The 1,151,286-nt window shown below is 46.6% G+C and overlaps 8 protein-coding genes, 1 long non-coding RNA gene and 5 pseudogenes across 16 annotated transcripts; 8 read left to right on the forward strand and 6 right to left on the reverse strand.

The window, feature by feature from the left end:
* Positions 1-5,353: 5,353 nt before the first annotated feature.
* Positions 5,354-14,634, reverse strand: FKBP4 (FKBP prolyl isomerase 4). Its single transcript, XM_030804823.1, has 10 exons — positions 14,337-14,634; positions 12,289-12,433; positions 11,703-11,845; positions 10,753-10,873; positions 10,355-10,511; positions 9,663-9,753; positions 9,481-9,564; positions 9,026-9,211; positions 8,234-8,473; positions 5,354-6,140 (listed from the first exon to the last, which is right to left on the reverse strand). Exons 1-10 carry the CDS (start codon positions 14,439-14,441, stop codon positions 6,033-6,035), a joined length of 1,380 nt encoding a protein of 459 aa, XP_030660683.1. The 5' UTR covers positions 14,442-14,634; the 3' UTR covers positions 5,354-6,032.
* An 11,802-nt stretch (positions 14,635-26,436) lies between these two features.
* LOC100599976 lies at positions 26,437-26,901 on the reverse strand (annotated as a pseudogene).
* Positions 26,902-44,367: 17,466 nt separating this feature from the next.
* Positions 44,368-54,884, reverse strand: LOC115832927 (voltage-dependent L-type calcium channel subunit alpha-1C-like). The gene is made up of 3 exons (XM_030804844.1): positions 54,774-54,884; positions 53,097-53,227; positions 44,368-45,639 (listed from the first exon to the last, which is right to left on the reverse strand). Exons 1-3 carry the CDS (start codon positions 54,821-54,823, stop codon positions 45,563-45,565), a joined length of 258 nt encoding a protein of 85 aa, XP_030660704.1. The 5' UTR covers positions 54,824-54,884; the 3' UTR covers positions 44,368-45,562.
* Positions 54,885-60,490: 5,606 nt separating this feature from the next.
* LOC100580761 lies at positions 60,491-63,835 on the forward strand (annotated as a pseudogene).
* Positions 63,836-106,666: 42,831 nt separating this feature from the next.
* CACNA1C (calcium voltage-gated channel subunit alpha1 C) lies at positions 106,667-743,313 on the reverse strand. Of its 3 annotated transcripts, XM_030804512.1 has the most exons (49): positions 742,660-743,313; positions 683,277-683,598; positions 678,445-678,550; positions 355,988-356,127; positions 347,499-347,638; positions 311,588-311,746; positions 304,604-304,800; positions 293,093-293,196; positions 286,538-286,710; positions 250,815-250,905; positions 243,772-243,798; positions 233,953-234,113; positions 232,742-232,967; positions 219,356-219,563; positions 218,214-218,334; positions 216,536-216,650; positions 215,657-215,777; positions 215,247-215,316; positions 207,809-207,941; positions 205,169-205,298; positions 203,890-203,949; positions 203,683-203,742; positions 199,228-199,334; positions 195,994-196,081; positions 195,373-195,480; positions 194,496-194,548; positions 194,029-194,175; positions 192,447-192,648; positions 190,472-190,630; positions 189,637-189,747; positions 168,060-168,143; positions 167,382-167,465; positions 151,447-151,479; positions 148,180-148,308; positions 146,031-146,096; positions 144,694-144,785; positions 134,556-134,721; positions 133,838-133,965; positions 132,766-132,862; positions 130,552-130,654; positions 124,867-124,968; positions 122,234-122,361; positions 121,588-121,722; positions 119,668-120,020; positions 116,784-116,912; positions 113,721-113,827; positions 113,293-113,396; positions 110,783-111,115; positions 106,667-108,650 (listed from the first exon to the last, which is right to left on the reverse strand). In XM_030804512.1, exons 1-49 carry the CDS (start codon positions 742,706-742,708, stop codon positions 108,351-108,353), a joined length of 6,561 nt encoding a protein of 2,186 aa, XP_030660372.1. In that variant the 5' UTR covers positions 742,709-743,313; the 3' UTR covers positions 106,667-108,350. The 3 variants fall into 3 exon arrangements, with proteins under 3 accessions (XP_030660372.1, XP_030660371.1, XP_030660370.1); XM_030804511.1 differs by lacking the exons at positions 168,060-168,143; positions 203,890-203,949; positions 293,093-293,196 and adding an exon at positions 293,499-293,602 and having other exon boundaries at positions 304,604-304,788; XM_030804510.1 differs by lacking the exons at positions 168,060-168,143; positions 203,890-203,949; positions 293,093-293,196 and adding an exon at positions 293,499-293,602 and having other exon boundaries at positions 304,604-304,791.
* Positions 108,401-130,655, forward strand: LOC115832882. 2 transcript variants are annotated; one of them, XR_004028259.1, is made up of 6 exons: positions 108,401-108,481; positions 116,850-116,976; positions 122,967-123,201; positions 123,877-124,005; positions 127,322-127,376; positions 130,571-130,655. It is a non-coding gene; the product is annotated as an uncharacterized LOC115832882 (long non-coding RNA). The 2 variants fall into 2 exon arrangements; XR_004028258.1 differs by lacking the exons at positions 108,401-108,481; positions 116,850-116,976; positions 122,967-123,201; positions 123,877-124,005 and adding an exon at positions 126,275-126,803 and having other exon boundaries at positions 126,860-127,376.
* A 49,077-nt stretch (positions 743,314-792,390) lies between the features above and the next one.
* DCP1B (decapping mRNA 1B) lies at positions 792,391-850,616 on the forward strand. Its single transcript, XM_003273689.3, has 9 exons — positions 792,391-792,616; positions 799,189-799,229; positions 803,776-803,903; positions 829,749-829,815; positions 832,003-832,138; positions 841,103-841,231; positions 843,379-844,239; positions 847,325-847,573; positions 850,384-850,616. Exons 1-9 carry the CDS (start codon positions 792,467-792,469, stop codon positions 850,462-850,464), a joined length of 1,842 nt encoding a protein of 613 aa, XP_003273737.1. The 5' UTR covers positions 792,391-792,466; the 3' UTR covers positions 850,465-850,616.
* A 15,566-nt stretch (positions 850,617-866,182) lies between these two features.
* Positions 866,183-867,494, forward strand: LOC115832880. Its single transcript, XM_030804453.1, has 3 exons — positions 866,183-866,708; positions 866,744-866,803; positions 866,836-867,494. The coding sequence occupies exons 1-3, from the start codon at positions 866,183-866,185 to the stop codon at positions 867,009-867,011; spliced, it is 762 nt and encodes a 253-aa protein (XP_030660313.1). The 3' UTR covers positions 867,012-867,494.
* Positions 867,495-876,471: 8,977 nt separating this feature from the next.
* Positions 876,472-1,007,796, forward strand: CACNA2D4 (calcium voltage-gated channel auxiliary subunit alpha2delta 4). Its single transcript, XM_030804400.1, has 38 exons — positions 876,472-876,930; positions 880,240-880,321; positions 882,028-882,144; positions 885,223-885,282; positions 886,873-887,035; positions 887,286-887,417; positions 913,823-913,883; positions 914,505-914,655; positions 914,839-914,913; positions 915,792-915,881; positions 915,987-916,100; positions 916,544-916,622; positions 917,878-918,011; positions 920,995-921,072; positions 921,843-921,923; positions 922,491-922,565; positions 925,541-925,627; positions 926,203-926,274; positions 940,494-940,555; positions 942,052-942,119; positions 944,480-944,525; positions 944,601-944,698; positions 946,651-946,744; positions 954,035-954,130; positions 956,133-956,260; positions 960,159-960,239; positions 987,471-987,532; positions 988,548-988,592; positions 988,795-988,857; positions 998,051-998,121; positions 998,580-998,655; positions 999,256-999,308; positions 999,643-999,695; positions 1,000,001-1,000,021; positions 1,002,206-1,002,323; positions 1,003,963-1,004,075; positions 1,004,364-1,004,446; positions 1,005,986-1,007,796. The coding sequence occupies exons 1-38, from the start codon at positions 876,704-876,706 to the stop codon at positions 1,006,088-1,006,090; spliced, it is 3,414 nt and encodes a 1,137-aa protein (XP_030660260.1). The 5' UTR covers positions 876,472-876,703; the 3' UTR covers positions 1,006,091-1,007,796.
* Positions 929,676-936,289, forward strand: LOC105739166 (annotated as a pseudogene).
* On the reverse strand, positions 964,123-980,460 carry LRTM2 (leucine rich repeats and transmembrane domains 2). Of its 3 annotated transcripts, none has more exons than XM_030804403.1 (5): positions 979,920-980,460; positions 973,166-973,386; positions 972,579-972,719; positions 969,268-969,858; positions 964,123-966,617 (listed from the first exon to the last, which is right to left on the reverse strand). In XM_030804403.1, the coding sequence occupies exons 3-5, from the start codon at positions 972,643-972,645 to the stop codon at positions 966,163-966,165; spliced, it is 1,113 nt and encodes a 370-aa protein (XP_030660263.1). In that variant the 5' UTR covers positions 972,646-972,719; positions 973,166-973,386; positions 979,920-980,460; the 3' UTR covers positions 964,123-966,162. The 3 variants fall into 3 exon arrangements, with proteins under 3 accessions (XP_030660263.1, XP_030660261.1, XP_030660262.1); XM_030804401.1 differs by having other exon boundaries at positions 973,202-973,386; positions 979,920-980,296; XM_030804402.1 differs by having other exon boundaries at positions 973,202-973,389; positions 979,920-980,296.
* Positions 1,007,797-1,010,845: 3,049 nt separating the features above from the next.
* Positions 1,010,846-1,107,791, reverse strand: ADIPOR2 (adiponectin receptor 2). 3 transcript variants are annotated; one of them, XM_030804404.1, is made up of 8 exons: positions 1,107,559-1,107,791; positions 1,045,123-1,045,379; positions 1,026,434-1,026,553; positions 1,021,482-1,021,653; positions 1,018,872-1,019,058; positions 1,018,429-1,018,616; positions 1,015,434-1,015,627; positions 1,010,846-1,013,585 (listed from the first exon to the last, which is right to left on the reverse strand). In XM_030804404.1, the coding sequence occupies exons 2-8, from the start codon at positions 1,045,291-1,045,293 to the stop codon at positions 1,013,457-1,013,459; spliced, it is 1,161 nt and encodes a 386-aa protein (XP_030660264.1). In that variant the 5' UTR covers positions 1,045,294-1,045,379; positions 1,107,559-1,107,791; the 3' UTR covers positions 1,010,846-1,013,456. The 3 variants fall into 3 exon arrangements, with proteins under 3 accessions (XP_030660264.1, XP_030660265.1, XP_030660266.1); XM_030804405.1 differs by lacking the exon at positions 1,107,559-1,107,791 and adding an exon at positions 1,049,692-1,049,794 and having other exon boundaries at positions 1,010,852-1,013,585; XM_030804406.1 differs by lacking the exons at positions 1,045,123-1,045,379; positions 1,107,559-1,107,791 and adding an exon at positions 1,041,873-1,041,946 and having other exon boundaries at positions 1,013,265-1,013,585.
* Positions 1,041,537-1,043,119, forward strand: LOC100598610 (annotated as a pseudogene).
* LOC105738860 lies at positions 1,058,006-1,101,018 on the forward strand (annotated as a pseudogene).
* Positions 1,107,792-1,151,286: the final 43,495 nt, after the last annotated feature.

Here is a 1,151,286-nt window from a genome sequence, read left to right on the forward strand (position 1 = left end):
GAAATATATTACTAAATAACTCAGAACAAGAGATGAGATCACCCAGCTTCTTTCATCAGGTGCCTTGGTCTGACCCAGTTACCTAAGATCAGACCCCAACCCAAGATTCCCCAATGCCTTAGTTTTATCTTCCTCATCATTTGGGTTTCTTGGTCTGGATCTTTCTGTGACATGGGTTGTCTGTTTTTAATTGTAGAATATGTTTGCCATGAAGGTCATGTAATTATGATCACAACTTTTTTACTTTTTTTTTTTGAGACGGAGTCTTGCTCTGTCGCCTAGGCTGGAGTGCAGTGGCGCGATCTGCAAGAGCTCACTGCAAGCTCCGCCTCCCGGGTTCACACCATTCTCCTGACACAGCCTCTCCGAGTAGCTGGGACTACAGGCGCCCGCCACCACGCCCGGCTAATTTTTTTTTGTATTTTTTAGTAGAGACGGGGTTTCACCGTGGTCTCGATCTCCTGACCTTGTGATCCGCCCGCCTCGGCCTCCCAAAGTGCTGGGATTACAAGCGTGAGCCACCGCGCCCGGCCAGATGACAACTTCTATATCACGCTTTTGGCTTTTGTCAAGAGAGCCAAATAAAGTTAGAAAGGCAGGAAAGATAGGTCTCCAAGAAATAGGGCACAAGTCAAGTCCTTCCATGCCTGTGCCTCTCCCCACCTTGCATCAGTTACTTTAAGTACAGTGAGTGTTTTGTATGACTAGGCATTGCAAAGCCATATGGACAGATCCCTGGCTCCACAAAGAGCACTCCTGGTCTTGGCCCCTTTCTAGTTGGATGGTTGTTAGGTCTCTTTGGGCGCCATCTAAACTCCATCTTGTCTAAGCCAAGCACTCTTTCTGCTGGTTGTCTTGCTCCCCAAAACTGTCTAATTAGGGTATCTTCCTGGTTAGGTGACATGGGTACAGTTGTATGGGTGGCATATTCTTTACAAACAATAGAAATCTCCATAGGAGAGAATATGGGGGGATTAAGTGGGAAGCATTTCTTTCTTTCTCTTTTTTTTTTTTAAGATGGAGTCTTGCTCTGTCACCCAGGCTGGAGTGCAGTGGCATGATCTTCGCTCACTGCAAGCTCTGCCTTCCGGGTTCACGCCATTCTCCTGCCTCAGCCTCCTGAGTAGCTGGGACTACAGGCACCCGCCACCATGCCCAGCTAATTTTTTGTATTTTTAGTAGACGGGGTTTCACCATGTTAGCCAGGATGGTCTCGATCTCCTGACCTCATGATCTGCCTGCCTCAGCCTCCCAAAGTGCTGGGATTACAGGCATGAGCCACCGCGCCCGGCCAGTGGGAAGCATTTCTAGGAAGATTCTTTGTCTACTTCATCCTCCAACAGTAGACAGAATGATTTCTGTTTGCCCAGGGTGCCCAGGTAAGAAACAGGGTCTCCAAAGATCTTTCAAAACATGAGGCCCACAGCCTCACCACCTTGGGGGCAGGGTCCAGGCTTCTTAATGGGCTCGGTTTGGCTTATATCACCATCTCCCCCTCCCCTCTCTCATTCATGGTACACCTTAGCATATTAAAGTGTCGGAAAAGTTAGGTTTTTTGACCTAGAAACTGGCAGAGTGTGGGGCAGCTCTGCACTGAATGAAATGCTGTTATTCAGAATTCTAGTCTCACTGCCTTCCTCAAGTTTGCCCCTGTTAAAATGCACCACCAACCCTGGGAAGCTTTAATCCTAGAAGTAACTCATCAGGGTTGTCTGCTCAAGACTACTGATGGATGAGAGTTCACTGTCACTGTGTCACTTAAACATTAGGAGATAGGGTTAAAACACAAAGAATGAGGAAGACGTTTTGGAACTAGATAACACGGTAAAGACTAAATGGCCACCAAAGTGTTGAATTTAAAATGGTTAACTTTGTTTCACCTAAAAACGTGAATTTCACCTAAAAATACAAATCAGTTTATGTCTGATGCACTTCTAAAACAGGAGACTGAAGAGCCAATGGAATATGGAATACACATGCTGATCCTCTCTTCTAGCCACAGGACCCTCGACATTCACAAAGGCATTGCTTTTTCTTGATCATCCCTGAGACCATTCACTCACTTTGCCTCTCAAATTGGTATAGCGTGGCAGGGCGCAATGGCTCATGCCTGTAATCCCAGCACTTTAGGAGGCTGAGGTGGGCAGATCTCCTGAGGTCAGGAGTTCGAGACCAGCCTGGCCAACATGGTGAAACCCCATCTCTATTAAAAGTACAAAAATTAGCTGTGCATGGTAACAGGCACTTGTAATCCCAGCTACACTGGAGGCTAAGGCAGGACTGTTGCTTGAACCTGGGAGGCGGATGTTGCAGTGAGCCAAGATCGCGCCATTGCACTCCAGCCTGGGCAACAAGAGCTACCCTCTGTCAAAAAAAAAAAAAAAAAAAAAGGGCATGGTGCCATGTGCATGTAGTCCCTCCCAGCTAGTCCAGAGGCTGAGTTGGGAGGATCTCTTGAGCCCAGGAGGTCAAGGCTGCAGTGAGCCTGGGCAAAATAGTAAGACCCTGTCTCAAACAAACAAAAAAAGAAAAAATAGGCCGCGCACAGTGGCTCACGCCTGTAATCCCAGCACTTTGGGAGACCAAGGCAGGTGGATCACCTGAGGTCAGGAGTTCACGACCAGCCTGATCAATATGGTGAAACCCCGTCTCTACTAAAAATACAAAAATTAGCCAAGTGTGGTGGCGTGCGCCTGTGGTCCCAGCGACTTGGGAGGCTGAGACAGAATTGCTTGAACCTGGGACGCGGAGATTCCAGTGAGCCGAGATTGCGCCACTGCACTCCAGCCTGGGGAACAGAGCAAGACTCCATCTCCAAAAAAAAAAAAAGAAAAGAAGAAAACAAATTTAAATTAAAAAAAAAAAAAATGGTATAATGTCATTTAGTACAGGATAAATTGTTTTTATTATTCCTAGGTTTTCTAACTGAGGATAGTTAATGCATCCACATTATCTGAGGTTGGCAAACAATTGGGGAACTGCAGCCATAAGGCAGCAATAATGAATCCCAGAAAGAGAACAAATTTTCCTTACTTACAATGTCCAGACTCTTACATTGGTTTTATTCAGCACCGCCCTTAGTGCATTGTCATTTCAACTTGTTATAAGGTTCTGAGGTGTTTTGCATTTGGAAAGGTAAAATTAGTCACTGAGACGTAACACGAATAAGGTTTCAGAAGTTCTAGTTTCTAACTTTTTTTCCAGTAATGACATTTTCTAAAAAGATACGACACTTTACTAGTCCTGCATAAAGTGCTTTTCACGTATTTTTTCTCCAATGGAAATGGAATACAGTCTTCCATTCACCCTCAGGGTGGCGAAGCTGGTATAGAGTGAGGGCAAGTGTTAAGTGCACTTTGCCAAGCCTTGCAGGGTTTTGTGGGCCGTGACAAGGATTCTTTAGCCTAAATGGGATGGGTAATCATTGAAAGTGATTTAAGTACTCAGAGGGACATGATTTGGATGCAGTACAGAGTGAACTGCAGGTGGGGCAGGAGGGAATCCAAGATAGGAGCCTTTTGCAGGACAGCAGGCTGGAGTGCATGGTGATGGGAGGGAGCAGTACTAGTATGGAGGGAGTAGAAATACTTGGGAGATAAAATTCATAGAACTCGATGTTAGAACCAGCACTAGGACAAGATAAACTGTATTTTAATTTTTTCTACAGACCACTTGCAAAGCTTGTTAAAAGCTCACAGTACTGCTTGCTACTAGCTTTTCTTTCTTCAGGCACATTTCTCTGCATATAGAAAGATTTAAGTGTTGGTAGGAAGGGACAACTGACTGGGAAATGAACTTGTAGCACTGACCCAGGGCAGATTCGAGTATGTGGTAGGATTATTTTTAGGCTTAAAGACATGTAGGCATTTTAACAGAACATCCTCACTGGACAGTTTTAATGTTACATAAACTAAGACTTATCTCTAAATGTTCTACAGTTAAATGCAGTTTTACATTCTTGGAATCCTACAGGATGTAGAGCTGGAAGAAATCTTAGGAATGCTTTCGATTTTTGCAGATGAGGAAAGAAGCTCAAGACTTGCCCACAGCCAAATGAACCTCACGGGAGAGTCTGGTTTAGTTCAGAGACCTCACCTTTCAGGCATACCTTTCCCTTTAACTTCTGAGTCTTGGTTTTCTTATCTGTAAATGGGGTTATTAAAGTTATACCTTCTTTGTAGGATGGTTGCAAGGATTAAGTTTAAGTCATGATGCTGTCAGGACAGTGCTAGGCTTACTCCATAAATGCTTGAGTTAGTGATTACTGTTGGCTGCAGGCGTAAGAATCTACTACTTTTGAAATACCAAGAGGACCCAGACACAAACCACAAACACAGGGCTGTGATGTGAGGTAAGCCCAGTAAGAAAGCAGTTACACTGGGACTTTTTAAAAAAAGAGACAGGGTCTCACTCTCTTGCCCAGGCTGGCATGCAGTGGCACAGTCACAGTTCTCTGCATCCTTGGTGTCTTGGGCTCAAGGGATACTCACACTGCGAGACTTGCACACCCCAATTTTAATCCTGGCTCTAGCATCAGCTGTGTTGTATGACTCCGTGAAAATTTTCACACAGAAATACATCTTCCACCACTATAAATTTCTTCTGGAAGGAACTATATAGGCATGTGGCTAAGCAGACAACCACATCACTTTTGGGAAAGGACTGGAGAGCTCACAGTAGGAGAGAGGGATGAGGGCAGACACGGGCTCTGGCCTGGAGCCAGGATCATCTGGAGGCAGCTCAGCATGACTGGCTTGTACTGCCTGGCTTCTCCCAGGGCCCCATCATGCCATAGGAGTTAAGGGTCAAACCATAGTTAGAAAAAAAGCACAAGCCTTTTCCTGTTAAGGCTGAGAAGGAAGCTGGGCATGAACACTCTGCTTTACTCTTAACCTTAATCATGTAAGTTATCTGACAGGAGGAGGTTAGTGACACCAGGAGTTTTACCTTGTTAAGAAACCAAAATGCAGATACCTCTGCCAGATCAGAGGTAGGCAGAAGACCAATTCCAACTTCAAAACAAACATGCACGGTGTCCCAGTCTTCTAGATCTTTATACTTTCGTCTTCCTAAGTGTCAGAGGCATAAAACTGCCAGGTTGCTGGAGGGAGGGAGTGCTGGGAACCTGGGGTGAAGCCGCAGACAAGTCCCAGCTGCAGTCTGTGCAGTGCTCAGGAAGCCATGCGTGGTGGGGCTGCTTCCTGCCCAACTACGGCATCTATATGAGATGCTGCACTTATTTAAGCTCAACTGGGACTAAGGGGGTGACCCCTTGATTTTGCCACTACCCATTATGTACCGACCCATACCCACCCCTCCAAGGCTGAACAGAAAGGGTTGTCTGACACCCGGGTTTTATTGTTTCCACTTTATTGCTCAAGCGCGGAACTTGAGGCAAGCCTGGACCTTCAGCAACGTGCAGAGGCTGAGGGGATTTCGGGACACAACGGGGCCGAGAGGGGAAACTGACAGGGGAAATACCAGAACAGGGAACAGGGGGTGGTCACCATGACACCAGAAGACATCATCAGCCACACCGTTGGGGGTGAGGAAGGGAACAGAGAGAAGAAATGGCATAGCAGTGGTTTTTCCCATGTCCCTAGCACCCACATGGAGGCCACGTTTGGAAATGGACCGGGAGAGGGAAAGGATGAGGAAAACGGCTGCCCAGGAGTCTCCCTCTCCACCCTGGGTTCATTATCAGACCCCATCCCTACCACTTGCCTCTTCTACCCTTAGAAAATGGACCTAACAGAGGGAGCAAAATAAATTAACGTTCTGATGAATATATATGGATGGACATATGTTCATGTGCAATGGAGGAAGGGAAGAGGGGTGACACCAGCTAAAATGATTCCCCACCTCATTCCCCCAGCCTACGCCTTTCCCCCTTCCCCTAAAGCCACCATCCAACCAGATAGAAAAATAAAGGTCTAATTCACTCAAAATTCTTCAGTTTTTACAAAACTAACAGGGTGGAGTGGGGAGACTGGGGGGCAGGCAGCCGCAGGAGTAGGGCTGGTGGAGAGGGGCTATGCTTCTGTCTCCACCTGAGACTGGCTCCCTGCCGTGTTGCTCTTCTGCTCCTCCTTCATCTCTGTGTCAGTAGGATGGTCTCCTGAGGAAGCCTCTGCCTTGGCCTGCAAGGAAAAGGAATAGCAAATGGGCTGACTTCCCAAGTGAAAAAACACACACTTAATTCCTAGTAGAATTACACAGATACACCCATTCTCCTATATCTGCCCTAAAGATATACCTGTATAGGCCAGGCCTGGTGGCTTACACCTGTAATCCCAGCACTTTGGGAGGCTGAGGTGGTCAGATTGCTTGCGCCCAGAAGTTTGAGATCAGCCTGGGCAACATGGTGAAACCTCATCTCAACAAAAATTACAAAAATTAGCTGGGCGTGGTGGCATGCACCTGTAGTCCCAGCTACTCGGGAGGCTGAGACAAGAGGATCGCTTGAGCCCTAGAGGCAGAGGTTACAGTGAACTGAGACTGTGCCACTGCACTCCAGCCTGGGCAGCAGGGCAAGAGACACTGTCTCAAACAAAACAAAACAAAACACTTGTATATGTACAAATTATGAACTCACAAGGTTATTCACTGCAATGCTGTTCTAAGCAGCACTGTCCCGTATGGTAGCCAATACTGTAAGAGGCTAGTTCAAACTCGTGTTTTTAGTGCAAAATATACGTTAGATTTCGAAGATGGTTTGAAAAATACACAAATGCAACTAAAATTTAATTCCATTTGTTTTTCACCTTTTTTTTTTTTTTTTTTTTGAGATGGAGTCTTGGTCTGTCGCCCAGGCTGGAGTGCAGGGGTGCGATCTCGGCTCACTGCAAGCTCCGCCTCCTGGGTTCACGCCATTCTCCTGCCTCAGCCTCTCCGAGTAGCTGGGACTACAGGCGCCCGCCACCACGCCCGGCTAATTTTTTTTTGTATTTTTAGTAGAGACGGGGTTTCACCGTGGTCTCAATCTCCTGACCTCGTGATCCGCCCGCCTCGGCCTCCCAAAGTGCTGGGATTACAAGTGTGAGCCACCGCGCCTGGCTGTTTTTCACCTTTTTAACATGGTTACCAGAAAATTTTGAATTACATGTGGTTGATACTGTATTTCTACTGGACAGTGCTGGTTTAGAACACTGTTTAAGACTGGCTGGGTGTGGTGGCTCACGCCTGTAATCCCACCACTTTGGGAGGCAGGAGTGGGCAGATCACTAAAGTCAGGAGTTCGAGACAGCCTGGTCAACATGATGAAACTTCATCTGTACTAAAAATACAAAAATTAGCCGGGTGTGGTGGCGGGCGCCTGTAATCCCAGCTACTCGGGAGGCTGAGGCAGGAGAATCGCTTGAACCCGGGAGGTGGAGTTTGCAGTGAGCCAAGATCGTGCCACTGCACTCCAGCCTGGGCAACAAGAACAAAACTCTGTCTCAGGAAAAAAAAAAAAAAAAACAACACTGGAACACTAAAAAGGGACTGATTAAGATAAACCGTATCCATACAATGGAATACTATGTAAGCCTAAGAAAGAATGTAGAAGTTCTTTAAATACTGATGTAAAATAAGCCTCCAGCTACTATTACGCGAAAAAAGCACAGTATGCGCCAAATCATGGGTAGAGCACGTTGCCTCTTGTTAGGGGAAAGGGAGAAAGCAACATGAATGTCTGCCTGTGCCTTGATGCAATACACTGGAACCACCCGAGAACCTGAAGGGGCCGCTGCTTCTGCTGGGGGAGGCAGACTTGACTGTATACTTTGGTACAGTTTGAATTTAACTAAGTGTATTATTTATTTATCACACACAAAAAGCACTTTTTTTTTTTTTTGAGACGGTCTCATTTTGTCACTCAAGCTGGGGTGCAGTGGTGCCATCATAAGTCACTGAGGTCTCTACCTACTGGGTTCAAGTGATCCTCCCACTTTGACCCTGCAAAGTGCTGGGACTGCAGGTGTGAGCCACCGTGCCTGGCCCACAAGAAAACATAAATCGGGAATTACACTCAGGGCAACCAACCCAACTTCTGGGGCTTGTGGGTAGGTTTCCAGCACTGATCACAGAACACTGGCCCCAACAGCAGGGAACACGTGCTCCTTAATGCTCCAGGGAAAAGGCAACTTCTGGTTTCCGGGATTGGCATAGACAACCAAAGGCACAAAGAGCCCACAGTAGCCAGGTTAAGTGGAGGGATGCTATTCCAACTGTTCCCCACCCCAGTCCTCACCTTGTTCTCCTCCTCAGCCAGCCTCTCAAACATATTGGCATAGAGCTTCTTCTCCCGGGCAAGCTGCCTTCGGATCCGCTGCTGGCACACAGCCAGCTGGGTCTTGGCGGCTTTGTTGTTGGGGTAGAGCTGCAGGACCTTCTGGAAATCAGCCCGTGCCAGTTCAAAGTCATTCACGGCCAGGTGGGCCTCTCCCCGGCGGAAGAGGCCCTTCTCGTTGTTGCTGTCCAGTTCTAGGGCCTAAAGGATGCAGAAAGGAAGCAACGTCGTGGGAGCTCAGGGCTTGTAGCTCACCTGGCCAAGACTGGGTTCCAAAGGTGCCCCTCAGGTGGAGGAGGAGGAATGCAAATGGCTGGCTCCACCCCAGGAAGAACAAGGCCTGGGGCATTAAATGGAACAATCCAGGGTCTAGGAAGGAACCTCATTTAATCCAACAGGCAGAGAGGGAAGACAGCAGGTCTTTGGATGAAATAAAAAGACTTCAGACATTAACATTCACTTTAGAATAAAGCAAGTAGGTAAGCGGAGAGGCTAAGAACCAAGGTGGAAGAAAACTCTTGTGATTCTTCCCATTCCGTGTCCTCCTACTTCTTGCCAACTGCTTCCCACCACTAAAGCTAAGGTTCTTGCTATGAATACTTGCATCCGTGCCTTTGGTCTGTAACCTCAGAGCTCCCACTGATCCACTCTGCTATCCCTGTCCTAGTCACCAAGAGGAAGTTTCAGACATGCTGGCAGCTCACCCAACTCTGCCTGTGAATGCTGCTTCCATGCCTTCTGAGGGGGCCTCACCTTGTTACAGCTTTCAATGGCAGCAGAGAAGGCCTGTAGTTTCAGATGACACATGGCCAGGTTGAGGTGAGAGGCCAGTCGAAGGGCCTGTGCCTTCTGTGCTTCCTCATTGGAAAAACTAGACTCATATTCCAGCCAAGACACGATCTTCTTATACTGTAGTAAAGCTTGCTTGTATTTGCCTTCCTAGAATGGGAGAGAGGCTCAGGCACCTGGCATAGGTTCAGTGGTACTAGGCTCTTATACCCTGCGGACATCAGTGACACATGGCCACAAAAGGTTCCTGCTCCCACCCCTCCCACTGGCAAGGCCAGCAAGCTCACATATATGAAGTGAAGATGGCAGGTGCCAACCTGTCCACTTCTTGGCAGAAAATGATCTCAGTCACCAAGGGAAGGGTAGGCTCAGAGCAACTCTTCCTGGGAGTGTCCTTAGGACAGTGACTGTTGGCTCACCTTGAAGTACACAGTGCCCCGCTCTTTCACTATGGTGCTCTGTTCCAGCTTCTCTTCTGAATTCATCTCCCAAGACTCCTTGGCCTGCCACACCCCAGGAGAGAAACAAAGTTGTCAGCTACCCCAGAGTCACATACAGGGTGGAACTTGACTTTAGATGGGAAGACCCTGAGCAAACTTACCTTTTCAAAACTCTTGAGGTGTAATTCATATTTCAGCTCAGCATTTGGTGGGATCTGGAACTTTTCCTTCCCAACACTGCCAAAAGCATAGCTGGAGGGGTGAAAAACACTACGTGTCATCTTGGCAACACTTAACCTGCTCCAGGCTGAAAAGGCTTCCTGTCCATTTCCTGGAAAGTACCTTCCCATCCCTTGAGACTTGGTTCAAACGTTTGGCAAATCTTCCCTGGCCTCTTCACACCGTCAGATGGTCCCTCAGCATCCTTCATACCCTTCTAATAACATAGCCGGGCAGCAGTGTGATTACTAATTTAAATAGCACCTCACTAAACAGTGAGCTAGAATTAGAAGGCAGAAACAATGTTCTATTAGTCTCTGAACCCCTAGGAATTTTCAGCAGTGCCTGGCATGTAGTAGCTGTTTCAGTCATGACTGAATGAATTAATGGGATAGGAAAATCTTGATGGCAGAGGAGAGAATCTGCAGCAACTATGACTGAAAAGACTGGGCTTAAATCCAAGGAGATGTAGACAGTTGTGGCCACACTTCTAAGTACACTGAGGATATCACAATGGTGTATGTTTGGTGTGGCCAGAGTTAAAAAGGATACAAACAGCTGGTTCTACAATTCATTTTATATCTTTGATCTTGGTTTGCCTGCCTGCCTACTCTACGAAGTGCCCACCCCTCACCTGGGCTCGAGGTACACAATGGAATGTTCTCCTTTCTCCATGCGCTGAATGGCCCTCTCCAGACCATAAGGCAGATCCAGGTTCTCCCCCTCGCCAATCTCGAAGCGGAGCTCCCGCTGGTCAAAGAGCTGGTCCTTGTAGTACCCTTCCAGTGCGACTGGCATGAAAGAGAGGCAGTTGTAAGAGGGCAGGTGACTGAGGAAAGATGCCATCAGCTTCCCTGCATCACCCCAAGATTCTCCTAGCTGTGTTCTCAAATCTGGAGTGATGAGAATATGGTCCAACCCCTCATTTTATGGACAAGAAGATAGGCTCGGAGAAGGGAAGTGACTTGCCCAAAGCCACACAAGGCCTAAATATCAGAATTAGAATTGAAAGCCCAGACTGTACTGTCTCACCCTCCACGATAGCGCCCTCATTGGGCTTAGCGTAGCCTTCACCGCGAGTCTGTATTCTGCGAATGATTCCGCCATCTTCCTCTTCCGTCAGATCTTCTCCCTTAAACTCAAACAACTCCACCTGTGGGACAAGATGTGACATAATTCCTTCCCATACTAACTCATGGGCAGCGAAACACTATCTTTCTCATCCATGAGAGTCCCTACTGACTGCCAGGCCAGATCTGACCACAAGGGCAGTCACAAGGAGTTGGGTAGAGTGGCACTTAAGTTCTTGGGAGCTGCCCTAATCTCAGCTTTGGTAGAGGTGGGCAGACTACATAGATTTCAGTTAAGCTGAGGAGAGCAATCTATTTACTACCTGCTCTACTAACAAGGACCTATCAGGATGTGTCCCAGATAATCCTAATTCACACTACCTGATGAGCCCAATCTGGTAGGTATTAGAAATGATTACCTAACATCTCTCAGCAGTTTCTCAGTATTCAAGGGCCCACGGATTGGCTCAACCATTTTCGGATTGAACAATGTCAAGTTCTATCTCCTCAGTGAAGCCTTTTCTCAGCCCTTGACCCACAGGGGAGCTACTGCTCCCTCTTCTGATCTCTAGAGCACCAATATTCTGTATTGCCATTTATAACGGGACATAGTTTCTGACCTCCCGACTCCTTTCAGTATTATTCTGGGTACTGCTCTGGAGATAAAGATGCCTTAACCCCGACCATGCTTTGAGTCTGGAGAGGAGCTTGTGCCTCCCTCTTCCCACCCGAAGCTTCTATTACTTCCATTACTAGCAGCAGCAGAGCCCTCTGCATTTCTCCTCCCATAAGGCCAGACCCTCAGCCTTGGCTACATTGTCTCCAAGAAGCAGGAAGGGCTGGAGGGCAGCCAGGCATTGGGCTGAGATAAGGCCTGGCTCTTAGCCTGGATCTCAGTGGCCAAACACTCACCTCAAATACAAGTGTGGCATTGGGGGGAATCTTTGGAGGACTGCCTGCTGAACCGTAGGCATATTCTGGTTTGCAGGTGATGTGGCACACCTCCCCCACCTTCATGGTTGCTATGGCAATGTCCCAAGCCTTGATGACCTCCCCTGCAGGTACAGAAGCAAACAGGACCGCCTTAGCAGGGTTCTGATTCTGGGCTCAAACAGTGCTCCTGAAGAGTTACTGCACCACACTCATGGGGAAGCTGGACATCCTTTAGAAATGGGACTAGAAGGTGAGATACTTGGTTGTATTAAGTGCTATCAGGTCTAAGAACTGTAAAAAGATCACGTGATCCTGAACAAAAAAGAGTTTAAGATGCAAGACAGTCCACCTTTGAAGGGGGAGTAAGGTGTTGGGAGGTGATGAGGAGAAGGGGAGACAGAGATCAATATAGTTACAGAACGGTACAAAAAAAAAAGTGACCGAAAGAGTTAACGGACTGTGATAAACTATTCCTCCCTGAGCTTGGTCCTGAGAAAATGGTTTCTGTTTGTGACAGCTTGTGTCCACCTCGAACCTATCCTACCAGCCCACTGACCACGCCTACCTTTTCCCAGGTCAAAGGAGAATTTGTCCTTGCGATCCAGACTGGAGTCAAACTTTGTGCCATCTAATAGCCAGCCAGTGTAGTGGACAAAGACTCGGTCCCCAATCATGGGCATCTCTGTACCTGTGCCCTCTCTCTTGATGACCTGGGAGGAAGGGGGAGAAAGTGAGTACCCCAGGGTTTGGGGCAGAAAGGGGCACCAGCACTGCCTGCAAGCCTCCAGAGGGAACATAAAGGCACTTCTCTGTGTTCATCCTCCTCTGCCTACTTGTCCCTCCAGATTCAGTTACTAGCAGCTTGGCTTAGGAGTCAACTAACCTTCTTGTCTTTCTTGAGGTGCAGCAAGACTTGGTTTGAAAAAGGAGACAAAAGGCTGAGAGATCTGAGTTCAAGTTTCCGCTGTATGGATAAGCTTTTAAAATTCTCTACACTTTATTTGTAAAGCAGTGATGATAATCCCTATCTCCTACAGTTGTTGCAAGATTAGACCAGTAAAAGGTTGAATAATAGATTATTATTATAATCGGCAAAGGGGGAAGTATTTATGCCACACTTCCTCCTTCTTCCTTCATGCCAGTGGTCATCAGATTAAGGTCTGGTTTGGAGACAGGAGAATGAGAGGAATGAGTGAAGAGAATAGAAACAGTTCAAAACAGGTAAGGAAGAAACCAGGTTACACCAGGTTATAGGTGAACCCGGAGGTTCTCCATGGGACCTTAAACTCTGACTTGGGAGCTGAGTATTCCTCACTGGTAGTAAGTCCAGGGCTGTAGTATTTCCCAGAAACGTAAAGGCTTCTTTAGCGCCACCTGGTAGGTGTGCGGTTACCCTCTAAGGGAAAGCTTCCACGAAGAATATACAGGGGCTTTGAGGAGTAGAAAGGTAAAAGGGAAGGAATGGCGGATCAAAGGGGAAATGACCCTTCCTGGAATAACAATCTCGTAGAAAACAGCAGGACGCTGGAGCGAGAAGGGGAAGCCACATGCCCCAGGAGAGCTGCTGGAGCAGACGCTTGAGGTCCCAAATAATCTGGTGCAAAGACAGATGCACTTCTGGACCAGGTAAAGGACCCCTGAGGCGGGTGCCGCACACGCGGAGCTCAGCGGTGGGAAGCCAGGATGAGGAGGAGCAGCGGATGGGGAGAAGGCATAAGACGCAGGCGGGGAATTCACCATCTCTGAGTCTCCCTGGAACCTGCTCCGACCCAAGGCAGGTTGTCCTGGCCCAGGTCAAGATGCCCTCCCCCCAGCTCCCCAGGCTATTTGTAGTCGAGCGGTCACTCGGCGGCAGGCTCCACAGCAGAGCGCCTCCTCCCCGCCCCACACCCCGCAGCCCTGGCTCCGGGAGGCGGCGGAGGGGGGAGGGGACTACAGCTCCCGGCATGCTCCGCGTCCGGCCTCCCCCGGGCCGAGGGAGGGGGCGCCGCGAGGCGAGTGGGGACCTCGCTGGGTCCCGACGTCGGCAGGGGACCCCGGGAGGGCGCCGGAACCCTGTCGCGCCTGCGTCGCACAAAGGCCGAAGGGCCAGGAAAGTACTGTGAGGAGTCGCTCCCCGTCCTGTCCCGTGTTCCACCGCCCGGGTGGGCGAGCCCTGGCACCGCCACCAACTAGGCGGCCCGCGGCTGGCAGCTCCGCTGGGGCCGCGGGGTCGGGGGCGGCGTGGCGTGGGAGGCCCGGCCTGGCCCCGGGCTGCGGTTCGGGTGCCCGCGGCGGTCGCCTCGCCCCGCCCCTCTCCACCGCCCCGCGCGCGCCGGGGTGGGCACTGCAATCCCGACCCCCTGCCCGGGACCGGACGCTGCCGGCTGGGGAGCCTGGGGCCTCGGCCCGCGCACCTAGGCCGCCCCGCTGCCGAGCGCATGGCCGGCCTCGGTGCCTTAAACGACGCAGCCCGGGCCGGGACGGCGATGCCACCGGCCCCCGGCGGGACGGCCGCGAGGCTGCAAAGGCGGCCGCCTCGACCCGTGCCCGGCCGCGGGCTCCGGGAGCGGCGGAAGGGCGGCCCGCGGGGTCCCGGGTTCGGCCGCCTCCGCAGGCCCCGCCGCCCCTCACCTTCAGCACGCCTTCGTCCTGTTTGGGGCTGATGTCCACTCCCTCCATGGGCAGTGGCGCCGACTGCGCCCCGCTCTCGGTCGCCTTCATCTCCTCGGCTGTCATCTCCGCGCGGCGCGCCGTTTATCCGGGAGCTGGTGCGGGCGCGAGCGCACTCTGGGCCGCGGGCGGGGGCGCTACCTGCGGGGCGTGCGGGAGGCCGGACGCGGCGGCACCGACTGCGGACAGCGAGGAGGCTTGAGCACCTCTGCACGCGGCGCGAGAGCTGGGGTAGGTGGGTCAGGAGCGGCTCGGGGAGCGATTGGTCCCGCCCCGCCGCGAAGGAGGGGCTGGGAGGAGCGGGAGCGCGGACAGAGGGGGCGGGTGCAGAACTTTCTAGAGACGGCGGGACTGAGCCGGTTTGGGCTCAGTGCTGCGGGCGCTTCGGAATTTTTTTTCTTTTTTTTTTCTGGTTCTTGCCTCCTTCTGGCTGCCTGCCCCCTCCGCCTTCTCCTGGGACCCTCGGACTCGGGATCTCCCCGGCGGCCTCCCCTGGCCCTTCCTCCCTCCCTCCCATCCCCGCCCGCTTCCCTGTCTAACCGGATTCTTCCAGATTCTTCTCGATCGATCTCCCGACATCACTCCACCAGTCCGCTGCGCCTGCGGCGGGGTGTGGAGAGCGCGGGCTGCGGGATGGCAGTGGCGGCGCCCCCTCCCCGGGACCGGCCGTCACCACGGGCGGCGTGGCGTCTCTGCTATGACCCGCGTAGACCCTTCCCTACCTGGGGGAAAGAGGGCAAGGGCGTGCGGGGGGAGGGGGGAGTCAGTGGACAGCGCTGCCCCGCTGCAGAGACCTCGATTTCCCCAGACCCGAGAAGCCCCGGCCGGGCAGCGATGCCTCGCCTAGCGCCTGCAGATGCTGCGAGCAGCGGGGGTTGGCAAGGCATGGTCCGCCCAGCTCGGAACTCAGACGGGGCACACACTCAGGGGACCCTTCCCGGCGGTAATAAAACTGCCGTTTCCGCGAATGCTTACAAAGATGGGTCCCCCTCACGAAAAAAGTCACTCGGTTTTCCTAAAGGCCCACAGAAGGAGTATTTTCCTCTCAATGTTTGTTTCCCGAGTGTTTTCGACACGCTGTGGAGCGCGCAGCTGCCGGTGTCACCTAAGCCATGGTCGTGGGACCTAGAGAGTCATCTAGAGAGGGGCCTGGTTTTGCTCAGCACTTAACCCCAGTTAAGCATAGTGCCTGGTGAGTGGTGTTCCAATAGTTACTGGCTGCATGAATTTTCCTTTTTTACATTTCTTTTTCCAAGTCCTGGCTGATTTTTTTTTTTTTTTTTTTTAGACAGAGTCTTGCTCTGTCGCCCAGGCTGCAGTGCAGTGGTGCGATCTTGGCTCTCTGCAGCTGGGACTACAGGCGTCCGCCACCACGCCGACTAATTTTTGTATTTTTAGTAGAGACGGGGTTTCACCATGTTGCCCAGGCTGGTCTCGAACATCTGGTCTCAAATGATCCACCCGCCTCGGCCTCCCAAAGTGCTCGGATTACAGGCGTGAGCCACTGCGCCCAGCTTGAATTTTTATTCCAATAATAACTGTATTTTTGGACTTCCCGTTATGTGCCCGGCACTGTGCCGTTGGACGCCATTAGTCTCATCAAACTAAACAAAGCTTTTTAGAGATGAACTTTCAGCGTCATAATGTGATGATTTATTGTAGTCCCTGCCGAGGGAACTTGAAAGGGATGCAGAAGAAAAAGCCCTTCGCTTCAGCCATTTACAGCCCAAATGAGTTGAGACGTCTCTTTAGGTGACTGGAGACAACTTCAGAGGATACGGCGCTGCCTCTGTAGGGGTTAAATCCACTACTTTTCTGCAGAAGTAACAGTGCCAGGGGTCCCCCGAACTCCGGGAGACCAGGATGGTGGGTGCTGGCTTCCGGGGTGGCAGTTTACCGCAAACTGTTCTTGGCTTGCACCTACTGATTCTCCACGTGTGGCGGTTTCTTTCCTGCGTCTTTTTCTTCATCGGAAGCGGACAGTGTGGGACCCCCCCCCGCCCCCCGCCGCCCTTTAATTCTGTTCGGCACATGCTTAGTGGAGCCCTTCAGATTGTCTGCCATTACATTAATACATAGCCTAATACCCTAGTGGAATGAGCATGTGCTTTGGAGCAAGGGACGTTGGGTGGCCCATGTGTTATGTTAGCTGTTTAAATTGGGCAGGTTAGTTAATCTCCATGTCTCGGTTTCTCGTCTGTAAAATAGAGATAGTAACATTTGTAAAAGAGGGTGATTTAATGGTTAAAAAAGCGGGAATCTGTGTATGGTATCTAGCTCAGTGCTGGCCTCCAACTCCGCAGTTGGTAAATAACGGTCGTTTTCGTGTGATCTGATAGGCGCTGCAGTGGAGACAGGGACAGAGGGCTAAGAAAACGGAGGTCTGTGAGACAGGGAAGGGCATGAGGGCAAGGTTCCCGGTGAGAAGCTCTGTCCCCACACAGTGAAGGAGGAAACTAGGGGACCACAGGCATTGGAGTCTTGAATACTGGAGCAGGAACTTACTGTTTCTCTTAGAATATTTCCTGGTCGTTTATGTGATATTTTTCTGATCATAAAAAGTACACATGACTGTAGAAAGTGTGCACGTGTTTTAGTCTCTTTCCTCCATCTCCTCACCCTTTCCCCGGGCCATTTAAGTTAGTATTCTCATTAAAGATGTTTAACTGGTACCACTCGAAATTCTTCCAAAATGTCCCCTTTTTTTGCAGGAGGAGGAAGTCAGCACGCTTTTTATCATCCACCTTATCTGTAGGTGACTCCTGCTGGGATCAGAAACTTTGTTGTCACACTGAGCCTCTTAGAGCTGACCTGGCTCAGATCCCAAACTCTGGGCCCATCATTTACACATGAAGACCCCTTGTTTCTACCGTTCATATTTTGACCTTCCTAGGCTGCCAATGCACTTAACATCCAAATAATTATATGATATTTGGATCGTTCGAAAGACTGAAATGCATGTAGATGTGTGTGTTCATGTATGCATACATGTTATGCAGCATACCAGTACAATGAAACCTGGAAATCTCACCCAGCCTGAGTTAGAATGTTCCCAGTATAATTTGTCAAAAATGTAATGCCAAAAAAAAAAAAAAGCCGTTAAGGACTTTTACATATTTTCTTGTTAACTTTGGTGTCTGTTGATTGAGAAAATAGAAACTCTACTGACCAAAAAAGCTATTACGTATTTCTTTTTTTTTTTTGAGACGGAGTCTCGCCCTGTTGCCCAGGCTGGAGTACAGTGGCGCGATCTCCGCTCACTGCAAGCTCCGCCTCCCGGGTTCACGGCATTCTCCTGCCTCAGCCTCCCAGATAGCTGGGACTACAGGTGCCCACCACCATGTTCGGCTAAATTTTTGTATTTTTAGTAGAGACGAGGTTTCACCGTGTTAGCCAAGATGGTCTCCATCTCCTGACCTCGTGATCCACCTGCCTCGGCCTCCCAAAGTACTGAGATCACAGGCATGAGCCACCGTGCCCGGCCTCTACATATTTCTTGAAACATTTATTTATGTTAGTGATTTTAGCCCCATTTTCATACAATTTAAAAATAGTAGGCCCCTATGTGAGGCCTGTGCATAGTGAAGACCTGCGTGAAGGTTAAGCTCATGGGCTCTGGAGTGGCGTGAACATGGCTCACTGCAGCCTCAATATCTTAAGCTCAAGCAATCCTCCTACCTCAGTCCCCCAAGTAGCTGGGACTACAGGTACACCCCACCACACCCAGTAATTTTATTTTTTGTAGAGACGGGGTCTCACTGTGTTGCCCAGGCTGGTTTCGAACTCCTGAGCTCAGGCGATCTGCCCGCCTCAGCCTCCCAAAGAATTGGGGTTACAGGCATGAGCCACAAGACCCGGGCCTTGGAATATGCAGTTGAAGATGTGGAAGTCTCCAGCCCGGAAGTTGAAAGCCACTGGTCTAGATATGGCTTTGCTCCATTAGTTCCAGAGGAGTGCTTCTCTTCTAATGTTAAATTACATCTGTGCTTTATGCTCCTGGACACTTGACTGTGAGCTTGACTATCTCACGTAACTCACAGTAGCTTCCCCTGCTGATATTTTGTCATTCCAACAAGACTGAAAGCCCCTTAAAAGTAGACTTGGTGTCAACACTTCCATGAATCCCACCATTAGCTGATCTCCCTGAGAGGAGGTAATGGGATATTTGGTGGTTGTCCTGCTGAAAGAAAGCTTGTTTCCTTTTATAAAATCTAATTTCTTGCTTCTGATAAATACTCATATTTCTGTTTTGCTCTTGGAGAGATAGAAAGTAGCAAATCTTCATCCTGCTGTATCTGTGGATGCACTGAAATTTGGCTTTGGCCTGGATCTTCAGAGGGTCATTATTTCTGTCTTCCTTGAACTTGTGTGTGATCAAGGATCTTGTGGCCGGGTGCGGTGGCTCATGCCTGTAATCTCAGCACCTTGGGAGGCTGAGGCAGGAGGATTGCTAGAGGCCAGGAATTCAAGACCATCTTGGGTAACATAGTGAGACCCTATCTCTACCAAAAAATGAACACAAAATTTTACACATGAAAAAGCATCATGTATGTGTCTAGGTTATTATCATATCTAATTAGCATAACTAGGACATGGATTGCCACTTGGTAAAAATAGTCTGAACTTCCATCATCCTCAGTTGAAAGTAAACGTATATTTAAGATCATAAATGTGCACTGCAGTGAGCACAGGAGCAATCCAGCAGCTGTCATTACTGAGAAATTAAGACATTGTTGTTCCTTCAGTATAACATGAAACTTCTATGATGAGTCTGCTAACTTTTAAAAAAGGTATGAATTATAATAGCAATAATAATTTATTTGAGAATTCCTATTTATTCGTGTATCCTGGAAGTTCATTCTTTGTTGGTAATAGTTTTTGTTTAGTCAAATATTGACTTTAGTATGTATCCCTTTAGCATTTGGCCAAAATGTGTATTCACAGTATCTCTGAGTTTCACGCTCCACATAGGCTCACAGATGAGATGTTACGTAGCCCTTCTCTCTACAAGTAGCCTCCTCTGGGGGAGTTATTTTGGTTTTCCGTTGGGTTTACCTCCTCAGGTTTAATTTCCTCATGGGGAGAAAGGTTGCTGGAAGCCCTGGCCAGGGGTGGGGATTCCCACATAGATTCCTGGATAGACCAATCTGTCCCTCGTTAGACTCATACACCCTTGGAGAAGAGGGATATCTTTTTTTTTAAAGGGGCTCTTGTTTGCCAGGGGCTTCATTGATTAGTTATGTGGCACCCCAACCATCCTCTCTTTCCTTTCCCTGAGGGGAAAATGATGGAGAACATCCCACAGCTCCTGTCCTCAGGGTTTGGTCCCACAAATTTATACTTCCTGTAGATGGCCAACCGGTGGGAAGATGTTTATTGAGCACCTGCTAGGTTCCTAGGTCTGTACCAGAGGCTGCGGAGTGCAGAGTCTGTGACAGAATCTACCTTCCCTTAAGGAGCTTACCTATAAAGAGAAGTAGAGCAGAACCCAGGGCTAGCCAGTGTGGCACAGTTTCAAAGTGCAGAATGGCAGCATCTGGGAAAAGTATTCTGGAAAGGCCTCACAAAGAGCTAGAACTTGAGAAAGAGCTTGAAATATGGAAAACCATATTTACTTACTTTTAAAAGAGACAAAACATAAATCTTAAATGTATAGCTTGATACATTTTTCCATATGTATGCGTCCACAAAACTGTCACCCAGATGAAGATGTAGAAAATGTCAGCACCCTTCAGGCTCCTGGATGTTCCCTCCCAGTCAATCCTCATCTCCAATAGTAACCACTATTCTGACGTTTGTCATAATAGATTAGTTTTATCTGTTTTGCACATCATTCAAGAGGAATCATACAGTATAGACTCTTTTATGACTGTCTTCCTTCCTTCCGCATTATGTTTCTGAAATTCATCCATCTCGTGGCAGACAGGGGTAGCTCATTACCTGTCACTGCTTTGTAATGTTCCATGGTTTGAACGCCCCACACTGTGTCCATTCTATTGTTGATGACACTGGGGCTTCCAGTTTTTGGCTTTGATGAACGAAGCTTCTCAGAATATTTTTGTACATGACTCTTGAACATACGTGCTTATTTCGGTTTGGTAGATACCTAAGAAGTGGAATTGCTGGGTTTGGGTTTTCCTTATATTTGGCTTTGGTAGATACTGACAATTGCCTGCAGTTGTGGTTCAGGTTTCACTGCCACCGGATGTGTACAAGAGCACCAGTTGGTCCATACTCTTGCCCACACATGATATTGTCAGTCCTTTTCATTCTAGAGCAGCTGGGGGATGTAGAGCTAGATACATAATACATAATCCGTATTTTCTCGATAGCTAATTAAGTTGAACACTTTTCATATACTTATTGGCCATCTGGATAGCCTCTTTTGTGAAAGACTTGTCTAAATCTTTGGGCCATTTTAAAGGATTTTGTTGGCTGGCCGTGGTGGCTCACGCCTGTAATCCCAGCACTTTAGGAGGCCGAGGCGGGTGGATCACCTGGGGTCAGGAGTTCAAGACCAGCCTGGCCAACATGGTGAAACCCTGTCTCTACTAAAAATACACAAAATTAGCTGGGCGTGGTGGTGGGCACCTGTAATCCCAGCTACTTGGGAGGCTGAGGCAGGATAATCGCTTGAACCTGGGAGGTGGAGGTTGCAGTGAGCCGAGATCACGCCACTGCACTCCAGCCTGGGTGATAGAGTGAGACTCTGTCTCAAAAAAAAAAAAAAAAAAAGAATTTTGTTGTTTGGTTATTGATCTGTGAGATTTCTTGATATTTTATAGATAAAATTTGCTTTGACACACACACACACACACACACACACACACACACACATATATAGTAATGATCTTCTAGTCTGTGGCATGTCTTTTCACTTGCAAAATGTTTTTTTTTTTAATTTAACTTGTCCAGAGTTAATTGAAGCTTTTCTTAATTCTCAAAAAGCTGGTAAAGAAAAAGATGATACAAAAAGAAAATCTGTATCTCACAGTGAATCTGATGTCAGCAAATCACAGAAGAAAAGAGATGCTGCTGACAAACCAAGAGGCTTTGCCACAGGTCTTGATCCTGAAAGAGTAATTGGCGCCACAGATGGCAGTGGAAAATCGATGTTTCTCATGAAGTGGAAAGATTCAGGTGAGGCCGACTTCATGCTGGCCAAAGAAGCAAGTATGCAGTTTTCTTAGTTGTAACTGCTTTTTTTTTGGAGGCGGTCTTGCTCTGTCATCCAGGCTGGAGTGCAGTGGTATGATCTTGGCTCATTGCAACCTCCACCTCCAGGGTTCAAGCAATTCTCCTGCCTCAGCCTCCCGAGTAGCTGGGATTACAGGTGCTTGCCACCACGCCCGGCTAATTTTTGTGTTTACTTTTAGTAGAGACGGGGTTTCACCATGTTGGGTTGGCTGATCTCAAACTCCTGGCCTCAAGCGATCAGCCCGCCTGGCCTCTCAGAGTGTTGGGATTACAGGTGTGAGCCACTATGCCTGGCCAGTAATTGCTTTTTAGGAAGACAGACTAACTTGGCATTTTTGTCCAGAAGATGAAACTCAATAATTGTTCACATTAAAAATATATATATATATATATATATATATATATATATATATATATATGTATAACATTTGGGTCTTGCTTTTTGATTTACTAATGTGACAAAATAACTACATTCTAGTGAAAATCAAGTTTGATATGTTTGTTTTGAAAGTAGTGTTGGAAGAGTTGTTGGGGTTTCTTTTTCATCAATAACACTGGTTACTTTGAACAAATAAATAAAAGATTTCTGTAGTTGCTTCCTTTATTAGAACAGAACCTTTGATACCATGGCATATTATTTCTTCTGCATTAGAGAACAGCTTTTCTATATGTTGGGGGAAATTTTCGGTCATTACTCCATCAGAACTTGTGTGTTTGTTTTTTTTTTTGAGACGGAGTTTCGCTTTTGTTGCCCAGGCTGAAGTGCAATGACATGATCTCGGCTCATTGCAACTTCCGCCTCCCGGGTTCAAGCAATTCTCCTGCCTCAGCCTCCCAAGTAGCTGGGATTACAGGCATGCGCCACCACACCCAGCTAATTTTTGTATTTTTAGTAGAGATGAGGTTTCTCCATGTTGGTCAGGCTGGTCTTGAACTCCTGACCTCAGGTGATCTGCCTGCCTTGGCCTCCCAAAGTGCTGGGATTACAGGCGTGAGCCACTGCACCTGGCCAAACTTGTTTTCTTATAAGCCTAAGGACCATTCTAGATATTTATTTATTTATTTATTTATGTGTGTGTATACATAAAATGCACATGTAAATGGTTTTTTAAAAAAACATTCACCGAAACAAAAGCCACAGGCAAACCCATGTTTTTGAGATGCCATTATTCTAAGCAAGCTACGAGATAATCACTAAAGTGAAAATTTTCCTGAAGCCATACATTTCAAGTGAAATAAATTATTCTACTTAATAGGACAATTTAAACTGGCTAATTTTAAAGCATCTATATCTATAAATGAAGTGGTTTGTTTGCAAAATTCCTAAAAGGAAAAATTTTATCACTGACATCACTGGAGGTTTCCCCATCCAGATGAGGAAACAAGACAAATCCCAGTGTGTTTTAATTAGCTAAACAAAACTGAGTTAAATGAACATTTGACAATTTCTCCAGAGGGCCATTCCTTCAAAAAATTTTGAAATCTCTGTTGCTATATTGACTAAAAGGTCATGATTCACGGAATATATAAGACTTGGCTCATAGAAACCTAATGAGATGGTTAGAGGTGTTGGCAATCTAGGACCTGCTGCCATAAATGTGTGAACAGCCTCTTGTAATCTAAACTATTGACCTGCATGTTTCTTCTGTACCCCAATGTACAGATTCAATCAGGCTGCTGGGAAAAATATTAGAGATTGTTACAGAGATAGAAATCTTCCTGGAAGGCCGAGAAGTTTGCATAATTTTGGTAATAGATCTGGTAAAGGCAGCCTGGTCCCTTTACCTTTAGTTAAATCCATTAAAGTAGTAACAAAAGAATGTGGGGAAGTTATCTAGCTAGCTTGTTTACTCATGTGGTCTTAAGATTAACCTTTGATGTACGGTGGGTGCTTAAGTGCTTTCTACTTGGGAAGTCCACAGTGTCAGTTACCCTCTAGTGGTGTTGACTCAAGTCTTTGTCAATTGATCTTTACCAATAAATGCGAGTCTCACTAGCTGGTCAGGGCCGAGTCGCAACTGTTTACAGGAACTCTGCTGGAGTCCGTAAGCGGCTGGGAGACACTCAGCTGGACTGGCAAAGCAGAATATCTGAGAGTCAGTGTACTTCATCTGTCACCCGGTCAGGGGTCTGCAAGGGACAGGCCCCCTGCAGCTGATGTCCCTGTGTGAGGGGTGCTACCACACCCCCACTCATTTCTTACGTGTAGACTCAGTATTTTCTTTACTGGTTCAGCAGAAGCCAGGAAAAACAACTCTGTAGCAAGCAGAATGTTATTCGACTATATATTGTTTATTTTATTGTGAACAGTGGTCAATAAATATAAATAGTTTTATATTCCTTCAGAAAGAAAGAAAGAAAGAGCTTGCAGGGTGTGCATAGGTTGTCTGCAAACGCTGTGCCATTCTATGTCAGGGGCTTGAGCACCTGTGATGTTGGTATCTTCAAGGGAGGGTTCTGGAGCCAATCCCCCACGGATACTGCGGACTGACTGTATTTGGATTTTGACAGAAAGCTGAGAAACCCAGAATGTCAGAGACAACCTCCCAGCTGTAGGAAGCCGAGTTAACATCAGGAGAAGCCAGTGGTTAAATTCACAGTCTTTTTACACACAAGAGCAAAACAAATTTTACAACAATGCTGGAAAAAACTCAGTGATCGCTCACTGAAGTGCATGAAAGGTGCAGTGATAGTTATAACATGGCAACCGCATATATTGACAGGCGAGATCGCATCCAAGAGTATAGGGTTTGGTGGGGGGAGCCAGAGCCTCTCTGAGGATGCATCCTCCTTTGAGAGCACTGACCTCGCCCCTGCGTCCACGAACGTGGGAAAAGTGTGGGAGACGGCAGAGTCTCAGCAACCCCTCAATCCAGTTTGTCTCCTTAGACAGCATCCATACCCCCTATCCTCCATCAGCTCCTTTTCCAGCTTCCCGATCCTGCAGTTGTTTTTGTACAGCTGAGAGGGAAGTGTCTGTGCTTAGAACAATGCTTCCCATTGCCAGGAGAGGGCAGCAGATCACGCTCCCATTCCCCGCGCTGCCTTGGCGCTGTCCAGGATTCCGGTCAATTTTCAAGGGTTGTTGAGTGCTCATGGGAGCCAGGCTCTGTGCCAGGCACTGGGAGTGCAAAGCCAACTGAGATACGGGGCCCTACTTTGCAGGAGGCTGTGGCCTAAGAGGGCGAGGCAGCCATGGAAACATACAGGACCAAAGAGTGGGGCGAGGCGCTGGGGCAGAAGGCTCTTCGGCGGACTGTGGGGTCCCCAGGAGTGGGGGCAGAGGAGGGGTATCAGCAAACACTCAGCAGAGGCCAGGAGCGGTGGCTCACGCCTGTAATCCCAGCACTTTGGGAGGCCGAGGCCGGCGGATCACTTGAGGTAAGGAGTTTGAGATCAGTTTGGCCAACATGGTGAAACCCCGTCGCTACTAAAAATACAAAGATTAGTTGGATGTGGTGGCTGGTGCCTACAGGCTGTTCGGGAGGCTGAGGCACGAGAATCACTTGAATCCTGGAGGCGGAGGTTGCAGTGAGCTGAGATCGCGCCACTGCACTCCAGCCTGAGTGACAGAGCTAGACTCTGTCTCAAAACAATCAAACAAACAATACCCCACACGGCCAGCAAGAAGAGGTGCTTGAGCTGAGTCTTGGAAGCGGGTAGGTTTTCCCGGTTCCTAGGCCAGGCAGGGCACCCCAGGCAGGGGAGTCCGGGCTGAGTGTGACACTACAGGGTGCGCTCAGGTTTGAACACAGGGCACTGGGGGCAGGAGGAGGATCTCAGAAAGGGAGAGGATCATGGAGGGCTGTCCTCCATGGCCATGCTAAGACCTGAGACCTCCTGGGCTCAGGCCATCCTCCTGCCTCAGCCTACGGCATAGCTGGGACTACAGGCGTGTGTCACCATGCCCAACAAATTTCTCAATTATTTGGAAAGATGGGGTCTCCCTATGTTGCCAAGGCTGGTCTCAAACTACTGGGCTCAAGTGACCCTCCTGCCTCAGCCTCCCAAAGTGCTGAGATTGCAGATGTGAACCACCACACTGGTCCAGTTCAATGATTTTTAGTATATTTGGTATATTTACAGAATTGTGCAACCATCACCAAAATCTACTTTTGGAACATTCTCTCATCCCAGAAAGAAACTTGTGTCCATCAGAGTTACTTTTCATTCTCATCCCCAGCCCTAGGCAACAAGTTATCTACGCTCTGTCTCTATATTAGGCTGTTCTGGATATTTCATATAAACTGAATCAGGCAATGTGGGTTCTTTTGCGTCTGGCTTCTTTCATGAAGCATTGCATTATTGAGGTTGATCAATGTAGCAGCACACATCAGAACTTCCTTTTGATTGCTGAACAGTATTCCGTTGTATATTCCATGTTTTAATCCCTTTGCCAGTTGATGGGCATTTGGGTTGTCTCGACCTTTTGGTTCTTGTGAATGGTGCTGCCATGAACATTCACATACAAGCCTTTGTGTGGACATACATTTTCATCTTCCCTGGGTACTTACTTAGAAGCGAAGTTGTTGGGTTTAAGGCAATTCTACTTTTAACATTTTGAGAAACTGTCATACTATCTTCCGAAAAAGTGACTGCACCATTTTATTTATTTATTTATTTATTTATTTATTTATTTATTTATTTATTTTGAGATGGAGTTTCACTCTTGTTGCCCAGGCTGCAGTGCAATGGTGCAATCTCAGCTCAGTGCAACCTCCGCCTCCCGGATTCAAGTGATTCTCCTGCCTCAGCCTCCCAAGTGGCTGGGATTACAGGCATGTGCCACCGCATCCGGCTAATTTTGTATCTTTTTATGGTGAAAAGATATACATACATTTAGGATTAACCAGCTGGACTCAGTTTAGATGATCCCAATTTTGTTGGCAACATCCAAAGCATCATAATCAGGGGCCGGTTGAACATAGGCCTTCTTCTCTCCATCAGGCCGAATCAGGGTGTCGAATTTGGCCACGTCAGTGTCATAGAGCTTCTTCACAGCTTGTTTGATCTGGTGCTTGTTGACTCCAACGTCCTTGATGAACACAAGCATGTTGTTGTCTTCTAACTTCTTTGTGGCCGACTCAGTGGTCAGCAGAAACTTAATGACAGCATAGTGGTCAAGCTCATTTCTCCTGGGGGTGATCTTCCGAGGATATTTGGGTTGCCTCTGGAGTCGCAGTGTCTTGGGCCACTGGAAGGTTGGTGACATGTAGATCTCCTGTTTTTTGTGGCTGTGGACACCTTTCAACACTGTCTTCTCGGCCTTCAAAGCCTTGGCTTTGGCTTTAGGAGGGGCAGGAGCTTCCTTCTTCGCTTTCGGTGCCATCTTGTGAAAAAGTAATTTTGTATTTTTAGTAGAGACAGGGTTTCACCATGTTGGTCAGGCTGGTCTTAAACTCCTGACCCAGGCTGGTCTCAAACTCTTGATCCATCCACCTCGGTCTCCCAAAGTGCTGGGGTTACAGGTGTGAGCCATCACGCCCAGCCTGCACCATTTTATATTTTCACTGGCAGTGTATGAGGATTTTGATTTCTCCACATCCTCTCCAGCACTTGCTGTTATCTGCTGATTGGTTATAGTCATTCTGGTGGGTGTGAAGTGACATCTCACTGTGGATCAGTTTACATTTTCCTAGTAACTAATGATGCTGAGCACTTTTTAATGTGCTTATTGGACATTACTGTATGTTCTTAGGCCAGGCACAGTGGCTCACACCAGCACTTTGGGAGGCCAAGGAGAGCAGATCATGAAGCTAGGAGTTTGAGACCAGCCTGACCAACATGGTGAAATGTTGGGAACAGGCCCCAAAATCTGGCCATAAACTGGCCCCAAAACTGGCCATAAACAAAATCTCTGCAGCATTCTGACATGTTTGTGATGGCCATGATGCCCACGCTGGAAGGTTGTGGGTTTACTGGAATGAGGGCAAGGAACAGCTGGCCCCCACAGGGTGGAAAACTGCTTAAAGGCGTTCTTAAACCACAAACAATAGCATGAGTGATCTGTGCCTTAAGGACATGATCCTGCTGCAGATAACTAGCCAGACCCATCCCTTTATTTCGGCCCATCCCTTTATTTCCCATAAGGAATACTTTTAGTTAATCTATAATATATAGAAACAATGCTTATCACTGGCTTGCTGTCAGTAAATATGTGGGTAAGTCTCTGTTCATGGCTGTCAGCTCTGAAGGCTGTGAGACCCCTGATTTCCCACTCCACACCCTATATTTCTGTGTATGTGTCTTTAATTGCTCTAGCACCGTTGGGTTAGGGTCTCCACAACAGAGCTGGTCTCAGCAAGTGGTGCCCATACCTGGGGCTCGAACCCAGGTCAAAGGGTTGCTGGAGCAACAGTTGGAGAACGTAGAGCTAAGCTGGAGGACACCTGAGTACTCTTAAGCAATCCCCGTGCTGAGTAAGAAGGGGAGCTCAGAAGCATCAGGGTAATAATGGGACAAGTGTGGGCTCTGGTTCGTTCCACCTTGGAACCTTTTCACACTAATGATAAGGAGGAAGGAGAGTATAATGAAGTAACAGAAGAGGTTACACAGCAGGTTTGTTTGCCAGCTAAAGCTAAAGCAGCAAAGGAGGAAGAGGTTCATCCCTACCCTTCTGCACCTCCTCCTTATTTTGAACAAAAAGAGTGGCCTGACCTTCTAGATCTTTCTTTTCCGGAGGACACTGGGCAAAAAGTAGCTGCCTCAGTGACTGTTCGAGCAGCACCTCAAGCGACCACTCTCAGTTCTATTCAGGCAGGAATCCAGCAAGCTAGAAGAGAGGGTGATTTAGAGGCTTGGCAGTTCCCTGTTAGAATACACCCCCCAGAACAACAGGGAAATATTATATCTACATTTGAGCCTTTTCCTTTTCATTTTGGGAAAAGCCATGAGGGGCCTGTCCCGGGTCCTGTTCCAAACTGGGGCATTTCTGGCTCAGGCCATTCCCTCACCCTTGTACAATGTCTGTCCCCCACCATAGCCAGTAGTGCCACAGTAGATTTATGCTGCACAAAAGCTGTGAGCCTTCTGCCTGGAGAACCCCTGCAAAAAGTTCCAGCAGGAGTCTGTGGACCCTTGCCAGCGGGCACGACAGGATTACTTCTAGGAAGGTCTAGTTTAAGTTTAAAAGGAGTACAAATACATACAGGAGTCATTGATTCAAATTACAAATGGGAAATTCAAATTGTTCTGTCGACTTCTGTTCCCTGGAGAGCAGAGCCAGGAGAGCACATAGCACAGCTCCTGATAATGCTGTATGTGGGAATGGGGAAAAGTGAAATTAAACCAACAGGGGGATTTGGAAGCACAAATAAACAAGGCAAAGCAGCTTATTGGGTGAATCAAATTACTGATAAACATCCTACCTGTGAAATAACTATTCAGGGAAAGAAATGTAAAGGTTTGGTAGATACAGGAGTGGACATTTCAATCATTTCTCTACAGCACTGGCCGTCCATGTGGCCAATTCAACCCGCTCAATTTGACATAGTTGGAGTTGGTAAAGCCCCAGAAGTGTATCAAAGTAGTTATATTTTACATTGTGAAGGGCCCGATGGACGACCTGGGACTATTCAACCAATTATAACTCTGTACCTATAAATTTATGGGGGAGAGATTTATTACAACAATGGGGAGCACAAGTTCTAATTCCTGAGCGATTATACAGCCCTCAAAGTCAACATATGATGCATGAAATGGGGTATGTCCCTGGTATGGGACTAGGAAAAAATTTGCAAGGTTTGAAGGAACCGCTTCAAGTGGAAAGACAAAGTTCCCACCAAGGTTTAGGATATCATTTTTGATGGCGGTCATTGTTAAGCCTCCAGAACCTATACCTGCTTTTAATATGCCTATTAATGTGACTTCTGATTCTTCATACATGGTTCATTCCACACAGTTAATTGAAAATGCTCAGTTATGATTTCATACAGATGAACAACTGATGACAAATACAAGGAAGGGGGAGAAACAGGGATTACGGGACACCCCCTGTACAATTGAATCTAGCATTATTAACTTTACATTTTTTGAGGCTGCCTAAAGGCCAGATGTTATCAGCAGCTGAACAGCACCTACAGAAACCAGCTGCAAAGACAGAAGCAGAATATCTAGTTTGGTGGAGAGATCTGATAACAAAAAGTTGGGAAATAGGTAAAATAATAACTTGGGGTAGAGGTTATGCTTGTGTGTCTCCAGGCCAGAATCAACAGCCGATTTGGATACCATCAAGACGTCTGAAACCCTATCATGAACCAGATGCCGAGGAAGAGATTCCAGGAGGATCCCGAGGATCCCTGGGTTGCAACCATGTCGAGACTAATGCTGAGGAGGACCCAAACTGTCACGAGCAACACCCATCGAACACAGCCACTCACCTGGGGACAGATCACAGATGGTGGAAGAAAACCTGAGGAAAGCAGGATAGCCAGTCACAATGAGTAATTTAATGGTAGCTATGGTAGCGGTGATCACCATTGCCATGAGTATTCCTTCAACAAGTGCTGACACAGAGAACAATTATACTTATCAGGCATATTTATCAATCTTGGCTGGCAATAATGCCTGGATGTAATCACTCTATGACACAGTTACACATGCTTTCTGATCTCAGTATTTACCATAACAAATCTGCTCCTATAATTGAGGCATACCACCCTCAAAAACCTGTTTGCAAACGGGACTGGACCTGGCCAGAAAAAATGAACGTACTTGTTTAGGAAGATTGCATTGCATAACAGGCAGAGGTGCTGCACAGTGATTCCTATGGAATCGTTATTGATTGGTCCCCTAAGGGGACATTTAGCTTGAATTGCACCTCTCAGTCTGCATGCCATGGCCACACTGTGTTCAGCTGGTCTGAACAAAATGATCAGATGACAGAAATGATAAGAAATATGGCAAGAGTTCCTATTATCTGGAAACATGGCGGTATAGTGGCACCTCAACCTCAAATGATATGGCCTGCTGTAGGAGCTAAACATAAGGATTTGTGGAAACTATTAATAGCTCTTAATAAGATCAAAATTTGAGAAAGAATAAAAACGCATCTAGAAGGACATTCTACAAATTTGTCTTTGGATATTGCAAAATTAAAAGGACAAATATTTAAAGCATCCCAGGCACACCTGACCTTAATGCCAGGAACTGGAGTGCTTGAAGGAGCTGCAGACAGATTAGCAGCTAGTAACCCATTAAAATGGATAAAATCTCTTAGAAGCCCTGTGATTTCAATGACAATTGTGCTTTTAATCTGTATTGTTTGTCTTTGTATAGTCTGCAGATAAGGATCCCGATTCCTTTGAGAAGTAGGTCACCATGACAAAGCTGCCTTTACTTTTATCGCTTTGCAAAACAAAGAAGGGGGACATGTTGGGAACAGGCCCCAAAATCTGGCCATAAACTGGCCCCAAAGCTGGCCATAAACAAAATCTCTGCAGCACTCTGACATGTTTGTGATGGCCATGATGCCCATGCTGGAAGGTTGTGGGTTTACCGGAATGCGGGCAAGGAACACCTGGCCCCCTAGGGCAGAAAACTGCTTAAAGGTGTTCTTAAACCACAAACAATAGCGTGAACAATCTGTGCCTTAAGGACATGCTCCTGCTGCAGATAACTAGCCAGACCCATCCCCTTTATTTATTTATTTTCTTAATTATTTTTTATTTTTTATTTTTATTTTTTTTGAGACGGAGTCTCTCTCTGTCGCCCAGGCTGAAGTGCAGTGGCACAGTCTTGGCTCACTGCAAGCTCTGCCTCCTGGGTTCACGCCATTCTCTTGCCTCAGCCTCCCGAGTAGCTGGGACTACAGGCGCCTGCCACCGCGCCCAGCTAATATTTTGTATTTTTAGTAGAAACGGGGTTTCACTGTGTTAGCCAGGATGGCCTCGATCTCCTGACCTCGTGATCTGCCTGCCTCGGCCTCCCAAAGTGCTGGGATTACAGGCATGAGCCACCGCACCAGGCCTGAATTCTCTCTTTTAGCTTGCTTGGGAATGTTGGTTTCTCCAGGATTCTCAGCTCTTTGCTTGAGTGCTTCTCTCCTGAAGTGGGAGAATGGCTTCAGGTGTCACCTGCAAGCCGATGACTCCACACTCCCTATCTTCTGCCCTCCTTGAGCTCTGGTGTATCCTCATGCTCCCAAGACTTTGCCACTTGGATATGTCAAGAAATCTCAAACCCATCCTGTCTTAGAATGCCCCATTGTCCCCCTCCAGTCAAGTAGGCTCCTCCATCTCTGTTTTCAGTATTGGATGCTTCTGCCATTTGCCTGTTCCAGCCTGAAACCTGGGCGGGGTCCCATGCATTTCCCTCTCCTTGGCCCCTCCTCTTACCTTTTCTAATCAGGAGCCAAGTTCTACCTATGTTCTTTCTTCACCTGCACTGCTACTGCCTTGCTCCTGCCCCTAGCCTCGTTCTCAAATTCACCTTCCAGGTTACCAGCAGAGTAATTTCTCTGAATTCCAGATCCTCTGATACTTAGGCCTTCACTGGTTCCCTGTTCCCACAGCACAGGAACCGAGGCCTTTTCTCATCAGTTCCAGTTTGTACACTAGGAACTTCCATTAAAGACTGAAGTCACTAAATGTACTTTCTGATACCAATTTTAAGAGCTGCATGCTGCTTTCATCGTTTGTAGACATTAGAAATTATGTTACTAGTTCTACCCTACTGTCTTTTGCATGTCATGTTGTCCCGTGCCTCAGTGCTTCTCATTTACTCTGTTGTCTTTTTTTTTTTTTGAGATGGAGTCTTGCTCTGTCACGCAGGCTGGAGTGCAGTGGTGCAATCTCGGCTCACTGCAATCTCTGCCTCCTGGGTTCACACCATTCTCCTGCCTCAGCCTCCCAAGTAGCTGGACTACAGGCGCCCGCCATCACGCCCAGCTAATTTTTTGTATTTTTAGTAGAGACGGGGTTTCACCGTAGTCTCGATCTCCTGACCTCGTGATCCGCCCGCCTCGGCCTCCCAGAGTGCTGGGATTACAAGCGTGAGCCACCGCACCCGGCCACTCTGTCTTTTTAACATTTTAAACTTATTTAAATAGAGACAGGGGTCTCACTATGCTGCCCAGGCTGGTCTCAAACTCCTGGGCTCAAGTGAACCTTTTGCCTTGGCCTCTCAAAGTCCTGGGATTACAGGTGTAAGCCACCATGCCCAGCCATGCTGTCTTGTTTTGGGAGTTTCTTCCTCCTTTCACATCATCCCCTCTATTCCTTTACATTCTGAAAATCCGTACTCACCAGGCCCTCTTCTTTGAACCTCCTCCTAACTCCTGCAGAGTTAATTATGCCCTCCTCTGTATTATTTCAGACTGTTGTATGCACCTATAACATTGCATGCATTGTTCTGTAAGTATTCGTCATTTTTACTCACTCTGAGTTCAGTATTTATACTAAATTTATCTTAAATGCTCTTATAAATGTCAGCATATAAAAAATATTTGTTGTACTCACTAGAATTAGGATTTATCTATAAATCCTTTTACTAGATCACTTTCTAATTTGTCAGTTTAAATGCATTTTTAAGAGAACATTCTTAAAAATAACATTTTAAAATTGACAAAGTAACATGTTTATTTCAGAATATATTAAATATTTCAGAATATACTAAAAAGCCCTTAGAAGAAAAGAAAAATTATATCTAAATCTACCATCTGGATATGTTACCATTTTGATGTATGCCCTTTCAGTTTTATCTGTGCATTCATATGTGGGTGTCTATGTACACATACATATGTGTATAGATGTGTGTATATATGTGGTATACACATACATAACTATATAATCTGGATATACCCAACTCCATTATCCATATCATTGGCTATGTCTAAAACAATGTTATCTATGCTTTTTGTAACCTGTCTTAAATTTTTTAGATTTAATTAATATGGATACATACTAGTTATACATATTTATGGGGCACCTGTGCTATTTTGATGCAAGCATAAAATATGTAATAATCAAATTAGAGTAATTGGGATATCCATCACCTGACACATTCATCAGTTCTTTGGGTTAGGAACATTCTAATTTCACTCTGTCAGTTATTTTGAAATACACAATATTGTTAACTGCAGCCACCCTATTATGCTACCAAACACTAGATCGCAGTCATTCTATCTAACTGTATTTTCGTACCCATTATCCATCTCCCTAACCTGTCTTTTGTAGCTTAGGCCAACTCCAGCCTGACACCGGATGCTGTAAGTTTTCACTGGAACTCAGCCAGGCTGCTCATTTGCATATAGTTTGCATATTATCCAGGCCTGCCTCTCTGTGGCAAGGCAGAGTTGAGCAATTGCTACAGAGACCCCATGTATGGCTCACAAAGCCTCATTTATTTCCTCTTGGATCCTATACCGAGAAAGTTTGCTGAGCCCTGAGTCAATCATCCCGCATTGACTGGGAGCTCCCTATACAGGGCTAGGGAGAGGGGGAAGTGCAAGCCACTCTGGTTGTCTTGGAGCTGCTTTCTGTCTATGGGGAGAGGGAACCCTCATAACTGTTCTTGGGCGTGGTATGTGCTGCCATGAGAGATGTGGTACACACAGAGGCCTGCATTACCAGCTACTGGAGCACAGAGGAGAAGGGATTAGTTCTGACTGAAGGGATTTCAAGAAGGCTTCTCAGAAGAGGCCAGGTTTGAATTGCACCTTGAAGAATGCGGGAGACATAACAGACCATTACATAACGAGCCAGGAGATTGAATCAGTAATAAAAGGTCTCCCATCACAGAAAAGCCCAGGACCTGATGGCTTCACTGCTGAATTCTACCAACCATTTCAGGAAGAACTAATAACAATCCTGCTCCAACTTTTCCCAAAATCTGGGAGAAAATTATGAGGCCAAAACCAGAGGAGGACACCACAAGAACATTACAGGCAAGATCCGTGATGAACGTAGACGCAAAAATCCTCAATCTAATACTAGCAAATCGAATTCAATAGCACATTAAAAAATCATTCACCATGATCAAGTGGGAGTTATCTCAGGGATACAAGGGTGATTGAGTGTACACAAATCTACATTCATAGAATGGAGGACTAAAACCATAGGATCGTCTCTGTGGATGCAAAGAAAGCATTTGACAAAATTCAACATTCTATCATAATAAAAACTCTCAACAAATTTGGTATAGAAAGACTGTACCACAACGCAGTAAGGCTATTTACGGCAAGTCCGAAGCTAACATCATACACAATGGGATAAAATTGTAAGCTTTTCCTCCAAGATAGCTGCACCCCCAGGTGCATTGCAGCACTATTCACAATAGCTGAGAAATGGAATCAACCTAAGTCTACATCAGCAGATGAATGGATAAAGGAAATGGGGCATATATATAACAATGGAATATGATTTAGCCTTTAAAAAGAAGGAAATCATGGCCGAATGTGGTGGCTCACGCCTGTAATCCCAGCACTTTGGGAGGCTGAGGCGGGTGGATCACCTGAGGTCGGGGGTTCGAGACCAGCCTGACCAACATGGAGAAACCCTGCCTCTACTAAAAATACAAAATTTGCCAGGCATGGTGGTGCATGCCTGTAATCCCAGCTACTCGGGGTTGAGGCAGGAGAATCGCTTGAACCTGGGGAGGCGGAGGTTGTGGTGAGCTGAGATCGTGCCATTGCACTCCAGCCTGGACAACAAGAGCAAAACTCCGTCTCAAAAAAAAAAAAAAAAAAAAGAAGGACGTTTGTGACATGAATGAATATGAAGGACATTCATAACATTAAGCAAATAAGCCAGAAAACACACAGAAAAAACCACACAGTGTCACTTACATGTGGAAGCTGAAAAAGTTGAACTCATAGGAACAGAGAGAAGAATGGTGGTTATCAAGGGCTGGGGGTGCTGGTTGGGGAGATGCTTGTCAGAGTTAGGCAGGAGGAAGAAGTTCCAGAGATCTGCTGTGTAACATGGTGATTAGAGTTAACCACACCATGGTGCAGGCAGGAAAATTGTGAAGAGAGTAGGTTTGAAGTGTTCTCACCACAAAAAATGGCATGTGTGTGAGGCCATGCACGTTACCTAACTCAGTGAGCTCATATTTGAAAAACACTACATTGTGCACCATAAATATATCCAATTTTTCTTTTTTCTTTTCTTTTCTTTTTTTTTTTTTGAGACAGTGTCTCACTCTGTCTCCTAGGCTGGAGGGCAATGGTGCAATCTCTGCTCACAAACAAAAACCAAGTGGAGGGAGCAGCATGAGCATGGAGAACCTTTTCACTGCAGGGCCAGCTGGTGGGGCCACCTTCTGGGTAGATGAGAAGGTGCTGACTCCATGGAGTGAAATCAAGGGACAGAGAAAAGCCCTCCGTATGCCCTGGAAATGCTCCCATGGCTGGAGCATCCTCCCATTTCATGGATGCTTGCCGTTGCGTGTTCCTGCAGAGCCTGCGATGATTGAGGCCTGGGGACTGGGATGATTGATGCCTGATTGACAGTCATTGTTTTATAAAACACACGGAAGCACTGAAGAGCCAGGTTGCGTGAACTTTGGGAAAATGGTTTATCCGGTGATTCTTGGACCCCTTTGGAGACTCAGGGCCCTTTGAGAAGCTGGTGAAAGGTACATTTGCACAGGATTTTGCCCACAATCCTAGAGTCTCAGGCCCTGTGAAACTCATTCCTAATCCCCAGGTGCAGAACTCCTCTTTGTGCTGCTGTAGTTTATGCCTTAGTAAGAAAGAATGACTAAGAACAAGGTTTAGCTAGGGTGATGGGGAGTGCAGATTTCTGTGGGAAATAGGGATGTGAGAAGGGGCTCTGAGGAAAGAAGAGGCGCAGAGAAAGAGAGCAGTGTGACCCAGGAGACCTCTGTGTGACCTTGACACACTGGCTCAAGGCCTAGGCTGGTCAGAATACATGTGTCCTGAGTGGCCCTGCCCCCTTTGTCAAAGGCCACTGTGCGTGTCCATAGAACATGCCCTGTGTGTTGGATGGACAAGCAAGCTACGTTTCTCAGCAGTAACCACAAAAGACGACGGGGAAACAAATCGTGGGGCAGTCATGCATCCTGGCACGACTTGGCTGTTTCCTAGAGGGTGACCCTGAGACCCAGGGCACTTGCTAAGAACTCTCACTGCCTTAACTCAGTGATGAGCTGTCTTTGCTGTGCACCTCACAAAGTGAGGTGCTCTTACACCTCTGTCCTCACAGCAGCCCTGAAAGGAGCATGCACAGGAGGCAGTGTGGCCAGGCTGCCTGTGTAGACCACTGGCGTTCAAGTGGTATTTACCGGGGTGAGGCCTTGAGCCGATCCCTCACCTTTCCCGAGCCTCCTCCTTCTCATCTGTAAAATGGTAACAGCGCCGGCCTCACAAGGGTGGGACGAGGCTGAGTCAGGAGGATGGCCATGAAAGCACAAGGAGGAGCTGCATCCGTTTTCTCTTGACTTGTCACAAGTTACCAAAATATGTGCTCTTCATGACTGTAGGACCGAATTCCCTGTTTTCCAGCTGGATGTCAGCCAGGGGCAACTCTCACCTCAAGGAGGCCACCCATGTTCCTTACCCTGAGGCACCCTCCAGCTTCGGAGCCAGCAATGCTTCCTCATTGGATCCCTCTTGCCCTTGAGTCTCTCTGCCTTCCCTTCCTCTGACATCTAGGCCCAGATGTAGAGCGGCTCATGTGGTTAGGTCAAGCACACAGGGGTCATCCCCCTATATAAATGTCCACCGCAAAATCCCTTCCCATCAACACTGAGATGACTGCGTGACTGAGTAACTGACAGAAGATGTGTGTACACCAGGGCCCTGGAATTTTGGGAGCCATCTCAGAATTCTGCCTCTGTTAGGCCGATGTTATAGGATTTTTATTTGCATTTTAAAATCATATTCCATTTTTTAATATATGCCCCAATTTCTTTATCTATTTGTCTGTTGATGGATGCTTAGATTGACCTGTTTCTTTCAGGTCACCCAACACTTGCAGTGTTGGATTCCCTTAAGGTTTTCTTGGAGTAGTGAGGTTCTTTGAAAATAAGTGCAGCGTCTTGGGTGAGGGGAACGGTCCAGTCCTGGTTGTGTTGAGTGACGGGAGAGCTGCACCCTGGTCCTGCCGGGAAGGCTCGAGAGGGCCATGTGAAATCATAAGGGCTTGGACCAACCTCAAAGGCATGAGGAAAGAGTACTTCCCTTGAGGCTGTGGAAAGGGCTGGGACGACCTGTCCTGACTCTGTCCTTGTGCACACGGTGCATTTGCCAGCTGGCCGAGACTCTGGCTCTCAGTGGCTGTGGAGGTGTCAACTTGGAGTCCCAGTTGGGGAATATCACAGGCGTGCTGTTCCTCGGGTGAGTGCTGTGGACTGGAGGCATCCTGTCCTTGCTATCTCTCTCTTCTTTGGTGGTGATGCCTTCCCCAGACCAGGTCACCACCTGCAGACGGTGCAGGGGTCTTTGACATGGTGACCTTTGCTGCACACACTGCAGGCTTCTCTGAAACAGGCAAATGCCTGGATTCTGGGCACAGAGTGGGACATTTTCCATGAGGTAACTTGGATACATCCTGTGTGCTTTCTGGGGTGACAAGCCTTTGTGGCTCCCCCTGAACTCTAGGGAAAAGGCAGAAGGTTCACGGCCCTCCTTCAGCCCGTGGGAGGTGCCAGGTCTTCTGTGTTGTGGAGTAGGCAGAGGACAATTGAACATTTTGCAAAAGGATGATGCCTTCCTTATATTTAATTGGCTGGCCTCTGTCTTGTTCCCTCTGGGGCTGGGAGTGGAGTCCTGGGCTCCACTTTTCTGTTCTTCTTACAGCCTGGTGCATGCACTGCATTGCTTCATGCCTCAGTTTCCTCCTCCACATGTAGGGTCCCGGTTTCCATCCTCCCGGGCCTGATGGCCTTGGTCTCCCTACAGATAAGTGGCAAATACTACTCAGATTATTACTCCATGCTGAACCACAGCTTAGCTCTGAGGGCTTTCAACATACTGAGTAAGTTCATATGTTTTCCTAGCCGTGTGTATGTGTGTGTGCATATGTGTGTGCACATGCGTGCATGTGTGTGTGCCCACGTGTGAACTCAGGACTCCTTTGGTCTCTCCCTGGGCTGGAGTTGGGGCCTAGGTTCCTATGGGAAGGTGGGGGTTCCATCTTCCGAGACAAGATTCAAAGTAATTAATGAGAACTTTGCCTGAAATTGAGTGAATCAGAAAGGGCATAGCCATGGCCCCACCCCACCCCTATGGTTCCCACTGCCTCACCTGGGGCCGACTCCCCTTTCTCCTGGCATGATCCCCATTTCAGAAAGGTGCTCATGGCAGGACAGCACTGATGGGCACTGTGCGCTGCCTGTGGGCAGGTATGTGGGGCAGGAGGGGCACCTGGCACATGCTCAGCACATGGCAAATGCTGGGTGGACCTGGTTCTCTTTCTCTTTCATCCAAGTCATGGTCAGTGGTTTGCTGTGAGCATGATTTAAGCCTGGGCATTACCTGCCATTTAAACATACCCCTGACTGCCCTGTATCCACACTCTTCTGATAGCCAAGTAATACGGTGATCAGCTGGTGATTTTGCTGCAAAACATCGTCAAACCTGAGGAGCCTGCCAAGGCAGTGACAGCCCTGTGCGTCTTCAGGGATTCGTCCTGTAGAGGTGAGTGGGAATGGGGCACGGTCCTGGGGTTCTAGGACTTGATCGTTCCTAGGAAATCTCCTTTCTCTGGAGACAATCTGGTATAGTAGAAGCACGATTTTAAATGCAATCATCTCAGTGGGTTCGGATCTTGGCTGTGCTTCTCACTAGCTATGTGGCCTAGGGCAAATGATTTGTATTCTGTGCCTCTATTTCCTCATTTGAAAAACAGATAAAAATAATTGTTACCTTTAGGGATTTTTAGTGAGGGTGGAGTGAGGAAACGTATGTGAGGTGTTGAGAACAGGGCCTACTCTGCAGCTGGTTTTACAGTGGTTTATCTGTGATTACTGCCTGGAAGAGCAGGCTTCACCTCCAATCAGGTGTGGATGTTAAGCTTTCGCTGTGTGCTAAGCACTGTGGCAGGCATGGAGAATACACATAGAGAAGATAGCCCCTGCCCTCAGCGCGCTCACTGTAGGGTAGGGAGGGTGAGGCTGTCCACACAGCGACAGTGCAGGACAACGTGCCCTGGGCTGCTTAGACGGGAGCGGCGATGCCGACAGGAAGGCAAGCAGGGGGAGGTCAGGGGAGCTGGGGTGGGCTTTACAGAGGGGACGGGCCAAAAGTGGAGAGAAGACTGTGACCATGGGTCAGGACAAGGAGGCCACAGGGGAGAGGAGCAACAGCCGAGTTTGGAAAGGTTGAGATGGACAGTGGAGAGGACAGCTTGGCTGGAGAGGCGGATTTGTGGGGCGGTCATGGAGACCGGCGAGGGGTGGGGCTCAAATGCCCTCCTGTGGAAAGTACCGGCCAGGCTGGTGGGTTTCAGTGTGGTTGGAGGCGCAGGGATGGCTGAGATGCCTGTGGAGACTCCACCTGGCCTTTGATGGCCAGGACTGTACCTGGCGTTCTCCCTCCCGGCTGTCACCTGATGTCTCCCCAGGCAGCAGAGGCGGGGACGAGGCTGACCTCCAGCTGCAGGCCTGTGTTTTCTTTAGTGCCCCAGAGGGAGACCTTGAAGAAGGAGGTGATGAGTTCAGTGGTTCTGCTGATACAGAAAGATCAGAGACCTGTGAGCGTAGAGGCCGCGTGTTTGTGCTGGGAGGGCAACTGCTTTCTTCAGACCCTGATGTCGTGTAAATGGAGAGAGGAGGGAGATGGGGAATGAGTAGGAAGGCACCCTCACCAAGCCAATTCAGGCTCAGACCCCTGCCCTTCAGTTCCATTTGGGTTCTTTAAAACCAGAGAAGAGTTTGAGAAGTGGAGAGGTGGTGCCTAAATGCCCCCTTCTGAGCCTGTTCTGTGGGCAACACTGTTGTGTTCTCAGGGGTGACACGGAGCTCCAAATGACACTGACTCAGGCCCCAAGAACCCACAGGTTGCTTGGGAGGAGAAGGCCTTGGGCTTCATGGCTGGAGTGGGACCTGAGAAGCTGTATTTTTAACAAGCTCTGCAGTCAGGGGTGCAAGCAGCAGAGACTCCCAGCTCTGGATGGTGTAGGACAGTGCATTGGGATGGCTGCAGCAGGGCATGCTGGTTTGGAGTATTAAATAGAGAACAATGCCTCAGCCTGAAAAACAAGGGCCCGATTTCCAGAAGGGTCACAGGAGGCTCTTGAGGGCTGGGCCCTCGGGACTTGCCAGGTCGGTTCCTGGCTTTCCCTACAAAGGCCAAAACACGAGACCTTTCCTTTACTTGGATTCCCCTCCACCAACACTCCTGCCAATTTCAGTATCTGTGGGCACATGAAGCGTGGGAAGTAAGTGCTTGGAGTTCTCTAGGAGGATGATGGGGCTGGAGTGGGTTGGAACTTCAGAGCAGAGGACAGAAGTGGGCAGGTCCAGTCACTGGTGGTCTGTCACAGCCACAGCACCCATTGAAGAGTCACAGTGGACTTGGAGTCAGGAGGCCCGAGGTCCTCGAAGACCTCCCTGACCCACTGTGGTCCACCGTGTGCTCACCTGGAACAAGAGGCCATCCTGCAGCCCCTTCCTGTCACGCATGTGATGGTCTGTGACCCACAGGTGCACATGGCCCTGCTGAGCTTCATCGAGACGCCGGGGCAGCACAGCCACTTGACTCTGCCCCAGGGGAACATCATCATCCACCACCTTGTTAAGCTCAGCCAGCCAGAGCCCTCAGTGAGCAGGACCTGCTGCAAGTGAGGGGACCAAGGGTGGAGTGAGCCAGGGACAGGGGTCAGAGAAGGGCAGGGGTGGGAGCAGAGACACAGAATAGGGGCCTGGCTGGCCTGACAGGGAGGTGCTTTGGCATCCACGCCCCTGATCAGTGGGCTGGGGGAGGCCTCTACCTGGGAGATTCAGTTGGCATTGGTTCCAGGTCTTGATCCTTTCTTTTCTTTCTCCACAATGAAGAAGATGCCCAGCAGACGTGTGCCAAAATTCTACAAATGGTACATACAGTTAGGGCCAAAGAGGCCTCTCCATTTCCTCCTCCCCTGGCTCCCAAGATCACTATTCTGCCCCCTTGGACTGCCTTCTTCCTCCCTCCCTCCATCTAGCCCCTTGTAGTGTCTCTTCCTCCCCTTCTGATCTCCATCTGTTTCTGCTCAAAGGCCTGAGGCTCCTCTGAGACGTGACTCAGTGGAGCAAAAGACAGGCATTGGAAGGTGACTCTGGCGACCTGAGTTTGAGTCCCTCGGTCAGTTTCTAGTTGTGGACCCTTGAGTCCCTCGGCCAGTTTCTAGCTGTGGATCATGAGTCCCTCGGTCAGTTTCTAGTTGTGGACCCTTGAGTCCCTTGGCCAGTTTCTAGCTGTGGACCATGAGTCCCTCGGCCAGTTTCTAGCTGTGGACCATGAGTCCCTGGTCAGTTTCTAGCTGTGGACCATGAGTCCCTCGGTCAGTTTCTAGCTGTGGACCATGAGTCCCTTGGTCAATTTCTAGCTGTGGACCCTTGAGTCCCTCGGCCAGTTTCTAGCTGTGGACCATGAGTCCCTCGGTCAGTTTCTAGTTGTGGACCATGAGTCCCTCGGTCAGTTTCTAGCTGTGGACCATGAGTCCCTCGGTCAGTTTCTAGCTGTGGACCATGAGTCCCTGGTCAGTTTCTAGCTGTGGACCTTGAGTCCCTCGGTCAGTTTCTAGCTGTGGACCCTTGAGTCCCTCGGTCAGTTTCTAGCTGTGGACCCTTGAGTCCCTCGGTCAGTTTCTAGCTGTGGACCCTTGAGTCCCTCGGTCAGTTTGTAGCTGTGGACCATGAGTCCCTCGGTCAGTTTCTAGCTGTGGACCATGAGTCCCTCGGTCAGTTTCTAGCTGTGGACTCTTGAGTCCCTCGGTCAGTTTCTAGCTGTGGACCATGAGTCCCTCGGTCAGTTTCTAGCTGTGGACCATGAGTCCCTCGGTCAGTTTCTAGCTGTGGACCATGAGTACACTGCTCTCTGGGCTGCAGTTGCCCCTTCTGTAGGAGGACTGTGAATTCCTCTCCTCCTGGAGGTACAGCTGCTCTCCCTCCAAGCAAGCCCTGTCTCCTGACCTTAACATTTCCTCTCCTCTGGAATGTTCCCCAGTGAAGCCGATGACAAGTCGCACAATTTCAAATTTTAAGAAGCCCCTCTGTTTAAGCACGTCCTTCCTAGTGTGATTTTCTTTTCTTTCTTTCTTTATTTTATTATACTTTAAGTTCTGGGGTACATGTGCAGAATGTGCAGGTTTGTTACATAGGTATACACATGCCATGGTGGTTTGCTGCACCCGTCAACTCGTCATCTACATTAGATATTTCTCCTAATGCTATCCCTCCCCTAGCCCCCCACTCCCTGACAGGCCCTGGTGTGTGATGTTCCCCTCCCTGTGTCCACGTGTTCTCATTGCTCAACTCCCACTTATGAGTGAGAACATGCAGTGTTTGGTTTTCTGTTCTTGTATTAGTTTGCAAAGAATGATAGTTTCCAGCTTCATCCATGTCCCTGCAAAGGACATGAACTCATCCTTTTTTATGGCGGCATAGTATTCCATGGTGTATATGTGCCATATTTTCTTTATCCAGCCTATAGTGATTTTCATAAGGACCTTGGTTACCTTTTAGCAATAAGAGGTAAGAGAGGAGAGAGGGAGAGAGGGAGAGTCAGAGATGGAGTAAGAGACACTATGAGCACATGGGAAGAGCGGGCTGTGTGTGCAGGCCTCTACTGCCCCTCCAGGAAAGGGATCCAAGGTTGTAGGATTGGAGAACTCATGACGGGGACTGATTTGGGCTTGGAGTTGAGGTCCTTGCGTGTCGCCTGCCAGGTGTCCCTGCCGGTACTCATAAACCTTCTATGCCAACCAAGCAACATCTCGGCCTTCGTGGTCCTCAGCAAGGCAGCCAGGAAGGTGGCTCTGCAGGCGCACTCCCTGGGGCTGCACCCTTACCTCAGCAGCTTCCATGGCAGGCGTGAGTACAAGGCTGGGTGGTCTATGGGGAGGGGCAGCCAGGAAGGCTCCAGCTGCTGCAGGCATGGAGGGCAGTGGGGTAGGCTGAGGCCCTGCAAGGGTGTGAGATGGGGAGAAGGAACAGCTCTGCAGTGGGGATGAGGCCACAGATTGAGCCAGGGCCGGGATGGGAAGGGGAAGGTCAAAGGTCGGGGAGCAGCCTGAGGCAATTAGCCCCTGGCAGTGGAGAAAAGGAACCTCTTCTGGAAGGGAACCACCTTAGAACCAGTTCCTTGTCACCTTTAGTCCTCTTTTCACAACACCGGCATCCAGGTGGAAAAGCATTCTTGTTAATTACAAACTCACGGCTGCGCTGATAGTCCTGCTCCTTTGTTCTCTTTTTGCCCCAGCTCTGAGCCTGGCTCTATACTTGTCCCATCCCTGACCTCTAAACCCAGTGGGGCTAGAGAAGGGGTGAGGGTGTCTGTTCAGCACTTCCTCGGTGGTGTGGTCACTGTTGCTAAAGCTGAAGATGCAGTGGTTGTCTTTTTTTTTTTTTTTTTTTTTTTTTATAGCCACTTTATTTGTAGTAGCCCAAGCTGGAATAAACCAAATGTCTATCAAGAGGTGAACAGGTGAAATGTTCTGTTATATCTGTGCAACATAGTGAACAATATAAGGAAATGAGCAACATACTGAGAAATATAAATGAATTAATTATACACAGCAACATTGATGAATCTCAAAATAATGATGCTCTGTAGAAAAATAAGACAAAAAAGAGTACATGTTTCATAATTAGATTTCTATAAAATTCTGGAAATGACAATCAATAAAGTTCTAAATTTTATTTTAATTTTACAACTAAATTCTGTAGTGCATAATGAAAGACTGAATGCTGTTTTCATAACTTTATGAACATAGCAAGAATGTACTCCCCTATCACTTCTATTCTGAAGGTCCCAGGCATTAGAATAAAGCAAGAAAAAGGAATAAAAGCATAATAATTTGGAATGGAAAAAATAAATATTTCTCTACCTGCGGGTAACTTGAGTGTTTACATAGATAATACTAATGAATATACAAAATCTATTGATTTAGCATTTGTAATATAGAAGTTAATGATTAAAAATTTATTTATATATCTATAAGCACGAGGTGATTGGAACATGCAGTGGTGGTCTTTAGGCTGAGTGGAGATGTCACAAGGCCTCGGCATGGACACTGATGCTTATTTCCTCTTTGCCTTTGCTCTTGCTCTGAAGAACTGATGGGCAGTGCCGGTGGGGGCTGGAGGTGGGCTCCCGGGAGCTCACTCTTACTGTGTCCTCTTCTGTTGCCCTCTCTTTAACTCACCCTCCAAGGTCATCTCCCCACAAAGACTCCTGATCCACCTTGTGGATAGTGGTGCTGAGATGGACATGGTGTCATCCATCCAATCAGCTCACAGTAGCCCAGGGCCATTCCATTCCAGGCCTGATGCCAGATATGGAGTGAGGAGGGAGGGCCGAGGGTCACGGGGTCCTGGGAAGATGCGCCGCAGGCCGACAGGCTTGGAGTGGGGGCCCTGGGCACATAGTGGTAGGATTGGAAAGGGGGAGGGAGAGGACACGGGGAGGGCCTACCTATCTCCTCTGTGTAGCCTTGTTGTGAGCTTCTCTCTGTTGACCTGGGACAAGTCTCCTTGCCTTTCTGGACCTCCTTTTCTCAGCAAGTATGTTTTGAGTTTCTTAATTTTCCCAGTGCTGTGACAGACATAAAGAACACGTGGAGAGACAGGATATACACCTGCCTTTGAGGGGTTCACAGTGCTAGTGAGGGAGACAAACCTGGGAGTAACCTCACCACTCATAGTTAAAGGTGACAGAGGTACTAACAAGTGCAATGGGATCTTAGCAGAGCAGTAGATAACTTGGCCTCCAGGAGTCACGGAGGGTGTCACAGAGGAGGTAGCATCTGAGGGCATTTTGGGGACCTTGTTCAGCAGGTGGAAAAGAATGGGAGGGCTCAGCTTCGGCTCTACCATTCTATGGGTTTGTTCTAATTTTCTTCTTTGCCTTCATTCTTCTCTGCCTCCCATTTGCTTCTCTGGCTGTTCAGTTGTTCTCCCTGAAGGCCTGCAGGGAAAAGGCATTTGAAAAAAACACCCAAAGCTGTTATATGCTCCGCATCCCTTCACCTCCCTGCACCCCGTCATCGACTCGAATGTGGGCCAGCTGTGCATGTGGGAGGTTCCCAAGATGTTGCAGATCCTGGATGGTGAGGGCTTGTTTGAAAGGGAGGAGAAGTGGGGCTGGGCTGTGCGGCTGACTGTGGAAGGGATGGAGTTCTGAGCTGAGGGATGGACCTTCCTCTGGGTGAGGAGGGGAGAAGCCTCCCTGTCCCTCTGGAACATCATCTGGGTGGATCTGCTCATGTGGGCCACACTCCTTGCTGGGCAGACATGCGGTCCAGAGTCCTGTGGCTCCCGTCTCTTCTTGCGGGTGGAGGACCCTGGAAGAGTGTGGGCTTTGAACCAGACGCACCTGTGGCTGGCCCCTGCCTATCCCTTGGCCTCTGGCATCCCTCTCTATAATATGAAGTCCCCTGTCCTCAGTGGCATTCCTGGGTCTCTGGTCACACCTCTGTCTCATCCCAGATCTTAGGAAGTTCCTGCCGCTCTCGGAGCTGGGTGGTAGAACAGAGCTCCTTCTCTCCTGCTCCTGGAGTGTGCTCTGCCTGCCCCCGTCAGAGGTGATGCAGAAGGAGGTGTCCAGACCCACAGAGGGAGAGGCCGGTGTGGTAATGAGCTCTTTGAAGGCTGTCAACTGTTGTTGTTTTTGAGAGGGTGAGAGGCTGTAGGCTTGGAAGTTTTATGTAAGGCCCTCTTGTCGTCTCTAAGAAAAATAAAAAGGAAGGCCTCATCAGAGGAAGGGGCTGCTAGGTGAGGCAGCCTCTCCTCCACCCAGGAGATTATCATTCTTTCGCGGGGCACTCCTTGATGAACACTGTCCCCCTGGAATTTTCTGTCCCAAAGGTGGACACTGACTCCCTCTCTTTATTTATTTCATTGTTATTATTATTTCTGAGATGGAGTCTTGCTCTGTTGCCCAGGCTAGAGTGCAGTGGCGCGATCTTGGCTCACTGCAACTTTTGCCTCCTGGGTTCAAGTGATTCTCCTGCCTCAGCCTCCTGAGTAGCTGGGATTACAGGCATGCGCCGCCATGCCCAGCTAATTTTTTGTGTTTTTAGTAGAGATGGGGTTTCACCATGTTGGCCAGGATGGTCTTGATCTCCTGACCTCGTGATCCTCCCACCTTGGCCTCCCAAAGTGCTGGGATTACAGGTGCGATTACAGGTGCTGGGATTACAAGGGAGCACCGTGCCTGGCTGACTCGCTCCCTTTATAGCTGTCATATAGCTGAATCCAGGCTGGAAGGTGCAGGCATGACTTTCCTCAAGGCCCATGGGTGAGCCACTGCAGGGAACCCAGGGGTAGGAGACTGAGTCCCTTTCCTTCAGGGCCACCAGGGTTTCCTGGAGGGAGGGCAGGGAGTTCCTGTCTTCATCTGCATTCTTCTGTTTTTCTCCTAGGAACTCCTTCCTGCGGTCTGAGTATTCCTTTATCTTGACTGGTTGTTCTCATTTGATTGATGCCATAGCTGCTTGGATTTCTTTGAGGATATTAAGAATTTTTTGAAATAGAATGTTCTACTATTTATGAAAGAGTTTGGTTTCTTCGGGGACTGTTGGCTTCGTGTGGTTCTGGTGGTGGTGGGCGGGCGTTTGACAGGGCTTCCTCGTATTTGGGGCAGGCTGGGAATCCCGGCTGCCCAGCAAGGTTGGCTTTAGTCTAGAGTTGGGTTTTCTTTTGAGGATGTCGTTCTACGGAGTGCGGCCTTTCCTTTTCTTTCACGCTTCTTGCCACTTTTCAGGCCCACAACTATCTTGTAGGAGACCTTCCAGGCATATCGCCTACTTTCTTGATAAGGTTTTGGTTTAAAGGCAAATACTCACTTTTTCTGGGGAGGTTCACATTATTCATGAAAGGGCAAGTGGGAGAAATGCCCTGTCCTGGCGTTTGTGATTGCCCTCCAGATGGCCAGGCCAGCCCTCTTTCTTCCCTGGTGCCAGCGACCTCCTAGTCATTGCTACTGACCCAAACAGCACGCACCAGGAGCAGAGCCCCAGAATGAGCACAGCCTAGGGTGTGGGGAATGCAGGGCTGGGGGAATCTGTGTCAGGGAAGTCCCAGCCCAGTAGGATGAGCTATATCCCAGGCAGACATTTGTGCTCTTGTGCAAAAAACAGAGGACTCCATTCAAGTTCAGAGCGGGAAGGCAGCACTTGGAAATGTAAGGGACAAGTTGCGGGGCAGAATTTAGCAGGGAAGCCTTCCTGGGGGAGAGAGAGAGCCCAGCAGAAGGGAGGAGGGAGGGGCAATATTGGAGCAATACTCTGAGTCCCTCTTTCCTCCTCAGTCACTGTTCAGGAAGTCCCCGCGGTCTCTCTGCAGGCTCGTGGGAGCTCCCAGAACTGAGACACACTGATCCAGGCCTGCTTGGAGGTCAGTGGGATAAGGCCCTTGAAAGTTGGTGTGTTGGGTTGCTAGGGTTCTCATAATAACACGCCATAGCTGGCTGGCTTTAAACATCAGGTGTTTATTGTCTCAGTTGTGAAGGCTAGAAGTTCAAAGTCAAGGTGTTGTCAGGGTGAGTTCTACTGGAGCCTCTGAGGCAGATCAGCTCCATGGCTGTCTCCTGACTTCTGCTGGTTCCTGGCACCCTCTGTTCTGGGCCTTGTAGACACATCACTCAAAGCTCTGCCTCCATTTTCACAGGGCACATTCTCGTGTGTGTGTGTGTGTGTGTGTGTGATGTGTGTGATGTGTGTGTGTTCTCTTCTTAATAAGGACAGCAGTTATTGGACTAGGTAGGGCCCACTCTAATCCGCTGGGAGCTCCCCTTACCTTGATCTCATCTGCAAAGACCCTCTTTCCAAACAAGGTTATCTTCTGGGTTTTAGATCGACTGAATTTTGTCAGCCCGGCAGAGCTGAGAACAGAGCAGTCAAGGGCGGGAGAAGAGATCAACCTGAGGATGAAGCTTGAACACAGAGCTTTGAGAGAAGTGTGATCAGGGTTAGGGTCTAAGCAATGCTGGTCTGCTCCCTTGGAGGAGAATTTTCCCTTCTTCCTTCTGCTCTTCAGCCAGGGCTGCGGCCACCTCCCGTCTCAGTTTCTCTTTGCTCCCTCCAAGGAATTAAAGGTTAGAAGCATGGGCTCTGCACTTCCGTACCCTGTAGGTCCAGAGTCTAGTTCTCCTGTTAGCTGTGTGGCCTTGGGGACTTATGCCACTTCTCCCTCCTCCAATTTCTCTGGGAAAATGGGAGAAGAGTAGTAGCTGGTTTATGTGGCTGTTCTGCAACTGAGACAATGTTTATAAAGTACTTGGCTCAAAGGAGTGAAGTTCAGGTTCAGGCAGTTTGCCTATGTTTAAATTGGCTTAGCTGTGTTTTTAGAGATTTGGCTCACTTTATGCTAAGGTCAATGTGATATTCTGGCCTTTTCTTGATTACCCTGTTCCCCACTTACCACATGAAGCTTCAGTTTTCTTTGCAGTTCTTTTGTTGTCAGAATTGAGATCACTCAGGGGTACAGAGAGTATTTTGTTCAGAAGTTACTGAGGTAATTATTTTCTGTGTGGATGCAGCATGAAATTGATATAATTTAGATTTTAAAATTTGTGTTAAATTTTAGAATTTCTGTTCTCCTTTCTTAATAGAAGATATTGGTGATGTAAAGATTTACATAATTAAAAAGTTACAACTACAGTTGTACTCAGAGTAGTCTTGCTCCTATCTGGATCCTCTTAACCTGTTCCTCAGTCACCCCTAGGGAGAACCACGTTCATTGGCTTCTGATTTGTCCTTGCCATTTTTATTGTGGAAAGAAGCAAATATGTGTTTCTGTTACATTCTGATTTCCCTTTTTTTCTCACACAGTAGGTAGTGCAGTCTCTCCAAGTGCTCTGAATCTTGCTTTTATCACTTATGCACACCAGGTGGCAAATATATTCCTTACTTTTTATTGTTGCATACATTGTGTGGATGGACTATAGTTTATCTGATCAGTCTCCTATGGATGGGCATTGGGCTGACGCCAATCAATCATCATGTTGCTGCTATCTGCTAGTTCTCTTCTTAACTTTTTTTGGATATAATTGTGGATTCACAGGTAGTTGCAAAAGTAGTAGAGAGAAAACCAGGGCATTGGCATGGGTTGACTATTGTTAAGACTACAGACTTTGTTAGACTATGGACCTTATGCAGCTTTCAGTGTCTATATGCACTACGCAAGGTGATCTCATGTGTCGTATCTTGTAACCATCTCCATCCCTGCCATTGCCATAGAACTGTTTGATCACTGAGTGGAACTCACCTCCCTTGTGATTCTCCTTTTGAGTCACATCCCCACACATTGCCCCTGTGTCTCTGGCAGCCACAAATCCATTCTCTGTTCTCCATCTCTAGTTTTGTCACATGGAGGATGTTATGTACATGGAACCGTGCAGTGTGTAACCTTCTGTAAGACTGGCCTTTTTCACCAAGCTTCCTGCTCTTATGATCCTCCACGCTGTTGCCTGTATCAGTAGTTTATTTCTTTTTACTCCTGGATGGTATTCTCTTGTATGGATATCCCAGAGTTTGTTGACTCCTTCACCATTGAAAGATATTTGGGTGGTTTCCACTGTGAGGCTATCCTGAATAAAGCTCTTAGGAACATGCATGTACAGGTTTTTGTGAACCTGAATTTTCATTCTTTGGGCTAAATGCCAAAGAGTACAATTACTGAGTCACATGGGAAGTACATGTTTGGTTTTTGTTTTTTTTTTTGAGATGGAGTCTTGCTCTGTCACCCAGGCTGGAGTGCAGTGGCGTGATCTCGGCTCACTGAAAGCTCCGCCTCCCGGGTTCACGCCATTCTCCTGCCTCAGCCTCTGGAGTAGCTGGGACTACAGGCGCCCACCGCCATGCCCGGCTAATTTTTTGTATTTTTAGTAGAGACGGGGTTTCACCGTGGTCTCAATCTCCTGACCTCGTGATCTGCCCGCCTCGGCCTGCCAAAGTGCTGGGATTACAGGTGTGAGCCGCCGTGCCCGGCCCATGTTTGGTTTTTTAAGAAACTGCCAAATTCTTCTCTAAAGTGGCTGTACCAGTTTTCAGTCACACCAGCGATGTATGAGGTGTTCAGTTTTCTTGCACTCCTGCTAGCCCTTGGCTGTTTTTTTATCTTATCCAATCTAACTGGCATAGTGATAGCTCATTGTGGTTTTATTTTGCATTTCTCTAATGGCCAATGGTGCCGACCATATTTACACGTGCACATTTTCTGTTCAGCTACTGTGTTTAGTGAAATGTCTGTCCATGTCTTTTGTCTGATTTCTCATGGGATTTTTTTTTTAAATGAGTTTTCAGAGTTCTTCATAGATTACAGATACAAGTCCTTTGTCAGATATGTGGTTGTGGTTATTTTCAATCGGTCTGTAGTGTGTCTTTTCATCCTCTTAATATGATCCTTCACAGAGCAAAAGGCCTACATTTTCATGAAATCCACTTTGTCAGTTTGTATTTCTATGAATTGTTATTTTGGTGTCATCTCTAAGAACTAGGTATTAACTATTTCCATGTTTTTCCTTATTCACTAGAGTCTTCTTTCTACATTAGGGGAAAAGGAGGTGCCTCTGCTACTCTTCCTACCCAAAGCACTGGACCCCGAGAAGCTGCATGCTGTACTGGCCTGGCTTCCCCCAAGCAGGGAGCCTGGTACCCCCTCCCACCACCTCCAGCTACACTTTCCTTTCTTTTCTTTTCTTTTTTTTTTTTGAGACGGAGTCTCGCTCTGTCGCCCAGGCTGGAGTGCAGTGGCGCAATCTCGGCTCACTGCAAGCTCCGCCTCCCGGGTTCACGCCATTCTCCTGCCTCAGCCTCTCCGAGTAGCTGGGACTACAGGCACCCGCCACTACGCCCGGCTAATTTTTTTGTGTTTTTAGTAGAGACGGGGTTTCACTGTGGTCTCAATCTCCTGACCTCGTGATTCGCCCGCCTCGGCCTCCCAAAGTGCTGGGATTACAAGCATGAGCCACCGCGCCCGGCCTACACTTTCCTTTCTTAAAAAAACTAAAAGGCTAGTCCTTCTTCACTCTAAAGTTCTTTCAGGAATGCTTCTGAAACAGTGTGTCTCAAACTTCTGTGAATTCCACCCAGAGTCACAAAGACGTTTCACAAGGAGACCCCCTAGATACATACATCTTTGGCAATTTAGCAAGTGTTTCACAGCACAGCACTTACCTCTGTGGCTTTGATGTACACTGATAGTTTTTATTATGCTATGCTACGCTGTACTATTCTTTTAAGAGCCAGTCATAGCTGACCAAATGGATATCACCACCTTCTACTGGATCTAGATCTGCAGCTAAAATCCTCCAAAAATTCCAGCAAGGACAAAAAAGTCTCAGGCCTAGATTTGCCACCAGTGCCCTCTTCTGGGCAGCTTTATTATAAGTAGTGTCATGAAACACTTGTCAATATATGTATGTTGCACTGAGTCTCACCAGAAAATATACTCATGTCTGTTGGTTATAGCTAAAAAGTTTAAGAAACTATGTTTAGAAGTTTTCCTTGTCAGGAAAGGCCAAACTAAAAAGGGCGTTTTGTGTGTGTGTGTATGTGTGTGTATGTGTGTGTGTGTATGTGTGTGTGTATTTGTGTGTGTATGTGTGTATGTGTTTGTGTGTGTGTATGTGTGTGTATGTGTGTATGTGTGTATGTGTGCGTATGTGTGTGTGTATGTGTGTATGTGTGTATGTGTGTATTTGTGTGTGTATGTGTGTGTATGTGTGTATGTGTGTATGTGTGTGTATGTGTGTGTATTTGTGTGTGTGTGTATGTGTGTGTGTTTGTGTGTATTTGTGTGTGTATGTGTGTGTATGTGTGTGTATGTGTGTGTGTGTGTATGTGTGTATGTGTGTGTGTATGTGTGTGTATGTGTATTTGTGTGTGTGTGTATGTGTGTGTCTTTGTATGTGTGTATGTGTGTATTTGTGTGTATGTGTATGTGTGTATGTGTGTGTATGTGTGTATGTGTGTATGTGTGTGTATGTGTGTATGTGTGTATGTGTGTGTAAGTGTGCGTGTGTGTATGTGTGTGTGCGTGTGTGTGTATGTGTGTATGTGTGTGTATGTGTGTGTGTATGTGTGTCTATATGTGTGTATGTGTGTATGTGTGTGTATGTGTGTGTATGTGTATGTGTGTATGTGTGTCTATGTGTGTGTATGTGTGTGTATGTGTGTATGTGTGTGTATGTGTGTGTGTGTATGTGTGTGTGTGTGTATTTTTGTGTGTGTGTGTGCGTGTGTGTGTGTTGCGAGCTCCCATTCCTCTAAGACGATGACAGAGGCTGTGCAGATGTTTTCTATGTGATCTCCTCTTCTCCCTCAAATTATTCCCAGAGGAGGGATCTCAGGGACCTGCCTCTGCCTCCCCAGATATGTTCCCACATTTGGGTCAGCCTGGGCAGAGGGCAGAAGAGCTCACATTTCTGTGTGGAGAGCAGGCTGAGCTCACTGCAGGCCTCCCTGTCATCAATCATCTTCATTTCACAGGTCTCGTCCTGAGACGTCTCCTCCTGACCCACCATGGCTGCCTGGCTCTCCCGGGAGTGGCACCTACAATGTTCAAGATAGAGAAACACATCAAGACCTGCCAGCCAGCCCTTCTCCCCTTCCCTCATCAAGTAAAGCATCACACACGCACATATACGTACACACAGAAACACATGCACACACAAGCACATACGCACACACACAGGTGCACACTCACGTGAACATGTATGCAATTGCTGTAGGCTCATACTCTTGTGATAGCCATTGAAGCCGTGGAGCCATTGAAGTGTTAAGATTAGGGTGAGGGTTCCATGTGAGAGGGCATTTGGTATAGATCCAAGGAGATCTGAGTCCTGACCCTAATTCACTTACCATCTGGTCCAAGTCACTTAGCCCAACACATGCCTCAGTTTCCCTTTCTATGAAATTGGAGTGACATATGCTGTGCCTGACTTAGAGGCTTGTTGTGAGTCACAAATAAAGCAACAGATGAGACGGTGCTCTGAGGGTTGAAAGAGCCAACTTTGACGGAGGGTCCTGAGTCCATAAAGGGCAGAGTGGGCCCGTGAAGAGGCTGCTCCCTGCCAACCCACACCTGTGACAGCTGGGCCTTTGGCATTTGCTTGGCCATAGCTGAGGTGTCCCTGGCATCCTACTTTGATGGTGCCCTTGATTCTGACACTGGATCCCTGGAGTAAAGACACAGACAGGAAGCCTCACCTAGAGGGGTTTGCTCTCCTGAGCAGAGGGCACTAGCCTGAGTCCCTGCTGAGCCTGAATCCCTTCTGAGCTCCAGACCCTTCCACACCAGGGCGTGGATTTCCCTGCTGGGACAGGGTCTTCTGCTCACCGGGTTGTGTCTTCTTTAGCTCTGGACCACGAACTCTTCCTTTTCCTGTCTGAGCTCAGCTCAGTGCCTCCCTCCATCTTTATCCTCAGACCCCAGAGGGCATCAGCATTGGGAAAAGATCCCAGTTCATCCTTTCAGAACTGAGCACTAGTCAGTGCCCTGGCTCGGAGCATCTCAGGCAGGGTAGGGGCAGTTCTCTCTCAGGGAGGCCTACAGATGGCCACCGGCCCCACAGTGGAAGGAAAGATGACAGGTGGGAGCTCCAGGAGGATTGGGAGGGGAGGGAGGTGGAGTGGGCTTTGGCGAGGCGTGTGGGGAGGGGCTGGAGACGCAGAGCAGCAGCAGGCAGGCGACAGCACTTCTGGGGGCCACCGGGCACAGGACATGCTGGTCCATCCTCAGCACAAGCAATATTGGCACTAGATCTGCCGTTAGCCTTTAGCTGTGACACAGAGGACAAAGCCCGGGAGCTGGGACGTGGGCTATGCTCCTCTTCTTCACCAAGCTGAAGCTTGGCACCCTGTGTGTTTGTACCATCTGCAGTGGGCAGAGGGAACCAACGCTTCATGAGCACTGACTGTGCTGGGCACTGTGCCGGGTGCTTTGCATGTATTTTGCTATGTGGAGAGACGTATCTGTGGGGACAAGGAAATCCCCTGGGGTCTCCTCCCCCAGCTCCTCTAAACATCCCTCTCCCCTTATGTCACAGAGAACAAAGCTTCACATGAAAATGCCCTTAGAGGGTGGGAATTAATTCACCCTGAGATGCTAAAGACAGACATGGAGCCTTCTTTAAGCAGAGGCTTCATGAGGCCAGAGGGGAGAAGGGGGTGCGGGGGCTCAGCACGTCCTCAAATTTGGCTAATTAAACCTGGAATTGATTGAGACATGTCTCAGTCGCTCTTCTTAACAAGGTCAACCGAGTCACAAGCACCAAAGTCCACCTTTTGTGCCCACTCTTAAATAACAAAGGAAATTACAAAATTTTTGCACTGAATGAAAATGAAAACAAAATTTGTGAGCTCCAGCAAAAGCAGCACTTGGTAGGAACTTTACAGCTCTAAGTGCTTAAATTAATGAAGAAGAAAAGTCTAAAATTAATCCTCTAAATTCCCACCTTAGGAAGCCAGTAAAAGAGAAGCAAATGGAAACAAAACTAGGTAGAAGAAAGGAAGTAGTTAAGGTAGCAGTGGAAATCAAGGAAATAGAAAATGCACAAAAAATAGAGAAAAATGACACCAAAAAGTGGTTCTTTGAAAATATCATAACGAGGGATAAATCTCTAGCCACACTGATTTTAAAAAAATATACAAATTACTGGCTTGGTGCGGTGGTTCACGCCTGTAATCCTAGCACTTTGGGAGGCCGAGGCAGGTGGATCACCTGAGGTCAGGAGTTTGAGACCAGCCTGACCAACATAGAGAAACCCCGTCTCTACTAAAAGTACAAAATTAACCTGGTATGGAGGCGCATGCCTGTAATCCCAGCTACTCGGGAGACTCAGGCAGGAGAATCCCTTGAACCTGGGAGGCGGAGGTTGCAGTGAGCGGAGATTGTGCCATTGCACTCCAGCCTGGGCAACAAAAGCAAAAACTCCGTCTCTCTCTCTCTTTCTCTCTCTCTCTCTCTCTCTCTCTCTCTCTCTCTGTCTCTCTCTCTCTCTCTCTCTCTCTATATATATATATATATATATATACAAATTACCAATATCAAGGATGAAAGAGAGGACATCACGACACAGCCTATAAACATTAAAAGGTTAATTAGAAAGTGTTAGGAACTGCTTCATGCCAACAAGTTTGATAATGCAGATGAAATGGATACATTTCTTGAAAGACACTGTGTTAGTTTCCATTTGCAGCTGTAATAAATTTCCACAAACACAGTGACCCAAAACTACGCAGATTTAATATCTTACAGTTTCAGAAGCCAAGAGTGTAAACTGGGCTTCCTCTGGCTGAAATCGAGGTATTGACAGCACTGTGCTCCTTCTGCAGGCTCCAGGGGAGAATCTGTTTCCATCCTTTCCCAGCATCCTCCGGCTGCCAGCATTCCTTGGCTTCTGGCTCGCAGCAGCAATCACATCACTCCGACCTCTGCTTCTCTGGTCACGTCCCGTCTCTGGCTTGTTTTTTTTTTTTTAAATTTTTTGCTTCCATAGGTTTTGGGGGAACAGGTGGTATTTGGTTACGTAAGTAAGGTCTTTAGTGGTGATTTGTGAGATTTTGATGCATCCATCACCCAAGCAGTATACACTGAATCCAATTTGTAGTCTTTTATCCGTCATCCACTCCCACCCTTTCCCTCTGAGCCTCTAAAGTCCATTTTATCCTTCTTATGCCTCTGAATCCTCATAACTTAGCTCCCACTTATAAGTGAGAACATACAATGTTTGGTTTTCCATTCCTGAGTTACTTCACTTAGAATAATAGTATCTAATCCCACTCAGTTGCTGTGGATGCCATTAATTCATTCCTTTTTATGGCTGAGTAGTATTCCATCATACATATACCACAGTTTTTTTATCCACTCATTGATTGATGGGCATCTGGGCTGGCTCCACATTTTTGCAATTGTGAATTGCACTGCTATAAACATGCGTGTGCAAGTATCTTTTTCATATAATGACTTATTTTCCTCTGGGTATATATCCATTAGTGGGATTGCTGGATCAAATGACAATTCTACTTTTAGTTCTTTAAGGAATTTCCGCACTGCTTTCCATCATGGTTGTACTAGTTTACATTCCCACCAGCAGTTAGAAATTTTCCGTTTTCACTGCATCCGTGCCAACATCTATTACTTTTGGATTTTTTGGTAATGGCCATTCTTATAGGAGTAAGGTGGTATCACACTGTGGTTTTGATTTGCATTTCCCTGATCGTTAGTGATGTTACTCATGTTCTCATGTTTGTTGGCCATTTGTGTATCTTCTTTTGAGAATTGTCTATTCATGTCCTCAGCTCACTTTTTGATGGGATTGTTTGCTTTTTTCTTGCTAATTTGTTTGAGTACCTTGTAGATTCTGGATATTAGTCTTTTGTTGGATGTATAGATTGTGAAGATTTCCTCCCACTCTGGGTTATCTTTTTACTCTGCTGATTGTTCCTTTTGCCATGCAAAAGTTTTTTTAGTTTAAGTAAGTCCCACCTATTTCTCTTTGTTTTTGTTGCATTAGCTTTTGGGTTCTTGGTCATGAAATCTTTGCCTAAGCCAATATCTAGAAGGGTTTGCCAGTGTTATATTCTAAAATTTTTATTTTTACAGGTCTTAGATTTAAGTCCTTGATCCATCTTGAGTGGAGTTTTGTGTAAGGTGAGAGATGAGGATCCAGTTTTATTCTCCTACATGTGGCTTGCCAGTTATTACAGCACCATTTGTTGAATAGGGCCCTGCCTCCCTCTTACAAAGACTTGTGATTACTTTGGATCCACCCATATAATCCAGGATGAACTTCCCATCTCCAGACCCTTACTTTAATAACATTTTTAAAGTCCCTTTTGTCATGTACAGTAACACATTTATAGGTTCAGGGGACAAAGATATGGGCATCCTTGGGAGGTCATTCTGCCTACCAGAGATGGAAATACCAAAATGCATAGACAAAGAAATAGAATACCTGAATAGTCCTGTACCTATTAAAAAACCTGAAAGTGTAGTTTAAAAATCTTCCCACAAAGAGACCTCTGGACAGACATGGCTTCATTCTGTCAAACACTTAAGAAAGAAATGAACCTTAACTCTTCACATTGAACACAAAAATTAACCTGGAATGGATCATAGACCTAAACTTGAAAGCAAAAACTATAAAACCTCCAGCAAAACAAACAAACAAACAAACAAAAAAGGGAGCATGCTTATAACGCTGAATAGGCAAAGAATTTTTGATAGGACACAAAAAGCATTAACCATAGCATAAAAATCGGTATATTTTCCATCAAAATAAAAATCTTTGCTCTTCAACAGATATTAAGACAATGAAAAGGAAAACTACAGGCTGAAGAAAATATTTGCCATACATACATTTGACAAAGACTGCTTTCCAGAATGTATTAAGAAGTCTTATGATATAGTTTAAATATTTGGCTCCACCCAAATTTCATGTTGCATTGTAATCCCCAGTGTTGGAGGTGGGGCCTGATAGGAGGTGTTTGGGTCTTGGGGGCGGTTTCCTCGTGGCTTGGTGCTGTCCTCAAGATGGTGATGAGTTCCTGTGAGATCTGGTTGTTGAAATGTGTGTAGCACCTTCCCCCTCACTCTCTCTTGCTCCTGCTTTTGCCATTTGATGTGCCAACTCCCGCTTTGCCTTCCGCCATGAGTAAAAGTTCTGTGAGGCCTTTTCAGAAGGTAAGCAGATGCTGGCACCATGCTTCCTGTACAGGTTGCAGAACCTTGCCAATTAAACCCCTTTTGTTTATAAATTGCCCAATCTCAAGTATTTCTTTATAGCAATGCAAGAATGTCCTAACACATCTTATAACTCAAAAATAAGAAGGCAGAGAATTCAATAGAAACAGTGGGCAAAGGAGATACACAAATAAACAATAAAGCACATGTGAAGATACTCAATAGCTTTAGTCACCAGGAAAACACTTATTAAAACCATATTGATATGCAACTACTTGCCCACTCAAATGGATTAAATAAAAAAGGGATGAAAATATCAAATGTTAGCAAGGATGTGAAATACCTGAACCTGTCATATGTTGCCGGCAAGAATTAAAAATAGTACCATTGGCTGGGTGCAGTGGCTCACTCCTGAAATTCCAGCACTTTGGTAGCCAGGTGGATAACCTGAGGTCAGGAGTTCGAGACGAGCCTGGCCAACATGACAAAATCCCATCTCTACTAAAAATACAAAAATTAGCTGGGCTTGGTGGCAGGCTCTGTAATCCCTGCTACTTGGAAGGCTGTGGCAGGAGAATCGCTTGAATCTGCGAGATGGGCGTTGCAGTGAGCCAAGATTGCACCACTGCATTCCAGCTTGGGTGACAGAGCAAGACCCTGTCTCAAAAAAAAAAAAAAAAAAAAAAGTACCATCACTTTGGAAAACAGTTTGGCAGTGTCTTATTCAGTTAAATACATATTTTTATGTAATCCAGCAATTTCAGTTCTATAATTCTAGTCTTGATAAAACATATGAAACATGTTCACACAAAGACTTGTCCATTAATAATCACAGCCAAGGCTGGGCGCAGTGGCTCACACCTGTAATCCCAGCACTTTGGGAGTCCAAGGCAGGTGGATCACTTGAGGTCAGGAGTTCGAGACCAGCCTGGCCAACTTGGCAAAACCCCATCTCTACTCAAAATAGAAAAATTACCCAGGTGTGGTGGCACATGCCTGTAATCCCAGCTATTCAGGAGGCTGAGGCAAGAGAGTCACTTGAACCTGGGATGTGGAGGTTGCAGTGAGCCAAGATCACACCACTACAGTACATCCTGGGTGACAGAGCAAGACTTTGGCTAAAAAAAAAAAATCACAGCCACTTTATTAAAAATAACCAGAACTTGGAAACAACCAAAATGTTCATCAACAGGTGAATACATAAGTGATGGTATGTCTATTGTAGATATGACTCAAAAATAAAAGGAACAAACAAGAGATACCCATAACAGAATGATTAAACCTCAAAAGCACTGTGCTGAGCAAAAAAGAACGACATGAAATAGTACATGCTGTATGATTTCCATTTATGTGAAATTCCATAAGAGGCACAAATAACATATATTGACGGAAAGCACATCAGTGGTTAACTGGAGCTGAGGAGGGGAGGATTGACTGCAATGGGGCATGAGGTTACTTTTTGCAATAATGGAAATTTTGATTGTAGTGGTAACTATGGAGATGTATATATTTGTCAAAATTCATTGAACTGTGCCATCAAGATGAGTGCATATTACTGTATATAAATTGTAAGTCAATAAAGTTGATTTTTAAAAAATAACAGCAAGAAGTTAAAAAATGAAAGTTCTTGGTCCTCATTCTTAGTGATTCCAACACAGCAGGACTGATATGGGGCCCAGAAATTTGCATTTTCATCAAGCCCCGTGGATAATTACGCTGCAGGCTCTTTCACTTATAGTATTTGTCTCTATCAGCACACAATCCCGGGCAACAAACCAAATAGGCAAGCAAAGAAAATTCAGAAAAAAAGAGTTTGAGGTTTTGTGTGTCCTTGTTCCACCCCCCAACCTCCGTTCTTTAGGAGGAATGCTGGTCACTACCAAGGCATCCTCCAGGGTGCTGTTTCCCCTAGCCTTGGGCTCAGCTGTGGATAAGCTTCCTTCATTCATTCTTTACAAAACGAATTTTGCTAAGAAGGTACATGGGATAGAAACAAAATAAAAACACATTAGAACTTCAGAGAAGCCATTGTATTTTCATAGCACAAATAACTTCCTATAAAGTCATGCAAGTCTGGCACAAGAAGGGATTGAGTGGCCCAGCTCACTGGGCACATGGTACCCACAAATATGTCTACCCCAGAAGAGCAGGAGGTCAACAGGAGCCTGATGGGCTGCCTGTGTAAAGAATGCAACAGCGTAACAACAAATGTGCTAACACCCACATCCCAGCCTTCTTCCCACCCTGCTCTTAAAAAAGGGAAGAGAGGGTAATTTCCCTGCCAAATTAGATTAAACCATACTGCTCTGTTTCTGTTTGTTAGTCTTTTCCTGCTATCTGCTGTGTCTTCCCCATCTGTGGCCCACTGTTGTCTCTCCCTGTTGAAATCCTTCTCATTCTTCATGGTCCAGCTTGAGTAACACCTCCATCAGACCTTATCAGATCATCATAGTCAAATGAAGTCTCTCCCTCCCTTAAGCTCTGGGGCACTTGGCTTGAAGAGCTCTTACAGAGATCTTGACTTGTATTTTACTTTTTCATGTGCATGACATATCTACTCTACTATACTGGAGTCAATTTGATTACAGAAACAATAATTTCTTATCTATGCCTGGTGGAGATCCTAGTACATTACTTTGCATATATGCATCTGGCAGGTACTTTACATAAAATTATTATAGAAATGAATGATTTGGTTGATGCTGATTAGTATCTCTGAGGTTTTGCTCATGCTGCCTTTCCTTTCTGGAAAACTCTTCTCACTTTAAGAGTCACTTCCTCCTGTAGTTCATAAATGTTTGTCAAATAGAATGATCTCTTCAGAAGTTTCTGGAAGAATTAGCCCTTGCTACAGAGGGCCTGGTTTATTTAGTTTGTGTTCCTAGTAGAAACAGCCAAAACTGTCCTGAGGTCTCACTCCCAGAGAAAACCCAGCATGAACAGCCTTCCCACACCAAGTTTCATCATGGCTGAAGGAAGGAGCAGGGCTGGATGCTCTTTAAGGTCCCTCGGAGCCCCACGATCCTTGTGTTCCAGGGAATTCCCTGACAGAATAGATTGCTGCGAGCAAGAGGCGAGTGTGGGCTCTCCTCAGCAGGTCTCTAGATGGATTCCAGCCCCTGGAAGGCCTGGATCTGGGAGAAGAATTTGCGCCCCTTCAGGGACCCACGCCTTCCTCTCCTTCAGCTCATTTCTCTCTTTCTTTGCCCCCACCTTCCCCTTTTCTTCTTCCTCTCTGCCAGCTTCTCCCCCTTCTCTCCCTTTTTTTTTCTGCTTCTCTTCTCCTACCGGTCCCACCGCACCTTCCCTATACCACCGCTTCCCCTTCGCCTACTTTCCCGTCTTGCCGGTCAGATTCACTGTCCTTCTCGTGTCGCCTGCATTATCCTGCTTCCCTCCCACGCCCCGACACAGGCTCCCTCTCGCTGGCCTCCTCCCTCTCCTCTCTGCCCAGGGGGAACCAGAGCCTCCTCTGGACGCCAAGAGACGGGAAGGGGTGCTCTGGGTCGCGGCCTTTCCCCGTGGTGAGTGTGTGACGATCGGGATGGCGGTGACGCGGCGCTGACGGCGGGAGGGAGGCTGGGCCCCTGGGAGAGGACAGCTGGGCTGCTGGGTTCCGGCGCCCCCGCGCTCCCAGCCACCAGCCCACGGGCAGGCAGCGGTGGGTGGCATCGAGAGCCTGCTGGTGAACCTGGTGCGCGCCGTGCTCTACTTCAAGGGCTCTGAGCCATCCATCGTGCAGAACCAGCAGAGCCTCGTCCACAAACCTGGAGCTCCAGGGCATCGACGAGCAGGAGCGGCGGCTGGATGAGCTGAGCGCTGAGAACCGCAGCCTGTGGGGGCACCAGCAGCTGCTGCAAGCCCACCCTTGTGCCCGCCATCGTCGTTGCGGGTACTGGCCTTCTGGGATTCTTCTCGCCATTGCCACTGGAGGCCAGGAACCTCTCCAGGACCAGGGACAGCGCTCAGCCGCCGCGCCGCATCCCGCGCCCAAGCAGATGCCGCTTAAGCACCACGGACAGCTCCTGGCGCAGCCTCAGCCTCCTGGCTGCCGGGCTCACAAAACCCAATCGCCCCACCAGCTCGCGGGACACTTGGGGCCGCTACATACAAGGAGAAGGAGGGTCCACTGAGTTGCTGCGCTGCATCCGGAGCCCTTCTTCAGTACAAATCCCCCGCGCCCTCGGCAAGGGCGCCCTGGGCAGGAGACCTGAGTGAGACGGGAGGAGCAGATGGGCACTGCTGTGTTGGGAGCAAGGGAAGAAAGTGGGTGTGAGAGAGAGATGGGGAAATAGAGTGAGCTGGAGTCTAAAGGACAGGGGTGATGTGGCGTGAAGGGGTGAGAAGATGCTTGGGGACAAAAGCGTGACAGGAGATTAGGGGATGACGAAGGAAGGATATCCGTGCTTGAGAAAGTTTTGGAGAATGTTGGAGCGAAAAAGGCGTAACCAGACCATCGGTAGCGGCAAAGGAGGAAATAAATGGGTTTTAAGCTACTGGGGACGTTGAGAACTGGCAGATTTAAAGGGGACTAGACTGGCAGGAAGTTTGAGTGAAGATTAAGCTGAAGAAAAGAGAACAATTGGAAGATTTATTTAAGTTAGGAAAAATTTGGAAGGGAGTTTCGGTAGTAAGAGTATTTGAATGGAGAGTGAGATATGAAAATACAGAGACTGGGAAAAAGGCATGTGAAGATATTTAACAGGGCTGGGTCCCAGGAAGAGTAGGACTCAGGTACTGGGTAATTCAGGAGGCAGAGGACATAGCTGAAAAGCAGGAATGATTTGGGAAAGCAGGGGAGCTGGAGGCAGAGGAAGAGAAAGTGTAGCTCTTTACCTGCTGCAGTGGGCATCACAGCCAGGAGTGGCTCATTAGGGGAAGCTTTCTCTGCTCTGACTGGAGGGGGCACCTTTCTTCTGAATTCCCGCAGAGCTGAAGACATGCAAGGAAACATCCCATCAGACTATTGGAGGACTCAGGTATAGCTTGAGGACTTGGTCTCGTTATAGCTTTTTCCTCCAACTCAAGAAGGATTTCCATGCAAGGTTATCGGCCATCATGGAAAGGGAATGATGATACGGGGGACAGTTGGCAGATGGAGTTGGTGTTTGGATGTCCTGACTGTTTAAATCTTCCTGTTAAGGCCAGCAACTGCAAACCTGATTTCCTCTTGGTTATTTGCTGATCACTGAAATCTCATCTTGGGTCCTGAGAAAAATGTTAACTTCCCAGGACCTAGGGCCTCAAGCTCTTTCTTCATTCATGAGGTCTGTGAACTAGGCATATGGGAAGAAGACATGAAAGGGGCTGGCATGCTCTCTCCTCTGTACTGGAAGGCTGTGGCTATGTCAGCTTTATTTCTCTGGTTAGATGGGTCATGGGAAACAAAAGGGAAGAACAGCTGGATGTTTAATGGCAATCATTAAAAAGTCAGGAAACAACAGATGCTGGAGAGGATGTGGAGAAATAGGAACACTTTTACACTGTTGGTGGGAGTGTAAATTAGTTCAACCATTGTAGAAAACAGTGTGGCAATTCCTCAAGGATCTACAACCAGCAATACCATTTGACCCAGTAATCCCATTACTGAGTATATATACCCAAAGGATTATAAATCATTCTACTTTAAAGACACATGCACACGTATGTTTATTGCAGCACTATTCACAATAGCAAAGACTTGGAACCAACCCAAATGCCCATGCATGATAGACTGGATAAAGACAATGTGGCACATGTACACTTTAGAATACTATGCAGCCATAAAAAGGATGAGTTAATGTCCTTTGCAGGGATATGGATGAAGCTGGAAGCCATCATTCTCAGCAAACTAACACAGGAACAAAAAACGAAACACTGCATGTTCTCACTCATAAGTGGGAGTTGAACAATGAGAACACATGGACACAGGGATGGGAACATCACACACCAGGCCAGTCTGGGGGTGGGGGAGCTAAAGGAGGGATACCATTATGAGAAATACCTAATGTAGATGACAGGTTAATGGGTGCAGCAAACCACCATGGCACGTGTACACCTTTGTAACAAACCTGCACGTTCTGCACATGTATTCCAGAACTTGAAGTATAATAAAAAAATAAAATAATAAAATATTAGCCAGGCATGGTGGAGCATGCCTGTAGTCCCAGCTACTTGGGAGGTTGAGATGGGAGAATAACTCAAACCCCGGAGGCAGAGGTTGTAGTGAGTGAGATCACACCACGGCACTCCAGCCTGGGGTCAGAGTGAGATCTGTTAAAAAAAAAAAAAAAAAAGAAAAAGAACATTCTTCAAAGATACTAAGTGGTCTTTTCCTTAAATAGAGAGAAAGAAATTTTCCTTCTTTGGGGTAAAGGCCAAAGAGTACAATTGCTGAGTCACGCGGCAAGTGTATGTTTGGTTTTATAAGAAACTGCCAAAATATTTTCCACAGTGGCTGTGGGAAGGGAAGGGAAGGGAAGGGAAGGGAAGGGAAGGAAGGGAAGGGAAGGGAAGGGAAGGGAAAGGAAAGGAAGGGAAAGGAAGGGAAGGAAGGGAAGGTCTAGTCACACCAATGGTGCTTGAGCTGTCCAGTTTCTTAGCATTCTTGCTAGCATTTGGTGTTTTTTTTTTTTTTTTTTTTATGTTATCCATTCTAACAGGCATAGCAATAGCTCCTGTGGCTTGAATTTCCATTCCCCTAAGGGCTAATGGTGCTGATCATATTTACATGTGTGCATGTGCTGTTCACATCCTTTCTTTGGGTGAAATGTCTATTCATGTCTTTTGCCCATTTTCTCATGGGATTTTTTTTTTTTTTTTTGAGATGGAGTCTCACTCTGTCACCCAGGCTGGAGTCCAGTGGTGTGATCTTGGCTCACTGCAACCTCTGCCTCCCAGGTTCAAGTGATTCTCCTGCCTCAGCTTCCTGAGTAGCTGGGAATACAGGCGTGTGCCACCACGTCTGGCTAATTTTTTGTATTTTTAGTAGAGACGGGGTTTCACCATGTTAGCCAGGATGGTCTCGATCTCCTGACCTCATGATCCTCCCGCCTTGGCCTCCAAAAGTGCTGGGATTACAGGCGTCAGCCACCGTGCCCAGCCGAGATTTTTTTTTTTTAAATGTGTTGAGTTTTGAGAGTTCTTCATGGATTCTAGATAAAAGTCTTTTGTCTGCTATATGGCTTGCGGATGTTTTCATTCAGTCTGTAGGATGTCTTTTCATCCTCTTACTCGTATCCTTCACAGATCAAGAGTCACACATTTTGATGAAGTCCATGTTATAAGTTTTTCCACATATGAATTGTTATTTTGGTGTCATGTCTAAGAACTAGATGTTGAATATTTCTCCTATGTTTTCTTCTAAAAGTTTTATAGTCTTGCATGTTACATTTAAATCTGTGACTCTTTGGAACTAATTTTGAAATTAGGTAGGAATTTCAGGTTGAGGTTCAAATTTTGCACATGAAAATTCCATTATTCCCATAGCATTTGCTGAAAAAATGCCCTTTCTCTATTGAGTTGCTTTTGCACCTTTGTCAGAAATCTCTTGGCCATATTTGTGTAGATTTGTTTCTGTACTCTGTGTTCTGTTCCATTGGTCTCTGTGTCCATTCCTTCAATAAACCACACGATTGTGATTACTTTTGCATTAAAGTAGGACTTAAAATACTGTAGCACAGTATTTTCATCTAAATGAAACTAAATTCATCTTTTTACCTTTAAATGTAAATTTAAAAATCAGTTTGTCTACATAGACAAAATATCCTATGCTGGGATTTTGATGGATTTGTATTTAAGTTATAGATCAATTTGGGGAGAATTGAAATTTTTACTATGCTGAATCTTCCCATCCATGAATATATCTCTTCATTTATTTAGATCTTCTTTGATGTTGTTTATAGCACTTTTTAAGTTTTCAGAGTAGAGAATCTTGTATACCTAAGAATTTCATTTTTCAGAAGTATTATAAATGTAATTTTTGCAACATTTAAAATTTCCCGTTATTTATTGCTAGCATGTAAGTATTGAATTTAGTATTGCATGTGTTGACCTTGTATTATTTCTGGGTTTTCGTTTTCCCCAAGAAAGTCAATTTTCTACACAAGGAAGTCACTCTGGTTCTCCCACCATGTTTGTCTATGCAGTGTCCACCCTTCCAGGAGTAGGAAATTCCCTGATCTAGAGCTCAACCCCAGCCTTTGGGCCTTAACAGTGTGTGTCGGTGTAGTGAGGGGGGTTGTTCAAGCATCCCCCAAACAATGTAGAGATGTGGCAGAAACCCATTCACCTGTTATATTGGTTATATATTGGTTATATTGGTTATATATTGGTTATATTGGTATCTGGCTCCACAAAGAAACGTTTCATTGCTTTGACATAAAAATAAATTGATGAATGAAGTTAAACCCAGAAGTGGCTTCACAAGGAGGTTGTGTAAGCATCTGCCCATGGGACGCCCTTCCACGCACCGTCTTTCTCACTAGATGTTGGGGAGGACAGGGAGCTGGGGCTGGGGAGGGCAGTGGGAAGAGGGAGCTTTGCTTAGGGACAGGGAAATGTGCCCCATTCCTGACAGTTGTAGGACTCTTCTTTCCCTCCTATCTTCCGCCTCAACCTCCTCAAATCGTAGCTGCTGGAGAACCTGGACTCTGGCGGCTGAGGGCCTCCCTGTGAGTGAGGTGAGGGCTTCCCTGCCTGCCTTTGCACAGGAGCCTGTGTCAGGTGGCACCTGGACAGCATGAGAGGAGGGACATCAGCAGAGCGGGGACAGGGTGGCAGACACCCCCACACCCCGCCAGGTAGGCTGATGTGGCTGGGACAACACCCCCAGATGGAACGAGTACTCTTCTCGCCTTCCCAAATAGATCCTTGAGATGCCAGCGGCTCTACCACACTGGTCACTGTGGGTGGGTGAGCTGAACACGTCCTTCCATGAACTGGGAAGAGACACAGAGGGAGTCAAAATATGCCCTTTTCTTGCCTCCATTCTCCTCCCAGTCCTCTCTGTGCTGACATTTGCCCCAGAGGCAGGTCTTCTTTAAAATATGGAATTGGCCCAGACTCCATCAGCAAGTATTTGCCTCCCCTGGGGTTTAAAGAGGCCTTCTGGGAGTCAGCAGGCCCTTTATGTGGCCTCTTTGCTGAATCGTTTCTAATCCTTGACAACGATATTTCAATTATTCTAGGCCTCTAGGGACGGAGATGCCATCATCCTCCTTTGCCACCTTTCCTATAATGGTTTGATGAAGTTAAAAACCCCGATGACCAGGGTTCCACTCTATCCTTCTCCTAAACATGTGTTCTACTTCTTTGCCTTTAGGAGTGGTGGGCGTGTATCGTAAGGCCTATTGTAAAGGATGGTGTAAAGTAACCATCCAAAGGTTTGTTACTTTACACAACCCTTTGGATGACTTCTGTACGTAGCACTCCTGCTATAAGAGTAATTCTTTTGTAGAAATAGGCTCTGTGGAGAATTGTCTCCTTGGCCCCTTCATGTAGCTCACATCTTTTATTATTGAAATAAATGAATAAAAGGCGGCACTTGTGGACAGACACAAATATGCTTGGACGTGGCTATCTCTGATCTTGTGTGGCTCAAAATAACTTCCAGAGTCCTCATTTTCAGAGTGTTCTCACGCAGAAAGCTACCAACTTGGGCGTGGAAAGACCTGCTTCTCCTGGACTCCTGGATGTGCCAGCCATCGAGACAGGGAAGACCCACTGAGGTCTTCAGGATTTGTCTGTCACCCTGGGGACTGTCTGGCCTGCTGGCAGGTGACAGTGGCCTGTCCAAAAGTGTGAGCTACCTGAGGATGAACCAGATGCAAGGGCAGGACTGTCTTCTGAGAGATGTCTCCCTCTCGGTCCTTCTGTTGCTTCAGACATTCCAGGTGGAAGGAGGCCCTTTGACTGCGAAGCCAGCCAGAGAGCCAGGATCAGGGCAGGAAAACAGGACGCTGGCCTGTGACGGTTCACACGCTGGTGGGGTGCCAGGAGCAGTAACTATGGCCCGAGACACTCCTCCTTTCCCCTCCTCTCGTCTTAGACGTATTCTGGTGTCCAGGGCTCATCCCTGCACACCCTGCCTTTGGAATGTTGTCTCCTTGCTTTGGAAATCCCCCCACTGTGTGGGGCTGGTTTGAGGCAGGCCACAACGATTTCCCAATCATCCCTGACCAATGTTCTCTTGGGAGTAACCGCTGACCACATCCAGAGAGCAAGGGGTGCATTTACCTAGTGAGGCAGAGCGGAGGAAACCCCTCTTCGGAGATTGCTGGATGTCCCTCTTGTCCTCCTCTGGGAGCGTCAGTTGCCGATTTTCGTCATCCTGGTAGGAGAGCCTGGAACAGAGAGCTCATGGGGCTTGTTCCTGGAGGCTGAGAAGTGGCCACCCACAGGGACAGCTGCACCCCCGGAAAGCACTTTGCTCTGATCCTTAGTGAAGGGACGCCCACTTTGTGCTTACATGCAGGTTTGGGGAATTGCCACCCCAAGAAGTTCTGGCCTGCCCCTGGCGTCTTCCAGGCCTGCTCAGTGGGAGCTGCCAGCTCCTCACCTGCAGCCTGTCTCATGAGCCTGCAGTTCTGACTTGGGACAGTGAAGGCACTCTGGGGTCAAAGGTGTTGAATCAGAAAGAATCCTAGGCCCATGAAGTTCTTTTGGGGAATGGCCTTGGCTCCTGTGTTTGCATGAGCTGATGCTGTTTACCCCAGTGACCCTCAACTTTAGCCCAAACTTATCCCCACCCCCCGATATCTCCCTGCCCTGCCACCCCGCTCATCAGCAAGAGCACATAAGCAGCTGCCTACAACCACTCTACAGTTACACAGTAGGTGAACAGCAGGGCTGTGGGGGACCTCAGGGGACATCTAGCCTATTGCTTCCAGGCCTTTGATGGAAACTCAATGAGAAGTAGATTTGACAGCTTCTCATCACACACAGACACACCTGATGGAATGAAACCTCATGCCCTTTGCTTACCCTTAGTGCATGCATTGCTCCCTGGTGAGTCCCAGTCCACCACTTTGGTCTGTTCTATTTTTAGTAAAATTTTGATTCACAATCCCTGCTGGGTCAGGCTGCAGTTCAAGAAGCACAGTTGCATTCCAACCTCATTCCCAGATGAGACCACTGACTCGCTGGTCCCTGGTGCCACCCCACACCTCTGAGGGTGACTCCATGCCTGCTCATGGCACAGCATAGAGGCTTGGATAATTTATAGATGTGCAGGAAGGCTGGTTGAGTGCAGACTGCGGTATTTATGCCTTGAAGACTTGCTCTTATTCTCAGCTAGGTAAGGCCTCCGTATTATATTTTCTTCTTATGCAAATCACCCCTGCTCTTGTAGATCTAGCTAGTATTTGACCCTGTGCATGGTACCTACTAAGGTCACCCTGCCCTCAACCTTCTCTGAACGCCTGTACCCCTCGGGGTTCCAGCACTCTGGGGCAATTAATGGGAAACTCTCCGTGTTCTCTTCCTCTCCTGAGACCCTCTTAGTTTCCTAGTTTGCGGAATCTCCTTAAGGCATGATTTAGCAGGGTGCCTCGCTGCACCAAGCACTCTAGAAAACCGACATAGGTTAAACTACATGCTTTTCCTTATTTCCAGGGCAGGCAGTCAGGTATTAGTTTGTATTCTCTAAAAATCAATTTAGAGCCTGTTATCTCATAAGGAGCTTCAGGTATTTCCCTTTTTTATATTGACCGTGTTTCACTGAGTCAGAAAAGTAGAAGGCCTGTCACCCCCACCGCCCCATTTTGCTGATGGGGACACGAAGGCACAGGGCAGTTGAGTGATTTGTCAGGAGCCGCTGGCTGGGACTCTTTCCATGCTTTTCCTTACTCACTCGATTCTTCTTTCCATGCTGGGGAAAAGGAGGCGCTTCTGCTACTCTTCCCATCCAGTTCCTGCGCAGAAAGCACTGGACCCCAGGAAGCCTCGTGCTGTGCTGGCCTGGCCACAGCTCTCCCCACACTCCCCACGGTGGGGAGCCTTGTGCCCCCTCCCACCACCTCCAGCCACACCTTTCTGGTCTTCGAAAGCCTGCAAGGCTAGTCCTTCCTCACTCTGACATCTTTTCAGGAAAGCTTCTAAACACTGTGTCTCAAACTGCTGTGAATGCCGCCCACAGTCATAAGACGTTTCACAAGGTGACCCCCAGATACACACATCTATTGGCAATGAAACAAGTGTTTCCCAACACAGTGCTTACCTTTGTGACATTTGATGCATTCTAATAGTTTCTATTGTGCTGTGCTGCGCTACCCTATTCTTTTAAGTGTTAGTCATAACCGACTAAATGGATGTCACAACCTTCTAAAAGGATCTAGATCTGCAGCTAAAATCCTCCAAAAATTCCAGCAAGGACAAAAATCTCAGGCCTAGCTTTACCACCAGTGCCCTCTTCTGGGCAGCTTTATTATAGGTAGTGTCTTGGAACACTTGTGTAATTGTCAATATATGTATGTGTACACTGAATCTCACCAGAAAATATTTTTATGACTGTTGGTTACAGCCTAAAATGTTTAAGAAACAATGTTTAGGAATTTTTCTGGTCAGGAAAGGCCAAACTAAAAAGAGCATAGTGTGTGCGTGTGTGTGTGTGTGTGTGTGTGTGTGTGATGGGGGCTCCCACTCCCCTAAGGAGATAACAGAGGCTGTGCAGATGTTTTCTCTGTGATCTCCTCTCCTCCCGAAAATTATGCCCAGAGGCGGGATCTCAGGGACCTGCCCCTGCCTCCTCACATCTGTTCCCACACCAGGGCTTGGCTGAGAGAGGGCAGCAGAGCTCACATCTCTGTGGAGAGCAGGCTGGGCTCACTGCAGGACTCCTATGTTGTGGGTTCATCTTCACTTCATAGGTTCTGTCCTGGGACCGCCCCTCCTGACACGCCATGGCTGTCACACCTGCACACATGGCTGTCTGGCTTTCCCGGAAGTGACACCTACCATATCCAAGACGGAGAAAAACATCAGGAACTGCCGACACTTTTCCTCTTTCCTCAGTAAGTAATGCATTAAACATGCACATATGTGACATGCACACACACACGTACATATATGCACACATGCACACACACATGCACATCGACACACACGCAAACAGGTACACATCTGCACACACACATACACACGTGCACACATGCACACACATGCTTATCTGCACACACACACATGTGCACACACACATACACACGTGCACATCTGTACACACACACATCTGCACACACACGTGCACATCTGCAACCTACATGCATATCTGCACACTTGCACACACACGTGCACATCTACACACATGCACACACAGTACCCATCTGCATACACATGCACACCTGCACACACATGCACACCTGCACACACACACGTACATGCACATCTGCACACATACATACACACATGCACACGCGTACATATCTGCACACACGCACACACATGGACATCACACATACATATGTGCACACATGCACACACACGTACACAACTGCACACATGCATACACACGTGCACATCTGCACACACATGTGAAAATGCATGCAGTTACTGTGGCCTTGTACTCGTGTGATGGCTGATGAAGCCATGGATCCATGGAAGTGTTAAGATTAGAGTGAGGGCTCCATGTGGCAGGACGTCTGGTGTGGATCCAAGGAGATCTGAGTCCTGACCTCAATTCACTTATCCCCTGGTCCAAGTCACTTAGCGCACCCCTTGCCTTAGTTTCCCTTTATATGAAATTGAAGTGACATTTGTCCTGCCTGACTCAGAGGCCTATTGTGAGTCACAAATGAGGCAACAGATGAGACAGTGCTTTGAGACTGGGAAGAGCCAGCTTTGACAGTGGGTCCTGGGCTGTGCCATAAAGGGCAGGGTGGGCCTGTGAGGAGGCTGCCCTCCCACCCCCAGCTGTAATAGCAGGGTCTTTGGGCATTTGGCACAGCTGAGATGTCCCTGGCATCCTATTTTGATGGTGCCCTTGATTCTGACACCAGCTCCCTAGAGTAAAGGCACAGGCAGGAAGCTACCTAGAGGGGTTTGCAACCCTCCCACACCAGGACGTGCCTTTCCCTGCTGGGACAGGGTCTTCTGCTCACAGGGTTGTGTCTTCTTTAGCTCTGGGCCACAAGATCTTCCTTTTCCCATCTGTGCATAGCTCAGTGCCTCCCTCTGTCTTGCTTCTGACCCACTTTATCCTCAGACCCCTGAGGGCATCAGGGAAAGATCCTGGTCCATCGTCTCAGAGCTGAGAGCTGGATCAGTGCCCCGGCTTTGAGCCTCTCAGGCAGGGTAGGGGCAGTTCTCTCTCAGGGAGGCCTACAGGTCGCCACTGGCCCCACAGTGGAAGGAAAGATGACAGGTGGGAGCTCCAGGAGGACTGGGAGGGGAGGGAGGTGGAGTGGGCTTTGGTGAGGCACGGAGAGAGGAGCTGGAGACGCAGAGCAGCAGCAGGCAGGCAACAGCACTTCCGGGGGCCACCGGGAATGGACTTGCTGGTCCATCCTCAGCACAAGCAATGCCAGCGCCTCAGCTGCTTTGGCCTTGAGCTGTGACACAGAGGACAAGGCCCGGGAGCTGGAACGCAGGCTATGCTTCTCTTCACCAAGCTGAAGCTTGGCACCCTGTGTGTTGTTTGTACCATCTGCAGTGGGCAGAGGGAACAGACCCTTCATGAGCACTGACTGTGCTGGGCACTGTGCCGGGTGCTTTGCATGTATTTTCCTATGTGGAGAGACGTATCTGTGGGGACAAGGAAATCCCCTGGGGTCTCCTCCCCCAGCTCCTCTAAACATCCCTCTCCCCTTATGTCACAGAGAACAAAGCTTCACATGAAAATGCCCTTAGAGGGCGGGAACTTAATTCACCCTGAGATGCTAAAGACAGACATGGAGGCCTCCTTAAGCAGAAGCTTTACGAGGCCAGAGGGGAGAAGGGGTGTGGGGACCGAGCCAGGACCTCTGTGGAATGAGAGTCTCCTGACCTACTTTCAGGCAAGGCAAGTCAGAGAATTCCTTTCTGACCACGCTCAGGGGAGAAAGGAGAAACGGGTCAGACAGTGTCCTTCTTGCTCCTGCCGTTTTCTCCGTTTCCTTCCGTAGAAAATACTCAGGAGGCCAAGGGGCCATATGTTGGGGCAATGTGTTCTGGGCCCTGACACTGTCCTCCTACCTCTCTGACCATTTCCTCTCTCTTCCTTTGGGGACTTCTCTCCCAGGTGTCCATCTCTGTCCATCACGGGGACTCCGCCAGGGAGGGTGGCAGGAGGAAGCCAGGGATCTGGGGTGATCTGAGGGCAGCCTGAGAGGATTGAATGAGAGGGAGGGGGCAGGATTGAGGGCCAGCTGCATTGATTACACTAATTCATATGAAATTGCTGATATTTGATCACTTTTACCTCTAAAAATCGTAATTTCATCTGGTTCAAACTAAAACTTCAAAGCTTGCTTCAGTAAGGCTCATGTCCCACTGGACTTGTAGCCAGACAGTTGGGAGCGTAGGGCGCTTATAGAAAGGTGACTGGAAGCCCCACGGCAAGGCTCCTCTGTGCACTTAGCAGCATCACAGTTACAGAAGAGAGGTGCAGGGGACTCATGGGGAATCCTATATAGCCACGAAGTCACGCTTTTCCAGCTGAAAAGTGTATAGCTGACTGAAAACCCCTGTCACTATTGCAGGAGGACAGAGAAGTACAGCAAATCTCTGCATCTCCAAGACTGGGGAGCCATCTCTGGGGTGATCTTGCAGAGCAGGCCCTGTAGTTCCATCGTTGTGTGGATCTGCACAGCAGGCTGTAATGCAGAGCCACTGCTGGAGCTTTAGAAATAGAGTTGTTAAATGGGTGGTTCTTCAAAGATATGCCCAGAAAGTTCTCTGCAAAACAAAAGGCTTGCTATAAGGAAGACTCCACTGCAGGGCAGCGGATGAGCAGCTCACCACCTGTGGATCTTAGTCAAGTCAATCTCTCTGAGCCTGTTTCCTCATCTATAAACGGGGATGATAATGCCTACTTCTTAAGACTGTGCATTAGCTTGCTTGGGCAGTCATACTGAATACCACAGACTGGGTAGCTTAAATAACAGAAATGCATTTTCTCCCAGTTCTGGAGGCTGGAAGTCTGAGAATCAGATGCTGTCAGGGTTGTTTTCTGGGGAGGGCTCTCTTCCTGGCTTGCAGATGTCTGCCTTCTTGCTGTGTCCCCTTGTGGCCTCTTCTCTGTGTACATGCAGAGAAAGACATCTGTTCCTTTTCCTATAAGGACACTAGTCCTATCAGATTAAGGTCTCATGCTTACCACCTAATTTAACCTTTATACCTCCCTATAGCCCCTATCTTCAAGTAGTCATATTAAGGGTCAGGGTTTCCATATGTTAATTTTAGGGGGACACAAATCGATTCATTTTAGACTGTTTTGAGGCTCACAGGACATAGATTATGCTCTGAAAATGGTAGCTCTTTGGATGTGCATCATCCAGGAGGCCTAACAGGTTGCAGGGAATGAGGCTGACGAAGAAAAATCTGACCAAAGACCAAGATATCCCCATGTCCTTGGAGAACTGAACATGAGCACCAGACCCCACTCGACAGTGACAATATTTCACTGCACCTCGATTTATGCTGGAATCCACTGTTTAATAACTACCTGTGGCTTTCTTTCCTTAGTGCCAACTTCTCTCTCACTTCCTGGATTCAGTCACCCCCCAACTGTGCCTTGTCTCCTTCCCTGCTAGTCAATGAGCTCAGGCCTCTGTCCGTGACGGCTTGGCTGCGAACAGTAGTTTCCTGCCTGAACTTTTGCCTTTATCCAGTCAAATCCACTCACACCACAGACAGGCTGATCATGTACAATGTAGACTAGATCCTGTCACTTCCTTATTTGAAATGTTTCAGTGACTTCTATGATTTTAAGATAAACCCAAGCTTGTTAACAGGCTCACAGGGCCGACACCACCCACTCTAACCCCCATGTCTCTTGGCCTGGGTGCCTGCCACTCACCCACAAGTTTCACCCTCAGACTCAGATGCTTCTGGGTCTCTGCCTCTTTCTCTGCCCACTCCTGTTTGCTCCCACACCCTTGCCCCAGACTCACTTTTCAGATCCCAGATTCCAAGTCACACCACCCTCTGGGGCCTTTTCTTGGAGTTGGGTCAGGCTTCATGTGTCCAGGAGGCACCTGTTCCTCCTGTCCTGACAGTCACCTCACCACACTGATTCTCTGTCCCCTTTAGGCTCTGAGCTCCAGGAGGCAGTTGGCTGTGCCTACAGTCTTGTTTATCGTGGTCCCTGGCACAGCGTCTGGTCCAGAACAGATGCTCAAGTACTGGTTGAATAAATTTTCCTTTATGAATCATTTTTAATATTTCTGCTCCTATGTTCACAGAAGGCTTATTCGCAATAGCCCAAAGGTAGAGACCACTCAAGCGCTCACTGATGAATGAATATATAAACAATGTGGTCTACTCATACAATGGAATATTATCTACCCTTGAAAAGGGATAGAATTCTGACACATGCTATGACATGGATGAACCTTGAGGACATCATGTGAAGTGAAATAAGCCAGACACAAAAGAACAAATATTGTATGAATTCACTCCTTGTCCTTCTCCTTCTCCTTCGTCTTCTCCTTTTTTGAGACAGTCTTGCCCTGTCACCCAGGCTGGAGTGCAGTGGCTTGATCTCAGCTCACTGCAACCTCTGCCTCCTGGGTTCAAACAATTCTCCTGCCTCAGCCTCCCGAGTGGTGACAGTTGCCCAACAATGTGAATGTGCTTAATGCCACTGAGTTGTGTGCCGAAAATGGGTAAGGTGGTAAATTTTGCGTTATGTATATTTTACCACAATAAAAATAACTGTACTAAAACACTGTTTATGCAATTCCAAGTGACAAAAATAAAAGCCCCAGGTAATACTGTAGAGAGACAGAAATGGATCAGGGTCCCCTGCTGGGGGCTGTGCTCAAGATTCCAGAGCCCATGGTGGGCAGGCCGCATAAAGGTCCCCACCATGGCTGCTCTTAATGCCACTGCATGGTCTCAGGTGACTCTTCCGCCTGCTCCAGACCCAGCTGCTCATTGTTGTGTTCATGTCAACTGAGATACTGGAAAAGAACACCCAGGGCTTCATGAAACTGTTCTTAGAGTCTACTCACCAGGCTGCCTGCTAAGCAGGAGTGCCTTGAAATAGGCTTGGCTGCAGCTCCAGGAAGGAAACGTCCTTAAAGGCCCAGCAGCAGACTGTTTCCAAAGATGACCATACCCGCAGCTCCCATCCAGCAGGATTTTTGCAAGATCTCTCTCCTCCTATCAAGGGGTGGCAGCGTCCCTTCCCCTTCCCCTTCTCCTGAGTCTGAGACTGCAGAAGTGAGGTTGTGTGGCTTCCGAGGTAGTGCCACAAGAGAGATCCTGTCTCTGGGGACACCAGTTGCCACACAACGAAGAAACTGAAGATAAGAGATTGAGTTAGGAAGTGTCCACTCTCACCACTCCTATTTAACATAGTACCGAAATCCCAGCCAGAGCAATCAGGCAAGGGCGGGGGGCGGTGGGGGGACGTGTATGGACCAGGCAGGCATCATGTGAGTGATCCTCGGCTTAGCCCAGCTGCTGGCCGCTGGGACTTCACGCAAGAACACCCAGGCTGACACTATGTGGGAGAGAGTAGGCCAGCCAGATGCAGCCCCACCTGCTGGCCCATGAATCATTAGGAATAATCCATCATGGCAGAAGTGCCTTGATAGGATTTGCTGCAACTTCAGGAAGGAAACGTCCTTAAAGTCCCCAGCGGCAGACTGTTTCCAAAGATGACCATACCCGCAGCTCCCGCCTGCAGGATTTTTGCAAGGAGACCTTATCTCTCCTCCCATCAAGGGGTATGGGAATAGAGAACCAAAGCCATGTTTTCTACCAAATGGAACACACAGAGGGTAGAATGGTATTGTAGAGCACTCTGGCACGCCCCCTCCAGCTTGTATTCCCTGTGATGCTATTAAACAAGAAACAAAAAACGACAACAACAAAAGGATATCAGCCTGCATCTCCTCATCCCATGCTTCACCTGTTTCCTCTCTCTGTGCACGTGTCTGCTGTGTGTCGGTAGGCACGCACAGTTGGCCATGCTGTTTGTCAAGCATGTAACATCTGTGGCTTTTCCCTTTTGACTTTATATCATTCATTTACACACTTGACAAACATTTATTGAGAGCTTCTCTATGCCCATCACTGGGGATTTAGAATTAAATGGCTACATACTGTTTTTTCACACTTTGGGCTATGATTTATATCATCATTGCCTTGAAATTGTTTTTTGAGTTAATTACAAACTGAACCAGGTGTGTCTCTCCTTGTCTTTCTAGAACTTTTAGCTCCAAAGACTTTATGGTAGCTTATACTATGATCTGTGGTATCAAACTATAAAGTAACCATTAAAACTGTGGGGAAAGGAAAAGAAATATACCATGAACCCAGTGTAATAGAATTAGTCTAACTACACATGTAGCTCTGCTATTTCAGGCAAGATAAAAACAAAGCACAACAGTGAATTAGTCATTCCCATTGCTTAATTACAGCAGCATATCATCTGCCTGAAGAAGACGGAGGTCAGACCTCAGCAGGTGGGAGCAGTTGAGGGTGAATCCGAGGTGAGGAGCTGGAGGCAGCATGGAGGCTGGTGTCGACTCTGCCAAGGGGCTTGGCTGTGAAGCGGACAGAGAGGGTATGTTGTGGTGGGGATGGGTGGTCAGATGGGAGACACTCTTTGGCTGCAGATGGGAAGACTCTGCAGAGAGGTAGAAATTGAGAATTTAGAGGGAGGGGGCTGACGAATGGTGCAGGGTCTCTGAGGAGGCCTGGGGCTGAGACCTGGAACGCTCCCGGGACGGGCCTTCAAAGAGATAAGTTGCTGTATTTCTGCCTTGTGACAAGGGGGAAGAAAAAGGAGGTTTGTGGGTTTGGAAGGGTAGAAAACAGGCGCTTCCTGGCTGGCAGTTTCTGTTTTTTCAGTTTAAAGTATGAGAGATGAGAGTGTGGGAGAGGGGGGGTTGGAGGTTTGAAAGAAATGGAAAAAGTGCTGATACCCTCGTGGGACCTAATGATGGTCTATTCTAGGTCAGACTGCTGCACATCTGAATCTAGGGGCAGACGGAAGGAAAAAAACAGGTCCCAACACGAGCATCCCCAGGGCCTTTGCCCAGTCTTCAGAGCAGGCCCCTGATCCCATAAACACCTGCCTTCTAAACTCCTGGAGATTAGGCCTTCAGGCTCTCCTGCACCTGCTTTTCTGAGAGTGGTGATTCGTGGAGACTTAGAGACAGGCAGGAGACTCAGCTCATGGGGCCGCTCAGGAGATTCTGCAGGGTGGAGCAGTAGGTGGGAGGGGAGAGGTTGTCCTTTGAGTAGGAGACCTAAGGAGGAGAGGGAACAAGAGCCAGCCCATTCTGGAGACTGCCCCCCTGATTCCGCCTGTTATCTGCTTGAATGTGATCTGATCCTTGGGAGTAAATTTAAAATATGCCAAGTCTTAGGTAACTTTTAAAGAGACTCTTCAGCACTAGCTGAGATCATTATTTAATGAAAACCAAAAGCGCTATTGAAGAAAACACAACCAGCAAATAACGTGTTGGCAAGGATGTGGAGAAATTTGAACCCTTGTGCATTGCTGGGAGGAATGTAAAATGGTGCAGCTGCTGTAGAAAATGGTGTGGTGCGGCCGGGCACAGTGGCTCATGCCTGTAATCCCAGCACTTTGGGAGGCCAAGGTGGGTGGATCACCTGAGGTCAGGAGTTCAAGACCAGCCTGGCCAACATGGTGAAACCCTGTCTCTACTAAAAATACAAAAAGTAGCTGGGGGTGGTGGCGCGCGACTGTAATCCCAGCTACGCGGGAGGCTGAGGCAGGAGAATTGCTTGAACCTGGGAGGCAGAGGTTGCAGTGAGTGAGAGCTCACCACTGCACTCCAGCCTGGCAACAGAGAGAGACTCTGCCTTAAAAAAAAATGGTGTGGTGATTCCTCAAAAGATGAAACACAGATTTACTATATTATCCAGCAATTCCCTCTCTGGTTATTTACCCAAAATAAGCAAAAGCAAGGACTTCAACAGATATTTGTACACTTATGTCCATAGAAGGTTTTATTTACAATAGCCAAAAGGTAGAAACAACCCAAATGTTCAGCGATTGATGGATGGATAAATAGAATGTGGTATGTACTTATTGTGGAATGTTATTCAGCTTTTTTTTTTTTTCAGTTTTTTTATTGTACTTTGTTTTAGGGTACATGTGCACAATGTGCAGGTTTGTCACATATGTATCCATGTGCCATATTGGTGTGCTGCACCCATTAACTCGTCATTTAGCATTAGGTGTATCTCCTAATGCTATCCCTCCCCCCTCTCCCCCACCCCACAACAGTCCCCGGTGTGTGATGTTCCCCTTCCTGTGTCCATGAGTTCTCATTGTTCAATTCCCACCTATGAGTGAGAACATGCAGTGTTTGGTTTTTTGTCCTTGCAATAGTTTACTGAGAATGATGATTTCCAGTTTCATCCATGTCCCTACAAAGGACATGAGCTCATCATTTTTTATGGATGCATAGTATTCCATGGTGTATATGTGCCACATTTTCTTAATCCAGTCTATCATTGTTGGACATTTGGGTTGGTTCCAAGTCTTTGCTATTGTGAATAGTGCCGCAATAAACATACATGTGCATGTGTCTTTATAGCAGCATGATTTATAGTCCTTTGGTTATATACCCAGTAATGGGATGGCTGGGTGAAATGGTATTTCTAGTTCTAGATCCCTGAGGAATTGCCACACTGACTTCCACAATGGTTGAACTAGTTTACAGTCCCACCAACAGCGTAAAAGTGTAAAAGTGTTCCTATTTCTCCACATCCTCTCCAGCACCTGTTGTTTCCTGCTTTATCTCTAAAAATCGTAATTTCATCTGGTTCAAACTAAAACTTCAAAGCTTGCTTCAGTAAGGCTGCTTTTTTAATGATGGCCATTCTAACTGGTGTGAGATGGTATCTCACTGTGGTTTTGATTTGCATTTCTCTGATGGCCAGTGATGATGAGCATTTCTTCATGTGTTTTTTGGCTGCATAAATGAGAGGTCTGCACTGTGATTCTCCTGTTAGTGCTTGCTGGAGACTCCAAAAACCTTATTATTTTCCACAGACACTTAGAAAATATTGGATCAGCTTGATAATAAGGTAAGTGAAAGAGCAATTTGCATTGTAGCCTGGACTTGCTACGGAACTTTCCCTTGTGCTGATCCTTACTCAAAATTGTCAGCCTTTTTGGTGACTTGGGTCAAAGCCAGGACAAGGTGTTGCTTCCAAAATACAAAGACTATCAAGCCTCGCATCTCTGTGTGTGTGTGTGTGTCTGTGTGTGTCTGTGTATGTGTGTGTGTCTGCGTATGTGTGTCTCTGTGTGTGTGTATGTGTGTGTGTGTGTGCGGTAGGTGGTGCTAGGTGCAGCAACTTGCCTTTCACCTTGGATGGGGATGTCTCAACACACTCCAGACCTTTGGATTCCCAGAAACTTCACGGAGCTGCTGGGCTTCCATTTGTGTGATACAGATCCTCCACCTTCTGGGTCATTTATGTCTTGCTAAGACATCCAAATGATTTACTACTTCCTGCTTATCAGACTCAATCAGCATAATGGTATTGTGTGTGATGTTTAGTGGATTGTCAAATGACTGGGATTTCTCTGGGCTGTATTGTGGTAGAGGAGGAGAGTTGATGCAGTCCTGAGACAAGTCTGTCAACATGTATTCTTGGCTCTGCCTAGTAAAAGCAATCTACTTCTAGTTCTTTTTTGCAAATTAATGTGGAGAAAAAAAGCACTAGCTCGGTCCATTCCTGCATACCAAGTGCCAGAGGCTGTGTTCGTGTGCTCCAGTAAATCTGCCACAACTAGGATAGCAGCTGCAATCAAAATTTCCATCTGATTAAGTTTACAGTAATCCATAGTTGTTCTTCAAAATTCGTTCAATTTTTGCATGGCCCCAACAGGCATGCTAAATACAGATGTGTTAGATATCACCACTCTTGTATCTCTCAGGTCTTTGATGGTGGCACTGATCTCTGCATTTCCTCTAGGGATGTGATGTTCCTTCCATCTTGGTAAAGAGGGGAAGTTCTAGGAGCTTCCACTTAGCTCTTTGTATCACAGTTGCCCTTACCTTATGGGTCAGAGAGCTAATGTGGGGATTCTTCCAGTTTCTAAGCACATTTATTCTAATTATACATTCAGGAACTGAGAGAAGAGCCACAGGGTGGGTTTGTGGACCAACCAGGGTCACTGTGAGTGGAACTGGGGCTGAGACTCCATTATTACAGGGGGACCATAAGCTCCTACTTTGACTGGTGGGACACAATGATGTCATGAGTCTTTAGGAATTAGCAGCAACTCAGAGCCAATGTCTAGTGATCCCTAAGGAGTCTGAGTAGTTCCCTTTCTCCAGTGCTTGGTCACTCCAGTAAGGGACTGCAAATCTCTTGAGGGAAGTCTTGGAGGAATATTAACTGCATATACAATAGCAAAGCTTCAGAGTCCCACCCCTTCAACCATGGGACTCTGGGCCTGTAAATTGGCTTAGGACTGGGAACTGGGTGAGAGGCCATGACTTTTCATTGCAGTGACTCAATCCAAATCTTATAAAAAATTTTATTATTATTATTATTTGTTTTAGATTTAGGGGGTTCATGTGCAGATTTTTTACATGAGTGTATGTCGTGATGTTGAGGTTTGGGCTCCTAATAATGCCATTGCTCAAGTAGTGAACATAGTACCTGATGGTAGTTTGTCAACCCTTGCTTCTCTTTCAGAATCCCCAGTGTTTCTTGTTTCCATCTTTGTGTCCATGCGTACCGAGCGTTTAGCTCCTGCTTATAAGTGAGAACATGTGGTATTTTGTTTTCTGTTCTTGCATTAATTCACTTAGGATAATGGCCTTCAGCTGTATCCATGTTTCTGCAAAGAATATAATTTCATTTTTTAAATGACTGCATAGTATTCCATGGTGTATATGTACCACATTTTCTTTATCCAATCCATTGTTGCTGGGCACCTGGGTCGATTCCATGTCTTTCCTATTGTGAGTAGTACAATAAATATAAAAGTGAATGTGTCTTTTTTGTAGAATGATTTATTTCCCTTTGGGTATATGCCCAGTAATGGGATGCCGGATGGAATTGTAATTCTATTTTTAGTTCTCTGAGCAATCTCCAAACTGTTTTCCACAGGGGCTGCACTAATTTATATTCCCACCAACAATGCGTTGCCTTCTCTCCACAACCTTGCCAACATGTTATTTTTTTGATTTTTTAATAATAGCCATTCTAACTGGTGTGAGATGGTATCTCATTGTGATTTTGATTTGCACCTCTCTGTAGTTCTTGTAGAAATCTTAGATGTAATCTTAGAAATCTTAGATTCCTAGGTATTTTAATTTTTTGATACGTGTAAATGGGATTATGTTCTTGATTTGGCTTTCATTTTAAGTGTTATTGGTGTATAGAAATGCTACTGATTTTTGTATATTGATTTGATGTCCTGAGGCTTTGCTGAAGTCGTTTATTTGATGTAGAAATCTCCCAGTAGAATCTTTAGGGTTTTCTAGGTATAGAATCGTATTGTCAGTGAAGACAGATAATTTGACTTTCTCATATCCTATTCAGATGCTTTTTATTTCTATCTCTTGCCTGATTGCTCTGGCTAGGACTTCTAGTGCTATGTTTAATAGAAGTGGTGAGAATGGGCATCCTTGTCTTGTCTCAGTTCTTAAAGGGGAATGTTTCCAGCTTTTGCCCATTCACTAGGATGTTGGCTGTGGGTTTGCCATAGATGTCTTGTATTATTTTGAGGCATGTTCTTTTAATGCCTAGTTTGTTGAGAGGTTTTTTGTTTGTTTGTTTTTGAGATGGAGTCTCGCTCTGTTGCTTATGCTGGAGTACAGTGGCACAATCTCAGCTCACCGCAACATCTGCCTCCTGGGTTCAAGCGATTCTCCTGCCTCAACCTCCCAAGTAAGGGCAAATTAAGAAGAAACTGAGAACTTAGAAAAGCTCTCCCTACCATCCACTTCAACACTGATTTGTACCTTTTTGGGAAGGAATGGCTGCCATTGGCATGCACAGTCTGCCAGTGGTAAAGAAATTTTCCAGAGAGCACTGGCCAGAGCGTTGGCTTCTAGGAGTGGCCTCTGGGTGGAAGAGAAACTAGTTAGAGGGCATTGTTAGGCTGGAGCTGGTCTGCAAGGACTACTGAGATGAGCACGACCAGATCTCTCACATACCACTGCATGGGCTGCCATGCTTAAAAATAGCACGCAAATTTGGGGAAAAGTCCCTTGAGCTTGCAATGGGCTTGCAGCGTCCCTTCAGGACTCTCTATTGATAAAGACTCTATTGACATTGAGTCATCTGGCACAGGAGAAATGTTTACAGGACGCACCTCTAGTATCTCAAAGCAGAGTAAAGAAGGGTGGATTTAGAGGTGCGAGGCAATAAACTGATACCTGGCCCAAGAGTGAATAAATTTGGTTAATGGTTGGAAAGAAGGCTACTGCAGCTGGAGGTGAGTGAATACAGGGACAATGTAGGAAATGAGGTCTGAGAGGCAGAGAGGTAGATGAAGTCAGATCATGGAGGGTTTTATGGATTACGGCAAAGACGTTGGATTTTAATTCAAGTGTGATGGGAAAGCATTGAACAGTTTAGAGCAGAGGTGTGGTGTGGTCTAATTTGTCTAAAAAGATCAGTCTGATTATTATGTGGATACTTGACTTTAGGGGACAAGAGTGAAGAAAAGGGAGGCTCCCTTTTACCAAATGCCAGGTAACTTATCCTGCATCTTTTGCAGGCTGCACTTTCTCTCCTGAGTTCTGACCAGGATGATCAAATGTCTTAGTTGGCCTACAATAACTTAGGGTTCATGTGCTCTTTATTCTCTAACGTTATAGTCTGAGATCATATTTTATATGGTCACCCTAGTTCTAACATATCTCAAATCCTCTCCTTTCTTGAAAATAAGCCTGAAATTTCAAGATCATTAGGTAGGATTTCTAGGAATGACTGCTGTATCATTGCTATCTTTGGAGAATGACTGAAGTATGGGTAATTCCTCAGGACCTCCCCACCAACCGCCCCACCTAGTGATAGGAGCCACTGGTACCAGACTGATTCCTGTTAAAATGCAAATGCCAGTGAGGTAGAAAATGCATAGTTTGTATCAACACCTAAGAATCCTTTCTTCTCTGCTATTTCTTCATACTGGCAAGCCCTAGCCCATTGGTGTAATTCCTGCTGTTGAGTGTTGGCATTCCTCTGACTTAAGATGGCATAAATAGGACTAGGGGACAGTCCCACTGACAACAACCTATTTTGAAGACCAGGATACCCACAAACGATTTTGCAGAAGAAGCCTGTCAAATTTCCTAATAAGATGTCCAAAATGCAGCCATGTGCAGAAGATCAAGCCATCTGTTACTTCTCCTGGACCTTGGAACAGAAGTCAGAACTCCTGCTTTAGCTGACTTCATTGCTTTTCCAGCCAAATCAAAATTTACAGGTAGGTGAAACAGGAGGTTTGCCCTAGGATGCCTCTAGCTGTTTTACCTAACCCATTACTCTCCCCACCTTTTGTCATATTTTCCTTTCCTCTCCATTAATTTACTGTAAAGCTGACAGCCTTTGGACCCATTTTCCATCAAACCCTGTTCTCTGGTCTTTTATTTATACCCTCAGACCTTTGTTACTCACTATAAGGGAATGGAATGATAAAAAACTATACATTTCCTCTCCCAGTGACTGCATTTTAGAAGGAATCAAAGTCTGATACCAGTGGTCCCTTGATGTAAGAAAAAACTATGTGGGGAGCTTATCTAACATGCATATTGATGAGCTCCAATACCTAAGAATCTGGTTTAAAAGTTCTGGGGCGGGACCTAGGAATCCATGTTTTAATGAAGCGTCTCATGGGATTTTTTTTTTTTTTTTTTTTGAGACGGAGTCTTGCTCTGTCACCCAGGCTGGTATGCAGTGGTGCAATCTTGGCTCACTGCAACCTCTGCCTCCTGGGTTCAAGCGATTCTCCTGCCTCAGCCTACTGAGTAGCTGGGACTACAGGTGCCCACTACCACACCTGGCTAATTTTTCTATTTTTAGTAGAGACGGGGGGTTTCACCATATTGGCCAGGCTAGTCTCGAACTTTTGGCCTTCTGATTTGCCTGCCTGGGTCTCCCAAAGTGCTGGGATTACAGGCGTGAGCCACTGTGCCCGGCCTCATGTGATTTTGATAGTTGTTTCAGGAGCCACAATTTGAGAGTAATGCCTCAAGTTAAAGGGCAGAGTCACTGATGCTAGAGTTGCATGCATAAGCTGTGAGAAGTGAAGGCTTTATTGAGTCCCAGGAGTCATGCCATACGGATAGTTGCACACAAATGTATAAACTGTCTTCTGATCCTAAAATTGTGTCACATGGTATGTCAACGGGGACATCACTGAAACACCTGGGCTAAGTGGTCACCATGTCTTATGGGGTTATGTGAAATTTTGTTGTTATTAAACAACAAGAGTGCCAAGTCCTGCCCTGCCTCTCCTCCCTGTAAGATTCCCTAGAAAATTATAAACATGAAATTCCAGTCAATTAAAACTATAACTCCTATTTCACTATTAGCTGGAATAATGTTGAGTAATGTGCAGCGTAGAGCTCTGTGAATGCTGGATTGCAGTCCAGCAGTTTGGTTCATGGTCAGTTCAGGGTCTTCTATTTCACTACTTCCCACAGTCTGAATTCTCAAGCTGATATTTCCAAATGTGCTTCTGAAGAGCAAGAGATTGCCAGACTGCTGAGCCATTTAGTCGGTAAGCCATATGATAATAGTGGGAGAGAGAGATAAAATAAGAGCTAGAAATAGAGAGAGAGAATGCTTGGCTCTGCTTACTATTACGATATAGAGGATAAAATGGGCAGAAGTAGATCTGGTGCAGGAGAAGGTGGCTGAAGGCCAGGATAGACCTAAACAGCTGACACCAAATTATAAAGCGGAAGTGTGGCCCTACATATACGTTGGATGACTTTTACTCTGGTGAAATGCTTCCGTGGTTTTTAAATTCCTGGCATCAGTTATACCTCCACTCTTTTTACTCTCATTCAAGAAAGCATACCAAAATGAAAAAAGAGTAATTTCTTTATAAATCTTGAATCTGTTATAGTTGATTAAGAATGTCATTTGCGGCCGGGCGCGGTGGCTCACGCTTGTAATCCCAGCACTTTGGGAGGCCGAGGCGGGCGGATCACGAGGTCAGGAGATCGAGACCACGGTGAAACCCCGTCTCTACTAAAAAAAATACAAAAAATTAGCTGGGCGTGGTGGCAGGCGCCTGTAGTCCCAGCTACTCGGGGAGGCTGAGGCAGGAGAATGGCGTGAACCCGGGAGGCGGAGCTTGCAGTGAGCTGAGATCGCGCCACCGCACTCCAGCCTGGGTGACAGAGCGAGACTCCGTCTCAAAAAAAAAAAAAAAAAGAAAAAAGAATGTCATTTGCAAACTTTGAAGCTTTAATGATTACTGGTAACAACATTTTACAACTGATTGTGATCTATCAATAGATTATGACCTAGTGTGCCAGGTCCTGGTAAATACACCTGCAACCTGTTCCTGGAGCCGAGGCAAGCAGCAATTTCAGATGAGAGCAGCAATCCTCTGCTGCTCTCTCCAGTTCTTGAACTCCTCTTTTTTTTTCCCCCATACAACTCGAGACTCCAGGGTTCAGGCTCTGGGTGATGGGGCAGGGTGGAAAGAGGTTCCAATGGGGAAGCAGAAAAGTTGGCTTATATCAACTTACAGAAGTTGGCTCTGTAATTCTCAGAATTAACTTAATCATCAATGGGGAGAGGTTAGGAAAGTTCCTACAACTGTATTCAGCTAATATACATGTATTTCGGGGACAGAATATATTTTTTTAATCTTTAAATTGTGAAATACACATAACAAAATAGCCATTAAGTGGCATCAAATACATTCATAATGTTGTGCAACCATCACCACTATCATCCCCAGAACTGTCTTCATCTTGTAAAATTGAAATGCATATTTTGACTACATGAAGTACCTCATATAAGTGGAATCATACCGTACTTGTCTTTTTGTGACTGGCTTATTTATTATTATTATTATTATTATACTTTAAGTTTTAGGGTACATGTGCACAATGTGCAGGTTTGTTACATATGTATCCATGTGCCATGTTGGTGCGCTGCTCCCATTAACTCGTCATTTAGCATTAGGTATATCTCCTAATGCTGTCCCTCCCCCCTCCCCCCACCCCACAACAGTCCCCGGAGTGTGATGTTCCCCTTCCTGTGTCCATGAATTCTCATTGTTCAGTTCCCACCTATGAGTGAGAACATGCGGTGTTTGGTTTTTTGTCCTTGCGAAAGTTTGCTGAGAATGATGGTTTCCAGTTTCATCCATGTCCCTACAAAGGACATGGACTCATCATTTTTTATGGCTGCATAGTATTCCATGGTATATATGTGCCACATTTTCTTAATCCAGTCTATCGTTGTTGGACATTTGGGTTGGTTCCAAGTCTTTGCTATTGTGAATAGTGCCGCAATAAACATACATGTGCATGTGTCTTTATAGCAGCATGATTTACAGTCCTTTGGGTATATACCCAATAATGGGATGGCTGGGTCAAATGGTATTTCTAGTTCTAGATCCCTGAGGAATCGCCACACTGACTTCCACAATGGTTGAACTAGTTTACAGTCCCACCAACAGTGTAAAAGTGTTCCTATTTCTCCACATCCTCTCCAGCACCTGTTGTTTCCTGACTTTTTAATGATGGCCATTCTAACCGGTGTGAGATGGTATCTCATTGTGGTTTTGATTTGCATTTCTCTGATGGCCGTGACTGGCTTATTTTTACTTAGCATAATGTCCTCAAGTTTCAGCCATGTTGTAGTATATGGCAGAATTTAATTCTTATGGCAGTTTTATTGTTTTGGGCCTTACATTTAGGTATTTGATCCATTTTGAATTAATTTTTATATATGGTAGTAGATAGGGGTCTGATTTCACTCTCTTTCATGTTGATATACGTTTTCCCAAGAACCATTTGTTGAAGAGACTGTTCTTTCTCCCATTGAATGGTCTTGGCACTCTTGTCAAAGATCAGCTGACTATCTACAGGGTTTATTTCTGGGCACTCAAGTCTATTCTATTGGTCTGTATGTCTGTCTGTTTGCCATTATCATGCTATTTTGACTACTATAGCTTTGTAGTAAGTCTTGAAATCAAAGTGTGAGTCATCCAGCTTTGTTCTTTTTCAAGATTGTTTTGGCTATTTGATGTCTGTTGAGATTTCTTATAAATTTTAGGATGGGTTTTTCTACTTCAGCAAAAAGTATCATTAGGATTTTTGGTAGTTATTGCATTGAGTCTTCAGATCACTTTCAGTGGCACTCATTCCTTAATAATATGAATTCTTCTAATCCACGTACATGGGGTATGTTGCCATTTATGTCTTTCTTATTTCTTTCAGCAATGTTTTGTAGTTTTCATTGTATAAGTCTTTTATCTCTTTGGTTAACTTAATTCCTAAGTACTTTAATCTTTTTGATGCTACTGTAAATGGAATTATTTTCAAAATTCTCTTTTCAGATTTTTCATTATCAGTGTACAGAAATGCAACTGATTTTTGTGCTTTGGCTTTATATGCTGTTATTTTGCTGAATTCATTTATTAGTTTTAACTTTTTTGGTGTCTGGAATCCTCAGTATGTTCTACATAGAAGATAATATCATCTGTGAACAGAGCTAATTTTACTTCATACTTTCTAATTCAGATGACCTTTTCCTTTTTCTTGTCTAATTGCTAGGGCTAGAACTTTCAGTACTATGTTGAATAAAGTGGTGAAAGTGGGCATCCTTGCTTTGTTCCTGATCTTTGAGGGAAAGCTTTTTGTCTTTCATCATTGAGTTTGGTGCTCACTGTGGGCTTTACATATATGGCTTTTATTATGTTGAGGTAGTTTCCTACTATTGCTAGTTTGTTGAATGTCTTTATCATGAAAGGATATTAAATTTTGTCAAATACTTTTTCTGCACCGATTAAGATGATCATGTGTTTTCCCCTTTATTTTATTAATGTGGTCTATTACGCTGATCAATTTTCATATGTTGAACCATCTTTGCATTCCAGGAATAAATCCCACTTGGTTATGGTGTATAATCCTTTTAATATGCTGCTGAATTTGGCTTGCTAGTATTTTGTTGAGGAATTTTGCATCAATGTTTATAAAAGACAATGGTCTGTTGTAGGGACCAGCCCCACAGGGTCAGTGGGCTTCTCCCTGTGTGTGGCGACAAGAGAGTGTAGGAATAAAGACACAAGACAAAGAGATAAAAGAAAAGACAGCTGGGCCTGGGGGACCACTACCACCGATGCGTGGAGACCGGTAGTGGCCCCGAATGTCTGGCTGCACTGTTATTTATTGGATACAAAGCAAAAGGGGCAGGGTAAAGAGTGTGAGTCATCTCCAATGATAGGTAAGGTCACGTGGGTCACGTGTCCACTGAACAGGGGGCCCTTCCCTGCCTGGCAGCTGAGGCAGAGAGAGAGAGGAGACAAAGAGAAAGACAGCTTACGCCATTATTTCTGCATATCAGAGACTATTAGTACTTTCACTAATTTAATACTGCTATCTAGAAGGCAGTGCCAGGTGTACAGGATGGAACATGAAGGCGGACTAGGAGCGTGACCACTGAAGCACAGCATCACAGGGAGATGGTTAGGCCTCCGGATAACTACGGGCAAGCCTGACTGATGTCAGGCCCTCCACAAGAGGTGGAGGAACAGAGTCTTCTCTAAACTCCCCCGGGGAAAAGGAGACTCCGTTTCCCGGTCTGCTAAGTAGCGGGTGTTGTTCCTTGACACTTTTCACTACCACTAGACCACGGGCCGCCTGGCAACAGGCGTCTTCCCAGATGGTGGTGTCACTGCTAGACCAAGGAGCCCTTCTGGTGGCCCTGTCTGGGCATAACAGAAGGCTCGCACTCTTGTCTTCTGGTTACTCCTCACTGAGTCCCCTCAGCTCCTATCTCTGTATGGCCTGGTTTTTCCTAGGTTATGATTATAGAGTGAGGATTATTATAATATTGGAATAAAGAGTAATTACTACCAACTAATAATTATTGATATTGATATATAATCATATCTAAGATCTATATCTGGTATAACTATTCTTGTTTTATATTTTATTATACTGAAACAGCTCGTGTCCTCGGTCTCTTGCCTCGGCGCCTGGGTGGCTTGCTGCCCACAGTCTGTATTTTTCTTTTCTGGTAGTATCTTTGTCTGGCTTCGGTGTTAGGGTAATGCTGGCCTCAAAGAATGAGATATGAAGTGTGCTCTCCTTTTCAATTTTTTTTGAAAGAGTTTGACAGGTATTGATGTTCTTTAAATGTTTAGTAGAGTTTGCCAGTGATGCCATCAGGTTCCTGGTCTTTCTTTATGGGGAGATTTTTGATTATTGATTTAATCTCCTTACTAGTTATAGCACAATATGGATTTTCCAGTTCTTTGTAATTTAGTCTGGGTAAGTCTTGTTTTTCTAGGAATTTGTTTATTTCATCTAGGTTATCCAATTTTTTGGTGTACAATTGTTCACAGTACTCTTACAGTCCTTTTGATTTGTGTATAATTGGTAGTAATGCCTCCACTTTCATATCTGATTTTAGTAATCTAAGTCTCCTCTCCTTTTTTCCTTGTCTGTCTAGCTAAAACTTTGTCAATTTTGTTGATATTCTCAAAGAACCAATTTTGGTTTCATTGGTCCTTCTCTATTGTTTTCCATTCTCTATTTCATTTATTAATGTTTTAATTTTTATAATTTTCCCTCCTTTTTGGTTAATTTGTTCTTATTATAATTTCTTAAGTTGTAAGGAGAGGTTGTTAATTTAAGTTTTTTTTTTAAATGTAAGAACTTATAGCCATAAAATTTCTCCTTAGCACTGCTTTCTCTGCATTCCATAGGTTTTGGTATGTTGTGTTTTTGTTTTCATTTGTCTCTAAGTATTTTCCAGTTTCCCTTGTGATATCTACTTTTTTGATTCAATAGTTAAGAGTGTGCTGTTAAATTTCCATAAGTTTGTGAATTTTCCAACTTTCCTTCTATTTTGGATTTCTAATTTCATCCTGCTGTTGTTGGAGAAGATACTTTGTATGATAACTTTTAAAATCTATTGAGATTTCATTTGTGGCTTAACATATGGTCTACCCTGGAAAATGCTCCATGTGCTCTTAAGAAGACTCTGTATGCTGGTGTAATTGAATAACGTTTTCTGTATGTCTGTTAGATATAGTTGGTTTATTGTGTTAAGTCCTCTATATCCTTATTTATCCTCTCTGGTTATTCTATCTATTATTGACACTGGAGTATTGAAATCTCCAACTGTTATTGTAGAATTGTCTATTTCTCCCTTTGATTCTGCCTGAAGTTTTTGTTCCACATATACTGATGGTCTGTTATTAGGTGTGAAACTGTTTATAATTGTTATAATTTCTTGCTGTATTGAACCTTTTATTAACATATAATGTCTCTTGTAAGCTTTTTAAAATGTAAAGTCTATTTTTTCTGATATTAGTATAGCCCTTCCTGCTCTCTTTTGGTTACTATTTGCATAGAATATCTTCCCTATCACTCTTAGTCTGTTTTTGTGTCTTTGGATCTTAAGTGAGTCTCTTGCAGACAGCATATAGTTGGCTTATATTTTTCAATACATTCTGCCAATCTCTGTCTTTTGATTTGACAGTTTAATCCATTTAAATTTAAAGTAATTACTAATGAGGGACTTACTTCTGTTATTTTGCCATTTGTTTTCTAATACCTTCTTTTGTCCCTCATTTCCTATATTACTGTCTTCTTTTGTGTTGAGTTGATTTTTTTGGGAGTAAAGCACTTAAGTTCCTTTCTAATTTTCTTTTGTGTATATTCTATAGCAACTTTCTTTGTGGTTACCATGGGGATTGTATTTAAACTCTCAAAATTATAACACTCTAATTTGAATTTATACCAGTTTAGTTTCAATAACATATAAAAACTCTGCTTCTTTACTACTTTATCCTCAGCCGTTTGAGTTGTTGCTGTCCCAAAATTACATGTTTATACACTATGTGTTCCAAAACACAAACTAATAATTTTGGAAAATGCATTAGTCTTTGAAATTATGTAGAAAATAAAATGTTGAGTTACAATAATACTGCCTTTTAGATTAGTATTTTTTAAGTACTAGTCTCTTAAATCAAGTAAAAAATAAAAAGTGGAGTAGAAAAGAAAAAGCAGAGTTATAGTTGCCCATGTATTTACCTTCATTGAGATCTTTTATTCTTCATACAGCTTCAAATTACTGTCCAGTGTCCTTTCATTTCACCCTGCAGGAGTGAATTTCTTGCAGAGTAGGTTTAGTGCTAATGAACTCCTTCAGCTTTTGCGTATCTGGGAATGCTTTAATTTCTTCTTCACTTTTGAAGGACAATTTTGCCACATATAGAATTCTTGTCTGACAGTTGTTTTTCTCTCTCTTTTAGCACTTTGAATATACTGGCCCGCTGCCTTCTTGCCTCAAAACTTTCAGGTGAGAAATTTTCTGTTAATCTTACTTAGAATACTCCTGTGTGTGATAAGTCACTTCTCTGTTGCTGCTTTTAAGAGTCTCTCTTTATATTTCAAAAACTTAACTATAAGATGTCTTAGTATGGGTCTTTTTTCATCTTACTTAGAGTTTGTTAAGCTTGGATATTTATGTTCACGTCTTCAGTCAAATCTGGAAAAATTCCAGTTACTATTTATTCATAGATTATCTCTTCTCCTTTCTTTCTCTCTTATTCTTCTTGGACTTCAACAATGTGTACATTAATCTGCTTGATGGTGTCCCACAGGTCTTTTTAGGCTCTGTTTACTTTTCTCAATATTTTATTTCTGTGTTCCTCAGACTCAATAATTTCCATTGTCCTATATTTAAGTTTACTGATTTTCTTCTTCCTGCTCAAATCTGACTTTAAATCACCCTAGCAAATTTTTTATTTCAAGTATTGTATTTTCAGCTTTAGAATTTTTTTTGTTTAAAAACAAATTTAGAAATTTTTTTAAGTGTTCTGTCTCTTTATTGATATCACCATTTGTTCATACATCTTTTTCTTGACTTTCTCTGTAACTTTCTTTAGTTTTTTTCTTTTATATTTTATTTTATTATTATTATACTTCAAGTTTTAAGGTACATGTGCACAACGTGCAGGTTTGTTACATATGTATACATGTACCATGTTGGTGTGCTGCACCCATTAACTCGTCATTTAGCATTAGGTATATCTCCTAATGCTATCCCTCCTCCCTCCCCCCACCCACAACAGTCCCCGGTGTGTGATGTTCCCCTTCCTGTGTCCATGTGTTCTCATTGTTCAATTCCCACCTATGAGTGAGAACATGTGGTGTTTGGTTTTTTGTCCTTGCAGTAGTTTACTGAGAATGATGATTTCCAGTTTCACCCATGTCCCTACAAAGGACATGAACTCATTTTTTATGGCTGCACAGTATTCCATGGTGTATACGTGCCACATTTTCTTAATCCAGTCTATCGTTATTGGACATTTGGGTTGGTTCCAAGTCTCTGCTATTGTGAATAGTGCCGCAATAGACATACGTGTGCATGTGTCTTTATAGCAGCATGATTTATAATCCTTTGGGTACATAACCAGTAATGGGACGGCTGGGTCAAATGGCATTTCTAGTTCTAGATCCCTGAGGAATCGCCACACTGACTTCCACAATGGTTGAACTAGTTTACAGTCCCACCAACAGTGTAAAAGTGTTCCTATTTCTCCACATCCTCTCCAGCACCTGTTGTTTCCTGACTTTTTAATGATGGCCATTCTAACTGGTGTGAGATGGTATCTCATTGTGGTTTTGATTTGCATTTCTCTGATGGCCAGTGATGATGAGCATTTTTGCATGTGTTTTTTGGCTGCATAAATGTCTTCTTTTGAGAAGTGTCTGTTCATATCCTTTGCCCACTTTTTGATGGGGTTGTTTTTTTCTTGTAAATTTGTTTGAGTTCATTGTAGATTCTGGATATTAGCCATTTGTCAGATGAGTAGGTTGCAAAAATTTTCTCCCATTCTGTAGGTTGCCTGTTCACTGTGATGGTAGTTTCTTTTGCTGTGCAGAAGCTCTTTAGTTTAATTAGATCCCATTTGTCAATTTTGGCTTTTGTTGCCATTGCTTTTGGTGTTTGAGACATGAAGTCCTTGCCCATGCCTATGTCCTGAATGGTAATGCCTAGGTTTTCTTCTAGGGTTTTTATGGTTTTAGGTCTAACATGTAAGTCTTTAATCCATCTTGAATTAATTTTTGTATAAGGTGTAAGGAAGGGATCCAGTTTCAGCTTTCTACATATGGCTAGCCAGTTTTCCCAGCACCATTTATTAAATAGGGAATCCTTTCCCCATTGCTTGTTTTTGTCAGGTTTGTCAAAGATCAGATAGTTGTAGATATGCGGCATTATTTCTGAGGGCTCTGTTCTGTTCCATTGATCTATATCTCTGTTTTGGTATCAGTACCATGCTGTTTTGGTTACTGTAGCCTTGTAGTATAGTTTGAAGTCAGGTAGCGTGATGCCTCCAGCTTTGTTCTTTTGGCTTAGGATTGACTTGGCGATGTGGGCTCTTTTTTTGGTTCCATATGAACTTTAAAGTCGTTTTTTCCAATTCTGTGAAGAAAGTCATTGGTAGCTTGATGGGGATGGCATTGAATCTATAAATTACCTTGGGCAGTATGGCCATTTTCACAATATTGATTCTTCCAACCCATGAGCATGGAATGTTCTTCCATTTGTTTGTATCCTCTTTTATTTTTCATTGAGCAGTGGTTTGTAGTTCTCCTTGAAGAGGTCCTTCACATCCCTTGTAAGTTGGATTCCTAGGTATTTTATTCTCTTTGTAGCAATTGTGAATGGTAGTTCACTCATGATTTGGCTCTCTGTTTGTCTGTTGTTGGTGTATAAGAATGCCTGTGATTTTTGTACATTGATTTTGTATCCTGAGACTTTGCTGAAGTTGCTTATCAGCTTAAGGAGATTTTGGACTGAGACAATGGGGTTTTCTAGATATACAATCATGTCATCTGCAAACAGGGACAATTTGACTTCCTCTTTTCCTAATTGAATACCCTTTATTTCCTTCTCCTGCCTAATTGCCCTTGCCGGAACTTCCAACACTATGTTGAATAGGAGTGGTGAGAGAGGGCATCCCTGTCTTGTGCCAGTTGTCAAAGGGAATGCTTCCAGTTTTTGCCCATTCAGTATGATATTGGCTGTGGGTTTGTCACAGATAGCTCTTATTATTTTGAGATACGTCCCATCAACACCTAATTTATTGAGAGTTTTTAGCATGAAGGTTGTTGAATTTTATCAAAGGCCTTTTCTGCATCTATTGAGATAATCATGTGGTTTTTGTCTTTGGTTCTGTTTATATGCTGGATTACATTTATTGATTTGCGTATGTTGAACCAGCCTTGCATCCCAGGGATGAAGCCCACTTGATCATGGTGGATAAGCAGCTTTTTGATGTGCTGCTGGATTCGGTTTGCCAGTATTTTATTGAGGATTTTTGCATCGATGTTCATCAAGGATATTGGTCTAAAATTCTCTTTTTTGGTTGTGTCTCTGCCAGGCTTTGGTATCAGGATGATGCTGGCCTCATAAAATGAGTTAGGGAGGATTCCCTCTTTTTCTATTGATTGGAATAGTTTCAGAAGGAATGGTACCAGTTCCTCCTCGTACCTCTTGTAGAATATGGCTGTGAATCCATATGGTCCTGGACTCTTTTTGGTTGGTAAGCTATTGATTATTGCCACAATTTCAGAGCCTGTTATTGGTCTATTCAGAGATTCAACTTCTTCCAGGGTTAGTCTTAGGAGGGTGTATGTGTCCAGGAATTTATCCATTTCTTCTAGATTTTCTAGTTTATTTGCATAGAGGTGTTTGTAATATTCTCTGATCGTAGTTTGTATTTCTGTGGGATTGGTGGTGATATCCCCTTTATTGCTTTTTATTGCATCTATTTGATTCTTCTCTCTTTTCTTCTTTATTAGTCTTGCTAGTGGTCTAGCAATTTTGTTGATCTTTTCAAAAAACCAGCTCCTGGATTCATTAATTTTTTGAAGGGTTTTTTGTGTCTCTATTTCCTTCAGTTCTGCTCTGATTTTAGTTATTTCTTGCCTTCTGCTAGCTTTCGAATGTGTTTGCTCTTGCTTTTCTAGTTCTTTCAATTGTGATGTTAGGGTGTCAATTTTGGATCTTTCCTGCTTTCTCTTGTGGGCATTTAGTGCTATAAATTTCCCTCTACACACTGTTTGAATGTGTCCCAGAGATTCTGGTATGTTGTGTCTTTGTTCTCATTGGTTTCAAAGAACATCTTTATTTCTGCCTTCATTTCGTTATGTAACCAGTAGTCATTCAGGAGCAGGTTGTTCAGTTTCCATGTAGTTGAGCAGTTTTGAGTGAGTTTCTTTTTTTTTTTTTTTTTTTTTTTGAGGCGAAGTCTCGCTCTTTCACCCAGGCTGGAGTGCAGTGGCGCAATCTCGGCTCACTGCAGGCTCCGCCCCAGGTTCACGCCATTCTCCTGCCTCAGCCTCCGCGTAGCTGGACTACAGGCGCCTGCCACCGCGCCGGCTAATTTTTGTATCTTTAGTAGAGATGGGTTTCACGTGTTAGCCAGGATGGTCTCGATCTCCTGACCTTGTGATCCGCCCCCCTCGGCCTCCAAGTTTGAGTGAGTTTCTTAATCCTGAGTTCTAGTTTGATTGCACTGTGGTCTGAGAGACAGTTTGTTATAATTTCTGTTCTTTTACATTTGCTGAGGAGAGCTTTACTTCCAACTATGTGGTCAATTTTGGAATAGGTGTGGTGTGGTGCTGAAAAGAATGTATATTCTGTTGATTTGGGGTGGAGAGTTCTGTAGATGTCTATTAGGTCTGCTTGGTGCAGAGCTGAGTTCAATTCCTGGGTATCCTTGTTAACTTTCTGTCTCATTGATCTGTCTAATGTTGACAGTGGGGTGTTAAAATCTCCCATTATTATTGTGTGGGAGTCTAAGTCTCTTTGTAGGTCATTCAGGACTTGCTTTATGAATCTGGGTGCTCCTGTATTGGGTGCATATATATTTAGGATAGTTAGCTCTTCTTGTTGAATTGATCCCTTTACCATTATGTAATGGCCTTCTTTGTCTCTTTTGATCTTTGTTGGTTTAAAGTCTGTTTTATCAGAGACTAGGATTGCAACCCCTGCCTTTTTTTGTTTTCCATTTGCTTGGTAGATCTTCCTCCATCCTTTTATTTTGAGTCTATGTGTGTCTCTGCACGTGAGATGGATTTCCTGAATACAGCACACTGATGGGTCTTGACTCTTTATCCAATTTGCCAGTCTGTGTCTTTTAATTGGAGCATTAGGCCATTAACATTTAAAGTTAATATTGTTATGTGTGAATTCGATCCTGTCATTATGATGTTAGCTGGTTAGTTTGCTCATTAGTTGATGCAGTTTCTTCCTAGCCTTGATGGTCTTTACAATTTGGCGTGTTTTTGCAGTGGTTGGTACCAGTTGTTCCTTTCCATGTTTAGTGCTTCCTTCAGGAGCTCTTTTAGGGCAGGCTGGTGGTCACAAAATCTCTCAGCATTTGCTTGTCTGTAAAGTATTTTATTTCTCCTTCACTTATGAAGCTTAGTTTGGCTGGATATGAAATTCTGGGTTGAAAATTCTTTTCTTTAAGAATGTTGAATATTGGTCCCCACTCTCTTCTGGCTTGTAGAGTTTCTGCCGAGAGATCTGCTGTTAGTCTGATGGGCTTCCCTTTGTGGGTAACCCAACCTTTCTCTCTGGCTGCTCTTAACATTTTTTCCTTCATTTCAACTTTGGTGAATCTGACAATTATGTGTCTTGGAGCTGCTCTTCTCAAGGAGTATCTTTGTGGTGTTCTCTGTATTTCCTGAATTTGAATGTTGGCCTGCCTTGCTAGATTGGGGAAGTTCTCCTGGATAATATCCTGCAGAGTGTTTTCCAACTTGGTTCCATTCTCCCCATCACTTTCAGGTACACCAATCAGACATAGATTTGGTCTTTTCACATAGTCCCATATTTCTTGGAGGCTTTGTTTGTTTCTTTTTATTCTTTTTTCTCTAGACTTCTCTTCTTCTTTCATTTCATTCACTTCATCTTCCATCGCTGATACCCTTTCTTCCAGTTGATCACATTGGCTACTGAGGCTTCTGCATTCGTCACATAGTTCTCTTGCCTTGGTTTTCAGCTCCCTCAGGTCCTTTAAGGACTTCTCTGCATTGGTTATTCTAGTTATCCATTCATCTCATTTTTTTTTGAAGCTTTTAACTTCTTTGCCATTGGTTCGAATTTCCTCCTGTAGCTCAGAGTAGTTTGATCGTCTGAAGCCTTCTTGTCTCAACTCATCAAAGTCATTCTCTATCCAGCCTTGTTCCGTTGCTGGTGAGGAATTGCGTTCCTTTGGAGGAGGAGAGGCGCTCCGCTTTTTAGAGTTTCTAGTTTTTCTGTTTGGTTTTTTCCCCATCTTTGTGGTTTTATCTACCTTTGGTCTTTGATAATGGTGATGTACAGATGGGTTTTTGGTGTGGATGTCCTTTCTGTTTGTTAGTTTTCCTTCTAACAGACAGGACCCTCAGCTACAGGTCTGTTGGAGTTTGCTAGAGGTCCACTGCAGACCCTGTTTGCCTGGGTGTCAGCAGTGGTGGCTGCAGAACATCGGATATTGGTGAACCGCAAATGCTACTGCCTCATCATTGCTCTGGAAGTTTTGTCTCAGAGGAGTACCCGGCTGTGTGAGGTGTCAGTCCTCCCCTGCTGGGGGGTGCCTCCCATTTAGGCTACTCGGGGGTCAGGGACCCACTTGAGGAGGCAGTCTGCCCATTCTCAGATCTCAAGCTGCGTGCTGGGAGAACCACTACACTCCTCAAAGCTGTCAGACAGGGACATTTAATTCTGCAGAGGTTACTGCTGTCTTTTAGTTTGTCTGTGCCCTGCCCCCAGAGGTGGAGCCTACAGAGGCAGGCAGGCCTCCTTGAGCTGTGGTGGGCTCCACCCAGTTCGAGCTTCCCAGCTGCTTTGTTTACCTAATCGAACAACTAACTCAGCAATGGCAGGCACCCCTCCTCCAGCCTGGTTGCTGACTTGCAGCTTGATCTCGGACTGCTGTGCTAGCAATGAGTGAGACTCCGTGGGTGTAGGACCCTCCAAGCCAGGTGCAGGATATAATCTCCTGGTGTGCCGCTTTTTAAGCCCGTTGGAAAAGCACAGTATTAGGGTAGGAGTGACCCGATTTTTCCAGGTGCCATCTGTCATCCCTTTCTTTGATTAGGAAAGGGAATTCCCTGACCCCTTGCGCTTCCCGGGTGAAGCGATGCCTTGCGCTGCACCCACTGTCCTGCACCTACTATCTGGCACTCCCCAGTGAGATGAACCCGGTACCTCAGTTGGAAATGCAGAAATCACCCGTCTTCTGCGTCGCTCACGCTGGCAGCTGTAGACCGGAGCGGTTTCTATTCTGCCATCTTGGCTCCTCCCCTAGGGTTTTCTTTTTTTTTTTAAACATCTTTAAGAGAGTTATTTTAAACTCTTTGTTGAGTAGATCTGCCATCAGGTCTTTTCTAGGAGCAGTTCCTGTTAATTTATTTATTTTTCCTTTGAATGGGCCACACTTTCCTGTTTCTTTCTTTGCCTTGTGACTTTTTGTTGAAAACTGGACATTTGAATCTAAGAATGTGATAACTCTGAAAATCAGAGTTTCCTCCTTCCTTTGGGTTTGGTGGTGGTGTTTTTGTCTTTTTTAGGCCATTCTGTGCCAAGCATCAGCATGAGGTGTAAACTTCAGGTCTTCTCAGGTGTTTTCTGAGCCTGTTTTTTTCCCAGGGTATGTGCAGTCACTTTCTAATTTTCCTTGTATATGCAGTTGCTTTTGAGTGTCTTAGTCTTTAATGTCTGGCTCCCAAAGAAGGAAAAAGAGAAAAGTGAAGGGGGAAGAGGGGTGTTGGTTCTTCAAATTATCTGGAATCTCTTCAGCTAGTGGTGGAGGGGTTTGCAGCAGTGGGGAGAGGTGCAACAAAAGTAGCTGCCCACCTCTGTGTTTGCACCTCTGTGATTAGAAGCAGCAATAAATATCCTGAACAAAGATCCCTGAAATTTGAAGAACAGGATACTGTTAGCCCACTCTGGCCTCTACACACTGTGTGCAAGCTGCTATTGGACAAGTGCTCAGCTGCTTGTATTATGAGATAAATAGTACTTTCTCATAATAATAATAATAATAGGTTCTGCTGGTACTATTTCCACCCAAGGAAGTCACCCTGGTTCTCTCTTCATGCCTGTCTATGCGGTGTTCACCCTTCCAGGAGTAGAAAGTGGGCTAGGGGAGGAGAATCGGTTAGCTGCTACTGTACTAAGAGCTGAAATTGACCAAAATCAACCTTGATTTACTGTCCGAGCCTCCCCCTGAACATTGCAAACCTTCATTAGACTCCAGAGTTTCAAAATATTAGTTAAACAAAACAGATTCTGCCAGTGTATTTGCTGTCTATCGGGGAGGATTCTTGGTGCTCCTTACTCTGCCATCTTCCCAGAATCCTCTGGGACAAATTATTTTTACTTAAGGGGTTATTCTGAAAGCTTTACCGAAATCAGATTAAGTTATAATAACCAAAAAAGAAAAGCAATCACGTTTGTATAGTCCTCATAGTACTTTATATATTATCATATCTCCCCCTCCTTTCTTCTCTCCGACATTCCATCCCTCTTCCCTTCCGTCCTTCTTTCAAAACCAATTTAGGAGACAGCTTTTCCTGTCTAAACCATGTGAATTAGCCATTTAATTCCTCTGATTTTGCCTCCTTTTTAACTTTTGGCCATTTTTCTGTCAACTCTTCCATGAGAAGGAAGAAACAGGGGATGGGTTAACTGCTGAAAGGACTTAGTATTATCATCAGATTCATATTTCCTGTGTTCTCTCCAGTCTTCTTCCTTTTGGGGATCCCAGACAGTTGAGATAACTGAGTGAAGTTTGTTTTTGCGACCTCTAGGAAATGGGAGAAAGGAAGAAGTGCGGAAGAGGGAAGATACAATGAAGCCAATGTAGACATTGTTAAGAAATTTATTTGCAATTCTTATTTTTTGTGTTTTTTGTTTGTTTTTTAAATAACATCATTCCTTAGATAAAAATGCAATCTTACAGGAATATACAATAGTGTCTCACACAGAGATGACCCTGAAGCTCTCCTTGAAGGGTTGCCCCTTCTAGATTCCCTGGCCTTTCTCGAGGGTGAGAAGGCGCATCAGGCGAGGCCTCTGACAATGGGATTATTTGAGGATTACAAACTGTACAATGATATTTACAGCAGTAAGACTGTGAAGTCGTGGAGCCTGGAGGGGAGGGTGTGGGGGTGTGTAGGGGTGTGGGGAATGGTGACAATGGAGGCACTGCCCATCTTTCTGTGCCTCTCTGATAACAGGCATGATACAGATTGGTTTGGGGGATGAAGGTGGGTTTGAGCGGGAGGACATGAGGGGAGGGGAGATTAGAGGAGCTTTATCTGGAGCGTTTCACAGGAGGAAAGTTTTGCATGGTAGCTCTGGTGGATTAAAATAAAACAGCAATATTATGAGAGTAATAGACCTTTTAGTGCTTCACCAACGGGGAATCGGTCGCCCTATTTCTTAATGAACGTGCATGTTTTGCCATGGGTTATTCTCATCCACTACCACCACAGACTTGTCCAGACATGCTCATCTCTGTTCCCGTGGCCTCATTGCAAGGCCTCATTCCCACGAGGCTCTGGGAGAACAGCATGCATTCTGGGCAGGACAGGACATGGCAATGGGGTGGTAGATAACCTGGCTGGGATTCAAGAGATGGATTTCAGGTGTGGGGATGAGCTGCAGCTGGATGCACAGGTGGCCTGAGGCAGGAAAAGAGAAGGTGCGCACAGCTTTGGGATGCTGGAGACACCTCCTGAAGGAGATCTTTTTGCACAGGGCTGTGTGTTTACAAATCATCTTCCCTTGATGTAAAGTTCTTTCCTTTTCCCCTTTTAAACATTGGTGTAGTTTCTCCACATTGGGAAGTCTTGGGGTTGGGGGCTATGCACAGGACCCAGTGACCCACCCTCTCTGCTTCTCTTGTGACTCTACAGGAGAGCCTTCTCGTTTCTCCTGGCCGGTTTCCTCAAGGGGGTCCCTGAAACCTGCAGCCTCAGGTTCCTTGGCAAGGGAGCCACTGCTTGGCCTGGTGCCTGCTCACCTTTTTTTCCTTATTCCCTTGTTAATAAACTTGAGATCTCTAAGACTTCCATAATGGGAATTCTCCAGACCCAAACAGTGAATAAGAATCATTCTGTCCATTTCTGCATTTCCTCACATAGAAATGACCCTGTCTTAAAACCTACAAGCTCTTCCACCCAGAGCTTTTTTTTTTGATAATGACCTTGGTTTGAGGTGCATGAGTGAATTTTAGAAATGAATGTACAATGTATGTCTGATTCACGCCAGGGGAAGTGGCACAGTGCCCTTTCTGGGATCCCTACAAAGTCAAATTCCTTAGATCCTGAGAATTGGGGTGCATGGGATGCCCTGAAAAGGTGAGGGTGTCCCTGTGTAGCAGCCAGTAACTGATCTGAAGGGAGAGGACTTGGCTCTGGTGACGCAACATTTCAAACCTCTGTGTAATTACCTAGTCTTCCTCCTTTCTTCCTCATTCTTAGTAGAGACGTGGGAGAATTTTCATGAAAAATGCTAACTCTGACTCCTCTCGGGGCTCAACAGATTTGTTCCACTTCATCCACTCAGTTGCAAGATCTAGAGTGCTTTCAGAGGTGACTGGAAGGGTTCTCTAATACCCCACAAAGACCACGGATCTTTGCCACTTCAGGTGCTGTGGCTCAAACCTCTTAAAGTCATCCCAGGAAAAAGTGTTGATTGTAGTATTCTCTCAATGTACATAAATAGAATTTATGTCATAATAACAGTAGGTTCTGACGGTACTACTTCCACCTGAGGGAGTCACTCTGCTGCACCCTCCTTGTCTGTGTATACAGTGCTCACCCTTGCAGGAGCAGGGAAGTCCCTTATCTAGAGCTCGACCCCAGCCTTTGTGCCTTAAGGGTGTGTGTCCTGGGGACAGGTGGTTCAAGCATCCCCCACAGTAATGTGGAGATGTGGCAGAAACCCATTCACCTGTTATATTGGTTATATATTGGTTATATTGGTATCTGGCTCCACAAAGAAACGTTTCATTGCTTTGACATAAAAATAAATTGATGAATGAAGTTAAACCCAGAAGTGGCTTCACAAGGAGGTTGTGTAGGCATCTGCCCATGGGACGCCCTTCCACGCACCGTCTTTCTCACTAGATGTTGGGGAGGACAGGGAGCTGGGGCTGGGGAGGGCAGTGGGAAGAGGGAGCTTTGCTTAGGGACAGGGAAATGTGCCCCATTCCTGACAGTTGTAGGACTCTTCTTTCCCTCCTATCTTCCGCCTCAACCTCCTCAAATCGTAGCTGCTGGAGAACCTGGACTCTGGCAGCTGAGGGCCTCCCTGTGAGTGAGGTGAGGGCTTTCCTGCCTGCCTTTGCACAGGAGCCTGTGTCAGGTGGCACCTGGACAGCATGAGAGGAGGGACATCAGCAGAGCGGGGACAGGGCGGCAGACACCCCCACACCCCGCCAGGTAGGCTGATGTGGCTGGGACAACACCCCCAGATGGAACGAGTACGCTTCTCGCCTTCCCAAATAGATCCTTGAGATGCCAGCGGCTCCACCACACTGGTCACTGTGGGTGGGTGAGCTGAACACGTCCTTCCATGAACTGGGAAGAGACACAGAGGGAGTCAAAATATGCCCTTTTCTTGCCTCCATTCTCCTCCCAGTCCTCTCTGTGCTGACATTTGCCCCAGAGGCAGGTCTTCTTTAAAATATGGAATTGGCCCAGACTCCATCAGCAAGTATTTGCCTCCTCTGGGGTTTAAAGAGGCCTTCTGGGAGTCAGCAGGCCCTTTATGTGGCCTCTTTGCTGAATCGTTTCTAATCCTTGACAATGATATTTCAATTATTCTTGGCCTCTAGGGACAGAGATGCCATCATCCTCCTTTGCCACCTTTCCCATGATGGGGCTAAAAACCCTGATGACCAGGGTTCCACTCTATCCCTGACCTACACTCTTGTTTTCTTTCTATGCCTTTAGGAGTGGTGGCTGTGTATCTTCAGGACTCCATAAAGTAGCCACCATCCTTTGGGTGACTTCCAAAGTCCTCATTGTCTAGGTGTCCCTATTTGTCAGGAGATGAACTTGGGCATGGAAAGGCCTGCTTTTCCTGAGGTTGACCCCCTGTCTTCAGCTGCATGGTCAGGAGACATGCTGGGTAGAGAAAAGCCGGGAGAAAGTAACAGGTAGCTTCACTCCAGACAAGCACCTGTTATTTGGAACTGGGAAATAGAATGAGAGACACTGCCTTGCTCCTTTGAGTGGATTTCCCAGTCAGAGTGAGGCCTATTGGATTAAGAAGAAGGAAAGGGGTTATAACTAATACTTTCTGAATCAAAGCTGGGAAAAATTCTCCAAGGTCTGGAAATGAAAGAGGCAGGACTGGTTGGAGGACAAAGAAAGAATTAAGTTGACTAAACTGCAGACCTTAAACTGTGTTTCCTCAAGTCCCTTGGGCCCTTAGCCCCTGACTGTTTTCTCCTGACACTTGGGGGCTGTCAGGAGGGGTATGGAAGATGTGACAATTATGTTTTACAAGGTCGTGGGGAAAATTCCATTTTAGGTGGAGAGTAGACATCATGTGGAAGATTGTGGATGTGGTTCATTGATGTCACTACTTGTGCCAGTCTGTTCTGATGACAGGCATCGTACGCCAGTCTTATTCTAGTGGATCAGAAGGTCAGGCCAGGATAGTCCTCCTGCCCTGGACAGGGAACGCCTGTGTGTACCTCCTGGTAGAAATCTTGGGAACTTTTCAAAGGATGATACCTAAACTCAATTTCTAGAGGACCTTGATGGCACTGAAAAGGAATCAAGAAAGTCTGGATGACTTGGGTGTGGATATCCATAAAGAAACTCTGTTTCTAGACTGTGTTAACTGCGGAGTATTGAGTACGTTTCTCCACTTCGTCATGAATCAGACCAGCAAGCTGTCAAAGAGGAATGGACCGTCCCTTATTGTAATTTCTAGCTTACTTATATATGTGCCAAGAGGGGCTGAGGGAACACTAGGACTGGAAGAGATTCAGTGGGTCAATTCTGGGTGAACGGTTGGGTCCTGTTTTCCCCAAAGCAGTCCCTTTTCAGCCATCACTGTTGACATACATTTGAAGGACACAGCACCAAAAGAGTGATGTTCTAGGGAGATATAAGTGAGCATCAGAGATGCCCCCACAAAATCTGTTCCTACCCCCACTGTGAGCTCCAGATGCCTCTTCTCTTGTCCTGGCCCCATCCTTGGCAGCCCAAACATTAGGACAAGCCTGAAGGAAAGGCTGCTCCAGAGTGAGGAAGGGATGGAGAAAGGAGCACGCAGAGTTGACTTTCAGATGGATCAGGGTTTCACCAGTTCCTTCCTCGAGCCCCTGCTGTCCTTGTTGGGTAGAGCAGAATCCTGAAGTGAGGATGCCCCTCCCTCCAAGCAGCCTGACTTTAATTTTATCCTCCCGGTTAGTGTACACTTTCCTAAGGAAGCCAATGAGAAAAGTCTGTGTGGTGGAAGTGAAGGGAAAGCCAGCCACCTCTTCCATGGGGGATGCGGATGCCAGCCCAGTGACTGAGGGCTGGTCAGAACGCCTCCCTATGCCTCATAGTGAAGGGCTGTTCTTGGGGAAGTACCAAATCAGATGACCAGAGCAGAGTGGACAGAGTGAAGAAGACTGGAATAAAATAGGTCCTGGTCTCTCACAGCAAGAGGCGGTATGAACATACCCAGCAAACGATTTTGGAAAAATTGAGGGAAATGGAAGCAAACACAAGATATGCAAAACAGTAATGTCCAAACCTGTTTGTGGAGAGCAGAATAATGACTACACTGGTGATACCTTTGCTCATTGTGCAAACTAAAGAAAACTTGTTCCCTTTCCCCCAACCACATATAGAAAAGCACTTAAGAGTTCAAAGGTAAAGCTTGTCACACTCCAAATACAAAATGATTTACTTTACATGCAGCAAAATATACAAGAAGTGAATCCAAAAACCAACTTAATTCAATTCATTATATTCGCTTGGCACAATTGCAATTCAGTTTTAAAAAAATATTTGAAAAATACTGAAACTGACCTGAATTCAAGTATAACGGTTTCTTCAACAGAAACATTATCAATGCAATAAAACATTACACGGAATATATTGAAGCAAAATGCCTTCTTGTGTTTTTCCCTTAAATTTCTGTGTCTTTTTTTTAAAATACAGTTTTAATGCCAACACAACTCACAATTGTATTTTTAAATGAATATTATTGCATTGTTTTTGCATATCTTGTGGGACAGAAAATGCAAAGAGTTACTGATTCCCATTTCAGAAGCAGAGACAGTGGTTTGTTTTTGCCTTCAAATGGCCCCAGATTCAGATCTTCCCACGGCTAAACCAGAAAGGGGGAACTGCGTAGTCACTGGTGTGCACGGGCACGTGGTGTGGGTGCATATACACAGGCAGGACATATGCACACAGACAACCCACCACACACACACGCGCGTGGCACACACTCGGAGACTCTCTCGCGCGTGCTCCTCTCTCCCAAACCCACCTGTACACCCAGCATAAAAAGGAACCCAACTCTATCACCCACATGTGCAAGACCACATCAAGTGCATTGCCAGTTACCTTTCCATTAGATAACCGAACCAAACCAGAACAAAAATAGGGTACTACCTAAGGAAATGATAACAAATTATTGGGCATACACAATGATTGGTAAAACTCTCCTGCAGCGGCTTCTATTGAACCTCCGTGGAAAAAGGAAACCACAACCGTTTAAATAATACAAGAAAACCAAACCCGATGTACATTGGCAAAAGTGAAAACAGAAAGGTGAGGGCGCTACAGGACTTTGTAAACACTCTTCTTCCTCCCCTCCCCCTGGGAAAACAAAATAAAACATAAAAAAAACCAAAACCAAAAAGAAACTGCAACATGCTGTCAAGAAAAGTGTCAAACCACAAAACAAAAGAGCGCTCAGCGGAAGCTCAGCACCACCTGGTCGGGCGGAGCCGGCGGCCCCTTCCCGGCGGCGCAGCTCCTCCCTCGCGCTGCCTGCGGGCCGGCGGCTGGCCGGGAGCTCGGCGTGGCCTGTGCCGGTCGGGGGATCCCGTCGCAGGTGGGCAGGGACCGGTCGGAGTGAGCGGCACCGCTGCCGGCCCGACGCCCATCCCCAAAGCTCCGCGCCCCAGGCGGCCTCCTCCTCCCTCTCCGGGCCAGGCTGGGTTCCTCCTGGAAGTCCTGCCCCGCTCCCTTCTCCAAATCCGCAGGGCCCTGGCTCTAGGGAGACAGCGAGGCTCGTACAGAATATGTGCAAATGGTTTCTACAAGCAGAGTCGAAAGACACCCGTTTGCTGTAGGGTCCTTTTGGTGAGGGCGCGCGGGAAGCCCGGGTGCTCTCCCCGCAGAGGCGCGGCCGGGCCCGGGGCCTGCGGGCTGGGAGAGGGCAGGCGCCTTCCTCGCGCCCCGGGACCCTCGCCGCCTCCTCTCCCCGCCTCTGCAGACGCAGCCGGGCGCCTTCCTCCCGGAGGGCGGCGCGCGCACCCAGGCTCCGCGTCTTGTCCCAACAGAAATGAAAGAAGACGCTGTTCCGGTTAACTCCAGGTCACGAGAACAGTGAGGCACTTCTGAAACGAACCCATTAGGAACATTGAAACAAATAAAAAAAGCCCGCATCTGGCAGCGCCCACTACAGGCTGCTGACGTACACCCTGCTGTCCTGGAGCTCCTCCTCGCTCAGCCGCCCCCGCGCGCGCGCACAGCCCGCGTCCTCTTCGCCCCCGGCTCGGTCCTGCCCCGCGTCCCTGCAGTTCACAAAGGGTAAGAGGGCGCCATTGGGGCTCTGTGGGGCGCCCCCGCTGAGGATGTTGTCGGCCGCGCTCTCCATCTCCTCTATGGTCATGTCGCAGGCGTCGGCCAGCTCCTGGGTGGTGACCTCGATGAACTTGGGATCTTGAGCAAACTGCCCCAGTCCTTCTGAAATCAAGACCTGAAGGGGCGGGGTGGGAGCCACGAAGAACCAAAGGAACATTATTCCTGGAGCCCAGCTCTTCCCTTGAGGGCTAGAGCGAGGGGTATCTGGTGGGTCACTTGGGGAAGTGTGCGTGTGTGCACGTGTACGTGTGTGTGTTGGGAGGGGCGCCCATGGGGAACAAGTAGAGATGGAGCATCTGCCAAAACAATTAGGGATGTGCAGGCCAGAGAAGTTTTGGCTGGGGTGGTCAAACACTGTCATCAAATATAGAAAGACTTGCTTATGGCCCAGCACGGTGGCTCACACCCGTCACCCAGCAGTTTGGGCAGCCCAGGCAGAAGGACTGCTTGAGTCCAGGAGTTCGAGACCAGGCCCAGGCAACACAGGGAGACTTGGTCTCTACAAAAAATTTAAAAACAATTAGCTGGGCGTGGTGATGCACAGCTGTGATCTTAGCAAGGCCAGAGGCTGAGGTGGGAGGATCATTTGACCCCTGCAGCCCCAGGCTGCAGTGAGCTGTGATTGTACCACTACATTCCAGCCTGGGTGACACAGTGAGACCCTGGCTCAAAAAACAACCAAAACCAAAACAAAAACCAGAGTAGGCTTGGCTCTCAGAGGGGCCGGGGGGCTGCCCTGCTGCTTTATCAGCAGATCCCAGCCTGCCTCTCTCCTTTCTGACACCCACCGAACCTTTACACGATTATTTCAGAGAAACCATTCTCCCCAGTGAAACTGCTGAGACAGGCCCACTGCCCATTGCCTCCTGCTGCTGCCTTTCCAGGGGTGAGGTATCTGTGCATACACGGCACGTGCCCCTGCCTTGCTTCTGCTGGGAAGGGCCAGCAGGTGACCCTTAAGCTTCTCTGTCCTCCCTACCGGCTGCTTAGTGCCTGGCTATGGGAAAGTCGGCTCCTGAACCAGCGGGTATGGGAAGCTGAGTGCAGCCCGGCACTCGCTCCTTCCAGGCATCTGTTTGTCTTGCTCCTTGCCCACGCCACTCATTCTCTCCTTGCCCTGCTTAGTTTTTCTTTGGCACTCCTGACCTTCCTGATGTGTTATATGTGTGTGTGTTTATCTGTCTCTCCTCACCGTGATGTGAGCTCATGAGAGCAGAAGCTCTGTTTCTCAGCTGCGTCCCTGTACCTAGAACAGGGCCTGTATGTGGTAGGCGCTCAGGGGAGGTCTGTGAAATGAATGCAGGATGATCGAGGCCACAGGAATACCAGACTTTGAGAGGAAGCCACCTGGTTTAACTCCCCACCTCCTGCACGACAGCCTGATGCCCAGATGAGCACAGTCTCTGCTTGGCTATGTCTGATGATGGGGGGCTCACTACCTTTCAGGCAAGCCCCTCTCATTTTGGAAGAGCTCAGTTGGGAAGGTCTTCCTCATGTGAGCTGAGATCTGTCTGCCGGTGGGCTGAGCCAGTTGCTCTAGGCCTGCCACCCTTTCCCCATCCCACCCGTTTCAGGTATGAGAGGTGTATCGCACCCTCCAAAGTCACCTCCTCTCCAGGTTTTCTTCCCTAATTCCCTGAACCGGTTCTCCTAGGAAATGGTTCCTAGGAACCTTGCCATCCTGGTCATCCTCTTTTGGGTTTGTTCCAGTGTGTCAAAGGTCCCTAATAATGTGGTGCCAGGATTGCACTAGATGCTCTGACCAGGCAGAGCACAGTGGGACTGAAAACTCTTCTTGTTCTAGACTAGTGGCTCTCAACCTGGCTACACATTAAAATCATCAAAGAGCTTTAACAATCGGTAGTTAATTTGTCCCGGGTTTCCAAAGCTCCCCAGGTGATTCTCATGGGCAGTCAGGCCTGAGGACCTTGGATCTTGCCTGTCTGTGAATAAAGGCAGCCAGGCTCACATTTGCATGCTGAGCAGCTGCAGCATAAGGGATAAGTTGCTCAGTGGTTTCTGCCGCCCTCTGCAGTGGGCGTAGCCTCGAGAGAGCCAATAGCATCTTGTGCAGTCATGGCTTTCCGCACACCAGCCCTCCTGCAGCCCTGAGAGGGAGGGTCTTTCCGGCTCAGATATTGACGGCAATGAATTTGGCAAGAGCCAGGTGCTCCCTTCTCAGCCCCACATGCCAAGTCCCCTTGTTGCCCGTGGCCTCTCCCCCCTGCCCATCTGCGAGTCACCTACCGCTTCCACCAGGCTGCTGGCACTGCCGTGGAACTGCCTCCCTGGGGCCCCAGCCTGGCTGGGCACCATGAGGGAGACGGGCCGGGCTCTCCGGGCGGCGCTGCTGCCCCCGCCACCGGGGGTGGTCTCAGCCCAGGAGCCGCAGTGGATGGATGGGAAGCTGCTGTTGAGTTTCTCACTGGACTCGACCCCCTCCAGCCGCAGGGTGGGGACGGGCTGTGGGGGCCAGCCTCGGCTGCCAGGTGTGGCTGGTGGGGTGGCAAAAGGCCTGGGGAATGAGGCAGGGGAATGGCTTCTCTGGAGGAGGGGGCTCAGGCCTGCCACTGCCAATGCCTGCAGACACACAAGGAGTGCGGGTTAATAGGAGTGGCCGACTCCAAGCAAGGCAGGCCCCTGCTTCTGAGCAACCACTGCTTGCAGCTGCTGTGTCCAGCCAGCTCCACCTGCCTGGTATTCCCATGCCATTGTTTTCCCCTCTCGGTTCTATCTCAACCTGGCATGACTTTCAACTATCTCAAAATACATCTTAGGATCATCTGGGTCTAAAGTGATCTCCTATAAACTTCTGAAAGCTGGGACTGGGTGGGGTCGTGGTAACCTGCTTTTAGCCCTGGCCTGGTCACCTGTCAGCTGTGCATTCTCTCGCTCTTGGTTTTGTCCTCAATAGAATGGAGAGCAGGGTGAGGCCTGCATGTCTGTAAAGCCAGAAAATGAATGCCGTCTATCCATCCGCCCCGCGAGGCTGGTGTGAGGTTCAAGTGCAATGAGGTCTGTGAAGAAGCGCTGTGCACCTCACAAGGAGTTGGGAAAACCAGTATTTGTGGTTTTAGTTCTTACAGTTAATGGGGCCATTCATAATGCCCTGCCGGTCTCTAGCTCAGGTTGTCTTTGAGCCATTGTTAAATCTGGTGCTGTATTGTGATTAAAAGATTCAGGGCTGGGCACAGTGGCTCAGGCCTGTAATCCCAGGACTTTGGGAGGCCAAGGCGGGCGGATCACCTGAGGTCGGGAGTTCAAGACCAGCCTGACCAACATGGAGTAACCCTGTCTCTACTACAAATACAAAATTAGCTGGGCGTGGTGGTGCATGCCTGTAATCCCAGCTACTCAGGAGGCTGAGGCGGGAGAATCACTTGAACCCGGGAGCGGGAGGTTGTGGTGAGCCGAGATCGTGCCATTGCACTCCAGCCTGGGCAACAAGAGCAAAACTCTGTCTCAAAAAAAAAAAAAAAAAAAATGTCACACGGTACGCCCTCTGTCCCTGAATATTCTTGAGCATCCTTAGGGTAGGGACCAGGCCTGCCTGGCTGTTGCCAGGACGACCTGCCAGGGCAGAGGCTCTGCAGGGTGAGCTGCTCTGATGGGATGTGCTCCTGGGAGAGAGCGACACTGTGGTGGGGAAAGCCCACCTCTAGGGTCACAGAGTACAGGAGGAGAAAGAGGTGAAGAGGAGAGTTTCGTGCCTACCAGTATGACAAGAACAGATAGGTGAAATCGACTTCTAGAAATCTTTTAAGATAGCACACACAGTGTCCCCACATCCTTCCACCTCCTGCCCCGGCCCATGGTGGTCCTCAGCCTGGGGCTCCTGGGTCCCTGGGAATCTGAGAAAAGTGTAAGGCCATATTCATTATTTCAGAAAGCCCAGTGGAAGTCAACGCCACACAGGCTAAGAAAACCTGTTTATTTCTTGGAGCTTAAGTACTATCAACTCAGCCAGGCCACACTGGCCATCTCATGCTGATTATGAATTTTGATTGGCAGTTGAATGCCTTTGGGTACAAAGCATAGGTCCATTTAAAACATAGGTCCATGCTATAAAAGAGGGTAACTTTAATAAGGTCAGAATGTTGGGAAACCCAGGTTTAGACCTCAGTTTGCCTGGGGTTAACAGACTGGCCTTAGATAACACTGAAGTTCAAAGATGTTAAGGTATGTTTGGTCCTGGCATCTTGGATTTCACTATCTCGGCTGGAGTCAGCCATGCCAAGAGACATTTCATTTATGGAATCTCCCTGGACCTGCTTCCCATGGATGTCATTCCCTACTCTTGACCATGTTGCTGGTGGGTTCTTTAATCACTTCTGTATGTCACTGGATGGATTTTTGTGCGGCAAAATCTCCAGGTGTGTTCAAACTCTAGGTACAAGTACATCTTCCTGAGTGCCCTGCAGCATCGGCTAGTGTCAGAGGCGTCAGTGGCATCTGTGGCAGCCTAAGAAGAAAGCTCAGGTGGAACCCGCAGCTGTGGGTCCTCAGGATCACACAAAGAGCTCCTGTGCACCAGCACTTCCTAGGCCCCCGCCTGTGATGCTTTAAACCTTGCTGTGGCTCTCACCTGCACAGGAGGAGTGTGAAGCCCTACAGGGATGGCTCTTAGGGCAGGGGCAGGACATGCCAGCCATCTGAGATAGGCAAGACCCACTGAGGTCTTCAGGATTCGTCCGTCACCCTGGGGACTGTCTGGCCTGCTGGCAGGTGACAGTGGCCTGTCCAAAAGTGTGAGCTACCTGATGATGAACCAGATGCAAGGGCAGGACTGTCTTCTGAGAGATGTCTCCCCCTCGGTCCTTCTGTCGCTTCAGACATTCCAGGTGGAAGGAGGCCCTTCGACCTGCGAAGCCAGCCAGAGAGCCAGGATCAGGGCAGGAAAACAGGGCACTGGCCTGTGACGGTTCACACGCTGGTGGGGTGCCAGGAGCAGTAACTATGGCCCGAGACACTCCTCCTTTCCCCTCCCCTCGTCTGAGACGTATTCTGGTGTCCAGGGCTCATCCCTGCACACCTGGCCTTTGGAATGTTGTCTCCTTGCTTTGGAAATGCCCCCACTGTGTGGGGCTGGTTTGAGGCAGGCCACAACGATTTCCCAATCATCCCTGACCAATATTCTCTTGGGAGTAACCGCTGACCACATCCAGAGAGCGAGGGGTGCATTTACCTAGTGAGGCAGAGTGGAGGAAACCCCTCTTCGGAGATTGCTGGATGTCCCTCTTGTCCTCCTCTGGGAGCGTCAGTTGCCGATTTTCGTCATCCTGGTAGGAGAGCCTGGAACAGAGAGCTCATGGGGCTTGTTCCTGGAGGCTGAGAAGTGGCCACCCACAGGGACAGCTGCACCCCCGGAAAGCACTTTGCTCTGATCCTTAGTGAAGGGACGCCCACTTTGTGCTTACATGCAAGTTTGGGGAATTGCCACCCCAAGAAGTTCTGGCCTGCCCCTGGCGTCTTCCAGGCCTGCTCAGTGGGAGCTGCCAGCTCCTCACCCGCAGCCTGTCTCATGAGCCTGCAGTTCTGACTTGGGACAGTGAAGGCACTCTGGGGTCAAAGGTGTTGAATCAGAAAGAATCCTAGGCCCATGAAGTTCTTTTGGGGAATGGCCTTGGCTCCTGTGTTTGCATGAGCTGATGCTGTTTACCCCAGTGACCCTCAACTTTAGCCCAAACTTATCCCCACCCCCCGATATCTCCCTGCCCTGCCACCCCGCTCATCAGCAAGAGCACATAAGCAGCTGCCTACAACCACTCTACAGTTACACAGTAGGTGAACAGCAGGGCTGTGAGGGACCTCAGGGGACATCTAGCCTATTGCTTCCAGGCCTTTGATGGAAACTCAATGAGAAGTAGATTTGACAGCTTCTCATTACGCACAGACACACCTGATGGAATGAAACCTCATGCCCTTTGCTTACCCTTAGTGCATGCATTGCTCCCTGGTGGGTCCCAGTCCACTTTAGTCTGTTCTATTTTTAGTAAAATTTTGATTCACAATCCCTGCTGGGTCAGGCTGCAGTTCAAGAAGCACAGTTGCATTCCAACCTCATTCCCAGATGAGACCACTGACTCGCTGGTCCCTGGTGCCACCCCACACCTCTGAGGGTGACTCCACGCCTGCTCATGGCACAGCACAGAGGCTTGGATAATTTATAGATGTGCAGGAAGGCTGGTTGAGTGCAGACTGCGGTATTTATGCCTTGAAGACTTGCTCTTACTCTCAGCTAGATAAGGCCTCCCTATTATATTTTCTTCTTATGCAAATCACCCCCGCTCTTGCAGACCCAGCTTCCGTTTCACCTTGTGCATGGTACCAGTTCAGGTCACCCTGCCCTCAACCTTCTCTGAACGCCTGTACCCCTGGGGGTTGTACCACTCTGGGGGTAGTGAAAAACTCTCTGTGTTATCTTCCTCTCCTGAGACCCTCTTAGTTTCCTAGTTTGTGGAATTTCCTTGAGGATGGTTCTTAACAACCTAGCAGAGTGCCTGGTGCACCAAGCACTCTAGAATAACTGAAATAGGTTAAACTACATGCTCTTCCTGATTTCTAGGGCAGGTGGTCAGGCATTCGTGTTTGTATTCTCTAAGAATCAATTTAGAGACTTATCTCATAAGGAGCTTCAGGTATTTCCCTTTTTTATATTGACCGTGTTTCACTGAGTCAGAAAAGTAGAAGGCCTGTCACCCCCACCGCCCCATTTTGCTGATGGGGACACAAAGGCACAGGCATTTGTCAAGAGCCGCTGGCTGGGACTCTTTCCACGCTTTTCCTTAGTCACTTGATTCTTCTTTCCGTGCTGGGGAAAAGGAGGCGCGTCTGCTACTCTTCCCATCCAGTTCCTGCGCAGAAAGCACTGGACCCCAGGAAGCCTCGTGCTGTGCTGGCCTGGCCGCAGCTCTCCCCACACTCCCCACGGTGGGGGGCCTTGTGCCCCCTCCCACCACCTCCAGCCACATCTTTCCGGTCTTCAAAAGCCTGCAAGCCTAGTCCTTCCTCACTCTGAAGTCTTTTCAGGAATTGAATGGACTGACATGCTGGGAGGGGTTGGTGAGTGCTTCGTTCCTGCCCTGGGCCCCCGCAGGGCTCCTCCCTGTCTGCATCAGCAGCTCCAGGGTTCCCTGGAAGGGCTGAGAGAGGACACCCCCTGCATCGTGCCTGGCCACGCTTAACTCTGCTGCTCTTCCAGAGTGGGACAGTGGCTCCCAGCAGGCGGCACAGCCCCCCAGCATGCCCAGTTCTTGACATGCCTGCCCTCCAGCTCAGAAAATAATAGAGAAGTGAGAGCTTCTCTCTAAACCCCTGGAAAAGCGTCCATCCAAGGAGCAGGCACACCTGCCGCTGGCCTGCCTGTCCCTCCAGAGGGCCCATTTTCAAGTGGCTGCACGCAAGCCCATAGGGCCCAGGCATTACCTCTGGGGAAAACCCCATGCCTCAGTTTCCCTTTCTACAAAATTGAAATGACATATACCCTCTCTGTCTCAGAGGCCTGTTGTAAGTCACAGATACAGTAACAGATGAGACAGGGCTTTGAGGGTGAAAAGAGCCAGAAAAGCTTTGGAAACACTGTGTCTCAAACTTCTCTGGATGTCACCCACAGTCACAAAGACGTTTCACAAGGAGACCCCCCGATACACACATCTGTTGGCAATTAAGCAAGTGTTTCACAGCACAGTGCTTACCTTTGTGACGTTCGACGCATTCTGATAGTTTCTACTGTGCTGTGCTGAGCCTGCTTTTAAGGACTAGTCATCAGTGACCAAATGAATGTTACAACCTTCTAAAGGATCTAGATCTGCAGCTAAAATACTCTAAGAATTGCAGCAAGGACAAGAAATCTCAGGCCTGGCTTTGCCACCAGTGCCCTCTTCTGGGCAGCTTTATTATAAGCAGTGTCTTGAAACACTTGTTTAATTGTCAATATATGTATGTGTATACTGAGTCTCACCAGAAAATATATTTATGACTGTGTCTTACAGCCTAAAATGTTTATAAAACAATGTTCAGAAATTTTCTTGGCGAGGAAAGGCCAAGCTAAAAAGGGCCTCGTGTGTGTGTGTGTGTGATGGGGGCTCCCATTTCACGGAGGAGATGACAGAGGTGGTGCGGATGTTTTCTCTGTGATCTCCTCCCTCCTGCAATCAGCCCCAGAGGACGGATCTCAGGGACCTTCCCCTGCCTCCCCACATTTGTTCCCACACTTGGGTCAGCCTCAGCAGAGGGCAGGAGAGCTCACATCTCTGTGGAGAGCAGGCTGGGCTCACTGCAGGCCTCCGTGTCATGGTTCATCTTCACTTCATAGGTCTCATCCTGAGACGTCTCCTCCTGACCCGCCATGGCTGCCTGGCTCTCCTGGGAATGGCACCTACAATATCCAAGATGAAGAAAAACATCAGGAACTGCCAACCCTCCTCCGCTTCCTTCAGCAAGTAAAGCGTCACACACGCATACACATGCATGCGTACACACGGGCACAAACATAAGCACACACACGTGAACAGGCATACAGTTGCTGGTGCTTTGTTCTCGTGTGATTGCTGATGGATCCATAGAAGTGTTAAGATTAGGGTGAGGGTCCCATTTGGGAGAAGGATGTCTGCTGTGGATCCAGGGAGATCTGAGTCCTGACCCCAATCCACTTACCCTCTGGTCCAAGTCACTTGGTCCACCTCATGCCTCAGTTTCCCTATGAAGTTGGAATGACATATGCCCTGCCTAACTTAGAGGCTGCCCCCCACTCACCTCCAGCTATGACACCTGGGTCTTTGGCATAGCTGAGAAGTCCTTGGCATCTTATTTTGATGGTGCCCTTGATTCTGACACTGGCACCCTGGGGTAAAGGCACAGAGAGGAAGCCTCACCTAGAGGGGTTTGCTCTCCGAGCAGAAGGCAGTGAGCCTGAGTCCCTGCTGAGCCTGAATCCCTCCTGAGCTCCAGATCCTCCCACACCGGGACGTGCCTTTCCCTGCTGGGACAGGGTCTTTTGCTCACAGGGTCATGTCTTTTTAGCTCTGGACCAAGGCCTCTTCCTTTTCCTGTCTGAGCTCAGCTCAGTGCCTCCCTTTGTCTTGCTTTCTATAGACCTCGCATGCTGGGCCCACTTTATCCTCCCTGAGGGCATCAGGGAAAGCTCCTGGTCCATCCTCTCAGAGCCGAGTGCTAGATAGTGCCCTGGCTCTGAGCATCTCAGGCCGGGTAGAAGCAATTCTCTCTCTCTCGAGGAGGAGGACTGCAGATGCCACCCGCCCTGCAGTGCAAGGAAAGATGAGAGGTGGAGCTCCAGGAGGACTGGGAGGGGAGGGAGGTGGAGTGGGCTTTGGTGAGGCACGTGGGGAGGGGCTGGAGACGCAGAGCAGCAGCAGGCAGGCAACAGCACTTTTGGGGGCCACCGGGCACAGGACGTGCTGGCCCATCCTCAGCACAAGCAATGCTAGGGCCTGAGCTGCCCTTAGCCTCGAGCTGCGACACGGAGGACAAGGGAGCTGGGACGTGGGCTATGCTCCTCTTCTTCACCAAGCTGAAGTTGGCACCCTGTGTGTTTGTACCCACTGCAGTGGGCAGAGGGAACCGACGCTTCATGAGCACTGACTGTGCTGGGCACTGTGCCGGGTGCTTTGCATGTATTTTGCTATGTGGAGAGACGTATCTGTGGGGACAAGGAAATCCCCTGGGGTCTCCTCCCCCAGCTCCTCTAAACATCCCTCTCCCCTTATGTCACAGAGAACAAAGCTTCACATGAAAATGCCCTTAGAGGGTGGGAATTAATTCACCCTGAGCTGCTAAAGACGGACATGGAGCCCTCCTTAAGCAGAAGCTTCATGAAGCCAGAGGGGAGAAGGGGGTGTGGGGACCCAGTACTTGAGTCCTCAAACGCCGTGGAAGGGGAGTGAGGTTGCAGAGAAGGATGAGGCCCCCACAACAGGTGCAGGCCCCCAAGACTAGATGCCTAGATTCGATCCTCTCCTATGCAAAGCCAGCCCTTCAGGCCAGCACATAAAATCTAGTGCCCAGCATACTGCCCTGTGCACACAGAAGGCAGCAGTGCAGGCCTCATGAATTGAAGGACGCCCCCAGTGCTGCTTCTGGGTGGCTAAACCAGCCAATCTTGCAGAAAGGAAAGCAGACAGGGAGATGGTCCTTTTAACTGGCCTGTCGTCTGACACATTTAAGTGCCTGGGTCCCATGGGCTTGCATGCAGCCACTTGAAAATGGGCCCTCCGGAGGGATGGGCAGGCCAGCAGCAGGTGTGCCTGCTCCTCGGATGCACACTTTTCCAGGGGTTTAGAGAGAAGCTCTCACTTCTCTATTATTTTCTGAGCTGGAGGGCAGGCATGTGAAGAACCGGGCATGCTGGGGGGCTGTGCCGCCTGCTGGGAGCCACTGTCCCACTCTGGAAGAGCAGCAGAGTTAAGCATGGCCAGGCACGATGCAGGGGGTGTCCTCTCTCAGCCCTTCCAGGGAACCCTGGAGCTGCTGATGCAGACAGGGAGGAGCCCCACGGGGGCCCAGGGCAGGAGGGAGGTCCCACCATCCGGCATGTCACAGCAGTGCATCCTAGAGCACAGGGATCAGAGGACAAGGAGAAAAGAGTGAGTCAGGGGTAAGAGGTGCAGTCAAGACCTCCAGGAATGATCCTGTGCTGGGCAGAATGGGCCAGTGCTACAGAGGGCGCCTCCCACAGTGGGGTGCCCTCTCCGGGAGGCTGGCAAAGGGGCTCCAGGGAAGCAATGGAAACACCATTCCCATCTCAGCTGGGAGAAAGGCCAGGTTTAGGCAGAGACTCGGGAAAGGGCAGACGGGATGGTTTCTGTTGTGCAGCCAGAACACAAACATCTGAGGATCACATTCTGCCACTCAGGAAGCACGGGAGAGGGGAGGGCCCTGTGGGAGAACCAGCACCGCAAGCCACTGCCGACTTGCCCAGAGCCTGCCACGTCTGATCAAGGGCAGGATTGGGAGACAGCACAGTGCCTCCTGCTCTTGCTGGAGTCTGGGGCAGCAACCTCCTGGAAGCTTGAGGGACAAGTGGCTGGCCGAGGCCTCCGTCTCCTCCACTGTCTCCTGAGGGTGGCAGCACGTGCGCCGTGTGTGCCGCCGGGGGTGGCCAGCCTCCCGCTTACCTGCTGGAGCTGAGCTTCCACGCCACCTCCTGCACCCGGATGGCAGGGGACAAGGGGGGCCCATGGCCCTCCACAGTGCTGACTGTGCTGGGGTAGCCGGCAGGGCGAGGGAGGCGACCCAGGGCAGTGTTGTTAGCGTTGTTGATGTTGGCGTTGGAGCCGGTGGACGAGTAGCTGCTGGGGGTGAAGGTGGAGTCCACCAGCTTCTCGTGGGACGGCGACTCAGTGTCACCCTGGCTGCTGCCCGCCTTGTTGATGTGCAGCGGGCGCTGAGTGGTGAAGGTCTGGGGGAAGGCGCTCCGGCCGTCGCTTTGGTAGTAGCTGACGTGGTTGCCGAACAGGCCACCGGCCCGCTGTAGGCAAGAAGGAGGGGTGGGTGGAGGAGACGTCCCTTAGCACCCACCCCTCCCAGAGAGCAGCCTCCACAGCCAGGTCAGGGAAGTGCAGGGCCTGGGAAGGCGGGCTGCCTTCTTTTGGGGAGGCACAGCCCTGCTGGGAGCCAGGAGCACCTGAGGACCTTCTTCATGCCTGGCTGCTCCAGAGAGGGAGGGACCCGGAGTCCCAAGGCTCCAGGCTCCCCTCTGTGGCAGCTGGGAGAACCCACCCACCAGTGGGGATGGGATTGGGCAAGGGGCTGCCGCTGGTATGAGCTGCCCTGGAGGTTTCCAGTGAAGCCCCTGAAGGCTGGGAGTGAGTTTCCAGGGCATGTCTAGGATGGTGGTCCCTAAGAGCAGCCAGCACACTGTGAGGGCGGGGGCTGGGAGAGCGATCAGAAGATTCTAACCAGATTTAAAAAACAGAAACCCAGTGTGCTCACAGAGCTAAAAGCTGTGTTGGCCAAGCGGTTTTGAAAATGAAGAATTTCCCGCATGATGGTCTTTTTCCCCTCGGGGACTCAGAGAGATTTAAAACCAGGAGCCAGTGTTTTTCCCCAGTATTCTTTTCCTTGTCCTGGGGAAGTGGGCAAGTAGCTATTTGCAAGGTTGTTCGAACCCTTGACATCAGAGCATCCCTGGGCCTTGGTGAGTGAGGCTTTGGTTTCTGGGGTCTTGTCGGGTCGTGTCACCACCATGCCACATCCCTGAGGCCACTCAGTGACGAATGTCTCCCGGTGATGAGAATAAGGATGAAGAAGAGACGGAGCAGGGGCAGGATGGGCTCAGCTTGCCCCGTGTGTTCCACAGCCTGGGAACTGGGCCCGGGGCCGGGAGACAGAGGTGTGAGCAGGGCCCTGCACAATTATGGCTGGCAGCTTCTCCCTTGCTATAGAAGGATTTGTAACCAAACACCAGCGGGGTGAGGCAGGCAACACAAGTGAGTGATAAACGCCCCTTATTCCGGTACAGCAGCTTCAGTCTCCAGGAAAGGAGAGGGAAAGGGGAGGACTGGAGGGGTCTTCGAGACCTGGAGAACACACGCTATGCTCCATCTCAAAGGGCCACCGCCACCAGGCTCCAGCCCTCTGCTGCCCTACGGGAATGCAAGCTCAATATTGCCAGGTCTCCTGACTTTTCCAAGGAATGCCAGAAGTCTTGATTTTGACCTGAATGTGCCAGATTTTCAAATATTAACAAACAAAACAAGCCTGCAGATTAGATGTGCCCCAGGGGTGACGACGCTGCAACTTCGAATGTAGCAGTTTCTCCTAGGAAACATTTCCCTTAGGAAGGCGGCTCCTTCCCACTTCTCTGAGAGCCCATGACACTGCGAGCTACCATTTCCAGGGAGCCCTTCCTTGGGCTGGAGTCAGGCTTGGAAAAGGCAAAGGGGCAAGGAGACAGCTAATCGGGAAGAGCCTGGAAGTGGCCCTTTCCTCTGGTGCAGCGCTTTCCCCTGGACGTTCCCCGCAAAACCCCGGCCCACCCTCTTGCTCCAAACTGAACTTTATAGAGGTTGAGAGTGCGCCATGGCACCACCCACCCTGAAGATGTCATCTTCAGAAGCAGCGGACACAGCCTCCTTCATGGCCTTGTCCAGCTCTTCCTCAGCGGTGAGATCTCCAGAGATGGCCCGTCGGATCTCAGGCCCGATGTCATGCAGCGTGCGCAAGCCAGCCTGGAATCCAAGGGGAGGATGGTGAGAACCGTGCTCCCTGTCCTCCAAGCTCCCCAGCCAGCCACAGCCTCAGGCCAAGGCCTGTCCCTCCAGGGCCCTGGCATCCTCCACCCAGCCAGTCGACCCTCCGGAAGGTTTGTCTGTGTGTGAACTGGGGGCTGGGCTGCCCTCTGATGGAAGAATCCACTCGCCCATCCAGGAGGGATGAAGCGTCATTAGGAGGGGGCACCAGGGGTCAGGGGCTGTCACGGGAGCCTCAGTGAAGTGTTTGAGAGATCTGGGGGCTATGACAGCAGGCAGGACCATGGAGGGCAGTCAGTGGGTGGCAGGTAGGGAAGGGCACATCACCCCCTTCTCACAGCCACCTTTGGAAAGGTCTGGAGCTCTCTGAAAGGTTCCCTCTGCAGGGACCTGGCCTCCAGCCTGCTGGGGAGGGACCGAGACCCTGACTGGAGGTCAGAGGCAATGACCAGGAACTCCCTGGAGTGTGGGCCCGCCCCCAGGCCCTCACCTGCAGAGACAGTGCGTTCCTCTGGGAGGGCTTGCCCACAAGGCCCTGCTCTTTGCGCTTCTTGAACTTCCGGAAGTACTCCTGGATCAGGAAGGTGGCATAGAACTTGCCAACGGTGACCTCATCATCTGAGACGTATGGAGAGGGGAGGGGGGTAAGAGGGGAGCAAGGGAATTCAGTTGAACTTCATTCATTTTTTTTTTCAGCATCCAAACCTTTTTAAAACTTTTTAGGTTTAATTTTTTTGTAGAGGTAGTACATTCACATGGCTTAAAAAGAGAAAAAAAAACAACATAAAAAGGCTTATGGTGAAAAGTCTCTCCCACCACAGCCCTTATCTGCCTAGTCACCACCTCCTGTAGATAATCTAGTTTCTTGAGTATTTTCTCAGAGATTCTTAGTGCAAATTAGTTATGTAAATCATCAAACATATTCTTATCTCCTGTTTTTTTAATGCAAAATGTAGCCTATCATCAAAATTATTTCCCACTTTTTTTTTCTCCTGTTTTTTTTTATGCAAAATGTAGCCTATCATCAAAATTATTTCCCACTTTTTTTTTTAACTTAACTGATATTTGCTAACTCTTATTTGAGTCCAGAGCTTCAAATGTCCCTCATCAATTGGCCACTCTTCCAAGTGCAAGTGCAAAACAGTTCAGCTTAGCTCAGAGGGAGGGGCTGGTGGAAGGAGGGCTTTCTTCCCATGGAAGTTTGGATTTTTCTTTCAAACCAGATGGAGTTTTTGTGCCAGGTGGCTTGGCTGCATCCCTGCTGAGCTGGATACCCAAGATTATATGTGACATCATCAGTGCCTGTCCTGGGAGTGAACCTGATAGTGGAGAAGCCATAAGTTCCCAGAGGAAACATTTCATGCCTGGTGAGGAGCCCCTTGGAGGATCTACCTCCTGGTTCTTTGTGAAGAGATGCGACAGGCCCAAGAGACAGCTGGCGATTAGATCTGGGGGCTGGTGAGGGTTCTCCTCCTCCTCCCTGTCCCTCCAAAATAGCCAAATCCATAGCAGTGATGACCCCTCCCTTCTCTGGCAAGCATCCCCTTTCCACGTGGGAGGGAAAAACCCAGGGTCCCCTGTCCAGCATAGTCAGGAAGGAAGAACTGCATGGTGGGACAAGCCTGGAGTCCTGGGTTCCCCGGGGCCTGGGTTTGAATCCTGAATCTGCTCTGGACTCTCCAGGTAACCTTGGGTCAGCAACTTAGCTTCTAAGAACTTTAGTTCCCTGAGCAAACTTCACAGAAATGTTGTCAGGATTCAATAAAATGATGTATGTAAAACATCACATGGCACTGGCGAGATTGTCACTTAGCCCAAGTCCGGCTTTCCCTCTGGCAAGTGGTTCTCAACACAAGTGGTGTCGCCTCTTAAGGAGGGCACAGTAAATGTGTGGGGTGGTTTTCAGTTGTCGGGGTACTGTGGGGGTGCCACCAGCATTAAGTAGCTCCAGAGCTGTCCCTTAAAGTGCAGGCATGTTCTGCAATCACGGCTTTGCACTCTGCATGGCTTTCAAGCTCATGCCACACCTCCATGATTCTGCTCAGGACTCTCTGAGCTCGGAACATAATTTCATTTTGCAAATGAACACAGGACATTGTTTTGCATGGTTTTAACATACCTAACAATTTCCAGGAATACAACTGCTGTGTAAATTGATGAAAACTATACTTTGGATTATTTAAACTTGGCCGAGAGAGGTTCGCATTTTGGAAAACTGTATTCCTGATGGCGATGCTCTTTGTGGTGTGTGGGTCACTCACCGTAAGTGTCACATCGTGGTTATTCTGCATATATGTAAGTATGTGTGTGGGGCTATTTATACACACACTTATTTAATATACTTATTTACCCCTTATTTCAAAATGGCAAATCAGAGTGTTGACAGTATTCAGTATTGTCTTGCTTCCTGTGAACCCAGCCGTATGTGTTGTAAGTGGGTGCATGAGAAGATCTCATCAGCTAAATGTACCTTCTGGTATAGTTATGCCTGAGTATTTACATATTGGAAACATCAGCTTTTAACAGATTTTATGTTAGAATGAAGGCATTATATTAATATTTTGGAAATTATATGTATAGGAAAGTTATATTATTTATCATTTTCATTCAGGATCATAGCAAAGGCAATATAAACTCTTTGCTAAAGGATCTGGGGCTTGATAGGGTCAAGAAACACTGCTCTTGGAGAACAAAAAGAATGTCAACCAAGAGGGGAGGAATCTCAGGGGATTCCCGTTTCAGGGTCTTAGAGCAATCCTACAGCAATCAGGTTTATGGGAAACCTATACTTTGTGGAGTTTCTTTAGAAGTTCTGCCAAACCCCTAAGCATCAGGGAGTTGCCTGTTACCCTATGTAAAAAGCAGGGTTGCACCAGATTTCCAACCTGACATTCTGTTTCTGAGTTTGTGCAGGGCATTGCACCTGCATCCCTTCTAACCAATAGGGCTTTCAAGTCCCGCAGGAAGGGTCTGAAGCCAGACCTCCAGCAAGCCTAGGGGACTCAAGAAGCAAGTCTCAGAGAATGCTTCTGCATTCTAAGGGTGCCACAGCTGGAGGAGAGGCAGGCAGAGGAGGGCACGGCCAGGCAGTGGCCAAGGTGCGGGAATCCAGGAAGCACTCACCACCTGCAGGGGGCACCACCTGGTCCAGCAGCTTCATGCTGGTCCGCTTCCAGATCTTCTTGATGATCGCCCGCAGCTCCTCATTGGCTTGTTCTAGGTTCCCTGCAGGGCGGAAAGGATCCTCAGCCCCTTGGTGGGCCTCTGATGGGCTGGGTCCCTCTGCGTAAGGTAGGAAGCCACAGATGGTGGCATCTGCCCCACGCAACCCTGACTCATCAGTTTCTTGCTTGCTTGCTTCACTTCTCCCCAGTCTTCCCATTTTCCACCTCCTTCCTCTTCCCCTTCCTCTCTCCACCTTCCTTCCTTCCCCCTTCCCTCTCGTGCCCCCTCCAATGCCATTCCTCTCCCCTTCCCCCTGCCTGTGGCTCAGGCCAGCCAGGGGGCCCCTCCACTGGCACTCAGTGCTCTTCCTTGTGGACTGAGCCCAGCCCCTGGGCAGGAACAATGGCGGCCATGCGCTCACCAGCTGGAACACGTATGGCCCTGCCACAGGCAGTGGGGGGCTGGTCCCCATGGGTGGCATTTCTCATGGACCTCCTTGGGCAGCCACAGGGAACATGGATGATTGGAGGGTACATCTGTCAATGAGGGCTCTGTCCCGAGTTCCCCTACTTAGATCCTGCCCTATGCAGCCTCTGGGGTCCTAGCCTTAGAGTGGTGAAAAAGGAACGCTGAGCCTTACAGCTGTAAGGGCAGATGTGGGGGGCAGGATTCTAAGATGCTCCTCACCAGGGTACACATGCTGCCAAAGCCCTGGGCCCCTGACCATCATAGATTTCACTCCTGAGATTAGGTTATATGGCACACGGCACCTATGACCTAAGACAGGGAGGTTAGGCAGGCCTGACCTAGTCACATGAGCCCTTTCAAGGCAGAGTTCTCTCCAGCTGGCCTGGAAGAACGCAAACAGTCATGTGGGCTGAACTGAGAGAGGCAGCCTCTAGGAGCTGAGGGGGTCCCCAGCTGTCAGCCAGCAGGAAAGCGAGGACCTCAGGCCTACAATTGCAACAGATGAATTCCACCAGCAAACAACGTGATCTCCCCCAAAGCCTCCAGAAAAGACCATGGCCTGATCCATCTCCTGGATTTGCCTTATGAGAGCCCAGCTTCACCACTGCTGGACTTCTGACCTGCAAAACCATGAGCTACTAACAGGGTGTCTTTTTTTTTTTTTTTTAGACGGAAGCTTGCTCTTGTTGCCCAGGCTGGAGTGCAGTGGCACGATCTCGGCTCACTGCAACCTCTGCCTCCTGGGTTCAAGTGATTCTCTTGCCTCAGCCTCCCGAGTAGCTGGGATTACAGGCATGTGCCACCATGCCCAGCTAATTTTATATTTTTAGTAGAGACGGGCTTTCTCCATTTTGGTCAAGCTGGTCTCAAACTCCTGACCTCAGGTGATTGGCCTGCCTCAGCCTCCCAAAGTGCTGGGATTACATGTGTGAGCCACCATGCCCAGCCAGCGGGGTGTCTTTTTAAGCTGAAAAGCTTGTAGTAATTTGCTTTGCAGCAGTAGGAAACCAACACGGGATGTTTACTGCTCTCGCATAGGACCGGCAGTCCAGTATTGTGGTTGAGGGCTCTTGTGTCAGACTGCCTGGGTTCAAATCCACCTCTGGGGCCACAGGGCAGAGTATGCAGAGGTGGCAGTAGAGGGATTGATGGAATCCCGAGCTCCCTGAATGCCAGATCCAAATAGGACCTGAAGGCAGGGGATGACTCCTGAGCCCTCCAGCCGCGCAGGCGATCAATCCCCTTCACGGGAGAGGTAGCTGGAGGTTTCTGACACACGCAGTGCAAGATCCTAACACACACGGTATCCAAATATACTTAGCTTCGGTACTGGGCCGAATAGTGTCCTCCCAAAATTCATGTCTGCCTAGAACCTCAGAATGTGGCCTTAGTTGGAAATAGGATTTTCACCCATGTAATTAGTTAAGGTGAAGTCATCCTGGATGAGAGTGGGCCCTACATCCAATGTGGCTGGTGTCCTTAGATGAAGTCATCCTGGATGAGGGTGGGCCCTACATCCAATGTGGCTGGTGTCCTTACAAGAGGAGAAGACACAAGACCGTGGAGGCTACGTGAAGATGGAGGCACAGATGGCGTGATGCCGCTTTGAGCCAGTGCACACCAGGCATCGTCCACAGCCCTCAGAAGCTGGGAGAAAGGGTGGAACAGATTCTCCCCAGAGCCTCCAGAAAGAACCGACCCTGCTGACACCTTAGTTTTAGGCCTCTGGCCTCCTAAACTGACAGAACTTTCTCTTGTTTCAAGCTGCCCAGTTTGTGATCATTTGTTACAGCAGACCTCAGAAATTAACACAGCTTCCAAAAGGACCTTTCATTTTTTTTATCAGCCTTAATTTAGTATCATGATGGTCTGTGTAATTGTGGAAGTTCACCAATTGTTTCATGTCATCTAAGTATTTTTCACTCTCTTCCTTCTGTGTTCCAAGAGAGAAGCTTGTTTGGCTGGTGCTGGACTTGGGCTGAGAGCTCTGCTTCTCTGAGGTAGGTGTTAATTTCTCCCCAGTTCCTTCCACGCTGAGAAGTCTGAAGGGTGAGGACTGATGCAAGCCTTATCTTCACAAATGTAGATGTCTTCTCACATTTCTTTCTAGTTGCTTCCAAGACTTGACTTTGTCTTCCTTTCTTAGGATTTTAACAAGTTTGCGGAGGGCCCGTGTCTGATGAAGGCTCACCCTTGGGTGGGGGCGTTTCGATTTTAACAAGTTTGCGGAGGGCCCGTGTCTGATGAAGGCTCACCCTTGGGTGGGGGCGTTTCGATTTTAACAAGTTTGCGGAGGGCCCGTGTCTGATGAAGGCTCACCCTTGGGTAGGGGTGTTACAGGCCCTTTGGTAGCTGTTCTGAAATGTCTTTGTGTTTAAAAGATAGTCTGTAATTCTTCACAGGATTGTAGTTCCCACATGGCTGTCTTCTCCTCTTTTCTCTGGAACTCCTGTCTCCTCAGAATTGGGTCCCTGCATTTGTTTGGTCAGTCTTTCGCCTTGTTACTAGCTATTGGTCTTCCTTAGTTGGCATGTGGTTTGCTTTGACAGTGAACCTTCGACCCTGCTGAATTCTTGCTTCCATACCTCCCTGCCTTTTGTTCCTCTATGGAACAAAATCTCACATCCTTAATTTACATCAATCTTTAAGTATTACAGCATATTCCTCCTGGCAGTCATTTACATCGCCTCTCCTTCCCTCTGAACATAGGGGAGTAACACTCCTTGCAGAAAATTTGGAAAAAGTAAAAAAAACTAAAGGAGTAAGGTGGATGTCACTGCTGATCTTTCTACTCATGATAATCAGTGTTAGCATACGAACACATTTCCTTCCCAGTTTTCTTCCTTGTTATACACACATGTGTGAATTAAATGTGTGTTTTGGCTGGGCGCAGTGGCTCATGCCTGTCATCCCAGCACTTTGGGAGGCCCAGTCGGGCAGATCACAAGGTCAGGAGATTGAGACCATTCTGGCCAACATGGTGAAACCCTGTCTCTACTAAAAATACAAAAATTAGCCAGGCGTGGTGGCACGTGCCTGTAATCCCAGCTACTTGAGAGGCTGAGGCAGGAGAATAGCTTGAACCAGGGGAGTCAGAGGTTGCAGTAGGCTGAGATTGTGCCACTGCACCCCAGCCTGGCAACAGAGCAAGGTTCCATTTCCAAAAAAAAAAAAAAAAAAGTGTGTTTTGGTTTTCTGGCAGTCAGAAATAGGCCTATTTACACCCATTTCAGATTGAGTGATTGCATTGGCTACTGATGGTATATTTTTTAAGCCTTTGCTTTTTTTTTTTTAATTTAGTAGCAGAACTTGTCCTATTTTTATTTTATTTTATTTTTTCAGATGGAGTCTTACTCTGTTGCCCAGGCTGGGGTGCAGTAGTGTGATCTCAGCTCACTGCAACCTCTGCCTCCCAGGTTCAAGCGTTTCTCCTGCCTCAGCCTCTTGAGTAGCTGGGATTATAGGCACGTGCCACCACGCCTGGCTAATTTTTGTATTTTTAGTAGAGACGGGGTTTCACCATGTTGGCCAGGATGGTCTCAATCTCCTGACCTCGTGATCTGCCCGACTGGGCCTCCCAAAGTGCTGGAATTACAGGTGTGAGCCACTGCACCTGGCCCGTATTTTTATTTTTTAAAAATCAGCTAATTATTTTGAGTTGTATCTTGGTGGACTGGTTTCACTTCACGTGAAATGTTTCTGTTATTGTTTTTGAAGGATCTAACTGAGGGAAGGCCCATGTCTGGGTTATTCAATGAATTAAATTCCCAGATGTCATCACCTTTCTCTAGTCTACCAATGGAGCAACTGAAGTAGAGAGAGAGTAAATGGCTCATACTCATGTCATTAGTGAGAGAGCAGGGACTCGGATTCGAGCCTCCCACCTGCCCGGGGCTCCTTCTGTTGCCCCGAGGAACACACTGACGGACAGCCTGAGCTTTAAGCTGGAAGTGTAGGAAGGGGAAGGAAGCATACTGCTTGTCTCATCTGTGTTTTCTGTAATTACTACAGAATGATTCAAACCAGTGGGTTTGAATCATCTCTGTGGTTGGTTCAAAATGCAGATTCCTGGGCCCCATGCTCAGGGATTTGGTGTCAGCAGATCTGTGTGGGTGCCTGGGACTCAGTAGCTTAAACAGGTACCCAAAGCTGATACTGCAGCAGGTGGTCTTTTGACCACGCTCTGAGAAACACTAGACCCTCCAAGGCTGGACACTCTTGGAGAGAAATGGTATCTTGTTAGGTGTGTTTAATACAGCCTTTCCCATAGTGGTTCACAAACTCTTATCCATCATAAAGCAAGCAGATTATCCCACTCAGGCTGCTGCTAGCCCTTAGGGAGCCTTGTGAAAACTAGAAGGGCTCCTCCAGGTGGACGCAGCCCTGAGGGGGCCAGGTCTGACTAGGTGGCACAGGTGAGGTCTGAATCCTCACCTGTCCGCTGGCTAAGAGCCTTGAGCCAGGCTCAGCCCGCACAATGTGTATGATGACCTCTCCACCACGGCCACCACTTGTCACTATGTCCCCTTTCCCACACGTCTTCCCAGCACAGTCCTATTAATTTAATGAGTTGAGCATTTGAGACACCCACCTGTAGCCAGTGTAAGTCCTTTTAGACAGGGGTTGGTCCTGCTTCAGATAAGACCATTCTCCTTCTGTTTTGTGAGCTATACCCTCTGACTTCAAGATACCCCCCAGAATGAGTCCCAGAGTTTCATGGAAAGCTAGAGTTCCAAATGAATAAGCTAGAGCAGGCTTGTCCAACCTGCAGCCCATGGGCCACATGCGGCCCAGGACAGCTTTGAATGTGGCCCAACACATATTCGCAAACTTTCTTAAAACATTGAGTATTTTGCGATTTTTTTTTTTAGTTCATCAGCTATCGTTAGTGTATTTTACGTGTGGCCCAAGACAATTCTTCTTCCAATGTGGCCCAGAGAAGCCAAAAGATTGGAAACCCCTGAGCTAGAGGCAGGGAGACCATTGAGGAAGCAAAGAAGTCATGAGCAGGCTGGGGCCCCGCGATGTCCTGGAGCGCAGGTTACGCCCGTATCCCCGCTCGGATGCTGTCTGGGGCAGGAAGTTCCCTTGAGCACTTTGCAGGCTGCCGAGCTCCTCTCTGATTGTCTGCTAGACCTTCTGAGTGTCTCTCCCAGTGCCCACGGGTGACCTTACCTTCTGTTTTGATCCTCAGGGCCGTCCTGACCAGGGCAAACAGGGTGGCATTGAACATGACTGTCCCGTCGCTGTTCAGAGGCATGTTCATGGAGACCAGGCGCTGCAGGGGAAGAGAAGCGAAGCTGGTGATGATGGCAGACGGTGCTTAGGGGACCACAGAACACCGTGGCAGAGTGATATGGTTTGGATCTGTGTCCCCACCCAAATCTCAAGTTGAATTGTAATCCCCAGAATTGGAGGTGGGGCCTGATGGAAGGTGATTGCATCATGGGGTGGATTTCTCATAAATGGTTGGGTACCATCCCCTTGGTGAGTGAGTTCTCATGAGATCTGCTTGTTTAAGTGTGTGGTCCCTCCCCCTTCTCTCTTGCTCCCTGTCTGTCTCTCCATGTGATGCACCTGCCTCCCCTTTGCCTTCCACCATGACTGGAAGCTTCCGGAGGCCTCCCCAGAAGCAGAATGCTAGTGCCATGCTTCCTGTACAGCCTGCTGAACAGTGGGCCAATTAAACCTGTTTTCTTATAAATTACCCAGTCTCGGGTATTTCTTTTTATAGCAGTGCAAGGACGGCCTAATACTCAGAAGATGCTGGGGGAGACATGCAGCTTGTGTGGGTGTTGCTGGAGTGGGCAGGGAGTGAATGCTCCCTGAAGCATTCCAGGGAGAATCTTGCCTTTGCCACAACTACTTTTGATCCTCATGGAGTGGGAGAGGTATGAAATTTGTCCTCATTAGACCTTCACTTCCACAAAAGGATGTGAAGGCCACCCAACTTTGCGCCCTGCTCGAAAGTCTGCTGAGGCGTGCGGGTGTACTCTTCACTGGCAGCAAAGACCGGCCGTACGCCAGCACGTGCTGGGAGCCCACCTGCCAGGCAGCATTCTTCCGTAGCCCAGAGAAGAGAAAGGATCACAGGAGCTTTGCCTGCAGGAGATGCTACATGTCCTGTCTGTGTATTGACAAATATGCTTCTGCATCAAGCTGGAGCAGAAGCTTGCTGACACTGGATAGGGCTGTCTTGCCCTCTTCTTTCCTAGCACACCCCCAGAACAGGCTTCCCTGGTACTGAGCTCTGGTGTGAGGCCTTCAGCATGCACTGGGTCATGATGAGCAAGTGCAGTGTGAAGCTCACCATGGCATCCGTGCCAAGGGCATGCTCAAGGGGGGCTATTCATCAGCTCACACGGTGACCTCCTGCTAATCTCAGTGTCTGGAAGGGTTACACTTTTCCTGAGTGACCAGATCTTGGTGAGCCTCATGGATGGTGTGAACTGTATCGTGGCCACTGGAAAGTTTCGCACCCAGGCTTCAGCCTGCCCAGGCCCATCCAGAGGCTACAACGGATACACTTTAGCCCCCTCCAGGCTGCACCCCTCCCCACCCTCGCCTTGCATGGCGTTTGTACCTTGCATTTATTTTATACTCCTTTTTTTCTGATATTTTCTATGCCCTTGAAAATCTCTTAAAATCTGTTTTTTTTTTTTTTTTTTTTTTGGGGGGGGCAAAGTGGAGGCACAAATACAAATGAGAAGAAACTCAGTGAACAGAGCACAAGTAGAAGGTTCTAGTTTCCCTCAATCTGCATTTTCCATGAGTGGATTCTCATAGAGCTGAATCCTCCTGCCATCTGAGTTTCCTCCTCTCTCCAGCCCTCTGGTCTCCCTTCTCCCAGCTCTCTGTCAGCTCATTATTGCCCCAACAAGGAACGCAGAATCGCCATGGTGGAGAGGAGGGGAGAAATGGAAACGACACTTTTTTTTGGGGTCATGGTCTCACTAAGGAATCTGATTAAAGTGAGAAATCCTCTCCCTGGTAAACTTTGTATTTTAGTGATTTTATGTACAATTTTAGGACTCACAGACCCCTGAAGGCAATGCCTGGGCTTTCTAATGGCCCTCCAACTCCAGGAAAAGAATGCCAAAACCCTCTAGCCTAGGCTGGGAAGTCTCCCTCCCCAGGATGCCTGGATGGTGCAGTGGGATGGGCTGAACAAGGCCTTTATCCAGGACTGGGCCCCTGGCTCAGTAGGACAGGAGGCATTCACTCTGTTATTCCCTCACAGAGTCTGAGAATTTAGAGCTGGAAGGACCCTTAAAATGTAATCTTTAGGCACATAAACTAGTATGTTCATTCCCTTAAAGGATCACAAGAAATGGGCACTTCGCCTCCCCTATTTTCTCTCTTCCTCCCACGAACCCAGTTATCTCTTACTTTGCAAGCCACGCGGTGAGGGCACAGCTTCCCAAAACCTAGTGGGGGCTGAATCCGCCGGAGGAGGGTCACCACATCCAGGTGTTTGATACGACCCCTAGAAGAGAAAGGGGAGGAGGGACAGGGCATCAGAGAGCCATGGTCTCTGCCAGCAGCCCAGGACGCATGCACCTGAGGGGTAGGGCCCACTCGTATGGGCAACACTGCACAGTGTGGTGGCCATATTAGTCACACTCAGTGCAGAGCTGCAGACTTGCATGACACAGCCCCAAACCAATATACATATACACGTGTTTAGATTTTAATGAATAATTTTCTGCCCATGCTATGTTCAAGGTGGAAGGGATTTTAGCAGTGCAACAAAATTCTCAATATGCACTTGCTGATTGAATGAACTAACCCTCTGATCAAAAGGTATTTACTGAGGGTCAGCCGAATGTGACTGATCTTTAGACCAGAAGCGGGAATGGAGTCAAGATTTTCCCCGGCCCTACCTATCCTAACTTGAACACTTACTAGTTATTCCTGATACTAGAATTTCCTATCCTTCCACTCAACTGAATATAGTAGATATACTATTTTCTTTCTTTTTTAGATGGAGTCTTGCTCTGTTGCCCAGGCTGGAGTGCAGTGGTGTGATCTCAGCTCACTGCAACCTCCGCCTCCCGGGTTCAGGCAATTCTCATGCGTTGGCCTCCCGCGTAGCTGGGATTATAGGCATGTGCCACCATGTCCGGCTAATTTTTGTATTTTTAGTAGAGATGGGGTTTACTATGTTGGCCAGGCTGGTCTTGAACTCCTGGCCTCGAGTGATTCAACTACCTTTGCCTTCTAAAATGCTGGGATTAGAGGTGTGAGCCACTGCACCCAACCTAGTAGATATATTCTTGACTTAATTGAAGGTACCGGGCCTCCTCCTGCTGGCCCTTGACCTTTCACCCTAGGGTTTGATGCAGTCCAGTGTTTCTAACTGACCCACCCAGTGTTGGCCAACCTTGAGCCCCTCCTGCAGGTATGGTCAGCTATACCCTCTCTCAGCTTGGGGAATCAGGATTTCCCTCTGGGAACTTACTTGGCTTCAGGGTCATACTCTGCCCAGATTCTTTTAAACTCATCCAGGTGGTGGGGACCAAGGATGGACCAGTCCCTTGTCAGGTAGTCAAAGTTGTCCATGATGACAGCTACAAAGAGGTTGATGATCTGTGGGGAACAGTACAATGAGGTGCTGTGAGAAGACCTTCCTACACACCTGCCTCTGGAACTCCCTTGCCAGCTGGGGCCTACTGATGGCAGAAGCCAACATTTCTAAAGACCAGTAATCCATCCTACCAGCCTTAGAACCTGGGGTCTTTTGGACATAAACTTGACCCAGCTTCCCTGAAAGTTTTGTGTGATGAACCCACACGTGGTCTGGACAGCTTCCCTCCTACCGAGCTGCTGGGCAGGGCTGCGCAGGACAGAGGGGGACTTTAGCCCCTTTTCCTCACTCCTCAGCAAGATGCCAAAAAAGTATAGTTCTTTCTAGGCCCCACATGTCCCTGTTGTCCTCTAGGACAATGCCACCATGACAAGAGCCAAGAACAGACAAGCAAGATGCTGGTGGAGCTCACTCTGGCCCAGGGCTTTCTGCCTTTCTCTCCATGTGGCTGGATACTCCTGCCAACTTAGTCTTCCCAAGCCAGCTCCTCTGATAGGGTTGCCCTGACCATGAGCTGCAGAGATGGAGAGTTCAGGCTGCCCTGGAACTGGGCACTCATGGCTGCTGGCTGTTGAGTTCCCCCTTGGCTTACCAGGAAGGCACAGAGCATATAGAAGCTGATGAAGTAGAAGACAGCAAAGCTGCTGCCACAGGGCGTTTCACCCTCCGTGCTGTTGCTGGGCTCAGACTCCGGGGCACACTTCTTGCCTGGCATGCAGGCCAGCATGATGTCCTGCCAGGCCTCCCCAGTGGCACACCTGGAGGGGAGGGAGAGCCACATTCATGCAGCCCATCCTACAGATGCCAAGGAGGGCCCTCTGCATCCCTCCCCACCTGTCCCTTTCCTCCTTCCCCAGAGGGAGTTACTAAAATGAACTTGATGCATCATTCCCCGAATGCTCTGATATGTTTGCTAAATATGAAACAGAGCATTATTTTGAAGATTTTAAAATTTTATATGAATAGTAACAAATTGCACCTTTTCCGAAAACTTGCTGTTTTTGCAATCCATGTGATGTTTTTGAGACTTAGCCCTTTGGATGTATTTCAGTTCCAGTTCATTCATCTTAACTGCTGTATAGGAGTATGCTCTATGAACTTACCGTAAAAAAATCCACTGTCCTGTTAAGGAACATGTAGGTTTTTCATCTTTTTCTTTTACTAGTGCAAATAACACTGCAATAAACATGCAGATTTATATCTTGGGTATCCACTTAGAAGTGAAATTGCCAGTTAAAGTACATGTGTCTTCATTTTTACTAGATATTCCATGACCTCCAAGGGTTTGTCCAACTTAGACTCGTATTACCAGTGTAGGAGAAATGACACTACTGTACAAACTCATCAGTTCATTGGTGAATTGTTTTAAATGTTGCTCATATAATTTGTGTGAGATAATATGTCATTGCTGTTTTAATTTGGTTATAAAATGATTAGTGGGTTGAAAATTTAAATTTTATCTTCCATTAAATTGCATGTTCATGTTTTTGCTTGTTTGATTCAGGTTGTCTTCTTGTTCGTTTATAGGGTGCTTGAGATACTCTATTCTCTAGCTGGGCGCCATGGCTCACACATGTAATCCCAGCACTTTGGGAGGCCGAGGTGGGCAGATCATGAGGTCAGGAGATGGAGACCATCCTGGCTAACATGGTGAAACCTCATCTCTACTAAAAATACAAAAATTAGCCGGGCGTGGTGGCAGGTGCCTGTAGTCCCAGCTACTCGGGAGGCTGAGGCAGGAGAATGGCATGAACCCAAGAGGCGGAGTTTGCAGTGAGCCGAGATCAGGCCACTGCACTCCAGCCTGGGCGACAGAGAGAGACTCTGTCTCAAAAAAACAAAACAAAACAAAACATACTCTATTCTCTATTCTTTTTTAAAATTTTCAGTAGTTTTTTGGGAACAGGTGGTTTTTGCTTACACGGACAAGTCTTTCAGTGGTGATTTCTGAGATTTCGCTGCACCCATCACCCAAGCAGTGGTCTTTTATCCCTGACCATCCTCCCACCCTTCCCCGAGTCCCCAAAGTCCATTACATCATTTTGCAAATGGTGCTGCTATAAATGTGTGTGTGTGCAGGTGTCTCTTTCACATAATGACTTCTTTTCCTCTGGATAGATACCCAGGAGTGGGATTGCTGGATGGAATGGTAGGTCTACTTTTAGTTTTTTAAGGAATCTCCATACTGTTTTCCACAGTGGCTGTACCAGTTTACATTCCCACCAGCAGGGTAAAAGTGTTCCCTTTTCACCACATCCACGCCAGCATTTATTATTTTTTATTTTTTAAATTACAGCCATTCTTGCAGGAGTAAGGTGGTGTCTCATGGCGGTTTCAAGTCTATTCTTGACCCTTTGTTAGTTATATGCATCAGAAATATCTTCTTCCAATTTGTGGATCGTCTCTGGTATTATTTACAGTGTATTTTGGTGAATCTAAGTTTTTTATTTCAATGAGGTCAAATTTATAGTTTTTTCCTCTATGTTTTGTGCTTTTTGCGTCATGTTTAAAAAATCCTTCTCTATTTTAGGTCATAAACACATTCTTTTCCATGTTCTTCTAAAGGTTCTAAAGTTTTGTTTTTCCACAATAACTTATTAACCTGAAATTTATTTTCATGTTTGATATGAGGTAGAAATATGCTTTTATTTTTTTCTGTATAGATAAGTCATTTTGTTAATACTATTTATTGAATAGTACATCTTCACCTACTTAATTGAAACATTTCTTCTGCCATAAGTTGTATTTCCGTAGGTGTGTCGGTCTTGTTCTAGCCTTTTCATTCCATTCCTCAGGTTTATTTGTTTATCTTGGTACAGAAGTACCGTGTTGTTTTCGTAGTAAGTTGCCTTATAGTAAGTCCTGCCCTCTCACAGTGCAGGAGTCCTTCAGCCTGCTGTTCTTCAACATTTGTCTTGGTTATTCAGTTTCTTTTTCTATTCCACAGACGCCGTAGAATCAGTTTCGGGCTCTATGAGTAATCCTGTTGGGAGTCTTATTAGAATTGCACTGAGATATTGATTAATTTGGGGAATCCTGACATCTTTATGATATTAAGTCTCCTGGCCAGAAATGTGGCGTATCTCTCCTTTTATTTTGTTGTACATTTAAAATTGTATAGTTTCAGCATTATATTTTAAAAGCTATATCCATTTGCTGCTGATATAGAGGGAATGCAATTGATTTCATATTACAGAAGATTTGCTGAACTCTCCTATTAGTTTTAGTAATTTTCTGTAATTTTTCTTGTATATATACACAGGCAATCAATTTTTTTGGCATTTAATTTTGTTTCTTCCTCTCCAATTCTTATCCTTTGATTCTTTGATTTATTTTTCCTGTCTTGGTTTTTTTTTTTTTTTTTTTTTTTGAGATGGGGTCTTGCTTTGTCCCCCAGACTGGAGTGCAGTGGCGCAATCTTGGCTCACTATAACCTCCATGTCCTGGGTTCAAGCGATTCTCCCGCCTCAGCCTCCCGAGTAGCTGGGACTACAGGTGCCTGCTAGTACGCCCAACTAATTTTTTGTATTTTTAGTAGAGACGGGGTTTCACCGTGTTAGCTAGGATGGTCTCGATCTCCTGACCTCGTGATCCGCCTGCCTTGGCCTCCCAAAGTGCTGGGATTACAGGCGTGAGCCACCATGCCCGGCCTTTGCTGTCTTATTTTATTGGGTAAGAGTTACAAAATGATAATACTGAAAAAGTGATAGCATAAGATCTTGTCTATTACATTTACTAATTAGTTATTACCAGTACAGGAAAGCAATTATTTTTCTTTGTTAATCTTTTAATCTTCCACTTTATTAATTCTATTGTCATAAAGGGTTTTTAGTTAATTTGCATGGATTTTCTACTTGAATTAGCCTGTTGTCTGCAAACAATGACAGTTATGTGTACATATTTTCATATTTATAACTGCTTGCTTTTTTCTCTTTTTCTTATTGGCATTAGCTTTATATTAGCCTTATGGAGTGAGTGAAGAGGTTTTCTACATCTTTCTGTTCCTGGAAAGTTAATATAACATTGGAATGATCCACTCCTTGATAGTCTGGTAGACCTCACAAATAAAAATATTGAATCTTGGGCCTTTTCAAAGGCTAAATTTTTGACTACCTTTTCAATTTGTTGTAGTTTTTTTTTTTAATTCTTAAGACAATTTTATAATTCTTATTTTCTACATAAAAGCATCTGCTCCATTTAGGTTTTCAAATATATTGGCATATTTGTTCATGATGTTCTCTGTCTTCTTTTTTAAAGTCTGATATTATTTGTCTGCTACTCTTAGAAAAATCTTGTGGTGTGTGTGTGTGTGTGTGTGTGTGTGTGTGTGTGTGTGTGTGTGTTTAGAGATGGGATGTCACTTCATCACCCAGGCTGGAGTGCAATGGAGCCATCTTAGCTCACTGTAACCTCAAACTCCCGGGCCCAAGTGATCCTCCCGCCACAGCTTCTCAAGTAGCTGGGACTACAGGCACATGGCACCACACCTGGCTAATATTTTTAATTTTATTTTTAGAGATGGGGTTTTGCTGTGTTGCTCAGGCTGGTCTCATACTCCTGGTCTTAACTGATCCTCCCACCTCAGCCTCCCAAGTTGTTGGGATTACAGGTGTGAGCTGCCATGCCTGGTGAAAATCTTATTCCTGATAGACTCAGAAGCTCTCAGTGAGCATAGCCTCCATGTTTTGGAAATCTGTTCCTGGCATTTTTCTTTGGTCTCCTTCATTCTGTTGGCCAAAAGTTTAGCACATTGTTTAACCTCTTCCATTTATCTATCTATCTATCTATCTATCTATCTATCTATCTATCTATCTATCTATCTATCTATCTATCTATCTATCTAAGACAGAGTCTTGCTCTGTCGCCCAGGCTACAGTGCAGTGGAACAATCTCGGCTCACTGCAACCTCCACCTCCCAGGTTCAAGCGATTCTTCTGCCTCAGCCTCCCAAGTAGCTGGGATTACAGGTGCCCGCCACCGTGCCTGGCTAATTTTTGTATTTTTAGTAGAGACGGGGTTTCATCATCTTGGCCAGGCTGGTCTCGAACTCCTGACCTCATGATCCACCTGCCTCGGGCTTCCAAAATGCTGGGATTATAGGTGTGAGCCACAGCACCTGGCCTTATTTATTTATTTATTTTAGTGTTCTGTTTCTTCAGAGCAATACGTCAGCATTTGTGTTGCAGGACATGTGGAGTAAGAAGATGCCGAGTCTTGGGTGCTTTGGTCCTGGGTTCCTGACGTCCTTTGTTTAGGGGCTCACTCACTGGTGGACATCATCTTTCCGGAGAATGAAAAGCTATTGGACTGCGCCATCTCATGTGGACCCCAGGTGAATAGGCACAGTAGTATCAGTCAGTCTAGAAATGTCTTTCTCTCTCCCCCATCTTTGTTTACAAAAACCAAATTAAGAAGTCAGATTGGCACCCACAACGCAACCCTGAACAATCTGTGCTTTCCTTCTCCACTTCTCCTTGGTCTATAACTGAATGCCCTGTATGCAGTAGCAGGTGGACACAACCACAGGTCAGGACACACTGCTTCATAGGGAAACCTCGCTTGTCATTTGTACCATTGATTCGACCCACATAAGCCTTCCATTCTTCACCCAGAGTGGCACTGCCAACTTCTGAGGCCATATGCTTCTCATAAAATTTATAAAAAATACTTTTCTTTCTTCAGTAATAAATTATAGTTTGCATTCACTGTCCATTTCAATGAGTTTCTGGCAGCCACTGGCTGGGAAGGAGACCTTCTGCTTCATCTTGAAGTAGCTGATCACCTCTGAGGTGCCACAAAACAGAGGCTTGAAATTCTCTTATCATTCTTATCACTTTTATCATTCTCTTATCACTTCCACATCTGTAATTATGTTGCTTTTTGCATTTCTGATGTTGTTGTGTTTTTTTTTTAAATATTAGATTTGATGGTTTGTCTGTTTATTGGTCTTTTCAAAGGATCAGCTTTAGGGTTTATTGATAAAGTCCATATTTTATTAATTTATGCTATTATTTTAAAAAATGCATTCCTTCATATTCTGGGGTTATTTTACTATTCTTTTCCCCATCTATTAGCTTATTTAATATACATCTTTTTAAATAAATAAGTAAATAAATTTTAGGCTCTGAAATTTTTCTTTGGTGTTGATTGATGCATCTCATACATTTAAGATATGGTGCTCTGGCTCTCATTTCTAAGTACAGTCCTGTGTCACTTAACAATGGGGAGATGCACGGTTAGGCAATTCTGTTGTGCAAACAGCATAGAGTGGACTCACACAAACCTAGATGCCATAGCTATTACACAACTCAGCTCTATGGTACAGCCTACTGCTCCTAGGCCACAAGCCTATACAGCATGTGACTGTGCTGAATATTGCAGGAAACTGGAACACAGTGGTAAGTATTTGTGAATCTAAACATATCTAAACACTGAAAAGGAACAGTAAAAAAGATTTAAATACGGTGCACCTGTAGAGGGCACATACCATGAGTGGAGCTTGCAGGACTGAAAGCTGTTCTGGGTGGGGCAGTGAGTGAGTGGTGAGTGAATGTGAAGGCCTACGACATGACTGCACACTACCGTACACCACTGGAGACTAGAAACACTATACACTGAGGCTACACAAATTTATAAAAAATACTTTTCTTTCTTCAGTAATAAATTAACTTCAGCTTAATGTAACATTTTTACTTTATAAACTTTTTAATTTTTTTTAACCTTTGGATTCTTTTAATAACGCAACTTAAAACGCATTGTACAGCTGTACAGAACATTTTTCTTTATATCCTTATTTTATGTTTTTCTCTATTAAACTTTTTTTTTTTTTTTTTAGTTTTTTGTTAAAAGCGAAGACACAAACCCACACATTAGCCTAGGCCTACACAGGGTCAGGATCATCAGCATCACTGTCTTCCACCTCCACATCTTGTCCCACTGGAAGGTCTTCAGCGGCAGTAACATGCACGGAGCTGTCATCTCCTATGATAACAATACCTTCTTCTGGAATACCTCCTGCAGGACCTGCCTAAGGCTGTTTTAAGGTTAACTTAAAAAAAATAAGTAGACGGTGGCTCACGCTTGTAATCCCAGCACTTTGGGAGGCCGAGGCGGGCGGATCATGAGGTCAGGAGATCGAGACCACAGTGAAACCCCGTCTCTACAAAAAATACAAAAAAATTGGCTGGGCGTGGTGGGGGGACGCCTGTAGTCCCAGCTACTCGGAGAGGCCGAGGCAGAAGAATGGCGTGAACACGGGAGGCGGAGCTTGCAGTGAGCCGAGATCGCGCCACTGCACTCCAGCCTGGGAGACAGAGCGAGACTCCGTCTCAAAAAAAAGAAAAAAAAGTAGAAACAGTACACTGCAAAATAATGATAAAAGTATAGTGCAGTAAATACATAAACCAGTGGCAGTCATTTATTCTCATTATCAAATATTCTGTACTGTACCATAATTGTATGTGCCACACTTTTATATGACTGGCAGCACCACAAACACCTGAGTAAGGCAGTGCGCTGCGTTATGATGCTACAGTGTGCATCACTGGGTGATAGGAATGTTTCAGCTCCATTGTAATTTTAGGCAGTCTGTCATTGGCTGAAATGTCATCACGTGGTGCATGACTGTAGACTGTAGTTTCGGCTTTGAGTTACTAAGAAGAGTGCCAAATTTTTAAGTAGATTTTGGAGGGGTTTTTGTTTTAATGGCTGATTTCTAATTTTGTTATATCAAAGTAAGAGCAGTTTTAGAATTTGTTAAATTCTTTGTGACTTAAATCTTGGCCAATTTTTGTGAATGTTTCTGAGGTGTTTAAAAAGAATGTGTTTTTTTGGCCATTTATTGAGTATAAATCTGTAAGTTCAAGTCTGTTAATTGTATTATTTAGATATTCTTTACCCTTTTTTCTATTTTGGTCTATTTGATCTGTCATGCTCTACCTGTATTAAATCTTCTACTGTGTGTGTGTGTGTGTGTGTGTGTGTTCTCCTTATACTTCTATTGGTATGTAATTGATACATTTCCAAACTATATTGTTAGGCTCATGTAGTTTTATGGCTGTTATATATTTTTGATGGAGTGTACCTTTTATCAATATAAAATCCCTCTTTGTCTTGTTTAATGCCTTTCACCTGGAATTCTCTTTCTTCTGCTACTGCTACTATTACGTCTACATTGTGAGCCTTACGTGGTATTCGTTTTTCCATCCTTTTATTTTCATTTTCTTTAGGCCATGTTGTTTTACTGTATCTATTATAAACAGGCTAGAGCTAGATTTCTTAAAGCCAACGTCAGAGTATCTGTTTCAATAGTGAACTTTAGCTCAATAAGCTTAGCAATTATTATGTTTGTTCTTATTCCTGCCGTCTCATTTTATTATTCTAATGTCCATGTTTTATTTATTTATTTTTCTACTTTTGCTTTACCTTCCTTTTGATGAATTGCTAAGTTTTATTCATCCATTTTTTTCCTCTAGTGGTTTAGAATGTATACATTCCATTTCTATTTTTTTTAGTGATTGACCTTTAAATCTTTAACATATATATGTATACACACTTTTCCTTTAGTTATGTACAGAATTAAACAGTATCTATTCTTATCCCCAAATAAGAGAAGAATCTTAGCATGGTTTCATGTTTCTCATTCAACCACCTCACTTCCTACCTTGTTGAGATAACATAAAATATTACTTCCAAATTGTCATTAAGGTTTTGTACCTTTTCCCCTTAACAAGTATCTAGACTTTATATAAACTTTATAATGTCCTTGTTCATAACTCATAACTATAAACTTCATTATTGTTTACTCATATCATTACTCTGCTCATTCTATTTCTTTGATTCATTTTTCATTCTGTGGAAGTACAGCCTGAGTAATTGCTCCAAGGAAGACTTAAGTTGGGGAGTAAACTTCATGGGTTCTCAAACACTTGGAAATGTCTCTATTTTGCTTGACTACTTGAATGCTGATTAGACTGTATATAGACGGCCAGGTTCAAAAATACCTTTTTCCTCATAATTTTGAACACATTATTCCATTGTCTTCTATTACATATATACTTTTGTTAATGAGAAGTCTAATGCTAATGATGATTTTGAAAGTAATTCCCTTTTTCCTCTTTGGCAACACTATTTATTAACAAGGCTGTTCTTTCTCCACTGTGTGTTCTTGGCACCTTTGTCGAAAATCAATTGGCCGTAAATGAGTGGGTTTATTTCTCAGGTTTCTTTCCTGAGCCATTGCTCTATGTGTCTGTTTTTATGCCAGTACCATGCTGTTTTGGTTACTACAGCTTTGTAACAGATTTTTGTGTCATGCATTGTGGTGCCTCCAGCTTTGTTCTTCTTGCTCAAGATTGCTTTGGCTATTCAGGGTCTCTTGTGGTTCCATATGAATTTTAGGATTGTTTTTTCCATTTCCATAAAAAACGACATTGGCGTTTTGATAGGAATTGCATTGAATTTGTAGATTGCTTCGGGTAGTATGGTCATTTTAACAATATTAATTATTCCAACCCACGAATGCAAGATATCTTTCCATTTATTTGTGTCACCATTTCTTTTATCAATGTTTTATGAGTTCTCAGTTTAGATCATTAAATTTATTCCTAAGTATTTTAGTTTTCTGATGCTATTGTAAAAGGGACTGATTTCTTAATTTCTCTTTCAGATAGTTCATTGTTAGTGTAAATAAATGCTACTCATTTTTGTGTGTCGATTTTGTGTCCTGCAACTTTACTGAATTAGTTTATCAGTTGTAATAGATTTGGGTGGTCTTTTTAGGATCTTCTATATACAAGATCATGTCATCAGCAAACAGAGAAAATTTCACTTCTTCCTTTCCTGTTTGGATAACTTTTTAAAATTTGCTTGATTGCTCTGGCTAGGACTTCCAGTGGTACTATGTTGAATAGAAGTGGTGAGAGTGGGCATCTTTGTCTTGTTCCTCATCTTAAAGGAAAAGCTTTCAACTTTTCACCACTAAGTATGATGTTAGCTGTGGCCTTGTCATATGTGGCCTTTATTGTGTTGCAGTACAATCCTTCTATGCCTAATTTGTTGAGAGTTTTTATCATGAAAGGATGTTGAATTTTGTCAAATGCTTTTTCTGCATCTATTGAGATGATCATGTGGGTCTTTTTTCCTTCATTCTGTTAATATGGTGTCTTACATTTATTGATGTGCATATGTTGAATCATCCCTGGAATGAAACCCACTTGATCATGATGTATCCTCTTTCTCATGTACTGTTGGATTCAGTTTGCTAGTATTGTGTTGAGGATTAAATGAGGATGATGCCCAGCGCATGTGGACATAAGCGCCCAGCACAGCAAATGGCACAGGTGCTGGTATAGTGATAGATATCTGTACTTATTGGATGAGAAAATTGAGGTTCAGAGAAGTTAGATGTCTTGCTTAAGGTCGCAAAGTGTGTCAGCAGGTTGGCTTTGGGCCTGTTCAGATTCCAAGCCAGCCTGCTTTCAGCATGTGACTTTTGCTCCCCTAATGGTTTTGGCTGGTTTCCGGCAGCTGTGCCAGTGCATAGTGGGTTGCTCTGTGGAAAGCTGTCATAAATGACAATGGAACCACTGGCCTCCTTGTCAGGCAGACAGCAAGCACACATCCTCTCCCTTCCTACTCCCTGGGAAACAGTTCCCTTTCATTCTACCACCAGGCCACAGTGTGGCACCATGCAGGTGTGTATCTGTGCACCTATGTCCTCAGGGACCCACCTGAAGAGGAGCAGCACGGCCTGGGGGAAGGTCTGAAAGTTGTTGTTCCGGTTGATCTCTGTGGTATCATTCAGGGCAATTTTCCCAAACACCTAGGAGAGGGAAGGAAGAGGTGTTCAGTGACTTGTGGTCAGAGAAGGTCCTGATTTCCCACCATTGTTCAATGGTCTCTTCAGGGGTCTCAGGTGTCCCTGGAACTGGCCACCACAAGCTGAATAGTCTTCCCATGCAACCTGGCAGGCACCTGCTGCCCCACCCAGCTCCTGAGCCCCTATCCCCACACTGGACAAGCATGAGAATCAAAGTGCCCACAGCCTCAGGAAGGTCCCTGCAGCCCAGTGGGAGCTGGGGCTGAGAGCAGCGGATGCTGGGACCGGGATCCTGCTTCTGACAGGACACAGGATGCACTGCGCTATTTTCTTTGCTATTTCAGCTCTGCATGCCCAAGCATTCTTTCAAATTTAGTTCTTGCATTTTGGAGTGATGTGGAGTGAGTGATCTGAGGCTAGGGTAAGCTTAATGCATTCCTGAAATCCCTTTTTTTTGTGGTCTTTTAAAGCCGTGCTTATCTTAGAAACTGCCACCTTTATCAGGTATCGAGGTGGCTCTTTTAGTCTCACAAGGTTTTGGCAACTGAATCTTGGGTCTTTCTGCGATGAGCAATTAGGGGACTTCCTGAAGGAGTGGCCGAGTAAGCGCTTTGGGCTAGTGTGGGTGCCCTGCCAAGTTTGGCCTTGGGACCCCAAGCTGGAGCCCTGAGATGGGAATGGAGAGCCCTAGGTTTGCGGTGAAAGGTGCAGTGGGCACCTGGGAGGGGAGGCCCCAGAAAACTGCTTCACGTTTGATGCGGTGAACCTTGTGTTGATTTGGCCCTTCCTTGCTTCCTTCTTCCCTCCCTCCCTCTCAGCCATTAGCTTCAAATGAATCTGGTTGGGGTAATTCTCAGGCCCATCAAACCTGGACACAAACAGGGGTGCTGGACGCAAACAGACACACCTTGCTGCTGTTTCTTGAGAAGGGGCTGTGTCTGTCCCCTTGTATAACTCGAGAGTGTCTTTCCTCTACCAAGAGCAGAACCCAGGCCTCAGGGAGGGAGGCTCTCTGGGCTGTGTATTCTGTACCTGGACATTCTCCTGTTACCTACAGGAGATCCATTTGGGAAAAGTTCCAATTCCTGTGGCTTTTTGGGCCTCAGAAAATGGAAGAGGAGGGAGAGGAGAGGGACGGTCAGGAATGAAAGGGAGAAGGGAGGGAGGAAGGCGTTAGGGAATGTGGTGCTGGGAACTGGGGAGAGACAGAGCAGGAGGCCAGGAGCCCTGTGGTGGGAGCCTCCCTACCTGCATCCCGATCACCGCGTAGATGAAGAATAGCATCACGATCAGGAGGGCCACATAGGGCAGGGCCTGGAAGGAAGTGCAGGAGACTCCCATGAGGCCGGAGCGCAGAGGCCAGCTGGGCCCCTTCCCAGGGAGCGCTGCATCCCTGTCTCTGCAGCCATCAGCTATTGCCCGGTTTGGGCTGGGGGACACTTCCAAGAGTCCCACAGGACTACGGGGAACCTGCGAGAAGGTCTGAGAAACCGGAACTGACTTCCCATTTCAGCTTGGTTTTCAAAGCAGGCCGCAGAGTAACGATATAGTGCGACACTACCTGGGCAAAACAATCAAGAATGAGCAAAACCTCCTCCAACTACACATGTGCGGTCTGCTTGTATGAGGCAGGAGAAATCATGGAGGACAGCACCCAGCTGACTGTGGTTACCTGTGGAGGAGTGGGGTGGTGGCAAGTTACACCCTTTCTTTACACAGCTTAATTCCATCCCACTAGTTGTAGTGAGCGGGTATTACTATTGCAATGAAAACATTTAAAAAGGAAACATTTAAAAGAAAGATCATGGGTTCGAATCCTGTTTCTGCCACTTTCTGTCTATGAGGGTTGGGGCAGTTAACTTCTCTGAGCTTCAGTCTCCTCATCAGAAAGATGGAAATAATAATAATGACCTCTCACAGGTTTCGTGGTTTAAATGATTTAAGGCTTATAAAGTGCTTAGTGCAATGCCTTGCACAGAGCTGGGTTCCAAACGTTCTATTCGCTCAACGCATTATCTGCCTGGCAACTCGGACAACTAATTTTCCAGAGCCCCCGCGACTTCTGGGGAGAGGCCATGGTCCCCGGGATGGGAGGCCCGGCCCGTGTTCCCGGGCGCCGCTTCAGCCGTGGCCACTGGTCACTAGAGGGTGCCGCCAGAGCAAGTGCCGGCTGCCTGGCCCGAACGCCTGCGCCACCATCAGGCCCTCGCAGTCACCCAGTCTGTGCCTCTTCCAAGCCCTAGGAGATGTCGAGGGGCAGGGAGAGTATGGCTACTCACAGCCGTGGGTTCCGCGTGCACCCAAGTACAGAGTCAGCGGCAGTCCAGCTTCCGCTGGTGTCTACTATTCCGAGTCCCCAGAGCCTGGGCCGAGCTGGGCTCGGAGTGCAGGAACCCCAGCTCATCACTAGGCGGGGGTCAGCCCTGGCGGCTCGGAGAAGGCCTGGCCATTGGGAGCTCCCTTGAGAGCCTTGGTCAGTCCCTGGCAGGAGGCTGCTGGGGGCAGAGCAGGGATGGGCATCTTTCCTCACCTGGACCAGGCCCAGGCATGCCCTGTCCCCAGGCAGGGACTGGCTAGGGTGGGGCACACAAAACCCATCTTCCCTGACAGATTCTGGTCTCGGGAAGGCTGAGAGCAGCCCCTCCATGGGGGGAGAGAAGCCTGCGTTCTGCCAGCCCAGGGAAGCACGAAACCGCCTTCACGGGTTCTGCACTCATCTGGGGGAAGTCAAGTGACCTAAGCGCTTTGCTTCTCCTTAACTTCAAACCTACAAAAGCTCCTCCGAGCTGGCAAGGGCTGATTGTCATTCTGTTTTAACGGGAAAACAATGGCTGAGCAGAGGAACTGCTCACATGGCCAGGCAGTCCTGGGCCCATTCGAAGGGCCTCTCTAGCCGAGCGGAGGACACCAGGGTCCTGCGACTCTGGCCGAGGACATAACAGGTGCTGTCAGCAGATGCTGCTGAAATGCCTACAGGGAGGAGGGCGATGGCCAGATTCTGAAAATGCTGAATTCGAAGGGCCACAGCGGTCACCAGGTTGTCCAGGCCCGTGTTTTTCAGGTTTGTTCCTTACCACAAAACCCCTTTGTCCAGTAAATTCTTGTGGAGAAAGACATAAACGATGGTTAAAAGTAAGGCAGACCCTTTCCGCCTCCCCTTAGCTCCCACCCCTCCTTTAGCACCTGGCCTTCCGGGGCTCTGAGCCTGCCTTGGAAACCACATGCTTCGTCTAGGCCTCTCAGTGCGGAAACAGGGAGCCAGGCAGAGCGGCCGAGTTCTGCCACACAGAGGAAGGAGCAAGGCCCCAGAGTGGAGGGCTCCTCCCTGTGTCAGCTGCATTCTGGGCCAGGCAGCAGCCCTGGGATCCCCGGGCCGCAGGACATGAGGGGCGGCTACCTGGAAGGACTTGATGAAGGTCCACAGCAGCGTCCGGATGCCCTCCCCACGGCTCAGCAGCTTCACCAGGCGCATGACCCGGAACAGGCGGAAGAAGGTGATGGAGATGCGGGAGTTTTCCTCTGCGTTCTGGAACCCGTCGGCAACAGGAGGTGCAGTTAGCACAGCAAGAGGAGGGTGAGAACAGGAGGGCCCCTCCGAGAAATACAGACCTCAGTGGCAGTGGCGGAAGGCAGGCCAGGGTTTGCTGCACTAGAGTTCCCCTCCGATGGAAGGGCAGCCGCCCACTTTAATGAGTGGACAGCCCAGCCCCATGGTCTCTGCAGAGCTAGACTGTGCCCAGCCCACTGGGCTGTGGTCCTGTGTTTTTATTCTCCCCACTTCCCCTTCATTCCTAGTTCTTAATGCCCTGGATGGAGGACAGATGACCCCATCAGGAACTACCATATACTTTGGAATCTTCCAGGCCCAGAGCCAGCTGCCCTGGGAACCCCAGCCTCTGCACTGCTCCTCGAGGAAGCAGCCCTAGCCTCTCTCTCGTTTGTCTGGGCAGAGAGTCCTATGTCCTAAGTGGAGCCCAGCGCTCTCCGAGGACGTGGGTTGGTGGCTGGCCTCTCTCCCAGCTGTAGGTGTGCGTGGATTTGGGGGTCCTGGTGGGCTGCTCCCTGAAGGGACCTCATGCCCCAGCTGTTTGGGACTCCAGCACTTCCCTTGTATCACCTCCTTCTACTTTCCACAGCCCCTGTCCCAACGGGAGGGATTAGGGGTGCTACTCAGTGCTGGAGAGGGTCTGGTTTGCAGCCCTTGCTCTGACGCTGTTGCCCTCCTACTCCCCTCTGCCCTGGGGCCTCTAGGAGGCTCCAACCCTCCAGGCTGCACAAGACCCTGGAAGGGAGAGGGGCAGCGTAAGGGAGGGGAGTCCTCCCTTGCAAGTGATGCTTCTGCACATGGTCTACCTCAGGGGCCCTGGGGAAGGCGAGAGGGAAGGTGAAGGGGAGGAAGGGTGGAGTGCAGGCCAAGGTGACTGGAGGTGCTTGGGCTGCTGCTGTTGGACCTGGGGGAGCCTGGGGGCTTAGGCACATGCCTGGCCAGGGCTCAGGGGGCAGGACGGGCTGCCCTGCCGTCCTCTGCCTCCAAACCTGAGAACATGAGCTGACTCCCCACTTGGCCCTCCTTCTGCCCACACCGGCCTGGTGAGCAGGAACCCAGGAGGGAGCCACTGCCAAATCCGGAGCTAGTGCAGCGCACCCAGACCTGCGGGCACCGGGAGAGAACAGACCCTCGGGGCTTCCTGTTAGTGGTCCCGTCCACACCTCCCGCGAGGTGGGAGGGCTCAGGTTGTTCCTGGGGCCACCCGGGCCCTCCCCACTCCTTGCTTTCCCTTGCCTTTTATCTTTAATTATTTCTAGATCAGACTCTCACTGGCAATATCCAGCGCTGAAGCCCTTCTAACTGCACTGCCTCCTCTGACCCACCCTGATGAGGCGTCAGAGGCCGCTCCCCTCACTGTGCAGGACAAGAAATTATGAGGGTAGCAGGGAGACCCGAAAGGCAGCCACCACTCTGCCCAGAAGCAAGCCAGAGACCTCTCCTGCTTGCCAGACCTTCTAGGCAGGAGAAGAGCAAAAATATTTCTTATATTTCAAAATCAGAGCTGCCTCAGTTCCTCCTAAGGCTCCCGTTCCCCTCAAGGCAGGGGACAGACTAGTGGGTCTCAGGACCTGCTGCACGGGTACCTGAGGGGCTGGGTTGAGAGCTGAAGGTAGCAGCCCTGTCCTGCCCTGAGCTCTGCCCTGCCTGTGTGTTCTGAAGCCTTTGATGCCCTTAATCTCTGTATTTCTATCACCTGTATATCTACTTGAAATTCTATTTTCACTCCTTAAAAGGAGGTTGTATTCCCCCAGAGGAGTATGCAGAGGCGGCTTAGGATTTTATAACTCAGCTGTCAGTTCCACCGTGTTTGAGAAAGGAGAAAAAAAAGAACAAGCTTAAGTGGAGAACTTCAGCTGCAAGTGTCAAGAGTTTGAGAAGCTGGTGCCACAGGGGCACCTGGATCTGCTCAGTTAAAAAAACAAAACAAACAAACAAAAAAACCCCCAAAAACACCAAACACCAAGCTTGCAGTGTGAATTCCATTCCCCTGTTCCGTGCCCTTCCCTGTGGCTGCAGTTTCCTAATGCTGCTCGAGAAGGAGAATAAACACATTGCCATTTGGACTCACCAATTTGCTCTAATAAACCAAATGACAATGCAAAAAGGCAGATCCAGACGGCTGATCCCAGAAGCAGAGTCCCCAGGAAGCGGGGTAGAGCACCTGGGCTCAGCCTTTCCTGTGGCAGCCTTGTGGCCAGGCAGGGCCAGGCTGCACTGGGGAACACATCAACCCACCCAAGCTTGCCTTGGCCTGCAGACTTGGTGGCTTGGTCAATCAACCCCACTGGTCCTTCTAAAAACTCATTCTTGGCCCGGTTTGAAATGCGTAATGGCAGCCTTTTGTAGGCGGCTGGGCCAAGGAGGCTTCAAGGTCACACTGAATGGCATCTCTTTTATCACTTCAACCAACGCGAATCAGAGACTCCTACAACAGGAGTGGTCCAATCAACGGAGCTTGTTTTTCTGCTTCCAGCTTGCTGCAGAACAGTGGCTGTAGCCTAATTTTAACGGACTTCAGGAATTTAGAAAAATGCAAGGGGTAGCAAGGGTGGAGTGACTGGAAATTCAATCACGTGCTCAGTAACAAATCCCAGCTGAAACCTTTTATGGTGGCCTTTCACTTGAAGCACAGGGAAGCTAGGAGCCACAGACACTGATTAATAGGAATCATCGTCCGCCCTTCCATATCTTAGCTAGAGCACCTCTTTCTTCCCTCCTTACCCTGGAGCCCTACCGTGGCTCTCATAGGTACCCTCTACAAATTTCTCACATCAGATTAAGGTCAGAGGCTTTGGCCGGTGGAGGCCTCAGGGTGTTTAACAGGAAATGGCCCTCGGGTCCCATTCTCTCCCAGTGGCTTGTTAGACAGTCAAGATCACAGTGAATTACCACCCCAAGGAAAGCTCAGGGGTAAAACACCACCACTGCACAAACAGCATCTTCACAGCTCACACGAGAAGGGAACAGGCAGGCAAGGCACACGGCAGACACGGTGGCCACATGCAATGAGAGCCAGGCGGGGCTCCCAGGGACTCTGGAGTTCGGGGTGGGGAGAGTGGAGGTGTTAGAGGGGGACACGGAAGCCGGGAGGATGGTCGGGAGGGTTGGTCTTACCATAGAGGGAGAGCATTGGGTATGTTCAGCTGGCTTTAAAGAAAGGCAGATAGAGATAAGCTGTAATGAGTCTCCCATGAAGATGCCCGGTATTCTAGCTCTTGGCTAACACAGGAGCAACACAGTGGCAGAAGAGGGCAAAAGGAAAACAAGTGAAAGAAACGTGAAAGCGTGGGCCTGGCAGATCCTGGGGCATCCCTGTGAGTGTGGGGTCTGTGTTGCTGGGTCTTATGTCAATCGAGGACCCACAGACATTCTCCTACCTATGACCTTTAAATAACTCACATCCATAATATTATTAGATAAGGAGATGAGGTCTTTGGGATTTTGTGGATGGAGGTTTGTAATTTTTTTGTTTGGTTTTGTTTTGTTTGAGAGACAGGGTCTCAGCTCTGCTGCCCAGGCTGGAGTGCAGGGGCATAATCACAGCTCACTGGCTGGAGTGCAGGGGCACAATCACAGCTCACCGCAGCCTTGAACTCCTGGGCTCAAATGATCCTCCCACATCAGCCTCCCTAGTAGTTAGGACAACAGGCATGTGCCACCATGCCCAGCTGATTAAAATTTTTTTTTTTGTAGAGATAGGGTCTCACTATACTGCCCAGGCTGGTCTAAAACTCGTGGTCTGGCCTCAAGCAATCCTCCTGCCTTGGCCTCCCAAAGTACTGGGATTACTGATGTAAGCCACTGTGCCAAGCCTGTTTTGATTTTTTTTATTAGCCAGTGTTAACCTTTGAGGGCTTGGGCTTTATGCACTGTAGCTTACCCCAGGCAGGGCCAGCGGACGGACAGAGGCCTTGCTGAGCCCAGAGCCCATCCTTGCCCACATATATTTAAACAAAGCAGCCCAAGGGCAGGGGCCTCTCAGGTTTAGGGGAGACTGACTTCAAGTCAACACTGAGAGGGCCGGGCGCGGTGGCTCACGCTTGTAATCCCAGCACTTTGGGAGGCCGAGGCGGGCGGATCACGAGGTCAGGAGATCGAGACCACGGTGAAACCCCGTCTCTACTAAAAATATAAAAAAATTAGCCGGGCGCGGTGGCGGGCGCCTGTAGTCCCAGCTACTCAGAGAGGCTGAGGCAGGAGAATGGCGTGAACCCGGGAGGCGGAGCTTGCAGTGAGCCGAGATTGCGCCACTGCACTCCGGGCTGGGCGAAAGAGCGAGACCCCGTCTCAAAAAAAAAAAAAAAAAAACACTGAGAGGGGCCTCCAGAGGTGGCCTCAACCCACTCCATCATGGGGCTTGTTCGCAAAGCTCAGGCTCACGCAGGAGATGGACTTGCTTAGCTGTTGGTCTACAGGTGCGGCGAGCCCCGGCCGTTGGCATGAAATGGTGTTAAATTGTTTTCTAAACTTGAAAGCCCTGCACACAGTTTAGGATACTAACACCCCGGGAAGCTGTTCTCACGGGTCTGACTGCCGAACTCATCTGGGGGTAGAAGCTGAGGAAACTGGCCTCTGGTGAGTATCCCAGGGCCAGCACTCCCCCTGAGTTCCTGGAGCCTGGATCTGGGAAGGTGCCCTTATTTTTCGGGCTCCAGCACAGAGGGCTCAGCCCCGACCGATCTTGACCATCTGAGCTGCTAACTCTTTCTAGAAAGTCAGGACTTGGCTTTTGCCCTCCACTTTCAGATGGTTGCTCTTGTATTTCTGTTTTTAAGGTACAAACAAGGAAAATGTGTAATGGAATTTTTGAAGGATGGAAATGTGCACAACTAGACATTTGCCTGCAGCCTGAAAATATTTCTCGGGTAACAGATTTCTCAGCAAATTCTTTTTTTTTTTTCACAGCTAGTTGGTAAGATGCCCTTTTAGGGGATGGTGGAGATACAGGGTGAGGTGAGGGAGGAGAAAGAAAGGGGCGCTTCTCTAGGCTTTTACTGAACACTCTAAATCTGGATCTCTAGATCTCAGCTTCTGCTTCACGAAGATTCCACCTGCCAGGTCAGTCCTTGTGACTGCAGGGTGTGGGGTTCCTACCCTGGATTTGGCTAGCAGGCTGAGATTGAACAGAGACAAACACAGGCAGAGACACACACACACACACACACACACACACACACACACACACACACACACACACACTCTCTCTCTCTCTCTCTCTCTCTCTCTCCCCCATACAGGCATGCACAGAAGAAATGTCTTGGCAAAGCACCTAAACCCCTTTTGCTCTGGTGTGATAGTTGCCCAGGATGGTCAGGTCTAGCTATCCACTGGCACCTTTCTGCCCCACTCCTGGCCCAGTGCTTGGGCTCCCTTGCTCATGGACAAGGAGTTCTGTGTTTCTCAGGCTTCAGTGGGGCAGGGAGGGAGGTCCAGAGGGAGGTAACCTACACCCTGTTAACTCCTGAGTGTTGGGCAGAGTTCCCAGGAAGCTTGAGCCATTGCTGGCCTCTTGGATCCGTCCTGCAAACCATCACAGCTGCCCATCACTTCTAACAACCCTGGGCAAATGCTTGAAGGTCTTCTGGGTCAATCCCAGCCTGAACAGGACCAAAATGGAGATAATTCTGACAACGCACCCAGGTACTTGGCTTACCTGGCCTAACTGAACCAACCTCTAGACATCAAAAAAACAAAAACAAAACAAAAAAACAAAAAAAACCTGTTTCATGTTACTTCTTAAACATTCAGAATCCTTCATTTGGGATTTTTAAACATTTGTCTTAACTGTCTTTTCTCTTGTTGCATTTTATAGCTCCCATTTAAGACCTCGTCTATTTAAGTCTTATTTCACTTCAAGACTTGACTTTGGATCTGTTCAGATAATCTTGATAGTATTTTGTATTTTAATGACACGTACTGATTTAACATTTCCTATGGCATGTCTCTATAACAGCAGACAAGAGAAAGTCAGGAGCAGCTATGAGGACAGTAGAAGGAGGAAGAATGAGGACGCTCTGAGCTCTCTATGTGGCATTCTCCTGCCCTGGTAATGACAACTCTCCAAAGAGACCAACTTTGGAAGAATCTAGAGACTCAAAGATTAACTTTTTCTTGAGCCTTAAGCCATACTGTTCACAGGGCATTTCTGACTAGCTAAGACGGTGTTGCCTCTAACACTGCTCAAACCTGTTTTCACATGAGGAGCTATGTTTATAAGGTCCATGGTCTCAAAAATGAATAACCATTCACCATGAAATCAGGGAGCAATCCCTGAGTGATTTCTACATGGTAACAATAGGAAGCAGCCTAAGACACAGCCCCTGCCCCCAAGGCCCCCGAGGTCTACTGATGCCCTGGATGTTTCCTACGTGATCCCATGTCATCCTTGGAGTCTTTGGTACCCTTTCCCCTTGGCAAGTGAATCCCTTGCTGAGATGGAAGGAGAGATTGGACTTGCTGGCGTTGGACATCTGTGGTATCCATGGATCAGCACTTTTAGTTTCTGTGGTTTGCTATTCTCTTTAAATACCAAGTATGGCCCCTTGAGAAACTACAAAGCATCAGTTCTACCTTTGAATGTAAATTCAGAATTTGTTGGAAGCCATCAATACTTGGGCCATTAATCTCTGACCCCTTCCCAGATTTGCTGCCGGTGCCCTTGAGTTAGTTTGTAGTTTCTCCATCTGTGGTCTTTCTTGGAGAAGAAAGGGGCCGTAGGATTCCCTGAAGACATACACCCCCAAGCCTGGAGACTGCATTCCCCTTTTATGGCTGCCAACAGAGCTGCTTACATAACCTGAACATTCTGGCTGATTTTTAATATGGCACTGTCTCCACTAATGGTAGGCGTGGAGAAATTTCTGAGCAGCCAATTCTTTCATCCTTATTTTCTAATGATCTGGTAATTTTCAACGGTTTCATGATATTGGGGCAATTAACTTAATTTGTTCACATAACTGATATAAATGAAGTGAGGTTATTATTCCGTATCTGAGGCAGAGGTCAGGCATTTTCAGAGAGAGAGCTCTGGTCAGTGGTTCCAGATAACAGGCTCGGGGCAAATAGAAAGGAAAGCCGGTTTCCTTCCTTCAATATGCTTATGCAGATTGCCTTGTTTTGGCAGAAATGTCAGTGAGGAGGGGAGTGGTGCAGGGCAGCTAATGAGAGGGAGGTCTCTGGAAAGCTGTCTTTCTGAATTAAGTTCCGGGTCAAATGAGAAGTAACACCTCAGTGGATGAAGTCGTTGTTTCTGGAAGGCACTCACTATGCACTTATTTTCATTGGAGTGCCAGGTCGAGGCCACATTTAAGATGCTGAGGGGTGATACTCAGGGAATGCCAGAGGCCAGCAGAGACAGGATCCTCCCAGGTGGAGGATTTTCCCACCAGGATGGTGTGGGAGGCTGCGGGATGTGTTTCCTGGTTGCCACATTACATGGTCTCTCTGGAGACTTGCAAGGTAGTTGAAAAATAGCTCTTCACCATACAAAAAGAGTTTTTTTTAATTATTATTTTTTTAAAGCACAGCCAGGGTAAGGATTATAGTAATTCAGGGGCTGAGCAGTAGGTCTCTGGGCTGGAATACCCAACCCAGTCGTCCTCCACAATACTCTCCTGCAGTCAGGTGGCCAGAGAGCATTGTGAAGGGGGCATACGTCATGGCTGCATTCTCCTTGGCAGGCTGATTTCGAAAGGTCCAGATTACCTCTGATCTCCTCCAGGGAAGGCTGGCCTTGGCCCTACAGAAAAGGACTGCCCAATTCCAATGGCTGCCATTGAGACAATGCCATGACCTCAGTGTCACTGAGATCCCACGCACCTCTGAAACAGATGTCAAAGGTAATGTCATGGGACTTCAAACTATACTACAAGGCTACAGTAACCAAAACAGCATGGTACTGGTAGCAAAACAGAGATATAGATCAATGGAACAGAACAGAGCCCTCAGAAATAACGCCGCATATCTACAACTATCTGATCTTTGACAAACCTGACAAAAACAAGCAATGGGGAGAGGATTCCCTATTTAATAAATGGTGCTGGGAAAACTGGCTAGCCATATGTAGAAAGCTGAAACTGGATCCCTTCCTTACACCTTATACAAAAATTAATTCAAGATGGATTAAAGACTTACATGTTAGACCTAAAACCATAAAAACCCTAGAAGAAAACCTAGGCATTACCATTCAGGACATAGGCATGGGCAAGGACTTCATGTCTAAAACACCAAAAGCAATGGCAACAAAAGCCAAAATTGACGAATGGGATCTAATTAAACTAAAGAGCTTCTGCACAGCAAAAGAAACTACCATCAGAGTGAACAGGCAACCTACAGAATGAGAGAAAATTTTCACAACCTACTCATCTGAAAAAGGGCTAATATCCAGAATCTGCAGTGAACTCAAACAAATTTACAAGAAAAAAACAAACAACCCCATCAAAAAGTGGGCGAAGGACATGAACAGACACTTCTCAAAAGAAGACATTTATGCAGCCAAAAAACACATGCAAAAATGCTCATCATCACTGGCCATCAGAGAAATGCAAATCAAAACCACAATGAGATACCATCTCACACCAGTTAGAATGGCCATCATTAAAAAGTCAGGAAACAACAGGTGCTGGAGAGGATGTGGAGAAATAGGAACACTTTTACACTGTTGGTGGGACTGTAAACTAGTTCAACCATTGTGGAAGTCAGTGTGGCGATTCCTCAGGGATCTAGAGCTAGAAATACCATTTGACCCAGCCATCCCATTACTGGGTATATACCCAAAGGACTATAAATCATGCTGCTATAAAGACACACGCACACGTATGTTTATTGCGGCACTATTCACAATAGCAAAGACTTGGAACCAACCCAAATGTCCAACAACGATAGACTGGATTAAGAAAATGTGGCACATATACACCATGGAATACTATGCAGCCATAAAAAATGATGAGTCCGTGTCCTTTGTAGGGACATGGATGAAACTGGAAACCATCATTCTCAGCAAACTATCGCAAGGACAAAAAACCAAACACCGCATGTTCTCACTCATAGGTGGGAATTGAACAATGAGAACTCATGGACACAGGAAGGGGAACATCACACACCAGGGACTGTTGTGGGGTGGGGGGAGGGGGAGGGACAGCATCAGGAGATACACCTAATGCCAAATGACGAGTTAATGGGTGCAGCACACCAACATGGCACATGGATGCATATGTAACAAACCTGCACATTGTGCACATGTACCCTAAAACCTAAAGTACAATTAAAAAAAAAAAGTAATGTCATGGGAGTGTGAGTCTCTAAATTGTGGTCCGCTACAGAGAACCCTTGCTGTATTTTTTAAATGTCTCGTCCAGAACTTAGGGAGGTGGATCTGATATAAATTTCATTCCAAGCCACCTGAAGGTCTCCATCCAGCGGGTACCCCCTCCCCATGCTCCGCTTCTCCACTTGTACTACCTCCAATCTCAATTTGATCTGCAAGACACAACAGCTGGTTCTGTTGGGGGGTGTCATGGTGTGGAGGAAGACCAAGGGGTGGGGCTTTCAGGGAGAGAGCTTGGAGGTGATCTAGGTCGGGAGGAGGTGGTCAGGCTGGTGCATAGAGAGAGCTGGGAATCGCAGGGTTCAGGGGCTGCTGGAGACATCTGACGCCAACTTCATGGCCAGGAGCCAGCAGGTGTAGGTTAAGGGTGTGTGTGGGGATCCTCACGATCCTTTTATCTCCCCTTCCCGCCAGGAAAAATGCATATCTCAGGAGGGGTCGGGAGGTGCTGAATCTTGGAGCCACTGGGGATGGCGGCAGGGCAAGACATTTGAAGGAGGCCAAAGTCAAGCATGTTTTAAGCTGCAAGCCTTCTAAAGTTGAATGAACAGGTACTTGCTAAGAGAGGCGAAGGTTAAACAAACGTTAGCTGGGATAGACAGGAGCTGAGGGTAGAGGCCAGTGGTTTTCAGACAGAAGAGCAAATGAATGAGGTATGCGTACTTGGAAGCGATTCTAAGCAGAATTCCCATTTTGGTTTGGTGTGAATGGAGAGACGGAAGTGATGGAGGAGGAGCACTGAGCAGAGGAAGACAAACAAAGGGCAGGGAATGCACCAGGATAAAGCTAAAGATGGACGGACCATGGAAGGGACTCTGCCCCAGGCCACCTCCCTCAGGTCGGAAACCCATGGGCTTTTGTGTTTCTCCAAAGTGGAATTCCAGCTAGAAGGTGAGGGCCTTTCTTGCTTTTCTTGTGTGTTTGGAGTTACAGACACTGAGTTGAAACGCCCCTTCAGAACTCCCCTCAAGGGGTCTTTGGCCCCAAGGGGACTGGCAGCCGGGCTCCTAGCGTGAGCTAGGAGCTCTTCCTACTTTGTGTGTGAAGCTGTGGATGGCTGAGAGCTATGCCCTGTGCTACTGGCTGCAGTGACCAGTTTGCTGGCTGGAAGTGGCTGAAGCCTCAGGGTCTCACTGTTACCATCTGCAACCTGATGCCTCCCAAGGTGTTATTACCTGCCAGAAACACACTAAACAAGACTGATTACAGAATTGCCTGGGAGTTTCATCTTCCCCCGGGAAGGACAGCCCAGCATCTAGTCATTCAAACAAACCAACCAACCTCCACCAACAAAAAGCCCATGAAGAATAAACGAATGAAATCAGCCTGCCAGTAGTGCTAACTACATCACAGAATTCCTTATGCCAGAGGGAGAGGTCACAAGACAGAGAAGAAAGGCAGAGAAACAGAGTGGGTGAGGCAGGGCGAGGCAGAGACTCAAAAAGGAAACAAACAGATGACTCCCTGGGTAGAAGCACCAAATATGAGAGTAAATGGGCATCAGCAGAAGTGGCCATGCTTCTCGAGGCACCCTACGTATCTTTGAGCCTGCCTGTGTCTCCTCACTACCAGCTCATGGCATCTTGTAGGTGTCTTTGCTTTACAAGCTTTCTGGAAAAAACCCCAACAGCAGGTTGCTGAGCCTGTAGGAACTAAAGTGTCAGACACTGGCCAGGTACAATCAGCTGTCTGGCCGCAACAATGGGTGTGCTAGGCAACTTCCTCCCACCCTTACATGGAGAGGAATAGAGGGCCGTATGTGGGTTGATGAGAACAGGAAAGGAAAGGGCACTTGAGGGAAACAAAAAGTGACACGGTTTGGGGCAGAAGGCAGAGGGCAAGGGGAGCCTGGACGGGTCAGAGCCGCATCAGGACCTCGGCAATCTCACAGAGCTGAATTAGGAATCCAAATTGGATGCCTATAAAAAAACAGGTTCCCATGACCTTTCAGGTCAAACCTGCAGGGTACTTCTCAAGGCAAAAGTTTTTGAGAAGACTCGCTGCACCAGGCCACTTCTCAGGCCTGTCTCTCTGTCCCCATCCCCTCAACCCCACACCACACTAGTTCACACAGCAAGCCTCACCCTCGACCTTGAAATCCGGGGCCTTCGGCCTCCTCCCAGGGGACTGCTGATGGTCAGATGCTTCATCCCACTTCTAGGAATGATGAGGGTGGCTCTGCTAACTCTCTCAAGGGCCAGCCGTACTCTTAAGCAGAGTAGAAAACAGCCTTTGTGGGGGGATGGTGAGGGACCTCACAAAAGTATCCTCCCCACTCAGGGGTCACGTTGCTAAAGGCTCACCTGAGATACAATAAAGATTCCACCTGCAGGTTGGGCATGGCCTTCTCTTCAAGGTACAGTGATTTATTAGAAGGGCAACTCACTGAGTCGCTACCGCCCAGCATGAATTACTGTGCTGGGATCACTTCATTTTGAAACAAGGCACCTTGGTACCATTAGGTTTGTTGGGGGTGGGGGGTGTTGCTGAAAGTGGGAAGAAGCTGGAAGGGACTCTGAGGGCAACAGGAGGCTCCAGCAATGAAAAGTGGGGCTGCAGGGAGGTGTCAAGAATAAGCTCTGCCCCACCCAGCTGTCCTGAGACCACAGGGAACTTGATTTAATCTATGTGTCCTAGAACCAGCTCAGGCCACACCCACCAATGTCATCTAGACAATGGTCGGCAACAGCACCCACGTGGGCCCCCTACTGACTGGGAGTTCCGGTCAGCTTGCTGTGAAAAACCTGTGAAATTGAGCAAGCTGTTTCCTGCCTCTGGCCTTTTGTGTCCTCGCCTAGAAAACGTGTATATCCTCAAGCAATATCACACAGCAGGTGCTCAAGGTACCTTTGAGGAATAAAGAAATAAGGGTTTGGGCTAGGTGGTCTCTGAGGTGTGTACACCCTAATGTCCTTGGACAAATCTGCTTTCTGACCACATCTCTCTACCCTCCTTCCTCATCACAACTATGGGCAGCGGGGGACACTCAGCCTTGCCTTTCTTGTGCCCATTCTGGCCCCTTCTCTGCCATGGCAGGGGGCAGGAGGCGTGGTTACAGCCACAAAGGCAGCCGGAGAGAGCCAGGCCTACTGTCCAACGCAAGCACTGTGGGTTGCAGGCCGAGAGAGAGGGCTGGAGTCGTGCAGACTGAGCTGACTCACCCCTGAGGGGGTGGACGTGTAGCAAGTAGCTCTCTCTATGACTCAGGACTGACTGCTTTTCCTCCATCCTTCCAGGACCAAGAGCCAGAGAGGAGCCCGGCTTGCTTATGGTTGTTGTGGGGAGTAGTGAGCGACAGTTACTGGAAGTTGTGTCCGTGGGCCTATGGTGGAAAGATACTAAGGTAGAAAGGCTTTCAGGGCCTGAAGGTGGGGAAGACTTGGGACCACCGACATGCTGATCCCTGGACACTCCCTGCCCTGCCTTGTCGCTGCTTGCTCCCTCTGGCCCCCCTCCTCCCAGTCTCTTTCTTCAGCTGCAGATGCCAACTGGGCAAAGGGAGTGGTGCTGCTCCGTGCCTCCTGGCCTTTGCCTTCTGGTCCCTGTAACCAGAGACATGGATCCCGGTGTGTAGCCTGCATTCTGTCTGAGCATCCCAGGGGGATCCCAGGCTTTGTGGATCCAGCATCCGCGGCATCAACTGACACACAGAAGTCAAGTCAGGCAGCTCCGCCCCAAGTCCCGTTGCCAGAAGGCACTGAATGAGGAGTGCAGGAGCCACTGGGTCCTGCCCTTCAGTGATGCTCAGGCCAGCCTGGCCCAGGCATTTAGCCAGCGGGCACTGTGGAAATGCAAGAGCCAATTCTTGGACAGAAATGAGTTTGAATCCAAGATTTGCCTCCCATTCACCGTGTGGTCTTGGGCAGATGTTCGTCCTGTCTGAGCCTTGATTTCCTCACGTGGAGAGTCAGCACACGGGTTTCATCCGATCATGCGTATGGTGTCCTCAGCATGATGCCTGATCCGTGCTCATCAGGTCATCCTCATGTCGGTTCTCTTCTCCTCATGTTCACAGCCAGTGTCACCTTCGCTTAGCTTTATTTCCCTGCTCTGGACACTTCTGTGCGTCGTGCAAAGCCTTCAGCAATTCCTTCTGCGAGCTGCGCCCAGAAGCTCCAGGGACAGTGTCCTTTCCCCTCACTGTGCCTGCGCTGCTCCCTGAAGGTCTTTCTCCTGCTCCTTTTCTCTGGAGAATCTCCAGGTGAGCTCCACCAAAGCCAAGGGAGCCTCTGCCCCCTTGCTGCCCTTCAGCGCTGTGGCTTCGGGGATTATCTCTATGCAGATGACTCCCTGGAGGAATCATCCCCACGAAGCCATGGGCGCCTGACGACAGGAAACACCACCTCAGAACCCAGCAAGGCAATGGGGCAACGAAGCATCCACCTCCAGCTGTCAGAAAATGTCCAAGTCAGAATCACTGCAGGCTAGAGTTGCAAGAGACCATCCTAAACCTCTCACTCCTCACTTCTGCATTCAAGGGAATTACGGCCCAGAGAATGGAGCTGGTTGCTCGAAGTCACCAGAGCTGGAAGCATAAGCAAGGCTTCTTCATTCACAACGTGGGAATGTTTCTCTATGTCCATAATGCAGGAATTCCGCCTGCCCAGCACTTTCTATTGCTCAGTATACTTTAAAATACAGAATGAAAAAGAAGCGTGTCGGGAAAGGCTGTCGGCCCAAGCAGTCAAATTAATTCCAGTTTGGGATGTTTCGGGAGCAGTTTTTCAGCTTTTGATGCTATAGTAACTTTCACGAAGAAGCGCAGAAAATACGATTTCAGACCCAAGCACTGAGGAAGAGCAAGAGGCTTCCCTAGAGCAGCAGGACATTGTACTCTTATCTCCCGGGCTCACAGAGGAAGAAAAGCTCAGATTTAGACCCAGGTGATGCATTGGGAGGAGAAGGGCAGGGGCCCATGGCTCAGATACTGAGGCAGAATTCAGCATGACCGCACGAGGGGGCCTGAAGACGGTCCTCTTGTGACACCTGGCAGTTGTTCAGCGGCATCTCCCAGATGAAGAGAAGTTTGCAGGTCCTGATCTCCTCATGCCAGAGGCCCTGGCCCAGGCCTCTCCGCTCCTCTGCCTCTTGTTGCTTCTTCTTCTCCAGTGCTGGGGCTTTAGGTACCATCTTGTTGTGAATGACTCCATCCCCAGGCCTCTGACCAGTGTGTCCACCTGTCCACCTGACATCTCCCCTCCAAGGGCTAATAGTAACGTCCAAACTGTGCTCTGGCTTTTCCTAACTCACACAGGCCCCGCCTCCAGCCCGCCTCCTTGCCTGCTTGCTCCATCCTTCTCTGATTTAGGTCAAACCTCCCGGTCCTCCGGGGCAGTTCTCCTCCTGCCCCCATGCAGTCTGTCAGGAAACACTGTTAATTTTGCTTGCAAAACCGAGTGATGGGCTGACCATTTCCCACCGCTTCCACTGCCACGACTTTGCTCCATGCTATGCATCTTCCACCTGGATGACGGTATTTGCCTTCGAAATGATCTTCCAGATTCCACCCTTGACTCCTACAGCCAGCCAGGGTGGTCTCTTTAAAAACCAGAGTCAGGTCACATGACACCTCTGCTCAAAGCCACTAGTATGTCCCTTTCTTGCACAGAGTAAAAGCCCAAAAGCGGACCCTGTTAGTTACCCCTCTGCTACCCTCGCCTCTCCTTTCCCGACTCAGTCTGCACCAGCCAGGTTGGCTCCTCCTGCCCTGCTACCTCTTCTCCCAGATCTCCACATGGGAGAATCCTCAATTCCTTCATGTCTTTGCTTTGTTCAGCTGTCACCTCCTTAACGAAGCCCATCCTATTTAAACCAACGCCTGCCATCACTGCTCCCCAGCACCTTGGAGCCCCCTTATCAGGCACTACTTTTTTTCCTAAAGCGTCTATCATCTTCTAACACACCGTATGAGTTCCTTATTTTCTGTCCTTGTTGCATTGTGAATTGTCTTATTATTCCCATCTACAATGCAAATCTGTGAAGCCAGGGGCTTTAGGTTTGCCAACTGATGGATCCCAGGTGCCTCCAACGGTGACTGACATATAGGAAGTGAGACTCTAAATGCTGTGGAATGAATGAATGATGGTTCCTGAGAGGGAGGGGCCCCATAGCCTGGGAAAGAGAAAAGGTGAGACAAGTTTAAATGTGGGGAATGTTTGGAGGAAAGTTAGGGTGGATAAGGCATCTGGGGAGGGGTTTAGGAGTTAAAGATGGCAGGTTACAGGTGAAACGCCCTCGTGGATTACACTGAGGCTAACACTGAAGACTCTTTCCAAATAGACCATATCCCTGGGAATATATGTCTTGTGATGAGAGTATGACTCAAAATACCTGGGAAGGCCCGGGGCAGGGCCCAGGAATGCAGGATTTTCTGAAGGATCCCACAGGGTTGGGAAGAAAATGCTGGGGCTGCCCATAAGCTGCTAATGCCCTAGAGGCAGAACCATCTAGTGGGAGGGAGCGACCTCTGAGGCTCGGTGGTGTTGCTCAGTGGAGCTGCCGTCTCTCACACTGGCTGGGATGTGAGCGCAGGGTCAAGCCGTGTGCTTTCAGAGCAGGTGCCTCGAGGCCTCAGAGTTATGGGCCGTGGGAAGTGTGTGTGTGCTGGCTTTGATCCGGTTGTACCTGTTGGCCATCTCTATGGGTCTAAGCATACCTGGGAAACAGGGCTCTCGACTGTGGGTTGTAAGTTATAATTAGACTAACCAAAAGGTCTTGGTTGGAGACGAGGCCCTCCGAGTGACACCAGCAGTAACTTTGGAAGGAATGTCGTTTGCCTGGGTGCCACAGTTCCTCCCATTCCACAGTGCTTTACCAGTTTATATAGAGTTTTTAAATAGATGCTCTTATTTGAGCTTCAAAACACACCGCTGTAAATACCACATTCCTCTGACAGATGAAAAAACAGAGTCTCTGGGCATGTTGGTAACGCTTTGACAGGAAGCAGCAGCAAGACTCAACAATCTGCCAGTTTTCTGACTTCAAGTCCAGCTTTCTCCTCTCCCAAACCGCCTTCCTGCCTTGGGGGATGTTATGTTTGTTCTTTTGGTTCGGAAGCCATCAGTTGTGTGGGAGAGGGAGAAAGTGGCTCTGAAATAGGTGTTGGGTCTCAGGACACCTCCTCTTGCTGTCAGTCACATGCACGGTTGCCACCCTGTCCCCCGACAATCCTTCATTGGGACTTCAAAGCCACAAATGCCCCAGCCCGGAGCATCTCAGCGTGGGAGGACACAGGGGCAGTGGAACTCTCAGGGTGGCTGATTATTGCTTATTTAGAAAGTGGAAAAACCCTGTGGTTATTTAAGATATCAATTACAGAACGTAAGTTCTGAGTAAGTCGTGGCTAGTGGCAGTACACCAGGAGGGACAGGTGAGGTTTCTGTTTACCAAAAGGCATTGTGGAGTACAGAAACCAGGAATTCTGGCCTAGCAGGAAGTGAGCTGGCCCCAGGAGGGCTAGGCTGACTCTGAGGCACTGGAAAGGTACTTAATCTCTCCATCATCACCTTTAGCATCAGCAAACTGGGGATGAGAATTCTTACCCGTCAAATTTAAAGGGTAGTTTAGAGTTAAGTCAGATAAATGCAAAGTGGCTTGTAAATAGAAAACCACTATTCCAATGTCAGGAGCTGCTAGACGGGTTCAGGCCCCCTCCCTATCCCCAACAGAGCCCCCTTTTCTGTATAAATTTTATATTCTAGAAAATGCTTTTTTGTTGTTTTTTTTCTTTAACGACATGAATAGTTTGGGACAAAATGGCAGACTGAGTGATAGGGGACTTGCCGACTGCAGGAAGAACCCACAGGACCCCCGGAGCTGCAGTGGCCTCTGTACGGGGGCAGCTTGCTGTCAGCTTTCTGCGTTTCCCTGCTGTACGGCTCTCGGCCCCTCTGCATAGATTTTCATGTGGCTCTGCACTGCTGTCTCGAAAGGAGACCTGAGGGCAGAGCCCACTGCTGCCCTGTCTTTCCTGTTTCTCTCCCTGCAGTGTCTCCCACGGCCGAGCACTGCATGGCACAAGCTCTGGGTACGGAAGCTCTGGCCTTTATGTGCATGAGTGGGAACAGCAACTTGGGGCTCATCCAGCTGCAAAACCGGGGTCCATTCAGAAAGGGGAGAGGAGTCTCAGATCATGAGTAGGAAGACTGATGTAAAAAAATGATCTGAGGATTTACTGGGAGAAGTTAAGAGAGAGTGCACATACACACATGCGTGCACACACACGCAAACATACACACACACGCACACATGCTGACACACACAGACATTCACTCACATGTACACACACACACATACACACACACGGGACAAAGACAGTTCTCAGAGACACAGGGAGACAGAGGGGCCATGGTCTCTGGAGCTACAGGGTGAGCAGGGTTGGGGCACCAGGCTACAGCGGGGGACATATGACAAGTGTAACAACCGCTCTCCATAGTCCATCTGCTGAAAGAGGAGCAGACAGGGGCTTCTAATCTGGAAGAATCTGGCAGGCAAGATAACATGGCAGTGCAACTGACTGGGAGCAAAAGATGGAGTGGAGAGAGGAGTAAGGGTGCACGGAGGAGCTGGGGGTGGTGGGCTGGGTAGTTCCAAACATCTCAGATCAAAACTCTAAAGCGTCTGCTCTGTGCTGTTATTCAATGGTTCAGTGCATCAAAAGTCTATGCAAACATTACCAAGTCTCTTAATTAAGGAAAAATAATGACAAAAAAATTAAACAACACATGTTAAAGACCGCAAGAAGGCTTGCCTATAGATAAAGAGAGATTTAAACATGCCAGGTAACAGCAAAGACATGTGCAGAAACTGGTAGGAACTGTATAGGAGGAGGCACCTCTTGGGAGAAGGAGGTGGCAGGAGGCCTTGCAGAGGCTGGGGTTCTGTCTGAGGCTAGGGAGCCAGAGGCAGGGGTGTGAGAGGTCAGGGGTCGAGGGCAGGGGTGGCAGGTGCATGTGGGAGTGAGGCGCTCACATGGGGCCGGCTTCCACAGCAACTAGGAGGAAAGGCCCACCCAGAGCGGCTCTCAGTAGGTCACCCGCCACCTCTAGAGAAGAGTCCAGACATGACTGAGTCTCCCCTTCGCATTCCTCTTCCAAATGAGCCTGCAGGGACCTGGATGCCTGCATGGGCTGCTGATGTTAAATGAAAACAGAGCCCATTCAACCCAAGATCATGGGTGGTCCTTGGGTGAGGGTGGGCTATGGCTGACGATGTAGGCTGAGTCTTAGCCTTAACTCAGGGTGTTACACTTTGAGAGAGCTCCCTTCTAAGATGCTATGGGGATGGAAAGGAGACAGTAGGCAAGGCAGTGGCTGGAGGAGAAGGTGGAGGTCAGAAGAGGTTTGGGTCCCTGCCCCAGCAGCTGCCAGAGTGGCAAACATCCCTTCATGTTCTCACTCCACAGCTCCCAGAGCTGCTTCCTCCGATACAGCGTGAGTCATGCCAGGCTGATTGTACGGGAGAGAGAAAAGATGCAGCAATCAGAACTTAACAGAAAAGGGGAAGGCCTAACGCGTTCCAAAGTTTAAAAAAAAAAAAGATTTCAAAATAAAGCAACAAGAAGAAAAACCTTCAAACCAATTCAAACAAACCAATTAAAAAAATAAAAAAAGAAATAAAAATAAGAAGGTGGGGAGAGAAAATCAAATGAAGGAAAAAAACCGGGGAAGGACAAATGAGTGTTAGAGCAGGCACGGACAGTTAGGTACGGACGCCATGTACTTACGTTTACCTCGGTGATTGCTATATCAACAATGCTACCCACAACAATCAAGGCATCAAATGTATTCCATGCATCACAGAAATAGTGCTGCATGGGGCAGAGAAGCCGAGAAGAGAGAGAGAGAAGAAGAAAAAAAAAAAAACCAACAACAAAGGAGAAAAACAAAACAAAAGGGAAGAGGAAAAATGAAAAAAAAAAAAAGGCATGGAAAAAGGGAGAGAAGAGAAAAAAAATGAGAAAAGAAAGAGGTTACGTGGGCATATTAAACACTCTCTTACCACTCTACAGTTCTGGCGGCTCAAACCTGGATAACCTGGTTTTCGCAGGGTGCAGAGGCCTGACAAAAGCTGGGTTAGTTCAAGGGTGGCGTGGGGCTGTGGTCGCCCCGGGGAGCCGGGCGGTGTGTCCCCTGCACCGCCACTCCCTCTGCTCAGCTCCACACCCCAGCCCGGCACCGCCGGGCAGAGCTGAGGTGAATGGAAAAAAAAGGAGGAGAAGCTCCCACTTTTTTTCCCCACAGGACGACGGCAGGTTCAATAAAAGGCATGACTGGAGGCGGGTAAAAACAGGAAATTAAAAAAAAAATGAAAGAAGGTAAACAGAGAGTGAGAGAGAGAGAAATAGAGGAGGCAGAGAAGGAGGAATGAGGAGGTTTCCTGGGGAGGGCAGAGTAATACTCACATTAGTCTCACTGAGAATGACGTCAATTATGCTGCCAATTACGATGAGGAAGTCAAAAACATTCCAGGGATCACTAAAGTAACCCTACATAAGGGAGGGCAGGCAGGATGGGGATTAAAAAGGAATATTAGACAGACAAGAACAGAGCAACACCACCATCAGAATCATCGTCCAGGCACCTCCGTGTTGCCTCTGGAGTTCCGGACGCCCTCAGCATGGCCAGGAGCCCAGGAGCGCCAGCAAGGAAGGAGCAGCAGGGAGGCGACACTCTAACCCTACTGCCCGCATTCCCTCGGTCACATGGCCCCCATCCTACAGATCCACCCACCCTACCCCTTCTCCACAGAGACCCTGTCCACGTCCCACCAGGGGCAGGAGTGGGTGTGGGGGTGGGGCGGTGCAAGTCGCCAGGCAGCAGGATGTGGCTACTATGCTCTCTTTTCAGTCCACGCTGAGCATCTCCTGCACCCCCAGTTCTCTTCCAGCAGAAGGGCCTGTCTGGAGGGAGGGAACACAGGTGTGTGACCCCCCAGAGGGTAGTGGGCTCGGTCCTATGGGTGAAGCTGGGAATGAAAAAGGCTTTGAAAACCACAGCCATCAGCGTGGGCCGCAGGGTGGCAGGTTATCTGGGCTCAGAGGTGACTCATATAAAGCTCAAAAATAAAAGAAGGACCAAATTGTTAAAACAAGATCCATAATAAGTGCAACTCTTGCAGATCAAATCAGGGTAACCCTAGTTCCTGCACTGGGTGCCCCAGTGTTTCCAGGGCCAGTTCCAACCCTGGCAAAGACTTTCCTAAGGGAAAGGAGACAGAGGCAAGGCTGGGCTGCTAGTCCGGGAGTGGGTTATGTGGCTCTCGACAGGGCTTTCTAAGCATCTCCCCAGGTTCTTTCATGGTCATTTGGAGGTAGGGTCCTGCTGAATGCAGATGCCACTCAGAGGGCATGCAATGATCAAAGCCTTTCCTGACGATGGGTTTGCTAGGGTGGGTTGGGGGAGGCTGGCTGCCTGGAAGGGGATGAAGACAGTGGTGCCCTGAAGGAGAGCTTCCGGCACAGAAGGGGAAGACCAGTGTCCTGACTTTACCACTTGATTCTGTAGCTATGGATTTTGTTTATTTTTCAGCACATTTGGAGAAGAGAAGGGATGAACGTTCTTATAAGACTTTTTTCATGTACTTGGACAATGGGTCAACCAAGGAATGGGCTGTCCCAGAGGCCCTATAGGACCCCAGGTGTCCCGGATGAGTGGACTCTTTAGCAGATGGATTTCTTAGGAGTGGGAGGTGTAGGAGCCTGCACAGCAATGTTCTGTGACCGAATGGGGGCATACACCCCCAGCTACAGGCAGTCATATTCCCCATGGGTGGAGGGGGAAGGACCGAGTACTACAGAGATTTGCCTTAAGAAAAAACATTCACGCCTTTAGTTTAGAAATGGTCTGCAAAGGGGACAAGACAGGGCTGGCCACATTTTTTCAGTAGGACCAGCATTTTCCTGCTCTCTGGGCTTCCAGGAGGTGGAATTCTAGAGGTCGGAGTGGGGTATGAAAGCATGCAGCGTCCTCCGAGAGGTTCCCAGATCTCTCCCCAGCTCACTTGAAGGCTGCCAACTTTTCCTCTTTATTTTTTACTCACAAAGCCAAGAATCTGTGTTCGTCCCTTTCCTCCCAGCTCTATCCAGCTCCCTTAACTTCCCACTTCCCAGCCATGCCCTCTTTCCAGAGGGACCAAAAGACACGCTGTCCCGGGGCTGTTATTCTTAGCGTGGGAGGTCAGGTCACAGGGAAAGGGGCCTTTCGGTTCCCAGGCATTTCTGCCAAAAGAAAACAGAAACGCCACCACGGAGACTGGACAGCCAGGACGGGGGAAGCAGAGATTAGCTGACCAGGGCGTGGGTGAGGTGAGGTTCAGCTTCAAATCAGGGCCTTCTTGTTGGCTTCTCAGGGTATTTTTCTGAGTATAGTGGAGCCTATGAGGCAGAGAGACTTCTTTCTCCCATTTAAGTCACATGCTATGAGCAGGACATAACCAATTTGCTCTCAGGTTCTCAGGTATCATTCACAGGGCAAAAGGAGAATAGTGATTTTGGGGAGAGGGAAACAAGGAGTGAAGACCCCAGATGAACTACAGCTATGCATAAGTCTTAAAATTAGATTTTGGAAAACACTGGGGGACCCTCTTGATATGAATACTGTCTTTGGGGTAGAGCTATTTCAGAAGGGAAGGGCAGGAAAGTCAAGGAAGAGAAGGGAGAGAAACAAGAACAAGAGCAGAATCCAGGAATTCTCTGCATCAGCCTAGAAAACGTGCAAGAAAACATTACTTGGGTGTTGGAGCAGGAGGAGAGAGAGGAAGGTGTGAGTGTCAGTGCTCAAGAAAGGAGGGCAAGTTGGAATCTTCATCCACCAGAGACCTGAAACAAAATGGGTAAGTTGGCCTTGGTCTGCAACACCTCTGAGATGGAGAAAGGAAAAGGAAGAAATGGACAGAACAGAGCAAAGGTTTGGTGTTGAAAACCAGAGAAACACACACAGTTAATCAGCGGGCGCAACAGGGTGAAGGGCTGAGACCTAAAGGAACCCTGTTAGCCGCCTGGCTGTGCACCCCTGGTCACCCTTTCTCCCGGATTTCTTCGTATATGTGCAGACAGAAGGCACAGCCCCCTCTTTCTTGACCACGGGAGCCCCCTCCGCCCATGGCTCCACGCTGGCTCTCACTGGATTGGCATTGGCTGGGCTCTGTTGGAGTTAAGGCCTTGTGCCTCACACTTGCCCTCAGCAGGCTGTGCTACTGCAGGCTTTAGACTGACATCTGTGTTCGGTGGCACACTACCTGGGGGCCTGCAGAAACCAGCTAGGTTCCTTGTCGCCGAGAGCTCCTGTGCACCCAGCCCTGGGGGATTTCCGCAGAGCTGGAATGCAGTGGGTGAGGGTACGTCTTGGGGGCAAACACGGTCCCTTTAAGAGGCAGCTCTTCACCCTGACCCATCCTCCCACCATCCTGCCTTTGATGCCCAGAGCCCCTCAGTCCTCCAGCTGGACCGTGAAGACAATTTCAGGGCCAGCTTTTAGGCCTCCATCCCCATTGCCCCTTTGTCCCCTCCTCCCACTATTTCAACAGCCCCTTCCTCCCACCTGGACCACACCCTGCCCAGAAACAAGGCCCAGGTCCTCTCTGCTGGTCCCCAAGTCCCCAGGTGGTTGGGTCCTAGGAGGAATACTTTTCCCAACACTCTCTGGAGTGGAAGGGCTTGATCCTGTCTCATCTCTCTTCTATTTTTGCCCACTCCCTCGGTTGCTGGAAACCATTAGTAATAGGGGTTTTTTAAGGATGTAATGGAGAAGGGAGGGTGGGAAAAAAAATCATCCATGTCTTACAAAATCAGTCTGACCTGCAGCCTGGTTATACCTGCTGCCCCTTACTTCTCTGGTGACTGTGTCCCAAATGGTTGAGAAGTAAGGGGTTGGAGAAAGGGTTTTCCTGGCTCTCCTTCAAGTTGCAAACCAAACCTCTTACTGTCCAGCTCCTCAGAGCCACGCAGGGCGGGCTGCCCGGAAGGGAAAGCGTTTTTGCAGCCGGAAGCCTTGCCCTCGCCATCCCCCAATCCCACAGGCTGAGTGGATTTCCCCCTTCCAGCTCCCCACTCTGGAGATGTGTTCATAAGATGGGCCTCTCCTCTGGCCACCCCAGGGCAGGTCCCGTGTGCACCCCAGGCTCCCAGTACCTAGGCCTGAGTGCCGCAGCACCTCCACTCACTGATAGGGGTGGGCTGAGAAATGGACACCAAATTGATATTGGCATCAGAAAATCATTGCTGGGAAGGAACAACTGCTGCAAAAGCATCATAGGATGCATTTCACATGCACAAGAATTGGGGATTTTCTTCTATTTTGGTTATCTATGCCCTGATTTGGCTCCATTGTTGGAGATATACCAAGTTGAAAGAGGCAGCATAGTGGTGAAAAGCATGATCTCTGGAGGCAGATCTGGGTTCAGACACTACCTCTGCCACTGACTAGCTGGGTAGCCTTGAACAAATAACTTAATTTCCCTATACCACTGTTTCCACACCTAGAACATGAGATAAAGCACAGAGGTGAGGTGAGGGTGAAAGGAGACCATGCATCCAAAGCAGTCAGAACTTGCCATCTCTTCTGCTACGACCCACAAGGCACGTGTGTCCTGACCTGTTACTGCTTTCTTCTGGTCCCAGATACTGTGTCTTAACTGTGGGGCCATGGTCCAGTGATACCTCCTGGCTGTAAAATGCCTACCTCCCGGGTCCTCTGCTTTTTGGGGACAAGACATGCCCATCTCCCAGTGGGAAAAGGGATGGGATGACTACCTATGTAAGAAATCGTGGGCCTCTTGCCAACTAGAGGCGCACTTCCCAAGCCCTCTGTTTGCAATTGCTTAAAACAGAAAGTAACCAGAGTCCAGAATCCAGAGGCTTCCACCTCATTACAGCTTCAAGTGCAATTTCAAGAATCTCGTCATCACTGTTGTCTTTATTCTCGTCGGCTGGAGATTGAGATTTCTGAGGGGAGGTAATCATAATCTGATTATTATCCATACGAGCACCAGTCCTACGTCTTGCATAGGGTTATTGTGAGGACTAATACCTAGGAAAGTATTTTGAAAAAATCCAGGAGATGCCTATTCTTTATACCGACTCTATCTGGCCTCCTCGGGAATAGGTGTTCTGGATGTGTGAATGTTCCAGACAGAGGATGATGACCAAAATCTCTGAATTTCAACCTCTTAAAAAAATGTTCACTTTAAAGATAGGGTCTCTCTCTGTTGCCCCAGCTGGAGTGCAGTGGTGTGATCATAGCTCACTGTGGTCTCAAGCTCCTCAGCCTCCCAAGTACTACGCCCCTCTGATTGTTTAATTTTTTTTGTAGAGATGAGGTCTTGCTATGTTGCCCAGGCTGGTCTGGAACTCCTGGCCTCAAGTGATCCTCCTGTCTCCGCCCTCCAAAGTGTTAGGATTACAGGTGTGAGCCACTATGCCCGGCCAGCCACTGTCATTATTTGCCAGCGTTGCTCTACCTAGTGACGTAGGAGTCACAGGTTCTATTTTGGGTGTGGGACTGAACAGCAGGAGACAAAGCCTAGGTGTGTGAAAGGAGGATGGAGGAAGCTGGAGGTTCTGGAATCTTGAGTTCTCCTTTAGTCTGTCTCTCAGGCCATTTCTGTCCATCCTCCAGGTCTCTAGTATTCAAACTCTCCCGAATGAAATCTGGCTGTTGCCGTTTGGGATTGGTGACGGGGTGCAGGTTGTCACGGCTGCATTTTGTAAGACTCGAGTTCATGTAGATAGTTAACTGCTAGGTTCTTAGGAACCACTCTTCCCACCGAGGAAGGCACAGGCCACTCTTCTTTTATCGAGAGGGGCGGCGGCAGGGGGCCCATTTTCTGTCTGTTACAGGAGAGCTGCGAGGAGACTGCTGTGGAAGGGGTGACGGATGCACGACTTTGCCCTTGAATTCCGGGTCCTTAGCTCCTTCTCTGCCCAGAGCAGAGGCCGCCCTGCCACAGAGGCAGCACCAGCTCTCAATCAGGCTGGCGGCAAGAAGGTGTCCACGAGGAAGTCCACACACCTTTCACTCCTTGCCTGGGGTGGTGCTGTCAGTCTTAGGCATTTGGAGGGCAGAGGTGCTGTCACTGCCGTGACTCATTTCTCTTCTCTGTTCCTTCCTGCCTGCCTTCCTTATCTGCCCCAAGAAACACAGGGTAGGCAGCCAGCTCCTGAGTGCCCCGGCCCTGTGGGGAAGCTGACTCTGAACACCTGGTTTCCCGTCCTGGGACACATGGGGCACACACTCCTGAGAGGGCACACTTTTAACTGGATACTTTCTGGACACCTGGTTTCCCCTCCTGGGACACACGGAGCGTGCTGGCTGGAGGGGCTGCAGGACTTCTGGGCTGGATTAGAAGTGGGGCTGCTGAGACTGAGATGGAGAGTGGAAAGGACAAAGGGTCCTCTGAAGGGCCCTTGCAGACAGGGTTAGGAACATCAGTCAGCAAGCAGCTGGAGGCTGCCAAGGTGGTGCGGCGCTGAGGGAGGGAGGGGCAACAGATGGCTCCACCGGACCTAGGGAAGGGGGTCCCTGCAAGAGAGCAGAGGTCCTGCTTGAGTGAGCAAGCACTGGAGAGAGGGCAGGTGCGCCAGGCAGGGGGCTGGGCAGAGGTGGCTGTGGGGGAGGGAGCCGTGCCCAGTTCCTGGAAACACTGATCTTTTCTGGGTCCCAGAAATGATGAGAGCCGAATGAACCCGGGAGAGGAGCTGGGTCCCACTGGCAGCTGGTGGTGGCGGTGAAGTCTCAGTGCGTGTCTATGTGTCTATGCAGAGTTGATCCCATTGAATATCATGAAAACGATGGTAACCGACACCAAGCAGAGATAATATAAATTGTATTACACCAGGATGCGATTTAGACGTAACAGTAATCATGGAAATTAGTGGCGCCTAATGGAGAAGGCATAACTGGAGCACACAGCTGCCAGCAGCCTGGGAGGAGGTGGGGATTTCTGCCCTCCTCTGTCAGCTTCCATCCTGTGATGTGTTAATTCAGAAGCACCCCACGACACACGCCGCACAGCTAGCTTGAGGACTGCTTGGACAGAGGGCAGGAGTGGGCAGGGGGCTGGGTGCTTGCCTCGTGAGAGGACCCCAGGCGGGTGGAGGCGAGGGGGGCTGCTCTCCTAGTTGCAGGAGGAACACACACTCCTGAGAACGCACACTTTTAACTGGACACTTTCTGCTGCCATTTTTCTTTGGAATTAAGGCTTGTCCTCCCCAGGACATTTTTGAAGGCCTTCGTCCATTTATTTACTCATTCATTTATTTATCTCATCAACACATAATAAGCACTTACTAGAGGCCTGTAACTATGCAAGGCTTGGGCATAGAAACATGTATCAGCCCTCCTGAAGCCTGCCAGCCTCCCCGCTGGGAGCAGATGAAAATTTGGGGTTATGGGTTAAGCTACATTTGGGGGCCTCAGGAGGCTCTTTTTCTGCCTCCGTTTGTACCTGGGTAGACTGGGGGATCCCAACAGCTGCTTCACACTACCCATGCTGGAATAAATGAGCTGTTTTCTGCAAAGGTGCCTCCAGGACTAGGGTGCTGCATCAATGCCTCCTTGGAGAGGCGCAAGGCTGGGCAGACACATGACCATGCACACAGGCAACTTTAAGCTCAAATGAACAGCACCATGCACTCTGAAGAAGGGAAGGCAGGAAACAAGCAGCATCAGGTGTGGCTGGAACAAGGAGGAGCAATCTCTCCTTTGCTATGGGAGGGCTTGAATCTGTGGCAGCCTTCAAAACCGCCTGCCTGCCTAGAACCCCTTCCAGTCCAATCCACAGGGCCAAGGCCATGGAGAGAGCTTTCCCAACCCCGATCAGAGAGGTCCCTTCCTGCTCAGCACTCCCAGAAAGCTCCCACAGCCCATCCTATCACCCTGCCCTGTGCCCTCTCTAACCTAGCGGGCGAGTGCTCCTCTGCCAGGGGATCTGGCCGGCAACCTGCACCCACACTCTTGAACAAGATGTGAATAACATGATACACTGCCTTCACTTCCCACAGTGAGCCTCAGGTTGTGCAGACAGGTTACCTAACCTCTCTGTGCCTCAGCTTCCCTACCTGCAACATGGGAATAACCAGAGTACTTGCCCTTGTAGGGTTTTTATTTTATTTTTAGAGACAGGGTTTAACTCTGTCATCCAGGCTGGAGTGTAGTGTTGCAATAATATTTCATTGCAGCCTCCATCTCCTGGGCACAAGAGATCCTCTCGCCTCAGCTTCCCAAGGAGCTGGGACTACAGCCACTATAGCTGACTAATTAAAAAATAGAATTTTTTTTTGTAGAGATGGGGTCTTGCCCAGGGTGGTCTTGAACTCCTGGGCTCAAATGGCCCTCCGGCCTCGGCCTCCTACAGTGCTGGGATTACAGGTGTGAGCCACTGTGCCTGGCCCCTCGTAGGGCTTTGTGAGAATGATATGAGTTCACATCTGCCGTGTCTGGCACCAAGAAAGTGCTCACTGATTGCTGCAGTTGCTACTATTACTGTTGTTGTTGGAGTTCTTGCTGAGAGGCTACCTTCCTGTACTGCCCACAGCCTGTGTCACAGAAGGTCCTTCCTGCCCCTAAGGCAGGCTGACCCAGCGCAGGGCCGGAAGCACTGGCAGCGCCTTGGGCTTCAGTGGGTCGGGTTATTGCCGACGTATCCTGTAAGTCTGGGAATCCCTCGTCTTCCTACCAGACCAGCGTGTTCCAGTTTCCTTCCCCGTGGCAGGGCCAGAGATGGCAACCACAGTGTACTTTCCCACCGGGCTCTTTTACACAGTGTGGATAATTTTCTACATTAAATAATTAAATGTAATAGCTAATACTACCCTTCCCACACGAAGGCTTTGTGCAAGTCATACAATTATTTTTTATCCTTCATAGTGACTTTTAAGCTCTCCAGCACAAGGCCGGAAAGAAACCTGTCACAGTGTTGCAACAATATGCAAATCCCCGAGTGCAGAGCCACTGGGGGGAAGGTCCTCCTGGCAAAGCTGGGGCCTGCCTGTCTATGGAGCACTGCGTGGCACCAGGTGCCCCACGGGCACTCTGCAAATAAATAATAATCAGGCGAACACAGGAGCTTGGCCCACACAGCTTTGGCCTCTGAATTCTGTGCTGATGGGAAGGCTGGGGCGAGAGTTGCTGCACTTCATCCCCAGCTGCTGCCCTTCTTTCCCGGTCCCTTTTCTCCTCCTTTAAATGCATTTCTCTGCCTAGGGATTTCTGTGGACGGTGGCAGACACTGCAGTTTCTCAATAGATTGGATAAACAGGTTTCATCTAAAAGTCACTAAGAGGCTGAGTCAGCTAGCCTGAGGCTGTGTGGGTTCTGAGAGAGGGGGTGACACTGGCCACCACGGGGCGCTGTGGAGCCCTGTAGGGACATGGAGTATACAGTGGGTGGGGAGACTACTCCAAAAAGAAGAGCACTGGGTCCAGAAAGATTGAAGACCTAGCCCAAGAGAATGTCTAGGTTTCCGTACGATTTTTGAAACAGAATTCTTGCTTGCTCTTCAAGTTTTTCAATGTGAATATTCCAGGTTAGTGAGGAGATGCAGTCATACAATCCAAGATACGGTCGTATTTCTAGTGGCAGTGTTATCCTTGCTGAGCCTCGGCCACTGGCCAGCCAAGACTCCCCCACTATCAGTGTCACTGAACATCGCCCATGAAGCGTGCTCCTTGGATAAATATTCCCCAAACATTCCACAGGGCCCAAGGATGCTCCTTCACTGGGCAGAACCCTCTCACATGTTGTGGGACTTTCAGCATCCTCAGTCCCACCCACTAAACACGGAATGTCAGTTTTACCTCCCCGAATCATGGTGACGCCCTACGGATTTCCAGAACTGTGTTCTGTAGAACACTAGGTCTGCGGAGGTGTTAATCGGCATTACAAAAAACCAATGAAACAAAACAAATCCCCACACAAGGACCCCGTCCTCCACTAAGCCTGGGAGGCTTGAATTTCAGAACTTCAACCTGGGGTAGTCTCAGGGCCCAGCACCTCTCACTGGCCCTGAGCTCTGCCCTGAACTGTCTGAGCACACTTCAGCCAGAATTGCCCTGACCTGGGTGGCCATGCCGCTAAGTCCTGCTGAGCACGGCATGGGTGGCGGCTCCAGAGCCACTGTCTTTGCCTTCCATCTCTCTGCTCTCTTTTCCAGCAGACCACCCCACAGAGTGACAAGCTCCCGCGGTGGGTGGAGAACCGAAGGGGGTGTCCTCGCTGGATGCTGGATGCTGGAGCTTGTGAGCCAGAGGCTGGAGTCACTTTTGCGAGGAGGGGCACCCAGAGGAAGCTGCCTGTCTTGTCTTCTGTTGCCCTTCATTCAGCTGACACTGACAGAGATGACAGGCACACGGTGTTACCGTGCTAGCATTTGGAAGGAGGCCAGCGTGGATGCGACCAAGAGACAGTCCTGCTCAAAGACTATCCAGTCCTGCTGCAAGGATGAGACGTTTCCATCAAGAGCTCTGATTAAGTACCAGAAAAGAGAGAAAAGGTGCTCTGGGAGCTCAGAGATGGTGGAGACCGTTTCTAGCCACGCTGATCTCGGGAGGCAGCTTGAAGGATGCGGCACTGGAGGTGTTTATTATTTATTACATGGAAAAGGTGAGAGCATGGTGGCTCTGAAAAGGAGACAAGGGCTGCATGCAGAACAGGGCCGGCCAGAGCAGCTGCCTCTGCGGACAATGGAGAACCACGGAGAGGCTCGTGGGGGCACTCAGGACCAAGCAGAACCATGAGGAACAGAGAGGCTTCTGCAGGGACCCAGAGAGGCTACGGCAGAGGAGGGACGGGAGGGAGAATGCCAGGCAGGAACCAACAGTCTCGATGTTTGAACATGACCCAGTCACAGCCACTTTCCTTTCATCCCGAATCCTAAACCCTTGTCCCACTAGACTGCCACTTTTTTTTCTTCAGTCAACATCTTAGATTGTTCTTGAATACCTTCCCAAAGAGCAGGGCTGAACACAGAGCAGTGAATGACCAAGCCCTGGGCTCCTACAAAAGATTTCAAGGCATTTCTCTGTACATCGAAAGACTACATAGAGATGAAAACGTCTTCCTCAAAAGTGACTCCAAGAGCAGGGCATTTCTTGCTGTGGTCAGGGCTATCCCCATGAGGCTGAGAACAGCCACTGGCCCTGCAGATCTGCCCTGAGGCCCCACAGAAGGCCCACCAGGAGGTGGAAAACTGAGCCGGCCAGACTTCTGAGCCTCAGGCTGCCCTGACCATTGTAGGGGCAGAACGCAGGTGAGGTGGTGGGTGGTGGGCAGAGCGAGGAGAGAGGAAAGATTGTGAAGGAAAGAAGAGAGCTGTATGAGAACGCCTGGCCCTAGCTTCAGCACTGGGCTGGGGGCGGGGTACACTCCCCCATTATCCTGTGTTTTTTATAGCAAAGAACCTCTTAGCCAAAGAGAAGTGCAGAAGGTCTGTCTTGGAAACTCCTTTTATGGAATCAAGAGGCCTGTAAATTCAATTCTGCACAGCTGGGAAAAGGAGAGGGCCCTGGTTCTATCGCAAACATGTCCAGCAAGGTCTGGGAAGGCCTGGCTTTTGAGCTCCTCCAGGGCAAGGATTTCTAGTATGGGAGAAGGAGGGGCAGAGTCAGGGACCTCTGTGATGCTCAGTACGGGAGGACGTGGGTGAGGGCAAAGGTGCACACTGAAGCCCCCAGATCAGATTATGCGGTTCCCCCACTGAATGACCCATCCCTGTGGTTTCCAAGGACAGTCGGAGGAAGTCCTCACCCCTCACTGTGGTCCTGAAGGGCCTGTGCGCACCGGCCTCTGTCCAGCCCTTTTCACGTCACCCTCTGGACAGCAGGGCAGCATACTGGCCTCCCTCTGCCTGTCCGCAGTTTCTGGAAGGCCCGGAGGACCGTTTCTTTCTTCTCTGCAGCTGGCTTAACTCATCCCTACTCTTATCCTGGGAAATGATATTTTCTTCTCCACCCCTCATTTCAGCCTTCCTGGCTCTCGGCCTCCGGACCCCTTTCCTTCTCCTTCCTCTCTTCTCTCCCAGTTTCCTTGTGATTCTGCACGTTCTCCAACTCTTCTTCCAGGACTTGAAGGCTTCTGGACAGGATTCTTGGAGTTTCTATCTTCAGAGGGAATAGATGGCGCTGACTCCTAAAATACATCTCCAGCCCAGATCGCCTGTCTGAATTCCAGATTTTCACAGCCTACGTGACATTTTCTAACCTAATATATCCCCACATTCTCACTTTAAACTGGTTTCTTCCTGTTCTTCTCTATTTCAGCAAATGACACCACTCTTCCATCCACTCAGGGAAAGCCAGGAACTTTGGAGCTGTCTCTGATTCCTGTTCCTCACCCTCACATCCAATTCGCCATCCAGTGATGTCATGACTCTGCCCCCCTCCCTCCATTTCTTCCACTGCCACCTGCCTTCCCAGCATCAGACTCCTTGCTGCTCCCCATCTCACCACACCAGTCATTTGTCAATGAGCAGCCAGCACGCTGGTTAAAAAAATGGAAATCAGATTATATAATCCCCCCACTGAATGGCCCATCCCTGTGGTTTCCAAGGACAGTCAGAGGAAGTGCACACCCCTCACTGCGGTCCTGAAGGGCCTGTGCACTCCGGCACGGTCCTTTTCACGCGCCGTTCTCAGTTTCCAGAATGAGCTGAGCTTGCCTCTGCCTTGGGGTCTTTGCTCTTCCTTCTGCCTGAAATGCTCTTCTTCTGGCTCCTTTTCAACCTCCAGGGCTCAGCAAAAATGGTGCCTTCCTGACCTCCTTATTTTAAACAGGTGCCTCTTCACCCACACTCTTCCGTTTCCCCACCCCAGCCCTTACCCCATCTGAAACCTTTGTTCATTGTGTATTAGTGTCTCCCGCACTACTCTGTGAGCCCTATAAAGATGGTACCATGCTTCCACATCATCACTGAGGTGCTCAAGAACTACTTATAGAAAGAAAAGATGGAAAAGGAAGTACAGATAAGTGGAAGTTACAGAGGGGTGCATTTTAATTCAGTATAAAGAAGGATTTCCAACAGAGCTACCTCTAGAAACAAGGAGACTCATATGGCAGAAAGTAGGACTGTGTAGAGATTTCTGCACTGATGGAAGCTCAATGGTCTCAATCTTTTCTGACACTAATATTCCGACTTTCTTTTCCTGGCTCACAATTCTCATTCATCCATTCACGCATGCATGCATCAAACTTTCACTGAATGCCTCTCCTGGCACAGAGATGAACATGAAACAGCTCCTGCCATTGATGAATTTGGCAATTTTTGTGTCCCCAATGTGTAAGTCTTCCCGTTGCAAATGTGTGTGTGGAAACACATGCATATGAGTGTGTAGTAGGCTTCTGTTTCACTTTCCTGAGCCCACCTGTCAGCTGACTGCCCCCTCTCCTGAAAATGCCTGTCAACTCAGATTTGGAAACAAAATTCAAAGGTCCAAAGCAATCTACGGAATGCAGGGGCCACAGACAGAACGGCTGAATGAGAGGGCAGGGCGGCAAGGGGCCTCAGAGAAGGTGGCAGGACACAGGAGTGGAGTGAACACTTTCCATTCCAGAGGGTGGTGACTCGAGAATGGCTTTCTTTCTGTCTCGGATCTTAGAAGGAAGACAGCTAACACTTACTGAGGACCCACTAAGTACATAGCAACAACCTGGCTTATTCACATTTCTTGTTTTCATGGGGTTGTCATGGAAAGAGTGGCTTTTGAGTCACCTAAACCTGCAATAGAATCCCAGGATTTTTTCGATGATTAAATGCATTCCTATTTGTTAAGGTGCTTAGAGCAGTGTAGGGTGCATACTAAGCAGGATGGTGTTTGTTACAAACTAACAATAACAACAAAAAGCCAGCTCTGGACTCGTTACTTAGCCTTTCTCTGAGCTCCAGTTTCTTTAGATGTAAAACGGGAGGCCATAATATTTGTCTTACGGATTGAATGAGATAAGGCAAGTAAAATATTTAGCTTCATGTCTGGTTCTTCATTGACAATATGTGCTGTTTGCTTCCCTCCAGTGCTTCTAAATGTTACTGGATCTCAGGTGTAGGCATTGATTATGGATTGCTTCTTTTTAAGTTGAAATATGAATGCCAGCTGACAGGAGGTTTCCTAGTGACAAATGAGAGGGTGAACTGGGGATGCTACAAGTCTGAAGAGTGGGCCAAAGTCGCCCCAGGCATGTGTGGCCTTCCCTACCTGCTTGTACTCATGACTGAATCCTGGTACCAAGCATACTGCCCAGCACATGAGCTGCTCAACAAAATATTTTGGGGGTTGTTGGTGAACTTTAGCCTGCAGCAAAACACTAGCCAAGTCACTCGAACAAAGAGTTCTTGAAAGAAGAATATGAAGAATGGCAAGCCCTAGGCACCGAGAAAGAGAGGGAATGGTGAAAAACTGAGCTGAAGGCTTGGAAAGCTGACTAATGGGTTGCATGAGCCACAGGAAAGGGGAGCGATAGTTTAGATGCTGGTAGCATGGTTGATGCTTGCACAACCCAACTTCAAGGATGCACTAAGATGAGCCTTAAAGTTATTTTATGGTGTGAGACAGAAATCAGACTGAAGGGATAGACTACATGGGCTCAAGATGAAAGATGACAGAATAGCAATACTGCAAAAGGGCCGATTTAAAATGGTCACAGACAAGAGGGCACACCCAGGCTGGAGATGAAGTTCCTTTGGTGCTGAGTTAGAGGGCTGGGTGCAAACTCCCCAGGCGTAGGGATCCGGCTGAGTTTCATCTGAATGGCACTTTCCCTGAAGCCTTCGTTCCTCTGTAGATATGACCTCACTCAGTCTCACCGCAGTACGCTAAGGCAGTCTTCCTACTTTACAGAGAAACAGACATGGAAGGAACGAGTGCCTGTAGGAAGCTCTTCCTGTCCCGTCTGCTCAGCCCTGGCTGGTTCAAGGTGATGCTGAGGTGGGATCTAGGCTTCCTGGGCCTCAATCTACCAGAGTTTCCTCTCTGGGTGGGATCTGGGGGCAGTGGATGATGCAGCGAAGACATAAAGCAAAATCTGCTTTGTAAAAATTAAAACTTCACAAAAATTACTGCATCATACGGAAGTGCATGGCTAACTTAAAACAGTTGGAAGAGGATGATTCCTGGTGAGCGGTGCAGGTGGAGGCAGAGGTCCAGTTGGAGAGAAAGTACATTTCAGCCAGCAACGTCATTGCTGCCGAAAACATGACTGAAAAACAAACCAAGTTCCTAGAAGATTCTCCGCTTTCAAAGAGAGGAAGGGCTCCAGTGTGCATCCTTTCCTCCTGGCCATCTCACTTTCTCCTTCCTTCTCCTGGTCCTTGATTGAGCTTTTAAGAACAAGTTCTGAAATGTCTCTCAACAGTCCGTGGAAGAGTCTGTGGACATTGGAGTCTCTCCTGCCTCCGGGGCAGGCTCAGCTCAGGCCTGATGGATTTAGCCTGCAGGGTTCCCCTGGCCCCTCAGGTGGCCATGTCGGTGCCTTTAGAGGAATTCTGGCCCTGGCATTCTTCCCACTGCCTCAGCCCTGGCTGCCCCAGGGCTCTGGTGGGGCAGTTCGGGGCCTCGTGGCCTTTGCCACACCTCTCCTTAGGCTGATGAGCCGCTGCTCTGACACAGGTTCATGCACTCTCTTCTCCTGTGGCTGTTTCTGCCGCCACTGGCAACCTTCAGGAGCCTGTTCTTTGGTGGGCCGTCCACTCGCCTCCTCCCGGGGACAGAGAACCTGTCTGATTACCATCCAGACTGACACCCCGGCCTGGGTAGGAAAAGAGGCCTGGCCCACAGTTCGTAAAGGTGGTTTCTCTTCCCTTGTTCAGACAAGCAGATCTGACCTTTGACTTGGGAGCTGAGTTGTCTGCTGAGGGTGCCCTCCCAACTTCTCCACCTGCCAGGGGAATGTCAGAATCTGGTCCCTTTCCTGGGAGCGGCTTACTCCTGAAGCCAAAGACTCCAACACCTAAAACAGCAGGTCCACACCTGAGCAATCCAGACCCTCAGCCTCCGAAGTCCCCTTGCATCCGCACAGGGCATGGATGCCCCTGGAGAACCCCCAGCTGGCTGGAGGAGGGACCACAGCATCTTCAGGTCATGTGACAAAAGCTATTTGCCCAAAGAGGCCAGATGCTGAATCTAAAGGACAGTTTCTAGACACGGACAGAGCTGACAGAGCAGATGAGAAACTGGGCTGTTGCTTCTCTGTGGAAGCAAGTATTCTTCCCCATGCACCCACCTCCTCATTCCAAGTTTTCCTCTGCCTATCCATATGCGAACCTACAGCCCCAACCCAGCCCTCGTCTGTGCCTTTCAACACAAGCCCAGTGAAAACATGGCAGCTGGCGATGACCCTTCCACTTGAGCCACATCCTCAGGGTATCCCCAAAGATTTCTCCCCTCCGCAGGGCCTGTGCCCACCCATGTCAGGGCCAAGAATCACTCACAAGAGCAGAAACCAGTTCTAAGAACAGCGGAGCCTGCAGAGAAAAGACTGCTCTGGAAGTCACAGGATCCCTGGCCCCACATGGGCACACCAGATACGAGGATGGCTGCCCCTGAGTGTGCAGAGTCCAAGGCCAGCAACAGCCTCTGTCAGCTCAGAGCCTTCATAATGCAGAGCAGGCTGGTTTTGGCACAGCAACTCCAGGGTGCCCTGCCACTAGGAGGACCATTCCAGAGCCTCCTGGCCATCCCTATAGCTTAGCTGGCACATGTGTCAGTGAGACCGGGGCAAGGCTGGGCCCAGAGCTGTGCTATGAAGAGTGGCCCCAAGAGAGAGCCAGCATTTGACCTCCAGGGTCCTGAGCAGCTCTGGTTCTGGCAGCATCTCATTCACCAGGCTACCGACTAGTCCTGACTCATCCCTCACTCTCGATAAGGGAAGTGCCCAGGGCCTCGTTGATGGATTCCTCAGGACAACAGGTGGGGGACCAGAGAAACCTCTCCTCTTTCTGCCTCTCTCCTCTGAGAAGCAGCCGAGGCCAAGGCTTCACTGCCTTCACTTCCTCTTTCCTGAGAGATAACAGGCTTCAAACCAGACAAGACTTTGGCAACTGAACTGCTGCCCCATTCTTAGCTGATACTCTGAAAATGCCAGCCACATTCTGTGTGTGTGGGGGCAGGCAGGAGCCACAGCCCCAGAAGACTTAGACGGCTGTGGTAAGGCCTGCTGGGCCCAGCAGAGACCAGCGAGCAGGGCAAGGGCGCCGGCAGGAAGGCTGGAGAGGAACCGTGGTGAGGAGGCTGCCTCCACTTCGGAAGTGGCATGGAGGCCATGACGCAGCAAGTCTGGTCAGCAGCCGGACAAGGCTCTGCACCCCAGAGGGGGTCAGCTAAGAACCTGGAGGGGCTCAGGGCTCTCAGATTTCTGTCACTAGGGCAATACAATGCTAATGCGGAAATCTAGACAGAAGTCCAATCGACTGTGGAAAACAGTGTCTGGGTGTCCCATGGCTCACCGGGAACATACCCTATGGGGGCTCGAAGCAGCAAGACTAACTCCAGACCTCACTTGCGCTTGCTGCCTCCTTAGGACCAGCTCACGACTGGGTGGGAAAGAGTCTGTGGGGAAAGGGCCTGGGTGCTCGCAGCTGCCACCGGCTGGGGAAAGCCAGGGATGGCTGGGGTAACTGACAGTGGGAGAAATTCACTCGGGCCAGGGCGAGAGACTGTCTAACCCAGTCAAGAGGGGCTCCACTACGTATGCGTCAACTTCTGGCTGAAAATCACCAGAAGAAGGGTAGGGGGGATGAGAGAAACCATCTGGATTCGTGAAGCTGGAGCAGCTGGGCTGAGGAGGCCTCACACAGAAAGAGAAGAGCGGAGACTGGGAACATGTGGGAAAGAGGCCAGGCCTCCTGAGGTTTCAGCTGCTTATTCAAGAAAGCAGGGGGTCAGAGGGGCCAACGAGTGCTTTCACTCTGGGTCCATTCTCCCCTCTGGACCATTCTCAGGCTGGGGGAAAGACGAAAAGGGAGACCGAGACTTTGATTCCAGAGAGCTGCCAGGGTCAAGGCCCCTCCAGCGTCCTCCTCCTAGGGAGGTGAGCACTGGCTACTTCCTGAGTGGGCTGGCTTCAGCTGAGGGGCAGGGGTGAGTCTCAGCTGCTTCACCCCTCTGCGGCCCAGGTGGGAGCCTGTGGCGGGGGGAGGAGTTAGGAGCCTTCCATGGGGTGAACCCCTGCCTTCCTGGCATACCACCTTCCACGGAGGAGGAGCAGCTTGGAGCCCAGCCTCTCACTCATCGCCTCCTGCAGCTCCTCCTCTCGCAGTGCCCTTGCTGAGACATCCTCGACGGCAAACCTCAGGCAACTAACTGCCATCATCACTCCCACTACCAAACCAGCAGCTGACAGTGGAGTAGCTGAGACAGACGCTGCTTCCCGCGCCAGGCTCCTGTGCATTCCCTCCCTGGTGACATCGGAGCTGCCCTAAGGGGCTGAAGCCTGAGGACCACCCAGCCTCATCCTGTTAGCCATAAAGGATTTACGGTGCGGCTCCCTCTCCTGCCATTCTTACTTCCAGCAAAGTGCAATTGGGAGTTTTAACTGGAATGGTTATTGAGCCTATGGAACAGTTTGAGGAGAAATGATATCTTAATAATACTGAGCTTTCCTATTCAGGAACATGGTCGATGTCTTCGGTTACCAGCTTTTCTTGAATTCCTTCCAATTTCATCATTTTCTCTGTGGAGATCTTAGCCATTTCTGTTAGACTTTTTCCCCAGGCATTGCATATTTTTCAGTTTATCAAATCTATAAGAGTATCTTTAAAATTTATTTTCCTGTCTTTGCTGACAAGCTTCAGTTCATGATAGGACAATCCAGTTATTTAATTACTTTCAGAATATTCAAGCCAGCACTTTTCATGCTGCCCAGCCTGGTCCTGCACCCTCGTGTGGGCTGCAGGGGCCATCCAGTTATCTCCAGGTCAGAGCCTCTCACTTCTAGGGAATGAGATCCTTCTGGATCACTGTTCACTGTTCAAATCAATACTGCCGGGATCCACCTCACTCTCTTCAAGCCGTCCCCGCAGGTTCCTGAGGCTTTGTCAGGGACCGACTCAATCTAAATTGGTTTATGTTGATCCCTAGTTTCTTTGTGTGATTTTTTTTTTTTTTTTTTTTTTGTGAACAGAGTATGAATTTAAGGAGTGGGATGGTTAGATTTAAGGCAGGGACTTACTTGAGTAAATTTATTTTCCATGGAGTGGTGAGGAGAACACACAGAAATGAAGAAATTGGGAACATCCATGACCATGAAAGCAATGAAAGAATGAAGCAAGAATACAAGTTGACCAGCTGATGGACCAACGAACCAGCCAGGTGCAGAGACAAAACATGAGAAGTGACAACTTCAGACTGTCTTCGACATCCTTGGTTCCTAGCCTTCCTTTCTCAGCAACTGCTGATGCTCATCTGGGTCATACACAAACAACCATGCCAATGAAATAAAAAGTACAGCACAGAGTCCTACTTAATGGTGGGAAATGAAAGTTGTCATGGATTCGGGTCATGGTTAGAAGCCACTGGTTCTTGGGCCAGATCCAGCTGGATATTCTTCCAGAGCTTCAAGTTTTTCCAGTTTGGTTTTCTGTCTGAAAATTTTGGAGCTGCTTTTCCTGGAGTCTATTTGTGAATGAAGAACATAGCTCAGTAAGAATCCAGGGACCCAGCTGTGCTCCATGATGCTCCTAACTGGGTGGTGACCTTTATTCCCCCTCTTGCCAGAGCCCCTTTAGGGAAATTCACAGGGAAAGACCCATTTTCCTTTCTCTTTACACCATAGATGCACCCTGGAGTGTGAAATGCAAATGGCCCCAGGATGGCTCTCCTCCTTCTTGGGTAAACGTCTCTGTTATCTTGCCCATCTTCTCACAATAGAAAACCAGGGACAGAGGAAATTAGGAGGTACTTTATGGTTTAGACCACCCGCAATGGTTACTTCCAGGTATCAATTTCATGCACTTCCCAGGGAAGGTTGTCCGTATGTCTCCCGTGCTCAGGAGGCATGATTCAGAAAGTCCATTGCAGGCTCTCCAGACTGCCTCAGACATCGTCAGAAACACATCTGAGTCAATTGTGGAATGACTCAAGGCTTTGAAATATTTAAACCATATGTCTCATGACACTGGATGAAAACGATGCCAGTTTCCCCACTGAGAGGATGTCATCTGAGACTGAGGCTCGGCTCGGCAGTCACTGCACTCCTGGCCTCAGCTGGTCATGCTGCTGTGGGTGAACTGTCAGAGCTCCTGGGCTGCGGGGCTTGGACTAGGACCATGCGTGGGCAGAGACACCGTGCGCCCTAGGGAAGGTGTCAGGGCAACCCAGGGGTCCTCTCTAGGTCAGGACGAGATCTGTCCTCCTAAATGGGACTTGTACAGGAAGGTGAAAAAGAGTGTACTTGCTTCTCTGGAGAAGGCAGGAAACCACTGTTCTGTCACCAAAGGATGTCCCTTAGGAGACTTACTCTACGAAAATCAGCTGGGATCCCCAGGCATTCTTGGAGTGAGAGAAGAATCTGCATTGTAGGAATATTGTCTTATCTTTTAAGTCTCTCCCAGGTTGTTTCCCTCTTTCTAACAAATACCCACAGAGCACTTGACATGGGAAAGTGCTAGTTAACCTCAGTGTGGTGGAAAGTACAGTGAAGTCAGAGGTGCCAGATTCCAGTCTCCGTTCTGCCAGTTCTTAGCAGTGGATCAATTAATACTGGGTACTTAATTATTTGAGCCTCACTTCCCCCCCTCTCCACAGAGGGATGCTAATACCTACTTTATAGGGACATTTTGAGAATGACGTGCGATGATATATGTGTAGCACATGACATGGAATCCAAAGTGTGAGTGAATATTCATTCAAAGAAGGCTGTGGATATCTCCTCATAAACATGGATTCAAAGGCCAAGCTGGACCCTCCCCCACCCCCAATTAATCTTGAGACCAGTAAAAACTTGAGTGAAAGTAGAAGATATGGCCAGGGACTCTTGCTCTTGGCCTCCTGTTGATCTGTGTTGCATCTGGGAAAACTACCAAAGGAGGGAGGAGAAGGCTCAGTAAGCTGGAGAGATTGTCTCAAGTCTGTAGCTGCATGATGCTCCTAAAACTCATTCCTTCTCATCCTTCTCCAAAAGGTGTTATGGTAGCCTGGGGGCTGCTCAGTTGCTTTTATAGCCTCCCTCAGAAGCAGCTGTCCTGGTGGTGAACCCCGGCCAGTGGATACCGGTGATTCTGACCCATCTACAGAGGCCCAGGGTGGAAGGTGTGGCTCACACCAGTGTCTGCTACTCCACCACTGAGGATAGTGGGGGTGACTGGCTAGGAAGGGCACAGATGATCCAAAGGACAGGAATCCTGACCCTGCCTCATTCAGCAGCAGGCCTAATCTTCTTGCCCTTACACAAGGAACAAAGCAGAGAAATTTGCAGGTGATTGTTCTTCCCGCCCCAGTGTGTAAGGAGCAACGCCATAGCCTCTGAGGCAGGGAACAGGAGTGCCCATGGGCTGGAGCCCTGAGCCCTGAGCCCTGAGCAAATCCAGCCCTGGCTGAATGTTTTATATGAGGTTGGTCTGTGTGGCTGATGAAATGGGAGGAGGCTGGAACAGAGGCCTGAGTGGATCTGGGGGGCTGGGCCCAGAGAGGTTTGGTCTGCCAGTCTATGAGCATAGTTTCTTCTATTAACAGGTTATGCACTAGAGGATGGGACATAGGAGAAAAGACTATCACCTGCCTCTCCTAGGAGAGGCTAAGAGGTTCAGCTCAGCGAGGAATCTGCAGCTTGTGCATGCCAGCCAGGGTCCACACCGAGAGCTGAGCGTGTTTCCTGGAGTTGGCCTGGTTTAGCTCTGGGCAGGTGTAGGAGTTGGGGCACTGATCATTGGAGCAGGGATGGTCCTTCACCGATGCCTTTTTCCCTCTTCCCCTCATTCTGCCTTCAATACCTGCACCCCAACTCCCTGTTGCCTGTCCACCCCTGATGCCTGGGAATCAAAGGTCTTTCTCAGAGGCCTACCTTGGGTTTGAAGGCAATGAGCTTCAGGATCATCTCCACGGTGAAGAGGCCAGTGAAGAGCATGTTGAGGATGTTCATGGCAATTTTGAACAGGCAGCTCTGGCCGTAGTGCTGCATCAGGAGAGGGGAGGAGCTATGAACACGGGGCAGGGAGGTCTCTCCTCCTCCCCACCTTTTGCCCAGCCTTCTCGGAGGCCCTCGCCTCAGCAAGACCTTCCTCGAACCAAACCCCCAGAGGGCCACCCACCTCTCCGTGGGCAGTCAGGAGGACTCAGGAGAACCTCCAAACTCTTCCCTGCTCTGCCATCTCTGAACACATCTGTGTTCATTTCCCTGGTTGGCCGTGACGGCTTTATGGAGACTCTGGCACTCAAGAGAGCTTGGGAACAAGATCTGTCCCTGAAGACAGGTGGATACAGAACCCACCTCCACACGCCACACCTTACCGACAACGAATGCGTCCAGCTCATCCCTCCCTTCTCCATCTCCCCCCCACCTCCATTGATCAATCAACAATGAACGCAACCAGCTCATCCCTCCCTTCTCCATCTCCTCCCCTCTCTCCATTGATCAACCAGCAACGAACGCATCCAGCTCATCCCTCCCTTCTCCATCTCCTCCCCTCTCTCCATTGATCAACCCAGGGTGCCATGGATTCTTCCGTAAGGCCCAGAGAGGAGTGCATCCTTGACAGAGAACGCTCATCTTTCTCCAACTGCCTCCCTTGGTGACCAGGAAGGCGATGCACTGAGCTGCCTGCCGCTCCGTTACACTTTCCATCCCCGTGGCACGCTCCCTTCTGCAGCACCGTGGCTGTGCTCCTCCTTGGACTGACCTGCATGGCCAGGCAGATGGTGTTGAGCAGGATGAGGACGAACATCAGGTACTCGAAGTAGGTGGAGTTGACCACGTACCACACTTTGTACTGGTGCTGGTTCTTGGGGATGTACCTCCGCAGGGGCCGGGCCTTGAGGGCGTATTCCACGCACTGTCGCTGGGAGGGTGGTGGAGGATGGGGAGAGTGGGGTTAGTTACCTGGAGGGTGTGGGGGGAGCTGGCAGAGAAGTGTGGGATGTGAATGAAACCACACACTGTGGGGTGGGGTTCTCCAGAAGTCTGAGAAATCATTGGCTGCTCTGGCTCACTTACAGGTGGGAGGTGTTATTTGGAAAATGTCTTGATTTTTCCATGGCCCCCTTAATCAAGGAGAGAGCCCCTTCTTGTCAAATCCCCGTAACAAGGTCCTAGGCAGGGACCATGCATCTCCTTTGCTCACCCTGGTGATGCCTGGCAGGTGCCTCGGCAGGGAGTCGGCATCGCTAAGAATGTGCTTCCTGACTGACTGACAGCTGTGCTTCTCATTGATTACTGCCCATGCCACAGACCCTCCTTGGGTACTTCTCTCCTCAGTTTTTCTTTCCTGTCCTAAATCCTGGAGTGCAGTGGTGTGATCTGGGCTCACTGCAACCTCCGTCTCCTGGGCTCAAGCGATTCTCCTGCCTCAGCCTCCCAAGTAGCTGGGGTTACAGGCATGCGCCTCGACGCCCAGCTAATTTTTTGTATTTTTAGTAGAGATGGGGTTTCACCATGTTGGCCAGGCTGGTCTCAAACTCCTGGCCTCAAGTGATCCGCCCACCTCAGCCTCCCAAAGTGCTGGTATTACAGGCATGAGCCACTGTGCCTGGCCAACTAAATCAAACTTTCCTATTTGCCAGTGTCCATAAGATGGAAAAACACAGTTCACTGAGAGGGAAGGAGATTCCGGGCTAACTAGATTCTCAGGACTGTGGCAAAGAGCCAGTCCATTTCTCTGCACTTTGCCCAGGCTTCCAGATCAGGAACTGGGGAATCTCCCCAGCCTCTTCTCAAACCCGCAGCCACGATGTCCAACGCCTGAGTCTTAACGCTTTTACCTCCTCCTATTCTTTCCATCACTACCATCATTAACCTGATATTAGATCGGGGTCTAATCCTCTCTCATTTCCACTTTCTAACTGGCCTCCTCTCTTTCCTGCCTTCTTTCAATCCAGGGTCCACACAGCAGCCAGCAGAGTGAGTCTATGCCGGAGATGTAGACTTGAAAACCCACGGGGGATTGGCTGGCCTGGTGAGGGTCACGAGGGGCACACCATGCTGTGCTCCTTCCCGTGGGCACTCCTTATTCACAGGCAGGAATGTATTTCCCCACAGACTCCTCCCAGTGGGAGCCGAGCTAGGGAACAGACCTGAGGCACTACATCTACCTCCCACCCTGACAGCTCCCTGACTCAACCACGGCACTGCCAGCTCTTCATGGCTAACAGAACCTGTCACGATACTTGGCATCACCATCTCACTCCCACTTAAGCCTCTTTCCTGCCCCCACCTCCCGCACAAGCCTCTGGGTTTTACTTAAGAAACCACGTAAGAGTGGTTTCCTGAAGCCGTTCTGTTCCCCACCCCAAAAGCCCTCACTCCCTCACAGTTCTAGTTTCTCTCCTCCGTATCATGGTGCCGACCCACTTGGGTCCTTCTAACTTGTTAACTTCTAGATAGGGCATGAGATTGGACAAAACCTATCATAGAGTATCCTTAAGTAGAAGCTTCATAGATATTTGTTGGCTGAGTACATTTGCCAGATCTGGGGTTTGCAGGAATTTGCATTTCTTTTGCAAGTAAGAAAGACTGACAGCCCACTCTGGTTGAGGAGTAGAGAGACGATCTCAGGATCTGCACGGCCTCTCCCTGTTGCAGCCCCTCTGCGGGGTGGGCCGCAGGCTGTCATTCCCTCCATAGGCCCCGCTTCCCTCCGCTCCTTCCTAGGAAGCTACCTGGTTCTTGTCCAGCTCACAGTTCTTGTACTCCTGCTCCCCCTGCTCCTGGAAGGTGACGATGACGAAGCCCACGAAGATGTTCATCATGAAGAAGGCGATGATGATGATGTAGATGATGAAGAAGATGGAGATCTCCACGCGGTAGTTGTAGATGGGGCCCTTGTCTTCCGTGTGGGAGTCGATGGAGCGGTACAGCAGCCTGCAGGAGGAGACAGGTCCCACAGAGGGAACTGGAGAAGCAGGGTCCCCTCTGTGGAAGGATGGCACCACTGCTCCAGGAATCCCAGGGATCAGGGTGCAGGAGACAGCTCTGAGCTGGAGTCCCAGCTCGGCCACTTACTGGTTGTGTAACCTCGGGCAAAGCCCTTAACCTCTCTGAGACTCAGATTCTTCATCTGTGCATTGGAGACAATAATTCCTGACTTTCCTACCTTGCAGGGTAGTTAGAATAATGTATAGGAAGGTGTTTTGAAACTGTGAAGAGCTATTTAAATGTAACATGAGTCATGGACATTGATTTAAAACACTGGAAATATTGGTAAATATTGAGACAGCTTTGCAAACTGGCATGGGCTCAGAGAATGTTAGAAGGAATGTAAAATAAATCTCTCCGAGAGCAAATAACCACTCAGCTAAAAACACTCACACGACCCATGCTACTCCCATCACCACCAACGGTCTGGTTTCAGACTTCAGCAGTTTACATACATATGCCATTCATCTGAGCCTGGGCTGTGTGCCCCACGAAGCTTGTCATTCTTCATGGACAGGGATTATGTCTTCCCCTTCCTCAGTAGCCCTGCACGGCACTTGGTTATTCTCCAGCTATCGCCTATATCTCACCACATAATAATGTGACTCTTACCTAAGATCCATGCATTGCTGTTGACTTAGAAACATTTAGAATTTTCTGACTTTCAGATTCTAATTTCACTGGAATACATATTGGGGGAAAAGCAGGTATCTATACAAAGATATAAGGACCTGATGGGAAGCTGCCCGGTAGAGGTGATGCAGTGTGCAAGGCCCACGGGCTGCTCTAGGCACAAACGCATTGCCTCTGCAGAGGAAGTGGGGCCTGGGCTCCCATCCCTTTCTTACTTTCCACCGTAAATACAGGCAAGGCTTTTTCTAAGGAGACCGGGGTCCAGTCAATAAAACAAAGACATCTCAGCCATCTTTACCCAGGGAAGGGCATGCTGGGAGCGGCAATCTTGAATCATATGGTGACCACAGGGCCCACACCTGGAGAAGCTCTCCCCACACCCAACTCCCAGATGCCATAAGGGTAACAACAGAGATCTCTGACATTGTGGCTCATGCTGAGGTTGGAAAGAGGGCTAAAAAAATGACTTTTTTTTTTAGCCCTTCTAGACACCTTCTAGAGAAAGAAGAGTCTGTGTTTCAGCAGTGACAGTGGACTATAAGTTCTAGAAATACACCTCACTGTCTGGGGAGGACCCAGGTAAATACGACCTCCAGAAGGAGTGCGGGACATTAACAAACTTGGGGAGGGGCTGGAAAGTCAGTACCGGCCTGTGAATGTCAGGGTTCATGGGGCCTTGGTTTGCATACTCACTCTGGCCACCCTTCGAAGGTGGAGACAGTGAAGAGAGCCATCATGGCTGCCAGAACATTGTCAAAGTCAAACTTGCTGTTCTCCCAGCTGCGGGGTTGGATGATGGGGTGGTCAACCTCCCCGTCTTTGTACGTGATGTAGTTGCCCCTGAGAGAGGAGGAGAAGGAGTTTACTCTGGGATCGCCCATCTTCCTTCACACCTGGCCTGCCAGTGACCCTGAACGCTGGGTGGGATGGGACTGCCTGGCTTGAACTTCGCCGTTCTAGCCATGGGAGGAGCTTGAGTGGGCAGAAACTTCAGGAAAAAAAAATGCTACACATTGTGTCAGTGAGGCCAGATTACACACAGGCAAAATCCAGGTGCCACTGCAGTCTTAGGAAATGAGCTGTCCCTCCTTTCTGGTCAAGCCTCCAGCCTCCTGGGGCTGACCGGCTGTGGCCCTGGCTGCCCTCCCACCTCTACTCACTTGCATTCCGCCTCTGTCTGCTTGGAACTGTCTGAACAGGTGTACAGCTTTCCCTGGAAGGCAGAGAACAGAGTATTAGAGATGTTCAGTAATCAATGAGTCAATCCAAAAGCAATTAGTGAGCATCTCCATAGCCCAGCACTGTGCTAGGGACAGTGGGATAAAAAGTGCAGAATCCGGATGGGCAGGGCCTGACTCACATGCACAGAACAGTGGCGAATACAGACGCCAGTGCTGCAAGTAGCACTGCAATGCAAAAACGGGAGCTCGGGTCCATGGGAGCTGTACTTTCCAGGAAGGTCTCGCCAGGGAGGGAGAAGTGGAGCTGGGCTCAGACGGATGAATTAGATGGGAGTTTACACAGTGGGGAGTGGCGGGGGAGAATGCTCTAGGTGGGAGAATAGCAGAACTAAAAGGGTGAGGGCAAAAAAGACCAGAATCCAAGGAGGACATGAGGGGTGCTGCAGGAAGCAGCAGGAGCTGACTTTGACAGGTGCAGGGCTCTGAAAGCCGGGTGGTGCAGCAGGGACGTGATGCTGTTGATAATAGGTCACTGCTGCAGGCTTTAAGCAAGTGACTGACACAGAGCTTCCACAGGATGAAAGTCCCTCTCTCTCTCTTTCTAGAAGGAAGGGCAGTGACCTCAAGGGCAGATAAAGTAAAGAGGGTGAGGGACCTCTGGCCTGGTGGCCCGATGCCTCCTTCCAGCGCCTCCCTCCCCTGGTCTGAAGGTCGAGTCGGGCTGCAGGTGGAGGTTACATCCAGGCCAAGTCTGGCCCGGGACACTGTCTCATTTGTGCTATATCTGCCAGCTCCCTTCCCCGGGAATGCTGATGGGAGGGGAGGACGGAGGACCACAACGGAGCCCAGACTTTACCTTGAAGAGCTGGACCCCAATGCAGGCAAACATGAACTGCAGCAGGGTGGTGACAATCACGATGTTCCCGATGGTCCGGATGGCGACAAACACACACTGAACCACATGCTGCAGTGGGAAGGGACGGGGAGAGGGACGTGGCTTCAGGAGATGGCAGGAGCCTTTCCAGGAGGTAGCAGGGGCAGCCCGTTTGCCACAACGGGGAGTAATTGGGCTGAGAGGGGCAAAGCCACGCTCCCAGAGTCACATGGGAAGTGATGGACCGTAATGGGATGCAAAGGCCCCCACTGGACTCTCCGTGACTAGAAGGACAAAAGTCCTGCCAACCTCCCATCTTACAGTGGAAGGAATATAGGGACGGCGGCACCACAGGGGCACAGGGTTTGCGTGGGATCTCCCTTTGGCACATTCTGCTTAGAGAAGACACTTTGGATGGCTGCCTCTGTTACTATGCTGTTCATTATGGAACTGGGACATGCAGTGGGACCAGTGTCTGGGACCCCACATGGCAGCCACTTGGTCTGACCATCGTCTCCTCCTTCCAACCCACCCCTCACCTCTGTGGAGTTCCCACTCCCCAGCCGGCTGCCTGGAGCCTCCCTACCCATGCCCTCAACTCACCTTTAGCCCCTTGGCCCTGTTGATGGCCCTCAGGGGCCTGAGTACTCGCAGGACTCGCAAGATCTTCACGACATTGATTGCACTGGACCTGGGAGAGGGAAACAGGCAGGGTAGTAAGCTCCTCCTGTTTCTGGGGGGAGCAAAAATAACGTGGTAAGGGAGTGTCCTGACAGGTGAATCCCAGGCAAACCTGACAAAACATAAAGCCCATCTTGGGGACGTTTGCATTCTGGGACCACTCTCTACTCCTGTCTCCCACCCCTTGAGAGCCTGGAGCTTGCCTGTAACCCTGGGGCTTTCCTGTGGGTGAATAAATAACACGCAAGGTGGCTCATGGCAGGTCATTGGCAATGTACTGTGCTACTCGCAGGGGCATTCACAGTGTCAGAGAAAGAAATTCAGAGCAAGGCCATGGGAATTCAGACCCCAGTGCAGGCACTTGCTAGCCAAGGCACTGAGGACAAATTTCCTAAATTTTCTGAGCTCTAGTTTCTTTATGTGTAAAATGGGTCTGTAATCAGCTCAGAAGGTCTTTGCAAGGGTTAAATAAGAATTCTGTGTAAATCACCTAGCCGTGTGCTTGATAAACTGCCTGAATGGTACCTGCTCATGATGCCTGCTGAAGACATTACTACACTTAAAGGAATGCCGTACCAATGGTGGGATCTCGGGCCTTGTGGCTGGAGGTGATGGGCATGGGGAGGAGATTTCTTAGTGTTTATCTCCAAACACATATCCTAGACAGTTGCTCCTGGCACCTATACATAAAACCCGCCCAGAGCACACTCAGGACTCCAAGGAAGGATGGGCTTTACTGTTGGGGCTCAGGAAACAACACCCCGAAACGACTGCCTTAGAAGCAGTCTCAGAAGCAACAGTTTTTCTCTGACCTCCTCTTGCCCTCCTGTCTCAGTCCCCTTCTCCTCCGAGGCTAGCCATAGACACTAGAATCCCTTTCCCCAAGACGGCTCAAGAAACCAGAATCCAGAACCCCGTTTCCCCAAAGCCAGCCACACAACCTGAAAATATTACTCAAATTTTCCCTCTGCTTTTCTGAATAAAAACTGGCCATAAAAATGATCAGATCTACCATGTGGAGTGTAGATCCTAAGACTCCTGTTGCAGACAGGATCCTGTCCCCGACCCAGAAGGAAGGAAAGCTTCATGGAGAGGCCAAGAAGAACCTAGAGACAGGCCTTGCTGGGTCCCCCACCCAGTCCGTTCGCGTTAGATCCTACCCTTCTTGTCCAATCACATTTCTACATGGCTGTCCATACTTTCTTGAACCTAAGCATAAAAATGGTCAATTTCCCCCGTATCTTTGGGTCTGCATTCTGAAGGCTCTGGGTACACACGTTAAATGTGAATGTTTTTTCTTCAATTAACCTTTCTTTTGTCAGCTGATTTTTCAGTGACCCTTCAGAAGGCCAGTCCCTTCGGCTCCTACGTTGCACTCCAGGTTCCATACACCTGGGATGACGAGGCCAAGTCAGAGCTTCTTGGAGTCTCAGGCTACGGCTTTTCCCCAGTGCGATGCAGATAGCAGGAGACAGGCCCCTGAGCAAGATGCCTGGATGGTTTTTGGATTTGTCCATCCTACCCAGGTGGGGCTTACTAACCATACCACCTTGGCGAGCAGCTGTGGAGCACATCCTAACCCTCATAGGCTAACTACCTGAGACAGCCTCTCAAGCTTCTGGAGAGCTTCATACTTGCCTCGGGACCTAAACAATGAATGACAGGCCAGCAAGCGCTGATTTCATGCTTTGTGTGGTCAGGATGATGTGCTCAAGAAGGGGCTGGTGGAAAGATCCAGTTTATCTGGTGCATGGCTTTTATTCCAAGAGACGCAAAGGCCTTTCCTATCTATCACTGTGTCTCTCCTACAGTCTCTCTGGGAGGGAGTCAGTTTGCACTGAATAACAATGGAAGGGATTTAAAGGTCAGATGGGAAAAACACAGGCTAAAGAGGAAGAATTCCTCGTTGAAGGTTAAATAGTGATTGAGTGGCCATGCTGGGATTCAAATCTAGACTTGTAGGCTTCCAGGCAGAAAATATGGGGTAATATAACTGATGGTCACAGAAAAGGGTCTCTCCCAAGGCCCTGGTCCCTGCATGATCTCAGCCGACCATGAAAACACACTTGGGAGGAGAGACCCAGGAACCCTGGGATTTAGGCCTTTCTCTACCATAGGTGTGACCTTGAGCAGGTGTCATGATGTCCTGAACTCCAAATTTCCCATCTATACAATGATGGTAATAACACTTGCCCTGTCTCCCCCATCGTTTTGTGTGTGTGAGGACCATAGAAGAACGGGTATGTGCAAGTGTTTTGAACGTTAAAGTGTAGGATTCACACTATCAGCTGTTAGAACTTGGTAGAAACTAGTAATCAGATCCTCCACACCTGAACAAGGACTTCAACCTTGGCTGCACAGGGGAGTCACCTGGAAAGCTCTTAGAACTCACACCCAGACTGTACCCCAGACCAGTGAAATGGAAAACTCACACACACACACACACACACACATGCACACACACAAGACACAAATATACACAGTCACACACATACACACATGCACACATACATACGCACATACATACACATATACATCCACATACACACCCATATAGACACATATGCAGACACACACACAAACACATACATACACACACATCCACACATCCACATATACACACACCCCACACATCCACAAACACACATACACATATACACACACCCCACATGTGCACACATACACCCCACACTTACACAGACATATATACACACATTCACACATACACTCAAACATGAGGTGCTTTGGCTGGAGAGAGAGGGGAGACAAAGGGAGAAGGAGGGTCCAGGTCAGGGGAGGTCATGGCAGTGGCAGACTGTGGGTTGCTGAAGGTCAGCTTAGGGCACTGGGGCCATGGTGGAGGAGGCAGGAAGGTCCTGGAGACAACCGTTTCTTAATAGCTGAGCCTGGCCCTGCCTGTCACGGCAAAACCCAGATACTTAAACATATTCTCGCCTGATCAACATGCCCCGAGCATCAGACCACGGAGGGCGCGGATCCAAGAACTCAAAGCCGCCGTGCGCAGCTTTGGAGGCCCCTCCCCGCTCCCATCACACTGGGGTGGCCCTGCAGGCAGGCCCTCGAGGGTCCGGTTGTCCTCTCTGGCACCCCTTGCTAGCTGCATGGCCCACCGTGGGCTGAGGGGCTCCCACTCACTGGATGCCAAAGGAGATGAGGGACACGCTGACCACCAGCAGGTCCAGGATGTTGAAGTAGTTACGGCAGAAAGAGCCCTTGTGCAGGAAAGCCCCATAAGCAGTCATCTGCAGGGAGGGACAGAGAAACCCCAGTGTGAGTGGCCCTAGCCCAGAGACCCCTCACACCACCCCTTCCTCCCACAGCATCCCTTGGGCAACTCCCAAGCACCATCCATGGGGAACAGGAAGGACGGAGACGGCGATATGGTGCCAAGAAAAGAGTTCTGCTACCATGCACACAACCACCCGAGACTCTCCCAGCCCAGGACTGCTGGGTGGCTCCTTGCACCTGCCAGGCCAAGCCAGGCTCTTTAATCCTACATTCAAAGCCCTTTCAAGTGGGCCCCACCGTCCCACTCTAATTTCCCACTGTTCCACATCCCAAGTCCGTGGCTTCGGGCCTGCAGGGTCCTTTCCTGATGCTGTTGGGTTGGGAGCACACATCCCGCCTGCCTCTCCAAATGCTTGAGTCCTTAGGCCAGCTGAGAGAACCAGACATCTGCAGGGAGTGGGTGGGTTGGGGGGCGGGGCATGCCCAGCAGGGTGACCAGCCATCCTGGTTTGCCCAGATTTGCTTTATCATCAGAAATCTTGCATCCCAGGAAACTCCTCAGTCTTAGGCAAACTAGGCCAGCTGGTCACCCTGGTGCCTGGTGAGAAGTTCCAGCAGTGACTCTGGCAATTAGCATACCTCCCCTTCCTGGCCTCGAAGGGTGCTTATTATCGATGCCAAATATTCTAAACTCACTTCTACTGTCTTGCTTCTAGACGGCATCTGGACTTCTTTAAGGGCGAAAGCTGTGTGATCAGAGGGGCTATGAGGCTCAGTGGCTAAGAGCACAGGCTCTGGGGCCAGGTGGCATTTTATTTGTGTTGCCTGGAGCAAGAAACTCAACTTCCCTTAGTGCCTCTGTTCCCTCATTGGAAAAATGCGGATAAGGTCTACCCTACAGGGTTGTAAGCATCAAGTGGGTACTTCTATGCAAAATACTTAGGATGCCACCCTGCACACGGTGAGCCCCATAAAAGGGTGAGCTGTCACTACAGCCTGGATTTGAATTCCGGATGCTTCCTGGATGAGAAAAGTTGTGTTTTCTCATCATAAGGAGAGGAAACTATCTCCTGGCTTTGTGAAAGCCCTTTGGAAACTTTTTAAAAGAGAACACACAAGATGATGATGACTGTGACAGGACTTGGCCATTACTACCACCCTCTGAGCCTGGTTAAAGCTGCGCACTGCAGGTGCTCAACAAATCGCCTTTACAGCCTCTCTCATTTTGCCGACTTGCATAAGGGCCAGTGGTTATCCAGGATAACGGCTGTGACAGGCAGTGGACAGGAAGCATCGGCCAAAGGCAAAAACGTGGAGCTGACGGTGGAGAGGCAGAGCAACGCTCCCTGGTCATCTGGGGTCCAGTTAATCTCTTTGGAATCAGAGCATGCCCAGGGCAGAGTGTCCGCAGAGCCATTCAAAAGCAAACACAGGGGGAAATGGGCAAAAATAGCTCTTGCAACCTAATTCTTTCCATTTATCTCTTGCAGCAGGGGGTCCCACAGGACTCGGGCACCTGTGTTGGGCAATGGTTTTTAGAAGTGGGTAGATTATATAAAAGATGCAAGGGAGTATAGTTCCAGAAGGCCCACCATCTGGAAGGCTTGCCTCCCTGCCTCTCGGCGAAGAGCTGGGACCCCCAGAGACTGGACTCAGGAGGCTCCCATAATTCATATTAATTGTGCCTGCAGAAAGCCCAGCACTTCCCCAGCCACCTTGCTTTTAGTGTTAGGAAGGCACTGGGTCTGATCCCTTCTTGCTCCTGGCTTGGATCTTCTGAGGCTACTACCGAGCTCTAACAGAACCCTCTGCGTTCCTCAGACGGGTGGACTAATGAGGCTCACAGTGCCAACTCTGTCTTCTGGTTTTGGGCTGTTTTGTTTGGGGACCCTCAAATGAGACCAACACTTGAGCAAGTGCAAGTGTGTGCATATGGGGGCGGTGGGAACATGCACCCGGGCAGGGCCAGAGGAAGAGTGGCTGTACAAGGAAGGGCAAATGGACATGGGGAAAACGGAGCATTGACTTGAAAGTCATCTGTGGTGTTCAGGGCATCAGGAAAAGCCAGACTCAGGTACCCAGTGCTAATTGTTCCTCTTTGACCCTTTTTTCTGATTGCCAGCCACCTCGGTCCTGCTTTCCTAATTCTACACCATCACTTGGGAAGGGGCCCTTGCTGGGGTGTTTCTATCCTGAGGAAGGAAAGGAATAGGATGTGGCTCGCTAGCTCTGCCTGGAAGGGTAGGAAAACTCTCTGTTCAACCATGGGCCATCCCTGCCTCTCCAGGCAGCTCTTCTAGTTATGAAACCTGTCTTTTTGTGTGTGATTTCTACTCATTGGTCTTGATTCTGCCTTCTTCCTCTTCTATGTGACAGTCCGTTGTATTACTCAGGCCAACTGTTGTGAGCCTACAAGCCTTTCCTTTTTAAGGCCAAACATCTCCAGGCCCTTCCACTGTTCCTTGTGCTAAATGTCCCCCTTGGACAGCCACGGTCATCTGTGCCATGACATGACACTGGGCCTTAGGCCAGGAAGAGGGACCCAGTGGGAAGGAGGTACAGGGGAGTGTTCCAGCATTGGGGTTTCTATTCAGAAGCATGCTGAGCATAGAAGAGAGTAGAAGAGGGAGGGGATGGAAGGACCTTGCCATGACAATGCTTGCAAAGAGACCTTTCACTTCAGCTTGTATGGCAATCCCGAAGGAGAAATAGCACCATTGAAATCCACAAGGGCAGCTCTGTAGAAGGGCACTGAGAATTGGGCCTCAGAGCTTCTCTTGTCCTGGGAAAGAACTCTGGTGTCTGTGTGCCTCCCTGCATCTGAAGTCCAGGAATCAACGCAGCTCGCCATGGAAAACAGGTTTTGCCGCGGTGCATCTTAATGCAGCCACGCAACTTTCGGTTCCCTCTCCCGACCTCCAGGAACAAAGGCCTGGTCAGATCTACTCTCCACGAGCAGAAAAGAAAAATCTGAGCCACATACTCGGTTAGCGGGAACCAGGAATGGAAGCTGGGGGCACCCGAGTGTCCTGCGGACAAGAACACAGGGGAAGGCACACAAAAACCACCCCATTCAATTTGTATCTGGATGTGACTGAACTGTCATGTCCAGCAACAGGCTGGGCCATGATGAGGGAGTCTCAGCAGGGAAGGAGAGGCCTGCAGCTGGCAGTGGCATCGGTTAGGTGTGGACTTCAGCTTGCATTGGCCACAGCGATGGGATGACAAGGGAGCCTGGACTCCTTGGGCAGGGGAGTCCCAGGCTAGTCTCCCAGGAAGAAGCTAAAGCTGAAGCATAGGCTTCAGAGCCTTAGTCCTTCTGTTTGGGGAAAGGGTAGAATCTACCCCCTTGCTCAGCGAGGAGCACACGTTCCCTGAGGTCATGGAACTCACACCCTGACTCTCAGATGAACTGGCTTGCCATGCATTGGTTTAGAGACTCAGAAATATACCGGAAAAACGGAGGAATACTCTCTCTCTCATCCCAGTGTTGCCCTGAGGTGGGCTCTGCCTGTTCTGAGGGTAGCAATGTTGCAGCAGTTCCCTTAGAAGAGCTGAGCTGGGCCAGCAGCAGGCAATGGCTGAGAGCTGGGGGCTGGGTGCTCAGGTTCCTTGCGGCACCTGCTCTCACCCCGATGTACTTAGCTCTCCAGCACAATTCTCCCTCCTCCGGGCTCAGGGCAAGGGGCACTGTGACAAAGCTTTGCAGCAGGTGACTGAGGGGTCAGCAGTCGTCTATAGTTGCCTGCTGAAAGCCCTCAGCTGGGAGACCAGCTCCACATCTCACAGTAGGCCTGTGATCACTGTGAGATGGCCCCAACCCCAGCTTGGACCCAATGTCTGCTGCAAGTACTGAGGAAGGTGCTAAGGATGGGCATCCAAAGAGAGCAGCCGAAGTGATTCTTTCACGCCCCAGGAGGTTTCCCACTTTCAGAGTGTATGAAACAGGAGAAGGGAAGGAGAGTCCTTCCTGAGAGGAAGGAGAGTCCTACCTGAGAGGCTCAGGTATCAATTAACGGGAGCTGGTGCGTATGGGCATGTATGTCTGGCGCTGCTGACGGCTGCAGCCCAAACCAATGAAATGGCAGCCTTAATGTTGGCACAGCCAACACATGTCCCTTCCAGGCCACGGACTGCTTAGGGGTGGCTGGAGGGAGGAGCTGCGGTGGGGTAGGCTGCTCCTGGCTTCTGAGTCTGGGCAAAGTGCATCACACAAAGTGAGGGGCACTCATTTTTCCAATTTCAGGCTTGGGAGTAAAAAAAAGAGAGAGTGAAGGAAACAGAAGACAGAAAAGAGCCAGCCAGACACAGCAGAGATAGACAAAGAAAGCGACAGAGGATGCATTGCCCAGGTTGCATTACCTTAAGGATAATTTCTAATGTAAAGATACTAGTGAAGACATAGTCTGCATTGCCTAGGATCTGAAAAATAAGCATAATTGGATTAGTGGCTCTGAGAGTGAACCCCACACCAACAGGAAAGAGCACGTGTGTTAGCGACAGACAGCGGCAGAGACCTGGTGCTGGCACAAGGGAGACAGGAGGAGCAGAGGGGGATGGCGGCTTTACCTTCAGAGCAATTTCAATGGTGAAAATGGTGGTAAAAACAATATCAAAATAAAACAGAATCTGCAAAACAAAAAGGAACAGGGTGGGGATGGGATGGGGAAGGGAGAAAAGCAGGACGGGAAGAGAGGTCAGTGGATGTTCAACAGAAAAGGCCACACTTCAAAATGAGGTGCATGGCGCTTGAGCCTTTGCACAGGGACACAGGGACAGGAAATGGGGGGCAAGCGGCACACACACAGCGATCCTGAGGCGGGGCTAGCCTCAGGCAGCACAGCGGCTTCCCTTGAAGCCCCCAGATAAGTGAGGTGAGCTTCCAGGGCAGGCCTCAGCTGGTACTGGATCTGAGCAGCATCTGGTTGGATGCTTTTCCCATTAATCCAATTTACTTACAAACCCAAATTGGACCACTGAGATGCTTGTCAAAAGGACAGAGAATGGGGTTTGTCTTTTTGCAGGGAGATTCAAAATGCTTCGCTCACATTGGTGGGACTGAGCTTTCTGTGTTGGTGGAAATCTATTCCTGGGTTATGTCCTCTGGAGCAAGGGAGGTGCATCCTTCCGGTGAGGTCTGCACAGGCTGAGGACCGGCCCCAGGATTGCATGCTTACTATACTTCAGGTGATGGATCAGGGATGGAGCCAACACCTGCTAACCTCAGTAAGACAGCCCCGGACCAAGCAGGTCCCAGGAGCGCAGAGTGGTTTGGCATGGGTATGGCTTTAGATCAGAGGGCTGTCCTCATGCCCACTTGGTTGGGACTTCACAAAGTTTTGAGGTTTTGAGATACAGCAATTCTTAAACTGGCCTTTAAGACTGTTCACCAGAGCCTTGGGTGGGTCCTCACATTTGGTTCTACTCTACCGAAGATACCAAGACTCTCTTTTAGGTAAGGTCAGCCATATCACCGGCACCTATTTGCCAATGCTCCCCTTCTGGTCAGAATATGCTGGGAGCAAGGGAGGGCATGTAGTCAGTGGCCACATTTAACTAAGTTTGCAGGGAACTAGAGCTTCCTGGGGAACATCCACAGGCAATGAAAGTCCTGACCTTTGCCAATTACTAAACCAGCCTGAGCATTTGGGTACATGCTCTCTTATTTGCTTGTGGTCCTAGGGTGGTTTTCTATCAAAGCCCTACTCTCTTAATGAAATGTTAGTTGTGGATCTGATTATGACACCTAGAATTGGGCTCTTGATTGAACAACGATGTCAGCAACAGAAGCTGTGGGCCCGGCACAGCCCCAGGGGAAAGGAATGCAGAAGACACAGGCGATGCATACATGGTTCCTGAAGGAGGTGTGCTGGACCGGGTCCTCAGCAGCCAGGGAAATGCTGCTGAGCAGAATGAAGAAGAGGATCAGGTTGGTGAAGATCGTGTCATTGACAATGCGGTGGCACTGGAGGCGAAACCTGTATGGGAGGGGGGACAGGAGGAGAGAAAAGTCAAGGCAGACAAGGGGAAGCAGCAGTCGGCTCTTGGGAGCCCCTCTCCTCAGCTCTCCCCAGCAGCTGGCAACAGGTGCTTGTTGGCTTGAAGTGACCTCTTCATTCTTAAGTCTTACTGCTGCTTGGTAAGGACAACTCCTCACCCCCATGGTGCACATATCATCTTTGATATTTTAGAAGGTTACATCTGAGACCTTTGAGAATCTCTGAATTCCCAAACCCTGCTCTGACATTCATAACTGGCTTTTGTCTGGGGACCTATTTTCCCTATCATTGAAAAGAAATCACTTTATGAGATCCACTCTATGCTTATGCATAGGAACAATAGGACTACCCGGAGCTGGGTACGCTGAGAGGCCGGCCAAGCCAGCTCCCTGTAGGTGATCTGCTCCTGTGTAATAGCTTTAAATGTGCAATTCACTTCCATGCCCCAGCACAATTATCCAACTGAGCTTCTAGGCATTCAGTGATAACACCAAAAATGCTAGGTTCCTAAATGCCATCTCATTTTGACAACAATGTAGGAAGGAAGGGATGGGTGTCATCATCTTCATTTCACAGGTAAGAACACTGAAACCCAAGTAGGAGAGGCTTGCCCAGAAACACAGCCTTAGTGTGGGGGAGTCAGGGCTTCAACCCAGGCCTTCAGACTTCTGCTCCTGGCATTATGGTTGACTAAATGCTCAGAGAAGCCCTCCTGCTTCAGAAGCACCAAACCCTTGAAGGGCCAAACTCTCTGAGACAATTCTGGTTTATAAGACTTAGGAGATGGTTGTAAGAATCATCTGCTTCAAACCAACAACCCCTCCCACCAACCTCCATTGAGCTGAGGCTATGTATGGAGAGACAGCCAGCCAGGAAGGCAGAATTGCTTGAGGATGGAAGCCAATAACAGCAGTGCTGTCAAGAAATTGCAGGTTAAGCCAGTCTTGTGTTGGGGCAGGAAAGCCTGGGAATTTTAGGCCAAGCCAACACCTCCAAGGGGCATCTGGAAGAAAGTCTCTCCAGACCTACTTTAGGTCTTCAGGACTCTCACAAATGAAGAGGAAGTGTTGGGGTCACAATCAAAGATCATCAGATGCACAAAAGGACAAGCCACTAAGATGGGAAATCTGAAGAAACCCTGGATAAGTGATTTAGATTCCAAAGACTGGGGGTATTGGAAATATTAGATATAGACTATAAAACAACTATATTTGAAATATTTAATGAAATAAAGGACTAAATCACAAAGATGAGGAATCAGTAGAAACTACTAGATTTAGAGAGATGGATCTGGAAAATCAAGCAACAAATGGAACTGACTGAAACAAAAACATACAATGGTCAAGATAAAAAATTGGTTTAAATAGTAATATAGATTAAGTTGAAAATAGAATTAAGAAACTGGAAGATACAGTTGAAGAAATCTCCCAGAATACAGAAAGACAAGATGAAAGATATGTAAGACCCTCTAAGAAACAGGGGGGACAGAATGAAAATGTCTAACAGATGTCCAACTGGAGTGTCAGAAGGAAGAAATATAGAATTAAAAAGAAGCAATATTTAAACATTATGGCTGTACATTTTCAATAACTGAATAAAAATCTAAATCCATACACTTAGGAAGCAGAATGTATTCTAAGTAAGATAAATTGAAAGAAATCCACACCTTGACACATGGTAGTAAATCTGTACAACCACAAAGGCAACAGAATATGTTAAAAGCAGCTACAAATAAAGGTTAGGTTACTCACAAAGAAATCATAGTTGGAATGACAGCTGACTTTACAGTGGAATAGCACCTTTCTTGTGCTGCAGGACAAAAACTATCTGTCTAAAATGGTGTACACAGCAAAACTATCTTTCAAGAGCAAGAAGTGAAAACAGTTACAGGTAAGTAGAGGCCAAGTGAATTTGCCATTATGGAACTAAAGCAGCCTCTGAAGAATGTACTTTAGGAAGGAAGAAAATGTTAGCTAAAGGATGGACTGAAATGAGTAAAAAAATTGTGAACAAATAAAATGGTAAGGTGTACATATATCCAAACACACACTATCTATATAATAGTAAGACTCACTAACTTGTTGGGTTAAAAATAAAAGTTGGACTAAAACACTAATGACAATTCCATGTAAGTAAGGAGCAGATGAGTGAGTTAAAATAGTCTAAGGTCAATCTATTATACAGGAGGAGGTTCTTGATATTGTTTAACATCACATTTTGTTAAGTTAAATAGAATTAGTAAATTATCAAGAGTAATCACCCAAAGAATAGAAATAGAGTTTAAACATTTCAAAAAGTGGAGAGAAAAATAAACACAAGTCTTCTGATTCAAAATCCAGGACTCTTCCCTAAATGAGTGTCTGTTTATACAATTTGCAAGGAGCTGGGAGAGTCTCAGTCTCCATCCAGAGGTTCAGGTAAAATACAGGAAACTGCCAGGCTGGTACTAGAGAGAGCAGGACCCCACCTTCCCCACCACCGCTGCACACCTGTTGTTAGAGCTGAAGATGAAAAATGCGCTGGCTTCTGGCATGGGCACTGCTTTTTCCTTAAGGTGAAGCTCAGAGAGTGGTCGTGGGCGAGGGCCGACAGGCATCTCTGGCTCCTCCTCATCCTCTTCTCCTGTAAGAAGAACAGCACCATTCTAAATAACTCCAGCACTCCCACTTATTTTACCACTTTCAGAGACCTTCCTATTGGCAGACATGATTATGGCTCTGAAAATGTAGGGTACCAACCAAGACAGACATTCTGCTGTCTCCCTGTGGGTGCTGCTGCAGCTCATCTCTGTTGGAGAAGACGTATCTGGCAGTGCACAACAAGGGGGATTGTAAGTAGGGCGACCAACTTGTCCTGGTTTTAAAACTAAAATTCCCACATCCCAGGAAACCCCCTAGTTCTGGGCAAACTGGGGTGGTTGGTCATCCTAGTTGTAAGGTACAAGAAAAGGTGACCAGGTAGGACAGGGCACGGCCAGGTGTTACTCATCTACCTAGGCTGCAGGTTGGGGAAAGGGTATGGCTTAGTTGGCTTGTGGAATCTCTTGCAAATAACCCTACCCTTGGAAGTTCCAGGAAATAAAAACCAACACTTTCCCAATTTCTGCAACTAAAAAAAAAAAAAAAAAAAAAAAAAAAATCCTGTGCTGTCGCGATAACAGGGCAATACTACTGACCACAACAGGCCCTACATGCAAAGGTTTAGACACTGACACCAATTAAAGAAGCACCTTCGTTCTCCTGGCCAGTGGCCACATTTAATGTGGACCAAAGTCAGACAGCTTGTTCCTGCGCTTGCCAGCACAACGCTCATGGCAGGAAGCACTGCTCGTCCTGTGCTGGTCAAATGTGTTGAAGATGCTCAGAAGGAGAAAGTAACAACATGGGAGTGAAGAGCAGACTCTCCAGCCAATTGCCTGGATCAGAATCCTGGCTCTGTTTCTTTCTAGCTGTGGGCATTTTATTGAGTCTCTCTGTGCCTCAGTTTCTCCATCTAAGGTGGAATAATAATAATAGTACCTCTATACCTTGGAACGGTGCCTGGCACATAGCAGCTGCTCTGTAAGTAAGTGTTTGCTGCTTTTATTACAACCTCTACCCATGGGACAGACTCGAAGCCTGTAAATTAATGCTCAACATCTTTCTCAGTCAGGTCCTTACCACCTGTTATTCCCTAATAAACTGTCCACTCACATGAAACTATCTTCTGAACACTTCACTACAGTGGGCTGAACAGTTTCCCCCGCAAACTCACGCCTACCTAGAACTTTGCAATGTGACCTTATTTGGAAATATGGCCTTTGCAGATGTAATTGGTAATGATGAAGTTATTCCAGGCTAGGATGGGCCCTAAATCTAATAACTGTTATCCTCATAAAGACAGGCACAGAGACACAAAAACACACTTAGGGAAGAAGGCCATGTGAAGACAAAGGCAGAGACTGGAGGGATGCATCTACAAGCCAAGGACTGTCGGCAACCACAAGAAGCTAGGAGAGGCAAGTGAGGATTCTTCCCAAGAGCCTTTCAGAAGGTGCTTGGCCCTGCGGACCCCTTGATTTTGGACTTCCAGCCTCTAGAACTGTAAAAGGATGCATTTCTGCTGTTTAAGCTGCCCAGTGTGTGGTCACTGGTTATGGCAGCCCTAGAGAGCTAACAAGCTCACTGTGTGCTCCGTCCTTCCCCATGCTCTGTCTCTCTGTTTGAGCTGCTCTTCATCTCCCTCTCTGCAGAGCACACAAGTACCCCCAATCCAGACAGCATCCTCCATCCAGCTTTCCTGAGTACTCACGCTCCAGGGAATGACCTTTCTGTGAATCCCAGCAGAACCTCTGCCTCCAGTCCCTTGATGACTGATTTTAAATGTCTGTCCCTTCTCTCTATGTGCTGAAAACCCTGGAAAGAAAAGCTATGCCTGGCACTAGAAGCCCTTATTTCTTGATGATGATTGAACTTCCACACCCTTCAGAAGGAAGGGGACTCTGTATAAGACGAAGGTGAAGGGGATACTAGTCTGGCTGGAGAAAGATAGTTATGGGACGCTTGTCTCATGGACACAGCCATGCCTCTGCATGTCCTCCCCTTCTGGTTCAAAGAAAGCCAGATACTGCAAAGAAAAAAGAATGCCTGGCACAGAAAACAATTCTTTATCAAGCAAAAAGCATTCAAGCATTTAGGGACCCAAGGCTTTTTTGGAGGGCCACTACCATATAGGCATCAATCAGATTCTTTCCCTAGGGTAATTAGAGCTGACCAGCAAGACAATTAATATTTTTTCAGCAGAAGAGAGGTCCAAGATGAAAAACTGTCTACAGGCCAAGAGTCGGAGCTCTTGTGACACCCAACCCTTGGTATGTGAAAGAAAAGTCTTCTACTTAAAGTCAAATACGTGAAACCAGAATTGGCCTAAATCATGGTATTTCAAGTGAAATTTAATTGAGAAGGATCTTAAATTCCTGCCTAGGTGTTTGTATTCTTTTCAGTTTTGCTCAAAATGACCCAACACTTTCTTCTTCATGATAATTTGATAACAGGTAATTTTATGCTTATTTTAATGATTTGTGTTTACAGAAACCCATATTTACTCTAGCTTTGTGCCATTGGAAGTTCCTAATGGAAAACAGTGCAGGCTCTTCCATCTGCACCAGCTCCCTCCCTGATTATGAAGCTCCATGCTGAGTTCCATTCCTGGGGAGAAGCAAGTTAGCTGGTCCATTCAGACACGCAGCAGCTTAACCTCAGGCACAGTGCTTAAGAGGAAACGATTTCTGAAGGACAAACTCAGATTTGTAAAGGAACACAACTTTGACAGCATGTGATGCTTAGCAGGTATTATGGATAAGGAGGGAGGCTGACAGATCAGGAAAAGTCAGGCGAGGCTCATTTTGGGGTTGGCAACTGAACCACCTAGCCTCCTACTCCCAAATGCCAGTAGAATACATCAGGGATCTTTCTTTTCTCATTTTTCTTCTTGGAGGTTTGGAAAAAGCGTCGGAAGTGAGGCATGCTGCACGCTGGAGCTGCTGCTGCATTTTGGAAGGCAGGTCAGAGGATTCCAAACTAAAACCAGGGTAGCACTCAAAGCCCCACCCTTGGTCCTTGGCAACCCTTGCCCCTCTCCATTTGATGCTCATCCTCACTTCTGTGATTTCGCTCTTGGCCACATAAAGTAAAGACATTTGCAAGATCTAGTGTCTACAGAGTATTGAGCGCAAGGCTGAGAAGACAAAGCCATGGTTCTTGTCCTCAAGGAGCTTAGTTTCTAGCAGGGCACAAGAGTCTGCTACCAGCTGAAGGGAGTGCCTGGTTGGTAAGGGCCAGACACCCAGAGCAGTGCCTTGGGGCACAAGGAGCACAGGTGGTGGATATAGTTTCTGCATTGGGGATTTTCTCTTCGCTGGCTCAATTAGAAAACCTCAGAGTCACCCTACGTTCCTCTTTCTCTCTCTCCAACATCTAAGCCATGAGTGAATCCAGCTGGTCCTACCTGCAAAATGTACCCCAAGCCTGACCACTTCTCTGCACCTCCAGCACCATCCCCTGCCCAAGCTGCCATCCTCTCTGCCTGGATACTGCACAAGTATCCTCCCTGTCCCCATTCTGCTCTCAACCACCACTGCTCTTTATCCACACAGCACTCAGAGGGAATCTCTGAAAGGGTGAGTTGGACATCAGGTCAGGGCCTCTTCCACTCAGTCGTTCTGGTGGCCCTCCAGGGCGCTGGATCAGACCCAGCCTCCCACGTGGCCCTGCACCTCTGCCCTGCCCTCCTGCCCTGCCCCAGCCCTCCCGCCTCAGGGCACGATCCCTTGGTTCTCTCTGCTGCAGGCACACTGGCCCTCTTTGGAGTCCCCATAGCCAAGTGCATCCCCGTAAGAGATTCTGCACTCAGGCTCTCCACCTAGAGAGCTCTTCGCTCGATTCCATGTCTAGTTCTTTTGAATCCTTTAGGCTCCAGTCAAATGCTGTGTCCTCAGAGAAGCCTTTGCTGACCACACAGTCAAAGCAGCCTGACCCCTGAGGGTCCCCTAACACAATCCTTGATTTTACCATCTTCACATCATGTGATGTCACCTTTTTGGTTGGTTTGCCTGCTGCCTGTCTCCCCAATGATATGTCAGCTCCAGGAGGGTGGGGGTCTTTCCTGTTTACCCACCACAGGGACCCCCATGTCCCTTGTACCTAGCACAGTGCCTGGCACACAGTAAATGCTTCATGAGTAGTTCATGAATGTCTACACGGTTCCTCCCAACTCTCAGCATCTCTGATGATTGTATGATCCTGAAAAAACTCCTTCAGCCTCTCCAACTCCGCGATTCAAAGCTCAGTCAAGACACCTTTCTGCATGAAGCCCCCAGACTCCACCACCTCATGGCTCTCTTTGTCCTCGAACCCTTTGCAGCAGTGAAAGCCTCCCCCAGCACAGGCGGTGCTGACTACTCAGTGTCCGGTGGCACTCCTTTTTTTAAATGTGTACCTCTTAACTTAAAGTCCTTAGTGGCTCTCGTGAACATCTACATGCTCACTCAAATAAATTAATACATTAAACAAAAGTAGAATGAGCTTCCACTCACCTGGGCACAATTCTTTTCAGTGAGTTGGGGTTTTTCTCTATAATTAGGGTATACTGATCTGGGAGGCTGAAAGCAGCTGGCGAGCTTTTCAGATAAAACAGAGAGGGAAGGATTCTAGGGCCATGGCTGGCCTCCATGGCCCCTTGTTTAATTAGAAACAGGCCCCTCCTCTGAGTATTCATGGTCATGCGAGGGCAATTGAAGCTGCAGCCAGCAGAGTGCACTCTGGAGTCCAGCTCCCATTTGGCCACTCTGATACATCGCTTTGGGTGCAATCTGGACAGCCCAGGAGGAAGGGAGAGGGCAGGGGGCGAGCCTAGGAGATAAAGCAAGAGAGGGACGGGGAGGGAGCAGGAGAGCACGGCAGTGTGCTCTGAGGCACCGGCCCTTTCTCCCTAGTGGTCTGGCTGAAGGCAGAGCAGGAGGGACGCTCACCAGTGCTGCCTGTCAAGGGGCACCTGCATGAACCAGGCATGGCAGGGGCCACTGGCCTGGAAGGGGTAGCAGTTGGGAGCACAGTGGTAGATCAGGCTCTTCACCATTCACGGTTCGGGAGAAAGAGAAGCAGGAAGGAACCAGAGATTGACCAGAACAGAGACAACAGGCCACGTGATCTTCGGAGGAGTCTCCGGGAACTTCTGCTGCACCTGGCACTAAAGGATCCAGGAGCCGACTGTGGAGGCAGGAAAGGGAGGAAATGGGAAGGCAGGAAGAGCTGGGAAGCACAGGCTGACTCAGCCTTTGAGGGCAGGTCCATGTGTGGGGCCACCAGCTTTAAGAGCATGCTGCCCTTTGGACCTCCTGGATGAGGACCTGGAGACCGGGGATAGTGCACAAATGGGCATGCTTGGGGCTGGCTTCAAAGGCCGGAGTGGTGGCTGGTGTATGTGGCGGGGCAGTCAGGGCAGCCTCAGGGTAGGGACCAGAGGTCTCAACACAAAAGTAAAGAGACACATGTAACCAACAGAAATGACGGGGAGCGGGCCATACGCGCAAAAATCTCAAGAATCCTGAGGCCTCAGCAGACAGTGGGAAGAGCTTTACAGCTGGAAAGCGTAAGCATCCCCCCGTCCTCAGAGCCACTGGGTAGCTATGCGAGAGGCATTTCTAGGACGGCCAACTTGGTGACAAAATCCTCATTAGCCCTTTTTTTTTTTAACATTCTTCCCTTTGATTTCATTAGAGCAACAAAGAAGACAAAAGCCAAGAGTACAGATTTAGAATAACAGAATTTGAGATTTTTGTTGAAGATGCAAGAGGTATATCTGCCCTATAGGCCTGGCTGCAGTTGGGTGCCTGTGTGAAAAGACCCTCATGCCAGATCTGCCCTGTTGTGTGTGCAGGGAGGCCCATCCTGGAGGCTGGCCCCATGGGAGCGCTCTTCTGAGGGCCCTAAGGAATTTCTTTTATTACTGTCTTTCATTTTAAACCTTAAAGATTTACGCAAGAGTACAGTCTCACATACCAAACCTCATATATATAGCCAGCTTCAACAACTTTGGACATTTTGCTGATCTTGTTCCATTTATCTTCTCTGTCCCCATTTTTTTGTTGTTGGAATATTTTAAAAGCAAAGCAACTCGTAAACATTTTAGACTCTGGCCATAAACACTGCAGCAGTTTAAAAACAGAACTACAAAATATTATACTAACAAGATTAACAAAACTACTTAAAAGTCATTTAGTTCCCAGTCCATATTCAATTTCCCCCAATTACCTCTAAAATGTCATTTTAAAGTGTATTTGTTGCTTCAGGATCAAGACAAGATCCTCCCATTGCATTTGTTCAATAATTCTAGTACGTCATTGAAATTCCCTAACAGTTTCACCCTAGAAGGGTTTTTAAGAACTTCGAAGGCTTAATGCCCTGCATACGAAAACACCCTTTCTGTTCTTTCTATCCAAGCTCCAGGAAACCACATCCTATTCCCTTGCAGGGGGAGGGGAGTGAGGATGGTGTGACCACAGGGAGTCTGGTTCCCAAGGATGCCTGTGAGTGTTCTAAGCAGAGAACCAGGGGAAAGCAAAAAGGGAAACCGAGCTTTGCTCATAAATGTAGGAGGTTCTCAGCCACCTAACTTGGTGGACAACCCAAATATAGCCTAATCTACAGGAACAAGGAAATGTCAGTAAAATCAACAGTCCCTTGATAGCATGTTATTGACTTCAAGCTTGAAACTGGCGATAATATCTGCAATTCTAGGTCAGAGGAAGGCAAGCCCAGGCCTTGTACAGGGTGTGGGATTTCAGGGGGCTGGGAAGTGAGGCCTGGAGGGAGGACCTCTGACTTCTGACATTAAAGCCCTTGAGAAGCAGACTGCCTGCCAATGTAGGTATCAGACAGAAGCACAAGAAGATGCAGTCGGCAAGCGCGCCTTTTATAACGAGACCTGAAATCATTTTCTAAAGCAACAAGTGGGACATCTGTGGTGGCAGCTGTCCCTGCACTCCGCACTGCCTCCTGAGTAGGGGCAAGGCAGATTTGGGATTTACTATTAATATTAAGTGAGCATAATGTTGCAACATATGCCACACTAATACATTATATAAATTAATAATGATTTTACAACATGTAATGTAACAAAAATTTAAATGTACACAGAATCCAGCTTGGAAAGGACACAAAAGCACGGCTCAAATGTGATCTCATTATGAGCAAACCAGAAACAAAGCTGTCTCCCAGATGCTGACTGATGATGCTTAAATGTAGAGATAGAAGACACTCAGCAGTGCAAGGTACTTATAGAGGGACACTGGAACCATGGTCCCTAATATATGGCCACTCCCACGTGGCTTTAGAATTTAGATCGCTGCCCCCAACCTCCCAATCCCAGGTTAGGCAGTGGGACTGGTACCTGTAGTTTCTGGGTTGGGGTAGGGGCTCTTATCCTCATTTTCATTGGGCTGGAGGTCATCCATGTTGATCTAGACAGTCACGGGGGAGAGGGAGGAAGAACACAGTTAGATATGTCCCCAAGTTGAGAGGCTTGCAGTAGCCTTGAAGTTGCATTTTAGTCAGTGACTTAGCTCAAAAATAGGTACTTGTCACTTTGCATATCTCCTTCAAGACATCAGCAGATGGCTGGGATCCAGCCAATCTGCCTTGTCTTCCCCCTCCTAGCTCTCCTGTTAGTCCCCACTGGCTTTCTTTCCACTGGGTGTCTTTCTTTCTCTCCTCTTCTCCACAGGGTTCTGGCCTGGGAAGGCTGTGGCCCTCCCTCCCCCGCACCGGCCTCACAGCTCCAGGAAGGAGACAGCTCCTCACCTTGGTGGTGGGTGGAGACTCTCCGTCAGCCGTGATGGATTTCAGCTCAATCTTCTCCTCCTTGGATTCCTCCACTGCCGGCTTCTCCATCAACTCTTGTTTCTTCTCTGGGCTGGCAGTCCTGGCCAGTCAGCAGCAGAAAAAAATAAATGGCTGTTTACTGGAGTGATAGGGAACAGGGTAGGAGGGAACCGCCCTGTGGCCTGTTGGGGCCAGAGGGGGCAGATCCCCTGGGTCTGAGTCCATCTTCCTTTCTCCAGGACACTTCTCGTGTGCAGCTCAGTCACAAGTGCTACGGGGCTGAGCCACACCTGCTCTGCCTGACACGCAGTTGGCCTCTTGCAGCTCCAGAGATGCCTGGGTCGCCAAAGCAGAAAAGGATGGTGGATCTCATCTAGGATGGGCTCCTGGAGGAGCTCTGCTCAGTGCCCGGCAGCTGTGTGGCCTGGAACTGTCCCGTCTGGACAATGATAGGATATAACATAGGGCCCCGTCTTGCCTTCCTAACACTGGAGATGAATTACAAAGTAGTGAGGAGGACTCCCTCTGTAAGCTGGAGCTGCGTTTCCCAACTGAGTGGTTGCCTTTCTCTCTCCCCACCCTACACTCCTGCCACCTATCACAGCTTCTCAAAAGATAATCCCAGCAGGTGGAGAATATGACACCATTGCAGAGATTATAATAATTCATGATGGTCCCTACCAGAGTGATGCTTAGGAATTAGGAGAGAGGCCCAACTTAGGAAGCCCCAAACCCAGAGTCCTCCGTGGAGGGACAGCCAACAGAGGCTGGCAGTCAAGCCTCTCTCTGCCACCAGTGGGATGACATTCTGGAATGGGAGCCCTGGAGCCCCGGGCCTGGGCAAGCTTAGAGGGTTACCTGGCCAGCTTCTTTCTCTCCTTCTCCTCTTCCTCCTCCTTTTGGGCAGATGTGAGGCTCTCAGCATCAGCCAGGTTGTCCACAGCAATGGCCAAGAACACATTCAGTAGGATATCTGTTTGTGTCCATTCTTAAAGAAAATGACCCTTGGCTTGGGGTTTTGGTGGGCACAGGGGGCACGGGGGATGCAGGATGTGCAGGGTAGAGCACCTCAGCAGAGAGAGCTTGAGGGTGAATCACTTTGAGGGAGTCAGACCCCAACGGTGTTCCTCCCCTCCCCTTCCTCCCCATCACCCTCCTAGCTACCTGGAGCTATCTACAGGGACGAGAACAGGCTAGCCTGCACACTGGAGCGGGCGGGAGTGAGGCAGCAAGCCCTGCCTTGCACTTTAATTGCGGGGTTTCATGATTGCTTTCCCTGCTGAGATGACTGGCTGTAATCGACATTATAAACAGCATTGTCTCTAGCAGGATGCAGAACCCTCTTAAGAGCGGCTTTATTATAACTGGGCGCTGAGGGGGTGGCTTGGTATCTCTGCCAACTCTTAATGTGAGCCTGCACACACGAAGACCCTTGGAGGGTCCAGCTGGAGCCAGCCAAGGCTTGGGAGTTCCCAGTGGAGACAGTTCTTTGCCCTTTCTCCCCACCCCACTCCACCAACAGAAACGCTGTGGGTCAGAGAACTGCAGAATCGAAGACAGCATAGCTGGAAGGGGGCTTTAAGTCTGTGAAGTCTGAACCCCAGCCCCAGGCACCCAGACATTCATATCATTTCACACAGAGGGAAGCCGCAACCCAGGCTGGGGAAGAGGGGCTTGTCCAGGGAGGCTTCTGAATGTGGCAGGGGCCTTGCATGCAACATCCCATTAAAACTCCCAACGACGCTTTACGTAGTAGGTTCTATGATTCCACTGCCACATTTTACAGACATTGAGGTAGAGGACCTTCAATCTGCAAGAGGTCCTCCAGCTGGGAAAAGAGGAAACCTCGTCTGCAGGCTTCCGCGACTGTGTTTTCTGCACTGCCTTAGCTGGGACCTGGCCCACAGCTGTTCCTATGTTACCCCTGGCTCTGGACGTGACTCTCTCGGGGCTATGAGCTGCGGAGGAGAAGCAGCACCGGTGGCTTGTGACCCTGGAAACTTGCCCGAGCCAGGATCAGGAAGGAGCTTTTGGGGCTGTTTGAAGTCTGTGCAGCTCTGCCTGTGACTAAAGTCCTGGAGAGCAGCATCAGAGAGAGGGGTGCTGACCAAAAAGCAGGAGGAGAGCTGAAGGTCACTTGAAGGACAACGGCTCATCCTCCCTCACGGAGCGTCCCGCCTCTGAGCAGACGCATTGGCCCCAGGGCAGGCGGCCCGCTCCAGCGCATCCCTGTCTCAGGCTGTGTGAGCGGCTGCACACGCCGCAACGCCAGGGGGCGTCGCTCGCCTAGATTACGACGAGAGCGCGCCTGGAGCGCGGCGCCGCTGCGGCCCCGAAGGGGTTCAGGAGGGTGAACCTCACCAATGCCAAAGCTGCAGGTTTCCACCCAGACCCACCTCCACCGCCACGGGGTTCTAGGCTGGGTGGTGTGAGCCCGAGCAGGACCGCCCGGACCTGCGGGGCGTGCCCGTTTGGCATTGTGCCGCAGGCTGGGGGCTGGGGGCCGCAGGGGTGGGAGGGCAGCAGCAAAGGATACAGTTTCCACAGATGAAGAGGATGATGAAGTAAATACAGACTAACATCCCTGGAAAAGAGGGGCCGCCATAAGCCATGATCCCATCATACATCACCGAATTCCAGTCCTCCCCGGTCAGGATCTGAATGACACATTCCCACCAATAAGGGACACAGCGTTAGACCAACAGCAAACCCAAAACCACCCTGCCCTGCCCCACTACGTCAACAAAACTGTCCAAAATTTCCCTTTCACTTCCTTCCCTCCTCCTGGCCCCCAATTCTCCTCCCCAGGGGCTCTGAGCTATTGAACTGTCCGTAGACAAAATGCCTGGCCATTGGCATATTATTTGAAGGGTGACTAAAAGGGCTTTTTGGCCCAAAGATCTCTGACTTTCCCCACACATGCTTGAGCTGACCATCAGCCACTCCTGGGGATGAGGCATCAGGGCCCTTTTGCAGTTATGTGTTTGCTGAGACAGCCACAGGCTACACCAGCTTTCCCCAAACATTTGTCACTGGGGCATCACCTTCAAGATTTTGATCACATCTACATGTGATTCATTTTTACCTCTCAATCAATCTGCTTTTAAACTTAAATAGATGCCACTTTGAGTTTGCCCTAAGCCAAAATATCTATGAAATCACAAATTTGATGGGCTAGTAATATTTTTTTGGAGGGACAAGCATGGTGGGTAGGAAAGCCAGGGTTTCGTCACCCTTCCCTCCCCCAGGAAGAGCAGTCTGCGTTTCTTTATGTTTTGGGCTTTCATGGAGAATTTGAGTAAAGGATTCCATGGATAAGAACGATTTTTTTTTTTTTTGAGACAGAGTCTTGCTCCATCACCTAGGCTAGAGTGTGCAGTGGTGCGATCTTGGCTTACTGCCACCTCCGCCTCCTGGGTTCAAGATATTCTCCTGAGAAGGCATTTTTAAACCACTTCTATTGTTTCCCCTAATGGTCCACCCAGTAGTGGAATTCCATGGCAGATGGGGACAGGGAAACTACAGAAAAAACTCAAGACTGTCCCAGGCATGGGCTCTCCACGGCTGACCTAGGCTGGCTGTGGCTGCCCGGTGAAAGGGTGCAGCTTCCCACACTCCCCCCACCACCCCGCCACTCAACCACCCCGAGTCTGAATTCCAGCAGAGAAGAGTCCGTACCTGAAACACAGTGAGGAGGGACTGGGGGAAGTTATCAAATGTGCTCCTCCGGGTCTGCATCTCATCAAAGTTGAACTTTCCTCCAAAGAGCTGCATCCCCAGGAGGGAGAAGATGATGATGAAGAGGAAGAGGAGAAGGAGCAGGGAGGCGATGGAGCGCACAGAGTTCAGCAAGGATGCCACCAGGTTGCTCAAGGAGTTCCAGTACCTGAGAGCCAACAGGAGGGAGGTCAGCACTCTGCCCCTTGCTGTCCTCCCCATTGTGCCTCATTCTCACAACTGCCCACTGCAGGTTCTCAGAGGAGCTGCCACTCTATGCTCTTTTTCCCTGTCCGTGGGGGAGGAGTGTTGGTGGTGGTGTGAGTTGCCACCCTGGAGGGAGTTAATTCAAGGTCTCAGGATGACTAATCTGTTGGGGAAGAGAGGGGGGCAGTGGTCAGGAGCCCGCGACCTAGCTCTGCTGGCTACCTGCTGCATGTGCCTCTGGACAAGACATTTCACTTCCCTGCCTTCTGCATCCCCACCTGAAAAAAATGGAGATTGCTGTAGCCCTTGCTTCATTAGGCTATGGCAGGATTGCGTGACATGATCCACCTTTCCCCAAAGAGCCTCCTGCAGAGTGCTTGGCACATAGTTGATAAAGGTTGGTAATCATTGTTGTCACTGTTGGTCTCTAAACAGAAAGAAAGCTTTTCTTCCCCCACCATGAATGCCAGTCTGAGCTCAGCCCAGGCAGCAGCTTTCTAGCAGAGGCAGGAATTAGGTCACCCATGGGTAAGAGAGAGTTCATGGCTTGGTGGTTTCCCAAGTTTACCCCGTCCTAAGAATTGTTTCTTTAAGGGCCTTTCCTCTTGAGATTGTGATTCATTAGCTGTAGTTTGGGGCCCAGACATCTTTGTTTCATGTTTTTTTTTTTTTTTTGTGGAGACAGAGTCTCGCTCTGTCACCCAGGCTGGAGTGCAATGGCGCGATCTCGGCTCACTGCAAGCTCCGCCTCCCGGGTTCACGCCATTCTCCTGCCTCAGCCTCTCCGAGTAGCTGGGACTACAGGCGCCCGCCACCACGCCCGGCTAATTGTTTGTATTTTTAGTAGAGACGGGGTTTCATGGTGGTCTCGATCTCCTGACTCGTGATCCGCCCGCCTCGGCCTCCCAAAGTGCTGGGATTACAAGCGTGAGCCACCGCGCCCGGCCTCAGACATCTTTGTTTCTAACAAGCATCCTACAGGATTCTGATCAGCAGGTGAGTCTGGGAAATCCTAGATTATAGCAAACCTGTCACACCCACTGCGGCAGCTCAAAGCACGAGTCCTCTGAGTGGGCAGGAGCTCGGTCCTGAGTGGACACGGGCTTTCAGTGGGATTCCTGGGGAGGAGGTCCCCACTCCTTACAGTCCTGGGGCCTCTCTCCACTATAAATACAGCAATCCTGGGAAAATCCCTTTCTCATGACAAAGTGGGAGGGAGAACCTACTAATGACTACTGGATGCAGGGTGGGCGCCTGTGTGAGGGTCAGCTCGGGACCAGGAAGTGCACCGTGGCAAAAGCACACGGCCCCAGGGAGCAAGAGCAAGAACACAACAATCTCATTTCCCTCTGGCCCCCTCTGGCCCACCTGCCTCCTAGGTCACTCCCTTGAGAGATTCCCAGCTCATCACCAATCCAGACAGTGGATTGCTTTTGCTGCTTCAGTGAGTGACATGCAAGCCACTCCCACTGCAGTCACAGCCTGGGCTCCTCTCTGCAGAGAATGGTTCCCTACCAAGGGACAGAAGCAGAGGGGTCATAGTTTGGATGGCAACATGATCTCTTTACCAATCTGCAGCCTCGAGGGCACCTTTGGCCTCCACAAATCCAGCTTTTCCTCACTTCTATTTTGCCTGCCAGCCATACCCCCTCTGTTGCAGAATATTAATATACATTTATTTGTATCTGTTCTATACAGTCTTGTCTCCCCAAAATAGGCTCTAAATTTTAGACGGCACAAGATCGCAGGGTTTTGTCCCCCTCCAGCTTCCCAATCTCTGTCCTTAAATAAATTCTGTACAACCCAGTATGTGTGATGGACTGCCTGGAGCCCCTGCAGGCTAGAGGCTGTAGTGATCTGCTTAAAGAAAAAAGTAAGAGAACCTCTCTGGGGGTAGCATACCCTCCCCTCTTACAGCTAAAGCAGTTTTCCCAAGTCTGCCCAGTGATCAACATCAGTAGAGGTGGCTGCGCACGGTGGTGGCTCATGCCTATAACCCCCTTTGGGAGGACTGTCACTTTAGGAGGTCAAGGCAGGAAGACTGCTTGAGGCCAGGAGTTCGGGACCAGCTTGGGCAGCACTGTGAGACCTCATCTTTAAAAAATTAAAAAGTTAGCTGGTTGTGGTGGCGCATGCCTGTAGTCCCACCGACTGGGGAGACTGAGATGGAAAGATCACTTGAACCCAGGAGTTCAAGGCTGCAGTGAGCTAAGATTGCACCACTGCCCTTCATCCTGGGTGACGGACTGAGACACTGTCCTAAAATATTAATTAATTAATTAATTAATAACAGAACAACAACAACAATAATACCAGTGGGGGTGTGTTAGCATTTCCTAAATCCTGATTCCCAGGTCCCTCCCTTGCACCATGAAACCCTAATCTCTGACTCTGGGGCTGGGGTAATCCTCACGCGGCCAGTCCAACACTTGCCAATACACTGGGAGTTGGGAACCAGCAACTTTAAGCATATTTATAACAAGAATTTCCAGCTGTATCCGAGGGAAGAGTGTCTGCATGTGCACTGAAGTCACAAATCCTCTAGAGATCCTCTGTGCGCTCAACTGTTATGGAAGATTCTGGAAAAGCCTTAATGGCCATGGAAGGTTGGAGCCTTCGTTTTCATGAAGTAAAGAGGCATGTGGGAAATAACTCCAACTGGAATTATACCTGAGACTCAGGTATGTCTGACAGCCATGGGGACCAACAGGAGCCTGACAAGCAGGTCATGGCTGCAGAGGGAAAGGGCCAGGTGCCGTCAGCAAGAAAGTCTTGGGGAGGCCCCAGATGAGGGGCAGAGAGGGATGGTGAGGTGGGGGGGCCCTCCTGACCCGGGAGCCCCTCAGAATGCTTTTGGGGCTCCAGGGAGGAGGAGACTGTGGGCGAGGAACAGATCCAGTCTCTAAGAGGGGAGAACGCTCCTGGGAAGGCAGAGATAGAGCAGGGAAACTGGCAGGGATCTCCTAGAGCGAAGGTCAAAGGCAAGGACGCTGGTGGGGACACAGAGCTGTGTCTGGAGGAGCACCCTCCCTGCCGCCCCTGCCTCCTTCAACCCCTGGGGTGTCTGGGAAAGTCTGAGCTGCACAACATCGGGTTCGTGCTCTGACAGAGCTCCTGCTTCCCACCCTTCACCTTCCCCATCTCAAGGAACTGAGAACTATAGCTTTTGGCTCAAGGCAAAGTCCTCGGAGTCATCTTCCTGGCTCTCTCACACTCCGCATCAGCAAATCCTTCTGCGCCATCTTCAAAACGAGTCCTGACTTTGGCCACTTCCCACGGCCTCCTCATCCTCACTGCCTGGACCCCCGCTCCGGGCAGCTGATCTCCAAGCTGCAGCAGCAGCGGGTGTTGCTATGAGGTGAGGCCCATGAAGCCTCAGTCTTGCTTCAGTCACCTCCCCTTCCCCTCTGGGTCAAAGCCAGAGTCCTCCCAAAGGCCTGGCAGAGGCTGCAGATTCTGGCCCCAGAGCCTCAGCGACCAGCCAGCTGTAGTCCCCTCCCTCAGGCCCTCTCACTTTCTCCAACTCCCACACGCGCTCCTGCCTAGCCAAGGCTGTGCTGCCGTCCGTCCGCAGGTTCTTCGGCAGACGTCGGTGGGGCTCGCCCCTTCAGCTCCTTCAGGCCTCACATCTCCCCTGGCCACCCCTATATCCCTCATCACTCTCAAAGAGTAATTACTTCTTTGCTTATTGTCTATTTGCCCTCGCCAAAATGTGAGGCCATGGGAGAAGGAACTCATCTATTACATTTATATCCTTAGAGCTTAGAACAGTGCCTGGCCCAAAGCAGGTGATGAGCAAACATTTTGTTCAGTGAACGAATGAACCTTACTATTCGTATGACACATTGGTACTTCATGGAGGGAAAGGCAAGGGGCCACAGAGTTGCATGGCTGCTTCTATGCATGTGTGTCTGTGTGTGTGTGCACTTAAGTTGAACGCACTTTGCCAAACAGTGAGAAGTGGCTGCCTGCCCCTGCTCCCGTAGCCTTCCTATTCCCATAGCTTCCCTACATCCATGGGGAGGGATTTTCTGAGATTCCTGACTGTTCCATTGCCAGACCATGCATCAAACTAATATGTATCAATTTATCCTACAGGAAACAGGGTTTCTGTGGCTTGAGCAAACCTTGGGAGTAGGATTTCCAGATCACTGTGAACATGTGTCACCTTTGGGGAAGAACTCACATTCTCAAATTCACTGGTCCCAGTTTTGACAGCACAGGTCAGCCTCTGTTTAAAAGATGAATTGGCACCAGCCCTACTGTCTACATGAAAAACACCTGGGGGGAAAGACATTGTCCTGGGGACCAGTAACGTAGTTAAAACATGGCTCAGACAGACAGAGATACGGTTCTTTGTGCCGTTTGTCTTCAGCCTACTGTTGCTTCCCATTCAACAGGGAGAAAGATGGGGTTGGGCCCGAGGCAGGCCTGCCACCTGTCCTTTCCTTTCCTTTGCAGCAGGATAAAGAGGGCAGGCTGCTGCCCGGGGCCTGGCATCACGAGGGGTGATGAGCTGAGCAGAAGGCTTCCATTCCTCATGTGGAAGTTATCGGGGGTGTTTTATGTGCTCATCTAGAAGATGAGACAAAGGAATTCCTGAAATGATGATGTGGCAGAGAATGCTGATAGGGTTCAGAGGAGATGGGCTGAATTCTGGAGCCTGGCAGGCCTCGGCTGGTAGCAGGTTGAGGGTGGGGGCTCACTATCACTGATATGGATGGGATTTGGAGGTGTCCAGGTGGCAGCCTTTGAGGTGGGTAGGGTGATGTGAAACATCATTTAAATAAACAGCTGGCGGTCCTGCAGGGCCTCACACTCCCTCCTCTTAATGTGATCTGATGGCGTGCACAGCTATGGCCTGAAGATTGGGTGATGGCCTCCTATCCTAGAATCACCCTTTTTTTAGGAAGATTCACTGGTGCTAAACTAGAGGGGTTAATGGCACATTCACAATCAACTGAAGCTTTTTTCCTCATTGGTCAAAAATATGAAATACACACGCTCACACACCAAAAAGGCAAGAGCTTTGGAGAGAAGCGAGCAGCAGCAGAGCAAAGAACTTCATGTCTTTTGGTCACAGACCTCATGGAGAAGCGGAAAAATGAAGCACTCTCTCATCAGAGCAGTACACACACATGCCCACAAGCTCACATTCAGTACTGTGGGTTCTATAGCACCCGGGTGCCGGTGTCCAGCTCTAGATCACCCCCCAGACACTCTGCCTGCGTCGCCATCCTTGGCATCAACTTTCCTTTCCCATTCTCCGGCTGCTGGAATCATTCTCTCCAAACTGCGCGTCCTTGCTCACCCCATCCCCCATCTGACCCACTCGGCTCACTGTTTTATCCTTAAAGTGCGGCACATCTGAGGGCTTTTCATCACATCAAGTTCTCTGCCACCTAAATTCTCTCCTTCCCTCTACCTCCCTACTCCCAGCCTCCCTTTAAGCCCTCTCACTTGCTGACCACCATGTCACTTCTGTTGCCTTTTTCCTCTGCCTCTCCTGATTTAAGTTACCACCATCTGTTCAGAAATTCTTTTATCTCCATTTGTTTCCCCTTCCCTAGGTCTGTCTCTGGGTTTGGGGCTCTGTGGAATTCTTCCTCCTCTCCTATAATATAAAGTGACCCGAGACTTCCTTGAACTGGAACTTTCATCTCATGAACCTTTTGCTTCAAAGAGCTCAGGCCCAGGTCCTTTACCTTTATTCTAGGTATAGAGCAGAGCATTGAGCTTGCCATAAATAAGAGATCTTCAAAATAACAGTACCCACCACTTTCGGATGCTCTGCAAATGTTCCACCCTATTCTCTCTGTGTTCCAGAAAAGGTCATAACTGAGTTTGATACCTGCCCAAAATGTTCCCATCCTGAAGGCTAAAAAAAATTCTTAGTTTCAGTGGCAAGTGATCTATTGTTAAAAGAGCATTTATAAAGCAACCTCCTGTGGTGAATCTGTGTGCCTGGGGCTTCATGGGAGGCAACGGAGTGAAGAGGAGTGAGAGTTGGCTGAGGCTACCTGGGGAAACAGGTAGAATCCATCCAGCAAGTAAGCACAGGAGTGGGTGTCCTCAGAGCAGAGCTTCTGTCAAGTTGAGCCCCGGCCCCTTAAGAAACAATAGAGCTGGGAGGGATTAGAATGCCCAGAGGCAGAACTGTATACGCTGGGCTGGGAGTCAAGCAGAATTCTAGAGTATTTTGGTCTGGGACAGCCTGGGCCCCAATGCCTCATCTACCGGCTCAGTTTCTACCGGTACCTGCCCCTGCTCCCATCCATTCTAGCAGGCTGGGAAGATCATTTTGTGGTTTCACTTTTGAGGCAAGGGCTGACTTGGTTAACAAGTTCAAAGGTCTTGTCCTCTCTGTTTGCAGCAGACGTCTCGGTCACATTAAGAATGGAACCTGCATGGGGAGTGTAACCTGGTCAAGCGGGCAAGGTGGTCTGGTCTGGAGCTGGGGATGGCCTTAGCAGCGTGCTTCTCTGACTTCTGGGCCACGGGGCTACTCAGTGTCACCTAGTTGGCCCTTCCAGCCACAGTTGTGTCAGGGCTAGGGAGTCATCCTCACCTGCATCTTCTTTATCTTTCTACTAGTAGGTGACACCAGTCCATTCCCATTCCAGAGGAGAACCACCCATTGTGTTGACAGCCACACTGCAGGCTCCGGAGTCTGAGCTACCTTTGCCATAGACCCCTGCCAGGGAACTGGGCATCTGCCAAACAGACCTCCTTAATAATGGCCCTCAATGAGCTCAGAGACTCCAGGGGGCCTGAGAAGAGAGGGGGCTAGAAGGTGATGGGAGAGCTGGGAGGGTGTGGGGCTGGATCTGCTGCTCAAGGCCAGACGCTGGTAGGGACATGGAGACATTTCGAGCCTGGGAGACGTACTAACGGCTCTTACCTGGAGCTCTATGGGGCCCACATGTGGCCAAGATTTATGAGCCAGTCTGTCTGTGCTGAATCAGCCCCAGCTCCCATTTCAAGGCCTGGGAAGGGAGCTGCAGGGGAGGAGTGGCAGGAGAAATAAAGAGGGATTGAAGGTGTGAGAGGGAAAACAGCAAGTGCCAGAGGGGCCTCACTGCACTTGAAAACCAAGTGTGTCAAAAATGAGATGCAATTAGTAAACTGGTATCACATCCGGATTGAATCTGTCTGAAGCCCTTCCCCCACCCCACAGAACATGTCAGACTGGGCTGACAAACTGGATATTGAATCTGGGCAGCACCGAGAGCCACAGGTAGAAGAACCCAATCCATCGTGAGGCTGGAAGGCCCACCGTACTGGGGCATTTACTCAAAGATGACAAAGATTCTGGCCATGCGTGTGCCCCACTGTTTTCAATGGGCAGGAATCTTGTCTTCCTCACTCTTTTCTATAATTTTTTTACAGTCTAGTACAGTCTTCCTGGCCTTTTTTTTTTGTCTTGAAACAATAGGATGGATGATATTCATACAGGTAGCATACTCCCTAAGGTGTTCTCAGATTTTGACAAAACACAAAAAATATAAGTATGTAAATAATTCATTTTCCTCATAATGATACATCAAAGACATCTGCTCCCTTAAGACATCATGGATGAGTTGTAAGTCCACCCGGCTCTCACCCATTCATAGAAGCATTTTGTAATGCAAGTGACAGAGTGATGCTATTATGTTACAAGGACAGTATTAATTTGTTTTATTTTTTAAAGAAACTATTCACAAACTTTGGAATTTCAGCTCTCAGTAATAAATTATTTGCTATACACTATCCAGCTGCTCTGAATGTACCAGTGTGTCATGACCTCAGGGTTAAGAACCATTGATTTAGATCCCTGTTCCCCACCCTCGGACCATGGGGCCCTGGGTAAGGGAAGAGCAGCCTGGAATTCTAGAATTCTAGAAAGGGATCCATGAATCCATGCGTACATCAAGCATTATACTACTCCAAATAAACAGCCTTGTGTTGCACTGACATTACCACTTTTCAAACATACACAGATGTACAGGAATTTAAATTTAAAAGCTTTGCTGAATTCATAGTAGCTCTTACCTTGATGTGTTTTCTCAGTCAAAAACTATCAAAAGTACCATCTTGACAGAATTAGAGACTACAGTCTGGAGAAGACAGTGGAGATGTAAGAATCAAGTTTTTTGGCTGGGCAAGGTGGTCAGCCAAGCGAGAGGATCTCTTAAGGCCAGGAGTTCCAGACCAGCCTGGGTAATATAGTGAGACCCCATCTCTACAAAAAATAAAAATATTAGCCAGACATGACACTTATAGTCTCAGTTACTTGGGAGGCTGAGACGAGGCTGGAGTATCATTTGAGCCCAGGAGTTTGAGGCTACAGTGAGCTATGATTATGCTACCACACTCCAGCCTAGGTGACAGAGTGAGATCCTGTCTTGAAAAAAGAAGAAGGAAGAGGAGAGGAGGAGGAGGAATAAGAGGAGGAAGAAGAGGAGGAGGAGGAGGAAGAGGAGGAGGAGGAAGAAGGAGGAGGGAGGAGGAGGAGGAAGAAGAGGGGGAAGAGGAGGAAGGGGGAGGAAGAGGGGGAGGAGGAGGAGAAGGAGGAAGAGAAGGAGGAGGAGGAGGAGGAGGAATAATAATCAAGTTTTCCGATTGCATATGAAGGGCAGTATTTTAGGAGAAGAAAGCAGACCAAGAGCAGCAGTAGGAAATTAGGCCAGTAGTTCTTCAAGTGAGGTCGGTCATTGGACCACTAGCATGGAACTCTTCAGGAGTTGCTGGCCAAAATCTCTAGTGAGCTCCTTAATGAGCTCCTTCATGGGTTCAGCTAAGTTTAAGAATTGCAATTACTGGTTCAGACTACATTGTAAAAAAAAAAAGAGAGAGAGAGAAGAAATTTCTTCTACATATGAGTAGCAGCAAGACACTGCAAAGTATTTTCCAAGATATTTTAAAAGAAGAAGAAGGCATGCATTTGTCTGATGGCAGGACCATGCACAGATGACCCATTTCAAGGTTCAGCTGAAGGCACCACAATGTCCACTCCCAACCCATATTTTAGGCATTTTTCTTGGTCACTGTCACCCAGTCCCAAGGCTGGCACTGGAGACAGACTTATGGGATCCACGAATCCCATATGGGATTCCCCAACCTAATTAGTCTCTTTATTGCTTTCCGAAAGTCCCCAGAGGCTTTGGAGACTTGAAAATAGGAAGATGACGGCCTTTGCCAAAGTCACTTTCAATTAGACAATGATTTTTTCTGCTTATAGACTTCATAGAGGTCTGAAAATACTACTACTCCTTCTTGTGGAGGGACTACAGGAAGCTCTCTGATTAAGATAGATTTTTAAAAATGGTTTCTTGGCAATATCTTCAGATTAGAAATAAATTGGTGATGAAAAATAGAATGAATGTTAAATCTTTTCAAGATGTCATAACAATATATAGCAGCAAGATTTCTTTTCTATAGAAATATATATATATATATATATATATATATAAAAGCCCCAAACAGGGAATTTTGAGAATTATTTAAGAGGCATTGAAAACTCTAAGTTAAAAATAGCTTACCAGACCCCAGGAGGAGCAAGTAGAATTGGCAATTATCTAACAAGAACCAGGGCATAAAGATCTCTTAAGTCCTGTCTCAGGGACCTAGGCAAGAAGACAGGTCAGCTCTCAGCTCTGCAGTGCATGGCAGTGGTTAGGAGTATAGCACCTCAAGTCAGACCACAGACCTGCCTTGCCTTTTCATCCCAGTGTTACCTGTGAGCAGCTTTGTGACCCTGGGCAACTGACAACCCTTGAAGCCTCAGTTTCTCATCTGCAAAGTGGGAATAATAATAGTAGTAGCCCATCCTCATCCTCATCTTCATGTAGGTAGTTGGGAGAATTACTCAAGCTAACATTCGTAGGCCTCTGGCTCACCCTATCTGGCACAGAGTAAGCACTGGTGCATGGTAATCATTGCTGTTGTAAGGATTTCTACCACTTTTACTGTAAACCAAGGACTTTCTGTAATGCCAACATATTCAGGACACTCAGGAAGAGCTCTCTTTCGATGGGGTCAGAGGGAAAGAAGGCTGTTGCTTAGGAGCATTAAACTTCTGGATTTTAATCGTGCGTGTCTGTTAAGTCCCTCATCTGAGATGCAACCTTCTCCAGGAGCTACCTCCTGCTCCCAATTTCTCACAGCAGGTAATTCCCACACCCACCACACTTTGCCAGCTCATTATATTCTGTCATAGATTTTCCTTTCATCTCTTCATGTGCACAAACTCCATCTCCCCAACCAGACTATACATTTCTCCTGGGTTTAGTTCATGCCATACGCCTTATTTTTCGATTTTTTCCATCTCTCTGAGCTCAATACACAGTATATACGTGGTGGGTAAATAAGTAAGAACAAGAGTATGTGAATATGTAGGTCACTATTAGCGCCCTTCTCCTTCTTCCTTCTAATAATAGCCATCATAATATTAGATGAATAATAAAAGCTTCTGCATATTGAGTCCTTTCTGTGCACTAAATGAAACACTTTAAATGCCTACCTCCCTGGACCATCCACAACACCATGTGACCATGCTCTGGGTGGCTGCCAGGAGAATTGTGACGAGAAGAGCAATACTTAGAGACACTCACAAATACGCTCTGAGCAAGGTGCCATCAGCTCCAGATCCTGAAGACACCAACCTCCATCCCTTTTTACCCATCACAATCCAACTGATGGTTTTAGTGCTCCTGTTATCAAAGGTTCCCCAAAGCAGAGATTTTTGGGAGCTCCCAAAGCAGATTTTTAAGGACAGGTGACTTGTACCTTAGAGGGGCACAGGTTGAAAGTTCCTTCCAGGTGTTTGCCTTATGTCTTCTAAGGTTGACCATAATGCACATTAAGAAATATATATTATACTGCAAATGTATATTCTACTGCAAGTCAGGTCTGTATCTCAGCTTTTTATGAAACAATGTTTACGTTCATGTGAGACCCTCTGATGTTTTCCTATTCTATTTCATTCTTTCTTTAAAAATGATGCTTGTGAGAATGTGAAGAAGCTGGAACCCTTATACATTGCTGGTGGAAATGTAAGATGCTTTACTCTCTTTGGAAAACAGCTTGACAGTTCCTCAAAATCTTAAACATATTGTTACCAAATAATCTAGAAATTCCACTCCGAGGTATGTATCCAAGAAAAACAAAAGCCTACATCTATAGGAAGACTTGAACATGAATGCTCATAGCAGCATTATTCATAGCAGCCAAAAGATAGTAACAACCAAATGTCCATCACTGATACATGAATACACAAAATGTAGTATATCCCTACAATGGAATATTATTCACCATAAAAGCAAACAAAGTACTGATCTATGCTACAACATGGATGGCCCTTGAAAACATTATGCTATGTCAAAGAGGCCATCACAAAAACACATATTATAAGATTTCACTCATATGAATGGTCCAAAATAGGCAACTCTATAGAGACATAAAGTGAATTTGGTTGCTGGGAGGGAAGATGGGGGAAATGTGGAGTGGGTATGGAGTTTCTTTCTGGGGTGATGAAAATGTTCTACAACTAGAACATGGTGATGGTTGCATAACCGTGAATATAAAAAACAATTGAATTACACATTGTAAGGGGTAAATATATGGGATATGAATTCCATTTCAGTAGAGCTGTTTTAAAATGATGGTTGTGATCCAATAAATTGATTCCACCACTCCCAGTGGTCACAATCAGGTGAAAATTGTTGTCCTAGAGCATGGTGCCCCTCAGCCCTGTCCTTGTCATGAGAGTCACTGCTGCCTAGACAGTGAAGGAGATGGCCTGCTTTGGGTAGGAGCTGGACTGACATATGGAGGGGTGGCCATGTGGACAGAGGGTGAACGCCATCTGCAGTGCAGTGTCCACAGCCCTTTGCAGTGGCTGGATCTTGATTGCATTTTCAGAAGAACTTGTCCTGCTAGAAGACTGCATTTCTCAGCCTCCCTAACAGCTCAGGTGCTCAAGAACAGAACCCTTTGCTGAGATTTCTGGAAGATTTCTTCCAATTTGTTTCACTGTGTTAAAATACACATAACATAAAATTTACCATCTTAACCTTTTTTTTTTTTTTTTACTGTAGAATTCAATGGTGCTAAATAAATTCACATTGTTGTGAAACCACCACCATCCTCCATCTCCAGAACCCATTAAACACTAACTCCCCTCTGCCCCCTCCCTCCAGCCCTGGGCGCCCACCATTCTGCTTTCTGTCTCTGTGAATCTGACTACTCTAACAGCCGTGTATAAATGGAATCATCCAGTATTTGTCTTTCTGTGACTGGCTTATTTCACTTAGCATAATGTCCTTAAGTTTCATCTACTTTGTAGCATGTGTCAGGATTTCCTTCCTTTTTAAGACTGAATAATATTGCACTGTATGTGTAGACCACATTTTAAAAATACATTCATCTGTCTAAGGCACTTGGGTGTGCAAATATCTCTTTGAGATCCTACTTTCAATTATTTTGGGCACATACCCAGAAGTGGAATTGATGGATGAGAGGGTAATTCTATCGTTAATGCTTTTAGGAACTGCTATACCATTCCCCACAGTGGCTGCACCATTTTACACTCCCACCCATAGTGCACAAGGGTTCCGATTTTTCCATGTCATTGCCAACCCTTATGATTTTCAGTTTTTTTGACAGCAGCAGTCCTAATGGGTGTGTCTGGGAGTGACTTCTGGGAGTGGAGAGGCTGACTTGGCCAGGGTGGTCGGTCTTTTTGCTCCTTTCTCTTCCTCCCACCTCCAATTTGAATGTGATGGCTCAATCTCCAGAAGCCATCTTATGACCCTGGAGAGGAATCCGCACCAAGGCTGGTGAAGCACAGGAGAAGAGACTGAGTCCCTGACCCTTTTCTTGAAGGCACCTCAGCTAGCTGCCTCTGGACTTTCTTCCCATGGCTGAATAAGTCCCTAGCTTGCTGACACTACTGAGATGAGTGTCTGGTATTAGCAGCCAGAGGAATTTCCAAATGATGTGCCATCTAAATGAACACAAACTACCCCCATTGCATGTGAACTTCAGAGACACCCTTTGAGGAAGAACAGCCCCCCTCCCACCCAGGCCTTGCCACCTCCCTTGCCCTCTGGAAGAACTTCTCCGAGTCCCCTCTCCAAAATGAGAGGAGTCGCCCGGTACCTCGTGATCTTGAATATCCTCAGCAGCCGGACACATCTGAGCACGGAGATGCCCAGTGGGGACATGATCTTGGTCTCCACCAGGATGGTCTCCAGGATGCCGCCACACACGACGAAGCAGTCAAAGCGGTTGAAGAGGGACACGAAATAGGCCTGCAGGCCCAGGCTGTACATCTTCAGGAGCATCTCCGCTGTGAACAGGGCCAGCAGGGCCTTGTTCGCCGTGTCTGGCAGGCCCAGGAGAGGGATGAGATCCGAGCAGGGCCAGATGAGGCAGAGAGGGAGGCAGGGAAAGGAAATATAGTAATTATCTCCATTGGAAAAAGGACCCCCCATGACACCTCTCCCATCCACCTCAGCCAGAACGGAAGTTAGGGCCAAGCCAATGGGAAAGGGCTCTCTCATCATAATCATAACAGACATTTACTGAGCATCTCCCATGCACCATAGGCTCAGCACACACAATCTCTGCTCCTCATAGCAGGCCTGTGGGGATGGCATCACCATCATCATGCCCATTTTCAGAGATGAGAAAGGAGGTTCAAAGAGGTGAGTAATCCGTGCAGGCCACACAGCCAACAGTTGGAGCCGCACTGTCTGAGTCTGACTTCTCCACCACTAGACCCCGGCCTCCCAGGACTCTGGAAAGCAGCTGTGGAGGATGGGGCCAGGTCTTCTTGACTGCCCAGCAACGATGCTGAGGCCTGGCTAGTGGGGCCCTCGTCTAGGGGCCCAAGGAAGGATAATGAGAATGAATGACCCATTGAAGACGGTTCCTTGTGCTCAGGCCCTATTCTTTTCTCTGCCTTTTTGCTCGTTCCATCCTCACGTGTTCTGGTTAAGCCCACCTCGGGGCTGCAGGAAGGCCCCCAGGTATTTAAAATCCATGCTGGGAAGTTGGCAGCCAGGGGTCTGAGATAGGCAAACAAGCTGCAGCCCCTTTCCTCGTCACCCGGGCCCAACAGTGACTTTGGGGCAGGCTGATGGTGTGGGAGCCATCAGGGGAGCCGTGTCTGTTTTTAACAAGGTAGTGCATTTTATTGTGGGGCTTTGGAACTGCCAGGCCCTTGGTGTCTCCAGCACAGCACCTGCCAAGAGCCCCGACCATTGGCTGCTTTCCCATCCACCTTCTCCCTGTGGTTATGCCCTCCCCTGGGCCTTGGGGCTGAGTTCCCAGGAGGAAACCAGGGCAGAGCTGGGGCCGCCGCTCACCTTGGACTTCGGTGAGCCAGTGGGGCTGGTTGTAGTGCTCAGAGGCAATGGTGAGCGTGTTGAGGAACACCAGGAAAATCACCAGCCAGTAGAAGACATTAGACTTGACTGCGGCGCGGCACTTTCTTCTGCAGAACCGATTCCACCGGCGCCAGTAGCGGCTGGAAAGGGGACAGGGAGAGAAGGGTGGGCTTGGCTGTGAATTCAGATTTCCTCCAACCCAAGATGCAGCGCCGTGGCTCTTCTCGCCCCTCGCTGACCTGGCCTTGCTAGAGCAGCCCAACCTGGTGGCAAGGAGCCCAGCTTCTCACCCAGCTAACCAGGCCCTGCCGCCTTGGGGATGCCCCTGAACTCCTCCCGGCTTCAGTTCTCCCATCTGTGAAACGGGAAGAAGGCCAACCTCATGGGGTTATTGTGGGGATGGATCAAATACCTTATAATGCATCTGGCTGCTTTGAAGTTGAAGATGCTCAATAAATGGAAGTTTTTTTTAATTTTTGTAAAACGGCATTCTTAGAAATAGTGTTGTAAGCAATAAGAGCATTATTAGTAACAGTGGAGGAGGAGCCCAGTACCACATTAGACACTTCTCATGCCTTCTCTCCAGTTCTTTCAGTAACTCTGCAAAGCACGCATTATCCCGATTTTTGTGGAGGAGAAAACTAAGGGCCGGGGAGGCTGAGTACCTCGACCAATATCACAACAGGCAGAGCCAGTTGTGGTTTTTTGCCCAGCCTCTTGGCCCTGGCTCTGTGTGCTGCATCCGTATGGTAGAAGGGGTTCATCTGGAGCACAGGCTCTTTTTCTGGGTTATAGAATCTTTCCAGAATCTGATGAATGTTTAGATCTGCCTTTCAGAAAAATGGGCACACGCCCACACACACACACCTTTACATGTGAGCCCATGCAGCACACAGACCCCTCAAAGCTCATCCATGCTCTACGGACTCTTCCCCCTATCTTGGTTTAGAGGCCTTTGTCAGTGATTCTCAAACCTGGCTACACACAGAATTACCTACGGAACCCTCCCCAAAACCCCACTGGTCTGCAAGCCCCAATACCAAACCAATTAAGTCTGATTCTCTAGGGGTTGGGTATTTTTAAATACCCCCCAAAATACCGTGGTATTTTTAAGGTTCCCCAGGTGGTTCTAACGTGTAATGATGGTTGAGAACCACTGGCTAAGATGATCCTAAAGAAACACATTTTAAGATTCTATGGTGGAGGCGTTTTCATTTTCCTGATAGAGAAAATATACAGCTCTACTTGGTTGAATTCAGTAGACGACGTGGTTAATAAACGGCTGCACTGTGCAAGGAGAGAGGAACCACAGCTGGAGAGGTGCTGAGGAGACTGCAGGGGCCATGCTGAGGGCTTGGGGAGGGGAAAGGACATGATCAGGTTGCATCGGAACACTCCACAAAAACAGCCCCTCTGTCACCTTCTAGACCAGGGAGAGTACGAGGAATTCTCTTCCTGTTCTCCAGGTTAGAGATAATGAAGGCAATAGATTTATTAATGGAAAAGACGACACAGAGCTGGCAGCAATTTTGGAGGCAGAATCAATAGTCCCTTGAGATGAGTGGATGTGCAGAATAAGAAAGACAGGTATGGAAGGGACTGCCAACATTTTTAGCTGGGGCGATTTGGGAGGGCGGCACAGAGGAGGGCCAGAGGAGGGGGAGTAGAGCTCCAGGCAGAAGGGTCAGCTATGAGAAGAATGGGGTGCTTAGCTCTGCACATGGCTTTTGGGCCCCTGTAGGACTTGTACGCAGACCCACGAGGCATTGAAGATACAGCTCCTGCCTGGGTAATGAAGGCAGGAGGAGAAACAAAGTAGAATCCTGGTGATAAAGTCCATGAATATCTGTATTTTTCCATAAAATGATCTCCTTTCTATGAATCTCTCTAGTCTAGACAGACATTCCTCTAAATAAGCATGAAGAATCTGCCTCTAGGCAGAGATTTCAAACCTCACACTGCAGCCCATTAGTGGGTCATGAAATCTACCGAGGTCATGCCTGGCACTGAATAAAGGAATAGAGTGGAACATATCACAGTGCGTATCATAAGGAAACTGCTTTTTAAAGTAAGCAGTAAGGAAAAATATTTTTACATAAAACTTTGTTTCCATTGTGTCTGTGTGTGTGTGTGTGTGTGTGTGTGTGTGTGTGTGGCATACTAAGTCTGGATGTGAAAACTGGCCCTCCACTTCAGCGCAAGGAAGCTGAAATGAGGTCCTCCATTCTAAATCAGAGTCCATGCATGAGTCCGTTTCTCCAATCTTCCTGCCAGAGATGACCATCCAGCCTCAGCGTCACCTCCTGGGTCAAGTTATGTTGGTGGTGGAGCAGCAAGCCCCATCGGTGTGAACCCACCGGTCTGTGAATGGCCTATTCCTTCCTAGCCCCCGGGCACACAGCAGCGCCACATGTGGGTGTGCCCCAGGGGGCAGGGACAGCTCTGTGCTGTGTGCACTGCCCTCAGCCTCGGTCCTCTACTTCCAGAGCAGAAGCCCCTCCAAACATCAGCAAACTCCAAGATGCCAACCTGGGCTGCTACGGATCCCTGCACCTACCCCCAAAATTGCCTCTTGGAGTAGCCTGACTTCATCCACCTTTCTACTCTGTCATTTTTCTATCTATGATCTGCAGAAAATCCTGTTACCAAGACTTTGCTAAATCTAGGATGAGGTTAGGAGAGTGAAGAGTCATCTAAGAAGGGTACTGCTTCTTCAGGACGGCAGGGAGAACTTAGTTTTTGGCGTGAGGTGCAGGGAGGGGTAAAAGGATTAATCCGGGCAGTGTTCTGCTCTGGCTTGAAGGCCATCTCCAGTGAGGGCCACACCTTACATGGGACACTTGCCTACCACTTGGGGGAAAATCCACTACACAGGGAAGCAGGCCACCAGGTGGAAAATATGGTTTCCAATCTGTATACTGAAGAGATATCTGCACTCCTATGTTCACTGCAGCACTATTTACAATAGCCAAGATACAGAATCAACGTAAGCATCCATCAGCTAATGAATGAAGAAAATGTGGTACATGTACAGGATGGAATATTGTTCAGCTATAAAAAAGAATGAAATTCTGTCATTTGCAACACCACGGATGGAACTGGAGGCCGTTATATTAAGTGAAATAAGCCAGGCACAGAAAGACAAATTGTACATATTCTCACTCATATGTGGTAGCTAAAAATTAAAGCAATTGAACTCATGGATACAGAGAGCAGAATGACGGTTACCAGAAGCTGGAACAGGTAGTGGAGATGGTAAATAGGTGAAAAAACATAGTTAAATATAATAAATAAGATGCAATATTTGGTTATACAACATAGGAGAGAAGGATGGTGACTACAGGCATGATAATTTATTGCTTATTTTAAAATAACTAAAAGAGTGGAATTGGAATGTTCGTAATACAAAGAAATGGTAAGTACTTGACGTGAGGAATACCCCGATAACCCTGGTTTGATTTTTACACATTGTACGCCTGGATCAAAACATCACATGCACCTCATAAATATATACATCTATCAGTGCCCATAAACATTAACAGTTTAAAGTTATGATTTCTAAATGCACTTTGGGATTCTTGCACCCCCAGACATACTGCCCTGGATCTGAGGGAGGATGGTGGAGGGTGGACAGAGGGACAAAGGAATGAGACAATGAGTCCCAGATGGTCCTCTTGAGAGGCGACCTCTGAAGTTTGCCAGATCTTGATACTGAACAGTCTTATCTTGCAGGGCATGCCTCTGCTTTTTTCCTGTGATTGTGATTATTAATATTGTACAGAAATTTGGCAAGTAGTTTTTTCCCCTAAAACATGAATTTTCAGGACAAACTCATATCTGATCTTGAAGAGCTGACAGTGAAGTTTGCAAAGAACATGTTTTAAATAGATACAGTCTCAAGTTCCAGAAATCACTGATAATTGTTATTCAGAGTCCAAGGCAATCAAGGTTGCTTTCTTTGTGGTATGTAGAGCTGTCTTAGAGTGGGTTTAATATGAGAGCTTGATTATGCCCCTCTTTCCCCATGCTTGGGAGTAGTGGGTATGGGTGCTGTATGGTCAGGCCGGTCCCATGGGTCTGCAGCTGCTCTGCACAGACCCCTGAGGAGTGTCCGGAGTGGACAGGACCGTGTCCCTTTAAACTGGAGTGCTCCTGAGCAGACCCATTTGGGAGAGTCACGTGGATTTGGGCTGGGGTGGGGGTGGGGTAATTACTATCCAGAGAAAGTATTTAAAGATAATTATACACCTCCCACTCTTCAAAATATAGCGCTGCTTGACAACTGGTTTCCTGGCAACACTTCCTACTGTATAATAAATGTAATGGTTTATTAGAATGTGTAAATTTATTTGTGTTTACATATGCATGGAGGATACAGAAATTAAATGATAAAATAGGGAGGAGAAATTTGCCCGCTATTCATGTTCCCTTCACACTAACTGGAAGTCATTTTCTCTAGAAATAGAACCTTCCATATGTAGACCCGGGAGAGAGGGATGGATACGAATGGATCTCATCTACGTCTCTAAACTTCAGGATCACTGGCATTCCAACGGAAACTTCTGCTCTGGCGGCCCCAGCTCTGCCTGCCCTTCTCCCTACACTGGGCCTTCCTCTTGCCTGTCCAGCTGCACTGCAAGTCCTCCCAGCTACCGGAAACTCCACCTTTGCTCTATCCTCTCTGTCCTGCCCCTCCTGTGGGGCTCACGCTGAGTCCCAGCTTCTCCACGATGCATGCTTCTAGTCTTCTCAGCCTTGGCATTGGTCAGTGCTTACTGCCTGCATTACTCATTCTAGTTACACATCCAAGAAAGTTACTGAACACTGACCATGGGCTAGGTACCAGATACTCAGTAACTAGCACAATGCTCACAGGCCTCCTCTGCATAAAACCTACATGGAGACACAGACCACTAAGTGAGCAGTCACAGCAGGGCCTAAGTCCTGGGCAGGTACACAAGGGGGCACACAAAAGGACACCTTAGGCAAGAAGGGTCCCCAGAGGAAATGAGTTCCCATTTCCTTGTATTGTCAGTTACCTTTTATTTGTGTGGTTCCTGCCTCTCCGCGGAGCTCACAAGACCCACGAAAGAATGGGGCTGTGTCTTACACTTGGTTACAGATCCACGGGACTCAGCACAGTGCATCCTGCACAAGAACCCCGGGCTGATGGCATGGTTGAGCAGCAGAGATGAACTCTATACAAATGTACTACCTCCCTCTGTAAGACAAGGCCAAACATTCCTGTAGCTCTTGTGAACCAGGGCTGAGGGTGGAGGTGAGCAGCGGGCAGTGCTCCTAAAATAGTTTGCTTGACATGCAATGGTGGACAGGCATCTGGAATCGTAGACAACATCAAAATGATGGGCCCTGCAAGCTCTTTCTAGTGGCTAGAGTAAGTTTCCATTTTTTTTTTTTTTTTTTTTTTTTTTTTTTTTTTTTTTTTTACCAGAACCAACAACAAACACAGAAAATCATTAAGTTTAATTCTCTTGTAAATAAGTAACTTTACAAAAGACTATTAGAGATTGGGGCAAATTTGGATTTGTGCCTTGTTGCCGATGGTATGGCAGAAGTGAAGAGAGCATTGGAAGCACATTTCACTGAAGACTGGGTGAGCTAGTCCTCCCAATTTTAGAACCCCGTGAGGTTCACTTCAGAACTCCGTAAGGTTGAGATCCAGAAACTCCAACTTGTCTAATTAATCCCTTCAGGTTACAGAAGACTTCCTGAATCATTTGTTTCATAACTGTTTACATTCTATTCTGAACAGTGAGCTCCAAATGTCACAAATCTCTTATTTTAACTAATTCCTCTGGGTGAAAACCTGGATTACCAAGGGAATACTCTACTATGGCTATAATATACTATGGCTGTAATCCATTAACTGGCCAAATTTTCCCTAAAGGCTCCATTCTCATACTTCCTTGAAAGAAACCGTGACTATGGATCATTCTGTTTTGCAAAGGGAAAGGCCAGTTTGAGACTCAAATTCCATTATCTGTAATTGTTAAACTGTTTCACCTAACTTGAGAAAATGATTAGGAATACTTTGAAAATGTTGGTGGCATTTTCAATCTATTTGTAGCCTTTGATATTCCCTAAGCAGACACCATCAGTGAACTGCTGAATCTAGATTAGATGGCTGCTGTGTGACACCTGCTCATGTGTGAAACCTCCAGGGCCATGTGGCCTTGTGTGGCAGCCGCTAGCAACATGCAGCTACTGTGCATGGGAAACATGGTCAGTCCAGACTGAGATGTGCAGTAAGGGCAAAACACACACTGCATTTCAAAGACTTAGCACAAAAGCATGAATGCAAAATATCTCATTAATAATTTTTATGTGAATTACATATTGAAATAGTAATGTTTTAGAGATGCTGGTTTAAATCAAATAAATTTCCTGTTTCTTTTTATTTTTTAACCTGCCTACTAGAACATTTTTAAAAGTACATATGTGGCTTGCACTATATTTCTGTTGAATAGCAGGGCTCTAGAGTTATGCACGCTGTGGACACACTAGCTATACAGGAACAGGGTTTACTATTCCTGGGCAGAACCTCATCACTAGGATGGCACAGTGATTGGCAGCAGAGCCCCTGGGTATGAGCTCTGACTCAGCCATACTAGAGCCCTGTGACCTGGGCCTCTCAAAGCCTCAGGATCCTCATCTGGAAATGAGTTTCAATGACAGTGCCAACCTACTAGCTGCAGGCCTTTAGAAGAACAAAATCTGCTGTCTGCATTGCTGCAGTGTATTGAGGGGTGGCTGCAGAAGGAGAAGGCCTTCCCAGAGGCAGATGATCAGGGCTGAATGGACAGCACGTAGCAAAGCCTCGGGGCTGAGGGAGACTCCAGAGGTTTACAGGCCCCACTGCTCTTTCTCTCTTGTTCAAAAGCACAGCTTGCACCATAGATCACTGGATGAAAATAATGTCCCCAGAGTGTTCCAGGCAATCTCTAACTCGAGACACAAGTACGTAATTTTCCCTCCCATCCTCTGGATCATATTCACTCATTCATTCATTTATTAATTTATTATTTACTCACTTGCATGAACTGAGAATGATATTTTGGAAATATTTTCAAGTGTATTTTTAATCCCTTTACTCTTATTGTGTGGGGGCTTTGGAACTGTTAAAGCACAACATGCTTTTTCAACTTTGACTGTCAAATTAGGTATTTTGTTTGAATCTGTGTCAAGTCTATTGTCTTACTGGGGCAAGATCATTCATTTATTAATTACTCACTCACTCAGCAAATATTTATGAGGTTCTTGTTATGTACCAGCCACTTCTCCAGATGCTGGAGATAAAGCAGTAACAGCCAAGCATTACTGAGAGAGAAAAAAATTTTTTTAATATTTCTAGAGCTCTTTCTCTGTAATAAGAGCTAGAGCGGATGGGCCTGGCCCTAGATTTTTTATGTAGACGAGGTCTTGGTTTGAGAGAAACAAGAATTGGGAAAAAAGCCTGTATTTTCCAGTCCTGGTGAAATGGGAGAGAAAGAAGGTGTCAGAAGTGGAGCAAAAGTCAGACACCAGGGTCCTCACTTAATTTTTAGCCCTTGGGCACCACACCCCAAGAGGTTGGTGGGGGGTTGCTTTAGAAACACCCAGATGGCCACGGGGAGGCCCGGGGACATTGGGGCTGGTGGAGTGCCTTGGCGGACCCTGGGAGAAGGTCAGCCCTTGGCTTGAAGCTTATCCTGGCTGTTACAGAGGGCGTGATGGGACAGCGGTAGGCCAATGGGCCTGTCATAGTGCTGCTGCCTCCCCCAGCTCCTTCAGGGAGTGTGAGGGACCTGGAAGTGTCCATGTCCTCAGCTGAGGTGTAGAGGTGCTAAAGTCAGTGGGGCCAACAGAACTCAAGGGTCAGAGAGCAGAGGTGGAGATTTCAAGGGCGGAGGCAAGTAGAGCGCATGGACTCCAGCAGTGGATGCCCTGACCAGATGGACCTCAACAGGTACCAGTTAAGACAGCAGTTCAGCCTAGCTCCATGCAGCAGAGATAAGCAAGCATCCGGAGGGGTCGCGTGGCTTCTAGACCAGCCCTCATCACTTCCTGCTTCCTGGGATCTCAAAGTCCCTCTCTGCCATGTGTCCAGCTCTGTCCAAGAGAAGAGCTGGGAGAGAGGCAATCTGAGAGACAAATCACTTTACCTTAAGGGACTGTTTAAAATACAGCACTGGGCTACATTTACTCAGCTGGATACAAATTTCTTTATGCTCCTGCCATGTAGGAGATGGGGCTAGGGCATCAAGATTAGCTCAATTATGAAAAACAACCAATATTTTTTGGCACATACAAGCTTTGTGGGAGTAAATTCACATTCTCCCTGCACACATCTGTCCACTCATTCATTCACCACACATGTATGGACGTTCACCACTGGACAGGCACTGAGCTGGGTGCTCTGGAAATAACCCCTGTGAGGCATGCAGGCAGAGCCTCTGGAGGCAGGGGACTGCGAGCCAGTAATCCGAGTGTGATGTGCTGAGTGCCGTGACAGAGGCATCAGCAAAGCACCAGGGAAGGGGGAGCTGAGTAACTCTCCCTGGAGTTTGAAGAAGGTATTTTCCAGTCCCAGTGAAATGGGAGAGAGAGCAGTAACATGGAAGCAGTCACATCTGAGGGTCTGAACAGAAGTCTGAGTTCTCCAGAAGAAGGCATGGGGGCGTGGTGATTTCAGTGGAGGAACGACTCCATGCAAGGGCCTCGACATGCACCAGGACAGAGGACATTTGGATAACTGCAAGAAGTTCCTCGTGGGGGGAACAAAGGACAGAGGACATTTGGATAACTGCAAGAAGTTCCTCGTGGGGGGAACAAAGGACAGAGGACATTTGGATAACTGCAAGAAGTTCCTCGTGGGGGGAACAAAGGACAGAGGACATTTGGATAACTGCAAGAAGTTCCTCGTGGGGGGAACAAAGGACAGAGGACATTTGGATAACTGCAAGAAGTTCCTCGTGGGGGGAACAAAGGACAGAGGACATTTGGATAACTGCAAGAAGTTCCTCGTGGGGGGAACAAAGGACAGAGGACATTTGGATAACTGCAAGAAGTTCCTCGTGGGGGGAACAAAGGACAGAGGACATTTGGATAACTGCAAGAAGTTCCTCGTGGGGGGAACAAAGGACAGAGGACATTTGGATAACTGCAAGAAGTTCCTTGTGGGGGGAACAAAGGACAGAGGACATTTGGATAACTGCAAGAAGTTCCTCGTGGGGGGAACAAAGGACAGAGGACATTTGGATAACTGCAAGAAGTTCCTTGTAGGGGGAACAAAGGTTATTTTCATGGAAGTGCAGGAAGTGAGGCTGGGAGGCAGATGGGGGCTGAGGACCCTGGATCCTTTTGTAGGTTCTGTCATTGTCAAGAGCAGTGACACAGACGGGTGTCATAATCCTATGTGCTTTCCATCATCATCAAAGTTCGTATCTCACCATGTTCTATAAACATGAAGCAGGTCATGACAGTCACAAGGGTTCACTTTATGTTTCTTTTAACTGGACTTCATCTTAGAAGGGAGGAAAACACATTTGGTCTGACAACTTCCTAGGGACAAAAAGATGGACAGTCCAAGATCATTTGACAAATATCAACCACTGGATTATTTGTCTGATCTGAGCCACAAGCTTTTTCTTGATGGCCATACAGAAAGTAGTTGCCCCCTTAGAAGAACAGCCCTTATCCTACTGGCAACTCGTAGGTATTACCTTGGGCCACCCAACAGGGTGGCTGAGGACAGAGCTGGTGGCAGACGGAAGGAAGAGCAGCGTGCATCTCACTCACCTGAACTTTGACTTGGAGATCCGGTGGCTGAAAAAGAAAAAGGAAATGTTACCAAAGGACGGACACACACATGCATTTAAAAGATGTTCAACAGTCCCAGGGAAATGTGATGTTCCCCAGCTAATTTCGTGTGGGTGCTGGAAGGAGGCATGGCGTGAACTGGAACGTCATGGGAGAGAAAGAACCCTATTTATGTATTTGAATGTGGAGACTGAGGTCTGGCCTGGCTAGCATCTTCTAAGTATAGACAATCCTTGCTGCAGAGGGAGAGTACCAGGTCCTCAGGGCCTGCCTAGAAAGTTCTATGAGGTCAGGTTAGGAAGAGCTGTATCTTGAGAAAAGCTGCAGAGGAAGAAAAGGCCTCTCCTGATGACAAGAGGACCCCAACAGCAGAAAAGTCACAGGCAAGAACAGGTCGGCACAGACCTCACATCTGTCTGCCAGAGCCCAGCTAGAGTGGGGTTATGAAGGGAAGACCAGAAAAAGGAGCCAGCCAGAAACGGAGGGGTCACAACAGCCCCCACCCAAGAGCTGCAGAGGGGGCCTAAGGCGCCAGCTCCAGATTCCGAGGAGAAACCCAGGATGCTGACAGTCACATGCAGCCCTGAAGACCTGGGGACCTCTGGGCAGAAGCTCAGGGTGGGTGTGAGGCTGGCTGCCTGGAAGGGTCATCGAACTGGGAGGAGGTGCCATGGAAAGGCGGAACCTTCAAGGAAGTCCTGAGGCTCCCTAGTTCATGTAGGGAAGAGTCCATGGGAGGCAGGAGGCTGGGAGAAGAGGGCAGGAGGGAGAGACTGTAAAAGAGAAGTGTGGAGGAGAGAAGGCTGAGCCAAAGAGAGAGAGAGATAGGGAGAGTGAGAGAATGTAAGCAGTTGAGACCATTAGAAGGCACCTGTCAGCTTGGCTTTGGTGCTAGGAGAAGGGCATGAACGCTGGGGATAGTGCAGGTGGTGACAATGTTCAGATGGACAAGCAGAAGGACAGAACGCAAGTCAGAGATGAAGAAAGGGATGGAGACAGTGGTGGAGCAACCAGGAGAGGCATGGGGAGGGAAACAGGAGAAGGGAGTCTGGGAGGCTACCGCCACAGGCCTGTGACGTCCCAGCGCGGCACAGAGCGAGCTGTGTCGCAGAGCAAGAAAACGCCAGCCCCTCTCATTATTTCTTATTAAAAAAAATTAAGCCAGAAGATGTGACAGGTGGCAAAGCCATCGTGCATGAGATAATTATATCTCTGGGGCACTTCGAATCAGAGCCAAGTGCCTTTACTGCTCCGAACCGTTAGCTAATAACCTCATCCCCCCCACAAAGACTGCCTGTGAGGGCCGGAGGGCTTAATCACAGGTTAACAGCGTGTGGGAGGGGGACCCGGAGCCCAGGGCAGCATTGTTATTTACAGCCACAGTTTAACCAGCAAACAAATGTTTCCCAGCTGCGAATTGGGTGCTGGGGAACCTAGGTGCCCTCCTCTCCAGCGGGGCCGTGCTGAGCCCCAGACCTTCAGTGTCTTCCCAGGCTGCTTTTGGGTGGTTGTCTCTCCTTGCTGTTAACCATAAGCCCAAGTGGGTCATCATGGCCTTCAGCCTTGTCACTCTGACTCCAAGCCTAGCCTGGCCCCAGGCCTTCTTTCAGAAACACCTCAGTAGTCCTGCCTGGGGTGCCCCTTGATGACAACCACTGGCCCTTTGCCATGAGGCGTTCTCTTGCTCGCAGTGCAAGCGGGTCACAAGTGCAAGTGGGCTCTGAAAAGCTCTCCTCTGGGGAAACCTAACCCTGAGTGTTCGTCTCCAAGGGAAATGACCCTGGGAAGAGGACTGCCGCTGGGGGTGCTGGGAAAGGAGGTCCTGCTTCAAGCACGGTCGTGGACTACAGGTCCTTCTGTGGCATCCGGGCACATTCTGAGCAAGAAATGGAAAGAGCCTTCTTGTCTGCTTTGTTACAGGTCCGGATGGATAAGCCTGGGCCCCACACTTGGAGACTGATTTTGTTGCTATTGTTGCTATCCTCCGGGATTGTGAGCAGAATTTTAGGTTCACAGGGACCAAAACCTCACCCGCTTTTAAAGGCTGGCACTTTTAACTAGCAACCGCCAAATGGCTAAGTTCCATGTCAGGCAGGCTCCTCTCCTTGTGAAGGGGAGGACACTCCTCAGCGGCGTTTGTCTGGAGACCAAGGAAAACTCCATGCCCGTGGGGAGCTGAGGTGAGAACTCTGTGACGTCTGAACGCCTTGGTTCTTCCTGCTCCCTTTGCACACCTTAGAGTTAATAATAGGACCTCTTTGCCTCCTGGGAGGTGGCCCAGGGTTCTGGGCTGGAAAGGTGCTCCTGCAGTGAGAGGACGCAAGCCAGGAGCCCGGGTGCCTTGGTGCCATCAGGAGCCCGGGTGCCTTGGTGCCATCAGGAGCCCGGTGCCTTGGTGCCATCAGGAGCCTGGGTGCCTTGGTGCCATCAGGAGCCCGGTGCCTTGGTGCCATCAGGAGCCCGGTGCCTTGGTGCCATGGTGCTGGTCCACACCCTGGGCCGGTTCACTGTGGCCAATGCCTCCCTGCCACTGATCTTCACAATCTCCAAAGAACCCTGAGAACAGCTGGGGGCTCTGGCTTCTCTATGCACAGCACACTTGGAAGGCTTCCTGGCTTTCTCCACCGCTGTTGTTCCAATGAGGCACGATTCCTACCTCAGGTTGAGCGGATTCTTGAAGAAGAGCGAGGAGGGAGAGAAGGCTGGTAAGGAACACGAGACCATCAGAACAGATCCACGGGGTGGGAACTGAAGTTCATGCAACCCCGGACACTTTCTCCACCCAGGACTCCAAGACAAACCTTCTGGGAGGCCATGATTTTCCTTCGTGCTTTTCAGGTTCAGAATTAGAGACAAACCCCAAACTCCTTTTTTTCCCTAGTTATTCAGTTTGCATTTGTCATTATTTGAGAAATATTTGAACTTCTTGAGAGCCATTTATATTTTCAGCCTTCCCCCTCTTCTTAGAGGAAAGAGTGCCATATGTTTACTACCTGCTGTGTAAAATAGTATTTCCCTGAATTGTCCCAAATTCGCCTTTAACGTAAGTCAGATGGCACTGCAGTCATCATCCACATTGACAATGCGTCTGACTCAGCATCCTTAACTCCAGGACGTCCCCTCTCCCACAGCTGTTACTATTGCGAGGGTCACATCCTGCCCTCGCCATGGCACAGGATTGCTTCCGCTCCTGGGTACTGAGCCCAGAGGCTCCATGACTGGCCAGAGCCTGCCTTTCTACGATCCCTCCTGCTCTTTCAGAGGACCCAGCGTTTGTCCTCACTGGATCCTCCCCATCACTCACACCCTTTAACACCAGGCTTGACTACAGTCACGGCAATGTTGCCCTCAAGACCACAGAGAGTCCACCCCGCCTGGGCCTTCTGCTGTGCCTGCACGGCTAAGCCCCACCGTGGGTCACCCCACTGTCTCTTTTTAGTGCTCTCAGGCTGCAGAGTCTGCCAAAAATATGGCTGACTGCGCATTTATGATATCAGTCTCCACCGCGGCATCAGTGCTGCCCAGCAACCTTTGAGCAACCTCTCGATGACTCACTGGTTTCAGTCTCTGTACTGTCCTTCAAGTTCCTGTGACCCCTGACCCTTGCTTTGGGAGATGAGATGGCTGGGCTCATTCAGAGTGACTCCTTCTACTGACCCCTTCATCAGAGCCTGTTTCTGATTCTATATTCTTTACAGAACTGTAGGCTTTACAGAACTGGAAGGGACCCTTAGATACCACGTGGACCTACAGTTTGCAGTTTATCCAGGTGTAGAATGCTTTTGTCACATGAAATCTTGCACCGCTGCAGGTGGTTTCCGCTCCCCACCCCAGCCTCTGCTGAGACGTCAGTCCGACCCTTCTTCTTCCCAGAGGATGACGCTGAGGCCCACAGCAGAGTGCTTTGGCCAAGATCCCAGGGCTAGCTGGAGGTTGATGGGCACTAGACTCTGGGACTCCTCTTCTTTCATTTTCCAATTAGTTCCAGGTGCACAGAAACTCCTCCTTCCTAAGCAAGTTCAGTGCCTCAAACTGTCTTTGCTGTTGCCCTTCTCCTCTTCAGAAGCAATGCCTTCCTATAACCACTTGCTTCCCCTTCAGCTTGTTTTGCCTCTTCCTGCTCCGTGACTTCTTCCTTGCCTTGGAGCTTGCCCTTGCCTTTATTACAATGAAGGCCAGCGCTTCCCACACTCATGCTACTCGTCTTCACATGCTCCCGTCCTCCTCCCTGTCCGTGGCCTCACTGCCTGAGTGAGCACCCTGCCCTGGCCCATTTCCACCCCCTCCCTCACTGAGACCGACTCCCAAGACCAGTGCCCTGCAACTCTGACGGGTAGCACCCCAGAACACACACGCGACACAGCCCTTCTCTCCCTCTGCAGCCTGAGCTACCACGTTACTTGGCACCTGCGTCAGACTCTTGCGGCTTCTCATTCCTCCATGCTTTTTTCCTGACATCGCAGTGATCCTTCAGGAGCTCAGAACTAACCAAATCAACCTCCCACTCAGCTCTGTTCTGAATGCCCTTCAGTGACTTCTCACCCTCTTCTGATGCAGACCCAAATGGTTAAGGGTCTGCCAGGCCCTCAATAACTCATGTTCATCCTTCTGTTCTCAGCTGGAATTTTAATTCTGCAAAGAAGCCTTTCCTAACCTGCCAGTCCAAATTAGAAACCTTTGTTATTAGCCAGACATTATACTTACTTTTCCTTCATAACACCTACCCCAATTTATAGTTGCCTATTTATTTGCATAGTGTCTCTCCCACACTAGACTGTGAGCTCCAGTCTGATGGTGTCAGTTTCCTCCCCTGTGGTGTGTCACCACCACCTAGCCTCAGCACCAAGCTGGGCAGACTGTTGAGCGAATGCACAGATAAACAGCTCTGTCCTGACATTCCTCCTCCCGCAACTTCCAGGCTGGCGCTGCTGCCTGTTCTCTTAACATTCCTTTGTCTACTTTGCTTGCTTGGTCTATTCTTCTGTGTGTCTGTTTCCCAAGATTCAGCCCTTGGTCTTCTGTTTTCCACTTCGCTCTGAACAACCCCGTCCTATCACCTCATTGGTGGTTTTCATCCCGACAACCTCAAACACGTGTGTCCACCCCCCGTTCAGCGCTGAGCTTCGGGCCTCCGTATCTCGTGGTCTCCATGACCCCCGCAGGTCACTCCAACTGGGTTCCTGCTTCAGATTTCACTTCCGCCTCATTATCCTCTTCCCTAACTGTGATGGCTCCTTCCTCTTCATTACCTCCACCCTCCTGCCCCTGCTGCCATGGAATAACATGCTGTAGTTCTTTCCTCCCTTCCCCCAACAGGAACCATCTTCATCCAGGCCTTCTTACTACATAGCAGTCCTCATCGTGACCTAATCTTATTACAGAAGACTTTTAACCCTTAGCTTTAAAGATCCTGGTCACTCACTGTCCCCTCAGACCATCACATTCAATCTCAGTTCCCATGCTGTTTCTCCCACCAGGAATGCTGGCAGTCTTGACCCATCATTGTCTGGGGCGGGGTGGGAGGTAGGGAGATGGGGAAAGACCACATTTTATTAGGAGCATATTATAATTCTGGCACTGTGACTCAGCATTTTGTATGCACAGAGTATGAATATGGCTAAACATGGGGATAACAGGGACCATTTCTGCAGAGCTCTCCAGGCTGCAGAGCATGTGCTCTGAGCAAATGACAGATCCACTGGAGACTGCCAGCCTCTATCCCTGGGGGAATATCATGTTTCCTTCCTAACAGAGCCTCATGCTCTCCTGAAATGTACTCTCAAGTGACTTCCTGGTGCCAGCTCCCTAGTCCCTCCTGGTATGTGACTTAGGCCCGCCCAACAGCCAGAGTTGCAAGGCCTTTGATCATCTCTCTAAGCCTCGTCTTGGCGGCAAGACAACAGAAAGGCCTAGAACTGACGGACTTTGAAGCCTTCCTATTGGCCTTTTCCTAGAGTTGCTGTTTGGGATCTACTTCCAGAAACTCAAGTGCTTGTTTTGTATGATTCCAAAAGAAGAGGTTTGCACTGCTGCTTAAAAATGTAATTAGCATCGTATTTTAACAACATTTTGACAATAATTGCTTCCCAACAATGCTGAGAAATCTGCAGTGCAGACTCCCTGGTGCCACTGTCAGAGTGAGTGATACTGAAGCCCCACGCTCCCGGGAAATAGCGGCTGTGAGTGCTGCTCTGTCGTCAGCCTCATTCTCCCTCCCCAACATGGGCTCCCAGGCCACGCCCAAGGCCGGCATTGCTGTGTTTAGACTCTTCCACAGCTCAGCGTTGTGAAAGGGCTGCGCTTGCCCAGGCTCTCCGTCATTCCACAGACGAGGAGGGAAGGGAGATGCCGCCCTGCCCCCCAGATGGAGCAATTCCGAAATGCATTGTATCTGGGACTGGTCTGACTCAGAGCCTCTGTTTGCAGTTCTTCCAGTGGTCAGGGTGAGTTTACAGTCGTGACACCCCAAGGCAACAGAACAGCAGGCTCCACTGCACTTCTGCTTCCCTTACTGGCAGGATGGCAGAGCTTCAGGTAAGGACCCACATGCCAGTTATCTCCCAGTGCATCTTCTCACCTGGCTGCTTCTCTCTCAGGTCACATTTATCAGAACGGAAAGGGTGGCCAGGAGGACTCGGGACCCTAACCTCGCTGTCTCTTTGAAGAGGGGTGAAAGGGACTGGAGTGAAAGAAACAGACTTTGGGGGCCGCCCCCCTACACATATACCCTCTATATTTCTCAGATGTGATGAAAAGAGGCTCAAAACCCAAGAGTCAGCGCCCCCGCAGGAGTGCCGAATTGAAGACTAGCCTTGATTTTAAGACTCACCCCCGCCAGGGCCACCCTCACCCCCGGGCCCTCTGCTCCCCATCTTGGTTCCCACCTGAGGTTTGTTTCTTGCCACCGGCTCTAATCTCTGCCCTTCCTAGTGATGAGCCAGCCCACTGTGATTTCCAGATGCAGCTTTTCCACCCATGCTCCAGAAAAAGCCCCAGCCCCTGGGCTCGCCGTGCCTACTCACGCCAGCCTGGCCCCGCAGTTTTCTCCCTCGATGTCACCTCCAGCCACGTTTTCGGTGTTGACGGACTCGGTCTCACTGGTGGGCATGCTCACTGCAAGAGTCAAAGGGAAGCAGAGCAAGGCATTGAGGGTGGGGAGACAAGGGAACAGAAGAGCAGTAGTTTGCAACACGCCCACCGCAAGACCCAGTGCGGGTTGGCAGAAAGAGAGCCTGAGCGCACTGGCTGGCTGATCTGCACGGATCCCCTTGACGGACACATCTGCTGGTTGTCCAGGGCAGGTTTTGCTGCCAAGAACCCTGTAAACTAATGGAAGTATGGGAGGACATCTGGTAATAAGAGCATTTTACCTTATAGGACACATCCTGAAAAAACTGACCATTGAATCTCTCCTCTCCACTCTGTGGGCTGGAAGAAGCTGTAGAGGCTTTTCCATCTGCAACTACCACTTGCCATAGACAGAGGAGCTTTCATGAAAATATATCATTTTCCTTACTTCATCCCACCCACCATCTCTAAGGGGCTCCATCTCCAAGAACAGGGACCAGCCTGTTTGTAGAAAGGGTGTGCTTGCTGCCTTGATGAGCTGCTGGGTGGACAGAGGCCTCCCCTTTCCGGCAGTTGGTTACATCCAGGAGCACAACTGAGACAGACGGCTTGAGGGGAATGGCCATCCCCAGCGCCATGTACTAAGACTCAAACTAGCCCTGCAGACATCAGGGGTGAGGAGCGGAAGTGTGCAATCCACACAATTATGTTTAATTGTCGTCAGAAGACAGCCTGTAGGGATACTATTTCCCCTTTCAGCCACCCTGACATTCCCACGTCAACAGGTTGACTTGGGTATAAGCCGTTTAATTCAACTTGTCCAGCCTCCTCCCAAGGCAGCTGTGGGTTGAATTTCCAGAACGATGGGAGTTTTCTAGCTTAGAACCCAGTTTGGTGGCTTGAAAGAAGCCATTTCTTTTACTATTATTATTTTTTCTTCTAAATAAAAGTTTAACTCAAAGAATTTTTCTTCACCTTCCATCACTCTCTTACTATGACACAACGCATTCCTTAGTTTTGTAACCCTTATTCTTTAGAGTGGCCATCATATCCTTCGTCCTGGTTCTGCTGTTCCTCCAGAATAGAACCCCTTGTCTGCTGAGAAAGTCATCAGCCCTCAGCAGACACAGAATCTGCTGTTAGTGAGGGAGTGGCCTCTGGTGACAAGTCCCCGTGAGGCTGCCAGAGCCCAAGGAACACTTTTACTGGTTGTATGGATATGGATAATGTTGATAGATGTGATTTTTCCTGGTTTCCTTTCCTTTGGATGAGGACAAGCCAGGTTGGTGAGAAGAGAATCATTTCAAGAACATGGAAGATACAAACAGAAAGTCCATGACTTACTGTATGTTTGACTGTTGTGTATGAGAGACCTCTATGACCTTTTTAATAAAACTGAATTAAAAAAATCCAGATGTTATTTTATAGAACTCTAGGGCTGGGTGAGGCTTTAGAAACTATCTGGCTCTAACTCATCCTCCTCACTCTGCAGGAAAGTGAGGCCAGAGAAGGGATGTGATGCCCATGGTCACATGGTGTGTTCCAGTAGGGCTGGGACCAGGGCACAAGTGTCACACCTCCTGCACCATGTTCATCTTGAGTGCCCCAGTCTCGACTGCCTCTGTACTCTACACGCTAGGCAAAGACAAGCTTCTTAAAGCCTACGAGGCTCTGGGAGCACCACAGGAGGGCAGCGAGTAGCCAAACAGGGGCACTGAATTCTACAGCATTACACTCACTTTATAGTCTGAAGTCTGGAGGGGCTGGTTTTAGGCCTGGGAGCTGGGAAAACAGACCTTCAGAGCTTGCCAGGGGCCCTGCTCAAACCACACTAAGAAAGCCATAAAATGGAAGCACTCTCAGTCTTCCAACCCATCTATCTCCAGCCATCTCGGCCTAAAGGTTTTTTTATTTTTTATTTTTATTTTTATTTTTTAGCCCTTCACCCTCCGGATATCCTTGTTTGAAGGGCTAGGCCACGTAGAAAAAGTTCTGTGACTTTGTGACACTTCGTTCCCAGAGCCTTATGTGTGAGTACAGTGCTGTGGAGGTGGTGGTGCTAGGCCTGGAAAGACAAACGAACTTGGAGGGGCAGGCCTGGGCACTGGAAATAACGACAGCACCTTCTAAATCAAGGCACTGCCTGTACTGGTTCCAACGGTACATTCACAGTGTCCTTACTCTAGGCCAGCACTGCCCAAAGGAAGAGCTCCTGGAGGAGTAGCTCTGCCAGTTTGTCACGCCCACTGACTTTATACATATGAAGCAATGATAAGGCAGTGGCTTTGAGGGCGACAGGTTGCCATCCCTTCACAAACACACACACATATACAACATATATACATACACATATATGCACACACACAGAACTACTGCGGCATAAGCCATCAAGAGAAACACCCTCCTATTCAGTCTGGTATGCTCCCACACACATTTACACACACAGAGCACAGGGGAACATTACCATGGGTTTCTGTGGAGTGACTAAACCAAGCAAACTTCCCTTTCTTCTGATCAAGCATGCCCGCCGGAGTGCCTCCTTTCACAGACAAGATGGTCATTGTCAAGAACCAGGAACAAGACATCAATAGAGCACATGCAGTCAGCCACGGGCAAAAGAAAGAAACAAGGAACTCAGCTTTCACATAGAACATCCATTTTTATCACAGAAAATAAACAACAAAAAAAATTCAAAGCAATAAATCAAAACATATAGGAAAACATAACACAATAGAACAAAACCCCCAACTCACATGAATTAACATCACAAAACAAATGACGGACCCTGGAGAGAAGGAATTACTCCAGGAGAGAGAGGCTATCTGGCACATCTAATGAGTGACTTTGAGAAGGCTTCCAAAGAGGGGGCTGCCACTCATCCCTGCTGCTTCCATAGGGAGCTGTCGCCCTTTGCAGGCTCAAGTGGGGTCACTGCTAAAGTCTAACTGTAGCCCTGATATCCCCTTCCTCCCTACCCAATAGCCAGGTGACTTGTCTCCTCCCTCACATGGGACCACACTGCAAAACTTTCACCTGTAGTGGATTCAAGGGCTTCCTTGCTATTTGCACCTGGATGGAGTCACCTGCAAGTGGAAAAACAACCCATTGGTCGACCCACCTGCTCCTTTGTTCAGTTAAATAATTGAATTCTATTCAGCAAAGACCCATCAAAGGCCTAGGGCTCACATCCAAAACATATATGTATCTGCTTTTAATCAGTTTAAATGGGCCAATAAGTTGTTAAACTGCCTGTCAATGGGTGGTCATTTGAGGAAGTTTGTAAATAAGGAGGAAGAATTCTGTGAGCTCTGCTGGGTCTGGGCTACAGCTGAAGAGGAGAGTGCTCCAAAAGAGGGTGAAGACACTAGCCACTGCACGGGAGGGTGTGAAGACACCTGCCACTGTATGGAAGAGTGTGAAGACCCCAGCCACTGCATGGGAGAGTGTGAAGACATCAGCTACTGCAGGGAATAGTGTGAAGACACCAGCAACTGCACAGGAGAGTGTGAAGACACCAGTTACTGTACGGAAGAGTGTGAAGACACTAGCTACTGCACAGAATAGTGTGAAGACACCAGCAACTGCACAGGAGTGTGTGAAGACACCAGCCACTGCACGGAAGAGTGTGAAGACACCAGCCACTGCACGGAAGAGTGTGAAGACACCAGCCACTGCACGGGAGGGTGTGAAGACACTAGCCACTGCATGGGAGGGTGTGAAGACACCAGCAACTGCACAGGAGTGTGTGAAGACACCAGCCACTGCACGGAAGAGTGTGAAGACACCAGCCACTGCACGGAAGAGTGTGAAGACCCCAGCTACTGCATGAAAGAGTGTGAAGACACCAGCCACTGCACGGAAGAGTGTGAAGACACCAGCCACTGCACGGAAGAGTGTGAAGACACCAGCCACTGCATGGGAGGGTGTGAAGACACCTGCCACTGCACGGGAGAGCATGAAGACACCTGCCACTGCATGGAAGAGTGTGAAGACCCCAGCTACTGCACGAAAGAGTGTGAAGACACCAGCCACTGCACAGGAGAGTGTGAAGACACCAGTTACTGTACGGAAGAGTGTGAAGACATCAGCTACTGCAGGGAATAGTGTGAAGACACCAGCAACTGCACAGGAGTGTGTGAAGACACCAGCCACTGCACGGAAGAGTGTGAAGACACCAGCCACTGCATGGGAGAGCGGGAAGACACCAGCCACTGCACTGGAGAGCATGAAGACACTAATCACTGCATGGGGAACGGGAAGTTATGTATGGATTTGGAGTTCTGGATGTCAAGTGCTTTAGCTAATTGTTCAGATAGAGTTTTCCCATTTCATTTGAAAGAACTGGCATGAGCTGTGCTTCTGCGAGGTCACTATGCAGGGTGCTGGGAATGAGAGGCAAGTAAGGCACGATCACAACTTAGATTGGTGCAAAAGGAATTGTGTTTTTTGCATTGTTGGAACTTGCTATTTGGTATTGAAATACATTCTTAAATAAATTTGGTTATGTTATACATCATTTTAATGGGCATTTCTCACTTTATTTTTTTATTAATGATGTATTACTTGCTGTTTATTTTATGTTTATTTTAGACTATGGAAAGGATGTTAATCAAACAGCAAATTCGAGCGATTTGGGTCATGAAGCAGTGGAGACAACTTGCAACGTCAACAGCTCATTTGGCCCAGGAACTGCTAACGAACATACAGCGCAGTGGTGGTTCAAAAAGTTTTGCAAAGAAGATGAGGAGCATAATGAAGAAGATGAGGAGCATAATGGCAGGCCATGGGAAGTTGACGATGACCAATTGAGAGCCATCATCAAAGCTGATCTTCTTACGACTACAAGAGAAGTTGCTAAATAACTCAATGTCAACCATTCTATGGTTGTTTGGCATTTGAAGCTTATTGGAAAGGTGAAAAAGCTTGATAAGTGGGTGCCTCATGAGCTGAGCAAAAAAAAAAAAAAAAAATCATTGTTTTGAAGTGTCGTCTTCTCTTATCGTACTCAACAACAATGAACTATTTCTCAATCAAATTGTGATGTGCGAGGAAAAGTGGATTTTATATAACAACCAGCAATGACCAGCTCAGTGGCTGGATAGAGAAGAAGCTCCAAAGCACTTCCCAAAGCCAAACTTACACCAAAAAAAGTCATGATCACTGTTTAGTGGTCTGCTGTTAGTGTGATTCACTACAGCTTTCTGAATCCCAATGAAACCATTACATCTAAGACATATGCTCAGCAAATCAATGAGATGCACCAAAAACTGCAATGCCTGTAGCTGGCATTGGCCAACAGAAAGGGCCCAATTCTTTTCCACAACAATGCAGGACCGCATGCCGCACAACCAACGCTTCAAAAGTTGAATGAATTGGGCTACAAAGTTTTACCTCATCTGCCATATTCACCTGACCTCTTGCCAACCAACTACCACTTCTTCAAGCATCTCGACTTTTTGCAGGGAAAATGCTTTCACAACCAGCAGGATGCAGAAAATGCTTTCCAAGAGTTTGCTGAATCTGGAAGCATGGATTTTTACATAATAGGAATAAAAATCTTATTTCTTGTTGGCAAAAATGTGTTGATGGTGATGGTTCCTGTTTTGATTAATAAAGATGTATTTGAGCCTAGTTACAATGATTTAAAATTCACAGTCTGAAACCACAATTTCTTTTGCACCAGCCTAATATTAATGAGTGGCAGCAAATGCAGGTGGGAAGTTGGTCACCACGCGCAGAAGGAAACGTGCCCTGCTGCACTTGTGGGCAGTACCATCACTTCCAGGAAAGGCATGAGGGGAGGGGCAACCCAAGTCTTAGGTTTTTCTATATTTCACCCTCTTATCCTAGAACACAGATTATAGTCAATGGACTTCCTCGGATGTTGCCTGGTAAGGAGAATTTTGGAGATTGGCTAGTGATAGAAAAGGGCCATGCCTATTTTTAACCTGAAGATCTGTGTCTCACACACTCATCTTTAAGGTACAAAGTGTGGAATGAACAGAAACTTCATAACTGGCAGAGTTTTTTTTTTTTTTCACTTCTCAGAAATCCTACATGCAGAAAGCACTGAGAGTTAGGAGCTGAAATGAGCCCCTTGGTTCAAGTTTCCCTTCTAGGGAAAGGTATGTCTCAAACAGTCACTAACATGGGACTCTCATAATGAATAGTCTTTTTTCTGGAGATGTAGGGGGTGGACATAGGCTGCGAGTCACCAAGTTTCTATCTGTGTGGTGGCTGTCTGAGGGGATGAGAGCCCTGCTTAGTGGTGGAGAGCCCAGAACATTGACACCTTCCATGCAGAAGCATTATTCAGCTTTTGGCTCTGACATCCTAAGTGTCCTATCTTGTCCAATTTCAGAAGTAACTGTATGATCACTTTATAAACCTGAATTTGACCAGGGCTGGTCTTTCATGGGGGCCAAGTTGGCAGTCACCTGCATGGAAAATGATCTGAAGAGCAACTAAATCATCTCCCTGGTTGGTTCACGGAAGTCTCAGATCTTTCTTTTGGGGCATGGCATATATCTAAAGGTTCCTTTCTGAAATAAAAATGTCTCACCTGGAAGAAGCAATATATGAACACATTAGTGCCTATTAATTTGCGATAGTTTATCCCATAAGCACCTGCAGGAATAAAATGGTGAAACGTTGTTTGTGTTCCTTTTATCAAGGGATTACATAGTGCTATCAAAGCTGATTCCTCAAGGAAAACTTCTAGGAAGCTGAATGTCCAAATTGTTGAAAGTTTAGAATCATGAATGCTGGATACTTATTCAACAGATGAGATGGAAAGCCTGACCCCTCCCTTGGCCATTCAAATGATGAGTTGGTTGGAAACTAAGGGACACCTTTTCTCTAAAGGCAACCTACTCCAATGTCCTTAGAAGTGAAGCTTGATTGTCTGCCCATCTGCAGGCAATGTCATAATAGCACATCCTTTATAAGGCACAATATGCTTTATTGAATGGATCTGGGAAGGAGAATGCTGGGGAAGAAAGCTAGACAGGAAGCTTGTTTTCCAATTTTCTAACTTCCCTCTTACCAGGTGCTATGGACCAAATATGTTTCTCTGGGCTATCCAGTCCCTTGCTTCTGCTGAGAAGACTCCACAAGAAAATGTGGAGTGGCTGGCCTCTCAAGAGATTTCCTAAGAAAATGACCAGTCTGTATTCTGGAACTTGGCTGGTAGCTCAAGATGGCTAACATCATTGTATTTTTAGTAATATCATCACTGGCTACAGCAAGTTGTATGGCCAACTTGCCAACAACTGAGTACATCCTTTAATTAATGTCTTGTCCCCCTAACCCCACAAACATATACTCTTGGTGGCCACTCTTGCTTGAACAGCACTTAGTAGGACTATTTCTATGTCTCAAGAGAGGTGCACAGTTATTGTCTTACAGCAACCAGTGTCTCCCCTGACCTGCTTTGGGAACAGTTGTGTGACTACTGGGGAGATTATAAAAAGTCATTTTCTCCCTGGAATAATCTCTTGAAACTGGAAGCACACCGGCTGTGCTAGGGGGGGAGCACTAGAGCTAAGCTGTTGTGTAGATTGCCCTTCCTTGGTGTTTGGGTTTGCAAACCCTCTGAGGGTTTACTTGCTGAAATTTGGGAATCCTCCATTAAACACCAGGTGGCGCTTTGAAAGTATGGCTGCACCGATCAGCGGGCCAACCTTTTTGCAGCTGTGGTCAACAGAAAATGGGCAGGCACAGAGCACACAAGCCTCACTTTTCCCCATAGGAAGTGAGCTCTCTATAAGATGAACGGCTCTCTTGACAGTTCCCTATATTGCTGAAAGCAAGTCTCCAAGTAGTGAATCTGCTGCAGGCTGTGCCAGTGTGTGAACACTCATGTTCTCCCTAAAAAGAAATTGGATCTCATTTAGCCACCATGAGGCCAGCATGATGTATCCAAAGATGACCAAAGCCATCCACATGAATAAAAAATGACTCCAGAAGGGGTTTTGGCAAAAGATTGAGAGTCAGAACCACTTTAGTTTCAATAAAAAAGAAAAAAGGCACTAAGGTGACAGGAATAAATCCACGATGGAAACAGTGAGCAAAATCTTCTTTGGTGCCCGCTGCTGTACTCTCGTTTCCTTCCTCCCTGCCACATCCTGACTCCCTTACTTCCCGTCCTGAGACTGGCCAGGAGGCTGGGGAGAACCATCCTCATAGAGAATATCTGGCCTGTTCCTGAGGCCCCTGTCTCAGAACTTTTTATGCGTCATGACTGAGTGAGTGGCACCAGAGCAAAGCTCCACATGAGAGAATGAGGGATGGATGTGGGGCGAGATAAAACAATCTGCCTAGTTCTGAAACCTTTGGTTACCCAAAATAGCTTCGACTTTGTCCCAGGGATGGAGCTTTGTAATGTCCTGATGTGCCTGTCAGCAGGAGTGGCTGGCCTCTCATGAGATTTGTTAAGAAAAATGCCCAGTCTGTATTCCGGAACTTAGCTGGTAGCTCGTTATCCAAGGCCAGAGAGCTCACCAGCTGCTGTCAATCTTACGCCTCCTCCGGGAGGAAGAGGGTTGACGCCTCAGGCCCAGACACCCCAGGCAGTGGCTGGGGTTATCGGGAGCACTGCTTGCCCCACCCAAACTTCTCCAGTGTGGTGGGATGTCATACAAGGCCAATGGCCGAGTCCAGGTCACCAGTCTGCTGGGATCCAGCGTCCAGGCTTCCCGGCACTCCAGGATGGAACTAAGGAATTGACTTTGCCATGTACTTGGCCAGGTGCCCATCTTATTACATTTTTTGCATATGAGTGGCATAATTTGTATTTATTTTCTCAAAGTACTAATCAGACTTACGGTTAACAAGCCAAAGGGTTCCTCATTTCCTACCTCATTGACTCCAATCTGGTATCTAAAACGCCCTGTAATTTGGCTTCATCTTATCTGCTGTGAGTTGAGTTACATCCCCTCGGAAATTCAGATGCTGAAGTCCCAGTCCCCCATACCTCTGAGCGTGGCCATATTTGGAGACAGAGTCTTGAAAGAGGTCATTAGATTAAGATGAGGTCATGAGGGTGGGCTGAATCCAGTGTGACTGGATCCTTATAAGCAGAACAACTATGGCCACTGATAGGTACAGAGGGAAGACGATGTGAAGACTCAGAGGCAAGACAGCCACCTGCAAGCCAAAGAGAGGCCTGGGGACTGACCCCTTTTCCCTCACGACCCTCAGGAGGAACCAAGCCCGCCATCACCTTGATCTCAGACTTCCAGCCTTTAGACTGACAAAATCAGTTCCTGCTGTTCCAGTCCCTGGGTCTGTGATACGCTATTAGGCAGCTCTGGCTGACTAAGACACTGTCGGTTCCCTCTCATGTCCCGAGACATCCTGCAGAAACTCCAACCACACCGGGCTGCCCTCCTCACCATCCTTCAACGTGCTGGCTCCATACCAACCTCTGGTCTTTCCCATGCACGGGGCCCTACGTCATGCCCCGTCCCTGGAGTGCCTGTCCACCTCCCTGCACGTATGCCAGGGGTCAGCGAACTGCAGCCTGCCCTGTCTTTGTCAGTACAGTCCTCCTGGGACTGCCATGCCCTGTGTGTGCTGTCTATCACCGCTCTCACACCACAGCAGTGAGTGGAGGAGTTTCGGTAGAGGCTCTGTGTGGCCTGCAAAGCCTTCGATATTGACTCTCTGGCCCTTTCTAGAAAAAGTTAGCTGAGCCCTGATCTATCCAAATTTCATCCCTTCTCAGAGGCCCAGTTTGCATCTGTGGCAGCTCCCAGGACCACCCTCCTGCCGAGTCTCCTCTTCTGAGCTCCTGTGACACCAGAGTCTGTGAGAATTTTAAGTAAAAACCTGGATCGGTGTTTTGGTTTCACCCTCTCCCTAGAATAACACTTCATATCATCATGGAGTTTTAAGGGGACTCCTAGGTGCTGGACAGTTGAGAGTCTGTCCTCAGACCCACTCTCCTCCCCTCTCCCCGGGCCTGGTGCTCCAGGAAGCTGACCGTGCTTCCTGCTTGGGCTGGCCCATGGGCAGCACTAGCAGGACGTCCGTGGGTGGACCCGAGGAGAGAGAGGTGGGGCGTTCACTCTGCAACTCCAGCACACAGGGTTGGTGTAGACTGGCTGCTTCTTGCTGCCCAAGGCCACGTGTCTGCCCCATGGCCCTCTCCACATAGCTGCTCTCTGACTCTGAGGCTGCCCCTCACTGTTCCTCCAGCCTTTACCGGTAACAGATCCACACAGCTGCTACCCTGGGGTACTGTACTTGCTGGCTTCCTTAAACCCTGTCTGCATCTTTATGAAACCCTCCTTAAGTCACCTAGTTTAAGAGTACTTTCTGTTTCCATGGGGACCCTGACCGACATACCCCTATGGCGCAGGCAAGGTAGATATTATTATCCCCACTGACAAAAGAAAGTGTAGTCCCCAAAGGCTGAAGTTAGGTGCCCAAGGGGAGAGCTCGTAAATGGCAGAGAAAGACAGGTCTTGAGTCCAGGCCTTTTTCAACCCCATCAGGCGACACTGCTGAAGTGCACATTTGCAGGCTGGACTGCTGCTGAGAGCTGGTGGTGCAGGGGCCTGTAGCAGGGTTGCTGCAGCCCCACGGCAGAATAGAACTGAGCCACCGGGCCCTGTTACTTCCCAGGAATGGAGGAACTGTGGCATGGCACGTTTCATCTGACTTAATTTTCTCTTTCAGAAAACAATAACTTGGAAAGTTATTCCTTATGACTCTTCTACGGTTGGATAGATCAAGCACGTGGCCACATGTATTGTCAAGCGGATAGGTGAAGGAACTCTTCATATGTGTTTCCCCAGTTTGGAGTCTTAGGAGTCTCTATGAGTCCAGGAAAAACAACAAAGACAGTCCTCACCTTGGCCTTGCCCTAAGTAGCTCCAAAGCTTTGGCAGGTCACAGTACAACTTTGGTCTCTTACATGGATAAATTGAACTGGGGGTAAACTGAGAATCTCTTCTAAGGAAAAGAACGGAAAGGAATGGCAAAAGAGAAAAGAAGGTTGTAGAATAAGAGGAAAGAGTGGATGAGAGAAAAAGAGAAGAGAAAAAGAAACATGTTCCCCAGACCACAGCAGCCTGCCTGGGTGGAAAGGTCACAGAGAAAGGTGCCATCAGCTTCCAGAACCTTCTCAACAACTTCCTGACAGCCCAGGCCCAGCTTGGCTTCCTCTTTATAAGCAATTAAAACCCGGTTGATTTTAAGCCATCAGAAAGTAAATATAAAACAGGATTAAATATTAAGAAGCTAAACAAAGTGGCCTTATTAAAAAGGCACAATAGAAGTGCGCTCTGCCATCATCATAATTACGCTCACTGCTATAAACTGGGAGGAGGCATAAATGCCTGCCCTTGATCTGCAGCCATAATCCAAAGAAGAAAGCCAGGGTTATCGTGATCTCAGCAGGCCATAAACATCCTGTGCTCCCAAGCAGAAAATCTCTCTCCACCATTACGGCACCATGGAGTCTGTCAGGCTGCCTTGGTTATTGCTGCCGGGTTGGCGGGGAGGTGGACGGGGCGGAGAGGGGGCAGGGGCAGGAAGTTTAGCTGCACCCAACAAACTGTTGAGCTTTGGCACACACCCTCTCCCACCCCCACCCCACCTTGACTAGAGACGGCAGGGCAGCCTGGGACATGCTCAGATCCTCGGGGACTATGGGGAAAACAGGCTATCTGACTACACAGGAGGGCGAGACACTCCAAGGGGAAAACACAGCTTGCCTGCAACCATTAGGGATGGGACACGGATCTTCTAGACATGGAGTGTGGTGGTCTTTCTCTAGAGCGCTCCTTTGGAAACCCAGTTCTCACTACTAAAAGGACATTAGTAGCGTCCTTTTAAGTGCTAAATGCCACATGCCAGATGGTCGCCCATGAGGTATGATTGGAAAGGGATAGAGAATGATTTGCACCCCCAAATCCTCCTCCAACCCGGTTCCATGACACCTAATGGCCGTTCCTTGATTTTAAGGCCTTGTCCCCCAGAGTGTGCAGTAGCAACATCAGCCATTTCTATCTTTGTATCAACAATAATAGTTCAGTTTCTCAATCACTCACTATATGCCAGCTACTCTTCCATGCATTTTACATACATTAACTGATGTAACCCTATGAGGGAGGCATTAGATGTCCCCACTTTTTGGATGAGAAAATTGAGGCTTAGAGAATTAAGTCATTTACTCCAAGAAAACGCCAATAAGATTCAGGATTTGAACCCAGGTAGATCTGATGCCAAGTCCATCCTCTTAGCTATAAGGTCTACGGATGAATTTATAAAGCCTTTTCGTATCTATCATGAGAGAGCAAGGGCAAGAGAGCCCTGAGGATGTGCTGGCATCACTAAGTGGAGGAGGAGGGCAGCGAGTGCAGGTGGTGGTCCTGGGGAGAACCCACTTGTTTTATGACCCTGCCCAGGGCCTCCCTGCCAGCTCCTCTGGGCAGAAGGAGGCACAGCAGGCAGCGTGGTTAGGAGCATGGGCTCGGGGGCAGGGGCCTGAGTTTGGATCATGGCTCTGCCACTCGGAGCTATGTGACCTCACTCTTCTGTGGCTCAGTTTCCCCAGTGTGAAATGGAGATCTTAATCATAACATCATCGCAGTCAGAAGGGCTCTGTAGGATTGTAGGCCAACCCTTCATTTGATTTTTTATTTTTTCTGAAAAAGAGTCTCACTCTGTTGCCCAGGCTGGAGTGCAGTAACATGATCTTAGCTCACTGCAGCCTCCGGCTCCCAGTCTCAAGTGATCCTCCCACCACAACCTTGAGAGTAGCTGGGACCACAGGCATGCACCACCATGCATGGCTAATTTTTAAGTTTTTTGTAGAGACAAGGTCTCACTGCGTTGCCCAGGTTGGTCTCGAACTCCTGGCCTCAAGCAATCTTCCCACCTTAGCCTTCCAAAATGTTGGGATTACAGGCATGAGCTACTGTGCCCCACCTAGCCCTTCATTGTATAGGTGAGAATGTTAAGGTCCAGAGAGGGTCATCGGCTTGTCCAGAGTTGCAGAGGCAGACGGTGGTAGAGTTTTGAACCTCTTTCCACCATTAGTGCTGCCTCCCTTTCTCACTCGCCATTGATGCACATCACGGAGAGGCCAGGAGCCCACCCTTGGTCAGAAAAGCGTCAAGGATGGACACAGGCCTCAGGCTCCCTCTCCTGTACAGAAGTCAGAGTTTCACTATGGATGAGTTTTGACGTTTGCACCCTGTTCTTTGCCGTTCACAAAGCTACGTAGAGCTCACGATTTGCTCTCATTTTCTCCCTTCTCTTGGGCCCCATCTTTCCTGCTTCACTGTTTTCTGCTGCTGAAGACCAGGTCAGATTTCCCGCAAGGAGGCTCTACAGGGGCTCAGCACTACCTTGAAGGCCGTGAACACCCACAGAGGGAGAGCTGCCTTGAGTATGGAGCAAGACTTCCTCAGACATGTCTCATTTGTGTCTTCCCTTCCAGCAGGCAAGAAAATTGCTGCCTTAAATTTCTAGGCTGCCGCCATTGATGACATTTATGTGAAGTGAGTCATTTTAACTCCAACCCCATGGTGTCTCTTCAGCCCCATAATGTCATGAATGAGTTTATGAGCAGCTGTCAGAATATCGATCAGCTTGCCCCGCTATGTGGCGTGTCCTTTGCTTTAATTCTTCTCCCAACTCTGCCTGCTGGACGCTTGCAGTTTGTTTTCCTCCTTCTTGCCCTGGTGCAGACAGAGTCTTTGGTCCATCTGGCCACTTTATGTGTTGTTTTAGTTTTAGGTTGTTGTTTTTTTTTTTTTTTAGACAGCGTCTTGCTCTGTCACCCAGGCTGGAGTGCACTGGTGTGATCACAGCTCGCAGCAGCCTAAATCTCCCAGGTTCAAGTGACCCTCCTACCTCAGCCTCCCAAGTAGCTAGGATTACAGGCCCACACAACCACACCCAGCTATTTTTTTTTTTTGTAGAGATGGGGTTTCACTACATTGCCCAGACTGATCTCGAAGTCCTGGGATCAAGTGATCATCCAACCTCGCCCTCCCAAAGTGCTGGGATTGCAGGCGTGAGCCACCATGCCCGGCCTCTGGCTGCTTTTTCTTTTTCTTTTTTTGAGACGGGGTCTTGCTCTGTTGCCCAGGCTGTACTGCAGTGGCGCGATCTCAGCTCACTGCAGGCTCCACCCCCTGGGTTCACGTCATTCTCCTGCCTCAGCCTCCTGAGTAGCTGGGACTACAGGCATCCAGCACCACGCCCAGCTAATTTTTGGTATTTTTAGTAGACACGGGGTTTCGCCATGTTAGCCAGGATGGTCTCAATCTCCTGACCTCATGATCTGCCTGCCTCGGCCTCCTAAAGCGCTGGAATTATAGGCATGAGTCACCACACCCTGCTCTGGCTGCTTTAATTGCCCACATCTTTCGTGAGAGGTCCTGTGGCTTCATGCATTTCTAGGCTCATTGCTACAGGCAAAGACCCACGGAGGCAGGGCTTCCCTCTCCCCTGTATCAGGCAGGCCCCCTTAGGATAGAGGTTTAGTGCTCAGGATCATGTTTAAAGGGGCCAATAATAGAGTTGTTTGATGGGGAAGGGCCAGTAAGTCATGCTGTGTCACTTATAGAGAACAGTAGAAGAAAAAATGGAAAGGTTTAATTTAGATAAGGAGAACCTAAGGGACCTTGCTACCACCTTCCAATATCTGAAGTCATTTTCCACAGGAGGAAGACACCACCTGCCCAGAGTAGTTCTGGAGGGCACTGCACTAAAGAAGGAGAACTGGAGGGGAAGATCGTGCCCTAATAGATGAAACATTTCCCAAATGGCCTGGCTACCTGGAGAGATGAGGACTTGCTCATTAGTAGAAGTTTCCAGGCAAAGCCTGGATAAGCATTTGCTGAAGGGGTCAGGGAGGTGAAGGTTGAGAGGAGATCTCTAAGATTTCTTCTCCTTGGAAAAAAAATTGAGCTCTACAAGAAAGGAGTGGGTTGATTGAATGAAACAGCAAGTTGTTGGTTGTAAGGGGACTCTCGGCACAGAGGGAGAGGTGCTTGAAGCCCACACATAATTCTCTCATCTTCTGGAGGAGTCTTTCTCAGCAGGGACTTCACCATGTCACATCACTATCACTCAGCACAGGGGACCCTTGGCCTGGCTCCCAGGGCCCTTGGTAATCTACTTTCACTCTACCCATCTAACCACACCTTCCCTTTCCAGCATTCGCCCTATGATCCATGCACTCAGTCCTACTCTCTGCCTCCAGAATACGCCACACATGGTTCCTCTTGCTTTGACACCACTGACGGAGGGCTTAGTGCATCCAGGGTGCTTGCTGGGAGCTGTGCACCTGTGTCTGGGTCTTTGCCCTTCTGCCCCACTCTTGGAATTCCATCCCCACCACTCCCCCAACATGCACAAAAGCCTTCCTGCCTACCCTCCAACTCCGACCACCTCCATGAAGCCTCCTTGACCTATGTGGCATCCCAGAATGGTCCTTTTCCCTGAGGCATTTACTATTCGTGCCATGTAGCTTGGTGCTTGGACACACATGGTTCTTTGCTCGTTTGTTAGGAGAGTCCAGCAGTGTGTGCTGTTGAAGCGCTCACATGACATCACCTCATTTAATGCTCACAACAACCTGGGGAGACCACTGGGGAAGGTGTCTCCAGCCACAGGTGAAGATGAGAAAACTGAGGCTGCCGAGAGCAGAACTGGGACAGGGGCGCAGGCCTTCTCCAGCCTCTGTTCCCTGCTGCTTCCCCATCCCTGGTGACTTTGACATGCGCTCCTGGGACAAGGAAAAGCGAGGCTGCCCTAGCCCCACCTGGCAGACTCCACCAGCCCTTGTATCCTGACTCCCCTGTCCTTTCCTTGCCACCGAAGCTCCCAGAGAGCACACACCTCTGCTGCGCCAAGCCACCTTCCCTGGGAGGGCAGATGGGAATGCCCCAGGGCGGGAGCATGGCTGGGGACTTCCACTGGAGGCATCGGAAGCACCCTGGAAAGACTGGCTGGCACTGGGGCACACACCCCAAATTCAGCTTTCTCTTGTTTCTCCTTCACTCTCAGAGAGGGGTATGAATGAACATCTTGGGGCCAAGGGACGGACGGGGTGTGCACTGCTTCACTCATTCAATGTTTGATCCATTATTCTGAAGCCATTTATCCAGCCACCCACCCATTAACTCCTTCCCCCCTCCTGGGTTATTTTGGGTAAGGGCCAAGATGTGGGGACTGGTGAGCAGTGGTTTTCATGCCCACAGCAGCTGGGGCAGCTCTAAGCCAAGCACATTGAAGGAGAAACTGACCGCAAACCAAAAGTGCAGAGAACAGATGGGGATGAACGCTGGCCTCTGTCACTCTTATTATTCCACTGAACAGCCTCTCCCTCCAGATCCTTCCTCTCAAGGCTGAGTCTGAATCAAAGGCCTTCTTCACCCTTCATCCCTCCTCCCTCTTTGCCCGAATCTTAGAACTATTCTATAATTTCTCAGGAGAGCTGGGCTTGCTGGGGACGCTGATTGTTCTTCCTTCAGAAGAGAGAAATGGTTTTTGAAATCCAGAGAACAGGGACCACTGTCTTCGACAAGCTAAAGGCCTGGAGGCATGACAGGAAGTGGGAATGCTAATGATCCTGAAATTGACTTGAAATGTGAGGCCTGACCTTGGGTTCACCTGGGCCCGACTGCCTGGGGTACACTGCTACCTCTCGGAGACCTCTCTCCTTCTGAGTCTTAAATTCTAGGAGGATTCATGCTGCAGGCTCAGTGGCCCAGGAAACCTGGAAGGAAGGACAGGACACAGAGGTGCTGATTTGGGGATGGAGTCCTGGTCCTGGTGGATGGAACACAGGAAGGCTCTTGGGGTAAGGAGTGGGAGTGTCAGGCTGTGTGGGCTGTGTGAAGACAGGCATCGGTGGGCCCGTCCAGCCAGAGCATGGGCCATGGGCAGATTCAAACTGCTCTATCGCTTTTGCTGCTTACATTACAAGAGTAACAACTACCTGGATGGTGAAGTGGGGATGTGCCTGATTTGGGGAAAGCAGAAAGGAGACAGTGGTCTGTTATTATCTCAGTAATACTGTGGGGGAGCGGGCCTCCTTGCAGATGGGAGTGACCAAGCACAGATGTCGGAGAGGAAGGAAGGGCTGTGTCGAGGGGTGGGAGGGAGAGAGGCAGACAGAGAGAGGCAGAGAGATCCCTGATGCCTGCCTGAGCCAGAGGCAAGAGGCAAGAGCCCCTCTCTGCTCAGTGCTGGCTCCTTGGTTGAGAAGGCACATGGTGTAGCAGCTCAGCGCTTCCCTCATAGAGTCACTGGGAAGACAAAGGGAGAAGAGGTGGGAAATGATCTCAAAAGCACAACCCCTCATGGAAATGTAGGAGGCAGGAGGAAGTGCAGGGACAGAAAAGCAATTAGTGTGAGTAATTAACCATGCCAGGATAATTCACCACACCATCGGGAGGATGCCGCTGCACCCAGGACACTGTCTTTCCACTGTCACTCAATAGCTGCAGGTGTCAGCTGGAAGAACCTTCCAGCAACTGGGGCTTGCACAAAGATGGAAAGGTTTTTTGTGACTGGTAAGTTCCTACACGGAGAGTGTGTAAGAAGCAGGGTGGAGAGACTCCGTAGTGAAGGTGTTGTAGAGGAGTTTCACGCATAGGTGGGGATGACGGGAGAGAAGCAGAGAACCTCAGGACACCTCCCAGCACTGAGGTTCTACTGTTCAGTGCTCTCAAGGTAGACAGACATTGTCAGGGTAATGGCTCCGGGAAAAGGGCAGGAGAGTGTGGGCCCTAAGGAAAGAGTCAGCTGCCGGATGCATGCTGGCAGAGAAGCTGTCCAAAGTCCTTATGCAGTGGACACTTCCTCTCTTGTGACCTCTGCTGCCTGGCCAAGATGGGAGAAGCGTCTGTTTGCAAAATGAGGGCATCCTCTCCTCAGCTCGGCCACAGACTTGTTCTGGAATGTGAGACTCCAAGAGAAAGACAGGGCTGGAGGGGGCTTCAGGGGGATTGGAATGCAGAAAGATTAATAGACAAGTAGAGATCCTCTGGGTATTACTTTTACATATGAGGAAATTGAGGCCCAGAGAGGAAAGGGTTGTTCAGGGTTACAGGGCCACTTAGTATCAGAGCTGGGACTAGGAACCAGGTCTCCATACTCCCTTTCTAGGGCTTCTTTCCACTCCACTTCTCCTATCACCAGGCTCATGATTCTGGGGGGCTACCATGTGCTTGCCTCTCTGACAAAAGAGAAAGAGGGAAGGCTTTTGAGTCAGATGGGGCATGCCTGGGTGCGAGCCTGGGTAAACCTCCTGTCAGCCAGCCGGTCTCGGGCCAATGATCTGAACCTTGCTTTTCTCTTCTGAAAATGGAGATCATACCAGTCTCAGAGAGTGAAGTGAGAGCAAAGATAATAAGGGCAAAAGGAGATGCTAGATAAGCGGTAGCTGTCATTCCTAATATTCAGTATGAGAGCTCTGTGTGTGTAGGATGCCTGGACACTGGGCATGTATACAAAAGCACATGAATACAAAAGCAAGTGCAGGCCAAGAGAAGAATGTCCTCGGGACCCCTTGATTTGCATCTAAAGGGTGCCTGGAGGCGTTACCCTTAATGGAAGGGATACGGCATTCTCAAGGCCACCCCCTAAAGATGTCACAGTTAGCCATGTTCCCTCTGGGGCCATCAGCTTCTCAGATGTGTTCCTCATTGCTGTCATTCTCGTCACGCAGTATCCATGAAGCTCCTATTGTGTGTTAACAGTCACTTACCCATGGCATGGTCCCTATCCTGGAAATGATCTTTATGATTAATCACGAAAAAAAATTGAAGCACAGCTGGAAAAAAGGGAGCTGCATTCAACTCCCTTTTGTGCCCCCTTGAATTTGTTTTAACCCTAAAGTAAGCCAAGGCCGTGCCAGAGATTGTGTTCTGTTCTCTGAACCCACTCTCTGCCATTCAGAAAAGGTCACTTATGACCACAATTTGGGCTCCATGGTGGTCCTTCTGGCCTTGCTCTGGCTGTTCATTGGGGTCAAGAAGAAATCTTTAGGATGGCCACTGCTACAGATCTCTGTAGTTTAACTGGAAAGAGTTTTTACTTCTATGAACCAGTAACACCAGTACCAGGGCAACATGGGGCCTCAGCTTCTGTTGGGTTTTAAATAGATTTTGGTCTAAACGTATTTTTCAATATGCAACAATTGGGTTAGTCTAATGACAAATGTCATCCCCTTCCATTGCCAGAGCAACATGCCATTTCCATTAGGAGTAATGTTTCCTGGCCAGATTAAGGCATGGAAAATAATTTTTGGTCATCAACAATTCCCTTCAGTTTCACTGATCTGATTAAACTTAGCAACGGAAAAAGGAATTTACAAATTAGATGCTGTTCTCTATTTATTACCAAAATGGTTGCTTTCCACTACATCCAGGAGATACAGTTGAGATCTCATTACGTCTCAGCTTGTGATAACATTTACTTCATAAATCTCCATTGCAGCCAGTGAATGAAATGAGCATTATGCTGAAGACCACATAATGGATGAAATCAAACCTCTGCCCCCTTTGAAGGGAGTTGACCTTTCAAGCCTTAAATGTATTCAGCTTTCTAGTTGTAAAGAAGCAACTCAGAATTTATTCTTGGTATTCTCTTAACCATTTCCTGACTGCTATTCTTAGCTGGCTAGCTGGCCTTCTTGAGACAGGATAAAATGAGAAATATTTCTGACACTTCCTTGGACAAGTTTGAAGAAGAAAGAGGAGGAGAAATGAGTACATGAAGAAAAACATCATGGGATAATCATGTCCTCCTTGAGAAGTGAAAAAGAAATGTTGACAGGCAAGGAATGAAAGATTGAAAACTAATTTGTGTGCCTGGTTAATTACATATCCTCTGCTGGATCAGATGTGGCCCAACCTGGTTTTATTTTTTTATTTTTATTTTTTTTTTGAGACGGAGTCTCGCTCTGTCGCCCAGGCTGGAGTGCAGTGGCGCGATCTCGGCTCACTGCAAGCTCCACCTCCCGGGTTCACACCATTCTCCTGCCTCAGCCTCTGGAGTAGCTGGGACTACAGGCGCCCGCCACCTTGCCCGGCTAATTTTTTGTATTTTTTTAGTAGAGACGGGGTTTCACCGTGGTCTCGATCTCCTGACCTCATGATCCACCCACCTCGGCCTCCCAAAGTGCTGGGATTACAGGCGTGAGCCACCGCGCCCGGCCAGTTTTAGACCTGACAAAGTGACAAAGCAGGCCTGAGTGATCCATTCCCAGAGGCAGAATTCCAGGGACTTCCAAGCCAAGACCCTACTCTTATCCCCCAATTTCCAAACGCTTTTCCAATCAATATTCATTGATTGCCTATGCACCAGGATCTGTATGGGATTCTGGTAATACCAAAGTCCCCACACTCAAGATGTACTACCCAGCAGACAGTATCAGATAGATGAATGCCACAGGTAAAATGCAATGAATACAGCAGATAGGGAGACACTACAGATCACATACAATAAGTACTATGATGCAGCTGTGGAATGGGGTTTCTGGGAGCATGAAGGAGCAGGTAAGACCCTGCTGGGGAGAAGAGGTGGTGAGGATAGGAAAGGCAGAAAAGGAAGGGATGGTTGATGGGGCTTTGAAGGTGGGGTGGTGAACCCAAGGGCTAACCTAATGAGGTCCACCAAACCTAATTTGCCTCACTGGCTTCTAGTTGATTTTAAAACATATGCAGCTAAAAGTCATGTAGCTAAGGAATATGTAACTAAACTTCTACAAGCCTCCTTACAGATAACATCTCTGATGTATAAGTCACCATGGTAATGGTTGCTTAAGTCATTTTTCAAGAGCTTGGGGTCAGCTCTTGTCCAGTTCAAGCTAGCTCAGACCACTAATCCTCCAACTGGGCCTGCCTGAGTGTCCGATGGGCGAACTTTTGGCATCAGAGGGCCCAAACATCCATCCTCAGATCACGCTAACGATGCCATTTTGTGAACTTGAATCCCAGGAAGAGCTGTGAAGCTTGACTACACTTCAGCAGATCACCGACGGCCTCACTTTTCCATACCCCCAATCACCTTTCCCCATGCCTTGGACCTTGCTCCTCTATCCCATAAATATCCCTAAAACCCCATCTTTGGGGAAGTGGATCTGAGACCTACTCCTCCATCTCCTTGCTTGGCTGCCTTGTGAACAAACGCTTCCTCCGCTGCAAAACTTGTGTCTCAGTGATTGGCACACGGCATGATGGGTAGGGCAAGCCTGGCCTGGTAACAGTGGCAGTTTGGAAGGCAGATGGTGGGGCTGGGCTTTCCACGCAGAGAGATCAGGGTGTGCACAAGTGTGCAGAGGATCGTTGGAAGAATGGGCTGGCTTTCAGGGTGCAGGCAATCCTGCAGGAGGAAAAGTGCAATTCCAGGCGTCTGAGGACTTAAGAAGCTAGAATCAACTGAATTCCTCTGGGGTCTGATGGGCTGAAATGATCAGGTTTGGCCCAGGCTCCTGGAGCCAAAGCTAACGTGTGTCAGCTTAGAACTACAGAAACAAACTCCAGAGCTGGAAGGGGCTTTTACTGACCTAACCCCCTTCATTTTACAGACAAGGGAACTGGGAGAGGCCGACTGCAGATTGGCTATCAAGTGGAGCGGTGAAGTCAGGCTGCCTGATTTTCTCTGGCTCCTGTTAGTTCCTGTATAGCACACGACAATTGTTCAGACTAAAAACTCTGGCATCCTGTTGGGAGAGGAACATGAGGGTCATTCATCCCAGATTGCTGTACTCTCAACTCATCTAATCAAGGGGTAGGACTTAATAGATTAATAGAATTAGTTTACTAAGGGATTATGGAAATTATAATTAATGGACATGATTTTATACCATCTAAGAGGTACAAGAAGAAACTCTGCAGTTTTTATTGAAGCTTGGGATCCTCTTGATGAAAACCTAGGATGCCCGGCCTGATGGTTAGCAACTGACCCCTTAGCTTCCTAGTCAACGCAGAAGTGGTCCAAGGGGCTGGGACCCACCACTGACATTACTTTTCATGTCAAGCAGATGCTCTCCCCTGTGGGGACAGCAGGGATCTTTTTCTCTGCCTCTGCCAGGCATAGCAAGCATCATGCCAAGGCTGGACCCAGCTGACCTTAGCTAATATTAGTAAATACATTGAGACTCTAATTCTGAATATTGCTGACAAGAAAGGAGTCCTGAATTTCTTCTTGCTCCTGTGTTTGGTGTGTGTGCATGTGTTAGTAGATATGCATTTGGTTATTTTCAGATAACCATTATCATATCTCATGAGTCATGGACATGAGATACAATGGTTGGACAGGCTGATTTGAAGCTTGGAATTGAGAAGGTAAACAAAGGCTTTTTCCTTTAAAGCCAGCCTGTCAAGCAAATAATTAAGGCTTTTCAAATTCATCAGTAAGTTGCTGAGAGTAGATCTAGTCTATTACTTCAAGCAAAAGACACAAACAAGTCCCAGCGCAGTTGTAATCATTCTTTAACAGCGCCGGCCTGCGGTTTGTCTTCGCTTGACCTCTAATCTTCATACACTGTGATCCTGCACACAAGGCACTCACTGAAGTCCTTAGCGTAAGACTTGGGCCATGTTAGTCAAAACCAGCCTCAGCCCTAGCAAATAAGGTTTTAGAACATGATTTAGGGAACAGCAAGGGCTCCTCTGCCCAGACATTTTTAAAATGTCTTAATATCCTTACTTTTTTGTAGAATAAAACAAAACACTGAATAACTTTATCAAAATTCAAATATATATATTTAGAAAGGATAAATCTTTAAATTTCTCTTTTATCAAAATTCAAATATATCTATTTAGAAAGGATAAACCTTTAAATTTCTCTTATCAAAGCTCTTCTGTCCAGTGGCTCGGCCCTGCAGATCTTTGCTGGGGTTACTTTTCTTCAGTCGGAGGAACTAATCCATATTAATTCTAAATTGCAATGGATGTGTATTTTTATGACTGAGTAAATGGCTACACTTTTCTTTTCTTTATTCATTCTCTTAATAGGCTCTCTGCAGCTGCCATGTAGAAGTGAACATGCTACCCTATCACTCCAGTCTACCTTCACCAGAGACCATTCATTCATGGGCTGTGTTTAGAGACTCTTGTGCAAACACATTTCTTGCCCATCATTTCCTTTGAGGAGGGGTGACTCTGGATGGCACCACATGTGTGGGCCCTGCTGGTGAATCAAAGAGTTTATGGCCTTATCAGTAAAGTGCAAGTTCAGGCTCAAAGCCAGGTGTTTGGAAATGAATACAACTTCCTGTTCTGTTGTGGAAGGCCCTTGCCCTGTTCCCATGATGCTACCTTTGAGCATGTCCTGTGATTTTTCCAGAGACAGTGTTGAAACCTGCTCATATCTCTAAAAGAAATGGAATCTGGGAGCACTGTCAGCTGGGAGGTGGTCACTCCAGTGTGATGTGACAAGGTCCTGGAACAGCAGCACAGACACTTGTCTTTGGGCCAACAGCCCCCACATGGGGTAGGGTGTGGTTCGGGGATGCATGATTAAGCCCAGGGAATGAGAACAGACTCAGGGACCTGGAGCTCCCTTAATCCCCCAGGGTCTTAGAATTCCGTAATTTTTGGATTGCGATGGAGCTAACCACATGGCTAAATAAGGAATCCAGCACCTGGTAGCAGGATATAGAAAGAAAACAAGACATAAATGAGCCAGCTCTTCTCTCCCCAGCTGCCCCTCTTCTCCTGACCCTTACCCCAGCCTAACGCTGCCAATTGCCTTCTATTTTGAAGAATTCCATCTATCTCCCCAACAGACCACCCTTTTTATTAGGCAACTCCTTAAGCAGATTCTCTGTTGTTTCTGGCAAGTCTTCAGGTCTGTCCCTCTAGCAGTGTGGCTTCAACACAAAGTGATCACAGTGATTAATAGTCCAGTATTTATAGCAGGTGTTATAGTTATTTAAGAGGACAAAGTCTCTCCTATTATATGAGGGTAGAAATCTCTTCTGGAAACACTGCAGCTGTCACCAGAGGCATGAGTATTTCCATTTGGTGAAGTAATCCTGAAGGATGGAGCCATCAAAGCCCATGTTTGGGGTTGTTACTCGACTTTTTCCCCAGGAGGCATTTAATCATGCAGGCAGGGATTTAATGAGGCTGAGTTGCTTGGAATTCTCCATGTGGCACCTTTTAGGGTAAGGGGGCTGCTTGTGGGTGTGTTTGTGGTCATGGGTATTAAACAGGCCTTGGAATGCCAAGGGGCAGAGGGTCACGGCAGGGATCCCACCACAGAGCAGGCAGGACAAACCGACTCCCAGGAAGAGCCCCTCAGAGGGGCATGGCACTGCCCAACCTCCTCCATCAGTCCCGAGGCTGAAAAGCACAAGATGTTTATCCTGGAGCCTCCAGGACAGGTGTTCAGGGCCTGCCAGCCCTTAGGACCCTATCTCAGGCCTTACCAGCCTCTGACTGCCCCCCCCCCCGCTCTGCCTCCAGCTTCTCTCTCCTTTCAGCCCATTGTCCACACTCAGCTGCACAGTGACCTTTCGATGGTAAACTGGTACCTTGTCATCCCTCTGCTTAAATCTCTTTGGTGGCTCCTCCTTAACCACAGGACAGAGTCCTACTCCGAGGCCCTTTGGGACCAGGTCCCAGTCTTTCTGTCCTGATCTTTCTTTTTGGCTTCTCCCCTGTGCACCCTGAACTCAAATCACCATGAAACATGTGCAATTCCATTTCCTTTCCTTCTTTTAAAAATTATTTTGCTTCTACAACTTTGCAAATGTAGCCCCCTCAGCTTAGAAGGTCCGTTTGCGATCTTTTGGCCGTGTGACCTGCTGCCAAACTGCTGCCAAACTGTCCTGTGCCCACCCAGCCCCAGTCCTTCCGCCCCCGAGCACTTAGCTAGCTGCTGTTCGCCAGTCCCCTGGAAGTCAGGCGGAAGTAGGAGCTGTGTTCCAGCCGATGGTGTGTCGGGAGCAATGCCCGCATTCCCAGGCCTGACTGCTGAAGCCTCCAGCAGGCCCTCCGTGCTCCCTCTTCTGCTGGCCCGATGCAGAGCAGACAGGGGAGACCGCGAGGCCCTGGGGGTGGCAAAGCCACAAAAGGGGCACAGCCTTGGGCCCTGAAGACCGGTGCGGCGGAACTCTCCTCCCTCAAATCCCCAGCCCACACTCCACCGTGGAGTGAAAAGTAACGTTTACTGTACTAAGCAACTGAGATTTCATTTGGGGGCTGCTTATTACAATGGTCCACCAACCCTGACTGAGATGGCACCTTCATGAATCATTCTTGGGGCAGGCAGTCCCTCCCACCCTCTTCCAAACTCTGCTCTCTCTCTTCTGTGTTTCTCCAGCCCCTGGTTCATGACTGCAATTCATCACTGTCACCTGTCTGTTGGTGCATCTGTCTCCTGAACTAGGCTGTAAGTCCCCGTAGGACAGAGACGGTGTCTATATATCTTAGTATTCTGGGTGCCCTGTTGGGACTTAAATGGGTGTTAATGTGCCCATGTCTCTTTCAAGCACTCAGAATGGTCTGGCACGCATGTGGCTCTAGGAGGTTCCCTCAGACACTAGCTACTGTGTTGAGGCCAATGATTCTACTTTCTGTGACCTTTCCACTAGCTTCAGGGTTCCAGGTTCTATAAATCATCCTCCCATGCCATGCACCCGATGATGGAAATACAATACGTGGCTAATCTCCCTCCATTACTGGATGATAATTTTCCACATCAGCAAGCAGTGAGAAAGGCTGGAGCTGTCACTCTCCCCTCCACTGATAGCCTCTGACAGTTAAGATGTCTTGATGCGGCGTGAGCTTCTTACCCCAGTGTTTACGGAGAAGGAAGCGTGGAGTGGGTGGGGGAGCCAAGGGTAACTGTAGTGTAGGCAGCTCTGTTTCGGGGCTGAGCACTGGTTATTGGAGGAAATGGATGGATCAAAGGGAAATTTAGGATGATTCATCTCCCCTTCCATCCCTCTGCCGAGCTACTTTAACTCCCAGGTGTATAGATCGATTTGCAAAGCACCAAATTAAAATCAAATCAGCTCTTTACTGGGTGCCTACTCTGGGCAAGGCCAAGTGGAAACAGGCAGGTCCATTCTTAAAGCTACCCGTGGCTTTAGGTAGGTGACAGGACTTCTCCAAAGACACCACGTGTCAGTGGTCCTCCCACGGCCCCGTAGTGCTGAGGTTCCTGGGATCAGAGACTTGGAAGTGATGACGCTGTGGCACCGCACAGCCCAGAATCATCAGAGACGGTTCTGTGACATTCCTCACACTGTACTTGCCAAGGCAGGAGAGTGGTAAGCTAGAACTCCCATTCCCAGAGCATTCTGGCTGATCAACACCCTCCTCTAAGCCAGTCCAAAGGAACCCTGAACTGAGGGAAACCGGATAGGTCACGGAATTGATACATCTCCTTCCAAACAAAACCGCCTCTTAAACCATTCCAAAGGGAAGGCGCTTGACCTCAGTTCGCTTTTTCTTTCCGTGAGCAAGATAATGCCATAACTTCTTTCTACACTTCAAATATAGTTCTCAGAATCGTAAAGTTCAACTTAAAAAAATCAAACCCATGCCCTACTACCAGCACCACCGCCCCGCCCTCCCGCCCCATCTCCGCTCTTTTCCTCCTTTCCCCTTCCACCTGCTTTGCATATTAGGCTGAAGCGATAAATGCCACAACCAAGGAAAATTCACAGGCTACTGTGGCTGGGGGACTGGAGGGCCCACTTCTGGTTCCCCCTGGTTGGAAGAGAAGGGCATTTGTGAGGGGGCTTGTGGTAGAGACCAGTATGGCATGGAGGGAGCAGAACTGGGAGCAACGCCCACATAACTGTGCAACTTACAAGCTGAACAATGTGAATAGGTTAACTTTTCCGAGCCTCACTTTTCCCATCTGCAAAATGGGGCAAACAGTACCCATGTGAGATGATCTTGGGCAAGATGAAAGGAGACCATCCAGGACTTCTTCACCTTCCATGCAAGAAAAAGACGTCCTCTCTCATGCCTCTGCCCCTGTCCTTCCTCTGCCCCCCAGCCCAGAAGAGCCCCAGAGGGCTGAAATGTGTCCATGATCCAAACTCAGAATCTGAAAGTTGACTCCATACCAGTGAAACAACGACCCCTCCTACGGGGAGTATGTGGGCATGAGGCAGCTTTGTCCCTGTTCTGTCGACTCCTGGCTTTCTCTTCTCCTGGGACTATATAATTCTAACTCCTTCCAAACGTTCCTCTTGGCCCACTTTCTCAATGCCAAATCATTTCTGCCCATTCTGTCAACCACAATACACTGGGGGCTACCATGAGCATGGCTAAGACTGGAAAAATGGTATTTGGCCAACTAGGTATGAATGTAGGGCTATCAGACCTTAATTCTCTGATCTGAAGAGGATTCAGTTCAATTCATTTTGTGTTTTTGGGGGAAGTCTGTGAAATAGAAATCATTGCCCTGCAAACTGAGTGGGAGAGTGAATAAGAAGTTACCAATGCATGCTCCTGCCTCCCGAGAGCTTTCTATATAACAAGAGGGCTGGGCCACCCCCACCCACTGGTGGGTAGATGAGGGTTGAGTGCTGATAGTGCCTGTCCTGAGATGGGGGCTCTGGGAGGCCTGAGCCAAGACGTGCTCTTCGACCTGGGCTGGGAGGCTGCAGAGGAGCAGGGGAGGAAACGGGTGCTATAGGCAGAGGGATGGAAGATGGGTAAAGATGCAGAAACAGGACAGCAGCAGGCATTTCTGGAAAACAAGATGCAGTCTGGCTTTGTGATGCGGCAGTAGGGAGTGACAAGGTTCAAGCTATTGGCTGGGACAGGTCGGAGATGCCTGAAATACTGAGAGATATTCAGGCTTTATTCTGTAGCCATGGAGAGACATTCAAAGCTTTTGAACAAGGGAACGACACATTCGGCTGCAGAAATACGAACTTGGCTGCATTACACAGGTTGCGTGGGAATGGGGCTGGAAGGCAGGGCAGCAAGGTGACTACGAGTCCAGGTGGAGAGAGGTGAGGGGAGAGGAGGGAAGGAGTGAGAGGTCCAAGCGAAGAAGCGAATAGGACAGCCCATACGACTTGACCAACTGAACGCAGGCACTGATAACTGTGGAAGGGCACAGGAGAGGAAGGAGGAAGGAGGCTTTGTAGCCTGGGGAACTGGAAAGATGATGAAGCCTCTGGAGAGAGAAGTGGGCTGGGACCCTGGCGGGCAGGCAGAGGATGCTGTCCTCCAGGCCCTGGAGAGGAAGAGGGCCTTCAGGCTCCACACCCTGCCAAGGACCCCCAGTGTGCCTGGCAGTTCAAGAGCTAACAGCCTGTTTGCTCTGCCCCTGCAGGGTGGCTGGCTGGCCAGTGATCCCAGGAACACAGCTGCTTTCTAACCACATCCACTTTAAACTGCAGGAGAGGTCCCGGTGACTCCCTGGTAACTCCTGTCCCTCCAAAACCACAGTGTGGCCTCCACAGCACTTGACCCAGCCCCTGCTGCTCATCGGCCCCTCCACACAGCCTCCGTTCCTACCATAGCTGTTACACAGTGAAAGGGAGACCAACACAAAGGCAGGTATCTAAAAAGGGTGTGGGAATCCTTCTTCTGGTGCCTTTCTCAGCTGGTACTGACAATATTCTCCACCGTAAACCTAGCCATCTGGATTCTGGAGTTCGTTGGCTTATCAAGGTTATCGTTTTGGCCTGGACACTCCCCTAAAGTCAAGTAGGCATCTCCCCAAGGGGAGCAGAGCCTTTATTAGCTGATGGCTTGGCAGAGCTGCCAGGCACCTTTATGCTGATCTAATGCCACGCCCAGGAAGCTATGAATGTCTCCTGTCAAAATGCCATGTGGCTGTCACCTTCCCACTCCTCTGAAGCATATGGCCATTGGTCAATGAGAAGATTGTCATGGCTTCCCAACAGCTTAAGTTAGCAAGCCTTGCTCAAAGCTGGTGGTTTTGCTTTGGGAAGTGTCCGACAGCTCACTGAAACAGGTTGACATGCCTACTTCGCACTGTATACACAACACAGCCCTTCCATAGCTCTTCCACTGCTCCTCTGGCTGGGAAAACAGCATCTGTACACTTACGGGGCCAGATAGCACAGCAGCCAGGCTGTGCTCCAAAGGTAATGTGCTACCAATGAACAGACCCCTTCTGGATCCTTACTACAACATGGCCCCCACGCCCCACATTGGGTGGGACTCCTCTCACAACACCAAGTCCACAGGACCTTGCCCATGGGTATTCATGACTACCAGAACCAGAAATATCCATCAGTGGTTTCACTGCAGAGCCCCAGTACACAGCCCCACTAGCCACCACGGTCTTCAGGCAATAGCACAGTCTCGTTGCTTAAGAACTCCCAGTGCTTTCCCACAGCACTTCAATTTCCCTGTCATCGCCACTGTCCACACGTATGGGGGGCTCTGTGCTTATCTGCCTGTTTCCAAATGGTGCCTTCCAAGAGTTGAGAGTGATTGAGGGCTGTTGGAAAGCAACTGTGTTCATGAAAGGAAATGACTTTGAAAGGATGTCATCGGCGATGCCACAAGGAAGTCAATTCTGAGCAGACAGAACAATGAGCCAACTCAGTCCAGGCGCAGTGTGAGCTCACCTGTTCCAACAGCTTAGAGCATGGCAGAAGGTGCTTTGCCAAAACTTGCATATGGCATGCACTCGTGCTTGCGTGTGTTCGTGTGACTCATATGTGCCATGACATTCCCATGCTCTGGCCTATGTCAGGTCATGGGGACAAAAGGGTGAATTAAAGGCAGCCCCGTGAAGGACCTCTCAGTGTAGCCCAGCAAACAAGTGTAAAGAGGTGGATGTAATTCCACAAGATAAGTCGGGATGTGCCCTAAGAGCTAGGGGGACAGAGGGACAGTTAGGGAGTGCTGCTGCCTGGGTGTCCAAGAAGGCTTCTGTAAGGAGCACTGTGGTCTGCTGGGCAGGGTCCTGCTTGGGGAATCTGGAGCCCTGGTTTGAGTGCTGACTTCAGTAACATTTAGGCAGGTGGCTGTTTCCCACCTTGGGCTCCAGTTTCCTCACCTGATCTCTCTGGCAACTTTCCAGCACTAAAGTTTCCAGGGCTCTGATGAGGACCAGCTAAGAGTTAACGTGAAGGCCCAGGAGCTACTTCCAGGCTCTGCCTTAAGGATCTGCTCTCACTTCATGGCCTGGCAGCATGATCACTTAACAGTGCAAGGTATGAACAGAATCAAGGACAAAAACAAATATTAGCATGTCTTCTCATGTAATCTGAGCCAGATGCTTCACGTGTGTTTGTATGACTCGTATGTGCCATGACATGGGCTTGTGTTGTAGGTATCGAGAGGTCCAGGATAAACTGATCGTACTGATTTTTTTTTTAAAGATCAAATAACTATATACATGCCCTTGACACATATAAAATAATGTAAATCAGTGATATTAAGGTTACTGTTCTCAAGCCACATGGGGCCCTTTCGTGGGCAACCTGCAGCTCTTACAAGCCTTCCAATTTCCTGTCTCAGTCATATGCGATCCTAGACGCTGTGGGGCAGGCAGCAGGCACGTGGCTCTGCTAGCTGGTGATGACTGCAAAAGTGGCTCCCGAGTCACATAACTCAATACCATGGGGTAAATATTTAATCCTGCTTATCTGCATGGAAACTCAATATTTTGGTTCCACCGTCTGTCTGTCTTTTTACATGCTCATCCACATCAATGTCTGTCTTGGACTGCAAGCTTTAGAGAGCCAGGGCTGCATTTAAGTTGTCTTAATGACATGAGAGAGAGATTCCTGTAAGGATGGATATTTAATAAATGTGTTTTTTCATCTTGAGGAGGAAAAAGAAGAAAATCTGTCTCTTTTTCTTTATAGCTTCTCCCTCTAGTGTCTGACCTTCTATTAGATTTAACGTCGGAGCTGGAAGATGAGCCCTGTCTCTTGGAGCAGTGCATCTCTGCTGATGACAAGAACCCCACGCTAATGATGGTTCTGCAATGGGTCCCTTCACAGCAGCTTCTCACTGCTGCTCAGAGGGAGGGGGAGAAGCAGTCACTAGAGTGGGGAGACCTCAACATTATCCTAGTCTTTACCCAGAGAGAAAAGGGGCTTGGCTCTTGGCTGCCCCACTTAGGAAGCCGCATCCAGGGCAACAGTACATAAACATGCCCCTTTCTTGCCTCTTTTTTGCCTTTTTGGCTCTGAAATGGCTCTTGAGTATTATGTCCTCTTTTTCCAAGACTGTCTGTAACCCGTTGCAGAGGCAGTGGCTAGTATTGGCATTGCTGTAGAAGGGAATATCATGATGGGCTAAGCTTCAGACACTGACTGTCTTGAGGCCATGGGCATGCTACAGTCTGTGTGAGTCTCCTCCTCTCCTCTTTCTGGTTTCCCGATGGCCAGACTCTTCAGATGGCTGGAAGCTGGGCCATGCCAAAGAAGCAAGAAGCCTGCAGAGCAACGCTCCATGCCATTGCAGGAGGTGTGCAGACTCGAGAGGTGCACAGGGTAAGGCTGATTTGCCAGGAAGCTTTCTCCCCAGCATTTCATCCAACAGCCTGTGTCAAGGCACCAGCAAGTGAGCCCCGCATTGCTAAGCCCAGTGGTCAGTTTCCAGTCACAGCAGCAACACTCACACCCCTTCCTTTGCATTCCCTCCTCTCTCTCTGGCCATGCCTTTAGGAGTCCTGTTTGCTGGTTCTTTCCCTTTATCCCAATCTCCAAACATCAGTAGGGCTAGGACTCAGTTCTTGGACCGCATCTCACTTCTGTCTACACTCACACCCCAGTGATCTTATCCAGAGATCCAGGGGTTAAGTATCTTCTATATGTTGTTGACTTCCCAAATGACAATTCAGCCACAGATCTCTCTCCTGGAGAGGTTCATTCTTTATTATATACTCCACATCTCCACTTGGAGGTTTAATAGGCACTTCAAACTTAAAGGTCTCAGATGGCTTTCCTGATCCTCCTGCCCTGACACCCATTCCTCTCACAGACTTCCCCATATCCATAAATGACAATTCCCCTCTTGGCATCGTTTAGGACAATTGCCTTGGAAAATGCCCTCCCTCTCTCTCTCACATCCCATATCTGATGCGTCTGGAAATAACATCATCCTGCAGTCTGACCTTATCACTTCCATGGGTGTTAAGACCAGGCCCAGCATCTCCTGAGGCAGCAGGCACCTGACGGGACCCCTGCCTCTCCCTGGGCCACCTTCACTCCATTCTGCACATGGCAGGCAGACGGACCTTGATAAGTGTCTGTCAGATCATGTTGCTTCTCTGCTCAATTAAATAGCAATTAAATACCCAGAGGCTCTTTGGTTCACTCCCAGTAAGAGCCAACTTCTCACAACAGTTTATATACCCTACTCCTTGGGTCCCACAGCCTCACCTTACGCCATTCACCCCCTTACTCCCTCCTCTCCAGCTGCACAAGCCTCCTCAGCTCCGGATTCATCAGCGTGGCCCCTTCTCATCGGCCCCTTCTCGCTAGCCCCTAGAAGGCTGTTTTCCCAACTATCTGCATGGTGCCTTTCCTTCCAGTCTCCAAGTCTTTATTCCAACGCTGCCTTCTTCGTGAGACATTCCTTGGCTATCCCCTTAAAATCACAGCCTCTCAACACTCTTCCCCCTTCACTGCTTCACCCTTCTCTGGCATGCTATTTAATTTGCCATCCGTCTCTCTACTAGAATCTAAGATCCACGAGGGCAGGGATTTTTGACTCCCTCGTTCACTGCTCTATCACCACTGTCTACAACAATGTCTGGCAGAGAGCAGACCTTTCATTTGTGAATGGGAGGACTAATGAATGAATGAACTGGAACATATTGTTGTATATAACTTACTGACCACTTCGCTTACACTAATATTTAGAGAAATGCCTCCCAACTGCATGCTTTACTTCTGTTGTCCTTCCAGCCCATCTTTTCCACTTCCTTGGTGGCTTTTGCAGCTTTCCCTAAGAAAACAGAATCCCTGGACTCCCCTCAGGTATTCTGGGTGTCACCATGCAGCTCCTGCACTGCAGTCAGCCCCACCTCCCCAGCCTCACACCACGAGCATCCAGAGGCTGCCCAGGGGAGAAGCAGAGTCACCACAGCTGCTGATGAAGAGTGATCAGCCTTTTCTCTTAAAAGATGACTTGGCTTTTGAGCTGAAAAGAGTTGGCAAACATACCATACTATAGTCTTTTAGAAATTTCGAAGGCTAAGATATTACGGTAATTGAAACACATATGCTTCAAACGTAGCAGGATTTCTCCCCTTGTCTTTATTTCGAAGGGCAATCTATGCAATTCTCAAGACAGGAAGATGGTGTTGGAGCCACTGTCTTGCCTTTTTTGCAAGTGAATTAGGCCTCTGATTCCTTAATCATTTCATCGCATCAATTCTACTTTTAATTGGACTTCCCCAACAGACACAGTCCTTCGGATTCTCCTCCTGGCTCCACTCCTGTCTCTCACGTTCCACTTCATTGCATGTGTCTATCTTACTCTCTACACCTTGCTTTTTAAAATATTCATTCCCCTGCCTCATCCCCTGGAACTGTCCCACTAATTAGCATTTCCACTAATGAAGGAGCCAGGCTCCCATTCCAGTCCTCTTAGGACAAGAAACAGACCCCCAGGGCTCCTCCAGCCGTAAGGAAGCAGTGCAAGGCGAGAGAAACCAGTCTCCAGAGTCTAAGGCCATCCTTATCTAGGCTTAGGAAAATCTTAGCGAGACTGTCTATTGGGTTAGGCAGCTCATTATGCTCTTCTCAAAGTTTGTCAAGAAATGTGGGTAGATGGGTCTTGTCAATGTCATCTGCTCCAGCAGCAAATAATACTCCATGCTGGGAACTCTCCTAAGAATTTATTCATTTAATGGGTTAGATGGAGAAGCAGCACACTCTCCCTCGGAAGCTCCTGTTTTAGGCAGAGAACAGAATAGCTATGTTCTGTTATCTCAGTGGACAGCCACTGGCTGCTAAGCATGTAGTGGCTATTGCAGGTTTTCAATAACACATGCTACAGAAATGCTCATCACCATTAGTCACAAGGTAGGGCCAATGCTCTGACATAGGGTGAAGCCAGGAGCCAGCATACACATTCCTGCATTTTAGAGGTAGGCTTCTCCGTGGCTCACAGGCCAACTTATTTATTTCCCATACCACTTAGTGCCACAAACTAATCAACTACTACTCAGTTCCACCAACAGTGTAATAGAAGCTGTCAGGCATTTTTCCAGGAAGACCCTCAATGGCATCATGGCTCATTGTTATAATCCATCAAAGGCCCTGTATTCCAACTTGCAAAACCACTTAGTGGAGCACAGAGGCCTCCTTAGGTTACTAAATTATGTTGTAACCAGTCCCTTGTTGTTTGTGTGCTTTAATTTTGTATTTGCTCCTTGAGCAGCGTTATCAGAAAGGGAGCAGTTGATAGATTTATTAAATCTATCTTTGAAATGAGGGAGCAGAGATTCTGCTCCTGTGAACATCTTTGGCTGTCTTCGTCCCTTCTTCCTGCACCTGTTTCTGCTCCTGGCAGCTCTTCTCATCATCCTCTCTGCTCAGGGTGAACTTCCAGCTCCCTGTCTTTACCAGTATGACTCCACGCAGCAAATGCCCTGGATGGCTCTTTAACCTGTTTGCTTCCTGGAATACTCTAGATGCTCAGTGTTTAGGAAACTGTTTTTAAGTAAGGCTGCTTGACAGGACAGAAATGCACCTATTCAAACATGTATAGTGAAAGAGAAAGATCTCGCACACAGGAAAAGAAAGAGTATGGTTACAATCACAGAGCTCAAGGCCAAATGAGATACAGACAGTGGTTAGAGTTAACCCAAAGGTTCTCAGATTTACTATGCATCTTGATCACCTGGGGGAGTTGTCAAAACACAGATTCCTGGGCCCCATCCCCACAGTTTCTGGGTCAGTAGATCTGGAGTGGGGCCCAAGAGTTTGCATTTCTAACAAGTTTTCAGGTAATGCTGATGCTGCTGGTCAGCGGCCACGCTTTGAGAACCACTGAGCGAATCTGATAAGAGCTTGAATTTTCATGATCCATCATTTTTTACATATTCGTGAGTCAATGTCTTCCATCACTCTCATTTCTATCCCAGCCACAGCCTATCAAACAACGGGCCACGTGAACCCCCGAGGAAGGGATCTCACTCAATTTTCATCACCTAATTGCCTTCTGCCGAATTCCTCTGGGCTTCCCCTAACACTCCCACTTAGCACTTCCCCAGGTCTTTGAATCTAACCCCCTTAAGGAAAACCTTTGACTACCTTTCCTATGAGAAAGCTCAGTGGTGCATGGAAATCTTCTGCAAAGGGGGAGGAATCCTGTGCAGGTATAAAGTTTTCCACGCAGCTGCTTGGCAGACATTGCTCCTTTCAAACAAGCCTGTGCTTTCAAACGGGAAGCCTGTGCCCCTGCCCAAAGAGGCGGAACCTGGAGGAGAAGGATCTCTGATTTTAAAAAAGCCTCTGCCTTAGCAAAATCTCCGGTCTTTTAAGGTGAAATATTCTAAAAGGAGCATGAGGTTTTCTAGGTCGACAGCTATGATTTCCCACATGTAACCAATGTCTGCGTGTAGCAAGTGACTGCCGTCAGTGAGGTAAGTGCTGCTCCAGGAAGGCACACCGTGGGCTGCCAAGCAAGGGTGGCAGTCAAAGTTCTGTGCTGACCCGATGCTGTCTCCGCTCCCCCAGAACCCAGCCCAAACACAGAAGAAGACGGCTGCTCACTGTTTCGGGGCTTCTCCTCATCCATGCCCTCGTCCTCGTTCTCAGGATCGATGTCTTCGGCCTGAGTGATCCAGTCCAGGTAGCCTTTGAGATCCTCTTCTAGCTGCTGCTTCTCCCGCAGCTTCTGGAAATCTCCCCGGGCCTTGGCCTTCTCCCTCTCTTTGGAAAACTCTCTGGTGAGAGTGAGAGAAGGGGCAGGGCAGGAGAGCACAGAGAAGGAGGGAGCACCGAGAAGGGTCGAGGATGGAAGGAGAGATGGAGATAAGGAGAAACAAGAGTCTTAATTGCTTTGCAGGGAGAAACCTGCCCACACGCCCCTACTTTCCACCGACAGCTCCGCTAGTCAGCCTAGGCTTTGTCTACTCTCACCTCGAGGGGAAGCGTCAGTAAGGGGACACTCCTGACACTGGCCAGGAGAGGCTTAAGGGGATGGATGAAGTCCATCTCCCTCTTTTCCTGGATCATGATCACACGCTTTGCTTTTTAATAACTGTTCTCCAAAGACCTGGGAACCCGTTCCAAGCAGTAACTAAAAACCTCCATCACCATTCCAGAACATGCATTTCCATCCCACCCAGTATTGACTAGTAGTTTAAAATTCTCCCAAGGGTCTCCAGGTGACACAAGGTGTTAGGACCGGCAGTGTACCAAAGCCCACTCACTCGCCCCAGGTCCTGAGAGCCAATCATTCATGTCTCTTCCCAACTCTGGCTTCAGGGATGTCTCACTGGTAGCTTGAGATCAGCCACAGTGGGAATATTTACACCATGGTAACTGGCAAATGCTGAAAACCAGGGCTTTCCCCATAGAGAGCCAATTGCTAAGTATTTACCAGGATACCACTGATTTGGGACCCAGGAGATTTAATGTCCTGAATTTCTGTTCTTATAACGAGCTCAACCTGCCACTCAGCATTCCTGGAAGGATTTCTAACCTAGAGAAGGTTCTCTCCCACATGGAGACAAATGAAGATTCCAAACACAAGAAAATGTCCTGGGGGCTGCCCTTTTGGTTTAAAGAAATCCTATCAGAATAGAAAAATACATAAAATCAAGATGATATAAAAGTTAAATGATGCATTTAGTTTAAAGTAATAATGAGTTGAAATTGAAACTGGAGTGGGATTTGCTGGAAGAATGGCCTATTGAAAAATTTCTGACACATTAACTATTTCTTTTCTATGATTCTGTCCTATTTTCCCTCTGACTTTGAATTCACTTTCTGAGCAAGGAGGAGGCTGGCAGGAGAAGGCAATCATGAACAAAGCGAATTCTCAACCCTCGAAGCAAGTCTGTGCCTTTTCTTGCAAAATAGATATAGGGGAGTATTTTTGGTTTTGATATGCAGTCTTTGGGGAATGAGGCCCTTGGTGGTGTGTGTATGTGTGTATTTGTGTGTGTGGTGTGTGTACATGCACAGGACATCTTGGTTAATTCTTGGAGTCATGATGTCTTCCTCTCTCACCACTGAAGGCCCAGTTCAGGGCAAGAGGCTGCTGGAAGCGCCTTGGAGAATTTTTTGCTCAAGCCACACTCTAGGAAAGGCACCCTGGAAGGAGGGACGGCACCACAAACCATAAGAGGGCAAAGGGCTCTGCTCCTGAGTCTACTGTCATGTGGGGCAGCTCCATCACTACCTGTACTGCCTGGTGCTTGCGTTTGGCCTGTGCCACTTGGGAGAGCACTGATTTCAGCATGCACTGTCTTTATGGTGAGATGGAGTTGGGGCTGGGGTGGGGCCTAGGGAACTTTTTAATTGGGAGAATGTGGGGGCTCTCAAGCTAACCAGTTCTCTTCAACTGCTGCCTTAATGATGCTCTGGTTTGGATTGAATTTTGTTCTTAAATTTGATTGAATCCAATTCTAATTGGATTGAACTTGCTGTTTCTTGGGCTTCCTGCCAACCAGCGGGTACCTTCATTTCTTTCCCAAGGAGTTTTATGCTGGGGAAAAGGGTCAGATTGACAGCTCACAATGGAGAGGGGAGCTTTGCACCTTCCCTTTTGGGGATGATCATAGAGAGATGCCATCCCCTCTCCTCCTAACCTTTTATCCCCTGTACCTGGTTAAGCCTTCGGGGCTTAGTCTTGCTCCTGGAGACAGTAACCTCATACAGCATTTTTCTCCCTATGCAAATCAACTCCAAAAACTGTGTTTCAAGGCCTCCTCTCTTGACTGTCTTTCTGTCTACCTCCATTTGCACCCCTCTGAGGCGGGTTTGGAGTTGCAAGGGGCTGAACTTCACAGTCCCTTGTAAGGGCTCACTTCAGCTCTTTTGAGTGACTTTGCAGAGGGTTCAAGTTCTGGTTACAAAACACCTACCCATCCTTCTTTTGGAGTTGGGAGAATAGGACTGGGACTCAACTGGAGTAGGGACAATTGGCCCAATCCTGTTTTACAGCATCAGCCCCACGGAGTGAAGCTCACCATCTATACCCCAAGGCCTCTGGGATCGAAAATAAACATCACAGGGGGAGAAACAGAACACGAGGTATGCTGATGATTCTGCCTGGCTTGAAGATAATTTTCCTCATAGAGGAAGGATGTGTTTTGGGAGTGTGAGAGGGACGGGGAAGGGCTTTACTCAGATCTGGAGCATGGCTGGATCCCATGGAGTGTGAGGCACAGCTGGGCTTGAGGCTGGATGGAAGGTGAGCCAAGGTTTCCCTCGGCAGTCCCCATGTGGTAAAGGATCTGCTGGTGGCAGTGCCTGGCTCTCTTTATCTCCTTGCCTGGATGCCAGCCATGTTCCTGCTCTGGGGACTGAGCTAATGAAGACATGGAGCCCCAGCCTGACAGGCTGCACTGGGTGCAAGGACTGGGGCCGGCAAGACAATCAGTCACAGCTGTGGGATTTGTCACGAGACAGGACTGCATCTCTCGCCAGCAATGGCCAACATGAAAAATGAGGGGTGGTGTGGAGAGCCAGGGGCCAGGGCTCAGCGATGTAAAGCATGCACAGGGTGCTGCCACCACGCCCAGCTCATTTAAAAAAATTTTTTTTTTTTTTTTTTTTTTTAGAGAAAGGGTCTCACTATGTTGCCCAGGCTGATCTCAAACGCCTAGCTTCACATGATTCTCTTGCTTCTGTCTCCCAGCGCTGGGATTATAGGCATGAGCCACCATGCGCAGCCCTGAATTTCCACACTTTAAATGGACGCTTTATGGAGTCATCTTCTCTACCTTCACGAGCAGAACACACCAAGCACCGTTCAATCTTTCCTTAGTGACCGAAGGACATAATTTATGAGGATGAGTTACTGTGCTGGGCTATAAAATCATATTATCCTTAATTGTTGGAATGTAGGGTTTCACACCCACTTCTCCCAGTCCCAGAAGGCTCCAAGACTGCAGTGCTATGCAATTAGTTGCTTTGCTCTCTTTCAAGGGCCATGAAGATCTGCAGGGCTGCCAGCCCCTCTGCTGAACAGCCCAGCCCTGCTGCAGGCCTCTGGGCGGCTGCCTTCGCAGCTTCCTGCTGGGATTGTGTGCCTGCTGGCTGTTTCCCGCAGTCTGTGCTGATTGCTTCTGTGTCTGCCTGCTCGCTCCTCTCACCCTTCCTACTGCAGCTTCTGCTCTTCCCCTCTCCACTTCTCGCCTGTCATTTAAAAGCATGGGATGAACCCGTCCTATGGGTTTGGGGAGAGTACACCACAGAAGTCAGGGATAGAAGCGATGGATTCATATCGCTTGGGCTCAGCTCTGCATCCTGCATTTTTCACCTGCTGGAATTGAGGTCATTTTGCCTGCTAAGCCTCACTTTCCTTCTCTGTAGAATGGACACAGGAATAGCGCCAGCTCACTGAGTTGCCTTGAGCATTAACTGAACGAATCTAGCGAACGCGCCGAGCACAGAGCCTGACACAGAGAATGCTAGTGACTGTTAATGCTATCACTGTGACAGTCAATTTCATGGAGCAGTGAGACCTTTTTGAATGCTTCTGAAAGCATAGCTTAATCAGAAGTCTGATGAATAAGTGGGTGTTTGACTGCATGGTCAACTACATCTGCACCCAGTAAGTGTGCGACTATTCTACGGTCCTGGCTAATCAAGACACTGACTGGAAACCGTTGCCTCTGAGTGGTCAGCCAAGAGAAGCCTGATTCCAGCTTTGACACTGCATGGGGCGGAGGCAACCAATTCAGAGTGGCCAGCTCTTGACACATGAGGAGAGCTGCTTAAACCAGAAAGGGGAGGTGCTCACCCATACACACATCTTTGCTCTTTAGGGCAGACCCTTGGCCAAGGAAGCCTTGGCAGATGTTCTATCAGTGATTCAGGAGCTGCAAGGAGCAGACGGCAGCTCTCAGAACAAGTCAGGAAACAGAGGCTGGGGAAGGTCTCCAGGAAAGACCAGCGTGTCAACCCAAAGACTCCTAAGTTCAGAGGTCAAATAGCCTTAATGTTCTTGCTCTGAGTCAACCAACATTTTTGAATATTATCAAGCTCCAGGTTTGGGGTGAGGAGTCTGAATACACCCTAGCGCATTTAGGCTGAGTCAGCCAAGATATGGCCTTCAAAGTGGCTTCTTCCCCAACATCAGCAGCTTCTGTCACTTGACTTCACTGCTTTGATTCCTGGGCAGACGCTCTGCTCGGGGAGGACCCTCAGGGCCCAGCCCTCATTCTCCACTTCAGGCTCTCGGCGGGGGGTCACTTGCTCAGATTTGGTTCCCAATCTCCAGGGGAAGAAAGTGGAGTTACATTCTTTTAAAAGTCTTGAGCTGTGGCTTGTGTTGCAGTTCAAGCTCATTCATCATAGATCTCATGGGAGGCGGTGCCTTGAGTGCTGGCTCTGGTTCTGCTACTTACCAGGGAAGTGACGTTGTACAAATCACTTAACATCTCTGGGCTCACGTTCCTCATCTTTAAGAGGAAAGGCTGGAGCATGTCTAACATTTGATGATTCTATACTTCCAGTTATAACAGGCACCAAGTAAATAATAATCATTGTAATGACAGCACCATTATTGGGCACTTATTATATACCACTGTGTTAAGTATTCTGAAAATGATCTTATTCCATCATCACAGCCACCTATGCATTGGAATTATCATCTTCACTTTTCAGATGGGGAAACTAAGATTTAAAAAGGTGAAACCACCTAACATTATGCACCCAACAAGGGCAGAGCTGGGATGCCTCAATTTCTGCTTTGATTCAGGGTGATGAGGTTGATTTTTTCAATCCTTTCCTTGGAGATTCACATATAAACACATGGGCATTTTCTTGTGTTTGAACATAAAACTGAAAACCTCTCTACCTTCCAGGCAATGAATCAGGGACTTACGTTGTTCTGCTCATCACTGTTATCCCTGATGGAAGGCACTAGTCTCCTGTGTGGCCTCACCTTGGCAAAAGGCATTTTGTCATCAAGGTCTCTATTGGGCCATTCTCCATGGGAGGTGGAAGGGCTGGGAGGAGATTCTTTCCTCTACGCAGCTCTGAGGGCCAAGCCCACTGCTCTGCACTGCATTAGGGCAGCAGTATGAGCTGGGAGTAGCTGTTCCCAGTTTATGTACTGGGGGAAAGTGGAGAGCAATCTTTCTCTTTATGCCTAAATTTCTCCCAGCATTAACCTCTCTAGACATTTAGGAAAGACTCTGCAAAGCAGCTGACCAGTCTCAAGCAGAGTAGAAGTAGATTACCCCCTCCCCCAAGTGGCAAAGGCAGCAGAGTGGGTTACCCATGAGCAGGTCACCGGGAGCATTTAGGTGTTCGGCCTTGGCATGGCTGGTGTGGACTTCTGAAGAAAGTGGGTTGAGGAAATATCCCATGCGCTTCCATGGTGAAAAGGTGGCCATCCTCAGGTGCTTCCTTCCAACCACATGCTACTTCTACCATGGGGTCTCGCTATGTTGCCCAGGCTGCAGTGCAGTGGCATGATCATAGCTCACTGCAGCCTTGAACTCCTGGGCTCAAGTGATCCTTCTGCCTCAGCCTTCTGAGTTGCTGGGTCTACAGGTGTGCACCACCATGCCCAGTTACTCCTACCACTTTTAACTTCATCTGAGCAAGGGCTGAAATTAGTAGATGTGATACTTGCAGCCAACTAGATAAAGTTAGAGGAAAGTGAATCCCATCTCCTCTATTCTTAAATAATCTATGGCTTTAAACAGTTAAGGGTCCTTTCCATTCAGAAAAGGAAACTCAGAGATAGACTGCTCAGTCTATGAAGTAAAATGAGAATTAGATTTTGAGTCTGTCTTTGTTTATGTTTTAAACCAGTCTCTTCTTACCCAGGCCTGTTCACCAGAGGCCACGAAGGCACAAGGAGAAGTGCCCTGCCTGCCTGGACAGCTACTTGAGGCTGGGACGGGCCGGCTGGACCCAGTTTTTGTGGTGAAGCCAGCTCTCCTCCATTGTCCACCACCAAGACCAGTGGCACATCTGACCCTTTACCCAGCCAGGACAAGGACATCCACTTCAAGGCTCCTGTGGTGACCCCTTATCCCAGGTTCATCAGAGCCAGAAAAAGAATACAGCCAGGAATAGCAGACAGAATAAATAAAAATAAATGGAAAAATCAAGACCTTTTTCCTTGGTCCTGCTTACCCGCTAAGCACACCGAGAACCAAGTTAAGTACAAAAAATGACCCTATGATGATTAGTGTAACAAAATAGATCCAGGGCCAGTCCCTTCCTACGGCATCATTGACCTGGAAGAACGGAATGATAGTTAGTCAGGCACACTCAGCAACCGAGCACGGCCAGTGCCGGTCCCCGGCTCCCCAGACACTGACCCACGCAGCGCCGGGACCCGGGGACCCTCTAGGTGCAAATCAGAGGCCAAACAGCCTGCCTGGCCAATGGGTCAGAATTTGTGGTTGAACAGAGCCTTTGTTGTGGCTTTCCTGGGCCTGTCAGCGTCCCGTCCCTGAGGATCCCGGGCATGTATGGAGTGGAACCTGAGACCTTGCTCGGCTGCGTTGTGGAGAGGACATAGAAACGGTCAGCTTACCCGCTCAACACACCGAGAACCAGATTTAGAACGAAAAAGGATCCAAAGATGACCAGACTGACAAAATACACCCAGGGTAACTCATAGCCCATAGCGTCCTGCATCTGGAAAGATGAAGGAAAGTTAGGAAAGCAGCAGCAGAATTGGGTTACAGCAAAGAGGCAGGCAGCAGGTGTGAGCGGATCGGGAGGAGACAGACGGGGCTGAAGGCGGGCTTTGCTCATGTGCACCAGGACACCCGTGTTACCCGGGGCATCGCCCACGTTCAAAGGACCTCCTGTGACGGAAGGGGACCTCGGCCCGCTCTGCCTCAAGAGGAATCACTCTGTCTCTCTGTGGTTTTATTTTTTGAAAAAGAAACATTTCTCCAATTTTCTATTCACTTGTCTGAGAAAATGGGTCACCTCAAAAAATAATTTCTTCAGCATGGGATGGTTTAACTCACTTGGGTTTGCCTGGACATTAAGCCTTTTGTTGCACCTGGAGGCCCCTGACCTTGGTGTATGAAGTGCGTCAGCTCCTACTGACAGGCCTGGAGAACTGAAACCACAAAGGAGGTGTGAGGAAAGATAACCTTCCTCAAGGGCTTGCCACCTGGATCGTGGGCCAAGCCCAGAAGTTAGAGGCTAAACCCCAGTGCTTCACACATACTGCGGGCCACCGGCTGGGAGAGGCAATCATTTTGGTTTATGTATTCAGAGAAGAGTCCTGTGACTGCAACCACAGCTTAGAGGGAAATGGTCCTTAATGTGGAAACTGACTGTAACTACTGAATGGTAGGGAATGCCCTGAAAGGTCACAAACCCCTACGGCAGCCAGACGCAGTGGTGTGCCGGAGCTGGCTCCTGGGGGCTGTGGGGAGCTCACCACGCATATCTCTTCCCAGCTCCGTGTTCAGTGACCACACTGGTAGCTTGAAACTGACCACGGTGGAAGTATTTACACCACAGAGATAGGCAAGCAATAAATCAGCCCCCTGTACCCGCTGCCCCTAAGAAGAGATGCTTAAACATTTATTAGCTCACCACTGGCTGGAGGGTGGACGTGAAGATAAATCGCAGAGCTGTGCTTCCATCAGAGGAAATTTATTCTGATTTAGTTTCTCAAATCTATCTCTTCTGATGCCTTCTAACTAAACAGGGTTAAGTTCTGGCTTCCTAAAAATGAACCCAACTTTGTCCTTGTGAAACTAGCTCATAGAAACCCAAACTTCCAAGGCACACAAGCGTCCTGAATGATTCACATCAATGGCTCTCAAAGTGTGGCCCACGGATGAACAGCTGCAGCGTCATCTGGGAACCTGTTCAGAAATGCACATACCTAGACCTCACCCTGACACCCAGCAACCCACGTTTTGACAGGCCCTACAGGTGATTCTGATGCATGCTTGAGCACCACTGATCACACTGTTCTCTCCATAGCTCCCAACTTCAAATGTAACAACACAAGTGTGTGGCTCTCCATGTACCTCCACAAGGTTGCATAGCAGTGTTCCTCAAAGTGTGGTCCAAGGACCACCAGCATCAGAAACATCTGGGAGAGTTATTAACAAAGCAGATTCCTGCCCCATGCCCCCAAGATCTCAGGGTGGCCCACAGTCTGCATATTAACCATCCTAGGTGATTCTAGGCTATGCTCAAGTTTGATAACCACCCCATGATTTCCACCCAGGGGCCTCAAAGGAGTTCAGGCAGGTGGGATATTAATGCCCTCAGCCCTTGGGCTTCAGGGCTTCACAGCTTCAGCAGCCACTTGCATTTGCCTAAGTACGCTGGATAAACATGTTCTCCGCATGCCGGGAATAAAAGACTGAGAAGTACCGAGACACCAGCTAGGCTGACTGGTATGAAGTGTCACATCCCAATATGTTCTTTACAGAGCCATTGAGATGTATCTGATATTACTAAATTTTGGTTAGGAAAATTCACCCAACATAATCATTGTGCATAGTGCAAATATCGTGTCTGGGGCGAGAAGATTCCCAGTGTGTGCCCACTTGGCCGTGCCATCGTGAAATTCAATTGAATGTGGGCTTACTGAGCACGCCCATTTTCTCACGTCTGGTTTGCTTTCCCAGAGCACTTCTCACTTGGTAACTGTATCATTACCTATTTATTACGTTTATTATTTGCTGTTTGTCTTCCATGCTAGAATGTGAGCTCCCCGAGGACAGGTGGTTTGGGCCTGCTTTGTTCACGGGTGTACCCCAGGTGAATACAACGGTGCCTTGCACACGGTAGGTCCTCAGCTAATGTTCTTTGAGTGAAGGAGTGACCTTGATATGTGCTAGGCCCTGTGCTGTAAACACGAAATCCTTGCTGGAGGGGAGACAGGAAATGACCATGCAGCTACAGTGCAGGCTGGCAGCTGCAATGCAGGAGGACGCGCGCAGGGTCCCAGAAGGCTTCCACCAGTGGAAGAGTGTCTGCGTGAGGCTGAGGGGGGCAAGGGCCAGGCTCAGCAGGCCTGCGTCAACCTTGCACTGCACAGCCACTGAAGGCAATGGAGATAAAGAGCAGGAAGGAAGCCCCAGAATCCGTGTGGTCCTATGATAGCCATGGAGGTTTGCAGAAGTCGGCAATTGTTAAAAATAGAGCCTATGGCTGTGAAGCCATCCTGGCTGCAAAGATTCTCCCAGTGGCTGAACTACTAAAATATCCAGCAAAACAGCAGCTGTTAGGAGAGGCAGGGTGAAAGGTCCTTGTGTGTCAGACCCTGTCCCCATCCCAGGGAGCCTGGGAGCTTTCCTTTAGCCAGAAGGTAACTGTCTGAACCAACAGTGCAAAGAAACCATGCCAGACTTCATCACCAGGAGAAGAAAAACAAACCCAAGCCAATACACAATGGGGCGGGATTGGTGACACGAGATTAGGGAGAGAAAGGCATGAGAGCCACATGAGCTGCCTGACCACAGGCCACACTAACAGCCGTGCTGGCCACGATGGGCTGTGGTCTGCAGGTCCCATTTGACCATGGGAACTGTGAGGTCATTCTTTGATTATTCTTAGCAGTGGTCACATCAGAGTCCATGTTTGTTCAACAAGTATTTACTGAGCGCCTACTTGTGTAAGGGTTCTGCTGTGTATTGGACTCTCTGCTACAGGGAAGGCAATGGGGTTGAGACAGCCCTGGAATGGCAGTCCCAGGCACCTGCCGAGGAAGAGGGAAACCTGGATCCAAGGTCATGGGGAGCCTGTGGGTGTCCTTGCAGCTTTTCCTCTCTCAGAGTAAATCCTGCTAAGGAGGGCCAGAAGCAGTCCCTTTCTTTTCCTCTAAATGAGTATTGCTTTACTTTTTTTTTTTTTTTTTTGAGGCGGATTCTCACTCTTTTGCCCAGGCTGGAGTGCAGTGGTGATCTCAGCTCACAGCAAGCTCCGCCTCCCGGGTTCACGCCATTCTCCTGCCTCAGCCTCCCGAGTAGCTGGGACTACAGGCACCTGCCACTACACTCGGCTATTTTTTTTTTTTTTTTTTTTTTTTTTTTTTTAGTAGAGACGGGGTTTCACTGCGTTAGCCAGGATGGTCTTGGTCTCCTGACTTTGTGATCTACCCACCTTGGCCTCCCAAAGTGCTGGGATTACAGGCAGGAGCCTCTGCGCCCGGCCTGCTTTACTTTTTTGAAAGGGTAGGGCAGTCAGGAAAAGCTTTTGAGAACTACGGACTCTCACCAGAAGTAATGCACACTGAACACACACAGCGTCCTGCAGACAGCCTCGAGGGCAGGCCGGCACCCTGAAGCCTGTGCAGGACCCTGTGGTACTGACCTATTCCAAACAACTGGTCTGTTCTGTTCAACCCCAAATGAGCCTGCCCCGTGTGCGTCAGGGGATGGAGAGTGGCAGAGGAGGTCTGTTCTTGGCAAACTCCCCTTGCTCCTCTCTGGGTCACAGACCCCACCTTCTTCAGGACACGTGGGAGCAGCCAGTTGCAGGAGGCCACGGCGTGCTCACCACGGTTCCCCTCCCAAAGCTGCCTCTGGAGCCTGGGCAGATGGCGCCCAGGCAACTTCCTCAAAATGAAATCTTCCCTCACTAGTTCCTCACACCCCTTAAATTTTGTGAACATTTAACCTCACAGAAAATGCAGCCTTGGAGGCCACACAAACCCACATGCCTTGGAGATTTCCTAAAGCCCGAGCTTAGTGTGGGAATCTTTTTCTCTGCACCACACACAAGGTGAGAGGCTTCCAGCATATGAAGGACTTCAAAGGGGGAGCTACAGACCTCAAGGTCATGGCCCCACAGACAGCCAGGGCCATAAGAGGAAACCCATGGGTCCCCCTCGCCGTCCCACACTTCTACTTTGGTCCCTCCTGGGCTGTGGGCTGGTTTTTTAGAGGTTCGAGATGGGAAACAGCAGGTGAGGTCAGGAGGCAGGAGGACAGATGATAGATGGAGATGGACAAGGCCAGGGTGGTCCTCAGAACCCCACTGCCTGGGTGAGCAATGCTCGGCTACCACAGAAGGCGATTCTCTGGCCTGCCTGGCTCTGGTCTGAAAGGAAAGTTCTCCTTTCGTTTCCCTCTTTCTCCTCTTTATTCTGGGCCACCTACTTTGGGGGGCCAGCTGAGTAGAGAGCACACAGAGCTGGGTGGCTCTGAAGTAGGGTGATGCCTGGAGTCATGAGATTGATGTCCTAAAGCAGCTGAAATGGAGCTATTAAGAAGACAACGAATAAAGTCAGATTTTTAAAAGAAAAATGACCCAGATTGCTGACACCCTTATTTAGAGGTGAAATAAAGGATAGTTCTTCTAGAGCCATTAAGCCATGTTCCTCAGGTCTCCTGACCTTCCTAAGGAAAGTCAGTTCATTGTCTGTAGCCTTGAGGGCCTCTAGGCCCAAGTACTGGTGGGACGGCCCCTGCCTTGGCTGAAACAGCCTCACTACAAAGGGAGGGAGCACTGAATGAAAACTACCAAAGAAACTTCGGAAACCAGCATCTAATTCCTTGAAGGGAACCCCAGATTTAAACCCTCAAGTCCACTTTTTATCTTTCCCCAAAAAGATAAACAGGGGAGTAAGCTTCCCTAGCCCATCTCCTCAAGGCCACTCTCTAGCCCAGCAGACTTCCATGGGTTCTCAAGCTGTGTGTACCTTTCCCGTCAGGTTCTTGGCACAGGCACCGTGGATCCAGAAAGACTGAATCGTTTCAGCAAACGTCGAGAGAGAGGCTGACACCTGCCATCGAAAGGCAGGAGGTGTAAATCTGTGAAAGCCACGGTGCTTTACACTGAGTGTCACTGGAGGACAGGATCTGCTGCTGCCAGTGAACACCAGTCAGCTCAGGGCAATAGCTCCATCAACCTGCGGCTTTCATAACCTATGTCACCTTGCTTGCTGGGACACGGGCAGCTACCTCACGGAGCACCAAGTGAGCAGGAAGTTGTGGAACAGGCTCCACCTGGCTCCTCCTCACCCCTGCACCTGCTTATTGAGTGCTGAAAGCCCAGGAGGGCCTCAGAGCCCAGGTAAAAGCTTAGTTTACATGGGGGAAGAAAACAGCAAGCTGCTAGCACCAAGGCAAGCCAACAAAATCAGCTCCTCCATGTATTTAAAACTCCCTGGAATCAGATGGACTCATGAGCTGGCATCGTGTGGAAGGTTGGGAGCTGTCATAGAGAGTAGCGGGCCCCAGTTTCAAGACCTGTGCAGGGGACAACTGGCTAACAGCCACAGTGATGTTGAGAGAACCTAAAATCCAGGTCTCTGCAGCCTCCCAGACTGAGACAAAGCTCGCTTTCCCCAGGCAGAAGAGCCTTCTCTCCTGGTCCAGCAAAGCCCCACTTGGTCCTGCAGTGCTCTGTGCCCCTCAGGGCTGTCCTGCTCCCACAGAGGGCACTGCCCCACACAGCTCAGCTGCGTTCTTCCGCATGTCCTGCACCTCTTTAGTTAGACCTGAACTGCCTGGGCAGGCCTTATTCTTCTCTGTGTTCCCACATCCCTCGACCCAGGAAACAGCAAATGCTCAATACATGTTTGCTAAATTAAATTACAGAATCATAAGGACTCATCTAATACCAGCAAAATAAATAAAATGAAACCCAATAAATAAATAAAGAATGGCTTTGAGAGATGCTGACTCTCTTCCTTGATATGCTTCTGAACAGCCAGTTTACTGTTTAGATCAGCGATTCTCCATTTTAGGCAACAGGTGCACTCGGGGTAGCACGGAGGCAGGTGAAAAGTCAGGGACCACAGAGGTCCTAACACGGTCTCTACTCCGATACCTGAGAAAGGGCCCTGGATACTGTTTCTGGGTTACTTGAGGGTTTCTCAGCTCCTCACTTAGAATGACTCTTAGGTCATCAGCAGAATTCAGCTCTACCTTTTATGAAGGCTTCAGCAACTCTATATTTGGTAGTGAAAGGAGGTGGCTTTGTGAAGATGGAGTAGACAAAAATAGGGTAAAACTCCCAATTCAACCTACTTGGATGTGAAAGGTCTTTGTCATAAACAAAGGATATTTTCAGCAGCACAAAGACCAGAGATTAATAGCTATTGTGTGTGTGTGTGCGTGTGTGTGAATTTAGTAGAAATACCTTCTCTGCACATCCAGACATGTAGTGGGATGGCAAGATGAAGGGTGGAGCTGACAAGTGACTTATGAAAAGTTAACTCATTAGATTTTTGTTCCAAGGGTCTCCTGTTGGCTGAACCAAAATAAATCCCAGGTACTAGAGAACACACTATTTGTGACTCTAAAAAAATCTTTTATATGATTTCTCATTAAGTATTTTTTATAATCTTATTTTTAAGTTTAATTTTTAACTTGTAAAAAAAATCAGTCGAAGAACTGATCACGGAGAAATTAATGCCAGGGGCAATGGGTAGTGTCAGGAAGAGGGTGGCCCCAATAGGATGGGAAGGGGCACGAACCCAGGATAACGCAGGCCAGAGGCTCTTTACTGTGCTTCACAGCGTGCAACGTTTTTTGGGGATCTTAGAAGGGCATGGGGTGGACAGAAGTCAACAGAATGCTCCTGATGAATTATCCAGGCATTGAGATGCCTAAAGAGCTAGAAACGCATCCTCTAGTGTGATGCCTAGTCTAGCTGCTGCCCCCCTCCCACAATTCTCACTTGCAACCTTCTGTGTGTGTCCCCAACCCCAGATCAGCGGCCATGTCATTCTGTTTCCCATGAGCAGGGGCCTCATCTCAAGTGCTGAACACAAAGTCAGCACTGAAAAGATGTTTAATTGATGGATGTTTCTGTTACCTGATTGTGACTGCCCACAATGTGTAAGAGGTCATGCTCAGAGTTTCAAACCAACCGGAATTCTCAGAGCGTGCCTATGAATCCTATAGACAAGGTCCTGCAAAGGACGTTGACCCAGCAGCCTCTTACATCTTTGAGATGGCACATGCGGAGACCATGGGAGACAAGCAGCCTTGAATGATGTGCAAAAGGCTAGGAATGTTTAGATTCTTGAAAAAAACAAAACAAAACATGTGAAACTAAGAATGGAAAACAATGGTAATGTTATACATTAGGTTCTTCCCTCCTTGGTGCCTCAGTGCCTCTGAAGAAGGCCAGTGCTTTTTATCTGATCACACTCCCCACACCTACTCATCTGTTTTTAAGAGTCTTGGACATTCTGAGAGTAAAGGATGAGCCTTTGGATTAAGAAGTAATTTCCTAAGGAAACTGCACCCCAAACCCAAGTTTTGTTTAGTTTCCAAATCCCCGGTGTCCACCCTTCCTTACTCTGTCATCTGCACACTCCTCAAACAGGATATTAGGTAGAACAAATGTTTTCAGCAAATTGCTCGGCTTGTTGGAGCCTCAACGCAATGCATGGCCAATGGCTTTCATAGCTGAAGCAATGTTCAAGTATTACTTGACCAAGTCTGATTTTATTTTTAGTCCACTCTTTAAAATCCTAACAATGGAATACAGTAACAGATGTTAGAGGAAAAGAGAAAGATACCGTATCATCCACAACCGGAAGCAAGTGCTGCCATCTGCTAGGTGCCTTCCCTGATCCCTTCTACCTCAGGCCATATCCAGCGGCTGACCAATCGCTTCTCTGATGCTTTAGTGACTTACTCTTTTCCAGCTGTTTGGTGATTTAGAATGAATGGAGCTCTGGGGTTTCCATGCATTACTATACTTGAAAATCTTGGCTGCTCCTTCTCAAGTCCTTTAGACTTGCCCTTTGTGCTTGAAGGACAATTCATTCTTCTGACTGAAAGGCCTTATTTCCCCCTCCTCCCCATGGAAACTATCTCCCTAGAAGGGTTCAAAGCCAGCAGCATCATACCAGCACCATGAGGTTCAATAGGTTAGATTTCCAGCGTTTTCAGACTCCAGCCTGGAAATCAGAATCACCTGGAGAGCTTTTTCAAAATGCAGATACTGGGGCCTTGATTTTAGAGCTTCTAATTCAATGGCTCTGAGGGAGGTTTGGGTATTTTTATATTTACAAAGCTCTATGTTTGATGCTAGAACATTTTGAGATTTGAGAGTCTGTGCTTTAGAGATACTGGCCTAGAGGCTAAGCAGGAGGGACACTGGAGAGAAAGGAAGAGGGAGAGGGAGGAAGAAGGAAGAAACAGCCATAGAAAGGTCAAAGCAATTAGAGAAATTGAAAGCAGGAGCACTGGGCTAGGCAGGGCTTCTATCATGAATACCCAAGTTTCAGTTTTAGGTGTGTGTATGTGCACGTGTGTGTATACACACATGCAGGTGTGCACACACATACAAATGCACACACACACAACATGGCCATTTTGGGAAGGTGCTGGGAAAATCAGAGAGAGGCATGTCCCATGAGCCTGGGATTGTTTCTTCACCTCTGATACTCTTTCCATTCCCAGCCTGAGCTCTATCACACGCTCCCCAGGGGAGAAGGCACAACACAGCTGCTGAAAATTGGTGGTTGCAGTTGTTGCTGCTTCTGCTTCCCCGCTCCGGCTGTCATTATGACAGTATTTCTTTGGGTCACATCTGGCTGGTGGGGCATCAGTGACTTGTGGTGGGGGAGAAGAAGGGAGTGGTGAAGGAAGAACACAAAAATACATCAGCAAAGGCAATCATATCTATTCCTACCCTCCACCCACCCTCCACTGCCACCTGCCCTCAGTTTGATGCCATGGAAGGCATGGGTCTGAAGCTTATTGGATGAGCCCCCAAAGCACAGTCCCACACAATCATTTATCCTATGTGGCCTGTAGGCAGAAACTGCCTATTGGCAGAAGGATGTTTCTGTCCTTGGCTGGCCAGAGGGACCCACCCGAGGAAGAAGGACCAGTTAGGACCACTTGGGAATTTGGTCTGCTTTGCTAAACAAAATAAACTTGCCTAAGCAGAATAAATTCAACTCCTTGTCTCTGTCTCACAAATTATTCAAAACCAAGTTCTTATTGAGCATGAATCTCAGAAATGTTTTCCAATGTTTCATTTTAGTTTGAGTCAGAGGGGATCTGACCTTTGCCTTCTTTTTGAAAGTATCACAACACAGCAGCTTCGCCGCGGCATGGGTCCAGCCATACTGCCATTATTCAGTTTAGAATTTAGTTGGCTTCCTAGACTAAGATAATTGGACTGGACTGGATCTTATTTATGACTGAATCCTCAGAGCCTAGGAGCACCCCTGGCATGCAAGGACACTCAGGAAATGTTTGCTGGGTACAAGGTCCTCGGGCAAGTTTCAAGTCGTCACTTACAGAGAGAGGGATACATGTCATAGCAACACTGGGTTTTGGCATATTGACTATCACATAAAAACTGAGAAAGAGGGATTCTGATTCAATAAAACATGGTGCTTTTAAAGAAATCATATGACAGAATACTGTGCACCACATCTCCATACAGTTACAAAACTCTTCCTTCCGATTCAGGAAGAAGTCAACGCCTCTCTTGGCATGATTTCCTTTTGATCTGGCAGCTCTGCTCAACGGGAAGCATTCGCTCCCCTCTCACTCTTCCCTGCTTGGGTTTGTAGACATGTTCCCTGAGCAGGCTCTTAGATTGTTTTCATGATGGCCAAATAAATTTGCCTATTTGCAAAACTCTGAAGGAGATGGTATTTTTAAGACTGGCAGCATGCTTTATTCGCCCAAATTCTGGAGGACGACACTGGCTTCTGGCAAGTCATTTTTCATGCTGAAGTTGGAGACACTACGAAGAATATATTTTCTGGAGTTTTTCCTAATAATGGACTTTGCCAGAATCGAGACAGCTCAAATATGGAGTGTGGATTTGCCTGTGGGGTAGGCTGCAAAAAAATCTGGCACTTCAGAGGCTCGAAGTGCAGCAAAGTAGTGTTGGCTACTGGATACTAAAAGGGGCAGCTTTAAGGTAAATGAAGATTTACTATTGATTGGGTGGCTGTCGAGAAGTGGTATTTCTCTACCTAATGCATGTGGGGCTTAATAGATGATGGGTGGATGAGTGCAACAAGCCACCATGTCTCATGTATACCTATGTAGCCAACCTGCACGTTCTGCACATGTATCCCAGAACTTAAAATAAAAATTTTTTAAAAAAAGTATATTTCTAAATAGGCATCACATGACCAGCAGCATGTTTTGGGAATAGTAAAAATGCTGCCAGTGCACTTGTCTGATAGACTATTCTAATAAGGTAAGAGTAAAATAAAAAGTAAAAATTGAATAGCATGTCACAATGCTACACAATTCAATAAAAATGGTTTCTTTATATAAATTCTTTTTAGAAGATCAGGACTTTTTCTCTTCAGCCCTAAGAATACATAATTCTGCCTTCTAGCTCCCTTTTGAGGAAAGAGGCAAGAAAAGAATGAAGGCAGAAGGAACGCCGCATGGGAGGAGGAGTTGAACGGAACCCTTGTGCCACCTTGGCCAGCTCATCCATGCCTGCACACCAGGGTTTTGCACTGTGGGACGCACTGGAAAAATGACCCTTCCCTAAGGCTGGCAGGTGGGGGAGGGGACTCATTAGGGTGAAAAGCTCATGCCTTGTTTCTCAGGCAAGACCTGGAAGAAATAAAAGACGCTCTTCATCAACCATTCCACCAAGATTCATATGTGACCCCAAGACCATGGGGAGGAGAAAGGGAGGTGTCAGGGAAGGGCTCACAGCCGCTGTGCCCCCACCCTCTGACTGCCCACTCATGCTACGTACCCAGTACAGCACGTCCGTCCAGCCCTCCATGGTGATGCACTGGAACACCGTGAGCATGGCGAAGGCAAAGTTGTCAAAGTTGGTGATGCCGTGCTTGGGCCCATCCCAGCCGGGCTTGCACACCGTGCCGTTCTGGCACTGCCGCCCGTGGCCTGTTTCCAGTGCACAAGGGGAAGGGTCATCTTCTGCTGGAACATCTCAAATGGCCAGAAGAAGACAGGAGACGGGAGCAGCAGGGAGGGAGAAATGTGGGCAGAGAAAGAAGTCAGAGAGAAAAGTGACATGATGAGGTTGATGGGATGGGCAAAGCAACCATGGCAACAACAGTGCAAGACACGTTTAAATCAGGTCCCCTAGAGGTGAATTAAGCAACATTAGAAAGTAGGCATTCCGTTTAGGCTGCCGTTAATTTAGAAGGTCAGTCCTTTCCACTCACTGTTGTAAAAGCTGTATTTTAATCTCAGTAATTGATTTCTATTGCCCATTCTGTTGCGACATGTCAGCATCATAATCAAATGGCCAATCAAAAAATAATGATGATGCCACCACTGCAAGTGGAAACTGACCCAGAAAGCGATTAGAAGTCCATATTTTCTTTTTTTGGTGGTAGAGTTCTATAGACACTTGTATTGGAATACCAGAATTTAGGGTAAGGACAACACCAATGCAAAGACTCCTTCACATAGTTAGCCAACCGATCCCATCCAATAATGCCAACTATATGGGTCCACTATGTATTAGAGGATACATTGCCAGGGATGCAAGTCACTTCACAGTGAAGCCTTATATAGGTGAAAGACGGAAAACGGACTCTGCCTGCCGGGGAGAGGGATCACCTGCAGCCGTTTTCATTACAGCCTGTGAGTACACACTACTGACTGTATTTCATGCCTGTCATGTGGGACTTCGCAGCTCTGCCCTTTGCTCTGCAGCATGAATACCTTTCAGAAGAGAAGAATCATTTTCTGACCTCTAATCAAGACAGAGCGGCAGTGAATAACAGGGAGTGTGCTTCCTCAGTACGGACGGGGCTTTGTCAGGAAACAGTAGAACACAGTGTCTGTGACTAAAGGCAGCAGTTGGACTAATTTCACGTGCTGGGAATAGCTCCCAGCAAATTAATGAATGAAGATGTGACTTATATTTTGAGTGTGGAGATTGTTGGTAAATTTAAACAAGACCTGACTGATCTAAGAATTTCCATTATGGGAAAATACTGAGAAAGTCTTGGCTCTGGCTACGGAAGGTAATGGTGTGGAATTCACAAAAGTTTGTGAAATCAAAGACGTTGTCCTGTCCTTAGACAAAGTAATGACAATAACAGACAGAAGAGACCCCAGTTCCAACAAATAAATGATTGCCTATAACAATGAAAATACGCTTCCAGAGAGAGAGAGAGAGAGAGAGAGAGAGAGAGACAGAATTCGCTTATAGTTCTTCATTTAGAGACAACAGATCACCCAGGATTATTTTCTGGTTTCATATATATGAAAACAATCATAAGCGTGATTACTTTGCCTACATTAGGCTCTGCATTGAAGATGACTGGCCGGTGGGCTGATTCTCAGTTGGTGGCTTTAAATCTGAAACTGTTCACTCCCAAGAGGAAGACCGGAAGAGAAATATTAATCCTTAAGTAAAAGATAATTCTTAGGAGAATAGAGTCTACTTGAAAATACATGCCCGATTGTGTCTTCCCAGCAGCAGGGCAGCTCCTCCTCTTCCTCCTCTTCATTGTCATCATCACCTTCGTGGTCATCTTTGTGGCCTCCCCCTCCTCCTTGTTCTCTGTCAATTTCATTTCCTCTTCCTCCTCTGTCATTTCCTCCTCTTCCTTTTCCTCCTCCTCCTTCTCTTCCTCCTCCTCCTTCTCCTCTCCTCTCTTTCTCTTCCTCCTCCTCCTTCTCCTCTCCTCTTTCTCTCCCACTGACCCCATCAGCTTTATTGACTTATAATTTACATGCCTCAGAATTTATCAATGTAAATGTACATCTTAATTATTTTTAGTAAATTTATATAGTCATGCAGCCATAACCACAATCCATTTTAAAGCAGGGCCATCAGTCCCTGAAACCCCCTCACCTGTTTGCAGTCAATCCTTGCTCCCATCCCCAGTCCCTGGCAACCTGATCTGCTTTCTGTCTCCATTGCTTTGCCTCCTCTAGAAATTTCATATAAATGGAATCACACACTATGAGGCTTTTTATGTCCATCTTCTTTCACTTAGCATAATGTTTTGAGTTCCATCCGTGCTGCTGCATATATCAGTAGGCTCTGTTCCTCTTTATTGCTGAGCAGTGTATTTCATTGTATGTTTATCCCTTCACCAGCTGATGGACGTTTGGATTGTTTCCAGGTTTGGGCTATTATGAATAATGCTGCTTCCTGGCTTATTCTTGGGCCAGTGCTTAAAGTTGTGTGTGAGTCCTGTGTTTGTTGATCAAGGTGCAAAGGTCTGCACTGCTGGTCCCTGAACTGTTAGAGAGACAGTATCCACACCATTTCCTTATTTCAGGGTCCAGCTCCCAGGAGGGCTCCATTAATGCAGCTGAAATAAGTAGTCCTCTAACTACAACTTTTTATGACTTTTAAAAATGTGAAATCTTAGAGATTTGGATGTGATGCTACAAAAAAGGGGGAGGCTGAAATGTAAATCCTAAGCCTAAATAATACATGAAAAAGTGGATAAGCACCGAAAAATTCAAGAGCTGAGAGACCAGAAAACCAAGAGCCAATTAGATCATTAATTCGGTTGGGTTCTCACCCATTCTAGTCATAGCTTTCTAGAGAGACGTGTTCAGTCACTGTGATAGAAGTGCTGGAATGATAGGAGAGATGGGACAAAGAGAGAGGGTGAAAAAGTGAAGGGGAAGCTTGCATCTTTTTCTCATGTTTTGCTTTTTCACAGAATAAAGATGCAGTTAATCTTTACATTGGGAGCATTCATCCGGCAGCATTCCCTGCACTCTCAGTTCCTGAAACGTCACAAAGAGGGAATATCTGTGAAAAAGAAAATGGCATCAAGGGGAAGTGATCTCACTAACGAGAGAGAAAGGGATGAGACTCAGAAACATTATCTAAAGGCTTAGTGCCACTCTGCTATTTAAAATCCGATTTGAACAATGATGAAAAAGACTTGAGAACAATTAAGAAGCAGTGACGATCTGGTAAAAATAGGTATCTATAAAAAGCACTAAAGTGAACACTTGAAAAAATGTGAACACACACAAATCAGCAGGTCCTAGCAACACACACTCTAGGGTGAGGAGAAATTTGCTTAAATGTAAAAATGTGTTGGTTTTCTTTTGCAGAGTCATGAAGTCCTGGGGAGGAAAGTGGGAACATGAGGCGGGAGAAAGAAACAAAGCAATACAGGGTCTACATTTTAAGACAGAAATGAAGAGAGGTAGAGTCATTCTGGAAAGTCCAAACTAAGTTTTCGGTAAAATAATGGAGGTGAAGATTAGGAGAGATTTTAGAAACGCAGTGAATACCAACAAAAACATGCAATCCTGGGAGAGCTCCAGTTAGTGATTCCAAGGAGAAATCACTAAAGACAAAAATCAATTACTTTTTTAAAACTCAACTTTAAGGAGTGAATAGAACAAAGATGATTTCATTTCTAGGTTTTAGCCAACCAGTTCTGTGCCAGTCTCAGGGGTAATTACTGTGATTGGGAAGCTATTCAGAGTGACCTGGCTCAGTGCACCATCAAACAGATGGGACAACCAGAAACAAAAGGTATCGGCATATGGTGATGTGTCTGTTGAGGAGCTGAGAAGGCGCCTTACAGATGTCTCCGGGATTAGGGAAGCGCTGCCTCTTCTGAGACCATCTTCACCGGGGCTGTTCCCTGGAAGGGCAGTCTAGAGGCAGAACATGGCTCACCTGGACAATTCCATAACTTTCTTTGTGGATTTTATTGGAAACATGGCTCAAAATCAAACGTATTTTGAAATCTAGAGATACATAAAATTCACAGTCTGTGAAATAATATTGGACTATAAAAAGAATTTGATGTAAATCTCATCAAAAATTACAACAAAGGCTCACAAAGCACTTTTGTATAATCTAAATTTGCAGAAAATAGGGTAATTCAATCCAAAGTCTGAAATAAAAAAAAAAAAAAAGAAAGAAAGAAAGAAAAAACTTAAACCACCCATTCCAAAGTTTATATAAAACTCTCCAAAGCACTCAGGGGTTGGTTTCAAAGCCTGCAAGTATTTGGTCTTCTACTCCACGGCTGCACAGATGTGTCTGGGTTCTCGCATGTTTTCCCTCCTTGTCTGTACTGCCGACTATGTGGGTGGACAAGGGTTTGATGGCAGCAGCACCGTGTTGTGCTAAGAGTGACAGAGTGGGTCCTTGCTTGTGATCAGACGGCAGGGTTGGGAACGAAGGGACAGCAAGCTCCTGATTGCAGAGTATTTGAGAGGACAGGCTTCTGTAGCTGTGTCCTGGGCCCCTCTTCCCAGCAGGGACTCTGGCTCAGGCGAATGAGTGAGGCCACCTTCTCATGGAGCCTGGCAGGGCCCTTCTCTCTGGAGCACTTCTGTTGTTTTCCTGGCCCCCTTGGCTCATGGCCGTTTCCGTGATGGGAGCCTACTTCTTTTCTGAACTTGCAGGCAAAGATAAACCCATCACATAAACAATCTGATGAGTCTCTTGGTAGGAGGCAACTTGTCAGGCACTTTTCCTGCTCCTGTTTACTATCAAGGTGGACAATGTCATCCTAAATTGGCCATTCCAATTGGGGAGGCCAAGTCTTATCTTTGCCCTAAGAGAAGAGGAGGCCATGACAGGCTTGGTACTTGGAGCGTTGGGGCGACCTCTTCACCGGGCCCTGTGGCTATGGCCTTCAGGATGGCTCCCTCCCTGTGCCATGCTTGCTTTGTCTACCATGCTCACCATCTTCTGACTGTCCAGGGTCTCCGAGGCCTGGTAACAAAGCCTTGGGTTTCCAACCAGTATTCAGGGCCGCTTATTCCCACAGGCCCTTGCAGGAGCCCACCACCGGCAGAAAACACACTTGGGCTGCTTTCTCGTTAGGATGATGGAAATCGCCTGCAGTTTTGCAGCCCCTCTCCTTACTCTGTGGGGCTGAGACCTCTGATTGCACAGCAGGGCCTCCATCTTTGGCTCGATGTCTGAATTCCACCGTTTCACTCTCCCGCATTTTGTTAGTGAGGGCCTCACCATCATTCACTGCTGAACTGAGGGGGAATCTTCGAGACTCCACATGTCTGAGACTTCCTGAGGAGTTTGGGTCAAATGGGTCATTGATAATTTCAATACAACTGCATCAACTTTAGACATACCACGGTCAGTTTTTAAGGAGTCTTAAAATGAGCTCTCACAGGGCCGCACAATTCATATACATTTATTGGTTCTGAGCTAGCTACAAATCAACCTGAATGAAAGGAAGGATTTTAATTAAAGGGGAAAATATTATTCATACATGGTTTGGCATTTCTTTAAGCAAGGCTGAAAAATCTCAGAATTTTAGCTATAGGCAAGATCTGCTTTTTCCAATTTAACAAGGATTCTATTTTTGAAAACAGGATAGTTTATTTGACACAATTATGGCCCAAGTAATTTGGAAATTCTCTCTGGAGTGAAAAAACAGTCTCCTGTTAAACAGACTTCCATCCAAAGGGTGAAAACATTTGTGTGATTCTGTGTCTATAGGAGTATACCTTTTGTGTGTGTGGTTTTTTGTTTTGTTTTGTTTTTAGGACTGTGGCTATGTGGAAATAAACTAGAAACGCCCTCAAATATGCAGTTAATCCATCCAGTCATAGTAGATCATACATAGAAAGTATTCTACTTGGGTTTCTGCTACGAATTTCACTCCCTGTTGTTTGGAAGCTATCCCTCCTCACCCCAGTGAAGCGAGAGGTCCCATTTAACTGAATGCTGGGACTGAGTGGGAATGAGGTGCAGTGTCGATGGAGAACATTAGGTATCCCCCACTGTTTCCAGAAGATGATGCTCCCCTTTTTCCACCAAGATGCCAAAAACTAAGATGATGGATCTTGCTGTGTGAAAAAAAATCATACACATTTAACATGGCTAGCCCCTTTGGGGCGGGGGATATTTTTTCAACAAGTTCTTTGTGTTAAGCTGCTTTATATGTGTGTTTAAAAGCCTTGTCAATTTCTGTTTAAATGTTTCTTTAAAAGGCCAAGCTGCGACGTTAGTAGCTTTAGCAGCAGCTTGCAGCATATCCTGCAAGCCAAAACTCCAGTGCCATGCAGGGAAGTGCCTAATGAGCCAGCATTGCTGTTAAATATATTGATTTATGGAAGGAACATGAAGCTGGAAGGCTCAAAAAGGAAGGGACTGGGAGTCATGGGGTAGAACTAAGCCTTCTCCTTGAAGGGAGGAAGTTTGGCTGCTGGCAAGCGCATGATTCCCACCTGCCCTCCTCCCCCACCTGGAATAGGGGCTCTGGGGCATCTGCCTGTGAATGGAGAAGCAGAAACAATAATTACAGAGGATCTGGAAACAGCACCATGAAGGTAGAAAGATCTTAGAGTGGTGCTGGGAGAGCCTGTTGCTCAGGGCTGAGCGGCCCCCGTGAAAGGGCTTCCGATGGCCAGCCACACTGAAGTGTGAAAGGAGCAGAGACTGACGTCCCCAGGTCAGCTCTGATTCTTAAAATACTCAGGGTTGGCCTGAAAAGTGGTAGATTGACAAAAGACAGGTTCTAAGTTATTCAAATGTTTCTCAAATTGTGTGGCTTATTGAAAAGTGCTGGACGAAGTTTGCATTAGGCCGGTTTAACAGAGATTAAAACAAAAATTGGAACTGAGAAAAAAAGGATATGGGTCTCTGCCTCTCACTTAACCATGCCCAGTGTGTGTCTGAGTGAATGGGGCTTTCTCTGGGCTCTGCTGGTCACGTTGGTGTAGCCAGCAGGGGAAAGGTGCTGGGAGCGATAGGGGGCAGGGCCTTGGGAGCGCAGCCGCCCGCCCCTCTTACCTGCTATGCCCTCCTGGTTGTAGCAGGTCTTGTGCATCTTCCCCATGAAGAGCTCCAGGCCGATGATGGCGTAGATGATGATGACAAACAGCACAAGCAGGGCGATGTGCAGCAGGGGGACCATGGCCTTGATGATGGAATTCAGGACCACCTGGAGACCTGCGGGGACAGAGCCACTCACTGAACCAAGCATCCCCGCGGGTACCGTGCTGACGCCATCTCATGCAATCTTCCGGCAACTCTGCAAGGAAGGAACTGCCAGCCCTGTTGTTTAGATGAGAAGACTGAGGCTCAGAGCCACACGCCAAGGACTGATGGTGCAGGGGTCTAAATCCAGGTTGGCCTCACTCCAAATCTGTCTTGGAGACTCATCCAAAGCAAAGGACTGGCAGCTGCTGTACTTCCAAGGGGAAGAACATGTTTCCATCCGTAACTATCAAATTGTGTAACACCCCATCTTACAGACAACTGAGCATCTTTTTCTCCTAGAGCAGCATCTCAGGACAGTGAGAGCTCATGTGGACTCAAGACGGCCCCGCAGGGACTCATTTATCCCCCAGGTTTTCCCCATGGTGGGATTGGAAAAAGTTCCAGAGCTGGATGGTGGTGACAGTTGTACAACAGTGTGAAGATACTTAGTGCCACTGAGCTGTACACTTGAAAATCATTAAAATGATCAATTTTGTTACGTTCTTATTACCACAAGAAAAGAAACTCTAAAAAGCACCCAGATCCTTCTGGTAAAAAAGAGTAAAGGAAAAGCCCGCCGGGGACATGGGTGTTGTCGGTGAGGTCTGGGGCTTGCACCGTGGTCTATGAGGAGAAGGCCCCCCTTACTAAGCTCTGTTATACCAGAAATAACACACTGGGGATGCCATTCGTTTAAAGGGACACTGCAAATCATTCACAAATGGCAGGACGGTGGTTATCAGCAAGTCATCCCCAGATGACACCCAGCCCCGAGAAAGTCACCTGTGAGATTCCTGCCCAGGTGAGTGCAGTGAGTCTCACATGCCAGGTGAGAATGTGGAGGCAGCTCCTCCTTCCCTCCAGCAGAGCCAGAGGTGCAGAAAGTCACCCTGAGTGCCACCTCTGACACACAGGACAGGACACCCCCCTCCAAGTCACACTACACAGGTCACTTTTTGTGTCTTTACCTTCTGTGTGGGGCATCTCACCCTCACATTTATCCACCGCGCTTGCCCCTGCATAAACTAAGGCTGGTCACCCCCTTCCCAAACCCCAAGGCTGTTGTTGGTGCTTTTCATTCCGGTGGTGTGATTCTCACAAGGCTGATTAGAATGATTCTCCCCAGCTATTAAGCCAAGCTGGGAAGATAAAAAAAAAAAAAAAAAAAAAAAGAAGCGAAAAGCTGGAATGATTTTACCTGTGAATTAATGAGAGTGCTTGCAGCCTCCCATTAGAACAAGATGTTTTCAGATTGAAATGATTCCATTAATTAGCAAGTTGTACACACATTGGTGTTAGAGTATGCGGAGCCGCGAAGAAAGTTGGAAACTGAACTGCAAAGCGGCTTTCGGGGCATCTGCTGGGGGTGGGGGTGGGGGACATGTTCCAAGTGCTACTCGAGGTGGGGGGAACCCCAAATCTGGGCTACCCAGGCATGAGGGGGCGTCTCGACGGGCCTCAGTGCCACAGCCTCCAATGGCAAGAGAACGGTGGGTGTGGGACATAAAGGGACGCCCATTGGGAGGCTCCCCTCCAGACCACAGCTGGAGGGCTGCTCAGCAGGCTGCCTCAGGCCTGCTGGAACTTTGCATGCCTTCCTCTGCTCTTAGGATGGAGACAAGATCCTTCCTGTGCCCTACAGGTCCCTGTCAGGTCTGGCTCCACCCACCTCTCCGCCCACTGCCTCTGCCCAACCCACTCCAGTAAAACAGCTCTTCTTTTAGAGAGTCAAATATGCTACTGTTCTCCCACCACAGGGCCACCACACATGCTGTTCCCTCAACCTGGAATGCTTTTCCCCACTTCCCTCCTACTTAGCCTTCACTCTCAGCCCAAGCATCTGTTTCCCCAGGGATCGTCATTTCCCCAGGGATCATCATGCAACTCCCAGACCAGAGACGTTTCCTTTATGTCTTCTTGGAACTATTTTCTTTCCTCTGGAGAGTGCACCTCAGTTTGAAATGTTATGTTCCTTAACGGGATTTTAAAACATTTATATCTGTCTCTCACATTAGGCTGAGTTTTGTGAGGAGGGACTGTGCCTGTTCTTTTCCGTTTTGTCACTAAGGCCTGGCTTGGTGCTGAGCATATGTGGGCACTCAGTAAATATTTACTGAAGGACTGACAAAACTTATCATCTAAATAAACGCTACTGCCGTCCTGGAGCACTGGTGAGTATCGCTGCACAGACACCTGCTTTCCAGATAGGTGTCTAAGGGACAGGTGAGTTTCAGGGCCTGCAGGGGACAGAGGACACTGAACAGGCTGGAGGGAGGCCAAGTGGAGTGAAAGCAGCTTGTGGGTGTCATTTCAGCTGTCAGAGATGCCATAAGAATTCCTGCCAAATGCCCTGTTCCTCACATCCCCGTCCAGGTTGAGGGTCACGCCACTCACCTGAACACCCAGGCCAGAAAACTGATCTCCTAGGCTCCTCCTTCCACTCAGTAACCCAGTCCTGCTGGTTTGGTTTCAAAGTATCTTTAGACATGAATACATTTTTCTTACTGTATAAATAATACATGCTAATTATAGAGAAAACAGAAAATACTTATTATAGAGAAATTGCAGAACACAGGGAAGCAAGAAGAAAAAAGCAATGACTCATTGTCCTGCCCCGAGGAGAAGAGCCACTGTTAGCCTTTCCGTCCATGACTCGTTTTCCTCCTCTCTGTCCCCTTGGTGCTCCTCATTTGGCCAACTGGTCTCCCGGCTTCCAGTGTTGCCCAGTCTTCGAGCTACACTTACAATGCTCTTCCTAAAGTACACACTGGAACATGTCACTCTGTAGCTGAAAGTCACCCAGTGACTCCCTGTCACCTGCAGGTAAACTCACCTGCCTCCTTCCCCAGTTTGATCTCAAATGACTCCCAGTTTTTACCCTAGGCTTGAGCAATACACCCTGCAGTTCTCTGGCTTCGTGTCTCCAATCCCAGCGCACGCGGTTCCCCTGCCTGGAATGCCATTCCCTGCCTCCTGGAGTCTCATCACATCTTCTCATCTTTGTGTCTCAGGCACGTGGGGAGGGACTCCATGCACATGGAGCCAAGTCACATTCGTGAGCACAGGGTGCCTTCAGAAGACAGAAACCACAAGAATGAGGGAATTGGAAACAACATCATTCAATAATCATTAGAAGAAATTGAAGGTGGTTTGTCAGGAATGGTGAAAAGGCACAGGCAGGAGGGTAAGGTCAGTGATTTTCAGAGGATCTCAACTGCTATTTGAGGAAGAGGGGTTAGATGAGTTCTGTCTGACCACAGGATGGAACTACGACCAACTGGGAAGTGTCCGGGAAAGACTTAGGTTCAACAAAGATAAACACTTATCTGTCCAAGAAACAGGCTTATCTGAAGGTGAAGTAGGGTGCTTTAAGAGGTAGTGGATTCCCCATCCTCAGAGGTATCCAAGCAGTGACTTGAGGAAGTGCCTGGCTGGGGATTCTGTCACTGGGTGAAGGACTGCCCTGGAACACCAAAGGCCCTCCAACTTGATGAGCACATCCTGAAGACCTGCCATGGGCGAGAGCAGCCCTCAGCACTCTATTGGATCATTCCATCTCCTCCCGGCAACAACCCTAGGAAGTAGGCACTATTTGTGACCATATGTTTCAGATGAGAAGAGTGGGTCCAGAGCAGTGGAGTGATCTGCCCAGGGTCACACAACTGGGAAGTGGTGGCACAGGCCTCAGTGCCAGGTGGTCCGGCTCCTAGCCCGTGGCTTCACTACTGTGCAAATGCCCCCCACACGCTCCAGGACCTGAGTCTATAAAGCAGTGACACGTGCTTGCAGCATCTGCTGGGAAGGCGGGGGAGTCTAGTGGAGTCCCTGCTTCCAGGAGAGCCCAGATGTTTCCAAGGCTGGTCCAGGAAAGGCTCTCGCTTCCATCTGCTTTCCTCGCGGCCTGCCTGGGGTGGCAGAGCCAGGCTGGCTTGTGAAGGCGTGCGGCCAGACTTCCTCCTCTCCACCCTGCCATGTAGAGTTTGGCTCTCAGGGCCTGGATGTTTAACAGCTTCTTGGGATTGGCTCACAGCTGCCCCAGAAACAGCTCCTCCAACTCAAGTTCTAATTTGGAAAACACACGACATTTCTCCACCCAAGTGTTCTCAGATAGGCCATGCTCACAGCTGATAAGCGAGTGTCGGGCCTTCTTCAGGGCTGGCTGCTCATGTTGGTGAAAGAAAACGGGCCCTAGATAAGCCTGGTGAAGCAACTGCTGACAAACGTTCTGTGAACACAAGATCGTTATTGGCCCGCGCATGAGATAAGCCTGTTTTTCTAGCCCTAAATCAGGGTAAATCTGACAAACACGTGTACTTATGGGACCAATAGGACTGAGTATGTGACAGAAGAGCTCTACTGGAAAATTTGGAACATACGGTTCCATGCAAAGATCAAACAGCCCATAACCTAGAAATTCAGTCTCGCTAGTTTGGAGTTCATGTCAAGTGACTGCCTCTTCGTGGGTGGAAAGACTCTCAAGGTACCAGGAAGACCTTCCAGGGAGACGGGGCCTTGGGCTAGGCTCGGGAAAAGGGGAGGATGGAGTTTAGCTGGCAGACATGGCTTTTCCTTTCTTCCTCTTACAGTGCTGCCCACATTCCCTCTGGGGTGCAACTTGACAATTCCGGTTAGGAAAGGCTTAGAGGACCTCCATATATAAATCATACTGTTTCTCCTTAAAAGGTCAAGAGAAGCCATCCATTGCAGAAAGCGATGTCTGGCAGCTTTCTCTACGGTGGTTTTGAGGTTAGCCTGGAGATGCCCAGATTGGCCAAAGTTGGTGCTTCCGTTACCTGGTCCAGACTGTTCACCACGACTGACGAGGTAGCTGACAACAGATCACACCCTCTTTTGCTTTATAAAACAGCATCTCACCAAGCCCTACTTTTGGGATGAATTGTTCTGCTCAGGACCCCAGGGATACTATCACAAAAAAGTATGAAAACGCCTTTATGAGCAAGAGGAAAAGGAGAACTTACTGGGGCTGGAAGGTAACATGCCTGATTCAAGGCTCCTTTTAAGGACTCTGTTCTTTTCATGTAATCTTCAACCCATACTTCCCTCTTTTGAATTCATATTTTGAGTCATTTCACATGAGATGGAAGGGCATAGGGAGAAACTGTTGAAGACCCTAGAATTGGAGGTCATTGCCAATGTTAGATTCCATTGTTTGGATTCCACATTGATGCTCTGCTTTTCTGTTGGTGTTCAGGCATGAACATTTCACGTTCCCAATTATTCAGACTCGAAGATTCCAGTCAAGCCTTAGGAAAGTATGAAAATGAGCAAGGAGGCTTGATGACAGAATTCATCAGAAGACAATGCTGAGAATCACTGAACTAGGAAGAGACAAGTTTGGGTTTAGGGGGTTGGTGGGTACAAGTTTCTCACAGATGGACTCAAAGTTTGCCATGACAGGAAGAGGACTTTGGGATCACCTAACCCAGTGCCTTCATTTCACTCAAAGACTATTTACTGAGCTAAGCTCTACGGGCCATGAGCCGTGCTTGCTGTGCTAGAGACGGGAATATGGTGGTGACTACAAGGCCTGCAGTCCTTGCCCACACAGAGCTTGTAGGCAGCCAAACATTAGTCAAATAATCATGCAACTGATGTATAATAACCTCTGTGAAGAGCCTTAAAGAAGCAGAACAGGGTACCACGAGGGTCCTCCTTTGGCATGGAGGCTGCAGAAAGGCTTTCCAGGAAGTGGTGCTTAAGCTGAAGGCTGAATGGGGAGAGGACCTGGTCAGGTGTGTGCAGGTAGAGGGTCCTGGCGCCAGCGCTGTGAGGTCCAGACTGGGACGTAGCCTGGATAGCTATAGGACACCCAGGGCTCTCCATCTGTCAGCCCCATGCTCCTCCTGGCTTTGTTCTGTCTCTTAAAAGAAATCCCTGGAAAGAGGTTGGAGGAACCAGTTTGTTGCTTCTGTGTGAAGTCAGAGAAGCACCTATCACTTTTACTTTCAGGAAAACCAATTCAGGAAGCGCATGAGGAAGGCCCGCCTGATAACGTCCTCGCTCGTAAAGTGGAGGAAATAATCCCCATCTGGTGCCACAGAGGGGCAGGGGAAGGACGACATTAGGCCAGGGGTCCTCCACTCTGCTGGCTTCATTGGGGCAATCTTAACCACAACTTCTCAGCAGACCCAATCCAACAGAAGAGAGGGCTGCAGCACCATGTGAGATTCTGCCAATACAGAAAGCCTGGATGAAAAGAAATGGTGAGTCGACCTCAAGCCGGGAAAACCCCTTCTACATGTGATATCCCCGATCCCGATGCAGTCAGGGCTTCCCAGGAGTGGGGCTGACTCTGGATTCTGCTGTGCTTCAAGCCAGCATTAAGGCAACAGCCCACTTTCAGGACTGGGGCAGGAGTCAGGACATGGACTTTTAAAAAGCTGCTCCATAACTTGAACTGGCTGGCTGTCCTTGCAGAATGGAAGAGAAAGTCATACTGCTTAATCCAGATGTCTGATTAGCTGAATGATGGCTGACTGAGAGGCTGGCCCCACCAAAGCAAGTTATGCCTTCTGTATTTCCCAACAAACTTTAGCCAAATCCAAACAAAAAGAGTCACTGGATGGTGGGCAAATTCTAAGCTTCGCTACAAGTCCTTCCTCTTAGAATTGGATGCCATCTGAAATAAATAGATTTCTCTTAAGACAGGTGTTCAAGGCCAGGCACAGTGGCTTTAGGCCTGTAATCCCAGCACTTCAGGAGGCAGAGGTGGGCAGATCACTTGAGCCCAGGAGTTCAAGTTTACAGTGAACTATGATCATACTACTGCACTCCAGCCTGGGTGACAGAACAAGACCCTGTCTCTAAAAAAGAAAAAGAAAATTTAAAATAATTTTTTTAAAAACTTAAAAAACATACGTATTCAAGTGAAGGGCCTTGTCCTTACTGTGCCCACCGAGCTCCATAACTGCCCTTGAATCTCACTAACCTTGGACTTGAGACGCAGATTCTAAGAAAGTGTAGATCAAACACCAGCTTCTCCCAGAGGGGAATCTAGAATGAAGTTTTCCATCCTCAGCTACGTCCTCTATCTGAGAAAATACTATCAGAGAGTCTCTCCCTTCTATAATGAGAGAGGCAGGTGTACCCAGGCTGTAGAAAGCTTTCCCCAGATGGTCAAGATTCCCTTTCTTGAAGCTACCACAGACAGCTATGCCATCCCTCACTTGTGCATCTTCCAAGCACCTACGGAGAATGTATGAAGCACCTGCTGATTGCCATGCGAGGTGGGAGGAGGAGGAGAGTGCAGTGGTTGAAGAAGAGGGACCCTTGAAGCCAAATGACTCCAATGAATCCCAATCCCACCATGTCTCAGCCATGTGTCCTCGTACCAACTATTGACCTCATCTTAAAGAGAGGATGATCATTTACCTATCCCATAAAGTTGCTGTGAGGATTAAACAAGTTAATTTAAGCAAAGTGCCCAGAACAACGTCAGGCCCATAGTAAAAGCCATATCAGTGACAGCCATTGTTATTTGAAGCGTGGTCTTACAAGCGTGACACAGGTCTCAGTGGGACCCTTTAGGGTAAATGAGCACATAGGTCCCCTAGGATCTTGTCAAAATGTGGATTCTAATTCTCCATCGTGGATGGGGAATGAGTTTGCATTTCTAATCAGGTCTCAAGTGACACCGCAGCTGCTGCTCCACCAAGCAGCAGCCAGACCCTAGGGCATGCTGGCCATCCTGGGAGGCTGCAGCAACCTCATCCAGTCTTGTTGGGGTTCTGAGATGCTCTCAAGCAGTGACTGGATTTTTACCTGCATGGGGGTTATCCTCAATATATCACTCTTTCAAATAATTTGTATAATCAGTAAAGTACATGAAGCCAATGCTGGATGCAGAAAATATCATACACTAACTGTTGTGAGGGTCCTGCGGGGTTATTAAGTTTTTAATTTTTATTTGTAAACTCATGATCACTGCAGAGGGCAAGACCAGGAACCACATACCTGTACTGTACTACTGGGGAGCACAGGTGCTGTGTGAGTGCCTCTCCTTCCAGGAGCAGTAACAGCCATTCAAGAGCCATGCAGAGAGTCACAACCCAGAGCAGCAGCTTTATAGGTTTAAGCAGCTCCACCTGAATTCCCCTCTCGCTGGTGGCTTCTGTCACTGCCACTCTCATGGAGCTTGCATCCTCAAGGTTACTGATGGCTCCAACGGACCCACCCATGCCTTGGCTTGGCCATCATTCTCCTTGACCTATTTGACGTTATTGATGACTCGCTTCTTTTCAAAATGGTCTCTCCTTGTCTCCTGACAGGGCACAATTTTGGTTCTCCTGCAACTCTGTATTTAATTCTTAACCTCTGTTATTCCCTCCCCCCCTTCTGGGCCTGTTTGAGTCTGGGGAATATCACAGGGGCAAAAATGATGCAGTCCCTGCCCATGAGCTTTCAGCTAGATGCGGAGGCAGCCATGGAAACAGCTCATTGCAAAGCCAGTGATAATATTCCTAAGAATTATGCCCAAAGGACTGTGGAAGCATAGAGGAGAGGGAGAGACTATCTTCACCTAGGAAAATAGGAAAACAGTTCCCAGTAGCATGGACCTGTGAGCTGCATCCATGGGTGAAGCTTCTCTCTGCCCTTTTATTCTGTTAGTCTTCTGCCCTTTGTGTGGCTCTCTCTAAACTCTCTCTCAGAAAATTCACGCACTTCACTCCTTCCTAAGAGTCCAACAGTCACCACTAAGTAGATGCATCCACACCTGTACTTACATTTATTTCCTTTGTCCTCTCTTCTGAGTTCAAGACATGCTTCATAAACCTACCAGATATTTCTACGAGGTTGTCCCACCATCTCCTCACACTCAAATTAAGATAATTTGAGACGACTGGTACTTTTTATGAAGGTATGATGGGGTAAAGAGAACCACAAGGGTGGCCTGGAAGTGGCAACAACAGTGATCTATTAGCACCACTAGGCTGAAGAAGTAAGTGGAAAGAGTGGTTACGGAAAGTGGGAAGGACAGCATTTTGTAGAAAGGCCCACTTGGAGAGGCTGTGACAATGCCAGCCCAGACCTGCAGGGAAGGATGTGGGGACAGAAGAACCTGACCTCACCCTGCTCCCACCTGCTGAGCTCTTGCTCGGCTCCCCATTGACTGAAACCAACTACAAGCTGCAGACGAGGCAGCCTGTTGATGGAGGCCATCTGATCAACTCCCCAGCCAGACAGCAGAGTGGGGAAGGGTGGAGAGCAGATGTGGTAGTGCAATTGGAGGATGGCTGGCAGACAAGACAGAGTGGCTTTCTATGTGCCACCATCACCATTCCCTTAAGCCAGGAGGAGGTATTCCATCTGGAGGGCTTCTAAGTTTTGTGAGCCAACAAGTTCCCTCCCAGGGATAGTGATCAGATAAATATCCTCTTACTATAACTCACTAGCCAACTCTGGTTCCTCATCTTCCAAAGTCATACCTGACTGCTTCTAAAAATGAGTGCTCCTTTCGGCATTTGTGGTGGTGGCCATCACCACTGTCATCATCAGGTTGTGACTACTAGCCCACGCTTACTTCTGATCTCCATGAATCATGTTGCACCGGCTAGAAGCTGGAGACGTGATGAATCTCACAGATCATGTTTTCTGCCTTCATTTGGCTGATGAAGTAACAGACACTTTTAATGGTCTCACAGGCTTAATGGCTTTCAAAAGAAAATAGGTCTAGAACTAGGAAGGCAGATAGTTCTCCCTTGGGGAAAGGAGCAAGTTTATCACGCTGAGCTTCAAAAGTGACTAACGCATTTTCTTACTGGGAAAAAAAGCTTCCCATAAAGGGGGAAAGAACTATTGTCTGGATAGCTCTCCTACAGCCTCAAGTTTTATGATTTTTGCATGTTCTCATTAGAGTGTCCTTATTCATTAGAGATATTCATTTATTTTTAACTTAGCCTTTCCATATTAATAAATTCTGCATCCCACACATGGTATGAGGAACACTAAAGGAGGGTTCTTGTCCTAGGAAAGGGATGGTGGATAACTGGTTCCCCAATAAATTAAAACTTTAGGAGTAATTAAAATATCAGCCTTCAAGTCGAATTAATTTTTTATATTACCAATGTGGATTGAAAAGAGAAGTTCAGAGAAAAAGACATAAAAGAAACCCTGTGTTAGAAGAAAACTGCATATGGTGAAAGGCAGACAAGATGATCTAAAGCAAACAACAACAATAATAGTATTAACTACCATTTCCCGAGGACTTAGCACCTGCTGGGTACCACATAAGTGCTTTACGTACATTGTTTCATTTAATTCCCCAACTGTCTTAATACAGATACAAGAAATGAGGCTTAGGTAAGACAGATAAATTGTCCCAGATTACACACTTGGTAAATGGCAGAGTTGGAATTAGAAGCCAAGCCAACTTGAAGCTACCACTTCCATTCCTTAGCCATTATCCAGGCAAAATGACAACTACACTGCACACATGTCCCACTTCTTGGCCCTGTGCCATGGCAGATGTTGCTCCTTCCCTCTGGTCCAGATGGGGCCTCACAATCCTTCTCAACAGTGCATCTCTCATGACAACTCTAATTCACTGGAAGTGATTGCATCACGATGGCTGTCCCTCTGTGCTGCCTCCCTATTGGTGGCAAACTGTAGTTTTCTGCTCCAGGCAGAATAAGGAGCAGATCTCTTTCGGCATCTGCCAATGATGTAGCTACCTGGGCCTGTACTTTTGCTTCTTTTTACATCTTTTTTTTTTTTTGGAAAAAACTGTGAAATATACACACAAAAGATGCAAGAAAGGGGGATGTTACAATGTATGATTTATCACAAAACAAACAGCCATGCAACTATTACTCAGACCAAGACATAAAACTCCACCAGCTCTACAGCAGCCCCACTCGCCCCTCCTACACCAAGATAACCACTATATTATGCTTCCATAACAAGTTAATATGTAATTCACATTAATTTAAAAATAACGATTCTGTCAGATGTAGGAAAAAAAATTTCATAAATGTGAGCATCCATTTATTCCCTAATATTCTGTACACTTTTTTGCATTCCCAATTCTTTTCAGTTTCTGTGTTTGATTATCAGTATTTTTCCCTGCCCTCTCTCTAGTTCAATAACTGTTTTCAGCTGTGCCAAGTCTTCTTTTAAATCCATTTACTGCATTTTTCATTTCAGTGATTGTATTTTTCATTTCTAAAATTTACATTTGGTTCTTTTCCATATCTGGTTCTTTGGAAAATTACCAGTCCTGTCTTTGATATCTCTGAATGTGGTAAATACAGTTATTTTCAGGTCTATATCTGATAATTCCAGTATCTCGATTCCCTGTGGGTCTATTTCTATGGTCTATAGTTTCTCCCCATTTTCATTCAGGTTACTTTGTCTCCTTGTGTATCTAGTTATTTGGTATCATGAATGAAACCTTATTTTCTTTTTTTTTTTTTTTTTTTTTGAGACGGAGTCTCGCTCTGTTGCCCAGGCTGGAGTGCAGTGGCGCAATCTCGGCTCGCTGCAAGCTCCGCCTCCCGGATTCACGCCATTCTCCTGCCTCAGCCTCCCAAGTAGCTGGGACTAGAGGTGCCCGCCACCACACCCGGCTAATTTTTTGTATTTTTAGTAGAGATGGGGTTTCACCATGTTAGCCAGGATGGTCTCGATCTCCTGACCTTGTGATCCGCCCGCCTTGGCCTCCCAAAGTGCTGGGATTACAAGCGTGAGCCACCACGCCCAGCTGAAACCTTATTTTCACACAATTGGTTTTCAAAATAATTTGAAAACGTTGATGATGTTATCTTTCTCCACAGAGGATTCACATTTGTTTCTACCAGGCATCTTTTCCAAGTTCCAGAAAGAAGATTTAGAATATTTTATCCAGTATTTCTAATTGTCCTCAGCAGGACAGTTGATCTGAATCATCTCAACTGCCATTTCTGAAAGCAAAAGTGGCCTGCATTTCCTTCTTTTTCTTTTTTTTTTTTTTTTTGAGATGGAGTTTAGCTGTCGTTGCCCAGGCTGGAGTGCAATGGCGTGATCTCAGCTCACTGCAACCTGCGCCTCCCAGGTTCAAGTGATTCTCCTGCCTCAGCCTCCCGAGTAACTGGGATTACCAGCGTGTGCCACCATGTCCGGCTAAGTTTTTGTATTTTTAGTAGAGACGGGGTTTCGTCATGTTGGCCAGGCTGGTCTCAAACTCCTGGCCTCAAGTGATCTGCCTGCCTCGGCCTCCCAAAGTGCTGGGATTACAGGCGTGAGCCACTGCGCCTGGCCTGGCCTGTACTTCTTATGGGAGAAACTACCTACGGAATCCAACTGTAGCTTTTCCTGCCACACTCACTCCCAGAACCAGACAACTGGGTTTTGAATACAAGGATATATTCTAGAGCATTGGAAAATCTTTGCCAAATTCTCTTAGTGCCAAACCCTTGACAGAGCCTCTTGGAGTGAAGTTTCTGAGGACTGGCTGTTTGCTGAGCAACGTACTTGATAATAAGGCCCAACAGGAGGAAAAGGTGGCTTGGTTGCACTCACTGCAAATCCTCACTCCTTCCTTTGGAAATGTAAAAAAGGTATACTTTTGGGGAAAACTTCAAAATATCTCTATGGTTTTGGTGGTAAATGAGATGTACTCATTATACAGTTATCTAGTTGAGTGAGTTACTAAACTAGTCTTAATTATGCCTTTCTAATGATTTTTTTTTTCATTATACCCAGGCAATAGCTTTCTCTTCCCTGGATGTTCTTGAGATGGAGTGTAACAAAGAACCAAATTTGTTCATTGCTGCCAACTTATGGTAACTCTACACCATAAGCTAATCTTTCTATGTAACTCGAACAAAATGCTCTTAGGGTCACGTACTTACTTATTTTCTAATTCTGGCTCAAATCACTATTGCATCAATAGGGACTTTGGCACTAACCAAATTTTCTATAGTGGGAAAAATTTCTAAACATCATGCTTAGATTTTCTTTTTAAATATATTTTTGGAGGGACTTAGTGGGGGAAAATGCCAGGCTATTTCCTCTTCTGCTATTACTAACTGTGTGACCTTGACAAGTCATGTCATCTTTTGGGTCTAGGTTTCAGTATCTTTAAAAGGTGTACATTGGATGAGAAAGCACAATCTGGCTCTAAAATTTTCTAAGTTGTCATTTTCCAAATAAAGCAAGATTCTAGTACCTTTCCTTCTTCCAATGACTACTGTGCCTTATACACAATAAGTCCTCAGTAAATGTGTGACATATAAGGTAATATATAACATATTATATTATCTAATATACTATAATTAAGAACAGTTTCCTGAGGGCAGCACAAAGAGCTACAGTTCAAGCACACCACTGCAGGCCCACGGAATTGAGAAGGCAGAAATCAGGTCGGAATGTGGGAAGCTGAAGTGGCTGTGGTGGGACACCCAGAAGAGACAGCGAGGTAGATACGGGGCCCTAGAGTTTGTGTAGGGGTTGCCTGTGTGTCCGTGGCTTAGGGCTGGGTTGTACAGGTACAAGGCGAAACCAATAAGGCATATCAAATAGCAGCTGCTTTAGGGTTGAGGGCAGAAAAGAGATGGTATAGGGTAATCAGTGCTGGGGAAAAAGCAGTGTCAGGAGGTTGGACTTACGGCCGTGAAATTGTGGAGAGACCTAGTTAACATCTCATTATCACCCTGGACAGATGACTCTGACACGGCGAGGGCACCTCCTGGGAGTAAGGCCCTTCGTCTACAGTGAGACCCACTCTATATCCACCCTGGCAAAGCCAAAATCAACGCCCTGACAACATCAGGATGGGAAAACTAAATTTGGAGGTCGAGGGGTTTGCGCTTTCAATGTGTCAGCACCAACAGGCATAAAACCAAGCCTACACGCTTTCATGGTAAACTGTCTGCTGACGAACCAATACTTTTAGGAATATGAAAAGATCCAGAGTCACAACAACATATTATCCATGATTCTAATATTCAGTAAAAAGAAATCACTAGACATATAAAGAAATATAAAATATGATAGTCAAGGAAAAAAGCAGTCAATAGGAAACAAAAAATGAGATTGTTCAGATGTTGGACTTGGCAGACAACGATTTGCAAACAGCTATATATATGTGGGTGTGTAGAGAGATATATATATATAGAGAGAGAGAGTGCTACATATGTATCCATATATAGATACATATATTTAAAGGATGGAAGAAAAACTGATTAAAGGAAATAAATGAGTATATGATCTTAAAGGAAGAAATACAGAGAATTCCACAACTAAATGGGAACTATAAAAAGGAACAAAATGGAAATTCCATAATTGAAAAGTAACTGAAATGAAAAATTGCGAACAGGCTTAATGAAGATGGAGACATTAGAGGAAACGTGAGTCAACTGAAAGAATAATCAACAGAAATGAACCGATCTGTGGAACACAGAGAATAAAAGACTGAAGAAAACTGAACAAAGCCCCGGGGACCAATGAGATACTATAACATGGCCAAACACCATGTATAATAGGAGTCCCAGCAAGAGAAGAGTGAGAATGGAGTAGAAAAAAATATTTGAAGAAATGATGGCCCCAAAAGTCCCGAACTTGAAAACTTCTCATTTATGAGTGTATCTGAAAAGTTCAGAAAACTCCAAGCAGAACAAATACAATGAAAATAATAATGACGCACATCATAGTCAAACTGCTGAAAACTGAGAGAGAAAATTTTAAAAGCAGTCAGCAAAGAAAGAAACATTATGTGCAGGGAAATAATAATATCAGGCCAGGTGGTGGCTCACGCCTGTAATCCCAGCACTTTGGGAGGCTGAGGTAGGTGGATCACAAGGTCAGGAGTTCAAGACCAGCCTGGCCAAGATGGTGAAACCCCGTCTCTACTAAAAATACAAAAATTAGCCGGGTGTGGTGGCAGGCGCCTGTAATCTCAGCTACCCGGGAGGCTGAGGCAGAGAAGTGCTTGAACCTGGGAGGCGGAGATTGCAGTGTGCCGAGATCGTGCCACTGCACTCCAGTCTGGGCGAGAGAGTGAGACTCCATCTCAGGAAAAAAAAAAAAAAATCAATGACTTCTCATCAGAAATAGTGGAAACCAGGAGAAAATGGAACATCTTTAAAGGTCTGAAAGAAAAAAAAACAAACAAACCTGTCAATCAAGAACTCTATACCAGCAAAAATATTCTGCAAAAGAGGATGGCAAAAGACATGTTCAGATAAACAAAAGCTTAGCTAATTGGCCAGCAGCAGACCTATATTATAAAAATGCTATTGGGTTGCTTCAAGATAAGGGGAAATGATACCAGAAAGGAATTTGGATCTACAGAATGTGCAGTGGAAGCACAAGAAAGAATAAATAAGTAGGTAAATATAAAATACTATGTTCTATTTTTTCCCATGATTTACTTAAAAGACAATTGACTAAAGTAAAAATAATAACACTGTTGAGTGGAACTTATAAAGTATGTGTAAATAGAAGACAGCAATCGCACAAGACGGGGCTGGGAAAGTGAAATTCTATGATTTTAAGGTTATTATACTTGTAAGTGTACACTTAAAATATGTGAATTTTATTGAATATAAATTATGCTTCAATAGTTATTTTTTAAATGATGTATAAGTCAGGCGCAGTGGCTCACACCTGTAATCCCAGCATTTTGGGAGGCCGAGGAGAGCAGGTAACCTGAGGTCAGGAATTCGAGACCAGCCTGGCCAACGTGGTGAAACCCTGTCTTTCCAAAAAATACAAAAATTAGCCAGGCGTGGTGGCACATGCCTATAATCCCAGCTACTTGGGAGATGAGGCACGAGAATCATTTGAACCCGGGAGGGGGCGGTTGCAGTGAGCCGAGATCTTGACAATGCAGCCTGGGAGACAGAGCGAGATTTGGTCTCAGAAAAAAAAAAAAAAATTCAAGTATAGAAGGTCCCCTTCTCTGATCAGTCCAACTTGGAGCCTGAGGTAGACAGATAGGGAGTTGGACCCACAGAGTACTAGTAGCTAGTATTTGCTGAATGCTTCCTGTGTGTTTAACATAATTCTATTGCTTTAAAAGCATTTACTTATTTAGTCCTCACAAAAACTCCATGAAGCAGGCAGGTGTAATTTTAGCCCCCATTTTATAGATCAGGAAATCGAGGCACACAGCTAATAAATGGTGGCTCTGGGAATTTGAACCTAGGTCATGGGATTCCACCATCTGAGTCTTTCACCACTAAGTGTCATGAATCAGCACGAGAGAACCAACCAATAATAACAGACACATGGGGCTCACGTTCTGCGTATTGATCACTTCACAGGACGCTGGCCTTACTGGATGTTCATTTCATTCCCCCTCCTCATTTTTCTTTCCAACATTTAGAAAGCCTGGGTCACTTCTAAGCCTAAGTGGCCTTTATTATTGTCATTATTTTTAATCAGTCATCACCTTCTCTGGGATTTCCTGTTTGGGGGTCTCCAGACACCAAAGGAAATCCATTATGGAACTTCCTGAGTTTAAGAAGCCCGCTTGTTTCCTGTGATGATTATACCACCTGCCACGGTCCTGGGCTCATGATGAGTGCTTAATAAATACCTGGTCTTATTTTAGGACCTATTCTCCCACCTCTGCACTGTGAGATTGCTTACCGTCAGGCCTCTGAGCCCAAGCCAAGCCATCGCATCCCCTGTGACTTGCACGTATATGCCCAGACGGCCTGAAGTAACTGAAGAATCACAAAAGAAGTGAATATGCCCTGCCCCGCCTTAACTGATGACATTCCACCACAAAAGAAGTGTAAATGGCCGGTCCTTGCCTTAAGTGATGACATTACCTTGTGAAAGTCCTTTTCCTGCCTCATCCCGGCTCAAAAACCTCCCCCAATGAGCACCTTGCGACCCCCACTCCTGCCTGCCAGAGAACAAACCCCCTTTGACTGTAATTTTCCTTTACCTGCCCAAGTCTTATAAAATGGCCCCACCCCTATCTCCCTTTGCTGACTCTCTTTTCGGACTCAGCCTGCCTGCACCCAGGTGATTAAAAGCTTTATTGCTCACACAAAGCCTGTTTGGTGGTCTCTTCACACGGACACGCATGAAACTTACTATATTGGGAGCTGAAAGAGTGGCATTTGCCCAGGGTCATACTCTGCCATGACACCTCAGGTCTAGAATTAGTGGTTACAAAAGAAATTCTTAGGTCACTGCTATTCTCTATCAACAAAGCACAGGATGATAATACTCAGAGGAATTTTAGAGGTATTCAAGGTTTTTTTTTAATTTCTGGAAAATGCAATTTAATTAATATAGTTTACATCTACCTGCTTTCGCTAAATCTCAAGAGATTCAGGAAAGCTCTTGTTGACCACGGAAGGTAAGTCTAACAATTTCTGGGGAAAATACATGATCAAGGCATTATTTCTGGGAAAATTAAGTGAATAAATATATTATTTTTTTTAAAAAAGTATTTCTGTTTTGCACAAGTGTTTATTAGTAGGACTATATGGTCTAGTAAAAACAGCTTGAAGAAGGCATTACACTTTTTCCGGGTGTCTCCTCCATGCAGGTGATGGTACTCACAGTCCCAAGGCTTTTTCTGAGTTCGGCACTTTTCCATTATCCTCCAACAGTAGTACATTTAAGAAGACTCAGAATTATCCCAGCTTAGAACTTGAAGCAACACTGAAAACTCACCTGACGACATGCTGTTCCAACCACCCATGCCTTCAGAGGGAAGATGTCTACAACGTGTGCCAGATTATTCTCCTCTTTTCTGCCCTGACAAACAGCTTGACACCTCCTGTGACATAAGTGCATTTCCTATTTCAGTCCTTTGCCAGTATCAACACAATGCGGCATCGATGAAGAAACAGACTGGTGGCTCGTGTCGCGTGGCGCGACGCCTGGCAGATTAGTAGTTTCTGAATAAATGCTCTTGATCAATGGCATGTCTGAGTGAAGATATCTTTCTGTCTTCATCATCAATATCATCATCAATATCATCAATCAATATCATCGTCATCAATATCATCATCAGTACCATTTGCTGCTGCCACAGACCACAGTGTTTTGTGAGCTTTTTGTGAGAGACACAGAACCATTTCCCCTGGCTAATGTTTGTATATATATAGATCTATAGATCGATCTATAGATCTATATATACACACACCAACATGTTTTTCCCCTCCCAATGTGATTCTGTATATCCTTGAGGTCACACACCACACAGTCTACTGGGGTACCTACAACAGAAATGGCAACAACCTTGGTGGCTCTGAAATGTTCCCAAGCCAAATATTAAAAAAGAAACAAAAAACGAACATGCAAGGGGGTGCTCAAGAAGTCAGCGGACTGAAATTTACGCATGATTCAGAGGGCAACTGCCATGGTGAAAGGTGAGTAGGGTAGGCATTTAAAGGCTAAAACTCTAGGGCGAATACAGTTGTACCCTCCCATTTTACAGATGAGGAAGCTGAGGGTCAGAGGTTAAATGACAAGGTCACACAGCTGGTCAGACTTAGGTCCCTGGTCTCCTCACCGGCAGGCCGGAGTGCCTTCCACCCCATCACAATTCCTGAGGTGACAACAATACTATTTGCCATCAGGCCCTGCCACCCAACGGGCTCACAACTCTTGAAACATAAATAAGGCAATAGGCAAACTATGAACCACTCCCAATCTCTAGAGCCAGGCAGGGCGCCTTACAGCCCAGAAGCAATGTGATTCCACTCGGCTCAGGAAGCTGTGTTCTCTTCCAAACAACAGAAACCAAGTCCCGGAGGGAGTTATCCCGACCGGAAAACAGTCTGAACTAGATAGCCTGGATCTCCCTATCTCTAAATTAGGGATAACGACCCTGTGTTCCTAGACCACTGGGCTGATTCATCAGCTAATCAAGCTCTTTGAGTCTGAAGGCCTTGAACGGATGCTGAATATTGCTTGTAGTTGGAGGTAACCCTAACATTTATCACTGCCTCCTACATTTTGTTCTCAAATCAAAAAGAGACCAGTTCGTGACTGGAGGAATGTGTGTGTGCCTTAGCACACATGTGGCATTCCTGTCTGACTGCAGGCGTTCTTTGCCATGAGGACTTTTTACCCTGCTGTATCTAGAACACTAAATAATAGAGATGTTCCCAGTTCAGCCACATACTGTTGTTGATATTCAGTAACCCCTCAGTGAAACTCCACTACAGCAGAGGCGGGAAGCTGTGTGCTTACTGTGTCAATCAGCTCACTTTGCCACATGGGAGGCCTCTTGCCTCCCTATCTGGTGCGGTGGCTCCTCCCAACCCACAGTGTCCCTCTCTAAGAGGTCTCGGATGCTGGGAGCTCGCAGGGCTGCACAGATGCAATCCCCTCCTTACCCATGGCACCCCATCACTCACTCACTGTAGAGTGAGAAACTGAGGCAAAGCACCTGGCAGGGCAACAGAGAAGTCGCAGGAGGGTCGGGACTCTGAGTGGGCCTTGAGCTGCTGGCCCAGGCGTCTTTCAGGGGCACCTGGGACGAGGCCGGGAAGAGAGTTGCTTAACTGGGGAGGCAGCGGTCAAGGGGAAAGACTGTCCACACTGGGAGATCAGGAGACACCGGGGGAGAGGGTGGGCCTGGCAGGCGCTAAGGGGCGGGGCCGGGTGTGGGACCCACCCCGTTCTAAATTCCGTTTCTGAGAGGCAAGGCTCCTGCAGTGTGAAGGGTCCCTCGCCCACCCCCTGCTGTCTCTGGCTGCCCTCCAGGGTGCTCTGCTCCGTTTGCAGAGCACAACCCCAGGCTGCCTGGGTGGGAAGGCGGGGAGCGGGTCCGGCGCCTTCCTCCCTCCTGGGGAGGCTGGGAGACCTGGGGGCGCCAAAGATCAGCAGCCCTGAGGGTTCCCTCACCATCGCCATCAGAGTCCCCTTACAGACTGTGCAGGAAGCAAGGGTCCTGCTCACCTGCCACCAGGTCACTCTGTGACCTTGAGGAAGCCATGTGGCCCTCTAGCTGCAGCGCTCCTCTCTGTAGAATGGAGCCTACATTCTAGTTGTACATACTTGGTTGTGCTAGCCTAGTCCCCTCCCACCCAGACATTTGGATTCAGGAACAGTGCCATGAGATGCATACAGGGGACAAGGTTTGCGTACTTCCTGTGGCAGTGAAAGAAGTGGGAGGGAAAGGGCTTAGAAGATGTCATAGGGACCATCTCCAATGGGCGGGCAGGGGGACCAGGCAGCCTTCAGCGCTGTTTGAAGGAGAATGAGGGATGGCCTTGGAGGTGGCCCCCTGCACATGCCCCTGTCCTCATAAGTAGCTTTGTAAGTGTCCCCTCATGTTGTTTAAGGGTATGTGGGCTGTAAGACCCCATAAGACAAAGGGGATAAAAAGCAAGAGGAAGCAAAACAGAAAGTGAGGGGAGAATGAGGGCCCAAGTCCAAGGACATGAGAGGGGGTGAGAACAAGGAGTGGAGAGGCTGAAGGTCTGCAAGCAGGGAGGGTACAGCCTGGTGCGGTGGGGATGAGCATGTGGAAGAGGGAAGCGGATGCAGAGACCAGCCGGTCCAGACCCTTCAAGCCCCAGATGTAGGACAAAGTCCAAAGGGAGGGCAGACCTGCCCAAGGTCTCCGGGCTTGTTTGGGTGAATGCAGGGCTGGAGGCTGGGTCCTCTGCCTACCCAGGCTGGTGCTCAGCTGCACCAGCAGCATCCTGTGGGCACTTCAGTGCTAAATCACATCAACCAGAATTAAAGGGAAGTCTGGGAAGATAAGGACACAGGCAGTGGATGGGGAATGAAGCACTGTGGTTTAAGCCTCTTCCCTGAGTCTGGAATCTTCTCTGGGACTCCAAGATGTGTCAGTTTCAGGGGCTGAGTTACGTGATTTTGAATATCTGCTCTAGAAAGATGTTCTCTTATCAGTCCAGACTGGGAGGTGTCCTTAACTGCAAGTGAGGTTCAGGAGCTGTTTGCAGGGACCATGCCTGCTGCCTAGCCTCCTCTCTTGCACAATGCGGCACCACCCGGGCCAGAAAACACTTTCTTGGGAGCCACGATGGGATTGCAAATCTGCTGTGGCTCAATTTACCAACAGCAAATTTCAGACAGGACAGCATGAGTGCCTTTAAACCATCAAAGTGTGAAAACACTCAGAAAAGTTGCTTTTAGTAGCTCTAATATGCCCCTAGTGGGTCTGATTAACTGGCACCACTTGCTAATCAGTGTGGCCAGTTTCACGGTGACTAATCCCCAGGAGGGGAGAACCCATCCTGGGAGGAAAACTACATCTCAGGATGAGTGTGGTTCACCTGGGGACTTGGCACTCAGGTGAGTTTTCAACTTCTGCAGCAGGAATTTTTAAGTCATTATTCATCGTATCAGTAACAATTTTTTAAAAAAGAGTGTTTGGTGTCAAGCAGCATAAGATTTTCTGGCAGGGTGCTCAGGACACAGCAGGATGGCCCAGACCTGGCCTCTGGGATGGAGGTCATGCAGGGTGGGAGAGAGCAGTGGCAGCTTCGGTATGGCTCTGACCCCAGCTCTGCCACCAGCCCGAGTGGGTTCCTGAACCTCCCTGGAATTCAAGATTCATGGTCAGTTCTGACCTTCTTTTGTAGATTTCCAAGACACTTAGCTGTCTCTGCAGTGCGGTTTTTTGAACGTTTCGTATGGAGAGTGAACCGCAGTGGCTGTTTAGAAAACTGCCTATTGGCATGCCATCCAAAACCCAGCTCAGTCTGCTCACTGCGGACTTATGTCTCCTGGTTCTCACTACCCATACTTCCTTTTCGGTAATAGTTTTGGGCACCCCACACCTACGTGCTGGCCGAGACTGGCCCACATTGGTGACCTAAACAAACGAGGTTTTCACCCTCAGACGTCCTTCCATCCCCATCCCTGCCTGTTCCACATAAACCTCACGGCTTATCTCCGATATGACCTCCTTCATAAAACTTTTCAGACTGCCACAGTCCCTGGTAAACTCTCCCCTTGAATCCATTTCATCGTCTATACTAAGCAAGTCAAATAATCATACACATGCCTCTCTGGTGATTTTTGGTCTCAAATTGCTACTTAACTCTTGAATATTCCTTATCTTTTAAAGTATATTTGTTGTCTCTTGCGAATGATCTTGTCCTCTATTTCTAGTCTACATATATAATATAATATAATGTAACAGCTACCACTTAACTGAGCACTTACTATAAGCAGGACACCATTAAAGTGCTTTGAATGCATTAACTCATTTAGTCTTTCCAACAGCATGTGTTAATACGTTCGATTACAATTCCCATTTTACATAGGAGGAAACTAAGGTGCAGAGAGGCCTAGCAACTTCCCTAAGGCCAGAGTTAGTAAGTGGCAGAAGCCAGCAGACTGATTCAAGAGCTCATGTTCAAAACCAGCATGTCTTAAGGCTTTCTTTGCCTTCTATATGGTATCCACCCCACAGATATTTGTCTATTAACTGGTGCTGATTTGTTTTCAGGAAACAGTCCGCACCTGAGCAAGGAAAAATGGAAGCTTCTGACCTCTGTCCACACATGGTCCTTAGTGCTCCTTCTCACCTCTCAGGATGAAAGCAAACTTCCGTTTAATAGCGAGCTGTTTTCTATTCTGTGTGCTTCCAAATATAACATTTTACTGACAAAAGGGACATCCTGAAAGATCTAAGCTTGTAAAGACTCACATACTAGGAAAAATGTATCCCATGAAAAGTCCTTAAAGCATTCCATTAGGACTAAATCGAAATCACATTAACCAGGATTAAAGGGAAGTCTGAGAAGATGAGGACACAGGCAGTGGAAAAAGCAAAGGATGAAGAGTGAAGCAGTGTGGGCTTGAGCCTCTGCTCTGACTGAACTCCAAAATACGTCAGTTTCAGGGGCTGAGTTACATGATTTTGACTATCTGCTCTAGAAAGACGTTCTCTTATCAAATCTGGACTGGATGGTCCTTATGAAAACTGGACAGGTGTTCTGTTTTGACTGATGGGAGTGCACCATCTACCTCTGTCCCCGTACCTAGCTTTGTGCTTGGCTCACAGAGAGTGCTCAATCAACATTCATGATGAGTGAAGGGTGGTGCTCCATCAACATTCATGATGAGTGAAGGGTGGTGCTCCATCAACATTCATGATGAGTGAAGGGTGTCTTCCAAGGCTAGTGCTGGTCTTACCCAGAGGCGATTTTTCAGTTTCCTTCATCATCAGATCAAGTCTAGGTTGCTCTGAGTTTTCGTCAAAGACCCTACACATCTGTCTCATCTCCATCTGACTTCTCCCTTTATCAAGTCCCTCCTGAAAGTTCTTCTCCAGAAGGCATATGAGATGAAACGGAAAGAAGGAAACAACCCCTTGCTTACTGCTTCACAAGCAAATGTACTCCTTGCATATACACTGCAAATATTTAACCACAACTCTCCCTATTGTTCACCTCGCTGATTCCTCCATACGTTGATTCCTCCATATGGCTTAGTCTTTGGTGTAATACGCATGCTCCACAGCACGGCTGCTGTGGGACAGTGGATGCTCACAGCAGAGAGAACTAATTCTGTTACTGTAGAAGAGTCTCTATGAAGCCAAATAGCCCAATATTTCAACTACACAGAACTCCATTGGAAGAGCCAATTTGATTTTCACCTCCGCAGTGTAATCAAGCCATTAGCCTCGCAGCCTCACAGTGTGCATCTCCAGGGCCATGGCCACTCTCCTTCCTTTGTGTGATTTCCTGGAATGCCTCTCCTCACTCATCCTTCAAGTTCCATCCCAAATGCTACCTTCTCCAAGAAGGCTCTCCTGATTCTCTATCCACACTCCCCAAAGTATGGCATCTCCAATGCATGGCTTGTCACAGAATTCATCACATCGCACATCTTACCTAAACTTTCCTTTTTGACGTCTCCAATTTTTATTCTATATAACCATTTTTATGAATATTTTTTCTTCTACTACACTTCAAGCTCTCTAGAACACACTTAGCATCTGACTCACTTCTGTATCCGCTATAATGGCTAGCAAAATCTTACATAAAGTAAGTACTCAGTCGATTTTGTTGAACAAATTGATAAATGACTCATGGACTTGTACTCTCGCAATCATCTATTTCCATAACCTGTGATCATAGGATTTCAATGACATTTAGTACATATATGTGCATTTAAAAAATGCAACTTATGGAGCCAAGATGGCCGAATAGGAACAGCTCCGGTCTCCAGCTCCCAGCCCAAGCGACACAGAAGACGGGTGATTTCTGCATTTCTGCTTGAGGTACCGGTTTCATCTCACTAGGGAGTGCCAAACAGTGGGTGCAGGACAGTCGGTGAAGCGCACTGTGCACGAGCCAAAGCAGGGCGAGGCATTGCCTCACTCGGGAAGCACAAGGGGTCAGGGAGTTCCCTTTCCTAGTCAAAGAAAGGGGTAACAGACGGCACCTGGAATATCGGGTCAGTCCCATCCTAATACTGCGCTTTTCCAACAGGCCTGGAAAACAGCACACTAGGAGATTGTGTCCCGTCCCTGGCTCGGAGGGTCCTATGCCCACGGAGTCTCGCTGATTGCTAGCACAGCAGTCTGAGATCAAGGTGCAAGGCGGCAGCGAGGCTGGGGGAGGGGCGCCCACCATTGCCCAGTCTTGCTTAGGTAAACAAAGCAGCTAGGAAGCTCGAACTGGGTGGAGCCCACCACAGCTGAAGGAGGCCTGCCTGCCTCTGTAGGCTCTACCTCTGAGGGCAGGGCACAGACAAACAAAAACTCAGCAGGAACCTCCACAGACTTAAATGTCCCTGTCTGACTGACAGCTTTGAAGAGAGTAGTGGTTCTCCCAGCATGCAGCTGGAGATCTGAGAATGGACAGACTGCCTCCTAAAGTGGGTCCCTCACCCCTGAGCAGCCTAACTGGGAGGCACAGCCCCAGTAGGGACAGACTGACACCTCATTCGGCCAGGTACTCCTCTGAGACAAAACTTCCAGAGGAACTATCAGACAGCTGAATTTGTGGTCTCATGAAAATCCGCTGTTCTGCAGCCACCGCTGCTGACACCCAGCCAAACAGGGTCTGGAGTGGACCTCTAGTAAACTCCAACAGACCTGCAGCTGAGGGTCCTGTCTGGTAAAAGGAAAACTAACAAACAGAAAGGACATCCACACCAAAAACCCATCTGTACATCACCATCATCAAAGACAAAAAGTAGATAAAACCACAAAGATGGGGAAAAAACAGAGCAGAAAAACTGGAAACTCTGAAGAGCAGAGCACCTCTCCTCCTCCAAAGGAACACAGTTCCTTACCAGCAACGGAACAAAGCTGGATGGAGGATGACTTTGACGAGTTGAGAGAAGAAGGCTTCAGACGATCAAACTATTCTGAGCTACGAGAGGAAATTCAAAACAATAGCAAAGAAGTTAAAAACTTTGAAAAAAAATTAGAAGAATGGATAACTAGAATAACCAATGGAGAGAAGGGCTTAAAGCAGCTGATGGAGCTGAAAGCCAAGTTTCGAGAACTACGCGAAGATTGCAGAAGCCTCAGTAGCAGATGCGATCAACTGGAAGAAAGGGTATTGCTGATGGAAGATGAAATGAATGAAATGAAGAGAGAAGGGAAGTTTAGAGAAAAAAGAATAAAAAGAAATGAACAAAGCCTCCAAGAAATTTGGGACTATGTGAAAAGACCAAACCTACGTCTGATTGGTGTACCTGAAAATGACGGGGAGAATGGAACCAAGTTGGAAAACACTCTGCAAGATATTATCCAGGAGAACTTCCCCAATCTAGCAAGGCAGGCCAGCATTCAGATTCAGGAAATACAGAGAACGCCACAAAGATACTCCTCGAGAAGAGCAACTCCAAGACACATAATTGTCAGATTCACCAAAGTTGAAATGAAGGAAAAAATGTTAAGGGCAGCCAGAGAGAAAGGTCAGGTTACCCACAAAGGGAAGCCCATCAGACTAATAGCTGATCTCTTGGCAGAAACTCTACAAGCCAGAAGAGAGTGGGGGCTGATATTCAACATTCTTAAAGAAAAGAATTTTCAACCCAGAATTTCCTATCTAGCCAAACTAAACTTCATAAGTGAAGGAGAAATAAAATACTTTACAGACAAGCAAACGCTGAGTGATTTTGTCACCACCAGGCCTGCCCTAAAAGAGCTCCTGAAGGAAGCACTAAACATGGAAAGGAACAACCAGTACCAGCCACTGCAAAAACACGCCAAATTGTAAAGACCATCGAGGCTAGGAAGAAACTGCATCAACTAACGAGCAAAATAACCAACTAACATCATAATGACAGGATCAGATTCACACATAACAATATTAACCTTAAATGTAAATGGGCTAAATGCTCCAATTAAAAGACACAGACTGGCAAACTGGATAAGGAGTCAGGACCCATCAGTGTGCTGTATTCAGGAAACCCATCTCACGTGCAGAGACACACATAGACTCAAAATAAAGGGATGGAGGAAGATCTATCAAGCAAATGGAAAACAAAAAAAGGCAGGGGTTGCAATCCTAGTCTCTGATAAAATAGACTTTAAACCAACAAAGATCAAAAGAGACAAAGAAGGCCATTACATAATGGTAAAGGGATCCATTCAACAAGAAGAGCTAACTATCCTAAATATATATGCACCCAACACAGGAGCACCCAGATTCATAAAGCAAGTCCTGAGTGACCTACAAAGGGACTTAAACTCCCACACAATAATAATGGGAGATTTTAACACACCACTGTCAACATTAGACAGATCAACGAGACAGAAAGTTAACAAGGATATCCAGGAATTGAACTCAGCTCTACATAAAGTGGACCTAATAGACATCTACAGAACTCTCCACCCCAAATCAACAGAATATACATTTTTTTCAGCACCACACCACACCTATTCCAAAATTGACCACATAGTTGGAAGTAAAGCTCTCCTCAGCAAATGTAAAAGAACAGAAATTATAACAAACTGTCTCTGAGACCACAGTGCAATCAAACTAGAACTCAGGATTAAGAAACTCACTCAAAACCACTCAACTACATGGAAACTGAACAACCTGCTCCTGAATGACTATTGGGTACATAATGAAATGAAGGCATAAATAAAGATGTTCTTTGAAACCAACGAGAACAAAGACACAACATACCAGAATCTCTGGGACATGTTCAAAGCAGTGTGTAGAGGGAAATTTATAGCACTAAATGCCCACAAGAGAAAGCAGGGAAGATCCAAAATTGACACCCTAACATCACAATTAAAAGAACTAGAAAAGCAAGAGCAAACACATTCAAAAGCTAGCAGAAGGCTAGAAATAACTAAAATCAGAGCAGAACTGAAGGAAATAGAGACACAAAAAACCCTTCAAAAAATTAATGAATCCAGGAGCTGGTTTTTTGAAAAGATCAACAAAATTGATAGACCGCTAGCAAGACTAATAAAGAAGAAAAGAGAGAAGAATCAAATAGATGCAATAAAAAATGAAAAAGGGGATATCACCACCGATCCCACAGAAATACAATCTACCATCAGAGAATACTACAAACACCTCTATGCAAATAAACTAGAAAATCTAGAAGAAATGGATAAATTGCTTGACAAATACACCCTCCCAAGACTAAATCAGGAAGAAGTTGAATCTCTGAATAGACCAATAACAGGTTCTGAAATTGTGGCAATAATCAATAGCTTACCAACCAAAAAGAGTCCAGGACCTGATGGATTCACAGCTGAATTCTACCAGAGGTACAAGGAGGAACTGGTACCATTCCTTCTGAAACTATTCCAATCCATAGAAAAAGAGGGAATCCTCCCTAACACATTTTATGAAGCCAGCATCATCCTGATACCAAAGCCTGGCAGAGACACAACCAAAAAAGAGAATTTCAGACCAATATCCTTGATGAACATTGATGCAAAAATCCTCAATAAAATACTGGCAAACCGAATCCAGCAGCACATCAAAAAGCTTATCCACCATAATCAAGTGGGCTTCATCCCTGGGATGCAAGGCTGGTTCAACATATGCAAATCAATAAATGTAATCCAGCATATAAACAGAACCAAAGACAAAAACCACATGATTATCTCAATAGATGCAGAAAAGGCCTTTGACAAAATTCAACAACCCTTCATGCTAAAAACTCTCAATAAATTAGGTATTGATGGGACGTATCTCAAAATAATAAGAGCTATCTACGACAAACCCACAGCCAATATCATACTGAATGGGCAAAAACTGGAAGCATTCCCTCTGAAAACTGGCACAAGACAGGGATGCCCCCTCTCACCACTCCTATTCAACATAGTGCTGGAAGTTCTGGCCAGAGCAATCAGGCAGGAGAAGGAAATAAAGGGTATTCAATTAGGAAAAGAGGAAGTCAAATTGTCCCTGTTTGAGGATGACATGATTGTATATCTAGAAAACCCCATTGTCTCAGCCCAAAATCTCCTTAAGCTGATAAGCAACTTCAGCAAAGTCTCAGGATACAAAATCAATGTACAAAAATCACAAGCATTCTTGTACACCAATCACAGACAAACAGAGAGCCAAATCATGAGTGAACTCCCATTCACAATTGCTTCAAAGAGAATAAAATACCTAGGAATCCAACTTACAAGGGATGTGAAGGACCTCTTCAAGGAGAACTACAAACCACTGCTCAATGAAATAAAAGAGGATACAAACAAATGGAAAAACATTCCATGCTCATGGGTTGGAAGAATCAATATCGTGAAAATGGCCATACTGCCCAAGGTAATTTATAGATTCAATGCCATCTCCATCAAGCTACCAATGACTTTCTTCACAGAATTGGAAAAAACTACTTTAAAGTTCATATGGAACCAAAAAAGAGCCCACATCACCAAGTCAATCCTAAGCCAAAAGAACAAAGCTGGAGGAGGCATCACACTACCTGACTTTAAACTATACTACAAGGCTACAGTAACCAAAACAGCATGGTACTGGTACCACAACAGAGACATAGATCAATGGAACAGAACAGAGCCCTCAGAAATGATGCCTCATATCTACAACTATCTGATCTTTGACAAACCTAACAAAAACAAGAAATGGGGAAAGGATTCCCTATTTAATAAATGGTGCTGGGAAAACTGGCTAGCCATATGTAGAAAGCTGAAACTGGATCCCTTCCTTACACCTTATACAAAAATTAATTCAAGATGGATTAAAGACTTACATGTTAGACCTAAAACCATTAAAATCCTACAAGAAAACCTAGGCAATACCATTCAGGACATAGGCATGGGCAAGGACTTCATGTCTAAAACACCAAAAGCAATGGCAACAAAAGCCAAAATTGACAAATGGGATCTAATTAAACTAAAGAGCTTCTGCACAGCAAAAGAAACTACCATCACAGTGAACAGGCAACCTACAGAATGGGAGAAAATTTTTGCAACCTACTCATCTGACAAAGGGCTAATATCCAGAATCTACAATGAACTCAAACAAATTTACAAGAAAAAAACAACCCCATCAAAAAGTGGGCAAAGGACATGAACAGACACTTCTCAAAAGAAGACATTTATGCAGCCAAAAAACACATGAAGAAATGCTCATCATCACTGGCCATCAGAGAAATGCAAATCAAAACCACAGTGAGATACCATCTCACACCAGTTAGAATGGCCATCATTAAAAAAGCAGGAAACAACAGGTGCTGGAGAGGATGTGGAGAAATAGGAACACTTTTACACTGTTGGTGGGACTGTAAACTAGTTCAACCATTGTGGAAGTCAGTGTGGCGATTCTTCAGGGATCTCGAACTAGAAATACCATTTGACCCAGCCATCCCATTACTGGGTATATACCCAAAGGACTATAAATCATGCTGCTATAAAGACACATGCACACGTATGTTTATTGCGGCACTATTCACAATAGCAAAGACTTGGAACCAACCCAAATGTCCAACAACGATAGACTGGATTAAGAAAATGTGGCACATATACACCATGGAATACTATGGAGCCATAAAAAATGATGAGTTCGTGTCCTTTGTAGGGACATGGATGAAACTGGAAAACATCATTCTCAGTAAACTATCGCAAGGACAAAAAACCAAACACCGCATGTTCTCACTCATAGGTGGGAATTGAACAATGAGAACTCATGGACACAGGAAGGGGAACATCACACTCCGGGGACTGTTGTGGGGTGGGGGGAGGGGGGAGGGACAGCATTAGGAGATATACCTAATGCTAAATGACGAGTTAATGGGTGCAGGAAATCAACATGGCACATGGATATACATGTAACAAACCTGCACATTGTGCACATGTACCCTAAAACCTAAAGTATAATAAAAAACAAACAAACAAAAAATTAAAAAATGCAACTTTTAGGCCGGGCGTGGTGGCTCATGCCTGTAATCCCAGCACTTTGGTAGGCCGAGGCTGGCGGATCACGAGATCAAGAGATCGAGACCATCCTGGCTAACGTGGTGAAACCCCATCTCTACTAAAAATACAAAAAATTAGCTGGGCATTGTGGCGGGCACCTGTAGTCCCAGCTACTCGGGAGGCTGAGGCAGGAGAATGGCGTGAACCCAGGAGGTGGAGCTTACAGTGAGCCGAGATCATGCCACTGCACTCCAGCCTGGGTGACAGAGCAAGACTCCGTCTCAAAAAAAAAAAAAAAAAAAATGCAACTTTTGGGGCGTCTAACACTATTGGTTTAGAATTGCAGATGTCAAAAATGGCCCAATGAACCTATTTGTTATAAGAAAAACCCTACATATCTATATATCACCTATGTACATTTCTTCATATCACCCAATTGTCATGAAGATCAAATGAGACAGAAGAAGTAAAGACCCTTCGGAAAGGCCAGCAAAGGCACATGTCCAGGAAGCTGGCAGCACTCACACCAGTTTAGTGGGTGGGGTGGCTCTTAGGGCCTGCAATGTGAAGCCATGCCAGCCGCCATGGGCGTCCGTGTCACCATGTTTGTTCATTCTACAGATATTTATCACCCACTGAGGACAGAGCTGTGAACACAACTAACCAAAAATTGCTGGCCTCACATAGGTTACATTCTCATGAGGTAAGGGGTAATAAGCAAATGAACACATACACTTATAGAATGGCAGATGGTGAGAGGTGATGTGGGGAAATGGAGCAGGAAAGGGTGGATGAACGGTGAGTGAGGGGATGGCATCAGCGGGGGCCAAGGAGGTGTGCAGGCCCGTATGGAGAGCTGAGCCGAGGGGGGTGCCGAGGAGGTGCGCAGGCCTGTGCAGAGAGCTGAGCCGACGGGGTAGCCGAGGAGGTGCGCAGGCCTGTATGGAGAGATGAGCCGAGGGCGTTCAGACAGAAGGAGCAAGTGCCAGCCACCACCCCACAGTGGGGTGAGCTTGGAATGTTGGAGGAATAGCAAGGGGGTCACTGTGGAGGGCTGGTGAGGAGGGAGAGGAGGGGAGGGTGAAGGAGGCGAGCTCAGGGAGGAAGGCGGCGTGAGATCGCAGGGCCTATGGGACTTTGGCACTCACTCTGGGCAAGTCAAGGAAGCCTTGGAGGGTCCTGAGCAGGGCAGGAGCATGATCCGACTTGGCTGTTCTGAGGGCCGTTTGAATCCTGTGTTAGGTCCGGGCCATGGTAGGGATTGAGGCAGAGACTCCTGGGGGAGGCTGTTGCCATCATCCAGGCCAGAGGCAACGGCGGCCAGCGCTGAGCTGAGTGTGCAGGTGGTAAGAGACAAATTCTTGATATGTTTGGAGGGTAAAGCTCATAGGATTTTCTGATGGATTGTAATCAAAGAGTGAGAAAAAGAAGTAAGTCCAATAAGGCCTGAGAAGCTAGAAGGATGAGGCTAGCATTTATCGAGCTGAGAAAGACTTTGGGAAGACTGAGAGTTCTGCCATGGGTCTTGCTAAGTGCAAGATACTTATTAGCTATTCAGACAGGAGAGGAACGGAGTTGGCAGGGAGGGATACAAGTCTAGGTTTGGAAAAATGGTCTGGGCTGGTGACACACAGCTGGTGGTTACTGGAAGATACATAGATAATATTTAACACGAAGAGGCTGGACGTGACAACTAGGGAGTGAGTGCAGACAGAGGAGAGGTCTCAGGATCTACCCCTGGAGCTTCGCAATGTTAAGAGAGTGAGAAGATGAGACAGAAGTCAGCAAAGGATTCCAAGAAGAAGAAACAAGTGAATAAAGGGCAGAGCTAAGAAAGAGCAGTGTTCCAAGGGCCAAGGGCAACGGTGGCTCAAAGACAAGGAGCGATCAGCTGTCTCCAAAGCTGCCAACAGATCATGTAACATGGCCCTGGAGGACAGAGCACTGGGTGCGGTAACGGTGATCACTGATGGTCTGGACAGATGTTTTGGTGCAGCAGTGGGGAAGAAAGCCCCATCAGAGTGGATTCAAGAGAGAATGGGAGGACAAGAATCACAGACAACAGGTGGAGGCAACTCCTGAGGAGTTTTGCTGAAATACAGAAAGAGATAACCTACGGCTATGAGAAGCAGAAGGTGGAGGCATTTGTCTAGGTTTGTAGTCGGGGAGATATTGTTAACATCTTTGTAGATGACACCAACCACACTGGTACAGTGCACTCGTCCACCATGGTCTGCATGGTTCCCTGTTTCAAAAGCTGCACAGACACTATTCCAGCAAGCAAGGGCAGAAGGCTGGATGAGCTGAGGAAGAGTCACCATTTTACTGGTGACCCAAAGGAAACCAGACACAGTTGTTGCTCCTATGCATAAGCATGGAGCTACCTACAAGGCACCCACAACAGCAAAACCATCTCAGCGTCATCATCTCTAATGGTGAAAATATTTTCCTGGACTGCACAGCAGGTAACAGGAGGGCCTTGCATTTGAGGCCTTCATCCTCTTGAGAGAATTCCTAGGAGTGTTACTGCTTCCTGACCACTACAAGACACGTCTACCTTACTTAAGTGCAGATGGAGACAGGGCTCCGTCCTCGGGAAGTTTCCTCTGTAGCGGAAACCAAGTGACCTGATCTAATCTAATTCTTCCTTTTAATGCACTGTAGCATGAGTGGCTCTCAACCACATTCATCTCTAATTAAGAATCTCTGTACTAGAGCAATTATTGTAGCTACAGCTGTTGATAACAATCATCTCCGCAGTCTCTTTGTGGTAGGCTCCTATGTGTTCTCAAGCGTTCACCCATGCTTCTCTGCAGGTACAGCACGCTTCTTGGCCCCATTATCTTTGAGGGTGGCCATGTGACTTGCTTTGGTGAGTGGAATGTGAACAGCTAAGACAGAAGCCACATTTAAGCATAAGCCTTAAGTTGCTGGTGCAGTTTGGCTCTAAGCCCCATTTTGTGAGCATCTGCCCTCAGCCATGACAACCACAAGGCCTACCACCGAAGGTGAGGGCTCCTTCGGCCTGGGCTCCAGAATTGGATGGCATGCAGAATGTGGTCAAGCCCAGGGTCCAGCTGAGTGCAGAAGAGCTGCAGCTGACCACCATCCTCAGGTGCTATGAGCCAGGTGTAAATGTTGCTGGTTGTAAGCCATGGAGAGTTTGGGATTGTTTATTTCCACAGCAAAAGCTGACTATTATACTCTTTCATTAGACTGTCAAATTTCTCTAGTGAAAGGACCATGAGTGTTCTTTATGATATGCCTTAATACCCCTAATAAAAATTGCAGGCCCCTAATAAGTACACAGATAACAGGTCAGGGGTCATTGTGTCCATTTTGCTTGGTTGGCTGGCATCTGGAATTAACACCTAGTTGCTATCACTGACACACTGGCAGTACCGTTACAAGCTCCTTAAAGTCATGTTCAAAGTCACTGTCATCCTCCCTTCCTACTTCCTGATTTTGGCTATTGAGTTATGGCTGATTGACAAGGAAAACCCAAATAATTTAGGCTTCAAAAAGAAGTGGGTCCTGGCCATGATATACGCAGTTTCTATTCCTAAGTACCCCCAGACAGTTAAGGTCGAGCAGAGAAAGTCTGCTTTAATTGTGCTTGTGTGCTCAGTTCTGTGTGCCTTTTGAGCCTAAGACAGGCCACAGACTTTGCCCAGGGAGTCCCACTGCAAAGAAAACAAACTCTTGCTTTTGGTTATTCAGTAAGTTCCCTTCTCTTATGTTGTGTGGGAATCAGAGGCAATAGAAGGCACAGTTATGGGTTTCAAAGGGCTTAGAGTGTAGTTTAAGAGACAGGATACATGTGTAAAAATCCAAGACAATCGGTCAGGCGCAGTGGCTCACGCCTGTAATCTCAGCACTTTGGGAGGCCAAGGCAGGCAGATCACGAAGTCAGGAGATCGAAACCATCCTAGCTAACATGGCGAAACACCATCTCTACTAAAAATACAAAAAAAAAAAAAAAAAAAAAAAACCCACAAAAAAACAAAAATTAGCCGGGCGTGGTGGCAAGCACCTGTAGTCCCAGGTAGTCGGGAGGCTGAGGCAGGAGAATCGCTTGAACCTGGGAGGCGGAGGTTGCAGTGAGCTGAGATTGTGCCACTGCACTCCAGCCTGGGGACGGAGTGTGACTCCGTCTCAAAAAAAAAGAAAAGAAAAGAAAAAAAATCCAAGACAATCGAGATATATACCACTTAATTCCTTAAAAGAGGCAGTGCTGTATGGCAGGGAAGAGAGCTGGTCTAGAAATCAGAAGACCCGATTCTAGTCTTGGCTCTATTGCTAGTTAATTAAAGTCACAGGAAGATCTTTTCACTGTTCCGTGCATGGACAAAAAGTAAACGGGTTCATATAAAGTCCCTCACATGTCCACGGTTTCATGACTCCAAACGATACCACTCAGCAGCACAGCGGTAACCAAGGGCTCCGTGCATGGCATGGGTAGGAGAGGCTGTGCATTCGGAGGTCCTCTGTCTTCCTGTCCCTCACCCTGTCTCCAAACTCATCTGATCCTAGCCTAGTCTGAGGGGTCTCCTACATCTTGAGTCATGGGCCAAATCTACTAGAGCTGAACTGAAAGCAAAATTTAAGCAAATGAGTCCAGAATTGTTCTCAGATACCACAAACTGAAGAGGGAAGAGCAGGAGGAGTTCTAAAGTGGACTGAGCTCCCAGGAGCACCTTGGGCTGGGGTTTGCTTGTGCCTTCCCAGGGGGCCTGAAGCCACCGTGTTCAGTACCTGGGGTGCATCCATAATGGGCCAGGCTTCTGGAGAAGAGGCAGAAGAGGCGTTGTCCATGTGACTGACATCCGGATAGGCAATACCTCTCCAAACTCTTCCCCTGATTCTGATGAGAGGGGAATACCCTCCTCTCTTTGGGAAAAATCAGTTCTCACAATGATAGGCGTGGTGTCCCCAGTAGGGCTCCTGAGGCCCGGGCTGCCCCATTTGACAGGAAGGGAGAAGAGGGCTGGGAGAAAGGTCAAAACGGAACTTTTGGAATATCCACTGATGCTTTCCTGATTGTTCTTTGGAAAAATACAGAAAGTAGAGAGAATCTCATTAGCTAAAGTGCTCTGGAGCCTCGGGGATTAGCCACTTGGCTCTTCTGCTGCAAAACGTATTTAAATCCCCATGCCAGGGCCTCCAGGGTGGCTCAGGTGGCCATGGGATTACTTCTTTTATGTAGTATTCATGTGGCAGAGTGACTGCTGTGAACTTTCTCCAGGAGTTTCCAGGAGCTGGGACCACAGTGCGTTTTAAGGTACTTACATCAGAGTTGGGTTCTTCAGATCAAAGGAACTCATTTTAAAACAAAAACAAAAACCCTTCCACTTACATGGAATCAGGTCCCTTTGCAGAGTGTTCTTGGCAATTCAACAAAGGACAGCAGAAAGTGGTGAGGAGATAACACTGTACACAAGAACAGGCTTCACTTACTTGGGACTCCGGACACCAGCCGCAGGGGGCGCAGCACGCGGAAGGCCCTCAGCGCCTTCACATCAAATCCGGCCCCTTTCCCTCCGAGAGCGTTTGCCCCGTCTGCTTTGGTTGCTTGTTCTAAAATTGCACTAAAAAGCCTAGAAGAGAGGAAAGAGAGAAGGACTGTCAGGACTGGGGTGTTTTTTGCCCAGCTGGGGCTCTGACCTCTGGATACAGCCCGGAAAGGCAGATTGCGCAGGCGTCTCCAGCCCAGGGGCGGGCATTGTGGGTGTGTATGGAGTCTGTGGGTGGTTGTAAGCTGACATCCCCTCAGTGTGGGTGGTGGCCATGCCCAGGGTGCCACCATGGCCCAGGGAGGCCTGAGCGAGCTGAGGGGCGGGCCCTCTGCCATCATAAAGGCAGGAGCTGGACAAGCACTGGACAAACGTGGGAAGCAGGTGAAGTCTGTCGTCAGTCCATATCTCCTTGAGGAGCCCTCCGGCTTCTCCACCGTATCCTAGCGCCCCTCCCAGGGGTGCCAGCAACCATGTGCTCTGTTTCCCCACCTCCTTCCTTCTAGAGACCTCCTCTCTTTGACTTGTTCCTGGCCCATGGAAATCTCCTTTGTGCTGGCCTTGGTGGCCGCTCAGGAGGTGCATGCTGCACAAATGAATGAATGGTTGAGTGGTTAAACAAGAAGGTCTCCAGTGGGGTAAAACTACACATGCATGTAACTGAGACGCAGGGCTTTCAGCCTTGCCACTTTAGGTCTGAGCTGGCATACTCACTCCTCCAACAAACAAGAACACCTGCGGTGTGCCGGGCACTGTTCTAGACACTGGGGCTATAGCAAAATGCACAAAGCCCTTCCCCTCATGGAACTTACATTCTAGCAGGGAGACAGACTGAGCAATCAGTAAACAGACACTGCAGCTTAGAGTGATGAGTGCTGAGGAGGAGGAGCCGGGAAGGGCTCTGCAGAGACAGGGTGAGGGCCGCCTTCCTTCCCACCTGAGAGGTCTGCACAAAGAACTCCCTGCAGGTGACACTTGAGCAGAGGCCTATGGGAAGTGAGGGCGGGACCCACTTCACTACCTGGAGACTGTTCCAGGCAGAGGAAGCAGGTGAGCCAGGGGCCCAAGGGAGGGGCAGGGTGTGCGTTAAAGGAACAACAGCGACCAGTGTGGCTGGAGCAGGCCAGGGAAAGGGAGAACTGTGGGAGAGGAAGTTGGAGAGGAAACAGGGAACCCCACCAGGTGCTGGTATCCTCTCTGAGACAGAAGCCATTGGGGGACTTTGAGCAGGAGAGTGACATGATCTAACTACAGGTCTAAAAGAATCATTCTGCTGTTGTGGGAGACTCCCCTGTCGGGGGCGAGGCCAGAGACCAGCTGCTGCAGTCACCCAGGCGCGAGACACTGGTAGCTCAGAACAAGTGGTGGTGTTGGAGGTAGTGAGAAGAAGTTAGATACCAGATTTACCTTAAGATAAAGCTGGTGGGACTGGCTGATGGACTAGATGTGAGGTGTGAGAAAGAGAGGGGGAATCAGAGGAGATTCCAACAGTTTGGGCGTGAGCAACAGGAATGATGAGATATGGTGGAATGGACATCAAGCGTTCTGCTGAGAACTTCTTGAAGTTTGAGTTGTTGCTTGGACATCGAATGCATGTCTTGAGTTGGTTCTACTGTGTCTGGAGGTCAGTGGGGAGATCCAAGCTACAGACAAAAGCGCAGCAGTTGTATAGTTCATATTTAAAGTCAAATCATATGTGACTACCTAGGAGGCCAATGCAGAAGGTGAGGATGTGAAAGGACCCAACGCTGCAGTGCTCCCACATTGAGGGGTCAAGAGAGGAGAAAGCAACAAGAGAGACTGATGAGGGATGGCTTGCAGAGCAGGGATATGGAGAGAACGGCACCCGACGAAGAGAGTGGTCAGTGAACAGGCGGTGGTGTCACATGCTGCAGAGACATGGCTGGACACCGACCATTGGGTTTAGCAACACCAAGACCATTCAGACCTTGAAGGCATCTGTGTTGGTGCAGCGATGTGGACAAATGCCTAGCAGACATAGGTTCAAGAGAGCATGGGAGGAGTGGGAGGCCGTGAGGATAGACAGCCCTAGCCAACAGAAATATGATGCAAGCCACAAGTGTGGGCTGCATGTATAATTTACCTTTGCTAGGAGCCACATTAAAAAGTAAAAACAGGTGAAATTAACAGTGGTCACAGATTTTATTTCACCCAACAGAGCCAAAATATTATCATCTCAACATGTAATAAATATAAAAAATCATTCATGAGACATTTGTCCTTCCTTGTTTTGTACTAAATCTTTGAAATATGCTGTATGTTTTATATTTATAATTATTATTATTGCAATTCAGATTAGCCACATTTCAAGTGCTGAATGGCCACATGTGGCTACTGTATAGACAAGTCTTTTGAGGAATTTTGCTCTAAATGAGCAGAGAATAAAAGGGGGTTACTAGAAGTAGGAGTGGAGTCAAGAGGGTTTTGTTTCTGAATGGGAGATACGACAGCAGTTTTCTATGTGATGGGAATCATCTAACAGAGGCAGAAAATGTGATGACATAGAAGCGAGAGGGAACCATTGCTGGAAGGACGGAGCTCCTTCACTGGCAAGAAGGGGATGGGTGCACACGAAGGGTGTCCACCTGCGCAGGGGCAGCGCCGTGTGTCGTGGTTCAGTGAGAAGGCGCACTGTCGGCATAGACACGTGGTTGTGGGAATATATGAAAGTTTCCTGCTGATTGCATCTTTCTCAGGGAACAGGGGAACGGGGCCATCAGCCAAAAATGTGAAAGGGGAAGGAGATGGGAAGTGTGAAGAGAGAGGCAAGGGTGCTGAAAGAATTATCTCAGAAAGCAGAAGGGCGAATGGAGTGCGGACAAAGCAGGAGGGCCCTCAGGTATCACCGAGGGCCTACCCGAGGTCAGAGGTCATGAGTGTAAAGTGAGACTCTGCTCAACTTTGCAGATTTCTTGACCCTTTCCAGGTACCAAGCAGATCTCTGGTTGGCCTTGATTAGGGTTGGTGTTTTTCCAGGTGTGCAAGATAAACAGACAGAAGACTAAGAATGCTGAGCATAAATGCAAGTGAGCGAGGGAAGCAGTGGCACATGGCATCTGAGCTGGCTGGAAGGAGGGTGGACGTGGTGGCAGGGACGAAGAGTGCAGTGGGACGAAGGGATCGTGGGAGTCAGCGTGAGAGAGGGAGCAGACCGGAAAGACGGTGGTGCTGGTTAGAGAGTAGGATGTTAGATTAGGGATTATGGGGGAGGTGTTATCAGTGGTGACAAGGATATTGGCTTATAACCATGGGAGTGAGCCTACTGAGATAGGCTCTCCAGAAGCCAGATATCCAGGAACCAAGAAGCTACTGCAGGAAGGTGGAGAAGTGAGTGTTGGAGTGAGGTAGAGTGAGCCAAGAGCTCGTGTCCTCAAGGCACAAGGAGGGGTGACTCAAAGGTCTGCAGAAGGCTGCAGTAAAGAGAAGGCATAGAGGATCTATGACACAAACGTCAAAACTGGAGGGCTCCAGGGAGGGGGGTGGGTGCAGTGGAGCAGAAATCAGGAGCTGGCAGGGCCCCCTTAGACCTGGCAACCTGGTGCAGTGGAAGGAGCCTTCTGGGAGAGGAAGTGGCCGCCTGCTGAGAGACAGCAGAGAAAGCTGTGCCCTCAGGGGAGAATCAGGAAGTCACCAGAAAGGAAGCTGAGAACTGGGCCACCTGTTTTGTAAAGTTTTGTTGGAATTCAGTTACACCCAGTCATGGAGATACCACTCTTGTCCTGCTGCTGGGCAGGGTGGAGTAGCTGGAACAGAGACTGCATGGCCCACAAAGATGAAAACCAGCATCTGGCCCTTACAGAAAAGCTGGCTGACCCTGAACAGGCGAGGGACTATGGGGATGGGAGGGCACAGTGGGAAGGTTTCCGCAGTGGGGTGGTGAGAAAGGAGGGATTAGATCAGAGGATGCACAGAGCCACATGGGAACAGGAGTCCGGGTGATGAGAGATGACTCAATAATTTTGGGCTTTTCGTGGCAACCGAGAAAAATAGGGGAAACGGCGTGCAGGGTGATTTCTGTCCTTTATACCCAGAGGATGCTACAGATTCATTGCCATAGAGTGCACTACACGCTGGGTCGTGTTTCTTCAACAGAGGGGTCTGGGATCAAGGAGGGAGCCCAGGTATTAGGAGTGGGTCTCCATATCAGATCTGAACTATGAACCAGGGCAGCTTTCATTCAGGAGCAATAGGCTTGAGCTCTTAAGTGACTTATGCCCCAGGTAACTGGATCTAGAAATGGGAAGCTGCAGCTGGGGGATTAGCCAGACGCATTAGCAGAAGTTCAGGGCCAGCCAGGGCTGAGCCATGAGGGGATTGGTCTAGAAACGCTCCATGGAGGCCCCCAGGCACTGACTGGCTGAGTGACTGGCGTTCTGGCTCCTCTAGTCCAGACGAGCTTCCCTTCTATCTGGTCTGTGTCTTGGACCTCTGAGCGAGACCCTCAACAGTGGGTTCTGCAGCCGAATGAAGTTTGAGAACCCTGTCCAGGCTGTATCTGCAGTGTCTCTCAGCCTGGCAACTTGATGGCTCCCTATGTGAGCTGGTGAGGCCTTGAATCCCAGGCAGAAGTGGCCAGGATGGGGGAGTGGGCTGCTTTCTCCGCAAAGGAAATGTTCTTTCCACTGAAGCCTAGACCACTGAAACCTGAGGAAGTGATGACCAGTTTGCAAATTTGTCAAACAACGTTCCAAATGCAAAGCAGATTTTGTTGCCAGTATTTCCTGCAAGAAAGCAATATGCTTATCGGAGTAAAAGCTGTTCACAAAGTACTATTCAGTGAAGGGAGTGGAGGTTAGACAACTTGCCTTTAACTCCCGCCTCAAGTTGGGACTCTTTATTAAGTATCTGCTTTTAATTCTGAAAGGGTAGAAAATTCAAACATAGGCGTAGGAATGGCTGGTGTATTTCTCCTCAATGAGATGTTCTAAAGGCAAAACCACTGCTTGGTGCCCACTGGTCCCTAAGGGTTGGGCTCTGACGTGGATGCCTGGCCGAAGGATTGCTCTGGGAGGTGTGTTTGGCAGATCTGTAGCCAGGCAGTGGACCTTTTGGAATAAAAGGACTATGAGGCTGTAGAATGATCGTGAGGCCCAGAGAATGGGAAAGGCAGGGCCTCCACCCTGCTAGGGAGGTAGGGATGCAACAAAGCCTCACTAGCTGGCATGGAACCTCCTGAGGATCCACTGAGGATTCCATGGTCCCTGGGTAGGGGCAGGTGGATCTGAGGTCACCACAGTCTCTCCGTGTTTATTCAGCAATCCCATCACCAAGAGGCCTCTGCTTTAGGAAGGAAAGAAATGCCATGTGTCATGTGCCATCAGAATAGCAATGCAGAGATGAGGCTCTCAGCCTGGCACTCAGGCAGTAGGCAAGCAGGTCCACCTTTCTCCAGGGCGAGTTAGGCTCCCCTAGCTTTGTAGGAGGCCAGAAGAAACCTCCCCCTACAGCTACAGAGGAGGGGCCAAGGATAGCAGATACTTTCCAAGAGACACAGGGAAGCAAAGGGTTACCCACTTAATATTGCAAAGGAAGCAGAAAAAGGAGGTGAGCTGAAGAGAGGTGGTAAGCTGCACCCTCCAGCGATGGGGGATTGTTACAAGGATGGGCTGATTTAGACAGGATGAAGAGCCCTTAGGAGAAGCGAGACTAGGTGCCAAATATGTCCCAGTGCAAGACCAGCCACGAGCTGGGCAACTGCTGGCATCATAACCTCTGTGGCTTAGAAACAGGAGCACACAACTGGATGCCTCCCTCTCTTCATCAGCCTAGGCCCTAGGGAGGTGTGACTGGAATCTGGGCTGACCCCACAAAAAAGCCTGGCCCCCTGTGGTTGTGGGGAGGAGTCTAAGGGATGAAGCCGGGTCCAGACAGGCTGCAGGTGAGGCACCAGGCGTGGGCCAGAGATGCACCACTGCACTGCCTCCCTGTCAACCCAGGCAGGGCCCCTCCCTCCCAGGGCTCCTGTTTGGTGCCTACTCACCCTGTATTTCTTGTCTCTGCTCCCCCGACTCATGATTTAATTAAGACCACATATGGGGCAAAGCACATATAATCAACTCCAACTCACTTCAAAATTCCAAAATTTTGCCTAAACAAAATTTGTCCCTGCAAGTCACCCTCATCCCTCCACTGGCCCCAGAAGCATCTGCTCTTATCATTCCCAAGGCTCTTTTCTATGCATGCGCAAAAGGCTCCCAGCAGACTGAGGCCTTGAGAAAGATGCCAAATTCTAAAAAGGATTCAGGGGCATTTGGAACAACCCACCTTAAGGACTAAGTCCACCTTAAGGACTTTTGCTATGGTTTACTGAGTTATTCAAGGCGTGCGTTTAGCCACTCTTTGTTTATTCTGGCATGAGCAGAAGCAGCAAAATCTCCCCTATAGCTGCATGCACACCCCGAGTGCTACGAGCCAGAGCTAGACCTGGCTAATGATGCTAATAACCTTAGTGCACCTCGTCTCACTCAAATATTCCTGAGGTTCATGTGGCCAAAGTGCGTCATTCATTGGCCAGGCAAAATAAGGCAACGACAACAACAACCCTAGCGTGGTTCCAAGCAACCTATGAGCCATCCAGATGGCCAGAGATGAGGAAATAACTTGCAAATGATCTCGATGTCCTCCTGCGTTATTTCCCGCAGTAAAGACCAGGCACTCTCACAAGATGGCGAACGGCGGGTGCTCTGGAGACGCCCACAATGGCTGTGTCTCCTCCTGGATGGTACAAAAGGATCCTCCAAAAATAGGCCTCTGGGATAAAGAGCTCCTAACATTCTGACCTTGACTCTGCAGACTGCCAGGACTTCAAGAGAGGGAGAGTCCAAGGCGGCGGCCACTTGAGCACTCACTGGGCTCAGAGTAACAAGGGATTAGCCCAAAGGAACCAGCTTCTTCTTGAGGTAAAATCTGCTGCAATGGGCTCCCTCCTATTATAAGACACATGTGTTGATGGAACTTCATCACCTGCTTTTTTTTTTTTTTTTTGAGATGGAGTCTCGCTCTGTCCCCCAGGCTGGAATGCAGTGGCATGATCTTGGCTCACTGCAAGCTCTGCCTCCTAGGTTCACACCACTCTCCTGCCTCAGCCTCCCGAGTAGCTGGGTCTACAGGTGCCCGCCACCTCGCCTGGCTAAGTTTTTGTATTTTTAGTAGAGATGGGGTTTCACCGTGTTAGCCAGGATGGCCTCGATCTCCTGACCTCGTGATCCACCCGCCTTGGCCTCCCAAAGTGCTGGGATTACAGGCATGAGCCACCACGCCCGACCTCACCTGCATTTTAATAACTTACACTTCACCAGTGTATGTAGGCCTATTAGGTACAAATAATTTATGGAGATTCTTTTCGTGAGGTTACTAACTTATTTATAAGGAGATCTCATCTACGTTTTATTTAAGATTCTTTGCATTGCTGTTTTGAAAGCCTAGACTGACTCTACCTTATCTTATGCTACAGTGGAGCAGAGTGTCTGGGGGAAGCTGCATTTGACTGGGGTTTGGTTACCTGTCATCTTTGCCTTTCATAGTTCCCTGTTTCCTTCTCACCCACCTGTCTTGAGCAGTCTGGTTTCCTGGGGCCACAGAACCAGGCCCCCTGTAGAGTGAGAATGGGGATGAGGCCTCTGTACCAGTCCAGAGCACAGGCACAGCCTGTGTGTGCCCCACCCTCACCCCACACCTGCAGACTGCATGCTCACGGATGAGCTGCCCCAAACGTGCTCAGTGATACAGCAGGGAAACTGTCAGAGGAACTGCGGGGCCAGATGTGGTCTGAGATGACACGGAAGTCCTCAAGCAGGGGGATATCCTATAGCAGCACAGAGCAGCCTGGGTTCCATCAGGAGCACTCAGGTCCAACCGCCTGTGTGGGAGTGGTGGAGAGGGGTGCTCTTGGGTCATAGCCCCTGTCCCTCTGGGGAAGTCTGAATTCAAAGTGATTTTCACGGATCCTTTCTTCTTGCCTGAAGCCCAGCAGTTAGGACCAAATTGAAAAGAGAGAATACAGAAGGAAGAAGAGGGATGTACTGGTGAGACAGCGAGGTGGGGAGGGGTCCCCAGAGAAACTCCAGCCAGCCTGCACGCTGGGAGGAGTGCACACTGGGGTGGAACCACAGAAGTTCACGCCACCGACTGCAGCAGGGAGAAGCCTGACCCCTCCTTTTCCTGGGTAGAACCTTGGATTCAACCTGCGAGGTGGGAAGCCCATGGGCAGGAAGCACATTCTCTCACTTGCTGAGTCTCTCTTTCCCTTTCTGTTCCTTTTAGCAAACTAAATCTCATTTTTCTCACTCTCTAGATCATCTGCGAGCCTAAATCTTTGTGGCCGTATGACAACGACCCTGTCTTCAGCTAACTTAAGGAAAAGTCCCGCAACACTGGTAAGATAAAGGGAAAGAGATAGGCAGTGATACTTACCCCACAACCACAATTATAAAATCTAGTAGGTTCCAGCCGTTGCGGAGGTAGGCATTGGGGTGAAAGAGGAGTCCATAGGCGATGACTTTTAAAAACGCTTCCACCGTAAAAATTATGAGAAAGAGATATTCCACTCGTTCCTAGGAAACAAAAATAGAAAACAGAGAAAAATAAGTCATTAGTTTGGGGATTTGGAAAGTTTGGAACCAGCAGATGTCACAAGTAGGTGGAAGACAATGCTGCCCCCTCTGTGGTGGAACCAAGCGGGGACACCCAGGCAACATTAGCAACTCCACAACCCGCTCTACCATAACAGCACCAAGCTACTGGGCATTACAGGATTTTTTTTTGGCGTCAAAGTTCCCCCATTAACATGTAAATATTAGACTAGTGGAAAAATTTCATATTTTTTGAAATATTTTATTTAGTTAATCAGTTGACATTTTATTGTGCCCTCCCAGAAGAGAATTCATAATGTCTCCATCTAAAGGGAAACAATGTCAGGGCCAAAAGAGAAGGGGATAAAGCACAGCTCCTGGAAAACCACGCTCTGATTCTGCAGGAACAAGCCCTGAAGACAGCAGACTTGGTCTTGGGAGGGTACTCGCTGAGTTTCTCCAAATGACAGAGCAAAAATGCAGCCACAAAGAAATGGAGACAGTGAAGATCCCTTAAGAGCAGCCCAGACAGAGGCAACCTGCTCACATACACCGATCCAGAAATGTGAAATCTCTTTCTTGAGAAAATAAAACCTTCTGTCCAAAGACATTGAACATTTCAGCAGAGAAAATCAGCATTTTGAGGATGGAGGCAGGCACTGGGTGGGGGTGGAGAATGGAAAGAGCCCCTCTCTTTCCTCGAGGGCAGAAGACAGTCTTCTTCCTCCCCTGCCACCTTGAAGAAGGGCTTTGCATTTAAGGATGCAGCTCCCATCCCTGGGAGCCCAGAGCAAACAGGACAAACTTGTTGGCTCAATTAGAGCGAGCCGACTCTGTGCTGATTCATGTACTTCCCTCGCCACTAATTGCTTTCTCCCATACCCCCATCCCAAGTGCAGAGCCTTAATGGCCCCCACCAGGCAAAGGCTGCCTGGATGCCTTCATGCTCCACTGCTCGCCTCTGCAGAAGCCTCAGCCATCCCTCACTGGAACCACGAAACACTTGTCCACATTGCATTCGGGCACAGGCCCTCCAGAGTGGGGCGGGCCTGTCCACAGCCCCAAGTGGGCACTTGGCTCAGAACCCCTAGACCCATTTTCCCCTCCTCTGCGAGTCAGAGGGAGCTCTGGTTTGTGCATGTGGGAGCAGTGGTGAGGGGGTGCTCCAGGCTCACCCACATTCTGGAGGAGGGGTGTTGCCCACAAAGGCCCACCTCCTCCTGCCTGGCCAGCTGGGAGGGTCCTCCAAGGCAGGGCCATCGGGAGTGGGGCCAGATGGAAAGCTCTGCAGGGAGCCATCAGGCCGTATCAGTACCCTGGGCTCCCATTCACTCCATCACAATCCCCTGCACATGTAGGGAGTGCTAGCCTCACTGTGAAGCAGTTTGAGGATGCAAAATTAAAAATTGTAGAATGCTGGGCCCTACCCAGACCTACTGAAACAGATCTTCTGGCTATGAAGCTTGGAAATGCGCATTGTAGACAATTTCTAGGTGTTTCTGAGGTACCCGGAAGAACCACCAGCTCATATGCTGATGAAGGCCCAGATCACGCAGCAGCAGTGGGAAAGGAGTGCAGGGGTCAGACTTAATCAGCATCTCAGAGGCAGATTCGTCCTTCTCTTCCTGCCCATTTTTGTGCCATAAAATTGGTTTAGGGAGGCAGCTGCCTTGGGGTTGTGAACCAGGAACAAATCACAGTACGTGGGAAGCTCCAATCTTCTAAAGTCAGGTGATGTTGGGTTAAAATGTACATGAGGGCAATGTTGAAGGAGAAAACATGAGACAACACAGCACAGGGGAACCTGAGGATGTTTGTGGGAATGGGAATAGTGGAGCTGTCACACAGCCACTCAGCCCGTCTCCTCAACCCCAACCCATGATGGTTCAGAGCTTTCATGTCTGCCACTAGATGACAGGGTCATCTCTTTCTATATTCCCAGAAAGTTGAAGCTGAGATGGGAAAGCAAGAAAACGAAAGGGAAACACACAAGTTGGGTATCCATTAGGTGTCAGGTGCTTTCATATGTGCTAGTTGCTTTCACACTTTCATTCACCTGCCCACCCATCCATCCACCCACCCACCCACCAATTCATCCATCCATCCATCCATGTGCCCATTCACCCCTCTATTCATCCATCTTTCCATGCACTCACCCATCCATTCATCAATTCACCCACCCACCCACCCACTCACTACTCATCCATTCATCCGTCCATTCACTCACCTGTCCATCCACCCATCAATCCACCTATTCACCCATTCACCCATCCATTCATCTATCTTTCCACCCATCACCCATCCATTCATCTATCCACCTACCCACCCACTCACCACCTATCCAGCCAGCCACCCACCCGTTCATCCATCCATCCATTCACCCACCTATGCACTATCCACTCATCCATTCATCCACCCATTCACCTACCTGCCCATCCATCCATCCGTCCATCCATTCACCCACTGATGCGCCCATCCGTCAGTCTGCGCACCCACCCATCCATTCACCCATTCTTCTATCCATCCAACCACCCACTCATCCATCCACCCACCCACCTATCCATCCACCCATCCATCCATCCATCCATCCACCCACCCACCCACACACATACATACATATATACACCCACCCACCATCCAACCACCCATCTATACATCCACCCACTCACCCATCCATCCATCCACCCACCTATCCATTTATTCAACTATCCATCTATCCACCCACCTACCCATCCATCCATCCATCCACCCACCTACATATATCCATCCATCCATCCATGCATCCACCTACCTATACATTTATCTATCCATCTATCCATCTACCCATTCATCCATTCAGCCACTCACTCATTCATCTATCTGATCATCCATCTACTCATCCACTCACCCACCATCCACCCACTTACCCACCCATCCATCCACCCATCTGTCCCCTTAGTCATTCATGATCAGTGTGGCACAACGAGTTGCATTGTCAAAAAGTGACCCTGTATCTCCCTCTGTGTTGTCTAGATAATGAGCCCTCCAGAAGAGGTAGCACTCAAGCACAGAGCCCCTCTTCCCCCTGGCAGAGAGAGCAGCAATATCCTGAAGGCTCTGAGGGCCCTATATGCTGGGAAACTGGCATTCCCAGACAACTCCTATAAACAACTGGCACCCCTAGTCCAGACCGCCTGGTACCAAGCAGTCTGCTTATTCCCTCATTGACAGGCTTTTTCTTGCTTAATTGCCCTATAAAAAGAGAGAGCCATGGGTTGTGGGGTGTGGTGAGGGCCCTCCACTTGGGTACAGGCTTACTGCAGGGCCAGCAGCATCCTGGACCTGGCATATCGCTTTTTGAGATGGAAGGGTTGGGGGATGTGACTTCTCTTGTTGACCTTTGGCCTTTGCAAATTTTCCCAAAAAAGCCTATTCTTTGATCCATGCCATGTAACATTTGTCCTGCATCCTGGCATAGAACATGTGGAGACCCAGAGGGACCTGTCCCACTTGACAGTGATCATTCAATCCAACTTTAACTTGAGCATTCATAAACATGTTTACGTAAGTGTTGGGTGCTTGGAGACTTGAGAAAAAAAGTCTCAGAAACAGACCTCAAGGATGTACTGGTACAAGGCAGGGCAAATGGACAGATGATTGCAATACAATTAGGACATGGCATTCTGCAGGCAAGCACAGCTGGCTATGGATGGACTTCCCAAAGTAAGAATCTTCAAGCTGAATCTCGAAGGATGAAAAGTTGTCCAGGTGAAGAAGGTTAGGGGCTGGGGGTAGGGAGTAGGGAATGTGGAGAGGGTCAGGCATTGCAGGTGGAGAGTGAACTAAGAAGATGGGACGTATGGACAGCTCTGCTATGCAAATATTTGACTTGGCTGGAGTGAGGGTGATGAAGTAGCAGGGCTGGAGGGCCGGCAGGAGCGTGATGACCAGGAAATTTGTGGCTATGCCTGGATGCTTGGATTCCATTCTGAGGAGAATGGGAATGGCCTGGTGAGATATGCCCTGCAATCTGGCACTGGCTGGAGAATGAGTGATGGGGTTAAGGGTAGGGGAGTGACCCATGCAGAGATCATGGAGGCTGGAGCCAAGGTACAGACAGTGGGATTGGTGAGACGTAGGTGGATCTGAGAGGAGAAAGCATGTGCTTTGTTTTCTGGTTGTACGTAGGGGTTGAGGGAAGAGGCAGTGCAGAGATGTGCAATGCCCCCTCCCTGAGGTTTCTAATTTGGGTGACTGTGTGGATGGTGATGCCTCTCACTGCAGCAGGGGACTTCAAGAAGAGGAAGAGGGGTTTTGGAGGAAGGTAGAGACATGAGTTATGAACTTGCTGAATTGGAGATACTGGGGATCAGACCTACAGAGGTGGGGCCCAGAGCAGAGTTCATCTTGCAGGGGTTTGGCTGAAAGAGGAGAGTGTGCAGATTAAAGAGAAAAGGGCAGAGGCTGGGCTCCAAATCAGTACGGAACAGCCACTACAAACCCCCATCAGGATGTGCATCCCATCAGAAACCTCATCCCCAAGAAAGCCCCTTCACATTATGCGAATTTATCTCAAGTAGAAGTTACAGGACCAGTCTGGGAGAGAAAGAAACTTAAAGGTTATCTAATTAACCTCCTCACCTGAAAAATTAGGATACTGACAAGATACTGAAGCCAGGGAGAAATGCATAGAGGACAGGAAACCAGACTTTCTGACCTTCAAGCCAAAGGTCCGTTCAACCCGTCTCGCCTGCCAGGGTACCGGAGAAACGCAGTTCACTGGTCCCGCTTATCCCCAGAGACATGGCCGGTTTCACAATCCTCATGCCTGATTGTTTAAGGGTCTGAGATAGAACTAGAAGGGCCCAGGAAGCCAGTAAGAAGGGGTCTGAACAGGAATCCAGAGAAGGACAGCTGCCTATTGTTGAAAAATCTGGGATACAGTCACTGTGTAGCATGTGTGTGCAGTGTGTGTGTGCGTGTGCTGACTAAATGTTGCAACAAGCAGCGTTATTCACTCTGACCTTAGAGGCATGACTGCCCTTCTAGAATTACTTTAAAAAAAAAAACAACAAAAAACATAAACAAGCAAAACAGCTTGGTTAATTCCTTCAAAACATATGTTGTGCTGTCAAAGAAACATCTAAGGGCGAGTACGAATGGAGTGAAGAAAAGAAAAAGTTGGTCAAAGACTGTTCTCGTGGATGCCCCAAGTGCCTCTGGTTCCATGAATATACAATTCTGTGGCCCTCCTCATGCCTGAATTCTGAAGCCAGAGGCCTGTGCGCCCTCCTGAGTCCTGGGTGGTCACAGAGCTCATTGAGAAAGCACCAAATTTTCAGCATGCAAACCGGCCCTTTTGTTGATCTTGGGAACTGGGAAACTTTGGAAGCCAAGTGGAACAGACAAAGACTCCCATTCCTACTGTTCAGTGTTAAGGTTGGATAGTGTAGAGGAGGTGTGAACAACTGCAGAAGAGAGAATGAACCCCAGACCAATAGCATGGAAGCACCCAGACTTTAAAAGCTGCAAATGGGCTGTACCCACCAAGGCCTTGGGAGCCCACCCCTCACACCAGTGTGCCCTGGATGTGGGACACAGAATCAAAGCAGATCATTCTGGCTCTTTAATGACTGCCCTACTGGGTTTTGAACTTGCCTGGGGACTGTGACCCCTTTCTTTTGACCAATTTCTCCCTTTTAGAACAGGAAAGTTTACCCAATGCCTATATTCCCATTGTATCTTGTAAGTAACTAACTTGCTTTTGATTTTACAAGCCCATACATAGGTGGAAGGGATTTGCCTTCCATCTTGCTCCTGCCAGGCCCTCCAGCCCTGCTACTTCAGATGAGCCTTTGGACTTTTGAGTTAATGCTGAATGACTTAAGACTTTGGGGGAACCATTGAGAAGGGATGATTGTATTTTGCAACATGAGGACATGAGATTTGGGAGAAGGAAAGAGCAGAATATCATTTGAACATAACCTCACCTAGATCTCATGTTCAATTGTAATCCTTAGGGTTGGAGGTGTTTGGGTGATGGGGATGGATCCCTTATGAATGGCTTAGCCCATTCCCTTGGTGATAAGTGAGCTCTCTGCATTCCTATCAGATCTGATCATTTAAAAATGTGTAGCACCTCCCTGCTCCATTCTCGCTCTTGCTCTGTTCTCACCATGTGATGTGCCTGCTCCCCCTGTGCCTTCTGACATGATTGGAAGCTTCCTGAGGCCTCCGCAGAAGCAGATGGCACTATGCTTCCTGTACAGCCCACAGAACCATGAGCCAATTAAACCTCTTTTCTTATACATTACCCAGTCTCAGGCAGTTCTTCATAGCAGTGCAACAATGGCCTAACACAGGCTGGAAGGGATTCCCCGGTGCTCCTGGAGGACCCTGCTCCTCCGACAGTGGGTGGATCCCTGCCAGCCTTGAGGCAGGCTGATGACTTTGCCCATAGATAGCTCCTGTCTTCTTCCTATCACTTTCTCTTCAATTCCACTTTTCCTTTGCTTCCTAGTTCCATCTTCTTCTCCCTTTCTTCCTTCTCTCCCTGTTCATTTCTTAGATCTCCTACTGGCAACTGGGGGTCCATGGCCACACTCATGTCTGAAATATTTAGAAGAGGTCAGTGGAGAGACAGCCCCAGTTCCAGGAATCATGATGGCTTCTAAACACTTGTGGAGCTAATTAGACACTGATGTATACAGGCTATCCTAGTTTTCCATTTATCTTCTCATGTATATATTACCACTCTTTTCAACTACATTATAAGCTTCTTGAGGACAAAGACTCAAGAATGAGAATAATAATGATGAGTCTTTACTGATGAGAAGTCTTTGAATGATGGTAATAATTTCGATTCTGGCATCAATTGGCTGCATGTCCTTGGACACGTCACTCTACTTCTCTGGGTCTATTTTCTCATGTGCAAAGGGACTTAAGAAAATTACAGTGCTGCAAAGAGCTCTAGGCCTCCACAGAGGGCTTCAGGACAGGTACAGGCAAGGGGAAGGCTAAGTAAGGAGGCTTCGACTCCCTATCCCCTCTTGAACCAGAGCAATGCCATAATCCCACATGCTGAGTGTCCAAGGGTCCTAACACAGTTGAACAGGGTCCAGGGAGCCAATATGACAGAGTGTGGACACACAAAAAGCAGCAGCAGCTACCTATTACTGACCAGTCCGGAAGACTTTTACTGCCTTTATGTGCTGCGTTCTGCATGAGATTTGAGAAGAGGGATCAGTGTTTTTTTCATTTTTCTTTGAACTTTGAATACCACTTCCAAAGCGGTAGCTAACTTCCAAAATCCCTCCAAGATGCTATGGCGAGGGAGACTGCCAGGCCCTGGTTTGTGTGCATTTCTGCTGAAGGCACAGCAAGATTTTAGGACATGGGACAGAATAAAGTGCTCCTCTTCTTTACTTCCTCTCCTCGTTGTTCTGAGGATCACCATGAATACAAACAGACTTTATAATAAAACACCCTCCATTAATGAGATTATTAATATTTGTGCTTTAGAGGAACACAGACTCCTTGTGAGCAGAAGCCATGCCAGGGTAGATCACTTGGGACCAGGACAGTCTGGAGAGACTGAAATGTCTATTCCCATGTGCACAGTAGATCTGGGGGATGCCCACCCACCTGTGCTGAACACTGTATGGCTACATCCACTAGGTGACAGACCCAGGGTGTGAGAACTCATACCAAGACAGCCTGTGTGTGCCCACCTAGATTTATGTAAATGTACTTATGGAAGCCAGCAAGAATTCTCCACCAAACAGAATTGATGAGAAGCCCAGTTATGCAATTCCATCTCAGTACAAGGTGCAAAAGACAACACAATAATAATACCTCAAGCAGCACGTTGTATCTCAGGTTGTTTCAGAACTTGAATACTAATCAGCCTGACTCTACATGCAGTTCCTGCCTATTCTCTGTCTGAGAGACGAAGGAAGCACAACCCCTTAGCTCTCACTACCTCATTCTTCTCCCACGTATTCATCCAGCACACCAGAAATACTTCCTGAGAGCTGCAGCACTTTGCACCACTTGCCGCATTGCCGTCTCAGGACATCAATGAGTTGGAGAATGTAATAGGCTGGGAGAAAAACCAGGACACCCATCCCAAACTCCTTGGGATACGGAGGTGAGGGAGTTGATTCAAGGACACACGTCTCGCCTGTGTGAGGGGCATGAGGGTTTCTCCATGGCTGGTCTGGCATTCCTTCTGCTGAAGCATGGCCGTCTCCATCCATGGACTGTCTGAAACCCCTGGGTTACTGTGCCCAACAGGAGCTGCTGGGCAGGTAAAAGCCTGCTTGCCAGGTATGGCTGGAGGGGTGGGCAGCAGGCCTCCCACACTGAAGGCCTCCTCCTCCTGGGATCTCCACCTATGCCTGAGATTCAGCCATGAAGAAGCCTTCCTTCCACTGACAGAAATGGATAAACAAAATGTGGTGCCTACACATTCCCACACATGCTACAGCATGGACGAGCTGTGAAAACACTGTGCTAAGCAAAAGAAGCCAGACACAATAGGACAAATACTGTATGATCCCACTTACATGAAAGATCTAGAGTAGGCAAATTCACAGAGACACACGGTAGGGTACGGGTTACGAGGGGCTGGGGGAGGGAGGAATGGGAATTACTGCTTAACAGGTACGGAGTTCCTGTTTGAGGAGATGAAAAACTTCGGAAATGGTGGTGATGGTTGCACAACATTGTGGGTGTGATTAATGCCACTGAATTTCACACTTAAAAATGGTTAGAATGGTAAATTGTGTTATATATATTTTACCACAACAAAAAAAGAAGCACTCTTCTGGATCTTAAATGTTTGACAGCACAGCCTTTTGTAGTGGGGCAGCGGACAGATGCACAGGGTGCGCCTAGATTGGGAAGAAGGGCTGGGCAGGGAGGTGGGGCAATGCTGTGATTTCACAGTCCTGCGGGCAGGTCCTGCTGAGGGCCTTCTAGAAGGCTAGAAGGTGCCTGCTGCTCCAAATGGTCTGGGCTTACACTTAGGACATTCTTGTAAAGCAGAAGGACAGGGAAAACCAGTAATAGCCTAACAGCAAAGCAGCCTTGAAGAGAATAATGCACCTATTTATTGAGGGCAAGCAGCAACTGAGGCTGGGTGAATTAAAAAGCATGCTAGTTTCATTGGTTTTACAGTAGCTCAGTTAAAAAACAAACAAACAAACAAACAAAAAAAACCCTTCTTAAACTTATCTGTTTCTCTGTACTTGCCCACGATGTCAAGTTGAAATGGCTTATTTGCCTATCAGTTTCTTGCGTGTATGCCTTCCTCCCTGCCCCAGCACATGGGTGTGGGCCTGCCTTCCTCTCTGCCCCAGCACGTGGGTGTGGGTGCTCAGATCCAGGGTGCCGAAAGCTGCCTCATTGTCTGACGCTAGCCCTGTGCACGCCTCTTGGGCTCTTCACTTCCCTGCCCCGGCCCAGATATGTGTCTGTGCTGACCTCTCACAGGCAGGCCTGGGGATGAGAAGCCAATACGGGAGATTTGCACACCCCAGTGTCCTCCTCATGGCCCATGTTTTTCCAACTGCAACCTACAGGGCAGGCATGGGCATTTGATTTCTTTGTTTGGTGTCCAGTGTTTGAACAGTACAGAGGGCATGATCGACCTTTGCCAGACTGCCGCCTGTGTCACCCTCTTGAAGTTGAGAGGAAGCCCAAATGTCACCCAGGCCAGCCACCTGCCCAGGGCAGGAGCCCCTTCTCCACCGACCTCCTCTGTCCCAAGGCTGTCATGTCCTCATAAAGCTACTTGTTCTGTCATTGGGCGGCTGTGTGTCAGAGCGTGGCCACAGCCCCAAACTCTCCAAGGAGCTCACTGTGCTCATGGTGATTACCTCTTCTTTGGGGGCAATGGAGTGGAGAGGGTGACAGATATTACCAATCAGGGCTGAATTACTCTTGGGGACAATGGGCATTTATTTGCTTAGTGACCTGTGGGCTAGCATGTAATTTCCCAAATGGGGAAAAAGTACAGCAGTGGCCTGAAAACTCTCTACTAACTGCCCACCTTATTTCTGGAGTTAGACCAACACCTGGCCCAGGGAAAAAGACCCTGTCTTTCTGCCTCACCCCATGGCCTCTCCCCACTCAGGCCCCCATCATGGGTTGTTTGGATATTAAAAGAGCTTCCTAACCAGGCTCATTGACACCTAGGCAGTTTGACTGCTCAAAAGCCTTCAATGGCTCCCTTCTGCCCTTAAATGGGATCTAGCCTCCTTAGCATGGTTCAAGGTCTATCACAGTCTGACCCTCCCCATCACCTAGCCACATTCTGTGTTCCAGCCACACCAAAGGCTCACCACACCCAAACCAGGCAGGCTGTTTCTGGCAGCTTTCTTCTTCATGCCCTTCCCATCCCTGCCCCTTTCTCCACTTCCAAGAACTCCTACCCCTCCAAGATGCAGCTCAGTGGCCACCCTGCTCTGGACTTCTCAACCCCCATCTGCCTGCCATGTCCACCACCAACATCACCTCCTTCCGCCATCACCTCCTTCCAACATCACCACCTTCTGCCATCACCTCCATCCGCCATCACCTCCATCCGCCATCACCTCCATCCGCCATCACCTCCTTCCGCCATCACCTCCTTCCGCCATCACCTCCATCCGACATCACCTCCTTCCGCCATCACCTCCTTCCGCCATCACCTCCATCCGACATCACCTCCTTCCGCCATCACCTCCTTCCGCCATCACCTCCTTCCGCCATCACCTCCTTCCGCCATCACCTCCTTCCGCCATCACCTCCTTCCAACATCACCTCCTTCCAACATCACCTCCTTCCACCATCATCACCACCACCATGACTGCCACCATCATCACCACTATCATTACCACCACCACCATCACCATCATTATCATCACCATCCCCACCATCACCACTACCACCACCACCTCCACCACCATCACCACCATCTCCACTACCACCATCCCCTCTACTTGTACTATCACCATCATGGCCACCACCACCACCATTACCACCACCATCACTACCATCACCACCACCCTCACCACCACTACTGTTGCGGGAAGTCAGGGACCCCAAATGGGTCTACTGGGGGCTCCACTGTAGCAAATTTTGGAATTATGTTTCTCTGTTTAATCGGCTTATTTTTAGTGTGCCGGACCAGTCAAAGAATCCTGTGCCAACATCGAGAGAATGAACAAGCCTTCATTGCCATGGCACATTTACATAAAAAGAAAGGGAGAGATGTTGCGGGAAGTCAGGGACCCCAAACGGAGGGACCGGCTGAAGCCATGGCAGAAGAACGTGGATTATGAAGATTTCATGGACATTTATTAGTTCCCCAAATTAATACTTTTAGAATTTCTTATGCCTGTCTTTACTGCAATCTCTAATCACAAATTGTGAAGATTTCATGGACACTTCTCACTTCCCCAATCAATACCCTTGCGATTTCCTATGCCTGTCTTTACTTTAATCTCTTAATCCTGTCAGCTGAGGAAGATGTATGTCACCTCAGGACCATGTGATAATTGCGGTAACTGCACAAATTGTAGAGTATGTGTGTTTGAACAAATATGAAATCTGGGCACCTTGAAAAAAGAACAGGATAACAGCAATTGTTCAGGGAATAAGAGAGATAACCTTAAACTCTGACTGCCGGTGAGCCAGGTGGAACAGAGCCATATTTCTCTTCTTTCAAAAGCAAATGGGAGAAACGTCGCTGAATTCTTTTTCTCAGCAAGGAACATCCCTAGGAAAGAGAATACGCGCATGGGGGTATAGGTCTATAGACGGTCCCCCTGGGTGCAGCCGTTTTTTATGGTCTGTAGACTGTAGGGGTGAAATAGAACCCAGTCTCCCATAGCGCTCCCAGGCTTATTAGGAAGAGGAAATTCCCACCTAATAAATTTTGGTCAGACAGGTTGCTCTCAAAACCCTGTCTCCTGATAAGATGTTATCAATGATAATGATGCCCGAAACTTCATTAGCAATTTTAATTTCACCCGGTCCTGTGGTCCTGTGATCTCGCCCTGCCTCCATTTGCCTTGTGATATTCTATTACTTTGTGAAGTACTTGATGTCTGTGACCCACACCTATTCGCACACTCCCTCCCCTTTTGAAAATCCCTAATAAAAACTTGCTGGTTTTTGCGGCTTGTGGGGCATCACGGAACCTACCGACATGTGATGTCTCCCCCGGACGCCCAGTTTTAAAATTTCTCTCTTTTGTACTCTGTCCCTTTATTTCTCAAGCTGGCCGATGCTTAGGGAAAATAGAAAAGAACCTACGTGACTATCGGGGCAGGTTCCCCAATACACTACCATCATACTGCTACTATTACCACCACCACCATCACCATCGCCATCATTATCACCACCATCCCAACCATCACCACCACAACCACTCCACTGCCACCACCACTACCATCTCCACTATCACCATTACCACCATCCCTACTACTACCTCTACTATCACCATCATCACCACTATCACCACCATTACCACCACCATCACTACCACCATCACCACCACTACCATCTCCACTATCACCATTACCACCAGCCCCATTACCACCATCCCAACTACCTCTACCATCACCATCATTGCCACCACCATCACCAGCTCTCCCATCACCACCATTACCACCATTTCCTTATCCCCTATCTCCACCATAGCTGCCATTAACAACAGTCTGAGCCTGGACATTTCTGTTCTAATCCTAACAGTAACTCTGCATGATAGATAAAAACTATCTCCAATATACAGATGAGCAAACAGATCAGAGGGCTTAGGTAATCTTCCACAAAGCCTTACTGCTAGTAGGTGGTAGAGCCAGAATGTTGAGTTTAATGTTTTTTTCCCATTGTTTGTGATTAGAGAGAAAGCTGGACTCCATCAGCTCACCTCCCAACCACCTCAGAACCCCCTTTACGTGGCACAGCTGTCAGAATGGGAAGTGTGTTGGGGCTACACTGAATGCCTGATTTTTGAGTCATGTGCTAGCTGTTGCACAGGCCCTCCCCCTCCCCCCACCACACACTTTCTTCCCACTGCCTGTCAGATTTGGTCACCACCTCATGAGGAGCACTGCTGGCTATGAACCCACCACTGGTCTAACCCAGCTAAAGCTGACTTTATCCCTTTTCTCTTCTCCATCCATTGGCTTCAAAAGTGGCCTTAGACCCAACCCTGCCAACGTGGCATGAAGGGAAATTTTCTCATTGATTCAAAGAGAGAAAGAGGCATATCAGCACAAAAGCACTATGATCTCTCATTGAACGGGAAACATCCATGTCTGTATGTGAAGTCTGGAACTGTGGCAGCCATCTGGGGACCATGAGGACTGCTAACTGACGGCAAGAGCAACATGCTGAGGGTGGGCAAAGAGAAAAGGTGGGAAAAACTGAGGTCCTGGGGGAAGCAGTTGAACCAACTTCAGTGCCACCTTAATTTGGGGCTTCCTGTATGTGAGATAAAATTTCCTTATTGTGAAAGTCATTCTGAGTTGAATTTTCTAGTACTTGCTTCTGAAAGCAGCTCTATTGATGGGCTCATTTGCTGTCTCTGCAAGGGTGCTCAGTGCTTCCACCCCTTATCAGCCATTTGGGCATATTAAAGCTCAGCTTGGTCCTGCCTGGGTGGAAAAGGCAGTAGCGTGCAGATACTGGAAGACAAATGCTGCTCTGACTCCCTGTTAGCTCCCAGCCTGTGTGAGAGATGCTTAGTTCAAACTATGGTCTCAGACTAGATCTACAGAGATCAGCCTAAACCCGCAGGCGAGGTAGCCCATGTAATTCTGTGCTTAGCCTCTTGTTACAGCAGAGAGCTGTGGAGCAGAGGATGAGGCTGTGGGAGGGAGGCAGTAACGTTACAGCTCGCAGAGAGGCCGGGGTGAGGAGGCCGAGAAGAGGCCCCTTCAAAAGCCTCAGATCTACAGCTGGAGGACACAGGGATGCAGACCCAGTATTTCCCTCCCTAGTGGTGGCTTCTTCCTACCTTCAAGGGATGAAGGAATTTCTGAGCAGTGAATTTCTGACAAGGAACTTTCCGGAGTCTCACTTTGAACATGCCACTTCCCTAACTCAAGAACTTATAAGGGTTCCCAATTAGTAGTTCATCAGGCCCCAGCTTCTCTGCTTAAATCCTTCCCTCCCCACCTACATATCTTGTCTTCTCCCGACTCTCACTGCTCTGGTGGAGAAGTTGCCTCCCTGACCACCCATCTCCATCACTGCCCCTGCAGCCCCTTGCCTGGGAAGCTCTCACAGCCAGGCCAGCTGGACTCTTCCTCTGCTGGGAGGGCGCTTTGGCTTGTCCGGCCTCTCGGTCTCCTTTTCCTGTGGTTCTGCAGCCTCCTGGCCAGTCTGTCCACTGCTCGTTTGGGATATTGGTACATGGCACTATGGCCTGCTTTCCAGGCTGTCCCATTCAGCAAGCCTGCAAGACATCGCTCCTGCTTCATGAGCAGGAGCACTCTGAGGACAGATTTTCCTCTGCTATCCACAGTGCATTGTATAGTGCTGGGCACTGAGGCTCACAGAGTCCTCCAGAGTAGAAGTTGAAGGGCACCGAGTGCCATCAAGCTCCATGTCCCAGCCACGGCCTCCCTCCGGCGTCTGCAGCATGTCATGGTTGACAACATGCTTTCACCTCTCAGGCTGCCTGTCTCCCAGCACTCGGGGTGCAAATCCAGGGGTGCTGCAGAAGCCACCCTTCTTTCTGGGCAACCCTTCCCCCTGCCCCGACTATGCGAATTCAAATGAGCAGCACCCACCAGGACACCTTAGTATCCTCAACATGGACGGCCTGTGCTGAGGGCCCACCCTGAGGGCACTGGAATGAAGGACTGTTACAAAGGGCAGGAGATGCTTCTCCTGCCCTTCGGGGTGCACAGTCCAGGCAAGTGGGCAGGAAGGACACACACCATGGACAAATTACAACACAGATTATGTGTGTAACCTGCCACATGAGCCCTGCCGGTAATCAGCAGTTTAAGGATTTGGAGAAAAGGCGATTGCTGGGGCTGGTGGTCAGGATGTGTGGTGGCAGCGAGGCCTGAAGGTGGCAGGGGAGGAGCTGCACATTGGGGTCCTGGTCAAGGTCGGTGACCTCCACATGAGAAACACAAGATCCTCGGGGGAAACAAGCAGCAGCCCGTTTGCTGGAGTGTCTGCACAGTGGGCGAAAGCCTCTGCACAGGCAGATGAGGTCTAAACTCCAGCCAGCCTCCAGGATCGCAGGAAGAGTCTACACTCCCTACCCAGGATTTTGTATCTGGGACTTAAAGTCCACATTGACTTGGGATGATGACGGTTCATGATCAAAGGGTGATATGTGCCAAGCTATGTTTTAGGAAATAAATATGAAAAGCAATCTTTAGATGAACTAGACTGAAGTGGGGAGACCTCTGCCATGGTCCGGGAATGAGGTAATGACAGTCTGAATCAAACACAGGGAGAAGAGGAAGAGAAAAGACAGAGTTATGGCCTGACGGGGACTATCAAACGTGGCCTTCAGACTTCATTCAGAACGGCTGGAAGAATGAAAGGCTCACAGAAAAGAGTCCAAAATGTGGGCTGGCCAGTGACCCCAGGGGACTTGGACATGCCATGCAAACTTGCCAGACTGCAGTTTCTTTATCCACGAAAGCAAATTTGGCTGGGTAATCCCCACTCCCCTTCGTGCATGCAGCTAGAAGGCATCCCAGTGTAGTGGGACGTCCACGGCGCTGCAAGGAGACAAATCAAGTTTACAATTTTAGCTCTTCCACAACCATTGCAGCTTGGACACATGATTTAACCTTCCTGTGTCTCCATTTCTTTGGTTATAAAATGGAGAGAATATCTTGTTGCAGAGACTCTTTTAGGACTAAAGGGAAAATGTGAACTGAACACATTAAATAGGAAATACTTAAGAAATGTCCCTTTCCCCAATCCCTAGTGGTTCCAGAATTCCAGGGTGTCTGAGAAGCTCACTTCAGACATGACATGATGAAGAGAGGTGACAGCCTTCCTGCGGAGATGTATGTGGGGATTACACATGGGGGGTCAGGCCTGACAGGTGGGCTTGACAAACAACCTATACAGATAGTTATGTGAAATCCACAATCAAAGAAGAGTGTGAAGCAAGGGGAACAGAGGGAGCAGGTGCAGGAAGGGAGCACAGGTGAGAGTGCCCAGTGAAGCATCCCCCAGGACCATCGGAGCCCTTGCCATATGCATGTATGCATAGTGTTTTTCCTCATTTTTTCATTAAATCAACTCACTTTTTTCTTACATAAAAATTTGGAAAGGGAACTTTTTCTTTTTAAATCAGAGCACTACTATTACTGCTTGCTATGATAAGGGTAACAGTAAAAATAACTACTAAAAATGTCCACGTACTACCCCAAATTATCTCCCCAGCCATGCAAAGGGCCTATTCCACACCTGGGGAAATACTGGGCTCAAGGGCTGTCCCTTGAAAAGATCAGGCTTGGTCCATGTGGCTCTGGAAGGGAGAAGGAAGTCAGCAGGACTAAGCAGTGGGAATGAGAGGGAGGCCGATCTTGTCTCAAGAAAGAATTTCTAGACTTGGAGTTCCCCAAGAAGGAAGGGCTGTCTGTAGGCAATGGAGGGACTGAGCCTCAGAGAGAGTTAGAGCACATCTCCTCCAAGGTCCCTTTGATGACCAACAGCACTTGATGCCACGAGGTGTCCTCACATTCATGAATGAGAAGAGAGCAAAGAAATACATGGATAAATGGGTGGGTGAATGGATGAAAGAATGAATGAGTGAGTGAATGGGTGGGTGGATAGATGAATGGAGGCAGAGAAGGGCTATTTATCAAAGCAGGCATGGGTCCAGGGCACTGCAGGGCTTCTGTTGTCTTAGCCAAACTTCCCTCCTCTCTCCTGCACCTGGGCTTACCCAGGCTAAGACTGCTCCAGGTCTGTGGCCCCACAAGAGGGACTGCCCCTGAGTAGGACCACCCATGGCCCCAGGTACACCAGCTACACAAGGCTGGATGCCTCCGTGGCCTCTGTATGCCTTTCGTCTCTGTTGCTCAGCTCTGCTTCCTGTGCTGAGACAGGCACAGGGCAGCATCTATCCAGGCTCCTTAAAACCAACAGACAAGGAAATAAAATGCCCACCAGCGGCAGCCCGGACACCCTTACCATATGGTGCAGAGTCATCAGCACACACGTCCAATGTGTGGAACAGGAGCCTCATTCCGGCAGCCAGGCTCCTCTGGCATGGGTTGCTGTGGAAGGGGACTGTCACTGCCTAAGTGGCACAGGGTTAGTCTCTAAAGGGAGACTTCCCCTCATCACAGCCTCAGTGTCTGGTTTGTTTGCCCTCTTCAGTCTCCAATTCCTTCCTGGTGGTTCACCTGGAAGGCTGCAGAAGACTAACAGGCTTTGTGGTGCACAGCAAGCATTCTAGCTGGAAGGGATATGGAAGCTCATCTGGTCCAAGGCTTTAGTTGTCCAGATGAAGACAGTAAGGCACAAAGATGGGGAAGGACCTGCTTAAGGCCACAGAACCAAATACTATCAGTAACATGGTAATGATGCTTATTTACACCCTCCATTTTTTAAAAAGAAGATTGCACGTAAGCCTTTTCTGATCCACCATCCAGCACAGATGATTACTCCATTATCTAGACTTGCACCTGTATCTCCCAGCCCTGGCCTTGCTCCAACTCCCTTAGCCCCGGCCACTAATTCCCAAAGTAGCAAGAGAGTGGGGTGGGTGGGAGGAGAGGGTCAGACTCCCAGAGAAAAAGAAGCTGAACCCCAGAACATCAAGTCCCTTTCCCCAGGTCAGCCAGAGGTAGGTCTTTGGGGCTGACCATCAGGATGGCCATCTTCCCTCTCCAGGCACTGAAGGCCCACCTGACATCATGGTGGGCACCAGGTCACCAGCAATGCGAAGAAAGTCACCCTCCATCCATTTCCTTTCTTGCAAGTAAGTGACTTTCATCCCCAATAACTGCTCCTGGCCTCTTTGCTGACCACATGCCCCCTAAAAGGGCTAACTCGCCTCTCCTCCAAATCAGGCTCTGCTCTGAAACTGTCTGACACCCATACTGAAGGCAGATCTAATTTAAAAAGTGTTTGCTGCAAGCTTTAAACTGTCATAATTTTGGCTTTTTTTGTGGGTGTCTCCTTTCCCTTGTAAAAATGGGTCTGTTCTCCTTGCTGATCAGTACAATTATAATGATATAAAACAGAGTACAATAAAAGCTGGGGACCTGCCCTTAAAAGGGAAGTTGTGGGAAAAGTGATTCACGGCCTTATCCTCTGGTGACCTTGGCAGGGTTGGGCTGAGCCTTGAGTTGGTTCTCCCAGATGAATACGAATTTTGTGGTAGGCGAGGGAATGGGAATCTTGGGGTCTGGAACACCAGGGCTCACAGTGCCCAGGAGGTCCCTGCATTGAAGACTCTTGACTGCAGAGCAATGCAATGGCAGCTGTACCTCCACCTGCTTGTGGGACTCCTCCATTGCCATAACATCAGGCAAATGAAGTAACTGGGCCTGAATCCCTCTCATACAGGCCAAACCCTCGACCCCTAGTTCTTGCTGCATGCCAGGCCCCGTGTTTAATGCTTTATGTAGGTGATCTCACAACAACCCTGGGAGGTGGGTATAATCATTATTCTCATTTTACAGGGTTGGAACCAAGGTCTGCCTGGTACAAGGCTGGCGTCTTAACTATCATGTTCTACTGACCTCTCAGCATAGAGCACATCTGGATCACTGGATTCCATATTGCCTATGTTTTTTCTCCCTCTGGAAACACAACAAGGGCAGTGAGCAAGCTGTGGCAGTAAGAGCATCATCCTGGAAGCCAGGAATCTTGGGTTCTAGTTTTTGTTTCATCATTATCAAGCTGGGCGACCTTGGGTCAGTGACACAGCCTCTATGAGTCTGATTTTTCTCATCCACATAATGAAGACGTTGGAGTATATGAGTGGATCCCAAACTTCAGTTCTCCTACAACTACCTAGAGATACTTTGGTGTACTTGTTAAAAATGCAGCCTCCTGGGCCCCCACATCAGATCTGCTAGGTCAGAAGTTCCTGGGGAGGACCTGGGGATCTTGATTTCTAACAAGTTCTCCACTTCTGAAAAGCACCAGGGCCTGGGAGCTACTGACCTAAGTGACCCCATGGTTCCTTTCAGCTACAGGATTCGCTGCTTCTCAAACATATCACCCCGCCCATGGCCACCCGTCAATGAAGGGAGCTCCCTCTGCCTGCAGGACAGGAAGTGCAGAGCAGGTGAGGAGAGGCAGAAGCTTTGCCTGAAGCCGCCCACAGAGAAGCCATGTGTGGCTGGGGTACTGGGACATGGAGTCAGCAGTGGGTGTGTTTCCTGGGTGGGAGGCTCAGAACAGAGGAGAAAGAGAGTGAGGCCGGGGTGCTCAACGCCATCAGCGTGTGGGGATTGGGCTCCACTGGCCCAGCTTCATGTTGAGGACTGCAGGGAGCACAAAGGAAGGGCCTCCTATACCCCTGGGGGAAGGAGACCTCCACATCCAGATCCTACAATGCCAGGAAGGAGTATACAGTAAGCGGCACCTGAAGAACAGAGACCAGGGTGCTTGACTTTACGGGGGAAGGGGAAAAGGGGAAAGGAAGTTTTTACGGAGCACATACTCTGTGCCAGCATTGGGTCTCATACACGCTTGGACACCCCCACCACCTCCCAGACTGAGTCAGGGGTGGGCAGGTGGGGAGAGCAAACTCAAGGCAAGTGTGAGGGTGCATAGGTCTACAGTTTTCTGTAAACAGTCCTGGGAACTAGTTAAAAGAATATACTGGACCACGAATCAAGGTATCTGGGTCACTTTGCCATGAACTAATTGCAGATCCTCAGGCAACACATTGAGTGTCTCTGGATTCCAGTTAGAAATAAGAACACCTGTCCTGCCAACTCAGGGAATGAAATACAGAACAGCAGATCTATGGAAAGTTAAGATTGCTGCTTGTTATGGTCTGAATGTTTGTGATTCCCTCCCCCAAATTCCTATGTTGAAATCCTAACCCCTAAGGTATTAGGAGGTGGGTCCTTCGGGAGGTGATTAGGTCATGAGGGCAGAAGGCCTCATGTATGAAATTAGGACTCTTATACAACAGACCCAAGAGACCTAGCTCGCCCCTTCCACCATATGAGGACACAGCAAAAATACAGCCATCCACGAATGAGCCCTCACCAGACACCAAATCTGCCAGCACCTTGATCTTGGACTTCCCAACCTCCAGAACCATAAGAAATACATTTCTGTGGTTTATAAGTCCCCACGAAATACCCCAGTTTACAGTATTTTGTTACAGCAGCCTGAACTGACTAAGGCGCTGCTCAAATCTCAGATCTTTGTATGCTTAGCCTCCTCTCCTGCTCCTCACCACAACTGGCCTGAACTCATGAGCTTGTGGAAACTAATTTTCCTCATCACCTAAGATGGGTGGAGCTGGGTACAGCTGGTGTCTTGGCCCATAGAATATTACGAAGTACTTGGGAGTGAGCAGAGGGACTGGTATCTATCAAATAGCTCCAAGCACCCCTTGCAAATTTCTGAACTTAACTTACAAAGCCATCTCCTGGACAAAAAGAAGTGTGGTACCATCCACCATGTGTGTACTGCCTGCAGGCTATGAAGAGCTTTTGTGTGAGTGGATTTGCTCAACCTGAACCCTGGGAGGGAGGAAAGGGTATTATCATCCCCATGGGAAAAACAAGGAAAGCAAGGCTTACCCCGCTGGATTATGGTGGAGAGTGGGCTTATACCTAAGTTTTCTGACTCCAACCCCAGTGCTTTTCCCCCAAATCAACTTGGTGTGTGCCTGCTGAATAAATGTTAGGTCCCAGAATTCTCTCTGTTAGCCGAGGAGAGCGCAGACTCCTTCCCAGTCAGTTTGTTACAGAATCCAGGCTGGCACTGGGTTGAACAGCATCCTCCCTTCCCCAAATACATGTCTTTTCCAGACCTCAGGATGTGACCTTATTTGGAAATAGGGTCACTGCCAATTTAATTAGTTAAGATGAGGTCATCCTGGAGTTTGTGGGCCCCTAATCCAATATGTTGATGTCCTTATAAGAAGGGAAAACAGACACACACAAAGAGGGAAGCCATGTGACCACCGAGGCAAAGCTGAGTGATTAATGCATCTACAAACCAAGGAATGCCAAGGCTGTTGGCAACACCAAAAGTGAAAAGAAAGGCATGGAACAGATTCTCCCTAGAGAATGGCCCCACCAACTCCTTGATTTCAGACTTCTGGCCTCCAGGATACAAAAGTATACATTTTTGTTGTCTTAAGCCACTCCGTTCATGGTACTTTGTGACAGCATCCTTAAGTAACTAACACAAGACCATCACCTAAGATGCTCCCAGCTTCTCCTCTTTGCACAGAATCAGCGTGACAAGGCTTGGACACAGGCTAAACATCAGCATCAACCTCCTGGCTTCCCACTGCAAAGTCATTGCCCAGGGCAAGCAGAGAGCACCTCTGACTTTAATGAGCTCTCTTTCTTCTCTCATGCCTTTAAGGAATGTCCAGCCAACCAGGAGGACATCTCATTGGGTTGCAAGTTCAGTGTGGCCATGAGTGTCACGGCACAGATAAGCAAGTAGCAGGGAGATACATGCCTGGCACCACAGTCTGGGGCTCCTACTGTGTTGGCTCCTTTCAGAGTGAGCAAAGCTTCCCGCCTTTGAGATGCCACACACGCGGGGCACTCAGGGACTGGGAAGACAAGATCTGTCCCTCAGGAGGTGGCAGTCTAGGCAGGCAGGATTAATAGCCCCCCAAATAGAACTAAATACCAGGTGAGTGACACGCAAAGCCAACACCACAGCTGGCTGGATCCACGAGTGAGGGCTTCCTGGAAAAGGCAGTGTAGGAACTTCCCATCAAAGGGAGGGCAGAAGAGAAAGCTGAAAGGCAGAGGAGGACCCAAGGCCGGCAGGAGACAAGCCCATTCAAGCACAGTGCCCATTAGACCTGGTTAAAGCAGGGGTTTGCAGGGGAGGGACGGCACAGAGGGTGGGGACGTGCTGGGGGTCCATTCAGGGAAGGCTTCAAATGTCAGTGGAAAAGATTGGGGCTTGCTTCTGTAAGCAGTTTTGAACAAACAGTACATAAGTCGATCTTACGAAAGTAGTTTTCAGGTATAATTAAAACAGGTTTTCCACTTGCAAGCAAGTAATAAGAGCCTTTCCTTTGAAAGTTTCTCAGTTTGAAAGCTCTAAAGCGACAGGCCTAGTATTTGATCTGATAAGGAGTCACTAATATAGTATAAACATTCCAAAATCAATGGTATTTTACTTTTTAAAATATGCCTCATGGCCAGGCACGGTGACTCACGCCTGTAATCCCAGCACTTTGGGAGGCCGAGACGGGCAGATCACCTGAGGTAAGGAGTTCGAGACAAGCCTGGCCATCATGGTAAAACTCCGTCTCTACTAAAAATACTAAATTAGGTAGGCATGGTGTACATGTCTGTAATTCCAGCTACTTGGGAGGCTGAGGCAGGAGAATCACTTCAACCCGGGAGGCGGAGGTTGCAGTGAGCTGAGATCACACCATTACACTGCAGCCTGGGTGACAAGCGTGAAACTCCATCTCAAAAAATAAACAAATAAAAATAAAGTGAAATAAAATATGCCTCACAAAATGCTAGCCATTCTAGGCCCAGCTGAGATCCCACCTCTGCTGGGAAGGCCTCCTTGATTGTGTGGGTCAGTGGCGAGCCATTTCTTCCTTCTGGGAATTCTTGATCTTCACAGGCTATCCAGCGACACCCAGGCTCTAGTCAAGATTTTATTGAGCAGTACAAAAGCAAAAGAAATGTTAGGAATGGACACAAGGTTGCCAACTTTTTATTCTGCCAATAATATATTCAAAATAACAATGATCATTTGTTATCCTTTTCATTTCATGAAAGGCAGGAGAAGCAATACTAGAATAAAGAACAGCTGACAACCCCACTACCATCCCCATCCCCGTCCCTGGCACGTACACAATGAACTCTTCCTGTTTTTCTCCTCTAACTGCAGGCTGATAAACCTTCATTGCAGATTGGCACAGGTCAGCAGACTGGCACGGGGAAGCACAGGTCCTTCCCACTCTCTAGCTCATTACATCCTTTCTATGTCCTTCCTACTAAGGCGTTCTTTGGTCTGGCACCCAATCCAACCAACCCATCTGTGGAAGATGGCAAAAATGGCCACGATATTTTGCAGCTCTTCTTTTCCAGAATCAGAGTCTATTTCCTCATCTCTTCAATCTGAGCTGACTTTGTCACTTGCTTTGACCAAAAGACTATGGTGGAAGTAATACTGTGCAACAGCTAAGCGTAGGCCACGTGAAGCCTTGCAGCTTCTCCTCTTAACACTCGGAACTTTTCCTCCATCACACAAACAAGCCAAGAAAGCCTGCTAAAGAATGAGAGGCCATGTGGAAAGAGGACATCCCAGCCATCCCAGCCAAGGCTACTATGAACCACCTAGCTCTAGCAATCCATCAGCTGACGGCAGACACTTGAACACCAAACCAAGATCAGTGGAGCCCTGCTAGGTCCAGAAGAACTGCTCAACTGAGCCAATCCAGATTACCAACCTGCAGAAATGTGAGTTAATAAATGGTTGTTGTTTAAAGCCACTAAGTATCAGGGTAGTTTGTTATGCAGCACGAGCTAACTGATATATCACCTTTCTGACTGCAATTTTCATGGGCATCCTAAACCCTTCTATTGCCTTCCAAATACAGCTTGGGCTTTCCTATCTCTAAGAATTTACCTATATTATTCCCCCCAGACCTGAACTATCTACTGCCTGTATCCTTAGATTTTACCTATTCTTATAGACCCAACACTCACTGTCTATGCCACTCCCTTGGCCCTTAATCATGTACTAGTCACCTTGTGGCATCTCTCACACACTGTTGTCAATCATTTCTGATAACATTAACTTCAGATGGGTTTATTACCTTCTCAATTAGATTGCCAGTCCTTCATGGCAAAGGCGTGTATCATATTTAGACCCCCCAGTTTTTAACCCAGTATTTTGCACAGGGTGGGCATATGTATTGCTCACTGATTGATAAGATTTGGAAATTCAGTGGGTATATGAAAGTAACTGTGCTGGGTTAGTTCTCACCAATGTTCCCTGCCCCCAGCTCTGAGCTATATCCTACTCTCTCATTCTTTTCCATGAGGACTGGGCTAATTTCTCAGTCCCATCACAAATGCCTTCGAGAATATGAGAAACATAGTCATCTGTTCCCCCTAAAGAATACCACAAAATCCAGAGAGGCACGCCCAAATCAAAGCAAGGGAGACCCCTCCTGCCAAATTATTACTTGACTTCCCAAGTCTCTTGGGGCTTTCTAAAAATCCTCTGGAAACTTTTTCTTCTCATTCCTGTGACCTTTCATTTGTCCCAGGCATTGGGATTGGATAATCCAGGCTTCCCGTGCTTTTCCCCCTTCAGTAAAGTCTTTAAAGTGAACTACAAAGCTTTGAGGGGAAAATAGATAAAAAGCTTAGCATTGCAAATGAGGAGAGCATTAAGCCCAGGCTGGAAATGAGGTAAATGCATTTAAAGCCACACCTCTAAAGACTGGCTGCTAAGGGTTAAATTGTAAAGGTAAGGACCAGGGTTCCCTGCTCTCATGGTTTAATCCTTTGGTTCAGTTTTCTCAAATGGCCAATAGAAGTCAGCAACATGTGACTTGCTGTTGTCCCAATTATTTCTTATAATCTCGATAATTTTATCTTCTAACAGCTGAATAACAAGTTCTATGTTATAAATTTAAGAAAACTCTGAGACACCCACCCAAAAAACAGGAAAAGGAAAAGGGGCAGCATTCTACTTCCTTGAAGCTACTGTTGCTGACATTTTCGCTTATATGATTAATCTATTTCCTTTGTGTGTATTTTTCCAAAATTGCGTTATACTATTCCTATCATTTTATATTCTCTATTTTTGTTTAACAACAGCTTTTAAACATTTAATACATTGTCGAATTTTGTCTACAATATCATTTCCAATAACCTGATAGCATTCTAGTAGCAGGAATAGCTGTACTATAATTTATTTACCCAATTCTCTGCTTTTGGTGTGTTAGGTTTCTATGCCACCTAGCAATGATTCGGGGCCTATCCCTCTCTGGGGAGTATGAGAGCCAAGGCCTGCATTAGCCCCAGGGCGGCCTCATGCCATGCTTCAGTCCCTGACCGGACCTCTGGACTCTCCTTGCCTCCCACAGTGCAGACAATCGCCCAGGTGAGTCCAGTGGGCCCCACGTCCTCCTCTAGGTGCAGAGGAGCTACTGTTGGCCAATAGAGGACCACAGCCCTGTGACACTGCAGACAAGGACCTGGCCTTGTCACGGTGTTAGGACTCTCCCCGCTTCCTGGCCCTTATCAGCGCCCACGCCCATGGCCTCTGCCAGCTCGGTCTCTGGGAGAGAGGTTTTCCCCAACTTCCTCCTCACCCTCCCACAGGACGCAGTACCTGGAACAGACTTTGCCACTTCACAATGGAATTGGGAGAGGGAGGCAGGAAGAGGGGTCCTGGAGCTGCTGAAGCTCTTGGAGAAGTGAGTTTCTGCACTGTCAATGCTCTGGGCCCCACTCTCAGCATAGCCCAAGCACTCACCCCCCACCCACAGGCGAAAGAAAGCCCCATTCCAGGCCTGGGCTTTCTGCAAAGAGTCCCAATGCTCTCCATCTCCCTGTCCCTGAGACAACATTCAGTTGACATATTTTTAGCCAAGACACCAAACATCCAAGAAAGAAGTGAATCTGTCTCACACTGGGTGAAAATAACCATGTCCTCACACACGCTCCTCCACATCTCCTGTGGTTTCTCTCACCTTCTCCCCATTTTCCCTCCCTCCCCCTTGACTTTTCCTCTCCCCTCTGCCTCTTCCCGCTTGCTTCTTCTTTCTGCCTCTTCTCTGGACCTCTCAGATCCCCCCTCTCTACCTGAGGATGGACAGCTGAGTGCATTCTGAGTGCCTTCACTGAGTCACACAGGAATTTGGCTAATTGAGGTCTTTCCTGCAAATTGCTGAAAATGTGTGCAGACCCACTGAAAACGGAAAAACACAGAGCTGTGAGCCTCAGCTTGTGGCGCTGAAGACGCCATTAATGAGGCACCAGACCTTGTAATACAGAGATTGGGGGAAATTTCCTGACCCCTATGGAACCACATAATGAGCGTGGGTTACTGAAGAAACACTGACATCGCAGGCAGCCTCTCCCAAGAGGAGGGGAGGGAGAGCGGGAGGGAGCACGAGCTTGTCCATTCACCCACCTGCCATGAGCCCACAGTACAGCAATAGCATAACAAGCACCCTGCACCTGCCACTGACCTTACCAGATGATCTGAGGTTGAGGTGGGGAGAATTTCAGCTCCCCAGCCAATACTCTCTCAGTGCTAGATGGGGAAAATATCTCTTTAAACATCATCTTTATTTTTCTCATTGCCTTGCCTGCTGCTTCTGACCTGTGGATATAAATCCTAAGGCAGAGAGTGCAATAAATTCTGGGGTCATTGGGGTCACATACAGACCTTGGAGTCAGTTTCTGAGAAGAGTTCCAGTTATGCCATTTACTTGCTGGGTGTAACTACTATACTGCTACCACTACTGTTAACTGCTACCTCCACCACCTCTACCACTCACTCTATCAACTCATTTTATTACATGTGTTCTATATTCCAACCGGTGTCCCAAGCAGCTTGCATGAATCACTTCATTTAATCCTCGAAACATCATTATGATGTAAGTATATTACCCCATCCTACTGATGAAGATACTGAGACACTGAGAGATTAACCAGCCCAAACCACACATACTGTGAGAGCTACGGCAAGTGCTTGAACTCGGGCAGTCTGAGCCCAGAGTCTCCTTTACTTCGCCTTTACTTAGCTTTAATTTCCTCACCTATAAAACGACGATGATGAAAATAAAGCGAGAGTCATGTGACTGTGGTCACATACATGCAAGTGCTCTGTCAACTGTAAAACGCACTGAGAATACCAGCTGACATCCGTCCCAAAGTGCAGCTTCACTCTGGAGCAGAGAGGGCCCTCTCACAAAGTTATCACAGGATCACACGATTCTAGGGTTGGAAGGGAGCTCGGATGTTATCTTGCACAATCCCCCACTAGATGGAGGAAGTGGGAAATTGTGCTAGATGACATCGGAGCTCCCTTCCAAGCTAATCCTCGATGGAGGATGAGATTCGAATTATGGAATTGAAAGAGAACTTCAGGTATCTTGGTCCAATGTCAGAGAGGGGAAACGATCCCACTCAGATGACAGGAAGCTAGGAGCAGAGCTGGCCTGAAACCCACACCCTGACCTGGCCAGCGTTTGTTCCGTGCCAGCAGCGAGTGCTGCCTCTCCCTCACTTGCCCCACTGGCCGCTGCAGTTAACCCATTGCCAGGGCTTTGCTTGCTGAGCCACAACATGACTGCAGAACCCTCCACAACACAGCACTCCAGCAGCTGCTGCCAGTCAGCGCTGACACATAAGGTGGTGCCCTTTACCTTCCCTGCAGGGTACGTGGACTGGCCATACGAGTTAGCACGCAAACAAGGGCACTTTAGAGAGCTAAAGAGGGCAACTATTAATAATTTTGTGGGGGACACAGGTGATTACGCTGGGGTTATCTCAGGTGGCCTGGAAAACATGGCCATCCTATGGTACTTCAATAGCCTCCCAAGGCATCCAAGATACACCCAAGTCCTTGCAGGACAGAAATGCTCTGAAACTGACTTGAAGGAAGGCTTGTTGGGATCATTTTCCTACAGATGGCTGGGGAGGCACCAAGGGGAAAGAAGGGAAATTCTACCGGGAAAAAAGGACGAAGGCTCAGCTTGGTTCATAGACTTGTCTGCAGAAATGATTCTGCCCTCCGTGGGTTATTTTCCCTCCATTCCACTGGCCCGTAACAGCTCATTACCTCCCTAGCCAAAAGCCATGTATGTCTGCTAATGCTCCCACTCCTTCCTCCTCCTCTCTTTTTCCTATACTGAATAATTGTTTCTATGGTAGTTTAATTAGCCAACTATGAATGTATTCAGGCATCTCATGGAGGAAGAATCACTTCGTTTACTTTCTGGAAATTGAATGGGCTGCATTTCGTTTCTATTTTGGGAGATTTATGGGTATTTTCTGTTTCTAGATTGTAAAACTGAAAAATTAAAGTCTAACCAAGTATTAGTAGATTTCCCTGAGTGGAGGAACAGAGAAAGGTATTTCGTTCACTACCAGGTTGCCCATGCCCTAGCATGGCCATGATAAGAGACAGAGAATTGCGATGCTCATTTTTTTTTTGAGACAGAGTCTTGCTTTGTCACCATGCTGGAGTGCAGTGGCATGATCTTGGCTCACTGCAACCTCTGCCTCCCAGGTTCAAGCGATTCCCCTGCCTCAGACTCCCAAGTAGCTGGGACTACAGGCGTGCACCACCACGCACAGCTAATTTTTTGTATTTTGGTAGAGATGGGGTTTCACCACGTTGGACAGGATGGTCTGGATCTCCTAACCTCATGATCTGCCCACCTCAGCCTCCCAAAATGCTGGGATTACAGGTGTGAGCCACCGCGCCCGGCCAGAATTGTGATACTCTTACAGACCCAAGAGAAGAGAGGAAAGGAAGTTAGCAGGCTCACCTGATGGAACACTTATGTTGTAGTGAGATAGAATTCAACTGTTGGACTACTCTAGTTGGGCTAAGTTTACCTCTTCCTTCTCGAATCTGGGAAGTTCCTCTCAGATAACTCTCTTTCCCATGGTGAATCCCATTTGTCCCTCAAAAAAGAATTGAGGCAGATTTAATTAATAATATGAAACTTCAAGCGTGCAAAGTTCTAACCAGGCATTGCCTCATTGACTCTAGTTTGCTTCAGACACTGACTGAGTCTTGCTTTTCCTTTGCCCTTACATGTTGTATGAAACAAGTTTTCAGAAGTTATATGAGAGGCTAATTGGGCAGATTATCCTAGCAAAATAGTTGCAAACCCAGTTAACAAAAGAAAATTACAATCATCACATGTTTTATATATTTCTAAGTTCCCTATAATTTTTTTTTTGCTAAGCTTTAAATATTCTGCACGTTTGGGTTGGAAGTGTGAGAAAAACAATCTGAAAATTTTATGTAACAGCAAATGAAACTGTCTTCTTGACAATGATGGAGACTTCAACTTTGTTAGTCACTAATAGTTTACCTTTTTAGCTATTATGGCCATTTTAAAATTTAATTCACAGGATCTGACTAAAATGAGGGTGCATTTCCTACCATTAGAAGAGATAAAGGCACTAAGGCTTCAGAGCACCCACAAGGACATTCGGGGCTCCAGAACTGCACACAGAGCTTCAAATACAAAACCCCATTCCATCCTCACAGTGACCGTGAGAAACAGGTGTATTCCTCCAGATATGGAAGCCAGGTGAGAGGGATTGAGCGATGCAAGGCACAGAGCCAGGGCTGGAATCCTGCTGTGATCCCTACCCAGGTCCTGGCTCTGCCCAGCACCCCAGGCTGCTGCTGGATGCTCACCATGTTTTATTTGCCCATTCCAAACGTCTCTGAGTTCCTACAGATGTTCCAGAGACCTTGCTTAGAGAGACACTGTGGGCAAATGCAAAATCCCTTTTGTTCTTCACTTGGAGGATGCAATGAAAGGGACTGGGTTAATTTAATAACAGTGTCACTCTCCTTCCACCTTGGCCCAACACACACACCTGCTTCAAGACTGAGATGACCAGTTACAGCATGCAGGGAGAAAAGCCAGTGGGAGGACACAGCTCCGAGACAAGAAGCCTTTCCTTTATCAGGACGGCAAGTCTGTCTAATGAAGGTGGCCCCAGTCAACTACACCATCCCTCCCATGGCCTCAGCATCACAGCGGGGGTGAAAGCCTGGTGGCATCCCTCGGTCCAATCTCTCATATGAATTAACAGTGGCAGCTGGCTGGAATGCAACTTCCGAGCGTAGAGGCAAAGAGGAGGGAGGTTCAGTTAGTGGGAGTGGCTCCATGTCCCTGTTGGCTCTGTAGCTCTTTATTATCTGGTATTCTCTCCCTGTTGAATGACACACACACACACACACACACACACACACACACACACACACACACCCCATTTTGCCTGAGTCTGATTACCCTATCTGGCTGCATTGTCCTGACATCCAGAGGGCTGGGGCCATGGCCAAAGTGACCCCATTACGAAAAGCTTGGCAGGGCCCAGAGCAAGGCTGAAAAGTGCAATGTGGGCCAAAGTGGAGACTGGTGGCGGGGATGCGGGGATACAGAGATGGTGTGGAAGTGACCCTAGCACAGGGCAGGCTGGACCCCGGCACCCATGATGACACAGGTATGAAGCCCCCACCCAGCCTCAGCACTGGCTGCCCTCTCTCCCATGCGGTTGAGGTTGGATCGCGAGTCAAAATCTCTTAGGAGGAGAGGCACATACACCCTTGAGAATTCTCTTCTCTTCTTTATTGCTGCAACCACTGTTCCTCGAGGGCCTACTGCGTGTGAAGGGTTTGTGCCCCTGTCTAGAGGGACTATTCTTTGAACCCCCAAATTAGGACACACAGATGGACAAGTCTCAATTTATTTGGAACATTCTGGACTGCAGGGCCCCTGCTTATGCCCTAATGAGTCTAATTTGATGTGACACATGATTCACGGTAGATCTGGGATGACAGAAAGCAAGGGAACTGGCGTGGTGGTGCTATAGTTCGGATATCTGTCCCTCAAATCTCAGGCTGAAATGTAATCCCCAACGTTGGAGGACTGGAGGTGGGCCTGGTGGGGGTGTTTGGGCCGTGGGGGCGGATCCCTCATGTCTTGGTGCTGTCCTTGGGATAGTGAGTTCTCATGACAGCTGGTTGTTTAAAAGTGTGTGACACCTCCTCCCTCCCTCTCTCTTGCTCCCAGTCTTGCCATGTGACATTTCCTGCTCCCCCTTCATCTTCTGCCATGATTGGAAGCTTCCTGAGGCCTCACCAGAAGCTGATGCTGGTGCTGAGCTTCCTTTACAACCTGCAGAACTGTGAGCCAACTAAACCTCTTTTCTTATAAATTACCCAGCCTCAGGTATTTCTCTATAGCAACGCAACAATGGCCTAATATAGGCAGAGAGGCCTAGGGTTGGGGGAAGGTGTTATGCCCTGGAGGGCCTCCATTTTCTAATCTGTAAAATGAACACCCCATCCTTTTGCTCCCTCCTAGCGTTTATTTTATGATGTAAAATCACATATAGTGCTGCATGTACACGTTTGCTTGTGTGTTTCCACAGGGGTCCATAGCTTCCAACAGACCATAAGGGGGCTCTGTGACCCCAGGAGGTAAAGAACCCCTCAGCTCCCAATCCCTCTATAGGCAGTGGAGCTGGGGGTCAGCATGCTCCCACTGGGGGTCAGCATGGGCCGCATCTGAGGCTAAAGCTGGCTAGTGTCAGGTTGTAGGCCCCCACCTCCCTAGAGGCTCCACTGGCCAGCCGTTCAGGGGTGTCAGCTCCCTGCAGGCAAAGGTGAGTCCCACAGATCAGCGTTGCCTAGGTGCTCTTTGAAACTCATTTTACTTGCTGAAGGAGGGATCCTGGGCTCTTCCTGGGATGATGCTGTCCTTGGGGTGCATAACTGGAACGTAACACAATAACCTCTTCCTCCTCTTCCTGCCCTCCTCCTCCTCTCTGTCCTCACTCAAATCCGGAGCTCCTCCACACAGCTCTGGCCTAACTGAGCAACAGTCTGCTGTGGGCAGGGCTTGTTTTACAGGCTCTTCCCCTGCCCTCGTCAGGCCCCCATCTCTGCCAGGTTCTCTCCGTCTGCTAAAACCTGCTCTCAGGACAGATCCGATGTTAGTCATTCACACCTTACTGCACAACCCAATGGCAGCGGTCGCTCTCCTTGGAGCGTCTGAACTTGCACCTATTGTGTTTATAGCCATCTGAAATGTGGGAGACCCCATCCAAAGGCAAAAGAGGTGGGAGGTGGGGAGCACTGTGGGGCAGCAGAGGCTCCAAAATCAAAGGCCACCCCCAGCCCAGGAGAAGCCAGCCTGGGAGATGCCAGCCATAATGCTAGGGTTCTGTCTATGCAGCTGAGTGAGCTGAGGCAGAAGGTTAGACAGGGACCCAGAAGCAGAGAGGAAGTGGCTCCCTCATCCTGTGGGAAAGAATTACTTAAGTCAGGTCAACTTCCTCTGCTTGATGTAAGCCCAGTAACAGCAGCAACTGCGCCTGGTTTTGGTCTCCACCGAAGCCCCTGCTGAGCCCAGCACCTGCACCTGGGAGGTCCCGCACAGGTATTTGCTGAATATGCAGCTAGAAGAATGTCTGCTCTGGGACGACCCCCTTGCCATTCCTGTGTCAACCTTTATTGCTACAGGCGGGAGGGGTAGCCACCTGCAGAGGGGAATTGGAGCACAGTGAAAAGTCTCCTGCCCAAAATCTCTCTCTGGTTTCCAAAACTGTCAGCATCCACATCACTCACTTCTCAAGGGCCTTTTCAAGGAGATGAGATTTTTAACTAAATGAGAACGTTCTGCTACCTGGGAGGGATGATACATTAGCACAGATTAGTGTTTCTGATTAACAGCATCATTACCTCTCCCTTGTCATCTGCCTGGACCACCTTGCAGCCAGTCATATGCCACCAGACAGACTGCAGCACACACACAGTGCCCCTCGATCCGACAGGCCAGGCAGAGGTCCTTGGCTCATACCTCCTGGGAATTTTAAACAAACTGCCTGGGCCCTATACCCAGAGACAAGGTAAACAGGGGCAGGGAAGGGCCCCAGGCATTAGCATTTTTAAAAGCACCCACAAGCACCATCAGCCAGAGCTGAGATCCACTGAACCTGTTGTGGGTGTGTGGCACTACCGTGCAGGCCCATGAGGTGAAGGTGAACAACTGCAAGTGGGTCACAACTGCTGGAAGCTGATCATTACAGGACATCACCGGGCGGGAGCCACAGATACAACCCGCATCGCAGAGTATGGGCTAGCTACAAGGAGTCTCCCCACTCATGAAAAGGGCCACTTTTAGGAAAAGGCCTTCTACGTCAGCATGATGTGAGCTAGGTCTGATTTCACCATTGGACCAAAGTGACATCCTTGCCAGAGGGCTGGATGCTCCACATTTTAAAGAAGTGACCACAACAGCACACTTGATCCATTGCAAGCATGTTTAAGAGAGATGTGTATGGAACAAGACTTTTCAAAACAGGGAGAGGCAGTCACTAACATCTAAAGGACTGTCTGTGATGAAAAACCAAGTAGCATGAGGAATGTGAACACTCCGGATGTGGAGCTAGAAGAGCTGGGTTCGAATCCAGCCTCTGCTTCTTGCTGGTTGTGTGAACCCTGGCCAGTCCCTTAGCCTCTCTGATTCTTAGAGTCCTCGTTTGTAAAGGGTCCTTTTCAGAGGGTTGAGATGAAAATGAAGTGAAACCGTGTCTGAGATAATGACTTCCGCGGTCAGTGCCAAGTAACTCCTCTTCTCCCGCTCCTGATGGAGACGTTCCCTGGCATGGTGGGTGGAGTCCCAATTGCCACCCACAGGGCTCCTGCCTTGTACATCTTATGCAGGCTCAGAGCGTGGTGGTTGAGCCCAGTCTCTGGAGACAGACTGGTTTTGGAGCCGGGTGCTGCCACTTACTAGTGGTTTGACCTGGGACAAATTCCTTAAGCACTGTGCCTTAGTTTCCCCTCTATAAAATGGAGATGGCAGCAGCTACCCCATGGGGTTAAAACTTATAAATATTACAATCGTCCCCCACTCCTTCCTTTTCTTCCTCCCTCCTTCCTTCCTTCCCCCCTTCCTTTTCTTCCCCCACTCCTTCCATTCTTTCATTCCTTTTTCCTTTCTGATGGAGCATCTCCAATGTGCCTATTTCCAGGCCCACGAAATAGAGTGGAGCACAAGAGAAGAAAGAGAAAGCGAGCCATAAAGGAAGTGTGCTGTCATGGAGCGCGCACGCAGGTGGGAAGGACGGTAAATGAGTGAAAAAATAAGACCTTTCTAAAATAGCGATGAGCTGTCAAAGGAAAACCACCAGGGCTGAGAGAGGCCTCTCTGAGAAGGAGGCACTGGAGCTGGGACCCGCAGGACAAGAAGGGGCCGGCTTGAGGATACACGTGAAGAGGTCCCGCCCCCACACCCTCGCCTCAGCAAAGCCTGAAACCTGGGCTCCTCTGAGAGGACAGAAAGGGAAGGGGAGAGGAAGGAGCAGGAAGAGAAGCCTGCAGTCAGCACTGAGAGTCACCCAGCGCATCGGAGAAGGGTGGCCGGGAAATGCGGGGAAGGGGTGCCGAATAAGAGCTGGCCAGGGAAGGGGCAGGTTGACCGCACTTGGAGGAGAGAAAGGTAGGCAAAGAGAGAAGCAAAGACGGAGAGGGGCTGGGGGAAGGGGCCACCATGGCGGGGACTCCTGCATTAGCTGCTCAATGAGAGCCAAGCTCAGCTCTGGCCACATCAAGCAGGAAGGCCCTGCACACACAGGGCTGTAACTGCCACTGATGGCCACCACTGTCCAGCCCTTGCCTCCCCAGTGCCACTGCTTGATCAAATCGGAGGAGAGGGGCAGCCACAGAGTGTGTCACTGTTTTTATTTCTTCTTCTTTGGATGGTGGTGTTATTCCTGCTGCCGGTACTGTTTTTTATTTTCATTTTCTGTGGCCTGGGAGAAAATACATAAAGTATTTCCACTTGGAAGAAAAGCTGAATACTTCCTTTTCGTGATCACAGCTCAGGTCACCAGCTTGCTGCCATGGGGCACTACAGGGGGACTGCGCGGCCTTCACGAGAGGCTTGGAAGTCAGTGTACCGGCCAGGCTCAAGTTTGGAAATGCAGGTAGAAAAGCGTGGATGCGGCTCATAGGACAACAGGCGAATGGTTGAGCCTACTCACAGTGGCTGAAACAAGGTGAGAGATAAAAAAGACTAGCAAAAATTCCTAGAGAGGAACATTTAGAAATACAAAGGAGGATAAAAAGGCAAATAGGAAGAGAAAACATACAAGAGCAAGACAGAAAAGTGGAACCTCTGTGTGAGCCCCTTGCCACCCTGACAGAACCTGGGTTCAGGTCCCACACTCACATGCCTGAGACGTATCTGCCCAGCAGAAGAGGGTGTGCGTTCCTGTGGAACAGGACCCCATGGCACACACACACCGTGTCGGGTGCCTTGGGGAAGACAGCCCGCTGGGCATGACTCATACCTGACTCCAGGAGGAGGCAAGCACTGTTTCGGGTCCCCTGGGAATAGAACTGGCCTTTGGGCCAGTTCTTGGGAGAAAGAAAGTCTGTGATCCCAGCACCGCTGTCCAACTGAAGCCAGGGTCAGCCTGGCAGACACCTGACTGCCCTCTGGCTAGAAGTGACATCTCCAGCTCAGGGCTGCCCACATTCAGTAAGGGGTACAAAAAACTTGGGAAACACTGGGTTAAGCAAAGTCCAAAGGTTTCTTTGCTATAGGACTTCTCAGAGCCTTTAATGAGCTGGTATGCGCTGTGACACTCAATCAGCAGTGGAGGCTGCAGTCTGCTGACACCTGGAACACAGAACCCTTTCATTTTCTTAAAATCTCAGAATAGCTGTTGACATCTCAAGGGACGCTGCCCTTCCTTTGAGACTGGTAGGTGGGAAGCCTGACCCAGGCATAAGGACACCAGCTGAACTTAGTTCCTATCCAGGCCTCCCAGGTCCTTCCCTTCCCTTCTGTTCCCACTAAGCACGGGCAATCAAAATCCGGCCATCCACGGGAAGCTGGTGTCTGCCCCATGGCTTATGTACGACTTCACCTTTGATCATCTCAGTAAAATTCCCATTCCCAAATTCTGAGCCACAAAAGGAATGGGAAGGTTGTGTTGCGTAAGTGCTCGTCCTTTTAAAAGAAATATTGAAAATGATGGACAAAAGTGGAGTGAGGAGAACACAGAGACAGGCAGCTATGTCCTGAGTGACTGCCATGTGTAGACAGTAAATCAAGTGACACTTGGAACACGGGTGACTAGTGTCATCCCCATCTTACAGATAAGGAAACTAAAACTCAGAGAGATTACGCCACTTATCCCAGGTCCCACAGCCAGCAAATGATGGAGACGGGATAGGACTTGGGCCGGTCTTACTCTGAATCCCACTCTCCCTGCACTGCCTAATGTTGCATCCCTGCTATGCAAGGCACTGGTTTGAATTTTGGGGGCAGCCTTGGGTGGGGGGTGATTTAAAAACTCATCAGATGGTCTCAGCTTTTAAAGAGCTTATGATCTAGCAGGAGAGGAAAATTCCTGTTCCCTAACAAGGAAGTGCCTGGGGAAGAGGAAGGGAAGCTCACCTCTAGCTCAGGAACGGGAGGCATTTGAGCTGGGCCTTAAAGGACAGAAGAGTTCCAATGGCCTAAATGGCAGTGGAGGGCCTTCTCCGTGGAAGGACCATGGTGAGCAAAGATGCAGGTGGGAAAGGTCAGGTTGGCTTTGGGGACCCGTGTGTCTCACACGAGGTTACAGAGGGACGGTGGGACTTGAGTGAGATGGTAGGACGGCGGCCAGATCCAGCCAGAGCAGCTGTGAAACCTCAAACACAGCAGTTTTGCGGCAGGACGGCAGGAGGTTTCGGGATAGCGGGCTTTGGAACAGCATGTCGCTGCATTTTATCAGAGCTCTGTTGACGCACGTCTGGTCCAATAAATTAACATTTCCATCTCAGCTGACTTCATTTGGCAGGAGCAATAAATTCACATGGCAATTCAAACTGAGAAGGGGAAGAGTGTCGGCGGACGGGGCCTATGGGGATAGGATAGAGGGTAGAGTCATTCACACTTTATCAAATTGCTTTCATTTGTTCATGCAGTCATTCAAAAAGCATTGCGTAGGCTGGGTGTGGTGGCTCACGCCTGTAATCCCAGCACTTTGGGAGGCCGAGGCGGGTGAATCACCTGAGGTCAGGAGTTCAAGACCAGCCTGGTCAACATGGTGAAACCAGGTCTTTAGTAAAAATACAAAAATTAGCTGGGCGTGGTGGTGCACACCTGTAGTCCCAGGTACTTGGGAGGCTGAGGCAGGAGAATCACTTGAACCTGGGAGGTGGAGGTTGCAGTGAGCCAAGATCGCGCCACTGCACTCCAGCCTGGGTGACAGAGTGAGACTCCTTCTCAAAAAAACAAAAAAGCACTGGGTGGGCCCAAGAACCAGCTTATTTTATGAGAGTATCTTTCTAGCAGCCAATTCACTTATGTCATAAATTTTACTTATATTTTGAATTGTTAGGCTTGGACAGAGTTGCATGCTTTTCAGAGTCTTTTCTCAGTGTGCCCTCATGTTATTTATTCCACAATTCTGTCCCGTAGAATAGGTTCTCTGCTACGTACTCAACGCAAGAGAAACCGACATTCGGACACGTTTATTCCTCCAGCATAGCCCCTTCCTCCTGATTTTAATAGTTTGAAAACTCAGCAAAATCCATTGTATAGGCATCTCTTAAATATCTATTTATTTACATATTGATGAATATATTTATTCTCTGGTTCAAAAAAGTGAGATGGTTTATTGAGCACTTACTATGAAGAGGAGGTGACTGAATTAAATTGAATGAATGACAGAGATAGGGCAGGCTTACTCACTCGCAGCTCAGTGAGCTTTCTCCCAAACCCTAAAGCAAAGCAGACAGTGTGAGCCTCTGGCCGCGGGTGCGCCTGTCTCACTGCTGGCCTCCCGGGGCTTATGCGTCTCCTATCTCCTGGAGACCATGGTTTAAGCAGCCAGGTCTGATGGGCACCGCCCCTTATCCCCACGATCTCAAAAGATCCAGGGAGGGCCTGAAGAGCACTTCATGGAGTACAAAGCCACAAACGTCACTGCCTGACCCGTTTCTCTAAGAAGCCAGGTCTGAGGTTATCGAGGCACATAGAGGAGGCCTCTCTGGTGTGTGTGCTGCGGAAGAATGGCCTTGCCAGCAGGGACTGTGGCGGGGGGGCCTGTGCGGTGTCCTGGGCGTCCTGCAGCGGGGCTGGGGCTGTGGCGAGGGAAGGGAGGGACCCCTGCCTGGGGAGCTGCTCTTCCTGAGGGACCTCCACAGCCACAGAGGTAACGAGCTAAGAGCAGTGGAGGGGCAGGTGGGCATGGGGGGGCCTTGGACACGGGGAGCCAGGGCCTAGCTCGAGCAAGAAGACAGCTCTGGGGCCCAGAAAGGCTCTTCCTGGCTCCACAGGACAGCTCAGAGGGACAGCCAGGAGGGAGACGCCATCTACGTCAAACGCCTTCCCCTTTCATGGCCCCTGTGCCTCCGACTTCTCTCCCCAAATGAAAGGAAGCAGACATCTGCAGTTCCTTCGGGGCAGAGCTTCAGAAGGACAGCGCAGCTTTCTGCCTCCAGCCCAGCAATCCTGAGGATGGGGGAGGAGCCTCACGGTGGACAGACAGCAGCGCTGGGCTAATCCCCTGCACACACCTGAGGATCTGCAATCTTCTTCTCACTGGATTCCTCTCAGCAAGCCCTGGAAACCTCTGGGCTCCCTGGTGTAAAAGGTGAAAGGGTGGCCAGGCTACCTCATGGCTGCTTTCTGAACGAGGGGCTCTTGGTCGCCTCCGGTGACTCCAGCAAGGCCAGGACCCAGGGACTAGGGCGGGGAGGCAAGGGCTCTGTTCCTCCTGGTTCTTAGCTGCTCTGAACACACAGCCAGCAGCGCCATTTGAGCCCACAGAAGGAGCAGGGCTTCTGTAGTTGTTATTAGTGGTTTTCATCCAGTGAAAAAGAGAACCGTAACATTCCAGTGTAGCCCCCACCTCCAGCCCCTCACCCCCGATTCTAACAGGTCTTTCACCTGCCTTGTGCCTAAAGGTCCCAGGGCTCTGACTCTGCCCGTGACTGAGCACTTCCAGTCACCCTTCTTTTCCTGTCTCTATAAGGCCTGCCTTCACTGCAGCCCTCCACTGCAGGGCTGCTGTGGGCTCAGGCTGCTGCTCTGTCCTCCTTCCCCGCTCGAGTGGTGAGGCTCCTGACACCCCACAAGGCTCAGGAGGTGGGGAGGAGGTAGGCTTTGCTCGGGACAGTTGGAAATACCCAACACATACACGGGTGGAGCAGTTGGGGACATGATGGTGAGATCTGTGCTGATCTAGGCCCTTCCTAATAGGCAGAACTGGCCTCTCTGGAGAGTGACGGAGCCTGGTAGTCTTACAGGGGCTGGGCCTCTCATGCTGCAAGGGGAGTAGGGACAGAAAGATGAGAGAAAAATCCATGTCACAATGGGAGGCAGCCAGGAGAAGGGAAGGACAGGAAAGCCATCCTCACAGCCAGGGTCAGCTCCTGAAACACACACACGCACATGCACACACACACATATACACACACAGGGGAGCCGTCCTCACAACTAGAGTCAGCTCCTGGAACACACACGCGTATGCACACACACACACACACACACACACACACAGGGAGCCATCCTCAGCTCCTGGAACACACACATGCACACACACACACACACACATACACACACAGGGGAGCCATCCTCACAGCTAGAGTCAGCTCCTGGAACACACACACGCATGCACACACGCATGGACACACACATGCACACACGCATGCACACACTAATGCACACACGCATGCACAGGGTCCACATGCTTTTTACTCCAAGCATATTTTTTCCTCATTTACTTCAAATATTTGGTTTTGGCATCCTTTGCACAAAGTAATCCATGGAAATCATGGTCCTTTGAAAATGAAAACTGTATCATGCACCAATTCTTTGCTGGGGTCCACTCATGACAAACTTCCACAACCAGAGCCACAGTGATTCCAGAGAGAAGGGAGGTGGTGGGACACAAAGGGCTTTGTGCCCTTTCCTGCTGGGAGGCCAGGGTTGTGTTTCTAAAAATGGGTGGTGGGGCTGCTAAAACGGTGCCCGGCAATGAGCTCGGTGAGGTCGATTCTGCAGTCATCATAGGCATCACGACTGGCCGAGCCTCGGTGCTGCGGGGAAGGACCCCGTCCCTCTGGCAGATTGGAGTGGGAACAGGATGCATGAGCCCACCATCCAAGGCTGACAGCTAAAAACAACCCACAGTCTGAGAGGACGAAGCTGCCAGCTTGCTGAGGCCTGTGGCTGGCAGGTGAGGATGATTCATTCCCACCCTGAGAGAAAATTCTCCTCTGTTTGCATTCCTGTCTCTCCGAGCTGTCCTGTTCATCCATCTCTCCCTTCCGCTAGTTCTCCCTCATGCTCTCCCTTCCTCTCCTGCCCCATTTTCCTCCTAGCCTTATTTCCCTCTCCTCCCTGACCTGAGAGGGATTGTGTACATCACACCTGCATTGCCTCCACCTCCCTTGCTGGGCAGCAGGCCCTGCATTGGCTCCTCTTTCTTGCATTTGGCACAAGTGCCATGGGAGGCACCAACGGAGCGCAGGTACTTGCCTTGCTAAGGTGAACACTGCAGCTTCAGGGAGGACTATAAGGGGTTCAGGGGCGACTGCGAGGAAGTGGCAGACAGAAAGAGGCCCCGCAATCAAGGCACCTAACTTCAAGGGAAACAACAGACAAACATCATTTCTAATTTGGTTTTTGCTTCAAGCACAATTGCCAACAAAAATTAAGAAATCATGGTGACAAACCTAAAATCGGAGTCTCGTTGAAGATTCTACCTGTAGTGAGCATCCACTGCTGGTTAATATATCCATCAGCAGAAACTCATCAAGGAGGGCAGACCTACGTTGACACCTCCATTCTTAACATCCTGGTCTGACAGTGCTCTTCACTTTATCAGAGCTAAGTAGCCTGAACCTGAAGATACTTCCCAGAGGATGGGTCCCTGGGGATGATCTAGTTCTACACCTGTCACTTTAGTGGTGAGGAGTCTGAGGCTAATTCTCTAGGGGAAAGAGACGATCAGCTGATTAGTGGCAAAACTAGGTCAGAACCCAAACATCCCAATTCAAAGCCCATTGCTTTTACCAGGGTGCCACACCAGGGTGCTTCATCCAAGGAGTGTTTTAACAGTCAGCAGTTATCATGAGGACAAAAGGACAAGTCCAATGTAAGTGTGTATGATCACACGTGCTAACAAGAGTGTAAAAGGAACAGAGCCACGAGCTGAAGACACTAACAGGACAAGAAGACAAGGACCAGCATAAGTAGGATAAACTAATGTGATAATGAGTGGCACTAGTCAACACACCTGGGATTAGTATTATTGCAGCACGGGGCAAAAGAGATGTTGAGGAAGGGGATGTCACGGAGGATGGCAATAGGCTTCTTACTTGATGTTACGACTGGTGCCCTGGAAATGTTTACAAATATCAATGCAACATTTCAGAAGTAGGAGTCCTTTTCCATGAAAACGAAATATACTTTTTCGGCTATAAGTTTTATATACTAAATTGAAATGAATAAGACTTCACTACTGAGCAAAAAGAAATGAAATGTGGACAAGACTCTTCACATAAAGTGGCTTGGAGACTTCTGCTTCCAGAAAGATGGAGTAGACACATCTTTCCCTACTAAGTGCAACCGAAATCCCTGTACGTTATATATGAAAGAAACATAAAATGACTCTAGAGAGGAGAGAAGACAGTAGACCAGAAGGGAACCCCAGGACCTGAGGAATGACATAGCAGAGTTCTCTGGATTCCTGGGGAACCCAGAAACATCAAAAGGTACAGACCAAAAAAAATTTTTTAAAAGCCCCATTTAGAGCCTCCTCTCGTTAGTCAAAAGCCCAGGAAAGGGGAAGACTAGCAAGACCCAAACTTTGTAAAACTGTGGTAAAATATACATAATATAAAATTTACTATGTTAGCCATTTTTAAGTGTGCCATTCAGTGGCGTTAAGCACATTTACATTGTTGTGCAATTATCACCACCCATCTCCTGAGCTTTTTCATACTCCCAAACTGAAACTCTGTACTTAATAAATCCCCATTATCCCTTCCCTCCAATCCCTGGAAACTACAATTCTACTCTTTGTCTCTATTAATTTGCCTAGTCTGGGTACCTCATATAAGTGGAATCATAATATTTGTCCTTTTGTGTCTGGCTTATTTTACTTAGCATAATGTTTTCAAGGTTCATCCATGTTGTAGCATGTGTTGGAAATTCCTGGCTCCGCACCTGTCTTGATGCCACCCCAGCAAAAGAGTTGGGGTGCCTTGTTACAGCCTGATGAAGATGGACGTCGAGGTTCCCCACTCGGCCTTTGCTGGGGGAAGAGTGGGTGAAGCCGCACTTCTTCTTGTGGTGTCTGGCTGGAGAATATTGTCTAAAATTTTCTGTCTTAATATAAAAATAAGCAAAGGATTTGAATAGACATTTCTCTAAAGAAGATCTACAAATGGCCAATATGCACATGAAAAGATGCTCAGCATCACTAGTCATTAGGGAAATGCAAGTCAAAACCACAATGAGATACCACTGCACACTTATTAGGATGGCTATTATCAAAAGAACATTCCTTTCCACTGGGTCATAACGAAGCTCCCCAGTACCCACATGGTGTCAGTGGAGACGATGTGAGAAAACTGAACTTCCACCCCAACTAGGCAGTAATGAGGTGTGCCTCCCTTTCCCTGCCGGAGTGGTGTCAGAGGAGGCCTAAGGGAGGGCCAGGACATTCACCATGTGGTAATGAGGCCTCTCCCTCGCTGTGGTGTCAGTGAGGCAGTAACGAGGCTCCCCTCTGCCTCCAGCCAGGGTGGTATCAGCAGACGTCCAGCAGGGAGCCTGAGCCACACCAGCAGTAATGAGGAGGCCCTGCCTCACTGAGTGTTGATGGGGGCCAAGTGGGAACCTGACTTCCACCCTTACTGGAATAACAAGATGGTGGCATCCCTCCTCCCTGCTGGGTCAGTGGCAAAGGAAAGCAGCTGTAAGGGAAGGCTTCAAATAACATCCAGAGCTGCATAATACCCAGAACATCCAGGTTCCAATTGGAAATCATTCCTCATACCAAGAACAGGAAAGTGCCAACTTGAATGAGAAAAGGCACTTGGATGACACTAGCACTGAGATAACCCAGATGTTAGAATTATCTGACGAAAATGTTTAGGTGGCTACTGTAAAATGCTGCAACAAGCAATTACAAGCACGCTTGAAACCGTGGAAACATAGAAAGTCTCAGCAAAGAAACAGAGCCTCAGTAAAAAAACGGAAGACATAAAGAAGGCTAAATGAACATTTTAAAAGTGAAAAGAACAATAAATGAAATTTAAAAACTCTATGAATGGGCTCAATAGCAGAATATAGACAATGAAGGAATCAATGAACTTGAAGGTAGAATAATAGAAATTACCTAATATAAGCAATGGAGAGAAAATAATCTTTAAAAAGTGAGCAGAGTTGGGTGGCCTGTGGGATTATAACAAATGCTCTAACATCTATGTCATCAGAGTTCCAGAAGGAGAGAAAGAGGAGGATGGGGCTGAAAAGGTACTCAAAGAAATAATGGCTGAAAATTTCTTAGCAAAAGACATAAACCTACAGATTCAAGAAGCTGAGTGAAGCCCAAATAGGATAAGCCCAAAGAAATCCACACCAAGACACATCACAGTCAAAGCCTTGAAAACCAAAGCCAAAGGAAATATCTTGAGAGTAGTGCAAGGGAAATGTCACCTTGCCCAGGGGCGGAAAATAATTCAAGTGACAGAATACTTCTCATCAGAAACCATGTGTATCAGAAAGAGGTAGAATACCATTTTGCAAGTGCCTAATGAAGGAAAGTGTCAACCAAATTATATATCCAGAGATTATTTTCTCTTCACAAATGAAGGGGAAATAAAGGTATTTTCACAGATGAAGGAAAACTAATAGAATTTGTCACCAACAGACCTCCACTAAAAGAATGGCAAAAGGAAGTTCTCTAAGCAGAAAGGAAATGATTTTTTTAAGGAATCTTGGGTTATCAGGAAGTAAGGAGGAACAGAAAGAGCAAGAATATGGGCAAATGAATAGACTTTCTATCTCCTCTAGAGTTTTCTAAATTTTGACAGTTGAAGCAAAAATCGTAACACATGTGTTTCTCATGTGTGTGGAGGAAATACCTAAGGCAATTCTATCATAAATGGGTGACGAAAAAAGCGAGACAGACACACTTCATTTGGGCTGGAAAAAAGTAATACCAGTAGACTGATAAATTATGTATATATAATGTAATAGAGCAACCACAAAACAGCTATACAAAGAGATACACTCAAAAACACTAGAGTAGATAAAAAATGGAGCTCTAAAAAATGTTCAACGAATCCACAGAAAATGCAAGAAAAGCCATTTATATAACATTCTTGAAATGACAAAATTATAGAGATGGAGAACAAATTAGTAGTTGCCAGGGGTTAGGGATGATGAGGAGAAAGGGTGGGTGTGTCTAAATGTGCACACGGGGAAGATCTCCATAGTGAAGGAACAGTTCTGCATCTGCAGCAGTGGTCACATGAACCTACATATGATAAAACAACACAGAACTAGACATACACATTGTTCCAAAGTCAGTTTCCTGGTTTTGATACTGTGCCATCGTTATGTACATATGGTGTGACTATTGGGGGAAACTGGGTGAAGGGCACTGCCTCTGTGCTACCTTCGAAACTTCCTATGAACATATAATTATTTAAAATCTTAAAAAAATTTAAAGTGACTTGGATCAGTAGAATGCATCTATATCCTGTCCCTACTCTTTCCAGATAGCCCACAGGGAGTAGCTGAGTTATCCTCCAAGGAGTCTAAACTAGCAGGCCTGTCAGGTGGGGAAACAGAGGTAGGGAGCTCCCTTAACAGAATAAGTTCCTTGTGCAGTTTAGCAGTGTTTATGGAAAGATCTACTACGTCCTGAGCACTGCGCCAGGCAATTTGAGAAGAAGTTAGGAACATGTACCTGGATCCTTCCTGATAATCCCAAAGCTACTCTTCTTCCTGGATACCCTCGGTCCTTCATGCTTAGCTCTTCACAAAGAAAAGCCACACAAAAAAATTCAGCCACAAACTTTGGCTGTGTAATCTTTCTATGGGAACCTCCACTGCTTGGTTTCTTCCCACGTGAACAAGCGACCCCCAGAAGCTGACGAGACAAACTATTTGTCTTCATGTGCTTGGCCACTTGATCTTCTGGAACCCAGGGTCCCCCACACATCTGGCTGGGAGCTGGCCGCTTTCTGCCTGGGCATGTGAGGAGAGTCCATGTTAGGACAGGCATGCACAGCAAGCCAGCTTATGAGAGGAACTCGAGTCCTGCCTTCCAGCAAATCGTCTGATCATGCAGGATTGTACACGGTTGAATGTCACTGATTTAATCTTGCCTAGAAAATACTGATTATAAGTACACAGGGCACCACTTCCCATGCAAAATGCCTGCTAAGAGAACCCCTGTGGCTTGGGCGCGGGACTCCTAAGAAGAGGGTGGCCTTTACCCTAAGAAAGGAACACATGGAACGTGAGGGTAGACAAGAGGACAAGAGGAAATGTGCTTCACCCAGAAAGACAGGCTAAGGCTGCCCTCAGGAGCACTCTTGGTTACTGTGAAAAGGCCAGGGGCTCTTTCCCGAGGAGCATGGGGCTCCGGCAGTGCAGAAGAGCTAAGGACACGGCTCGACTTTCCCGGGGCACTTCAATTACTATCCTTGCTACAGGCACGGGAGTGGACTAGCGGTGATTCTCAACCTTTTCCACAGTGTGGCACACAGAGAAAGGGACAGTGCTTTTATGGCATCCACAGGGAAATGGATGAAGTGCCCACAACCAGAGGTGACCAGCCTAGGGGATCCTGAGTCCAGGCCCTGCCTAGCTGGACAGAGCCCACAGTGTGCCCTGGTACACAGCAAGAGGATTTCTGTAGACACTTTCAAGGGTAAGAATCATTAAGTCTTTCCTCCAGGTAGAAACAGGCATCTCTGAGAAAGTCCCTGGGGCCCCAGGGCAGAGCTGTGGTCCACAGACACCAGCAGTTTGTCAACACCACATCTTCATCATCTTGTGGTGGGAAAGGCACCGAGTGCTCCACGCAGCCCCTGAGTGATGCAGCAGACATCTACCTGGGGCTCACTGGGAGATGGTGGGGGCTGGACTGAAGAGACGGAGGAGGGGCCCTGCAGGTTGCACGAGTTATCTTCTCATCTGTTATTTACTGTACTTGTCCTAATCATATAGTGTCAATGCATCTATAAATTATCTTGTCTCGCAGCAGCTGCCAGGAGTGGTAAAAGCTGTCACTTAATCAAAAAAAGTTTAATTAAAGAATTTTAAAAAAAGAAAGGAAAGGAAAAGCAGTCTTGGGATGGCAGCTCCGGGCCTTGCAGAGCTGGTGAGAGGTGGGACCAGTGCAGGAGTCACATGCCTGCAGCTTCCTCCTTGACTTCTAAGCCCTCCTCCCTGGGTCCTCACAGCTCCGTGCTCACTCTTGCCTCCAACGCCATCCCTATGCAGCCCACCTTGATACAAGAGGGGAAGTCACTCGTCCAACGACACAAGCAGCTAGTCAGCTGTGTGGCCAAGACCAGAAGGTCAGTCATAGGAGATGTGTCTTTGGCCTGGAGTAGTATCTGCTTCACCTTGATTTTGGGGCGGGGCAGTGAGACACTAGTTGGAAAAGAATTAAGGGTGTTAAAAGCAGGTTGACCTCCAGGAAATGTTGGGAAGACTGTGGTTGACCCTCATCACTCCAGGCTGACGTCCTAGCCCCGTGTCTGCATGCTGCTGCCTACACACGCAAGTCCCTCTGCCCTCCCCCACAGTGCTATTCTAATGCCCCTAACTCGAAGATCCTCATGATGTCTGTCTCTTTCAGCTCTCATCCCTCCCCAGAAACAAAAGCAAAACAAATCAAATAACCTTGCTCATAGCAGAGGGTCAAATGGGTAGGAAAAAAATTAATGGACCTATTATTCCTAAGGTATTATAATTGATATGGCTTAAATCATAACCTAAGGAATAAATCCTTGAAGGGAGCAATGTTCTAGTGGTGGTGGCAGTGGCATGGCAGACCTTCCTGTTGACCCTGAGACCAGACCACCAGGGCTCCCACTGGCACTGGGGGCCCACAAGTCTGGTTTGGAGAATGAACGCTGAATGGTGATGCAAGGTTATTGCTAGTAGATTGCTGCTTATCTCCAGATTACAACAACATCAGTGTGCACTTGAAGATTTATAGGTCAGTTTCACACATGAAGTCGTCAGAGCCAGTATTAAAATTCTCATTCACAGACAGGACTACTGAGACTCAGAGAGGTTAAAGGCTTTGCTTAGGGTCACACAGCAGCAAGTGGCAGAGTGAGGCCTGGGATAGCAAACCCTTTGCTGTCCACATTCACACCGCCTGCAGTGCAACCTCCCGCCTGCCTCTTCCAGCTGGTGGGCTTCTGTTCTCTGGAGCTCCTGGTCAGGTCTGGCCCAGGCCCCTGGAAGCACACGGAGGTGCCCCTTCCAAATGCACTATCCAGCAGAGTCTCCTAGCCAGCCACGTTGCACATGGCGCTCAACTCAGAGTCTCCTAGCCAGCCGTGTTGCACATGGCGCTGAACTCATTTCCTTATCTTCCTCAAAGTTCCAGGAACAAGAGGAGAAGCATAACATTAAAGGCCTGGACCACTGCCAGCCAGTAAGATAAACAGTCAAGAAGGTCAGGTGCTGCTTGGATAACTGTCTAGCTTTGGTGGAGTCATAGAACCAGACTAGAAATCAAAGTTTTCTCAAGCAGAATGTTCCAGCATTTGCAATAAACACTGCCATCTTATTGAGATACTGTAATTCAGCTTGTATGCATCTTCTCTGCCAAGAGGCATGAACCTACAGTATTCACCGTGTTAAACGAAAGTTTTAAAGAATGAGGTCCTCATCCCATTGTCAGAGGCTCATGCCATATCTAGAGCCTTCTTTAAGTAACAGAAAAATAGGTGACACTTTACTCCCTTCCTTCTCATGGTGGATGTGTTCTGAAGTGAACAAAAGGAGAGGACATAGTGTAAAGAACTCCATATGCATGTCCAGATTGCATTATTTTACAACACTCAGTGCTTACTAGCTGCCAGGCACGTAATCAGTTAATACTTGCTTTGAAGATCATAACTCACTTATTCCTCATAATGAGCCTATGAACTAAGTATTATGTCCATTTTAAAGAAGGGAAAACTGAGGCAGAGGGAGGTTGAGTAATTTGCCAAGGAAACAAAGCTCTAAGTGGAGGAGCTGGGAATCACACCAGGCAGTCTGGCTCTCGGGTTTGTTCTTGACCATCATGGATGCCCCACCCAGATCTATGGTTGCTCTCCCCTGTCTGCTAGCTCTATAATGTTATACTCTGTGACTCAGTTTCCCCATCTGTTCAAAGGGGAGACCTGTCCTACCTACTGACCTCATAGGTTGGTTGATGATGATCAGATGAGGTCGTGGAAGTGTATCCTTTATCACAAGGGTGTGAAATGAATGTGAGTATAATAATAATTTTTTTCTTTAAAGGTGCAGCTTACGTCCTCCCTTGAAACTTAACTGTGGGCACCCTGGCTGTGCCCAACAGACTCGTCCTGCAGCCTCCTCTCTGAGTAGCCTGGCACTGGGCCTGGGCAGGGGGCAGGCGACACGGGTTCCCACCCCTGCCACGGAGGCCCAGCACACCAACAAGGACTAGAGACTCAAAAACATACATGCAGTAGTACCAGAATAATTCTGGCCTCTTCCAGACCCTGAGGTGTCACTAAGAGCCATCCAGTTATTCTCAGAAGGCTGTGGGCAGGAGCTGGGAGAGACTGAAGGGAGGACCAAGCCTTGGGGGGCTTCTAGGCCGAGATGAGGAGGGGGTCTGAGGGCAGCGGGGAGCCGGGGACTTGGGAGAAAAGGCTCAGAGGATGAGGATGGAGGTGCCTGGCATGGGGAGGGCAGGGCAGGAGGGAGATGCAACTGAAACATCAAGTATATTTGGGGGTGGAAGGAAGCAGTAACAATAGCTGTAGCTGCTGTGCCTCCTTCCATGGTTACCAGTCAGGAGATCAGCATTAGAGGTGTACATCTCTCCCCAGGTGTCAGGCACTGTCAGGGCCGGGCACTCAGTGGTAAGCAGGCCAGATGGGGCCCCTGAGATTAGGTAGCTTGGGAGCAGGTGGATAAATAAGAGGGAAGAATGCTTCAAGGGAGGCAGAGAGTGCTGTGGGGGCGCAGAATGGGAGACCCTAAGCCCACCTGAGGTGTTCAGAGAAGATGCCGTGCTAAGCACGTTATTTGCATTATCTCGGTCTGTATTCGTAGCAGCCCTGTGTGGGTTTTCATGCTACAGATAAGGTCAGCAAAGCCAAGCTGGCTCATACAGCATGGGGATGAAATTCTTCCATAAGAGGAGCAGGTTCTCAAACCCAGGTCCCTCTGATTCTGAACGCATGCTTTGACCCTAATGAGAACTTGGTAGGTAGATGGAGTCAGTTATGGGTACATAAGCCCCTGCCCCGTAGGCACCACCTGGAGTCCATTTCACAATGAGCCATTACTCATTGCTGAGGTCCTCACTCTGCTTTAGCCTTTGCATTCAGAGAGAGGCAACAGGGCACAAAGGAATGACCTGGTTTCTAGAGCTCCACGGGCTGGAGTTGAGTCCTGGTCCACCAGTGATCCATGTTATTTAACTTCCCTGAGCCTCAGTTCTTAGCTGTGTAAAATGGATTTAATATTATCCACCCCATGGTGGTGTAGTGAGGAATAAATGAGATAATGCAAAGTACCAGGCCCTTCACACTGTTGGTGATATAGTTTTAGGAACACACCCCCTTTGCTTTCACCTCCAGGAAGCGAGAGCTTTAAAAACTGGGCACAGCTGTTGTAAGACTCACTGTCTAAATCTCCTAAAAACCTTGCAAGGGGGAATCAAACCCCTGGTGCACACAGGCAGACACAATGGCATTAATATATCCAAAAAGCAAGAGACAGGAAGTCAGAGTTCAGACGCTGAGTTATTAATGACCTGAGGTCATTGTGAGTAGTTCTTTAATAAGATGGAGTAAACCCATGGGGATGATACGGTCAGGAGGCAGGGAAGAAAAGGGGTCCCTGGCAAGGGTTCCACCCCCAAGCCTGGACCCACGGCCCTAAATGAAAACTTCACATCCCTGTTTTCCTGCCCAAATGTTGCCTTTTGGCCCACCACGCTCCCATAAAAACCCCAAGCTCTGTTGGCAGAAGGGCAGAGCAGCGTGGCAGAGAAGGAGAGAAAAGGTGTCTGAACATTGAGAGGAGAAGAGGCAGCTGGACATCAGAGACTACGGTCAGAGAGGAGGTCAGCTGGGGAGGGTGGACAGGAGTTTGGCTGAGGATGGCTGAACTCCAGAGGAAGATCATCTTCCCACTCCATCCCCTTTCCAGCTCCCCATCCCGCTGACAGCTACTTCCACCACTCAATAAAATCTCTGCATTCACCATCCTTCACATCTGTGTGACCTGATTCTTCCTAGATCCCGGACGAGAACCCAGGCACCAAGAGGGCAGGGTGTAAAAGGCTGTCGCCCTGATCCTCCACTGACCTGGTTTAACATTTAGTCATCCACAGATGGAAAATACTAAAGGAGCACTGTTTGTAACACACACCCTCTGGGGCTCTAGAGGTCACAGGCAACCACTAGACACTGTTGTGGGCAGGTATGGGGTTCATTCCTGCCAGAGCCCAAGAGCACTTGCCCTGCCTCCTGCACCCACTCACCTGCATGCTCCCCGTCCCACAAAGGGTTAGAGTGCAGCAGCCGAGCAAAGCAGCCACCCCTGTCTCAAGTCCCGGGGCAGCAGTGTTAAGGGAACTCTTTCATCTCAGGGAGAGGGTCAAACTGTACCCAAAGCCCCATGTTCCTGGGGTCTGTGACAATGACAGTTGCTAGGGCACTGAGGGGGCACCTCACAGTTGTTACCAATAACAACAATACTAGGAAAGCTCTTCTGGCTTTCCTAGTAAGAATGTTTCATGATTTCTTCCTGTCCTGAGGTCCCCAGGTAAGAAGGTGTCACAGCTTCCTTGTTCCTCTGCAAGTTTCTAGCCTGCTGCCTCCTTTGGGCTGTCTCACCAGGAACTGTCTTGGGCAGCTTTAGACCCCACACATCCTCTCCCCTGGACCCACGCTCCCCTCTCTTTCTACAGCTTTGGGTGTAGGCCACCCTCTTCTGACCTGGAATGCTGGAGAAGCATTTCAAAGTGCTTCTCTAGACACAGTCTCCGCCAATGATGACAACTCTGTGGAAGGTGGGCAGGATGTAACGTACGGAGGCCCCCAGCTGTCTAGCTTTCAGATAAGGAATGGTGGCTCCCAGAAGTCATCTGGTGAGTGGCCAGTCTCCCGATGCACAGACCAGAGCTCTGCCCGACTCAGCACCACCCAGCCGCGCTGCCCTTCGCTTCCACAGAGTATCCAGATGCAGGGCATATAGTTTGGAAAAGCTTATTCAATGTGGGAACTTTATATTTAGAGATGAAAAAACACATCTTGCTTTTAAAATGCAAACTTCACAAGGTAAAGCTCAATACCATTTTCTTGGCCTGGGAGGTCAAAGAAGGTGTGAGGGATTCTCCAGGGGAGGGGCAGGTATGTGGACGAGGCCTTCAGAGCTGGGCTATTGGATTTTGCTCAAGAACAGTGGAACCCAGAAAACGCAAATAATGGCATCAAAAGAGTGCATTGATATTTAAAGCACAAAAATGAGAAGTCCTCCTTCTTACGTTTTGGAAAAAGTCAAATGGCTCTCTTCCTTCTAATTGCCCCTCCAGCTTGGCCTGAGTTTATTTCAAGCCTGGGCCTGCCCTCGGGCCAATGATGGAGATTCAGGAGCGACAGGCCCAGGGGCCAGGCAGGGGCCTCCTGGACCAGCCCTTTGGGGTACCACACTTCAAAGTCCTTCCTGCCTGCCAAGGGCACTTGTTGTGACTCATCTGAGGGACAAAGCACGCTGTCTGCCACAGCTAGCTGCCTGAGAGCTAACTATGCTTTCTCCTGACTGCCCCTCCCTACCCTGAAATCAGCAGCTCTGACAGAGCAGTGAGTAAGATTTATCAGAAGGCTCATGGCTTGGGAAGCCAGCAGGATGCCCTCTGCAGACGTTCTAATCCCACTCACAGGTGACGGGGTGTTTCCATCCTCACCAGCTTTGCTGCTCCACTGTCTCTATCATTCGCCAGCGTTGAGTGTACTGGGCTTCTGTTTTATGCCAGACACTTGGTTCACGTAAATTCCCCTGCAGCCACAAGCCGGATTACCATTCCCAGAGCCGTGGACTCTGGACTGGTCCAGGGCCGCACCATCAATCAAGAGCAATGAGCGTCTGAATGCAGGTGCCGCCTCCGCAGCACATGTGTTGCTGCTGCTTACCTGACTTGCTCCTAGAGCGCTAAAGCTCCTGGGGGCTCTGAATAATTGCCCTGGAGTGACTTTGTGTCTGGGATGGGCCTGTCACTCAACTGAGCTCCCACTCATGCCTGTGAAGTCTGGAGTGATTCTAATGATCTAGCCCCCATTCTACCACTCAAGGACTTCGACTCAAAATCCAAGACACAAGAAAAAGCCAAACAAAACAAAACACAAAACCCAATACCTGTTTACTCTTCTTCTTGATGGATAACACTCCACAGTCCCCAGAGTTTAAGTGTGGAAGCAAGTGTGGTTTAGCACAGGGGTTCTCCACTTGGATCCACTGATGATCTTTAGAGTGTGGCTTGTGAAGACCTTGCAATTCTAAGCACAATGTTGCACGTATGTGCGTGGATGTATCTTTCTGGGGCAAGTCCAAAGCTTTCATCAGATATGAAAAGAGGTTGGTGAACCCCAAATAGTTTAGAACTACTAACAGGCTAAGCAGTTTGAGAGACAGATGTGTGGCCCAGAAGTATCCAGACCAAGAAAGAGCTGAGACAGTGCAGCAGCCTGCCCTGGGCCTCCAGCCTGGACTCCAAGTGACCAGATTCCTGGGTTTGGGATCCTTCAACAGTTTGGTTTTATGAAGTGTTCACGTACTTCTGAATGGTGTGGCTCGGCCAGGCTTGGCCCCATGCCTTTAGAAAACCGCTAATGAAACATTAAATAGTTGGAGAGGCCTAGCTTCATGCCAGAGCTCTTGGCCAAGAGGCGCCTGCTGTGTGGCCATAGGCCAGGGGCTGCTGGGTCCCCAGAAAATGTAATAGGTGGTGACAGGGCAAGTCCTGGTGACAACAACTCACCCTGTTCACAAGGGCTCTAAGTTTTGGGATCCTCAGCTGGTGTTTTGGAGGACCACAGGCCTGGGCAGCAAGCCACTGCTTAGCTGAATCAAACCTCAGCACATTCCCCAGGCCAGAGGCCACAGACCCAGTTAAGCCTGACCTAAGCCACTTGGGCAGCCGGATCGCCTTTCTGCCCCCAACCACAGAAAAAGAAAAATCATCCCTCTTCTTCTTGGGCAGGCCTCTTCGTCCCCTTGACTTGGACACCAAAAGGGAGCAGAAACAGCTTTGCTAGTCTTGCATGCAGAGACAATCAGGCTGCAAAAATATTTCCATGTTTCCCAGTGTGCTTTCTCTCTTCACCTCTTTCTGTTGCTCCCCAACTCAGAAGGCTTGAACAGATGTGTGTCACTGAAAGATACACAACTTGGCACAGACAGAACCCCAGGAAATAACCCAGCACCCTAAAAGACCATCAGAGTGTCGGACCCAGGGGCTGAGACTGTACAAAAGACACCACGCGCATACACTTCCTGGTCAGCTGAACTGTTTCAGCAGGCGGGGACAGCCCCTGCTGAGGTTCAATACCAGGAGTGGAGACCATGGGGACGGGCACTAGGCTCCAGTGAGGTAGACTGGAATCTACTCACTGTGAGATCTTGACATATTAATCCCACTGAACACTGGGGACCCTGGTACCGGATCCTGGCTTGCAAAGATTAAATAAGATGACGTGTGTTTGTGCCTAGCACCTTCTAAATTCTCAACCAAAGGCAGATATGAGCAACTGCTCATGTGGCTCAGATCTGTGCTAACGTCAATGCAAAAGAGAAAGTCGGGGGTTCGGCCACCTTTTCTCAGATCATAGGGTTCAGGGATGCACACACGAAAGGAATACATGGGAAGCCTCAGACTGGAGAAAGGAAACAGCTCTAGCCTGGAAAATCTGGTTTCTGCTGGATGGTTCCAGCCGCCACTTGGCTCTTCCAGAGGCTCAGAGGGACCCGACTTGCTTTCCCTGTAACTACAGCCTCTGGCCACTGGGGGCGCACTGAGTCCCTCTGTCTTCAGGGTCACGGGAAAAAAAGCCCCTTTCCCTTTATTCAGTTAAAATAAGGCTGGTCACTTTGAGAGCCAAGGCGGATGGATCACATGAGGCCAGGAGTTCGAGACCAGCCTGGTCAACATGGCAAAACCCCATCTTTATTAAAAATACAAAAATTAGCTGAGCACGGTGGTGCACACCTGTGTTTCCAGCTACTCGGAAGGCTGAGGCAGGGGATTCTCTTCAACCAAGAAGGCAGAGGTTGCAATGAGCTGAGATCATGTCACTGTGCTTCAGCCTGGGCAACAAAGCAAGACTCTGTCTCAAATATTTAAAAAAAAAAAAAAGGCTAGAGAAAAGAAAATACGGCTGGAGTGTGGGCACAGTGCTTCCTGCCTGTAGTCCCAGCTACTCTGGAGGTTGAGGCAGTAAATCATTTGAGCCTGGGAGGTCGAGGCTGCGATAAGCTATGATTGTGCTACTACACTCCAGCCTGGGCAACAGAGTGAGATCCTGTCTCTATTAAAATAAGTAAATAAATAAATAAGGCTGGGAATTTTCAAATGAAAATTTCACTAGGAAACTAAGGAAAACAAATACAAACAGAAACTTAGGCAAGTTGACAGTGAAGAATTTGGATCCTAATTGAGCTTAAGTCTAGCCTTACACTGGCTTTGCAGATATAGCTTATAGTACATCTGGCCAAGTTAGAGACAGGAAACCAAACCATTCCGATTTCTCACCCAAGACTCACTGGGTTGGTGCTATTTCTTGTGTTTTCTCCAAACGTGGGCTCTAGCTCCTGATCCTGATAGCCCTGGATAAGGAAGACTCTTCCTGACAGAGGTGTCCACTCCCCATCCCTCTACACCTGGAGCCCTTCCTACTTGATGCCATTCTTGTCACCAATGCACTTCTGAAGACCCCTTTGGATGGGCCCAGAGAGGAGGCCTTCCAGAACCCCATCCAGCATTTTACAGTCTGAAAACACTTTACATTCACATACTCAGTAAATGAGATGACATCATTTCCACTAAGGAGAGAAGGTGGCCATTCTCTCCAGGCAGCAGGTGATTTTATAATGAAGTAAAATATTTAATATTTAAAGGTATATTGCAGGGGAAGGTGGCTCAAATTTATTCTACATCTTCCCTTGAAAATCAAGCATGAAGAAATGGAGAAATTTTTATTTTATTAGTCACTCTTATCTTTTCAAGCTCTTGGATTATAAAGCCTGTGTTTATCATGGCTGTGTCGAAGTTTCTCCTGTGGGCCAGGGACCGGTTTCCTGCATCCACACCAGAGAGAAGCCACATCAGAAGTAGGAGGAGGGCCATGTGGCAGTGCAGATGACAGGCCTCCACCTGGCCCGTGCTGGTCCACCCTGGCACCTTGGAAAATTGTGGAGCTTCTTCCCCAGTGTCCCTCCTTTTCCTTTTTTTTTTTTTTTTTTTTTTTGTTTAGAGACAGGGTCTTGCTCTGTTGCCCAGGCTGCAGTGCAGTGGCACAATCACAGCTCACTGCAGCCTCGACCTCCTGGGCTCAAGAGATCCTCCTGCTTTAGCCTATAGCTGGGACTACAGGCACATGACACAGGTAATTTTTATATTAATTTTTGTAGACATGTAGAGATGGGATCTGGCTATGTTGCCCAGGCTGGTCTTGAACTCCTAGCCTCCCGTGATCCTCCCACCTCAGCCTCCCAAAGTGCTGGAATTACAGATGTGAGCCTCCACGCCCAATCACCAGTGTCCCTTTTCAGCCTAATTCAGAGATGTAAACCCTTTCCTGAATTTTAATTCCCTAAAATAAGAAATTTTGATCTTATAACCTTCTTAGTAAGAAAACCAGTACCTGACAAGGATTTAAACCAGAGAGAATAGAGAACCTGTATCTACAGAGCCTTTGTGTTAAGCATTTGATATGCATCATTTAATCTCTGCAACAACCCTGCACAGTAAGTATTTTTATCCTCTTTTGCAGACTAGAAACAGAGGCTCGGAGAAGTTCTACAGCTTGCCCCCAGCTATACAGCTAGCAAGGAGTGGGGGTAAGCTTTGGGCTATCAGGCCACACTTGCCCAAATTTACACAGCTAGTGGATGGCAGAGCCAGAAAATGAGGATTCCACAGTCAGAAGCGTGTACTCTAGCCTTACTACTGGATGCGACAGTCTTCACTGGAGGGGGAGATGGTGGAGGGCCAGCCAGCGGGGTTTGAGTCCATGGTCCAGGCCTAGAGCTAGCAGTCATTCACATGCCACCCACCCCTTCTCTGCTTGGCTGGTGATCAGTTAGAGGCCTCCTCAGCCCAGCCTGCATTTTCTGCTTGGTTTGCAGTTTGCCAGGCGGCTTCTATGGTAAGACAGTGGTCTGGAGGCCTTGCCTCTCCTAGTGAACCCAGGTTTCTGTGGGAGATGAAGCTGCAGCCTTAGCTTCCAGCTATGAGGCAGGACAATACACTTTCAAGGGCTGTTGACTCAGGAGCAGCTCCCAGGATGAGGTCTGGCTGAGGGGCATGTGTCTGTATAGGGGCTTGAAGTGCATGACAGAACTTTGCTGTGCTAATACTAGAGGGTTAACGGTAGTCAACAGTCTACACAAGGTAAGGACACAGGGTTCTTACGGACACAAGGATTGGTCTAGGAATTTCAGCAAAATAGCAAAGGCCAGATGGACATAAAGGAAAGCTCCCTAGCTGCCATACTTCTGTGGAACGCATCCATGAACACATCCATGTGGGATGGGGCCAGCCCTGAGAACATTCTGCCAACATGCTCTCCTCCCCCAGGTAAAGGCCATGGGGAAAGTTCTCAGGTACAATCCTCTGCCTCCCATTTGGGCATCAGCAACATTTCTCCAGCCAAGTTCAGGTCCTGCTGCATGCAGAATAATGCAAAGGACCTCTGTAAACCCAGGCATCTTGGAGACACAAAATCACCCCATGACAAATCCCCACTAAAGAATAAGGAAAATAGCTCAGGGAGCAATGAAAAGTGTGCTTTGAGCTTGGGCCCAGACACAACGGCTTCTCAGAAACCCACCCCCGGCTGATGGATGCATGCGAGGGGCTGGCCAATCAGATGCTTTTTCTTCCCAGCAGCTGACAAGGTCTGCCTAGGTGCCCAGACAGGTGAAAGCTAGCAGGGCCTCTGTAGCTTCCTGGAAGGAAGAGGCTATGGTGCTAAATTTCCCTAATGAGCTCATAACTTTAAAAAAAAATAGAAAAATGAAGTTACTGTGGATGCACAAAAGCTAATTATCAGATGGAAGTGGTTATGACGGTAGCTGTGGAAAGACTAAATAGATGGCTCAGTAGAAATAATTCTCACATTTACATTTCTCTCTCATGTTTAACATCATGGAGCAATTCATTATAGGTCAATGCCTGGAAAAATGTTGACTTTAAAATTGTAAGAATTCTTCAGCTTATATGATAAAAATACCATCTGGTTTTCTTCACCTCAGAACTAGGTTTGGAAACTAGATAAGCAGATTGGGTTTAGATACTCTACTAAGTTCCAAAAGGCAGGATTAGGAAGATGGCAAAATGCAGAATTTAAAACAAGGCTGTCCAGCGGAACTCCTGGCAAACACGGGAACACTCTGTGCCCGTGCTGTGCAGCACGGCGGCCACCAGCCACGTGGCAGCTGAGCACCTGATACACAGCCAGTGCCACTGAGGAACTGAACTTTACATTTTATTTATTTTAATTAATTTAAATTTAAATAGCCACACTTGGCTAGTGGCTAGTGGATTCGAGAGCCCAGGTCTAGAGGGCAAACAGCTAAGTTTTCTTATACCGATGCTCAGAGTGGGTGTTCTTTCAGAATTCACTGTAAAAAGGGACTTCCTTAAAACTCCATTAACCTGAAAAGAAATACTTTTAATTAAACCCCAGCTCACCCTCCATCTTCACACCTTCTCTTTGCCCCACTTCAAACGCTCGGAAGGAGCAGCCTACACCTTGCTGTTTCTTCCTCTCTGCCTCCTGCCCACTCTTGTGGCTCCTGCCCGTGACTTCAAGAAAACTGCTCATCCAGCATCCTCGGCTTGACCCTGCTTCCTTCCGGGCTTCCCTGACAGTCCTCTTCCTGGTTCCCTCCCACCCTGCTGACTGCTGCTTCTGAACAGCCTTTCATGGTTGCCCTTTCTTTGGGGTTAGACGTTGCCCAAAAATCAACCCTGGGTTCCCAAGTCCTCTTGCTCCACACTCGCTCCCTGAGTCATCTCATCTACAATCACATCTTCAATCAGTGCACCGAGGAGTCAGTATTTCTGACATGAATCTGTCCCTCGAGCCCCAGACCCATAGATACAAACTCCTAATGGACGTGTCCATGTGGATGCACCACAAACACCCAAACATGCCCCAGATGGCCTTTGGTGACGTCAGACTTAGCTGCTCTCCTGCTCCCTGTCTCAGTGAAGGGAAACCCCACTTTCTTGGTCTTCCAAAGCAGGCTTGTCTGATCTTTGCATTTCTGTGTTCCTCGCCTTCCACGTCAGTCACTGCGTCCTATCATCTCAGCTGCCAAATGCTCTTCTAGAGTTGCCTCCTCCTCTTTGTCCTCTCTGACCCTGCCTCAGTTCAGAGCCTCCACACCCCCACTGCTGTGTGGAGAGTCTCTGAGGTGACCTCTCCACTTCTAGTGGTTTCCTACTCTGGCCTTCTCCACACCTTCACCAGATGTGTCTACTAAGCTCCAGCATGCCACAGGCCGTTTCAGACCTCGCACTCACGCACAAAGAGATCACAAATGCACAGAATGAATGATGCCTCCAGAAGGTGAATGGGTCCCCTCAGGGCCTTGTCCAGTCCCCAGCTTTAGCTCCTGCTCTTTTACCCACTGTGCCTTCGTTCCACACTCTTGGCACACATTCCCTCTCCTGCAGCCCTATTCCCCGAGAAATCCTGATCATCTTCAAAGCCCAGCTCTCCGGTCACCTCCTCTGATTCTCGAACCCCTCCAAACTCATCCCTTCTTCTGCTTTGTTCCCAAAGCACTTCGTCCATAAAGCTATTACATACCAAAACTGAAATCAAAACTTATCACACTGAATTATGGCGAATTTTATTTGTGTCTTTCTTCCCCAGCAGTTTTTTAAGGCAAGGATTATATCTTACTGTTGGTTCTAGTATCTGGAACAATGCCTAATCCATAATAAATGCTCAGTGACTGTCCCCTAACGTTAAGCACTAGCCAAAAAAGAGTCTCTCAGGTTCTGTCCCCCATTACTCATCACAGGCAGGGTGACTGCATGTCCTGGCTAGCCCAGGACAGTTCTCATTTATACTGGTCGTTGTTCTGGTGTTCCCAAAGTTCATACCTGGGTTCCCAAGTCCTGTTTGGTCAGGGCCCCCTTTGGCATCTCTGAATGCAAAATTACACGGTCACCCTAGTCATAAGGTCTGGGCTTGGGGGACCTTTTATAGATAAATCTTAAAGAAGATGTACCTACAAAGAGTTTGGAAATCAAGCTGTCTAGAAGTAAGGGAATGGGTCAAGTAACCCCTCAACTTCTATTCAGGAATAAGATGCAAGGACTCTATGATTTCTAGAAATATTCTTGAGAAATGCTATAATAAAAATTTAGCTACTTTAATTTCCTCGGCCTGGGAGTAGAAGGCATTCCAGGCAGCCTCCTGTGCACTCTGACGAATGAGAAGTGAGAGAGGAGGGAAATACGGGAGTTCACTGTAACCAGCTGGAACTTGCCCAGGGGACAGAGGGACTGAACGGAGGGATTCGGTGCCGGAGGCTTGGAAGAATGAGGGTGGGAGGGCGGCACCAGAGCAGAAGCACACACACCAGTATCAGTGGGGACTCCGAAAGGCTGGTGACAGGAGGCTTCTTCTAAAATTCTGCCAAGGAGGAGAAAAATGGAGGCCCCAAGTGTGGACAATCAGGAGGCAATGGAGTCTCTGCAAAAGCAGTCATCATTGAAATGAGGCCAGTCCAGGAAGCCTTGGCCATTCTAAATGCCTATCAGGTTAGACACAGGGCTTGTAAGATGACATCTGGCACTGATCACATTAAAAGGATGCTCTCCTTCACTCAGAGGACAGGATCACAATCTTCCCTTTTACTTAAAGTTTAGCCAGCTTGCCTCTCCTACTTCAAAACCAACGACAACAAAAATAGAAGATATCCCTTGATCCCAAAACTGTCCTCTTTCACCCCTCTCCTTCCCAGCACAGTGTCCTGGAGTTCAGACGCTTGTCTCCTTCACTTGCCTCCCACTGCTTGGCACAGTGTGTCCTGACGTCTGCCTCAGCACTCCTCTGGCATGCTTGCCAAGTGCACCAGTGATCAACACATCTCCGAATGCAAAGGCCACGCCTCTGTCCTTATCTCATTTGACCTCTCCTATCAGCAAGAACAGGGGACTCTGTTCACCACCTCTATTCCCAACACCATCTTCCTTAGCTTCCATGACTCCACACTTTCCTGGTTTTCTCTCTACCTCTCTAGCCACTCATCTCATCGCTGCTACTAGCTCTGTCTACCCTGGTCACTGATTAAATGTGATGTCTTATTCTCCTCCTAGCCTAGTCATTCTTCCTAGACAATGAATGACCCTCGCTCCTATAGTTTCAGTTATCATACACTGATGACCCCAATCTACATTTCTCTCCTACATCTCTCCTCAAATTTCCAGAACTGAATTTCTAAGTGACTCCTAGACAACTGCACTCAGATATGTCATAGACACTGCCAACTCCACAAGCCCAACACAGACCATGAACTGATCAACTGCACTTGGATATGTCACAGACACTGCCAACTCCACAAACCCAACACAGACCATGAACTGATCAGCTCTCCCTACCTCTCTCAGATTCTTCATACTTCCCTCACCTCCATCATCAAATCCAGTCATCATGTTCCATGATTCTGCTTATTTTTCCCCAGCTTTATTAAGGTATGATTGACAAAAAAAACACTGTATATTATTGAGATGTAAGATTGACATTGGTATACACTATGAAGTGCTTACCACAACCAAGGTGATCAACATATCCATCACTTCATAGTCACCACAGTCTTACAGGTGCCCACCACACATAGCAAATTGTGTGTGTATGTGGTGGGAACACACAAGACCTACTTCCTGAGCAAATTTCAAGGGTATATTTTTATTAATTATGGTTACCATGCTGCAAATTTGTTTTCTAGAACTTACTCATTTTACAACAGAAACTCTGTACACTTTGACCCAAATCCCTCCATTTCCCCCAGCCCCCCAGCCCCTGGCAACTACCTTTCTGCTCTCTGCTTCTATGAGTTTCATTTCTTTAGATTCTACTTATAAGTGAGACATGATTCTGCTTCTGAAACCCCTCCCTTCTATCCATTGCAGCAGCCTCTTCCCTACTCAAGGCTTGGTCTCCCACTCTCATTTCTTCTCTCTGGGACCACTGATCTGGGCAAGTTCTCTTAGTACAGATCTGATAAGGGGGCCCCCTGGTTTTATGCCTCAGTGGGGTTTCACTGCTCCTAGGATAGAATCCAGACTCCTGAAAATGGCTTCCAAAGCCCCTCCTGCCCTGGCCCCTCTGCTGTCACTCCTCACAAGCTTTGTGGCAACTTCTTTCTGTTCCTTGCAGCTGCTGAGCTCTCTATGGCCCTGGAGCCCTTTCACAGGATCTTCCAGTTGCAGGGAACAGCTTTCCACCTTCCTCTTTGCCTCAGGTGTCAGCCCTTGGCTCCACCTACTCTGGGAAGCCTTCATGAAACCCCACAGACTAGGAGGCTAACCCTGGATGGAGCCTAGTACTTTCCATGCTATAGCTCTTAGTTCACTTCATAGTCATTGCTCCTTCCTTCCTTCCCTCCCTCCCTCCCTCCTTTCTTTCTTTCTTTTGAGATGGAGTCTTGCTCCATCGCCCAGGCTGGAATGCAGTGGTGCAATCTTGGCTCACTGCAACCCCTGCCTCCCAGTTTCAAGCGATTCTCCTGCGTCAGCCACCTGGATGGCTGGGATTACAGGCACCCGCCACCAGGCCTGACTAATTTTTGTATTTTCAGTAGAGCCGAGATTTCAGCACGTTGGCCAGGCTGGTCTCGAACTCCTGACCTCAAACGATCCACCCACCTTGGCCTCCTAAAGTGCTGAGATTACAGGCATGAGCCACTGTGCCCAGCCAGTCATCGCTTCTTTAATCATCTGAGTCACCTCCTAACTGAAGAAAGTGCCCTCCCCCGCCTTGCACACCACTGCATCTCTAGGCCTGGAATAATGTTGGCATGTTATTGAATGAATAATGAATGGACAGAATACTAAACCTGGAAAAACTAAAGTCAGTATAAAAAGTCTTGTTGTTAAAAGAGCTGTGAGAACCATCTTCACACCATGTCTAGCAGCAGCAAGCCCAGAATGTGGTCCGTCACAGGTATGGCAGTAATTTACTCTTCCTGCCTTTAGAAAGGCTGGGTTAGGTGGAGGAGTGGGTTGGCGAGAAGGCTGCCCCAGGAGTCAGGAAACCTGGTTTAGCTCATTTATCCATCCAGTAAACATGGACTGAGCATCTACTATGCTGGTGCTACACTCCATGCTGGGATGCAGAGAAACAGGGCACGCCCCTGCCCTCGGGTGCTTAGTGTCTAATGGGGCGGAGATAGACAGAGACATAAAATCAGAAAGCACCATAAAATTCTAAAAGCCCTTTAATGAGGAGACATACAGGTCACAGAGGCAGAGTGGTGAACCTGTGTGGGGAGGAGGCATAGGAAGAGCTCACACAGGACAAAGAACTGAGCTGAGTTCTGGAAGATGAACAGGTGCTTGCCAGGCAGACAAGGAAGTGACAGGCATTCCAGGCAGAAGAATCAGTGTGTCCAGGAGTAAAAACACAGAACGAGAAGTAACAGGGCATCCGTGTTTGGGCCACTGCAGTTGGTTGTGTGTGGCAGGACTAAAGAAAGTGGGGGGGTGGGGGAAAGGAGTTTTTTCCAAGAGATGAGGCTCACTCAAGAGGCAGAAAGAGTCAGATCCTGGCCGGTGCTTCTCAACTCTGCTGCTCATCAGAATCAACTGGAGGAGCTTTAAAAAAAATCATGTAAATACCTGAGTCACAGCCAGTGATATCAATGTTTAATGACTTGTTGGGGGGTGGGGGCTGATTTGTAGCATTTGCCAATTTCTATGGTATCAATACTCATGCCATGGTCAATTTCAAGCTACCAATGGGATGTCACTGACTGCAGAGTTGGGAAGAGATGTGTAGTGGCGTACCATTATATAACATTTCCACCCAGCAGATATAATCGATAGAAATGACCTCGAAAGGCAGTAAAGTCATCAGGCAAACCTGACTTTTGAGTATTTATTACCTTTGTTTTTAACATAATGTACTTACTTACAAGTTTATATAATTTTTAATAATGGTCATTTAACAACCCACTCATAAGATTCCTGGAAGCGATGGCCTCTCCTGACTCACTGGAGCTGGTTCCAGCTGTAGGACACCACTGGCCCCACCCAGGCCCACTCTATGGAGTCACTACCGGTGAGATCCAGGCATGGGTAATTTTAAAAAGATCCCAGGTGATTCTAATGTACACCCAGGGATGAGAACCACCTGTTTGTAGCCCATGTTAAGGAGTTTGTTATCCTAGGGGCCATTGGGGCCATTGCAGGATTTCAAGACTTTTAAACAGAAGCAATTTTATCAGGTTTGCGTTTTAGACAGGTAACGCAGCCACACAGTGACAGATGAATTAAGACTGGAGGGAGGCAGGGGGGACCCGTCAAGAGACTGTTGCAAATTTCCAGGCAAAAGCTGCCAGGGGCTTACCTAAGGCTACAGAGGGTGGGAGGTCATGGAGAGACAGCAGCGGGTCCTAGCTGCCCTTGGGTGTAGGGGTGCTAAGTGGATAAGGTGAAGGGGATATAGGAACAATTTTAGTTGCTGGTGGAGACTGCAAAAGTTGAGGAAGTTGTTTTCTGATCACCTCATTTTTTTTTTTTTTTCCTATCTGAACTAGGTGATGAGGTTCCGTTGCCAGGAGAGGGAGGCAGGCATCAGAAAAGCCTCTGCCCCGGCCATGCAGTACCTGGCTGTGTGCATCTGAGGGGGCCGGTCTTCCTGTCTATAAAGCCAGGGAGCTCAAGCAGATCCCTCTGAAGTCTCTTCCAGCACAGAGACCGGTTCCATCACACTGGCATTTGCTCATGTTTTCACTTTCTTAACTTCCTCTATGACTCAAATTACAACTTGCTATGGGTATAAAGCCTCATTTGCTCTGGGAATCCAGACTACGTCTTTCTAAGTCTTCAGCTCAGGGGAGGCGATTTCCATCCTTGGGGAGCGAGCACTATGCTTACTTCTCTCTCATCTCCCTCCTTTCACGGGCAGTTGGCTCCCCTCCCTGAGGCTGACCACTCCCAGCCCCTTTCCAGATGGCGTCTAATAAAGCCGAATGGGACAGAGACGTACCTTCTGGATAACTACTCATGCAGTAAATTCTAGCAGACCAAAAAGTAAAAACATTTGCTAAGCCAAGGAGTGGGCTTTGCTCAAATTACAAAGGAATTTCTCCAAAGGCCTCTGCAATGCCTTGCTATGGAGTTCATCTGTCCCTGCAGTGCCTCTACTGGCACTATACTATGCCATGGTGAGGACCAAGACTGCAGGAGGCTGGAGACCCAGGTTGCAGGTTGCCCATGTGGCTTACTCTCCCTTCACCTCCCTTCCCTTTCACTGTTGCTGCCCAGAGAAGGAAAAGTGCAGGGTTGTCTACCAGGAAAAGAAAAATAGGGCATGTACACAAAAGGAGAAAGGGAGGCTGGGGTTGAAAAAGAGTCATGAACTGGAGAGACAGACCATGGGCTTTTGTTAGAAAGAAAAAAAGGAGCCAAAAACAGGGGGCCAGGAGACCTCTAATTGGGCTCATTCTTGCTAGAGTCCTTCACGGATTCTAGGCTCAGTTCCGAATCCACAATCAAAGGAGATAAACTTGGAGTAAGATACAACAACCTACGAAGATGATTAGGGTCAGAAAGAACAACTTGCACAGAAAGGGTGAAAGATGTACAATATGTAACCTGGAGGAAAGGCAGTAGAAACAAGATGTAACGAACATCTTCGAGAATATGAAGAACTCTTACAGAAAGACGGTACAGTAACCCGCGATTCCCCGCCGCCAAGAAGCACGCAGATGAGTCACCTGTGAGGAAACTTGTGTTGAGTGTAACAGTGTTTCTGGCGGCGCTGCTGCTAACCTGGGCGGCGTGTGATCCACAGAAGGAAGGCAGCTTGTCTGGAGGGTTTTAAAAATCAGAGTGGTCCTTATCAGTTTGCTGAGGTTCAGATGAGGTGCTCCAGGTAGGGGTGGCAAATGCATGCACAGCCTCTCAAGTACCTTGCACCCGAAGGATCTGTGATTTCCCTGCTCATTAGCACCTTTGGCAGAAAGCGAAGCTGGGATGAAATGCTAATCAATTAGATTTCCTGCTCATTATCAGCTCTTCTGAAATGATTAAAGGAGGAAGTGAGAACCGACAGACAAATTCAGGACTGGGCCCTGGCCTCTTCTTCTGCCCTCTGGCCCATTCTGCAGGGGGTTGTTTTGCACCGGCTTCTCACTGGGGCAAAGGGTACTTCACTGTATTTTTGGTTCCTTCTATTTTGACGTGGTTTGAGTGTTTAGCTTTCCCCAGCAAGGCATGGGAAAAGTCTCTGTTCCCTGCCTTGGCTCTGAGACAAAATCTTTCTCAGGATGCTTATTATTGCTATTCACATTATCATTGCAGACGAGGCAGTGAAAATTCCCTACTTACTCTGCTGTCTCATTGGATCCCCTCCTCTGTCTGGGAATTCAGGCTTTCCATTTATAACTCCACTGGTTTATTGTAGAGTTGAAGCTGACCCCTCGCTCAGCCGGACATGAAGACATCATTACTTAGAAACCAAGGACAAAGGGCACATTCCTGCCACCCAACGAACTACAGCTATATTGCTGGTCTCTTACCACCCAGGAGTGGTTACGATTATTCCAATGACAGTAAGACCAGGCAAAGGGGGAAGACAACCCGCTTTAGTCTCCACTGCTCTTGTTCACCTTTGCTCCCACTCACCCTTCTTTTCCTGAGCCTTCCAATTGCTACAGGTGCTGCTTGCATACGATCATAGTAATAGCTACACTCATTTAGTGCTTACAAGCCAGGCACACCTACACAGCACAGCACCCCATTTTATGGAAGAGAAGGCTGATAAACCACTTGCCTGGGTCACACGGTTCATTAATGATAGTGCTGGGACTTGAATCCAGGATTGCAAACTAGTTCCAGCTGATTTAGAGTGCATTAGGGAACACTGCTCCTCTTACCTACAAGTGGCCTTGGTCCAGCCTGCTGAGCCCAGAGCTAAGCAGCTTCCCAGCTCTGACCCCAGTGACTAATACACCAAGGCTTTCCCCATCCTGTGGGACTCTCGAGAACAGCTGAAAGGCGGTTGTGTCAATAAGCCCATCTCAAGATCTCAGATGAGCTCTATTCTAAGTCAGTCAGTTCCACATTGATGCACGTTCCTTTCAAACACTCATGGGTTATTTTCTTATTTAATGAGGAGGTAAAGGGTGCCCAGGGTAAAATACATTCTGGGATCTGCCAGTTCAGGAACCTTTCCTTATAGGATACGTGACTGGTTTCAAATCTCAGCACACACAAAGTTGGCTCCTACATCTCTCCTTTCTGTCTCCCACAGCCTCGATGTTCACATAAGCTCAGAGCTCCCCCTATAATATGATTTAGACACAAGCCGCACAGGATTGAAATGTGAATTGCCAATTTAGAGAAGTCTGTAAGCTTCTTGTGCTGTGGCTGCCTTTGGTGTTTCTCATGATGGCTGTAGGTCCCTTCTTGGAATAATGTTCTTAAATGGAAATAAAGGATTGCAAATAAAGCCAGTTATGTTGAAATACAGATATCAAAAATATTTAAAGACAATTTTGTAATACACAAATATGCATATGCTTCTTTGATAATGTGTCAAATAACAAAATCTAGTGGATTACCAGGATTTTGAAGTAGTATTGAAAGCAAGCAATATTTTTGAGATATTTGCAACCATCTTAATGTGATAAGAAAATATCCATGGTTTCTAATGGTGGACAAAGTAACAGAAACTGCTAATGCTATTGTGGTCTGTTGTCTATATTTGCGAAGGAATACTGTGATAAATTTCGGCTAGAAGCCTGTGATAATAAAGATCCAGTTATCCCCCCATCCAAGTTCATAAACCCTCTGGAATTCCATCTATAGACTTCATGAACCCCAGTTTAAGAAGTGAATGTTTGGGAAGACAAATGACACAGACAGGGATGGGTCTGCCCCAGGCTGGAGGCAGCACTTGCTTTGAAGGAGGGCCCTCTGATTCTTGGGCTGTCCCTGGAATCCATCTGCAGAATCCTCCCAGATGTTCTGATTCTCAGAGTTGTTTCTATCTTCTCCCAGGATACCTCCAAGGACTCTGGGAGATTTTCTTAAGCATCCTCGTAGTCAAAGTCATTATTATTAATTTGTTAGTAAAATTCCAAATGAGAAATGCTGCCGATTGCTCTGAGATCATTCTATCTGAGTGAAAGCTAGAGACAGTGAGATGATGAGAAGGTAGCCAGTGTGGGGAAACTGGGTTAGTTCTCTAGGACAAGGAAACCACCAAGGCTGCCCAATGGTGGAAATGGTCTTCAGGGTTAGCCCCAGGATTGCTACAGTGCCCTGGGGTGGGGGGCCTTACATCGAGGATAACCTGGAGGCAAGGGGCCAGGCTTCCCAGGGCTGTTGCAGATGAGGTGGGAACACCAGAGCCACCTCATTTGGGGAACTTCCCTGGGAGGCTACTTGGTCAATACTTTTAAAGCAGCTAATTTATAGGACATTTCTGATCGAGTGTCTATCATCTGTCTCTACAACCCGAATGCTGAGTTTGTCTGAACTGACAACACACGTTAGGTTTGGAAGTTCTAAAATCATAATCGGGAAGAGGATGATGGATCCTTGGGGAGCATCTCACTTGGTGGCCCTTAGCCTTTGGTTCAGGGACCTCTGAGAATCACAGGCAATGGACTTTTAGCTCCTGACAAATGCCTGACACACATTCACATTTTATATATAATTTCAGGAACTTCAAGGACTCTTGGAAGCCTGATCTAACCTCCCTTCCTCCACTCAGAGATGACAAAACTGAGGACAGAGGAGTGAGGGACTTCCCACAACCACAGGCAGCCAGCTTGAGTGTCTCTGCTGCACAGTTCACAGCACGTCCTGGAAGGCAGATGGCCATGGACGTGGACCTTGCAAAGGGCCACATCCCTGGAAATTGCTCCTCTCCTTTCACTCGCCTCAGTCCCCCTCCGCATCCCACGTGCTGCTGGGAAAAAGCACATGGGCCAGCTGGGAAAGGAGGGTGCACCTTCCATAGGTGATCCTTGGTGACGTGCCTCTGCCTCAGGACACCATCCATCTTACGTGCCATAATGAGGACATTGCCCCCCACCCACTCCCGAGCAGGGCTCCCAAAGAGGCCAGTCATGTTATTTAAGGCTTTATCTCTACACAAATAATAAATGCGGAGATCACAGGCATAGGGAAGTTAATTAGTATTATTATGTCTTTAATTCTAACATTGCTCACTGGCAGAGCCCTTTCATGCCAGCCTTAAGCCAAGAACAAACCTTTGTGATACTCACTTGGACAAACCCCTTGTGTATGTAAAGAGGGATGGGGAAACACTGGGAATCTAACCATCCTAGTAAGAGCCCAGTTTATCAGAAGAGGTCAGTACAGGGCTCCCAGAGGCGTGAAAAACATCAGCTGCAGATAGAGAGCAACTGAATGCTCCTTGCTACCACCTAAACACACAGATGGAATGCCTGCATGCCCTCTTGTTATCGTTCCAATCTTTTAGAAGCTATATTTAAATCCTAATACCATTGTCCAGATACTGTTTAGTCACCCCCATTGTAAGATTGTGCCTGTAAAGAAACAGGCAGCATCATGTGTTAAAGCTTGCAAAGCCAAGTCCAAAAAGTGCCATGCAAGCACCATGCAAGTTAGGGTTAGACTACACAGATGCTACAGGAAGCAATTCACACCAGACGGCATCTGTCTTCCAGAGAACACAATCTACCATCAATAACTTGGATACAGAAAAGGATACGAGGGACACCCAGCCATTTGGGCAGAGTGTCGAACATGTGCTTAAACCGACTTGGCCGTCACGTGGGTGGGGATGGGAACCAGGGGATCTGCACTGAAGGAGAGCTGGTATTATTATGTCTTTAATTATATTATTATGTCCCGCATCATGGCGGGCTCTCTGCAATGGGTAAAGGGAGCTCAGTGTCACTTCCAGATGACTGTGCCATGTGACCATGGGCCAGTTCCTTACGTCTCAGGGTTTGCGTCCCTTCCTCGTCAGTAAAATGAGAGATGGACTGGACAATCTCTACCACCCAGACAGCCTCACACTCCTAGGAGGCAGACCAAGAAAACGCCGTTCTATCGGGAGCGTCAAGATCCTCCTACTTCCTGTACACTTTTAACAATGTGTCTTTTTCCTTGTCCCCAGCCCCAGGGTTAGTAAAATTCTCAAGGTTAAAAGCTTTTTCCACTTACACTAAAATGTGGAAGAGAAAACCGATAAAGGGATATGAACGGTTACTTAAGATTTCTCTAAAAGGCTGAAGGAGCTAAATAAAGGGTTCATGATTATTAGCCTGGGACAGCCTATCATCACCGTTACATGGACAAATTGTATTGCATGTCAGAGCACGCACAAGATGCACAATAATTTATCAGTCAGGACCCAGAAAATTGTACAGTACAAGTGCCTCTGCAGCTTGTGCCTCCCTGCCCTGCCACCCTCCCTCGGTTCTGTCACAGGGACATTGCCAACAGCGGCCCTTGATTTAGGCCTTGGTTTAAAAAAGCACTTATCAAAACCAACAAGGAATTGAAATATTTCTGTGACATTTATGAGTAAACAACAAAAAGAGAAAACAGTATTTTTCTCGCTGTTCTCCTTCCCTCCTGTGGTTTCTCACTATTCTCTAGGTAGTTTCCTAAATGCGACCACAAAAAAGAAACCTAAATTTGTGTAGTAAACATGAGATTGACCAGGAAGACACATGAAACTGACTATGGTTGCCTATTAGCAAAGAAAGGAAAGAAAAGAAAAGAAAAAAAGAAGGAAAGAGAGAGAGAGAGGAAGGAAGGAAGGAAGGACGGAAGGAAGGAAGGAACCAAAAAAACAAACAAAAAAAACCAAGGACAACCAAGCAATGGCCGAGAGCAATGAAGATTTAGTAGCCTGTGAAGTGGTGAGGGAGCACTCTTCCCCCATGGGGAGTATTTTATCCCTGACCTTATTTAGAATGGCCAGGCCATGATGACAATACAAAGTAGACCACCTTTCTGTGAGTTTTATGATTGTTTTTAAATTTCCTATAGAAAACTGCTCCCCTCTTGCCCACACAGGGTAGACGGCTCCCATGGGCCTGTGCTTGGCACGCCCCGTAGACACTGGTTGGCATCTATGTGCTTACGTTTGATGATTTGAGGAATCACGGGTGATGAAGACAGGCGCTTTTGTGGCGGCACAGTCCAACCCTGTGATGTTCTAATGTAAAAACAATTTTAAAAGACTGAAGATTGGAGAGCGGTGCTGGAATCTGGCATTCGAACCCATCCACATGCAGGGGCCTGTGCTTCCCTTAGGATGCCTGGAACTCTCCTGGAAGCTGTTCCTCTTTTTCTAGCTTGTGTTTCTGGGGCTGTTTCTACCTCTAGAATCTACTCACAAGACCTAGCACTTCACCCATTCCCAAGTATTTACTAACTCAGTTGTGGTTGTTAATTGTATTATTTCTAGACTTTATTATCATTATTACTGGAATAAACTAAAGTCCAAAGAAGGGTATGGGAGTCCAGTGAGCTCCTGGCAGAAGAGAAGTCATGACTGGGCTCTGTGGGGGGTCATACTCTTCACGCCCACCCCAACCCTCTTCTAGGCTCAAGACCACCAGATTACTGCCAGATCGCTTAGCAAGGCCAGTTCACTCAGCTCTCATTCCCCAAAGCTCACGGGAGCACTCAGGCCTACCTTCTTTCACATTTTCCCACGTAGGAGAGACGGCGAATTCTCCCACAGGACACAGGGAGGCCTTGCGTGTTCTTCAGAAGGCATGGAGAAGCAGAAGGAGCTCCAGGAGCCAGGCGGACTCATTTGGAATCCTTTCCCCTCCTCATTAGCTGTGTGAACTTGGGCCAGCCACAAAATGCTTGCGAACCTCACTTTACTCAGCTGTGAAATGGGGTAATACGCCCCACCTTTTAAGTGAGCAGTGCAGACTGGAGGAGATAAAGAACATACAACGTGTGCTCAATGCTCAGTACCTGTGGCTGTGGTGAAGGAGGTATGAGGTGTTTCTTCAGTATTTCCTGGCTGTCTCCCCACAATCAAAATGGCAGCATGAACCATGCTGACAGCAAATAAAACCCTAAATCCTTCGACATCAGGGGCCTAGCACACCTGTGACAGCCGCTGCAAGGCTAGGCTGGTTGAGGGCTGTGAGTAGGTCACGGGTGCAGCGCTGTTGCAGCTGGGTGCATGTGGTATTCGCCATGTTTGTCCTTGCACTGCATGAAAGCCCCTGAATCCTGGGCTTCGGCATGACAACATCACCTCTTAGGGCTCTGCTGAGAGTCCTCCCAGCTTGTGCTCACAAACAGAACGGGGGCTGGGAGAGGAGGGCATTGAGGCTGCACACAGCCCTGCTCAGTGAAACCCACAGCTCATGCTGGCGTTTAAATGCTAACTATGGGCTCCCGGGACAGCCCATTTAATTTCTCCTTTTGTTGGCCGTGTCCCAGCCCTTCCTTCTCCTCCAGGCCCCTCCTCAAATATCGCACCAGCTGGGGAGCTGCCCCTCCCCTAATTATTACCCTGGGGCTGCCAAGATGCTGGCTCCACCCCCGCAGAGGGTGGTGGCAGAGCACGGAACGTGACAACAGCAGCAGCAGGTGCCCCCAGCAGAAAAGGCCTGATCGTGGTCCCTGTGATTCCTGCCACCCGTGGCCAGCTAGCGGGCGTAGCGAGCATGCTTTGTGTGGCGCAGGGTTTCTGCATTTTTAGGGCACCACCATCTTTCACCCCATCTCTGTGAAGCAGGGAGGAGGTGGGGGGTTTTCTGTGCAGCAATGTATGCCTAAGACACACTCTTCTAGTCAAGAATGTAGGATTGCTTGGCCTAGGGCAGCAAAACCCCAGTTAAGGTTTCATGTTGGGGTTCCTGGGGGTGGTCTTGCCCTCCACATAGCTCCCCAAGGGAAAGAGCTCCTGTGAGCGGAAATTTACTGCAGCTCACAGCCCCCTAGCCTATTACAGAAAGGCAGGACAATCCTTTGGAAGCAAGCAAAGTTTGCCTCCAGCAGCTCTCAGAACCTTCCTTGCACATTTATTTGTCCATCTGTCCGCCTAAGCTGTGCATCCATCCAACCACCCACTCGTTTTTGCTGAGAACCTAATGAGTGAGGGCTCTGTGCCACATGCTGGGGATACAAAGGTGGGTAAGACACCATCTCGGTGCTATTTGACCCCCTCTTCAAGCACAGGTACTCAGGGGGCATCATCCGGTTGTATTGTATGAGGACTCTGCAATAAGGAGAAGAATAGGCGCTTGTCCTCACGCACAGAGGCTCAGAGTTCAGTGGCTTGCCCAAAGCCACACAGGAGGTCACAAAGCCATGACTCCAACCTGGACTTCTGATCTAGTGTCCTCCATGGCAGTGTGTTCTCTAATGGCAAAAATAGACCACTTCCCCAAGCAATGGCTTCTTCCCCATTCCCCAAGCAACGGCTGAGACTGAAGGGGCGACTCTGGCCTTGAGCGTGGCTGCTCCTTCTACTGAGCCATCATGTCATTTCACTCCATGTTTCTCAAGCGCCTGCTAGTGCCAGGCCCTGTGCCGAGCACTAGCCAAACTGCCTGGGGCCCTGCTTGTCCTCTTCTCCCATTTTGATTTGCTTGCTTGGTTGTTTGATTCTTCTTGGACTGTTTCTAGGTTGGTTTAGTCTTCGATATTCCTCCCATGTGAGAAGGTCCTGACTGGTTTCATCCCAGGGAAGGAAGACAGCTCCCAGTCAAGTGGTGTGGCCAACATCTTCCACTTTGCCAGGCAGAGAGCCTGAGTCACCAGTGAGCTCTAGGCAGAACCGGTGGGCTAAAGACTGTCCATGGATTATATCACACTGTCAGAACTGTCAAGTTAGGCACTGTCCCTAACTCAGTATGTTAATATATATACTAAGACAAGGACTTGATTTAACAACAGCAGCAATAATAAGCATCCTTAGGGTATGATGTATAAAGAAAAGAGACGGCAGCCTGGAAAACCCACAGGTGGCACTTCAATACTAACTACAAATGGGAAGTTGAAATACCTTGGAAAAGAAACATCTGATCATCAAGGAAGAGCTTTGTAAATCATAGAATGGTATCAGTGAGTGTAACGTTGGGGACCGCCAGGCTAACTCCTTCACTTGGTGCTCAGAAAGCTAAGACTTAAGAGTACTTCCAGTGCCACAGGAGCCGAAGGTGGGCCAGACCCAGGACACGCATCTCCTGAGCCCCATGCCAGGCCTGTTCTGCTGAGCCACGACACCGGGCATCATTCACTGGGCATCATTCTCATCAGAACCCCAAGCAAGCCCTGCCTGTACCTTGCAGATCTCAGCCCAACCTGCCCCACTGAGGCAGCACAGGGAAGACACCGGCCCTTCTTCTGCAGTCTCAAACATCCTGCCTCCTTGGCAGCCGCTCAGCACAGGCACATCTGCCGCCCAGAGAGAAGGGCAGCGTGTGAGAAGTGCGCCCTGCACTGGGTTCATGTTGCAACCCTGAATTTCCCTAGCCTGCTGACCTTGAAAGAATCACTAATCCTGTCTCATCTTGTTCCCCATCTGAAAACTGGGGCAATAATCTTATCTCTGAAAGCTTTTGTAAAGATGAAGATGTAGATTGTCACTGGAAGCACCTTATTATTGTTACTGCCCAGTTCCCAGACAACACCGCGAAGCTCTGAGGCTCTTCTGCCACAGACTCCGATGTGAAGCCACCCCACTCTCCAATGAACCCAACTTCTAGTGCATGCATGCCTTTCAGAGTGAGGAAACGCACTTCCGCTTCACTGTTTGCTTTCCCGTCTGTGCTGTTGGATACAGCAAGGATAATGTTGACTGGAGATGGTTTATTTGTCACCTAATGCTAATGTGTCATCCCTGAAGCAGTGGTTATCACCTACTATTAGTATTCTTTGTCTGCTGGGTGAATGGCTAAGGGGCCCTGCGCTGGAGTGGACAGAAGAGGGGAAGACAAACTGTGGATTTAGGAGCTGCTATGTGGGTGTAAGCCAGCAGGGAGCCCTGACCGCTCTTTCAAGGCCTCAGAGTAGGAAAACCACCCTGGCTGAGTTCCCACCCTGAGGCCTGGCCCACAGAAGGCCAATGTGGCGTGGGCTGTGATATGCTATTGAGACAGGCAGAGGGTTGGTGGCCTTGAATGCCACAGCGGGAATATTGAGTTACGAACAATAACACCCAGTCCCCAGTCATGGGAAAATAAGCAGGGCTTAGGAAGGCCCCAATGGGAGCCACAAATAACACCAAAGCAGAAAATGGCAAAAACAATTGCCACCACAATAAAAAAGCCACATAGAACCAAAACTTATGGCCAAATTTCCCACATACTGCAATCAACAGTCCATTACTAAACAATTCCAGCATACCAGGGAAGAATGACAGGACCAGAGGAAGGCAGAGAGATGAATCAGAAAAGGAAGAGAAGAAATAATGGGCGCTGGTAAGTAAACGTGTCCGTGGGAAGACTACTAGTCTACTGTCTACTAGTCGCAGGGCGGGAGAGGGTGCTGGGTTCTAGCACCAGCAGCCCAGCCCTGGCTAGCGGTGTTGTGAGGTGGGCCAGGTTCCTTGACCACTGTGGCAACCAAGTTTCCTCATCTGTAAAATAAGGAGTGGACCCAGTGATCTCTAAGGCCCCCACCAGCTCTAGAATTCTAAGAAAAAGGAATTCGGAATATCCCTTGAAGGCTGGCATAACAAAGTTCATCATGCACAAGAGAGGAAAAATGGGACTGAGCTTACCGATACTGGAGAAAAGCATGAGGTTTGACTTGCAGATCACCTTCAAGCCTAAGAAGGGCGGCAAATATCTTTTTTTAATCGCCACTAATGGAAAGGCAAAAGGAAAACGGGCTTGAAGAGGGCTTGTTAAGGCAGCTGGAGCAAACTCATAAATATGAATATAATTCTGTTGTTTCCCTTCTAAAATACTTTCAATGGTTCCCATACCTATCACTTAAAATCCAATCCCTCCCCCCGGCTCACAAGCCCTACAGCTGCGGCCCCTGGATCCACACCAAACTCCTGCCCTATTGCTCTGCCCAGTTCAGAGCACTCCATGCTGGCCTCTGCATGCTGCCTGGGACGCCCTCTCTCTAGCTTGTCCCAGGGCAGGCTCCTTGGGGCAGTCGAGCCTCAGTGTCACCTCAGGAGACCTCTGCCAACCACTCACTTTGCAGCCTCCCCCAAAACTCCCCATTGAGTCACCTCATTCTATATTCATGTTCCTGACATTTTCCTTTCTTTACTTATTGTCTGTCTCCCCCATGAGAATGTAGGTGCCAGGAGAGGAGAAACCCCGTTTGTGTTATTCAGTACTCAGGGTCTAGAACAGAGCCTGCCACAGGGAGAAGCTCAGTGAGCATTTGCTGAATGAATGGGGGGTGACAAGTAAGTAATATAAGTAGAAAACATATGGATGTTTTCCCCAAGGAAGGCTGAAAGGCACTCAAATGAAGGGTTGGGGAAAATCATGGATCCTCCTTCACTAAAGGTCCTTTTAAAGAACAGAGACATGCTTTCCTGTCAGTAATGATCCGGTTCCTTGTCACTTCTCCTGCCACAGGCCAGACCAGGAATGTGCCAAGCGCCCCAGGCCGGCTGCCCACTTTGTGACATATAGAAGCCAACACCGCGTGTTCCTTTGGATGGTGAGTCAAGGAGCTTCTCGGCACCGGACTTGCTGGCCTCTCCTGGGGCTGCCCCCGCATCCATCTGCTGCCATTGCTAACAAGCCCCTGGCCTCTTAGGCCTGCCCAGGGAGCTGCCATCGCACTACTGGCATGTCCCTGGGCCCCTGCGGCTGACAGGACTTCTCACCAGCCAGCCAGGCCAGATGGACAGGCCTCGAGGAACATGCCAGGGGGCCTGCTAACGGATGGATTGGCCTTAGAAAGGGAGGCGATAGGGACTGATCCTCAAACTACATTTTAATCTGATGAGAACACTAAAGTGATCCATTGCTTTATTTTTGCAGGTTGCCAAAAAAAAAAGGGAATGTGGATTTATTTATTATTATTATTTCAGTAATGTGGGGGATGAAAGGCAGGCAGGCAGAAGTAGGTGGGTTGTGGGAAAATGGAATATTCTCCAGTACTGCATGTGTCCATCTCTCCTGGATTAACTGGAGATCAAAGAAGCTCCTGCTGGAGATCTGCCCGTGTTATAAGGTGCAACGAGTCAACCTGATGTTGCTATAGGAACCAGATTCCTCCCCAGCGTCATGGCAACAGACTCCAGTGTGTTAGGCCCACAGTCTGCTCACACTGACATAGTGAGCTCAGGAAGAGAGCAGCAAGGGGTGGGGAGACGTGGGGGAGGCTGTACACAGTTCTCTTCCTAAACCAATTAGCTGAAAGCTCAAATAAATGAGGCTCATTTTGAATGGAGATGATCACAGGAGTTGTGCATCTTTGTTGGAATAACTGCAGGACACTGAGGACATCATCAAACTTTGGGGTCCCATCTGTGGTTTTCTACGTCATCTACTATCTGTTCTTATAACAAGGGGTTTCACTGAGGAAGGCTCCTTCCAGGGCCAAGTAAAACAACAAATGATAAACAACCAACCAACAAAACAAAACCCCAAAGAGCTAATTATGGGCCATTCTGAAGTCCATGAGCAATATTCTATTTCCTGCATGAATTTCTAAGTGACGATGAACTTCCCCACCATCTAGGAACATCTAAGAGGGGAAGGAAGAAAATTGCAGCACCCGCTCCCCTTAGAGGCTTTTAATACTCAACATCAATTTCTTTGGCCTGGTGACAGAGCCCATCATCCAGGTAGAAATGTGGATCTGGAAAGAATGGCCTCCAGTCTGTGATTTAATTCCACAAGTTTCAACACTATTGTCCAAGAGTCTGAGATAAAAAAAAAAAAAAAAAAGCATATGTCATTTAGTATGTGTTTCCTGTGTGCCATATTTTTTTTCTAGGTTCTCTATACCATCAGGCTTAAGAATATCTCCTTATTTCTTGCTCTTGACCTAAGGTGATGGTTCTCAAAGTGTGATTCCTGGAGCACCAGTGGTAGCAGCAGCAATATCACTTGAGAGCTTGTCAGAAATGCAAATTCTCAGGTCCTCACCTGAGACCTGCGGAATCAGAAACTATGGAGGTGGGGTCCAGCATTGTTTTAACAAGCTCCTCAGGTGCTTGTGTTGTAAACGTTGAAAACCAATGGCCTAAGGAGTCTATGCCCCTTCAACACCTTCCTTCTGCCCACCTGGGCCTCCAGTCAGTCAATGACAGGACTGCAGGAATCCTAAGGCTGGTCTTTTGATGCCTTCTATTCCAACTTCTGCCCAATGAAGCCTCTCAGTTTCACTCCTCAAGGATGCTTTTTGTCCTGGTGAGCTCACCATTTTGCAAGATGAACACTTGACTACACCTTACATGGTTCTAAAACCTGCCTCTCCCTTTCACTCCTACCCAAAATCTAGTTCTTCTTCCTGAAGCTACTCAGAATTAGTCTGATTTTTCAGCCTCATGTAGCCCTTTATGTATGTGAAATCAGCTATTCCATTGCCCCTAAATATCCTTGTTTCCAGGTAAAACATCCCTAGATCCTTCTGCAGTTCCTTATGTAACAGTTTCCAGATGGTTCCCCTGGTCTCCCTCACTGAATGTGACCAACATGAGAGGAGGACACACCTTGCTCCTCTTTAAACTTGGAGAGCAGATGTGCCTGACTCTACAGAGAATAGGGACTGCCACCTCCCCACCTGGACACCGCAGACCACCACCAAGGCAACCCAGGTCAGCTTCGGTTACAATCACGACACCAAGCCTGGGGCAGTGAAATCCCCCTTGTCCTTTTCATAAATGTGATGGTTAAGTTAGTCCTCTTTCATTCCTATTTTTTGAGGCTGAGCCTATAACTTGCATTTCTAATACTACATTTATCTCATTAGTTTTGGTCCAGAATTTTTATTAAGATACTATTGAATTTATTTTTATACTGCACAAAACTGTGATATTATGCATATTTTCCTTTTAAACTTTATTCAAATTCATATGCTGTCCATATGTTTTATATCCTGCTATTAATGTGAAATGAGCATTTCAACTTGTTGGCTTCAAAGCCGTAAGTTTTATTAGCTCATCATATGAATTATAACACATTTAAACATTCCCCTTTGATGTTAGGTTCTCTCTTCTTTTTTTGCTGTTATACATGAGCTGAAATGAACATCATTATACATAAATATAAAACTTTGTCTAATTATTTTTCAGCCCAAATTCCTAGATGGAAAATTAGTGGTAACAGGGTATGAACATTTCAAAGACCTTGATATGCATTGCTAAATTGTTTCCAGAAAGGTTGTAACTTTTTTCTATTTCTATCATAGTATATGAGAGCCCATTTTACCACACCTATTGCTAATGTATTGGTTTTTTTTTTAATCTGTGTTACTTTAATAAGTGAAAAATGGCATCTTCTTTTAATTTATGTTTCTATTTTACCAGTGAGGCTGATTTTAAAAATCAAAATGTATTTACCAGTTTGTAGTTTATATTTTGTGAATAAATCTGTTCACGTCCTTTGCCAAATTTTCTAATGGGGATGTGTTTCTTTAATTGATTTCTAAGATCTCCTTATACAGCAGCAATATTGACCCTGTGTCTATCACTTTAATAAACATTTTCCCAGTGTGTGTTTGCCTTCCAAAACTTTCTGTGATTTTTCTATGCGTAAAAGTTTTCTATTTTCATGAGTTGAATCTCAGTCTTTTCTTTTGTGCCTTCTTCCATTACTTTCATGTTTAGAAAGTCTTCCCTAATTCTGAGGAGTTAAATAGTCATTTTCCCCCAAGTCTTACAGTTTATTATCTTTCATTTAACTATTTGAATCCACCTGTAATTTGCTTTGTCTAAATGTATAAGATAGGTATGTAGGCTGGGCGTGGTGGCTCATGCCTGTAATCCCAGCACTTTGAGAGGCCAAGGCGGGAGGATCACCTGAGGTCAGGAGTTCAAGATCAGCCTGGCCAACATGGTGAAACCCTGACTCTACTAAAAATACAAAAAAATTAGCTGGGTGCAGTGGCATGTGCCTGTAATCCCAGCTACTTGGAAGGCTGAGGTAGGAGAATCGCTTGAACCCGGGAGGTGGGGGTTGCAGTGAGCCAAGATTGCACCACTGCACTCCAGCCTGGGCAAAAGAGTGAAACTTTGTCTCAAAAAAAAAAAAAAAAAAAAAAAAAAGGTATGTAAAGTTATCCAGTCCCTGCCCTCACCCACCTTCCTTAGAACTTCTTTGCTTCCTTTACCATATAGTAGGTTCTCATGAGCCATAGATGCACTGCCTATTAGTTTCATTTTTTAGAGAAACACCTTATTTTTTACCATACATGAATTGAGGGTAATCTTAAACTGGTTTTGTAAGGGAAAACAGATTTTGTTTTCTAGTACACAGTATATGCTACTTTGGAGACACACAGGAGGATGCAAATTTTCTTCTGCCTTTGACTGATGCATTATTTTATGGCTCTGGCATTCTACTTTTAAAATGGTGCTGTTGCATACGAGGTTATTTTGGACACACTTATTTTCAAAAATTTTATTTTATGCCCCAACAAATATCATTACTAGAGGCTGTTTCCTGGTTGGTTGTTTCACACAGCTCTGTCCGTGGATTCCCTTACCTGCACCATTCTGTTCAGCTGTAGGAATTCCGTTTCTTATCCTTTCCTCACTGTGCTCATGACATATCTTTCTTGGTAAATTTGGCCTGGTTATTTTTCCAGATAAATTCTAGAATTATTTTTCTAAGCACTCTCCTTCTTTCCACTCCCCACCAAAACAACAAACAATGCCCAAACCAAAATACAAACAAAGAAAATACGCCCTGGGCTGTTGATTAGGATTTTTTTTTTTTAACTCATGAATTAATTTGGAAAGATTTGGCATTTTCAGATATTCAATCTTTCCTATAGAAATATGACATGTTTTCATTTATTCAAACTGTTCTTCTATATCTTTTAGTTAAATTTAATTTTGTCATACAGTCCCATATGTTTAGAATATTTTCCCTAAGCACATTTTAAAAGTTTTATAATTATTGTAAATAGGAATTATTTTCCATTTTATTTTCTAGATGGTCATTTTTGGTACATAAAAGCTACTGATTATTAAACTATTTATGTCATATCCAGTCACATTTCTTGAGCCCAACTATTTTCAGTTAGATTTTCTAGGACTATAATCACCACACCATTTGCAAATATTGATAATTTTCTCTCTTCCTTTCCATGTCCTGCTTTGTTGTAACCCCTCAACCTTTCACAAGGCTGACTGGCAATGGTTCTAGTGCACATTCCTTTCTTGTTCTTGATTTTAAAGGAAATGCTTCCAGGACGTCATCACTAAATGTTTGCTGTTAGTTTGAGATACATATTCTTTATCATATTAGTTATCATTCTATTCCTTGTATTTTAAGAGTTGTATTTAAAATGGATATTGAGTTTTATTGCATGCTGCATTTTTTAGTTGACTTACCAATGTGATATATTATAGTAGTAAATTTCCCAGCACTGAATAGTCCTTGAATTCATTGGCTGTGTCTTACCTAACTGTGAATCCAGTGGATTCAATTTTATTTCATTTTTCTGTTTTCATCTGTGTACACATATAAGATTATTCTAAAACTTTTTTGGTGACATCTTTGTCAAGATAATGCTAATTTTATTAAATAAATGTTTAACTTTAATGTTCTTCTGTATTTTGAAAAAAATTATCTAAAGTTGAAATTTATATTTTTCTAGAAAGTTACAATTAAGATTTTCAAATTTCTTAGCATACCACTATGAATAGCATTGATTCTCTTATGCTATTATGTTTCCTTATTAATTTTTGCTCTTTTTTATTTCTAAATTTCCAGAGGTAAATTAATTAAATTTTGTATTTTATAGCACCAGCTGCTTTATATGGTAAATCTATTCTGATACTGTTTCCTGATTAAACTTTTAGCCTTTTTGCAACACTTTGTTTTAGTGTCTCCTGTACAGAATACGGATACATTTTCTGTTTTAACCAAAATCTGTAAGTCTTATACTTTTAATAATAAGAGTGTTTAACCCACTTACATATTTTAGCATAGTTAAACGTTGAACCCTACTTCTGTCATTTTGTTTTATGCTTCTGGATATCTGTGTGTTTACTTTCTCATTTTTTGTTTCATAGAGCTGGAGTCCCCAGTCCCCCCAGTGGTGGACCGGTACCGGTCCATGAACTGTTAGGAACCGGCTGTGCAGCAGGAGGTGAGCTGCGGGCGAGCAAGCATTACCCCCTGAGCTCTGCCTCCTCTCAGCATTAGATTCTTGTAAGAGCTCGAACACTGTTGTGAACTGTGCATGTGAGAGATCTAGGTTGAATGCTCCTTAGAGAATCTAATGCCTGATGATCTGAGGTGGAACAGCTTCATCCCAAAACCCTGCCCCCATCCCTTCAGTCAGTGGAAAAATTATCTTCCATGAGACTGGTGTGATATGGTTTGGCTCTGTGTACTCACTCAAATCTCATCTCAAATTGGAATCCCCACATGTCAGGGGAGGGGCCTAGTGGGAGGTGACTGAATCATGGGGCGGACTTTCCCTTACTGTTCTGATGACAGTAAGTGAGTTCTCACAAGATCTAGTTGTTTGAAAGCGTGTAGCACTTTCCCCTTTGCGCATGCGCACACTCTCTCTCCCCTGCTTTGCTGTTGTAAAACATGCCTGCTTCCCCTTTGCCTTCTGCCATGATTGTAAATTTCCTGAGGCTTCCAGGCCATGCTTCCTGTACAGCCTGTGGAACTGTGAGTCAATTAAACCTCTTTTCTTCATAAATTACTAAGTCTCAGGCAGTTCTTTATAACAGTGTGAGAACAGACTAATACATGGTCCCTGGTGCCAAAAAGGCTGGGGACTGCTGTCACAGAGTATACTTTTGTTTTATCTTGAGTTTTTGAAAGTTGAAACCTGGATTTTTAACCTTTATACATATTAAAAGCATTTGCAACTTAAACTTCTCTAACTTACAAAGTTCAAAACAAAACATTAACTCATGGTTCCCTTCATTAAGACAAGCAAGTTTTAAAATACATGTAACGCCTGCTTCCCTCCGCACCCAATATTTCCTTGTCATTACCAATTTGGTTTTGTGTTATACAGACAATTTCTTATATTGTTATTTCTCAAAATATTATTTTTAAAAGTAAATTCTAATTTTTATTTTGTAACTATAGTTAACATAGTTATTATTAATAATACTAATAAAGTTGATAAGAGTTGTAATTTACTGGGCACTTTACCTATATTTTCTATTGAATCCCCACAGAAATCACACCTGTTCAGTGAACTACAGAAATGTTAAATAACTCTCGCACAGTCCCACAATTAGTAAGTGGCAGGGGTGGGGCTCAATGCAGCTCGCAGAGCTTGTGCTCTTGCTCAGGACGCCTCAGCTCTATTTAACTGGTTTCAACTCACCATTGGTCCATTTTATACTATGGTGGGACCCTTGATTTTCATTCACCTCAGTCACTTGGAACATTAAAAATTAATTGACTCATTGTCTCTGGAGGAGGACATGCGTGCTTTATTTTCTGAGACCTTGCATATTTTCATATGTCTTCATATTTTTCTACCTGAATCACATCTTATTCAACAATCCAGCTCTTTGGGTCTGTCAGTGGATAGACATGTGGAGTGCAGGCCAGAAAAATGCCTCTCAATTCACCCACTCCCACTGGTAGGAATTCCACTTGCTCTTTAGTGTCCCTTGATTTACAGTGTGATTGGAAGTTTTAAACTTGCTGGCATATTTATGGTACTTTATTTATATGTCCTTAGGAAGTATATCAAGCATATTTGGTCTCCTGTCATGTTAAATTAAAAAACCGGCATGGATTTTAAACATACTGTTTTCTATGCATTATTTCTATGGCATTAGTCATCTCTCCCAACTTTGTGTCTTCAACAAATTCGTTAAGTTTCTACTTTGCAATTTCATGAAGGCCAATGGTAGACATGCTGACTGGGCCTGAGCCCCATGACAATGAACTGAAGTCCTCCCTCCAAACTGACATCAATCTGTTAATCTGCATTTTTGGGCCAGTGTTGGCCTAGCAATTATTAACATATTTCTCCATATTTTTCAAAAGAAATCATGACAGATGCTCCTCAATGCCTTCATAAAGTCAACACTATCTTTGGTATTCTTTTGATCTAAACCTAGTAGACCTACAATAAAAGAAAGTTCAATTAATTTGCCATGTTCCTAAAATTACCAATTTCTTTTGAAAGTACACACACTATCGTTTAAAGAATATACCCTAAGAGTCTTCCAGGAATTAACATCGAGCTTACTCTCCTACAGCCTCCTAGCTGTAGAAAATCAAAATGTTTCGCTTCTCTGGCCCCTATGCACGCTCCATAATTTTTTTTTTTTCGAGACAGAGTCTCGCTCTGTCATCCAGGCTGGAGTGCAGTGGTGCAATCTCGGCTCACTGCAAGCTCCGCCTCCCGGGTTCACGCCATTCTCCTGCCTCAGTCTGTCCGAGTAGCTGGGACTATAGGTGCCCGCCACCACACCCGGCTAATTTTTTTTTTTTTTGCATTTTTAGTAGAGACGGGGTTTCACCGTGGTCTCAATCTTCTGACCTCGTAATCCGCCCGCCTTGGCCTCCCAAAGTGCTGGGATCACAAGCGTGAGCCACTGCGCCCGGCCCGCACGCTCCATAATTTCACACAGATCACTGTCAGAAGCTTTAAGAAAATATCAGGAGGTTCTTCCACTACTTGGGATAAAGCTGGACAAGAAAGACTGGAATGCTTTGTAAATGCATTGGGTCAATTCCTTTGTGGCGGTGTCTGCTGTGCTGCTTCTAGCCTGCAGGTCACTCACAGGCAGGGGCTGTTGCTTCCTCATTCTGCTTCTTGCCTTAAATTCACCGCAGAGGCCCATGTGGTATTCTCAGCATTCTCTGCAAGCCCCTGCTTGTTCTGCTCTTCTTGAACTACCTTCTTTTCAGAGACTCTCCTGGAATCACAAGATCGTTCTCTTCTCTGTGCTTCCTGAGGTCTCCGTGGCTGACCTCCATGGGCTGAGTTCTGTATGGCAGTCTCTGCTTTCAGGAGGAGGAGCCCCCAAATCACTGGTCTCTCTCCTCCATGATTTCCTCACCCCAACGAACTCTTCCTGTTTCTCAGAAGTGAGTCCAGCGTGGCCATCCCTAGAGCTGCTCCCACTTCTTCTTGAGAGCTGGGCCTCTCAGCAGCCCATGGCAAGAGTGTATTTAAATGTTCTGCTTTTAGCCGAGTGAAATTTCTAGCAGAAGATGGGACTATTGCCTCTGCACCTATTTTCTGAACGGTATTAAGAAGTCACATTTCCACCACCTAGCTGAAGTTCCTCTCTCTTTGTATCCTTAGTGTCTCTGCACTGGGCCTCCACACCAGGTTTACGGGTTCTCCCAGCCTCTCCCACTGACACTGGACCTTTCAAACAAGGTGTGCACTTTTACTGCCACTGCCAGGTCTTAAATTGAAAACTAACTCTCAGAGATGCCTGTAAAAATTGCATTTTCCCTATTGCATTCACATTTTAAATTTATTTCCTTTGTCCTTATATGCATTCACCTAGAGACTTTCAAAGTCATGCCAATAATGGAGGGGAAAAAAAAAGAACTAGAAGAAGGGTGTGGGCCTTCACTCTGGCCTCACCTCTCATTTAGGTCTGAAGACTCACATCAGATGCAGTGGACCTTGGGGCTGGTCTGGGGCTGGGATGCTGACTGATGAGTTAGGCTGTCCTTGGAGAAGACCACAGATCAGTCCACCCTCTCTGCTAACCTGGCACTCAAAGCTCTAAGGGCTGATCATCACCAGGCACCAGGGGATGATGGCACTGGCCTCCTGGCCTCCAGGCCTGCCAGTAAGTTTGAACCACACCTGCTACTGTTGCTCAGGGCGTCTGCCTACTATTCGAACATCCCCAGCCTTCTCCCTTCCAAACTCTGCTTCTCTGACAGGTCCAAGAGGAAGCAGAGACCTTCTTTACTGTCCCCCCACCCCAAACTTTAATACACACCATTATCCAGTCCAAGACACTCAAGAAAATTAAGACTCCAGAGGCTGTAAGAGATCTTCCAGGTTATGTTGCTCAACCTCCCACACATATACTGTGGCTATTCTTATACGGAGATCACCTTCAGGGGAAAGAAAGAAAAAAGCTCTAGAAAGGAAGGGTGGGGAGAGGCAGAGGCTGGGGTGGCGTGGGCACTGTGGAAGCACTCCCCCACCGGGAACCCCAGCAAACTGGGGAAGGATTCAACAAGGAACAGAAGAGACAGAGACATCTGCAAACAGCGCCAGACAGCCACCTCTCCTCCGACAGCTGAAAGTGGTTTTGTGAGTAGGGGTTGGTAACTTCTTTGGAGTGGATTACCTAATTGGTTGAGCCAGGTCAAAATGATGTGGAGTTTCTAAAAGCAGGAATATAGAAATGACATGGAGAGGGGAAGAATGATCATTTTAGTGGTTTCCAAGATCCTCCTCAGTATATTATGAGATAAGACAAGGTGGGTTTCCAGGGAGAAGCAGGCCCCTGGTCAGGAAGCCGTCCAAGGTAGCTTGTCTCCTTATGGGGAACCTCCAAGGGCAGACAATGCTATGGTCAGCCAGGGAAAGGGCACAACTGGGGCAAGAGGATGCAGGACTGGCTCTGGGGTGAAGGAAGTGTTCCTCTGGAGGGCCATACTGTGACCACGTGGGAGTGCAAGAGCTCACTCCTGATGGAAGGAGGCAGTCCAGTCCAGCTGCCTGAGACCTACTCACCCCAGGCCGTCATTGCATATGACTAACAGCCTGTTATGGTCGCTGGGAGAATTGTGATGGGGGTAGAGATTTCCTTAGGGTGAGAAACCATCTCTTATCATCCAGTTCACACCTGGATCGGAGGAAGGCTCTCCTGTGTCTGCCTGGCACAGCTGCCCTGATGCCCGCTGGGCCTAGAATCTGGGCTGGGCCATGTGTGCACCTGGGGCTGAGCCGTCCCTCCCTGCTCTCTTTCCATTCTCCCTCATTACAGTCTGCAGCCACAGGAGAGAGAGGGCTGTAGGCCTGATCTCAGCCCTCGCAGAAAAAAATATTCTTAACTGTAAAACTCAGCTTTCTCCGTAAACACAGAGTGCCTACTGTGCCTTCCACACAAAAGGAACGATCAGAGCTGGGCTCTGCTTTCAGGAGGATTATGGTCCAGCTGGAGAGGACACACATGCACCCCAGCGGGAGAACGAGTGCGGTCTTGAACTGTGTGGTCTTGCAATAAGCTCAGTGTAAATGTTGAGGATTAGCTAGGCTAGCTTGGGTGGGTCTATGGCAGAGGAAGGGCTTCCACGCGCCCTAAAAACATGTAGGATTCAGAAGGAGTAAAGGAGAAGGGAAGTATCCCGAGCCGCAGGCCCACGTGAGTGAAGGCCAAGACGTGCCAATCTAAGATGGGATCCTTCAATCTCTGGCACCGTACACAGGCTTGGGATGCATTCCCAAGCCTTTATCACAGCATGCAGGCACACACACATGTTGCATACCTGGGCCCCATGCTACAACACTGGATATGTCCCAGTGGCCTTCAAGCCCCCTCAGAGCAGGGGCTACACCGTATGCCTCTGTATGTCCCCAGCACATAGCACAGTGTCTGTGGCCAGGTGGACACACCATGTGCCTGTGCACACACAGAGCCACTACTTTTAAGCACCAGCTGTGTGCTAGGTACTAAACAAGACACCTAATACATATGATGTCTAATGCCAGTGAATGGCCTGCGGGGTGGAGATTATTACTCTAATTAACAAATTAGGAAATCCAGACTCAAGACAATCAGCTGATCAAGATCACAGTCGGTCTCAGGCAGAGCTCGATGTCACACTCCATCTGTCTCCAAAATCTCTCCTTTCCTGTGCTATGTTATAGCAAAAGTCTACTGCTCTGAGCAACTCAACGGTGGCATCTGCTTATCAGGGCTATCCTTTGCCTTTGACCTTGGTTCTCACCATCTAAGCCAGCTCACCTGGAACTTATATGGATTCATTAGAATTTAGTTCAGCTGCATAAATAAAACAAAAGATAATAGTGGCTTTATTTTTCTCTCACATAAAAGATGTCTGAAGGGAGACAGTCCTGGGATGGGATGGCAGCCCCACGGTCATCATGTCCCAGGCTTTTAGCTTTCTGCTTTGCCATCCTCAATGCTTGGCTTCCATCTTATGGTCTAAAGCAGCTGCTAGAACTCCAGCCATTACAACTGCATCCTGGGAAGGAGGGAGGGAGGAAGAAGGCAGGGAAGGAGAAATGAAGGGAGGAAGGGAGAAAGGAAGAAAGGATCCTTTCTTTACTTTTTTAAAGGTGGCTTCCTTAAATTATAGCATACAGTAATTTAGTTTATCTCTATCATTGTCCAGAGCTCACCTGGCCATGCAGGACACTGGAAAATCTATTATAGTCTAGGGAGCAATGTGCCCCAAATCAGGTTTAGTTACTAAGGAGGAAGGCTGGGATAGGCAGCTAGCCATTTTTCTTATACTAACATTTCATTATTATTTTTTAAGTGTCAGGGTGTGGCTGGTCCGAAAAGTTTAGAAGCAAAATTAATAACTGATATTGGAGCTTTTTTTTTTTTTTAAGTACCACCGCAATCTGGAATTCAGCAGGAAACAAGCAAATAAGTGTGTGAAATAATGACCCAGCCCCCCAACCTTCCTAGTGTCCCCATGAACAATACTCATTGATTCCCAGCTACACATTTAAAACATACACAAAACTGTTCTGAGGCCAAAGAACAGAATCTGCAGTTTGGTACGCTGCCACCAAGGGACCAGAGAGCTTGCGCATGGTCGTGTGTGGTGAACGGCAGGCCCACACACAAGCTGAGCTAGCTGGAGACGAGTGGATTCGTATATTTTTCCTCATCCTTCCCAACTTCCCCAAGATAAGTTATGCAAAGAAAAAAAAACATTGAATTTAAAATACTCCACTATGAAATATTACACTGAATCTACGACTTTATACTCTTCGAGCATTGCAATTCTTCAAACAGCCAGTAGAGACAGAAAGATAGACCTGGATGGACCTTAGAGACTGTCCAGTCCGGATGTCTCCTTTTCCAGAGAAAGAAACTGCAACGGGGAGAGATAAAACAACCTGCTCAAGCTCAAGGGAGATACATCTCTTGACTCCCAGGCTCATTCCATTCTAGCCCCTGTGGGGCAGCGGTGGCGTCTGAGGGACCCCTTGGCATTGGAAAACTCCACAGAACCGTGACCGAAGACTTCAGTGACTGCCAGTGAGGTCCAGACTAAAACATGGAATGAGCATTTTTCCCAGCACCCTCGTGATTAGGGAGAGACGCAGGGGTTCTTCAGAGCTGTAGGGCAGCTTTGATGCCCCAGCGTCCATTCTAAGTGACCCAGTGGCGATGCTGGACGGAGCCATCAGGGCAGGTGTGGCCTGGGCTCCACAGCAGCTCATGGACAGTGGAAGATCTAGCGGGATGCTGCAGGAAATAACCAGAGGAACCTGGGGAAGGCATTTCCTCTTTCTTCACATCACCAGCCTCTTGGTTCTCAATGAGTTAGTTCTGCATTTCTCCTGGGGAATGTGTGTGTGTGTGTGTGTGTGTGTGTGTGTGTGTGTGTGTGTGTGTGTGTGTTTTAAGAATACAGACACCTGGACTTTCCTCCCAGAAATTCTAAACCAGGAGGTCTGGATAGGGCCCATGAAATTGTATTTTTACCACGTGTCCCTGGAGATGCTGAGGCAGCCATCTCGCTGCTATCTGAGGACAAGTGATCGGGAAGCTGTGGACCAGATGACTCACAGAAAGCCCTACCACCGTCCCAGTGCTGCTCTCGTCTGGGAAGACTGCTTGGTGGAAGAACTTGCGATCCATCCTGCCTTGCTATAACAGACCCTGTGATAAGGAGTTCTTCCTGCAGCCTCAGGCTCCCCTACGTCCCACTTTAAGTGTCTTTTCTTCCCTGGTAATCGGAAGCCAGTCTCCATGTCCTAACCCTCCACAAACTGGAAGCCTATTACTAGGTCACCTGTCAGCCTCTCTGTCCCAGTTAAATCATCCCCATTCCTCTCACCATTCATCCATGCTCCTATTTTCCAACCCATCAATCATTTCCCCGCTTTTCTCTAAATGCTCTCCAAGTTCTCTCCAGTCCCCGAGTTGTCTTTGTTCCTAATTCTTCCCTTGAACAGTTTGTGTCTTGTGAGATTTAAAAAAAAAAAAAAAAAAATCCTGCTCCAAAAGGATTCGAAGGCTATTTTGACAAGATTAATTTAAGAAACCTCCCTGCAGCATCACAGCAATCCGGGAAAGAGGGCAGGTTGCATAAGAAAGTCTAAGGAAGGTAGTACAATAAATACTCCATTGTCTCCTTGGCAACACACCCCAAAAGTTTTCTGGATGCTCACATCGGCAGGAAGGTGAGTCTATGGGCTGAAGGTCCACCCGCTGGCTCACCGGTAAGCCAGGAAGGACGGCTTAGCTTTCCCTCCATTCACGTGGCAGAGATCAGGGCAAGCTGAGACTACCCGAAGGACCGAGCAAGTGGGAGAAAACAGGATGGAATGTGGGAATCAGAGGGCAAAGGGAAGGAGTGTAGGAGATGGGTGGGTCATCGCTGACCCCTGCTGACAATGGCATCTGTTTAAACCATAAGCAGAAATTCACTTTTGAGAAGATTTTTAAGGAAGGCAAAAAGCTTTCTCACGGGGATGATATGAAAACTCAGCCAGAAGAAGTGGAAGGAGAAAGAAAGGAAGCAAGACCAAGAGTAGAACAAAGAGAGACAAAGTTCAGTGGCTGCTGCAGACCTATTTTCTACAAAGAGCAGAAGGAAAGGGAGGAGACAGCAAAGGGAAGAGAGGGCAGTGAAAGAGGCACAGAAATGGAGTGAGAATCTGCCTCCCCAGTCTCAGGGGCCCAGAAGAACACTCACTGCACCTCCAGTGAGGACAGTGACTGTAGGCTTTGCTGGAAACTCGGGAAAGTGGGCACCAGTTTCTAAATATTTCCCAAGAGGTGATCTCACAGAACAGCCATGCGGGCGTGCGTACTGTTCCCTCACCCACAAACTGCCCACCGCTTGCGGTTAACCTGGATTGTGCAGTTTCCAGAAAGCCTAGTGCACTTAGAAGCTCATCATTTAGCACTTCTCCTTTCTTTCAAGTCCGTTCTTCTATGGTAATTTTTGTCTTCCCAACAGAATTGGCATTTATTAGTCGTAAATTCCTAACACTACAGCCACTGACTTCAGAGAGCACAGTTAATTCCTGTTACTGCCACTTACTAGGTGTGGACCAGAGGAAGTCTGTAAATCTTAGCCTCAATCTCTTGGTCCAATAAATGGAAAGGGTTGTAATGAGATTTTAAAGAGATGATGTAATTACATGCCAAGAAACATTTGCTGAATATGAATGCCTCTATCTCTTTCTGCACTGGATATGCTGAAGATGACAAAGAGAGAGACACACACACAGAGGGAGGATACCACTTCTTTTAGGCCAGCCTGGTGGCAGATGGGCTAGGGTGGACACACCCTCCTGGCGAATGGCACCTCCTTCTTCCATCCTATGCTGAGGTCAGGCATTTCCTTTGGAAAACCCCTCTGAGGCCTCCATAGCTGATGAGATAAGGAATCATCAGTAACCTTTCCTCAAATGGTGAACACGTTGGGTAAGAACACTTTAGATGCGACTATGATAAATTACCAGTGGGGAAGGGCTGTATGTTTTGTCGTGATTTCTTTTTTTTTTTTTTGAGACAAGAGTTTCACTCTTGTTGCCCAGCTGGAGAGCAATGGCATGATCTCAGCTCACTGTAACCTCCACCTCCTGGGTTCAAGTGATTCTCCTGCCTCAGGCTCCCGAGTAGCTGGGATTACAGGCACCCACCACCACGCCCGGCTAATTTTTGTATTTTTAGTAGAGACAGGGTTTCCGCATGTTGGCCAGGCTGGTCTCGAACTGCTGACCTGAGATGATCCACCTGCCTCAGCCTCCCAAAGTGCTGGGATTACAGGCGTGAACCACTGCGCCCGGCCAATTCCTTTTTTTTTTTTTTTTTTTTTTTTTTTAAGGAAAATAACCCAAACAAATAAAAAACAAGCAGACTAAAGCCCTTCTCCACCCTTTGGTTCAATCCTAAAACCCTGGCCCAATAGCTAATTTTGTTGGTTAGCCTCTTTGTTCACTAATTAGCAATTATGAACAGCTAGAGAGAGGATTACTCACCTTGAGAAGAGGGAATTGTGGGCTCAAGAGGGATGTCACTTAGGGAGAAAATAAGAACCTCTCCAGATACAAGATGAACCAAACAAAACATGCCCCAAATTAGATACATCTTTAAGAAGGCCAAGAAAAGAAAACACAGCTCTGTTTGCCTCCACGTGGCCAACATGCCACCCCCTGGTTTCTGGGTAGCTCCACTCTCTAGTACCTACTTTCATCAGGAAACAGAGATGCCAGCTGCCTCGGAGCAAGGTGATTCTCTTGTAATTTTAGACCTACTTGAAACCAGGGTGTGTAGCTGGGGAACCAGCAGGTTGTTCTGGATGGAACAGAAAATCCAATCTTGGAAAGAAGGAAAGCCTCACTTCTAATCTTGTCCAGTTTTGGTTCTCATCAATGAGTGACACACAAAAAGCCCAGAGATGACTGATATATCGCAAGCACAGCTTAAAAACACCCAGGCAAAGCGGCCTTGAGTTTCAAGACCCCATGGAGGATGGAAGGATGGGCAGAGGCTGCATTTTTGAGAAGTGGACGGAAAGAATGCTGCAGCACTCTACAACGGCCAAGGCACGGACTCTGAGTTTGAAACCGGTCATTACTGCATACTAGCTGTGTGACCCCGGGCAAGCAACAAAATCTCTCTGTGCCCCAATGGCCTCATCTGTGGAATGGGAATGCAGATGGAGGGGAGCTGAGCAATGCATATAGAGCACTTAGCATATTTGGGGAGAGGCACATGAGCTGACCGAGTCCAGCCCCTGCCTGGACGCAGGGAAGAATTTTTATTCCCATTTACGGAGGAGGGCAAGCCCACAGGTCAGGGTCAGACAGTTAGCGCTGGTGGAGGGGCTGGCCACACAGAGGTCATCTGCCTCTTCAGGTCATGTTTTTTCTGCCTCACCAGAGAGCTCACACAAATGGTGTGCCCCTAATGCACCGCTGGTGTGACAGGCTCTGCCCCCACAGCCTTGGGGCCAAGGGCAGCTCCTGGGCCAGCCGCCTGCCTGCCCCCTTTCTCGGGCATACAGTTCAGATGGGAGCATCTTCTATGTGGGTTCCAATGTGAGAACACTGAGGAGCTCAGCTCCACACCACGCTGCCGCTCAGTATAGACGCTGGACAGTCCTGCACTTCTCCAACTTACCTCAACAGACAGTCGGGGCAGTGGCTGTTTTGGCCCCATCACTTTTGAGATGAGAAGGTCAGGGAGTCACTTGTGTCATTAAGATGCACAATAAACGAAGAGTGTCTAAAACCATTCAAGGCCACAGCTTACGAGCATTTTAACTTTCACTCTTCTCCCTAAGCCCCCAGTCTAGGCCACAGAGGCCACTTCTTGATTGTGAAGCAAAGGAAAGCCTAAGCTACTGCACCAGGTAACGATCTGTGGGGCAGCTTAGGTTCAATTCGATTTGATTCCATTTAACTAAATGAATTCATTTCAGCCCCATTTATTGAGTGTCCAACTAAATGCAATGGCTCACCCTGGTTCCTGGGGGTTGCGGGCCTGGAGGAGTGGGTTGGGGCAAGATGCAAGTAGCTGTGTCCTGCCCTATGGGAGCTCCCAGGAAGGAGCTGAACAGACATGGAGGCTTGTAGAACTCTCAGCCCAGCACTGCTGACTTATTGGGCTGGATCATTCTCTGGGGTGGGGCTGCCCCATCTATTGCAGGCTCTTCAGCGCATCCCCGGCCTCTACCCGCTAGATGCCAGTAGCGCCCCTTTCAGTTGTGAAAACCAAATCTGTCTCCACACACTGCCAAACGTCCCCGGGTGGTAAAATCGCCCCCATTGCAAGCCATGGCTGTAATAGGAAGTTAAATATAATTTTCCATAAAAGAGGTATAAACCAAGTGTCAGGTGGGCCAAGAGACAGGTGACCAGGGCAGACTTAGCAGACAAAGTGACATTTGGGCTGAGCCTCACAGAGTCAGTAGGGTTTTGACAAGTCTCATTTCTATCTCATGAGGAAAAAATACAGTAGCAGGAAATATGAGGACCCAGTGTCAAGGGACTTGGCATAACCTGCAGGCTACAGTGAGCGTCTGAAAATACTGAACCACGGTGGCACCCACCGACCGAAATGAGTCCAGGAAGCAGCCTTCCACTGCGGAAATGTGGGGAGGTAGGAGGTCCTGGATAGGGGATGGACACTCAGGGACACGGGACAGCTGAAGTTTCTCAATATTTAACAACTGATATGGCCATGCAGCCACATGTCAGTGGACGTCAGCCAGCTTCTCCCCCTCTGGAGGAGGGCAGATCCCAAAGTTTAATCCACTCTTGGTCTTAAGTGAAGGCTTAATCAGCTCTGACCTGACAATGTTGGAAAACCCTTTTCTATGCAATAGTTCACACTGACGGTGTGTGCAGTAGAAGGTAAGCATGGTAAATACCCGGGGGAGGGGGCACAGAGTTGGTTTTGCTGCAGTAGGTTTAATATCCAACTTTACACAATGTTACAGCTCCTTCTTCAGCCCTTCATCCCACCCCACGCCCAGACCCATCCTCACACCTGCACCTCCCGGATTTGGCTTCATTTCACTCAGGTCGTTCAGCCTGCCCAAGTGCACACCTGGTAATGCAAACTTCCTCACCAAAACGGAATCTAAAGCTGCGGGGAAACAATCAGCTCTGAAATGGTTACTCCGTCTGAGCCTGGAAGGTGGAGAGCAGCCCAGGGAAATGAGAATGGAACCAGAAGTCAAGGCCAGTCTTGCTGTGTCTGGAGAAGGCAAAAGCAGGTGTCAGGCCCAACTGACACGCAGGATTCTCTTGCCATGCTCAGAAAAGCCAAATTACAAGCCAGTCTGTGGTCAGGAGTGTCTGGGCTCTCCCTGGAGGCCAGGAGAAAGGATGGACTCCGTTCCTGGGCTCTCCCAACCAGAAGCATGCGCTTCTCACAAGCATAGCTAGGAGAGCATGCATGTGGAAAGGCACTTTCCCTCTCTTGGGTCTCAAAGACAGAATTCAATTCAGCTGCTGGCGAGGCTCTCCGTCCCATTCCTCCCGGCGTTTCCCTACAGGCTGCAGTCATAGCTGCAACCCTGGCTAGCTGTGTTCTCACTCCTCTAAAGAAAGATTTGGCTTATCACCACTCCAAGCAGGTGGCTGCAGAGCGACCTAGAGGCGCCAGAGGAAACACAAGCTGTGTGTGTGGCCTTCTGCTCTGCGTTTCCTGCTCTGCAGGGCTTCTGTGACAGGCTTAGGCAAGAGAGCCAGGTGAGGGTGCGAGGACAGAGGGGCTCAGGCAGCCTAACTGTGCGGGGCCCACATGAAAGGCAGGGCTTCCACTGGGTTAAGGGGTTCTGGAAAAACAGACTCCATCCAGTCCTTCCCGACAGCCCCCACTCCATCCCCATCAGCATTTCAGAGCAACCTCCCAGCTCTACCACTTTCACCCAGCTCCCGGGACCCCACAGTGGTCGCCAGGCAGGCGTGTCTCCAGATTCTCCTTCCTCTAACCTGTGTGAACACAGTGGCCAGATTAATCACACCCAAACATGACTAGCATCTCATCCTGCCACACACAGAAGGCCCACTGCTGACGGCAGGACACTGCAGCACCACAGCCCTGCATTTGGGACCAGAAGGTGTGCTCCCAGCCGCCCTGACCTCCTTTCCCCTGCTTCTCCCGACACAGCTGTGCCTCAGCCAAGCCATCTCATCAGAATCCCACAAACAGGCTTTGGCCATCTCAGCCCTGGGCCTGCACTGTATCTCCCACCCCCAGACAGCCTCCCCTTTAAATCTCCTCTAGATTGAGGCATGGCTCATGCTCCACTTCCTCCAAGAAGCCCTCCAAACCACAGTATTCTCCCTGAGCCCCAACACACTGGGGGGCACTTCGCAAATCCAAGGGCAGAGGCTCCTGACCCGTCTCCTCCATGGGGCCCTTTGGACCTTGACTTGATGGAAGCAGACCCTCCAAGTCTCCCTCTCCACCTCCTGCTGCAGGCAGCCCCAGGGCTCCGAGAGGCAAACTAAGTGCTCTTCTTCCCAGCCCAGGTGCTCAGTGCAGCAGCACCGCCTGTCAGGACAGTCTCCCAAGGCAGCAGCGTAGAAGTGCTCCTGGCATGGGACAGGTAGGGAGGATAAGAGCACAGCCAGAAGGATAAGGCTGTCCCTATGGGCTTCAGAATTTCCCAGCACCATGGGACTCACTCTGCTGTCTCTGTCAGGCCTTGGAGACGTGCAGGGTGGGTGAGAACTTCTGCATAGGCCAGCATCTCTCCCTGTGGAAATTCCACCCACCTGCCAGACTCAGCCTGAGGCCACTTTCTCCAGGACAAAAGCCCCCAGCATCCCAGCCAGAGTGACGTGGCCTTCCTCTAAACTCCCTCCCACCTGACCTGCTTCCATGCCAATTCCACAGGTGACCTCCCCACCAGCACCCCAAGAACACTGCCTTGCACGTGGAGTGCTCAACCAAGATTACTTTAAGGACAAGATTCCTTAAAATAACAATTCCCCCTTTTCTTTCACAATAACAATCCATCAGTCCCTCGTGTGTATGCTTCATAAGTTGAAAATGCGTTTGTCTCACAGAGTCTGATTTGGTCCTTGCCACTGCTCTGAGAAAGTCAGTGTGACATCATTATCCAGTCTTACAGATTGGCAACACTGGAGGTCAAAGGGGCCTTTTCAGATCTTGTATCATAACCAAGAGGTAGGTCAGGGTTAGTCCTGAACTCATTTTTCTTTGTCAGACACTCAACGGTCCACAGAGTCTATTTCCCCCAACAAATAATGCAGTGCTAATTCAGCATCCTTAGGGGTAACCAGCATCTCCCCACCAAGATAAAGAAAGGAGGCCATTACTGGAAAAGGCGGGATGACAGCAGCGACACAGAATTCACCTGCCATGTCTTGTGAAGGTCTTCAAACCCGACCACGTTTCCCCAAATCTTCCTGCAACCCACACACATCAAATGCAGGCAGCTTATTTTGTATGATTGATGAAGACTTTTTTTTAGCATAAGAATTTAATTACAGGGTAACTGTATTTTCAGAGGGCCTGTCAATTGAGGTCTCACCATACAGACCTTCTGACAACCTTAGGCAGCCTAGGAGACCTCGTCAAACGAGCAGGAGAGTGGGAGAAGAAAGTAATGTTTTCAAGTCGGTGCCTCTGCCAAGGCCCACAGTGCAGGTCTGGGAAATTAGGTGAGCATCTCACCTGGGGATGCTCTAGACGTCTGTCTTCTCACCAAGCTGCTACAGAGCAAACTGCAAGCAGAGAAAGGGAATTTGTGTGGCTTTGGGGACAGGGTGATTGTGTTGCATTTGGGGTGAAAGCCTGACGTTTCAACCAACCCATTTCTGAGTCAGGCCACAGAGAACAGGGCAGGTTACTAAGGTCTTCTGCACTGAGCAGACAGAAAACCTGCCAAGACCGGAATCCTGGCTTTGTCCTCAGGCCTTTCCAGGGCCTGGGGATGTCTCTTCCTTGCTGCCGTCTCCTTGTTGGGTAATTTCCAGACCCACAGTGTGCGGAAGAGGCGGTGGGCACGTATTTAGGGGTAGGGGTGGGGAAAGGGGCAGCCCAAGGAAGCATCTGCAGAACCCACATGGGAGGAAACACACTCTCATGACCCTAAGCCAGGACACAGGTGTGCAATGCTGTTTTCCCTTCTGCAGCATGGCAGACACCAACCAAATAAGAAGATCACTGCAGACACACCCCAGGGAAGGACAAGCGGGAAAGACCTTAGAAATAACCCATCCCTCCACCGCCGGCCGCGCCCTGGACCCTATGATCCCTCAACTCCTGCATCAGCCACCCTTGAGGAGAGGAAGGACAGAGGGGTGGGGCAGGCCCTATGCCGCTCATTGCTGACAGGGCGACTGAGGAAACCAGACCACCTCCAGGGCCAGGAAGTGGCCTTGGGAACTGCTGCCTTGTTTACTCCAGGCCACTTCAGCAGAGGCCTGGTGAAGGGAGATGGTTTTGCTTCAGCCAATGGCCATCGGAGGCTGGGGTGGGGGCTGCTCTCTGAGCACTAGGCAAGGCAGAATTAGAACAGCAGATCAACCCAGGCGATTTCGGCCCCCTTCGCCCCAGGGGACATTTGGCAGTATCTGGAGACATTTTTGGTCATCACAGCTGGGGGTAGGGCGTGACTGCTACTGGCACCCAGTGGGTAGAGGCCAGGGATACTGCTAAACATCCTACCACGCATAGGCCAGCCCCAGACAAGAAAGAATTATCCATCCCCAAATGTCAATAGGGCCAAGGCCAAGAAACTTCCATTAGAGTATCTGAAACAGTTCACTCAGCAATTGCCTTCAGAAGGGCCCCGAGGGAACAGACCAGAGGGCCTGGCTAGGGCCAGTGGCTGGAGCTGCTCCAAGGCAGCCTTCAGCTTGAGTTTATGAACAAGAACTTTCTATCAATTAGATGGACATCCAAGGGCTCCTCCATCATCCTTGCTTGATTCGACAGGTCCTGCCAAGAAGGCTACAAAGGACTCCTGAGTCAGGTGGAAGAATAAACAGGGTGACCTCCAGGGTCCTTCCACCCTGAAGACTGTCGTGTCCTGCCACATGGCGGGGGGCGGTGCCTGCGAAAGGGGGCAGAGCTCAGCAACTGCTCAGGGGAAAGGGCTTGGAAAAAAGAGGACTCCATTCAAGCCAATGAGAGCTGAGCGCTGAGCCTGAAGACAGCCTCTGCTGCCCATATGAGGGGGTGAGCAGCCATTCATCATCCGGGCATTCGGGCTCTTCAATTCGTGGGCATCAACGGCCCCGCAGCCAGCACACTTCCTCTTCTGTTTGCCATCATTGTGGAAACATTCAGGCCCCATTGCCCCCTTGATCTTTCTCTTTCTGCTACTTGAAAGGCTTAGAGATGAAAGAGACAGATTCTGGAGCCAGACTGCCTGGCTGAAATCCCAGCAACATCACTATTTGTGTGTGTTTGGGCAAGTTATATGACTGTTTAGTACCTCAACTTCCTTATCTGTAAAATGGGAGAGTCATAGTCTCCTACCTAACAAGGCTGCTAGGAAGCAAGGGCTTCAGCAGCACCTGGCCCATGACCACCCCTCAGTCCGTGTTGATAATCACTCATCTCATCACAACCCACCCCGGGGAAGGTCCAGTCAGGGACTCCTGTCTGCTTTGGATCTTCACCTAATGGAGGTGAGGTGGGGTCTCCGGTCTCACACTAGTGTGGTGAGAGAAGGCACGAACAGCAAGAAGGAATTCCTTATAGGCCCCACAAAAGGAGGTTACTAGAAGATCACCTTCGCACTAGACAGTGAACAAACATGACTCCTAAGAGGGGTGTCATAGCCAAAAACCCAAAAAGGAATTCTGAAACCTTCTGTGAATGCTGGGGCCACCCCTTTGTCCTGGCTCCATTTCTTTCTCTGATTCTCTCTGCAACCACATCTACACACACTGATCCATGGAAAATGACTCTTCTTCCCTCCCCAAGACTAAGTAAATCACAAATTTCAAAACTCCTAGTCAGATTGCAATATTTCCTGAGCACCTAGTACATGTAGAGCCCCTTTCAGAGGGTGCGGTGTGCCAGACACTGTGCAAGGTGCGTTCCTCCCATACAACAATCCTATCCCCATTCTGCAGATGAAGAAACAGAGGCTCAGAGAACTCACGTAGCTCCAGACTCACAAGAGCTCCTGGTTTAAAGCCAGATCTGTGGGACAACTGCAGAGCTCTTCCCACCCTCTGCAGTACCTTCCTCCTGAATCCAGACACCACCTTTCACACCCATGGCAATGCCAAGCAGGGGCTAAAATTCCAGAGGGGAGGAGGGCAGGGGGCAGGCATGGGAGCTCTTCTCTGCTTTGCATGCTGCGCCCCTACTCAAAATGCCCCCAGGCTGGCAGAGGCAAGCATCTGCTTGTAACATGTTTATTCCACCTGAGCCCTTCCATTTTTCTTCTTAACTTTAAAAGAACGATGATTCCAACTGAGACAGTACTAGAGAACCTCCCTGTGAGTCTGCTGAAATTCCATACCCAGTTAGAACCCCACCCAAACTGCTCTATGTCCCAACGCTGCCAGGGGCCACTTCCCAAACCAAGGTTCCACTCACACAGGACCATGGGACTTCATGCTGGTCACATCTCAGTCCTAACGGTGTTTGTATTGTATTCTACGCTTGTGATGTTTTCCAGTCCATGGGAATATGCTATTAGAGCAGACCCCTCCCATGACCTTGGTGTAGTGCTGAATGCCATCAGTACAGTAAGTCACCATCCTCTCTTGGGCCTCAGTTTCCCCATCTTATAGATGAAGGGGCTGGATAAGATAACCCACAGTCTTTTCTGGCACCACCGTCCTTCAATTCAGTGTGTTTTGGGTGACAGCCATTTTCTTCACCATTCTGGGCTAACTGAACTCCAAAGTATAACACCAGTTAGCCAGTCAACGCCTATCTCTAAGAGGAATTCCATTAAGGAGGCCTTGAGGAATTGAGTTCACTCTGAAGGAGGCTTTTTCCTGCCGGGCTCTGAATGCTGACATGATGGGTCACATCCCGCAGCCCCACCCTGTGTCTGGGAAGTCCAGCCATGAGCAAGCTTGAAGCAACTTTCCCCATGCCACCCAGTTCCCCAGGAAGGAACCTTTCCCCTGAGACATTCCCAGCTCCTTCTCCAGGGCGCCCCACACTCTGGGTCCCTCTGGGAGAAATCTTAAAGTGTGGCAGCAGACGGAAGCATGAGTTTATATTCAGCATGCCAAACATTCTCTGGATGGCTTCTAAACATAACCAGACCTTAATATAGTGTCTCTTCTTGTGCCGACGACTTGAAATCCTTGCCCACCCGGCGTATGAGCCCATTCCCTCGGGGAGACTATTTGTAGCCCTAAACCAGGTGCTGCGGCTCAGCGAGAAGACACCATACACGCCAACGGGAAAGGGGGTTCTTACATATGCCAATCACCTCCACGTTTGGATTGACTAAGTTGCTAAGAAGCCGCGTGACTCAGTCGTGGGCTGGGAGCTCTTGGGAAGTCCCCCGCACATAGGATCCAAAGGGTCTAGATCCTCAGGGCCAGCACTCAGGACTGCCTGCCCTGGCCCTGCAGTGGGGGAGGGGCCGCAGACCTGCCCCACTTCCGGTGAGCAGAAGGCCTCAGGAGTCAGGTCCAGCTGGCGCCTCGCTGCACTGCCCAGCTCCTCTGGCTGGGGCCATCCCACTGGCAGCTAGCCCCACGCTCCCACTCTTGCAGCAGGCAGGAGGGGCTCCCCTCGAGTTGAGAGTGGGCCTGCTGCACAGTCACCTCACTGCAGTTTCTAGGACAAGCTTCCTCAGGGAGACCTCACAGATTTCCCAGCTGGCACTGGCTCTCTCAGCAGGTACCAAAGACTATTTCCAACAGTCTGGTGAGAATGGCCCCAGGGCATAATCCTCCCACTCCTGGCCCCTCTTCTGGAATCTGGTGTGATACTCCAACAGCCTACCAAGCACACAGCCCCTTGGAGAGGGTGGGGAGGGAGAAAGGGCCTGAGTCTGGGACCTGCTCCCAAGGTGGGGCTGTGTCCTCCTGTAGAAGCTGGCCAGGGACATCACTGGGCAGGTCTGGCTTAGTGTCCAAGCTCAGGCACGAGTCAGGCAAAGAGGGCACAGGGCCTGGCCACATGGATGGGGCCCAGAGGATGGAATCCCATAAGGCAGACCCTCCTACGAATCCCAAAGGCAGGAGCTATGAGACTGGCCCCCACGGGCCCTGGGTTCCTGTCCTCTAGGATTCTCTGGTCCTGGAGCAGTGTTCTGACTGACTGGGTCAGTGGAAGCCCTGGGATACCACCCTATGAGCATCAGGCCCAGAGTCTGCTAACTTCTGTGATCCTCAGCCCGCTGCACTCAGGACCTCTCTTGAAGCTTTTTACTGGTACAAATGTGGAGCCTAATTTCCTTTCCCCATCTCCCTCCAGAAAGGATAAGCTTAAACAGTTGTCAGCAGCATGAAATGAAACTGCGATGCTGTGGATGTGCCCAGCACACAGCACTGGATGCTGGCCGAACCGCAAATGTGAACTGTATGATTGGGAAGACGGGCAACCACGGGTGCTGGTACATCTCACTTAGTTCATTCCTCACTGATAGATGTGGGGAAAGTGCAGCGTTCGTGGGGAGGCGAGAAAGGGTGCATTTGTTCATTCATTCATTCATTCAGATGCTAGCTGCATACACGTGGCAGGCTCACATACACCTGGAGATAGTACGAGGAGCAAGGCTTGGTCTCTGCCCTCCAGGAACATAGGGGAGTAAAGAATTATAACAAGAGTTCAGACAGGCTAAAACTGGGGTGTGATCCTACACAAAGAGAAGCACCCTACTCATTGAAAGGGGGTCAGATGGTCTCTTAGTCCTATAAGGTCTGTGGCACCAGCCAGTGGAAAGGGTTATACAAAGGACTAGCATTCTGAGAAGAGGGAGACACCAGCAAAAATGCAGAGGTGAGATGGTTCAAATCACGGCACCCCCAACAAGCCTTGGAAGTGAGTGAGGCACCAAATGATTGCCAGATACACACTGCTTTGTGTGTATTTGTGTATATGCTGCTATATTCTTATCATGAGCAGGATGCAAAATCAAGGTTTAATGTCCAAGTCACGTTTGACTCCTGATTTCTAAATGTTTCTTTTAAGGCCTTCCAATCCCCCCTGCTAAGCCCTGGCAAAGCCTGCACTTCATCACGGTGGACGATGCAGTCATTCTCCAGGCTTGGAAGGTCAGTGACTATGCCCCCAGGACACACACCGGGGCCAGCTAAGAGAAACGGGTGAGTATGTGACTGAGCCACAGCCATCCTAACACAGCGGCAACTCTCTTCCTGGGGCCCAAAATTTAAAAAATAGCAAGCCCACTGTCCCAAAGCCCTGGACAGCAAAAACATTTCCTCTAGGATCTGTGGAATGTGAGCTTGTCCCAAGCCTGGGGAAGGGGGTGGAACACAGTCTTGCCCAAACACAGACACAGACACACAAACACACGCACACACACACAGAGACATACATAGGCAGACACATTACAGAGACACACAGACACACAGAAATGTACACACACACTACACAGAGACACAGACACATACGAGAGATGCACAGACAGACACACACAGAGATGACACACACAGGGACACACACGCACACCTCCGCCTTCCTCGGCTCCACCCACAGACAACCAAGCCATGGCTATCACCTTGCAGTGGATCCAGGTCTTGGGAAGGCTCCTTGGTGCACCTGGGGAGCTTCAGCGGTTCTAGATGGAACACAGAGGCTGTGCATCTTCAGCACTATCTCAGCCTCCTCCCATCACTGCCGTATGGCCCACGTTCCTTCACAGACCAAGCCTGGGCGTCAGAGGTGATTAGTGGGGGTTTCATGTAGCCAGGCAGGGTCCTGAGGAGGCGAGTGGGTTTCTACTTCCCTTCTTCCAAGTCCTGGATCTTGGAATTTGGCCCAGGGAAGAACGGAAAAGTTCATGAAGGTTCCAAAGCATAAACATCTCACCATACTACATTTTAGGACCTCAGGGACAGATGATCACGGCTGCACCATATGACCCACCCTGTTCAGTCACCTCCAGGTCATCATTTTGAAATGAACTATTTCTAGTGTCCAGCCTAGATCAACCTGCAGAGACAGTAGCAGGCAATTTGCATAAGGAGACAAAAGTCACCTTGTAATTAAGAGCACAGCCTTCAAAATTAAACAGATGGTTCCAGTCCAGCCGTGCCACTTTCTAGCTACAATTTTAGAGAAGTTGCTTAACCACTCAGTGCCTCAGTTTCAACATCTGTGAAATGGAGATATTAACAAAATCTAACTTCTGGGTTATTTGTAAAAGTTACTGAGTTAGTATGTGTAATAAAGCATTTAATATTTAACTAAGCACTTACATCATTAAAACACTTTGGAACCAGTTGGTGAGCGGCCACTGCCCTATGCTCGCCGAGAAACTCCCACCCCGTGGCCCTTCCTCCAGGGCTCCAGGACCTCTTCGCAATCCAGCTACCAATCCCGTTAACGCCTGGCGGACAGGGGGAGCTGCCTGTGCGAGCCTTGATGTCTATGTCATAGCATCCTTCCCTGTTCAAATGTCACCCCTGCCCCATAGACTCTCTAACACTCCCTTTCACCTCTGTGCACTCGGCAAGCTCCTGAGGTATGCCCTCTTCCTACTCCCAGAGGGACTGAGCCTTCTAACGCTGCTCAGCTTCCTCCTGGTTATGACTGAGCATGCAGTTCCTCTCTAGATCATTCAAACCCACAGCCATGGGGCTCACGGCCAGAGAGCTTGACCTAGTATGGTTACCAGTTTCATTTCAAGGCCAAAAATGTTTGGGAAAAGCTGGAATCAATGTCCACACTTCTGTGAAGCTAGGAAAACCCCAAAGCTAGTCTCCTAGGGCAGCAGTAAATGCTCAAGAAAGTAAGTATTTCTTAAAGAAACAGTTAAATCCATCCAATTCTGCCACCACTATGCACCATCCGCCCTGTCCTGGTTTGTTATCACTGTTTTGATGGAGTAACCTGGCAAGTAGAAAGTATGACATTCAAATAAAAAAAACATGAGCTTGAATCTCCATGGTGCTACACGGGGCATTTGGCAAGTCCCTGCAGTCTCAGCCTCCACACACACAGGGACGCACACAGGTGCACATCCCCATCTGGGCGTGAGGTGTGCTGTGGGAATAAAGCAAGGTGAGGGCCCATCCCAGGGCAGCCCACAGACTCAGCACTCAAGACACTATTGAGGGAGGAGGTTTTGGGCCATGCACCTTCACATTCACTGGAATGATAAGCACTCAAAAAAGCACTTGAATATAAATGTTTTAAAAAGAGTTGCTTGGTCTGTGGATTTGTAATGCAAATGCCCCTAATAAAAGAAGAGAGGGGACAGACTCACAGGAAGGCACTAGGCATGTTCCTACCTCTCCAGGGTGCAAGAGAACCCAGAGCTACCTTCACAAAGATACTGTGAAAATGCAGAGTGTGAAACGCTCACACACCTGGAGGAAGTGTTCAGAAAGAATGCCCTTTCTGTGCTACATCATTCCATTTAACAGGCTGGCAATTTTCAACTTATCCACAACTTCTTTTACCTGAGACCATCACAGGTACATTTTCTAACAGTAGCAGCAATCGGCCTTAAAAGCATGACGTGTGAGATCTCAAGAAGGCATTATTGGGAAAATATGAGATCCTGGATTTCAAGAAATTCTCAACCGCCGAGAAGTCTTTGGTAACCTAATTCCATTTTCAAGACAGGGTTGCTCCTTAAATTTACTGCCTGGGGCAACCAAAGTTTTCAAACAATCACTGTCAGATCAACTCAAGTGTGTGGGGAAGGCGGCACCATTTTCTCTATTTCCAGGACAGGAACCAAACTGGTCATTATGTTAGGCAGGAGATGAAACATTGCTATAGTCAAAAAGTAATATACTTTTACAGTCAAAGTAAACTGACCCTTATTTGGTGTGTGCATGTGTCTCTGAGCCTTGGCCTCTCCAGTCTGCCATTCTTTTTTTTTTTTTTGAGACGGAGCCTCGCTCTTTCGCCCAGGCTTGACTGCAGTGGCACAATCTCGGCTCACTGCAAGCTCCGCCTCCCGGGTTCACACCATTCTCCTGCCTCAGCCTCCCGAGTAGCTGGGACTACAGGCGCCTGCCACCACGCCCAGCTAATTTTTTGTATTTTTAGTAGAGACGAGGTTTCACCGTGTTAGCCAGGATGGTCTTGATCTCCTGACCTCGTGATCCACCCGCCTCGGCCTCCCAAAGTGCTGGGATTACAGGCGTGAGCCACTGCGCCCGGCCATGCCATTCTTTTTCATATGAATTGCTCTTTCTGCAGCTAGCGGCCACATCATTTCCCTACTGCCCTGTAAATAGTAGCTCAAGATCCATCTTTTCCAGGAAGCATTATCTAATTAACACTATACATTCTGCAACCCATTAATTTATTTTCCCAGCCCCCACTCTTACTGAAGGCTCTGCTGTCATTACAGATCAGAGACTGCCCACCCAGCCACAGCATGGTATTAGGGCTACAGATAAAATATAGGACACCCAGCTAGATTTGAATTTCAGATAAACAACAAATAATTTTTTTTTTAGTATAAGTATGCTCCATGTAATAGTTGGGACACACCTACAAAAAATTATTTGTTGTCTATCTGAAATTCGAATCCAGCTGGGCATCTTGTGTTTGGTTTTGTTCTGTTGTTTCTGTGTTTTGTTTTTTGTTAAATCTGGCAATTCGATCTGTTATCCTTCCTCCTTGCTTACACTTCACAGAGAGAGAAGAAAAAAGAAAAAGGTTGTGAACAGCCAAATAAAGAGAGGCCACAAAACCCATGCACTAAATCTCAAACACTGTCTCCAAAGGAGAGACTCTTAAACCTTCACTTGGTCATTTTGCACCCAAATTTTAACAAGCTTTGTGGCAGATTACCAGTACCCAACTAGAAAGAAGGTTGGGAGTTGCTAAAGGGAAGAAGGATGGTGGCACAGAAAGAGTCCCAGCCTAGAATCAGAACACCCAGTCCTGAATCCCAGTGTCTTCCTTCTAGCCATGTATCTTTGGCAGGTTGCTGAGCTCTTGAAAACTTCAGTCTGTTGCTTGCTTGTTTGTTTTTTCTCTTTTAATCAACAAATTGGAGATGATCCTATCTGCCTTGCAGAGCTGATATAAGGCTTAAATAAAAATAATGCACATGAAAAGTGCTAAATAAATGTAAGATGCTTGTTATCACCGAGATTCACTGATGGAATAAAAAATAAGCATCCTCAGTTTCACTGCTGGGAAGGAGGAAAACTATAGAAATCAAACAGAAGGGCTCCCAAAGACAACACTCAGAGTGATTTAACGTAAGGGCAAAGAACTGGTATACCTCAATAAAACAGAAGCGACACATCATCCCACTGCAGCACTGATGTTCAAAATGATGGCTTGGAGGCATCAGGAAAAGATGAAAGTAAATTCAATGCATTCTGTTTAAGAAGGCAGAGAAGTGTTTCATCCAGGCGAATCTATCTAGGTCAGGGGCTTCAGTATGACACAGCTCCATCAAGAACCCTGAGAGTTGCTTTTTATAAATGCACTGGGCACCTCGATGTGCCAGGCACCGTGCTAGGCATAGTCACATTCATGAGCCTAGAAAGAAACTCTTTGTTCAAAGCAACTGGCTGTTATCCTGCTAATAAATATTTGTGGATTGAATGAGGAAGAGGATGAATGAATGCCTGTGGTGAATTTACAAAGTGCTGGATACACAAAAAGGACTCGGGATATACATGTGGCTGGATTAACTCCCTTTATATTGTAAGTGACAAGACAGGGCAGGGAAAAGACAAGGTACCAGTTATGTGCACAAAGTAGAAACAAACAGAACGACGCCCTGACTGATGACGCCCAGCGTGAGTTCAGGGCGGGTAACTTCAACTCAGCAATGACAATCATACTGCAATCTGCCGGGTGACACCGCTCAAGTGAGCCAAGTGAAGGCATGCTAAGGAGGGTTTTCAAGTGGTTAATACTTCACGAGTCGTCCTATTTCTCCACTCTTCGGAAACAATCTGTTTGGTTTTATTTCCTAACAAATGACTGGGCCCTGTAATGCCTCACTGTCATGGTTTTAACCCGTGAGGTCGGGTCGAAGCCTACCCAAGCAGCATGGGGTTAACACCCCCCAACTCCGAGGCTATCAGTGGGCCTTAAATGCAGCCATGAGCTGAATGGGGCTATGTGGGTTGTGCCGATGGGCTGAAATCCACTAAAGTTAAGCTGCAGTAAACAGATCATCACAGCCAGGGCCAGAGAGCCTGACCCGTTGAAATCACTTCCTTGCCAGTCAAACTCCTTATCAACCAGTCAGTTACCCCTGAATGAGGGTCCGTCACACGTGCTTGAACTAGTTCCAGACTTATTTGAGGGCAGGCAAAAGTCAGAGGAGATGACGGACCTGGTCTTGCCCTCAGGAAATTCACTTTCTAAACAGAGGACAAACCCACACAGGCAAGAAGACAATGACAGACATCTGCTAAGGCATGTGGATAACGTCATAGTCCAGCAGGGCTCTGCGGGAGGCTGCCTCTCGGGTGTGCACAGGGGCCTGTGGTTACCTGTGCGAAAGGCAGGGCCCGTGCAAGCATCGCCTCCCAGAGCGGGGATTCCACAGCGACTCTGAACTTCATACTGAGAAGAGCAGCGCCTCACTTGGGCTGCCTTGGAATCCTCAGGAAATTGGATCTCATGGGGTTCTTAGACATCAGATAATTTAATCCCTTGCTGGACCAGATGAAAAAGGGAAAGGGCCAAAGGAAAACAATGACCAAGTGCCAAGCTCTCACCACGTGCTGTAATCCTCACGCTATCCCAGGAGTCAGAGACACAATCTTTCTGCAGATCGCCTGCCAGTCACACAGCCAGGATGGAGGGAGGAACCAGGATCTGTGTAACCAGGGCCCCGGCGCTTCCCTCACTGCCCCAAGCCACCGCAGGTGAAAACAGGAAGAGGCCTGTGCAGGTGACAAGGGTAACAAGTGGCACATCCAGGCCCGGACCAGGGCTTTCGACCAAGTCTTACATGCAAAAACGTTCATATCCACTCCCCCAGGGAGTGTTGAAGGTGCCTACTGCCGTACCGCTGTATTTCATTAACAGGCCAAGTCTTTTTTTTTTTTTTTTTTTTTTTTTTGAGACAGAGTCTCACTCTGTTGCCCAGGCTGGAGTGCAGTGGCGCGATCTTGGCTCACTGCAAGCTCCGTCTCCTGGCTTCATGCCATTCTCCTGCCTCACCCTCCTGATTAGCTGGGACTACAGGCGCCCGCCACCACGCCCGGCTAATTTTTTGTATTTTTAGAGAGACATGGTTTCACCGTGTTAACCAGGATGGTCTCGATCTCCTGACCTCATGATCTGCCCGCCTCGGCCTCCCAAAGTGCTGGGATTACAGGCGTGAGCCACCACACCCGGCCAGTTTCTTTTTTCAAGGAAACTTCAGCTATGGATCAAATCAATCCCCTCTCAATACATTTCCAGGGACCCTCCAAATCCCTCTGTTGATCAGAATTTTATCTTAACTACAGGTAGAAATAAGAACGCCCCAGCTTGTGTTCAGCCGTGTTTTGTTAGAGGTTCTACAGGTGGCACTTGGGTTGTGTTTTAAAAGAGTAAGTGTTGGCTCCGAAAGCATTTTCCCAATGCTATGTCCCATTCACTTGTTTTCTTCCTTTCAGATTAATAAAGATAATGCTCAGCCTGTTGGCATGGGTGTGAGGAATCAGAAACTTTCATATTCTGCTACTGATAATCTAGATTTGGACAGGCTTTCTTAAGTGCCTTTTGGCAAAATAAAGCAAAAAACATAACTTTTCACCTATAAATCCTTCTATTAGAATACATCTGCAAAAAGAGGTATATATATATAGAATACAGTTATTTATTTTACATATGTATTATTATGTACATTATAAAGGTGTATATAGAATAAAGTTATTCTTCACTGTGCTGCTGAAACTGTGAAAACAGCTTCGTGCTCACCAAACAGCGGATGAATTATGGACGCCAGGACACCTTCACAGGATTCCACATTATATTTAATGCCACAAAAGGACAGTCATGACATATAGTTTTTAAAAACCAAAATTACATAGTAATATGTGTAGTAGGATTCTTTTTTTAAAAAAAGAATATATTTCCGTATTTGCATGGTAAAGACTGGAAAGATATACACATGAAAGAGAGTCGTGTCCCTTTGGTCTGAGATTTTGAATGAACTTCTTTGCTCTTTAAAAATCTGTCCTTAATTTGTTGCTAATGACTATGTACGACAGTCACATGCTGCATAACACTGCGGTCAACAGCAGGCCACATACACGATGGTGGTCCCATAAGGTTATAATGAGGCTGAAAAATTCCTGTCACCTCATGACATCTTGATGACCTGCATAGGTCTAGGGTACTATGTGTGCGTGTCTCACTTCTTCACAAAAAATTTACAAAGCAAAAAATAAAATAATTTTTAATAGAATACATCACATAGAAAAAAGGATATAAAGAGAATATTTTTGTACAGCTGTTATGTTTGTGTTTTAAGCTACGTTATTATAAAAGAGTTATCAAGTTAAAAATTAAAGTTTATAAAGCAAAAAAGTTATAGCAAGCTAAGGTTAATGTATTATTCAGGAAGAAAAATATTTTTTATAAATTTAGTGTAGCCTAAGTCCACTGTTAATGAAGTCCACAGCAGTGTGCAGGCATGTCCACTCACTCATGACCCACACAGAGCAACTTCCAGTCCTGCAAGCTCCGTTCATGGTAAATGTCCTACACAGGCAAACCACTTTCTTAATCTTTTATACTGTACTTTGTACCTTTTCTATGTTTAGATATGTTTAGCATTGTATTACAATTGCTTACAGTACTGAAGTACAGTAGCATGCTGCACGGAATCCAAGGAACGATGGGCTACGCCATATAGCCTAGGTGTGCAGCAGGCTCAACCATCCAGGTTTGTGTAAATTCACTCTATGATGTTCACATATGATGAAATCACCTAACAACGCATTTCTTAGAATGTATCCCCATTGTTAAGCAATTCGTGACTATACTTGTGGAATTATAATTTTGAAATTATTCTCTAAATTAAAAGAGAAGCTATTATTGATATGGGGGAAGCATTTTTCCCATAAAACAATCTTTAACTCATAATAAGATAATCAGATTGGACCATAAAACCTGTTAAACCTGTTTAGCATGATCGGTATGCTAGCTCAACTTGGGGGTGTGCTGGGGGAAAGGGACAAGAAGGAGGGGAGTTCCCTTCATTTCCATGGGCCTAGGATAAGCCCTCAAGAGCCCTATTCCACCCCCAAGGGCACCTCCTCCAAGGCTCCTGCTATCCTCATGCTTCCTGGGCCCTGTGTCCTGGATGCACAGGCATAGCGGATCGCTCTCTGCTCCAAAGTTACCCACTTCACACCAACCTTGCCAACCCTAACCCTAGCTCTCAGGCATCACCCAGTCTCTGGGGAGCAAAAGAATGGCATCTGCCAAAAGAATGGCATCTGCCAAAAGAACAGCTGAGATAAGCCATCGGTGGTCAGTGTCACTGACTAGAGGGAGGGGGACCATGGTTCCAGCTGTACCAGCTTCATGGGGGCGGGGGTACATTTCTGGCATGCAGCCACTTTTGGCTCCAGTGCATCCTGAGCCACACAGCCAGGACCTGTGGACGGCATGTGTCCACTGGCCTTGGCATCTATCTCAGACAGACCCTTGTGCATAAGGCGCGCACCCTGGGGTCTCTTCTTGCTATGGACTGCATGGGGATGCTGTTATGCCTACACAGATGTCCATTTTATTCATTTACAGATTCTCTAACTTACTGATTCAGAAGAGGTTTGCTGCTAATTAGCCCCTTGCCAGACATCAAGGAGGGTTCAATAGTTAAAAAACGAGTTGCCCTGGCATGCTCCTGCCAAGTCCTGCCTGGCTGTAGGGAAGGCATGCTGGGGGTAGTGAGGGGGAGTGTAGGGTCCTGGGATAGGACCAGGCTGTGCAGAGAGGGGATTCCAAGCTGGAAGTGTGGACTTAATCCTGGGAGAGTCATTCCAGGTGCTGAAGCAGAGAAAGGGGACAATTAAGGAGATTTGCCCGGGGACTGCCTGTGGGATACTACAGGGGGCTGAGACCAGAGGCAAAGACCAAACCTGAAGTCAGAGGAGGAGGTGTGGTCACCGCAGCCTTCAGAGAAGGTGGCCAAGGGCAAACAAAGTGCCTGGTTCAGGAGGGCCAGCTTCTGTCCTCCCCAGTGGTGGGTCCTAGAGGGTGTTACTCAGCTCCTCTGGGCAGCCCAGTTTTCCTGGGTGAAGCGCACATGATAACTGCCCTCGCATCTCAAAGGGGCTGGGTGCATTTAAAGTGCTTTGTTAAACTGTAGAGTGCTATACAAATGTTAGCTATTATTATTAAAGGGCTGAGACAGTATTTTGTCAGCAGCTTAGTTCAGCTTGGTTGAACACGGCACTCCAAACATTTCACCAAATACCAAACAGGACTTTGTTATTTAGGGAAGAGATTCAGGAGCTTTCATGGAACACTGGAACATCTAAACACCAGCTAAAAACACAGCTATCCCAGCCTCCATGATAAGCACCTTCACTCTGGCGAGGCTGGAGGGCTGGTGAGCACTGTGACCCTCAGGCTCACGCCCAGAGAAGGCCTACAGTATTGGGGTGCTTGGCTCCAAAAGGGTTCTAAGTCTGGAGGAAAGGAAAAGGAGGGTGTTCATATGGCCAGAAACAATGGTCCTGGCTAGTCTGTGTTTACCCAGGTTTACCCTGAATCCTCAGTTCTACAGGGGAAGGGCCTCTCAGGGACTCCTGACCATGCATAACACCTCAGAAACTTGGAATCCCAAAACCTTGGTCTTGGAAGGGCATTGTAGCCAGGCTGCCTCTCTACCTGCTTATCTTCCTCCCACAAGCCTGTGGGCTTCTTGAGGGTGGAAACCAGTCCCCTAGTACCTAGCAAAGGACCCAGGACATAGCCAGTTTCCCATATGCATTGGTTGTTTGGATGGATGGATGGATGGTGAATGGATGAATGAATTCCATAGCATTTCTAATCAAGAAAACACCAACCTGTTGCTTCCCGCCTTTCCAGAGGAAGCCACCTTTTCTTGCGGTGTCTTACTCTTAAAAGAGTAGAATGTCCTCCTGTGTCCCAACCCTGCCCGACACGGCACTCCACTCGCTCCTTTCTCCCACCACTGTTGCCCATCAGGAGGCTGTTCTGTTAATTCTGAAGGCTGAAGCCACCCAGAAACCTCCTCCCAGATGCCTTAGAGGGCCCCTAAAGAGGAGGAAGTAGCCAGGGCGTTGGCCTCATTTCCCGGCTAGCAGCACCAGCTCTTCCCTGGGTGTGAGCTGAGAACTTTCAGGGACAGGCAAAGAGCCTCGCGGAAGGGCAATAGGTTCCTATTTAAACGTTTGTTTTCATTTGCGTGTTTCACTAAGCACAAAAGCTCCCCTTTAAGCCCTCATCTCCTGGTGAACAGACTATTCCTGACTGTCTGAGTCATATATCTCTGGGCAGCCAGACCTTCTGACTCACTGGTGGTTGAAATCTCAGATTCACAATATCAAAGAGCTGCTAAAAATAGGCATCATCTACCTGGGCCCCAAAATAGGACAGAGTCAAACACGGCTCTTTAAAAACCTACTGCCCAGTGTGTAATATAAAAATCAAAGAGGGGCTATACTTGTCTTCTTTCATATTATCTTAAATGTAATAAAACCATCTCTAATTCCTTTGGAAATCGGCAAGGTAGGTGGACCGATACAATAGAAAGATAGGGTTGGAATAATTGTGCCTAGCGCACTCTGGTTGTTTTTATTAGAAAATTCTATATCCTTAAATTAGCATAGGGTATTTTCACAGCAGTGGTAGAGAAATGAAGCTTCTCCATCCATGCTTTGCCAGTTTCTCTCTTGGGAATCAATGTGGCTTAAAATAGGAAGGAAATTGTCACTGAGGAACAAAGAGGATGCTTAGGGTTTTTTTTTTTTTTTTTTTTTTTGGAGTTGTTTTATATTTCCTTTCAAGTCTTTGAGGTCTCCCTATATTAAAATTTTATAGCTTTTTCCATTACTTGCAAACTATTTGTACTTGAACAGCCTTAGGATCAGCCTTGATTTTTTTCAGCCTTACTTTTTTTTGGGAAAAACATCTATACCACTGCCAAGTATTCTTGACAATTCTGGGCAAAAGTCACAACAACTTTCTTCATCCTGCGTCTCTCCTATAGAAGTCACCATGGCTTCTGGGTCTCCACTGACCTCACAACAGCCTGCAGGGAGGTTGGGCAGACGTCCTCACTCTGGGTCTACAGATGGGACTCAGATGTGCAGGGAGGAAGCACTCAGAGGGAGGGCCGGTCCCTCACCCAGTGTTTCTGATGCTTGCCCTGTCCTGCACTTGGAAAGACTGGGAGTAGACACATGTGAAAGAAGAGAACAGAGCAGACCTGCCTTCCAGGGACAGGAGGAAGCCACGCTGTGCATGTCCTGCTCTGTCTGATGGCTGCCACCCGTGGAAAGGTGCTGCCGTTCTGTCTTCCATACCTGCACATCTTTCTCATTATGTTTAAAGTGTTTTTTTTTTTTTTTTAACTAATATGCTCTACAGAGCAGATGACCTAAAGAAAATCACCCTGGAGATTGTCTCAAGAGGAAGGAAATGGCTCTTGACATCGTAAATCACAGATGTTTGTTTTCGTGGTGTTTTAAATTCCAATGACTTCCGGAAGGTGGGAGCCTGCAGGCATGGGGGCACAGACCACTGAGTTATGGATCATAAATCACTAGGGCCACTTGTGGAACCCAGCCTAAAATCTCCAGCAGCCAAGATGAGGCGGCCGGGTGAGTGAGGGGGAAGACAGGGGATCACAGTCACACTTTGGCCAGCTGGGACAAGGTAAAATGGCATTATATGTGGCTGAGATACTAGGACCTCCAAGCCCAGAGATCTTCAGAATAGGGTTGAGGCTCATTAGAGGCCACTGCTAACTTGGAAGCAGGCCTGGGAGTCCCTGGAATGGGTGCCTCAGCCTGGGGCCATTGGATAGGTCTATGGGGGAAAAGCTTAAAGAGAACGTGCGAGAAGCTCTGATAATGAAGCTTAGACATTTAAGAAAGGCGTTGTGGTCTTATCTTTCTTGAACATACAATGGAAACCCCAAACCATGACATTTCTATCTCACTTAGGAGGGAAATAAATTGTTGAGAGTTGACGGTGGCAGGCCTATGGTTGCTGTCATCTCATTTAATCCTTGCATCATACAATGGGACAGTTTATTTATTCTCTTAATTTTATAGCTGAAAAAACTGAGTTTCAATGAAGTTAAATAATTTGCTGGAAGTCACACAGCTAAGAAGTCAACATTGAAAAAAAATATTATTTTGTAGAAATGGGGCCTCACTATATAGTCCAGGCCGGTCTCAAAGTCCTGGCCTCAAGGGATCCTACTGTCTTGGCATCCTGGGTCACTGGGACGATGGGCGTGAGCCACCGTGCCCAGCTGGAGTCAGTATCTGAACCATGATTTGCCAGACATCCAAGCCCACTTCGCCTCACTACAGCACAATTCCTCTCTAGGACATGTGCCCAGTCTGCTAGATGGAAGTTGAGCATCCTAATGAACCAGCGCTTCCGTCCTTTTGAGCCTAGAATGAGTTCTTTTGACTCAACCCATGGCAACCTTTTCCCTGGCTTTCTCTCTCCTCGGTTCCAGTAGAGTGACTGGCAAGTGCTGGTAAATGTCTGCTGAACTGCAGTAATGCTGTGGCACCTTCACTTCAGGGGGCCTCTCTAGAATAAGACATCATAAGAGTGGCCAAATGGCTTCCACCCACTTTCTGCCTTGTGTAGATCTTTTTCACTAGGTGGGGGTAACCTGAAGGAGAAGGATTTATAAGCATGGAGGGCCCACCTCTTATAGGCAAATTCATCTTCTGAGGCAGGAAGCAGCATTAGGAATGATCTAGCCCATCTCCTTGCCCCAGGGTGAGACAATAAGGGATCTTCTGCTCTGCCCAGCATCGTACTGTTTGCAGAAGGAGTAAGAAGGGATAAAGAGGAAGTTAGAAAACTGACCTAGTCACCAATGATGGGAAGCAAGTAACTTGATTTCCCTGAGCCTCAGTTTCCTTTCCTAAGGGAAGTAATTCCTGTTTTATCTTTCTTAGGCAGTTCTTGTGAGACCCTAATGAGGGCCGTGTGCCACAGAGCTTTGAACATCAAAAAGAACTACATAAATGGCAGGCATTGCTTCTCCAGGCTCTCTGGGGATACAGTGAATGGTGTCTTTGTGTAATTCATTTTGTGTTGATTCACTCTTGCTGTCAGAAAGGCTTCTGAATGCCAACCTACATCTCTCCCTGCAGCTGTCCCCTGTAGTTACAGCTTGTGAGGTGATGGAGAACAAGGGATCAGAATCACTCTAACAAGGCTGCATCCACTGCTGCTGGAAGGCTTGGTGCGTCACCATTGGAAGAAGGCTGGATGGCGCAGTCATGCTTCCTATGCACAGGCATACAGTTTGCCTTCCCCTTAGGCCACTGTGGGATGAGAATTCCAGGAGAAAACGAAAGAAGGATGCTTGCTATTTAATAACAAGCTTGAGGAAATCGTAACAGAGAGGAGGAAGCAAACAGGCTGACTAGTCAGGATGGCAACGTGGTGGCCAGCACCCCCAGTTCACCCACCATGGGCACGATCCAGGAGGCCAGGCAGGGCTGGAATTAAGAGCACAGGTTTTGGAGTCTCCCAATCTCACTTGGAATTCCAGCCGCACCTCTTACTACACACTGGCCTTGGGCAAATCATTCTGTCTCTCCAATACTTAGTGTTCCTTATCTACTAGGGGATTAAATGAGATTCTGAGTGTCCAGCACACAGCCTATCATGACCTGTAGGTGTGTCACACTCCACGTTGTCACCATGACATCAGCAACCCCTCCTCTTCCCCCACGGAGTCTTCCCCACTTTCTGAAGAACTGGGACTGGAATGTGTCCAAGGGGCTGCTCATCACTGCCGGAGGGAGAACTGTTCAGACACCGTCATCACACAGTCACAGAAAGACTCAGAACTTCATTGCTACTTTATTTGTTGTTTTCTGGCTTTAGGATATTTCCTTATGATAAAAAATGTGATATTACTAAAAAAAATATTAAAAAGTAGGGAGAAATGCTACCGAGTATACTCTTAACATTTTGGCTTACTTTCTTCCAGATTTATAATGCATATTTTGGATGTAACTGAGATTCTACTGCATGTACATTTTATGCTGGTATTTCACAGGACATTATGAGATAAGCATGTTGTCATGCTGTTAAAAACTCCTCAGAGACATCATCTAATGGGCACATCCTATTCCATGGTAGGGCTATACCAGGCCCCCATTGTTAAATATTTAAATTGTCTCCAATATTTTACTGTTGGATGTCACACTGTAATAAGATACTTGTGCATAAGTCTTTGCATTTTTGTTTATTTTATTTGAGCAGAAATGGGGCTAAAAGTTATGGATATTTTTAAGATTCTTAATACAAATTGCCAAGTTGCATTCCAGAAAAGTCTGGCCAAGTCTTTCCTGTGACTAGGGTTTAGGAGTTCCTGCTACACCCTCACATCCTCTCCTTCAATGGCTTGTCCTTATTCATCAACAAGCAAAATAGGGCACTTGCGTTTTCCTTTTTATCTTTTTATTTTGAAATAATTTCAAACTTAGAGAAAAGTTGCAAGAACAGAGAAAGACACTCACATAGATGCTTCCCCTCGATGGTCCAATTGCTAACATTTTTGTCATATTTGATTTATTATTCCTCGATAGGTATGTAGGCAGAAATATACATATGTAACATACATACGCATACATAAACACACATATTTTTTCGGAATCATCTGAGACTAAGTTCCAAACAGGATGCCCTTTATGCCTAAATACTTCAGCATGTATTTTATAGAAACAAAGACATTTTCATATACTATGATGAGCAAAATAAGAAATTTAACATGGACACAGTACTGTAACTAATCTGTAGGCCTTAAATTTCACCCCATGCCCTTTATACCAAAAAAACAATGAAAAAAAAAAAGAAAGGGAGTTCAGGATTCAACCTAGGTCATGCACTACACTTAGTTGTCATATTTCTTTAGTTCCTTTAATCTAAAACGGTTCTCTCCATCCCTCTGTCTTCCATGACCATGACATTTTTAAAAAGAACAAGCCAGGATATTTGTAGCATGTCCCTCAATTTGGGTTTGTCTAATATTTCCTCCTGATTAGCTCAGAATCACGCATTTTGGGCAGGAACACCACGGAAGTGACGCTGGGTCCATCTTGGGATATCACATTGGGCGGTGTGTCCACATTTGTTAGTTGGCATTATGTCCTAAGGAAAAGTTTTCCTCATTCTGCCCCATTTATTCACTAACTTCCGTATGTCGGTATAGACTCATGGATTCTTATTTAAGCTGTTAATGTCTCCTCTCTTTTGACGCTCTAATTATCTGGGATTTAGGCAGTAGGAATCTCTTGGATGGGACTTCTGTGTCCTTTGACACGACCTCATCCTTCTGAGAGCGTGACTTTCTGGCACCAGATGTAGCAAGAAGTTCTCTTGTGCTAACTTTGCCTTTGATTCCTTTCAGTAAAGCACAATATTAGAAACCAAAATCTAGATGCTAGATTCACATATTGCTATAGGGGGGTCATTATTTCTAAGTCCTTTCAGCAGCTCTCGAGTTAGGATATGTACGTGTGTGTATGTATATAATCCACATTATATGTACAGCCTTACGTGTACATATGATGTATATGCACAAATATAATCATATTAACGTGGCATTTCTTTTTAAATTAGAATTTTTAAAATTATTGCTGACGTTGAACACTTCCGAATGTTATTGGCGTATCATATGGCTCTTTTGTACATCTATCTGTCTTTGCATTTCTTTAGATACATATTTAAATATGGATATCAAGGAAAAATATTACATTCGTGATAAGTACTTTCCCAAATTTATTGTTTGCTCTTTTATTCCTGATGTAGAGACTTCTAGTTTTTTAAAGTTGGAACTATCTCCAATTTTTGTAATTTCTTTCACTGTTTTGAGCTATTAAAGTCCTCCCCCAGTCAGAGATTTGATACTCGCTTCTATTTTCTTCTTCTTTTTCCATTAATCTGTTTAATCAACTTGGAATATATTGTGGCAAACTGTATGAGATGAGGATCCAAATTGCTTTGATATTTTTTCCAAGCAGCTAACCAATTGTCCTAGCACCATTTATTATATAATCCTTCCCTTCATCACTGATTTATCATTGTTGTTTTTAGAAATTGCTTTTTGTATCTCCATCTGGCCAAGTGGGCTTTATAAAGGTTGCAGGGTAAAAGTGTTTTTCTCTCCTAGTCCCACATAATTTAAAACATTGGAAAAATAGCACCCTGGCTAAGCACTTGGCCTCTGGACTGAAGCCAGGCTGCCTGGATTCAAACCAAGTCACCAGCTTTCCCACCTGTAAAATGGGGCTACTCAGTGCACCTACCTTGTAGGCTATCATGAGTATTAAAGGAGTCAAAACACTTAAATGCTTAAAATAGTGCTTAGCACAGGGAGGAACTCAATAAATCTTAGTTATTATTCTTTTTCAAATTATCTTGTTGTTTTCAATGTTAACTTGTTTATTTCTCAGATGGGAAACTGAGGCTTGGCAATATGAGGTGATCCTCGAAGCTCACGCACCCCAGCCCTCCCACAGCGATAGATTTCCTACAAGAAGGCAGGACCTCCCCGGCATCTCGTGCTCAGGTCAAGCCCCATGGCATTGACCGACGTAGGCAAATTCCTCTATGAGATAAGGAGAGGGAGGGAAGGTGAGAGGGAGGGAGGATGCAATTCAAACAGGATGTGTGGTACCATCCACCCTTCTCTCAGCATATGTGCACCCCATGTGAGTGGGGAGACCCCGACGGCTGTTCAGCTTGTCCTTATTAGTTCCTGTGGCCCTTCTTCACTACACTGAGTGGGTTTCCAGTGTTTAAAGATATGTATTTTCAAACAACATGGCCCCTAAATGTAAACCAACTAACGCTATTCCATCTGGGGCTCAACTGCCCCAGCAACAGACCTCTAATCCTTCTGGAGCAAAATCCAGCTGTCGTGGCCTTCACAAGAAGTGGCTGCCATTCCGCAGCGTGGCCCTTTCCTAGGGGAGTTTATTCACTACAAGGACTATGAGAGTGAAGTCACAGCCGCCCAACTGCCGCTCGTTTTTTGTCTTAGGTCATTCCCCTTTTCCTATTTTATTCTCCTCTAATGTGAACTTCATAAAGTGCACACTGGACTCTTCACCACGTCCCCATAATCACACAACCACACAACATCTATAGCAGCAAAAACGGTTTCCTTTTGCCAAAATGATGGGGACAGGCACGGGCCCTCACTGCATTGGCCGGTGGTGCACTGACACTGCAGGTGAAGGGACTCTTCCTCATGAGCAAGTTTCCACACTTGGGCTTGAGTACGGCAAACAGCTAGATACTGTCAAGACAGAGCACCTAATTCTGGCTAATGTATTACAGAGTTCTATGTGTTTGAAAAATTATAATAACGGTAGAAACTGTTGATGCTGTTATTCCACTAATCAAAACCATTCCAAAGTTACATACAGGAAAAGAACATGATGCTGGTAGAGAAAATGGGTGGAAACTGAAATGCAGGCATTAGACCAGCAGCATCAATCTGTGGTGTTTGTAGACTCAGTAGGTGGCCAACGGGACCAGGAAGCCATTGTACACCAACATTGCTAGTCAGGGCGCTATCTTTAGTTATCCATCACAAAACCAGGAGGCATCCACAGCAAGTTTTGTTAATGCCCATACTGTCATCGATCCTGAAAAAATCAATCTGAGAGGTAAAAATAGAACAAGGGTGACAACAAGCAGTACTTAATTTCACCTGATTCATACGCAGACCAATTCCACTTGGCCCCAGATGAGACACCTCATTGCTCCTTAGTCATTCTGTGGAGGCTGCCTTGAGTGGCCTTGTCTACCCACACTGTCAAAGTGAATGTTGCAGTTGATCAATGGCACAATAAAGAAGATGCATTAGCAACAACTAAAAATGACTTGCTAATTGGAGCTGACACAGTAAAAGCCCGCATCTAGACATCCTTGTCTAATTGCACCAAGATGGCAAATAAATGGCCCAAGAACAGACCAAGTGGCATTCATTGATTCAGTTCCCAGCTTCCATAAAACTCATCTATCGAGCCCATGCCCACCTATGTTTTCCATACTGAAGCTGCTCCAGTTGGTCTGAAGAGTGAGAATTCACTAATGTTCACTTTTGGGGTTCCTAATGCCTTTCCTAGGGAGAATGAACAAGAGCAGACAATCAGGGCTGCATTTGGAGCTAAACTTGACTAATCCATCCATCGCTTCAGCTCATTCTAACACCCGTTCTAGGGTCAGAACTAAGTCACACCTTTGGACAAATTAAAATAAAAGAAGGGGCAAAAATGCTAGAATCCTAGTGACTTCACTGCTATCACAGCATCCTGGGAACTTATGTCAAACCTGGGCACAAAGCCTCACCAGGCAAAAGCTCTCTAAAAAAGGGAGCTGAGTATCCCCAGGGAGGTTCTGCTGCCCAGGTACTAAGAAGAAAGAACTGGGGCATCCGGGAAATTTCTGTGAACCTTCAAAGCTCAAGGATCATTTGGGGGGCAAGAGATATTACAGCCAGCACCCTCTCTACTCTCAGTGTATGGGGAGAAAAGGAGCCAGCAGCCTTGCCGCTTTGACAGATCTAATGAAACTACTCTTTTGGCTGAAGTTCTATCAAAATTTTCCTCTGCAAAGAACTGCCCCCCTATCTAGGGCATCTGGAAGATATGTTCTCCTACAGAGTAATTACATGATCTCATCTTTTGAACTGGATATTCAGGAGAACAGGCCATAGGTGAAGGATGAAGTAAGGTGAGGAACCATCTGAGGGTTTTCCACTGAGGTCCAGTTTTCAGCCACAACCTCACCTTCCAGTGCTTTCACCTCACCAGGTCTAGTCATGCTGATTTTTCCTCTGACACCATCTTCCTTCATGAGTACCTATAATGAGGTAACTGAACTTTCATTTTGCTTTTGGCAAGGCAACCTTCCAAGTTCACCATCTTCCTTCTAATTATACTGTTGCATCAACCCCCAATTCCATCCATTTCCTAGTCATTTGTCAACCAACCACAAGGTAAGCTTAGCCAATCAGGTTCACATATTCCGAGTTCCTGCTCACACCACACAAACACCTCCCAGAACTACCTTTAGGTCAGAATGTTAGAAATGGGTGGAGTGTGGAGGTCATCTGGTTAAAGACTGTCATTCTACAGTGGACCACAGTGAATGCCAAGGCACAGAACGAAATCAGAATCAGAATCAGAAAGCCCAGAACTCCTGACGCTACCAATGAACCCCATTTTCTTTGAGTAGAAAGGGGAGGATAGGCAACCTAATCAACCACTTGCTCAGTCAACTGAGTGTTTGCTGTTCAACTGTAGATGCCTGGCAGTGTGTTTCATTTCGTAAGATCTGCAAAGGAAGTATACGTACAGCAGTTATCTGCAAATAACTTACAAAGCTAGTGGAAAATTGAGAGGAACAGGAATTCAGCATCCAGGACCTCAATCTCGAGGAGCAGGTCTGGGCTTCCTTTTTTTTTTTGTTAATTAAACAACATCGAAATTCATTTCTTTTCTCTTATGTAAAACTCCAGAGGTGAACAGTCTACTCCACCCAATCTGTGGACACCAGATGCTTCCAGCTCACTAGCTGATCATCTCCTAATCAAGGTCCAAGATGGCAACTAAAGCTGCAGCCATCACATCCACATTCCCAGCAGAGGAAGAAGGAAGCAAGAATGAATACTAGAGGGTAACTAATATATCTGCCATGGCACTATACAGAGAATGTTCACCAAATCAGCCTCCTGGAGTTTGGCCCTGCCTATTTTTAAAAAGCTTCACAAGCAGTTGTTGACGCACACCCTGGTTAAGGACAATTGAACCAGATTGTCTCTCAGGTACCTTCCAGCAGGAGCCATTTTGAGTGACATGAAATGAGGAGAGATCAATGAAGTATCATGCTAAGCTTTGTTTCAGGCAGCAAATCCAGTGGGCTGATCAATGCAGCCAGGCCTTGAGAACAGGGTGAAATACAGGCCGGGCCTTCAAGGCCAAAAACGACGCTGAGAGTTGCAGGCAGGTATTTACTAGGAGACACAGCATGGGGAGAGCTAGGAGGCAGGGGTCAAGCCTGATTACATTACTGGAAAATAGCTTCTGTAGTCCAAGGGCAGTGGCAGCCCCTCTAATGAGATGAAGAGCCTGCTTTTACCAGGGAAAGGGGCCTGGGACTTTTGAGAATCTCCATTCCAGGGCCCAGCTGAAGGTTCTGTACTTCTCAAAGTGTGGTCTCCAAATATCTACATCCAAATTGCTAGAAGAGCTGGTTAAAATGCATATTCCTAGGGCCCTAATTTAGACTTATCTAATCAAAGTTCTAGGATTTGCATTAATTTTTCAAAATGTGCAGTTTTAACAAGATTCCCAGCTGATGGTTAGTGAACATGAGATCAGCGCGTTCCCGTTGAAGGAAGGCCAGCTCATACCATCCACCTTTATCCTCCTATCTGCCCCCTTTATGCACCATTTCTCTGCACTCTCTCTCCTCGTCATCCTCCTTTTTCTCTCTCCCTGCCTCCTTTAGTCCTCTCCTCAAAAGCCCTTCTGAAAAAATTGATGATGAAGAACAAAAACGCTCCCCCTGAAATGTGGGTGAGTCCTGCCTCCCCCTGCTGCCCCCAGAGTTTCTGCAGGCCCTTGTGTGCCCTTCCTCACAGCAGTCCTCAGGGGGCTGGCCAGGCTGTTTGCCGTGAGTGGGATGAAGGGCCCCTTGGGAAAAGCCAGTTGCGCTCACATACACAGTAGCGGCTGGTGGCAATGTCTGAATGGGGTCCTATTTCAGGCCCCCTCTTCCTCCCTGGCCTAGAGAAAACTTCCTGCGGTCCACAGAGCTTGTGGCCTGACTGTCCCTTCATGAAAGGTACAGAACACCACCACCTTGTCTACATGGCCAGGGCTGGGCTGATGCATAAGTCGAGTTGGCAGCTATTACATGACTTGAAGGAAAGTAGGAAAAACCTGTTTGCCCTCAAAGGGAAAGGAAAGAAACGAAACTAATATTTATTGACGGTCCTGCTGAATGCCAGGCTCTGTGCTGTGCACTTTGTGTGTGTAATTTCACTTATCCCTGTATTACAAATGGTACAGTGGGAGCTCAGAGAGTTTGCATAATTTGTCCAAGTTCACACAACGAGTAAGTGAGGGTTGGGATTTGATATGTAACTCTACAGCCGATATTCCTTCCAATAAACCATATACCATGTACCCAAAAAGAACAAATTTTAACTATTAGACATTTACTTCTTAGGATTGGTTCCAGGAGTCCTCTGTTAAAACACATGTTGCCTCTGTTAAAACAAGGTGCTCCCCTGGTAAACTAATCTACTATTTCCTGACCAGGTATTCTCACTGTATCGGAGTTTCTTGGATAATTTTCCAATGTGAGAGCAGCTCAGAGGAAATGGGTCTCGAGACCAGATAGTATGGACGGTGGGCAGAGGTTGCCCAGGAGGGGCTGTAGTGAGGGTGGGTGCCTCCGGACAGCAGGTGACACACAGAGCACAGGAGATGGGAGCCAGGGTAGGGCGGCACACTCATCCATTTTACAGGACTGCGGAGAGCTCTTGACTGGCACAGACCTTGGGAAAGAGGGCACAGACCTTGGGAAAGAGAGCCCAGGTCCAGGCATTGCTTTGAAACCAGAGCTGAGTCTAAACCTGTGTGATTGAACCTCTTCTGTCAGTCATTTAACCTCTCTGAGCCTCAGCGTTCTCATCTGTGGAAATGAGACAGTAATTCACTCCTCGCCAGGCTACAGTAATGATTAAATAGCTTACAAAAAGCTATCCAGCACAGTCCCTGGCGCATAGTAGGTACTCCATGGCATCTTCCTGACAGGGTTCATCACATGGAGAGCAAGACAGACAGCAAACCCCCTGAGAGGCCCAGCTCTGTGCCCCAGACCCAGCATGCCCTTCCCTAGCCACCCTTCCAAGCAAGCCCGCCAAGGAGGTGATTGATGGAGGCCTGTTTATTTCCTTGGCATATTTTTAATGACCTCTGGAGTCTACCAGCAAGCCCGCCCTATTTCCTACTTCAGACAGAATCACAGAGCAGAGCAGCAGCTGAAACATCAGGGTCCTGGCAGCATGCCTGCTCCAGCAGGTGCGACTCGGGGAGCCTTTTCTCCTGGGGAGGCGGGGCCCCGGGCAGCTCCGAGTGCAAGCTGGGGACCCAGGGCTGCTGTGTGTTCCTCAGGCACGTGTGCAGTGGTCTTGGGCAAGAACAGGACAACTCCAGCGTGTCATCTGGGCACAAACTCAGGTGCCACCAGGTGGAGATGCAGGCAGCAAGGGTGCGACTTGTCCCTTCTTGGTCCAGAGAAATGAGATCACAAAAAATCCAAAATCTCCTCAAGCAAAATGAATCGAGAAATGAGCACTTTTCAGGCCCTCTAAGTGTCTGTGGCCCTGTGAGGTGGTTTCACGTTTTGTGCCAGGCCCATGGAAGCCCTGAGGTGTCAGCCCCATCCCCCAGGCTTGTGAGGGAAACTGAGGCTAGAGTGAGTCATCTTTACGCATCAGAACTGGGACTTGCACTCCTATTTTTAGACTTGAAGGGAAGGATTGACAATTCTCTGGACATTTAGGTTATATTTAGAGCCAACTGGCTTGTTCTCAAATGGAAATGTCCAGACTGACTACATAAGCCAGACTCACCAGATAAATGGACCCGGCTCCTGCGATGGAGAACTGGAACGGAAGGTCTCGGATTCCATCTTCTCCATGCCCTTCACTCACCACCACTACCCCACTGTACGCCCCCATCCGTCTAGGCTCTGCTGGGAACCAGGGGGAGGTTCTGATCCCAGACAGAGACAGAGGTCCCTGACCCAACCCCCTCCCCCCAGAGACCTACCAAACCTCCTCCCTGCACGGACTCCCACAGTGCCCTACGCAGCCTCCATTAGACCCACCCTGAAGTTAATGCACCATTTCCCCAAATCTCCCGGTCATGTGCTGGGCTACAACCTAGGAACAGGAAGCGTGAGCTCGTAGAAGACAAACTGTGGGATGAGCTGTTGCCGGGCAGGGGTGGAAGCTGCCTCAGGTCTGGTTTCTCGAGGGTTACAGGGGACAGGTCCAGGGCAGCAAGCTCAGTGTGTGGGCACTGCAGGGGAGGACAGGGTGGTGAGGGGTAGGTGTGGCGGGGCCAGCTGAAGATCCCGCCTCCTATGTGGGTCTACTCTAATCCTGTTCAGATGGCGACACCCACCATCCTCTCAGATTCTGCCACTATTTTCCTATGCCACAAACAGAAGGCCCAACTTCCTCCCTCGGTCCTTGCCAAGGTGCAGCTGCAGGCAGTGAGCCCCAGCATATCTAGCCCAGAGAAGCCTCTCCAGGGGGAGCAGAGCCCCTCGATGTTGTGGCCAGTGAAGGCTGCTGAAGTACTTTTTAAAAAATTATTATTTTCTGGATTGTAAGCTTAAAGAACATCTTCAAAACTTCAAATTTCCTTAGGGTTGTGAATTACCAGATTGAGACAGAGGAAGCAAGGTCGGCTGAAAAAGAGCTGCAGCCGTGTCTGGCTGTCTCTTGTGTGTGCAAAGAACAGAGGAGGAGGAACAGGGAAGGAAGGATGAAGGCGGGGAGGGAGAAGATGGGGAAGAGCATAAGGCTTGAGGATTGTCACAGAGAACAGGCAGGTAAACGGAGAGGGCAAGAAAGAAGAACTTCAGAGACCAGGGCTGGACCACAGCTAGGGGGAGTGGTGAGGACCTTCAGAACAGACAGCGTCGGGGACAGCATGGTGCAGCAGGCAGGCGGAGGGCCACTTCATCACCCCACCGCTCACGTGTGTGGAGCGCTTGCTATGGACCAAGCGCTGCTCTAAGTACTTGCCATGTATTCACCCACTTAACTTCTAGGGTAACCTCGTAAGACAGATGCTCGTGCAACAGGCTATGGGATAGAGCTGAAATTCAAGCCCAGGCAAGCTGGCAGGTGGCAATGCCACAGCATAACTGCTGTGCAACGCGGCATGGTAAGAAGGTGCTCAACAAAGCATCTGGGGTGAGCAGAAGGAAGGGAGAGAGGGAGGCAAGGGGGAGGAACACCTGACTTTGGTCCCGTTTCTAGCCTGGACAGTCCACTAAGGTTTCAGAGCCTCATTTTTCCTCTGTAAAATGGAGAAGATGATTTCTCTCTTGCCTTCTCATAGGGCTGTTCTGAGCCTGCAGATCGTGCAGATGGAAGTGATTCATGACTGTACAGCTCCACACATGCCCGGGCATCATGACCACTGGTGGCCATTGGGAATCTCCCATGGTGGCAGGAATATATATGCATAATCTCCAGAGTCAATGTGCTGGGCAGGCCCTCGGGCCCTCCCAGCCCTTAGTCCGCCTGCTGGCTTCTGAAGTTAGGAAAAGCTTTACTACATCCATTGAAAATCGATTTCTTCATCTGGGGGTGACTCCGATGCCCCTGTGATTCGGCCCGATTCACCTTGTAGGCAGATGTGCCCTACCCGGGCTCTCGAGCACCGCTCCTTGTTCATCACCCGCACAGGCGCATGTGCACGGAAAATAACTTGTAAAGATAAACAATGTGCACACACAAGTGTGAGGCAACTTAACTGACCCAAAGTGAAAACTAAATCGATTTCTTAATAATGCCTTATAAATAAATTAGTTTTGGCTATTGAATGCAATAATGAGCCTCAGCAGCTGCGTCTAGTTCTGATAGATCAGGCTGATCTGGGACACCTCCCAAGAACTCAGCCCTTCACTCCCAGGTGGAAGATTCTCTAATGTATACCACCAGGTCACCTTGGGATTTAATGCAAACTTAATCCAAACTTTTCCTTCGAGGAAGGAAGCGGTTGCCATCACAACATAATCAGACTTCATTCATTCCTGCCCCAAGGCCTTTGTGCGAGCTGTTCCCTCTGCCTAGCAACTTCTCCTCCAGATCTTCACATGGCTAGGACTTCATCGTCTTTCAAGTCTCGGCTCAAATGTCACCTTCTCAGAGCCCTCACCTCCCAGCCCATATGACTTTACCTTCTTCATGGCACCTAGTGCTATATGAAATTACCTTGTTTATTTACTTGTTTACCTGCTTAGTTGTCTGTTCTCCCCACACACAGGCTCACACATGCCACTAAATGCAAGCTGTATCTTAGCCACTGCTTTATCCACAGAGCCTAGAGCCATTCATCCTGACACACTGTAGGTGCTCAATATTTATCAAACCACCAGAATTAATAAACGAATTAATGTAAACACAAGGCTAAGCAGTATTGCATTCAATCATCCCATCAGCCCTACGAGATGGGTACAAGTGCCCATTTTACAGATAAGGAACTGAGCCAGGCTAATGCACCTTGCTCATAATGGGACTCCAAAAGCTATGTTGCCCTAACAGGTGGACAGAAAACAGAACAAATCCATCCCACCCAGGGGACAAAGGAGGAGCCAAGGTGAGTACAGGCACCTGCTCTTTCCCCCCCAACACCACCTTGGAAGCCAGAAAAAGCCCCTCCCCTGGACAGGTAGGAGGATTTGAAGCAGTTCCAGCTACAGATGACACTGGCTGCCTGAACTGAGCCCAAGCAGACGGCCTCTGTCGGCTGAAGGAAGAGGCTGTGCCTCACACACCTTTAATTTTCTGTAATGCAGCAACTGTAAATATGGGATTATAGGCTGTAGCCTCAGCCATCCATAGCCTTACACAGCTGCTGCTGCAGCGTCCGCGTGGTGATGGAAGCCCCTTCTCTGGGCCCCCCAGGGTTGCAGATGCTCTAGCTGGTCTGGCAGGTCACCCAGGACCTGTGACTGTCCCTGAGCCACAGGTGCAGGGAATGAGGGTTTCCAAGCACCCAAAAACCTCATCCTTTTTGTCTCCTGCTCCTACCCCTAGCTGCCTTGGCCTGAATGCCTGGCTGAGGCTGCACACCTCCAAGCTGCTGATTTAATACAGTGCTTTTCTTGAGGGAAGCCGTGTTTTGGGATGGGTCACAGAGAAAGGGAGGAGAGAAGAGGTGGCCTTGGAGGGGGTCCAGAGTAACACAGAAAGAAAGAACCATGCACCCCCAGAGAGAAAAGAAACCCCAGGGAAAGCAGCCCTCCCCTTCTCCTTCCTCTGTACCACAAGCTGGCTCCCAGCACCTTACGGTATCCACTAATGCCACAGGCAAGGTAAATGGAGGAACGCGGGCAGAGGGTGATTAATCACGTGTACATTCTGCTAATTACAATAATTGCTATTTAATGACTTGTGTATATTTCTCAGACTGAGAGCACATACGCTGCCACCTGATGGACTAGGACGTGTTGGTATTTGGGTTCTGCTTACTTTTTATTTTTGCTAAAATATGCATACATATTCAACAAATACATGGGAAATAAACAAAAGCAAGGCCAAGAGGCAGTTATAGAAGGTGGAACCACAGGCTGCTCTGTCAGCCTGGAATAAAGTCAAAGGAGGGAGTTAGGATGAGGGAAGCTGGATCCCACAGGACCTGAAGTCCAAGATTTTCATGCAGGCACTGACCAACCACTGGAAACCCAACCTACTTCTCAATTTGGAGTCAGGGGCCCAGGTCAGTAACACTGTGGCTTATCCTCAGGCAGGGGACACACCCAGTGGCCTGAATCCCTGGGGCTGGAGAAGAGGCCAGGGAGGTGGCTCTCTAAGAAGGGAAGGGAAATACTTGGCTGCAGAGTTCAGAGATCATCCTGCAGCAAAACCCCCAGGGACAGGAGCTTTAAAGGGTGGGAGCTGGTGTCAGGACCAGAATAGCTCATGGGGCTTCCTCAGCTCTGGGAAGGATGTACATGTTCCCTGAAATGTGAACATGACTCACGCCTAAGGAATGAAGTGAAATGTCTGGGGGCCCCTCCTGCTAGAAGGGGATACCTGGCAGGCTCTCTCAGGGTCCAGCCCCTTCCCATCTAGTGCTCTGCTGTCTCCCTCCTTGAGGAATGCTCAACCTCTCCCGGCCCAGCACACCCCCGTGAGCGCCAACATTTGCAGACACCCCAGGTCAAATTTAATCCACAGCAAGAGCAAGCCAAAGAGTAAAAGAAATGTCTAAAGAAGATGAGGTCTGCCCGGAGGGTGTGTGGACACCTCCAGAAATGAGCAGAGCTACACCCTTATCTCAGGCTCACCCGGCAAGGCCCCTGAGTGGAGACCCTAGAATCCAACCCACCTGCTGGCTGCTGGGGGTCCGGAGCCAGGGTGTCGGGGCCTGGGGCCTGGGGCTGTGGCGTGGGAGCGAGGTATCTTCCTCCTGATGCATGGTGGCTGCTCATCGTGTACACTGGTCACCATGTACACTGCCCATGTACGCCACCCCTCACGTATGTTGCCTGCCAAGCACACTGCCCCCATGTATGTTGCCCACCACACACAGCACCCCCATGCACGCCGCCCTCATGCACGCCGCCCTCATGCACGCTGCCCCCACAGGCCACCCACCATGCACGCTGCCCTCATGTACACTACACATCATGTAAGCTGCCCATCATGTACAATGCCAGGACAGGGCAGGGGAGCCCAGGAGGGTGCAGTGATATGTGGGGACCCCTGCCTGCCCAGGACAGGTGACAGGTAGGTGATGGGGTAGGAAAAGGAGCCTATGAACTTCACAGTCCCAGGAGACAGCTGGTGTGAGAGACTCACAAGCCCTACTCTGGAGAGTAAAGATTGGTCCTCGGAAACGCCACTATCGTCAGAACGGGACCTCGACTCTGAGCTTCTCAGTCCTTTTCCTGAGGACTTAGAGGAGTAGGCCTCCCTCACTGCCTGCCTGCCTGCCTGCCTGCCTGCCTGCCTGCCTGCCTGCCTTCCTTCCTTCCTTCCTTCCTTCCTTCCTTCCTTCCTTCCCTGCTCTCCTCCCTCTCCTTCTCTCTCTCCATTCTCTTCTATCCATCCCTCCCCATCCATCTCCCGCCCTCCTTCCCTGTCTCTCTGCCCTCTCCTCTAGCCCCGCACTCCCTGTCCCCCTCCTTCTGTCTCCCTGCCCTATTTCCCATCCTTCATCCCCGTGCCATCTCCCTCCTTCCCTCTCTCCCTCCATCCTCTTTCTTTGGTACCTAGTCTGTGCCCAACACTATTCTAGGTGCCATGTGGCGCCTGCTGTCTGGAGATCTGTAAACTCCTCCAAGCTGGGAATCAGCACCCAGCCTGACTCCTCTGATTTCTGGGACCCTTAGCAGAGCCTTCTCTAGACTCTGTGCCCCTTGAGGGCAGGAGCCATATGCTTACAGAAGCGTAGGACAGGGCACAGCATATACCAGGCCCAGAGACAGCTCTTGAGCAATGTGGGCTGGGTGCCAGGTCCAACGGATGGAGGCCTCCTTCCACCACTGGGATTGATTTTACCGGGGATGTGGTGCTAGCCTGTGGCTCAACAGGGTGGCCTTGCACAATGGGGAGAATTCTCCACTGTTGCCTTGCTTAAAATAATTGTTTCAGTGGCTGCAGAGTAAGATGTTCCCTCTGACTTGCCACCTGTCAGGCCTGTAATTACACTCCACAGCTCCAACAAAATCTTCCTCATCCTGTGAGTTCCCGCCCCAGAAGGAGAGCGCCCAGGCCAAGGGGCGCAAAGATCATTCTTTAAATGCCTCGTGAATTTTTCTCAGACAGGAAGGCCAACTAGGTCAACTGAGTGAGAACAACTCTGTCTATTCCAAACCCTGGGCCGGTCAGACCAAGCCACCTGCAGCGCCACTCCTATCCACCACCCTTCAAACGTCCCGGACCCTCAGCTCGCCCCCTGCTCTCCCCGTCTGCCTCTGAGCACCCGCAGAAGGCACACTTCCTCAGGCCTGGCGCCCGGAGCTTCTCTGCTAATTAAAATGTGATGCCAGTTATTTATTCCTTAGGATGAGATGAAGTCACTGCATCCTCACCTCTCCCAGGGCTGCTTTCAGTTTGACTATGAAATGAAGGGGATGGCGCCGTTTCCTCTTCTCTCCTGAAATCTCCTCTCCACCCAGATTGTGTTCCCACCTCCAGTCGCCACCAGAGCCTCTGGCCTGCGCAGGGCCACGGCGCTTGGAGGGATTTCTTCTGTTCATCTGGATTCAGACACAGCAAATATTTGAGTTCCTTTTGTGTTTTTAAACGTTTAATTATTTTTTTAAAATTGTGGGAAAATACATATACAATTTGCCATCTTAACCATGTTTCAGTATGTGGTTCAGGAGTGTCATATACTCTCAAATTGCTCTGCAACCGCTCCAGAACGCTTTTCATCTCGCAAAACTGAAACTCTGTACTCCTTCAATAGCTCCCCATTCCCCACTCCCTTCAGCCCCTGAAAACCATCATCCTGCTTCCCATCTCTATAAATTCCATTACTCTAGGCACTTCATACAAACAGAATCATGCAGAATTTGTCTTTTGTGACTGGCTAATTTCTCTTAGCGTAATGTCCTCGAGGTTCGTCCGTGTTGTAGCGTGGATCAGAATTTCACTCCTTTTGAAAGCTTGCAATCACATTTCACATTCTGCTTATCCATTAATCTGTCAAAGGACACTTGGGCTGCTCTCACCTTTTGGCTTCTGTGAGCGATGCTACTGTGAACATGGGTGTGCAAATACCTCTTTGAGCTCCTGCTTTCAATTCTTTAGGATGCATACCCGAAAGTGGAATTGTTAGATGGTATGAGAATTATACTTGTAAGTTTTTAAGGAAATACCATACCATTTTTCTAAATGAGACAATTTTATATTCCCACTAGCAATGCCCAACAGTTCCAATCTGTCCACATCCACGCCACCACTTGTTTTGTTTAATAAGAAAATCCTAGTAGGTCTGCGGTAATGATTTCCTCTTATGTTCCAGGCACTATGCTGGGTGGTTGGCATGAGTATTCTCATTCAGTCCAAGTCACACCAGCAGTCAGCTGGTAGTGTCCGCATTCTCCCCGAGGTCCCTGGCCATCTTTTTGTGCCTGTGCACAGGTCTCCACTGCAAATCAGCTCTTCATAGCACACATCCCCATAGTCACGCAGGCTGCCAGCACAAGCCCCAACTTCAGCAGATATTTGGGAGTTTTCTGTTGGTGAACTAATGAGTTCATGGTGTTTGGGCATCAACAAGAAAGGTGGGATTTCTCTTTTTGGCCACTGGGGTCTCCACTGAAACTCAGTGACCATGTACATGCTACTTCACCTATTCATGAGCCCAAGCGTGGCACGGTGTACAGGATGACCAAGGGCTTTCCTTGTCAGCTAAAGCAAAGCCTCAAGTAATGACTGCCCCTAACTGAGCACTATGTGTCAGCTTCAGCTGTGCATGAAGCAGGTACCTGAAGGCGTGTCTGGCCTCTGTCTGCATACAGTAGGTACCTGACAAATGTTTTCTCCAATGACAAAAAGCCTACACCCTTGAACGTTTACCACATGCCCTGCACATTACATACACTGACTGATTTAATCCTCATAACAACCCAATAAGGTAGGTATGATTCTCCCCATTTTACAGATGTGGAAACCAAGGTCTCACAGAAACACAGGCACTTTCTCAAGACCATACAGATGAGAGATGGCAAAGGTGGAATTAAATTTTCAACTGTTCTGCCCTTCTGTGTCTCCATCTGTGTTCAGCTTTGGGGGCCTGCCCCACATTGGTAGAAACTGAACAGGCCCAGAGCCCATTCTCTTAGTGGATCCAGCAGCTTCCTGGGTGGAGCATGGGACCCTCAAACACCTGCTCTCTGTCCATGAAGGGGCTGCCCTCTGCAAATAACTTATGGTTATTCTTACCCTTAGAGTTGGGGCCAAAGAGGCCAGGAACACCTTTGTACACAAGGAACTGGAATGCAGATCTTTCTGTTGTTGTTCTCTTGCCCGATGAGAACACGTTCCCAAGCTTCGGTGACATTAAGAGACTTCGACCAAAAAGCCATTATTCTTAGGGCGCTCTTACTGCTAAAAGTGATCTAGGAAAAATCTCAGAAAATTTCTGTCCTGGGGAAGCCAGCAAAGCTCTTAATTGTATTTTAAAATTAATCATTCATTCCTTCATTTGCTCAGGAAATTGTACGCACGCGCCTAAAATAATGCCTAGAACTTAATGTGTGTACAATTCATGGATTTCTTTCTTCCCTTTCACACCCCTTCCCCCAAGCCCTTCAAGGGAGGATGGATGGATGGTTTGAGGACACCCGCAGCTTGCGGGACTCTGTGGGAGGCATGGGGCGTACAACACCTGCCTTCGTTTCTTTCCTGAATGAGAACCGTGATGGTTAAAGGCCAGCTAGCGCCCATTCTTCTCCCTAGTAAGTCAGCACACTGACAGCACAGCTTCCTAATCAAGAAAGGTGGTGACTAGAAGGGGAAAAAACACAAACTGTGGCATGTTCACCCAGGCATTCATCAGTCTAGCTGACAGAGGCTGGTTCCGTGTTGTCATAAATTCAATCTCAAGCAAACACTCATCTCTCTCTCGTTCCCAGATTATTGGCACAAAAGGAAAGCAGACGGTCGCAGATGATATCCATCAGTGAATGTCAGGGAGCTGTGCTTCCCCAAACCCTCTGGATAAATAAGAAGAGGCCACGTCTGTGGTGCTCATCTGGCCTCGAAGATCTGAAGTTCAAATAAGGCACTTTGTGGAAAATTATATGAGCTATAGAATGGGTTGGGGGAAAGTGTGACCTGGGAGACAGGAGGATGCATCCTTTTCTCTCATGTCCCTCAAAAGAGAGGTTCCTTGCAGGCTAATAGAAAGGTAACTAGGCCAGTGATCAAGAAATAGCAGTCCTCACCCTGCACAAGTCCCCACCTCTGTGTTTTCTTTCATAAAGGCAAGTCAGCGGGGGCTGAGGAGATAAATGTTCTCACATTTTCTACATTGAAAAAACTTCTCAGTTGCACAACCACTTTGTAAAATTGGCAATAATTGAGCTAAACACAGGCACATACCCTACAACCCAGCAATTCTACTCCTAGGCAACAGGTAATTAAAGTACATGCATATGCTCTCCATTAAAAAAAGACAGGAAATATCCATCAATAACAGAATGGGTAGAAACACCATGGCACACTTGTACAATGGAACAATATACACTGATGAATATGAACAATGGAACACTATACACCGATGATCATGCACAACTTTAAACCAATGACTATGAACAAACAACTACAGGCATGGATGAATCTCATGAACATGATTCTGAGTGAAGAAATCTAAACAAAAATACAGATTTCGTGAGTTTATATGAAGTGCAACAAGAGGGAAAATGGATCTATGACATTTAGGAGTCAAGGCAGTGGTTCCTGGGGAAGGAGGCAGTGACTAGTTGGGGCACGAGAGGTGTGAGTAATGTTCTGTGTCTTGACCCGGGTGCTGGTGACACAGCCGTGTGCACAAGGTGAGAATTCATGCTGTGCACTCACAACATTTGCATTTTGCCATCTGTGGGCTACACCTCAATGACATTTATATTTAAAGCTTTTACTTTAAAATACCAGATCACGGAATTTTGAAGGCTCCAAAAAAACCTCAGTGAGATAGAAATGTTACCCTGCGTAGCCTCCACTGGAACACGGCCCTGGGCATCTGAATATATGAGCAGCACAGGAGGCCCTGGAACAAGAGGAAGCAGGGACCCAGCCTAGAAGGCTGCGAGCTCCTCAGAAGAGCAGGTGTCCGGAGAGAAGGTGACATGGCTAGATTCCCTGATGGTGACAGGGTATAATATAAAAACCTTGGTCAAAGGGAATAAGAAGTGGGGGGGAGGAGAAGACAGAGGAAAGGGCTAGGCCACCTGGAAAGGCCACGTGCCCTGTGCCCATATAGACACTGCCAGCAGCAGGCAGGCTGTTGATATTTTCCTGAGCCTCCCTGGCCATGGGAAAAACATGTGGCAGGTGATGGAGTTGCTTTGCTGGTAATTATTTCCTGCTCAGACAGGGAGGCGATAGTTCATCTCAGGGGAGACTCCTTAATTGAAAAAGTGTCAATAGATAAAAAGCGATAAAAGCCTTTTCAGCTGAAACCGTGTCTGCCTCAGTCTCAACCAACTGCTAATGCTGCTTCACCAAGAAAGACCCTCCCGGGCCCTCTTAGCTCCAACCTGACTGACTCCTTCCCTAAGGCAGAGAGGGAATCAGCATGTGTCCATATTAGAGGGAAAGGGCTCCACTGCTTTTAAGTCAGGAAAAGCCAGTCCCCAATCTCTGAATCAATGTTTTAAATGAACCAAGGAAACCAAATATTGTTCCAAACCGTCATTTAGTTTATCCTCACTGATTACACGAATGCTCTTTTTTTTCTGGGGGATTTTCTAGGCCCTTAATCTTAGGCTACTTCTCTTTCCAAAGACCTGCAAGCCAGTTTCCTGCTGATTCGTATCCTACCGGAGGGCTCCAGGAGAAATTAAACTCAAAGCCCCCACTTTGTGAGCAGTTTTGAGGCAACTTTTTGGGTGGGGAGGAAGTTAAGTCTGAATGATCACCTGCAAGGAGGCTAGGGGATGACCTTGACCGTCTCAGCCCGCAGAATGTAGTGGACACCTGCCACATGCCGGGCACCACGTCCCCCTGCTAGCCTGCCCTGTCTATCACAGCGTACATCTCTTTAACCAGTCCCCGCACACTCTCCATCAATCCTTGGGAGCAAAGTGGAGAAGCCCAAGCTGGATGGTGGTGGCTAGGTGGACTCAGGGCGGCCTTACCACACCCACATGGCTCTGATTGATGTAAACTGAAAAGGTCGCCTCTGTACTCCCAGGCCAATTCTGTACAGCATTTCCATCGAGCTCTGCTGTATAGAATTCTAACTCAGATGAAGACACAGACACACCCAAAGCTAGGGAAGGACAGTGGGTGAGGGAGTCAGGACTCAGTATCTGGATATCAAAGGCCCTGATTTTAACATAATAAGATTTCTAGTAAATTTCTGAGTTTAAGTTAAATAAATTTACCTAATTTCAGGATTGGGGAGCCCTTGCTCAACAGTCATTCATGTAAAAAAAAAAAAAAAAAAATCCCTGAGGCTTCAGATGATCACAAGCTTTTTTAAGGAAAGGATGGTATGACGGTTGAAATGCAACATTGGGGGATAATGTTGGACATATGCAAGTCAAAACAGAACAGATGATAAAGTTCCCATACCCCTCTCTGAGCAGACCACTGTTAGTATTGGGTTTAGTTCTGGGCATTATCCTGAAAAACTACTACACACCCAGAGAAGATGCCCAGGGTGGTTAGGGGTCTGGAAGCTGTGCCATATGAGGAAGAAACTGAAGAGGAGGAGGTTCTGACGGGACACAAAGAGCATTTTCAAAGACATAAAATGCTGTTGCAATGGAACTGGCCCTTGTGTTGATCTGAGGGCAGAAGGATGGTCAATGGAGAGATTACAGAGCTTTGTTGCGGGTGTTGCCTTGCTTCATATAAAGAGGGAGGAACCTGCAACAATTAGAGTCTCAACAACACAACAGCTCAGGTGTGCACACCCGCACGCCTGCCCCACTGCCATGCTGCAGGATACCGAAGTCTTTCTCCTTTGCGGGAGAGAGGTAAGTAGGTAGCCTCCAGCAACTCTTCTCATAGTTACAGCCAGTAGTGAAGGCGGCCACTTATCAGCATTTCTCAGGGCTCCTTGACAAAAAAAGTCACCCCTCTAACAAACTTGGAGGCGGCGTGAGGGTTTGGTCGGCTCCAGGGCATGGCTTTCTGGTGTTTTACATAAATGCCCCTGAAACATCCTGACACTGTGTGGGCCTGTTCCCAGGAAGCCAGAACTTCACCCTCTTGTATTACATGGGGGTAATAAATGAGGACTATTCCAGGGGTTCTCCTAGTTTACATAATCCCAAAGAGCCTTTATAGTCTGAACATCCTGCTATTTTATTTGGGGGATAAAATATACATAACACAAAATTTACTATGTTAACCATTTTTAAGTTTACAGTTCAGTGGCATTAAGTATATTCATGTTATTATACAATCATCATCACCATCCTGCTCCAAAACTTTCATGCTACTTTTAAATGCCGTGATGAAGTTACAAAATTCTTCCCAAAAGCTGTTTCTAGTTTTATCAGGCAAGTATGAGATGCCACGGTTTTCTCTGCAGGCCCACCATGAATGTGGCCATTCGTTTTTAAGGGCACACTTGTATTTCTGGCTAAAGAAGCCTCTGATGTCTGACATATCAGGGGAAGAGGTTCCTGCCTGCCCTTGGTTCCACGTGATGCCCAGCTAGGCTTCTCACGCTGTCTCCCATTTGCTGTGCAAGAGAGGATGCCTTAAGCAGCCTCTTCTCAGGTTGAGACTGTGGAAATGGGTCAGCTTGGTTCCCGTTTCACTGTTTTCTGAAGGTAAAGGGAGAAAGTGAAAATCAAGGGTCCCTGCATCCTCTGGTTGATCTGCTTGGCTTGGTGTTAATGTAAACAGTTAATTGCAGGCTTGTAGGCCTTAGAGAATACAGGGTTGCTTTAATTAATCCCAGCACACGTCTTGCAATGTTTACATTCCAAATTACCTTCATGTCAGAAGTATGCAGCCCAGAACCAGTTTGGGGGCAATAAAATTCCACTGGCCGCTGCTTCCAGCATCTGGAAGTCATTTGCTCAAAGAGCCAAAGTTTGCTATTTGGGAAAGTTAAATATGCTTCAAGACAGAGATGAGGTAACACTGGCTTCCCCCAAAACTACTGACGTCAGGAAAGCCCCAAGCTGGCTCCAGAGGAAGGGTGATGCCCTGTGGATTCTGGGCAGAGAGGAAAGCCTCGCTGTGTGTGGCCATAAGTGTGAAAAGAAGAAGAGATGTTACACAGATGACCAGGATTAGATTTTAGAAGGCACTTTATGCTGTTGCAGACATCAGCCCTGGGTTCAGCTGAACGTGGGGGTTGTATTCCTTTTTCTACCCCTCAACTCCCTCCCACCCAAGTGCACCTTCCGGGATTCACAGAAAACTCCATCTGCATTAGGAAGGGGGTCTCACGGCAACCATTGGTTCTTCTGATGTGCTTCAGAGCATGAGCTCTCCAAAACACACCGGCTCCTTAGCATCTCTTATGCCCAGAGAACTGGAGCCCACAAAATGGAAGAACCCTGTGAGTCGAAAGCCCTTGCAGCTTTCCTCTAGTCCATCCCCCTGCCTTTAGGAGCAGCCAAATAGAAACAACTCCAGACTTCAGTTACCTACCTTGTTGTTTCCCTCTTCAGATCTAAAAATGGAGGGCTGGGGCTTGAGAAATACTTTGCATTTGCTCCCTTGGAAGTCGAATTTCCAAATGAGTCAACAATGCCAAGCTGTTTATAGCATCTCTAAACAAACCAGAATTTCATGTAAGTCCTACTATCTGTCAGTGTCATTTTGCCTCCTCCACATTCAAAACCAAGTTAGATATGTTGGTGATACACATCAACAGTCTTTACTCCCATATATATATATATACACTTTCTTAACTGGGAGGCAGAGGACAGGACAGAATGTTGCCCCATTTTTCCTGTTGAGGGAACTGAAGGGAACAGAATGTAGACCCTGGAGTCAAACCTGAGTTGGGGTCCCTGACTTGGGTTCAGTTATGCAGCCTCTCTAAGCACCTCAGTTTCCTTGTGTGTAATACTACTACTTATCTGATGGGGTTGTTAAAGGGTTAAATGAGCTAATCATCGCAGAGGGCTATGACAAGTGTTCCACATCATAGCCAATCAGTGAGCTGAGCAGCTCTGCGGACCAGACAGCAAGATTTAAGCACAGATCTCACAGACTTCCAGGCCACCAGGTCTCTGACTACAGGTAGTACTAGGGTGTCCCCAGACTGTTCCCTGCTGGAAACCCTAGGGGGTGAGAGATACCATGCAGACCTTTGAGAAACCTCAGAAACTCATGCAGTTCCCTGGCTGCCTATGATCCAACTGTCTCCTCCACAGCATTTGCTACTTGGTGTTTCACTGCTCCACTTCCTCATTCCTTCCCTCCTGGACTGTAAGTCACCAGAAGGCAGGGGCCGTAACTGTGCAGATTGCTGCATGCATGCAGTACAGTACTCACAATGCCACCTGCAAGGTGATGCTTAATATTTTCTTCTTATTTACTTTTATTTATCTTTTTACAGTTTTATAGTTTCAATATAGCTATAGTTTACAGTTTTACCCAGCTTTATTGAGGTATAACTGACAAATAAAAAAATTGTATATATTTAAGGTGTACAATGTGATGATTTGATATATGTATACACTGTGAAATTATTGCCACAATACAGCTGAATAACACAGTTCCGTGTGTGTGTGTGTGTGTGTGTGTGTGTGTGTGTGTCTGTGGTGACAGGCCTTAAGATCTACTTTCTTAGCAAATTTCAAATATACAGCGTGGTATTTTTAATTACAGTCACCATGCTGTACATTAGATCACCAAGTTTATACCCCTCCCCAATCTCCGATTACCCCTTCCCCCAAGCCCCTTTAGCCCTGGCAACACATGTTCTACTCTCTGCTTCTATGAGTTGGGCTCTTTTAGATTCCACATACAAGTGAGATCACACAGTGTTTGTCCCTCTGTGTCTGGTTTATTTCACCTAGCATGGTGTCCTCTGGGTTCATCCACACTGTTGCAAAGGGCAGGACTTCCTTCTTTTTTAAGACTGAATAATATTTCATTATATTTACAAAATCACATTTTCTTTATCTATTCATCTGCCAACTAACACTTAGGTTGCTTCAGTATCTTGGCTATTGTGAATAATGCTGCCATGAACATGGGAGTGCAAATATCTCTTAGAAATACAGATTTCATTTCCTTTAGATATATACCCAGAAGTGGAATTTCTGGATCATACGGTAGTTCTATTTTTATTTTTTTGAGGAGCCCCCATGTTGTTTTCCATAATGGCTGTACCAATTTTCATTCCCACTGACAGTGTACCAGGATTCCCTTGTTTTCATATCCTCATCAATACTTGTCATTGCTTGTCTTTTTGATAGCCATTCTGACAGGTGTGGGGTTTTGATTTGCATTTCCCTGGTGACCAGTAAGGTTGAGCACCTTCAATATGCCTGTTGGGCATTTGCATGTCTTCTTTAGAAAATTGTCTTTTCAGGTCCTTTGCCCATTTTTCCATCAGGTTATTTGCCTAAATAGCCAAAGCACTCTTGAGAAAGAAGAACAAAGCTGGAGGCATCACACTTCCTGATTTCAGACTGTACTACAAAGCTACAGTAATCAAAATGGTATGGTACTGGCACAAAAACAAGACACATAGACCACTGACAGAATAGAGACCATAGAAATAAACTGACGCATATATGGTTAACTAATCTTTGACAAGGGTGCTAAGAATACACAATGGGGAAAGGATAGTCTCATCAATAAATGGTGCTGAGAAAACTGGCTGTTGAACCCTTATCTCACACCGTAAACAAAAATCAACTCAAAATAGATTAAAGATTTAAATGTAAGAAAATATTTGCAAGCCATCTATCTGATAAGGGGTTAATATCCAAAATATATAATAAATTCATACATCTCAATAACAAAAAAAATTTTAAAAAGATTATCAGGATGATATCATTGTGTTACATGTTATCCACATTAAAAATCAAGATGCCTTGCTTCTTTCTCTAACCCACTTGGACAATCATAAACCTGAATTTCAAGCCTCATATCCTAGCATGTGGGTGTTTGAGTGATTCCTATAATTACACAGTTTTGGTTCTTTACTATGTAAGTCAGCATTTCTCCAAGTGTAGTCCAAGGATGAACTGCATCAAAACCACATGGGTGGAGGTGGGAAGAGGGTGTGCTAGTTAAGATGCAGATTCTTGTCTTCCACCCAGACCTCCTAAATCATAATCTCTGGGGATAGAGCCAGAGGTCTTCCTTTTAAATAAGCCCACGAAGAGTAGCCTCTGTGGCTTCCAGAGTTTGTCTCTACCTTACTTTTCAGAGTCTGCAATGGTGGGCAGCCGCATTGCCTTTTGGAATTGAAGGTATGGCCAGTTTGTTATGTAAGTGGGCTTAAGCAATAGGAATTTGCACCTCCTGCCCTGTAAGACAGACCATGCAAATTCAAATGCACCCGAGAGCAGGAAAAGCTTCTCAGTGCTCCAAGTTCAGCAGCGCAGAAAGAACACTCCATCTAGAGCCTCAAAAGATGAAGCAAGTTTCCCAAGACCCTGGCCCTCCAAGATGGATGATTCTGAAATTTTTACAAAGTGCCTTGGGTGGGTCTACGGCACAGTAACATTTAAGAACCACAGTTCAAGGCCATGAATCTCGGCCCCAGCACCCTTTGCAGAGAAGTAGAGCCATGCAGCCGAAAGACCATGAGTACTGGGAAGCAGGGAGCTGGGTGCTGGTCCTGGCTCTGCTGCTTCCAAGGAGCTGTGTGATCCTACACAGGTCTCAGCATCTTGGAGCCTTAATTTGCCTCAACCGTTAAATAAAGGAGGTTAAACTAAATCGGCAGCTTTCCGATTTCCTTTTTAGCAATGAAATGCTTTTGCCAGAGAAACTTTTCTCAGACCCTGGGTATAGAAAGCAGATGAAAGTGAAGCAGGAAGCCCTGCTGGATCCCAGAGGACCAAAGAACACAACTCTGAGTCCTCTGGGCCAATGACCTAACGTCCAAGTCAGATTTGCAGCTTTGCACATCCCAAGAGTACAACCCAGGAGCTGACAGGAGGGAAGTCAACAGCAGGCCCAAGAAGAGGTGTGAAGAACTGGCTGGCAGGGATGCCTCATGGCTTCAGCTGAGACCATGGCAGGTGGCTAAGAGTGGGCTCTGGTTTTGATGAGGGGGGTCCTGATTTCCTCTAAGGCTAGTCACAGGGCTGGGGAAGTGCCCACAGCGTAATTCCTGACAGCCGATGGACGCTGCTAGTTTGCTATGACAGCCACTGGCAGTGCAAACAGGCCTTGAAAACACTTCCTCATTTGTATGTGAGATGGAGGGGAAGGGGCTCAGCTTCTACCAAACTGTGGATTAGCTCTGCCTCCCAAGGACATTTGCATATCAAAGGTCCTGAGAAATCCTGTGGCACATCAACTTGTTTAGCAGGACTTTAAGCCAGTGTGTCTCAAACTTTTTTTGACTAACATACCCTTTTTACAAGAAAATTTTATCCAACATTCTTTGAAAGTCAATTTGGGATATACCAAAGTATTAGTTTCCAAAGTGCTTGAAGAGTGTGCAGAGTTTGGGGATTTGGGTGAGATGGGACAGGCAGAGGAGGAATTCTTTTTAGGACCTTTTCCCTTTAATTTTATATTCTACAAGATAAAAGACCACAAGGGCTTAACTTTATGACTGTCTGAGTGCTAGGATTCAAACTAGCTATGAGGCATTTCCAGGGTCCCTCATTTCTCTGCTGTCTCTGAGAGATCTCAGGAGAAGACAGAGGACCCAAGAGGGCCACCAGCTGCCTGCTGGCCTGTGATCAGGGCCTGAGGGTGGAGGGTGTCAGACGGCAGAGCGCACAGGCTGAAGGTGGGCTGATCTGCTCATTCACTGCTTCCCACCATGGACCAGAGCCTGAGAAACAACCATCTGCACAGCCAAACCACAGCTTCCGGAAGTATCCAACGTCCCCTTCACATCCTAGCAGGCTGTCACTCAACAGGATGAGCAGCACAGCAGGGATCTCCTCAGAGGAGAGGCATCTGAGGTTAGGAACTCAAGGACTGCAGTGAGGCTGCCTGGGCTCAAATCCTGGCTCCAGTACCCTCAGCTGCATAACTTCTGGCAAGTTCCTTACCTCTTGGTGCCTTCGTTTCTTCAACTGTAAAATGGGGAAGGTCGATATGAGGATTAAATGAGCTAATATGAGTAATATATTTAAATAGGGCCTGGCACATGGTCAGCCCTAAAAAAGTGTCTCTATTACGAGCCTTATATCACAATTTGGCCTCATTAGTAATCTGGGTTTTGTTTTGAAGAGACAAGGTCTTGCTATGTCACACAGGCTGGCATGCAGTGGTGCCATCACAGCTCACTGCAGCCTCCACCTCCCAGGTTCAAGTGATCCTCTGGCCTCAGCCTTCTGAGTAGCTGGGATTATAGGCACGCACCACCATGGCCAGCTAATTTTTAAATTTTTTAAGAAATGGGGTCTCACTATGTTGTCTAGGCTGGTCTCTAATTCCTGGTCTCAAGTGATCCTCCCACCTCAGCCTCCCAAAGAGCTGGGACTACAGGCATGACCCTCTGCACCTGCCTTGAGCAACCTGTTTTTTTGAGGAGTGGGGAAGAAATGACCTAGCCAGAGTTGTGTCTGGACCTCTACAAATATGTCCAGCTGAAGAAAGACATGAGGATGGGGAAAACACCCCAGGTAGGACAAATCAACAGAAGGACAGATATGCTGTCATCCAGGGGAAGGAGCACCAGGCTGGAAGCCAGGGAACCTGGGCTGCACCTGAGGCTGCACCATAAACTTTGCTTTGTCCTAAGCACATGTCTCGACATCTCTGGGTCTCAGCTTCCTCCCAAGTAAGGTGATGAGACTGAAATAAGCGCTCTCAGAATCTGCCCCAGCTTTTAAATTCTATGTTCCTAGACCCAGGTACTGGGCACGGGGAGGACTAGGGGGTGAGAGCAAAACCAAACTGAGTAAAGAAATAGCCCTGCAGTGTGTGCATCTGTGTGCGGGACAGGAGATCAGGGAAGATGGATGTTCAGATGCCTCCCAGAGCCCCTGCCAAGGAGTCTCTGCCCAGCAGTCCTGCAAGCAGCTCAGGATGGCACGGATGCTGAGGCAGTTATCATCCTGTAAACACCCGCACACAGCTGCCAGCCAGCCACCAAGAGCCACGTTCAACTAGGGAAGAATTTAACATCACGTTAGAAATGAAAGCTCTGTACAAACATAAAGCCCCTGGGCCACGGTGGCTTTTCTCACCCAAACCCTCTGCTCACCCTGCCTGCCCTGCCCAAGACCCCTTCTTTGTGCCCAGGTGTTGATGCCCCAGCAAACCTCACCTTAGCTCTTGCATTTGGATGCAAGGGGCATTTTTTAAATTTAGAAACAACTGGCTGTCCTAGCAGGAAGGGATCTACCTGTGTGGTGCAGAGGGCTGGTCCTCAAGGAGGCCTGGATGTGCCCAGAGCCTCCTGGGAATGTGCTTTGTGGCCCGTGGAGCGACCCGCTCTCTGTGCCTTTACAGAGAGGAGGAGGCAGGGGCTGCCTGCCCTGGGGTCAGGTCATGGAGCTGGCACTTACTCTTCCAGCTTTATCCAGTTAATCCAGCCCTGCTCAGGAGGTGGAACAGCAAAAGCACAGGGGGACAAACGTGTCAGGATGGAGGTGATTTCACGCTCTCAGAACAACCTGGTAGCAGGGGAGCTCCGTCGGTGCCGGGTTAGGATGTCGGTGCCGTTTGTGTTGCTGCTGTTGCTGCTGTAAGAGGGACCCTTGGCTTGCTTGGTGAAGCCTGACCCCGAAGGAAGGAAAGGATCTGCAGGCCCAAAGCATGTCCTAGGCTGGACCGCCCTCCAGCTTTCTTCTGGGGCCATGTACCTCCTCTCCACCTCGCCTTCTCACACACGCCCGGCTGGCAGCCCGCCAGAGTCCACCCTGGGACTTTTCACTTTCCACCGGAGTTCACAGCCCCTGAGGGACATCCCTTAGAGATCTGACAGAAGACGCAGCAAACGCTCCCTGCCCCATCCTGCGCACCCAGGGTGAGGGGGCCCAAGTATCTCCTGGGGCACATGTTGCAGCTTTCTTGAAAAGCCCACATCTCACCAGGAGAGAGGCAGGGGGCATCTGCAAGAAGTGCCTCCACAATCTCTCTCCACCACTCCATGCCAGACGCCGAGCCAGCGCTCACCATGTGCAGATACGAACTGGGGTGAAAAGTCAAACAAGACCTGTCTCTACCCCAAAGCAACTCATCTCCCTGAACCTGTGAGAAACACGCAGATTTTCTGGGCCAGGCCCGTCCACAGGGGCCTCCTTGGACATCAGACTGAGGTGCCTCCCCTGGAGTTCCGCCCGGCGCCCACTCCGCACAGCCTTGCAGAGCAGCCTTGCCCGTTAGACAGAAGCATGGACATTCAGCTGTGGGCTGAATGTGTCCCCGCCAAAGCTCATGTGCGAAAGCCCTCACCCCTAGCACCTCGGAATGTGTAATGGTATTTAGAGATAGCATACTATTTTGTTTGGTTTTTTTTTGTACAGACAGGGTCTCCCTATGTTACCCAGGCTGGTCTCGAACTCCTGGTCTCAAGTGATCCTCCTATCTCAGCCTCCAAAAGTGCTGGCGTTACGGGTGTGAGCCACTGCACTGGCCTAGAGGTAGGGTTTTAAAAGAGGTTGTTAAGTTAAAATGAGGGCATGGGGGCGGGTCCTATCCAACATGAATGGTATCTTTGTAGAAAGGGGAAGTGTGAACACAGATGCACAGAGGGATACCATGTGAGGACCCAGGAGAAGCCAGGGAGAGAGGCCTCAGGAGAAGGCAACCCTGCACCACCTTGATCTCAGATCTCCAGCCTCCAGCCTCCCACCTGAGAAGAAACCTATTTCTGTTGTGTGTGCCACGCAGTCTGCGGTACTCTGCCACAGCAGCTCAGCAAATGAATCCCGGTTTCTTCACTCATTTTCCCACCTGAAAGGCACTTTCGTGACCGGAAGCCACATTCATGAGTCCATATGAGCGGCTCCAGCATGCAACCACATCCCTCTGGACTGGGAACATGGTCCCCACCAGGGAAGCTCCCACCGCCAGTTTCCTGCCTCCATCCTGGGAGAAGGAGGAGCTCTGCACCCTGCTCTTGGGCTCCCCACTTGTTGCTGTGATGCAGGCTCTGCATTTACCAAGCCCCCCTCCCGGGGCTGCAGAGCCCCTCACCATGGCCAAGGCAGCAAGCCCAGCCAAAGCATGAGTGAGGTCTGGGAGCGGCCAACCCCAGGATGGAGCCGAGAGGCTCCCTGGTCCCAAATTAGAACATAGAGGGCAGAGAGACAAAATAGAGCAAAATACCATTCTTCTCATGAGGGAATATTTACTGAATAGTTTATATATACTGAATGAATGTTATGTAAGAGTCAACATGTTCAAAGCACTAAAAATAGTTCTGGATACATTTTGGCGAATAAGCTATTGATGTATTTAAACTCCTCTAAGGACGGGGCAGATACAGGAGCAAAGGTAAGTGGCCACTCCCTGTTGGCACACCACCCATCCCAAGCCCTGGCTCACTGGTGAAGCATCCGAGGGGCCGGGAGGACGCTCCCCTTCCGGCAAAGTGGAAATGTCCCCAGGCGTCCCAGGAGCCAGAGCCACAAGGGGAGGAACTTCCAAGAACTGGTGCCTTTGAAAGAAGATGGGGAGTATGGATGAGGCAAGGGACTGACGCTACGGCCGCCTCCTGCCTCCTTTGGAAGAGTGACCTTGGCATTCTCAGCACTTGGGCAGCCTGGCACTAGCAAGCAGAGGCGGCGGGGGTGGCAGGGGGCACAGCAATCATGGCATGACCTTATGTTCTTGACGTCAGCCTCAGCTCCTGCCAAGACACAGGCCAGGCATCCTCCATCCGGAAGTCCCAGCACTGGGAGAGAATGGCGAATGGGTTAATAGCTACGAATGAGGCCTCGGGCTAGGAATTCACTGTGCGAGGCTCACTGAGTGGCAGAGGCAGCCAGATTTCAGTTCATAAACACTAGTCAGTCACGAAAATCAGCCAGCCTCAAAGGCAGTATCTTTTTCAAAAACCCAAACACTTCTTTCTTGTAAGTGAACCAAAGTTTACACATTTTTTCCTAATAAATCAGTTGGATCATACTCCTTTTTTTAAGATTACTGAACCAGAAACAATCTAAAATGTCTTCAAAATAGCCTCGCAACCACACTGATAGTTCATTCAATTGCTAAGCCTGCCCACGAGTCTCCTCTCAGCCTTAATTCCAGCTGGTTAACAACTAAGGAACATTAAACCAGACCTGGGATCTGAGGCTCCCCACCACTGCAGGGCCAGGCTGGGGAACTTAGGAATCTCCTTTCAGTGTCTGGGGCTTGGAAAATGAACAGGCAAATGGAAGGCTCCTTCAGGCTCAGTCTGGCAGGACCTCATCACTCCAGTTTTTTCCAAAGGAGATCAGGCTGGGTCACAGGTTGCCCAGAACATTCACAGGGGCTATGTGAGAAGGGTACTGTGGTCAAGTGAGTTTGCAGGCCACACAGGGCTCTTTACTGCAGGATTTCTCTGAGCCTTTAAACTGCCAGTGAGCATCTTTGTGACTCTCTGGTGGGGTGGTGGGGGGCGGATTAGGCTGCTGCATTTCTTATGCTCATTTAACTAACAGAAGCTTGCTCATTTTCACCTCTGGAGCAAATCATGGATCAGGTACCTTCTGTGGGAAATTCTGCCCTGCCTCTGTGCTAAATTGCTGGCCCAAAATTAAGATCTTGCCTGATCATAGAATTTAAGGTCTAATCATTTTTGTAAATGTAATTCCATAAGACCAGAAGGTTTTTAAGACCCACAGATATGGAGTTGACTTCTGGGACAAAGGGTTCTGCCGATGCCCCCTAAGCGATGGCACAGAGGAAGGAGGCCACCTGCTCTCCTGTCGCCCACACCCCACCCAACCACCATCAGCTCAGCCCTGGAGCCAAGTGCCTCCTGCAGGCAGAGAGTGCTCTTGGGCCGTGCTAAGTGTGCCTGCGGCTTCCTGGGCAGACGCCACCCTGAGGACCAGCTCACGACAGGACACGGAGTGTATGCCTGCACACTACCACCAGCTGTCAGAGGGCCACAGACCCAGATGACCCCAGTTATAAGTGGCTGTGCAGCTCCAGGACGACAGGGACCCTCACCTTCCATCTAGATAGGGCAGCTGCTCGTCATCCCCATCTCAGCCGTCACTCCTGTCCCAGGACCCTCCTTGGATATCTCTTTGGATTTGCTCGCAGTTTCCTGCTCCAGGTCCCTCCCTACTCTCCCAAGAGGCTCCCCTAGCCACCTCCATGGCTCATTGGGTTGCCATCCCTGAATCATCTAGCCCTGGAGAGTCCTCAGTGACACAATTCAGCACTTAATGACACATCCTCTCGTCCTGCGCCTGTTCTTCAAAGGGAGCTAACTGTACTTCCCAGACCAGATGGCCAATTCCCTGAAAGAAAGGAATCCAGTCCTTTTAATTTGTTATCATTATTTCTTTTAGAGAAGGTCTCACTGTCACCCAGGCTGGAGTGCAGTGGTACGACCACAGCTCATTGCAGCTTCAACCTCCCAGGCTCAGGTCCTTCTCCCACCTCAGCCTCCCAAGTAGCTAGAACAACAGGTGCATGCCATCACGCCCAGCTGATTTTTTTGTATTTTTTTGTATTTTACGAGAGACGGGATTGCACCATGTTGCCCAGGTTGGTCTCAAACTCCTAGATTCAAGTGATCCACCTGCAATCAGCCTTCCAAAGTGCTAGGATTACAGGCATGAGGCGCCGCACCCGGCCTGGTCCTTTTTATATGTGATGCCACCAAGCACAAAGCTGAGCAAACAGGAGGCATTCAATAGGTGCATGTTAATTAATTCATTCTGGATGACAATCAGGACCTCACTGTTTTCCCAATTATGGCTTTGTACTCTTAACAAATAGGTCTTGAGGATTACCTGTGTGATCTTACTCCAACTCTCTCCAGAGAAGCTTCTGGTTCAGATACAAGTTTAAAACCAATTTACCCCCACTAGCCTCACAGCCAGAATTTTTTACTCCATACTCTTTAAATCTTAGAAATTGCTCTTACAGTGTGTAGCTTCTGAGTTACAAAATGATAGTGCTGCTGCTGATGATGGCAGTTAACACACTGAGTATCTACAGTGTGCCAAACATGCATATTACCTCATTTAATCCTCAAAACACTCTTAGGAAGCAGATACCGTTATGGTTCTCATTTTACAAATGATGAAACTGAGGCTTAGAGAGGCTGAGTGCCTTGTCCGGGTCCCGTGGCGAGTAAGTGGCCTATCTAGTGAACCCTAGGGCCATCAGATGACCAAAAGGAAAATGTAAAATCTTCACTCCTAGGAATTGAGGATCGAGTTTTCCCCTTCCGGTGGTTTCTGAATCAAAAGCATCATCTGGGAAGCTTCACTATTCCTAAGAACAACAGGAAACAGATTCTTCATTCCTACCCTCAGAGGTTCTGTTCCGGCCAATGTGGATGAGGCCTAGGAATCTGTATTTTCTCAAAGATCATGGGGGGATTCTGATCATCATTTCAGGACTGAGAAGCACTGGTCCCACAGGTCCCCCTCTGTCCACAGCATCTGAACAAGCCATGCCAAGCATCCGATGAGAGCTCTCTGGCAAACCCTCCCTGAGCATCCACCAAGCAGGGAATGGTACACAGCTGGGCAGCACGCCAGCCCTCCCTCCCACCTGCCTCCCTCCCACCTGCCTCCCACAGACACCGGAAAATGTTTTTAGTTTAGCCCGGTGGGCCTCAACCTTGGCTGCACATGAGAACCACTTGGAAAACTTAAAAAACAAAAAAGGAAAAACCACACCCCCTGATGTTCAGGGAGGGCCAGTGAAGCAAAGAAGGAGGGGGGGCCCGGGCACCCCATATCATTATATTTAAAGTTTCCCTGGTCATTCTAATGCATAGCGCATAAACTTGTCTTTTTTAGGATGAAAGACACTGAGCATTCAACCTCGGTGTTCAGAAGCCCCTTTCTCACATAAGCAAAGTGAGCAGGGACTCTCCTTAACAGCTCAGGCTAATTTTAAAACTAATAACACTAAAATGTTTTAATGCCTTCACTAGCTCCGTTCAGCCTCATTAGGAAGAGTAAATAAAACAGACCACATTCCCACACACATACTCAAACCTACAAAGTCCCCGGAGGTGGGAGCCACATCAGTGTTACTCTTGAAGTCAGTTTCCAGCACAGTGTCCTGCAAGACTGGAGTGGCCAGGCACAGAAGGGTGGGCTGGGAGGACTCCAGAGAGCCCCTCGATGGGTCCACTGTGGTCCAAAGATGGGAACCGGCTTGGCTGGGGCCACACAAAGCACTAGCAGCAATATGGAACAAGAAGCCAATTCTGCGGCCGCAGAGGGCGACGGGTCTACAGAAGTTAGTCCGAAAGCCTTCCAGGCTCTACTTGTCACCTTCTGAATGCCAGGGCAGACATGAACCAAATCTGTCCTGAAAGCCTCCATGTTAAGACCCTGTCACCTGGCCAGGTGCGGTGGCTCATGCCTATAATCCCAGCACTTTGGGAGGCCGAGGCGGGCAGATCACGAGGTCAGGAGATGGAGACCGTCTTGGCCAACATGGTAAAACCCTGTCTCTACTGAAAATACAAAATTTAGCTGAGTGTGGTGGTGCGTGCCTGTAATCCCAGCTACTTGGGAGGCTGAGGCACAAGAATCGCTTGAATCCAGGAGGCAGAGGTTGCGGTGAGCCGAGATTGTGCCACTTGGCACTCCAGCCTGGCAACAGAGTGAGACTCTGTCTAAAAAAAAAAAAGACCCTGTCACCTGAGAGATGCTTGCATTGTACACTTGAGCTGTAACTATAGGACGAGCAATTTTGTTCCTTGCGAAAGAAGCCCGAGACTATTGCTGAGTACTTGTCATGGGGAGGGCAGGGTGCTCTTCCCAGGAAGGACGGTCCCTCTTCCTCAGATGAGGAAACTGAGGCTTTGAGAAGTTGAGTTGCTGCACCAAGGTCACAACAGCACATGTGAGTATTTGAACCCCACTGTCTGACTCCACAGTCCTTGCCTGGACCCTCTGTGATGTCGTCTCCTTTAGATGTTGCCCAGCAAGGACAGAAGCCTATTTTGGGAAGAACTGCTGAGGTCCCCTGAAACAGAAAAGGCAACCTCCTTCTGGCCGTTTTCTTTTCTTCCTTCTTCTCTATTTATTTATTTGCGTGTGTGCACGTGTGTGTGTGTGTGGTTTTAGGTTTTTTTTGTTTCTTTGGTAAAGGTTAGAGAGCTGCAACACAGCTATATATATCCAACTGTTCAGACAGATACACGTATACGCACATTACAGACTTAAGTATATGCACAGAGTATGGAGAAACACACACATATATAATACAGATGCATATTTATCCATAGATACTTAGACTAAGCAGAAAAGAGGACCCTAGATTCTCACAAAGACGCAATGGAATGCTTTTGATGTCACAATATCACTTGTAAAATTCACAAGCCATGCTGTGGGGCTCAGCAGTGGTGGGGAAAATACACACCTGGGTGTCTGCTTTCTACAGAAACGACCCCCTAGCATCTCTCTTCCCTTTGCCTTTCCTCCTTGGAAGCAAGGGCCACTGCCCATGTTCTCCAACAACCCATTGTCTCTTGACAAATTAAAATAACAACCATAATAACAGCACTAGTGAATCAAGCCAGTGTACTTGTCCACTAATGACAACCCTCTGATACTGCCAATGGTTTTCTGTTTTTCAGTCTTCTCCTGTTGCAGGCAGGATTTCTCTCTCAAAGCCCAGACAATGCTATGGATAAAACAATCAGCCTTCAAATGCCTCTGGTGAATGCTACTGTCACTAACGCAGCTCCTGCAGTGGCGGCTCCCATGTGTTCTGTGCTTCTGTCCCTAGAGAGTTGATGACACCAGGAACGTGGATGGTAGGCTGACAGGACGGCACTCGAGAAGCCTGCTCATACAACCAGAGTTGCTTCTATTACTGAGCGGTTTCTTTTGCTGCCCTGGACCTGACATCTTTCTTCTTATCATGGATATTTTTCTCCCACAAACAAAGAGAGGGTTATACCCCCAAGGCAGGAGGACCAAGACCAAAAGGTGATGAAGACAGAGTTGGCTTTCTAAGCTCTTCTCTGTGTCCTCAGTCATCTCTGGGGATGTATATGATCTGTGATGAAGTGATTCTGATCAAGGTGTTGGCCAGGTAAAGTTTTCTCTTCCCCTAGAAGCTGTGGAATCATGGAAGCAAAGTAAAGCTAGAATGGTGAAATCTCAGGCCGTGGAACATTTACAAAGAAGAGACAGTTCCACCCCATGCAGATGGCTATCCATTTCCTTACTGTTGGACCACAGACCAACAGGGGAATTTGGTAGTACTCTGGGTCCCTTAGAACCCCTGGCTTCCCTTTCCCTTATCCTCACTCCATGGCTCTACGGGAGAGAATTTAGATAGTCTGTAGTGTTAGGTGGAAAAGCCTAAGGCAGGAGGCTGGGGACAGAGAGCCTAGTGGAGGTGGTGGTGGTTCCGTGTGAGGATATTCTGAAAGCAGCACCAATTATTTCTTTGGGTTGGCCTTAGAAGCAAGAGGAAAGCTAGGCCTGCACTCCTTCGGACCCCAGTAATTTTCCTCCAGCCTGTCACCACTCCCAGGGCAGTGCTGCAAATGATCTTGGACTCCCCTAGAGCCCAGAGGATGGCAGTGTCAGGAAGTATGAGATGTCTTTGTTCTCTATGACCTGTCTTTTGGATCTGCAAGGCCAGACTGTTACAGAGATGCTCCAGCCACTGTTTGCAGCCTGGAGTTTTAGGTTCCCCTGCCACTAGGGTGAAAATTCCCTGTGCTTCTGCATTTGCAGCCCACAGACTGCTCCTCATAAGCATTGGAGCAGAGTGGCTATCACGTCCCCACTCCATTAGCATGGATAAACATTTGTGCTCACTCATCATCTGTCAGTGTCTCTCTGCTCCCCACTCCGTTTTCATTTCTCCATCTTTAAGGCACAGGGCACGAGTCATCCATTCTTATGACACCTGCTGAGCAACCTCATTTTTCTGACCATTCTGGCATGTGACATCCCTTCCATTCTCCCTGCTTCTTACTAAGGCTGCTCTCCTATGAGAGACGTGGGCAAAACCCAGTCACAGGGATAAGGAAGCAACATGGTCACAAAAACAAAACAATGAAAAACTCCCATGCAATCTGAGAGATGCAGCTATGGCAGAGGACACACGCTGAGAGGTTGGGAGTGTGGGCCGAGAAGCAGAACACTGGCCCACTTCCACATTTGCCACTTACTAGCCACATGACCTTGGTCAAGGTATGCCACTTCTTATCTGCAAAATGGAAGTAATGCCAAGACACAGGGAGGTTACGCTCATTCAATCATATGACGGTTGTAACGGGTCTAGCACTGTGACCGACCCATTGCAATGAATAAATGGTAGGTATTGTTATTACTTAAAAACCATTATCACTCTTAATACCACTTAGCATTTATTTGGCCCCGTCAGCTGTGCCAGAATCATTGCTATCAATACACATTCACTGAATGGCTGTTTTTTAGAATTCTGCTAGGTACTGGGACTAAAGGAAGTACAAGAAAATTCCCTGCCTTAGAAAGAGAAATTGGGGTATCCAGGCACAGTTGCCACGTGCCACAGGGGTCATGTGCACAGTAAGGAAGGACGCTTCACTGAGAGGCATGTGGTTGCAGAAGACTTCATGAAGAAAGCTTGGTTTGAATGAAACCTTGAAAGACAAAAAAGGGAGGCGCATGTTAGATGGGGTTGCCAGAGGTGAGAAGCGGCATGATATGAATAAGAAACAGGGAATTCATCTGCTTGACCATATGGGAGGACTCCTGAAGGATAATGAGGAGTGGATTCAGGGAAGCTGCTAAGGGCTTAAGGATGTTCACTGCCCAGGCTTCACAAAGCCAAGATCTTTAAAAGGGGACTGAAGGGCACGGGGCGGTTTAGGAAGAAGACGCTCAGAGGCACACATGAAGGGCTGGTGAGTGGGTGGCTGCAGGCAGGGAGCTGGCAGAAAGACTCCTGCACTCAAGCCAGCCCCGGAAGATGTGGTGAAAGAGCGAAGACGAAGGAGGGCTAGGGTGGGGCACAGGCCAAATACACCCCTTCCCCGGGAGAGGCACAGAACTGTGCGCACAGTATTGCTTCACTGACCACGGAGATTACACAACTAGAGCAGCTGTGACTCGCTGAGCGCCATGTGCACACAGACGGAGACCACCCTGCACCATCTACTGCGGACTCTCTTGCTTGATCTGTGGTGAAAGTTGCCTTGACTACTTGTCTGGGTCAGTGTGACCAACAATGCGCCTGCAGGCCCAGCAGCTGCCAGAGATGCTCAATATTGAGGTGACATGTTACATATTAACTAACAAAGCCATTTAACCCGCAGCTCTACTTGAGTTCCTCTGGTTCGGATGGCTTGGATGGCATGCATGAGGCCACGCTCCCTTGCTTGGTTTCCTGGCATGCTTCAGGCTCTTTGATGTATCCCGACAGCATGCACAAAAGGAATCTTTCCCCCACACCAGGCCTACCACGATGGTTCCTGGCCAGCCTCCTCCGCCCCTCACTCTCCACTGCCCCAGCTGACCCTTCCGAGTCTCCTCAGGGCCTTTCTGACTGCCTGCTCAGCTTCTGCCCAGGGTATTCAAGGCCTTCATGCTTTGACTCCAACCTACGTTTCCAGCTCCACCTTCCTCAGCAGCCGCCTCTTCAGGGCTCCCCAAGCACAACCATACCCATGCCTCATGCTATGGGCCACGCTCTTCCTTCTGCCAGGACCCACCACCACCGCCATTTCTTCTCGCTGACTCCTGCTTCTCTTTAAGATGAAGCTCAAATACATCCTCACTGAAACTCTCCCACTTAATGCCAGGCAAAAAGCACTTCCTCTGTCCTAAATGATGAATATAAACTCTTCATTAATATATTAGCAATCGATATGTCATTTTAAATTATGTGCCCATCTCCCATGTGGATGGTAAACACCCCTCATGTCTAGTCAGGGTTGTGTCTTGTCTTCCTTTGAATAACTAGTGCCTGACAGTGGCTGGTGCATATTATTAGAAAGTTAATAAATGATTCAATTAATACATTAGTACAAAAGAAGACTTGCTATTAATTACAAGAGTTCTCTATCACCTTAAGAAAAATGATAAATTATAGTGTAAGCACTGGCAGACACTGGAAGCTGCTGTTATCTATTAGTCACTCATCAAACACTTATTGTCTACTATATTCAGGCACTATCTTAGGCTGTGGTAGGGATACAAATACAAATGATAAGTGTATAATATGGTTTGGAAAATGAAGTACATACATAATGAAAAATAATAAGCCAAAGCAAGATACTCTAAAGGTCAAACTGTGAAAGGCTCTAGACCAGGGGTGTCCAATCTTTTGGCTTCCCTGGGCCACATTGGAAGGAGAAGAATTGTCTTGGGCCATACATAAAATACCCTAACACTAGTGATAGCTGGTGAGCTAAAAATAAATGCAAGAAAAATCTCATAATGTTTTAAGAAAGTTTATGCATTTGTGTTGGGCCACATTCAAAGCCATCCTGGGCCACATGTGACCAGTGGCCCATGGGATGGACAAGCCTGCTCTAGGTGTTAGAGGCATTCATGGAGTCAAAGGGCTGAAAAATATTAATTATAGCAACACCAATTAAGCACAGTAGACACTGAGTTTATTTCACTCCCTGCATCATGTCCCAGTCAGATGAGAATCGGCCACATGCATAAAGGCTCATTGTGAACAGGGAAAAAGGCATTTGACATCTATCAGGAAAAACTTGCTTGTGTCTATTCTAGCACACTTATGCCACAGGTTGAGCCCATTTCTTTTGCTTTTGGTCTTCAGAGATTTAAAAGTGTTACCGTTTCCTTGCCAGAGGTTACCTTCTCGCCTTCTGCTCCTTTCCCTCTCCTGCCCTCAAGCCTGAAGTGCACCCACTAAAGCCTCAGATTTTACAAGATCCCCCGTGAACAACCAAATAATACACAGAAGTGTCTGTGCCTGGGCATATATCAAGGAAGGTATAAATGAGCTGCAGAGGGAAATGGAATTTCCTGGGTTGCCAAGGGGCTTTTAAAACTCATAAATACACCAGAAAGAAAAAAGAAAGGAAGCAATTATGGAAAGCTCTCTGGCATGCCCCTTTAACCAGGCATGCAGGCTCCCACCAGCACTCCAGTGTGTGCCTGGTGCTGCAGGGCATGGGAGAAAGGCAGGAAGAGACACTACAGCCACATCCCCACTTGGACCTTCACCCACAGGCTGCTCATTCAGGGAAGAGATTGGCTGAGAACTAAAAGCTCCCCAGGCCACCTAAAGCAGGCAGCTTTCCTTAGATACACTCAGTCTCTGCCCCGCCCACCCTCTCCACCAACCTCTGCACATCCCTTCAATCCCTCTAGCCTGCCTGCCAGTGCCGGTACAGTATTTAGCAAACGTTTGTTGATTGGATACATGAAGCTGTAGAGAGGTTTGATAACTTGACCAAGTGCATACAGGCGGTAAGTCCTGGAGGTTTCAAACGTGGGCTGTCTGATTCCCGAAACAGTGCTCCTGACCTCTGTGCTGCACAATGTGAAAGGGCTGAAAAACGGTACTCAACTGTATCCTTCTCCAAATACCTTAGAAGATCAACAAACATGCTCTGTTTATACAAAATGGGACACGATAAACGTGCATGGAATTGAATCATCACCTTGGAGGTCAGAAACTGTGTCTAACTAAACACATGCATGCTTCCTTCTCCAACATTCCACAAGAGGATGGACCTGTCCAATAGGACTCATCACCTGCCTCACTCACTATTGTACACTGATTTAGCACAAGCGTGCCTTGTCTACTGAACTCTCAACCTCTTAAGGACCAAGGTCATGTTCTATGTTTCTTTGCCTCCCCAGGAACCAGCACAAGGCCTGGCACTCAGCAGTGCTTAATGGATGTCTGTCAATTGCCTCCATGCTGTTTCCAATCCTAGCGATGCCCTCCTGCTGGTCTCACTGACAGTTCAGCCCAGAGCAGCCTGAGACCTGGGCAGGTCATTAAGCCCAGCAGAACAGTGGGAAACTTAAACGACCCTTTCCTACCTTCTCAGTTGGAAAAATGCTTCCAAACAAAATCTCAGAATGAAATGTGGCATGCCTCCCTAATTAGGATCTCTCTCTTCTTCTAGCTGACGGAGGATTTCTGGAAAAGGTCTTCTTCCTGCATGTGAATCACTCTTCCCACGTAGTAAACAGAGGTGACGTTAATGGCAAAAGGACCGATTCCAGGGGGCTGGTTACAGTCACCTTTCTTGCTTCGTGGGAGGGACAAACAGCAAATCAAAAGCAGCCTGGATGCTCTACGCAGAACAGGCATTCCAAACGCTGCCATTTGCAAGTCGCCTCTAGTTCTGCTCCGTCACAGCCAAATCCTGCGCCCTCAACTGCAGGGCACTTCTGTGACGAGCTTCAATAAAACTATATTTATGCTAAACACAAGACCAAACAAAAGCTCCAGACTCTAACATCTTATTTACAAACATCTCAATTTGAAGTAATTAAAACAGTTGCAAAACTACTAGTTACCTTCCTGTCTTCCCCACCTCTCCTGGTGTCCTGCTCACCAAGGAGCAGTCCAGAAAGAGAGTGTGTAGTTCTAAGAAACCACCAGTAGGTGATGCAGGCAAATTCTGCTGCGGAGTAGGCCCTTGAGAAGCCAGGGGCCCTTGGGCAAATACCCGTCTGGGTTCCATTTTGATTGTTCTGGCTGGTGGTTTGGGATTTTAAGGCCCCCTCATTAAAAGACTATTCCATTTCCAAATAACTTTTCTGGCTTAAAAGAAAGGGCCTTTTATTGTTTTGTTGTAATAAGGGTCACCATTTAAGTACCTCCCAGGTGCCAGACACACTAGTAGGTGCTTTACCTACTTTCAATCCAGGCAACAACCCTATGACGTATTCACCATCACCTCATATTACAAAGGAGCTAGGACTCAGCAAGTTCTAGTGCCCTGCCCACAGAGCTGGAATTGGTAGAACTGGGGATTTGAATCCAGTCTACATAGCTCCAACATCTGTGCTATAAACCCCCTGATATCACTTTGAAGCCGCTGATTCAGACAATACCTTTGAGGAAGCCAGGGAAGTGCTATTTTAGAGCAGTCCAGACAGCATCCCTAGGTCCCCAAGATCCTGACACGACTGCCGAGGATACCGGGAATTCCGTTCCTGGAACACATCTCAGATCCCTGGGAGACCTACCTCCCCTCCAGAGGTTACCATTCCATGCTGGTAGGAGTCCTTGACTCCTTTTCTCATCTCTAAGACACTGAGTGGAGAAGCCTTGGAGGCAGCAGGAGGGATTCTGGGTGGAGCAGCCCCGAGTGTATGTCCCTAATAAAGCCAGGCACAAGCTCCTCAGCTCACTGTCCATGGACAGTACAATTAATCACGTTCCCACTGTCACCTTCCCACCCAGCCTCGTGGTCATCTTCCGAGTCTGCCTGGTTAGGAAAGGAAGTCCTTTGACACAGATCATTTCTTTCTCCCCAAGAGGGCAATTTTTCTGCCCCCAACCAGCACTAATCCCTCATTCTTATTCATATCCTCCAACATATCTGCTCCAAGGTTTCTGTTGTGGGACTGCCACCCTGCAGGGCTGCCCAGAGAGAGTCAACACCATTGTCTCTGAAAACACGCCCCTGCCCGGCTGAGCCCAGGGAGGCCCAGAAGACAGTGCCCCAGCACTGCCACTTTCCTGATGCCCTTTATCATACCCTGCCCCCAATCCCCAATTGCCTTGACATCTGCGACACAAGGCAGGCGCTGGCCAGGAGGCTCTCTCTGATGCTGGCTCTCCACTTGTCCATGCTTACCCACCTGTGGACTCCAGCTCTGCCGGGCCAATTAAAACATTAAATCTTCAGAGCGAGGGCAGTTGGCCATAAGTGCCCAGGAACTTCTCCTGAATCGCTTCATTTTTCCAAAGGGGAGGTAAAGTCAAAGAAATACTAATCTGGGAGTGAGAAAAGCAGAATTCCATCCAAGCTTTATTACTAACAAGTTGTGCAATTTTGGACAAGTTCTTTAACTTCTCTCCTTCAGCATCTTCATGTTTAAAGCAGAAGAATTAGGCCAGGTGATCCTCCAAGTGCAAATATTCAGTGATTCTATGCGACTTGACACAAATTTCCTCTTATCAGAAGGGTAACTTGAGCTAAGCGAAAGTGAACATGTAAATGGCAAAATAGGAGAGCTGTTCTGACCACTTAGGATCCTAAAAAGTCACTTAAGAACTAGGTGTCCCCAGTGTGTACCCATCAGCACCTTGGATCATTGCCCATATGGCACTGATACACTGATCACGTAACGCCTTCTTTCATCCATGTTCTCCAGTGGCATACAAGCCTCAGTGAGGGCACCATACCTTTATCTCACCCACCGCTGTATCCCCAGTCCCTAGTACCACCAGCACAGTGTAGGCACTCAATAAATATTTGTTGCATGAATGAATTTCCACCGTACAAATCTGATTTCCTGACTATACCAGAAACCAGACAGCAAGCACACATTTAAAAGACCCTGCAGCTCTTCTCTATCCCTTCCCCGTAGATTTCCATAGGAAAATGGGGTTCTAACAGTGAGTTTTGTCCAGCAGGGTTGCCTCTGGAGGTGGCTAGTTTCCCTCCTCCATCCACCCCCTCCCCAGGCAGTGGAGCAAATTCAGGATGACTATTGGGCATAGTGCCTCCAAAGCCACATCCACTCAAAGACACACAATTTGCTGCTGGGCCATGGGCTCTTTTTTCCCACCTGCTCCTTTTTGGCACATGCCTCGACTCTCATACCCTCCCTCTGTACTGTCTGCACCCCCGGACACTGCAGGAGAGAAGACCCAGCATTTTTCAGGAAGCTTGGCTCCTGCTGGCTCTGCTAACCACTTGAGGGCACATCTTCCCCATATGGGATGCATTTGGTGCATAATTAATCAAAGGCATCTGATTTCAATGAAGCCCTAGTTCTTCCAGCTTGGTCCACAGTGCACGAGAGAACCCTCTTAACCTGACCCGCAGCCTGACAGCTTGGCATTTCTGTATCTTTAAAGGCAGGCTGAGTTGGAGAACAGACTTTTAATTAAAATTTACCTTCCTATACATGTGTTGCCCCACCGTTTACATTGTAATTTTCAGGTCACACATGCATATTAGTGCTACCTTTTGGGTGCTGGCAGTGGCAGCTCTACTGATGAAGGCTACACTACAGGATCCACTGACTGGGGCTGCCAGAGCCACTGGGTAGCTGGCATCCCGCAGCAGGGTGATTAATCTGTATGTTCTTCCTCATAGCTGTTGTAGATACAAGCATGGGGCGGTGGGTGGTCCTGAGGGAAAACAGACAGAAGAGAGGCACAGACCCACTAAGGACACACAATACAAAATGCAAGGGCACCTTCTCAGCCCCGCAGCCAAACTGGGTAGAAAGAGCTACTCTTCAAGACCTTGGAAAAACAGACCCCATCAAGGAACACAACCCAGTAATGGACAAGCTGACTCGGAGGGAAAATGGAGTTGCAAACACCTTTGATGGGGAGAGGCGGAAAAGCACTTTTGGGATGCAATCAACCTATTTCAGGGCAACTGACAATGCTTTCTAGGTTGCCAGGGCCAGCTGGTTGATTGGTTCCTGAACTGTCCGGGAAGGCAGAATCTGCGCAAGAGCCTCAAACTCCACAGCAAAGTAAACAGGCCATCATCATGTACTTAGCAAGAAATCCTTACTCCTCAGAGAGAAACTGGCTGGAGAGGGAGGCCGGGTAGGGTAAACAGCAGGTTCTCACACTTACTGCACATTCATGCTCAAGGAGGAGGGGCTGGGGTGTGGGCAGGAAGCTTCAGCTGTGCTTCTCCAAGGGACGAGGAAGAGGAAAACAACTGTACGTCCTTGGGCAGGGCTCGGTTCCCTTTGATGATTCAGTCGTCAGTGGAATTCTTGAGGGTCTTCAACTCTAACTCAGTGCCTAGCACACAATCTGACCAATGAATAGTTAATTGGATGATGCAAAAATGCAAAAAAAAAAAAAAAAAAAAAAAAGTAATGATCAGAAATTGTTTTCAGCCAGAGCTATGCGTTAAAATCACCGGGAGAATGTGAAAAACTTCAGCTGCCCAGGCCACATCTGCAGGAATTCTGATTCCCGTGTTCATAATCGTGATTTCCCAAGTGTGGTCCCAGGCCAGCAGCAGCGAGTCACCTGGGAGCTTGTTAGAAATGCAAATTCTCAAGCTCCATGCTGGAGCCACTGAAACTCGGAAGCTGGAGCCCAGGAATCTGTGTTTTCACAAATCCTCCAGGTGAGTCTGATGCCCACTCAAGTTTGAAAATGAAGGGCCTGGAGTAGACTGTAGGATCCTGGCATTGTTTTTGTTAAATGATCCCAGATGATTCTTATGTGTGGCCAGGGATGAGAATTACTAACTTAAAAGAATCACAGGAGCACTCCCGACAGGACATGGCCTGCTTTACCCAGAATCACAGAATTGGAGAGAGCTTCTCATCCGCCAAGCCCACATCAAGACCACGCAGGCTGAAACTGCTCCTCGGGCCCTGACCTCCACTGACCCAACCTTCCTAAATAGGCACTGAACAAATGAGCAGCCACGTTCGTGCTGCTTCCCTCGTTTCTCTGGAACTGCACCATGTGCAGCACTGCCTCAAGGGACACTGATCGTGTATCCAGCGACGCTCCATGAGGCACGGGTCGCAGTCACGATTAAGATGAGCAGGAATGACTCAAGACTTGCCCGATCCCTCCCCTTGGGAAGGTCATTCCCAGAAACCCTTCTTCTAGAACATTCCTTGGGAAAAATGGAGAGAAGGGGTTAAAAGTACCAGGAGACCATGAAGGAGGAAAAGTCATAATTTGAGAAACCCAGAAGGGGTCCTAATGGCAAAGAGCCCTCTGTCAACTGGGGGCAGGCCCCTGTGGGACCTCCCACCTCTGGGCCCGGAGGCCGGGGTAATTGGGACAGTCAGCCAGACAAGGCACACAGCTTCCAAATTTCTTGCATGACCCCTCCACACACACCCCTCACTTTAGATTTTGCCTCCAGAAAACAAGAATGAAAATCTGCTTAAAATTCCTCTGGCGTTCCAATGTGCTTGGGGCACATGAGTAAGGGAGGGCCACTACCAATTTCAGTCCTGAGGCACATTCTTTTGGGGCAGTGAAGAAATCCTTTCTCCTGTTAGGAGCATTGCTCAGTAAGAAAAAACATAACAAAGTCGTAAGCATGAGTCCCCAACTCACATTTCCCACTCTCCAGAGGAGGGCTGCTCATGACAGCCTGAGCCCGGGTCCTGTCATTGTTTCTTGTTTGTCTCCTTCCACTGGCCAGAGTGCTCTCAGGGGAGGGACTGTGCCTCCTCAACTCTGCAGCCCCAGCCCTGTGTCCAGCACACCATCCACACGTGATCAACAGGAGTCCCCGAATGAACCTCACAGACCTGTTCTTCAGCCACCCAGAGAAGCCCCGAAGCCAGAACTACTGCAAAGCAGCTGGGTGCTGGGCCATCAGGCCCCGTTACCTATGACATCTTCCCACAGGGTCCTCACTGTGCACATCCTGTAGACACTGGCCCTTCCTATCTGGCTTCCTGCCTAAGGCATATTTTCATCCGCCTGTTCCACTATCAAGTATTATGTCCTAGGAATACTAGCCACTAAGACATCTTCTCAAATTCCTTATTAAAGAATCGGCCAGAGCCTAGGATAATCAAGGTTCTTGTTTCCTACTCCCTTTTAATGCAAACAACTAAACCTGTTTCTGAGGCCTCAGCAAGCTTTGACATTAACTCTAAATGCAAGGTCAAGCAGGCCAGTCTTGTTTCAAAGCTCTTTGCAAAGAAAAAGGACAACTGAAAACAGAACCGGCCAGGTATAAATGACGAGTATTTAGCTCTTGGTAACCATGTTCATTCCAATAACTCCAGCAGTCATCCATAATTCACACGAGGCAACATCCCTTTAAACAGCTGAGTGAAGAAAACAGGCAACGGGACTAGAAGACCTTCATTTTTAGTTAGGGTTCAGCCCCTGGGAAACATCCCTGGTCCTCAAACTCCCTGACTGTAACATGAGGGCTGGCCTAAAGGAACCGGCCTGAAAAGCTGTGCAGTTCGAAAAATCCCTATCTTCAGTGGAAAACGGCTGAACTTTACCATCCATGTGGTATTCCTTGCACATATAACTTAAATTCCTAATAAAACACTCCCTTCCACTCCCCCCCCTCAAAAAGTCCCTGGTAGGTGTGCACCAGCCTCTCTCGAATGAGCACATTAGCAACAGGTTGAGAAAAAGAGTAGAAATACGGTCAGATGAGAACATGGGGTTTGGAGAACAGGGAACGGTGGAAGGGAGCCTAGGAACATAGGAAATACGTCTCGTCTATCGCTCCGCTTTGAGTAATTCCAGCTCTGCTCCACAGCAGAGTTCTCTAATTGAAGGTCAGCCCATTTGGGATGAGGAGGTGTTGAAGGAGAGTTTCAGAACAGAGCCCCTAAGTTCCAAAAGCTCCTGAGTGGTGGCCGGCACAGGCTGTGGGCAAGGAAGGAAGGCTGCCACTTCCTCCACTACCTGGGCTCTCCCTGCAGCCCTACCTCACCTTCACAAGTGGTTCCAGCCAGTGGTATGTTGTTAAATGTTTTAATAACTGGCTTTTAGGAGAGGGGGAAGGAAAGCTCTGGTTGTAGCATATGCCAGTTTTTGTGATGTAAATATTCCCACTACTGCCCATTTCAAGCTATCAATGTGATAACACTGAATGCCCAGTGTAAAGGGTTGAGTTCAGTCAGCAGTCATGAGCCCTTCCCACCCGCTTGACCCAAGGAAGAGGAAATTCCTGCTAGGTAACACGCAGGGATGGAATGGAGAGAAACAGAGTGTTTCTACAGAGGGGGCAAGGTGTGAGTGACAGGCTGTCATCAGCACTTCGTGGCCCGTCCCTCCTCCCAGAGAGCAGGAGACATGCCAGGCAGCACTGGAAGCCAACCCAGGATCTACAGAACGGCCCTACCCCAGGCCCCGCTCACTGAAGGGCAGCTCCCACCAGGGGGCAGGCTGGAGAAATGAAAGGAGACACATGGCCCTGGCCTGTTCTGTGGCTACCAGGAAGGTAACAAGGAGGAGGCGTCAGGCTCTAAAGCAAATGAAGTTTGGGGATCACTGGCAGAAGTTAATTATCCTTGCTTCCCCTTGGAGCAGCAGGCATCCCTGCAGACTCACACTGGAACAAGGCTGAACTGAGAGCCGCCTGCCTGCAGCTTAGGGGCAGAACTGTCTCGTCCAACTGCCACTCAGTCAGGAAACTGAACAAAGCAGGACCCCATAGAGTGCACAGGCCCGAATTATGGTAAATTACAAAGCAATGATAATCATTTACATGTGTGCGTGTCTGCCAGTGTATGCCTCACTTTCACAGACCTTTTTTCTCTTTAATTCTGATTCTGGGAGGCAGACAGAACAGTCAGTTCTCTCCCTAAAGAGTTGAGAGCATAGAAGCAGGCAGCGTGCCCGCCTGGAGGGCTGTTCTGCGCTGCGCCCGGGTCCTGTTCTGCACCCTCCTCCCCCAGCCCCTCACTGTCTCTTCCTTTCAGTGGCTCTTCTCATTCATTCCATCTTGGCAGCAGCCGCTTGTGTAACTAAAACCGCAAGAAACTTTGTTTGGCTTCGAATTCAGAAGAAATTCCAGTAACTCACTTCCCACTACCAAAAAAAAAAAAAATCCAGAGGTCTGCTCTAGAGAATTCAGCTTTTTCCGTGGGTAAAATGTTCCCCAAAAAAATGCTCCCTCTCCCCAGCTTACCCCACTCCCCCGCTGAAGCCCCAACATCTGAAAGACATCGGCCCCTCACTCAAGCAGCCCGGCAGAGCCTCAGCACTTCCTGAGGGCCAGGGCCGAGTCAGGGGGATGGCGGGTTCCTGTTTCACGGCTGGAGCCAAGCAAGTTAAGAGTTGTTGAAAGACGTGCTTGGCTGGTCTCTCTCCTCACCCGGGTATACTGCTGATTTTCGTTTTCAGTGGACAAGGAAGCCAGCAACGAGATCTCTGAGCATCCAGCTCCTGGATCTTGGAAAAAGGCACAGCCAAGGCCCTCCTTACTCCTCCCCACCGGCCATATCTAATATCTGCTGACATCCTTGCAAGCAGCTTTGTGCCTGCATGAATGAAGAACAAGTAGCTGCTGCTAACTCAGGAGGAACGACTTTACTCTGCATGTCCTAGGCCCTTTCTATTGAAAGTGGGGCCCAGGATTCGGACCAGATGGCAGCATTCTCTGGGAGCTTGTTCCAAATGCATCATCTTGGATCCCCATCCTGGATCTCCTGAATCAGCACTGCATTTTCACAAGATTCTCTGGCACTGTCTTTAGACCAAGGGCCAATAAACATTTCAGTGTAATAGACACGTACTGGGTACCTGCTGTGTACCAGGCACTGTGCTGGGTGCTGAGCTGATAAAATTCTGAAAGTGGAATCCCTAATCCAGTGAGTATACAGGACAAACTGGCTCATGGCAATAATGCCCTGTCCCTGAAGGCTGAGTGTGGATATAGAGTAAGGGGTCCATGGTCTTCCCTCGTGGAGGTGAAGGCTCTAATGTGTCCAGCCCAACGTTGTGACTTCAGATGCTTCCATACCCTGCATTTTCAGTAGAATTCTGTGGCTGATATTGGTTTGCTACCCAAACTCTCCCCTGAAAAGAGTAAGATACTTTGTCAGCCTCCCTTGCAGCCAGCTGTAACTAGTTAACTGGATTGTGTCACTAAGAGTAAGGAGAAGTAGCCTTGCACCTTGCTACTCAAAATGCAGTTTCCAGCCACACTGACATACTCTGGCAGCTTGATCAAAATGTGGAATTTCAGGCTCTACCCAAGATCTACTATATCCAAATCTGTATTTTAACAAGATCCCCAGGGGATCCTTGTGTAGATTAAATTCAAGAAGTACTATGCTAGGGACTTCTGGGAAAGCCTCTGTTTTATGTAAAAAAGGGCCAGAGTGTTATTGGCTCCACTCCTTCCTGGTTCCACCTGCCTTGAATGGGGGTGTGATGCCTGGAGCCCCAATGATGACCATCTTGCATCCATAAGGAAATCAGCTTGAATATGAAAAGCCAACAGGCTTAGTATAAGGAAGTGGGAAGAGAGAAAGGGCCTTGGTTCTCAGTGGCATCTTGAGCTGCTGAACCAATTCAGAGTCCTTAAGTATCCTGTTACTTGAAGTCAAGAACATTCCTAACGTACATGTACTCTCTGTTCTTTAAATGAGCACAGGTCTTGAGGTGGCTGATCAAGCCTGAAGAAAGCTAAAGATTCTGCTGAGACCTGCCACAGCCAGACTGCAGGTCTCCTTCTTTTCTCTGGCAGGAGGTAGGTGCGCTGTACCTGACCACTCATTCAACACGCACACCTGGCTCTGATCCCGTGAGCTGTGAGGGAAGAAGTGGTTTTGGTGACCTCCTCCTAAGGTCATTGTCTCAGACAAAGCTTTCCAGGCCTACAGGGGAGCCTGAGTTTTCTTCCTGGTGTTGATTTGGAACTCAGTTTCCATAAAGCTGCTGTTCCCGTCTCGCTCCTGTGAGAGGCTCCCGAAGGCTTCCCTACTGAGAGGGAAATCCAGGCATTCAGCCCTGCCTGCCAAGAGTGCGCTAGGGCTGTCTAGTGCCTTTGGGCTCACAGGACTCTCCTTACTTTGGGGATAGGAAAAAAGAAGAGGGAGGAAGTAGGAGAAATTGGATGTATCCTAATCCAGCCTCTAAAGTGTCAAGTCCTGCCAAGTCCCCCACATTCCAGGAATGTCACCCCCTGTGTTTCCTCCCTCCAGAATCTCCAACCGGTAGTCTGGCTTTGGGAATGGAAGCTCTGGATTGGTTTTGAAATAATAATCATTATAAAATTAGGTAAATCCACCTAGGTTCTTCTAAAGGAAGGAAGAGAAGGAACGAGGGAGGGAAGAAGGCAGGCAAATTATGTATGGCAAAAAAAGAGAAGATTCATAAACACATGGTATAGGAACTATCCAAAATGAAAGACAGAGAAAAAAAAAGAATTAAATAAAATGAAAGTGCCAGTGATCTGTTTGACAATGTCAAGCAGCCTAATACATGTGTAATTAGAGTTCTCACAGGAATGGGGGGACAAGCAAAAAAAAAAAATTTATAAATAATAGCCAGAAATTTACCAATGTTAAAAATATAAACCCACAGGTTCCAGAAGCTCAAGGAATGCCAAGCACTAGAAACATGAAAAAAAGAATTATACCAAGGCACATCATAATCAAATTCCTCAAAGCAGTGATCGAGAGAAAATGTTAGAAGTAGCCAGAGCATAAAGACACATTCAGGTACAGTGGAACAGACAAGAGGGACAGCAGGCTTCTTATTAGAAACAACACAAGCAAGAAGACGGTGGAATCAGAGCTTTACAGTCATGACAGATAAAACTATCACCTGAGAATTCTATACTAAGTAAAAATATCATTCGGAAATAAAAGTGAAAAATGAAGACTTCTCTTCAGACATAGAAAAGCTAAAAGATTTTAATCCTAGCAGACTTGCACGGCAAGACATGTTAAAGGAAGTCCTTCAGGCAGAAGGAAAATAATATGAGATAGAAGTGTGGATCTACATAAAGGAATGGAGGGTACCAGAAATGGTACTGACATGGTTAAGTATATATGATTTTCACTGAAAAGATCATTGACTGCCTAAACAAAAACAGTAACAATGTATTGCGAGGTTTAGAACAAATGCACAATTAGCATGTATGGCAGCAACGGCATAAAAGCCAGGAAGGGTGTGATCTAAGTGTGCTATTGTGAAGTTCCTGCACTATATGTGAAGTGGTTTAGTAACAACTGAAGACAAACTGCGATGATTAAGAATGTATACTATGAGCCCTACAGCAACTGTTAAAATAACAAAACAATGGATTTTAGCTAATAAGTCAACAGAAGAGATGAAACTGAAACCTTAAAAATACTCAGTTCATCCAAAAGGAGGCAGAAAAAGAGGGAAAAGGGAACAAAGGCTACATGGGACTAACAGAAAACAAGAGGTTAAACTTAAGCATAGCCAGGTATCAACAGCAAATTGGTTGAATATGCCAATTAAGTCAGGCTGAACAAAAGAGCAAGACCCAACTATCTGCTGATTATGAGAAATCCACTTTAAATATAAAGACACAAATAGATTAAGAGTAAAGGAACAGAAAAAGATAAGCAGCTGTCCCTCAGTAACTGTAGGGGATTGATTCTAGGACACACCTCCTCCTGCCCCACAGATACCCAAATCCTCAGATGCTCACATCCCTTATATAAAATGGTATGACATTTGCATATAACCTATGCACATCCCTCCATATGCTTTAAATCATCTCTAGATTACTTATAAAAACCAATACAATATAAATGCTATGTAAATAGTTGTGCTACCGTATTTTTTATTTGCATTATTTTTGTTATATTTTTTATATTTATTTTCCAATATTTTCAATCTGCATGTGCAGAACCCAAGAATACAAAGGGCCAACTATACGATACTAACACAGTCAAAAGGACACTGGAGTGTCTATATTAATATCAGGCAAAATAAATTTCAGCGCAAAGGCTATCACTGGGGATTAAAAAGGGCTTTTCAAAACAACAAAGGGGTCAAGTCTTCAAGGGCGCATAACAATCCTAAATGTTCATGCACCTATTAACAGAGCTTCAAAATAAATACATGAAGCAAACACTTTTCTTTGTAGAAATAGGCAAACTGATTTTAAAATTCATATGGAAAGCAGAAGGTCTAGAATAACCAAACAACTATGAAAAATAACAAAGCTGAAGGGGTAACTAGCACGATCTGATTTTAAGACTTATTATTATAAAGCTATAGTAATCAAAGCAGTGTGGTATTGGTGTAAAAATAGACAAATGGATCAATGGGACTGAACAGATGGTCTAGAAATAGACCAACACATATATGGAAAATGACTTGCAACAAAGATGAGAGAGAAAAGATGACACAGACTGAGATAAAATATTTGCAAAGCACATATCTGATTTAAAAAAAAACTTATAGCCAGCCAGAATATATAAAGAAACTTCATAATGCAATAATATGAAAATGACCCAAGTAGAATGTGTGCAAAAGATATGAACAGATACTTCACCAAAAAAGATATATGAATGGCCAATAACCACAGGAAAGGGGTTCAATATTGTTAGTCTTCAGGGAAATGCAAATTTAAAACACAATGAGATAACACTGCATACACACTATAATGACTAAAATTAAAATTAAAAATACTGACCACACCAGGTGTTGGTGAGGACGTAGAAGAACCAAAACTCTCATACACTGCTGATGGCAACACGAAATGGTACAACCACTTTGGAAAGGAGTTTGGCAACTTCCTAAAACGCTAAACATACACTACCACATGATGTAACCATTCCACTCCCAGGTATTTACCTGGGAGAAAAGGAAAGCATACATCTGCACAAAGCCTTGTACACAAATGTTCATAGCTGCTTTATTTAAATAGCTCAAAACTGGAAACAACTCAACAGGTGAATGGATACATAAACTGTGCTATATCCATACAATGAAACACAACTAAGCAATAAAAAGGAATAAGCTATCGGTACATTCAGAGACATGCGTAAACCTCAAAATAATTATGCTGAATGAAAGAAGGCAGTCAAGAGAGTCCATGCTGTATGATTTCACTGATATAAAACAATAGAAAATATAAACTAATCTATGACGACAGAAAAGAGATAGCCGGGTGGGGAGGAGGGCTGAGCTACTGGGGTTACAAAGGGGCAAAAGGAAACTTTTGGGAGTAACAGATATGCTCGCCCTCTTGATTGCACTGATGGTCAATGTTGAAACTTTCCAAAGTATACAGTTGATACATGTGCAGCTTGTTATATGCCAATTATACCTCAGATAAGCTGTTTTTAAAAATTCATAGGACAATAGAGTGAATGGGTGAATCTTATGTATGAAAATTATACCTAGTCCATTAAAACATCTTTAAAAATAAATGGCAGATATGAAAGCTGGGAGAAAACATCTGGATATTTGGTGACTCCACCCATCGGTTTATTCCTATGGGATTTAAAATCAGATGGCTTCTGTCCCCAGGGCAGATCATGAGGACTGAGGTTGGCCCTCACTGCAGGCTTGAGGCCTGTCACCACCCAGCATGGGTGGCCTGGCCAGCCTCAGTCTGTGCTAAGAGTGGTGTGCTGTGCAACCCATCTCGGCACGATGAGTGAGACTGGAGGCAGTTTCTCCGTCTAATGCCACATGCTCAGGGCCCTCTGCTCGGCTTGCTCTGTGCAGGTGTAACAGGATCAAGTCCAGTAATGAAATGTTAACATGCAATAAAGCAGCATCAGAGAAAACAAGTCAATTTTTGGTGAGCGGTTATGGTGGGAGGGAGATGGGGAGGGCAGGAGCCATCTCTTGTGAGGTAGAGGAGGCAGGAGAGAGAAGCCTTCCTCAGCTCCTTGGAATGTTGCCTGGCTGAGACTCAGAGGTGAAGGACTCAAGCTGCACTGAACTGGGACCTTCAAGAGGAATGGTGTTGGGGGCCTCCTCTTGGAGATCTTTGCAGCAGCCCTTCAGGGTGGGGTGGACCCTACCGTTGCTGCCTGAAGCCTTCTTAGATTTCTGAGCCGGACTGAGGGTTCTGAAGGGGTTTTTTTGTTAGAGAGCAACAATTGGGAAACAGCTATGGAGAAGCAAGAAGAGACGTCCTCTTCCCTATCAGCCCTCAGTGTGTGTGCATGTGTGTATGTGTGTGTGTGTCTGTCTGTCTGTCTACTAGAAGGAGAGAGAGATGAATTAAACCAGACATTTCCAGGACATGAGTTGCTAGAAACAACTATCAGAAGTAATTGTTAATGACAGTGTTTCCAAGTAATGGCTCACTGGGCCCCTGACCCTGTGTTTCCACACCTTTAAAACAGGGATAATAATAATAACAATAATAATAGCTACCTCAAGGGCTATTAAGAGAAGCACCTAACATATGAGAGTGTTCTATTAACTGTGAAGTGCTATGCAAATGTCAGCTATTAATATTAGTTGAGGACACAGTTCCGGATAGGAAAGCTCAATGCCATAATCTTTTTTGTGACTTTGCAACCCCTGTGACGTGCAGAGTTTAGGCCTTGGCAGAGGCGCTGGGATTTTCATGCTCCAGGTAGTTTTATGGAGTAGCTAGAGTTTATGTCTGAGACCTTCTCTGGTCTCTCTGGTCCCTGCCCCAGTGATTCAGGCCCCAGCTTCCAGCCGGCGCCGATTCTCACCCTACCCCACTACCCTACCCTCCATCATCCCAATGCACCCCAGCTGAACTTGCCCTTCCTATGTTTCAAGCATTTCCATAGTGCTCCAAATACTTCCTTAATCAAAAACTATCCTGTTGGGAACCCTATTCTTTTATCAACCTAGTCTCTGATCTCAATTACTCTGCTAAACACACTCATGCTAATTAAGGTGTAGAAGCTGTTAACGTCTGCACCTACTCATCTGCCCTGGTAATAGAGGCCATAAACATTTCTCACTATACTCCACGGAGCTCTAAAGGTTCTGGCAAGATGCATAAGGGACCTCGTTGGAGAATCAGGAGAAGCTGAACAGATCAGCTCTGAATCATCCATTCTTTCCCATGCACTTGAACCAAAGCATCTCTGCTCTTTCCTGTTCTGTGTTGGGTCATGTGGGAAGAAAGAGTTCTTTGGTAATAAGATGTTTGGTAATCCCTGACTTACTTCAAAGGTAATGCTAAAGGTAGAAATTCTAGGGAGGAAATGGCAGATCCCTCAAATTCCAGCACATGGACAGCTGTCTGCTCCAATCCTGAAACCGGCTCGGCCCATTTTAGACAGACTGCAACAGAGATTCGGGTTCATATCCCAGACCTGGTGCCAACCAACAGTAGTTCTTAAGCATATCCTTGCCTATGTGTTAGGTCTCAGTTTTCTACTCTGAATAATGAAGTACAGTTGGCCCTCTGTACCCACGGATTCAACCAGCTTTGGGTAAAAAATATTATGAAAAAATCATTAAAAATAATACAAATTAAAATATACCATATGTAAAATACATAAAATGGTGTAGTACGTGCATATAATCTACATACATAAAAGGACATGGGCATCCTTGGGTTTTGTATCTGAGAGGGGTCCAGGAATCAGTCTCCCCGCAGACACCAAGGGATGACTGTAACCGGGCTTGATGACTCTCCGTCTGGCTCAAAACCCATGTTTTTTGAGTGCTCGTTGCAGACAACCTTCACCAAAGACCAGAGGGGGCTTGCTGCCGAACATCCACCCCTGGAAGCACTGAGCCCTCCCCACTCTACAGTGCTGACGCTCTTCTCTCACTGATGCTTCCGTGCCTTAACGATGCTTTCCTGCTCATCCTGGCTCGACCACAAGAGAAAAGGTCAAATCCAATCTGAGACCGGCCGTCTTCTCACAGAGAGAGGGAAAGGATCCAGTGGTGCTATGGGCTGAGTGGTCAGGCTGCCTCTCTTCCACGACACAGGCTCTACAAGCAGGTGCAGATGGAGGTGGCGGGTCAAGGGTGGGGCTGCGTGGGGGTTGCGAGCTGGGGGACAGTGGATGGAGGCTGCATGTGGGATGGAACAGGGGGCCGGGAGAGAGCTGGGTCACATGGACAGAGCGATGTGGTACAGCTGGCAGGCTCACCAGACAATCTGTGCGGGCACAAGCCTTCTGGGAAGACACAGCCAGCAGGACTGTCCCCTGTCGGGTGATGGTGAGGAATCGGGGTCCACAGACAGGCAGACACACCCAGTCATGCCTCTCCCTCGCCCTTGCCACACAGAGCCTGACATGCATTGGGCAAAGAAAAGAAAGATCACGTTTGCCGGGCTAACATTGCTGATGATGACTGCTAGCTAGCAGGACAATGATTACACACCAAAAACACTGCCACAACTAATTTTCAAGCAGATCAAAATAAATCAGAAAACAAAACCATTCTGACAGCAGAGAAATGTGGAAACCTGTTGAGGTAATTACAGACCTTGCCCCCTTGTTTCACCCGCGTCTCTCCCGCCACTGGTGCAGGCGGCATGGAATCCCAGCTGTCACTCTGTCAAGAGGCCTATGTGCCTGAAGGCTTGTGCAGGGCGGGCCAGGCTGGGAGTGCTGCCACCATGCCTGGCTGCCAGGGACCAACATCTCCTGACAGGGACATTCGTCCATCCCTGACACTTGAAGACACTGTCTCATCCCAGCCGGGGCCCCACACCAGCCAGCCTGGCACTCCACCATCTCATGTTCCTTCAAACAAACCCCATCAGTCCCTGCTCTAGACTGCACCCCCAGACCATACCGTGGAAAGAGCCCAGCTTCGGAATCAGACAGCCCTAGGTATGAATCCCACCTTCACTAATTACGGCCTCCTAGTTAGATGGCCTTGGGCAAAATACGTGAGTTCCAGGGGCCTCAGTTTCTTCATGTGAAAACAGGATACAGGAATGCCTAGCTTATGCAGGGACCGTGTGAATTAGGAATCGTGCATGTCAGGCACCCACTCCCCGGTTTGCTTTCTGAGGGGCTAGCTGCTATGCTCACCATCACTGTTGTTCCCTCTCACAAGTCTCACCAGAGCAGTCACCAGCGGCTGAACACTTTCACTGCAACCCAGTGGCTGCTTGGGAGCCTTCCTGGTTGATGAAGTGTCTCAGGGGCAAAAGGAAACGTTCCCTTTTCCAGATCATGCTTCCCCCTATTACCTGAAGGAAGCTCTCCTAGCTCAGAAACATCAGCAGGTACTCGGAGCTGAACGAAGGAAGCAGGCAGTGAGTGAAATGAACAAACGCAGTGACAATGACCCAGGAATGCTCATATCCTTTGAGAGGACGCCTGGGCCCCACAGCACTTTCTGAGGGAACTGCTGGGCCTCCAGCTTAGAAATGGGGCCCACAGGACGATGACTTGCTGCCATAAATGAGGAGGCCATGAAGATAAGGGCACAAGGCTCTAGATCATCATCCAGCAACCAACTGGGACCTTATGCCACTCCTTCGACCCAGGGCCGTCTTTTAACACTAAGGCCAGGATAGCTCCTGCTGAGTGCTGGACAGGACGCAGGTGAACAAGCCCTGCCTGCTGGAGGCTGCCAAGCACAGCCCATACCCCTTGCATGGACAGTCGGTCAACAGCCACCCATCAGGTGCTCATCAGGTCAGGGACACAGCCTGCACACACGTGCTGTCCAGGCATTTGCACTGAGAGAAGCAGACAGCCTCCTTGACCCCCTCCCATTCTCTGCCCCCTAACCAAGCCCGGGGTCGGGGAGAGGGGGGTGACCCTCTCCCTTCCCTGCAGGAACTCTCCCTATGTTGCCCTTTCAGATTTACAAGTGTCTTCTGTTAGCCCACAGGAAATCGTGCAAAGTTCCTTGAACACCCCTCTGTCTATCTGAGCTTTGTTTGCCAAGTTACCCCAAGAAGTCTACATTCTTCTTCTGGTTTCACTCTGATTTGATTCCCAGAAAAGGCCACATCCCTCTACCCATCTCCAAAACCAGCAGCATGTCTCCATGGTTCTGGCCGCCCTGCTGGTCCTAAGCCAGCATCCTGGAGCAGCTCCCAGCCCACAGAAAGAGCCAGCTCTGGGAGTCCAGTTTCTTCTCCACCCGCCCTGTTCTTCCCCTAATGATCCGTGCCTGGGCCCTGGGCTCTCCACTTTGAGCTATTGATACAGTTGGCCCTTTGCATTCTTGGTGATTCAACTAACCACAGATAGAAAATATTTGAAAACAAATTTTTAATAAAAAATAATATGACAATAAAAAGCATACCAGTAAATGAAAACAGTACATCATAAGAACTATTTATATAGCACTTACACCAGATTAGGTAGTATAAGTAACCTGGAGATGATTTAAGGTACACAAGAGGATGTGCATAGCTTATATGAAGACACCATGCATTTTATGCAAGGGACTTCAGTACCTAAGGATTTTGGTATCCAAGGGGTTGGGGAGTCCTGGAAACAATCACCTGTGGATACCAAGGGACAACTGTATTTAGATTGGAAAAGATACAAAAAGTCACCTGGGCAAATAACCTTTAAAAACTAAACTAGAGTCAAGAAGCAAAGATATCATTGGGACCTTCTAACGTGGACAAAATTAAACTGTAATATGTAATACGAGCAGTCTCTTTCTAAAGGCCACCGTTAGAGTCTTGTTTGCCTAATAAACTGATTTCTTCTAGCTGTGGAGATATTTTATTCTGATCCTGGGCCTATGAACATGGGTCCAATAGAACGGATAAATGTAATGTAGCACTAGTCATGGAAAGTGTCCCTGTTTCAGGGAAAGATCAAGTCCCAGGCAGTGGCCACAGCCCTTTTGCTGTCATCTCACAGCACAATGCAGAGGAAGCTCCACATTATAATACCAATGGGGTGAGAGGAACAACAAAGCAAATCAACTGCCTTGGAGTGACTGCTCTACACAGCCACCTGCCAAACTCCCGTGATGCTGGCCCTAGGAATCACTTCTAGGAAGTTCAGGCTTTCTTGTGTTCTTAAGAAATATAGCAAATATACAGGCAAATCCACAGGTTTTCAGTTTTGGAATGTCTGCTGTCTGGCTTCCAGCTCAAGGCGTCAGTAGAGAAAGCAATAGGCTGCTTGGGAGGAGATGACTGATGATATGAGGCAGACACCAGCCGGGGAAGCAGGAGGAGGCAGGAGGCAGAGGATGGTGATCCACAGGCATGGACAAGCCTTCAGGGCAGAACTGGAGCTGGAATCGAAGAATGGATCGGCTTTGGAGGGAAAGGTGAGGAAGGAGAGCATTTCAGGCAGGGTAAGGCAGAGGTGAGAACAAGTAGGAGAATGGAGTCCATGAACAGATTTTCCTGGTGAAGCAGAGGGTTTGTGGCCAGGAATGGGCACAGCCAGACAGCAGATTGTAGACAGGACTGATTTGGCCTGCATCTCCAGACAAGCAACTCACTGAGGGTTTGTGAGCAAGGCAATAGCTCGATGGAAGAGATGCTTGGGGGACACTGGGGGACACTGTCCCATTGGTGGCCTTGCGGATGCTCCATCTCTCCAGAGTCCTAGGAGGATGCTCTGCCCAGAAGAGTATGCTTCTTGAAATAAATAAGAACAAACATTTACATGGCACATGGCATGCATTAAGCACTGTTTTCTGCACTTGACACACTTAAAAATTTTTTTTTAGACACAGTCTCACTCTCTCACCCAGGCTGGAGTATAGTGGTGTGATCATAGCTCACTGCAGCCTCAAACTCCTGGGCCCAGGCAATCCTCCTGCCTTAGCCTCCCAAGTAGCTGGCACTACAGGCATGCACCACCATGCTCTGCTAATTTTATTTTGTAGAGATGGGGTTCACTATGTTTCCCAGGCTGGTGTCAAACTCCTGGGCTCAAGCAATCCTCCTGCCTCGGCCTCCCTAAAAGCTGGCATTACAGGAGTGAGCCACCATGCCTGGCCTTGACACAAATTAAATTGTTTAATCTTCATACTAATTCCCTACCATAGACACTATTTTCATCCCCATTTTATAGATTAGGGTTTCAAGGAACTAAAATGTTAAATAACTTATACCCAGGCTAGTAAGTGGCAACACCAGGATTTGAACTCAGGCAGTCTGAGCTGGAACGGAAAGAGCGGACAGGCTTTGGAGGTACTCAGAATACCTAACTCCTTAAGCTACACTGCCTCATGGGGGAGATTCTCTCTGAGTACTTTTCCCAAGGCTCAGGGCAGCCTCCACTTTTCAAAAGGGAAAATACCTGCTCTGGGGCTGCACCTTGGACTTAAACCTACAGAAATGTTTTCCATTTAGAATAAAACCGGGAAGTAGAAACACAGGAGTCGAAGAACATCTGCATTTCACCCAAACTGGCCCTGGAAGCCATGAACTGGATCCCACACCCCACCCCTTACAGGCCCTTCCAACCCGGCCTGAGTAGTGGCAGGTGGCTACCCAATACAGGCTGGAGGTGACAAAGCCTATCGGCCCCAGGACCCTGTGGGACTCAGGAGAGGAAGAGACAACTGGATGAGAAAGAACAGTGTCTGCCATTACCCCAAACAGATCCACGTTGTCCTAGAGAGCAAGCAACAGGCCACCAGCCCTCGGCAAACGGAGCGTCTAGACACCCTTCATCTCCCCTTTCACGCTTACTTCACCCACACCCCCCACCACCACCCAGCCCCTCCAGCCTGGCCAGGGAGGGGAATGGCTGTCTGTGCCAGCACTTGCTAATGATTTCATGTGCTCTCCCCTCAGGTGGAGTAAGACTTCACCCAAAAGAAGAATTGGAATAGTGGCAATACAGACATTGTGGCATCAGGATGGAGGTGACATTTGAGGACCACGAGCCCTACTTAAGACATCGCATGGCCAAGCTTAAATCAGAAAGGGAGTCCAATGACTTTCCACTCCTGCTTCCTCCATCCTGGCCTCCTGGGTTCCTGTCTGGCTGGGTGGCATGGCCGTGGGCTCTCTATACTGTAGAGGGTTCCGTAACCACATCTGGAGTGCTGTGGCCCCCACTCAAGGAGACTACTCGTTTTCTCTCGCTGGAGAACTCAGGCCACTCAGCAAGATGATTGCCTTGACCAATTCAAAAGCCTCAAAACATGGATATGAAGGTCACTGAGTATGGCATTCTGGGAAGTGTAAGGCCCTCCGGGTGTGGAGGGGTTGAAGTGATTCAAGACAATTGCTCATAAAAGAATCAGGCCCTGCCCTCAAAAAGCTGACATTTCACAGAGAAGGAGAGTGTATGGGACACACTTCAGAATTTCATTACAGCTGGCTCAAGGTAGTTTGCAAGGTAAACACACTAGTCTTGACGACGGAATACTTCAAGAGTCAGTAATAGCTTTCGAAGCTCGCCTTCTCAGGGCGAGCCTTCTAGAGTTGGCTAAACAAGACAAATATTACAAATGAGCTCTGGCTCCCTGCTAGCTCCCCTAGACTCCTTCCACCCTCTGTTCCCTGACCCCGTGCCCTGAAAGCTTGGTGCCTGGGGACTGCTTGAGGTGCCCGGCTCTCTGGCCCTCTGGCTTCAGGTAGGTTTGGCCAATGAGCAGCGTCAATAAGAAACTGGAGACGGGAGGACAGAGAAGGCAGGGTGTTTTCTTTCCATGTCCCCCTACCTTGGTGCCTTGGTCCTGGCAGTGACAACATCCTTCCATGACTATGGTTTCTCCCTCATGGTCCTCCTCCCAGCTCCAGCTCCCATCAGGCCCCCCAAACAGTATTTTCTCCCCTTCCTCCTCGGGCCCTAGGGTGATGACAGCTTCCCTCTACGTTTAGCCTTGGGTGCCTCAATGTCCCTTGCTGGTCTCCTTACCCTTCCGTAAATATGCCCCTCAAAAAACTCTGTTCCTTTGAACCATCTGTGTAGAATTCTGTTTCCTATTATGATGCCAGCTGAACACTGGGTACACATTCTTTGTCCGTGTCAAGGAGTTTATACAGAAAACACAAAGCTTCCATGGTTAGAAGCTGGTTCCTGGCTTCTATGAGTGGCTGTACCCAAATCTGTCCTAAATGGACAATCACCATTCTCGTTTTTCAAATTCTCCAGAAAGACTGTACATCTGTGTTGTCTAGAGGGCTGTGTGTGATTCTGAATCCAGAACCCAGGGGCTCAGAATTCCTCCACCCTAAACCTTCCTTCATCAGGAACTTCACTGTCACTCCCATCAGTAGAGAAGAGACAGTCTCAAAGTTCATTGAGCCCATCTCCTGAAGCACATACACAGAGAGCAGAATTTAGGCAGGTTTAACCTAGGTGATTTCTTTCAGCCAGTCCGTAAATCAAGAACTAATTCCTATGACTCCCTCCTGGCTCTAGAATGAGTATTCCCTCCCGGACTCCTTGGAATGTCTTTTGCATATTGAAGTCATTTTCCTCATTGCTCACCCTTCCCTGAGTAGACGCGGAGGCATTCTGTAACTGTCAGTGTTTTGACAAAGCATGAGTATTTAATCATGTGCCCGCTACTCCCTGTACCACACACGGCACACAGGCTTGCTGGTACCTGCTGCCAGGGCAGGACAGTGGGCAGAGAGCCGGCACGTGCCCAAGACGTCTGACCCTGGGCAGGGGGTGGGGACAAAGCCAAGGAGGTGGGACTCTCCCTTTCACAAGATGCTCAGAGTCTGCCCAAGGCTGAGTCTGTCTTCTCTTCTACTTCAGGGAGGGAATGCTCAGCCTGGAATGAACAGCACCAAGATTAACTGGGACGGAAAGGACCATGTCGTTCTATCCTTTGCCTCTTCCGGAACTAAATCATCTTTGGCAGATGGTGTTTCCAGCCACAGTCTCCCGGGGAACCTCTCCCAGTGCCTAGCAACCTTCAGCATTGGGGAGTCCTTCCCGTGGTTTGGTCTAAATGCCCACGGTGCTCCCAGGCTCAGGGGTCCACACTCCTCTCTCCATTAGGGGCCCTCAGAGGAACCCTCCCCCCAGGACACCACAGGTCCAGTTGTTCCCTCGCTGGGAGCCCTTGGCCATTCCACCATGGGGCGAATGTGACCTCCCACTCCAGCCAACACTCCCCACACCCCCAGCCTGCCCAGGAGCATTTGCTTTTCAAAACTTCCCTTTCTTAAAAAAGAAACAATTTTCCAAAGCCCAGGGAGTTAATCCATGAAATCTTCTGGAACAAAAGCAGCTGGCCCAGGCCTTGGATAAGTCGATCAACAAACATGCCAGAGCTCCATGTGGTTCAAAATGTTCTTTGTTCCAGCCGCCGAGCCTGGATCTCGCTGGATCCTGCCGGTGAGTTGGCTTCTCAAAGTCACACCCCTCTGGCTGTCGGCCCCACCCCTGCCATACCCTTGAAAGCTAAACCCTCCTCAGAGGGACCACATCATCACTTTCCTCTCAGTCTCTCCCTCTTTCAGAAACCACCTGATTGAAAATGTTTGGAGCCAGTCAAGGTTTGCTGACAATGGAAAGAAACCGGTCCCTGGCACAAGGCACAGGCTGCTCAGTGTAAGTGGAGGCCCCATATGGTTGTTATTCTGGGAGAGAATCAAAGAACCTAAAAACCTGCTTCTTAGATGACAACAGGGGGAAAAAATACACAAAAAAACCTGTTTTTTTAAATACCCGTTCTTCATTTTCTGTGCAATCGATCCTGAACAGTGTCAGATGTTTGGCGGGTGCTCCGAGACCAAAAGAACAGTGGAAAAAAGGACTGGCGAGGCCGGCCGGCCAGAAGATTTCCCAAGTATCACCAGGGGGAACACCCCTCCCAGATGTGCCACAAGGAAGGAATTCCAGCAGGCTCCTTCCTTGCTGCCCTCCGCAGACACATTCCAACCCCCCTGCTCAGAGAGGGCGGGAGGCTGAGTGCAGCTGCCTGGCAAGGCTGAGGATCCTGCTCTGGGATGAACGAACTCTGGAAGTTCATTTGCGCTTCTTATTATTCAGTTCCTTCAGCTGAACTCTCTCCGGCTGGAGCTGAGCTTCGGGTTCTTTCTCCCTCTCAGCCTCAGTTTCTCATCTGTAAAATGGGCATTGCTGGGGGCCGTTATGAGAGGGAGGATTCCATGTATCTTCATGGGGGCAGATGGTGAATCCAGCAGGTGCTCAGCTGTTTCCTCCCTGCCCAGTCCTGCCCACACCCTTTTCCCAAGCTTCCAAGGATGCTCTGACAAGTACTGTACAAGAAGGCTTAGTTCCCTAGCTCCTAGTTGAGTGATCTAGGGCACAGCACTTAACCTCTCCTGACCTCAGTTTAGTCATTTTTAAATGGGGATAATAATTATGTATGATGAACCCAAAGCTCAGCTCCAGCCTGAGAGGGTTCAGGTGAAGGAACTGAATAAGAAGAAGAGTAAGTGAATTTCCCAGGTTCTCCTTGCCAGGCAGCTGCACTCCCTTGACTGCATGAACATTTCTTAAGCGCCCACCGTGGGCCAGGCACGTGTGGGCCTTTGGAAATAGAGCGCTGGGCAACACCCGCAGAACCCCTGCTCTCAAGGAGACACTACACAAACCAGCCAAAGTCCATGTGAAGTAATGTGTGATTACAAATCTGGCTACATTTTATGGAGGTTTTAAAAAGAAAAGGAACGAAGGTCCTGGCTCAAAATAAACATTTAATAAGTAATAGATACTCCTGTTATCATTATGAGTAACCAGTCAGTGTAGCTTCATTATCCCTTGGTTTGCAGAAGAGCAAAGAAAACCTCAGGAGAGGCAAGTACATTTCCCCAGGCAGCACAGCCTGAAGAGAAGAAACACTGGAATTCACCCCAGGCCTGCCCAGCTCCAGAGCCCTTACTCCGCCCTCTGTGCCCATGGCCTCCGTGTTTAATAGGTAGACTCCCCTGCAGCTTTCCTAAGAATTTCACATGCTCTCACTTGATCCTTATAACATTCCTTAAAGTGGGAGGACTTATTGTTATCCTATTTCTGCTTCTAGGGAAACAAGGCCTAAGGTCGCTCACTTACCATACCAGAGCCAGGTCTATATTCACTACAAGACCAAATCAGTTCCTGCTTCTCTTGGAACCCAATGCACCTTCCCAGCTCCCGGGTCCATAAAGGGAGCAGGGGTGCAAGCACATCATGCCAGCCCTGTCAGCGACAACCTTGAAAGTCCCAGGTTCCGTCTAACAGGTGTGCCTAGAGCATGAGAGGGTCACTGCAGAAGGAGCATGAGAACAGGTGTTGGAGGCTGGAGCACGCCCAAGGCCCTGCAACCCCTAGGTCAATATGCTCAGCTTAATTATTTCCAGGACCTGGCCAGTGGCTGGTTTATCCCACTAGGAGCTCCATGCAAAATAACAAGGCCATATGCCCCCAGTGCTGCCCACCCGGCACACTCTCAAATGCCAGCAGGCTCGAAGGCATTGTTCTGGAGGTGGAGGAAGGGAAAAAGTGAGGCTGCTTTGGGGAAAAACAGGGGCTTTGGGGCAGGGAGAATGTGTTTTTGCCCAATGACGTGCACATGGCGATGCACATGCCTGCTTATCCTGCCTTGGTAGCCTGAGCTTCTGAGCTCTTTGATAGCAGAATAGGAGAATTGCTACTCTGTGTCCACGGAGCCCAAGGATGAGGCATTTATCTCATCAGATTGTTAAGATACAGTGTGGGTGTTTGGATGTCATTACTGCATGGATAGCAGCGTGCAGTGGAGGGGGGCAGAGATGCTGAGATAAACAACACAGGATCCTTTAAAAATATACTGGGAACCAGGAGGCTACAGAGAACTGCGGGAGGTCTGAGCCAGAAGGGGCTCCAGAGATTGCTGGGCCACCCAGCTCTCCCTTTCTGTGGGAGACTGAGACCCAAAGGGAGCAGGAGCACTCAGGCTGACAGAGAGGAAGGGGCAAAGCACACTGGAGCCCCGTGTCTTCCTCCTCACTGCCAGGCACATTCCATTGCACCACGGGTTTATGCTCTGGCATCCCCAGCAGAGAAAAGATGATGGCAGAGAAACCACTGCACAGCGTCACCCTGCATTTGCAGGGAAGATGGTCCCCTGGGGGGTACTATTCAGCAACCACAGAACAAAGAGGTTGGATTATCTGTAATGAAGGGACAGGGGTGTGGGAGGAGAATGAGATAGGGTACAGGAGTCCTCGATCCTTGCCAACGTTCCAGCCCCCCACTCTGCAGTAAGGTGGAAGGAGAGGAAGACACAATGCCGGATAGAGAGGGCATCTGCCCCTTTAGCCTTGGGAGGAAGCATCAAGCACCTCTGGTTTTAGAGACCCAGGCCTAAGTTTTGTCCCTGAAACAGGAGTGAAACAAATGCCCCTGTGTGCTGTTTCCAGCTCTGTAATTCGCAACTACAGTTGAGGAGCAGAGGGTCGGGAGTGCTTCACCTAGACAGCCAGACATTTGCGGTAACTAACTGTTCCCTCCCAAAGCCTGTGCAGAAGGTCAGCATCACTCTATCCACCCCCAGCAGGCCAAGGGCCTCCCGCAGGCCAGCAAAGATGCTGACCTTCAAACTCACTGTCCTGGAATCCCTGGTATTGTTGCTTAATTCACCAGGTCACTTGAGGGTAGGAATGACCTCAGCTCATCAGGCAGGCGTCCTAGAGCTGATATTTAAGGAGAAATCCAGAGGCTTAGGAAGTAGTCAAGGAAAAGGCAGCTCAGACAATGGGAAGGACAGAAGGGTTTGCAGAGAGTGAAAGGAGCCAACGCGGGATAGGGCAAGCCAGGGCAAACAGCTCTGGGATGGGGTGGAGGTGGACTCTGGCAAATGGAGAAGAACCTGGGATGGAGCTACCTCTCCGCCCCACCAAGGGCACGGGGAATAGCAAAGCCAAAGGGGGGCCATCAATTTTAAGCAAGATATCTCTTGAGGAAGTACTGGCTGCCAAGGGAGTCCATGTTTCATCAGCCAATGGGGAGATTTGACTGGATTGCCAAAAGGGCTGGCTGACCTCCGGGCTGCCAATCATTCCCCAAACCCTGAACTGGCAGTAAAAAGCCCACGTGGAAGAGGGTTAGGAAGAAACAGGAGGAACCACGAGCACACAGCCATCTCTGAGCCAGAGCATTTAGGAAAATGCTCGCAACCCGGCATGACTGCAAGGGTTAAGTGATTTGCCCTAGGTCATGAAGCTTCTAACTTGGACAAGTCCCATCATCTCCCTGGACCTCAGTTCCCCCATCTGTAGGAGGAGAGAGTTGGACGGGATGCTCTCTGCAGTTCTTGTCAGTTCAGACATTCTGCAGGTCTAATCAAGGGCTTCTGATCTGCCAATTTCATCTCCCTGGATTGCTGTGGTTATCTGAAGACAGGACCCAAGGGAACAACAGAGCCAGAGGGCTGATCTGAGAACGGCAGAGCCTGCTCCTCTTTCAGAGCCCCCTGGAGCCCTTGCAGAGGCATCCCCGGGCTTAGGAGGCACCACTATACAGGAGCGTCCCTTGTAGCTCCAGCGGGGCCCTCACCCTACCCCTACTCCCTGGGAGTCATTCCTGTGAGGTAAGCTTTGAGCCCTGTCTCTTGCCACCCGTGAGTGCAAGAGGGGCTCTGCAGCACCGCCAGCGTGGATAGAGGGGTGGATACCCCAGGCTACTCTGCTGCTCTTTGGGATTAAGCTCAGGGTTAGAGGCTGGCTCTGAGATTTCCTTTCCTTTATGCATTTGATCTCCGAGGTAGGACTTGGCTGAACAAGTGCTCCTGCTGCTGTTTCCCTCTTTCCTTTGCACATCCTGAGTCTCTGCCTGCTCCAGCCTAGACCTCTCCAGTCAGTCTCTACTTGGGCATCTCAAACTTGGCGTGTCCAAACCCCAATTCTTGAGCCTCCCCCACCCCAACCAGCTCCTGCCCATCTCAGATCACGGTGACTCTCCAGCCTTGCATTCACGCAAGCCAAGAGACATACAGTCCATCTTCCCTCTTCCTTCTTTCATACCTCATGTCCGGTCTGTTAGCAGATTATTTCTGGTGTACTTCTAGAATGTATCAAGGATCTAGCAACTTCTCTCCATCTCCACCTTTATCACTCTGGTCCAAGCTGCTAACATCTGCTTCTTGGATTACTGATCCAGCCTTCTGACTGACCGTCACACTTCTACCAACCCGGAGAAGCTCCCGGCAATGATTCTCTTTCAAAACAGTCAGATCAGTCACTCCTTTGCTCAAAAGCCTCCACTAGCTGCACACTTCACCCCAAGTTAGCACCACAGTCATCACAATGACTTACAAGACCCTAAGTGCCCTCTTTTCCTCACTGACCTCACCTCTGAGCACTTGCTGTGTTCCAGCCATACCTGCCTCCTCCCTGCTCCCACCTGAGGGCCTCTGCACCTGGCCCTCCTGCTCCCTTGAATGCCCTCTCCCCAGATCCACAGCACTTAACCTCGCCATTTCCCACCGGTCTGATCAAACGTTATCTTCACAATAACACCTTCCCTGACCCCTCTATTGAAAGCTGTAACCCCACCCTGAAGCACCCTATCTCCACCCCTGCATTCATCCCTCCACTGTGTCTAATATTATGTATCTTACTTATATTTTGTCCTTTATGTTCTCCTTTCCTTTATTTTCTTCTTCCCACGAAAGTGCAACCTCCTTGCAGGTAGGGATTGTTGTCTGTTTTATTCACTGATGTAACTAGTGAGGCACCTACAACAATGCCCAGCCCTTGACCATTATTTGTTGACTGAATAGTAGCTTCTGCCCACTGTGGGCATTCAGAGAACATTTAAAAAGCAGAGGCAAGGAGCACTTTTCGCATCTACTCTGTGTTTCTGAGCTTCTGCCTGTGGTCACCAACTTTCTGATTCTTAGCATTCATCCCATATTTTAGATTGTCTCCACCCCACCCCAATCCTGCAAGGCATCACTCTGGCTCCTGGATGCCTCCTGGCCTCCTATACCACCAGCCTCAGCATCAGACAGATGCTGGTCTGTTCTGCCCACAGCTCTTGGTGCAGGTCAGATTGCTGATCCTGGCTCCCTGCATTTCATTGTCAACCTATGGCTGCACACACCACTGCAGATGCTGGAGACACCGTCTTGGCCACAGGGAAGACTGTACTACTGCGACTACAAGACTCAGCCTGCCTTCTGATTGGTCAGTGTTGCTTTTCCCTTGGTGGGAGATGAGCAAAAAAACAGACTGGGGACTCAAAACACACCAGGTGTTTAATAGGTGGCTAAGTGAATAGGCTTTCCAAATTACATGCCAACACAGCAGCCTGCCACAGCTTTCAGCCCACTGCTTGCATTACGGTTTCCGGACTCAACAAAAAGGTCAAGGGAGTGCCAGCTGACTGTCACATGGTCTGCAAGTCCCCTGATGGGAGGACAAAGTCATGGACTCTGGCCTGCATCTTAGCATCTCCTGGGTTGAACTGACAAGCTGTTTCCAGCATTCAGGCCCAGCAACTGCGAGTCCTGAGGCACTCCACTGTGCCCCTTGGGAAGCCTCTGCCTGCCCTCTTTAGCCTGACTCTGCTCTAGGTCAGAAAGGCAGGTTCATGTCCTGGCCCTGGCACTGCCTTCCTGAGGGACTGGACTGGCTCCCACCCCCATGAGGATGACTGCAGGGTGATGGGGAGGTGAGTGCTTTGCCTCCTAGGAGGAAAGGCTACTATGTGATGTGATGTCCACTCACTGTCATTCCCATATTGGTATTGCACACACCCCAGCACAGCAGCTTCAGATACATCCAGACACTTTCAGGGCTCCCCCCAGCCAGATGGGATGGCATGGAACTGCTTGGTGGCAACAGCAGAAGCACCTGTTGTGTGTGTGTGTGTGTGTGTGTGTGTGTGTGTGTGTGTGTTGCACAAGGACCCTTCTAGAGCTTGGCCCATATATGTATAGAAAACTGCCTCTGATGCTACATCTCCTAGTAAATAGTGCTGTTTGTAATAATTTTTTATTCAGTGATTACCACATGCAAGGTGTTATACTAAACACTTGTCATGACTTATTAATCCATTGTTTCTCAAAGTGTGTCCCAAGGAACCCTAGCAGGATCTCTGAGGCCTTTTTCGTGTATCTGTGAGGAGAAAACTATTTTTATAATAACTCTAACATTTTCGCTGTAATGCTCTCACAAATACACAGCAGAATTTCCCAGAGCCTACATGACGTGATACCATAACACACTGAATGACAGAGCGGCTATGAGAACCCAGCTGTTTTCTAGTAACTCAGACACTAATCTACACAAATGTAAAGCAATGTCACTCTTCCCACTGTTTTTTTGTTTTACAAAAAAATTATTTCTCAGAAACAATATTGCTTATGTTAACATGCAATCAGTTTTTTTTTTGTTTTCGTTGTTTTTTTTTTTTTGAGATGGAGTCTCGCTCTGTCGCCCAGGCTGGAGTGCAGTGGTGCGATCTCGGCTCACTGCAAGCTCCGCCTCCCTGGTTCACACCATTCTCCTGCCTCAGCCTCCCAAGCAGCTGGGACTACAGGCGCCCACCACCATACCTGGCTAATTTTTTTTTGTATTTTTAGTAGAGAGACAGGGTTTTACCATGTTAGCCAGGATGGTCTCGATCTCCCGACCTTGTGATCCGCCAGCCTCGGCCTCTCAAAGTGCTGAGATTACAGGTGTGAGCCACCGCACCCGGCCGCCATCGGTTTTTCAATGAATTACATTGATTTTTAATACAATAAACATGAGTAGCTATAATTTACACAAATAAAAACTCTCTGGGGTTCTCAGTAGTTATTGAGAATATAAAGGAGTCCTGAGACCAAAAAGGCTCAGAACTGCTGCATTAACTCATTTAATTCTCAGAATAGCCCTGCAAGGTATATATAATTAACCCCATTTTAGGAGCAAGAATGTTGAGGCAGAGAGAAACAATGGCTAATCTAAGATCACACAGCCAACAAGTGTTGAGAACAGGACTTCAGCCAAGGAGTGCATGTGACCTTGACCATGATGCTACCCCGACTCCAGGACAGGCCGAGGGCCCCAGCAGCAGAAGTGAGAGCCTTGCCCCCATGGGGTTGAGCAATCTGTGCTCCTCTCCTCTTCTCTTTTCTCTTCGCTCTCTCTCTTCTTTCTTTTCTGTCTCTTTCTTATTTTTTTTTTTAAATAGAGACAGGGTCTCTGTCACGAAGGCTGTAGCACAGTGACATGATCATGGCTCACTACAACCTCAAACTCCTGGGCTCAAGCAATCCTCCCACCTCAACCTCCCAGGTAGCTGGAACTACAGGCATGTGGCATTATTGCCAGCTAATTACTTTTATTTATTTTTATTTTTGTAGAGACAAAGTCCCACCATCTTGCCCAGGCTGATCTAATTCCTAGGCTCAAGCAGTCCTCCTGCTGCGGCCTCCTAAAGTGCTGGGATTACCGGTGAGAGCCACGGTACTCAGCCTGTACTTCTCTTTTCTTCCCCAGATTGTGTCAGCCAAGTCAGGCCAAAATGTGGCCCCCACAGCTGGGAATTAGTGACCATGTGGAGGTGCAGGATGTCAGATTTCCTTCTGATGGTTTGGGACTGCTGGACCCAGGCTGCCAGGCAAGCTGGTTTCTCCTGCACACCAGTGTGCAATCTGGTGGATGCTGGTGGGGAGAGGGGGATTCTCTGAGCATGACCATGACAGCACCCAAGAAAGCGGGACTTAGCTCACAAAGCTATTACCAGTGCTTTCCGTCACCCAGGCTGGAGTGCAGAAGTACAGTCCTAGCTCACTGCAGCCTCCACCTCCTGGGCTCAAGCAATTCTCCCACCTCAACCTCCCAAGTAGCTAGGACCACAGGCATGTGCCACCATGCCTGTCTAATTATTTTACTTTTTTAGTAGAGACCAGGTCTTGCTAATTGCCCAGGCTGTAATGCACTCATTCTTAATGATAAAATGAAAAAAAAAAAAAAAAAAAGTATAGCTCCTGCTCTACATTACATTAAGAAAGCTACACACTTAGATCTGATACAATGCTTAGTCTAATAATGACAGGCTGTCTCCGGGCCACAAAAATAAGTGGTCCCCAACCACTTCCTCCTGTCAGAAGACACTGGAAAATTCTGCCCTGCTCTTAGCTCCCCCTTGCAACACCTCAAAGCGGCTCCGCTTCTCAAAGACCCAACTTACTTCTGGTCTCCTGAGGTTTGTTTTGTGCTTTTTTTTTTTATAACGACATTAATTTTCCTCATTAGCATTTTGAATTCACTCAGGGATGTTTTAACTACTTAGTTACGATCCAAATAAACAGTGGCTTCCAGCCCCTCTCAGAGGTTGTTTTAAGCTAACCAGTCTCAAACTTCAGCATACATCACAAAAACCTGGTGGGCTTGTTAAAACACAAACTGCTGGGTCCCGTGTAGGGCAGGGTGGGGCGTGGGGGGTTTCGTTTTTGTAGAATCGGCACTTCTAATAGATTCCCAGGTGATTTTCATGCAGCTGGTTCAGGGCCATATTCTGAGAACCACTGCTTTAAGCTACCTTTCCTTAAACGGAAAAGAAAAACAATTAAGTGAAGGAAATACTGAGTTCCGTGATTTCCCCAGGGCCAGGTAAAAGACTTCCACTTATGAAAAGGCCTTGGTTAGGAATCATGCTGAACTCACTAGTGTAATTCCATCTCCCTCACCAATTTTTGGAATCTGAAAACACATATAAGTTAATTTATATTGAATTCATAACATTACTTTATTAATCCATCTCTCAAATGGATTACTTTTTAAGGGAGATTTGTGCCTTCTTCTCTCCTGAAAACTTAAATATTCATTTTAATGAGACAAAAATAACCAGAATTTGATCAGAAATATTCAGTAACCTTAAGGAGCTGATGCTCACACATCTACAATAATAAATAAGATAGAAAATATTCAGGCATCTTAAAATACGAGGTATCTGAAATCGAGAGGGAAGAGATTAAAGTGACGATGAAAGGGACAGTCTGGAAGGGCAGCACTGATACAGCAGAAGGGGCCCTGGATTAAATCTGGATGGGAAACCCCAGTCCCAGTTACCCCATTGAGGAGCCTTATGGGCTCGGAAAATTGGTTTTTATGGACCTCAGGTTCTACATACACAAGATGAAGATAACATCATCCTCCAAAGATGATGATATAATTAAATTTAGTTGTTTTATCCCACATCATTTTTTAAGAACTTGAGATTTTTTAAATTTCACATTTTAAAAAAAACTTGAGGAAAAAATGAGTTTTCAAAAATTAATGAGTAAAATACATATTTTAAAACAATATATACCAACCAAAAACACACAGTAAAATTATTCTGACTAATCAAAAATGCTGGCCTAAGTTTCCTGGCAATTAAACTGAAGAAGGGAATTATTACATAACTCTCATTATCTCATAAATTGAGAGGCGGAAACAAGCGAATTCCTCAAAGCAATGAATGAGATCATGCGTGTGAAAGCTTCTGGCAAATAACCAGAAATAAGATGTCATTATTTAGGTTTCAGGAAGAGGTGGGATATGAGCTTTACTATGGTGGGATAGGGCAGACCCCAAACACACCAGGTGATGAGATTTAGTACAAAGAAACTCTGCCTCCATCTTCTCTTTCCTTTGGCTTGGTTCTCAAATCTCTGCCTACTGCAGAGTGGGAGTGCACGTGCAGAAGGCAGATTGAGGGTGCTCTTCAATCAAGTTGAGAGTGTAGCATTCACTTGTATGAAAATGCCGCTTCTGTAGGTAAAAAAAATCGGTGATTTCCTAAGGTTCAGCCTAACAGTAAGACCAAGTGAAGTGGAGGCAACAGGTATAAAGAATATACCATTTCAAGGCTGTCTTTGCAGTTCTAATAGTTAGAAAAGAACATTCTGAAGACTAGAGAGTTAAACCTAGTTTGAAACCTCACTGCTTGAGAACCTGGGAGAATCTGGAGAAGAGATCAGGTGAAAATGCTTAAAGACTTGTAGAGGAAGGGAACATGCTAGAGCGGGGGTCCCCAACCCCCAGGTACTGGTCCATGGCCTGTTAGTAACCAGGCTGCACAGCAGGAGATGAGCAGCGGGCAAGCCAGCATTACAGCCTGAGCTCCAGCTCCTGTCAGATCAGCAGCAGCATTAGATTGTCATAGGAGCAAACCCTATTGTGAACTGTGCATGCTGGGGATCTAGGTTGCATGCTCCTGATGAGAATCTAATGCCTGATGATCTGAAGTGGAACAATTTCATCCCTAAACCATCCGCTCTCGGTCCTCTGTGGAAAAATTGTCTTCCACAAAACCGATTCCTGGTGCCAAAAAGGTTGGAGACCGCTGTGCTAGAGAAGACTGAACTGTCCCACCACAGCCAGGTCCCTTCCTCCAGGGTACTCAGCTGGACTACATTTCCCAACCTCCTTTGGAGACAGGTGTGGCCCATGGCTGACTTCTGGCCAGTGAAATGTCAGTGAAAGTGATAGTCACAACTTCCGGGCCTGGACGATCTTGGCCGCCATTACAAACAACTGTGTTCCTTCCTCTGTGACTGGCTGAGTGCTGGATGTTAACACCCAGGGAGGCCTGGAAAGCCACCAACGAAGACAGCAAAGCCCTGGTCCCCTAAAATATGGAGCAGAGCCACCCCAGTCCTGATTGGGTTTACATTCTGTTGTGTTGAGTCACCATGATTTTTTAGTGCAACTGTAACATAGCTGGTGTAACAGAAGAATGGATAAAGGAATTGTTGTTCTCATGCCCCCTCTAAAAAAGAGATAACTAATCCATTTACTATTTTAAAAGGTAGTGTGCTGGTTTCCAAACCTGGAAACACACCCATCAGAATCACCTGTGGAGTGTTTTAATCAAACAGATTCCTATACTACACCCTGGATCTCTTGAATTTTTCCAGGATTTTTTTAAAGTTCTTTAGGAGGTTATGACTGATCATGAGGCTGGAATCTGAGGATGGCTAGAAAGGATGTGGCTGCAACGCTGACCTGCCGATGTCCTCATTTCTCTACCCCTGGAAACGCGCCATCTGCTTTAGGTCCTGGCTCTTAATCTTGCACCGTCTTCTCATCATCTCTAACTGGTTAACTGGTGTGTTTTATCAACTCAAGAACCCTGTATGCTCATCAGGGGCCAGGACTATAGCTTTTATATTTATTTTCCTAATAGCATGAAGCTAGGCAGGTAATAAAAGCTCAATCAACACATTAATTCATTTGATTTAAGCAGTTGTTTTCTTCTATACCATCAGAATAAGGGGAAAAAGGGCTTTTCTAACAATCTAGACACAGGCTAGACTTAGCAAAACAGTTCCAATTGTGTGTTTAAGTCATTTTTAAGACACCAATGTGCTCAAGGTGACTGAATACCCTGTGCATTGATGGAGAAGTAACCAGTTCTCAAAATTTAATATGTGCAAGGCTGAACTATGAAGCTTGTTAAAAATGTAGATTCCTGGGCTCAGTCTCCAGGTAGTCTGATCTAGTAGTTCCAGTGTAGGGCACAGGAATTAGCATTTATGACATGCCTCCTCCTACCCCCTACATGAGTTGTATGCAAGTGGCAAGAAACAGTGGGTGTGATCATAAATTAGTGAGGTCAGGATCAGGTCTATTTTGTTTAATGTGATATCCGTAGGGCCGAGCATATTGCCTAACTCACAATAAAGCTTATTGTCTGTCCAATGAGGAGGAATCTCATCTGACTTATCCTAAATACTGCCCTTCCTTCCAGAAAGGAAACGAACTAGGTGACCCTTCTGGTCTTCTGAAGGCCACCAGCTTACTGTCACACACTTAGTAAACTGGGAAGTGCCCCTTCTGGCTGCCTCAGCCCCATCTGCTCAGAGTTCTAATTGAAGAGGCCGACCTCCTTTGATTGGCACTTCCTTCTTGCTCTGCCAGGGACCATCTGTACCCAACACCTCCTGACAGCTCAGACATCCCTTCCTTCTTGCAGGCACGGATGGGCAAGGACATTAGTAAATGGCCCTGGATCTAGGAGAGAGGGTCCGCCTGTCACACCCCGAATGACCCCAGGTCTGTTAGCAAACTCCACACAGGTACTGAGAACTCCCACACCTGGAGAATGGTGCTTTCCTAGTAACTAGGTTTTTGTTTTTTTGTTTTTTTTGTGTGCAGCAGAATGCTGAGCATCCCATAACCATGATTTCACTGGCTCTCACAGTACCTCAGTAAAACCAGGAAGGAGCACGGGTCTGTATCCACATTTTGCAGATGGCAAGCAGAGAGGAAATCTGACTTGCCCAAGGTCACACAGCAGGTCAGCCATGAAGCCAGGGAGGGTATCCAAGCTCTATGCATCCACAGCCACAGCATCCGCAGGGCAACAGCCCCTTCACAGGGGCGGGGAGTCACAGCTGCTTCCATTTAAGGCTGTTGCGCCTCAGTTTTACACAGAGGCATGTGCTCTTCAGAAAGGAAATACTAAGCTAAGCTTTGCCTCTCTTCACTTAAAAGATCTTTGGGATGAATCTCTTTCAGAGACTCAACTGCCATCCAAGTGAAGAGAGGACAGGGGGATACGGAAAGATCTTTTTCTTGGCAGTGGTAATGAACCTGTAGTTCTCAAAGTGTAGACAGGATGTATCAGAATCATCCAGGCACTTTCTCAACATACATCACCCCCCAATTCACAGATTCTGATAAGTCAACCAACCCCACTTCAGTCCTGACTCCATAGCCAATCTCACAATAGAGTAGTTTGAGTGGCTTTTTCCTTTTCCCTTATCCCATGGGCAGGTGTTAACAGCAAAGGGGACAGAGGTGAGCAGTAGGAAGGGGAAGCCTGGACCCTGGACAATCCACAGCAGAGGGTGCAGAGCCGACGTGCCACTGTGCCAGTTTGCCGCAGCACGATACAAAAGGTGCACAGGACACAAGAGTAACGGGGGAATCCGGGCCCACACCTTCATTCTCATACTAAGAGGAAAACAGAAAATCCAGGGTTACGGAGTTCACAGCCAACACTCAAAACAACAGACTGGAGCATGTGTCTAAGGAAGACACGAAATGGAAGGGCCACTACAGACAACTGGGGGTTGAGAAGATAAGTAAGACTCAGCCTACGTCCTCCAGAAGCGTACTGACAGACAGAGTCTGGGGTCGTTTGAGGCTCTCCTCGGTACTGATACTCTCCACCCCACTCCCGAGAGCAACTGGAGGGAGGGTGCCTGCCTAGGGGCTCTTGTGTGGTGAGCACAGTGCTGGGCACACACAGTAAAGCTCCAGAAAAGCGAGCTGTTTTCGCATTGTGAGTTTTTCTGGACTGTGTCAAGTTTTACTTTAAATAAGGCACATCCAAACTAAGAAGTGCCCAGGTGAGGTCGGTCACCCAGTGATGGCTTCCAGGCTCACCAGCACACCCTCAGTCCTATCCATGGCCGAGCCCTTCCCACCCAGCCCTCCCCTGGATCCCGGCACTGTTGCTTCTCCCAGTCGGTACGCATCCCTCACTTCCCTGTTGCTTTCGAAGTTTTCTCTCTCCAGTGATCCCACAAATCAGGCATGTGAGACAGAAGGTTTTCCCATCATGTATTAAAGGTTATAAAGTGCTCCCAATGAGATAGAAGAAATCTTCCATTGCAACACGAGAGGCATGCTTTGGACATCAGAATGAATAGCGGTAAGCGCTACTTAAACAATGTAGGTTACCAGTGGATGGACGAAGAGGCAGAAACTGACGTTTACTGAGTACCTACGTGTGAAATGTGCTAGATTTTATTTGATCCTCGACACCCTCCTGCCAGGAAGGTATCATTATTTCAGGGATGAAGAAAGAGGAAGAGAATGGCATTTCCACAGCAGATGTTCTTAGAAAACAGAAGCCACAGACTTAGGTTCCAATGACTTGCAAATAGTACCCTGGTGTGGAAAAGGATGCACATATGTTTGGCCTGCACTGTACCCAGAGCTGCTTGGAGAGCCTTCCACATGGATCAGTCAATGATCAAGGAGGAGTTCTAAGCCTTTGGGTGGCAGCCAATAAATAATCATTCTTTCTGCCCCTTATAAGCTCAGAACCAATTAAGAAGTAAGATATAGGACACACAGATTGAAATCAAACCAAAAGTTTGATTAGAAACAAATTATAAAATGGAGGAAGTGGCTTAGATGGGCTTCAAAGGACTTCCTAATATTTCAACCACTATTAAATGTACTTACCCTGCCAGAAGGTGAGACCATAACAGGCTTTCCCCACAGGGCCAGATCAGTCCCAGTAACTTGGTGAACCCTTCTTTGGGGATACGTGGATTCAAAAGAGAGTCCCAGAAGGGGCTACACCAAACTCACCAATCAGATACGTCACTTCTCCCCTGGGGACAAGGGCATAAAGAGACGGGGAAAAGTGGGATGTGTTCCTCCCATACCTTCCCTTCTAGGAACATGAGCTAGAAACTCCCTCCTCCCTCTGCCCATGTAACACAAGGGGCAGGAAGTAAATGATATTCCTTTTGGGGGAGAGAGTCATCAACACTTTCAAGCTAACTTGAATGTATGGGAAAGACTGAAAAAAAAAAAAAAAAGTTAAATCCATGGAGCAAGCAAAGGGCCGTCCTCTAAGGAGGTCTTGGAAGGACCCGAGAAAGTCTTGGGAAATAAAAACTGGGGAAGAGTAAGAGCTTAGAAAAAAGAAAGAAGGGGCTTGACCTAACAGGTCTGTAACAGAAAACATACAGCTGTCTCTGCACAAACACCTTGATCTGATCTGGAATTTGCTCTACATAGAACCTGAATAATCTCCTGGAACCCACCAGGCCTCTACCACCTACAAAGGCAAAGTTGACATTTAAAGTGCATAACTCTTGTCCCTGCTTCTTGACAGACAGTGGAGGACAAGCGATGACTCACACAGAAGCCCCCAAGCCTGCTTCAGGGCTCCTTCAGCCTCAGCTGCGCAGCTGCTGCTTTCCATGACCTTCCACCTTCCACTCAGCACGTTGGCCTCCCAGAGGGTCCTCTTTCTACACTATCCTACAACTCAAACACTTGTGTATCGTATCAGAGCTGCTGATGTGAAGAGGCCACTCTGTCTAAACCAGCCCTTTTTTGGACTTCCTTTTTCAGGTGGAATATTTACACACTTCCAGCAAGCCCCAGAAGAGCCCCCAGCAAATAATACATTCAGGCAAGCGGCCGTCTCTGGTGGAAAAAAAAAATCGTTATTAATTGGGGTTACAGCGCTCATTTTAACTGCAGCAGGAGCTGAGCCAACTTGATTTAGTGGTGTTCGGTCTTTTTCCGAACTCCAGTGGATACTTCACAAATAACAATAAAAATTTTAATGGTAGGACAGACACGGAGTGGGCTACACAGCTTTACTCATTAAACAAACTCCATCCACCATGCTCAAGGATTCAAGCTGTTTTATGTGGCCAGCCACTTTGCCTAAGCCTGCTGCAGATGAGAGAATACATTTTCATGGTGTCAAGTTGCAGTAAGAAACAGGTTTCATTAGCCCTCTTAACAGATGCAGAAAGCAAAGGCCAGAGTGAGAAGGTGATTTAGGATCAATCAGAGGAGGTGCCAGGAGTCCATTCTCAGCCCCACCTTTTGCCCCAGCCTCATTCAGTTCTGACTTCCGAAACATTTTCACTTCATGGAAACTAGGAAGACTCCATTCTCTGAAGAACTGCAGGGCAGCTGTTTCTGATTATTTGTCCAACACAGACACATAACCAAAAGGGTATTTTGGTTATAAAGCAATTTATTTCTCTAACCACTACAAGATATGTATGTTCATTCCCATGGGCCCGGGGCTGGGTTTGGTTGCCCTGCAATGACAATGTCTAGCAGGACTCCACTGAATCCAGGAGGCCGGTAATGGAAACTCCAAGACTGTGGCAGTGCCACTTAGATAAGCACCTGCGGCCTCCCTGACCTACCTCAACCTCCCTGGCTTGGAAACCTCTGCTGGAAATTTCACAGGAGCTACTTCTCCCCTTGCAGGGGGGAGTTTTCATTACAAAGGAGGATTTCAACACGCTTCAGCCGTGTCCTTTAGGATCACTGTACTAGAAAGCTGGGTATAGCTCTGACCAGCCATTGACCGCCTGCCCTCGTGATGGTCACGATCCCAGGAGACGTGTCAGTAGACCACACTGTCCAGCAGCAACTCAGCTTCCCTTTGCCCTTCACTCCCACGACCTTATGCTGACTGTCAACCTGATCTATTTTCTCCCCTGCTCTTCAGAAGCCCTCAGCAACGATTCTCCACTCCCCAGATACTGATGACAGAAATTAAATGATCAAGAAGTATTCATATAAGCACACACACATCCCTGTCAAACTCAGGCTCTTCCAAAGTGACACGACTGTTCTGCAGACAGGCTGAGCCAACGCAGAACACATTGTCCCTCCTTCTGCCTCGTGCTGGAAGTTGCTCTAAGTGCAGGATGTGGTAGAAGTCACCACGGTGGATGGGATGGTCTGTGTTCCCGCAAACCCACAAGGACAGAAAAGCCAGCCTGGACTGGTTAGGGAGAGGACAGCTTCAAGGCTGAAGACAGAAAGTAGAGCTATTATTCTGGGTGGCTTGTCGTCATCTCCACTGAGAGCAGAACAAACCCCTAAAGCATGTGGAATTTCCGTTACAGACAAAAAGGAATTATTGGACAGTGAGGGTCATTAGACAATGGAGTGAGTGCCCAAGGCTGCAGCACTGGCCTCACCACAATGATCAAGTCATGAGGGCCGGCTGGGGTTGGGAGGTCACTGGATTAGAGATGGATGACCAGGGCGCCATTGGCTCAGCGGGTATTTAACACATGGCCTTGGAGGAGGTGCCAGTCTCTCTCCACTTCAGCTACAGGGTAGGCCACACCCAGTTTGTCCCCCTGAGTAGTTGCTACGAAGATCAAATGAGATCATGGATGTAAAAGTGTTCAGTGAACCATAAGTTGCTACCCAGATATCAGCTGTCATCAACCACACGCACAATCCTGACTAAAGGTCTCGGGATGGAGAGAGGGTCTTGGCCCGTGCCGTTCAGGATTCGCTGCTGTGTGTGCAACCTGGGAGTTTCTGCCCTGTTAATAAGCTCCAGGTGCTGGGAGGTGAACGGCCCAGGGTTGGAAATGTCTCTTCCTGGAGTGCTCAGTGCTGATGCTGGCCAGGTGGAGTGCGGAAGACACGTGAACTCTGCAGATACTGACTGGGTGGGCTTTGTGAGGCACCGTCCATGCCTCAGGGAGATGGACTGACACGTCCTTGTCCCTCGAGGAATCTAAAGAGAAGGCAAGGCAGGCTGGGCACGGTGGCTCACACCTGTAATCCCAGCACTTTGGGAGGCCGAGGCGGGCGGATCACGGGGTCAGGAGATCGAGACCATCCTGGCCAACACCGTGAAACCCCGTCTCTACTACAAGTACAAAAAAATTAGCTGAGTGCGTTGGTGGGCACCAGTAGTCCCAGCTACTCGGGAGGCTGAGGCAGGAGAATGGCGTGAACCTGGGAGGCAGAGTTTGCAAAGAGCCGAGATCGCGCCACTGCACTCCAGCCTGGGCAACAGAGTGAGACTCCATCTCAAAAAAAAAAAAAAAAAAGAGAGAGAAGGCAAGGCAGATGTCACTGATGCGGAGCCACCGGCCAAGTGAGCCCTAGACTAGATTTGAGGCCTGGCCTCACCTTGGACAGGTCATGTGAGTCCCCTGAATCCCAGGTGCAACAAACAGGGAACAGTCATCACCTCTGTGTGCCCACTTCACACAGCTAACGTGAGGGTTGGGGGTGACGAACTGCAGAGGAGTTACCAGCAGGAATAACAGCAAACATTTACCTGGCATCTTCTCTGTGCCACACACTGTTTAAACCTTTTACAAGCAGAGGGCAACAAACTTTTTCTATAAAGGGTCAGGTAGTAAATATTTTAGGATTTTATTTTAGGATTTGTAGGACAGACAGTCTCCGTCACAATTACTCATCTCTGCTGCTGCAGCAGAGAAACAGTCACAGACAAGACATAAATGAATAAGTGCGGCTATGTTCTGATACCATTTTATTTACAAAAGCAGATGGCAGGCCGGATGTGGCCTGTTTGCCAGTTCACCAACTCCTGCTTTGCATACTTCCCCTCACCATGACCCAGGGAAGTATACGTCACTCCATACTCATTTTAGAGGTGAGAAAACTGAGGCCCAGTCACATGAATTAACTTGCTCAATGTCAGAGAGCTGTTAGGTGGCAGGCTTGGGATTTGAACACAGGCAGTCTGGCCCCAGAGTCCTCACCTCTCTACTGACAGCCTCTTCAGAACGCTAGAAATGACACGTGACAACCACCACATCAAACTGAGCTGCCAGTCAAGCATGGCCATAGAAATGGCCAACATTTCCTGAGGGCCTATTTTACGCCAGGCACGGTGCCAGCTGCTTCCCAGATGCAACCTTCATAGCAGCTCTGTGAGAACAGAACTATCGGGCTGCTCACTGTACAGAGGGAGAAACAGAGGCTGAGGGTTACCATAACTTGCTCAAGGTCCCAGAGTCAGCAAGCATTAGAGCCATCATAGAACCTAAGTCCATCACTGCCAAGGTCGGCACTTGCTCCTCCACACTGTGAGGCCTTCTTGCCAGGAGGCAACATCCGCTCCTGTCTTTTGGTTACTTCTTTCCAGAGTAAAGGTAGACACTGTTCTCTTCTAGAGTTTATACCACTAAGGCTTCGAACACAGGAGCATGATGCACTGCCTTGGGGATGATCACCCCCAGGAAGACAGGAAGGCTCACTTCTGTGCCCCAGTTGCAGCTGTCGCCTCTGCAGCACCGACTCCTGTCTGTCCTGCACACCACTCAACACAGAGCATCTGCCAGTTTCTACAGCACTGCAGGCAGAACACTCACTTGCAGGCTGCTAACTAAAAATACTGGAAAATGGAGCCCAGCGATGCGGCCTCGGTTCCTTCACAATGGAAAGAGATGTTCCCTTGGGTCCTTGGCCTAGTGCAGAGAAATGTTCCCTGGAAGGACAGCACGGAGATTCCCAGCATTCCACCTCTCGTTCCTGGACTCATCGCCTCCTCCCCTTAACTGGTCAGGAGCTGAGCATGAAAGAGACACTGCTCACTGGTTATATTTATAGAGCAGAGTCCAGCAGCCAGGAAGTGGACATTATGGGAATGTACAGTGTAAACACAGCATAGGAGAGGAGATTCTTAATTACTTTGCAATGGACATTTGAGCCAAACCTTCCTAGGTTAGCTAAGTTGTGGTGTTACTGTTTCTCCAGTGAACACACACACACATATATACATAGAACTTTTAAGTTAAAAAAAAGTTTGAGTGGAAAAAGATGCCCACGATTCAGCTCAATTTTAGAAATAACTAATTATATTTGAGAATGGGAGAGAAGAGTTCTTTCTGGCTTACAAAGGTTCCCAGCCACCTGTCCACCCTCTGCAGTGGCCACAGCACCTTCTCTCCTTTCCATGTATTGTTTCTTGCTTTGTTCCTAAAATTCAAGTTGTCTTCCCCTCCCTTGGAGAATAAAGAGAAAGGAGCAGGTAAGAACAAGACTAAGTGGAGGTGACAGAGAACAAAAAGAGGAAGCACAAAGAGGCTCAGCGAGAATCCAGAATTTTAGAAGGAAAAAGAACAAGTGATTAAAGACCTACAAGGTTTCAGCAAAAGTTTCCTTTTGTCCCTTTGCAAAATCTTGCCATAGTCCATAGGGAACTGAGGAAGGACCAGGAAGTCTAGATTCCGCCTTGGCTGCCCACCAGGAAGGTCAGGAAGCCTGGAACTCAGCCATGGGGACAAAGTGCCCGCCAGGCGGATGAAGTCTGAAGTCACATTGCCATGTTAAACTGGGACACTCCATCACAAAATGGTATGGTCGATTTCTCCCAGCCTAGAAATCGTGAGGAATTTCCCTACTAAGGTTATATCTCATTTTGTCACATGCAACTTTAGCTCATTAAACCCCACCCAGAAAAGGAGTTCAAGGACAAGAGAGCATCAGACTTATAGGAAAAACAGATCCTGCGGCGTTGACAGGGCAGAGAGGGTGCAGGAGATCAAAGAGTGACCTCACAGGAAAATGCAAGGGTGCTCCCAACTTCCATGCAATGCACTGTGACCGTATACAGAGAGCAAGGTTATAACAGGCCATCCCTGCTGCCCAAAGAAAATGTCCTGCCTATTTTTAAGACAAGAATAAAGGATAATCAGGGCGAAAACTGGAAAACAATTCCAGAATGAATTGAAGGAAGCTACAGATTTGCAGGAGTCAAAGGGAAGAAGGAAGGAAGCTGATTTAGCCTTTCTTACTTTATAGTCTTAGCTTAAGTTTTCCAAAATTTTAATTCTACCTATCAGGGAGTTATTGCAGGCATGTCTAGGCATGTGTGTGCACGGGGGAAGAATGGCCTGGGAGGGGATGGAGAAGTGGGGACACAGGGATGCAGCTCTATGCATGAAGTGTCAGCCAAGGGAACTGGCCTCCTTGAAGACAGGAGATTACAGTTCTTCTTGGATGGGTCATGACATCACCCCTCACCCCTAACCTTGGCCAGTATGCCAGTCGGTTTCTTCATGCCCAGGGGTGGACCAGGAGAAAAGCTTCCTTGCTGAGACCTATCAAAGAACATGTTAGGACAGAGTGTAGCAGTTAAGAGCACACACACGCCATGCTGGCTGGGTTCTCACCACAGTCCCTACACTCACGACTCACAGGACCTGACGACCTACCCTCAGTGTGCCTCAGTTTTCTCATCTATACAAAGGGGACAATAATGGCATGAATTGCACAGAGTTGTCATGGGTTCAGCAGTTACAGGAGTGCCTATTACGTAGGAAGTACTGTATAAGTGTTAGCTGCTATTACTCAGAAACACGTTTCAGGGAGGGAAGCATGGCTCAGTGGGATAAGGAAAGCCTGAGATTTAGGATCCTGTTCACTCCGGGAGCCACCATCTAAAAGGCCTTACCAAAGCCTCCTATTCGGCAGATCACTTTCCTGCTCAGAATTCAGCCTCGGCCCCCGATCTACAGAATTGGGTCCACTCCCATCTGCTGGGCAGCAAACTCTCCAGCATCTGCACTCCCTGCCCAGCTCCACCCAGCCGGCCCCACTGCAGTTGTCCTGCCACAGCACTGACTGTGGACGCTCTTCACCTTAACCGTCCCCACGCCCTGCCCCGTGCTGTTTGCTGCTGGCACCACATCTTCTCTTGCTCTGTTTGCTTGGCCTTCCTCCTGCCACCCTAATGGCAGGTGCTTTGTGGTGACTCTGAACGGGGGGCCTGGTTCTCTGTCCATCCCACCATGGGTGTACCGTGCACAAAGTTAGGGTACTGAGGTTACACTCTAATTAAGCAACAACATGCAGGTAGTGCTCACTGTGTGCAGGGCCTTCTAGAGCTCCATGGTCCCTTCCTGGAAACTCTTGGGGCCAAATGCATTTCAGAATTCAGAATGTGTCAGGTAAAGTCATTTGTGTATCTACTGTATGTAACAGCACAGCCGGTGAAGGGCCCCAGAAGCCAATGTATTTCTGCAGTGAATCATATGAATATTCACTCTAAGCAGGTTAAATAAGACTGCAACTACCCTTGTGTCAGTTTAGGCCAACTTTGCCCCAGACAAATTCGGGATAGGCCAAGTTTTCCTGTCAAAGGGATAATAAATGAACTTTCACTTTTCAGAGATTCAGGGATTTCATAATTACAGAGAAATGGCTATGGATCTGTACGAGGTGTTCTGGGGTCATAAAGATAAATATTTTTACACAAACAAAATAGTATAACTGCCGCCTTTGGGAGGCACAAGGAAAGGAGCCCAAGTGTGGGCACATTCTAGACCACCCGCTCTGAGCCTCAGTTGCCTGGTCTGTGAAATGGGATGACACACTCCCGGCAAGGAGAGGTTTATTATAAAGCACCTGAAACACTCTGCTCAGAGATCTCATGTGTGTTTATTTCTTCCCTTTGCTGTCCAGTCAATGAAAATTTAAACCCGGGTGGCTAAGCAAGCATGCATGTGCTGAAGGGTTCTCAATGGAGAACTGAGCTGAGAATGGCTCAGCTAAGAAGCTCCCTGGAGGGAGGACTCAGAAAATCCTTATGCTTCCCTTTTGCTATCTTCAGCTAGGAGGAACAGAATGCCATTAATTGAACCACCTTCTTAAAGTATGCAAATCCCAAGGAATAAAACAATTCCCTTTGCTCTCACAATCAGCGCAGCCCCTCCACGTGGCCGTGCTGTTTCTGCCTTGCCTGCTCCTCTTTTGCACTTTCCTAGACACTTTCTTTTTGAAAGACATCAAGCACACAAGTACATTCAGGCAATCAGTTCAGCAGCAGAATTGCATTTACAGCCCCAGAGAGAAACCCTGTGGGAACGTCAGGGTGAGCAGACAAGAAGGCCTTGGCTTCGATGAGTCTGGGTTTACAGTTTACTGTTTGTTTTTTGTTGATAAAAGTCAAGTCTTCTCCCACCCAATATCCATTGTGAAGCATTCCCTTTTATATAAATAAACCTAATCCCCCTGTTTATTAACATTAAACTTCACATTTATAGCCCAAGTGCTTTATCAGCATTAACCAATAATCCTCAGTGAATTCTTGCAGGGGGAGTCCACATGAGGCACTGAACTGCTCAACAAGAGCCTTGGCACAGCCCAAAGTAGGTGATGGCTCTGCTCTAGGAAGGAGGAGGTGCTTATAGGACCGACCTGTGGCTTCACCCCTCATGCCCTACACGGCACACTTCTGCATTCCCTTCTCTCTAAACACAGAGGGAAGTGTGTGCAGCCTGAAAGGCAGTGGGCACAACATGGTTAACCGGGAAATCCTGAACTACTGCTGGGACCTGGGGGGCAGTTTCCGGAGATGACTGTATTTAGTGTTTTGCATAGGTAATGATGGAAGGACGAGGTCTGTGTTCACCTGGAACCTTCCCTTAGGACCTTCCCTGCCTAGTGATAAATACAGGCTCAGGCCCTGAGTGCTTCTGTTCAAAAGCAGAGCTGCAGCCATGAGTCAACACTGCATTCCTGGGCTAGTGGTAATGAGCAAAGCAGGCGGCTGACGTTCCACAATGCATGCTAGGGGAGCCAAAGGCCCCTTCACAATGAAATTAATGAAGGCTATAGCTGAAAGACTCTTGGAGCAAGTGGCTAACTACAGACTGAGGAGGGCAAAGGCCCTGAAACAGATAAATGAATCTGAGCCAAGAGCAGCAGGGGATGGCCCCACCAAGCGGGCAGGATGCTTAGAGGAGCTCTCCAGAGATGCTTCTCTCTGGTAACAGTTCACCCAGGTCCTCAGTGGAGAGAAACTGGAATTCTACATCATAACTCAGTTCTATATCCATAGTTGTACATAGTTGGCCTGAAGTTTAATTGAAAATAGCACCATTTCCCTTATGTGCACTTAGTCATTCTCCAGTTGTCTTTATTATCTTAATAAAACCTCAAGTTAAAAGGCTCCTACCAGTACTGTTATAAAGGAATATTTGCATTGACTGAACCTCATCTGACAATTGCCGCGAGGAATTCAGTGTCCAGCACTGGCAAAACCAGATGAACAGTGCCCTTGTGAGTACTGCTCTAACAAAGCAATTTCTAACTGGACTATGCATTGCACTTGAGCACCTGGCCTGTTCCAGGAACAGACTCATGAGGTAGCTATTATTATCCCATGATATAGGTAAAGAAACTAAGGCTCAACAGAGTTAAGTTGCCCCACAGCCAGGGATGAGTCAAACCCAGATCTGACCCCAAAATGCCATTTCCACTATGTCATTTCATACCTTCTCATCATCCCCCTAGGTGGTCTTCTTGGATGGTGATCATACTGATGGCAGCAGTCACACGTGCCATCATGCATGTTTGATCAGTGGCTACCAGCAGACCATGAGCTGAGGGTTTAGGACTATGAGCCACCAGGCCCCTGACTAACCTCAGGCACAGACCAGCTTTGGTTTCAAGTTATGGTTCTCTCTCAGGTGGCATCTCCACTTTCCTATGATTCAATTCATCAGCAATTACAGACCAAATGATTCTATGGGCTTCATCCTAGACTTCATCCCTGCCCCGAGGTACTCACACACAACCTGTTTAGAGAGGTAAGATCATTACATATCAAATCGTCAGAGCTCAATTACCACGGTGTAAGGATGAGTGTCACACTATGAGGAAACGGAGGGCATATACTTATTAGTAATAACTCATATAAGTAAGCTCCTTACTCCTTCTTATGCACCCACATAGCACTTACCAGCTTACAAAGACAGATCTCATTCTATGCAAAAGTTCAAACAAAACACCAAACCACACAGCAGATCAAAGACCCAAATGACACAGCCAACTCTACCACTTATAAACCCTATGACCGTGGGTAAGTCACTTCACCTCTCAGAGCCTCAGTTCTTTTCTCTTAAATTAAGAATAACCACACTCGCCCCTGCTAACCACACAGGGTTCTTTTGAGGATCAAATGAAATCACGTGTATGAAAGCACTTTGAAACTACAAGCCACGCAGCTGTACCGTGGTAGATTATTGGACAAGCCAAATATTACTGCTCTCATTTACAAACGAGGAAGCTGAGGCCGGAAGCAAAACCGGAACCAGGGCTCAGGTCTTTAGGTTCTTTGGCCAGAGGTCTGTCCTCTCCATGACGATGCTTCACTAACTAGGAGCAGGTAGGAAGTAAAGAATCCGGTTGGGCCTCAATGATGTAGGAAGACTCCCTGAAGTAGAGGTCACACACTCGAGGCCAACAGGCCACTGACAGAGTTGATTAAGAATAATTTTTTTTGAGTCAACATTTAAGAAACAGTAGGTTTCACGTAAAATCCAAATTTTCTGCCTTGAAAAGTCAGAAGAGCTCATAACAGCGGGCACAGACTTCCTCAGTGGTGACCGTCTGCTGTGGCCGCCACCTTTAGGAAACACCTGTCATTTCAGTTCATCACAGTTCCCCTGGTCCCCCATTGTTCCTCCAGCACGAAGACCAAGTGTCAGTAGCTAGTTTTCATTATCCCTTCATTGCTGTCTCTGTGTAGCAATGAAAGTGAGTATGTTTCTCTGGGAAAGTGAAGACTCCTCCTGCACCTGTGTACCTTTCTTGCTTATTTCGGCAGGCATTTAAGTTTGCATTGTCTGACCTGAAGGACAAAGAGACTCCCAGGAGACAGGGTGGCAGGAATGTAGCAAGAGCAAAATATGGCTGGGAAAACCGAGCGTGGAGGTGGGAGGCCAGGTCAGAGGATGCGGCCTGACTGGGAGGAGGGGCTATGCAGAGGGGACAGGGACAGTGGAGGACTGCGAAGACTTTAGGGCTAAGAAACGAGGCTGCAAGATGGAGCAGGGAGCTTGAATGATGATGGCGATGGCAGGGACAAGGGCACCATGCATGGTAGTGCCAGCCTAGGGAGCAGGAGAAATGGCAATTCTGATGGGCAAGAACCAGGAGAAACGCCTTGCGAATTCATTCATTCAAAAATTTACTGCGGACCCACTGTGTGCCAGACACACTGAGTTCTCTGGGAATACAGCAGGGGATCAAACATAACAAAAAATCTCCACTTTGTGGCAGATGCAGCCACATCGGGAGGGATCTTTCCACAAAATTCCCCCATGAATGATTAAGGATAGGTGCTTCTGAGCCACGGAGGACAATAGGCAGAGCTGACTGTGACAGGGAGAGGGGATAGTCAAGGCGTGAGGTTAAAAATGCCCCACCTGCCAGTGCTCAGCTAGTGAAGGTACAACACAGCTGGAACTCCCTGCCCCATCTATCTTCGGAAGACACAGAGGAACTTGAGCATGAGAATACAAGTAGCTGGTCCTGCCACTCCCTCATCTGCTTGGGCAGGCTGCACACGTTTTGCAATTGATCCCATCCCACACGCGTGTTCTCCTCTGCTTGCCACACTCTGGGGCAAGGGGGGAGGCATAAAAAACATGGCATGATAAAAAGATCTGGAATTGGGATGACTTGAACTGAAGCTCTTTCACCTGACCTTGGGCAAATTACAGGATCCTCAGCTTCTGGTTTCTCGTCTTTAAAAATGGGGGCAATAAGATTTGCCTCAGAGAATTTTTATAAGGCTGCCACGACATCATCTACGTGAGAACACGCAGCCAGGTCAGCGCAGGGACATAGCAGGGCTGCAGTCAGTGCTGGCCTTCTCCACGTGCGGGAGGATGGAGGCTTCTTGAACCACTCGCAAGTCAGAAGTAAAGCTGCCAGGAGCCTCCCAAGGAAATGCCTGCCCTCTTCCCACCCCCCTCACCTCGTACTGGTTATGTAAACCATGGCTCTCCCTGGCATTATTTGAGAAACATGTGAAATCCCTTCTGTGGTAACTCCATTTGGGCTAATACTTCCATCCCCAGTAAATTCCTGTTAAGATGCAAGCATAATCCCTGGCGAGATCCCACCCTGGCAGAAGCACCCACTGCGACGGTGTGGAGAGGGGACTCTCACCCTGGACATTCAGGCCCTGAGAGAGTTGGGTGAGCACTGCTGAGGGGAGCTCTGGGCTGCCAGAGGTCAGGGGGTGGGGGAGAGGGCAAGGAAAATGGCCAAAAGAGAGGTGGAAGAGGAGGCCATGAGGAGGCCACGTGTGCCCACCTAACCATTTGCTAATGACCAAGCATGGGTGGAGAAGGCACCTTGTCCCTTCAGTCAATACCCATTAGCATCTGCCATGCAGCAAGGTCACGAATATCAGGCACTCTGGGAGATGTTGTGCCCAACGCTGACGCTGGCCTCCCAGATCTTACAAAACATCTCACCCCTCCAGGAGTCCTTCCAGCCAGCTTGTGGCTCAGGCCGCTGTGACCATTACCCTCAGTGCAGGCCCTGCCCCATGTCTGGAGCCCCATCAGTGGCTTTCGTTGGATTCTACCTGCCTCAGTAAAGGTGCAGATGTGTCTTCACATATCACAGACCCCAACAGAAGATTGCTAAAATGCAATCCAAATCCCTTTTTAACCTCTCTACTTTTTAGGACTGTTCAATATCACTGATTTCAAGGACCATGGTATGTCTTTGTTTTTCTAAATAAGGGGAAATGTCTGCAACCAGCATCCACCTTTAACTCCAGCAAGAAGGGCAGCAAGGGAGGGGAAACTGCATGGCAGCTGAGCGGGAAACAATCGCGGTTTCTCCGCTTCTCTGAAGACTACGGATCAAGCCAAGCAAAGAGCGACCATCCTGAGCTATTTGTGTTTCATGTAATAATGCCCTAATGATCCAATTAGCATTGATTCTTCAGCAGCAACAATATTTTCTGACTGATCCAGCAATTTAGCGATCACTGTTGATTGATACAATTTCTATGAGTAATAAAGCAGTTTGAAAGAAATCTGTTTAAGTCTTCACAAATCACTTTTTAAAAACATTTCAATTTTAACCTTATTTCCGTTTTCCATTTTTTCCCAACCAGTGGACCCTTTATGCCACCTCCCTTAGGCGTCCTGCTCCCCTGGGCCGGCCCTCCCTGCCCCCTGTCTGGGCATCCTCAGCCTTCACCGCCCCCGGCAGATGCTCGCTGGCTGCAGCCCGGGGAACAGATGGGCGCAATGGCTGAGCCTTAGGGAATGGTAGCCGGGCACACAGCCTCTGTGGAAACGGCCCAGGCGAGAGCCACTGGAGCAGGCTTCCTGAAAACCTGCCCTGGTAACACCGCTAAAATTGGAAACCAGGCAGGGGGTGGGGGACAGCATGGGAGGCGAGTGGGAGGGAAGAGGGACAGTCACAAACAGGGAAGGGAGCTAGAACAGACTGTCGGGATAGAATCTCCTACCCGTGAAGCGCTGGGCTTCCCAGGAAAGGAGCTGAGAACCAAGCAGCTGGGTGGAGAGAGCAGCCCTGGGAATGAACGGCCCTTTTGACGTCAGGAACTGGGCAAAGGGCCACGAGGTCTGTGCAGCTGACCCCTCCTCCAGCAGTGCCCCAGCTGTGTCTCCCACCAAGAGCCTTCTGAGATGAAGCCTGTGTGTGTGGAAGGAAAGCCTCACCGCCTGGGAGAGCTGGTGTTGGCCCAGCCCTCGCCGTCATTCAGGCGACTGACACGGCACACGATGACCAGTGAGCCCTGATGGAGGGGACCAAACCGGGGTGCTCTGGAGGCAACTTCTCCCAAACAGTTCTCTGGCTGTTTGGTACCCACTCTAATGCTGACCTCCTGATTATCTTCACAGCTCCTCCCTTTTGCCCTGCCCACGGACGCTTTCCCAGTCAGGCTATTGTAGTAAAACTAGGAGTAAAAATAGCTGCTAAAATATCACGAGCTACCATGTGACAGGCATGACGCTAGCTAAGTGGTTCATATGTGTTATGTCATGTAATCCTCTTAACCACCTTCTGAAACAAGTGTTATTCCCACTTTACAGGTAAGGAAACTAAGGCTTAGGGTGGTTTAGCCACTCAATCAAAGACATTTAATAAGCCAAGGAGCTAAGCCAGTCAAAATGAAAAACCCTGGCCTCCAAAACCAGGGTTAGGCATTCCAGAACCTCTCTGGATCATGAGTCCCCAAATTTCAGCCTTAACCAGGCAGATTTTCTCCTGACTTCACTTCCTGCTCTCGGCTTCCTGCAAGTCCAGCCCTCATCCTCTGCTTCTCAGAGAAAATACCTAGATGGGGAACACCTTTCCAGGACACTCTCCTTGGACAAAGGACCACGTCATCCAGGTTCCCTCTGCTCCCAGAGAATGGCTAGTCCTCTTCTCAGAGGGCACTTGGTAGGTCGGTTCCAAAGCCTATTTCTCTGAGGCCTGTCAGAGCTACCCGCCCATTCTCATTCACAGGAAAGTCAGACTGACAGACTCCTCCCATTTCTCTGTAAGATTCAACATGACTTTGGTGGAGTTCCTACAGTAGTTCCCCAATTCCCAAACCTTTTACTGTTCACCACTATCTCATGGAACGTGAAAAACTTCTGAGTCTGCAGCTTAGAAATCACATTGAAGGCAAGGGTGAGGAGACAGTTTTTGGCCACACTTCAGTTCTTTCTATATTAAGTGAAAGCTTGTCTTTGTCTATATATGGTCCAGCACCATTATTTCCGTGGGAAGGTCATGCCTAAGTCACCTAGTTACCTCGTTACTCCGTCGCAGGAAATACATCCCAGTTTATACACATATCATGCCTACTAACTATATTGGTTACTCAGGGGAACAAAAAATGCTTCTTCTGCATAATAGTTTCCCAGTCTCCTGTGTAGAAGCCTTGCTCCCAAACCTGATTCTGTCTGTTTTGACGATGAAGGCTAGAACAAAGAGTCTCTGCAACCCGTGGGATTGTTTGGCTTTTAAACAAACCTCCTTAAAGAACATACGGATAGGAACAGCAATCAAAACTGCATTTATTAATGTTAGGGCTTCAATATTAAAACCTATCATTGTCGCCTCGATACCACTGGAAATGTTTTGGGTACGTAAATAAAGGTGGAGCTGGGGAGGGCAGAGGGAGCAGCACAGGTCTTCATTCGGACTGACGGCACATTTGCTAATTAACGTTCTATCGAAGGATGCTCTTTCCTGAAGTTTTGCTTAGCAGTAAAAACAGTGCTGTTGGCTAATGCTGGTTTTTTGAAGCTTGGATATAAAAATGAAGAACAAGGCTAGTGAGATTAAAGCCACCATCTGCCCAGTTCTTCCCAGGAAATGTCTTTTTAAGGCAACAACATAGGGAGCAGGAAGGTCCATCTTTCCTTCCAATTGGTTATGTCTCAAAAGAGGCCAACCACTGACCGCTAGGAATTGAGTGCCTAGGGTCTTCCCAGAGACTCAGTACAACACTCTGAAGCACCTCCAAGTCTGAAAGCTGCCTGTCAAGACATCACGTGGCCAGGCTACCGCATCTTAGTTCATTACTTCCTTTCTGTCAAACAATGGGAACAGAAATCAGCATTTATATTCCATTGGGTCATTTTGGTTTATTTTCTCTCAGCACCATCAAACACTAGGTCCTGTCACAGGCCTCAGTGGAGATGTACAGAGTGCATCTCTGCTGATGTCATCCAAATGAGATGGACAAAGTGAACCCACACTATCATCCCCCAGGCAATGGAGGCTGCCGTGTGCAGAGGCAGAAAGAGAAGAGAAAACAGGTTGCTTTTTGCTTGAACGTATATTTTTAAAAATTGACCCAGAAAATCACACTTTCACACATTGGAATTAAGATTTCCCCCAAGGCCACCACGTGACAAGGTCTGGTCTTCCCCAGCTCATCCACTAGTGGACTTGGCATATGCCCCACACGACAAGCAAGCAGATACACCAAAACACTGACACATTAACACAGCAAGACTCAGATGTGATTATCCACCAAAACTCAAACCAGAAGAACAAGAGTATCACAAGGCATTGTAGTAATCTCGTGGTGGTGGAAGTTTAGGACCAGAAATCCCTGGAGGCTAACTGCAGGACTGGAGGGAGGGGAGGAGATCTGGAGTGTCTGGAGTCTTCAGAGTAAACAGAAGCCCCTCACTGTAGGGAGGAAGATACCGCAGCCTAGTGTGGACCCGGCACCACTCCCCTCCATTTCTCAGGGGAATCGGTTCACTTCAACTATCGCCTCTGCTCAGGTTGCTGGGCACACTCAAGAATCAAAGGATGCAGTTGCCATGGTGATTCTGCTTTTGTGATAGATTCAACCTTGTGTCTGATCCCTTGTACACTGCTAGGGTGTGGCTGGGAGAATTGCATATAATGGTAACTGAGAAAAGTTAGGACTAAAGTAGCCTAGAAGTGCCAAGTTAAACCCAGGAACAAACGAAAGACCCTTGGCAAAGATACGGAAAAAGGGGACATAACCTTTCCATTTTCCATTAGAGTCCTAGGAAAATTAGTTTTTAAACAAAAAATTGATTACTATCTGCTACTATAGTCAATCACTCACTAAAAATTCTTACTGGTGTTATTCTATTGCTGAAAGCGCTCCCTATCCAAATGCAGTTAACTCCAATCTGACAGTGACAAGAGTACACAGGCATGACAGTGTCTACTATAGCGATGCTGCTCAATGTGCGGGCCAGCAATCAGTCATGCTGACATTACCTGGGAGCTTACTGGACCTGAGACTCTCAGGCCCCAGCCTGAAACTGCTGAATCAGGATGTGCATTTTACCAGGATCCCCAGATGGCTCTTGGGCACATTCAAACCTGAAAAGTACTGTCCTGAGAGAAACTGCAAGGTCTCCGGCTCTGAAAACACTTGGGGCTGGCATGGAACGGAACTTATGTAATTGATAGCATGACTTTGACAGAGCCAAGTGGACTCTGAAGCCAAACTGCCTGGTCCAGCTCCAGAAGCAATGTCCATGAGCAAAATTACTAACCTTTCAATGATTCAGTATTCTCATTTATAAAACAGCGACAATGGTAATGCCTGCCTGTGATGTCCTGTGAACGTCAAATGAATTCATTTATGTAAAGCACTTAGACTAGACAAGGTATGCAGTAAGCACTGTACACAGTGGGCAGGCAGATGGGAGAATGGATGCAAACTGGAAGTGAAGAATGGAACCTGGGAGTCATTCCACAGCTCCAGTGCACCAGACTGCTCCTACCCACCTGCAAGAGACAGCTTCTTTGTTAGTCATTCAGACCTTTGTCCCGGCCTTCACATCAGACACGGCCCTGCTTTGCAACTGATTCCCAAGGGGGCCATATATACAACCTGAAGCGTGATACACTGCACCCCATCCCATCCCTGGGTAAACTGTCATCACCCAGAGATGGTCTAGGTAGAGGAGGACTGCAAGGCAGCACGTGGAAGAGATGGACCCCCAGTGATGGCAAGATCTCCTCATCTACCAGAAATAAAAAATAAAAAAAGAAAATGCTGCAAAACAAGCCAACAATTTAAAAATATCTAACCCATGATTTTCTGGGTGAAAAAAAAAATTAGCCTTGAGTTGCTTTAGCCCTTGGCATCCTTCTCCTGCCACATCAGGGTTGGTGCAGTGCCCAGTGGCTGAGCTGGGTGCAGAGGGGAGAAAATCTGTGTTGGACCCTGGCTGAATGGCTTTCCTGACTTGGTAGCTCCAGATGTTAGCTTGTCATTGCAGAGCAACTGAGTTAATTAGGCATTTCTGTGGAATCAGAATTCTGAACAGTAGAGAAGAAATGGTAAGTGAGGAAGAATGGCCCCCCATACCACGGGCAGTGTTTGCTCTCCATGTATTCCCCTGGGAGCAGGCCAAAGGGGCTGGGAGAACACTGGCCCTCAGAGAGCCATGTATACAGATGCTGGAAATGGAAGAGCGGATGTGCAGAAGAGCAAGGAATAATGCTGCCTGAATCCTTCCCTTGAAGAGAGTTTGCTTGGCACCATCCCACAAAGGCTATGTGTTCATAGCAGGCGGATATCCAGAAGCCACCTTCATGAGAACCTCACCCATGGAAAGGGTGTCAGAGCTTCCGTGACAACTATCAGTCATGACTTCTTCCCAGAATCGCTTGTCACTTCTATTGTTTTGCCTGAACCAAAGCTCCTGGGAGGGATCTTCCCCTCCCTGTCCTCCACCTCTTGCCAATCTACACTGCCTGTTACTTTTAATTGAAATAGTTAAGCTATGTAGGTCAGCTAATTTAAAATTCTCAAGGGCAGATCACTGCATTACAAGCAGGATGGGACATACGAGGCTGTTCTCTAAACTGGATTTCATGTATTAAAGTAAACACACACAGAGAAAATTTTTGTGAAAAACACCAACATAAAAATGGAGGGAGGCACTAAAGACTCATTTCCACAATCTGGCCCCTGGCCCTACACGAGGCTCAAAGCTGGGGGTTGGGCCACCTCAGGCGAACACTCCAGGCTGTTGAGGAGCCTGCATACAGGAGCCCATCTCTGGCAGTATCTTTGGCACACCTGACAAACAGATGCTCAGGTGGCTAGACCCTACATTACTTTTCAAGGCACATGCAGGTGACCATGGTGCCCTCACATTTTTGACCACAGAGTGCATGGCAATCAACTCACCACAGCTTGAGTGTTCCCTTCCTCCCAAGAGCAGGCAGTCGGTCAGCCATTGTGTGCATATTTTGCATGCTGAGAACACACATTTGTTCAGAACACAAAAGACATAATTTAACACATGCCAGAAAGGAACCAATAGAAACAGAGAACCAGCCTTAGCATGAGTTTTCAGCACTCCCATCTTTTCCAAAAGTAAAGGAGACATCGGACGCTTCCAGCTAACTGACTCGTTTGAAAAGGCTGCATTGTCCAGCAGAACACTCCTTGCTGGGAGACACCTTTCTGGGCTGTGAAAGTGATTCTTATTCCATTTACGCTAAAAAATTTAGAGGAAATGCTAATAACCAGCCAAAGGCAGAAGTGTTGGAATGATGCCAGATTGTATTAAATCAAGTGGGAAGGGTGGACCTGGGAGGAAGGATCATGCCCATCCAAATGACCTTAACTGACATCACTTTCAACCCCCTTGAAGCTGAACCCAGATGCAACTTGATTTGTAGGTGGAGGAAAGTCAAGCAACAGAATCTTTGCTGAAGGGATCCTTTTGGGGTCTGAGAGTGGTTTGAAGAGGAGGATGCCTACCCTGTACCCCAACCCCATAGGAGAGGGAAGCACTGACCAGAGAGTATTGGTTAGAGGGAGCAGTTAAGACTCCAGAGGTCTTATCAAGTCAAAGTATATATCTTCAGCCTCCTTGCATCTGAAGAAGTCAACCATCTACGTATCAGAAACAAGGCATGGGCAAAGGTTTTTAATGGCCCCAGGAGCTACTGGGATAGGCAATGGTCTCTTCATATTCCAACAACCTCGGAATCTAAAATCAAAATTTAAAATTCCCTAGGCTGAACTACATGATTTTAGAATGCTGAACAATCTGAGATGAGTTATGATAATATGCAGAACCAAGAAAAGGAGTGATGTCTCCTAGACGCCATCAAAGAAACTACAGTATAAACTTGTTAAAGGCAGAATTTTACTCACCAACATAAACCCAGTGCCTATCACAAGCCCCAACACACAGTGTATATGCAAGACATATTGACTTAATGAATGAGTGAAAGGATAACACTGATTCATAACTTTAATTCAATAGAATTTGGAATTACCCCCAGATGAGTCACATGGACATGGTGACACAACAGAACTTAAAGATCACTGAGACTCAAAGTGGGAGAGTCACGAACTGGTCCTGATATGATGAGATAGGAAGCTAGCACCAAAACGTGAATCAACACACTACTTCCTTCATCAGGAGAGTCTCCATATAAATACAAGCTGATAGGAATGAGCACACCTAGTGCCCAGGTCTTGGTTTTCACATACTACCACTCTCTAATAAAACAAATCAGTACTCCTTGGAGTAACAGTCGATTCTAGGGCTGGGCGGCGGGGTGGGGGGGAATAAAACATGTGCCTGGAGTATCTTGTGGTCCCAAAGCTTTGAGAAAGGTTGGGGGTATGTCAAGAGGCACAGAAGCCAACCAGAAAGCGCTCCCAATGGCCAAAGCTAAAACAATTCGAGCAAGAAAATAAATTAACAGTAGTAGTGGATTATTGCCCATAGAATAAAATAAACAAACATGATACTGGTATAAATTAATGACTAAATAAATAAATAACTGGGGAAGAAGGGACAGTTTTTCCTTAATGGGAGAATTCTAGTTAATAAATATGGAGGCAAAAAGGACAATAGAAAAATCATAATTAGCCAAACATAACTGTTGTAAACAAGATGTACCAGGGAATGCTAAAACTATGGGCAAAAGCTTGACAAGAAGCATGATATCTGCACAGTCTCAAAATATCTCCCCCAGGATACTTATTAGAAATGGGGAAATAGCAGCTTTATAGTGAAGAAACTCAAAAGACACCACCTTTACCAAGTGATGAAGGTTAACAGCACCAGTAGAAACACATCAACATCCTTTACCCTTTGATAGGACACATTGTGAAGGGCACACCACTTCTGTCATATTCAGAAGTATGCATTTAGTAGGCAAGAAATGCATACCCTCCATCTAATCATGAGTAAACATCAGACAAACCCAGATTAAGAGACATTCTACATGATAACTGACCTGGATTCTTCAAAAGTGTCAAAGTCATTAAAAACAAACAAACAAACAAACAAAACAGGAAAGACTGAGAACTACCACCAGTTGGATGAGACAAAGCAGACACAATGACTAAATGTCATGTGGGATCTTGGATTGGATCCGCACCAGAAAAAAAGGACGGAAGTGGAGAAACTGGTAAGATCAAAATGAAGTCTGAAGTTTGTTAAAAGAATTATACCAATGTTTTCTCAGTTTTAATCACTATATTATGGCCATGCAAGATATTAACATTAGAGGAAGTTCCCAAAGTGTTTATGGGAACTCTGCACTATTCTTCAACTGTAAGCATAAAATTATTTCAAAATAAAATGTAAAAAAAAAAAAAGGCAAACTAAGCAGTGTGTTTATAGACACAGCTGATTTACATTCTGTCACAAGCTCCTGATCTTGCCCAAAACTGGTAAGTGATAACCTGTCTACTGGTCAAAGGATCACATTCTAGATAGTGCTAGTGCACAGTCTAGCACTGTACAAGACTGTTGGCAGTTTACAAGAGTCAAAACACCCTGTTGTTCATGCCTAATGAACAATTAAGTCCTGTGTTCAAGCTGCGTATCCAATCGGTGTGTACTGGGCACTGCTTGCAAAATAGGAAGATCAGGAGAGGATGGTTCTGATCTCTGCCCTGATTTTAAAAACAAAATCAGAAACAAAAACAAAACCTATTTGTGATCTTGGATAGATCATTTGTTGTCTCTGCCTTCAGTTTTCTCATTTTCTTATAATTAAGTAATGCGTGCCTCCCACTCTCAAAAAGGTTAGCAGGAAGATGAAACAAGATAAACTGTGTGGAAGCATTTTGAAAATCATAAAAACATTATGCAGCTGTAACGTGTTATGATTCACATATTTAAAGGTTCTCATTCTCATTGTTTTCAGAACGGAATGGCTTAAGTGAGAGCTGGTTACCACATGCATCCGTTTAACGTTAGAAATGATTTAATATTTACTGAGCACCTACTATGTTACAGGCGCTGGTTTAGATACTATGGTGAATATAAAAACGGATTGCACATGGACTCTCTGGCCTCATGAGTCTCCAGCCTTAGGAAGAGGGATGACATATACATTAATAAATCATAACATAAAATAAGAAGTGAAAATTGCCAGTCACCAGCTGCCTGGCAGGTGCCCACATGGATATGGGAAGAAAGAGGCTTAAGCCGGTTTTTATTTTCCCTTTCTGACCTTTGTGTGTATCTGTATATGTTATTTCCAAAAACTCCCTCTCAATAGTCAACGTGGCAAATAAGAAATTAAGAGATTGAGGAAGTCAGAAGCATGCGTTTGGATAATGTCCCAAACACCTGTTAGCTATGGGTCTTTGGGCCAAGTCCTTCTTTGGTTTCTTCCTCTGCAAAATCGGAATAATAATACGACCCACCTCACCAGATCATTCTGAAGATTAAAGGAGTTAGTGCAAACCAAGCACTCAAAACAGGACCTTGTGCAAAATACGCACTGGAGAAGGGTTAGTTGCTATTACTCTTTTCTTGTCTTGGAGAAATGTACTTATGGCTTTGTGACTGACAGTGGAATAAAGTCCCGCACAACCCAAGATGGAAGATTCTAGCCTCTTTTCTCCAGAAGGCCCCAGTTCTCCCACCGTTAGGGATCAGGCGCGGGAAGAGCCCGGTCAGCAGGGCGGGACGGCCAGCCACTGAGGCTGCCGAGGGTCATGATGGGTGCTGTGTAACCTCAGCCAGCGTTCCCTTCTGTTCTCCTCTTAGCCTTTTGGACACTCAGGTTCTACCCTCAGCTTTTAAGTTCTCAGTCTCTTCCTGAGGGGTCGCACGGAGAGTTCCTCGCTGGCAGAGTGACGATGCTTCCAGGCTCCGGCCCCGCCTTCCCGTCCGGGACCGCCATTGCTCCTCACAAGCCACCATGCGCGCCACCAAGGCGAGAGGCCCCTCTTGCCCTCAGCAGGCCCCGGCGTCTCAGCTGCAGCCCGGCGCTGTCCCCACGTACACCCGTGGCGTCCTTCGCGACCTCTGACCACGAGCTAGACGCGCCAGGCCCGCCCCCGGGCTGCGGAGCTCGGCAGCCCCTCACTGCCTGCCCGGGCTCCAGGCCGCAGCCCTGGGAGGGGACACTCTGAACACAGTCAGCGAGGGACGACCCCGCCAGGAAAACTACGCCTCTCCAGGCCTCTTCTTCCCCTTCGGCCTCTAACCTGAGGGAATCACTGCCGGAGCTTAACGCAGTTCTTAGAGCTACTGCGGAGCCAGGCAGGCGCGCACACAGGGCAGCCACCTTGTCACCTCCCATACAGTAGCCATGCTCACCTGGCATAGCCTCCGTCAGATCACGCCACACCCGCTCAAACTCTGCAATGGCTCTGGCCTCCTTCCGGGCAAAAGCTGCCGTGCTCACCGTGGCCTGCAAAGCCCTGCTCCGCCTGCCTCTCGACCCCTCACCTGCAACCAGCGCCCACCCTGCTCATGCCGCTCCCTCGCCCTTCCCTGAGCCTGCCAGGCCGCTCGTCTGTCAGTGTCTGTAACTGCAATTCCCTCTGCCTGGCATGCGTTGCTCCCGAATGTCAGTCCACCCTGCTGGCCCCCTCATTCCCATAGACGGTGCTCAGGCATCCCCTGCGGAGGCCTTCCCTCCTCGTCTTATTTACAAGTAAATCTCCACTCACACCCCATTCCCCCGCTTTACCTTTCTCCACAGCCCCTACTGCCGTCCAACAAAGTGTGTTTAACTTACTTACTTTATTCATTGTCTCTCTCTACTAGAATGTAAGCTCCCCGTGGGCAGGGATTCAGGCCTGTTTTATTTATTGCTAACTCCCTGACACCTAGAACAGATACACAATAAATATTTGATGAATGAAGGACAGACTTTTAAAACCTATACACACATATACAAACGCATATGTATATATTCCTAGGTGTGCATATCAAGGCTGCCACTGAGGGAGCACCAACAATTAATACATCCCAGGCCCTGGAGGAGGCCTGTATCAAGACTGCACTCTGAGTGTCTAATTAATTCTTTCAATGAGGCCGTGAGGAAAATGGACTACCCACATAATGAAATTGAAACTAAAGCTTGGAGTTTAAGGAACTTGCTCAAGTGAGCCAGCAAGGAAAAGACAAAGCTCAACATGCTCTTCAGAACTCCAAATCCTGTGCTCTTTCCACCAATCAATGGTTCTCACACCCCTAAGAACTTGCCCCGCTAATAGTAATGGGCCCAAACATCTGCTGTCTCCACTACCAAACTGAGCTCTCTTGAGGCCACAGGAGGGTCTCCTCCTCTCTGTTTTTCCAGGAGCTATGCACACACACACATATAATATTCTAGCTCCTGGAAAATATTCAATCTCAATCACTCACTGTTAGAGATGTTAATTTTCTTTCTACCTGACTTGACAGACCATCAAGCACAGACTCCTCCTTCCCTGGCACCTGGGGCATATCTGATTCAAGGCAGAAGACAGAAAAAGTCACAGACAGGAAAAGTGGGGCACTGTTCATGCCAGGTGGTTACAGTCACCCTTGGCCCTGGGACCATGCTGGCACACTGCCAGAGATGAAATGATGGAATGAGTGTACCTGGAGAAGAGGAGCTGAAAATTCACTCAGAAAGGCTCAAAATCTGTACTGGGTTTTCCTCCTCTCCATCCTCCCTTTTCTACAAACTCTATAATCTACCCCAACCTCTTTAGCACACCTTGTCAACCAGATTCTTAGGAGAACAAAAACTCAGACTTAACTCCCATGCTGTTTTGTCATTGCCACTAGGTAAGGCAGAGTTGCCAACTCAGGCTGGGAGAGAAGCAGAAGGACAGAGAGATTCAGATCAGGACATTTAGAGCCAGACAGATCTGAGTTCAAGACCTGGGCAACTAAGTTAATTCCTAAGCCTGGGTTTGTGTAAGATAAAGAAGTACCTACTTTATGGAGTGATCATATTAATTAAAAGAGTATACATATGTCAAGTGCTTAACAGGGCCTAATACACAGTAAGCACTCAATAAATGTTGGTTGAAAAGCCCACTTTGAATATCACATGATAGGGAGTTCCCTGTGTCAGGTGTGGGAAAACATCTCGGGGCCAAACAGGGGCGGGGCTGCACAAGCCAACTGAACTCTGACGCAAGAATGCAACCCCAAGTGTCATTTGTGCTCTATTCACACGTGTCCCAGAAGCCCAGAAACTCTTCTTCCTGCTGCCCCTTTATCCAGATGGCAGCCCACCACCTAAGGACATCTTGCAGACGCTCCAGCACAAGGCACCTGGGAAGAGACTGCATCAAGAATCACCAGGTCAGGGCAGTTGTTTGCCACTTGAGTTCAGGGAATTTAAACTCAGGTGTTTAAAAATAATTACCATACATCCATCAAGTCAAAGTTGTAAGTTGTAAGATGTGCCCATTATTTTATGTATCAATGAGAAAGAAAAAATGGTGCCAACTAAAGTGTAACCTATTAGTTTAGATTGCACTTTAGTTTTAGAGAAATGAAAGTGTAGGGGAAAAAATGTCTTAGGATCAGTAGAATCAGTAAAATATAGTAGGTCAAACCAAAACCTAATTGACACCTGGGGTGTATTGTCAAGTAGGAGTGATAACTGATGGGAGAATGACCTTTGGCTTCTGCCTAGTTCTTAGCAAGTCATTCCAATGACCTTGAACAGATAAAGAGGCTTTGTGAGTTCTTCAGGAGAGAAACAGAAAAACGGAACTGACATATAATGATTCGCCACAGGCTGAGCACATCCAGGTACTTTATGTGATATCATTTAATCCTTCTAACAGGACAATAGCATTGTCTTCATTTGGCAGACTCAGAAAGGTTAGGTAACTTGCCAAAAGTCAGTCAAAGGTGGTATAGAGATTCAAATTCAAGTCCCTCTGATCACAGAGTCACTATGACTCCAAATCAGCAGAATGAAGTGTCTGTCTGGGAAACTCCTGTGAATGAATAAATTCCCGAATCAGCACTCAAAGCTTGAAATGCTCATGTTCTTGGGGAAAATTGACACTGAAGTGCAACAACCATTTTTCCAGAGAGTTGGTCCTGGTTAGATGAAGGCGAGGAGCTGGAAGGAGATCCTGGACTAAAGTCAGGAGGGGATGATTTCAGAGAGGAGGGGAATAGCTAAAAAGGGGAGGGCAGGGAACAGGGAAATCAGGCAGCACTCCCCCCATCACCCAGCAGTTGTGGAGGGAGCTCTTGGTGAGGACTGCCTCCCCCCACACAGGCCATGACATCAGCAGTAACGGCAGCAATATCTGCAAGTGGGCTAAGGACAGGTATATTTGAAAGCCTTAGGCCAGTTTAGCATCTTCCACCTGGACCGGGATTCAGATGCAGCCCTTTCAGATTTATTGCCTGCGCAGCGCATTCATTAGAAAAGAATCTGCACTGCGATGGGCCATTTTTCAAGAGCCCTTCTCCTGCCGAAAGAATACTTGAAACTCGTGCTGAAAACCAACAGGGAGAGAGCTTGAGAACTGGAGGAAGATGGGAGTCCAACTCTGTGTATTTTGTAGCTGTTTAAGACCCAAGTGCAGTGAAGGACAACTTCCTGGCTTGCTAGCTTCCATTGTGAGTCTCCGTGGAGGAAGCAATGACACTATGTAATTATTAAGAGCAGCAAGCCAGGTCTTAAGCATACTGTGCACTATGGTGACACAAAATAGTAATTTAAAAACATGAGATATGGAGAGGAAAACTAGGTATCTAGATGGGGCTTGAAATCTTTGTATGCAAAATGTGTGATCGACAGGTGGTATTTAAATATATTGGCTTTAGAATGCTGACCATCTTCCAGAGAGAAAGTCAGGGTATTAGAGTGAATATCTAAATCTGGTCTCTGCCAGATTCACACTGGTTGTGTGACCTTGGCCAAGTTATTTAACCTCTGAGTCTTGGTTTCATTTTATGTACAATGGGGATGATTAATATTAGTCTCGCCTACCTTGACAGCTAGTCTTTTTATGTCAAATGAGATCAAATCAGTGAAAGGATGCTGTAAACTATAAGAGAACACAAATAATAGCTAATTAATTTCCTGACAGGTTTTACTACCCCTGTATGAAGAAAACTGTGTGTGTGTGTGTGTGTGTGTGTGTGTGCATGCATCCCCACATCTCCAAGCAGCATACCTTGGGAGTTTAGCTTTTCTAAGAAGTCACAGGAAATAATTTAGTAAGTAATCTCGGTCTCATCACCTTCCTCTCCTAGCATTGGGGAAGCAAATGGTACTCTTCTCCCTAGAGCTTTCCTTTCAAAGTGTGTAACTGATAGGGAAGTCAGATGTATACAGACTTGTAGAAGTTTCTCAAGATGATTCAGACAGCTCAGTGATTACATTTGTATGGCGTCCTCACTCTCTAGGGCCTCATCCATGTGGTTTCCATCCAGCTTGGTTTGGATCCCATTCTCATGATGGTTCATAATTCAGTGAAGGCCCGCAATGCAATGACCACAATATTCAGAAGAGGAATGATGGTTGCCTACCACTCTACAGCAACCTCTCTAAAGCACAGACCTTTCCCCTTAACAGGGTCTTAAGCCTTAATGTCTGAGTATTGGTTGACTTTGGAGGGAGAAGAGACAGTGACAGAAACCCAAATACCAGAAGCCCAAGTAAAACTCTCCAGAACACTTTCCCTCCCCAGTCCGCCCACTAGGATCTTCTTGCTCAGGTTCCAGGGGGCAGTGTCTGGCAATTTCATTTACATAAAACCAGGTTCTTGCATGACTTGGCTCCAGAAATGTGAGAAATTTCTGATAATTTTATCTATATATTTTTGATAACTATTTCTATGTATTCTTGATAACTGATTTCTTTACTTATTGGTGCTTGTTAATTATTTATGCTGCTGTTATTTGTGTAGCCTAAAAGATAACATTTGAATTATTGCTCTCTTTAGTTGCCTAGTTGCTGCCTTTTTAAGAAGATACTAGAATATAACCTAGCAGGCAAGGCAGGGATCTAGTCTTTATAATTCTCTTTGTGCAATGCTACATAAGTGCTGAATAAGTGCTTTTTAATGATGCAGCAGCTGAAAGGGTTCCACACATTATCTTATTCATATTGAAGATATCCTGGCAAAGTGAACAATGTCTCACAGATGGAAAAACAAAAAGCAGAGAGGTGAAGTGACTTGCATGAGATTGGAAAGCAAATCAGAAATGGAGCCTTGACAAGTCTTCACGCTCTTAAGTTTGGAGTGCTAATGTTTATTCATCCATTCTAAAAAGCTACAACCTTAAATATCTGAGTTCTGTGGTCCTGCAAAATTTGGGTGTGACAAAAAGCACTTTATAAATTGTGCTAGAAGAAAAACTGCCCTAACAGTTGGCTAAGGTACATAACTGCCTCTTTCAACCAAACATCAGAAAACCATTTTGCAAGCAAATACTACATTATCATCCCCTCCAGACAATGATGGCAATGGCATAGTAGTACTTACATGAGGCCTCCCACCTCTGGGACCCACGGTGCTTCATAATGTAATTATCTCCAACACTGACCTGTTTACTTATACGAAGAATGCCAAGTTGCCTTTTCTTCATCAGGAAATTGATGGCAAAGCAAGCTACTCCCCAAAATCCCACAGTGAGCCAAAACAACAGCCTGACCTCCAAAGTCATCTTGTAACACACAACTCTGGACCCATCACCCCATTCTTCCCTTACTGCTAACATGCAATGCAGCTGAGCACCCTGGCTACCACCACAAGGGGTGGAGCAGAACAGGGGTTGGGAAGTTGGGAGCTCATGTACAAGGGAGTCTGGGAAGGTCATGCATTCTCTTTCAACCTTAAATCTAGAAGAATGCTGGATAACCAGGATTAGAGTCTCAGCCAGGGGGATTAGCAGTTCAAAAGAGAGCTCTAGGATGAAGATACAGATGTGTGACTCATTTGCATATCGGAGACGGTGGAGAGGAGACCAGAAATCATACTTTCTCATGTAGGCCTCTTGTGGCAAGTCAGGTTTATCAGAATAAAAACTTCATTTCCCAGCTCCCAGTTGTTATCATTGAGAAGTAGAATTACAAAGCAGAAACAAACCAGGGCACCTAGGGTCTACTGCAGGAGCCAATCAGCAGGCAGGAGGTTCAGGGTGGGAACAAAGCCTCACCATCTCTACCTGTCAGACTGCCTACAGGTCTTTAAGACCCATCTCAAATGATACATCCAAATTGACATTTTCCTGATTTCTCCAGAGGTATTACTCTCCCGTCTTTAAACTCCCACGGGATTTTGTGTGTGCACCTTTTATGAGATGCATCATAATCTGATTGGAGTTGTGGATATCTATAAATAAACTAGAATATATTTGTGTATTGTCATTTACTCAATAATTATTGAGCTCTTGCTAGGCACTTCAAACTCTTAAATAATAATAATATATATGTTTACTGAGGGATGGAACCATGATTTATTCATTTTCTAAGATTTATACATTTTCATTCTAATGTACATAGGATACAATTGAATTCAAATCCAATAGCACTGGCAAAACAACTCAGTAAGAGGCAGGATAATGGAGGACTTAGAGCAGGAATCTTAGAGTCAGAGAGATCCAGTTCAAACTCTAGATTAATACCTCTGTAGCTTTATGGCCTTGGGCAAGCAACCTAGCTTATCAGCAGGTAGGTCTGGAGGGTCATCCACCACAGGAAGGATGATGAGCGTTACATCATAAGGAACCCACTATTGACACATTAATTAGCAGCTACGGGGCCCTTATTCAAAATGGCCAGGTTAGGGTCCTCTTCTTAGGATCAGAAGGCACTACTGACCACCAGCATTCTTTCCAACCAGGCAGTTCCATCCAGGAACAGGTATCCTTGTTGGTAACTGGTATGTGCTATATTTTCTACACCTCGATGGAGCTGGGAGTCCCCAAGAAATAAACCTCAGCAGTTGGTTACACTTGGCTGCTTCATCTCCCTTTACCCAAAAAATCCCAGCTGAAAACAGGAGCTCAAACCCTTACGTTTGGACCCATTCACTACACAGCTTCTTTTTGGAGGTGTGACTCCCCATTAAGACATCCCAATGCAGACAACATTGTCCAGTATACTATGAGTCTTGCTATGAGCCAAGTAGGATATCCCTGTCCTTGAACAATCAAGGATTTAAAAATTAAGTGCCTGCTGAGCTGTTTATCAGCATTTATGTGCATGTCCATTCCAGTATGTAAAGATTGTGACATTTCAGACCCCAGTGTTTAGGGTCCATTAAAAAGCAAATGTCTCCTTTAAATGGAGAGGTAGTGCATTTCTCCTTCGTCCTTATTCCAATGGGCACCTCCCTCTGCTCAACTCCTTTGCAGGTTCATTTCCAATAGGTTTATGTAACACAACAGCTGAACCCTGTATCAAAGGGGCTCTGGGTGCGGCTGCTGAAGCAGCATTTCACTTACAGCTTTCCAGTGAATGAGAAAGTACTCCTCATTTGAGAGCCGCCTGCCGCTCAGGACAACTCATTGTCCCTTATGTTCAGATTGCTCGCTTAATTCGGGGTTTGGGATCAGACGTGAGCTGGCCATTTGGTTGCATGAGATGCACACTAAAGGGCACGACAAGGTACCATAAATGATCCGTCCAAAAATCTATTGGTGCCCATAGTCACATCCATGTCAAAGACTTGGGCCCTGGAATATTAATATTTACACTGTGCTTTTCCTCTTACAAAATATTTTCTAATTCCCTATCATTGAATCCTCACAACTCCATGAAAGCATTATTCTTGTTCTTATTATCACCATTCATTCCCACTGCAAACTGAAGCAGCCAAGGTCTGCGCATTAGAGGTTAAGCATCGTGTTCAAGATCACAAAGCCAGTGAATGGCTGAGCTGGGACTCCAACTCCAAGTCTTCTGACTCAAATCCAATGACTTACTCAACACAAACTTTCTGAATACAAATGGTTGTCCTATGTACAGCAGTGTATTAAGAAGGGCCACCAGCCCACTGATTTATTCACTATTCAGTTTATACTTGCACATGGTAAGACATCACAAGTTTTTTCAAATAACAGGGTTTTTTTTAAGTTTTTATTTCAAATGTTTATGGTAGAAAATTTAGAAGAATCATAAATAGAGAATGAAATAAAATAATTTGTAATTTGTTCCCTGAATTGGGTTATCATTAACACTCTAATGTATATCTATTAGACCTTCCAGGGTATAGTATATCCTGTCTACACTTATATGAGATGTAAATAGAGTTTATATATCTTATAAAATTTGGGATCATATTGTAGATAACTTTCTATATTTGTTCATTTAGCAGTGCAGTTGAACATCTTTATGTGCCATTAACTGTCCTTCTAGGTTATTGTTTGAATGGTTACATGGTGTTCCATCATATGGATGCATCCTAACTTAGTTACCCAGGCCTCTGCTGATTGAAAAAATAGAGGAGAGAAATTATCCCAGGTTTAGCTCCATTACAAATAAGACTAAAACGAACACATTTGTAAGAAATCCTTGTGTATTTCTGACTATTTCTGTAGGATAAAATCCTATGGACTTGTTGAACCAAAAGAAATGAGCATTTTGAAGCCTTTGAACATTTTGTCAAATGACCCTCCAAGGTGAGTGGAACTTCTGCACTGCCATCAGCTGTATCTAAAAATGTCCAACTTCCCAACACTCTTGACAAGATTTTCACTGCTGATGTTTATTCTGAACAAACTGCCTGGCATCCTTTGGGGCCTCCTTGCCCAACTGCCCAGCAGGCCCTGGCAACTCTGCCTCCCAAGGACTTGCATTCATCCCACTGGCCAAATTCTGCCCATTCATCTCACCTCCACTGCCGGTACCTGGTCCCAGCCTCTATTCTCCTACCCAACTGGCCTCCCAACCAGTTTCTCATTCCCTCCCAACTCCCTTTTCTAATTCACAGGCAGAATGATGATATCCTAAAAATAAAAAAGACACGTCACCTTCCCTACCAGTCATGATCTAGCACTCCCTCTCCCCACACCGCCAACCCTTTGACCAGCTCACCTGCACCTGCCTGGTCATTCACTGTGTGCCAGCCTTGCTCTTCTGTTTCTGACACATGCCAAGGTTGTCCTGCCTCTGGGCCTTTGTACTTGCTATGCCATCCCCCAGAAGGCTCTTCCTCTCTCTTTGCCTAGCTCCTTCTTGTTTTCCAGGTCCCAGAGGGGACCTCCCTGAACACCAGCTTAAAGTAACCCCCACTCATACTCATGTTACCACAAAACTCTGCTTGTTTCTCTTTGATTTCTTTTTCATAGCACCTATCATAATATGAAGCTCTCTTGTTTATTTGCTTACATCTTACATTTTCTGTCTCTCCTCTCTTCTTGCCCTCATATGCACAGAGAATGTAAACTCTTGCTCAGCGCTAAGCGCAGCATCATCAGTGCCTGTCAAAGTGCCTCGCATATAGTTCATCCTCGATAAATACGTGTTGAATAGATGAATGCACAGGAAAAAGGAAATAATTTTAGTATTGCGCTAACCAAGCATAATATTCAAGCTAAATCTAATGTAAAACTTACCACCAGCTGCCTTCCGGAAACAAGTAAAAAAAAAAAAAAAAGACAAGAGACACCACAAACGAGACACCACAAACAATGGTGAGTCAAGACTGGTCAGTAACTACATATCCCAAAGCTCCCGCTGAAGATGCGTCTCCTACATCAGACTGATCTAGGAGAACCCAACCTAGTATCAGCACCCCTTCACACCTAGTGTCAGCACCTCTTCACACCAAATATCAGCACCCCTCTGTCCCATTGGAGGGCAGAGGTAATGCTTGTACCAGTTTGCTATGCCTGAGCCTTACCAGGGAGCCAGCACTGTAGGTGGTGTATCACATGCATTAGCATGCACAGGCCTCACAACTCTGCAGTATCATCATTTCCACTCTTATAGATAAGGAAACCGAGGTTCAGAGAGCTATGGATTAAGCTCAGCTCAAAGGAGTTGAGCAGATGGAGCTTTGAATTGTGTCAGTATTCCAGCACATATCTATCTGACTCTATATACATGCTTTCTGTACAATTGCCCAGGGACTCCACAGCACTGCCAGCTGGAGAACAGGGGAGCCTAGATGCCGGTCCCTGACCACTTCCACCGTCTTGTGCTGATTCTGGATGCAGGATGCAAAGAACCATTTCCCTCGGCATCTGAGGAGGAGGGAATCCTTTCTGTCATGGAGAGCAGCTTGGGTTCTCATGATAACTTCAATGTCAGAGAGCTGAACCAACATCAGAGAGCGCTCTTCAAGGACAGCCTCCCTCCTGGGCCCTCCTCTGCCTAGGTCACCAGGCCTCCAGACCCCAGGCCTCCAGATCCCAGGCCAAAAGGCTGCTTGTATTTCCTTCCTCTCCCAGGGCCTCTCCTGATACCTGGCCTCTGAAATTCTTTCCACATATAAGGGTGCCCTCAGTGTTTACGAAAGCAAGTGTTTCCAGGGTTTCAGGTGCTCCACAGAGAAATGTTCACAGTTATTCAAAAAGATTAGCTTCTCTCTCTAATTCACATCCTCACCAAGGGATAAAGCCTCACAGGTTACGGGCTGGAGCTTCTTCCTCTGAGGGTCTAATAGGAAAAGCTGGACAAGGATATATTTGTTCTTTTCTACTTACAGCCCAAAAGAGTGGCACAGTCCCCCAAAATACTTCATTCTGTATTTTTTTAAAATAAATGAACAAAAAAATAAAAGACTTGGTTTCTACATGGACAGGTAAAATAAGAAAAGAGCATTTCCAGGGTTGAGTTGGCAGCCCTATCTGTTGGTCTCTCCACTTCACTGAGGTCCTCTGAATGGTAAATCAATGAAGGCAGAAGAGGGGAGAAGAGCTTTTTCTGACCTCACACCAAAAAATAACAGGAGAGTCAAGAAGGAAACAGGCAGAAGCCTAAAGGGATAGGAACAATGTGAAAAGTAGAGTAGATCTGTGAGCTCCTTCCCCAAATCCCTGCATGGCCAGTTAGTCCAGAAATGCACCAGGGCAGAGCTCCACAAAGGGAGAGAAGCGTCCAGCAGCCATGGCGCTTATGACCATCATAAAAGGGACAGCAGTTCTGGAGATGGGACTCTACCTGGCTGATTTTTAGATCATACAGTCAGATACATATTTGCTGATCTAACTCAGCATTGGTTCATACTCAACCCTTCCCGTCCACATGTCAAGCACACAAATACACATCCCAGATTTACAAACTGACAGTTTCTCATTCCTGTGCTGAACGCCTTGGCTTAACTTGAAAGGCATTTCAGAGGCTGAACTACTGAGACAGATTCAACATGTACAGTGACACTCAGGCTGCTAGATACCAACTAGTCCACCCTTGGCCAGCAGCTGCCAGATGATTAAAAACCACACTGAAATGATCAGATCCCCACATGCAACCTGCAACTGATTTGAGGACCTCTCTGTTTTGTATTTTCTGTTGTTTTAACAAAAAAAAAGGATCTTCTTAAATCTATTTCACGTATTACAGTAGCCCGGACATCAAATGTTTCCCAGAGTGAAATTAAACATAGCATTTTATTTGGAACAAGCCAGCCTAACTCAATCTCCCTCCCCAGCACTGCCACAGACAGACCTTCCATTTGGCAGCTAAAAGATGTGCTGAGCTCCAGGCTGGACGTAGGACTTCTTTCTACACGCTTGGTAATCCATCTGCTTCCTCTGCCCCAGTACAAGCACTACAGTAATAAAAAGGGGAGTTTTGCCACTCTGCCCCTATGCACTGCCTTTAGGGAAAAATATCCCTAAAAATATCCCTTTCCAGCACAGCCTATCCAAGCTCCCGCAGAATATGGTGCTGTACCACCAGAAATTAACTTCCTGAAGAAAAGTCAATGAGTTTGCCATAAAGCAGGTTTCCCTCTTTGGAGGGAGCTGGTCATATCTGGGATATTGTTGCATGTTGTTGATGATTAACCTGCAGGAGCCTCGTTGTCAATAAACATTTACCGGACATCCACTGAGGGCTCTGCATCATCTCAGGGAGTGAGAGGCTATGGAGAGGCAAAGGATGCTAGAGTAGCGAGGTGGGAGGAACCCAGAGACCCCAAAACCCAATGTGCTCACTTTGTAAATGTAGTAACGGAGACCGAGAAAGAACCTGGTGTTGCCAAGGTCACGGCACCATGTGGCAGCCCTGGCGACTTCCTGAATCTCAGATCAGTGCTTCTCCGAAGCTCTCTCCTAAGTTAGACAGGGGGTCGAAGTGGAGACTGAATATCTATCTCAAGTACGTAAAAGTGTCCGTGGAAGTCTCCAGCGACTCTGCAGTTATAGCTCCCATTTCCCGAGGGCCTGAGCAGGGACCTGGCACCTAAGTTATCTTTAACTTCCCAAACAAGTCTGAAATAAGGACACTTAGGCTCAGAATGAGGCCCAAGGTCACGCCGATCGTGAACATGACAGGTGCAGTTTGAACCCAGTAGTGTCTGATTCCAAAGCTGAATATACAGATATGTTAGGATGCCCACCTACCATGTCACCTCACTTACTCCACCCTTGAGATGGAACCATCTCTGTAAAGAAACAAGGATTAAACCAAATCAAGTACAAATGAAAACCCAAATTGCAAGCCATCATAGAAAGTAAGATTCAGTGTGTGTATGTATTTGCATGATTAAGCACATGCAGAGGAAGAATACATCTAGATATCAAGTGGTAATTTTTAAATTTTCTCCTTTATAAATTTGTTTTTCTCAAATATTAAAATAGATGATTCTCATTAATCTGAAATTAATTTTTTAGGTTGTGGTAAAATATACACATGTAACATAAACTTTACAATCTTAACCATTTTTAAGTGTACAATTTAGTAGCATTAAAAACGTTTACACTGTTGTTTAACCATCACCTCCATCCATCTCCAGAACACTTTGCTATTCTTGAAAATCTGAAATCCTGTACCCATTAAACAACAGCTCCACATTTCCCCCTCCACCAGTCCCCGGCAACCACCATTCTACTTCTGTGTCTATAAATTTGTCTATTCTGGGTACTTCATATAAGTGGAATCATACCATGTTTCTCCTTTTGTGTCTGGCTTATTTTATTCAGCATAATGTTCTCAAGGTTCATCCATGTTGTAACATGTATCAGGATTTCCTTCCTTTTTAAGGCCGAATGATATTCCATTGTATGTATATACCACATCCTGTTTATCCATTTATCCATGGATGAATACTTGGATTGTATCTGCTTTTTGGCCATTACGAATAATGTTGATATGAACATGGGCAAACAAATATTTCCGAAAGCCCCTAGACTTAAAATCCTGGAGTATACTTTTAGAATGTGCCACCATGAATTAAAATCAGGATATGCTTTCTATTGGTCTCAGCCTGGAAAATAGCAAATTCTATGCTGGAGTCTACACATTTTGCCTTCTGTCTTTAAACTCCTGTAAACCAGTGGTTTTCAACCCTGGCTGCATATTAGAATCACCTGGGGGTGCTTTTAAAAAAATACTGATGTCCCAGCCCTATGAAGGCCACTGAATCAGAACTCCTCTGAGTTGAGGCAGAGGAATTGAGTATTTTTAAAAGGCTGCCCAGATTATTCCACTGTACAGACAAGAGTAAGAATTAGTGTCCTGAAGCCTCTTCTTCTGGGGGCCTTTCTCTTTATTTAAGAAATCTCTGCCTTATGAGTAATTCCTCTTCTTTCCTCCCATCAAAACCCAGAAGGGTTTGATAACCAGTCAATTGCCCTGGTTGTTTGACTGATTGCATCTCAACTGAAACATTCGCTGCACGGCCTTACCTCCTCCAGTTGAAGCCTTTTATCTCTAATTGTGGACTACGTGCCTGCTTCTTTCTTGGAAGGAACGTTGATATGAGTAAGCAGTTAGGGAAGTATTTCTAGGCCTACTTAGTCCTTCAGGTAATTGTAATCTAGTCCTTTCAAGGCAGTAAGGACAATAAGAGGGGCCACAAGATGTGGTCCCAGTCCATATCCAGTGCCCGACTGAGGCACTGAGCCAGCTCAAGAGGCCCTTCCCCATCCTCACATTTCATCCCTAAGCCCTGGCCTCCCCTCGCTCTTGCCCAAGGCTCCCAGCTAGTTAACTGGTGTGCCCCAGGGACCTTTGGTGGTTTTGCCCAGTTGTCTTTGCTAATTTTCTTCTGCGACGGGGTCCCCTCCTCTAACACCCTAGGACACACCTCTGCTGAGTGTGCTTTCTCTCTGGTTCTTGTGTTCTTGACAACAGAGCATGTCAACTGATGGGCAGCACGGCGACTTCGAGAACAAGATGAGTTCCAAACATCTTTGTCAGAAATTTCACAACCACGGCCGACGTGACACTGGCGGCAGCAGGGCGTGTTCTAGGACACAGATTAGCCATCAGCTGCTCCCCAGGCAGGCAGGCCTGGGGCTCCAGGGCCCTTCAACTCACCTTGGGGCTCTTCTGCCTCTTTGCAAAGAGCCCTCCAAACAGGGTATTGGAAGCTGAAGCCATGGCAGCAGCTCCAAGGACTGGCCCATTTGGGAGAGAACATGGTCCTTCCCTCTGCCAGGCCTACCCTGGAGCCTGTCCCTGAAGGGCTGGGACATCCTGAGTCCTCCACAGGGGACTGGCTACAGGGCCCCTTTAAGTCCATGTGCAATGCTGATATAAAAGTGTCAATGGTGTGGGGGACAGGGACTGTGGTAGGAGCTCCGAGGAAAGACGGAGCATGAGCTGGAGGAATCAGGCCCCGAGAAAGGAGAGGAACCAAGCCTAGGAGGAGGGAGAGCGCATCCCGCCCAGAGGAACAGGCCCTACTCAGAACCCTTCTGCCCTCGCAGGCATGCTGGGCCCTGCAAGCTGGCAAGCCATCCGGGTAACAGAGCCCTCAGCACCACCACCTGATCCACTGACCAGGATCCATCCTAGTAAGCGGGTAAGCTCGCAGAAAGGGAATGATGAGGAAGTACGAAGGACAAGGAAAATGAAGACTGAAGCCCCACTGAATGCAACAGAACACCCACAAATAGCAGATTAAAATCAAGCCAAGGGACTCAGATTGACATGTCTCTGATGTCTCAGTGACCAGGGAATCCCAGATATGCTGGCAAACATGGCTTCGTCTCCCCATCTCTGCAGCACACGTTTGCTGAGTCCTCCGACACACCCGCTGCAATGCAGGTCCTCACTGCCTCCGGCTCCTCCCGACTTCACACCCATGAGGTGCTCCAGTCCAAACCCAGAGACAGCCCCTCTGCCTCACTGGGGGAAAAGGGGATGTGGGGAGAAGACACTGAACACTCCTCTTCTCTCTTCTTGAGTACCTCTTTTGGCAGGGATGAGACATGGCTGCACACTTTCTAGGTAAAGAAGCAGAAGCATAGACCAGACGGGATGGGGTCAAAGGACCTCACATGTCCATCAACCATGTGCGCTAACTAGACGTGTCTGCCTGTGAATGAGTGCCGGGCCTACAGAGAAGACAGGAAGGAGGGCTGGCAGTGATGAGAACTGTGTAGTGATGCTGTCACTGCATTACAGCGTCATGGGGACTCCCAGGAGTCAACTCCTACGGCCATGCTGTGGCCAAGACCCACTCCGAGCACATTTCTATAAGTGAAGGAGTGCGGCGCGGGCAAACCGACAGAGGGATGGAAGACAGACAGACTCAGGTTCAAACCGCAGGTCAGGGACATTTTTAGCTCCATGACTCCAGGTTTCAGCTTTAAAATGAGACATAAAAAACTGTATCATGGATTAAAAAGAATCCTGGTATTATTATCATCGTGATATTGTTCAGTATTATTAGCTTATTGCCAGCAGTTAGGCTTTCTTAAGCATATTTCACAATGATTCACATACTTGACCTCATTTACCTGGAAAACAATAAGATTTTTGAGGTGTCTGCTGAATATGAATGAAGTTGCCCTCATAGATTGTGAATTGTATGGAGCAGTTTCCCAGATACACTGTTAAGTGGAAAAAACAAAACCTAATGCAGGACAGAATGTATCAGTGTTCCCATCAGAGGCTTACAAATCAATATACGTGTTTATGCTTACTGATGGACAGACCTCCTTGCAGGGGAGGCACTGGGAGGCTGGGACAAGGGAGAAGAGAGACTTATCACTATATACCCTTTTGCATATTTTTGACTTTATACCATGTGTATGTGCTACCTTTTAAAAAAATACATAGAAAAATTAAAAGGACTGTTACTCTGAAAAAAGAGAAAGTAAAGCTGTTACATGTTGCTGAAAGCTGTGGATGAACTAGCACAGTAAATAAGTGGCAATGTGCTTCCTTAGCCCAACTGAGAGGTGTTCGCCAGGGACCCGGCATCCTAAGGAAGAGGCTAGCATCACACAGAGGTGGCTGCAGTTTTTACTCCATTGCTCATTAAAGAGCCTGGTAGAGAAGTGCTGGCCTCAAGATGGGCCACAGAAGCTGAATGACACCCCTCTGGAGGTCATGCTTGATAGACTTGATGGAGGTCAACAATGATGGTGGCCAGGCACGGTGGCTCACGTCTATAATCCCAGCACTTTGGGAGGCTGAGGCAGGTGGATCACTTGAGGTCAGGAGTTCCAGACCAGCCTAGCCAACATGGTGAAACCCCATCTCTACTAAAACTGCAAAAAATTAGCTGAGTGTGGTGGCATGTGCCTGTAATCTCAGCTACTCAGGAGGCTGAGGCAAGAAAATCTCTTGAATCCAGGAGGTGGAGGTTGCAGTGAGCTGAGATTGCACCATTGCACTCCAGCCTGGGTGACATAGTGAGATTCCCTCAACAAACAAACAAACAAACAAACAAAAAAACAATGTTGGTAATTCTGTGCTCACATAGCTCCTCTTATCCAAGGAGTGCAAAGTCCTCAGGCACACTCCTGGGGTCCCGGGCCCACCTCCCCGGAACAGGGAACAGTCACTGAGGGCATACAGGGCCATCCCCTTCAGGCTCACCTTACCATGTGCAGTGTGGTGGCTCAGGGCATGCCTAGGCTTCATGTCGCTTCCAGCAACCTTGGCAGTTGCTCAGCCTCTCCATGCTTCAGTTTCCTTCTTTGTAATTCAAGAATAATAATCGTCCTAGTTCACGAGATCAGTGTGAAGACTGAATAATGACCACACGTAGTAAGAACTAAGATGATTTTATTATAAGCCCTGGACACATATGTATCTGGCTGGAGTCCTGCAGTGGCACTCTGAGGTAGGTGCTATTACTATCCTTATGTACAAGTGATAAGGGGAGTCACAGAGGGGTCGAGCAAGTCACTCACATCATAGGAATGATAAGCAGGAGCCCAGAGCACGTCACACGAACCCTCCCTCAGCAGCGCCAGCTCAAGGACCATCCAGTTTCAGATATACACTGCTTTAGAGAGGGACAAACTGAGGCACAAGGAGGCTGCAGCAGACTCTGCCTGCTCTTCCTCACACGTTATTGTAATGCTGCGAAGGCACCCTTGAGGGACAGATGTCAGAGAAGCAAGACAAGAAGCTATGGTGGAGTTATTGACTCTCAGCCTAAGGGCTGAAGGTGCAGGTCTTCCCTCCCCAATTTGAGCGCCAGTTCCAGCCACAAATCTCCTCTCTCAAAACTCGAGATTCAGCCCTGCTGATCAACTGCAGAGAAGGTGCCATAAAAACCTGCTCAAATCTCGAGGTGCCCCAAACATGAGAAAACGGGCTACAGCTGCTACTTAAAAATGTAGAGGGATGGACTGTGGGAGGAGGGGCAGTGCGAGACCAGCAGCCCATCCGTGAAGAGAGAAGCTGGGACTGTGTAAGCAGAGCCATAAATCCCTTGTCAACGCTGCCTCCCTGCCTTCCCTCTGTGGACGGGGCCCGGGGCCTGGGAGGCCTGCAGAGGGGAAGGGAGCCTAGCGTTTAGCCTCTGATGGCCAGAAAGACAGCTCCACACAGTGTCTGTCAGAGCACCAGGAAAGCAGACACACTGAGAGTTTCACTCATTAACATCGGTGTTGCCATGACAATAAGCTGTTGCCAGGTAGCAGCGAACTAGGAGAAGAGTGAGAATTAGCAAAGCCTAAAAATAAAGCTGTTATGTTTCTTCCCCCGTCTAGATGTCCATGTGTAACAGGCAATAATCTCGCCGCCTCCTCCTCACCCTAGCCTTGGAAGCCCACATGGGACAGACAGTGCCCTGCACAGAAGGGGAAGGTCACCTCGCCAAGGGAGGCAGAGAGAATAGTACCCGAAGATAGTGGTGGCCAAAATCTGAAGGCCAGCAACAAGCAGCACCAGAGAAAGCTCAAAGTAACACCTGGGAGGGATTTTTCCTTCCCTTAGGAAGTAGCTGACCTGAAGTGTTAACCTCAGCTCCAGATTGGAGCAGGGCCCTTCCAGGCTGTCAGATGCCCGTCCAGCTCCTTGGTTCTGAAAGAACGGGAAATGGCAGGCGCTGGCTCAGACTGACCACTTTTCTCCTGGAAAATACTTAGCCAGGCCCTAGCCCCAGAGGCATCTGTGGGAGTCAGGAGCCTAGACTGGGCACATGGGCAGTTCCTGGTTGCTTTTATAACTATGCTACCACCAGAGGAGCCACCGTGATAACAATTCCAAACAGGAGGATATTTTAACACTCAAAATCACTGAGCAATTTGTTAATATCTCCAAGGGACATGCAATAGAATTATTTTCAGGATCTTCCAGTTTGGCTCTGATGTCAGAGGAGAAAATGCATGGTGTCCAGTTCTGTGCTTCCTGTCCATCCCTCCCACCAGACTGTAAGCTCCATGAAGGCAGAAATCATGTCTAACTGGTCATCCTCATGACTGCAGCATCTGCTGTCACCCCAGACACTTAGTCAGTGTGCAATAAATACACAGAGGAAAGAGGAAGAGAGGAAGGGGCAACTGACTCAAGCATAATGGAGTCAACATTCTAGATAAAACAGTAAAGATATTAACAGTAAAAATATCTGGCCTAAATAAAATACATCTCTTTCTAAAATTATAAGCTCTGCATTCTAAGGACTGAATCCTATTCCTTGTCTAACTCTCTATTCTCAAAAAATAAGTTAGCAAGTATGCAGGTGTCATGCTTTAAGCAGATCAGATCAGTTAAAATCCAGAATTTCGGTGGCAATGATTTCCTTTATAAGCAATCATAAGATTTCCTCAAACACAGAACCTGCGTGATCTCTCTAAAGTAAAATTTGTTTAATTCAGATAATATGTAATAATCTGGATCTATACATTGAATGAAGCTAGCGGCAACCACTGGATTCCTGGTTTCTTTCCTTGCAACCACACTTACCTTTGAGTTCTTTCTCTCTACCACAGGCTGAGTGCTCAGGAAATGCAAACAGTGGCTAATTTTGCTATCAGTGCAAGAAGCACACATTTAGGAAACAAAATTCACCCCATAAAAACATATAACCTGGAACAAAATATTAATAATTTCTTGGTTCTTTGACTGCTCTGGATTACCCAGCCATTGACCCAAATACCAGCTCCTGCCTCTAGTCCTCCAAGCTTGTGTGAATAACTTAAAGGTAGCAGAAAGAGGCCAGGTGCGGTGGCTCATGCCTATAATCCCAGCACTTTGCGAGGCTGAGGTGGGTGGATCACCTGAAGTCAGGAGTTCAAGACCAGCCTGGCCAACATGGTGAAACCCCATCTCTACTAAAAATACAAAAAATATTAGCCGGGAGTGGTGCTGGGCACCTGGAGTCCCAGCTATGCAGGAGAATCACTTGAACCCGGGAGGCAGAGGTTGCAGTGAGCCGAGACCGTGCCATTGCACTCCAGCCTGGGAGACAAGAGCAAGACTCTGTCTCAAAAAAAAAAAAAAAAAAAAAAAAAGCAGCAGAAAGAGTGACAGGTGAAAGAAAGGAGGAGCCAAATGACTGGGAATTTGAGGGCAAGCCCTGCTCATGTCCCCTCAAACCCCAACCTCCAAGCAAGACCAAACCTGCATGAATGACTTTACACTCTTGGAAGAAGGAGAGTCTGCTGGTGGGTCCTACTGAATTAATCATAAAGATGCATAAGGCTTCTAGAGTTAAAGAGGCCTCAACAGAGGGTCATAGATTTATAAAACTACAGCAGCAACAGCTATCCAGTTTGCCTTTGGCATTGCCTCTAGAGAAGTTAAAGTCCACGGACATACTCCTTCTCTACCAACATGAGACACCCCAGACCTCTCCTGGTGAAGCCATGTGCCCACAAAACCTGACGTTCTCACCACCAGGCATAGCCTGGACCAATCCGATAAGCTGGTGGAACATGGTTACTGCGAGGTGTAAGAAAGTGGGTAGCATCCTGTAAACTACAAAATCCCAAATTAAATCTGACCTTGACCTGACAGCCTGAGAGGACTCCTAATTCAGGGAGCTCTGCCTGACTGACTGCTCTCATCGCTGACACTGAAGGGACCTTCATGCAAACACCCACCTTGATTCCTGGGTTTTCAGTAGGGCCTTCCTTGACCACAGAACAAAGAAAAGTCAGTCCTGACACTCAATGGAGAATAGAACTCTTTTGAATGCTTTATGTTCCTTTCTGCTAAAATGCATCCCGAGAGAGTTCCACCATCATTATAACCAATCTTGATACACATAATCCAACCTTGCCCACCTGTATACTTTCTTCCTTCTCTATGGCACAAAATACCAGTTATAGCTGCAGATTCAACTGGAAAGGAGTTACCAGAGAGGAGATGACACTGCACCTAGCTTGAATCTGCCCCCAAATACAGCCTCCAGCAATGTGCTGGGGTCCTGGCAGATGATCAAGAAAGGTATGTTGCATGACTGAATGAAAAAATTAACTTGATGCTTTTTTCTCTAATACACTTTGATCAATGAAATGTTTCTAAACTTTGAAACTTGGACCCTGTCCTCTGAGATTCTGCCAGTCTAACATTGATAATGTTTGCCTCAACTTCCAGATCATGCAGCACAAAATGTCAGTGTCAGCACAAGCACCACGTGAACTGGGTTAAAAATCCACTTATAAACTTGAGTCATCAAACCCCCCACCAATTTCCCAGACTTCAGGATGGAAGTACCAACATCAATCCCAGGCTTCCTCCTAGGAAAGAGAAACAAGGCTAGCTATTTAAATGCCTCCAAAGAAAGAGGGCGTAAGCCTTAAAGCTATTGTGATAAGCACTATCATCACATCCCACTGATGGCATGCACTGTTACATATGTCACTGTTTCAGCCTACCCCTTCCTCAACTCCCAACTATGGAAAGAGTTCATATTTTCTATCACAGCCCTGGGAAATAAAGCTCTGTGACCCTAATGAAACTGTTGAAACACAGGCATACCCCAATTCTCACTTGCCTCCCAGATGTTCTACTGCAAAAGCATTCAGATAAAAACATATCACATCAAGCTGAAGATCAGATTCCCCTCTCTGTCCTTCCTTCCTTCCTGCCACAGATACATTTGTTTTCTTACTTTGCATCTGCCATTTTTAGAAACGGGTTGAAAGTAAAATTCGAGCCTCTCCTGGAGAAAAGGATAAGCATCTCTTTCTCTCTTTCAATCTCTCTCTCTCTCTCTTCCCTCCCTCTCTGGCATGTGTTACCGAATTTTATATAGCTTGACTTGCTGCATCTCTGATATGAGCCACTTATATACACAACATAACCAGACACACATTTTTAAGAGTATGCAGCACTTAAAATAACTGTATCTTAAACCTTCTGATTTTAGTTGAGAATTTGATTTAGGGACTGGATGGATCTTGGCTCTTGAGGAAACAAAGCAATTACTATTTTAAAGGAATATGAACATAATCTTTAAGGAGTCCATTAACTGAAAAGTAGAGAAATCTGACTTGCTTCTTGCCCCATCAGATTCCCTTGGAAGTACAAATATCCCTCTATGAATATTTTCCAGAGATGAGTTTTCTGAAGCTCAAGATAGTTATTTTAAACTTCAGCTCCTTAAACTGTACTTCTAAAATATAATTAGGATTCTTTATTCTTGGGTAAACAACTGGTAATAGGGCGCTGTGTGACGGTGGTACCAGCCAGTGAACCACCTTATCAAAGAGCACCCCAGCTACAGGGCAGCCACGGGCGTGCCTCCCTCCCTCCCTCGCTCCCTTTCACACAGATGGAGCGCCATTTGTCTTCAGAGAGCCACCACACTTCAAGCACACTATGACTCCTCCCCGTGAATTTCTTACTATTACAACCATCAAACATACCCCTTCCCACTCCTTTGTTCATAAGGATTGTTGGTGTTTGTTTTACTTGGTTTTCTTTCAGACCATACTGATTTTTAGAGGGGAGGCTTTACACAATTTTTTAGGATGATTATTGTTTTTATGAAAACAAATTCTTATAATTATATACCTCATCCAAAACCAAGACTTCACTGTGGTACTGTGTGACTCGTTGCTTCTTACGGATAGAAGTGGCAGGCATGGGAACCAGGGGGGTGATAGCTACAAGATTTCATACAAGGTGCTGCACAAACACCGCCGTCCGCATGGACGCTGCTGGCCAGGAGAGCTGGCGCGGGGCTCTGCGGCCCTCGGCTTTGCCATGCACAAACCCTCTATTCACTGGATGGGGGTGAGGCCCAGGGGTCTGGGGCAGGGATCACAGTGCTGGAGCACTTTGATTAGAATAATTAGAGTGGTCACAGGTTTAGTCAGGTGTGGTGGTGTGCGCCTGTGGTCTCATTTATTCTGGAGGCTGACACAGGATGATTACTTGGGCCCAGGTCACAGGTTTCTCTCTATTATTTCAATGTAGGGTACTTAAACCCTAAGTTAGACTCTTAGGTTAAGCCAGGTGGAACACCCTCCAAGAACACAAGACAGTTGTTATTGGGTAAAACATATTTCCTGGATTGGGATGAAAGTGGATGGATAGCCTATACCTCTGGCTTCATTAGCTTACCTACCCCTGGGGGCCCAATTTGGGCTGATCTTCAGCTACTGTGCATGGTAAAACATACTGGTCATTAAACAGTAAAACACTGTATGGGTTGGTAAATATCAGTGCCCTGAGTCCCTCAAATGCCGCCCACCACCCAGACATCCTTCCTTAGGTCCCTGGAGCTTCCCTCCAATGCACTGTATAGCGGATTTATGCCTAGGGCACAGAAGGCTCCAGAGCCTGCCAGCTCCCTCAGCCAGGGGCATCCACTCTGAAGGGCACTGCAGTGCCAGGTGTTAATAACATGGGCAGCCCTCATCAAGACCTTGCCTTAAGGCCATCTCAGCTAAGATAACCGTCCTGGCCAAAGCCACAGCAGCCTCTCAGATGTGCACATCATCTCCCCTTTCTGAGCAGTGCGTTGTCTAGCTGTTCTTCTCTTTTAGCACATTGTAACTTTTCTACCTTGAATCATGTTGTGCTGTGTTTTTTTTAATGTCTTCTCATTCCTCTTAGACATAAAGAAGTTCAGGCTGGGCATCATGCTACGTTTTCCGCTTCCTTGCTTATCACTTTATACTTAGCACAGCACCTGTGCATGACAGGTACTTAAGGAACATTCATTGAGAGAAACTGCTAAAGTCTGAAATTCCAGGAGCCATGGCCTATGTGGTTGCTACCCATCCTCTCCAGCCCTGCTGTCCTCAAAGGTCCACTAATTTGGCTGCGTACCTCCTTGTGCTATTTGTTATGTTTGTTATATGAATGCTCCATTCTTATTGTTTGTTCTGTCTCCCTAAAAAAACTATCCACGCCTTGAAGATGGGGACCATTTGTAAAAAGGCACACATCAATAAGCCCTTCCTGAAAGTCAGATGTTCTGTGGGAAATGCTAGCCAATTTCTCATGGTTTTGTTTTGTTTTGTTTTGTTTTTGAGACAGGGTCTGGCTCTGTCACCCAAGCTGGAGTACAGTGGCACGATCTCAACTCTCAGCTCACTGCAGCCTCAACCTCCTGGGCCCAAGTAATCATCCTGTGTCAGCCTCCAGAATAAATGAGACTACAGGTGCACACCACCACACCTGACTAATTTTCTTACTTTTTTGTAGACACGAGGTGTTGCTACGTTGCCCAGGCTGGTCTCCAACTCCTGAGCTCAAGTTAGCCTCCCACCTCGGCCTCCCAAAATGCTGGGATTACAGGCTTGAGCCACCACACCTGGCCTATTTCTCATCTTTTAAATAAGAAAAATTATAATGCATTACATGTCAACTCAAAGCCAATTTCCTAAAATGTAACCAAAACACTTCATCATATATTTCCCAAAATGTAACAAAATACAGCATAATGTCTATTATATAGTATAACTATCACATAAACTATCACAATGGATATGACGTGCTTAAAATAACACTTCCTGACCTCTCTGCTTAATGTGCAGAAGCCCATCAGCTGACTTCACACAGCCCCATGGAGGGGCCAAACAAATGACCTTTCTAGGAAGGCTGTCAGCCAGAAAAAGGGAAGGGAAGAGTCCAGGTGTGTCATGGGTCGGGAAAGCAGCCTACTATCCCCCAAATCCTGGCTCTGCAAATCCTCCAACACATGTGGCCAAGATGCCTTGCCTCGGGAAGGGAAAGATGCTCCTCGAATGTGGTCCTGGGGCCCAGACACATCCCCAAGGCACATCCCCTTTATTGACACTCGACGGGCTCTACACAACACCCACAAGTGATTCCCACATTCTATCAACTGTACTTGAAATGTAATTCAAGACTTTTCACTAAAATGTTATATTGCGTTTGGAGGCTGTAAATATAATTTCCTATATAAACAGCAGCTTAAAATAATTTTATTAAAATACGTGCATAAAATATGAAGCATGGGTATTAAAAATCCAAAATGTATTCTCCCAGGAACATATTAATGTGAGAGATGGTCTGCAGGATAAATCTGTACTCCTAAATCTTCACCACCCTTCATACAACAATGGGTCCATTACATGCACACAATATGCACCTATGGACTACTTAGTTAGTAGATGTGACAGCTGACAGAATAAATTAGACTAGATTGGAGAGCAAGCGAAATCTAAACCTGGCCACGCTGGCTATTCAAGAGAGAAAAGGAACAAAGAACAAATACTCACTGGACACTCACTATGAAGCAGGCATGTGGTAGGTAGGGAGGTGGGTACACACGTCATTTCATTGAATACTCATGACAACTCAAAGAGGGTGGTGTTACTAGCCCCATTTTGCAGATAAAAATGCTGAGTCTCAGACCGGATAAATGACTTGGCCAAAAGCTACACAACTACTCAGCGGTGAAATCTAGAATCAAATGCAGGCTCCACTCCAAAGCCCGAGCTCTTTCCACATCTCACAGTGCCTCCTCTCGGATCAGAAGCAGCCTCCACTTCCCATGCTCTGCCATTCTCCCAACCCTCAGAGTCTCATTTGCTTTTTTAAAATACTACTCTGCACTTCTGAAAATACAAATCTACATTTCATAAGTCATCAACTGGCCTTCTTCCCTCTGGATCTCATTCCAAGGGCTGGGTTGTAAGTCTCCTGGAGCTCCTTAGAAGGGCCGGATCTCAAGCAGGCTCCCAGGATACTGCAGACACGGTTTACACGGAGCCATCCCAGGTCTGTCCAGCTCGCCCTCCCCCTCCCTAAATATTCCTCAAGTCAGGGTAATTCCCACTGCAGTCATGTACACAGTGACAGACTGGATGTGTCCCCCCAAATTCCTATGCTGAAATCCTAGCCCCCAATGTGATGATATTGGGGTAGGGGCTTTCATAGGCAATTAGGTCATGGGGCAGAGCACTCATGAATGAGATTAACACTCTTAGAGACTCCAGGGAGCTCCCTCGCCCCTTCCACTATATGAGGACACCGTGAGGAGACAAACGTCCACGAGCCAGGAAGAATGCCCTCACCAGACACCAAATCTGCTGTCACCTTGATCCTGGGGCTGCCCAGCCTCCAGACCTGTGAGAAACACATTTCTGTCTTTGTAGTCCCCCCACTGTGGTATTTTGTTACAGGAGCCTGAGCAAACTAAGATGACCCCAAACCTTCTGCCTACTTCCTACTTTGAAAACTCAGCCGGAGAGGATGCTACTGCCACTGTTTATTCATTCTACAGCTACTAAGATGCCAGCACTTGCAATGCACAGGACCCCAACTCATGCAGTTTACCATCTACTGTGGGTGACAGATAATAAATATACAAATAAATACAGAATTACACATTGTTTTCAGTGCTATAGGAGCCAAGAGCACCACAGGGCAAGATGAAAGGTTAAGGTGATTTAGAATAGGAGACTAAAGCAGACTTTTCACATTAAGTGACACATAATGCGACCCGAAGAGAAAGCCAAATTAAGAGCGAGTGACTTTGGGCAGTCCCCCTCCTCCCTGTACCCAGGCTACACACCCTGCCCCCACCAGCCAAGCCCCACAGCCAAGTGTATACACCTGGCCTCTCAGGACTGGCTGGGGTCACGCTGCACCTCCACACACTGGCTTTCCCAGTGTAACGTGCAGAAGTCTGTTGCCTGGTTTCACCCTGCCCTTCAGAAGTGCCCAAATACATGGCTTCCTTCTAGAAAGGCTGGCAGCCAGGAAAGGGAAGGAGGAAGGGCAGGGCCTGGGAGTGCTGTGGGTGGGAGAGCTCACTGGCTTCGCAGACCCTCTCCCTGGGAAGGGAGGAGGTTCTTTGGGGAGGAACGTGAGTATGAGGGAATGAGCATATAAGAGGTTTTACATGTCCCTCGTCTCTTCTGATTCATTCCTAACTCACCACATGGTTGTTTTGCAAGCATTATTTAATGTCCAAAAGACTGCAAAGCCCCCTGGCCCCACATGAAGGGGCAGAAATCACGTGCAGCAAAGACCTGTGCCAGGGACCTGGGCCCTGAGATTTGGCCAGAAGTAGGCCTATAGGTCACTTCACTCAGTTCCATCCCCTTGGGTTCTGTCTAGCAAGCCCTCTGGTGCGAAAATATATCCCAAATGCATGCATCCCAGGACCAAGTATGAAGGCAGAGGAGATGCCAGAGGGCCCCAAGGAGATACAATGTGCTTCTTGGCTGAGTGAAGCCATGATGGGCTGGTGGGTGACCCTGAAGGAGCAGTGTCCCCCAGTGCGCGCTTTCCCTACATTCAGAAAACCGCCCTAAGAATGCAGATCCCTGGAGGTACAGGTAGCGGCTTGGCCATAGGACTGCAGCCACCTCCAGAATCCTGACTCCTAATCCGTCCTGTGTCTACCAGAGGCCCGGAGCAGTCTGCTCTGCAGGAGGTGGCGAGAAGCCGGTGGGGGACTTCTGAGTCCGGGTAAAAGCCAAGGATCCTAAATACCCTTCGGTGGGTGAGACAGCCCCTAACGACGAACAGTCCCTGCAAAAATGCCAACAGCACCACAAGTAAGGGGGACTGTAAGAAGGAGAAGTCCAATGTCCATAGCTGTTCCTATGGACACGAGGACAGGACAGCATGGAGACAGATCGCAGGCAGACATCCCATCCTACACCACCTTCTCAGTCCTGGCCGGTCGCTCCCGTGGCCTGATACTTTGAATAGTTTGCAGGCACTTCCCTTCATGGAAAAGACTATGTATGTTTCACTACAGACAGGGTATGCATGGCTACACCCCCGGCATGGAAATCAAGACCTTTCTAAATTCCCCAGAGAACTTTAATAGGATCCCCATGTGGATTCCATTCACATAGAAAAAAAGAAAACTTCCGGTGTAGACGGCCAGCTCCTAGGTTTCTAGGATCGTACTTGGGTTTCCAGAAGCAAAGCATCTCTTCATAGAGAAAAGAGGTCCTCTCCTGGGATGCAGACTTGGGGACCTCTGTCAGACAGACAACTTCATCTCCGGGGCTTGAAGCATTCTCAAGGCCCAGGGTCCTTTATCCTCAAGCCTCATTCCACCCTCCGCTCATGGGGAAGACGTCAACAGAGCTCAGAATTTGCTCATGAAACATTTGTAAATTAAATAAGGCTCCAAGGATGCTTCAGGTGGGACACTCCTTCCCACGTGAAGCAAGTCCCCGTCCTCTTCTCCACTGTGGCTGTTAGTGGTGGCAGAGCTGCCTTCGAGGAGGAAGGGACAGAAGAGGTACCACCCAGATGGTGTGGTTCTGAAGGACCAAGAAGAGGACTGAAGGTCCCCATCCCCCAGAACAACTTCCATACCTGTTAGTAAGTGATTGAAATGTCTTTAAATGATTCAAGAGAAGACTTAAAATAAGCAATATCTAATATTCATGCTGAGCTATCTATGACCACTATTTAGTTCTTCAGTTCTTGTTCAGGTTTCAACTGAGATAAAGACTTAAACGTGTACAATAGCATTGATTAGCTGGAGGGAAACGGGGACCAGGCTTCATGAAATTAGGAAAAAGACACAAAGGGAGAGTCTGTGCACCCAAAGCACGCGGGCCTCAGCTGAACGAGCAGTGAGGTCCTGGGCAGGCCACACGGCAGCCTGGGCTCAGTGTCCCCATGTGGAAAGACAAAGACTGAACTGGCTGTTCTTTAAGGCTTTCCAAGTCTAAAATCCTCTAAGTCAATCCAATTTATCAAAAGCAATGCCTGTGCGTTGTGAAGGCCCAGCTCAGGCAAGGGGAAACAAAGGCCCACAATCATTATCATTTCTCTAATCATTATAACAAAAGACATTCTTGCATGTGATGAAGAACTAGAAAAATACAAATGGTCAGTATCTTCTGAGTCCTTGCCAGGAAGACAAATGATAAAGTTGGAACCATTGCCTACCCAGAAGCACTCCCTCCTTCTCCCTTGCTGGGAGTGCCCAGATTTTGTTTGGATGTCACCTCTCCCCAAGCAATGGAGGCACATCACGATTCACCTAAGCCAATCCCATCCTCCCTGCTAAAGAGATATCTGGCCAGCCCCTGGCCAATGAGGCATGGCAGAGTCTGCTGGAGGGTTCTTGGAGAGGGTTCCTCACTCAAGGAAGACATGCTCTCCTGTTCCCCCTGGAATTCCCTCTCCCAGAACTTGATATGTGACACAATAACTTGTTGTTAGGGTCATGAGGACACTTGCAGCCAAAAGCAACCTGACACACAAGCAGTAAAAAAAGTGACATTTATAGCAAGGATAAATACATGCTAGAAGTATAGAAAGAAAAGCTAATTCCTTTGACATTTCCCAGATTGGCAGCAAAGACCTAAGGGAAGACATTTCCAGTCTTCTGTTCAGTCTGGGAGAACACAGAGAAAGATGTAGAATCTCTGGGACTCTGTATGGACAGGTGACTCCTAAGAGGAGGAGCCAGGCTGGGCCGTGGAGAAAAAAGTGTTAGTGGGTTTCTAACACAATGGTATTGAATTATACTGCATTTTAGGAGCTTTGTAACCTAACAGATAAGAACACCAAACTATTATTGAGGAAATTAAAGTGATCTTTCAGACTCAATTATTGAAACTTCAACTGCAGCTAAGTTGCAGGGAAGGTCCCCCACCTTCTCTGTGCCCTTCTTTATTTTTTGGAGTGTCCTATCCTGGGGCTGTGTGATTCTCTGCGCACTGAGTAGACAGACAAAGCTGTAAGACTCCTAATTCTGGGAAAGGGGAGGAGGAATCAACATGGCAGCCAACCTCAGAAAGATAAACCACTACTCTTAAGGAACTCTGAAGTCTAGAAAAATACGTTTTTTAGGAAGCTTAGCTCTTTCCAAAAAATGAGATATTGCAAAAGAGAATACTAATCTAACGGTTTTTCAAACAGATGCCTAGGCTACCTTCATTGGATAAAAGTACATTCAAGCCCCAGAGTGAATGGCCCTCTTTTAAACCAACCTAAACCTCAGAACCTTTGGAAAGCTGTCCCCTTCCCCATTAGCACTTGCTGTGCCCCTCCTCCTGGTAGGGTCTGCCAGATCTCCAGGGCTACCTCCAGTCCATCTGGAGGGTTCCCAGCTCATATGCCACCCCTCAGAAAGCCTTCCCCAATCCTTCGATCTAAGTAACTCCCACAACTACCATCGCAACATTCTATTTGATTTGTCAGCCCTCGTCATTCCCAGAATAATCTCATTTGTTTATTGTGTATCTTTCCCGGTTCCTGCAACAGAATATAAGCTTCATGGGAGTAGAAGCCTTGCCCCGTCACCGCTGTATCCTCAGACTCCAGGACAAGGTTTCTCAGCCTCACACTACTGACATTTTGTGCCGGATAATTCTTTGTTGTGGGGCTGTCCTGTACCTGGCCGGACGTTTAGCGGCATCCCTGGCCTCTACCTGCTAGAAGCCAGTAGCAACCTACCACCCACCCGACGACCAAAAATGTTCCTAGACATTGACAGCTGCCCCTGGAAGGCAAAATCATCCCTAGGTTAGAACCACTGCTCTAGAATAGTGCCTGACACCTGGTAAACACTCAAGAATCTGCTGAAGGATTTACCCCTTACAGACTGAGTACTGAATGAAAGCATTCACAGGAGAGTTTTTACACATTACTAACCTTCCTCATGGATATATTGATACAGTGAAACTCCTGAGTGTTGTCTGGATTAAAACATAATAATAACAGAATCGAGGGTCCATCCATTCATTCATCCTTATAATAAATTTTTGTTGAGCGTTCACCATGTGCAGGCATTGCTCGGTGCTAAGGATACAGCAGAGAACAGAGAACATTCTGGTGGGAGGCAGACAAAAAATAAGTAAATAAATGAGATCATTTCAGATAGTAATTGTGCTATGAAAAAAATAAGACAGAACCATGGGCTCCTGAGTGATTCCTGGGAGCGAGGAGCTGGGAGGATGGCAGCACTTTTTTTTATTATTGGTATTATTTTTGAGCCAGGGTCTCACTCTGTTGCTCAGACTGAGTGCAGTGATATGGTCCTGCCTCACTGCAGCCTTGACCTCCCGGCGGAAGTAAATGGTGCCACTTTAGATAGGCATCCACGGAGGCCTCTCTGTGGTGGTAACCCATGCTCTGGGACCTGACAGAGGAAAAGGGAGGGGGGCAACGCCTGTGGGAAGAGCAGTCCAAGAAGATGGAATGCAGTTTGCCCCTGAACAACGTGGGGACTGGGGGCGCTGACTCCCTTACAGCCAAAAATCCAAGGTAACTTCTTACTCCCCAGAAACTTAACTACTCATAGCCTACTATTGACCAGAAGGTTCACCAACAGGATAGTCGATGAACACACATTTTATATGTTATATGTATTTTATGTTGTATTCTTACAGTAGAGTAAGCTAGAGAAAAGAATATGTTATTAAGAAAATCCTAAGGCAGAAAAGATATATTTACTATTCATTAAGTAGAAGTGGACCATCGTAAAGGTTTTCACCCTCATCATCTTCACGTTGAGTAGACTGAGGGGGAGGAAGGGGAGGGGTTGGTCTTGCCATCTCAGGGGTGGCAGAGGTGGAAGGAAATCCATGTGTAAGTGACCCACACAGTTCAAACCCGTACTGTTCAAGAGTCAGCTGTAGCAAGTGCAATGTCCCTGAGGCCAGAACAAGTGTGGCCCTCTCCCGGTACTAAAAGAAATTGGGTAGTGAGGAAGTATAATTCGTGGCTGGGAGGTGAGTTGAGGGGATGGTGTGGGGAAGGCAGCAAGACAGAGATCAGGGGGATTCACGCTTAAAAGTCTATCAAGATGTCATGGACATGATCATGATCAAATGACTTGGAGCCACTCGATGCATCTCAAAAAGGACCAACTTGCAACAAATCTCAGGCAACAGGACTTTATGGAGCCAATACTTAATTTATAAAGGTTAAAATATTTACTGCAGGAAAAGTTCTTAAAAGATCTGTCGATAATAAACCATAATATATGATTAAGAAAAATTAGCATATAGTAAAATGCATCCTCACCTTGAAAACTTAAAAAAAATCACCTAAGATTATTATGCCTCTCTCTGATGTGGTGGGGATGAGGGCCGGCCACAGCGGCCGCCAGATGACCACACGTAGTGGGCAGTTTCCTTGCCCGTTCCCTTACTAGCCAGAACCCCCTGTCTCTCCCTCCCCACCTCCCACCTCTGCCTGCCTTACCCTGGTGGAAACTGCAAGCCACAGAGAAGAAAATAAAAAGAATTCATATCAAAGACATTGTATAAATTTGCCTTTTCCTCCAAGCACAGTTCAATTTCTGTTTTTTAAAATCGAAGTCCTCACAATTTGGTAATGTGGAGAAGAAGCTCATCCACATCGTGCAGCACAGAGATTACACCCCCATGTAGGTGCGGTGCCTACAATCTGCGGAGCTGTAATTAATTGTTAAACGGTGAGTCATCCTCATGCCGGAGGAACACATTTAAATAGCCGCAGAGGGGAGGCCTCCGGTTCCACAGAGACAAGGAATTCTCCCAGCCGCCAACAGCAGCCTCCTCAGAAGCCGCCTCTCTGGGGGGAGGCAGAGGCGGGGAGAGGGGCAGGCAGAGCTCCAGGTAATCAGCCCCTGCTTGCCGCAGAAGATGCTGCCAGATCTGGGTATTGTCTTAACGGATGAAGGCACAAACACAAGCACCTTGCTTTCTGAGGACGCCCTTTGCTGTGGGCTGCACTGTGCTACAGCCTTGGATGCGAACTCGGCCTCGACTCCCAGCCAAGGCGGGTGTTCTCATTTCAAGGCCCGCTCACCCCCTGGGCCAGGCAAGCTGCATAATGAGAGAAGGTGATTTCCATACGGGGACCTTCCGGTAGTAAAACTTCATTTTGGAGAAAATAAATTTGAATTAAACTTACAAAACCCAGAACATGTAAATCAAGAAAGCGTTCCAAATGAAACCGCAGCTCGGTTTGGAAATCGTCTCTTAACACTGCATTTCTAGACCCGGGTTCATTTCCGCACTGAACCTATCAGCAGGTGCTTATTTTCAGAAACTCTGGTTCTATTAAGGGGTCCTCAAAACTGTCAGATTTTGAAATTAGTAAAATTAATTTCAGTTTGGTGCTACTGGTTCAAAAATTAATCCTCCCCCAATTTGGTTCTATTCAATCACTGACTTAAATGTGAGAAAATCTCACTTCTCTGGATGTTTTAGGAGGAGGGGAAAGGAAGGAAGTCTTGACTGATTAAAAAATTTCAAACTTCTGATTTTTGAAGAAAGGCGGTTTTAGTACTTGCGCTGAACATATTATAGGCTAATATTTAAATGAACACTAAAAGTAAAATTCAGTTAGTCACTGAAAGATTACTAGCCATAATAGGGCTTTATTACATACTAATGAGTGACATTATATCACTGAGTCTTAATTTTTTAAATCAATGGGAAACACGGTTTGTGTCGGATTTCCTGGGGTACAGTCTGAATGTACACTGCCTGGCATTAAACTGGGCATTCTCAACAGTCAATGGAGGATCCAGTGGACACGAGATGCGGGGGGACGGGGGGCAGCAAGGAGGTCTCCCCAGAGAGGAACACACGAATTTCCAAGCGTGGAATCTCAGTTTACACACTGTAACAGGGGAAAGCAGCAGAGAAAGGGATGGGATTTAAACTTCCCAAGAGCGTGGTGGTATGTTATGGGCCGAGGTGGAGGCCAGTGTGCTGCATGCTCCTGGTCCTGCCAGCTTCCACTCCTGATCTCAGAAGCACAGCACAACGCCTGGAAGGAGGCAGGTGTTCAGGGCCAGCCTGTACCTCGTGGAAAGCCAGGCTCTGGAGGTAGCACTGGGCATTGGATTGCTGACCTAGAAAGGGTCAGCATTTACTTTGCTGGGCAGCTCCAGCCCACCTTTTCTGAGCAAAAGGCAGGTGGCTAACAGGTTCTGTCTTCCTCAAAACCTGAGAAGCCCTAGAACTTCCGCTTTCCCCAGCCCACCTGGCTCCTAACGACTCTGGACCCATTGGTCTGGGGCAGTTCTGAAAAGCCCCGGAGTGGTTTTTCAGGAGGTCGTGTGGCTGCACACACCCATGACCATAAGGCTAAACCCTGCTGCTCTGGGTGCTGCTTCCCTGGCACTGCCTGCAGATACCCAGTGACCTCTTGCTCCTCGTGGCCCTCACAGCAGAGTAAAGATGCATAAAGCCACTGTCTTTTATGCTTCAGTGTAAATGTGTTCATGTGCTGGCTGGAACCGCTGAAGGCCTTCAGGGAGTCTGCAACTGCAATTCTACATTATCCATTTGCAAAATACTATTTTCCATTATGATTTATGGCAACCATATAGTGTGTCAGCTGTGTTATGCATTAAACAGGCCAGCCTGGAAAACTAAATGCCATTTGCAGTTTTCTAAGTTTGAAACACCAACTTAATAATAAATAAAAGAGCAATTCAAAATTCGGGACTCATCTATAAATTACTTCTGTGTGAAAAACTCAAAATGTCTTATCAATCAGGCCTCATTTGGGCTTTCACAACACCTAAGCTGGGAAATTCTGACTTGACTTTATCACAATTTATCACCTGAGCGTAGCAGAGAATCCTGGACTCATTACTTCCCACTAAGAGGTGGTTAACTGTTAGACTAAGCTGGCAAATCACAAGTATCCAGGCCAGACAGACAAGAGGAGCTTCCTAAACCAACAGAAGGACCCCAGCTCCTTACCCCAGGTACACTGCACTAAACCAGCCTGTCCCATCCACTTTAAGTACAAAAAAGTCTCAAGACAGTTCTCATCAGTTACATCATAATCTCTAAAGCAGAAGTTATTGGAACACAGGCCGAAGGATCCCAATAAGCTCCACATCCCTGAAGTAAGCCCTACTCCACTAAGATCTACTGAGCAGGGATGGTACACTTGGTGCACAGGCTGGGGGGCCATCTGATCTGAAGACTCCTCTGCCAGAGATGCTCCAGGAGCTTGGAGCATGTGGCCTCAGGGGTCTCTTTCTCCCATAGGCTGGGGTCTCCAGGGATGCTGACATAAAATGAAGGCGTGGACTAAGTGCTCACTGTGGTCCCTTTCCAGATCTGACATATGAGTTCTGAGTTCGGGGCTGAGGGGAAGCCCCTTCCCGGTTTAGATATTCCCTATCCTGAGCACTGTCGAATCCCAGGTGCAGAGCTGGAGCTAGAGTAATATAATCTTGCGACTCCCTGAAAAATCAGGTCTAACATTATTTCCCTATTCTGTTTAGGATGCTTATCCATCTGTCCTCCTCGCCTTCATCCCTACCCCTGCTTCCTACAGAAGTGGCTTCCTAACCCCTATTGGGTTTGTCCAACATCAGAAGACATTTTGATGATGGCATTTTTTCTTGTGACAGCAATGTTTTCCAAAGGAACTTGTCACTGAAATAAGAGAAACATCAAATCATAGATCTTTAGAGCTGTAAACCTACTTAAGTGCATCCAATTCAATCCCGCCACTTTACTACAGGAGAAACTGAGGCCCAGAGATTTGCCCAGTGGCAGTAGCAGTAGCAGTGGCACAGCCATGAGCCCCAGTGAGTTCCTCCCTGCTGTCCTGTGTTCTGTGGGAAAACTCCATTTCCTGCTGAAGAATCCCTACTTCCACAGGGAGGGGCTTGGTGAGGTCCTCCAGCTGTGATCAGGACAGGCCTTAACCTCCCTGAGGCTTTGGGACACTAACACCCACTCCTCATGACTTACCGCCTGGACCAACTGACAATGTGTGCAAGCACTTAGCAAGGTGCCAGGCATGGCATGGGTGACTGTCACCATCATCACTGCTGCTATCGGTGATTTAAATACACACACACACACACATCTCTTCTTCCATTCAGGAAAGTGTATTTGATTCATTTTCAAGACAACATTAGAATACATTCCCTATTTTAGTAGGTTGAAACTTTCTACCAGATCCCATCATAGCCAAAAAGACATCCTAGTCAGTGTTTGCTCTTGGGAATAAAGTGTCCCCAATGTCCTCAGAAAACCTTAGATCAGAAAACATTCCTATTTTCAACAGTGATGAAATTTTCAGATATTCCAGTATAGGATGCAGGGTAAGTCCTGGGGAACACTGTGCTCCTCTGAGGCCAGAAACCCAGTGACTCCTCCCCTTGGGTACTCCATGGCAGGGTCAGGACTTTGGGGAGAAACGTTCCTGCATGGGAAGATGGATCGAGCTGCGGGAACATAAGTGATAACAAGGAAAGAAGCTCAGATAAGGCCCAAAAGTTCTCCAGTCACTGAAATACCAGGCTCACAGTGGAGAGGGGATGCAAACAAGACCATCACAGAGCAGGAAGCGGGAAGGAAGGAAGACAGGCAAGGAGACCCAAGAGCAAACTCATCAATGAAAAACATTTGGCAGAAAACATCCAAGAGAAACAACAGTACATGAACAGAAAGGGAGAAACAAAGCTCACCAGCAGCACAGGGTCAACATGACTAAGCTATGTAATATGGCTGCTCAGAGGAGGGGGAAGAGGGGACAATCAGGAAGAGGAGGGGGAGCAGGAGGGGGAAGGGGGGACAATCAGGAAGAGGAGGGGGAGCAGGAGGGGGAAGGGGAAGAGCAGGAAGGAGGAGGACCAGGAGGAGGAGGGGGAGGAAGAGCACAGAGGAGGAGGACCAGGAGGAGGGGGTGTAGGAAGAGGAGGGATAGGAGCAGGAGGAGGAGATGAAGGAGGAGGCAGTGGAGGAGGAACAAAAGGAGGAGGAGGAGGAGGAACACAGAGCGGGAGCAGGAGGGGAAGAAGAGGAGAGGAGCAGGAGGAGAAGCACTAGGAGGAGAAGGAGGAGGGAGAGTGGGAGGAGGAGGAGGGGGCAGGTAATCTTGGGCTGCGTCAGTGGGAATCTGCTGACTCTAAGAGGAAGCCTCTTACTGCCTGGGGTCCAGTTGGAGCCGAGGTATCCTGGATCAGGAATAAACACTGAGGTTCATAGGGGAGTGGCCAGGACTGAGGGAGAGGGTGCAGAGACAAGGATGGCTAACCTCAAGGAAGATAAGTAAAAAGCACAGGAGCACTGTCTCCAATACCAAGACAGATGTCCTAGGGAAGAGAGGACACGTACCTCCTCTGAGGACAAAAGGAAGAGCAGCAGGTAGAAAATAAAGACTGGCAGCTCTAAGAAAAACCTTCCTTCCAATCATAATCTTCCCCACATAGATGGCCAGCCCTGGAGGTGTCAGGGCAGAGGCCAGACAGACCTGTCAAGGCTGCTGTAGGAGAAGGGCCTCCTCGGCTGGGTGGGCTGCAGAGGCCCAGTCTAGCACTGTGATGCCAGGAAAGCAGGGAAGAGAAGGGTTCCAACCCAGGGCCCTTGCTCAATTCAGATGGCTTGCTCACCGCTTGCCTGAGTTCTCTTCCTACCTCTACAGAAGGAAAGGTGGCGAGCTCTCAACACCAGCCTCTGTAGGGAAAGAGTGCATGGAACCTTTACAAGCTTCTTTTTTTTTTTCTGAGACAGGGTTTAGCTCAATTGCCCAGGCTGGAGTTCAGTGGTGCAATCTCAGCTCACTGCAACCTCTGCCTCCTGGGCTCAAGCCTTCCTCTCACCTCAGCCTCCCAAGTAGCTGGGATTCCAGGCATGCGCCACCAGGTCTGGCTAATTTTTGTACTTTCTGTAGAGACAGGGTTTCACCATGTTGCGCAGGCTAATCTCAAACTCCTGGGTTCAAGTGATCCACCCGCCTCAGCCTCCCAAAGTGCTGGGATTTCAGGCATGGGCCTCTGCACTCGGCCTTGAGGTGACAAGTTTCAACCAGATGTTCCTGGCAGGGCCAGTAAGCCCCAGCACACCTGGCAGGAAACTATGATGTTCTCCCCTCACTCCAGGTGTGGAATCACAGCAACCAACAGCTTCTCTGGATGTGCCCTGCAAATGGAAACCTACATGGAATGACATCTTGAATCCGAGGGGGGGAAATCTGCTCAAACAGACAGCTATTTAAAAGGTTCTCTTCCCATTTATACCCGATGAACTCTCTTCTGACTGAATGCAGAGAACAAAGGCCCATCTCCTTGAGAAAATACACAGCATGAAACTCTGGCTCCACGCACCCTCTCCAGCCGCCCCTCACCACTCCCCATCACACACTGCACTTATCACAGCACCACCCAACACACCAAGTCTTCCAGGGCTCTGTGGAGGAGCGGGAGAGTGGGGGGAGTGCCAGGTCCCATGTTACACACTTTCATACATTATCTTATTTAATTCTCACAACAACTTTGCAATTGTGGTGGCAGCATTCACATTTTACATGAGGGAAAATTAAGTTTAATGAAATTAAACATAAAAGGAAAAAGTACTTAAAAACTGACACAATTAGCTGCTGCCTTCTGAGACACTGACATCCTTCAAAGCATGGGAAATGGACGTCTTTACTGCCCCTCTCCCTGTGGAAGGAGACAGGGTCCACCCCACATGAGCCAGCCTGGCCTGCTGTGAGTCCGCAGGCAAGGGAATCCATGCACGGGAGGAGGCTTGGAGCTGAGCTCAGGGGTGGGGACTGGAGAGGGCTGAACTGCTCTGTATAACAAAAACAGGGGGCGGTGGGTGTTACAGTTGCTCGGGAGCAGCAAAGGGGGAGAGGTGGAAAGGGCAAGAAATATACGAAGACACAGCAGCCAACCTGGCAAAAAGGCCTGAGGACGTTTCTCAGCACAGAAGTTTCAGATATTCAACATTCACATTACTGTGATGTCAGCTCCATCTTCCCAAAAACTTGAGTGCAGGCTGAACCAAAAACCTTGAGAGGGAGGGAGGGTGTGTGTGTGTGTACGCACATGTGTGTGCATGTGTGTGTGAGTGTGAGTGCGTGTGTGTGCCTGAGTGTGTGTGCCTGTATTGTGAGTGCATGTGTTTGTGTGTGCGTATACGTGTACGTGTGAACCCATGTGTGTACATGTGTGTGCCTGTGAGTGCATGTGTACGTGTGTGCCTGTGTGTATGAGACCATGTGTGCATGTGCCTGTGTGTACGTGTGCTTGTGTGTATGTGAGTACAGGTGTGTGAGTGCATGTGTGTGCCTGTGTGTACATATGCCTGTATGAGACCATGTGTGCATGTGCCTGTGTACGTGTGTGTGCCTGTGAGTACATGTGTGCATGTGTGCCTGTGTTTACGTGTGTGTGCCTGTTTGTGTGTGAGTGCATGTGTGAGCACGTGTGTGAATGCATGTGACTGAGTTAATGTATGTGTGCATGTGTGTGTGAGTGTGTGTATGTGTGAGGGTATGTGTGTGTATACATTAAAGAAAAAGCATCAGGCCCATGTCTGGGTTAATCCACAGCAAAAGGAAAGTCACAGCCAGAGAAAGTGACTCCTGGTGAGCCTGGAGCCTGTGTGACTGCAAAGGGCCAGTCCCCAGGTGATGGCAGCATGCTGGAGAAGGCCTGGGAAGACACGCTGAGGCGGACACCTGGGACACCTAAGGAGCAGGCCCAGAGCCAGCTGCTGGGGAGTGTGGGCCGGCGCTGCAGTCTGCCTCTATCTGAAGACACATCCAGGCTTTTCCTCTTCCTTGCTTGGGTTGCTGCTCTTCTCATGCCCCTGCTCTCCTGGACCCCACATCATCCAGCACCCCACACGCCACATCTCCCTGGCAAAATCCCCTCTGACAGAGCCTCTCCTGACTGCCCCAGGGTGAATGGGCTGCTCCATGGAGTGGGACATGGCTGATGTGCACCACACCTGCTCTTCCTCCTGGGCACGGCACTGGACCACACTTCCCAGTATCCCTGGACAAGGCAGGGCCACAGGCTGAGTCCCAGCCAATGGGACTTGCAGGAAATGACCGGCACCCTTTCTAGGCCTAGACCCTAAAACATGGGTGCGACTTGGGCCCTTATCTGTCAGCTAGACTCAGGGGTTTTAAAGGGGGGTTCCAAGGCCCGAGAGGATGGCACAGCCTGCAGGCAGAAGGATTCTGAGACCCTGAATAACCCTTATTGCCACCCCACCAATCCAAGCTGGGCTGTGATGTGAGCAAGAAACTAACCTTTACTCTGTGAAGCCACCAGCTGCTGGGGGTGACTTGCTACAGCAGACAGGCTACTCATAGCATTGTGCTCTTCTCACTACAGCCTCCTCGCCCACCAGGCTGTATTTCCATTTTCCAGAAACACGCCTGTTTTCCCACTGGATTGACCTCCTTGAGGAAAGGAACTGCATTATACTCATTTCTACATCCTTTGCACCTAGAACGCACAGCTTATGTCTTCATTAAGTGTGTAATGAATAAATAAGTGAATGGCTGGCAGGGCCTAGTGGAACCCAACACGTCTACGATACCCTGAAAAAATTAAAACAAACAAACAAACAACAAAAAACAGAAAACCAGACCCAATGCCAGATAAGCGCCTGATGGAGGGAATGGGGCACTGGGGGGCAGGGATGAGCAAAGCCTTCCTGCTGCGCGGTTGCTGCTGCACAGCCACACCTTGAATGACAAAAACCTTACCTAGGAGAACGCTGGCTGGCAAGGAATTTTTCACTGTGCTCCATCCTACAGTATTTTGAAATCTTTTGTTTAAATCGATTGGCAATGTTTAAACACACCATTTCACACAGAAGTACAACATTGCTAATTAGGCAATAAGGAGTGAGACGGTGTCATTTCATGGTAACGCATCATGCACAAAAAGCCTTCCCTCCTTCCAATAAATTTTAAAGGATTTCACATCATCTCATTTTTAGTGCAGAAAGAGGATTCCATTCCATTAACAAAGAGCAGGTTCTGGTCGGCTGTGCTATTCCTTTAACGTTGAACCACAAGGCATGACCCAAGACGCTTCACTCAGGTGTAAGAAGTGCTGGTGCCCAGCCTTGAAGGTGTCAGCTCTCACCTGGATCACAGGCAGCCTCTTTTGGGACCTCCTTTGTTCTCTTGCATCAGTGATCTCAAGGGATCTGTGTCTTCTTTTGCTGTAGATAATTGCCTCAAGTACTTTTGTGAGTTTTTTTTTCTTCTTTAAATATCACTAGTTATAGGAGCCCTTAATAAGCGTGTTATTTTAATGAGGCTGGCCACAACTTCATGCTGTTTTACTTTAGTTTCTCTTATGGCACGTAAATCCCAATGGTGGAAGATGGCCAAATGTTCCTTCGCTTCCCTGCCCCTACAGGTTCCCACTCCACGTGCTGATAGTTTTCCAGCCAGTTAGCAGCCCTCTGCCTGGAAGCTGCCCTTTGGAAGCTGGACCTGGCCCTCTCGCCTCGGGCAGCAGCCAGCGCCCAGCTTCAGTCCCCACACAGGCAGCCACGATGGCCCATATGGCAAGTCTCCCTGTTTCCAGGGACTGGGCCCTTCCAACACGTCCTGGGGAAGCCTGCTCCCACAGCGTGCAAGGTTTTCTCCAGCCTCCTCTCCCTGTACGCATCCCACTCTTATTCCGAATCAGTTCTTCCCCATTCCTCTGGTAGCCATTTGGTGCTCAATATTTGCACACACAGCCAGCAAGGGACCTCTGTCCTCGCCGCATCCATCTAGCACAAGGCTCTCTTACTGGGCAAGGGCAGAAATCCTGTATCAGGTTATGCCAGATCCACACAATGGTGCTAACCCAGGCATCATCCCAGGAGAACCAGTGTTCTCCACTTCTTCTCCCAACACTTAGAAAAGCTGAGCTGTTTGATGCTTCAAGTTGGGAATTTGTATTCTTCCTTCTTCTTCTTTTTTTTTTTTTTTTTGAGATGGAGTCTCGCTCTGTTGCCCAGGCTGGAGTGCAGTGGTGCGATCTCGGCTCACTGCAAGCTCTGCCTCCCGGGTTCACGCCATTCTCCTGCCTCAGCCTCCCGAGTAGCTGGGACTACAGGCACCCACCACCACACCCGGCTAATTTTTTGTATTTTTAGTAGAGACGGGGTTTCACCATATTAGCCAGGATGGTATCAATCTCCTGACCTCATGATCCGCCCACCTCGGCCTCCCAAAGTGCTGGGATTACAGGCGTGAGCCAGCGTGCCTGGCCATATTCTTCCTTCTTTAAAGGATTTGGGGCAATTGATTTAGTATCATCTGGGATCATCAGAAATTTTCCACATTTCTCAGAGAACACTTCTTATATTTTGCAAGGATACCACCAAACAGGAGATTAGAGGACCTGAGACCTAAGTATAATATAGGCCTAAAAACTGAGTATCAATTTGCTGAAACAGTATCTTTCTCTTTTTATTTTTTTTCTCTCTCTGGGGATGGGGAGAGACAGCAGAGATTTTATCCATTAGGTGCAATAGGTTCAACTCTTATACCTTATAAGCTTTTCACTGTCCTGGAAAAAAACGTGAAAATCAAAAACAAAACTAGATTGGGTCCAAAATATAAAACTACAAAATCAAAATAAATATTTCACACAACATCCACAAAAATTAACATTGTTTCAACTAGTCAAACGCATCTCAATCCATAGAGTTACCAGAATAACAGAGTTTATGTTGCAAGACTAAAATGAATAATTTATTCTTAATAAAACTCAACATTATAAAAAATACAACCATTCTTCCCAATTGTGTTACAGCAAATATATTCTATTTGATGTGGGAGGTAGATGCATTTTCAGATGTTTGTTATGTGGAAAGGCAGAGTTACCAACCATCTGAGGGTCTGGGCCTTTGAAGGTCTTAAGAGACCACAGGGAAGATACCACTTACCAGTCCATGTGGCCCCTAGGATACATACTGATAAGAAGTTCCTTTTTGGTGTTTTTAATTCCTAGTGAAAAGCCTCCTAGGCAGGCTGCTTATGCTGTTGGGTGTCTGCTTCTCACAGAAGCAGAGCCAGGGCTTCAGGGAAAGGCAGCTCCCAACCTGTGGCCAATACCACAGCAGGGGCCAAGGTGCCTCCCCTGGCATCCTCCTCGCCCTCAGCTCAGTCCCCGTCCTGGGGGCAGCAGACGCTTCTCTGAGATCAGGATGACCTGTCAGGGGTCGGAGCCCCCCACCTTCTGCTGCAGGCATGAGGGATGTGGCACCAGGAGGGGTCACCGAGCAAAGTCGGCTTTTGCTCCTTGGTAATCTCTCTCTGGAGGACAGGCAGGGACCCCACAAACCAATTGCTGCCCCTGTGGGGACCACCCTGCTTCCTTGGCTACTCCCGGTTCTCACCACAGTGCCCACACCTTCAGCCCTCTGGCCCATCGGTCACTGACTCAGAAAGGTGGGTCTCTTCACCCTTGCCTAGAAGAATCAGCTTTTCCCTCTGAGAGGGAGACTTACCCAGAGCTCCCAGGAATGAACAAACTAAGCCATTGCACGGATGCTCAGCCTTGGGAAGAGGCTGACGCCTCCAGAGGGAAGTTTCTAGGTGCCCACTCCGTCCCTTGCTGCCTCAGCCTCTCTCCTGCCCACCGCCCCACCTCAGTTCCTCATGCAAGTCATTTCCTGGCCATTGCTGATTTGTATCTTTGGCCCAAGATAGAGAGGCTGCTATGGGGGCTGGCTTTGCAGAGAGGTTCCCACCAGGGTAGAGTGGCGGATTAGAACTCCGAGCCTCGACTGGGTCCTAGCTCCACCACACAGAGGCTGTGCAGTGCCACCCCAGGCAATCATTTAACCTCTCTGACCTCAGTTTCCCCAACCATAAGACAGAAAATATTCACTCACAGAATGATGGTAAAAATTAAATTAGATACTGCCTGGAAAAGGTTCTGAAAACGTGAAAAGGTACACAAATGTAAGATAACATTTTACCATGAGTCTATGTGTTTGATTCTGCTGGTGACAAGCAGAGCACCGAGGGATGGGGGCAGCAGGACAGGCAAGGGGTCGGGTGTGCTCACAGCAAGTTTGGGGGGAAAGGGGACATCACAGGAAAAAACAGATGGTGCCGCACCAGGAAGGCAAGCAAGAAGTGTCACATATGTTTAAGATAATACACTCTGGGTCAGGCAGACCTGAATGCAGAGCCCCTGCTCTTTTAGTCATGTGACCTACTCTGAGCCTCAGTTTCCTCTTCTGGCAAGTGGGGCTAATGAGAGCTTCCCCATCGGATTGTCAAAAGGATTAAAGGAGGTCGTGTTGATAACTGACTTAGCATAGCACCTGGCATAGAGTAATCACTTAAGAAATCCCATTATTATTAAACTGATGTCCATTATGCTATGGAAACGTGTAAGTACTGAATTCCAGGGCACAAGGTATGAACAAGTCAGGGATCAATAAATCCATAAGCAATGTCTCCAGCACATCTCAGCTTCTGTCTCTCAGACCCTGACTCCCAGGGTTTTTAGTCTCTTTTTCTCCCTTCGTTTCTTTAAAATAAAAAAAGTGAATGCAAGTTCTCTTGGGTAGAGGCACATTTCTCACTGAAAGAACCCTTACCCCCTCAGTGGCCACCTGCCCATGGCCCACACCTGCTTCAGGACATCCATCCCCAAGAGGATGCCGAGTGGCCACCTTGCCCCACCCACAAGGGGCCTAGTCACTTGGGCCTAGACCCCAAGAGAGCCTGCCTTCCCGGCCACCCATAACATGAGCCGAACGGACCCACCACACAGCTGGGGACTATGACTGAATGCCGGGAGGGAACCAGGGAAGGCTCTGTGCTGGCCACATGTGAGGAAGGGAGACCTTTATCCCAACCATTCCACTCTAATCGGTCCTGGGCTGGGCAGTTTTCCCGTAAAGATGAGAGGACTGAAAGCAGCTCACCAAAAACCACAGCCCATAGTGGAGGCAGCTGCTGACGCGAGTCTGGCCGTAGCCACCTCAGAGTAGGGAACTGAGTGAGGCGCCTGAAAGAGGAGCCAGACAGTGGCCAGGAAATGATCCGTGCCCTGGCTGAGAAAACCAATCAATCAGGCTACAAGTGTGCATGGGACACTCGGCACGGGACAGCCACAAAGAAGCCTGAGAGACTGCAGGAAGTCTAGACTGCTCCCCAGGTGTGGCTGGAGCCCACTGGGCAAAGACACGTGGTGCAGGAGGAAGGGTGAGTGACACTCCCAGGCCGCTTCTGCCCAGGGCCACACAGACAGGGCAGGAGGCAGTGCTGGGACTGCCCTGACAAAGTGCCACAGACAGGGCAGCTTACACAACAGAAATGAACTTCCTGAAGGCTGGAAGTCCAAGATCAAGGTGCCAGCAGGGTGGATGTCTCATGAGGCCTCCCGCCATGGCTTGCAGTTGCCCCTCTTCTCCCCATGTCTTCACATGCTTTTCCTTCTATGTGTGTCTGCGTCCAAGTTTCTTCTTTCTATAAATCCAACCATATTGGAGTAGGCCCACCCTAATGGTCTCATGCTAACTTAATCACCTCTTTAAAGACCCTGTCTCCAAATGCAGTCACACTCTAGAAGTACAGGAGACAGGGCTTCAACACATGAGTTTTGGGGTGACCCAACTCAGCCCATAGGATTTCAGCCAAGAGACAGGTGGGCTTCCGGGGTTAGGGCAAGGCCCTGAGGGCGTGGTGGGATATGGAGAGTAGACAGGGGTGGGGAGCAGTGCAGGAAGTACTCCAGGCTGGAGGAAGGACTGTCCCCTTCTCTCCTACAGAACAACTCCTCCCCATTGTCTATCTCGCCTGCCTGCCACACATTAAAATAGAGAAGAATGTGGGCCAAAGGTGAGGTGGAAGTGACAAAAGCCAGGGAAATAGGAACCCAAGAGAGACAACTTGGAGACGGCAGTGGGGACATTTGAACTTCCGCTGCTTGGCCATGGCATGGTGAATGAGCTGCAGCTGCACTGAGTTGTAAAGCCCAGGAGCAATGAGCCACGCAGAGTGAGATTCCATGGCTTCCAGTAGGGCCTGTCCCCCAAAAAATATTAGTTCCACATGCCTTTCCTTAGGACTTTAGCCCCAGTTAAGTACTAAATGACTAAATACCCAGAGGTGGGGTCACATTTTAATTCACCATGAGCCCTTTAGATGTCAGTGCTAATGGGCATGTTTGGGGATAGCGGAAGTGGGAATATAAAGAGACTGCGCCTCTGGGCAGGGTTGGAAAGCAGGTTCTCTGCCTGCCTCTCTGCAGTGCCTTGTTTGCCCGTCTTCCTCACTAGAACCTAAGTGCCGTGAGCGCAGGACTTAGCCTTTCTTCTCACTCTGCTTCCAGAGCCCATGACATGCCTAGAACATGGTAGACAAGCAATAGTTGTTGAACAGATAAATGAACAGGTTAATGAACAAACTATGTAGAAACATACTTAAGCACTCGACAAGTTCAGATTCTAGATGTAGCCTCATCAGAGAGGCAATCACATTCTTGAGTTGCTGTGGTCTATGATCAGCCCTGCCAGGAACGATGAAGAAACATGTACCCTAACGTCTTCACCAAAGACTCCAAACTAACCCAAACTTATCTCAAATCATCAGGCGACCAGATCATCCACAGCAACCAGAAGCAGCTGTGAACCTCTGTCCCTGTAGTGGTAAACACAAGGGCACGGTCGGGAAGTCAGATCTCCTCCTACAGTCCACGGAGCATCCTAGAAGATTTATAAGAATAAAGAAAGCAAGTTAAAGCCGAGGCCTTGAGGCTTCAGAAGACACGTTAAATAACAAGTCCCTTCGGCTGCTAAACACAGAGCCAGCATTCTCTTCCTGCCAGCTTTCAGCACGCACACCTGAAAATCCTTCAGAACAACCGCAGCCCCAGCTCTGGTGCCTGCTTGCCTTGCCAAGAAATCAGAAGCTGCAGGCAGTGGGGGATGGGATGGAGAAAAGAGAGAGGAGATTCCTACAGAAAAAGACTGGGCCAATTAGGAACAATTGCAAAAGCTTTCAGACCAGGCAGAGGCTGGCCCTCCTGCACACACCAGATCACTCTCTGTCTCCCTCTTCCACGTGGATGGATATAATTCATAACAGACTTTACGTTGACAAGAACCCGGCTGGAACATTTTCCATGCTGACTTTTCAGGCTGGTGACAACTAAGTATCTTAAGAACCTCTAGAGACAGAGCTGATGAGATACCGCTATTTCCTCAGCCACTGCCCTACTTGCTGGAGAGCCCCGTGACTAACCACCTGTTCCTATTTCCTGAACCACCTGGAGGGAAGGCAAGAGACGAGGGCAGAGCAGGGCTGGCCCTGGGGACTTTCGCCTCCCAAGCCCTCATTCTCCAGCCCCACTCTCTGTGCCCACTAGCACATACCATGCCAGGATGCATCTTCATTTGTGTGGGACCATGACATTCTGATGAAAGCCAGGGGGGTCTGTCCCCAGAAAAAGACGCAGACAACTTTTGTTGGTATATATTGTTAGCACGTCTCCAAACTGAACTATGCATCAGAATCACTGGGGAAACATTCCTGATTCCCGTGCAGCCCCTTCCCACACTTGTGGAAACAGAATCTCTAGAGGCGGCAGCCCAAACTTTGTGTTTAAGAGACCATTCCCGGTGTTACCAGATCAGCGGGACACCGACCTATGAGCAGGTGTTAGGGAACCTCTGCACAGGGACTCATGCACCTCAGGTAAAGGGGCTCTGTTCTCCTCCAAGGTCAGGAAGGGAAGTAAACTTTCTTTTTTTTTTTTTTTTTTTTTGAGCAAGGAATTATGTTAAGTGGCTTCCCTAAATTAACTCATTTAATTTGATTTTCATAGAAATCATGTCAGGGGGCTGGGCATGGTGGCTCACGCCTATAATCTCAGCAGTTTGGGAGGCTGAGATGGGAGGATTGTTTAAGGCCAGGCGTCGGAGACAAGCCTGGTCAACATAGTGCGACCCCATTTCTATTAAAAATACTACAAATAATAATTTTTTAAAAACAAAATAAAAGATCATATGGGGGAAGTAATATCCCCATTTAAGAGGTGGAGAACAGAGGCTCAGAAAGGTTAAGGATTATCTGGCATCCGGTGGACTAAGGACTGAAACCAAGACCACTTGCTTCCAAAGTCCTCTCTTCCCAGGGCAGCCCCATCGAAACCCTGCCTGCAAGATGTCTGGACGCGCGCCCCTTCTCCGAGCCGCCGCAGGGTGGGGTGCGACTGCATCAGGATGGCCGTCAGCACAGTGTCATCGTGGACCACTTCCTCCTTCCCCTACCCTGGACTCAGGGATGCACAGGGGCACATCCCAGTCGCCTTGCAGTGCACAGTCCCCAGCACACTTCCAGTCCACAGTGGGCACTGGACAAATGTTCTGCGGAGGAATTAGACAAAGGAAAGGAGAGAGTGTAGGGGTAAGCTCACCACCTTCTCCCTATAAAAACTTCAGAAGAGAAGTCATTTCCCTAAAATAACTTCACATTTTGTAACATCAATACTATAAGATACCAGTGACCCCCCCACAGGGCTCACCAATATGCAAAGAGACTGTGAAATGGCTACAAATGTGAGTGGATTTCAATTTAAGGTGGTTTAGGAGGCGGAAAAAATCCCCATAAGGAGAGATTTGGGAAAGGCATTGGGAGAGGGGCCTCGTAGAAGCAGAAGCAGAAGAAACCACTGGCATACCCACCCCAGGGTGCATGAATCCATCACCGTAACAATGCCATGTTCTCACTCACACAACGGGGAGCCTGTGTTTGGCTTTCACCAGTATTACCTGATTTGCTCACACAATTTTATGGTGGCTGTTCTTGCTTGAATATTACTAAAGAAGATTACATGGGTTCAAGGTCGGTACCGTCATTTTTTTTTTTTTTTTTGCAGACAGAAACTCACATACAATCTCCCCAGTTCCCTCCCAATGTTAAAATCCCTTCTCCAATACCTCCCACAGCCACCCAACCTCTCCTTGAATGCTTTCAGGGATGGAGAACTCGTGGCCTCTCAACATGTTCCATTTCTGAAGAGCTCCCTACTGAACCCACACCCTCCACCCACTGGTCGGAGTTCTACATTAATGAGTAATGCAGAATCAGTTTACCCCCACTCCGCAGGACCCCCTTAACACACATCTTGCCTGCATCCTCCAGCTGTTCCTCTGGGGCCAGGGACAGAATGTCCTTGCAGTCCACTACTTACCCTCGCTAAGCTCCAGTGTTCTCATCTATAAAATGGTAATAACAATAACATCTACCCCATGGGGTTACTGGGAGGATTCAGTAATGAGCTGTAAACAAACGATATCGTGGATGTGGGTCCCTTGGCCTACAATAACTAAAATATTATTGCTCTTTTTCTTGCCCTGGCCTACACACTACTCACTATTCTGTGGGTGCAGCATGGGATTGTGTCATATTTGTAGCAGTTCTGATGGCAACAAGAATAAAATAAAACACCTGGATTTGTTTTCATGGGCATGACCCTCAAATCTGCACTCCCCTATTACGCCTTTCAGCAACTGAGTTTTGGAACCTAACATCAGGCTCAAATGTTTTCCTGTTTGTTTCAGCTCGCCGTGTCAGTCTGCTGTGATCACGTTGATCTGAACTCTGTCCCCACACTGAAGGCCTGGGTGCTGCCCCTTCCAGCTGTCTCTCCACTTGTATCTTAGAGATTCTCTAAATAACTTCAAGCATGAGCCCAAAGATTCAGGAACGGCCTCTGTGAGAGGCCTGCAATTCAGCCGAACATTTTCTGGATGAGGAAACAGGGGTGCAAAGATGTTAGTTGCCTACAGGAAATAACAGAGGTAGTAATGATCACTGTTACCGCTGTCACGGACCGGGCTCTCCTGTCCACGGGCACTATGCCACATGCTTCACACAGGGGTCTTCCCCAGACTATAACCCCCCTGAGGAAAACATTTGAGTCTGATATGTAGGTTCCAAAACTCAGTTGCCCAAACACATAATAGGGGAGTGCGGATTTGAGGGTTATGTCCATGAAACAAATCCAGGTGTTTCATTTTATTCTTGTTGTCATCAGAACTGCTACAAATATAACACAATCCCAAGCTGCAACCGTCCCCAGAGGGCAGGATGCGTGGCTGCAGTATACAGCACCCCGTACTCTGCACCCAGCTCTGTGCCAGACACACACTAGGGACTCAACAAACACTTGCTGAACAAACATTTGACATTTCCAACAACTCTCATTTTGAAAATGATAAAAACTAGACTTTAAGAGATTCAACAACTCACTCGAGGTCCCCAGCTGATTCTGGGACATGCCGTGATTAGAATCCAATTTGCCTGGCTCCAAAACCAGCCCCTCACTTTACGGCCCCCCTATCAGCAGAAATGTTCTAGAACGCAGCGCACTGGACAGTCTCTCAGCATTACATCTGGGAACTGAGCCACTAGAGTCACATGCCCCAAACTTATATCTAAACAAGAGAAGTGGGGAAAACCTACGAAGACCTAAAATATCTTTGAGCAGAGAAGATCCTTTAGCCTCTCCTCCCAAAATGACTCACTTTCTGGTTCCATTCTCCCACTGACTCATCCTGCTGGGACATTTCGCTTCCTCCAAAGCAGGAGGGCTCCATGCCAGGCTTGCCAGCACTCAGGCCCTGCTGGGCTTCCTAGCAGAAGCCAGTTCCAGGGAGGAACAAGAACCAGAGCCTCTGTATCCTAATGCTTTCCCCACCACCCCTTTGGCCTTTGCCAGACACCAGGGAAGAAAGAAAGGGTTCTTTCTCTTCATCTACACTTAAGAGTGTGTGGTGTTTCTGTGTGTAGGTATGTGTTTATACTTGCATGCGTGTTTACTCAGAATGAAGGCTTCATCCATCCATCCACCTACCGTGTGCTCAACCTTACAACAGATACTGTTGGGGTTACAGGGAACAAGAGGACGTGCTCTCCATTCTAGCAAGTATGAGCAAAGACCTGAGTGAGGCTGCTCAGGAGGCAGCTGGAGGGCCTGCCTGGCCAAAGGATGAGTGGAGAAAGAAGGGAAGGGCCTTGAGGACCAAGCTCAGAAAATTTTGATTTTCACCTGTCAGATGAAGAGACATGATCAAAATTTCATTTGAAGCAGAGAAGGAGCATGGTAGAAGCTGATTCTTGGGAGATCAGTCCAGCAACAGTGTGTACAGTGGTTTGGAGGCAGGAAGGCAAGAGCTCTTCCTGAGAGCAGGCTAGCATCCAATGAGCGTGGAGCAAGCATATTTCCACTGAACAGCCAAATACTCATTTGTGCTCATTATCATGAAACTTTGTTCTTTTTCTAGCTACTCTTTGCCAATCTCCATTTTCCAACTTCACTCATGTCTGTTTCTTCCTCTGGACATCCTTCTTTCTAAATCTCTTCCAACCCAACTTGGGGACTCAGGTCTGGAGCCAATATTCTAGCAGCATTCCACTAATTGCAATAGTATTTTCTAATGCAATAAGGGTCTGGGTCAATGTTCAGTATGCAGAGCCCAGAGTTTCTGTGGTGCTTATTAATCAGGCATCGAGTGGGGCAAGGGGCTAGATGACTTCAAAAGTCCTTCCAACCTTAGAGTCGATGGGTCTAAGGTGCTGACTCCACTAACAGGTTTGTATGTTTTCCTTTCATTAGACAACTCACTTGTTCAGGAACATGGCTAAGACCAACCTATCATCAGCAGGTCCAGGGAATGCTTCCTAAGTCTGTGGCAATGCATACCTCCTCCCCAACTGACTTCTGTGCTGAACTCCTGGCTCTACCTGGCAGGATGCCTGCCACAGCCATGAGTGCCTGGAGACACAGAACACTGCGAGTTTTATAAAAGACTGGATCCAAGTCATCAAACATTCATTTTAATGCCTGTTTATCCATTAAATAAGTATTAGGTTGTTCTAAGTACAGAAAAGACCCCCATCATGTCTATCTTCCTCTTTAAAATTATTTATTTATTTATTTTGAGACAGTCTTGCTCTGTCAACCAGGCTGCAGTGCAGTGGTGCAATCACGGCTCACTGCAACCTTCACCTCCTGGGTTCAAGCGATTCTCCTTTCTTAGCCTCCTGGGTAACTGGGACTGCTAGCGCCTGTCACCTCAACTAGCTAATTTTTGTATTTTTAGTACAGACAGAGTTTTGTCATGTTGGCCAGGCTGGTCTTGAATTCCTGACCTCAGGTGATCTGCCCGCCTCGGCCTCCCAAAGTGCTGAGATTACAGGCAAGAGCCACTGCGCCCAACCTATCTTCTCCTTTTCTTCTCAGGGTCTGTGAATTTGTATGGGGGGGAAAAGCACAATCACGGGTCCTGTTAATAATCGGGTAATCAAGCGGTCCCAAAGGCTCCCCAGTGGGAACCCGGTCATGAAGGAAGTCGGAGAGTCTGTCCTGGGGCCAGGAAAGGCAGGCATTTTCCAGGAGCAGAGAGTGCTCACAGCCTTCTGTGACACCCCCACAAGGGGCCCAGACTCCAGGTCTTAGCAACCAGCTCTCCAGACACAGGAGCATCGATAGATACCACAAGACAACTGCTCAGACTCCTGCTCAGATCCTGTGGCAAGCCTTCTGCAGATCCCTGGATTGTCTGAAAAACATAATCCTACATGCAGCACCAACTCTGAGTTAGGTTCATCCCACGCAAAAAGCAAAGTCCATGCTTCCTACAGTTAGTGCATGGCCCCTTGAAGAAACTCAGCAAGTGCTGCTCCCTTCCCTTCTCGACAGCCAGCCGCTGGCTCCTCCAAAATCCTCCTGGCGTGACAACTCCATTTCCTCTCCTGTTAAACTGATGGATATTGGTGGCTACCAAGGACTGATGCCCATTTGAAATAATCTGCTACTTCCCCAGCAAGCAACTTTCCTTTTCATGAGAGGCGAATAGTCCATTCCTAAGTCCTGACATCCCTTCCTTGGAGAATCTGCTTCCTTCACTGTGTCCTTCCTTTTTCTCTGCAGATCTGCAGTTTGAGAAGAAACTTGCAATTTGGAGATGTCTGCCCTTCTCCTAGCTCCTCACCTCCCTTGGTGTGTTCTCATCTTCCTGCTAGGCTTGTGGGAATCTCAGAGGGTTACATAGAAACACTGGAAATCAGCCACAGGCAGTGGCTCGTGCCTGTAATTCCAGCACTCTGGGAGGCAGAGGCAGATGGATCACCCGAGGTCAGGAGTTCAAGACCTGCCTGGCCAACATGGCAAAATCCCATCTCTACTAAAAATGCAAAAATCAGGTGGGTGTGGTGGCGGGAGCCTATAATCCCAGCTACTCTGGAGGCAGAGGCAGGAGAATCACTTGAACCCGGGAGGTGGAGGTTGTAGTGAGCCAAGATCTTGCCACTGTACTCCAGCCTGGGCAACAGAGCGAGATGAAAGAAAGAGAAAGAGAAAGAGAAAAAGAGAAGGAAAAGAAAAGAAAGGAAAGGAAGGAAGGGAGAGAGAGAGAAAGAAGGAAGGAAGGAAGGGACAAAGAAAGAGAGAGAGGAAGGAAGGAAGGAAAGGGAAGGGAGAGGAGAGGAAGGAAGAGAGAGAGGGAAAGATAAGAAAAGAAAGAAAGAAAGAAAGAAAGAAAGAAAGAAAGAAAGAAAGAAAGAAAGAAAGAAAGAGAGAGAAAGAAAGAGAAAGAAAGAGAGAGAGAGAGAGGGAGGGAGGGAGAGAAACACTGGAAATCAGGACAGGGAATAATGAGAAGGGATGCTGGCAAGCTGTCTTTGAGGCAAGATCTGCTTGAACTGGATTCTGTGTATTTTTTATTTATTTAAGAAGCTGCTGTTTAAGTTGAGGGGGAGTGTCTCTCTGGCTGCTTTCACTGCATATACAAACCCAGAGGAGAAGATGAACAACGGGAGCAGCTACCTGACAGGGATAGAGGCGGCTTGTATAGTCCCCTCTCCTGGTTGCTAAGCGCCCAGAAATTCACGAGCAGCCTTTGATAGGAGAGAGTTACAGGCAAGTAGAGATGCTCATCCACAGAAAGGCTCTCTGGGTGTTGGGAAGGCAGCCTGGGTAAAAAGTGCTCTCCAAGCTGGCTGGGAAAATCTGGATGGAAAGGAAAAGGTGCCCTGCTGCTCTGCACCTTATACCATCAGGTACCTCTTGATTAACCCGACCTGGCCATGGGTGGAGTGGTCACCCTCCATAGGTGGATGGCCGATCCCACCACAAATGCTGACTGAGTTCTGGAATCATGAGAAGTTCCACCTGAATGTGCCTAGCTAGCCAATGCCAATTCTTCAGTGATGGTAAAGAAGGTCCAAAAGACTCGCCACCAACCATGAAAGATGGGTCAAGTGATAGCATTGTCCTCGTGTATCCCACTTTCAGTATAAAATGGAATTCCAGTTCTCTGGGGTGACGGACATGTAGCCATTCTGTTTAGAGACTCGGGGAGGAAGGTTTCTGCTCCGGGATTTTATGTCCTGAAGTGCTCAAGGAGAATGCTATGCCTAGGAATTTTAAAGGATGGGATTGAGTGGGAAGAATTTCCTGTAACGCCACATGCACAGAGGACCCCAGGAACACGTGAAGCACTTGCTGCCCCCCAGCTCCAAACCCCCCAGTACACCAGGACCTAGCTGACAAGGAAGGAAGCTTGACCAGGGCTGAAGGCTTTCTGATTTCAAGCCTAAACTCAGTTCTACCCTTACCTGACTTCTCCATCTTCTCCCCAAGCGGCCAGCAGGACCCTTTAAAAACATGAGTCAGACTATACCTCTGCTTACAGTCTTCCAGGGCTGCCCATCTCATCCAGGAGAAAACCAAGGCCCTGAAAATGGTTTCTAAGACTCTGCCTGGTCTGCCCCTGCAACTGCCTCTCTGGGCCCATCGCCTACCATCTTCCCCTCACGGGCTCCACACCAGCATCCCTACCTCACACACTCCAGGCTTCTGCCTGGCCTGCTCCTCTCCAGCAATTTCTCACCTTCTCAAGAGTTTGCTTAAATGTCCCCTCCTGAGCCTGCTTACCCTATTCAAGATTGCAAACCGAAATTCCTAGCATCCTCTAGCATCCCACCCCTCTAGCATCCTCATGTCCCTGTCCTGCTTTGCTTTCCTCCATAGCCCATATTTTTATCTGTTTTGTTCACTGCTGAACCATCAGGATGTTAGAACAATACCCAGCACATAGCAGGAACCTCAATAAATATTTGTTTAATCAATTAATTAAAGACCTATCCTCCTTTGCAAGGGACCAACTCATTACTTTGAAAGTCGGTAAGTGATGAGAAAGCACCTGTCCTGCTTTTTCTGTCACATGGTATTTCAGGGTAACCAAACTGTTGATGACAGCACGTTCTTCTTTACAGAAGAATTCCAGCTACTCTATGCAAAAGGAATGACAGAATCAGAAAATGAGCATTTTAAGCCCTAATGAAATAATGGATCTGGGCAACAATCGTCGATGGATGTGAAAATCATCAGGGGAAAGGCTGATGGGGCCTCAGTAATAGATGAAGGATGAGGCTGTCGATCCCAGAGGCCACCCACCCATCTCAGCATCAGAACAGGAAGGGGCATAACCACAGCTGGCACATCCTTGACCATCCCTTCAAAACAAATGGAACCTGAATCTAACTCCGAGGTCACAGAAAACATGGAGGATGAAGGAATAAATTAAAGGACAAAATAAGGAAGCAGCCAACCAAATCAAAATGAGGGACATTCTGCAGGACAACTGACCTAGTTTCTTCAACAAACAAATGACATGCAAAATGGGAGGGGGAACAATCATAGATAAAAAGAGATTTACAACACGTACAAGCAAATGTCATGTGTAGACTTTATTAGAATCCTGATTCAAACCAACCGGCAAAGATATTTCGACATAATAAGGGAAATTTACATATGAACTGAATATTAGATGATATAAGGATGTCTTGCATTTTACCGTTATTGTTTTCTGGAGTGATAGAGGCATTTGGTGATTTTTTTTTTTTAAATCTTGTCTGTTAGAGATGCATGCCAAAGTACAGCTGACCTTGAACAACACAGGTTTGAACAGCATGGGTCACTTACATGTGGATTTTCTTCCGCCTCTGCCACCCCTGAGATGGCAAGACCTAGCCGCCCTCCTCCTCCTCCTCTTCCTACTTCTCTTCCTCAGTCTGCTCAACGTGAAGACAAGGAGGATGAAGACCTTTACGATGGTTCACTTCCACTTAATGAATAATAAATATATTTTATCTTCCTTAGGATTTTCTTAATGACATTTTCTTTTCTCTACACTACTTTATTGTAAGAATATACTAAATAATATATACAACATACAAAATATGTGTTCATCAACTATGTTATCAGTCAGGCTTCAGGTAAACAGTAGATTGTTAGTAGTTAGGCTTTGCAGGAGTCAAAATTTATGTGCAGATTTTTGACCATCCAAGGGGTCAGCATCTCTAGTCCCCATGTTGTTCAAGGGTAAACTGTACTTACAGGTGAAATTATATAATTGCTGGAATTTGCTTCCAAACATCCTAGAAAAGAAAAAAAAAATCTCGAGGGAAATAGATAAAACCAAATCAGCAACTGTTGATAACTGTTGAAGCTAGAGCACGGGAACTCATTATCTATGTCTCTTTGATTACATTTGAAATTTTGCATTATAAAACCATTTTAAAATATTAAAACTACCTGTCTTATAGATGAACTTAATGAGATTAAAAAAATTCACAGTACCTAGAATAGTTCTGAGCATCCCATCAATTCTGGCCAGAGGTCAAGTACTAGAAGCTGAAGAGCTGGTCATTTTATGACTATAGGGACTTGCTTCCCCTTCTAGAGAAAGCACCTCTGCCAGCAACAAAGCCCAGGCACTGGTGACGTCTAGAGTTTTCTCTCTTGCCTGAGAGTCCCCCAAGGCTGGCCACCATTTATCTGGGATACCACTTCCCTTTTCCATGTAAGGCCACACATGTCCCTCTCGTCTGTCTCCTTCCCCTTGGGCAGCTCCTCGGCCCCTTAGATGTTCTTTAACCACAAGTAAACATATTATGTAATAAATCTGTGAACTTGTGTGGAAAGTATTAAAACTTGCCCTTTGATGTCTGCTGCTGATTCTAAGGGGGAAGGGGGGCTAATTTTTCTTGAATTCCAGGCCCTTAAAAGGTAGGTAATATTGTCCCTGATTCCCACATGAGGAAACGAAAGTGCAGAGAGATTGGGGAAGTTGCCAAATCACAGGGCTCCCCCTCATCATAGCAGGACACATCTGGTGCCTACTTTGAGTCGGGCATGGTTCTAGTAGTAGGTACTGTAGTTAGCCCCGTTTTACTGATCAGGGAACTGAGGCACAGAAAGGTTAAGTAGCAAGCCTAGTGGTGGTGGCGGTGGGGCAGTGGTGGTGGGGCACGTGGGGGCGGGGCTTGAGCTGGATCCTGATACTGAGGAGAACGGGCTCAGGCGGGGAGAAAGGGAGTCCCGCTCCCTGCAGAAGATGGGGATACAGGGTGAAAACACACACTGCACATACAGCATGCATCTCACTGCACCTGGTATCAACAAACGGGGTGATTATACATCTCATGGATCATAAGTAAGGTGACCACATGTCCCAGCTGGCATGGGCCAGCCTTTGTTCCCACATAATCTGCTGCATTTCCTTCTCAAATGTATCCCAATTTGGATGATAAATTGTATGATCACCTTCCATCATAAGTTCTTGTGGGGTAAGAAAAGCACATGATAGCCAATTAATACCCGTTGAATAAAAGGTTAATGAATTTCTTTCCTATGGTGACAAACCTTCCTGGAAATGGAGAACAGACTAAGTAATGGTCTCTGCAGTTTCCTTGGTAACTCTCTAATTCTGTGACCCACAACCCTTTCCTAACTTCTCCCCTCAGACTTAAATAGCCCACTCTGCCCCCAGTCCCCTCCGTCATCCCACTGCACATCTCTAGGGGCAGTGAAGTGGACCTGGGTTAGGGCCAAACACAGAAACTCCTGCACTCTTCGTCACTCTTAAGTAAGAGACACCCCTGGGCACACTCGTCCCACTGTTTCCCTTGCTCACAGTAAGCCCTGCTCTCTCCTGGACAGATGCCCGTCTCCTGTCTGCAAATGTCCCTGCCATTCAGAACTCAGTCCTTCCTGATGAACCCCCCTCCCAGCTCCTCACCAACTCTGCTGTCCGCTGCCACTTCTGGTCCCATGAGGCCCCAGCCAAGGCCGGCCAGTCTCCCTGGCCCCACCCGATATCCGTTCTCCACAGACAAGGTCCATCAGGGTAAGTCTATTCCAGTTTTCTCCAATCTTGGCATTTGCAGTATCTAATTAGCTTCAGTCCCTTATTTGTGCCTCATCTCCTTTCTGTGACATTAAGATAATCCCGTTTCTCTAATCCTATCACTATTCTGGCTTATTGCCAGGAAAGATTAGCTATCTTTATGAAGTCAGAGATAAAGACAAGAGAAAGACTGGAGCCTTATCTTAACGTTGGAAGCCATCTTCCCAACTTCTCAGTGGGTCCTTTCTTCCTAACGCAGGATATTTGGACATATTATTTTAATACTTGCATTTTGAGCTCTTCAGAAGAAAAGCAGACATAAAATTGTGAGATGTTATTATCATAATTAGTGATATTAATTTTTAGAGCTAAGATAATTTGGGTTTGATTCATTGCAACCATATGTCACTTATTGGACAAGCACATTACTACTTAATTAGAGGACCAAGAGCTCCTGGTGACGTGACAAGAGTTTGGAAAGGCTGCCTTTTAAACTGACATTACAGCAGGACACAGCCTCTGGCTCAGACTAGCAGGAACAGCCAGCGGCAGAGAGGAGCAGGCCTTTGGCTCTCCCAGGGCCCCTGTTGCTGAGGTGATAATGAGCTTTACCTCCCTGCGCTCAGCCTCCCTGTTGCTTCAGGTCCTGTGCACTGCCACACACAATGATTAGACTGTGGTTGTTAGGGTGGCACTAGCTGCTGCGGCAAACACACCCCAACACTGAGGCGGCTTCTGGGCACAATAGGAGTTTATTTATTGGCCACAGTCCAAAGCAGGAACAACCCTGCATTCACGTTGTGCCACAGCTCGGTTCGGAGACTGGTCTCTGTCCTCCCATAGGGCCCTGTGGTCATGTGCGTACTGATCTTCCCTCCTCAGGGCCACGGCATGTGCTGCTGCCTCTGTGCACAGTGGCCATCCTCCCAGACCTATCTGAGCGGCTCTTTATCACAGGGTCACAGCCCAGGTGGAATTCCCTCAGGGAGGCCTTCCTCTCCTCTGCTATCTGAGGTAGTCGCATGCCCCTCTCCACCTGTTATCCTAGCTGCTTGAAAGCACTTGCCCGTATTTGAAAGTCTGACTGACTTAGCTGTTTGCTTCATTTTTCCCTCTCTTCCTGCCATAGCACCAGCCTTGTCTATGCTATTCTTCACTGCATTTCCAGCACTTACAACCCCTGATGGGCACTCGAAAATATTTGTGGGGAAAAGGAAGAGAGGGAGAAAATGAAGAAGGGATGGAGGGAGGAAAGAAGAGAAAGAAGGCTCAAAGAGTTTAAGTGATGTTCCTAAGGTTCCCTTCCCAGGAAATGGCGGAACCCTGTGGAGTCCCCACCTCCCCATCTGTGAGCTTTTCCACCATGGACTCATCTTGACGGACTCCCTGCAGAATGCTCATCCCTCCTCACACGTGGAGAGAACAGCCCCGCAGAGAGCATGTGGGGATGGCGTGTGATCCGCCCCACTCCCTTCTCCAGCCTCCTATCTGTGAGCTGGCTGGGGTGGGGGACTCAGGGGAACAAAGGTCCAAGGCTCAATCTCTACAGGGCCAATCTGCTCAGTTCCAAGGCAAGGCCTTTTCCATCAGACACTCCTCTCACTCTGGCCAAACAGCTACAGACTGTATCGCCCTGACAGGTCAGGCTGCCCCTGCCCTTCCCTGTCCTTCAGAAAAGATATCAATTAACTTTCCAGACCCAAGTCCACCTCACCTATTCAGGGATCCCCCAGGGAAAAGATGTTCTCGGCAATCCAGCCCGGCACATGAAAAGCCATCCATTGGTAAAGGAACCACAGGCTCTGAGGCCATCTCTCCCTGCCACAGGGCACTGTGCAGATGGGAGTGCCCAAGTGCAGGGACAGACCAGCCCTTCTCCCTGCCTCCAAGGGCAACATGTACCCTCCCAAGCAGCAGGGGTGGGTCCCATTCTCATGCCCACCAACCCCCACCTCAGCGCCCCTGCAGGCCTGGAGTGCCCTCCCTAGAATCCAGGGGCCTGGGAAGCGGACCTCTAATGCGTATTGTGGTACATACTGAAGTAACGTGTCCTTATCTTTCTTGCTTCCCAGTGAACATGGGAGAGGAAAGAGCAAAAGCACAGGCAGAAGGAAACAGCTCATGTCCCCGCTCCGTGGCCTGCCAGCCCAGGCTTCTAGACACACTCTGCACTCCCCAGGGAGCAGGAGCCAGGAGACTTCCACCTCAACTCCCTCACTCTTCAGTTGGAACATAATGTCTTCACAAGGGTGACTCACTATAGCAGTGAAAACTGACTAATTATTTTGATCTTCTTGAAGTCAATTGCCTCATTAGTGAATATTCTCCATCCTGGGCCAAGACCCAGTCCTGCAGTCAAACTTGGCTCAGTCAACCAAGCACGAAGTGGTGGGACAGCCTGGCCTCTTTTCTTTAGGTCATGCTTAAGGTCCTCTCTCTCTTGCTCTAAAATGGACATTTCTCTCTAAAAACCAGTGTCTGATCTCAGTCACGGCAGGTAAAGCAGAGTAGAGGGCTTATCCCCCTTTTTTCATAACCCTGATCACGCCAAAGCCATGACACCATGGAAAATAAGATGGCAAAAGTTCCACTATCAAAAAATGCAAAGCGTCCTTTAATGACTCAGGCCTGGCCAAGCTGAAATCAAGCCTGAGATTCACAGATTTAACTGCCAGCCATGGTTGGACCTGAGGCTTTCACCTCCTAAGCATCTACTACGAGCCAAGCATGAAGTTAAGTGCTGGGGATAAAGGAGTGGAAAAAACCAGGCAGAGAGCCTGCCACAACTTAAACAGGAGAGCCAGTCTTGCTCTTCTGTGTCACTCTCCCTCAATCCCTCAAGCTCACCCCACCCCCTCTCTTCTGCTGTCCACAGTCCCCACATGGAGCATCATAAGTAGGTAACGTGCTCCTCAATCAACCTGTTCTAACAGAATAGGCCTTCACAGATAGGAGCATTCTGGAGGCAATGCTGTAACACATATGAGTTCCATCAATGGCAGAAACTTCAGGCCCGGAGTCAAGGAGGCAGGAGACACACTCAGAAAAGGCCTCACAATGCCCTCAAATAGTAGGAGCAGAGTCCACACATAGGCCTGATTCCACCACAACCAACAAACGGAGGCTGGCAAATGCCAGCCGTGACCTGACTTGAAGGTCACATGCTGCGACCACATGCTCCACTTCCTATTTCTGCCAAATCCAATTCAGTGACCACAACATGATAGAAGAGAGAGACCTGTTATGGAAAGGTACACCACGTCTACAAGCTTGGTTTGCAGCGCAGAAAAGCCACACAGCCAAGGAACGGGCATAAGCAGGTGCTTAGACTTGGGCCGTCCTGAGGACAAGCATGTTTTCTCAGTCATGCTTGTGAATATCCTCAGGCCAAGCTCAGATGCCTAGCAAATATCTGAAGTAATGTACTCACACGTTTCAGATTGGGAACAGATCAGAGAAAAATTTGAGAGCCATATAAGACAATATCATTTAGTCAACTCTGAGTAAAATGACATTCATCAAAGTAAAAAGCCATGCAATCCTGGGCAGAAAGCCTTGGTTTACAGTTCACTCAAGCAACAGCACACAAAAATTACATTGCTGCCTCTCCAATTCCTAAAACCCGATGTTTCATGAACTGAGTGTGGGATCGATTTACAGAGGTGGTGCATTCAGCTACTTTCAAGCACTAAAGGACCTGAGCTCTTAACGAGACAAAGCACAGAAAAATGTGTCATGCTGAAGGTAAGCGGCTGGACTCTGGATCCCCTCCCCAGCAAGGACAGGTGTTGCTGTTCAGTGTGTCATCACAATCTCTGACTCATGCCAGGGCACAGCAGGAACTCTGTGCTCTCCAGGAAGCCTTAGAAAGGGTAGGGCATCCTGAGGCTCAGGAAGCCTCATTTTCCTATTGGTTCAGAAACAGGAGAGGATGAAGCCAACATGCCCATCACACCACCACCAGCATCTCCTGAGGTTCTCATAAGACCATCATAGAATAGCTTCTCACCCTTCCCAATTTGGGTACCCCTATTGCAATGAATCCCTAGCATTGGGTTCTTGCTAGGCCCACCTCCAGCTCTCTGAGGACTGAAAAAATATCAAAGCCAGGTTAATAGTAAGCCATTTAAGATCACATAAAATGACCAAATACCTGTTGTGATACAGGAGGTCTGAAGAGAGAGCTGGAGAAATTCAAAGGCTGTTACCCACCCGTGGTGCATTCGTTTGTGTTATTTTGTGCCTCCATTACCTTAATCTATTCACAAGCCATAAAATATCACTAAATGGCATTTTTTAAAGCCTGGGCTTCAAGAGCTGTGTATAGCGCTCTGCAAAAAACAGCCTTGTGGGAACTCCTGGCTACAGTAGGACCAAGTAAAGGCATTAATGGGAAGATCAGAATACTAGAGCCATGGGAGACATTAATGATCATCTAGTTCAACCCCTCATCTTCCAGAGGACAAAAACTGAATTCTGTTTCCCTATCGATCCCCTATCTTTCTGCCTCTTTTGATTCATCCTTCATACAGATGCCCAGCAATGTTTCTAAGAACAGTTGTGATCATTTTACTCTTCTGATTAAAGCTCTCCATCACAGCCTTCAGGATCTAGTTCAAATTCCTTAATATAACCCAGAAGGCTTTTGATGATCTGACCTCTGCCTTTCTTTAAGCTGTGCATATTTCCATGCCCCTGTAACACACACATGCACAAATGTACACAAACACCCCCCCACACACACACACAAACTGACCTACCTGCAGTTCTTGAAATATCCATTGTGGGAGTTTTGCTTCCAATATCTCAGAGTAGTGTATATTGGACCTATCATCTGAACATAACTATTACTTAGCAAAAAATTAAAAATACCTATTTGCATGCACTAGAGAGCAACTCAAAGCAGGCAGAACCCGGGAGAAGGGAGCATTGGATGAGCTTCTGGGTTTCACAGTTTTTTGCTTGAGAGCAGAACCCAATCTGTAGTATATAGAGTGATTAGAAACTAGACAGAAATCTGCAGGATCAGAAGGGCAGCTGGAAAATGGAAGGAACAAATGGTTGGGGGGCAGCTGGAAAATGGAAGCAGAAATCCCCAAAAGGAGAAAGCCTCAGAAGGGATGCTCCAAATTCTGCATATAAACTCCATCCAAATCTGTGGCTGACTCCTGAGCCATACATGCATGGGGCAGATTCCAAGCAACCCATCTAAAATTAATGGAACTGATCAGAGATTTCAGCTTCTGCCCACCATGGAGGAGACAGTTTGGTGTTCGAGTACAGTCAAATTAAATGCCTGCTAAAATAAAAAGTTAACACTCTCCAGAGAAACATAACTGAATCCATAGTCTCTACACTAGACCATCAACAATGTCTAGAATATAATCCAAAATTACTAGACATAAAGATATGGCCCATACTTAAAAGAATAGGCAATCAATGGAGACTGACCCTGAGATGAGTTAGATGTGAGAATTAGCAGACAACGATTTGTCACACACAATGCTCTGTCATCCATGCCTTTCCCCTCACTAGATAACTCTCACTCATCTAATCTTAGGAATCAACTCCTCCCAGAAGCCTTCCCAGGGCACTTCATCCCTCCTGATCACTCAGGAACTTGTTACATAATTGTCTAGTTACTTACCTGCTTCCTTCTGCTTTCTTGAGGGTAGGGAGTGGTTCATTTCTATCTATAACATCAATGAACAGCACAGGTTTGATGATAAACGTGGGTTGAATGAATGAAACAAAGAATGAAGAAACTGAGACTGATAAAAGCTTGAGTATTGTTGACTCATGGGTCGCCCTTTTCTACCTTGCTCACATTGTCTTGAAAATGCTTGGGTTCTTTTTCTGTTACTATGTCTGGTGTAGGTTATTTCTGTGTCAAGGAGGGTGCAGGCACTGCAGAGCTGTGCTCACATCCTGCACACTCCCACACTCAGAAGCCTGCTGCCTAGTCTTCTCCCTGATCCCCACTTTTCCCAAGGTGAATCTTATTCCTTCTTAGCATCAGTTCCAACATGCCTACTAATCCTTTGCTTAGACTAGTTAACATAATTTCAGCTAACTTTTATTGAGTGCCTGTATGGTGTGAGGCAGGCACAGTGCCAAGCATTTAACAAATACTAACCCATTTAGTCCTCCTAACAACCCTATGAGGGATACATTATATTGCTGCCATTTTACATACGACAAAACAGAGACTGTGAGAAGCTTATTTATAAAATTAGTAACTGACAAATTCCTTTGCCCACCAAACTAGACAAAGAGCAAGACTTCAAGAGAAGCCCATTGTTCCTCATTGTTGACACTCCTTAGGTATCTCACTTCTAATTTAGAGGCACTTTGAATGGGGACAGTGTGTCTATCCACCATGAAAGTCCTAATAAACGCCCAAGGCTATATGAAGAATTGATCAGCCAATGTAAAGTTAACCTGAGCACATGCTGCTTGCCCATTCTCTTTATGTTTCTCTTCCCTTCCAAAGGGGTGTGAGTGATAATCCCAAAGAACGACTACTGAGGGTGGAGGCCTCCCTCTGTTCTTGACTGGAGTTGGTGAGGAGGGGGCTAAGCTGGAGGAATACGGGTAAACATGGCACAGAAGCCCATCATCCCAGCAGCACAAAATGTTTGCTGGGTCTAATGGGACTGGAAAGCTGAGGGCTGATGTAACACATTTCCCCAGAGATAATCAATCTTTGAGAAATCGCTGGAGCACTAATGGGATTAATGGATAAAAGACAAGTCTTTGAAGTTTCACCCTGTCCTGTTTCATCAAAAGCTATTTCTTCACTAACTACGTGCCCTCTGCACATATGCCATTTCCATTATTTCTTTTTGCCTCTGAGTATTTATTAAAGTTTGGCTTTCTGGTTTTCCTTTATCTTCTGGAATTCTTTGACAGTCAATGTTAAAACTCAGTTAAACATAATTGTCAAGATAAGACATGGGAGATCTGCAAGTCCTAAGTCTAACTAAGTCTAGCTCACCTACCGCACACTGTGTGCTAGAAGCTTTGCAAGTATTTGAACTTCAGGCTAATACACACACACACACACACACACACACACACACACACACACATCTGGACTCTGTCCAGAAGTTGCTTGAAAGGTAATGTTCACTCACCATGCATTTTCCACTTAAACAGAAAGGGATCATCTTAAGCCAGGTTAAGTTCATCCAGGTTTCACTGTCTAAAGCTGGGCGATGTTCATCCCGCCATCTACCACTCTTTTAGTTGGTAAGATTGAGGTATCCAAGGTTAGGAAGTGACTTTCCCAGCCCTCAAAGCAAGGCAGTTAGAAAACTTTGATTCAGACCCAAAGTCTTTCTTAAGTCTTCGTTGCTTAGATCACTGAGCCACCCTCCAGATTTAATACTTGAGAAGGCTTCAGTTACTTAAACCTAGAGCAGCTAGAAAAAGAGAAGCAAGTACCACAGTGGGTCTGTTGCTTTTGGTAGTTCAGGGACAATCTGGAAAATCTCTCCTTAGCAAATCACCTCAAGAATGAAGTGTCTTGTTAAAATAGTTTCTTATCACTGGATTTGTTTCCTTTTTCACAATTTTGTTTAAAAGTGCAGGTTTACACTTGATTTATTTGCACTGGCAGGAAGCAAGAGCAGCCTGTTTGAATGACTCACCAGAAACCTAAGACTCTACAGAGTCAACCCATGTTTTTGTAAGTCTTCCCAATTCCATAAATTATGGAACTCTTAAAATGCTATCATGTGCACAATTAGTACTGCTAGTGTTCTTATTAGAACTAAAATGGTTTTCCTCAAATCATTACACTGCTTATTAAAATGATAAAGGCACTGTCTTAAAATGCAACCAATAGTTTACAAGTCAGAAAATGCTCATCAAAGGACTAGAAAACACACCCCTCTGCTTCTTGCCCCTCCCCACTTTAATTGCCACCACTGAGCGAGCTCTGACACTGTGTGTGCACCATACCTGTATTATCTCACGTATTCCTCCACTGCCTTGTGAGACTGGCATTAACTCCATGTTTCTGAAAAGAAAGGTGGTACTTAACAAGGTGACTTGCCCAAGGCCACACAACTATTAAGTGGTAGGGCTAAGACTGAAACCCAAGTTTGTCTGATTCCCCAGTCTCTGCTTCTAAACACTACTCAACACTCCCTCATTCTCTTTTGTGACCTTCCTGAGATATGAAGACAAGTTTTTAAGTTACATTCAGGCAAATCAGAGGTGCGGGTGATAAGCCAAAACAGCTTACCAGGCTGCAACATGGGGAGCACAGAGAGACAGGTAAAGGCGATGAGCAACTCTTCGGCTTAGTCTACAATTAGTTCTAGAACTTTGAATTTGAAATGGACCTTAGAGATCATCCAGTTCAACTCTCATTTTACAGATATGGATTGAGCAACCCAGAGAGGCAAAGGGATTTGCCCTGGCAACAAACCTGGTCTCTGGGTTCCCAGGTCTCCGTGTTTTCTATGCCCTCCACAATGCCTCATTCAATGAACCATCAGCCTTCATGTATACCCAGCACAGCCAGGCACTGTGAGAGAGGAAGGAAAGCAGACTCAGGGTCTGGCCCCAAAGAACACAGTCAGGATTATCGTCCATGAAGCAGTCATAAAATGGTGCAAGGGGATATTTTTAAAAGCCCCAACATGGATGACAAACAATAAGGTCACATACATTCTGGGAATGGAGACTCCATGGAAGGAGCAGGGTCTTGCGGCAAGGAGGGTTTAGATAGAGGGAGGGAGGGAGGAAGCCCACTCCAGGCCCTAGGGATAGAAGAAGCCATGGCAAGGTGGCGGGCAGCTTGGTTTTCCAATCACGTAGCCGAACCTGAAGAAAGAAAAAGACATCACTTTTGATATCTGCTCCACACGGGAATGTGAACTTTTTACTCCAGCTGGGTTACAGGCCCCAGAGCCCGAGAAGCCAGCCTCGGATGCAGGTGGCTCCAGTTATGTTTTAGATCAGCCACAAATAGCCCTTGCTTTGTACAGGGCCGTGACCCCGCCGAGCCATCATCATCACTGGAATGCCTCAGAGGCCAAGGGAAACACGTGGAGCTGCCAGAGCCGTTGCAAAATCGATCCAAAATCCAGCGAGCGGGGGAGGAAGGCCTGACTCAGCCATGGTCAACTCGCCTGCCAAAGTCTTCTGGCACCTGGACCATGCTGGAAGACGCTTCTGGGTCCCATTCTTTCTGTGAACCTTCACCACTGAAAGCCATTTTCCTTACCCCCACTAGAAAACAGAAAAGTGTACCCAGGATGTACCCACCAGGGGGTGATAAGAAAAGTCACATGTCTTGTTCCTAGGCTATCAACAGCAGGGCGGAAGAAGCATCACAGATGACAAAAAAAAAAAAAAAAAAAAGGAGCGCTGGGTGTGGAGTCCAAAGATTACGCCCTGCCTTGGCCATTTACTTACTGTATGAACCTGGCCTGGTGCCCAAGCCATTCCAGTATCCGCTCCCTTATCTTTGAAGTGAGAATACTAATACTGCCTACGTCACAAGGCTGTTGTGAGGCTCAAATGATGGATGAGAAAATTCACTGTCAAATTTTAAAGCACTATACACATTTCAGTGGTCACTTTTTTTTTTGAGACGGAATTTCACTCTTGTTGCCCAGGCTAGAGTGCAATGGCGTGATCTCAGCTCACGGTAGCCCCTGCCTCCCAGGTTCAAGTGATTCTCCTGCCTCAGCCTCCCCAGTAGCTGGAATTACAAGCATGCGCCACCACGCCTGGCTAATTTTGTATTTTTAGTAGAGATGGGGTTTCTCCACGTTGGTCAGGCTGGTCTCGAACTCCCGTCAGTGGCCATATTTTCCATCAGGGAAGGCATATCCATGGGTTTTCCATGTGCATGGGCAAATGAGGGGCAGAGATTATTCTAGTTTTAATGAAGATATTCAAGAAGGCAATGGCTTTGTGCTGGTTCTCAATGGAGTGGTCCACAAAAGCATACCAACAAGGAAATTTCATCTCAGCAAAGTTCTCTGTTTAGGGCATGGATGTCAATCTGGAAATGGCAAAGCCACTACTGATGGTAACATCACTATGGGCCAGGCAGTGTGCCAGGGGTTTTGTATTCATCATCTCCAACTCTCCTTGTCAGGAAGGCAATTTCTCCCCCAGGCCTCCTGTTCACCCCTCTGCCTTTCCTCTCTCTGCCCCGTCTCTAGGTCTCCCTGTAGGAGTAGTAGCTAATAACTACTCACTCTCAGGGACATTCAGTGGGCGGGCTTACTGTGCCTCAAAGACACAGCCTCCTCCTTCTTTATTTTTTGTTTTGTGGCTCAGAAGAAAAAAATGGACCATTGCTCTCTGAACTTTGCTTGCTATTTCCCCCAACTTTCTCTTGTACTCTCAGCCTCCGTGTGGAAGGCAAACGGGGCAGACTTGTTTCCCTAGACACAGAATCAGCATCCTCATCCAGGCAGGACTGATGGCTGGTGAGTTGCTCCTCAGAGCAGTTTAGGTTCAGCGGGAGGGGATAGGGAGGCCTCAAATGGGAGGGGGTGGTGGTCAGGTGCTTGTGGAGCTTGTTAAGAAAGGGACAATCTCTTTGCCACTTGGATATTGTGCTTTGGGAGTAAGGTGTGTCCTGAGAGGCCCTGGAAGGGAAGACAGGTAGACAGGAGCAGTTAGGCCCAAAACTAAACCCTGAACCCCTAACACTCATAGCAAACCTGCATTTTTATCCCCATTTCTACAGATGAGAAAACTAAGACTTACTCGTAAATAAACTGTCATTGTTCACCTTACAATCTGGCTGGAAACAGATAATTAGAACATATCATGAGAAACAGAACAATTAAGTGCCAAGCTCTGGTGGCAGTTTTAAGTGCCATAGGTCAGGATGTATTTTTGAGTGCTTCTGCTTCCAAACATCAATCTTTCAAAACAAAACACAAAGATCCCCAACCACCATTTCTGCCCCCTGAGTCACCAGCAAGGTGTATAAATGGGCTTGCAAAGTTTGATATACGGTCTCCAGCCTGGCTTTCTTTAGTCTGGGCTCAAAAGCCAGAACCTCTGGGGGCCAGAGAGCGCACTTTGTTTGCCAAACAGCATTCTCGCACATCCCGTTCTACAGCACCGTCTTGGCTGTGCCCCAGAAAAGTGTAAGTGACTTTCACAGAGCAAGAAAGTAGGCCACAGTCCCCATCATTTTTCACGGATTGAGGCTCCCATTCCCTCTAGATTCATTGGCCTTGCTGAGGCATTTATCTCCGCTGCCATGGGCTCTGTGATAGGGTCTGGATTGCAGTGAGAGGTGACAGGCGGGGCCCCTGGCACAGCCACACCGGCACCTCCACCAGCCCTCAGCTGGTGACAAAGTGGGCCGACCAAGCTGGCGTTTAGAGCCTCATACCACTCTCTGTGCCCCTGCTCTGCTCATCTGGAGCCCTCTGTCCTCAGTGCAGCTGCCAACAAACCCCAGGAATAACATAGCATGCAGTGCCCCCGTCTCTCCCCTCCCAGAGACCCCTTTCCCATTACACCACATCCACACTGCCTTTGGCAAGGTCTTGTCAACCACATAAGCTGTTATTGATCATTATTCTCTCCTTGCATTCTTGTGTTTGTCACAGATAGATGGCTATCAACTCAAGCATCTATTCAGCACAGAATAACCAGAGCTAGCCAGGTGCGGTGGCTCACGCCTGTTATCCCAACACTTTGGGAGGCCGAGGAGGGTGGATCACGAGGTCAGGAGTTCGAGAACAGTCTGGCTAACTTGGTGAAACCCTGTCTGCCCTGAAAATATAAAAATTAGTCAGGTGTCGTGGCACACGCCTGCAGTCCCAGCTACTCGGGAGGCTGAGGCAGGAGAATCGCTTGAACCTGGGAGGCGGAGGTTGCAGTGAGCCAAGATCAAGTCACTGCACTCCAGTCTGGGTGACAGATCAAGACTCCGTCTCAAAAATAATAATAATAAAATAAAAAATAACCAGAGCTACCATACCAAATCGATAGTCTTTCACTGGAGAGCAAAGAAACTTGCCATTTTAGTTACTCTTTGCAGCCTTATCTTAAATAAATGGGCAGCTCCCATTAGGTGTTTTGAAATATTAAGAAGTGCTCTCTGGCCACCATTATGCCTGTTATGAGGTCGCAGCATGTCGGAACTCCAGGTTGGAAATAACTGTGATAATGGGTATTTTTCCTCTTAGGGACACTTGTATTTTCCTTAATTTCCAAATATTCTTCAAGACGCAAAGTACTGGATCTCAAATCATTAGATTTCAGATAGCAAAAGTGGAAACATCAGGCTGCAGCAGGCCCTCTGTGGTGGCCCCTTTTTGCCAAAGCTATGAGCCGTCCAAGGATGCAGGGTGGCAGATATTTGGTCCTCTTTGAGGATCAGAGACAGGAGAGAGAAAGTGAGTACATGTCACAGTTACTATGTTCATTCATCCACTGAGTGTCTGCTATGTGTCCGGCCATGTGCTAAGCAAATAAACGGTCAACTGTGCCATCGAGGAATCTATGGATACAGCACGCTTCTCCCATCTCAGAAGAAAAAGCAAAACGTACCACTTCTGACAACTCACCACTGGAGAGCATGAGAGAAGCATTAAGTAAGACCTCCCTGACATCACACTAGGGCCACAGCCATGCCCAGCAGAAACCCAGAGAGAGGCGTATGGGGCAGGTGGTAACTAGCTCCTTAAATAGGATCCCAGCAGGATGGTCCAGAAAAGGAGCAATGAAAATAAGCGGAAATAAGGAGAAAAGAAATTGCCTCAATGCCCAGCACATAACAGATACTCAAAACAAAATCCATGGAATAAATCAATGGACAACACAGGACTCTTGTTTTACTTACATGAAATAAGTCTAGGCCAGGAGGGGCAGCTCACGCCTATAATCCCAGCACTTTGGGAGGCCGAGGTGGGTGGATCACCTGAGGTCAGGAGTTCGCCACCAGCCTGGTCAACATGGTGAAACCCCATCTCTACTAAATACAAAAGATTAGCCAGGCGTAATGGCACATGCCTATAATCCTGGCTACTTGGGAGGTTGAGGCAGGAGAATTGCTTGAACCCGGGAGGTGAAGGTTGCAGTGAGCCGAGATTATGCTGTTGCACTCCAGACTGGGCAATGAGAGCAAAACTCCCATCTCAAAAAAAAAAAAAAAGAAATCTGAAGGAGATAAACACCAATAATAAGCTATTAATTTTTCTAGTTTTAATCTTTATCTCTTATACATACATTTAATTTATTTATTTGTTTATTGGCAGGGTCCTACTCTGTCCCCAAGGCTGGTACAATCACAGCTCACTGCAGCCTCAACCTCCCAGACTCAAGCAATCCTCCCACCTCAGCCTCCTGAGTAGCTGGGACCACAGGCACACATTACCACGCCCGGCTAATTTTTCTATTTTCTGTAGAGATGGGGTCTCACCATGTTGTCCAGGCTGGTCTCAAACTCCTGGGCTCAAGTAATCCTCCCAACCTCGGCCTCCCAAACTGCTGGGATTACAGGCATGAGCCACCATGCCTGGCCTAGACACATAATTTAAGTCAATTTGTTCTAAAAGATTCATTGAAGGAAAAAAATCTACAGTTCTCTTCTTACCCCCCTCCCCAACCTGTCCCTCGACAACAAGAAGCTCTTTCAGTTCCTTAGCTGTTTCTTTTGATATTTCATTCCATATTTTTAATAATATGCTTATGTAGCCCCTTAGTGATTTTTAAGGTTTTTTTCCTCATTATAGAAGGTAAGGGTTTAGCCCTCTTTCACCTCTTCCCTATCCTCTGCAATAGTTTTGTCATGATTTGGTTTAGATCAATGTCCTGCGTCCACTTTATCACAACTACAAAAGGTCTCCTCTCACATACTCCATCTGCCTCTGTCCTGTGTTGGCCCCCATTTCCAGGATCCTACGTTTCCCTTGGTTTACTCCCTCCTCATGGTGAAGAACTCCAATAGCTTCTTGAGAGAAGGTGCATCGGGGCTAAGTTTTATTTTTTTCTTTTTGTTTTATATTTTTACCTATCTAAAAATGTTTCTCTTCTGCCTTCTTGCTTGAGTGATAATTTGATCAGATATAAAATTGTCAACTGGAAATCATTTTTCTTCAAAATTTTGAGGACAATTCTCCATCACCTTCTAGCTTCCCACACTGCTGCGGGTAAATCAGGCTGATTCCTGACCTTTTGTAATACATTTCTTCTTTCTAGAAACTTTTTTTTTTTTTTGAGACAGAGTCTTGCTCCATCGCCCAGGCTCAAGCAATCCTCCCACCTCAACCTCCCGAGTAGCTGGGACTACAGGCCCGTGCCACCATGCCTGGCTAACTTTTTGTATCTTTGGTAAAGACATGGTTTCGCCATGTTGCCCAGGCTGGTCTCGAACTCCTGAGCTCAAGTGATCCACCCGCTTCTCCCTCTGGTACTGGGATTACAGGCGTGAGCCACTGCGCCCAGCCTAGAAACCTGTAAGATCCAATTGTCCCTACTTTTCTGAGATTTCACAAAGATGTACCCTTGGGATAGGCCTGTTTCCTCTATTTGTAAGGGCACTTAATGAGCCCTTTCAATCTGGATACTAATATCCTTCTGTTCTAGGAAATGTACTAGAACTGTCTCATTGGTGATTTCCTCCCCTCTGTTTTTGTAGTTGTCTCTTTCTGGAACTCCTAGTATTCAGATATTGGACTTCCTGGACTGTCTAATTGTCATATATTTTTACTCCTAATTTCCATCTCTGATTTTTTGCCCTACTTTCTTGGATATTCTTCAATTTTATTTGCTAACCATTCATAGCACTCAGTTATCACATTTCTTAATTATCAATGTTTTAATTTTTCCCTTTACATAGCAATCAGCTTCTGTATCAAGGATATAGTATCTTATCTCTCTAAAGACAGAAAATAATGTTATTTTTTAAGTTTTCTTCGTGTATATTCTGATTTAAATAGGCATCCTTTGCTTGTTTGCTTTGGTTTCCATTTTCAAGGCCTTCCTAAGATATTTAGGGATCCTTAAGTGATGGACCTTATTTAAGAGAGAACCACCAAAAACTGGTGGGGCATTCTGAGCGCAGGTGTGGCTTATGATGCACTAGGCTTTGCTCTAAGGTCCCACGGCTGGAACGCCCTGTCGGATAGATCTTAGGGTCTCCTTTGGGCTGTCCTCTTTAGGCTGATCCACTCTGCCAGGGAAAGACATGCAGATCTTCTGCCTAGAGAGTACAGGCTTATGGGACAGCACTCTGAGAGCAAGTGGGAGATACTCCAGAAATCTCAGCCCTGTATTCGCCCCGGGCATGCTGCCCTCCATTGTGCCCGTGGTGCCCCCATGCAGACCTCTTGCTTTATCCCCATTAGAGAACATTCCACTTTATCCTCCAGTCCTCAGCTGAAAAGGGGAGAGTATTAGTTGCTAAGAATAGGAGTAGGGGTCTGAGGTCTAATTAATTTTTTTCAATGGACAGATAAAATTATATATATTTACTGTGTACATGTTTTGAAGAATATTTACATTGTGGAATTACTCAATCTAGCTAATTAACATATGCATTACCTCACATAGTTATTATTTTTGTGGTGAGAACACTGTACCATCTACTCTTAGCATTTTCTAAGAATACAAACGTTGAACCAATTCTCCAGTTTTTAGCCCCACTTTAACCGTCACTTCCAAAAATACCTGATACCACAATTTCCAAGCCTTTTGGAGGTTATGAGCTGCAAATTTAATTGTGTCTCAATTTTCCCCACTGCCGCTTAGGATTCAGCTATCTCATACAGTACATGCAAAGTCTGTTACTACTTGTCCATCTACTTTCCAGCTTTCCCAGCCACCACTGGGCTGCATGAAGACAGAACATCTCCAGTGAGTTCAACATTCAGCTCCAACCTTACGCCTCCACCATGGCCAAGAAAGGCATTGCTGCTGGGGGAGAAATGGACATTAACACTGCTTCAAAAGGGTGAAGACCACCCTCGTCCCCGATGGCTTACTTGTAGAATTCATGTGTCCTTGCATCTGACCCTCATGAGTCTATGTAGAAAAACCTGGTTGAGGAACTGTTTGTTCACACCCACATCAGCTTAATTGAGATTGGTCAAACTAAAGGAATGGGTAAGGCCTGTGCAAAATCAGCAGAAAAGCAAAGCCCTGTAAGCAACTGGTTGCAGCTGTATGGTTGTTAAGGACAGCGCCAAAGAATCAAAGCCAAATGTCATCAAAGAGTATTTCAAATACAAAAAAATGAACAAATAAACACCGTTTGGTGATGTCTTCCTTGGATTCATTTTGTCTTTGTGGTTTATGCATTTTTTTTAACAATTCCTTTACCATCATGTTAGTGTGGTTTTGGAAGACAGCATTCAATCTACCATATTAATATGCAATTTTTATGCTACTAGTTTTTTTTCTGATTTCCATGTCACTTTATTCTATTTTTATTTAAAAGGTACATATGACATATTTTTATAGTTTAATGAATAATAAAGCATACTTTCATGTAACTGCCATCAATCAAGAAACACAACATTACCTTGACTTTGCTATCATTTCCTGACCTTTCTTTATGGTTTTGCCACTTATGTATGTGTACCTTAAAAGATAGCTTCATTTGGCCTATTTTTAGCTTTATAGGAATGGAGTCCTGCTGAACACACCCCTTTGCCGTGTTTCTTTCACTCAACTTTAGGTTTATCAGATTCATTCTTGTTCTTGTGTCTAAGCTGTAGATTTTTTTTACTTGCATCTTTACTCTTTAAGGAAAAATGCTTTATAACAATAATAAAAATTAGAGTCATTGGGGAACCATGGAGGGGACAGGAAAAGAAAGATACATAATTTGTTCAACGTAAAGATAAAAAATCCTCAGATTCAAAAATATTTCTCTCAAGCACGGAGCATAATTAAACTCTGGAAAACATGAGAAAAGCACCCCTAAACTGGCTTTCCAGGGACATCTCTAAACTAGTCTAAGTGCCCATTTTCGCTGGGAAAGGAGACACCCTCATTTGAACTGGTGATGTCTACTAAGAGGTGGTCAGTTTCTCCTTTCAGCAACCCAATATGCTCTCACAGCACTTTTCAGTGAGGCACAGCCCCAAGTGACTTGAGGCTCTAAAACTGGTAACTCCTTATATAAGGAAAACTGATTGAGGTCAGAAATTCCTTAACAAACAATTGAGTTATTCTAGTCAGTTCCACAAAGGCCAAAGAATGGTGAAAAAATGACAATAAAAACTCATTATGTACAGAATTCTGAAAAAGTCCTTAAGATCCTTTGGGGCAATTCTATTTTTTTTTTTTTTCTTTTCATATAGGGAAACTGAAGCCCAAGCGAAGTAAAATTGTATGTCTAAGTGACAAAGCTCTCCGGGTTGCAGTCTCTTCATCTGTGGAGGACAGGTGTCTAGTTCATCATCTCCAGGACCCTGAGAGCACGAACAAAACTCCTGTTGTCCACAGGTCCATCAATCCCACACCAAGGGAACCACTGTCATAGAATATGTGTCTGCACGCTCCACGTTCTCCATGCAAAACAACGCCCATGACATGCCAGGGGTGTGACTCTGTGTATGTGTGTGTGTGCGCCTGTGTGATCGCAAGAGAATTATGTCTGCGTTAGGAGAGTCTTCCCACAATGCCAGGATTCACCAAGTGAAAAAATCTTTCATCTCCCGATAACTCAACAAACAGAGATAGATGGCACCTATACTCCCGGAAGGCAGGATGGACCCCTTTCAGAGCACACAGCCGGCTCAGGAGACCAGCCTGAGGGAATACCCCACTTTAGGGAGCTTTGTCAACACCAGTATGATCATCGGGAAGCTCCCACCTACCCACTGTCCTGCAGGGAGCTTCTGTATCATTGGCAAGACAAGGCTGATAAACGAAACTGTGAGAAAACAGTAGAAAGCTGCATGCTAAACTCTCTGATCAGACATTCTGTGCCTTTGGAGCTGAGAGAAGGAAGGAGGCAGTGTAGGCAGCAGTCATCAGAGAGGGGGCGTTCTAGGCTTCAGTTTCTCCCCATTTATAAGTCTGCCTGGTAAACCTTCAGTGACTTCTTCCCTGGAGCCCAGGATTCCCCACTAGGCAAATCCCAAGGCCTTGGAGTTGTAGCTGCAAACACAGGACTCCAGGCTGAGACCCCTGAGCCCTAATCCCAGCCTCTTCCCTGACCCACTGCTGGCCCCAGGTGAGGAGTCTCCCTCATTGCCCCTGTTTGTTAAGTGGGAGCCAGGCTGCTGGACACAGCTGGCCATGACCAAGATGAGTGGGGCAGGGAGCAGGAAGATTCCTTGTGTGCAGGAAGGAAGCAGCTCTGTGCATCGGAGGTGGTGTCCTTTTGATAACCTGGCAGGTTTTGTTTTCTGACCGCCCACTCTTTGATTGCCTTTCCAAGTGTACCATCCCCTGTCCCTCCCCGGCCAGGCTCTGCAGCACAGGCTGGAGTGGGATGTAGGATTTCTTCGTTGTTTGTTTTTAAGTAGGGCCTGTCACTGGGGGAAGATGACTAAGCCTCCTTTTGTCAGGAAGAACCCAAGATTTTTAAACAGAGAAGCTGGAGGAAAAAGAAATCCTCTGGGTGGACCTTTGTTGAATTTCATACAGGAAATCGCTCGAGTGAGAGAAGAGGCCGGGAATGTCATGGGGAAGAAGGGGAAGTCTGATTTTTTTCTTGAATTTTAAAGAACCTCTACCCAGCATTTTGGGAGAAAGGGAACAGAGTGCGGACAAAGGGAAATAAATGTCCAAGGACGGGTGAACACTGCACTTGCTGAGGTGGCGCTTGGTGAGACCCTGTGATTATTCAGCTTCTCTGAGATAGTTAATATTTCAGAGATTTTGCCAAGTACATTCCAATTATCTTACTAATGATCTATGCCTGTGTGCTCCAAATAGACAAGGCAGGCACCATTTTCTCCATCTCCCAGGAAGGAAAAGTAAAGATGAAATGAGGAGAGCCTTTTCCCCAAGAGAGCTGCCCCACCCCACGCAGAGGACAAAGGAAAACTACAGGGTGGAGGCCTCATGGTCCCTGTCAACACGGCCCTGCCCTTCCTACCAGCAAGGGATCCACTTGCCTCTCCCACAACTTAGCCAGAACTAGCTCCAGTCACAAAAGGACAAATACTCTGAGATTCCACTTACGTGAGGTTCCCAGGGTGGTCAAATTCATAGACAGAAAGTAGAATGGTGGGTGCCAGGGGCTGGGGGAAGGGGGAATGGGAACTGATTGTTTAATAGGTAGAGCGTTTCAGTTTTGCAGGAAGAAAATCGTCCTGGAGACGGATGGTTGTGATGGTTGCACAACAGTATGAATGTACTCAATGCCACTTTAAAATGGTTACAATGTGAATGTTACATTATGTATATTTTACCACAGTAAAAAAAAAAAAAAAAAAAAAAAAGCAGCCTCCATTCTAAATTGGAGAAAGAGTTCTGTAAGTGGGAAGCTTCTTGAGTGTTGTCTTCCATTAACCTCAAGGATAAGGGCCAATTCCTCAGGCAAGTCCCAATAGGCTTTGCAGGAACAACAGACACAGAGAGAGGATTGAGAGGAAAATCAACTGCTCCATTCACTCAAGGGTCATGAAAATTGATTATTAAAGTTAGATCAGAATGAGTCTGTCTCCTAGCCCTTCACTCTGCTGATCTCTGCCATAGTGACCACCACTGAAAGGCAGCTGGATGCCCAAAACTGTTTGTTTTCCTTTGCTTTGTAACTAACTCCTTGGGCCTTCACCTCCCAATCTTAATTTTTCTGCCGCCATTCCCAATCTCTAGGAGAATCCAGTTCCAATATTATCCAATATAAAGGGCTGTAAGACACTCGGCACCAGTAGGACCAATCTTTCCTACCGGGCACACCAGTCCTATGGGTGAGATGGGCACCAGAAAGAGAAGGAGGAGAAACAAGGCACTTCCACCTTCTGGTTCCATGTCCCAACTTTTTTTTTTTTTTTTGAGACGGAGTCTCGCTCTGTCGCCCAGGATGGAGTGCAGTGGCGCGATCTCAGCTCACTGTAAGCTCCGCCTCCCGGGTTCACGCCATTCTCCTGCCTCAGCCTCTCCAAGTAGCTGGGACTACAGGTGCCCGCCACCACGCCCAGCTAATTTTTTGTATTTTTTTAGTAGAGATGGAGTTTCACCGTGGTCTCAATCTCCTGACCTCGTGATTCGCCCGCCTCGGCCTCCCAAAGTGCTGGGATTACATGTCCCAACTTTTTTGTGTTACTTGAACTTAGCCATCTTATCCAAGTGCTATCTGTTGCTTTATTTTTATTCCTTAATTTTTAAATGTCTTTGCCTTCCAAAATCAAAGTTCCCAATAAGTAGGGTATAACTTATGAATTGAACCGTGGTTGACAGAGACCAAAACAACAGGGATTCCCCGTGAGAGACATCTCCCATGGAAGCCTTCCCCCAGCTGTCACCGCCTTCTGAATGGTTGCTCCACCACCTGGAAAGCGTCTTTAGTCTGCATGATACGAAATGGCTCCTCACCATGATGGCATCATGCCTGCAGAGGGAGAAAGGGAAAGGGCAGGCATGCCTTTCCCTTCAAGGGCACACACCGGAAGTCACACGCATCGCCTCTGCTGACATCCTACTATCTAGAATTTAGTCACAAAACCTCACTTAGCCACAAGGGAGGATGAGAACCGTAGTTCTTCATTCTAGGCAGTCATGTGCCCACCTGAAAATTCTATCACTATGAAAGAGGTAGAGAACAGACACTGGGTAACAGTTAGTCATTTTTGTCACAAGTGGCGTCTGTGCCCTCTTTTGTATGAACAACCCCTACATTAATGTGCATGCCATAATGTGGTCCATTGCAACACCGCTATCTAGGGAAGGGAACCGTTGATGTTTTCCTGAAACTAAATGACCATTACCATAAATAGCAATGAGTTCCAAGTTTCTCACACTAGTCAAGGCACTTTAAACACCAGGGTTTAAAATCTGCCCAGATAGGCTGACTGTAAGTCATCCACTGGCTGCCACACCCTTGCTTGGTTCAGATCTCCCAGAGGCATACTCTGTCCCTGGGGCAGCACTAGCTCGGCTATGCCTGGCAAGCATTAAGCTATTGAAATGGCCTCTGCCCAGCCCTTGGCTCATCCATTCGTGCATCAGAATGGATTCCTGAGGGTCCACTGACCTATGTATTTGGGATGGAGGAAGACAAGCTTCGTGTGTGTCTCCGAGAGTGGCCTGCTGTCTTCTGTACTTTTTTGTAGCACTCTCATCATGATGGAGGCCAAGACAAGGTAAAAATCTCCCTTCTTCATCAATACAAAGCCATTTCTGCAAACCTGGCTCTCCGCCCAGCTTCACGACTCATTCTATGACAAGCGCTTATTCTCTGAGACGTCCCCAGCCTCCCAGCCAGATGCCTTAGCCTGGCTACTGAAATGTATGGGATAGGGACAGAGTCCAAAGCCAGTGAGTCTTCTATGCAGAGTTGCTCCTGAAAAGGGAAAGACTATTTCTGGTTCTGCTACTCCAAACCAATGCAAATGTCTATAAAAACCTATAAAAATGGCTCCTCAGCCAGCCACCCCTCCTACCATCTCAAATCCCCCCCCCTTTTTTTTTCAGCTACCACTGGTCAGCCAGTGGTATATACAAATAATCCTGGCTATGGTAAGGGTGGCTTCAATTTTATTCAGACCTGGGCAAAAAAAAAACAAAAAAAAAAATCTTACTGTGCCTCAGTTTCCTCATTCTGTAAAGTCAGGGAATTGGATGAGATGATCTGATCTGCAAGTTTTCTTTTAGCTCCAATGATCCATAAACATTGATTTCTACGGAGTTGAGTTGAGTTGTGGCCACAGAAATCCTGTACCACTTGTAGAGTCTGTTATGAACAAAGTTCATGAGTTCAGTAGAACTCAGGGAAGCCGTGACTGTCATGCTTCTCCGTAATTGTCAAAGACAGACCAACGGTGAACTCAGCCAGAGGAACCAGCCAACACAAAGGAAAGCATGCAGGACCCAAAGACACAGGCTGCTACAGGCCTTGGCACCTGCCCAGAAGTGGCACTGACCACCATTTTTACATGTCACCTTCCCAAGAGGCATTTCCCAAGTGCACTGTACCTTACACAGCACTCTACTAATGGAAAAGATTGTTATCAGAGTGAGAAAATAAGAGCGGTAGAGACAGTTTCCCCATCTCTACTTCTCAAAGGAGAGAAACAGAAGGAAACTGAAAACCTAAACTTGTGGGTTAAATTTTGATTCTGTGTCATTGTCTTCAAAACACCCATGTAAATAAGTATTCATTGCATGCCAACCCACACATATTTTTCGCCAAATGCCCCTTTCATCAGAACTCACAGAAGGAATGAAATTAGTCTTACCTATTTTAAAGCCACCTAACTTTCTAGAGGAGAGGCAGTGTACTGCTGTTATCAAAGCTGCTTTGTAGCCTGGGAGCCCTGTTTGGGAATTAAGAGGGCGGAATATCCTGATGTGAACACGGCTCTTGTTCTTCTTTGGTGAGCATTCCACATTCCGGGTGCATGAAGCTTATCCTGGAATGCCCCTAGTCTGTCTTCCCTCTGCCTTGTTCCCCAGGGAATGGTGGGAGACTAGGGAATGGAGGTGACATTCACTCCTCTCGAGTTCTGTGATGTCACTTGATAGACACCTGCCTTCTACCTCTTTCTTCCATGCAGTGGCTCCTCTAGAGACCAACAACAAGACCCATCCTATTCTCCGTGTTATTTTTACAATGCAGCCAGACATGGGCTTATCTCAACCTGCAAGCTCCAGGCCAGCCAAAACTGGAACTGTGTCTCTGCTCCTGACCAACGTGAAAAGTTCCTAAGCTGATACAAAGGGTTGCCAGCCAGCCCCTCTGGGAGCTGCTAACTCTTGCTGCCCAGATTCCATGTGCACAGCATGGCTCTCTGTTACCCAGTCTCCATGCTGGGTCCTTGACCCCCTATTAGTGCCTCTGGGCCTGGACACCCCATCCATCACTAGTTATCATAACCTGGATCCTTATCCTTGCTTCCTGCTTCCTGCCCAGTCTTGACTCATAATTCCAGTTTGGTCCTTTAAACTCTGCCTGCTATCCAGATTGCTGGGCTACTAGAGGTGCTGATGTTCTACTTCAGCCTGGGCCCCAGGTCAGGCCTGCAGATCCACCAGCAGCCCTTTCCTGGGGTGTGCTCCAGCCTGGGTCCCACACATGCCCAGTGAGAGCTGATCTTCCTTACTTGGGGTTGGCTCTCTTAAGTTTGGGTCCTGCCCTCTGCCTTCAACCAAAAGAAACTTCTCTTGCTCTGCATTTCAGGTCATTGTCTCTTACTCAAGGGAAGTCCCAATCTGAGAAGTTCTCTGATAGGGCAGACGGTTAATAAATGTTCAGGAAAAATAAGATACTGTTGAAAACCAGAAAAAGTCAGTAGCCCACTCTCTGCTGCTATGAGCATTCCTAAAGTGGGAATGTTCACAGCAGTAGAGCATTCCTACAGCCAGGATTTTCCTAAACTCCAGCTTTCCAAAACACCGTCCAGTAGAGATAAGTCTTGCAATCGAAATCTTAAATGGGTCTTGGGCTTTTTAAGAGAGTCCAGAAAGGACCGTGACATTTCCTGTGATATTTCACCAGGTCTCTCTTTCTTTCTCTTGGCTTTGAGCCTCGGGAGGATGCATACTTAGCTTGATTCTTCACACTGGCCTGGCATGAGTCTGAACATGTGCACTCATTTGAGCATTTCCACAGGGTCACAAGAACAAAATGCAAAACCCCAAGATAGGCCATAGCTGCCCTTTCTTCCTCAATGTCCTTTGTGAGTTCTCAGATCAAGCAAACTCATCAGTCTATTAGTTAATTCCACATTAGCCCCAAATGTCATCTTGCAAGGTTTCCTCTGCTACTTAGGTGACCCCCAAGACCACATCTTCCCAGATGCAAGACATCACTTGCCAAGTCTTTACAGATGACCCAAGGAAAAGTCATATTCTCTGGGGAATCTCCACTGGAAAAGTCAAAAAAATAAACTGTTAGGGATGGTCCAGACAGGCTGCAAAGCAATGAGTCCCAGGGCCACCCTCCAGGCTGCCCACTGGACTGCGTCTAGTAGTGAGTAGAGCCAAGGAAGTAAGCACAGGTCCCAAGGTAACTCCTCCAGACCGCAGGGAGGGAGGGCACTTTAGAGGTCGAGGCGGGAGGACAGCTTGAGCCCAGGAGTTTGAGACCAGCTTAGGACAGCAACACCCTGTTTCTACAAAAAATTACAAAAATTCGCCAAGTGTAGTGTCACATGCCTTGTAGTCCCAGCTACTCAGGAGGCTGAGGTGGGAAGATTGTTTGAGCCTGGGAGGCAGAGGTTGCAGTGAGCCGAGATCACGCCACTGCCCTCCAGCCTGGGCAACAGAGTGAGACCCTGTCTCAAGAAAACCAAAAAGATGACAAATTCAAAGTTCCTGGCACATAATACATGCTCTAGAATACGGTGGTAATCATTACTAGTATGATCAAAGTAAATGGCAGCTAGAGGGAAGATGTGACCCAGAACCCCTGGAGCCTGGTCTGGCCATGGAAAGAGTTTGATTAAATATACAAATGTGAACAGCAGGGATTTCCATCTGCAATCTTTGAGCCATGGCTGGAAGACAAGTTCAGATGCCTTCTTGCCCATAAGTGGGATCAATATCTCCATGGCAGGTCTTTTCAGTGCAATATTTCAATATGAAAGACAGAGACAAAGTTTCCAAAAAGAACCATCGGGCAACAGGGAGTTTAGTACACAAGAGATTTATCAGAGATTTCTGTGGTTGTGTGGATGATTGGTTTGCTGCAGAGTGATATATTTAGGCTTTTTCTCACATCTTTCTCTACTCTAAAGTCCCTTCAGAGATTTCTTTATGACTTTATAATGCTAATCCTTTCAAAAATTTTTGAAAAATTTGACAGGTTTTATATAAGTATTCATGTATGTGTATATATGCATGTAAACATACAATTTTTAGAAGCCTAGAAGTTGCATAAATATTCTGTATTCCCATTCCTAGCATCTTCCTGTTACCAGATGTACTGATGGCATATTGCTTTCCAATGGGATTCTGCACAACTGATAATGGTAATCCTAGGATTATGAACCAAGAACATGAAAACTCAAGTGTGAAGAGGTGGGTTTTTCAAAATGTGTGAAAACCTACTGCCTATTTGGCCCCCCAAAATCCCCCCAAAACATTTGAGAGAGTAGAAAGAAGTCTTCTTTCACTCTGTAATTCGCATTTTCTCTCCTTCCAATCTGACCATCGTATTTTCATTAATTTCACTTTACATTTTATCCTCAGATATATACTTCCTCACATCTTTATCTTCCCTCTTCCTCCAGTTAGTTCTGACACTCATTCAATCTTTACTCTCTCCACTCTCTCATATTTCTGCTTTCTCCATCAATAATGCAGTTAATGGAAATTATCTAACATTTGTCACAAAGAGGCAACAGGTCCCTGGAAGTATTTAATAGCAGATAATTCTGGCGCAGCCCCAATACCAATAAAGCTAGATGTCTGCTTTGCCCAAATTTGGCATTTCACTCCCCAAAGTTGCCTAAGGAAGTTGTCAATCACTTTCCCATTTATTAACATAAAAGAAGCACACTGGAAGGAAGCCTGGCCTGGCTAAAACAGCAGAGTTTATTTCCACCATCAACCTCTATAGCACTCTGTTTCTAACTTTTGTCTCTCTCTAGTCAGCCCCACTTCTTGAAATTTAATCTAAATTGCTCAATTCCTTTGAAGCTCCTGAAACATTAAACAAGCAACTCACAACATTTTGGGGGTTGCCACCCTCTCTCAGTGATTCGTTGGCTGTAATTTCCCTAGAAATCCCTTAAGCCCTGAATTTATAGACCTAGAGATAGGGACAGGAGAAAGGATAGAGCTAGTATGGGGATATGACTTAGAGTGACATTGATTTGCTTTGATAACGGTGGGGGGGGGAGGTTGGAGGGCTCTCAGGAAGGATACGTCTGTCCTCTCTCCTTTGCCTGTGTCTGGAAGGGCTCAGGCTGTCCTTCCCTCTCTTCTCCGCTTCCCCCAACTCTCAGCCCTGCTTGGGTCCAGTTAACCCTTAGACATTCACCTTGGATGATTAAGGGCCTGAAAAATCACAGTCAAGTCATAACGAACCCATTCTGCAGAAAAGAGGGGAAAGGGTGAAGAAGGCTACGCGAGTTTGGTTGTGTGACACTCTGCCCACCAGCAGGTAAACAGAATGGGGTATTGAGAGCAGAAAGCTGAAGGGGAAAACCAATAATTGAGGCTGTCAATAGCAGAAACACAGAACATGCCTTTCCAATGGCTCTGCTTTCATCTAAATCCTGCCCTTCCCTAGGCCTGTGCCCACCACCTCTCCACACCTTCCCCAGAGACCTCAGGCTCGGGGCTGCCCCTCCTCTGACGCCAGTGGAGGGAATTTTGTACCATTCATTATCATTTTTTATCCAAGTAGGCTGACTCCTCAACCAAAATGTATTTGTGAGTCCCTTGCCACATACTGCTACTCAGTCAATATTTATTTTACTATGGTGAGCATACAAAGATGATTCTGATTCCTATGCTGATGACAGCCTCACTCAAGTGCCACTTCACAAGTGAAGCCTTTCCTGACTCCTACTGTAGAATTTCGGAGCCAGAAAGGCCGGGAGAGATTCTTGAGCCCTCTATTCCTTCTCTCAACTACCATTACCTGCTTCTCAAACTGGTTCTTGTCTCCCCAGTCTGACCATAAATTCCTCGAGGGTGAGAACATTTCCTTGCCCCAATCCAAACGTAACAGAGAAGAGGGGTGATAATAACCCCTCTCCTTCTTTTGTTACCATCCCAGTGTTGAATTAGAAGGCACTCAATAATAAAAACAACAATACCTTCCATTTGAATGCTACACAATTTACAAAGAGCTTTTAAAAACATTCTCTCTAATGCGATAATGCTCCTCACAAAAAGCCTGGGTGTTAAGTAGGTAGAATCAGCTCTAAGTGACAGATGGAAACTGAGGCTCAGGAGGGTTAAGTGACTTGCCCAAGGGCAGAGAGCCAGGTTCACATTTCTGGTGTTGGATCAGCATTTTCCTCTACACTTTCTGCAGGGCCTCTCCAGAGACTTTAAAACATCCCTAGCATGAAATGACTATCAGGCAAATTGAGGCGAGAAAGACAAATTCCAGGAAAGCTCACTCCTGCCACGAAATCCCACACTTGGCCATACTTGACATTTACAGTAATCAAGATTTAATCTAGTGTTTTCCCCACAAGCCCACGGACTACTTAAGCCTACAGGTACCATACCCTCTCTCACGGAATGACCCTTGCCCAGTGCCTGGTACACAGTAGGCACTCAATAACTGGTAATAAAATGAGCAAATGATGACAAAATAAATGAGCAAGCAAACACATGTATAAACCTACAATGAGAGGCGTGTTGAAGCTATAAACGTAACCAAGAATAGATTTCAAATCTAAAGGAATCCACAAGTGTAAGAAAAGCTGATTTCAATTTATAGAATTACAAATGTTTGAGACAAAACAGCTCTAACACAAGCAAAGACCCAGCAGAATAAACAAAGAGTTTTATTACTTAGCTCCAAAAGGCCAAAACCAGCAATTCTACGTTGGAGAAAATGAAAAGAAAAAAAAAGTTATTCAGGCAGAAAGCTCTTCCAACTCCAAAAGGATAAATTAACTATAACCATTTTTTTTACAAAAATAAAAATAAACAAGCTTTACTAGAAATGGCTAGCTACAGGGGGAAATACGACTTCAGCAAGTCAGAATTTAAAGTCTTGCTAATAGGTAATGACAGCAGGCAGCTCTTAGCAGCTCAGCATCTCCCCAACAGTTAAAACAGCCTTAAACACATACACTTTTTGTGCATGCTAATTGAGTTTTCAGTTTAACAATCTCTCCAATATAGCGCTGCCCCCCTGTCCACCTCTAATACAGCAGAGGGTTGCAAGTTTGCCCAGCTCTTTCCCTGGTATGTTCTCCTTCCTCCTAGAAGCCTCTCCTGATCCCTCATGACAGGTGTGGCTTGACTTCAAACAGACACAATCTACGCCCCATGAAAATCTGTAGGTCCTCCTCACTCTTTTATCCCTTTCATTCAGCAAGTCCCAAGTTTTATGATTTAGGGATCACTTTAGCAGGATGAAAAACTCCACAATCTACCCTAAAACATTTTTTTCAATCATAATTTAAGACACATGTCATCTTCATGAGACAGCCCCCGCTTCCATGAAATACAGTGATCATTAGTTTGGGTTTTGTTTTTTCAGTAGCATGCATAAAATATTAATTTAAAACAAACATAGTCACACCCCAAACCCAAACATGTTAGAGGTGAGTTATAAATGAATAAATAATTATGTAAATAGATACTGAATACCTGTCTCCCTTAGATAGAAGGATGCCCTATGAAGGCAGGAACTGTGTGTGTTTTAAGCACTGTTGTGTCTCATACATGATAGGTGCTCGATAGATAATTGTTGAATGAATGGAAGCAGACCACCCTAAGAATGATCTTAGACTGAACTTTGGAAATTCCGTGTTTATATGTCAAAATGATACCTTTCACATGGAATGGTGTCTCTTCTTTTCCTACCTAGAATCCCAGCACTCCCACCATTGGTCCAGACGATTCCTCTGCACCCTTCAAGATGGCACTCAAGCCCAGCTTCTTCCAAGGAATCCCTTTCTACCCCTCCGATTCATGCTAACCACAGCCTTATTGGCTTTCTAATAATCACATTACAGTCAGAATCCTGCAGATAGTGCCTAATTTTTCCACGTGTCTTAGTTCTGTTTTCTCAATGTTTACACAGGAGTGATTAGTCCTCCTGCATGCCCACATGGTGCTGACCACAAGCAACAGAGCAGGGATCAGTTCATCTTTGTTTGACTAGATCAACTAACTAGCCTACTGCTGCCAATACCAGCGATTAAAAATTCACAGTCAAATGCCTTCAGGCAGCTAAAAAGTAAAGACACAACGTACGTCATATAGATAGCATGTAAATACCACTGGGTGCTGGGGTGGGGTGGAGAGAGGAAATAGCAAATCGAAAGGGTGGGCATTGGGGTAAGGCGGGGAGAAAAATCACAGGAAGGCTCTGCATCACTAGAGGAGGTGCCACGACCCACCCAAATCCAGGAAACCCCACATGAATGCTTTCTCAACAAAGTCCTTTGAAGTTTACCCCTAATTATAGGCTTGTATCTCCTGATGACAGGGATACATTCTGAGAAATGAGTCGTTAGGTGATTTTGTCGTTGTGTGAACATCGTAGAGTGCACTTACACAAACCTGGATGGCACAGCCTACAACACACGCAGACTGTATGCTACAGCCTAGCGCTCCCAGGCCTCTGACCGTGCCTGAGACTGTACTGAACACTGTAGCAACTGTCGCACAATGGTAAGTATTTGTGTATCTAAACATGTCTAAACGTAGATAAGGAACAGTAAAAATAATCTATAAAAGATAAAAAATGGTGCACCTGTATAGGGCACTTACCAGGAATGGAGCTTGCAGGACTGCAAGTTGCTCTGAGTGAGTGAGTGAGTGAGTGAGTGAGTGAGTGAATGTGAGGGCCTAGGACATTACAGGACACTACTATGGACTTTACAAACACTGTGCACTTACGCTACACTACATTTATTTTAAAGATTTTCTAGGCCAGGCACAGTGGCTCACGCCTGGAATCCCAGCACTTTGGGAGGCCAAGGCAGGTGGATCACCTGAGTTCGAGACCAGCCGGGCCAACATGGTGAAACCCCGTCTCTACTAAAAATACAAAACTCAGCCGGGCGTGGTGGCAGTCACCTGTAATCTCAGCTACTCGGGAGGCTGAGGCAGGAGAATTGCTTGAACCCGGGAGGTGGAGGCAGCAGTGAGCCGATACAGCACCACTGCACTCCAGCCTGGGCGACAGAGAGAGACTCCGTCTCAAAAAAAAAAAAAAAATTAAATTAAATATTTTCTTTATTCAATTAAAAATTAACCTTAGCTTACTGTAACTTTTTTACTTTATGAACCTTTTAATTTTTTTAACTTTTTGACTCTTTTGTTGTAACACTTAGCTTAAAACACAAACACTGTATAGCTGTACAAAAATACTTTCTTTTATCCATATTCTATAAGCTTTTTTCCATTTGTAACTTTAACTTTTAAGGTTTTTGTTAAAAACTAACACACAAGTGTACACATTAGCCCAGGCCAGGATCATCAATATTACTGTCTTCCACATCTTGTCCCACTGGAAGGCCTTCAGGGAAAATAATACACACGGAGTGGCATCTCCTATGATGACAATGCCTTCTTATGGCTACCTCCTGAAGGACTTGCCTGAGGCTGTTTTACAGTTAACATTTGTTTTAATAAGTAGGAGTATACTCTAAAATAACAGTTAAAAGTACAGTACAGTAAATACATAAATCAGTAACGGTCATTTATTATCAAGTATTGTGTACTGTACAGAACTGTCTGTGCTAGACTTTGGTAAGACTGTCAGCCCAGTAAGTTTGTTTACAACAGCACCACACCACCACACACACGTAAGTAACGTGTGCCACTGCACCATTACGACGGCAAAAGATAGGGAGGTTTCGGCTCTGTGATAGTTTTATGGGACTACCATCGTACATGTGCTCTGTCGTTCATCAGACCCTTGTTATGCCATGCCTAACTGTACGATCCACCCCACATGGTCCTTGGGAGATGGCGGGAGGTGACGTGTGTAAGGCACAGAGCTGCACACTGCAGCACTCATAAGCATTAGGCTCCCTCGCCACCGTCACGTGCCAGGTGGTGGCTGTCCCCAGCCAGACCAGGGACCTCCCCCCACTCAGTGCTGCCTCCCCAGTACGGAGTCTTGTCCCAAGGAAGCAGTGCTCCCCAGATGAAGGAATGCTGGAAAGGAGAGGGTACCCTTCCCATATCATCCCTTCAAAGAGCCGCCCGGCTTCCACTTTATGCTATCCTCATGCAGGCTGGGTTATCATGGCCACACAGGGCTGGTCACCACCCCAGCTCCCATAAAGGAAAGGGTTAAGCTTGAAAATGCAGTCTGCCTCACCCCACTTCCAGATAGATGGGGGCCAAACGCTGTCAGATATACAGCAATCTGGGTGTCCAAAGCTCTGTCTCCACGCTCCTTTCCCCTGAGGCCAAAGTCTACCCAGGGCCAGAGGCGCTAAGGAGTGGCCTGCTGCATGGGCCGACCCTCTGGAACCTCGCAGCCCCCATTGGCGAGGAGCCTGAGTGCTCGTTACGGAGCTTGCATCCCTTATGGGGTGACCAGAAAGGGTTCTCTTGCAGATCTGGATGTAGAGAAGTTGCTAGGGAAATGAAGGCTGGATGGCCAAGCCCACAGTGTACAGAAAAGAGACGGGAAAACACTTCACAGGAGGCTTGTGTCCCGGAAGCTTCTGGCAGGTCCCTTTGACACGTTTCCATGACCGACTTCCCTTCAAGAAACGGCAGCTTGCACCGTCCAGGGCTTTCTTCCCCAGTGAGCTCTGGCCAGGCCCTCTGGCAACCACATCTACCGCTCTGGGGATGCTAAAGTCAAGGCTGTAACCCTCACCCATCTCTGCTACCTTCCTAACCCTCCTCCAGATCCTTCCTGCTCCTCTGGGGCCTTGGGAAGCACACAGACCTGCCAACATCACACTCAGAACAAACTCCGCATGCTGGCCCACGTAATTCAGCCCGTCTGCCCCTCCAGCCCCACTCACGTCCTCCATCTCCCTCCTGAGCAGCAGCCGCAGTGGGCCCTGCTCACCTCGGGGTCCTGACCCTGCTGTCCCCTGCCCACAGGCTCCTCCCCAGGTCTGCCCACAGCCAGCCCATCTTGTCACCACCTCTCAGCCCCAGTGCCACCTCCTCAGAGAGACCCTCCCTGCCTACTGGCTCCAGGTGGGCCCTTACCCTGGAAGTCTCCACCTCATTATCTCCTTTACTTTCTCCATAGTATTAATATTCACAACGCTCTGAAAGCATCGCGTGTATGAAGTTGCCAGTTGTTTACTGACTGGCATCATAAGAACGTAAGCTCCGTGAGGGCAGAGACCCTGTGCACCCTTGTTTCTGCACATCTTGGATTTCCAGCACCTAGCCTGGTACACAGTAGGCATTTAATAAATATGACAGAAGGAATGCATGAAGGAATGTGCTCATACCAAGTCAAATGGTCCACTTGTCAGGCAAAAGACCACGGATGTACAGAACATAAAAGAATCCTCTACATATACTCCTCTCCTAGATTATGAAAAATGAACAAACAGAGGTCAAGAGAGGCAAAGACACTTGCCCAAGGTCACTCAGCTGGTGAGGAGCAGAGAGAGGTCTGGGATGGAGGCCTCCTGGCCTCTCGTCTGGTGCTCTCTCAGCCATGCCACACCTTGCCAGAATCCCTAGTCCATGAACAGCTTCTCTTCTTCACATATTCATTCAGTTATTTATTCAGCAAATACTCATCGAGTGCCTTCTATGTTTTGGGATCTGTGTTAAGAACAGAGGCGAAACCAAAAGTGACTGGGAGGCCCTTGTCTGCAATCCCAAAGGCATCACCCTGCAGTCGTGAACAATGGATCCTCTTGCTGGAGGGTCTCCGACCATTCTGCAAATTGTCCTCCCACCGTGACTGTTCCCAGAGTGAGCTGGGGCCTGTCCCTGTCCCAGGACAGAGGTTCTCTGGTTAGGGGACAGGTTCTCTGCCAAAATATGATGACAACACACAGCCACATGGGCAGTGAGAGAGGGGTCTGCAGGGAGGGCCACCCTCAAAGCTCCCAGCCTGGTACACGGCACCGGGAGCTGCTTGGGTCACCGCTGGTCCACCGAGAGCTGCTCATCCTGTCTGGACTGAACTGTGGCAGAGGTAAGTCCCTGCTGAGACCGCTGCCGAGCCTGATTCACACACCCTGAGAGCCAGGGAGGAGGCCAGCCCTTCCCTGGATGGTCTCGGTGCTTAGGGAGCCAGAAGCCAGGGCATGTCACATGAGGACTGCTGTGTCCTGGGAGCGGCCTCACCGCCCACACCTCCAATTCACACTCTGTATCCTCCCATCTTTAGGGCGCATGTCTGAGGCCAGCGGGCAGAGGAGGCAGAGAATGAGGAGGCATTGGTGCTAAGCTGCAGGACTAAGATATAATTGGAGGACCTCAGGGGCACAAGAGATCTCCTCTGCCATACGTGCCACTGTCCCTCAGGCAGCTATACTGTAAATGGGTACAGAAGCCCCCCGTCTGGAGCTAATAGGCAAGGGCAGCGGCCCAGTCAGGACCAGCATCCACACTAAAGCACACCTTCCCTTAAGAAACACTCTCTCTAACAGCCTGGCCTGGCCCTCACAGACGCACGCAAGGCTCCAGCTGTACTCCAGGTACTGCACTGGATCTGTGTAGATCTGATCCCTTCTTGCACAGGGCTCGCTGCTGGTGACAGCTGCAGATGGACTTTATTTGGAAATAAAGTCTTTGCAAATGGAATCATGTGAAAATGAGGTGATACTGGATTAAGGTGAAGGAGCCCTCATCCAATGACTGCTGTCCTTATCAGAGGAGGGAAATCTGGGCACAGACAGACAAACGCCCAGGGGAGCGTGCCATGTGAAGATGGAGGCAGAGATCTGGAGTGAGGCACCTAGAAGCCAAGGGATGCCAGGCACTGCTGGCAACACTGGAGCCAGGGCAGGAGCACGGAACACGCTCCTCAGAGTGCCCAGAGGAACCAATGTTACTGACACCTGGATTTTGAAACTCTGGCCCCCGGAACTGTGAGACAATAAATTTCTATTGTGTTAAGCCACCAAATGCATGATATTTTCACAGCAGTGCTAGAAAACAAATACGGTGAGAGACGCAGATGAGTAAGTAGGAGGCTAAACGTGCTTTCATAAGGGTCATCTAGAATGCTACGGAAACAGAGGGCAGCACCAAAGCCAGTCATGGAGGAGCAGAGAAAACTTCCTACAAGAAGGGACTCCAAGTCTGGGCCTTGGGGATTGTCTAAGTCCATTTGTGTTGCTATAAAGGAATACCTGAGGCAGGGTTACTTAATAAGAAAAGAGGCGTATTTGGCTCATGGTTCTGCAGGCTGCCCAAGAGGCATGGCTCCAGCATCTGCTTCTGATGAGGGGCTCAGGATGCTTCCACTCATGGCAGAAGGAGAAGGGGAGCCCGGCGTATGGCTGAAAGACCACGATGGGCTTCACCTCTCTCTGGGATAACCTCCGGAACATTCCTCTGATGCGCAGGAAGCGTGGAAGTGACCCCAGCCTGCTGCTGGTCACTCTCTTACCTGCTCTCTCTGGTCATTCTGGCAGAAGTGGGACTCGGAGCCACATCCTGGCCTTCGACACCTTCTCCCACAAGCCCCGTCCCTATCAACCGTGCCCAACTGCCAGGGTTCAAGCACCTCCACACTGTGAGCTGCGTACACAGCCCAGCCCTCAAGCATAGCATCCACCACCTGCCACCTGCCTTCCCCCACACAATCAGGATCCATCTGCAAGCACAGGCCGCACCAAGGCTTGTGCTCCCCAGCCCTGCAAGGCTGGCCTGGCCACAGGGACCACAGCACTTCCAGTCAGACATGACGAAGCCTCGGTCCAGACGTGAGGTCTCCTCCTGGATATCCCGGCCTTCCTTATTCTTGATGCCTGACCTTGTTCCTCAGGACTCAAAGATGCCGGGGAGACAGGCTGCCCCAGGCCATGTTTCTGACTGTGTGCCCGAGAGCCCTCATGGTAAAGCCCTGGGGTTTTCCCATTATTTCTGCTATGCATTTGAGGAAGGGGTTTGCAAGTTGCAGGACAGCACCAAACCAGCTACTCAGCAGCTACACTCGGCTGTGCCGGAGTTCAGCTAGACCCAGTGAGAAAACAAGGAGTGGCCTACACGAGCTCCCGGCAGGGGCGCCTGCGTGAGGCAATGTGTCGGCTCCAGGACTGCACACAAAGACAGGGTCCGCTGGCCTGGCGCTCCCGGACCCCAGCAGCCCTGCCAGGCTCTTGGCAGCAGGCAGGTTACGGCCACACCACTCACCACCCATCTTGGAAAGGTCAAGAACTAAATTTGGAACTTGGCTTCTAGTTCTTTTGCATCTCTAAGTTATCTTGAGAGGAGGCTGAGGAAAAAGGTTCACAGAGGAATGTGCCAGAAAAAACAGTAAGTCTTTTAGAGACAAATATATCTGTCTAGTTTTAATCATAATAGTAATAATGATCATAATGCCTCTACGTTTATATGGCACTTTGCATTTTTCCAGAGCATTTTAAAAAATAAAGATGGGGTCTCGCCCCATCACCCTGGTGTAATCACAGCTCACTGCTGCCTTGAACTCTTGGGCTGGAGCAATCCTCCCACCTCAGCCTCCCAAGCAGCTAAAACTACAGGTGCAAGCCACCATGCCCAGCTAATGTGTGTCTATGTGTAGATATATATATATATATGTATATATACACACACATATATATGCACATATATACACATACATATACACATATATACACATATATACACACATATATACACATACACACATATATACACACATATATACACATATATACATATATACACATATATACACATACACACATATATACACATACATACACACATATATACATATATACACACATATATACACATATGCATATATACATATATACACATATATACACATATACATATATACACACATATATACACATACACACATATATACATATATACACACATATATACATATATACACACATATACACATATATACACACATATATACATATATACACATATATACACACATATACATATATACACACATATATACACACATATATACATATATACACATATACGTATATATACATATATACACATATACGTATATATATATACGCACATATATACACATATATACATACACACATATACACACATATATACACATATATACATATATACACACATATATATACATATATATACACACACATATATATACATATACACTTTTTTTTTTTTTTGGTAGAGCTGGGCAGAGCATTTCTATCTATACTCTCATTTGCCCTTGCCATAACTCAGTGAGGTAGGAATTATTATCTTTATTTCACAGCCGAGAAACCTAAAACTCAGAGAAGTGAAGTGACAAGGCCATGCCACTAGGCAGAGGTAGAACTGGAACCAGAGCCCAGGGCTATGACATGCAGCTCAGCACTCTCTTACTACCCATCCCACATCCTGGTGTTCCGGCCATAGCTCTTTGACGTTTCCATGTCTCCAGCGGGGCCTAGCGTGCACAGACAGAACCTGTGGAGCCTCTCAGCATGAGGGGGGACTGCTGTCACACGGGCGGGGCGCCATGGGGTCCCCCACATGTTACGTTCTGAACCCTGCCAACCACCAGCACTGACTGGGGTCCCATGAAGGCCCCAAGTTCAAATGCGGGCCCAGGCAGCTCCCAGGATCTGCTTCCAAGGACTCAGCCCACGAGAAGGGTCCCTCAAGTTTTAAGCTTGTCTCAGAAAGTCAGGCTGATTCTGGGTTCCCTCAACCCAACCAGAGATTCTCATCTATTTAGGAGGAGGCCTTGGGGCCTGTTTGGTTGAGGATCTCAGGTAATATGAGTCACTGATCCCTGGGAAAATATGGCCTCAAAGCCAAGCCTACCTCTCAGGTAGTAGCAGATGAAAAAGCCTCCCCTTTGCCTACCCCTTATGCTTTCCAAATGGCATGCCCCCAGGACCCCCCCCGCAAGACACCACCCAGCCTGGGGACGTTCACTCCCTCCTTCACTGTTGCTCCTCCCTTGGTCCTCTTAGTAAAGACATAAGCGCACACACTGCATAAACTCTAGCTGAAGGCCTGATAATTAAGGCACCGTATTCAAAGCAAAATACCCCTCCCATTTACACCTTAGGTGGGGGCCACACAGCACAGCACTTAAAAGCACAGACTTGGGAGCCACACACCCAGGCTGGAATCCCAGCTCCACTGCTTCATAGCTATCCAACCTTGGGCAAGTTAGTTCATTGCCCTGTGCCCCTTCCTCATCTTTAAAATGGGGTGATTACAAGAAAGGTCTCATGGGGTAGTCGAGGTAATGAGTTAACACACAGACCATAGTCAGAGCAATGCCAGCAGCATAAGGGCTGACATTATTGCTGCTATTATTATTAGTCAGAAGGCGCCAATCCAACAACTTCAATCATACAGAAACTAGAGAGAACAAAGAGAATAAAGGGGAAACATGGCTTCTAAGAAGCCAAAATCAATGTTATAAAACCCATAAATTAAAGCTAATACACTTTATTCATAAGTAAGCCCCATAGGTCCTCAATCAGAATTGATTTACTCTAACTTTGCACATAACTGTAATGGACTTGATCAACTGGTTCCCAAGCCTGCAGGAGAGAGCGGGGAGCAAATTAATCAGGCCGGTGCTAGAGGAGGCTGACACCCCAACAGGGTGGTGAGTGAAAGGCACACCCCAAATCTTCCCCGGGTCAGGACGTTCTGGGACCCTGTGCGGGTTGCTTAGCTCTCCCAACAGCATCCCAGCATTACAACAGGTGCAATCATTGAAATTCCTAAGAATTGTATAGTCCCAGAAAAAGGATGAAATATGTTCAGATTTTTCTTTTAGGGATCCAGCGATTTGTATTTTATATTCTGGAAAGACTTCCTTCAAATATACTTAAATTACAAGAAGTTTGGTACATGAAAGGGGTTCTATTACATAAACAGTGAATTTATTTGGAACATTCCCCCCCAAAAAAAATGAATAAAGATGGATAAAACTGGAGCAAGAGGTGTCACCATATTTAGACTTCAAATCATCATCTCTCTTTTCCCATCTGCTGGCAAACACAGAGCAGACAATGCTTTCTCCTCTCTCTGAAATATTTAGTGAGTAAACACTGAGTCAAACAATTGCCCCAGGCTCTCTGCAGGTTTATGACCATGAGATGAAGCACAAACCCATCCAGAAGCTGCCATCTATCTTGAAATGCCATGTTCCTGATGAAGACAGTCCTGTTGTCTTTGCTCCTTTCCTACACCAGCCTTGCAACATGTCTCATCCTGTTTCCAGCTCTGTCCTTTCTCCTAATGCATTGGTTCTTGGGGCAACAGTTTTCTCCTCTGTGGTTTTAACAGAGCAACATTTCCCAAAGGTGTGAGCCCGGGAACACCATTCTTCAAGACGTCTGTGATGGTATGAGTGGGAAAGGTGATGTGCTGTCTGGCTGGTCCAGGGACTCACGGAGCACCTTACCACACAAGGAGGCAACTGTAGCAGAATGGCTAAGAACACAGACCGGGAGATGCCTCGCCCACTTCTGCATGGCCATGACTTCGCTTCAGGGCTACATCTCACAGGGTGAATTATTTACATTCTCTGAGCTTCTGTGTGCTCATCTATTGAATGGGATAATAACATCTCATCGTGCTATAATCATGTTTAAATGCATTTATACGCAAGGCACTTAGGACAGCATCTGCACATAGCATGAACTCATAAGTAGTGTCTGTTGCTATTGTGTTAAAGGCTTGGAGAAGTCTTATAATAATGTATTTACCTGGTCAGGCACGGTGGCTCACACCTGTAATCCCAGCACTTTGGGAGGCCGAGGCTGGTGGATCACGAGGTCAGGAGATCGAGACCATGGTGAAACCCCGTCTCTACTAAAAATACAAAAAATTAGCCGGGCGTGGTGGCGGACGCCTGTAGTCCCAGCTACTCGGAGAGGCTGAGGCAGGAGAATGGCGTGAACCCGGGAGGCGGAGCTTGCAGTGAGCCAAGATTGCGCCACTGCACTCCAGCCTGGGCGACAGAGAGTGACACCGTCTCAAAAACAAAATAAAAATATAATGTATTTACCTTTGGCTAACTTGGTACTTACTGAATTTATTTTGCAACAGAACCAAATTTTGTTTTTTTAAAAAAAAATCTGTTAATACTGCTACAGAGTGTTTAATATTTAAAACATTTTCACATACACCTCATTGGATACCCACAGCAACCCTACACATCCCAGGGAACAGAGCAAAGAACCCAAGCTGTGGTTTCATACAGTCCTAAGTTCTAACTACGCCCTGCCACTGCCTTACCAAGTCACTTTACTTCTCTGAGATTTTACTTTCTTATCTGAAGTAAAGGGATAACACCTCACAGGATCCATTCATTCACCCAGGGTTCACTCAGCAGATATTTATGGAGAGCCTTACGTGTGCCAGTTATTGCCAAAGCACTGGGGATACAGTCGTGAACAAGAGGGATACATTCTCTACCCTCAAGTAAACAAATAAATAGAAAGCATACTTTACAGTTGTGGAGATTAGAAACATTGCATGCAAAGCTCTGGCACCTGGTGGTCACTCAATAAAGGCAATTACAATGACTAAGCAAGTGTTACTACTCCACGTGCCAAAAGAGATAGCAACAGAGAGGTTAAGTGACTGACCTAAGGCCACACAGTTCAGATCTCTCTTCCTAGGTCAAGGCCTGCAACTGTAGCTTTTCAGACACACCCACACCCAGGTCCCACTCAGACCCACTCAGCCAAAAAATCTGAGGGGAGACCTGACTCAGTAGAAGCACTTTCCCAATGCACTGCGTCAAGCTCATTCTCTCATCCAAAAACAGGCTCTCCACCCTGCCTTCCACACCCCACTGCACAGCACAGGACAGGGTGTTTGTACATGATACAGTAGCTATGTGGTTTGTTCCTTGCAGTTATCTATTAGTGTATTTTATAACCCTAGCATTTCTGCAAACCCTAACACCTGCTGCATTAGGACAACACATAAGAGATAGCAATAATAAAGCTCATTTCATTATCATCATTATTGTTGATGCATGAAAGCCCTATAAAAATACTTCTCACTCTTAGGCAAACCTGATAATAAAAGAAAACACAGTTCACTGCAGGGAGAGGAGGGGGACCCAAACTGGCATTTTCATTCACTCAAAGCATGGGGCGGTGATAGGGCTCAGACGCATCTCAGAACTTGCGGTGGTGGTCCAAGTGCAGGGCCCTGTGTCGGGTGATTCAACCCAGCACTGCGTGGGAATGGGGGAACCGCCGGCTGACAGGCACCTCCTGAGCGGACTGGCAAGAGACACACAAAGCCCAGGGTGGGGGAGTGGGGTCCCCCACCCGTGTTCTCCCTCTGGGGCTCTTCTTTAGCCATTAATGGATCCCAGCTTCTCTCCCTGTGTAGTCAGAAGGCAAGGGTGAGCACATAAGACACTTATCTTGCTGGGTCAGAGCTGCCAAAAAGCATAGCGTTTCGGTCTCTTCTCTCCCACCCTTCTGAGGCCAAAGCTAGCACAAGGTGCCAATGACCCTGACTTCCCCCCAAGGACCAGGCGGAGGGGAGGGGCCTTCAGCTTGGCTTAGAGTTCCAAAGAGCAACACACATTCGCCTGTGCGGGGCATGTCCTGTGAAGTCTACTTATGTTAACTCACTTAATCCTCTCAGCCAGGTTATGAGGCAACTCTGGTTGCCCCCATTTTACACCAATAAATGGGCAAATCTGACATCTCAACCTTCCTCCTAGTCTAGCTCAAGCCCCTCTGACAGACGGCTTCTCCTCTCACACCCTCTGAAGGAAGAAAGCCAAGCCAAAAGATGATCCCTTTGCTGGCCTCATCCCCTCTTCTCTCCACCTCCACTTCGAGCCTGGCTCTTGCTCCAGAAAGTACATGCACTGTTCTTTGCACAAGGTCAAATGCCAAATATATTCTCTTAACATTCAACTCAAGCCAAGCCTTCACGGACTTCAGGGTATGCAGAGAACAGGGAGCTTTCCACACACAATGAGTCGGCTCCGCTTGCAGAGCTTGTTCAACAGACATCAGACAATCTACCTAACAGGTAACAGCTCTTGGTAGACAGGGGTTACAGCTGCTATATTATAAATGATGTGCTGCATAGAGGTGGCATTGCCCACAACAGTGCTGAATCTAAAGAAAGAATTGTCATGCCATGGCCCAGTCCTGCTTTCATTATGCTTCACTAGCATGAGGAAAAGATAACAAAGATGATGGATTTTGGTGCAAAAGTATATGTTAGATGGAGCATACAACAAACAGACTTTTAGTTAAATAATGAGAGAGAGATCTTTTTAAAAAAAAAAAACTCTATTCTGGAATACTTTTCATCTCTTGGAAACAGAAGAAAGCAAAGTGTTAGAAAAATAAGTGGGAGAAAGGAAAGGGCCTGCGAGCGAATGGGTGGAAGCCGATGGGTTTGCGAGGGAATCTGAGAGCAGGAACAAGCACAGATGTGAATTTGCAAGTGTGTGTGAAAAGAGGAATCTTTTCTAATTCTGTGACAGTGTGAGTGTGCTTTGCTAAGTAGATTATTCTTGAACCCAATGGAGTGGGAAAGCTCTCAGCAGTTGACGTGTGTCGTCTTTCTGCTTGGATCCTAAAGGGAACTTGTGGGTAGACAGAGCTGATTGCGGAGGGAGCTGAAGGTGGATCCAATCACACCATAAGGAACATTCTAGGTCACTGTTCTCAAAGAGCAGCCCAGGACCACTTGCATCAGAACCCCAGGGGAGCTTGTTAAAAATTCAAACTCCTAGGGCCCACTCCAGAATCAGAATCTCTGGGAGCAGGGCCTGGGAACATGCCTTTTACTCATCTCTATGATCTTATGCCACAAGGGTTGAGAGCCATTGCTGCAGGTGCATCAGCATCTCTTCTTTGCTGTTTCTCAGAGTAGGGCTCTGAAATCGCAATTCTTTATTTTTTTTTAAAGCTATGAAACTAATGGAGGATTTCTCAAGCTTCATTTTCAGGGTACATAAGTGATTTGGGGAATCCCACTCTGGCACAACAATGGGAATGTTTCAAGCATTGAACCTCAGCAAACCGTTGTCATGCACCTACTACTTCAGGGCCTCCATAGGGGTACAGACACAGGTCAATATCCTCTTCTCTTACTTTTGGCCCTAAGCTCAGCTCTTCTCACAGTCAGGCCAATCCTCTTGTCATTGAGTTGCCATGAGCCACGCTTTTGAACTACCAACCAGCCCCTCTTGGATATCTTAAACTCTCTGTTCCCTTAGCTTCTAAGACTCCACTCTCAGTAGGTTCCCCTCCTACCTCTCAGGCTAAGCCTTCCTGACATGTGGTGTACGACCTTCCTTTGCTCCTCTCCCTCCACCCTCTGCAAACATCACTGTTCTCCAGGGTCTAGCTGTGGTCACTGCTACCCTCCCACTCCACCCTGATGCACGTGCTCTGGGCCGTACCTATGGCTTCTCCTTGTGTCTCTCCTCCTGTTGCCCCCAAGTCTCCATCCTCAACATAAACAGTCTCCTGGGCTGCAGGCCCCTGTCGACGGCCGGTAGGACATTTCCAACCTCATGCTCCACGGGCTCCTCCACTTGACAATCCCCAATCATACGCATCATTCCCTGCCCCTCAAATATGACCTTCCTCCTGAAGTCTTTTTCCTGGCTCCTCATATCACCATCCTGGGAGCCAGCTCTCTCCTCCACCCATGATATCCAACTGGTTACTCGTCCAGGCAAGCTTGCCTCCTAAATCAACTGCCCCCTCTCTATCCTTATTGTCACCACCATCTGGACTCTGGCAAGCTTTCTTTTTCTCTTCACAAACAGTGAGGCCTCCGTCTGAGCCATCTTCCTCACGCTGCAAGAGCACTCCTCTGCCGTTAAAGCCTTCAAGCCTCCTCCTCACCTGCAGTTAAGTCCAACAGTTTACACGGGACATCAAGCCCCCATCACCTGGCTCTTCTCATTCCCTCAAAACCAGCACCCCTTCCTCTGGTTCTAAAGAATGTGACCACATGTATACTCATGCCTTTGCACATGAGTATACTTCAGCCTGAAGTATCTCTTCTGGCATCCTCTTCTTGAGAGACGCAATGCAAATATGTCAACCTATGTGAAACTTGCCATTAATCCTTTCTCTAGAGCAAAATGACTCAGTTCTTCCACCCTGACACCCTGGCCCTTTATAAGACCTTTCACTATTTGAAACATCTGTTTACAGTTTTATCTTCCCTATTAATCATAGTGCCTATCTGTTGGTATAGATGCTTGGCAAATGACTGCACACACACACACACATACACACACACACACACACGAGCTAGACCAATGGAAGGAGAGACCAGAGGGAGGACAGCAGGAAGGAGGTGACTGTAAGAGTCCAGGAAAAAGGCAACAGGGCCTGGGTTAGGTTGACAAGGATGATGATGATGACAATAATAACAATAGTATACAGCACTATTAACAAGACCCAACACTTATCCCTTACTAAGGCGCTCTCCTAAGGGCTTTACATATTTTGGCTCATTTAATCTTCACAACAACCCTATGAGGTAGGTACTGTCATTATTGTTATTTCCATTTTATAAATGAAGAAACTAAGGCCCAGGAAGTCTAAACAAATGACTTTGAGAATAGAAAGAAAGCTAAATGTGACGCATTGCAAATTACCATCTCCAAGACTGGATTCCTGCTCAGGTGGGCATGGCAAGGGGAAGAAGATGTCAGAGATGGTTCTGTGTGACAGCAAGGCCAGAAAGGTCATCAACCCGGCCAAGGGAAAAGAAAAGGAGCAGCATTCACCTGGGCTATGTTTTGTTTTCTTCAGTGGGACAGGGTCGTGTGGCGGGAGAGAGAATGAGTTCTATTTGGGGCTTGTCTGAGGTATGGGCAAGATATCCTGGCACATATAATTGTCACTGCCCGCCCTACTCTTCCCTAGAACCCTCTGAGGTCACTTCCATTTCACAAGCTGGGGAACTGAGGTTTGGAAAGACTAAATAACCTCAGACTGAGATTCAGACAATCTTTTTTTTTTTTTTTTGAGATGGAGTCTCACTCTGTCGCCCAGGCTGGAGTGCAGTGGCGCGATCTTGGCTCACTGCAAGCTCTGCCTCCCAGGTTCATGCCATTCTCCCGCCTCAGCCTCCCGAGTAGCTGGGACTACAGGTGCCCGCCACCATGCCTGGCTAATTTTGTTTTTGTATTTTTAGTAGAGACGGGGTTTTACCGTGTTAGCCAGGCTGGTCTCAATCTCCTGGCCTCGTGATCCACCTGCCTCAACCTCCCAAAGTGCTGGGATTACAGGCGTGAGCCACGATGCCCGGCCCAGACTTAATCTTAAAGTGGAGAAGGCAAGATTTGAAGTCAGGTGTGTCCAACTCAAATTTTGCCCTGCCCAAGAGGCCAGTTGTTCCCAAAGCTGACTAATCATTGGCATCCCTATGAGGAATTTTTTTTTAATGCACATCCCCAGACCATGCCCCAGAACTACTAAATGTGAATCAGATCCGCAGGGGTGCTGGGGTCTGCACGGTTGGAGTTCTCCCGGGTTGTAATGATGTGCAGGCCTCAGGGGTCGCTGCGCCGGTCCACAGGCCTCTCCAATGCAGGAAATATGGGGCCAGGCCTTCGGAAAGACTTAGCACTGGAGACGTCAGTCTTAGCAACAATTTACCTGGAAAGGAAACTTAAATCTGTGGACACGGATGAGCTCCCCAAAGAGAGAGTGCACAAGACGAAAAACAGAGGGCTCAGGACAGAAGCCTAGTAAACATTCGTGTAGACACAGGAGGAGAGGCTGGAAGAAGCAAGGGGAGAATGTACTTTGAAAACGGGGCATCTGCAGAGATGCTGCAGCTTCAAGATACTGTAAAGGGCAAGGAGCGGGAGGCCGGGTCACAGCACTCGCGATGGGTTTCTCCGTGGGGCAGAATCATGCTCTGACTTATTAGCTGATGTTAGGTGGTGTTTATTCATCTGTTTTAAGGGTTTTCTGATGCCACCCCCCACCTTCAGCTGGCAGCATTCACTGCCCCAGGGAAAGTGCGACACTGTGGAATGCAGAGAATGGGGAGTCATCTGCAGCTTTATTGAGGTATCATTACCATACCATAAAATTCACCCACTGTAAGTACACAATTCGATGATGTTTGGTAAAGTTACACAGTTGTGCAAGCAGCCCCACCATCTCCTTTAGAATACTTCCATCAGTCTGTGGTGTGATAAAAACCCGCCATCCCTCCCACATCACCTGTACACAGCAACCTCACTCCAGCTCCAGAATAAGTCCAGGGTGACCTCTTGTCCTCTCCTACGAGCCCCTCTGCCTCCAGGAGGTCCAGAGTTGAGGGGTCTCAGCCAGCCCAGGGCTTCCCTCTAGCTCAGCAAGCCAAGTGGCTCCCTTAATCCTCCTGGGAACCGAGGGGTGAAGGGGCTCCATGTGGCCATCTCAGGACCTAAGAAAAACCAAACTCCTCTACACACCTTCACCACTGCTTGGGCCTTGAGCAGCCCAAAGCGTCATCAGCTTAAGAACAAGATACGGATTCTATTTGGAACGAAGCCTCCTCTTTAAAAGTTGCAGATTAAATGTTAAACTGTGGGAGGGTTGGGAGGACCATGGCAGGGGAAGGAGGTGGCTACACAGGGAAGAAGTGGAACCAAGGGAAGGAGTTCCTGCTTCAGGCAGACACTTTGGCTTGTATTTATTTTGACACAGTAAAGATTTCTTGCCCCTTAAGAGATGAGGTCACGCTTCGGATGGCCTCACAGATGGCGGCCGATGCTCTGCCTTCCAACTCCGGCCATGCCATCACTCAGTGGTATGCCCGGCTTTGAAATTTTTGGAGCCTGTCCCCAACAAAGGGCCCCAAGCCGAGCCACAAGACACCACAGCCCGCAGGCGGTGAACACCTTACCTGCTATGCATCGGCGGCTACCTGAAAACACTGGGATGACAGCTGAGAAGTTAAAATGTGCATCAGTTTTTTGCTCAAAGGGCCCAAGGAAATGTCGAAGGTTACAAAACACAAGAACCACCCTGTGATGGCATCAGCCCAGCAGCTGTGGAAAGGAGAATCCTATAAGCTGCCTGCTTCTTTTAAAAACCATCTCATTGGACGGTTCCATCTCAGTAATTAAAGGAAGGTGCTGACGGCAGGGGAAAGACAGTGGCTCTGAGGACCAAACACGCCATGTGGAAATCACGTGGAGAGTGACAGTGTCTCTGCGATGGAGGGGGAGAAAGAGATGGGATTTTCCCTGTGCGCCTTTCACAGAGGCATCCTGGAGCGCCCCAGTTTTGCCAACTGCATTCCAGAGCTCTTTTCCTCACATGCCCAGACGGAGCAAAAGTCTTTGTAATGACTTCAAGCTCAGCCAAAAGTAAACACACTCTCCACTTTTTCCACGGACCAATTCTAACCCCAAATTGCCAGAGCTGGCCCCTCAACAATCCAAATGGAAAGCCGCCTTTCCCAATAAAATAAAGCCCTTCTAACTCAATAATACATGTTGGCTGCAAAAGCAAACGTTCCTAAAAGCTTTCTAGAAATTATTTATCGTGCAGCAACGCTCCAGATCACCTGAGCAAATCCCACCAATGGAACAAAGACACTCAAATACAACACACAATCCAAGAATAGATGTTCGCTGCAGCAAACACCTGCACTCACAACTTTTGCAGCACATTTTGTGGCACTCACGGGATTTGCTACTAAACACAGACACACACACACACACACACACAGAGCTCACCACCACCTAACTGGAATATTCTTTTGGAAAACAGGCCGGGATGAGACAGGTGCTGATTTGAATAAAGAGTAAAACAGCACTTGGGATGTGACCTCTGCAGGGCTTCTGCACACGCCAAACACACGTTTCACTTCTCTCCCACATTCCATGCATCTATGTGGTCTGAACGCAGTTCTCCATTGAGTGAAAAAGCAGAGACTTGAGATGGTGGACTTACCAGGTTGGAATTGGTGGCGTTGGAATCATCTTCTGGAAAGGGAATATAGATCGCTAAGGCCACACAATTGGCAAAAATAGTCAGTAAAATAATTATTTCAAATGGTCTGAGAAAGGGAGTTAAGGAAGTTAATGCCACAGAAAGTACAAGCGAAACAAACATAATCTACATATTTTTTAAAATGAATCAAAGATTCATAAGAATTTTGTTTAAACAATGCATTCCAAGCCCCTTGTATTCTGAAAAGAAACATATGCCTTTTTAAGTGCTTCTAGTGGGTCCCCGCCAAAATTTTCCCTAATATGTCAAAAGCAGTGGAGGCCAGTCGCGTGCCAGAGTAAACACAGATTTCTAAAAACTTTTTTCCCCTCCTTTTACTTATTTAGATTGCACTGGTCTTCATTCTCCCCCATGTGTGCCTGGGGTTGCCTCTAAAGAGCATGGCCTGCACCAAGCACCCCGTTTCTTCACGGCTTATGCCGAACTCCCTGTGGGCCCATGCCCACCTGGAACGGGGGACATGGGTGGAACAGGATTCTAAGACAGAGAGACTTTCCCTGGGTCTCATTGAAATGTGGAGATTTTATTTTTAATCTTTTAAACTAAAGTTAAGAATGGTTTCCATTTCTTCTCTCTCATTCTCTGACAGGTTCCAGGAATCCTGAAGACCCCCAAGAGTATGGCAGGGGGTCTGTCCTGAGTGCAGGGAAGGAAAGCTGTCTCCTCTTTAAGGCTGAGTCTCACAGACAGCACAGAAACCCCTTTGGTCTGCAGAGGTCCCGCTTCAGCAGGCAAAGCTTTGATTCCAAGGCCTCCTGATTTTTCCTTGGTGTGTGCTGGGCTCTAGTGGGATAGCCCGAGGTTCCCTCACCAGTAGCAGTGCAGGCAGAGGTTCCCATGCCCTGACTTCTTCATCACATTTTCAGGGCAGGACACGCTCTCAAGAGAAAAATGAGCTAATGTGCTAATACCCCTTCCAAAGGGACCACCCCACACCCTCCATGGAAGGCCAGCAAGAGGAAGCTTCCCAGGAAGGGCCCGTCTATGCTCTTCCAGCTCCACTCCCACCTACCCCACTCCCATTGCCAAGTTTGCAGCCCAGTTCATGGAGTCTCACAGGAGGAGGAGGAGGAGAAGGAAGACAGAGAGGGGTGGAGATCCGGGCTGAGGGGACCACCATAATTCTCTCAGAGAAATCCATATTCACAAAGTTAGTGAATATTGAGGCAGAAAGAGACCTTAGAGATTATCTAGTCTAACCCTCTGAGGCCCAGAGAGCCTGAGAAACTTTCCCAAGGCTCCACAGCAGGTTAATGACCAGCTGAGACTAGAGCCCAGATTTCCCGATCACCAAGTCCAGTGTTCACTCCCCTGCCACAGATGGCCTTCTGACGTGTTCACGGGCAGCCCTGGGCCAGTGTCACAGAATTCTGAACTGGGAGGAACCCGAGTGATTATCTTAGCACTGGTGTCCCTAGCCCTGTGGGCGCTTCTGAGGATCCATTTTCCTGTAGAACATTTTCTATGTCCACTGTGATATCAAAAAAGATGCCACACAGTGGACCTGTCAATCTCCCAACTTTGCAGGTGTGAAAAGTAAAGCAGCTAGTCCAAGACCCCAAGCTGGCATATAGCAGAGCCTGAACCGGAACCCAGATGGACGGACTAAGCTTTCACATTCTGCTGCCCTTGTGTGGGATGAGGCACAAGTGGTGATGATGGGAGACAGACGCTGATGCTGGTGCTGGTGACAGTAAGGACAGAAGCTGACCTCTGCCAAGAGCTTGCTCAGTACCAGGCATTGAGAAATGCCCTGTGTGGAATGTACACTTATGATGCCCACTTTCTAAATGAGAGAACTGAGGCACAGAAGGGTCAGATGTTAACTTGTGCCAGGTCACAGAGCAAATAGCAGGATGGGATCCAAGCTCAGGCAGTCTCAGTGTTAAGGACTATTCTATGCTGATCCACTCTAAAGTTACCTTGAAGCCTCTGTAGGCAGTTTTTAGCCCTCCTACCGCGCCACCTCTTGCCTCCCAAACCTTTTCTCGCCTGCTTAGGAAAGTGACACTGAGCCCACAGGCTGGCCAGTTTCATTCCATCAGCTGGTGCCTGTGCTCTCCCCATCGGGACAAGGACGCAACAACCCAGCCAAGCCAGACCCGTGCACACACACCCAGAAAATGTCACCTGCCTTCGCCACAGTGGAGGACAGCTGAGCTTGGGGTTTCTGGCACTATCAGTTCCCCTCCCCTCATTCAGACTATCCACCTATCCATCCTTCACTTTATGCTAAAGGCACTGGGCTAATGCCAGAGAAGATCATGTGTAGAAACCAATCAGGCAGAGAAGAAAAGCCACTAGCTGCAAAGCAGAGAACCCAGGTAAGCCCTGGGAAGTGCTCTGTGTTGCCTTTTGAGGCCCAGATTACTTTTTAAACTGCTTTCCCTTCCTAATGACAGTGTCAGATTCCACTTTTTCAAGAACTGGCTGGCTAGTACTCCAGGCTATCTCCTTCCCTGTCCAGCCACTCTTCCCAAGCAATCTTGGAATGCCAACCACCTGGCACTGCTAAGGCTGGGCCCCCTTCCTCTCCTCCAGGTGGGAAGGCACACTCCCCCGGAGGGGTGGCCACAGCACCCAGGGAGTAGGTGTTAGGCCTAGATCCAGGTCCAGCATGTCCCAGTGCACCTGGACTGCAGCCCCTGAACATCCTCCCAAGTACCTAACCGGTCCTACCTGGTATCTACTAGTACCTGCCTAGTCCTACCTAGTACTATGGATGCATGGGGTGTGGGACGTGCATGGACTTTGGGGTCAGGGGAACCTGGATTTGAAGCCCAGCCAGCTGTGTGATTTAGGGCAAGTCCTTTGGCTTCTCTGGGCCTTGCTGCCCTTCTCTCAGGGGTGCCTGACCTGCAGGGCCCTCAGCTCTCCCACTCCCTGACTCCACCGTGAGCAGCTATGCAAGCAGTCCTATGGGGCTGACTAAAGCCGAGCCTCCCACCCAGTCCCCCAGGCACTAAACCCATGCTTGGCCACTCAGGCAGGCCAGACAGGCAGCTGCAGCCACTTGTTTTGAAATGCATTTTCTTAAAATACTTTTAAGTTGAGGGGCTCAAACATTTATTATTATTTATTTATTTGAGACAGAGTTTCACTCTGTTGCTCAGGCTGGAGTGCAGTGGCATGATCTCAGCTCACTGCAACCTCTTCGTCCCGAGTTCAAGCAATTCTCTTGCCTCAGCCTCCCGAGTAGCTGGAATTACTGGCATGTGCCCCGAGGCCTGGCTAATTTTTGTATTATTAGCAGAGATGAGGTTTCACCATGTTGGCCAGGCTGGTCTCGAACTCCTGACCTCAGGTGATCCACCTGCCTTGGCTTCCCAAAGTGCTGGGATTACAGGCATGAGCCACCGCACCTGGCCTCAAACATTTATAGAACTAACATTTCCCTCTCAACAGAAACTTTCTTTATCTCTAGGCTATCTTCTTTCAACCAGTACCCGAGACTTTTAAATCTTTCCATAGAAACTCACTGATGAAGCCTAATGCTCCTATCCTGGCCCTTGAGAGACATGGCAGGCCTGCCTGGATGAATCCTTATTACGAAAATTCCCACAGTCAGTACCAGGGTTCTAGCCCCATCTGTTCCTGACCACATGACCCTGGAGAACCTCTCCCGTGGGGCTCAATTTCATCACTCGTGGAAGTGTGGGTGGAACTTCAGCACTTAAAGGTCCTTTCCAGGCCAGGCACGGTGGCTCACACCTGTAATCCCAGCACTTTGGGAGGCCAAGGCAGGCGGATCACAAGGTCAGGAGATCGAGACCATCCTGGCTAACACGGTGAAACCCCGTCTCTACTAAAAATACAAAAAAAAAATAGCCGAGCGTGGTGGTGGGCACCTGTGGTCCCAGCTACTTGGGAGGCTGAGGCAGGAGAATGGCGTGAACCTGGGAGGCGGAGCTTGCAGTGAGCCGAGATTGCGCCACTGCACTCCAGCCTGGGCAACAGAGCGAGACTCCGTCTCAAAAAAAAAAAAAAAAGGTCCTTTTCAATTTCTACAGCCCCAGGATTCTGATGAAGGGGCTTGTAACTCCACAGCGAGAGCCCAACCCTTCAAAGCCACTGTCTCTGAAGGACCCATTCGCTTGTTTCTATATGGACAAACAGAACACTTCCAGACAGTGTTCTCAACTTTGTCTGCACATTAGAATTACCCAGAGAGTTTTCTGTTGTTTTTTGTTTGTTTGTTTTTATGCCTAGGTGGAACTGAGTGGTCTGTAGTTTGTTAGAACTTTCCAGGAGACTCTAATGTGCAGTCAAGTCTGAGAACGACTGCTTCCCTGACCACTACGCTCTTGCATCTCCTGAGCCCCTTCACCCTAGAGAGAGGGAAGGCCATGAAACCAGCCAGCGCCATGGCACAGGAGGGAAAGAAGGGAATGAGGCAGCATGTAACTGACGACTGTCACCCCAACCCATAAATGGGCCCCTGGGCAGGCTCAGCTACAGGAGATGATATTTCATAACTCTTAGGCTCATTTTCTCAAATGTTGCTTATTATATGAAAAACAAAAACCCAACCCAGGCAGTTTATTATACAAGCAGATTGCTGGGCCCCGTCCCCAGAGATTCTGATTCATCCAGTCTAGGGCGGGGCCCAGAACTCTGCATTTCACGGCACCCCAGTGATGCGGATGCAGTAGGCCCAAGGCCCCGTTTGCAGCCCAGCACCACTGACACAGCCTGTGGCCCAGGGAGCCTCGGAGGGCTGGCCCCAGGGTGCAGGTCCCAGGAGCATGCCCAGCCCAGCGAACAAAGGATATTTCCATTCGACAATGCTGATGCAGGCCCTCCGGATGGGGTTCTTCAGGGTCAGGCAGAGCAGGGCTCGGGGCGGGCGTGTGGCCGTGGTGCTGCCCTGCTTCTTGGGTTTCCCATATTGCTGCCGCTTCCGCTGCGTGGAGCTGACTGTGGAGATGGTCGCATTGCCAGCGCTGCCCATCAGCTTAGCCTGCCGGGCTGCGTCGATGGCCGCCTGCCAGGACAGGGCGGCCCCCGGGGTGGGGATGTGTTCAGGGGCCAGCCCCGCTGCCGCATTGGCATTCATGTTGGCATGGGCGGGGCGTGCGCTCCCATAGTTGGAACCTGTAGCAAAAGAGAAAACAACACAACAGTTACTAGAGAGAAAACAGGAGCACTTCCGACACTCTCTGGACCCCAGATTCACAATTGCTTCAAAACCTTATTTCAAGCTATTGCAGGCAGTTAGGAGGTGGCACGTGGAAACATGAGTGTGAGATGCTGAGGGAAGAGGGCCAGGATCATTCCGGTCCTGGTTCAGCTGGGTGGCCTTGGGCGTGTCACTCTGCTCTAGTCTCCTTGCCTTACCTTAGGTGGGCAAGAGATGAGATCCGTGCATTACAGCACGTATGGACCTCAGCAGAAAAAGATACAACACAACACATTACCTACAAGTTAAAATACGTATTTTAAGAACCCATGCAAATGAAAGGATATTCATGAAATCGAATAGAATGATTGTTTAAGGAAGGTGAGGAGGAAAATGAGCGTAAGAGATGCGGGCAAGGAGGAAGCATAAATGAATGAGTGGGTGAATATGAGAGGTCATCGCATGAATCAACGATGAAAAAGGTACAATGAACTGGAGTATGATTCACTCAACTCTCTGCACCTGAGTTCCTATAAACAAAAATAAATATAATAAAATGAGAAGGCTGGACTAGAGTAAGTTCACATCCAGCTACCTCAAAGCCATCTGGGCTTTAAGTGTTGGTTGACCAGGAGGGGCTAGGGGAGCTGTGATGGTTTTAAATCATGTCAACAAATCCGTTTATATCTGACATCCCTTTCATTGAGAAAGATCTAGGCCCTCCTCTTGAAATGAGGTCAGCCTTTGGTGACTGTTTTACCAATAAGGTACAGCAAAAGTGACACTGTGTGACTTCCAAGGATAGGTTAAAAAAAAAAGGCCACATTGCATCCCCCTGACTGTCTCCGGATGGTCATCCTGGAGGAAGCCAGGACCCCACACAAGGCAGCCATTCAGCCCTGAGCTGCCATGCTGTGAGGAAGCCCAGGCTAGCCTCAACAGAGAGGCCATGTGGCAAGAAAGAGTCCTGGCCAGCCCCCAGCTGCTCCAGTCACCATCTGACTGCCACCCCAGGAGAGACCCCAAGTCAGGACTGCCCCAAATCAGTAACTTTTTGAATTACTGACCCACACAAGAACTTCCTGAATTCCTGACCCACAGAGACTGAGCAATAACAGGGTGTCTGCTGTTGTGAGCCACTTTGTTTTGGGGTGATTCATTGGACAGCATTTGCTATCTGCGAAAAGGAGCTGTGAGTGGCAGGGGTTGATGGGGTAGGGGAGAGGGACAATGTCAGGAAGGAAACCTGATTGGAACCAGTGCAACCCAGGGCTCCAACCTGCACAGGGACAGCTGCCCTGCTCTGGTGTCTAGGCAACGAAGCCTCTGAGACTGTCCCTAAGACAGCACATATGCTTGGCAAACACTCTTTGGCCTGTTAGGCTGGATGCCTCGCTCTAGAGTCTGTAAGGTTTGCCAAGCAATCAGCTCAGCCTGGCCCAAACCTGAATCTCCCAGAACACATGCATGACCTTGAGATGTGGTACCACTGGTCAATTGGCCAGGTGCCGCAGGATCAAGAAAAGCCACAGAGAAGAGGGTGCTACTGTGGGCGGTGAGGTTGGCATCTGAGGACACTTCAGCTGCCTGGGAGACTGTGGCCAGAGCAGCCAGACCAGTTGCACATACATGACCTCCAAGGCCGCCCACAGTGACCTTTTCTGGTCCATGTGCACACGGTCTTCTGGGGAAGCTGCTGGGTCCCAAGGTTGCTGGCTCGACCTTATCGACCCCCTCCCTCTCCTCACCTGTGACTAAGACACAGATGAACACTTGGCGCCTCTCCCAGCCGCCTCCCCAACTCTTATCTTGGGCTAATCCTTCTATGTTTGACCTCCAAGGTAACTTTGCTCCCCATGTGACCTGATTTCTAGAACCTATCACCCCCACCTCCACCCCTGTCCCCACAGGAACCTGTGAAGAGCACATAACCTGGCTTAGCCATGTGAACATTTTCACCTAGAGAGTCTGCCCCAGAGGCAGAGCCAGAGCAACCTCACCAGATTCCTCATCCAGCCAACACCTGAAGTTAGCCCTTACCTGAGCCACACGCAGGTGAGACAGGTATGGCCTCTTGGGGCTGACCTCCATTAGGGCTGTACTGCAAGGCTGGCTGAGCCTCCCCTTCTCCAAGTAATTTTCCCCCACACACTGTGATGTTTAAGTGACTTAAGTAACTTAGCCGAAGCTACTGTGAATTGGGTCTCTGTCCCTTGCAACCAAAAAACGACCTAATATGCTTGGTCAGTGCCCAAAGCTTGGACCTGGTGGGGCTGTCATTTCTGCTGGACTCCAGTCTATATCCTTTCCATCACACCAGTGACAGACAATAAGTTTCAACTTTTATGCCAATTGATTGACATCAGCGTCCACAATGCTATATACTTAAAGGAATCTGAGGATGATGGATTAGCGTTGCCCACCATGGGCACAAAGGGCAGGGAATGGCATCACTCATGCCACACAGCTACCACCCCTGCATGATCCCAAGACCCCTCAGGTCCTCTTGGAGACCAGCTGGTCAGCTGCCTCCTGTCCCGCAACAGTTGCCACCTGCTCTGCCACCATCTGGCCCCTGTAGCATTACAGCCCCGCCTTCACTCCTCGAGGCCTGGAAAATTGCCTGTCTGCCATACCCAATTCATAGCCACATTCTCAATGTGACACCGACTCTCACCTCACCATATATTCCCTTCACCTTCCTCCTGTTCTCTGCCCCAGGGATAAACTGCATTAACCAGAACATCAGGCTCACGGAGGACGTGACACTCCCTATAATGAGACGTCTTGTCTCTCCCGTAATTCGTCCCCATCCTCCCTGCACTCGCCATGAAGATCCCAAGCCTAAAGTGAGGAAGACCCCAATAAGGCCGGGACCTTAACCTTTCTCACAAGATCCAGCAGGAGAAGATGTAAAGAGTGCATTTGAATTCTTAAAGGCACCCAAAGCATGAGAATTGCTTGAACATCCAGCAAGCATGAGTGTCTCCATTTAACATATAAGAAGACAAAGGAGTGTCTGACTCACTAAAGGTCACAGAATGGGGCGACGGAGGGTTGCTGCAGCAGGCACAGGGCTCACGGCAAGCTGCCAGACTCTCCTCCTGCCTCCTCAGCCCTCTGTCACACACTCCACATGCACACACACATGTGCTCGTGTACATGGTGACAAACAAGATGCACACCTCCTCCTGGGCTTCTCCAGGCCTCGAGATACAAGGGGCTGGATTTCTGACCCCAAGAACATTCTTTCTGTTTACTATGATCTCCACGTGACAGCATCCACTACACCACCTGCCCCCGCAGTAACCTCGGGGCGCCTCTTAGGCAAAAGTGGAAAGCGCCCTTTTTCCATCTGCTGCACTGGAGCCACTGAGCTCCTCCTGCCTCTCTGGCTTGCCAGGGAAGGCTGGAACTCTAATTTTGCTCCATTCAATCTGTGGTATATAATTTTTTCTTCCTAGACTCTCTGTTTGGCACTGACAAAATTTAATAGACTATTTTAGTTCCTAGACTAACTTCTCCTTTTCCCTCAGATACATAAAAGCTGCCCTGTCCCCAACTGTTGGCATTCCCAGCCCCCAATTCACTCACGGTAAGCCCTCCACAGCTCACGCCTCCCCCTGAGATGGCTGTTCCCAGACCTTAATCTTTGTACTCACCCCCATGCATTGCCCTTAATCCCCCCATCTCATACGGGCTGCCAGTTCCAAAAACCAAGAGTCCCAGGAGTTTGGGGACAACACTTGCAAAGAGCGCAGGAAGCCCCAGCCTGAGAACACATCCACCACCCAGAAAAGCTGCGTGAGGGGCGCGTCCCTGCACCCGGAGCACGAGGTAGAAGCTTCCAAGATGGCAGCTGGCTGTGCAGAGCCCTGGGGCAGCTCTGAAAACCACATCCTGGTGGGCTGCCTTCTGAGCCCTCCCAAAACTCCATGGGGGGACCTTATTTATATTGTAAACCGTTCCCAGAGCGCAAGGACCTCTCTGGAGCACACCATCTGGAGAAAGCACATACAAACCAGCCCGTGGGGAAAAATGGAATGTCAACCTCTCCCCAGCCAGAGGCCAAGAAAACAACCTACACTATTTTGGTCCTGGCAACTCTGAGCATTGCTGTGGTCCCATGACAGGACTAGGGCCCTGCACCGGAACGTGGAGCCGCACACAGGTGAGACAGGTATGGCCCCTCGGGACTGGCCACCTCTGGGCCTGGGCCTCCCCTTCTCCAAGTAATTTTCCCCACCCACTGTGGTAGATCCCCACCCTGACCTGAGACATATAGACCAGTCTATAGCAACAGTGCCTAATACAATGTTTACATAATGGAAGCGTTCTCTAGTCCTAGGCTGTCCAGTACTCTAGCTACCAGTCATATGTGGCTCCTGAACACTTGAGATGTTCTATGAGTATCTCTGGGTCACCCACAACGGAGTGGCACAACTGCCCAAGACTCCCAGGAGTGGAAAATCCCCACCTCTGGCTCGGTGTTTTGAATCCAGAGTGCTGCCATGAAGGTGGGGCAGGCAGCATTGTGTCCCTGATGGCTTTTGTTAGCGCGAAATCACCACCCAATGCAGAGATCAATTTTCAAATTATAAAGCTGATTCAAGGCTCAGGCTCCTGGCTGCCAGCTGAAAGGATGCCACCATTTAAGTCTGCTCTGGCTCTGTCTGACTGGGCCGTTTCCACGGATGCTCCCACCCCTGAACAAGGCCCTGAGCAGCTGCCTGGCAGATCAGGCCACACGCCAACAGGTAGGTGCCCCCCAGCAGTGACCTCATCCACAGACGTAAGAAAATGCCTCCCACCTGTCGAATGGCCCAACTCCCCTGAAGACAGCATCTGCGTCCTCCTCCTGCACCCAGGTGCTGCTGCTGGGGACCAGGATGAGGGCAGGACCCCAGCACAGTCTGGCCAGCCTCGTGTCATTCTAGAAGCTCTGCAAGGGTCCAAGTGAGGAGTCCAAGTTAGGAGCCAGTGGCATGTGCTTCCTGGGTGTCCCCTGTGAGCGAGGGGCTTGGTGCTGGGGACTTGGAAGGTGTTCAGTGATGAAACAATTGAGTTTTTTTCCTGTAATCCATCTCTATTTCTGCACCTGATTCAGGGCCGTATCCCAGAAAATGCTCAACACTGTTTGCTAAGGACTGTAACCGCAATGTTGCCATGACACAGATGAAGGTGGACTACGGTAACGCTGCAGGAAGAACACTGCTGGCGTCAGTCCACCCAGCTCTAAAGAAGGGGCTTGTTCTCAAGCCACATGCTCTGCTACTGATTTCCTGGATGTAACCATGGGGGAGAAGTTCTGAGGAAAGGGGCTGTGAGGAAGATCTCCATCCTAGTCCAGGCCACTACCTATTTCTTGCCCACAAGTGCTGCAGTAGCCCCCCTGCCATTTCCCCCAGTCCACTCTTGGCCGTCGCCAAGCCAATCTCCATGCAGCAGCCAAAGTCACCTTTTAGAAACAGAACTCGTAAATTGGACCCTGTCATTCCCCTAGTTAGATCCCTTCAGAATCCAAACTCCTTGTCACAGCTTACAACACCTGCACAGACTGGCCCTGGCCCACTTCTCTGAGTTCACGTCACTCCCCTCCGGGCCCGGTCCGATGCACTCCTGACGCAGTGGCCCATTTCATGCCTCAGACACACTCAGCTCTTGCCTGCCGCCGCGCCTCTGCATGCACTTAGAATGTCCTTCATGTTCTTCCCTCTGCCCTTTGCTAGGCAATCCCTTCTCACGTTTCAGGTTTGGGCTCAGGTGATCCCTTCTTCAAGGCCCCACTCCAAATAAGCAGAACTCAAACACTAGCTGCCAGTGTTCTCCCCACTTCCCTGCCTCCAAGCCACCCTTGAATAAACATGCCCAACACCCCTGGCATTGGAAAGGGACCCCGCAATCAGCCATGTGTAGGAAAAGGTCTGGGGCTACCAGCCTGCTTCAGCAGCAGTCACCCTGCTTGGCCTTAGTGCCCTCTGTGAGCACAAAGGCAGGTCACTCCTCCACCTTTGTAGACACAGACACCCACACTGATTTAGAGAGGGCGAGCAGCTGCAGCTCACACCTAGAAAGGGAGGAACTGCAATGAATTTCTCCCTAAAGTCCTGACCACTGAGCGATCTCTGCAGGACAAAGGAAATGCCTTCTCTCAGGCCAACATGTCACCCAGAAGCCCACCAGGCTCTTGCTGTCTGTCATCTTGCTGTAGTGACAAGGGGCCTGCATTTAAGAGCATAGCAGACAGCCAGGAACAGAAACTGGACTTTCTCTGCCCACTAAAGACCCAATGACTAGAAAGCTGGGCCATTAATCTTCCCTATCTATTGCAGTACAGAGAAAGCTGGAGGACGTGAACAGAGAGGACACCGTCTCTTGGCCTCAGACGATAACCCGAGGCCCTGTCATCTCAACCCCAATGGCACTCCTCTCTGGAAGGATGGCGTGTGCTGGGCACCATGTGGTGGGTGGGAGGCTGGTAAACTTGCAGTCTCAGCAGCTCTCCCACCCTCCTCCTACTGTGCCGCGCTGGACTGCAGGGGCCAGAGGGCTAAACACAACGGCTCCCAACCTCCCCTGGAGCGAGAATTCCTGACACAACTTTCGCCAATCAAGAACTGAATCAAAACTACGTCAGGTGGGGAGGCGTCTATTTTGCAGGTATCTGGCTGGCAGGGCCAGGCCAGTGGCTTCCTGATTCCTGGATCATGCATAAGGTGGTGTGATCCCAGAGCCAGCCCTTGGCACAGTGGCTTCCAGGTCCCCCAGCCTCATAATTGTACCCGAACCGCAGTTCCCTCGGGGCGCCTGTTCTGCAGCGTTGTTTGGGAATCACTCCCACAGACCCAGCCTAAAGCCTGCTCTTGCAGCACCTCCAATTATCGTACAAGCCCCTCAATTCCTATACTGAGTATCTTTCCTCTAAAAACGGCTACAGAAGTTTCCGTTATAGGCCCGAACCCTGACTGAGATATATAGACCAGTCCATAGCAATACTGTCCAATACAACATTTACAGTAACAGAAATGCTCTATAACCCCAGGCTGGATTACAGAGCCCCAGCGACCAGGCACATGCAGCTCCTGAGCACTTGAAACGCAGCTGGCACATCTGACCAAATGCAATTTGCATTTTACTTAATTTTCAATTATGGTACATTTAGATAGTCACCTGTGGCTAGAGGCTCCCACACTGGGCAACACAGGTTGTGCTGCATTAAGAGGAAGTCCTTGTGGGAAGAGCACGGTGACGAAGAAGTGTGAGAAGTGGGGAAGATGACGAGCAGAACACTGAATTCAAAATTGTGGGAAAACTTTTTAAAAAGGCAATTGAGAATGAATTCAGATGTTGATGGGTGGGTGGATTTTCTGATCAGGAATTAACCACCCTATGCAAAAAGACATATTTTCAAAGCATAAGAGATTCTAAGACCCAACAAACAATGTAGAAACCAAAAGTCCTTTTTCAGTGTCTAATACTCTCATCACATAAATGAGAGATGACTTTCTTCTCAATGGCCAAATGGGGAAGCTGACATTCCCCTCCAGCCTAAGCAAGAGAAATCCTCAGGACGCCCAGCTGAGGTGGAAACCCTCCCCAGGGTCGGTGCCCAGTGGCTTCAGGACGCCCAGCTGAGGTGGAAACCCTCCCCAGGGTGGGTGCCCAGTGGCTTCAGGACGCCCAGCTGAGGTGGAAACCCTCCCCAGGGTGGGTGCCCAGTGGCTTCAGGACGCCCAGCTGAGGTGGAAACCCTCCCCACGGTGGGTGCCCAGTGGCTTCAGGACGCCCAGCTGAGGTGGAAACCCTCCCCAGGGTGGGTGCCCAGTGGCTTCAGGACGCCCAGCTGAGGTGGAAACCCTCCCCAGGGTGGGTGCCCAGTGGCTTCAGGACGCCCAGCTGAGGTGGAAACCCTCCCCAGGGTGGGTGCCCAGTGGCTTCAGGATGCCCAGCTGAGGTGGAAACCCTCCCCAGGGTGGGTGCCCAGTGGCTTCAGGACGCCCAGCTGAGGTGGAAACCCTCTCCAGGGTGAGTGCCCAGTGGTTTCCCGATGCGCCCGCCGCCATGCTGCCATCTGACTGTGCTTCCTCCTACCTGAGCTATTTTCACACCATCTCCAGCAGCATTCTGTCACTCTGCTGGTCCTCCTTTCGCCCACCCTGCTACAGACACAGTTCATGAGAGGTGGGGTGCCTAGAACAGGCCCCATGACCACAGCACTCAAACGTGCTCCAAAACAAGGAGACTGTGAGGGCGCCGGGATGTCTGCGGCTCTCTCCCCAACCCCTGACCAGTACTCCCTCAAATACAGCTGTATCTTTTCTGTCCTACAACCCACCTGCCTCTGATGACTGCATGAAGGCACGCGAAGGCAAAGAGCCTGGAGCACTTCAGAGGCCCAAGCCAATGGGAAAAGCGGAAAAGCTACAGCATTCACACCTGCTAGTGATCCAGCAAACCACACCTGCTCTCTATTCTTTATGGGGCAGCTGAAAGAAGGTAAAGAAAGGAAAAGGAAGCCTCATAAGGTACACCTGGAAGCAAACCACCTACGATGACCACAAGGCCAACACTGCTTTGGTGAGAGGACCCTGATATAACACCCTTGGCACTTGAGGGCTCTCATATTGACATCAGTGACCCTAGGGAAGAAAACAAACTGACAGACACAGAGCTAGGCCATGGCCTTCAACTAAAGATGACAAATTGCCGTAATTTTTCCCATAATAACCAAATGCTTCCTCCACTTATCTCCAAGCACGGAGAGGAAGAAAGTCACGACCTCTTGCTACTTGAACTAAGGCACCTATCACCACCTGGTGATAGCAAATCTAAATTACAGGCCCTAGTTAAGGATTAATTCACATTTATTGAAAATCAGCATTTCAACTTTTTTAGTGTGGCAGCAGAGATTACTGAATGGGCAAAAACTGGAAGCATTCCCTTTGAAAACTGGCAGAAGACAAGGATGCCCACCGCTCCTATTCAGTATAGTATTGGAAGTTCTGGCCAGGGCAATCAGGCAAGAGAAAGAAATAAAGGGTATTCAAATACAAACAGAGGAAGTCAAATTGTCTCTGTTTGCAGATGACATGATTATATATTTAGAAAACCCCATTGTCTCAGCCCAAAATCTCCTTAAGCTGATAAGCAACTACAGCAAAGTCTCAGGATACAAAATCAATGTGCAAAAATCACAAGCATTCCTATACACCAATAACAGACAGACAGAGAGCCAAATCATGAGTGAACTCCCATCCACAATTTCAACAAAGAGAATAAAATACCTTGGAATACAACTTACAAGGGATGTGAAGGACCTCTTCAAGGAGAACTACAAACCACTGCTCAAGGAAATAAGAGAGGACACAAACAAATGGGAAAACATTCCATGCTCATGCATAGGAAGAATCAATATCAAAATGGCCATACTGCCCAAAGTAATTTATAGATATAATGTTATCCTTATCAAGCTACCATTGACTTTCCTCACAGAATTGGAAAAAACTACTTTAAAGTTCATATGGAACCAAAAAAGAGCACGCATAGCCAAGACAATCCTAAGCAGAAAGAACAAAGCTGGAGGCATCACGCTACCTGACTTCAAACTATACTACAAGGCTACAGTAACCAAAACAGCATGGTTCTGGTACCAAAACAGATGTATAGACCATACATAGATGTACAGAGGCCTCAGAAATAAGGCCACACATCTACAACCATCTGATCTTTGACAAATCTGACAAAAACAAGCAATGGGGAAAGGATTCCCTATTTAATAAATGGTGTTGGGAATACTGGCTAGTCATAATGCAGAAAGCTGAAACTGGATCCCTTCTTTACACCTTATACAAAAATTAATTCAAGACGGATTAGAGACTTAAACTTAAGACCTAAAACCATAAAAACCCTAGAAGAAAACCTAGGCAATACCATTCAGGACATTGGCATGGGCAAAGACTTCATGACTAAAACACCAAAAGCAATGTCAACGAAAGCCAAAATAGACAAATGGGATCTGATTAAACTAAAGAGCCTCTGCACAGCAAAAGAAATTATCATCTGAGTGAACAGGCAACCTACAGAATGGAAGAAAATTTTTGCAATCTATCCATCTGACAAAGGGCTAATATCCAGAATCTACAAAGAACTTAAACAGATTTACAATAAAAAAAAAATCCCATCAAAAAGTGGGCAAAGCATATGAACAGACACTTCTCAAAAGAAGACATTTATGCAGCCAACTATTAAAAAAAAGCTCATCATCGAGTTCATGTTCTTTGTAGGGACATGGATGAAACTGGAAAACATCATTCTCAGTAAACTATCGCAAGGACAAAAAACCAAACACCGCATGTTCTCACTCATAGGTGGGAATTGAACAATGAGAACTCATGGACACAGGAAGGGGAACATCACACTCTGGGGACTGTTGTGGGGTTGGGGGAGGGGGGAGGGACAGCATTAGGAGATATACCTAATGCTAAATGACGAGTTAATGGGTGCAGGAAATCAACATGGCACATGGATACATATGTAACAAACCTGCACATTGTGCACATGTACCCTAAAACCTAAAGTATAATAAAAAAAAAAAAAGCTCATCATCACTGGTCATTAGAGAAATGCAAATCAAAACCACAATGAGATACCATCTCATGCCAGTTAGAATGGTGATCATTAAAAACTCAGGAAACAACAGATGCTGGAGAGGATGTGGAGAAATAGGAACGCTTTTACACCGTTGGTGAGAGTGTAAATTAGTTCAACCATTGTGGAAGGCAGTGTGGCGATTCCTCAAGGAACTAGAACTAGAAATACCATTTGACCCAGCCATCCCATTACTGGGTATATAGCCAAAGGATTATAAATCATTCTACTATAAACACACATGCACACGTATGTTTGCTGTGGCACCGTTCACAATAGCAAAGACTTGGAACCAACCCAAATGCCCATCAATGATAGACTGGATAAAGAAAATGTGGCACATACACACCATGGAATACTATGCGGCCATAAAAAAGGATGAGTTCATGTCCTTTGCAGGGACATGGATGATGCTGGAAAATATCATTCTCAGCAAACTAATGCGAGAACAGAAAACCAAACACTGCGTGTTCTCACTCATAGGTGGCAGTTGAACAATGAGAACACATGGACACAGGGTGAGGGACACCATACACCAGGGCCTTTCGGGGAGTAAGGGGATAGGGGAGGGATAGCATTAGGAGAAATACAAATGTAGATGACGGGTTGATGGGTGCAGCAAACCTCCATGGCATGTCTACACCTATGTAACAAACACATTCTGCACATGTACCCCAGAATTTAAGTGTAATTTAAAAAAATAAAAATAATCTGCCTCCCTGAGGACAGAGAGCCATCTACAAAAAGGAGAAATCCTTCCGGTTGCTGATGTCTGGGGCGCAGGGAGGGGCTGCAGACAGTGGGGAAGAATGCCCCAGAGCCAGGCACCACACTGAGGGGACCCAGACACTGGCTCAGCCTCTCCTTTCCTTCAGCTGCTGAACGCCTGAGATGAGTTAAATTCTAATACTTGGGTCCTTCTCTTATTTTCCCAGCAACTCATAAGCTCCTTGAGAGCAGAAAACAGCACTGTGGCCTCAAGTCCTAGTACAGTGTTGCCAGGAGGCACTCAAAACACACCGGCCGCATGGAAGTTCTTTTACAGAACTTTAATTCGGCCTTCAAAGGTTTCTGTGCAGAAGTATACGGGGAAGATGCTCTTCCGTTATTTTAAATTAGTATGTTTGCCATATGTTCAATGCATCTATTATCACTGGTTAAATGAACATGTATTTCTTGCTCCCAACAGGAGGGAAGTCCCAGGAAGCATGAGCCTTTGTTTTGCACCACTGTATTCTCAGAGCCCAGGGCAGCCTGGAGCGTGGTATGTGCACAATACCAATGTGTTGAATGAAAGGATGACTCAAAATGTAACTGTCTCAAGGCTTTTTTCCCCATAAGAGTAATTACTTGGACTTCGGTCCCATGATGCAGGAGTTCTGTTGCTCTGGCCCAGTTTATTGGTAGGAGGGCAGAGGCAGAGGGTGAGTACAGCTTTCCCAGGTACCAGAACTAGAACACAGGAGGCAGCCACCTTGTGAGGGCAGTTTTTAGTATTCTTGGTAGCCCCAGTCTCCTTCTGCCACCATCCGAGAGAATGGCTCCCTCAGCTAATCCTCACTCACCCTGCGCATTCACTGTCACCCAGTGAACTGGGCAGGCACCCTTGGGAACCGGCAGGACCTGCTTGCACTACACCTCGTGCCTCTGAACACCCAGCCTGGTGGGTCACGGGACTCAGTGGGATGGCACAGTGGTCCCTGCAGCAGAGGCTGCCCCTGCTCCCGAGGCTCGGAGCTCACGGACCCACAGGCCTGACACTCAGGGAGGCAGAGCGTGCATTTCTGTTCTGCACTGTGAGGACGATGGAACTGTAGCTCCCCACAGCCCCGCCTGGGGCGGGAGGTTGAGCCCCTGACCCCTCCTAGAGCCTCCTGCACTTTGCCCCGGGGGGAAGCATGGTCTGCTCCACCCTGTCAGGACAGCAGTTCAGCACTCCGGTGGGAGTTGTTAAGAAATTCCAACATTCACCACCCTTCTCAGGAGCTACCCTGAGAGAACGAATCCAAGACTGGCAAAGCTCTGCGCCTGGGTGCTCGTCACGGTGTGAATGATGCCAGTACCAAGTTAGAGATAACCTAAAAGCCGGTCACTAGAGACTGGTCAGAGAAATCAATGCACATCCACTGACAGCATTTTAGGAAGCCATGAAAATTACATTTTGAAAAATATGAAATAATATAGAAATTGTTTCCACAGTCTAATAGTAAGCAAAAACAGGGTCCACAAAAGTATATACAATGGGACCACAATTTTTTTTCTTTTTTTGAGATGGGTCTCACTCTTGTCGCCCAGGCTAGACTGCAGTGGCACAATCACGGCTCACTGCAGCCATGACTCCCCCAGACTCAGGTGATCCTCCCACCCCAGATTTTCGTTTTTAGTAGAGACGCCCCGTTGCCCAGGCTGATCTCCAACTCCTAGGCTCAAGCAATCCATCCACCTTGGCCTCCCAAAGTGCCAGGATTACAGGAATGAGCCACTGCACCTGGCCTTTTTTTTTCTTTTTTCGAGATGATCTCATTCTGTCACTCAGGCTGGAATGCAGTGCCGTGATCACGGCTCACTGCAGCCTCAACCTCCCTGGGCTCAAGCGATCCTCCCACCTTAGCCTCCCAAGTAGCTGGGACTATAGGCATGAGCCACCATGCCCAGCTAATTTTTTATTTTTTATTTATTTATTTATTTTATTTTTTTGTAGAAACAGGGCTACATTGCCCAGGCCAGTCTTGAACTCCTAGGCTCAAGTGATCCTCCTGCCTTAGCCTCCCATCCAATATTTTTTTTTTTTTTTTGAGATGGAGTCTCACTCTGTCTCCCAGGCTGGAGTGCAGTGGCACAATCTTGGCTCACTGCATCTTCTGCCTCCCGGGTTCAAGCAATTCTCCTTCCTCAGCCTCCCAAGTAGCTGGGATTACAGGCACGTGCCACCACACCCAGCTAATTTTTGTATTTTTACTAGAGATGGGATTTTGCCATGTTGGCCAGGCTGGTCTCGAAGTCCTGACCTCACGTGATCCACCCACCTCAGCCTCCAAAAGTGCTGGGATTACAGGTGTGAGCCACTGCACCTGGCCCCCAACCAATTTTATGTTTGTTTTCATAGAAGAAAGACTAGAAGGAAACGCTAGTGTTATTTTTAAGTGTCAGGTAATATACACGTGCTGAGAGGCAGTACAGCCTAGCACTCAGGGGCATGGACCTGGAAACCAGGTAGAATGGATCCAAATTCGAGCTCTGTCAGTTGCTAGCTGTGAGACTTGAAAAGGTATCTAGCCTCTCTGTGCCTCAGCTTCCTCACTTGTAAAAAGCAGATAATAACACTGCCTATCTCTTTTTTTTTTTTTTTTTTTTTTTTTGAGACGGAGTCTTGCTCTGTCGCCCAGGCTGGAGTGCAGTGGCGCAATCTCGGCTCACTGCAAGCTCCGCCTCCCAGGTTCACGCCATTCTCCTGCCTCAGCCTCTCCGAGTAGCTGGGACTACAGGCGCCCGCCACCACGCCCGGCTAATTCCATAGCACTGTGTGACAATCAAGTGAGTTAATGAACATAAAACTCTCAGGACAGAACTGCAGGCAGCTGCTTGTGTTTCCCTGTGGTGCTGGGGGTGACAGGGAAGCGGCCTCAGGCAGGTTGGGAGGCAGGCAGCCTGTCTGCCCCCTTCCAGAGTGGGACTGTCAGTGGCCGGGCAAGAATCTGGCACTGGCGTGGCCACAGGAAGAGAAAATATAATACATAATAAATAGTACTAGGTATTTTTGTGATTAATTTTCCAAAATTCTGTGCAATAAGTAATTATTTGGTAATCAGAAAGCAAACCAAGTTACAGTTTGGTTTTGTGGCTTAAGTATACTTCCAATATGACTGTGGCCACCCCAGTGCCAGACTCCTGCCTCTGGAAGGGGGCAGACAGGCCGCCCGCCTCCCAACCTGCCTAAGGCCACTTCCTCCTCATCCCCAGCACTGCAGGGAAACAGAGGCAGCTCCCTGCAACCACAGAGAAAGAAGCAAGAAGTCCCATAAGAACTCAGCACACCTCTCAGCAGCCCTCTCAACTCCAGCCTAAGCTCTGGACAGAGGGCCACTTGCACTCCTGGGTTTCCAGCTGTGGCTCTCCGCAGAAGGACCTAGGTTCAGGATAGAGTAAGACGGTTGGTTTGAAAATTAGCTGAGAAACATGGGCAAGATCCTTTCCTTTTTCTCTTCATCTTTTCCTTTTTCTTTTCATCTTGTTTAAAATCCATTCCGTTTCCCATCTGCTCGCCTCCATGAAGCATGAGCAAGGCTATGTGCCTGGAGTGAGCGGCAGCGAGACTAAGCCCCGGTCCAGAGGGCACCATGCACATAACCTCAGAACCAGGTGCCAGGGAGGGAGGGCTTCCCCAGCCACACAGCCGCGCGGCTTCAGCACACGGGCCCTAGCTCTGCCGCCGCCCCTCACACCGTGAGCAGTGCTACCAGTGCCAAGTGACACATGCTCTCCACGCCTCAATTTCCCCATCTGTAAAACTGAGATGATACCACATCCCTCACAGAACAATGGTGAAGACTACAAGGGATTATGTCATGAAAGTACTACGTGAATATGAAAAATTATTTAGTAAAAATCATTCCACAGATACAGCCTCGGGGCACCCAAGAAGAACCTCATTTCAATGAAGTAAAATAAAACATGAAAGCTGGGTTCTTAAAACTCTTTTTCCCAGAAACACATTTTCCATGTTAAGCAACCAACTCTTCAAAATAATTGCTATATCCCATACACAGATATTACTGGATCTCTCCAGATAATTCAGAACACAGAATTCCAGAGATCCTTGAAAATGGTGCTGTATTTCCCAAGGATCCTCTATAGTAAAAGGCTCTGAAATTCTTCCATTGTCAGGGGATCGCACTGTATGGGGAAGGTGGGTCACCCTGCATATGTACACACTAAAAACATTACACACACAAATGTACCCACACACAGCCTATTTGTGCCACTCCTGGAAGTCTCTAATTCTCACTAAGGCACAACAAAAGAAACAGCATCAGCTTATTTCTACACACTCACAGGCCGTTTAATAACAATGCTTCGTATAAAATACAATGCTTCTTTCATTTAGAAAAGTCAAAGCCATTTATCTGATTAATCCCTACAAAACCCCACCAGACAGCAGGCAGACAAGAAGGTAGAAGGCAACGAAAAAATATGCAAGTCTCCCCTGAGGCTGTCATTCCTTGGTAAATATCAAACTTCATATAGATATGAAGTTATCTTGACTCCTCCCCAAGTTCGGTGGGAAAAGAACTAAGCCAGAAGTCAGTAAATCTGAATTCCAGCCCCAGGCCCATCACTCATTTGCTCTGCGCACTCAGGCAAATCACGCTCCTTCTCCAGCTCTCAATCTCTTCCATAGAATGAGGAGGCTCCACCAGATACCGAACGAGGTCCTTCTAGTTCAGACAGCTCAGCTTCCAGAACTCATTGGTCCAGACATCTCACTGCTCCCCTCAGCCTCTCCAGCCGGCCTCATCCCCCACCCCCAGTTGTTTGGTGCCTGGATCTCCCCCCTACTGATCTCAAAGCAGGGGCTGGACCAGGTGCAGCCCAGCAGCCACCCCGCTCTGCCCACTGGCTGGGCTCTCCCGGCTGCAGAGGTGGCCTAAGAGCATGCTCAGCTATCCTGAGCAGCTGCCTCCTATCTGCCTGTGCTTACGGGGCAAGTTCAACCCAAGGGGCCCCTGGCTAGGAACAGCCACACAGACAGCCCTGGCGGCTCACCATAATTTACATGGAAATCCTCAAAGCCAGAGATGGCTCTTCAAACCCCTTAGGATGGCTATTAACAAAAAAATCAGAAAATAACAAGTATTGGCAATCATGTGGAGAAATTGGAAACTTCATGTGTTGCTGGTTGGGAATGTAAAATGGTGCAACCGCTATGGAAAACAGGATGAAATTTCCTCAAAAAAATTAAACATAGCCAGGTGTGGTGGCTCACACCTGTAATCCCAGCACTTTGGGAGGTCGAGGCAGGTGGATCACGAGGTCAGGAGATCGAGACCATCCTGGCTAACACGGTAAAACCCCATCTCTACTAAAAATACAAAAAATTAGCCAGGCGTGGTGGCGGGCACCTGTAGTCCCAGCTACTCGGGAGGCTGAGGCAGGAGAATGGCGTGAACCCGGGAGGCAGAGCTTGCAGTGAGCCGAGATCGCGCCACTGCACTCCAGCCTGCGCGACAGAGTGAGACTCCATCTCAAAAAAATAAATAAATAAAAATTAAAAAATTAAACATAAAATTACCATATGAGCCAGCAATTCCATTTCTGGGTATATACCCAAAAGAATTGAAGGCAAGGACTTGAACAGATACTTGTACACCCATGTCCATAGCAGCATTATCCAAAGAGACAAAAGATGGAAACAAACCAAGTGTCCGTCAACAAATGGATGGGCAAACACAGTGTGGTCTATCCATACAATGGAGTATTATTCAGCCTTAAAAAGAATAAAATTCTGCTACAGGCTACAACATGGATGAGCCTTGAAGACATGGTGCTAAGTGTGGTAAGCCATACACACAAGAACATGTACTGAATAATTCGACTTAAAGAGGTACCTAGAATAGTTGTAAAGATAGAAGGTAGAATAGAGTTGGCTAGGGCTGGGGAGGAAGAGAAAATGGGAGTTAATGGTTATAGAGTTTCGGTTTGGAACGACAAAAAGTTCTAGAGACAGATAGTGGTTAATGGTTATACAACATGGTGAACGTACTTAATGCCACTAAATTGTACACTTAAAATGGTTAAAATGATAATTTTTATGTTACATATATTTTACCATAACAAAAAGTTATCTCAATTTAATGTTTTTTAAAAAGCCAGAGAGACTCAGAATACTTGGAAGAACATCCCAAGAGGAAAGAGAAAGAGGTCTGTCCTCAGGAAAAGAACCAGAGGGGAAGGCATTTGGAAGCTGTCCGTCAGGAAGGAGATGGGAGGATAGACTTTAGGCCAGTCCAGAGGAGAGACATGTGGCAGGACAAGTCTCTACCCTATACAAGTGCTTCTGGCGAGCCCTCAGCACACGACACAGGCCCAGAGAAGGATGCAAAGAATTCTGGTCATAAATTGTTTTCAAATATCAAATAAATCACATGTGCACATGCACAAACATGCCTTCACAATTGAGTAAAACCAGACTCACCTCCAAATATATCAACAGTTTTCTCAAGCGCCGTTAAAAATCAGGCATCGGACCTTTGGCTGCGAGAGCTGGTTTGATGGGAAGTTAGATCAACCCCTCATCTCTGCACAGTTTCAGTCCTGTCCAAAAGCTCCACTCTGGGCACCTGTGAGTATCCCCAGGGCAGGCCATGACGTGCTCATCTCTGTGGCTCTGTGCCTAGCCCAGAGCCTGGCACACAGCCAGTATGAAAAGAAGTGTTTGCTGAAGGAATGCTGATTTCAACTCAGTGCCTGATCATTTTAAGTAAAGAGACAAAAGACATTATTCCCAATGATGGTGAATGATGAAACTAAGGCAGAGAGAAGCACACAGCCTCCATCCAGTGGGACCCAGGCTAAGACTGACCTCTCCACTCCTAAACCTTCCAATTTCTCTGGCGTCATAAATCCACGCTCCATCCTCACAGGACGCATGCACTCTTCCCCTCTGTGGGCGTCTGTTTGCCATCTTCCTGTGTCCTGCACTCCCCCTTCTCTTCTTTCTGCTCAGGTTTTTCTGACCTCTCTGGAGCCAGTGGTATGCGACCCTGCCTAGCCCTTCTCCTCCAGCGTCCTTGAAGGACGGGCAAACACTGGATGGCCTGACTCAGGCCGAGGACACTTATGGAGCTGCTTGGATTCTCCCGCAGCCTCAACTGCATTGAAAGTCTGGGCCAAAAGGGAGAAGAAGGGGAGGTCAGGAGAAGTCCATCCTTAAGAACCCGAAAGCAGAAGGCAGAAGTCAATGGCACTACCATTTTTCATCTCAGAATGGAGTCAGGATTCACAGAGCAGAACCTAGAGCTGTAAAAACGCTGTAACACTCGATCATCTCTGTGACTCTGTCCCCCTATCTCTGTTCCTCTCCTCTGACTATGTCCCCACAGGAATTAGGAGGGTCATAACCTTTAAGACAAATTGAACCTGCTTCTGATCTACGAAGACAGGAAAGAAAAAGTGGACAGGTGCAGTGCAGGATCTAGAAATACTGAGTTTTAGGGAGACAGGATTGCAAGCGCGTTGAGTGAATTACAGCAGGCACCTCCACGAAGAGATAGTGTGATCTGGTGGTTAACAGCAAAAGCAGGAGCCCTGAGTTCCCGTCTGTATTGCCATTTACTAGCCCTGTGAGCCCCGGAAACTTATTTACGTTTCTGAGACTTAGATATCTCTGAGCTGTGACAAGGGTCTTAAAACATTTATAAGCACTTAGCATAGTGCAGCCATCTACTAAGTTCTCAGGGGGAAGTAGTCATTAATTGGTCTCGTTTTGTTATTGTTAAAGGAGGTTGAGCCCCTGGGGCCTGCAGCAATGAAGGTGAGGCACAGGAGGGACTGAGCACCTGGAAGGCCCGTGTAGGCACCCCAGCATGGCCCCATCCAGCGTGGCTGCATTTCACAACCCCCAACATTTCCCCTGAAGCACAGACAGTCCCAGCTACTCCCACTTCCTGGTCAGCTCTCCCTCTTGAGTCACTTTTTTGAGTGGGGCTGAATGCATGAGTTTCTTCCTCCCTTTCCCACTAAGCAGCTGTGTGACTCTAGACAAGTTTATCTCCCTCTCTGTGCTTCAGTCACCTCATCTGTAAAATGAGGGTGTTCACCAAATCATCTCTAAGGTCCTATGTGCTTTTCTGGCATTCAGTGATTCTGGAATTCACTAGTGGGTGGTGGAGACGTTTACCATTCAGGACATGCTGGCCAAAGAAATAGGCTTCCCAAAAGAGAGGGGGCCCCCACTCGCCCACCTCTACCCCTGAATTTCCTCCCTTAATGTTGATAAAGACTTGAGTCTGAAAAGTACTCCTGAATAGGGCAGCCACTTACCGGGGGTGCTCCCCTGAGTCTCAAGAAACGTGGCTAATGGGGTGTGCACTGCCCATAGGGCTCAGCTTCTGAAATGTCTGCTGGTTTCTTAAGCTGCTGTCCCTAACCCTTGGGGATGCACTTCAGATTGTGGAGCGGGTTGCCACTGGGATTACAACTGCCTGCTCATTCTCTTCCCTTGAATACCAGGCTCTTTGGCAGTCTTCCTGCCTTTGCCTTTCCCACCTGTGAAATGGGGCTAATAACAGCTACACACATACAAGGAGGCACCAAACAGCATGGATGTGGAATCTTTGGGGTGACCCAGCAGCATCTTTCTCAAGGTGAGGGCTGCCCAGTTTTCACACATGCGGAGGTTACTGGGGAAAATGGGATGTCTGCTTTGGTCTGCTCTAGGCACTCAGCATGCTGCTGAAGAAAAATGTCCTTTCAGCACGAAACGCAGATGGCCTTAACATAGCTTTGTTACTAGGTGGTCCCCTGGCAGCCTGCAACTGCAGGCACTGGGCGCTGAGTGTCACGAAAGAGGGGCGGTTTCCTGCATAAAACTCTGGTCTTAGGGCTCACACTCAGGGTGGCAAATACCTGCTCCAACTTCCCAGTTGAGCCAAAGAGTTACGAAGCTGCCCCCACGGGTTCCAGATCATCCATGATCATACAGTTGTGTAAAGGGCTCTGCGATGGGGGAAAGGAGCAGCCACTACCTGCCCAAGGTAAGGGGTTCAGGAGGCAAGTCCCCCACATGTCCCCACGGTCACCCTTGAGTACATGCACGCAGGTACACGAGTACATGTACGAACACATGTTGCCAGCGTGGAACACGGAGGCACAAAGCATAGCCACTTGCATCTGTGCAGCTCATGGCCTTGGTCACTGCCTTTCTTAAATCCATGTAACTTCTCCTCCTGCTCAAACAGAACCCTGAGAGCAGAGCCCTGTCTCATTCCACTATGTGGCCTCACCGTGCCTAGCATAGGACAAGTGGTCAAGAAGCATCGGGGTGCAGGCCTACCAGGGGCTCCACTGGTACAGGGGAGTGGGAGGCACAGCTGTGTAAGACACTCCCATGCCACAAGAAGCCACTAGCCTCCCTGGGAAGGAGAGGCCCCACTGCACAGTCACCCACACAGACACATACCCACGCACACTCTCTGGTAACTTTGCCCTGCCAGGGGCCTTGCTCTTTCTGAGTCCGTAACTAAATTTGGGCCTGAAATGAAAGTGGCCAACACAAGATTGGCCCACAGTTAGCTCCAGGCAGCTTGGCATTCCAAAGCGGTTGACTGGCCTCTGCCAGAGTGCGGGGTTTGCAGCCGTCACCTCCTCTAGGCTGTGGCTCAGTGCCTCCTCCTTCACTCACAGCTCCACACTCCACTCCCAAGGGCAATGGTTTTTAGGTGAAGGGAAGAGGCCAGAAGATATGATGTGGCATAGTAGAAAGAGATGCATTTTGAAATTCAACATTTAATTAGACATGAGACTCATTTCCATTTGAGTCTCAGCTCTCCACTTGTTGACCATGTGATCTTTGCTAAGTTAACTTAACCTCTTTGATCCCTAGCTTTCTTATCGGTAAAACAGGGATAATATAATAAGGATGAAATAGGGTGCATTAATACTAATGCATGCTTACTAAAGGTTAACTATTTCACGTCAACATTCTCCCTTGAGTTGGAAGTGAAGAATGACACAAGGACCCAAGAGTCACCCTCTCCTTCCCCAGCCACTGAAGGACGCCAACTGTCCTTGGCAACTTCTCCCAGCCTGCTTCAGAGAAGAGTCGGGCCACCTGTCCCAAAGAGAACAAACAACACCTTTTCTTGCCCCTCAATGCCACGTTCAGGGTGCAAGGCTCCTTCCCTTCCTTGAATACGGATGCCCATGCCAGTCACCACACATATTGAGTTACAGGATATCCAAGCCGCATGGAAACACATCTTCCATCTGCCTGGCAGTTGACAAATATTTGAGCTTATCAGATTTGAACTGGAAAAGGGGGCTAATTGAAGTTTCATAGGAAATCACTGTACAAGTTATGTATGAACCAATTAGGCTTACAGGCTGTGCAGTATTTCCATTTGTTTGTTCCAAGGATACTTTATGTAGGGGCTGGAGGAAGGAGGCGGGCAATAAAGCAGTGCCTTCGCGCCCTTCATTCCTGCTATTCCTGTCCTTCTTTGAATTAGCTGGTGCCCGGAAGCCATTTCCCCAAAGCTTCACATAACTTTCCTCTTCTACCCTTCAGGGCAGCCTCAGTCTCTCCATAGCCAATGGGAAAAAGCAATGTGAGGACATCACAAGAGAAATGAGAGCAGGTGAGGATACGGCAGAGCCAGAGGGACCTAAAGAGCACCTGCCCCACCCACCTCCTTTAAAAGGTGAGGTCGCAGGAGCTCAGAGAAAGCAAAAGCCTCTTGTCCCCTAGGTTCCCACCCAGGCAAAGCCAAACCAAAGTCAAGCCCGAGCCTTCAGATCCCTGGATGCTGCTTCCACTAAGCCAGGGTAAAGTCTAAGTCCGGAAGGCAGAGAATAAGAACCCTCCCTACAAAAGCTGCGCTTACCCCTGCCTTCCACAGAGCAGACGCTCAGTGTGGGCTGAATAATGACCATCACCCCCAGACACGTCCTTGTCCTCATCCCTGGTACTTGTGAAGAAGTTACCTTTTGCGGCGAAACAAACTTTGCCAATGTGATTAAGTTAAGGATGTTGAGATGGGGGGATTATTCATGTGGGTCTGAGGTCATCACAGGGGTCCTCAGAAGAGGAAGGCAGGAGAGGAGCAAAAGATGCTACATTGTTCTCTTTGCAGGTAGAGGAGGGGCCATGAGCCAAGGAATGTGGGCATTCTCTAGGGCTGGAAAAGGTAAGGAAACAGTCTTCCAAGCGCCTCCAGAAGGATTGCAGCCCTGCAGACCCATTTTAGACATCTGAGCTTCAAAAATATAAGATAATAAAACTGTGTTGTTTTAAGCCACTAAGTTTGCGGTAATGTATTAACACTGAAGCAAGAAGAAATGAATATACCCAGCCTCTCATCCGTGTAAATCATCACAACGTGGAAACAGCAGGGTGGGCAGAGCTAAGCAGTCCGGGGGCTGCTAGTATACGGCCAATGGGGACGAGTAACCCGCATACTTTCGGGACTTGCAGAGGGAGAAGCCCTTGCTGCCCTATGCCGCTGCTGCTGCAGGGTTGATCCGGCCCCCTCTGCAGAAGCAGGCCAGTCCCAATATCTGAGGATATGGGCAGAGCAGAAAGAGAAGTCCTCAAGTATTGACGTTAAAATGGGCAAAAGACTTGAATAGCTATTTCTCCAAGATGATATACACATGGCCAACATCACTGATCATCAGAGAAACACAAATCCAAACCACCATGAGCTATCACTTCACACTCATTAGGACGGCTGCTATCAAAAAATAGAAATTAACAAGAGCCAGCGAGGATGTGGAGGAATAAGAACGTTACGCACTGTTGGCGGGAAAGTAATGTGGAGCAGCCACTGTGGAAAACTGTATGGCGATTCCTCAGAAAATTAAAAATAGAACTACTACATGATCCAGCAATCTTACTTCTGGATATGTATCCAAAAGAACTCAAAGCAGGATTTCCAAGAGATATTTGCATGCCCAGGTTCGTAGCAGCACTATTCACAATAACAAGTCCAAACGTCCATTGACAGCAGAATGGACAAACAAAATATAGTCTATCCTTGGCCGGGCACGGTGGCTCATGCCTGTAATCCCAGCACTTTGGGAGGCCAAGGCAAGCAGATCACTTGAGGTCAGGAGTTCAAGACCAGCCTGGCCCACATGGTGAAACCCTGTCTCTACTAAGAATACAAAAATTAGCCAGGCGGGGTAGCGCACACCTGTAATCCCAGCTACTCAGGAGGCTGAGGCAGGAGAATCATTTGAACTTGGGAGACCAAGGTTGCAGTGAGCTGAGATAGTGCCACTGCACTATAGCCTGGGTGACAGAGCAAGACTCCATCTCAAAAAAAAAAAAAAAAAAGTAGTCTCTCCATAAAATGGAATATTATTCAGCCTTTAAAAGCAATGAAATTCTGACACACACTGTTAAGACAGATGAACTTTCAGTCCATTATGTTACGTGAAATAAGCCAGTCACAGAGACAAATACTCAATGATTCCACTTTAACATGAGGTATCTAAAGTAGTCAAATGCATAAAAACAGAGAGTAGAATGGTGGTTGCCAGGGGCTGGAGGCAGGGAGAAATGGGGAGTTGTTTAATGGGTGTATGGTTACAATTTTTCATTTCTTTTTTTTTTTTTTTTTTTTGAGACAGAGTCTCAAACTGTCGCCCAGGCTGGAGTACAATGGCATGATCGCAGCTCACTGCAACCTCCACCTCCCGGGTTCACGCCATTCTCCTGCCTCAGCCTCCCAAGTAGCTGGGACTACAGGCACCCGCCACCACGCCTGGCTAAGTTTTTGTATTTTTAGTAGCGGTTTCACTATGTTGGCCAGGCTGGTCTCGATCTCATGACCTTGTGATCCACCCACCTCGGCCTCCCAAAGTGCTGGGATTACAGGTGTGAGCCACCGCACCCAGCCAGTTACAATTTTTCAAGATGAAAAAGTTGTGGAGATGTGTTCCACAACAATATACTTAACACTACTGAACTGTAACACTTAAAACGATGCAGAATGAAAATTGAGTTACACACTTTTTACCACAGATTTTAAAAATTAAAAAATGTCAAGTCTCTGGGTACATAACACACCCCGGATGAGCCCAGCAGAGCCCCAAGATTCTTATGGCTCTCCTGTCACCCCGCTCCGTTGCCATGTTCATCACAACCTGTTTTATTCCTGTGTTTGTCTCCCCCAAGAGATCTTGAGCTCATTGAGGACAAGAGTCAAGTCTTACTACTCCAAGTACCTCGCATGGCGCCCAGCATGGTGCTTTACACATAGGAGGTGCTCAGCAGGCCCTTGTTGTATTTAATTTTTCAAAAGTGTGTTCCTAGCTTCATGCAAATTAATCCTTTTCTTCCAAAGGGATGCTTAGTCTACCACTCGCCCCCACATCCATGGCTTACCTCAGGGTCGGGGGGACAGACAGGGGTGGTTTAGGGCTTATGGAAGAAGCCCAGGCTGTAAGTGACACAGTGCAGCTATTGTCTATACACTCACATAATGTCACTCCTTTACCCACTGCCCCAGCCTTCCACATGTGCACATGAATCCCTCAAGAACACAGAATCAGCAGTAAAAGCAGAATGAATCACTGGGAGCGAGGGACCACTTCAAGATGGCTGGACTAAGAAGTGCAAAGTCTCAGAGCCCCACAGGGTCTCCCAGAAGTAAGAATATAGGTCTGCACGCACAGCCCTCCCTCCACATTTAACACCGTGATTCATTTAAGAGTATCAACAGCAAGCAAGTGCCCAGCCCGCCTAATGCAGTGGAGTCCCCTGATATTCCCTCCATGCTGCGGTGACATAGAATAACCACTCCAACTAAATCCTATGAACTGAAAAATTGCTTTCCCCGTGTGTTAACGGTCATCTCATAACATAAGCTGAGCCCGCACAAGGACAGTGGAAAGGTCCTTCTCCTCACGTCTGCAAGCTTGAAGGCTGCTCTGAGGCCCTTCAGATACATGGAAGGAGGTTGTTTAGTTAGCACGTAACCAAGGAGAACGCATCTGAGGCAAAGCATCTTTCTAAAATACTTGTTTAAAAATAAGAGTTAATACTTGCAGAGTACTCCCTGTGGGCCAGACCCTGTTCTCACGATTTTACATACATTGATTTATTTAATCCTCTCAGCACCTCAATAAGGTAGGCATTATTATGACGCCCACTTCACAGATGAGAACACTGAGGCGCAGAGGGACTAACCAGCTTGTGCAAAGCCTCCAGCAAACCAAGCAGCCTGACAGCAAAGTATGTGCTTTAACCACCGTGTCCATGGCCTCTAGAGTTAGGCCCTGGCCTGAGGGTGTTGACTTCTAGCCTCATCTCCTTCCTCCCCAGCCTCTAACCCAGCAGAGGGTACCATTTCAGCCCTCACTAGGAGAGGCACACATATTTAAAGAGCTATTTCTAGGAAAATGCATTTGAAAAAAGCTGCATGTCTCAAGGCAAGAACGAAAGAACCAGCATACGGAGAAATAAACCTAACAAAAGTATAATTGTGTTTTGAATTCCCATAGGATGTTGTACTTATGTATTCTGAAGAGTGTTAGAAACATGAATTACTTCTCATTCAAACCTCCTGAATATTCATCCTGTTCCCATCCCCACTTAATAGATAAGCAGACCATCAAAAGAATGGAGAAGTGGCCTGCCCAAGTGAGTAACCTGTAGAACGAGTGGGTGACAAAATAGGTAATGGAACTCAGGCATCACGGTCCCTGAAACCTTACAAGACAACACCCCTTCCATTTACAAAATCATCCGGAACCATTACCCAGAGACAAACACGTTCAGTATGAGCGTCTCTCAAACAAGCTCAGAGTCAAAAGCAGAACCCCCAGCTTTTTTATTTTTTTCAAAGAATCACGGCACAAGAAGAGATTTTGAGCTTGCTCATCCATCTCCTGCCACCCGGCAGGTCACTGCAAAGCCTTCTGAGATGGGCTCTTCCACTCCCATTTTTTTCTAGGAAAGCACATTACTTAACCTCTCCATAATGGCATCCCAAATTCTGGAATTTATGATTTTTTTCTTTGTCTCTTACCTAAAATTCTCACACTAAAATGTGACACTTTCTTCTTTTTCAGAGTAACAAAAAAACATGTACTCTAGCATCACCACCTTTGCAATTTTTCTACATATATGTAAAGATTATCCATTCACTTCAGGCTTATCGGCTTCAGGACACACAGCATGGATTCTTTTGGCTTCCCAAAGCCCACATCTCCCAGTGGCTCTCACTGTAACTCCCTAAGTTCTCTAATTATCTCTAAAAACAGAGTTCAGATCCATACTCTGTACTCATAGGAAGGACTTCAAAGCACAGGACAGAGTGAAAGGACTCTCCCTCATTGTGCCAGGATTTGGAACGGGGTGGGCTGTCCCCAAGGAACACATCTGGCAATGGCAAGCAGGTACCAAGAATCAGATGGTCCAGTCCCAGATACGTGAGCAAGCGGGGATCAGCCGCTGGGAAACTGGAGCGATGAGGAATCAAGATCAGACAGGCCAGCAAGAAAAGAGAAATGAAGTACCAATGGCCAAGAGGGCTTGAGAGAACAGAGAGGCAAAGGGCAGAGATAAAAACCCAGCCTGGGAGATAGAAGGTCAAAGGGCTTGGGGCATAGAAAATGCCCTGACTAAGAAGAGCTCTGGAAGGCAGCCCTGGGAATCACGAGGTCCAGAATCTAAGAATGGGTGCAGCGGCAACTGTTCATGCTCAGAAATATCTGTGTTCCCTTTTTCTTCCTGGGGTCACAGCTAGCCTACGTTTTCCAGCTGCCGTGGCAGTTAGATATGACCATATGACCAAGTTCTGGCCAGTGAAATGTGCACATTAGTGATGGTGTGCTAGTCCAGGCCGGGCCAGTGAGAAGCTCCCATGCACCATCCCTCTGTTTCCTCACCTGCAATTGCTTCTCTTTCTCCATACATTAGCTGAATGGAGAAGACGTCAAAGACCTCAAAGAGAGAAGCCCTGCAGAACGAAATGCACCATGGTCGCTGAGCCACCATGTGGAAGGCCACCTGACCAGGAGTAACTGCACTGGACTATCACGTAACTGAAAATTGAACTTGTATTGCATCAAGCCAGTGAGATTTCGGGCTGCTTGTAACAGCTGCTAGCCTTCCCTAACTAATACAGGATCAGAGAAACAAACATGCAACTCAGTGGTAAAAATGGAGTTTAACAAGCCTAGAATAGATTAGAAATTGGATGACTTGGAAAATCTATGGAGAAAAAACCTAATCAATGTCAAGTACACTTTCACTTTTTGAATGGAATTTCATGGCCAGTACACCAAAGGGATGCCACAGATGCAGAATCATAGAGTAATGCTAAAAGGGAAGTAATGGTCACTCAGTTCAAGGCAAATTATAAATGATTTGTCAAATCATCCATTCACCCACTTTTTCAACAAATCCCAAGTGCCTACTACTATGTGCTAAGAGCTGTGGCTCCAGTGGTAAACAGAGCATGGGCACCGCCCTACAAGGGCCCTCAACCAAGTGGGAGAGGCAGACAAACAGTCTACCATGTAGTGATGAGTTATCCAATGGGTACACTTAGAGTGTTGCAGCGGTGCTGAAAAGGGATGCCCAACTCAGTCTGCATCTGTGGGAGGAGTCCCAAAGGAGGGGATGCTTGATCTGAATCCTAAAGAAGCAGTAGAAGTCAGTTGACTAGAAGGTGTGAAAGGCATCCCAGGTACAAGGAACAGCATATCCAAAGTATGAAATTACATGCTGCAATTGGGAACCAGCAGTACACAGTACATCTAAAGTGTAGGGTCAGTAGAAGAAACAGTAAAAGCTGAGAACAGTAAGACGATGCAGGACCATCTATCATTTACAGTGGACAGGGCGCCAGCAAAGGCCCCAGTGCAGTACACCTGACATAATCTGAGGGATGCTTTTGTTTCCTGGTGACACAGCAGAGGATGAGGGCTAGAAGGAGTCAGGCCAGGAGTACAGAACCTAGTCAGAAGGTTCTTACAGTTGTATAGGCAAGACATATCAGAGTCCGAGGCGTGTATTAAGATGTATTAAGGAGGTAGAATCTCTTAGAACAGCTAAGGGTATTTTTAATTACCCTACTCAATTGAATTAGCTTCGGAGTGAGAAGAAAGCAAAAGCACTGAGAATGGCTTCCAAGTACCTGGCTTGGCCAACTTGGTGGCACCATCACTGAAATAGTGATCACAGAAAGAGAAGAAGGTTTCGGAGGACGTGGAGATAGGGGATTTACTTTGAAAAATTAAAACATTCTGCAGCGATCCAATTAAAAAATTAAAAATGTAAACTTGAGACAGATAATCTGGGCTGAAAAGGTAAATTTGAAAGTCATAATCCTACCAACAGTGGTTCAATAATGGAAAAGGTTGACATTGCCTTAAAAAATGAGAAGTAGAAGAGTCTTAAAATAGAACTCACATCACCAGTGTGGCTAATACACTCAGGAGAGTCTGCAGTTGGCTGATCCAGAGATGCACTGATGATTGACACATTCATAGGTGCACTGATTCTATGCACAGATGCCTAGGGATTGACTCACTGATACATTTACCCTGGGAGGTCTCTACTGATGTGACCCAAGGCTCTGTCTTTGGCTCTAGCCTTTTGAACACTAAATTAAAAAGTTGGATGAAGACAAATTTGTCAAATGTGCTGCTGACACAAATCTGTGAGGAATAGCTAGTAAATTGGAAGTTTGAGTCAGAATAAAAATGACCTCAACAAGCTGAAACTATGGTCCACACTAACGAGATGAAATATAATAAGCACAAACGTAAAGGCCTATACTTAGATGACAAAATTCACTGCATAAACATAGGGTAGGTGGAACCCTGGCTTGCCTTATCAGCAATTTATATGACAAGGACCCTAGGGATTTTAGTAGGCTACGACTCAATATGAGTCAACAGTAGAGCACAGCTGACAAAAAGGCAAATGCAATCTTTACTTCTTCCTTAATCTGCATTCAGAGCTCTGAATCAGGGACGTAGCAGGCTGAGCACTCCATCCAAGTCAGCACACAGCTGAAGCCCTGTGTCCCTTCTGGGGAACAGACTCCAAGAGGAACACTGGCAAGTAGAAGCTGACCAGCAGAGGCGGGGCAAGAGGGTGAGGAACGAAGCCACGAGAGAACTTGAGTAAAGAAAGTGGGGACAAGAAGTCTGGAAAATATGCTTGGAAGAAACATAATAGTCTGCTTCAAAAATCTGGAAGGCTATAAGAATATGAAGTAAATATATTTTGTTTGCTCCAGATGGGGGACTCAAGCTTGATGAGCAGAAGTTATAGGATGGTAGATATCAACTTAATATAAAAACGAACATTCAAAAGATAATGGCTATTTAACATTCGAATGGCTGCGTGTTGAAGTTAGTGAGGCCCCCTTCCCTGGAACTATCCAAGTAGAAACTAGATGACCACTTGTTACGAATGCTAAAGACAGGCCTGCCCTGGGTGGGGACTTGGGCTAAATCAGTCATCCCCAAGCTGGATTTCAAGGACAAGTAACAACACCTTTTTAAATTTTACTATGTGAAAAGTTTTTCGAAAATCAACCATCACCATCATCACACAAAAGAAGAGACATTTTAATACCAAAGAGGAGGACAGATATACTATCAGCATTTTAAAATCCTTTATATAGAATAATTTAATTTTATGAAAACAACACACCTAATTTTTCTAACTCTGTGAAAGCCAGAGGAAACATTAGTCATGATTCCACTTGTTTTATTCAGTGTTTTATTCCCAGTGCCTCATGTCTAGTAGGAACTCAATAAATATTTGCTCAATGAATGGTCCAATGAATGCATGCATTTAATATATAAAGCACTGGCTTCCACAGAGTCAAATGGCTTCTCCCCCTCATCATTCATCAATATTTATTGACAGCTTTTGTGGTTCTTGGCACTGAAATACGGTAGAGCAAGGGCCATTAACTTCCCACAAAACATCCTCCAAGCACTGACAGTAGCAATGCCTTACATTTGTATTGTTTTAAAGTTTACACAGCATTTTCTTCTGTATCATAAATTCTCTTTACAATGTGGAGATAAATATCACCAATCTACAGCTGGGGAAACTGAGGATCAAAGACTCTCCCAAGAGCACAACCTGAGACAGTTGGGTGAGTCACAGCATAAACCCAGCTTCTCCAATGGCAAGGTGCATGCTGTTTCCACCCACCTTGACTGTGTCCCTAAGAAAGGGAGAGCCTGATCCTCTGGCACGCCCCTGGGAGAGTCAAAATGCTCTTGGTCACCAAAACGCAGGACACAGTCCTCAACAGCACAGGCTGCCCTGGCAATGCTGGGATCTACGGCCAGGACCTCTTTGAGGGAAAAGCAGAAGTTGGAGGAGTCCATGGCTTCCATCAGCAGCAAGCAAGAGCCTTTGTTTGCCTTTGAGACACCATCTGTCCACCAGGCCTGCTAACACTGACAGTTTAAATCAGGAATCCCTCTGGTATGGAATGATTTGAGCTCAGGTCAAGAAAAACCCTCCAAAGAATGATGACAGTGTGTGAGAAGCCAGTAATCGGAACCTAAATGCATTCAGAGCTCCCTGTTCATTCTATGTTCAAGCCAGGTCATGTGGGACTACCTGATCAACTGCCTTAGCCTGAAATTAACTGGCAATTCAAGAAACCAAACAGCACAGTCCATGATTAAACAAACCAAAGGGGCAAAAAACAAGCACCACCAAAAAACTATTTTCACAGACGTAACAAGTTAATTATTCAGTGTGTGTATGTATATATATGTGTGTGCATATCTATATATAAATATACAATATAAAGTAGACTTGAGCAGAGATAGGCGTTTTGTTGAAAATATAGGAAACTGAATGAAAATTCCTTGAATGCAAGACATCCCACTCTCAGCACCTCTTCGCCAGTGTGTGACTAGAACAGGGTCCAGTGTAGCTTAGCAACCCCAGGCTCCAGTTTTCTCCCTGATAATTCCTCCTTTAAGAAAACCCAGGCTCTGAGGTCCACAGTCTAGAATGCAGTGGAGCATCTCAACGTGGCAGGGTCAAGGTGCCAGGAGCGTCCTGAACAGATGGCAAAGGCAGGTGTGTACAGGAGGCAGGAGAGAGGGCCCCTGCTCCAAAGCTATGATCGCTCCTGCATTTCCTAGCAACACCAAGCTGGGGGTGTTGTCTGACTGCCACATAGAAACTGGGGAGCGACAGCCGGCCCAGGCTTGTTGAAAGCAAAGCAAGGATCCAGGAGACTCTGCCAGGCTGTGTGACACCTGGAAAGACACCACTAGGACATCAGGGCCTGAATGGGACAAGCCACACAGACCAAAGCATGTGTGAGTGGGGAAAAGCGGGGCATTAATTCACAGGAAGTGCAGGGCCAGGGTTTGACTATTCTAGAGTCGTCTCCTCAGAGAAGGAAACAGTAAGGGGCAGACATTGTGGAGAAGAGCAGGGGGTCTGAGCTAGACGGGCCCGAGTGAGAACCACAGTTTCATCACTTTTCTAACATGTGGCACGAGCAAGGTGCTTATTAGAGCTTAACCTCAGCTTGGTTTGGTTCATCCACATTCACTGAACACAGACTACTGCTGTGCGTTACCCTCAGTGATGGCAGCACTGAAGTGAATATCCCCCCTGTCCCCCTTGTTTTCTTACCTCTCAAAATGGCAGCATTACCTTTTTCATACGGTTGCTGTGAGATTAAATGGAATAACATCATAAAAGACCTTGGCATACAGTAAGAACTCTGCATATATTAGTTGTTATTCTAGTGATAATGATGGTGCCCAAAGGTCAATGTCTGGGTATTTCTCTCTTCTTTCTTTTGAATTATGAAATATTTCAAATAATAGTTCATTATTCCCCTGAAAAATACCAAGACCTTAGAATACATTAAATTCTGATCTTTGCACCCACCCCATCTCTCACTAACCTTCCACCTTATTATTGTCCAGTGTCTAAAATCACCTAAATTTTCAATCGTCCTAAATCTTAATGTTCTTTAAAAAAATACATTTGCAATGTCAGGTTCATGAAAAAATTAATGCTTCTTTATTAAGCATGTCCCTTGGTAGTTCTCTCAGCACAGATCACTTTAGAGGTAAACACTCTCAGCCTTTGTTTATAGGAAAAATGTCTTTTTTTTTTTTTTTTTTTGAGACTGAGTCTTGCTCTGTCACCCAGGCTGGAGTGCAGTGGTGTGATCTCGCCTCACTGCAAGCTCTGCCTCCTGGGTTCACACCATTCTCCTGCCTCAGCCTCCCGAGTAGCTGGGACTACAGGTACCTACCAATATGCTCAGCTAATTTTTTGTATTTTTTAGTAGAGATGGGGTTTCACTGTGTTAGCCAGGATGGTCTCGATCTCCTGACCTCACAATCCGCCCACCTCGGCCTCCCAGAGTGCTGGGATTACAGGCATGAGCCACCATGCCCGGCCGAAAAATGGCTTTTCATCCTAACTCTTGAATGATAATTTAGCTTTGTATAGAATTCTAGTTTGATATTCACTGAGTACTTTGAAGATATTATTTCATTGTCTTCTGGGCTCTGTTGTGGTTGATGAAGTCTGGTGTTTGTACAGAAATAATCTGTCTTTTCTCCCTGCTTGCTTTTAAGATTTTCTTTGACATTTAAGCAGTTTTCTACACTGAGTGTCTAGATCAAGATGTATTTTTAATTACCCTACTCAATACTCAGTGTGCTGGTATAATCTAAAAATCAGTATCTTTCTTAAATTTCAAAACATTCTTGGCATTATCTTTTAAAGTAATGCCTTTTCATCATTCTCTCCACTGTTTCCTAGAATTCCATTTAGACGTAAGTTAACCTTTTTTGTTCTTTCCACCAATTCTTTCAATGGCTCCTTCATATATGCAATATTTTAATATCTGGGCTGTATTCTATGCAATTTTCTCAGATCTAACTTCCAATCCACTGATATTACCTTCTACCATATCTAACCTAATGTTTAACCCATCCATTAAGTTATTTATTTAAATGTGTTTTTCATTTCTAAAAATACAGTTGGGCCCCTTTTAAAAATCTTCTCCTTTTTCATACAGCACTATTATTTTATTATGCTTTCTATTTCTTCCTTTATCTCTGTTTTTTGTTTTTTTTGAGATGGAGTCTCACTCTGTTGCCCATGCTGGAGTGCAGTGGCGCGATCTTGGCTCACTGCAAGCTCCGCCTCCTGGGTTCACACCATTCTCCTGCCTCAGCCTCCCAAGTAGCTGGGATTACAGGCACCTGCCAACACACCCAGCTAATTTTTTGTATTTTTAGTAGAGATGGGGTTTCACCATGTTAGCCAGGATGGCCTCAATCTCCTGACCTCGTGATCCACCCGCCTTGGCCTCTCAAAGTGCTGGGATTACAGGCGTGAGCCACCGCACCCGGCCATCTCTTTGTTTTAAACAAGGTTATTTTATTTGTTTGTTTTGTTTGTTTTGTTTTTGTTTTCTGTTTGAGACAGGGTCTCACTCTGTCATCCAGTCTGGAGTGCAGTGGCACAATCTCAGCTCACTGTAACCTCCGCCTCCTGGGTTCAAAACATTCTCCTGCCTCAGCCTCCCAGGGAGCTGGGACTATAGGCGTGTGCCACCATGCCGAGATGATTTTTGTATTTTTAGTAGAGACAAGGTTTTGCCGTGTTGGCCAGGCTGGTCTTGAACTCCTGGCCTCAAGTGATCTGCCTGCCTCAGCCTCCCAAAGTGTTGAGATTACAGGTGTGAGCCACCACACCCAGCCTAAACAAGGTTATTTTATATTCTCCTCAAATTGTCCTGTGACTTCAGTTTTCAAGGTAGTAATTCTGTTTGTTATATCTGCTGACTCTTCCTCAACTCTGTTGTGAGGTGTATATTATTTTTTATTGTAAGCTCATCTTCAGCCTGGACTGCTTATTTTATAAAGGTCTGAAGGGTCCTGAGCTGTGGAAGAAGGCTTCAGAGTTTTTCTGATTATTTTTGAAGGGTCCTATGGGTATCAGTTATCCTAGATCTAGTTTTGTGGGGTTCTTGTTATTAAGGCAAAAATATATATATAAAATTTACCATTGTTATGGACTAAATGTTTGTGTCTCCCCAAAATTTATATGTTGAAGCACTGGCCCCCCAATGTGATGGTATGAGGAGGTACGGCCTTCGGGAGGTAATTAGGTCATAAAGATGGTTCCTCATGAGTGGGATTTGTGCCCTTATAGAAAGAGCCATGAGAGTGCTCTTCAGTTCTCAACTCTCTGCCAGTGAGGAGACAATAAGAAGGCAGTCATCCAGGAAGCAGGTCCTCACCAGACATCAAATCTGCTAGCACCATGATCTTGGACTTCCCAGTCTCCAGAATTGTGAGAAATGAGTATTTGCTGTTTCAGCCACCCAGTCTACGGTAAATTGTTATAGCAGCCAAACTGACTAAGACAACCATCTTAACCATTTTTAAGTGTACAGTTAAACTAGTGTTAACTATATGTGCATTGTGATCAGATCTCTAGAACTTTTTCATCTTGTGTAACTGAAACTATATCCATTGAACAACCCCCTCTGCACCCCTCATCCAGCCCTTGGCAACCACCATTCTACTTTCTAAGAGTTTGACTACTTTAGATGCCTCGTACAAATGGGATCATGCAGTATTCATCCTTTTGTGAGCAGCTTATTTCACTTAGCACAGCATCCTCAAGGTTCATCCCCGTTGTAGCGTATGACAGGATTTCTTTCTTTTTTTCAGGCTGAATAATACTCCGCTGTATGTATCTTAATCAGCTGAGGCTGTCATAGCAAAATGCCATAGACTAGCTGGCTTAAGAAACAAAAATTTATTTCCTCACAGTTCTAGAGGCTGGAACTCCAAGGTCAAGGTGCCAGCAGATGGATTTCTAGTGAGGGCTCTCCTTTTGGCTTGCAGATGGCCACCTTCTCACTGTGTCCTCACGTGGCAGGGAGAAAGTGAGAGCAAGCTCTCCGGTGTTTCTTCTTCTATGGGCACTAATCCCACCAGGAAGGCCCACCTCCTGGCCTCATCTGAACCTAGTCACCTCCCAAAGGCCCTATCCCCAAATACCATGACATTGGAGGCTAGGGCTTCCACACATGAATTTGCGGGGACACTATTCAGTCCACAGCAGTAGGTACACACCACATTTTCTTTATCCATTCATCTATCAATGTCTTAGATTTCATTTTTATGTTAATTGTTATCCTAAATTTCCTATAGTATACAAGTAGTATGAATTCAGGTGCCACACATGTGGTTGATACAGCCCGAGAGTTTTGCTTTCTCAAAGGTGACACAGCAAGCCCCAAGACACACAGGACACTTCCTTGCTGTTGACTCCAAAGCAGTAAACAGAGTTTCTCATCTCCCTTCTCTGAACAGGAAGCTCTTTAAGGTTCTGGGCTTTATGCAAAGGTTCATTCCAGCTCCCCCAATTCTTACAGGCCTGAGGCCATAACTCTTGCCTCCTCAGCCCCAAACCCTATACCCTATATCCAGCTCCAAACTTCTACGGGCTGCCATAGCATTAGCTATTTTGAACCTATTCTCTCCTTTGTTCACACTCATATCTACAACACAGGATTGTTGTGAGAATTAAGTTATACAAGTCACATAAAGTTCCTGACATAAGGCCTGGCATACACTAGATACTCAATAAAGTAAGGCTATTTTTACTTGCAAATCCCAACTCAACCCAGTCTAGCCAATACTACTTCACCTTCCTCTTTAAAAAGTAATACAAATTTAAAACTGTGATATAAAACATTATGCACCTTGGACTACCCATACATTAAGATCTCCCCTTTCTCTTGAAAAAGACAGAAGAAAACATTTAGAAAAGAGAGATGTGCGATCAATTGCAAAGTCTGAACCCTAATGTCATTTTTATATGTGAGATACCCCATTATGAAACACTTACCTAGAAGGTTAGCTAATGTTCAAATTTAAATAAAATGCCTGAAACTCTCACCAACCTACCACACACACATACTCATATATGCAGCTATTAGCTGTACCTACGTTAAATTTCCCAGTTGATCATAAACGGTACACATCTTAAATCAAACTTAAGTGGGCAATGTGTTGTAATGAATGTTGCTCGACCTCATTGCTAAACATGAAGCCACAGCTAGTGAGCCCAGCATGGCATCCGCTCCAGGGCATGTGCCAGCCAGTGCTTCAGCCCTCTCCTGGATTCCAGGGGTGGCTGGTTCATGTTCCATGTCTCAATTTCCCACTCAGTAGAAAGTACCATATAGCAGAACCCAGTGTCCTTCACACACAGCAACTGTGTCTTCAAAGAGCCAGAGGTCTCCCAGGCCTTCCAAACAGGGCGGCCCATCTAACAAGTCCCATTCTATAAAGCAAGGGCTCATTTTAACTGTGTCATCTCATAGAAAACAGCAATGGTTCCAATACAAGTGTAGTTGACTACAGAATAAATGGGAATCGAACTTGGGAAAAAAGCCAGGGGCAAATAATTTTGTGACTGAAACATACAGAGTACTAGAGATACCATCTCTGTTGCCTTTTCACATCCCTTGGAAAACTGTTTTTGCTCATGAATGAAAAAATTATGTTGCTTAACAAAGGAAGAAAGGAGGGGGGAAGTGAAGGGAGGAAGGGAGGGGGGAGGTAGGTAGGGAGGGAGGGAGGCAAGGGAAGGAAGGGGAGAAGAAGAGACATGGCTCACTCCCAAAAGCAGCAGACCCATGTGAGCCACGTGGCCACTGAGCTGGATGTGTACGAGCCCCTTTATTTATCATATCCTCTTGGAATGCTTTCAAAGCAAGAACATTAAGCATGTGTAATATCCAGAAGTGAAAACAGACCCATTTGACATTGCTCTGCAAGTTTCTGCCCTAAATTAGACAGTGAATCAGAAGGTTACATCTGCGGGTGGGTTGCAGAGAGAAAACAAAAAACCCTAGCACATGTGAGCACGTTGGAGGAAGATGGGAATCGAAGGCAAGCCTGTGTAAGGATCTTTTTTTCTCAAGTCAGGAAAGGCAGATCCAGGCGAGTCTTGTTTTACTGCAGTGCAGACAGCGACAATTCCAAACTGATAATGAAAGACCCTAAAATAGGCCTTATGTATCAGGCTGCCCCGTGTCCCTGGGAAAGAGCCATGTGTCAACTGGATGTCAACCCCAGCATTTTCTTACTGACCCACCTCCCTGACTTTTATCTCTGAGCATGCAGATAAGCACATATGACAGTCTCTAGAGATTATTTCTAAATATACCAACCCCTGTTTATACCAAAATGGGTTCCCTGACTGTCAGTTCTCCATGGGTGCAGGCAGACTCCCAAGAACAAGCCCTGGCACATCCGCTCCCAGGAGAAACCTGGGGCACAGCACAAGCCAGGACTCTGGGAACCTGGCTCCACTGTTCTACATCTGAGGTCGGGACAAGGACAAGTCCATGGCACTGACGCCACTTCTGTGAACATTCCTACCGCAGGTCAGGGCAGTATCCACAGGTTTGTTCTGCCAACCTATGGACTGCTACTTAAGCAATCAGGAAAGATCTCAAAAGCCCAGCAACAAAGCCTCCAAATTAGACAGGAAAAAACATAAACATTGCAAAGCATTTTAGAAGCCAGAGCTCAGAAAACAAGCTGCCTAAATTCAAATTCCAGCTCTCCCCATTCATTAGCTGTGTGACCTTAAGTAAATTAATTAGGCCCTGGGAACATCAGTTTTCTTCTCTGTAAAATGGGTTTCCATAAATGTAAAATTTTCTGTAAAGTGTAAAATGTAAGAGGTCCCCACCTCATCAATGGGAGGGGAAGATTAAACAAGATCGTGTATGGGACACACTTAGATTAGTGCCCACCAGGAGCTGATGAGCAGGGCCCCTGCCTGCACCCAGTGAGCGGCTGCCACCCCAGGAGTAAGGGCTCCATAAACAATGGCTATTTGTCTTCAGAATGGCCTCCCTATCATCCCTTGCAATCATCAAAGTCTCTGGCTGTAGAAACAAATCCAAATGGAGGCCTGGGCTAAGGAGAGTGGGGGTGAAAAGATGTTGGCTGTCATGACTCTAAACTGTTTATAACTGAAGGAATGCATTAAGACACTCACACTCAGGGAACTGATTTATGTTAAGTAAATGGCCCTACATCCCTCGGACGTCTCCACTGGAGCTCCCTCCACAGCCCAGTCATTTAAACATGGCTTGATCTGGGTCCCCATGTGGGTGTTGGCAGGTTGAAAGGCACTTCCAAAGCCAGCAGGCTCTAGAATGCCAAATATGGCCAAGCTCAGACCCCGCGAGGTGGACCACAGGGAGGCCCCCAACAGGTGCCAGAAGATGGGGAGGGGTGACTCAGATGGCATTAGCTGACAGCTTCAGGGTATGGATGGCTATGGGCCATTTTCATTTCCAAACAAAATTTTCCACCCCATAAACCCTAAAGTATTTTATCGAAGCAGGGGGGTCTAATTCATCCATTTGCTGCGGAAAGGGCAACATCTTCAGCAGGGAAGAGACAGCTATTTTGAGTCACGGCACTAACAGTCTCCTCCCCCTGAGAGGGCCTATCAATAACAGTACTCCCTGGATGGAAATTTCCATCTCCCAGAGGAGACCCCAGAGGAGTCGCAACAAGTTCATGGTACAAACGAAGAAGAGCAGGGCCAAGCCTGCACCTGCTCAGAGTTGCCATTCAACTTTCGGCAAGTCAGATCATCTCCGAGCCTCAGTTTCCCCACCTGTATGCTGGAAACAAATCTGTCATGGGGTCAAGTAAACAATGCAATGAGACAACACGCGTGAGATGTTTTGAAAAATCCTTAGAATGAAGGTGCAGTAAAACTATAAAGAATTATTTACTGACTCCTTCAGGAAAGCTAGACCAGAAATTAGAAACTCTCAAATTAATTTACCTTTAAAAATATGTCTGATTTACCAACCTAGCTGAATAAAAAGGGAAGAATATAATTTTTAATGGGTGGATGTTTTCTCCTACATTATCCTAACACATACTTCAACAGATTTTTTTTTTCATTGAATTGGGTATTTGTTTGATGGCGATGATTGAATCAACTTGCTATATAAAATACAACCTAAGCACCTCTCTGACTCTATGAGGAATGACCAGAATTGCAGTGGTGCCGCTTGCCTTCACTCCTGCCTAGGCCTGTGGCAGACATCACTAATCCATCACTGAACACTTTCCCCTAGGAGCTTAGGCAATGGTTCAGGATCCTTTCAACACAACACTCCAGGTGGCCATAACCAGTCCTGGATCCACAAAGGATCTGAAACCTATTTGTCATCTTAGATTTCTCCTTTGCCGGATTTAACTGGAAGTCATAGGCTCGGCAAAATCATCCACAGAACGATTTCCATCTTACTAATTCCTCCTGAACTTATTTGCTGATGCCTGAAATTCTTGGAAAGGAGACAAAGTCTTTCATTTCACAATTAGAGAAAAGGCTGAACATGAAAATACTTCAGAGGGAAGACAAAATGACTTAAATTTATACAAAAATGTAAATAGTTGATTCCAGCCTCCCTCTGAGCAGGTTCCAGGTGGCTCTGCTCCTGTGGGACTTTCAGCTGCATCCTAAAGACCATTCTCCTCCCACCTGTGCTGTCTCCTGGCAAAGTTGGCCTGGAGGGCCAGCCCAGCTCCTCCAAGACACAGCCAGCACTGCGTTGCCAGGATGAGCAAGGACAGTGCAGCAAGGGCCCTTTCTGTGTGGTCACGTTTCAACAGAGGGAAGGAGAGATACAAGGGAAAAGCCCTAGATCCCTGAGGGTGAAGTGAGAACGTTCCACAGCAATGGAAGGGCACAGAAGGGTAAGATGACAACCAAAGACAAACTTCAATGACATAGAGATAGCCACTCAACCTCACAAAATATCATGTTTCATCCTGTATTTGACCCCCTTATACCAAAAGCTGCTGATCTGTTGGACCACGTTTTTTTAAACACTTGGTCCTTGATGGGACCAGGGCATCTGCCTGTGCACTGGAGCTCCATGGAAAATAGAGCAAGACTTTCAGAGCTGAAAGATTCACTCACTTCTCAAATAAGTGTGGTTTAACAATGGCCCGTGTTGCCACCACTGAGAATGTGTGATGCACTTCCAGCCAGTGGCCCCACTGTCAGCTCTAGCACAGCAGATGCCCATCTGTTTTATTCATCAACGTGTCTATCACTGTGTCCGTCCAGTATCTAGCAGACACTTAATACATGGCTATCAAAATTGGTTACGCTTATTTATGCCCTCTGCCAATGGCTATTACAGTGCCAAGCTCACAGTAAGCACACATTTAACATGGATTGATTGATTGTTGATTGACAGTCTCCCGTCTTTGGTTCCCTAAATGAAGGCAGTAGAATGAGTTAGCCTAATATACCTGACATATACCCAATACACCTAACCTAATTTACCTAATAGATACCTAATGTACCAAAAATATATTTTAATGTAGATCTAATGTATACCTCATATACCAAATTATATACCAAAACACTGAAAAGGAGAAACCATGGACTAACATCTTGAAAGTTTAAAACACTCCGTACATAAGTAAGTTCCATCGAACAGACTAGAAATCATTAGGTGCCATGAATAGGAGGCAATAAAGGAGGTAAACTATTAAATATTATCTTGTCAGGCTGGGTGCAGTGGCTCACACCTGTAATCCTAGCATTTTGGGAGGCCGAGGCAGGCGGATTGCCTGAGCTCAGGAGTTTGAGACCAGCCAGGGCAACACGGTGAAACCCCGTCTCTACTAAAATACAAAAAAATTAGCCAGGCATGGTGGCATGTGCCTGTAGTCCCAGCTACTCAGGAGGCTGAGGCAGGAGAACTGCTTGAACCCGGAAGGCAGAGGTTGTAGTGAGCTGAGATAGCATCACTGCACTCCAGCCTGGGCGACAGAGAGAGACTCTGTCTCCAAATATATATATATATATATAATCTTGTTGCATAAATTTGAAGAGTTTCCCCTTACAAATATAGTTTTATTAAATGTCTGATTCAAGAGAGAATTATTTAACAAGCCAAGCAGAGGTATATTTATTATAACCCCTTTCCGGTAAATACACAAATACTTTCAAAGCATGTCCACATCCATTATCTCATTTGTCTTCACAACATCCTTGTGATGGTAGTAGAAGTATTATTAGTGGACTATAAAACACAGGTTCAAATTTCCAGTTCTAGCAATATGGCAGGCCATGCTTAGAGCACCAAGGTATAGAGAATTCATGCACATATTGTGAATTCATTCGCAATGGAAATTATAAAGGGAAAAAGATACTCTATGAAAAAACTAAAATATTTGAAAAAGTAGAACTTCTAGGAATAAAATGTCATTGAAATTGCAAATGCATTTAAAGGCTAAGCAGCAGATACAAATGAGGGGGAAACTGGTGAACTGGAAAGCAAAGCAGAAGAAATAATCCAGAATGTAGCAGAGGATAGACAACAAAATATAGAATATGAAAGAACATTTAAAAGAAAGAGCAAAATAAGGAAGATCAATACATGTTTTAATAATAGAGTTCCAGAGGAATAAAATAGAGTGACTAGGGGAGAGATAATATTTGAAAAGATCGTGAGGCTAGGAGCAGTAGTAACGCATGCCTATAATCCCAGCACTTTAAGAAGCCGAGGTGGTATCATCATTGGAGCTTAGGAGTGCAAGATCAGCCTCGGCAACATAGCAAGACCTCATCTCATCTCTACTAAAAATGAAACAATTAGCTGGGCATGGTGCTGCACATCTGTAGTCCCAGCTACTCAGGAGGCTGAGGTGGGAGGATTGCTAAAGCCTGGGAAGTCAAGGCTGCAGTGAGCCAAGATTGTGCCACTGTACTCAAGCCTGGGCAACAGAGTGAGATCCTATCAAAAGGAAAGGGAAGCAAAGGGAAGAAGGGAAGAAGGAAGGAAGGAAGGAAGGAAGGAAGGAAGGAAGGAAGGAAGGAGAGAGAGAGAGAAGGAAGGAAGGGAGGAAGGAAGGAAGGAAGGAAGGAAGGAAGGAGAAGGAAGGAGAAGGAAGGAAGGAAGGAAGGAAGGAAGGAAGGAGAGAGAGAAGGAAGGAAGGAAGGAAGGAGAAGGAAGGAAGGAGAGGGAGAGAGGGAGGGAGGGAGGGAGGGAAAGAAAGAAAGAAAGAAAGAAAGAAAGAAAGAAAGAAAGAAAGAGAGAGAGAGAAAGAAAGGGAAAGGAAAGGAAAGGAAAGGTAAGGGAAGGAAAGGAAAGGAAAGGAAAGGAAAGGAAAGGAAAGGAAAGGAAAGGAAAGGAAAGGAAAGACTCTTTAAGCATTTGAGTCTATACTATAATGTCCCAGTGCAGTCAATAGTACATAAAGGACCAGACACAAAGTTTTCTCCTGCCATATTTCTATCAATCCCTTTGAAATACTCAAGTAACAGTCATTATAAGTAGGGTTACAAGAATAAATAGATTCATAAGGTAGGAAGGTCAGATGCAGAATCCTAGACATGGGAAAATTAAATGGTTCGAACAAAATGCCAACGTGACAGGTAACAATACATCTAAAACATAAATTCCTGCTCCCAGATATGACTGTATCTTATGACCACATGCTGTCTTCCAGGGGTTACAAGGTCAGTCACACTGCTCTCTCCTCCTCTCTGCTTCTTCTTTTCTCTCTGATGCACATGAATGCACATCCACACACGTACATGCGCACCCCCCACACACAAGTCAAATAACGCATAAGGGTTTGGTCCCAAAGTGTTAGAGGAACCTTTCCATAAGGTTCCATCTTTGGTTTAAATTTTCTGTTCATTTCCTTCTGGGCCTGAAAGATGTAGGTTGATGGCCCTGATTGCCATTTTATCCTCTCCCTTTCAGACAGACCCAGGAAAAATCATTAGGAGGGGTGCTAGCTGTGCCAGTCTGAGGGCCAAGGATGCATGGGACTGCAGGCTGTGATGTCTACAGGTCTCTGAAGAAGAGCTGAGTCCACTTCTCAGGATAGCAGCCCATTCCATGGATTCCCCCAACTCAAGGGCATTCTTCTTCTGGTCATTTTCTTCCTCAAAATTTTCTTTTCTCCTTCATTTTATTAAAGCCAAGTCAGCTGGGCGCGGTGGCTCAAGCCTGTAATCCCAGCACCTTGGGAGGCCAAGGCAGGCGGACCACGAGGTCAAGAGATCGAGACCATCCTGGCTAACATGGTGAAACCCCGTCTCTACTAAAAATACAAAAAAAATAGCCAGGCGTGGTGGCGGGCGCCTATAGTCCCAGCTACTCGGGAGGCCGAGGCAGGAGAATGGCGTGAACCTAGGAGGCGGAGCTTGCAGTGAGCTGAGATCGGGCCACTGCACTCCAGTCTGGGCGACAGTGCGAGACTCTGTCTCAAAAAAAAAAAAGAAAAAAAAAAGCCGGGTCAAACTCCAATGAAATGCAGAGGACCAGTTGTCTGAGTATGGCAGCAGCTGGAACTGCGGAACCCTGTCCATCTGGACTTTGCGTTCATTCCCCAACTGATATCCTCAGAGGAAAACATTGCATTCTGCCTAAGTTTCACTGGAGTGGAAAAAAGGAAAAATCCCAAAGCCTTTTGTTGCCCAGACCCAGCAAGAGATCAAGCTGGGGTCAGCGCTGCCCTTGAGGTTCATCAGAATAAGGCCAAACTCTGCAAGTAGGTTTCCAGATGAGGCCAGACGGGGTGAGATGGTGGCCACAGGGCCTGCCATGCCAACTCCCACGAAGGCTGTCATAACACACTGTTTCTAGGCAAGGCACACAGAAGACTAGTGCTACTTCCCTAGCCAAAAATGGAAGAACAAAGGCAAGGACTTGGGGCCGCTGGACCGTCTATGCATTTCACCATGAGGAGCTAGTACTCCAAACATCACGCAAATTGGCGTCTATGAGAAGTCAACAACTGTGCCTCTTTTGGGAACAATGCCAACATATAAGAATGGATGCGGGGGCTCTGGCCACTGCACAGAATTTGAGTGAGGTGCAAAAGCCCAGCCTCCTCAACTCAGAGACACTAGGTCTTTGCAGCTACCACCTCTCTGCCCGCCTCTGCCTGCTACTCACAACCCCCGCAACCAGACCCCTCCCAACCACAGTCCTCTGCATATGTGACAGGGACTGGGGCAGGGTCTGGGGGGTACCTCCTGGTCATTTGCACCTTCCTACACCAAGGGTAAGCTCAGAGCCACTCAGCAGAGCATATTTCCATGGCATTCAAGGAGTGTTATTGTCCTTGGCACCAAATACATCCTTTCAAGAAACATTCAGGATATCATTTTTCTTGATTACAGGGAAATCAAGGCATTGCAAAGCTCAATGGGATCCAACCAGAGGCTTTCCAGTGGTTTGCAACATTTTTCTTGTGGGATTATAACAGGGGAGAGGATGAAGAAAAAAATAATAAAATGTTCTGTTCTCAGGAATTTGATATTCTGATATAATTATAAGGATATAAAATCGCAGGGCCTAACACTCCACAAAGGCTAACTGGTTCTCCAGAGAGCCAATATCATAGGCTGCGAAGCTGGGCTTGGTTTGGATGCAGGGGCATATGGAGAGACACGGGTGGGAACAGCATGAAGGTAAGTATTCTCCAGGTGAGTGCGCTGAGGTTGGCACTTGTGGTCTCGATTGCCCCATCACTCCTCCTTTCTACCGTTGCGCCCTGACTGAGGTTAACAGTGCAGGTTCCTTGTCCTTGATGCCCAAGACAGCCTGTGGGAAGCCTGGTGTCTGACGTCCACCTCCACCAGTCCTCACATCCCCTGCTTCCTTCCATCCACGTCACAAAAGTGACCTCAGGGCTCCACACCATGAGCTCTCTCTCCGCTTTGGTGTCAGCACCCAGAAGACCCTCTGGAGGACAAACTGTGAAACCAGTAAAGTTTGTCTTCATGTGCCTGCCCTTACACACAGGTACAGGCACACACACACACACACACACACACACACACACACACACACACGTGCATCCTAGTCCACAGTCCTAAGCCCACATCCTTAAACTGCCACCATCTCTACCACCCAGGCTTTTGCCATCTTCTTCCTGTTATGCTCCCCAAAGAAAGCCCACCTGGCCCTTTGTGCATCCACTCAGAGCTCAAGGGGCCCACTGGCTATTCTGGTGACTAATCCACCTGGAATGGAGGCAGGCTGGGGGATTCAGACTCCCTGACTCCCACTAAAATGATGCATCCTGGTTCCTGCATCCCATTGGCCACCTTGATTCTCCCACACCAGCTCGAGCTTGGCACGCCTCCTTACAGAGCTAGAACCCTTTGCCCCCAGACCTAGTCAGCAGCTGTCTCACTTTGCCAAACTCACTTCTGGGGAAGCTTTCTCTAGGAATGCCAATCACTCCTGGCCCCTAACTCATGCTTCCAGACGACGGCCAGTGCCTCTGGGACCTGGGCACCCTTGTGAATTTCTTTGGGTGTCTCATAGTGTTTCCCACTGACTGTTCCCTCTTCTGGTCTCCTCAAGCTCTCAGGCCCCACTCCAGCTGCCTCATCCTTCCCAGGATTCAGCACCCCTGCCTGAGGCCCCTCCTGTCCTCCTTTCCAGCTCCCCCCATGCCCCTCTACATTTCCTCATCCCTTGCTTGACTGCATGTCTGCCTCTAAAGACAGAGTGCTACCTCCTTTGCTGGGGTTGAGCCTTCCACTCCCATCCCCAACGCCACTGCCTACTGCCTTCTTCCCAATCTGCTCCCCTCTCTTGCATTTCCGATCTCTCATGTGCCAACAAATCCCTCCCCTCTCCTTTTATTCACAGCCAAAATTTTTGAAAGAGTGGTCCCCACGTGCTGCCCCTGCTTCACAACCACCATGCCACAGCACTGCACAGTTCGGCTGGACAACACTCACTCTGAACCCACTCTCCAGCCCAGTCATTCAATCCAGCGGGCTTCTCAGTTCCCATCTTCCCTTTCACGACTCCATTCAGCAATGACGGCCTCCTAGAAATGCTCTCCTGCCTTGATCCCCGACACCCTGCAATAGCAAGGCTCTCCCCTGCCTCCCTGACTATTCTGTCATTGTCTCCTCCATTTTACCCTCCTCCTGTCTGTCTTCAGCTCTCCATCGTTCCTTCACTCTGCTCTCTCTCTCCCTAATGGCTCCGTCTCCACAGCTTCAAATAGCACCTTCTTAGACAGAACTCTAATTCTGCATGCACACTAGGCATCTTCTACTTGCCTCCAAATACAACCTCTACCCTTCCCATCCAGATCACGGCACAGGGCTCCCTTGTCTCTGGCTTTCTGCTGGGAAAATCACTCCTGCCCTCTCTTGCCTGGACAGTGGCAACAGCCTCAGAACTGCCCCTCTACCTGCAGCCTCAACTCCCCTACCTTATCCTGTAGCCTGCTTCCTGGAAGAGCAGCTCTGAGTACACCCTGTCTCCACTTATACACTTTAAACGGCCCTCCATTGCCTACCAAATGCCATGCAAACTCTTCAGCCCAATACAGGGTGCTCCAGGCATTATCCCCTTCCTGCCATTCCAACTTTCTCTCCCACTTCTTCCCCCTGCAAAACCTTGCTCCAGCCAAACTCAACTCACTACTCCTTTGAAATCCAATGCACATCCCTGTGAATACATTACAGGCCATCCCATCCTTTCTGTTGGGACTGTGCACCTCTCTTCTCCACCCCATTTCCGTCCACCCTTCAAGGGTCAGCTCAGTCACAACCTCCATATAACACTTCCTTCATTTATTCCATCTTTCCATATCACCCTTCTTCTTTAAATCTGTGAGCCTTTATCTTTATATCCTTGTAACATCAAGCATGTTCTGCCTTTTATTACAGTTGTGGGTGTCTGTGTGTCTAGGCATAAATCTTACCTCCTAGTAGAATAGATACTTCCCTTAAAGGAAGGGATAGTTGAGGGCTGTAACCTTGAAGATACCCTTGAATCCAGAGATCCTATAAGCAAACTGCCTTGCAGATAGCAGATGCTCAATAACTTTTTGTTAATGACTAACCATTCCTATTCTGGAAAAAAAAAAAACACTAGAATTGTTTTCATCACAACTGGCATGAGACATTTCATTTTCAGAGATATTTCACAGTCAATTTATCCTAGAAAAGGCTTCTTATCTCCTGGTTTTTCAGACAGCTGGGCATAGGTCAAAATTTTTGCCTTTTAAATAATTTAAAAAACAGAGGCACAAGATCCTATTCACGACAGATCAAATATGAGCTCTGAGTCACTGAAATCCACTCGGATGTGGAGCTCGAATCCCCAGGATGTCTCAGGCAGCCAGATATTGGCAACAGAAGCTTCCACCTTGGAGAAATGCTGTGCAACATTCCAGCTCTGCACAGTGGCCCAGAGGCACCTGTGAGCAGGGCCAGTGAGGGGGTGTGAGGGCAGAGCCCAAAGGAGAGGAATTTACTAATAGTCGGTTGGATTAAATTAAGTACATTGGCCTTCAAAGTGCAAAGTCTTCTGAGCTTCACATGCCTCCGTGACCCTGTGCGCTTTTTTGTCCATACCCAGGTCTCTGATTAATGGGTTCAGCCGAGGCATCAATGTGTGTGTTTGTTTCTTCCTCAGATTAGCAGAGTTCAACATGCTAAGACAGAAATGCAGCCGATGATACTATCACTCTTAGGTAAAATGATTACCAAGAAAATACCCATCCCAAGATTGGAAAGAGGCTTCCAGAGTCATTTCACTGGGGCATCAATCCACAGCTAAGAGCCTACCATGTGCTGCTGTTTCCCCTGGCTGTCTACCCTTGCTTGCTTCCTTCTCTCCTTCCTCCTTTCCCGATTTTCTCCCCGGACTGTTTACCTTTCTTCTCACATTTTTGCCTCTCTTGCCTAGACTTTAGATGTGTGAGGAGCAGGTGAGAGCCCTGGGAAGCTGCTTTTCCCCCACTTAATCAGTCGTGCCTGGGGCAGGGCAGGCAGCACCTGGCCAGCACAGAGCACAGAGCTGCTTCCCCCGCACAGTCCAGGGAGGACTCGGCCCAGCAACACATGAGGGGAGCCACCCTCTCCCACAGTCCTCAGGCTTATCAGGCCCACATCTCTAGCCACAGACATGGGTGCTCCTGGACTAGACACACAGGCAGAGGGAGAGACAGAGACAGACTAAATAGCCTTGTCTTGCCAAACACCAATTTCCTGTTGAGTTACAAAGCCAGGTCAGCAATGAGGTGAAAGCTGAACTGGATATAGAGACACTGGTTTTTTTGTTTTGTTTTTTTGAACAGAGGCAGTATCGGTCACTCCTCATCAAAAGGCAGCTGTCAGATTGTGAAATACCAATTAAAGTCAAATTTCTGGTATAGGAACTGGGAGCCCAGAGTAAATACCAAACCCTCACTACTGATACAGTAGGATTTCCTAATGCTGTAGTTTCATCCACGTGGGCTTCAAACTTGGGGCACTGTCCAAGGAAGTGGACTCTTAAAGCTAAAAAGTCATATTGCAGGGCCAGCAATTCCACTCCTAGGTAAACCCAAAATAACTAAAAATGGATTCAAATTGATACCTGAATACTGGTGTTCATTGCAGCACCATTCACAATAGCCAAAAGGTGAAAACCCAAGTGTCCATCAACAGAAGAATGGATAAGCAAAATGTGGCATGTGCTTTCAATGAAATACTATTCAGCCATAAAAAAGAGCGAAGTCCTGACACATGGCACAACGTGGATGAACCTTGAAGACATTATGCTAAGATACTTTTGAAAAATGCTAAAACCACTTTTTTGTATAATTGAGAGAAAATGCTTAATCCCACCTCCAAATGACAGCCAGCTCCCTAACTAATTTCACATGCTTCCTTTTAATGTCATCATTTATCATGTAGATTGTCATGACCTATCTAGGTCTGAAATTTGTGAGATATGTTGCCAACAGTCAGACTACACAGCAAACTCCAACTGCAGAATTATTATTGCTGTTGGCCGGGCACAGTGGCTCATGCCTGTAATCCCAGCACTTTGGGAGGCCAAGTGGGTGGATCAAGAGGTCAGGAGATCAAGACCATCCTGGCCAACATGGTGAAATCCCATCTCTACTAAAAATACAAAAATTAGCCAGGCGTGGTGGTTCGTGCCTGTAGTCCCAGCTACTCAGGAGACTGAGGCAGGAGAATCGCTTGAACCAGGGAGTCAGAGGTTGCAGTGAGCCAAGATCATGCCACTGCACTCCAGCCTGGTGACAGAGCAAGACTACGCCTCTCAAAAAAAAAAAAAAAAAAAAAAAAAAAAAGGAATTATTATTGCTGTCAATAACACATGAAAATCCATAGAGATAAAAGTAAATTCATGGTTGCCAAGGGCTAGAGAGAGAGGGGAATGAAAAATGACTACCAATGGGTAAAGGGTATTTTTAGGGGGGGTGATGAAAATATTGGGGAAGTAGGTAGACCACTGAATCGTACACATCCAAAGGGTAAATTTCACGGTATGTGAATTATACCTCAACAAAGCTGCTCTTTCAAAATAAATAAATAAATAAATAATGCTTGAAGTCTGGAGAGCTCAGCTTACAGGGACGGTCCCCGGGACTCACGGGAATCTCGTTCGAGAATGGAGAGTGTCTATTTTCCAGGAGGGAGTGACTGAGAAAATATTCCAAGAATGGGTGGTGAAGCAAGGCCATGCCACAAACCGGTCCCCCGAGAGACAAGGTGTACTGACCTAGGTGGTCTGTGAAGGCCTATGAGGAGATCTGAAGAAGCAAGGAGGGCCCTGGCAGAAACCCTGGGAACAAGGGGAACGCCAGAGGATGGGACCAGGAAGGGAGGTGGGGTACCAGGACCATGTACAGCCATCAATTAAGAACAAGGATTCCAGCTCTGAGCTTCCACAAGGCAAATCTAAGCCAGGTTCCAGAAGGCGAGGACAAGGTCATTTTCCCAGGATAGAGGGATAGTGGGTTCCTCTTTCTACTCTTCTCCATGGGGAGAAGTAACAGAAAGAACAAATGTTTTGAAACTCCAACAGACCTGAATTTAATTCCCAGCCCCAACACTGTCTGGGTGGCTGTGGCCACATTGCTTAAGACTTTGGTCCTCAGTTTCCTTATCCAAAAAATATAATTAAAACCCACGTAGTAGGATTACTGTAAGGATAAAACATATTAAGCACATGAAGCACCAAGAACATTGCCTAACACATGCTAGGCATTCAATAAATGGTGGCTATTACTCTTGCTCTATTTTAAAATTATAAAAAGGTAGATGTTATACCTCAATATAGCTTTTTTTCTTTAGATAAAAATTAAAACATATATGGCTCCACAGATCACAGGACCAGAGCTGGGGGTAGAGCAAGGTGCAAACAAATGCGAACGTTTCCCAGCACACTTTTTGATGATGGGATTATTTGTGCTTTGGGAAACCAAAACTAATCCTGTCACTCAAGACTGTCATGTTAAAGCCCTTTCCTATTTTGATCAGTGTCTTAGGGAGCTGCACAGAACTGTCCCCTCTATCTCCAAACCTGCAACACTTTGGCTATGAAAAATAAATAAGTTTATTTTCCAAACCCAAAGTTTACTTTTGAAGCAAAGTTTTATTTTCCAGCCGGTCCTCCTGTACTGGGAAGTTGTGTTCAGGTTTGGGGAATTCACGTTCAAAAGTGAGGAGACATTGGTTGCCCAGGTGGTGTTCTTCCTGCCCTCAATGGCCCTATTTTCAGGCCATCGAAGGACTTCCAGCCAGCGTGGCTTTGGACTTGAGGCCGAAGGCAGGCAGCCATGTGTGGTGGCAGTGAGGGGACAGCAGCATGGCAGGTGGATGGCTGCCAGGCGTCGGGTACCCTGCATCCCCATGTCCTCACCCTCAGCTTGGAAACAGCAGCAGTGCACGTGGCTCCACTGTCCTGGGAGCCTACTGGCCACAGGCTCCTAGACTCTCTGGAGGGCAAAATACCAGGCCCATCTCCATCAATGGTTCACTTCCTCCTTGATTATTCTGGTATCAGCCAGATCACCTCAGACTCTGGTTTCTCTTTGTTTTACATTTTCACCTTTAAAATACTGAATAATGTCAGCCCTTCCACAACACCTCCAAAGTTGTCTGAAATGCTGTGAATGTTACTTCATGGCGTTGCTTTTCCAAACTCTGGTGCTCTGCTCTCTGATGGGGACAATAAGAGTAGCTGATGTTTGAACAGTGATATACACTCATTCTCCCATTTGGATCCTCACAGCTGCTCTGCAAAGTGACTTGGCTAAGGATTATTATCTCCACTTTACAGACAAAAAAAAAAAAAGGGATTTGATTCCTTCTGAACTCTCAGAGAAAGTGATCAAGTCAAAGAATGTGACCCAAGACCCAAGTCATTTCTCTAGCCTACAGCCTTATTTATTCTTTAGCTATTTACTTTGTTACTTTTGTTAATGTCTTTGAAAGGTTTTAGCCCAACATAGATTATTTTGGAAGAAAGAAAGGAATATAAATGACCGAACATGACACAATGGTTATAAAGTAAATAGAGCTTAATTGAGTAATCAAGTCAACATTTCTGCCCACAGGCAATATGGAGAAGAACATTCATTTACTGTCTAGATTTTGGCTTGGTTCTCTAAAAGACAGGAGACAAGATTATTTTATTTTCCTTTTAGCTAGGTTCAAGCAAGCAACACCAAGTGTAGCCGAGTGTATTAAAAGAAACCCCTGTTGGCAAATTGGCAGCTTGAATATTTCATGAAATTATCACAACACTATGTTCTGAAATGATGGCTTCCTCCAGGGAACTCAAAAGCCACATCTCTAAGCACGAGCCTGGCTCATGCCTCCGTCTTCAAGCTAGACCAAGTCAGCCTCAGAGGCCTTCCAGTTTCTCAGAGATGACTTGAAAGAATACGAAACAAGTCAGCCAATGAACACTTCAAGGAAGATGGGAATGTCAGAGGCAGGTCCTAGTGATTCTCTTTCCATGGGCTGGGAATGTCTCCTGGGAGTAGGCCGGGGGTCCTAGGAGACCAACCCTGACATGGGAGCAGAAAGACACCCTTGGTCGCCCAGCTCAGGTGGAGTCTGTGGCACCTGTCTCACAGTCTCTACCCTGGGGCTGATCTGTATGTCTGTACCCCAGCTACTGGTAATGCCAGCTGGTCCATGAAGAATCCTAGCAGCTCACCAGGGAAGTCCCACAGCACAGCCTGGCTTCCTATCCCCATCCCACTCTCGCAAAGGGGCTGAAATGAGCCTAGATTGGGGCCGAGAGGAAGTGAGCAAATAAAAAAGGCTTAAAGGCAGATCTGTTTGCAGACAAAATCGTGATCTGAATTTTGCAGGAGTTTCTTGTGGACATGTATGAACTTCTACTCTGTAGTCTAAGAAAGTATTTTTAAACCTTTCCAATGATAGATTTCCCCCACCCCACCCTTTCAACTCCATTCCTAAATCTAACATCGCAGAAATTATTTTAAGGCAGTACAAAGGTGGAGGCAGGGGGAGGAAGAATAGAGAGGCTGAGAGATCTATCAAGCAAAATTTAGCCAGAAGCACTAACGATGCTCTCTCAGGGGGCCAGCACCAAGTGTGGTAAAGGCAGGAGGATAAAGAGACTGAAGACCTTGTATTTAGTTATATCCCTGCCTCAGTGAACCTTTAGGGGCCTCTGTTTTCTCAACTGGAAATGAGGATTGTCTCTAGGGTTCCTTTACCCATAAAATGTCCCGATCCTAGAAAGTAAATTCCCAAAGAGACATTATATTTGTTCTATGTTTGACAAACCCTTTAATGAACCAGAGTCTAGCCCCCTGCCCCCTATACACACAGGGTATAGCACAAGAAGCCCATTTTAAAGTGAAGGTGTTTTGGAGAGAACTGTTTTGTGGGGTTTTGGGGAGCGGAGGGGCTGAGAGGTTTGGGTTTCTTGCCACTTAACCCCCGCTTTCCTCACCCTCTGCTTCAGCCAGATGAACCCTTCCTCTAGTTCCCTCGGCTTCCGGGGAAGGAAGGGTCTGTTTTCAACCTCTGTCTGACTCCTGAGCTCCAGCCCCAAACTTCTCTCCTACAGTCCATGCAATCCCTACTTAAATTCAGTTCAGCTCCACAAAGAGTAACTGACTACCCTGACGACCTTGTTCCCCAAACCCTCCCAGGGACCCTAGTGGGTCGGGGCTCCTCTGGCTTCCCCTCATCTTCTGCACCTCAGCTCTCGGAGGCTCCAGCCATCTCGCAGCTCTGCTTTTCTGTAGGGTCATCCTGGGCTCCCCGTCTCCCAGCTGGGGTCCTGCCCACACGGTACACACAGCTAGCACTGAAGCAAGGTTCTCCAGGGACCCGCGCGGGTCCTGCCTGAATTCAGCAGGGGAAAGGGGGCAGTAGAGAATGCATCCACTTCCCTTCCTGCCATGATAAACAGCTGCCTCCAGGGGTGCCTCAACTATGGAAGCCAAGAGGGTCTGCCCACCTGCTCCAGGCCCGTGTCTACATGGGCTCAGGAAAGCCTGGTCTTGGGCAAATCAGCACCCATCTAGGAATGAAAACACAGAGAAGAGCTCTTCTGGAGCACCCAGGTTTCGGTTCAAATGATGGCATCATTATTTCAGCCTTCCATTTTGCTTTTTCTGCTGTAGGTTCAGTTTAAGCCTACACACCCGGCTTTGAAATGGCACCGAAAAACATTCCATTCCATTTTCCCTGAGGGATCCTGTCACTTTTACTTGTTTTACGTGGTATCTAACGTTGAGGTACATGTAAACAGGTGTTTACTAAATTATTTTAATAATGACAGCCATGGCTCAGAGTGTTATTTCATTATCAGAATGTTTAGCACTTCTGTCACTAAATAGTTAGCACCTGATACGTTGCAAAACAATTCCCCATGCCTTTTTTTTTTAACCACTCTTCTGTCCTCCTCCACAGTGCCCAACATTAACCTAGGCAACTGTGAGGATGGAATCTAGAAACAGACAAAATCGGTGTGATTATTTTGTTAATTAGGCTTGTTGTTAAGTCTCCAGGTGCTTCGCAGTCTATCAGCTTTCTGTAGTCCATATTGGAAAATAAAATTGTCTGCTGAATTTGAATGCTCAGCACTGATTTCAGGGTCCCGGCAAGGAAGAGGTGAGATGACACCGGCTGACCTGTACCTCCTACAGAACAAACAGCTGCTGTATCAGGCGGGAGGAATTACTGTAAAAGGAAGAAAGTGCTGCCAGCCACTCACCCCTTCTTTACACAGTGCCAAGGGCTCCTCAGACCTCATGGAACTTGCCACGCAACTAAGAAAACCGAATGAAGAAAGGAATAGAAAAGAAAACGCCAGGTGCTGGAAAACATCACTGGAAATTAGAACAAATCTCAGTTACTTCCTAACCTGGGTCTCCTGAGCTTTTCTGCCATTACCCAGCAGGAGACCCAGGCAGACTCATAAACGCAAATCAACTGTGAAGTGCACCCAATTGTTTTTGTGTTCTTTTCCCTATTAAAGTTAGGAAAATGTCCTCCTGCCTTTGGCTGGCAAGCCCTGTGACTGCACAGGTTTGGGTTCCCAGATCCCATGCTTCATTCAGGTCACCCCATGCTCCACTGGGCTTGGGCACCACCGGGCCCTCTGGTTACTAAACCATCAGTGAAAAATCAGGAAGAAAATTAACATCCGGCCATACCAAGTTCAGCGATTCACCCAGAAGGCTCCCTCCAGGCTCAGCGGGATGCTGTTTGTGCTGGAAGGAAACAGACGTCTGTGGGAAGAGCCTGCGATGGACTGGGTGGGCTGCAAAGGAGTTTTCATCACAGCAGGGTGGAGAGGTCACTGTGGGACCTGGGTCCCTCAGTGATGCCGCGAGGGCCTCCAGTGTGTGCGGTGGCACGGAGACACACTGGTCTTTTGGGTTACCTGTGCCAGGGCAGGTGTGGGCCTGATGGAAGCAGCACAGCCCCAACAGGTCACAAGCTCTAAACTCCCCCTATGCCTTTCATCACCAGCCAGACCCTGAAGCCCCTTTCCTGACTCCTAAGCCCTGTGGCGCCACCTACTGGAAGAGGCAGAAGCCACATCTACTGCAGGTCTGGCCAGGTCGCATTCATTCATTCACGCAGACATTTATTTGTTCAGCCTTGCATCAAGGCCCTGGACTGAGCAGCCGCCTGTACTAGGAAGCAGGGATCCAAAGATGAGCAGGGCCTCGAAATCTCCACTCAGTATGCTCCTTGGATCCCTTTGGTAGGTCTTACAGAAGAACCCAACTCAAGCAGTTTTAGTTGAAGAAAAAATTGAAGAGTCCTTGGTCATTGCCAAGACTGAGAAATGGTCCCAGGGGGCTAATGGCTCATCATTTCATTTACAAAGCACTGTGCCTGCAGCACGTACCTGTAAGAACAAGTCTCCCTTTACTATGAAGAAGAAATGTTTACAGTCTTAGGAGACTGCGTTATCAATACTCCTCTCTCAACACCCCAGGTCCCTGAAGGGCATTAACCTCTCGTGTGATCTATTTAAAATAGCTTTTCCTTATTCCATGTGTGTATATACACACACACACAGTTAAATACCGTTAGGGTGTATTCTATAGAAATAATGAAAAATTGACTCTTTTTAATATATTCTGTCATATCTAAAACACTAAAAAGTACCTGACCAATAGCAGGAATAATATGCTGAACTCCAAAGCCCCTTTCCTCCAGTTTCCTCCATGCAGGATCAAGAAAAAGCAAAGCTAATGCCACAGCTTTCTTTAACCTGCTCAAGCTGATGTGCGAGCAACGTTGTTCTCTGACCATTTGTAAAGAAAGTTAACTGTGATCATTATTAATATTACCTTATTACAGCGATTCTTATTCTGCTGCATCGCTAAGTAGTTAAAAGAAAAGCACAGTGTGTCTTGCACTCCCAGAACACATGTTTCTCCCCTCTGCCTTGTCTCTAGCAGATAAGGGACATTCTGGTGTTTTATTTGTTCAATGGTTGACTATTAAGACACTCATTTGCTAGCTGGAGCCTGCAATGGAAAATCAGCCCAGAAAAGTGGGAGGCTGGCACAGGCCCAGAGCACACAGGGCACCAGAGGCGAGGCAAGGCTTGAGTGTGCCACCCCAGCCTGAAACCCAGGGTCAGAAGCTGGTCCTTCAATGAACTTCCAGGCTGTTCCCAGGCGCTGACCTCCAGTCTCCAGTTCGACCCTCAAAACACACACACACACACACACACTCACACACTCACACATGCACACACTCCACAGAAAAGGTGAGGGAACAAGGACTGGTGCATTCCATGTCTCGGAGCATGTCGGGAAGAGAGGAATGCACAGCCCCCGCCACTGACAACTTTTTTGGTTCTCGACTCTTTGTTTCGTCACCATTACTGATCTTCTGAGGCAGTCCTAGACTCCTGTCTCCTGAAACTCTAACCCCTATTATGGCTCACCCGCCCCCTTTAGTGATTAGCCACAGCAACCTCTTCCTTGTCAATATTCATCCTCTTCTAGGTCTGCCCTTCCCGCCTCCACCACCCTCCTCCCCTCTCCTACCCCACAAACCTGGGCAATGCCAACCAACTGAAGAAGAGAAGATGGAGAGTAGAGGGGGGACAGGGATCTTGGTGCTCTTCCACCTGGGAACCGCATCTAGAAATGGAGGCAAAACTGCTCCCATGAATTATATAATCACTGCAGCTTCAAGGGAGAGAACTGGAATTCAGGTTGCCATAGTGTTTGCTGGCATGTTGCTGGAAAGGTAGAGCTCTCAGCCACTGGCTCCCTTGCTCCCTTCCCCTCTACCTTTCTCAGGAACCTCTCTGGGGTTGGCACTCCTACTTTTAATGTCTGCTCCCAGCACACAGCGGGGAGATGCTGAGAGGCAAAGGGGCAAAAGAAAACAACCACAGTAAGGAAATGGGTTCATTAGGGGTTTATCCTGCGCTAAGAGGAGACCTTGTAAACTAGTTAAGATTATCATCCTGTGAATAATGTGAATAATCATTATTATTACCACAGTACATTGCCATTGACAGTGATACTTCGGGCAGTACTACAGAGCTCTCCTCTTCAATGCTGCTTAGACTGAGGAAGTGGGTAAAGCACGCAGTCTCAGAACCTGGAGGGGAGTCATCTTGCATCCCCACTCTTCACAAACACCACTTTCTTTTGTGTCTCCCTCCCTCCTAAACCATTCACTACCCCATCAGCTACAGAAGGGAGAGGGGATCAGGTGAGGGATGGGGTCACCAGTAGAGAAATCCAAACATGGATACTGCCCTTGTGACCCCAAAGCTCTGGCTCACCCTAGAACCCACGACCCTTGACAAGATTCTTTCTTCCAAAGGAGGCCACAATCCCCATGCTGCCACCCATGCTGGAAAGCAGAGAAGACTGGCCCCAAAATCCGTTTCAGGATAGATGGAGACCAGGCAGGCTGGCTGGCAGCTTCTGGCTCTAAAGAGTGAAGGCCGTGTCCCCAAAAGGTGGAGCTGGGAGCAAACAGAGGGGAAAAGCTGGACAAAAAGACCTGGAGACAGACAACTCCTTCCACCAAGCTGGTCTTCAGAGGATCACTGGGAAGAACCCAGGGAAGGAACAGAGGCCAGCAGTGACAGACAGGCTTTCAGGGGAAGAGAAGAGGAAGAGTGCAAACAGGGAGGCTCTGGGAACTGGGAGAGAAAAAGGGGAGACTACACCCAAAGAGACAGAGAGAGCAGTGGCGAGAAGAAAGAGATGTCATGCCTGGAGGTTGCCAGAAAGCCCCCCGGGACCACCCTGTCTGCACCCCCCGGCAAAAAAACCTTAAATGCTGAGCAACGTCAAAGAAAATAACTTGTTAATATGGGGGGAGAGCGGTGAGGGAGAAAGTTTCCAGGAAGTAGGGAGTTACCTGACTGCCTTTCACCATCACAGGGGGAGCTGGTGACACTTGCGGCCAGGGATGGAGATGCTCAGAAAACACTGGACAATAGTATGGAGCCGCGTGAGCCAGGCACACCCTTTCATGATCTCCTTCAAACACGAAACAGCAAAGCCCACACACCGCCCGGCTCCTCGCCGCTTCCATCCTCAGGTGCTAGCCCACATGTGGGTGCGAATGAGAACACACGCGGCGTGGGCGCGCTCGGGGTCAACGGCAGTGGAGAGGTGGGTGGGTGTAGGTGAGCGGCGGAGGAGGGAGGGAGAGAGGAAGAAGGGGACCTACGGAGGGGGAACCAGAGGGGCGCGCTGGGGCTCACATCTGCACCGCCGCCCCCACCTGCCACCTGGAGCGCGCCGCCCAGGGCAGGGGCGCCTGGACGAGAGTGGACGCCGGGCAGCGCTAGGGCGCCCCAGGGACGGCCGTGGGCGCCGGGCTCTGCCGGCGCAGGGTGCGCGCGCGCGCTCCCAGCCGCGCCCCGAGCCGGGCGAGGGACCCCGGGCCTCTGGGCTCCGCGGCGCCGGCGCCCTCTGCCCCCCGCGCGGCTGGCCAGGCAGCCGGGCTCTCCAGGCGAACGCGAGAAAGCGAGGCGGCGGCAGCCACTTGGGGAACTTTTCCCCCCTCGCCTGGAATTTCATAGGAAACACATGCTCTGGAGAAGCTGGGGCCCGGAGGGGGAGGGGCGGGAATTTTCCGCTCCGTCTCGCGCGGCGGTTCGGGCCCCGGTCCCGCCGGGCTCCCGGGCGCTCCGACGAGGCGGAGGCGCCCCTCGCGGACGCGGCCCCGGGCCACTCCGCAGGGACCGGCCCCGGGGCCGCGGGGAGCGCAGGAACCCGGTGGGAAAGGCAGGGAGCCCCGGCGAGGCGGCGGGGTCCAGCCTTACCTTGGTGGTTTTCCTCTGGAATGTACATCCTCGTATTCTCATTGACCATGGACCAAAAATGGTTTTAAAAGGAGGAGCAGCCACGAAGAGGAAGCAATGTGAAAACACCCCCCAGCGGGTCTGGATTAATCCCTCCTCCGAGGCCGGCGGCTTTCGTGCAAGATTCGAGGAAGCCGTGGTCTGCAGCGTTTCTTCTTCCCTGCCGACGATTACCTGATTCCCATTATGGCATCAAACCCCAAAAACTGCTCCTTTCCACTACTGCCTCCTCGAGTGAAACTGTAATGCATCCTCAGTACATCCGGGCCCCTTCCAAGAATTGAGCACCGCACCTCTGGCGGCTACACCATTTGAAAAAATAAATCGGGAGAGGCAGGGCGAGAAGAGGCGGAAAGGAGGGGCGGGGGGCGCGCGGGGCCCGCCTGGGCCGGCAGGGGTCGAGGCGCCTCTGCCCACTCCCAGCGAGTCCTCCTGAGGCCCCTGCCCGGCTCTCTGCTGTCAAAGGGAGCCGGCAACTCCTGGGCGCGGAGGCAGGAAGAGCCGCCGCCGCCGCTCCGGGCCCGCCGCGCCGCGCCGAGCGCTGCTCTGGCAGGAGCTGTTTCTGCAGAGGCAGCGAGAGGGAGACACCGGGCGCGCGAGAGCGCCGCGCTCACTCCCCCCGGCCCAGCCCCGCCGCGCCCGCGCCCGCCCCTGCCCGCGCCGCCCGCCTGCCCGGCGCGCCGGAGGCAGACGCGCTGAACGCTTCCAGATGTGGCGGCGGCGGCGCGCAGGGAGCCGGGCGCACGGCGCGGGGCGCACGGCGGCGGACTGGAGCCCGAAGTTGGGCCCCCTCTCGGCGCCCGCGGCAGCGCCTCCCGAGCGAGCCCTCGGCCCGCATGACGTCAAAGGGAGCGGGCCCCGGCTGCCGGCGGGCGAGGGGCGGCGTGAGGAGCCCCCGGGGAGGCTGGGTAGCGCGGAGGACCCGGGAGCCCGCCGCGGTGGCCGCGGTGGCCGCGGCGCGGACACACCCCCTCGCGCCCCGCCGGCGGCGTCGCGCCCCCCGCGCCGGCCCGCAGCCCCCCGCCCGCGTTCTCCCCTCCGCTGCGGCGGCGCGTCCCTGCTGGGCCGGCCACGCCGGGAAGGCCTCTGTGAGCGGAATTCCAAGGAGGAGGAATACAATTTGCCCAACTACCAGAGTCTCGTTTCGGATCGGGCCACTGAACAAAACGGCAAAATGAGCCATGATTCTGTGATTCTGTTTGATCAATTATAATCAGAGCGGTTGTAGAAGTGACAGATAGAGGAGGGGAGGGGAAGCGGGAGGGGCAGCGAGGCGGAGCCTGGTAGGCGAGGCAGCGGTGCCCAGATGTCTGAACAGATTCCTAGACCCAGGTTTGCTAATTCCTTGGAGGCAGCCGAGCACGTGTTCTACTAGGATATCCTTACCTGCTTCTCTTAATTATGTCTGCAACTCCGGCAGGAATCTATCCAGCACCTCTCCTTCCCGGAGAAGCAAACACTCTCTCCATCACTCCCCGCAACCACAGCAAGTTCCACGGCACCCCCTGCAGGACCGGGCTCCCCTCCAGTGGGGCTTCGTGATCCCTTTCAGGGGGGCCTACAACTCCCTCTTGGGGAAAACCTCTACCTGCCTCCACATAAGACCTCCTCGCCTCCACATCCACCTTCATTCCCTGGGTGACCCTAACCATTCCCGTGGCTTTCAGCAGCTGTCTATATCAAATGTCTATCTCCAGCCCAGACCTCTCTCCTGAATTCCAGACTACAGCCGACTCCCTCTAATAGACATCTCAAGCCTAATACATCCGAACACTGGATTCCTGATCTCTTCAAAGCCTGCTCCTCCTCACACAGCCTTCCCCATCGCAGTCGATGACAATCCCACACTTCTAGTTGCTCAGATCAAAATCCTGGAGTCACTCTTGACTCCTTCCTCTCATCATTCCACGTCTAGTCCATCAGGAGATCCTGCTGGCCCTACCTTCAGGTGAATCCAGAACCTGACCACTTCTCAGTTCTTGCACTGCCACCACCTGGGGCTGAGCCATCATCCTTCACCCAGGTTTCTCCTGTGGCTGACCCCCCTGGCCTACCTTCCCTCTCCCCTCTGGTATTTTCTCAATACAACTGTCGGAGTAACCCATTTAAAACATCACATCCCAGCACTCTTCTGCTCAAAACCCTCCATGGTTACCCATTTCACTTAGTAAAAGCCATGGTCCTTGTGGTGACCTACAGGAATGGCCGAGTACAAATTCCCTTACATCATCTCCTACTGCTGCCCCCCTCACTCGGGATACACTAGCCTGCTGGCTGGGCCCCAGACACTCCAGGAATGACCCCCCCAACACACATGCACATCGTAAGCCCTTTGCTCTAGCTATTCCCACCGCCTGAAACACAAACTCCCTCGGCTTCTTCAAGGCTTTCCGCAAATCTCACCTGTTCAATGAGGCTCACCAGGACCTCATCCTGATTCCGTACCGACGGACCCCCACAGTGCTCCCTGTCTCCCCTTACTCTTACTGAATCCCTGTGTAACATACTATATAGTTTACTTATTCATTAACTTTATTGCTTATTGTCTGTATCCCCCCACTAAAATGTAACCCCCATGAAGGCAGGTGTCTCATCTATTTTGTTCACCAGTGCCTAGAGCAGTATCTGGCAGATAGTAAGTACATAATATGTGTTGAATGAATGAGTGAGTGCCTGAGATACTTTCAGGAGTGTTGCAATTCCCCCTATGAAAATGCATCTGTCCGTCCCTTGATCTCTGAAACCTTGCCACTCTTGTTTCCTTCCTTTGCCCAGTGGTTCTGGCCCCAGTGTAAAATGCGAGTGCCCCTGGGAGAGGTATTAAGCTGTATCAGTCATCTTCATTCTAATGTGAAGAGCGATCTGAATTTTGTTGGTTACAAGAGAAATCTGGCCTCTTTGCCATTCTGGTGTGTTCACACTCAATTTTCAACTTAATAGAGAAAATTAGAAATGACACAAATTCAAATATTTTGCATTTACTTTAGGATGCATTATAGGCCTGTGTTTCAGAGGCTGCTGTAGCTGATAATTTGTTTAAATGAATAGTAAAATAGTAAAATTAGTTTGCATCCCCTTTACACACAAGTGCAGGAATAATAATAGTAGCTAACACTACTGAGTGCTCTGTGCCAGGCATTTTACAGCCTTTATCTTATTTAATCCTCACTGCAACCCAATAAACCTTGTGTTATCATCATTATTATCCCCATTTTATAGATATGGAAACTGAGACTTCAAGACTTGAATTACAGTGTCCAGGGTCACCCAGCTGAGTAAATATGGAGGCTGGACTTAGCCCAGGCATATCTGACACCAAACTCAGGCTCTACTGTTATCTTACTCCTTCTGAGGGGTGAAGTGTGGGTAAGCTGGTGGGGGCAGGGCTGCAGGGAGATGAACAGTGTGAAATGATTGCAAAATATGCTGCCGATAATTCACAAAGAGCCAAGTCACTGGGAACAGAGTGTATGTGTGTTAGGGGGTCACGTGCAGGATTTATAGCCCAGCTTTTCTAAAGGTAGGCACTGTATAAATCTAGCAAGTAAATATTACCTTCATGCTTCTTTAGTTTCATTTTTCACTTCTCTTTTCAGCTGTGAAATGTGTTCTTTCCTTTCCAGAAAAAGGTATTTCCTAAATATTTGGTCTTGCAGTCTACGCCCATATCCCAGCTTTTAACTTTGGAACACAGCCCTGGGTGTGCTCTTTCGAGGTAACAAATTCTCAGTGTGACAAAAGGAGACCATTGTGAATTCTGATTTGGGGATTTGGGAGGTGGTGGGAGCAGAGGAGGGAATCTGTCTTTCTCTGTCATTGAATGATTTGATTCTCCAGCTAAAGAATCTCCCATAGGTCTTCATATGTGCCCTCTTTCTGCACAGTATTTTGCTTATATTTGCATGAGCCTTTTCTCTCCTCTTCCTTACTACATTTTAGGTGTCTTCAAGAAGAGAACTGTGTTTATTCTTTGTGCATAACATAATGCCTTGTACATATGGACACTCAATTTGTGTTGAGTGCATGATTCACTCCGGAAAAGATTTTTAAATGTGACCACAGATATTTTCTTTGGAAGCAATTAAGAGTGCACTGAATTTGTTAATTACAGTATATTTGTAAGAGTGAAAACCTGGAAATGAACTAAATATTCAACAAAAATGTTGGTTAAATAATAACACTGAGAGATTGTTCTAAGTGCCTCACATATATAAAGTCCTTTGCTCCTCCCAACAACCCTGTGAAGGAATTGCTTTTATCCCCATTTTACCGGTGAGGAAACCAAAGCACAGAAAGGTTTACTCACTTGCCCATGTTTCACAGCCAGTTAATGTTGAAAGACCTGGGATTTGAACCCTAGCGGTCTTCGAGCCTACGCTCTTCACCGCCACATAGATGAACTAGATTGCATTCATACAGTGAAATTCTACATAGACATGAACAATATTAAGGAAGAATATTAGTAACGTGGAAAAAGATGATTTACACTGAAAGAAAAACAAGTCACAAAAATATTACAGGCAATATGATTTCATTTTCCTTTTAAAGTCAGGTTTATATTTGAACTAGGGAAAAGACTAAATAGGGTTCACACCAAACTGTTGACAGTATCCTCAATCTGGGGCATGTGGGGAAAAAAATGTTGACAGTATCTTTCTTTGGGAGGTGGGATTACATGTAAATGTTTCTTCTTCTTCTTCTTCCCTATCTGGCCCAAGGCTTGAAAAGCCAGGTTGCCAAGCAGGCTCTTCCTCTTCCCTTAGCACACACACACACCTCTTGACACAGAGTCCTCCCCCCACTGCCTAGCCAGGGACAACGCCACTAAGAAATCTCTTCAGAATAAGTCTCCCATCAAGTCTGCAAGGTGTCTCTTCTATTTCTCTCCCTCTGCCCACCACAACAGCCACTCAGCACTAAATGCTGCCACCCACCTGCAAAAATTACCTGTCCAGTGTTTCCAGCCCAAATGCATTGCATTGTCCTCATTGTAATCCAAGCTGCCTGGTTGAAGTGTCAGCCACTCTGTGTTGGTGGTAGAGAGCTAGGAGCACCAAGATGATAGGTAAATTCTTTTTTTTTTTTTTTTTTTTTTGAGACGGAGTCTCGCTCTGTCGCCCAGGCTGGAGTGCAGTGGCGCAATCTCGGCTCACTGCAAGCTCCGCCTCCCGGGTTCACGCCATTCTCCTGTCTCTGCCTCTCCGAGTAGCTGGGACTACAGGCACCCGCCACCACGCCCGGCTAATTTTTTGTATTTTTAGTAGAGACAGGGTTTCATGGTGGTCTCGATCTCCTGACTCGTGATCCGCCCACCTCGGCCTCCCAAAGTGCTGGGATTACAAGCGTGAGCCACCGCGCCCGGCCGATGATAGGTAAATTCTTAACAGTGACCTTTCGGGAAGATGTTTCATCCTTAATTTCTAATCCACATAATTGCCTGTATATAAGGGTGGGCATTTCAAACCAGGTAAAATTGATTAGCAAGCCAGAGTAGCAAGAGTGGAGTCAGAAAGCCCAGCTTAAATGTGCCTTCTGACAGCTTACCTTCTTTATCTCCACATAGGGCCACACACAACCATTCCTTCTCAAAAGCCAGAGATGGGAACATCAGTGTGGTGGTTTTGCATTTGGTCCACTTAACTAAGCTGGAACCTATGTCCCAGAATTGCCTTCCTTGTGTGGTTCTGCATTAAGGTCGTCCACAACAGGTATCTGTGGAGCCTCTGGAAGGTGGACATGAAGCAGCAGCATGCACTCATTGTCACCAGATTGCTGGCTTACCCTGATGGTGGAGCCCACAGCTCCTCCAGCTCCTGCTACATCTCCTCCTTCAGCTACTCTGAGGACTGGGCAAAGTACGTGTCCAGCTCTGTAGTCAAGAGTCCAGCTTTATGTGTCATAGTCGAGATCGGAAGTGGTGAAAGGCAAACAAGGGTTGTATTTGTCCTTGTGGGCTCCACTTTGGCCTCACTCTCTCCCACATCACGTCCTGTTTTCCTCTGGCCTTTTCTCACTAGAGCAACTTCATACCTATCCTCAGATGCAGAGGCAGCAGCCTTCTATAGATTCTTCACCAGCTTCCACAACTGGATAAGGTCTAATCTCTGCAATCAACCCCTTCCTCCATGTCACTCACAGTGGTACCGCTTCCCTGACCAAAGCTGGCTGATGCATCAGTGTAGTGCTTCCACCTGTGACCAGGTTACTTGTTTAGATATTTTTATGGGTAAATAGTGCCTGGCACATAGTTGCCCTCGATATATATGTTTGTTGAGTTCATACTAATCATCGTCATTTAATATGCCTGGTGAATATCAGGTGCTATGATAGGCCCTTTAAATACAGCGAAGAGCCTGGTCTTTGGAGACAGGCCAGACAGAGAGCCAGGTTCCACCTGCTATGAGCTATGGGCATTGTGGACACCTGACTTTACCTCTTAACACCCAGTTTTACAATATGAAGCTAATAGTGGTACCTACCTCCATAGGGTGGTTGTGAGAATGAAAGGAAATAGTCCAGGTAAAGTGTGTGGAGTGCACAGTGTGTTCATTTAATGTTAGCTGTTATCATCCTTCACCCCTGTGAGAAAGATTTGTTGAATCTATGTGTCCTGAATTCACCACGGCCCTGCCAAAGAGACTTACCACCATTGTACAGGTGCAAAACAGTAGCTAAGAGGTTAACTTTCTTGCCGAAGATTGCTTTGTCAGCAAACTATAGAATCGGGATTTGAAGCCAAGTCTACACAAACCCAGAGGCCATGCACTGGCCACTACTGTGTGCAACATTTCAGGCACTAGAACTAAAATGGAGGAGAGAGGAAGGCTTTGGGGAAAATCCCCCAACCCACAGTTCAGAGAGCAAAGCTGAAGAGGGCACAGAATGGCCTTTCTCCTTCTTTTGGAAGACCCATAATAACGCTGAGGACTTCACAACTTATGTTAGTATTTAAAAACCTCTGCAGGCAGAGTTCTCCCTTCCATCCCATCTCCATCTTTCCTCCTGCCTGTTTATCTAGAAGCCATAGGACGGACCGGATCCCACCTAACCCACTGGGCTGTCTTTGTACACTATACTTAGGGAAAACTCTCCTGGCAGCTCAGCCCCAGCGTCCGTCCCAAGGGGAAGCAAGAGTACTTGGAGTGTGAGGAGAATTCAAGCCTCATTCTACAGCAGCCCAAGTTGTTAGGATAACAAGGTGTGGTAACATGACTAACATGACTAGCCTTGTGATTTTCAGCAATGCTTAGCCCCCAAAGACAGAACGCAGCAAGGTTATTTATGGCCTGATCCTGGGGACTAGTTCTCCAGGTGGGAGAATTCATCTCCCATGTGTGAATTCAAATGACGGCCCTCTCTACCTCAGCAAGCCAGTGGTGCATGCTAAGTATGTAACTATCTTGGACTTCTGTTTGCTCATCTGCAAAATGGGAATGTGCGGCCTCATCTCCTGAGGCTCTTTGGAAAGAGAAGCTGATACCAAGGGAAGCGCTCAGTCACCAAAGCTATACCTTCATTACTTGTTAAGGCCCTGAGAAAGTTTGTCTCATCTGGGTGACCTGCTGACCCCCAGAAGGAACCACATAGTCAAGGCTCAGACCTGTCCACTGTTGCGTCCACTTTTTTAGGTGCTCAAAGACCTTCACAAAGTGCGAGCCGTTCCCGCATGTATTCAGTTTTTGCCATAGCAAATTACCACTAGCTGGGTGTTTTAAAACAACAGCAATTTATTCTCTCACAGTTTTGAGGCCAGAAGTTCAAAATCCAGCAGGGCGTGCTGCCTGCAGTGGCTCTCAGGGAGAACCCCTTCTTTGTCTCTTTCCAACTTTTGCTGGCTGGCAGCATTCCTTGACTTGTGGCCACATCACACTGTCTCCGTGGTCACCTCGCCTCCTCATCTTCTGGCGGTCAGATCTCCTTCTGCTTCGCTTTTACAAGGACACCTGTCATTGGATTTAGGGCTCCACAGATAATCCCGGACGACGTCTTCTTCTCAAAATTCTTAAGTTAATTACATCTACAAAGACCCTTTTTCCTGATAAGTTAACGTTGACACTCTCTGGGGATTAGGACATGGACATACATTCTGAGGGGCTGCTATTCAACCCACTACACTACCCTAACCTACGGAACGTTTCTTCACCCATTGTCACTTGAATCTCAAGCCCAACGTTTGCTAATTCCTGAAACTTCAGCAACCTCTTTCTCTCACTGAGGCTCAGTTTCTTCACTTGTAAAACAGAAGTTATTGCCATATGTTAGAGCTTAAGTGAGTGGTGACGAAGGTGCTGCACTATGGAAGATGCTCCTTCCCACAGACCTTAGTCTTACACTTAAACAACCCTTTCAGTCAACCACCCTCGGCTATTTAATTAGAGAAATTGAAAGCTTGGAGAGGTTCAGTAACCTGGCCGAGCCAACTCAGCTGGGTAGAAGTGGACCCGGCTTTAAACCCCAAAGACCATTCTGATCCTCAACCTCCCTAACCTCTTTACCTTCTTAACTGTTCCAGACCAGTTCAAACGTATTCAATGGAGCTAGATAGAAAATGTCTTCTCAAAGGAAGCTGAAAAATGTCTTTTCAGTAGGTCTTTCAGAACCTTCCTCTTCTAATTAGCTTTATAGATGTTCTCTCTTCTCTTTTTATCCTTCTCTGAATGCATTCTAAGTTCTCTGTCATTTTCAAAACACGGTCCTAAGAGTAAACACCTTTATTTGGCCATCAGAAATCAGCCATCAACCCTCATTCTATTCACAGTCCTCCTATTAACATAACTCTTGGCAAACTCACCTTTCCTTCCATACTTCAGCTGGCATTCATTCTGTAATGTCTTCTCTCTCTGACCCCTGGTTCTTCTCCCTCTCACCCAAGGATGAATAATAAATGACAGCTCAATTCGTATTTGCATCCTGGATTATTCTTTCCTGAATGGTCACTTTGCATGTATCTCTCTTAGAATTCCACACATTAATTTCCAGCTTGCTTTCCTACAGTATCAGAAGTCATGTGAGACTAGGGTTATGTAACCATGAGCATTTCTGGTTCCTAGTCTGACACACGTCAGGTAACCCTTTACTTGATACGATATTTGGGACCAGGCCACCTCAATAGACAAAAAGGGATATTTGTTCCCTAAAACCTCTTTTTTAAAGATGATGCGCTCTTCTAATTGTAAATTCCAAGGATCTTTTATAGGGATACCCTTGGGTCAACCTGCAGCAGTCCCATCCCTGAAATCTAAAAGAATATAGACAACGCCGATAGGAATAATTCCAAACATTTACATTCCTGGAACGGTAAACCTGAATGCCATATAACTAATTAACATTTGGCTAGTTCACTCTAAGTTGTTGATTAGGCCATTTTCCAAGTACCTGGGGGCGGGGAAGTTACAGCTAATCATCACCACCCTGCTAGAGAGGTCGTTGCTCCATAATACATCTAGAAATAGGCAAAGTCAAGAGGGCAACCAAAGGGATATCTTCTCAGTAGTGACTATCATTAACTTGCCGAATGACTTCCACTCAGTGGCCAAGTGGAGCCTGGTAGAAACAAGAGCTGGGCAGTTGTCAAGTATGGCAGGACACTTCCAGTCATGTCTTCATATGACCCAGCTGAAGTACCTCTGCCAGCTAGATAGGTCTTCCTTCAGTCAAAGTCATACTTGAAGGTAAGTTTCAATCTCCCAAGGTTTATCATTTTTGCCTCTTTACATAGCAGATTCAAATGTTCTGCCTTTGTCATGTTCAGTCCTGCTTACATAACGATTTTTTGTGATGAATGTAACCCCATTATTTTATTATTAATCACTAACTCTCGGTAATCATTTCTTTAACCAATGACCAATTGACCAATGCCACCCATATCAACTTCTACTATAGTTTAGTTAGCAAGAATATTCTGTTTTCTTCTCCTCTGGGGCACATGGCAGAGTGAGCTTCTCAGCCATTCTGCATTTGGACACAACTATTGGACTAGTCCTGACTAATGAAATGTAAGTAGAAGTGACTGTGTCACCTCCAGGTTGAGGTGATGGAAGACCTGTTGCAATTCTTCTGTCTCTCCCCTCTCCTGCCACATTATCCAGATGGTACAGCTGCAAGATAGAGAAGCATCCATCAACCCTGGGTCCCTGAGTGACTTTGTGAACCAGAATCTCTCACTAGCCCCCTCTGGATATAGTATGATCAAGAAATAGATTTGTATTATATTAAGCTCCAGGAATGTGGAAAATATTACCATAGTATAATGTTAACTATCTTGACTAACAGGCTGGAATAAATCAACAACTCCATGTGTGTGAACCATGTGTGGTTAGGGATTTGCCAAGTTCTGATTCATTGAATTGACTTCTATTCCAATCAGCATAATATCAGTCAATGATACTAATTCATAGGAGGGCAGGCTATAACCATAATGATCTTGCGATGAAGTAATATTGAAATCATTTATAATTTATGTAGCATATAATAGTTCTATTTGTTCTAGATAAACGAGTGACAGTGTCTGTTGCAACTGATTATACAGATGAAATACCCCAAAACACGTCTTCCTCTTAAAATACAGGCATATTTCTCAAAGTACAAGCATATTTATGCCTGTATTTATATTGAATAGCTTATGCAAACTATTCTTAAGTGGATGAATCAAGAACATGTTAACAATTTCCCAAGTGGCCTTGGAAAGTGATTGGAGTAGTGTAGGACATCTTGAAACTCGTGTACAAGTAATGATTTAATAGAATTCATTTCCAGATCCTCAACTTTCATATGTGCTCAGTCTTCATGTTCACCAGAGGACAACCTGGGGCAGAGCCTGGAGCCCACCTGCAGCTTCTCCTGTCTCTCAAAGGGGCATCCTTATCCTACACTTCAGCAGAGAGGCACACCTGTCATTCACCCTGCATCCTTCCAGGTCCATATCCCTGTGGTGTGAATGCCCCCAGGACGCCAAACAAGGAGATCTAGGAAATACTGGTGCCCAGACAAGGAGACATTTGAAATACAAGTGTCTAGAAAGCCTCTTGAATCAAACAACATATCACTTCAATCATGATCTTTTTAAAATATGTTATTTCTGGTACATTTTATATTAAGAATTACCTCGAAAATCTCATAATGTAATTATGTTGTTTTGCTCAGTTGTACATTAATAGTATCTGTGATGATAATTCAATCCAAAAGAAATGTATAACACAAAGCCTTATGTTTATAAAATTTTTTAATTTTAAATTTTAATTTAAATACCTCTTTTTGTTGCAGAGTAATATGATAGTGTGATCAGTAAAAGACTTTCAAGCATAAAAATATATTGTATTAGGGTAAAATTTTAAGAAGGAAATGGAATGTAAATATGTATCCAAGGAGAAAAAGAAATGATGAAAAATCTTTGACTGTTAAAAACAGGGCTTTTATAGATCTTTGAATACATAATAGAAGGTATCAAATAGCTGCAGTGTTTATATTTTATTGGAAACTTTAAAAGAGTAATGCAACAATTTTATGTTAAACTGTCAAGATTTATAAAGCACCAGAAATTGCATCATTTACAACCATTTAAAATGATCATGAAACTTTTGGGATGTCAACTTGAAAATGCATGATGAGGCACAGACTTTTTCACAATTCTTTTGGGGGGATCTGCAAGCAAAGCACTGTGGAGGCCCTGGGTCAGCACAGGCTGCAGCGCTGTAAGGTCCGGGCTCGGCAGCCCCGGCCACTGAACATTGGTACAGGCTGCTGCTCTTCACAAGGAAGGCCAGGTCTACAGACCTTGGCAGATAAGTAAATGTTCATAAAACAAATGAACATCTCTGCTTTCTCATTCTCACTCTGTCTTCTATCCCCAACATGATCTTGAACAATATGCCTCCCTTCTTGGGGTTTGTAGTCTTCTTGAGATTCTTGGAGAAAGCAAGCAAGGTGTCCTGTGGTCACATTATCCCAGTGGATATCAAGAATACCCTTAGAGGGCAGGGCACGGTGGCTCATGCCTGTAATCCCAGCACTTTGGGAGGCCGAGGCGGGCAGATCACGAGGTCAGGAGATCGAGACCATCCTGGCAAACACGGTGAAACCCCATCTCTACTAAAAATACAAAAAATTAGCCGGGCGTGGTGGCAGGTGCCTGTAGTCCCATCTACTCGGGAAGCTGAGGCAGGAGAATGGCATGAACCCGGGAGGCGGAGCTTGCAGTGAGCCGAGATATCGCCACTGCACTCTGGCCTGGGCAAAACAGCAAGACTCCATCTCAAAAAAAAAAAAAAAGAATACCCTTAGCATCACTGTGACCCACACACCCCTTTTTCAACCCAGATTGTTTGGATTTTATTCCACAACAGAGTCACTCAATTTTAAGTATGTTTTTAACCCAGAAAGGCCAAACAGAGCAGACACTAGGACTTCACTGCTTATTTCTACCCTTTCAATGTTTGAGATGGCATTTTTCTCAGCCTTGGAAGAAATATTTTCAGTTCTGGCCTTCAATCAGGATTTATTGGACAGATCTGATTCTGCTGTATTTTCATTTACAGACTAGATGACAAAAGCATCAGCTATTAGAAAGAAATCTGAGTTTAAAGCTTGTATCTATTACCACTTGGCTGTGTAACTTTAGCCAGGTCTCTTATGTTCTTTGAGTATCAGTTCCCTCAACCATAAACCAAGGAACTTTCAAGGAATGGATTCTGAGTACAGAGTGAAATATTAGCATGAAAAAGCTTGGCAAGGAAAAGTATAGACATAGCAGGGTACTTATTATCACAAAGATGGAATTTTCTGTCATCTTTGACAATCCGTTGAAGCACCCAATAATCTTTCTTGGTCCAACCTGAATATCATTAACCACAATTCCAACCATTTTCTTTTTGCCTTTTACTCCTCTTTGGAAAAAGAGACTAGTTGGTCACCATCTCTTATATAAGAATTGATTATCTATTTGAAAAGAGGATGCTTAAAACCAGTTGTTCAGAAGTGAAAGTCAAGGTATTCGACGTCTCCACATCACCCAGCCTACCACTTAGACCTTGATAACAAAATTCTGTCACATTTCTTATAAAAGTCTAACTAAATCTCAACAATTTTATCCATGTAACCATTTTCTGCTTGAAAATTTCCCTTAAAACTCTGAAAGTAATTCCTATAGGGGAGATAGTTAGACCAGCTACATTATTTGCTGTCACTTCTATGCATTTAGTGAAGGCCTCCCAAGATGGATGTTCTGCGGAGAGCAGTTCAGTGTTAAAAGAGTTTGGGAAGCACAGAGCTAAGAACATTTCCTGTCACACAAAGACCTCATTTAAGCCATCTTTGATAGTTTCTACAATACCCAAATCATGAATGTTAAAAACAGAAACAAACAAACAAAAAAAAATAGATGGAGGTTTGCTGTCCATCCTCAAAGTCTTAACTCTGTCCCTGCTGAAGTCATGGGTGCGCCACAACTGGGTAGAAAAGTAGCTGGATGGGAAAGCAAGTTGAATGAAGAGGCGATGACTTGAAAGAAAAATCTAGTGCTCTCAGGCCTTCCATGGCATCCAAGTAGATGCATTGGTCTCTGCCATTCTCCGTCTCCTCTTTGCATAAATCCTACCCCCATCCCCATCTCCAGAAGCACTCTCTCTACATATATAGGCAGCCAACACTGACATGATGCTCCACAGGAACCCAAGAACTGTAATCCCAGCCCACGCACAGGGATGCTCACCCCTATGGCCCAATGGTCAAAAATCATCCCTTATTCCTTCTCCCCTCCCACACCCACACGGCAGACCTCCATCCTTTGCATCTGTGTGCAAACTCCTACTCATCCTTTAAGACTCAGCTCAAGAGTCCCGGGTTGAGTTCTTCCTCTGTGTTCCCATAGAGCCTACCACTATCTCTATCAAAGCACTAGTTATATTGCTGTAGTTATTTGTTTACCTCCTATATTCCCAACTAGACTCTCAACATCTTAAGGGCAAGAACCATGTTGTACTTACCTTTGAATTTCCTTTACCAAGAATAGTACTTGGCTCACAGTAAGTGCTTAATACACATCTCATGAATAAATGAATGATTGCTCTATCTATCCTGTTGGTGGTAGAGAATTAATCCAAAAAATATATTGCTAATGGTGCAATTTCAGGCATATTGCAGGCTGGTAGAAGAGAAATTTTCAGACCAAGAGACCTGCCCTACTTCTATCAATCATCTCATAAAAGTATCTACATGAAAGGCTGCTCTTGAACTGGTAGCTAATGTTCCTGGAAAAACTCCCTGGCAGGTTACCCAGGGAGATTAGTTTAAAGGGAGGTTGTTACACTTGTCCTCTCATCATTGTTTAGTGAGTTACTTAGCCAGAAAGATCCTCTACCAGGGGATTGGAACTCTGCATGAAATTTTAGCTCTTATTTGTCTATTAAGAGGCCCATGTTATTTGCAAAGGGCTGTCTGCTGGCCTCATAGACCATTATTCACAGCATCTTTCTTTTGCAATTTCCTACCTATGGACATTGCGTTTACTTACATAACATTTGCAATCCTTGCATTTGCCAGTGTCCCATCTGTAACACCTGGATTTATCCATTTCCATTTCCCAGCATCTGTCTTTTACAGGCTTTTTTTGACAAAATTTATGTTAAGGGATTTCACCTGTCAACATACCTGGGCACAGGACAGTCAGGGAGTTGCTGTAATATTGGAGTGAATTGCTAGGAAGTGACTTGCATGGGGAAAAAAAGTCAGGTCAAGCAATAAAAAGGAGAAATACCATGTAAGCCAGATTTATTTCTACAATAACTGGAAATTAAAAGGAGAAACAGTTGTCACGTGTCAAAGCTGCCCGGCAAAACTAGCACCCGATTAAGCATGGGTTCAGCTATCTCCAGAAATAGTTCCTGAATCATGTCTCAACAATTCTCTTCTTTTATGTTTCTTTGACTTATCAAAAACTCTCCTAAAATCCATTCCTTATTTTGAAAACTTGACTCTGTATCTTAAGTGGCCAAACATAGCACAATAATAAAGATAAGAAAGAAGCATCTGAGACGCAACACTAAGAATCCAGTGTCTGTGAGCAATAATGAAGGCTTACTGAGCTGGGAAGTTTCGGGGTCACCCAAAGCTTGGGGGTCCAGCCTGTTACATAGCTGGGTTAAGTAGTCACCCACATAGCATCCTATTAGTGATTATAAAAGTCACCCTATCCCCAGATATCTGCAGTCTCTGTCAGAGTGCCACCGTGACTCGAATTCTATGAAAGGAAACGTAATCTTTAGGTTAAACAGGGATTCATTAAGTATCCTATTTTAGAGTGCAATATCCATATGAGAAAGAACCCTTCAAATCCTAAGTCACTAACAGCTTAATAGGAATTATTTAATCATGTCTCTTTTCTCCAGTATGTCAGAGACCTGGGCTATGTTGAGTGCAGAGTCTTCACCAGTAGGGTTTTGTCTGGGTGCTTTTGGGAGGGAGTGAAGGGAAATGCAGGGAAAAGGAAGCTTTAATGAGAGAAAAGAATATTGAAAATAAAGTCGGTGGTCCCGAAGAGAAGCCTCACCTGCTTTACAACGTTGCCTAGAACAATGCACTCGAAATCCACCAAGAAGGACTCTGTTTTCCAGTGGGCTATATACCAGGGGGCCTCAAACTTCAATGTGCATAAGAATCACCTGGGGTTATTTTTAAAATACAGATTCTGATTCAGTAGATCTGGGTAGAGCCGAGATTCTGGATTTCTTACAAGCTTCCAGGTGTGGCTGATGCTGCTCTACCCCAGACCATGCTCTGAGAAATGGGGGTTATATAGAAGGCCCAAGTATCTTCAGAACTTCGTGCTGTTCCTCCAGTGGGACACAATTACAATCCTGAGCTGATGCAAACCCTTCCATGACTGGTACAATGGTGGAAACCAGTTCTGCAGTGCACCCCTGCCTGACCTGCACAAAGCGGGGAGCACGTCCCTTCTGAGGAGACTTGCATCTGAGTTGGGACCATTCTGCCCCTTCTCTCCCCTTCAGAGGCCCAAGGACATTTTTGGTGTACCCAATGCCTTTTAACAATTTCAAGACCAAGTGGGGTCCGAAGATACTTTAACTCCCAGCTAATTCTGAAATAATAATACAAGAATTGCTGTCAGCGGACAGTGAGCCCAATGCAGTGTTTGATGATACCAGTAATAAAGGCAAGAGAAATCCTACAATCTCACATTTATATGTGCAGAAGATTAAAATTCCTCCCATGCCTACCAAACAAGGAAGTCTTTATTTCTGTCTCAAACAACTTGAGGAGGTAAGAGAATACAAGTAAATAGCAGATTACTCTGTCTCATGATGTGATCCAGTCGTTGGCTGAAGCTCTATTTACTCCTATGTATAGATGAAGCAGGATGCTCGGAGAGCTTTGGCTGGTGGAAATTTGCCTAGAATGAATCCTGCCTGAAAACTGCCCCCTAAAGCAAGGTAACTCATGCCACCTGGAGCAAGAATCAGCTCCTAAGGACACACATATCAAAGTAAGCAGACAAGAAGGTTTTGAAAACAAGGGGAAATTAGTGATCTTGGTCTCTTGCCACTGGTGTGGAGCATTTGTTTTGCTGTTGGCAAACCTCCCTCCCAGGGTGCGCCAAATCCTCCTGTGCTAACCCCTCCAGTCTTGAGACTAAGCAGCTACCCTGTAGCCCATTTCCTCATCCGGTCACTAAAGGGTTACCTGATAATGACTTAAGGTATAACCCTTCCTAGGGCATTTGCTTTTTAAAGATAGGAAAGGGGAGGCTGGGCGCCCTGGCTCACGCCTGTAATCCCAGCACTTTGGGAGGCCAAAGAGGGCAGATCACAAGGTCAGGAGTTCGAGACCAACCTGACCAACATGGTGAAACCCTGTCTCTACTAAAAAGACAAAAATTAGCCGGGCGTGGTGGCGCATGCCTGTAATCCCAGCTACTGGGGAGGCTGAGGCAGGAGAATCTCTTGAACCCGAGAGGCAGAGGTTGCAGTGAGCCGAGATCGCACCTGCAGCCTGTGTGACAAAGCAAGACTCTGTCTCAAAAAAAAAAAAAAAAAAAGATAGGAAAAGGGAGGGAGGATGAAAATCCACTGTCCCATACAACTGCCCTCTGCTGGGTGTTCATTTCTGAGCTCTCCAGAGCTAGAAGGTGGGGCAGCACCCACAAAGCCTGATTCCCCTTTTCTGTGCAATAGATGACCAGAGTGCCTACCCTGAAGTGACTTCTGGAAGGTCCAGCTGTGAGTGGCCCAGCCCACTCCACTGCTCATTCCTTCCCACGGCCCACTCAGACACTAAGGGATAGATGGCTTTCCGGACTAGGTCTACGTGGCATCATTTCAGATTTCAGCTACACGCTTTTCAATGCAACAAAGCGTTATTATTTCCACTAAGTATTGAATTGCACAGGATACCAACGCAGCACTTGTCTAAAAGCTATGACATTTGAGAAGTCATAGCTTTTAGCGGTAGAAGAGTCCTTGGGAACCATCCCTAACTCACCCTCCAACCCCATTTACCAATAAAGAAAATAAACCCCAAAGAAGGTGTTACAAGAGATAACTTATTCACAAGACCGCAAAATTAGCACCAGAACCCTCCTCTCCCCTGAAGCAGAAGAGCCACAGCGTCTACCCTCAAGGAAAAAGACTTAAATCACAACCTCGGAGATTTAGATCCGGCATAAAGAAGAACTCGCTGGTAATGAAGATGATTAAATACTAGAACAGACAGCCACAGGGAATTGTGAAATCGTCCTCTCCAGAGATCTTTGAAAATAGGACAGTTAACCATCTGTCTGAGATGCTTTAAGTACCGTCCTGCCTTGGAAGTAGGAAAATAAGAAGATGATCCCCTCACCTGTCGCATTTGTGGTTCTATAGGTACACCTGGCTGCAGGTGCACATATTATGGGGAGCCCAGCTTGAATCTGGGCTGTGTCCCCTACTGGCACTCAGATGAGTCCGCGCACTTAGAGAGCGTGGGAGGCCCACAGGGCTCTGTTGCGGTGGGGTGGGAAGGAGTCTGCACAAAAGAGGTTCGCACAGGGGATTCTGGGGAGAAAAGAAGGGAGGAGGAAGAAATGGAAATGTCTATTTCCCTGGACCCCATCACCTCCCGGCCGCTTGTAGCACCATCCTACCCACTCCCTGCCTTGCGAGCCTCATGACTGCCCCTCTTGCAGACAGAACCCAGGGACTCCAAGAAACAGAGCCCTTCTTTGTTTCCAAATGACATCGCATAACATCCAGTAAGAGGAAAGAATGGTTTTCTCGTTTCCTTAAAACATCCAGAATGGCTCCGGCCAGGTGAAAATGACAGGAAAACGGCCTCCTTCAGGACTTCTGGAGCAGCAGGAGAACGTGCCTTTGCGCAGACGCCAGCGCCCCGCGGAGGGCCCGGGCGCACCCGCCCGGCGCAGGGGAGGCCACGCCCCCGGGCCTTGTAGTCTCCGTGCACCAGCAGGGGGCGCCGGCGCCTGAGGTGGACGACGGGGCTGTAGCGGTTCCGGCTCTGAACCCGCTTCCGCTTTACCGTTTTCACGTGTGCTGTTTCCGGTGCCCAGACCTCCTTCTTCTCTTCACCCCCTCACCTAGCCAGCTCCTAAGTCTGCTCCCCCTTTCTCACAAAATTGGATTCGGTGTCCCATAGCGTCCTGTACTTTCCTAATTGTATTTACACACAGAATGAAAATCACCTGTTTGCCTGTCTCTCCCCATTCCCATCCATAGATTCCTTGCACAGGGACTATCTGTCATTCACAACTATATCTGCAGAGCCTGGCACAAAGTAGGCACTCCGAAAGGTATTTTTTGAATAAGTGAGTAGATACATGAATGGGAAGCTATGAGCTTTAATCACACTAGATGAGCCAGTTAGCTCTCGAATTATTTCAAAGTCATCGGATATTGAACCAGCATACATTGGCCTTCTCTTTGAGCTGTGTGCTTGGGAAGTTTACTTTAGAGTAATAAAACAGAAAGTACTATGAGGGACTCATAATATTAAATAACCCACCACAGCACCCTCAACCTTAGTACCTCAGCCTCTGCCTGAGACCTCCAAGGGATGGAAATGCAGCCCCAGCTGGGCTTGTTCATTCCATCTCTGGACAACTCTGACCATGTGCAAGTTCTTTATAGGGATGAGTTGAATCTCGTTCCTCTGACATCTTCCCTGTAGTTCTCATTCAGTTATCTGGCATCTCACCGAGAAAGTGTACTCCCTTCCACACACTGGGGAGGCTTAGAAAAAGGAACATGGCCTTGGATCTAAAAGGACTTGAATGTGGCAAAGTCTTAACTTTGCCATACTAAGCATGTGAGTTTGGGCAAGCCACTAAACCTCTCTCTTCAAGCCTCGGTTTCATCATCTGTATAATAGGAATAAAAATATCCACCTGATGGGGTTGTTGTGAGGATTAAAATGAGTTAGTATGTTCTAATGGCCTAAGGTATAGCAGATGTTAAAAATGTTGCCGTTATTATTATTAATAAATGTTGCAATAGAGTTACTATATTCTCTTCCTCCCCTTTCCACGATTCTTTTCTTCTCTAGGCCAGAACATGAGCCACTCTCCCATCCTCTTCCATGCTCCTCTGCCTTTCTCTATCAGTGCTTCTCTCGGAACATGCTGCCAGAGTCATGGCCAGGGCCAGGCAAACTCTCACCACCTCTATTTGGAATGCTAGACATCCATTCATGGTGCCTACATTTACTTTAGCTTTATTGGCAGCTGCATCTGCTGAGGTTCCTGGGCATTTTGACTATGTTATTCTCATTTCTCTAGTGGGATGTTTGCTGAAGATTTGACTTGGGGAATCATTTTAAATGAGAGCGAGCTGGGATGTTGTTGTTACTGTTGTTGTCATCTGTTTTAGCACGAGGCTGCCAGAAAAACTTTGTCCTTAGGATTATACTGTGAATCATGTCCAAAGCCCTGAACACAATGCCCCCAAGCCCCAAGGACTCTGAGACTCCAGGAGACATATAGCCCAGAAGAGTGGAGGTGAAGCTTCGTTTTTCAGGAAACAAGGGACAGTTGGCCTTATGTGTTTTGAAGATGTAAACATAGCCTGGGTTTGGAGAGAAAATGGGATCCATGTCCTGGGTTCCAGGGTGTGGGATGCCAGAGCTGCCCCCTCAGCATCCCAGGATAGACTTGCAGGCCAGGCGGCGGCCGAGCACATGGGCGGACTTGAGCCTGCCGCGGGTGGGCATCGTGGGAGCATCTGTGTCAGGGCCAGAAAAAGGACCCAGCTGGACACAGAGACCGGCTTCACTTGTTCTGGGACATCCTGTCCACACCTTCCTCAGGGTTCCTTGTATGTCAAGGAATGGAAAGTCAAGCACCTCCTCTCTGGAAGTGGAATGGCCAGCGGAACTCCCCCAGGATGGGTTAGCTACATCACTGCACCTAACCAAGCACTGCCTGTCAGTGTCATAGGCTCACCTGGCATTTTACTCCACCACTCCCTACCTTCAGTTAAAAACCCTTCTGATCAAACTGGCAAACATTAATTTTTCACAAAGAAGTCCCCTTGAAAGCAAGCACTGGAGGGATGTTTTATAGGGAGAGAGGTTCTCTTTCCTGACTTGTGTTATTATTTCCAGGACCAGCGCTTCAACGTTGTTAAATCAGGACCTTGTTCTATAAATATTTCTGATTTGAAAAGCCACATTCATGTTCTCTACTTCAAAATCTAAGCCCGAGATGGCAGCAGCATCTCAGGGATATGGAATAGGAAGAAAACACGGCACAGTTGTTAGCTCCGGCTCCTGATGTTATGAGCTGCCTGTCCATAATTCAGAGAACAAGACAAGGTCACTCATAAACACCACTGAACTGTGTCTCCTTTCATGGGTTCTGCATAAAAATATTGCAGCCCCAATGAACATCAAACGAGTGTAATGGATTGGTTTAATTCACATCCGAACACTCACAAACACAGTGGCCCTAATAACATCCCTGTTTCCAGCGGATTTCCAAGCTTGTCAATTATTCTCAAACATCAACTGTCTTAACGTTGACAAACGAGATGCTGACTTGATTTTTTAACAGTCCTTTTCAAGAGCAACAGAGTCCATTCTCTATATGTGCCATCCACAGGCACGGGCTTGAGCCTCCTGGCTGGGTGTGCTAAATGCCCCAAGGGTACACCCAAAATATGGCAGGTGACAGAGAAACTGATGTTCGCTTTAGGGACTGTCCATGGCACTAAGGCTGATGTGAGTTATAGTGATATCAGCACTCATATGAAACCTAAAACTGGGAAAGAGCTCAGGCAGAGATGGATGGGTGTTTGGGACCACAGGAATTCCTCCAAGCTGCTCCCTTAGAGCACGCCCTCCCTCTCCAGTCACCGAGACTGCAGCAAGCCATGCTCCCACTCACACGTGAGCCACCCCTCCTCCCTCTACCTTGCAGCATGGGGATGGGAGCTGTGGTTACACTGCTCTTACCCCTTCCAAACACACACACACACACACACACACACACTCACACACACACACACTCACACAGAAAGAGCAACACATTTGTCTCCAGGGTGGGGAAATAATAAACAAAGGTGACTATCGCATGCTCATGAAAAGACACAGCCCACAGCTGCCCTCTCTCTCCTGAGATCCTGCTGCTGTTGCTCAGAAGGCCAGTATTCTAGGGGCAACTCAGGAGGATTGAGCAGGACTTGGAGAAAGTCAAAGAAAGCCACTGAGCCATCTATATTCAAAATGGTACCAAAGCATTCCTTACTGTATAGTAAAATCCAACATGAATTTGATTTGGGATACAGCCTGGGCATCAGAATTTTAAAATCTCCCCAATAACTTTATTTTACATTCAGAACCTTTACTCTAAGGTAAGGGGTAGTAGGATAAGTAGAGAGAGAGACCCAAGGAGACTGACTTTCAAGCTTCATGTCCATAGAAAATAAGGATGGAAATAAAAAAGAAACTCATTATCCAATCCTCTTTTGTTCAAACAAAAGACATGGAACAAGGAAGGCGGCAGAGGAGACAGGCACGCATTGTCTTCTGGAAGGCTGAGCCTGAAGAACACAGCACAGCCCCCCATTCACCATGCTGCCACTTGTGTGCCAATGAATCTGGCCTCCCATTTAGTCCAAACTCACTTGGACACCAGAGGGTTTGGAGAAGAGGAGAGTGAACAAGCTCTTGAGTGCCACGAGTTTTGGTTTCTCCATACTGAGACCACAATGCTGAGAAAGACAAAATCCGGGTTGGACCCCCAAGAGAGTGATTGGATCCTCTAATTCGGATGAGGAGGAGAGGGCTTGCCTGGTAGGCCAGAACCAAGGATGCCCACGAGCACTTAGGCAGCAAGTCTCTGGGTCTCTTTACTACAAAAGAACAAAATCTATTGTTAGCAACTCACATTAGGAAACCACTGAGAGATCTAGGCTGTGGTCCATCCTTAATTATGGGTAAGCTGAACCTGCAGAGACCTGTCTTACCTTCTAGCACCACACACCTGTGAGTTCTTGCCTAACATAGAACAAAAGAGAAGGCAAAGATGTCAGGACAAAGCTTGCCTCTGTCTTATGAACTAAACTCATGAGTAATGTTCCCAACTTGTTGCTGGGTCTCCAGCTTCCACCTGCCTCACCTCTTGTGCCTTTTGAGCCTTTCTGCCTCAGCTAAGTTCCCTGAGCCCAAGGTGCCTGCTCCTTCAGGCCTGTGGAATGTGGCCTCATGCCTGCCTAACTTTATGGCCCAATAGGATGCTGGCACTGACCCCTGACCCCTTGCAGGCATCTCTGCCCTGCTGTGGCCTGTGCCTGGGCTCCAGAAAGATTAGCACAAATAACCCCATCAGCAAGGCAGACACAACTTCACACACACCTAAGGAACTAGAACACAGGCCCCTGTGTGGACAAAATGCAGCCCCGAGGGCACATCTGAGAGCCGTGGAGCGGCCCACAGCAACATTTGAACCAAGGGGGAGAAAGATGCTATTTCCTCAGCACAGCCCAAATAAAGACAAACCAGGGATTTGGCTCTAAAAAATCATTTTTGGCAAAGTAACCTATGAAGGTCTTGGTTTATAAGAGTAAGGAAATTAAAACAAAAAAAATCTATGTTGGGCAAGATTTCATCTTGACAATGTTCCTTTAACTGATGTAAAATGTGAAGAAATTGACTGTAATTGATTCCAAGGAAGGATGCCAGAGATTCCTCAGCATTGGATCCAAGCTTAAAAAAGGAATTATTGGGCCTGATTAATATGGTGATTTTTTTTTAATCTCTCCTCTGCAGTTCAGATGTTCATGTTTACAGACAAGAAATTCACCCCATTAACAAATGGAACGCCTCGACATTGCGAAATGACACTGTGGCCAAGACCCAGAGGGCCCACCTGTCAGTGTGGTTCCCCTGTCAGGCTTGGGGTTGTGACAAGAAGCTGACAGCAAAGGCGCCGAGAAGAGATACCCTCTCCACTGCCATGTGGGCTCTGTGCAACACCCAGGTATCATGGTGGGGCCAAATCGCCCAGCCCCCGAAGTCCCTTCCTTCTTCATGCCGCAACCCTCAGCCCTCACAAACACCCGGGCACGAGAACAGTGACAGGCAGGGAACCTAACAGAGCAGGTCCCACCAGCATAGCAGCAGCTAGACTTTCTCTGCTGTTGGTCTCCTGACCCAGGAAACCAGAAACAAGTTTTCTGTCAATAGAAGAACCACAGTGTTAGCCCCTTACTAATGACCAAGTTGTGGGGTGGAAAGGGAGAGAGAAACAGTAAAAAAGAAAACTGTGTTACAGTCAGTTAGCCTCACTTCGGGAGTGGTGAGAGACAAAGAAAGGCAACAAAATTCTTTAACCAAAGTACAACATAAAACCCACAAAAAGGAATGAAATATTGATTTATGCTACAATGTGGATGAACCTTGAAAACATTATGCCAAGTGAAAGAAGCCAGACACTAAAGTTCACCTATTGCATGATTCCCTTTATGTGAAAATACAGAATAGGTAAATCCACAGAGACAGAAAGCAGAGCGGTGGTGCCAGGGCCTTGGGTGAGGCGGGAATGGCGAGTGACTTCTTAATGGGTACAGGATTTCCTTCAGGATTAATGAAGAAGTTAGTGGAGGGCCGGGCGCGGTGGCTCACGCTTGTAATCCCAGCACTTTGGGAGGCCGAGGCGGGCGGATCACGAGGTCAGGAGATCGAGACCACGGTGAAACCCCGTCTCTACTACAAATACAAAAAAATTAGCCGGGCGTGGTGGCGAGCGCCTGTAGTCCCAGCTACTCGGAGAGGCTGAGGCAGGAGAATGGCGTGAACCCGGGAGGCGGAGGTTGCAGTGAACCGAGACTGCGCCACTGCACTCCAGCCTGGGCAACAGAGCGAGACTCCGTCTCAAAAAAAAAAAAAAAAGAAGTTAGTGGTGATGGTGTATATTGTGAATGTGTTGAATACCTCTGGATTTTACATTGTACACAGGTTAATTGTATGTTAAATGAATCACACCTCAATTTTTAAAAATTTGTAAATGCAGCATAAACATATTGGTCCCATGAATGAGAACTGGCTTTCTGATAGAATGCAGGTTCCCAGGACTGTGTCAGGAGTCTCTCCTTCCCTGCCCCCTGCCCTTTTGAAAAAAGCCCCTTAAGGTTACTGAGCAAGTCATTTCCACTCATGGGGCCTCAGTTTTCACTCAGGTACTTGTAACATAAGACGTGCTTCCAGTCCACATGGTCTGTGATCCTATTACTCCTCCTACCTCTGGGAGAACAGTTTTAACAGACATGACAGAACACACATCCATGACCACGGTCATCCTCAGCACCAAACACAGAAGGCAGAAGGATCGACAGACCACAGAGTATCTAACGGAAACTCAGAGAAAGACTGATGATTCCAACTTTTAAATAAAAACTAATATTTATTATTCACTACTTGCCACACGCTGTTCTCAGTATTTGTATATGCACTGGTTTATTTCATCCTCATCACAGCCATTTTACAGACGAGAAAACAGAGCTACAGGAAGGTAAGTAATTTATGCAAGGTTCCGTGCATCATACGGGAATATTCCCTGCATCATACAGGAAGTAATCGGTGGAGTAGAGATTTGATCCCAGAAAGTCTGGGTCCAGAATCTACATGCTTAACCTCTCTGCATCACAGCCTCTCCATAGACAGGATCCATTTTATTTTGTATTTTATTTTAGTTCTAAGGTTGGTGCTGATACGACCATGCTTGTCCTGGATAAAAGGAGGAATTCAATAGTAAATGGGATAAGAAAAGAACATTGGACTGATAGAAGATCTGTATTCTAGATCCATCTTGGTCACTGGTATTGTGACTTTGAGCAGATTATAAAACTCTCTGACCCTCAGCATCCTCATCTATAAAATGAGAAGTTGGACTAGATCAATAGTTTTCCAATGATTTCATCAACGTAACTGTCTTCAGATTAAACCTCACTTAGAAACCCAATCTACAAGCATGGAGCTGTTCTGGCTCAAGGTGGGGGAGGGAGGATGCAGACCTGCTCTCCATGCCCCAAGCGGCTCCTCAGACACGGTCTTGGAACCCTTGTAACTCTGTGGAATACAATTTGAAAACCTCTAAAGTTTCTTTTGAAAATAAAACCTAAAAACCTTAAATTCAAATACTGCATCCTTACGCATTCTTTAACACTGTGGGAAAACTTATAATATTCTGGTCACTTTGCTTAAAAACATTTGTTTGGATTGATGGCTTTGTGCAGAGGAGGCGAAGGTTTCAGGTATGAAGTGCGAGGGGGTCATTCCAAGGACGTGTAAGGATGTCCAAAACCTAAACCTTTCTGGGGGCACAGCCTCCCCTTAACTAACTGCTAGAAGTTACCAGCCCAGCGGGCCCCTCTTGGGAGACAAGCTGTTCCATTCTCAATCTGTGTGTTTTCTCTAAATAGCTCTACAATTATTAAGCTGGGTTATTTATTAGAGTTTTACATTGATCAAAGTAGTACTACTTAATTCTTCATAAAACTTAATACTGATATTTCCTCTGGTCCCCATCATTAAGCTTGGTCAATGAATAATTGGACAAAAAGTGTCAGGGAGAGAGTGAGTCTCTCATGCTCACTCTGGAAAGATCAACTGACAGAGGCCTCCAGGGAAGGGACCTTCTGCTTTAAATGCCCATGCTCAAGTCAATTCCATTCTCTCCTCTCACTTCATAGGCATTTATAAATTTAAGTTTGCTGCAGTGCTTGGAAGAGGTTATACAATTGTTATGATGCAGTGTTCAAGGCAGACGGCTCCCCATAACTCAGAGGCCAAGACAAACAGGAATATATTAATAGCAGCCGTAACATAAAGACAATTTATTTTCAGTGTCTAGGAGCTGAGGGGATCAGCAGATAAGACTGTTAAGCATTTAAGCATTAAAGCAAAGGAGCTTAACAAATGGAGGGAAGACAGAAGGAGAGAGATGGAGAGAAGAAAGATTGATCTCCTTTGGAAACAATGTAGCATCTGAACCAATTAACCAAGAAACAATTATGTAGTTATGGGCAACACCAGGCAAAAAGGAAAAGACATTCTCCTAAACCCCCTTGCTCTGCCATTTGGGTGGTATATGTCACCCAAGGGGCAAAGCACTTGTTTAGCGCTGGAAGAGATTTTCTACCAGGAAACATTTTCCTTTCCTTTACACCCCAGCATCATCTGGCTTACTAGCCTGATGACAATAAACAAAAAAAAACCGTTTTAATTTAGTGAAATATCACAGTATCTTTCTTTGGGAAATGGCAAGAAAGAATTAGAAAGCTATTTCTCCACTAACTTTTTTTTTTAACCCACAAAACCTGAAGGAAAAGCATTGTTTTGTAGTTTTAGTTCTTCTTTTAAAACATAACAGGGTACACATTTTGATTCTGTACTCCAAGAATGTATACTGTGTACTCCTCAAAATTTCCCCAATAGTACTTCATAAGAGAAGAATCTGACCACCAGCTAGACTGAAAATCAACACTGCAAAGTCTTGTACACAGTAAACTCTCACATGAAATCTTTACAATCCACCTTTTAAGAAGAATATTCACATGGTTTAAGTCTTAGAAGTTTGTGTCAAAACCCGAATGTTCGGAAAAGCATACACCATTTGTACACAGTGTAAAAAAGCCAGTATTTATTGAATAAAAAAAGACATCGCCTTAATGAGAGGAGTGAAGGCTTCCAGCATCTGCAACTTCCCCCGCATCCAATTACTCATTTTCAGTGTCTCTTAAATGTGTTCCCTTCATTCATTCCTACCCATTGCCACTGCTAATAATTCAGAACTCTCCTCACCTCTCACCTTTGCTGGTGTCATTGTCTGGCAGAAATTTGTATCTAACTGATCCATCTGACTTGAGGCTCACTCCTCAACCCCAATCAATTTTTCCCTCCAAATCCAACCTCATCATTCTAATACACAGATGGGACCATGTGCCTTCCCTCCCTAAGAATTTTCAAGGCTCCCTATTACCGACAGGAAAATCCAAAAGCTTTAGCAGAGCCAATAAGTACTTGCCCATCTTGCCCCACTCAGCTTTTCAGCTTTATCTTCTATTCATCCATCTTTCTCTTTTGTATCCTTTTCTCCCACCCAAATAAATAGACCTCCAACTCTCACCTTCTTCAAATTGTTGATCATTTATACTCACACCTCTTCCAGCCAGCAACTATTTCCATCCATCCACCACTGAATAGGCCAGTAAGAATGTCAGTTCCCCCATGAAACTTTCCAACATTGCCAGGCAGTTGGCTTTCTTCTGGTCTTTCAAAGGCTTTTGCACATATGTCTACTAGTAAGGTAATAATTTGCTCCGTTATTGTTTCCAGTAAATGCCTTCCCCTCTTGGTTACCCTAGCGAGGTGCTACACTGGGGAATTATTTGTCTTTGTCTGCTCTGTGCCTAGCAAATGCTAGTAAATAACTGATAAATGCATGAATAAAACAAGTCAGTTTAAAACCTGAGAAGAGGACAAAAATATGTGAACTTAAATACTGAATAATAGAGATTGGTAATGGTTCTGCTCGGCCAATGAAAGAAATTGGGGGAGAATCAACAAGGTCATAAAAATCCCAAGGCTGGTATTTTAGGTGAAAGCTTCTCCGAGAGGAGTTACTGGAGTCTTCAAAGGATGAAGAGGATTTGAGTCAGAAGACAGAAGATGGAACAGCATTTTGGGAGGCTGAGATGTGAGAGAATAAAGGAAAACAGGAAGGCCCAAACTGTGTTGGGAGGCTAAAAGTAAAATGGGCCCAGAACCACTTTTGGAGGCTTAGAGTAAACTAAGTCCTCAACAAGAAAGTGTCTGGCCCTCCACTCTGCAGAGAGTGCAGAGCTGGAATGGGAAAAGTTGACCACCACATTCACCTCTAGAGTCTCTAACACACACCACAACACCCAGGGTACTCATCTAATGGATGTCAACCATGGCAGGGGGCAGACAGCACTGCCCCAGCTGTGCTGAGACATCACCGCCTGGAATCAGCTCTTCCAGATGTTGTGTGGAACGCAGAACCATGGAACATGTCTCTGCACAGCTGGAGGTCATCTTTCCAGTCTGAATCTAAGTCAGAAGTGACCCTTTCCACTAGAAGGGGCCCCCCTTGCCTTCACTACAACCATAGAATTGCACAAAGAGACAGAGAACGCAGGGTAAGGGAACTGAGAGCAGCACTTTGTAGAGGCCGTGGGGAAGGCTAAGCCGGCCTTCCCCAGAAATAAGTGCCCAGAGCCTCCATTGTTCCATTGTGACAAGTGCATAAATGAAGTTTAGTACCTAATCAGAAGAACTGTGAAGAAAAATTGGCACTCCAGAGCAATCCAAACAAGAACAGTGCAGGATAGTCAGAGACGAGCCAGACTGGACTAGCACAGAGACCACAGCCATGGCCACACCAGCTGAGGGTCTGCACCAGCTCCTTGGAGGAGGGATGGGTGATTGGTGCCACAGCCTGCTTTGGTCTTTGTGGTTTGTTGCACATAAGTTCGTGGCCTACAGTGCATTGAGATCTCCTGACAGGTCAGAGTGCAGATGCTCTCAACAGGCCCTTTGGTTTATCTTAATCAAATCCCAAGACACAGGCCACATGTCAGAACCTGCTACTTGTCTGCCAGTGTCCACTCTCCCACATGGCTGCCCAGAACAAAGATTGCATTTCCTACTTTTCAGGGGACTAAGTTCTGGTTGTTGGGCAGGGAGGAAAAGAGATGGGTGCAACCTGCCTTTGACTCCCCTTCTTCCATCCTGCTGCCTGGACTGTGAACACAGTGGGAAGCCATCATGGGCCATGCAGGGAGGGCAACACTCTAGGCGGGCAGGAGCAACAACACAGAAGGGGCCTGGGAGTCTGACACGGAGACACTCTGGATTGCTTGAGAGAGAAATAAATGTCTACCCCCATTAATTCATTGTTATTTTGGGCTTCTGTTATAGCAGCTAGCTCTGTGTTCCCCATCTAAGGATGTCATCTATAAATACCTGGCCCAGGTGGAGCTGGCCTGAACGTCAAAGCCAAGATTCCTGGGCCATACGTGGAAGTCAGGAAAGAAGCCCTTTATGCTATTTTCTCATAATGAGCCTCAGGTTTTCCTGTATATCATTCTGCCACAAGGCTTGCAGTGCAGTAAATGAAAAGATCTAGGTAAATATCTCTGGATTGATTAAAAGCCTGTTCACTTTGAGCCAAGAGAAGGAAACCCAAGCTCAACATCTGTCGATTCCCATTCCTCAGGGATCTAGAACTAGAAATACCATTTGACCCAGCCATCCCATTACTGGGTATATACCCAAAGGACTATAAATCATGCTGCTATAAAGACACATGCACACGTATGTTTATTGCGGCACTATTCACAATAGCAAAGACTTGGAACCAACCCAAATGTCCAACAACGATAGACTGGATTAAGAAAATGTGGCACATATACACCATGGAATACTATGCAGCCATAAAAAATGATGAGTTCGTGTCCTTTGTAGGGACATGGATGAAACTGGAAAACATCATTCTCAGTAAACTATCGCAAGGACAAAAAACCAAACACCGCATGTTCTCTCTCATAGGTGGGAATTGAACAATGAGAACTCATGGACACAGGAAGGGGAACATCACACTCCGGGGACTGTTGTGGGGTGGGGGGAGGGGGGAGGGACAGCATTAGGAGATACACCTAATGCTAAATGACGAGTTAATGGGTGCAGGAAATCAACATGGCACATGGATACATATGTAACAAACCTGCACATTGTGCACATGTACCCTAAAACCCTAAAGTATAATAAAAAAAAAAAGAGGGAGCCTCATAAAATTTCTGCACTGGGTACTAAGTGCAGGCCTTAGCTATTGCCTAATTCAACTTCTTCCCTTAATCTGGGAAGATTAAACCAGGTGGAAACCCAGGTTTCCTGACTCCCGGTGCAGTGCTCTTTCCAAAATATCTTACTGCCACTTTGAAGGCTTTCATAGTCTGAATGAAGTCTATTAAGCAGCAAAACATAGTATCAGGCCCTGGTGTTCTGAAGAAGGTGTGGGTAGCTCTGCATTCTTACATGTTACATCTGTCCTTTTTTTTTAATTGGCAACCATTAAGCTGTGAGCCACATTTACTTAGAAAGGCACATTTTTGTCAAACTGGACTTACTAAGATGACTGGAAGCAGACATCCAAGAAGCACAGTAAGTACCTCTCCCAAATGACTTGTCCTGGAACAGTTACTAGCAGCGCACCTCTGCCTACTTTTGTGAAACCTGCATTCCTGGCATTTATGACAGGCTGAGGAAGCAAAGAAGAGAGCCCAGAGCTTCCACATTAGCCAATAGGAGGAAGCTCTCACTCAGCAGGTGGAAGCTTCTCCTGGGGAAATCCTGGAGGCTCGTTGTTCCTGTCAACTACTATAATGTGCCCATAAATTTCCTTTGACAGAAGACACAGTGTCTAAGGAGTAGAAAGTGATAAAAACCAAAAATGTAAAAGCATTCCTGCCAGAACTCAGCCCTTCTCCATGCATGGCATTAAATATACAAGAAAGGAAGCCACTCTCCACACCCTACACTCCATCCCTGCCCACTGGGGCTTTCCAGGGTAGTAGACCAGAAGCCACAGAATAGAGAACGGGTTCTAAAGTTCACTCCGACATATGAACCTACAGAACGACAGAACACTCGATGCACCACCACCAAAACAAGTGGTCTGTTTGTCAGCTTGATTGTTTTCTTTTGTTTTTAATGGCAGACCCAGAACAAGTTAATAATTTGGGGGGCTCAGTGCAGAATGAAAATACAGGGCTCCCTGTTCAAAACTTATTAAGAATTTCAAGGCTATGACAGCAGAGCATAAAACCAGGCTCAGAGCCCTTCTCAGTGGGAGACTGTACAAGTTGCATGTCCTCAAACCTAACCCTGGGTAGACTCTACCCTCCACAGCATTCTCTTTTTATACCAGGTAGACTGAATGGTTTATTTAAGTACAATAAGTCTTCACTTAATGCCACCTATAGGTTCTCAGGAATTGTCGCTTTAAGTGAAATGATGATATACGGGTATTACAAAATTGGTATAACAAAACCCATTTTACGATAGGGTAATGGATATGAACAAGAGTTAAGGCTGGGTGACACGGCTCATGCCTGTAATCTCAACACTTTGGGAGGCTGAGGTGGGAGGATCATTTGAGCCTAGGAGTTTGCAACCAGACTGGGCAACATAGAGAGACCCCTTCTCTACAAAAAATACAAAAATTAGCTGGGTGTAGTCACATGCACCTGTAGTCCCAGCTACTCAGGAGGCTGAGGCAGGAGGACCACTTGGACCCAGAGGTCCAAGTTATGATTGTACCACTGCACTCCCCCGAGGGTGAGACTCTGTACTCAAAAAAAAAAAAAAAAAGTTCCTTAGGGCATCTTTCTGGTGATAAAAACATTACCAAACAAAAAAAACCCAAATTTCTAAATAAAGACCAAAACACTTCTAATACTAAACATTGAAACAAATGTGAGCTATACATACATTTAAGAAAGATTACAGAAATGAGATAATTATTTACCCAAGTATTCCAGTTCCCCTGAACTCAGGTGACCAGAGCCTATCCTGGCAGCTCAGGGTGCAAGGCATGACCCAATCCTGGACAGGAGGCCATTGCATCACATAGAGCACTCACACACACACCCACGCTCACTCATGCTGGGACCATGTAGACACACCAGTTCACCTAAGTGCACAGCTTTGGGATGTGGGAGGAAACAGGAAAGGCTAAGATAACCCACACAGATGTGGGGAGAACTTGCAAACTCCACCAGACAGTGGCCCTGGCTGGGAATCAATTTTTTCTTGTCATCAATGTCATAATGAAATGATGTTGAACAAAATAAATTTATTCAAAGACCTGCTGTACTTGCGATAGTGTGAACGTCTCCCCCAAAATGTGTGTGTTGGAAACTTTATGCCCAATGCAATAATGTTGGCAGGTGGAGCCTTTTAGAGGTGTTTAGCTGTGAAGGCTTCACTCTCACGAGTGGATTAATGCCACCATCAAAAGGACTTGCATGTCTCTCTCTTGCCTTCTGCCATGTGAGAAGCAGTAAGAAAGCCTTCACCAGACGCTGGAGCCTAGATCTTGGACTTCCCAGCCTCCAGAACTGTGAGAGAAAATATGTCTTTTTTTTCTTATTTTTTTTAAGATGGAGTTTCTCTCTTGTTGCCCAGGCTGGAGTGCAATGGTGTGAGCTCAGCTCACTGCAACATCCACCTCCCAGATTCAAGCAATTCTCCTGTCTCAGCCTCCTGAGTAGCTGGAATTACAGGTGCCCACCACTACACCCTGCTAATTTTTAGTATTTTTAGTAGAGACGGGGTTTCACCATGTTGGCCAGGCTGGTCTCAAACCCCTGACCTCAGGTGATCCGCCCACCTTGGCCCCGCAAAGTGCTGGCATTACAGGTGTGAGCCATAGCGCCCGGCCAAAATAAATGTCTTTATAAATTGCCTAGTCTCAGGTTTCTGGTATAGCAGCACCAAATTGACTAAGATATTGTTCTACCTCTGTGTATAAATTACCTGCAGCAAATCCTGACTCCTCTGCCTATAGCATAGGTGACCCTGAGCAAGTTATTTAAGCTCTCCAAGCCTCAGCTTCCTCAACTGTAAGATAGAAATGACAACATAAAAAATGATCTATGCAAAGCTATTTGCAGTTGGTTATTATCAACTATTATTATTACTTAGCAAAAAGGCAGTTGATTAAGAAATGTACTGAGTGATAATTAATGATTAGGAAGCATTTGTGAACCCAGTATCCAGAAATAATTTTACCACTAGGGAAAAATAGTTGACGTGTAGATATTTTCCTACTTACCCTGGAAACTATTCTATGAAAGACTTTTCATGTATGGCCCCAAGAAGTCAGCTCCTGGCCCCTGAGTAGAAGTTACTGGTAGGCAAATATGGGTTCCATACAGGGAAGAACTTTCTAATTCACCATCTGTTGAGAGGAGCTAATGAGTTCTTCATGGCCAAGGGCATTCAAGGAGGCTGAACCACCACCTTGTCGAGATGCAGAGCAAATTTATGTATTAGGCAGATGGCATTCAAATTCTCCTCCACTCCTGAGAGTCTATGGATTTGGTGCAATTTCAGTGCTTCTATTCTGTAGCTATGATGTCTAATTTTATTCCTCCCATGGCCCTCCACCAAATCAGCCCTTCTGTTTTCCCTTCTTTCCTGCTCAACCATTTTGTTGTAGCCAAGTGTACTTATAGTCCCAGGAAGCTTTACAGCATCTAGAGTTCTCTTTTCCTACTGTCTCCTCTGCTGCCGTAAGTAGTCCACTTTCTCCCGTTCCACGGCATCCTCTATTTTTATTCCGTTATTCTTGTTATATGCATGTAGCCTAACTTCAGGAAATTTGTGCTGATTACGTGACATGAGAGGGGAGGAACCAGAGCTAAGGGTGCAAGGCACAGGTTTGGAGACAAACAGCCCTAGGCATCCAAACCAGCTCTCTCAGCTACCAGGGGTGACACTGGACAACTTATTCAATCTCCCTGACCCTCAGTATTGTATCTGAAAAATTTAGAAAATATTAGCACCCACTTTATAGAGTTTTTCTGAGGTTTCGATGATCTAATACAAGCAAAGCGCTTCACGTGATATCTGGTACATAAGTAGTCCTTAGTGAAAGTTAGCAGTTGTTATTATTGCTGTCCACCAAAAAGCATTTGTTAATGGCATCATATTCTTGCCTCATTCAGTTTCCAAGAGAAGTGTGTGTGTGCACTTATGTGTGCATGTGAGAGAGGGAAAGAGAGACACAGGAGATACACACACACTCTCAGAGAGAGAAAGAGAGAGAAAAAGTTCTCTGAAAGAAATGTATACCTTTTAACATTTGTCTTTAATACTATTTTAAAGCTCACCCTCCATATTCATGGTGCAATGCTGCATAGTAAGAAACAGAAAAAGAAATTTAACAAATGGTTCCTTCCTGCAGAAAGTTTAAAAACATGAGAAACAAATAGAAACATAAACCATCTACCACTGATATCTTAAGGATTCAATTACATGGTAAATATTAGATACATGTAGGTACCTATTTCATATTTAAAAAACTTAACATATTATGGACGCTAAAAACTAAACCAATCTGTGAGCAAATCAAATGATTGCTATAGTTAACAGTATCCCCTCACAAAAATACCGTGTTACATTAGAAGCCATCCAGATTTTTTCTTTCTCTTTCTTTTTCTTTTTCTTTCTTTCTTTCTTTCTTTTCTTTCTTTCTTTTCCTTTCTTTCTTTTCTTTCCTTCCTTTCTTTTCCTTCCTTCCTTCCTTCCTTCCTTCCTCCCTTCCTCCCTCCCTCCCTCTCTTTCTTTTCTTTCTTTGTTACGTTTATTTTAGATACAGGGTCTTGCTTTGTGGGCCAGGCTAGAGTGCAATGGCGTGATCATTGCTCACTGCAGCCTTGCACTCCTGGGCTCAAGTGATCTGCCTCAGCCTCCTGAGTGGCTGGAATTACAGGCACGTGCCACTACACCCAGCCACTTTTTAAAAATTTTTTTGTAGTGATGGGATCTCACTATGTTGCCCAGGCTGGTCTTGAACTTCTGGGCTCAAATAATCCCCCCACCTCAACCTCCCAAAGTGTCGGGATTACAGGTGTGAGCCACTGTACCCAGCCCCAGATTCCATTTCTAATCCTCAATCAGCTCCATCTCTGCTTTTCCCTTTGCCTTGCCAACCTATCAAACCATAGACTCACCGAGTTCAGAGCCAAAGATGTAACTCAGAGAGTCACCCAGTTTGGTTTCTCCTTTTTCCCCTTTAACAGCAGCCATGAGAATCCCATCTGTGAAGGGAGAGTGACATATTTTGCTCCCTCATTAGATAATATTTAGGGAAGGGTTAAATTTTTTTTTTACTTAAAACCTTGGGACCACTTCTTTAGCTGGTTCAGTTTATTTGCATGTTTGTAGGAGAGCTAGGTTAGGAAAGAAAATCTGATGTTATCGTAAGGGAAAAGTTCTATCTTCTGTTTCATCACGATCATTCTGCTCACATGTAAATTTTGAGCACAGTACTGTATTTTTATAATCAGATTTACTATATATTAAGTCAAGGTCCCTGTCCCTGCCAGGTACTGGCCAACTGAACTGAGTTTTCTTCCCAGATTAGTGAAGTCATGCTTATTAAGACAGAGGGCCTGAATGAGCTCCGTCCCATCATTGGCTGCTGCCCTGTGCAACGCCCAGCATGGCTCCATCTCAGTTGATGGAGGAAGCGCACTGGTCCACAGCCATAAACTTCAGCTTTCCTTGCTCTGTTGCTTTCATCCTGACCGCCTCTCAACATTCTAGCTTCCCCTCTCCAGCCGTAGTGTACCGAAGCCAGCTTGTACTAGTTCATGAGAGAATATTGTTAAATTTTCAGAAATTTTGCCAGCCGATTGTTCAACATGGCCAGTATAAAAACTAAATTATGTAAACTTACAACTAAATAAATCATATTAGAAACAAAGAGAATACTCAAAAACTCTTTCCTTCCTAATTATTTTACTACATTTTACCATTCCCTTTGCTCTCAAGGTTGCTTATCATACACGTAAGCCTATGCTATCTGCGTGGTGGAAACAGCACACGATGGTAAACCACTGCTCAACTCTCCCTAGCTCCCCATGCAGCAGTGTTTACGTGGAGATTCTCAAATCAAGTCATCTTGAGAGTATTTACAACAGGGAGGTCAGTAAATGTGACACATCCGGGCTTGATTTATTGTTCTGTTAATTGTTTAGACCACAGGTCTGCAAACTCTGGCCTGTGGCCTGTTTTCCTGTGTCCCTTGAGCTAAGAATGGTTTTTATGTTTTCAAAGGTTGTAAAGAAATATTCAGAACCTCCCATTGCTAGACACAATAGTATTGTGTTTTGTCCGTGTAGAAGGCAAGCAATGGTTTTTCTAATTTGTGGTGCCACTGCCTTCAAGCCAAAATGGGAGCCTCCCGCTGGGGTCTTCTTGCCTCTTCTGCCTCCTTCCTAATGACGATGAGTCTGGCATGAGGACGCACCAACAGCTGACTCTGATGGAGCCCAAGGCAAATGGAATCCAGTCCTCTCACTATCACAGTCATACCAGCTCCACAGAACCAATAATAGTAAAAGTATGTTTTTATCAGTAGAGGCATTAGATCAGAAAAAAAAAAAAAAAAACGAAAACAAGATACATTGACTGAAACCATGCTTACATCACCATGTTTAGTGGGTATCTGGCAATTATCCAGGTAATTGGATCCTAAGTAGCCAGACCACCTCTTCTCCCCTCACCCACTGTGAGAAACTCTATCTGGAAGCTTAATGATCTACATTACCAAAATTAACTGGGTAGTTGTAAAAGCTAACTGAGTTCTTTTATTTTTTAAGGGTGATCGGTTATCTCTGTATCATTCTGAAACCCACAAATGCTTGATAGTTCTTGAAGGGGCTGTCCCCATTTACAGCCAAGCTAAAAAGTACTAACGGAATTCTTTAATGATTACTAACAAAGCCACAATTAAATTTCAAAGCTGAAAACCAGCAGAAGCAGAACATTTTAGTTGCTCTTATTCTCTTTTTCCCCATGTGCCAGGGTTTCTGCTGCTGCCACCATCCCAGTCTCATGTAGGCCCTCGGTGTCATCTCTTCCTCCTAACAATTACCATGTGTCCAGCCTTTCCACTTTTCTAGATTGTAGCCAGAATTATCTTTCTGAAACTTTGATGTCACTTCCCCTTTTAAAGACTTTTCATTGCACTTCATTGCCTAGAGAATAAACTCCAAATTCTCAAAGTCCAAACATGGTCCCAGAAGACTCCTAAACACCCAGCGCCAGCCTGTCTTTCCAGAGTTGGCTATATCCTTAAGGAACAGGAAGCTTCTAAACCAGTGCTTCCCAAACTTGGAGGTACATTATAATTACCTGGGAGCTTTAAAGAAACTCAATGACCAGGCCACATCCTACATCAATTAAATCAGAATGTCTGTGGGTAAAGCCAGTGTCTGGCACCTTAGGTAATACCAAAACTATATTAGGATTTTCGTCACCCAGATTGCCTGGTAGATCAGGTACTGTTCTCAGAAATGTTTTAAACAGGTGGGCATGGTGGCTCACTCCTGTAATCTCAGCACTTTGGGAGGCTGAGAGGAGCGGATCACCTGAGATCAGGAGTTTGAGACCAGCCTGGCCAACATGGTGAAACCCTGTCTCTACTAAAAATACAAAAAATTAGCCAGGCGTGGTGGTGGGTGCCTGTAATCCCAACTACTCAAGAGGCTGAGGCAGGATAATTGCTTGAACCCGGGAGGAGGAGGTTGCAGCGAGCCAAAATCGTGCCATTGCACTCCAGCCTGGGCAACAAGAGCAAAACTTCATCTCAAAAAAAAAAAAAAAACAAAAGAAATGTTTTAAACAAACCCATTGTGATAATCAATACATTGATACATTACACAACAGTTAGTTTTAATGTATCTCCTCCATTAAACTTTAAGCTCCTGGAAGGCAGGGTCTGTATTTATTTTGTTGTACTGATGATATTTAGACAGTACTCGGGACCTGATAAGTACTTGGCACCTAATAAGACACTCAACATGTTTGTCAAATCAAAGAATAAACAAATGAACAAATATATGAATGATTTCAACCAGGAGACACCGAACTAAGAAATGAAGTCATTCATGTCTTTTTGAATAAAGGTAATTATTTTAAAGATGGAGCACCCCATTTCCCACTGGATTGATCATTATAAGCCTTGATAAATCTTCATGGTAGAAAGAGCATTGCCTGGAAATCAGAGACCTGAAGTCTAGTCCTGTTCTGTCATTACCAAATAACAAAGTCAGTGATTTGTATTTATTAAGTACTTGATATGTCCCAGGTACTTTATTTGTATTTTCTTGTTTAATCCTCAAAAATAATCTTACCAAATAGATATGACTAGCAACCTGATTTTATCGAGAAGGAAGCTGAGGTTTACCTAGGACAGGTGAACCGCCCAAGTCCCATACTAGCTGAGCCAGATCTGAACCCAGGAAGTGCAGAGGCTGCCAACCAGGCTGTCCAGTGGTTCTCCATCCTGCCTGCTGTTTGAATCACTTTGAGACTGACCAGGGCCCAATTTCAAAATCCTATTAACTCCTCTGGATGAGCCCTGGCCACTGGGGCTTCTTTCTAAATGCCTTCCAGCAATTTTAAAGTGTAGCCAGGGTTGAGAACTTTTGCTCTATGCTCTCTCTACACTAAGCCACTGTATCCTCCCAAAAGCCACTTCCCTGTGCTTCAGCCTCTTCTATACAAAGAGGTGGCTGAAGCCACCTATCTTGGCAATAATTCTAGCTTGAATGCCTACAAATTATCCCTGCCCTTGCTCCACTTCCCACGTTAGGCCCTGGCAAACAGGGGACTGCTAGACTCTCCACATCTGACTCCAGACAGCTTTCCCCTGAAGTTTTCAGCCTCCACTACAGAAAACTTGGGGCTGGGATAAGCTAACACAGTCTTATTTTGTTAGATGCTGTACAGCAAGTAAAAGCTATAGCTTCTTAAGAAGAATAAGGAGGATAAACGTAGCCCAATGGGTACCCCTTGTCAGCCCTAATTGAGGATGGTCTTTCGGCACCAGGTAAAGGGAGAGAGAGTAGAGCAGAGGCCCCCGACTGGTAAACTAGCCCTTTCATAGACCGACATGGTCTTCTCAGCCCTGCCTCAGAGGGATGGGTTTGGAGAAGCAGAAGATCCAGTCTGTTTTCTTGGGAAAGGAAGCTCCAAGAAGGAGAACAGGAGAAAGCTGAGCAGGTAAAAACTACTGGTGGCTCAAGGATATACCATTTGCATAGATGAATCCCTGGGCCAAGACCTGCCAGTCCATGAGCAGGACGGGATTGCTCCCATTCCCAGTGCTCTTGGGAGGCTCTTGGTCTGACTAGCTCCAAGGCCAGTGGGGACCAAGGTGGCTTCAGGATGACACCTATGGCACTACCCAGACAAGTCTCTGGCTCCTCTGTAAGGCCTCAAGCTCAAACCAACCAGAAAAGTCTTATGTCCAAGAATAACTGAGACCAGCCTCTAACTCTTCAGACCATTCCACCCTGGCCTAGGCACAAAGACAGGATGTACAGTGTCTTCAGGTCGATACACTTGGCAATTCATTTAAAGAAACTGGAGTCTCTCTTGGGCTTCTGCCATGCTCCCATAGCATCCCAAACTTTTCACACTCAACGCACTTTATTTTGATTGCCTGTTTATGTGTCCATTTTCCCGGTGAGATTCGAAGCTCTAGGAGGGCAGGGAACATGCCTGTCTTGTTCACTGCAATATTCCCAGCTCCCAGCCCGGTGCCTGTCTCATGGTAAAAGCTTAATAAATATTCATTGAATGGACAAGTGATTAAATGTAAAGGTTATCTCACAAGCGAATAAGCAATACTTGCTACCTACTCCATGGGAAAGTGCTGAGCCATGAGTTGCTATGCTTATTATAAGAACTCTCCCATTATAGACTAAACACTGGCTTATTTGGGTTAAAAAAAAAAAAGATGCCTATTTTTCTGACAGTTTGTTGTTTTCTTCTAAAGTCCATATAATTTTTAATAAGAGCGAACAAAACCAAACAGTGGTTTCAGTGTTTGGGGTTGTTTATAAATACACTAATACTGAAGGCCCACAGAGCCAGCCCTGTTAACAGCACGGGCCTGGCTGGCTGCAGTCCTGGTCACTGCTCCTAGGAGTCTCCATAGCAGCAGGGGAAGGTCAAAGCACTGGGAGAAGGCTGTTTATTACCAACAGGAAATGTGGAAAACACCCTGCCCTTTAATCTTCAAATTACCTCAAGGAAAACAGAAAACAATGTCATCATCAGACATTATCCACGAAGAAACCAGAGCCTTCTGTGGATGCTCAAACCCTACTTTTAAAGCCTCATATTTTATGATTACATCAAAACACTTAGAGTGTTTCTAAGAGTTCTTTCAGCAATACTCACAACAAGCGCAAAAATAAACGTTATAATATTATCTCCTTATTAGAGACAAGAAAAACTGGTCTGGATTCTACGTAATTTCTTCCATACCCACAGAAATGGGTGAGAACCTACAGATGCTGCCTTCCAGCTCACAAGGCTGGTACCACTGCCCTCTGCCTTACCTCCAAAGATAGTCACAACAGGTCCTGAAAACACCCAAGATTCCTAGATTGGTATCAGAGCGGAGATCTGTATCTGTGTTTTTTGCATCATGCTCCTGGTCCCAAGATCCCCAAGGACATCACAGAAATAAATCAGGGGCCTGGAAATGGCGATATGTTAAAAATTAAAAATCATAACCACTAGTAAACCAAAAAATGGGGAGCAGTAATTCTTTGCTTTACATTAGTACATTTTGTGATAAGTGCCTTTATAAATGATAAAGTACTAATTTTCATTCTGGAACTAAGTATGACTCTTTTGTGCAGGATATAAATCTTGCTATTCTCAGGAGCAATGGCCAATGACTAAGCATTCATGGAGACCTATCTTCATACTAGGCAGGCGCTTCATATTCCAAACACGTCACAGGCATTATATTATCTAGTTATCACAGTAACCCTAGCAGGTTGCCGTTATTGTTGTCTCTATTTTATACATGAAGAAACTGAGGCCCAGAGCATTAGAGTCTCACCAAGTTTACACAGCTAGAGGGAGATTGAGACTTGAGTTTCTTTGACTGCAGAGCTCATGCTTGCAATCATTTTGCTGTATTGTCTCCAAAAGAGAAAGACATTATGCCACTATGGCTAGATTTAATTTTCTGTAGTTTAGGGAGATTGAAGGAATCCCAAATCCCAGAAAAAACAGTCAGCTAAAGTCACTCAGAAATAATTCTGGTCATTTAAGTGTCCTCTAAGCACAAGGCCAAAAATAACAGTGATTTAAATGACACTGGAGTAGAAATACAGGTCACATCCAATTACAATGGATCTCAAGGGGGCATCCAAGCTCTTATTGTGTCCTGGAACTTTGTATATTAAATATTGCTTTCCCCAACTACTAGAGGTCTCACTGATCCTCCTTCCTTTTCTCCAAATTCTGGTGCTTACCTGTACGTCACAGTTGAACCCTTGATTATACAATGTCTTTTACTGTTCACTATTTTTTCATGTATGCTAGTCTTTGTCTCCTCAACTAGATTTTAAATTCCTTGAGAATAGAAACTGGGTTTCCAATCTATTGTGTATTTACAATGTGCACAAACTGGGTGCCTAATAAGCATGTAGAAAGTCCTCAATATAACTTATGTATTGATTTGTTTAAATAATATAGGCCAAAAACCTTCTTCTGTAAAGGACTGGATAGTAAATATTTTAGGTTTTGCAGATCACATGGTCTCTGTTGCAACTACTCAACTCTGCTGTTGCAGGGTGCAAACAGCCATAGACAATCCAATGAACATGGCTGTGTTCTAATAAAACTTTATTTACATAACAGGCAGAGGGCCAGATTTAGCCTGTGAGCTGTAATTTGTCAACCCAATATAGAATATTTATGATAGGCTTGAGGGACCGGGTATGGAAATATTCTCAAATCTCAGCGTTATAGAAGTAGATACTATACCTCCCCTTCATCCCTCTACCCACTAGTCCCCACTATTAGAGTTCTCGCTCCTGACCAAGCCAAGTATTTTTCCAAAGCCTCTCATCTTGGACTTAAGGTTAGTTTAGCACAATATTTTGCAGTTCAATTACCTCTGGGGCTTCATACATCAGTTTAAAAAGAGAAAAATCAATGATGAGGTGAAAAGCTAACATAGTAGGTTGTAAGAACAGTAAGTAAATACAAAATTCTTCAAATGCATTCCACCCGGGAGTCTCTGACACTCTTTCCCAACCGCTTCTTACAGACTGCCATGCAAATCATCAGAGGTGATTTGAAATACTCATTTCACCTGGATTAGCAATCTACAGAGAGAGCCCATCCACCCTGGCAGGAAGCCACCTACAGGATGGCAAGGGGAAACATTCCTTCCTCCCCACAACAGCTTTCCTTCGAGCATGAGGGAACACAACAAATGGAAGAAGAAAGGCTTTTCGGCCCTTAGTTTTGATTTAACATTAAAAAGTCTTTAATGGGCTGCTTCCCTGACCTAATTTCAGTGTGAGATGTTTCCTTAAACAAGTTGTTCAGTATTGTTTCTGGGCTTTTCTACATGTTTGTAAAGATTTGAAATGCATTTCATATGAACAGAGGTAGCTTAATAGAGAACAACAGAATCTGTAGCTGCATAGCACTCTTCTAATTCAATCTCTTTATTACACAGAGAAGTGAAGTGACTTACCCAGAGCTGTGGGTTCTTTGCTCAAAGCAGATAATCATTCAGGTCATCCCTCTATGACCTTAGTGCTATGATAATGAATCAGCTAGCACACACCTAGTTAATGTGAAAGACAATCTGGTAACAACCCTCAACACTCCTCCATGTCCGAGGACAAGGCTCCTTTAGGTGAAATCAGCCACACCCAATATCGTCTTCCTCAATAATGTGACACAGAGCTGCCTGTGTTTTCAGAGGCATGGCCAGCAACTTCCATTGTCCTTTCCATGGTACACTGAGAATAAAACAGAGATTTGTCTTCTGCAGTTTCTTCTTCCTCCTTTTTTTTTTTTTTTTTTTTTTTGAGACAGAGTTTCGCTCTTATCTCCCAGGCTGGAGTGCAGTGGTGTGATCTTGGCTCCCTGCAACCTCCACCTACCAGGTTCAAGTGATTCTCCTGCCTCAGCCTCCTGAGTAGCTGGGATTACAGACGCCCGCTGCCACGCCCAGCTAATTTTTTGTATTTTTAGTAGAGACAGGGTTTTGCCATGTTGGCCATGCTGGTCTCGAACTCCTGACGTCAGGTGATCCGCTTGTCTTGGCCTCCCAAAGTGCTGAGATTACAGGCGTGAGCCACCGCACCCGACCTCTACTTCCTCTTTCTTAACATCTTTTTCTCCCTGTTGGTAATCAAATGACTGATTACTTTGACTGAGACTCATGGACATTGGGTAGCACTATCAGGTCTTTGCATTTTAAGCCGATGATCTCTTCATGTAGAATTAAAGGTACTTCCTTATATCTTAGGGTGATGCCCAGAAATACAAAGGAGCAAATCAAAAGGTGTAGCTATTGCAGAGATCCTTTAGACCCACTAAGCCTTCACCTGACTCCTGACAGTGACAGTAAAATTATTAGATTTCATGGAACTGGCAGAGAGAAGCAAAGAGAGCGGTCAATTCAAGAGTGGTCTCTCCACTCCAAAAAGCTCTAATTACCCCAGTCTCCCTCCAGGTCAAGTTAAGAGAGGTCTGGTCCAGGGAGCTATAAGGCCCAGACTGGAGAATTTCTGACCTTTCCAAAGGTACAGGTTACCTCTTACCCCAGCAAAAGCTCCCCCTGGTAGATGTCTGCCTTCCCCACATTCCCCAATCTTCACCCCGTATTTGCCCCTTCTCATTCTGCTCTGGCTCCCAAACAATTGTTTCAAATCTTAACCTTTTGTATAACCCTGCAGAACAAAGAGCTATGTCTCCTATATTTTATCTTCCTCTGTGAAGTTTCTGATAAATATGTTTTAACTTGCATCCTTTATCGTATAAAAATATTGGGAATGTGCTGCCCTGGGAATTAACATATTCTTTGTCACTTATGCAGAATTTTTTTTATTTGAACACTAATTGGGTAATTGGATTAAAAGTATCCCTTCTGGGCTTCTATTAGAAAGAATAATACTGGTCATGAAACTAACAATAATGATGATGAAGATAGCGACACTCTTACTACTACTAATTATAATAGTTTTTTTTTCCATTTGCAGTACATTGTACAGATTGCAAAGCTTTTTCTGGTACATTTTCTCACTTGATCTCATTTACCCAGTGAAACTGGTAGAGCAAATATTATGTTCCCCAAGGTATAGGTGAGGTCATTTGTTGAAGGTCACGTAGACAGAAAGAGGTGAAACTAGTTTCCCTTTCCAGGAGGGGGTGCCCTTTCTACTGTGCTCTGCTGCTTAAAAAATAAATGAACCATGCATTGAAAACAACTGATAACACACTGCTTCAAACTGTTCTCCTCCACAGAGACAGAGGGTCAATTCTTCACTTCTATCATCCTTTGGAATAAAATTCCTAGCAAAAAGAGGGCAACTCATACAGATGGCAAAAGCATAGCATCAGAGGCTGTTTAGGTCATCTCAGAATCACAAATTCTTAGGGGCATCCTGAAAGCTCCTCTCTTCCTCTCCATTCTAACATATTCTACTACAGGACAAATGCCAGACTTAGAGGGTATTTACACGACAAAGAAAAGAGTACTAATAAAGCAGACTGTATCTGTGTTTTAAAATTGTGATGATATAGTCAATCTATATTTGTATACAAACATTCATTCATGCCTACAAAACCAGTTTTCAGTTATATTCTAATTTTCGAAGAATCTAAACATACTGTCTTCTTACAATTACCTTAATTGATTAGGTGCTGAATTTTGTCTTACTCAGTCATTGCCATGGTCTAAAAATCCCAGACCCAAATATTATTTTTTTTATCATACTACAAACTTGTTTTAAATTGCAGTATCCAACTTTATAAAACCAAGTGTGAGCATATATTTAATCTCATAATGACAATTATAATATAATCATGAAACCCGAAGTCACCAATATTTGTCCAAGGTATCATGATGAGGCTTATGGAAACACAGTGGAAGTATGCCAGCACTCTGGATGCCAACAGAAATGGAAGTTACATGGATTAAAAAAGAATTTGCCTATTTGAAATGGTCTTTTACTAATATGGAGCCTGCAACTTAGTATATTTGGATAAGTGATGATGACCTGGTTTTACAAACATAGATTATTCAAATAGAAAGAAGGCAGAAGGCTGGCGTCATCCTAGAAGGTCAGAGCTTTAGGCCTTTGTGGGCAGGAAAAAAGAATAAAAAAAAAAACAAAGCTCTGTGGGCCAGGGAGATGAACAATATGGCAATGCTGAAGTCATTGCAACATCATTTATCTTTTTTCTGTGAGTATGATTTCTCATCTTCAAGAGTTTTTTGTTTGAAAGTTAAAAAACCAAAAACCTTTCCATGTTTTTCTATCTCCCTTAGAATGTAAAATCTGAGAGATCAGGATTTGCTGTTGCATGTTCTTTTATCCCAACTCGGATTTCATTATTTTATAAATCATGAGCTCTTTTAAAAATGCTGACATTTAATTAGTAAATTCAGCTAACTCAGGGTTTAGTTCAAAAGAATAAGCATTCATTGAATCTCTATTATGCACAAGGCATTGGACCAAGTGCTAGGGAGACTACATGGGTGATAAGCACATCACCATCTCCATCCTGAGCGACATAATGAGACCCCATCACTACAAAATATAAAAAACATCGGCCAGGCATGGTGGCACCAGCCTGTGGTCCCAGCTACCTGGGAGGCTGGGGTAGGAGGATTGCTTGAACCCAGGAGGTCAAGGCTGCAGTGAGCTGTGATTGTGCCACTGCACTCCAGCCTGAGCGACAGAGAAAGACCCTGTCTCAAAAAATAATAAATAAATAAATAAATAAGTAAAACTTTATGAAACACACTATTTCCTCCTTTTTGCTTATCTGTCAGGAAACTCAAAGCTCAATTTCTTGTTCAACTGCAATAATGTTTTCAGACTAGATTTTCTATAACAATTCTCTTTTATTACAATGACTCTTTGTTTTTTTTTTAGAATTGGAAAAAAATGTATATGTAACATAGTAAATAAATAAGTCTAAGTCAGGATAAAGTGAGTTAAGTGCCACAAGAAAAATTGCAACAGAATGCAATGAGGATTCATAGGCTGAAGGGATTGTATGGGAGAAGACAAGAGGTGAGTTTTCCAGGAAAAGGTCATTCCAAGCTAAGAAGACAGATGGGCAAAGGTACAGAGATGGGAATGTGTAAGATACTTGGGAGAAAAGAGTTCAGATACAAGGAGGTTAGAGCAGAAGATGGGTTGTTTCATTAACTCTAAACACACAAAAAATCAACTCTTCTCTACTAAGGGTCAAATTGGCATGTCGTTCACATATGTGAAATTTTCCCCATAAGCAAAGTAAGGGTATCTTCATCTTACTCATCAGTGAGATCAAAGACTGGAGATGGCATGACCATGTAATTTCAGCACAGACACAAGAAGCAACAATAAATCGTGAAGAATTAATGAATTTCATCAAGTGAGCACTCAATAAATGCTTTGCGAATGTAGTCATACAGATCACTAAGACCTGTATACACTTTTTATTTTATGAACATTTAAGCTTTTACAACGGCCCCCATATTGCCTGTCTTCTCTAATGAGCTCAAAGCAATTCGTTCTTTGGAGGCCGTATCTATTTTTTACACTTTAAAGATGGAAAGACTGAAAAATTATGAGGACAATGATCTGTGTAAGGATCATGGAACTTAGCAGACAAAAGAAAAGCAATGCTTCATTATATGTACGAGGGAAACGGAAAGTAGAATCTGTGGGTTCATGCTGAAAAATCAAAATTAGAACAGCTAATCAAGTGAGAGAGTGTGACTAGTTCAAGAGTTAATCACAAAATTCTCCATTGCCCATATTGCAAATTAAACTTGTTTTTGGAAGCACATACGTGATTAAGAGCAAAGAGGTCAGTAACACTGGAAAAAGGTAGTGAACTAACATGGTAAGTGGTCTAGTCAGCTTTGTGTGGTTGCTCAGTTGCTGTAGCCCTATGTTTTTCAAACTGCAGGTCACAATCCATTAGTTGGTCATAAATCAATTTACAAAGTCATAAATAGCATTTTTAAAAATGTCTGTATACTTAGTATTGAAACATTTATTCTAGTTAATATCAGGTATAAATATATAAACATATGTTCTCAGTCAGACTGCAAATGACCCCAGCCTCAGTCAAACAAAAGTTGTTTGAAAGCCATTGCTGTATTCTTCCCCACTGGGAAGTTAGGCTTGGGAGTCAATAGGACTGAGACTCCAAAATGCAGCTTAACCAAGAATTTCAGTACAACTGAAATTGTGACTGCGAAGATTATATTGCAACATATCATTATGAGAGGGTATGTGTGCCGTATCTATGATATTTCTATATCAAATAGGTAAGAATTTATGAATGTGAGTAATAATGTCTGCACAGTTGTTCTAATATTTAATGCTAGATAAATGGTTTAGATCAACTGTTCTCAACTTTTTAGTCTCGAGACCTCTTTACACTCTTAAAAATTATTATTTTTTAAATTACTTTTTATTTATTTCATTTTTGAGATGGAGTCTCACTGTATCACCCAGGCTGGAGTGCAGTGGCAGGACCTCGGCTCACTGCAACCTCTGCCTCCTGGGTTCAAGTGATTCTCCTGCCTCAGCCTCCTGAGTATCTGGGATTACAGGCGCCTGCCACCACTCCTGGCTAATTTTTGTATTTTTAGTAGAGAAGGGGTTTCACCATGTTGGCCGGGCTAGTCTTGAACTCCTGACCTTGTGATCCACCCACCTCCGCCTCCCAAAGTGCTGGGATTACAGGCATGAGCCACCGCACCTGGCCCACTGTTAAAAATTATTAAGGACTCCCTCGGAGAACTTTTGTTTATGTGAGTTATATCTGCCTATATTTACCATATTGGAAATTTAAAATAACGTTAAAGAGCCCGGGCTATGTGTGTTTTGTTTGGAGTATCTGAAGAAACTCTGGCCTCATATGTAGATAATGTAGTTGGAAAAGAGATGGATATTTTAATAGAGTTTTTAAGATAATTGTGGATATTCTTCTTGGATAATATACCAAAACTTGACAAGCTGGAGTTTCTGAAAGCTTAGCTGCAATGTACTATCTGAAATCCTATTAACTTTTTATACCGTTACAATAAAAATCCATTAGTCCACCTTGTCCTTGAATGGATCTTTTGCCTGTGCATGATTATGTAGCATGAGACATCGGTCTTTTGGAAAATATTGGACCACTGAGTTAAGCAGATCTTTGAGATATTGACACTTTCCATTATACAAGATTTGTTAAAATTGCACTCATTAATATCATCACTGATTTCATCAGAAAAAAAAACATTAAGTACTGAGATGTCAAGCTCATGGCAGTAGATACACATTTTCTAAACTTTTAATTCTGGCTTGAAGGCTTAAAAATTATCATTGGCAGCAGTAATTGTCCCTTGTTTTCCTGAAAGTGACAGGCACACTTTATTTATTTTCAGAAAAATGTCTGTCAAGTACCTGTTTGAATAATCATAGTTTGCCCATCTTTCTTTCAAGTAAAAATGTTTTATGGAAATAAAAATAAAAACATGAATTCGGCCTACAACTCAAGCACAGAAGTATTTTCCTAGAGACAAATATGACACACTTCATTTTGCAGCAGACGTGCTTTATGCCTATTTCCTATTTTTTCATGCAGAATATTAAAAAGAATTGTACCCAAGGATTAAGCTTCAATGAAATTAATAATTTTTACTGCTTATCAAAAACACCATCAGGTGACACTGGCTCTCTAGCTTCTTTTTTTTTTTTTTTTTTTTAACTGATAATGCAAGTTAGTGACACGTACTTTGACTAGCAATACAGTTTGGTGCCCCTGACTTGATTGGGTTAAGCCAACAGAGCTTTTAACCACCATTGTCTGCAAAACGTCACCACAGTGAACAAGTCAAATAAGTAAGTCTCAGCATTGTCATAAAAGGTTTTTGTTTTTGACCTTGCAGATCCCCTGAAAGGGTCTCAGAAACTCCCAAGGGGTTCCAGGACCACACCACACTTTGAGAACCACTGGGTGTTAGCGCATTCAGAAATCAATTCAGTTCTCTTTCTCGTCAGAGTTCTTGATGCTGAGGCTTATTTATTGTGATAGATTTGATAACTGAAGTGACAAAGAAAAGATATGCCAAGGCGTCGAACACATCCAAGAAGGAAGTCCTACCGCGCACACAGCTCACAAGCTCGAGCGCGAAGAAAAACAGCTCTTGGAGAAAGAAACGGGATGCAGAGGGCAGGCCTGGGCTTGTCGTTGCCAGTGGCAACGATCCTCAGCGGGCGGGGCGCGGCCATCGATTAGTGAGGCCTTGCGTCTGTCGGCGGGCAGGAAGGTGGGGGGGTGACTGGAGCCGGAAGGCCTACCGGGCCTTGTGGTCGCTGTGGGTTCTCGGTTGCGAGGCAGCTCGCTCGTTCTGCGATCTATTGAGAGTGGCTTCCAAGAGCCCCGTGCCTATGTCTGGGAGGGAGGGAAGATGGCAGCCGTGGCGGCAGGCGGCCTGGTGGGGAAGGGGCGCGACATCAGCCTAGCGGCCCTGCAGCGCCACGACCCCTATATCAACCGCATCGTGGACGTGGCCAGCCAGGTGGCTCTGTACACCTTCGGCCATCGGGCCAACGAGTGGGTGCGTGCGGACGCGGCGGAGCAGTGCAGACCAGGGTTGGGGTGGAGGCGGGGGGCGTCAGACTCAGGACTTGAGGACCCGGTGAGGGGGAGGAGACGTTGACGCCCTGGAAGTGGGTGGATCTGGGGACTGAGGCCGAAGTTGTGGAGATGGAGTCTCAGGGGTTTGGGGGAAGGGAGGCGGATCTGTGGAGCTACCTGGAGTTGGGGAAAAGACTTAAATCTCTAACGTACCCAACGCTGGGAGACCAGACCGATCGGGTACCGCACCATAAGAGCCGAAGGAAAGGAAGGACCTGATGCCTTATGGCCGGAAGGCCGATGTGCTCGAGAAAGTAAAGCAGAGTTCTGTTACAGTGAATCTGTGGCTATGGGGGAGGCAGGGACAGCAGACGAATAAAAGTGCAGAGTTCTGATTTTGGAATGTCAGTCTTAGATGGGGCAAAGAGAAATCAAAACTTGATAGAAGGGGAGAAATCTGCAAGTTGTAAACTTAAGGGGAAACACCAGGAAAAGAGACAACCTCGTTAAATAAAAGACAAAATGGGGCAGGGTCTAACACTTAGAAGGAGGCTGATGCTCTTGGGAAGATTATTACACGACAGCACACCAAGTTTGATATTGGAGGTCATTTGGGAGCCAAATTATTTTAGTGCTTTTCTCAAAGCAGAGTCCCAGTAAATGGTAATGGAATGAAATGTCATTATCCTCACAGTTAGAATGGGGTAGAAGCCTAGAACACTGGAATCCTGTTGCAGGAATTGCTGCTTGTAATTTTGTAACCCACCCACTCGAATGTAGAGAGATGTAATTTTGTTTCTTTACTCATAATGAGTTTTGTCCAAATAATATCCATTATATATTGCCCATTATGTATCACGTATATCATATCCATCATTTTAAAATAAGTTACAAAACAGTATGGAGAACTTAGCCTTGATGAATGGATTTCAGGTAAACTTTCTGTATGCTTCAAGTCGGTTGTATAACATCAAAACTTAATCTAGGAAAACATCCATGTTGAACAACTCTGTATTTTTTTTAACACCCACATTCATAAGCCTACTTATCTCCAGTATAGTTCAGCAGCATGTAGTAAAAACTCACCTGAAAATCATTAACATAAAAATAAAAAGACAAGCAAGAATGGGGTAGACAAACAGTTTTGTCCAAAGTTCTTAACGGAGGAAATTTGCTGGAATGGGGCAAAGAATTTAGGTCTGCTCTCCTAGTAGCCAAACACAAAAGGAGAACAGGAAGAGCTCTTTAATATTCGTTCTTCTGTAATAGAAAGTATACCTCTTGATCAGAAGAAAGAGGTTATTTCCCCCTAGTTTCCAGGGGAATTTGTCATCTACATTTTTACATAAAGAACATTGAGCAACACAGACAGTTTCCTCCATGGTAATTAAAAATATATATGAAGATATTCTACATATGGCTATTTTGCTGCTCTGTAGAAAATGCCAAAGGTGTAATGTTGTAATCCTGTAAAAGTAATTCCATAGTAGAGAGATGAGGACCAGGGATGTATAGTTCTGTACGTTGACTTGACACTGGAATTCGAGTCTGGGGAATCCCGAGAAACTGTCAATATAAAGAGAGTAGAGCATTTTTGAATAATAGTTGTTTCCTATAGGCTTTTGACCGTTATCTATGTGATAGATACCTTTTAAGATAGTTACAGATGTTTATTAGATACCAAAAAGCAGATGTGTCACAATGCATCAATTACAGGAGTTATGTTTTCCTGCTTGCTGGACACGTTGCCTTCAGACAGGGCATAATTCACTCAGGAAAAAGTCATTCTTTCAAAGTTCTAATCTTCAAGGCTGTGGTAGCCAGAAAAACAAAGAGACGTAGTTAAGCTGCAGAGCAGTTGCTGGAGGCAAACAAATTATGACCACTGTCTCCATGTCCTGTCAGTCTGGATGCGAGCCCTTTGAATGTAAACCTAATAAGAATATGAGAACATTCTTGAGAATAGAGGAGAAAGTATTTACGAGAAGGCAGGGGGGATGTTAAGGAGGAGAATTCTTATTGCCCTGAAAATGGATGAAGAATGACTTCAGCCTTTCAAAGGAGGAGAACTTAGGAAGGAAAGGTGTCTAGAAAATGAACTGCTTTAAGGAAGGATTAAGAAAGATTATGTCATGACTGAAATAGGAATTTTAGAGTTAGACCTACTCCCTATTGCCAGGAAAGACTGCCCCTCCTCGAAAATATTAATACCTATGTGTCAGTTGAAGACCATAACCCTGGTATTTTCCAGCTGTCAGTCCTTAGACCAGTGGCTCTCAGCTGGAGTTGATTTTGCCCCCAGGTGACATTTGGCAGTGTCTGGAGACGTTTTTGGTTGTCACACTGAAGGGAAGAGTGTTATGACATCTACAGAGTAGAGGCCAGGGAATGCTGAGCCTGAAAACTGCCCTAAAGTGACTAACATTGTGTTCCTAGCTAGTGGTTTTCTAAGTTTTTGGTGTATCCAAATAAGTCAGAGTTTTTTAAAAGTGAAAAATGCCAAACTAAACCTCTGGATAATGAGACCCAGGCATTTCATATTGTTGAAAGCCTCATAGGTGACTCAGATGCTACATGCATGATTAAGAGAGATTTGGGAGGATAAGTTGAGACCTACTTTTTGATTAACTGAGAATAATCAAGTTAAAATAGAGATTGTGTTGAGCTATTTTGTGTCAGACAGTGTGCAGAGTCCCCAAAATTTGCAAAACAGCACTATTCCATTTTGGGTTTTTTAGTATTTTGAATTCTGAATTGCTTATTTCTTTAGCACTTGTTAGATTTTATAACAGAGTATAATATTAAATCCTCAAATTGTGCTTTTAAAATTTAAGCTAAAATACCCCAGGGCTGGTAACTAATACTTTCACATAAAAGTCCTTAAAGGATCTAAGGAACATCTAATCTTGTTTTAGCTGTTCTCCACATCCCTAACCCTGGACTTTGCTCAGAAAGAAAAAAAAAATCTGGTTGCCCTTGGATAACTGTGGAGGGGCCAGGAAAATGCATGAATTTGGGCAGCTGTAATAGAACAGAAATGTATATTTTCAAAGTCTCTTTTATCCAGGTATCACAGAGCGCCTGACGTTTTTTCATCAAAAGATCTGAGTAGTGTAAGCTGGTTATCTCTTTTTTTTTTTTTTTTTTTTGAGGCGAAGTCTCGCTCTTTTTCCCCAAGCTGGAGTGCAATGGCGCGACCATGGCTCATTGCAACCTCTGCCTCCCGGGTTCAAGCTATTCTCCTGCCTCAGCCTCCCGAGTATCCAGGATTACAGGCGCCTGCCACCACTCCCGGCTAATTTTTGTATTTTTAGTAGAGACGGGGTTTCACCATGTTGGCCAGGCTGGTCTTGAACTCCTGACCTCAGGTGATCCGCCCACCTCGGCCTCCCAAAGTGCTGGGATTACAGGCGTAAGCCACCGTGCCCGGCCTGGTTATCTCTTTTCAATGGAGAAACTGAGACGTATAATAATAAACTAATTAGCCCAGCATGATCTGGCAAGAACCCCACTACAGGTCCCAGGTTGTGATTACTGAAACACAACTCCTTCCTATGAACAAACTCATATTCTTTGTGTGTAATGCTAAATAAAAATCTTAGTTTTAAGAATTGCTTGTTATAAGTTAGAGATTAATTTTAGGAGAAGCATGCCTTTTACCTTTCTGACCTTGGAGTTTTAAAAACTAAAATGTGGCATTAAAGGTTTTTTTTTTTTTAAATTAAGAAAAGAGAATTTCTGTTACATCAAGGAAGAAAGGAAACAAGTCAGAACCTATTTAGTTTTATGTGTGCTGATATAGATAGATACCCTGATTCAGATCTCTAAGATCAAACAGTCCAAGGTCAAATACTGGAAGACCAGGAGAGTGTTTTGACCTTGTGGGGAGTGATCCTGACTACATAGAGGTTCTGCAAAGTCCTAGTTCTATCACCTGTATCTTGGCTCAGTTTCCTAACAATGTAATGGGTAATACCAAACACTTAGTTTTTGCAAATTTATTTATTTACTTATTTATTTATTTATTTATTTTTTTTTTTTTGAGACGGAGTCTGGCTGTGTCACCCAGGCTGGAGTGCAGTGGTGCAATCTCGGCTCACTGCAAGCTCCGCCTCCCGGGTTCCCGCCATTCTCCTGCCTCAGCCTCTCCCAGTAGCTGGGACTACAGGCGCCCCCCACCGCGCCCAGCTAATTTTTTTGTATTTTTAGTAGAGACGGGGTTTCACCGTGGTCTCAATCTCCTGACCTCGTGATCCGCCTGCCTCGGCCTCCCAAAGTGCTGGGATTACAGGCGTGAGCCACTGCGCCCGGCCGCAAATTTATTTTTAAATGCTTTGTGGACTTGTGAATACTTGCTGACTGAATCAGTTAAACTCTAGGGACAGCCAAAAATTTGTATACTGTTCAGGTAGCATTTACTGTACTGTAGGGGCCATTTTCCTGATTCATACTTTGGTGGTTTGGGTTTAAGTAATTCTTAGTGCTTCCAGTACACTCAGGATATACATTTGCCAGCAGATAGGAATTAGCCATGTTTGTTTTCAAAGAAAGATAAGTAATGTTTCTGTATCTATATTTTTTCATTTTGACTTGGATATTTTTCAAAGTACAGGGGGCAAATGAGCCACATTTCAGAAATCAGGATATGTTTCACTGTATGTTTTAGTGATTTATACAAACTTCATAGTGAATCTAGTTTAAGGATGAACTCCCTGACTTTCTTACCTATGCTTATATGTTAGGGAAAAAACTGGCTGAAGTTGTTTTAATTGTCATTTATTTATTTGTTTATAAGAGACAGGGTCTCCCTCTGTTGCCCAGGCTGGAATGCAGAGGTACAATCATAGCTCACTGTGGCCTCAAACTCCTGGGCTGAAGCAATCCTCCCTCAGCCTCCTGAGTACCTGAGACTACAGGCATGTGCCACCACACCTGGCTAATTAAAAACATTTTTGTTTTGTAGAGACAAAGTCTCACTATGTTGTCCAGGCTGGTCTCAAACTGAATGCCTGGCCACAAGCGATCCTCCTGCCTCAGCCTCCCAGAGTGCTGGGATTACAGACATGTGCCACTGTGCCTGGTCTAAATTCTTTATTTATAATTTCATATTCCATAATAATAAACATCTTGAGATTAAAAATTTTGTTACTAAGTAATGATTTTTTATAGCCATTTACTCTTGATAATAGCGTGATATGATCTGTGCCATAATAGATTTTGTTTTCAGGACTTGTAATATAATTTCATGGGCAGAGAGTATGTTGTTTAACTAAGGCAGTGAGTGGCTCTCAAACTAGCATACATCAGAATCACCTGGACAGCTTAATAAACCCCAGATTGCTGAGCACCATCCCCAGAGTTTTTGATTCAGTAGGTTTGGGCAGGAGCCCAAGAGCTTGCGTTTCTGGTAAGTTCCCAGGTGATGCTGATGCCGCTGATCTGGGGATAAAACTTTGAGACCCACTGAACTAAAGTGAATGAGAAATTTGCTGAAATTGCTTGAGCATGTGGAAGGATCATGCCTTGTGTGCCTTTTAAAAATTGCTGTTTTGACATTACACTTTTTTTAAAGGGGTGTATTTTTCACCAGAATTACAGAGTACTTAAATTTTGAATGATTATGGTCATGAATATTAATAATAAAATATCAGGGGTTTAAATAGAATGCTGAAATTAAACCATGTAAATTGCAAAAGTACATTTTAAATGCTGAATTACAATAGGTCTGGTTAGTGGTTAGTCAAACACCTGGATACGTATATGTATGTTTTTCAGTATGCTTTATATGGATGAATATTATAATGGCCTGGCTTCCTGCCTTTGGAGAAATGGAAAAGAAATGTCAAATGACCTAATTGAACCATCGTTTTAACTTTACCACCTCTCCCAGATTTTCTCAGGCAAATTTCTTGAGTCCTAACTTGGTAATACTTGTGTAACTTTACTTCAGTGATCTTGGGTCAGACCTTGACTGTAAATATACTACACTAAGTAGGTGATTGATTCATCCGAGAACTCTGTGGCAACATTGCCCTCTCTGTCTACCAGTCAAAGTAAAGTTATTGACAGATAATCTGCTCTCCTAAGTCACTGGATATGGCAAGAGAAAATGAACGCGGAAAACAAAATGAAGGATAGTGAAATGCAGACACCAGTGATGTCTGCAGCTTTCTCTATACCCAGTGTGGTGGAAGGAGAAAAAGGCAGCACTCGTCTTTCTAATTAAATCCACATAGCACACTTATTTTCTCATTGTTTCAGCTAGAGGTATGCTGCTATCCCTGTATTTGGTAAAGAGAGATAATGATGGTTTGTTTTATGAATGACAAAAGAAAGACTACTTCCTGCTGCCTAATCTGCACAGGCACAATGATGGCATAGAACTTGCTTTCTCCTTTTCCTGAGAATAACTCCTCATGTTGGGTATATTTGGCCCATTGCAGTTTCACCTACTTGAAGTTATATATAATTCCTATTCTGTGAGAATTTGTTTTATACCTTTGTGCATGAAGAGAACATACATGTCTTGTGTGTTTTGTTTTTATTGTTTAGGAGAAAACTGATGTGGAAGGAACCTTATTTGTTTATACAAGGTAAGAGTGTTTCACTTTTCTAAAGAAACTAATAATCTTCAAAATAATATTTTAGCCCAATTGTATCACTCTTCTTCAAGTGCATGCAGTTTTATTTCAAAAAGAAGTAGAAGAATTAAATCTCAGTTTTGAAATTATTAGTTGACATGAAGAAGGGAATACCGAATAATGTCACCTGGTATATTGTGATGAATACTAGTTTCAGAATATAATTTAAACTTCAATATAGATGAACTTAAATCATTGACTGAGCACTGTTTAAAATAGATTAAATATTCTTTGATTCAAATGAATGGCACAAAGTTCTTGAATATAATGCATTGGCAAGGAGCTAGAAGAACACTATCAGAAATACTGGATTGTTCAGTTAATATTTGGAAAAGGGTTTCATTGATGAGTTTCTTTTTTTTTTTTTTGAGATGGAGTCTTGCTCTGTCACCAAGGCTGGAGTGCAGTGGCATGATCACAGCTCTTGGCTTGCTGCAACCTCTGCCTCCTGGGTTCAAGTGATTCTCCTGCCGCAGCCTCCTGAGTAGCTGGGATTACAGGCACGCGCCACCACACCCAGCTAATTTTTTTTTGTATTTTTAGTAGAGACGGAGGTTTCACCATGTTGGTCAGGCTGGTCTCAAACTCCTGACCTCGTGATCCACCCGCCTCGGCCTCCTAAAGTGCTGGGATTACAGGCGTGAGCCACTGCACCTGGCCATTGATCACGTTTCTCCCACCCCTGACTCTTTAGAAAAGCATGATCCAAACTTGAAGATGTCTTTCAGTCCTCCATTGTCTAGTCAATAGAATATGTTTCAGGATAGATTTAATAAACTCATGTTTTTAGTCATTTCTTGTTATCAGATATTATTTATATCAAATTATAAGTGCATATAGAGATATACATTATGTATATTGGCTCAATAAATAAACTTTTCATTCACATAAACATTCACATAATATGTCATAGCCAAAGGTCATCACCTTCAATGATGGTGTACAAAGATGAAATTAAAAGGCCTAATATAAACCTTTCTAGGGGTATCTGTTTCACTGGGGAGACAGGAAATACACACACACACAAGTGTATTTTCTTTCTACATATATTCATGTTTATGGTAAGCCACAATACAGGATAGAGTATCCTAAGTGCCAGTGGATAGATTCTGAGCAATGAATGGGCTACTGTGATCATGGAAGGCTTTATAGCAAGTTCGTCCAACCCGCGGCCTGTGGGACACATGGCCCAGGACGGCTTTGAATGTAGCCTGACAGAAATTCGTAAACTTTTTTAAAACATTAGAAGATTTTTTTTTTTTTTTTTAGCTCATCAGCTATTGTTAGTGTGTTTTATGTGTGGCCTAAGACAATTCTTCCCCTTCCCAGGTGTCCCAAGGAAGCCAAAAGATTGGATACCCCTGCTTTATAGAGTGATGTGTCTTGAATTGGGCCTCAGGAATATGGTAGAACTTAGCTTGCATAGAGGAGAGGGAAGGCAGTCTCAATAGGAAGAATGGCAAAAGCAGGGGCGGAGAACCTGGTGTGTTAAAGGGACAGTGAGGGAGATGTGGTGCAGAGGGCTTATATTGGTTTGTAGTAGTTAGCAAGTGTAAAGAGATTTGCTGGCTTGGAATGGCAGACTCTGGATTTTGAGATTTGTTTTCTTAGCAGTAGGAAGTTATTGAAGGCTTATGAACAGGAGAGTAATAGAGAAAATGTGTGGGGAAAGTCAGTGTATTAACTTCATGGGGATGCACTAGTTCTGGAAGAAATTGGAGTCAGGACAGTGAGAAGATCATTGCAGTGGAGTAGATATGAAATGATGAGAGTTGGGATTAGAATAATAGAAATTGAAATGGAAAGGGTATTGCAAGGGTGAAATTTAAAAAATGACAATATTTTGAACATGGAAGATTGACAATGACAGAAGCATTGGTGGAAATAGAAAGACCAGAGGTCAAGAATGTGGTTTGAGGATCAGCCCTCATTTTACTTTGAAGTAATGATTTGGAACTGGTAGCAGGACATTGGGGTGGAGGTGTCCAGCCCCTCAGAGTAAGGGCAGGGCTGGAGATGGAGTTGTCTGAAGTAATTTGGTAGTTGAAACCATGAAATAAAAGCTGTTCCCTGAAGGAGTGGGTATAAAGAGGAACTGATGAGGGTTTATGGTTAGGTTTGAGGGCCAGCAAGGATACAGATGAGTCAGCTGGAAAGATAAAAGCAGGACTGGAACAGTACAGAGAGGCCCATTCGGGGCAAAGTGTGGGCATGATGGAGGTCTGTGTGTGCTGGGCAGGAGGGAGCTCTGCTGCAGGGGAGGAAGGCCTGTTCCAGTGGAGGCAACAATGGGAGGTGGAAGGAAGGAATGGGAGGCAAGGCCAGCACACTCAGTGACAAGGAGTTCAGGTTCTTCACAGTCTCAGAAAAGCAGTGGAGTACCCAAGAACCATTGGCATGTTAGTCTACATTATGCTCCCAAACATCCAGAGCACCAGAGCGTGCCCTCAGGCAGGTTTATTCGGTAGAGTATGAGCACTCTTGAGGATTCTGAAGTTTACAACAAAAGCCATAGGGTTGAACTGTACTATGTACCATGCACACAGGGTGCATTCTCACTCATTTCTCACAACACGCATTATTATTCTTTGGAGAAGTGACAGAAAAGATGTGTTAGTATGTATTAATGATGGATTTTGGGAATTTTTAGTAGGGTTTTTTTTAAACTATGGAAGAGGAACAAATCATACAAATATTTTCTTTTGTACATCCAAACCAAATATAGATTTTTATTTTCAAGGATTTCTTACTATAAGTCTCCAATGGAATTCTCAATTAAACAAAACATTAAATTGAGAAAAAAATCCTTTGCTGTTTTTTAGTCTTTTCTCCAAATCTAACTCCTCAAGAATGGGATGCCTCCCTTATCCCCTGCAAAACAAAAACCTCCCAGATCCTAGTATGTTGAGGCCTTTCTTCAGTAGAGAATTACAAAAAGCATGTAATACTCATGGTAGTTGGGGTGTGGGAGGCTTGTTACAGGCAATGGAGCTGGCAGTGATATATTTTGACTTCTCTTACAGAAGTTGCTTTAGAGCAGTTGGCACATTTATCCCCTGGGCTATTTTCTAAATTATGAGATGATATAGTAGCCGTACTATTAAAGAGGTGAGATCCTGTTGTGATAATGAAATACGTGAAGAATCAAATTCTCATTCTTGTATGAAAACACTTAATCCCATTTAAAAAATCATTTATTTCCTCCCATGCCTTCCTTTCTGTAATAGAGAGTTCATAGAGACACCCACTGGTGATTTCTGACCTTGACACTTCCAGAAGACCCCCTAACAGAGCTCTTTGGGAGTACATTTTCATTCTTCCCCTGAATTTAAGTTGAAGTGATTATCATGATTATTTCTGGTATTCATTTTATGCTTACCACCAGTTTACTCCTTTGTAAAATAAGCTAGGCAAGGATTGCCTCCCATCAATTTTAAAATGGGAGGTTTCAGAAGAAAATCCTGGCAGTGGTTATGTAGCTGTGTTCCTTGATCAGTATCAAATAGAGGTAAAATAAAACTAAGACATAAACAACTTGTCTTCCTGTTGCTCATAACATTTCTGTGGGTTTGTTAATAACAGCCCTAGCACCCTCATTTAAAGTAAATAAATGAGTTCTGCTTGCTTCAGCTTCAGTGTGTAAGTATGTGGTGTTTCATTTGTCACCGGAAGTTGCACAGTTGAATTACTATATGGCTGTCACCCAAGGGTAGACGAATGCACATGTAGTTGTTAGAGTTTATACTCAGTATAATTTGGATTCCTTCTGCCTGGTAGAGTAGGCATTCAAGGTTTATTGAGTGAAATGAAAATAAAACATCACTAAATGTCACATTTTTATAGAGAAAAACTTTTATAGTGGTTTATCTGTGAAGCTGTTTGCTTTGCATTGAAGAAAACAAAATATCTGCCCTTTGCACTGTTATGTAAACTTCTAGTTGAGGCTGTGTCCTCACAGGTTCATTGTTCAGAGTTGCTTCATATCACTAAGAGATTTTGCAGGCTTCAATTTCAGACTAACACTTAAAATTTTCTGTGAAAATTTTCTTCATAAATTATGATGTACACTCTAATATTAACTACCAAGATTGTTTAAAAAATATCTTTAATTAATTTAACTTTTAAAAAATATTCTTTAAAAGTCAGTAATGTTTTAAAAAGTAGTTACTCTGCCTTAAAGGAATTTACAACGTAGGTGAAGAAATAAACAACAACTGTATACACACATACACACACACACACACACACACACACACAGACACCACAAATGAAGTATGACTCAATTTTACCAAATGAATCATCATGCCAGTGCTGCTGCATTACATGGGAATTAGTCCATAATGGTGCCAGTGGTGAAGAAGTACGTGTACAGGCTGCTTATACAAAGCTGCATTTACAAACAGAGGTTGAGAGACACATCAGAATGTACTTCTACTGAAAATATAGCATACTAAGCAATTTGTCTATTGATTTCCCCCTGACCTCTTGTGATTTTTAGGTCTGCTTCTCCAAAGCACGGATTCACCATTATGAATAGGCTGAGCATGGAAAATAGGACAGAACCTATTACTAAAGACTTGGATTTCCAACTCCAGGACCCTTTCCTTCTCTACAGAAATGCCAGATGTGAGTCTTTCTTACTACATTGGGTAGTTTTACTTCTGAAGTTTGGCCAAGTGTTTAAAATTGTACAGTGTTTGCCATTGTGTTTGCATTTGGTGTCAGTGGCTATGGGGGGTGATCAGCATTTTAACAAATGCTAATGTTTAGGAAATGCATGCCCTACTGATGGAATAGATTCTTCCTCGGAAGAGTTTAAGTGAATATAAATATGATGATATAAACCTTAAACCTGTCTTTTGAAGCTTTATGGATTTGTAGTGTGAACCCATTGCTGATCTTAAGCCCAAGCAGGGCTGGGTGAGGCAAGTTCTTGATGAGGAGACTGCAGAGAGACACACATAGGTGGCACCCTGAACGAAGAATTAATGAGTCTGCTATGGCACTTTTTCTTTATGTATCACTTTTGGCCGAGTGTGCTGACAAAGTGTTTGAGGTCCTGTAGTGTAGGAGTGCCATCTTCTGAATACAAGTAAATAAAAAATCAAAGTCCAAAAACTTTCTTTCAGTCATTAAGAATTTAATAACCCTTTAAATGTGGAAGTCGTAGTAAGTAACTAAATAGTCCTTGTCAGATTTGAAATGAAGTAGCCATCACCTTTCTAATACTACATTTTACTCTCGTATCGTTTCTGACCACTTGTGTTGCACTGCTGGTCAGCCCAGAGGAAGACTGCTGAAAATATGCCAGTTTCAGGGACATCTCTACACACAGAAAACAAGAACATAATACTCAATATATAAATACGTATGTGTGCACACACATGCACCTTATGCTTTGTGGACAGCTTTCATAAAGACCTTGCAGTAAAGAAATGTTTTCTATATATTTTTCATCCTACTCTTTGAACTCAAGATACAAGAATTTGCCTACCATACACTATTCAGTGTAACTTTAATAATGAGTATAATGTAAATAATATTTGACATTTTAACCCCAGTGTATCATTGAGATGCATTAAAATGATGCTGTATATAATTGTCTTAATAGGTGGTCATCCTATTATTTAGAGAATAAATTTTTATGAGAGGAAAAAAATAAAGCTATTGAAACTATAATGTGACTTACTAATGGCAGGTCCTGTGAAACGAAAAGTTTTGCAATACAGAAAAATATTGTGTTTTCTCCTCATGTTTCTTTGCCGAAAGGTACACTTTATCAATTGTAGTTTATTACTAAAGACTTGGATTTCCAACTCCAGGACCCTTTCCTTCTCTACAGAAATGCCAGTTTGAATTGTTTATAGTTTGAATTGTTTTGTGTGCTTATAGTTATGTCTGGCTTTTTTTTTGAGATTATTAGATTTTATGTCAAATTAATATATAATTTAAGTCCTAATAAAATAACTACAAAGTTACCTATAATCATCATTTTTGGTTGCTTTTATTTTGGATAAATACATGGTCTGATCAGTTATAGGTAATATTTTATTGTAAATTCTTATTATATATCACGTATTAACTACTATACCAAAAATATAAAAACACAAACTCTTTAATGCATCAATTTAAAAAATAACCTTCTTAAGTCCCATGGGGTTTATCTCATAGAAAATACTATTTAGATCTAATAAACATACACCTTGGTTCTAAGCATATGCTGTCCACTATGATAGTCACTAACTACTGTGGCCGTTTAGTACCTGAAATGTGGCTAGTGTGAACGGAGCTGTACTGTGAGTGTCAAATAGGCATCAATTTTCAGACAGTACAAAAAAAAAAGTAAAAAAACCTCAATTATTATTTTATATTAACATGTTGAAATATCAATATTTTGGATAAATTGGGCAAAATAAAATATTAATTTCACCTGCTTCTCTGTATTTTTTAATTTAAAATAACAGACGTGGCTCACGTTCGTGGTTCACCTCATATTTCTGTTGAATGGTACTGTTCTATTTTAATTTGTTTTTCATATTTTCTTTTATGTTTCCATATTTTATAATGATTTTCATTTGTTTTACCATATTTAATAATCACAATTTTGTAGAGTAGACATTTTCACTGCCATTTTGCAGATGAGAAAGCTGAGACTCCAGTGAGGAGGCAGACTGTGTAAAAACCCACAGATTCTGAGTTCACTTCCATGGCTTTTTCCACACCACCTGTGCTGCTCTACTATTAAACATGGATGCAAATTAAAGGCAGCCTTTGGGATGCATATTAAAATGTTTCTAATGAATTTCCGTGGAAAAGAAATAGAACCAGTTGAACAACAAAGAGTGAAAGGGAATGGATCTATTTGCTTTTCTGGATTCATTTTGCCTTTCTTTTTTTTCTTTTTTGTCCTTTGTATCTGATACCGATTGCCTTTGCAGCCAGAGTCATTCGGTTTTATGTTGTTTCCAAAAGCCTTTTCAATCCCGGGCATCAAAGGTACACAGAACGGCCGGGCGCGGTGGCTCACGCTTGTAATCCCAGCACTTTGGGAGGCCAAGGCGGGCAGATCACGAGGTCAGGAGATCGAGACCACGGTGAAACCCCGTCTCTACTAAAAATACAAAAAATTAGCCGGGCGTGGTGGCGGGCGCTTGTAGTCCCAGCTACTCGGTGAGGCTGAGGCAGGAGAATGGCGTGAACCCGGAAGGCGGAGCTTGCAGTGAGCTGAGATCGCGCCACTGCACTCCAGCCTGGGTGACAGAGCGAGACTCCGTATCAAAAAAAAAAAAAGGTACACAGAAGGGTTTACCACAGGTGCTGTCAGAGTCTCAGATACCTCTTAAACGTTTTAATAGAATTCAAATATGTTATATAACAATTATGTATGGTTTACATGTTCTTTGGTGGCATATAGGTTGATTGGCCTTTCTTTGGGCAAGGAACTCAGCTTTGCTCAGGGTTGTTTTTGTAAGACTGTTTCCTCAAGATATTCTGTATAGTCAAGAATCTGTCTGGTCTTGGCATTTCACATTGGCTTATGTATGTCGTAGGCCATATTTGGGCATTTCAAGTAGACAAAGGTAGGATTAATAGAGGTTTGTGGTGAGATTTTTTAGATTAATTGGGAGAGAAAAAAAATCCCTTTCTTGAATTGGATGAATGTAGAAGAGCAAAATAAAGAAATGAAAATCCCAAACTCTCTTCATTTAATCAGCCAAAAAAAGATGCTTGATAAATAAAGTAACTTCATTCAAACCCAAAATAGATTACTTTATTACAGAAAAGGGTTTATACATTGTTTAAAGGGTTTAAACATTGTTAAAATGGAGTTTGACCTGTATGAACTTTAAAAATAAATAAGATAGCTGTTAAAGTTAGGGCAAATATTTCATTCATTCATTTATTCAACAAACATTTACTGACTGCCAAACGCTATGTTCAGTCTTTATATGGGTTATCCCATAACTTTTTCTTGGAAATACTGTTGTTCCTGTTTTATAAATGAGAATACTAAGGTTAAAGGGATTAAGTGATACACTGTGGTCCATGACTGTTTGGAGATGGAAACACCATTTGAACCAAGAAACCTTAACTTCGAGACCCAAGGCCCAAGCAGTGAAGTACTAGCAGTAAATAATGCATTTGAGCAAAGTTTATCACTTACAAACACTTAGTTATTTTAGAGTACACTCCAAGGTTTAAAAAGCCAGTTTTTTTAGCCTTGAGATTCAAGCATATATCAGTTATTAGAGAGATTAATTTTTACCAGATTAAAAACTGATTTAACAAAAAGCTGAATTAGACCACTTCTTTTGTAATATTCCCCTATAGTAATCATTTACTGTGTTTTTCATCTCGCAACTAAAGATATTAGCATATGGAAATATATTTTCCGAAATATAATACTTAAGTTATAGACAGCAGTGACATGAGGATTCCTTTCTTTTCTTGCTTTTTCAATTGAGACGGAGTCTTGCTCTATTTGTCCAGGCTGGAGTGCAGTGGCACAATCTCGGCTTATTGCAGCCTCCACCTCCCAAGTTCAAGCAATTCTCCTGCCTCAGCCTCTGAGTAGCTGGGATTATAGGCGTGTGGCACCATGCCTGGCTAATTTTTGTATTCTTAGTAGAGACAGGGTTTCACCTGTCTCTACTTGGCCAGGATGGTCTCAAACTCCTGACCTCAAGTGATCGCCCACCTTGGCCTCCCAAAGGGCTGGGATTATAGGCGTGAACCACCACGCCTGCCCCCTTTCCTTTCCCTTTCCCTTTTCTTTCCTCTTTCCTTTTTCTCTTTGCTCTGCACCTGCTCCTGCTCCTGCTCCTGCTCTGCTCCTGCTCTGCTCTGCTCTCTGGAGACAAGTTCTTGCTCTGTCGCCCAGGCTGGAGTGCGATGGCATGGTCATAGCCTCATTGCAACCGTGAACTCCTGGGCTAAACCACCATACCCAGATAATTTAAAACACCCTTTTTAGAGAGAGGATCTTGCTATGTTGCCCAGGCTGGAGTGCGATGGCATGGTCATAGCCTCATTGCAACCGTGAACTCCTGGGCTAAACCACCATACCCAGATAATTTAAAACACCCTTTTTAGAGAGAGGATCTTGCTATGTCGCCCAGGCTGGAGTGCGATGGCATGGTCATAGCCTCATTGCAACCGTGAACTCCTGGGCTAAACCACCATACCCAGATAATTTAAAACACCCTTTTTAGAGAGAGGATCTTGCTATGTTGCCCAGGCTGGTTTCAAATTCCTGGCCTCAAGTGATCTTCCCACCTCAGCCTCCTAAGTAGTTGGCATTACAGGCGGGAGCCACCATGCCCAGCTGACAGGGAGATTTCAGAGCTAGGCCAACAAGTTGAATATATTATTATTCACAGTTATAGGATCGCAATGAAATTCTTTTTAGATGCTGGATTTTATTGCAGATGTAAACCTGAAGTTTAGATCAAATCAGAAAAGACAAACTTAAGATATTTAGGACTAAAACTATTTTAGAAAACTCCTCCTAAGTCTTAAAGTGAATTTACCATTTTGGGTAGTTTTGTATGAAAAAAGAAATGACAGTTTAAATCCTTCATTAACATTTATAGGATCTGGGAAAAACTGCTATAAATAATGGAAATAGTACCCTGAGTGAAAAGGAAAATTACAGATAGCCCCCATCTTCTAAAAAGGCCATCTTCAAAAAAGTTGCCTTTTAAAGTGATTGGTTGGTAGACTTTTGGGTAAACCATGGCAGAGTGAGCACACTCCTAGTTTTCCTGAAATTCTCTTGAAATGACAGTAAAAAAATAAAAAAGACATAAACCCAAAGGGTGGAGGATCCATTTTACGAAAGAGATGGAATAAACAAGAAATAGGAAGCATGCTGTAATAGCTTTATTGTTCACAAACATGAGCGTTGCCTCCTCACAGAGGGTTATTTGTCTTGGCTCTGTTGGCTCTACCACGCATTGACTCACCCTGCAGAATGATAATGTGTACTCACCTTGTTGTACTCAAGTATGGCTATACACTTGCTTAGGCTAGTGAAATGTGGGTGAAAGTGATATGTATCACTTCTGAGCAAATATTTTAAGAACTAGCTCAAGATTTACTGCCTTTTTTCCTTCTGCCATGATGACCAGCAATATTCCAGGCAGAGGCTGCTTTGTCAGCCTAGGTTCTGAAATGAAGATAACATGGCTCAGAGGTAACAGTGACCCATGATGGACATGTAGCTTGTAGAAATAAACCTTTGTCATTTAAGCTAAGCCATTGAGATTTTGGTGTCATTTGTTACTGTAGCATAACTTGGCCTATTGTGACTGATATACAAACCATCCAGGAAGAAGGGAATCTCCCAGAGCAAAGGTGAAGAGTCACGTAATGACCCCTGTGCAACTGGAGGGGATTTAAATTAAAGTCAAAGGGTGAATTGCTTCAGGAATGGTATCCAAGAAGAAATTGACAACTGATAGTTTGAATCTATTGGGACGTTTACAGTTACTTTTTAAGAGTTTGGTGATGATATAAGGAGCATTGAAAACCAAGGGGGAGGGAGACAAAAGAAACACTTTTTAATTCCTGGGAAAACAAAATATTGAACAAAAAAGGAAATGTAATCATAGTACACCATGTAGCTCTGCAAATCATAATACATAGTTAAAGACACTGAATATGAAAGCGTTATGTTGGAAGGATGGGGTTGTATGTGTGTGTGTTTGTGTGTGAATTTATGTGTATTGCAAGAAAACTGAATCCTCTTGAGTCAATTTTTAAAAATCAAGAAATGGTACATACATGATATATGGGAAAGGGATTTAAATACCGTAAGAAAAATTGGATGAGAAATAAATGGAGAGCAGAAAGAACTGTCATAGATGTAATTTAAATTGCTTTTAGGGAGCAGTAATCAAGAATGGAGTGACTGGAGAAGGATTCTATTTGCTATAAACTTCATAGTATTATTTAACTTTTAAAATTATGTACGTGTATTATTTTCATGAAAATAAAAACTAAAAATATAATTGGATATCAAAATACATTCTCTCATAAAAAACATAATTTTCGTTGTGGTTAGCGTTCCAAGTCAACTCACAAAAGCCTTTTTAGCCCAGTGTGCACCTATTTAAGAGTAGCATGCTAGTATTATAATGATGTACATATGAAATATAGCACTAGCATATGTAGGATTACTTCTGTAGGAAAATCCATTCAAGAATAAAACTGTATAGAGGCCAAGAATATAATTTCCTTAGCAGCAGGGCAGAGTACCTCTAATGCCCATTTGTATTAACAAATCGTTTGTAAAGCTAGGAGTTCCTGTAAGTTCTTTTTTTTTAAGCATGTGTGGTAATAGTAAACCTTTTGAAGTCTTCACAGCCATGTTTCTTAATTCTGGAGTGGTTCTGTAGCTTCTCTCCTTCTTTCTATCCCCACTTCTATTCCAGTTCAGGCTTTCATTATGTGTTACTTGGGATGTTTCATAACCCCCCATAGCAAAAAGGGATTGAACTTCTGGCATCATCCAAAATAGAGTAAGTTGACTACAATATATCTCTTCCACTGTTTACAACTAAAAGTTCTGGGCAGATTACAAAAGCAACTAACTGGGGCCTCTGAAAGTAAATGACAACAGACACGCTGAGGAGAGCAATCAGAACTTGAAGAAAAACTGCTACGGTGGTGAGTTCCTGGCTTTATTCTTTCCTCTTTTATCAACTGGCTTTGCGCCAAGTCACAGAACTCTAGGAAAAAAAACCCGAGAGAAACTCCTCTTTCTAAAAACTTCCCCCTTTTCTTTTCCTACCTCCGTTTTTCTCTTCTACCCCTACCGTGAAGCCAGTTGCAGGGAAAGCTGAACTGCCACTGTGGTGGTCATGGTGGTGGCACAGGCACCTAACGTCCCAAGAAAGAGCCTGTCTCTGCCCCTGTGGTCTGAAGAGTGTGAGGAAAATCCCATTATGTATTTTTATTTTTATTTTCTTTGGCTGCACAGACTGCCTGACAGTGTGAGAGTCTAAAACCCTGATATAAACCCTGGCTTTGTAGCCGGAAGACTGGGGAAAAAGGCCCCTGACAGCTGGCGAGTGGGAGCAATTCTAGAGGAGGGAGCTGGAAAAGGAGGTCTCCTATTTCTGTCTAGGACTAGGAACTGATGCAAATCCTGGGTCTACCTGTGAGCTACATACATGTAACAGAACCCAGGAAATAACAACAGCTTTGAGAATTAACTTATAATATAAACCATTATTCCAAATTTCAGACTAGTATATGTATAGGGCAGACGTAAACACCTTTGAAAATGGAACTGACCGCTGGGCGCGGTGGCTCACGCCTGTAATCCCAGCACTTTGGGAGGCTGAGGCGGGCAGATCACGAGGTCAGGAGATCGAGATCATCCTGGCTAACACAGTGAAACCCCATCTCTACTAAAAATACAAAAAAAATTAGCTGAGTGTGGTGGTGGGCACCTGTAGTCCCAGCTACTTGGGAGGCTGAGGCAGGAGAATGGCGTGAACCCAGGAGGTGGAGCTTGCAGTTAGCCAAGATTGCACCACTGCACTCCAGCCTGGACGACAGAGGGAGACTCGTCTCAAAAAAAAAAAAAAAAAGAAAATGGAACTGACATGGGAAGCATCATCCACAGACAGCAAGACAGAGCTTCTTATCTAAACCTAACTGAATTGATTGCTTTCTCAAATATACAAAGTGAACATTCTCTGGAGGGTTTCAAGAGGACTCTGAGTCTCACAAAATAATAAAAATGTCCAGGGTGCAATCCAAAATTACTAGCCAGAAAAATATGCCAAACTGTCAAGGAAAAAATCAGTAGCCACCCTGAGATGATCTGGATGTTAGAATTATAAGATAGTGACATTAAGGTAGTTATTACCATGCTCTGTGAGGTAAAACTAGATACTCTTGAAAAGAATGGAAAGATAGAAATTCTTGGCATAAAAATAGGTATAAAAAATAACCAAATGGAAAATTTGGAACGGAATAATATACTATTTCTTGGATGGTCTTAATAGCAAAATGCAGATGACAGTGGAAAGAAGAGTTAGTGAACTCATAGATAGGTCAATAGAAATTTTCAAGCCTGAAGAATATAGAGCCAAAATGTTTTTAAAAAAATGAACAGGCCTTCAGAAATCTGTGGGGCAATATCAGAAGGTCTAATTTGTGCCATTGAAGTCTAGTAAAGAGGAGAGATTCATAAATATTTGAAAAAATAGTGTCTGAAACCTTTCCCAATCTAGTGAAGGAAACAAATGTGTAGATTCAAGGAACTCAGTGAATCCCCAAACAATAAAACCAAAGAAAACCATGCCCATGACATGACATTTACTCACAATCAAACTGCTGAAAAACAAAGGTTTTTGTGTTTTTTTTTTAAATCTTGAAAGCAAGCCAGAGAAAACCATTGTGTTACATCCAGGATAATAATGTGCTGAATGACTGGCTGGGCGCGGTGGCTCACGCTTGTAATCCCAGCATTTTGGGAGGCCGAGGTGGGCGGATCACGAGGTCAGGAGATCGAGACCACAGTGAAACCCCGTCTCTACTAAAAATACAAAAAATTAGCCGGGCATGGTGGCGGGCGCCTGTAGTCCCAGCTACTCGGAGAGGCTGAGGCAGGAGAATGGCGTGAACCCAGGAGGCGGAACTTGCAGTGAGCCGAGATTGCGCCCCTGGGCGACAGAGCGAGACTCCGCCTCAAGAAAAAAAAAAATAATAATAATAATAATAATAATAATAATGTGTTGAATGACTACAGATTTCTTATCAGAAATTATGTAGGCCAGAAGACAGTGGAGCAACATTTTCAAGTTTGGAAATAAAAGAGCTATTAACCTAGAATTCTATTTCCAGCAAAAATATCATTCAGGAATGAAGGTGAAATAAAGACATACTCAGATAAAGGAAACATAAAAAACTTTTTTTTTTTTTTTTGCCAGAAGACCTGCTGTAGAATAAATGCTAAAAGAAATTCTTCAGGCTGGAAGGAATAATATCAAAGGGAAAGCTGGAATTGCAGGATGAAGTAAGAACAACAGAAATAGTAAATATATGGGTAATTACAAGAGATTTATTTTTTCTCCTCTCAAATTATTTAAAATACATATGACTGTTGAAAGCAAAAGTTATAACATTGTCAGGAGGAGGTTCAGTATATACGAATGTGATACATGTGACAACTATAACATAAAAAGAGAGGGTAAATGGACCTGTACACTTATAGAGCCTTTACATTCTATTTGAAGTGGTAAAAGAAAAACTCTAAGTAGACTGGGTAAAGTTAGGTATGTATATTGTATTTCTTAGAGCAACCACTAAAAAGAAATATAGAGATATCACCAAGAGATAAAATAGAATACTAAAAAATTCAAATAACCCAAAAGAAGACAAGAAAGAGGGTAGGTAATAGGAAATCAAAAAATATGACAAACATTAAACAAAAAATAAAACGGTAGACCTACCCAAGTTCAACCATATCGGTAGTTACGTCACATGTAAATGGGCTAACATAGTGATTAAAAGACAGAGATTGCCAGATTGGATTAAAAAAGCATGGCCTAACTATATGCTTTCTACACAAAACCCGTTTTAAATGTAACGATATGGATAGGTTAAAGGTAAAAGGATGAAGAAAGATATACCGTGCAAATATTAATGAAAAGAAAACTGGGGTGTCTAGATTAATATCAGACAAAGTAGATGTCAGAACAATAAAAGTTACCAGCGATAGAAAACGACATTACATAATGATATAGGGATAAAGTCATCCAAAAGGCATAATAATTATTAATGTGTATGCACCTAAATACAGAGCTTCAAAGTGTGTGAAGCAAAAAGTGATAGAACTGAAAGGAGAAGTTTTTGTTTTTTTTTTTAATTCTGCAATTACACTTGCAGAATTTAGTGCTCCACTTTTCTGCAATCAATAGAGCAAGAGGACAGAAAACAGCAAGTATATGGAAAACTTGAACAACACTATCAACTAAACAGCTGTCATTTATATCACATTCTGTCGAACGACAGCAGAAAGCACGTTCTTCTCAAGTGCACATGAAACATTCCCCAAGATAAACCTTATCGTAGGTCATAAAGCAAACCTTAAAAATTTTTAAAGAATTGAAATCATACAAAGCATATTCTTGGGACCACAATAGAATTAAATTAGACATCAACAACAGAAAGGTATCTGGAATATCCCCAAATATTTGGAAATTAAACAGCACACTTCTGAAAAACTCATGTCAAAGAAGAAAGAAAATTAGAGAACATTTGAACTGAATAACAATGAAAATTATAATATTTCAGGTGCAACCAAAGTTGGACTTAGAGGGAAATTTATAGCATCAAATACTTGTATTGGAAAAGAAGAAATTTCTTAAGTCAGTAATTCAAACGTTCACTTAAAGAAAATAGGAGAAGAGTATATTAAATCCAAAGCAAACAGAAGGAAAGAAATAAGAGAAATCAATGAGATAAAAAACAGAAAAACTATTTAGAGAAAATTAGTGAAACCAAAACCTGATTATCTTTGAAAAGAATCAGTAAAACTGATAAACACCTGGCCAGACTGATGAAAAAAGAAAAAGAAGACACAAATTAGCAATATCAGAAATGAAAGAAAGGCTATCTACAGACTTTAAAAGGATAATAAGGGAGTACTATAATTCAGCAACTTAGATGAAATGGACTAATTTATTGAGAAATTCAAATCATCAGAATTAACTCAAGAAAAATAGGTAACCTGAATAGTCCCATAATAAGGAATTGAATTTGTAATTAAAAATCTAACAAAACTCCAAGTTCAGATAGTTTAACTGGTGAATTCTACCAAATATTCAAGAGAGGAAAAATACCAGTTCTACACAATCTCTTTCAGAAAGTAGAAGAGGTAATATTTTCCAACTCATTTTATGAGGGCAGCATTATCCTGATACCAAAACAAGGCAAAGACATTTCAAGAAAAGAAAATTATCGATCAATGGCTCTTGTGAATATAGATATAAAAATCCTCAGCAAAATGCAAACAAAATAATGTTTATAGTAGCATTATTCACAGTAGCCAAATGGTGGGAATAACCCAAACATCCATCAATGAATGAATGGGTAAACAAAATATTATATACACATACAATGGAATATTATTCAACCTCAAAAGAGAATAAAATTATATACTGCAACATGAATGAACGTTGAAGACATTATGCTAAGTTAAACCAGACACAAAAGAACAAATATTGTATGATTCCACTTCTGTGAGATACCTAGAGTAGTCAAATTCATACAGACAGAAAGTAAAATAGTGGTTTTCAAGGGCTTCAGGGAATGGAGAGTGGGGAGTTATCTTTTAATGGGTACAGAGTTTTAGTTTGGGATGATGACAAAGTTCTGGAGATGGATAGTGGTGATGGTTGCACAATATTGTGGATGTGCTTAATGCCACTGAACTACATATTTTAAACTGTAAATTTAATGTTTTTAATACTTTCACACAATCAAAAAGGAAAAAATACTAGCAAATTGAATCCAGCAATTCATGAAAAGGTTATGTCATTAGCCTTATAATTCACGTCTGGCTTATCCCCTCCATCCAAAACCACAGCTGGATTTATCTTCCTAAAGCACAAGCCTAATTAAGTTGCTTTCCTTCTCAAAATCTTAAATGCCTACCAAGTAAAAGTTTTCACCTAAGATTTAAAACTTGCTATAGTCAGGTCAGTTTCCCTTTCAGGTCAAGTCTGCTACTACTATTGCATGGTTGCCTAATGCTCCAAGTAAACAACTACATACACACTTTCGCAGACCACTCTTACCTGCATGCTTTTAAATATTTTTTTTTCTCCTTGAATTCTCTCCCTCATTCTGACCAATCTCTGCCAGATAAATTCTACTCATATTTCAAAACCCAGCTGGAACTTTACCTCCCTGGATGTTTTTGTGATTCCCCTGTGTAGCTGTGATGTCTCACTGCAGCATATGTCTTTTATGTTGTACTTATGTTTGCTTTGCTTATTTGTTATTGAGCACTTGTCTGTTGAAACTGATTCTGTGTTGGGTTTTGGAAGTAACGAATAAGATATATCCCTTCCCCCTTACAGTTTACCATCCTAGCACAAAAGACAGACATGTAAACATATATGTTCAAAATAACATGCTAAATCTGAGCTAGAAATAAAGGCAATTACTAGCTGTGCTTATATTTTACCATATGTATAATATTTTGTCCTAGCTTCTCTGTTAGATTGCAAGCACCTTCAGGGCAAAGGTGTCTTTCCAGTCCCCCATAGCACTGAATTCCTTGCATTGAATATGCACAATTAAATATTTGCAATGAGTACTGAATTGTTTTTATTGGATTTCTTTATTCAAAGCTACTGATTAAACTTAACCTAAAAGTTCACAACTATTTCTTTAGTTTTTCTTTTGGAGCATTAGGCATTAAGGAACCTCTGTGTTTCCTGTGTAGAAACTCAAAGCAGTAAGTAATTTTAGCAGCTTACCTAGGAACTACTCTGCTTCTCAAGGTTACTTTAATATAGATAGTAGTAACATTTACTTAAAAGTTCCTAGAGGTAATTGTGAGTTGTGAGAATGCCATACATCCTCATCATGGGAAATTTAATAGTTCAAAGAAGAGATATGTAATGTGGGAAAATGTTAGTTTTATCTATGTGAATGAGATGTATAATGCATATATATAATATAGATTTTCTTTATAGAACTTTATTTAAATTCTAAAAAGCACTTTTATGGATGTCTCGTTCAACTCGTTTTATGCTTATTGAGATATTGTGATTTGATATTTAAGAAGTTTATTCACTATTTTAAACTTGATATCTTAATTATGATACATGAAAACAGGTCACATCTCTGTTTCCTCCTGGCCCTGTTAAACCATGGCCATGTGGTTTAAACAGAAAAGCTTATGCTATAGATGTTTTATCTGCAAATGAAATAAGAATTTTTTTCATTTTTATAGAAGCAACGAAATAAGTCTTTATTAAAAATAGTTAAAGGTAGTGTTACCAAACACTAGATTTAAAATGACACTTTTAAGCATTTACTATAAAACAAAGAATGATAAATTTTACCTCATCAAAAGTAAAAATTTCATCAAATTAAAAACTTCTGTTCTTAAGATACCGTTAGGAAAATGAAAAGAAAAACCACAGACTGGGAAAACATATTGAAAACATGTACATATATCTGACACAGCACTATATTGAGAATATGTAAATAATACTTAGAAATTAACAATAGAAAGACAAGCCAACTTAAAAATTAGCAAAAGATTTGAAAAGACTCTTTAAAAAAGAAGATATACGAATACCAATAGTCATATGAAATGATTCTTAACATTATTCATCAGGTACTTTGAAGTTAATGCATGTAGCAGTAGTTTCTTGCTTTTTATTCTGTGTAGTATTCCACTGCATCATTATATTGCAGTCTATTCTCCTATCGATAGATATTTGAGTTATTTCCAAATTTGAGCTATTCTGAATAAAGTTGCCATGAACTTTCCCGTCCATGTTTTTCAGGTGGATATGTATGCTTATCTGTCTTGGGTTTATACCTAGGAGTGAAACTGATGGGGACATAGTGTAGGGGTTTGTTTAGCTTTAGAGATACTGCTGAACAGTTATGTGCCTATTTATACTCTCTCCAATAATGTCTAAGACTTCCCATTTGCTCCACATCCTTGTCGAAACTTGATATTGTTTGTTTTCTTTTTTAATTTTCTGGGAATTCTGAAGTGATGTCTCATTGTGATTTTAATTTGCATTTTATCATAACGACAGATTGTATTAAGCGTTTCTTCATATGCTTATTGGACATTGGAAACCTATGCAGATTAAAGCCCAAAAATAAGAATATCACATACTCCTTAGAATGGCTAAAATTAAAAAGACAAGTGTTAATGAGGATGTGGAGCAATGGAAACTTTGATACATTGCTTGTGAGAGAGTAATATGCTACAACTACTTAGGAGCACTATTTGGCAATTTCTTGTAAACTTAAACATATAACTAGCATGTGATCCAACAAGTTCCATTCATAGTTATTTACTTAAGAGAAACGGGCCGGGCATGGTGGCTCACGCCTGTAATCCCAACACTTTGGGAGGCCGAAGCAGGTGGATCACCTGAGGTCAGGAGTTGGAGACCAGCCTGGCCAACATGACGAAACCCCATCTCCACTAAAAATTAAAAAAATTAGCCAGGCTTGATGGCGGGTGCCTGTAATCCCAGCAACTTGGGAGCCTGAGGCAGGAGAATTTCTTGAACGCGGGAGGCGGAGGTTGCAGCAGTGAGCCAAGATCACACCATTGCACTCCAGCCTGGGTGACAGAGCGAGACTCTGAAAGCACGTGTCCACACAAAGACTTTTACACAAATGCTCAAAGCAGTTTTATTCATAATAGCAAAAAAATCTGGTAATAACCTGGATACCTGTTAATAGTTACATAGATGAACAGATTTTGGTATATAATAATGGAACACTACTCAGCAATAAAAAGAAATGAACTACTGATATATTCAACAACATGAATTAATTTCAGAAACATGTTGAGCAAAGCAAGCCATCTATGAAAGAGGATATACTGTGCGACCCCATTTGTATGAAGTTTAAGAACAGGCAAAACTAATCTAGGGTGATAGAAGTAAAAAATTGGTTGTCTCTGCTGGGGCTGGTGGTGGAAGTGGGGTGTGGTTGTTGACTAGAAAAGAGTGATAAAAATATTTTATATCTTGTTTTCAGTGTTGGTTACATAAGAGTGTTTTATTGCCAACTCACTGAGCAGAACACTTTAAGATCTGTGCATTTTCTTGTACATAAATGATTCTTCAGTGTAAGAAAGTAGAAATAATTGAACCTTATAAAAGAAGAATTTAAATAAATGAATATTTAAGGATAATTTTCCCTTCTTTATTTTCCTGACATTTATTAACCAGTGTTTCTGCTAACCCTGATCTCTGCTGTGTTGGTTAGAATATTACACTAACTCTTACTACTTTGCGTCTTGGCTTTTTCAACCTGGAAATAAAGCAGTCCTTGTTCTAAAACACATCTTCAGTACTTTAAACCAACATGATACCAAAAGCTTGATGTCAGCTGAAAGCCCCAAGTAATGTGAGGTAATAGAAATAGTTGAGTCTGCGTTTCTAGTTTCCAGATCAGTGAGAAGGCTATGCCCCCTTTCTCTGGGGTGCGACATCTGCTTTCTCCGCATGGTCAGAGAAGCAGGGTTTCTTTTTGCCAAAAATATGGAAACCTGTGCAACTTAATATTTTTCCTGAGTGGAAGGAATTAACCTTCCACCTCTCTCTTGAGAGTCAATTTTTTAAAATGTCAATTTCCTAGCAAAGAGGAGCCTTAGCATCTATTCTGCAGTGCTTTCTCTAGAATGAAATGTATAAAAACAATACAGTTTAAAAATATAATAGTAGATATTTTCTTGGTGGCTATTATAGAACATCTTATGAAGTATAAACTTGATTTTCTTCCAGAGCTCGAAAGTTGAAGTGTACCTGTATATACCCATAGTAAATAATAGCAGTAAGAAAGTCAAATTTAGAGAACAATGATGAGTCATAATTTGGAAACAATATTGCTCACTATACTTAGAATGCATTTTGTGAAACGTTTTCTCTGCCACTGTGTTACCATTAATTAATTGGTTGCTAATTATCTAGGCTATTGAGAAGGCAGTGGCATGGATAATAAATTACAGGCCCCTTATGGGCAGAGACCATATCTTACATTTTACTTATATTCTGTGGTGCCAAATAAACACAGAAAATAAACAGATTTAGATAAGAAATAGACATGTACAGTGTACCTAACAAAATTCACAAATCACTTATAGTCTAGAATTGTTATATATGTATATATATATATATATCTGATGATTTTGTGTAGCATCTGGAACATCAGAATGCGTAAGACAAAGCTTTGAAGATACGCTGCTTGGAGTGATGAAGCAGGAGTCACAAAGTTGTCGAGCTTTCCAAAATGTTTTCCTGTTTCCCACTTCATGGTAGAGACTGAGAATGACACCTCTCCAACGAAGGCAAACCAGTAGCCACAGCTGAACTGTGTGATTCACCCTCTCCATGGCTGAGCATGCTAACAGATCTGTGCTTTTTAAGCTTTCTCCTAGGCTTGAGGCTACATGGAGGAATAAAAGCTCTTCCAACTTAACAAATTCTAAGACTTGGAGACTTTGTTACGTCTATTCTTAACCTTGCAATCAGTTTAGGCAATGATTACAAAAGCAATTTGGAAAGTTAAAAGTGAACTCTGTGTAAATTTATTACCAAGTAAATGAAAGACACATTATCTGCCCATAGATAATTGAGGGTTGTTTTCCATTCTGCGATATTTATTGGCATATTGATAGTCGCAAATAGTAGTTCTTAATCTTCTGTGAGTCACAAATCCCTATGAGAATCTGAAGACTTTTCTTCTTCCCTTTTTTCCTTCATTTCTTCTTTCTTTACTTCCTACTTTCCTTCCTCCCCCTCCCTCCCTCCCTCTCCCCCTTTCCTCAAATATATTTGCTTGACTCTGTGTGCCAGACATTGTTTTAGAGGGTCTATGCTTTGCACTTTTTCACCTCCCAAAATTTGCATATATACATGATATTTTGCATATAGTTTTAGGGATTTTATTGAACCCCTAAAGCTCTCTAGGGTCAAGAAACTAATATTTAAAGTAACTATATGGCTAAAAATGCTTGACATTCTTACTAGGCAAAAACTTAGTATTTGCAGGAATAACAGAATACATTTCTCTTCGGGATCTGCCCAGCAAGACAAGACCTTAAAGTAGAGTCATTCAAATCATGAGCAGTATGGAATGGGAGCTGAGGAATTTGACATTCCATATTTAGTCAGAATAGGTAAACTATACAGTCCTGAGGCTCTTTTACTGTATGTGAGAGGAGTGGTTGGTTGCATTAGAAACTTTCAAGGACTCCTTTTAAGCCTACACTTAATGAGAAAGAAAGAAGAGCCACCAAAATTTAAAAATTATAATGTGGTCACTGAATCTTACTTTGTATCTCTAAGTCTCCTTTGCCATTCTGACTGAAAAATTGATCTATTTATTATGCACCATTGCTTAGAGAGCTAATGTGTTAATATATGATAAAGGGTTATACATCTACTGTGACTTGAGTGATGAAACTTGTCACTCTGACCTTTAATCCAGAATTACTTTTTTGTTCTCCGTCAGTACTCCACTTAGGCTGAAAGGAAGGGATCTAAACTCTAAAGAAGACTATCCATCTAAAGAACTGGTGTTCTGCCAGTTAAAGAAGACTCTGAAAAATCTCAAGTAAAGCAGAATTTCACTCTTGAGCCTTGTGGTATCTCTGGATTTTGTATTTCTGTTTTTCTGTGTGTTGAGTTGTGACACCAGATATTCCTTGAAACACACACATAAGCAGATACACAGTGTGGGTAAACAACCCTTCTCTTCACCCTGACCACCCAATTAACACAGTTTCTACTGTTCCATCATAACTGCCAGGGGACTCATGGAGGGAACCTTCATGTGAATATATACATTTCTTATGTAACTTAACAATCTGACATGCTGAAGTGAGGAAAAACCCATGTGGGAAAGTCATCTATGGTGATTTACAGCTGCTACAAAGCAAAGTCACTTGTTTTATCCTGAACCGTAAAGACTATCAAGGTTCTTGGCTTGATCAAGAAAACATAGTAATGCTATTCAGATTCATACACTGCATCTGTGGCTTGGACATGCGGTGCATTTTATATTCTGTGTTGAAGAGAGCCCAGTTTAGCATGGTGAAAGTCTAAATCTTGGCAGAGAAAAGCTAGGTTGCAAAACATTTTCTTAAATGCTTAATAAGGAAAGCATCTTTTAGTTTCCCTACCCTTTATCTATAGTAAGTGGTCGTTATGGCTATATCATGTGTATTCTTTTAGATTCTATGCTTTATATTACTAATTTTTGTCCAAAAATCATTTAGTAAATAGTTTCAAATAATCAAGTTCTGGAATCAAAGTAAATTTACTGCTTAACTCACAGAAGGAAAAATTATGGGTTTTGAAGAAGGAAAACAATTTTGGCCAAGAACTTGTATTAGAATTACCTTATATATAGCCTGAGAGCTCTTATTTCATATAGAACCAAAACACAATTTAACTGTTTAAACATAAAGGGTTTTTGGAAAGAGTCTTTTGGAAAGTAGTATCTCCTATGTCTGTATTCACAGATTAAGGTAAAAATGAAAAAATAAAGAAACTCTGACTTTTCTTTAATCAGGAAGTAGCACTAGGCTCCTTTGGCTAGACTACTGCTATGTCAAATTGTAGAAATATTTCTGTGATCATGTGTTTTATAGTTAGGCTATTTTCAGCAGAGCTATTCCTATCATTGTTAAACACTCGATTAAATCATCTGGTTCAAATATGAAGAAGTCTGTTCTTCATTGGAACAAATTTTTGACCTGTAGAAATATTCTGTTTTAAAAATTAGCTTAAGCATAAATAGGTATGTTTAAACATAACTTTCTCAAAAACTGTGATTATAGGAGACTGGACATATTTCTATACATTGAGATTCACTTATGGTAATAGATTGTCAATGTGTTGCTGGAATAATTGACATGCATATAAATCTTACATTTTTCAGATCATTTAGGTACTTATATATGTAAGCTTGGGATTACCATTATCAAACACGACTGGAATATGAATAGCTTAGATTTTCTGGTAGACCAGAGTACTGTTAGTTATTATTTGTCCTTTGTTTTTCCATAATGAAGAGAAATGCATGTGATTTTGCAGAATCGTTGCATCCTTTGAGCTCTTAGTTGCCAGTGCCTAACAAGTAGTCAGGAAGAATGATATATGGTAGAGTTGTAATAATAAATACACATTAAACGAATACATTAGTGTCTACATAGTGCTGGATCAATCGAAATATACAGTCTTCGGGAGCTCATATCCTAATGACAGACTCCCATCAACATTACTTAAGCATAAGAAGGTAAAGCGTTTGAAGCAAAATAGACTCTCAGTGAAGGTTGAAGGAGAATAAAAGTGGTGATGTGAGGAGACTGTCCATGCTGAAATCTCTGGTGGAAGGTGTAATCAATTGATAGAGAATTCTAGCATATCTAGTCCACATGTTGAATTATTCCAGGAAGTGATAATTATTGATATCAGCAATTACAAGGGTTATTGATGGTAGAAGAGCTTGAAGTCTTAGATTTCATTTCAACTCAGCAAGTATTTGTTGAATGTCTGCACATGCTGGTTGCTGTGCTGGGTGTATTAACAAAGTCCTCCCCTCCAGGAGCTTATAGTCTAGTGGAGGGAACAGATTTATAAATGCTTAATTTATTACCTTTTTTAGTACAAGGATATACAAAACTACAGGAGCAAAGAAAAACTTGGGACTGTTTATTCCTAGAGGAGTGAGAAAGCCTGGGTCTTCAAGGATGAGTAGAGAGAAGGAAAAGATGTATCAGGGACTCCCTGCATGACATTTGTGGCCAAGGAGATTTTGAAATTTATCAGCAAGATTATGAACAAATGAAAATATAAATTTAAGTGGCCAACAAAGCAGAATAAGTTGTTTCTATTTATATTTGTTATAAACTGTAGACTTTTCTGCTTCCTAATTTTTAAAAGTTTATTTACTCTGTTATATCTCTTAGATTAAAGGAACAAATAAAACTAGGAAATTAGTGTATGATGAAAAAGATCCCATATGGCCTCTGGTACACCTGAGGGTAGTAGATGACCTCAGGGTTCCCAGTTTGGGAAGATAATGATCTCTGGGAAGATTAGGAAGATTGAATGATATAAAATGAATCCATTATAAGTTAAAACTTTCTAAAAGATTAAATCCATCTTTTACTGGGAAAGTAATAAATTCTCATTTATAGTTGGAGAGTACATATTAATTTAATCCAAATTAGTATAATGCTTTAATTAAGAGAGTTTTGTTTGTTTTTAATGGCGTTAACTTTCTAATAACGTTAATTTATTTAGAAAGGGGAAGGTTGTTTCTACTGTGTCCCCCAAAATGTTCATGAGTATTAGTCACACATAAAGTAGAAACTGCTTCTCATCTGCTTTGAACCTTCCATTATTCCCAGGTCATGGGATCGCTGATTTGTGAGGTGCAGTAAAACCATGTCATATGAAAAGAAGCAGACCAGGGGCCAAAGATAACAGTGCTATGTAGACTCTCAGTGGCCAGTGAAGATTTTGTTTCACAAGATTGTGTCCGTGTTTGGTCAGTAAAGCTAAGGCGGAAGGTGAATGGAAGAACATTACTTTAAAGGCATTAGAGAACATGCCGGAGGACAGCGTTTGGAGTGCAAGCATTCCAAATGGGGAAGAAGTACAGAATCCGCACAGAGCCGGCCAAACGCAGCCTGTGTTTCCCATCTATGGATGCCAGCACACAGGCAGCGTCATTGCTGCTCGAGTGTTTACTGCTGTGAAAACACTGCCACTACCAGAAAGCTTAATTCCCTTCCTCCTTCTTTTCTGTCTTTTTCTCCCTCTCCCTCCCTCCCTTCCTCACTGATCTCCCCCCTCCCTTCATTCCATCCTTCTTTTTTTCCTTTTGAGAGTCCATGTGAACTTTGGTTTAAAAAGACTAATTCCAGTCTTTTATAACCAAGCCTAGAACTCAATCCAATATGTAAAAACAAATTTGAATGCTTCATCTACTTCATTGGAAAGGCTGGGGGAAGGGCATGTTTTAGGGGAAACAGATTAAACCAAGAAAAATGACTTTGGCTAGCTTATTTAGCCTTGTTAGACCACAGATTCCTCATTGGTGAAATAGGTTCTTGAACTGCATGCTTCTTACCTGACTTCTGGCTCTAAAATTTCATGGTTCTATTTTTCTGTTGTTTTTTTTTTAAATATCTTGGGATCTTTCAAATGCCTAGTAGCTGTGTGTGCATGTGTACTACCATATGCTAGTAACTAGTCATCATCAATATGGTCAAATTTATTAAAGCTTGATCTAGATAAATGGTACAGTAAATCAAGAAACATTATATTTGAATGAAGTCTCAGAAACAAGTGTTTACACAAATATATGATTAGATATTCTCCTTCCTTACATTGAAAATACTATTCTACTCTTGTGAGAAAGACTTCATGAAAGGAGTGGAGTTTGAGGGAATTTTAAATTTTGGTATATCCTTAGATGCCCAGAAGAGGTTTGTGTAATTTAACACTACCACGTTTCCATGGCTTTCCAAGTAAAAAGAGGGAACTTAAATGCCTTCCTTGCTGAATGCTAAGAAAAACATAGTTCCCTATCCTTTTAAGAGGAATTAGTGAAATTATATTAGAAAAAACATTACCAAATCAGATATCCTGCCTATTTAAATTTTACCCATGTAATTATGTGTGTATCGTCCACTTCCTAATTGAATGGATATATATCTTCTTTTAAAAATTTACACAAACATTATCACGTGTCCTCATTAGACGATTACAAGCTATCATTCATGATTTAGAGTTGTATGGTATTCGGGTAAAATATAAAACAAATTATAAATATCTTGAAAGAACAGATCGAACAGAAATATTTATTAGGAACATAAACAAGATGAGGCAAATCCCCAAAGAACATGCAAAATGAACTAATGCACCATGCTAATAAGAATCAAAGGGTTACAAATGAAAATGTGCATTTGAGTGACGCTGACACTGCCTTTAATGGCCCCTTAACTAGCCTCTTCAAATTTGACCAGCTTTTGATTTTTCCACTGAAGAAATTTAAAAAGAAAATACCACTATTGAATATAATCAGCTTGCTCTCTGCCTTGTTTTTGTGGACCTACAAAATCCAGACATGAAGTCTATATGGAAATTTTGATCTCCCTGATCTTTCTGACAGAATTAAAAGGAAAGTAAAAGGTTGGTGTTTTATTATGTAAAGGCAGTATTGCATTGCCTGTTGCCTCAAACATCACTTTTTTTCAATGGAGAATTTCCAAAGAACGGCATAAACCAAGATAGTGCAGTTACAGGCAAAATTTTACAACGGTGTGTGGTAAATCCTGATTAAATATGGAGAGATGAGTTCTTAGAGTGAGGAAGTCACATTCTAGGTATCATTAGGATATTTAGAGTAAATTTCAACATGTTCTTCCTACTCTTTATTTCGCTTTAGGGTTTCTTACCTCCAGGAGAGATGTAGAAATAGTTGAGTTGAGCTTCATGCACCAAAGTACCCTTAAACTTGACCTCCGTGTCGGCAGACAGGTGGCTGGGAAGCGGCTGGTATGCAGGCATACCAGGCTGAACAAAGGCTCGAAGCATTGTGAATTTCCAGATGTATATTAATTGGTTGATTTTTAAAGCTAAATAATTATCCTGCTCATGATCTCTTGTAATTTTTTAAAACCCAGAAGCCATTCCTTCAGTAACATTTCAGTGCCACAAAAGTTTACACGGCCATATCATATCGCTGCAAGTTTAAGTTACAGTAAAATTACTTTTAAGTCTTAGAATTCTAAAAAACAAAACAAAACAAAACACCTTCTTGCTTGATTCTTTTCAACCTTGTATTTTCGTCTTCCCTGCTCTGCTCCCTGCCTACGTAGGGATGGGCCTCTCACCCAGTGGCTTTACGGGAAAACTTGGATTGAAATGTGAACTTCATGGTTTCTGTCAGCCTGTCAGCTCATCACCTCCCTAAGGCATGATGATCTCTGGTTTTTATATATCTCCACAGACTGCTTCGATAGACCCTCTTGTGTGGAAGAGTGATAGATTTGCCCAGGGGTTGGTAGACCTTAGGGCTAAGAGGCAGGAAACTTGGAATGTGTACTTCAATGGAATTCACAGCCTCTTTCCCAGGGGAATGCAGCTCAAGTTGCAAAACTATTTTAGGGAGAAGAAAGGCCCAGTTCTGCATTTTATCTTGGTGCCACTTTTTGGTAGCCAGAACTCTTGGTTAATTTTTTCCCCCCTTGGCTATTTAAATTTTCTGTCCAGACTAAACTGGGATCAAAAGAGTTATCTCAAAATGATCTCATTTTAATTTTCGAAGCCATGTTGCTTTGGAGATAAATGGTTGGGTCCTAAAGAAGTCTTCACAATGTCTTAAATAATTACTGCAAACTCAGTCTTTCCTTCATTTTGCTTTGACGTTTGAAAGATGTTCCATAGCATTTTCCCTCCCTAAATCTGCATTTCAGTTATCTCGTGGTGATGACAATGTCAAACTGCTTTTCTATTTGTATCAACAGTTTTCTTGGCATCCCATCCTTACAAAAGCCTAATTCCTTATGTCAGATGCTACAAATGTATAACATCAAACAAAAGATATCCAGAATATTCTTACTAATAGAGCCTATTCATGAGACAACAATGGCCGTTTTCCTCTGCCATTGGGCCTCGTGTTTCTGAGTTATGCTCTGTTTTCCTCCCTTACTGCCACCTTTCTCCTTTGATAGTTTTGGAAAAGTCAGTCTTCAAGGAAAGAAAACTTACACTATAACCAAAAAAATAGGCCAGGCTCCTAGTTTTGTAACTAAGGTTAAAGTCACCAAGACACAAACATATTCAGATTTATTAAGTGGTTGAATGTCAGTGATCCAATCTGCTTTGACTTCAAGAACGTGAGGGTAGGCAGGTTAGTGTAGGAATCTGTGCAGGGAATTAGAGTAGGGAATTACTGTTATGGACTGGAAGCAGCCTTGAATATGAAGTTTCAAGATACACATTCAATGATCTTGAGATGAAAGAATTTTGTTTTGATGTAAAAGCCCTCATAGCACATGGGCTTCAGAACTCAGATGTTCTTAAAAAAAAAAAAAAAAAAAAAGTCAGTATACCAAGAAGGGAAATGTGTACGTATTTCCATCTAAGAGAGTAAGATGGTTCTGTTCAAGGAAAAGCTGGAATTTTTTTCCCCGACTTCCCCCCCACTTCACATGCAGGTAGGTAAGATAAAAGATTTCTGGTACACTGATAATTGCAAAACCAAAGTTTAAAGCCCTATTGCCACCTTTTGGCAAGTTAGTAATTCAGATTCATAGGTTCCTCTTTAAGATACCTGCTTAAAATAGCACTGTAAAGACATTTCTTGTACCTTTTGATATCTGAATCATTACTGACAAGAAGCAGAAATTCCATGCCCAGACATTGGTCAGGTAAGAGGGGAAAAAAGATGTAGTTAGAATATCACAGCTGTTTTAACAGCAAAATACTATTAATATAATTATGTGTTTGGAAAGTTTGAATTTAAAGTCTTTTTGTTTTGTTGGTTTTCATTGCCCTATCATAATATTGTTGCTATTTTCAGTGAAGATTTTTTAAATGTGTATGTAGTTAATGCATTATTTAGATGATTAATGCCATCAGATCCTCAACTAGATATTTATAAATGTCTTTTGGAGCTGTTTCAGCCTTTGCTATAAAAATGATACAGATAGGCACATATTAAAGTATACAACTTATTTGAACATTATTGAATGAATCAATAGCAGGTATATTATGTCACAGTTTCTTTCATTACTAAATGATGAAATCATAGTCATATCTAATCTTTCAGCAGTTGTAAATTTTCTGTACCATTTTGAAGCCAGAGGTTTATTATTAAATTTTATTTTTTCCAGTGGCCTATCCCTAACTTACAGCTTACAAAGCCAATTTCTCAGTTAACATGTTTCTGAGAGAAGGAGAAGGGGAGGGAGGCTTCTAGGCATAATTTGAGTATCAGGTTTCTGAATATTTAAAAATAAAGATGAAATGTGTTTATGAAATGTGCAAATGGAGTGTAGAAACAATGATATCTCGAAGCCAGGAAGTTTAGAAATTGTGATTTCATTTTCAATCTGTATTCATTTGCTTAAGAAGATTTTACCAAATGCCTATTGTGTTCAGGTGCTATATTTTTAAGCAGAACACAGTTTATTCGATATGTGTGGGTGCGTGTCTTTGCACAAAACCACCACAGATTTCTCTGTGGACTTAAATTTTGATGCTTTTTTTTTTTTTTGAGACAGAGTTTCTCTCTTTTCATCCAAGCTGGAGTCCAATGGCGCGATCTTGGCTCACAGCAACCTCCACCTCCCAGGTTCAAGCGATTCTCCTGCCCTCTGCATCCCGAGTAGCTGAGATTATGGGCGCCCGCCACCATGCCTGGCTAATGTTTTTGTATTTTTAGTAGAGATGGGGTTTCACCATGTTGGCCAGGCTGGTCTTGGATGCCTGACCTCAGGTGATCCCAAAGTACTGGGATTACAAGTGTGAGCCACTGTGCCTGGCTCGATGCTGTATTTTTAAGCTTTAACCCCAATGATTGCTTTTATTTATTCAATAATTATTGAATAAATCAGTTTAACACATAGATTATTATGCATTTAAGATGGAAAGGAGATTTTTTTTCTATTTTGTAGTTTTGAAGACACTCATAATTTGTTTGATGTGTTTTTTGCAGTGTCCATCTATGGAATTTGGTTTTATGATAAGGAAGAATGCCAAAGAATTGCAGAGCTTATGAAAAAGTAAGTACTAAAAGGCTAAGTATTTTTCAGGACCTGGTGCTTTTGTTTGTATTTCTAAGTGTATGTAACTATACTACAGTCTTAACAGAATATATCTCCCACAGCAGTCCTTTTCACAGTGGTTAGGCAGACATTTAGTATTAATTAATAAATGAAAACTAGACGTAAGAACAACTTGCCGCGTTTTCACTACATAATATTTATCATCTAGAATGACTCATTTTTTCCTGTGTGTGAAATATATATGAATTGTTCCAGATGGCCATTTTCTTTAATATTTTCATTTGTAAATTAGCAATTTTTTGCTTTGAAAAGTTATCAATATGCCTGTTGGTAAAAAGAACATTCAGAGCCATCCTAAAAGTCTGCTCCAGATTCTGTAAAATCTTTCATTTCCTTCCTCCCCCAAACGCTTTCCTTTAACTGTGTATACATGTTTGTGGGAGCTCAGAATTTCCTCCCATGTCTCAGACACTGAGTTAAGGTAGTCTTTATTTTCTGTCTCCTTAGAAATTGCTGAGTTACTATTAGCTTAGTGATCAGTCGACTGTCTCTCTCTTCCTTGTTACTGGTCTCTTTCTTTTAATCTTATGATACCTTGTGATTTGTCCCATTCTGCATTTTGGGCAACTTTAAAATTGCTGTCTGACTTTCCCACTCTTGGCTTCCCTGATTGCACTGAAGGAGGAGGGCTTGCTCTCTGCTCTGCAATTGGTTGACTGATCAATTTTGGAGCCCAGGGCTGCTCACTGTGAGGCAGTTATTTCCCTGCCATTTATGGGGATGGGTAAGAGCCTCAGAGTGAGATGAGTTTCCTGCACGTGCTGTGTCACAGCCTGGGACTGGACTCAGCCAAGCACATAGGATGGCTGCTGCCACATGGGTATGACACTGTAGCTCTGTGTGCGAAAGAATCGGTCCCCACTTTTAAATCCTGGGGCAATGAAATGAGTAGAAAGTGACTCACGGAAATGAAAAACAGGGAGCACCTTTTAAGAAATGAGATGGATTCCTGAAAGTCTAGCTAGAGATAGCTAATTTCAGGTTGGGTTCCTGAGAGTCTAGCTAGAGATAGCTAATTTTTAGGTAACTAGCTCAAGGTGCAGGTGCTGATTAAGTGTATTCAAACTGGTATTTACCACCATAACAACCAGTTCCTAGAACATTCGTGTTACTGTAAATTGTGCAGTGGATAATAATGGTAGGATTTCATACAGATTAAAAAATACCCTGTAGCTCAGCCAAGAGGCCATGTTAAAATTGTCAGCATTCTGCAGTAATTACCTAACAGCTCGGGCAGGAAATTGATTATTTACTAGCAATAAGCAGCCAATTTGTGTGGATTCAGACCCCCTCCCCAGTTAGAATTAAGTCTCTCAGTAAGTACTCAGATCTTTGTTACCATAAACTTCATGGCAATAATAAGAATGTGAGCTGAAAGTCACAGCACATAAGGGGAAAGTATATTTTCCTCGACATCACCTAGCAGCATATAGGAGCAATCTGGTCTCTCTTCTGTATTGTTTTCCAGGCAACAGAAGAACTCCTCGTTGCTCTAAGTGGTTTTTTAAATGGCCCCTCTTCTCTGAATTAGAATGGAATCTTTACCATGTTTTGAAACTGCCAGAGAACTACAGGATTTGAGTTGCCAGAATCAACCTTGCTTTGACTTCAAGGCAGTCTGTAAAGTTCCTCAGTATTTCAGAACTCTAAATTGGGTTTCCTTAGCAACTAATGACAGCATCCTTTAGAATGCACTGTGTGAGGAGTTGGCAGACTCTTCTCAAAGGGACCAGAGAGTGAGTATTTTAGGCTTTGCAGTCCATAGGATTTCTGTTCCGACTATAGAATTCTGCCCTTGTAATGCGAAAGCAGCCATAAACAACACGTAAACAAAGGAGCATGGCTGTGTTTGTGAGCTTGGCTGTGTTTGTGACTTTCTTTACAAAAACAGGTGGTGGGCTGGACTTGGCCTGCAGGTTTGCTGACCCCTACCCTCGATTCATCTGTGTAGTCATTGAATTGAGGACCTCAACTCTCATTTTTCTCCTTTAAATTCCTAAGCAAGCTTATTTCTAATATGGTTGTAGCAGGATGAAAACAACTAGGTGAGAATTGGGATGGTTTTAAACATTGTTTGTGTTGAATTGGTTTTTCTTATGTGGATTTTCCCCTCTGTTCTTCTAGCCTAACTCAGTATGAACAGTTGAAAGCCCATCAGGGAACTGGAGCAGGAATTTCCCCAATGATCCTCAATTCAGGAGAGGGCAAAGAAGTAGACATTTTACGAATGCTCATCAAGGCCAAAGACGAATACACAAAGGTGAGTGTTTGCCCTTCCTTGTGATACATATACACTTCATTTCCGCAGTGGGAATATTCTTGTTTAGCAAGACGGTGCTGTGGGTGCTGTTCCTTCCACCAAACAAAATTATATCACAAACAAAAAATCTTTATTTGTAATACAGATTTTTTATAAGCTAAAGAAAACTGTTTGCCTTTAAGTGGATTAAAAAATAGCCTGAGAAATCAGTAGCCTTCATATATACAATAGCCTTCATATATACAACTTGTAGTAAGTCTTGTAGACTTACTGCAAATTTACAGTAGCAACAAATGAATATAAAATTGCTTGCAATAAAATTCACGAGAAATGGGCAAAACCTGTATGAAGAAAATGTTTAAAAACTCCTGAAAGGCATAAAAATAGACTTGAACAAATGGAAATATACGCCCTGTTGTTGGATAAGATGGTTCAACATAAAGCTCTTAGAAAAAAATCTCTACATTTAAGGTGATCGCTAAATAAATACCACTGGTTTCTTTTCCCCTCCCCTCCCCACTTCTCCCTTACTCTCTGATCTAGACAAGTTGAGTGTAAGGCTCATGGGAAGAAATATGCAAGAAAGAATAGCTGGGAAAATCCTGGCAAAGAAGAGTGATATTAGTAGGGGTTGGAGATGGGGGAGATGAGTGAGGGGATGGAGTGAGCTCTCCCTGATTTTAGAACATTGAAGTCTAAACATTTCAAACCGTATGGTGTTAATGCTATTGATACCTAACAGCCCAATTGACCAATGGGACAGATTTAAGATTCTAAGTCTAGGATTAAATCCAATTGTATATGAAATCTAGGATATGATAAAGATGATGATCTCAAGTCAGCTATTTGAGTGAATTCCTAAATAAATGGTGTTGGGGCAACTGGTAGCCATTTGGAAAAATACAGAATTCAGTCTATACCTTACAACATACACCAGGATAAATTCCAAATGTATTAGAAATTTAAATGTAAAAATATAATGATTCCAGTACCAGAAGAAAATTTGTATGGATTTCTTTATAATCTAGGAAAAGAGAAATCTTTCAATTATGCCTTAAAACCCAAAAGCAATTAATTAAACTACATAAAAATAAAAAACATTTTACAAGGTTTAAATACAACAAGCAAATAGAAAGATATAAAAACAACTGAGGAAAAAAATTGTTTACACCAGAATAACAGGAAGGTTATTTTATGAAGAGCTCCTAAAAATTAAGAAGTACAAGATTAACACTAGAAAAATGGGCAAAAAATAAAATTTTTAAAAAATTATAGAATTTGGAAACTAGCTGAAATAAATGTAATTGAATATCATATCGTGACACAATTACTTAGAAAAAAATTAGAGTGACTTCAAAACCCGCTGCTTGAACTGAACACTCTTAGTGGGTTATATTTTAAGGACAAAAAGAACTGCAAGAAATTACAAACTTCATTCATTGGTTTTGTTGTTTGTAGTAATGTTGGCATTTTAATTTTTCTACTGTTGGCATTGTAATTTTTCTACTGTTGTGGATATAATAAATATGAAATTAGATAAACATGGTTGGAACCAAAACCTTAGTGTAAGGGGAAAAAAATCAAATTAATAAGTTAAAACTATATAAGATTAAGTGGAAATATCAGAATTAGTTCATGTTTTGTTTCTTAGATATAGAAACAAAAAATAGAGTTTCTCACTCTTGCCCTGAAAGGACATAAAAATGAAAGTGACTAACTCAGTAGTAGTAAGCATCTATATCACCCAGAGTGTTATTTCTAAATATTACTTCCTTCCAAAAGGTGTCAGGGCTCTTCAAAGAAATTTCTGATTCCAGGTCTGGAATAGTGAAACCAATAGGGTCATGTGAAAGGGCACAGAAATCAGCTTCAAGGACACTCACCAGAGCATCAAATTCTAACATCAACAGGAATGACTACAATGGATTAAAACACATTGAATGTATAAAAATCTATGAGTTCATGGTAATGAGAAAGAGAACAAGCAAACTAAACGTATAAAACCAAGCAAAATAATTATTAGTTATCCATTTGAAGGTGCTAAGGTACCAACTCCTTCCTCTGAAAATTGATAATTAATGGGAATGAATTAAGCTTTTATCCTGCCTGCCCTAAAGGGACTATATCTCAGAGTAATCAAACAGCCCTGGTCAATGAGGGAGAGCTCTTCGCTACCAGAGAATTCCAGCTAGTACATGTGGATGGAATAATAGAACTTAAAGACACTCTGCTTAAAATAAGTGACTCGGGCAGTGATCATCAGTAATATTAATGTTATGGGAAAGGTTAATAGAAACTTGACAGTGGAAGGATCAGGCTGCCCCCACCTGAACCCCACTGATTATCATCATTAAAAGTTAGATAACCAGATTCTCTGGCTTCCTAATGTGATAAGATATCAAATGTACAGCACCATCTTGAAATATTCTTGTCCGAAGAGTTGATCCTGAATCTCATTAAGCCTTGAGCTCTAACTTTTTAGTTTTCAGAAAGTGAAAGTGGGTGGGGAGTGAGGGGAGACCAGGTAGAAAAACAAATTAAATGATGCTATGAGGAAGCAATCAGAAAAATCCTGAATGAAGTGGCACATATAGGCAGTTAGACAAGTTTTTTTTAACATGCCTTTGCCTTGACTGTGAGTTTCTTGAGTACAAAGAACATCCGTTATTCATTTTTATATCCCTTATTGTCTTCAAAGTACTTAGCACATGATGAGTGTTAAATAATGGCTGTTGAATGAAGGAAGGAATAAGAATGTGAATGAGCCACAGTTTAATTATCCTTCTATTGTATGGCCTGGACAGAGATGCCTTAATCTCAGCTTCAGACAGTAACAACTATTTCTGTATTCATTTTGTGTTTTTTTAATTCTTCAAAAGTCATTAAAAAATATATTATGATGACTTGGCAACTAGTTGAATAATTAGTTATACTTTATTAATTATACTATATTATGCACACTAAAGATTAATCTTCAAAAGGTGACGTTTCTGCCCTCTAGGAACTTAATGTTCTGTGAAGACAGTGTAACAATGGTAAATAAATACAAATATTGAACAAAATTATTTTCCTTTCTTTCCCTCCCTCCTCTCAACACACACATACCTTATATCGTTTCTGTTTTTTTATCTTCTATATGTTATAATGCTTTGATATCTTAAAATCCTTTCTGGCTGGGGAGACTGCCCCTCCTGTGACCAGCCAGTTTTCAGAGACAGCGAAGGGCTTGGCCAGGAGCACGCCTTTAATGTGCACACTAACCAATCCTGAGCCATACATAATCTCCTCGTCTCTGGCCTGTACAATATTCCTCTGCCTTAATCATCCCAGGGCCAGGTACCCAGCAACTGGGGACCACTCATACAGTTTAGAGCCTGCTGGAGTTACTCAGACTGGCCAGTCTTGACCTGTTTACCATGCCCTGCCCTGCCTTTCTTGAGGAAATTCAGTAAACGCTCTAGCCTACGCCTTCCCCTTGCTGCTGACACCCTGGGGCGTCCACATGTGGCCCTGTGCAGCGTGGCATGCCTCTTGTCTCCAGGACCTGTGAGTGTAATAAACTTTGTTTTCCTGAGGCTCTCCTGTGTCTCCTCTCGGGCCTCACTTGAGTGACCATCACATAAAAGAACAGCACACACATTCTCTGTCTGTCTCAGAAACACTCATATACAGTTCTGGAGATTTAATTTAGGCCATCACTTTATACTGTGCCTATGTCTTGGAATATTTTTCCCCTTATTTTATTTACCCTTCAGAATTTACATATCCTTTAAGGCTTAGTAAAAATGACACTTTTTACATGGAGTTTTCCCAGATCTCTTCAAATTAATTATTCTTCCATGTGAACTCAGTCTCTTACTATTTAAAACTTATTTTGTTCTTCCTCATTTATTACATTAAGTCAACTTCTCCCAGTACACTGTAAACTGGTTGAAGTTAAAACAATGTTCTGTTCATCTTTATGCCCTCACAGATTTGTTATAATGTTGACATGAAGTGCAGACACTTAATTCGTGTATAGAAGGTGCTTTTCTGTAAAAATCAAATACATGTTGCTATATGTGTAATGTCAGTTGCTCCAACTGTGAGATAGATAATAGAGGAAATTATTCTTCTTCCATTAACAGCCAGATGTTGTGATACAGTGTGCCAGGACACCTGCACGATCACACTACTGTCCTAGTCTACATTTTTCTTGGTTTGTCATTGCCCAGTACAGGAACCCTTGGAGTCTTCAAACCTCCCCTAAGATGGCCTCAGATTATTCTTCTAACCCTACTACCCTCTACAAATATTTGAAACTCCTGCCAAACAGAATACTCATTTTGCTTCCTGAGAGTGCTTTCATGCCTTTTCTGATACTCTTCCCATCCCTTCTTCACCCATCAAAATATGATCAAGCTTTCAGGGCCTGTTTCAGATGTTCTTTTTCCATCACCTTATTTTTGGCCTGCCTAACTAGGTGTGCATGCACCCTGCTAGCTGCCAGTGCCTTATGTTTGGAAGGAGCATTCCATCGCCTTCTTACATTCGTGTCGTCTCTGCACACACACACAGATATTTCAGAAAATGTGGAGACCTTGAGTAAAGTGGTTCTGAGATAGAAGAAAGGGGGTGAAATGGAAAGGTAGTGAGAGAGAAGGAAAACAGAATTTTTTCTTCAGAGTTCTTGTTGGGAAGTGAGTCTCCGTTACTTAAAGTGTTCAAGAAATGGTTACATATTGGTGATGTGATAAAAGAATTTGGCTTGTGTTGGATAAGTATTAAACTAAAAGACTTCTGAAATGCTTTTCAATGTTAGACTTACTTTTTTTGCAGTTTTATTTTTTAAATTATTTTTAATGAAAAATTAAAATCGTATATATTTATGGCATACAACATGATATTTTGATATACATGTGTATTATAGGGTGCCTAAATCAAGCTAATTAACACATGTATTACCTCACATATTTATCATTTTTGTGTGGCAAAAATAGTTAAAATCTACTCTTTTAGCAACTTTCAGTATACAATATGTTACTACTAACTATAGTCATCATGATGTACGATAAATCTCCTGAACTTATTCCTCCTGTCTAATTGAAAGTTTGTATCCTTTGACCAACATCTCCAAAATCCTCCTACCCCCAGCCTCCGGCAACTACTAGCCTGCTGTGCTTCAACGGGTTCAGCCTCTCTGGATGTCATGTAGGAGTGAAATCATGCAGTATTTGCCTTTCTGTGCCTGGTTTATTTCACCTAATATAATGTCCTCCAGGTTCATCCATGTTGTTGCAGATGACCGAATTTCCTTCTTTTTTAAGGCCGGATAGTGTTCCATTGTGTGTATACACCACATTTTCTCCATCCATTCATTCACTGATGGACACTTAGGTTGATTCCATTTATTGGCTATTGTAATGTGGTGGTGAACACAGGAATGCAGCTATTTCTTCAACATACTGATTTCATTTTCCCTGGATATATACCCAGAAATGGGATCTTCGATCATGTGGTAGTTCTATTTCTAATTTTTTGAGGAGCCAACATAACTTTTTTTTCTTTCTGAGACGGAGTCTTGCTCTGTCGCCCAGGCTAGAGTGCAGTGGAGCAATCTTGGCTCATGGCAAACTCTGCCTCCCGGGTTCACGCCATTCTCCTACCTCAGCCTCCCGAGTAGCTGGGACTACAGGCGCCCCCCACCATGCCCGGCTAATTTTTTTGTATTTTTAGTAGAGACGGGGTTTCACTGTGTTAGCCAGGATGGTCTCGATCTGCTGACCTCGTGATCCGCCCGCCTCAGCCTCACAAAGTGCTGGGATTACAGGCGTGAGCCACTGCGCCCGGCCCAACATGCTATTTTCCATAATAGCTATGCTAACTAATATTCCCACCAACAGTATACAAGGATTTCCTTTTCTGTACATCCTTGCCACCACTTATGTTTTGCCTTTTTGATGGTACACGTTCTGCCAGGTTTGAGGTGATATTTCACTGTGGTTTTAATTTACATTTCCCTGATGATAGTGATGTCAAGCATTTTTCACATACCTGTTGTCCACATGTATGTCTTCTTTTGAAAAATGTCCACTCAGGCCCTTTGTCTATTTTTTGATCAGAACATTTGTTTTCTTTTCTTACTGTTGAGTTGTTTGAGTTCCTTATCTATTTTGGACATTAATCTCTTATCATATGTATGGTGTGCAGGTATTTTCCTCCGCTCCGTAGCTCATCTCTTCACTCTGTTGTTTCCTTTGCTGTGCAAAAGCCTTTTGGTTGGATGTAATCCCGTTTGTCTCTTTTGCTTTTGTTGCCTATCCTTAGGGTCACATCAAAAAAATCATTGCCCAGACCGATGTTAGGGAGCTTTTCTCCTGTTTTCTTCCAGTAGGTTTATAGTTTCAGGCCTTATGTTTAAGTCTCTCTAGAATTCTTAAATTTGTGAACATCCCAAGAAGTGGAAGTAGGAAAAATGTCGAGCTGTCAGTATATATGATATTGGTAAAGTGAAGTCTGTCTAGTTTACAGGAGGTTAATAAAATAATTTGAAAACTTATTTTGGCCGAAATTTTGTGCATTCTCTTTTGAGAAATAACTTTCTGTGAATCTGCTTTAAAGAGAAAAGATGTTAATTTGCATTTCATCTCTTTTTATCTCCGCCCTATTCAATTTCTAGTTGAGATGCAAGTGAACAATAAAATAACCAAATTTTAGTAAGAATAAGAGCCAGGACCAGAAATGATCTACAGGCTGCATAGTTAGGCTTGGAGTATTCAGAAGTGGACTGTTTGTGTTTTGTGGTTTAAGACAAAAATTAATGGCTCTTTTCTGGATATAGCTGTGAGTTATTTATGAAATTATAGAAATTTTTTTTGTTGAATGATAAAATTCAAAAGAATATAAAAAGAAAAATCACCAATAATCCTATAACCCAAAGATAGAAACTTTTTACACTTTTACTGTATTTTGTTTCAGACATCTCTCTTGGCATAAATACGTACGTTTATGTATGTATGTGTTTGTGTGTGATTAAAATTGGATTATATGACATACTTTTTGAGGTTTTATTGTATTTTAACCTCAGCATCCAATAGAGGAAGTTTCTGAAGTTTTAAGGAAATGCCTCAGGTTCTCTGTGAAGAATCCATTATATACTTTTTCAAAAACTGTTTTTTCCCCCAGGATTTTAAAGATATTTAGGTCGGGAAAAGCATAGAAAATTAAACAACTGGAAAATGAGCTACAAACTACTGAGGTGGATGATTAGTTCTGAGCACTCTGATAAGAGGCAGCAATTGTTACATAAAAGCAAGGCTTTGTAGGTAGACAGTTGTAGTGACACAGAAAACAGCTTCTGGAGATAACATTTTAACTAGGAAAAGCTATCAGAGTTATGCATATCAACAGACAAAGCATCCTCTTAGCCCATATGGATATGGACATAGGGAAGCTGGGAAAAATCTGCTTTTCTTTGCCGGAAATTCAGTGTTTCTGAACACAGAAAAAGAAGAAATACAGAAAGGGTCATTCAAAGAAAGTAAGCATTCACGTTCTTTTAAATAGCAAGGCTTTTCATGCCAAAACTGTGTCAGGGATTATATGTTAGCCTGTATTCTTGTCTTATCTTGGTTATCCATGACTTGGGAAAGCCAGGCCAGTTGGTCCATGCCGCCATGCCATCATTCACCTAAGAAGAATTGGAAATAACACTTTATGACTTATAAGGTGATTTCGCATCCCACATAATACTTGTGCCAAATATACAAATTATTGATAGAATGCCTGGAGGAAAAGAATCTTTTGTATGGTTAACCTCACATACAGTGCATACAGTGGTAATAGATGCCACACCCCTAGATGGTTGGATTAGAAAATACACATTGATAACTGTAAACACATTGGATTAGAAAACACACATTGATGACTGTAAACACATTGGATTAGAAAGTACACATTGATAACTGTAAACACATTGGATTAGAAAACACACATTGATAACTGTAAACACATTGGATTAGAAAACACACATTGATAACTGTAAACACATTGGATTAGAAAACACACATTGATAACTGTAAACACATTGGGAATGCTGGTTCCTGAGGGACAAGATCGTGTTTAGATTTCATTTCATGTCAGGTGTGGAATCTTTTGGGGCCTGAGGCCTTGGCTGTACAGTGGAAACTAATGATGCTTCAGAGAGTCTGTAGTACAGAAAGCAGCATTTTATATTGTCTTATTTAGTGTTTTAGCAAACTAGACACCAGTATCATTGCCATGCTCTTTTTGTTATGAATCCTACTGTGTTAGCAATTGCATGGTTGGTTAGATTAATGTATGATAACGAGTCAGTGTTGGAAATGATGAGATTTGTCTCTTGTCTCTTTCTCTACAAAATTCTAATTTGTAGTAAGTGGCTCAGAACGCTCAGATTTGAATTACTCTGTTTATGCAAGAAGTCATTTATTAAATAAAGATGATGTTAGTAATTTTAAATCAGTGGTTTGAGTCAGCTTTTTGGTTTGTAGACCAAAAAAGGTTTAGTTGCTTTGATGAAATGTACTCAACTACTCTCCAATTTTAAGTCAACTGCTTAAATTGTCCAGACATGTTATTTAAGGAATGGTTTCTATATTTGTTTATCATTGAAAGGCATTAGACTATATATATTTAAATGTATAGTCAATATATTAAGCACAGAGCCTTTCAATTATACAGGTGTCTTAAGAACCCCTGGTCCTGGAGGCTGGTATTGTTAGTAATATTTAGAGCACTGAATTGTCCAACTAAGAAAAGTTAAATTTGAACTTGATTTATACTCAAACATAGCTCTTAGAGAAATTTAAGGGGTTTTCCTTTGTGCATGAAAATCTATGAAAAACACAGCCATCTACCAATTAGATAAGAAGTAAAAAGGTAGTCTTTTAAAAAGACTAAAGCTTTTCTAAGCCAAAAATGAGGTGATTTTTTTTTCTATTTCAGTGTAAAACCTGTTCTGAGCCAAAAAAGATAACCAGTTCCTCTGCCATCTATGACAATCCAAATCTCATCAAACCAATTCCAGTGAAACCCAGTGAAAGCCAGCAACAGCGTATACCTCAGCCCAGCCAGGTACGGAGTCCTCTGCGTGTCATATTCAGTGTGTCTCTAGAATTCTTAGAGAACTTTGACCCAGAATATAGTCAGGGGAGGGCCTGGTGGTGTTGAAGAATGCTTTCAGATAAACCCAAGAAAGCGGGATTTCAAAATACAGATTTTTTCATTATTAATAACTTACTCTTTCTAGAAGAGGGTTAAAGTTTTTACTTTTGGCATATACCACATTTTGTGCTAATCTCTTGTGAACTTGAACTCCTTAAAAGATAATGTATTTTTTAAAAAACAACAAGCCAGCGCAGTGGCTCAAGCCTGTAATCCCAGCACTTTGGGAGGCCGAGGCGAGAGGATCACTTGAGGCCAGAAGTTTGAGAGCAGCCTGGGCAACATAGTGAGACTCCATCTCTACAAGAAAATTAGCCAGGCATGATGGCATGCACCTATAGTGCTAGCTGCTCTGGAGGCTGAGGCGGGAGGATCCCTTGAGCTTAGGAGTTTGAGGCTACAGTGAGCTATGGGATGCGTCACTGCACTCCAGCCTGGGCAAGAAAGCAAGACCATGTCTCAGAAAACAAAAACAAACAAAAAAGCACCTTAGAAAACTAGTAACATTGTCAGAGATGACAGAAACATTACCCATTGGGTCCATATTCTTCTGGGGTGGGTGGTTTCCCAAGGCCACCTGGGAGAACAACAACCAAGGAAACAAAATTGATTTGAACACTTCTGAGCACCTCCTCTGTGCCGGATGCAGTGCTAGCACTATAGACTGGGGTAGCTGCTGCAGAGAGCTCAGAGTCCAAAGGAGTGCTATAAAATTCCTCTCTAGACGTGATGACTTGTCACTGTATTTGCAATCTAAATGAGAAATATTACAGCAGCTTTTGTATTAGTATATATATATACTTCAGAATAGTACAGCAATGACAAAAATTGTCAATCTGTAGGTCCCATTAATGATTGTAAATATAATATTGCTGTGTCATTTTATCACGACTATGACTAATTAAAAAGATTTTCTTAAAGGAATTAGTTTAAATCAATTTTGAAAATGAACATGGAGCCAAAAGACATAAAGACTAGTAATGAAAATATTATATTGAATTTTTAAAGAAAAGAAGTCCTTTCTAATTTTTTAGCTTTCTTTTTATTGCTTGTTTTATGGAAAGTTTTTATTATATTTTAATAGCAAGACCTGAATATGTTGACTTTAAAATGAAGCTCGTGTTTTTTTTTCCTTTCCTCTTTTTTTTTTTTTTTTTTTTTTTTTGAAACAGGTTTCATTCCTGTTACCCAGGCTGGAGTGCAGTGGCACCATCTCAGCCTCACTGCAACCTCTGTCTCCTGGGCTCAAGCGATCCTCCCACCTCAGCCTCCCAAGTAGCTGGGACTACAGGCGTGTGCTGCCACATCTGGCAATTTCTGTATTTTTTGTAGAGATGGGGTTTTGCCATGTTGCCCAGGCTGATCTTGAACTCCTTAGCTCAAGCAGTCTGCCTGCCTTGGCCTCCCAAAGTGCAGGAATTACAGGCATGAGCCACTGTGCCTGGCCTCGTGTTTTCTCAGTGCAACAATGCAGAAAGCAACAGAAGTAAAGAGCAGGAAGGAAGCAGCTTTGTAACTGGCTGGGCCAAGGTAGATTTTATGTATGCAAGGACTTTTTAAATCCTACCAGTACATATTTGAAAGGATCAAGTTAGATTAAAAGTCTTCCATTTCTTTCCAGCCCTAGATTTCCATAATTCTGTGAAAAACTACTAGAAATTCTGAAATGCTTATATTCCTTTGTATTCTCATATTACTCTGCAGGCTTAGATGGGCTTCCTATTGAACAGATCGTTTATTTTTTTAGTGCGTATAATTTCCTACCAAGGTGGTTCCCAATCTGTGAAACCCCAGGCCCTTGAAGATCTTATACCTGTTTTATCAGTCAACAGATACTAAAATATAATAACTGTTTTGGGGGTGCAAGGGGAGCATGCTGTGAAAATTTTTGACATTAAAAAGGGGGTCTCATTTTTCAAGTTTATTATAAGTTTTTCATTCTCTCTAATCAATCCTTTGTAAATAGAATAAGTCATCAGATAAGTTATGTTTCATAGCACTTCCTCATATAACCAAATTGTTTGTAGACTCATGTCAGATATCTTTATTTTTTCCAGACCTTAGACCCTGAACCCCAACACTTATCCTTGACAGCTCTGTTTGGGAAGCAGGACAAAGCTACATGTCAGGAAACTGTGGAGCCTGGGCAGACTCTCCACCAGCAGCAGCAGCAGCAAGAGAAGCTTCCAGCTAGGCAGGGGGTTGTGCGCTCCCTGTCCTATGAGGAACCCAAAAGACACTCACCCCCCATTGAGAAGCAGCTCTGTCCAGCCATTCAGAAACTCATGGTCAGGAGCGCAGACCTCCACCCATTGTCAGAGCTGCCTGAAAACCGGCCTTGTGAAAATGGCAGTACCCATTCTACGGGAGAATTTTTTACAGGACCTGTCCAGCCAGGGTCTCCTCACAACATTGGGACTTCTCGTGGTGTACAAAATGCTTCCAGAACTCAGAACCTGTTTGAGAAACTTCAGAGTACCCCAGGGGCAGCAAACAAGTATGACCCTAGTACACCAGCACCTGCCAGCTCAGCTGCCCTGAACCGCAGCAGAGCTCCCACATCTGTCACCCCTGTGGCTCCAGGAAAGGGTCTGGCTCAGCCACCACAGGCCTATTTCAATGGCTCCCTTCCACCTCAGACAGTAGGACATCAGGCTCACGGAAGAGAACAGTCCACACTCCCAAGACAAACACTCCCCATCTCTGGTAATCAGACTGGCAGTTCTGGAGTGATCTCCCCTCAAGAGTTACTGAAGAAGCTTCAGATTGTGCAGCAGGAGCAGCAGCTGCATGCCTCTAACCGGCCAGCCTTGGCCGCTAAGTTTCCTGTGCTCACTCAGAGCTCTGGAACAGGGAAACCCTTAGAATCCTGGATCAACAAGACATCCAGCACAGAACAGCAGACTCCTCTTTTCCAGGTAAATATGTACCAGGGGCAAAATAAAACAGCCTGGGCAGCATAGCAAGACCCTGTCCCTACAAAAAAAAAAAACACGTAGCCAGGCTGGGTGTCACACGCCTATAGCCCCAGCTACTGAGGAGGCTGAGGTGGGAGGATCCCTTGAGTTCAAGAGGCGGAGGTTACAGTGAGCCATGATCGTGCCACTGCATTCCAGCCTGGGTGACAGAGCGAGACCCTGTCTGTTAAGAAAAAAAAAGACAATGAAAAAGGTATTACTATAATGCAGTGAAATGTAGAGTCCACTTCTGTGTTCTGGGGACCAATGTGTCACATACATTTCTGTTTGGAGCACGATGCCAGAAGCCACCTCCGTGCATCTTGATTGCCTGAACTTTCTACCTGGAAGGAGAATCTTCACTTTGGTTAACAATCTGAGAACTTCCCCCCACCTTTTTGAGAGCATTTACTTGTAGAGTTAAATCTTCATAATATTAGGAGGTCTGAAGACCAACACAGACATGGGAGAAAACCGTAATTTCTGACTGTAGGAACTTAGTATGGTCTGCCTTGAAATCGATCTGGAATGCCAAGCATCTGACCTCCTCTTGTTTTTCAGTCCACGGTAAATTATTGCTTATTCACTTACTTAGTAAATATTTTTGAGCACTTACTACATGTCAGGCATTGTCTACATGTGGGTACATAATGATGAAGAAAACAGACTCCTTACCCACAGCCCATGCTGTAGGTTCTTGAAATAAACAAAAAACAGCCTATTTCCTCCTTAAAGGTGCAGCCAGTTTTTATCTTTCTCTGTATTGTCAGTATAGCCTACTGTAGATCAGGAGAGGTAGGCATGCCACCCACCTCCACCCCCCACACAAACTGCCAGAGAGGGAGAATATGACAGTTTTTAGAAAGATTCTGTCCTTTAGGGAAGATGCTTCTCCATGTCCATCACTGACTTGGGACAGTGACGAAACCACAAGCTATTGATCATCTCTGTGGGTAACATCTGGAGATCTGACACTGAAATGTTTTCCCTTTGGATTGGAACACATTCATTGAAAGTACATTGGGTTTAAAAATTGGAAAGTTCTCCCTGTGTATCACATATATCATCACTGGCCCTTTGTCATGTTTTGTTTTGTACCTTTTTTTTGTTTTTTGAGACAGAGTTTCACTCTTGTCGCCCAGGCTGGAGTACAATGGTGCGATCTCGGCTCACTGCAACCTCCACCTCCCGGGTTCAAGTGATTCTGCTGCCTCAGCCTCCCGAGTAGCAGGGATTACAGGCATCTGCCACCACACCCGGCTAATTTTGTATTTTTTTAGTAGAGACAGGGTGTCACCATGTTGGCCAGGCTGGTCTCGAACTCCTGACCTCAGGTGATCCACCCACCTCGGGCTCCCAAAGTGCTGGGATTATAGTCGTGAGCTACTGCACCTGACCTGTTATGTAACTTATAACAGTTTCTCAAAAATCTTTCACTTTTGACTGGGCATGGTGACTCGTGCCTGTAATCCCAGCACTTTGGAAGGTTAAGATGGGAGAATCACTTGAACCCAGGAGTTTCAGACCAGCCTGGGCAACATAGTGAGACCCTGTCTTTACAAGAATTTTTTGTTTTTAATTAGCCGGGTATGCTGGCACACCACTGTGGTCCCAGCTACTTGGGAGGCTGAAGTGGGAAGATTGCTTGAGCCCAAGAGATTGAGGCTGCAGTCAGCCATGTTCGCACCACTGCACTCCAGCCTGGGCAGTAGAGTGAGACCTTGTCTCAAAACAAAAAATTCAGTTTTTTGAAAACAAAGATCTTAGGCATGTACCAAAAGTCTTTGTGAGCCCCTGAGTCAACGTGTTCTCATTTATTATTTATTAACATCCTAAATCTGAGTACCGACTGCTATAGAAACAATATTTATAACTCCCACTCCCCCTCATTTCAGTGTTATTGTCCCTCTTTTAAAAATGTCTGCTTTTTTCCTCTTTGATTATTTAGAATTAGAAGCATGGGGTGAATATAGTCTGACTTAAATTTCTGATGTACAACTCCTTTGACTTTTCAGTACTCACAAATATCAAGAGCCGAGTGAGAAAGGCAAGCATTTCAGCAGCCCACGCTGTGCTCAGAATGCTTGACTCCTCCTCCGGGAGCATCACTGCTCAGCACCGCTCCTCGAAATGTCATGTAGGGACAAGTTAAAAGAAACAGCCTGCCTTCCTCTAGGCCAACTTTTGCTCAAAGAGACGCTAAGGGATTGATTATAAAATTACAGCAACTTCTAGCTTGCTGGCCTCCGTGCCTCCCTCTTAGGAGTTCTTTTGGGGAGTTCAGAGGCTGATAAATAACATTCTTTTTCTTCCCTGAGTTAGAAGCAAATGATAGCTGTAGGAGTCAGTCAGGTAAGGATCAAAATGTCACTTGCATAACTGAAAGGGCTGTTAGAAAACTTGGTTTCAGGTCTGTTTGCCAAGGGAGTTAGATTCAACAGACAGGCTCTGGCAGGGCTGAGCAACAGGCAGCCCGGGTCAGCCCAAGCATATTAGCTGCGGAAGCTGAAGATGAGGGCTTTCTGCAGGCAGGCAGATCCTGTCAGGGAAGGACCCAGAAGGGTGGACCCACACATCACTCTCCCTCCCAATGAGAAGTGAGTGAGGCCGCAGGAGGGGCGGAGAGTTGCCTCCTGTGCTCTGGGGTCAGGAGGGGAAATGGATAGGCCCCTAACAAGGGTGGCAGCTCACATAGGTTGTGAGACCTTTAGGTCAGGGTCATGGACAGCCAGGTCTAAAGAAAAGGTCAGTAGTCCTAAATGCACTTGCCAAATACTGGTAGCCTGAAAAATAAGCTATCACCCAGAGGCCAAGCTTCATATGCAGTGGGAACAGCAGTCACCACAGCAGTCGATGCCAGAGCTGCCCAGTGATGCTGAAGGAAGGTGCATGGAGTAGTGGAGCAAGAATCAGTTTCCCATGAACTTTTCTCAGCTAGGGAAGCCGTGGACAGGGAACGCTTAGACCACCCGTATCTGCCGCTGCAAGCTGTCATGCCATGAGCTGCTCCTGAACCGTGCTCTCTGTGTGTATTTGCTGTGAGCAGGTCATCTCACCTCAGCGCATCCCTGCTACAGCAGCTCCTTCTCTGCTCATGTCCCCCATGGTGTTCGCACAACCCACCTCCGTCCCGTCAAAGGATAGGGAGAGCAGCTTCTTGCCTGTGGAAGGCCAGGAGCCACCTGCTGCTGCCACCAGCCTCCTCCTGCCCATACAGAGCCCGGAGCCCTCCGTGATCACCAGCAGCCCACTCACCAAGCCCCAGCTCCAGGAGGCACTGCTGTACCTCATTCAGGTAAGCAGCACGTTGTTTCCCTTTGCACCTGACCACGCCCGTTGGCCTCCTGGCTGCAACTATGAGATAAAGACTCAGCCGAGGCCTGCTTAGCTTCCGTGAGAATAACAGGTGTGTGTAACGACTCATCCTGACCCCAGCGGCTTCTGTGCTCAGTTAGCTAGGTGTTATTTATAATACCAAGTGTGGCTTTGGGTGTCTCAGCTCTTCAAGGATTTTGTAATTTGAAGGACTGTCTAAGGCCTCCAAGCCGTCACCTGTCAGAAGAGAAGGAAGCATATGCTGGGGATTAAGCAGTCCCTGAGAGGACCCTGGGTGCTGGGGGCCCAGACAGAAAACTCACCATTGGGAAGTAGAGGTGGGAGCAGTCCTGGGCAAGGGGCCGTCTGTTGAGTGGGGAACAGGCCACTGAGTGAGTGGAAAACAGGGAGGGAAGCCAATAATGGCCATGGCTGCTACAGGTATGTTTTACAAGTCATTTTGAAACCTGCTCATTAGGACGGGATGGAGTGACAGGATTCCTTGTGAGCTGCTAGCCTCACTTGCCTATGAGTGCTGTAATAGCTAACACTCCACAGAGCGGGTGCCGGGCCCTATTTTAAGTGCTACACACAAGCATATTAACTCATTCACTCCTTACACAACAACCCTGTTATTTTTCCCATTCTACAGACAAGGAAACTGAGGCTGAGCAACTGGCCTGAGGCACAGAGCTCGTACATAAGCAGGGCTGGGATGCCCCAGCCTGGCCCCCGAGTGTCCCTTCCCACGTACTCTCCCATGGGCCATGTTCACCACATGAATGTTAGCAGGGACCAGCCTCGGGAGACCATTCAGCACAGGTGCCCTAGCAAAGCACACCCAAAAAAATCAATGGCAGTCCTTGAAAAGTGGAACATTTGTAGCCAGACAGACTTCAGACACCCCAGTTAACATATTTAGGTAGATAATCTTTAAGAGTATCTTTTTGGTAGATAATCTTTAAGAAAACTTTTGTGGTACTTTGCTTAAGCATCAGATGGCCTTTAGAGAGCAGGCCAGCCCTTCTGCGGTTGTCTTATCCTACTTAAAAAGACAGTGGTCTCAATTAGTGCAACATTTTAAAAAAGGTTTCATGTTGGCCGGGCACAGTGGCTGCTCACGCCTGTAATCCCAGCACTTTGGGAAGCCAAGGTGGGAGCATTGCTTGAGGCCAGGAGTTCAAGACCAGCCTGAGCAACATAGAGAGACTCCAAAAGAAGGAAACATGTTTGAGGGAGAATGAAAGGAATGGGGCTAGAAGTCAGCAGAAGCATAATAACAATCAGAGATAAATACGGTCAACAGCAAATGATTGAGCCCTACTAATTCATAAGTAAATATCAGGATAAAAATATTTGCCACCTTTTAAAGCTATTCATAGTAAGCTCATGAGGAATTAGACATCTGCGAACCTCTTTACTTTGAGCCAGTTTCTTCAGTTGGAATCTGAAAGATCCATATGTTTTCTGGCCGATTCCCTTCACATTGTCTTGAGACTCTGTTACTCCAGAGTAGTTGCTGAACATGGCGCGTTAGAAATTACATTCCCCTTCCCTCCACTCTCTGCATGCATTTTACTTCTAACCATGTACCACATCTCATGTTGTCAGTCACTCAAGCAGTCTGTTTTTAGTCTCTGCCTCTTGTTAGGACACAATCTCATGCAGAGGAACTTTGTGACTACTTTGCAGGAAAAAGAGGGATAACATCACTGTCTTCATTGCATGAGAATGATGCTAAATCTGTGTGGGGTGCCAAGAGGGAATGAAGGGGGAATGTGAAGTGTGGGTGAATTACTAACACTGTAAAGAATTTGGGTGGGAGGGAGAAGTCTCTAGAATTAAAACATGAGGAAAACCACTGATTAGACTGTGATTCTCACTCCTTAGCCAGGCAAAAGAGCCCAGAGATTACCAGTCTTACTCCTGCCCACTTGCCAAGGCTAGAAACTTTCCATAACTTATGGGAAGACTTATATTAGCTTTGATGAAGTACTGATGAAGCATATTGCAAGTAAAATCCTAAGTATTGCCCAAAACAAAGTAAGACACATGGTAGGTGACTTGGAGGGCCTTTAAGAACCACAGTGGCTCATGCCTGTAATCCCAACACTTGGGGAGGCCAAAGTAGGAGGCTCACTTGAGCCTAGGAGTTCAAGACCACCCTGAGCAACATAGTGAGACCCTGTCTTAATAAAAAACTTAAAAAGAAAAGCCAAGCATGGTAGCGTGCACCTGTAGCCCTAGCTACTCTGGAGGCTGAGGTGGGAGGATCGCTTGAACCCCTGAGGCTGAGGCTGCAGTGAGCTATGATGGCGCTACTGCACTTTAGCTTGGGTGACAGAGTGAGACCCAGTCTCAAAAACCCAAAAACAAGAAACAAAAAAACACACCACAGCAATCTCTTAACCAAACTTTGAGACCACTGACTTGGATCATGTCCTCCTAACTCCTCTGTCTGCTGGGGCTTCATGTCTTTTCATGCAGCAGACCCAGGCTGTTCTTGAGTAAACCTTGCTCCGTGCTGCCATGTGTCTGGGCTGCCCATCTGTGCTGCATGTAATGAGCTCTTGCTGCGGTGCATACTGACCATGGAAAACCATCAGCTCTGTCCGGCCTTGCCTTCAACCCCACTTAACATTCACACATGCAATTAAAAACCACCAGCTGTTAGACAGGGAGAGATGAGTGTCTCAGTATCCAAAGGCCAGTTCAGCTCTAAGACAGAGGAAGCCTTTTGTGTCTGCCAACCAAGTAACATTCTCTTGGGTCTTTCGATTTGTTTTCCAGAACGATGACAACTTCTTAAATATAATCTATGAAGCCTATCTCTTCAGCATGACTCAGACAGCCATGAAAAAGACTATGTGACAGCAAGGCCTTTTAAAACTGATTTTCAGGGTCCTTCTAGAACTCCGGCACAAGGTTCCTTCATGTTGAGTGTTGTTTCCTTCAATGTTTCTGCCTTTTTTTAAAAAAAAAGTATGTGTAATACGAAGTAAAATGTTTCAGACTTTTTTTTTATACTCAAGTGTTTTTTTATTATTATTATGCTTTAAGTTCTGGGATACATGTACAGAACATGAAGGTTTGTTACATAGGTATACATGTGCCATGGTGGTTTGCTGCATCCATCAACCCATCATCTACATTAGGTATTTCTCCTAATGCTCTTCCTCCCCTAGTCCCCCACCCCATGACAGACCCCAGTGTATGATGTTCCCCCCCATGTCCATGTGTTCTCATTGTTCAATTCCCACTTGTGAGTGAGAACATGTGGTGTTTCGTTTTCTGTTCCTGTGTTAGTTTGCTGAGAATGATGGTTTCCAGCTTCATCCATGCCCCTGCAAAGGACATGAACTCATTCTTTTTTATGGCTGCATAGTATTCCATGGGTGTATATGTGCCATATTTTCTTTATCCAGTCTATCATTAATGGACATTTGGGTTGGTTCCAAGTCTTTGCTATTGTGAATAGTGCTGCAGTAAACATACGTGTGCATGTGTCTTGATAGTGGAATGATAATCCTTTGATTATAGTAGAGTTACAATCCTTCGGGTATATACCCAGTAATAAGTAGAGTTATAATCCTTTGGGTATATACCTAGTAATGAGTAATAATTAGAGTTATAATCCTTTGGGTATATACCCAGTAATGGGATTGCTGGTTCAAATGGTATTTCTGGTTCTAGATCCTTGAGGAATCACCACACTGTCTTCCACAATGGTTGAACTAATTTACACTCCCAACAACAATGTAAAAGTGTTCCTATTTCTCCACATCCTCTCCAGCATCTGTTGTTTCCTGACTTTTTAGTGATCACCATTCTAACTGGTGTGAGATGGTATCTCACTGTGGTTTTGATTTGCATTTCTCTAATGACCAGTGATGATGAGCCTTTTTTCATGTTTGTTGGCCACATAAATGTCTTCTTTTGAGAAGTGTCTGTTCATATACTTTGCCCACTTTTTGATGGGATTGTTTTTTTCTTGTAAATTTGTGTAAGTTCTTTGTAGATTCTGGATATTAGCCCTTTGTCAGATGGGTAGATTGCAAAAAATTTCTCCCATTCTGTAGGTTGCCTGTTCATTCTGATATAGTTTCTTTTGCTGTGCAGAAACTCTTTAGTTTAATCAGATCCCATTTGTCAATTTTGGCTTTTGTTGCCATTGCTTTTGGTGTTTTAGTCATGAAGTCTTTGCCCATGCCTATGTCCTGAATGGTATTACCTAGGTTTTCTTCTAGGGTTTTTATGGTTTTAGGTCTTACGTTTAAGTCTCATCTTGAGTTAATTTTTGTATAAGGTGTAAGGAAGGGGTCCAGTTTCAGTTTTCTGCATATGGCTAGCCAGTTTTCCCAACACCACTTATTAAATAGGGAATCCTTTCCCCATTGCTTGTTTTTGTCAGGTTTGTCAAAAGTCAGATGGTTGTAGATGTGTGGCATTATTTCTGAGGCCTCTATTCTGTTCCATTGGTCTATATATCTGTTTTGGTACCAGTACCATGCTTTTTTGGTTACTGTAGCCTTGTAGTATAGTTTGAAGTCAGGTAGCATGATGCCTGCAGCTTTGTATTTTTTGCTTAGGATTGTCTTGGCTGTACGGGCTCTTTTTTGGTTCCATATGAAATTTAAAGTAGTTTTCTCTAATTCTGTGAAGAAAGTCAATGGTTGCTTGATGGGGATAGCATTGAATCTATAAATTACTTTGGGCAGTATGGCCATTTTGATGATACTGATTCTTCCTAGCCATGAACATGGAATGTCTTTCCATTTCTTTGTGTCCTCTCTTATTTCCTTGAGTAGTGGTTTGTAGTTCTCCTTGAAGACGTCCTTCACATCCCTTGTAAGTTGTATTCCTAGGTATTTTATTCTCTTTGTAGCAATTGTGAATGGGAGTTCACTCATGATTTGGCTCTCTGTCTATTATATTGGTGTATAGAAATGCTTGTGATTTTTGCACATTGATTTTGTATCCTGAGACTTTGCTGAAATTGCTTATCAGTTGTAAGATTTTGGGCTGAGACGATGGGGTTTTCTAAATATATAATCATGTCATCTGCAAACAGAGACAATTTGACTTCCTCTGTTCCTATTTGAATATTATTTCTTTCTCTTGCCTGATTGCCCTGGCCAGAACTTTCAATACTGTGTTGAATAGGAGTATTGAGAGAGGGCATCCTTGCTTGTGCCAGTTTTCAAAGGGAATGCTTCCAGCTTTTGCCCATTCAGTATGATATTGGCTGTGGGTTTGTCATAAATAGCTCTTATTATTTTGAGATACATTCCATCAATACCTAGTTTATTGAGAGTTTTTAGCATGAAGGGGTGTTGAATTTTATCTAAGGCCTTTTCTGCATCTATTGAGATAATCATGTGGTTTTTGTCATTGGTTCTGTTTATGTGATGGATTACGTTTATTGGTTTGTGTATGTTGAACCAGCCTTGCATCCGAGGGATGAAGCTGACATGATCGTGGTGGATAAGCTTTTTGATGTGCTGCTGGATTCGGTTTGCCAGTATTTTATTAAGGATTTTCGCTTTGATGTTCATCAGGGATACTGATCTGAAATTTTCTTTTTTTGTTGTGTCTCTGCCAGGTTTTGGTATCAAGATGATGCTGGCCTCATAAAATGAGTTAGGGAGGATTCCCTCTTTTTCTATTGTTTGGAATAGTTTCAGAAGGAATGGTACTGGCTCCTCTTTGTACCTCTGGTACAATTCAGCTGTGAATCCATCTGGTCCTGGGTTGGTAGGCTATTAATTACTGCCTCAATTTCAGAACTTGTTATTGGCCTATTCAGGGCTTCAACTTCTTCCTGGTTTAGTCTTGGGAGGGTGTATGTGTCCAGGAATTTATCCATTTCTTCTAGATTTTCTTGTTTATTTGCGTAGAAGGTGTTTATAGTATTCTCTGATGGTAGTTTGTATTTCTGTGGGATCTGTGGTGATATCCCCTTTGTCATTTTTTATTGTGTCTATTTGATTCTTCTCTCTTTTCTTCTTTATTATTCTGGCTAGCAGTCTATCTATTTTGTTAATCTTTTCAAAAAACCAGCTCCTGGATTCATTGATTTTTTGAAGAGTTTTTGGTGTTTCTGTCTCCTTCAGTTCTGCTCTGATTTTAGTTATTTCTTGCCTTCTGCTAGCTTTTGAATTTGTTTGCTCTTGCTTCTCTAGTTCTTTTAATTGTGATGTTAGGGTGTCAATTTTAGATCATTCCCGCTTTCTTCTGTAGGCATTTTAGTGCTATAAATTTCCCTCTAAACACTCCTTTAGCTGTGTCCCAGAGATTCTGGTGTGTTATGTCTTTGTTTTCACTGGTTTCAAAGAACTTACTTATTTCTGCCTTAATTTCGTTATTTACCCAGTAGTCATTTCAGGAGCAGGTTGTTCAGTTTCCATGTAGTTGTGTGGTTTTGAGTGAGTTTCTTAATCTTGAGTTCTAATTTGATTGCACAGTGGTCTGAGAGACTGTTTGTTATGATTTCCATTCTTTTGCATTTGCTAAGGAGTGCTTTACTTCCAATTATGTGGTCAATTTTAGAATAAGTGTGATGTGGTACTGAGAAGAATGTATATTCTGTTGATCTGGGGAGAAGAGTTCTGTAGATGTCTGTTAGGTTCGTTTGGTCCAGAGCTGAGTTCAAGTCCTGAATATCCTTGTTAATTTTCTGTCTCATTGATCTAATATTGACAGAGGGGCGTTAAAGTCTCCCACTATTATTATGTAGGAGTCTAAGTCTCTTTGTAGGTTTCTAGGAACTTGCTTTATCAATCTGGGTGCTCCTGTGTTGGGTGCATATATATTTAGGATGGTTAGCTCTTCTTGTTGCATTGATCCCTTTACCATTATGTAATGCCCTTCTTTGTCTTTTTTGATCTTTGTTGGTTTAAAGTCTGTTTTATCAGAGACTGGGATTGCAACCTCTGCTTTTTTTTTTTTTTTTTTTTTCCATTTGCTTGGTAAATATTCCTCCATCCCTTTATTTTGAGCCTGTGTGTGTCTTTGCATGTGAGATGGGTCTCCTGAATACAGCACACCGATGGGTCTTGACTCTTTATCCAATTTGCCAGTCTGTGTCCTTTAATTGGGGCATTTAGCCCATTTACATTTAAGGTTAATATTGTTACGTGTAAACTTGATCCTGTCATTATGATGCTAGCTGGTTATTTTGCCCGTTAGTTGATGCAGTTTCTTCATAATGTCTATGGTCTTTACAATTTGGTATGTTTTTGCAGTGGCTGGTACCAGTTTTTCCTTTCCATATTTAGTGTGGAGTGGACCTCCAGCAAACTCCAGCAGACCTGCAGCAGAGGGGCCTGACTGTTAGAAGGAAAACTAACAAACAGAAAGGAATACCATCAACATTAACAAAAAGGACGTCCACACAAAAACCCCATCCGAAGGTCATCAACATCAAAGATAAATCCACGAAGATGAGGAAAAAACAGTGCAAAAAGGCTAAAAGTTCCAAAAACCAGATGCCTCTTCTCCTCCAAAGGATCACAACTCCTTGCCAGCAAGGGAACAAAACTGGATGGAGAATGAATGGACAGAAGTAGGCTTCAGAAGGTGGGTAATAACAAAATCCTCCGAGCTAAAGAAGCATGTTCTAACCCAATGCAAGGAAGCTAAGAACCTTGAAAAAAGGCCGGGCACGGTGGCTCACGCTTGTAATCCCAGCACTTTGGGAGGCCGAGGCGGGCGGATCACGAGGTCAGGAGATCGAGACCACGGTGAAACCCCGTCTCTACTAAAAATACAAAAAATTAGCCGGGCGCGGTGGCGGGCGCCTGTAGTCCCAGCTACTCGGAGAGGCTGAGGCAGGAGAATGGCGGGAACCCGGGAGGCAGAGCTTGCAGTGAGCCGAGACTATGATTAGAGGAATTGCTAACTAGAATAACCAGTTTAGAGAAGAACATATATGACCTGATGGAGCTGAAAAACACAGCACAAGAACTTCGTGATGCATACATAAGTATCAGTAGCCGAATTGATCAAGCAGAAAAAAGGATATCAGAGATTGAAGATCAACTTAATGAAATAAAGCGTGAAGACAAGATTAGAGAAAAAAATGAAAAGGATGAACAAAGCCTCCAAGAAATATGGGACTATGTGAAAAGACCAAACCTACATTTGATTGGTGTACCTGAAAGTGACGGGGAGAATGGAACCAAGTTGGAAAACACTCTTCAGGATATTATCCAGGAGAACTTCCCCAACCTAGCAAGGCAGGCCAACATTCAAATTCAGGAAATACAGAGAACAGCACAAAGATACTCCTTGAGAAGAGCAACCCCAAGACACATAATTTTCAGATTCACCAAGGTTGAAATGAAGGAAAAAATGTTAAGGGCAGCCAGAAAGGTCAAGTTACCCACAAAGGGAAGCCCATCAGACTAACAGTGGATATCTCTGCAGAAACCCTACAAGCCAGAAGAGAGTGGGGGCCAATATTCAACATTCTTAAAGAATAGAATTTTCAGGGGCCAGGCGCAGTGGCTCACGCCTGTAAGCCCAGCACTTTGGGAGGCCGAGACGGGTGGATCATGAGGTCAGGAGATCGAGACCATCCTGGCTAACATGGTGAAACCCTGTGTCTACTAAAAATACAAAAAATTAGCCGGTCATAGTGGAGGGTGCCGGTAGTCCCAGCTACTCGGGTGACAGAGCGAGACTCTGTCTCAAAAAAAAAAAAAAGAATAGAATTTTCAACGCAGAATTTCATATCCAGCCAAATAAGCTTCATAAGCGAAGGAGAAATAAAATCCTTTACACACAAGCAAATGCTGAGAGATTTTGTCTCCACCAGGCCTGCGTTTCAAGTGTTTTTGTTTTGCTTTTAGTAATCATGTCCTTCAGTACACCTGGTACTAAGAATTGAGTGGGTAGGAAAATTCTTTGCTTAGGTCACTCAGTAAATGCCAAGCTTAGTGTGTTTCCTTAAATGTATGGAGCCATTTCAGAAGAATCAGTGTCTCCGTGGGAAGGGCTTTTCTCCAGCTTAGTTCTTTAATAGGTCTGGTGGTTCTTTGAGCAGTTGTAAGTTCCATTGGAGAGCTCCATGCACACAGTGCACGTCGGCCACCAGGTGGCAGTGTCGTCCCACAGGTTAACCTACAAAGGCTTTAATGAGCCTTTGGCAGTAATGACGGTTTTCTTTTTACCAGACAAAGTAAACCTTTCATTTGTAAAAACCCAGTTGGCATGTTTTACCCAATCCTTTGAAGGAAGTTATTTCCAAAGGTATTTATAGCTAGTTTCTAGAGGATAGATGTTCTAGGAGTTGACAAATGGCCCAGATTTCCAGCAACACTTCATCCATCCCAGCCCATGGTATTTCTTTTGGACCCAAGCAGCAGGATGTGCCCGCCTAGCTTCCGAATGGGTAGTATATCACCCTTAGCAGAACATGCTGAGGGGGAGGGCACAGGAGATTGTCACTGTGATGTTCAGGGCGTCATGATCTGCAAGCTGTGTAGCAGATCGAGTTTTATGTTCACAGAGATGAGGAGCTCAATCTTGGAAGGAGTCAGAAGAGCCCCTGCCAAGTTGTTAAGAGCATGTATGGGAATTCGTCCCTGCTGAGTATTCATAATAAAGCTTTGCTTTCAATAGCCCTTCTTATTCTTGGATAATAAAAAGATCTTCGATTACTGCACAGCAGACAGGTGTTTTATTATCATTTTATAGTTCATAAAATGGAAGCATGAGGAAAACAGGTTTCCCTACGGTTTCTGAGACCTAGGCTTGGACTTTAAGCTCTAGACCTTTGTTCAGCCACACCATCAAGTGAAAGCATTGTTCGAACACCACCTCCCCTCCTCTCCCGCAGGAGGGCGCTTTTTCTTGTGAAGAGAAAGGGTGGGTGGAAAAGGCATTGACTGTTACTGAACCCTTGCCATGCGCCAGACCTTGGCGAGGAGTCTGCTGTGTTACCCTCCAACATTTAGGAAGGGGTGAGTTCTTTTGTTTCGTTGGTGTCTCCTACAACATCTAACATAGTGATAAACCATGCACAGTTTTCACAAAACACTTGAAATTAATAATTGCATATATGGTATCTCAATATTCTTATAAGGAGAACAGGGCAAGGACAGAGACACACTTGGATCTGTTATTCCAAAGTCAGTGATAATAGTGCTTGCTTCAGCGATACGTGTACAAAAATGGGACAAAATCGATGATCTGATTAACTGCTGGCAACCTTAAAAATAGATCTTCGATCCTAATTACATGTTTAGAGTTGCTTCACTAGCTAAGGAAAGATGAACTCCATACTTAATGTTCCTAACGTATTTGCAGTAGCAAATGGCTAATTTCATGAAATATTTATTCCTTTGCTTCAGAAAGAAGTATCAGTTGCAGTACCTAATGTGAAAAGGTGCCCATGTCCTGATGCGATGGAGGAACAAACCCAAGCCCAGCACGGTCAGACCTGCCTGCAGGCTTCAGTCGGGCCTTTCTAGGTCAACACCACCGTCATCTGTTTGGAAAAATAAATTCTCCATCCTTTACTGGAATAAATCATTTTAAAAGGGACAGGCCCAATTCATTTAGACCAAAGACGAAGTCACCCTTTAAAGGGCAGTTGGTGATGGAGTGCTTATTTCTTCTATACAGCAAAGCAGATGAGAGTGTCTTTGTACAAAAGGACTTTCTCTAGTGAGTCCAAGAAATAGATCAAAAGGGTTATCTAAGGCACCCAAAGTTAGATTTCATAAATAAATGGGCTTTTCTTCTTCCCACTCAGCCCAAATTCTGAGAACATCATGGACACCACTTCTTAGGTGCCACTGGCTCCCAGGCAGCAGTTTTCACCTAATCGAATCTCAGGTCGAGCCCTGAGATTTCTGTTCGTAGAGGCAGCCTTATCCAGTGCAGTGGGCTTCAACCTGGTAGAAGTTCCAGAAGCCAGAGCTGTCCGGTGTGGGGACAGGGCACCCAGCTGTGGAGTCACACAGACCCGCCTTCAATTCCTGAACAAGCGCATCTCTGGGTCGTTGTTTTCTCACTTAGAAAATGAAAGGCCCTCACAAGGTCCATATGAGGATTAAATGGGAGCAACATATGTCAGACAGCCCCTCTGTGCCATGGCTGCGGTGCGGGGGCCATGCTCCAGTTGTTGGGAGAGGCCCGCAGCTGCTGGGCCAGCCTTTGTTTGCCATCTACCAGGACCTGAGTGTTCAGTCTGGCATTGGCACTCAGGGATCAGTGGTCGCCTTGCTTTACCGTGTTCTCCCCCTCCTTGCCTTATCAATGGAATGAAAACAGTAACACTTCTCCCTTCCTTATGAAGGAAGTGCCACAGCTCTTTAAGAGGTCCACATACCCAGCAGTATCATTACTTGTACTGTGTCGGTATTGTTCTTGCCCCTGCCTTTGTGGGTAAAGCACCACCTTAATTGCAAGGTGGGAGAAGGCAGTGCTATTTGATAGGATTTGTACTTCCTGGGTCTTCTTCTGAAAAGAAACAGTCTGCCTGGTCTCCCCCTTCAGAAGGCCAGGCATGGTGATAATTGCAGAGTGAGAGAAACCTGTGTTAGCATCTTCTAGAACTGTCTGGTGTGCATACCCAGCCCTACTGATACACATAGCCCCCTTGTACTGGCTTCTTCCAGCCCTTTTAAGAGGTAAGCCCTGGGCCAACAAACAAAAACAAAACCAAAAAATATATATATATATATATCACATGCTGAAGGATTGCCCTGGAAATCACAGATCTGTTGCATTTGGTAAGTTTGTTCTTCCCTCCTTTTCAGACCCAGAAAGGACAGAAAGACCTGCTTTCTTCCTCTTGAATGAGAAGGGTGAAAATCTGAGAGGAAAGTGCGTTTCCACCTCAAGAAATCTCAACTATTGAGTAACAGCCCTCTTTGGTTCTCTCAGGTATAAAGAGAAACCAACAGTCCACCCTTGTTAAGGCCTACTTCCCTGGAGTATGTGGTGCCAGGGATGGGAGGGGCACGTTAGAAAGGAGCGCTCTGAGCACTAGGCTTGGTTGGTTTCCGTTTGTCAATGTAGATGCAGGTGGGGGTGGGGAGGGGCGGAGTGTTGGGTGCAGTTTTAGGAACCATGTCTCTGGATTAATGTGGACAGACTGGTCGCTCGCTCCTATTAGCAATGAAGAAGCCTTCTGTTTTCCAACAGGGCCTGCTCTATTCAGACATGTGCCGCCTCCTCCCTTCTCCAAGAAATCAGCCTGCCTTGCAGGCTTTGGAACATGGAGTCATCTTTGAGGTTAAATGCGTCGTTTGCAGCGCGCAGGCTGAGGCAGTGCTTCGTGGTGTAAAGGTGCGTGGCCGTGCAAGTTGGGGAGCCTGCCCAGCATTTTGCTGAACACTTGGTTTTCAGATCTCAGATGCTCTGCACCCCACTCCCTCTTACAATTAGAGGAGTGAGGGAGGTGGTTACAAATACTTGGTATATTTAACTCAACCTTGGGTATCTAGATAGATGTTCACTAAATTGAGTCATGAGTAATGCCTGCCAACAGCTTAGAGCCTTGAGAAAAGTACACAAATAAAAACTGCGTGTGCAGACTGTTGGGGGGGAGGAGAGCAGAGCACTGGGTGACTGGCACTCCCGCGGCTGGGCAGTACAGACAGGCGCGTGGCCCCGCGCCAGCTAGCAACCCAAGCTGTGCAGCCCAGGCTTCTGAAGGAGGCAGAAGAAAGAAATCCAAGCCTCGGACAAGTTAACTAAGGGCACAGCAGGAAGGAGGTAAAAAATGTACTAAGTAGGCAAGAGAAAGGGTGGGAGACCAGACAGTCATAAGCCAAAGTCTAAGAATTTCCCTAAAAGTCTGAGGGACGAGATGAAAGGCACCACATATCTAGGGAGAAGCCAAGGTAAAGCGTCCTGCTGAGGTCGGCGGACACTGAAACAGACGGGTGGGAGTTCTCAGCATTAGAGATGCTGGGGGACAAGCAGGGCCCTGTCTCCAAGATGACATTCTCGTGGCCCAAGACAGGAGCTGCAGCCCACCCAGCCGTGCACACACACAGTTCTGTGAATGCCCCAGCTCCTCCCTCCACCTGTCGGGCACACCTGGTACCTACACAACTGAAGGGGCTCAAAAGACCAAGGCGGCAGTCCCAAGATCTAGGCTGTCAGGAACCCCTCATCCTGTGTGATGTAGTGTAGAGAATACAGCACTCAGAGAGCTCTGGGTTCTAGTCCCACCACCTCCTGTCTCCTTCTCCACCCAGATAAGTATCAAGGGGAAAGGATTTTCTGTGGTGTTCATCATAGGAACGTTGCAATGGTTGCTTTGGGCCAGAGCCGCGCATGCCCCACACTGGCGTTTTCTACGTTGGGTGGCAGCCCCGTGGGATGTGCCAGGCAAAACTGGCCCTTCTCCCGTCAGCCTCACGGGTCAGGTGTGTCCCAGCTTTTCTTATCGCCACTTACGGCTCCGTCATACGTCGGTCCAAAATTATTTTTGGTGTTGTTATGTTTTCTGCCCATAGCACTTCTCCAGGGTCACTTGTTCCTTAGGTTTTACTCCCTCCTGCGTAGATAAAGGTTTCCCAGCATGCACAGAGGCTGGGAAACTGTGGCTTGATAGGAAATCTTGAGATAACGGGTACTGAAAGGACAAGAAGCTCTGCCCGGCGGTGCAGCACCCAGCCTGTGTGAATGGCTGCCACCCATCAGATGCCATGCTGGAGACCCACAGATGAGTAAGACCCAGCCCAGGCCCCAAGGATCTCACAGACCAGTGGGAAAGAGACTTACTGTAGATGACACTGTGAGGGCCATCACTTACGTGCAAATGGGAGGCCAGGGAAGGCTTCCAGGAAGCCTGGTTCTCAAAGGGTGGGTAAGAGTTGACAGAATAAGGGGGCAGCAGGAGTTTAAGGCAAAAGAGATGGCATGAGCCAGGACGGGAAGGCAAGAAGCAGCAGCAATAGTGTCTGTGTACATGTGTGCATGTGTGTGTGGGGTTGCGTGTGTGTGATTGGGTGGAAGTGGGTAGAATACAAGCCATTCAGTGTTCTGGAACTTAGAGAGACTGGCGGGAGATGTGGCTGGCAAAGCACCATCCAGCCCTTCCAGAGAGCAGAGGTTCCATGAGGGATTCTGCCCTCTGCTCCCCACTGCCCAGGCCTGGCCGCCAGCAGGGCACCCTGCCCTGTCTAACTGTGACCAGGCGCATAGAGGAAGGGTCCTGCGGAAGGGAGGCAGGGCCCAGGGACCTGGGCTCTAGCTCCTGTGTGGCCACTCACAGAGCAGGATGTGGCCGTCTCCCCCTCGGGAGTCTGTTCCTCTCTTTATGAGATAAGGAAGTTGATAATGCCAATAATAAAAAATAATGCCTCACACGTGAGGGGCTCCATGCAGATTAGACTCAGCACGCCTGTGAGCTGGGTGGTGATGTGGGTGCCTGTGGGTGAGGACTTAGGAAATGTTAGTCCAGTGGGGGCCACCCTGGCTTTGGGGTCTCAGGGAACCTCCTCTAACTCAGTGGGGTCACTCACTTCCCCATCACACCCCACTCTAACATGGGCAAATGAGGAATAATTTCTTGTTTATGACTTCAGCTGAAGGCTGCAGAACATTTTGGAGGGATTTTGCAGAGAACAGATGCCCAAAAAGTTCTAAAAGTCAAAGATTCTGGAGGTTCAAGTCCTCTTTCTTCTTAAGTGTTACCCAGTTGCCCATCAATGGGGTGACCGCGTAATTCATCATCCAAATTAGGATACTTCTGGGTGTGAACTGTCACTCATCACACAGACAATAGGCAGAAACGTAGACTGTCCTGGGCAAATGCAAATGATCCCCATGCGTATCACCAGGTAGGCCCTGCCAGACTTCCAGCCGCAGGGATCCCTTAGATAAGCCTAAGAGTCAGACGGCGGGCGACAGCTCCCTCAAAGTCAGGAGGTGAGTGGGCCGGCTCCATCATTGCTTCGCCCTGGGTACTAAAGCCAGGCCGTGCAAACACAGGGCAGCTTCCCCTGTCAGATAAAGAGTCTCTACCAGATGTAGTTTCTTCCCATCTCAGCATCCAGCCCCCTTTCTCCTTTCAGGTCCTTCCTTCTGGTTAAGATGTTATGTTCAGGGGGAATTACTGTCAGAGGTGGCCCCTGGTCCTGAGTGTAAGGTGGCCACCACTTTCTCTGCCTCCACGTCACCTGGAGAGGCCGCTCCATCCCCAGGTCGGGGTGCTGTGCAGCGTGTGGAATGGCCCTGCAGCCCCGGTTTGGCTCCGCCGTGGGCGGGAGCCTCCTCCTCTGTGTTGCTGGCCTTTGCTGAGCCTGCTTAGAGAGTTCTGTGCTGGACCTCCGCAAACAGGTCACGCCACGGGTGGCTCCAGCCGGCGAGGCTGTCTGCATGTGAGGGGCGGCCACGTGGCCCCTGCCTGCCTCTCTCAAGTGCCCTTTTGTGCTCAGCTGGGGCAACTCTGTGACCTTGGCCACAACAGGCACTTTATAAAATGGGAGCCTGAGAAAGGATCTTGTGAGGCCATAATTCAAGCCTTTCCTTTGGCTGCTGAAGACAGGCCCAGAAAGGAGCCGCAGCCTGCCCCTGGAGAAGCAACTTGCTAATGGGGGCCGGGACCAAAACCTCAGTGACCCGCCGCAGCTGCCTCCTTCACTCAAGGTGCCCCTTCCTCCAACACAGCACAGCTCTCTCCTCTCCCTCGGGGACTCAGGGATTAGTCAACCTTTAGAAGGGTTTATTTATAAAGCTGCTGCTTCTCCTTCCAGCATCTGAACGCATTCTACAGGCATTAATTAAGGAGGCTGCACAGCAAGCCTGGGAGGCAAAGGAAAGGAGAGTTTGGGGAGTTCATTAAAGGACCAGTCACCCCTGCTGGGAGCCTCTCCTGTTTATTCTTTAATTTCTCAGTCTCTCTAGAACACAAGTACACACACCTGCACACATACGTATACACACGTACACATGCACATGCACGCATGCCATACACACGCACACACACTTCACATATACATACACATCACACACACAAACACATACACACATATGCACACGCATAAACATGCAATACACGCACATACACCTCACATATGCATATACATCACACACACAAACACGCACACATTCACACACGTACACATACGCACACATAAACACATGCAATAGATATGCACATTCACATGTGCCCACATATGTTCACACACACACGTGCACACACATACATGCACACATGCATTGACACACACCTCCGCATATCCACATTATAGACACACATGTACACACATTTGCACACACACACCCCAGCCCATTTCCGGCAGTCTCTTGTTATCCTGCGGAACAAACCTCTGCCAATTCCATCCCAAGCATGGCTGAGTCTCGTCCCCTGTGGTTTGGCCCCCACAGCACCCAGTGGATGCTCCCTCTGCAGCCAGGGAGAGGCAGGCAGAACCTCTTCACCTCACATGACCCTCAGCCCACACCCCTTCTCTCCACTTCTGCTCACTAAAAATTTCACTCCTGAATGTTGTGCACGCTCCAGCTCACACCATCTCCCCTGCTGTGGAGAGAGACACTCGGTTCACGTTGAGTCTGGCTTCACTGCCAGGTCCCTGCCAGGGCTGGGAAGCTCCAGCCCTGGGTAACCACCGCCAGGAACTCTGTCCTGCGTTCTTTTGTCACGATCTTGGAGTTTGTTCTTGACGTTGAGCAGACCAGGGCGGCCTGCCCTTGGCCATGGGCCTAGGAAGCCGTGGTGCCAGGCTGCCCGCAGAGACCCCGCCACTCCCCACGTGCATCTGGTCCCAGCCTCTGAAGCCCTAAACTTCTTGCCTCTGCTATTCTGCTGCTGTTGCTTTTTCTTTTCTCTCCCGCCCCCACCCTCGGGCACACGAGCAATCAAGGTAATCTTGCTCCTTAGTGTATATAAACCTTCGTCATTGGTTTGGACAAGGACCCTTTAAAAGTTCATTTCCTCCCTTTTATGTCTGTACCCCACTCCCATTCCCTACAACCCCTCAGCCATTGTATTGTGTTCAATGTGTTATTTTTTGTTTGTGTTTTTACAAAATGTATATTGTTTTGTGTGTGTGGCTTTATGTTAATTCTACAGAGATGTAAGATGCACACAGAAAAGTATGCAGAGTCCTCAGCGCACAACTCAGCGAAGTTTATAAACAGCCGCCTGTGTGTGTCTGCATACGTGTATTAACCCACATCCAGACGACAATCTAGAACATTTCCGACACTCCAGAAGGTCTCGTATATACCCTGCTTAGTCAAACTAACCTTCCAGGATGTCACTATGCTGATTCCTGTCATCACAGGTTTCTTTCTGGAATTTCACATAAATGGAGTGACACAAAGCAGCGTCTTCACCGTCTTTTATCTGGATTCTTTCACTCCTCGTGATGTCCATTTTTAATCGCTGTGTAGTATTCACTTACATGAAACTCTGTGGACCTTTTTTTTTTTAGGATAGGATCTCACTGTCACCCAGGCTACAATGCAGTGGCTCTATCAGCTCACTGCAGCCTCGACCTTCTGGGCTCAAGCGATGCACCTGCCTCAGCCTCCTGAGTAGCTGGGACCACAGGTGCCCGCTGCCACGCCCAGCTTATCTATTTTTAATTTCTGTGGTTCTGTGTTATGAATCCCGTTTTGGCATTCCCTCCACTAGCTGCCATGTTTACGTGTCATCCTCATCGCCACGTGCACGTGTCATCCGCCAGTGCTCCATGCAATGCTCCACCACGGCATCCGCCACTCTGCCACCAGCTCTGCGGGGTTGGGCGCACAGGCCCCAGTCATGGCCCTGCCCCGATGAGATGCTGGTCCTCTTCCTGCTCATTCACTCCCCTGTACTGCACTGCTGGGGTCAGACAAGGCTCCATCTGAGAAACCCATGACTTCAAAAGAAAGAAGCCTTTGTCCTCAAATTTGGTAACAGGCAAATGGTCTGTGTGGAAGCCCTGTCTGCAGCCTCTGCTAACACCAGGATGTACTGCCCTCACTGCTCCTCGGACATGCCCCCGGCTCAAGGCTGAGCATTCCTGTATCTATGCAGGAAGGCCAGGGGGACTGGCTCCCAAACGTCGGCCAGAACCTTGGGGGCACCCAGGGAGACTGGGGCCCTCCACCTCAGGGCTTTGGATCCAGGTCTGGGACAGGCCCTGGAAATCAGCAGCAATCCTGTGGCCATAAGGGGAGCTGGCTGGAGGACAACCTGAAATGCCGAGGGCAGCAGGAGGAAACACGGAAGGAACCTGCGTCCTGGGTGACGTCCCGGACCTGCTGCACTCGCCAGCCCTGGAGCCACCTGCCTCTGGCTTCGTGTGAGCTGTCACACTGTTACTGTTATTTCGGTCCCCAAGTAGCGGTTTCCTGCCCCTTGCAGCCAAAAGCACTAAGTGGTGCCCACCCCACCCCTGCCGGGCACTCTTCTGATGGCTCTGAGCTCCCTGAGGCAGGGGCGAGGCAGGGTCTATGCTCCACTCTGAGGGCCCAGTGGAGCAGCAGGTGTTCGGACACATGGGGTTTACTCCAGGCAGAAACCACCCTCCTACGGGCATGAGACCCAGGCAGAGCGAGCTCTCTGGCCTCTTGGTGTTTTCTTTTGTGTCTGTCTTCTCAGCAGCCTATGAGCTCCTCCAGGGCAAAAAATCACCATCACGCTGAGGGGTTCTGGACCCTGGGGCCAGGCACAGGGCCAGGCACACAGTGGATAGGTAGCAAAGGCTTGCTGGGCGCTGTGGGAGAGAAGGGAGGGGAGGCATTGAGGAGCAAGAGAAAAGGAGAAGCCAAAGGCCAGACGGGCAGAGAAGGAAAGCTTCGTGGAGCGCAGTCTCTTCATCGCGACCCAGGGAGGCCCACCAAGAGCAGAACTGAGGCTGTGAAACAGAGGGATGGAGGCCTGAGGGACCCAGGCCAGTGGGCACCGACAAGTGAGCCTGAGCAGACAGAACCATCCCCATGCTCATCTGGTTCCCTCCTCCTCCTCCTGCTCCTCACCCCCTTCCTCCTCCACCTCCTCCTCCTCCCCCTCTCCCTCCCCCTCTTCCTCCTCCTCTGCTTCCCCCTTTTCCTCCTCCTCCTCCCTTTCCTCCTCCTCCTCTTTCTCCTCCCCCTCTTCCTCCTCCTCTTCCTCCTCCTCTTCCTCCTCCCCTCTTTCTCCCCCTTCCTCCTTGTCTTCCTCCTCCCCCTTCCTCCCCCTCTTCCTCCCCTTCTTCCTCTTCATCCTCCCCCTCTCCCTCCCCCTCCTCCCTATTCCTCCTCCTCCTCCGTCTCTTCCTCCTTCTTCCCCTCTTCCTCCTCCCCCCTTCTTTCCCCCTTCCTCCTTCCCCTTCCTCCTCCTCCTCCTCCTTCCCCTTTTCCTCCTCCTTCTCCTATGCTCTTTTTCCTCCTCGACCTTTTCCTCCTCCTCCTCCTCCTTCCCCTGCTTACTCCTCCTTCCCCACACTCTGAAATGAGCACATGGCTCACACTGAGAGGACAAACTCCAGCTGAATTTAGTTGTAGCTGTGCTTCCCCAAAATGCTTTGAGGATTCATGAGAACCAGTAGATGCCTCTCTGCTTCCTCACTACACACCTAATTTTGTAGCCCCAGAACAGGTGTGACTCAGGCAGAGGAGGGGCTACACAGGTGTCAGTGCCCCCAGCCCTAGGGAGACCACTACAGACAGACTTCCCGGTGGGACCTGGCCCCCGCCCATGCATGGTGGCCACGGGCATGAGGAGGATGATAATGACAAGGGAAGCCACGATGACCACAGGGTTTATAGAGATCTCGCCATTTGCTGGGCAATGTGGAGGAATGTTACACCATGTCGCCTCCCCGTCACCTGCAGGGCAGGTATCATTGCCCTGCATTCTATTGAGGAGGAAATTGAGCTGGAAGTGCCCAAGATCACATCGTTAATAAGTGGCAGGGCCTAAACAGGCCCTTAGCCACTACAACACTCCTTGTTGCCACCGTGTTGGAAGCTTAATCAGGATTAATTCTTCTTTCAAACTCAAATGCTACCCCCGTTGTGTTAACCTCTTCAGAAGTGTCTGCCAGTGTGTTCCGTAATGATCCAAGAGCCCTTCTCACATTCATCCTTGACTATCACGGTCTTCACGTTGATTGTGTCCCTGGTGTATCTCTGAGCGCAAGGATCCCATCCCCTCACCTCTGTATCGCCCCTGCGGTGCCTGACACGGAGAGAGGCCCATCCCACGAAGCCTCGCGCAGGCAGTGCGGTGAGTGCAGGCAGCCTGGGCTCGGTGGTCCTGGCTCTTTCGTGAATGGGGCATGACACTGAGGAGGGCCCCTCTCTCCTGGTCTCAGTTATGTTTCTGGAAAGTTGAGGGCTGAGCTCCGGTAATTCCAGAAGCCCCTTTGAGCATGAGCATTTCTCTGCCACTTCCTCCGGGACTGTTTCCAGAGGGGGAACCGGGGTCCGGAGTCCTCCTCTGTCCTCTGAGGCGTGCCCAAGGCTTTCAGCACGGGAACATCAGCCCAGCTAAGGGGAGCCACCCCTGAGGGCGGCGGGCTAAGGGAACAAGAGTTCACCAGTGAAGGCCAGCCACAGTCACCAAACGGTCACACCCTTAATTCCATTTCTCTAACAGGAAACACTTGCACCATTTCTGTACGTTTCCCCCATCAGGAGGAAGTAGATGGACACTTCCTAAGGCCAGTGGGATTCATTTTAATCCCATCGTCACAGTGTCTAAGGCAACGTTTTCTCCACGGATTGCTTGAAGGAGAACCGGGACAGCAGCCCTGGCTCCTGGCTGGTCTTCATTTGTTGGCCCTGGATAATGCCGACCCTGGTGTGACCCTCAATAGACCCTTGACCAGCCCTCTCTGGCCTTTCTGGAATGCTGTCCTCGGGGAGTTCAGAAGAGCAAATTCCCAGCAAGCTGCCAGCCTGGACCAGGCATCCTTCCTGGAAGCTGGCCTGGTTCTCCGAGGAAGCACTGGGCTTCCTGCCAGGCTAGCCCCGCCCCCCCACTCTCACTGCTGAGTTGCCTCTTCCAGGCTGCTATGGCCTCCGGGCTTGGCCTGGTGCTCTGAGCTGCGCATGGTTACATCTCAGCACGTTTCCAACACTCGGATTAGCTGGCATGGGCCCCAGTATTTCTAATGGCAGGGCTTAGGGACTGATTTCCACTGCAGTGGCGGCTGCCCACCTCCTCAGGGCTCTGACCGGGCACGGCGGCAGAGGTGCACGTCTATGTGAAGTAGGTAGCTGAAAGGGAGGCTGTGAGGACTTCTGATTTCAAAGCGACTCTCCCAGGATTCCATCCCCCTCCCTCCTGACTGCTGGGCAGCCAGGGCTCTGGCCGGCATGGCTTCTGGGCCCCTCTGCTTCCCCTTGTCCTCTTCAGCCTCAGCTGACTGTGTAGTCACAGCCTCTTGCCTGCCCCAAAGGGGATGGAAAAGCTGCAGATGGCGATGACCTGGAGACCAGACTTTCTAGCAACATGACCCTACTGGACGGAGTCACTGCAAAGGGCAGTGAGGTGGCTTCCAAAGAGGGGCAACATGGTCAACACCTGTCCGCATGCCCCAGCGAGCACCCTGGAAACTCTGCCTTCTGGCCTGACGTGATGGGAATAACCAAGACCATCTTGCTGGGGGCCAGCTGACCTCAGCCCAGCTGCATCCTCCATCTCCCCGTCCCCTTTGACAAGGCTTTTATACCATGTGTCACCAGGGTCCATCTTGGCAGACAGCTAACCTGTGTCTTAATGTGTATGGGATATGCATTCATCTGCATGCGCTGCACACGTGCTTGGTTGGTACTGTGTGGTGCATTACGTGTGTGCATGCGTGTGTGTGTATGTTCATGTGTGTGCTCACTGCCCGCCGCCCGCAGTCATTAAGCTCACTATGTTCCCTAAGCTTGCCTTGCTGCTTCCTCATGAGCTCAAACGTCTCACATTTGCATAGAACATCATGAGCTCACGTGCACTGTCTCCGATGATCCTCCGACCCAACTCTCTTGTATGTAGATGACAAAATTAAGACGGAAAAGGCCAAGGTTGCACAGGAGATCAGTTTCAGGGTGCACACTAAAACCCAGGTCTGCTGACTCACATGCGGGTGAGGCTTGTTCCCCTGCACGCAACCAGAAAGGCTGTGAAAGGCTCCCAGAGCAAATGGGCCCCTGGGCCCCACAGCTGAGCCCCTGCCCAATCTCTGCCCCTTTTTGCACACCTTTGTTTTCTGCTCTGAAGAAGAGGGGGTGCACCCTTTGCTAGCTCCCCTGGAAGTGTCTTGGGAGTAAAGGTTTGCCCATCGGTCCTTACACAGGGAGAAAACTCACATGTACATGATAATGGAGAGTGTTTTTGAGTGCCAGGCCCTGTGCTGAGAGCTTTACCTGCCTCATTTTGTTCAGTACTCACAGGAGTGAGGCAGATCTAGTTGCCCACATCGTACCCTTCTGTTCCTCCTTGATAACAACACCCAGCCCCAGGCAACAGATCATGATTTGTTAGACAAGTTACGGTAATCCTGTTCCCATCTTTCCAGCCTCCCTCGCCGCTCAGGGTGACCGCGTCGCCCACTTTTGGCCAATTAGTCAGAGGCATGGCCCTTCTCCTGTCCCCTACTGTGAACTTGGACATGATATTGAATGGCAGCAGCCAACTTGTGACTGTGAGGTGAACCACGTGAGGATGAAAGCCAGCGAGCGGGCAGAGGAGGGAAGGCAGAAAGAAGGAGGGCCTGGGTCTCTGCAAACATCACAGAGCAGCTGAGCCAAGACGGGCTGCTACTGGAACTGCCCACTCCAAACTTCTCGTTTTCACAAATCCCTATTTGTCATCTGGGTTTTCTGTTACTTGCAGGTGAGTACATTTCTGCCTGACACAGGTAGTATCATCCCCATTTTACACATAAGAAAAACGAGATGCCGTGGATAAAAGGGTTAGGAAGGGACAGTGCTGGGGTTCAAGCCCAGACCCCCAGATGCCAGAGCCTGAGCTTGCTCATTGTCTGTAAAGAGTTGGTTAGGCACATTACTAATATCAATGAGACTGCAAGGCAGATGCTCACCCCATTTAACAGGCTAATTACAGACACGTTTTGTCTTTATATTACAGAAAGCACAGTGGCCCTGGCTCTCAGGACTGCCGGCACCCTCTCTCTGGCCAAGGTCATGTGGACAGCCCCTCATGAGAAGATCCGGACCAACCAGAGCTGAGCACATGCAAACTCTTTTCAGACATAGGGCCGTCTGCAGCAGGGCAGGGAAGTCAGAGCTACCTGTGGAGAACTCCAGCACCCCAGGCCCCTCCCACATGCAAATGGGGAAACTGAGGCCCAGAGCGGGGACTGCTTTGCCCAAAGTCACATTTTGAATACAGAGCTGAGACCTGATGCCAGGTCCCCTTCCCCAAGTAGGTGCCCTCTCCATCCTCCCGGTGGTTTCCAGGCCTCCTTCCCCAGGTGGGTGCTCCCTCCGTCCTCCCCTGCACTGCACCTCAGCACACCTGGTCAACGTAGACCTGGGATTCAGACCAGAGGCCTCATATGCCTTGCCCTTGTCCCCATGGTGAAGTTGCTGTCAGGATGCTGGTGAGCCACTGGCATGGACAATGTCACACTGCCACTCTGCCTCCATCTCCCACTTCCCTATGCATGGGGTCCTGGGGCCCACCCATCACGGGTCAGAACCTCGAACACAGCCTCTGGGCTCACAGCTCGCCCTCACTTGTTGGTTAAATGAGGAAATTGCTGGTGCCTCTCAGCACTGCCTCTGGTCTTTCCTCTCAATACCTGTTCTTTGATGCTTGAATTTCCTCTTGAGGCCTCTCTGCACTCCTCCCGGGCTGTGAAGCTGTAGAAACTCACCAGATCCTTTCACCACGAAGTCCTCCCCCAGCTCCTAAATCTCCACCGGGCCCTCTGAGTTTCTTCTGCTTCAGTCTTTACCTCCCCATACTCTCTCTCTCTCTCTCTCCTCCACACACACACACACATACACACACACCACACACACACCCCCTCTAACAAGTTACCTTCAGGGTATTTATAGACATGGCAGGTCCCCAGGGATCCGCTCTTTGGCAGACTGCCTCTTCGCACAGCCTCGCAGCGGCTGCCTGCCTGGCCAGCCTCTAATTAGCCCGCTGCCCTCTGCTCCCTGGCTTTGATGTGCTTCAGACTTTCCAGGCAGAAGGTACAAGTTGGAGGCCTGATGTCCCGCAGGCAGGAGACTGCACCAGCAAATCTAGGTTGACGCTAGGCTGATGAGCTTGTTTACCACCTGAATTCAAGCTGTGTTTCTTAGTGATGGGTGGGGAGACGTGCGTGTGCATGTGTGTGTCCGTGCGTGCGTGTGTAGTTGCAGGAGGCACATGTTCAAGCAAGACCATTTTGTTTAATGACCTTAATTCTCACTTCCTCCTCCCTTGTTGAGTAAAAATTGGATGGGCTGGGCAGGCGCGGTGGCTCACGCCTGTAATCCCAGCACTTTGGGAGGCGGAGGTGGGCGGATCACGAGGTCAGGAGATTGAGACCATCCTGGCTAACATGGTGAAACCCCATCTCTACTAAAAATACAAAAAATTAGCCAGGTGTGGTGGCGGCGCCTGTAGTCCCAGCTACTCAGGAGACTGAGGCAGGAGAATGGCATGAACCCGGGAGGTGGAGCTTGCAGTGAGCCAAGATGGCACCACTGCAGTCCAGCCTGGGTGACAGAGCGAGACTCTGTCTCAAAAAAAAGAAAAAAAAGAATTGCCTGGGCCATGATTAAAGGCATTAGGAGTGTGAAACGCACTCTCCCTTTCAAAGCTCTGCAGTCCAGCCAGACTGGCATTTTGGAGCGACGGATGTTGGAAGAATGGGAAGCAGTCTCTGGGAGATGAAGTCAGGAGGGTTCTGGACTCCTGGTTTTGCCCAGGGCAGCTCTACAGCACCCCTCACACACCTCTTTTTTCTCTCTTCTTTTAAAACATTGTGCTAAAATACACATAACTCAAAATTTACCATTGTAAGCATGTTTCCGTGTAGAGTTCAGTGATGCTAAATACATTCATGCGCTTGTGAAACCACCACCACCCTCCATCTCCAGAACCCTTTTCACCTTGCAGAACCAAAGCTCTGCACCCGTGAAACACTAACTCCCCACTGCTCCCTCCTCCAGCCCTGGGCACCCACCATTCTGCTTTCTGTCTCTGTGAATCTGAGAACCACGTATAAATGGAATCATACAGTATTTGTCTTTCTGTGACTGGCTTATTTCACTCATCATAATGTCCTCAAGGTTTATCCATGTTGTAGCGTGTGTCAGGATTTCCTTCCTTTTAATAGTTCATCATGTGCTATACCACGTTTTGTTTGTTTGATGACACTTGGATTTATCCACGATCCATGTCCATCCGTGGTGACACCCGGGTTGCTCCCACCTTCTGCTGTCGTGAATCACACTGCAATGAATAGTGGCGTACGAATACCACAGAAGGCCTTCGTGATGTCCTGTGTCACTTGAAGATGAAATGAGCCGCCCGACACACATTCGTAAAATGAACGGGAATGAAAGCCTTTGCCTGGCTACACGGGGGTTTCCAAACTGACCCTGGGGCCCTGGGGCTCCTGTTCAAAGGCCCCAGAGAGCGGAGGCGGAGACAAGCAGGACTTGGCCTACGCGCCCTCACCTCCACCCAGAATCACCCCCCTTTCAATCCCTCCTTCATTCCAATCATAGTTTTACTTCCTTGTGCTGAGGGACTGGGCATACAGCAGGGACAAACAGCCCGCAGGCCCTGCCCCTTATGGAGGCTGCGTGCTAGAGGAGGAGGCCTGTGTATGGCACGTCCCATGGTAGCCACTGAGGAGAAGAAAGGTGCTGCGAAGAAGGACAGGGAACGTCAGGGGTCGGGCCAAGATGGTGGATCTTGTAGCCAGGAAAGGCCTCACTCATTAAAAAGGTGATTTTAAAAAAAAAAAAAAGGGTTTTTTAATGGAGAAGTAATTCATATGCCGTAAAATTCTCCATGTTAAAGGTTGTAGCTCAGTGCTTGACAGGCTATTCACAAAGTTGGGCGTCACTGCCCACCACTCTCTCATTCAAGGACACTTTCATCATAAAAAGTGGCGTTGAAGACCTTGAGCTGGACGTCTCCTGCTGGCCCCTCCGAGTGCTCTCCCTGCCCTGGGGGGCTGTCCTGGGGGGCAGCGGGGGCACGTGGATAAGTTCCTAAGGTTCACCAGGTGGGGGGCACCAGCAAGACAGCGCGGGAGGCAGAGGGTGAGTGGGTCTCCACTGCCCCAGTCCTCCCATGGGACGGCTGTGGCTGGCCGCATCCCTTGACCGGAGGCCACAGTCCTCCCCATACAGCCTGTTCTCTCCAGGGTACAGTGGCTTTCCCATCCCCGTCCCCGTCCCCCTCCCCGAGGCTTAGGGGCTGGCTCCCGCGGTTTCCAGCCCTGGCCACTGCAGTGTCCCTGCAGGACTCCGTCCACACCTCTGTAAGCAGCCTCTCTGTTAAACTCGTCTCAAGCTGCCCGATCCAAGGGTACCAGCTCTTCCTGCAGGAAACCCGACGCCAGACACTGATGGAAACGAGGGAGCCGGCCACGCGTGGGGAGCAGGCAGACACAGCCGCAGCGCGGACTGCAGACTCAGAGGTCAGCCGCACCGATGGGGGGCGCGCCTGAGACACCCAACGAGCAGCAAGAGGCCCCGCCCAGAGAGGCACGGCCCGGCGGGGAAGCCAGGTCCAGCCAGGTAGGGTTTCGTGGCTGTGGTCAAAACTGTGGCTTTTCCTCTAAGGGAGATGGGCAGCCCTGGGGGCTTTGGAGCAGAGGAGCCACAGGGTCTGGCTTTTATTTGAAAAGAGCCTTCGGTTGCTGCATTAAGAACAGATGATGAGAGGCAGGGTGGGGAGGCCCGGTACCAGACAGGGGCCCGCAGGAAACAGGTGGGAACGCTGGTTTCCAAAGGACTCCTCGGGAAGGTGTGGGTGGAGGGGACGCAGGATGCAGCCCAGCTGTTACCCTCTTCTCCCCGCAGTCAGGGAAGGAAGCCGTCGCTGGAGCCTGAAGGGGAAGTGGGCAGAGGCAGCTGCCTAGAGGCCAGCGGTGGCCTTGGGCTGAGGAGGCCTAGTTTTTGTGGGTTTTTTTGCTTTTTTTTTTTTTTTTTTGAGGCGGAGTCTCGCTCTGTCGCCCAGGCTGGAGTGCAGTGACGCCATCTTGGCTCACTGCAAGCTCCGCCTCCCGGGTTCACGCCATTCTCCTGCCTCAGCCTCCGAGTAGCTGGGACTACAGGCGCCCGCCACCACGCCCGGCTAATTTTTTGTATTTTTAGTAGAGACGGGGTTTCACCGTGTTAGCCAGGATGGTCTTGATCTCCTGACCTTGTGATCCACCCGCCTCGGCCTCCCAAAGTGCTGGGATTACAGGCGTGAGCCACCGCGCCCGGCCTGTAGTATTTTTTCTAAATGTGTTTCATTTGTAATCCTCAAAACATGTACAAAATTTACGTGAAATTAAGGCATTCATAGGAATCATTCAGATGCCTTTAAAAAATACATTGTATTCAGCCACAAAACTGTGCCACCAGATTACTCTGATACTGCAACACTGACTTATTGATGAATCTGTGTAGGAGTTTTGTCATCAGAACACTTGCTTCTGCAAGCATTTCTGTGCGTTGGTGGCAATTTTGCTTACCATTTTGCTGGAACCACCAGATTTTGTGAAGACACAGTGCACCAGTTACACTAAGAAAATCATCCAATACGGGGACTGCATAAAATCTATGCAGTCCTTCAGCCCCACAGGACCCATGTGGCACTACTACGGGTTTGGGCTCACAACACAAGAATTTTGATCAATTCTAATTTGTAACTCTCATCGGAACACAAAGCAATGTACGGTGTAATTATATTCTTTCAATATCTACTGTTTTCCTAACAGGAGAGAACTTCTGTCCTGGCCAGGCCTTGGTGAGAACCAAATCCTCCACTAACAATGTTACCTATGTGGCTTTTTGCAGATTTTCTGCAGATGAGCTCCTGACTGTTACGTTGCCCTCCCCACAACACATGGCCATGGTGAGTGTGGCAGGGTGCGCGCACATCACGGCCCAGCCTCTCTTGCTGCATCTGCTGATGAGATGTCCTGTGGGACGAGTGTTTCTGGAAGTCATGCCTACGCTCAGCTGGAGGTAACTTCTCTGTACAAAGAAGTCACTGTGAGCCACGTCAGCGTATCCCACTAAGCCCAGATTAAATGTTTCCCCAGCTCACTTTCCTCTTAACTGGATCCCCCAAGTGCCCTCGGCCACCCAAACATCATCCAACTAAGGGTCCATCAGACAGAAGAGAAGTTGGGATGGAAAGAGACAGACAGTCTCAATCGGTTATGGTTAAACTATCTCACTTTTGCATATTTTACAAAAACATTGGGCCGCAGGAACACATTGCTAGGGCCTCTCCGGGAAAGGGGGGAGTCTGTGGATTCAGGGATCCCAAAGCTTCATCAGTTGCACAGGAAATGTGTCCCCAGCCCCGCCCATGAGCAGCTGAGATGTGGAGGCGTGGGTCCACTGACTTCACCTGTGACCTATGACCTGTCCCAAAGGCACCAGGCCTGGAAACACCAGCCAGAGCCCAGCTCTGCCCCGGGACTCGCCGGGCCTCAAGAGTCTCTGCCAAGCAGGGATGAGGTCACGCCCCCACCTCGGTCAACAAGAGATTTGTGGGTCAATCAGAGTACTGTGCAAACTCAGCTGCTGTCCTCTGGCCAGAGTCACAGCAAGCCCTTCCTGGGTCCAGAAGGTGGTTCCACAGGAACGGGGCTGTCTCTTTAAAGCAGACGGGTGCTCTGCAGCCCTGAGGGAACCAGCTGCAGTCGTGGTAATCCTGGGAGGCAGCTCCCCACCCCCTGCCACACACCCCCCTGCCCCCGCCGCTGTCAGGAGAGGATTAGAGGAGAGGCCAGCGGATTAAAGGGGTTCATGTTGCCACAGCCTCTCCCCCAGTCCCTCTCTCCGAGGCCTGCTTGCTAGGTGGGGCGACTCTTCTGTGACCTGCAGCTGTGGGGCAGAGAGAAGCCCTCCCCACCCAGGACTGAGAGGCTGGAGACCCCGGGCTCGCCAGGGTCCAGAAGACAAAGGCTTGGGGCGTCCCTGGAGTCTGGGAGGCAGGCAGACAGAGCTCATGGTCTGCGGCTGCTCTGCCCTCCTTGCCCTCCCCAACCCCAGGCCCACCATGCCAGCAACCCCCAACTTCCACGCAAACCCCAGCTCCACCAGCTGCTGGATTCCCCGCCAGCCAATGCCCGTAGCCTGGGCCTTTGTGCAGAAGACCTCGGCCCTCCTGTGGCTGCTGCTCCTAGGTACCTCCCTGTCCCCTACATGGGGGCAGGCCAAGATTCCTCTGGAAACGTAAGCATCACGTTCAACCCCACCCCAAAAACCCCGTCACCCCTTCCTGCTTTCTTCCCGGGCTGGGCCTCCATCCTCTGCCCACTCCTCCCGCCCCTGCCCTCCCTCTGGGCCTTTCCCCAGTGGCTGCGACTGACCACTCTCTTACTGTAAAGCCCTTTTCTTCTCCGGCCTCATCTCTCTCCTCCCAAAAGCTCTGTGAGTTCTGGAGTCCCACCTGCCCCTCCCCAGGAGCCGGATGGCTTTAGGAAGAACTAATCATCAGGGCTGCTGTCTTCTTGGCCTGACAGGCAGCTTCTGGGACACCTGAAGGGCGGGTGCTCCTTCAGGATAATCGCTGAGATGAGGCGGCCTGGAGGAGCCGGGTTATCTCACCATTGCAGCTCCCCAGAGGATTTGGCAGGAAATGCATATTTTGACATTCCAAAAAGGGGAAGCAGTTCTGAACCCACAGAACGTCTCATGCACACAGGAGGTGGCTTGTCCAGGAACTGGGAAAAAAAAAATGGATTTTAGCGGCCGCAGTTTTCCCTTTCTACACCTTTCTGCCTCCTTCCAACCTTGATTCTATAGCCGGCCATTAAGACCAGCTCCAGGAAAGAACCCGATATCAGTCATGCGCACCTTGGTGTACGTTTAAATTACTGTGCAACCTCTCCTGGGTGTCTGGGTTTTAGGCCCTAGCTCTGGTGGTCCTAGGAAGGAAATTTCCAATACGTGTGGGGAGCAGAACCTTCTAGACAGTAGATGCTACAGACCCCATCCTGTTTCATCCAGAGCCCAGCACCATAGCCAGGCCACCAGCAGAGCCACCTGCCAACTGCATGTCTTAGCAGGAGTGGGGACAGGGAGCCCAAATGACACACTGTGCCTGCGTTTAGCCTTTTGCTGAGCAGTGGAGTAGGCAGCATCGTTTCCCATCGAGCTGCATAGCTCTCCTTGTTCCCTGCCTGGCACGGAGCTGGGTGCTTCACAAATGACACCGTTAGTTTGCAAAGCCATTCAGTGGGGGCTTATTTTATCCCTATTTTGCAGCTGAGGAAACAGAGGCCCCGGGAGGTCAGGTGACTTCCCCAAGTTCACAAGGCCAGGAAGTGAAGGTGCTGGGATTTGAACTCCAGTCAGCCTGGACTGCGCTTTCACCAACACACCCACCGCCAGCCTGTAACGCTATCTGTTGCTGCAGGAGATGTTGAGAACAATTTTCATCCCCAGAACACACACCAGCTGATAGGAGAGGGCCACCTGCCAGAATCCAGGCCTTCAGGGAGGGGGGCCCCAGCGGCCATCTATGCAGAAGCCCTGGGTGCTGCCGGAGACGACAGCCTGCACACAGCCTTATCTGCCTGCCCGGGACTTGGCCCCACCCGTCCTCACTCCTGCCGACCCTCTCTTCTCAGTCTTTCCCTCCTGCCTGCTGGGCTTCCACCTCCTCCCAAGTCTGTTTCCACAGGGTTCCCAGAGCCTTCCTCATGCCCAATCCAGGAGACATTCCTGGCCTTGTCTTCCCAGACCCTGTTGCTTGGGACACACAAGCCCCCCTCTCCTTTTATCCCAGTGCCTTGACTTCCATGGCACTGCGCTCCAATGAGCCTGCTTGGGCACGGCTTATCTCTGCTGTCTTCAAGTGCTCCTCCTCGTCTGCCTGCCCCCAGCAGAGGTTGGGGGGTGCTCCCCAGCATCTGTCGATGCTCAGAGATCTCATGCTGCACACTCTCCTTGAGAGAGCCCTCCTGCCCTCAGAATTTCAATCCCTACCTTTGTACTAATGACTCCCAGCCCTGCTCTACCTGTTAGACACATGCCCAATGCTATGGGCAGCCTTTCCTAAACATCATGTGAGGTTTTACATTCAGATTTGTGTCTTTCAAGATAAAACACAATTGGTGCCTTCTAGAGTTGTGCAGTGCACAACCTGCCCAGTGGCACTTGGTGGCTCTAGAGCGGGAGCCTCACATTCAACAGAGCTCCAGTACACACATCACCTTTCACCCTCCTCAACTTGTTCCCCCTGACCTTCCCGATAGTCTTAATTTTATTCAATAACAACACCGTCAGGTCAACAACCCACACTGCAAACCTGGAAGTCATGTTTTATTCCTCCAAGCTCTTCTGTACTCCCTACCTAGTATCCTCTTCCAGATCCCTTTGCAGGCTAATCTCTACCCAACTTCTAACCCAGAGCTCAGATCCCCCTCCCCCAGGAAGCCTTCCCTTATACCACTACCCCTCCCCAACCTTCATGGGCACCTTCAAACATGTACTATGCTACCTGCATGAGAAAGCTGTCCCTGCAAAGGTGGGGACTGTGGGGTGACTCCAGGTTGCCACATGGTAGGACGTTGATAAACATTGGTTGATTGATGACTGCTGATCTTGAAAGGATCGCACAGGCAAACCACTTCCGCTCCATCTGGAGAGGCTCAGACCCAGCCCTGTGTGCCTGCCCCCAGGACCCCACCAGCCTGGCCCAGATGGTGGGATTGTGGTGCATTTCTGGGGCATGGGCGAGAGGTCGCGGCTCCCCACTAGGCTGCCTACACAGAGGGCGAGGTGTGGCCTCCTCATGCCCTCCCGGCCTGCCCTGCCCTCAGCCTCGGCAGTGGCATCTCAGAGCCTTTTCCTCCTGTGCCCTTGCCTCGTGTGTTCTCTGAGGTTTCAACAGAGGATTCGGCAGCCCCCAGTGGCCTTGAGTGGAGTGCACTGGAGGGAATGATTCATTGAGAGGCCACAGCTGTGGCCAGGCAGGTCTTCCTTTGTCCTCAGGGTCCTCCGGCCCTGGCCTGAGCCTGTCCACTGCCTCTCCCCTCCTTCTCTCCTCTCTGTCTGCCACTCTCCAACCAGAGGCCCCGGAGGCTTTGGGTCAGGCCCAGTCCTGGGCTCTTCAGCCCGGCCCCATGACCGTCAGCAGGAGAGCCTGCCGAGGACATTCAGCACACAGCAGTGCAGCCGCTGGGTCCTGAGGGTTCTCCACGTCTCCTGCCCAGGCCATGGCTGTAGCTTTAGGGATGAGGAGGAGGGACAGGTGCTCTTTTGTGTGTTTCTGGGCATATGTCACGTGTGTGTACGCATATGTGTCTGTGTGTGTGTGTGTGTGTGTGTATGCATTTCTTATGCATTATGTGTCTGTGTGTTTGTGTATGCATTTCTTATGCATTATGTGTCTGTGTGTTTGAGTATGCATGCATCAGCAGGTGTCTGTGTGTAGACACTTGCTTTCTATGTGTGTGAATCCATATATCTACACGTGTGTTTCTGTATTTGTGCATGTACGTGTGTGTATACACATGTCCTTTCGTTGCCTGGCAGAGTGAAGCTATGGGCTGACACCTTCGGCGGGGACCTGTATAACACTGTGACCAAATACTCGGGCTCCCTCTTGCTGCAGAAGGTCAGTCACCCCCCTCCAGAGAGCCCACTGGGTGGCAGAGGGCAGTCAGCCATCGAAGCCCCCAAATGCCAGTGCTGTGAGGGGCCTTGGGCATCCCATCAAATCGGCTTATTTCAGATGGGGACACTGAGGCCCAGGGAGGTGAATGATTTGCTCAACTCCCAAAGCAAGGCAGTGGGGGTGGTTTGGGGGCGTGGTCAAGAGCATTGTGCCAGGTCCTCAGGGAGCAGAAGCCAAAGTGGAATTAGACCTGCAGGAGATGTACTGGGTGGATGTGGGGTGAAGAATAAAGGAGAGACAGAGGGAGTGGATGGAGTGGGATGCAGGCCTAACACCTGTGATGCTGGTGGAGGCTTGGAGGGCATGTGCAGGGCCCTAGGAGCTGCTCGGGCCGTAGAAGGTGGAAGGGCTGTGGCCTCTGTGCAGGGAGAGCTCCCATGCCTCCAGCTGTCAGCCCCCCAGCCATGTCCAGCATCCGCCCCCTTAACATGCATTGCTTTCTGTGCGGATTAATGGCTGGCTGGTCTTCTTACCAGGTTATAAACAACTTCACTGTTCTCTAATATTTGTAACTCCCCAGAGCAGTTCCAATGGCAGCTCACCCTTCTCTATTATTACCACTCACTAAGCTCATAGTCATGATTTCATTCCCACCACCAATTCGTGAGGCACCTTTTCCATATCACAAAGATCCTAAATCCCAGGCTTTTATGCCTGCACGTGACCACATGTCCCTGCTCAACTTCCCTGCCCACAGCCCCCAGGCCTGTCCCTGGTGGAAGTAAGAGGAGCCAGGGTGGGCTGCTCCCTGGGCCCCCACAGGCCACTGTAGCAATGACAGCTAAGACCCCGCCTGCCCCTCACAGCACGCTCCTATGCCGCACAGCACCACAACCCGGGGAGAGGAACATAGATGTGGCCGTTTGGGGTAAAAGCATTCTATAAAATCTATGCATTCTAGAGCATTCACTAAAGCTATGTAAATGTCACATCTTACAGATGAGGAAACAGATTGAGTGGCTTGTCTGTGGTCACACGGCCAATAAATTGCAGAGCTGGGTGAATAGACATTCACAATACACACAGTCAGTGAGAGCTGGTCTCCCTTGGGCCCAGAGAGAAAACCCAAACCCCGTTCCAGGCTTTCCTGGGCTCACTGGCAGTTGTCAGGCAGCCGTCCTCAGTGCCTGGAGCTGCTGAGCTCTGTCGGGACAGTGGGAATTGAGGTTCACATCCATGTGCACAGGGGCACTTTCATAGCAAGATGCCTTTTCTGGGGCATTGAGGAAAGGTGAACTGATGCCAGGGGTGGTTTCACAAGCACTGGGAAGCAGCAAGGCTCTGCACAAAAGACATGGGTGGGTATGCCTGAGAGACCTGGCCCCATCAGGGGTCACCTGCTCACCTGGCTGTTGACCTTGGTGGAGTTCACTGACTTCTCTGAGCCTCGGTCTACTCCCCTGTTAAGGCTATAACTGCAATGCATCTAGAGCACCTGGAACAGAGAGGGCATTTGAAGAGAGGCAGCTATACTATCACTGGGGAGGTTGTCCAAGGAGGAGAGGGCTGGGCCTCACCCTAGTTGAGTAAACCGGGCTCTGTGTGCCGGAATGCACCTGTTGAGAGGTTGGAGGCCATGCATACACAGGTGCAACTATCCTGGTACAAAACCACGTGCACCCATCTCTTCCACTTTCCTCGAACAGAAGTACAAGGATGTGGAGTCCAGTCTGAAGATCGAGGAGGTGGATGGCTTGGAGCTGGTGAGGAAGTTCTCAGAGGACATGGAGAACATGCTGCGGAGGAAAGTCGAGGCCGTCCAGGTACTCCAGGGCTACGATATGCAGGGCATTTCTCCCCAGCCCCGGGACACAGGTGGCAGAGTGACCCTCCCGATGTCATGGCCCTGCATCCTCCCACCCTTGTGACCCTCTCCTATCTTACAAGATTCCGCCTTGTACCTCCGTTAGCCAAAAGAACCCTTACTCCAAGAATCCCTGTAAAAGAGGAAATGACAGGAAGCAAGAGGAGAGGGGAGGGGCTGGGATCAGAGCTCTGCCCCGAGGCGGCCATGCCCAGCGCTGCCGGGTCAGCCTGCAGCAGTGTGAGGAACTCTACAGAGCACTGCACGGGGTGAGCACCTAGGAATTCCTTTGGGAATGGATGGACAGACGAGCAGAAGGAGGGTGGGAGTCGAGCTAGCTGGAGCCAGCAAAGCCAAGCTCCCCGCTCCCCTCTCCTCCTTCTCATCTCCTCATTCCTCCCTTACCCTCATTGCGCCATCAGGACCCACCTTCATGGCTTCCAAGTGCTCTGAGGGCCACCCGGGCAGCAGAGGTGCTTACAGGGATGGGCCTTGTGCCCAGGTGACTCTGTTACTGGACATCCACCAAGCCTGGTGGGGCCCAGGAGAAACAGAAGCTATCCCCTTCTCTGGGATGAAGTGTCTGCACTGAGGCCTGTGGGGACCTGGATGGTATAAACCAGTAGATACAGTGTGGTTGGAGAGACACAGTCCCCCACTCCGTCCAGCCAAGAATCGGACCATCCAAGACCAGTGCTTTCCCTGAAAGGACTCGTAAGACCAGCCAGGAGAATAAGGAGAGAGGAGATTGGCGGGGGGTTGGCTGGGTTCGGAGGCTGAGGCCAGGGCCAAGCAGCAGGGGAAGCGGCAGATAGGGCAGGCGAGCTGCGGCCTCTCCAGTGCACTGTCTTTCCCCCAACCCCCATCACAACCCCCACTCCGGGAGGAGGCCAGGGTCAGGGTTGCTGGGGCCTTCTTTCCCACTTGTTATAATGCGCATTTCTGCAGGTGTAGGGGCAAGGGATCTTAGCATCAGGAACCAATGAGAAGATGCCTGGGGACTCAAGAGCCTATCCCGGGTCCCTGAATTACACACCACAGCAGGAAGGCACTAGCCTCACACACAGCCTGGCACCCGCAGTGACACCTGCCTCTTTCAATCAGTGAGCATTGTGTAAACAGCCTCCTTGGATCAAACACAGACAGTGAGATATGAGACTCGCCTGACTTCAGGTGTCGGTCCTTGTGTCACTAGGGCAGTAAGCAGTCCTGGGACACCCCCAGAGGCTGGGGCTCCAGGCTCCCTGTGCCCTTCCACAGCCTCAGAGAGCAAAGAAGTGCCACTCTGCAGACTTTCTCTGAGCACCGGTCCCTGCCCCTCCTGAGGGTGGTATATGGGGGCCTCAGACCTTCTATGAGGGTGCGCATGGGAAGTTTCCTGCAAAGCCTCCCTGAAATGAACTTTCCCCTGTGGGATTTCCTTATCCTAGGATCTGTAGGCTGAGAGTGGGGAGGCAGGAATTAACCTACCCAATTTACAGTTGTGTAAGCAGAGGACCAGAAAGGCTTAGTGGCTTGGCTCTGACAAAGCCAGAATAGGATCTTGGGTCCTCTGACTCCCAAAGAACTTCCCCCACTCTGACTTCCCCTGACACTCTGCGATGCTGGCCTGCTCTTTAGAAAAAAAGAACAAAAAATTGTGCCAGGTGCGGTGGCTCACGCCTATAATCCCAGCACTTTGGGAGGCCAAGGCCGGCAGATCACGAGGTCAAGAGATCAAGACCATCCTGGCCAACATGGTGAAACCCCATCTCTACTAAAAATATAAAAATTAGCTGGGCATGGTGGTGGGTGCCTGTAGTCCCAGCTACTCGGGAGGCTGAGGCAGGAGAATTGCTTGAACCTGGGAGGTGGGGGTTGCAGTGAGCCAAGATTGCACCACCGCACTCCAGCCTGGGTGACAGAGTGAGACTCCATCTCAAAAAAAAAAAAAAAAAAAAAAAAAAAAAAAAAAAAAAAAAAATTGTATTGTGGTAAAATACAGGTAACATAAAGTTGACCATTTTAAAGTGTATAATTTAGTGGCACTAAGTACATCCACAATGTTGTACAACCATCTCCATCATCTAGTTCCAGAACTTTTTCATCGCCCCAAACAGAATCCGGGTACTAAGTAAGCAATCACTCCCCTATCCCCCTCCTCTTAGCTCTGCAACCACTATTCTGCTTTCTGTCTATGGATTTGCCTGTTGTGGGTATTTCACATAAATGGAATCATACAATACATGACCATTTTGTACCTGACTTATTTCACTTAGCATAATGTCTACAGGGTTCATCTGTGTTGTTCCATGCATCAGCACTTCATTCCTTTTTAGGGCTGCATAATATTCCATTGTGTGCATAGCCCACATTTTGTTTATTGGTTCATCAAATGACAGATATTTGAGTTGTTTCCACCTTTTGGCTTTGAATACACACACACGCACGCACGCATGCATATTTTCGTAGACTTTGTTTTTTAGAGCCATTTTAGGTAGACAGGAAAATGTAGAAGAAAGTACAGTTTCCATACATCCCCTGTTGCCACAGCCTTCCCCACTATCAACATCCCGCATCCATGGTAGATTGGGTATAATCAATGAATTTCCATTATCCCAAAGTCCATAGCGTACATTAGGGTTCGCTCTCGTACATTCTGTGGGTTTGGAAACATGTGCAATGACTTGCATCCACTATTACAGTATCAGACAAAAGAATTTCACTGCCCTGAAAATCCCCAACCACTGGCAACCACTTATCTTCTCTATCTCCCCAGTCTTGCCTTTTCCAGAATGCCATGTTGTTGGGATCACAGGTGCATGGCCTCTTCCGATGGGCTGCCTTCACTTAGCCATATGTATGTGCTTTCTGGCTGTTGTGCATGGCGTGGCTGTGAATATTCGTGCCTAAGTTCTTGTTTGCGTCCCTGTTTTCAGTCCTTCTGGGCATACACCCAGGAGTGGGATTGCGGGTCACCCGGCAACTGTTTCACTTGCTGAAAACCCACTGGGCTCCTTTTACCCATTCTCCCTACCTCTGTGTTCCCATCCCTCAGAATCTGGTGGAGGCTGCCGAGGAGGCCGACCTGAACCACGAATTCAATGAATCCCTGGTGGTGAGTCCCACTCCTGGCACTGGTGCCAGAGGGCCAGGATCACCTGAGCACCAGATATGGGGGTGGCGGGGTAGGGTGTCGATCCACTGATTCCGTAGACATTTACTGCTCACCCCTCGCAGGCACAGCAATGTGCTAGCCTCTGGATCGGAACTTGTTCCTGAGCTCAAGAAGCTCACAGTGCAAATAACTCCGGTATAAAGCACATCACCAGTCACTACAGATGGGTGGGTGGAGCCTCCAGGGAATGCAGGCTGGAGAAGGGGAGGGCTGCCCCAAAACTCCTGCAGACAGGGCGGCCTGGGACTGCGCCCAGGGATCATGGGGGATTTAGGCAGGCAGGGCCTGGAAAAGGGGCCTTTGGTCACAGCAGAAAGAAAACACAGAAATAAGAAAACACGCCCGGGCACGGTGGCTCACGCCTGTAAATCCCAGCACTTTGGGAGGCTGAGGCGGGTGGATCACGAGGTCAGGAGATCGAGACCATCCTGGCTAACACGGTGAAACACCGTCTCTACTAAAAAAATACAAAAAATTTAGCCGGGCCTGGTGGCGGGCGCCTGTAGTCTCAGCTACTCGGGAGGCTGAGGCAGGAGAGTGGTGTGAACCCGGGAGGCGGAGCTTGCAGTGAGCTGAGATTGCACCACTGCACTCCAGCCTGGGTGACAGAGCGATACTCCGTCTCAAATAAATAAATAAATATAAATAAACACCAGGTTGGTTGAGGAAACAGTGGGACCTGGGCCCTGTGTGTCCAGAGGGTGGTGAGGAAGACAGTGGCCTTGGACAGTTAGGTGAGGGGGTGGGGGGAGCCTTGGGTGTCAGCGTGGGAGCCTGAGCCTTTCTCAGCAGGAAAAGGCGGGTGCGGAGGGCTTGAGCAGGGCAGGGACGCAGCTGGGAGTGTGCGTGGAAGGCCAGCGTGGGCCGCAGTGTCGTGAGGAGGAGCCGGGTGTGGGGTGCAGGAACCTGGCGTGGGAGTTGGTGTGGGGATGTCCGTGAGGCAGTCCTGGGGGGTGTTCAGGTGTGAACCCGGTCGTGTGGAGGAAATGGGGCCGGGGATCCGCTGGAGGCAATCCTAGCACACCCTCCAACACCGCGTTGGAGAGGCCGAGGGCAGCTGCGGGACTCAGAACCTGGGGGACTCGGAACCTGGGCCCTGTCTGAGGCCAAGGCTGCAGGCCCCAAGATTGCACAGGCACCGTTCTGGGGCTCTGGGACCTTCCTGGCCTGCGAGAAGTGGAGGGGGCTGATGGGGCTCTTTGTCTCTACCTGTCCTTGACTCCGCGGCTGCCCGTCTCCACTCCGCCTCGGCCGTGTCAACACACGCTGCACCAAGTTGGGGACTGAGGCAGCGGTCAGGACGACTGTCATCAAACGTCGGCCTCATGCCTCTCCGCGCTGGCCTCCTGGATATTTTTGTCCCGAATCACCCTGATCATTGCCCAGCGCGCCGCCGCTGGTGCTTGTGTAGACACTGATGGCCGCCCGGCCCCGGCCCTCGTGTCCTCTCACCTGCACCGTTTCTCTTCCTCTCTCTCCGCCTGTCCCTGTGCTCGGGCCATCTCCGTGGGCCTCACCCGTCCACCCCAGTTCGACTATTACAACTCGGTCCTGATCAACGAGAGGGACGAGAAGGGCAACTTCGTGGAGCTGGGCGCCGAGTTCCTCCTGGAGTCCAATGGGCACTTCAGCAACCTGCCCGTGAACACCTCCATCAGCAGCGTGCAGCTGCCCACCAATGTGTACAACAAAGGTAGCCGGCACGCTCAGCTCAGGCACACTCACCAGACATGCCCACCAGACACACCCACTAGGCACGCCCACCAGACACACCCACCAGGCACACCCAACATGCACACCCACCAGACACACCCACCAGGCACGCCCACCAGGTTCGCCCACCAGGCTCGCCCACCAGGCCGTCCACCAGGCCGTCCACCAGGCATCATCACCGCTTTCCTGAGAAGTTCTACAGGATCATAATCTCTAATCTCACCCTTCAGACCCAGATATTTTAAATGGAGTCTACATGTCTGAAGCCTTGAATGCTGTCTTTGTGGAGAACTTCCAGAGAGACCCAACATTGACCTGGCAATATTTTGGCAGTGCAACTGGATTCTTCAGGATCTATCCAGGTAAGGACATGGAGCTGCATCTCCCTGACCTTCTGGGATTCTTCTCTGGAAATAAGACAATAGGGGCATTGAAGAAGGACCCAGGCACTCAGGTGCCCAGTGAATGGGGCTGGTCCTCCTATCCCAAAGCATCTCCAAGCCTACACTTTAGCCCTTCTCACTGCGTGATATGCACATATTAAAGGGCTGTGGAATGGATGAGTGAACGAATGAATGAATGAAACCATCAAACACCATGAAACCAGTCAATGAATGCCCACATGAAGCTCCTGTCCCATGAAAAGTACTTTGGGAGATATAAAGAAGGATAAAACAATTCTTTACCTTAAGGACTTTATGTCCCAGTTGGAAAAATGAGGTGCACTCGTCAAGAGTGTTCAACAGCAATCTGGAAAATGGCACATATCACACTCTGTGGCTAGTGGCCAACTAATAGAGTCCATCAATAAAAATAGAAAACACAGAGCACAAAGTTTCCAAGAGTTCTACCTCTTTTTGATTCCCATTTAAAATAAGTCAGCTCTCCATTTCACCCCAACCCATTTTTATAGTTTAGCACACAGTCCAGGAAGTCTGAAAGTTATCCCACTTTTCTGAAACAGGAAACCAGAAAGGCCCGAGAGGACTCCACTGTGTCCACAGGCTGGAAAGTCAGTCTCTCTCTTGGAGTGCAAAGGGACCTCAGAGCTCCTGCAGTTCCCATAGTTGGCATTGTGTTCCTCTGCCAGAATTCACAGCCAGCTATTGTGGCTCTTTCAGTTCTCTGGAGCTTCAGTGAATAGGTTTATCCTTCTTCCATGCTGCAGCTCACATGCCCCTCCTGTCTACTCCAGGGTGGAATTCCTGTAAATATTCCTGCCACATCGGGGCTTCCAGAGACACCAACTTATATGTAAACAACACAGTCCAGATGTGAACGCATCAGTCAGTAGAGAGAGGCCATTTCTCACTATTTTGAATTGCACTATTTTTATTGTTGTCAAGTTTTAGGAGTTATCTATATATTCTGAATATTCATCCCTTATCAGATATGTGATTTGAAAATAATTTCTCACATTCTGTGGGGTGCCTTTTTACTCTGTTCGTATTGTGTTTTGATGAACAAACTTTTAAATTTTTTCTGAAATCCAATTTGATTATTTTGTCTTTTGTTGCCTATGCCTTTGGTGTCATATCCAAGAAATGACTGCCAACTCTAATGTCATAAAGTGTTTCCCCTATGTTTTCTAACAGGAGTTTTATAGTTTTAGGTCTTACATTTCTGTTTTTAGTTATTTTGGTATATGGTATTTGGTAAGAGTTCAACTTCACTTTTTTGCATATGGATATACAGTTGCCCCAGCAGCATTTGTTGAAAAGACTGCCTTTCTTCCATTGAATGGTCTTGGTACTCTTGTCAAAAATCATTTAATCATACATGTGAGGGTTTGTTTCTGGGATTTTTATCCTATTTCATTGGTTTATATACCCTTCTTTATGCCAGTACCATGCTGTTTTGATTACTGTAGCTTTTCAGTAACTTAAAAATCAGGAAGTGTGCCTCCATCAGTTTTTCTTTCCCCCCAGATTGTTTGGGCTGTTTGGGGTTTCTTGAGTTCCATATAAACTTTAGAATGAGTTTCTCTTGCTCTTTGAGATTTTGATAGGGATTGCATTGAATCAGTAGACCACCTTGGGCAGTACTGACATCTTAACAATATTAAGTATTTCAGTCCATGAATATGGAATGTGTTTCCATTATTTAATTTCTTTCAGCAGTGTTTCATAGTTTTCACTGTACACATCTTTCACCTCATTGGTTAATTCCTAAGTATTTTATTCTTTTTGATGTTATAAATAGGATTTTTAAAAATAATTTCTCAGATTGTTCACTGTTAATGTATAGAAATGCAACTGATTTTTGTGTGTTGAGTTTGTCCCGATACTTTGCTGAATTTATTTATTAGAATTAACAGTTTTTTGTGGAATCTTTAGAGCATTCTACATATGAGATCGTCTGTGAACAGACATAATTTTACTTCTTTCTTTCCAGTTTGAATGCGATTTACTTCTTTTTTATGCCTAATTGCTCTAGCTAAAATCTCCAATACTATGTTGAGTAGAAGCGGCAAAAGTGGACATCCTGGTCTTGTTTTTGATGATAGAGAAAAAGTTTCTAGTCTTTCACCATTGAGTATGATATTTGGGATGTGATTTTCCATGTATGATTTTTATATCAGTTTCATTCTATTGCTAGTTTTTTTTAATGTTTTTGTCGTCAAAGGATGTTGAATTTTGTGAAATGCTTTTTATGCATCCATTGAGATGGCCATGGAATTTTTTATGTTCATTATGTTAATGTGTATATTACCTTGATCAATTTTCATATGTCGAACCATCCTTGCATTCCAAGAATAAGTCCTATTTGGTTATGGTGTGTAATCCTTTTAATATGCCCCTGAGTTTTGCTTGCTAGTTTTATGTTTTTATCCATTCTGCCAATCTCTGTGTTTTGATTGGAAAGTTTAATCCATTTATATTTAAAGTAATTACTGTTGAGGGACTTATTTCTGTTATTTTGCTATTTGTTTTCTATAAGCCTTAAGCTTTTTTGTCCCTCATTTTCTGCATTACTGTCTTCTTTTATGTTTAGTTGATTTTTTATAGGGAAACATTTAAATTTCTTTCTCATTTCCTTCTATATGTATTCTATAGTTATTTTATTTCTGGTTACCAGAGGGATTACATTTCACATCTTAAAATTATAACATTCTAATTTGGATTTATAACAGCTTAACTTCAATAACATACAAAAACTCGGCTCCTTTACAGCTCTGTATCTACCCCTTTTGGTTGTTGATGTCACAAAATTCCTTCTTTATACATTGCGTGCCTAAAACCACAAACTAATAATTCTTTTTTTTTTTAATTTTTAATTTTTGTGGGTATATAGTATGTGTATAATTTATGGGGTATATGAGATATTTTGATATAGGCATACAATGTGTAATAATCATATCAGGGCAAATGGGATATCCATTGCCTCAAGCATTTATCCTTTGTGTTACAAACAATCCAATTATACTCTTTTAGTTATTTTAAAATGTAAAATTAAATTATTACTAACTATAATTACCGTGTTTTGCTATCAAATACTAGATCTTATCCATTCTTTCTATTTTTTGTACCCATTAACCATCCCACTTCTCCCCAACCCCATCACTACCCTTCCCAGCGTTTGGTAGCTATTATTCTAATTTTATCTCTATGGGTTCAGTTGTTTTAATTTTTAGCCCCCACAAATAAGTGAGACGTGAAGTTTCTTTATGTACCTGACTTATTTCACTTAACATAGTGGCCTCTGGTTCCATTCATGTTGTCGAATGACAGAATCTCATTCTCTTTATGGCTGAATAGCACTCCATTGTATACATGTACCACATTTTCTTTATCCATTCATCTAATGTTGATGGACATTTAGATTGTTTACAAATCTTGGCTATTGTAAATAGTGCTGCAATAAACATGGGAGTGCAGATATCTCTTCAATATTCTGATTTTCTTTCTTTTAGGTAGATACCTAGCTGTGGGATGGCTGGATGATATGGTAGCTCTATTTCTAGTTTTTTGAGGAACCTCAAAACTGTTCTCCATAGTGGTTGTACTAATTTACATTCTTATCAACAGCATATGAGTGTATGAGTTTCTCCAAGTCCTTGCCAGCATTTGTAATTGCCTGTTTTTTGGATATAAGCCATTTTAATTGGGGTGAGATGATATCTCATTGTAGTTTTGATTTGTATTTCTCTGATAATCAATTATGTTGAGCATCTTTATATATACCTGTTTGCCATTTGTCTTTCTTCTTTTGAGACATGTACATTCAGATTTTTTCCCATTTAAAAATCAGATTATTTTATTTTTTTTCCCCATAGAGTTGTTTGAGCTTCTTATGTATTTTGGTTATTAATCCCTTCTCAGATGGACAGGAGTTTGCAAATATTTTCTCCCATTCTGTGCTTTGTCTGTTTACTTTGTTGATTGTTTCTTTTGCTGTGCAGGAGCTTTTTAACTTGATGCGATCCCATTTATCAGTGTTTGCTTTGGTTGCATCTGCTTGTGGGGTATTACTCAGGAAATCCTTGCCCAGTTCAATGTCCTGGAGAGTTTCCCCAGTGTTTTCTTTTAGTAGTTTCATAGTTTGAGGTCTTATATTTAAGTGTGTAATCCATTTTGATTTGATTTTGGTGTATGGTGAGCGATAGGAGTCTAGTTTCATTCTTCTGCATATGAATATTTAATTTTCCCAGCACCATTTATTGAAGAGACTATCCTCTCCCCAATGTGTGTACTTGGCACCTTTGTAGAAAGTGAGTTCACTGTAGATGTATGGATTCATTTCTGCATTCTCTATTCTGTTCCATTGATCTATGTGTCTGTTTTTATGCCAGTGCCATGCTGTTTTGGTTACTATAGCTCTGTAGCATAATTTGAAGTCAGGTAATGTTATTCCTCCAGTTTTGCTCTTTTTGCTCAGGATACTTTTGGCTCTTCTGGGTCTTTTTTGTGTCCATATACATTTTTGAATTGTTTCTTCTATATCTATGAACAATGTCGTTGGTATTTTGATAGGGATTGCATTGAATGTGTGGATTGCTTTGGGTAGTATGGACATTTTAACTATATTAATTCTTCCAATCCATGAACATGGAATATCTTTCCATTTTTTGTGTCATCTTCAATTTCTTGCATCAGTATTTTATAATTTTCCTTATAGAGACCTTTCACTTTTTTGGTGAAATTAATTTCCAGGTCTTTTATTTTATTTGTGGCTATTGTAAATGGGATTACTTTCTTGATTTCTTTTTCAGATTGTTTGCTGTTGGCATATAGAAATGCTACTGATTTTTGTATATTGACTTTGTCTCCTGCAACTTTATTGAGTTTGTTTATCAGTTCTAATAGTTTTTTGGTGGAGTCTTTAGGTTTTTCCAAATATAAGATCATATTATCTGCAAACAAGGATAATTTGACTTATTCCTTTCTAATTTGGAGTCCCTTAATTTTTTTCTTTTGTCTGATTGCTCTGGGTAGGACTTTTAGTACTATGTTGAATAATGAATAATGGTGGTGAAAGTGGACATCCTTGTCTTGTTCCAAATCTTAGAGGAAAGGCTTTCAGTCTTTCCCCATCTAATATGATACTAGCTGTGGGTCTGTTGCATATGATTTTTTGTTATGTTGAGGTATGTTCCTTGTATACCCAGTTTTTTTAGGGTTTTTACCATTAAGAGATCTTGAATTTTATCAAATGCTTATTCTGCATAAATTGAAATGATCACACAGTTTTTTTCCTTCTTTCTGTTGGTAAGATGTATTATATTGACTGATTTGCATTTGTTGAACCATCTTTGCATGGAATAAATCCCTCTTAGTCATGATGAATGATCTTTTTAATGTATTGCTATATTCAGTTTGCTGGTGTTTTTATTGAGGATTTTTGCATCAATGCTCTTCAGGGATATTGGCCTGCAGGTTTTTTGTTTGGTTGGTTTTTGTTTTGATATGTCTTTGTTGGGTTTCAGTATCAGGATAATGCTGGCCTTGTGTACTGAGTTAGGAAGTATTTCCTCCTCCTCTATTTTTCATAATAGTTTGAGTAGGATTGGTATCAGTTTCAGTTCTTTTTTAAATTTTTGGTAAAATTATCAGCAATTCTGAAGCCATCAGGTCCCAGCCTTTTCTTTGCTGAGAGACTTTTTATAATGACTTCAATAGCATTACTTGTTATTGATCTGTTCAGGTTTTGGATTTCTTCATGGTTCAATCTTAGTAGGTTGTATGTGTCTAGGAATTTATTCATTTCTTCTAGGTTTTCCAATTTATTGGCATATACTTGCTCATAGTAACCTCTAATGATCCTTTGAATTTCTGTGGTATCAGTTGTAATGTCTCTTTTTTCATCTATGATTTTATATATTTGAGTCTTCTCTCTTTTTTTCTTAGTGGGGCTAAAGGTTTGTCAATTTTGTTTATCTTTTTTAAAAACCAACTTTTCATTTCACTGATCTTTGTTTTTTTAATCATTTCAATTTCACTTATTTCTGTTTGATCCTTATTATTTCTTTTCTTCTACTAACTTTTGGTTTGCTTTGCTTTTGTTTTTCTAGTTCTTCAAGATGTATTGTTAGATTATTTAAAGATTTTCTACTTTCTTGATGTAGACACTTAAAGCTTCCATCTTAGTACTGCTTTTAAACTTCCGTCTTAGTACTGCTTTTGCTGTATCCCATAGGTTTTAGTATGTTGTGTTTCATTATCATTTGTTTCAAGAAACTTTTCAATTTCCTTCTTAATCTCTTCATTGACTGAATGATCATTCTAGAGCATATTGTTTAATTTCCATGTTTCTGTATAGTTTTCAAAATTCCTCTTCTTGTTGAATTCTAGTTTTATTCCATTGTGATCGCAGAAAATGCTTTATGTTATTTCAATTTTTGAAATGTTTTAAGACTTATTTTCTGGCCTAAATATACTTTATCCTTGAGAATAATCCACGTGCTGAAAATAATTTGTATTCTGTAGCCATTGAGGGAAATGTTCTGTAAATATCAATTAAGTCTATTTGGCCCAGAGTGCAGATTAAGTATGATGTTTCTTTGTTGATTTTCTCTCTGGATGATTTGTCCAATGCTGAAAGTGGGGTGTTGAAGTCTCCAGCTGTTATGTATTGGGGTCTATCTCTCTGTTTAGTTCTAATAATATTAGCTTTATATATCTGGGTGCTCCAGTGTGGGGTGCATATACATTTACAATTGTTATATCCTCTTGCTGAATTAACCTGTTTATCATTATCTAATGACATTCTTTGTCTCTCTTTATAGTTTTTGTCTTGAAATCTATTTTATCTGATGTAAGTATAACTGCTCCTGCTCTTTTTTTGGTTTCATGTTGCATTGAATATCTTTTTCCATTCCTTTATTTTCAGTCTATATGTGTCTTTACAGTAGAAGTGTGTTTCTTGTAGGCAACAGATCATTAGTCTTGGTGTATTTTTGTTTGTTTGTTTTTAGGTTTTTAAAAATGTTTTTGCCAATGACAAACAAATCTAAAAACAAACAAACTAACAAACAAGCAAAAAGAAAACTAATAAAAACTTTACATTTTAACTTTGTCCCTCTGCTTTTTAACTGTTTGTGACCTATGTCTTGAAAAGTTGTAGTTACTATTTTTGATCGGCTTATCTTTTTGTTTTTCTACTTAAGATATTAATGGTTTATATACCACCATTATAGTGTTAAAATAGTCTGTGTTTTTCTGTGTAGTTACCATTACCATTGAGTTTTGTACCTTCAGATGATTTCCTATTGCTCGTTAATGTCCTTTTCTTTCCGACTGAAGAACTTCCTTTAGCATTTATTGTAGGACAGGTGTGGTGTTGATGAAATCCCTTAGCTTCTGTTTATCTGGGAAGTCTTTATTTCTCCTTCTTGTTTGAAGGATTTTTTTTTTGGGGTATACTACTCTAGGGTAAAAGTTGTTTCTTCCTTCAGAACTTTAAATATGTCATGCTACTCTCTGCCGGACTGTAAGGTTTCCATTGAAAAGTCAGCTGTCAAACATATTGGAGCTCCATTTTATGTTGTTTCTTTTCTCCTGATGTTTTTAGTATCCTTTCTTTATCCTTGACCTTTGGGAGTTCGATTATTAAATGCCTTGAAGTAGTCAACTTTGGGTTAAATCTGCTTGGTGTTCTATCTGCTTGGTAACCTTCTTGTGCTTGAATATTGATATATTTTTCTGGGTTTGGGAAGCTCTCCATTAGTATTCTTTTGAATAAACTTTCTACCCCAGTCTGTCTCTCTCTCTCTCTCTCTATCTCCTCTTTAAGGCCAATAACTCTTAGATTTGCTCTTTTGAGGCTACCTTCTAAACCTTGTAGGCATGCTACAATTTTAAAAAATCTTTTTTTCTATTTGTCTCCTCTAACTGTATGTTTTCAAATAGCCTGTCTTCAAGCTCACTAATTCTTTCTTCTGCTTGGTCAATTCTGCTATTAAGAAATTCTGATGCATTCTTCAGTTTGCCAGTCACATTTCTCTCTTTTTTTTTTAATTTATTTTTTTTAGACAGAGTCTCACTGTGTTGCCCAGGCTGGAGTGCAGTGGTGTGGTCTCAGCTCACTGCAACCTCTGCCACCTGGGTTCAAGCAATTCTCCTGCCTTAGCCTCCCAAGTAGCTGGGACTTCAGGTGCATGCCACCACACCTGGCTAATTTTTGTATTTTCTTTAGTAAAGACAGGGTTTCATCATGTTGGCCAAGGCGGTCTTGAACTCCTTACCTCAAGTGATCCGCCCGCCTCACCCTCTCAAAGTGCTGGGATCACAGGTGTGAGCCACAGACCCCGCCTCAGTTGCATTTTTCAACTTCAAAATTTCTGCTTCATTCTTTTCAATTATTTCAATTTCTTTATTAAATTTATCTGATAGGATTCTGAATTCCTCTCCATGTTATCTTTAATTTCTTTTGAGTTTTCCCAAAACAGCTATTTTTAATTCTCTGTCTGAAAGGTCACCTCTCTCTCTCTCTCTCTGTCTGTCTTTCTCTCTCTCTCTCTCTCGGATTGCTCTCTGGTGGCTTATTTAATTTGTTTGGGGAGATCATGTTTTCTTGGATGGTCTTGATGCTTGTGGATGCTCTTCAGTGTCTGGGCATTGGAGAGTTAGGTATTTATTATAATCTTCATAGTCTGGGCTGTGAAGAATGAATGTTTGTATCCATCCATCTTGGGGAGGCTTTCTAGGTATTCAAAGGGACTTGGGTGTTGCAATCTAAGTGTGTGGTCACTACAGCCGTCTCTGCATTAGGGAATACCTCAAGCCCAGTAACACTGTGGTTCTTGTAGACTTGTAGAGGTACCATTTTTGTGTTCTTGGATAAGATCTGAAAGAATTATCTCCATTATCAGGCAGAGATTTGTTATCTTCCCTTACTTTCTCCCAAACAAAGTCTCTCTCTGTCTCTGTCTCTGTTGAGCTGCGTGGAGCTGGAGGAGGGGTGATGCAAGCATCCCTGTATCCACCATCACTGGGAATATGCCGGATCAGACCTGAAACCAGTGCAGAACAGGGTCTCTCCCAAAACCCACTGTAACCACTACCTGGCTATCGCCTATGCTCACTCAAGGCCCTAAGGCTCTATGATCAGCAGGTGGTGAAGCCAGCCAGGCTTGTGTCCTTCCCTTCAGGAGAGCAAGTTCCCCCGGATCCTGGGCAGGCCCATAGATGCAGTCCAGGAGCCAGAACCTGGAGTCATAAACCTTAGAAATCTACCTGGTGCTCTATTCTACTGCAGCTGAGCTGGTACTCTAACCACCAAAGTCTCTTCCACTCTTCCCTACCCTTTCCCCAGGCAGAAGAGTCACTCCTCATGTCCACCGCCACCGCAGGCCCACAGGAGGTACTGCCAGGCTACTGCCAATATTCACTTAAAGGCCCAAGGGCTCTTCAGTGAGTTTGTGGGACTCATCCTTCAAGGCAGTGGACTCCCCTCTAGCCCAGGGTAGGTCCAGAAGTGCTGCCCAAGACCCAGGGCCTGGAATCAGGGACTCTAATAGCCCATTTTTTGCTCTGCCCCCACCGTGGCCAAGCTGATGCCTAAGCTGCAAGACAAAGTCCCCTTTATGCTTCCCTCTGCTTTTCTCTCTGAGTCTTTCCTCATAGCCACCACAGCTGTGAATGTGCTGGGTCACACCTGAAGCCAGCATGTCTCAGAATCTAACTCAAGGCCCACAGTGTGTACTACCTGATTACCACTGCTGATTATTCAGGGCCCAAGGGCTCTTTGGTTAGCCAGTGATTAATCTTGCCAAGGACTGAGCTCTTCCTTTCAATGCAGCAGGTTCCCTTGTAGACCAGAGTGTGTCTAGAAATGTCATCCAGCAGCTAGGGCCTGGAAAGGGGGTCTCAGGACTCTGCCCAATGCTCTTCCCTACTGTGGCTGAGCTGGTATCCAAGTTGCAAGACAAAGTGCTCCTTACCCTCTTGTCTTCTCAAGTGGAAGGAAGGGGTCTCTTTTGGAGCTACAAGCTCTGCTGCCTGGGGTTAAGGGTGGAGTAACACAAAGCACTCCCTTGGCTGCCCCAGCTGGTCTTTCACTAGGTTGTGTGTCCCCCCAAGTCCACTGGCTCCAAGCCCAGCAGAGCACTAGAACTTGCCTACGAGTTGCATTCCTTGTGGCCTAGATTTGCCTTTCAAGTTTATTTAGGACCCCAGGGCACTTTTAGCCCATGATGGTGAGGCTTGCCAAAACTCAGGTTCTGGCTGCTGGGATGGGCGATTCCTGTCTGGCTAGGCTCCCTCTGTGGGCACCATCTGAGTTCTGCCTGGGGTTGGCAGCACTGAGTTCCAAGGCAAAGTCCCACAAATCACTGCATCTTCCCTCTCCCAAGAACTTAGATTCTCTGTGCCGTGTGGCCACTGAAGGGGGTTTGGCATGGGTAGCATCAACAATTCAAGACTGTTTTGTATAACCTCTTCAATGCCTCTTTCAGTGATATGAAGTTAAAATCAGGTACTGTTTTTGCTTATTTGATTTTTGCCTCTTATGAAGATGCTTTGTTTGTGCAGATTGTTGTTAAATTTGGTGTTCTTTTGGGGAAGACGACTGGTGGAGGCTTCTATTCAGCCATCTTGCTCTCCCTCCCTGTCTTAATAATTCTTTTGAATGCATTAGTCTCTTAAATTATGTAGAAAACAAAATTTTGTGTTACAATAATACTAGCTTTCAGACTAGTACTGGCTTCGTAAAATGTATTAGTCTCTTAAATCTTGCAGAAAACAAGCAGTAAAGTTAAAATAAGTGTTACAATAATACTAGCTATTATAATTGCTCATGTATTTTCCTTTATGAGACCTTTATTTTTTAAATATGGCTTCAAGTTACTGTCTAGTGTCCTTTCATTTCACCCTGCAGGACTCCCTTGAGCATTTCTTACAGGGCAGGTCTACTAGCAATAAACTCCTTCAGCATTTTAAAATCTAGGAATGTCTTAATTTCTCTCTCACTTTTGAAAGATAGTTTTGCCAGATAGAAGATTCTTGGTTGATGAGCTTGTTTAAATTCTCTTTTAGCACTTTGAATATATCAGCCCATCAACTCTGGCCTGCAAAATTTCTGATGAGAAATCTACTGATTATTTTATTGATAGTCCACTGTATATGAAGAGTCCCTTCTCAGTTGCAACTTTTAAGCTTCCCTCTTTATCTTTGCCTTTTGAACTTTTGATTATAATGTGTCTCCTCAGTGTGGATCTCTTTGAGTTGATTTTACTTAGAGTTCATACTTGGATGTTTATATTCATGTCCTTCATCAAATTTGAGGAGTTTTCAGCCATTATTTCTTCAAATGTTCTCTCATCATTTCTTCAAAATTTCTGTCACTCTTCTCCTTCTGAGACTCTCACAATGCATATGTTTGTCAGCTTGATGTTTTCCTATAGTTTTCTTAGACTCCGTTCACTTTTCTTTAAGCTTTTTCCTTTCTGTCCCTTAAACTCAATGATTTCCATTGTCCTATCTTCAGTTTCACTGATTCTCTCTTCCACCTTCTCAAATATGCCTTTGAAGCCCTCTGGTGGATTTTAAAGTTTCAGTTACTATATTTTCAGCTCCAGAATAATTTTAAATTTACTTTTAGATTTCTCATCTCTTTACTGATATTTTCATTTCATTCATATATTGTTTCTTGACTTTTTCTACATCTTTCTTTAGTTCTTTGTATGTCTTGAAGACAGTTGTTGTAAAGTCTTTGCTTGGTAGATCTACCATCAGATATTTTTCAGAGATAGTTTCTGTTGGTTTATTTTTTCCCTCTGAATGGGTCACACTTTCCTTTTTGTATGCCTTGAAATTTTTTGTTAAAAAGTGGACATTTCAATTTACATTTGAATTGGACATTTGTATGATAGCTCTGGAAATCATACTCTCCTCCTTCTCTAGAGTTTCTGGTTTTTGCTATTTTTTAAAAATTGTTGTAGGCTGCCTCTGTGCTGAGGCTCAGCCTGAGGTGTAAACTTAAGGTCTTCTCAGGTCTTTTCTAAGCCTTATTCTGGGTATGCATGGTCACTTTCTAATTTCCTCCTTATATGCAGTTGTTTCTGAATGTTTTAGTTTTTAATATCTGGCTCACAAAAGCAGAAAAAGAAGAAAATGAAGGGGAAAATGATCACTGGCCCTTTAAATGTCCTGAAAATAACTTCAGTCAGAGGAAGAGGGGTTTGCAACAATAGGAGGAAGTACAACAATGCCCAGACACTTCTTTATTTGCACTTTTGTGATCAGAAGCAGCAGTCAGCAATCAGAGCATAGAACCTCAATATTTGAAGGACACCCTGGCTCCTACAAGCTGTGTAAACTGCTCCAAGAACACATGCACACCGGCCCGGCATGGGGTTGGGGCATGGGTAGCTGCTACTGTGCTAAAAGCTAAAATAAACATAAATTAACTGCAATTTACCATCCAAGACCTCCCCTGGAAGATGCAAATTTTTAATAGACTGCAGAGTTCCAAAATAATTACAGCAGACAGATTATACCAGTGCAGTTGTTGTCCAGGTGGGGATATAGATTCCTGGTGCTTCCTACTCCACCATCTTCCCAGAATCCACTCTCTGCTTTGTTTTTGTTGTTTGTTGTTGTTGAAGTTTATAAAACTGGTTTAGTATAGGCTTTTAGAGCTTGCTTTTCCATTGAGCATTGTGCTCAATGGGTCGTCACATATTCTTTGGGGTGAATATATCACAGTTTATCCATCCCCTTGATGCCATCAGGGCTTTTTCCAGTTTTTGTTTTTCTTCTTTGTTTTTTACTTTTGTGAATAGTGTTATTATGAACATTCTTACACATGTCTCCTGAGACTTATTACAAAAGTTTCTCTTGGGTATATACCTAGGAATGGAATTGTTAGGCCCTAAGGTATGTGGGCATTCGACTTTGAAAAGAAAATTCCAAATTGGTTTTCCAAAATACTCACATCAATTATATTCCCACAAGCAATGAATAAGAGATCCCATTGATGCACAATTTATCTAACTCTGAATGTTGTTAAACTTAAAAGTTTTTTGTTGGCCAGGTGCAGTGACTCACGCCTATAATCCCAGCACTTTGGGAAGCCAAGTCAGGAGGATTGCTTCAGCCCAGGAATTCAAGACCAGCCTGGGCAACATAGTGAGATCTCATCTCCACCAAAAAATTTTTTAAAAATGAAAATTAGCCAGTCGTGGTGTGCACCTGTGGTGCTATTCAGGAGACTGAGGTGGGAGGATCACTTGAGCCCAGGAGTCTGAGGCTGCAGGGAGCTGTGATCATGTCACTGCACTCCAGCCTGAATGACAGACCAAGACCTTGTCTCAAAAAAAAATTTTTTGTTAATAATTTTTAGTATAAAATAGTATTTCATAGTGGTCTAGCATTGCATTTCCCTGGACACTCATGAAGTTGAGCATTTCTTTATATGTTATTAGCTGTATGTATATCCTCTTTTGTGAAATGCATATTGTCTTCAGCCTTCTTAACCATTAAATTTTCTAATGTTAACCAATCCTTGCATTCCTATGAGAAACCTAACTTGATTACAGTAAATTATCCTTTTATGCATTACTAGATTTGGTTTATTAATATTTTGTTTAGGATTCTTGCTTCTATATTTATAAGTGAAATGGTCCCATAATTTTTCATTCCTTTACTATCCTTGTTAGGTTTTCAAAATTATACTAGCTTTATAGAATATATTTGGAAGTAGTCCCTCTTTTTCTGGTTTTTGGAAGTATTTGAATAAGATTAGAATGATCTTTTCCTCAAATGCTTGATAGATTTCATCTATAAAGCATATAGGCCTGAAGTTTCTTATGGGAAGATAAAATTACTGCTTTGATTTATTGATCACTTGTAATGCTAATGTTGCTTTCTATTTCTTAAAATTTGAAGTACTTTTATTTAGAATCCATCCATTTTATCTGACTTTTCAAATTTGTTTGTATGAATCTATTATTCTCTTATTATCATCTTTTAAATCTCTGCTGTAACTGTAATTGTGTCCCCTTTTAATTTACAGTATTATGCATTTTTTTCTTTTCAATTCCCCATAGATTTCTCTATTTTGTTAGTCTTGTCAGGAATCATCTTTTGTCTCTGTTGACTGCTCTTAACTATTTCTCTATTTTCTGTTTCATCTATTTTAGCTCTTATGGTCTCCTTTCCCTTTCTTTGTGTTTATTTTGTTCCTCCTCCTGACTTCTTAAATGAGACACTTAGCTTTAAGTTTTAGCCTCCCTGTATTTCTAAAATAAATGTTAAGTCTACACTATGCTACTAGAAGCTCTGTTTTTGCTGCATCTCACAGGTTTTGATTGGTAGTGAGGTTTTTAAATTTTATTTTTATTTATGGCAAAATATATATAATATGAAAATTTACTATCTTAACCATTTTAAGTGAACTTATTAAAAGTATCACTGATAATAAGTGCATTCTCATTGTTGTACAACAATCACCACCATCCATCTCCAAAATTCTTTTTATCTTGCAAAACTTTATACTTATTAAGTATAGTTATTAAACAATAACTCTCCATTCTCTTCTCCCCCCAGCCTCTGGCACCCTCATTCTATGCCAATCTCTATGAAATTAACTATTCTATGTACAACACATAAGTAGAAACATACAATATTTGTCATTTTGTGATGAGCTTACTTCACTTAGCAGAATGCCCTTAAGGTCCATCCATGTTGTAGCATATGTCAGAATTTCCCTCCGTTTTGAGGCTGAATAATATTTCATTTTGTGTGTATACATATATATCTACACACACATACATATACACACACACACACACACACAGTTGTGGGAATGTAAAATGATGCAGCCTCTGTCACAAGGGTTCCAACTTTTCTAAATCCTTGACAGCTTGTTATTTTCTGGAGTTTTCTTTTTGTTTAGTTTTTTTTTTAGTATTCCTGGTAGTAGCCATCGTAATGGGTGTGAGGTAGTATCTCATGGCAACTTTGATTTGCATGCCCTTAATGATTAATGACTTTGAACATCTTTTCATGTGCTTATTAGCCATTTGCTCATCTTTGAGAAATATCTGTTCAAGTTCTTGGCTCATTTTGAAATCAGGTGTTGTTGTTGTTGTTGTTGTTGAGTCATAGGAGTTCTTTATATATTCTGAATATTAACCTCTTGTCGGGTTGATGATTTACAAATATTTGCTCCCATTCTATGGGTTGCCTTTTCACTCTGTTGACTGTAGCCTTTGATACATACAGGTTTTTAATTTTGATGTCCAATCTATCTATTTTTTTCTTTTGTTGCCTGTAGTTTTGGTATAGAGGTAATGTTTTAATTATCATTTGCTTCTAAATATTTTGAAATTTCTCTGTGATTTCTTCAATATTTCAGTTATTTAAAAGTGTTTTTAAATTTACAAATATGGGAATGTAGATAAATATTTATATTTACCTTTTTATTCTAAATGTTTAACTCAGTTGCTTTGTGGTCCAAGAATTTGGTGCATATACTATGTGAAATTAATTTAAATTTATTTTAATGGCCGAGTATGACATCAAGTTTTGTAAATATTCCATATGTGCTTGAGAAGAATATGTGTACTCTCATTGTTGGATGAAAACTTCTATACATGCCATTAGATCAAGCTTGTTAACTGTATTGCTTAAATTTTCTGTATCTTTGCTGATTTTATATTTGCTTGATCCTTATTAACTCTTACAACACTTTTTATTTTAATGTGTCTTTTGTCTGATAGTCATAGAGTGACACCAGCATGCTCATGGTTAGTATTTACCTGATATATACTTTTTCCTCTATCCCTTTATTTTCAAACTTTCTGTCATTTTAGCCATATCTGTTGAAAATAGTTTATAGCTTTTAAATTTTATCCAAACTGGCAATCTCTTTTACTAGTTAGCAAGTTAAGCATATTTACATTTATTGTGAACATTGGTATATTAGAATGTGCTGTCATCTTATTTTTACTGATACATAATACTTGTACATATTTATGAGAATATGTAATATTTTGTTACATGCATAGAATGTGTAATGATCAAGTCAGAGTATTTGGGGGTGTCCATCACCTGGAGTATTTATCATTTCTATGTGTTGGGAACATTTCAAGTCCTCTCTTCTAACTATTGTGAAATATACAATACAGTGCTAACTATAGTCACCCTACTCTGCTATCAAATATTAGAGCTCATTCCTTCTATTTAATTGTATGTTCGTGCCCACTAACCTTCCTCTTTATTCCTCCCCCACGCACCCACACACATTTCTCAGACTCTGGTATCTGTCATTCTACTCTCTACCCCCATAAGATCAACTTTTTTAGCTCCCACATATGAACGAGAACACGTAGTGCTTGTCTTGAACTCGTGGCCTCAAGTGATCCTCCTGCCTCAGCCTTCCAAAGTGCTTCAATTACAAGCAAGAGCCACCACTCCCGGCCCAGTGTTTGTTTTTCTGCGCCTGGCTTGTTTCACTTAACAACCTCCAGTTCAGCCATGTTGCTGCAAATGGCATTTCATTTTTTTGGCGGCCAAATATTCCATCGTGTGTATATACTACATCTCCTTTATTCATCTTTTGATGGACACTTAGATTGATTTTGTATCTTTGCTATTGTGAATAGTGCTGTGATAAAGATGCCAGTGCAGGTATACCTTTGATAAACAGATTTATTTCCCTTTGGATAAATTCTAGGTAGTGGCATCATATGGTAGTTCTATTTTTAGTTTTTTGAGAAATCACCATATTGTTTTCCATAGTGGCTATACTAATTTACATTCCCACCAATGGCATATGAGTTTGTCTCTGCATCCTTGCTAGCATCTGTTTTGTGTGTGTGTATGTGTGTGTGTGTGTGTGTGTTTACTAGTAGCTATTCTCACTGGGATGAGATGATATATCTTTGTCGTATTGATTTGCACTTCCCTTGTGATTCGTGATATTGAGCATTTTTTCATATATCTATTGGCCATTTGTATGTCTTCTTTTGAGAAATGTCTATTCATGTCTTTTGCCCACATTTCAATGGGATTATTTGTTTTGTTTTTACTGTTGAGTTGTTTGAGTTTCTTAGATAGTCTGGATATTAGTCCCTTGTCAGATGAATAGTTTGCAAATAATTCTCTCATTCAACAGGTTGTCTCTTCATTGTAGATTGTTTCCTTTGCTGTGCAGAAGCTTTTTAGCTTAATAGAGTCCCATTTGTTTATTTTGTTTTTGTTGGCTGTGCTTTTGAGGTCTTATCCATAAAATTTCTGTAGAGACCAATGTTCTTAAGTATTTCCCCTACGTTTTCTTCTAGTAGCTTTATAGTTTGGGGACTTACATTTAAGTCTTTAATCCATTTTGAGTTGATTTTTGTAAATCATGAGAGATAGGGATCCAGTTTTATTCTTCTGCATATGGAAATCCAATTTTCCCAGCACCATTTATGGAACAGATTGTTCTTTTCTTGTTGTATGTTCTTGGTGCCTTTGTTGAAAATTAGCTGGCTTGAGGCCAGGCATGGTGGCTCACACTTGTAATCTCATCACTTTAGGAGATCAAGGTGGGAGGATCATGCGAGGCCATGAGTTTGAGGCCAGCCTGGGCAACATAGTGAGACCCCCTATCTCTACAAAAAATTTAAAAATGTAACCAGGTGTGGTGGGACATGGCTATAGTCCTAGCTATTTAGAAGGCTGAGGTGGGAGGATTGCGTGAGCCCAGGAGTTCAAGACTGCAGTGAGTCTTGCACACCATTGCACTCCAGCCTGGGTGGCAGAGCAAGGCCCTACCTCTAAAAACTAATTAATTAAGTAATTAATTTTTAAAAAGAACATTAGCTGGCTGTAAATATATGGATTTATTTCTGGGTTCTCTATTTTGTTTCATTGGTCTTTGTGTCTGTTTTTATACCAATATCATGCTGTTTGGGTTACTATTGCCTTGAAACATACTTTGAAGTCAGGCAGTGTGATGCCTCCAGCTTTGTTTTTTGTTTTTGTTTATGTTTTTGTTTTTACTCAGGATTGCTTTAGCTATTCTGACTTTTTTTTCGGTTACATATGAATTTTATGATTTTTTTCTACTCTTGTGAAAAATGGTCTTGATATTTTGATAATCATTGCATTAAATCTGCAGATTGCTTTGGGCAGTATGGTCATTTTAATGATATTAATTATCCCAGTCCATAAACATAAAATGTTTTCATTTGTATCCTCTTCAATTTTTTTCATCAGTTTTGTAGCTTTCCTTGTGCAGGTCTTTCACCTTCTTGGTTAAATTTATTCCTAGGTAGTGTTTTGGTAATTACTGTAAATGAGATTGCCTTCTAGATTTCTTTCTCAGCTAGTTCATTATTTGTATATAGAAACACTACTGATTTTTGTATATTGATTTTATATCCTGTAACTGTACTGAATGCATTTATCATGTCTAAGAGTTTTTTGGTGGAGTCTTTAGGTTTTCCTAGATACAAGATTATGTCATCTGCAGAAAAGAATACTTTGACTTCCTCTTTTCCAATTTGGATGCTTTTTATTTCTTTCTCTTGCCTGATTGCTCTGGCAAGGACTTACAATACTATGTTGAATAGGAGTGGTGAAAGTGGGCATCTTTTTTTCGTTCCAGTTCTTAGAGGAAAGGCTTTCAGCTTTTACCCATTCAGTATGATATTACCTGTGGGTTTGTCATATATGGCCTTTATTATGTTGAGGTATTTTCCTTCTATGCCTAGTTTGCTGCGAGCTTCTAATCATGAAGCAATGCTGAATTTTATTAAGTGCTTTTTCTTCATCTATGAAGATGATTATATGGTTATTGTCTTTCGTTCTTTTGATGTCATATATTAGTTTTATTGATTTGCATATGTTGAACCATCCTTGCCTCCCTAGTATAAATCCCACTTAATCATGGCATATTATATTTTTGATGTGCTGTTGGATTTGGCTTGCTAGTATTTTGTTGAGGATTTTTTGCATCTATAGTCATCAGAGATACTGGCCTGTAGTTTTCTTTTGTTGTTGCTGTGTCTTTAGCTGGTTTTGATATTAGAGTAATGCTGGCATCACAGAATGAGTTAGGGAGAATTCTACCCTCTTCAATATTTTGGAATAACTTGAAGATAATTGGTGTTAGTTCTTTGAAAGTTTGTTACAATTTGGCAGTGAGTCTGTCTGGTCCTAGATTTTCCTTTGTTGGGAGGCTTTTTATTACTGGTTCAATTTTATTATGTGTTATTGGTCTGTTTAGGTTTTCTATTTATTTCAGTTCAATCTTGGTAGCTTGCATGTGTCCAGGAATTTATCCATTTCCTCTAGGTTTTCCAGTTTGTCTTAGTGTATAGTTGCTTATAATGGTCTGTATTTCTGTGGTATTCATTGTAATGTATCCTTTTTTCATTTCTGATTTTGTTCATTTGGGTCCTCTCTCTTTGTTCCTGGTTAGTCTAGATAGCAGTTTATTGATTTTATCTTTTTTAAAAATCAACTTTTCATTTTCTTGGTCCTTTGTAATTTTTTAGTCTCTAGTTTGTTTCTGTTCTGGTATTTATTATTTTTTCCATTCATTAATTTTAGGTTTGGTTTGTTCTTGCTTTTATATTTCCTTAAGGTGTATTATTAGATTGTTAGAAATCTTTCTACTATTTGATGTAAGCACTTATTGCTACAAACTCTCTTTATACTGCTTTTACTGTATCCCACAAGTTTTGATATATTGTTTTTCAATTTTCATTTGTTTCAAGTAAGTTTTAAATTTCCTCCTTAATTTTGTCCTTGACCCATTGGTCATTCAGGTGCATATTGCTTAATTTTCGTGTATTTGAATGGTTTCTAAAATTTCTCTTGTTATTGATTTCTAGTTTTATTCTATTGTAGTCTGAGAAGATACTAAAAATGATTTCAATTATTATTATTATATATTTTTTTGAGATGGAGTTTTGCTCTGTCACCTAGGCTGGAGTGCAGTGGTGTGATCTCTGCTCACTGCATCCTCTGCCTCCTGGGTTTAAGCAATTCTCTGCTTCAGTCTCCCGAGTAGCTGGGATTACAGGCGCCCACCACCATGCCTGGCTAATTTTTTTTGTATTTTTAGTAGAGATGGGGTTTCCCCATCTTGGCCAGGCTGATCTTGAACTCCTGACCCCGTGATCCACCTGCTTCAGCCTCCCAAAGTGCCGGGATTAATTTACTGAGACTTGTTTTGTGTCTTAATATATGACCTGTCCTGGAGAATGTTTCATGCGCTGGCGAGAATAATGTGCATTCTGTGGCTGTCAGATAAAATGTTCAGTAAATGCCTAGGCCCATTTAGTCAAATGTGCAGTTTAAATCCAATCTTTTTGTTAATTTTCTGTCTAAATTATCTACATAATGCTGAGAGTGGGGTGTTTACGTTCCAACTGTTATTGTATTGGAATCTATCTATCCCTTTAGATCTAATAATATTTGCCACATATATCTGGGTGTTCCAGTGTTGGGTGCACATAGGTTTAGAATTGCTGTATACTCTTGCTAACTTGATCCCTTTGTCATTATATAATGACTTCCTTCATCTCTTTTTTCTATATCTGTTTTTGACTTAAAATTTGTTTTATCTGATATAAGTATAGCTGCTCCTGTTTGCTTTTGGTTTCTGTTTGCGTGGAATATCTTTTTTCTTCCGTTTCATTCTGTATATGTCTTTACGGTAAGATGAGTTTCTTGTAGGCAGCATATAGTTGGTTCATTTTTTTAAAACCATTCAGCCAGTCTATACCTTTTAAATGGAAAGTTTAATCTGTTTACATTCAAGGTTATTATCAATATGTGAGAGCTATTCTTGTCATTGTATTAATTGATTTCTGGCTATTTTGGATATTCTTTGTTCCTACTACCATTGTGGTTTGGTAGTTTTGTGTAGTGGTAACATTTGAGTCCTTTCTCTTCCTTATTTGTGTTTGCTCTGCCAGTGAATTTTATACTTTCGTGTGTTTTCATGATGGTAGACATTGTCCTTTCTTTTTCAGGACAATTCAAGAATTTCTTGGAGAGCAGGTCTAGTGGTGATGAATTCCCTCAGCTTTTGCTTATCTGGGAAATACTTTATTTCTCCTTTGTTTATAAGGGATAACTTTGCTGGATATAGTATCCTTGACTAGTAGTTTTTTTTCCTTTTCCAAGAAATTTGAATATATCATCTCATTCTCTCCTGATCTGTAAGGTTTCTGCTGAGAAATCCACTGCTAGTCTCATGGAAGTTCCCTTGTAAGCAACTAGACAATTTTCCCTTGCTGTTTTTAGAATTCTGTCTTTGTCCTTAACTTTTTACAGTTTGACTACAATGTACTGTGAAGAAGACCTTTTTGAATTATATCTGTTTGGGGATCTATGAGCTTCCTGTATCCTGATGTCATAATTGCTTGCTAGACTTGGAAAGTTTCCAGCTAGTATTTTGTGAAATAGGCTTTCCATCCTTTTTGTTTCTTTTGCCTTATGGGACACGAAAAATGTGAACATTTGGCCACTTAATGATGTCCTATATGTCACATAGGCTTTGTTTATTCTTTTTTTAAAGAAAATTTTTGTCTATTTCAAAAGACCTGTCTTCAAGTTCTGAAATTCTTTCTTCTGCTCGATCTAGTCTATTGTTAATGTTTACAAATGTATTTTGTATTTCATTTAATGAATTCTTCAGTTTCAGAATTTCTGTTTGGTTCTTTGTAATGATATCTATCTTCTTAGCAAATTTCTTATTCATATCCTGAGTTTTTTATTTCTTTGCATTGCTTTTCTGTATTCTCTTGTATCTCACTGAGCTTCTTTAATATTATTTTAAATTCATTGTCTGGTATTATATAAATTTTTTTATTGGAATCTGTTGCTGAAGAATTATTGTGTTCTTTGGAGGTATCATATTTCCTTGCTTTTTCATATTTCTTGTGTCCTTACATTGATATCTGTGCATCTGGTGTAATAGTTGCATCTTCCCATTTTTAAAATTTGCTTTTATATGGGAGGACTTTTTCCTAAAGCTATGTCTATGGTGTTGGTTGGGTAGGACATTTTGACTTTGATCTTAGACGCATGCAGTAGTGTAGTCTCCATATGATTTCTTCAGCTATAAACAGCATCTGTGGTGTCTGTGATTTCCTCAGTGGCTTAGGGTGGCATTGTTAGTGGAGGCTGTGGTGAAGTTTTTCTGGGGACAAGGATGCCAGGTGATCCTGTCCTTGGGCCCCAGTTGTGGCAGTGGGCCAAGCATGCATGTCCTTGGGTCCCAGGGAGGTGTATACTGGCACTGGTGTTAGTGGGTCCAGAAAGGCCAATTCTTGGGCCTCCAAGTGGCTTGCTCAGGGGACAGTAGCAGTAGTGGTGGGCCAGGCTGGTGGGCAGGATTTCAGTCCCCAGAGAAGTGGGTGTGGCAAAGGTGATGCAATCATTAGCAGTGGTGGGGCAACCCTTGCCTCCTAAGTGGTCTGTGCTGCTCTTGGCAGTGGCTGCAATGAGCTGGGCAGTTCAGTCCCCAGGCCTGTGGGTGGCATGTAAGGGTGGGTGCGACCTATGGTGGTAGCAGGAGATTGAGTGGCCCTGAACTCAGGACCCTGGGAGAAGTTCTCAGGTGCCAATGGTGATGGAGTGGGCTGGGCAGTTCTCAGGCCCCAGACAGGATACTGGCACTGGGTGGGGGGAACACAGAGCCAGGTCAGGTAGACCTGTCCCCATGCCCTCTGCTGGTGCATGCAGACACTAGCTGTGGTAGGCAAGGGTGGGGTGATCCCTTGGCCCCTGGTGGAATGCTTGGGTTGGGGCAGCATTGGCTGTGCTGCAGCCCTGCTGTTGGGGAGGGTGAGGTTGCTTTCAGTGGCAGCAGCCAGATGCAGGCGGCTGACGAATGCTTGCTTCACTCGTATTTCAGCCCTGTTGGCAGCAGCCCACAGTGCAATGGCTGTACATGGAGGATTTTGTCTTCAGGGTGCATGAAAATTTGTGGTGATTTCACTGCCAAGGGCAGTGGGGTTATTGCCAATAGCTCATGCTTCAACGCTGGTGGCAGCATCCAGCAATGGTGGCGGCTGTGGGAAGGAAATGTCAGTGGGTCTCCAGGGATATGAAGATCCAGAAGCTGTTGGGCCCCCAGGCAGGATGCAGTCTGGTGGAGTCTGGACTCTCGATATCGTGCTGTGCTGCAGCTGCTGAGGGATTTGGGGGTGTATGAGATCCAGTGTGAGCTCCCTCTCTGGAGCAATGCCCTCATCCAGGCTCCAGGCAGCTCCCTATGTTAGTCTTAAGGCCTACAAGACTCTAGAGGCTCTTCTGCGGCTAGGATTGCAGGAATCCATGGTGGGAATGTGGACTTCTGGGCGTCTCTCACTTATCCTTTCATTGCATTGAGGAGCCTGGAGAGGCTCCCAGCCAATCCTGGCCAAGCAGGGTGACTTGCTTCCGTCTCCTTCCTTGCTTTAGGTGTTACCTGTCACTTGTCTGTTGAATTCCTATGTTCTCTCTTGGATGATCTATTCCAAGTGTGATTATCTATCTACCTGCTATTTTTGTCCTTCTTTGTGGAGGAGGAAAGTACCAGATGCCTCTAGTCAGCCATCTTGAAGTCTATTATCTTATTTTTAAAATTTTTACTTGTCCTGGTGTTTTTATATTTGCTTTTTCTCCTTTTTTCCTTTTCAAATACTTAACATTTTAAAAATAAATTTCCCCAATATAACTTTTTTCTCTCTAGCAGTTTAGAACTTGTCCCCTTGTTTTTATTCTTTCAGTAATTACCCCTGAAATCTTATCAAGCATATTTAATACAATAACATTTTAAAATTAAGCTGGCAACCTGGTTTGCACCTATAGTTCCAGCTACTGGAGGGTGGGGGGCTGAGGCAGGCGGTTCCCTTGCCCAGGAGTTCAGGACCATCCTGGGCAATATAGCAGGATCCCATCTCTAAAAATAAAAAAATTAAAATTAAATGATATTTTTGCTCTCTTCTCAGTCAGCAAAGGCCTTTAGAACTTTTGTGCTTCCATCTCTTTATTCTAGACTTCCATTCTATTGTCAATATTTCAAATTTTTCATCCCCACAAATCAGACACACAAGTATTATTATTTTATATAAACATCACTTACTTGGAATTAATGACATATTTACCATTTTATTTGTTCACCATTCCCTCATGCATGTCAGGATGTTTTTCCCATATCATTCCCCTTCTTCTTAAAGTAAATCCTCCAGAAGTTCCTTTACAGTGGGGCCTTCAGTATAAACTGCTTCAGATTGTGTTTATCTACAAATGTTTCCTTTTATCCTCATTCTTGAATGATAGTTTTGCTGACAACGCAATTCTAAATCAATAATTCTATTCTCTCAACATCTTAAAACTGTTTATCCACTGTCTTCTGGCTTTCATTGATGTTGGGAAAATCTACCAGTTTAACTGCTCTTCCTTTGTAGGTGTCGTGGGCTTTCTGGCTGCCTTCGTGGTATTTGTTTATTTATTTGCCTTTGAAGTTCTGCAGTTCCACTACTATGTGTCTATATGTGGATATCTTTTTATTCATCCTGTTTGGGATACACGGTGCTTCCTGGATCTGTGGAATTGCATTTTTAATCAGTTCTAGAATATTTGCCAATATCATCTCTTTAACCATCACCTTTCCTCCATGCTCTCCCTTTTCTCTTTCTGTGACTCTAATCAGATGTGTATTAAACATTTTCATTCCAGCCTCAGTAGAACTCTGGATACATACACAAATGTATGCATTTTCTTTTTACCCATGAATAAAGCACTATCCATTTAATTTATTTTTTTTAACTTACACATTTTTTCATCTCTGAAAGCTTCGTATTTGCAAGGCTGTTTCTTCATTCCTGGTCATTTCTTGTATGTTCTTTGTATTGTGTGTTCTTCTCATACCTACCTAGTTTGTGTTTGGTATTTGGACATTCCAACATCTGTAATTCTTGAGAAGCTATATCCAGCTCTTGAGGTAGCTCTTGAGTCTGCTGCCTCTCACTAGTAGGGGTCTGCTCCGTATGTATTTGGCGATCTTTGCTTGTGAGGCCATGCTGCTTGTCCTCTTCGGATTCCAGTGGGTCTGAGTTGGGAATCCACAAGAAAATTTGCTTCTGTTTCCACTTGGACTTGAGGGTACCCTCATCCAGGACTTCCAAAGTCCTCTTCGAAGGTTTTGGTTAAGAGCCAGTAATCTCAGACTCAGCTTCTCCTCCTCATTGCTGTTCTAAGGATCAAATTCCCCATGACCATGTTGCTATAAGAATGCAGCCTCAGGAAAGCCCCACCTCCCATGACTGCCTGCAAGACTAGGTCAGACCAGTGGTACTCAAGCTCCCATCACACCACACTCCCATGGCTCTGCTTCCCACCTTCAAGGCTTTGGGTGGTAGCTGACCCCACACATACGCCTCACCCCTGGGGCTCTGTTCTCATTTGTTTGGTTTTGAGAGCATGGTCTCTGAAAACCTCTCCTACCTTTGAGAGGCCAGCAATGCCTCAAAGGGTGTATGTCATCTGAAGTCTAACCACTGTGGAGTAGGAAGGGCCCTTGGAGCTTCTAGACATTCATAATACTGCTACAATCATTTTTTCTATTCCCAATCACAACATATTGCAATTCCACTTGTTATTTTTACTCTTCTTATTTTAAACCCACTATTCCCAATCATAGTCTTTTCAAATCGAGATTCTATTGTGGATCTTGTCAGTGTTTTCTGTGCATCTATACAAACTTTTTTATTAGGTGAATAGGATAAAAATCTACACCAGCATTCTGCTACTGGGTCAACCCAAGATCTTTCATATCCATTCATTTGTCCTTTCATTCAGGTAACAGACATTTATTAAGCATATACTCTGCTGGGTTCTAGGAATCCCTGACCTCAAAGAGCCTACAGTCATAGAGCCAAATCATTTCTCCCATCCCAGCCAATAGGCAGGATCCTGAGTGCTAATGAGCTTAACACCTAGAGGCAAGTGGGTTAGAAGTCAGAGCACTTGCCTCTTTCAACATTTTGTCCACATTTTGCTGGATGGTAATGGATGTTAAAAGTCACACTTCTCCAAAGCTTCTGCCTCCACTATTTGATATGAGGTTTTGCCTTACAAATGAGTCCCAGGCACCACCTATGTGGACCTGCCTGTGAAATTACCCCCAGCTCTGCATCTGGGCAGTTTGGCTGGTAGATGTCTCCTTGCCAGCTTGTCTCAGTCTACAGGGCATGTCCCAGTGGTCCCCACCCTGTTCCCTAGCTCCAAAGCTGTTCTGCCCTGGGGATCATGGCCATCCTGGGGGTCCACACCCAGCCAGGGGATCTGGGGTGGCCTCACCAAGCTAGTAAAAGAACGGGTCTTTATTCTCCCAGGTATAAAATGGACACCTGATGAGAATGGAGTCATTACTTTTGACTGCCGAAACCGCGGCTGGTAAGAGCTCATAGGGGAAAGGTCTGCGGCCTGGGTATTTATCTCATAGCTTTTGGGTTTTGCCTTGTCCTCCTCCACTCCCACCCCCTCTCCCACCACCACTCAAGGGCCTTGGGTGTGTAGAACCCTAACCCGACACAAGAGCAGGAAAAGGGCCAGCGTTCCTCCCTTCCCTCTACAACTGCCTTGCTCCAGGACTGATCATATTTGTCTTTCCCAACCTAAACCTCCTTCCAGGACACTGAGCTGTCTCCACATCAACCTTTTGTTAAGCTCTCCTCTCCTTCAACACCCCTTTTTTGGCAAGTTTGTAACAGAATCTGAAACCCAGCTCTCTCCCTTTCTGCTGCCAGCCCCTCAGGGACCCTGGTTGGTCTAAATCAAAAGGAACAAGGGTTACCTCCACCTGGCCTGTTAGATGGGCACATCCCCAATCACTGCCACCCCAGATGGCTTCCGCACCGTGTCGAGTGGTTATGAAACATGTAAAACCTGGCATAGATGGGTTGCCCTGAACTTTGGGTGGGCTCGAGCCAGCGTCTGAAGAGAAATAACTGCAGACCCCTTGGTCAGGTATTGGTTCTGGCTTTGGTTTTCCCATCTTTCCCTTTCGTCCTTCAGGTACATTCAAGCTGCTACTTCTCCCAAGGACATAGTGATTTTGGTGGACGTGAGCGGCAGTATGAAGGGGCTGAGGATGACTATTGCCAAGCACACCATCACCACCATCTTGGACACCCTGGGGGAGAATGACTTTGTTAATATCATTGCGGTAAATGTGCCTTCCTGTTCTAGAATAGCTCTCACTTGCTCTAGAAATCATACACAGATACCAAGGTGACCCACAACCCCTGACCACCCAGTGACCTGCGTGAGTGTCTTTGCTGGGCCTGGACTTTGCAACCTGATGCTGTTTATTCTCTTCCCACCTCCCCTCAACTCACTGCAACTGCAGTACAATGACTACGTCCATTACATCGAGCCTTGTTTTAAAGGGATCCTTGTCCAGGCGGACCGAGACAATCGAGAGGTGAGTGTCCACTGTGGCCTGAGACTTCCAAGCCCCTGCTCTTGTCTGGATGGTGGGCAGTTGTTTCTGTGGCCCCTTTTGCTTATTCCCATAGTACCTGGAATGAAAGCAGAGCACGTTACCCATGCAAACAATCCAGGGAACCACCTTGTAAACACACTGTTGCTTATCAGAGCAAACAGTGAGCAGATAGAGACCTCATACCAAAGGGAACCTTCCTTATTCAGGACTGGTTTTTCACCCTGGGGATTATATAGGACTCAATTTCCCCTTTTGCCTCCCACCTGGGCCTTTCCATTATGTCAGTTTTCATGAGAAGCTTCCCTGAAAGGAGGATAAATTTAAACTTCATTGAGCGTCGTCCTTTTCTCTGGTAAAAGACCAAGGAGGAGAGGACATGGCAATAATTTTTTAAAGAGAGCTTTTGCACATCATAGATTCCTCCCTCTGTGACGGAGGAGTTGGGGTTTGAGTTCCTCTTGAAGCCAGGCCTCTGCCCTGGACACCTCCACACTTTCTGCTGTGAAGTGCGCACCCCTGGGCGGTGGGCTGTGGGCTGTTTTCTGGGAGCCGAGGTTACCCTGCCTCCATCCCAGGACTGTCCTCCCCCTGTACTCAGCTTCACACTTGGCATTTCCCACCAATAGTGGCCATGGGTGTGTACCAAGTCATTCACCCTCTCTCAGTTTATCTTGGGGACATTTGAGAAACACCTATTATAGAGGACCAGTCCATGAACTTAGCTGCATCATGGAGACACAGGCCCTGCAATCATGTCCTTCTGGATGTCCGTAAACAGCCTCCTAAGTTAACACCAAACATGAAGCTCCACTGGCCCACTCAACCCCGATGCTTCTCTAATATCTCACCCATGACAGCATTTCAAACTGCTGGTGGAGGAGTTGATGGTCAAAGGTGTGGGAGTCGTGGACCAAGCCCTGAGAGAAGCCTTCCAGATCCTGAAGCAGGTGCCCACTGTAATGAGGCCTGGGAGGGGAGGACTGGGAGGAAGGCGGCAGGCGGAGGGGGGCAGGCTTGGCCTGTGGTCATGGGCACTTCTCTTCCCTACACAGTTCCAAGAGGCCAAGCAAGGAAGCCTCTGCAACCAGGCCATCATGCTCATCAGCGACGGCGCCGTGGAGGACTACGAGCCGGTGTTTGAGAAGTATAACTGGCCAGACTGTAAGGTGACCCTCCCACGGGTGTCCAGGGAGAAAAAAGCTTCTGCTGCCATGGATGGGATCACCAGCAGGGCCCCTAAAAGGATGGCCCCCATTCAAATCTGCTTTCCTATTAGAGCCATTCTTACTTTCAGATACGTTTTAATTGGGTGTTCCAAAATTATGGCAACCCGAGACACAGAGGCCTGATGTAGGAGGTTTGGGGTGAGGGACCAGAATATGGTTTGGGGACATCAGAACTGCCAGGCTGTAAATCTCAGCCTTGCACCTACCCGCAGTCCCCATGGCCCTGGGCAAGTTGCGTTGCTGCCTGGGCCTCAGCAGGTGAAATTGGAGAACCCAAAGACTGAGAAGCACTGGGCCCAACATCCAAGACTCACACAAACAATGTTAACATGACTTATGGCCAGGAATTTTGCTGCTGAGTGCATCTGTGTCTTGTGGGTTAGGTCCGAGTTTTCACTTACCTCATTGGGAGAGAAGTGTCTTTTGCTGACCGCATGAAGTGGATTGCATGCAACAACAAAGGTGAGTGCCGGGCCGGCAGGTGCCTTCCCACCTGCACCTGAGCGCGGGAGACAGGGTTACCCAGCCCTGGAGGTGCTGAGCACAGGCTTCCCCATGGGCCCCTAAGAGGAGCAGCGCTACGTCAAGAACAGCAGCTTCAGTCCCTCCTTTGTATTTGGAAAAAGCAAGGTGAGACAATGTCAGCTCTGTCTCCATCCTGCCCCCATTCTTTCTTTTGGCAAATTAAGCCATGGACTCTGGTTCTGCTCCCAGACAAAAAGCAGAGGGTCACTGTTTTCCCTGGAATAATGTTTTGTGTGTGAATGGTCCTCATCTATCTCTGACCAGACCCCATTGATTCAACAAAAATTCACTGAGCATCCACTATGCACCTGGCACCATTTCCAGGCACCGGGGGACCAAGAGGGATCAGGATGGACTCAGGGTCAGTCTGCCTCTTGGTATTGTCCAGCAGGGAGACATACGAGTAAACCACCACCCACGATACAGCCTGAAATGTGCTTTGATGGTGGAGAGACACAGACTGTTCAGGGTGCTGGGGGCCGTGGGGGAGGCACTCTCCAAGTCAGTGGGGCAACTGGAAGGGTGTTCCAGAGAGAGGGAACAGCGTGCTGAAAGGGTCTGAGAGCTGCTGGGAGCAGAGAGGTGGTGCTGCATCTCACTGGCGAGGGGGATGGACACGGTGGGAGGTGGGGGCCAGGAGAGCGGAGAGGCCATTCACAGCCTTCTGTGCCATCTGCGCTTTGGAGTGTCACCATGGCTCCAGGGAATAGGCTGTAACACCCGCCCCACAACCTGAGCAAGGACAAGGACCAGAGGAAGGAGGAGCGGAGAGGCAGAAATCTCTGCCTCTGATTGGGTTCCCTGAAGAGGCCTAAGAGTGACCGAAGAAAGCTTACAGGGCACTCTTATGAGGTGCTCCTGTGAGGAAGTGGGGAGGGCGGGGCTGGGAGAGGGAGAGGCTGACCCCCAACACCATTGCATCAGGCCCTGCTGCTCCTTTGCGGAGCTCTGGGTGGGACAGCCCCTCAGAGATCTTCCAGGGTGAGGAAGGGTGAGCCTTGGCCTCCCACTGGCCTGCGGCTGCCCCTGGGTAAAGGACACAACTGTGGGGAAGTAGCTCCCTGCTCCCTGGGCCAGTTTCCAGAGAGGAGTCGGCTATGAGCCATCTGCAGCTGGGGAGGGGGCAGGCCCTGGCGAGGGGTTCCCAGGGAAGCCCTGCCTTCCACACCCACGTGGCCCTTCCCCACCGCAGGCTACTACACGCAGATCTCAACGCTGGCGGACACCCAGGAGAACGTGATGGAATACCTGCACGTGCTCAGCCGCCCCATGGTCATCAACCACGACCACGACATCATCTGGACAGAGGCCTACATGGACAGCAAGGTGAGGCTGGCCGCAGCTCCCAGCTCGAGAAGCCCACCTCAGAGTTAGGGACCCCAGGGAGCAAGAAGTGACTTCCTGGGTCAGGAAAGAGGTGGGCCTAGCACCTCCTTAGGGAACGTTAAGAAGGGGTGAATGAAGCCGCTTTTCCATGCTTTTCCTTCTCTTTTCGTGACAGCCCTCGGCCCACTAATGGGACCACTGCCCATATGCTGCCTTAGACCCCCAGCAGACCTGCCTGGGGTGCTCTCCACGGACAGGGTCCCTGCTCCGAAGTTGTTCCTCCCTCCTCCCCCACAGTCCTCGCCTCCCTCATCATCCCTCCCTCCCACCCACCCGGGGGAGAAAGGGGTCAGACCAAGAATCCACCATCCCACAGCTGGAACACATGTTCTCCCTTCCTGGGTCCCTGCATTTTCAAAGGACTGCAGGCAGCAATGACTTGCACAAAAGAATGAATATCAAAGGGAGAGCTTCAGATGGGACCTTTTTGGGGAAGGGAGACCTTTCTGCCATTTCTCAAATCCCCATCACATAGGCAGCCACCTGCTTCAGTGATGATGTATCAGGCTGGGCTCCAGAGAGACCCGAAAAGAGTGGCTTAAATAAGATAGAAGTGAATGTCCCCCTTGGGTAAACAAAGCCCAGAGCTGACAACGAGCTCTGTGGTCTGGTCATCAGGGACCCAGGCTCCTCCCTGCCGCCCCCTTTGCCGTCCCAGGGATGTGGCCCTCATGCTCGTGCTCAGGAGACTGGTGGAACGTGAGTCAACTGAAACCACACTTAAGCATCAGGCTGTGGAAGGGGAAGGGGGATACTTCACCCCTGTGAAGGAAACTTGCAGGGACTCTGGCCAGAACCCAGAATTCACCTCTCACTGGGCAGAACTCAGTCCCTGTGCTAACAAAGGAGGCTGGGAATGCAACTGTGCAGTGGTCAGCTTTCTTCTGAGTTGCTCTATGTCCAAAAGCAGTGGCATGCTTACCTCCACCTGTTAATAGTAGACACAAGCTATCTGGCCAAATTTGGGATGAAAAGCTCATTAATCTACTTTAAAAGGGCTCCCACAACAAGGCCATGCTCAGCAGATGTCATCTGACCATCACCGACTCCTGCTGAGAAGGGAGGAGCTGGCTGCCTTTGGGCAGGGCTCTCCCTCCCTTGTCCAAGTGTTCATAGGGCCCTGTGTGTCCAGGTTTGATGAGAGGGAGGTGGGTTGGGAGAAGGAGGACAGGAGGAGGGGATCTTCTTTGAGCTGTCTTCCCATGAACCCTGGCGCCTGCACTTCCTCTCCATCACCCGTGCATTCATCTGCCTGCCAGTAGCCAGCCTGGCAGGAGGGGCCAGGGCTCCGGTGCTCTGTGTGGGCCTTCCTCACCCGGGAGTGTTGTGGTCACGCCACGGGAGCTGGAAAGCGAAGGCTTTCGGAGCCGTGAAATCTGATGAGAGAAGCCGGGCATAGGCCATACCTGCTGAAGGTGGCCTGAAGTGTTGGGTGTGAGTTTGGCAGAAGGTGGGCAGAAGCAACCCCAGCTTCCCTGTGTGCTGTAACTGATGTCAGACGGTGCTAGGATGTCCTTAGCATTCTATGCACAGCCTGACCTTCTGGTGCTCTCTTACCTCCATGCACACAGACGAGGCCACAGTTCACAGTTTGAGCTTCACTTTTACACCTGTCCCTCAGTGAGAACCGCCCCCTGCAACCAGTCCCTGCATCTCCTCTGTCTTCCTCCTTCCCTCTGCTGTCCCTGATTTAGGAGTCCCTGAAGTTAAAGGTCACCTGCAGAGCTCCCGGAGCCACTTCGGAACCCTCTGAGTAGAGGATGTCACTCCCCTGAGCCCAGGGCAGGTGTCCGCCCTTGCAAGGGTGTCCAGAAACATGAGTGCAGGGACAGCTGTGACTGGACCCCACCCAGACTGAGACATGTCCTAGGGAGAGCAGGCCACAGAGGCCTCCAAGAGCCTGGGAGCTGCTTCCTGGGAGCCAGGGACGAGCTGGCTTCATGCATTCCTGACTCAGGAAGGAGACTGGAAAGCCCTCATGTGGCCCATAGAGATGTGTCCAAGCTCAGAAAACAGATGTCATCGTGGTTCACTCTCAGAAAGCCTTACCTCTAACTCTAAAATGAAAACTCAGATGAGGCGAGAGAAAGAGACGTGGTGGCCAAAATGTGCTTCCTTCTCCAAGAAAGTCAACTGTGGGCTTCCATGACTCAGCAGTCTCCTTTAGTTGATCTCATCCAACGTCAGACTTATGATACCTCTCTTCCCACATGCTTGTCAGAAGCCTACTTTTGTTATAAAGTGGGGCACACATGCAGAGCCCCTTTCAAGCAGCCGGAGGAGCTGGCACAGCGAGCCCAGCCAGTCAGGGCGGACAGCCGTCTAGAGGTGGCAAGGGTTCTGGCTCTGGTGTTGTGAGTGGAGACCGTGTGGGTCTGACCTGTGTGCTAGGAATGGCCCCGAAGCCCACTACAGCTGCACCACGGCCTGCCTTTGCGCTGCGGTTCCTCGGGGTGTGCTTGTGTTTCTGGGTAGCTCTGGGTCAATGGCCTCCCTCTCACCTGTAGCAACCTTAAGTCCATATCAGAGGTTTCTGGAAAGCTCGTGCTGTGCAAAGCCTCTCTGTTTCTAGGCAGGCGCAAATGGGCCTGTTTGCTGGGTTTGCGCTTAACACTAGGCCTGGGCCTCGCTGAGACGAGAGAGCTTAGTGAATGTGCTTGGGGCTGGGTCATGCGGCTCAGGACCCTGCTTAGTGACATCAGCCTGGTCCTCCCCTCCAGTCCACCTCTGGCCCACAGCATTCCTGCCAACTCTCCTTTTGCAGAGAAGGGAACCCTCATTTGGGATTTCCTCCTTCCTGTGGGAAGGTGACGCTGGATAATTGACATAGTGACTGTGGGTTCTCCACACTGGGTGCTCTGAGTGCAGCAAACCGGTGGCCCTAGGCCGCACCTTCTGACCCCTGTTGTCCCCTCCCTGACAGCTCCTCAGCTCACAGGCTCAGAGCCCGACGCTGCTCACCACTGTGGCCATGCCAGTCTTCAGCAAGAAGAATGAAACGGTGAGTGGCTGCTCCTGGAGAGGTTGTAGCAGGGATTAGAACCTGGGGCCGCAGTGGCATCTTTAGACCAGTGATTCTTGACTTGGCTGTGCCTCTGAGCCACCTTGGGAGGGTTTGAATGCAGATTTCCAAGCCTGTCCCAGAGTAGCTACCCCAGACTCTCCTGGTTGGAGGTAGGCTGGTGGGCTGTGCTTTTCCACGGCTTCCCCAGTGACGCTGCTGGCTGGCTGGGAGTAGTTTCGCTGCTCTGCAGTTGGGACCCCTGCCTTGGGGATATAAGGCTGGAGGGTTGCCCGTCAGCCTTCCTGCAAAGCCATGTTTAATCTGCCAGGTTGTGCAGACTCTAACTTGTCTGTAAAGGCCTCTGGTGAGGGGATTTCTTGAGCCTTCCATCCTCCATCAGGTCAGGAAATGTTTCATTACAGGCTCCGTATGCTTCAGAGCCCCTGTGAGTTATGGTCCCTAAGATCCCGATAACTTCAGCCTCTGCCGTGAAGATTAATATTTCATTTAACTTTGGATTCCATTTAAATATTACAACTTAAATATTAATACTGGGTATTAATCTTCCTAGCAGCTGATTTTGCTCCTGGGACCTCGTCTGATAAGAGTCTAGATTTTTATTCCCAGCCTAGAATCTAATTGCAGAGGAAGAACCACTTAAAGCCTAAGTGGCTTCCTCTTCCAGGCTCTGGACAGGCCTAGGGTCCAGTCTAACCTTGTACACAGGGAAGCTGTGTCTCCCCCACCCCTTGTGTCTTTCCTTCCAGCGATCCCATGGCATTCTCCTGGGGGTGGTAGGCTCAGATGTGGCCCTGAGAGAGCTGATGAAGCTGGCGCCCCGGTACAAGGTGAGCCTGGGTCTGTTCCCTGTGGGGATCACAGTTTCTCCAGGAGCAAACTCCCTCCCCCGTGATGCGAGCCTCTCTCCAGGCAAGCCAAGCCCAGAACTGGGATGGGGCCCCTCCATCACCGCCCAAGAAGTGCAGGTGCTGAGCATGGGAGCAGCAACTGGTGCTCCTGGGTCCCTTTCCCACCATGAACTATGACTTGCTCTGTGGCCTTCAGTAAGTCCTTTCGCTGTCCAGTGTCTCAGTGTCTCAGTCTGCTCCTCCATGCCACACAGTCCTGCTGTGAGGGTGAGTGAGATTACATCATCAAAGCACCCAGAACATGTGGTGGTAAAGAAGTCAGGTAATAATGTGTATGATGATGGTTGCTATAAACAGCCCGGTTTGGAAAGGAATCCTCAATCCATGGATGGGAGCATGACACTGGCTCAGTTATGTTCCTATTGAAAAGACTCACTCCTGTGAGCTGCCATCTTTGACCGTCCTGTGGCCCCCAAACCCCTGCCCAACTCCAGATGCCCAGCACAAACAGCAGGCCTAATGCGACTCCACCCTGGACTCTGGCAGCTTGGAGTACATGGATACGCCTTTCTGAACACCAACAACGGCTACATCCTCTCCCATCCCGACCTCCGGCCCCTGGTAGGTACAGATCTTCTTTGCCTTGGGATCCTCACTGTATGGGATTTGGGGGTAATTCACAAAAACGATTAAAACAACAAACACACGTTGGGCTCCATTTAGGAACCCAGTGGGTAATATGAGAAAAAAAAACGTATTCGAGTCATGGTCCCTGTTTTCAAGTTGTTTAGATTCTATCAGAAGAGACAAGGCAAAAACATGTGAAATGACTGATGAGTGGGCCAGAGAGCACGTAATGAAGTGTGCAGTTTTGAGGCTAAAGGGCCCGCAGGGCCATTATTCACATCTGCTTGGAGTCTCTCGGAACTCTGGGGGCCTACGAAGTTGGGTGAACAAGGAGCTAACCATGGAAATGGCAGGGGAGCCCTCTCCTGAGCAGCACAGCTTAGGATGCATTCCTGAGTGCTCCTGGCTCTCCCAGCCCTCTCTACTCTGACGCAGAGGCTGGGGTATTTTCACATGAGTTCAACTGAGCATCTGATGGCTGAGGAAGAAAGTTGCATTGTCTTATCTGAAAGCTCTGCCTCCAGGAGCTAGTCATGCACTTGGGCACTATGCAGCAATAATGACCACAGCTCTCAGTGTGATTGTTGGGACAGAGGGACCTAAAGTCCTAGGAGAATTGTAGCCCTTTGCCCTCTACCAGTCTTGTGGTGAATAACAGATGGCAACAGAGGACAGACAGCAGAGCACCTTCTGGAGAACTTAGGGCCTCATCTGCCCAGGTGTCATTTGGAGAGGTCAGTCTAAGCCACACTCCATTCATTCCACTTGGTTCAAATAGATACTGAATATCTGCAAGGCAATGATTAACTATTTAAGGCAAACTCTAGGGGTTCTGAATAGAGAGAGATCAGGGCACACTGGAAGCCACTCTGTTCACACTGTCTTCCAAATCAGGCTCTGCTGGGCAAGCATCTGAACCCATAACGTGTCACTCCCTTGTACCAAGGGGTTCTGCGGGGGACAGCCCCAGTGCCAGCAAAATGACTCACTAGTGAAATAATATGCTGATTCTGGAGCTGACTTGTGGAATTGAGGGGTATGATCATAAACTGCCTGTCCCATCTGTGTGCTCTACATGAATACAAGGCTTCAACCAGTTGATTCACAGTGTGGACCTCCTCGTGCCTGACCTCATGATGCAGCGAAGAATGCTATAAACAGAGGCTTGTGCTCTAATTAGGAAAACTAGACTTACACAAAGGAAACAATTAGGGAATCATACCACCCAGGACACTATTACACAACAAAAGATATAGTAAAGCCAATGTAATGAGTTATCTGAGGAAAGCACTATCAGGAAAACAATAGTTATGTTTGAAAAAGAAAAGATAATGAGGATATGCCCAGTAATAAACTAAAAGAGCCATGCCATTGGACTGAAATCTTTCTGTGTCAGTGCCCCATGTAGGAGTACTTCATGGAGTAGAGTTGCGGTTTTAAAATGAGGAGCTACCGATGATCTTCAGGCTTTGTCAGGATTTAGGAAATGGCAATGGAATGTTGGGCCCCACCCAAAGGAAACAAATCCCATGTAAAAGATGGCAGGACAGGGCTGTTTGATGAGTATGGTCATTAATAAGACCAAGAAGCATGATCCAGGCATGGGAAAGGAGGGAAAGAGGGGAAAGGGGACCCTACAGATCCCCTGAACAGGCAAGAAATCAGCACGACACTTCCCCGAAAAAAGTGAACAAACAAAAAACTGGCGGAAGCAAGATACACAGTAATAGGGGACCGGAGCTGTCCAGGCATCTGCTGGGGGCCTCATTTGGCTCAAAGCAGCCATGCTAATTAATCCTTAATTTACCTCAATGACAAACTATCCTCTTTCCTTTTCTGATTGGGGTTAATAAACTAAACCCGGGAAGTGCTGCAGACCTAATCATAGATAACTTGATGACATCTGTCTTGGCTTCAGAGAGAGAGAAGTCAGGGCCAGAAAATAATAACACTCAGCATGTTGATTAATGGCTGTATGTCAAGTTGAAGGGAGGTCTTTATTAAGCACTGATCTGTCCTTGTCTCCATCCCATTCAAATATTTTATCCCTAAGATGAAAATGCAGAAGGCAGATGCCATAAAGTCTGGAAGGTATGGCTAACACATTAAACGAGAAAATTAGTATTCAGAAAGCAGCCTTCTAAAACAATGGGCTGCAACTAGCAAGATGAACTGTATTAGGGATGCCTGGAGAGCTCTGTGAAATACCCAATGCCCAAGTATACGATCGTGAAGAGGGACCTGACAGTGTATCCCATGAGGAAGACCAAGGGGACTGAACTGTCTGAAATCTCCGCCTGAACTGCCAGGTCAGTGTGGCTGGCCAGGAAGACAGCAGAACCGCAGGCAGCAGTCAGGGCCCCCTGATGCCTTAGTCCACAGATCACAGCCCACACCACACTGGTCGGACCCCGTTTAGAAGGTTGGCTTTTGTCCTGGGAACTCCATTTTGAGAGTGACATTGAAGACAAAGTACAGCATATTCAGAGGGAGCCGAGGCACCTGCACACCGGGCAAACTCAGTTGGAGCAGTGAAGTCTTAGGCGTGACAAGTATCTTTGGGAATCCCAGGGGCTGTCAGGTGGAACACGTTCTATGCAGCTCCAGGGGAAAGAAGGAAGATCAGTGGTGGAAGTAACAGGGAGATGGATTTCAGCTTTGTGTGAGGAGGAACTTTCTAACCATCAGGGCTGTCCAAAGCTCCAACAAGCTGACCCACGAGACAGGGAGCTCCCTGCCATGGGGAAGATTCACTCAGAGGCCATGAGACCATCTGTCATAGATGTCAGTAAGGGGAGCTCTGTATCAGGTGGAAGTTTGCCCAGATAACCTTAAGTAATTACTGAATTGATTGATGTCTAAGGAATCCCTTGCTTTTATGAATATACCTGAAAGGCTTTGTAGAAGAGATAAACTTGAGCAGGACGTATACTGACCACATGTTTTTCTTCCTAACCTGCCCACTCCAGTACAGAGAGGGGAAGAAACTAAAACCCAAACCTAACTACAACAGTGTGGATCTCTCCGAAGTGGAGTGGGAAGACCAGGCTGAATCCGTGAGTGGGGAAAACAGGGGCAAAGGAAGCTAGTTTAGCTCTACATCCAACTAAATGGGTCAGCTTTGTGGCTGGGAGCTTTGAGGTCACTCTGTTCCTGTCAGGCAGAACAGGTTCGTCCCAGAGCCTTTCCAAGCTCAAACCACAAGCAATGCCTAAAACGAGCAATTCTTTTAACAACTATAAAAATATAACAATATCTTCTTCAATCACAAGGACTACTGAGGCCGGATGAGATCATGTGTATAAGCTGCAGAGTTTGAGTTTTAGTGATGTTTTAGCCTGGCTTTTGATTGCAATATCTCGTCCTAGAGGAAATTATGTCCCAGCAACTTGGCACTCTGTACCCCAATGCATCAGTCCACATGGGAGTGGGATCTTGGTGAATGCCTGGAATTATTAGCTAGATGGAGCTTAGAGGAAGGTCCATCTTCGCTCCTGGTATCTGTCTCAGAGGAAAAAGGGAAGAACCAAAAGTGTTTCTGGGGATCACCTCTAATCTGGTCTGAAGAATGCCATACTTTCACCCTCCCCTGTGAGCCAAGGAACTAATGCCATTGTCTTTCCTCCTGAAGCTGAGAACAGCCATGATCAATAGGGAAACAGGTACTCTCTCGATGGATGTGAAGGTTCCGATGGATAAAGGGGTAAGGAGCTAGAAACAGCCAGGGCGTGGCCTAGGAAGGTGTCTTCATTAATTGGGTTTAGAGTAGTGACGAGGGACCTGGACTTAGCCTAATTATAGCTGAAGAGTTGAGTGCTTGCTGAACCTAGAGGGTCCGTTAGGGAGTATACCCAGGGTGCATTGGTCCTGGAGAAACACCTAGCCAGGGAATGACAGGATTGCTCATGCAACACTTGGCTTTTGGGAGACCGCTAATCTGGGCAGAAGGCTGGCCAAGGCATTTACAGCTCTTCTTTCCTCCTTATGCTGCCTACTACTGGCCCTTTTGTTGTTTATAATGAAAAAGGGAAAAGTGACAGCTGATTTGGTAAATGGTAAGCAGCTCTTGTGAAATGTTATACGGGAAGAGATTGAAATAGTCACTATTCCCTACAGCTGATTTTCATCCACTGTCATTTCCAGATAGTTAGGAATCAATACCCTCACTAATCCCATTACTATCTTTACAGCCTTGTGCATCATTTATAAAAGATCATTTCATCTTCTCACTTAAAAGGTTCCAATGTGTCTACTGATTCTGCATTGTCCCTTGACATATTTACAAATGTCACCTCCTCCCTCACAGCCACCCCCACCTCCTCCTCCCCTGCCCATCTGCCTCAGCTGAAAGAGCACAGGCATCTGCCTGCAGCAATTAGACCCAAGTTCTTCCACAACACAGACCTCCATGAAAGCCAAACAAGAAAGCACAGGGAGAGACAAGGAAGCATCCCTTTTAGGCCAGACTGATTTTCACTGGGACCAGTGTCTGATTTTGGTGGCATCTGCCTGGATTTTTGTAAGCTCTGGGCTGAGAAAGGCCTCCTTCAGGCAGACTGGGCACTATAGTGAGGTCAGACCACCAGTGGCAGCTGTTCCTTCTCCTGATCCAAAAGAATAGAGGCTTCTTCCACAGGCACACACCTTTATCCCAACCAGATTCCTGCTCATGTGCCCAGATGAGCTCTCACATAGCCCGGCACGGCCACAGCACTGAACTGACAATGAAGAATTTAGTATGCTTATGGCACACGACAGCTTAAAGGTAGATCTGAATGTGGCTATACTGTATCTAATACAGACTGACACACGCAGTGGGTGTGGTTCTCTTCTACCCTTTCCCCCAGTGCCCAGGAATCTGGTGCTGCTTTTATGCTTCTCAAAGCCACTGAGGCAGAGTCCTAACCAGATGCAGCAGGCTGAACTTCTGAAACCTCTGCTCATCCTTTCAAAGTTTGTTCATTGCTACTAATAAACCATCTGGGTTATATATTTGCAGTTTCACAAAGGCTTCCTGATATATGGGTGCTGCAATATAAAGAACGTTCAATGAGGATGACGACAATCATGACCATAATGGACGTTCCATAGCACTTAGGGGTTCATGTCTTGCTACTATTAGTACAGCTAATAATAATGATGGCAACTAACATTTATAAGAAACTGGGCTGGGCGCTTTCAAGTATTCACTCATTGAACGCTCACAACCTGAGGGTGGGCCTATCCTATCCCCATTTGACAGATGAGGATATTCAGAGAGACTAAAAACTTGCCCAGAGTAACCCAGATGATCAACTGCGAAGCCCACGGGTAACTGCTCCGAGATCTCCCATTCGTAACCACTGCTGTAGAAGGCCTTTTCTGTAGGACTGGCCCTGGATTCTCAACTCTCTAGCCTTAAAGGTTTCCCAGAATTTGCTTTAGCATAGCATTTCTATTCCACCTTGAACACTCATCGCCTTCTCCTCTCCCTCTACCCCGTTCTATCACCACTCAGCCCTCCTTCATCCTCCATCTCTTCACCCTGACCCCGGGAGCCTGGCAGCCTCCACCCTGTGCAGGGCATTTTGCTGGTGTGGGGCCACCGAGGCAGTGTCTGGCTCTCACTGCTCTGATGTCTTAGGCTGCCACTCATCCCCAAAGTGGCTGCATCTTCTGTCTTCTCCACAAAGCTCTTACAGAGCCATCCAACTGCCCCATGGTCGGCCTGCCTGCTGATCTGTCCCAGCCCTGCCTCTCAGCTCAGTGGTGTGTCTCAACTTACGAGCTTGTTTCTCAGTGGAAACCATCTCCAGGTCTAGGTCTAGGCTGAGGAAAGCTTTCTAAAAGCCTTGTGGGAATATCTGTTACTGTTCGAGCCATCCTCCCGGCACGGGACCGCCTGCTGTGTTGTTTTCTCCAGGGGATTTTACAGGTATCCTTATTTTCCACAGATCAACAGCATGATTTAGGGCAGGACTCACAAACCCAGAAACCTGTGGGGCCAAACTTGTATTCGTTAATAAATACGAATAAGAGAAGCAGACAGGCCTCTGTGCAGGGGGTTCTGGGAACTGTGGCAAACTGAAGAGAACACACACCACCTTCAGGAGACGGCTAAGATCTATGTTTAAAACACGTGCAACTAATTCCAAAAATGTTAAAAACACAACCTGGGCCAACATCTAGGATGTTAAACTCGTAAGAAGCCCAGCTTTGGCTGGCGGGCCTCCCATTTGCCACTTTGATGGCAGGGGTTTTGTCCCAAATTGCAGACCAGTAACAGGTGCTACAATTTCTAACCCATCAGCAGCATGCTGGCCAGACATCCTCGGACACAAGTTTAAAAGAAGCAAGCAGAAGAGCAAAGTGTCCTGGAGTCTAACCTAGGACGCGTTCTGTCATTCTCGTTTTTGATCATTTCAAACAATAATTAGCAATGGAGGAGAGAAGGGGCAGAATGTTCCTTCCTAGCCTCTGGGTTCTTCCAAATTAACTGCACTGACTGGAGTCCATGCGTGAATATGCACACACACCAGCAGCACACATGTACATACACACACCAGTGGCACACGTGTATTGTACACACATGCCAGTTGCACACACGTGTACACACACACCAGCAGCACATGCGTACACACCTACCAGCAGCACACACGTGTACACACACCAGTAACACGTGTACACATGCACACACCAGCAGCATACATGTGTACACACATACACCAGCAACACACATGTACACACACACCAGCACACGTGTACACACGCACACATCAGTGGCACACGTACACACACACATCAGCAACACACGTACATATGCACACACTAGCAGCACACATGTACACACACACCAGCAACATACAGGTGTACACACACACCAGTGGCACACGTGTACACACACCAGCAGCACATGTGTACACACACATACCAGCAGCACACACGTGTACACACACCAGCAACACACGTGTACACATGCACCCACCAGCAGCACACGTGTACACACACCAGCAACACACATGTATACATATGCATGCAGCAGCAGCACACACATACACACACCAGCAACATGTGCATACACACACACCAGCAACACACATGTATACACACACACCAGCGGCTGGCATGCAGAGCAGCTTCTCCTCGTGTTCCTCCAGTGCCCTTGAATCCCTGCACCCTGGATTTCAGGAACACAGGGCTAGAGTACTCTATGACGTGCTCTTACACTCTCTTTCTCTCTCTCCCCCTCACATTTTTGTCCAGCAGAAGGAGTCAGTCTATTAAAGGAGAAGATTGCTCTGATACCTCTTTACTCCCAGCCTCATCTTCCAGACCTCTCGCTCTCTTTCTGTTAACAGAATTCACAGACCCCCTCCCAACCCCCTACACCCCTTCTCTCTTCTTTTTACTTCAGCCTTAAAAGGTGACCTCAAAGTTCATTTGAGTAAGGTGTAGCTTGACTAGACTCACCCTTCAGCAGATAACAATTATAAACTCTGAACAAAATACAAAAAACAAAAATGGAAAGGCACTTGAAAGTGACCAAAAGTAGGCAGCAACAACTCTTGAATCCAGAGAACTGCATTGGGTGCGATACGCGTTTCGATGGCTCTTTTTCCCAAAGGGCACCCCCCAGTCTGTCTGGAGCGCAACAGCTAGAATTCAAGCAGAAGGCTGCAGTTGTCACCGTGAAGTGTCAGAGAACAGAATTTGCATTTCCAGAGTGTCTGGAAATGAGGAGGGCTAGCCCAGAAGCAGCGAGCCACAGGGAGGCTAGACCCCAAATCTGTTTACAAACTCCCCTCAAATTCCTGGCTGACTCCTGAGCCCTGCAAACACAGGGGAGCCTCGAAGTGCCCCAGTGGAATGCAACACTGGAAAGCCGAAAGCAGGATTCCAGAGCAGGATCTCAACACGGGATCTCAGCTCTTGCACGTGTAGTAGGGACAGTTTGGAGTGTGGGTCACACAGGTGGAGGGGCTTGGTAAACACCTTAGGATTTCCTTTGAAAGCACAGAAGAACTATACCTTAGGAGTAAAGACTGTCCCAAGGCCAAGAGATTCACCCTAGGCCTAAAGACAAAGCTGAGACAGACCCACCCAAACAAAATGTGAATTGAAGCCTCTACATGCTCAGTTCTTATCAGCCCATCATTTAACTACTGCTTCATATAAAAACACTCTTCAAAGGAAGGCAAGAGTATCTACAGCCTACCCCTCAAATATCCAGTATATAATAAAAATTGTTATGACCCAGCTGTTAGAATTAGAATGACATTAGTGCAGACATCGTAACTGTGTAAAGGAAAAGATGTTCATAATGAGGGAATAGATGGAGAATCTCAGCGGAGAAATGGTTAGGACTTGGTCAAAGAACAGAGCCCCTATGAGTGATACGAACGTAGGATTTTATTGTAGGGATTAGACCTTACGGAATTGTGGGAGCTGGTGATGAAATCTATAGAGAGCTGGTGTCTGCATCCAATGGTGAGCTCGAAGTCATTGTAGGTCAGCAGGACCAGCAGTTGGGAAGGAAAGCTGGATGAGATGTGGAAGAAAGCAAGAACGAACTGGAACTCGAGGAAAAACAGGAATCCGTGAAAACAAACTGAAACCCACATCTGTCACTCACCAACTCTATCCATAAGGATGGCAGATGACCTGCAGACGGAGCCAGTGCCCTCCACAAGGGGCTGCATCCTCACCAGGTTAGATCTCAGGGAAACTGAAGGAGGAGAGCCAGCAGCAGCGGGTGGCTTTGAATCTGGCTGTGGCCCATGCCAAGAAAGCACGGCAGTAGGTTACAGCAAAGAGTGGCAGAGCCTAGTATTCTGTGCAGACTTCAATGTGCAAAACGGCTACCGCTGCACTTCCGTCTGCAAATCTCACACACATTTCTCTTTGGCCAACCCTGACTTGAAACTACACTGGGCATTGAGTCTGGAAGTGTAGTTCCAGCTTAACTAATTTGACACGGTACAAAATCATTATAAAAACCAAACAGGAATTTTTGTCTTGCTTTAGACCTGCTTTTCGATTGTATATATTTAAGGTGCACAACGTGATACGCAGTCGTCCCTCAGCATCCATGGGGATTGGACCAGGACACCCCAAAGATACCAAAATCCATGGATGCCCCAGGCCCTTCTATTAAATGGTGTAGATTTATGTGTAATCTACACAGTCTTCCCTAATACATTTAATCATCTCCAGATTACTTATAAAACCTAATACAGTGTAAATGCTATGTAGATAGCTACACTGTATTGTTTAAGGGATAATGACAAGAAAAAGTCTGTACATATTCTGTACAGATGCAACTATCCTTTTTTCTGGAATACTTTTTGATCCACAATTGATCGAATCCAGGGATGTGGAACCTGTGGATATGGAGGGCCAACTGTACTTACCTTGATATACAAAGTGAAGTGAAGAGATGACTACAGTCAAGCAAAGTAGCATACCCATCATCTCATATAGTTACCTTTGCTTTAGCGTATGTGTGGCAAGTTCACCTAAACTCTATGCTCTTGGCCAGTTTCCAGTATACAATACAATACAATACAATGAACTCTAGTCCTTATGTTGTACGTTAGAGCTCTAGCCTTAATCATCCTAGATAACCACAACTTGGTACCCTTTGACCAACATTTTCTCATTCCCTGCCTCCCACTGTGCCTTCCCCTGCCGCTAGTAACCACCATTTTTCTCTGTTTCTATGTATTCCATTTTTATTTTAGATTCCACATATAAGTGAGATCACGCAGCATTTTTTTCTGTGTCTGGCTGATTTCACTTAGCATAATGTCCTCTGGGTTCATCCATGTTGTAGCAAATGGCAGAATCTCCTTCTTTGTTAAGGCTGAATAATATTCCTTTGTATTTATATGCACCACAATTTCTTTATGCATCCATCAACAGATACTTCAGTTGTTTCAATATCTTGGCTATCAATGGTGCAATGAACATGGAAGTGCAGATATCTGTATGAGGTGGTGATGTCCTTTCCCTTGGGTATATGCCTGGAAGTGGGACTCCTGGGTCACATGGCAGTTCTACTTTTCATTTCTTTTAGGGGCCTCCATATTGTTTTCCACAGTGGTTGCACCAACCTACATTCCCACCAACAGTATACAAAGGTTCCCATTTCTTCACACCCTTGTCTACACTTATTTCTTGTCTTTTTGGTAAAAGCCATCCTAAGAGGTATGAGGTGGCATCTCATTGTGGTTTGGGTTTGCATTTCTCTGATGATCAATGATGTTAAGCAGCTTTTCATATACCTGTTGGCCATTTTATGTCTCCTTTTGAGAAAGGTCTATTCAGGTCCATATTTAAATCGGATTATTTGGATGTGTGGGGTGTTATTTTTATTTTATTTTATTTTTTGCTGTTGAGTTGTGTAGGTTCCTTATATATCTTGGATATTATAAAATATTTGCAAACCATACATTTTATAAGATTTTTATGCCCCTTCTAAAATGTGCAAATATTTTCTCCCAATCCATAGGTTGCCATTTCATTTTATTGATTGTTTGCTATGCAGAAGGTTTCTAGTCACTTTCTATTTTAGCTTTTGTTTCTTATGCTTCCAAATGAAAACTTTAAAACCAAAAAGTACCATATCTGAAATGAAAGCTTTACTGGATGGGCTTACCAGCAGGTTGTAGAATAAAGGGACAGTGAAGTTAAAGATGGATCAGTAGAAATTATCCAATTTAAAAAAACAGGGGGATAATGGGGAAAAAGACAGAGAAAGAAACAGAACTTCAGCCACCTGTGAGATGGTATCAAGTGGTCTAATTACATGTTCTTGGAGCCCTAGAAGGAAAGGAGAAAAACTCAAGCAGAAAAAAGCATATTTGAAAAACTGATTGTCAAAAATGTCCTGAATTTGATATAAACCAGCAATCTACAGATCCAAGAATCTCAGCAAACCCCAAGCAGGATAAAAAGACAAAGAGAACCACACCTGGGTACTTCATAGTCCAGCTACTAAAATTCAAAGGTAAGAGAAAATCTTCAAAAAAGCTAAAGGAAAAAAGATGCATTACATAAAGGGAAACAATAAGACTGCTGTATATAAGAACCAACAAAGTAACATCGTTAAAGTACTGAGAGAAGAAAAAACTGTCAACTCAAACTTCTGTAGAAAGAGAAAATACAGTTCAAAAATAAGGATCATGTCTTCAATAAGGACATTTTCAGGCCAGGGCAGTAGCTCACACCTTTGGGTGTGAGCGCTTCCAGCGCTTTGGGAGGCCAAGGCAGGAGGATCACTTGAGCCCAGGAGTTCGTGACCAGCCTGGACAACATAGGGAGACCCCATCTCTACAAAAAAATACAAAAAAAAAAAAATTAGCCAGGTGTGGTGGCATGCACTTGTAGTCCCAGCTACTCAGGAGACTGAGGTGGGAGAATCACTTGAGTCCAGGAGGTTAAGGCTGCAGTGAGCTGTCATCATGCCACTGCACTCCAGCTTGGGCAACAGAGTGAGACTATGTCTCCAAAAAAAAAAAAAAAAAAAAAAAGACATTTTCAGATAAAAGGAAACAGAGATTTCATTACTATCAAGACCAGCAGCAAAAATGCTTCAGAAAATTCTTTACGCTGAAATAAAGTGACATCAACTGCAGGTCTACAGGAGAGAATCAACCATACTGGAAATGATAAATAACGTGGGTTAATAAAAGACTATATCTTATTTTTTCTCTTAATTTCTAAAAAAGTCAACTGACTATTTAAAGCAAAAGTTTAGATGTTGCATTGTGGGGTTTGTAATATATGTAAGTGTAAATTATATGGCAACAATAGCACGTAGCAGAGTTATCTCAAAAATTTAAAGTTAATTTGACATTGAAAAAATTAATCAGTCAGTGCAATTTATTACATTAACAGAATAAAAAAGAAAAGATAGAGGGTAATCTCAGTAGATGCTAAAAGAGCATTTGACGAAATTTAAGAACAGAAAGAAACTTCTTTCTTCTGATGAAAGGCATCTATGAAAAACCTGCAGCTAACTTTTGATGGTAAAATATTGAACACTCTCACCCTAAAATTGAGAACAAGGCAAGGAGGACTTCTCACCACTTATATTCAGCCTTGCACTGTAGGTCCAAGCCACTGCAGTAAGGCAAGAAAACAAAATAAAATGCACAAAGACAAGGAAGAAGTAAACTGCCTTCGTTCATGGGCAAAATTATTGTTTCCATAGAACATCCCAAGAATCTACAAAACAAACACTAGAACTAATAGGTAAGTTTAGCAAGTTCACAGAACACAATTTTATAAAAATTAATTTTATTTGCATATATAGCAGCAAACAGAAAATGGAATATTTTTGGTCCAGGAACGCCACCATCCTTTGGGCCAGTGCCCCACAACTGCCTCCCCGCCCCCGGCTCCCCACACCCCGGCTCCACTTGCCGCCTGCTGCCGGGGCTGCCTCGGGTGGAGCCCCCAGCTGCCCCTGGTGCTGCTGCTGCTGGGCCTCGTGCATGGTGCTCCGCAGTGGATGCGGTGAAAAAGGGCAACAGGACAGCCTGCATAATGGCCAGCATCTCCGCCGCCTTCTCGATGAACTATGACTCTAAGAGTGGCTCTAAGAACGTGACCTTTGACCTGCCATCCAATGCAGAAGTGCTTGGCAGTGGCTCTTGTGGTAAAGAGAACACTTCCGACCCCAGGCTCGTGATTGGTTTTGGAGGAAGACAGACATGACCTTCCATTTCACAAGAAATGTAACAGGTGACAGCGTCCAGCTCATGAGTTTTGTTTACAACTTGTCAGACACACACCTTTTCCTCAGTGCAAGCTCCAAGGAAATCAAGACTGTGGGAATCTCTACCAGCTATCAAGGCACCCAGGTCCGCATGAACAGCGAGACCGTCAGGCTCCGCGGTACCCCATCCAGGCCTAGATTTCCAACAGCAGCTTCAGCAATGGAGAGACGCGCCGTGAGCAAGACGGGCCTTCCCCGCCACGGCGCCGAGAGCCCCTTCTCCCCTCCGTGGGCAGGTACAGCGTGAGCGGCACCCACGGGACCTGCCTGCCGGCCAGCGCGGGACTGCGACTGAACCTCACCCAGAGAGGAGGGACCACAGGACGGTGCCAAGACTGTTCAACATCAACCTGGGCAAGACCTCAGCCAGCGGGAGCGCGGCGCCCACCTGGAGACCCGGGAGCGGCGCAGCGAGGGCAGCACGGTCCTGGGCTTCCAGTTTGGGATGAATGCAGGTTCTAGCCGGATTTTCCTACGAGGAATGCAGTTGAATACGACTCTTCCTGACGCCGGAGACCCCACTTTTAAAGCTGCCAACGACTCCCTGCGAGCATTGCAGGCAGCCATCGGCAACTCCTACAGCCGGAGCGGAGCGTGTGCCCGCAGCACGAAGCCGTTTTCAATCAACATATTCCCAGGGTGGGGCCAGGCTTTCAAGGTGGAAGGCAACCAGTTCGGATCTGCGGAGGAGCGTCTGCTGGACGAGAATAACACGCTGATCCCCATCGCCGTCGGCGGCGCCCTGGTGGGACTGGTCCTCCTCGTTCTCATCGCCCACCTTGTCGGCAGGAAGAGGAGTCACCCGCACGGCAGCAGGCACAGAGCTGCAGGGGTCCCTGTTCATCTCCCTGGGCTCGGGGTCCTGAGGCGAAGGCACACTTTCTGGCAAACGTTTCTCAAATGCGCTTCATCAAATGTGATGTTCATCTTGCAGCATTTGCCATACACAGCACAGTAACTATGGAAATGACGGTGTTAATTTTGCTAACTGGGTTAAATATTTTGCTAACTGGTTAAACATTCGTATTTACCAAAATAGAACTGTAAGGGAGGGTGGGAGTGCTTCTCAAAATTGGCACTGGCTCCATTGTCATTCGATTTTAGAATGTCCAGGGTTGGTTTCCTCATTCTTTGCTGCACTCAAAGGGAACGTCTCCGGCCTTCACACTTAGGAGCCTGAAGGTCGGCTCACTGTTAGGCTGCCGTGCTCATGAAATTACAAACAGTAGACAGGGAAAATCCTAAGACAGAAGAACTCCAAAGACAAACGGGCCTGGCCGCCTTTTAAAGATGAGCTGAAGAACTGCAAACATTTATCTTTGGACAGGATGGGCCCGGCCACACGCGGCTGGCGGCCTCGTTCCAGCGAAGGCACCTGGTGGCATGTCCTCCCGCATTTCCGAAACTCTGCCGCTCAAGGGCTGGCACTTTTTAAGATATGAAAATGAGTGTTTTTTTTTTTTTTTTTGTAAAGTGATTTTCAGTCTTCTGTTGACATTCAGGGTGATCCTGTTTCTGCGCTGTGTACAATATTAGATAGATACTCTGTACTCATGTGTCTGCTGTGGCTTGGGAGGGTTGTACACAGGACCAGCTCACAGAATGCATTGCCTGTAACAATGCTAATGAAAAGTCTCTTTCTTCAAAAAAGCAAGAAAAAAAAAGAAAATGAAATATTTTAAAGCTCCAATGACAATAGCATCAAATAACATAAAATACTTAGGAATAAATTTAACAAACATATATATGACCTCTTCACTGAAAACTACAAAACATTGCTGAAAGAATATCAAAGAAAAAAGTAAATATAGAAAGATATAATTCTGTTTATGGGTTAAGATCAGTATTGTTAACACATTCATTCTTCCCAAATTGATCTATAGATTAAACACAATCCGATCAAAATTTGAACAGACTTCTAGAAACAGACAAGCTGGTTCTAAAATTTATGTGAAAATGCAGAGGACCTAGTATAGGCAAAATTATCTTGAAATAGAAGAACAAATTTGGACAATTCACAGTATCTGATTTCAAAACTTACTGTAAAGCTACAATAACCAAGCTGGGTGGTACTGACCAAAGAATAGACAAATGGGTCAATGACCTGAATAGAGAACCCAGAAATAGCCCACACATATATTATCAATTGATTTTTCAATCAAGACACCTTGGAGTGGCATTGGAGCAAGGCAGTCTTTTCAACAGATGGTCCTAGAACAACTGAATAAATGTATGGAGGAGGGGAAACATTGAGCCATAGCTCACACCACGTACAAAAACTAATCTGATGAATCATAACCCTCAATGTAAAAGCTAAAACTGTAAAGCTTTTACAAGAAAAAATAGGGGAAATCTTCTCAACCTGAGGATATGCAAAGATTTCCTAGACAAAAACACAGAAAGCACTAAACATGAAGTAAAATTGGATAAACTAGACTTCATTGAAAATAAAAGTTCTGCTCCTCAAAAGGCACCAGTAAGAAAATGAAAAAGCAGACAGACTTGTATCCAAAATACATAAAGAACTCCTACAAAGCAATAACAAAAAGACTAAAGCCCAATAAAAAATGCTCAGAATACTGAGCAGACACTTCATAAAGGAAGCTGTGCAAACATGCTCAACATTATTAGTCATCAGTGAAATGCAAATCAAAACTACAAGATGTAGCCGGGCACGGCGGCTCATGCCTCTAATCCCAACACTTTGGGAAGCCGAGGTGGGCAGATCACTTGAGGCCAGGAGTTCAAGACCAGCCTGGCCAACATAACTAAACCCCATCTCTACTAAAAATACAAAAATTAGTTAGGCATGGTGGTGTGTGCCTGTGGTGCCAGCTACTCAAGGGCTAAGGCATGAGAATTGCTTGAACCGGGGAGGCTGAGGCTGCAGTGAGACAGCCTGGCGACAGAGTGAGACTGTCAAAAAAAAAAAAAAAGAAAAAAACTGTAAGATCCAGTTCACCTTCTCTATAGTGGCTAAAATTTAAAAGACTAATAACACCAAATATTGGCAGTGATGTGGAGAAATTGGAACTCTCAGACATTGCTAATAGGAGTATAAAATGGCAAAACACCCTTGGGAAATTGGCAGTTTTCTTATAAAGGTAAACATACATTTACCATGTGATCCAAATTCCATTCCTAGGTTTTTACCAAGAGAAACGCAAACATATGTCCCAGGATATTTATGGTAGCTTTATTCATTGTAGCCCCAAAGGAGGAACAACCGAAATATACCAAAATATCCATCAATCAGTGAGTGTAGAAGCATACTGGGCTGTGTCCACACACTGGGATACTACTCAGCAGCAGAAAGGAACAAACTACTGGACACACAGCAATATAGACAGACGCTGAAAACACTATTTTGAACAAAAGAAACCAGACACAATTTTTGTGTGTGTCATACTATAAGAACAGGAAAAACCAATCTATGGTGACAGAATCCAGAACAGAGTTTGCCTGTGAAGGAGTGGGATGGGATGGACCAGAAGGGGTAGGCAGAGAGACTGGAGAGGCTGTTCTGTGTCTTGACAGGGTGGTAATCACATGGCTGGATACATGTATCGAAGCTAATTAGGTAATACATGTAAGATCTGTGCATTCCACCCTTTTCTTCAATTAAAAAAAAAGATAGGCCGAGCACGGTGGCTCACGCCTGTAATCCCAGCACTTTGGGAGGCCGAGGCAGGCGGATCACCTGAGGTCAGGAGTTTGAGACCAGCCTGGCCAACATGGTGAAACCCCGTCTCTACTAATAATACAAAAATTAGCTGGGTGTGGTGGCGCATGCCTGTAATCCCAGCTACTCTGGAGGCTGAGGCAGGAGAATTGCTTGAACCTAGGAGGCGGAGGTTGCAGTGAGTCAAGATCACGCCATTGCACTCCAGCCTGGGCGACAAGAGGGAGACTCCGTCTCAAAAAAAAACAAAAGGGGTAAAAATAAAAAGATGATCTCCAGTTCTGACACTCAAGCCAGCTGCTCCTTGGAGCACAGGGCACCCTACTCCCCCAAGACATCTTCCAGGACATCCCATGACCGCTGCAATAGAGAGAAGCTACAGAGAGGGTCTGACTGGGCAGAGGAGCCGGAGGGCACGGCCAGGGGATGGGTCCAGTTTTGTGAATGGTGCTTTCTGATTTGGCATAAAGCCAGTTTCCTAGAGAAAGCAAGGCTTTTGTTGCCGTCCCCTCTCTCTGTGTCGCTTCTGACACCTCACTCCAATTTCCAAAATCAAAGAAGGAAAGTCAGAAAGAAGTAACAAGTCCTGGGCCAACTCCAAAATGTGGCTTTTCCCAATGACATGAAATTGTGTGATGGACAGGACAATCCACAGAACCTCAGCACCCCGAATGCACCCTCACGGCAGCCTCGTGGAAGAGAGGCCATGGACAATCCTGATTTACAGATGAGAACACTAAGTGAAGTAACTTGCTCGAGGGCACACAAGTCGAAAGTGGCTGAGCTGGGCTTCAATCCTGGTTCATCTAAGCCCAGCCGTGCCCTTAGCCACTTTTGTACTACATGATGCCCTAGTTTATACAAAGTCCACCAAGGCTAAAAGATGGCAGCTCTGAAAGGAAAAGGAAGTGGTGAAAGGGTCCCATGGCCCGGGCATGGATGACAGTGGAGGGAGAATGGTGCACCCCTTCTCCCTGGGCGTCTTTGAGGGCAGGGAGGTTTAAGTGGATTGTGTATGTATACATGGGCTCCAGAAGTTCTTAGCACACACTGACAGCCCCAACCTCAACCCTCTGGGAACCGTAGAGTCACAGATCACATCAGCACTGCCCAATATAGCCACTAGCCACATTTGCTAACTAAGTTTAAATTTATGTCAACTAAAATCTGAAAATTCAGTTCCTTGGCCACACATTTCAAGTGCTCAATGCTGCTTAGGGACTATTGTGATGGGCAGTGCAGGTCCAGACCTTGATCCTGAAATCCAGGCCATGCCCCAAAGGGCTGCAGTTTGCTGCACCTTGAGAGGATCTGCCTATGGGTGTCACTAGGATGAGGTGCATAGCGGGTGGTCAGGGAGGAGACAAGAAGGTGGGGGGACTGTACAGTGATGATGAAGACCCCAAGAGCACTGGGAGGAGGTGGGGGCTGGGGGCCACTCTTCTCTGCGTGAACACTCTTTCCTTATCTACTCTTTCAGAAGCGAGTTCTTTTCCTGACGAATGACTACTTCTTCACGGACATCAGCGACACCCCTTTCAGGTGAGGGACACGGGCTTTATTTGCAGGGGGTGAGGGTTGAACATGAATACCAGCAACTCATATTTAGTTGGCAATTTTGTGGTAATAGCAAAAGACCCAGGTCAGCATTCAGGAAACTTGAGGTCTAGACCTGCTTTGCCAGTGTAGCCTAGAATGCAGGTTCCAGAGCCAAACTGCCTGGACGTGAACCCCGGCTCTACCATTTACAGGCTGTGTAAACTTGGTCAAGTGTATGGTCTGTGCTATGCTCCTGTGAGCCCCAGGCAAGCCCCTTCAGGTGCTGTTGTTATTTCACTGTTCATCAGTGTCCATCAGCCAAGCTGCCTTAACAGGCCATTTCCCCGAAGGCAGTTAGCCCTGTCTCTGAGAAGAGGCTCTGAGGTCCAGCACTCCCTGCTTTACTGATGCGTCACCTCTGCCTCCTACAACTCTGTTAACAGGCTTTGAGTTTCACTTAACTTCTCTGTGCCTTAGATTTCGATCTGTAAAATGGGGGTAACAATAACAGCTGCTTCTTGGTGATGTTGTGAAGATTAAGTGATATCATCCAGTTAAGATCCTAAAGCAGTGAGAGGATCAAATTGGAAGATCTCAGTTTCCATGCAACTGTAGAAGTATTTGGCTCTAGGTATTAGGCAGATTAGGAAACAAGCGGCCGTTACCTCTGAATTACCTGATTTCTCCATAAAGCCTTGGTTCCCAGCCCTGACTGCTCACTGGAATACCTGAGGAATTATGTGAAGTTGCTACTGCCCAGGCTTCATCCAAAACCAATTTTTTTTTGAGACAGGATCTCACTCTGTCTCCCAGGCTGAAGTGCCGTGGCACAAACAGCTTACTACAGCCTCCGCCTCCCGGGCTCAAGCAATCCTCCCACCTCAGCCTCCCGAGTACCTGGGACAGTAGAGGAGTGTGCCACCACACCCCACTAATTTTTTGATTTAAAAAAAAAAATTTATAGTTGGGGTCTTGCTGTGTTGCCCAGGCTGGCCAGACCAATTTAATCAGAATTTCTGGGGGTAGAGCCCATACACTTGCATCTTCTAAAGTTCCCCAAGAAAGTCAGATATTCAGCCAAGGCTTAAAACCAATGTTCAGCCAAGGAGAGGAAGGCACAGCAGGACTCACCAGGTGGGAAAAGGAGCTCCTATTTGTGGGACCCCCTGTGAAACAGAGAGACTGTTCTACATTTCAGGGGATGCCTGTGAGGTTCAGGATGTCCCTTGATGAAAATGGGAGCTGAGAGGGCTCTTGGTCTACAGAATGGCCAGGGTCCTGCTTAGGAAGGAAGGCTGCTGGGAAATTGGAAGCACTGCCTCTGTTCTGGAGGGGATGGCTGTGAGGCCAGAGGCAAAGAAGGGGGCCTGAGGAGCACACCACTCATCATGGGTACAAAAAGCCCATATACCTACTGTTGGTGAGGGCAAGGACGAGGCCCGGGAGACAGGCCGCCATCTGCTGCTGCTGAATGAGTGCCTTCTCTTCTCTCCCCACAGTTTGGGGGTGGTGCTGTCCCGGGGCCACGGAGAATACATCCTTCTGGGGAACACGTCTGTGGAAGAAGGTGGGTCGGTACCAGGGGCTGAGGGACAGTTAAGCAGAAAATAATGGGCTCTCATGGGACACTGGGCAGGGCCAACCCCAACCAGAGCCAGTGTGACAGCCTCCCTGCTCCCAGGATCCAGAGCAACCTCTCAGAACAATGCTGCCAGGTGGAGAGGGGCGTGTGTGTCCCTGGCTCCTGGGGCATGCAGGATCTGTGGGTCAGTTGTCAAACCAGCAGAGCCTGAGGCCTGCCAACCGCACTGCTAGGTTCCGGGAGGCCTTGCTGGACTGGGAGGTCCATCAAGGCAGTATGTTTTTTAAACAAAGCTCAAAGCTGAAATTTCCCTGCCAGGTGACTGCAAAGGTGATGAGAAAGGAGGCCGGAAAGAGGAGGGAAGCCTGTATTCATTTGCTAAGGCTCCCAGCACAAAGTACCGTAAACATGGTATCCTAAAACAGCAGACATGTATTCTTTCACGGTTCGGGAGGTTGGAAGTCCCAAGTCAGGTGTTGGAAAGGCCGTGCTCCCCGCAAAGCCTCCAGGGGAATCCTCACTCACGTCTTCCAGGTCTAGGAGCCTCAGGTGCTCCTCATCTTGCAGCTGCAACACATCAGTCTCTGCTCCCTGATCCCGTGGCCTTCTCCCCTCAGCTGCCTCTCACTGCCTCCATCATCTCTTCTTATAAGGACACCACTCATATGGGATCAGGGCCAATCCTAATGATCTCATCTTAATTTGATTACTTCTGCCAAGACCCTATTTCCAAAGAAGGTCACATTCACAGGTCAGGACTTCAACATATCTTTTGGGGGACACAATTCAGCCCATACCCGGAGCTTATGGGATGCGAACCAAAGTGAGATGGCAGAGAACAGTGGCGGAGGCCAGGAGAGAAGAGCCCCACTCACCGCGTCCCTCCTGCCCGTGACTTACTGTGGCCCAATCACCTTAGGAGACCAAAACCTATCTCAGGGGTCACAGATATCCCAGGAACCCCTGGAAGAGGTGGCCACTTTCTGTTTAACACCCACATACTACCCTCTGCTATCTGCTGAGTACATCTCATCACCCCACCTTCCTGCAACCATCCTGGTCATTGTCACCTCTCTCATGGACAACCACAGTAGCCTCCAACTGGTCTTCCTGACTCCTTTCTTCTCTGAGCTTCAGCCAGAGGGATCTTCCTAGAAATGCCAAGTCTGCCCACATCACTGCTGATGGGCCTGCTCCTCCTGGCTGCTTTGCTCTGCCCTGGAGTGCCCTCCTATCCCAGCACACTTTGACCCACTCTTAGGCCCCAGCTTAGCTGTCACCTGTCTGGGAGCTGCCCCTAGTAGATCCCCTCTCCTGCACCTCGACTGAGTCAGGCACTAGCTGTGTGCTCACCTGGAAGCTGTGTCTGCCCTTCCACAGCACAGATCCTAGTGCTGGGGCACTCTCCTCTGTTCCCCATCATCCCCTAGTCCTCCACCGTGCCTTCTTCCTTCTTCCTACACATTTCTTCCTCTGCCCAGATATTCCCAGGGTGCACTCCTCCAGGAGACAGAGGGTGCTGTCTTATACCCACTCCTGGGAGTGAGACATTCCAGTGGTCAGGGGCTTGGAATCCCGGAGTCTCCTGGGCTTCTGTGGGCAAGGGAGCTCCCCTTCCAGCTGCTTGCCCTGTGTCTACATCAGAGCAGCAGCCCTGGTGAGGCTCCACAGATGCCCCACTGGCCTTTCTGTCATCCCCTCCCTGGACTTACCCTCAGTGGAGCACCTGTTCATTTCTTAGCTCTGAGTAGGTGCCATGGAGCATCAGCTCTTCGTTCTTTCAGTCAACAGCACATACTGAGCATGAGGTCAGGCTGGCTCTGTGCTAGGTGAGAGGCCACAAAACACACAGGGCCCATTCTGGGGATGAAGCCAATGAAGCCAAAATCACTGGTTTCAAAGTATCACCTGCCTTTGAGGGAGACGCTAGGAGGAACAAGATGCAGCTTCCTCAGGGAGCTGCTGTCTGGCAGAAGCACAAGGTTATTACATGCCCATAATAACCCAAATCCAACCTGGATGGGGAGGAGGGGCATGAGGTCTGCAGGAGGAGAAGATGCTCCCACTGGATGGGCAGCTCAGTGAAGGCATGGCATTTGCCCCGAACCTTGAAGAAGGGGTAGGATTTGGACATGAAACAATGAGAAGAAAGCATTTCAGGAGGTGGGACCTGTGCAGACTTAGCCATGTTCTGTTGGTTAATCTCCTACTCTGAGCTAAGACCAAGAAAGAACAGACCCCAGTCCCTTCCTTTAGAAACTCACTGGGTGGGTGTTTCTACAATTGGGACACACACCCTCATGGCAGTGGGGGAGCATCACCCTGAATGTGGACTCTGGTTTCAGGCCTGCACGACTTGCTTCACCCAGACCTGGCCCTGGCCAGTGACTGGTAAGTGAGGAGTAAAAAAATGGGAGGGAGACAGGTGGAATATTTTGAGATAACACTGCCTTTCCTGGGTTTCAGGATCTACTGCATCACAGATATTGACCCGGACCACCGGAAGCTCAGCCAGCTAGAGGCCGTGATCCGCTTCCTCACCAGGAAGGACCCAGACCTGGAGTGTGAGTGCTGGCCACCCACTGAGGCGAGCTTTTCCTCTGGGGCCCTGAAGCTCAGGACTTTGCCAGGAGAGGTGGGAAGGCAGGGGGAGGCTGCTGTACAGCCCTATCCCAGTAGCACATGGATGGCTTAGATCGAACAGGGAGATTCCCAAAGAAAAAGGCATAGCCAGCCTTGCCACAGGGCTGAGCTGGTATTTAAGCACCCTTGGAACTGTGGTGACATGTATGGATCCCCAGGTCAGGAACTGGGATCTTTTTCTGCCTCTATCCACCAAGTTCTGTTAAGGGTCAGAAGAAAGCACCATTTAGAGTGTCAGCTTTTTCCCTACCACTGTCTAGAAGTGGACCGCTGGGCAAATGGCTGCCACTCTTCACCAGAAGTCCTCATCTCCACAAGGGGAGCATTTGGCCAGATGACTCAAAGCCTGTGGGCTGTGTTTTCTAAACCAGTTCCTCAGGCTAACCTTGCTCACCTCTTCCAGGTCTAGGAGCCCCAGGTGCTCCTTGTCTTGCAGCTGTGACACTTCAGTCCCTGCTCCATGGTCACATGGCCTTCTCACCTGCACTAATGCAAGTGGTGAGCTCATTAGGCCACATCCTCAGCTTGCTCCTCCTCCTTCCTCTTTGGAAGAAAGAGCAGGTCATCCTGTCACATAATTGTCACCCCCATAAGAAGACTGCCTCCCATGCCAACCCAACAGGGCACTTATTTATTCATTTCATCAACAAATCTGTACTGAGTTTGCACCCTGTGTCAGGCCCTGGGGTAGGCATTGGAGCTACAGAGATAACCCAGACAAGGCCGTTGCGCTCATGGAGCTTACATTCTCGTGGAGAAGCCAGGTGATAAGCAAATAAGCCTACATATATAGATATACGTTGTTATAAATTGTGATAAGCGCCATGAACAGGATGCTGTAGGGGAGAGAAATAGGCCTGCTTTAAAGGAGATCCTGCTAAGCCACTTGGGTGGCTCTTTTGTGATACCTCCTCACCAAGGTGAGGAGGATCTCCTTTGGGAGGTGACAAAAATATTTTGGAACTAAATAGAGGTGGTGGTTATACAACATTGTGAATGTACTAAATGCTACTGACTGAATTGCATACTTTAAACTGGTCAGTTTCATTTTATGTGAATGTTACCTCAACAAAGATAAATAAATTTTTTAAATGAGAGAGGAAAAAGAAAGAGCCTCCATGCAAAGACTGGGAAAAAGGACATCCAGATCAAGGGAAACAGCATGTATAGGGGCTCTGAGGCAAGGAGGAGCTTGGCAAGGTCAAATTCACAGAACTGGCCAGGGGCAGTGGCTCACACCTGTAATGCCAGCACTTTGGGAGGCCAAGGTGAGCAGATCACTTGAGGTCAGGAGTTCTAGATCAGCCTGGCCAACATAGTGAAACCTTGCCTCTACAAAAAATATAAAAATTAGCCAGGCATGGTGGTATGCACCTGTGGTCCCAGCTACTTGGGATGCTGAGGCAGGACAATTGCTTAAACCTGGGAGGTGGAGGTTGAAGTGAGCCAAGATCATGTCACTGTACTCCAGCCTGGGCAACAGAATGAGACTCCATCTCAACAACAACAACAAAATTCACATAACTGACCAAAGGCCAAGGTGTCCGGATGATTAAGAAGCAGATGAGGAAGAGTTGAGATGGGGGAGACTGGGAAGATCCAACCTGAGGTCACTGAGGGTCTCCTAAGTTCATCAGATGTTACAATTGGAAAGAGCCTCAGATATCAAGCTGTTGTACTGACATATTTTTTGGAGTTGAGAAAATGAAGACAGACAGAGGTGAGGCAGCTCCCTCAAGCTCACAGAGATAGTTTTACATGTCCCATAGACACGTTCAGGAAGCATATCTTCTCCCTGAACTTAGGGTGGGAGAGTTGTGTTCATGAGCATGGAGGAAGCATGTGGCCTGGTCCCCTGATGTTTTGCACCCAGGTGACGAGGAGCTGGTCCGGGAGGTGCTGTTTGACGCGGTGGTGACAGCCCCCATGGAAGCCTACTGGACAGCGCTGGCCCTCAACATCTCTGAGTAGGTCCAGGTTCCCAGGTTCCCAGGCCCCAACCAGCACCCAGAATCCCCTTGGCTAAGTTGGGACCCCTCTTACCATCTGGCTGGTGGCTCAGGAGAGAACCCATGTCCTGTGGCCTAAGATCAAGTGGAGGTCCCCCTGGCCACTGGACTAAATCCCCACCCCAGGATAGTCCCATTCCGACAGCTCCTTTCTCTGGGTTGGACTCCAGCCATGAGACTTCATTGGCCAAAATGCCCCTGGCCAAAGAGCAGTTCAAATAGGTTTCCAGCAGGTAAGGTCATGGTGCCAATGAACTTGACCTCGGTTTTCCCAGCCCCTTAGAAATCCTCGCTCCCTTTGCTGGTCTTCTCCTGGTACTGTTGTGTTTAGTGGCCTGGTAGAAAGAAGATGAGTGGCATGTGAGTGTTAAGTGTAGGGCACGTGTGTGCCCATGAGTGCTGGGGGGCAGAGTAAGGTATTAATGAGGTTAAGGTCACAGTGGGTCATGCCTTGCTCCTGAATAGGAAGATTCAACATTGTGAAGATGTCAAACCTCCCCTAGACAGTCAATAAATTTTAGCACGTAATTAGATACTAGAAAATTAAAAATTAGTTTTTTAGTGCTATCCTAATAAAAAACACTTAATAAAAAACACCTACAGAATTTTACAGGGGCAGTCTCCTATTGAAAAAAGCAAGATGTGGAATGCTACCATTCTACCTAGTATAGTACGCTACCTTTTCTGTAAAAAGGGGGTGCCATAGTATTTGTGTGGATTATACAGATAACATCTATGATCTATATACTATCTATGCAAGGCTACTCAGGAAACGTTCCTCATTAGCTGTTTCTGGTTGGAAAACGGGTAACTGAAACAGGGGTGGAAGGGACACTTTTCACCCTGTCTAACATGTTGGTGTAATTTTGAACCATATGAATATATGACCTATACAAAATTAGAATAAAGAAAGAAAAAGAATCTAGTGGGCCAGGCACTGTTCTGAGTGCTTAGTGTATATAACCCATTTGATCCTCACAGCAGTCCTCACCCACACAGGAGCTCTCATTACTGCCATTTGACAGATGAGGAAACCAAAGCATAGTGAGATCAAGCAACACGCCTGAGGTCATACGCCTCGAAAGTGGCAGAGCTGGAATCAACAGCAGGCAGCCTCACTCCCGCGCCCAGACTCTTAAACCCTGCACTGTTGTGCCTTCTGCAGAGGGCTAGAGCAAATAGGTTTGGAGAGGGGCACCATCTTCATCTTTCCAACCTCAGAGATGACTCAGAGATGATTTTCAATGTGGAGAAATATTGAGAAGGAAATATTCTTAACCAGAGCATGCTTCAGAAAAGACTTCTTAGGAAGTTAATATAAAATAGCATACAGTTAAGGAGAAAAAAATACATAACCATCTCCAAAGATATAGAAAAGCCATTAAATAAATATTAATATTCATTCATTTTAAAAAATGTTGTAGAGATGGGGTCTCTCTATGTTGCTCAGGCTGGTCTTGAACTCCTGGCCTCAAACAACCCTCCCACCTCAGCCTCCCAAAGTGTTGGGATTACAGGCATAAGCCACCATGCCCAGCCATACCATTCTTTTTCATTAAAGCCACTCAGTAAAATTAAAAGTGACCTAAGCATGAAAGTAACATCTTAATGGGGCTAGAGGCTCTCTCACTAAAGACAGGAACAAGACAAGCATGCCTACTTCCCCATTGCTATTTAACAAGGCCAGAAGGAATTAGACAAGAGAAAGCAAGCAGAGGCAATTAGAACTGGAAAGAAAGAAGTAAAATTGTCTCTGTTTAAAGATGACATACTTATATATCTGGAAACCCCAGAAGAATTAATAAGAAAATTACTATACCCAATGAGAGAATTTAGTAAAGTAGCAGGTTATAATATCAACATTCAAAAATTAATAGCCTTTATCTACACACAAAAAAAGATAGAAGATATGAGAAGGCTTATTTTAAAAGGCAAGAAATAATACATGATAAAGTTATAAGACTACAAGAACATATGACATCAACTATAAGAACTGTTCAAAAACCTATATAAGGAAAATTATGAAACACTCCTGAAAACACAAAAGTAGAGGCTGGAACACATGGGAAGACGGTGTTTTTGGATAGGAGACTTCAACATCATAAAGATATTAATCCTCCCTAAGTTAATGTTAACCCCAATGAAAACACCATCAGTCTTTTTCTGCATCTAGATAAACTGATTATCAAGTTCATTTAGAAGAACTAACAAGAATAACCAGGAGATCTCTAAAAACAAAACACACACACACACACACATACACACACCAAAAAAAGCAAAGAAGGGAGGTTGGGCCTACCAAGATATTAAAACACATGACAAAGCCTCTGAGATTTATAAAGTATGGTATTGGCACAAGAAAAGGCAGGCAGACCACAGGAACAGAAAAGGAAATCCAGAAACTCATCTAAATGCATGTGAAGATTTAGTCTATGACAGAGGCATCCTGTCAAATCAATGAAGGAAAGATGGATTTTTAAATAACCGGTTTGAGAGCCATATGGAGAATGATAAAATTGTGTTCTTTTCTCACACCATACACCTGGACAAATTCCAAATGACTCAGAGATTCAAATGTAAAAAATGAAACCATATAAATACTAAAGGAAAACATGAGCCAATTGCTCTAAAATCTAGGAGTGGGGAAACCTTTCCCAACAATGACTCAAAATTCAGAAGCAATAAAGGAATGACGGATAAATTTAACAACATTAAAAATGTTTCTGTGGTCGGGTGTAGTGGCTCGTGCCTGTAGTCCCAGCCACTCAGGAGGCTCAGGTGGGAGGATCACTTGAGCCTGGAAGTTCAAGACCAGCCTGGGAAAAACGACAAGACCCCATCTCTATAATAAAAATAATAATAACTTAGCCAGGTGTGGTGGTGCACACCTGTAGTCCCAGCCACTCAGGAGGCTGAGGTGGGAGGATCACTTGAGCCCAGGAGGTGGAGGCTGCAATGAGGCATGGTCACGTCACCACACTCCTGCCTGGGCAACAGAGCAAGACCTCATCTATTTTTTTTTATTTTTTTTTTGAGACGGAGTCTTGCTCTGTCGCCCAGGCTGGAGTGCAGTGGCACGATCTCGGCTCACTGCAAGCTCCGCCTCCCAGGTTCACACCATTCTCCTGCCTCAGCCTCCCGAGTAGCTGGGACTACAGGCGCCCGCCACCACGCCCGGCTAATTTTTTGTATTTTTAGTAGAGACGGGGTTTCACCGTATTAGCCAGGATGGTCTCCATCTCCTGACCTCGTGATCCCCATGCCTCAGCCTCCCCAAGTGCTGGGATTACAGGCGTGAGCCACCGCGCCTGGGCAACCTCATCTTTTTTTAAAAAAAAGAAAAAAAATGTTTCTATGGCAGAAATAAAAACATGAGCAAGGTAAAAATAGAAATTACAAACTGGAAAGGCGTTTGCAACTTATAAAACAGATAAAGGGTTACTCTATATATTATGTATTCACGATAAAGGACTTTGAAAATTGAGACTTAATTAAGAGGCCAACTATCTTAGAGGGAGAGTAGTCAAGAAATACGAACAGTTCAGAGGAAAAATGCAAATAGTCCTTAGAAGAATAATTCAAATAGTCCTAAAATATAAAGAAAAAAATGCTCAACCTAACCTGTAATCTTCAGTGCAAATGACAACTATGCCCGGATTGGACTTCTCGCCCCTCAGACTGAGAGCCACCTGAGCTCGTCAGCACGCAGTGTTGGCAGAACTGTGGGGAGTCAGGCACTCGTAGATTGTGGGTGAGATACGAAATGTTTCAAACCCCGTCGAGGGGAATTTGATGACATCTAGCACAATTTCATGTACTTTTACACTTTGACCCAGCAACCTCACTTCTAGGAATCTTATCCCAAAGATACACTGGCAAAAATATGAAAAAATTACCTATGAGCTGCTCATTATAGCACCTTTAATAACAGTAGAAGATTGGAAACAGCCAAACGTTCATCAGTGGGAGCCTAGTTACATAAATCATGGTGAATCCACATAATGGAATTCTATGCAGCTGTGAAAAATTAGAATATCTCTATATACTGCCACTATGAAATAATCTTCAGTAATGAAAAAAGTATGAATAATATCTCCACTGCTTATCTAGAAAGAGAAAATACAAATATATTTTCATAATTACTTTCACAAATGTACATATAAATGTACATGCATATATGTCTGTACACATACACACACGTAGTTTTTAGTGGAACAAGGAACCCAAAGTCAGGTTACCTACAGGAAGAGTGAAGGAACAAGGAGATGGATACAGAGACAGACTCCCCTGAATAGGCCTTATTCTCCATATTGACTTTGGAACCATGTAAATGCTTTATCTAATTATAAAACAAAATTAAATTTTAAAAAGTAACCTGTAGTAATTGAAAGCAAATGAAACAGCTAAACCTAGCCATATATCAAGTTCATTAAATAATCGAACATACCGGAATTCTTTCAAGGGGCTTTAGAATTGTAAACACTAAATAAATAAAATGTTAAGTAGTCCTCAGTAATCACATTGCTAGAAATAGTATTGGCATTGTTATTCTGAATAGAGAGAGCAAATCGTATTATATTAATATGTCATTAAGAACCAAGATCTTCAGCAAAAAAGAAAAGAGATATGCAAATTTCAAAAATCGAAGAAGTTAAGATTAGATGGAATGCTAAATTTGAATTAGAAATATCAATTTGAACTCATGATGTATTTCTCTTAAAGAAATTAAAAGGATATCCTAGCTGTCTCCCCTGAAAGGGCCCACCGCAGTGAGTGCCCCAGCCCCAGACTTTGGATTTTCAATGTTAGTCTTCATTAAAATGAGCCCATGCTCCTAGAAGAAATGTCTGATTCCAGGACAGGGCAGGAAATATGCACAATGAACCTGGAACATCTTGTCATATGAGGAAGCAAGAAGTTACCAAAGACAAATGATATTGTGCCCAAGGGACCCCAGAGCCAGCTGGAGGAGGCCCTCACTGGCCAAAGGTGGATGAGAGCAGCAAAAGTAATTATAATCACAGCAGGAGCTGGCCGTGGAGGCACGGCTATAATGCCAGCCTCATGGGAGGCTCAGGCGAGAGGATCATTTGAGCCCAGGAGTTCAAGACCAGCCTGGGCAATGTAGTGAGAACCTGTCTTTAAATAATAATAATAATAATAACTGCAAGGGTTAAAACATATGAAATATGTTAAAATACTTGGGTTCATAATGATACTGGAAAAAAACCTCATTGGCCATCTTTGGAAGATTGTTAGGAAAACAACTCATTATTCTAAAACCTAACAAAGAAACAAAAAGAATAAATTATTTACCCTGCCTCTTCTATAAAAGTTGTACTTCAGGATAACTAAATATTGATGAGGAGAAGATTTTCCTTATACAGACATTTCAGGTAAAAATGAAATAAGAAACAAAAGAATCCATGTATTTTTCATGCCCTAATCAATCAGAGTGTAGGCCTCTTATGAAGAACAGCCTTGTAAAAACACAAACCGGAACCCGGTCAGGCCCTGAGGTCTCACGGCCAGTTGACAGGCAATGCAGGGGACACAAGGGGACACAGAGCAGGCTGAAGAGCACCCCAGGGTGGCAATCCGCCAAGGCCAGAACCGGAGAATCCCCACAGGCAAGCGCCCTTTGTCACTCTGTTCGTTCCACACATCAATTGCAAGGAAACGAGAAGGGGAGAGGGAGAGTGGAGAGAGAAAGGGAATCAGGTTAAAAGAGGCCAAAGATGACTGCTAATGGTTATGGGGTTTCTTTCTGGGGTGAGGAAAATGTTCTAAAATTCACAGTGATGATGGTCACAAAACTCTGTGAATACATTACAAACTATTGAATCACACACTTTAGGTGGGTGAATTGGATGGTATTTGAATGATATCTCAGTAAAGACAGAGAGAGACAGACAGACAGACAAGAAATACCAGTTGCCATGCGTGAGCCTTAGGCAGATTCTGATTCAGCCAAACTTAAAAAAATTCATGAGGCGACTGGATTATCTGATCATATTAATGAATCGTCAGGTTTTTTTAAGGTGTAGTAATGGCATCGAAGTTCTTTTTAAAAAGTTATTTATATTTTGATTGTATAAATTAAAATATTTACCCATGAAATATCTGGGATTTGCTTCAAAATAATCTAGTTGAGGGGTTGGAGGAGGCAGTGGCTGAATTGAGACCAGCCCCAGGTTGGTGATTGTTGAAGCTGTATTATGCGTAGTGAAAGCCATTAGCCCATTCTCTCTGCTTTTGAACAGAGAATTGAATCAGGAAGCTTTAGGGATAAACAGGAGCTTAGGCCCTGTCCCCAGAGAGTCTGACTCAGGTCTGCAGCAGGGCTCTGTGTGGCTCGAGTCCTATGACCCCCGTGCACACCCTGTACAAGCCCCCTGGCTACAGGACGGGAGTAGGTGGGGGAGACCTTTCCCTCAGTGATTTTCCAGACCTTACTCCAGTCCCAGGTACCATCCATAGACACTGCAGGGTCTATCCATGAGGGAGACCCCCACAGTCCAGCCTCTGAGCCTGGCAGCGCTTCGTGATTGCCTATTGTATGCTCGCTATAGCACACACCCTTGGGCATGGAGAGAAACTAGGTAACAGCCTCCTCTCCACTGTGCCAAAGACAAGAATGTCATCTGGGTTAAAAGAGATGACTTCCCACCCTGGTCAAAGTATTGTGGCTTTGAGACTGGAGGGAGATCTGTGACGCCAACTAGCTCATGCGTCTGTCTTCTCTCAAGTCTCGACGGCAAGGTTATGAGATCTGTCGGGACTTCTCCTGGGTGGGTGTAGACAGTGCCTGCTCCCCCTCCCTTCACATTTCGGTAATAAGGGAAGGATGTGGAGGGCTGTAAGACCAGGAGGTGCCAGGTACGTGCTGGGCATGAGAAGTTCCTGTTCCTTAGGTCCCAGGACAGAATCTCCCTTCCAAGTTCCATCTTCTAGATCGAACTCCCCAAAAGCCAAGAGAACAAATTAAGAGCTAGATCCGCCGGGGCAGAGAGGCAGAGGCCCAGGGCTCCACTTCACTGCCCAGAAGCCGGGCCTGAAACCTGATGTGCACCGTGGATGCCAGCAGGGAGCGTGTCCCGGCCCCTTCCCAGGAACCCAGCCTTCCTGGAAAGTCTCCCCTGAGCCAGGCCAGGCAGGAGCAAGGAGAAGCCCTTGAACCCCTGCAGGTCTCCCCCAGGCTCTTGCCACAGCCACGTGGTGACTGTTCCCGCTCTGTCTGCCACACAGAGAGTCCGAGCAGCTGGTGGACATGGCCTTCCTGGGCACCCGGGCTGGCGTCCTGAGAAGCAGCTTGTTCGTGGGCTCCGAGAAGGTCTCCGACAGGTGGGTTGGGCCGGCCAACCCGGGAGGGCAATCCCTGAAGGGCGGAGAGGGCCAGAGTCCCACGGTGTGTTCCTGGGCCGTGGGTGGACTGGCACGGGGTCTCCAGCATGCTGGACCCCTGGGAGCCCAGCAGAGCAAAAGGATCGGGATTGACAGATTGGGACAGTGGGAAAAGCAGCCCTTCCCCAGAGGCTCACACATCCTGGTGGTGGGTCCCTAGGACAGGATGGAGGCTGGACCAGTCAGGGAGAGGCTTTGAAGTTGAGGGTTTGTCGTAGAATCCACCTAGAGGAATCTCTAAGGGAGAAAGCCGAAATTGCTTTCCTCTCTGGGCTGGTCTCTGTGTGACAGGCTGAATCTTCTGATTGTCTCTTTTCCCCACTCCTAAGGGGAGAGGAGGTGCTGCTGGGGCCCTGTGGTAGGTGGAGCGCTCACCCCACAGTGCCTTCATGAACCACCCACTCCCACCTTCATGTGGGAGATTTGTGGTCTCTTACTCTACCTGGTAGGAGTCCAGGCCCAACTCCCTGTAGGCCATGGAAGGCTTAGGCCTCCACACCAGGAATGTTCAACTGGGGGTGATTTTGTGACATTCAGCAATGTCTGGAGACACTTTTGGTTGTCACACTGTGGGAGGCAGAGAGCTTCCTACTGGCATCTAGTGGGTGGAGGCCAGGGATGCTGCTAAACATCCTACGATGCTCAGGGCAGCCCCCACAGCAATTGCCTGGCACAAAATGTCACTGGTGCCAAGGCTGAGAAACCCTGCTCTAAGCCAAAGCTGGGTTCTGGGGGAATCAGGGGCTGGCCCACCCGGGTGTCCAAAGGAGGATGGGAGCCCAGAGGAGGGGTTGGGGGCCGAGCAGTGCCACCTGCCGCTTCGCAACCCAGGAGACTCCAGCAGGTGAGGACCTGCAGGCACCTGGAGAGCAGCGCAGGGTCCCTGAGCCGACCTGACCCTACTCTCCTCGCCTCCTACCCACCAGCTGCTCCTCTTGCTAAGCACGCCCAGCCACGGAGCGCCATCTTTGAGCTTCTTCCAGGACTCTGTGACAAATCCACACTTGCTAAGCAAAGCTGAGGCTTTCTAGGAAAACAAATTAAGTTGCTCTTCCCTTTCCCTCCCTCCTCCCTCCCCTCCTCCCCCCCACCCATCCCTGCGGAGGTGGAGAAGAAAGAGCACCACTGCCTCCCTGACCCTTCCCTCTCCCCCTCTCAGAGGCTTCTAAGACTGGAAGCAGGAGATTTGAGGCAGACAGACCTTCCCAGTGCCTCTGCCTCCTGCAAGCACTCCCGGGGGCTCCCTTCACCCAGACTTGAGGTGAATGGCAGCCCAGGAACTGTGTCACAAGGCAGGTTGCTTCTGGTACATGTGAGCCCGTCACTCTCAAAACCAAATCTCAGTTATCCACCTTGCGGATTATCCACAGCAATGTGTCTGCTCCCCACCCCCACCCTGCTTCTCCCTGCCTCCCACTCTGCTTCTGGCCGAACACTCCCTTCTGTGGGCTGCTGTGTGTTCAGGGAATGCAAAACCATAATTAGCAAGGTAAAGCTGCCCGAAAAAGGAAACTCATAATGCATGCAAAAACCTAGAGGCAATTCTCTTGAAGGAACCATTTGGGGGGATTGATGCCCTCCTATTAGTGCAGTGATAGAGCTGACTACAGCTTCCTCCCTCAGACATGCCAGTGAGCCAGACAAGAAGAAATTAGGCTCTATCCAAAAGAAAGAAACCCTGCAGGCAAAAGAGTTTACATAAAAATGGAAAGTATTCCCTCATTATACAGACCCTATACCTCTTCTAGCTGCTAGTCAGATGCAACATCATTTTGTTTCTAGAAAAGGCGAGAATTGCTGGGAAACATTGTCTGGGGCAGTACTAATTTAGGGGCTAAAATCACTCTCTTAGCCCAGCCAAGTTGACTTTGTATGAGAAAAGGAAAGAGGGATGACTGTGTACACAGATTTGGGGAGAGGTACCACATCTTCCTCCTTACAGGAAGTTCCTGACGCCAGAAGACGAGGCCAGCGTGTTCACCCTGGACCGCTTCCCGCTGTGGTACCGCCAGGCCTCAGAGCATCCTGCTGGCAGCTTCGTCTTCAACCTCCGCTGGGCAGAAGGACCAGGTAACCCACAGCCCTGTGCTCCTGGGGCTGGGCCAGTCTGAGGCCAGTCTCATGTCTCCTGCTGCTGTGCTCTTAGTGGGAAATGGGAACGAGATATGGAATAGAATGTCCAGACAACCAGGGTTCCCCTCCTGCCTTCCTTCCTGCCATGCATTAGTGACTTAAGAAAGCTCACTGGCACCTTCCCACACCACAGGTCCCACGCTGAAGGTGGGCCTGATCATTTGATTCCCTAGCCAGCCATCAAAGTTGGAGTTTAAAAACCTAGCATGGGATTCTAGCCCCGATTCCAAATATGAGATCAGAAGAGTCCATCTCTAAGATTCTCCTATTTATCCTGCATGTCTGTGAAAGCTTCATAAACCACCCAGATGGGTGGTTTCATTAGGGGCTGCAGTACTCACTAAGTCAGTGGGGCTGCCCTGCTCTTCTGAAACAGAAAGAAAGCAACCAGTCCCCAGTTACTCAGGACCACCCAGGACCAGCCTCAGGGAGCTCCCAGCCTGCTCCACAAGCCCCTCTCAGCTCAAGAGAGAGGCTGTGCCGGGCAGGTGGTGGGGAGGGTGGGGTATGAGGCAGCCGCAAAATCCCTGCACGGCCAGGGACCAGGAAGACTCAGAGTTGATGGGCACCCGACTGCCAGCCAGCCCCAGCCCCCATTCTGGAAAATAACCAAAATAAGAAAAATTAAGTGACTCTAACAGAGCACCAGAAAAATCGCCAACTGTTTAGGCCTGCAGAGGCTTCAGTGTCTGCGTAGCCTGGTGCTCTTGATTTACATTCAAAGAGACTGTGGCCCAGGGAGCTGCAGGGGCTTGTCCAGGGATCCCAGAGTGCATGGCACAGCCACCCCTCCACCACCCCTCCACCAGGTGACTGCTGGGGCAGCTGATCCCATTCCAGCACATGGATCCAGGGGCCTGGAGAGAGTGCACAGGCAGGTGGGGTGAACCCCAGGAGGGTTTGCAGGAGGGTGGAGACTTCTGAAAGGAAAGCCAGGGCTGGGGTCACCCAGAACTTCCTCTTTAGGGTGACCTTCTGCCAAAGGCCTTCCACCACCACTTTGCCAAAACCATCCTCAAGTGTCATGATGGAGAAATGTCCTGCAGCTGATGTCTGGGGAGGCCCAGGATCCCGGGGCTCCTCCTGGGACCAGGACAGGGAAGGCAAACAGCAGGGAGGGGCTCCACCCCTGTCCCCTCCGGAATTCCGCCTCCCTCACCTGGCGCTATGCCCCTCCTCCCACTTGTGCTGTTCCCTCCACACACGTGCCGATAACTGCTATCTTCACAAAATGATTTTCCACATGTTTTTTATTTAATCTATACAACCCCATGAGGTGAGTGCTGTCATTATCCCTCAACTTCCACAAGGAGAACATGAGGCTCAGAGAGGTTCTGTGACTTGCCCAGGGTCACACAGCAAGGGAGCCACAATGCTGAGCTCTGCCCTAATCCAAGCCCAGGCCCCGTTACCACACTGAATGTAAGGAAAGAGGGAGGGGGAGTTTCTATTGCCAGTGCAAGCCCAGCAGGAAGGCTCTGGACGTAAAGGGGAGACCCCTTCCCACACCGTCCACCCCAAGGCTGAAAGAGGCAGCTCCTCCTCCGTGGCCACACCCTCGATAGCAGCACAGTGGGCCCCCCAGGGAGGGCACCCACAGGCCCTTGGAGAGGTTCTATAGTGAGGCCCCAGGCCCTGATGACAGGTCCCCTCCTGCCCGCATTCAGCAGGACTGAGCCTGCGCTGCTGGGGGAGCTTTATGTGACGATGAGGTGGGAGGGTGGGTGGGTGAGAAGCTGAGCCACGAGGAGAAAAGAGGGAAGCTAGAGCCCAAAAAGGGGGCCTGGTGAGGAGGGAGGCGGGGCCCACTTCCTCTCCACAGCCCGCTCACTTGCTCAGCGCACGCACACACTTAGACACGTGGCCACCTCTGCACACTCCTTTCCACCCCAAAAAAAGGAAAACAACTGCGTTTCAATGGGGAGAAGAGGACGAGCTGCCTCCAGGGTGAGGGGAAGCTCCCCTGTCTCTCTAGGCTGACATAGTTGCCCTTTGCCGTGGCCTGGTGGGCTAAGTCCTGCCCACGTGGAGCTGCATTGTGCAGTCAGTGCCTAGAAACCTGTCCACACACAGCAGAGCCTCAGCAATATGCCCACAGCCCACCTCTCCCTGGGCCCTGCCCCCTCCTGCACTCCGTGCCTTGATCATTCCCATCAGGTGCTGGGCCAGGTAGCCACGGTGAGCCAGGCACTGAAATCCCTGATGTCCCCAGAGACTGCCTCATTAGGGTCTCCACATCCTCACATCCGCGTTTCCTACAGGCCTCTGCTGGCTGGGGTACAAATGCGACGGAAGGTCTGTCCCAGAAAATGGGCTGTGGGACCCAGGGAATATTGTCGGGGCTGCCACGTCGCTGCCTTCGAGATGTCTGTGGACGCAAGGTGGGGAATTGTCCCTTCGTCATCATGGGGCACATTCTAGAATCAAGGACAACCTTACATATTGGAAGTTCCTGGAATCAGACTGCAGTTTTAGGGTTCTTGAGACATTTGACGACAGCAGGTGTGATGGGTAATCTTGGCGACGTGGCAGATGTGAGAAGCTGGTGGTTAAGTCCCAGGATAATTGACACTGTTGTAATAATCACCACACAAGAGTCCCGTGACCTGTTTGCATCATGCAACGTTTGACATCCAGACATTCTAACAAAATATGATAGCACCTCAGAACGTGTTTGCCCCTTTCTCAGAAGTTTAGTCTGCGGCCGGGTGCAGTGGCTCACGCCTGTAATCCCAGCACTTTGGGAGGCCGAGGCGGGCGGATCACGAGGTCAGGAGATCGAGACCATCCTGGCTAGCATGGTGAAACCCCGTCTCTACTAAAAATACAAAAAAATATTAGCCAGGCGTGGTGGCGGGTGCCTGTAGTCCCAGCTACTTGGGAGGCTGAGACAGGAGAATGGCATGAACCCAGGAGGCGGAGCTTGCAGTGAGCTGAGATCGCGCCATTGCACTCCAGGCTGGGTGACAGAGTGAGACTTTGTCTCAAAAAAAAAAAAAAAAAAAAATTTAGTTTGCATTTGACCTGCAGACGAGAGTGCTTTGAAATTCAAGTCCGGGGTCTGGGACTGATGAGAATTAAGAAGCCTTGGCCCTGTGGTAGCCAGCCGCGGTCAGAGCCAGAAAGCTCTGTTTCAATGTGGAGCTGAAACTGCCCTCTAAACTGTGCACCTGTGGTGGCCTGATTGTTCCAGAAGAAGTGGAGAGAGCAATGCAAGGCAAGCCCTGTGGCCTTCAGGAGCCTCAGGACTTGCCTTGAGTTGCTGCAGAGAGTCCCAGAAGTGTAGCAACAGCTGTGAAGCAAGTGAAAGACCCAGAGAGCGGTTGTCGGTGGAGGGTCTGTCACCTCGCTGCCCAGAGCCGCATGGTGGCTTAGCTGTGGCATCTGCCTTCCTGATTGGGTCTGACTGTCGGCGTCGTCTCTGACTCATGCAGACTCACAGAGAGCAATCCAGGATCACCCACCGCCCAGTGCTGAAATGCAGCCTGTCCTTCCTTCCATTGGAAGGGATCACTGGATACAACACAAGTGTTGTGGGCAAGATGCATGCCGCAGCCGACAAACAGGCAGAAACCCCAGTGTCGTGGGGACACTGCAGCCCTGCACTGTTCTGGCAGCCAGAGGCCATGTGTGTGTCTGTCCAAGACCCGTGTTGGGGTCACCATCACAGCAGCAACTTCTCCAAACACGACCCCTGTCCCCACCCTCATTTCAATTTTTCCAAGGATGTCTTCGCCTGCTTTTATTCCCGTCTCCTATTCCAAGAAAGTGGTAGCGCTCCACCTGCCCCAACCACAGCTCTTCCCCAGTGACTGGGTTGTCTTTGTTTCCCCAGAAAGTGCAGGTGAGCCCATGGTGGTGACGGCAAGCACAGCTGTGGCGGTGACCGTGGACAAGAAGACAGCCATCGCTGCAGGTAGGAACCGCCCTTGTGGCGCTGAGGCCGGGAAGCTGGGAACAGTGTCAAGAACAAGGCATAGATCACAGCAGAAGGCCCCACACATGTGGCCAGGGCCACAGTCCTGCCGGTGAAATGTGGGATGGGCGGAAGTGCACTCTTCCTAAGCCATTTCATTTGTAAAACCATAAAACTTTAGATGTAAAAGTATTCATGAAGTGAGCAAAATGAAGCCCAGAGAGGCCACACAGAAGAGAGACTGCAGCCCAGCCCCCAGCCGCCCCCCTCTTCCACATAATATATTTACTGTATGCAAGCTTCTCTTGAGAAACACTTCCCGTGGGTTAATAGAGCATTACTGAGGCATTCTATAGCCGAACGGAAGGCTGGCGGGCAGAGCTCTTTTATTCTAGGCCTTTTATCAATCATCGTCATCATCATAAAGCCAATATTTACTGAGTATCTACAGTGTGGTAACTTCTTGAAAACTTTGCTATTGAAAAGATGACCTGAAGACCAGCAGCACTGAAATTGCCTGGGCCTCTTTTAGAAATGCATAGTCTCAGGTTCCAGCTCGTACCTGTTCAACCATAGTGCACTTTACTGAGATTCCTACTGATTTGCCTAAACGTTAAAGCTTGAGAAAGCTCTTTTGCAGTATTAACTGATTTAACCTTTACAAATATTTTAGAGTGTAGGTATTACTGTCGGTGCCTATTTTATAAATGAGGACCATAGGCTCAGAACGTTTGGCTCAAAGCAACCCAACTAGCAGGGATCAGATGCCGTAATTCAGTCCAGACCTGTCTTTTCCCCAAAGTGTTACTCCACCAAGATGTCCTGCCTCTTTATAGAGCAAACAGTGGATGCTGATTCCTGTGTCATCCCCTTACGTGCTCCGTCTCCTATTGCCTTGGGGTCTCGTATCCTGCTTAAGAGGGAAGTGGCACTGTGACTTGAACCCCTGAGGCATGAGCTCAGTGTGTATTTTCAGCATGTGCCAGGCACTGTGGACTGCCTCCCACGCAGTCCTTGGGGTGACCCAGTGAAGGTGATGCTTTTGGCTCTATTTTACAGCTGAGGAGACTTAGACACAGAAAAATTACTTGCCCAAAGCCCCACAGCTAATAATGAGTGAGGCTGGGATTTGAACGCAGACCGCCTCTCGTTGGAACCCAGGTTCGCTGCCCTGTGCTGCAGTTTGCCATGGCTTACGTGATGAGAGCACCTGTGACCCTCACAAGCTTCTCCTGACTTTCAGTTTCTTAGTGCCTGCAGAGTCCTTGGTGTCTCTGCCTAGCTGCCTGAGAACGATCAGGTCCCCGCAGTGAAGCCCTCCTTACGCTTGTTTTAGCTTCAGTATCTGGGACCCAGCTGTGTTTTGAAAAGTGGCGCGATCCAACAGGCACTCGAGCGTGGCCATCCTGGCTGCATGAATGCAGCTCTCAGGCACCTGCCTTGTAACCGAGGCCCTGGCTGGGTGAGGACTCTCGCAGCAGGATGGGGACGGAGCAGACAGAATCAGGGCAAAGGCGATGCAAGGGAGCCGGCTGGGCTCTGTCTTTCCGCCTCAGAGAGGGCACCAGGGCCGTCCTGAGTGGGGGTCCTGGGCTGTGTGCCACTCTGGGATAAGCGATGGGGGGAGAACGGCTCCGTCTGACATTGCCAAATTGCCTTGGGTAGAAACCCCGTGTCACTGGTCATCTGCGATGCAGCCACCTGCAGCACTTGGAAGGGATTTTTGCCCTCCGAGCTGCTGTGCTTCCCTGGGCCCAGGGCACACTAAACCCAGACCCAATTTCCGGGCCAAACTTTGACTCCAAAATCGTCTCCCTACATACTGTTCTGCGCTCCCAGCCAAGCCCGCGCCTGTGCTGTTCCCACGTGATGGGGGCTCCCACGTGATGGGGGCCTTCTCAGCTCCTGTACACCTGCAGGTCTAGGAAAGATGGGACAGGGGGTCAGGCTGCTGGCTGTGCTTTCCTGCACTCTCCAATTATTTTATAGCATTTTTAACTCAGAGCTGAATTAGAGCCCAGAGGGGTTGCCATAGAAACGGTGTCCCAGTGCCTCCAGTTTAACTCACTGCAGACATTCGCTCTTACACTCGGGTGCATGAATGCCAGAGGAAAAGAGTGGGGTGCTGGAGACCTGATACTTCAATTATGATTTTTCTTTTGGTCTCCTTCTGTCACTTCCTCTCCCTGGCCTGTGGCTCAGCCTCCCTGATCCTGGGGCCAGCTGGAGCCTGTAGCTGAAGGAGGGGTAGGTGGTTCATTTGCTGTCCCTGGAAACGGCTGGCACTGTGAGCGTGTGAGCGCCAGGCCTGCTGAGTGTGGTGTCTGTGGTGGGGGCTGTATGGTGATGATTGTGCACAAAGCTCAAGGGGAAGGTAGGAGACGGGCACTCAGCCCAGCCACGGGGGCAGCGGCGGGCTGCGCGTCACTGCCATGTATAACACCACCGGCTCACACAGAGGGTAGCGGACCAGTAGTGATCGTGTTCATCCCTAAGCAGGTGGTTTATAGACAGCTACTGCAAAATCTCCAGAGATCTAACTTTTGGATCAGGATCTGTTTTCAATTCTCCATGTCCCCCAGGCCCTAGGCGAGGAATGAGGTCAAGCTCCAGGATGGGGCTGTAACGGGCAAGTGTTTGTCCAGCAGACGGGCATTCTTCCAGCACGGCTTGCAATGTACACAAGCCCCTGCACAGAGGCCCTTCCTGCCGGCCAGGGCTGCAAGAGTTCTCCCCTCCTGAGAGGTCAGCCTCAGTACACGCCCAGCCTTCAGACCTTTGAGGGCTTCTGTCTGGGAACCATGACATTTGAATTACACACATAAGCATGACAGAGACCTGTGCCAGGCCTGGGAGGGGCCCCGTTCTTGCTTCTCCAGTGGGGCTCGGGAAGACTTGTCTTGGGCCCTGCTATAATTATTAGGGCTATAGGAGAGCAGCAACCCTACACTTATCACCACCTGGGGAAGGCGGACACCCCAGCTCTGCCGTGGAATGGAGCTGAACTCCCGGGGGACCCTGATGGTTCACCTCCCTCTAGGGTTTGCTCCTGGCTCGCTGGGTTGTTATCCAAAGGAAGATCCTAGGAAGGAGAAAATTCCGCCTTGGCCTCTGAAGACTAATGAACCATGTAGCCGAGGAGAGGGTTCTCGGGCCGAGCGTTGAGCCCGCTCTTTAATGGGGCTTGCAGCGTGCTCATGGTCCCAGAGTCTGATACTCTTCCTCATCCCCTCTACTCGGTGCCTCACTCCCCAGCCCTCCAGTCTGGGTTCACTCTGCAGGCCCAGAGTGTGGTTTGCCGGCACCTGAGTAAGCCCTGAACGGGCTCCTCCTCCCAGCCAGCAGCCCCGCCAGTGAGGCTGAAAGAACCCAGTCAGCCGAGGCCCCTCCAACTGCCCTCCCCTCCCACTGTGCAGCGGCATCCTCTGGGCAAACAGTGCCTTCTCGTCACGTGAGCCCATCTGTCCTGGCTGCCAGAGCCGATTCCTGTCAAGCCTGGGTGGATGGGCAGCACCCACAGGGCACAGGCCACGCTGGGCTTCCCAGCTCACCTTCGCACCAAACCTCGGTGCCGCCCAGCGAAGCTGCCCTGAGGCTCAGGAATCTGCCTGTCCGGCCAGGGTGAATGCACCATCCTGGCTCTGCCAGGCCACGAGCTCACTGCCCCCAGCCACAGGGCCTCGCTGCAATCCAGGACTTGGCCTCCGCCCTCTCCCAGCAGTGCCCTAGCCCTGGCCCTGGATGGGAGGCACTGTCTGTCATCAGAGCTCTACGCATCAGGGTCATGGCCACCGGCGCTTTGTCCAGCCTCCTGGGGAGGATGGGGGCAGGAAGCAACTCTCCTGGCACCCAGGTCCCCTTCCCACCCAATGAAACCAGGAAGTACGTAGGAAAATACAGTCTTTATTGGTCTTCTGAAACAACAAACCAGAAATATAATTTTGCCTTTAAAAATCTTCTGTCTCAGGCTAAAGATACCACCATTGACAATGCCCTCCCCTCCCTCCAGTCCCTTTAGAAAATCCCCAGATCTGGCACCAGCCCGCACGCCAAAAGAAGGAAGACTGTGGCCGCGGCAGGGCGGCCAGGGGTCCCAGTAAGCAGCCCATGCCAGGTGTCCTCTGTCCACCTGCCAGGACCGACGTCCTCACAGGCACTCCTCCAGGCCCCCAGCCCACCTCACCCACCCACTACTGCATGAGCAGGGAGGGTTGGAGCGGGGCACAGGAGCGAGGGCTGCCACCTCCCTCTGCTCAGACCCTTGGCTTCAGAGTTCTCGCTGGCTTCTTCCTGAGCCCCCGTCGAAATTCCATCCAAGAGCCAGGATCGAGCCTGATACCTCCTGAGCCTGTGGGCACGACACCTAGGTACCCACCATCTTCACACTCTGAGGAGGGGCGGAGCTAGGGAGGGGGACAGGTAACCTGGAAAACCTGCACTGCCTTGCAGCAGGTGGCTCCGTCCCAGACAGGCTCCCCACCCACTCTCTGGTTTGGCCCCCGCCTGGGTGCAAGGAAGTGCTCTAGGGAGCCACACTGAGCAGACAAATCCCGGGAACAGAGGCCCCATCCTGGGAGCCTCTGGGCAGCATGTGGCCACCCGCTCCCGCTCCTGGGCTCTGTCTGCGATAAGCTGGCAGGCAGTGAGCCTCAGGGGAGCCACCGTGTTCTCTGCCTGCCACCTGCTTTCCCCAGAGGGTGCCACCAATGGCAAAGCACCACCAAGTCCCAGACCTGAAATCACAGGCCAGGAGTACTGAAGATGGAGGGTGAGAGGCACAGAGTCATGGTGCCAGGCTGCAGGCTGTGGAGGAATCGGTGGGGGCCCCACAGGGCCTGGTGCTGTAAGGTGCGTGGGCAGGACCGAGGCAACAGCAGTGGTGTGTGGCTGGGTTCTCAGGAGGCCGCCATGCACACATGGAGCGGCTCCAGGCCCCTGGGTGGTGTCCCGGGAAAGCCCAGCAGGAGAGGTGTGAGAGGGTTACCATGGTGACAGGAGGTCTCCTCCAGTGGCACCACTTTGGCCCACTTTAGAGGATCTCAAAGGATCCTGGTGTTACTGGTTGAGTTCCTTCCTGCTGTTGACTTGAGAAGATTGCAGTGAGCAAGCGAGAGGCTCTGTGATCTCAGGGAGACCCCCGGGGGAAGAGCATGTGTCTGCTGTCCGAGTGCCCATAGCCTGGGTCTCCATGTGACCGTGTGCATGTGCGTGTGCGTGTGCGTCTGTGTGTTCTTTCAAGCTATGTGACTGCACTGGTGATGCAATGGGTGTGTGAGTGAATTAGCGAATGCAGGAGCATGTGGTCAGTGTGGCCTATAGCAGATCCAGGGGCACGATGGCATCGGCCAGGGGTGTATGGTGTTTCTGAGTGCTGGGTCCCGATGGCAGGGCTGGTGTGTTTGCACATTGGTACCAACAGTTGTAGAGCTGGACCAGCTTTCACACTGCAGGGGTGTTAAGAACGTTTTTCTGGCTTAGGAGAGAGTCTCAGAAATCTACCTTCATCCCTCAGATCCCTCCCTCCCCAACCCCTCAGTGCAGGTGAGGTGGGACCAGCAAGGTAGGAAGAGTCACCAGCTATGGCCACCCCAGGGCAGGAAGGGCGACGGGAATGCCCAGTCTGGAAGCCTCCTCTTGCACACACCTCCTTGCTTTGCTGTGGCCAGAGCTTAGGGAGATTCCCCAGATGTTCCAAAGATTTACTGGCCCACAGAGGCGCATCAGCAGGAGCCCCCAACACGGTGGCTTTCAGGGAGCCTCGAAAGTGCAGGGAGAGAACCCGCTCTGGCTTGTCTGCTGGAGGGCAGGGAGGAGAGTGGACTGGGGGAGGCAACGGCCAGCGCCGGGTCAAGGTGGGGGCTGTGGCTGAGCAATGCCTTGTGCTCTCCCCGCCCTTCCTACCTGGCTGGGTGGGGGCGGGCGCTCAGGCCACAGAAGAGATCTGCTTCTGGTCCTCGTGCTCGCCCTCGGGGTCCCCCATCAGGGGCTGGCGCTTTTTGAGCTCCCGGTGGTACTTGGCCATGAGGGAGGCGTAGATGCAGCCATAGGCAGCGGCCACCACCATCATGATGCAGACGATGCCGCACACGACCCCCGCGATGATCACCGTGCCCATGGCGCGCCTCACGCTCGCCGGCCGGTGCCTCTGCTTCTGTGGGCAGGCTGTGCTGGGCTCCGGCTCTGGCTCAGCCCCGGGCTTGGGCTTAGCAGGCTCTGGACTGGCCTTGGTGCAGGGTGGCCCAGGAATATCCAGCCCAGCTGAGCTATTCTCGTCCTCCAGCTGGGAGCAGTAGTTGAACATCTCCATGGGGACCATCCGCATGTCCTTCCCCCTCAGCTCCTTGGGCAGGGTGCAGGCAAGCTGGTCCAAGCGCCCCCCTGCATGCAGAAGAAAAAAAGAGGGGCTGACCAGGCATCCAGAACTCGCACTCCCTCTCCCCGTCCCCACCTCCCCAAAACGGAAGCCCCAGAAGGTAGTTTTTATCAGCAATGTAGTCAATCCTGGAATCACCATCTATAGAAGAGGAAGCGGAGGAGGGAAAACAGCATTGATTGAGCCAAGTCCACAGTGAGTTACGTATATCGTGCCATTTCATCCTCGCAGAAGCCATGTGAAATGGATATTGTCTTTATTCCCATTTTATAGAGAAGCATGCAGCCACTTCCATCCGGCCTGTCCTCTCCCAGGCCAAACTGACCCACAGAGTAGGGCAGTGCTGACGTGGGGAGGTTCCCAGGAAAGGGCTGTCATTAGAGAGCTGAGCGTCCCTGCCACACTCTCTGCCCCCGAATCTGCCTGCTCGTCACCTGTCTGTGAGCCCAGGATACCGTTCTCAACACAGCATCTTATCCTTCCAGGGTTCTTACCTCTCACTCAAAGGACAGCAGTCAAAACCCACTGCCTGTGCCACTGCCCCTCCGTGCAAGACCTTTTGGTTGCCTAAGAATGGGCAGCTCCCTTCTTGGTGTAGGGAGGAAAAGAGTTGGGCAGGAATGTTCTCCTTTCCCTCCTTAGGAGCAATCCAGTTGGCCTCATCAGTGCCCTAACCACAGCCCTGTGAGTACAAAGGCATCTGGAGGGGGAATCCTGGAGGCACATGAGGCCAAGGAGAGGAGGCTGGTGTTGATGAGGAGATGTGGGCACATGGGTGCACAGGCTCACCAGGATGTCTTCACGATGATGGTGGAGCCTGGCTCGGACATAGGGAGACACAGATGCAGGACAGGGGTAGGGTGAGAGAGAGGGTGGCTGAGGACAATAATCTGTCTAGACGTCCCCTAGGAAGTGAAAGTTGGATTCTGGCCCTCTTTCAGCTTCCAGTGAAATCTAGATGCAGGCACTAGACCTCCTGCTGAAAAGATGCAGGCTGCAGCCACTCTGTCACTGGCAGCTCCTTCTGTAGCCCATCTGCCACAAGTCTCCTCATACAATAGGCATCAATCTTTCCCATCCCATCGGGATGCCGATGGAAATATTCCAGGATTTTGTTTTTAAGAAATGCAAGGTTGAAAGCAACTCTGCTGTGGAAAAAGTCTGAAAAATGTACATTCTCATGGCATGCCTTTTTGTGCTGGGAATTCAGTTCCCGACGACCGTAGGACAGGAGGGTCTGAAGACACCTGGCCTAGTTCCCCTGTGCGGCCGATGCCTGGGTGGCCTGCAGCAAACCTCCATCCCAGGAACATGTATCAGTGCTGCCTGGGGACGCAAAGCTGGGTGCTGACAGGGAGATGCAGCCTCATTTCCCTGCTCGGAAGACGCAAGGTTGAATCCTGGCTGTGTCATCTTGTGAAAATTATTTAATTTATTTAATTACTTATGAGTTTTAGTTTTCTTAGCTGTAAAATAAGAAGGTCTATCTCAATTAGCTGCTGTAAGGTTTAAAATCATGTACATGAAAAGACATTGGTAAACTGGAAACTATGTAAGTGGTAAACTGGAAACTATGTAAGTTGTAATCATTATTTCCCCACTCATGAAAATGGGAGAAATTATCATAGTGACTAACATTTTGTGGCACTTTATAGTTCGTAAAACATTTTTAATTAACTAACAGAGGAGAATTTCATGGAAATAATTGAAATTGTGGCTGGAGATGAAATGAAAGTAGTAAGCCTTTAACGAAAAGCATTGGCATTATTTTCATGACTTAAATATTGATTCGTTGGCTCAGCAAACATTCATTGAGCATCTTCTTTGTGCTGGGCACCTCTCAAGCCATGTTCCGTGCACTGCCGCATTTAATTCTCACAATGACCCTAAGAAATAGATACTGTTTCCTTCCCACTTTACAGACAGGGCCCTGCCACAGCGAGAGGGTAACCAGCTTCTCAAGATCACACAGCTAGCAGGTGGCAGAGCCCAAATTCAGACGCAGGCCTGGCCGTCCTCACCACCGTCTTGCGCACCCGCCTCTCCCATGTCATGTGATCATGTCATAGGTCATTACAGCACTTTCCCATATTAAAGACAAGGGGAAGGGAAGAAAGTAAAACCTAACCCATTTGACTTCTTTTTAAAGTTTGGATAACAAAACTTGGGAGAGAAAGTTGGCACTGTCACCAAAAGGAAGATTTGGTTTCACTGAGGATTCATTCTATTCCCCTCTCATGTAGAGCTGTTTTTCTCCCTCCTTCTACCACACTGGGGAAGCCCACAGGCAAACCTGGTGGGGTACAAAGCCCAGGTGTCTTTACTTCCCTTATGTAACCTAAGAAAGGGAGATCTAGTTCAGTGGGTCCTCCTAGGAGAAAGCGGGGAACTGGCTGGGGGAGGGGATGCAGAGCAGGGAGGGGAGGGTGGGGGTGGAGGGAGCAGCACCAGCCTCTCTCCCATTGGCAGGAAGGGTGATGGCTCATCTGAGGGGAGGCTTGTGACTTTTCTAGCCGAGCTGGCACAGAGGCAGGGTCGCCCCCTTCTTTCCCCTGGCCTGCTCTCTGAGTCAGCACCCAGCCACCAGGAGGAAAGTGTGGGGCCAGAGGTGATTGTCCCAATCCCTCGAGCCCCAGCAGGGCCGGCTGTGCTCACCTCGGTAGGAGAACCACTCCATCCAGTGTTTGAACTCACGCAGGTTACAGTCACACTCCCAGGGGTTATCCCCCACCTGCAGCAGCTGCAGGTTCGCTAGGGGTTCAAATGTCAGCCGGTCCAGATTCTGCAGACGGTTGGAGCGAAGCGAGAGGGAGCGCAGAGCCAGGAGCCCGTCGAAAAGGCCAGGGGGCAACTGGGCCAGGCCGTTGATGGACAGGTCCAGGTGGCGGAGCAGCGGCGAGTGCCGCAGTAGGTCCCTGTCCAGGGTCCTGATGCTGTTATTGCGCAGCTGCAGCTCAGTCAGATTCGTCAGGTCCCCGAAAATGGAGTGGGGCAGCTGGTCCAGGAAGTTGTTGGACAGGTCCAACCGCTGCAGGCTGGACAGGTTGGCAAAAGCCCAGCTTGGCAGGGCACTCAGCTTATTGTTCAAGAGCAAGAGGGTTCGGGTGGCCGCGGGCACATCTGGGGGCACCGTGGTGAGGCCTAGGCCACTGCAGTCCACCTCCAGGCTGCGGCTGTCACACTTGCAGGAGAAAGGGCAGGTGGGGAGGGCCTCCACAGCATACAGGGCGATCCAGCAGGTGATCCCTTGGTGGGAGGCACAGACGGGGGAAAGAAAGCAATAGGACAGGTCACCACCTCCTGCTTCTCTTCTCTCCTTTCTAGCTCATAACAGGCTCTTGGCTTTATCTCCTTTGGCACAAACCACAGTCAATGCATAAACATTTATTAACCACATAAAAGGATAATTAACAAATCCAAAGCCATTTCCATATTAATGGACATCACACAGTGTCTGCAGGGTGCCCTGCCTTGCCACACATCTGGCAGAGAAAGCACTTGACTGGAGAATGACCCTGCAGACTCAGCCAGAGCCCAGAGGACAAGCCATGCTGGTGCACAGTGATAGGAAGCTCACAGGGCCTCCCACAGTCATCTCCTGGGGAGTTTGGGTCCCATTGACACCATGGATGTTGACACATAAAGGAGATAAGGTTGTCAGAGAAGCCTGCTCCCATGCCCTCTCCCAGTATCACTGCCGGGACAAAGTTTCTCTTTCCCAAGGAAAATGGCCAGGCTGCTGGCTCCCTCCCCTCTGTGGCCCACCCCAACTCTGGAGCTGTGTATGGAAAGGCGAGAGCACAAAACAGCTCTCCTAGCCCTGTCCTTCACAGCTTCCCAAGTGCTGTTCTGTTTCCATGAACCCCACACCCGTGATGACGCCAGCAACTTGGCACGAGGATTTAGAGCCCAGGCTGTGCACCTAGGGTCCCACTGTGGGAGAGACAGGCTAAGACGCACAAACCCACTTCAACACTGACAAATCGTGGGGCCCAGGACACATTCCACATTAACCCCCACCCTAAAGCCATCCAGGCTCTCAGCCTGGGCTTCTGTTCCTAGGGGCCGTAGGGCAGCATTCCTGCACAAAGGCCCAATTAACAGAATTCCTTTCCTGGTCCCATCTTTTGCCCAAGACCCTTCTTCATAGCGAGCGTGGGGTCCCGTCTGTAGGCCTGGGAGAAGTGACCCTCAGGGAACAATCACATCAGAGCAGTGCCTTCCATTGTGCAGCAGCCCTTTCCAATAGTGGCCTCAAAAACCCCTAAGTGTCCTCCTGAGTAGCAGAGAAGCCTGCTCATCGTGAAAGAGAACTGGGAAGAATTCAAAATAGTTCAGCCCCACCAGGTCAGCCCAGCCAAGGTCAGTTCCACCCAGCCTAGAGAAAAGATCCCAGCCAGAGAACTGATAGAGAAGTTCAGATCCAGCTCACAGCCCATCGGCCCACCCCGACCTGGGACCTGGGACCTGGGACCTGGCTGTCCTGGGACCAGCCGATGGGCTGTGAGCTGGGTCTGAACAGCCTTGAGTCTTGTCCAGTAGGGTTCTGGGTGTCTGGTGTCCCAAAGGGTGGAGCTTGAAGGAATAGGATGAGACCCTCCCCTTCCCTGCCTGGAGGATCAATGACAGCTGACAGCTGACATGTGGCTAGATCTGGCCTAGGCCTCCCTGCAGCCTAACAGCGAGCCTCGCTGTTCTTGGTGAGAAGTGAGCACAGGCACAGCCATGGAAGCCACTGGAGACCCTTTTTCTGGCCATCTTGGGTTACCTCATGTCTCCACTCACCCTCTCACCCCTCTGAGCCCGTCTGCTACCAGATCAGCCAGCCCCATACCACCACCCCAAGCCATTTGAAAATCAGCATTCTTCAGACTTGACTTTCCCCAGGAAATAAAATCCAACCCATTCAGCTCCCTCTCAGAAGGATCTGCATCACCAGAAGCCGCTCGCCCCTCCCAGAGAAGGGCCTGACAGCAGGCCAAGAGGGCCGCTGCGGAAGGGCAACTCCCTGCCCCCACACCGACCTCCCTGGAGACCAGGGTGGCATAAAAGCTCCAGTGACAAGAAAACATAATCCCGTATTGCGAGGTGTTGAGTGATGCTAGAATGAGGTTGAAAGGAGATCTGAGTCACTCGGGGGCCAGCCTCTCTCACGTGGTGAATAATTCAGGCTGCCCGTGCTGGGCGTTGGATCACAGGGCTGGCCCCAGCGGGAAGTCAGGCGGGACCTCCCTGCCACCGTGTAGCCTTGGGCAGACCAGCCCTTGCTGACCTTGTCCCTTTGCCACATATAAAGAGAATTCTCAGCACTCCTTTCACCCTGACAGCTGACAAGCACTGCCTTCATTCACGCTTCCTCCCCTTTTTGGTAAATGGACGGCTCAGTCTGCCTATATGCAGGAGGGGTTGGACCCACTCCCCAAAGTCTCTTCCAGCACCGCATCCCACGAGCCCACTAGGTCCTCTACTGAGAGTTGGGAAAGCAGAGGCATAAGGAGCATAAGAGACACCTCCAAGCTGACCCAGCTCCTGGCCGAGGCCAGCCGAGGGGGCAGTTCCCCATGGGAGCAAAAGGGCTGGCCGCAGTCTGTGAAACAGGCTGACAAGCTCAGGTGACACCAGCGAGGCTGTTTAAGACTCAGCAGGCCTGCGTTCCAGCAGAGCTCTTCTCTTATCGGGGGCCCCAGCAAGGTCACAGAGACTTACCTGGGGGAGGTAGAACAACTGTCGTGGCCTCCAACTCCAGGTCTAACCACTCAGCACTCAGCGGTGACTGACTGGCAGGGATGCTGTCCCCATGGGCATGACCCTGGCTTCCCAGAACATAGCCTCAGGTATTCCAGGAAGATCTGGCCTAGGCCTCCCTGCAGCCAGAGTGTTGCTAAGGCCTCATATGGCGCTACCTACAGTCACCTCGGCACCCCCACCCCATCCACACCCTCCTCCGGGGCCAGGGATGTACTCACAGGAGACCTGCCTCCACTGCAGGGCAAGCCTGCCCCTCTGCTCAGGGCTGCTGCCTGGTGCCAGCATGGTGAGGCCCACGGCTCTCTCCGGGCCCTGTCGTTCTGGGGAGAGAGGAGCCCCTGGTGCGCCGCCTGTCAGTCCTGAGGGAGGGAGGAGCACTGAGCGCAGGCAGGCGTGGGAGCCCCGTTCCAGCCCAGGGGTTAGGGAGAGGGCCCGGGTGTCTCTTTACACTCCTCATGCCCTCTCCTGTTCCTCTCAGTTATGATTCCCTGGGTGGGGGGAAGAAGAGGAGCCAGGAAGCCTTCAACCCCCTGGGGTGGGGGCAGGGCAGGCTTCGGCTTTCCAGGAGCCCGAGGGTCAGGCACAGTGCTGCAAAGCTGGGGGTGCACCTGCGTGCCCACCCAGCCTCATCTGCCTTCTTGTTGCCTCTCGTGTATGTTGATCACTCAAATGTTTTCATGGCAACCTGGTCTCCCATTTGGGCATTCCTTGAGTTATGGGTGGAAAAACTGAGGTCGTCTCTTCAAAGTGAGCAGAGTGAGGTCACAGGCCACAACTGTCACTTGTCCCCGGAGGCTCCCCTCACCTGGGTCCCAGTTTCTCCAGCCTCACCACAGCTCACCATTGCCCAAGGGAGGCAGGGGCCAGGCCGTTGGCAGCTGCAGCCGCGTAGGGTGTGAGCCGCTGGATGGCCTGCCGCTCCCCCCTGCACCACCGACGCCCACGCGGAGGTGAATAGCAGCACTCTGTCTTCCGCCAGCCGGGCTATAATAAGACTCATCAGCTCAGGGGTTCATGCTGTGGCAGCTGCTAGGAAGAGACAGGGACACAAGGAGAGGTGAGATCGCAGAGCAGGGGCGCTGAGGTGGCCAGGGTGCAGGAGCAGGCTTCCTTCGGAGCGGACAAGGGGGCTCTTACCCTTTCTAGGGTCTGCCCCCCAGTGTCTCCCAACTGGGACACAGGCTGTGTGCTGGAGTCTCCACTTCCTTCCAGATGGGAGGCCCAGGCTGCCAGCCCATCAGAGAGGGGGACAGGGGACTGGCATGTGTTTACCTGCTGCAGCTGGCAGGGGCGGGGACAGGGAGGGAGGGAGGATGCCCGCACCCCTGTCCTTTGCCCTCCACGGGCTCCCTGCATCAGCCCACCACTCCAGGCGGCTCCCAGCCTCTGACCTTCCTTGGTTGCCAGATTTGTCGCTGGGTGATTCCTGGTTGCAGCCTCCCTCTCCCTGCCCCCATGGGCCTATGTAATTCTGGGAGCCCAGGAGACAATATCAGAGTGAAAAAGGCAGGCCCAGAGGTGGAGGGAGCTGCTGAGAAGCTTCAGTGCTGAGCCCAGAATCTTGGCCTGTCTGTGCAGGTTTCCCCTCGGGCATTAGGGTTCTGCTGCAAACCCTGTTGCCCCCATCTTCTCCCCTCTGCTTCCCTCGGCCCCTCCCTCCTTGGGTGCTCCTCAGGCGGCCACAGCAGTGCTCAGTTAGAACAGGACAGTCGGCTCTGCCCCCGGCAAGGGCAGCCTGCTGAGGAGCGGAGCACTGCCCTCTCAGCTGTCTTTCCTCCCCTTCCCCCACACAGCGAGGGTGCCAGTCCGCCGAGGGCCCTGCAGGCGTTGGCAGAGGGGTCACAAGACTGGGCACAGATGTGGGATCGCAGGCGGCCCAGGTGCCCATGCAGCCCTCAGGTGGACCCACGTCCCTGGCATGAGGGGTGGAGGAGCCCCTGAGTGTGGCGCTGTCATGGTTCTCTAACCACTGTCTCGAGGCCAGGCTGCAGTGGGCTCCTGGTGCCAGTTGGCAGGGGTGGGGGCTCTGGGTCCAAATCTCCGGCCAGTTCTTTAAACAAACTGCTTAAACCCTCGGGGCCTCAGCTTCTTTATGTCTAGAAATGGTGACCGCAATACCTGCTTGGTGAAATTTGTATGAGGATCAATCTAGTGAAGGGAAGAGAGTTGACACACCCAGTGCACATCACCATGGAAATTCAGGCAGAGGCTCCTGCTCCTAGCTTGGACTTGAGCCCAGGACAGGCGTGAGGGAGCAGCAGTTCCTCCCTCCAAGGGAGAGGGGTGTCAGCAGCAGGTCTATGTGACGGCTTTCTTTCCCGATCCCACCAACCTCACCTGTGAGGTTACTTCTCATTCCTGAGCAGCCGGGGCCTGTGGAGTCTATGTATTTCTGCCCCACCCCTACAGCCCTCACAGGCCTGCCTTCAAACAGCAGCGTCCACGCTGTCTGTCCCTCGAGCCCTGACCTTCAGCATAATCTCTCTTACTCAGTGAAGAATATCCATATCAAGAGCTCACAGTCCATGGCCACCCAAGACACAGAGATGTTGATCACTTGCCCAAGGTCACATGGTAAGTCCAGGACTGGATTGCAGGTTTTAGAGCCAGGCTGCTCATCACTCCCTGGCGACTGTCACCCAGCAGTGGCCCTTTCAGGGAGATACTTATATGTGCACAGAGCAGGGCACACACACAGGCTTCCCAGACCTGTGCTTGGAGCTCTGTACACAGCACATGATGCAAACACACACCCACAGAGAGCTGTGCAGCTAGGCATGTGCTAACATACATGTGCCTGCATGCTTGCACACATGCACACACGCACCTTGCTGGCAGCACTCCAGCACTTCTCAAATGCCAACACTCAGGCAGCTGAGTGAGATGCCGCTAAGTTCCCAAATGCCCCCAGCAGACGATGTGTAAGCCACCTCCAGCCTGGAACTAAGGTCTAGAGAGAACCCCTGCAGGGCAGTCCCTAACCCATAAGACACCTCCTCTGCTCCGGGCCCATGTTGAGGCTGGATTCCCCATCCAGGTGTCTGCTCCCACTCCTTCCAGCTTGCTGCAGGCAGATGGGTAGTGGAGAAGCCCTCCCACCCAAGCTCAGGCCAGTCTCCACCTGAGGCTTCTGCCTCCCCTGGATAGGCTCCTCTTTTGCATCCCACTGCACCCTTTCCCGTCCCTCAGTGCCTCCCACACTGTGAGCCCAGGGGTTAACCAGCAAACAGGCTGGTGAAGGTGGCCTCTTGTGCAGGTTGGAGGTCCCATCTCCAGCCTCGAATGGGATGTCACCTGCACAAGTCAGGCCAGTCCCCACAATGCAGACCCACAGGCGCTGTCTTGCAAGGTGGCAAGACACCGTTGATCCTGGTATTGTTTAGAGAAATGTGATAAAAACAAGGGCCCCAGGTCCATGCGGATATGCCCTGTGCTCTCTTAGCAGCTAATCCTGCCTCCCTGGGTACTTTGGGCTTGGACACCAGGGCCTTCCCGAGAGCGGGAAGAACAGCGCAGCTCGCAGGGGACACCAGTCATATGTGTGTGGCACCACAGAAGGACTCCTAGGGAGAGGTGGGGCTGCAGCCAGCACTCCCTAGTTCCTTAGCCTCTGCCTACCAACACACCTCCATCCAAAGGACCCTTCCCACCCCCAGAAGAGTGGAGCCTCCTTAAGGAAAGGGGGTGACCTACATTGGGAGGCTTGGAGAGCAGCTGCCGCAGCAGGCACTGACAGCTGCTGAAATGAATTCACAGTCTGGGACGGAAGTCCCTACCCAGGGTGCAGCATGGGGGACAGCGAGATCTCCTATCTCCAAGTCCCATGGCCTCATCCACTCTGGATGCTGGGCCTGCTCCTAACCCAGTCCTAGAGACAGGGAGGCCAAAGATAAGGGGCTAGGCCTCCATGGAGTCCCTCGCCTCCCTTCCAGAGAGAGCCAGGATTGGAGAATGGGGCTGGAGAGCTCAAAGCAGTCAAATGAGGAACTCTGGAGGGCCAGAAACATGGGGCTTTGGGTGTAGCCTGTTGCAACTCAAAGTGTGGCCCACGGACCAGCAGCATTGGTCTAGCTTGGGAGCCTTGTAGGAAGGCAGTCTCAGGGCCCACCCAGAATGACTGAGTCAGAATCTGCATTTTAACAAGATCCCCAGGGGATTTTCATGCATATTTGAGTTTGATACGACTAGGCCGGGCACCTCTCAGCAGGGCAAACGGCCACCGAGGAGACCGTGCTGGCCTGTCCCTGAGCCTCCAGGACCCACTGAGAAGCTAACTGGGACCTGGGGAGAGAAAAAATTACCACAGTCACAAACCTGTGTAGTTTTCTTAATCCTTGTAACAACTTTCTGAGGTTAGTGTTCTTGTTACTATCATTTTGCAGATGGGGGAAACTGAGGCACCAGAAATTAAATAACTCACCTAAAGTTAGGCAAATGGAACCATACGGCTCTGAGTCCGAGCTCTCTGGCTCCTAACTCAGTTGTCTGTCTGCTTACACGTGGGGGTTACTTGTACAGGAAAGCCAGAGGTAGGAAAGGAAGACGCCGCCTTTCCTCTGAACGTCCTCAGCAGTGTCCACGGCACTGCCTGATCCACTCTCGCTGGAGCTGAGAAGGCAGCTGTTTTTGTCCCCATTGCCCTGATGAAGGAACAGGCTTTGTGACTTGCTGGACTGAGATGCAAGCAAGCCAGGTTCTCCTCTTCTCAGCCTCCCATCTTGAAGTCCTGGGAGGCCTAGATCTTACGAAGGGTGGGGGGGCTTTCCAGAAACCTTTCTGGCCGGGGGTTGTGTGCTGAGGTGAGGGGAGTAGGCCGGAGCTCTGTTCTGGGGGAGCCAAGGCTGGGGAGGCCGTGGGGGAGCAGGAGGCCCCAGTAGGAGCAGGGGGTTCCACGTGCGGAGCTGAGTGGGCTGTAGCCACCCCAGGAGACTGGGGGTGGGAGCTGCCTCCCTGCTAGCACCCCACCCGGCCCCCTCAGAGCATGGAACAGCCTGCACGCACTCACTCACTGCAGAGAGCTAGGTTGGGACAGCAGGAGCCTGGACGGCTCCGTGCACCTGCCCCTTCCGTTTCTCCTCAGATGGAGGTTAATTAATCTAGTCTCAGACTCTAGCTAGAAACCTCCAGCACACTCACCACAGACCTGGTGTCTGCACCCTTCCTCTCAGGCTTCTGCGCATGTCTATCCCTCCACATCAAGCATCCAAGACACACAGCCAGTTAATGCCCATCGGGCCTCCACCTCTGAATTCCTGACTCCTGGGCCATCAGGCCAGCCCTAGGGTGCGCCCACTCCCCCAGTATCTCCCCTTGGTCAAGGGTCCACACCCCTCAGCATGGAAGAGTCACAGAACTCGGGGGTAAAAGGGGCATTGGCAGCCACTCTGCTGCCCCCTTCACTCTGCGGAGGGCCAGAGAGAGGCAGAGCCAGGACTGGGTCCACGCCCTGGGCCTGCAGGGGCCGTGCCCTTCCGCCAACCCCAGGAAGGCTGAGAGGGAGGCCGGAGAGTGGGCAGCCAGAGCCCCGGGCCAAAGACAGCCTGAGATTCCATGTGGCTAGGACGCAGGGGAGGCTGCCACGGCCATCTAGGCTGGGCTCCCCCGCCGCTGCCCGTCTGGGCATCCAGGCCCTCTAGGACACCTGCCCATCACCCCCATCACACACACTGCCCAGGCAACAAGGAACCAGGTTTTTAAAATCTCTATATTTGTACTTGGAACAGCCATATGCCCCCCTGGTTCATTTTAAAACACATGCCCCATCCTCACCCCCAGCCTCCTGCACCCCCGTTTCCTTGTCAAATATTCCCAATCTCAAACAGACCCTCTGGGAAGCAGAACAGAGAAGCCTCCTGAGTGGCCCCTCATGGGAGCTGCTCCCTGACATGAAGGAGGCTCAGGTGTCCACTGGGCCCTGGGGCCGGGCTCAGGGTGGTGTTCCCAGGCAGGGCACAGGGGAGGCTTGGCTGGGGGAAAAAGGAGGAAGAGCAGAGGGGCAGACAGCCTCTATGCTGGCTCCTTTCTCCTCTGCCCACCCCCAGAGCTCCCAGACACCCCCAACCATCACATACATGCCGTCCCTTCCCCCTTGCTACACTGCCCGCTGAGGCCCAAGCAGCCCAGAGGCGGCCCCTGGGCTCTAGTGCCTGGGAAACGGGAGCAGGGTTTGCTCCTCCTGGGCCCAGACAAGCTTCTGTCAAACCCCAGAGACACCAGATCGGCTGCTTAAGGAGCCTCTCTCCTTCCCCCTCCCCACGGGCCTGGCTTTCCTGGTCTCCCTCTTTTGGCAGTGCTGAGACTTTCTTTCTGCCGGTGGGGAGGTGGGGGTGGGAAGAGCTGGGCTCTTCTTGGCAGCTCGGAAGCTGCTGTCGGGTTTCCCTACCAGCTGGACTTCCCCCGCCTCAGCTCCACGTGCTCGGCTCCCTCCCCGCCCCCACCTGAGGCAGTTATCTAAGCTGCAGGGGTGTCATCTGAGTCACAAAGAGGCCCTGCCCAAGTAGCCCTGACAGCCGGGTGCCAACACCCCCCAGAAATGTGGACAGCTTGGGGGTGGGGCAGAGACGGCTGCCAACTGGAACCCAGCCCCAGACCTGCGGGGAGGTGCAGGGAGGGACTCCTGGTCAGGCTACTCCTCTCTCCAGCACTGTCCAGATGGGCCTGGGGGATTGACAGCAACTGTCCCGCTCTACTCAGGGTGTCCATGCCCCCTGCTTGGGTGAAGAAGCCAGGCAAGCCTGGCCCCGCTGTGTACCCCCCACCCAAGCTCACTGCCCAGCCGTCACTAAGGCTCCCTGACCCGTTTGCAGATGGACGGCTGGGTGCACAGCTGCGGGACACCCCAGCAGGTTCTCGCAGGCCTGGCTCTCCTGTCTTGCCCTTGGGCTAGCAGGGAAGGACTGCGATACTCCTCTCACTTGCCCACTCCCAGCCTCACCCTCACCAGGCAGGCTTCATGCACAGCTGAGTGGACCCATGCTCGTCTGGGGGAGGGTTCCTCCACACCCTTGTCCAAGGACAGCCACCTGCAGGCAAACTCTAGGGAGGCCCAGGCCCTGGGTCTGTGCCTGTGCTTCTGACATCCAGGCCCTCCACCCTGCCACCCTCCACCCCAAGCCTTCCTCTGACCTGGCCCTGTCCCAGCACCTGGCTGCCATCCCAACCGCTTCCCATGACCTCCGAGTTTCTTGGGGCTGTCTGTGCAGAGCCGGGCAGAATGACAGCACAAGGCTGTTGGCTACTTCTCCCATGCTGCAGGGACCGGTTTCTATGCCACCCGGGACTGTCATCTGGCGCCAGCGCTGCCCTCCTCCCCACTTCCCAGCAGAATCCACAGCTCTTGTCCCCAGCACTGTGGGCTCAGAGTGCCCAGTGTCGTGCACCTTTGGGATGCTCAGGTGCCTGAGCCCGAGCAGCTTCTTCGGCCCCAGCAATTGCCCGCAGGTAGGAAGCAACTGCAGCTATTCCTGCAGGGCAGAGATGGCCGGTCCCCACTTCCCATGCCCCGACCACCCCATCCCCACCAACCCTCCATTCCTTTCTACCAGCCACTCGGCACTCACCCGTCTTTACTCTGACCGCAAACGCCTTCAATCAGGTGGCTCTCGACCCTCCAGTAAGACCCTCCTGGGATTCCTAGAGAAATCCAGACACCACCGGCAGGCAGAGCGCAGTGGGCACTGGTGCCAGAGTCTCCACTCAGCGGGAGCAGCGGCTGGCACACAGCACACAGCACCAGGAGGTGGACTGCTTGAGGCAGACAGGGGACGGGGCTGCTGGGTCAGTCACAAACTGAGAAGGAAAGAGAGGGATGGAGGGAGAGAGAGAGGAGAAAGGGAAGAAAGGGGCGAGGGAGGAGAGCGCGCGCGTGTGCGCGAGCAGCAAGCCAGAGCGGAGCGAGGAGTGACAGCTGGGGTGCATCTGTGATGACAGCGGCAGCAGCACACACAGGCGCACACCAGAGGCGCCACGGCCGCGAGGGCAGCGCTACGCTGGCCACGCTCACATTTCAGTGGAAAAAGGCGCCTGTGGATGAATCGCTGCCGACCCCAGGGAGGAGGAAAGCAGTTTCGCCACCACCTCCATCTTCCATCCTGTGCCTCCAGGCTCTCCCTCACCCCCTGGCTGCACCTGTCTTCTGTGCCTGTCTCCTCTTTTCCCCTCCATCTGGGGAAAGAGGGACAGGCGCAGACACAGAGCAAGCGGCTGACTTTTGTTCCGATGGAGGCCCCCCTGGGAAGCTGGTCTTTCTCCTGTTTTAGAGACATGCAGGGCAGACTCTCCCATCCTGCCTGAGAGAAGGAAAAACCGAGCCCTTCTCTCAGTCATACAAAAGAAGGGTGCACAGGGATGTCCATGTGCCAGATGGCCCTACAGGAAAGGGCCCTGAACCCCCACAAAGCCAGGGATCACATGGTCATGCAGAGGTCACTGAGCCTCAGGGTCTGACCACCCCAGGCCAGGACTACTTAGGGAAGCAGAGTGCCAGAGTTGGCAGGCTGGGAGCTTGGGCACAGGGCAGCCTGCAGCAGCAGCCTGCAGACCGTTCTCAGTGCCAGGGACGAGTTTGGCTTCTCAGGGCCCCTTGCTCTTATCTGTGATGGGTCAGGCATGCGAAGGGAAGAGACTGTCATTCAAGAACTTGGAGGCCTCTTTCTTAACCAATCAGGACAAAGCAAGTCAGAAAAATTGATACCCTAAGAGATGGGAAGTGGCTGATCTGAAGGCCAAGTGAGTCAGCGACCAAGCTAGAGGGGAGCCAGGGCCCCACTAGCCTGGAGCACGAACCTTAAATCCCCCTTCCTTTGCGTCCACTGCCTGTAGACAGATGAAGCACCGTGCTAGCGATATATCACCGTGTCCTATGTCCCTCTTCCATTTTGCCTGCTTTGCTGGGGGATTCACAGCCAGGAATGGGGTGGGGGTAGAAGAACCCGCTGGACTCAGGATGCCCCTGAAAGGATGCTCCTGCACGCTCCCTTCTGTCCGTTCTGCCGGGTCCCCGGGCAGCACAAGGCTGGAGCTGCGGTGTCTTTCACCTCTGGGGAATCCCCTGCCTCTGACCTCTCATGCTGGTGCCTCCCACACATCTCACTTTCAAGCAAAAGAGGCTCCCACCTCCCCATAAACACACTTCCTGCTTCTCCATCTCCATGAAAGCATGTCCTTCCCTGGGCCTGAAATGCCCATAGGTGGCTTCCCCTTCCTTAAACGCCCCCTGCGAGGTGATGTTTCCCCAGGACACGGCAGGACCGGCCCTGCTCCTCCTCCGATCTCTGGCATTCTCTTTGGGCCACCTCATGCTGTGCAGGGGCTTTCTGTGGTCTGCTTCATCTCCTTTCCTACACAGAGCGGTTCAAGCAGAGGGACCGGCCTCACCTGTTCCGTGTCCGTCAGGCCCCAGTGCCTTCGTGTCAACTGAGTGAGGAATGGAGGACGTGAAAGAGCTCAAGACTGGGCATCAGGGGACCCAGACTCCAGACTCTGTTGCTCAGTGACTAGCTAGCTAGTGAGTTCACTCAGCAGCCCTGGGCCTTGCTGGCTGGGATTCCTGCCCTGCAGAATGAGGAGATGGGTGGAGATCTCTGGTCTCCCTTCTGGCACTGGCCTTCTGTGACCTAAGTGTTCGCTGTGCAGCTGCCGAGTCCTCAGCTTGTGTTACAAAACATGATCCCTCTCATGCCCCACAGTCGCCATCCCGGGCAACACGCAGTCTCCCGGTTCGGTTCTCAAGACCGAGGAGGAGGAAAGAGAAGCAGATAAAGGGCTAGGAGGGCAAAGCTGGAGCTTCTGACTCCTGGGACCACAGCAGGAGTGTGCAAACTCATATGTTCATGTGCATGCTATGTGTGTGCGTGTGTGTGTACGTGTGTGTGCATGTGCATGGTGCGCATGTGTATATGCATGTGTGTGCAAGTGTGTGTGTACGCCTGTGTGTCCGTGTGTGCATGCATGAGTATGTGTGTGCAAGTGTGTGTGTACGCCTGTGTGTCCGTGTGTGCATGCATGAGTATGTGTGTGCAAGTGTGTGTGTACGCCTGTGTGTCCGTGTGTGCATGCATGAGTATGTGTGTGCAAGTGTGTGTGCATGTACATGTATGTGCATGCACAGCTGTTTGGTTTTGCCTTCTGTGATGACACAGCAGCACCGAGGTGACAGTCTGCATGCAGAGCAAAGACGTACATCTTGATAAGCCGCCTGCCGGCCTGGCCTTATTGAGGCTCTTTGTTACGTTGTCTGCCAGCGGAGCTGAGCTGCGATCTCACAGGAAAGCTGCTTTGGGGGAAGGCACGAGATCAATGCGGAGAGGCAGGGTAGAGAAGGAAGGCAAGGGACAGCCCGGAGAGGGAGGACAGGAGGGAGGGAAGGGATCCAGGTCAGCTGGGGCAGGAGGCCAGCTGGGGCAGGAAGGGGTCTGAGATTTGTCCTCCTCTTTCAGGTCATGACAGGCCCTCCTGGGGACCAAGGTCAGGGTCTAAAACAGGGGCCCACCATGCACAGGCGTGAGGGAAGGTTTCCTGATAACTCCCAGGAAAGCAACAGGAAAAGCTGAGTGCCTTGCATTCCCTCGGGCCCTTTGCCTGAATTTCTCTTCACCGAAAGGTGTGAGCTTGTCTGCAAACATAATATCATAAGGTGTTGTCTCCTGCACACAGCTGGCCAGCAGGAGATGATGGGAGGAAGGGCAGTCCCCCCCGCAAGTAGCCACTCACCTGAACAAGCAGAGCAGGGATCCTGGGGGAGAAGACTCAGTTCCCTGGGTGTCTGGAGTGGAAAAGCACAACTTGGGTTGTGGGACTGGAGTTGACAGAAGGATTCAATATGATGCAAGCCAGGGGGTGCAAGCGGTTGGGCACGGCAGAACACTGTTGACTCACTGGTAAATATATTTCCGTGCCTCACTGCCTTTACTCCCAATACTGTGTCTTGTCTTCAACATCTTGCAGTTCTTGCCATAAGGAAGTTCTTCTTCGTGTCTCACTTAAATCCCCATTTCTTAGTGGATTGCCTCCGAAGTCTTCAAGGGACCCAGAGCACAGCTAAACCTCCAGGATCTCAAGTTCAGGGACAGTGAGAGGGCACAGCAAAATGGAGAGGAAGGAGGTCAGCAAGGCCCCTGAAGCTTGGAGGGAAGGGACAGTGAGACCTGGTAGAATTCGGCTTCCCTGTCAAGTGGCTGGCTCAAATTGAATTTGCTTACGTAGCTCAAGAAAAATTTATGATAGGTATGATTCTAGGTGCTGAGGATCAAAACTCAATCCCCTGCCTGCCATTAGCCCCAGACGGACAATAAATGAGAAATCAAATAGATGAACAAATCATGTCACTTAGAAAATTAAAAAAGTAATAAGATAGAGAGTGAAAGGTGAGGGAGGTCCCCCTGGCCTGCTTTACCTCAGGAAGCCAGGGACAGCCACTCTAGGAGATGATATTGGGCTGAGACCTGATGATGGGAAGGAGCCAGCCATGTAAAGTTCTAGGGGAAGAGCATTCCAGGAGGAGAGAACAGCTGCTACAAATGCCCTGGGGTGAGAATGAGCTTAACATGTTTGAGAGGTGAAGCATTTCTGGTTGAAATCAGAGAAATCAGCAGAGCCAGTTCCCGTGGCCATCTTACAAGTTTAGATTTTAAGATCAATGGGGACCAGGCATGATGACTCACTCCTGTAGTCTCAGCACTTTGAGAGGCTGAGGCGGGTAGATCACTTGAGGTCAAGAGTTTGAGACCAGCCTGGCCAACATGGTGAAACCCCATCTCTACTAGAAATACAAAAATTAGCCATGCACGGTGTCACACGCGCCTGTAATCCTAGCTACCAGGGAGGCTGAGGCAGGAGAATCACTTGAACCCGGGAGGTGGAGGTTGCAATGAGCTGAGATTGTGCCACTACTCTCCAGGCTGGGTGACAGAGTGAGACTCCGTCTCAAAAACACAAAACAAACAAAAAAGAGCAATGGGACGACATTAGAGGGTTTTAAGCCGGGGAGTGGTGTGATTTGATCTTCAGAATGATCCAGTCTATGTGGAGAATGGATCAGAGAGAGGCGGGATGGAAGGCGGGGGCCAGTTCGGGGGTGCTTGCGTTAATCCGAGTGAGAGCAATGTTGGCTTGGCCAAGGGTGGTAACTGTGGAGAGGGAGGGAAGCGGACAGATTTATAAAATTTTGGAACTGAGGTGTGCAGACCTTGGATGGGAGGAGGGAATGTGATAGCAATCAGATAGAAAATGTGTCCTGAAATGGAGAAGTCTCAAGGAGGCTCAGGTTTGGGGAAGAACGTGCCAAGTTCAAAGTGAAAGGCGAAGCCAGCTGGACTTCTTGGGTCGAGTGGGGACTTGGAGAACTTTCTGGTCTTACGAGAGGATTGTAAAACGCGCTCATTAGCGCTCTGTGACCCAAGGGCAGATGACATGCCTATAGGCGGTTGCAATGCCCTAAATTTCGCAAAGGACACCCAGGGCAAGACACACAGCTTGCCCTGGAGGAGCTTGGAATGGAACCAAGTGGGGGAAAATCTGCTCTGTGCCCTGCTCCCCCCATTTCTGCCCAAGGAGCCTCAAAACCTTCACCCCCACCCTCTCCAGACTCCCCATGTTAGAATCATAGAATTTCTTCCAGCTCAGAAATCTCATGATTCTATGCGACTTGACACTGAGCCATCACACGGAAAGGCAGAGTCTTATTCTAGGAATAATGTGAGACCTCTTTGACCACGGAGGCCAAGGACAGGATGAAGGAAGCTTTCTTCAATCCCGAGGAGCTGGTCATTCTGAGCACTAGCGTGATTCACTCTGATGATCCTCTTTCACTTAGCCTTTTCCTGCAGGTGAAAGAAATCTGTCTAAAATGAATATCTAGGGTGGTCTTATAAGGGAAAAGAAGGAGAAGAGACCAAGGGGTCCCCACAACCTTAGAGGGGCACATGAGCGGGAGGAGGAGCACGGCCATGCCAGGCCCTGAGCACACCTCACCCGCTGCCATGCGCTGTCTCCGCAGCCCTCATCTTTGTCATGGGCCAGCAAATGGGTCTACCCGTCCCCTTCCAGCCCACTCCTTTCAGCTACCTGGACCTCAAAGCAACAACAACACCCCCAAAGCACTCAAATGTTCCCCTATCATAGGACCTGTTCAAGAAGGCCAGCCAGCCAGAGTACCAGCCCAGGACTGCCGTGAGGCTCCAAGGGAGGGGAGGGGCCTCTCAAAGCCTCGGTTTCTTCATCTGCAAACTCAAATGAGCTCTAGAACAACACTGTCCGAAACAGTGGCCACCAACCATACGTGGCTATTTAAATTTAAGTTAATTAAAATTAAAGTTGTTTTTAAATTCAGGTCCTCAGGCGTGCTAGCCACACTCCGAGTTCCCAGTAGCCACGTGTGGCTATTGGCTACTGTTTAGGACAGCACAGATGTAGGCCATCTTCATCATCTTAGAAGGTTCAATTGGTGAGGCTTTAGGACAGGGGTTCCCTAAATATAGTGCCTGGCCTAGCAGCATTGGCAACCCCTGGGAGCACTTCAGAAACTCTCAGGCCCGCCCTGGACCCCGTGAAGGAGAAACTCTGGGGGTGGGGTTCTAACAAACCTTCCAGGTGATGCTGAAGTTTAAAATCCAAGGCTCTAGTATAGAGTAACAGCCTCACACATTATTCCCACTTGAGCCTCAACAATCTTATGCAACTTCTGCCCTTCTAGGGGAAGTAGAACCGTGACTCATCTTGCAGCTGAGGAGACAAAATGCAAAGATCACAACCCTGGAAAATGCAGGGCTGCACCTCTGGCCTTTGACCCTTCCCTGCTGTCATTTTTCCCATCAAATTTCTCTAAGATCATTCCAGATTGAAAAAACAAAAACACAATCCTGTATCTCTGTGCCATACTGGAACCCCCATCAACGGGGTACTCGAGAAGTGAGAACGACTGTGACGGACACAGCATAATGGTTAAGAAGCCACATCTGTTCACATTTCACAGATGAGGAAACCAGAGCCTGAGTAGACGGCGGCTTGCCCGTGCCCGCTGCTCCTTCCCGACCACCAGGAACTCAGTCCAGGTCCAGAGAGGAGGCAGCTTCAGGGATAGACAGGCCCGGGCTGCAGTCCTGCTTCTGTTATTAACGAGCTGGTGACTTGGGCAAGCCATGTGACTCTGAAAAGCCTCCATTTCTTCAGCTTGGAAAGTCAGAATAATAATAGGACTGGCCTGCTGTGGGAATCAATACACTCATGCATGTGAAGTGCTGGACACGTTCTAAGCGCCCAGCGCAGTTTTGATATTATTATACCAGACACTAGGAAGCTGGCCTAGTTTTGAAATTCTTCTTCTTTTCCATATAACCTGCCTCTTCTTTCTATTCATTGGCCCCAAGTTTTCCTGGAGCTCTTCGTCCCAGATTTCTCTTGATATGTGAGCACCCGCTTGGGTTCTCCAAGCCTGTTTGGGAACCAGAAAGGCAGGGGTGGCCCTTGTGAGCAGAGTCATCAAAAGAGAACTATCTGCCAGCTGGTGGTGCCTGTAGTTTCCTGGAACCCACTTGCAGCCCTGGGCAAATCCGAACCTGGCTTTGAGCTGGAAAAGAGCCTCCTTATAAAGCGGGGAAGATCCTCAGCAGCAGAGGGTGTGAAAGAAATGGTTACCCCAGGTCAAGTTCCAAGGAGCCCATGAGTTGCTAGGGCAATGGCCCTGAATTCCAGTCTCAGGGCACCTGAGACTCTTGGTCACGTGATTTGGTCAAATGGGTGGGTCTCTCTGGCCTCTATATTCCCATCTATGGGAAAGGGGAGACTGAGCTGTCCCACCCACCGGACTTGAGTTCCCAGAGATCTAGGATGAATCTGTCCTCATTGTTCTCTGGAATGGGAGCCTCGTCACTGCTGGGCACTTTCTGGCCCTCTTCTTCCAGTGGGGATGAGAGAGGCTGCTGTCTTTCTTCTTCCCCCACCCCTCCCACTCCCCAGGAATCTCAATTTGCACTCTGCCCTCTGACTCAATCCTCCCATCCTGTCCTGTCTCTCTCCTCGGTTCCTGCGGAAGCACCTCCTCTCTTTAACTCGACTCTATTTTTTTCTCTCCCCGTCTCTTGCCTGGACTTGCCCTCTCTCTTCCTGCCCTGTAGCCGTGGGCGTCCAAATAAAGCTGGAATTCCTCCAGCGCAAATTCTGGGCGGCAACGCGGCAGGTAGGTGTGATGTTGGGCCAGGTCAGGGCTGGGGACTCACCACACTCCCCTGGGTGTGAGAAACCCTTGCACTCCCCTTGGATGCTCCACTGCCTTGAGGCTCTCAGGATGCCCTCCCGGCCCCTCTGCTTCTCAGCCCCTCAGCTCCCCAGCCTGCAGGCCGGGTCTCAGTGCTGGTCCCCAGCCCCTCCCAGCCCAGTGCTGAGGGGCACGAGCCAGAGTCACCCCTTCTCGCCACCCCAAAGCCACTGGCATGCCTCCCCGCTGCAAAGGGAGAGCCACCTCGATCCACCGTCCAAGGTCCAGGGTCCAGGCCCTGATGGCTGGCAAGAGATGGCAGAGACGACAGCGGCTTCTGGCTGAGAACTCCCAGCTCTGCCTGGCCCGGTCCTGCCCATTCTACTGGCTCCTTTCCCTGTGCTTCCCCAGAGCCCTCAGGTCCCTCTGGGCTTCTGAGCTGCCCCCATCATCTCCCTCAAGTTCCCTCAGCCCCAATCTCCTGCAACACCGAGCCCCTCGGCCCCCATCACCCACTGCTGCGGCCTGACTTTGGGCAAGGGCAGGGAGCCCGAGAGTGAATTGAGAGGGACGGAGGGCGGGGGGCTGCGGTCACCCACCGCCTCACCAGACAGCCAGTGCAGGAGCCCCGCAGAGCCCCCAAAGCCCCCTCCCCACACCAGCAACGAGGCCCGGGGGCTGCAGAGCCTGCACCTCTAGAAGGGCTACCTGGGCCAATCCACCAGCCAGGTACCCACAGGCCACATACCACATGCATACCACACACACAATGCTAACACACACCACACACATGTGCCCTCCACATACAGACACCCCACACATGGACACACACATCCCACACCCCACACACGTGCCCTCTGCATGCAGATACACACCCCGTGCACACATGCACACACACTGCAAACGTACCACACACACAGCATTCCCACTTACACGCGCCATTTCTACCACACACATGCATGCAGTGTCCACATTTAGTCTCTCCTCTTCCTTCCAGTGCAGCACTGTGGACGGGCCGTGCAGACAGAGCTGCGAGGACAGCGTAAGTTCTGCCCGTGTGAGGAAGGTGGAGGAGGGAGCCATGGCTCTCCGCCTGGTCCTCCTGGCAGGCCAGCTTCCCCGTCCCAGATGCCCTCCTTCCCTGCAGTGAAGCTCCCATGCTGCCTTCCAGAGCTGGGGGACAGGCTGGAGGACCGGGGTGGGCGAGGGCCCTGGCGTAACCTCCCCTCTGGGTTTCCTCCCAGGATCTGGACTGCTTCGTCATCGACAACAACGGGTTCATTCTGATCTCCAAGAGGTCCGAAGAGGTGAGTCACTGGGGATGTAGAATGAAGGGGAGAGGGCGGCAGGAGGACTGGAGACAGCAGGAACCCACTCCAGCCAGAGAGAGCCCCGCGGCCCCCAGTGGACCCTGCTCAGGGCCAATTCAGGTGAAAGGTCTGAAGAACTTAGTGTTCTTGACGCCAAAGTCAACAGAGCAAGAAGGCAGAATTTGGAGCACTTTTCAACTCAGAGAGTCAGAAAATATTACTTCTCCATTTTCTCTGTCACTAGCCTGGCCTCCTCCCGTGCCTGGTAGGAGCCACTCAGTAACCCCATCTCAGGGCCCTGCCTGGCCACACTGGCCCAGCCTCACGCGGGGCCTCCCCACAGGGATCCAAGTACACTCACTCATCAGATCACTCCCCAACCCCCGCCTGCCTTTCTACCGTCGCGGGGCCCAGAAGACGCAGCTTCCCCACTTCATGTTCTTGTCCTGTCTGGACCTTATGGAAAATTATACTCTTGCCCACCACGCCCAGCTTTCGGTGGGTCAGAGAAGAAATGGGGGATGGACGCGATGCTTTCCCACCTGAATGCCTGGCTTGCACATCCTAATCGCCCCCCCGCCCCTGCTGGATGTGGGTATCTCCCTGAACCCAGCATGTGCTCAGAAAGGAAAAAGAGAAAGTACAATAATATTTTTATACTTGCTGGGCTCCAAAAGGGGCCTCAAAATGGATTATTTCCTTAGCCAGGAATCAAACTGAGAAAGAAGCCCATTCAAACCTGAAGCAAATCCAGATATATTCACCAGATGTATCTCCTTGAAGCAAGGCAGAAGCATCAGAACAGCCTTCTGCCTGAACCTCAGGGAAAGGGGCATAGTATTTGGTTCTATGTGAGCTTTGCTACTAATTAGAAATGTGATGTGGGCAAGCGACTTCCATTATGTGGAATTAATTAGAAATGTGATGTGGGCAAGCGACTTCCATTATGTGGAATTAATTAGAAATGTGATGTGGGCAAGCGACTTCAGCTGTGTCTCGCTGGGGGCTGGACTACGCAGTGTCTGAACCAGCCCCAGCTGAAGGCTCTAAGTGCTGGGAATGTGGAGGCTGATGCCGAGGTCGTGGCCAAGGCCGCCTCCACGCGTCGTTGGGCTGTGGTCTGGCCTGACCGGGATGCGGCTTCGGATCCAAAGAAGTCGTCGGAACAGGGTAAGAACCAGAGCAGGGGTGTCGGAAGTTGACTTGGGAAAGAGGGCAAGTGAGGACAAAGGGGCACCAGTGGGTCATGAAATCTAACTCCTTGGGGTAGTGTTTAAATGACCCACTTAACGAGCAGCAGTTCTCAGCCACAAGAGTAGAGAAGCCAAAGATGGTTTCATTCAACTTCCTCTTGGTGGGAGTGAGGGGGGTGCTTTGCAGGACACACAGCTAATTGTGCATCATGGTCACCTGGGCGCCTGCCTCTGGTATCCCCCTTCTCCCTTTCATGCCCCCTTTTGGCCATTTCACTCCTCCCCAGACAGAGCACCGGGCCTTTGTGTTTTTCCGTTGTTCTGGGAGAACACCGGTGATGACGAGAGTTGAAAGCAGTGGTTGGTGTGAGGCTCCGGGATTACCTGACGCCCCCTCATTCATGCTCCGACCCCTCTCGCCCTGGGTGACTGAGACCGACCATGTCCCTAGGCCTCCCGTGGTGTTGGCTTTCAAGGGCCGGGGCATGGGCTAAGGCATCCCAGAGAGAGCTTGGATCCTGGATACTGGGATGGGAGGTGGCAGGACAGAGGGAGAGGATGGCCAAGCCTGAGAGCAAGTTTTAGAGCAGGGGTAGCGAGTGCTTCCTAAAGGGGCAGATGCACGTGTTGGTTTTGAGCTTCATGAGACTCAGCCCTGCTGTTGCAGCAAAAAAGCAGCCACGGGCGATCTGTGAGCAAATGCACGTGGCATTGCTCCAGTAAAACCTTTGAATACTGAAATGTGAATTTCATATAAATTTCATGTGTTGTGAGATGTTATCAGTCTTTTGACTTTTTTTCCCCAACCACTTGAAAATGGAAAAGCCAGTCTTAGATCAAGGTCTCACATGAATCAACAGTGAGCCAGGCTTGGCCTACGGGCTGTAGTTGCCAGCCTCTGCTCCAGAGGCAGCCAGACAACCGTGCGGGGAGCCGACCCTGGAGGGAAACCACCCTAGCCTTGAGAGAAGCTGGTGAGCACATGGCATCTCGAGATAGGAACCCCTCGAGGGACCCTCTCATAACCCACTGGGCCACTTTGGTCCTATTCTGTCCAGACCACATTTGCTCACGTGTCTTCACAGATTGTAAAGCCACTGAGAACAAGTTTGGATTAGATGTGGTAGCAATCAATTACTCAGAGATTTATATTTTATAACGTATTTGTTTACTTAACTCATTCACCCCCATTTTCTCAATGATTCTATTACCTTTTTACCCCGTGTGTAGTTTTATATGCCATCCCAAATCCTCCATGAAATGAAGCAGGGCAGAAACGAACTGACCTTCTAGAGGCTCCTGCCAGGGCCCCCGCTCCCGCCGTGCTTGGCTCACCCTTGCTCCCCCAATGGTGAGGCCCCAGAAGTGAGGAGGGGCCCCCACATCATCTGCTGGGACCTTTTTAGTCTCACTTTACACAGGAGGGGAAAATGAGGTCCCGCAGGTTAGGGCATTAACCCCAAAATGCACAGCCACAGAAAAGCTAGAATTCAAACCTAGAAAGCCAACGGAAGAGCAGCAAAGAAGGGGGGGTAAAGATTCTAGAAAAGACCTCTTGGAAGGGGAACTGAGCTGGGAGAACACTGGCCTTGATGGGACCTGAGCATTTGCAGGGCATGGTTCATGACCCCAGCTAGATTGGCCTTCTCTGGTGGGTGTCGAGGCTGCAAGTCCCAGCCCCCTGGGTGACACTCCTGGCCCTGAGCCCCACCCAGGTCATTCTGTCACCACTTAGGCAGATTTCATTCACTTGCTGCACTCAGCTGAGTCTCATGGAATTAGGACCAATGCCTCTAGGACCTGAAAGGCAAGGCCCAGGAATCCCGACCCTGTGTTAAGCTCTGGGCTAGTGTCAAGGCCCTGGGAGTCATGACACTGTGACAGGGCTCGGTTCCTCTTTCCTCACTCTGGACAGCTCTGGCCATGCAGCCTGAACTGTGTTGGGTTATGGGAGGGCACCCGGCCGGAGAGCCCACCTGGCACACAGCAGACACTCGATAACTGTGTGGAGAACTGAACTGGCCTGAGAGTGAGGGCTGGAGGTAGCAGGCGCTAGACTGGGAGGTGAGTGGAAGACAGGGCGGCAGAGAGTCTGGGGCTGATGCCACTTGTTCAGCTGTCCGACCCTCTGTCCGTCCATCTGTTTTTGCTGTTTTTAAAAAAACTTATTCATTTAACAACTCTGTAGCAGTTATCTATTGCTGCATAACAAATTATTGCACAAAGAGCGAGAGTGCCTTTACAACCACAAGACTTAAAATCTGGCAGTTTCTGTGGGTGAGGGGTCTGGGTGCAGCTGGCTCAGGGTCTTGCACAAGGCTACAGTATCAAGGTCCCCAGGGCTGCTGTCATTTCCAGGCTTGACTGGAGAAGGATCTGCATCCAGTCACATGTTGGCAGCATTGAGTTCCTCCAGGGCTGTGAGGTGGAGGCCTCCTCTCCCATCACAGGGCAGCTTACAGCTCAAAGTTCCTTCATCAGACTGAGCAAACCAGGTGGAAGTCACAGTCTTTTGAAACCTGAAGTCAGAAGTGACACCCCATCACTTTTACCATATTCTGCTTGCTAGAAACAAGTTACTATGTCCAACCTATACTCAAGGAAGGGCTTACACAAGGGCAGGACTGCCAGGGGGCCGGGATCGTTGTGAACCGCTTTAGAGTCCGCCCACCACCAACTCCCACCAACCAACCCAAACCTGCCCCTCTTCCCCAGACACACAAGCACCATCGAGGGCCACAAGGCCTGGCCTCCCCTAACTCATTCACTCCTCGCTGCTCCTCCCTGCTTATCTCTAGGCCTCCAGTGTGGCTGAAGGACGGAAGCCCCAGCATCTGGGAGCTTGTTAGAGATGCAGATTTCCAGGGTCCCACCCCAGACCTAGGGACTCAGGCACTCCGGGGCTGGGGTCCAGCAGTCTGCTCAAAGGGGCCCTCCAGGTGACTGGGTGCATGGTGGGTTGAGAACCCTCCCCAGGCCTCATGGCTGCTGTAGATCTGGATGCACTTTAGCTGGCTGCTGTCACTTTCCTGACTGGGCAAATGTGTCAAAAGCTTCCAGCGACTCCTTGTCCCTGCTAGGGTTCACCCAGGGTCCTGGAGAGAGAAGCCTGTTGAGCTACAGATGCAAAGATTCTCCCCAAAGTCCTTGCACGCCCTCCTGCCCATAGTCAGTGAGTGGGGAAACCACAAGGCCCCATCTGCAGCCAGCCCAAGGGAGTGGCCGCGTGGCTCTTTCTCAGCACCGGTGGTGTTCCGGGCCTGCTGATTAGACATTTGGCCTCTCTTCCAGGCCAGGGCTCATTCTTAAAATAATAAGAGTTATGGATGACAAGATTGCAACCCTCGATGTGGGGCCTAGAAAGAGAAGTAGACAGCTGGGGACAGACAATGACAGCAGCTTTGTGGAGCTTTGTAATATTTATAGTGGATCTGTCACCCTGCATCTGGGGACTCCGATTCCTGTCATTTGCTTCTGAGCAGCACCCACCCATGGGAGCTTCAAAGTGGATCTCCAAGGGGCAGCAACTGCAGCCTAGAAAATCCGAAGGTCCATCCCAGCACCTTTCCCTGAGGGACCTGGATCTCTCAGAGCACAGCACCCTGCTCCCTCCACACCCCAGCCCAGTGAGCCGGGATGGGCAGGCCCTCAGAGCAGGGCATCCCTTTCTGTTGTCAGGGGCGTCGGGCATGCCTGTCTGGACCTTGGCTCCTGTTTCTCTTCTCACTTCCCTGCTCCCTGCGGCCCGCCCAGCCCAGGCTCCTCATCTTCAAGTCACTATCCCAGTCTGGCACGCATTCCCATCCTTTCCACTCTGGGCAGCCTGCCTTGGCCATCTTCCGGGGCACCACATGCCCTGGCAGCAGTGCTCCCTCTGCCTTCTTGGCATCCTAAATGGCCCTGCTCCACTGGGCCCTCCAGGAATAAAATTAATCCTGTCGTGGTCAGAGGCAGGCTCTTCAGGTGGCTTTCTAGGGAGTGCAGTGCCGCCCCACCCCCACCCTGCTCCTCCACATCCCTCTCAGGCACCCCTGAGTGTCCAAAACACTCCTTAAGAGACTACAGCCTGGAGGACGGAGGGGCAGGTGAGGCTGCACAAGCCAGGAGCAGACAAAAGGAAGGTGATCCCCACATGAGCCAGGCACAGGGACTTGAGTGTCCACAGGCCTTAGGAGGATGAGCTCCCATCTTTAGAGAAGAAACGGAGGCTGTCCCAGGTAAGGAGCACATGGGACATTTACTCCATCTGTCACCAGAGTCAAGAGCACCCCTTCTCTCTGGGCACAGCCTCCCACAGCCCTGCAAATTAGTCCAGGCCTGGGAGGGACTGGCCAACCTCTCATCACTTGGTCGCCTGCCTCTGCCCCCATCAGCTTCCCCTGCAGGCTTCTGGGTGGTGCTCACAGGACCCGTCTCCCCCCGGCCTCCCTCCAGACTCGAAGGCCAGGCAGGGGGTTCCTCGACTCTCTTGACCCAGCCCCAGAGTTCAGGCAGCCCATGGGCCACTGCTTATTTGTGAACTGTCCCCCGTGAAAGGGGGGCTGGGGTGGCCAGGCCCCTGCATCGTGCTATGCTTTGGGTGCCACTCCGCGGGCGGTCTGGGGCTCCCAAATCGACAAGGCACCCACGCCGACGTTGGGACCTTGGCCTTGCAGGTCAGGGACTCTATCTGAGTCGGGGATTTGCCCTGACAAAGTACAAAAGAAACTTATCAGCCAGGAATTGTGTTCTGCTGCCAGAAGAGAAGTGGCTTAAACGACTAAAGGTTTATTCCTTCATAAAAGAATGGATGAAGGCAGCCTGGGCCCAGCCTGTCCCCATCCGCACGATCCCAGCATAGCTGGAGGGGCTCCTGCCTTCGAGTCCACTTCCCAGAGCGTAAGGGCAAGGATGGGGAAGAGGCAGGAGGCCTTGGGCCCGCTTCCCGGAAGTCCCTCCCAGCGGCTCTGCTCACATTCCATTGGCCAGTCCCTGCCGCAAGAACTACAGGGAAATGTAGTCTTTTCGCTGAGCACATGGCTGCCATAATTAAAGTCAGGCTGCCTAACTAAAGAAGACGGGGAGAATGGATATTTTCTGCCAGAGTGACAAATCCTAGAAAAAATCAAGCTAGTTATTTATGGAGGGGGATACATTTTTCTAGTGTCCAGGATACACATCCTTGCTCTCAGGGACCTCTCTTCTCAGAATCCAGGGTCTAAACCACAGGGTTGTTGGTGAATAAGCTTAGAATTAGGAAGGAGAATGGGACAGGCTTGTAGGAATTAAGACCAGCCTCGTCAGAAGCCTTGTCTCCACCCCGCTGCACTTTCCCAGGGAGCAGAAGACTCGGGTCATTCATTCCCTCACACATTCCTTCAGCAAATATGCATGGAATAATAACTGTGAACAGGACATGGTGTGGTGCTGTGGGACAGAGGTGGATTTCTGTCCCCTAGAATCCTGCTGTCAGGCGAGGGAGTGATGGAGGGGACACACACACACACACACACACACACACACACACACACACACAGACACACACAGTAACTAGAATAGCAAAAAGCAAGCCCCAGCTGAGAGAGTTCACTCTAGCTGGAGGCACCAGGGAGAGCTTTAGGGCTGCGCCATGAAGAGCAGGCAGGATTTCAATGGCTTTCATATTCCCATGTGCTGTTCTGTCCCTGGAATGCCCTTGACCCTCCCTGCTGTCCCCCTGCCATGCCCACTGCCTTCTTCCATGCAGCCTGCCGGGGTTTTGGGTTCCCACTCCTTTCCACCTCTGTAGGAGGTGCAGGTTGTCAGCCAGCCCTGTCTGAGAGTTCGTGTGTTCCCTGTCTGTCCATGCAAACTAGTCTGAAGCTCTTGATTTGTGTCCATTTCATTCATCTTTGCATCACACTCACCTGGTGAGTGCCTTATGAATAAAAGGTGTTATGAAATAGTTTTTGGTGGTCAGGCCATTCCAGGTAAAGAGCTAGCAGAGTGTAGACAGACAAGTCTGAGTACCTTTGTCTGAATCTGTTTTCCTGCTGCTTACTTTTGTAATTGACCTGTCCATTTTTAGATTACAATTTGCCATGCATTTTTAGTGCGTTGCATCCTTACGTTTTAATTTTATAAGTCAGCTATTTCCACTTATACTAGAAATACTGTAGGCTGTAAGGACTCTGTTTTGTTCTTTAAGTCCAATTTGGAAAGTAATACTTCCTGACTTCATCCCAGATTCCTGGCGTGGGCGCATCTGGGGACCTGTGGCCCCATATTGGCTGATTATAAGTCACAGCATTATGAACCATGGGCATGGTACTGGGGTTATTGTCCTGAAACTGCACCATCATCTCTTACTTGAGACAGAACTTCTCTGGTTGTTCATTGGGTGTTCAGGAGTTGTGCGTTCTGACTAGCCTGTGTCTGGAATAAATCTCTATTCCCTTCAGAAGGATTGCTGGAGTCTCCTTGGCTGCCCAGGGCAGGCCCCAGGTGGGCACCCAGACACTGCCTGGCTTTCCTTGAGATTGGCCAGGCCCATGTGCCTCAGCTCCTGTACCAGCCTTGCATTTCTTTTTATTGGTAGTTATCACACATGTCATCATTTTGGGCCCTGGCAGCTAGAAAGCTCTCCATGAAGAACCGACATGGCCATCAGCTTGGTTCCCACCTCCCTTCCCTACCAAAATTCCACATTGACTGAGTATGTCCAGGTACCAAGATACTTTGGGGAATTCAGAGATGAGTAAGACATGGTCCTGTTCTCATGCAGTTTTCAACCAACTATCTTATCAGGCAGAGTGAGAGTAGGACTGCACAGGCTGCCAGTGTGAAGCGGAAGGCCTTGTTCTGGCTGGGAAAGTTAGAATCGAAAGACTTCCCAGCGAGGGTGAGGAAGAAAGTTCCTTGGCGTGAGGACAGAGAAAGGGTAATCAGGGCAGGGACAACAGCCAAGCTGGACCGCGGAGCTCTCCTCCTAACGATGGCTGCCATTTTTCAAGTATTTACTGGGAGCCACACGCTGGACACACGCTATCCCCAATTTTTAAGGACAGCCCACAACAAAGTCGAAATCCAACACCAACGCCCAAGTTCTGCCACCCTACCATGCTGAGAAACGGCAGACTCAAGAGGCCAAGGCAGGTACACAGGCCGTGAGAGGGGGCAGAGTGGAGGGCCTGAGGCCATTCTCAGTCAGCCATGGGGCCACTGCCTGGCACAGGGCACAGATGCCACAAAATGCTGGCTGATGGACAACAAAAGCGGAGCCAGGGGCAGGAGGGAGGGTCCTGTTTTATTTTTTGGAAATGAAGGCAAGAGTGACCCATCCATGTTGCATTTGAGTAAGATGACTCTGGCAGTGCCACAGGGACAAGAGAAGAGGTCAATTAGGGCAGGTGGGCAGTGGAGACAGGGCAAGGGATCCGGTTAGGTCATTGTCGTGGAGGGGACAAAAGACCAATCCACAGGGCACAGATTGTGGGAGGTGATGGAGGGACATCAAAAGCGACAGCAGCCCTCTCACACTGGGAAGATGAGGACACCAGCGTGCATGAGACAGGCGCTGCTTTTGACCTTGACCTGCAGAAACATGTTTTATATCTGACCCAACACACACACACACACACACACACACACACACACACACACACACACACACAGCATATACAACAAATCCAGTTTCATAAAACATTCTTTAACCTTGCTGCAAGTGATTCACACAGAATTGTTCCAAGGAATTCTGTATCATTTAAAAAATCATATTGCAGCCTCTAGGTTGGTCTCATAGCCAGCAGGTGACTGCTTCCAGTTTAGGAAGCACCAGGCTGGACAGTAAGGAGGGAGCCAGGACCGGAGAGGGGCGTGGGTGGAAGAGTTCAGCTGGATTATGCTGAGAGGCAGTTAGAGGGAAAGCCCAGCTGGCACCAAAAGCCCCAACCTGAGCTGAATAAATAGTTCTGGACTCAGAGGCTCCATCCTGCTCCATCTCTCTCCCTCCCTCTCTCTCTGCTGTCCCTCTCTCACAGATGGGAAGATTTCTGGGGGAGGTGGATGGTGCTGTCATGACCCAGCTGCTCAGCATGGGGGTGTTCAGCCAGTAAGTGGGGCACACTCCTCCCCAGTCCAAATAGACATAGCGAACCGAGAGCTGATGCTAAGTGGTCCTGGCGGATCTCGGGATCCTGACCTCCAAAACCCACAGTGGGTGCCCCCAAAGAGCTCCCAAAGCAACCTTTATGGAGCCAGGGCGTCAGCATGATGTGGGGAGGGCGGCGTAAGGGCATGTGGGCATCCCTGGGAGGGACCCCGCAGCTCAGACCCTAGAGGGAAAACTGTCCAACTCCGAGGGCAAAAGCCATTTGCTCTTCATTGTCTTAAAACCATTCCAAGTGCAGAAATGTAATTTTCAGCATGAGCTGTCTTCTGATCTGCTGTCCTAGCTCAGGCGCCCTTGGGAATTGCGGTAAATGGATGCTCTGCTAGTAAAGCCTCCTGAGGCAGGGGCAGGGGGTGGGGGTGGCTTTGGACTCATCACAGCCTGCGTCTGATTTTCAGAGTGACCATGTATGACTATCAGGCCATGTGCAAACCCTCAAGTCACCACCACAGCGCAGCCCAGCCCCTGGTCAGCGTGAGTGTCACCCAGCCCTTCCCTCTGCCAGCCAGCCAGCCAGTCCCCTGGCCTGTCCTGGAATGAGGTCACTGGTCCTTGTTCTCACCCACCTTGGGTGTCTGGCCTCAGGACCCTAACTTGACTGTCTCCACCTTCTGCTCAGAGCCACTGCTCTCAGTCCCGCTCCCAGGCAGGCCTGTGGGTCTGGCTTTGGGGCTTCAAAGGGACTGCTCTGGTAGTTGTGACATAACAGTGCCTCTGGCAGAGACAGAGAGAGCAGCCTGCCCCAGCCTCAGCCCCTGACACTGCCGCCTGATCACCGGGGATCCTCAGCAGTGCAGCACCAGGATGAGGGCTTGACTCATCTCCTGGAGGGGCATGTCCAACCCCACCCGAGATGTCTGACCTGCAGTATGCATTTCCCAGCTAGCTCAGCCCTGCAGGGCAGGTGGGGGATAGGGGGATAGGGGGTGCTGGGCTGCGGGCCTGTGCTCTGCTGCCCCCACTCCCAGTGGCAGGGCAGCCCACTCTCTGGTCTCTCTGAGGGTGGTGTTGGGGTGGGGGGGCACCCTCACCCTTGGACCTAGGTGTGAGCGGTGTGCACGCTCTCCTTCCCAGCCGATTTCTGCCTTCTTGACGGCGACCAGGTGGCTGCTGCAGGAGCTGGTGCTGTGAGTGGGGGTAGACATGGGGCTGGGGGAGGGCTGCATGCGAGGGTGGCTTAGGAGGGTGTGCTTGAGCAGGGGACTGCAAGGTATCCAGGACAACCCACTTGCTACCAGACCCCGGGGAAGGAGGGCACAATCCCTGGGCTTGGACACCACCTCTTCCCTGCATGCTGCCCCTGGGAGGGACCTCATTGCTCACACCAGAGCCCTCAAGCAGGGAAGAGGGTGTCCTGGAGGAGAGGGGATGGGCCGGGGGCTGTCAGGGATACTCCAGCCCCTTGGGAACCCAAGTCAGGAGGGCTTGGAAGTCTCCGAGATTCAGTCCTGTGTCCGACAGGTTCCTGCTGGAGTGGAGCGTCTGGGGCTCCTGGTACGACAGAGGGGCCGAGGGTGAGTGCACGGAGCTGCAGGGCCATGTGCTGAAGAGTGGTGGCATTTTGGCCCACTAATGTGAGACCATTCCCCGTGGGGTGGGTGACAGTGGGGATAGGTGACCCTGAAGCATTGTTGTTCACATCTCACCCTGCGTGGCCTTCTCTCATCACCTCCCTCACTCCTGGCTCTGTGTGTGACATCATCTTGGGACACCACCACTCCATGTGCCATCATCACCACCCCATGACATCCTGCCTTCATGTGCCACCATGTTCTTCCTGTGCCGTGTCCACCCTGTGCTGGGCTTATGTTCCGGCCAGCCAAAAGTGTCTTCCATCACTGTAAGTAGCCCCGCTGAGGCGATCCCTGCTGGCGGTGGGTTGGGGACGCAGCAGGAGCTACAAAGAACCCATCCTCCATGACCTGTCCCAGGAATGACCGCAAGCAGGGCTGAGCTCTCCCGGTTTGAAGTACCATTCCTGGGGGTTGGGGGACTGGGGAGTCTAGCCCAGTTCTAATCCCACACGAGGGCAGTCAGGCCCCAGGGAAAATGAGAAACTCCAGCCTCCCCTTGGGTGAGAACATGTAATTCCAAGAGGAAGGGTGGTGTGGCCGGGTGGCCATGAGCCAGTATGAGTGAGCAACCTCCAGCCCACCCCTTGGAGAAGCAAACAGCGGCGCCCCAGCCCAGGCATCACCAGCCCTCAGCAGGACTCCGGGTTCTAGGGGCCCCAGGAAGCTCTCAGGATGATTCCCCTGCAGGACCCTGTGTCTGAGGACAGAGTCCCCTAGGGGGCCCCAGGAAGCTCTCAGGATGATTCCCCTGCCCCTGTGTCTGAGGACAGAGTCCCCCAGAGGCAGCAACAATGAGAGGCCACAACACAAAGCCGGGTGGCTGTGGCCACACGTGCAGGACGGCAATGAGCCTGGCCTTTCAAAGCACTCACTCCCTGGGTGCCTGGGCCCTCCATGACCACAGGAGGCCATCTTGCGTCTCGGGCTCTGCTCAGCTCCTCCGTGTTCATAGAATCTTTGCCATGGGGTTCCAGAACTTCCCACCACCTGGGCTGTCCCCAGCTTATCCCATCTCTTCATCTCCGCTGTGGTCCCCTCTCTGGCTTGCTCTTCGTTCTCTTCTGCTGGCCTTGGCTTGGGGCTTCCTCTGCCCCTGGGCTCAGGGCAGTTCGGGCTGTGTCTCCAGACTCCTTCTGGACTCACATCCACGATCGGGTGGGGCTGCTCTGGGGCATTCACAGTCACTAGGTGTCAGTGACAGGACACTGTCCCCTCTGTCTCTGTCAGCAGCTGCATCTTGCAAAAGTTGAAGATGATCCCCCTCAACCTGCCTGCTCAGAATTTCTCTTCTCAGGGGTACCTATCCCCTGGAGCTCCTCCCCCTGGCCTGGCCTGCACAGGTGTCAGTGTCCTCAGTGAAGGAGCACTGGACTTGGAGTCCCAGGCCGGGGTGTAGGTGCTGCAGCCCCTTCCACTGCGTGACCCTGGGGACGCCACTCAACCCTGCCGTTGTCAGGCAGGCGTCTGTGCCCAGCCCTGGGGACAAAACTCACAGCCCTGGCCTCTGTGGGCTTGCTCCTCTCAGTGAGGGTTTTCTGCATGCCAGCTAGTGTCCCCTCTGGGTTTCGAGCTCTGGGTGGAAGTTTCTGGGTTTGGAAGTTGAGGAGACCCATGCTCTCCTGTAGGACTCTGCATGAGCCTGGGAAGGCAGCTCACACCCGTGCCCCCTACCTCTAGGTCTATCCCTGGGGGCTACAGCCAGGCCCTGAGAACAGAAGGGCCATGCAGACAGCCTGTGCGGCAAGGCCCTGCCCTGCCATGTGCCCACCTCAGGCGGCTCCGGGAGGGAGCGGACTTGGGTCCTGCAGAGCGGGGCTGAGGCACTCGCCTCCACCTTTGGTTGAGTCCACTGTCCTTGTCCCAGGGAGCTAGGGCAAATCGCACAGCCCCCAAGGAGTCCTGCACCCGGCGGCTGTGCCTTCTGGGCTTCTGCAGCCCCAGGCCTGGAGCCCACCTGCCCGGCTGCCCCCACCCCAGGTGCTCAGGCTCAGTGGGTGGAGCGTGGGCCTGGCTATGCGGGAGACGAGGGCAGGATTGCCCAGGAAATGCATTGGGTCTGTCCACAGTGAAGGGACGGGTGGTGGGCCTAAGTACCCCAAGCCACCGCTTGCTGCCCCTCCTGCCTCTGCTCCCCGCTCAGACCCTCCCCCGGGATCTGAGTGCCGGAAGGAGCCCTGGAGATGGTGCACTGCCCCCAGCTCACAGAGAGGGCCAGGCTACCAGAGAGGAAGCGCTTTCCCTCCACCGAGACACAGGGCCCCTCCGTGTGTCTTCCCTCCCTTCACCCCCACTGGCTCCTCCCACACGTGTCCTGAGAACTGCCTAAGGAGGGACCATCTGCAAATGGACTGGGGTGAACTCTGGCCCTGGGAGTGCTGAGGCGAGGTCACCCCAGGCCATGCCCCGAGGCCCCTTCAGTGGCGTGATGTCCTTTCTCTGTCTGCCCGCAGCCCACAAACACAAGAAGCAGGACCAGCTGCAGCCCTGCGACACGGAGTACCCGGTGTTCGTCTACCAGCCGGCCATCAAGGAGGCCAACGGGATCATGGAGTGCGGGCCCTGCCGGAAGTAAGACCCCAGGGCGGCGCCGACCGTCCCGCCACACTCAAAGTCTAGGCAGGGCCGCGGAACCCCCAGGGAGCCGGCTGCACAGCCGGGAGGAGGGAGACGCTTCTAAGTGCAAGCCCGCGCTCCCAGGGTCTTCCCCCACCGTCCTCAGCGGAGGAGACAGGCAGGGGGCGGAAGGTCTGAGGCGGGCAGGACGGCTGGGGACCGGGACAGCTGCCTTAGGGGAGTGGGGAGAGGCCGTCCCCAGGCCAGACCCTGTGTCGCGAGCCCTCCCCACCAAGGCCGCAGCCGTGACCCCACGGCGTCTCTGGGCGAGTGGGCCCTTCAGCGGGCCTCCCCCACCCTGTTCAGGCGGTGCCCAGGGCGGTGCCAGTGCCCGCGGCTGAGCTGCGTGGGGAGAACCTGGAAGGCAGAGGGAGGTGCGAGAAGAGAAGCCCGAAAGTGTGCGATGTCCTCGGGTCGCTGGGAACCCCGCGGGCAGCAGCCCTGTCAGGCTTCCTGCTGTGTGGAAGCCGCTAGTTACAACCCGCCCTGGCCCCGGGGAGGCAGCGAGGCCGGACGGAAGGGTCGCTCCTGCTGACCCCCGCACCCGAGCCCGGGAGGACCCCCACGCTGGGAATGCAGCGGCCTCCTCGAGCGTCGCCTCAGCCAGACGTGCCTCTCGCCAGGAGGTCCCTAGACCCCCAGGCCCGTGGCACACCATTAACAGTGCGGCACCTGCGGCGCTGGCATCGGGGGCTCCCTTCTCCCCCTCCCTGCGCGTCGTGCTGCGCGGGTTTCACCCCGGGTTATGTGCAGGGTTGAGGGTTGAGACGTGCAGGGTTGAGGGTTGAGATTAGCGTTCCGTGTGCACTTGTCTCAAAGGCTCGGTGCGAGGATAGAGCCAGCGGTCTCCGGAGTGAAGCGAGCGCTTCAGAGTAGACAGACCTGAGTTTAAAACTGGCCCTGCTCTTGCCGGCTCATGACCGTGGGCGAGTGACTTCGCCTCCTCTAGTCTCCGTTTTCTCATCTACAAAATGGGCACACCACCAGCCTCATACAGAGCTGTGAAGGCTGAGAGTCTACATGGCTGTGGTGTGCACATGCGGGTGTGTGAGGCCACCCGTCCCAGGGGAGGCGCTCGGTAGGCGGCGCTGTGACTGCTGGGAAGGCCGTGGGCCTGGTGGGCGGGCTCCGCCCCACTCCGCGCCACTCCTCGCAGGACGGCCTCGCCGAGCGCGGGACCACTGCGCCACCTGGTGGCCAAGCTCCAGCGCTGCCGCTTCGCCCAGGCCTGCCCCCACCACCCTCACCCAAAGCAGGTGTTGCCTCGCCCGCCCATTTGCTCGGGACGGTCTTGATTTACGCCTGTCGTCCCTGCATATATTAATAACAACTCTGCACTCTCCAAAGCAGTCCAGTTTGGACTTCCTCCAGTCTGCTAGGAAAGGAAATGCAGCAGCAAAGGCTTGTGAGGAAAGCCAGTAGGACTAAGCCATCTGCCAGGCCCGTTCCCTTAGCTGCCCCGACCCGCCCTGCCTCATGGTTCCGGGCTTCCCTGCCACCCTAACTCCACACTAAAGTCTCCAGAAGTTCCTTCCCTAGAAGCCCTTCTCGTGGTCGCCACGGAGCCATCCTCGACTCCCTTTCTTTGCTGCAGGGTATTTGTGGTGCAACAGATTCCCAACAGTAACCTCCTCCTCCTGGTGACAGACCCCACCTGTGACTGCAGCATCTTCCCACCAGTGCTGCAGGAGGCGACAGAAGTCAAATATATCCTGCAATCCTCGGGGATGTGTGCGGTGGGGGCGGGGGCTGTAGGAGGTGTCTGTAGGGCTCAGATTTTGAGCAGCGGGGCCAGCCTCCTTCACCACCCGTCTGTCCTCCACAGGGCTCCGTTATTTGTTCTCTAACCCTTCCCTGGGCCCCGGTGCTGCCTCCTGACCCTAAAGCTGCTTGCAGGGCAACTGGTGGCACCAGAGCAGGTTCTTCCAGACTTTGTTCCAGTCTGCAGAATGGGCTCCGGTCCTGAGATATTGACCTTAACAGTGGCTTCTGCACATAATGCCTCTGTCAAATGTGACCGGATGCGCTCCCAGAAGCTCCGCCGGCGACCAGACTCCTGCCACGCCTTCCATCCAGAGGTGAGGGTTGAGGCGGATCGAGGGTGGGCTGGATCTTCTGTGCCTGGGTCTGTGCCCCTGCAGACAGGAGCATATATGGATGCCAGTGAACACACCTGTGCCTGTGCTTCTCGGGGGAAACATTCGCGTTTATGCCCTGTGACACTGTGATATCATCAAGAAACAGATCTTTAGTCTTTGTCCTGATTCCTGGCAAGCTCCTAAAACCCCTGTTATCTCCTGAATGATTAGGGTAACAGGTGCATCTTTTGTTATAGTGTTTGGTCTTAGTTCCTGGTTCCTTCACAGGTGCCTCTAAGACCCTTGGAATGATAGAGGTATCTTTGTATGCTAATTAGATGACTTGTGGCTGGGGGCTCTAGACAGGATGAGGGCTGGTCACAGGAAACGCCAAGGCAGGATTAGAGGGTTGGGACTTTTGGCTCCAAGACCCTGGCTTCTGGGAAAGGAAGGGGGCTGGAGATTGAGTTAATCACCAATGGCCAAAGATTTAATCAATGATCGTAATGAAGCCTCCATAAAATCCCTGAACCATTGTGTTTGGAGAGTGTCCGAGTTGGTGAAAGGGTGTGGGAGCTCTGCGCACCCCGTGCCTTGGCCTATGTGTCTCTTCCACTCGGCTGCCTGAGCTGCGTCCTTTATAATAAACTGGTAATGGTGAGGGAAGCACCTTCCTGAGTTTAGTGAGCCACGCTAACAACTCACGGAGCCTGAGACAGGGTCATGGGAACCCTAGATTTACAGCCAGTCTGTCAGAAGGACAGGAGACCCTGGGGCTTGCGATTGGCATCTGAAGTGACGGCCACCTCGTGGGACCAAGCCCTGTAACTTATGGGATCTAATGCTAACTCTCCATAGTGTCAGACTTGAATTGAGTTTCAGGACAGACACCCAGTTGGTGTCCAGAGAGTGGGGTGGGGAAAACCCTTCACATTTGTTGAAGCGGTGGTGTGAAAACACAGCAGAGCCCCTATGTCATTAAAATACGAAGTCAACCAGGATCCCAAAATGCTTTAACAAAGAGCCACGCTTCCTAGGGCTTGGGCCCTAGGTGAGTTAGAATGCATTTTCCCATCTTATCCTCATTCCCGCTACACTTAGTTCCGAATGATCTGAGCAATGTGAGGAGGCCGTCATGGGGATAATAGTCATAGTAGCTGTACGGATCCAGAACCGAGACCCAGTTGTCAGGCCCTGAGCCGGGTGCTTCATACACAGTCCGGTCTGCTGGGACCAATAATCCCCATCAGAGATGCTCCCAGAGTTGAGGACTTTCGTGAAGCCATTCTGAGAGGATGACCCCACAGCCACTCCAAGCCTGGGGGCAAGCAGAGAAGGCTGGTGCCCCCCTCCCAGGCTGAGGGGCTAGCCTTTGCTTTCCCCCAAAAGGCAGGGGCCTAAGAAAGGTAGCAGTGCTTCCCCTGCTTTCCAAAACTCCCCTTTCCCCAGGATTTTGGCCCCCATTAGTGGTGGAAGCCCCTCCCTTTTCGAGGGTCCTCCTCTGAGTGCTGCCTTCTCACCTCTGCTCTGCATTCGCAGGAGAATGCCCAGGACTGCGGCGGCGCCTCGGACACCTCAGCCTCGCTGCCCCTACTCCTGCTGCCTGTGTGTGCCTGGGGGCTACTGCCCCAACTCCTGCGGTGACACCACCCAGCCTGACCTGTGTTTTAGCAAGGTGATCCTTCCAGAGCCATCCCAAAAAGTCAGCACTGACATGGGATGCAGCCAACTGCAGTTGGGTCGCCCCAGGCCAATGCTCCTCTCAGTCCTGGGCTGGTGGCCCCTGCCTCCGGAGAATGCTGGATGGAACAAGAAACCAATCAATCAGTCAGCTGGCGCCACTTTCAAGACGCTTCATGGTGCCCAGTACCATCCGCCCCAGGTCTCAACATGAGCATACTTCTAACCTAACCTTCCTGTCTCCTCTTCGGGAAGCCAGCATGAGCTCAGCTGGGACCAAGACAAAATAATTTAGTTCTTCCTGTACTCCAGAGTCCAGACCCAGCCAAGAAAGGGTCAGTTGTTCTGACCCTTTCTGTCCCTTTCTGTCGGAGTGGTCTCTGGTAGAACCCAAGGACTTCTGGGTACTGAGAAAAAGCAGCAGAATGAGGCCAAATGCAGAGATGAGGCCAAGGCAAGAACATGCCCCAACTAAAGCGTAGATTCCCCAAAGTGAGGCTCGTGGTGGAAGGCAGCTCACTTTCCCAGCTGCTGCTCAAAAAGGTTTTGACTGTGTTGGGATGGAGGTTGGGTAAGGGAATGGTCAAGACTGAGAAAGGAATGAAACCCATTCAGGAAATATCGACAGGGCTACATGTGATGTCCCCAAACTGCTGCTACTGAAGAACTTCTCAAAACTTCTTTACAAAGCCCTAAAGGAAAGTTTGCATCTATGAAAAGCCAGTAGGCTGAGACATCCAATTGCTGCATGGAAATTGATGTACATTCAGGGGACGGCAAAAACAGCTGTAAAATAGTGAAAAAGAGCAGTTGTTGTGCTCTTTTCTGGCCACTGATTGATTTACAGAAGAATCTACTTGATGCGTCCCCGGAGTGAAATCCTTAGGGTTGGAACTTGTGGGAACATTCCAACTTGCTAAGCAGGGTCCACTGGGAGGGAAGCTCTATCTGGGAACTCACCCCCAGTGCACACACATCTGCCCCAGGGTCCCAAGGCCCTGCAGCTTCCTCCCCCCACCAAACCCCAAGACCTGGATCCCAGGCGACAACCGTCTCCACAGTGAGAGCAACATTAAGGGCAAAACCATGGAGAAATTTGGGAGAGGCCGGCCTCAAATCTTTCCGTTTAACAAATCCCAGTGATGATGGGCATGGATAGTATGCAGGGCTTTGGGGGCCCTTCCCCCTGCTCCTCCATCACCCTCAGCCTCCATACTTCAAAGTACAAGCTGTTCAAGTTTCCCACCAGCAAATAGCCCTAACTTGCCTCTAGAGTAGGCCAAATGCCAACTCCGTAAAACACACTTACATTATAGGCTACAGAATGTCACTCTTACCATCATGTCTTGCAACAACCCTGTGAGGGCAGTATTAATGCCCCCTTACAGCAGAAGACACTGCAGCTCGGAGAAGCCAGCTTAAGTGGCAGAATAATGCTAGAACAGCTAAGGTTTACACGTACCAAATAAATGTTTCAGCTCATTCCATCCTCACAACAGCCCCCTGAAAGTGGGTACTATCATTAGTCCCATGTTATAGAAACTGCAGCAGAGTTGAAAATTGCCTCCAAATTATTGGAAGAGTATGTGAAGACCGAATGTGATATATTCACATAACATGCTTGAAACTGCCTGGGATATAGTAAATGCTAAATAAATACATGCTAACTGTGATCATTACATTACCTTGTTTCATGGAGGTGGGGACAAAGAAATTACAATTATTTAGATGCCAGGAACAATAAGGTGTTCAACAGGCCCAGCAGGGTTAAGAAAGCAGCAAGGAGCCCTTTCCAGCCCCTGGGCTGCCATCACTGAGTGTCCCAACCATGTGTCACGAGGCCCCACCTGTGCTGCGCACAGCAGGGTGAGCACTAACTCTCGCCCTGCCACTTCCTGCCAAGGCCGTGGCCGCCCACCTGCCATTCATTCTTTGGCATTAAGGCACATTCTGACCTCCAACTGCATTTGACCCCAACTACCAACTCACAGACACCAAACAGCAGTCTCTCTAGGACAATAACCCAGTGTTTTCTTTTGGAAGGGTTATCTTCCCCACCCAAACAGGAAGAGCACTTTCAGGCAAATTTATCAACTCTTAAAAAGCCAAGCTTAGGAAGCTGCAGCAGCTTCTGGCCTTGTTTTGTCTGCTTCCTCTGGGCCCCGTATCTCTGCATGGCCAAGGGGAATCCCTTTCAAGACCATTGGAAGGAAAAACCATTTCTGATAAACTAACCTTCTCTACCTTGGAGAACAGAAGAATATTCTCGTAAGCTTTGCTTGCCTTTGAAGGTCAGAACGATTCCTCTTCTTCTTTTAGCAGAACCACTAAAGGACGGCAGGTGGCAGCCTGACTCACTCTAAAGCCCATCACCCGCTCTCAGAAGCATGAACATGGAACCTAATAAATAAGAATGCAGAATTTTGAAATCTTATGTTGTACACCTTTGGAGGACCAGGAACTTAAGGATGATGTCAGATCTTCCTTCCTCAGTACCAAGGATATGTTAACTACTAAATCCACCTAATAATGTTGTGTATTTTAATAGAAGAGCTTTCAGGGAAAATGCTTCAACCACTTCATTAAGCTCAGTGAAGTTTTGGTTCAGGGGGTGGCAGGGAGGCAAGAAAGTGGGCGTATCATAAGGCCAGAAAAGTAAATGAAGTCCACAAAGGGATGGAATTGGAGCGAGGGTTTGGCAGAAAACCCAGCCAATCACTATGGGAAGTTTGAGGAAATTATCTATAGAAGCCACAGCATCTCAGGGTGGGCTCTAGAGGATGTATCGTTGGCCTCATTTTAACAGAACACCTAGGCTAGACAAGCAAACGGCCACTTGCCCATGCTACATGGCAAATGGCACAACCGAGATCTGAAGCTACACTTTTCATTTCCAGGTAGCATAGCACGGTAGGGACGGTGGGACACTAGGATGGCGGTCACAAGAGGCCACTGCACGTGACGCTTCCTTCCTGCCCCATGCCATCATAAGCAGCCTCTACATGAGTGAGACAGGCTGCCCTTGTTTCGCCAAGTCAAACAGCTGAAGGCAGAAAAGACTTGTACATTAGATAGGGTGTTGGTGGGGGGTAGGGGGTGGTGCTGGCTAGCAAATGGTTCATGCCCTCTGAGGGGAGGACAAAATGAAACACTACAATTGAAGCCGAATATTCAAGAAGAGGATGTTGTTTCTGGGATGATTTTAAAGTAACATTGCCCAGAGGGTTCTCTAGGCACCCAGAGCCTAGCACTCTGTAAGGTCAGAATCCAAACTTGTCCTTATCTACTTCCTCTACAACCACCATATGACATCACCTGAGTATCAGGAACCATACAGACACCTTTTTTTTGGGAGATGGAGTCTCGCTCTGTCACCCAGGCTGGAGTGCAGTGGCATCGTCTCAGCTCACTGCAACCTCCACCTCCCAGGTTCAAGCGATTCTCCTGCCTCAGCCTCCCGAGTAGCTGGGATTACAGGTGCCTGCCACCACGCCCAGCTAATTTTTTGTATTTTTAGTAGAGATGGGGTTTCACCATTTTGGCCAAGCTGGTCTCAAACTCCTTACCTTGTGATCCGCCCACCTCAGCCTTCCAAAGTGCTGGCATTACAGGCGTCAGCCACCACGCCCGGCTCAGATGCCTTTTAGTAAGAGACTAGGAAAAGACAAGTGGGTTATTAGTAGGCTTCAGCTAATATTGTTTGTCAAAAGCAGGGAATGATCCAGTGTCTATGCCCAGTTAAGGTATGGGACACTCTAAAGTTAAATCTATACTTAAAAAGGAGAATTCAGAATGAACATATTATCCCAATACTGGAAATGCCCTTCCAAAAACTAAATTTACCTAAGCCAAAAGGGTTGGAATTCCTTTTTTTTATTTCAAACACCAACTCGAACCAGATCCTCTTCTTATATAGAAGGGACTAGGTTAATGAACCCCAAAACCTTTAAGTCAATGTATATGAGACTGTTTAATCAGAATAATAAATACAGAAAGGTTTTCTTAAATTTTCTCTTCATTCTTTTCTCCAATACAGTGCTGGCACTAGAGTCATTCTTAAAACTTCCTAAGCTTCAGTCTCCCCATCTATAAAATGAGAGTGAAAATACTCCTGACTAGCTCAAAGCGTTGTGATTATGATCATATGACATCGACAGTTCTCTAACACATCGCTTGGCATCAAGTGTTACATTAGAGACTATTTTTATAAACTTCAATAATAAATAAGAACTGCCCCTTAGAGCCGCTCTCCCCTCCGTTCTAAACCTGGTCCAAGTTACGACGAAAGCTTGAGTTAGGAAACAGGAGTTGGGCATAAGCACTTTGATTTCTGCATCCCAAATGGGAAGTTTCCAAAAATTTCTTAAATCACAGTGTCTAAATTAGAGCTTCAGAAAAGTGCCAAAAGCTAAGGGGAGGTAAGCCACCACGCCCAGCTAATTTTTTGTATTTTTAGTAGAGATGGAGTTTCACCATTTTGGCCAAGCTGGTCTCAAGACTCCTTACCTTGTGATCCGCCCACCTCAGCCTTCCAAAGTGCTGGCATTACAGACGTCAGCCACCACGCCCGGCTCAGATGCCTTTTAGTAAGAGACTAGGAAAAGACAAGTGGGTTATTAGTAGGCTTCAGCTAATATTGTTTGTCAGAAGCAGGGAATGATCCAGTGTCTATGCCCAGTTAAGGTACGGGACGGCAATAAGAAAACACACAACAGAAGGTCATACTTCATTTGGTTCTTTTTATTAGAAACTGAGAATACAGCAAGTAGGGAAATCCCACATCAATGGAACCATCACACAGATGCCTTTCTGGAACCCCAACCTTCTATGATCCCCAAAAATGTGCTTTGTGGCTTTAGCATAATTTATAAAGGGGAAGAGGGAAAATACTGAAAAAGGCCACTATTTAATGGTGAAAGAATGAAGCTGTAGAGGTCCCAACCAGCCTAGGGCCAAAAAAGAAAATTAAAAATCTGCACAGAGCAAGCAAGCCTCTGACTGCTGAGAGTAAGGCATTCAGGCGCCAACCTGGTGAGAGTTCTCAGCGAGCACTGTCAGGTCAAGTGCACATGAGGCTGTTGGTAGTGAGTTGCACGTAGACACACACATAGAAATGGGCACACACATGCCCACATACACACCCGAAAGAGGGAGATTTTACTGGATTACACATCAGTGATGTTAATTTCATTTTTCCTAAGGGTTTGTGCTATGTTGAACCAGATCCTTCCAGCTTTGGGGTGTGGGTGACTGCACCCAGAGGCTGCTACTTCTGTTGGTGTTGTGACAGGGCTGCACCTATACACTGTATCCCAAAGTGCATGACCGAAGAGCAAGTCTGGCTTCTGATATGTGCTGTTGCTCCCAAGAAACTAAGTGGGCTTCTGTCCAAATGGCCACTGTCCTGCTGGACTATGCTTTCTCAAAGGGATTAATACTGTTCTTTATTCTGTCAAGCACTGCGCCAGTTCATCCACTGAGTCTTTTGCTCGGTCCACCTAGCACCTAGGACAGTGACCTTATCCAGAACCAAAACGCTCAAGTTCTTCTCAACTTCTACACTGGATTCTTTCTTCCTGGATCCCACCTTTTGCTGGAGATTGGAAGGGCAAGGGAGGAAAATAACTGAGAAAACTCTATTGAATAAATAGGAGACCCTTCCCATATTCCCAAACACCTACTAAGGATGCCAGTCCCCATGCTCAGGACCTCCATGTTTAGTTCTAATATCCACAATCCCAGGATATAATGGAGTCATCCCAAGTCTTTGATGACAGTAACCTAAGACTCAAGCGCTATTTTGGTGGCTCACCTATGGGCCAAGATCAGAATTCCATGAACCAGATCCTTTCCCCACCACTTTCTCTGACACCGTATCAGGTAGGCCTGGGACATGAGCCATCGTCTTGTACCTCACTCCCTGGCAATAACATACCATTGCCTTTAAAATGCCACACCACTCTATCCCTGTAAAGTGGGGTTCAGTGAGTGCTGACAACTCCGTACTACAACTGGCTTTAAGAGTTCTGCTGGCTTTCTTATTCAAGGAGAGCCGAGGTGTCTGTCACATCCAGGCTTACCAAGACAGTGTACCAGAGGTAAAGGTCATCTTTCCTAATCCAAAGGAAGGGTCTACCAATCTATGTAGACGAGCTCAGGAGAAACCTGGACACGTCAGAATCTCATTTGTGGCTAGCTCCATGCCAAGAACTATGTCAGAGAAAGGTCCATTTCTATTCCCTCAAGGAGGAAGGGTAGTTAGGGCAGTGATTTTTAATAGAGGGAAATTTAGAGAGTGTTCCAGAGCTCCACAGCAAGGATATGGAAAACTGTCACATCCCTCTAATAAGATTTACCATAAAAGTGAGCGGGATGCCAGGAAGTAATTGGATCAGCCCATGCTAATGTTTCTAGAGCTCCTCCATGGTCTCCAGCACCCCTTTACCAGCTACTAGGAGTGCACCAGTCTCTCAAATGACAATGACACCCTAACTAGAGCCTTTATCTAATGTCCTGTCAGCCATTCATGTGCTGCTTCCACTGAGAAAACACACACCACTCCCCTCTACCTCAGGCCTCCCAAAGGGAGTGGTCATGTGACCACCGGGCTAGGGCTATACTCTCTGCCCCATTAGGGTCCAAGGTATGTCAGCCTTTAGAAGGCACCTTGGTGCACCAAGACACTATACATTCTGGGGCTATCACCTGATCCTCCTACAGTCAATTTTGTGCAAAATTCAAACAGTGTGTGGTACTTGCATGTTTCATTCTATACAAAAATTCTCCCTCCCTCCCTTAGCCCTATGTTTTAAACATTTATATAAAGTCTTATTTAAACAGTTAGAAATCTTATTTACATTAATTTCTTTGTTCTCCCAAAAGAGCATTTAAAATCACACTCCCACCCCTTATCGGATATAAATGTTCACCTAAATTGGTTTGTATTATTGTCATAGAGAGAGAGAAAGGGAGAAGAAAGAACCACCAGCTAAACTGTTTCGCCATCTTCTACAAATAAATATGATATGGATCAGAAGCCAGTTTGCCAAGGGTCTTGCAGAGCCCGCAATCAGTAGATCCCAAGAATAAGCCAGGGTTTGGGCTATGTCTCCTTTTCTCCCAATTGATGCACTCCATCCTTTGAGGTATGATTTATTTTTGTTTTTCTTTTCTCAGTCATGTACCACGCAGAGCCCCTGGGCCGTCACAAAGCCCACGAGGCTGTCCAAGTTTTGGGGCTCCTCTGGTACTGGCATCAGTAGCCGGCAGGGAGGCCAGCAAGTGCTGCAGGCCCTGGTTTAGGGTCACAGTCCCTGGCTACTGGTAGGTATCACAGTGCATCCTCTTCACTGCAGCCCCCGCCGATCATGAAACGAAACTCCTGGAGATTTGAGACACCATGGAAGTGAACAAAAGCTCCAGCAACCACAAAGATATGAAACAGCTGATGAGAGTGAAACTGGAGGGGAAAAAAGAAGAGAAGCGGGGTAGAGAAACCCATACATTATTAAGACTGCTAAAGACTCTTAGGATCATTTAATCCTGGTTTATGCTGAGCAGAAGGTAGGGAATGGATGTGACAGAGCTCAAATTCAAGGTGTCCACAGATCCTGGAACATCCATTAGGTGTATCACATTCTGCTGAGCTGAAAGCCAGCTGTTCCCAAAGAAACCAAGGTGCTGCCACTAAACTCTACACATAAAAATCTACACACTTAACACTGAAACCAGTGGCAAATGACATACCGACTCTCTTGCTAACGGGCCACAAAGGTCCCAAGGATCCCTTGACACCTAGCCATGGGCTATGATTACACATACAGTCCTTTTCCTACTCACTGCTGATGGACATTTTGTCATGGACAAGAGGACTAGAGCTATGGTCATTTAAATGTTGCTCTCTGTTAGAAAAACTAAAGAGGTTTCCAGGATCGTGTGTGGAATGTCACAACATATGGTCCCCAGAGTTTCCTTCAGTGCCACAATTCTGAAATTTCATGAACTACATAATGTGTCAAAAACTAAGCAAACAGGCCCTTTTACTTCTCAAGTCAGAAGCTGGTCTACAAGCAAGTGACATTATTTCTGATTTTACCTGTTCTGCTGAATGCTATTCCACACCTCAAGAAGGGTAATCAATTGCTCGCTGCACTTCAAAAATTACACTATTCTGTCGTTATAATCTCAAAATGAAAAAGTACAGTGGCAAAGCAGTATTTATCAAGAGAAAAACACTGATTTTAGAAGCAAAAACTAGAAGAAATCAAGTCACATCCCAAGAGATGTTTCCTAGGAAACCAAAGGGGATTAATTTCCCCAAAGAAAGGGGATAAAGGGCAAAAACCCCTCCATACCAATGTTAAAATTATGATGACGCAATCAGAAAGATAAATTAGCTAATTTGAAGCTAAAAAGATTGCTGAAGTTCAAGATCATCTTCATTTTACAGATAGCCAAACTAAACTTTAAAGAGATGAGATGATCAGCTTAGTCTGTAATAATCAGCAATAGGCTGAGGAACAGAATTACAAAGGTCAGATTTCACATGAAGCATATTTCCAATTTTGTCTTGTTGAAAATATTTCAGGCCCTCTTTGGTTATAAGTTTTTCTATCTATATCAGTCCTTATATTTTCTTTTCCCTCTTCTCTTTCCTCCTCTCTTACCAATGACCACAATCCAGTTCAATCCAGTTCCCTCTTCTTCACAATCCCTCTTCTTCCACCAGACATACATACACTCAGTCTCTCATTACAAATCACTAAATTTCAATATAAAAAAAGACTCTGGTAGAAATCTGGTCCTAAAAGGGCGCTGGTAAAAATCTGGTCTATCATCCTCATTTCATAAATAAGGAAACTGAGACAAAGAATGGCAAAATGACTTTCCATTGTCAAAAGGAGCACAGATTCTGATATTAAAACTAGCCTAATTCAAATTCCTGTTCTACCACTTAATAGCCACATGGCTTGGACAAGTGGCCTCACTTCCCTAAGCCTTAGTCTCCTGATTTGTAAAATGAAGACATTAACAAGATTTATCATACCACATAGGGCTAATGTATTTAACAAGGTAATCCATGCAAAGCATGCACTCTGTACTATGCTGAGCACCAAGGAAGTGCTCACTAAATGTTAGTTATTATTGTACTTATTGTCCAGAGAAAGACAGCTAACTAGGGAGTTAGGACCAGAATACAACTCTCCTAACTTTGTGTCTAAAACTTTTTCTATTGCGTCACTCTGCAGTATGCCAATAACCCATGAGCAGATACCTACACACACTCAGTCACCCCTGACATACTTACCCAGATGTCACATTTGCCAGGAAAAAAGCGTTCGGGGATCCGGGCAGCATACAGGGCAGCTCCTGTGATGTAGAGGCTGGCCATCAGCATCAACCAGCCTATCTGCCCTATGGTGGCAGCCTTGAGGAACCCCTCCGAGATGACATAGTGCAAGGTAGGAATGATTCCACTCAGGCCTAGGCCCAAAAACACTCCTAGGAGTCACAAGAAGAGAGTAAAGTAATGCAGAAAAGAAACAAAGAGCCAGAAGTCAATATTACAGCACAGCACCATTAACTCTGTAAACTGAATATTTCAAAGTAGCATACAAAATTAGCCTCTAGTTTTAAAGGAAAAAGAAGGTTCTTCAAACTCTGGGACACTGTCACACAAGACAACACAGCTATATTCTAAAGATTTACAAATGCAAGGAGCCAGCCGGGTGCAGTGGCTCACACCTATAATCCCAGCACTTTGGGACCAGCCTGGCTAACAGGGTGAAACCCCATTTCTACTAAACATCCAAAAAGTAGCCAGGCGTGGTAGCGCACTCCTGTAATCCCAGCTACTCCGGAGGCTGAGGCAGGAGAATGGCCTGAAGCCGGGGGCAGAGACTGCAGTGAGCCGAGATCACGCCATTGCACTCCAGCTTGGGCAACAGGAGTGAAACGCCATCTCGAAAAAAAAAAAAAAGCAATGAGCCTCACTAAGAGAGGCTTAGCTTAGTAAGTCAGCAGTCTTCAAGGATTTTGAATTAATGTTGCTAAATATTTTTGGAAAGGACAGCTCCAGGAGTTTATTTAAACTGTCCTAGCCTGTCCTTTTACAGACACAGGTTACAATACAAGCAATTTTACGTATCTCATCTTCTCTTTGAAGCAACAGACGTTCCTGGGGTGGAGAGGCAATGAATGATCGTATCACCTGGCATCACCTACTTTTAATAGGAATCTAAGGCTGGGTGCAGTGGCTCACACCTGTAATCCCAGCACTTTGGGAGGCCGAGGCAGGCAGATCACTTGAGGTCAGGAGCCAAGATGGCACCACTGCACTCCAGCCTGGGCTACAAAGCAAGACTCCATCTCAAAAAAAAAAAGAAAGAAAGAAAGAGAAAAGAAAAAAGAAGAAAAAATTTAATCTAAATCTATGACCTATAACTGGGCACTTAAAACTTGTTAAATGCCTTTAACAAATGACCTAATGGGGGTGGGGGATGGGAGAGAATACTATACTGAGTAAGATGAGAGAGAGAGAGAGATTTCTGAAAGGTCCCAGGCCCCTAAATAGCAATCAAGTACAAAGGTCTAGCAAATCACTCAGCCACAGCCCTACTGCCTTACTGCCTCCAGAAGCATCTAAAGTAATGTTTTTTTAAACTTCTGGATATGACCTAAGTTCTAAGATCAACTAAATGAGTCTCAACCAGCATTTTTTTAAATGAACTAGAATAAAATTTAAAATATCAGACTGTAACATAAGTGGAGGATTAAATATTATGTTGTTAAAATTTTGTAATTTATATATACATGAACTTATGTATAGATACACGTGTTCAGGACTGTAATAGAAAATGTCCTGACGAAAAAAAAAATTTGAAGTCCACTGATCTAAATCCACTTTGAAACCTGTGTATCAGCCAAAGCAACACAGGAACTCCCTGCCTCAGCCAGTAACTGCTCCTACATTTTGACACAGAGTTAACAATGACCCTTGCAAAACAAGCTGTCATTTGGTAAGCTTTCTCAACAGATAAAGAACCTATTACTTGCTTTGGACATTACCAAGTAAACTGCTGGTATACAGCAATATATGTAAGCACAGATATGGGATGCATACTCACAAATAAAATGGGCATCTAGAAGAGAAGAGGAAAATGGCAATGCTGCTCTCACAAAAGAACCAAGCAGACCTAAAGAAAAACTATTTCCTACCTCTGCTCCTCTAAGGAAAGACTGGCTAGACTTTTGTACAATTCACTTGTTCTTTTCCTCTACATGCTAAGCAAAGGCTGCTAATGGTTTCTGCCTGTCATCCTCTAAGTCAAAGGCTCAGGAACTTGGTTCTTCTGATGTATGTAAATAGCGGAATGCTCAGCTCTACTCAGCAAAGACATTCTTATCTCATGTGCTCAAGCAGGCTTAACACCACTGTACTACTCAAGTACTGTTGAAAGCTGACCCTGACCAATGCTCATTTGCTCATATGAACACAAAAAGGAAGAGGGCAGAGTGTTGTAACAGTGGTCACTGACATGAAGTTACTTCTGTGTCTAACCTTCCAGGTACCTGCAGATGATCCAGGACTTAGATTTTAATACTAAATGGTTTTGGGGGTTTAAGGATGAAAGGAAAAACTGTTCATTCTCAGTGGGCACTGAGTTTGACACTGAGTAGGAGACAAGAACATCTCTGCTAACTCCATGCCCTACAAGAAGACTCAGCCAAGGCACTGATGGGCTTGTGGCTTTCTCTATGATCTCCAGCTAAACAGGCATTACCCTAAATATAAAAAGCCCCTTTATCCCTACATCAGAAAGGAGATATGGTGCCCACTTTAACAAAACATAATCAGCATGGGGGTGAAGCCTTAAGCAGATTATCCATTATAAAATAAAAATATAAAACAAAACAGAAAATGACAACAAAAAAAGAATCACTACAAAAAGTACACTCCACACTGAGTAAGAGAAATCATTGTTTACAAAAGTTACAGACTACCGCTTCCTGGATGGTGTTTAGCCATAAACTCAAGTAAGTAACAGTCCCAAATTACATCACCTTATACTCACCATGACCCCTCAACCCTAATGCTTTAAGACAATTAATAAACACTACTAACAACAACAACTACTACGACTACTACATAAAAAAAACCCCAACAATAGGAACGATGATTTCTTCATCTTGGCATCACAAATACACAGCATAATGTTTGGCAAATGGTAGAACTTTAATAAATAGTGAATTTAACTAGTGAATAAATGAATGTCGAATGTAGAACCTCCACATGCTCTTACCTGCTCTTACTCCCCGATACTGAGGTGTGGCAAACATGTCCCACTGGGAGACTATAATGGCTGCAATGCCCAGCACACAGATGACAATCAAGTAGATGAAGCAAGGTTGTGGATTACAGTAGAAAGAGTAATAAAGCCAAGGAACAAAACTTCCCATAATCAGAAGAGCAATACCAGAGTAATCCAGTCTATGACAGGAAAAAAAAAAATCCATTTAATACAGTAATTTAAAAACTACTGGCCACTACAGGTTCCAATTAATCCCTTATGACATAAGCCATCAACAACAGCTAAGAGCCAAACTAGGTTGCTCTTTAATTTAAAAAAAAAAAAAAAAAGTTTCCATGAGATGATATTAAGAATTCTGCCAACTCTGCTGAATGTTTTTCCCTAATGCACTTCCTCTAATCATTGGCCAAAACATGGACTTTACAGATACTTACTTAGAGAAGAGCCGGGAGACCCCCTCTGAGTGGCAGTAGACTGTGTGGAAGAGCCATGAGAAAGAAAGGCAGAGAATGGCTCCTAAGAAAAATAATCCAAAGACCACCTTCTCTTGCAGAGGGGCCACAAAGGAGATATTTGGGCGAAACATATAAAAGATCCCCAGGCACAGGAAGAATACACAACCTAGGAAAAAGAGCACAGAAAATAGATAAAATATCACCCTTTAGAAGAGACAGTATTATAACTGATTCTGTTTTCAATCCAGTGTTACAACAATATCTGAATCAAAAGTTCAATGAGAAAAATCTTCCAAATAACTGAAGCCTATCCAAAATTGTGGTTTACTTCCAACATTGTTGATATCAGAAATACTTCAGCTTCATAAACTGAATATACAGAATATAAAAACTTATCTAAGGGCATAATCTAAAAAGAAATCAGACAGTGCTGCTACTTCTTAGAAGACATAATGAAGCCACTTCTACCTCTAGATGTAGAATAGTTTCATTTATACAGTTTTTGGCACATACCTCATAGTCCAGCTTTCAAAGGTCCATTGTGCTTTTGCTTTTGTTTTTACAATGAATTCCAACACCCCTAAACCCTGCCAAGAAATACAGCTTTCCTCTACCAATAGCTGTCAGGGAGCATCATGCTGCTTCTCTGGTCCTCATCAGCTGGTTCAGGAGATTCAAGAATTAAGGACAAAATGCCTCCTCAGGCCATCTCCTATCCAATTCTTAAACTGTTCTACACAGAAAGATGCCATGTTCCTATTGCTTAGGGAAGGGCCACCTAACACAAGGCAGGCACAGAAATTTCAAGTTCAACATTTGCTAAGTAATTCTGTTGTATCATTTTAATTAAAAATTACCCTTGAATTAGAAGTCAGCAACAAACTTGATTTGACTCTCTACTCTCCTCTCACTATACTAGCAGGCAGGAACTTAGAGGCACCATGGAAATCAAATGTGTGATAAGAAATGCAAATCAAACGGAGTAAGGCCAGAAACTAGTATATTCACAAGGTTGTACAACCATCACCACTAACTAATTCCAAAATATTTTCATCACCCCAAACCGAAGTACTATATCTGCTGTCATCCCCCATTCCCCACTCCTCACAGCCCTGAACAACCACTAATCTACTGTCTTTATGGCTTTTCCTGTTCTGGACATTTCATGCATGTAGAATCAAACAACATGTGACCTTCTGTGTCTGGCTTCTTTCACTTAGCAAATGTTTTCAAGGGTCACCCATGCTGTGGCATGTATCAGTGCTTCATCCCTTTTTGCAGCTAAATAATACTCCAGTGTATGAATATACCATATTTTGTTTATCCATTACCAGTCGATAGACATCTGGGTTGCTTCTACTTTTTAGCTATTATGAATAATGTTGCTGTAAACTTCTGTGTTCATGTTTTTATGTGAACATGTTTTCAGTCATCTTGGGTAATATATCAGGAGTGGATTTCTGGTAACTCTGTGTAACTTTTTGAGGAGCTGCCAGACTTTTCCATGGGGACTGCCCCATTTCACATTCCTACTGGCAACGTATGAAAGTTCCAATTTCCCCACATCCTTGCCAAGACTTGTTATTTTTCATTTTCTTGATTATAGCCATCCTAGTGGGTGTGAAGTGGTGAGATTTCTCACTGCATTTCTCAAAGCATTTGATTTGCATTTTCCTAAATGCCTAACGATGACAAACATCTCTTCATGTGCTTATTGGCCATTTTAGATCTTCCCTGGAAGAACATCTATTCAGATGTTTTACCCATTTTTAAAATCGGTTGTCTTTATTGTTGAGTTGTAGGAGTTATTTATTAGATCCTTACCAACTAGCTGATTTGTAAATATTCTCTTCTCTATGGGTTGTCTTTTCACTTTCTTGATAATGCACTTTGATATACCATTTTTAATTTTGATGAAGTCCAATTTATCTATTTTTTCTTTGGTGGCAATTCTAAGAAACAGTGACCTAATCCAAAGTCACAAGGATTTATTATCTGTTTTCTGCTAAGGATTTTCTAGTTTTTGCTCTTATGTTTGGGTCTTTGAACCATTTTGGGTTCACTTTTGTATATGTCAGTTCGGGATCATTCTTTTACATATGGCTCAAGCTATCCCAGCACCATTTGTTGAAAAGACTATTCTTTCCTCTACAGTATTCTTTCTTTAATATACAATCATTATGGAGAAAAAATTACAGTCCATATTCTACTTCAGGCCAAACTGAAAATCAGCAGTGCATATAAGTAATGAATTTTAAAAGATCAGATTACTTCTATTAAATAATACTTTCTTCTCAGCAGTCACTACAATATGAAACCACATTTTGTATAGCAACTTTTACTTGGCCTGGTTTGAGGACAATATCTGAAAATCTAGTGGAGAGAAATATGACTTAAGTTTTAACAAAATCATAGTGCAAACCAGGATACACTAAGAGTAAACCAGTGAGAAAATTCATCATTAGAAATTCAGAAAACAAAATGGCAAATCCAAATACATTTCTGAAGTTCTGTGCTTACCCTCAAATACATGAAAATAAAAAGGAAGAAAGTGAATCGTCAGCTCATTACATCACTGACATTACATACCTAAGAGATGTGTCCAAATGTTGCCTGTTTCTGTGTGTATTCTGAAAATGCTCTTAAAACAGGCCCGGAAAGAAGGCATAGGAGGCCGGTGTCCATGCAAGAGGAAGTCATTATCCTTGAGCCAGTCTGGTAGTACATCATGAGGGATCACTCGCCACCGACCTTCCCATACCTGGCAGAGGGGTATTATCAAACATCTTTGTGATTTTAGTTGTCAATTTAGCAACACTGACCCCTAACAACTATGTCTTATCACACTGTTTTATAATGGGAAAAATAATTCATTTTTAAAAAGGCAAACATCTCAAAATGTATAATGTCTTATATTCTGAGTTCTTTAAAGACTGATGAAAAAGATATTTTTGCCGGGCGTGGTGGCTCAAGCCTTTAAACCCAGCACTTTGGGAGGCCAAGGTGGGTGGATCACCTGAGGTCAGGAGTTCAAGACCAGCCTGACCAACATGGAGAAACCCCATCTCTACTAAAAAATACAAAAAATTAGCTGGACATGGTGGCACATGCCTGTAATCACACCTACTCGGGAGGCTGTGGCAGGAGAATTGCTTGAATCCGGCAGGCGGAGGTTGTAGTGAGCTAAGATGACGCCATTGCACTCCAGCCTGGGCAACAAGAGCAAAACTCTGCCTCAAAAAAAAAAAAAAAAAGAAAGAAAGAAAAAATATTTTTAAGTGGGGGCCTTAGGAAAAGGAAAGAGTAAACAAATTTATAGGAAATGCCCTAAAAGAGTGGTTTCAAACTTTGTTTCAACCTGGATAATGGTGGGATGAAGGTTCCAGAGTCTCATGCATACTGACCTCCTTCATCCTATATAACAGACTTTACCTCTGATAAATCCCTGTGGTATTAAATATGAACATTTTTATATTTAATATTCCTATTGGTAAAAACAGAATTACATAGAATCATACTTTTGTGCCTTTTGCTAAAATCTCTCCCTCCATCTTACTCTTTCTTCTCTTCCCACTACGCAAATATGATGAAGCAGAAAAGAAAGTGCACAGGAGTCAGAAAATTGTGGATCCCTGGCATTAACTAGCTATATGAGATTTAATTAATTATAAAACCTCCACCTGCAGTTCCTTCATTTGTAAAATAGCGCTTCAGTTACTTCATAGGGAAATCATGAAGATCAAACAAAATGACACAAAGTGTTTCATGAATTAGTTAGTAATCCCTGGCATCTACTCCAAAGACAGTACATGACTATCCCCAGGGGCTATCTCCTGTCGGACAGTTAGTGACTAATCCATCTTCCTTCTCATGCTGCAGAGAAAGAAGCTCAGCCCTAACCGCCCTTTCAGTCCCTCAGCGCCCTTTCCTCCCGTTTCCTCATGGTCCCTCCCGCATCAGATTCTAGAGGAAAAGGGATCAGGAATCCGATATCCCCTCTGTAGGAAGTCTGCCAACCTCTGCACTCTGCTTCTTTTAATGTCTCATAGCCCCGAGAGCTCACACCACAAGGATCACTTAATCTTGACTAACTTGCTTCTGCTAGACAGAAAGATGTAAGGAAAAATGGCAGGCACTTGGTTTATCTTCCAGCTAATGTGGGCTCAGCAGTTCTTCCAGTCTATTACCCTATAAAGCAAGAATCAGGGCTGCCAATCAGCAAGATTCACCTTCAGACAATGACCTCCACCCTGCTCACTACAGGGGTCTTACCACAATATAGGTAAGCCATGGAAACCTGGCTCTCTCTCTACTCTATGGAAAGGCTGCCACTTACTCACCAGCTACTGTGCCCATTCCTTTAGCTCCACAACCTGTTTCTTGTTCTCTGCTCTCTTACTTCCTTACAGATATTTGTAAAAGAACTAATCCTCTGTGTAACATCTCCACATCCAAAGGAAGTGAGGAGTAACAATTTAAGAACAGATGTGTCCCTCTTAACACTCTATCCAAACTAGCCCCCTCCCGCCTCTTCCCTGCTCTTCCTGCCCCCAGCCATACATAACCTCTCCTCCCTCACCTTCCAACTCAAAACGTGGGGTCTGTGGTTACTGGTGCTAATCTGGCCATTCTATGCTTGGTCCTAACATACAATAAAATAAAATAATGCCAAAGACTGATCTATATTTTTAACATCTGCTGCTAATAGTACCACCACTTACAAAAGTAGCTGTATGAGATCTTCCACAGGACTTTACGGAGAGAAAGAGAGAAAGGGGATCAGGGATCCAGTATCCCTTCTGTTGGAACTGTTGGAAGTCTGTCAACCTCTGCAGTCTGCTTCTTTTAGTGTCAGAGAGAGACCAAGATACTGAATTTTGTGCATCAAATTTGAGTTTGGGAAAAGACCACTATTGTTGAGATTAACCTTACAGAATGTTGCTATTATCTTACTTTGGGGGAATTTTATTTTCTAAGAGAGAGAGGAAGACAGAAATCAATCCTTACATCTTCAAGGCAATTCACAATGTGCACACAGCTCTGCTGTATCCAAAGTGCTACTCTGCTACCCCACACAGACAAAAGAGTCATATGTTCCCTTTTTACATTCAAAAAGAATATGTGAGTTTCTTACTGGTTATATACGCATATAATTTCAGAGTGATTTTCCCTGTTATTTCTAAACAAATGTTCTAGTGGTCTAAATACTGAGACAAGGAGCTATATTTTCTTAATTACACTGCAATTAGTGACACATTCAACAGACACTGCACCCTCATTCTCAACCTGGAGTCATATACAGTCAGCCAAATTCCAACACAAATAGGTATCCTCTTTTACCCCCTAGAACAAAAAAATAAGATCACGGCTTAGCCAAAGACATATTTATTTATAAGCTTGACAAAGACACTGCCTACCTTCAAATATCTTAGTAATAATCCACTGGGTATGTGGGTATATTAGATCACAAAATGCACAAAAACATTTCTTAAAAAAACAGCTGGGCACAGTGGCTCACGCCTGTAATCTCAGCACTATGGGAGGCCAAGGCGGGCAGATCACGAGGTCAGGAGATCGAGACCATCCTGGCCAACATGGTGAAACCCCATCTCTACTAAAAATATAAAAATTAGCCAGGCATGGTGGCGCATGCCTGTAATCCCAGCTACTCGGGAGGCTGAGGCAGGAGAATCACTTGAACCCGGGAGTCGGAGGTTGCAGTGAGCCAAGATCGTGCCACTGCACTCCAGCCTAGCGACAGAGTGAGACTCAAAAATAAACAAATCTCAAAAACAAATAAACTGCCCATAGCATACATCCTATTCCCACATGGACCTGGTTATGCTGGTAAAATAGCAAAAACTGAAGCCTAGGGGAAAAAAGAGTGACCAAGATCAAACGTGAAAACTCTAAAGACTAAATTATCCACAGCACATTTCATATTAAACTGTCTCTGTTTACTTGCTTCCAGTCCAAGAAATAGAATCCCTGTGCCACTAGACATGGCTGGTTTTCAAGTGTGGTCAGTTGCACTGCCATGGCAGGGTTGAGCCACACCAGACAACACTGTGTAACAGGATGACGCTTCATTCTGCTGTCATCAACAAACTGCTAAGGGATATTTACAACACTCCTTTTTCTTCAGAAGATCATAGTTTGTAGCAAACAAATGTCCTGCCCTATTTATTCTCCGATTCACTGTTAAATTTAGAGTTTTATTTGCTTTATTCTTTGCTCTCTGTTCAGAAAGGGAGAGGACAAAAAGGCAGTTAAGTCAGCTACGGCACCCCGCTGATCTCTAAATATTAAAATTCCCTAATGGCCCAGATACTAAATTTGCCAACTTTGAGAGATTTCTTCACACCAAATTTGCATTTTAAAAACAAAATAATCTTTTGTATCCCTTTGTGCTAATTCTCCTGAGACAGTGATCACTAGAATGAATCTATTGTTCTGTTGTTTTTTCACTCATTTTCAAACTGGCTAAAATTTTCTATTACAGACCCATAAATGTTTAAACTCCCCTTGAAAACCCACTGGACCCTTAGTCTTCGAAAGGATGTCTATGTTCAGATCACAGTGTTCTCTTTTCATACCCTGGTCCAAAGTAATAGTATTCTAAGTCCACTGATCCCAATTATTTCCAGCATTATTGTGAACGTAAGAAAACCTATATTTAGTCTCCTGGATCTAAGACCATGTGCATAAAAAGTTTTGGTTTCATAAAAGCCATGAAAAGCTAAGTGTCACAAAAATTTCTCTCTAAATAATAAAGAGTTCTCCAGAAATGTTTAATCAATTTACATACACATACATATACATACAGACTGACCAACTTATGTTAATTAGATCCTACCTGCCAGGGCCCTTATTAATCTGATTGATCAAGTACCTACAAGTTGACCAGTGTATCTATTTTCTCTAAGCAGGCAAACTCAATTCTAATTACTATTTTAGGAAAAAAAAAAAAAAAAAAAAAAAAAAAGAATCCCACAATAGGTCCTAGGGAATCAAGACAATGGACTGGAAGAAAAACCTTAGAGACAGAACGTATACCAGCTGAACTGAGAATACCAGATGTACATGGAAACTGGAAAATTTCTCTCTCAAGAGTAGCCTGATTACTCACAGAATCCCTAGAAAGAACAGTACATTTGCCATTGCAGTCACTCAGCAGAACAGATTTAAGGGACCTGAGGAGGGCATTTTCATATCTCTAGGCGTCAACCACTTCTGATTATGTTTCATTCTGTTTGTCTAAACCACCAATAAGACATTTACTCTGTTAACCTACATTAGGAAATGTTTGTTTCCCAGCTGGATATCCTAGTTTTATCAGAGCTTTATCATGGCTACTACAAGCCAACAAATGCATTCTGTCTTCAACAGGCTTAGAGTCCCAAGACCACTTCTGTCCCCATCTTGCCACAGATCTTCCCCAAAGCAAACCAAAGGCTATAGTCCTACCACTCTCTTTAAAGGTTTCTGTTTTGGAAGGGCCAAATATATAGCATGACAATGATAAGAAATTGCACTCTTACCTTACAAACAAATTCTTCCATTTTTTCCATAGCATGATGGGCTTGTAAGAGAGGGGACATGCCCATAAACCCCTCATCTTCCTGAGGAGCTTCATCACTGTACTCATGTTCCTCAGAGCTCTGCAAGGCAATCACAGAAACAGTCAAGGACAGAGACTGGGAGCCAAATGACACAATCAATACATTTCCCTTGCGGAATTATAATGAAATTCTTAAGGTCAAGACAAGGCCTTAGACAAGAATCAACAATATAGTAAGTCAGTTTATTATAGAATTATTAGTATTAAAAATGAACACTAGTACTCAATTCTTCTCTGACAGATGAATTAACTGTCTACTATAGCAGCATCTCTGTTTCAGTAGCAAATTCCTGGCTTTACTGGTTTGTTTTTTAAAAATCATGTCATAGACCCCATAATAATATTACATAAAGTTGAGAAATTACTGAAGGGAAAACCTCCAAGACTCACACCTGAGACACATAAAATAAATAACTGTGATACACAATGTGGTAAGTACTCCAGTGGCAGAGAAAGAAAGGGGAGAAAAACATTTAATAAATTTTTAAAATATATCCAACACAGAGGAAAGGGCTTTATATATAGGTCATCTAACTTAATCCTAACAACCACCTTATTAAGTAAGTATTCTCATTCCCATTTAACATATAAGAGCATTAGGCAAAGAAGTTAAATAAGTTGTCCAAGGTTAAAGCTGAAGTGGAAAAGTCAAACTCCAAAACCCACTGCCTTTCCACATTCTGGAGAAAATGACTGATTTGTCCAGGGAAATGGAAAAAGAAGTGACAATCTGGTATGGTCTAAAGAGATAAATTACTACAATTAAAATTTCTGCCTCCAGACCAAGGTTCACACTGGTTTAGATAAAATGACATTGTGAGAAGAAGGGCAGTAGACTGGAAGTCAGGAGACCAAAGTGGTGAGGCCAGCTCTACCACTAACATCAATGGATCCTCACTGCAGGTCCATTTTCTCCCTATATATCAAGGGAGGAGTTTAAACAATCTCTACAGTCTTCTACACCTCTAAAAAATTCTATAATTCTTTAACTCAGTGAATAAGACAGCACAAGAGAACCACAATTCCATATGTAACCAGGAGTCTGTTTAGATAAACAGTACTGCTAACATGACTGCACAAAGAAATGAATGAATCCTCTACCTCTAATCAAAAAACTAATTGGTAAGAACGAACACAGAGGCAATGGGTAATCTACAACAACACTTTAAATTTGATCTTGTTTAAAAGGAAATTCTGAGATTTTAATTTTCCTATTCAGTTTATAAGACACTAACTAGAGGCTATGATGCGGCATGTGAGACATGTTACACACCCAGTCTGATTTTATAAAAACATATAATCTCCAAGAAAACCATCTTGAATAAAATAACCTCTCCATCTTTGTTTACCTAAAACTTACCATCTATCCTTCAATGACTAACCTTCATAGTTCCTATTTAAAACCCTTCTTTAACTATCCTAAACTCGTGTTTCTCAGCCTTTCATTACTGCTACCCCCAAGCCCCGGGACCTTTTTTTTTTCCTTTGAGACAGGGTTTTTCTTTGAGACCCCAGGGTCTTGCTCTGTCACCCAGGCTCCTGGAGTACAGTGGTGCAATCATGGCTCACTGCAGCCTCAACCTCCTGGCCTCAAGCAATCCTCCACCTAAGCCTCCTGAACAGCTAGGGCTACAGGTGTACACCACTGTGCGCACATGTGTGTGCACGCATGCACTACAGGTATGCACCGTGTCTGTTGTGTGCATGTGCGTGTTTGTGTGTGTGTAGAGACGAGGTCTATGTTGCTCAGGCTGGTCTTGAACTCCTGGCCTCAAGCAATCCTCCTGCCTCAGCTTCCAATGTGTTGGGATTATAGGTATGAGCCACTGCACCCGGCCCTGGGACATTTTAGATTGCTTTCCTCATCCCCATGAATTTTAATAACACAGATATACTACCTATGTACTGTGGCCCTATGGGGGTTTACAAACCATAGTAGTATTTAATAGTTTTTCACCCCCCTACCCCACCAAGAACCAATTTTCATTAGAGACTGCATAATCTATCTAATCCACAGCAATTGCTTCTTCTGACTTCTGTTTCTTCTGACTTCTTCTTCTGACTTCTTTAGCATTTAAGTCTGTGCCTCTCATTTGACAGTAATATCTGATTACAGCTCTTTTATTGACTAATACTGTTTTATTTAATGTTTAATAGAATTTTACATTTTTAGTGTATCATTTCCTAAACTAGATTTCTAAGTGTCTGTCTTCTTCCCCATGGCTTCTGGAACATACTTACATGATGGCTAAATTAATAAATGCTCTAGAAGACTTTCAACAATAAGTTAATGAGGGCTGTGCCTAAACATGAAATTAAAATGATAAAATTCCATTAAAATTATATAAAACCTGAAAACGGGCAATAGCTTGAAATGATTATAGCAGACTGATTTTAAAATATAAAATTATATCTTATATAAAATAGCTCAGATATTTGCACATATTCAACATGCATTTGATTCTCCACAAAGAAACAGAAACAAAGAGTCTTTATTCTCATACAAATTATTGTCAGCAGTTTCAAAACTACAGATATGCATATAAAACACAATATGGTTAATGTATACTGCCATTAGGTAAAACATGATGAAACTGCACTCTGAATCAATATGATTCAGTAAGTAATCAATGAGATTACTCACAATCAGTAATTTTGATTATCAGGCTAAGTGCAACTGGTTACATACAGGACTACTGAAAGCGGCCAAGACAGGAGGATGGCTTGAACCCAGGAGCTCGAGACCAGCCTGGGCAACATGGTAAAACCCCATCTCTACAAGAAATATAAAAATTAGCCAGGAGTGGTGTTGCATGCCTGTCTGCAGTCCCAGCTACTCACGAGGCTGAGGGGGAGGACTCCTTAAGCCCCAGGAGGTCGAGGTTGCAATGAGCTGTGATTGTGCCATTGCATTCCAGCCTGGGCAACAGAGCTACACCCTGTCTCAAAAAAAAAAAAAATTACTTTAGTAAAGATAAATATCTCCATCCATCCCAATATGTCAGCAAGATTCAGAATCTTTATAAAAGAATTATTTCCAGCCAGGCACAGTGGCACACACCTGTAATCCCAGCACTTTGGGAGGCCAAGGCGGGTGCACCACCTGAGGTCAGGAGGTCAAGACCAGCCTGGCCAACATGGTAAAACCCTGTCTCTACTACAAATACAAGAATCAGCCAGGTGAGGTGGCAAGCGCCTGTAATCCCAGATACTCAGGAGGCTTGAGACAAGAGAATCGCTTGAACCCAGGAGGCGGGGGATGCAGTGAGCCGAGATCGTGCCATTGCACTCCAGCCTGGGCAACAAGAGAAACAAACAAAAACAAAAATATTTCCTTCAGAAGGGCAAAGTATTAATAAATCTGTTGATTTATCAAGTATTATGACCAATTCTTACCCTTGTATAAAGGAATATTCACAAATATGTTCTCAAAGGATAAATTAAAATACTAGACCATAATTAACTATTTATTGTGTTCAAGTATTATGGAGTTGCTAATGAGGTATCCACATGCTGTAGGTGGTAGTAAATGCAGTTCCCTGGGTTAGAGAGAGGATAAAGTAGGAATACAGTGGCAGGGTTAAACACTGGCCAAAACATGATAAAAAAATACTTTCCCTAGGGTATACCATATGTCACATACTGATGGCTTGGAAAGACTATGCTAGACACTATACTTAAAATAGTCTCTGTCTTCCAATATTAAGTCCAAATAACTATTTTATTATGAGTGAAATTACTATTTCTAACTTCCATCCAACAGCCACCAAACCACAGTACCCAAAGATACCTCTCTGAACAATAAATTGTGTCTGTATTCAATGATCACATACATGCTATGTTCTGCTTCTGTTGTCATACTCCTTACCATACCCTCAACAAAATTATGACAAGAAACACGACATTGTTACAGATTAAACAAAACCAAAGCTGCCAAGAATAAAGGCATAAAACTTAATTCTCCAGGTTTTTCTATGAATAACTACATTTAAACGTGTAGAGGTCAATGCTTTGAAATGAGCACAAAGACATTTTGAAATATCTCCCCCCTCCCGCCATCTGTTTTCAGTAAAGTCCATCTGTGAGAACTTTGCTGACTGTATTTCAAAACATAGTAACATTTGACTTTGATGATCTGTCCAAACTGCAATCTAAAATGAGAATTTTCCAGAGTACACTTTACCTTTGGAAAGACAGAGAACCATAGTGATAAAGATAAAAGGTCTTTAAGATCAGTCTAATATGAAAATAATTCACAAACCTATTGGGTATTTATTGGTTTTGGCCTAACTCAATTCAACAGAGTAATTCAGTTTAACAAATATTTATTAGATGATTAAAAATAAGATGAATAAAACATAGTCTCTGTCTTCTACGGACTTACAATCTAATAAAGTGCTAAATTAGCCATATAAATGACTATCATAGAAAAAAAGGTATGGCTAGTTCAAAGACAGAAATGATGAGGCTCAGGAAAGGCTGCATGAAGAATAAAAATTTTGCAAAGATGAGATAAAGGAAAATAACCAAGAGGGAAAAGCAAAAGTGCCATGTTGAGAAAAAGAGACTAGTTCATCTAAAGCTTCAGGGGCATTTAGGAAAGTAGCAAAACATAAATGATGTATTTAAATGTTAGTGGAAGTACACAAAGTGCCACAAAGACTCACAATCATGATACTATCTACCATCCACAATTAGACGAAAAAGGTCAAGAAGTGGTACAATATCCAAGGGCTGGAGACAGTAAACCTTTGATTAAAATTTGTCTGTCTTTATAAATGTCATTGAGAACTGAGACCTTCTGCATTCACATAGCTTAATTACGAGGACTAAGATCTAAGGCCCCTATATCAACATAACTTTATTATTTGTTCTAGGAAATTCTTGCCCAGGAAGGTAAGAATGCAAACCAGTAAATAACTTCATCATTAGCTTTAGGAATTTCTCAAAAATTCACTTAACTGAACAACAGACTGCTCAATTAGATCCTTAGAACAATAAATTGCTCAACTGGGCAAACATGCTCACTTATCAAATAAATATTTGTTTATCAAGACTTGGTCCAAGAATTCTATCACAAACTCAGCACAGGGCCAAATAAAATCTCCTTAAACTACTTGAACCCAGACCCCAAAACCCTGTAAATATCTATATCCAATACTTTCTTTCTGAAATACTTCTAGGACTCTTTAGGGCAGTGTTCACCCTTACTAGAGTATATAATAAACCTGGCTTAGTTTGATCAACAGGTGATTTTTATGGTCTTTTTGCAAGTTGACAGGTTGAAGCCAGCCTTAACTTTAGAAATTGGTAATGTGTAGCAAGGGCATTAGCAAGCTGCTATTACTAACAAATGAAAACAAAGAGGTTTGTGGAAACATAGTTATCTATAAAAAAAAAAAAAAAAAGATAGCTGAAGAATAAGTACTGATGGATGTATACCCAGTATTCTCTAAAAGAATAACTACAATATCTAGTCTATATGAATATTCATTTTGGCCTGCCTAGAAATATATATACTCTGACTTCCATCAAAGCTTAATGGAAAAGATCTTTAAAATCACTCAGTTTTTTAAAAATTATCAAACAGCAATTCTATCTTTTTTTTTTTAGACGAAGTCTTGCTCTTGTCCCCCAGGCTGGAGTGTGATGGTGCAATCTTGGCTCACTGCAACCTCTGCCTCGCGGGTTCAAGTGATTCTCCTGCCTCAGCCTCCCGAGTAGCTAGGATTACAGGCGCCTGCCACCACGCCCAGCTAATTATTTATATTTTTAGTAGAGACGGGGTTTCACCAGGTTGGCCAGGCTGGTCTCGAACTCCTGACCTCTGGTGATCCACCTGCCTCAGCTTCCTGAAGTGCTGGGATTACAGGCATGAGCCACCACGCCCGGCCTCTAATCTTAATTGAATTTCTCAAGCAGGCTTCTCCATGAAAATAAAATGAAGTGATTGATAAGAGTCTATTTACAAGTTAGTTTTCTTATAATAAACTATTATATAGTGGCATTCTTGATTTTGGTTAAAGTAAACCAGTTTAACAGAATATGAAGGTTGAATGAATAAAAGTTCCTTATCTCCCGATTTATAAAGAAGAATCTGGAGCAGAGGAAAAGTAGGACAACCATAAAGGCTGATCTCTTTATTCAACCTAGTATCTTGAAAGCTCAGAAAGGGAGCAGGGAGGCAGAGGGGAGACATAAAAATAAAGATCAGGACAACCTGGTTTGAAATGCCTCTCTTATATTTTTGTCCAAAAGCTTACAGAATGCCTCCTAACTATACACTTTAGCAAATATAGTTAAAAGAGTCCAGGCTTTAGGGTCAGAGGCCTAGAGGCAATGGTCTAATCATTTCAACCAGTACACAACATTACACAAAATTTGCAACTGATATAAATCGCAAAAAGAAATTTGAATGATGGTTTAATACTGGACCAGGAGGCTAAAGACCTAGATTTCAGGCCCCAGCTGTCTTGTCTTACTTACCACCACATCCTCCACCCCACTATACCTTGACTTTTCATTCCAGCTATGCTAGACATTTTTCAGGTTCAGACATCAATATGTGCCAGTGTGTACTCAATAAACATTAGCTATTATTATTACTATTCCCTACAGGCATCATATTACATCTGCTTCTGAATCTTCACATCTGCTGTTCCCTTTGTCTAAAATGTCCTTTAATCCTTTCTTAGCTAAATCCATTTGCAGCTGGAGTTACTACCACAGTAATCTGTGCATAAAATCACACAGCACTCACCACAAATGTACTGATTTACCTGTCTCTCCAACTAAACTACATGCTGCTTAAGGGCAAAAACTATGTCTTCTCAAGTCCAAAGTGCCAACGCATGGTAAAGAAGCTAAAAACATTTGTAGAAGGATTAAAAGCATCCATGTGTCTACTAAACTAAATGACTTTTGGGATCCCTTCCACTCTTGACAGTCTAGGAACCAAGTTTGAGTACCTGAAAGAAAGTTGGTACTATTTAAGAGAAATTAGGATTAGGAAGTTAGAATAGAAGGAAAAGCTGATGGGGGAGTGGACAGTTAACCTTAGTTTAACATTAGTTCAATCTGAAATGGTTACAAGTCCAATAAAGAAGAAAGCACTTCTCATTTGAAGGCTATAGGAGAAAAAAGGGGGAAAAAAAAGAAGACTGCACTAAGATGATAGATTTAGAAATCACCTTTATGAAAAGGTTGTTGAAGTCAAGGGTGGCTGAGATATGTGGATAACTTCAAGATGTGTTTATCAGATTTACTATAGTTATGGAGTAGTCAAGTACTATTATAAAGGAAGGACAGAGTAACAATTACTATTTATTATACACTACATGCCAGACATTGTACTAAGTGCTTTTTACAAATTAATCAAACCCTCATAACAATTTTATGAAATGAGTATATTTCTATTCCCATTTTATTAAGTGGAAATCTAGATCAAACATGGTAAATGAAGAAATAGAAGCTAAGAGAAGGTACACAGCTCTAAGTAGTACCTTAATTCCCAACCTAACACCACTATCTTGGCTAATTACTTCAAAAATTATGCAAGTGTATATGCACATTAAATGTTATCTGTAGACTGAATAAATGTCTCATATTCATAAAGTAGGTGTAACTACTTTAAAATACATGTAGGTGCTGAGTGAATTACAAAATACAAATTCATTTAAGATGAACTGAATTCATAGCCAATTTCTATCGTGTATTTTTTTGAAACTAATATTTAAAATATGAGTATCATGTAGTGAGGTCTGTTAAATATTTTTGATGTTTAAAGGGAGAATGGGATCATCTTCCTAACCCAGTAATTCCACTCACAGGTATGTAGCTAATGGAAGTGCAGACATTTGTTCACTAAAAAACAAGTACTGGAATGTTCACAGCAACACCATTTATAATAGCCCCAAGTCAGACACAACCCAGACTGCCTTCATATAAATAAAATAAAAATTGGTACAGTAATATAAAGAAATACCACAGACCAATAAAAATGAATAATCTATAGCTATACCCAGAAAATACAGATGAATTTCACAAACATGATACTGAGCAAAAGAAGCCAGATACAAGAGTACATATGGAATGATTACAATGAGATAAAGTATAAAAACAAGCAAAATTAATCTATGCCATTAGAAGTCAGGGTAATGGTTACCTTTGGGGGAGTGGGAATAGGCAGTTACTATGAGGAGGTAATAAAGAGACCTCCAGGAGTGCTGGTTACACAGGAGTGTCTAGTTTATAAAAGTTTATCAGACTATCCACTTAACGATATATCTACGTACGTGTGTGTGTGCGTGTGTGTGTGTGTAATACTTTAATATGTTTTTGTTGTTTTTCTTTGAAGGGTCCTCCTACGCAGAAGTTTGAAAAATAATGATAGAGTAGAGATCAGGGATACAAATTTAGGTCACTCTGAGTACAAAACCCTGCTTTTTTCCTATTACCAAACTATTTCCTTCAAAATTATTTACTAGTCCACAGAAATGGCTTCACTAAATAAAACCAGGCATGATAAAAGTGATCAAAGAAGGCATTAAACAGGGCTGCTTAAGCAAAGATACCTAACTGGATTGATTTATGAAAAAAACTATGACCCTCACTCATTTTTTATCCCATTACAAAAAAGTATTAATACAGTGTCGGGGACCATAGAAATTTTGAGGATAAGAAAATCTTAGATGTTTATCACCCAGTTAAACATCTCCATTTTAATGTAAGGAAAATGAAACTCAAAGAAATCAAGAAAATTGGCCAAAGTCACACATCTGGCTGACAGTACAGCCAGGACTAAAACTCAGGTTTAACCATTCATTTCTTTACTTAAATATTGCACAAATACAATATTCTTGGAATATACATTATATGTGTAATTTTTTGTTTTGAGCCAGGGTCTTACTCTGTTGCCAAGGCTGGAGTGCAGTGGCACAATCATGGCTCACTGCAGCCTCGAATTCCTGGGCTCCAGTGATTCTCCCATCTCAGCCTCCCAAGTAGCTGGGACTACAGGTACATGCCACCAGGCCCGGATAATTTTTGTATTCTTTGTAGAGATAAGGTTTCGCTATGTTGTCCAGGCTGGTCTCGAACTCCCGGGCTCAAGCAATCTGCCCACCTCAGCCTCTCAAATTTGTTAGGATTACGGGCATGAGCCACCAGGTCCAGCCATTCCTGGACTATTTTGGATGCAGAGAATAAACATGTTCAAGTGAGTGGAGACAGATAACCACCAATCGATTTTTTATAAGATAAATACAAATCTAATAAAAACAAAAAGAAATAAAGAAAGATTAACTTTGTCCTTTGGATATAACAGAGGAAGTCTTTTCTTTTTGACACATATATACACCACCAATGATATGCTACATCTAACATTTATTAAGTGCTTTCTCTGTACCAGGCAGTGTTACCACTGCTTTACATGCACTAAGTTATTCTCAGGCCAGGCGCAGTGGCTTACGCTTGTAATCCTAGCACTTTGGGAGGCCGAGGTGGGCGGATCACGAGGTCAGGAGATCGAGACCACGGTGAAACCCCGTCTCTACTAAAAATACAAAAAATTAGCCGGGCGTGATGGCGGGCGCTGTAGTCCCAGCTACTCGGAGAGGCTGAGGCAGGAGAATGGCGTGAACGTGAACCTGGGAGGCGGAGCTTGCAGTGAGCTGAGATTGCGCCACTGCACTCCAGCCTGGGCGACAGAGCAAGACTCCGTCTCAAAAAAAAAAAAAAAAATAGTTATTCTCATTACAACCCTGTGAGACAAGAGGCATACTACTACATACTGCATTAACAAAAGAGGAAACACACCCAGCTCCTCTAGGCCCAGCTTTACCCTGATGTAATTCCTACCGGTCTTACGTATATGTATTATGAAAAGAAAACTGTGATCACTGGCTCTCAATTGTTAAGCGTGCCTCCCAATCACACAGGGGAACTTGTGACAAATACAGATTCCTACTGCAGAGATTTCAATTTTAAAGTATTTAGTTTCTAGTACTCTTTCTAAAAATCCATTCTGCTTCATAAGGAACCGAAGGGACTCACCTTTCCATCACCTCAAATAAGGAAGGGATTCCTATGCACAGGTAAATGTAATCTAACTGTACACACAGGTATTTTATTTAATGTTACCTGAGAGCCAATTCCACAACTACAATGGATCACTATCACCTATCACAGGGTCTCTTTTTCCACAGTTCTGATCATCTATGGAAATAATGTACTTTAAAATGTATTAAAGGCAAATAACCATTGAAATTGCCATATCGTACTTTTTACAATAAACCAATGAAAAGAAAATCCTGCCCCTTTGAAGAGAAAAAGTATATCATCCCCATGACAAGAGTCCCAGTGTACAATACACATACATTCACATGAAACCTCAGTTTCCTCATCTGTAAAACAGATTCTAATAATATCTATTCCATAAGGCTACTTTAGGAACAAATAACATATTCAAACGAGCTCAAAAAATTGCTCCATCCATTGTAAAAGATCAATAAAAGTGAACTATCATTATTCTCCTGATAACAATGCATTTATTCTAAGATTAAAGAAGTAGATTAGTTAAGCTTCCCTAAGCATCTAAATAGTATACCTCCCCATGCATTCCTTTTGTACATCTCTTTAAAGAAACTACTTGAAACCACTTAGACACAGAACTTTAAATTTGTTGCTGATAAATTCATTCAACAACTATTTGTTATTTGCCACTCAAAGACCAGGTTAGACTCTGAGGATATCAGAGGAAAACAAAAAGGCAAGATTCTTACCACCATGGAACTGAAGAGTCTACAAGCAAAAACAATTATTAAACAATTATAAATTTTTATAAAATATATAAGTTTTATATATGTTTATAAACATAAATATATAAGTCACACAAATATATGTCATGATACTCACTGTAACGGAAAATAAAAGGTACTTAAAGATAACAACAGGAAACCTGAAATAGAATGAAGTGGAAGTAGAGAACTTAACCTGAATACTGAAGGATGAGCAGCAGTTAGCCAGAGGTGTGGGTGTAATAACACTCCAGGCAGAGGAAAGGGCCATGTCTGAATGCTCTGAAGCTGGAAAGAGCCCAGCCTGTTTAAGAACTGAAATAAGGCCAATGTGGTTGCAGCTCAATGAACATGGAGAAGAATGTCCTGAAATGAAGTTGGACAGATAGGGCAGCAGTGAGATCACGCAGGATCCCGAAGGTTATAGAAAGGATTTGGGATTTTACCATAAGTGCAATGGGAAACAAATGAATTTCTTAAATGGGAATGGCATAATAAACCTTGTATTTTTAAGAGCTCTCTCTAGGAACTGTGTGAAGAATATATTGGACAGTACAAGAAACAAAACAGAAGTCCTGTCAGGTGTATTCCAGATGGAAGATGGTGGTGGCTTAGATTAAAGTAATGGCAGAACAGATGATGAGAAGACCATTTGAAGTTAAATTGACACAACTTGAGTTTTATAGTAAGTTTGAATTTAGCTTCTATTTCCAAATTCCTCAAAGAGGTTAATACTTAAAATCCTGAGCTAAAGTTAACCTAGGCAGGTCTCTTGATAAAAGCTCAAGAGTTAACTATGATGAAATATCGTTTCACACCCACTAGGATAGTTATATTCAAAATATAGTAACAATAGTTAGTGTGGGTGTGGAGAAAGTGGAACCCCCACACATTGTTGGTGGGAATATAAACTGGTGCAGCTGCTATGAAAAACAGTCTGGTAGTTTCTCAAAATGTTAAACACAGAGTTAACATATAACTCAGAAAAATCCCTCCTGAGTATATACCCAACAGAAACGAAAACACATCCATACAAAAGCTTCCACATGAATGATAATAGCAACATTTGCAACAGTCGAAAAGTGGAAACAACCCAAGTGTCCATCAACTCATTATTGGATAAACTATAGTACAGTAGTTTCCCCCCATCCACAGGAAATATGTTCTAAGACCCCCAGTGGATATTGCTGGACCCTATATATGCTGTGTTTTTTCCTATACATACATACCTATAACATAGTTTAATTTATAAATTAGGTACAGTAAGAGATTAACAACCAATAATAAAAGAGAACAATTATAACAATATACTGTAAAAAAAAAGTTATGTGAATATGCTCTCTCTCTCACTCAAAGTATCTTAGTGTATTGCACTCGCACTTCTTGTGATCTGTGACCTCATAACCAGATGGCTACGAAGTAACTAAGTAGCTAGCCATCTGCAGCATGGATATGCTGGACAAAGGGATGATTCATTTCCTGGGTAAGGCAGGACAGGGCAAGGAAGGTGTGAGACTTCATTACACCACTCAGATCAGCACAAAGTTTAAAACTTATAAATTATTTCTGGAATTTTCCATTTAATATTTTCAGATCTCAGTTGACCCAGGGGTAACTGAAACCACAGAATGTAAAACCACAAACAAGAAAGAACCTCTGTATATCCATACAATGGAATATTATTCAGTCATAAAGAGGAATGAAGTACTGGTACATACTACAATATTGATGAAACTTAAAAACATTATGCTAAGTAAAAGAAGCTAGATACAAAACACCACATGCCTTACACTTCCATTTATTTAAAAGTCCAGAACAGACAAAGCCATAGAGACAGAAAGCAGACTAGAGGCTGCCTAGGGTTGGGGACAGAGATGGGAAGTGATGGCAAATGGGTTAAGGTTTCTTTAGGGGATGATGAAAATGTTCTAAAGTTAGAATGAAGTGATGGTTGTACAACCCTGTGACTAATAAAACCATTAAATTGTACACTTTAAATGGGTTAATTTTATGGTATGTAAAATTTATCTCAAAAAAAATTTTTTAAGAGTCAACTGTGAGTAAATGTGATATTTTCCTTTAACAAATAGTAAATAAATTTAATTTGATTTCCCTAATAATCCTCAGAGAATGTGTTAAGATCTCTTTGAAAAGCATGCTGCTAAGAAGTTTTTAATACATTAACTATTTTAAATAAAATACTTATTTAAAATAAATAAATATCAAAAAAAATTAGGGACTGGTTTGGTTTGTTTGTTTGTTTTCCTTAACTATCTCCTACAGGAAGGAGGTTGTTTTTGTTTTGTTTTGTTTTGTTTTGTTTTCTCCGAGACAGAGTCTTACTCTGTCACCCAGGCTGGAGTGCAGTGGTGCAATCTCGGTTCACTGCAACCTCCACCTCCCGGGTTCAAGCGATTCTCCTACCTACCTCAGCCTCCCAAGTAGCTGGGATTACAGGTGCCTGCCACCACACCCAGCTAATTTTTGTATTTTTAGTAGAGACGGGGTTTCAGCATGATGGACACGCTGGTCTCAAACTCCTGACCTCATGATCTGCCTGCCTCGGCCTCCCAAAGTGCTGGCATTACAGGTGTGAGCCACTGTGCCTGGCCAGGAAGGAGGTTTTTAAACAGTAGTGAGCACCTTAGTTGTGAAACAAAAAAAAATATACCCAGGATCCAAAGATTCTGATTCAGCAGGCCTGGAATAAAATCCTGGCATTTGTACTTTTCTATCAAGGGCAATATGTGATCAGGTGGGCACTTCTAATAGGTTTATTGATTTAAAGAAACCTGGCGGTAAATAAAGACTTGTACAAAAAGATACCACAGTCTGTAATGCACATAATTACCTTAAATCTTACTTTATAAATTCAGAATTCCACTTAATAAAAAACGAGACACCCCTGCTGCTTTTCCTATTTTGCATTTATCCTTATTCATGATTGGCATGTGAATGCCAATCTCCACAACTTAAGAGAGCCTGAGGGCTCTCATCATGTTTTAAATGAAGCCTAAGCAATTTAGTTAAGATCTGCATCTTCTAAAAGAGGGGAAAAAACAAAGAAAATGATGCAAAGTTAGAAATGTGAATGACTGTACTATGATATATTCATTCTATTTGCTTTCAAAATAAACAGAAAATCCATTACAAAGTTAGAACACATCTGAGAAGCAAAATTACCCTGGCCTAACAGAAAATGTGGTCTGCAACAACTTCTGTCAAAAAACAAGACCAACTGTTGAATCTAACTTCTAGGCTCAATATAAACAACTCAGGGACTGCGTTTGGAATTCAGAAACATTAAGTCAATCTGGTGCCAATTCTCATAAAGGCAGCTTTGTTCAGCAGAAAGAGCAGTCAGAAGACTTAGCACATGCTCTCATTTTGTCATGTTACCTTGGGCAAATTACTAAACTAACCTTTCTAAACCCTATTTTTGTCCACTTTCAAAAAGAAATCATATCTGCTCTTTCTATTTCAGAGTATAGTTTTGAGAAGCAAGTGAGATAATGTCTGTGAAAGTGATACAATTAAGGTATTACTAGAATTACTGAGAAGGTTGCAGTCTACAGTTCAGATGTTTCAATTTCAAAACTGAAAATTTTAAGAAATGAGTCCTTTCTCCAAACAAAACAAAAAATCTGCATATGGAACTCCTCAAATCATTTGAAGATATTAATATTTTGCCTTTAATTTCAGTCTCAAAACTGCAGTTCTCTGTAACTCTTATCTATCCCTCTTCTTTTCTAGCTCCCATGTGTACTATATATTAACCGTGAAATTGGCAGCAAGGGACAGTACTGCATATAGTTTCTCTTTTTCAGCAAACAACTTCAACTCCAAAGAGAAACAAATTTTCATTAGGAATAAAAACACAATTTCCTCATTGGTAAATTGAGGAAGGCAAACAAGATGATTTTGGAGGGCCTTTTCAGCTCTAACATTCCACAACCTATGGATTCTTTCTTTCCTTGGCTCCTCACAGAAAAATCTATTAAAACAAATGAAAGAAAAAATGGTTCTTTTGTTCATACTGCTAACTTTTGCATTAGCTCAACATTAAAGGAAAATCAAAGAGGCTTTCAGGGCAATAAATGAGTTCATTCATAAGGATGGGAAAAATCCCATCCACCTAATTAGTTATTAGTGAAATTAAAACACAAATATTATCTACAGAAGATACCAGTGAAGACAGTAAACAAAAATATATAGTATTACAACACATAGAAAAATCAATTAATGTAAATCTGACACAAAAGTGATTGGGTGGGCAAGTTCTGGACTCTCAAAATATATTTTGCTTTCCTTGCCTAACGCAGCCATGGCGCGTGGTCCCAAGAAGCATCTGAAGTGGGTAGCAGCTCCAAAGCATTGGATGCTGGATAAATTGACCGGTGTGTTTGCTCTCATCCATCCACCAGTCACAAGTTGAGAGAGTGTCTCCCTGTCACATTCCTAAAGAACAGACTTAAGTATGCCCTGACAGGAGATGAAGTAAAATAAGATTACATGCAGAGGTTCATTAAGATCGATGGCAAGGTCCGAACTGATATAACCTACCCTGCTGGATTCATGGATGTCATCAGCATTGACAAGACCGGAGAGAATTTCCGTCTCATCTATGACACCAAGGGTCGCTTTGCTGTACATCCTATTACACCTGAGGAGGCCAAATACAAAGTGAGAAAAATCTCTGTGGGCACAAAAGGAATCCCTCATCTGGTGACTCATGATGCCCGGCACCATCCGCTACCCTCATTCCCTCATCAAGGTGAATGATACCATTCAGACTGATTTGGAGACTGGCAAGATTGATTTCATCAAGTTCGACACTGGTAATCTGTGTATGGTGACTGTAGGTGCTAACCTGGGAAGAAGTGGTGTGATAACCAACACATGAAAGATGCCAATGGCAACAGCTTTGCCACTCAACTTTCCAACATTTTTGTTATTGGCAAGGACAACAAACCACAGACTTCTCTTCCCCGAGGAAAGGATATCCGCCTCACCATTGCTGAAAAGAGAGACAAAAGACTGGCGACCAAACAGAGCAGTGGGTGAAATGGCCCCTGGGTGATATGTTAGATCTTTGTACATAATTAAAAATAATGTGGCATGATAAACAGAATTTTATTGCCATTATGAATCTCAAATTGGCTAGCCTGAAATTCTTTCAAGCTTGAAAATTCCTTAGATTCCGTAAGAACAGTATAAGTTTTAAAAATAAGAAACAGAGGTAAATAAAAATCTTAGAGTGACACAGTTACTGACTCCTCAATATATCTTCTAAGATACCTAATAAGAATCTCGAATCTCACTCACATTTCCAAAACACCACTCTTGATTTCCCTACCTTAAACCCGCTCCTCCCTCTTGCTTTTACCATTTCAGTTCAGCTCAGAGAATCAGCCTTGATTCCTCTATTTTCCTCACTCTATAGCTAATCCATCAGGAAGTCTTGTTGATTTAACCTACAAAATATACCCAGAATCCAACCATTTCCCTCCATTTCTGCTGCTCCCACCACGCTGTTTCAAGTGACATCATCTCTCATCTATATTCTAACACCTGGGTCCCTCTTCCATTCTGTCTTCAAATAATCCATTCCACAACCAGAGTGGAGTGTTTTAAAAACACAAATGTCTCCATGTTTAAACACCCCAAAAGCTGCCCACTTGCCAGGCAATTTTATTAAAATAAAATTTAAATTCCCTCAATAAACCTGTATCATCTGTTCTCTGACTGGCCCACTGACCTCATCTCATTTCACTCTTCCCTCTAGTTCCTCATGCTCTAACTACACTGGCCTTCTTTTGGTCCTTAAAAAAAAAAAAAAAAAAAAAAAAAAAAAAAGGCCGGTCACAGTGGCTCACACCTGTAATCTCAGCACTTTGGGGGGCCAAGGTGGGCGGATCACTTGAAGTCAGGAGTTCAAGACCAGCCTCGCCAACATGGTGAAACCCCGTCTCTACTAAAAATACAAAAATTAGCCAGACGTGGTTGCGCAGGCCTGTAGTCCCAGCTACTCAGAAGGCTGAGACAGGAGAATCACTTGAACCTGGGAGGCGGAGGTTACAGTGAGCCGCGATGGTGCCACTGCACTCCAGCCTGGGCGACAGAGTGAGACTCCATCTCAAAAAAATAATAATAACAATAAAAATAAAATAAAGGAGAAGATGAAAGAAGAGAAAGATAACACAAGCAGGCGCAGGTGGGGTGGGAGGCAGGAGGGGAAGGCAAGGAAGATAAGCATATTCCCACCTTTGGACCTTGGCACTAGCTTGTTTCCTCTACCTCGAAACACTCTTCCCCAAGCTGCTGTTCCCAGTAGAGGCTTTCAAAATGTTAACCACAACCCGTAGTAAGAAATGTATTTCATATATTATTCATATTTATATACATAACTATATAAAGCTAAAATAACAATTTAAATGTGTATTACTTACTATATACACACTTCAACGTTTTTTTTCTATTTTGACCTTTAATTTTTTAACACTTTATAATACAATTAATTTCAAAACCCACTAATAGGTACAACCCACAGTTTGAGAAACATTGTACTAGTAATAAAACATTAAACACACGCTATATAATTTGGAAGTTCCAAAGCACATAGCAAAATGTCTGTAACAATGACTTTCTGATACTTTTGCTCTATAGGTATAGTTGCCTAAAGGTTGCTCTTTTCTCTAGGAAATGAAAGAATAAAATCTGCTTCAGCTTTCAGAACTCTACTGACTCCCAAGGTATACACTGGAGGTAAACAATTTCTGGAAAAGTAGCTCTAACACGCAATTCGAATTTCTCCAAAAATAACAGATAACGTCATAACTAAAGTATGGTTAAATTAGAAAGATTATATGGTATCCATAGAACACATCTTCTCCCTTCAACAAAATAAAGCAGATTAAGTATGCTTTTAAGAGTCAGCAGAGGCCGGGCGCGGTGGTTCACATCTGTAATCCCAGCACTCTGGGAGGTCGAGGCAGGTGGATAAGGAGGTCGAGATGGAGACCATCTTGGCCAACATGGTGAAACCCCGTCTCTACTAAAAATACAAAAAATTAGCCAGGCGTGGTGGCGGATGCCTGTAATCCCAGCTACTCAGGAGGCTGAGGCAGGATAATCGCTTGAACCTGGGAGGTAGAGGCTGCAGTGAGCCGAGATCGCGCCACTGCACTCCAGCCTGGCGACAGAGTGAGACTCTGTCTCCGAAATTAAAAAAAAAGAGTCAGCAGAAAGACATTAACCATAAAATCAAAATCAAATCATATCTAAGCTAATTTAAGAATAAGAAGCCGGGCATGATGACTCACGCCTGTAATCCCAGTACTTTGGGAGGCTGAGGTGGGAGGATACCTGAGGTAAGGAGTTCGAGACCAGCCTGGCCAACAAGGTGAAACCTCGTCTCTACTAAAGCTACAAAAATTAGCCTGGCATGGTGGCATGTACCTGTAGTCCCAGCTACTCGGGAGGCTGAGGCAGGAGAATCGCCTGAACCCGGGAGGCGGAGGTTGCAGTGAGCCAAGACCGTGCCACTGCACTCCAGCCTGGGAGACAGAGCCAGACTCTATCTCAGTAGTAGTAGTAGTAGTAGTAGTAATAATAATAATAATAATAATAATAATAATAATAAAGATAAGAGACTTCAAGTTATCCAGAAGAAAAAAATACAAATGTGCAAATTTCCTTACCACCCCATCCTCCCTCCAGCAATGAACCCACACTTTTTTTTTTCCCCATATCCTCCCTCTGCCACATCCTCCACATTTTTTCCTTTGTTTACCATCCTTCCAATTTGACTTACTTTTTTATGATGGGAAGATAGAACAGATGCCTCTAAAATGGGCTCCAAATCTCCTCGGTGGCTGTCATTATCACCTCTCCTTGTACCATCCAGTTGGTGCCCTTTTCTGAGCCTTATATCTGGCTCTGGAGTCCTGCTGCACCCCAGTCGGTTTTCTGTTGGCTCGTTCATGGGATACCCAAGCCTTTCTTACAAATAGATCTGTCTTTCTGTCCCTTCTTCTTGGGAGAATGGACCTTCAGGATAGTGAGTGGATCCTAAGAAGATGAAAGTTTTTAAAAAATGCATTAAAGGAGTGCTGGGAGAAAATAACAGTTATATTATCATATATCCAAACAATAGAATACTCAGCAATCAATAATAATAAAAGAATAATGTATTTTAAAAAGCTATGTTTGTTGACAGGGAAGATAGCCAAAAATCTCTTTTTAAATGAAAAACACAGGATACAAGACAACATGAATAATATGTTCCCACTTATATGTTATAAAAATGTGTAAGTATATGTAAGTGCATATGTACTAGAATAATTCATGAAAAATATTTAAAACCATACTCTTGGTACAGAAGAACATAGGGAAGAACCTCGGATCTGAAGTGAGAAGAATACTTACTTTGTTCTGCCTGCATTTTTTTTTTAACCATGTATCATATTACTTGTTTAATTTAAAAAACAGTATACAATTAGAAATTAGAATTCTAAATACTAATTGTATGTATTAGAAAGAATATATGTAAGTTTATATATTATAACTGGGCTTTACATATCCAATCTCATTTAAACATCACAATGGCCCTACAGGGTATTTTTATTTCTAGTTCACAGGTAAAGGAAAACAAAATTCACCATACTTTATAAAAAATAAGTAAGACAAAGTCTTCAAATTTATAAGCACATATTATCCATAATATTTTGTATTCAAAAGGCTTAATGTCTTACATTTCAACTTTTTTGAGCTATTCTGCACTCTAACTAGACTACCCTAGAAGGAAGAAACTCAGGACCAAAGCATACACATTTTACATCCATCTGGGTTCCCAGAAAGTGCTATGCACGCAAATGTTTAATGAATATTTGATAATATTTCAGTGCTCTTGAGTGCTAAGAACGTTTTCAGAAATCATTAATTTCTCTCTAAACTGGACTGCAGCAAGTAAGTCCTAGGAGTTCAAGCTTTTCAAGTCCTTGGCACTCTACCTCTTAACACATGATATGTAAGCTTATTTTAGACAATTAGTTGAATATCCAGTAAGGATTATCACAGTCAATCCAACCAGAAATACCAAAACAGGAAGGGACCAGGGTACATGCTAGCTAATAAATTCCACGTGGTTCAAAGTTCTTAGTGGGGAAAGGAGAAGTAGAGCAAAGTAGGAGAACCTAGATACCATAAAAAGAAGGTAACAGGTGGATTTAGTCTTCATATATATGGATACCTAGACTAAGAATTAGTCAAAGAAATAGAGTAAGAATTAGTCAACTGTTGGTTTCATAAATCATGTGAATTTGCTGTAGGATTTCTCCAAGGGCTTTCAAAGTATGTAGGGCAAGAAGAAACAAAAATCTAAAGAATACCAAACCTGGGCATGTACCTGGCCAAGCACATTATACTACTGAGATTACAAATTATGTTATTAATGCCCATTTCTGAAAGAGGAAACAGAATAATGGCTTCTATTTAATTATATTACTTAAAGCTCACAAAGCTATTCACACACACCATTTCATTTTGTTTCAGGGGAGAGGCAGCAAACATTTACTGAGAATCAACAAAGGTAAATTCTGTACCAGATAATTTACATGTGGTACTTCACAGCATCTTTAAATATAGCCCTCTGAGGTATTATTATCCTCCATTTTGAGGATTAGAGATTGGATAACTTATTCAAGGTCATTAGGATTCAAAGAGAAGCAGCTGTGTTATACCCAGTTTCTGAACCTCAAGAAGTTCATGTGCTTTCCACTGTGCAACAAAATTAAGACTGGGGTGAGTAAAAGATAAGAAAATGAACCCTAAATGTAGTTGGTTTATATCACAAGAAAACTGTTACAGAGTCAGGATCTTGATGCTCAAGCTGTTACAAGTAGAATAAAGCTTTGTAAAGTGTTCTTGAAATATCACCACACTAGGTCAGGCACAGTGGCTCATGCCTGTAATCCCAGCACTTAGGGAGGCCAAGGTGAGAGGATCATTTGAGCCTGGGAGGGGGAGTTTGCAGTGAGCCAAGATCACGCCACTGCACTCCAGCCTGGGCAACAGAGCGAGACATTATCTTAAAAAAAAAAAAAAAAGAGACCAGGAGCAGTGGCTGACGCCTGTAATCCCAGCACTTTGGGAGGCCGAGAAGGGCAGATCACGAGGTCAGAAGATCTAGACCATCCTGGCCAACATGGTGAAACCCTCTACTAAAAATACAAAAAATTAGTCTCTACTAAAAATACAAAAAATTAGCTGGGTGTGGTGGCACGTGCCTGTAATCCCAGCTACTCGGGAGGCTGAGGCAGGAGAATTGCTCAAACCCTGGAGGCAGAGGCTGCAGTGAGCCGAGATCATGCCACCGCACTCCAGCCTGGCAACTCCATCAAAAAAAAAGAAAGAAAGAAAGAGAGAGAGAGAGAGTGAGAGAGAGAGAGAGAGAGAGAGAAAGAAAGAAAGAAAGAAAGAAAGAAGAAAAATATCATTACACCAAACTTCTCATCAGCAGGAGCTATATATGGAGGAATGTTGTTCATTTATGAGACTATAAACGCATGCTCGGGCGGGCACAGTGGCTCACACCTGTAATCCCAGCACTTTGGGTAGCTGTGGCAGGAGGATCACTTGAGCCCAGCAGTTCGAAACCAGCTTGGGCAACAAAGTGAGACCCACCTCTACAAAAAAAAAATTTTTTTTAATTAGCCAGGTGTGGTGGCACATGGCTAGGGGCTGTACCTAGCTACTCAAGAGGCTGAAGTGGGAGGATCACTTGAGCGCAGGAGTTGGAGACTGCACTGAGCTCTGATGGCATTACTACACTCCAGCCTGAGTAACAAAAGACCCTGTCTCGTAATAAAAAATAAAAAGAAAAACTGAAATGCTCCATTAGTTAGAATTGTTTTGTAATCCTCATCTCAGAAAAAGAAATCGAATGACAACAAATAAGATTTCCCCAATAATTTGTAAGGATCCTCCTTAAAATAAAAAGAAGAAAATCAACTCTCCAGTAAAGTCCTGAGATCAATATACATCCCTATCAATAATGTTTTCTAAATTGACAAGTATGATAAAATGAGAATGAAGAAAATAAAGGGCTGCAAAATCTACAAAGAAATCAAATATTGGCCACTCTACAGAAAGCAGGAAGGCCTATAATATTAACTGTTGAAGTAAAAGTATTTATGTCAACCTTCAGGTTCCCATAAATTTAACAAAACAGAATACCCCAATACTAGAACACACTGGAGAACTGAAATTTACTATATGTTTTACTTTATTTGCATTCTACCTACTGAAATAAAATGAATTCCTACTAGCATGCAATGCTTTGAAGAAAAAAAAAAAAGCAAACAAGTCTAAGAGTCTAAAGCCAGAAAATGGTATTACCAGCATTATTTAACTCTATCTTGGAAGTCTTAGATAATTAAATGAGGAAAAAAAATGAGTACAAAAATTGGGGAAAAAAAGGTAAACTGTAACTATTTGCAGATTATATGACTCTTTCATCTATAAAACCCAGGAGAATCAACTAAAGAAAAAATTATAAATAAAAAAAACCATCAATGTGATTGGGCATAAAATTTATATATGGATTTCAACAGCCTTCACCCTAAAACCCCACAATATTTGGTCATTATGAAATAAGAATATATCACAATAGAAAAAAGATAAAACACTTCAAAACAAAAAATGTTACTGAGGATCTACAAAAACAAATTCTAGAAATAATGAGTTCAGGAAGAATTCAAGATCAACACTCAAATATCAATCACTTCTCTTTTTTTTCTAGAGACAACAGGGTCTCACTCTGTTGCCCAGGCTGGAGTGCAATGGTGCAATCATATCTCACTGTAACCTTGAACTCCTGGGCTCAACGAATCCTCCTGCCCTCCACCTCCCAAGTACCTAGGATTACAGGCACACACCACCATACCTGGCCTTTTCTTTTTTTTTTTTTAATTTCTTGTAGTGATGGAGTCTCGCTATGTTGCTCAGGCTGGTCTTGAACTCCTGAACTCAAGTGATCCTCTCACGTTGGCCTCCCAAAGTGCTGGGATTAAAGGTATAAGCCACTGTGCCCAGCCTTCATTTACTTTTCTATATATTAACAATAAACATGTAGAAACTGAAATTTTAAACAATACCATTTACAACTGCTCCACAGAAAATTAAGTATATGCTTAGCAAAATACGTATAGGCTCTATATGCTAAAAATTCCAAAATGCTGATGAAATAAATCAGAAATCTAAACAAATACAAGAGACTGAGGCAAGAGGATCACTTCAAGACCAGGAGTTTGAGACCAGCCTGGGCAACAAGACCATGTCACTAAAAAAAAATTAGAAGTTAACTGAGTTTAGAGGCACGCACCTGTGTAGTCTAGGTAGTCAAGAGAATGCGGTGAGAGAATTGCTTGAGTCCAGGAGTTCGAGGCTGCAGTGAACTATGATGACACCACTGCACTCCAGCCTGGATAACAGCATGAGACCCCACTTCTCAAAAAAAAAAAAAAAAAAACAAACTAAACAAATAGCAATATGTTATACTATGTTCTCAGCAATATACTGACTCAGTAAAGATGTCAATTCTCTCCAAATTGTTCCATAGGTTAATACAATTCCTATCAAGATCCCAGCAAGGATTTTTGTAGATAAAAACTCATTATAAAACTTACATGGAAGGCAAAGCTCCAAAATAGCTAAAACAATCAAAAAAGACCTCACTGAAGGCCAACTACATAGCTAGTCAAGACTGTGTTGGTATGGGCAAAAGAATACACACATAGAGTAACAGAACAGAATAGAGAACCCAGAAATGACCCACACAAGTATGCCTGTTATTTTATTGTGGTGCTATGATATCTATTGGTCTTCATCCATGGTTCCTGGCTTTAACTCCCATAGCCTTTATTCCAGTCTTTCATTATAATGTTGGAAGTGTTAGGCCTCAGAGGCAGGCCTCTGACTTTCTCCTGCCCTCCTTCCACACTTAACGTTCCCGACTTTTTGATTGCGGGTCTTAAGACTCTCTCATGTAGGGTCCCATCTATGCCTTTGGGGTAGGAATGTTGATGTCATGAAGCTTCCATAAAAACCCAAGAGGACAGGGTTCAGTGAACTTCAAGACAGCTGAACACGCAGAGGTTCCTGGTGGGTGGAGCATCCAGGGAGGACATGAAAGTTCCACGCCCCTTCCCCCATACGTATCCCTGCATGTCCCTTCATCTGTAACCTTTGCAATATTCTTTATAATAAACTAGTAAGCGTAAGTAAGTGTTTCCCTGAGTTCTGTGTGCCAGTCCAGCAAATGTATGAACCCAAAGAGGGGGCCATGGGAACCCCAACTTGAAATTGGTTGGTCAGAAGTTCTGGAGACCCTGACTTATGACTGGTGTGTGTGTTGGGGGAGCAGTCTTAGGTATGGAGCCCTCGACTTGTGGGATCTGACACCAATGACCTGGAGATAGTGCCGAACTGAATTAGAGGACACTGAGGCTGGTGTCTGCTGCTTGGTGTGTGGGGAAAACAACTCCATGCATGTAATCACAAAAGTCTTCTTCTGTGTTGATTATTGCTGTGGTATGACAGTAGAGGAAAAACATAGTTTGAGGAGAGTTTTTCCCTAAACACGTTTACAAATATCCAAAGCAATTCAATAATGGAAGGACAACCTTTTCAATAAATGGTGCTGAAATAATTGAACATCCATAGGCAAAAAACTTAAAAAAAAAAAAAACTTCAGCTTCCAAATTTAGGTCACACTTCATACAAAAATTAACTCAAAATGGATCATAGACTTAAATGTAAAACACAGGCTGGGCGCAGTGGCTCATGCCTGTAATCCCAGCACTCTGGGAGGCCGAAGCGGGCAGATCACAAGGTCAGGAGATTGAGACCATCCTGGCTAACACGGTGAAACCCCATCTCTAATAAAAATATAAAAAATTAGCCGGACACGATGGCAGGCGCCTGTAGTCCCAGCTACTCGGGAGGCTGAGGCAGGAGAATGGTGTGAACCCGAAAGGCAGAGCTTGCAGTGAGCCAAGATAGCGCCATTGCACTCCAGCCTGGGCGACACAGTGAGACTCCGTCTCAAAAAAAAAAAAAGAAAGATCCTGTTAAAATGTTGAAAAGACAAGTTAGACTAGAAGAAAATATTTGCACATCACATAACCAACACAGACAGGACTACTATCTAAACTATATAAAGAAGTCTCCAAACTAAACAGAGCAAAAACTAACAATCCAACCATAAAATGGAAAATAACATGAACAAACATTTCACCAAAGAGGATAGATATACTGATGGCAAATCATCACATGGAAAGATGTTCAACATAGGTTGGGCGTGGTGGCTCACACATGTTAATCCAAGCGCTGTGGGAGGATAGCTTGAGGCCAGGAGTTCGAGACCAGCATGAGCAACATAGCAAGACCCTGTCTCTTTAAAAACAAAAACAAAAACTAAAAAAATTAGCCAGGTGGGGGACTGTGGCACATGCCTACAGTCCTAGTTCCTCAGGAGGCTGACGTGGGAGGATTATTTGAGCCCAGGAGTTTTGAGGCTGCAGGGAGAAATGCAAATTAAAAACACAATACAATGTTACTACAAACCTAATCAGAATGACTAAAATTTAAGAATGGTAACAACAAGGAGAGTGACTTCTGGCATGAATGACAGTGTAAAGGGTTCCTCTGGCTTGTTCCCAAGAGAAACTTGTAAAAACTGTTTTTGAAAACCATCAAAAACCTCTGGAAATGGTCCAAAAGGCAAACAGCAAATGAAGAAACATCTATTCAAGAACACATCTAGAAAATTCGGTAAGAAAGGCAAGAGTCCGTGGTATTTGAACCTCTTTTTTCCTTCCCACTCTCTCCCAGCTCAGAAAAGACGACTCCACTCCATACTGAGGCAGGCAAGAACACAGGGCTCCCTTTGCCCCCAGCACCCAGACAACGGGATTTCTTCCCCAGATATACAAGACATCGGTACTTCCCATCCTTCCCCAGCTACCTACTGCTGAAGGCTAAGTCCTTCATGAACACAGTTTAGAAGTGGAGGCACCCTTCTGCCAAACCCCCACTTGTGGAATGAAGGCTCTACGTAGGGCCGGGCACACTGAAAATAATGAAACCCCAATCCTTCTTGACCCTGCTCTTGAGGTGGTGGTTCCACACCAGGAGGACCCCAGGCTACTGCCTACCTCCGACTGAGCACTCACAGCATGTCACTCAGAGAGAAACTTGTCATTGTTCCCACTCCCACACCTCTAAAGCCCAAGCTCAGACTGTTTGCCTGGGCTGAGAAGCAGACTAAAAAACAAACAAACAAAAAACAGCACCTAATCTTTTCCCAAAGACCCTGACTTCATTTGCAACATAGCATGAAGTCAAGGCCTAAAGGTGCTCTAAAGAATAGCGGAGGCTGAAAGGCAATTGGGAAGATAATCAAGATACATGCAATTAGACAATCAAGATACAGGCTAAACTGTAGGTTAGTTTGCAGAAGTGAACCAGGGAATAAGGTATCTGGTACAATCAGACCAAAAATTAAACACTGACCTCAGAAACTATTCCTTCAAATGAGTCAGAATTTGGATTATTCTATAGAACATTTTACCCCAAGGCATTGGCTGAAATCAGGCAACTGATTAATTGGAGCAATCAGCCAGCAATTAGTGGAGTTTAAAAACTGGGTGTATTCCAGGAAAGAAAAGAAGAGAGCCCTACCAAAAGTACTATCAATCCATCCTAACTGAGGGCATATCCATAATCACACCTTCCAGAGGAACAGTAGCAGAGGCTGAACACTAAGGAGGGAAACAAACTGCACTAAATGAATCCAGTCAGTCACTAAACAAATACCGAGCAAATAACAATAACAAGCCCTGGAGGAAAAGGAACCAGTGCCCAGAACTGTTATAATGTATTATCTAACATGTTCAGTTTCCAACAAAAAATTAGGAGGCATGTAAACAGAAAAGTATAGTCCATACACTAAGGGAAGGGAAAACAGGCAATAAAAAATAATGAGAAATAAGATGTCAAATTTAACAGAAAAAGACTTTAACCATTATAAATGTGTTCACGGAACTAAAGGAAACCATGATTAAAGAAGTGAAGCAGTGACTCACGCCTGTAATCCCAGCACTTTGGGAGGCCGAGGCAGGCGGATCCCGAGGTCAGGAGATTGAGACCATCCTGGCTAAGATGGTGAAACCCCGTCTCTACTAAAAATACAAAAATTAGCCGGGCATGGTGGTGGAAGCCTGCAGTCCCAGCTACTCAGGAGGCTGAGGCAGGAGAATGGCATGAACCTGGGAGGTGGAGCTTGCAGTGAGCCAAGATCACGCCACTGCACTCCAGCCTGGGCAACAGAGAGAGACTCCGTCTCTAAAAACAAATAAATAAATAAATAATAAAAGTGAAGGAAAGCATAATGACAATATCACCTCAGATAGAGATCAATGAAGACACGTAAACTACAAAAAAAAAACAAATAAAAATTATGAAGCTGAAAATCACAATAATGGAAATTTAAAAATAAAGGGGGGGCTCAACAGTAAACTGGAAAATCTCAGAGCTATGTGGGATACCACTAGGCACAGTTTGGTACTCTAAAAGGAGAGGAGAAAAAGTAGTAGAGAGGAAAAAAAAAAACATTCAAAGAAATAATGGCTGAAAACTCCACAAATGTATTGAAAACAATAAACCACACATCCAGGAAACTCAATATATTTTAACTACGAGAAAGGCAAGGACATCCAGACAGATGCCTCACAGTAAAAATGTTGAAAGTCAAAGTCAAGGAGAAAATCTTAAAAGCAGCAAGAACCAAATGACTCATTATTTTAAAATGGAACCCAGTAAGATTAGCAGCTGACTTCTAAGCAGAAACAATGGCAGACAGAAAACAACGAGATAACATAATCAAAGTGTTCAAATAAAAGAAAAAAAAAACCTGTCAACCAATCTTATATCTAGCAAAACTACATTTCAAAACAGAAGGCGAAACAGACCTTCTCAGATTTTAAAAAGCAATAAAATAGATTTTGTTCCTGGAAGATCCCCGTTAAAAGAAATGCAAAAGCCTGAAAGCAAGTGACTTCAAACAGTAATTCAAATCCACATACCACCCACCACCGCCGAACAAAAAAGAGTACCTGTAATTATATAAATGTTTACCTTTTGTCTGAACTGATTTTGAAAAGCCAATTGTATAAAGTGATATATATTATTGCAACCCCTAAGTTTTGGTATATGCTGTGCTTTTGTCTCAATATTTTCTAATTTACCTTGTGATTTTTGACCCAATGGTTAAGTGTGTTAATTTCCACATATTTGTGAATTTTCCAGTTCTCGTTCTCATATTTCCACTTTCATTCCATTGTGATTAGAAAAGGCACTTTGTATAATTTCAATCTTTTTAAATTTATTAAGACTAATTTTATGGCATAGTATATGGTCTATCCTGAAGAATGTTCTATGTGCACTTGAGAAAAATAGCTACTGAGTGGAGTGTGGTATACATGTCTATTAGGCCCAATTGGTTTACAGCAGTGTTAAAGTCTTCTATTTCTTTGTTTTGTTTTGTGTTTTTATTTTTTTGGGGGGGGGTGGAGTTAGTGGGGAAGACAAGGTCTTACTCTGTTGCCCAGACTGAAGTGCAAGGACATGATCACAGTTCATTGCAACCTCAAACTCCTGGGTTCAGGCAATCTTCCCACCTCAGCCTTCCAAGTAGCTGGGACAACAGGAGCGCAACAACATGCCCAGCTAATTTTTTTAGTAGAGACAAGGTCTCACTATTTATCCAGGCTGGTCTCAAACTCCTGAGCTCCAGCAATCCTCCCATCTCAGCCTCGTAAAATGTTAGGATTATAGGTGTGAGCCACCACACCTATAATTCTACTCTACTTCTAACTAGACTAGATCTTCTGTCTAGTTGTTCTATCCATTATTGAAAGTGGCATATTAAAGTCTCCAGATATTATTTTAGATCTGTCTGTTGCTCAATGAGGTCAATATTTGCTTCAGGTTATTTGGAGCTCTGATGTTCGGTATATACATGTTTATAATTGTTATATCTTCTTGGTGTATGGACTCTTCTATTTAATGCTCTTCCTTGTCTCTTATAAGAGGTTTTTTTTTGGTTTTTTTGTTTTTTGTTTTTGAGGCAGTCTTGCTCTGTCGCCCAGGGTGGAGTGCAATGGCTCAATCTCGGCTCACTGCAACCTCCGTCTCCCTGGTTCAAGCAATTCTCCTTCCTCAGCCTCCCGAGTAGCTGGGATTACGGGCACACACCACCATGCCCAGCTAATCTTTGTATTTTTAGTAAAGATGAAGATTTACCTCAAGTGATCCACACACCTCAGCCTCCCAAAGTGCTGGGATTACAGGCATGAGCCACCACACCCAGCTTCTTAATAATAAGTGTTTATAAGAGTTTTTAACTAAAAATCTATCTTGTCTGATATTAGCAAACTGTCCCAGCTCTCTTTTAGTTACTATTTGCATGTGATAACTCTTTCAGTCCTTTCACTTTCAACCTATACATGTCCTTAGACCTAAAATAGATCATGTTTTTTAGATCATGTCATTTTTTTTTTAATCCATCAGGAAGATGAGGAAGGAAACTGGGTAAGTGAAAACAAGCATAGGAAGAAGACTTATTTTTATTTTACATTCTTTAGTAACTTCTGAATTTTGGACTGCAGGTACAAGGGATCTTCAAAAAGTTCATGTAACATATGTTTTATGAAAAAACTATGCATGAATTTCAAAAAAATTTTGCACCAAAATAAGCTGGTACTAACTTGTTATAACACATCTGAACAAGATGTAGTTTGAGGCACTAAGAAGGATAAGACATTGATTTGAAAAGCACCCTAACAGAGCAACATGAATTCTGCTAAAATTGAAGCAAGAACAAACATCAAATGTATGGTGAAGTTTGAGTAGAAGAATGGTAAAATCACTGGTGCTTTACGAAAACTTTACAGAAACAATGCCCCTAAGAAATCAGCAGTTTATAAATAGGACAATTCATTGTAAGAAGGGACAAGATGATATTGAAGATGAAGCCTGCAGTAGCAGACTATCAACATAAATTTTTTAGGAAAAAATTCATCCTGTTTGTAACCTAAATGTAGAGATCCAATGATTAACAGCACAAACAACAGCCAATACCATAGACATATAAATTCATTCAGCTTATACAAATCTAACAAAAAAATTTAAGTTGAACAAACTTTCTGCTTGATGGGTACTAAAACCATTGTGCTCAGATCGGCCACAGACAAAAGCAGTGCTTTCAATGCAAATTTTAAACAAGTGGCAACAAGAGCACGTGGAATTTCTTTGAAAAATTTTAACAGGAGATGAAACATGACTTTACCAGTGTGATCCTGAAGACAAAGAAAAAAACAAAGCAATGGGTACCAAGAGATGAAAGTGATCCAGTTAGAGCAAAAGCAAATCCATCAAGAGCAAAGGTCATGACAAAAGCTTTTTGGAACGCTCAAGGAATCTTGTTGACTTTCACCACAGCAAGGTTCCTGCTCATTCCTATCAAATGGGCAATTTTGCTAGGGTTTCAATGGGAAATCACTGGGCATCCACCAAACAGTGCTGATTGGCTCCTTCTGAACTTCTTTTTGTTTCCTAATCTTAAAAAAAATTTAAAGGGCACCCATTTTTCTTTAGTTAATAATGCAAAAAAAAAAAAAGACTGCACATATTGATATGGTTACAGGACCCTCACTTCTTTAGGAGTGGACTAAATGGCTAGCATTATTGCTTACAAAAGTTTCTTGAACTCGATAGAGCTTATATTGAGAATAAAGTTTGTATTTTGTATTTTTATCTTTTAATTCCATTTTTCCACAAACTTTTTGAGGTCCCCTCATATCTACCAAAGAATAAATATAAAAGGATTTTTTAATTGTAAGGTTAGCAAATAATGAAAATAGTTCCGAACATTAAAATAGTGCTTTTATTACCAGAAAGTATAAGGCACCATTTAAGAATTTTCAAGTAGGTCAGGTGCGGTGGCTCACACCTGTAATCCCAGCACTTTGGGAGGCCAAGGCAGGTGGATCACTTGAGGTCAGGAGTTCAAGATCAGCCTGGTCAACATGGTGAAACCCCGTCTCTACAAAAAAATACAAAAATTAGCCGGTCGTGGCAGTACGCGCCTATAGTTCCAACTACTAACCAGCCGGGGTGACAGAGCCAAAGACTGTCTCAGAAAAAAAAAAAAAAAAAAAAAAAGCTGGACGTGGTGCCTCACACCTGCAATCCCAGCACTTTGGGAGGCTGAGGCGGGCAGATCACGAGGTCAGGAGATCAAGACCATTCTGGCTAACATGGTGAAACCCCGTCTCTACTAAAAATACAAAAAATTAGCCAGGCGTGGTGGCAGCTGCGTGTAGTCCCAGCTACTCAGGAGGCTGAGACAGGAGAATGGCATGAACCTGGGAGGCAGAGCTTGCAGTGAGCTGAGATCATACCACTGCACTCCAGCCTGGGCGACAGAGCAAGACTCCGTCTCAAAAAAAAAAAAAAAAGAGGCTTTTCAAGCATTTTATCCCACATAAAACATTTAACAGCAAAATAAACATTCCTTTCTGCATTTAGATAAGGACCATCCTATAACCTCTAACCAACATAAATTTGAGCTAAACATGACCAGTGGTCTCATCCGTTGGGTGGGACAGGCATACACAATGACACAGTCTGGAAAAAATAAAAGGCTGATCATAAAGTGACAATTCCCAGAGTCCTGTTTTTTAATGTAATAAAAAAGTTAAATTATTTTATCTCCTTTTTCTTATATATAACACAGAAAAGCCTATTCATCAAATGCAAGACTCTTAAGCCAGATCTTTAATATGCAGATAGAAATCAATAATAAGTGGCCGGGCACGGTGGCTCACGCTTGTAATCCCAGCACTTTGGGAGGCCGAGGTGGGCGGATCACGAGGTCAGGAGATCGAGACCATCCTGGCTAACACGGTGAAACCCTGTCTCTGCTAAAAATATAAAAAAATTAGCCGGGTGTGGTGGCGGGCGCCTGTAGTCCCAGCTACTCAGAGAGGCTGAGGCAGGAGAATGGCGTGAACCCGGGAGGCGGAGCTTGCAGTGAGCCGAGATCGCGCCACTGCACTCCAGCCTGGGCGACAGAGCGAGACTCCGTCTCAAAAAAAAAAAAAAAAAAAGAAATCAATAATAAGTGATTAATTTTTCAACAGTTCAAGATAATTCATATTAATAACAGTACCTGGAAATTTGAGTTGCATGGGTTTTTTAAAATTTAATATTTTTAGAGATAGGGTCTCACTCTGGAGTGCAGTGGCACAACCACAGCTCACTGTAACCTTGAATTTCTGTGCCCAAGCAATCCTCCCGCCTCAGCCTCCATCCAAAGAAGCTAAGGCTACAGGTGTGTGCCACCACGCCCAGCTAATTTTTAATTTTTTGTAGCGCTGGAGTCTCACTCTGTTGCCCAGGCTGGTTTTGAACTACTGGCCTCAAGTGATCCTCCCATCTCAGACTCCCAAAGTGCTTACAGGCATGAGCTAATGTGCCCAGTATTTTAAGGATTTTAAACCATTGCCTCCAAAGCTACTTCATGTAATTTAAGACTCATAGAATTTCTTTTTTTTTTTAGACGGAGTCTTGCTCTGTTGCCCAGGCTGGAGTGCAGTGGCACAATATTGGCTCACTGTTGTTTTTTGTTTTGTTTTTTGTTTTTTTTTTGGTAGAGATGGGGTTTCACCATGCTGGCCAGGCCAGTCTCAAACCCCTGACCTCAAGAGATCCTCCAGCCTTGGCCTCTCAAAGTGCTGGGACTACAGGCATGAGCAACCACATCCGACCCTCGAGACTCATAAAATTTCTTACACAAGGAAAATTTTTAATGTTTCCCCAAGAGCTACAGTTTGCAAATCCCTCTAGGATTGCTATATTCTCCCTTAATAAGAGAGTAGCATAACTAAACCCAGCAACTCCCAACTCTTCACAAACAAAAAATTAAAATCAAAAAGTAAAAATGTTTGATCCTGAAGTAAAGAAGTAAATCCTGAATCCTGAAGTAAAGAAGGCTGCTATCACACTTGCCTTGCTTTTGTATTCAGTCAGCCCTCTGTATCCATGGGTTCTGCATCTGTGGATTCAACCAACCACAGATGGAAATTATCCAGATTTTTAAAATTACATCTATTCTGAACATGTAGACTTTTTCCCCTAAACAATACAGTATAATAACTATTTACAGAGCATTTACATTGTATTTGGTACTACAAGTAATCTACACATGATTTACAATATACAGGAAGATGTGCATAGGTTATATGCAAACACTATGCCATTCTCTATCAGGAACTTGAGCATCCACAGATTTTGGTATCCATGGGAGGTCCTGGAACCAATCCCCCATGGATACCAAGGGATGACTGTATTCTACTCAGAACTTAGAATTATTGTGCATCTCTGAATGCTCTCGCTCTTTCAAAATTAGCCATCTAGTGGTTACCTGCCTTAGGGATGAGGAATAAGGCTCAGGGGTAGATTTCTAAACACAGAAAAAAGTAGCAGCTGGGCACAGTGGCTCACGCCTGTAATCCCAGCACTTTGGGAGGCCGAGGTGGGCAGATAGCTTGAGCCCAGGAGTTCAAGACCAGCCTGGGCAACATGGCAAGACCCCATCTCTACAAAAAATGCAAAAATAAGCCAGGCGTGGTGGTGTGCACCTGCAGTCCCAACTACTCAGGACACTGAGGTGGGAGGATCACTTGAGCTTGAGAGTTCAAAGCTACAAGGAGCTGTGATCGCAACCACTGCACTTCAGCCTGGCGGATAGCAAGATGTTATCTTAAAAAAAGAGAGAGAGAGAAAAAAGTGACAAAAAACAGACCCTGGCTCTTACAATTCTCTGACTCCTCATTGGGAGTTCAACAATCATAAGATTTTCTCTTTTTTTTTTTTTTTTTAACTTTTCAGTCAAGTCCAGCCTAGAGGTAATAAAATTCTTTTTGAAAGAGATATAGTTCAAATTTTCAAGAAGACACTCAACCTATTCCATTCATCTTTAGCTAACATTATTTTATGTAACATATCTACTTTAACAAAGTCTGGTCCATTTTTTAAAATGATTTACCTAGGAAAAAAGAACTCTAGCACTAAAGAAAATCACTTAATTGCATGCATAGTCATTCCATCAAACCTGACATTTGTTATTTTGTAATACTCTCCAGGGCTTTTTCATTCGACACAGGTTACGTGTCCCAAAGGCATTCTCTATGGCAAACTATGAATTCCCCATTGGTTTTCCAGTAGTTATAAGCCTGTAAGTTGAACATAATTAAACCACAGCATTGTTTACCTGCCTTCTGTTTTCCTATTTAATGATTGAAGGCTTTTTTCCTTTCCAGATTATATTCTGTAACTTGCTGCTGCAGCAATCATCTATCTGATTTGCTGACACTATAGGTTCACTTGCTACAGTGGACAGTATTACACAACACTATTGCCAAAGATATTCCTCCCTCTTCCTAAGCCCCCATACTCAATCCATTAGTAAATAATACATGGATTTTATCTCCCAAAATATCTCTCAAACTATTTCCCTTAGTCTTTTTCTCTCCCCTGCCACTATCTTAGCTAAACCACCAATATCTCTGACCTACAATACTTTGATAATCCCCCAACAGGCCTCCCTATCTTTTACTCTCATACCTGCAGTTTCCTCTCTTTATTTAGCAGCCAAAGTGCTCTTTCAAACAGAAAAATCATGTCACTCCCCTGCTAAAATCCCTCCAGATTTTATTCCCTGTGCAAAAGGAAGCCAAATCTTTACCATAATTCCCACAAGGCCCTTAAGGATTTTGCCCCACCAACCTTTCCAACCTCAACTTATAAAGCTCCCTAATTGACTCACTATTCTTTTGATCTTTTTCCATACCAATCTTGATCAACATCAGGCCCTAGAAACATGCCTGGGAACTTAACTAGCTAACTATCCCTTACCATTTAAGCTCCCAGGTAAAAGGTCACCTTTTCAGGAAGCCCTTATCTGACCACCCTTCACACTAATCATTCTAACACTTTCACGGTTTAATTTCCTTCATAGTCCTTATCACTCCCTCAAATATTTATTTTCCAATTATCTGTCTTTCTCAACTAAACCACCAGCCTCTTACGTGTCAAATCTTGTCTTGTTCACCATACGTATCTAAAACAGGATCTGTCACATAGTACACACACATACATATGTAAAACAGGATCTGTCATACAGTACACACCCACACATATCTAGAACAGGATCTGTCACACAGTACACACCCTCACATATCTAGAACAGGATCTGTCACACAGTACACACCCTCAAGATCTGCTTAATGTGTAAACAAATGAAGTTTCTATCAGAAATTCCTTGGTGGTGTGCACTGATTGTAGCCTCTCAAAATTCATACGTTAAGTCCTAACCCCCAGTACTTTACAATGTGACTGTATTTGGAAATAGAGGCTTTAGAGAGGTAATCAAGGTTAAATGAAGTTACAAGGCGGGTGGGGGGGCTAATCCACTATGACTGATGTCCTTGTAAGAAGAGACACCAGGGAGGAATACATGCCCAGAGGAAAGGCCCTGTGAGGACAGAGAGAAGGCAACAATTGCAAGCCAAGGAAAGGGCTGATAGGAGAAACCAAACCTGCTGACATGTTGATCTTGAAACTCTAGCCTCCAGAACTGTGAGAAAATACATTTCTGTCATTTAAGCCACCCAGTCTGCAGTACTTTATAGCAGGCCTAGCAAATCAATACACTTGGCTTTCAATAGAATAGCACATCACTTTAGCATTTTTCTGCAGGAATAACTGAAAAGTTACATCTAAAAGTTTACCATTCAAGGTAGGCATCATCATAATCCTTTATACAGCCACTTAAACTTTTTTTTTTTGAGACGGAGCCTCGCTCTTGTCACCCAGGCTGGAGTACGACGACACGATCTCAGTTCACTGCAACCTCTGCCTCCCGGGTTCAAGCAATTCTCCTGCCTCAGCCTCCTGAGTAGCTAGGATTACAGGCATGTGCCACCACGCCCGGTTAATTTTCTGTATTTTTAGTAGAGACGGGGTTTCACCATGTTGGCCAGGCTGGTCTCGAACTCCTGACCACAGGTGATCCACCCACCTTAGCCTCCCAAAGTGCTGGGATTACAGGTGTGAGCCACTGCACCTGGCTAATTTAACTTTTAAACATATAATAAGGAATTTAAGGAAGCTGCATGTGTGACTGAGGTCATAAAAAGTCAGTGCTCATAACACTTTAAAGAAGGCTCAACAAACTTTTTCTATAAAAGGCCAGATTATAAATATTTTAGGTTTCGTGGGCCACAAAAAGTCTCTCCTACAAAAAACTCAACTCAGCTAGTGCAGCACAAAAGTGGTCAGACAATATGTAAATGAATTAATGTGGCTGTGTTCCAATAAAACTTTATTAACACTGAGATTTCCATTTCATATAATTTTCATTGATCTATCACAAAACATTATTTTGTTTAAACTATTTTTAAATGTAAACACCAATCTTTGCTCATGAGCCATACAAAAACAGGTAGACACCCAGGGGCTAGCTATAGTTTGCTAACCCTGCCCTAAGGCAATGATTTTACTTTCAGAGGGGGAAATCTCAAGGCTTCTCCACATAGCTACAATTCACAGCATCCCAATGGCTAGACTAGAAGCATATGCACCTACCTGTGTAACTACCACTATAATGACCTTGACCCATTGTTTCTTATTTACTTGTGTCTCCCATTAGACTACACACAGAGACATAAAGGCAGAGAGCAGTACCTTAATCATTTTTTATGTTCAGAGCTAAGTAATGTTCCTGATGCACAGTAAATTTTCAACTATCTTCTGAAATAATTCATGTTTTACCGTTCTTCGACTTAAAATTCCTCTTCCAACTGCACTACTGCCCCTCTAAAATAAAATTTTTTGAAGTTTTTTAAAGTTATTTTCCCAAAAAATTTTATGGCAGCATAAAATTATCACAAAAGAAATTTTGCTAAATATAATGACTCACACAAGAGATGTTATTCTTTGAAAACAAATAATCTCCCCAAATACATTTAACAGATAGACTTTTTGTTGTTATTAATTAATGCTCCTGTTAATTCTCATTTTCGAGAAAAATATTCCTTTGTTCTTCAAAGGAAATATAAATCAATCTAAAAATTCAGTCCCAATCACGATAGAGAAAAATATCCAAAATGGTTTCTTCAACCAACACAAAAAACCTGTCTCTTAAGCATACTCACTCCTTTAATAAACATGTGTGAGGCTGACAAGATAGTTTTGAGTGGAAAAGTTCATCCACCTCCAAAAAGTGAAAGAAGGTCAAAGGGGGACCAGCATAAACCACTAGCAATTCAAGATAAGATGGTCTCTGCCGGCTGGAGAATTCATTTGATTACCTTTATTTTATTATTTTAGGCTCTGGAATTCTGCCAAACTCTCTTTAAAGAAAAAAATAGGAAGAAGGAGAAACTCCTTGGGGAAGGAAAAAAATGAATGGTTTTCTCTAAAATGAGAAATTACAGGGCTTGTGCTTTTCTGGCTCAATACGGAGTTAAATTTACAAACAAACCACAGAAACTACTAAAACTTTTTTTTTTTTTGAGACAAGGTCTCACTCTGTCACCCAGACTGAGCACAGTAATGCAATCACAGCTTATACTGCAGCCTCAATTTCCCAGATTCAAGTGATCCTCCCACCCCAGTTTCCCGAGTAGCTGGGACCACAGGTACTACCACCATGCCTGGTTAACTTTTTTTTTTTTTTTTTTTTGTAGAGACAGGGTTTCTTCATGTTGCCCAGGCCGGTCTCAAACTCCTGGGCTCAAGCGATCCATCCATCTCAGCCTCCCAAAGTACTGGGACTACAGGCAATCGCTACCACACCCAGCCATAAACTACTAAAACTAATAAGGTAGGAGTACAAGAGAGTAACACCTTAAAATCAAATCAAGTAGTGGTAATGCTGTGACACTTATTCCCACCCCTGCCTTAGTATGTAGAAAAGAACTAATTATCAAAAAAAGGGAACTTGATACATGGCAACTATAATAAGTAATTGACAGAATCTTAAATTGGAAGCATGAATATGCAAGGAACAGGAGTGATGCTGTAAAGGGTCAGTCTGGGCCGGGTGTGGTGGCTCCGCCTGTAATCCTAGCACTTTGGGAGGCCAAGATGGGCAGATCGCTTGAGGTCAGAAGTTCAAGACCAGCCTGGCCAACATGGTGAAACCCCATCTCTACTAAAAATACAAAAAATTACCCAAGCGTGAGGCTGGGGCAGGAGAATTGCTCGAACCCAGGAGGTAGAGGTCACAGTGAGCCAAGATCACACCACGGCACTCCGGCCTGGGCAACAGAATAAGACCGTCTCCAGAAAAATATATAAACAGTCAGTCTGTGTGACAACTACAGGAAGATTAGCAAACAACTCACTGGTGTACTTTTTTTCCAAAATTTCATTAAGGGTTTTTCTATCTGGTAAAATTGGAAATGATCTTAAATAACATGAAGACAACAAACTACCAATTCTAGAGGGAAATGACTTAATTTGAAACACACTCAGCAGAAAACCTAAACCCTGATAATTAACATGTATTTTCCATATGACAATACTGTAAAAAAAAAAAAAAAAACCCACAAATAACTTCAGTCTTCTCTCAAAACAAAAGAACTTCAACTATAAAAGGTACATTGAGATGTACGTAAACTCTGTATCTGAGGGACAAGTATTTGGGCACTCTGAAAATATAACATATACAGGCTACAATTTCAAACAGCAATAATTATATATTTCTAACATAAATATATGCTGTCAGGTGCCCATTATCTCATTTATTCTTCATAACAACCTGAAGGATTCAACACCTCATTTCTACAACTAAAGAATTCAAGGCTCACACAGTTTGTGCAGGGTTGCTCGGTCTCATGGCTGGTAAGTGGAAGAAAAGTTCAAAATCAGGCCCTTCTGGCTTTTCACTCAGCCATAATGCCTGGTGGACATGAAAACAGGCCCATCGTGTAGACACTAATTCTGACCAAATTTTCTGAATCAAAAATAAACTACATGGAAACTGAACAACCTGCTCCTGAATGACTACCGGGTACATAAGAAATGAAGGCAGAAATAAAGATGTTCTTTGAAACCAACGAGAACAAAGACACAACATACCAGAATCTCTGGGACACATTCAAAGCAGTGTGTAGAGGGAAATTTATAGCACTAAATGCCCACAAGAGAAAACAGGAAAGATCTAAAATTGACACCCTAACATCACAATTAAAAGAACTAGAGAAGCAAGAGCAAACACATTCAAAAGCTAGCAGAAGGCAAGAAATAACTAAGATCAGAGCAAAACTGAAGGAAACAGAGACACAAAAAACCCTTCAAAAAAATCAATGAATCCAGGAGCTGGTTTTTTGAAAAGATCAACAAAATTGATAGACCGCTAGCAAGACTAATAAAGAAGAAAAGAGAGAAGAATCAAATAGACACAATAAAAAATCATAAAGGGGATATCACCACCAATCCCACAGAAATACAAACTACCATCAGAGAATACTATAAACACCTCTACGCAAATAAACTAGACAATCTAGAAGAAATGGATAAGTTCCTCAACACATACACCCTCCCAAGACTAAACCAGGAAGAAGTTGAATCTCTGAATAAACCAGTAACAGGCTCTGAAATTGAGGCAATAATTAATAGCTTACCAACCGAAAAAAGTCCAGGACCAGATAGATTCACAGCCGAATTCTACCAGAGGTACAAAGAGGAGCTGGTACCATTCCTTCTGAAACTATTCCAGTCAATAGAAAAAGAGGGAATCCTCCCTAACTCATTTTATGAGGCCAGCATCATCCTGATACCAAAGCCTGGCAGAGACAAAACAAAAAAAGAGAATTTTAGACCAATATCCCTGATGAACATCGATGCAAAAATCCTCAATAAAATACTGGCAAACCGAATCCAGCAGCACATCAAAAAGCTTATCCACCATGATCAAGTGGGCTTCATCCCTGGGATACAACGCTGGTTCAACATACGCAAATCAATAAATGTAATCCAGCATATAAACAGAACCAACAACAAAAACCATATGATTATCTCAATAGATACAGAAAAGGCCTTTGACAAAATTCAACAACGCTTCATGCTAAAAACTCTCAATAAATTATGTATTGATGGGACTTATGTCAAAATAATAAGAGCTATTTATGACAAACCCACAGCCAATATCATACTGAAGGGGCAAAAACTGGAAGCATTCCCTTTGAAAACTGGCACAAGACAGGCATGCCCTCTCTCACCACTCCTATTCAACGTAGTGTTGGAAGTTCTGGCCAGGGCAATCAGGCAGGAGAAGGAAATAAAGGGTATTCAATCAGGAAAAGAAGAAGTCAAATTGTCCCTGTTGGCAGATGACATGATTGTATATCTAGAAAACCCCATCGTGTCAGCCCAAAATCTCCTTAGGCTGATAGGCAACTTCAGCAAAGTCTCAGGATACAAAATCAATGTGCAAAAATCACAGGCATTCTTAGACACCAATAACAGACAAACAGAGAGCCAAATCATGAGTGAACTCCCATTCACAATTGCTTCAAAGAGAATACCTAGGAATCCAACTTACAAGGGACGTGAAGGACCTCTTCAAGGAGAACTACAAACCACTGCTCAATGAAATAAAAGAGGATACAAACAAATGGAAGAATATTCCATGCTCATGGATAGGAAGAATCAATATCGTGAAAATGGCCATACTGCCCAAGGTAATTTATAGATTCAATGCCATCCCCATCAAGCTACCAATGACTTTCTTCACAGAATTGGAAAAAACTACTTTAAAGTTCATATGGAACCAAAAAAGAGCCTGCATTGCCAAGTCAATCCTAAGCCAAAAGAACAAAGCTGGAGGCATCACGTTACCTGACTTCAAACTATACTACAAGGCTACAGTAACCAAAACAGCATGGTGCTGGTACCAAAACAGAGATACAGACCAGAACACAGCTCTCAGAAATAATGCCGCATATCTACAACTATCTGATCTTTGACAAACCTGACAAAAACAAGAAATGGGGAAAGGATTCCCTATGTAATAAATGGTGCTGGGAAAACTGGCTAGCCATATGTAGAAAGCTGAAACTGGATCCCTTCCTTACACCTTATACAAAAATTAATTCGAGATGGATTAAAGACTTAATGTTAGACCTAAAACCATAAAAATCCTAGAGGAAAACCTAGGTAATACAATTCAGGACATAGGCATGGGCAAGGACTTCATGTCTAAAACACCAAAAGCAATGGCGACAAAAGACAAAATTGACAAATGGGACCTAATTAAACTAAAGAGCTTCTGCACAGCAAAAGAAACTAGTATCAGAGTGAACAGGCAACCTATAGAATGGGAGAAAATTTTTGCAATCTACTCATCTGACAAAGGGCTAATATCCAGAATCTACAATGAACTCAAACAAATTTACAAGAAAAAAACAAACAACCCCATCAAAAAGTGGGCAAAGGATATGAACAGACACTTCTCAAAAGAAGACATTTATGCAGCCAAAAGACACATGAAAAAATGCTCATCATCACTGGCCATCAGAGAAATGCAAATCAAAACCACAATGAGATACCATCTCACACCAGTTAGAATGGCCATCATTAAAAAGTCAGGAAACAACAGGTGCTGGAGAGGATGTGGAGAAACAGGAACACTTTTACACTGTTGGTGGGACTGTAAACTAGTTCAATCATTGTGGAAGTCAGTGTGGCGATTCCTCAGGGATCTAGAACTAGAAATACCATTTGACCCAGCCATCCCATTACTGGGTATATACCCAAAGGACTATAAATCATGCTGCTATAAAGACACATGCACACATATGTTTATTGCGGCACTATTCACAATAGCAAAGACTTGGAACCAACCCAAATGTCCAACAACAATAGACTGGATTAAGAAAATGTGGCACATATACACTATGGAATACTATGCAGCCATAAAAAATAATGTGTTCATGTCCTTTGTAGGGACATGGATGAAGCTGGAAACCATCATTCTCAGCAAACTATCGCAAGGACAAAAAACCAAACACCGCATGTTCTCACTCATAGGTGGGAATTGAACAATGAGAACACATGGACACAGGAAGGGGAACATCACACTCCGGGGCCTGTTGTGGGGTTGGGGGAGGGGGGAGGGATAGCATTAAGAGATATACCTAATGTTAAATGATGAGTTAATGGGTGCAGCACACCAACATGGCTCATGTATACATATGTAACAAACCTGCACGTTGTGCACATGTACCCTAAAACTTAAAATATAATAAAAAAAATAATAAGAACACGTGGTTTAACTAGAAATATATTTTCCAAACCTGTAAATGTATGTATTCAAAAGATACCTTTTAAAAATGGAATTTAACGACTTACAAAAAAGAAAGAAGAAACTCTGATCCAATAATTGTACTGATAATTAAGAAAAATAAAGAATGCAGGTCTCAAGAGTTTAACTGCTCTCAGGGTTATATCCAGGAGCATGCTGTCTCAAAGGAAGCCTCAGTTTCTCCACCTATATATAAGGGAGCATCTGTGAATGATAATCTTAATTAACAACATTAAATATATCTTTAGATTGTACCATAGTAAGATAAAGTCAAGCCCGTGTTAGCTACCTGTACCTAAGAACCTCAATAAACTATTACATAAAGTTCTGAAGTAATCAAGAAGATCCAGATAGCAAACAGTGATTTTTGAACAAAAGCAACAGTAGGGAAGCTTACTACCACTTCAAAGAACCAGTGAAAAGCTGTTTGTTTTTTTCTAAGTAAAATTACACAGATAACTGGTGCTACTCTTGTCTGGAAGGTTACAAAATAAACTGCAGCAAACCTCCACTGTAAATCTAACAAGGTTTCCCATTGTGAAACCTTACTGCATATCAAGAATTATCTAAAATGGCCTTGATCCCAATAATTGTACTCTTTACTGTTTCTCCTTGAATTTTATCCTAAAGCAATACAAAAGGGAAAAACTACGCACACGAAAGTATTTATTAAGGCGGGGGAAAATGGAAGCAATTAATGAGTAACAGAAAAATAAAAAAAGTACATAGTAAATTCATTTTCTCACTTTAATATTAGGGAGCATTCAAAAACAGCATGAAGATTGTTTATGGTATCTTAAAACATAAAACAAAATTATTACAACTAGATAAAACTAAGTTTTACAACTATATAAAAGTGTATGCATAAATACAAAAGTTAGGCATACAATTTACGCAAATGAGTTAAAAACTTATGTGCACACAAAAACTTGCATACAAGTGTTTATAGTAGCTTTATGCATAAGTGCCCAAACTGGGAAGCAACCAAGATAGTCTTTAATAGGTCAATGAATAAACAAACTGTGGTACACATCCATACAACAGTGTACTATTCAGCAATAAAAAGAAATGAGCCCTGAAGCCATGAAAAGCCATGGAGAACCTTAAGTGTATATTGCCAATGGAAAGAAATCAATCTGAAAAGATTACATATTATATGACTCCAATTATATGACATTTTGGAAAAGACAAAACTAGGGAGACAGTAAAAAGATCAGTGGTTGGCAGGGATTTAGGGATGAATAGATGAAACGCTGAATATTTAGGGCAGTGAAACTATTCTGTGATAACTGTAATAGTGGATACCTTTCATATATGTGTCAAAACCCACAGAATGTACAACACACAGAGTGAACCCTAATGCAAAACTATGCAATTTAATTAAAAATGTATTAATATCAGCTCATCAACTGTAACAAATGTACCACACTAATGCAAGATGTTAGTAACAGGAAACTGGTGGTACCAAGCAGTGGGTAGATATATGGGAACTCTGTACTTTTCACTCAATTTTTCTATAATATAAAAATGCTCAAAAAAAGTCTAAGCTTTTTTTAAATAAACTTGGTATCTTTTGTTTTTGTTTTTGTTTTCAGACCTAGTCTCACTCTGTCCTGCAGGCTAGAGTGCAGCTGCACCATCTCGGCTCACTGCAACCTCTGCCCTGCGGGTTCCAGCAATTCTCCTGCCTCAGCCTTCCAAGTAGCTGGGATTACAGGCACACGCCACCACGCCCGGCTAATTTTTGTATTTTTAGTAAAGACAGGGTTTCACCATGTTGGCCAGGCTGGTCTCAAACTCCTGATCTCAGGTGATCTGCCCAGCTCGGCCTCCCAAAGGGCTGGGATTACAGGCATGAGCCACCGAACCCGGCCAAAAGGAATAAAATTTTGATATATGCTATAACATGTACGCTACGTGAAATAAGCCAGACACAAAAAGACAAATGCTATATGACTCCATTTATATGACACCTAGAACAGGCAAACTGATAGCGTCAGGAAGTGTAATAGAACTTACCAGGAGCTGGGAGAAGAGAACAATGAGGAGTTATTTGTATGATGCGCACAGTTTCCGACTGGGATCATAAAGTAGTTCTGGAAATAGGTGATGATTGTACAACACTGTGAATACAACTAACGTCACTGAGCTGTACCCTTTAAAATGGTTAATGTAGTAAATTTTATGTTATGTGTATTTTCCCACAATTTAAAAAAAGGAATCTGGCCCAGCACAGTGGCTCCCAGAACTTTGGGAGGCTGAAGTGGGAGAAAGCTCGAGACCAGCCTAGACAACACAATAAGATCTCGCCTCTACAAAACATTTGCCACACAGTGTCACATGCCTGTAGTCCCAGATACTTGGGAGAGTGAGGGAGGAGGATCGCTTGAACCCAGGAGTTTGAGGCTTCAGTAAGCCATGATCGCAACACTGCACTCCAGCCTGGGCAACGGTAAGACCCTGTCTCTAAACAAACAAATAAAATAAGGAATCTGAAATATTAAAATGTATGTTTTATTGTTAGCTTTGTCACAGTATAATGCCCTTCACATATATGCAGTATAAACAAGTTTTTAATAATAAACAATTTTCTTGTTGTCACAACAGCCCAGAAACTAATAATCAACCTGCATTACATGTAAGAGAGCTGATAACTCAGACTTTTACATAATCAGCCTACAGTTTCAACTTGCTTCTCTTCCAAACTTTTAACTAGGGAGAAATAACTTTTTAAAAAGTTATAATTTTCTCTCCCTTCCATTCTGTGCTTGCTTCTCTTAGTAGAGGTGCTAATGAGCCCAACTGATGCTAAAGATTTCATCTAAAAACCAAGATAACAAAATGTTAGCTATAACAATATAGAGGGCTGGTTTCTACTAAAGTAGAATTGATTAAACTGTTTCAAATAATGTATCTCCTAAGATTTTGAGAACACTAAGAGAAAAAAATGCTTACCAATCACAACTTTTCCCCCTAAGCTTTCGTTTAAAAAAAAAAAAAACTTTAATACCCCTAATAGTGATTATAATTACGTGAGGTCCTAAGGGGTATATCTAATTATCTCTCAAGATGCCTAAGAATTCCCCCAGCTAACCAAATTAGCTTGAAATGTAAAAGAGAATCACATCTCATATTCAGGAGTGACAACATAATGTAATATTGTTGTAATACAGTCACTTAAATGATACATTAACACTTTTCCCTCACCTTTTTGTGTGTGTGTTCCCTTCCAGTATGCCTTCGTTCTTGGCTAAGGATCACAAAATAATTAAACAGTACCATTAAATAGGATGCATTCTTATCCTGCCAGTTCATTCATTCATTAATTTGTTCAAGCAACAAAATTTACTATGTGTCAAGTTTTGTGCTTTTCCCTGATTTCTTACTGCCCAGTATTACAAAATAAGAACTGATTACATAAATGACATTTTTCTCTCCTAAGAAATAAACAAAAGGGATAGAACGTAAAGCAAAATACAGGAAATTAAGAGGGGGCTTTTGGGGAATCAAAACTAGTTCATTAACTGATGCCAACTATTAGGGATAGGATAAGAAAATAATTAGAAGTTATCAAAAAAAAAAAAACACTCAAAAAAAAAAAACTGGCTGAGCTCATTGGCTCACGCCTGTAATCCCAACACTTTGGAAGGTCAAGGCAGGAGAATCACTTGAGTCCCGAAGTTTGAGACCAGCCTGGGCAATAGAGTAAGACCCTGTTTCTAAAAATAAAAAATAAATTTAAAAAATTTTAATAAGTATATTATTTTTTAAAAACTTTATGATAATATAAGATATATTCCTTCCTATGGCTATCATTCCTTAAAGTCCCAATGAAACAGAAGCCTCCCTAATATTTAATAATTTTTAAACTATATTCTTTAACAATAAGAAGTTATGACAAGTCAAGAAAGTCTAGAAGTATTTCCTTTCTCCAAAAACTAAGTAACACAAAAAAATATACAAAAGCCAGTATTCCAATATTTATTACAATATAATTCTAGGAATGGAGAAATTAACCTCAGTCCTGATAGCTTCCAGTATATTCCAAGAAGAATGGGGAACACCAACAGTCTTGATGTGCAATATCATTACCTATGATGATGATCTACTGACAAAACATTCAAAGTTTACAAAGGGAAATTATGAGTAGAGGGGGAAAAAAGATTTAAAGCACACAGAACCGAAGTATTAACAATGAACTGTTCTGTTGTACTCGGACAAATGACTGTCTTGTTAAAAAAAAAAAAAAGAAAAAGTGTAGAACCGGGAAAAGTATTTGGAACTGGCTTTACTTTGTTCTAAGATTTTTTAACAGTAAAAGAGAGTCAAGATGGAAGATGGAAAGACCAGACTATCAGTATCTGTAAATCAGAAGAGTTCATTTTTATTCTATTAACACAGAAAATTTTCACTGGCCAAAATTCTATGAATACTGTATTATATCATGCAGAGCTTTCTTTTCTTTATTTTTATTTATTTATTTTTTAAGATGGAGTCTCGCCCTGTCGCCCAGCCTAGAGTGCAATGGCGCCATCTCGGCTCACTGCAACCTCTGCCTCCCAGGTTCAAGCAATTCTCCTGCCTCAGCCTCCAGAGTAGCTGGGATTACAGGCGCGCACCACCACACCTGGCTAACTTTTTGTATCTTTAGTAGAGATGGGGATTCACCATATTGGCCAGATTGGTCTGGAACTCCTGACCTCAGGTGATCCACCCACCTCGGCCACTCAAAGTGCTGGGATTACAGGCGTGAGCCACTGTGCCCAGCCGTGTTAAGATTTTTTTTTTAAAGCTCTGCATGAGGCCAGGCATGGTGGTTCATGCCTGTAATCCCAGCACTTTGAAAGGCCGAGGTGGGCGGATTTGAGGTCAGGAGTTCGAGACCAGCCTGGTCAACATGGAGAAACCCCGTCTCTACTAAAAATACAAAAATTAGCCGGGCGTGGTGGCAGGTGCCTGCAATCCCAGCTGCTTGGGAGGCTGAGGCAGAAGAATTGCTTGAAACCGGGAGGCAGAGGTTGCAGTGAGCTGAGATCGCGCCACTGCACTCCAGCCTGGGGGACAAGAGCAAGACTTCATCTCAAAGAAAAAAAAAATCTAACACAAACAGAAAACAGCTGATAGGAAGGAACAAGTAACTAGAAAGTGTTCTGAGCCCATAAATAGATGTGGAAATCCTACACAAATTTGATCAATGCATTTTCAGCAAGTAGGGGAGCTCAGCTGTCCTTCAATATCTCTGGGTAGCTGGGAAGTGACAATGAGGAAAGAAAGAAAATACACATGAGTTTTCAATTCCTAAACCTCCTCAGTTACAAAGCCCCTCCCACCAGTATCCTTTTTTTTTGGTTTTAAACAGTGTTCCTGTGTGCATGGGCATCTGGAGCCAGGCCTGTAGGGGACCGCTCCCCGAAGATGTTGGGGGTCTTTCCAGGATAAGTGGTGAGTTCGGAAGTTGCCCTGGTGCATAGGAAGAGAATACCCCAAAGGGTACTGAAAGGGCCTTGAGTAGGTAAGAATGGGACAGAAACATTCTGGTGGGGAGGGGCAGCAGACCAAGGGTTTCGATTCTTGTAATACACTGAGGCTCAGGTACTGTTGCTCTGGGAGAGGCAGGGGCTGTGGGTGCCAGGGTGCTAGGGAGCACATGTGGCTTCAGATTCCTCTGGAGGGTGGGGATGAGGGCGGCCATGGAAGACTTCTGGAGAGACCAGAGCAGTCTTTAATTAATAAAGAATATTTAATTAATAATTATACATGCAACGAGTGAATGATTATACATGCAATGCTTATTGGAAAAAGATACTCAAACATACTATACACCCTACTACATTTCTCTTTAAAAAGTATATTCTTACAAACTAATTTATGCTTAGGCACAGAATGACTTATTTCAAAATTTTGCTAAGGCTGTCTTCCCCTTGACAATAATAAAGTCTATTCTACAGACAATGGAATAAAAAACTGTGAAAGAACAGAAATACAGTACACACTTGACCTACAAGCTCTAAGAGCAAAGACTCAGGAATCACTAATTCTGCCTAAAAGAAATGGTGAAGGTTTTACAGGAGTTAACATTTGAGCTGGACATTAACCAATGAGTTGGAGTTTGCCAACTAAAGAAAAGGTATTCTGTGCAAAGAAAGTAGAATATGCAGGACAAAGAGTGTCAGTTCTGTTCAGAAATTAGAGCATAAAGGATAGATTCAAGATATACTCAAGAGAAGCAATATTTGAATGACTGAATGAGGGTCAATGAAATATAGAAAGATGACGACTCAGGGTTTTTCCATAGGCAGCTGGGTACATAGCAATGCTATTTGCCGAGATGAAAAGACCATAAAGAAGGGAAGCAAATTCAAAGCAGAACAATAATGAGTTTCTTTTTGGAAATGGAGTGTGAAATGACAGCAATGTTCAGTTGGCACTAGGAAACACAAATTTAAATTCAGGAAACAGAACGAACTTGAAAATAGAATTATTACTAGCATAAAAAGTGACACTAGCATAGTTACTGGCACAACAGTGGACAAAATCCTTTAAAAAAAAAAAAAGCTATACAAAGGAGTGAGGACAAGCAAGGATTACTGTGAAGAATTCTGAAACACACAAAGTATTAGATGATGAAATGAGGATTAGAACCCAGATCTCTTGACTCTCAGTCAAATATAGTCACACCAGGTTGCCTTCCTAATGGGAAAGCTATGGAAAATTAAAAATCCCAACTCAGCCAGGGGTGGTGGTTCACAGGGGTAGTAATCCCAGCACTTTGGGAGGCCAACGCAGGCAGATCACCTGAGGTCAGCAGTTCGAGACTAGCCTGGCCGAGATGGTGAAACCCCATCTCTACTAAAAATACAAAAATTAGCTGGCTCTGGTGGCATGCGCCTGTAATCCCAGCTACTCAGGAGGGTGGGGTAGGAGAATCCCTTGAACCCAGGAAGCGGAGGTTGCAGTCAGCCAAGATGGTGCCATTGCACTCCAGCCTGGGTGACAAGAGTGAAACTCCGTCTCAAAAAAAGAAAGAAAAAAAAAAATTCCCAACTCTATTTCTTATACTTCACTTCCCTTCAGTTCATACCTCAAAAGGCAGTTATGCTGCTTAGAAGCACTACAGTTGCTTAAGTGATACCTCAAAAGCAATTTTCTCTGCCTGAAGAAATTGTTAAACTTAATTGACACTTCTGGGCCGGGCACGGTGGCTCACGCCTGTAATCCCAGCACTTTGGGAGGCCGAGGCGGGCGGATCACGAGGTCAGGAGATCGAGACCATCCTGGCTAACACGGTGAAACCCCGTCTCTACTAAAAATACAAAAAATTAGCTGGGCGAGATGGCGGGCGCCTGTAGTCCCAGCTACTCGGGAGGCTGAGGCAGGAGAATGGCGTGAACCCCGGGGGGCGGAGCCTGCAGTGAGCCGAGATCGCGCCACTGCACTCCAGCCTGGGCGACAGCGAGACTCTGTCTCAAAAAAAGAAACAAAAAAAAAAAAAAAAAAAAAAAACTTAATTGACACTTCTGATCTAGAAATCTAACACTAATCCTGGACAGGTATTTTTTTTTAAAACCAACAGATTGTAGGTTCCATAGGGACAAGCATTTATGTTTTGTTCACTGCTGAATCCCAAACTGCAACTGATACACAGTAGACATTCAATAAAGATTTCTTGAATGAATAAATTAATGAATAAACATCACATTCTCTAGGGGGAAAAAAAGAAATTAAAATCATTTCTACTATATCTTCATAAATTGGACTTCTCACCAAGACAGATTAGTACAATGTATTAATATAGGCTTTATTATTACTTTGTGTATTTGTATTATATGGAAAACAAATTTTTAGTAAAATATATTTTGTTCATTTTGTTTAGTTCATTGCTGGATTGCCAGTCTCTAGAACATTGCCTGGCAAAGAATAAACATATAAGTACTTTTAAATGATGTACTTAGTTTTATTACCCTACCATGCTTGAAACTGTGACTTTATTGTAGTCTCCTTTAGCAAAATGTAAAACTGTAGGCAATATATAGACTATAAATAAATTTTTTAAAATCTTCATTTACTGTAATGTAATAGCATCATTTTACATGTATACCAGTTTTTCAGGGAATTGATTTATAGTCCATTTGGTTTAAGTTTGGGACATTTGGCTGGGCGTGGTGGTTCACACCTGTAATCCCAGCACTTTGGGAGGCCAAGACAGGTGGATCACCTGGGGTCAGTAGTTCAAGACCAGCCTGGCCAACATAGTGAAACCCCATCTCTACTAAAAATACAAAAAATTAGCTGGGCGTGGTGGCGGGCACCTGTAATCCCAGCTACTAGGGAGGCTGAAGCAGGAGAATCGCTTGAACCCGGGAGGCAGAGGTTGCGGTGAGCCAAGATCACGCGATTGCACTCCAGCCCAGGCAACAGTGCAAGACTCTGCCTCCAAAAAAAAAAAAAAAAAAGATTCCATTTTGTATGTATACCAGTAACATTGTGCTTATCTGTTCCTCCATTTGTGGACAGCTGGACTACTTCCAGGGTTTAGCTGTTGCCAATAATGCTGCTATGAGCATGGGTGTACAAAGACCCCTTCAAGACCCTGCTGCTTTCAGTTCTTCTGAGTATATACCCAGAAGTAGAATTGCTGGATCATAGGGTAATTCTATTTTTAATTCTTTGAGGACTCACGTTACTGTTTTCCACAGCTTTTGGAATGATATAGTTTGTAACCTTTCAGGATGGGCTTTTTTGCAGTTTTTTTAAAGTTACCCCCACTTTTGTTGTTGTTGTTTTGTTTTGTTTTGTTTTTGAGATGGAGTCTTGTTCTGTCACCCAGACTGGAATGCAGTGGCACGATCTTGGCTCACTGCAACCTCCACCTCTCGCTTCAAGCAATTCTTCCGACTCAGTCTCCTGAGTAACTGGGAGTACAGGCACAGGCACCCACCACCATGCCTGGCTAATTTTTTTTTTTTTTTTCAGTAGAGATGGGGTTTCACTATGTTGGCCAGGCTCCAATTCCTAACCTCAGGTGATCCACCTGCCTCAGCATCCCAAAGTGCTGGGATTACAGGCATGAGCCACTGTGCCCAGCCCTTCCACATTTTTAGAAGGAATTATTTTTGGGAAGAGCTCCTTTGGAGAGGATAATGAGACCTTACAGAACATGCGAAGGAGACAAGATCATTAAACCAGGTTAAAAATGTTCAAGTAAACATGATCCACGTTTGATTCATATGCCATAGATAGCTTTGACAGGTTCTATGTCTTTAACAATCTGCTTACATTCTCTGGGCTCTAATGAGATAGGCTATGATCCAAAATGAACTTCATGAAGGCCACTGCCTACTATGTCCTAAAAAGTCATGCACAAAGAAGACATAATGGGGCATTTTAAAGTAAGGAGTTTCTATATTTGTGTAACAATTTACAGCTTGCAAAGAATTTTCACATCTCTCATCTTGTAATCCTTCCAAAAACTCTAAGGTAGATTGGATTTGACCAAGATAATAAAAGTTTAAGGAGCATTTTGGTATAATGAAAAGTACTCTGCATCTACAGTCAAAGTGAGTGAGTCCAAATACAGGTTCTACTTGCACTGTCACTTAACTTCCCTAAACTAAGGACTCTCATGTCACAGAAGGAAAAGTATCATCTACCTCAATATTTGTAGAGAGGACTACGTAGCGTACATAAAACATCTTAAACTTTAGAATGCACTCAAATAATAACTGTATCCAGGCAAGTATAAAAGTAAGATTCAAATCTGGGCCTTACTTGTGGACACAACCATTTTTCTGCTTCCCTTTTCACAGGAAAATTTCTTAGGAGTCTATTGTCACTGTCTCCATTCCCCAACTTCATATTCTCATTCCATCCTTCACCTGATACTTCTCTACAATCTAGTTTCCATTCCCACTAAGACCACACTTGTCAAGGTCACTTAGGAACTCCTTATTACCAAATCTAGCAGACACATATCAGTTACTCCTAAATATTTATCCCTGGCCCTAAACTCTCACTGAATTCCAGAGTACTACTATTACCTACCACCAAGTATGAAATCTCTACATAGATGTCTAATTGGCACCTCAAACTTAACAACATAGAACTCATGATTGTCCCACCAAACCTGCTCTCCCCTCCAGTCTTTATCCATTTCAGTAAACTGCACCACCAATCTTCCAAGTGCTTAAGTCCTAGGATTTGCCTTGATCACAGGCAGTCAGCAAGTCCTGTTGATTCAGTCTTCAAAACACAGCCCAAATCAATCTATTTTTCTCCACTAATTTACTCTCTGGCCGAAGCCACTACCACCTCTCACCTATACTAATACAACAGCCTCCAAAGGTCTCCTAAATTCTACCCTTGTTATCCTTATCTTCAGAATCCAGTCCTCACACAGCAGTGACAGTAAGCTTTTTCAAAAGGCACTCCCCCTGCTAACAGCCCTCCACTGGCTTTCGTTTACACTTAGAAACTCCTTACTCTGGCTTACAAAACCCTAAATGATTTAGACCCTGACTATCTCTGATCTCATTTTGCACCACTCTACCCTTTGCCCACTACATTCCAGCCGCACTGACCTGTCTGCTTCTTAAATACTCCAAAAGCTCAAGGGGCTTTGTGTAACATGGTTCCCTATGGCAGAATGCTCATCCCTCTAATCTTTGCCATGGCTGACTCCTTTTTATGAAGATCTCAAAGGTTATCTACTCAAAGGATCCTTCCCTGACCATGCAATGTAAAGCAACCCCTCAGTCTCTCCTTATTACATCACTTTTTAGTCTCTTTCATAGCACTTGTCTCTGATATTTTTATTTGTTTACTACTGATCTTCTCCCACTAGACTGAAAGCTCCTGAGAGTAGAGACGTTATCTGTCTTCTTTACTCTGTGAACCCTGAAAATTCAAGACAAGTCTCAGTTAATTTAGAAAGTTTATTTTGCAGGCTGGGCACACTGGTTCACGCCTGTAATCCCAGCACTGTGGCAGGCCAAGGCAAGCGGATCAGTTGAGGTCAGGAATTCAAGACCAGCCTGGCCAACATGGTGAAACCCCATCTGTACCAAAAATACAAGAATTAGCCAGGTGTGGTGGCATGTGCCTGTAATCCCAGCTACTCAGGAAGCTGAGGGAAGAGAATCACTTGAACCTGGGAGGTGGAGGTTGCAGTGAGCCGAGATCGTGCCACTGCACTCCAGCCTGGATGACAGTGAGACTCCATCTCAAAAAAAAAAAAAAAAGTTTATTTTGCCAAGGTTGAGGACACTCCCGTGACACAGCCTCAGGAAGTCCTGACAACATGTGCCCAAGGTGGTTAGGGCACAGCTTAGTTTTATACATTTTGGGGAGACTTGAGACACTGATCAATATATGTAAGAAGTACATTGGTTTGGTCTGGAAAGGCAGGACAACTTAAAGCAAAGGCAAGAAGACTCAAATCGGGGAGGGGGCTTCCAGGTCATAGTTAGGTGAGAGACCAATGGTTGCATTTCTGATCAGCCTTTCCAAGGGAGGCAATCAGATATGTATCTATCTCAGTGAGCAGAGGGATGATTTTGAATAGAAGAATAGAAGGCAGGTTTGCCCTAAGCAGTTCCCAACTTGACTTTTTCCTTTAGTTTAGGGATTGGGGGCCCCAAGATTTAATTTCCTTTCACAACTCCTATACAGCAGGGGTCCCCAACCCTAGGCTACAAGCCAATTCCGTGGCCTGTTAGGAACCTGGCCTCATAGCAGGAGGGGCTCGAAAGCTTCATCTGTGTTTACAGCTGCTCCCCACTGCTTGCATTACCACCTGAGCTCTGCCTCCTGTAAAATCAGCGGTGGCATTAGATTCTCATAGAAGCCTGAACCCTATTGTGATCTAGGTTGCACGCTCCTTATGAGAATCTAATGCCTGATGATCTGCCACTGTCTCCCATCACTCCCATAAGGGACAGTCTAGTTGTGGAAAAACAAGCTCAGGGCTCCCACTGATTCTACATTATGGTGAGTTATATAATTATTTCATTATATATTACAATGTAGTAATAATAGAAATAAAGTGCACAACAAATGTAATGTGCTTGGATCATCCCAAAACCATCCCCTCCACCCCCCGCCCACCAGTCCACGGAAAAATTGTCTTCCATGAAACCAGTGGTATTCCCAGCACCTAAAATAGTGCCTGGCAAAAGTAAAGTGTATTCAGTAAATATCTGTCAAATAAGTCAACAGGAAACTACTATTCACACATCAAAAGTAAGTCAGGGATAGAAATGTCTTTCCCTGACCTCCCCAGGCTTATGATACTAACTCCTTTATTCTTTTCATTTGTGTCTGATATAGTATATGTCACAACTTATTGCATTTATCTGTTTACAAGCCTGTCTTCCCCTCTTGAACTATGAAACTTCTTAAGATGGGGAAGCCTTCTTTAGAGTCCACTTTGTATCCACAACACCAAGCATGGTCTGGGATGCAAAGTAAGAGCTCAAAAACCTCTGCTAGGGCCAGGCATGGTGGCTCAAGCCTGTAATTCCAACACTTTGGGAGGCCGAGGCAGGCGGATCACTTGAGGTCAGGAGTTCGAGACCAGCCTGGCCAACATGGTAAAACCCCATCTCTGCTTAAAAAAATACAACAATTAGCTGGGCATGGTGGTACATGCCTGTAATCCCAGCTACTCCACAGGCTGACACAGGAGAATTGCTCGAACCCAGGAGGCGGAGGTTGCAGTGAGCTGAGATTGCACCACTGCACTCCAGCCTGGCCACAGAGCAAGACTATCTCCAAAAAAAAAAGACGAAAACAAAAAAAACTTCTGCTGAGTGAGGATGACAGGAGCAGCTAACACGCGCTGAGTGCTTACTACATGCAATAAAATATTTCCCATGGATTATTTCTTTAATCCTTACAACAATCCTGGAAGATACATATGATTATTTTCCCCATTTGGCAGATGACAAAACAGCTAGAGCAGTTATAATTAACTTATCCCTGTTCATATAGTTACTAAATGGCAGAGTCAGATTAAATTTATTCTGCCTGACACCTAAGTCAATGCTCTTATCCACAATGTCTGAATGCCATAAACTGTTCTCAAATAAATGCATGATAGCACTTAAATGCCAAAGCCAAGTATTTCAACACAGATAGTACATTATACTCTATAACAATGTTCGAAGATATTAAGAAACTGTCAAGAAATGGGGAAGAACATGGAGCCTTACTACATTCCAGAAGCAATAAAAAGAATGATTACAATTGGAGTACTTTCTAAATACTCAGAACCTTTTTGAGTAGAAAAGTCTCAATAAAACAAAACTGATAACTGAAAAAGCATAACTGATAACATGGGAAACGTTCCCAACATATGTTACTAATACGGCCCTTAAAAAAAGGTATAGTTGGTAGCTGAGAAGGAGCAACACCTAGATTTTTAACAGGCATTCTCAAGCCCTGGTGTTAATAAAATCTTAACTGCCATAACACAAAGAAGCATTTTGAATCAAACAGCAGTTTATTTCCTTAAAATTATTTTGAAAATGTAAAGGCAGGCAACATGTTTTATCACTACACTACTTTTTTCCCCCAGCATTAAGTAGACCAACCTTTAAATAAAATTACAAGGAACCCGTCCTAGCTTATCACCCTACCCCACTGGCTGACTTTCCTAAGAAAATAGGAAAATCTCACCATTATGTGAAGTAGAGTTGGGGGAAAAAGCCAGTGAAAGCCTGCCACACTGCTGGTCTCTTATTGTACCCATGGAAAAATACCAATGAGAATCTTCCCAAAGTGATAAAAAGATGACATTTTAATTGCTAAGTTGCTATTTTAGCACTGTCTGCTAGAGAGCAGTCCACTTTAGCCATTTCAGTAATGTTTGTCAAAATTCACAGAACCATACATCTAAAACGGGTGAATTTCACTGAGTGTAAACTCTACCTCAACAAATTTGACTTTCTAAAAAGAGACAAAATATTATAAACATCACAAAAATTTTTTGAAGTCCTCAGTTAAAAAAAAAAAAATCTAAATTTTTGTCACCTCACCAAAGAGTACAAAGTCAAGTTCTAAAGCTTTAAAAAACAAGAAGTTGAAAATAGATGCTGGACTTTCTCTGAGGTTTTTAAGTTTTAGGATCTCTGCTTCAAAAATATGATGATGACCATCCCAAGAAGTGTAACAGTCTTTCAAGAACTTGAAATATCTCGAATGCATTCAGACTAAAATAAGAGTCACTCTATACCATCACAGTCCAAGTATCATTATGAAAGAGGGGCTATACACAATACAGCAGTATAAAACTTGAAGGAGAATTTTTTTAAGCCTACATTTTATCATTCAACATCAGAAACATCCAAATGCCCCAAACTTAAACCAAATGAGTTACAAATCTGAAAAGCAGGTATACATGTAAAATGATGCTATTACATTACAGTAAATGAAGATTTTTAAAAATTTATTTATAGTCTATATATTGACTATAGTTTTACCTTTTGCTAAAGGAAACTATAATATAAAGTCACAGTTTCAAGCATGGTAGGGTAATAAAATTAAGTACATCATTTAAAAAATACTTATTATAAGTTTATTCTGTGCCAGGAAAAGTTCCAGAGACCAGCAATCCAGCAATGAACTCAACAAAATGAACAAAATACATTATATTTTACTAAAAATTTGTTTTCCTTATAATACAAATACACAAATCTAATAATAAAGCCTACATAGTCAAATTGCTTAGTCCCTAGTGCTGTTCAGAGGCTGAATTTTTTTTTTTCCTTGAGATGGAATTTCGTTCCCATTGCCCAGGTTGGAGTACAATGGCATGATTTCAGCTCACCACAACCTCCACCTCCCAGGTTCAAGCAATTCTCCTGCCTCAGCCTCCCAAGTAGCTGGGATTACAGGCATGTGCCACCACGCCTGGCTAATTTTGTATTTTTAGCAGAGACAGGGTTTCCCCATGTTGGTCAGGCTGGTCTCGAACTCCCGACCTCAGGTGATCCACCCACCTCGCCTCCCAAAGTGCTGGGATTACAGGCGTGAGCCACCGCGCCCGGCGGCTCAGTGAAATTTTAACCAAACATAAACATTATGTTCTAAGCAATGTAACCTAAGCAGGGACAACCACTAAAGATGAGGGTATTATATTTTAAAGGATAAAAAGGCAATACTTCTCTTAATATGAGCAGCCTAGAAAATAAAGAAGTGACTCAGAAAATTTTAAAGGACTTTAAACAGTTTGAAAATTCCAAAGTGAAAAACTTCAAGAGAAAAGTGACTCTCTTTCTACTCAAATGCTTATCAACTTAGGACAGGAAAAACTTCCAAGTCTTACAACCATTTCTATCACAGTAGGCTAGGCAGATGATCAACAAGTTGACTCATCTCAACTTAACACTAATTTTATTTCTTACTTTCCAGTAGCAGAGCTCATGTTTGAGTGTTTAGATCCAAAGTCAGAATATTATCACCTTAACTTCTATTGCCTGCTTATTAAGGTTTACTTAACTTTTTCTTGCTGAATTTGGTCAGGGACCAATTAAAGCATTTTCTCCACATATTCTCTACTACAAAAAATATTCTAGCCATCTCCCATTTGGCAAAAAATCAAATAAGTTTTCCAGTAATGCTACCTAGTTGGATATAGTGTGTGGTAAAATCACACAAGCAAACGATTATAATATGAAAAGGGCTGGATGAAAAATTGCTACGGTTTTAAAGAAAATTAACCTTCAGGAAATAAAGACTGAAAATAAATACTGAATAAATAAATACTGAAAATGTAATTTAGGTGCAGTACTGTATTTGGCGAAACCAGATGCGTCTTCTAGATGCATCACACATAAGTGCTGAAAGCATGAAGTGTGAAGAAAAAAGTTTTAAAGCAGGAAATTTCCTAAACTTGAAATTTCATATGCTTTCTGCAATGCAGTTCTAATATAGTTGTAAATGCATTATTTTTTATTCACTAGCCTTTTAGTCAGGAATGTTAGGAATACCATATTACAAACAATCGAAGGTTAAATCCAAACATTATCATCTCTTACATAATGACTAACAGCAATACTACTAGTAATCTCTCCTGTGCCAAACTGAAACAGTTCCAGTTTCTGGTCATATTAATAACTACAAACATTTTCAAAGGTTTGTCTTTATCACAAATCCAAAAGATGATATAAAAGGCAATAAACTCATCTTCAATTTCATCCAATTTTTAATAGACAAATGCCTGCATGTATCATCAGAATTACACTGCTCTCAGAGACCACCACATTCAGCAATGCTAACTGCACACAGTAAAGTCTTCGAAGCCTAAAGAACAATTTTCCTCATCTTTGTGTGTCCGGAGTTGGTTCCTTCCAGTGGGTTCGTGGTCTCGCTGACTTCAAGAATGAAGCCACAGTCCTTCGCTGTGAGTGTTACAGCTCTTAAAGGTGGCATGGACCCAAAGAGTGAGCAGCAGCAAGATTTATTGTGAAGGGCGGAAGAACAAAGCTTCCACGGAGTGGAAGGAGACCCAATCAGGTTGCCGCTGCTGGCTGGGGTGGCCAGCTTTTATTCCCTTATTTGTCCCCCTCCATGTCCTGTTGATTGGTTCATTTTACAGAGCGCTGATTGGTCCATTTTACAGGGAGCTGACTGGTCCATTTTACAAGGTGCTGACTGGTCCATTTTACAGGGTGCTAGCTGGTCCATTTTACAGGGTGCTGACTGGTCCATTTTACAGGGTGCTGACTGGTCCATTTTACAAACCTCTAACTAGCCACAGAGCACTGATTGGTGCATTTTTACAGAGTGCTGAATGGCGCATTTTATAATCCTCTTGTAAGACATCAAAGTTCTCCAAGTCCTGACCCAACCCAGAAGTCCAGCTGGCTTCACCTCTCAATCCCCCCTCTAAACAGGACACCCCAACTGCTGCTGGGAATTGGGCGATGCCCACTCTAGCTACTTCCTGCTGGATAGGGGTAAAGAAGGGGCCCTGCAGTGGTAGTGTCCTCCAGAGGGGAATTCTATAGGCCAGCCAAAGCGACAATGGTGCGGCTTTTAAAGCCACGGTAACTCAGGGTTGGGAGGGTAGGGGGGAACAAACCACTGGCGGTTTTTTCTTTCAGATGGGAAACACACAGGCATCAACAGGCTCACCCTTGAAATGCATCCTAAGCCACTGGGACCAATTTGACCCGCAAACCCTGAAAAAGAGGTGGCTCATTTTTTTCTGCACTATGGCCTGGCCCCAATATTCTCTCTCTGATGGTCAAAAATGGCCACCTGAGAGAAATATAAATTACAATACTATCCTGCAGCTTGACCTTTTCTGTAGGAGGGAAGACAAATGGAGTGAAATACCTTATGTCCAAGCTTTCTTTTCATTGCATTTCATTTCTATGCAAAGCTTGCAATGTTGGGGAGGAGGACCTCTCAGCTTACCTCCATATTCCAGCCTTCCTACAGCTCCCCTTCCTATTAATGATAAGCCTCCTCTAATCTCCCCCACCCAGAAGGAAACACGCAAAGAAATCTCCAAAGGACCACAAAAACTCCCAGGCTATCAGTTATGTCCCCTTCAAGCTGTAGGGGGAGGGGAATTTGGCCCAACCCTTCTCTCTCTAATTTAGATGTCCCCTTCTCTCTCTCCGATTTAAAGCAGATGACGGTAGACCTGGGGAAGTTTTCAGATGATCCTGATAGGTATATAGATGTCCTACAGGGTCTAGGACAAACCTTCAACCTCACTTGGAGAGATGTCATGCTATTGTTAGATCAAACCCTGGCCTTTAATGAAAAGACTGCAGCTTTAGTTGCAGCCCAAGAGTTTGGAGATACCTGGCATCTCAGTCAGGTAAATAGCAGAATGACAGTCAAAGAAAGGGACGAATACCCTACTGGTCAGCAAGCCATTCTCAGTGTGGATCCCCACCAGGTCCTCAAGGTCCGTTACCATCCGAGGAATCCTGGGACAGCCTGTAACCAGGTATTTCTCCTACCTCCTCAGTAGTAATTGGGAGACTTTGCTCTTTTCACATGCCTTTCTTGTTATGCCTGAAAGTCCCATACCCTTATTAGGGAGGGACATATTAGCCAAAGCTGGAGCTATTATCTACATGAATATGGGGAACAAGTTACCCATTTGTTGTCCCCTGCTTGAGAAGGGAATCAACCCTGAAGTCTGGGCATTGGAAGGACAATTCAGAAGGGCAAAATATGCCCGCCCACTCCAAATAAGGCTAAAAGACCCCACCACTTTTCCTTATCAAAGGCAATATCCCTTAAGGCCTGAAGCTCATAAAGGATTACAGGATATTGTTAGACATTTAAAAGCTCAAGGCCTAGTAAGAAAATGCAGCAGCCCCTGCAACACCCCAATTCTAGGAGTACAAAAATCGGTCAGTGGAGACTAGTGCAAGATCTTAGACTCATCAATGAGGCAGTAATTCCTCTATATCCAGTTGTACCCAACCCCTATACCCTGCTCTCTCAAATACCAGAGGAAGCAGAATCGTTCACGGTTCTGGACCTCAAGGATGCCTTCTTCTGTGTTCCCCTGCACTCTGACTTATTTGTCCCTGCCCATGTCCTGCTGATTGGCCCATTTTACAGAGCGCTGATTGGTCCATTTTACAGTGTGCTGATGGGTCCATTTTACAAACCTCTAGCTAGCCACAGAGCACTGACTGGTACATTTTTACAGAGTGCTGATTGGTGCATTTTACAATCCTCTCATTTACACCATGTTTTAGAACCAATAACAGAAAACTGTGTGAGAACACAATCTTCTGGGCAGGATGAACAGAAATACTATCAAGGACACAGCTTAAAAGAGAGAAGAGAGTTGTACTGGGCCAACAAATCAGGATTGGCTGGGAAATGGTAAATCATCTGACGGTATATACAAAGAAAAATACTTAAGCCAGCTGGGCGCGGTGGCTCACGCTTGTAATCCCAGCACTTTGGGAGGCCGAGGCGGGCGGATCACGAGGTCAGGAGATCGAGACCACGGTGAAACCCTGTCTCTACTAAAAATACAAAAAATTAGCCGGGCGTGGTGGCAGGCGCCTGTAGTCCCAGCTACTCGGAGAGGCTGAGGCAGGAGAATGGCGTGAACCCGGGAGGCGGAGCTTGCAGTGAGCCGAGATTGCGCCACTGCACTCCAGCCTGGGCGACAGAGCGAGACTCCGTCTCAAAAAAAAAAAAAAACAAAAAAAAAAGAAAAATACTTAAGCCAGTAACAGACATTCTTGTAGACCAAAATGTATTCAAATGAAAACAAGATTCCTCTTTTTAATCATACTACTCAAGCACTTTCTACTTTAAAATATTATATTTAATATAAATATTGAATATTTTACCATCTAAAAATTTTCAACTCTGTTTTTCTATAGCTATATCCTCTCATCTGTTGAATGATCTCTACATGTCTCCACTTATATCCAATATTGTATATTTTACCATAAAATCCAAATGTACTTCTATGTTTCAAATTCAGAGAAATTAAAATAAGGTACATAATCATACAAATTTAAAACCCATTCAAATTCAGAGATAATCTTTTGTTCTTTTAGATGATTATTTTCTCCAGAAAGTTAGATGAGAACAAATTAAATTCCATCTGACTACTTATTAAGGAATTTCTACATGCTAGACAGACCACCGATCAATTGTAATCTACATACTAGCACCAAACTGGAAAAAATGAAACTTTTAAAAAATTCCCATTTAAGCACTTAAAATAATTAGGAATAAATCCAACAAAAGATGTCCAACACGTCCTACACTGAAAACTACAAAACACTGCTGAGAGAAACTAAAGAACCTCAAAAAATAATAAGATACACCATTTTCAAGGACCAGAAGACTCAATATTTTTTAAATGACAATTCTCTCCCAAATCATCTGTATACTTAATACAACGCCAACTGAAATTCCAGCAGGCTTTTTGATAGAAACTGACACTATTAATACCAAAACTTATGGAAATGCAAAGAATCTAGAGTAACCAAAATTTACCATAAAGTTACAGTAATCAAGTGTAGTACTGGCATAAGTATAGATATGCAGGGCCAGGTGCAGTGGCTCACACATGTAATCCAGCACTTTGGGAGGTATAGGCAGGTAGATCACCTGAGGTCAGGAGTTCGAGACCAGCCTGGCCAACATGGTGAAACCCCGTCTCTACTAAAAATACGAAAATTAGCCAGGCGTGGTGGTGCATGCCTGTAATCCCAGCTACTCGGGAGGCTGAGGCAGGAGAATCGCTTGAACCTGGGAGGCGGATGTTGCAGTGACCCAAGACCGTGCCACTGCACTCCAGCCTGGATGACAGAACAAGACTCTGTCTCAAAAATATATATATATAGGTACACAGATCAATGCAATAATAAAAAGACCCACTCATTTATGGACAACTGATTTTCAACAAAGGTCAAAGTAATTAAATGAGGAAAGGATAGTCTTTTTACCAAATGGTGCTTGAACAACTGGACATTCATATGAGAGAGAAGAACCTGAACTTTTACCTCACAACCCACACAAAAATTAACTTGAAATAGATCATAGGCTTAAATGTAATGTCTAAAACTGTAAGGCTTCCAAAATAAACACAGGTGAAAATCTTTACAACCTTGGTGTAGCAAAATACTTCTTAAGACACAAAAAGCACTAACCATAAGTAAAAAGTGATAAACTGGACTTAACAAAATTAAGAAACATCTACTCTTCCAAAGACTGTTAAAAAAATGAAAGGCAAGCCACAGAACAAAAGAATACAGTCATCTCTCGGTATCCTTGGGGGACTGGTTTCAAGAACCCCTCTCTCCCCTCCTAATCCACCCAAAACTGAAAACCAAAATTCGAGGATGCTCAAGTCCCTTATTTAAAAAAAAAAAAAAACCATATTTGCATATGCACATCTTCCTTATACTTTAAATCAATCTCTAGATTATTTATAATACCTAATATGATTAAATGCTATATAAATAGCTGTTATACCGTATTTTTTATTTGTATTATTTTTTATTCACATATTGTTATTTTTTTACCATTTTCTATCTTAGATTCGTTAAATCCGTGGATGTGGAACCCTCAGACAAGGAGGGCTGACTGTATATTCAAAATTCACACGGCTGACAAAGTACTTGTATCCACAACATATAAAGAACTTGTAACTCAGTAATTTTTAAAAACTTTATTTTTAAAAATGAATTAAGAATTAGACACCTCATCTAATAAAAGGATATACAGATGGCCAATGAACACATGAAAAAGTGTTCAACATCATTTGCTATCAGAAAAATGCAAATAAGGCGAGGCATGGTGGCTGACACCTATAATCCCAGCACTTTGGGAGACTGAGGCGGGAAGATCACTTGAGCCCCAGACTTAAAGACCAGCCTGGGCCGGGCGCGGTGGCTCACGCTTGTAATCCCAGCACTTTGGGAGGCCGAGGCGGGCGGATCACGAAGTCAGAAGATCGAGACCATGGTGAAACCCCGTCTCTACTAAAAATACAAAAAAATTAGCCGGGCGTGGTGGCGGGCGCCTGTAGTCCCAGCTACTAGGAGAGGCTGAGGCAGGAGAATGGCGTGAACCCGGGAGGCGGAGCTTGCAGTGAGCCGAGATTGCACCACTGCACTCCAGCCTGGGTGACAGAGCGAGACTCCGTCTCAAAAAAAAAAAAAAAAAAAAGACCAGCCTGGGCACATAGCAAGATCTGGTCTCTACATAAAAATTTTTACAAAATAAAATTAGCCAGATGTGGTGGCATGCACCTGTAGTCCCAGCTACTTGGGGGACTGGGGTAGAAAGATTCCTTGAGCCTGGGAAGTCAAGGCTACAGTGAGCCAGGATCACATCAACCTGGGCAACAGACAAGACCCTGTCTCAAAACAAAAAGCAAAACTTTTAAAAAGAAAAATGTAAATAAAAACCGCAATAAGATATCAATTCACACTGAAAAAAAAATTAAAATTAAAAACACAGCATATAACATAAATGAGATTACAGGAAGATAAAATGGCACAATCAGTTTGACAAACTGCTTAACTTATTAAGAAACTGCAAAATATACACCATATGACTCAGCTATTCTACTCCTATTTGCCCAAGAGAAATAAAAACTTAAGTCCACAAAAAGACTTGTACATCAATGTTCATTGCCACTTTAATCATAATAGCCAAAAACTGGCAACCCAAATATCAGGTGAATGAAGAAACAAATTGTGGTATAGCCATACCACAGTGAATACTACTCAGCAATAAAAGGCAACAAACTACTGGAACACAAAGCAACATGGAGGACTCTCAAAAACATGTGGAGTGAAAGCAGCCAGGCATTAAAGAATATGTACAGTATGATTCCATTTACACACACAAAGTTTTCTTCTTCAGACTGGGTTTCACACTGTCACTAAGCTGGACTGCAGTGGTGTGATCCTGGCCCACTGCAGCCTCAAACTCCTGGCTCAAGAGATCCTCCCACCTCAGCCTCTCAAAGTGATAGAAATATGGGCATGAGCCACCTTGCCCAGCACACTTACATGAAATTCTAAGAGACAAAACGAATGTATGCAAATCAGTGGTTTCCTTGAACCAGAGGGAGGGGTGTGGTGCACTGACTGTGAGGGACACAAGGAAGGTTTTGGAGATAACAGAAATTCCATTACCTTGATTAGGGTGATGGTTATCTGGGTATGTACATTATCAAAAGTCATCTAACTGCACCCTTAAAATGAGTATATTTCGTTGTTTAAATTATACTTCAATAAAGTTGATTTTAAATCCTAATAAAACAACAGTAAGGTTTATTTACATAAGCCTAGATTACACGAAACTGAGAAACTATTATTTCAGTCATATTATTTGTATTTTAGCCAAGTAATAGTAGCCTCCTAAACAGTCTTCCTTCAATGAATACTCCCTAGTCTTTACTCCCTCAAAGTAAACACGGACTAATTCATAACCATTCTGGTTTCTCCAACCAAAAGCCCTTCTTGTGACCTACTTCAGAAGCATAATATTACTGCTTATTACCATAAAAATTTATTAATAGAAGTTACCATGTTACCATGTGCCAGATAAGGTGAGCTTTTATAAATATTCTCATTTAGCTTTAAAACTCTGCTGCTACATAGGTAGCATTATCTCTATTTACCAATGAGAAGACTGAGGGTAAAACTTTCTGGATAATCTCCCTAAGGTTGCACAACGTACAAAACAGAGAAGCAAGAAATGGCCTATTATACAACACTGCCTCCCACAAAAGTAAGTAGTTCCCTTCTTCCCACATCATGATGTTATCTCTCTGCAGGAGAAGGTGAATTCTTACTTTACTACTGAAGACAACTTTGAACAAGGCCCAGTAGTTGACCCTTCACCTATCATCTCCAACAATCCTTATGAAGTGGGGTCCCATTTTATAGATGAAGAAACTGAGGTTCATGGAGATCAAGCAATTCATCAAAACACAAACTTAAGTGGAAGACCCTGAATTCAAATCTTTATCTGACTTCAAAGTCCATGCTTTTACCACCATCTTATAGGACTTCAATAAAGGCACAAACAATGCATTATAGCAACTGGTAGTGGTCAAAGCTAAAAATACAATGTCTTTAAAGGAGAAAAGTCTTTCTACAACTCTTTTACAGCCATATTACAACGGTTATCCTCATTTCCCAAGATCTATAATAATGAATATTGTTTTTGAAACAAAGATTAGTACCCAGAAGTGTTCTGGATTTGGAATTTTTTTCAGATTTTGGAATATTTGTATATACATAATAAAATATCTTGGGGATATAACCCAAGTCTAAACACAAAATGCATTTGTTTCATTAGCCTGAAGGTAATTTTATACAATGTTTTGTAATTGTGTGCATGAAACAAAGTTCTGACTGCAACTTGTCACTGGAAGTCAGGTGTGTAATATTCCACTTGTGGCGTCGAAAAGTTTCAGGTTTGGGAGCATTTCAGATTTCAGATTTTTGGATTAGAGATGCTCAATCTGTACATAAAAATGCTAATACAAGGAACGACAGTTCTAAATATTATAGTCAGGGAAATCCTGAAAAATCTAGGATTATGTATTTTGTGCCAAAATATATCAAATATGTAAAGACTTCCTTCCATAAATCATCTGTACTTTAATACCACATAACCCACTGTTTAAACTACTTCAAAAATAAAATCTGTTCAGATAAAACATGTGGCCTATACAGTTAACCTTTCAGGCAAAATCAAAACCCTACTTTGAAATGATAAAGCACCTTTCTCCCATTATTAAATAACAACCATTAGGGCTCTATCTCATCTCACATATTACCCTCCAGAGCACAAGTCTGTTTTGTCTTTTTGTTTGTTTGTTTTTTTGCTTCATAATGCTGCAAATTGAAAACTCAAAGTGGTTGGTTATCTTTCTCAATATTACAAGTCTAAGAAATCTAAAAATAAACTTGTATCTACAATCTTTCTCAATATTGCTCAATTCTACTAAATCATAAGGCCTTCTTCTGACCACCAGTATGAGAAAGAAAAGGAATAAAAAGAAAAAAGAAAAATTTAGAATATACATCTGAAGGCCTCAGCAGCAATACTTCTTAGACTAAAAGTGTAATAAAAACCCTCTTAAGAGGAAAGAAAAATAGTCTTCATACTTAAACTAAGTGATTTATAGTGTTTTATATCAAACACCTCAGAAAGTTAAGACAACTTTATTGATATACATCCCCTAAAGTCAAAATTAAAAGTCTCGAACGTTAGAATAATATGTGATAATAGCTGGATGACCAAATACATGTAAGTATGCTCAAGTTTTAGAACAAGATATCAATCAATCAACCATGTGCTTCTCTAGTTTCCAAGGTCTGTAGCCAGCAATGCAAAAAACCAGCAATTTGTTTCCTCATTAATGTATATCCTCAAATTGTCTGCAATCCAATTTCTTTTTTAAGTGAAAGCAAGTTTATTAGAGAAGAAAGTCCAATCTAATTTCTATGTAAATAGTAAGAGAAATGACATTTGAGTAAGACCTAGAAAATATACTCTGTATCTACTCTTCTAGGTTCTATTTCTGGATCAAGTAATCCACCAATCATATCACTCTGGTCACAGAGATCACAAACTTGAATATATGAAGCAGCCTGGTGAAGGACAAAAAGACTGTAATTGTGCTTAACAAGAAACCATGAGGTGCTTTTAAAAATTATAACTCAAAAATTCAAAACACTCTGTTAAGAGTAATATGGTTATTGGGTATGCATATAATAAAATTAAATTTGATCCCTGCCTCACATCACATATCAAAAAAAAAAAAAAAAATTTCCAGGTAGCATCAAGACCCAAATATACATATTTCAAAAAAAAAAAAAACTGGTGGGGGCACAGTGGTTCACATCTGTAATCCCAGCACTTGGGGAGGCTGAGGCAGGAGGATCAGTTAGGCTAGGAGTTTGAGACCAGCCTGGGCAACATAGTGAGATCCTATCCTCACAAAACTAAATTAAATTAAATTAATCATGTGTGGTGGCACATGCCTCTAGTCTTAGCTACTAGAGGCTGAGGTGGTAGGATTACTTGAGCCCTGTGGCAAACAAAAAAACAAACAAACCTATTCCATACTCCAAGGTTATTAAGATTCTCCCATTTATTTATTTATTTATTCATGAGACAGAGTCTCGCTCTGTCACCCAGGCTGGAGTGCAGTGGCTCAATCACAGCTCACTGCAGCCTTGACCTCTCAGGTTCAAGCTATCCTCCCACCTCAGTCCCGGCACGCACTACCACACTTGGCTAATTTTTTAATTTTTTTGTAGAGACAGGTCTCACTCTGTTGCCCAGGTTGGTCTTGAATCCTTTGGCTCAAGCAAACTTCCTATCTCAACCTCCCAAAGTACTGAGATTACAGCCATGAGCCACCACACCCAGCCAAATTTCTTTTAAATTGTTTTTTACTTTCGTTTAAAAGGGAGGTCAGGAGGTCAGGAGATCGAGACCATCCTGGCTAACACGGTGAAACCCCGTCTCTATTAAAAAAATACAAAAAATTAGCCGGGCGCGGTGGCGGGCGCCTGTAGTCCCAACTACTCGGGAGGCTGAGGCAGGAAAATGGTGTGAACCTGGGAGGCGGAGCTTGCAGTGAGCAGAGATAGCGCCACTGCACTCCGGCCTGGGCAAAAGAGCAAGATTCTGTCTCAAAAAAAAAAAAAAAAAAAAATGTGTACTGAAAAAAATTAAAGCAACACAAACACACATACCACTCCAGTGGCAACTATTATATATTTTCAGACCCTTCTATACGCATATATAGATTGCATATATCATATACATATGTGCCTGCAAAAATTCTGCACCGTAAGATTATACTGTGCATATTTTCTCTGCAATATACTTTTTAAAAAACTTAACTAGTATATAGTAGGCATTTTCATGTCACAATGTACAGCTCTAGCTTATTCTCTTAATGTCTACAAAAAAATTCTGAAGTCTGGATACATATAATGTATTTTTAACATTTAGATTGTTTTAACTTTCTTCACTAGTCAAGCAATGTCAGAGAGCATCTTTGTACACAAATTTAAGACTTTATATGATAGTTCCTAAGAGTTTTTAATAAATATTTTAAAGACAATTCACAAGAAGGCTTACTAACCCAGGAATTTTTGAATAGCAGCGTAGGAGCCACGGGAAAACTTCTCCTTTGCTCTTTAATGGTTCACTTAAAAACCAACTCACAAAAGGGAGATCAACTGAAGAAATGAAGTAACAAATTTATTAATGTGCATGAGGAGAACCACAGAGTGATCACCCCAGATTTCTTAAATAAAACACAAACAAGAAAATAGTGACATATTTTATAATAATCATTTCTATTTAACAAAACAAACCATATAAAAAGTTAAGAGATAAGCCACACAGATTGAGAAAAGACAGTTGCAATTCACTTAACAAACATAATCAGAGTATGTAATGAACTCAAACTTTCTAAAATCAATTTAGAAAGACCACCCAAATGGCTGTGGAAGGAAAAGAACAGCCAATTCAAGAAACAAACACTGAATAGTCATCTAACATTTGAAAACATACTCAACCCCATAATCAAAAATAAAAATTAAGACAATGTGGTACCATTTCATACTCATCTGATTTGTAAACATGTAAAAACTCTGACAATGCCATGAATCATAACAATTGGAAGACAGCAAATTCTCATACTCCAGTGCTAAAATATGCAAAGTGACAGCAAATTTGACAATATCCAATACAGCTAAAAAAATTCCCATAACCTCCAAGATCTTCAGCCGAATAATTGCACTTCTGGGTAATTCACCATAGAGGGCTTCATTTCAAACTTAGTAACCACATACATACATACAGAAATAAAAATTTCACAGAACATTTTATCCTTATTGTTTGCAATACAACCTGATACTTTTCTAATTCCTAAATTGATTTCACAATCCATTAGGGAGTCACGACATGCGGGGTTTTTTTTTGTTTGCTCATTTGTTTTTTAAGATGGAGTTTCGCTCGTCACCCAAGCTGGAGTGCAATAGCGCGATCTCGGCTCACTGCAACCTCTGCCTCCCAGGTTCAAGCGATTCTCCTGCCTCAGCCTCCTGAGTAGCTGGGATTACAGGCACCCGCCACCCCGCCCAGCTAATGTTTGTATTTTTAGGAGAGATGGAGTTTCACCATGTTGGTCAGGCTGGTCTCAAACCCCTGACCTCAGGTGATCCACCCACCTCAGCCTCCCGAAGTGCTGATATTACAGGCTCAAGCCACAGTGCCTGGCCACAACATGCAGTTTTTAAAACCTGCCAAAAATCTTAAATGTAAGCACAATGATTCCTAATAAGGAATGTTCAATGTAACATTATTTTTAAGAAACAATCTAAATGCCAATCAACATGAGAATAAATAAATTTTATCTGGCTATATTCATATAATAGAAAATAATTTTACAGCAGATAAAAGTAATGACTATTAGGGTGGGCCATATGAAACTGTCACTTTGTACGTCAAAAATGGTAACGTATCAGCAGTTTCATATAAATCAAAAAAATTTTCCTGAAAAACAAATTATGAAATAGGCAGAATATATCACTTACATCAAATCTGAAAATATGCAAAGCAATACTATGATTTGTTTGTGAATATATACCCATGTAGTAATTACATAAAAGCATGCATTAAAAATGATCAGGCCAGGAGTGGTGGCTCACAGCACACTTTTGGGAGGCCGAGGTGGATGGACTGCTTGAGCACAGGAGACCAGTCTGGGTAACAGGCAAAACCCAATCTCTACAAAAAATACGAATATTAGCTGGGCACAGTGGTGTACACCTGAGTTCCCAGCTACTTGGAAGGCTGAAATGGGAGCACTGCTTGAGCAAAGGAGATGGGCTGCAGTGAGCCGTGATCATGTCCCTGTACTCTAGCCTGGGTGACAGAGTGAGACCTTGTTTTGAAAAAAAAAAAAAAAAAAAAAAAAAGATCAACACTATACTCAGAATAATAGTTAACTTCTGGGAAGAAAGTAAACTGTAATCCAAGAAGTTGCTTCAACTGCACATGATATTATTTTCCTCAAAAAAAAAGAGAAATATGGGAACATGCTAAGACGTGCTACAGCTGTATGGTTAATATATGAATGTTAATTATATTGGTCTCTGTAGTCTCATGTATGTTTGAAATATTTTAAGAAAAAAAAACCTATATTGGCCAAATAAAACACACATCTGCAGCCTAAATTCAAATCAACCCCTAAAATGTATTTCATTGGCTTGAACTCTTAATGCTTAGCCCTCACCTTTTTTTTTTTTTTTAAATCTAGGGCCACAAACAACAACAAAACAGCTTTTATATAATGTCCAGTTTAAATAGTTTCTTAAAATCTGTGAAGAGAGGATTTCACCCCTGAAAAATTGGTCTTGTTTCTCCTTTTAGTTTAGTGCTATGTATTTTACCATACTTCCATTTTTACCCTCGCTGCCAAGCAAATTCAAACCCAATTTTTATTCTCAGTCATTGAATTATGCTGTCCCTTGGGAAAAGAATACATGCTTTGTCCTTTCCCTGATTTCTTCTTTTTACACATATTTTATTACACTTCCAGATCTTTTATTTTAAGTTACCAGATATCCTTTCTGGAAGAAATAGGATAAAATAAATTTCAAGAAAATAAAGTCAACCTTCTGTTCCATTCTGCTGAAGTTTTCATAATGTAACCCCTACCACAAAGACATCCTCCTTAACCAAAGGAATGGATATCTGGATACAACTAGGCATAAATGTTCACTAAACTTAATTTCAAAACATACAAGATTAAAGTGAATATGCTGTCAATGAAAAATTATCAGCTGATATACTAACAACAAATATACAAAAGAAAGGCCTAAATGGCCAAAGTGTAATAAGCTAACTAATTTTGCCCCTTTTAAGACCACATGCTTTGTATGTTTTGTTTTCTAGTACATAGATATTGTGGAAATAAGAATATTCTTATATTCAATAAATCCAGAAAGAATGTGTAATATGATCAGTCAGTTAGTTATAAAGAAAATACCATTTTGTTGTAGTCTTCCATTAAAAAACTTAAAGTGTCCTTTTCTACAGTTATTTTTCCCATGCCTGAAGATAATCTGGCAATTCTCGGAATTTAGCTTCCCTTTGCCTTCTGTCTGGACACTTGTCTAATTAAGCCAATCTATAATATCATTAGCCAACATATATCCCCTTCTAACACATGGTATACTCCAATCCAGAAAACTCAAAACCATAAGTAATGTTAAACAAATCCCCTTTTTAATAAATTCCTCAACTTCCAATTTCTACATACCAAATGTACTTATAAAATAGGCTAATTATTTCCTAAGAGGTCGTCCTAAGGTATCAGTTCGTCCTATTTAACTCATTTTAGCGATGAAAGATGAGAGACAACATACGCCAAAGTGACAATTTTATACTGAAGTTTTTCTTTTCTTTTTAAGATGGAGTTTCACTCTTGTTGCCCAGGCTAGAGTGCAATGGTGCGATCTCGGCTCACTGAACCTCTGCCTCCTGGGTTCAAGTGATTCTCCTGCCTCGGTCTCCCAAGTAGCTGGGATTACAGGCAGTGGCCACCATGCCTGGCTAGTTTTTGGGGTTTTTTTGGCGGCGGGGGGGGGGGGGGTTGTTTTTTAGTATTTTCAGTAGAGACGGGGGTTTCGCCATGTTGGCCAGGCTGGTCTCGAACTCCCGACCTCAGGTGATCCGCCCACCTTGGCATCCCAAAGTGCTGGGATTACAGGCCTGAGCCACCGTGCCCAGCATACACCGCAGTTTTTCAAGTTTGTATTTCACAATTTGAAAATATTATTTTTAACAAAATTAAAGCACTTCACTCAGCAGTTAACCCCAACAGAACATGAACCAATTTAGGTTTTTAAAAGACCATTTACTCACCACCTGCTATATACCAGACCTGCCAGTAGATATCAAGAAAGTTACACGTTCCTTACCCTCAAGAAATATATAGTCTATTAGGCAGGCACCCAGATTCTTTTTGATCAGTGATAACAAAACCATATGCTTTCAAGAGCCAAGCAGAGAACGTAAATAGGTAGAGCAGACCTTTCTGGATGGCAGTCTGATAATATACATCAAAATGAAAAACGTGTTTTCTTCAACTATTACAAAATTACTAAAGGGGAATTAGCTTGCAATAAATATACACAAAATGTATGGACAATTTACAATCCATTTATATAATCTAAATATCCATCAATAAGAGCAGTATTAAGTTATAGCATATCCATTTAATAATACACTAGAGAACTACTAAAAAGAAGAGAGTAGATGCAGATGTAAAGTAAGCCACAAATATTAATTTTAAAAACACACACACAGGGCCTGGCATGGTGGCTCATGCCTATAATCCCAGCACTTTGAGAAGCCAAGGCAAAGAGGATCACTTGAGTCCAGGAGTGCAAGGCCAGCCTGGGCAACATGGCAAAACCTCGTCTCTATTAAAAATGCAAAAAGTAGCCTGGCGTGCATCTATAGTCCCAGCTACGTGGGAGTCTGAGTTGGGAGGACTGTTTGAGTTCGAGAGTGCAGTGAGCCGTGATTGTGCCATGGCACTTCCAGCCTGGGTGAAAGAGCAAGACCCTGTCTCAGAAATTAAATACACACACACACACACACACACACACACACAATCAGCAAAGACAGCACCACCTGCTGAGCTCCCAAATGCTGTTTCTGGTCACATCCAGAAGTACAACGCCACAACTCCACACCACAGCTGGGATGGGTTTGCAAGTGTCAGCAGTACGGGTTCTCTGAGAACTACTCAATGTGGATCCAGTCTACAGCCAACATGTCCTGCAGAAAGTAGCTGCCCAGTAACAAGCAGCAGTTATAGAATCTAATAAAGTGGAGCCACTGGCTGACATTAAAGGGTTTCTACAGCAGTACTAATGCACTATAAATCCAATATGGAGATTCTCAAATTAAAACCAATAAACCCAGCAAAGAATTGACAGAGCTGGTGATATTTATGGCACAGATCGGTCACTGTTACCCAGAACATCTAAGTAACTTTCCTCAAGAACTAAAAGATCTACTTTCCTACAATTATACTGTACTGTCTTGAATCAAAATCATCTAATAACACTTTGCAAAGCTTTGATCTTGCTGAGAAGTATCACATCCATCCATCAAGTTTGCTAGAGCTCTTCTTTGAACTTCCAAGTTGCCATAATAAGCTTTTGAGACTTTACATACTCATGTTGTGACTGATAGCAAGAATATAACTGTAAAACACAAGAATAAAGTGGATATAGTACTGCAGAATTTCATATACACCGCGTTAAGAGACAGCAATGTAACTGCAGCCAAGATATCTTTGGATGTGATGACTGAACTCTACAAGAAACATCTGGACTGATGCCAAAACTGTCAACATCATCACAACTGCATGTTTCGAGATATTGGTTGCCACCTTGACATTCTTCCTAGGATAAGAAGAAGAGAAACAAATAGGACAGACTCAGAATCTGCGGGTAAAGTGACAAGAGACCTACTAGTGCAGTATGTCACTGGGAAGAGTGGCCCCAAACACAAAACACTGAAAAGGTTATGAAAAGTGCCCGAGAAACAAAAGAAGAAAAAACTCAAGGTGTTTAACTTTTAAGCTATTAGCTTTATTCATGATCCTCAAAGTTTTACCAAAACACTCCTGAAGCACACAGCTAGAAATCTCCAAGCAGAGGTTTGAAGTAACATGACGCTAATAAATCTTATCTCCAGATTGGTAGAAATTCATAAGCCCTCTAACTTCTATGCCTTTGGGCAAAAGTTTCTGCTGCTGCACCACAGAGAAGTAACAGAAATCACTGTTTGCTAAACATGCATTTCATCACCAGTTAGTCCCAGAGATCACTCAGTTATTGCTCATGACTGTGACCAACCATTATGTTGGTTATGTCCATGTTATGGACAAGAACTTTGGGGAAGACATGACAGTCCAAATCAGTGCTATGTCCCCTAGCCATGACAGAAGAACTTCCTCAAGACCTGTCCCAGTATAAAACACACAAGGGGCCGGGCGCAGTGGCTCACGGTTGTAATCCCAGCACTTTGGGAGGCGGAGGCGGGCGGATCACGAGGTCAGGAGATCAAGACCACGGTGAAACCCCATCTCTACTAAAAATACAAAAAATTAGCCGGGCGTGGTGGCGGGCACCTGTAGTCCCAGCTACTCGGAGAGGCTGAGGCAGGAGAATGGCGTGAACCCGGGAGGCAGAGCTTGCAGTGAGCCGAGATTGCGCCACTGCACTCCAGCCTGAGTGACAGAGCGAGACTCCGTCTCAAAAAAAAAAAAAAAAAAAAAAAAAAACACACAAGGATAAGAATATGATGCTGTCTACTATAACTGTGATTCAGTTCTTCCAAATCCTCAGATGATGCAGAATAAATTCCAGGGTAAGCTGACAGAGGCCCCAGTAAAATCAAGAGTGCAAGAATATGGCCAAGGACAATGGCTCCTGCCTGTGAAATCCAGCTATCCAAGAGGCTGAGGGAGGAGGATCGTTCGAGGCCAGGAGTTCAAGACCAGCCTGGACAACATGGCAAAACCCTGTTTCTACAAAAAATGCAAACATTAGCCAGGCATGGTGGTGCATGCCTGTAATCCCAGCTACTTGGGAAGCTGAAGTGGGAAGATCACTTGAGCCCCTGAAGCGGAGGCTGCAGTAAGCTACGATTGCACCACTGCACTCCAGCCTCGGCAAGAGTAAGACCCTGTAACCAAAAAAAAAAAAAAAAAAGAAAGAGAAAAGAGAAAGAAAAAGAGAAGGCTGAAAATGATAAAGATGGGTGGGGAAGCACCAGTCTCAGTGAGGAGGAGGGTGCTGCTGGTGAATCTGTTGACGAGTAGAAACTGCAAGAAATCTCCTAGAAGCTGAACAGCACCCATAGAGGAGTGAAAACTAAAGGATGACTTCTAGAAAATCTGCATGGCTCAACCAAGGAAAAAAATTCAGTGCTGCCCCCAGGGAAAGCCCAAGAGGAAATGTATTGAAATAGATATTGATAAAGAGCAAGTAATTTGTTCTAACATTGATGACCGTCATAAAACGCCAAAGTCTGACAAGGAGACATGACTAGCAACTGCAATAGCTGGACGGACCAAAAAGAATTTATGAGGAAGAAAACCAAAATGAATCCGTTTTCCAAATCCAGAGATAAAGAGAAAAAAGAAGAACTTTGATGATTAGGTACAGCCAAAATGTCCAGTCAAAAAAAATAAGCATTCCTTTGGGGAAAAGCTGCTGCCACTATGAGAGACACTTAAAAAAAAAAAAAAAAACAAAACCAGAAAAATTAAAAAAGAGAGAGAAAAAGTAACATCCAAGCCAGCTTTCCATTCCCAAAATAAACTGTCATTAATCTGAAAATTAGTAAATCAAGAATGTTTACATTAGAAAGTCCAAAAGCACTATATCCTGAAAACCACCAAAAAAGGTGAATGACTGGTTTCTTCATTTTTTTTTTTTTTTTGAGATGGAGTTTTGCTCTTGTTGCCCAGGCTAGAGCACAGTGGCGCAATCTCAGCTCACTGCAACCTCCACCTCCCAGTTTCAAGCGATTCTCCTGCCTCAGCCTCCTGAGTAGTTGGGATTACAAGCGCGCACCACCACACCCAGATAATTTTTTTTTTTTTTTTGTATTTTTAGTAGAGACGGGGTTTCATCATGTTGGCCAGGCTGGTCTCAAACTCCTGACCTCAGGTGATCCACCTGCCTTGGCCTCCCAAAGTGCAAGGATTACGGGCGTGAGCCACTACCCTCAGCCCACTTTTTTTTTTTTTTTTTTTAAGAGACAGAGTCATGCTGTGTTGCCCAGACTGGTCTCAAACTCCTAGCCTCAAGCAATCCTCCCACCTCAACCTCCCAAGTAGCTGGGACTACAGGCACAAGCCACCACTGGGCTTGATCCCATTTTTGTAAAAAACAACTCTCGGCCAAGTGCAGTGGCTCATGCCTGTAACCCTAACACTTTGGGAGGCTAAGGTGGGAGGATCACTTGAGCCCGGGAGGTCGAGGCTGCAGAGCCATGACAGCACCAGCGCACTCCAGCCTGAGGTACAGAGTGAGATCTTAAAAAAAAAAAAAAAAAAAAAAAAAAAAAAAACTGCAACACAAAGAATAAGCCCTATGTAAACTATGGACTAATAAATAACAACACATTGATATGGGCTCATCAAATGCAATAAATGTGCGAAATTAATGCAAGATGTTCGCAATAGGAGAAACGAGGGGAGAGAAGGGAATATGGGAACTTTCTGTGCTATCAGCTCAAATTTCTGTACATCTAAAGCTGCTAAAAAAAAGTGTAATTTTTTAATTCTGAATATGCAGACAAATTTGCAAATAATTACTTGTATATGCACACAAAGACAGGTGAAAAGACCTGTATCAAACTGTTGCCCATGGTAACCTACAAAGGATGAAACTGGACACTAGAGCATGAGAAGGAATTTTTTTTACATTATACAGTTGGCCCTCCATATCCATGGGCTCTATGTCTGTGGATTCACCCAAGCTTGGATCCAAAAAGTTTAATATAGCATCTGTATTTGAAACATACAGACTTTTTCTTGTCTTTATTCCCTAAACAATACAGTATAACAACTATTTACATAGCGTTTATATTGTATTAGGTATTATAAGTAATCTAGAAATGATATAAAGTATTTGGGAGGATATGTACAAGTTATATGCAAATACTATGCCATTTATATCAGAGATTTGAGCATCTGTGGATCTTGGTACCACCAAAGGTCCTAGAAGCAATCCCTACAGACACCAAGGGATGACCGTGTATCTCTGGACCGTCTAAACTTTCTACACCGAGCAATAATGTAAGTAGAGGCTCTGTAGCATATTGTTAAGAATTTGGGTTTCTCAGGCCGGGCGCGGTGGCTCACGCTTGTAATCCCAGCACTTTGGGAGGCCGAGGCGGGCGGATCACGAGGTCAGGAGATCAAGACCACGGTGAAACCCCGTCTCTACTAAAAATACAAAAAATTAGCTGGGCGTGGTGGCAGGCGCCTGTAGTCCCAGCTACTCAGGAGGCTGAGGCAGGAGAATGGCGTGAACCCGGGAGGCAGAGCTTGCAGTGAGCCGAGATTGCATCACTGCACTCCAGCCTGGGCTACAGAGCGAGACTCCGTCTCCAAAAAAAAAAAAAAAAAAAAAAAAAAAAGAATTTGGGTTCCTCAAATCAGACTGCATGAAATCAAACCCTAGCTCCACCATTTGCTAGCTGATAAACTGCCAACAGTTACTTAATTTTTCTCCTTGCCTTAGTTTCCTCCCCTGTAAAACAGAAATCATAGTATACACTCACAGAGCTGCCACAGCAATTAAATAATTTAATACACATAAAGTAGTGGAAATTGTCTAGTACATAGTAAGTGCTCAATAAATGTTAACCAGCATCTTCATTACCAAGCATTTATTATTCCTGGATTTTCTTTTTAAATCTTGACTGGTAAGACTAATCAGGAAAACCCTGTTCATAAGCCCCTTTCTAGAAAGCCTCCAATGCAGAAAATACAAAAGCAATCAAAACCCAAATACAAATAATGAAATACTTTTTAAAAAAGCAGATTACAGGGCTGGGCATGGTTGCTCACACCTGTAATCCCAGCACTTTGAGGGGTGAGGCAGGTGGATCACCTGAGGAGTTCGAGACCAGCCTGGCCAACATGGTGAAACCCCGTCTCTACTAAAAATACAAAAAAAAAAAATTAGCCGGGCTTGGCAGCGCACGCCTGTAATCCCAGCTACTCGGGAGGCTGAGGCAGGAGAATCTCTTGAACCCGGGAGGCGGAGGTTGCAGTAAGCCAAGATCGTGCCATTGCACTCCAGCCTGGGCAACAAGAGCGAAACGCCGTCTCAAAAAACAAAACGAACAAAAAAAAAAGCAGATTACAAACCAACATTTATCAATTTGAGTTCATTTATATAAAAAATAATCACCAACAGATTCTATAATCACACAAAAAAATCCCCAAGTGGTGTACTTGTAAATAACTTTTACTTTCTCCTTTACAATTTTCTGACTCATTTAAATTTTCAACATTGACTATGTATCATTTATTAATGGAGCTCGGCAAACTTTTTATATTAAGGTCCACATAGTAAATAAATATTAGGTGCTACAGGCCATATGGCTCTCTGGCACAACTACTCAACTCTGCTGCTGTACCCCAAAAGAAACCACAGACCATACCTAAACGACTGCATATGGCTATGTTCTAATAAAAACTTTTTTCTTCCTCTTTTTTTAAGACGGAGTTTCGCTCTTGTTGCCCAGGCTGGAGTGCAACGGCGCAATCTTGGCTCACTGCAACCTCCACCTCCCGGGTTTAAACGACTCTCCTGCCTCAGCCTCCCGGGCAGCTAGGATAACAAGCGTGCGCCACCACACCCGGCTAATTTTTGTAGTTTTAATAGGGACGCGGTTTCACCATGTTGGCCAAGCTGGTCTCAAACTCCTGATCTCAGGTTATCTGCCCACCTCGACCTCCCAAAGTGCTGGGATTACCGGCGTGAGCGACCGCACCAGGCCTAATCAAATCTTTATTTACAAAAAGAGGCAACTGGCAGGACTTGACCTGCAGGCTTTAAAATCTGTCAATCCCTGAAATAAAGAATAAAACAAAATTATTTTCATTTTAGGAAACAAAATGTGACTTATACTAAAAAAAAAAGGGCACCAGCTAAATTGATACTATTGATAGAAAAAAAACCATTTATTTACAAATTCATACAAGGAGCCTAGGGATAGAAAAAAAAAACAAACTCTCTTTTAGGCTCTGGAAATCCTACTCTCATTCCTAGTGCCAAGTGAAAAGAGGAAATTTGCTAAGCAGACCAAAGTCCAGATAGGAACTTATACTGGTGGGCAGACAGTTACAACCAGAAGTTAAAAGAAATATGCCTTTCACATTTAATTTGCAATTTTTTCAAATTTCATAATTCACCAACAAGCAGCTGCCACATGTGTGGAAATGTTTACTGATGAAATAATTTTAGTTACAGATCATCACAATCAGCACTCTGACAACAAATTTATAAGAACGGATGAAAACACCTAGGAATTACCTAAGAGTCGTTTAAGGAGACGTAAGGGTGGCCTTTGATAAGAAGTCACTTCAAACTTTCAGAACTGACAAGACGTATAATCTCCCCCCAAAAAGTAATGCTATGGGTAGATGGATGCTTTTTCTGAAGGAATTTTTAGCATTTCATTTGGAAAAGTTTTGTGATCAAATAATGCTAAATGTTACGACAGATTTCTTGGCGTTTAAAGGGATTCTCTGGGTGAGAGGAAGGGGTGATAAAAAGTCTGCTTTTGTAACAGAAATGGGGGACAATAACCAAGTCTCAGAAACCCAGAGTCAAAAACTTAAAAGAACATCCTATTTTTAAAAAAAAGTCAACAACCTGCAATGAAGTCACCATATCCCCATAAAATCCCAATTGTGCATTTAAATCTTTCTACCAAAATTCACTTTTGGACCATCTTATGAAGTTGTCAAAATTTCAGAGGCAAACGTTTAAATCAAGATCAAAAACCAGTAGGAAAAAAGAGCTAACAGTTTCCAACCCAAACTCTCTCCGAGCCCCCTAAAAACTGATTTATAACCCTGTTATCGGTAATTTTAAAAGAAGCGAACACTGACGGACGGGGGCTTGGGAAAACTGAACTCAAGGTACCAAGCAGGCTGCCTGACGCGCCACCTGAGAAAGGTGAGGGAACTCTCCCCACCCCAGTCACTGTGAAAGTAGCGCTAAGAGAGCCCATCCCAAGCCTCCACCAAAGAAATTCCTAGAAGTGATAAAAACAGACAACAGACGAAGAGGGGCGGGCAGATCCTCTCCGCGGGCAGGAAGCTGGAGCAACTGCACCCGAAGGTGAGCAGAGGGCAGCAGGCTCCGACCCTCCGCCGCGAGAGGCGAGGCGAGGCGAGGGGGCAGTGGGCGCCGGACTCCTCCGACAGCGGTCCAAGGAGGGCGGATCCAGGTCCCCTCACGGCCGCCCCTCAGGCCAAGGTGCGCCGGGCGGCAGGTCAGAGTTAGAGATCAAGTTGCGGGCGGGCGCAGAGTGCGCTCTCCCGCCCGCGCCAGGGACATTCGCCCCCTCAGCTCTCACCTCCCCCCGACCCCAGGCTCTCCCTCTGCGCCCAGGAAACGGCGCCCACACTCCAGAGACCCTCACCCGGAGCCCGTCGCCGCCTCGCCGCGTGTCTCGGACTTCTTGGGAGCCGCCGCTGAGGGGAGGGGGGAGGAGGGGGGAACGGAGGAGGGAGAGGGCCAAGCCCGGTGTAGCCGCCGCTGCTGCCGCCGCCGCGATGCCGCTTCTGGAATCGCGCTCGCGCCGCCGCGACAGCTACCGCCGCCGCCGCGTCTCCCCGCCCTCATGACCGCACGTCGCCGTGACGCGCATCGCACGAGGCGGTTCGAGCCAATAAGACCACACGCCGTGCGCAGCCGCGCTGTCCTAAACCGGAAGCTGCTCCTCTGACCGCTCTAGAACCTGGGTGCATCGTGGGAGCTGTGGTTCGGCCAGGAACTTAGCGAAAACTATGCTGGGCGTTGAGGGACCGAGGAGCGTGGACTCGTTAGGCGTTCACACAACTCCTCGCAGTTTTTTCCTCCCACCGAAAAAGGAAGCAATTTGGAGCTGAGGAGGAGGGGGCTGCCCCGTCTCGCGGGTGCTTTTCGCAGTCTCTATGGATACTGGCTACACACTTTGGTCAAGAGCCAGAATTTGAGGATTTAGGCTGGATCGTGTGTCTCTGCCAAGGGCTGATAGGATGCTGAGCGTCGTCTGTGAAGACTTCGGAAATAAATCCAAAAGCATTAGCCAAGTTTTGCCAAGAGCAATAGTGTTTGCCTTTTATTACCTTATTAAAGATTATGATTTATGCTCTACCACTTCTATTTTTTTAAAAACCCAGTCACTCTTAAAATACATATAATTCAGAGGAATTTTTAAAATGATGTTAATGTAATGGTATATCAGAACCTACTTAAGCACTAAATACCTGCGTCCATTTACCCAGAATGAGTAAGTAATTTTCTACAAGTCAGCTTTACGTTGAGTTCTAACTTCTTAGAAGCCAAGAACAGATTTGGTTACATACTTATTCTATAAGAAAAGTGAATATAAGAGTCTGCATAGAAAAATAGTTCTTTACATTCAGTAGGAGGGGGAATTTATCACATTCTTAAGGCGTAAATGCCTTAACTATCAAAATTCTTGTTATTGACTAAAGGAAATCCATACGATTTAGGGAAAGTCTGTGCCCACGGCTTACTGTCCTTCCCGTTGGACCACAGCAAGAGGTAACAAAGGGTGCAGAGAAAAGCTGACAGGCCTTGAGGGAGCTGGAGTTGGATATATGACGAAAAAAACAAAAATACAGAAGTCTTCATTATGGAAATGTAAGTTTTAAAAAGTAAAGCTACTAAAATCACAAAGAACATGATTAAGATGGCAATAATGCAGAACTAAGGCCCACTCATTTAAGCTTGAAAGAGATAAAACTAGTAGAAATTAAAATTAGGAAATAAATGTTAAAGGAACTAATTTCCTCCAAGGAGTAGTTTACATTGAAAATATAATTTTTTAAGTTTACATGATTTGTGAAAGACATAATAATAATGACTTCTATGTTCCCAGGTAAAGATATAAAGCTTTTGAGGTTGAAATCAAGGAAGACAATTGTACACCTCCTCAGCACATCAGAAACAATACAGGCATTTCTGGATTGCGAATTTGACCCATTATACCAACTCACATAGAACAGAGATAAGAAGTATAAGATTCTTAGGCTTAATAAAGAGTCTACTAAAGGTGACAGAACTACAGCGGAAAAGGTAATTTTTTTAAAAAGATTCTTCAAAGATCTCCAATCTTTCCTGCATCCCTTTCTCTTAACGACTGGTTTCCAGGCCAAGCACGGTCGCTCACACCTGTAATCCCAGCACTTTGGGAGGCCGAGACGGGCAGATCACTTGAGGTCAGGAGTTCAAAACCAGCCTGGCCAACCAGGCAAAACCCCGTCTCTACAAAAATACAAAAAATTAGCTGAGCATGGTTGCGCGTGCCTGTAATCCCAGCTACTCTGGAGGCTGAGGCAGGAGAGTCACTTGAATCTGACAGGCAGAGGTTGCAGTGAGCTGAGATCATGCCACTGCACTCCAGCCTGTGTGACAGAGCAAGACTCTGTCTCAAAAAAAAAAAAAGAGATTCTGCTTTGACAAAACGAAGGGCTTTAAGAAGCTACCTCTGGAACAGTTCACCGTGTGCAGAACCAGATAAGAGACAGCCTTATCATTTCCCTAAAGTTTCACACCTTGTTCTCGGTCACCTTGATCCCATTCACATATCACTACTGCCAGTTCCTGATGCTTATATAGTGATGAAACAACCACATCATTTCCTCAAAATACCCGCACCTCCTTAGCTATTGAGGATGTTGCCACTGTCCCTGACCTGAACACCTGAGGAACATTGCCTTGATCCCCACATCCGTAAGGCTAGCTTCACCCTTAACCCTTATCTAAATGTCACCATTAAATATTCCAAAGCAGAATTTTCAGGCCCTCTCCCTGACCATACTTCAGTTACTAAACTTTATATGTTGTCTTCAGATTAGCTGTCCAAAAAACAAGAAAAATTCAGTGAAACTCTCTATCCTCAGCATCAGCTGCGTATCTTGAGAATTTCTGTTCTCTCCATTCTTGGGGTATCACACTACTCCACAGGAGGGTAGCGCCCCTTATCTTCTGCAGCACCAAAAAAACATTCCCTTCCACCCCATCCCATGTGCCAGTCACCAGTGACCCAACAGTACCCTGTGGCTCAACTAGTCTGATGTAGTCATCTCTGCAATTATCAGATATTATTGAAAAGGATGGCGCATCACTAGATGAGTCACATTCATAATCCAGTTGTGGCTCCAGTGACACTATAGTATGTTGCTGACATGATGGACAGAGTTAAACTCCATTGTGATATCCAAGGCAATAGCCAATGAGATTTGAACACATATCTAAGGCATGGTAGTGTGCACCTGTAGTCCCAGCTACTCCAGAGGCCAAGGCTGGAGGATCACTGGGCCCAGGAGATCCAGGCTGCAGTGAGCTATGATGGCACCACTGCACTCCAGCCTGGGCAACAGAGTGAGACCCCATCTCTAAAAAAAAATAAGAATATGTATCTAAAGCTACAAGCAAATGAACGTTCAGCTTTCAAATTTTTTTTTCATAAAAAGAGAATCTCACTATGTTGCCCAGGCTGGTCTCAAACTCCTGGGCTCAAGCAATCCTCCTACCTCCCAAAGTGCTGGGATTATAGATGTGACCCACTGTACCTAGCCAACTTTCAAATTCTAAAAGAAAAAATACCCTAGACCCCAGTGTGAATTTAAACTTGAGTTTGAAACTGGTTTGTATTGCTTCTCTTATAAAGACAAACTATCATTTTTCTTATCAGAATCATATCTATTTTTAAGAAGGGGCCAGGCGCGGTGGCTCACGCTTGTAATCCCAGCACTTTGGGAGGCCGAGGCGGGCGGATCGCGAGGTCAGGAGATCGAGACCACGGTGAAACCCCGTCTCTACTAAAAATACAAAAAATTAGCCGGGCGTGGTGGCGGGCGCCTGTAGTCCCAGCTACTCGGAGAGGCTGAGGCAGGAGAATGGCGTAAACCCGGGAGGCGGAGCTTGCAGTGAGCCGAGATTGCGCCACTGCACTCCAGCCTGGGTGACAGAGCGAGACTCCGTCTCAAAAAAAAAAAAAAAAAAAAAAGAAGGAAAAAAGACAAATTACTTTGCCAGTGAAAACCAGAATTAGAGTGTTCTTTCAGAGACCTGTGTCTGTGAGTTAAAAAAAAAAAAAAAATTACAAAAGGAAATTAACAGCTTCATTATTACAAAATACTTAATTCTAGCCTAAACTCTTCTTTCCAGCTCCAATATTTATCAGCTTTCAAAATATAAATATTAGAACTGAGGGGGAAATCTGGATACAGAAGATACACCATAAAAAAGATAAATCAAAAGAAAGGGCAAGGAATGTCACCAAATCAGTCCCTCTGATTGTCTCATATAGTATCCATAGAACAGTGAAACCCAGCCAGCTATTTAGGATTCAGTGGTGTTAGATGCTTTGCAAATAGTCTAGTAATCTATTTGAGAAAATTAGAGGGAAATACATAAATATCTGTATTCCATCTTAATTGCAATTAAACAAATCACTGATATCAAATTGTTATATTGTTTAAAACTACATTAATCAGGGCCGGGCGCCGTGGCTCACGCCTGTAATCCCAGCACTTTGGGAGGCCGAGGAGGGCCGATCACCAGGTCAGGAGATCGAGACCATCCTGGCTAACACAGTGAAACCTGTCTCTAGTAAAAATACAAAAAAATTAGCCGGGCGTGGTGGCGGGCACCTGTAGTCCCAGCTACTCAGGAGGCTGAGGCAGGAGAATGGCGTGAACCCAGGAGGCGGAGCTTGCAGTGAGCCGAGATCACGCCACTGCACTCCAGCCTGGGCGACAGAGCGAGACTCCGTCTCAAAAAAAAAAAAAAGAAAAAAAAAAAATTTATAAACAGTGCATTTTGGAAATTTAGAGAAACATCATGACACACTGAATTCCAGTTTGTGCCAAGTTGTAGTCATGTTTAAAACTGAAGAGAAAGACCAGTATAAACACTCCAATAATTACATAAATTACATTAGCAGCTCCTCAAACGCAGGTTAGACAACATAGTCCTGCAGATTGAACTTAAGATAAAACATCATTACTGGCTGTGCTGCTGACAAAGCCATTGTTTATCTATGGCTTATGCATTAGCTCTTGTTAAGCTTTGATACCTTCATCAATAAAATGAAGATGTCGGTGAATGCATGTTTAGATGGACAGAAAGGATAAATACAACTTTAGGAATGTACTTGCCGGTGGGAAGGGGCGAAGAATAGGCCTGGGAGCTATGGAGAGATCATCTTATCTGTAATATTTCATTTCTTCTATATCAAAAAGATGAAGCAAGTAACAACATATTTAACATTTATGAATCCTAGGTGGTATGTACATGGATATATATTAGAGGCTTCTCTGAACTTTCTTAGTAGTTGAAAAAAACAACTTTATTGAAGTATATTTTATATAAAATGCACCCTTTTTTTAAGTGTACAGTTCAAATGAGGTTTGACAAATGTATACTCCCATGGAAGCATAACCTCAGTCAAAATATACATTTCCAACACCCCCCACAATCCCCCCATGCCTATTTGGAGTCAGTATTTCTTGTCCCAAGCCTGGCTCCAAGCAACCACTGATATTCTTTCTGCCACTATAGAATGCTTTTGCCTCTTCTAGAATTTCCCATTAATGGAATCGTGCGATATGTACTCTTTTGTTCTGTCGACTTTGTCTCAGCATGGGGTTTTTGAGTTTCATTCATGCTATTGCATTCATCATAGTTCTGTCACTTTCTGTTGCTAGGTAGTATTCCATTTGTTTATCCATTCACCTATTGATGTATGTTTGGGTAATTTCTTGTTTTTGTTGTTGTTGTTGTTGTTGTTTTGTGAGACAGGGTCTCACTCTGTCACCCAGGATGGAGTTCGGTGTTGCAATCGTAGCTCACTGCAGCCTCAATCTCCTGAGCACAAACAATCCTCCTATATCAGCCTCCCAAGTAGCAGGGACTACAGGCATGTGCCACCATGCCTCACTAATTTTATTATTTTTTGTAAAGACAGGGTCTTGCTAAATTGCCCAGGCTGGCCTCAAACTCTTGGCCTCAAGCGATCCTCCCATGTTGGCCTCCCAAAGTGCTGGGATTACAAATGTGAGCCACTGTGCCCAACATCTAGTCCCTGATTGTTATAAATAAAGGTATTGTGAACATTTATGTACAAATCTTTAAGAGGACATGTGTTTTCATTTACTTTCGATGAGAGGGGTGAATTAGCAAAATCATATAAATTTATGTTTAACTTTATGAGAAACTGCCAAATTGTTTCCCCATTTTACACCCTCACCAGCAATATATGAGATTTCCAGTTGTTCCACATTCTTGCTAACCCTTAGTATTGTCAAATTTTTTATTTTAGCTATTCTAGTGGGTATGTCAGTGTTATCTCATTGTGGTTTTAATTTGCCTTTTTCTGATTGTTAATGATGTTGAGACTTTTCATGTGTTTATTGGCCTTTCTTATATTTTCTTTTGTGATGTGTCTGTTCAAACTTTTTGCCCATTTTTTAAAATGGGGTTGTTTTCCCCCTTATTATTGAGCTGTAAGTGTTTTTTTTTTTTTTTTTTTTTTTGAGACAGAGTCTCACTTTTTCACCCAAGCTGGAGTGCAGTGGCACAATCTACTCACTGCAACCTCCGCTTCCTGGGTTCAAGCAATTCTTATACCTCAGCCTCCCAAGTAGCTGGAATCACAGGCGTGTGCCACCACACCCGGCTAATTTTTGTATTTTTAGTAGAGACAGGGTTTCACCATGTTGACCATGCTGGTCTCGAACTTCTGACCTCAAGTGATCTGCCCGCCTCAGCCTCCCAAAGTGCTTGGATTACAGACGTGAGCCACTATGCCTGGCCATCAGTGTTCTTTATGTATCTTTAGATACAAGTATTTTGCCAAAGTAAAAGGCAAGCAAAAAATTCTTTTAAGAATGCCAGGATTACATAATATTTCAAAGTTATAAAGGGTTGCTTCCATTTAATCTCTCCTTTGCTGTGAGAATGAAAATAGAAACACAAAGTTTTCATTACCTTAAAAATAGAGAGTAATAAAGATATGTTAGAAGCTACAACTACAGAAAAACAGGAAATACAGGTGAAATCAATAAAGAAAAATGTCATTTCTTAAGTAATTTAGAAGCACCTAGTAATTAAAAATCTGTCATCTTTTTATTAAGAAAAAATTCAAGACAGCATCTGTTCTACTCAGTGACTGCTTATGCGCTCACCCACACACACAGAACTGTAAGCCAAAAAAAGAGCATTTTATTTGTTGTGCTAAAATTTTAAATCCATAATCTAAAGAGGTTTATTAACCTTGCAATATCTCAATGATGTATAGCTAAACTCAGAACTCAGGACCAGGTGTAGTCAGGATAGTTTGATATAAATACTTTCATCAAGTTATATAGGATTAATCCCTGAGCCCTTGAGGTCACAATCTGGTGAAGCGACAATTTGCAGAAATAAATTGCAAGGACTGGCAGGCATTTACTGTGAAGGAAGAAGAACTGATCTGGAATTGAATTCCAATGACTGTAACTAAATAATCACTGAGGTAGGGGTTGAGATTGTTCTCATAACTTTGTTTCTCAAAATTTTGTTTCCTTTTCTTTTGGTTTAGATTAGAAGCAAAAGCAAAACTGGGTAGGAAAAGCAGGCTGTAGCAAAAATAAAATTCTCAACGAAAAATCCAGACTATCAAAGGTCTTACTCCTTCCCCTCAAACTTTCTCTAATAATTTCATATGCCTTGGATGTCGTCAGCCAAGTCTAGCCACACCTGAGGTATTGTGGGCAGGCCCAAGACAAGCGTAAAACAAACAAGGACGGCGGAGAAAGAGGAAAACAGAAAAAGTGTGAAAGAGCTCAAAGAAATGCTGCTAGAGATGCACCATAAGTGCTGTCAGTTGCCCATCTAGGAAAGCAAGCCGAACACTTTTAAAAGAGAATTGGGGCCAGGCACGGTGGCTCACTTTGAGAGGCAGAGGTGGGCGGATTACTTAAGGTTAGGAGTTTGAGACCAGCCTGGCCAACATGTCAAAACCCTGTCTCTAATAAAAATACAAAAATTAGCCGAGCATGGTGGTGCACAACTATAATCCCAGCTACTCCGTGGCTGAGACACAAGAATTGCTTGAAATCAGGAGGTGGAGGCTGAAGTGAGTCGAGTTCCCACCACTGTACTCCAGCCTGGGCAACAGAACCAGACTCTGTCTCAGAAAAAAGAAAAGAAAAGAAAAGATAATTGGCCAGGCATGGTGGCTCACACCTGTCATTCCAGCACTTTGGAAGGCCAAGGCAGGAGGATCACTTGAGCCCAGGAGTTCAAGACCAGCCTGGGCAGCATAGTGAGACTCCATCTCTACAGAAATTGAAATAAAAAGCCAGGCATGGTGGCTGGCACACACCTGTAGTCCCAGCTACTCAGGAGGCTGAAGTGGGAGGATCACTTGAGCCCAGAAGATCGATACTGCATTGAGCTATGATCATGCCACTGCACTTCAGCCTGGGTGACAGAGGGTGACTCTGTCTCTTAAAAAAAAAACAAAAAACAAAAAAAAAAACGAGCCAGGCGCAGTGGCTCATGCATGTAATCCCAGCACTTTGGGAGGCCAAGGTGGACAGATCACAAGATCAGGAGATAAAGACCATCCTGGCCAACATGGTGAAACCTTGTCTTTACTAAACAATACAAAAAATTAGCCAGGCATGGTGGTGCACCTGTAGTCCCAGCTACTCCGGAGGTTGAGGCAGGAGAATCACTTGAACCTGGGAGACAGAGGTTGCAGTCAGCTGAGATTGCGCCATTGCTCTCTAGCCTGGGCAACAGAGCAAGACTCCATCTCAAAAACAAACAAACAAACAAAAACCCAACATTGCTCTTTCTTCTTCCCAAGCAAATGAAGAAAATAGGTGTGAGATTCTCAAACGTCAACATCTAGAGAGCTTATTAAGAATTTAATTCTGGCTGAGCACGATGGCTCACACGTGTAATCCCAGCACTTTGGGAGGCTGAAGCGGGAGGATCACTTGAGTCCAGGAGTCCGAGACCAGCCTGAGCAACATAGTGAGATCCTTTTAAAAATAACCAGTGTGAGCACACCTGTAGTCCCAGCTACTTGGAAGGCTGAGGTTGGAGGCTTGCTTGAGCTGAAGAGGTTGAGGCTGCAGTGAGCCATGATCAAGCCACTATGCTCCAGCCTGAGCAACAGAGCAAGATCCTGTATTAAAAAAAAAAAAAAAAAAAAAAGAGTCAATTCCCAGATATTATCCCAGAGATTCTGGTAGGCCCCAGAAGTCAGATTTTTTTTCCATTCATATTCCAAAGATTCTGATTAGTGGGCTCCATGCAGGCCTGACTTCCTAGGTGGATGACCTATGCAGTTAGTTGCTCAGGGCCCTATACTCAAAAGGGCCCTATGCTTGGTTTTGTTTTTTGTTTTTTGTGTTTTTTTTTTGAGAACGCATTTCACTCTTCTTGCCCAGGCTGTCATGCAATGGCGCGATCTCGCCTCACTGCAAACTCTGCCTATGAGGCTCAAGCGATTCTCCTGCCTCAGCCTCCCAAGTAGCTGGGATTACAAGTATGCACCACCACACCCAGCTAATTTTGTATTTTTAGTAGAGATGGGGTTTCACCATGTTGGCCAGGCTGGTCTCAAACCCCTGACCTCAGGTGATCTGCCCACCTCGGCCTCCCAAAGTGCTGGCATTACAGGCATGAGCCACCGCGCCTGGTCCCTATTCTTGGTTTGATGCCCTGTTGTTACTGTCTTGAAATTTTTAATAACTTTTGAATAAGAGATCCCTCATTTTCCCTTTGTGCTGGGCCCTGCAATTTACGTAGTCCCCATGGGGACTACAAAACTGCAATGGGAGTTAGACCTTAGACTTCAGTCTTTTACTGCGGAAAATATTCAGACAATTACCTACATATCTACTGGATTTTAAGCCTGATACACAGCATCTGAATTAAACCAATTTATACAATTTCTACTTGGCACTTTGGAATCAGGGGATCCTTCAATGAGCTTTTTCCAGAGGGAGAGCCCAGACAGAGAAGTAGCTGTTGTTACAGGAAGCAAATTCCTGGGGGCAGTGGCTTCAGGAACTGGCAGTTATTTGCGCAAGGAAGGGATAAAGAAAAAAAGTAGAGACTCCAAAAATAATACGTGAAAAAACATCATTCTCAGGCATTTGAGGAGAGGCGAAATTGACCCAACAAAGGTGATCAGATAGCCTTGAAACTCAATCATCTAAAAACTTTGGTCATTAAAAGCTAGAAAAAGTCAAACACCTTTGGAATAAATTCTAAGCTGATTTACTTTGCCTAGCCCTTTCAGCTGGGGAGGTCAGTAGGTGGAGATGGAAATAAAGGACACGTCTCTTAGACTGCCAGAGCGTTTTGTGGCAGAACTAGGAGAGATGAGCTTTAGGTCAGCTAATAAAAGTTCCCATTTCCCCACTTGCTGTTTATCATGGTAGAGCATCAACAATACACATTCCATGGGGAAAAAGCCAACCGTGGCAAAGAGCCAGTTCCATCCAAGGCTAAAAAATAGAATCAGAATATATTTCAGCTAAATCTAAAAAACAAATTGCTCTTGCCACTGTGCTTCAACTGGAATACATTCCTCTCAGCAGTTGAGTCAGACTATCGAAACTTCAGAGCCTGGCTGGCCATAAACTAGAACAGTAAGGGAAGGGCGGTGTCAGCTTTTCCTAGAATGACCAGCTGGGTAACATTTATTGTGGCCGTCCATTGTCATGCTCTATTTTTTTTTTAATCTTTTATTCCTAAGTAACTTTGGCTGTTGTTACTCACTCTTAAGTGGCTTCAGGAAGGTAGAAGTCATCATGGTTTTCACCATCATTACCATCAATGCCATACCCATGTAATTATTATAATAACAATAGCTGATATATGTATAGAATATTTACTACGTGCTGAGCATTTTCTGAGTTATTTATATACATTAACTCATGTAAGCCTCACCACAACCCCATGACATAAATACTATTGTTATCCCCATTTTACAGATGAGGAAAGTGAGGCACAGAGGGGTTAAGTGACTTGTTTAAGGTCACACAGCTATTACATAGCAGAGCCAGGATTCAAATACAGGGAGTGTGACTCTAATGCCCAAGCACATAGTCACTAGTCTATGTAACAAAGGCCACTATTCTGGGAGCTGAATGAAGCAAGGCAAACAGTTGCTCTGAACCTTTTTCGGATTATAGACTCCTTTGAGCATCTATACCCTCAGAAAAATAACTGTATACACCAAATATTTACAGATTCACAGAGGACTGCCTCTGCTCCTCTGAGACCATACATTTACATTTACGACTTTATTCCTGGTTAAGAATGCCTACTACAGCCACTAGTTGTTTAAAATTGTAAAACAACTACCAAAGACAAAAAGATTTTTAAGTCTAATGATGAGGCCGGGCAAGGTGGCTCACGCCTGTAATCCCAACACTTTGGGAAGACGAGATAGGAAGATTGCCTGAGTTCAGTACCAGCCTGGGCAAATGGTAAGGCCCTTGTCTCTATAAAAAAAAATTTTTTTTAACTAGCCAGGCATAATGGTGCATACCTGTAGTCCCAACTACTCAGGAGGCTGAAGTAGGAGGATTGCTTGAGCCCAGGAGTTCCAGCCTTTAGTCAGCTATGATTGCACCACTGCACTCCAGTCTGGGCAACAGAGAAAGACTCTGTCTCTAAAATAAAATTTGAAGATTTAAATCTAATAACTCTGTGAAGTGTGGACTCAGGGCACTAATAACCCTGTAAGCCTTACATAGCACCATGTCATCAAAATCCAAGAACTGACTTTTTTTTGAGACGGAGTCTTACTCTGTCGCCCAGGCTAGAGTGCAGTGGCACAATTCCAGCTCACCACAACCTCCACCTCCCCCGTTCAAGCGATTCTCCTGCCTCAGCCTCCTGAGTAGCTGGGATTACAGGCGTGCACCACCATGCCCAGCTAATTTTGCATTTTTAGTAGAGACAGGGTTTCACCATGTTAGCCGGGCTAATCTCGAACTCCCGAACTCAGGTGATCCGCCCACCTTGGCCTCCCAAAGTGCTGGGATTACAGGCGTCAGCCACTGCACCTGGCCAGAACAGACTATTTTATAAAAAAAAACAAATTTTAAAGATTTTTATCAACTGCCAAATTATTTCAAAATTGAAGAATAAACCACTATAACTTCCAGCATATAACACAGTGCCTGGCCCACACTGAGTGTTCAATAATTGTTAATAGAAGGAAGGAGGCCGGGCGCGGTGGCTCACGCCTGTAATCCCAGCACTTTGGGAGGCCGAGGCGGGCGGATCACGAGGTCAGGATATCGAGACCACCCTGGCTAACACAGTGAAACCCTATCTCTACTAAAAATACAAAAAAAAATTAGCCGGGCGCCGTGGCAGGCGCCTGTAGTCCCAGCTATTCGGGAGGCTGAGGCAGGAGAATGGCGTGAACCCGGGAGGCGGAGCTTGCAGTGAGCCGACATCGTGCCACTGCACTCCAGCCTGGGTGACAGAACCAGACTTCGTCTCAAAAAAAAAAAAAAAAAAAAGAAATGGAAGGAAAGGGGAAAAAGGGAGCCAAGTGTATCTGAATGCTTTTTAGTAGTATGCTCAATGTAATTTCAAAATATCATTCAAGTTTTAAATATACATGTAATAAATTATATATAACATATATAATAACTCCATTTCTTCACAATCACGTTTTGATTACCCATCCTCAGAATCAAGTAATTCAAGTTTTCTCCAAATAACTTCTTGGCTTCATAGTCCTATTGCTTTTCATTCAGCAATTAAATGCTAAAAAAAATTAAATCTCTAGAAAGCCGATGTTCATTTACATTTAGCTAATTGACAAGTTATGATACAATCCACAACAATTTGGGAAAGAGGAATTCACACACAGGATATATATGAAAGTGACCTTAGAACATACTAGAGCAATGGGAAAACAAATGCAAACCAAGTCATTTGGGTTGTCACCATGCTAACTAGATATAAAACCCAGGCCGGATGTGGTGGCTCATGCCTGTAATCCCAAAACTTTGGGAGGCCGAGGCAGGGAGATCACAAGGTGAGGAGTTTGAGACCAGCCTGACCAACATGGTGAAACCCGGTCTCTACTAAAAATACAAAAATTAGCCGGGCGTGGTGGTGCATGCCTGTAATCCCAGCTACTCAGGAGGCTGAGGCAGGAGAATTGTTTCAACCCGGGAGGCGGAGGTTGCGGTGAGCCGAGATGGCACCACTGCACTGCAGCCTGGGCAACAGAGCAAGAGTCTGTCTCAAAAAAAAACAAAAAACAAAAAAAGATATATAACCCAATAGAAATAGGTGATTAAATTGTCCTGCTAAGAAATTTGAAGATTGAAAGTCCAGAGCAATGACTTTAGAAGATCTTATTAACAGTAGAAGCAAATAACGGGAGACCACTTAAAACTCTTTGGGCTGATGCTAAAAACAGTTGTTTATACTCTGTAGAGCTACAGATCTATCTGTTTTACTCTACTTTCTCTATTTTAATACTGTTTTTCAAATTGCACTGATGCATGCTTTTTCAAGTCTGGGTTCAGATCAAAGGAGGGCTCTGGCTGGCTCAATGGCCAATTAGCCGACATTTTATAAACAGCATGTGAAGGCCGGGCGCGGTGGCTCACGCTTGTAATCCCAGCACTTTGGGAGGCCAAGGCGGGCGGATCACGAGGTCAGGAGATCGAGACCGCGGTGAAACCTCGTCTCTACTAAAAAATACAAAAATATTAGCCGGGCGTGGTGGCAGGCACCTGTAGTCCCAGCTACTCGGAGAGGCTGAGGCAGGAGAATGGCGTGAACCCGGGAGGCGGAGCTTGCAGTGAGCCGAGACTGCGCCACTGCACTCCAGCCTGGGCGACAGAGCAAGACTCCGTCTCAACACACACACACACACAAAAAAAAAACAAAAAACCAGCATGTGACTTCATTAGAGGACATCAGCAAGTCTCTAAGAGTTCATAATGCTATTCCGCTGAGAAGTGACTTACTCCAGAGAATGCTGTCATATGTCTGTATTGGCATCTCCTCTTGGCCCCAGTTTGGTTAATAACTACAATTATGCTTTGGTCATTTCAACAGCTCTGAGCCTTTGTCAGACCTTACCGCTATTATGTGCCTTCATGCCTCCCTGGACTACTGCAATATGTTCCTAATTGGTCTCCCTGTCGTCAATCTCAACACCCTCCAATCCACTCCATCTACTGCTGCCAAGACCAACTTTCAAAATGAGTTAAGTTCAAAAACTTTCAAAAGCTCTCAAAGTCCAAATTCCTTTAAGCTGAAATCCAAGGCTCTCCACAATCTGGCCCTAACCTACTATTACAAAAATTCACTCACATTATTACATGTACCATGTACCAAGGTCCTGCCAAACCAACTATTTACCATTCCCAGAATATATCCTTCACTTTCTGCCTCTCTATCATTCCTTGGTAATCCTTTGCTTCCTACTAGCCTATTCCTACTGGGAAGTCCTTCCTCACATAGCAACTAAAATGGGCTCTTTTTTTTTTTTTTTTGAGAGAGGGTCTCGCTCTGTTGCCCAGGCTGGAGTGCAGTGGCACGACTGAAATGGGCTCTCTGTCTGCAACTTTACCCATCCTATTAAATGTTAATTAATAATTTTTTGGCCGAGCGCGGTGGCTCACGCCTGTAGTCCTAGCACTTTGGGAGGCCGAGGCGGGCGGATCACGAGGTCAGGAGATCGAGACCATCCTGGCCAAGACAGTGAAACCCCGTCTCTACTAAAAATACAAAAAATTAGCCGGGCGTGGTGGTGGGCGCCTGTAGTCCCAGGTACTCGGGAGGCTGAGGCAGGAGAATGGCTTGAACCCGGGAGGCGGAGCTTGCAGTGAGCCGAGATTGCGCCACTGCACTCCAGCCTGGGCGACAGAGCGAGACTCCGTCTCAAAAAAAAAAAAAAAATAAAATAATAATAATAATAATAATTTTTATGGTATGTGTATTTTGCCATAATAAAAAATGGCTTAATGAAAACATAGAGTTAATTAATAGATTTCAAGTTTAACAAAAGGCAGACCAGATAACCTGAAAACTATCCTGCTACAAACACTTACAACTGCTGAGTAAACTCAATAAGCCTTCTTTTAAATACAAAGCCAGGGCCGGGAACGGTGGCTCACACCTGTAATCCCAGCACTTTGGGAGGCCAAGACGGGCAGATCACGAGGTCAGGAGTTTAAGACTAGCCTGGCCAACATGGTGAAACCCCATCTCTACTAAAAATACAAAAATTAGCCGGGTGTGGTGGCGGGCATCTGTAATCCCAGCTACTCGGGAGGCTCAGGCAGGAGAAACGCTTGAACCCGGGAGTGGGAGGTTGCAGTGAGCCAAGATTGCACCACTGCACTCCAGCCTGGGTGACAGAATGAGACTCCATCTCAGGAGAAAGAAAAAAAAAAAAGCCAGGTTGGGTGCAGTAGCTCCTGCCTGTAATCCCAGCACTTTGGGAGCCCAAGGCAGGAGGATCACTTGAAGCCAGGAGTTCAAGACCAACCTAGACAACATAGCAAGACTCCCATCTCTACAAAACAAGCATGGTGGCATGTACCTGTAGACCTAGCTCCTTGGGAGACTGAGGTGGGAGGATCTCTTGAACCCAGTAGTTTGAGGTTGCAGTGAGCTGTGGATATGCCACTACACTCCAGCCTGGGTGGCAGAATGAGATTCTGTCTCTAAAAACTAAAATAAATACAACACTGAACACTCAAGAAAGAAAATTAAATAACCAGGTGCCTGAAACACAAAGGGAACCAAGACAACTACAGTACCTGTGAATTCAAGCCTCATTTGCTCTAGAAGGTAGGGGACAAGGGGAAAAAAAAAAAAAACCTTCCCCAAGGAATTAATAACCATCAGCCTGTGCATCATGTGAGCTTAGGGTTTAGTTTTAGAACAATATGATAGAGGATATACGATAAAGTTAGTATTTCCAAATAGTAAAACGTGTAAAAGAAGAAATGCAAGAATAAACAAGAGTGAATGAAATAAGAACAGGTAGAAATGCAAAACAATCAAACTTCCAGAAATTATAAATAAAAACTTAGTGAATAAGTTAAACGGCAGATTCGACACAGCTAAGTCGACTGGATGAATTTACCCAGAAGGCAGCATAAAATGAGAAAGAGAAAACAGAGATTTGGCGGCCGGGCGCGGTGGCTCACGCCTGTAATCCCAGCACTTTGAGAGGCCGAGCCGGGTGGATCATTTTAGGTCAGGAGTTTGAGACCAGCCTGGCCAACATGGTGAAACCCCATCTCTACTAAAAATATAAAAATTAGCCAGGCGTGGTGGTACACACCTGTAATCCCAGCTACTCGGGAGGCTGAGGCAGGAGAATTGCTTGAACCCGGTAGGCGGAGGTTGCAGTGAGCCAAGATTGCGCCACTGCACTCCAGCCTGGGTAGCAGAGCAAGACCCTGTATAGGTCAAAAAAAAAAAACCAGAGATTTGGAAGCAAGGAGGATAATATGTCTACTCTAACACTCATAGGTTATCCAGAAGGAGGAAAGGGAGGGAAGGGAGGATCATAAATATTCAAGATATCATCACTGATAATTTCCCAGAATTAAAAAAAAATTCCGAGAATTGATGAAAGACATGAATCCTTGGCCAAGCGTGTGGCTCACGCCTGTAATCCCAGCCCTTTGGGAGGCCGAGGCAGGCGGATCACGAGGTCTGGATATCCAGACCATCCTGGCTAACACGGTGAAACCCTGTGTCTTCTAAAAATGCAAAAAAATTAGCCGAGCGTGGTGGCGGGCGCCTGTAGTCCCAGCTACTCGGAAGGCTGAGGCAGGAGAATGGCGTGAATCCAGGAGGCAGAGCTTGCAGTGAGCCGAGATCGTGCCACTGCACTCCAGCCTGGGCGACAGAGCGAGACTCCGTCTCAAAAAAAAACAAAAAAAGAAAGAAAGAAAGATATGGATCCTCAGACTCAGAAATCATGACAAGTGCCAAACCAGTAATACAAGAAGAAATTTACACCTAGACATATCATGGTGAAATTGCAGGCACCACAGACAAAAATCTTAGAAGCTACCAGAGACAGAAGACAAAAGAACTACAATTAAATCCAACAACAAAGGCCCAAAGATAATGGAATAGTATTTTCAAAGTATTGAGAAAAAAACAAAAACATTATCAATCGAGAATTCTATATTCATATAAGTTCTCATTAAAGAGTGCAAACAAAATAAAGACGTTTTCAATAAAATAAAGACATTTTCAATAAAACAAAGACCAGGAGAGTTTAACATTCAGTTCCTCTCAAAAACAACAACAACAACAACAACAACTAAAGTGTATACTTGCAGAAGAAGAAAACCAAACCCAGAAGGAAAGAACAGTGGTAAGAATTCTCACCTGCTTTGGGTGGAAATGTAAATTTGTATGCCCACTTTGGAGCAAGGTTTGGATTACCAAGTATAGTTGAATACGTGCATATCCTAAGACCCCAGAATTCCACTGCTAGGTATAGAACCTCCTGTATGAGGGACATAAGGAAATATGTAACAACATCATGATTTATTATAGCAAAAGCCTGGAAATAACCCAAATAAATAAGGTGCTATTGATTTATTTTCTTTGATTTTATTTTTATTTTTATTTTTTGAGACGGAGTCTCGCTGTGTTGCCCAGGCTGGCGGAGTGTGGTGGTGCAATGTCAGCTCACTGCAACCTCCACCTTCCGGGTTCAAGCGATTCCTGTGCTTCAGCCTCCCAAGTAGCTGGGACTACAGGCGCCCGCCACCACGCCCAGCTAATTTTTTGTATTTTTAGTAGAGACGGGGTTTCACGTGTTAGCCAGGATGGTCTCAATCTCCTGACCTCGTGATCCGTCTGCTTCGGCCTCCCAAAGTGCTGGGATTATAGGCCTGAGCCACTGTGCTGGCCTATTTATTTATTTTTTGACACGGAGTCTTGCTTTGTCACTCAGGCTGGAGTGTGGTGATGTGATCTCGGCTCACTGCAGCCTCCGCCTCTCCAGGTTCAAACGATTCTCCTGCCTCAGCCTCCCAAGTAGCTGGGATTACAGGCATGCACCACCACGCCTGGCTAATTTTGTATTTTTAGTATAGGCGGGTTTTTAGCATGTTGGTCAGGTTGGTCACCAACTCCTGACCTCAGGTGATCCACCTGCCTCTGCTTGGCCACAGTTCATTATTTTTTTAAAAGCAAAGAAATGATGGAGGGATCCAGGCACAGCGGCTCACACCTGTAATCCCAGCACTTTGGGAGACTGAGGCAGGTGGATCACCTAAGGTAAGGAGTTCAAGACCAGCCTGGTCAAATGGCGAAACCCCGATTCTACTAAAAATACAAAAATTAGCCGGGTGTGCTGGTGTGAACCTGTAGTCCCAGCTACTCAGGAGACTGAGGTGGGAGAATTGCTTGAACCTGGGAAGCAGAGGTTGCAGTGAGCCGAGATCACGCCACTGCACTCCAGCCTGGGTGACAGAGTGAGACTCTGTCTCAAAAAAAAAAAAGAAATGATGGAGGAGTGCATCATGGAGTGGCATGCAGGTGGCTTCTGAGGTATGGTAATGTTCCACTGGGTACATTTTATTGCTGTTATCTAAACTGTGCTTGTTTTCTTGCCATTCATTCATTAAATATTAAGAGCTTACTCTAGGTCAGGCCTGTGCTAGGTGTTGGAGATACAACAATGACCAAGTTAGACAATGTGCTAGTTCTCATAGAGGACATTGCAGTGAGGAGTTTGGTATGAAAGATTCATGAATTCCACCTACTTTTTTTTTTTTTTTTTTGCAGAAATAGACAAAATGATCCTAAAACTCACATGGAAAAGCAAGGACCCAGAATAACCAAAACAATCTTGAAAAAGAAGATGAAAGTTAGAGAGCTCACACTTCCCGATTTCAAAACTTACTTTAAAGCTACACTAATGAAGACAGTGTGGTACTGACATAAAAATAAACATGTATTTCAATGCAATAGAATAGAGAGTCCAGGTGTAAGCTGATACATCCATGGTCAATCTCTGACAAGAGTGGCAAGACCGTTCAGTGGGGAAAGGTCAGTCTTTTAAACAAATGGTGCTTGGACAACAGATATACATATGCAAAATAGTGAATTTAGACCCCCTAAAGTCACACCTTCACACTATATACAAAAATAAACTCAAATAATCAAAGACCTAAATGTAAGAGCAAAAACTATAAAAATTCTTTGAAGAAAATATAGGGGTAAATATTTGTGATATTGGAATAGGCAATCATTTCTTAGGTATAATACCTAAAACGCAAGCAACCAAGGATAATTAGATAAATTAGGTTTCACCAAAACTAAAGGCTGTTATGTATCAAGAAAGCGAAAAAACAACCCAAAATGGGAGAAAATATTTACAAATCATATATTTAATAAGGGTTTTACATCTAGAATACATAAAGAGCTCCTATACCTCAACAATAAGAAGATAAATAACTCGGCTGGGCGTGGTGTCTCACGCCTATAATCCCATTACTTTGGGAGGTTGAGGAGGGCAGATCACAAGATCAGGAGTTCAAAAGCAGCCTGGCCAACATGGTGAAACTCTATCTCTACAAAAATATAAAAATCAGCCAGGCATAGTGGCAGGCACCTGTAGTCTCAGCTACTTGGGAGGCTGAGGCAGGAGAATCACTTGAACCTGGGAGGCGGAGGTTGCGGTGAGCTGAGATCGCACCACTGCACTCCAGCCTGGATGACAGACTGAGACCCTGTCTCAAAATAAATAAATAAATAAATAAATAAATCTAAAAACAGGCAAAAGATTTGAATAGACTTTTCTTCAAAGAAGATCTATAAGAGGGCATGAAAAATGTCCAATATCATTAGTCATTAGGGAAATGAAAGTCAAAATCACAATAAGATACCACTTCACAGCTGGGCACAGTGGCTCATGCCTGTAATCCTAGCACTTTGGGAGGCCGAGGCAGGCAAATCACTTGAGGTCAGGAGTTCAAGACCAGCTTGGCCAACATGGTGAAACCCTGTCTCTACTAAAAATACAAAAATTAGCCAGGCGTTGGGGCAGGCGCCTATAATCCCAGCTACTTGGGAGGCTGAGGCAGGAGAATCACTTGAACCTGGGATGTAGAGGTTGCTGTGAGCTGAGACTGTGCCACTGCACTCCAGCCTGGGCAACAGAGTGAGATTACATCTCAAAAAAAAAAAAAAAAAAAAGGCAAATTATATGGGATGTAAATTTTATCTTAGTAAAAAACAAAATAACAGAAACAACACAAAAGATTAATGATATCTCACGCTGTCAAAGCAGGAAGGGATCTTAAATGATCGTCTAGTCCAACTGCATTATTTTAGAGAGAAAGAAACCAAGGTGCAGAGGAAGGAAGTGACTTATAAAAAGTGACACAGCTCAGGCCTGGCGCAGTGCCTCACACCTGTAATCCCAGCACTTTGGGAGGCCAAGGCGGGCAGATCACTTGAGGTCAAGAGATGGAGACTACCCTGGCCAACATGGTGAAACCCTTTCTCTACTAAAAATACAAAAATCAGCTGGGTGTGGTGGTGTGCACCTGTAGTCCCAGCTACTCCAGAGGCTGAGGCAGGAGAATCGCTTGAACCCAGGAGGCAGAGGTTGCAGTGAGCCAAGATCCCACCACTGCACTCCAGTCTGGTGACCCAGCGAGACTCCATCTCAAAAAAAAAAAAAAGTGACACAACTTGTCAGCTGCAGGGTGAACACTGAGCCCCAGGACCTTGTACTTTTTTCTATATCCTTTAACATGTATGAAAAATTTCAAACGCATACAAAAATAGAGCTAGCTCCCTGTATCTATACTCCAGCTTTAATAGTTACTAGTACACAGTTTTAATAATTATTAAATAAGTATCAGTAAACAAATTCAATTTTTCCTTTTTTTCCTTTTAGACTGGGTCTTGCTCTGTTGCCCAGGCTGGAGTACAGTGCATAAACTTGGCCCACTACAACCTCTGCCCCCAGGGCTGAAGCAATCCTCCCACCTCAGCCTCCCAAGTAGCTGGGATTACAGGCCCACACCACCACACTCCGCTAATTTTTGTAGTTTTAGTAGAGACAGGGTTTTGCCATGTTGCCCAGGCTGGTCTCCAACTCCTGGGCTCAAACAGTCCACCTGCCTCAGCCTCCCAGTGTACTGGGATTACAGGTGTGAACCACTGCACCCAGCCACAACTTTAATAATTATTAAATAGTTATTAGTACACAACCAATTTTATTTTATCTCCATCCTCACTCACTTTCTCCCCTCCCAGATTATTCTGAAATGTACCTCAGACATCATAGTATTCATCCACCAATACTGCGATATGTGCATATATTTTCATATATTTTTACATGTACGATCTATTTCTCATACACATACACATGCACACAAAAGAAAAAAAAAGTGATCCCTCCAAAAAATGGAAAGCAATGGTGAGCAAAGAAACTAATAAAGCTTTAAATAAATCTAAACATGCATTCGCTGTATAACTGTATATTACATTGATGATGGATATGTAAAGACATGAAGTATCCCTGCAAAATAGCATGTTAGATAGGGTGGTGGTGTATAAAGTACTAAGTTCCTTGAGCAAGAGTCCATCTCAAAAGAAACAAGGTCAGGGTGTGGCAACAGTGCAATTGCTGGTGGCCTGACCATTTATGGCAGGATCTCGGCAGGTATGCAGAGCCACTATTCTGTCAGCAGGGAGGCGATGACAGCTAGTCAACGTATGACAACTACATTCTAGGAGCTTAGAAAAGTTCCTGCTGTGGCCAGGACTTGTTGATGGCACCTGAGCCACAGCAGCAGGGCTTAGGCTGAAGTTTCTGATCCCTGTTGTGGACCTGGGCAAGGGTCTGGTGGTGGTGGGGAGCTTGCTTGGTATATGTCCAGCCTTAAAAGCTAGAAAAAGCAACGGCGGGAGCAATGATGTCTGTGAAGCTGTATTGATAAAGTTGTTTTGTTTTTAAAGGTGTAAAAGTAAACACATCTGAATCTCAGGGAAAAGCTACGTTTCTTCACCTTCAGGATTCAGTCATTCCTGCTTGTTCAGAACCACAGGGTAAAACGAGCACTGCACTACAAAGGGCTAGTCACAAGCGAGGGCACCGTGGCGACCTTTCACCAGGCGTCAAGGTGCGGCGGCCTCCGTAGACCCATGACTCAGAACACCAGGCCAGACGCCATCTGGGAGCACATCTGCAACTTCGTATGAAAAAAAGGTGTAATTTAGTTGAAGCAATAAACTTAAAGTTGGTGAGTAAAGCCTTTTCAAATGAGCTGTGAGTGAGTGAGGGGGAGAGGACGCCCGAGGGGCAGTGTGGAGTTGCCCGCAGTGGAAGCAAGGCTGGCACTCTGCTAAGGAGTGCCCAGGGTAGGACGCAGGCCAAGAAACTTTGGCCCCCAAGCAAGGCCTCCAAGGAAAACCAAAGGGCCGAGCTCGAGCTCCCTTTTCCTCCTGGTTTATTCTCTTTCCCTCAGGAGCCTGCCGGCCTCCACCCTCAAATTCTCAGCCTGAGAAAGTAATATGATATTGGCACTCACCTCTCCAAATTCTTCCAGAAAGAGAGTCAGATTAGAGTGTGACAGGAGCACAGTGCGCTTCTGGTCTGAGCTTTTGGAGGCCATATGACTCTAGAATGAGTCCGCCTGGTTTTTGTGAATGAGCCTAACTAAAATGTGTCCTCTTATTTTTTCACCAGAAAAAACAAGATGTGTCAAGGGGCTCTTTGGGCTGTGAAAGGGCTGTATCCCAGCAACAGCTCATGATGTTTCTGACAACTTATTAGCATCTATTTGAGGGTGATTAAAAACATAATGTGGGGCCGATTGCGGTGGCTCACGCCTGTAATCCCAGCACTTTGGGAGGCCGACGCGGGTGGATCATGAGGTCAGGAGTTTGAGACCAGCCTGGCCAATATAGTGAAACCCATCTCTACTAAAAATACAAAAAAATCAGCTGGGCATGGTGGCAGGTGCCTGTAGTCCCAGCTGATCAGGAGGCTGAGGCAGGAGAATCACTTGAGCCCAGGAGGTGGAGGTTGCAGTGAGCCAAGATCACACCATTACACTCCTGCCTGGGTGACAAAGGATTCAAATTGTACTCAATTATTATAATAGCCTACTTCTCCCCATTCCCATTCCTCCTCCCTAAACCAGAGCTCCTGTCTGCCAGCCAAATAAGCTACAACTAAAATAAAAGGTCTTTTTAGACAAGGATCAAGCCAGATTAGGAATATTATAACTAGGCTTTCCAAACAATACCACGACTTTCCATTTCTCTATCTGAGTCTGAAACCAATTACACTTCCAGGTCGTGGGGCCCCAGGTGCTGATCTCGTGGCACCACTCGTGGGACTCTGGGTGCAGAGGACAGTCTCTGCCGGCTGAGGCTGGAGGGACCATCTCATTGGTAGAAGTGGCATAGCATGACTTGGCCACTGGACATCTTGGCTGTCACCCAGACTTATTTCAAAGGCGAGACTGAAATAAAGAGGGCTGATCAGAGTGGGGGCAAGCAGAGATTGGGCCATCGTTACAGAGTTACAAAAGCAGCCCTGGCTGCCGTAGGGCAGCAGCGTCATCTCCTTGAGATAGGACTCCCTCTGCCCTAGTTCTGTTCACCGTCCAAAGACCAGGGCCGTCCCTGAAGGCCAGCACTTGAGAAATGCTCGCTCTCACATATTATGACTCTGGCTTTGGAAAGAAATTCAGCAAGGGTACTGGTTAAAAGGTCAAAAAGTGGTGAAATGCCATCTGCCCAAACCGAAGCAAGGGGTAGCTTGGATTGGGTAAAGGTTTCCTTTGTGGTTTTAAGTCGTTGGGTTGTTTTTCATTTGTTTTTGTTTTGTTAGAAAGCGCTGTGTCTGTCTGGAGGTTGAAGGGTCGGACGGGTGTCTGCAGTGCGGCTTTTCTCCCTTGGCCAGCGCGGAAACAGAGTGGGTTTACTGGCCATGTCCACTTTGTGTGAAGGAAACCTGAGATTCACTGCTTCCAGCACATAGGAGTTGTCTGTTGTTTTTAGTTTAGTTCTGTTATTAGATGTGTTTAAAACATATGTGTGTATCAAAGTTGTATTTCACACTTTTGGCAGAAAATTTACAGGAAAGACAGAGGAGGGTTTACTTGAAGATCAGGAGGAGGTAGTAAGACTGGTTAAATGTCTAGTGAACAGTTTTAGGCATGCCAGGATTGTCAGTCAACTGGGTGGGTAGCTTTTTTATTTTTAAAATTGTGGTAAAATATATATAAAATAACATACACTATTTTAACAATGTTTAAGTAGGCCTGGGTACAGTGGCAAACACCTGTAATCCCAAGCTTTGGGAGGCTGAGATGGGAGGATCATTTGAGGCCAGAAGTTTGAAAACCAGCTTGGTCAACATAGCAACTTCATCTCTAAAAAAAAAAAAAAAAAAAAAAAGTTTTTTTTAATTAGCTGGGCATGGTGGCACACACCGTAGTCCCAGCTCCTTGGGAGGCCGAGGCAGGAAGATCACTTGAGCCTACAAGTTCAAGGGTATAGTGAGCTCTGATCACACCACTGCCCTCTAGCCTGTGCAACAGAGCAAGAACCTGTCTCTAAAATAAATAACAATTTTAAAATGCTCAAGTGAACAGTTCTGTGACATTAAGCGCACTCATATTTTTGTGCCACCATCACCACCATTCATCTCCAGAAATTGTATTTCTTTCCCAACTGAAACTCTGTCCCCATTAAACACTAACTCCCCATCCTGCCCTGCCAGCCACTGGTGGCCACCGTTCTACTGCCTCTGAATTTGACTATTCGTAGTACCTCATATAAGTGGAATCGTAGAGCAGTCGTCCTTTTGTGACTAGCTCATTTCACTTAGCACAACACCTTCAAAGTTTATTCATGTTGGTAGTTAGTTCTTTGTGGTTTGTTTTTCATCGTTTGGACCCTCAGTTTTTGTTTCTTGTTGAGGACTTGCTAGTCTCAGACATTGAGGATAGGATTGCAGGCTGAAAGTTTGGCCAGGAGGCTTCCTGATCCTTCTCCTCGCCCTAAAATATCTTGGCCACACTGGTTACATATATTTTTCTTTTTGAGATGGACTCTCCCTCTGTTGCCCGGGCTGGAGTGCAGTGGCGCAACCATGGCTCACTGCAGCCTCAACCTCCCAGGCTCAAGTGATCTTCCTACCTCACCCTCCCAAGTAGCTGGGACTACAGGCATGCACCACCATATCTGGCTAATTTTTTTTTTACTTCTTGGGAGAGATGGGGGGTCTCACTTTGTTGCCCAGCCTGGTCATGAGCTCCTGGCCTCAAGCAATCCTCCCTCCTCAACCTCCCAAAGTGCTGGGAGTACGGGCATGAGCCACCACGCCTGGCCCACACTGGACATTTCTCAGTGTTTTTTCCTGCCTGGGCCACTACCTACTTGGTGTGTTAACAGCTCTCAAGACTCAACTTGGCCCACATTGCTTGCTCCTCTGGGCAAACCATGAGTATTTCCAAAGCAGACCAGCCTTTCAGGGGACTCTCTGTCTCTGTCTGTCTCTCTCTGCCTCTCTCTGTGTCTGTCTGTCTGTCTCTGTGTCTCTCCGTTTCCATCTCTGTGTCTCTGTCTGTGTGTGTGTGTCTCCATCTCTGTCTCTGTCTCTCTCTGTCTCTCTCTCTCCTCCCCGTTTTCAGCATCAGTATTTACCCACTGGCCTCAGGCAAAGGCTTCAGAGAAGGGAAAGAAGGCTTTTCTCTCCCCTCCCTTCCTCTCAGGCACAGGAGGCATGCCTTTTGTTTGCTTGTTTCTATAATCATTCTTTGTAAGTAGTACATTCAAATGGCGAAATATATAAGCAGTAAGAATGTGCAATGAAAAACCAGTCTCCCCACCCACTTCCTCGTTGCCCTTTGCCACACCAGCCACTGTGACCTTGACTGTCTTTCTAGGGACATTTACACATTAACAAGCTCAGGGAGCCTCTTTTTACACAAAAGATATCATTTTATAACCACCCACCTGTATCATGCTTTTTGGAAAAAATACATAAAAATAAGAGTGTAATAAATGAAGTCTCTACCAACTAGAGTTGATAAAAAAAATTTAGTATAGCTGTTTTTTTTCTTTTTTTACATAAAAATAAGTAAAATGCTACAGATGAAGGCTGAAATATTCTGTGGCCTTTGTGGCCAGTCCTGCGTCCTTCCTCCCATCCTTAGAGGGGAGCATTATTGGAAATTATTTACACCCTTTCTGTAATTTTTTATATGTCATATACATACATATATACATCTGTGAACAATATATAGCATCATTTTGCACAATAATCTTGTTTAATATCCCTTCCCCCTACTGACAGGCATTCAGGTTCTTTTAGACTTTGCTCCTTAAATAATGCCGCAGGAAATTTCTTGCGCAGATATCTCTGTGCACGTGTGTGAGTGTATCTGTAGGATAATTTTGTAGAGGTGGGCTTACTGGATCAAAAGATATGTGCATTTGATAGATTGTTTCAAAGAAAGGGTACCAATTTTTACTTCCACCAATAATGCATTGAACACGTATTTCTCCACATCCTCTTTCTCATAGAAATTTGTCAAAATTTTTAATTTTTATTCATCTAATACATAAAAAATACCTCTTATACTTTGAATTTATGTATTGGAAACCATGTATTGGTAATGTATTAGAAATATAATAGACTTATTTCTTTTATTATAAGTGAGGGTGAGCACTTTTTTTTTTTTTTTTTTTTTTTTTTTGAGACAGAGTCTTGCTCTGTCACCCAGGCTGGAGTGCAGTGGCGCGATCTTGGCTCACTGCAAGCTCCACCTCCTGGGTTCATGCCATTCTCCTGCCTCAGCCTCTCCGAGTAGCTGGGACTACAGGCGCCCGCCACCACGCCCGGCTAATTTTTTTTGTATTTTTAGTAGAGACGGGGTTTCACCGTGGTCTCGATCTCCTGACCTCGTGATCCGCCCGCCTCAGCCTCCCAAAGTGCTGGGATTACAAGCATGAGCCGCCGCGCCTGGCTGTGAGCACCTTTTCTTGTGCTTAAAAGCCAGGCAGGCCGGGCGTGGTGGCTCATACCTGTAATCACAGCACTTTGGGAGGCCGAGGTGGGTGGATCATCTGAGGTCGGGAGTTCTGAGGTCTGGGAGACCAGCTTGACCAACATGGAGAAACCCCATCTCTACTAAAAATACAAGATTAGCCAGGCGTCATGGCACATGTCTGTAATCCCAGCTACTTGGGAGGCTGAGGCAGGAGAACCACTTGAACCTGGGAGGCAGAGGTTGCGGTGAGCTGAGATCATGCCATTGCACTCCAGCCTGGGCAACAAGAGCAAAAACTCTGTCTCGAAAAAAAAAAGAAAAAAAAAAGCCAGATATATTTCTTCTTCTATGGTTTTTTAAGGTCTTTTGCCCATTTTTCTTTGGGGCTGATTATCTTATTCACTCTTAAGTGTACTTTGCATGTGAAGAAAATTAACTGTCACACGTGTTGCAAATATTTTCCCAGTTAATTGCTTATATTTTGGTTCATCTTAGCTATTTTTGCCACATGGAAATTTTTAATTTTTATGTAGTCAATTTTATCAATATTAATGTTTTTAAGTGGTGATACCTTTATTGTTTTCTTTTAATTTTCTTCATTTCTCCCCTACTTCCCATTTTTAACTCAAATCATACCTGATTCCTGGGTCTAGGGTGAGATCAACAGCTGGAAGCCACCACAGAGTTAATCCAGGTGGATCCTGGAGGTTCAATATAACCCCGAAGGCTCCAGGGGCCCTTGCCTTAACTTTGCCCTACTGTATATTTATAGGGTATCCTAAATCTGTCCTAACCACTGACACTTCCCAGAGTTCTTTCAATCTGAAGAAACTTCTGGTTCCAAGTTGGTCTCCTTAAAGACCTCTGCCCCAGACGGGTCTGAATCCTTGGAGGCACCATGGCAGGGCTGGCACAGGGAAGCTGGGACCTTAGTGACCTACTGCTCCTTTTTCATTCTTTTCACTTCCTGTGGAGCCGGGTTTCTTACTGGCAGAGAAGGGAAAGGGAGAAAACAAGAACCGACTACCGCTGTCGGCGTGGACTTGGAGATTATCAGTGTGAACTCATGCTTTCCAATACACGAAGATGGAGCAAGAGATACAGCTGTAAAAGTGTGTGTAATATTTTGAATCTAGTTTCGTGTGTTCTTAATTTTTACTATTTCATTCATTTATTTTTGAAACAGGGTCTTGCTCCGTTACCCAGACTGGAGTACAGTGGTGAGATCATAGCTCACTGCAGCCTTGACCTCTCAGGCTCAAGCGATCCTCCCACCTCAGCCTCCTGAGTAGCTGAGACCACAGGTGCCCACCATCATGCCCAGCTAATTTTTCTATGTTTTATAGAGACACATTTACACCGTGTTGCCCAGGCTGGTCTCAAATTCCTGGGCTCAAGCGATCCTCCTGCCTCAGCCTCCCAAAGTGCTAGGATTACAGGCAAGAGCCACTGTGCCCGGCCTTGTGTGTCTTTAAATGTTTTTTGTTGTTGTTCTTTGTTTGTTTGTTTTTTGAAACAGAGTCTCCCTCTGTCACCCAGGCTGGAGTGCAATGGCATGGTCTCGACTCACTGCAAACTCCACCTCTTGGGTCAAGTGATTCTCCTGCTGCAGCCTCCCAAGTAGCTGGGATTACAGGCGCCCACCACCATGCCTGGCTAATTTTTGTATTTTTAGCAGAGACAGGGTTTCACCACGTTGGCCAGGCTGGTCTCGAACTGCTGACCTCGTGATCCACCTGCCTCGGCCTCCCAAAGTGCTGGGATTACGGGTGTGAGCCACCGCACCCTGCCTTTAAATGTTTTACATGCACATCCTTGTCATCGTTTTCATTTAATTACTTTCCACTAGTTTGTAAGGGCAGGGCCATAGTGGGCCAGTCCCAAGGCCATGGTGGGCCAGTCCCAGCATTCTTTTGCCTTCACTCTACCCGAACACAAAGGTCTGCACAGAACACCATCATTCAGGCATTGGGGATTAAAAATTAAGATCGAGGAAAAAGCAAAATAAAACAAGATCATTATTTGTCATTGAGGACTGGGTGGGCATTCCCTCATTCTTATTGCCTTCCATAGTCTATCTCAGCAGCTTGACATTCTGCACCTTCTATTAGCTCGTGGCCTGGCTGCATCGTCCCTACAGACATTTTACCCCTAAGCAGCCTCCTTCCTTCTTCCCTTCCTTTCGCCCTTTCTTCCCTCCTATTTTCCTCCTTCCTTCCTTCCCTCCTTCCTTTCTTTCCTTCTCCCTCCCTTTCTTCATCCCTTCCCTCTTTTCCTCCTTTCCCTTCTTCCCTCCATCCTTCCTTTCTTCCTTCCTTCCCTCCATCCTTCCTTCATCTTTCTCCTTTCTTTCCTTTCTTCCTCCTTTAATTCCCTCCTTCCTTCCTTCATCAAATGTTTGCTGTACTGCTAACAGAGTCCATGCTGTGCTTGGTGCAGACAATTCTGTAGTGAACAGTGCGACAGATAACTGGTGCTGCCTTCAGCAAGCGTACAATCTAGCAGGCATCCTACAGTGAATCGGCCACTAGATAACTCAGCACCCATTTCCAGAGACCATCTCTCTCTCCAGTGGCTCCAACTGTAGCCGCTCTCAAGCCTCCACCATCAAACTGTGTCCTTTAGAAAATCATTGTCTTCTCCCCACCAGAGGAGAGAGCTGCTAAGTGCTCTGACCCCCTTGCTTCCAGCACGTTAATACGAATTGGGATTTGGTGGCCTCACACGCATAGGCTCACGATCCTCACAGGGGAGAGGGAAGACGCCACGATCTGCATTTTACCGACAGGAGGCGCAGGAACTTGCCGGAGATCGCAGAGCAGGTTCGTGCCCAGGTGGTGGGAAGCGACTCTCAGGCTGGGAGACACTGCCGCCCCGTCCAGCCAGTTGTTTTCCCCGGGGCTCCTGCTTCCGGACGGCCTTCCTAGACAAGAGAGCAGGCTGGGGCGGCCCCGCCTCCCAAGGGCCGTGCTGAGTGCCCAGTGCACCCCTTCACTCCGCACTCTGCCCCAGCGGACCCCCCAGGCAGCCTCATGTTCTCGGGCAGGTGCGCTGGGGGGCGGGGCACGGAAGAGCGGGCAGCTCCTCCCGGTTAGAGGCCCTCCTCCCGGCCAGGCCCTGGGCCACGAGCGGTAAGAAAGGCAGGGTCCCCATCCTTGCAGCTGGTGGGTGCTCGGCTAACCGAGCTTCAGGAAGCTCTGCTTGTGCCCTGAGGGAATCTCACGGAGGGCGAGCGGAGCACACACCGAGTCCTCTCTCCCCACAGCGGACCTCTCAGGAGGGAGGCGGGAAGTGAGGAGAGGGAGGCGGGAAGTGAGGAGAGGGAGGCGGGAAGTGAGGAGAGGGAGGCGAAGGGGCGGCGGAACCTCCGGAGGCGCAGCTCAGGCACAGCAGGCCGCGGCCACAGAGGGCTGGGCCTGGGGGCGAGGGGAAGCCCGGGAGGGGAGAGGAAGACAGCGGTGGGGCCGCGAGGCCAGGAATCAGGAATCCGGGCAGGGGCAAATTGGCCCAAGTCTGCACGTTCTTTAGCCACCTCTGCAGTGGGAGAAAACAGGAAGAGAGGGCTGGACAGCGGGCGGTGCAGCGGGGGAAGGGTGAGAGGATGCACGTGTGACTCGCTCTGCTCCCGCGGAGGTGCCCGTCCGCTGACATGGCCCCGCGGGGTGGGGAGTCGCTGCATACAGCGCCTGAAGGCAGTTCCCGGCGAGGGAGGCGGAGCCATTTCCCGAGGGCGGAGCTGCGGCCCAGCCTCCCGCCTTCCGCCTCCCGCCTCCCGCCTCCCGCCTCCCGCCTCCCGCCTCCCGCCTCCCGCCTCCCGCCTCCCGCCTGCCCCGCGCCAAGTCCACCGCGAGGCCTTCGAGGGGAGAGGGAACTCGAGGCTGCTGCTGGGGCGGGGTTGGGGTGACTGGCAGTGGGAGAGCCAGACAGGGGAGGGGCGAAGATGAAGTCAGGGAGGGCACACAGCTCCGGGAGGGCCGTGCTGAGGCGGAGGGCACAGCAACGGTGGGGGTCTCAGTGGGCCGCAGGGGGGGCGCTGAGCACGGAGGCTTCAGGTCCCGAAGGAGCGATGGCGCGGTGACAGGGGCCCAGGCGCGGCTCGGCTCGCTGGCGGATGAGGGGCTGGGAGGAAGACGTCCGTGCGCCCCTGACCCTCAGTGCTTTGCAGGTGGGCGGAGGACAGGGACCCAAATGCAGAGAGGACGGTCCGGCTGGAGAGACGGCTGAGCGAAGGGCTGCAACAGTGGGGTGTGAAGACCCTGACTGAGAGCAGCACCTCCCGCCCACATGGGGGTGGCCAGGAGGCGAAGAGCCTTTACCCGGAGGGTTTTCAACTGAATGACATTGTCAAAGAAAAGCCAGGATCCACTAAAGCAAGAAGTATTAAAAGCATTTTAGGGAAAGTCATTTAAAGCTCTATAAGATTGTATTTTTATGGAATCTTCTAGATTCTTCCCCTGGAATCAGAGTTGGATTTTCCATTAAGTGAATGAAGCTCAAGTTTCAGGGCCTCTCCCTCGCTTTCTAAGGCCTGTTCATAATTCCGTATTTGTAATTATTTAAACTGCCCCACCCTGATTATATAACTTTTAGGTCCCACAAAGGCTTAGCCAGTCTCTGCCTTTGAACTCCACGGGTTGGGAGGATGAACGAACTTCCACGTTTTGATTTCCAAACAATTTCCCTACCCTTGCATTGTTAAAAGATAAGCAGGAACAAGTGTTCTAGCTGTGAGTGAATTTTTTTTCTTAACATGTTTTGGCCTGGATACTATCCGAAGGTGTTACCCAAGCAGCCGGGTGACTTTGGTGAGGACACAGTTACCCAATACTCCCCAGCTCAGGGTGAAGGTCAGGTGGCACGTTGGCAGGACATGTGACTCACATGCACAGGTGTGTTCCGTGGGAGGAAGGCTTGGAACAGGCACCTGTGTGTGCCCAAGTGTTTCTAGCAAACACGGGGACCTGAGTGTCTAAGCACAGGCCCACTTTACAGGGGTCTCCTGAGAACTCCCCCTCCTGGGAACTGTGCCTTCCCAGCCAGAAGTCACTCATACAGAATGTTCCCAACTTATGAATGGGCATTGTTCTCAGAAAGAGAATTTGTAAGTCACTTGTTTAGAACGGGAAGGCATCTCCCCAGATAAACAAGTGTATGTGTGATCTTTGTTATTCAGGAAAGCCTAAAAGAACATCTTGTGTCCCAGAAATCAAGGACCGTACAATGGTAACAGAAAACTCCAGCTGGTGGAATCATGTGGCCCTCAGAAAATGCCTTCCAACTTCTAGCCTGAGATCCTGGGAATCTTCTCCGCTGTCACAGACCTTCTGTAAGGAGGGACGCTTCCCAGCTCCACATCCCTGATGTGGCTGCCATGGCCTAGGGCAGAGGCCAGTGAGGAGAAGTAGCTGGGTGTAGGCAGCCAGGCCCTGGGGGCTGGGGGGACAGAGTCCATTCCCAGAGATCCTTTCAGAGTCCGCTCCCTGTCCGTGTCCTCTGAGGGCCCGGGGTGGGCCTCCTTGCCTTTGCCTTCTTGAAGTTTCCTTGGCCAGGAGCGGAGGCTCATGCCTGTAATCCCAGCACTTTGGGAGGCCAAGGCGGGCAGATCACTTAAGGTCAGGAGATCAAGACCAGCCTGGCCAGCATGGTGAAACCTCGCCTCTACTAAAAAAATACAAAAATTAGCCGGGCGTGGTGGCACGTGCCTGTAATTCCAGCTACTCAGGAGACTGAGGCAGGAGAATCGCTTGAGCCTGGAAGGCAGAGGTTGCAGTGAGCTGAGATCATGCCACTGCACTCCAGCCTGGGTGACAGAGTGAGACCCTGTCTCAAAAAAAAAAAAAAAAAGAAGACGTTTCCTAAGTCTTTGATTCTTAGGACAAAGTGGTAAACAGACTGGGGACTTAAAAAAAAAAAAAGACTCCCATGTGGTGGGGGTGGAAGGTGGAATGCTCATTTTTCAGGTACTGGCCTTCTCAGGAAAGACCAAGACCAACATAGAGAAGGATGGCGGATTTCTGGGTATACAAAAGACCAAACAAATCCAGATCATCAAGGTTAGACCCCTTGCATTTGTGGTTGGCTTCAGTTGAGATGATTCCCAAGAGCTTACATAATAAACTTTACTTTTTAAAAAAGCATATTTTCATTGATCTTGCCATGATATAAGCAAGCTATATCTTATACACTTATCTGTGTCTATATAAGATATACCATTACCCTTTTCTTTTTTAATACAGGGTCTTGCTCTGTCACCCAGTCTGGAGTACAGTGGCTCCATCCTAGCTCACTGCAACCTCAAACTTCTGGGCTCAAGTAATCCTGCTACCTCAGCCTCCCAAAGTGCTGGAATTACAGGCGTGAGCCACCATGCCCAGCCTCAATATTTTAAAAGTTTATATTTTACAAAAGGCTTTCACATCCATATGATTTAATTTGAGGTAGAGAGAGTATTATTTCTGTTTTATTGCTAAGGAAACTGCCTGGAATCACTTAACTAGTTGGTTGGGAAGCCAGGTCCTCTGTACTGAATCCTGTGCCCTTGCTGTTTTTTTTTTTTTTTTTTTTTTTTTTTGAGGCAGAGTCTTGCTCTGTTGCTCAGGCTGGAGTGCAGTGGCGCAATCTCGGCTCACTGCAAGCTCCGCCTCCCGGGTTCACGCCATTCTCCTGCCTCAGCCTCTCCGAGTAGCTGGGACTACAGGCGCCTGCCACCACGCCTGGCTAATTTTTTGTATTTTTAGTAGAGATGGGGTTTCACCGGTTTCACTGTGGTCTCGATCTTTTGACCTCGTGATCCGCCCGCCTCGGCCTCCCAAAGTGCTGGGATTACAAGCGTGAGCCACCGCGCCCAGCCTCCCTTGCTGTTTTTAGAGGCTGATTAACTCCTGAAAGGGAGACGGGACACACAGAACCCTTTAGCTGAAATGAATCTCCAGAGAATGTCTGGTTTTCTCCTGGGCTCTAGACTCCACTAAATTCTAAAAACATCTAAATGCTCTTATTTTCTTAAACTTCTCTGGGGAATGAAATCTATCCTCTCAGTTACCTGTCCCAGCAACAAATAGCCACTCCGTTTAGAAATCCATGCTGTAAGGCCGGGCGTGGTGGCTCATGCCTGTAGTCCCAGCACTTTGGGAGGCCGAGGCGGGCGGATCACCTAAGGTCAGGAGTTTGAGACCAGCCTGGCCAACATGGCAAAACCCCATCTCTACTAAAAATACCAAAATTAGCCAGGCGTGGTGGCATGCGCCTGTAATCCCAGCTACCAGGGAGGCTGAGGCAGGAGAATTGCTTGAGCCAGGGAGGTGGAGGTTGCAGTGAGCCGAGATCTCACCACTGCACTCCAGCCTGCGCAATGAGCAAGACTGTGTCTCAAAAAAAAAAAAAAAAAAAAAAAAAAAGCAAAAAAAGAAAGCCATGCTGTATTTCTACCTTTGGTTTTTTTGTTGCAAAACAGAAAAAAAGTTTGTTTAGCAGAGAAAGTGTTTTTGACTACTTTGTTGGAAAAAAGCAATAAGGGGCTTGGAAAACAAAGAACTAGCCTGTGGTTACTGGGTCAGTTCACAACAGTTCACAGCAGAACTGAAATAATAATGAATGCAAGAATGGGATCATATACATTTTCCAGAGCACTTTCTCACTTCCTATGGCAGCTAAACTTTGCAAAAACCCTGAGCTGGCACCGGGAACTGAGGAGCAAATAAAGCCTGGAAGCCTGATCCTTCTTCCTCAGAGGCTTTTCAACAATTTGACAACAGAGCCAGGGCTACAATTCTGGTTTCTTGACCCTGGGATTAAAAAACCATATCTCTGACCTGGCACCTGGCATGGTGGTTTATGCCTGTAATCCCAGGACTTTGGGCTGCCAAGGCAGGAAGATTGCTTGAGCCCAGGAGTTTGAGGCCAGCCTAGGCAACACAGTGAGACCCCAGTCTCTACAAAAAATTAAAAAAAATAGCTGGTCATGGTAGTGCACACTGGTGGTCTGAGCTACTTGGGAGGCTGAGGCAGGAGGAATACTTGAGTCCAGGAATTCAAGACCAGCCTGGGCAATAGAGTGAGACCCTGTCTCTACAAAAAAAATGAACAAAATTGTCTGGGCGTGCTGGTGTGCACCTGTAGTCCTAGCTATTGAGGAGGCTGAGATGGGAGGATCTCTTAGCCCAAGAGGTCAAATCTCCAGCGAGCTATGATTGAGCTACTGCACTCCAGCCTGGGTGACAGAGTGAGACTCTGTCTGAAAATAAATAAATAAATAAATAAATAAAGCAAACCAAATTTCTCTGCCCATCAAAAAGTCAAATTGACTTTACAGATTAACACAGTTTTCACTTGGGTGAGTTCTTAATTCAGCATGCAGCCCAAGTTCTCAAGTTCAGGACTGCCGAAGACAGCCCCTGGGGACTTTCTCAAGAGAGAAGGAGAAGTCCCAGCTGGATTCTGGGCCGGTCCTAGGGCAGAGCCAGCAGCATGTGTGCAACTGTGTGGTTGCTGGCTTTTCCCTGCTCGGGCCTGCATGGGAGCCAGCGACATTCAGAGGCTTCGTTTGAGACATGATCCTTCAGGTCTGTCCAGATTTGTGAGCTGCGTGATCTTGTGCGGTCTGATTGCGAGGCTGTTCGGATGCACGTAGTCTTGTGCATCTCTCCAAAGCTGCAGAACCAGGTCACAGATGCAGACCAAGCTCAGGGCTTGGGTTTGCCTCACAAAACATTCCCTTCCTCATCTGACCACCTAATGCTGGTCCAACTGACCACACTGGAGGTTAGAAACAGATCCAGGAAATTAAGTCCACACATTTTATCATGTGGGAGGATTTGAAGATGGACTCTGATTTTAGTCTTTTGCAATATGCTAATCCAGGATAGTTTACCATTCCTCCATTCCTTCCTTCTCCCAGGTCCAATCTTTTTTTTTTTTTTTTTTTTTAAGAAATAGAGTCTCGGGCCAGGTGCGGTGGCTCATGCCTGTAATCCCAGCACTTTGGGAGGCCAAGGTGGGCTGATCATAAGGTCAAGAGTTTGAGATCAGCCTGGCCAATATGGTGAAACCTCATCTCTACTAAAAACACAAAAAAATTAGCTGGGTGTGGTGGCGTGTGTCTGTAATCCCAGCTACTCGGGAGGCTGAGGTAGGAGAATTGCTTGAACCCAGAAGGCAGATGTTGCAGTGAGCCAAGATCGCACCACTGCCAATGGAGAGAGACTCTGTCTCAAAAAAAAAAAAAAAAAGAAAAAGAAAAAGAAATGGGGTCTCACTATGTTGTCCAGGCTGGAGTGCAGAATGCAGTAGCTATTCACAGGCATGATCATATCACACCACAACCCCAAACTCTTGGGCTCAAGCAATCCTCTCTCTCACCTCAGCCTGCAGAGTAGCTGGGACTACAAGTGTGTGCCACCACACTCACTTCAGGTCCAATGTTGAGTGGGTAGATACTGATGCTTTACTCTGAATCCCCATCCTTAGGCCTCTAACAGCCTGAGGCCCTGGCTACATTTCCTCTAAACCCAACTCTGTCTGCAAATGGCCATGTCACTTCATAGAAGGCTTGGTGTAGTCAAATGTAATCACATATCAACAATCCCCTATTATAGCTGCTAAGCAGAATCACCCAAGGCATCTTTTTAAAACGCACAGTCAATACCAGACCCCACCCCAAATTGACTCAATCAGAATCTCGAGGCCTGGGCCACACTGAGTTCAGGGATGGGGCCTTTGAGAAGCTGAAAATATGTCACTTAATTCAAAAATATTTAAGGTTGTCTCCTTGTGATAGGAATTATGCATTTGTGATGGAATTGAGTCCTGGCACAGAGATCAAGAGGCTGGAAGAGCAGATTGGAAAAGGGAGTTCAGAAGCTTAGTCCATGGCCCTATCCGCTCAAATCAGACATGTTTGGAGCTCTTCTGAATTTTAGTCTTCACTCTTATTCGAAACCACTGACTCTTAATGCCTGGGAAAGCCAGTGGAGACAGGGCTTCCCTTTGAGTCAATTCGAGGGAAGCATGTGGTAGAGAATGCCCATGGCTGTCTTGAACAATGAAGCCCCCAGGCACCAGCTCTAAATTTCCTACCGAATGTGACTTACCCATCTAGTTCCATTGTCCAAGGCACCAGTTTTCTCTTTGTTTCAATATGTACATCAATATACTATCTTCAACTTTTGCAGCATTTTCTCTGCTGTTTAGCCCTGTATGCTTTATCTGTTTCCTTTTTTTTGAGACAGGGTCTCACTGTAACACAGGCTGGAGTGCAGTGGCGCGATGTTGGCTCACTGTAGCCTTGAACTCCTGGGCTCAGCAATCCTCCCACCTCACCCTCCCCAGTAGCTGGGACTAAAGGTATGTGCCACCATGCCTGGATTTTTTTTTTTTTTTTTTAAATACAGGGTCTCACTGTTACCCAGGCTGGAGGAATGCAGCGACGTGATCATGGCTCACTGCAGCCTCGACCTCTTGTGCTCAGGTGATCCTCCCACTTTTGCCTCCTGAGTAGCTGGGACTACAGGCAGGCACCACCATGCCCAGCTAAATTTTTGTGTTTTTTTTTTTTTTTAATAGAAACAGGGTCTCACTATGTTGCCCAGGCTGGTCTCGAACTCCTAGACTCATGCAATCCGTCTACTTCAGCCTCCCAAAGGGCTGGGATTACAGGCATAAGCCACTGCATTCAGCCTTTTTTTTTTGTAGAAACAGGGTCTCACTATGTTGCTCAGGCTGTTTCAAACTCCTGGTCTCAAGTGATCCCCCTGCCTCAGCCCCACCAAAATTTTGGGATTGCAGGCATGAGCCACCACACCTGGCCTGTTTACTTTAGATTTGAGATCCCCAAGTTCCCCCTGCCATATGCCCCTACCAAATGAAATCTCCCTAGTCATTCAAAGTTCTCCCTTCTCATTCAAAATTCATGGTGGCAAGATGAAGAAGATTATTGCACACTCCCTGAGACTTAGAAGGAAATGGGCACCTGTTATTTCAGCTGACTAGATTCCTTACCCAGAAATCCACTTAAATTCCTTACCCAGAAATCCACCTGAAAGAGGTCTGGAGTCAGCATGAATTATTAGCCGCGTGAGGTGAAGGATGCCGCTTCACCGCTCTGTTAGCTTTCCCATCTGAAACACGTGGATAATATTGGCTACACTGCAGAGGCCCTGAGAGGATTACATGTAATGTATGTAAAGCAGCTGGTACACAATAGTACTCGATAAATGGTAGCTATAATTATTACTCACCTCCTTCATCATAACCTTCAAGCACGAAAAGTACTGTGGATGTCCTGAGGGTCCAGCCGAGTAGGACAAGGCATTCCTTTCATGTTTTCTTTCCTAATTGCATTGCCCTCCTCACTCAATCTTTTAAAAATAAGTAAAATAAGACTGACCTAATTATTCCCACATTTATCCAAATGAAAAATCTAGAACTCAGCTTTGCTGCTGTCCAGATTCTGTTTTCTGCCATCAATCTGCAAGGACCCACCGCCCCACTTTTTTTTTTTTTTTTTTTTGAGACGGAGTCTCGCTCTGTCTCCCAGGCTGGAGTGCAGTGGCGCGATCTCGGTTCACTGCAAGCTCCGCCTCCCGGGTTCACGCCATTCTCCTGCCTCAGCCTCTCCGAGTAGCTGGGACTACAGGCGCCCGCCACCACGCCCGGCTAATTTTTTGTATTTTTAGTAGAGACGGGGTTTCACCGTGGTCTCGATCTCCTGACCTCGTGATCCACCCGCCTCGGCCTCCCAAAGTGCTGGGATTACAAGCGTGAGCCACCGCGCCCGGCCTCGCCCCACTTTTTTTAAATTTACAATTTTTTTTTTTTTTTTTTTTGAGACGGAGCCTTGCTCTGTCGCCCAGGCTGGAGTGCAGTGGCATGGTCTCGACTCACCACAACCTCTGCCTCCCAGTTCAAGCGATTCTCCTGCCTCAGCCTACTCAGTAGCTGGGATTACGTGGGTGCAGGCTATCACACCCCGCTAATTTTTTTGTATTTTTTGTAGAGATAGGGTTTCACCTTGTTGGCCAGGCTGGTCTCGAACTCCTGACCTCAAGTGATCCCCGCGCCTCGGCCTCCCAAAGTGCTGGGATTACAGGTGTGAGCCACCGCGCCCAGCCAAAAAAAAAAAAAAAAAAAAAAAAAAAAAAAAAAAAATTTTTTTGAACCAAGATGCGAGCCAGAGCTATTCGGCTAGAACTGAGAAGATAGCGACACTGTGTGGTCACAGGCAGAACTGCAGACCAGTCTGGAGTAGGTTCCGGGCTGATCATCTGCTCCGACCTAAGGCTGTGTTCTCTGTCAGATGAGACGTTGGGTCCATTAAAAAGTTTACTTTCATGTTAGAAAATAAAATGAAGGGCCGGGCGCAGTGGCTCACGCCTGTAATCCCAGCACTTTGGGAGGCCAAGGCGGGCGGATCACAAGGTCAGGAGATCGAGACCATCCTGGCTAATACGGTGAAACCCCGTCTCTACTAAAACTACAAAAAATTAGCCAGGCATGGTGTCGGGCGCCTGTGGTCCCAGCTACTCAGGAGGCTGAGGCAGGAGAATGGCGTGAACCTGGGAGGCAGAGCTTGCAGTGAGCCCAGATCGTGCCACTGCACTCCAGCCTGGGTGACAGAGCAAGACTCTGTCTCAAAAAAAAAAAAAAAAAAGAAAAGAAAATGAAGGAAACACAGCACCTAAAAAGTGTGAGTGTAATTATTTCCTATTTCACAAATGTGTCCTGCCTGTCATAGCATTCAAGGTCTATATGGCTTTTGCTGTCAAAACAAAAAGGACAAAAGAAGGCCAGCCACAGGGCGTAAGTCAGTTTTCTTTCTTCTTTTTTTTTTTCTTTTTGAGACAGAGTTTCCCTCTATTTGCCCAGGCTGCTGGAGGTGCAGTGGTGCCATCTCAGCTCACTGCTACCTCCGCCTCCCGGGTTCACGCCATTCTCCTGCCTCACCCTCCCGAGTAGCTGGTATTACATGCACCCACCACCACGCCTGGCTAATTTTTGTATTTTTAGTAGAGATGGGGTTTCACCATGTTGGCCAGGCTGGTCTCGAACTCCTGACCTCAGGTGATCCACCTGCCTTGGCCTCCCAAAGTGCTGGGGTTACAGGCGTGAGCCACCGCACCCGACTGTAAGTCAGTTTTCAAATGCCTGCTGGGTGTCCCCAAGAGCTGTGGAAGATTTACAGAAACATCCTGGCAACCCTCATCCCTCTCAGGTCTTCCTTTTTGGCACACTCAGGCCTTGAAGAATGAGGAAAATGTATGAAGGAAGCAATTGATACTGTAGAGTGGTCCTGTCAGAGGGAAAATAACTTTAAATCATCCACAGGAATGACTGGCCTTCAAATACAGCTCAGTATTGAAAAATGAATGCACCTGTAGGGCGGAATGCCAGCCAGGGGCTGTCAGTGACTCTAGTCTATTCTCTGCTTCTTAGCAACTCGGCTCCCTCAACCCTGCAGGGTAGATGAATGGGTGTGTGCCCCATCCTGGGTTATTCAGAGAACGGAAGCCTTCCTCTTCACACCAGTGGGCTCAGGTTTTTCCTTATTTTAGACAATCCTCAGGACTTGTTCCATAATTATGCATTTTCACAGATAAAAGACTCCTCAGTAAAGATATCATGAGAATTTCCAGAGTAAGTACTTAGGGGTCTCATTCACACCAACTGGATTATGTGTTCTCTAGATCTAACCATCTGCTGAGGAATTTATGAGAACGTGAGGAGCTCCTCTCACCTTGATGAGCTCTTCAGCCCCTCCACTCGTGGACTTAAACCGCTGCAAAGTCATGCAATGGTGGACGCAGCCCTGACCAGAAGCCCCTCCTGGGAATCTGGGACGAGGACCAGGAGAGATTCAGAGTCCCTTCCTGGGGCTGCAACCGCGCGCGCGAGAGACACCTCAGAGGAGAGAGGAGGAAGGGAGAGAGATCCAGAGGTGTCCAGGTCAGCTCCTGAAGACCCTGGCGTCTTTGAGACTCTTGGGACCCTCATGTCATACTCCTTCTTCATAATCTGCCTCAAATTGGTTTCTATTACTTGCAATTTTGATAGAACAAATGAGATGATGGACCAGGCAGTTAATCACATCATGCCTCAGTTTCCTCGTCTGTTCATGAAGAAACATCATTCATTCATTCACTCAGCAAATATCTATTGAGTGCTTTCTTTGTGCTAGGCCTGTTGTGGGTGATGGCAGGCATAGCAGGGAACAAAAGAGATATCAGGAATTCCTTTATGAAACGTAACTGCTGCTAAGAAGGTCTCTGCAAATAAATACACGAAAGACAGAACTTTCAAATCAGGGACAAGCCGAAGAGCTGGCTGACCCAACAGGCAGAGCACCAATATGGGATGGGGCCAGGGCCACTTAAACCAGTACTCACTGCTTTTGGCTTCACAGTAAGATTGGATCAAAAGGGTTCACCTTTTCTATAGTGTCTTTTCTTTCACGTCTTTCCTTGGGCCCCTGCTGAAGGCCCCTCTTGATATTCTGTTGAAAGCCTCCCCACCACCCGGTTTCCACACCAGCAAACCCTCTCTTGCCCCGAGTGATTTGAGTCTGTTCTTTCTCTCTCTCTCTCTCTGTCAATACTGCAGTTGCCTTCTGGCTTTGGCTGTGAGCAGCTTTCAGTCTATTTTCAGTTCTCCTGTGGAGCAGCAGATAATACACATACATCTGTAATTCTTAAAATCTCATTTGAACCATCCCTCCTCCCACCCAGTTGTTTATCAAAACGACTTAGAAGGCCTAAATTAACTGATTTGGCTCTGTCTTCTGCTGCTGCTTCTGGTAGGGTTGCAAATGAGCAGCGTGAAGGCCAAAAGGCCTGCAGCAAGAGGGAGGAAGCAAGGACTGGAGAATCTACGTGAGGAATGCCCAAACTCCAACAAGCTAGAAAATTCACTGTGGATGGGCTTCCATCTTCCACACTGCCTGATGCCTGATCCTCACTGCTGGGCCCAAATCTTCTTACTTCAGAGAAAAATGGGCAAGCTCCCATACTTCTTATGTAAAACCAGAATTAAAGCACCCACCCTTTACTTACTGTTTTAGTATAAACACAATGCAGAGATTCTTACATAATAAAAAACTAACAGTAACACTTAGCAACCATGGCTCACAGCTCTTCTCAGCTCCCCAACATTCCTTCTAGAGATATGAAGCCTGTCATCACCAGCCAGGCAGAGGACAAACATTTCCAATAAAGACAGACAACCCAGGCTCTGCAACGTCTCAGCCAGAAGTGTTGAGTTGTTTTTAATGTTTTACATACTCCATGCCTCTGGTGCCTCTCCACCTCCACCCCCAAATTAATGAAAAGTATTCATTTCCAGACACACACACATACACACACACACACACACACACACACACACACTGAGGTTCTCCCAAAATCCATGTACCCAGTGTCAGTGGTGTCTGGCAATGGAGCAGAGCCTGTTTTAAGATGGAAACACTGTTCTCCAAGCTGTCAGGGTGGTGTGGCTCTCTGCCAAGGAATAGGCTTGCCTGATAAACTACTGCACCTGTAAGATCTCTGGCTCATGGAGGACATCTTGCTAGTTCCTAAAACTCCAGGGGATGACAGAGCTTAAATAAGATACTAATGATTAAAGAGAGGAAGCAGGGCAGAATTTCCAAGGCAATAGCCAATTTGAGGTTTCAATACAAAGAGCCAGTTTTGTTTCTCACCTCCAAGGATGCAGAGTGGAAGAGAACAAAATGGGCTCTCCAAGTAGGGACTTTGAATCCAAGTTCTGGAGAATTTGTCCACGATGCTTGGATGAATGGAAGCCTGCCCTAACCTCAACCATACCTGTGACTGCCTTCCTATCCTCCCATCCTCTAGCTGTCCATCTGTCTTTTTATTAAATGGAGGCAGTCAGGCATACCTTTCTCTTAATTTTTGAAGATAAGGCAAAGACAAATAGCTTATCACCTATTTGTCTTTGAAGATAAGGCAAAGACAAAGAACATATCACCTTATGATAGACATTCAGGAATTAGATCTACCCATCCTAGGCAGAGGAGGTAGAACATCCCAGGGCAAATCAGTTCTGCTCTGTACCAGAAAGCTCTTTCCAACACATCAGAAAGGTTCCCTGGGATGGCTGGGACTGCTTGGTCGAGGCATTACACCCAAAGCAATGATCTGGTTAGACTACATGTTGATTATGACACATTTCAGGTACTAGGGAACCCTGCCAGGGGCTGCAAAGAGCACTGGGCTGGCAATCAGGACCAGGCTTTCTGCCTCCATATCTGCAAGTCCAGTGTAGTCTTTGAGCTAACAGCATCGGATCCCTTCAGGTCCCAGGCTCTGCCCCAGACCAGCTGAATATGAATTCCTGGTGTTGGGGACCCAGGACTCTGCATTTTTACAAGCACACTAAGGTGTGGGACCTGCGCAGGATCTGGAGGTTCTCATCTGAAGTCCCAGAAGCTTAAGCTGTGATTGCCATGTTCCCTTCCTGCCCCAACATTCTGTGACTCTCAGCAGAAGCTCACTTGCTTTTCTCAGGCTGGTTTCCACATTCTCCAGCCACATTCCTACAGCGTCACTGGTCACTTCACAGACAGCTGTCAATCCACCAGGATTCAACAAGCGAGTGACAAGTAACTATACCCGTATGCCAACCTACTTAGAAAAATAGGTCAGTGGATGCAACAACCACGCTGGTATTTGAGCACAACTTGCTCCCACATCAGAAAGAAAACTGATTTACTCTACCACTTGCCATGACTCTGCAGGAAAACCTTACTCTGATAAGGATTATCCATCTCCCTCTATGAACACAGAAGTGACTTCTGGGGATTGTGGACAATCATTCTCAGCTAATTTCTGGGGGCTCCTAAGAACAGGTTAGATTTCAGCTCTTAAACAGTTTGAGTACCTGATACAAAGTAATTCCCCAAACCTCTAGAACTGATGTGGGGAAGAACAGTAATGTTAGCTAGTGTTTCAAAACTCTATTATCATGGTTGATCTGTGCATCTGGATAGTTATGGTTAAAGGTGGTTACGATGGTTAAATGTCAATGAATGAAGACAAGGACATGGTTTTCATCTTTTGTAG

Source organism: Nomascus leucogenys, chromosome 23 (genome assembly GCF_006542625.1).
Source record: "Nomascus leucogenys isolate Asia chromosome 23, Asia_NLE_v1, whole genome shotgun sequence".
Taxonomy (NCBI): domain Eukaryota; kingdom Metazoa; phylum Chordata; class Mammalia; order Primates; family Hylobatidae; genus Nomascus; species Nomascus leucogenys.

Bases quoted from the DNA above. Each gene is read 5' to 3' on its own strand.
- FKBP4 (XM_030804823.1), bottom strand. From the start codon at position 14,441: ATGACAGCCGAGGAGATGAAGGCGACCGAGAGCGGGGCGCAGTCGGCG. The intron at 11,846-12,288 runs GTAGGCGTGGTC...CTGTACCTGCAG, and splicing joins CTCCTTTGACCTGGGAAAAG to GGGAGGTCATCAAGGCTTGG. The intron at 9,565-9,662 runs GTAAGTTTGCTC...GGGGTGTGGCAG, and splicing joins ACCTCAAGAGTTTTGAAAAG to GCCAAGGAGTCTTGGGAGAT.
- LOC115832927 (XM_030804844.1), bottom strand. From the start codon at position 54,823: ATGAAGCCTCTGCTTAAAGAAGGCTCCATGTCTGTCTTTAGCATCTCA. The intron at 53,228-54,773 runs GTGAATTAATTC...TGAACATTGTAG, and splicing joins TCTGTCTTTAGCATCTCAGG to GTGCCACTCCCGGGAGAGCC. The intron at 45,640-53,096 runs GTGAGCTCTTCT...TTTTCCCTGCAG, and splicing joins CCTGCTCTCCACACAGAAAT to GCCTTCAGGGAGAACAACTG.
- CACNA1C (XM_030804512.1), bottom strand. From the start codon at position 742,708: ATGGTCAATGAGAATACGAGGATGTACATTCCAGAGGAAAACCACCAA. The intron at 194,176-194,495 runs GTGAGTAGAGGT...CTCCTCTCTCAG, and splicing joins CAGACAGAGGCGGAATGCAA to GGGCAACTACATCACGTACA. The intron at 167,466-168,059 runs GTGAGTATTACT...TGCCCCATGCAG, and splicing joins TCATTCTCAGTGAGACTAAT to CACTATTTCTGTGATGCATG.
- DCP1B (XM_003273689.3), top strand. From the start codon at position 792,467: ATGGCAGCCGTGGCGGCAGGCGGCCTGGTGGGGAAGGGGCGCGACATC. The intron at 832,139-841,102 runs GTGAGTGTTTGC...TTTCTATTTCAG, and splicing joins CCAAAGACGAATACACAAAG to TGTAAAACCTGTTCTGAGCC. The intron at 844,240-847,324 runs GTAAATATGTAC...TGCTGTGAGCAG, and splicing joins AGCAGACTCCTCTTTTCCAG to GTCATCTCACCTCAGCGCAT.
- LOC115832880 (XM_030804453.1), top strand. From the start codon at position 866,183: ATGAGCTCCTCCAGGGCAAAAAATCACCATCACGCTGAGGGGTTCTGG. The intron at 866,709-866,743 runs CTTTCTCCCCCT...TTCCTCCTCCCC, and splicing joins CCTCCTCTTCCTCCTCCCCT to CTTCCTCCCCCTCTTCCTCC. The intron at 866,804-866,835 runs CCCTATTCCTCC...CGTCTCTTCCTC, and splicing joins CCCCTCTCCCTCCCCCTCCT to CTTCTTCCCCTCTTCCTCCT.
- CACNA2D4 (XM_030804400.1), top strand. From the start codon at position 876,704: ATGGTCTGCGGCTGCTCTGCCCTCCTTGCCCTCCCCAACCCCAGGCCC. The intron at 918,012-920,994 runs GTGAGGCTGGCC...CCTCCCTGACAG, and splicing joins AGGCCTACATGGACAGCAAG to CTCCTCAGCTCACAGGCTCA. The intron at 1,000,022-1,002,205 runs GTAAGTAGCCCC...GTCTGCCCGCAG, and splicing joins CAAAAGTGTCTTCCATCACT to CCCACAAACACAAGAAGCAG.
- LRTM2 (XM_030804403.1), bottom strand. From the start codon at position 972,645: ATGCTGGCACCAGGCAGCAGCCCTGAGCAGAGGGGCAGGCTTGCCCTG. The intron at 969,859-972,578 runs GTGAGTACATCC...CCTCCCACCAAG, and splicing joins GCAGTGGAGGCAGGTCTCCT to GGATCACCTGCTGGATCGCC. The intron at 966,618-969,267 runs GTGAGCACAGCC...TTCTGCATGCAG, and splicing joins GGAGTGGTTCTCCTACCGAG to GGGGGCGCTTGGACCAGCTT.
- ADIPOR2 (XM_030804404.1), bottom strand. From the start codon at position 1,045,293: ATGAACGAGCCAACAGAAAACCGACTGGGGTGCAGCAGGACTCCAGAG. The intron at 1,026,554-1,045,122 runs GTAAGTCAAATT...ATTGCCTTGCAG, and splicing joins TATCTTCCCATCATAAAAAA to AGCTCTGAGGAACATGAGTA. The intron at 1,015,628-1,018,428 runs GTAAGAGCATGT...TGTGACTCCTAG, and splicing joins GTATCGGGGAGTAAGAGCAG to GAGTGTTTTTGGGCCTAGGC.